The sequence below is a fragment of the Meleagris gallopavo genome, chromosome 3 (assembly GCF_905368555.1).
Source record: "Meleagris gallopavo chromosome 3, MGAL_WU_HG_1.1, whole genome shotgun sequence".
NCBI lineage: Eukaryota > Metazoa > Chordata > Aves > Galliformes > Phasianidae > Meleagris > Meleagris gallopavo.
The window spans coordinates 89,474,604-90,616,331 of record NC_139406.1 but is presented as its reverse complement, the minus strand read 5'-3'; the positions used below and the strand labels follow the sequence as shown (position 1 = coordinate 90,616,331).

At 39.9% G+C, this 1,141,728-nt stretch overlaps 8 protein-coding genes and 2 long non-coding RNA genes across 23 annotated transcripts; 6 read left to right on the top strand and 4 right to left on the bottom strand.

Annotated features, from left to right (window-relative positions):
- The first annotated feature begins 24,766 nt into the window (after positions 1–24,766).
- SLC45A4 (solute carrier family 45 member 4) lies at positions 24,767–62,098 on the top strand. The gene is made up of 7 exons (XM_010709380.2): positions 24,767–25,384; positions 46,155–46,343; positions 48,745–48,924; positions 52,573–53,648; positions 53,747–53,846; positions 54,847–55,058; positions 55,751–62,098. Exons 1-7 carry the CDS (start codon positions 25,141–25,143, stop codon positions 56,111–56,113), a joined length of 2,364 nt encoding a protein of 787 aa, XP_010707682.2. The 5' UTR covers positions 24,767–25,140; the 3' UTR covers positions 56,114–62,098.
- LOC146544807 (uncharacterized) lies at positions 31,033–48,863 on the bottom strand. Its single transcript, XR_014882740.1, has 3 exons — positions 48,731–48,863; positions 48,351–48,433; positions 31,033–44,156 (listed from the first exon to the last, which is right to left on the bottom strand). It is a non-coding gene; the product is annotated as an uncharacterized LOC146544807 (long non-coding RNA).
- Positions 62,099–65,699: 3,601 nt separating the features above from the next.
- Positions 65,700–104,232, bottom strand: DENND3 (DENN domain containing 3). The gene is made up of 23 exons (XM_085221750.1): positions 104,041–104,232; positions 98,702–98,978; positions 97,875–97,990; positions 97,259–97,398; positions 91,350–91,461; positions 89,679–89,798; positions 89,071–89,289; positions 87,573–87,694; positions 87,237–87,392; positions 83,976–84,072; positions 80,775–80,878; positions 80,268–80,449; positions 79,110–79,631; positions 77,788–78,050; positions 76,563–76,733; positions 75,447–75,576; positions 74,954–75,061; positions 73,290–73,429; positions 71,996–72,156; positions 70,501–70,634; positions 69,351–69,466; positions 69,084–69,221; positions 65,700–67,191 (listed from the first exon to the last, which is right to left on the bottom strand). Exons 1-23 carry the CDS (start codon positions 104,122–104,124, stop codon positions 66,991–66,993), a joined length of 3,813 nt encoding a protein of 1,270 aa, XP_085077876.1. The 5' UTR covers positions 104,125–104,232; the 3' UTR covers positions 65,700–66,990.
- Positions 104,233–106,275: 2,043 nt separating this feature from the next.
- LOC109366907 (uncharacterized) lies at positions 106,276–165,290 on the top strand. The gene is made up of 3 exons (XR_014882202.1): positions 106,276–106,508; positions 113,630–113,708; positions 164,651–165,290. It is a non-coding gene; the product is annotated as an uncharacterized LOC109366907 (long non-coding RNA).
- A 20,418-nt stretch (positions 165,291–185,708) lies between these two features.
- Positions 185,709–381,229, top strand: PTK2 (protein tyrosine kinase 2). 10 transcript variants are annotated; one of them, XM_085221748.1, is made up of 37 exons: positions 185,800–185,947; positions 200,410–200,468; positions 224,799–224,825; positions 254,154–254,225; positions 265,391–265,617; positions 277,928–278,094; positions 283,719–283,806; positions 297,084–297,163; positions 298,684–298,746; positions 302,941–302,995; positions 307,363–307,503; positions 308,201–308,278; positions 309,180–309,287; positions 311,727–311,844; positions 318,520–318,550; positions 320,599–320,651; positions 328,563–328,646; positions 329,838–329,855; positions 333,480–333,536; positions 334,915–334,935; positions 335,963–336,060; positions 340,610–340,694; positions 344,050–344,150; positions 345,686–345,801; positions 347,287–347,387; positions 347,865–347,954; positions 349,582–349,786; positions 357,032–357,143; positions 360,314–360,400; positions 361,651–361,788; positions 362,528–362,659; positions 370,783–370,845; positions 373,903–373,942; positions 374,749–374,852; positions 377,928–378,083; positions 378,904–378,984; positions 379,972–381,229. In XM_085221748.1, the coding sequence occupies exons 5-37, from the start codon at positions 265,423–265,425 to the stop codon at positions 380,182–380,184; spliced, it is 3,279 nt and encodes a 1,092-aa protein (XP_085077874.1). In that variant the 5' UTR covers positions 185,800–185,947; positions 200,410–200,468; positions 224,799–224,825; positions 254,154–254,225; positions 265,391–265,422; the 3' UTR covers positions 380,185–381,229. The 10 variants fall into 10 exon arrangements, with proteins under 10 accessions (XP_085077866.1, XP_085077867.1, XP_085077868.1 ...); XM_085221747.1 differs by lacking the exon at positions 254,154–254,225; XM_085221749.1 differs by lacking the exons at positions 224,799–224,825; positions 254,154–254,225.
- A 1,433-nt stretch (positions 381,230–382,662) lies between these two features.
- Positions 382,663–383,839, bottom strand: RPLP1 (ribosomal protein lateral stalk subunit P1). The gene is made up of 4 exons (XM_003205306.5): positions 383,652–383,839; positions 383,468–383,542; positions 383,248–383,365; positions 382,663–382,783 (listed from the first exon to the last, which is right to left on the bottom strand). Exons 1-4 carry the CDS (start codon positions 383,721–383,723, stop codon positions 382,704–382,706), a joined length of 345 nt encoding a protein of 114 aa, XP_003205354.1. The 5' UTR covers positions 383,724–383,839; the 3' UTR covers positions 382,663–382,703.
- A 6,338-nt stretch (positions 383,840–390,177) lies between these two features.
- On the top strand, positions 390,178–442,715 carry AGO2 (argonaute RISC catalytic component 2). 2 transcript variants are annotated; one of them, XM_085221738.1, is made up of 19 exons: positions 390,178–390,685; positions 406,655–406,850; positions 411,213–411,333; positions 413,878–414,062; positions 415,353–415,489; positions 415,633–415,767; positions 418,751–418,838; positions 419,894–420,041; positions 420,225–420,344; positions 420,532–420,654; positions 421,854–421,987; positions 422,848–423,032; positions 424,668–424,827; positions 426,512–426,602; positions 427,218–427,412; positions 427,955–428,089; positions 429,702–429,803; positions 430,108–430,307; positions 431,150–442,715. In XM_085221738.1, exons 1-19 carry the CDS (start codon positions 390,187–390,189, stop codon positions 431,256–431,258), a joined length of 3,063 nt encoding a protein of 1,020 aa, XP_085077864.1. In that variant the 5' UTR covers positions 390,178–390,186; the 3' UTR covers positions 431,259–442,715. The 2 variants fall into 2 exon arrangements, with proteins under 2 accessions (XP_085077864.1, XP_085077865.1); XM_085221739.1 differs by having other exon boundaries at positions 390,180–390,685; positions 413,881–414,062.
- Positions 442,716–445,448: 2,733 nt separating this feature from the next.
- On the bottom strand, positions 445,449–448,884 carry CHRAC1 (chromatin accessibility complex subunit 1). The gene is made up of 3 exons (XM_003205304.5): positions 448,694–448,884; positions 448,386–448,512; positions 445,449–446,509 (listed from the first exon to the last, which is right to left on the bottom strand). The coding sequence occupies exons 1-3, from the start codon at positions 448,865–448,867 to the stop codon at positions 446,364–446,366; spliced, it is 447 nt and encodes a 148-aa protein (XP_003205352.2). The 5' UTR covers positions 448,868–448,884; the 3' UTR covers positions 445,449–446,363.
- Positions 448,885–454,561: 5,677 nt separating this feature from the next.
- Positions 454,562–921,760, top strand: TRAPPC9 (trafficking protein particle complex subunit 9). Of its 4 annotated transcripts, XM_085221734.1 has the most exons (23): positions 454,562–454,654; positions 455,646–456,246; positions 463,767–463,912; positions 465,327–465,455; positions 468,466–468,492; positions 469,707–469,828; positions 471,908–472,033; positions 477,459–477,675; positions 479,500–479,643; positions 499,066–499,192; positions 502,665–502,810; positions 506,233–506,318; positions 514,455–514,581; positions 516,231–516,363; positions 520,113–520,276; positions 528,020–528,172; positions 541,179–541,303; positions 605,667–605,809; positions 615,554–615,664; positions 663,086–663,239; positions 675,593–675,683; positions 911,393–911,616; positions 918,601–921,760. In XM_085221734.1, the coding sequence occupies exons 2-23, from the start codon at positions 455,663–455,665 to the stop codon at positions 918,778–918,780; spliced, it is 3,459 nt and encodes a 1,152-aa protein (XP_085077860.1). In that variant the 5' UTR covers positions 454,562–454,654; positions 455,646–455,662; the 3' UTR covers positions 918,781–921,760. The 4 variants fall into 4 exon arrangements, with proteins under 4 accessions (XP_085077860.1, XP_085077861.1, XP_085077863.1 ...); XM_085221735.1 differs by lacking the exon at positions 468,466–468,492; XM_085221737.1 differs by lacking the exons at positions 911,393–911,616; positions 918,601–921,760 and adding an exon at positions 787,787–788,569.
- Positions 921,761–979,315: 57,555 nt separating this feature from the next.
- On the top strand, positions 979,316–1,069,757 carry KCNK9 (potassium two pore domain channel subfamily K member 9). The gene is made up of 2 exons (XM_085221733.1): positions 979,316–980,923; positions 1,058,607–1,069,757. The coding sequence occupies exons 1-2, from the start codon at positions 980,359–980,361 to the stop codon at positions 1,059,446–1,059,448; spliced, it is 1,407 nt and encodes a 468-aa protein (XP_085077859.1). The 5' UTR covers positions 979,316–980,358; the 3' UTR covers positions 1,059,449–1,069,757.
- The last annotated feature ends 71,971 nt before the right edge of the window (positions 1,069,758–1,141,728 follow it).

The following is a 1,141,728-nucleotide window of genomic DNA, read 5'->3' as shown; positions in this document are numbered from 1 at the left end:
CTCTTGCATAATGTGTGAACTCCTGCAGGAGCCTGCTGCTTCTTGGGAGTTGGTCTTAGAGAGAGGAATGAGCACTATCTGCTGCTGTGATCTTGTTTGGATGCTATGGGGACTGCTTGCACTCCAGTGCAAAACACAGAGCTGAGATGTTCTTAATCACTTGGTGCACACTTCACACTTGTCAAAGCAGTGCAGTAGTGTATGGGAGGATCTCTTTTGTACACGTCCTTCATCGGTGGTGTAAATGTGCACCAGAGTGAATGTATTGCCCCAGAAAGCTCTTCATATAGGCTACTGCCTTTATTCGTGTTCAGGCTCTGAGGAGCTTTGAGAAAGCTGAGTTTGGACCCATCTTGTGGGACTGTGACCTCAGAGGTTAATTACCTTTAAACTCACTTCAGTCTTGGCTTCACTGACAGCTAGAAAGTTAGGGCTTGGTAATTTAATACAGCTCTGCTTGTCTGCTGAGGCTGGAATGTGTAGGCTCTACCTCTGTGTGAACTTTTTTAAATGGGTCATTCCTAAAAGCTGTGACAATACAAACATTAGGTAGCATTTCACTAGGGAAACTGATTGGAGGGGGAGGGGAAAAAAAACCTTGATATTGAAGTGTGTTGCCAGTGGAGCAGCTTAGAAAACATGTTGTTGCTTTGAGAGGCATCTTGTTAAATGCTTAGGTGGGAGCTGACTGCTGAGCTGACCTGCCAGCTGACAGGCAGTACCTTCAGCAGGCACTGAGCAATAACCAGCTTTTAAGCACTAGTCCTTGATTATTTTTTTTTTGTCTAAATTAAACTTTAAATCCTGCCTATTATATACTACTGGTATTCCTAGTTGAACACATGACTTCGTGCTGCAATTCCTGGATTTTTAAGCTGCCTTTCTGCATGTATTGCTGCCCCTCCACTTCCATGCTGGGTGGAAGCGGTGAGATCCTTCACATCTCTCATCACAAGGAGCTGCAGCTGGCAGTTTTTTTGAGTTTAGCTAACAGTCTGTACCTCTTCTGCTATTTCAAGGCCACCCTGGAATCCTCACATCAAATTATCAAGCGATGTGTGTTGAGCAACATTGCACACGCAGCGGTGTTGTCATGCTTCAGACAGAAAAAAACAAGCTTCACTTGCAGTTCAGACTCACTCTGACTGGATGGTTGGTGTAAAAAGCATGTGAAAGGAGCCACAGCAACTTGGGTTGAAGTGGGACTTCCCAGCTGATCAGCCAAGAACACTGCTGTTGAGTGGTGGAAGGGGAAGCTTTAGCAGCTTGTGGAGTAACTGGTAGCATGAGAAACTGCACTGCATGTGGGTCTTGGGTCTCCTGTACAAGATCCCATGCTGTGACCTATTCCATCTATAGGCATAAGATTAATCAGATCTATTCTGGCAGTGGCATAGCCTTCTGCACTGTTCTTCCTATCAGCGAAGGCTTAAACTGATAATTATTGTGCTACAGCTCCCAGTTCTTCCACATGAAACATGCAGGCAGATTTACTAAACCATTTCCATGGAGAAATGTCGATCCAGAGTGCAATGGTTAACATTTTGCTTAATACACCAGCATTAAACAGTGTTTGAAACCCTACTCTTAAGCAGTGTTACTCCCACCTAGTAAACTGTTTTAACAAACCCAGTAAATTTCCTAGCAGAGCAGTGTATGTAACTCACCAAGCAGAGGCATAAAATAGAAATGATTCTGACAAACCCAGCTGCCAGCAAATTGAAGCAGGATGTCTGTTGCCAGGATGAGTGACACCATGTGTGGATCTTGACACATCACTGGTGCTTCCCTCTGCCTTCCATATGGATTACCCTGGACAGCCCCAAACCAAGGCTGGAAGGAGGCAGTGTTAAGCTGTGGAGGTCTGTGCTGTGAGCTGAAGACTTCATGTGCTTGCAGTAAGCTACTGCTGGTCAGATGACTGTTCTGCAGTCTGCAGCTTATCAGCTACCCACACGTCGTGCATTTGGGTCACAGCCCTGCTCAGAGTATGTTTAGTAACCACCCAAAACTTCAGGTGGTGGAGAATATTGCATCCTCCAGCTATGGCTGCATGTCTCTTGGATCTTAGTGCTGAATAGTTACTGATATCCTGAATAAAGTGGCTTTTGTTATGCTTCTATATGACTGCTCGCTCTTCTGGGTGGAACAAGGTACACAGCATTAAAAAGCTGAGTTATTGCTATTAAATGTAGACCTCTGACAGTTACAGGAGACAGAACTTGTCTCAAGTTAAAAGCTGATTTGTAGGTATCCAGCAGTGGTGCCGAGCATGACAGTCACCAGGTGGTTTGTGTGCTGTGAACTGCCATCTTAGGGAAACTGGCACACGGGAGCTTAACTAAAGCCCCTTAGTGTTGGTATTTCCAAGTGCTGTAAAGTCAATTAGACTTTTAACTGGCATACTGCATTGTAACAACTCGGGGTAAGCAGCCAGGTTTTCTCATCAAACTTTTGGCAAGGGATCCTGGCAAGCTGTGGGACACGAGGCTCTCATTTGGTAATAATTTGGTTTGGCATGGGAGCTGCTTCTGACCTTAGGTTAGCTCTCACTGGCATGTGGTTTACTCAAGCATGAATTTCAGTGTATGGTTATGGGAAGTTTGTCTCCACAACATAAGCAAGTAATGAAACTCTAAAAATGCAATTAAAGCTGGAGAGTTGCTTTCCAAGACTTCCATCCTTCAAGGATATAACTTCAGCTGGCTTGACTCGCTGTTTCCCTTGAAGTGAGGACTGACTGACTTGGGGTCTGCAGTAGAGTGAGCCCTGTGCTCATTGCAGAACTAAAATTGATGGCCATTTGTTGCTGCTCCTGTAGTGAGGCAGAGGGGAGGAGGCAGACAAAACTTCTTGGCCTGGAGAGCAGAGTGAAAATGCTCTTAAAAATATTAGTAGTTTGTAAACAACAACAGATACAGGAAAGCATTGCTGCAGGTTGTCTGAATAAGTGATGTTTGAAGTTAGTACTGTCAGTGTTGTAGGGAGGGCAAAACTGGTAATCTTAGAGAGAGAACCTAGCTTCCTCATCTTGTTTTAAATGAGAGCTCTAATGTTTTCATAGCTGAAACTGAAACCAGTGTTATGCTGACCCTGCATATTTTCTCTCCTCTGCTGGCTGGCCTGCACTACTTCTGCTTGAAGTATAGTTCATTTATTTTGGAGACTTGAAAACAAGCCATTATCACCCTTCAGTGCCAGATAAATAAATGATCTAACTGGGGGCTGAACCCAAAATGCTCTTTGACAAAAGCATGTCATGCTTATCTTCTGCTTTCTGTCCTTGAGTATATGATCGCTCTTCCTGGACTGGATCCAGAAATTGGTGGCTTAACCCAGCAAGTGTTGCCTGCAGAACATTTCCTGTCATCACTTACATGCAATAAGCAGTCTTTGAGAATAAACTTGGTCTGAATGCTGTTTAACCTGCAACTTAGCTATGATCATCTGGGACTAGTGCTGGGAGGAAAAGAACGTTAAATAAGGCTCAGTCCTGAATCTTTGCTTCCAAGTAATAGATTTGAGGTTGTGTGGTGTTTTGTTCGCTTGGTTGTTTTGTTGTTTTTTTTTTTTTTGTGAGGTGGGAGAAGGCATGCATGTAGGGTAAAAATCCTCCTCCCCTTTCACGAGGGGAATATCTGGGCAAGCACACTGGGCTGTGCAGTCTAGCTCTAGGTGCTCCCACAGGAGTGATTTGGCAGTTTGAACTATTGCTCCTTGGAGTAGCGTGGCTGGCCAGCTAATTCCCAAAGGTTCAAAAAAAAATAACCCAAAACAAATGTGCAATTAGCTTCACTGCTAACATATCCAAGCACATGTGCTGTTTGCTGTCTGAAACTTATTTGGGGGAGTCAGCTCTTGATGTAGATTTGTTCTTGCTCTCTTTCTTGGCTCTTGTTCTGCTTAGAACCTCTGTATACAGAAAGAAGGTTTAGGCTTCTTGGTGCAGGAGCTACCTGATTTTTTTTTTTCCAATGTGTAGTCAGGCTGTTGCTCATTTTGGTTGTCACAGCTGAAGTCAAAACACTTAACTCCTTCAGTGAGCTAAAAAAAGACTTGACAGTTACCTGTACCCTTCTTACTCCTACAGTTAGTGCTGGTTGAGCTGCTCTTCTTGCTGCTTTGCTTTCATATTGCCACTCCAGTTAGTGTTCATCCAGCTGTGGTCTGTTCAAAAATCTCTACATGTCACTGTATGGTGGATGCTCTTTGGGCAGCCAGTACTCAGTCCAGTACTCAGTGCTTCCTGATGGTCACAGAGAACCTCCTGTATTCCAGTTTGTGCCCACTGCCTCTTTGCCTGGCACTGGGCAAACCTGCCAAGAGTTGGGCTCTGTCCTCTTTGCAGCCACCCTTCAGGTATGTATGGCCACTGATTTCTTCCTAAGCCTCCTCTTCTCCAGGATAAGCAGTCCCAGCTCGCAGCCTTTCATCATAGGAGGAATGCTCCAGTGTCTCATCCTGCTCTGTGGGTTGTGAGGAAGGTGAGTGTCCTTTATTCCCTCTGTGTGAGGAGTTTTCCTGATCTGCAAGGCCATGCAGTTGGTCTGCAATAACCCAGGGAACGTAACAAGATTAAACAATCAATGTATTCAATTTATGATCCTCAGTATCCTATAACAGCAGGAGCAATGCGAAGCCACAAGTTGAGCAAATCTGATAAACAGTAAAAATTAAGCAAATAGCGATGAAACCAGAGGGAATCAGCATGAGAGCAATGCAAAACAAGGCAAATTGGGTAGCCGTGAGAATTTCACGTACCAACAAAGCGTGATGTATCCAATTGCTATTCACTGTCCTGAGGTAAATGAGAGAAAGATAGGAAAATGAAGAAATAGAGAAAAGTTGGGGGGGGGGGGGGGGGAGGGGAGGGGGTATGGTCACTGTTTAGGGATCCAGCAATGAAATCATTTGGTCTGTCAGTGGAGGATTGACCTAGAGCCTTTCTGAATGAGTGTCCTTAGAGCCAGCAACTCTGGGTTCTTAAGGGATGGTGACCTATAGGGTGCCTGACCTTTGTTTGACCATGTCCCTGTGCTTGCTGTCTTGCAGACTTGGGGTTATGTAAGCTGGCCTCAGCCTTTGATAAGGCCTGCTAACCACAGCCCATCCCCACTACAGAGCCTGGGTTGTGTTTTTGTGACAAGTCCCTACAAGTCCCTCATGTCCTGTTGACAGCCAGTGTGGTCATGATGTTGCTGGCACTCCATTAAACACTCCAGTATGTCCAGGTTTCTCTTGTGCTGATGAGCCCACAACTGGGCCCAGCAATCTGGGTGCAGCCTTGCCAAGCTAAATATTCTTCAGTAGGTCTCAGTTAAGCTATGCTGTATGTAAGTTTGGGCTCCCATCCAGTAAGTCTTGTGCCAGCGTCTTTCATAGATGCCCAATAACTGTTCATCCAGTGGGCTTGAGATTTAGTTGTTAGTTTTACTTTGGCTCCTTAGGAACTCTAGAATATACCTGTGGGTTGTGGGTGGGTAGCCTTTGTTGTGAGCAATACATTAAAATAGGAGGCATTACTTCCAGGGCATCCCTTGTATCTTGTTTTGGGATGTCATTAGCCTGCTCACAGCTTGATCTAATTGTTACTATATTTTGTAAAACTGTAATTTAATGACTGGGGGACGGCAGTCTTAAAGGTTGGGGAAGACCTTAATGATGCTATGATGTACAATATAAATTTACCTCTGTTCTCATCAAACAGATTATTTTTTTAGCTCCTTACCTCTATGCAAGTGACTTGATGGAGAAGATGTACTTAGTGTGGAAAAATAAGCTGTCTTAACAGCAAACTGCTGAACCAGTGGTTCATCATGCCACAGACTTTCAGCTAGTTCTAGCAGCCCAACACTGCGTAGCATTTCCCTGAGCTATGCTTTCTTCTTTTCATCAACTATGCTCCTAAATTAACACTTACTAAAGAAATCAGTTCCAGTTTTGTGTGAAGGCTGGGTTACTGAATAACTGATTGTAATTAATGCCTAAATTTAACATTGGTGCAATAATAGCCACACTGTTCCCTGAACTTCAGCCTCTTTCAGAAGCGTTTGGTCAACAGGCTCATTGTCTGGGTGGCTCTGGAAGGAGTCTGGAGGTATTTCTAAATATCTCAAAGGATCCTTAACCTAATTGTCAATAAACTGACTTGATTGTGGATTGTAACTTCATTCTGCCTACTAGAATTTTAGTAACTCATGTGTCCCTGATGATCTGCATGGATCTTTCATGTTTTAGGAGCTTTCCCTCTGTTTAAATTAGTGTGGCCAGGGTGAAAGCACTGCACAAATGAAAGCAACACTACTGTTTATCTCCAGCAGCAGAGTTCAGTTCATTAATATTGCATATCCATCTGCAGCTTGGAAAATGAATGGAAACATGCCAAGTGACAAATATCAAATAAAAACTTGCTCCTTATTTCTGTTTTCTGTAGAAGGGATGACTGTCCAGCATCCCTTCTAATTCTTTCCTGGTATGGTTATGTAAGTGCCCTTACAGTGCTTCATTTTCTTGTTCACTGTTGGTGTAGGAATGAAATAACTATCTCTGCTATAGATGTTTTCAGATAACACTAAAATGCTGGCCAGTTTTTAACTTTCAATAAACTAAAGTTTTTATAACCATTTGAATAGAGTGAAAGCCAACCAGGAATCCAAGGCTGGAAACTTCTCAGCTCCACCCTATCTGATAAAGCACGAGTCCAAAACTCTTCATGAGCTTGTTGCCCTCCTAGAACAAATTCTGTTTGTGAGCAACCAACACTATAACTAAATCTGTCTTTTTGCATATCAGAGGGTTTAATCTTATTGCAATGTTGTCACCCTTCCAGTTTCCCAGGGAAGAATGGGGAGATGTAAAGAGAAGGCTTAAGGACCAATCAATGAATCTCAAGTTGTATGTATACATAAGCATGTTGTTCTGTGGTAGATCTGTATTTCCAATGCTTCTAAGCATGTTAAGCATGTCCTCTCTATGCTGGGAGGACCTACCTGTAAGTCTGGGTAGCTTTTCTGATCTATTATGTGAACAGTTCCACTCACTGTGTGTGGGGAAGATGCATTCAGTGTGACAGACTGGTGTCGCTGTCCCCAGTCTAATGGGATTTGAAGGATGACTGTCAGTGTACTACTGCCAACACCACTGAAATCGGCTTAATCATACCGAATGGTAGTCACAGCTGCTTCTAGTGGGAGAAACCTGCTCCAGTCTGGTATTTTACACCACTGAAAGCTTCAGGAATAAAAGAGTAACCAGCAAGTGGAAAACAATCCATGGTTCCTGGATTTTAACCTCTGCATTTCTTTTCCATGTGGCTGTTGTGACTGGGTAATTAATGTGCATGTCTCCTTCATTCAGCCTTTAGCCAGCCAGAGGCTGGGTTGTGTTGCAGCTCAGTAATGGGTGTAATGGCAGAGCAGCTTCTGTCCCTTTGCATCTTTACAAGCTCAAAGGGAAGCCAAAGGTTTCTCAGGCTGGAGGATTCTCCAGAAGATGCTAGAGGACAAGTTTGCCCCAACTTAACCAGCATTTTTGTCAGCTTGTCATAAATAGTTGTCAAATTGACTTTTAATTGGTTTTAGGCTCAACCCAGTTATGATGAATTAAATGTGCTCTTCCTTCTAGATGTGAGCAGCTGACGTTAGCTTTCCAGAGCTGAGTGGAGGATGAGCTTCATCTCTGCCACCAGTAATTAAATAATATTTCAAAGCTGACACATCCTGGATCAGTGGCTTTTACAACATCTTGAGGGAGAATGAGATGGCCAAGACAAATGATAGATAAACAGAATACGGAGAGCTACGTACTTAAGAGATTTCATGTACCTTGGTGGAACTACTGCATACAAAACTGTACTAAAGATATTGTTGAACTTGTGCTAGTTGCTAGACTTGAATTAGTGACCACTTTAATGAACAGGCATTACTATATCTAGAGTTTGTTGAAATTAATTTATATGACTCAAGTGGGAGAGGAGTCTGGTGTTGTGCAAATCCTCCTCTCTGTTTGAAGTTTGGATTCTATAGTTTGTCTATAGAGTAACTCCTCATTCCTCATCTCAATCAGCAACAGTGCAGGAGCTGTTCCTGAAAATGCCCAGCATGGCAAAAAGCTTAAAGTCTATGAAGAACTGCACTGACAAGATGAAGCAAAAAATGAAGGGGTACATTTATCTTACTTTATGCTTACACATACAGTATTGCTTCTAAGGTTAAGCAGAATGAAGGATACAACAAATCTTGTAGTAAGAAAAAAATGAGATTGAAGGTTTTCAGAGATTTGTTTGGAGCAGTGTTGTGCCCATGCTTCTCAACTGCTCGGCCTGCTGGCTACAATCAAGAGCAGTGTAGTTCCTTTGTTTTGCCAACTTCTTGATCTGATCATGTTTAATAAAGCAGGCCAGAAAGCACATGTGTGTTCAGGTTATTTTTCCATACAGCAAGGAAATCTGGGATCAGTGAAGTTGAGCTCTTACTCAGCTGGTTGGTTGGGTTACCCAGTGTCTGCTCTGGAGTAAAGCGCTGTCTCTGGTTGTGATGAGGGCACTCTTCAGCAGAAATTAACATGTTGTACTGGATCTGTGAAACTTGTTTGTGCTCAATTTCAGTTCTGTTTTTTGAAAGCTGCTGACATTAGCAAAATTTTGCATTCCCTGTGAGTGAAGGTTCCAGCCTGACTGAAGCTTATTATAGGTCAAGTGTTCCTTCATCAGAAGAGTGGCATGCTTTATATTCATTCTGTTTCTCCAGACTTTGTGTATGAGTGGTAAGACAAGGATGTATTGTCTGGTTCCTCAGAGGAAGATGAGCCAAGACTTTTTTCCATAGCAAAAAGCCTTTTGGGTTATCTGCAGTAAGAGCAAATTACAGCATGTAAATTTGGAAGAGCTTTACAGATGCAACAGGAATTCTCTTGCAGAATTTACTTTAAGGTCACTAGTGGAGTGCACGTGCTGAGAGCATTACTTACTTTTTCCTAACAAATGAATAACTTACCCTTAATTCTCAATCCTAATTATGTTAACGTAGTTCGTATCGCAACTTGACTAAAAACCAGGATACAAGCTAAGGGTGGTAATGTCATAGAACCATTAAGATTGGAAAAGACCACTAAGATAATCTAATCCAACCATCAACCCATCACCACTGTGCCCACTAAACCATGTCCCTCGGTGCCACACCTGCATGTTTCTTAGAAAACCCCCAGGGTTCTACTATTTCCTTGGGCAGCCTGTTCTAATACCTTAACATTTCCTCTGTCTAATGTGGAACTGCAACTTGGAAATCTATTTTCTGGCTTAAAGTTTCTTTTAAATTTATTTTTTAAGGTAGGTTGTTATAGTCTGTGATGACTTATGTTCTTCCAGAGAACTCCACTGGTCAACAGTCTGCCCACTTACTTTTCCAGAAATATCTTTATAAAGGAAGTCCAACTTTAAAATTTGCTTCTGGAAGAGCAGAACCTTATTACAATAATGCAGGGTAATAAATGCATTTCACTTCAAGGAGATAACAGAGAAGTGATGCCCCTGTTTTCTGTATTAAATTTTGGCTGCTATACAAAGCAACATTAAGTGATATCAAATCTAGGCTCTGAAGGCCCAGGGCATTTAAATATGTATTATGTGTAACTACACATTGCTTTATAATCAAATTTTAGTCTTCCCAAAAACCTGGCAGGTGATTTCCAAGGAGTAAACACATTAATTTATTACATAAGCCAGTACTGTAATTGGAAAACTAAAATGACTAAGCAGAGTTCTTAGCAAAGCTGCCAGAATAAAACAGTCCAGGAAGACAAGCTACTTTTTGTTAAAATAAGCTTCAACCACCATGAAATCTTTCACCCCGAGGCATCCCTCATTTCAGCAAGTGGCTAATGTGGAAAATGTCAAATTCTTCTATGTGCTGACCAGTAACTTTCATCAACTTTATGATGTTTGTTAGCTGTGTACTAACTGTACTTATTCACAAGCTAGAAGAAGTGAACTATTCTTGTGTTAAGTATCAAGATGCACACCTAAACATGTGCACACACATGACTCTGTGCTTGGCAGTTGTCTTTACAACTGGATATATAAGGATTGCAAGGAGCAACTTCATCTTGTAGAGCCACAAGGATGTTATCGCTGAGCGTGGTAAGGAAGGAGTGAACCTGCTCTGTCTTTCTTGTGATGAATAATAACACTTCTGTTACAAATAGCATATGGAGAATATGCTGTAATCCTCCTGGACACAGTTTAAGCCAATCTAAGCCAATCTCTTCTTCAAAGGAGAGGTGACTTAATACTGTCTTTTCAACAGCTTTTGCATTTGTATCCTACAAAAACTCTTACTTGATTTAAATGAGTGGAATGTTTTTGTGCCCTTCAGACTTTTAGTCATATCTTCAGGCTCTTGTTCTTCCATTTCTTATTTTCTTTATTATTCCATATGTACTATGGCTTATTAATAAGGTATGTGAAATTTGTTTCACTAACTCAGTGAAACCTTCCTGTGTTTTAGAATAGGATTCTTCCTGAAAGACCTCAAGTGACCAAATTCAACCAATTCTTGTAACCTGGAATTGATTATAGAAGTAATCTAACTGTAACCCAACGGCATAGGACAGACCATCCAAAAACACCAAAGCACTTCCAATAAGCTTTTTGGAAGCTCTAGGCAAAATTCATGTCTGATCTGGGTAGGATGGGGTCTAATGGCATTAGGGCAGGTTCAGAGTAGAAAAAATTCTTCACTATAAGGGTGATGAGGCACTGGAACAGGTTATCCAGAGAAGCTGTGGATGCCCTGTCCCTAGAAGTGTTCAAGGTCAGACTATATGGGGAGTTTGGGGCAACTTGTTCTAGTAAAAGGTGTCCTTGCCTGTAATGTGGGGTTAGAACTGGATGAACTTTGACGTCCCTTCCAACCCAAGCTATACTATGGTCTCTGCTAGTTGCTCAAAGCACATTCATTCACTCACTGGGAAAATATTCCGTTTCATCTCAACTTCATGTTATAATGCATTTTGCTGGTTCTCATGCTGGAGAAAGGAATCCTTGTTAGCTATTTTCATGGGAACTGGGTTGGAAGCCAAGCCGCTATCTTGTACCACAATAAACTGATAAGAGAAAGTATTCAGTTAAATGTGGAACAGTTCTTTAAATAAATAATCTGAGGACCTAAAACTCTTTGAGAAGAAGAGAATAGGTAGTATTACACAGTATTCATCCAAGAAACTGACTTTGGCTTCAGTTCATCCCATTGTTCTTGGATTAATGACTGTTTTTCCCCACAGATGTAAGCCCGCAGTTTGTTTCATTGTGCCACAAAAATAACGCTTCCCTTTTTAAAATGCACCTTGTCAGAAATACCTCGCAGCCTCAACTAGAGGTGCACCTGTGCTCACATCATACTTTGTGACCTCTGCATGTGATTAGTGATGCTCCTTGCTCAGATTGCTGCTATTCCTTACCTGCAGGCAGTTGTCATCTCCTGTACGATCACCACCGAGTTGATTTTGAAAATGGAAAGCTATTAATTTAGGTGCCTGGTAGACTAATCTTAAAGACTTCTCTAAGTAGGGCTTGATGCACTTCTGAACAAAGGAGCTCATGTATTTCTGAGTGTATTAGATAACTAAGTAGGATAAGTTGGCAAGTCAGCTGTTGCACTTCAGTGTCTTACTATTGTGTACTGAAATTCTAGCATTTCCCTCACTATTCAGCCTACTTTTCCCATGTGCTGCTTTCAGTGCCGTCAAGCACTGAAGCAGTTCTACGCACCTACAGAAATACCTGTGATACTATCTGACCGCAAATTCAGCCTGTCTCTGAGACTGACAGAGATGCTCTAGCTGGTATGCAATTAGCCATGCACAAAGAAGCAGCCACTAGATAAGCTTTGTTTTCTGATCAGTTGTGCTTGTATAGGCTGAATTTCTCATTTCCAGGTTCTCTATGCCAACAAACGTGCACTTTTGTCACTTTCTAGATGCAATCACTTGAGTGAATCTTAAGCTAATGTTGGCTGTGACTTGCTGGCTTCAGATATTCCTTTCATGCAAAGAAGCCTGCCCGGTCCAGTAGAAACTGGTACAACAGTATTTTTATTTTTTACTCATGAACATTCAAGAAAAGATGCTATGGAGCATATTTGTAATAGGGGCTTTTCAATCAGGATTTGCTGTTTGAGTGGAGCATGTAATTCTTCACAAGGCTAACAATTTTCAAGCTAATTAAGGCTAGCATCCCTCCTGCCCATATGGCTGGCTGGTGACAGGCCCAGCTGGCTGATGATAAATGGTTATAGTGCAGCTGATGAAAACCATTATGTTGATTCCTCTTAACCACTGCCCCTGGAAAGTGCTGCTGTGTGGTTTCAAAGGGACACAATTCACCTATTTGTGCTGATGGATGCTAAATGTATGCTTTAAAGTTTGGATCATCTGAGAATGGCTCTCAGTTCCATGGATTGGAGCTGCTTCCATCTGAATGCAGCTTCATCCTCATAGGCTTCTAGAGTGTCCTATGTAAAACTTCCCTTGAAGAAGGCAGCTCCTTGTTTTGCAGCTAGAAAGCATCTGGAAAAGGCTGATGGGCTGTCAGAGCACAGTCAAACTGTCTGAAAGTGACAGGAGTAAACTTAGACTGTTGCATTTCCTTTTACCTCTTCAGGTGTCTGTGAACTGTAAGATCTGCTCTAGTGACTGCACTGATGTGACAGCAGAGCATAAAAGCTCCTCATCTACAAGTTTCAGAGTGGTCCAGATATCTGCTGCTTGAAGTGACGTGGATGCTGAGGCTGTGCATCCTGTAAAAGGAGAGTAACTGACAGTCATTTCCAAATTAAGTAAAAAGGCCAAATTCTGACAAGCTTTTGCCAAGTGTTTCATAGTTCTGCAAAGTCACAAGTGATAGAGGTCTGAATGCTCTAAATATTTCCCTTCTAGCAGGTCTTTATGTATTGCATCCAACTGCCAAGCCTCTTGTTATTGCAGTGTGCATGTCAGTAACTATCTTATCTTGCCAGTGATAATGAGTATAACTTGCAAAATGCATGACTAAAATAGCATTTGCTTTTAGTTAAAAGTCAAAATATGTAGATATCAAGCTGATCATAAATTTGTCCACCAGCTTTCTCTGTGCCTGCTTATAAAGCAGCTGCCTAAATCCTATTGCTTGAACTGAACTTTTTTAAACCAGATGGTTTGTAAAGACACTATTGGCCACAGTGTTGTTTATGAGCTATATTCCCTTCTCTTAGAAAGTGTCTATTAAACAGTATGTTTCATAGAATCATTTGAGTTGCAAGGGACCCTTAAAGATCATCTAATTCAATTCCTCTGCAATAAACAGGAAACCTACAGCTAGATCAGGTTGCTCACAGGTCCAGCCTGACCTTAATGTCTCCAAGGATAGGGCATCCTGTTCCAGGAACACCTCATAGAGGAGGTGTTCCATCCCTTGGATTATTTCTGTGGCGCTCCTCTGGACATGTTCCAACAGGTCCATGTTTCGCCTGCACTGAGGACTCTGAATCAGGACACAGTTCTCCAGGTGAGGCCTCACCAATGCAGTGTAGAGGGGCAGGATCACCTCCTTCACGCTGCAGGCCACACTTCTTTCACTGCAGCCCATGGTGTGGTTGTCTTTCTGGGCTCTGAGGGCACATGGCTGACTCATGTCCAGCTTGCCATCCACCAGTACCCCCAGGTCCTTTTTGGCAGGGCTGTCCTTACCTTTCCCAGCTGATAGTGGGGGGTTGTCATGATCCAGGTGCAAGACCTTGCAGTTTCTTGGCTTGTTGATCCTCATGAGGTTCATTTGGGCCCAGTGCTCAAGCCTGTCTAGGCCTTTCTGGATGGCATCCCATCCCTCAGGTGTGTCAGCTGTACCACACAGCTTGGTGCCATCTTGCTGGGGGTGCACTGACTCCCACTGTCAGTGTCATTGATGAAGGGCACTCATCCCAGTGCTGTCCCTGGAGGCACATCACTCTTGTCTCCATCCAGACATTGAGCCGTTGACCACCAGTCTCTGCATGTGATCTCACAATCTGTTCCTCATCCATTGAACAGTCCATCAATCAAATCCATGTCTTTCCAATTTAGTATTTGCAGCTTTTCTTATTGGTCTTTGTGCCCCTTGCCAAGTCCTGTTCCAGTTGGGACTTGATCTTCCTGACCCCATCCCTACACAGCATAGTAGCATCCTTTTACATCTCCCAGGCTACCTGACCCTGCTTCCGCTAAATCTCCCTTCTTGTAGTTTGAAACAGTTTCCCCTTGTGTTATCACAGCAGATTCTGCTTAAGAGTCTGTCCCCTTCCTTCTTATAGTCCTCCTTTTATTTCTCCTACTTTGCTTAAAATTGAATACTACTTGTTGGAACTGTTACTTTTTTCCCAAATGCTAGCAATGTGGTTTGAAATCAGTGTGGTTGTGTAACCCCAACCTTCCAGGCATTGATTTATCCATGTTATTGAAAGAACAGTGTTCTGGCATGCTTAAGATTTACTAATTTTCTTAATTATTACTGCTAAGAAAGGATTCTTTATGTTGGTTCTTTGTTATGCCTTTCTTAAAATGTATTGGCTATCCATCCCTGCTAGGTCAGTTAAGACATTTATTTTAATTATTCAGAAACTAAATCAAATAGCTGCCCTTTATGGCAGTGAACATGAACGTGTCTGTCACGCTGGTCAACTCAACATCAGCTTGTGATGGTCATCTCAAGAACAGTCAGCTTCCAACACGAATGATTCTGCGATGGTCTGGAAAATCAAATGGGATTCTGTTCAAGTGATATAGCAGCACGTTAAAGGAGTGTGCTTTCTCAGATCCAATTTGTAATTTTGTGTTTCAAAGGGGAGGCTCTGATGGTGTTTACTAAGGGTGCTGCTCCATGAAACTGATGCCCTAATCTATAGTGTTCCTCAGTTAGCACCACCCAACCCATGGCAGGCTTGAGGTTATGTGGCTGGGAAGCAGTAACCTACTGCACCTATTGCAGTGTGGTTGCATCAGAAGGAGACAGGCATCATTGGATGGAAGTAAGAAATACAAACTTCTCCTAAAACACCTTTCAGTTTGCTCTGTGATACTTGATGTGGGGCAATTAAAGTATTCTAGCATCCCGTGTTGAAGGGAGCTTATGCAAAATTGTTGGATAGAGACAGGAGGGAAGGAATTTCTCTGCACTGATAGGAGACAGACTGTTTCTAGTAGTTGTGATGCATCAGTGCTGGCTCAGACTGCAGGTTGCTAAATAACTGCTTGTTAATTAGCAAGTTATCACTGTAATAATGTACTAGTTTGATCTGTGAGTTCACTTGAAGACAAAATGAGAATATGAAGTGCAAGATGATACAAGCAGTTATATTTAGTTGTTTACCAACTCTTTGGAGAATCTGCAATGTGAGAAATCCTCACACTGGGTGGTTGTTCTGGTTTTCCTCTGCAGGAGTATTTATTTCCTCAGATTCAGTAAAAATTAGCCAAAACCCAGCTTTGTTCACCCTCCAATGAAGGCGAAAAAGTTCTCTGGGTGCTTTCAAAAGCTTGACTTTTTTTTCTGAGGTTTTCTGAGATTGAATCATGGTAATACATTTAGGGACTGATAATTTGAGATAATTCCAATGAATTAGACTTTGCAGATGGTAAGGATATGTGAGAAGAAGTCAATTGATGAGGATCTACGCTCTGTTCGTTTTTGTCTTGATCTACTGAATAGCTTCTGTAATTGTCTGATGCATATTCTGGCAGTATTTGGGTTTCTTAGGCATTTACAGCCTGAAGAAACTAGTTTGTACAACCTGCACATTCTCAGAATTAGTAAGGTACCAGTATAGGAAAATAAAGGAAGTATTGTGCTGTTCAATGTATGTGCAATAACCTCTGCAGGGAGTATCTAACATTGCACATACAGGCTAACTAACCAGCCCTAGCTTAACTTACTTCTACAGATGTATATTCATGCATAACACTAGTCTCAGCCTATTCTAGAGGGCGTTGCTCATTCTGGAGAGTAATTTGCAAAAATGGTTGCATTGATACAACTCATTTCCCACACCATGCAGTCAAGAGGACAGCCTTGATTAAAAAGAACTTGCAAAAAAAATGCTGGTGGCAAAGATGTGCTGATAGTTAGGATTACTCTTGCACCACCTGCAGTGCCAGGTTGGACATTGTCCTTTCTGCTGCAGGAAGGTAAGCTCGTTCCAGTTAATCCAGTTAGGGATATACGGAGATATTCTCTCATGATTGCCTTATGTTTGTTTTCCTCCACTGCCTGCACTGAGAGAGGCAGTGAATCAGTGCTTCTCTGATAGAAGATAACTCTCGTGTTCAACATACTGGCCTGGGATAACTCAGTCCCAATGATTCTTCATGCTTATGTGATGACTAGATTGTTATTTTTGCTTTTTGAATGCACTTGGCTATTAGTGCTCGCCATCATGCCTTTAACCTCTATCTAATTTGGGATGAGATCCTGCTACTTGGAGATCCAGCTGTTATGAGTAAGGCATGCTTGTGACATGGTCATACTGTGAAGGTGCTGCTCAGCATCATCAGTCCCAGCTGCTCTATATTCCTCTTACTCAGCAGGATTTTCTCCTGATATTTAAATCAATGCCTTCTTAGCAGTCTACTTGTTTAATGCATCGCTATTAATAAACTCTAGGCTAATAGAAGCATAAATGAAGTTGTTATTTTCTTTAAATAGCAGTAAAACCAAAGAAGTTTAATCAGATAATATTACCTCCCCAGTTAAAAAAAAAAAAAAAAATGCTGAAGTGTTTCCTAGTAAAAACAGCAGCAGCAGTGATTTAACAATGTAATCTGATCTAATATTAGTAACAAACAGCCTGTGCCTTTAGGGAGCAGTATAATATCCAATCCACTTACTAAAGTCTGTCTCACATTAAATTCTGGATCCGTTCTAAAAAGATGGCTTCCCAGAATTGTTTCCGTCCAACTTCATAAAAACCATGCTTTTGTCTTTCTCTCTGTAATATAATCAGGCTGGGGGAATGACACTGGCCCCCAAAATGTGAAGAATGAGGAAATAGGATCATAGGATGGCTTAGGTTGAAGGGAATGGAAGATCATCTAGTTCCAACCCCCCTTCTGTGGGCTGGTTGCCACCTACCAGCTCAGGCTTCTCAGGACCCCTTCCAGCCTGGCCTGGAACACCTCCAGGAATGGGGCATCCACAGCTTCTCTAGGTGATAGTGCTGCTTTGAGATGATGTTCTTGGTGTCAGGAGGACATTCACATCTTTCTGTTCTTTCCTCCCTTCAGGGGAGCTTGTCCTGCTTTGGTACTGCATCACCATGTGCATATTAGCCAAAATCTTACCCTTGGTCATTTTCTAAGTAAGATGGAAATGGATGGAAGCAAGAAGGCTACCAGTTTAGGCCATACCGTATGGAAAGAATCATAGAATCATTAAGGTTGGAAAAGACAACTAAGATCATCTGGCCCAACCATCAACTCATCACCACCACGTCTACTAAACCATAATGCCACATCTGTGCAGCTTTCCAGCTGCTCTGCCCCAAGCCTGTGGTATTGCATGGGGCTGTTGTGACCAGAAGTTGTCAGGAAAACACTCTGGGAGGGTTGTGTTTGGAAGCCTGTTTATGTCAGGGTTTGATAATTTCTGGGATTTTGCATGCATAGCAAGGAAAAGGTGCAGTATGCATTCATTAACAGTTTCAAAATCTAGTGCCTGATTTAGTGGTTGGGAGTCCTTCCTGTGGCAGTGTGGTTGGAACTGGATGACTTTTGAGGTCCTTTCTAACCCAAGCTGTTCTGTGATTATCTGAAAATGAAGTGACACCCCCTCTTGTTCTTATTTCATCTGGATTTCTTGGGGGGCCTCAAGGATGTCGGGTACATAGCCTCACTGCTAGGAGAGCTGTCAGAATCATTTGCTCATCCAAGTATTTGTTCAGTGTCTGCTGTAGAATTGCTTGGGCATGATACCCTTGTAAAGCAATCTGTCTTATGCTGTTCTGATTTAATGTCTTTGATTACCTGAACCCTGGATCCAACGTTAGGACATGTCATATGTGGTTTTGTATTGCACCCAGTTAGCTTTAACCTTCTTTCTTTGGCAAACCTCTAGTGATTAAAAAAATAAGTTAGTCTGGTTTAATACAGTTTTAAAACTAGAGGTTGATTTTTAGTGTCAGGAATGTTGTTGCTCACATATGGACCGTTATTAGGTAATATGCAGCATGACCGCATTTAAAAAAATCCCAAGTGTATCTTTCTCCTCCTGATAGGGTTCATGCAGTTCTGTCTCAAGAAAGCAGTACTGAAAATCATTATAAACACTGAAATAGGAGAGGAGACATTTAAGCAACTGTGTGACTTCAGCTGCTGCCCTTTTGCACCAAAGGAACTGCAACTCAGTTCTATGACGGTGCTTCAGGAAGGTCACAAGGTTCTTGACTCTGAACTTCTAGGAAGGACCAACATGATTCGATCATGGGAGGGTACAGTCTCCTTGCTGAACTTCAGGTAGTTGAGTGCATTTGTACAGCTGCCAGAAAGTTCAGGTATGTCCTCTAGATGCTTTCCATCCTCCTGCCATGGCTGAACGCTTGAGTCTTGACATGGGCCAAAGAAACTTCTAGCTGCTGTTGTCGCTCCCTGTCCTCAGTAGTTTGGTGCAGATCAGTGCAATCGGCTAAAACCAGCCTGACTTTACAGCACTTTTTTATCAAGTTTCTTTTGAACTTAGATCACTTTCTCTGTGTGCTTTACTTCACAGATGCTCGTGTGGTGGTGCAGGAAGGGGTGAGAATAGGGATGGGGATGAAGAAGAGGAAGAACAGAGCACTGCTTTTAGAGGAAGTGCTTGTTTGTGCTAATTTAAAGTGATTGAGAAACCTTTGGTGTAAGCAGCATAATAGGCTGCTGCTAGGGTATTTTCTGTATACCTGTGCAAGCAGCAAACTGTCAGACCAGACTTCCCTTGCTAGCAGAACAAGCAATTCTGTAACAAGCAAAGTACAGTTTGCTGTCAGATCTGGAGCAATGCTAGTGATTTCCTTGGACAAACACCATTTGGCTCTTGAAAAGGCACAAGTCCAAACAATGCATCATTTTGCCAGGCAGTCAAATGCTGAAGCAGAACCAGTCTCTTTTTTGCATTTAATCAGAGAAGGAATAATAAGAGATGTTTTGTCTCCAGCACAGAGGTGGAAATGTTCAGCCAAATATTTATTTACTCTGAGGAGAAGCCAGATATACTTGAATTGCCTTTCTCTCCAATACTAACATTAAAGCTATACTTAAATCATTCTAGATAACTTCTAAAGTAACATGGCCATCTTCTGAAAAGAACTTGGAAGAAAGAAATGAAGCTTGACAAATAAATGGAATGACTGGGCAATTATAGGCTTGCTAGCCAAAAAAAATCTGCAGTTGAAGCAGCATGGCTAGTGATGTCTGTGTCCATGCAGTATCCTCAGCGAAGAATTGAAGGGGGCAATGGAGAGGGCAGAAAGGTGCTGTTGCATTAAGCTTCTACACTCTTCTTTGAACCTTGAACCTCGTTTTTTTTGTTGTTTATGGTTTTGTTAATGCCATGCATGATATTACAGTAGGATCTACTAGTGAACTAAGGAGAACTGTGACCACAGTTGTTAAAGCCTAGGTGGATTCAGTCAGAACTGGTTCTTAGCTATCTTCCTTATGAGATTAGTGATAAACAATGGGAAGGCAGATACATCTGTATGCAAAGATGACTCAAGGTCTCTTCATCCTTTGGTTCAGAATGAAAAAGATGAAACTTCCTATAAACTGTAGAATCTTTGTGATAGAATGCATATTAAATCTGTAGAAAGGAAGTCCTGTGTAGCAGCTCTTCAGTATGATTTGTGAAATGTCACAAGAAGGCTTTGATCAGGCTGTGTGCTTACATGTTAAAGAAGGCAGTGGTAATGGAAGAGGCTGCTCTTGGAGACACCGGATGGCTGGATAAGTGACTGGAAGTTAACACAGTAAACCCTGAAAGTCAGGATGAGATGGGAGTATGCCTCAGCTCAATTCCCCTTCTTATTTCTTGAGTAACTTCATAGCTTTTGGACAGAACAGTTTCCGTTCTTTCCAATTTGCTCACTCAAATTTTCCTTAGACCAGGCTTATTTCTCCTTTCAAGACTGTAAGATTTTGTAATTAACACACACCTACTCTGCTGAAATGAATTGTTTCTTACACTAATAAATGCTGCAGTGATTTCCTAGCGTCTTCAGAGAAGGCACTGGAATTTTCTCCTGGTATCCAATTGGGCCCATTTACCTCTATGTACTGGCTAGGCTTTATTACTGCTTAATAAAGCGTGTGTCATTACCTGAATTGTGCTGCATGCTACATAGCTGAATTAAAGTCATCTGCTTTGGCAGTGGCTTGGGATATCTAGCTGCTTGTAGAACAGTACATTCCTATTCCTTGTAAGCAAGAGATATCTGGAAATATGCATTAAAAATAGTTCAGTCTTAACAGATTTGGGCAGAATGGCTGTTAACTCCATTTATGCTCTATTTTGGGATTGATGGCTGTATTGCCCATCATCTGAACTCCAGTGTCACGAATGTGAAAACGCTGCTTGTCCAAGTCCTAAACATGCTGGGAAACGTGATGGAAGTCATTTCCCCGAGGCACTGTTGTGTAATTATCTCGCTCACACGCTTTGTGCTGCCCTTATCATCCTGCTCAAAAACAGAACTGCTGAATGTTGTGGGCCATGGATACGACCTATATAACTAGTCCTCTGGTTTGGAAACCCAGGAGGAGGCAGTAATTTTCCTGTGCTGCTTGAGTGATTGACAAACTGTGAGCATGACCTGTCTGAGGCATGGGATCATTGTGGTATCGCCTTGTCAGGCTTGTAGCACATCGTTCTGTGTTTCATGTCGTTGCATTACGACCTACACCTAGATGAGAGGTAGTAAAAGTGTAACAGATAAGATTACAAGAAATCTGAGCAGCTTTTATACAACTTTCCTTATGGATTCGTCCTCAGTATATTAGTTGCCTGGCTTGTTGATGTTAACTGCTCCTCCTTAGGTTCTACTATTGTTGCAGTGTGACCAAAGTTCAAGTAAAACATGTGCAGTTAGGCTGAAGAGCTAGTGTAATCAAATTCCCTCCTCCCATATGCATTTTATGAGTGTACATACTTCTGTATTTTTACTTCTCTTTATACCCTGCCTCTGAGCAGTGCCCAACATTAATCCTTCTTTGAGGCTCAAACAATTCTGCTTTCTCTTTTCAGTATTCCTTGGGAGTCCTTGGCAGGAGAAGGGAAACGGTTTTAAGTTGAAGGAGGGAAGATTCAGGTTGGATATCAGGGGGAGTTCTTTACAGAGAGAGTGGTGAGGTGCTGGAACAGGCTGCCCACAGAGGCTGTGGACGCCACATCCCTAGAGGTATTCAAGGCCAGGTTGGATAGGGTCCTGGGCAGCCTGGTCTAGTATTAAATGGGGAGGTTGGTGGCCCTGCATGTGGCAGGGGGGTTGGAGCTTTGTGATCCTTGAGGTCCCTTCCAACCCTGGCCATTCTCTGATTCTGTGGGAGTCCTGAAAATGAATTCTAAAACATCATCAAAAGTAGGGAGAACACATGGCAAAAGGATGGAAATCATCTCCTCTTCTTATGGTGGTCCTGTGTGAATCCAGGAGGTGGACTTGATGATCCTTATGGGTCCCTTCCAACTCAGGGTATTCTATTCTATGACTTTTCCATAAATGCAGCTTAAATTTTTTATTTTGTTTGACTTATATCTATGCTGCCTGAATGACAGGTAAAATGTAAGCCTAATGCATCACTTTTCTTTTGGGAAGGATAATAATGCAAGAGTATTTCGTAGTTTGACCCTTTATGAAATGAAGCCATTAAACCTCATGGGGAAAGACTGCTATATTAGAAATTCCTGTTGATATTCAGTGCTTCAATTTAGTAAAGTATTATCAGTGAAGTTTTGGTGTTACTAAACGCCAAAGAGAGTTGTGCTGCATGCGTACACGGATGCACGTCCTCCTTAGTATTTCAATCCAGCTCCTCTGTGGATGCTATTTAGTTTGTATTTGGAGTTCTTTGTTACATAAGAGCTTGTGGAATATTTACTTCCATCAGGTAAATGAATTTGCCTCCCTGTTCTTGTTACAAAAGAATGCGACCATTCAAGCTTGCCGAATTTGGAATGAGCTTTGAGGAAGAATGAGGATCTGTCTAAAACAAATCTGAATCCAGCCTAAGGGCTGGCAAAGGAGCTGAAGACCTTTCCAGAGGCTGTTGCTCTGCAGTTGATGCATTAGACACTCATCTGGAGTCAGATGAAAGTGCTGCAGGAAGAGTAGCGTAATGCCCACCACCAAATTGGCATAATGGAATAGTAATTCCCTGTTACTGTAGATAAAACCTGTCCATTGGGCCTTTTGATATTGCACTTGAATACTGCAACTGCTTTTTCTTTTTGACATGTTTAACATATACTGTACTTTTTATGTGTCAGTTACAGCTTCAAAGTCTACCTCCATCTGTCATCCATTATTCCTGTCTTTTAAATTACTGATCAGTCCCCATTATTTTCCACTTTGGGCATGACTTCATCAGTCATCCCTTAACAGCCTTGCTCAAATGGCCCAAACCTCACCTCTGTTTCTTTCTGCTGCCTGTTTCCCCTTTGCCATGAGAAATGCATGAAAAAAAGCAAAAATCTTTAAAGCCATCTAGTGCAGAAGTGTTATCTGTGACCCTTAGTCCACAATACTGCGCGCGTGTACTGAAAGATTTCTGAGTAGGAAAACCTGATATGTAATCTTATTAAATTCTACTGAAGGTAATTTTGCCTCAGTCTGCCAGCAATTAAATATTTTATTACTGTAATTAAAATAATCACTCCTACTCTGGAACCTGTGCTCTGTTGGGTTTTTTAACCCAAAACTTCTGTTACAAGCATGTGCGTTCTGCTGTTTTTTTCCCTAATTTAATTTTGTAATTCCCATTTATGTTAAACTAAAATAGCTGTTCAAGGAGTGAGCTGAAACCTCGTATACTGAAGTAAGGTAAGAGAATCCCATCTCTTCCCGATGCAACCTCAACACACTGCTAATGCTGGAAGGTGGAAGAGGTGTAATGGCTTTAAGGCCAGGTGAGGTTCAGGTTGGCTATTGGGGAAAAAAATTCTTTTTCAGAAAAAGTGGTGAGGTATTGGAGCAGGTTGTCCAGGGATGTGGTGGAGTCACCATTCTTGGAAACTTTTCAAGAAAGGATAAATGTGGCACTGTGGGATGTGGTTAGTGGGCATAGTAGGGATGGGTTGATGGTTGGACTAGGTGATCTTTGTGTTTTCTTTCCAACCTTAATGATTCTGTTCTATGAAATGAACTCTACCATACGCAGAATTTGACAAATCCAAGCTGATGTGAAGGAAATGCTTCATAGAAACCAAGGAGCTTATGAATAACTTGACCGATTACTTTTCTGGGCCTTGATTTAGTAACCCTAGGCAGTGCATCTCAACTCCTTTTAGTACAGAATGAGTGAAGAAATGCTTTCTTGAGACCTTTCTGTTCTGAACTGTTTATTGTGAATAGGTTAAAACACTTGAGAATTAAACCTTGGCTTATAACATGTGTTCAGTAACTTATTTTAACTTCTTTCATGTGATTTGACTAGCTCAGAAGGAAATTCTAGGCTTACATTGTTATTGAGGTCATTAGATCTCAGAATTTAAGTAATTTGGGGTAACTCGGGAGGAGAAAAACCCAGACTAAAAAAAAAAAAAAAAAAAAAGAAAGATGCTGCTGGCTGGATGAACAAATTACGTACACAAAATCCTCTGGGGTACAGCTCTGAGGTAGGTATCAGCAGGAAAGAGCTCTTGAGATGCTCTTTTGCTACGCTTCCAGTAGGACAGTGTGATAGTAGGGTCACACGGTAACAAGAGCTACTGATGTCTCCATTTTCTTCAGTCTGTATTTAATATTTTGTACCATTCTACTCATAAGACTTCCCCTTCATAGAGTATGAAAGTTTGCTCAGGTCTTGTGTGCAGAAAGTAAAGATGGATGTGTATACTGTGGATATGTCTTCATTGAAATTTTGAGTATTTTAAATACTAATCTTCCAAATTATATTCCTAACATCTTATTTCTGCTCGTGTTTGCTCGAGGAATATCATTCTGGTCTGAATTTACACAGTGATGCACTTCTCTAGCAATCAGTGCAGTTGACTTTCTAGTACTATGAAGCTCAGTGAGCTACAGGATCTTAGGTGCAAGGTAGCTGGCAACTTCCAAAAGGCTGAACACAAGTCTGCGTGGCTAGGGAATAAGTGGCAATCTATGAATCATCTTCCTGGCATAGGAGTCATCTTCCTGGCTTAGTACTGGAATATCCTATGCTGATTCTGAAATGGAACCTGCCTTAATTTCCCAGAGTTTGTTAGCCCTCTGCTGGATTGTTGTGAGGGTCTTGGGCAAACATGATATGCTTGTTATATAATTACGTATATACTGATATATATATTTCTCTGTGGCTTCGTGCAGGGCCACACAGGAGTACAGTTAGGCATCATTTAAACATGAAGAACAATGGTATTTCAATGGAAAGTTCAGGGGTAGGAGGGACCATGGAATGAAAGACCCTACACGAGGCAAGGACAATGGAAAGCATGAAGCAGGAAATAGGGCATATGGTAAAGGGGGGGACACAATATCCTGAGAAAATACTATTGAAATTTTTAAATGCTTGCTTTTTGTTGCAGATTAATCAGCCACTCGATGGGGATTAACAGTGGAGCACCTCTTTGTGTCGCCTTTCCACCTCTCTGTAGCAAGAATAACAACTTCAGCACTTCTTCAATAATAATTATGAAACTGGTATTAACTGAATGGCAATTATGGATTTTTAACTCTAACTCACAGTAAACCAGCAAGCCATATGTTGAAATTCCTACCAAATAGCTTTCCGTTCTTTATGTCTCATATCTACACAAGAAGTTGCAAGATACTTGTTTGTACAAGAGGAATATAAGCATTACTTGCCTGAGGAACAGAAGGTGAAAGAGAAGACACCCTAACTTGTTTGTGGAGTTATGGTAGTATTATTTATATAGATATAACACATATATATATTTTTATGGTAATGAAAATGGCTCCCCAGAATGCTGACTCGGAATCTATGCAAGTTCAAGATCTACCTGTGGCACAGCTTCAGAAACCAGAAAACAAGGAGAATGAAAGTAGAGAGGAGACCATTAGTGAAGGATCCATAGACCGGATACCGATACGCCTGTGGGTGATGCATGGTGCAGTAATGTTTGGCAGGGAATTTTGTTATGCCATGGAGACAGCTTTGGTAACGCCTGTATTGTTACAAATTGGTAAGTAATTCTCATTTTCTGTTAATATTTTAGACACCATTTTTCATTGAAATCAGAAGGAAATGTGATCCAGTATCTGCAAATGAGAATGTTTTTTATCCTTGGCTGTGCCATAGATTCGGTATGTGACCATGTTCAAGTGGGGAAGATTTCTGTCTGCATTTGTCTTGTTTAATTGCTTCTCACTGTAAACACTTAACCTTATCTGAATTCACATCTAGAACTCTTTATTAAAAGGTAGGTATCCTCAAAATTGGCAACATTAGACTATAAAAGACTTCAGTGAAGATGTTTTTGATTTGTGGAGAAGTGCCTCAGGTTATAATGCTTCAGAATAACTACTTACATAATTTTGCTTTTCCAAGTTCTAACAAAGTGGTATATTACTTTTAAACTACTAGTGAGTCTTGTTTTATCTGGTTAGTGTCTGTAGTTTCATTAAACAAACAAATATTAATAAAACATGACATGAATAGCTTGAGGGAAAAATCGAGGGAGAAAGAGGAATTGGAATAGGAGTAGCTAGTGTTGGATTTTGTGGTGAGTGCTGTAGTTAGATTGCCAATAAACTGTTTCCAGTATCCATAATACTTTATCAAATCTACAAAATCGTGTTCTCTATCAGATGTCAGAAAATATTACATGAGTGTGAATGGAAGCACTGCACTGAGCATGCCTCTGTGTGAATAAGTTGATGTGTTTACACTGTGTGAAAGTATGTACAATATATGAATACTGTTTGTTTGCTTTGGCTTACACATGCAGTTGTTCCTTTACCACGCTCACTTGTAGGCAATGAAAAGCACCCAGCCAAGTCTCTAAAATGTTCACTGAACAGCATTTACAACACTGTTTTAAAAATTCAAGGTCAGCTTTTGAAATGAAACATTTCATATGATAAAGAAGTATATATGAGATAAAATGTGTGAGCATGCCAATGCACACATTCCTTCCTGCACTCTTCTTGCAGTTAAAAATGTGCTTTCACATGAAATTACTAGTGGATTTATTTTAGATCAGCAGGTGAGTCAATAATCAATGCAGACAGAGCTGTGAGAGATCCTGGTGGGTTACTGCTCCAAGATTTCCTGGAAACTTTCATTCCTGGAGTTCATGTGCCCCTCTTTTGATCTCTCAGTGACACTTAGAATAGATTATATGTGTTTTCTGAATAGAGGCTTTCTAATTGACCTGACTTGCTGAACAAAACATGTATTATCTTCATCTAAGAAAGCCCATAACGTCTGTAAGGTATTTTGGTTTTAGATAAGTCCAAATTCAGATATCTAAGCTACTTGAGTTTTATTAGGAGCTTTGATTCAATTACTGTCAACCATGCATGCAAAGTACTTGTGTCATGCTTAGCATGGAGAAGACCCCCAGTTCTGTAAGTGACCTATACTTTTTGCTTGCTTTCTTGTTTTTGCTGGCACTTGGATGTGTAAAATGTATAGCTGGCTAAGTTGACTTTACCTTACCAATGATTAAGGTCAGACAGTATAAACAAACCATCCTTTTGGTTACTGATCACTCCGCTAGTTTACATTTCTTTTGTGAGCTCTTCTAGCAAATCTGTTTCCTCCAGATAATTGGAAAAATATCTCTTCCCTTCCTTCCCTAACCCCAGTGATCAAAATAACGTTGGGATTTGGGGGAAGGGAAAGGAAGAATAGAACACTCGTTTCTAGAAAAGCTGGCAAAACGACAGAAGACTGCAGGGATGCAGTGATGATGTTCATATAGCTGAAATGGAGGTAGCTGGTTACAGATGTTAGCATTTTGGGTACTTTGGCTCATGGTCCCCTTTAGCAGAGGAATAAATAACATTGGCTGCACTGAAGAGTAAAGCTATTCATGGGTGACTTATATACTTGTTTTGTAATTACCTTTTACACGGTTCTGTTTACTTTTATCAACCTCCACATCTGTCTGCCTCGACAGGAGCTATATTTATTCCTCTTCTGGGGGGCTGTCTGTAGCTGTTTCACTGCTGCAGTATTCCTTCTGCTTTGTGATCTGGTAAATTATAGAATGAATCATAGAATGGCCTTGGTTGAACAGAATCTCAAAGATCATCTAGTTTCAACCCCCCCTGCTACAGGCAGGGTCACCAACCACTAAACCAGGCTGCCCAGAGCCACATCCAGCCTGGCCTTGAATGCATCCACGGATGGGGCATCTACAACCTCCTTGGGCAACATTTGCTTGTTTTCAGTGTGAGGTTATTATAGCTTGAGAAACTCTCTGAGAAGTGGCAAATGGAGAAGTGAATCAACTGGCAAACTTCACACATAGTAAACTGAAGAACCAGAAGTCTTTGGGGTGTGCAAGACAGACTCCTCCTTACAGATGTACATTAATTCTTAAGAATTAAGTTTTCTAGTTTGAGCTTGTGTTCCACACCTCACATAGAACTTCTGGTAGCTGAAATCATAGAATCATTCAAGTTGGAGAAGACCACTAAACTTATCTAGTCCAACCATCAGCCCATCACCCACTTCCCACATCCCTTAGTGCCACATCTACATGTTTGTTGAATGCTTCCAGAGACAGTGACTCCACTCCCTCCTTGAGGAGCCTGTTCCAATGCTTGTCTGCTCTGAGAAGAAACTTCTTCTAGTATCCAGCAGAACCTTCCAAGTTACTGCTCCGGCAGGTCAACGACCTGTTGTTGTGTAAGCCAGACTCCAGCAGCTGTAGGAGGTGTCCCTTGAGGTCCTCCCTTTCCAATTCAGTGGTTGGGTTGTAAACTTGTTTCAATTTCCAGAAGTTCTGAATTTGTAACAAAAGAGCTCCAGGCAGCAGTGGGAGCTGGTTGAGTCAGAGGATGCTGTAAATTAGAGAGGTCTGGAAGTCCTTGAATGCTGTACACCCACCAAAATGCCTTCAGATTTGTGACTGTAATCCTTGTCTTTATTGCCGTGTTTAGATTGATGCTACGTTGCCTTCTCAGAAGCGCAACTACAACTTGTTAACAGTTTTGCCATAAATAGGTTTTAGTAGCTTGGCAACAAGAGCAAGCCAGACACATCACAATTTATTCTAACTTGTTCTTTGACTTCCTCCTGTCTGCAGCAGAGGAATTCAAAATTAAGAAGACAACTTGCTTAGAATACTTTGGAGAATATAAATATGCCAAATATGAGACCTAGTAAGCTGAGTCCAGATGAAACAGTATTAGTTGGCACTTGTGTAAGTTTTGACCTCTAGAAATCTTCATCAACCTTTATTTGGAGGCTCATTCAATCAGCAGTTCCTCCCCCCCGTTGCGAAAACTATGCAAGAAAATAAAATGTCAGCTACTTTGGCACTCTGGGTATGTGCTCGTGTCACTTCAAGGTTTTGGAGAAGCTGGATGATTTCATGCTACTATTTAGGATGCTCTCTACATTAACACTGACTTATCCCAACTGCTGGTTGCTTCCTCTGTCTCATCTCAACCATGTTATAAATTACATACGAGCACAAGGAAACCTTTGTCTTCCGAAACATCTGGTACATAATACTGCTTATCAGCAAGAGGAGTTAAAATCCTGCTATTGTTTATGAATGGCAGTGTATTTTCTTCCACAGTTAATCTTGACTTGGAGGGATTCAATCTCTGAACCTCCTTCCAGTTCATAATAGGTCGTGGAAAATTTGGGTGCCAAACCGTTTTGGAAGTGATTTTGTATAGGAATTTCTGTGAGTGAAGGCGAGGAGAAACTAATGACTAATGTGGCTTAAACTTGGAGAAATGCAGCTTATGAAAGAAACTTGTGCAATGAAATCAGGATGCAGAAGGTGAGATCTGTGACTGTTTCATTAAGGCTGCAGGACAAAAATCGGTGGCTTGCGGTGGCTTCTGCTTTCAGAAGAAATTCCCGTGTGACAAATGGGTGGTGGTAGCTGTGAACACAAAGCTTCACATTTTGTATTTAATATGATGAAAGCTTTGCCAAACCTTTGCTATTGCTTCAAAGGCTCTTTCCAATGCTAGCATTAGCCTATAAATAGTTAATAGGCAGAGAAACGACTGTCAGCACCAGAACTGTTCCTCATTCCCCTGCGTAAATTATTAAGTACATTACATGAGCACATTTAGAAAGAAACAATGTGCATTTACTGAAGGAAAAGCACGAGCAGTTTGTGTCCTGCTTACCTTTACAGTGTCATTAAATTTACTGTAAAAAGTGTTTCATTGCTATGTTTTAACCTAAGGTATGCATCGAATGTGTGATATTGTAGAAACTGACTGAAATGTATCAGGTCTGATAAGCAAGAATAGCTTTTTTTTAATGTATTTTGTATTGGACTGCCTGTCTGTGATGGCATTATTCTGTTATGCTGGGAGATTTAATGGGCTCTTGTAATGAATGTTAGCTGATCTAGCATTAAATGTTGAGGGTTTTGGTTTTAAGTTTAACCCTGAGCATGTGTCATTTAGGGCAATAACACAAAGGAATAGTATTCCTGGAAACTGAGTATTGCAGTGCTAGTTAATAGATACTAATATAAAGAAAGGCTGAGCTCAGCAGAACAGAGTACAAAAGTGGCTCATTTCATTTGGAAAAGAAATTATTTATGTCATTATGTGCTCTCAAAGTGACAGAAGAGGTGCCATTACTGCTGTCTCAAATATGGGATAGCTGTTTTAGGGTCTGAACTGTCAGTTCTTGGCTACATTTTTTCTCAACTATCATGACTAATTGCATTATCTTACACTGAAAATTCTTACAGCCTAAAGCTTAAGACTGTGCTTCCAGGGTCTTGAAATGTAGTTCATGTGAAATTGCTAGCATGGAGAAAGTGTGTCTAAGCAGGAATAGAAACTGCTGATCCTGAGAAATCTCAACGTGGTTGCTGAGAAGTCATTATCCCAAAAAGATTTAACGTTACGGAGTGAACTTTCATTACGAAGGAGTCAGTCTCCCAGTTGAAATTCAGCATTGGTACCTGTCTGAGAGGAGTGCGTGTAGGTAAAGAAGAGATTATGGAGACAGAGTTAGAAATCAAGCGTGAAATGTTCACGATAAGCTGGCCTTTAGGTATGTTTCTTCAAAGGAATTAAAGTATCAGTTGCTGACTCAATTCTGTGTGGAAGGAGATTGTTTCTAAGGCTGAGCCTGAGATCAAAGGCAATCTCAAAACCTTAAAGATCTGGTGGGGGAGATGGAAACAAAGGGATGGATGAGCTTTTAGAGGCTGCCTATAATTCAAGTGAAAAAAGGCTGCCTGGAAAACCTTGCAGATGGACGAGCCTCTTCAACATAAAAGCTGTTAATTTCAGCTCAGCTCACTGTCACCTTTATTCCTTATCTCTGTCCCAGGATGCTGAGAATGAATTGCAGATCTGTGTTCCTCCTTGAAGCTGACCTGTGCTAAGGAGGGGGCTGTTACACAGCTGACCTATGGACAACAACTGAACTTACAGTGGCTCCAGAGAACCAGAATTAGTAAATTCTTGATTGAACACACACTTTAGCCTTGGTACCTTTGAAGATACTGTCTTTAAGGTCATGTGAACTTGGAATTCAGATTTCAAATGGTGGAATGTATATAACTGCGGATATTGTGCCTTCGAGACAAGTGCTGATTGCCCTGTAAAACCTCCCCACCCGTCGTTTTTTAGTTATTGACTAACTTTGTGTCTACTAAAGAGTTGTGTAATACTAATTTTACTGTCCTTTTTCTTAACCAAAAGCAGGTCAATGAGATTTCCTACCATACATCGTGTTTCCTCTTGCATAAAGCACCTCTTGACCTTAAGTTTACACCAGCAGCAGTTCTTGAAAGTGCAGCTTTTGTAAGAGGTTTGGCTAAGGATTTATTTAAGGCACTAAAAGAAGGTGCTGTGCAATTCTCCAAGGTTTTGAAACATAGAGGCAGGAGCATGGGCTTTGATTTCCTATCAATGCAAATGCCGAGTAGTTTGTAGGTTGTGCAGTAACTGTTCCCTATGGAGCTTTTATTTTACATTTATATATAAATAAAACTGTCCTGTTCTTGTTTTCTCTTAAAGTAACACCGAATCTGTCTTTCAGAGGCACAAGTCTACCAAAAAACAGCCATACTTTGGTACTGTTTTCTCCCATTATGAGTCTTAAATGAAAGTCCCTGGTCTTCTATGGGAACATTAAAACAGAACTGGCTTATTTTTATTCTTTGCATAGAGTGTTTGCAGTGAAAATTCTGCATAAGAACACTTTGAACCTTCTCAAGTTTTCCTTTTGAGAGCTTTTGTAATCTGAAGGCAGTATGAGTAACAATATATCAGAGGAAGCACTGACATCTGAGAGCTGTGGACAGTGAGAAAAATCGCAATGTGCCAGACAAAGCAAATTGTGTGACAATGCACACTGTCAGCACTTGTGAGGGGATGAAAATCTAAAAGCAGTTCTTAATTTTGTTGCCATTTATGTTCCTCAAATCCATTTATTTTTCTGCAGAGATTGACACTTCAGTCTGTGATATGTGGGAAGAGCTCAAGGCTTCCAGAAATAATCATCCCCCTAAGAAGGGAATGAATATCTCTTTTCTTCTGTAGCTTCTTCTATCTAATAGTAAATCCTTCCTGTTCAGCTTGCTGCCTTCTCTTTACCTTCATTAGCAAAGGTTTAGGAGAGGTCAGGCTTTTTGAAGTGATATAGGAGTATCCTTTGACATCTATCGTGTCTTTTACTAAGTGGAAACAGATCTCCTGTTTCTGTGGCGTAGTGGAGCAAGGATGGGAGATGAGAAGCTGGGGCAGATTTAGGTCTTGTGAGCACGTGCTAAAGTCCAGTGGCTTTAAACATGACCCTTTATGAACCTTTCTTCATAATCTGCCTCCAACCCACGTGTGATGGCAGCCAAATTTGCCAAATCTCTCAGCTTTTAATACTCATATCTAAACAGACTTCAGGACAGCAAGATGCCAGGTGAAGCTTCAAATACACGTACAGTGCACACAGAACTTCCCTGTACTGTCTGAAAAGAATTTGACCCTCACCTATGACTTAGAGGTAACTCTGTAGTGATAACAGATGCAACACCATAGTGCTTCCTTCCTCTTTATAACCAAGTAATTGCAGGCGAGGCAGTTTTCCAATTGCCTTTTCCTTACTGTAGAAAGAAACCTTTCAACTTTTAGGATGAGTTCTGATGATGAAGACCTGTAAATACAGAACTGAAATTTGTGCGCCTTCCTGTGCCAGGTCTCAAATTGAGGGTTTTCTATTGAATGTGGATTGTGAATCAAGTTATGAAAAGGGAGAAAAAGTACTCTTTAATGAACAAGAGTCTTTACTTTTCAAGGAAATAAAATTAAGGCCACTTCTGAAATGAAAAGAATGTCAACAGGCTGCTGCCAAATCACGTAATGCTTTAATAAAGCTTGCTTCAAGAGGATTGTCAAAGCTGCAACCCCTTAAGCTCAGTTCTCCTCTGAGTCTCCTGTGTGCTTGTTGCAATAGCATTTCTGCTGTGATGCACCCTCTGGGATTCTGTCTTAGTCATCCTCTTTTAACAAAACAACAGTTGAGAAGGTTTCAGATAGGCTTCCTGCAGGCTATTTTGCAAGAAAGTATTGGAAAGGTTTTTTGAGCTGCCGATTCAGTCTGGTGATAAAATTTAATACAAGTCTATTTAATTAAACATGGAAAAATCGGGTCATAGATCTTATTTACATGGGTTTGGATAAATCCCCAATAGCTCCTGTCACTCTCTGAACTCTTGAGTAACAGTGGGTACAGGGCAGCACAGATGCATCTTTTTCCATAAATGCATAAACCAGGCAATGTACTCTTAACATTTGGTGATCATCTGTTGGAGGTTTATGGTGGGGTTTTTGCAGTAAATTCACAAATTTAAATAAATTTGTAAATTCAGAGCATTACAACTGAATATGAGCTGCTTTTGTACAGAAATAAATTGGATTGAAAAGAGCTTATCAGACGAGTAAGCCTTACTTGCCCCCAATCAGAACAACCTGAACTTCTAAACTCTGGGGAAAAAAGAATAAGGTGAGGTCTTGTAAATGACTGTTATCACTGTAGCATGTCTCACCTGTCCTTACATACATTAAAACTTCAGGCATATCTTCCATGTTGACCTCAAGGAGCCTTAACATAAAGCATGGCTATTTCCCCATGGAAGTGCTGCTTCCAGCACTGCAGTCAGAGAACAACAGAGTCAGTCTGGCTCTGCCCTCAGCATTGTCTTTGCCAAGTGTCCCATCATGACACAGTACTATTTCTCTTAATGTGATGATAAATTTTGTGTGCCTTACGTTAAAATTACCTTAAACTTGGATTTCTGTCCCCTGGATCCTGATTTCTTAGTCTCTCCCACTCAAGCAATAAACAGAGCTGGATCATTTTCTATGTGTTTTCATGTATAGACTGTTTAAAAACATGAATTTCCTCCTTTTATCAGTTGTCCTGCTCTGTCAACAATGGTTTTTCAATAATTCAGTCTATCAGAACTAAGCACCTGCCCTCAGGATAACCTGCAAATTCCCAATGTATTCTGCTGGCTTTAAATGAGCTCTTGGTCTAGGGGTGTTTAATATCTCTTACAGATGTTTTGTCTGGATGCTTCTAGAAATTAATTTAATTTTTTTTTAGACAGCAGAGGTCGAGCTTGCACTCTTCAGTACGCTCTTTATGTAATAGGCTAAAAAACTAAGTTTAAATTGCATATTGTAAAATCAGTGCTAAACATTGACGCTCTGAGATAAACCTTCAAGAATCTAAAGGCAGCAGAGTGCCTCTGGTATTCAGATAAATGATTGTTTACAGGCATGGAGTAGTTGTAGTGGATACGGTTGCAGCATTCCCTGTGTTTTCTTTGCCTGATTTGGAAAGCTGGGAGTAAGCTCTCACCACGCCAGGCATTTTCTGGCAAGGAGGAGTCATTACAGGCATACCTGCTGTCTTACACGGGCTGCATCAGGTGACCTGAAAATGATTGTTTATCACACTGTGATGCAGATATGACAAATTATGTAGTGATGAGATGCCTCTGCAGCCTCAAAACATCTGATCTTGTCCTTTGTTCCAAGCTTTTTCTTTCTCCCTTTCTTTATTTTTCCATGGAACTCAGTGATAAAAGGTTGCTGGTTGTTGGACTTCAGTGTCTGTTCCTCTCCTCTGTAGTTCTGCCTACTTGGAATGATGCCATCTTGATGGATCCTCCTGTAACTCATGCATGGATTTCAGTGCCGCCTTTTGTAAATTCAAACAGCAACACAAAGGTTACAAGCAGTCAGATGTACAGCACAACTGCTTTTCACAGTGAGACAAATTTGCCTGACTGTTTGGGAAAGAGTTCTGTGTTATCCGTACTGGGGCCTGATTCTCATCAATTGAGTATTTGGAAAGGAAGTGTTTGCTGTCTTGTTGGGGTGCTCCATCAAGATTATATATATTTTTTTAGCTAGAATTTAGAGGACTTTGAAAGTACTGTGTCCAGGCCTGGGGCCCACAGTACAGGAAGGACATGAAGCTCTTGGAGCGGGTCCAGAGGAGGACACTAAGATGATCAGAGGGCTGGAGCATCTCTCCCATGAGGAAAACTTGGGGGAACTGGGATTGTTTAGCTTGGAGAAGAGAAGGCTCCGGGGAGACCTCATTGTGGCCTTCTAGTATTTGAAGGGAACATATAAACAGGAGGGGGAACAGCTGTTCATGAGGGTGAATAGAGATAGGACAAGGGGGAATGGTTTTAAATGAGACAGGGGAGGTATAGGTTAGATATTAGGAGGAAGTTTTTCACACAGAGGGTGGTGAAGCACTGGAACAGGTTGCTTAAGGAGGTTGTAGATGCCCCATCCTGGAGGCATTCAAGGCCAGGCTGGATGTGGCTCTGGGCAGCCTGGTCTGGTGATTGGTGACCCTGCACATAGCAGGGGGTTGAAACTAGATGATCATTGAGGTCCTTTTCAACCCAGGCCATTCTATGACTCTGAAATCAGCTATGCATTTACATCTCTCTGGAACACGTGTAGAACGTATTTCAGTTGCGTTAATGTTCAAGCCAAAACATGCAGGTTTATAGAAGGATTTATGTCAGAAAGTTGGAAGCAGGCTATATAAACACCAATGTCTTTTTGATCAGACCCCATAAATTTAATCTGTTGCTTTTGGCAGTACTTTAACTAAAAGGTAGGCAGTTGGTGTGATGAGTAACCATAGAGGGGAGACCACTTTTGGGGGGCAAAAAAAAAGCCCTGAGTTGGTTAAAAAGCTTTATATGATAGTCCTGCTATTAGCATTTGTATGTGTAGAGCTTGTTAAGACCACTGATGAAGGCTGTTTTCCTGGAGCAGGGATCTGAGCAAGTGAGGGACCAGGCCTCCAAACTGAAACCCGCAGTTCACTTGAAGCAAGTAGGCGTAGCGCTAATAGGATTTGTGTTTCACTCGATATAGCTACGTGAGGAATTAACCTCAATAAAGGCAACTGCGTAGAGGAACATCGTTCTCTTTAGGAGCTTAGTGTGATTTATTTTCAGAATAACTCCTTTTTTTTTTTCTCTTCTTAAATGCACAATGAATAACAAACGAGAAGAATCGGTGCATATACTGATGTGTCTTAATTCAGCTTTAATTTAGCTGAATTCGGCTTTAAAATAGCAAAGAACTGAATGGTGAGCAGTGTTACTGTGCTGTGCTGACCTTTTAGCTGGTAGGGCTGCCCAGTAGCACTGTTGTGACAGGAACGATCGCTGGCAGAGCGTTTATTCCCACCATAAGCAATCCAATAGTCCTAAAGACTTTAGAAAGGGCAGAGGGTTGATTTTGCAGCACAGAAACAATTAGCAGCACCCTTTTAGTAAGCCCTTTATGGGGCTGCAGGCTTTTGGGGGGAGGCTTTGAGACTTAAGAAGGGGAGAAAAGGGCTTTGGGGCTGCATGACATGAATGGCCCAAGGTAGGATCAGCCCAAGTCTCTTCCCCTCTGAGCAGCCTGGGTATTTCCACCTGGACAAACGTCTGCTAGAATATGAAGTTTGTACAAGATACCTGTCACGTATGTTAGTTATTACATTTGCTCTGCTTTAGGTCAGCTGGGGTAACTCCAAGAGGAGCTGCCTGCCCTGTTTACTGACCCTCACAAGGACTATGCAAATGTGATCCCAGCTGAAATTTAGAGATCAACTGTCCAGTCAATAATCCCTGGGTGCTCACATGGCATCTGCAGGGGCCCACATGCCAAAAAGCACTGTCTTGAGTGGCTGTTTTTGTGTGATTCCCAAGCATGGTCAAACCTAAAAACTGAAGGAGAAGAGGCTGATTTCTGTCAATGTGCAAAGACAAGTTCCTTGTCTTTTACTCACGCATACTGTGTTACTACACCATGTAACCTGAGGCTGGAAATGAGCTCTTTTCTTTGCTGCTTGCAATGCAAGGGCATGAATGATGTGCTGATCATACTCTGCCTGGTTGCCTGCTTGATAAAAATACTTTTTTTTGCCTACCCTCCGATCTGTTTGCCTTCCTTTTTCCTTGTTTCTGGATGCACTGACCAAATGCCATGCTGGGCTGAGTATGCACCAGTCACTTGTTTGGCAGCATCAACTGGAACCTTTCTGATTTCCCAGGATTTGGAATTCAGGGGGTAGAATTGGATGCGTCAGGAATAAACCAGTGCTATCACAAATGAGAATTTAATATCTGGGTGATTCTTTCTAGTCCAGTGTTTCCTTTGTGAGCATAATATTTTCAAATCCGTAACGCTGTGCTGCAAGTCTCAGAAAATTCGAGACATCCTGGCCATGCTCTTTACATTGCTCTGGCTTATTTTTGTTATTTAGGGCAGTGATCAAGGCCTCAGGCTGCTGGAGTTCAAGGAGCATTTGGACACCACTCTCAGACACAGGGTTTGGATTTGGGGTAATCCTGTGTGGAGCCAGGAGCTGGACTCAGTGATCCTTGTGGGTATCTCCCAACTCTGGATGTTGTGTGATGCTGTGATTATTCTGATCATTAACCAGACTTCTGTGGGTGGAAGAAGATCATTTCAGTCTCCATAGAAGTTTGGCTTGACGTGAAGGAAAAATAGGTGTTAGCACTGCTTTTTGGTTAGGGTTTGGCACAGCTATGTACGTAGATGGTCATATCCCAGGGTATTAATGTGTTAATCACTGCAACAAAAGCTCCACTGTTGATAACAGGCTTATGAGTGGTTCTAAAAGATTTTACATTGTGTATCTAAGTCACTTGAGTTTGGGGATTTGAACTGAAGTGCCTTTGTTTATAAATTCGCCAATATTGTTGAAGCTGTGATGAAAAACTATCGAGCTTGGGATAAACTGGGATGCAGTATATCTTCAGGCAACACATGTCATTGTAATTGATGTCTAATCTTGCAGCGAACGGAGCGGCAAAGTGCTGCAGTGTTACGTAATGCACAGAGAAGTGGGGCATCACGTACAGCTCATGCATTTTAATTACGGCCCATAAAGGAGAGGAAGGATTAGTGTGGCAAAACAATTAATTGATTGCTGCATTCATATATGAGTTTGCATACATCTTTGTTATATCTTTGGATCTGCTCTTCAATGGAGAGTTAATAGGAATTGTTTTTATTACTGCTGGTTAAGCGTGCTGGAAGTTGCTTGGGTTTTAATCTATATTCCATTTCAGCTCGTTTAGCATTGTGATGCAAATTCATTGTTGGTGTCCAAGTGATATATTTCTGAACACCGGTTATTCTGGGGAAGACATGATAAAAGTACGTTTCCTAAGAGCCAAAAAAGATGGCCCAGGTAATCCAGAAAACCCCAAAGAATTGGTTTCAGCAATGAGTTTTTAGTATAATAAGGTTGATAACAGCAGTTGATTCTTCGGTCTTTCTCTGAGCATATCATACATCTGGCCTTTCATTCCTTGTCTTCAGGAGTAGCTAACATTGTCAGTTGTGTCTTGATTATGTTGGTTAAGAAAGTAGAAAGTTGGATTGTTGCAAGGGTAGCAAGCTGGAAGTAATCTTCTACCTGAATTACTACAGGTTTACAAACTTACAAATCAATAGAGCTTTTAAAGCTTTACTTGGCAGCCCTTATAACCAGGCTGAAAGGAAAACCATATTTTCCTGACTACAGTTCAGTGCACGTGTTCTTTCTCTGATGCTTCAGAGCTCAGCTTTTCTCAGGATTTTGCTTCCCTTCTCCCCCTTTCACACATACCTTTGGCTCACTTCTCTTAACATATGCTTCTCTTTCCTGACACAGCACTGTAAAACTTTGCTGTAAAATAGAAATTGTCAGAGAAGTCATATAAACCTTTCTGCAACTTTGGCAGAATGGCTGCAGAGTCTAATGAAACACTGCTGACTCCCACAGTTGCCAAATAAGAGATGGGGAGGACAGTTGTAGGAGGCTGAGAAGCAGTAACTGAACTGAGAAAGAAAATTGGAAAACTGGATGATGAAATCCTCTAAGAAGCTTGTCACTTTTTTCCTTAATCCCATCCTTCAGGTCTGTCGTTTGACCCAACCTATTTGCTGTTTGCAGACTGTTGCATGGTAATACCAAAAGCTGTAACAAAAGGCAAAAGAGCTTGGTCAGGAGGAGATATTATTCTTCTACAGCTTAAAAACATTCCAGGACCGTACGTGAAGCCACACACTGATGCTTTGTACTGAAGCTACTGGAGAGCAAGAGCATCATTTCGTTGCCAGTTGGGCTGTTCAAATTGTTCTTTGGAAGTGGATGGCTCTTCTTCTCATCGTAGGCATGGCATGCAGCCAGTGGTATCAAGCAGAGCCTGCTGTCAGCAGTGCCACATTTTCAGAATTGGATTCTGCTGTCAAAGCGTGACTTGTTTGCATCCAACTACTAAGGAGACTTAAGATTTGAAGTCAAAGTTTTAAGAAAATGCTGTGTGCTTTTCTAGCATCTCTAAAGTAATTTGATCCTTCTAATATTCCTATTAATTATTTATTCACTTATCTCTATGTAGATCCATGGATCCTTTTGTCTATAGCCTCATCCTTTCGACACAGAGCAACTAAAGCAGCAATGCAGGTGCATTTTAAAAGCATGAAACTGCAAACTTTTGGACATCACAGTGGTGGAGGCAGTGGGAGAGGAATGCAGACGTCTCTCCAGCCCTCTCTCTTTGCTCCTCAAATTTTTCCAGATGCGTTGAGGGCGGGCTGCAGGCTGTCCCTTTTGCTGATAGCTTTGGAGATCATTTTCTGTGTTTTGCTGTTGGATATCAGTCCCTCAAACTACTGTGTTTTTTATGTCCTCACTACATCCCTTTCAATTATTTGTTCTCTTGCTTGTCACTCCCTTCAAAGCTAATAACTCCATCCAAACAGTGGCGACGTGCTTTATCCATCCGCCCTCCTGGCCCACAGCTGATTCAAGCCAAGCAGACAGTCGTATCTTCATGGCCATGCTGAGCAATGCAGTGAGCCCAGCCATCGTGCAGACATCCCTGCTGACAGGAGCTAAGCAGGAGGGGAAGGAGAGAACGGACTGCTTGCAACTGGGTGACAGTGTGCTCCAGAAAAGTATGTTCAGAATGCGGAGTGCACGTACTCCTGCCTGTAAGATGTATATAATGTGCTGACAGCTTGTGAATGTTGCCAGCTAAGCAGAAAGGCTCATATTTGACAGGCGCAAAAGGAAATTCAGAATGTAAATTTTACCAGTGGGAAGACTTAAGCCACAGTTATGCTATTGCTCTATTTTATGGTCTGTTTATGGCAATGGGTCTCTTCTGAGACCCTGAGCAAATACGAGGTGCCTGAAGACTTGGTAGGCACTCAGGGAGAAAGCAAACAGCAATTAAAAACCTCGGGTAACAGTGTTGTTCTGAGTTCTCCCACCTGCATGCTTGCAATTGCAGTGAGCTCTATGATCAAGTACACTGTAATATCAGAGATGCAAACTGGAGAGGTTCTCGCTTCCCATACTACATCAGGCTGTGATTTCCAGTAGTACTTGAAAGCATTTCCTTCTTAAGAGCTCATGCTCCCGTGTTGGGAAACTGTTCACTGTAGCAATGGGCACCAGGAGAAATGGCTGCTTTTTCATAACTCTTCCCTGTTGTTTGGTTTCTTTCAGTCCAGAAGCCAGGTTTCTCATAGGAGCTGCAACCTCAATATGAGTGCTTGCTGCACAGCAGTGGAGCATTGAGACCACCAGTCAACATGTATTGCTTTGAATACAGTTTTTTTGTCAGCACTGAGCCCCATGAAGCTGTAAGCCATTTCAAGTCTTAAACCCAAGGAAAATAGCAAGAAGCAAAAAGATTTGTGATTAGATCCAGTTGTGATAGCTCTGTGTTGTAAATATTTAGAGAGCAGACATCTGGATGCAGTTCTGAAATGGTTGCAGCCTCATTCTGAAATCCCTATTCCTCACACAGAGACCCCAATACTAAGCGTTCAGAGTTCACACTGTCTTCTGCATTTCTTGGGTTGGAACTAGATGATCTTTGAGATCCCTTCTAACCCAAGCCATCCTGTGATTCTTTTGTAACCAAATGGAGAGCAGATACTGAGGTTCTCACATTGTCACAGCTTTTTGACGATTACTTATTTTACTTGCTACATTCTTTAAAAACAAGGTCTACGTTTCAAACAGATCAATGTAAAACTATTTTTAGCAACATGTGTGTTTTATACAGGAATGAAACCGCAGAATAAGAAGTATTTGCAAGGCATGACAGCTTCTTGTGTGAGCTGAGAAATTTGTATGGTGTTTACTTTAAATGTACAAACAAGTCTGTAGGTGATGATTTCTGACGAATGAAAATAGGCACTTAGCATCCTATTCCCATATCAGATCTTATTGTTAAACTTATAAAGAACTATTTTTCCCCCAATAGAACTTATCAAAAAGAGGTTTTGAATAGAAACTGCTGCATGGGAGTTAATCTTTCTTCCATGTAACTCGTGACCTCACGCAGCCCTTAGACTGATGGTGACACAGTGAGCATTTCCTGTGAACCGTGAGCAGTGCTGGTCCCACTATTGTTGGGCACTTTTTTGTCTGGGAAAAAACAAACCCTTATTTACTAGAAGCCAGTGTCCTGTTTGTTTGTAGCTGGCTGGGAAATGCCATATTACAAGGGTCTCAGTGGCAGTCAACGCTGCTAACAGAAGCTGTTGTTGTGTTTTGCTCTTTTTCTCACTGATTTGTATGAGACTTCTGCGTCTGACTTGTGACCTGCTCCACATTCAGTTCATGGCACACAAATATTAACCTTATTTATCCAGTATGGTTTTCTTTCTCAGTGTTTCCTCAGATTTGCCATCAGCAGAACACTAAATAATAATGCCCCAGTTACTATTCCTCCCTTTTTCCCCAAGTTGATACACGGCAGTCCTCTGTTGGAGCTACTACCTGACAAGGCAAGCACATTGGTGGAAAATTAAGGCTGTTCTTTTCTTTTATCTTAAGTTGGGATGCAGCTGCTTTGTCCTTCCAGTCCGCATGTGAGTCTCAGCAGCCTCCACTAACAGTGTTTGTTACACAATACTGCTCTTGGCCATCCAAAATCAGTCCCAGCCTAGTTGCAGCCTGTTCCAGGTGAGCACAGCAGCTCTTAGAGGTTGGGGCATTTTACATTCCTCTGTAAGAGGTTGTGGCAAGGCAGACGTTTGGATGCCAAGCTTGCAGTGCAGAGCTGCCATAAAATCTAGTCCAAACTGCCATCCATGCATCTGTTCTGCACATCAGAGGCTGGATGCTACCGGGCTGCTGGCCTGGCACCTCATCTTAGCCGAGTTTATTTTAAGCAAGTGCTGCATCTAAGCCCTTGCCGCTAGATGGGGATATTGGAAGGAAGTTCTTGGTGTCAAAATGTTCCCTTTATTTATTCGTTTCTGCTCATCGTCATCTTGTCCTGGCCTGGATGCCTTCTAAGCTGTCTTCATACTGTAAAATATTGTATTAAATGGTTGTGTAGCTAAAGCATGGCAGCATACATATACAGAGAAAGGAACCATTAGGGTTAGATTGAAGCATTGGGGTTGGATTTCTCCCTCCCTGTGTAGAACTTTTTCATTTATGTCAAAATGTATAGCGCTAAAGCAACCCAACTATTGAAATGATGCAAGTCCTGTAGTCTGTCAATATGAAGCATGAGTATTTTGAAGAATATCTACAAGTTACATCTTGAAGTCTCACCTGATGGAATAGTGTGGCTCTGTGCCTTGGAAAGCTCTTTCTTGGAAGCCCCATGGCAGAACATGGCTATGAGCTTTACAGAAGCCTGGCTTCCCAGAAAACATCAGAGGAGATGACTAAGTCTGTAGGGAGAGAGGAGGCTCTTCATGGCATGGAACATAATTGAAGCTTCTGCTTGATACAGACCAGAGGTTTGATTCACTGGGTAGGCTACATCTTATTAATAGCATGTCTCAGCTTTAATAGATAGCTACCCAGAGCTCACTCCTGTGTCCCTTGAAGGTTATTCCTTTCCTCTTTATTTGGAGGAGCACTGAAAGCTCCTCCAGGGTGGAACTTTAAGAATTCTTCTTTTTCAATTTTTTTCTGTTTTTCTTGGCATGGGGCTATTCTTGTATTGATTGTTATCGTGGCTTCTTTTTCTTAAAGATGCATATTTTGGCAGCTAAATTCAATAAACAAACGCAAAGTGGTTTGTCTAAAGAAGGATCTCCAAATTTTACATACTTGGTTAAGTATCCTTTTTTCCATAAAAGCTACTATACATCCTTAGCTCTATTTTGAAATCACAGAGATTCCTATCTTTTGCAAGCCATTTTCAATGCAAATATTTGGATTTAGGCTTTGATTTATTATAGTTGATGGGAAGATCACCCTTTTCAATCAGTGGAAATAAAACCTTCTCAAGTAAGCACTTCAGTCTCTCTCCTCTGACTCATACAGGGAAAGATAAGACTAAATGTAACAGTGGTTGAGAAGAAGCCCTTTTTTCCTTTCATTTACTGATCTGTAAAATCAAACCAGAATGCAGGCCTTAACCTGCTTTTGAGTTATTACACGTAAAGTTGACTTTGAAAGTACTGAAGTCGAAGTCATGCTAGCCGTAAAAATCACTGTGTTTTTTAATAATCTCAGGGCATTTTTATGCCAGCTGGTTAATTGTGTCTATAAAGCATGCCAAAAGGACATATCTTTCCAATCTAGAAATGTGCAGTTTTTATACTTTGTAAATAGGTTTTAATTTTATGCAGAAGTAATTGTTTCAGATAGATTAAGGTAATGATTCAAGAGCTCTTTTTTGCTAAGATTTCCATCTAGCAGAGAAGTGCCACTGTGGTCTGGATACAAAGTGTGACAGCAAGGACTGAGGGACAGTCATAGGAGCAAAGAATCATTTGTGTTGGACCTTTAAAGGCCATCTAGTCTAACCCCCCTGCACTGCACAGGGACACCTACAGCTCCATCGGGTGCTCAGAGTCCCATCCAGTCTGACTCTGGATGTCTCCAGGGATGGGATTTCTCCATGTCTCTGGGCAACCTGTGCCAGTGCTTCACAACGAACTGTACAAGCCCCTGTGCCCACAGATACGCACTCCTGTTACAGCTCCCTGCTGTACTGGAGTTCCTTTTTGTGCCAGCTTGCAGTTTATATTAAAACAGGAATAGATCTTCCTTCTCAAAGCCTTTTGGCTAAGTTAGCTGTCTCAATGGCTGTTGGAATATTAAAAAAAGAAGCCTCTTGATTGCATCCATTTTACTTACATTGACATTTACTTCCAGTTGGTTAAACACAGTGTGGACTTCTTTAAAACAGACCTGCTGCAATGAGTTGTCACCACAGAATAGAAACCTCTGATGCGTAACTGCCTCTGAAAAGGATGGTCCTGCAGAAGCAAAAGGGGAAGAGTGTTTATGCATTGATGTTCCTTCCATGTCCTGCAAAAAAAGTCATCCACCTTAAGTATATCATAACCTGCTTAGCATTTAGTTTTACCTTGAGCTAAATCCCTCTTTGCTACAGTTAATTTTCTTTGGAGCAAGCCAGCTTCTGTATGCCAGTGCAGATGTGCTTAAGTGGCAGCATCCAGGAGCAAGTGAGGTACCAGTTAAGCACACAGATCCTCACCTGCTTGTGCTTTTGGGAAGGTTGTTGTGCTCAGTGAGGTTGAAGATGATAAAATCACAGGAAACTGGAGGTTTCCTCTGCATTTCTCTTTGGATTGCTGACTTGCACCTGTGATTAGGATTGCACTTGTAAAAGAAGCTCCGTGGTGGAACTGCAGTCAGGATCTGGAGGAACAGTGCAAGAACCATGTCTCATAGCTGAGGTGCTTCAGTCCCTTCATCATCTTTCTGTCCCTCCATTGCACTCTCTGTGATATGTGCATGTTCCTCTTGAACTGGGGGTGCAGAACTGGACACAGCACTCCAGGTGCAGCCTCACCAACACTGAGTAGAGGGAAAGGATTCCTTCCTTTGGCCTGCTAGTGATACTTTGCACTATACTTTGCCTGATGTGACCAAGGTGCCACCTGTACCAACACAGATTGTATTTCTTGGAGACCTAAAATCTGCTACAAAAGAAGACAAGCTGTGTGGTGACTGCCCTGTGAAGTATTGGCCTCAGGTGCAGCCTCCAGCTGCCTTCAGACAGGGTTGACAGTGAAATCATATGCTTTCTTCATTCCCCATGGGAAAGGGTGCTGAAGGGTATATTTAATCCAAAAGCACATGCCAGGCAGGCTTGGAACATGCAGGTCTCTTCCCATAACTCGGTGCCCATCAAGGTAGCATTGCTTGTTAGCTTGTGAGTAAGCCAAAGCTGAGTTAAATCATGTAGACCTTGGCTTGGATTTTGAATCCCGATGTTTTTTTTTATGGTAGCTTGTGGGAAGAAAAAAAAAAAGAGAGAGAAAAAGAAAAGGCTTATTTTCCTGTAATATAATTGCTGTATCACTACAGCCTTGGCAAAACCTGATTTATCTTATGGGAGAAGTCAGCATCACTGGTCGGGATTTGATGACACTTTAAATAACAGGTGATTAGCCTTCCAAATTTACAGCCTAGGCTATTCTAAGCAGGGATTGGTATAATCCTGCCTGCTCAAGGATGGCTCAGCACACTGAATGGAGAGCACGAGGTGCAGGTTGATCTCACCAGCAAAGGTTGCATGCTATTACACTCACAGCATCCAGCTATGAATAATGCATGGTTTTCCTCTATAGGGCAAAGACACTGAGCTTTTCAGCCCTGGCATCGCTTGGATTGCCAGCAACTGATTGGTTTGTTTGTAATGCTTTGCTAGAGTGTGTCGGAGGGGTTACGTGGCCTGTGCTGATAAACTGAGATGGGGACAGATGTCAGAGGACCACAGTGCGGCTCTTCTGGACCAGCCTGCCATCTGCAGGCCACTGCTTGCCATAGTGGAGTGGTGGAAAGCAGCGCTTCGGGGTCTTCTCTTCTTACCAGTCAGATGCTGTCCATCATCCTCAGCCCATTAAGACTTTAATAACTCGTTACAGGGGTGGTCTGGGATGTTCAGTACCGCTGTGATGTTCAGCTGCTGTTGAAGTTCAGCAAAAGTGTGATTTTTTTGGACTGTGGTAATTATTGTAGATTAGTGATTACACTGTTAGATCACTCTTTTTGTTGTGATTTGAGTAGCTTAAATATATTATTGTTGAATTAAAGATATGTAATACACGACCTGTGCTTTTCCAAACGATAAGAAACCTTAACTGAGTTGTTGTTTGTTGGGAACAAAACGTAAGTCAATGAACGATCAGTTCACAATTTTCAAAGGTATGCTGAAATTCCCTGTGTAAAGTAAAACGTTTGGTGCATGCCACATAACCTTTAAATCCTTTTTGTCTTTGTTGTAGGTCTTCCTGAACAGTACTACAGCCTCACTTGGTTCCTTAGCCCAATCCTGGGCTTGATCTTCACTCCACTTATAGGATCAGCTAGTGACCGCTGCACGCTGAGCTGGGGCCGCCGGCGGCCTTTCATCCTTGCTCTCTGCATCGGTGTCCTCTTTGGAGTTGCACTTTTCCTTAATGGCTCCGTTATAGGTAAATAATGAGGAAATGGTAGTATCATCTGCATATATCACCTGGTAGCATATCTGCATTCAGATTTTTCTGTAAGAAGTGAATATTACAACCAGCAGCCGAATCACCATATTGTCTTCTTTAACAATCTGTGCAGCGCTGCACTTGAGCTATCCATTTTAAATGCTTTTTACTTTCATTCAGAAGCTACAGTGCTGTGCTGAGTGTACTGAGTGTTGTGCAGTCGTAGCTGTGACTGTTAACACGGCTTTATTCATACAATGGTTGCCAGCATAATGTTTGCAGTCGCTGAGACGAATTTCGTTGATCCTTGACATGGGAAAATTGTAGCAACCTGTTCACAGGGAAATGTTTCCTGTTGTGATCCGTTTTCCCTTTAATGCATATCTGACAACACATCCTGTTTCCAGCATTATTTCAAAAATTATCTTTTCACTTTTTCTTGTGCTTTTCTTAGACCCGGTATTGAAAAAGTCCAGAACACAGTTAATATTTGTTTATCAAAAACTATGTGGGAAAATAATTTTTCCTGAGCCCCCATCAAAGCTGGTAAAAATAGTTTTCCGTGAGCATGGTTTACTACAGAGCTTAATCTACAATCTAAGACTCTTTGTAAATTTAGTGTAAGAGAGGTGACAGCAAGTACCTCTGGGGAAATGTTTACATCATGATGCAAATGAAAGGAACTTAGCACCTAATAATATCCTCTTGGCTCTCTGCTTTTGGGAAAGCTACAGCTCTATTGTGAAAAGGTTGTACTAATTGAGGAAATGAGGGGAACATTACCTTAGCTCAGCATGTTAGTTTTCAAAGCCAGGTTGAGATGACATACAATGGCTTTCAATTTCTTTTGCTGTGGACAAACCGATGGGATCAATTCACCCAAGCAGTAAGTATTAATTATTTGAATTGTGATCATTAGTTGTACTTTGGCACTGTGTCTCCAAAATTTGCTCCTCCTCTGGATGTACACATAATAATAGACTGCAGCCCTATTACAAGATTTAAATTACAATCATAGAATCATTTAGGTTGGAAAAGCCCTCTAAGGTCATCGAGTCCAACCATTATAATTGACAAGGAGCTCTTATTTCCACACCTCGGTTTCAAATATTCTAGTGCTATTTTTGTGCAATAAAATTTCTTCAAAGAAGGGAGCCTGGAGCAAACTCAGCTGAAGTGAGGGTCATTCCATGGTCTTCTGCAGCCTATTCCATACTGGAAGATAAAACCTTGATGCTGGCATTCAACTCATATCAGTCACATAGTCTTTTATCTAGAGCAGCTTCATAATGAAACGATGTTAGCCTAACTGAAATGGTGGCCTGTATCACTTTTCAGAGAAAAAAGGCAGTGAATATTGTACACATCCCAGGAATACAGCTACATGTAGACATAGTCAATGCTAGTTCTCTCTACTGTCCTGTTGAGATTTGCAACAAATTGAAAACACTGACACTGCTGATGTTTCCTGCTGTAACTTTCAACCCAGTGTGGAACACAAAGAGACTTCTGTAGCATTCCAAGAACTTGAGGCAATGTGGATTGGGTATGCAGGAATCATAGCAGTTGAGATTTAGGTGGGTTTTGGTAGCTTAGCCAGTTCATCTTTTTCCACAGTCATTTTCATCAGTTGCCAGACTGATAAAATCATGACTGTACGTGTAACAGCTAAATCTCTCTGATTCAAGTGATTCATGCTTTTGTCCATGATTAGTTTCACGAAAAATTCTCCAGCAGTGTACTACTGCTGCCTTTCTGAGCAGACAAAAAGTACTTCATCCCATGCTATCCACAGAAGCTGACTGATGCTTTTGGCAGTGACCTATAAATACCTTCATGTTGCTTTACCCTTAAATGTTTTGCATGTGAAAATGGTCTAGAAAATACAAATGCTTAAGAAAAGCAAAGAGAGAGGTGAGGAGATTAAATTCCATTTAATCCTGTTGTACTGCAACCATTATGTGCTAGGAGCCATGTCAGGAATGCTGTTAGCTGTGCACTTACCTGTGTTTGTAATCGATAGGTGAAGTTTGTCATTTTGCTTTTGGAGGCTCTCCTCTTCCATCGTGGCTTGTCTATAAAACAGCCTTCAGCATATGGAGGAAAACACACAAGGAATGTGAATTAATACCTGATGCAATCAGAGCTTTAAGAGAGACTTTCAAAACAGCATTTTGAAAAATAAATATCAGCCTCAAAAAATGCAAAAACATAATCTTCTGTTCCAGACTTTCCATAAAGTTGTGCCAAAGAGTTGAAATTGCCATTTTATTCTGCAATAGAATGTTTCCCATAAGTGTTCCCATAAGCTACTTTTCTCTTAAGGAGATTAGTCTTGCCGTTAGCAGTTTTTGCTTTTAGACTCATGTGCTCAGATTCCTCACCTGTTTTTCCTCAGGTCTGGCTATTGGCGATGTCCCAGACAAGCAGCCCATCGGTATCGTCCTCACAGTGCTTGGTGTTGTGGTGTTGGACTTCTGCGCTGATGCGACAGAAGGGCCAATTCGGGCGTACCTGTTGGACGTGGTGGACAGTGAAGAACAAGATATGGCCCTTAACATCCATGCCTTTTCAGCTGGTATGTAGTCAACTGATTTGTTGCTGGCTGGCAGCTGCCGTCTCTTCCTGATGACCAAGTTGTGACTGAATTGATTTCTCACTGCTTATTTTTCATAGTTTACCTCTGCCACTTTCTTAGCAGTCTTGAAGCTCACAGTGTAACTGCCTGTATGAACCACTAGGCAAAGAATAGATAAAGTACTTATACAGTATAAAAGATAAACACAAAGGGTGCGTACCTTGTGGCATAAAGCAACAATATAGTTGTTAGTATTATAAACCTTTTCAATCACTTGATTAAAATTAGGTACTTGATGCTGTGTAGCCAAAATGATGGTGGAGGAGCCAAGGAGAAGGGGTGTGCTACTTGACCTTGTTTTTACTAGAAAGGCTGGTCAGGGATGTGATGGTTGGGGGAAGCTTGGGATGCAGCAATCACAATATGGTGAGTTCAAGATCTTGTGTGGAAGAAGCAAAGCAATAAGTAAAATTGCTACCCTGGACCTCAGGAGAGCCAACATTGACTTCTTCAGAGACCTACTTGGGCTGTTCAGCCTGGAGAAGAGAAGGCTCAGAGATGACCTGATAGTGGCTTTTCTATATATGAAGGGGAGCTACAGGAAAAAAGGGGACAGACTCCTTAGCAGGATCTGTGGTGATACAACAAGGGGAAATGGCTTCATGCTCAAGGAGGGCAGACTTATGTTGCATATAAGGAAAAAATCTTTTAAAGTGAGGGTGATGAGGCACTGGAACAGATTACCTAGTAATGTGGTTGATGCTCCACCCCTGGAGCTTTCAAGGCAAGGCTGGATAAAGGCAACCTGATCTAGCTGTGGTTTCCCTGTTCACTGCAGGGGATTTGGACTAGATGGCCAGCAGAGGTCCCTTCCAACTCTAAGGATTCTATGATTCTATGTCCCATGGGCTAGAGTGTTAGAAAGTAAGGGGGCCCATGAGAGCTGATTGGTGCATAAACACCACTTCTTCCATGCTCAAGATGGGCCTCGATGGGATGCACCCACATGTGCTGAGAGAACTGGCAGAGGTGATTATCAACTTTGAAAGGTCCTGGCAAATGGGAGAGGTGCCTGAAGACTGGAAGATAGTTGCTGCCACTCCAGTTTTCAGAAAGGATAAGGAGGATCTGGGAAACTGCAGGCTGGTCAGTTTCACCTCTGTCCCTGGAAAGGTGATGGAGTAGCTTGTTCTGGAAGCCATCTCCAAGTGATTGGAAGAGAAGGATATCAGGAGTAGTCAGTGTGGATTCACCAAGGGGAAATCATGCTTGACTAACCTGATAGCCTTCTGTGATGTCATCACTGGCTGGATAGATGAGGGGAGAGCAGTGGATGTTGTATACTTCAACCTCAGCAAGGCATTTGACCGTGTCTCCCACAACATCCTCGTTGTGAAATTCACCTCACCAACCACTCATCTATCCCACATTTTCTGTGAGTTGGATTAAGAACTGGCTGACTGGCAGAGCTCAGAGGGTGGTCATCAGTGGTGCAGTGTCTGGCCAGAGCCCTGTAACTAGCAGTGTTTCTCAGGGGTCAGTGCTGGGTTGGCTCTTCCTCAACAAGCTGGATGAAGGGATAGAGTCCAACCTCAGCAAATTTGGTGGTGATACAAATCTGGGAGGAATGGCTGACACACCAGAAGGCTGTGCTACCATTCAGCAACACCTGGACAGACTGGAGAGTTGAGCAGGGAGGAACCTAATGAGGTTTAGCAAGAACAAGTGAGTTTTGCACCAGGGGAGGAGTAACCACAAGCATCAGTACAGGTTAGGGGATGACCTGCTGTAGAGGAGCTCTGCGGAGAAGGACCTGGTTGTTCTGGTGGACAGCAGGTTGGCTATGAGCCAGCAGAGTACCATTGTGGCCAAGAAGGCCAGTGGTACTCTGGGGTGCATTAAAAAAAGCATGGCCAGCAGGTCAAAGAGGGTTATCCTCCCCCTTTACTCTGCCCTGGTGTGGCCGCATTTAGACTACTGTGTCCAGTTCTGGGCACCTCAGTTCAAAAAAGACAGGGATCTCCTAGAAGGAATCCAGCAGAGCGCCACGAAGATGATAAACAATCTGGAGTATCTGCCATATGAGTAAAGTAACTTGGGTCTGTTCAGCCTGGGGAAAAGAAGATGGAGAAAGGATCTGAGAAATGTTTATAAATATCTAAAGGGAAGTGGAAGATAAATGGATGAGGGCAGGCTCTTCTCGGTGGTGTGTAGTAATAGGAAAAGGAGTAATGGCCTAAAACATGTACATAGGAAGTTCGATACTGACATGTGGAATAACTTCTTTATGGTTAGAGTCATGCAGCACTGGAACAGGCTGCCCAGAGAAGTTGTGGTGTCTCATTCTGTAGAGATATTCAAAACTTGTCTGGATGCCTACCTGTGCAAACTACTGTAGGGTACCTGCTTTAGTAGGGGAGTTGCATTCAGTGATCTCTTGAGGTCCCTTCCAACCTCTGTGATTCTGTGAAAATGGGATAGACCCTGCTCTGAAGCTTATGCTGAACAGACAAAACTGAGTAGTGGGAAACTGGAGCAAATTCAGGTGGTGTCTCTTGTTAATCCTGATTCCTTCTTGTCAGAGGAGAGAGTAACAGCAGTGTAACCTGAAAGAGAATGTATCTTAATATATCTGTAAAGTGAAAATCGGTTTAAACCCAGGTACTGTACTTGTTAATGAGCCTTATATATGTAGAAATGAGAATAAGGCAGTAACTGACAGACAACTGAGTTACTGTTGCACCTTTCATTAGCAGTATGTGTTCATTTGTTGGGATTGTTTAGTATGGGATTGTTCAGTCTGGAGGAGACTCAGGAGACCATATTGCTCTCTACAACTCTCTGGAAGAAGGTTGTGGTGAGATGGGGGTCAGCCTCTTCTAAGGCATAACTAGCAATAGGACGAGATGGAATAGTATCAAGCTGTGCCACAGGAGATTCAGGTTGGATGTTAGGAAGAATTTCTTCTCTGGAAGGGTGCTCAGGTGCTGGAATGGGCAGCCCAGGGAGGTGGTGGAGTCACTGTCCCTGGAGGTGTTCAAGGAATGTTTAGATGTACTAAGGATGTGATTCAGCGGGGAAGTATTGGTGGTAGGCGGATGGTTGGACTGGATGATCTTGGAGGCCTTTTCCAACCTTGGTGATTCTATGACTCAGAGACATCAATCTGAAGACATCTTCAGTCTTCAATCATCAAACACAGTGCTATATTTACCTCTTTTCCCCGAGCATACACACTTCAGGTACCTCACATCCTTTGAGAATATGGGAGCAACTGCCTGCCTCCCATGCGGTAGCAGCTGTACTGCCTCAAAAAACACAGCTTTGCACAAAAGCGTCTTACTTTCTCTTCTGTGTATTTATGGATGCATGAAAACCATGAGGGACAGGACATCAGAAATTAGTCCTGAAACTCCCTCCCGTGTGGTCCTGAGTTAGAGTACATCAGCGTGTCACAAAGAAGATGTACTACTGAAGAAGTGAACTAATCTGTCATTTTCTTAACTTTTGAAACCAAAATCAAAGAAGCTTTCATTTAGATTTTTTTAAGGTTGTGTGGTGTAAGCAGCTCGTTTGTCAGATTGAGTGTGCTTTTTTGGTGATCTGAGGTTATTGCTTACTGACGAAACTCCTTTCTCTCTTGCACAGGTCTTGGAGGAGCAATCGGTTATATGTTAGGAGGGCTGGACTGGACACAGACTTTCTTGGGTGGTATTTTTAAATCTCAAGAGCAAGTCCTTTTCTTCTTTGCAGCCATTATCTTCTCTGTGTCTGTTGCTCTCCACCTTTTTAGCATTGAAGAAGAGCAATATAACCCTCAGCAGGACAGGATTGATGAGGAAGGAGACACACTTTCTAGTGTCAAATTCAGTGGTAGTCTCCCCCCTCTGAATCGACTGAATGTAATTAGTGAGGAGGAGCCATACGGAGCCTCCATGTTCCACGATGAGGTTCAGTCAGAGCATGATCTCAATATGGAGTTCCTCGAGGTGAACATTGTAAGAAGTAAGAGTGACTCCGTTCTGCATATGCCTGATGCTACGCTGGAAATTGAATCGGAGCTGCTTTTTCTGCATGACATCGAACCTTCCATTTTTCAAGATGCTTCGTATCCAAACACTCCCCACAACACCAGCCAAGAGATCATGAAGTCCAAACTCAACCACCTGTCTGCTTTCCTCAGGGACAATGAGAAAGAGGAGGAAATGTTGCTTGATAATCGCTTAAATGAAGATAAAGTCCCAAATATGAATGGCTCCCTACCAAAAGAATTCCTCAATGGACACGCTAGAATAGGCATGAAGCAATCCAGTACTTCAAACTCCATGCGGAGGCGGAGGCACATGTTCTACCGTCAGCCATCATACACCTTCTCATACTATGGCAAAATAGGCTCTCACCGCTATCGCTTTCGTCGGGCCAATGCCATCGTCTTGATAAAGTCCTCACGCAGCATGAATGACATCTATGACATGCAGAAGCGGCAGCGGCAGAGGTACAGACACAGGAATCAGAGTGGCACAACAAACTCGAGTGGAGACACAGAGAGCGAAGAGGGGGAAACTGAAACAACTGTCAGACTCTTGTGGTTGTCAATGCTAAAGATGCCAAAAGAGCTGCTGAGATTGTGCGTTTGTCACCTCTTAACTTGGTTTTCGATCATTGCTGAAGCTGTGTTCTATACAGATTTCATGGGCCAGGTCATCTTTCAGGGTGATCCAAAGGTAAGAGGACAATTACTTCTAGCAAACCTGCTTACAGCTACTCATTGCTGGGGTGTGCTCATTAAAAGAAAGTGGCTTTGAATTTGTGTTTGTCACAGGCCCCTTCTAATTCAACTGAGTTACATGCCTATAATGCTGGAGTTCAGATGGGATGCTGGGGACTGGTAATCTATGCTGCTACTGCTGCCGTTTGTTCAGGTAAGAGACTCTGCACAAGGCAGTGGAACGCACCTCATAAATGTGTTACAAGGTGAAAGTTATTTTTGCTTCAGTTAGCATCTGCCTCCTTGTTTGTGTGAAGGATATTTTGGAAAATCGTTTCAGGTGGTCATAAGCAGAGAGGTTCCTTTAAGTATCAATAATTTTAAAAAATTCCTTCAAATGAAGAGGGGGAAATATGAAAAGATTGGTTAAGTGGCATATAGCACAAAATGGCATCAGAGGGCATTGAATTGAATCTAATTAGGTATAAAGAAACTGTAATTTTGCTTGAAAAGATTAAAGCATATGCAAAATCTTCTTATCACAATGAAAATTCAGTATTTCTGAAACTCTTTTTCTTGCTTTTCAATAACAGTTTACGCTTGGAGACTCTGAAATTGAAAACTTTTGACAAACCTAAGTTCTGCCTTTGGCAGGACATGTGCAGGCACATCTGCACAGATCAATATCACAGCTGTTTACAAGGGTGGATAGTGATAGGACAAGGGGAAATGGTTTTAAACTGAGGCAGGGAAGGTTTAGGTTGGATAGTAGGAGGAAGTTTTTCACTCTGAGGGTGGTGAGGCACTGGAACAGGTTGCCCAAGGAGGCTGTAGATGCCCCATCCCTGGAGGCATTCAAGGCCAGGCTGGATGTGGCTCTGGGCAGCCTGGTCTGGTGGTTGGTGACCCTGCACATAGCAGGGGGGTTGAAACCAGATGATCACTATGATCCTTTTTAACCCAGGCCATTCTGTGATTCTGTGATCATGGAGACTGCCTCTTTGTTGAGAAACATCAAATCAAAGTTCAGGTGGGCAGCTAGTGTCTGAACAGAGACTGAGGTATTTGAGGCAGAGACTGAGGACACTGAATCATAGAATATCCCAAGTTGGAGGGAACCCACAAGGATCAACGAGTCCAACTCCTGGCTCTACACAGGACCACCCAAAATTCAAACCCTGAGGTGGCATTTGTTTTGTTCTTGATCTTTGCAGCTTTGTTACAGAAATACTTGGACAACTATGACCTTAGCATAAAAGTGATCTACATCCTGGGCACGCTGGGATTTTCTCTAGGCACTGCAGTGATGGCAATATTCCCCAACGTGTACGTCACCATGATAATGATCAGCACTATGGGAATAGTTTCTATGAGCATCTCCTACTGCCCCTACGCACTTTTGGGACAATACCATGATATTAAAGAGGTACGTGAAATATTTTGATCAAAGCAGGGCATGAACACTTTTCTGAAGATCGAAGTTACAGAGGAGACTTACTAAAGCCAGTTTTTTGAGACACCTGCTTGTAGCACAGATTTGTCCTTGGCAGCTGCTAATTAAGTCAGATGGAGTTGGCATGAAGTTCTCTGTAGGGTTTTCTCCAAATTGCTTTATCCTGTGCTGAGGTGTGAGAGGATATGATAGATTCTTGGCAGTCTTAGATCTTGAGGTGAGTCTGGAAATGCAACTATGGATGTGGGGAGATGTAATGTCCTCATTTTTGCTGGAACTGAGGACATCTTTACTTTCCAGATTTTAGAAGTGTTACATTTGGATTACAAACCACATGAGGATCATATATTTTAACACATTTCTCTCCTGGTATCGGGAGGGAGATTCTTTTTAAAATCACAGAAATAATTTTCACCAAGAGTCTCATGTAAATTTCTTACAAATGCTAATCCGGGAGTCAAGTTCATGTAGGAGTGCCCCAGTAAATATCTGCTTCAGTGTAAGGAGGAGATAAGGAGGCTGTTGCTTTGGACATTCGTAGTGTGGTGCCATAACGATGGCATAAAGTTGATCGTGGCTGAGACATTCAGGGAAGATCGCAGTGTTGGAATATGCGGTTTCCTCCCTTGTTTTACCTCCTAACATATATTTCTTGTCTTTTCCAGTACATTCACCACAGCCCTGGGAACTCAAAGCGAGGATTTGGCATAGACTGTGCTATTCTGTCGTGTCAGGTTTACATCTCCCAGATCCTTGTGGCCTCTGCCCTTGGTAGTGTGGTGGACGCAGTTGGCACAGTCAGAGTCATTCCCATGGTGGCTTCAGTGGGATCTTTCCTGGGGTTTTTGACAGCTACCTTCTTGGTGATTTATCCCGAAGTCAATGAAGAGCCAAAAGAAGAACAGAAAGGACTGGGTCCTCCAGAGACAACTGAGGGCAACAGCACAAGCGCAGAGAAGCCAACTGTCCTGAAACTCACACGCAAAGGAACCACCGCATCGGAGCTGGAGGGCGAGTCAGCTGTGTGAGCCCACCGCTTGCTGCTCACCCACATTCCAGGGAGTGCAGGTGCAGGATCAAGAACTCTTCTTTTTTTCTTTCTTTTTTTTTTTCCAGGAAAATAAATTAGAATCTTCACTACTTGTAGCTAAAATTGCAGAAGAAAAGGCAGTTTCATGCAAAAATGTAAATGAAGTTCTGTAGTCCTTAATATAGGTTTGAACAGGTAGCTATGATGCTAATTGCTTTCTCTACAACCTAGAAATGTCATTTCTGAACACTTTTTTATTACCAAAACATTTAGATTTCAAATAAGTTTTATTAATCTGCATGAGACAGTGTATACAATTAGCAGTTAGAAAAATTAAGTTTTCAGCTGTTTTTAAACTAACTGAAAATGGAAGCTATCTTGACTTACAGTCTCCTGCTGTTTATTTGTCTGAACATTTCCAATTTCACTAGTGCAGTAGCTGAATGAAATGCTTAGACATCATGATCAATTCTTTTCATAAGCATATTATTGGTCTGAAAGCTACAATTCTTGAACGTTAATTTTAGAAGTCATATTTTTGTTAGTGCAATTACTACAGAATTGTTTCATTTTCAAGGAAAAAAGCAATTACTGCAGTTTCTGAGAAACTGCTGTGAATCCTTTTGGTCTTACTGCTCAACAATTACTCCCAAATCTGCTGCTTGTAGGTGACATTGGGTGCGTGATGTGAACTGTAGGTGGAAGGACAGCAGCTGGGAGAGGTGATCAGCACTCACAGGTTTTTATTGCAAGTGCTGAATTTGATGAATGTCATTGGAATATGCTGTGACAATTTTTAGCTGGGAGTTTTGCGTACTGGTGAGCTCTGGGGCTTTCTTGGCATTTAAACTTAATCATCTCTGGATGAAGCTGCCGTGGAGGAGGGTGTCCCTGAGGTCAGCTTTGTGGGATGGGTGTGCAAATTCTCATTTGGTAGAAGGAAGTTATTGCTTACTTGCACTTTTTTGCTCCTTTAACCTCCAGCTGGGAACGCAGCAGTCAGGTTAAAGGCACAGAGTCAGTACAAGGTGAACCAAAGGCCTACCTCTGTAACTTTATGGCATAGTCTGGTTGTATACAAATTTGTGTCAGAAACAGTTTTTAGGCCTTAAAATCCAATCCACTCACATGTGTTGCTGTTCCAGTTCCTATCTTGGAGGAATTGTAGGCTGGAGCTCTTCTGAGCTGCTCTACCAATTTCGTCAGTGCAACCTCCGTGCCCCTTCCTTGATTCAGGACATAGCTGCAGTGCAAAGACATTTTCTATGAAGAGTTTAAAAGAGTTGAGCTAATCTGATTTACAGTTTTATTTGGATTGCTGGCAGTGCCCCGATCCGTGGGCAGACAAAGCTCAGAGATCCGGCAGCCACTTAAAGCAACTTCAGAAACTGAACTTCCATCTGTCGTCTTCTAAGGAGCGTTTGTGATGCTGTTTCTTCATTTTGGCGTGGACCTACGGGCTGCAGTCAGTCCATGTGCTATAAACAGACAAATCACAGCTCATCGTAAGATTTCTGCTGCCTCAAACTTGTGATACTACAGTACTTTTAACTGCATGTGTAAATCATGCTGCAATATAGTCACTCGAAAGAAAAATATATATTTCAAAATGAAAAGCAGTTTTTAATAAATTACTTGAATTGTCGATGTATTTAAGAAATGTATGTTTTGGTATATTTGAAGCTGACACGCAATTTTGGCTGGCGTCGGTGACGAATTCCTGGTGGCATACGTGTGTTGTGAGCTGAAGGCTGTCAGTCAGTGTGATGTCCTCTGCTATCAAGAGTGACAGTGTTGTGCTTAGGCTGGTGGAATTCCGAGCACTGAAGTACATGGAATCGCATGGGACTTCTTTTTTTGTTTTTTTCCAAGTGTCTCAAAAAAGCCTTCTTTTTTTTTCTTAAGGTGAATATTATTTTTATCTAGAACACATACTGTGAACTGTGTTCTGACAGGGGAATAGTACTACTGAAGAATGTGAGACCTTATTGAAGAAAGCAGTTGTGAGAAATACGTTAACTGAACTTCTGCCGTGAATTTTATCATCTCAGTTACATTTAATATATTCTGGTGATATTCATATATATAGAAGAGATACGTGTTATATTTCACCCTATAACTGGCATTCTTGTAAAATACATACTGAGTTAGACATTTTAAAGTGGCTTTACTATTTTATTTTTAAAACTTCTTGAAGATTCTGCTTTTGTTTAAATGAACACTATCAAGTACTCCTTATGTGAACCTTAGTTCTTGCAAGGTTCTGCTACACTTCTTATAGCTCTTCTGGTCGCTGCCAGCCTTACCTATTTCCCCACCACTCACGAGTTCCTTTGATGTGAATGTAGCTTCCAACCACTACTGCTCTGCATTGCACCTTTGTAAGCCAAGGTTTCTTTCACAGCACAGTCGAGTCACCGAGGTCCAGCTGCAAGGAAGGAGGAGATGCTGAAGCTCCCTCTTGCAGACTGATGTTGCATGCGTTTATTTAGTTTTCTGTGTCGTGGCAAGCGGTGAGGAGGAAGAATGACATCTCAAACCTAGAGAATTTCAGTCAGAAGCAGAGAGGTCCAGTTTGTCCCAGCCTCATTTCCAGAAACTGACATTAAAATCCAGATATGGGATTGTTTATGACATTGTTTAGTGTGTTTGTAACACATAAATATGCACACTGCTTTGTAACAGGAAGCTCTATTTCACTGCCCTACAAAACCGAAGGAAATAATTATCCATTGTAAACACACCAAAGTATTTGTAGTATTGCCAGAAGAACTAACTTCGGGCAGCCCCTGCCAAAGCATCTCCTCCTGTCCCTCGGCCAGGCTGTGAAAGCACCGCGCTCGCTTCCCCTGCGCTCACAGGGATCGTTTCTGACATCTGTTGATATAATGCTTTCTCTTGAATTTGAGAACTTTCCTTTTTACCCCAGCACATCTTAGGGTGGAGCAGGCACTCATTTATTTCTAAATGCGTCCTTCACCTTTTGAGACAGAACTTTTCTTTTTGTCACAATTAAAATATAAATTAGCATGATTTTACGTCTTTATTGCAGAAGAGAGTGTTGAAGGGGCTTTACTTAATTCCTGATGACAGCAAGTATCATTGCTGCTTGCCAGTATTACTGTATAGTCCAACTTATCCCGCGTGCTCCATCTCCTTCATTGCAGTAGGTTTGTGGTTTTGTGGTTTCACTCCAAGTTGCTCTGTACTGTAAACAATTTTAATGAATTTTGCTGCAGTCTTGGGTGGCGTGCAACGCCCCTACATGAGACACTGATAGAGCTCAGATTGCTGAGTGTTTCACTAGGACTCTGCTGTCGGCAAGCTGCACGTCCTGAAGTATTTCATATGAAAGCAGAACAGCTCAAACCGCACCGCTCAGAAAGGCACAGTGAGGATTGTGCACCATTGGGTTATCACTAGAGTCTTATTGGGCTCAAACTGTTTGTGGCTGGCAATTACAGATTCCAGAAGCAATAATTTCTTCGGAATGTTTCCCTTCCTGCTGGTTAGCTGACTTTCATAGAGATTTATGACCCGAACAGGCTCTTTATAATACGAATCTGGTTGTGTTGGCTAGCGCTGGCAGTAAGCAGTTGTGGTAAGATGTGGGTTGTTCATCATCAGGAGGAAGGAAGCCAGTAAATCCAGCAGAGGTTAGTGCTCCTTGAAACACAGAGTGTCTTTTTCCCCTTTTGTTTGGAGCCCTTCCCTGCAGTTTGAAATAATTTCTTCTCAGAGGGAAGCTGGCATTTACCCTCCCAGCTTCAACTGCAGAGCCTGTGGTGAGCGGGGCTGAGCCTTCCTCATCCTTTTCCCATCTCATCCAAATCCCCTGAGCACTTGAATGACAACAGCACCAGTAATGATTATTGCCAGATACCTCAATAAAGCCTCAGTTCCATCATTAAAAATGCATCTGCCCACCCTGTGCTGAGCTTGGCCTTCATCACCTTTATCACCATCACAGAAGGCAGGCTTTTGGTGGTGCATCTCTTGCAGCAATGTGGGTTGAGATCACACCTGCCAGTGAAGGTGGAGGAAATTGTGGTTGATATCTGGGAAAGCTTCCTCCATGCTAGGCAGGCAGGCAGGCAGGCAGTCACGTCACAGGGAGCAGCAGTTTTGGTGGTCGCTCCTCTTTTCAGTAATTTTCTCTAAATGAGAAGCTGACTCGCCAGCCACTCTGCGGTTCAGTCTCTGCGATGAATTCTAGTTCAATCACTGAGAGTTTTTTAGGTGTGTGTGTGTGCGTGCATGTGTCTGTGTGTATATTGCTTCATATACACACTGTTCGGGCCAAAATACCATTGGTGGTTGTGTGCTCTTTGTCACTGTACTCGACAATGTTTTCAACTGAGTTCTTCCAGGTTTTCCCTCATCCTTGTCTGATGCGAGACGAGCTCAGCTATAAATATGTATCCTATTTAAGTGAGTAAGCAAACTCCTGCATGATATTCCAAGCACATGTAGCAGCTTCGGCATTTGAAGTATCCGTTGCGAAAGAGAAGTTGGTTTTATTTGCAGCTGTTTTGTTCTTGCTTCCTTTCGATAGGCCAAATAAATGTAATGAACACCAAATGTTGCACAGAAATGTTATGAATGACTGTGTAGAAGAGATACCAAATTTTATTTTTCTTTGCAGAAACTTTATGGTAACAGAGAGTCCTCTAACTGTTATTCTTAAATGACAAAGCTGAACATTCGTGAAGTGCGTTGAAAATGGTCATTTTAAGACGTGATGCTACCCAAAGTTTTCTGTTTCTCATGTTGCATCAAGAAAAAGCGGTTCCCAGAGTCAAGCTGCAGGAGCTCAGGTACCAACTGCTGTTTGGCTTTAGAGGCTCAGCAGCCTGGGCAGTTCAGAAATTACATTAGATAACTTTCTAAAGGCTCAGTTGTCCTTCTGTAATATGGCAGTAGCACATGGCTTCAGTCTGCTCGAGCAGCAGGGTCTGCTTGTTCACATATTCAGTTTGTTATCTGATTTCAATTGCATTTCCAGGGGGTGGTCTGCATTTGGCTTCTTCTCCCCATCCTTTAGCCTTGCTGTTCCTCACCATGGAGAGGTCTGACATGGATGAAAATTATGGCTGTTTAGTGGCAAATATTTTCCCTCAAAAAAAAAAAAAAAAAAAAAGTTTCTTCTTAAATTCAAAGGCTTTTGCTGTGTTTGTGGCCTGCTAAAGCTTTACAGAAAGGGCAGGACACAGCCTCAGTTCAACATTCTTTGACACGTTCTTAAATTTTGGAGTTGTGGGTAGAGCTCTGGAAGCAAAGCCTTCCTTGAGCAAATCATCCCTTTGCCTGCACCTGTTCACTACTCAGTGGTAGCCAAATTGTAGTAAAGAGCCCCAAAACCAGAAAGACTGAACTATTAACAAATTGGCAGTTCTCAATTATTACTCTTTATTCTGATGTAACATGAACGCTAAGCCCTTTTGGTAGCCAAATGACCTGCTTATTTTAAATGCCTCATATTAATAGAAAGCTGCATATAGGCATCTCATAGCAGAAAAAAATAAAAAAGAGAATATTTAGTTCCTGTGTGAACTGGCCATATGACAACTACTTTTTTATCAACTTATTAAGTTGGGGCACTATAATAGCTCTTGCTGAGTTTAGCAATGTTTATAAGCATGTGTTAAACACATAACGTTAAGTTTTATGAGGAAAAAGGGATAAAGAAAAGTAATGTCACAGATGAATGTTTGAGTGCGTAGACGGCATAATGTATGTATGTTTTTTATTTCTACACTGTTGAGCTTATTTTCTGTTTTAAGGTTAAAAAAAAGAGTTGTTGCATGAGAACTGTTTTATTGTGTTCTGCACTTTCTGTTCTTTTTGTATAATCTTGTTTGTGTTTTTTTTTTTTCATTTATGCATAGAAAACAAAAATCAATTTAGAGATATTCTACTCCACAAGACATTGTGTTCCAATCCGTTGTTCTGAATTTCGATCTTAATAAACATTTCAGTAAGAGTTTGTGGTTTGCATTCCTGTGTTGTTTGTAGGGAGCTTGGGTGGAAGCACTTAGTGATGGAGCTGACACTTGGAACATCTGGGTATATCAGGGGAGGGAATCCAGACAGAAGAGCAAACTGCTGCAGCCCAGGAGGGGTGCACATCCCTGAATACAGATTCTGTTTTTGCCCTAGTTGTTCTGACCCATTCCCAGGTGAAGGGAAGAGGGGGCTGTCATCTGCTCAGACAGCAAATGCTATTGCTGAGAGCAGCACTACAGGGAGTTTAGGGTTTTCCCTTCAAGCCTCACCCCTCCTTTGCCAGCCCATCAGCCTCTTGCTTTTCCATGGTGTGACACCCTGTGCAGTGGAGGGCTTCGGAGAATTAGAAGAGTTGTAACGAGTGGGTTACAAATAAACCAGTTCACAACAAAACTGGTTAACCACTCAGACTGCAGGTAAAAAGAGGGGAAAGTGAAAGGGACACCTGTATCAGATTACCCATGCCAGCTGCCTGGTTGAACTTAGAGCATGAAGAGCTCTGTTCTATTAGTTGAATTTCCAGTTACTTACTTGATGGATTTGGTCTGTGACTTCTCCTTAGGCAATCTGTCAGGCCCTGTGGCATCAGCTCAGAGAAATCAATGCCTGTGCAGCATTTGGTTCGTACATCTCTCCCCAAGCATCCCTGTACCAGCTCGGTCTACCATGCCAAAGAAAGGGGAAGATGGGAAACATCACTGCATCCTTTTCAGTAACAGGGCAGGATCGTTCCTAAGAAAGGAAAACTGCTGTCGCTTCACCAACCCCAAGTGGGGGTTAGTCCCTGCATCCCTTGAGCTCTCCACAACCCCCCCACATCCACCTTTCCCATATGGGGTGGTGGTTGGTAACACAGTCCCCATGTCCATCACCAGCCTGCAATGCTTGATGGAGAGGTAATGCCACTTGCCAAGGAAGGGACAGAGATTTTAGAAATCCTATGCAACAGGTTGGGGTGCTCAGGCAGCTGTGCCTGGCAGCATTTGTGTGCACTGTGTGGTTGACCACACACAGGCTAAGACTTAGAGAATCACAGAATCACCAAGGTTGGAAAAAGCCTCTATCTATGATCATCCAGTCCAATCATCCACCTGCTACTAGTATTTCTCCACTAAAATAGTGAAATTGTAGGGTCACCAAAAATTTCACACTGTCACATCCAGCCTTGTGACATGAAACTCTTGCAAGCACAGAGGGAAACAGGCAGAAGGGACAAGGGCACATCAAAGAGAGGAGGGAGCTCAGGACAGCAAAAACAGGTAGGGGGCATCCATCCCACAGGGAAATACTCCCTGAGGGGCTTCAGTGACGAAAGGGGCATCACAGCAGGAGAAAATCAACCAAATCCTAGGTCCAGGGGTGATGGGCAGTGGAGAAAACCAGGTGGGCAATCCTTCAGCATACATGCAGCATCATCTACTTTGTCCTCAGCCCCTAAATGGAATCTGATCCAATTACAGACAAGAACAGCACTAAAGCCATGCAGCAAGTGATAGCCAGCACCTGTGCTGCATCCTGGAGCAGTCATGGGGGGAGTGCTGGCAAGGAAAGTAGATTCTTCAGGCAACCATCGGAACACTGTGGCTGAAAATACAGAAAAGAGTGACAGAGGCAAGTCAAGTAACAGCAGCAGTGCTAAAATGGGTTTCTGCTTTTCTCCCATGCTCTAAAGAGATGAGAGTGAAAGGCAAGGGTCATCCAGTACTGACAAAAAAGACGCCTATCCCTACAACAGTCCTACAGCAGCCCATGACTACAGGCTGAAAGGCAAAAGAAGCTGTTTCCTACCTCACTGCACAGCCCACGCGGGAGATCACAGCCAGCACGCAACAGCCGGACTTTTCAAGCAGCTCCTGTCCCTGGGCTTATTTCTAGAAGCAAACACTGCCACCCCTCGGCCTGAAAAATCAACAGCAGAAAGGAATCAAAAACCTTGAACTGCAGCTGGCTTTCAAGAAGCAAGCAGTACTTCAAAGAAGCAGAAAAGGAAGGAATAGAAACATAGGAAGACTTGGGGGATTCAAGTTACAGCTGACCAGTCCCAACAGCAGCTCAGCAGTTGGTCAAGAGAACTCAGAGTGCTGCATCTGTTCCAAAAGTGGCTTCCTAAAGCTTGGAAGGTCTTAATCCCCAATCAGGAAGGCAGTTACTTGGTGTTGAGTGGAGACAGATAGAGAAGTACCAAAATCTCTCCATACAAGTGAAAACCAAAATACTGGTTGTAATACAGGTTGGCAGGATGCAGCAACTTTTTTCTGGTTTATCTATACATTATTTATAAGTATTTATACATCATTTTGAGGAGAAGGCAATCTCCAGTAGAATGTAAAACTTTCCCACTGTTTGGCAGTCCGTTTTGAGCCCTGAGAATTTGCCTTTGATTTGAAAAGTTCAGCAGAAGTTTTACAAAATCCAAGCATTCAAGCAGTAGCATTTATAATGTCAGCATCTGCAGGAGTCCTTGCTAAGTGCCAATGTCATGAAGTGTTATGTCATGAACACAACTAGAAGGTGCTCTCACCTCAAACAGCTTACTGCAAGCTCACAAGAGAGATGAACAGAGAACGTGAATGAAGAGGCAGCATCCATCAGCAGGATTAGTGTGTGCTGCTCGCTGGCAGCTTAACTTGCCAGACTCTTAGTAGGCAGCATGGCAAAGAGTATCTGGGGTCTGAGAATCCCTCCCCACCACCAAGGGGCCTTACCAAACAACAGGAAAAGAACAAGTGGACTGAAAACTGAGCTGAACCCCAAAGCCCTATTCCTGCAGGTTCACTGTCATGTCTGTAACACTGAAGCAAAGCAGAAATAGTAAGCAAACACATACCTGAGCTTTCTCATCTCATGAGGAAAGTCAGAACAACATGGCATTGTGCCCCCAAATCAGTCATATTTGTATCGCTGCTACTCCTGCTCTTAGGGATGACTGTTGAAGGATCTGTTTCACATGGATTTACCAGCTGTGGTTAAATTGCACTCCTATATGCTTGTGTTCAACAGCCATAGCAACAGATGGTACTAAAGAGCAGCGTTCTGAAAAGGAGCCATCTAATCAATAAATTATGTTGCTATTCAATCAACACATGATAAATTTTCTAGAAGAGTTCAAGCATAAAAATTGGCATTTTCTAGTTTTGTCGTCTGACATTTACACAAGCAGGGAACCAGCTGAGACAGCAAAGCAAGGTCCAAGGAGTCCAGCGGGAATCAGACAGGCACTGGTAAACAGGCTGCAGTAGCTGGGTACATCTCTGCAACAACTGACATCTCCTCAGCACCTCAGCTCCCGTGTGTCTCTGCAGACAGAACATAATTACTTCCACCTACCACCAGCAGCCAGACAGCTGCCTGGGGAGGAAATAAGGAGTCTGGAAGTTACAGATGAAGGGCTCAGAAGGAGGACACATGAGCAGCAGAGGCTGTTTTTAGAAAGGAGAATATGCAGAGAGAAACACAGACAATTATTCTTAGCACAAAGAGGTGATGCAAGTCAATGTAAAAATAAATAAATAAATAAATCACAGTTCTTGTATTATGCACTACATTACATGGGAAAAAGGAACGAAGAAAAGCCAGAGTATCAATATAGTGTTTAATATTCTTCAATTGAAAAAGTACTAGAAAGGTAAAATTACAGTTATCATCACATAAAACCTTTCATCAGTACGCTGAAAGATTTAAAGTATTAGATGGAGTATACTTTTAGTAGTTTACATTTCTATCAGACCTACAGTTTCAGCTTACATTTGTTGAAAAAGTAGCAGCCCATTTGTTCCTTCTGTTTGTAATAATTTAAATATTGTATTCCACTTTACTCAGCACTGATACAAGTAAAACTATTCCGCAAAGATTGTTTTACTTGTAGATGATTTTGTTATCAATGGAAAAAAAAGTACATAAGTACATTAAGAAGTGATTAGGAAATGCTGCTTGAAAGAACCCTTTAGAAGGCAATTTGATGATGCCCACTTCAGTAGTTAAAGCATAGTTTGATGACTTTGAAGGTTCTGTATTAAATGTCAGCAGTTCCTCTGATTACAGAAATGTTGTCTGAAGGGAGGACTGGCAGAGATTCTTTGCACAGTTACTAAAAGCAAACGTAATACATATAGCAGTTAAATAAAGTATTTCAGATGGGGGAAAAAAATGTCAGTTTCATAAATGCCAAGTGCTGTGCATTGTTTTTAGGAGAAGAACAAATTTAAGAACAGTTACTGACACTGTCCAAGTATCCTGTTTTAGCAGCAGGAAGTTTCCAGTGCTATCAAGAAGAGTCTGCCTGTATCTACCTTTTAAATAATACAGCACCATAAATATATACATACAGTGATAATGGGCAGTCTTCCCAGCTAATTCTAGCTGCTAGTTCAGAAAGATAAATACTCAGCATTTACATTAACTCAGTGAATCAAACAAATCCAGTGGGGTGTTTTGTTTTTGGTTTCGTTCTGGGATTTGTTGTTTCTTCGTTTGATTTCAGTGAACGTTTCCAGCTCTTATATGCATTGCTGAGAAAGAGCTCCTGTGGAATTACTGAGCCTATCCTCAGCAGCTTCAGCTGATTTAATGCAGCCTGCATAACAGACCTGGCCTGTAACTCTGATCCTTCACAATAAAATATGGTTAAGTTTAAAGCCAGTGATCCCTCTACTCACATTTCCATTTCTTTATCAAATGTGCAGGTGCAGTACAAGGTGCAAGGAGAGAATCATTTCAAAGCTGATTTTCAACAACAATGTAGTTACTGAAAATAGCTGAATAAATACAAAAATAACACTGACAGGTGGCTGAAATAGAAGCAAAATGCTAGAGTAACCAAGGCCTGAAGTCTTTTTTCTAGCACAGGTAGACATATTTTGAATAGCTTCACTATTCAACTTTCCAAATGGCAATTTTCCCTTCTTCCTTTCCAGCACCACTGAGGACATATCTGTCCTCTGCAGAGCAAAGAGCCTTTACTGTATCAGCGTGACCAAACAATTCTTTCTCCACAGTCTTCTTCTCAGCACTGATCACGTAGATCTTCCCTTTGATTTTGCCTTGTGATGTTCCATTGCTGCCAACCCACATCTGGAGGAAAAACAAAACAATATTTTTTTTGATTCATGAGATTTTAAGACATAGTTGAGATAGGGTTTTCCTTTGCTAAGCTGGAAAATGACAAACGAGAGTTTCCTATATATGCCATTTACTCCAACAAATGCTTCCCCTCCACACAAAGAGGTTCCATAGAGGATCTCTGGGGAAAAGAAAATAATCAGACAGAAAATAATCAGAAAAGAAAATAATGTTGTGTCTGACTTCCATTCCTGGAAAGAAAGCAAAGGTCATAATAGAGAAAAAGATCACTGAGTACATGAAGAAACACTATCGGGAACAAGTCAACAGAGCTTCTGCAAAAAGGTAAACTGTCTCAGAGACTGGCAGAGCTGCAGGAGGGGGTTAACTGCCACGTAGACATGGAGCACAAGGATTCTGATTCATAGAATCACAGAATCATTGAATGGTGTGGGTTGGAAGGGAGTCCAAGGATCATTAAGTTCCAACCCCCCTGCCATAGGCAGGGCCACCAATCTTCAGAACCTTCAGAACTGGTACTAGACCAGATTGCCCACAGCCCCATCTTAAAGCCCTCAGCATGCCTTAAGTACCACAGGTACAGTGCAGACAGAAGTTGTCAATTCACCACTGTACAAAAACCACATCCTGCTCATGTCTTGAGTGCTATGACTGGCTCCAATCACACTCTGGAAGAAGTGTGATTCTCTGAATCTGGAAAAAGATTCAGAAAAAAAGAACTGAAACTATCAAGGGCAAGGAGGAGCAGTTGTAAGTGAAGATAAAAATAAAAATTAAGAAGGCTGAGTTTGTGCATTTCCCCTACACAGTACTGCTCCTGCCACCATAAGACACAGGGCATGGTCAGAGGCACCTGGTCTGGCCTGGTAGAACAGAGCTGTGGTCTTCATGTGGATAGTTTTGTACAGGATAAGTCCAGGCTCCCAGAGGCATGTGGGTAAGAGAATATGTGATAAGGTAGTTATGTGATATTCGAGGTGTAAGGTGAGGAGAAGGCTCTGGGAAGCCTCATGATCTCTCATCTGTGACACACCCAGAGCATACATTGCACCAGGCAGCACTGTGAGTGGGAGGAGGCCAGCTGCCTTAAAATATGAATTAAACATACCCAGCTCTGCTTGGGGGAGTGCTGTATCTAAAGCTCTTTTTTCATTTCTGTTCAGAAACTTAGCCAAAGGCTGGGTACACGAAAAGCTTTCCCCATCTCATAAGACACTTCCTGAAAAAAAATGTTATTCTACAAGATGGGAATACGGAAAACCTGAAGGAAAAATGAAAATATTTTTCCTTTATATTAGCTGTTTACTTGTAAGTTAGCCCTAAACACATCCATGTGGTATCACAACTACAGTCATTTGCACAGCTACTGATAATACCCAGAAACAGCAGGTAGAGCTGGAGGCCAAAAATGACAGGCACTCAAGACAGCTAGGTAGAAAACGTTGGCCCTTTTGTCTCTGTTCAGTTAGGCATGCAGTAACTAAACAAGAAAAAGGTCATCTACGAAAACAGACAAACAATAAATGCCAATTAGCATGGCTATTAACCTTTTCCAAGGTTTAGTCTTAGGAGCCCTGAGATTAAATATCAGGGGACCTAAACTTTCAGCTTCTACCATTCCCTGAAAATGTCAATAGCTAATAAAAGTCACCAGACATTTAATTATTTGTGAGATTTTTTGGCCTGACATGCATTTTGGGCTACAGTCATAGCAGCCAGTTGTGGTGAGCTATGATTTAATAGAAAAATCAATGTTTTAAACTAATACATTGGCAAACAGTCTGTAAGGAAGCTAACTAATGAAAGCCTGTGAGAGATGTCAACAAACAAGGCTTTAGTAAAGAAGTCTACAACAAATGAAAATCAGTCTAAATGTCTCTCACCTGATTTTTGACTTGTATCATGCAGGTAATCTCAGAGCAATCCTGAAGATGAATTTTTTGAGGTGTGCTTGCAAAGTCTTTGGTGTTCCAAATATACAGGTCACTACTCCCTGAGTAAGATGCCCACACTTCATTTCTCTGAAGCACAGAAAGTTATGTTTAACCTTAGCACTGCTGACAGCAAGCATATTGCAATAAGTAACTACACAGTTGCTGCTGTGTTGCGACTGCTTTCTTCACACCATATTAGCAGTTCAAATGTAATACCTCAGGAAAGAGTTGGAAGCAGAGGAAATATGAACACACATCCTTCAGGTGATGCTCAATCTTCATTTGTAGTCGAAATTCGTAAGTTGACATTACAAATATGCAACTTCCAGTACCTTCAATATTAGATAAAGTGTTATTAGCAGAAGTGCCAACTCCTTACACATCCATAAGCCCTGAGCAAAACTGGCAAAATAAAACGGATGCATCTAACAGCTGTCTTATTTCTCAATCAACAGTGACAACTTAGAGGCTCTTCCTGTTTTTTATAGTATCTATTTCTTACTTCTGTTTTCTCCAAATGCTGGTTACTATTTTTGCAGTACAAACACCTGTTAAAGTCCAAAAATAATGAGAAAAAATTCCTTTACATTAGGAGATCCCACAATTAGGTTCCCTAGTACACAGATCTTTTAATCTACAGAACTGATTTGAAGTGTTTGTGCTACAAAGTTAACAGGGCTGAATCTTTACTCCAGCAAAGCACTGCTACTACTTGCTGCATGAATTCCCAACGACTGTGCCTGCTGTTCTGTTTCACCTGTTGTTCTGTTAAGGTGTACTTAGATACAGGCTCCTGAGCATGGCAGTCCTTGTTATCAGTGCAGTCTTGAACCCATCTCTATTTATGAAATGACTTCAAGTAATTTATTAAATTACTTCAAGGGGAAAGATGTTTAACATAAATGCTGGCTTTATTCACCTAGACTCTTGCAGAAGGGATGACAAGTTCTAAATGCGCCCAAAAGGCAGGTTTGAGGATTATCAACTCAGATCAATATCATATAATCAAAATTAAAAAGTCAAAATGCCAAAAGCAACTTGCAAATGTTTACCCCTTTAGACTTCAAAAGAACTTTCTCGAAGCTTTCCATTCCAATCTACAGGTGTTGCCAGGAGGGGTCAGGCAAACAGTGTAGCCAGAGGCCACGTCCAGTGTAGCAGAGGCAATATTCTCAGGAGAGACTCAAACTAGCTAATGAAGTAAGAGTTTTGGAGGCCTCACCTACAGAAGGCAACTTAAACACACCATGTGGGAACTGAGGGTGGAACATCATGTATGTAAAGTCAGAGTGCGAGTTTAATGTATTGGTCTGACTAATAAAACAGCCTTTTAAAAAAATATATATATATTAAGGAATTAACTTACAGCACCACAGTTGGTCATTATGAAGTTTAATAGAAGTTAGGTTTTGGCAGGGCAGCTGAAAAGCACGGTTAACCTTCAGAGTGCTGATGTTCCAAGCAATCACTGTTCCATCTAAGCTGCTTGAGTATGCTTCACTGTTGATACAGACAAAAAAAATACTAATAGTACATTGTACATTCACATTCAGAACAAAATTCATAAGGAAGGACTTGCAAAATCACAAGTTTTACAATAAGCCAAAGCCCAAGAGGCTTCAAGGCCAGACACTATAATTTTAACAGTAAGCAGTTAGCTGTACTCAGCCATTTCAAACAGTGACTGGAGTTTTGAAAGGATGGTGTTCACACACTCATTCTGTGTGAACACCAAAATGCTTGGAGAAAGGACCTACACTTTTTCCCTCCTTATGTTTTACATTGCTGGTTCTAAACAGTTATATTTTGCTCATCACAGCTGGTTTAGGTCCTGTTTTGGGGTGCCCAATTCTATTATTTTAGTGTAATTTAATTATTTTAGTGTACACTATTTTAGTGTACATTTAAGCAGCCAACAGCAACTTCTGAGTTCCAGCCAAGCATCCATCCTTCTAGCTGTTTGTCTCCTGTTGGAACTAATTTATTCTGGCACAGACACTTTTTTCTTCGTCTAAGATTGTACTCCAAAGACTTTACATCACTAGCAGCACTGCAGGCTAATTCAGACCTCTAAGTGAACTAGAGCACGGAATACATCATGGTTGAAGAGTTAAATACAACAAAAGCATCCCCTATAATTTTCCTGAACATTGTTGCCTTTTCAATTTTCTCTTTTCCTCTCAAGGCAGGACCAAAACATCTCAAAATCTTTTTTCTTTACTATTGCACCTGAGAAAATAAATCATGCAATCCCTTCTACCTTTGACATTTGTTTTCTTCAGATAAGAGTACCTTTTCCAGTAGGCCCTAATGACACCTAAGCAAATTCCCCCTCAAAACCTAGTCATGCCTGAGGCTTGTCTCTGGTCTGTCACAGAAAGTTAACTAGTTAATGCCTTCAGTTACACTCTTCCCAATACTACCAAAAGATTAAAAGCATTTTCTCTGAACAAAACAAGGAATGTACTATTTCCTTTAAAAACATGCAGGATAAACTCTGAAGCATGTTGTAAAAATCTGGTCAATGATGAAGTGCTCAAAGCAAAAATGAAGTGGTCTTTAAATTGCATCTCTACTGATTCGTACTGAGTCACCAACTTCCAGCTGCTCTATTTCTTGCCTGAAAAAAATATTCCTTTATCATCTTTGTTCCAAAGTACATAATGATTTTTCATTAGAAAGGAAATTCTTACTTTGCAATACACAATAATGGGAGCTACAATACTAGTGATGTCTGACAATAGTAGGGAGCTTTCTATTTAACCACTGGAAGATTCTCCTTAACACTCATGACTTTTCCAGTCTCTCAACATTTTCTTGTAGATGCATTTTTAAGAAGAAAACATTGTAATTAAACATACCTGGGTATTCCATTCTTCTTCTCCACAACTATGTCTGTAATATCAGAATGGTGATCATTCAGTTGCTTATTACAAGACATACTGTGAGTGTTGATTATGTAAATAATGGAGTCTTGAGAACCAATCCATACTTGACTCTGTTCTACCATTACCATACAAGTCTGGGGAGAAAAAACAGGATTAAATACTAAAAAAATAAAAATCACTTTTTAATATAACAGAAAAAGACTACATTATGAAGTCACAGCTTTCTCAGCACTTCAGTATTTATCCTTTGCTCAGCTGGAGGGAGAAGGAGGACAGATCTCTTTGCTGAGTTTAACCTTCAGTAAATAAGATCAATAATGTATCTTGGTAATTGATTCAAAGTTGTGTCTCCTGGCTTAAACAAAGTAGAAGTTACAGATGGCACTGGGAAAACCACAGAATTTGGTGTATTTCTGTCTTCTTGGAAGCTGTATTAACCATCTGATATAAACACCATTACTTTAGTTAAAATGGTGCTTAGGAAAACACCAATTTCTCCTTTATTGCGCCTGGAACATCCCTCCTCCATTCAGAAACTCTTTAATTTCTCCCTCCTGAGAAAGACCCAAGTCTTCCTCTTCTTCTCTTCCTCCCCTTTAGAATAGGTCAGCATCCAACTCTTCTCCAAGATTTCTATTTTTCCTCTACCATCAGCTTTGTCCCCCCCTTTTCAATTTTTTAACCCACATTCATCCACAGAAATGTTTCTCAACTTCCACACAAGTCACCTATAAAGCCATTTGCTACATGTTCTCTCTTCTCTATGTTTTTCACTCAGTCCAAAGCAAGTTTCAGCCCTCCCTTTCACTGAGTTATTCAATTCAAATTCCCACAAGTAACTCTCTCTCATCTGTTGTCTGAGTCTTCTTTTAGACCATCTGTATCACCCACTAGTTTCCTTACACATTTCTCCAGTTTCTAGCTCTTCAGCACAGATGACTTTTCAACTATGCTTAGGGCTACCTCTGTTTTCTTTTTATACAGATTCTTTCCACTCAGACTCAGCTATTTCAAACCAGCCTTCCTGCTCCAAGAACCTATGCCACTAGGCAAGCATGCCATCTCCTCACTCAATCCATCACTTCCTACCAGTTGCCTTGTTTCATTACAAAACCTATTTTTCCTCAATCCTCCATTTCTCCAAGTTAATTGCAGCATAACTCAAATATCCTTCAACTTCTAAGGGATGATTGTGTGGCCCAGTGTTAATTAGGCTATCAGAAAAACCAAGCTAAATCATCAGTCATGGTATGAGTGTTGGTCTTACCAGTTTACAGCGACCCATTCTGAAACAGTGCTGTTGAATAGTCCAGGTAGATGCATCAAAGACAACAACTTTTCCCTCATTTAAAGCACACCACAGTTTTGGATGAGCATTGTCAGGTCTTTCTGAAATATCAAGATGCCCTAGAAACAAAGCAGAGAAGATGAGAGAAGTAAAGACAATAAAACACTTTTGGAGACACATGGAAAAAACATTATTAGAGGTAGAGCAATGAAATGCTTCTGTGTTCTGGAACTTACATCACCAGTTAACAAATGACACAGTTCACACTGAATTTGTGCTCCTTATCTAAATGGTGATTTCACCTGATAGTTTAACCTTACATTTCAGTGTTATTCAGAACAGAGATGATCTTTATCACTGATAGATTAGATGTTTAGATAACTGGAATTGCAGGGAGGCTTATAAGACCTATGAAACAAATCCTGTGACTCCATTCATTCCATCTGCCACATGACAGTTTCATTTAGAAGAAAGCAAGCTCCACTCAAAGAAAGAAAAGCACAACCAAACCCTCCACCACCACCACACACAGATTCTCCATCCAACTTTCTGAACTGTGGAATTCACTTTCTGCTTTTGTCTCAGGTTGCCCAAATACTAAGAATTACACGTGAACTTAAGTCAGGAGATGATTAAGGTTATGAAATTAACTCAGAATTAACACCTCTCAACTCAGATTCATATCTACCATGAACAGCCCCAGATAAAAGTGCTTTTTTTTATTCCTTGTTGTTGTTTTAAGCATGATTATGTATTTGTTCTCTCACAGATCATGCATCGTGCAGATTTGCTCTTGAAATAAATCAGGATCATGTAACAAAGGATATTTATTTCTAGGATTTCTTCTTTGCCTTCTGGCTAAATGCATGTTTTGAGCAAGACATACACTAAGATCTAGTAAGCTCTTAGTGCTTCTGAATCAGAATCCCTATGCAAGTCATTTCTCATAAGTACACACTAACAGCACACTCCTCACTTCCAGGTGTGAAACCTGAGGTGAAAACCTTCATTTACATTTGGGTTGAAATCTTATTAAGTGCACATATGACTGCTCTGAAAAATCCAAGACTATCCAAATTAAGCAGCTAAAATGAGATGAAGCTTTTGCCCCTGACTTCTTTTTTCCAGTGCATTTTCAATTAGTGACAGATAAGTGTGCCAAATATCACACAAAAGATCACAGGGAAAATTATGCATTCTTCAGGCATGGACTTAAATCACATTGGATGAATTAGACATTAGATCACATACTATACAGTGAGAGTCACAGGAATATAGATCTGGCTGGGATTTCTGCACTGTGGTTCAACTAAACACTCCTATATGACTACTGAAAATGAACACTGATCAGTACTGAAACACCACTGCTCAATAAGCAAGGTAGAAGACTTAATGGCAAACTGACACATTAACATATAATTGAAGATAGTTAAAATTCATATACACATGGGATGGCAACTTAAGACTGTGAAAGCTATCTTAATATATCACTGTTCTTTTTCAATAATTTTCTGTTTTAGTATTCTATACACAACCAAGGCCTGTCAGAATGTGAACAAAATCAGGCAATCATAATACCAGGTGTTGGGAGAGAACATTTTATAGGTTAATTAAGGCTACTATAAAGAAATACATCACCTTACCTGGAGTATAAAGCAAGACATCTATTGCCTGTGGAAATGTCTCACCAGCTGATGGGTTGATCTTGTGCTTTAATGTCTCTGAGGTTGTTTTGGGGATCATCATAGGCACTAAAATAGGTTTTTAAAAGGTCATAAGTGCATACTTGAGCCTGAAACAGATCTATAACCCTCATAAAAGAATAATTATGCACCATTTATTCCCATTTTTCCTTCTAACTTTAGCTGACTGTGAAAGCCCAGGCAGTACTTAAATAGAAGAAGCATGCATTTATCAAAAAAAAAAAAACACAAGAAAAACCTACCCTACACAATATATTGATATCAATATAGGTTTCTAACTAAATAAAAATAAATATTTAATAAAGTATGGCAATAAAGCTATCATCATCTTACATCTCTACAGATAACCAGTTTGAAAAACATACTGTAAACAGAAAAGATGAAATAGATGATGAGATAGCAGCAGGCTTCATAGCACTGTTACATGACTGACCTTCATTCTTCATCCTGTCAAAATAAGACAGTTTAGAGGCTGCATATATGGCTTTGGAGGACTGCAGTGCACCAACGACAGCATCCATCAGAAGAACATTTGTCAGTGCTTGCTGAATATACTGAGGATCCTAAAGAAAAAAGTCTTACTGTAGCTTACCCACTACTCATCATTCTTGCATGTCTCCATATTCAACCATCGTAACGCAAGTCACATCTAGGCACAAGCACTAGCCAGTTGCTTTCCTGGAGCATAACCCATGCTACCTGCAAGCAAACCCCTCTATCACATCACATTTCACTCCAAAGCAAGGGCATAGAGCAGAGAACCGAGAGCTACGGTTAATTCATTGCACTGAAAGAGGTACTTCAGATCTGGCACAATTTTGATTCAGAATGCACAACTGAAACTGTATGAATTGGACTGATGGAAGACACACAGCACACACAGGACAGACACCAATTTCCATCCTGGACCTCTCTGCATAGTAGAGAAGTACATTTTTCTTGATCTCATCTAATACTCTCCCAATCCTTCCTAAAAAATCACCAATACATTTTCAATATTAAATTCATCACTCATGGAGAATTTAGTATTTTGGCTGGAAACCATGCTTGTATGATCCTTTTTCTTCCTCAAAGGTTTTGTGGCAGAAGAACACCTCTTGCTCTGTTTATTCAAAGGATCTACACCTACCAAGATTCCATCACGGCAAAGGAAAAAAAAAATAATCCCTCTAAACATTACACTTTGTAAGGGAAGTAAGGCATGGTAAGCTTCTTTTAGGATCACTGCTCTAATTTTGTAACCTTAAGCTACCAACCTATTTCACAAAACTCGTAACTAAACAAAAAAGTTCAATTTAATGGAGAAAAACAAATCCCTTATTTTTAAATGCAGTATTTAATTGTACATATTTAAATGTACTATTTTGCTAGTATTCTGGATGTACTATATGTTATTTTTTTTTTAAAGTAACATCAAAAACAACAGCTTATTACATAGCTATCACATGCTAAAACCAAGAAATTCCAAGACTGATATAAGAATTATTTAGAACAGAAACAGAAAGCACATATTTCATATTTATTCAGTTGGCTGTGCCCATTTTTATACCTTGTGATCATCTGCCATTTTCTTTCCAGCCCACATTTCTTTCACTATCAGGTACCAGAGATCACACTCAGTTTTCAGGTTAGCTTCAAATACTTGTTTTTTATATATCGTTTCAATCCTCAGAGTAGGTATTCTCAAAAGAAGGAAAGCTACAGTTGTGTTCTTAACATCCTGGAAACAAGAAAAGCAAGGAAGGTGGACTATGCAGTCACAGCTAAGATGCCATATTAATCCTGCAGGTTACTTTCCTTATTTAACTACAGTTAATATTTCAGTTGTTCATACACACACTAAGCAGAAATGATCTATTAACAGGTTTTATGAAAATGATCATTGCTAACAGTATCACCCAGGCTTCACTATAGAGTGGATACAGATTGGTGCTCTAACACTGTGGTCAAAAAAGTACATTTAACATTCATGTTATTATACTCCTCTGGTTCTGTGTACCAAGCCTTGTGTCCTATATATCTAAATTGCAGCCTTTCAGTATCTAAAGGGAGCCTACTGACAGAAGGGTAGTCAACTCTTTGAATGGGTAGATAACAGCAGGACAAAGAAAATGAAGGAGAGAAGATTTAGGTTGAATGTCAGAGGGAAGTTCCTTACTATGAGAGTGATGAGGTGCTGGAACAGGCTGCCCAGAGAGGTTGTGGATGCCCCGTCCTCGGAGGTGTTCAAGGCCAGGTTGGATGGGACCCTAGGCAGCCTGGTCTAGTACTGAATGGGGAGGTTGGTGGCCCTGCCTGTGGCAAGGGGTTGGAGGTTCATGATCGTTGAGGTCCCTTCCAACCCAGGCCATTCTGCGATTCTGTGATCTACAGGTTAAGGACTCCAGATTTTTAAACCACACCATCCTAGCATGTAGCACACATTCACTTCTCCGAGACCTCTTACCATTTGTGAGTTTCTGATTTCAGAGCCATTCATTACAGCTCTTACTGAGACAGTCTAAGGTAGGTCTTTCAGCAGAATGGAACATTGCTTGTCATCCACAGAATCACAGGGGTTGGAAGGGATCACTGGAGATAATCTACTCCAACCCTCCCCTGCTGCTAAAGCAAGCTCCCTAGAGCAAACTGCACAGGAAAGTATCCGGGTCAGTTTTGAAAATCTCCAGAGAAGGAGACATCATACCCTCTCTGAGCAGCTTATTCCAGGGCGCTGTCACCTCAAAGTAGAATTATTGAAGAAAAATTATTGAAGAAAATGACTCGATGCCCACCTCTATATCCCTGAAAGCAGCAATATGGACATAGCCAGGACGTCCTCCTTCAGTCAAAAGGAATAAGCGCTTTTGGGTCAGTGCTATTTTTCCTACACCATAGTTAGTTTTAACTGAGCAGGATAGCTTGTAGACACATTCATTTTTATCCAGATGTTCTATTACTGCTGGTGGCAGATTCACCTCTTGAGCTTCTGCTTCAGTTTCTTTCCAGTAGTTGTAGAAATCTCGGAATGTTTCAGGATCAATTTGTTTCTGCTGCCCTAAAAATTTTAAAACCTGTTTACTGTGAGAAATTATTATGCAGATTTAAATAGAAAGATAGTTTTAAAAGATATTGGCTTCCAGGTTGCATTTCTAACAGTAAAATAGATAAGCAGAACTGGGTAAGCACTACTGAACTGAATACTTCTCACCATGGCATTTCAGTTCTTGGTTCCACAGAATGCAAATATACAACATACTTACCAACCCAGGATAAAAGCTAGAGTTAATTAATTAATTTAAAGACTTCAGCAACAGTTATTCCAAGTACTTACTTAATTATTCTAAGAATTCAAGTGAGCTTGGACAGCAGAATCTCAAGTTCTTGTGAGATGTATACTACTTTTGGCATAAAAAAATTCGCTATTTTAACTGATGTTTAATCTCTGTGGCCACAAAATATAACAATGACTGAGTAAGAAGGTATAGAAATAGAACTGAATAGTATTTTATAAAAGCACTCTTAATCTATGTTTTTAGAAATCTATCACAAGAGAAGAAAGTTCTCTCAAACACAAACATAAGTTCTCCATTTGCTATGATAACGATTCAAGAGGAATTTAACTGTAGCCACTTGAATTCTGTATTTTGCTAGTTCTTTTCAACAGTCTGCCACCTTGCCACATTACTTAGTGATTTTATAAGATAATATCCATTAGCAATTAGGACAGGCTTATAGTCACTTGACTCATCTTAGCCAAAGCAGAACTGTACACCATTAAAACACAAAATGAATAAAAACTACTCCATGAATTAAATCTGAAAAATTTTAAGTTGTATGCTTAAATAGGTAAGAGGACTCTTCATCTCTTACTGTGGTACATACAGGTGCATACATGTACCTGTGCATACACACATCTATACATCCTGTATACATTCAACCTACTCTCCACACTTACTTGAATTAAACAAAAGCTCACATACCGAGTTGACTATTAATTAAGAAGAGAAACAAGTGGAGACAAATTTTCTTTTATCCTAGTTCACAAAAGCAAAAATAGCTTTAAATTGTCATTGTGTCAGTGTAGATGATCAATAAAAATGTACCCTGTACCCACCTACAGTTAAGGCATCAAACAACCGATGTATAGTGTCTGTGTCTCTGACAATCCCAGACTCCTGGATTCGCTTCACAAAGTCATCCAGTTGCATGTGTGTTTTTGGCAATTCAAAGTGCTTTACATGGTCATCTATTTTTGTCACTTCCCTTTGTTGTTCCATCACTAGGCTTATCAGCCTCTTCAGCTCAGGCTTGCGTTCAGCTTGAAAACGCTCAGAAGGAGGCAAGGTTTCCACAATTTTTCTTACAAGTTCAGTAGGGAAAATTCTTAAGTCTGTTTTATCTAGGTTCTGAAAGTCAGAAAGTGCATTTAGTAGTTTCCCTTGCATCAAACTAATAAGTCCTCGGAGGTAGAAGTACCTTGCCAGCAATGCTGAGTCATCAGGTGGTAAGGTATTTATAGCTTTGCTGAGATGGTTGAAGAATTCTGTATAGTAGGAGTGAACACAGTGGCTCATCAGAGGAAAGTGAATTTCTGGGATTTTGAATGTACTAACTGATTTGGAGGGCTTTTTCACAGCTAGAAGTGAAAAAAAGGTGGTACAGGAATTAGTAAAAGCATGAATTTTTTTGCAACCAGCAGTACTATGAACAAAAAGAATCCCATCACAACAATTTCTTCAATTAAATTGCATAAAATTCCTTAAGATTAAAGTTATGCTAAGGACACAAATGTATTCCTATATAGATCCTTATTAATGTCAGAATACTCCCCATTCTGGTAACATCCTTCCTAGAGAATACATGTTTTTAAGATGTATACATTCACATTATTCATATATCTCTTTATGTAATACATAAAAATACACAAGTAAAATTACATGTGTGAGTAAATCCATATCTGCAGTTTGAAAAGGATTTGCTTAGTTACACAAAGGTAAATCTAAGCAGATATTTAAATGCAGTGGAGAAATGGACATAAGGTCAGTAAGGACAGTAATTATGTCCCTATCCTTTGTGGTACAGCACAACTTAATGCAGAATACAGGCTGATTTAACATGCAAAGAGAAGCACAGATGGGGCCCCAGCAGAAAATGACCCAGCTCACCATTTCCTTCCAGCATTTGACACTGTTTTTGTGGAAATCATTCAATGATATCATACAAAAAAGAAAAAAAAACACCACCATATTCGTTCAGCACATTCTTCACTCACCAATGCCTGTCTCTATTCTTCGAAGTGAGGATTTTCTAGTAGGACTCTCTGGTAGTTTGATATCTTGCAGATTAGGCATACTGATTACCATACGTCTGTTAATGATGTTCTGTGAATTAAATCTTTTAGAAGCCATTTTCTCCATAGTAAGTCTTCTCGGAGTACGAAACATCAAGTTGAATCTGAAAAATAATGTAAAAATTATATAATTAGGTTTAAAATTCTGCATATATACATAAACTAAATAACTGCTTAACACTATGAAACAGCAAGAAGAAAAAAAATCAAGTTATAATCATAGTGTCAATTTACAGTTTTGACAGCCATGACTGGACACATCCGTATCACTCCTTCACAGTAAGCTTAATAAAATGGCCCATTAATTAGTCACAATCTTATTCATAGGAACCTAATCTCATACCAGTACAGTCAAAAGGTCTTTTACCACTCATACCACTTATCTCTGATAAAAGTTCAAAACCACAACAAGCAAGGTGAAAAAGTTACCTATCCTCTTCAGACTGGGTGCTCAATTCAAGTCGAGCAAAAGCATCCATCTTTCTATTCAAACGAGCTTTAAGGAAAGAGTGAAACATGTAGGTCTCTAAAACCTGTGAGAGACAGACTGGTTAGCTGTGGAACATTCATAAGTTAGCAGCACGTTTTGAATATTTTTATCATCTTTCAAGACATACAACTGAAAACATTCATTTTAGCAATCACAAAAAACAGAACTAACTCAGCATTCAGTCACCTTCTGAGTTTGCTTAGAGGCAAACAGTAACCTCAGACCACCTTCCAAAAGATGAAAGCAAACCAAAAATGGGAAATACTGAGCAAAAGAGGCAGATTTAGCTACTGTAGTTTAAACGTAGCACTAACAGAAAAACATCTGTGCCTTTAAATGTAAGTTTAAAAAAAAAAAAAAAAAAAACTTTACATTAATAGCATATTCCAAAAGCTTGCCTAAAATACCCTTGTTAGTCCTGCAGTTACTATTTTTTCACTTTATAAGTTATTGATTATGTATCTATGTTTTCCTAAGATGCTTTGAAAATACAGATGAGAAAGATTTGTAAGTAATACTGATATTCTGAAATTAATGGAAACATTACATCAACAAATAGACAGTTCATACTCAAGATGCCACTTATCTGTCCATTTTCAGCTCTTACACATTCCTTTACAATGCATCCCTAGTGCCTCCATAGATGCTATTTTACAAATTTCTGCTTTACGTATTCTCCAGTAGATGGCATATTTTATTCCCTGTTATATGCACAGGAATCACAGAATGGCCCAGGTTGGAAGGGACCTCAAGGATCATGAAGTTCCAACCCCCCTGCCACATGCAGGGCCACCAACCCCCCATTTAATTAATACTAGACCAGGCTGCCCAGGGCCCCATTCAACCTGGCCTTGAACACCTCCGAGAACGGGGCATCCACAACTTCTCTGGGCAGCCTGTTCCAGCACCTCACCGCTCTGTAAAGAACTTCCTCCTGACATCCAACCTAAATCTTCCCTCCCTCAACTTAAAACCATTTCTCCTTGTCCTGCAGTTACCTACCCTTTCAAAGAGTTGATTCCCCTCCTGTTTGTAGGCTCCCTTTAGGTACTGAAGGGCTGCAATGAGGTCACCCCGCAGCCTTCTTTTCTCCAGGCTGAACAAGCCCAGCTCCCTCAGCCTGTCTTCGCGGGGGAGGTGCTCCAGTCCCCTGATCATCTTTGTGGCTCTCCTCTGGACCCTCTCCAACAGCTCCCTGTCTTTCTTGTACTGGGGGCTCCAGACCTGGATGCAGTACTGCAGATGGAGCCTCACAAGAGCAAAGTAGAGGGGGACAATCACCTCCTTGTCCCTGCTGGCCACCCCTCTTCTGATGGAGCCCAGGGTACCATTTGCTTTCTGAGCTGCAAGAGCACACTGCTGGCTCATGCTAAGTTTTTCATCCATCAGCACCCCCAGGACCGTCTCTGAAGGGCTGCTCTCATAAGCTGACATGCTGGAAGAAAGGAGTCCTTTCTAAAGGTTTTTAAAGATAACTACTTGAGATAACACTAGCTATCACTAGATAACACTAACGCTGCCAGTAACACTAGATACCAACAGCAATTACTCCATATTTTGTTATCCTGTGAGATTTACTTGAAAGCAAGCCTATCGCTACTCACCGTTTAATTTCTGCTTCAACCCACAGCTTACTGAAGAACTAATAGTTTCACCAAAAAAAGTGACACGCACACAACTTCATTATTTTTAAGGAACTTAAACAACAGCTCAACTTAAAGTAGGCTGGGATAAGAACCCAGTTTATTAAGTATCTGTTAAGAACTATGACATTAATTGGAGAAGATTTCTTACATCACTTCATAAATCAGGTTCAGATCAGGGTAAGTCTTGAAATAATTTATTACTTAACTAATATATGCTTTTGATTAGTTAATAACTCTGCTATTTAAAAATTATGAGTTGAAAATCTTGGAATATTGGCTTGCTTTGTTGCAACAGAATTCTCCTAGAACACCGTAGATGATTAGACACAAACCTTAAAAAGATGTAAATCCTGCTTCTCAGATATGCAACAGTTCAATTAATTGAAGGTTAATATTAAACTAATTAACTGTGCAAACAGTTTAATGTAAAAATACTAGTCTCAATTGCAAGGATGAAGATCTCAACTTAGCTTTAGCACTATGAGAAACTCCAACACAAATCTGTCAGTTCTCAGCCTCTTTCTCCCCCTGACCCCTCTCTTTTTTCTGTTCTCACTTCCCTCTTCATTACTTCCCCTCCTCACCCAAAGGATCTCCAGCCTTTGAGGATCAGTGAGTCTTCCACCAAAGACGTTATATATTCAGACATATAAAGCCATTATTTTAAAAGCATACTCCTGCAACAGTGCTCCAAAGGAAAACACATCTGTATTCTTTATAGACATCTGTCTCACCACACACACTGACAAAAACTAAATCACTTGGGAATTTCAGAGGGCCTAAATCAAGCTTACACTAACAGCAGGATCAAGGCAATGATGGCAGTAATGAAAAGAACTTCTACAGACAAAATCCACACAGCTGGAGGGATTTATATTCCAATATGTACTAATATTCTGTGTTAGCAGGTGGGCTAGGAAAAACTATCTGGGGATTTTAGGCCTGAGGGGCTGTAGTCTATGAGCTTGGCACAAGGCCATGTACTATTCATGTCTTATTTCATGGGCTTCATAAAAGTAAGCCACAGTCAGAATACCTGGTAAATCACATCAGCTCTCTCAACTCATACCCCACATGCATAAGAATGCCACAGGCCCTAAGGACACAGATCATCTGACATCGTACACATCCTATAACCCAACATGAGCAAACTGGCATTCAGTATCCACAGCATGCTTTCACTGTCATGCATTATGAGAAATGGGTTCATGGCCTGGAGCCAAACAGGCACCATCAACTGCTTGCCATGGTGCTCAGGCTTCAGCTAAAGCAGGTACTCTGACTTGTGTCGCTCGTTCTTCTGCTGTGCTTCTGTAATTTGCTCTGAAACTAGATACCTTGCTCTCCAAAATGCTGTTTATAGTAAATAAGTGTGAAATCTAGTGAGTCAGTAACACTACACAGACCAAACCATGACCATTTCATTAATTTCTGACATTAATTCTCAAGGACAGATTAATAACAGAATTACAACATATTTAATACTGAACTTACTTTTCCATAAAATGGCTGGTCTCCTATTGCCCTTGTTTTCAGAAATTCTTCGCTGTTAAACACTCTGTGTTCATAATTTAGGTGGTCTTTTACCTCCCTGAGGATAAAATAAATAAAAAGATAAATATGCTTGCAGATTTGTAAGTTGTAAGTTTTGCAGCAGCAGCCCACTAGTACTACTAGAAATGTGTTGCAATATCAGAAGGCAAACTGAGTTTTAATGAGCAAGTCTGAGTTTCTCAAACAGAGGAAAAGAACACAGACTCTTACATGAAGACAGGCTACCTGCTGTGACTGCCATTTCCAATCAGCAAATTCACTTAAGGGTGACCAATTTCAACAACACATGGAGAGGAATCTTTATATTTAAGTCATAATTTGTCTCAGGTCCTGAAATAGCATTAACACACTGAATCACAGACAAACCATTTTAAGCATTATGATGGCAAGCATTCACATGGGCAATCTGGATATATGACCAGGCCTCATGTTGTCCCACTGCACTGCATCTCTAAGGTGCATGAGATAACAGATAACTTCTTGCTGCACTCGAAAACTCTGATCCTCAAGCCAGCAATAACTGATGATTGTGTGATGTCTAAAGAAACAGAATTAGTGAAATAAACCAGGAAGCATTATGAAAAAATGGATGCAATTCTTAGTATATACATGACCACAGCAGACAGAGGCCCTAGGCCATCCCTGGAAAACCAGACTGCTTTATCACACATCTTTCACAGATCAGTGATATAAGCCTATAAGCAGTTTATCAAGCCATATGGGTTCAGGTCAATGGTAGTTATTACAAGTATATATTTCTACACAATTATATAGAATTTATCATGGTTTTCTTCAAACACAAAACGTCCATGCACACAAAAATACAGTGCTTCACTGAAGACAGTACCAAATGGCAGCAGAATAGCATTAGAGATTTACTTTCCTTCACTCCTGGACGCTGGTAGACATATAGTTTTAGAAGATAGAAGAAACAATGCTGGAAAAAAAAAAGAACAAAGACGAAGTTTGAAGGAAAGGAGAAAGCAAGCAGGAAAGGAATCAATTCCTTTGCAAAAATGTTATTATATCAAGCAGCAAAGTATCTGTTCATTTTTTGTAGCCAAGCATTTAGTGTGTTACAGTTACATTGAAATCCACCAAATCCCATAGCAGTGACACATTAGGCTGTAAACACATTTTATTCTCCAGATCCAGCTGTGTTATCTGTAACCTGTTGTTTCCTTCACAATCAGCAGCTACTGTCCTTGTGGAAGGCCCAGCAGTTTGTATGAACGCTCCCTAAGCCGATCCAACAAAAGCAAGCAGGTTAACAAAGACCTGGTATTTGCACTGTATCTCCTTACTGAAAGCATTAAGAGAGCATTCATGTGAGCAATGCAGTAGCTGAGCCATCAGGAACTTCATCTCCAACATGAGGCAGTGAGAAACAGATGGAGACAGTTATCTGCAGTAAGATTTTTCAGAAATGCCAGGCAAGCAGTTTTATTCTCATGCTTGAATATGTTAGCATCTACGCAAATGAAATCAAGCTTAGGCACATCAACCAGCAATTTTCTGCACGTTTTTAGAAATGACCTACCATACCACCATAACTGCCCCAAAGACAAGAAAATAATAGCAGGATTTACAATGGGTACTGTGGTAAGATGTGTATCCATACATTAGATGAACTTAAGAACAAGGAATAGTAATATAACTAGACCTCTTTTCTAGAGGAAAAAATCCAAGCTCTACTCTACATCATTGTTAAAATTCCACCACCAAACTATTGTGCTAATACTGTATTTGAGTTTCACCAGCTCTTCTCCTTCCCTTACTCTTACTCACACCGTTGCTATCTCTGAATGCCTCAAGCCTTCTCAGCATTTTTTCCATCTAGCCAGCTCAGGAGTCCTTGAGCTCCCAAAGTTGTTTTTAGCTCTTCTACTGTCTCAGTTTGAATTCACACCCTCAGCAGGTTTGTGGATAACACCAAGCTGCACAGTGCAGCTGACACGCTCAAGGGACAGGATGTCACACAGAAAGAACTATACAGATTCAAGTAGTGGGCCCAAGAAAACATCATTAGATTCAACAGAGTGCAAGGGCTTGCATCTGGGTCACAGCAACCCTCACTATCAGTACAAGCAGGATGATGGAAGTACGGAGCACAGCCCTGCCAAAAAGGACCTGGGGATGCTGGTGGATGGGAAGTAGAACACGAGCCAGCAACAGTTCAGAAAGTCAATCATCTCCTGGGCTGCACTGGAAAAAGTGTGGCCAGCAGGGTGAGGGAGGTGATCCTGCCCCTCTACTGTGCAATGTTGAGTGTTCAGGTGTGGAGTCCTCAATACAGAAGAAACGTGGACTTGTTAAAGCACATCCAGAGGAAGGCTACTAAAAGTGATTCAAGGGATGGAACACCTGCCCTAAGAGGACAGCCTGAGAGAGCTGGGGCTGTTCAGCCTGGAGAAGGCTACAAGGAGACCTGAGAATGGCCTTTCAGTATTTAAAGTGGGGGGCTATAAGAAGGAAGAGGACAGACTCTTTTGCAGGGCCTGCTGTGATAGGACAAGGGGAAACAGTTTCAAACTAAAAGAAGGGAGATTTAGATTGAACAGAAGGAAAAAGTTCTTTATAATAAGGGTGGTGAAGCATTGGAAGAGGGTTGTCTAGAGAGGTCCCCATCTTTGGAGACATTCAAGGTCAGGCTGGATAGGGCTCTGAGCATCCTGATGTAGATGTCCCTGTTCACTGCAGGAGAGTTGGACTAGGTGACCTTCAAAGGCTACCCTCCAACTCAGAAGATTCTATGATTCATTTTTCTGTAGCATGACTGACCAATATGGTATTCATTTACAAATTAATATCCCTGGGATTTAAGTTTTTCTTAATTATAAGAGCTGCACTCCTCTTTCTGAAATCTTCGCATAAGAGACATGCAAATTCAGGAATTAGAACAGCTTTATATAAGATTTCCTAGCCATGCATATCAGAAAGGTAGAGGCTGGAATAGATTCTAGAGTTCATCTGGTTCAACTCCCTTACTCAAGCAGGGCCACCTAGAGGAGGCACTGTACGTACCAGAATACATTTATTATTCATATTCTAAGCAGGACCACCTTCTCACATTTCCTCACAAAACATCAGAGATATACAGAACACCTAGGAAGTAAGACAAATTAAGAGTATTCTCAATAAAGAGGAAGCATCTTAACTGCAACCATATGCTCTCATAATACAAATACTACATCCACTGACCTGAAGATATTAACAATTAACTGCAAAGTCATTTGCTGAACTTCTGTGTTCAGTTTCTGCTGCCAAGCCCTTCTGCGCATCTGCAGTTCACCAAGATCTGTGGTGGCACGGAGATGACACAGCTCTAAATCGTAATGCAGTTGAAGACTCTCCGCTCTACAGAGAGAAGAAAAGTATCAAGTTGCATCCAAACACCACATCTTGACATTTGTTAGGGGAAAAAGTCACTTAGACTTAATATTACATAATACAAAACAATTCATTTTTTATTATCATAAATCATGTTGGACCCTCTTTCTATGCCCTATGATAAACACAGCTTCAACATCTTTTCACCTTTTTTTGAAAGTTTCTGCTGCTTGTGCTGGAACATCTGGAATTTCAGGCTCCTCTTCAACCATTTTTGAATATGAAATATTCCCGTCATCGATATTAATTAGAATTAAATCTTCAGCTTCCTTTTAAGAAAAAAAAAGTAGAATTATGGAAAACATATTGCTATTTCTCCTTAATCTAATTCAGGCAGTGAATTATTTCAGCCAGAAGATAAATCAGAAAAGGATTACTTTTTTTCCCCAAACTAGAAGACCACATGGATATCTAAGCTTACAAGATACGTGTCATTAATTTTGTAGACACTGATCTTAGTTCACAAACATTTGGTAACTAATATGCTCTTTACGTAGCATTAAATTAATACTGAGTGTTAAAGCCACACCTTGAAAAAGTACACACACGAAGATATGTACAAAACCACACCTATGTATGGAAAGAAGTTCTACAAAAGCTGTATATGTTCAGCATTTATTCCTGTATTTACTATGTGGTGTGTCAGAAGAGTTTCAAACACTGAAACACATGCTAATGCACAAGAAGTTATATGGAGTTGTAAGGCCAGGCAGATCCATCAGTTTGCAATTTTAACAATCTTAAAGACCTGACTGTAATACAGCATCTATAAGCACACAAAAATCTTTCAAATGACATCAAAGTGTGCTCTCTAATCTGTAGATATTTCTGACAGGGAGATCATTTTATGTTAAAAAGAATTGTTATTAAAAAGGTTTAATACTTAGATTTAAATTGGACTTAATTAGACATAAGGGTTACATTTGGTTTATAACCAGATGGATTAAGACAAAACAAACTTTCACAAGTTTTTCCATGTTAGGTCTTCTGTGAGCATTCAAAACAGATGCAACACATCCAAAAAAGAATATTCTCATTAGCCCAGCACTATGATGCTGAGTCTTTCTTAAATCTTTTGGAGCAACCAAGATTATTTTTACCCACTGAAAGACATTTATTTAAATAAGAGCCTGAAAGATGACGACAAAACCAAATCTTCAGAATAAGTGAGAAATTGTATTCTTTATATTGCTATTTTTTCCTTTTTATTAATTACTCAACTCCATCATAAGGAACAGCAGCACTACTAGAGCGTTTTCAAGTTCATGCTCACCTCTTAACCTGGAAAAGGCATCTAATTCACCCTCCCTCCCTCCAAAAAAAAAAAAAAAAAAAAAAAAAACCAACCAAACAAAAAAACCTCACTGATCTGAAGGGAAACTGTTTATACACAAACAACACCACAGAATTTTTCCTGAATTGAAAACAGAACTCCCAGAAGTCACGTGTTTGTTATTCTTCAAAGAAATGAAAGGTAAGGGGTATAAGAAGAAGCTATTTCCATGGCTTCGTTACTTTCAGTTTCTTCATTTCTAATACATCTAATTAAAAAATGTTCCAAGCTGCATCTGAAAGAAGCAAGCAAATAAATGCATAGAAACTGAGCAGCAAGAATGGTATCAATGGTATCAGTCAAAAGACGTACTGTGCTAACTACTTCAAAATGATCAGCATGACATCCCATAAGAAAAGATGTTGGAGCCATTACAAAATCCAGCATATGACGAGACAGAAGAGGCACAAAGGTGTGTTGCCACTGAAGGGGATGAAGGTATAACATAAAGCACTCAGCCACAAGTGTCAGCAGGGCCCAGTCAGAAGAGAAGAACACCATTTTCCGCTCAGTCAAAATACAGGTAATAATCTGAAAACAACAAGAAGTGTTTGTGAAGAGTCATACTCAGAACATACAATACATACACAAATATTTCATCTGCTTCCAAAACAGCCTCAATAGTTACCTTTTTAAATTGAAATAATATGCACTTAGGGATCTATACTAAGAAGAGACAAAAACAGTGACAGTGGACGTCAGCAAGAGTTTTGCCACCAATGTCAGTGAAGATAAAGGCTAAGCTGAAACGTGGGTTATCTCACAAAGGTAAAACAAACCCCATGCTCAAGAATAGGCATATCTGAATTCTTGGGTTTGTAATGTTCTTTGGGTAACTAAAACATCTTGTTTCCTTTTAAAATCACAAATTTCCACTACAGCCAATCTCAAATACATTTGAAAGTGTTAACTGGGTTTACCTGCAGCACCTGCTCTGGCTTGAAGCACAGCAATGGAAGATGAAGATCCAAGTCAATAACTGGACTGTCCGGATCCTCTCGTGAAGGAATAATTATTTGAAGTGGTTTCATATTAAATACCTGTTGAAACAGATGTTTTCTACTTCTTAGTGAAAGTGTTTCCACACCACATTTATTTCAGAACTTTATTTCCAATTACAAAATATTAAAATCAAATGACTGCAAGACAACAGGTATTAGCATCCTGAGGAAAATGGAAATAGAAATAATGGGAAACATGAAAGGGCATAGCATCTAGTTTGAAAGATTAAAATTAACTTTGTCTCCTGTCATAACTGTACAATCTTCAGCCAATAAAACTTGCAAGGAACTATTTTAACAGGCTTTTAAAATCTTATTTGTTCTAATTTAAATAAAATCATGCAATTTATATTTGCAGAAAAAGTTCAGATTTCCCAATTGTAGATAAAATTCATATAGGAAATAATAGGAAAAGTATGAACAAAAGTACTGGGCATGAACTGAAATGAAGATGACAAAACAAACCGAACCAAACATCTTTCCATGTGTCAGATATTCCTGTTCAAATGTCAGGGGGGTGAATACTGTATGTGCTGCATCTCTGAGCTCTTGGCAGCTGGTTTAGCCAATCTTTCAGCTATGCTATTTGTTTCTGCTTTAACCCCTGGGTCAAGGCAATCAGCTAAGGAGAAGCATACAGCTGAAGCACTGCCTTCTTAGAATTATTTCAGCTATGTGAAAGGTAACGTGCTGAAACCATCAACTCAGCTGACATCCAGCTTGACTTGAAGGGTTATAAAGAAATACAACCCAGGCATCTTAGCTTCCACATAGAATACGAACATTTACGTGAGTTTCTCTTCTCAGCTAGGTCTTTTCCATGCAGCAGCAAATCCACCCTATCCATAACATTTAATTCAATATATACTGCTCTGCTTCCCCAGAGCCACTCAGACAAGATACAAACAAGTCCAGAACCATATGTGTTGTCCTAGCAACTTATTTCTTTACTCTCATTTTTTTCCACAGGGGCTGCATTATTTCTTAGTCATATAGCTGCACATCAATCCAACACACAATCAAGATGACAGCCATGATGACATACGCATCAGGCACAAGACAGGGACCTCCCACACTTGGGTCAAGTGACACAGCTACATAATTTACTTGTGTTCAGGCATGTGTATGTAGTGAGATGGCAGTAACATATTGTAAAAGTGAAAGGTAAACTTCCTTTCATATAGAGCAGGTGCAGACTGGAGCTTCCAGCTGCTTTTAGTAGAGATTATATGGGCTGACTCTCAGCAAACCACAAGTAGGATTATGCTGTGCCCAGATGTACTCATGGCATCATTTCATACAGTAACTAGTCAGGATGAACCTAATCTTTCCATGCAAAGTATTAAAAGTTAAACAGTATGACTAACAAGCATGCCAGTGCTCCAGCCTACACCCTGGTCACACTATTTCTTGTACTTATAATGCATAGCCTTAATTTCAGAGCATGGATATTGACATCAATCATACACCAGCAGGTGAAATCTCTGACTTGATACTAAAGAACTTTCTCCAATTTATACAAGAGCAACATCCTAGAGTTTTATAACATGTCATGTTAAAATAATGATGAAATTCAGCATCAGTAATTACCAGGTGCAGTGGTCCTGGTGGCGGGCTGGGTATTAAGAATAATTTTGCTGCAAATTCTTTTACGTGATCATCAACATCTAAATCCTTGAAAGATCGCAGTTGCACTAAAAAGCTGGAATGAAATGACAGACAATCATTTTTAAAGAATAACACATGAACAGGAAAGAAACTTTTCTGCTGGTAACTTAAAGCTAAAAAACATTATTAGCAGCAATGAAGTTATTATACCAAATTATTTGTTTCTAATTTACCACATATTTCAATAGTTCCATTTAATTTTTATGATGTTGTACAACAGAAGCAGAAGTTTTTGTGTTGTCAATGGTGGTGCTTTTTGTTTTCTTTCATAAAATAATGCTACATCATATACCAGAGCTAACACATTTTGTCTCACGATGGCAGAAAAAACCTAGAGGTGAGATGTAGCTATACTAAGTGGCCTATAGAAACTGCTTCAAGAACAGCACACCAACAGTTGCAGCAGAGTGCCTTGATGGTCATCTCATCCCAAGCATCAGACATCAACTCTGGAAAGGAACGTAGTGTCACAGGAATAGAGAAGTTGTAGACAAAAAAAAAAAAAAAAAGAGAAATAAAGACACAGGCTAAACTGCAGGGAAATCTGAGTCATATTTAGCATGAGGTCTATGTCTGCTTGGACACTGCTAACTGTTACCAGTCCTAAACACAAAATGAATAAACACAGCTGTGCAAACCTGTCAAATCCGGTTTAGAACTGTGGTACCTCAGCTGTCCCAAGGCTACAAATATCATGCCATTTGTATTATGTGCCAACGACTCATGAATGTTTAAACATGATATTAAGACCACATACCAGAATGTCCAACAGAACTAATGAAATATAATGACTAGAAACTAAAAACCTAGATTTAAGCCTGCAGAGCTTTATGTACAAAAATTAGGAACTTCATGTGGTTATATTCTCCACTGAGGTTTTATTCTGCTTGGTACCTTTACTGGCTTCTTGTAGAAGAATACTTGTTCTTGAGCAAGAAAGTCTACAAAGCAACTGAATAAATCAGGTGATATATTAGAAATCAGGACATTATATTTGTACATGGAATTAAGATTCTGGAATAAAAACACTGTCCTGTATTATTGAGCTTTTTGTTGTATTAGCATAGTATTTAATGAATTCACGTTTGGAAACAGTCCTGGTCTCATCAGCTACTGCAAGGTGTGGAGGAGGGGAAATTAAAATTTCTCAAAGAAAATCAGGGAGTAGAATCATTTTGAATGATTACACTGTAATACTTCAGCTGCTTATTATTATTATTATTCAAAACTGAAAAGTAGGCATCAACACACTCAGTAAATGCTATAACAGAATCAACCTGATCTGGTTAAGAGAAGGAGGAGATGTACAGAAGGGATAGTAGGAGCTTCCTAATCAGTACACTGTGCCCATTAATGCAGTGTAATAGCAGCTGCCAGCTCTGCTACTGCAAACATCTGCTGAAATAAATGAGGTAATCTCTGAAACATTAAAGAGAGAGCTAAGGAGTTTATGAACCTTCCATTACCTCTATTAACTGCCTTCAAACAGATATTTCATCTAACAAGAACACATAAGAATAGGCCCTTTGTACTGCCTCAGTGCTGTGAGCAATTTGTACACTGCTCTCAAGGCAGCTGAAAAGACCAATACATAGGTTGGAAGATTTACTATTTGAATGGAATCTATTCATCCATCCTAGACAGGAGCTCATCCAGAAGGAGATTACTGGTAGGGATGTTTCATTTTACACATAGAGTAACAGACTGTGGTAAAAAACAGATTGTGTAAAGTGCTCAAACCTCTCCATTTAAAAACAAAACTTTTCAAATAACACAGAATAATGCAATGACTGCAGTGTTGTGAAGCCACCTCGATGCATATCTGCATGCTTTAGGAAGAGGTGCAGAGTCCATTTTAACTGCTTTAGATTTGGAATTACTGCACACTAGTTACATGAAAACTAGCTGTAAAATTAATTAAACAATGCAAAGATCATCACTATGATGAAAGTTAGCAAGTTCATCTTGCAGTTCAAAGCACTTACATGGATCTAATGTTTGACACAGACTTTGAATCTGAGATTGATCTCTGTTCTTAGTTGTTATTTCTACAATACTTGGCCATATGAGAAAGGTCAGAAGCCCAAGTTTTATCTAGGAATGCTTACAATGAAAAAACACTTCTGAGAACTCTTCTACTTGAAAGCAAGTATCACCCACCTATGTGCAACCCTTTGCACTGCATGTCATGGAAACAACCAGTTGTACACAGGAGAATTCTGGTGAAAAATAAAATCTCCATAGAATCATAGAATGGCCTGGGTTGAAAAGGACCAGAATGATCATCTGGTTTCAACCCCCCTGCTACGTGCAGGGTTGCTAACCACCAGACCAGGCTGCCCAGAGCCACATCCAGCCTGGCCTCAAATGCCTCCAGGGATGGGGCATCCACAACCTCCTTGTGGGCAACCTGTTCCAGTGTGTCACCACCCTCTGAGTGAAAAACTTCCTCCTAATATCTAACCTAAACCTCTCCTGTCTCAGTTTAAAACCATTCCTCCTTGTCCTATCACTATCCACCCTCATAAACAGCTGTTCCCTCTCCTGCTTATATGCTCCCTTCAAGTACTGGAAGGCCACAATAAGGTCTCCCTGGAGCCTTCTCCTCTTTAAGCTAAACAAGCCCAGAATCTTTTGCTATAACAGGATCCAGAACAGAAGCAGAATCTGTTTAGATGCTACTTCAACATCAGGCCTTCATCAACAATAGCAAATAGTATTTTTCCACTAATTATTACCAGGAAAGGGTTACATACTAGAATTGATGGCTGCAGGTCCACCAGAAATTGCTTTCATATCCCCAGACTGGTAGAACAAAAGAAAACACTTGAAGCATCCAGCAAAACAACACTGAAGCATAACAAACATGCTCTGCTAATCTGCTGTTATTATTTGTATATAAGGCACCAGTACTTGAGAACATTTGCTCAATAAAAACATTAAATTAAATGTTTAACCCATAGGCCACCTGATTGCACTTAAGGCACCTGACATGAAAATAACTTCATTTCTAGGTTACAGGAAAAGAGTGACAAAGTTTTGAAACATTACAAAAACCTGAAACAACTCCAGCTGTACAGAGAACTATGCTCAAAATGTATCACTGAGGTCTTGTTTGCTATAATTGCTTATATTCAGAACAGCCACGCATCCCAGCAACTGTTTTATTCCTGATGCTGGAAAAAACAAAGATCAGTAATACAAAGTAATAATAATAATAACAACGTTATCTCTTCACTCCTTCCTCTCCACCCACTGAAGCACACAAGAGGTATTTTACAAGATCAAAAAAATAAAAGAAAAACAGCAGAATACTTTGAATTTATCTATCAAATGGAATCAAGGAAAACAAGTAGTGATTACAAGCTTAAAAAATAAAATTTTAAAAAGTTCCAAAAGAATACATCATGGAAACATAAGCAGTTGAGTTTCCAGTCCAGCAGGAAAAGTCAGCCTCACCACTTCCCCTCTCCTTGCAGCTCCACACAATAGTATCTTACAGCCAGGTGCCCCAGCAATATGGAAGGAGAGATGTGCAACTGAATGACAAATCTCTGTTACGAGACCAGGACAGCACACAGTTTTATTAACCTGTGGAGTTTCCATATAATTATTCACATATTTGTTAATCAATTAAAGCTTAAATGGTAGGTTAAGGATAAATTTGAACTCCCTCTAAAAAACAGTACAGCTTAAAAGATAAAACTATCTAAAGCTAGCCTAGAGGCTAATGCTTTAAGTAGGTGCAGAAATCTACTACGTATGATTAAGGCAGAAATGTTTAATTACAGTGCTTAAAATATCCAGCCAGAGGCAGGAGCTTGCATTTCTGAAGAGATGACTCTACCTGCAAGTTTCTTTCCGCACGTGCAGAGACTCCACCTGAAAGCTGGCTCCTGTCTGCTCTGAACAAATACAAGAGACCCAGAAGTATTCTTGCAACCTCTGGAATTTTCCATGGCTTTCCTGAATATTTTCCCACTGCTCCTTTAATGGACTATTTAGAAATCCATTCACATTGACTGCTTCTCCCAGCTCAGAATTATCTCACTTCAGAGAACAAATGACTCATTCATGAATTTACTATATAAACTACTGGAAAAGCTGAATCTATGCTATTTCCCAGGCAGCAGAAAGCTAATATGTACTATGCCCCTATAAAGGTTGAGTTCACAGAATATTATGAGAATAAAATACTATAAATATTTAAAAAGCTAGATAAATGGGAAAGCATCACACCTCAGGAACACAGCTGTAACAGTTACACAGATGACCATTTACTTGAGATCTGAAAGTAAAAAAAAAAAAGGCAGCAATGAATCAGCTCCAGCAGCACCGACTGCTGGTGCAACTTCAATGGAAGGAGTGGAAAAAGTGACCCAGGCAGGAAAATAGAAAGGGAAAGAAAGATTTCCTTTCTGTTTCAGTGATCGTCCAAATTTTGCACTACCCTCTGAACACCCAGCCAGTTTGCTCATGACACCAAGCTGAGTGGTGCGGTTGACACAATGGAAGAAAGGGATGCCATTCAGAGGGACCTGAACAGACTTGAAAGGTGGGCCTGGGTGAACCCAGGTTTTGCACTTGGTTCGGAAGAATCCCAGGCATTCATACAGACTGGAAAAAGCGGTCCTTGAGAGCAGCCCTTCAGAGAAGGACGTGGGGGTCTTGATGGATGAAAAACTTAATCAGCAGTGTGCTCTTTCTCAGAAAGCAAATGGTACCCTGGCTCCATCAGAAGAGGAGTGGCCAGCAGGGACAGGGAGATGATTGTCCCCCTCTACTCTGCTCTTGTGAGGCTCCATCTGCAGTACTGTGTCCGGGTCTGGAGCCCCCAGTACAAGAAAGACAGGGAGCAGTTGGAGAGGGTCCAGAGGAGAACCACAGAGATGATCAGGGGACTGGAGCACCTCCCCTGCGAAGACAGACTGAGGGAGCTGGGCTTGTTCAGCCAGGAGAAAAGAAGGCTGCGGGGTGACCTCATTGCAGCCTTTCAGTACCTAAAGGGAGCCTACAAACAGGAGGGGAATCAACTCTTTGAAAGGGTAGGTAACTGCAGGACAAGTGGAAATGGTTTTAAGTTGAGGGAGGGAAGATTTAGGTTGGATGTCAGGAGGAAGTTCTTTACAGAGAGAGTGGTGAGGTGCTGGAACAGGCTGCCCAGAGAAGTTGTGGATGCCCCGTTCTCGGAGGTGTTCAAGGCCAGGTTGGATGGGGCCCTGGGCAGCCTGGTCTAGTATTAATTAAATGGGGAGGTTGGTGGCCCTGCATATGGCAGGGAGGTTGAAGCTTCACGATCCTTGAGGTCCTTCCAACCCTGACCATTCTGTGATACCTAGTTTCCATCATCTCTAGGTTCTAGAATTAATACCTTTACTTATGCTTTGAAAATGGCAGGATAGATGTAGCACAAACAAAGGTAGTGGGGTTATGACCTCAAAATAAGTTACTGAAAAAAGACAAACCTGTGATTACTCATCAGCGCTGCATAATATTTTACCACTTTCAACCTGTTATGTACTCTGTATGCTGCAGTGTTGTCTCCTGGTTCTATGACAGCCAAGTAAGCACTGTATACTTCCTCACGTAACTTGGATTATTTAGTTAAAAATAAATAAATAGTGTTGTGATGTATACCAGCATGACAGAATTGCAGTCTGTCTTCTTCTTACTATCCAAGTAACATTCACTTTACATTTCTTCTCTTCCACTCCCCTACAACTCATAACTTAAAACTAACAACTGTTTTAGTATTATGCAAACTCATATATTAATACATTAAGACCTGCATAATTATTTCCAGTAAAGACAAACAGGATAGCAAGTCTTACCATGAGAGACAATCCTTGAGGGCATTAAAATACGGATATCTGGATATAACACAAATAGCAAGCGGTACAAAACAGCCAGGCTTCTTCCCAGCCCGCACAGATTCCCACTGGGTCTGTCCATTGGAGGCAATACAGCCATCCTACAAAGAAACTACAGATTAATGTGTTTATGTTAATCAGGAATTTATGGCTGGCATTTTCTTAAGAACCCAAGAGAGTTGATACCCCAATTCCCTCAAAGGGATTTGGATGTCTATCTCCCTTGAGCTGAGAAAAATGTCAGCCTACAAGACTACAACACACATATTAAATGAATCTTAGTAGAGAAGATGATTATAAAGAACACAGAGTACACACACACACACAAAAACATGCCCAAGGGAAAAGACTTCATTTAAATATTCAAAACTCCTAACTGAAATCATAACAGTTTCTTCAGAGATTTACATTAGAACAGCACTGAATTAAATGACAACAGCATTATAAAATTTGATTTGATCTGTATTCCTACTAACAAAAATTATCAGATAACTAATTCGAAAAACACACCTGCCATTACTTTCAAAGTGTTTATCTCTTAATATATTTCAATAAAAGCATGAATTAAATAACATACTTGTATTGGCTGATAGTACTGTGCAACAACACCATATGTTCTGTTACCACAGACATCTGTGAAGACCAGGAAGTGAATGTGGTCCTCTCTTGGTTCTGAAGTCATATAAAGTCCTCCTGCAATGAAAACAGAAACTTTTTTTTTTTAATAGTCTATACACATACATTTGCAACTGTTTGAAAAATGATTACTGACAACAAATACTGCTCATTTCTACCTAATTTCAAGAGAAATGTCTCGTTTGACCTGTTTAGAATGCATATACTGCATTTTATTTAAGAGTTATTAGAAAGGTTGTAAGCCACACAGTACTGAAGGAGCAAAGATATTATGTAGTTATTGTGCATTTTAAATGGCAAAATACAACAGATGAGTTTTGTTCACTTTTTTTTCCCCTCCAAGATATTTGCAAGGTCTGCAATTGCAACATGCTTGTTAAAATTGTTGCAATTAAGCCTGGAGGAAATAGTCATGACTTCATGGATATCTTAATAGCCAATGAAAAATGAAGTGAAAAGTACTCAGCCGTTTAAGACAAACTAAAATAAGTTAAAGAGAAAGCGCATGTTCATTTAAACCAGGATTTACCAATAATAGAAAGGGATTTCTGGTTTCCCCCTCTTGGAACTGTTGCAACAACCAGCACTGATGGATCTGTTCACTCTGAACAGCCCTGCACATAACAGCTGCTCTCACCACCGACTTGCTCACAAGCAGACACATTTATTTATTTATACTTTGAAATTCATCAATATAGTAAAGATGCTTTTATAATGGATCAACAAATATTAAAACAGTTCTCATTTAGAAGTGGAAGAGTGCAGTACCTGGGAAGCACAGCTGTGGCAAACCAATGAGATCAATGTCCTTTGGAACTGTAATATCTTCAGTGCCAGGTGCTTTCTGATCCCCATTGAGAGTCTTGGCATTTTCCAATTTTGGTCTCTCTTTCTTTTTTCGGAAAGACCGGCGTTTACCTCTGTTGAAGTTATTACCACTTGTGTTAGTCGAATGAGTATCATCTCTGCTGATAAATGGAGGCACAAATACAGAAAGAACTTCTGGATCCAGGGGAAGAAGACTTCTGGGTTTTCTTTGAGTGTCCTTTAAAAAAAAATAACAAAAAAATAAACTGACCCTTATCCCCCTAGGGTTTTTTTTAAAAGCATTTTTAGCTCTATTTTCTCTCCTCTTCTAAAATTGTGGTTTCATAATACACTTTCCCTTGATAATTCATCTTTCATTTAGTTTCTTGATTTAAATAAGTTAATGCAAGAGGAGTACACAAGTCATTTTTAATTGGCAATAAATCATTCTTCATCATTCAAAACATACCTTATCAATAAATCCCTTTGCATAAGAAAAGGAACAAATCCTAAGTAAGATATTTTCTTCTTCCAAGCATTCAGATTAAGCATAAGCTATATTTAAAATAAAAAATTGCTAACAACAGAAAACAGCAAGTAAATAAAAGCAAACAAAAAAGAAGTAGAGCTGAACTCCCCAGGTAAGTCTTTGTTCAATTTCAGGGAAAACCTGGGAGCACTTTTTGTATTCTTGACCATGTAACAGATACAAGTAGTTATATATTCAATTATTTCACGGTAATTTTAATTCCTTCTGCATGACCAAAACAGCAAGTGAAAGCTCTGTTCAGTGAACGGATATTTGGAAACAGGAAAGGCAAGCCTCACTGTGGTTTGAGAACCTGTTCCATGTTCAACTCATTGCCAACTGATAAACGAAGTACACATGCAACTTCTAACTTTTACCCTCAGACAAGACGCAGCAGTACCACTTATTTAAAATATTCCTTGAGTACCAATAATAATCGGTAATGACAATAACAATAATAATGACATCTTTTATTATTTTCCCTGCTTTTTAAAATACATATAAAGGCAGTTCTTTTGCTTCACTAAAGCAAATCTTCCTTCGTCAAGGTTTTGGCTTATAATTTTGAGCAGTTGAGTCCATGTCCTGGTTTCAGCTGAGGTACAGTTAATTTTCTTCCTCATGCTGTACGGTGCTGCATCATGGCTTTAGGATCAAAGTAACACTGTCAGCACACTGATGTTTTAGTTACTGCTGAGCAGTGTTTACACAGTGCCAAGGGCATCTCAGCTTCTCACACTGCTGTTCCAGCAAGGAGATGGAGTGCACAAGGAGATGGGAGGGGACAGAACCAGGACAGGTGAGCAAGACTGGCCAAAGCATGTCCCATAGCATATGGTGTCATGCTCAGCAATAAAACTGAGGAGATTTGGACAGTGAGGCAGCTGATGCTCAGGGACTGACTGGCAGGGCATCAGTCAGCAGGTGGTTAGCAACTGCACTACGCATCAATTGTTTTGTGTATTCTTCTGTCATCATCATTATTTTCCCTTCCTTTTTCGTCCTATTGAATTATCTTTATCTCAACCCACGAGTTTTACCTTCTTTTCTACCTGACTCTCCCCTGTTCCACTGGGGCAGTGAGCAAACAGCTCTGTGGTGCTTAGCTGCCTGCTGGGTTAATCTACAACAGTGCACCGACAGTCTCCTTCACATTTAAAGTATCACAGGAAAAATGATATATTAGTCATGTATCTTAAGCTCCACAGTATTGTATAATAGTATAACTGGGATACTAAAAGATATATTAATGACTTACAAGAGCATGCTACAAACTGGAATACTGAGTGCCATACCCTGCCAAGCTAAGAACTTCATTGTTCTAGTTAGCAACTGACACCCATTCCAAGTGAAGAAACTCTGAACAGAGATAAATCCAACATGATCAGCCTCAAAAAACATGCTGCAGAATTTTACAGATGGAAATTCAGAATTAAAGCTTAGCCCTAAGGCTGTTATGCCAGGGAAACACACATCTACTTCAGCAGTAGCAATCTCAACATGGCAGATTCTCCCCACAGAGTTTTTCATACAAGGTTGCTTTGACAAGGAATCCCTGACTTGCACTGAAGGCATCTCTGTGCTACAAAATGCTGGATGACAGCCAGCAATTTAATGGCCTTGCAGTGTCACAGTTTCTGACACAGTAGTCCTTGATGTCTAATGCCTGTCTTGCAGTCTCAGACACCAGGTTTCATTCACAGAACAGCTCTGTCAGTGCTGTCACTGACCCAGTGACCCAGTCACCAGCATTCAAATCACCTCTTATTAATGTCTACAACCAGTCATATTTTCTTACCCAGTTCAGAGGGAGTGAATAGGCAGCAACAGAACAATACTGACGTTTTCCTACTATTCATTTCTTATTCTCTTCTTCTACAGTCACTTCTTTGTTTTGGAACACTCTTCTGACCGGTGTTTTTCACTACCAAATGCCCCACAGCATACTTAGTTTATTATAAAGACTAATGCCTTTTTTTTCCTGTAACTCTGCAAGATTTCTCATTAAGATGACTTCTTCTACTCCTGTGAAAATAATACCATATGTGACACAGAAGAGACAGCCTTTTTTTCAGTGACCACTATTCTAAACACGAGAAGTAGAATGTTGAAATCTCAGAACAGAGTGTAATATCAGCCACATGATGCCTCCTTGATCTCATTTTCCTCTTTCCATCACTGAAGAAGTTCATTCCATCCCAAATGTCATGAAAGAACTGGCTTCTTTACAGAAAAGCTGGGCAGGGAAAGTCATGAAGCCTTAGAAGTGTTAGTTTGGAAGGGACCCCTGGTGTAGAATCTTTTACTCAAAGCAACAATAAGTGAAGATAGATCAGGCTGCCATGGATCTTATCCAGATATCACCTGGTCTAAGGAGCCTGCTTTGATAGGGAGGTTGGACAAGATGATCTCTACCCTTCCAGCACCTACAATTCTGTGAGTCTCAGAAATCCATTAAGAAGCAAATTTTTATCACTTGTCTTCAGCTCTCATAAAATTCAGACATCTACTTCTGTTTGTAAGCAGTTGCCTTTATTGAGGTCCACAAAGCTGGGACAGTATTCCAAATAGATATCTATCTCAGTGCTGAATTATAACGACAACAATAGCCAGCATTTACCTTCACCTGCCAGCTATGGCTCTGATAATGCAAGCCATTACATGCTCAGCTTTCACTGCCACAAGAGCACGTTGCTGACTAATAATCAACTTCATAATATATGGCTTCTTGCACAAGACACCTCATTTCCAGAGGGCTATTACAGAAAAAGGCACAAGAGAAGGGGGAAGGGGGTTTGAAAGTAGGGGTTGGGGGTTATGTCTGAATTAGGATGGCCAGAAAGCATAACAGCCATTGTCAGAGCAACATCTGTATCACTGGGAGTGGTAGGCAGATATAGAAATCAACAATTGAGGCAATTGGAAGATGCCAGACATCTTGCAGACTGCTCACGTGTCACATTTGTCATAACAAAACCCAGCTTTACATCTGACAGTGAGTTGGGGAAAAGAAGATGGCTGTATGATCTTCATTATTGTACATCTCAGCCCTACAAAATATACATTGCCAACAGTAAAAACGTCATCTGTATTTGAAAAGCTGTCTTTGGTCTCTTCAAACTGAAGCCTCATAGTGACAACCACATTGCCAGTAAGGAGGATCAATGGATGACAGCCCAGAAACTTCAGTTGCACAGCTTCAGTGCAGAACTGTATCTTTGTTCCCGGAATCTCCACTGTCAACAGGTCAATAATACAAAGCTTCTCTTACTTTGGGAGTGGTTTAACTATCGTGCTCCCACTGATTTTATTACTTTATAACCCCGTACTGCAATAAAATAACTGCATAAACACACTTTCAAGACCAAGATTTGAAGGTTACACCTGCAAATACTACCTGAGCCTAGCACTCTGCAATAAAGTTTTCTTTTTCTGTCGATCAGTTCTCTTCTTTCTGCATTCACTGTAACTGCACAAAACATATCCTATCATTTCCTCACATAGATAGTGTGGGAAGAAGAGGAAGTGGAATAACCCTACAAACTTTCCCCCAGACAGCGACTGAAATCCCTGCAGTTCAACAGCTTGAAGAGATATAAGATTAATACCCAGAGAGACTACTTTCCTTTCTGACACTGCACTCTGTATTTTGAGCAAACAGAGGATTCAAAATCTGTGGCGTAAGCGAAAAAATTGAATGGCTCCATTTATTATTTTTTTTTAATCCAATTTCCTATGTATTGTTCTACAGGGTTTTTTTTTTGGAAACAATGAGATCACACTGTGGACTGAAAAAAGAAATTCGCCCATTCTAAGTTTACTTCTCAAACAAATACCAAAACAACACGTACACGCCAGCTTCAAAAGTCTGGTGATAAGATTTATGGCACATCTACTTCCCCAATATTAACGTATGCATGAATGAGGTCCTGGAATTTGAACCTCACTTTAACCAATATCACTTAAGAAGCCAACATCAGCAAAGCTGTCTTCTGAGTAATTGAGCAACAAGAAAGACTTTTTTTATCTAACACTATTAGATCGCACAAAGTCAAGTTCAAGGCAGACAGCAGAGATCCATGGGAGCAGAAGTTTTGGCTTTCAGCATGTGCCAGCATCACAGCTTCTCCTACAGCAGGACAATATCAGACACTGCCATCAGCAAATTTTAACAAAGCAAAATCAGGAAGAGAATCGAATTGTTAACTCACATGTGAAGCAACAGGTGGCCAACAAGTTACAAAGCAAATACCCAAAGCAGAATACAAGCTAGCAACTTCTGCTGTGCCTGAATAGAGAAGATTGTAAGAAATGGGAGCACTTTGTGACTTCAAGCCTAATTCCACACAGGGATTTACACCCTCATGTTCTCCTAGTGCTGCCTTAGTCCCCTATAATCCAGAATACAGAAAATGGGATGTTAACGTGTGAAGGATACACACTACTGAAACATTCTGCTGCTCCAGCTTACAGAAACCCATTGTGTTCTTCACATACATCCAAAAAGTGTCATTGCTTAATATCGCTATGGAATAATGCCTATTTTGTTGATACTTTCCTACCAAAACAACTGTTTTTAAAACATTTCTGCCGCATCCAATGACAACAGCGTAGCAAATCAGCAGTTTTGCTGATCGGTGGAAAGAAGCCGAGCCAGGGCGGTGGGAGAGAGGCTGATTTCGTCCAAGCCCGAGTTAAACCTCCAGGAGAGCCACGCTGACAGGAGCAGCCCCACAGACAACCGAGCCCGGCACCCACCGACCCCCCTCACCTGCAGTTGAGTCCTCAACTGCTCCCTGGGCACGCCGACCAGCAAGCAGACCTCCAACAGGCCCGAAGGCAGCGCATCCTCCATGGCACAGCGAGGCAGAGCGGACAGGACACAGCAATCTTCCGGCGGCGCTGCTCCGCTCCGCTCCACTCCTCCTAGTCGGCCGCCTGGAAGGGGGGGGCGCTGCCTCACCCGGCTCTGAGAGTCCGCCTCTCCCCCCAGGGCAATGCGTATTTTGATTGGTTTTTTGTCCTGTCGCTCTTGACTGTGACCAATTAAAACCGTAAGCGGTGACCTGGAGGGCCGGGTGGGGGCGGTGCCTCACCGCTGATCGCCAGCAGCTCTGAGGCGCTGAGGTACTTCCCGCCCCCTCTGTGAGGGTCCTGCTCTTCGCACCTCTTCTCCACCGGGAGAGCCCCCGGGGAAGCCATTTTTCTTCCCAAAGGGAAGCTCAGGCCAGTTTCCCGGAGGGTTCTGATGGCACGAAAAGACTGAGGTGCCTCAAGCCTGCCCCAGTGCCTCTGAGAAGCGGGTGAAGTCATGGCCTGGTGCTTTGATAAGAGGTGCTGTCCTCCTGTTTGCTTCAGGTGACTCAGCAGTAGTATGTGGCTGGCATTAATAGAGTCACATTTACGTAACGCGTCATAGTTTCGACAGGCTGTAACCACAGGGCTGATGGCAGTCTGTGGGGTATTTTCACTTCAGAAGGTTCCTAGTTGGGGCTGCCCATGCAGCAGAGAAACAACTGAAGGGACTCTGCTTTCTTTTTAAGCTGCTTAATACATGAGTCACTACCTATTGCCCGCAAGCTTTTACAGTTTCACCATGATTTATATGAGGACTAAAGGAATTTCCTTTTGAAAATTAATACAGTCATCATTTGTATTCTGCAGATTTATTCATACAGTACTCAGTTCACTGTCTTCTCTTTCACTTACAGTTCAGATGATTGCACACCTATATCACTGTTGCATAGCCATATCTTTCTTTCAGTGGGGACTGAAACTCAGACCACTGCTTCCTTGCACTGACTGGACCGCAAGAACACCCATTTCTGTGCCCATGTTACTGCACGGATCTTTATTTAAGTCTTTATTCTGTCTGATAAGAATTATGTGCTCTAGGCAAAGAAAAGTACGGCATGAAGTATGCTGTTCTCAAGTGTGTCATACTAACTCTTTGCAGTCTAGAGATCCATGAAAAAAACACAGCATCTCAAGTGTTTAAACACTTTGGTTGTAAAATCTTAGTACAAATTCTTAGGTAGGTGAAAGCATTTATCAAAACAAAACTCAGAGAGGTCAGGTTGTAATATTCTTTCTGACTTCAGCGTATCTCTGTTTTGTATTCCTTCTTCCAGAATAATGAAGCAGAAGAATTCCACAGATGTGTTTCATTGGTGCATTGTGTCATTTCTTTCATTGCCAGGCAATGCAAATTCACACCTATATTAGCAACCAAGCAACCACTTGGTAACTGACTATGCAGATTGGATTATTACTTTCAACCAAGGTACTGCACAGTCTTGAGATGTCTTTCTCAAGGTTTCAGATATTTATTCCCATTCTTAATATTGCTACAAAGACCTCTTTATTGTCTTAGGTTTTGTCCAACTGAGTACAGTGACTCTGACCTCAATATTATTCTGTGGGAGCACACTGGGTTCAGCAGAAAGGCATCAAGGAGAAAGGAGAGCAGCTTAGGGATCTCAGCATATATTAACAGTTCCATTTGCATCTTCTTTCTGTTTTACATAGTTTGTCTGGTTTGCACTACATGGTACATGGTACAAAAGAAAATTCCTTACAACATTAACTATGATTTAATAGTTCATAGATAAGTTTCACTGACATTAGAGAAATATGCTAATGCAAGACCAGCTTTGACAAAGTACCTCCAGATGGGATTTGTACTCTCCACTAATTGTACCTACTCACCTAATAAAGAAGTCAGCTACCATCTGCTATTTCCTCACAGTTCTCCAGCTATGAAGAGCTACTCCTAATTTAAACTTTTGTAGGGAAACACGCCCTTAACATTCAGTGTTCTTTGATTTGTAGTGTTTCACCACCACCTCTGAATAAGCTAGTGCAAGTTCAAAAAAAAAGGAGACAGTGATGTCTATCATTTTTCCCTGGGAAGGCTCTTACAATACCTGAACAAGTACCTTGACTCTGCACTACAGTGTGAAGTATGGACAGATCCCAGAACTGTCAATAGTAATCTTTTAACCTGCAAGAATATCTAATTTAGTATGTTATATACAGAATACTTTTCAGATTGTATTATGGTTGTAATAAATTACCTTAATTTCTGTCATCTCTTTTGAAACATACAGGTAAACCAAGCTACACTGAATGAGAGTAGGATATGGGAGGGAGAGAAGAGTGCCATACCAGACACTTGTGCGGCAGTGCTGTCTGACTTAATATTTGTGCCCCACCAGGGAGTGACAGAATGATAATGAGGTCAGTAAAATCTCATCAGCCTCACTGTAATCCCCCAACTAAATAAAAGCAGAGGGCTGTGGGTAATGCGGAGTGCAAGACTGGTAGACATTGGTAAACTGAAACAAATTCAGCAGACTTGCCAAGATTGTCAGGGCTGGAGACTTTCTCTGAGAGGAGAAGCTAAGAGAACAAGGCTGGGGAAGAGATGGGTTGAAGGGAACTAATAGCAGGCCTGGGACCTCCAGGGAAGTCATCAGCAAGACAGCCAGGCTCTTAACTGAGGTTCACAACAGGAAATGGAGCAACAGAGGCTATACACTGAAATCAGGAAAGTACTGAATGTGTCTGAGGAAACTACTTTTCATTCTAAGAACAGTTAAGCACTGGAACAAGGGCCTGGAGATGTGCCATGTCCATCTCTGCAGGTTTTCAGGAAAAGACAGAATCAAGCCACAAGCAAATGGATCTGACCTGACAGCTAACCCTGCTTTGAGCTGGAGTTTGGACTAGAAACCTCCTTCCAACCTAGATGATACTGTCATTCTCAGTGATTCTCTGTATACAAATACAGCAAGAAGATTAAGAATTCTTTGTATAAAGGAAACAAAATGCTAGAATTCCAGTAAACCAGACAGGGAATATCCTCAGCCAATTGTACAGTCAGTGATCTTTCAGTTCAACACAAATTATTTGTTTTGTGACAGGGTAACTGAGCTCCAAGGAAACAGCTTTCGGTGTCAATGCAACATTTATTCCCCATCATCTCTATATTTCTCTTAAATAAACTGGCCATAATTTCAGTTTTCTACTCAAAAAAGATCTGTTGAAAATTCTTGAAGGAAAATAAAGCCAGCTATGAGATTTATCACATGTGATAACATTACCTTGTCTGTTCTGGCAAAAGAAATGGACTAACACGAGTGCCCTGAATACTAGAAATATTTTGCATTGCAGATATTTGAGATATTCCTAAGGCTACAGCAGAGCTTCTTCCTGAATATAATCACTACAGGGTCAATTTTAGCAGTGTTTTGTTTACATGGAATGTATAACATGTCCCTCAAAACTGCTTAACATGATGTTTATTGTTCCAGTTATTTACCATCTGGCACAGTCTCAGACAGCCAATGGTTTTGATAGTTTAATTTTTTTTTTAATAGAAGCATTAAGATTTTATAACATTTGTCTTTTTACCAGAATGCTATAAAAGAAGCTCAGATTCAGAATTACAGAAGTGGTGAGAAAAAAAAGGAGAGGTCAAAAGTGCAGACAGACAGAAACTCAGATGTTAAACTTTCATTAGAGTATTTTTTGTGTACTAAATTCTTTGTGTACATCAACCTAAGAAATCTTAACATACATAAGTACAGGTACCTTAATTCATAACTATGAACTGCTTTTTTTTGAAAAGGAAAATACTTTCTGTCTCTGAAATCTAAAGAGCCTCTCAGGATGCTCCACTTTGTTGAGGTCTGTCAGCAGTTCCTAGCTTGACAAAAGCACGATACAGTGAACTTCTTCATCAATAGTTAATGCTAACTTAGTGAAATACATACTAAAAGCCAAACACATTCCCTCTTGATCTATTTGTATCTGCCCTTGCATCTCTCAGTATGAAAAAGTAACAAATATAGTTAAAATGAACTTTGCTGTGTATGAACAAATTTTCTCTAACCTTGGGGACTGTTTAAGTACAACATTGTTCATTTTTAAATATTCACATTTCAGCATTTTTACAGAAGATTAATTTGGGTTAAAACAGAAACCAAACAATTATATTTTCCATATGAAATAAATAGCTTCCAGGTGAACTCATTTTATCTCTAGATAAAAAATGTTTCAAGAAAAACCACAATAAGACAGCATACAGCAAGTCTCCTTTATTGCAGTTGAATGTAGAACAAAACAAAGACTATCTGTAGGCGTTAGCCAGTATGTTTATGTATAACATGAGATCACTTTAGTATCACAGCACTTCATGCTGGTTTTCCTGGTTTGCTATCATGCAAAACATCACTGTGGAGCACGGCCTTGTGAAAGCCATTTATCAGCACAGTAGGAATGGAAGGAGCTTAGAATTGGTGAGCAAAAATTTATCGAGGGCAATCGTGCTTTACCAACCGGATTGCCTTCCCTTTCCTTTGTGTAGGAAGTGGAAGGAATGGATGCCCAAAGAGGCTGTGGCTGCCTCATCCCTGGAGGTGTTCAAGGCCAGGTTGGATGGGGCCTGGGCAGCCTGGTCTAGTATTAGATGGGGAGGTTGGTGGCCCTGCCTGTGGCAGGGGGAATTGAAGCTTGAAGATCCTTGAGGTCCCTTCCAACCCAAGCCATTCTATAGTTCTATGATGTAGCTTACTTTCTTGCAAGGCTTTGATAGTCTCCCAAAGAATCCTTGCAGCCAAGCTGTAAAGACATGGACTACATAGGTGGACCTCAAGCTGAAAATTGAATCACTGAGTTCAAAGGGTTGCACGAGTAGCATTCATCAGTATTGGATATTGCAGCTAATAATACTTAACATCTTTATCACTAACACTGTCCATGGGATGAAGGACAATGTCAGCAAGCTTGTGAAATGCTCCTATGGAGGCAGAGGTTGTAAGACAGAAGGGCTCAGCTGCCAGAAAAGAAGGCTAAGAAGAGATCTAACTGAATGTACCTGACAAAAGGTTATAGAGACAAGCAACACAGGCTTGTCGAGAGGCAAACAATGGGAGGATGGGAGGCAACAGCCAAAAGTTGCAGCAAGAGGTTCTGCTTGAATATAAGGAAAAATGTTTTCACCATGACAGAGATTAAACAATAGTCCAAGTTCCCCAGAGAGGCAATGTAACCTCCTTCCTTAGAGATTTTTGAAACTTGGCTAAATAAGGAGCAGAGCAACCTAATCTAGATTTGAAGTTATTGCTGTTTTGAGCAACGAGTTAGACCAGTAACTTCCAATGGTCCCTTCTAAGCAACATTTGTCTTTGATTCTGTAATTAAGCCCGTATTGCTTTATTTGCATCCAAGGGTCCATAGAGAATTGAAAGTGCAGCAGGGAGAGAACAAAGTTCCAATATTTGCATAGCTGAACATATCAGGTACTTTCAGGTGTACTTCTACATCACTATAAAAGCACTGTATTTAAATATTGTCCGTCACGTCCAATATAGCAATTAGATACATATTGCTACATCACATGTGACTGAAAACGGACACACAACCTCCTGTAAATAAGTAACTGCAGTTTACTGCATCAAAATCCCTGATTTGCATGGGGACATCGTGGGGCAACTTCTAGCATGAGAGCAGGCAGCCTGTACTGCCCCAGGGTCAAGGAGGATTCTATGCAAAGCTGGTGGCAGAGAGAGAAATGACTGTAGTACAAACAATGCCCAATAGTCTGCCTTTGTTTTCCATGTTACATTTTTCCTGATATTAAAATAGTGCAGCCATATTATGAGTTGTCAAACTCACCTGACAGTGTGTCCCCACTGCCTTATTTTCTACAGTTCTTGTTTATTCCTCCATAACACTTACAGTTTTCTGGAGGGTATCCTGTAAGTTAAAGTACAGAGACAATATTTACTAAGGTGAATTATTCATCAAACATATCAAGCTTTCTTTTCTGGCACAGCTGAATCTGTTGCCATCTTTCCTTACTTCAATTTATCTGTCTTTGGTGTTTGGAGAATTTTTCAAAGTTGATTTACCTCAAAACTTCTAAGAACAGAAAACCACCTAAATACAATATTTTACTCAATGAAATAATATAATCTGACACATGTGGAAATGACTAAGAATTGTAAAAGAAGGATCATACTTCACAAAGATGAACCTTGCTTAGTCTTTTGTGTTTTTACAGCATATACAACCTTAGGATTCGAGTCTGGTCACTGATGAGTATTATAATAATATACAGAAGTGCTCGTGATATACTCAGGCTAGAGTTGGAAGCCAATTTATTAATACATTCACAGAGGACAGATTTATTTTTAAATCCTAGCTGAAAGATCCAGAGTTCTTTTGAATTCTCAGATTATGTAGACCAAAGGCTTCAGCAACTTTCTTATTAGTTTTGTTCTCATCCACATGTTTTACATATTGGTAAGCTCACTTGCTGATCTTTTTTAGAATTAAGTCTTCAGCCCTCAGTTTCTCCTTTCTCCTCAAGCCCACACAACTCATTATAGTATTGCAACCTTAGACTGTAAATGCCTCAGGGTAGAAGGCATTTCTCTGAGTTTAGTACAGCTATCCAGCAGAGCAGGGCACTGATCCAGGGCACATGGATAACAGCAGTAACTAATTGCTTTCTGGCATTTCTTTGTTAAAATTCTGCTATTGTTTTAAAAGGAAGCTGGTTTACATCTTTCAGCAGATTGCACTTTGGCCCCTTCACCAAATGTCTGGAAGTTACATTAATATAAATTGTAAAATATTATTCTTCAGTGTCCTGTATTGAACCAAAAGAGAGGTTGTTTTTAAAGCATGCTAGGAATATGGCACACACATGGCACTACCATGTGAGACATTTTCTTTCATATCTTTCTTAAGGCAGTGCAAGTAGATCTGTGATCAAGAAGTGGAAGATGTGCTGGTAGAATCCATATGTCTTTCATGAACAGAGTACATGCTTGTAGGGAGAGCTGGTTCAACTACGTTGGTTGTCTTTCCTGTCTTTCCATGGCTAAAATAACAAGAAAGCAGCATTATTTAATTGGGAAAGCACAGTAGTGGAGTTCATAAGTGAATCTATGAACAGGTTTTCCTGCAGGTCTATTCTTTAATTCATATTTCCCTGAATTTTCTCCTGGATTTAACATGATTCTTGTTCACAGAAACCTTCTCACAGGGATTTGCTGCCAATATATTGCAGTGCCAGTATAGTGTTGATTGACTTGAACAAGATACAATCACCTTTTATAATGACATGCATGATTACCCCTGCAAATAGCATCATTATGATAAAGACTTCAACAGGAAAGAAGGTAATTTACTTACGTACTGTCCAGAAACATTCAGTCTCCTGAAATGAAGCAAAACCTGAAGCTCCGTATGGAAGTCTTCAGAATTACTGCAGCAAGACCAATCTGAGTTAACCAGGGATTGAATCAAAGGATATTAATAAAGCAATGACTACAAGAGTGCTGCAGGGCACTGTGCAGCAGAGTATATTTGTACATTATAAAGGCTGCATTTATTTAATATATATATATACATCTTTAAAAAGCAGTATATTTTCTTTCGGAGAAAGCAGCTCTCAAACTGAGTTGCCAAGTGATTCCAACTTATCTAAATCTTGTGAAATAACAGCCAAACCCTCTGTTCTTCAGTACAACCAAGAGCAATCCTTAAAGGCTTTCGCACTAAGCAGAGTTTGTAATTCAGCACTAAGCCAGCTGTAGGATCTCCCATGCAATATTTTTGTGCTCTACTTTATTTTTTCTAAGTACATTAGGGGGCCTTAAACACCCTTGATGCTAAGTGACCTACAGACCTATGGCATAGTCTCTTCTCCGAAGAGCCTAAAAACCGAAAAGCTAAACAGTGTGAGTTTGTTTTTTCTTTATTCTCTGAGTACAGATGGTGTTCGGTTCTTACTAAGTTAAAATAAATACCAGAACATACATATAGCAGCTACATCCTCCAGAAAAATGATTGCATAAATATGCAAAATTTGCAGCCTTCTTTACATATTAATTCTAAACACATCTCAGCCACTTTGTCAGGCAGTGTTTTCCCCTGATTATCTTTCACTACCAATCTCATTTCAGAAAGCAAAGCCTGTTCTAGACACACAAGCAACTTTCTGATCTCAAACCATCCATGGTTCCGGCTACCTCTGTAGCATATGACAGAGCTCAGAAAAGCTGTTCTTACCCCTCCAGCTGCCAGTAAGGAAGAGGTATGTGAGATGAAGACTCAGAGATGGCTACTGGCTAAGTAACAGCTACTGATTTCTTTCCCATTCTCTTCAAGCTACTAAGAGCAAACCCAGCTCTTTGCAACTTCCCTCTGAGTTTTCTAGCTCAGATCTTCATAGAATCATTTGAGTTGGAAGGAACCTTTAAAAGGTCATGTAGTCAACTCCCCTGCAATGAACAGGGACACCTACAGCTACATCAGATGCTCAGAGCCCTGTCCAGTCTGATCCTGAATGTCTCCAAGGATGGGGCATCCACCACTTTTCTGGGTAACTTGTGCCGGTGCCTCACTACCCTCATCAAAGAACACATTTTCCTTATATCCAATCTAAATGTTCCTTCATTTAGTTTGAAACCATTCTCCTTTGTCTTATCACAACACACTCTGATAAAGAATCTGTCTCCTTTGTTCTTATAGCTCCACTTTAGATATTGAAATGCTGCTCTCAGGTCACCCCAGAGCTTTCTCTTCTCCAGGCTGAACAGCCCCAACTCTCTCAGCCTGTCCTCATAGGAAATGTGTTCCATCCTTTGGATCATTTTCTTCTATAGCCCTCTTTCTTCCTCTGTGCATCCTGTTTACCACACCAGAAGGCACAAAGACTCAGCCAGGCATCTATCTATAGGATAACTCTATAGGATAACAGTATTCAGGTTTCTTACAATGACATTGAGCACTATGCTTTCAGTGCTTAGTATATTTGTTAATATTGTTTGCACCCTAAAGCACCATTCAAAAGCCAATAAATTATTTTTCCCTTTTGTCATATAATGAGACATTTTCTGATTTGTAGCAGGGAGGCATGCAAGGTTTGTATAGAAGATACAGGCCAGGAAGGAGGCTGAGGTCACTGTTTTTTCAGTTACACCTCATTTACTCTGCATAACGTGTAACCTTTACCTTTTACAAGGGGAGCTCAAAATGGTCACTATAGAAGTTATCGGTACTTGTGCTGCACTGCATCTAAAGCCATCTGAATCCAGACTGCTAAAGAGTCTCCACCTTAGGGAACATTTGCTCTGCACCTTTCCACACCCTTATTGCCCATTCCACCCCAAGGCAGACTGGATGCAGGAAAGGATAATTGTAAGGATGACTGCTGTTAATGTGAACGTTTTCCACTACAAACTGTGTGGATGCCAATTCTCTTCAAACACAGTTCTAATTTCATGGCATTCATCCACTCTCAGTAATAATACAATCCTTCACTAGTGTTTGCTTTTTTCCAGAATGAAAAGAAATATCTTCCTGGCAGCACTGTGTGGAAGGAATAAGGAAAGTAAGGGAGAAAGCTGCACACGTTTACTAGTGAGTACTCTGAAAAATAATAATGCCTAAGCTTTTATCCTATTTGTGTTGACAAAACCTGCTTTGAATGGTTCAGAACTGGGCACTTGCAGATCAAGAGAAGCAAACTCCAAACACTTAGCAGCTGCTTAAAGCTGAGTTACAGGCCCACGTGACAGCTGGAACAAGTGAAGTATGTCACATTAGATTTGCAACATCAAATCTAGCCACCCTGCTAGCAGTGTATACCAGCAGTGGCTGCACACAAAGAATAAGGAAAAAAAAAAAAAACCACAAAAAAAACAGGAGGTGAGTTTATAAACAAAAAAAGCTTTCTCTTGGGAAGGAGAAAGAAGATGCTATATTATTATTGATTGTTTTAATGTCACAGTTCTTTATGGCACATTATAGACATGCATGGTCCTACCAGAAGGAATCTGTCTTTATAAGTGTGTGCAGACACTCAGGATGCAGACCATTAAATTGTAAACAAAGGTATGGTCTATTTTTTACTTAGTGGTGTGGGCTAATTGGTATGAGAAATAATCATAGCTCTGCAACTAGAAGCTCCTTGCCTCCAGGACTACTTCAAGTACCCAGCTCTGCAGAAGCTGCTGCAGTTGAATTTCTGAGTGCTACTGCCATTTACTTCATGCGTTAGCAGACCAAAGCAAATCTTTTCCTCCAGCCTGTCATCATTTAGGATTTTAGATATTGCTTACACAGAGGAGTATGTAAAAATTACCAGTTTTAATGGAAGGTGTTCCTATTGGTCATAACAGCTGTGGAACAACTTAGACCAGGATTCAAACAGGCAGTGGGATGAGGACATTGCTGAGAATAGAGGGAGATCAGGGTGGATTTCAGTTCAGATACTTCAGTTGGTACCTGAAAGCAGTTGTGATAACCTCTATCATAATTGTTCCATAACAGTACAGAAATAAATACAGACTGGAAGTTGCAAATTTCTAAAGAAGAATTTGCATATCTGCATCTTTTCAGTTACATCTGAGGGAAAAAAAGAAATCACACAATGTCATTCAGTACTTAGGCTGTCAGAATGATAAAGAAAAAACTAAATTTTTTAACCCATTTTTTTTTCACCCATTTGTAATTGCCAACAAAAAGTTACTAAGACTAGCAAATGGCTGTCTAAAAGATTAGTCCTAAGTTTATATTCTGGTGTATAGCAAAATGGATTTCCCTTCCCTGCCAGTCCACTGATGTTGAGTAGTACCAGCTAGTTATTTTCTGTATGATTAATAATACTGCAATTATCATTAAGTTTATAAATAAAATACACGTATCTGCGTAGCTGTTTGCCCTGACTCACCTCTGTAAGATAACGTGAGGAAAAAAAATGCACTGCTTTCAGTTTTATCAGGCAAACAGTGCTGGCTGTAGATGAACTATATCATGCCTTGACATTCAGAACCTGAGCTGTTGTCTTCTATGTTTTGTCTTCTGTGAAGAAGAAAATGTGTAATAGCACCATAAATTTATTTTTAGCCAACTTATTTACTTTGTTCCATCTGTTCAAAGCAAAGACATCATGATCAGGTAAGAGGCTGGGCCAGATGTACAGGGGTGGTTACCTTTCATCTATTTCATGCAATTTTTCATCTTCAGATTTAATAAACGAGGACTTCCTGTTTTCAGACTCTGTACAAGCATTAGCTCAAATACATGCCTGTGAAAGAGCAGGTAAGAAGCATTTCACAATTTCACCATTTCACAAATAAGACAACTCAAAATTTGTCAGTTCTTAGGGAAAAAAAAAATCAGTTCTTAACTGAAATTGCCATAAGTATGGCAGCTGAGGCTTTTAGCGTGGGCTAGTGTTAAATGAAAACTTCAAAAGGAAACATGAGTATAAAATCCAGGCCCTTCTGTCTACTAAAATCCAGCTGACTTATCTTCATCTTTGCACAAAGTAGGAGTGTATTTTCTTCTATTTTTGGAACATATGCGCATCCTAAATAGAGGCAGGGAGTTTCCAAAGCAGCTGCTGATTTTGATTATGCTTTTATACGTTGAGTTTGAAGTACCTAAATGAAATTTTCCAAAATTTTCTTTCAAACTGCAGTTGTATTCAGTATAAACTGGAGTTGTATGGCAATCGCAACTTCTCAGAAACCAAAGATACCTCTGAGGAAACTCGGGGGTGAATTACCCTTTCTCTGAAAAACAGAAGTTAGATAAAATGTGGGTGAAGTGTGGACTTCCCTTTCCCCATAATATTGCTAACAGAGAGAAAAAAAAAAAGCTTAAATGTTGTATCCTGTGCTAGCACGTGTACTGACTGAATTCAAAGTCTTGTTTTCTCCTAAGAGCATACTTGGAGTGAACTGTCCTACAAATGAGGTCAGGATTTCCCCTACCACAAACTACTCCTTTTATCTTCCTTATTACGTGCAGTATCTTCTAGCTAAGAAAACCCCAGCTCCTTTTGTCCACTTCTATTTAACTCTTGCTAGGCCTACTTCCATATTTTCTGAAAGCAAAACTAAACAAGAATTTGATTTTCACTATGACTTAATCATATTCAGGTTTCACAGAGACTCAAAAAATTTTGATGATAAAATACCCCAACAAAAAGTACCCACAGCCACCGAATGAGCTCATATCTGAGCCAGCCTGAAACTGGAGCCCAGGACTTGTTAAATTAGTTCCCTATAAATATCTAACAGATCTGACTAAACATCTCTCTTCAAGAGCAAGGAAATACTTCCCAGATCAGACTTCTAATTGTCCTAAAGAAAAAGAATGCTGCTTTCTAGCTCTGAAGGTCATGAGGTGGTGGCAGGAGTTATTTCAATTGGTAATGACAGAAAATATTCATTCAAATACATTCAGCATATCAAGTTTAAAACCCCTTTAAGGGTGAGATGTACACAGCTGCAGGCAACTGCTTTTGTCTAGTCAAGAGTGGGGCATGGAGAGGTCACATTTGCTCCAGCCTGCATTATCTTACACAAATCATACTAGAAAAAAAATATTTCTAAAGGCTTCTTGAAAAGATTAGATTTGACAACCTAAAATTCAACTATAAAGATTAAGGCATAGAAGATCCTGGATGTTAGAAAATAATAATAATTAAAAATATTGGCATCAATTCCAAAGAATAAAAATTTGGAGGATCTGTGTTTCGGGAAAGTCATCGTAGCTGCTGTCGCATGTCATGAATAACTGTGGCTTCATACAAAGTCTTTTTCACAATGGTTCTCTCAGTTTTAGCTCTGCTGCAGGCAGCAGACAAAAAGTATTCAGTCAGTGGGCTCTATCAGGAATTGGCTTCTAGGAGTTTTGTGAGATTAAAAGCAGAGTTCTTTTAAAAACTATTGTGTTTCCCAAATAATAGCTTTAAAATCTAATTGTAAGTATTAATGAGACATGTTTAAGAGAAATACTGGTTTTAGGTATAACACTTCCTTCACTGTAGCTACATCAATCTTGTTGAGATAGGCTAACTTCCTTCACAGCAAAGTGCTGACTGTAGACTTGCCATTTATAGAACTTCTTTTATCCCAATATGTATTCTCTCACCCTAAGTGAAATGTGTTTCCCTGAAATAAACACACACCAGCTCTAAATTCAGAGCAACCACAACCATATTTTAGCCATTGCAAATGAAAACAGAACGCAACCTGATATAGCAGAGTCTGCAATGGCTAAAAAATCCCTTTGTCAGTTTTCATATTAATAACCTCCTCTGCTCATACCAGAAGGTTATGGCCCAGCAGCTTCCAATTTCTTTGCTTATTGCCTGCCTAAAATCACACAGCCTTTCCTTAACATGATCCTAAGACTTTTCTCTGGAATTACTAGTTTAACAATCCTCCACTCTGCAATGGTATTTAAACACACTTAGACATGCTCATGAATTACCCTTCATAACCTCTATTATGAAGTCATGGCTATCATACTACACAAATTAGTTACTGTTAGACGTTCAAACAATCAATTTCATGCTTTCTCTCATGCTCTGGGCTTACAAAAATATTTACAGAGCTCTCTCATTAGCTTTTGTCAAATCCTTCCTTTTTTTTTTTCTTTTTTTTTTTTTCCTTCTTTGCCACAATACAAAAGCCTTGGCAACAGCTTACATCCTGCGCTGCCTGCCTATCACACTGATCAGTATTGCCTCACTGCTGCCTTTAATTCCCTCAGTGACTGTATCCATCTGTTGTTTCTTGTCATACATCTCAAAAGCAATTTGGAGCAGGATTACCTTTTCGTTTCAGATTTTTATTGCTTCAGTCACAATGGGATCAGGTTTTTTGGTGATGAAATTCCAACATATAACGTCCACAGTAGTGAGGAAAAGGAGAGACAGACAGGAAAGTGTCTAAAACATGCTGTGATGGGCAGAAGTCAGAGTGCTGACCATCCCTCTCTGTTTATATCCTTTTTCTTGCAGTTCTTCCTCCTTGCTATAGAGGAAGTCCAAGCATTCTAGGAAGGATGAAAATCCAATTTAAAACAGGAAGATAATTCTAAGGGGAAAAAAAGTTACTTATCCAGTTTGGTGATTCGGTGTGAGCTTCAAAATTCTAGCACAGCACGTGCAAAACGTGTCATGGCTGCTTTTAACCACTAGGAGACGTATTCAGACCACCTCTCGTCTATAACAGACATGGCACATTTTAGCTTTTACCGAGGTAATGGTAGAGATCTTCTCTCATCCAGACCATCCATCTTCGCGTTTGGGATTGCCAAACTTCTGGGACACCCAGGAATGCTCAGTGTGTCTCGATCTGAGCTGAGACATAAGCTCCAATACAACACAAACTCATATTTCTTCACTGTCCCAGATTCCTGAGTGCAATCAGTAAGGACAGATAAATTAACAGAGCTCCAAATTAACAGGAAGTCACTTCAGTTGAAGAGTCCATTGTCATTAATGACCCATCCTATTTTCACAAAGCTCTGTGCTCTTCTGCAAAGAGGAGCAGACGTGGCTTGGCTAGGATTGTTACTTGCTATGGATTAATGTGCTTTTATTGCCTGCAGCTGCCATAAAACCTGAGGACATTAGGTGTTTGACTGTTGTAAATATTAATTCTTGCAAAACTCCAAAAATGTCTTTGGGAGTTTTTGCACACTGATGATAATCATAATTTCAAGGCTCGGATATCACAAATTTCTTTAGGAAAGTAGTTGCAGAAAGACTGGAATCTCTTTATCCAATTTCAGATTGACCAAACACACTTCAGAGGGGAAGAGAAGAGCTTCAACAATGGAGGGGTGGGGGTAGGTGGGAACCCTCGATAAAGCTTTTACTTCATCAGTTATTCCTCAGTTAAGTTCTATCCAATGTATCAAGTTTGCACAGATGTTTGCAGGACAAATTCACAAAATCATTACATAATTCCAAAGCTCAGAAAATTATACAGAATTATACAGTACACCTTTTGATAACTTTTTCATTATCCTAAGAAGAATATAACAGATAAATCTATATTTAAAATCCACATGCAATTTTTGCAATACACCTTTGAGACCAAAAGGTTGTCTCAGTATTTCCTCGCCCATTACAGATGTGAATGGGGAGATTTAACTGGTTGATGCTTTGAGAGTTATTTAATTTCTGTATGATGCAACAGGATTGTACAGTGATACATAAAGAATAAGCACTGAATAAACACATAAATAATCCACAGATGAAATTTAGTTATATGAGGTTTAGCATTCAACAGCCAAATGCCACTTGCTACAATTGCAGGAATGTGCATCACTGTTGAAAGGCAGCATTTTGACACTGTCTAGCCTGGAGAAGGAACTCTCACCCTCCAGAGCCTGAGCCACATCCTACTGTGGAAAGGAAGAACTTTAGTGATAGGATTCTTTTTTTTCTCTTAGTCTTTAAAAGTCCATGAAACTGTTGTAGTAACTATTTCATAGAAAATTAAAAGCACCAAAGTAGTCTTTAATGAAGTGCTTGGCAGCAAAGTGGTCAGTGTGTTATGCTTTGGACATAGGTTTGAATATTGCTTGGCTAAAAAGCTGAAAGTCAGCTGGTTCAGCTATCAGTTGTACCCATTTGGTCAAACAAACAGGTGAGGCAGCAATGCCACAGATGCACACTGGCCAAAAAGCCCTGTGGTCACTGCCATACTCCCAGTGTGTCTTCAGGGCTGGACCTCATTTCCCAGCTTTTTGTGTGACCCCAAGGTGAATCATTTCACCTGCCAGCCACACATTTCTCCCATGTGAAACCTTCCCTTATCCATGGAGAATTGCTTTGTAACATATGCTTTTAGAAACTCTGATTAAAGGGGTAAATTTAGATGTTTAGAAATAGTACATGAATAATTTCAGAGATCAGACTACATTTAGCTTATGATATTGACACACTGACAGCTTTTTCTAAAAGGAAGTAGTGTCATAGCCATGGATTGTGGGTTTGTGTTTGTTTGTTTGTTTGTTTGTTTTAAAGATAGCTACATGCAAAAATCTTTCCAGCAACATGCAATCATTTGTACAAATAATTGTGGAGCAATAGCAAACCATGATTTCCTAGACTTGCACTGCTTTTCACAGCTAAAGAAGAAAAAGAATAAGAAAATCATAGAATGTGATTGACATAACTGTTTGAGTTGGAAGGGACCCTTAAAGATCATCTAGTCCAACTCCCCTGCAATGAACAGGGACACCTACAGCTACATAAAGGTGCTCAGATACCTGTGCAGCCTGACCCATCCATCACCTCTCTGAGCAATGTGTGCAGTGCCTCACCACCCTTATTGTACAAAACTTTTTACTTATATCCAGTCTAAAACTCCCCTCTTTTAGTTTGAAACTATTTCTCCTTGTCCTATCAAAAAGTGAAGCTTTTCCCACAGCAGCAGCACCTATGAGATGTCCGTCACACGATGAGTCTCAAACAAGGAACAATTACATAGCCTTTACCTTGGTAAGGATGGTTGCCTTTATTTTGGTAAGGATGCTTACAGGTGTTTTCTCTTCAACCCATCTGCCTGGGTTCACAAAGGTGGCATATTTCTGTTCAAAATTTTGCCTTTCTCATTTAAAACATTTAAAAATTATTAGCAAGAAGGAAACCAGTCAGAAATCATGCAATTAATTTAGCCAGCATCAAAGAAAGGTGGGAAAACACAGCTCTCATCAGACGAGGTGGAAATGCTCTGACAGTCAAAAATAACAATTTTGTGTGAAAGTTGCTTTCCAGGCAGTGCAGAACATCCAAACCCAACCTTTTCCTCTGGCATCCAGCCTTGAATGGATTTTTTGCTCAGCTCATGTATGCTGTTGCCATTTGCAGGAAGCACCTACTGCCTTTATCTGATCTCCATTACAAAAAGCAAGAATAGATGGGTAAATTTGGTTTTCATTTCCTTGCTTAGAGAAATTCTGTAGGAAGAGCACAGAGAAGGCTGACAGCTTCCTGAAGACAAAAAAGCCTCCTCTGGCTCCTTTCCCAGTAGAAAAACATTCATTGTCACGCTGCTAATTGCGCCGCACACATCTGTACCTTTTTGTGCTTTTCAGGGAGTTGATAGCTGCTGCCACAGATCCAGCTTTTGTGCAACTGCTCTCCCTGCTCAGCAGGGTTAATGTTTGCAAACAACAATCATTTGTTTATGCTCAGCTGCATGGACAATACAGACACAGTTATGTGCAAACAACACCTTGCCTTGTAGGCAGCAAATCACATTGTATGCCTGATCTTAAGTGTAAATCACGTGCAAATACATTTCTGGCCCATGTCCAAACCTCCGCTTACCTTCCCAAGTATGAACATACAGTGTTAGATAGCACCAGATACCTAAACCAACCTCCTTCTTAGTTTTCTTGAAGGACAGCAGCTCCCTTTGGTCTCTCCCAGCTCACAGGTTGGAACAGCCATCTGCTTCCGAGCTACATTAGAAGTCAGCCCACTTAGGCTATACTATAGCATCAGAAACAACTTCTAACAGCGGTTCAGAGACTTCCTCCAGATTTGGCAGAGCCTGGCCCCCACAGCCTCATAGTCACGGGTAGCAGGTGGCCTGAATTGCTCTCATGAATTCACTATGCCATATTACTCCATCTGTCACAGGCACCATAAGGTATGCCCACCCCACATACTAAGCCTGCCACACAGGGTGGGCTGCCCAGCTGGGGCTGTGTCTGCCTGTGAGTTCCTCCAAGGCCCTCATTTCCCCACCTCCTGGATCACTGAGTAGAGCTGACAACTTGAGGAGCTCCCAGCTGAGCAGCTCAGTGCTATCCCAGCTCACTCCATCAAACTTTGACTTTTTGGTCTTCTAAAGACTCAGACGCCATGGCTTGCAGGTAGAAATTTTACAGGGTTATCAGTAGTCCCACTCAATTTGTTGTGAATCCTCTTAATTTTGCTATGTGCTTTCTGCTCTGATGAATTTTCTTGAGAGTGATCATTACCAATTAAAATTATGTGGGTAGTGGGGTCTATTAACCAGAAGTACTTAAGCACAAAACAAGAACTTAAAAATTATATACATTTAGATCTGTAGAAAAAGAGAAAGGAAAGGATAAGGAAGAGAGAAAGAAAAATAAAGGAAGAAAGAGAGAGAAATAGAAGAAAAGAGAAGAAGGAAGAAAGAAAGGAAAAAGAAAGGATGGAAAGAAGGAAGGAACAAAGGAACTAATCATGATTAAGTGTATCTTCCAAACTGTATATACCATTACCACTAGTCTGAGATTCAGAATGAGGGAGATTGCTTGTACATATTGCTCAGAGCATGAGGGTGTCTGAGCATCATCCCCTCATTTGACAGGCTTTGAAATGTTATTGCAATTTGAATATCCTGGCTAAAGGTTGAAGCACTTCAGATGCACTTTTTAACTTCAAAAACGGCAGACCTAGCAGTGCAAATTAGTCACAGCTATGGAACGCCTAAGAAAATGCATTAAAATTAGAGCAAAGCCTGAGCTTCGATACAGTTTTTTCATTAGTTGCAAACTGCAGATAACATTTTTATCTGTTACCTATTTATGTTCTGAGAGACAGACTTGCTGGATATTCTCTTCAACCAGAAGCACCTGAGTGCTTCATCCCAAGTTGTTCTCAGTGATTTCCTTGATAATCATTTCTCTCCTTGAAAATTTACTTCAAACTCCATATCCACTTCTAATCATCAAATCACAAAATCATAGAATGGCTTGGATTGGAAGGGACCTTAAAGATCATTTAGTTCTAATGTAGGGAATATTCTAGAATCTCAGCTATATTCTTTTTTTCATCTGTTGATGTTTGTGTTATCATCAATGTTTTCCTTCTGTATGAGCCTGCAGCAAAGTCCTTGCTATTAAACTCTTACCTTCTAGGGTATAAAATAGGGGAGGAAATGTGAAGGGAAATGCCCTTTTTCTGGTCATATGGAGGCCTTGAGAGCTGAGGCAGAACCAAGCTGAAATGCAGATGAACTCAAAAGGATGCACACAAATGCCAGACCTGTCTCCTTTCATTGCAGCTGGAGCAGGATATTTGGGCAGGAAGGAAGCCACCCCCTTGCCCCAGTGGGATTTCCCTATTCTGCAGAGAGTTCTACTGGGATGTCCACCACCCCCCCCACCACCAGCTGCTGCCTTGCTGCTGAAATTGCTCTTGAGTTTTATGGGGAGCTAATCACAGCAAAGGATGTTGGGCAAATATACCAGCCTGGGCAGCACCTAGCTGGGATAGGCAAGGTGTGGCTGCAATACAGAGTGCAGGACCCCTGGTTTGTTGTTCAGCCCTAGCACTATGCTAAGGGAAGATTTCTTCAGGCCTCTCTGGGCTATGGTAATTAAACCATATCCAGATGTTGCCCAGTGATGAACTCTGAAGGAGAAAAGAAAATGGTTGCTTGTTTCTTTTCATTAAAGGAAGAAGTTTCTTTTCTGACAGCTGGACTTGGTTTAAACAACTTTATATCAGTTTTAAAGACACATTTTGCTCATGAAGAGATCGTTTGAACTAATTTCCCTGAGTGCCTTCAAGAAACGTGTAGATGTGGCACTGAAGGACATGGTTAGTGGGTATGGTGGTGACAGGCTGATGATGACTTGATGATCTTGGTGGTCTTTTCCAACCTTAATGATTCTATAATTCTACGATAATTCCCATTTGGAATGCAACTACCAAGTGCAGTGCTGGTGAATTTGCTCAAATTCAGGGCTGAAAACAGAAACTCTGTCATCATACAGTTAAAGAGAACCAACAGCTCTACATGTTTTACACTTCAGGAGAGGTGGCAAGCAATGTTTGTAGCAGCTTTAAGTTGCTTAAACTTCATAGTTATGTAGACTGGAAATACGAGGTGGGGCATGACAAGAATGAACGACCATCAGTTAAAGGGTCTGAGCAGAATGACTGACAATAAGGATTTGAGCTAGAGATCCTGAAAAGAAGCTGGAACAGGACAAGACCTCAGAGATTTCCTTCCTCCTAGTCCGGCTAAGCCTGACTACTATCCCACTACAGCTGAGATATCCTAATTGAGCTATTGCTGTAAGAATGTTAGCTCACTCCTGTTTCGCAGATGTGCTTCTTCCTGCCCTTTCCATAAACAATTCCCTTCTGATGATGCCCTGCATCATGTCTCATATGGCTTCTAGCCAGGCAGTGGAAGACACAGCACTAGGTGCTTCTTGTTAGGATGCTGGGGGGCTCGAGGACATTTGGAATTTTTCTGACAGCATTATCACAGTTCCAACTTCAGCCTTCATTGTCCTCCATGGAGGCTGGGCTTTCCTTTGCGCAGGAGCAATGCTGGAGCACTGTGAGCAAAAGCTGGGAGGTTACCAGGAGAGGAAATGCTTTGAAAATGAGATCTCCTACTTCTGTGCAGTGCAGCAGGCTATTTTAGGACCAGATTGTGTCAGAGATACGGCTGGGACAGGATTACTGCAGCTGCCAAAGGAAATGCTGTTGTATCCGAAGCTTCTCAGCACATAAGACATCGTGCACAGACAGAAACCCTCCAGGCTCATTGGTTTCTCTCCTCCCCAGTTGACACAGCCCTTGGGCTCAGAAACCAGGACTTTCTGCAACCACAGGCATTGGTTTACAAGAACACAAAGGAGCAAGCCCACCACTTGCTCCTTCCTAGATGAGTAAGGATTGTACTTTCCCAGATGAATAATGATTTCCCCAAAAACTCTGAACTGTAGCAAGAAGAAAATGTTGAAGGAGCAGACAAAACTCCATCAGTCCTGGGTGAATTTAGCAACATCTCTTTGAAAACATCAGCTCCCATGGATATCACACCCACTTGTCTGCATCAGATTCAGTGATTACTCCATCTAGCTGCAGCTATCCAGCTATTTAAATGATGTCAGATAATTAAACATACTATGAAAGTTGCTACAGTACGTGTCACAGCTCTGCTGAGTTTCACCAGAGACAATTCCACTGAAATCCTCATTTCTTAATTTTTCTCCTGAGCGATCTGTTGGGACTGACAGGCTGCATGCATCACCCAGACTTTCAGTGCAGAGGTCACGTCTGCAGAGGTATCAGCCTTCAGCATGCAGTGCCCAAAAGCAATCGCAGCAGCATGACTCCTCCAAGCTATGTCTTCATGCTACGAGCTGAAAAAGCTGTAAGCCACACGGCAGGGCCCTGCAGACCTTTGTCAGTCAGTACACTGAATTGTCTCTCCAAGAATTACCTGTGAATTTATTACCCTTCAACATAATTTGAGAAGAATGTTGCCTTCTCTATTCTTATAGAGATTTACAGCTGCCTAGAAACTGGCCCTTTTTCTTTTTTAATTGAGTGATCTGTCTTTTGGGGAAATATTTTATTTTGTGCTGTATGTTTCAAGGTCTTTGACTGTGTCACTTTCACTTTATTTAGCTGTGCTGTCACAGCAGCCTTGTCTACTCCCAGCACCACTATCCCCGGCAACCTTCATGGCTCATATGCTCATCTTTCCCTTTATGCATCTCCATGATTCTTCCCAAACTGCCTCCTGAGACTACTACATGGCCCTAAACTAGGACTTATCTATGTGGGAGACTATTCCAGAGATTTTGGGATAACTTCTCTCTGTAGACAGACTTCCCGCAGAACACATCCACAGCTGGGAGTTAGAACGGTCACAGTTCATTGTGCCATTGTGCCACTGTGAATCAGTGCAAGTACAAACTCAGAGAATGTCCTTGGTTACTGGAGAAAGGTCAGCGCAGAACTGCATTGGAGCTACGATCAACAATCAAATATATATTTGGCTTAGAAGAGATGGGATGGGATAGGATATGATGCGATGGAATGCAATGGGATGCAATGGGGTAAAATTTCACAGAATCATTAAGATTGGGTAAGACCACTAAGATCATCTAGTCCAATCACCAACCCATCACTAAACTACGTCCCTCTGTGCTACATCTCCCCTTTTCTTAAAACCTTCACAGGTGGTGACTCCATCAGCTCCCTTGGCAGTTTGTTCCAATACCTCATGACTCTTTCTGGAAAGAATTTTTTCCTAATATCCAACCCAAACACCCCATCTAGGATGGGAGGTTATTTAATACTATCATAATATATGTGATTGCAGTCACTGGTAGACTGACTTCAGTGCTTATTATGCTGTTTCAAATATAAATAACAGGGCTGTGGAGTTCAGGGACAAGCAGTGGTCTTACAATGAATGAAAGAAAAACTAAAAGAATTGGAGCCATTTATCTGGGAAGGATAAGATGCAATAAATCAAATAATACGTGGACTAGGACACATGGATTAAAAGTGCCCGTTTCCTCTTTCCTATAATAAAAGAATAAAGTGTCACTCAGAGAGATGAAAAATAGCAAATTGTAACTTTACAACAGAAGCACTTGCTCAGTGTAATTGCAACACATGGAGCTGTGGTATTCTCTTAAACCAAAAAGAGAGAAATCTTGATATGGTAACAGATACAGGTATGCATACACTTGCAGTCCTAAAAGCTAAAAAAAAAAACCAAAAACCTCTTTTAGAAGAGAGATAAACACTTCAGTATTATATATAGGCAACTAATATTCCTCCATCAGGGAAAAGAGATATCAGAGCCTGTTTCCACCCTCTACAGATGTCTCCATTCCAGAAAGCAGCTACCCCACCAAATGGCTATGCATCCTCCAGTACAGTGATGTCTGTGTTCCGAAGGAATAATAACAGCACTGAAGGCAATGGAGCTGTCTCTTATTTCCAGAAATGTATAACATCCTCCTATTGTGCTCTTGGTGGTACTTAGCATGGCTGTGCACACTAGAGCTACTGTTTAGAAAGGACTTTCAATGATGCCAGTTCAGCAAGTGAAAAATATTATGTCTGAAAGAGCTCGGATTTGGTGAACTTTCATCAGAGCTGACTTCCAGCTCTGGTTGCCCTGGAAACACTGGGATGATGAAGATACTGTATCTCAGGGCAGCTTTGTCCTTAGGATTTGCTTGGCACCAGGAGCCTCAGCCAATGCAACCCTTCCTGAGACATCAATGAGGGTGTCAACTTAGCATCACAGAAAGGCTTCTACAGAATCACAGAATCATTTGAGTTGGAAGGAACCCTTAAAGATCATGTATTCTAACTCCCCTGCAATGGACAGGGACATCTACAGCTAGGTCAGGTTACTGGTCTCACTTCTGGGGGAAGTGATTCTCCTTCCTGGAATTACTATCAGTTTGTATCCAGCCCAGTCCTTTTGAGCTGTGTTTTCTTAGCTCAAATATACATCTGTGCCATCAGGCAGCTACTCGTGGCTGTGACTCACTCATTCCCCTAGGTGGGTGCAGACACAGAGTCTCTTATTTGTCCTGATAAAGCTGTAGAGGGAGCTCAGGCAGCTCAGACATATCCTAAAAGAAAGTTTGCAGTGACTTTAGTCTTCTGGATGAGGGATGACACTTTGCTACCCAGCACACAGCTGTTCTCCAGCTCATAGCAAGATGGAGCCAGACCAACTGTTCTATTACCAGCTTCCCACCAATGTTCTCTGTGTGTCCTCAATGCTACACGAAGCTGAAAAACTCTGAATTTACAGTTTTTGGTCAGAGTTATGTGTGCTCAGCTCCTCCCAGACCTGGAATCTGTTTTGTTGTGCTCTATAGGGAGATGTTTTGTGGCCAAGTTCCTCCCTCAATTTTAAGGATTTTAAAAATTCAAATACAAATGTTATTCTCAACCAGAATCTAAATCTGCAGATTACGATGCATTCTAGGAATTAATGGGAGTGTCTTTGCTGCAGAGCTCTGCATCTGCTGTGACACTGAAGTGATGAGCACACACCAGAACTATGACCAGGACCTAGCCATAACTGTTATGAGTTTGTTTTTAAAAGAAAGAAGTGTTTAATCTTTAGTATAATTAATTATGATAATTGTTCTCTGAGGAGTACTTTCCACTTAGGAATCTCTGTGAGCTTTTTCTGCACTGGTTTGATTGATGGCCTCATTCTGTGAGATATGTGGTATCTCTGACCATGGGCAGGTCACTTAGTAGCTCTTTAACTACTCTGTTAAAATAATGAGGTTATTGATAACAGCCTATTTCACCAGCATGAAGATGCTATTCTAGGTCATGGGATGTTCTACTTAGAAGAAGGTGGAGACCTTGAAAGAGAAATAGCCATTGAAAGAGACCCATGGAGAAAACAGAGGTAGAGGAAAGCACTGTAGCTAGAAAATAAATCTTGACAATCCTCCATGCTTGCTGTCAGACAACACCAGAGGCATATTGGCTTCAAGCAGTCCGATGTCAAAGTGGATTTGGAGATTTGGCTATTGGTAAGGTTTCCATGGATATATTTCTGGTAAATGCATTCAGGCTAAGTAACCACTAGGATTAAACACAAGGTTTGAGTTAGAGTTTTGTTCTCTCGAAAGCGGGCTTCCTTTTTGTTTTGTTATTAACAAGTACATATGGCAGAAACATATTCAATATCATTATGCATGAGATAAATAACTCACAATTAAAGGAAGTTATAACAGTAGCCAGAATCTATCTGATTTTGAACAACAGCCTTAGAGACATGGTTTAATTTTTATGTATAATACGATATCTTGGGTTGGAAGAGACCTTAAAGCTGATCCAGTTCCAAGTCCATACCGGAGGCAGAGTTGCCACGCACTAGTTCAGGATGCACAGGGCCCCATTCAGCCTGGCCTTCAACACCTCCAGGGGTGGGGCATCCACAACCACTCTGGGCAGCCTGTGCCAGCGCCTCACCACCTGCTGACCAAAAATTTCTTCATAACATCTAACCTAAATCTCAGTTCTTTTAGTTCTAAACCATTTTAAACAGGTAGACTTGTATGGGGCTAAGAGTTGGACTCAGTGAATCACATGGTCCCTTTCACCTTAGGATATTCTATGATTCAGGGGAAAAAGCATCAGAATTTCATCCATTTATACTGATTCTTCTACATACATTGGAGTAGCTATCTGCGGACAAGAAATCATGAACCTAGCAGCTTATTTATTGTCTAGACAGAGAAAGAAGCAATTATAGTTATGGGAACAGTGGGAAAAAACAACTGCTTCTGAATATTTCTTTCCAATTTTAGTCAATAAGAGATCTAGCAGTGGGAAATTTAGTGTTTATATTTAATGTCTAAGTCCATAACTCTACGTATTAGAAACTTAATTTAGGTGAAAGTATTGGCAGGGAGCAACTTCTTACTCAGACTGAATGGTTGAAAAAAGTTTCATTTGCAGACAGATATTCATGCCTGATCTTTCATGCCCTTGAATATGCAGGAAATAGAAGCAGCGTCACGTTACTTCTGCTAGGTGGAAATAACATAGACCTAATATCAAATCAATTTACAGAATAAACCCTGCTGCTGAACATGTCACTGTGAGAAGACAGTGAACTGAAAACTGCTCTACAAAGAAAACAAGTAAAAAAACTAAATTGAAGCAGTCCTTTTTCAATATCCCTGAAAAGTTTAGACCTAAAAGTCTATTTGTTGCCTTACTCCTGTCTAGATGAAAAAATTCATTGAGAAGGAAAGAAGGAGAAAGGAAGGAAGGAAAGAAATTCAAATTAAAGAGGAAAATAATGACTGGGGGAAGCTGGATGGGCACAGGTAAGCAGTAGCATGGATCGGTGAGGGGAGAAGGGTCGAATGAAGGAACTATTCAAAAGGAGAAAGGATAGAAATAGGAAGCGGAATACAGACGGTAGCACAGAGGAAAAGCTCAACCTTTTTCTTTCTGATCCAATGCTGGAGTACCAGCAGGGAGTCCCCTGTAAGAGAAGAACTGCTAGATGAAGAGATCAGGTGGAAAAAGCAAGATATCAGAAATGGAGCCAGGTGTGACTGTTGGATTTGATGTACTGTATAGCACAACCCCTACATTTCACTCTGCTGCCCTCTCCCTTTCTGACAAGTGGTAGATTTCCCCAAAGAGATGCAAAGGGTTGGAAAATGATCTTGGATAGCTCTGAGCCTTTCAGTGACAGAAGAAGGATTGCAGGGCTTGATGATCCTTATGGATCCTTTCCATCTTGTGATATTCTATGATTCTATGTAAACAAGTCCAAAGATGGACAGAAGGAAAATGGTTGAAAGGAGACTGTGTGAGAGGAGGGTCAGAAAAGAGAGAAATGGTATAGATAAGAAAAACAGAGTGTAAATAAAACACTATGCCAGTGAGAGGAGGAATGGAGTGAAGAAAGAGAAAAGGAGGACAAGTGTTCTGATGAGGATGTCATCAGAAAAACTGTGCATCGATGGTGACTCAGCGACAAGTTTGCTCAAGCTGGAAATAGATAATTTATATCATATATATTTATAATTTATATTGGGAGCTGCTGTGCATCAAAGGCCTTTAGCATAACTCTAGAGACCTCCAGTCTCTTTGTCCTTAATCTGTTTTAATGGAGCACTTTTCATGCTTCGTCCTGTATTATTTTTTTGTGACTCCTCACAACATTTTTTTTAAATTCCCAGCAATTTTAGCAAGTGATAAGCTGCTGCTAATCTTGTTTGCAGTTTGCAGTTCATTAGAAGTTCAGGTGGAGGCAGGGCAGCACATGTATGTTGAGTCTGAATTTTTTCTCTGCTGGACTGTTATGGATACCACCTATCTGTCTTCTCTAGAGCTTTGGGGTTAGGGAAGAAAGTGGAGATGGGTGAAGAACAAAGTTAAGAGATTTATATTCAAAAACACAGGGAAGCCCCTGGATCCTGTCACTGTCCCCAGAGAGCAGAGCTCAGCGCTGCCCTCCGCTCCCTGTGAGGAGTTGCAGCCCCCATCAGGCTTTCCGTCAGCTCCTCTGCTGCGGGCTGAACAAACCACGGGACTTCAGCCGCTCCCCCACGTCTTGCCAGCTAGATCCTTCCTAATCTTCATAGACCTTCTTTGGCCACTCTCTAACAGTTTTATGTCCTTCTTATATTGTAGTGCCCAAAACCACACACAGTACAGTGAGATGACTCACTGGTCTATCTTGTAAAAGTCCTCCATTTTATTCATCTTTTGCTACTTTCTCTTGTTACCTTATTTCAAGGTTCTCCAAGGTTCCTTCCCAGATCTCATCCAAGCTCTCTCTTGATGAAGTTTTGCAATATGGTTTCTGGTGCCAAAAACTGGTCCCTTATGATGTTTGCGTTTGTTCTCATGCTTATCTTCATACAGATCCAGAGCTTTATGCTGACATTCCGTATACATAGATCAATCCTGAGGACTTCATCATCATACACTGAAGCGATAAAGTCTGAATTAAAGCTAATAATCATAGAATCACAGAATCATTTGAGTTGGAAGGGACCCTGAAATGTCACGTGGTCCAACTCCCCTGCAATAAACAAGGACACCTACAGCTACATCACGTTTCTCAGAGTCCTGTCCAGCCTGGTCTTGAATATCTCTAAAGACAAGGCATCCACCACCTGTCTGAGCAGCCTGTTCCAGTACCTCACTACCCTTATTGTAAAAACACCTTCTATATGTTCAGTCTAACCTCTCCTCTTTCAATTTGAAACCATTTCCCCTGTTCCTATCACAGCAGTCCATGCTGAAGAGTCTGTTCCTTCTTTCCTATTGCCCCCGTTTAGATACTGAAAGGCCACTCTGAGTTCTCTCCAGAGCCTTCTCTTTTCCAGGCTTAACAGTTCCATCTCCCCCAGCCTGTCCTCAGAGCAAAAGGTTTTCCATCCCTAATAATTTGGGAAGTGACTTTTTTTTCTCCCTCTGCTGCTCAGTATGTTCATACAATAGATGCCCCAAGGAAACCTAAACATCTGCTATCCTGTCAGCTGCTGGGTGCTTTCAGAGTCTTGTATCTCCATTATCTGCTCTTCTTTTTTCTCTGATCTGCTGGGTGGAGGTAATGAAGATTTAAGTACTGTGAGAAAACCCATCTGTCCTCATAGAGTCTCAGAGAGCTGCAGAGCTAAGGATCTCTGTAATCACCTCCATAGGTGCTTCTGCCTGCAACCAAATGGATTCCATATGGGAGGTCATCTGTCATGCAGAAGGCACCATTGTTAGCTGCCTTTCTAAGAAATTTTTCTTCTCTCCTAGATGAAATACACTGCCACATAACCCAGCATGCTGACTTGCCATGAAGGTGACATTATGGAGAGAGTTCTTTGGTGATTTCCAAAAGTGCTACGGCCCCATTCATTTTGCTTCTTGATCTACAGACAGCAAATGTTGCTATTTTATTTATTTTACTCTTGATGTATATTTCTCTATGTGAAGGTGATTTCAGTGCCTGGATACCACTGAGGAACATCATCTTGAGTGAGAAGAGTAGTTTGGAAGATATGCCACACCTGAGTGCAGCATCTGATGCACGGACTCAGATGTGAACGATCCAAATCGTTTATTACAGGTTCTCACATCACTTATATACCTTCAGAAGTTTTCTTTTTCTAGCTTTCCCATCTGCCCCTACAACTTTCCCATCCACCTTTACATGCCAACAGAGCATTCTACAATCTCTCTTCAACCGTTCATGCAGGTGCTTATACAATCAGAGCCATGAGACGTCCTTTCTTCTTCTAGAGGTGTCCTTGGTTCTCATGCTGTTTATCTTGCTCCACAGCTGCTGTTCTGAACAGTTTTTCTTGTATTCCCACACCTGAGCTTTTAATTGTAGGCTCACAATCCAAGCAAGCTTCCACACTACACACCCATGCAACTGCTCTGCATGTCCCTTGGGGGGCAGTCAGGTGTAATTAATTTAAAGTGAAAAAGGAGATAGCAACTAGAGATGACAAGCAACTTTTTCTTAGAGAGGACATTAGTTTTGAGATGCCTAGGAAGACTGTAAAACCTCTAGCACTGGCAGTTTGTCCAACCTGTTTCTCATCTCCCAGAAATAGATGGAGGTTAGTTTATCTGGATTTTTTTTTTTTTACTAGGCAGCTTTTCAGCTCTAAACAGTAATTTCTACTGTTTAGTAGCAGCAGATGTTCAGATTCTGGGTATTTTCCAAAGCTACCCAATTAACAGTAGATGTAATTAGCACCACAATCATTAATCCATATGCCTGGTTTAGGTGGGATCCAGGCCTAGTATATTTCACAGAATCACAAGCATTGGAAGGAATCTCTGGAGATCATCACCTGCTGAAGTATGTTCCCTGCAGTAGGTTATAAAATATATCCTCAGTGTGAACATCAAGTCTTTGAAAAGCAAAAAAACAGTCCTAGCTCCCTGTCTTTCCCTGTGAGGTACAGACATAATTCCAGAGCACACAGAACAAGGAATACTGCTAGAACTTGTGGCTGTTTGCTGCAGTAGGAACACACCTTAATTCTTACAAATTCTCCAGAACTATTAGTCCCTGATGAATTACCTAGACATATATCTAAGCTCAAATGTTCAGGAAAGTGATTAATATTAGTCAGAACTACTAGCTGATGGATCATTGTCTGTAATCAGGTTGTGGTAGTTCAGTGAGATGCACATTTCCTGTAGCTCACAATGGATTATTCACATAGGATGTGTGGCATAACTGAGTTAAGGTTATGGAAGCAAACGCTTTCTGGAATTTACCCAGTTTGAGTCACAGTGTTTGGAAAGATGCAGATGCGTAATTCAGGCATATGTGTTTGCACTAAACAAAAATTATGAGTATGTGTGCTGATGAGCTACCACAATGTGATAGGAATGGTCTTGGTTTTTACTAGGATCTGGTTACATAAATTATAAGCACAGTTCAGTGTTTGGGAGATATCAGTTTTGAAGCTATTTCAAGAAACCCATGTGGAATTCTCTGAACCATGCAGCTGCAATGTGTGCAGGCAAACAGGATGCTGTTCTGTCACCAAAGGAATAACAAACAATTCCAAAAGAGGGGGTAATTGAGTTAAATATAACACTTGAAAAAATATACTAAGAATTCATGTTTTTTTGTGATGATTTTACCTTTTTTATGGATAGTAGCAAAATTCTTATACTAATGACTACAAATGCATTCCCACAAGAGAAGAAATGGAAAGTTGGAGATAACAACTGAAAAACAAAAGGGCAAGCACAGGCTCTAGGAAATTAGATAAAAGAAAAAGGCAACTGAATGTTTAACATCATTGCTTTGTCTAATTTCTATACCAGATCCTTGAGGCGTTAAATGAGCTGCAATCCTGAGAAAAACATACACTGCTTTCTATCATCGTGAAGGTCTTCAGGTTATGGGTTTGGTCAGTGCATAAGTTTATTCCCTTATTCCCAATCCATTCCTTGCAAGAATCCTTATCTGACAGCAAGAAAAGAGGATTCCTAAAGAAGATTGTAAGAATTGGAGAAAAGCATGTTTTCAAAGCAGCCTCCCCTTTTGCCACAAGTACATTTCAGGGACTTCCTGAAGAAGATCAGGTCTGTGTATTAATAACCCTCAATCTCTGTCTTCCTTGAAGAGGCTGCTTGAACAAATGCTTTTGAAGCCACATAAGCTTTTAGTTCCCACAGCACAAAGTGGCAGGAAGTTCCCAAGTTTAACTACAGGTGTGGAGAGTCACTTCCTTCTGTTTGCTTTGAGCTTGACCTTTCCTATCTTAATTTGCTACTTCCTCATTCTTTTATTGGAAAAAACAATGAAAAACCACTCTCTTATCACCTTCTCCATCATATTCTTGATATTATAGATTTCTCCTCTCCATTTCTCAGATGGAAGAGGTGGACCAGTTGAGTTCTTCCTTATTCTCCTATGAATCTTTTTAGCTCTTCTGTTTCCTTTTTGAATGAGAGGACCAGAGCTACACATGGGATTCAAGCTGAGAGTTCATGCAGTTGCACAACATGCTTTATCCCCTTCCTGTCAATTCACAGTACCACAGAATCTCAGAATGGGTTGGAAGGGAGCTTAAAGATCATCCGGTTCCAACCCCCCGCCACAGGCAGGGTTTCTGACTGCGAGATCAAGCACTAGGTCAGAACCATACATTTGGTTTGCTTTATTGACTTGCTTTATTGATTTGCTTCATTGACTGCTTCTAAATGTTTAGCTGACATCGTCATGGAACTGGCATCGCCTGGGGTTCTCACTCCAGGCTGGTAATGGCCAATTCAGAGACACCACTTTATATGAGTTGAAGCTGCTGTTCCCTTGGGCGTCACTTCACTGCTCGGTGGGTGAATGCTACCAAGTACTTCTGCAGTTATTCTCTGTATCCTCATTTTAACACCTAGAGTAGTTTTGCAGCATGCCTACTGTCACTGCATTGTTCATGGTGTGCTGGACAGAACACATCTCCAGGAGATACCACCACTGATCAGCCTATACAATGAGTCCTGACCATACCCCTCTGTTCTCTAGCTTTTAATGTTATTTTTTATTCATTCATGGCCCTTCCCATGTATGCCTTGACATTCCTTAAAAGCCTTTGGTGAGAGATGCTGTCTGCAGCCCTTAGGAAATAAAAGCTGCTTATATCAACAGGATATCCTTTATCCAAAGGCTTGTTGACACCTTCAGAGAACTCCAGTGGGACCATGTGACAGGACTTCCCTTTAAAAAAGCCAAGTGGACTCTTCCTTAACACATCACATTTATCCATTCATCAACTAATTCTTTTTTTTCTCTGCTCGTTGCTGTAAAGCAGCAGCACTGCACCAATCTGCATGTAACTTCTCATGCTGCTGGTAGATCTGACAGTAGTCTGAAAGACTGGCAAAGACTCTTGCTGGATCTGTATTTTCCAGGCTGCAACTTTCAGGTGCTGGAAGAGTAGGAGCTGGAATATTTTCCCCAGAATTCTCTCCTAGTGTTTGTTGTTGTTTTCAGTCAGATATACAAGTGGACTCACAACACTAAGAGCACAGCATCATTTCTCCATATCAGGATTCCTCTATATACCCCAAAACATTGCAAGCAAAATTACTGCAAGATGAGCACTTGCCTCCGCTCAGTTCCATCTCTGAGGAGCAGGAAATGCCTCTTTCTCACCCTGTTCCCTAAAATCCTAGGCTGGAATCCCTGCCAAATGAGAGAAGGAAGCACCAGACAAGTTCATTGCTGCCAGCTGCAGCTTCATCCCAGAGGGAAAGTGATTATTTAATGAGCACTGAAATGATTCTGTGCAGTGGATCAGGAGCACATTTATGTCTCCTGGGCAGTCAGAACTTCCCCTCCCTCTTAGGAGGAAAATTTGTGCAGGGGAGAATCCGACTTCATTGAATAAACCAATGCAAATTATTTTCTGATCATTTAAAAGATGATTTGAGGGTTTAAGGTGCAAAACTGATGATTTTTTCAGCAGTGATTTCATGGCAGAGCGGAGCCTAAATCATCTAGCCATCTCCAGCCAGGTTTATGCCCCCGTGCTTCTGGGTTGCAAAGCAAGTTATGACTTCTTTGAATTTCAGAAAATACAGAAAGCAAAATAAATGATGGAAAAACGAGCAGCTGCTAAACAGGTCAAGAAGAGCCTTGTGGCCATTTCTGCAAAAATAAACAACTGAAAGGTAAACAATCATGCTTCCCTCTCATGAGGAGTACATTTCATCCTTTCTAGTTTTTAATGACTTTTGAATGAAGCAAACCACCAGCAGCTCTGAGCCTTGTATTGATTGCAGATATCTTTCTGCAGCCTTGAGCCCTGAGGAATGTATTGCTGACTCTTTTCACAAAACCCATTCCCACACAATCACAGATCATAGAATCATTTGAGTTGAAAGGGACCCTTACAGACCATGTAGTCCAACTCCATATATTGCATAGGGCTAGTTGTACAAAGCTGACCTCTTGGCGGGCTTGGAGATATGACAAGGTTTCTGCAGACACTGGTAGGAACCAGCTGTTACACCTCAGTGACTCATGGTACAGAGTACATGAAGACAGCCTTTGTCAGACTGAGTAACCAGGCGAGCACTGGTGCGACACGTGAAGGCACGTACATGCTTGGTGTGATGCAACCCAGTGTAGATGGGATCATGTAGATGGGTTCAGGGCTCTGTGTTTTGAATCTGAGTCACACTGTTCCCCCTTCATGGTGTCCACTTCACTGCACCAAGGGGAAGCATGGCATGCTCCTGCCTCAGCAGCCAAGGGATGCTCTCAGATTACCAAATCTTGGCTTCAGTTCTGAGATCACCTACAGTGAATGGAATCTGTAGTCCAGCAAGTTCAGCTTGTCACATTCTCTTGGTCTCCAGTTTATCCCATTCCCTTAGGAAGGGCAGAGAGAAAGTAAATCCCTTCTGATTTACCAGGTCTTGGACACTTCATTCCCACTGACTTCATAGAATCATAGAATCCGTAGAGTTGGAAGGGACCTTTAAAGGTCATCTAGTCCAACTTCCCTGCAATGAACAGGGACATCCACAGCTAGATCAGGGTGCTCAGTAAGTTACTTCAATATTCTTAGCAGAATAACTTTTTAGCAGAGCTTTCTTCGGGAGTTCTTCCCCCGTCTGTATGTATATCTGGGATTGCACCACCCCACCTTGCACTTGGCCTTGCTGAATCTTGGTAGGTTGTGTCTAGGAAGTTTTGAACACAAAGCTTTGAGATGCTCTGATCCAGTTCCTTCCCACTACATAAAGATGTAGCCATAAAGCAAAAATAAGGGATTGAGGAAAATTTTAAATGAAAACTTAAGCCTTATAAACTTAGAAGACCAAGATCCACCTACATCTTTGACTGTAGTTGAATGATGGTGAGAATAAAATTAGTCATTTTCCTATAGTTTTTAGGGCAAATGAAAAAGCAGTTAAGATAACATGGACAGTCATCTAAACTACCAGTACAGTCACAGAGTAGCTGCCATGAAATAGCCACAATAAATGGTTGTGCACACTGAAATGTGAGTTCTCAGCAAAACATAGAAAATGTTGATATCTATCTCCAGAGAAACAAAAGTAACACACATCCTTAACCTCCTCTGGGCACTCTTCTCAGAAGTTGGCCCTAAAGTTGTTGTAAAGGTAACAATTACAAAGTGAAACCTAAAAGAAATCAGTCACTCATCCATTTGTTCCAGAAGATGCCCAGGAAAGGATGACCTAGATGAACCTCCTAATAGGTAAAAGCCTATAGGTAGACATGAGAAGGAGCTTGATTAACAAAATGCCTTGTCAGTCACGACTGTCCTACTTAGGAGAATATCAGATGAACTCAATTTCCTATTTTAGACTTTTCTACTTGTTTGTTACTCAGTGTATGTTGGACCTGTACAAAGCATACATTTTATGCACTGATTTATTCACAGTAAAAGGAAAATTTGACATATAGCTGCTATGAAGATTTCCTGTGCCCAACCTGTTCTTTTCTTCCAGACATCTATATATCATACATTCCAATATGCAGAACAGACTCTTTATTTGCTGTGCAAAGGGCTGTCCATGTTTAATCACATATGGAAATACACCTTGAAAGTAACAGTGTTCCCCTATGGGAGACCTATGTGTCTTCAGAGCCCACCTCTTCTCCAGCTGTGGAGATGGCTGCTCACCTAAGGGAGCAACCAGACTAAAATCACACTGTCTCCATTTGTTTCCAGCTCATGTTTGCTACTTTCTGCCTTTGGCTTGGTTCGCAGCACGGAATGCTCATATAAACACAAATTTGAAGGAAATACCTAGGGAGTAGCTGCCTGATATGGAAATGAGCTTAGAGGTCATTTGTGAATATCTGCAAAGGACACTTAGTTCTGGATTTACTTCTCCAGCCAGAGAAGATAAACCTGATGTGCGATTCATGTGTCCAGTCAAAATTGACAGCACGCTTCACTGTGAGCTGAAGCTCATTACCATGAGCAGCTAATGGATAAGTGATAAGCCATGGCTTACTGGATTGTGTGAGAAATAAGGAATATATGTGATAAAAGTAATAGCCCGATAGCTCCTGAGTAAGAAAAGAGGTTGCATTTGTTGAACAAATTTCAATAATCTCACACTACTGCTAGAGGGATACACAGCTCTGCAGGGTTGGGGCTAGCTGTGATTCCATTGTAAAGCAAAGCCAACCCTTTAAGCACTGCCAAGAAGGAAGTCCGGTTCCCCAGTGCCATCCCTGACCCCAGTGTGCATCCTGAAACTTCTATTTCACCGCATGCAGCAGCATCAGCCCAAGGATGCAGTAGAAACATGCAGACTGCTGAGCCTGGCCCCCCTCACCTTCAACAGCTACCCACACAAAATAGGGTAAAATCTCATTTTCAGCCTCCTAATACCACCATGGAGTTACTGTTCTTGGAGGTGTTCAGGAAAAGGGTAGAGCTGGCACTGAGGGATATGGTTAAGTGGGCATAGTAGTGAGAGGTCAACAGTTGGACTGGATAAATACAGAGGTCTTTTCCAACCTTTATGATTCTGTACCACAGTGAGAACAGTGATGGATGCCAGAGCTAAAGCAAAGGGATACAAGGGGAAGAAACTTGGAGTCATGAATGACCATGAGAATTAATTTCTGCCATAAAATACAGCTCATACTATGAAATGTCTGAGAACCATCTCAAAGCCGTGTCGTCTAGCAGTTAATTTTAAAAGCATTAGCTATGGCTTAAAATCACCTGTAAGTACATGAATGCCTCGCAGGCCAGATCGGCTGGCAGGATGCAGCCCTGTGAATCCGCCAGTTGATTAATTAGTGCTAGGCAGCACTACAGCTGCTGTCAATAAAACAAAACTGGAAGGGCACTGGGTGAAGCTTTGGTGTGGCACTTTGCCATGGGCTATGCTCTGCTGGACAGGGAGGAAGGAGAGCCCCCAGCATCTGATAGTGAAGGTGTTAAGCGAATACCTGACCAACACTGCTGTAAATTTTCCTGGAAGTTTTTTTGTACTGATTAGCCCCGTGGAGGTAAGTGGGAGGGATGGGACGAAGAGGGGCGGCACTGCTCTCCCTGCTCTCAATGCTTGACTTTGTGCTGCTGCGGGCACTGATGCGGAAAGCAAGACTCCTGATTTACTGTGTGCTAGCAGGGTGTGACAGGGATGCTTCTGCTGCCTGAAATACTGACCTGGGGGGGCAGGGAGATGTGAGCAACTGTGTTTGTGAGCATGTATTGTATTGATCAGCGAACAACTGCAACTGTTGTAGTCAGTTATGGAGACGCACTTCAATTAAGAGAGAAGCCAGTAACAGAAGAACCTTCCTTTGTTAGTAGCACTGACAGGAATGGGTTAAATCTCAATCACTGCCCTCACTGAGTTCTGTTGTTCATAAATGATCTTGGCCTGAACGAGAGCTCAGGAGCTGACAACAGCAAAGCCAGCGTTCCTCTGTGTTTAAGCAGGTCCTATCACAGATGGAAGGGTCTGAAGAAAAGCCAAGTGTGGGAGAAAGGGTGAGGACAGTGCCTTGGTGACCTGCTTCCATCAGACATGGTGCCACACCAGCAGCTTTGTGTGGTGATACAAAGAATCATGGAATCATAAAATTATTGAATTGGAAGGGATCCTTAAAGGTCATCTAGTCCAACTCCCTTGCAGTGAACAGGGACCCCTACACTCAGCACAGGCAGAGCGGCACTGCCTCTTCTTATGCATAACATACATTGTGTATTCTTTACGTGCTGTGTCTTCTCCCCAGCCTGCAGGAGTGTTAGTTCTTTTAGTTCAATCCCCGACCTATACTTGAAGAGAAACTATTCAGATTTCTCCTGGTTACTCTTAGGGATTAGGATTAGAAATAATACACTGCTTCACACTTTTATTTCTCAGTTCTTACAGCATTCCCAAGATGTATGTGTTTTTAGTTGTCTTTCAGTCCATATTTATGTCCTTTCAGGCTCTTAAATAAGCGGTTGTATGTTGACTTCCTCTAAACTGAACCCAGAAATGCTTACTAGACTGAAAAAAGCAGTACCAGATGGCTTCAACATCATCAGTCTAGAAGGATTTCTGTTCTTCAGCAGGCACTAAATGTGGCTGAAAAATCAGCAGGATGCTTAGTCAAATCACCTCTAAGAGGCTTTGTAATTGCATTCAGTTCTGTAGCAATGAAAAATGAGGATAATAAGCTCAATGTATTACACTTAAACTGGAGCTAGACTCCATAAATAGAGGCAATAAGAAACACCGGCTGATGGCTTAAAGGCAGTCCTTTGGAACTCAGCATTCTGCTCAGTGGAAAAGGGGATGACAAGCTACCTGAGCTCACCCCAGTATCTCATCCATGAACTCCTACATTTCTAAAAATGCCCAGAGGCAGAGGATCCCCTATCTAAGAAGGTGTGAAAGAGCTCCATTCTCAGAAGTCAAGTTTTGTGCACATCTTCAGTCTTCAAAAATGGGTGTTTGTTTTGCAATGGTTTTCAAAGCACTTTATGAAGATAACTAAAAAAAGACATCTTGCTCTAAAAAAGTCTGAGCTGATCTGCAACCTACTAGCATGTGTAGGGGTATCCTGAGGCTCTTGCTCCTTGGGTGTTAGTGTAGAGGGTCACCTTGGCTTCTCAGTTGCCCTCAAACAGTATGACATGGACGAGCCAATATTCCTTCTCGTAACCTTATCAATGGGCTTCAACAAAGCCTGTGGAAGACAGCCTTTGGTGCAGGACCTACCTGTGGCTTATTAGTCAAGCTTTGGCAGTGGTCTTCTCTATGATTTTTCACCTTTACACATCTCCTTACGTATTTGTTTTTAAATCTGCTCCATGCAAAGCACTAGAGGATCTCGCGAAAATTAGAAACAATATTTGCATCTCAATCGTCTGCAGATGAACACCAACCTCTTAACTGGCAGGCTCCCAACCACTCACTTTTCTGTTGTTCAGTGTTTTTTTCCCAAGTTAGCTGGATGTTTCTGTATAAAACAGTCACTGGACTGTAAGTTCCTGCCCAGAACACGTTGTGTGCTATTACACGGCTGGCATTGCTCATTTACTCGGCTCGCTCAAGATGAATCAAATAGCTGGGTATATCCTCCTGCTGTCTGCAACTTAAATTAGAAAGAAGAGACCACAAGAACAACTGCAGTGGTAGGAGAAGTGACTATAAATAAGGAAAAAAAATGTTTCTTTTAGAAACCCTCATTCCACAAAGGGAAATTGTAAAAGTAGTACAGGATATTTTTGTTACTGCTTTTTAATTTGAAATTTCATCACTGAAAACGTTTGTGGACCTAGAGTGTTGTGCAAAGTTTTTTGTTGCAGTGTGGTGATTCCTAAAATTAGCACAGTTACAAATCTCTCCAGAGTAAACTTCATATAATTAATAGGAAGCCAGAGGGAAAAGGAATAACTGTACATTTATCTAAATACAAGTTCAGTCCTGGAATGAGCACTGAGGCCACACTAAAGAGAGGCATTTCTATTCTTTCCAGCTGAGTAATGAACAATAATCATGTGCCCATATTGCAAGTTCTGATTTCCAATCTGATACAAGTTTTGCCAAAGTGCAGGGAGGTACGAGAGGCCTGATAGGATGATAGGTAACGTCCTTAAGTTGCACCAGGGAAGGTTCAGATTGGATATTAGGAAAAATTTCTTCTCAGAAAGAGCGGTAATGCATTGGAACAGGCTGCACAGGGGGATGGTCAGTCACCATTGCTGGAGGTTTTCAAGAAACGTGGAGATGTGACACTGAGGGACATGGCTAGTGGCCATAGTGGGGTGTGGGTTGGTGGTTGGGCTAGATGACCCTAGTGGTCATTTCTACCTTTAATGCGTCTGTGATTCTATGATATGGAAATGGAATTTGAATCCAGCCCTTCACTGCAACATTGAAGATTATTGTTTTGCACTTCTGGCTTGCTTCCATCCAATGCCAAAATATTTTATAGACTGTAACTTTTCCTTGTGAAGGAGCTATATGAAAGCTATGCTATGCTTAACTTAAATTTTTACCCACTCTAAGAGAAGTCACGATTTCTAAAGTGAGGTGTCAACACTGCATGGGAGGAAGGAGTAATTCTTCTCCAGGTGGACACAGAGAGATAAAGCATCAGGACAAAACCTCCTACACTCCAGGCAAGGTTTGTATGTGTTATGTATGGCGTGATGAGCTCTCATCTTCCATCTCAATGAAGCCACCAAATTTCTTATGTGCAGCAAGGGGGAAGAACAAGTCCACACTTGTGCTTTCATGCAGCGTTTCTCAGCCTTTTGCTTCCCCACACATCCAGTTTGTTAGAGCCTCACAATATTGCCAGATGCACAGCTTAACAACAGTACCAAAATAAATTATTGAAGCCAACGTTTTACTTAGCTGCTATTATTAATCATTAGCAGTAGCTATTGCTAATTAATGTCATTACACATCTTGACTATTAATCATAATTTACTGACACAAGGCATACGGTCAAGAAAGAGTAAAAAAAGTGAGCAATACCCAAACTTTAAAATGATGCTAAGCAGCATGTGCAAATTCACATAGAATCATAGAATCATTAAGGTTGGAAAAGGCCACTAAGAGCATCTACTCCAGCCATCCCCCCATCCTCATCACCACCATCAAGCCATTCATCACTACATTACAAAGTTCATTCTGAAAGTAAGCCAATGTTGGTGCCTCAGGGGGCTGCATCTCCTCACGTGTCTTTAAGCAGTGCCACTTGATACAAAACCATATACCACAAAGCTGAGCATACAGACTTAAGAGACTGCATAGTATAGGACTTACTCTAATGATAGCTTTTAACCATATGGGAAACAGATTTCAGTTAAACTTGCTGTTTAACTGAGGCACTGCCCTGCTCCCCGTCAAGAACACCCTGTACTGCTGTCTTTACATCAAAGAAGATTTAAAAAAAACATTAAGCTATTCTGTTTAAATACAAGCTGTTAGACTATTCAAAAATCACAGAGAAAATGCCCATGACCTGTGTTGGACTCAATGATCCTTATGGGTCCCTTCCAACTTGGGATATTCTATGATTGTTTGTTAGGTAGAAGGTGCTACTAGCTGACTCTAATGATTTTTCAGACCACAACAACTGCAAAATGCTACAGTGCAGAAAATTGACACTAGAATTTCTGCATTGTTAGGATTTGTTTGTCATTAGGATCCCAACTTTCGTCTTCTTTTTTCTTTTTTTTTTCCTCTAATAAGGAAGGACAGGAAGATATCCTTCGTTATATATTTTAATCTCAAGTGGAAATCTAAATGCAGGTGTCTGAAGGTGGAATCAGTTCTGTAGCTCAGAGAGTTGAGTTGCCCGGAGCTGAATCTTCAGTGCAGCCCCTCAATCAGGCAGCAGGGAGTCGTCAGCACTCTGCATTCCCTGCAGCATGTGAGTGCTCGTATACACCTAATTGCCTTCATACTGATGAACCTGGACAGTGCTAATCTCCACGCTGGGAGATATTGGTAGTGGTTTATATAGACATTCACCATGATAGAAAACTCAGGAAGGGCTTGATGTGAAGAACAGGATGTATCAGCTGGTTTGGGGCCTGCAGATGTGGAGACAACAAGGTGCCAAAGAGAGTCATACAGAGAAGGTGTCACGTCTCTGAACTAAAATAACGGCTGCTGCATGTTCAGATGGCCACGTCTCCATCTGCTGCGAGAGAAAGGTTGTTGGTCACAGTGGTGAGCTCATTAAAATGAGATCAATAGAGATTTAATCTAATTCTGAGGATTATTAGAAGTGGAATGCTCAATTAAGTGCAGAGGAAAAAAAAAAAGTAACATGGCAGATGAATCGCCAGCTGATTCCCCTTGCTTTCCTTGGAATTTAGCCTCATATTCAGGAGGGCTGATAAGCTAAGGCAGAGCTCTGAAGAACAGCCGATGCAGGGCACAGATGTCAGCAAATACAGGTTAAATGTGCCACAGCATTGCTGAAAACAGAACAGGCTGCCCTGGGAGGTAACAAAATCACCATCCCTGCAGGTATTCAAGAAAAGGGTAGATATGGCACTGAGGGACATGGTTAGAGAGCATGGTGGTGATGGGTTGATGGTTGGACTAAATGATCTTAGTGGTCTTTTCCAAATTTAGTGATTCTGTGAAAAATTTTGCAGCCAACTCTGAAGGTACATAGCATGTAGCTAGGGTTATAAACCTGCCAGTTGTTCCTCCTATGCACAACAGTGGCTGTAAGAAAAATAGAACGCTTCTAAGGCGAGGATTTGCATAAATAGAATTTACTGCAGCTCTTGGGAAAGAAACAGTGTTAAGTGAGAAAGGTGCTACAAAACTGGCCTGTTCACAGAATCATAAAATCATTAAGGTTGGAGAGGATCACCAAGACCGTCTAGTCCAACTGTCAGCCCATCCCCACCATACCCACTAAACCATATTCTTCTCTGTTCCTCTGTAATCACAGCCATTTCCTCTTTCCTCCCCTCCCACCCCCCAAATTAAACCCTCTGCCTCCTCCTTGCACCTCTCCAAGCAGCAGCCACAAGGAGGTCAAGGAGGATCCTGCTTTGAATGAAACATTCTATTCTCCAGGCACAAAAAATGCAGCACCAGGCAATAAGCCAAGAAGTAAGAAAAGGGAAACATCGTTCATTAATTAAAACAAGCATTGCTTGCTTTGAACGAACAAAATGATGTTGGAAAATATCATAGTGATGACTGCTCATTCTCTTGAAGAGAAGAACATGCTCCAGCCTGACCAAAGGCACAGCAAGGGCTGTATGGCTGCAGGAGAGGAGAGGCAGCAAAAGATGCACTCCCCAGTTTTGCTAATTGGAAGGCTTGGGGCCCCATGCCGCATGCAGAGAGAGGAATTAATCATAACATGAGCAGCTCTGTGGCCTGTTGGCACAATATCACAGCTTTTTTTTTCCAGCGAGCAGCATTTAATCCTTGCCCAGACATTTCAAGGCAGAGCTGTCTTATTTCTCCCACATGGCAGGACACCTTCCCACGCTGTTCCCTAAAGTCATCATTTGTAGGAGCCTGGCAGCATCAGGTCCAGCCAATCCCAACCTCCCCCACACATCTTCTCCTGCAGTTCATCTAAAATCCTCTCCATCCCTAAGGCTTACAAATGACTCTAACAAGTCCAGCAATTCACCATCCTGAATCCTGAACACGTCCCAAAGCAACACATTGTTAGCAGCTCATGAAGCAGCGCTGCCTTAGAGGTGGATGCCTGACCTTGTGTGTCTCCAAGGATGGGGCATCCACCACCTCTCTAGGCAACCTGTGCCAGTGCTTCACTGCTCTTACTGTAAAGAATTTTCCTTATATCCAGTCTAATTCTCTCCTCTTTCAATTTGAAACCATTTTCCTTTTGTCCTTTCATAACAGACCCTACTAAAATGTCTGTCTCCTTCTTTCTTATCAGTGGTCTGGGATATGTAGCAGTTTCCCTCCCATTGCTCAACAGCCCTAAAGAGAGGATAGGTTTTACAAAAGTGGTCCAGGATGGTTTGTGGTGGGCTGTGAAACTGTAAGCCTGGGAAATTAAAGACCATGCAGTACCTCTGATGGCAGATTTCTCAAAACAACCCATTTTGGTACATTTTGTGGCAACTACTCACTGAGTGGGAGCAGCATTTTTGCACAGTCCCCAGCAGCAATCCCTCTGCCATCCATCCTTCTGGACTCAGAGTGACAAAGCCACTGGGTTGCATTACCCCATCCATTGCCCAGAACATTCACAGTCTCTCTTGTCACTGCCTTCAGCTCACACAGCTGACGATGAACCAGTGTCCTGTGCTTATCATTCAGAAGACAGCTTTGCTACTTGCTCTGCGTCCATGCCTCTGTTAGAAACAGCACAAAAAGAACTGAGGTAAGTATGAAACAGGGAATTGCAATTTCCTCCAATCTTCTCATCTATTTATAACAAGGAAGAGCAGCATCCTGCAGGACAAGCTGTGGGATGTGGAATGGGGGAATCCTGGCTTGTCCCAGCACAGCCTATGGGACCTCCGAGCCTCAGAAGGAGCTAAGAAGGATGGGACACCCATCAGAAGATCCTCCTGGGTCCCCCTCAGTGCCAGGACATCTCCCTTCCAAGATTTCCGCTCTATGCACATTGACATTTGCTGACCTAACAGCTCCAAAGAAGAGCAGTGTTTGAAAAGAAAAAAACCTACAGTGGTGGATTTGGAGCTCCCTGTGCCTACCAAGAACACACTTCAGTTGCCTGCAAGTGTGATGATTTCTGTGGCAGAAATAGATGAGAATTTGGCAGGAGCTGCCATGGGGAGCAAAGCATAGTTCTAGGGATGCACTATTTTGGGGAGGGTGAGAGAAAGACTCAAAAGTGCTTTAACTTTGTATAAACACAGTGGTTATATAAAAAAAATTCAAAACAACAGTGCTCACTGGAAAGAAGAGGGTAAACAATCACAGAATCACAGAACCACAGAATGGCCAGGGTTGGAAGGGACCTCAAGGATCATGCATCTCCAACCCCCCTGCCACAGGCTGGGCCACCAACCTCCCCATTTAATTAATACTAGACCAGGCTGCCCAGGGCCCCCATCCAACCTGGCCTTGAACACCTCCACAGACGGGGCATCCACAACCTCTCTGGGCAGCCTGTTCCAACACCTCACTACTCTCATAGTAAAGAACTTCCCCCTGACATCCAACGATGAGAAGATAAAAAAGCACAACATAATTTATATATAGTATAGATCTGTGTGCCTGGCATTTTTACAGTCATAAATTTCACATGACTTTCTATAATGTTCTGGTGCTGTTTTCTCTTGGGTTATTTTGAGGCTACCAGAAGAGACAGAACATGCCTAGTTTCAGTGAAATGTGAAGCGGGCGATGTCGAGTTTTGTCAATACGGTTCCATCCCCATCGTGCTGTCAACCTGCGGCAGCCGATGGAAAGCAGCATCAGAGCCATTGTCACCATGTGGTCTGCCAAGTGCCAAGATCAATATCATAGAATCATAGAATCATAAAATCATTAAGGTTGGAAAAGACCTCTAATATCGTCCAGTCCAGCCATCCACCTACCACCAGTATTGCTCACTAAACCATATCCCTAAGTAAAACATCTACACATTTTATGAACACCTCCAGGGATGGTGATTCTACCACCTCCCAGAGCGGCCTGTTCCACTGCCCAACCACTCTCTCACACAGAGAACACGTTTTTCTTAATATGCAACTTGAAATATCTCCATAAAGAGACCGTGTGCTGACCAAACTCTCCCTTTGAGTGACTGAGCTGCAGCAAATGCTTCAGCTTGCTGTATCTTTGTGACAGCCGGAGTCAGGAGAAGCTTTAGCAAATGAAGATAAATGCCCAGGCTATAAAGTTTCAAGAGCAAGAAGCAGAATTAAATCCAGAACTGGTGCAGCCCCAAGCACCCCACTTTGTCACTATCCATGCAGCTCCTTAAAAATGAGCCACTTATTGCAATTTGCTGGCATTGCATGAAACACAATTCCCCCTTCCATTCTTTCTTTCTGGACTTTTTATTGAAACCAGACAGTCAAAAATATGTGGTTTTATTGAAAACAGGACATGAGGACAGTTTTTGTGTGGCAATATTCTCATTGTGATCTGCTCCTGGTGGCAGCTCATTCTTCTCCAGAGCATAAACAATGAAGTTCTCAAACAAAGATGGGTCGCACAGCAGGAGAAAGGATGTTGGAGGTCAGGGCTCCTTCCTTAACCCCCAGTAAGGTCAGGAAGAGGAGAAATGGCTGTCCTGCTTTCCTGGGGGAGCCTTCACCAAGCCCGAGGAGGTGGATGGAGAAGCAAGATGGGACTCACAAAGCCATACAACTTTGGGCTTCACCCACTGAGTTGCACAGAAGCTGTCCCAATGAGGCCCGGGTCAGCTCTGGGTTGAGGGGCTTTTCCATCTCCATGCTTCTCCAATTTAAAGAGCTATTTTCTTAGACCCATTCTTTTTTAAGCCTTAGTTATTGCCTTCCTAGCTGTTTTCTTCTTTTTTTGTTTTGTTGTTTTTCTTTTATATTCTGAGCCCACTGCATCAATCTAAGAAACCTCACACACACAGAAATACAAAAATATATACTCTGCATGCAGCTCTGTAGTGTGTTATGACACATCTTTTTACCCTTTGGACCTCATGCCCTCTATAACCCGGGTAATCCATTTGTCTGCCTTGCTGGATAGTGAGTGGATAAATACATTAAATACTTTGAAGCACATTGGCTTTCTTTCTTTCTAGCCAAATATTGGTGGTAAGAGGACTGTTGGATTAGATGATCTTAGAGGTCTCTTCCAACCTTTGTGATTCTATTATTCTGTAGACTCAGGAAGACCAGTGAGCCATGTAAACCACAGCACCATAAAGAGATAGAGCTGAGCTGAATAACCATGTGGTTATTCAAAACTCAGAGTGAAAGAGAAACTGATAATAGAGTCCAGTAAATTTGGCATGGTGCAGTGTATCAGTGAATGCAAACTTGTATTTTCCTGTCTTTGTTGACTGCTTTTATTCCATCACTGCCAAACAGTGCCAAAATAGCCTTTTTATTGTTGGAAATGTTTCTTCCTCCATTTCATAGGATGGGGGCTTTTCTGCTGCCTCCCCTGATGGCTCTGGAGTCTTTTTGCCACCTTCCCAGGTGCAGACATTTTCATAAAACAGTGGCCAGCAAAACCCCCAAACCAACCACAACAAGCTGAGAAATCTCCCTTTGCCCCTATAATTTGTATTCAGAGTCACAGAATCATTTTGTTTGGAAAAGAACTTCAAGATCATCAAGTCCAAACATCATCCCAACCTACCACATCTCACCACTAACCCATGTCCCTTAAAGCCACATCCACATGTCTCCTAAATACTTCCAGGGATGGGAACTCCATCATTTCCCAGGGCAGCATGTTCCATTGCCTAACTACACTCTCCATGATGAAATTCTTCATAATGTCCTATCTAAACCTCCCATCAAGTTGTACTTTCTAAGTTTGAATTAATTAGAGAGGATCATTTCTTTTCTTTCCACTGCAGTACAGTTGACACTGGGGAGCTCTCTGACTTGTGGATCTAATTTGCTCCAAGCATAGAATGGAAAGATATTTCATTTCCGGATGGGTGATGTAAACACAACCTGAAATCCAAAGGATCCCTTCTGCTTCTGCCATCACCACCAGCAGCAAAATCCCTGCAGCTTTTACTCCACAAACAGCAGCCTGATGCTGAGCCCAGCTCCATTCACCTGTGGGGCAGCTTTTGCTCATTAAAGCACCAAAACCTGACACAAGAGTAGAGACACCCAACAAGAAGATGGCAGTTTTAGACAGCCAGTGTTCTGTCTGCAGCAGCATTTTAAGACACTAATATAGTTGAAAATGTGTGAATTTACACCTCCAGACTATCATATTATCTTTATCAATGACATAAATGATGGCATCAAGTGCATCCTCAGCAAGTCAGCAGATGACACTAAGCTGAGCAGTGCAGTCAATACATCGGAGGGAAGGGAAGCCATCCAGAGGGACCTGGACAGGCTGGAGAAACGGGCCCATGTGAACCTAATAAGATTCAACAATGCCAAGTGCAGGGTGTTGCACTTGGGCCAGGCTGGATGTGGCTCTGGGCAGCCTGGTCTGGTGGTTGGCTACCCTGCACATAGCATGGAATTGAAACTAGATGATCACTGTGGTCCTTTACAACCCAGGCCATTCTGTGATTCTGTGATATAATTCTATTATTTCAGTCCCTTGAGTCCTGCATGATGGGAGTTTGTGCAACAGCTTTGCAAAAGTAGGCGTTTCTTTTTGTCCCAAGGGTTCCTGTGTTTTTTCTTATTCCTTTTTAGTCTTGGCTCCAGCCCTGGCAAAAACTCCCCCACACCCACACCAGGCAGCAGCTGGCCGTTACAGCTTAAACGTTATTAGAAGATCCACGGTGTGGCCTTACTTGGAGGTTTATCAAGGACATTTCCAGATCTAAGAACTGTTATTGGTAAAACTGTCATTTTGAAACCATTGTGGCAATGCAGGTGTTCCCCAAAGGCAATTTCTTAATGAGTCTGGCTGTTTGGTTTTGTTGGCTTCGTTGAGGTAAAATAATGGTGGTTTCACTTCTCTGGCACTTTACATATTCTTTTACAACCAATTTGTAATTTCAAAAGAGCAACATAGGAGAGTTTGCTTTAGAACTGAGCTATTTAGCGACTTCAGTCATGCACTGGAGAAAAATCTTGTGGATTCCTTTGGCATCAGACTTCTCTAATATCTAAATTTTAATGATCTATAGAGGAGCCTTTGGCCAAAGATGTACTCCTACTTTAGGCACTACTTCAGGTATGGGGAACAACAATCATTATTTGGATTTGGAATCCCTCAGCTGCTGAGCTCTACTTGCACTCAGACGGAGTCATTTCAGAAAATACAAGCCTAAAATAGTGGAAAAACTAAGGCAAATTGTGACCAGAACAATTTTAACACTTCAATATAGAAAGAAACCTGGTCCCTAGGTGTGATTTTATGCCACTAAAGTCTGGTTTGAAATAGCCAAGTTACATCACTAGAAGAGAGTCCCTCATGTTAACACACAGAGAAATCTCAGCACACCTCTGATTAAGAGGAGCATCTCTGCAGCTCAAGCTGAAAGGGACAGAGATGCCCAAATCTCTCTGCTGGTGAAGAGGCAGGCTGGGGTCCTCACCTGCAGCACTGTGTGATATAAATTCCATTTTGTGGCAAGAAAAGACACCTACAATTGCAAGAGTGGCTCTACCCCAGATGGAGACACCTTTCCTTCTTCCCAAACTTTTATACAGCTGAAGATCAAACTTCACATGTCCTGTTCCCAGTGAACCACTTGATACCATAAAGGAGTTAGTTGAGTATGGGGTATACATTGGGTGTGAAACTGCAAACTTGGACTGACAACAACCTCATGAAGTCCAACAAGGAGAATGCTGGAGTTCTGCATTTAGGAAGAAACAACCCCAGGCACCAGGACATGCTATGGGTACCCAGCTGGAAGATGCCCTGCAGAAAAGGACCTGGGGTCCTAGTGAACGTGAGCCACCAGTGCCCTTGTCACAAAGGAGGCTAACAGTACTATTGGTTGCACTGGGCAATACAGAATCACAGAATTATTAAGGTTGGAAAAGATCACAAAGATCATCTAGTCCAACCATCAACCACCATGCCCACTAACCAGGTCCTTCAGTGCCACATCTACTCTTTTCTTGAAAATCTGCAGTGGTGGTAACTCCACAAGTTCCCTGGAAAATCTGTTCTAATGCATTACCACTCTGGCAGAGAATAAATTCTTCCTTATATCCAACCTGCAGGTCAAAAGAGCTGATCCTGCTCCTCTACTCAGCAGTTATGAGGTGAAACTGGAGTGCTATGTCCAGTTCTGGCCCTCCAGTACAAGAGAGACCTGGACATGCTGGAGGAAATCCAACATAGAGGCACCAAGATAATGAAGGGTCTGGAGAATCTCTGTTATGAGGAAAGGCCAGGAGAGCTGAGACTATTCAGCCTGGAGAAGGAGGGGCTCAGGGAGATCTCATCAATGTACATAAATACCTGAAGGGAGGGCACAAAGGGGATGGAACTGGAGTCTTGTCAGTGCCAGGGCAAAGGAGGCAATGGGCACAAAGTGAAACTCAGGAGGTTCCCTCTGAATGCCAAGAAGCATTTCTGTGCTGTGCCAGTGATGGAGCACTGGCAGAGATTACCCAGAGAGGTTGTGGAGTCTCCTCCTCAGAGATCTTAGAATTGGAATCAATGATCCTTATGGGTCCCTTCCAACTTGGGATATTCTATGATTCTGTGATCTTCAAACTCACCTGGACATGGCCCTGGACACTCTGCCATGGGTGTCCCTGCTTGAGAAGGGGTTGGACCAGATGATCCCAGAGGGCCCCTCCAACATCTTTGACTTCATGATCCTGTGAAAAAACAAGCTTTGGTCTATGCTGGTACATACTGATGGCCAGCCTGTGTGAGAGAGGACAAGAAATATTGAACCACTGAGGAGAAAAATCATCTTTGCCTACAAGGATAGCATCCCCAATGCCTACAAGGATAGCATCCCCAGTGCCTTGATTTGATTGTGATAGGCCTCAAACAGGTGGCAGCCGAGAGGGACAAGCACAAGGCCACTTTTCTTTTTACAAAGCGGAACATAAAATGCAGTCGCTTAAGCTGGTTGGGGGCCGTCTGGTACTGTTAAATTTTTTAATAACCTTCTCGGCTGGAGCCACTGCTTCTTTTGATGTGGTGCTGGTTTCATTAGTGCTCGCTCAAGGTGAATACCTGATTAGCTATGGGGAGCAGAAGGGTTTTTTCTTTCCCTTTTTCTTTTGATTTCTCATAATACTCACTACAAACAAAAGGCACCTGTGTCCTTACCGTGTTAGAAACACAGCGAGCCATGTCAGACCGTAATGAAGTGAGTTTGTGTAAGTTTGGCAGTTCAAATGATCTAATTCACACAGCCTCAGTCGAGCTTTTTAAGCTAGCTATTTCCATGCTGCACTTTGTGTTGTTTTCAGTTGTTTGTGTCTCTCCTGAACCTCAGATAGCAGCAGGATGGCTGCTCACAAGAATTTCATCACCCTGCAAAGCAACTGCTCCTCTGCACAACAGCCACGAGAGATGTGTGAGCACATGAGGTCTGGCCATGGGTCTGATTTCTGCACCTGTATAAATACAACAGAGCTATGCAGATGGATGAGTGTCAGCAAGATCAAGGCCACCCTTTTTTTTTTCCTTTTTTTTTTTTTTTGCATTTTCTGCTGAAATACACCTATTGATTCACTTGTATTTCATTCTTCTGAAATGCTGGGTATATTCTAAATATATCTCTTCTTTCCCTGGGGAAGTACAGTCATAAGTAGCATAGGTTATTCAGGACTATATGGGAGATCAATAACAGGGCTGCAATTTGAGAGGAATAAAAAAGAAAACTTTGCCTGAGAAGGAAAGAAAGAAATTCATCTGTCTGCTTACAAAATTCTTCAGGTTTCTCTTTTTGCCTTCTTTCCTGATATTGAAGGCAGAAGACATGGTAATAACCACTCAGAAGGCTTCCCAGAGATGCTACAAGCTGCTGACTGAATTTCAGGCCAGTTTAGACATTGTTCCCACTCCTTTCCAGAACCCATCAATGTGTTGCTCTGGGATAAGTTCTATTATTAGTACAAAGGGCAAACTGAGCAAATGGAACTCCTAAATCTGTGAGACATTTTTGGTGAGCCTCAACTCACATCTTGCTTTCCCTTCCCAACAACACTAGCTCAGCCCAGTTTCCAATGTTTTCTAAGCACAAACATGCAAATGTGATGTTGCAGTTCAGCAACCAAAGTTAAAAGCTCACTACCACACTGCTCTCCATCTACACTGGCCATTTGGCTGCAGTCATGTTTAACACTGAAACTGTCTTCTCAAAGGTAGATCTTATTTGCCTCAATCAGCGTATTAAGTCATTTACCTCATGCTTTGTGACATTCCCCCTCTTTAGCAGTACGGGTTTTTAATCAAAATTGTCCTCTCGCATCACGGTGAAACCAAGGTGCTGATCAGCTCAAGAAATCCTCTCATACAAAGCCCAACTTTCATTCTTTGCTATTCTGCTTCAGCACATGGAAATTACCCCCTTTGAACAACACAATATATTCATTACCACACTGAGCCATCCTCTGCCTCCATTAAAACAGGGTCTCAGCTACATGTTCCTAAGATATTGTCATCATCTTCCAATGCACAGACCAATCTGTCAGGATGAAATCTGAAATGCTGTTATCTCATGTTGGATGTAATATCTTCTGTGCTAGAAAATGATCACATATCATTTGAGAAACTTCAAAGAGATTTATTTCTGGTTATATGAGACTCCCAGCATATATATCTTTATGATTGAAATCTCCCATTACTTGGTATTTCTTTCCATATATTACAGATAAAAGCTCCAGGAGCAACTCACCTCTTAATGTGAGCCCGTGCTCTCTAATCCCCTTTACAGCTCATACAACTTGCCCCACATTAAACCCCTAGCTTTGTTAGTTAAAGCTTTAATATCAATATATTTAAAAACAGAGCAGTTCAAAGGCTTCCTCCCGTATCGTCTCATCCATCCATTTCTCTTGGGCACACACTGCTTTTCATACACATCTTGTTGTCAGCAGTTTTAATGTTCCAGTCATAGAATCATAGAACCACAGAATCTTTAGAGTTGGAAGAGACCATTAAAGGTCATCTAGTCTAACTCACCTGCAGTGAACAGGGACATCCACACAGAAGTGAGCTTCCAGTTTTAACAACTATACCAAACTTTAACTAACAAGTATTTGCAATTCCTGTCTTTACCCACACTCCTCATAAATTTGAAGAATGAAGGAGGAAAGTTTCCACAGAGCTAATGAATGTCAAGCCCTGATAATAGAAATTGGAAAATTTGCTTGCACAATTGATCAGCCTCGATAGGTAAAAAATATCTGCTATTCATATTTTGAGAAGTGCATGTAGGCAAACATTACTACTGCCCTGCTTCTCCAGGCGGCTTGTTTGAGAAATACTGCTAAGCAATGTCAATCAGTAAACCAAAGAATGATAAAGAAAATTAAAGGAAGAAATAGGATAAAAGTGGAGAGCTGCAGGGGACTCTGGCATCCTCAGAAGATGCTCAAAACCAGCAGTGTGCTCTTACAGCCTGGAAGGCCAGTACTACCCTGGACTGCATCAAAAGAGGGGTGGCCAGTAGAGAGAGGGAGGGGATTGTCCCACTCTGTTATGGCTTTGTCAGTTTCCATGTGGAGTACTGCACCCAGGCTGGGGCCCCCAGTACAGAAAGGATGTGGAGCTGTTGGAGTGGGTCCAGTTTAGGGCCACAAAGAGGCTCAGAGATCTGGAGCACCTCTCTATGAAGACAGGCTGAAGAAGTTGGGCTTGTTTAGTTTGGAGAAAAGAAGGCTCCCGGGAGATCTCATTGCATCCTTCCAATACTTGAAAAGTGCTTACAAGTAGAAGGGGGACCGACTTTTCACATGGTCTGATAGCGACAGGACAAATGGGAACGGCTTTAAACTAAAAGAGACGTTTAGGTTAGTGGTTAGGAATTATACTCAGAGAGTGGTGAGGCACCGGCTACCCAGAGAAACTGTAGATGCCCCATCCCTGGAGGCATTCAAGGATGGGGCCTGGGCAGCCTGATCCGGTGGGTGATAACCCTGCCCATGGCAGGGGGTTGGAACTGGATGGGCTTTAAGGTCCCTTCCAACCAAAGCCACTCTATGATTTTATGAACTTCACAGCGTACTGCTGTGGGAAGGAGATTCAGCTTTGTTTGGACCTGAGCAGGAAGGGATGTTTATAGGTTGTGTCTTTTAAAGTACACCACGACTGAGTCAGAGGGTGTGTTTACATTTGGCCATTGGGTCCTTTTAATATCAGCACAAATCCAAAAGAATAAATCACTGTTGTGGGAAAATAAGGTGAAGTCACATTGTACTGATTTGACATGTTTTAGCAGTGGAAAGATAATGAGTAATGATAATGAGGTAAGTCATAAAGCTGAGCATTGGCAGACTCAAGGGATTTAGATGGAGAGACGTGTGTGACAGCACAAAATACCCTCCTGATGGCAGTCTTTTGGTCCAGGCACATGTAATCAGGGCAGAGAGGAGGTGCAGCAGTCATTACTTCAGAACTAGAAGGCAACCATTCCTGACATTATCAAAACTTCCTCAAAATCTCCAAAAACTGTAAGAAGAAAATGGGATGGATTCAAGCCAACACTGCACAATGTAATGGGAATCCTCTCCCTAATGGAATCATAGAATCATAGCATCATAGAATGGCTTGTGTTGGAAGGGACCCCAAGGATCATCAAGTTCCAACCCCCCTGCAACAGGCAGCACCACCAGTCAGTGGGTGGGATGAATGGGAAGCATTCCTTCTTGGCACTGCAAAATCTCCCAGTTGGCCCAGGAAGATTAAAATCTCCCATTAACATTTAGCCCAGACCTAAAGAAAATAATTTATTTCATATCAAGCCATAAAACTCAGCACAATCAGACTCTGGGAGGGAAACACAGCCGTCTCCAACCATCACAAAGTGGTGCAATTCTAGAGTAGATGGTTCCAGGACATTTTGGACCGTGGTAATCATTACTGACCAGTTCCCCAAAGTGAACCTCAGTGCAAACAGGAAGAATACCTCAATTTTCTCCTAACCACTTGCTAAGAACCTGAGCCCAGCTCAAAATAAATTGGTCTCTGCTCAGCAGAGAGGCTTGCAGATATGTGACATCCAAATGAATGGGAAGCAAAGGTGAGTGAGAGGATTTGAGGTGAGATCTTTAAACAAGCTGTCTCAATGTTTCCACCAGGAGGGGTTTGTGCCCTGTTTAAAATGATTTTCTTTCATTCTGTTAGCTTCATTCTGTACTTTTTTTTACACCCCTGATATGGTGGAGTCCTGCCAAAACTGGACGTTAAAATGCCAAGAAAAGGAGAGGCTCTGCTGGATCCTTTCTGAGTCAATAGGAGCCAGGAAGCAGGGGAAGCCACAGGCACTTCTGTTCAAGCACAAGTTCCAGATCTGTACTGCAGGCTCCAGAAGCTGGATTTTAGCTGATCATCTGAACTAACCCCTAACGATCTGCTATGGCTTGCAGGCAGGTGCATTTTTTTGAGGATACTAATTGCCCTGGAGAAAACTCAGAGAGCTCCACAGCCCAGAATCCCCAGAAAGCCTGAATCCTGATGTGAAGCACTAGCACTCAGTATTAATTCTGCACAGAAGACCTTTTTTTGTTTGGTTTTAACATGAATACCGTCCTTGGCATCCTATAAGACATACTACATTCCTGTGGGAATAAAAGGAGGCTTGTTGGAGCTTTGACTGGTCTCTTGTCAGGCACACAAGATCCAATTCACTCTGGTATTTCTACTCGTCCCACTCTGGTTGGACATACACACTCCCACCATCACCCTTCTCCTTTAGCTGTGCCGCTGCGAGATTTCACATCGTTGTCTCTTGCTTTGGCTCCCATAATGCAGAGAAAGGAGCAGTCTTAGAGATCAGCATGTTGCTCAGCCCCAAGATGGAGGCAGTGTATCTCAAGGGACTTGTACATTTCATATAATTAGAGAACATGGAATTGCTCAGGTTGGAAGGGATCTTAAAGCTCATCCAACCCCTCTGCCACTGACAGGGCTGCCACCCCAAATATCAGTCTGTCCAGGGCCCCATCCAATCTGGCCCTGAACACCTCCAGGGCTGCTTACAGTTTGATATAGTGGGGTTTGCCCACAAGAAGCTTTCTCTCTCTGGGTTGTCCTCCCAACGGGCAATAGCCAAATTAATTCCAACTATAGGTGTCTACATCTGGTTTCGTATTTTTTCCTTTAAGGCAGTGGAGAAGAGCAGGTACCTGAAGGATGCATTTTAATTTTGGTGAAGTGCCCCCAGGATGCCTCTTCGCCCCATAAATGAGAAGAGGAATCTAGATGGTCAGTTCCCATTGAAGGGACTCACTTTAAGGTTACATATCAGGAAAAATATAGAGACCTTATGCCCTCCAATCATGCTTGCTGAGCTGGGAAAGAAACAGTCTCAGACATTTCCCTTCCCACAGCCTTTTTCTCCCTTGCCATTGAGAAGATGACATTTATATTTGTGTAGTGTTTAGCACGAGGGACACTCACTTTCATTTTATCCTTGGGCGCCACTGTAGTAACAAAAATAAACAGCAGAACATGGTGTGGGGAGGTTGGGAATGATGCCAGCTAACATTCAAAGCACGGGCCTGGTTATTTCCTGATGAATAACAGTGTTTACAGGAGGCCTTTCACCCTGAGGTGCTTCACAAATTACAAACATGCAGCCCCACATCACAGTGCGGGCAGAACAGCCAACTTCAAAATTTTTCAAAGTTTTGGCTGAGAAAATCCCACACACAAACCATGGCAGGGAACAACCCACCTTCCAGATATCAGAAGGCAAGGCAGTTCCAGGAATGAAGCCTGCTTCTAGCCTCAAGGTACATCCACACTGCAAAGTAGGCCATATGCCTTGCTCTGCTCTGAAGAAGACTTGGATGCTCTTTTGGTGTCTTCATTTAAACAACTTCATTCCCTCAGTGCCAAAGTTGAAACCACTTATTTTTCATATTGTGTTTCAACCTGTTTACAAGGTCCATGTGATCGTTCACCTTTATTTTAACCCCATTTCACCTCAATTTCCTTCAGCGGTGTCTATCTATGCCAGCCACAACCAACGATCCTGCAACCCAAAACATGAGAAGTGCAAACATGAGAAGTGCAAACATGAGAAGGAGAAACAAAGAAGATGAAGGTGAACATTGCATGTCTGTACAAAAATGACAGCTAAGCAATCCGCCAAAATAGATGATTCGGGACTTTTGGCTGAGAGCATTCCAGGGAAGTTCAGCTGCTGCAATTTATTTCTGTAACTTCTGAAAACTCCAAATGATGGAAGAGCCTGAAACAGAGCATGGACACAAGGAGCAGGCCTTGAAGGCAGGCCTGGAGGGACTTCCAGCTGTATGACTTCTTTTACTCTAAAAGCAAATGTAGGATCAAAGCAGAACCTTGCCATACAAAATCAACATCTTGGACATATCCCATCATCACTGACTACCTAGGCATCTTTCTTTCTGTCTTCTAGAAACATAGAAGGGTACAGGTTGGAAAAGACATTCAGATTAATCAAGTCTACCCATCAGCCTGACCTACCGAGCCCCAACATTAAAGTATGTGCCTGAGAGCCACATCCACACATCTCTTAAATCTTCAGGAGTCTAGGTACAGAGAGAATCATAGAATCATAGAATATCCTGAGCTGGAAGAGACACGTAAGGATCACAAGTCCAACCCCTGGCTCCACAAAAGACCACCCAAATGCAAATAGTCCTTAATTTAATTCTGATTAAATTACTCTTCTACAGAGAAATCCCAGGATTTGGTGTATCCACAAAGCTGATGCTCCAAAGAAGAACTGAAGAAATGTAATTGGAATCCTTTAATTCTCTTTCACCAGTACATACTGGGACTTTCTGCTTTTTCTAGTGCTCATCTGTTCCCCTGAAGATGAAGGTCAGCGCTGGCGGTGAGTAGGGAGGTTTTGTAACCAAGATTTTTCCACTCACATAGGCAGTGCAATGCAGATTCATTCATTAATGTTCATTAGTAGGCTTCCCAGAGAGATGGTGGAGTCATTGTCCCTGGTGGTGTTCAAGAAACATGGAAGTGTGGCACTGAGGGACATGGCTTAGTGGGCATGGTGGGGATGGGCTGGGGTTGGACTAGATGATCTCAGTGGTCTTTTGCAGCCTTAATGATTCTATGATTCCAAGATTCTTGAATCAGCAGTTACATGGTACAGTAGAAGGAAACCATTACAGTAATCTATGAGAGCTGAATGGAGCTGGAAATAATAAATTGGAGTATTCAAATATCATTGTCCAAATGAAAATGCAGATTATGCAAAAAGATTATGCACTGTTCAACAGTGTAATTTATGAGACTACGAAATAATCACACAAGCAAAATATAGGAAACCCCAAATTAGAGACATTTGAGCATCCAGACAGCAGCCAAATACTTTCTTCCTCCTCTCGACTTCCCCAGTTGGCTCTGCAAGGCCAGCTTTGTTTTCAGAGTGATTAACGATTAGCAGCAGCAGCAACAATTATTTTTGATCCCTTCTGCAGAACAAAAAATGCAGCTGACACAGAATTTCTGCCTCACGCTTCCTGCTCACTGTAGGTCTGAACTCTCTGAGCAGCAAAGGCAGCCTACAGGTGGTCACAGCACTAAAATTACCAGGAGAATATCTGCTAATAACTGACCCACCCAGTCATCCTTTCATTACTGATGTTCCTTTTCTTTTATTTATATTAATGAACTCCACCCCAAGCAGCTTGCTCCATGATAAGGATTCAGATAATCTATTAACCGCCCCTCTTCGGGTGGCTGCCCCCATTGAAATGAGATTTGCATGTCATCAGGCACGCATTCCTGCAATTCAGAGCCTTCCCTAATTGCGTTCTCGTGCATATTAACATGAATTAAACCTTGGTTGCAGAGATCTCGCCTTCCTATTTTGTTCTTTTAATGGTTTTTGTTCTGGCTGCTGCTGCTGAATAATCCCCGCTTTGGCAATCAAACCAAACCCAAAAGCATTTTTCAAACAGTAGATAAAGTTTCCAGTGGAACATCATTGCCCTTGATGAGTTAACCTCCCTGTGCTTCACTGTTTCCTGTTTTTCATTGTCCTTTAAGCTATATATTTATTTATAAGCCTGAAATTGGATTTTATGTACACAGAGGAACATTGAAATTATAAATAACCTTATTCTAATAAGTATATAGTTATAAATAGATATGAAATACTGAAAAGGTATCATTGGAGTTTATTCTAGAAGATCTTATTATGCATTCTTATGCCAAGAAGTGAGACTGTATCACACCTAGACATTATTTCATTAACACCCTGTTCATTCCCAAAGCTAAATCCAAATTACAATTGTTTGATTTTGTCTGCACACATAATTTGTGGGTTGTCTGCCTTTTGGAAAAGTTGAGAGATCTGAAGCTATTACAAATATTTTTATTTCCATTCATCCAAAATTCTAGCATAGTCCACAGGTCCTTCTATGAGCTTGAAAAGGGTCTTTGAAAAGGCCAGCTCCTTAAGTTGTCCTCTTCACACCCAAAAGAAATGACAACAATATACTGACCACATGAAGGTAAGTAAAGCTGTGCCATGAGCTTGTTCTAATCCATTCATCATAGGACAAATCTGGTAGGAGGATATCATGCGAAGTTCTGCTGGAAAAAAATAAGAAAGGCAATCTGACTGCCTCATTCCTGAAACAGATATCACACCAGACACTCTGGGAGAAGAGGATGAACATCAAGGTTTTGTTCCACCCACTTTGCCCTCCAAGTGCCTGAGAAAGCGGAGAGATGCCATGCTTTGTTGGCTGAGGTTACCCCCAACATGACGGAAATTCATTTTAAACACCTCCAGCTTACAAAGCCTTTATGGAATTATAAACACGAGAGCCTCTGGTTCCAATGGGGTGGCAGTGGGGAAAACAGACTTTCCTCCAGTATGAGAATGTTGGATAACGGCTTTCTGAAGAAGGACTGAAGCACCAGCACTGATGGCAGCAGGGTTTTACCTTGCAGAGATCACACTCATCCTCCAAAAATGATACCTTTAGCTTATACATATTTATATTATATGATACATATTATATGAATTTATATAATCGTAGTGCTATGCCTACACTCCTACTGATACCCAAAGCAGGAAATTTAATGTTATTTTGGGTCTCTCCACGCTAGGCTGCAGTTCTTGCTGTGAATATGGGGCAGATATATCCCATAGCTATTTTTTATACCACTTTTTAACACTGATCAGGGAAAGTTTGCTTTAGATTACACACTTGGCTGATGAGGGAATGGATATTAGGCTTCTGTAAGAAATGTGCCTTATAACAGTACAGCAGATTGATGGAGTAACTAAAACAATACAAAATCACTGGGAAACATTACATGGATTAAGAGTTGGCTAACTTCAGGCCTCAAATATAATTATAAACAGAGAAACTTTCTTCGAGTGGGCGTGTACTTGGACAGATCCCACAGGGATCGATTCTTGGCTCTCCGCTAATGCAGTTTATCAGCAGCTAAAGATAAAAAAACACCTTTAAGTCATTACCAACAGATTTTTCAGATGAGCCAAAGGTTGGGAAAATGGCAAAGAGAAGGAGTAGAGGTCAGTGATACAAATGAGTAATTGGTAATCTGGAGGCAAGGAAGTACAGCCAGATCAAGTCACAAGATCAGAGAAAGGAGGCAGTATTTTCCTGGTGGGATTGCAGTAGTGGAAAGCCTTGACTAACAAATACTTGCAAGTCAGAGTGAGCAACCAACTGACCATGAACTGATCTGATCTGTAAATGCAGAAACAGAGGCAATCCAGGGAGAGGAGGAGGATTTTGCTGCCTGAATATCCCTTCTCTCCCCAAACTGCTGCCAACACATCGTGCCCTGCTTTGGCATCCACAAAACAGCAGGAGGTTGAAAAGCTGGAGGTGATTGGAGAAAGAGACACAAGAATGTACACTGGGAAAAGAAGGATGTCTTCCAGGGAGAAATTAAGAAGTTTACTGTGTTTAATGAGTCAAAAGAAAGCAAATGGGTGGCTGGATGCTGTTCCAAGCGCCTCTGGGGAGAAATCCACTCTCAGAAATCTTCTTGGTACTAGCAAATAGAAATAGAGGGCCATAAAAATGATCCAAAGGATGGAATGCCTCTCCTGCAAGGACAGGCAGGGAGAGCTGGGGCTGTTCAGCCTGAAGAGAAGACTCTGGGGAGGCCTGAGAGTGACCTTCAGTACCTAAAAGGGGTCTATAAGAAAGAAGGGGACAGACTCTTTAGCAGGGTCTATTGTGATAGGGCAAAAGGAAATGGTTTCAAATTTAAAGCGAGGAGAGTTAGGCTGGATTGAAGGAAGAAGCTTTTTACAATAAGGGTAGTGAGGCACTGGCACAGGTTGCTCAGAGAGGTGGTGGATATCCCAACCCTGGAGATATTCAAGGTCAGGCTGGAGGAGACTCTGAGCACCATGATGTAGCTGTAGGTGTCCCTCTTCACCACAGGGGAGTTGGACCAGATGGTCTTTGAGAATCCCTTCCTATTCAAATGATTCCATGACTCTATGAAATATCTTGTGCCACCAGACCTGGGACTTCTTAGTTCCCACGCTAGGTGCATGCTTTGGCCATATTCTACATCCACAGCCACAAGTCGATCTTTCTCTCACAGAGAAATTCCAGTGCCTGGTGAAAGCAAAAACTAAAGCATACACTGGCACATCCTTCCCTCTGCTTGAGCTGAGGACCAGAAATTGAACACTGCAAAACAACCTGGCTTTGAGCGCAAAAGTGGCCAAAAAATTTGGGTCCAACATCCTCCAGTTCTGTTTTCATTCTGTGGTTTTCATCTTTGTTCTGATCCCAGTACCAAAGACATTTTGCACTGTTTGATAGATCTGAATCTGGTTGCCCAAACCAGAGACAAGGGTAGCAGGCTCAGGCAAGAAAACTGCTGTGCCTCTTCCACAAAAACAACGCATTGACCGGTTTGAGCAAGAGAAAATGGAAGGGCTGAGGAGCAGCAGCACTTCAGACTGTAGCGCACAAGAAAGATGCCCCGTCTCTGGAGGTGTTCAAGGCCAGATTGGATGGGGCCCTGGGCAGCCTGGTCTAATATTAAATGGGGAGGTTGGTGGCCCTGCCTATGGCAGGGGGGTTGGAGATTCATGATCCTTGAGGTACCTTCCAACCCTGAGGTGCTTTCCAACCCTGGTCATTCTGTGATTATGTGAAAGATGTTAATAAATAATGATCTTCTGCTGAGCCCATATCTCAGCAGCACTGATTTCCACAGCCCTACCTGCTCCTTTTGGAGACCTTTTATCCTACACATCCAAGGCCAGTAAGTGAACATGACAGTTTAAAGAATAATAGAATCATTAAGGTTGGAAAAGACCTCTACGATCATCGTCCAACTGCCTAACCAATATTGCCCACTAAGCCTGTCCCTAAGTACCACATCTACACGTTTCTTGAACACAAAGGAAGGCCAGCTAGGGGTGGTTAAAATCAGACAGAATCCATCTGGCTGCAGATCCTGCTTTCAGTGCAATCCCTCATTTTTCATCTGTTTGTTTTGTGTGTGTGCTTTTTTTTTTTTTTTCCTTCAGCTCTTCTGGGAGATGGTTGGAAGTACAAAGAGGGGAAAAATAACGGTGAATACGTAACAGGAACAACTCGTTCTTGGATTCAGAGCTGTCTGTGGACAATCTGTAAGCCAGTGTTTTAAGTAAAATATGTGACCAATGATCCCTACAAGGAGCATGAAGTAATTAATACCTGGAGGTGATATACAAGGCTGTGGGAAAGTGGGATGAAGGTGTAACAACATGGGAGAATGGCAGTGTTTGAGAAAAGTCTACACCTTTGGAGGTGGCTTCTCATGGGGGAGCAAGCTGTGAAGAAAGTACATGAAGAACACGGACACATTTTAAGTGCCTTTGACACATCATAAGAATGTGTTAAGGACCATGTTCCGATATTTCATGAGCAACCACAATGCTAGCTGCTTTTTTTTTTTTAATTGCAGCAAATTATTGACTTGCTTGAGCTTTTCAAAACTGGTGAAACTCATTATACTTAAGAATAATTGCATAAACTACTTTAATATTCAAACACACTTGAATAAACATCTATTCTGTGTTAAGTTTTCAACAAACTGTTGCTTTTGCTGGTTCAACCTTGTGTTCACTGTAAAGATTACTTTCCTACGGCACTTCTGAAAGTTAATATGCAAGTGCAACATATAATTTGAGGTCCTTTCAGTTAATTGCCCACACAGCTGAATTCTGCAAAACTGCTCAATTACTAAAAGGCAAAATCCGAGCTGTTTGTTTATTTTCCCTTCAGTGGGAACTCAGCTTTCTGCTAATCAGTGACTGCAGCTGAAACGAATTCATCATCGCAATGGTAAAACAAGTAGTGCATTCATTTAGCAGCATGTTAAACTGTGCATGCATTTTAGTCCCTTTGCAATGTGGTTGCCATGGCATTTGTGGGTGGTGATGAAGATGACAGGAGATTCTCCACATAAATGCCAAACCACGCTATAATATATGTCGTGCTGACCTGTTATTCATTAGGTGGCTGCTCTTTTATCACAAAGAACACATTAGTTCAACTTTCCCTTCAGTAAGCGATGTGAAATCTGAACCAGCAGTGGCTATAGGAACGTAAATCGTATGACAAACTTTAAAGGTTGGGTTTCTGTGTTATTGAGGTTTTCCAAAACTGTACAGGCATTATGGGCAAATGGCAATAAGGTGACAGTCTGCATGGAAAAGTTGGGCTGTACACCTGACTACGGACTTCATTCTAGCAATTCTATCTTGTCATAAAATGTAATGATTGCTAGGAATGTTTATTAATGAAAATATGAAGTTGTAGTTCCCTAAGGGTTTTTAATATGGGGCAGTGAAAGCTGTAGCAGAAATGGGTATTTTTTTTAGTTCCCATACTCCTTATTTGCAAACAATCTGGAAGCTTGTCTTCCCTAACTTTTTGAAGAATTAAGCAATGAAAAATATCTTTTGGGATCCTTTTCCTTGGGACTATGTCATTTTTGTGTCAAAGGTTGGGGCTTCTTCCACTAAAGGGAAGCCATTCTCCATAGATGTATTCATACATTTTCCATATATGTGTTCTGCACATGTCTTTGCTTGGTCATGGACATTTAACTGTTTTGTGAAGCTTCTGCTATTGTTTCAATTAGCTGTGCCTTAAGAAGAACACAGAATCATAGATTATCTCAAATTGGAATAAACCCATAAGGATCACTGAGTCCAACTCCCGTCTCCACACAGGACCAAACAGAGTTTACTGTTTAGTTACAGTTGTTCTAACTCTTACACAGCTCTAAGAGAGCCTTGTGAAACGAAACATAATTTTATACAATGAAGAAGGTATGGATTTGTGTTTTCTACCTCAGCAGTGCAGGAACCATCCTGGTTGGGACCATCTCACTGGCTGGTGCCTTTTTGCTCTGTGGAAAGATGCCCACCTTCCTGCTGGGCACACATTTCTGTAACCGCTCTGGAAACATATAATCATTAAAGTTGGAAAAGATCTCTAAGATCATATAGTCCAACCATTCAGCTATTAATACTGCCCACCATGTCCCTAAAATACATCTACCCTTTCCTTCAACACTTCCAGGGATGGTGACACCATCACTTCTCTAGGCAACCTGTTCCAATGTCTCACCATTCTTTCTGAGAATAAATTCTTCCTAATATCCAACCTGAACCTCCCCTAGCGCAACTTGAGGCCATTCCCTCTCATCCTACCACCACCTGGGACAAAAGGCCAATCCCCACGTTGCCACAACCTCCTTTCAGGGAGTTGTAGAGAAGTCACTCCTGAGCCTCCCCTTCTTCAGATTAAACAATCCCAGTTCCCTCGGCCACTTCTCATAAGACTTGTCCTTCAGATCCTTCACAGCTTTATCACCCTTCATTGGACATGCTCCAGGGCCTCAATGTCTTTCTTGTACTGAGGGTCCCAAAACTGAACACAGTACTCAAGCTACAGCCTCACCAAGTGATCTGTTTCTGATACAAACAAGGATACCGTTGGCCTTCTTGGCCACCTGGGCACACTGCTGGCTCACGTTCACTTGAGCATCAACCAACATCCCCAAATCCTTTTCCTCCACATAGCTTTCCAGCCACACTGCCCCAAGCCTGCTGTGTTGCCTGGGGTTGTTGTGACCAAAGAGCAGGACCTGGCATTTGGTCTTGTTGAACATGGAAGTGATTACCAATGGGAGTTTAGAATGTGTTGGCACCAGGCTCTGAAAATTGAGCTTCTGTGATGCTTGTGACAGGCTGTTCTACAGTGAGAAATGCGATGATTAAGATGTTACCTGCTGATCACATTGGCAAGAAAAATGCTGCCAGGAATAAGTTCAGCAGAGGATACAAAGCCAGTTTTTAGGTGCCAAGTCTTGTCTTCTCATCTTCCCTGGACTGATTTTTGCCCTACAGGTCCTGACAAAGGTCACACATGGCCATTTCCGCCAGCCCCCAGCCATATAACGAGCCTGAGCAGGGAATACTGGGGCTATTCACTGGGCACACAAGGGCAGCCAGAGCTTCTCTTGTTCTCTGTAGCAATTTCAGCTCATCTGCCATTTTTCATTCAAGAGCATTAACCTACAGTCTAACATTATGCACTACATGCTCTTAAATTTTTATTTAGTTACATGCACTTGAGAGCAAATGGTCTCTTTTTCCCCCGGTAAACCCACATAACTCCTCTCAGCTCTAATGGGATTTACATGGGTTTATCAAGCAATAATCAAAGTCTATTCTTCAGCCCTTGCTAACATTTACCATGTAATTTCCTGCTCTCCTAATGCACAGGGAGTATAACTATGTGCTGCTAAGTGCAATGCAACAGGGGAAAAAAATTAAGGTCAGAGCTCAGCTTTACCCATGGAAACCTGTTTCTCACACAGCTCTTTTTAAAGTGTTGTGCTAAATCATACAGAGTTAAGTGAATCAAATTGAAAACTACTTTAAAAGTCAGTGTCCTTCCAGCTCTACCCTGCCCTTTGTGGCATCTGAGTCTAGTTGAGCCTAAATCTTTATAGAATCCCACAAGTGACACGTTTTTGTAATCCAAGGGGTGGAAGACAGGCTGAGTGAGCTGGGGCTGTTTAACCTGGAGGAGAAGACTCCAGGAGATTTGAGAGCAGCCTTTCAGTATCCAAGGTGGGTCTATAAGAAAGAAGGGGACAGACTCTTTAGCGGGGTCTGTTGTGATAGGAAAAAACGAAATGGTTTCAAACTAAAAAAGGGGAGATCTAGACTGAATATAAGGAAAAAGTGTTTCATGATAAGGGTAGTGAGGCACTGGAACAAGTTCCCTAGAGATGTGGTGGATATCCTGACCCTGGATTCCAGATCAGGCTGCACTGGGCTCTGAGCACCATGATGTAGCTGTAGGTGTCCCTCTTCACCACAGGGGAGTTGGACCAGATGGTCTTTAGGAGTCCCTTCCTATTCAAACGATTCCATGATTCGATGAGATATCTCATGCCACCAGACCTTAGTTCCCATGCTAAGGTGCATGCTTTGGCCACATCCTAAATCCACAGTAGCAAGTCGATCTTTCTCTCACAGAGAAATTCTGGTGCCTGGTGAAAGCAAAAACTGCAGCATACACTGGCACATCTTTCCCTCTGCTTGAGGTGGCGACCAGTTCATTGCAGGGGGCTTGGAATTGATGGTCTTCAAGGGTCCCTTTCAACTCAAACCATTCTGTGATTCAGTGATTCTCTTTTGGAGTGGGCAGGAGGCCAGGAGGGACCATGCTCTCCATTGGAGAGGAATATACGGAATCAGAGAATCACGTTGGAAGAGATCCACAAGGATCACTGAGTCCAACTCCTGGCTCCACACAGGACCACACAAAAATCAGACCCTATGTCTGAGAGCACTGTCCAAATGGCTCTCCGGTGAGCTCAGTGCTGTGACCCTGGGAGGCCCAACCACCCTCTGGTGACAAATCTTTTCCCAATATCCAATCTGAACCTCCCCTGTTGCTGCTTCATGCCATTCCCTCAGCTCCTATCTCCATTATCACAGAGCAGAACTCAGCGCTGTCTCTCTGTTCACTATGAGGACTTGTAGGCCACCATGAGGCCTCCCCTCAGCCTCTGCTCTGCGCTGAACAAAGCCAGGGACCTCAGCTGTTTCTCACACATCTTGGCTCACAGACCCTTACATGCCTGCAGCCTCCAACCAGGCAGGCATGAAGCAACAAGCCCTTCAAGCACCGTTGTCTCAGCAATTCAGTGCCCAGAGGAACCCACTGCGAGTGGCTGTGCACCTGCCTTTAGGGCAGAAAAGTCCACTTTATAACTGGTATCACCGAGCCACAGCCAGTTCTGCAGTTTTTCCAAAATAAATCATTTTTTACATCTCTGAATTACAGTATTTTGTAATATTCGGAGGGCCAAATTTTGCACCACGTTTTTCTTTGCATGAAACATACACAGAAACACACAGCCCGAGCACATTTTATACATATTTTCAGTCTAGAGTCTCAATATTGCCCTCCACCACAGCAGAAGAGACTTGTGAAAGAGGAAGCTGAGCAGAAGGAAGTATGGAAAGGCACACAATTTTAATAACCACTAACACAAAGTCTAGCCACATGCCGAACCACCTCCCAGGAAAAATCAGATTAGCTTCAACAATACCACACAGATTTCAGTTCACTGGAAAAATCGAAAAGGAAAACCTCATGGGGTGACTGCTTCAGGGTGAATTTGTGCCAGATGATCACCACTAGCTCACTGCAGCTCGAGGGACTGGTGCGTGTTTGCTGGGGTACTGTAACACAGACAGCTTGCTGGGGAAGCAGTGTGATCTGCTTTTATCCAGCAACTGAAAGAAAGCAGAGGAATGGGTTGGGTTTTTCACATTTGTATTGGAAAACGCTCTTGCTCTAAGGGGAATGTCACACAGGCTCAGCTGCAGGCAGATACAGCCGGCGGCATCCCACACACATACCAACACATACACAGGGAGCACACACAGTATGCAAACACCCTGCAAGCCCAAATAAATACCTCAAAAATCAGTTGTGCTGCAGGGGATAGAAAGTGCCTGCCCACACACAAAATTAAGAAGTTAATTAGCGTTTAAATATTTCCTTGCAGCTCTGGTACTCTGCTGCTTCAGAGAGTAAAAAACTAGCAAGAACTAGGGACGGAATGGGAGAAGAATGGCAGTGGTTTTGAGTAGCTAAGATAAATGATAAACACAAATCATAGAATCGTGGAATCATTAAGGTTCGAAAAAAACTCTAAGATCAGATAGTCCAACCATCAACCCATCGACACCACGCCACTAAACCACTTCCCTCAGTGCCACATCTCCACGTTTCTTGAACACCTCCAGGGATGGTGACTTCACCACTTCCCTGGGCAGCCTGTTCCAATACCTCACCGCTCCTTCTGAGAAGAATTTTTCCTAATATCCAACCTGAACCTCCCCTGGCACAACTTAAAGCTACTTCCTCTCACCTTATCTCTGTCACCTGGTAGAAAAGGCTGACCCTCAACCCCAACATAACCACCTTTCAGGCACTTACAGAGACCTATAACATCTCTCCTGAGCTCCTCCTCTCCAGACTAAAAATCCCACTCCTTCTGCTGATCCCCGTAAGACTTGTGCTCCAGATCCTTCACAGCTCTGTTGCCCTTCTCTGGACACACTCCAGGGCCTCATTATCTTTCTTGTAGTGAGAGGCCCAAAACTGAACACAGTATTTGAGGTGTGGCCTCACCAGCACTGAGTACAGAGGAGTGATCACCTTATTCTGATCCAGCAGCGACCTTTACTCAGGCCCCTGTCCATGGAAGAAGCTACTTGTGGTCTTCAGAAAGAAATGATAAAGGAAAAGATCAGAGAAAATAAAGGATCAGCCATAGGGAAACATGTTTTCACTCTCTGAAATATGTCATCGGAATTGATGACCTATTCATTTTGATACATCCACCACAAAGTGCAGTGTGTTTCCTTGGGTTTGTCAAGAACACTCAGCAATCATCTATAGTTAGAGAAAGATATGGTGTCTCTACTGGAGCTGGTACTGGCAAGATAAAATGCTGCTCACCTGTCATCATTATCTCAGACAGAAGTTGAGACAGGTGACAAAAATTAGGATGTGGAGAAATGGTCTAAACTTCCACCCCAGGGGAGGTTTAGATTGGATATCAGGAAGAATGTCTTCATGGTGAGGGTTGGTTGAATACTGAAATAGGCTGCCCTGAGAAATGGTGGAGTCCTCATTCCTAGAGGCCTTCAGGACACATGGACATGGCACTAATGCACAGGGATTAGTGCTGGAACTCGGTAGGCCATGTTGCTGGTTCGATTTGGTGATCTTGAAGGTTTTTTCGAATCTGGCTGATCCAATGGATTTATGGTGCTGTGATCCTGTTTTGTTATCTCTTTGAGTGCCACCACCTAATACGGTGCCAGGGGAATCAGCAATTCCTGAGGTACATTGCTGCTGTTTTTACTTCTCCCTTGCTGTTACTGTGCAACTCAATGTGAATAGATAGACAGTTGGAAAAGGACAGATTTATACTTATCTCCCCACAGACTGGACTTCTGGATTTGCCTTTTTCTAAAAGTTTCTGAACACAATGGTTTTTATTTTACTTGTAGCCAAAGTTTTGTTGTTGCATCCAATGGCATAGAAGTTTCACTGCAGGTAGGGAAGCCATACATGTCTCTTTCCAGGCCTCCAGGGGTTTAGGTAAGAGATGTTTCTGCATCCAGAAACGTGTCTAGCATGTCAAAATGGAAAGATCCTTGCATTATACTTTTAAAAAAGGTGGTGGGAGTGCTTCCAGACTGAAATATTCTCAGTATATGCACTCTCCAAGGTAAGAGTCTCGGAAATAGCTTTCCGTAGGACCAAAGCTCTATAGGAACATACAAGAAGGATAGAGAGGAAAAACATCCCCCCTTCAAAGCTTACTAATTGCTGCCTGCATTACAGTTGTGACAGCCTAACATTTTACAGCTCATTTCTCTTAACAGCTGATAAATGGTTTGGTTTTATGTGCTATTCCCTGTCTGGAGAAGTTCACTTGCATCAACAAAATAAGATCAATGTTCCCCAAGCACAGCTGCAGCAAGGCAGCTGGCTGCCATCAGTCCCTATTAAATTCACCTCTACTGCTTCGCTTCTAGCTTTGCCATGGGCTCATTTCCTGACCTTGAGCGTGATGTTTCACCTGTTGAGGTGCCATCTGAACTCACCAGTAGGGGAACAATTCTTACCCTTTGCGCTCTTAACACAAAGCACACAAGTAAAAGCTGTGCATAAAGAGGCCTTTCTGGAAATTATTCTCATGTTCTTAGCTGTCCTTGGCACATTCTGGACACAAAAGGAAGAACATTTCATATAGACAGAGGGAATATTCCTTTAATGAAGTTTATTGGAAATGAACGCGTATTCTTCACTCTGATTAAGAGGAAAAATAAAAACAGGTATTTTTCTCCTTTCTGATTTCTGCAATTGATATTCGTGGTTTTGTGTATTTATCTAATAATTTCTAAATGTATTTGAGAGAACTGTACAATGATTGAGAACCCTGATGTTTTTTTAAGCTGCTTGAGCCCCACAGCCCAGTTTCCATTGCATCACCTCAGGCAGCCATATACCAATACAGCTGCAGCAGCACAGAGCTGGATAGAAAAGCAAGGGACAAGAATGCTTTTGACTGCTGTCATTGAAGACTCAGCATCTTAAGACCAAAGTGCAAAGGACTCTATCTTCAGGGAACTGGAAACCTCAGAAGACTTCAGGATGCTCAGTCGATAGGTCAAAATTTATTATCTCAGGCTCCTATGCCAGGAATTGCAAAGCAGTGATGTGCGTGGTTTACAGTTATTATTTATTTAAATCATAGAATCACTGAGGTTGGAAAAGACCATTAAGATCCTCTAGTCCAACCCATCATCACCATGCCCACTAAACCATGTCTCTAAGGGTGTACAGCCTGTTAGGAAGATGTTGGAGGACTTAGTAGAAGAAAGGGAGATAAATCTACAGAATTGTTTTTACAGTCCTCTATGAGTGAGTTTTTGGAACAAACAAACCCAAACACTACAACTAGTTTTTATTTCAGAGGGAAGTATCTGAATCCCAAAGACAGCTGGGACTGAACTAATGTTTATGTGCTGTGGGTGCTCAAGGGAGAGGACCCAAAAGTGAACAGGGAACTAAGTAATTTAGGAGGGTGGAGGCACCTTAAAGGGAGAAAGAGGAACTGGCTGCCAAGAAACTACCTTGGGAAAAAAGCAAACACAAACAATTCCATGGACATGGACAAATGTAGGGTGGAGACTGAAAGGTTTCTAATTCATGGCTAGCTTACTATACACCCTAGGACTGGAAAATTAACTATTTTGTGGTTGAATTCCACCAGTTCAGGGTCAAGGCATCTGATGGTGGTGCACTGATGACTCATGAGCTTCTTTCAGGCACAGGATCCTCTGGCCATGCTCTTTGTAGGATGGTCCTAATCTATGTGCTGCAATACTTTGCTCAGGATAGGTCATCAGGTCTAAATATTTCCTTTTATAGAAATAATAGTGAATATTAAATAATAGCAAATAATACTAATAATTACTATTTCTAAGCAAATTTAATAAAAGCATGTGATAAAGGGCTTATTCCCTTGCTAGCATAAATAGGGACAGTTCTGCTTACTTTTATGGCCACTCTATAACAACGAAGGATTTGATTCAGGTCAAATTATTCACTGAAAGAGGACTTCATCTTCTTTTGGGCCAGGAGTATCATTAGCTCCTTCCTTAGTCTGTTCTTCCAAAATACTTACTGATGAAAAAGAGAGGAAAAAGGATGAATCATTGCAAAGCTGCAAATATTTGGCTGGTTTAGCAGTAGTAAAAGCCACTCTCCTGTAGTAATCTCTTCCTCTGTGGGCTCACTTCAGCTTATTTTAGCTCATGAATGAATGTATCAAGTATGACCCTTGAAATTCAAGAAACAAATACTTTCATTAGAATGAAATGCAAAATAATGAAGGAATCTTGGTCTATGTGCCTAAAAATAAACACGACCAGGCCTGTATTTCAGGGCATCAAATATTCCACAGGTGACTTTCCAGTAATTCTGGCATTTGACACTACAGCTGCAGCATAAGAAACACAACAGAAGCCTAATGAACTCCAAAACAGTCCTTATTTATTGTGGTAAATAGTCTAGTACTTGTACTATTTTGACTGAGAGAACATTGTTTGATATGGTAGCTTAAAATAACACCACTACAGCTATTGAATGTGTTCTTTTAAATTTTGTTTCCTGCGGCTGACTTCTCAGGCAGAGATTGATTGGAGGGATGCAGGGATCACATCTATCCGCACAACAACTGGGGCTGTGAGCCTTCTCTTAATTTCTGCTAGATGTAAAGAGAACACCCTCCAACTCTTCAGTAGCTCTAGAGAAAAGAAGTTCTCTCCACCAAAGAAATTGCAGATAAAATCAAAATTCTCTTGCCAAAATTTACGTTTTATGGAGCCTTGTAAGACAGCAGTTCTGTGCACAAAACACTGAAACTCAGCTTCTTTGTAATAGAAAACACTTAGGGGAAGGTATAGAATTGCTTTGAAGCTTTCCAACTCGAAAAAAGACTACTGATGGTAAGACTGAACAAATATATTTCAGATCAAAACAGCTATAATATTACAATTACTAACTGATTTTATCAAAAGATATTTTGAAGCCTTGTAAAAGAAGAATTTACACCACGATCCAATAGTGTTTAGAAATCACGAGCATGTTGTACTGCTTTATGGTTAAAAAAGCTGCAATCTGTCTCCAGCAAAAAACTCCTTTGGAATGAATTTAAAGACTCTACAAGCACGGTTCCAGCTATATAGCCCTTGCTAAGTAAAACTCTGCATGGCTTGGCAAACTGAAAATGGAACTGGAAGCTGGATACTCTAAAGGGACCTTCAGTAAGTGATTTCTTTTTTCCCTATCTATAAATATTAGATTAGAATAATTTTCTATAGCATACACAAGCATTTTGCAGAGATTCAGGCTTGGTCTGGAGGCCACCGAAGTCAACACGAGATTTTCTGCTGATCTCTGGAATTATCACAGTGGGTGTGATAACAAATGGACTGCCTTTGTGTACTTTGTGGTGCCACGTCTTCAGATGACTCTGCCTATGGATTTTGGAGCGGATCCTAAAACATGGATATTCATCTCTTACTTCAGCTTTTAAAATGTTAGCAGGTACTCTAAGCAGCCAACAGGGTCGGTAAAGATCTCATTGCTAAGCTCAGAGCGTGATCCAGGTGACTACAGATGTGTAATTCAGGACAAGATGCTGAGCACTCTCATCTTCCTCAATGTGACTTGTTTGAATGAAGAAACCTTCATTACAGATGCTCCGCTCAGATTAGCTCTGCCTCATCTTTTGGCAAGGCATTTTGGAACTGCTGCAGCCTGCAAAGCTCCCAACGAATATGGAGAGAAGGGAAATGTGGAAGGCACAAACCCATGCAAACACTAGCTGTGGTGTCCCTGTTCATTGCAAGGGAGTTAAGCTAAATGGCCCTCAGAGCTCCCTTCCAACTCTAAGGATTCTATGATTCTATGAAACACATCCCCAGCATATGCCATGAACATGTGATGTGGTGCTAATGCTGAAGCTCACAGCCTCCTAAGCTCTCCTCTGAGAAGCTCAGTACCTGGGCTATATAATTGCTTTTTCACGTCATCCAAAAGCTAATGCAGAAATGTTAGGAATCTATTGAGTGTACACTATACACCCTCAAACCTTCTAAATTCAAACCTTCTCTGAAACGTAGAATTGTTTTGATGTAGAGCTTGTAGTACTAGAATGAAATCCTGCTTTCTGCACTAGTTACACATATTCATTATGTTCAACGTATGCACAGTTCCCCTCCCAGCAGCATGCAATAACCACATGCCCATATGTAAGTACATTACCACAGTGTGCACACTATGTGTTTTCACAAATCACATTGTGTTCTGGCAATTGGTGTAATTTGGTCATTAACAAAGACAACTGCTGTTAAAAATACTAAAAGCTTCTGGAATTCTCACATTATCAAGATTAACTCTGACTGTTGCTCTTCTCTGCAAATACTTTCATTGGTACCTGGCTAGGAGCAATGACCCCCATTTCTATTCTTGACATCAACACCTCAGAGTTTCTGTTGTCAAAGTGCTCAGCTTCTCCCATTACAGCAAAGGGGAACCAATAAGTAACTATAAAGACAATTTGCTTTTTAAGCATGGAATTTCTCAAATGCCTTAACAGGCTTTGTTTTTACTACATTCTGGTCACATTCCTCTGGTTTAAATCAGAGTAAAAGAGCAATGGAGTAACCAATAACAGGAACATGAAAAATCTCTACCCCTGCTTGGTAAATAAACAGAGCAGCTCAGTTTGTAACTAGCTCAACATCAACAAATACAGGAAAAGGCTGATGCAGGAGCTGATCTAGCAACATCAGAACAGAACAGTAAGGAAATATTTGCCTCTCCCTTAAGCACAACTCCAAACTTTCCCTGCAACTGTAGAAGTTTTTCCCTAAGCTACAAATAACAGATGAAGACAAAGAAAAAGAGCCACTGAACACATTTGGTCTTCAGTGTTCAGACAGCTTCATCCTCCTACACACAACACCCAGTATCTTCCATAGCTCTGGAATTACTATGCTTATGTAACAAATTAGAACTGGGGTCATCAGAACACTAAATGACATTAAGCCCCCCAGGACGCTCACAGCAGAAAAAGGCCTAACTCCACACTGCTTCTTCTAACCTGTAAACTCGCTGAGGGTTAAATATCTTGTGTAGTCACAATGCTCATAAGTATTACAAAGCTAACAGCAAAGCACAAAATATATGTTTCTAAATAAATATTAAGGAATAATCCCCAGTTGATTTACAAAGCTCCTTTCCTTGCTGCAGCCAGCCAACTTCCTAGAGAGGCAGGCATCCACAACAAAGAAACGTTTGACTCCTTGAGACAGTCATCATTTGGTACATTCACTGTTCCTTTGTCTCTTGCTGTTGCTCAAGCAGCTCTTACTCAGTGCAGTAATTCTGTAACAAAGCCAGATAGTCATACATGTTAACTGCTCCAATAAAAATTAAAACTGTTATACTCTTATTTGGAGGCAGAGTAACATTTTCGAGAGCAAATTTGTATTTAAAGCTAATTATTAATATATATAAACATCTTAATATAATATTTATCTTAACAATATATATATATTAAGACAGGGATCTCCTAGAAGGAGTCTAGCAAAGGGCCACAAAGATGAGAGGAGAGGAGAGGAGAGGAGAGGAGAGGAAGGAGAGGAGAGGAGAGGAGAGGAGAGGAGAGGAGAGGAGAGAGAGGAGAGGAGAGGAGAGAGAGGAGGGGAGAGGAGAGGAGAGGAGAGGAGAGGAGAGGAGAGGAGAGGAGAGGAGAGGAAAACTCTGGGAAACCTGTTGCAGTGCCTCACCACCCTCACTGTAGAAGACTTTTTCCTTATATCCAACCTAAATCTCCCTCTTTAAGCTTGAAGCCATTTCCCCTTGTTCTGCCACCACAGGCCCTGCTAAGGAGTCTGTCCCCTTCTTTCCTGTAGCTCCCCATCATACATTGAAAAGCTGCTATCAGGTCATCTCTGAGCCTTCTCCTCTCCAGGCTGAACAGCCCCAGTTCTTTCAGCCTGTAAAATCCTATGAAGAAAGTATTTTCCAAAGCACCACTGTCTTCTGACCGTATCTCGTAAGGTATTTAACTCTATATTTGATACATTCAAAATCTCATTCAAAGTAAAAAAATTTGTGTAAGAGCACCTATTGTTTCTCTTCAGAATCCTAAGTGATAATAAATAATCAGTCTGTAATTAGGCAACTGAAGAGCATGGATTTGAACTCAAGAAAATTACAGTCTTCTTTTATTCTATTTTCATTCCATCTTTCAGAGAAGTAATGGATGAAAATTTTAGAGGTATGACAGAAACTTTCTATCTAGATATGCTTCTTCAGGCTGACTTAAAGTTATGAGGTCATTCATTCAGTGGTTCCCAAGTAATGACTTCATTTAGACAGCAGGGACTCCCTATGCAGCCATCATAGAATAAATTCAGGTTGTAAATATCTTCAGGTCAACAATATCTTGACAGCAACGTAAAGTAACTGTTTTTTAACAAGAGAAAAATATAATGCAGGAGGAGTGTCTCTGAAACAGAAGACAGGTTGGAAGAATTTCTCTATCCTAGAACTAAGTGCTAGAATGTGTTCCTTTCAGCACATCCCACTCTGCAACACAGCTATCAAAGTTAAAGACACCTGGTCCAACAGAACAACTTCAGCCTCTATCCACCAGCCTTTGGTGGAAGTGCAGAGAAAGAAAAATTTCCATGGTCACAGCTTATGTGAAGATGGAGAGAACCGTAAAACTCAGAGAAAAGGCATACAGAACAAGTACCAGTCCTGTATTCCACTCCTAAAATCCAAACCAATATAGCATCAAAGTCTTCATGATGTTGGGACAGATTCCATGATGACTGGTCCTATTATCTCAACTCCATCCACCTAGACTAAAAGAAGCTGATAGCAAAGTTGTAGAAACCATAACCGAATAAACAGAGGTTGGAAAATAAACAATTACAAGAATCAATATTCACATGAATTGAAAACAACTTGCTGAAAATGAGACTGGCCAGCAATGATCATCTATATCCACAGAAAAAAAACACTCTGTGGATTTGCATCTGTGTTTCGAAATAAACCTATGGAAAATCATTCTCAGATATCTGATACTTCACTTAAGCAGCAGAAAGGATTGTGGCAAGATTTTTTTACCATTTCCCAGGGTCACCAACCATGAGACCAGGCTGCCCAGAGCAACATTCAGCCTGGCCTTTAATGCCTTCAGGGATGGGTCGTCAAGTTAAAATCCCCATTCATTGCAGGGTAGTTGGACTAGAGAAATTTTAAAGGTTTCTTCCAACTCAGACGATTCTATGATTCTATGATAAAATATTCCTCAACAGCCATCTTCCCTGCTAGCTGGATGGATGTCCCATGGGCCCAGTGTCACTCTGGAGAGCGGGAGGATTATATCTATACATTCACATCTGACTGCTATATGCGTGTGGAAATTTGCATTAAGTACAAGAACCTCTTTGATCAAAACACCGCATACATTTTACACATCAAGGGGCTCTACAGGAAAAGTGTAAGCTTACCAAAGCAGCTGAAGGGATTTGGGGAGGGATTTGACAGAGAACAGAGTGATGACACTGCTGTCACAGTTTTTGTAAAATGCTGACTTGATCTGAATAACAACAAAGAACCAGAAATGCATAAGGACACAATAAGAAAAAAATAAGCTTTTTCAATACCGGTTTGACTAACTGAAAGTATAAATGTTGCAGGTTGGCTCAGAACTGGAAAGCTGTATCTTCACTGGGAAAGCCACCAAGAACACTCCTAGAAAGTATAATAGTCCAACCCTGGCTAACTAAGCCAATGTTAGTCTTGTTTTGTGGGGTCTTTCCTTTCTTTCCAGAAAGCAAAGCCACCAATGAGGACAAACATTTTGATTTTCTAGAAAGCTGAACAAACTTACTGATCTCTTACTTCTATCTTGTCACTATGCTGAAAGGCCAGGTGGGGTGGCTCATGTTGCCACCAGAAAACAAAGTGGCTTTTCTCCACAAAGAAAGTATGTGGGTGGCTTCCCTTGCTGATGTGTCTGCTTTTAGACAGCAATAACAAGAAAATTTAAAAAAAATATGTTTCTGGGGCTTTTTTTTTTGTTTGTTTGCTTCCCATTGGGAAATCTAGGAGATTATTACTGTGCTTCTAATTAAGACATTAACATTTGCTTTGGAGGTTTTAGTTAATAACAGCAAGTCATCGAATGGGTCCCCCAGCCACTAATTAGTTTTTTCCATACAAAATTTTCCTGACTCTGCACGGTTTTGCTGATTTCCTGTGGAACTTTACTTAAGAATTTCTTTGTATCCTCTCCTCTCCTCTCCTCTCCTCTCCTCTCCTCTCCTCTCCTCTCCTCTCCCCTCCTCTCCTCTCCTCTCCTCTCCTCTCCTCTCCTCTCCTCTCCTCTCCTCTCCTCTCCTCTCCTCTCTCCATAAATCATAAAGATTTCCATTTGGTGCCTTTCCATTTATCCTCTGCTCTAGAGGCTATACAAAAATGCTAATATAACCGTTAGGCTTTTTTTTTTTTTTTTTAAACTCAGAGAGAATATGAAGATGTGCATTTTAACATGCTTAATATTTTGTTCCCTTACATTGTTCAAACCATGAGGCTGCACATACTACTGTGCCCCTAATTCCTGCAATGCTCATCTTTCACCTGTGAGAAATGATTCACTCTTAAGTGTAGGACCTGACCATAGAATCAATCACAGAATCATAGAATGACTTGGGTTGGAAGGGACCTCAAGGATCATGAAGCTTCAACCCTCCCACCACATGCAGGGCCACCAACCTCCCCATTTAATACTAGACCAGGCTGCCCAGGGCCCCATTCAACCTGGCCTTGAACACCTCTAGGGATGGGGCATCCACAACCTCTCTGGGCAGCCTGTTCCAGCACCTCATTACTCTCTCTGTAAAGAACTTCCCCCTGACATCCAACTTCCCTCTCTCAACTTAAAACCATTTCCCCTTGTCCTGCAGTTATCTACCCTTTCAAAGAGTTGATTCCCTCCTGTTTGTAGGCTCCCTTTAGGTACTGAAGAGCTGCAATGAGGTCACCCCGCAGCCTTCTTTTCTCCAGGCTGAACAAGCCCAGCTCCCTCAGCCTGTCTTCATAGGGGAGGTGCTCCCTGATCATCTCTGTGGTTCTCCTCTGGACCCTCTCCAACAGCTCCCTGTCTTTCTTGTACTGGGGGCTCCAGACCTGGACACAGTACTGCAGATGGGGCCTCACAAGAGCAGAGTAGAGGGGGACAATCACCTCCCTGTCTCTGCTGGCCACCCCTCATCTGATGGAGCCATGATCCTCCGAGAACCTGATCCCTCAAGCTATTCCATGCTGTTGTCTCTATTTTTAAAAATGAAAAATCCCACATGAAGAAAAAACTGCAGCACTGGATTTGCAGCAATTGTACCTCTAGTAAGATGGGCATTCTTGTTTTACCTATAGCTACCTTATAAAATAGGTGCCTACTACCTACTTTTCATTCATCAGAGTATTGTGTAGACTCCCTGTGAACATTGTTGAAGACTTCTTAATCTACGCTTGATTCAGGTGATTTTAAAAAGCACTTTTTCCTCTTATGATGAAGAATGTTACTGTGTATTTTATGAAATATTTAACATCTTGCCATTTTCTCCTCTTTTTTTTTCTAAATCCCCCTGCATTTCACTGTCACAGCTTGAAGTAGTCCTGCAATTCAGAGCTACCTGTCTCTTGTATGCCTGATCACTTCGGTTGTTTTAATGAATATTTACCATCCTGCAGAAAAGCCTGACTGCAGCTGTGCTCCAAAACACCAGAAAGAACTGGGTCTTTTTAAAGCTATTACTCCATCATTCAATAAAAGGAAAGACAATACATGGCAAACTATAATGAAGCTTCCTCTTTTTTTTTATTTACCTTTTTGTTTATACCAATGCAGCACAGGTTTAATAACTGCTGTAAATTGAATGAGATAATGGTGTAGGCTAGACAAATAGCACTAGTATTCAACAGAATGCCTTACCTCAATATTATTTGTTCAATAATGACTTAAAAAGGGATAGCCTCATTTCCACCTACCAATAACCTCCGTGAAGACAGAGCTGGGAAGAAAACTATTTGCTTTTCTGTAAAAAAGTCAAGAATTAGAAGAAAACAAGAATCTTAGAAAACCGGGGTGCGAGTCACATCTCATAAAAGGTTACCTCTGTAAAGATTTAGACTAATTACTCAGGCTTTCCAATAGTCAATCGAGAAGAATAGATACAGAGAGCAATTCACTGTTTTTTTGGTAGATAGAACTGATGAATTCTGAAGTGCTTGTCTTTCTCAAAGGCAGTGAGTTTGAATGAGAAACTGGAGTTAAGAGGGGGAAAAACAGAGCAGAGATCTCAGACTGCTGATGCTTTATGGTCCATACAGAAACAGTGACTATCACTGTACTTGTGTTCATGAATCTTTGCTTACGTTTTTAGTCTGGATAACTACATAACCTGTCATCAGATATACATTTGAACACAGCTCCCCTCTCCCAGTTGAGAGTTTCAATCATCAGCTTTTACGGAACTTATCTACATTTGACTAACAATTGCATTCTGTAATGTGAGCAAAATTTCCCAGCAAGTGTTTTATCAAAGTAAGCATGCTGCTGAAGGCTTCTGTTCTCATAAGTTTTTTGCTGGTGAAAAAAAGCAACAAGAAACCAGCACCAAAAAAAATCTCAAGAGCACTTGAAACTAAGACTTTTCAGGAATTGGTAGAAAACATCAATTTGATGTATTATTTCAGGCTTGCCTTCATCTTATTTAAACCAATGGGAAAACTCCCAACGACTTCAGAGAGCATACTTCTTTTCCATGTGAAAAAGTGTAACTATTAAAACATTCAGCAGAAACAGAAGGATTAGGCTCTCTGTTCTGAGATTGCTCTGGCTTTACTCTGTCTCCTCTGTAAATCAGCCATATATCTCTTAGTAGCTTTGTTGTCTGTAAAACTTGGAGAACTGGTACACTGATGCTTCCCAGAGAATCTGCAGGAGAGAAAGTTATAAGTCATTATAAAGCTTTAAGTCAATATTTATTAGAGCAAATAGATTTAGAAAGGTATCTGAAACAAGAGTATTTATTAAATGTGTGTTTATCAAAAGAATAGGATATACTATGTTTCATATAAAATAGTTATTGGTACTATCTTACCCAAGGACACAGCCCTGGAGAGGAGCTAAATGCTTTCAGACCTGTTCACTCAGTAAATGAGTGAATGGGGGAACTCAAATACTGTCTCAGCTTTCCACAACGTCTTCTTCACATCTTCCTAAGTTTGTTCAGAGGCTGGAGCACTTTGACATCTTTGGACAAAGGCTGAGACAAAGGAGAAACAATGAGTGTTTGGGGTCAAATCCTTGGACAAGTCATTTAGCGTAATTCCCTATCACCATATCATAAAAATGCATAAAGCTCCATTTTCTGTTTCCAGTATTGCACCTCTCCTCCCTTCCCTTCATATTACACAGAAAACATAGTCCTCCCTTCCCTTCATATTACACAGAAAACATAGTCCTGTTTTTACTCATGTATTTCCTCCCATTTTTCTCTATCCCAGTCCTCAAGAGTATTCTATTTTTGCCTGCGTGTTACTGCGAACATCCTCCTTATTGAAAGCCTCCCAACATTCTGTCATCAGTAATTTTAATTAGCACTTTTCTACCTTTTCTGGCAGGAGCATCAATAGTGATCCTCAGACCAATAATTATAAAATAACTGAAATCCTTCTTCCTTCCTTCCTCTATTTCTGCACAGCGATCCAGCTTCAGTTGGAAGAGTGTATTTGCTGTCTGGTCTAGCCTGCAAGTCTGCTGGGGAAGGAGCTCCCAGGAGCCTGACAGAGACATGTACAAACCTTCTGGGCTAAGGAAGTCAATGAGTCTTTTTAAAGCTATTACTCCATCATTCAATAAGAAGGAAAGACAATACATGGCAAACTATAATGAAGCTTCCTACCTTTTTGTTTATTTTTATTTTTATTTTTTTTAGTAACTATTCTAATAGCCCAGTTCTTTTACATAAGGTAGACACAGCAATGTTACACCTGTGATTAAAAGATATTTTCTATTTGCTTTTATATGGCACTTGATGCATCTGTATCCTGTCCAGAACTTACCTGATTGATTGGCTTCGGATATTTTATAGAATCATAGAACAGAGGATCTGGGATCTGCTCAAGCCAGGGCTGCCGAGGACAAGGAGAAATGCAAAAATGGAACTCAAATGCCACTAAAGGTAGGAGCAGAGTAATAGGGGCTTTTAAAATGACTGCTTCAGACTTCAGATGTTAAATACACTCAGTGACTGACAAGCATGTGAACATGTAGTCATGTGTAAGTATTTTCTTGAAAGAGAACATACCCAGTCTTGAAATAAGAGAACAGTCGAGACAACAAGTGCCACCATGGAAAAGAAGTGAGGCCAGAGACCCCAGAGCAAGCTCGTCTGAAGCTACTTTCACATCTCCCTGCAACTGGTATGCTTATTTGCAATCATAAAATCATTTAGATTGGAAAATACTTCAAGATCATCATGTCCAACCATTAATTAATTAACACTACCAGGGAGGTTCAGGTTGGGTATCAGGAAAAGGTTCTTCACCAAGAGGGTGGTCGGACACTGGAACAGTAGTCACAGCACTGAGCTTGCTTGAGTTGAAGTAGCATATGGACAACACACTCAGACATGGTCTGATTTTTGGGTGGTCCTATGCAGAGTCAGGAGTTGGACTCAATGATCCATGTGGGTCCCTTTCAACTCAGATTATTCTATGATTATGTGATCCTTATGGGTCCTTTCCAAATTGGGATATTCTACGATTCTACCAAGTCCACCACTAAACCATGTCCCTCAGTCCCACATCTACATATCTCTTCTATACCCTCAGGGATGGTGACTGCACCACTTCTCTGGGCAGCCTGTCCCAGTCGTAGAATCATTACAGTTGGAAAAGACTTATAAGATGAAGTCAAAAAGTCAACTCATTACCACAATACCCACTAAACCAAGTCCCTCAGTGCCACATCTACATGATTCTTGGACACCTCCAGGGTTGGTAACTCCACCACTACCTGTTCCAATGCATTATCACTCTTTCTGAGAAGAATTTTTTCCTAATGGCTAACCTGAACCTCCCCTGGGGCAACTTAAGGCCATTACATATCGTCATTATCTTTTCTCAGGTGGCAAGTGATAGGACACACGGAAACTGTCTCACAAAGCTCCCAGGAAGAGTGGCAATGCATTGGAACAGGTGGTGCTGGACTCATCAACACTGGAGGTGTTCAAGAAACACACAGATGTGGCACTGAGTGCCACGGTTAGTGGGCATGGTGGTGATAGGTCAATGGCTGGACTAGGTATCTTCATGGTCTTTGCCAACCTTACTGACTGTATGATACCCCCCTGGCTGCAACCTCTTTTCAGTGTAGAGAGCAACGAGGTCTCCAGCGTAAACAACCCTAATTCCACCAGCTGCTCCTCATATGTATTGTTTCCAGTCCCTCCAACGCTTCTATTGCTATTCTTTTGCAGCGAGACACAGAGAAAACGAGCTCAAGCGTGGAGAGCTGCCTCTGAGACACAGAGAGGAGGACGAGGGGTTAAGCTTCACGAGCTCGCCTCTCTTTCCCTCAGCCCAAAGGGATCGCGCATCGGGGAAAGGAGCGAGAATGGATCCTGTAAGGGCGAACGGAACCGCGCCCGCTGACAGCACCGGAGGCAGCGGCCGACGGCTCCGCCACCTGAGGCGCCTGCGCAGGCGGGGCGGGAGCTCCCACCTCCTCGGTGCGAGGGGCGGCAGCCTGACCCCCTCCCTCCTCCCCCGCAGCCATGTTAGTGCGGGGAGCGAAGGAGGGAGAGGGCAGCGCGCATCCCATGGTGCAGCGCGCCGGGAGGGCGGGGGAGCGGCCTGGAGTGGCCGGGGCAGGGAAGCTGGGAGGCAGGCAGGCAGGGAGGGAAGCGAGCGAGCGAGGAGGCAAGCAAGCAGCAAGCCAGCCAGCCAGCCTCCTCACTGCGCACAGCCACCGAGAACGGGGCGAGCAGCGCTGCTGCGGGACCACCTCACGGCTTCACCCATCTCCGGGCCGCCGGGGCGGGACGGGGGCGGCTGCCCGCAGCGCGGTGAGTGCGTGAGGAGGGGGCACTGAGGACTGGAGCGAGGCGGCCCGACTTACATAACGGGGAAGGGGCGTCCCTGGGGGAGGTTGGGCTGGGGGAGGGGCGGGCAGGGCAGCGGTTTGTCTTCCGTCCCCCCCATCGCCTCGGGGGTACGGCTGTGCGAGGGGAGGCTGCGCGCACACGGAGCCGCGCTGCGAGCGGAGGGCTCCGGCTGAGGGTTGGGGGGGTTATGGGGAGAGCCGTGCTGGGAGGCCGCGGCTGAAAGGGAAAGGGGAGCTGCGGGCGTGCTGCATCCCGCCGGCCTCCCCGCCCTGCCGCCCGGCTCCGCGGCTCGGCCGGCTCGGTCCCACCGGATGTGGAGCGGAGCGGAGCGGGACGGTCCGTCAAGTAAACAAAGGGGAAAGGGAAGGGGAGGGGGGGGATCCGCGCCTGGTTCGCCCCTTCCTCCTCCCGGGAGGGCCGGTGGACGTGCGGCTGCGGTGAAGCGCTTGAGGCTTCTTTCTTATGCACAATGCCGGTTTTCGCATCCATTCCCCTTCCAAACTTTCCTCGTTTTAGGAGCGGGGCGGGCAGTCTCTTTGATATATTTTCTCTTCATTTTTTTTTTTTTTCCTAGCTGGAGGACTGTAGCTCACTGTAGCGCTTCATTGCGAGCCGGCTGGCAGTCGGGCTGATCGAAATGCTCTGAAGGCAGTTTACCCTGCAGGCCCCAGCAGCGCCGTTTGACTCGGCGGTGTCAGCCCGCAGCTCCGTGTTTGATGGCAGTAATAGCGGTGCTGTAGCGAAACGTGTCAAACAAAAAAGAAAAGTTTGCTTGAAAGGAGAAGCGCTTGGGGATTGCTGCCGAAGTAAACGGGATTTAAACGTGTTAGCTTAAAAGTGGTGCTGCCGTGCCCCCTTTAAGATTCAGGTTCTCTCAGTTTTTCACTTTTTTTTTTTTTTTTTGTATTGGAAAAGCCCTGCATTCCTCCCAGCTAATCTGCCGTTAGCATCTCTGCTTTTATTAAACCTGAGTTAGGTCAAGAGCACAGCTGGGTAGGGGCCAGAAAATTTAGTTACACAGCTATTCAGAACAGCTTGTTATCTTACTGATGTTGGCTATGTCTGAAATACCCCCGCTTCCTTTCTCCACCCATCTCCTTTCTGATTCCCTCTACAATAAGGCTGTTATCCACCACGTTTCTGTGTTGGAACACCTTTGCTCCAGTGGTGAGATTTGCAGAGTGAAGGCCACAGCCTTTGGGTTTCTTGATGTGAGGTTTATAGCAGAGGTTCTGTGAACTATGTATATTTGATAAATCTAATGGATGTGAAATCCTGAGGTATTATTAGGAAGAACAAAAAAAGAAAAGGGAGGAGGCATTTCTTTAGTTGCTGTGGAACGTTTTCTCTCTGAGAAATACACTCTTGAGTAGCTTTTTTTTTTTTTTTTTCAGTAGTCAGAAATTAATCTGTCCTCTGTACTATTATGTTTTAAATCCAGTATTTGCAGGTTGATGCTGAGCTCGGATTGATGCTTGCGTTGGTTGAACTTTTGTTTTTATAGAAAGGGTAAAATGTACACATGAAAGGAAGATGGGATGGTACTTATTTGTCAGCAGCTCTAAGCTTTATTCAGCCTTAGGTATTAATAAAAGTGCGAAGCGTGTGCGGTTGACATAGCAATCAACTGGTAGCGCTGGCACTGGAGAGCTTCATCCAGAAATGAATATTCTTAGAATAGCACTCTGCTATCTTGAGGGTGTGATTTGCTGAAAGAGCTGTAAAAAAAAAAAAAAGTTGTAATTTCTGAAGATCTGATGTGGTGATGCAACTTTGCTTCAAAGCAATTGCATGTTGTTGAAAGGACTTTCTTAAGTATAATGGTTTACCACATTATGACTAATATGTGAAAGGGGGAAACCTTGGTTTTTTTAAATTCCACCAAACTAGTGTGTATTTGGGGGGGATTAGGAGAATAGTTCTTTTTGAAGATCAGGTACTGAACCAAGTAGGTCTGACGGTTTAGCAGATTAATTTCTATTTGTAATTGACTATTCTTATTTTTTTTGTTCAGTGTTGATCAGTGTTTTCTCCCACTCATTCGCTGCGGTGCGCAGTAATCATAGACTCACCAAGGTTGGAAAGACCTCTAAGATCATTCAGTCCAACCATCTCCCTATCGCCAGTATTTCCCACTGGTAATAATAACGTCCCCATTCCAGACAGCTGTCAGTGAAAATGCAGTTGTGTGACTCTTACCTCCATCAGATGTGGTTCCCAGATGCTGTTTTTCCTCTCATGTCATGCAGGTGTAGTTCCAACATTCTAGGTACCATTGCTGAGTACTTTGGACATAGCGACTTAATTTCCTGAGAAGGTTGTAGTTATAGGACAGTATTTAAATCTGCAATGAACAATATTAATACATATATTTAGATGGGGGTTGATGGGTGATCAGGAGGACCTGCTAAGGAATGTAGTTAATGAGGATCTGAACCTCTGGTTTTGTACTGTGGATTTAATTTTTTTTCCCCTTTCCTTGTAAGTTTGTGTTCTTTCTACTATGAAAGCTTCCTAAGTTAGTTTACTCTTTGCTCAGCATTTAGTGTTCCTGACTGGGAAGTGTGTCTTGCTACCAGGCTGTCTTTTGAGTGATCTGCCTCAAAGAGAGTGGTTCTGTATTTAATAAATAAGTCAAGTAGCTTGATTTGACTTTCTTCACTTGTATGAAAGCAGGCCTGAGAGAAACAGTTTTAATTACCCTGTGGGTTATGCTGCAGTGTGTTTGAACTGCTAATGCTTGCAAGGCGTGTTCTGAAAGCTCTATCATGTGTCATGTCTCTCCATCCAACAGCACTGGGAACCTTACGTGTGGGAGAAATGCTGTCAGAGCTTTGCCAGAGGTGGGATGAGGCTGAAACCTGGTGCTCTTTGGCTCTGCCAGTACTTGGAATGTACAGGTGCACATCACTGGTTTTGAGAGCATTTTGTACATCAGGAAGAAACCAGAGAACAGTTTCTGGAATCTGGCTTGCAAAGTTTGGTAGCAATTTCCATCAAGTAAAAATTAGAATGGAAAAGGTAAATAATGAAAGGTCAAGGGCCACAGGCTTTGTTGGAGATCATTTTTTTCTTTAATCGACCTTTAATGTGAGTCCTTCCAAATTTCAGTCAGATACGCAGCAGTCTACAGCTCAACTGTTAAAAATTCTCCTGTATTGGATTCCCTTTGTTCCCTATGACTTAAAGGTTTGTTTCCCCTCTAATGCTGTTCATTGTTTTACCTGTTCTTCTATTCCTTTTTTTGTGTTTGGTACAGAAAGGACATGTGCCAGAAGCTCAAACAACGTTATGTAGATTCCTGCTTACTGAAGTATTGCTTCTTTATTTTTGCTGGGAAGGGGAACTGAGTAACTCCAACCCCATTCTGTTTTGCTTCAGGGTTCCAGCTTCATATGGTGTAATAAAGGTCAGTTTAAAGCTTAGTCCTTAAGATGAATCTTGGCTCTTTTCCCCCACTGGAACTGTAATTCAACTCATTTCAAGACCCTGGACTAATTTCCTTCCTGCTAATCACAAGCACATAAGCAAACGGTGTGCATCGGTTGTCCTGGAGACAGTGGTCGGAAATCACACTCTTCACTGCAGTCATTCCGGATGTGCTGATGAAACAGTAAACTTAAAGACAGTGTATACGTGAGCACCTTCAAAGTGAGACCCTTCTCATTGCTCTCACCAATTGCATGGTCTGAGTGATAGAGGCAAAGCTGTTGGATACAGTAAGAAAGAGGTCAGAGGGCTCTACCGACTGCTTGCTGCTTCCTGCTGCCGCTTGGGTTTCTTTTCATTGTTTGCCTTCACATGAAAATGTGCAATTCCTGCTTTTGTTTTAATTTGTTTTGGGGGAGGGGAGAGGGAGCACACCATTCCAAGCTATTAAATGTCTTTGGAAGACAGATATGGTTTTTCTTTCAGTCCTGTTAAAGTTCCTGGGAAGGATTAGAACTGGCAGATGTTTGTTATTTTTCTTTTCCTTTTCTTTTTTGACTATAGGAAGGAGAAGCTCGTGCTCTTTCCTGTTTCCTCGCTGCTAGGATAGCAAATAATTGGATTGCTAGGAAGTAACAGAAGGCTAATTTAGCAGAAGCTCAAAAATGAGCTAACTCGATATGTTTCTTACATTTGAGTGCACCTCTTTATCCAGGGGCCCAGCAATTTCCGTGACCTTTTCTTAGTGCTGCGAAATGCTTTCTGATGTAAGCAGTAAGAGTCATCTGCATTTAGTGCTTTTTTCTTAAAGATGCTTCAGTAAATAGGTTCAAGATTACTGCTAACAAAAGAAGGAAGCACTGATGGTACTAATAACAGACTTGTTACACATCCCAGTGATTGAGTTATGCCCAGCAGTGGGGGTTGTTGTCAATCAATGCCATTTTCAAGCCGTGGGTTTTATGATCAGTGTGAATGCTGAGACAAGAGTGTTCACAATGCCCTGTGGCACTGGGAGCTTGAAATTCTGTGAGCAACATTAAAAGGTAACTTCTTACTGGTTTTAAGAGTACTTTACAAATTACTCTTCTTGTGAAATGCAGAGTTCAAGAATATAATCTGCTGCCACTCATATTTTTACAAATATATGTTCTTGATGTCATTCTTTTGACTGAGTGGTTGTAATCTTTCTGTCTATTGCGGTTTTCTTCAGAATAGTGGAATTATTACTGCCTACTGTTTCTGTAGTGAAGGCTGATGCATAAAGGAGGAAAATTAAGTTAGTGTTAAGTGGAGTACGGTTCCTTTTCTCTTCCTGTCCAACTAACCAGGCTGTTTCCCACTTTCATTTCTTCTATTTCTAGATGCTTTTCTTTAGGCAGAAATTCCTTTTGCTTGTGGCTGAGTGCTCTTGTGAATTGTTCATTCCTTTATTTTCCCTTGGATTTTAGCTGTCTCCTTCATCCTGTTGCCTGTTCTTCCTTGGTGCTCTTCATAGTGGAACCTGTTTCAAGGTGAGGATATCTCCTCATAACAGATCTGACAACCTGGGCAGTAGCATACAGAAGAAACATATGCTGCAGATACCTTCATAGCTGCTTGAACTTACTATAGATAAAGAATTAACTGCACTACTTTCATTTTGTATGAGTCCTTATCTCCCTTTCTTCACACCTCCCCCAGTGATTCCAGAACTGACTGAGGTATTGTTGTACTTCTGTTGTGAGTTCCAATACTGCAGCTTTTGCTAACTGCTGGTGGAAAGAGATAGCAAACACTGATACAACCACAGGGCTGGAAGTCAGGAGGTAAGAATTATATATAAGCCACAGAAGAGACAGAAATAAATTTTTTCTATCTGATGCTGGTTAAGCTGATTTCATTGCTATGCTCAGACTTTGTCTACCAGCGTATAAATGCGTGGTAGTTCTGAAAGAGCTCGCTGTAAGAGGAGCGTGAAGTGCCACTCACAGGGAAAAGCAGAAACCGTGATGTTGGGTAAAAGCTGTTCATTTAAGGTGCTGCTTGGAAGGAGCCTTGATGTGGCTGTCTCAATTAATTCATGTTTGTCAATGTACACGTGAACGTTTCAGTGTTTGGCTTAGACCTACACTTGTATTTACTGAATAAGATGCACTCACATTTAATTTAGCTAGTAGGAACAAAAGCAGCTTGATAATACGTATATGGGGAAAAAAGCTGCAGGTTGGAGGGTTTTAATTTCTTAATTCTGTATTTGTAGGGTATGTATTACACAAGACAGTTCTAAAAAGTGATAGAATGAAACAGTAGTTTTCTGTCACCATTCTTCATTCTGGGAAACTTTTGCGCACTGCTGACACGTGAGTTTCTGTTGCTGGCAGTGAAGTTTTTGCAGATGTTACAAACCAGTTTCTTTTCTTCTGTTAACAGCAGAGTTACGGGAGTGCTGTTGATAAATGGAGAAGCGTCTTTGAATTTTATCAGTTCTCATTTTCTATTTCAGGCTGAAGCCGTTTATGCCAGAAGTTTCTAGATCCTGGATGGTTTATTAACTATCTTGTTTTAGTTTCTAAAAATCAGAAAGCTGTTTTTCTGCCTTTTTTTTGGTGCTTTTCGTCTCTGCAGCCCCTCTTCCTGCTCAGTTTTGTGCATTTTCAATGTTGTTTGCTCCAATATGCATTTCAAAGATGCTTTTCAAAGTCTTCAAAAGCTGAGTAAGCTTGGATGTGCGTGGTGTTGGTTGCTTATGGCTCAGTGTGTGGTTAACCTTGTGAAGTTGCAAAGAAATCTATCTCTTACGTGGTGTGTTGGGGGTGATTACTTGGAAACATTACAGTTGGAAAATACTGCTGAGGCCATCAAATCCAGCCATCGACCCATCACCACCTTGCTGTGCACTGCTAGGATTCGGCTAGAATGCTGCACTCATTTGTGGCACCATCCATCCAGAAAAGGTTTTTCTCTCTTTGGGATGCTTTCAAGAATGATCAGATACCTGAAGTGTACGATGCATGAGAACTGAACAAGTTAAGGTGCTGATGTTTTATCTCCTTGTAATCTTATTCCTGTGTGGTGGGCTACTTATGAGAAGGGAGAAGATAAGGGCTTGGGAGGGCTAAAACGAGATTGCTTGCTTAAATAGGAGGGCTTGAAGTATTGTGTTACTTCTAATGTGAAGAGTAATTGAGTGTTGAAATAGATTGGGAGTGGTTCTCATCACTGGCAGTCTTTAAGAACCAGTTAGTTATCTGTCAGAAGGGAGATGGCTGTTTGTCCTATTTCAGGAGTGCCAGATTCCTTGAATGGCCTCGTGAGTTGTATCTACTGAATTTGGGGATGTTAATAGGTAAAGAACATGGCTTTTCGGCTTTACACTGATAGTGTAGCTCACAGTCACCCCAGCAGCTCTCTCAGCTCCTCTGAGCAAGTCCTCCCCTGATACTTTGCAGTTCTGGTGTAAATCTGTTGCAGGCAAAGCATCTTGTGTTTGGTTTGTGGCATGTTGCTTCAGTTACACCTAAAAAGCTCAGGAAGATCCTTGCCGTAAGTGAAATTGTCATGCTCTTCTATATTTTATGTTACCCGAACATGGCTGGAAAACCTGAGCTAAAAACTGCTTACTGATACTGCAACAACTAGTTCCATTGCCATTTGGTTGTACCTTTATACATTTCATTACAGAATACGTGCCAGGCCACTAAACTGCGTGAGCAAGTCAGTAAAATAGCCTTAGACAATGATACTCCTTGGTATAATGAGTGTATTTCAGTGCATATTGATAAAATGAGAGTCTTTATTTCAGAAGAGTAGCCTGGAACTTCTGGTGAATTTGCGTCTCACTCTTAGTGCCTAGCTTGAGTTTGGATGTTGCCAGTAGGCTTCCTCTTAATTGTAACTTACATGAGTCTGTTCTAAAGCAAGTCAAAATATTTCTCAGCATTTTGTCATGGAAGGAGTAAGTCGCTGTTGAGATTAGGAAAGAGAATTAAGAATTAAGTAGTGAAAAGGTTTATGGAGACAAATCACGGCGTGGTCTGCATGCCTGTCTGTACTCAGCACAGCTTCTGCTGGAAACTGGTGTTATGGCATGTTCTGCCTTTCACATGTTCCTTCTGGAAATAAACTGATGGATTGAATAGCATTTTTAACTTGAGTTAAAAGTTTGGTGCAGAAGTTGCTTGAATTAGGTGACTCTTCATCAGCATGGTAATCTAATATTGATTTCAGATTTATGTATTGTAGAATCATGAAATGGCCTGGGTTGAAAAGGACCACAGTGATCATCGAGTTTCAACCCCTATCATGTGCAGGGTCACCAACCAGCAGACCAGGCTGCCCAGAGCCACATCCAGCCTGGCCTTGAATGCCTCCAGGTTTGGGGCATCCACAACCTCCTTGGGCAACCTGCTCCAATGTGTCACCACCCCCTGAGTGGAAAAACTTCCTCCTGAAGCCTTCTTTTCTCCAAACTAAACAAGCCCAGTTCCCTCAACCTTTCTTTATAACGTAGACTTTTGTAGTCTGCTTCTGCTTAGTGATGTGTTTGTATGTTGTATAGTTTGGAGGAAAAAAGACAATCCCTTCCAAGCAGTTCAGTAGTGTATGTTTTAGTGCATATGTACATAAATTGTGCTGGATATATGAAATGGACAGTAGTATATCACGAAAAAGTAATTTCCAGAAGCAAATAATATTCCTTCCATCTTGTATATATGTTTTTTTGGTATAGGTTAAGGATTGATGTTGGTAGGAGAAATGGAGGAGGGAGCACATGGCATTGGTTTCTATTGTGGGAATGTTCTGACTCTTAACTCAATTGAATATTCACAAAGCATTAATTACTCATATTTCTCTTGTTACAGAAGGAAACAAAAATAACGCAGTCAGTGCTGCTGTAAAACTTAGTCCAAGAGTGGTGCAGAATCAAAGCACCAAATCTACCTACCTCCATCTGCTCCCCAACGTTTGTCAGTGTTCATTTTTTATAAGAAACTGAGTGTTGGCTTTCTGCATTTCATTACCTTGTTGCCTGAAGTTCACTGCACACATGAAAGAAATCCCACTTGGTTGTTTATTAAGGAGATTAGATGGCGTCAGAAGTAAGAGGTGTACAGCATAGGAGATTAATCCTAATGGGGATTTAAGGGAAAGTTGTTAGGCTACCAAGCCTTCCTTAATTCAGCCTTAGTAAGAGGGGGAAGAGTTGGTTTGTGAATGGAGGTACTGCTTGCCTTGTGCTGTTTCAGTGCTTTCAACTTCATGCCTTGCTCTGTTTTCAGTGCAAGGGGATAGGTAATTTGTAGGACAGGAGCGTGTGTTACTGGCTTCATTTTACAACAGAATCAGCTTTTTTTTTTTTTTTTTTTCCCCTTAAAGCAAGGAAAATGCTTCAATTGCTTCATAATCTAAGGAAAAATAGAGATCACAGGAGCTTCTGTCCCTAGGAAACTATTTCTGGAGTTATGTAATGTATTCAGATATGCTTTTTTGAAGAAAAAGGGGAATTGCATTGATGTTCTTCCTTTCAAGTCTTAGTTACTTCTGTTGAAAAAGAGATTGCATCGCAGTATTTCCAAGGGGGAATGGGGACCTTGGTCATGCCACACCAAGCAAAAGGTCACAGAGTGAAAAGGTAGAGACTGCAGCAAGTTAGGAAAACAAACGTTTGCTTTAATACCTTGCTGTTGAAGCTGATAAAAGCAAAATAAGGCAAGACCTTATGGCTTGCGGAGTTGAGGTCAATTGTGGGAAGTCCTGATGAAAGCAGTGAGTTGTGACCAAGCATCTGAAGCACAGGCAGCATGAAGAGGAGGAAGGGAGGAGGAATACAGAGACCACGTGCATATAACATTAGAGCTTAGTGCACACTTGTCACCTGAAACGTGGTGCCTTCTTGGACTGAGCCTGCTTTACAGCAGTTCTAAATGTTGTTATGGTCAGTGTTGAAGTTTGAAGTTGGTAAACTTCTCTTTATAGCTGATTTTAATGAGTGGTAGTTTTTGGAAACAAGAGACAGCAGTAAATTTGGACTCCTTCACTTTGTGGTGGTTTTAATGTGATTCGGATGTGAGATAGTGGTGACGTTTGCCCTTCTTCTCCCACTTACTGGTTAGAACAGTCTGGTTTTGTGTTTTTCTGCAGAACTGGCTGAGTGGCTGTGTGGTTGTGCCTTGTTTTGATGCACTTAGGATGTGCATTTGGGTTCAATGTGTCAGTTTCAAACTCTGCTTTAATGATTAGGTTCTTCTGGTGTCCGAGTCCTTGAGCAATGTTAAGGACAAACTAGTGTTTGTATCCCAACTGTCCCAAAACTTCTCACGATAGCTGCTTCTTCAGTCTTGTATCCGTATGTAGAGTTGGTGGGTGTAGAGTTCAGTGGTGCCCTGACTGTTACAGAACATTCCTTGAAGGCTTTGTGTTGTTTTTTTCATCCAGAATCATCATGGAATGGCTTAGGGACTTCATTAGGTTCGCACAGACTCACTTTCTGAGCCTGTCGAGGTCTCTCTGGATGGCATCCCTTTCCTTTAATGTGTCAGCCACACCACTCAGCACCATCATTGGTGTCATCAGCAAACTTGCTGAGGGTGTAGTCAAGCCTGTCATTGATGAATGTGTTGAAGAGCACCAGTCCCAAGACAGACCCCTGGGGGACACCAGTCATCTCCAGCCACCACTGGGACACAGTGCTGCTCACCACAACCCTCTGTCTACGGTCTTCCAACCAATTCCTTATCCCCCTCAAATCCATCTCTCACCAGTTTAGAGTTAAGGATGTGGTGGGGAGACCAAAGGCCTTGCACGAGTCCAGGTAGATAACACTGATCGCCTTCCCTTTGTCCACCAAAGTCTTTGCTCCATCACGGAATGCCACCAGACTGTCAGGCACTACCTTTCTTGGTAAAGCTGTGCTGGCTGTCTCAGATCACCCACTCATCCCTCACGTGCTTTAACGTGTCTTATAGGAGGATCTGTTTCATGATTGTTAGTAGAGTATGTTGAGGGCTGTGCTATTTTCTCTTTTGGTGCTGCTGTTAAAATTGCTGCAGACAGATCCATTGCCCCTGTTGCTCAAAGTGGAGGAGCTGTGTCTGTACAGTTGTTTGTAGATTAGGTAGAAGAAGTGTCCTGTTGTTGTCCACCCTGTTTACAAAGGTAGATAGTGATAGGACAAAGGGGAATGATTTTAAACTGAGACAGGGGAGGTTTAGGTTGGATATTATGAGGAAGTTTTTCACTCAGAGGGTGGTGAGGCACTGGAACAGGTTGCCCAAGGAGGTTGTGGATGCCCCATCCCTGGAGGCATTCAAGGCCAGGCTGGATGTGGCTCTGGGCAGCCTGGTCTGGTAGTTGGTGACCCATTACACAGCAGGGGGTTGAAACTCAGTGGTCATTGTGGTCCTTTTCAACCCAGGCAATTCTATGAAGATCATCTAAAAATATACATATACATGTATATGTGTATATAATAGCATCACAATTCTGATAGTCGTAACTGACATTAAGTTCTGATAAAGAAAATACTGCGTCCAGAAATTGACATTCCTGTTCTTACCCTACACTGGCATTGTTCCTGGAATCTTTCCTCTCCTGTTTGTGGGGGTGTCTTATAACTTTCTGTAGTTCTAAACAGGCATTTCTATGTATGTATAAGAATAAAAATCTTGCACTGTGGCAAAAGTTGCTCTGCTTGGCAGATCAAAGATAGAAGGGAGAGGTGAATGAAAGTGGTGTTGTTGGACTGTAATGGTCCAGCTTTGGCTTTGTAGGGCTTGAGGTGATTTATCTGTTATCTGAAAATGGTGTTGGGGATCAGAAGGAGAGGGGAGTTTGTGAAGAAGATATGTATGGAGAGATGAGAAAAGAGCAGTGAGGATAAATGTCCTTCAAGAGTATGATTAATGAGCGTTTGAGCACTAAAATACAAGGAAGCTGAGAATGTTCTGTGCCTAAAATATATTTAGTGTTTGTTTTCTTGGATACTTGTCATTGGTTTGTCTTGAAAGGTCTGTGTGCTGAAGATTTCTAACTGGAGGGAGGGGCTGGCAGTCAAAAATCAGTTACAGGCAGTGTACTTGGAGGTTTAGATCTCCAGGTAAGATGCTCTTATCTTTTAATTAAAGAAGTAGGTAGAATTAGGGGTGATTTTAAAGAGAAAAATAAGACAGTCATAGATAAAAGTGAGTTTTAAAAAAAAAAAAGAAAGATAACACCAGAGGAAATGGAACAATCTTAGCTAGCTGGGAAAAGTATAAAAAGGAATAATTTCCACCAGAAAAAAAAAAGTGTATTAAACTTAACATTTAAATATTGTCAGTTTATAGAAAATTTTCCCTTTCTGGAGAAAGGTAAAGAAATTTCGAAAGCTATGGAAAGTTCTCTTCAAAAGCACAGGAAAATAAATCTGCTGTATTTTGGTCTAAAGAAACCACGTTGTAAGATATTTCACCTTTTAAGCAAATGTATAAATGCACACTACTGCGATGAACCCAGCCCACTTTGTATGTTAAATTTTCTAATGACCAGTTTAGAAATTTTCAGTGCTTATCCCAATTGTAATGAGACTAACTGATGTGTTTTTCAATAGGGTAGCAGCTGGTCAAAGCTGAATTGAACACAGAAGACTTGTTATCACCTTTTGTGTCCCAAAGTTAACCAGTAAGCAGTAGGAAGATGCACCACGAAGACAGATCTTGGGGTACATGCTTGGGAATTGCTCTCAGTGTAGCAGAGATGAAATAATCGTGTATTGGGATCATTTCTGACTGTCTCATGCTCTTTGCAGTTAGTGGTAAAGCAAAGGGCTTTTAATCTGTGTTTTAGGGATGCTCTACAACATCACATCAGTACAGTGTTTGTGTGCTGAATTTAACACGCATGGATAGTTATATAGAAAATCAGTAGGATAACTGGTGGAAAATCTATTCTGCTCCTAGGTGTTTGCATTATTGATGTCTAAACAATAAAAATAATATTTCTCTGGTATTTGTTTGGAGCATTTTTGTTATACATGAGGAGCTCCCACAGCTGTGACATGCTATTATTTTAACACATGCTTTAAGGGTACCGCTGACGTAATTTCCCTGAGTGGAGGAAGGTCATTTCTATCAGCCCTGGAAGCTAAAAGTAGCTTTTGCCATATCAAAGAAAGTGTTTCTTTAAATAAATCAATAACTGCGTGGATTTCTCAATCTGCCAAGCAGTCTCTTGAGGAATTGCCCTTTTCATAAAGGATGTAAAAGCTTGCCATGATGTCATTCCCATTGTGTTAATCATTGGTGTTCTCACACGTTGTCCCAGATAACGACTGATTCCTGTACAGCATGCTGAGGGAAGCTGTCATTTGCTGCTCGGGCTGATAGAGATGATAGGTCAGCTGGCTGCTGGGACCCTCTCAGCAATCAGGGTGGTTTTTAATGTGGTGAAGTTATGCGTTAGAAGCAGAGGAAATCTGAGATGTATTTGATGTACTTTGCTCTGCTGCGTGTGGGCATTATGCTGTCATATGCATGCACCAATCTGGCTGCACTCCTTATTCCCATTAGGAAGTTAGTTAGTTAACTTTTAACGTGGGCACAACAGCTGTGTAATGAAAGGTTAAAATTCAACCTGAGTTCTGCAAAGCAATCTCTGTGCTGCTGGTATATGAAAGGTGTAAGGAGAAGGCAGTATGTATTGTGTTCCATAGCTTCACTTAAATTCAGACATGTACATTTTTGTGTCTGTTCATCTAGAAATTGCAAGTGTTTCAATTTTCCATTTATCGTAGAATCATAGAAAGCCCTGGGTTGAAAAGGACCACAATGACCACCGAGTTTCAACCCCCTGCTGTGTAATGGGTCACCAACTACCAGACCGGGCTGCCCAGAGCCACATCCAGCCTGGCCTTGAATGCCTCCAGGTTTGGGGCATCCACAACCTCCTTGGGCAACCTGTTCCAGTGCCTCACCACCCTCTGAGTGAAAAACTTCCTCCTAATATTTTTCACCTAAACCTCCCCTGTCTCAGTTTAAAACCATTCCCTCTTGTTATAGCATAGGTCAGTACTAAAAGAGAGTTCATTCTGGTTGTTTTTATTCTTACCTGAACAAAACTAAGCTACTTGGCACAGTTCCTTTTGGTATTGCTGTTTTTTGGCATGAGTTTACCTCGTCAAATTCAGTTCTCATGGAAATCTTCCAGTGGCCTTTGTGTGTGGGAGAAGCAGCAATGTGAATAAAGGCTCAGAAACAGTTCTGTAAAATTGATTTCTTTCTGCTTAGTTCTGCCTTCATCCCCGGTCCATGTTCAAAAGACAAAAAAGCCAAAAAACAAACAGGTTTTTTTTTTTTTTTTTGCTCTTTTGCTGGTTTACTCGACTCTGTGTCCTTTCAGTTTGGTCAGTTCCTTTAAGGAAGAAACAAACAAATGCAAACCTCTTTTTGGACAGTCGTACATGTGTATTCTGAGCTATATCTGTATGCATTTGTTACACTGACTTGAATGTCCTGTGATGCACGTACCCTGAGGAAATAAATGCTTTTCACTAGTTCCTGCTATACACACTTGTTTTCTGGTGTGTTTTTTTTTTTCTTCATGCTTTTTTAATTCTAGGTCTGGCTGCTGCTAATGTTTTGGATCTCTCATCAGGATTTTCAGCATTCTTTGAACTGCTCTTGCCATTCAATGAAAGCTATATTAAAAGTTCATTTCAGAATCCTTTAAGGCTTCCCCCGCCCCTCAAAACCATAAATGAGAAATCTTTAAATTCATGCTCACAAGACCTGCAAAACTGACGGCAGCTTGCTTTGAAGTATCTTTTTCAGTTCATATGTGAGCCCCCTGGCTTCTACTGCTGCTTTTCTGGAGTCTTTTAGCTGACTGCCTTGTGAACTGGGGTATCTGTTGTCATTCATTCAATTGGAAGATTCTTATCTTCATATAATGGATATCAGTTGTTTGTGTTTTATTTACATTGAATATTTGACTACTTTAATGTTAAGAGAATAATCTGTTCTGAATGTTCATTTCAGATTTCATGTTTCGTCTTACATCAAGCGCCTACTGCTGAGAGCTGGAAGGTCTACTTAAGGTAGGTAGCACAGCAGTATTTTCCCTTCCTTCCTGGGTTCTAAGTAGAATGGCCTGTACTGATGATGTATTTATTTTGTGCACAAGAGGAATTTAAAAGGTGCCTTCTCACCTACCGAAATGACAGAGCTGGGAACTTGCTGACCAGACTGCCATCCTGGCTTTGGAGCAAAATGTTAGTGGTTTTCTGTCTTTTGAGTTCTTCTTGTACATGCAGTTTGCCTTAGGCAAGGTTTTGCTGTAGGGGGGCCTGACCTTAAGCTGCATGCACGAGTAGAGAGGTTGGGTAATCACAGCATTCTTTGTATTACAGGATTCTGATTTTGGTTGTTTTGTGATTCCTTGGGACTTTTCTCTCCCAGAGTGAATGGTTTTATTTGCTGGTGCCCACTTATATTCTGTGTATGAATGTTTAGAATGCACTTGAGTGTACCTAGAAGAACTTGTGGGATCCATTTTTATTTTATTGCTCTGACTTAGTTTGCTTTCCTCCTACATTGTCAGTGGTTGCTGGCTTTGGCTTTTACATGTAACAGAATGAATCTCTTGCCTCTTCAATAGTACCTCTGCATGTAGCTTGCTGGTATGGAGAAACCGTACTTAAAACTTGTGTATCACCTGCTTTAGGTTAATATTCTCCTTGCCTGGATTGTAATACGCTTGGTAACAGCAGATGTGGCTGCTTGTGTTGTGCAAGGACTGGATCCCCAGTGGGATTTCAGCCTGTTGTGTTGCAATTCAGCTTTGGTGCATTGAGATGAAAAGCTTGATGAGATCTGTCCATATTTTCACTTTCAGGAGTCAACAAAGGGTCACTTAATGCCTCATGACTGCCTACATTTGTAAGGCCAGGTGCCTTTTTTGTGTAATTTCTTATTCCATGCATGATCTGGATGTTGGCCTTTCTTAAATTTTCAGTTTTATAGTAATTCTTCTACTTTCTAATTCATTTCTTCCCTTTTTCTGGTTTGGGGTGCTGTTGGTATGTGCTGAACAAGTAGTATATGGAAATCCTTGGGGAAAATAAAACTTTCACCACTCCAAGGAATGAATTCAGTGCCTTAAAAAGTGGTTGTCTTCGGTTTTGTCAGCTGAACTGGAGAAATCTGAAGTACTTTTGTTAGAACAAAAAGCATCATTGCTGGTATTTTTATCATTTAAGACCAAAATTTGTTACCTTACGTGTTACATTGAATTACATTTCAGATGGAATAACAGAGGTGGTATTTTAACTTTTTTAACAAGAAATATTACTATATGCTAAATAGACAAAGCAAAGGGGAGGAGGGAGAAAACAAGGCATCCCCTCTGCAGTTCTTTATATAAAGGCCTACAAATGAAACCTGTGGTTACAGGTTTTTTACACATCCTCTTTTGGTTTGACCTTTTAAAAGGAACAGCTACTACTGGTGATGTCATAGGTAAAAAGCACACTTATATGTTTTGTGAGCTGAGTTTGTTTGGTCTTTGGAATACATAGTTTGTAAAAGGCAGAAGTGAGTCATATCCTGGTAGAAGCACGACAACGGAGTATTGATGGGTTTGTTAGGTAAATAACTCACAGTGCCTTCCCAGATAAGACATTATGGAAAAGCAGCCCTGTGAACAGCAAGGTTTTGAAATAAAAGGGGCAAGTAAAAAGAATCAGCAAAATACATTAAATGCAAATTGCAAGAACTTCCAATTTTTCAGGTTAATGTTGAAACGTGGATTATTTTTTGGCTGGGGATTTGTTAGGAGGAAAAGATTAGTGCTGCTTACTCTGATTGATATTACATATGCAAATACTAGAATGACAGTTCTATTGGAAATGGGGAAAAAAAAATAGGTGCTGGGTCTCTTGCTGTGTTAAGAGACCATTATTGTAAATTATATATTCAAATTGCCAGAATTTAAGCTCTTATGTGTACCATGATGGTCTTTTCATTACACAATCACGTGTTTTGTTCCACAAAACCAGAACCTCATTGGGTACCAAAAACATTTCTCTATTCACTGCACTCTTCGAGCCCTTCTTTGGCAGAATGGATTTTTCCTGTTAAGTTTGCAGACAGTGTCTGCTTTGGCCTCTTATCTACAAATTAATATTTGTATCTGTAGTGGATGAATCACAGAATTTAGGATCAAATGATTACATTTCAGACCTCTACTCACTCGTGCCACTTTCTTGATGTTGTAGCACTTAAAACATTTGCATTCAAAGCAAATCTCTCATTAATTTGAATAGCACCTGAAAGTACTTGGCAGTTCTGTATTTAACCCCCAGGGTATCAAGGCATGTGTCCATGAAAGAGAAACACATGGTTGATTGTGCAAAGCTTAACTAAATCACTCTGTTAACATCATCCAGCAACCCTGAATGCGTAGATGACACTGATTGCTTCAGTTCATAAAGTATTCTTTGTCTTCTCCCTGTTGTTGAATATTTACTCTATTTATTAACAGATGCAGAATAAGGTGGCACTATGAGCAACCACTGAGCTTTATGACTGTAGGTAATGGTATGGGCATATGTTGTGTGTGTAAAGAGGGACACCACGGGCAGTAGGTGGTGCTTGCACTTCCACCATCAAGCTTTACCCCAAAAAACCCTATTCTCCTAGTTGTATCCATACTGGTGATATTGAATGCTTTGCAACATCCTGGTTTTATTTTTATTTTAAATGGAATTAAAGCAGTATGTGACAAGCAGACTTGCTGTCTTAAACATGTTACTCATTCAAAAACTGAATTAGGATTCTTATTTCTTAAAGTAAGAAGTGTTTGCTTCAAGCCAGTAGCACTGGTGTGCTTATAGCTCCTCCTGGCTTCTGGAAGTGGGATTTTGCTGGATTTGTATCTGGTTTATTCTTCTGGACTTCCAAGGCATTGGACATTTATTTTTCCACCAAACTTATGGTAATTTTAAACTCTTCCAGGCAGGCTGGGCTCACGAGTGTGTGTGAGTTCATGGGCAGTTCAGTGCAGAATGTGCTCTTCTCTCTGGCTGGGTTCCTGCTGTGCTGTATCTGTATTGGCAGATGTCACCACAGCATTCATTATGCACAGTTTTAAAAGCAATGAACTTGAATTAAACAAACACAATCCGTGCCATGTGATGCTTAATGCCTTCCTGAGCTCTCTGTTCTGGCCTTTGCTCAGGATAGCTGTTATGGAGGTTGCCCCCAGAGCAATTGTTTTTTTTACACAGAAGTAAGTGGGCTGGGAGGAAATAAATTTAAGTGCTTTCTCCTTAGTTGTCTCAACCCTCAGTGGAGTTTAATGCAGCCTGTCTGGATTGTCTGGGAATACGTAAAGGAGTGAAGCAGAGGTTTGTACCTTCCATCTGGAGGTGCTAGGAGGTTTCTGTACACCAAAACAAATAATTTGTTTTACTGCTAGCCCTTCTGGTAAATGTAAGTAATGTAAGTAGGGAAGTGTAAAGCAGTAAGTAATGCTTGTGAACCTATAGGTTGTATTCTTTTGCAGTACAGTTTGGATGGATCTGTAGAATTGTATTCTAACCATGTAATGCTGCTGTTAAAATTTCCAGACTGCTTTAATTTGAGAACTGCAGATTTCTGAATTGCTGGTGTGGCTAAACACCCATTTCAGCTCAGAAATACTGAGACCTTCTCATATAGAAAACGATTCTTCATGTCTTGGGGCAACTAATTTTCTCATCATCCCAGCCCTGCAAGTACATACCTGTTGGAATCAGGGTGTTGACCTGCTCAAATCAGGAAGAGTATCTCAAGTGCAGCGTGCCTACACGTGTTTTCCAGAGTGATGACTGTGGTGCTTAGCTGTTACGGTGATAGGCTCTTATTTGTACTTGTAATAACATGGGTTGCATCCACCTTCAATGTTTTAAAAGGCAGATTACTTCTGGTTCCTTATGGTTGTTCTGCTCCACCCTCCTATTGTATTTTTCACTTCTCTAAAAACAGACGTACTGCTCTTACAGCTGCAGAGTTATGTTTGCAGTCAAGTTTGCTGTAGCTCTATTTCTGTGAGAGCACTTCACATACCTAGCTAGTAAGGTGTAATTGGCCTTGCTGATGTTTTGGATTAGAAGCTGTAGTGCCTGTTACTTGCTGCAGGAAGTGCGCAAGGCTCTGTAACACTGGTCAAGGAAAGCTGTTGAAATTCTGATTTGTTCCCTCAGCTCAATCTTATACAGAAAAAACCCCAATGATTATGGACTTTGTGTTGTTAGGTAGTGTGCTGTACCTTCCAGAATAGCTGAGTTTTGGGCACATAGTAGGTCATAGAATCACAGAATGGCCTGGGTTGGAAAGGACCACAATGATCATTGAGTTTCAACCCCCCTGTGCTACGTGCAGGGTCACCAACCAGCAGACCAGGCTGCCCAGAGCCACATCCAGCCTGGCCTTGAATGCCTCCAGGTTTGGGGCATCCACAACCTCCTTGGGCAACCTGTTCCAGTGCATCACTTCTCTGTATGTGGAAAAACTTCCTCCTAATATCTAACCTAAACCTCCCCTGTCTCAGCTTAAGATCATTCCCCCTTGTCCTATCGCTATCCGCCCTCGTAAAAAAGATCAACTCAGAATCAGCCTTTGAGTGCATGTTGATGTGTGTTGACTGGATTCTTGTAGACCAAATGCTTGAAGGGGATTTCTGCAGAGCATCAAAAAGACCAAAATTCAAACCAGACTATAATCTTTCCAAGGCTTGAAAATTCCTGTTTTTACTTGTAAACCTTCCTGTTATTGTTTCTAATGACTTCTGTTACTGGTTTTGCATCTTGAGTTGTACTTGAGCAGTAATGAGTGCCCTCATGCTACAGACTTCGCCTACTAAATATAAGAAGAAAACCAGTGGACACAAAACCATACTGACAATCCACAAAATCCTGGAATTATCTTGCCAGTAATTGCATTATGCATATATGTGTTTGGCTACTCCTACCTTGGTGTAAAACTGATGGAAAATGGTATGATAAAGTTGTACCAGCTGTTCTAATGCTTCTTTCCTTCTCATCTGCCTAGAGGACACAATAAGAGATAGAAGTGAACAGCGTGTTGAAATAGTTTCAAATCAACCTAATCTTTATGTCCAGATGCTTATAGATAACCTGTCTTGCTTATTCTCTCTGTTCTTTGGAATCTTGTTTCGTAATTCTTCCCATGTATCATCATTCTTTAGCTTCTGTTTTGAAATGAAATGCTTTGAATTTGCTTGCTAATCTTATAGCCAAGCAGCCTTTACTTATGAAAAGCTTTCTTCTGCTTGCTGTGTTTGTGCTGTCAACTACTTCCATTTAAAATGTACCGTCTAAACAGTGGAGTTTTGGGCCAGTTTGGAGCAGAAATGTTGTCCACAGTGTTATGGAAATGGTGCTGTGTTTTCACATGCTCGAATTAATTTCATGAAATCTTTTTACAGTAGCAGGAATTGCTTTTTATTATTTTGTGTGCTAGTCAGACATACTGCTGTCTCATGTATAGAATAGGTGACTGTCAGAAGTCATGTGGGTTCCTTAGTTTCCTTCTCTCTGGAAGCTGTGAAAGAGAACTTGCTTCTATGACAAGATTCAGAGTGGACAACTCAAATTCCCGAGGTAAGATTCTAGGTAAATGCAGCTTGGACGTTGTTTCTTTATTAGGAACTGTGAGAGGGCACGAGAAGGTAAATAACAGTCTATAACTATACCTTGATTGCATTAAACTAGATACCCCAGTGGGAAAGAGCACTCTAAAGGGATTCAGCTAACAAAACTTAGGCTCAGTAGGCACCACTAAAAGGCACCACTAAATTGCTGCTGTTCAGCATGTGTGAAAGCTGTACTGCAACAGCTCACAGCTGTGTTGTGAAAGGTGCGATCACTAACTGAGATTCCTATTTAAAATAAAAAGGTCATTTCTTATTTTAGTATAATAGTATTAGGCATGTGGAAAGGAAAAGGGCACTGAAAAAGTCATGGTTGTCAGCAGGGCTCCAGGTTTCGTGTTCTAGATTATATTTGTGTTTATTATGAGCAGGTGGTAGTGTCATCATTTCCCTCTTTCTGGATCAGGCCGGTCGGTTTAACTTTCAGAATAGGATGATAAAAGCCTGGCAGTGTCTCAGTAGGTGTCAAGGTCCAAAGAAATGAGAATAGCTGTGGCCGTGGGGATTTTCACTTTCAGCTTACTCTTATTCTTTGATAATTTCTGCAAGATAAATGTCTAAAAGCGATGGTGGGCTTTTTCTGGTCATACTAACACTTAATGTATTTTGACTTTCTTCAGTTTCTTGTAGTCTCCTGATGTTGTTTTGTCAATAGCGACATTACTGGGAGTCTGAATGGTTTGTATCATAGCTATTTTAAGCAGAACAATTCAAGTTGTACTCATCTGTCTTCAATGTACACTGACTCTTATAAATCGTCTTCATATAAATTAGAGTTGGACTCTTATTATGATGAAGAGTGTACCTTACAAACCTCTGCATAGTAACTTTTGTCTTTGGAAAGCAAACAGGATCTGAACTTGCACCTCCTTTTTGCATGGTGTTACAGGCTGTGTGTTAATTATTTAATACGTTAAACACAGAATTTGAAGAAAGGAAGTAAGTATGTTGATTCATTGGGGTTAACCTCATTCTGAGGAATAATTTTTCCTAGAACAAGTCTTGACCTATATGACTTAAGACCTATATGATAGGTAAGAAGCAAGTCTCTGTCAAGGACTAATCTGTTTCTAATTGCAACCTGACCCTTGCTTGATGAGAGCAGTATAGTAAATCAAGTCTTTTTATCCTATCAGCTGAATACCAATCTGTGTACGAGAATAAAATTTGACAGAGTAGCTTTTCATTTTGCAGGTTTGCATGCCTGTGGTTCTGCCAGTCAGTGCATTTGTGCCCTTTCATGGCCAGAAGCTTGTATGTGCTCTGCTTTGAACCATTCCCAGTTTTATGTTCTGCTTCTTCAGGCAGCTCGTTCCTGAGCACAGGATCTGTTTGTATCCAGCCCGAGTCCTCGTGCTTCTGGCTCTGTGCTAAATATTAAACAAATGTGACCCTAAAAGATGATGTTTCTAAACAGAGTGACCAGAGTATTTTCGGGGGAGGCTTGCTTTGCTGAGAGGCCTGCTTTCTCCCAGAGATCTTGTATGTGTATAAGTAGTCAGTGAAGACTTGGATGTCTGGGGGGCAGTGGGATGGAAATGATCTGGGCTTCAGTTCGGAGGTTTCCTGTTAATAAGGTTTGAAGAGAGGCCAAACCAAAGATACCTGGAAGAGTTGCTTTAATTACTTGTAATGTGGGGTGTGTGGAAATGTGTGTGTATATGATGGGAGAGTTTGTACCAGTTACTGTTCTACTTCTCTAAGGAAGAGGGCTTGATAGTAAATCCAGAGTCTCAGAGACAGAAAAAATGACAGAATCCTGGATTCTGGGGGATACAGGGAATTCATATTTTTGACATCACTTTTGATAACCAGTTCTTTACCTTGGAAACATAAAATAAATACTCTTCTCCTTCTGGAAAGGTGAAAGAAAGGCATCACAAAACCAGTAAGTTACATTACTCAGTGTGCTGATGGTATCTATATTCACAGTGATTACAGCAGACAAACCTGCATAGAATGCTGCTGCCATAACTGTATTCCAACAACATGAGTAATTTGTATCAGAAGATACTGGTTTTGCTTTTCTAAAACTCCCACTTGAAGGTATACTCAGGCAAAGAAAATCCGTGATAGCTACATTCAGTGGAGCACAATAGGTTTAAGAAGTAGTTGAAACAGTGCAGATACTCAACTGGAGTTATGTTTTGAGAATCTAACACTTTGCAGATTTTGTGTCCCCTGATTCTTAAGGGGCTGGAGCTTGATGATGCTTGAGTTCCCTTCCAACCCAAGCCATTATATGATTAGATAGTGGGCAAAATGAAGAACTGTTAAGGAGGGGAGGGGAAGGTTCAGTCAACTGGAATGCTCATCTGTTATAAAGTACACAACTACATCATCCCTTCTAGTTCCTCACCTGTTTTTTTTTTTTTTTTTAAAGAAATTATATTTAATAATTAAACTTGCTTCTGAACTTTTAAAATTGTTAGGAGAAAATAATTTCTATATTATTTTGGTGAGATGAGTGGGGTTAACTAATGTGTTACATCCAGGTGAACTTTTCTTCCCTTTCAAAATGGCTTTTCAAGAGGAAATTCATGGGAATTGAAGGACACTTCAAAAGGAGTTTACAGGGTGGCCCAAATCTTGGCCTCAGCTCTGGAGTTTTTGCTTTCATTAAAGTTATAGAAGGCTCTGGAATCTGAACAAAAGATTGTTGCTTTTGTGTGTAGAACTTAATTTTTTTCTCCGTCAAATGACAACAGTGGAAGATTTCAGCAAATCTTATTTTGCATCATCTTGGTTTTGACCTCTGCAGCATCCATTTTTTATTTATTGCTGGTCTGATGAGGTCATATGCAATCTGTTCTTGAAATCATGTAATTCTTACCATTACTTCTTATTAAGATTGCCTAAAACATGTTTTGAAGCGAGGACACGTTCAGATTTGTCTGAGAGCTCTCAGTGTCAAAGTTAATTTCTTACATTCTTAACTCCTACACTGACTGTAAATTAAGTATTGATTTTATATGTTGGTGTTTCTAAATAAAAAGCATTTCTGAATTACGGATAATTAATCTTAAATTCCATACTTTCATATGCAGTAGTGGTTCAGAAAGCCAGACATCTGCATTACTGCCGTGTGTTTTATATGTGTGGTTTCCGTGTTAAACCAATTCTGCTGATGTGAGGCTAGCTTGTTTGCAGTGCACATTAGTTGTTGAAAGGCTTGGTGCAAATATGAAGAGGAAAAAAAGGAGCAAGTAAGAAATAAGTTACTGTTAACCAGCTTTCTAGTGTGATGGTCCTGTTACTTGCATGAGAAAAACATGGAAGCTCCACACTTACCTTTCATACTGCCCATCTCATGGGGTTCTGCTTCTCAGAAAACTCAAAAGTCAGAGCTCAGTTCTCAGTGGTTTTCTATCACAGATTTAAATATTTAGCTCTTAACCAGTCCAGTGCAAGAATGTTCCCAATGTAGATTTGTGCTAACTTCGTTTCCTCCTCCAATACATGTGAATGAGAAAATTGTCAGTTGTCGTGTTTATTTTACTGAGATTCTATCCCTTAAAAACAATACATTTTGGCTGTTGTGTGAGACAACGTGAATGACTTTAATCTTGTATTAATTCATATTTTGATACATGTCCTTGTTTTGTACCTAATCATATGCTATGATTGCTCACCTTTCATTTGAATAACTTGCTTACCTTTGGAGAGTGTTGGGTGGAGGTCCATCAGGTCTTGATCATAACACAACATTTTGAAGTCTACCAGGAGCTCTGTGTGGTGGTGGGTAGCTGCTGAGGCCAGAAGTTGGAAGGAGCCACATGCAGCCTGGATGTTTGTCTCTGACTTCGGCTGATGAAGGTCAACATTACACAGCAAGGTTGTCTAAGCTCTTCAGCAGGTAGGATGGGGTTTTCTGGCCTTAGGGCATCAGATGCAGTGCCTCTACCAACCTGACTGGTGATGAATAAGGAGACAAGGTGTCCATTAATGATGTATGTAGAAGGAACACAAAACATAGAAACCATTTTGTGGCAGAAGCTGTTGTACCTCCAACTGCAGAAGCAACACATTTGCATTTTGAATGGATGTAGTTTTAGGCTTTGAGATGAAGGCTGGGGAGGAAAATAGGGAGTGAAGTCCTGCAGAGTATAAATCTCAGAAGCCTAAACGCAACAGAGATCAAGTTCTTAGTTTCTTAGTTTGGCTTGGTGTTTTTGTACTTTAGAAAAGAGATGGGAGAGCTGGAATCTTGTTCTCAGTATTAACTTGAAAAGCCAAACAATATTGTTCTTTAAACTCTTCGGAAATAGATGTGCTGGATGCAGGTCGGATAGATAAAAGGTATTCTTGTATTCATCTTAGTGCTTTGGAATGAGGGCTCTGAATGAGTCACAGTAACTCATTGCTGCATGCATCGCCTCAAAAAGGCACTTAACATTTTTAGAATAGTTTCTAACTATTTTGTAGATTTTGGTTTTTAGACTTATATGTAATTACTGAGGTTACTGACAATACTTACTGCCTATAAGGTAGGTATGAAGATCCATTCATTAGAAAAGCCTGTTGGAAAAAGCTGAGGGTTGTTCTTGGTGTTTTTCTTGTTGTTTTGATATTGTGTTTTCTGAATTTAAGCTTGTAGACTGTGAACATTCATTGTTGGGATAAGACTTTTTTTGTGTAAGAGGATGGACCAGATGACATCCATCTCTATGTGGAAACTCACTAGGACAAATTGAAACTATAAAAAAGAAAGTCAAGATCTGCACCACCCCTGACACTGCATTTCTCCTCTGTTCACCATCATGTTTTTTGAGAATCACAGAATCACCATCACAGAGTATCCCAAGTTGGAAGGGATCCATACAGAGGATGCAGTCCAATTCTGAGCTCCACATGGTTCATTCTGTGTATATAGAATATATATTTGCATATAAAATAAATTAAGTAGCCTAAATAATCAGGCTTGTGTGTCTACCTCCTCTGTGCTGCCCTCTTCCATGTAGGTTTTGAGCATTAACTGGTTCTTAGCAAGTTCAGCACTGTGGCAGAAGCTCCAAAACACAGCTGAGTAGAGCTGCTGATTTCAGGTTGGTACCTGGCCCTTAAGTATGCAGGTGTGGGTGATGCCATATGGGTACTTCTGGAACTTGGAACCAGCTGGAAAACTCTGATGCTTCTTATACAATCATAGGATTTGGCCTAGAAGGATCTTAAAGGCCTGGCTTTGAACGCCTCCAGGAATGGAGCATCCACAACTTCTCTGGACATCTTGTTCCAGTGCCTCACCACCCTCTGAGTGAAGATTTTTTTTTTTCCTTATAACCAATTTAAACCTCCCCTCTTCCAGCTTGAAACTGTTCTCCCTCATCCTATTACTGCATCTCCAAAAGATGGAGAGAGACTTTTTACGTGTACTGAAGACTGCAGTAAGGTCTCACTGAAGCCTTCTCCAGACTGAAGAAGCTTTATTAAACTATTCATAACAGCTTCTCTTAATTTTCATCACAATGCTGTTAATGATTTTATAATTTTTAGTAGGTAAAATTGTGTTGGAAACTGTTGTGGTATCCTACTAAGCACCATGCTGTGCCATTCACTTACATCATGCTTTTTACATTTGAAGGATTTTTTCAGATGTTCCTTTTTTTTCCACTATTAAAAAAAAGTAAAAATGATTAAAAAAAAAATGAAGTGGTCTTGATAGCTGTTGGATGCAGTGTTATTAAAAAAAAAAAAAAAAGGGAACGGGACTTACGTAGCTAAATGTTGGCATTCTCACCTGAGCCACTCCAGACACATCCATGTGATGTGCTCAGTGGGATAGGAGGAGGAAATAATTGATTTCTGGAGCTGCTGTTTTTAGAACCATTTTCAGAGAAATTCTTAGGACTGCGTGCTTCAAGCACCAGCTCGAGGCGTGAGACTGCTGAATGGAGAATTGGTCCTCTGGGGGAGATGTCATAAGGTAATTCTGGCCTTCTGATTTCTGTTGCTGCTCTGTGGCTCAGGTACTGGGAGAAAGGAGGTGGATGGACTGTCCTTAGCCTGCATTCATTTGGCAACAGAGTTAACAGCCCTGCCATTTAGACTGAGAATAATGCTTTTGTTCAGAGCTGTCTCTATTTTGTTCTATCTTTCAATGTCCTATTATTAAAAACTTCACTTTTTTTCTTATGTGCTGCAGCAGACAAAGTAGAAATTATTTCAGCTAAAGTTCAGTGACATGTTGTTAGTGTTTGCAGCTTGCAATAGCTTTGTACTGTCAAAAATGCTTAATTTGCAGAATGATGAAATATTAACTCTACCTGAGCTGACAGTAGGATAAGGATACACTGTACTTCTTCAGTTATATCTCTTCAGCACATCAGCAGCAGGTGTATGCATCTGAAGTTCCTGAAATAGCACTCTCTTCATGCAGTAACTGGGTGGCTCTATGCCAGAGCAGTTTAACATATTTTGGCAAATTCAAGTTCATGCTTGCTCAGAAACTGACTAGCTTGCAACAGTTCACACTGAAAATGGGTCTTTTTTTAATATAATTACTGGGAAATAAATTAATGTTAAATGATTTGCACCTTAAACCATTTTCTTTCTCGTTTATGTCTAAAGCTTGAACTGCAGTGACTTTCTTGAGAATGATTTTTAAGATACCATCTCCACAGATGTCCGAGGAGGAGGAGTGAGGAGCAGTGATCTTGATGTACTTGGTGTTCCTTCAGTATTTCCTGAATTTTAATTTTTAATAAATACTGCATATGTACCCTCCACTTCTTGTGGACAGGAGGTATTTTACAATGTCTTCTACATAAATTCTACTTTTCATACATGACTATTTGAAAACTAGATCATGATGCAATAAACCCCCACTTTTTCTTATGGCATTGCTGAGGATAAAAACGTGTGAAATAGCTGTCAGTTCTGTTCTTCCTAATTGTTGTGACCAAGTTTAATTCTTCATTTTTGCCACTGTGAGATTTGGTGGCAGCTGACTGACGAATCTGGGTGAGGAACAGAGAAATCTGGGTATCTTTCTTGCTATCTTTTCTATTCATTCACTGGGCATGGAAGAAAGGAAGAGCTGTTTAGGGAATACTCCTGAAATAGTTAACTCTTGTTTGGAAGGTATGCGCTTCTGTTGTGGTAGGTAGAGAAATTGGTGATGATGCTACCTTGCAGCACTCCTTTCTCAGGAGAAAGCTTTCTTCTTCTGTACGCCTCTTTGTGGTCTTAAATTGTTCTCTTTGTACAGAAAACATGGTACACTGTGACCAGCATCACACAGTTGTACCAAGTCTCCTTATCTAATTAGCATTTTAGATTGTTTTGAGTACTAGATATATTTTATTCCATAAAAACACTTCTTAATGAAATCATAGATTATGAAATTGCTTGTTTAGAAAATGATGGTAGACTTAAAATCAACTTAAAATCAACTTAAAACAGATCTGTAATATTCTTCAATACTTCAGTAGCTCTCACTAGAAGCTAAGTCAGAGTTGTTTAGGGAATACAATGATTTTTAGTTAAGGAAGCAATGCACCCTTTGTGAACAGTACTCGATCGGGATTCCTTTCCCTGCTGATGCCCTTTGGATTGGCATGTTAATGATTTGTGAGGAGAAGGGCTTTGACAGTGCTGAAGGCTGAAGTGTTCACTTTGTGCTACAGACAATACTGTCACGCTGCAGCCTCAGTGCTGGGATGATGGGAGCTCCTTTTTTGAGATCCTGCTCAAATCTCACCACCAGAGCTGCATGGCAGGCATCTCCTGCGACTTCCAGCTTTGTTATCATTTTCTGTGGATCTCCATATGTCCTTCTGTGGCAGCTACCATTTTGCCTTTCACTATCTTTGTGGATAAGCTAATTAGTTGAAATGAAACCTGTTGATGAATTTTTAGGTAGGATTGTAAGTAAACTCAGCTGAGACAAGCACTTGTCAGTCGAACTAGATGATCTTAGAGGTCTTTTCCAACCTTGGCAATTTTTATGACTTGGGTCAGGAGCTCATTCAGTCCTGATGTATGCATTTGTCAACCTGTGTAGGTTCCAGTCCTAAACAAGGACAGAGAAAAGATGTTGGAGTTGTGTTTGCTGTCCCTGCTTTGTCTTCCCAATGTCTGGAGTCTGTATTGTGTAAAGTATTTTTATGCAGCTTGACATGAAATATTGCTGTATAGGAGGCTTGTGTAGGAGGCACACCTTGAGTTAGCTGCTGGGGTGGGAATTACAGTGTTAACTAATAAACCCTCAGCTTTTGTAGACCAGATTTTGAGTCTGCAGAATACAGAGCTCATAGCATAACTGATGTTTATCTACCACCCAAGATGGAATGAGTCTTGAATCTTTCTGCAAGTATTTCTGGTGGTCTTAATCTCTTCTGTGCCAGAGGCAGAGAAATAATGCATTCAATTTTGTCAAATTAAGTTTTTAGCCATGCATTTAAATTGATTAAATAAAGCAGCAGATTAAGGGGAGAAATACTATCTTAAATTACATTTCAGAGCTGATAGCATCTTAATGATGCTAAACCAAAGGTTTTTTTTTTTTTCAGTGGGTTTGTGGATATGAGAATCCATTCATCGTGTGTGCCAGACTTGGAATGCTGCTATATTAGAAATAAACTGACTTGCTCACTTCACTGGTGCAAGTAATGGCCACGCTTGGAAGTCGCTGCAAACGGAATAGGGAAGGTGCACACATGGTGTGTTCTGTCAAGCCCACTAAGGCTCCTGTTTGATCATCCTCGTGCTGAGAACAGACGTGTTGGGGGTTTTCCTTTGACACAACAACAGCGTCTTTGGCGAGTCGCTCTCCGACGGCTACATGACAGAACCAATTAGGGGAAAAAAGCCTGTCTCATGTTGTGCACTGAAATTCTGCTGTCTGCAGCCTTGTTCTTTCACCACCCTCTTTTTTTTCTCCTTAATATAGCTTTCGTCAGCCATCCATTGGTTTCTTTGTCCTGCTGTATGTGTGTATTTTCTTTCAGCGTTTTTCCTGCATGTAGTTCCTCCCCACCTCGCTTGTCATCTTTTTTGCTGTCTTAATTTGTCCTCCATTTCTTTTCCATCCGAAGAACTCTTTAAAAAGGTGACAAGAAAACAGAGCTGAAGCCAGGGGAAAGAGCTTTCCCAAACATCTGCCTTGTGCAGGGAGAGAGGAAGGAACAGAACAAACAGATCACAAATGCAGTTACCATTAAGCATAGTAAAAAAATAATGCTTTTGTGTTTTAAATGAATGCATAGAGTATAGCTCAACCTACTTTATCCTTTTCCTGATTTGTTGTATTTCTGTTAAATAAATTCCTGTTTAAGATTCATAGATAGGATCTGTTTCTATTTTGCTTAATTATGTATGTTTGAGTACATATGTTACATAAATTTTTTTCTTGTTAATTCTCATTACCACCTTAGCTAGCTTCATCTCTGACAAATAATGTGTTTACTCATCTGAAATGGTTCTTGAGACTTGAAGAGGTTCCTTGTGACCCAGGTTTTGCAGAATAATAATTAAACATAAGTAAGCATCTATATATAAATACACGTGTGTGTATGAATCATAGGAGTCATGCTTTGTTTGGAGGCATAACATGGTGCAGTGAAGTAGTCTGAAGCTTTGCAGTCTGTGTTCATGGTAAGAAATGCTAAGAGGTACCGAAACAGCAAGATTCTGTTAAATGAGCCTTCCTTATGCCTGTGTTGCTAAGATTATTGGAAATTTGTCTAGCATGCTGAACATGCTGCCTTCTCTTCTGTTATTTCAGACATTGTTAGGATGTAGGCATTTATGTATTATTGGAAGAGTGACTTCAGGCTCTTCCAACTGCAAATGCCCAAGCCATATGCTTGTGGAAATGCCCATTCATTGTAAAGAGGTGTTCTGTTTTGCTTTGAGAATAAGCTCTAACTGCAGCCAGAACTTTCTCCGTCTGTAGTATCACTATTACACTAAATACGCACCAGCATTCTTGTTAAAATCAATTTCATCTTCTGTATTGGAGCAGGCTCCTGTACAGAACAAAACTTCTGTGGCTGCTATCAAATTAACTTTGAATATCTTGCAGTAATCCCCTTGGCATCAGCAAACTATTTTTTTGCTAGGCACGAGGTAAGTTGGTCTGTTAGTCTTCACATGCATGCAGATACTAACTACTAATAGTCCGTTTTAGGTAGGTACCGTATGTGAAGTAGCTGCTTTAATTTTTACTTCTCTTTTCCCTCCTGTTGGTTGCATTGTTTCTTCAGCCTTCTTTCATTTGCTTTGAGCGTTCTTAAAGGAAAACTTTTGTAACAATGGAATCTGTGTGTGGGCCATAACCATGGAAACAGCATGATTTTACAGGGGTGGAACATGCAGAGAAATAAATTCTTAGAAAGTCAGGAGAGTCAAGTCTTATTTTAAAACAAAACAACAACTTATAAAATGCTGTTTCAGTACGACTCTGTTTTTCTTAACAAGTTAAACTTAGGAAACCAAGAAAGCAGGTTTCTCTTGTATTGTTTTCTGGGACTTCTAGCTCTGTTGGAATTGCTTGTGAGTATCCTTCCAGTCCTGTTTGTCGTCTGTTCTTTGTGTGTCCTTGGTGCTCATTTCTGCACCTGTGAAGTGTTTGTTCTCATTTCGTATTCTGAAGCATCTTCATGCTCAATGTGCTTAGAGTTCCTGTCGTACTTACAGCACAGAACAGCTATTCTGGCACACAGTAGTAATTTGTATTTTAGCACAGGAGCTATAAAATCCTGTCAGCTTTTGAAGATGTGGGTGACGTGTTGGAACGCTGCGTGTCACTAGTCCATCATGAGAAATGACAAGGGATCTTTGATGGTAGCAAGCAATGTCAAGACAGACTTTTGTTGTTGTTGTTGTTGTTGTTGTATTTTTTTAATAAAACATTCCACTAAAGCTATTGCTTTCAAGAGGCACTCTGTAGTACAAATGAGGAGAGCTCGATGTGGACAGAGTATGTGTCTGCTGTTGTCCCTGAGGCTTGCCTGAGGGCCTGAATTGGTGGGCTCATAAAATGTCAGAGGATTTCCAGCAGGATTACATGATCACAGGTCACAGTGCTGAAGATGCTCCTGGTACACCTGAGCCACTGCTTGCATACAGTTGTCCCTCCTTAAATGTCTTGAGCAGTTTTAGTTTCCTTGGCTTGTTCAGAGCACAACACATTTCCTTTAGCTCTGAACCATTAAAATACTAAGATCATTCTTATAATGTAGCTAACTTACTGTTAAAACAGTGCTTCCTGTTGAAGAGAGATCTCTGGAGGTCATTTATAAAGCTTGTGGGTGTCCAACATCAGCATCAGCACAGAGCTGTGGTAGGGACAGGACCATGACAGACCCTGCTGGGTGAGAGCAGTGATCCCACGGCCCAGCAGCAACAGAAGGTGCTGTTTAAATACTGTATGTACATCTGGCTCTGCATCCCTCGGCGTCTACTATTGCATCAAAGATACCAGCTGGTGCCTCCCTGCTGAGCCCTTCTCATCTTTCCCTGTTGACCTGCTGGATTCTGTATCTCCTTAAACTTGCTGATGCTACCTGCCTCTGTGCCTCCAGTAGCAGGAGCTTCAGGGAGCTCACTGTGCTCTCATCCAGCTGGAGCTATCTCCAGTAGTTTCTTCAGATAATTCCTACTACTCTTACTACGAACAGTGGTGCTGCATTTATTTTAGTTTCTTTCTCGTATAGTGAAATCTTTAAGCACCATGTTTTCAGTACCCTTCCTAATGACGGGCAAGGTTTCATAGCCTTTTTTTTGTTGTTGTTGCTATTGATGGCTACTGCATTTGGTGCTGATTATTTCAGAGAAAACGGCAGTGACTTGGACTTCCTCCTGCAGTCAGAATGGCAGAAAGTGCAAGTGGTAAATGTGATTGAGGTATAGCTCAGAACATTCTTCCCTAGATGTGTTATATCACATCTATGTTGAAATGCATCTGCTGGCTCTTGGTAACGTTTTTTGTGAGGTCCTTTTGCAGTTTCTTCCCACTGGCCTGCCATTTGATTTGCCTATGCACAAGAGCTTTCTATTACTCATGGGCAAGAAAACAACTCTTGAGAAACCATGTTCCTGCCTTTTAGTCCATACCTTTCGTACAGGCAAAAGGGTATTCAGATATTGATTCTGTATTCCCTATAGAATCATTTGAGTTGGAAGGGATCTTTAAAGGCCATCTAGTCCAACTCCCCTGCAGTGAATAGGGACACCTACAGTTAGGTCAGGTTGCTTAGAGCCAAGTTCAGCCTGACCTTGAATGCCTCTGGGGATGGGACATCCACCACATCTCTAGGCAGCATGTGCCAGTGCTTCACTACCTTTATTGTAAAACACTTTTTTTCTTATATCCCGTTTAAATTTCTCCTATTTTAGTCTGAAACCATTTCCCCACGTCCTTTTCCCACGGACCCTGCTAAAGAGTTTTGTCCACTTTCTTATAGCCCCCTCCTTTAGTTACTCTCAGGTCTCCCCAGAGCCTTTTCCAGGTTGAACGGTCCCAACTCTCCCTTCCTCACAAGGGAGATGTTCCATCCCTTGGATCACTCTTATGCCCTTCTTCTGGATGCTCTCCAGCAGGTCCATGCATCTCCTGTACTGAGGACTCCACATCTGGACGCAGTATCCAGGTGAGGTCTCACCATTGCAGAACAGAGGGGCAGGATCACCTCCCTCACCCTGCTGGCCACGCTTCTTTTGATGCAGCCCAGAATACAGTTGGCCTTCTGGACTGTGAGGGCGCATTGCTGGCTCACGTCCAGCTTCCCACCCACCACTACCCTCAGGTCCTTTTTGACAGGGCTGTGCTCTATCCTTTCATTCTGCATCTTGTTTTGATAGCGAGGGCTGCTGTCAGTCAGGTGCAGGGCCTTGTGCTTGGCCTTGTTAAACCTCATGAGGTTCTCCTGGGCCCGCTTTCCAGGCCTGTCCAGGTCACTCTGGATGGCTTTGTTTCCTAGTATCAACTGATCCACTCAGCTTAGTGTCATCTGTGAACTTGCTGAGGGTGTGCTTGTTCCCACTGTGTGGATGTTGTGTAAATGAACCTAAAGTTTTCAGGTGTGTACTCTTCTAGTTGAGGTAAAGGAAAATGCAAGTGGGTTACATGGCATCTTAATGAGAACTTGGATTGTTTTCTGAAGTCAGTAACTAGTGTTTAACAGCTGTAAGCCAAGTGATTTAGGTGGAGTGTTTCCTTCAGCAGCAGAAGGGAAATTGTTACTGGAAACTCTTGAAAAGGCTTCTGTAGATGCTGTAAACTAAGGAGACCAAACATGGCTTTTGTTTTTGAATCACAGTGGGTGGGAAGCAGAAGGCAGGTATAAACAGAAGGCTGGGGGCAGCGAGATGAATGTCACAGTTAATTAGGTACTGCTTTGTCAGTTATGGAAATAAATACAAACTGATCGTGTTCCTGAGGCACGGGACGACTTCACTGACACTTGTGCTGCAATAATAGAATATTTTGCTCCTGCATATTTAAAGATCATCGCAAGATATGATGATGATCATACTGTAAACGTATTTAGGACCTGTTTTGTCACACGAACACATAATTAATTTTGTATTGTATTTGGGATTCAGAGACAACAGCTTGCGTTGACATTAACTGGTAAAACAGACCTCAAAATGTAATACAGAACATGCGCACTTCTTGAGGAGAGTCTGATAGCAACTCATTCTTGGCTGTTTCCTCATTAACCTTTTCAAAAGATGTAGATGAAAACGTTAAATCCTTACTGCTGATATTCACAGTTGGAAACAAGGATTTAAAAATAATAAATGTCTGCAGTGCAGCCTGGATCTCCTCTGAAGTTGGGTTGAAAACGAAAAATGTGTGGGTTTGTACAGTGAATTTTGTCAAGAGACAAAGAATGCTGGCAGGTTTGGTGGATGAGGGATCTGTCCTGTAGCTCTCTCTTCCCATCTCACCCGCAGCACCAGATACAAATCAATAGTTCATGGTGGATATTCACCTATTACTGTGCCTAAGGCAAATGCAGTAAGTATGTCAATAGGGGAAAAAAGTGAAGCAAGCAAGTGGTATTTTTAGTGCTGTTATGGTTAACTTACGAATACTGCAATCAGGCAATGGTGTCTGTAAAGCACAGAAGCTACTAAAATTAAAAAAAAAAAAAAAAAGTGAAATTGAGGTGTGTAAGGGCAACCAAAAGTTTAGAGAAATGACTGTCTGTATTGTAGTGATGTTCACCTAAAATTGCCTTAATGGGAAATGATATAATGAGGGGCTGTTAACATTCAGCTCTGCAGAATGCTAAATTAGAAGGTTAGGTGAGGTTAGAAATAAGGTATGCACTTCTAACAAGGAAGTGAAAATATCTATATATTTAGAGAGAGAGAGAGAGAGAGAGAAATGAACCAGTGGTTACTGTAGATCTTGCATGGAAATTTCATCATATTATAAATGCTATTTAATGGCTTTTCCTTAGAGAGGGTGCTGTCAGAATGAATTAATGAGAGCTCCAAGGTCTTTGCTGGATCGATCGTGGAGAAATTCTTGAGCTTCTCAACAAAAGTTAATTTGCAAAGAATAATTTACTAAGTTCATTTTAAGGGTGAGTTTTCAGCCTATTTGTTTGCTCTTGGAGGAAAGGAGACAGTTATATCTCAATGTCATTAAATAACAGAGGAGCATCTATCCTCTCATAGCAGGAAGGTAGCCTCTGAGGCAACTTTGTGCAGGTTTATTCCCACGAAAGCTAAAAGCTTGTATTTCTAAATGAATTGGGTACTGGTAGATAAATAGGAAAATCGCATCTTCTCATCTTCCCAGAGCTTGTGGTCTGAGGCTCCTCATGTGCTGCAAGCCTTTATTCTTTGCTGGAATGAGAGATCAGTTCCTGAACTGAATATCTGAACTGATTTCAAGGGGTTTCTGCTAGGTTGGAGTCAGTTGCTGCTGCAGTAAGGCAGGATGAAATTTCATGTGGTCAGCTCCTTACCACAGCTCTGGAAGGAGATCAGTTCTGCAGCCTGGGTAAGCATTGAGCCTCTGTCCTCAGCCACGGAGCCGTGCTCTCATCTTACTGTGAGGTAAGAACACAGAGCTCACAAAATATTCCTGCTTTCAGTGATTAGATGTTACTCTTGGAAAGAAGGATGTAAAGTTGTGGCTCCGTTTCCAGGAAAACATTTGAGGAGAGACTGCAATGCATAAATGCATAGTTTCATAAAAATAGTTTCAATTTTAATGGAAGATGAGCGTCTTGGTGTGCTGGATATCATAGAAAAGGCTGTTTGGGATTGCATCTGCAAAGCCTATGTGAGGAGTGCAGTGCCCCAAACCATTGAGCTGGACTTAGTGATCCTTGTGGGGCCATTCCAGCTGTGAATATGCTATGATCTCAGTGGGTACAGAAATAATCACAGTATTCCTTCTTTACAGTCAATTCCTTTCTGCTTTTCAGTAATTTCATGTAGGTAACTCATCTGCTTAGCAAGACTTTTGGGTAATGAACTTGTTCTGTTGCACCTCTTACATTGTTACAGCTTTTTTCCTGTTCTATTTTGGTCATCTGTGTATACTGTGAAGGAAACACTGATTGGAAATGACCTCTTGGGGCCGTCTACGTCATCATCCTGCTGTCTGACTAGGATTAAAATCAGCTTTACTTGGCCTATTTTACCTTTCCTGGCAATGTGTAAAGTTTGTTTGCTCATGTTCCCAGCAGCAGGTGTCCCAAAATGCTGACGTTCCTGTGAGCTGTACTGGAGCAGAGGGACTGTCCTGGCAGCCTTGGTGTGTGTGGCTGTGCTGTGTTTTAGGAGTGCTGCAGAGACAGCCTTGCACTTTTGGAAGTGCTAAATGTGGCTGTGTGAGCTCTGCTACACTGAGTGAGAAATGGGGGAAAGCTGGATGACCAGAGACTAGAAAAGGAGCAAACTCATTGCATTGCAAAATCTGCAAGTGTGTAAAAGCAGTGTGAAATCAGTAAATGCGTGGTCTCAGTTTACTTCTCAGTGAATGAAGTATTTAAGATGTTGCCAGAAGCCACTAATCTGCTTTCAGTGTTAGACGTTGAATGAAAAACTGTATTTGGAGAACAAGCTTAAACAGTTTCAAGCCAGAGAAGATGAGAATGCACTGGAGAGATAGAATAGACCCAAAGGTAGGAAGGGTCATGAAGCTAACCTCCAAAATTAAGGATGGGGCTCTGTAACTAGTAAAAATACGTGACATAACAAACGTTCACTTACTGTTGTGTTAAATGTACAAACAGACACAAAAATACCCAGAGTATTGGTACTTTTGTTTGCAGTTGTGATAATATCTGCTTCATTTTATGCTACTATGAGTTCGTATTTTTGTAGTAGTTGGTGTTTTCCAGAGTTAAGATGCATTAGCCTATAGTGGACTTCATGGTAATACTTAATGGAAATACTTGAAAAATATGATGCAGATACCTCATTAAGTGCATTTATGCAATTTTCAGTTGACTGATGTGGCCTTCAGTTTTTCAGGTTTTCTCCTACTTGTTTTTAACTTGCATGCTTCAACTAGTCTTGGAAAACAGTCTCTTGTACTTGGTTGTATTAGAGGAATGTGCATTTGCTGGAGGCATGCTCCTCCCAGAGGTGCATCATCTCTCCAGTTAATGGACTTACAGAGTTATTTTGCAGCATAACGTGGAAGTACTAAATCATTACAGTTGTTGACTTAAATATAGTAACAGTGCTGATCTTGTAGGTTCCTTTGGCTCGGTCCCACTGTGGTCCTTGGGATCGAAGGAAATGTTAATGCAGCTTGTAGTTTTTCATAGTATATCAAAGTCTTGTTTTTTTTTTTTTTTTTTTAAGAGGAATTTAGAGATTGTCTTCCATCACTGTAGAAGAATTAAAATCAAATAAGGTGTTTTCTACTCCACAGTTTGATCCTGTCTACAAGGGTGGATAGTGATAGGAACAAGGGAGAATGGTCTTAAAATGAGACAGGGGAGGTTTAGGTTAGATATTAGGAGGAAGTTCTTCACTCAGAGGGTGGTGACATACTGGAACAGGTTGCCCAAGGAGGTTGTGGATGCTCCATCCCTGGAGGCATTCAAGGCCAGGCTGGATGTGGCTCTGGGCAGCCTGGTCTGGTGGTTGGTGACCCTGCACATAGTAGGAGGGTTGAAACTCGATGATCACTGTGGTCCTTTTCAACCCAGGCCATTCTATGATTCTAGTTTTTCACTCTAGCACCTTAGGGTGGTTCATCTTCTGCAGGGACAAGCAGGAATTCAGTCTGACATTGAAATATATGTGGGAAGACGATCAAACCTGCGTGTAGCAGACTGCAAGGTGCAACACCTCTCTGGATTAATTTAATGTTACAATTTAATGGCTTGAACACTTCTCTTGCCAGAAGAAAGCTCTGTTCAGTGTACACCAACATGCACTCTATGCAGATGCTTTTGCACGAGGCAGCTTGGGACTTTTCCTTTCAGCACACAACAGACTCTTTCCTGTCAGGGTTTCTCCTGTCTGAAGGCATTCCTCACCACATAAGCTGGTTTCATTCATAAGCAGGCAGCACGTTGAGCATCTTTGAAATACAGCATGCTGACTTTGTTCTGCAAGATTGTAGCATGTGATGTTTTCTCTCCTCTTTTCGGTGCCCTCTTGCTGTTTTTGGTTTGCACTGTAAGTATTTTAACTTCGTGTTTTGATTCTTCATTATTTCCTCAGAGAATGAAAGTTGAAGTTAAGAGCAGGGATAAAGTTAAGCCTTGTTATTTCCCCTAGTAAGTTATTTCTGCCCTTAACATTCATCCCAGTTGCTGCACCTGTGGATGAAATTTCTGCAGGGCTTTTGTATCCAGTACAGGGATTTATTACTCAGTGCTGTTGTCCCTTTTTAAGCAAGGAACTACATGGGCCTTTTTTCTTAGGCTCAGTTCGGTTTATTATTCATTTTCTTTCTATTTCTTTCTTTGCCCCTACTTGTATTAATTTCAGATTTCATTAACTCTTGATGTTAATCCCCTGTCCTTGACCTCATTAACTTTTAACTTCTGTGGTCTCATTCTGCATGCATTTCAGTTTCCTTTTTGAAGCCTGATTGGCACCTTCCATCCCAGTTAGGTTCCCATGTACTGAGTTGACAGGTGTATGAAAATCAGGCAGAAGGAATAGAATGAGTTAGAATGGACATGATCTGTTTGTGCGTTTACACTTATGTCTATTCTTCTTGAGGGTATAATTTTTCTGATATGATCTGTTTAGACTCTGAGACAGTGGTTTTTGTAAAGCCAATTGCTACTGAAGGCATCCTTGACACTTATTACAAAAACGTTCTCTGTGACAGAGATCCACCTCTTCTAGCATTGCTTTTTGTGTTCCAAACTTGGTCTTCTCTCTCAAGGGTTAAGCATAAAGATAAAAAACAATAACATCCTATTCGTATGCTGAGGCTAACAACCCTGACACTTAACTCTGGAACTGTAGAGATGATAGTGAAATCTCTGCAACTCGACTTTGTATGTTTGCACTGTTGTAATAACTACCCTTGTTACTTAGTGCTGTAATCTTTACCCTTTAGCTAGGTGGGCAAAAACTTAATCTTGATAATAATCAGAATGAGACAAGTGAAACAGTCTTAATTTAAACGTGGCATACTTATCAGCTAGCAAATTGCCTCAGATAATGTGCTTTATTAAGCAAATGCAGCCTTGTAGAAAAGTGATTAGGCTAACTCGGTTTTAGAGCTGTTTTTCTTTTTCCTTCTAAATGCATTTCTTTATTGTTACAGAAATTTCAAGACGTTCTTTGCCAGCAGGTAAGTCTGCTTCTTTCCTTTATGTCTTGATCTGACAGCAAGCAGAACTTGCTTGCAATACAGTAATGTTTTTATATAACCAGAGCCTGGGTTCTTCCTGGCACTGTCATGATACTTCATCATGTGGGCACCTGGGGTAATGCTGGGGTCAGAACAAAGCCTGTTGATGTACAGACCTTTTTATATTTAAACGATGGATTTTGACAAGAGGAGGAGGAAACCAATACAAATTGATGCTATTGTAAAACATGAATTATATCACATGCATATTTAAAATAGCAGAGTGTGTGATAAAGCTGCCAGAAGACAGATAAGCAGAAGTACTGGTGATGAATCAGAGGGACAGCCTGCAAGGAGATGGGAGGTTTATGGCTGGGAGGATGTGGGTTCTTGATTTGTTTGTAATTTCTGCATTAACAAAGCTGCTCTAGAATCATCATCACAGCTCACTTGGAGTAAAAGCTGGGCAAGTTTTGCATTGGGTGTTATCAAACTTGCTGCCTTTTGTGCTTGCTCTGCCTTGGTGACTTTCCTTATCGATCCTTTCTTCTGTCTTCTTCCTGAAGTATGCTTCATACCTATCCACAAAGTGGCTTTGGTTGGATAAGTGAATTTCTGAAATGCAGCACATTGCAGTCATCCTGAATCTGCCCTGGAAGTAGTTGGTGGTTCCCATTTGAATCCAGTGGCTGTTTCAGTTAAAAGCTTGACACCTGCTATGTTGTGCAGTCTTTCCATGAGAGCTTTCAGTGGCTGTTCTGGGACAGAATTGTGCTTGCTTGAAGCAGTGAAGGAACAAGTCGTTTATTTTCAACAGTAAGATTATTTTGGAATGCTGAGGGTAGTTGTCAAATAGGTGATTTCTGGTGGGGTATCTTGGAAGAACAACTGTCTGGTGTTTAGTCAGGCTTGTGGGAAGAGAGCAGATCTTGTTTTTCTGAGTTTTCATTTGGGACTTGGAGACTTTTATCTGATATTGTGAGTCTGAGTCACAATGAGATAATTCTTCTCCATTTGTGAAGGGGTGGGGAAGGTGTCCTAATTGTACTTAGCATTGAATATTCATAAAGGGCAAATAATTGCCCAAGATTTTGAAATGGTGACTTCGTTTTTGCCACAAGATAAGGAGGATTCATATATGCTGGAAAGGCTGTATGCCAGAATTTGACTGTAGCAGGGATTTGACTTATTCAAAGATAAGCAAATTAAGGAGAGTTGTTTTAAAACATGCTTAAAGTATTGTCAGAAGAATAGAGTGTATGGAAGGGAATCCCACAAAGGCCTGACTTGTCCTGTGGCGTTACAATGGCTTCATTAATGGCCATGATGATGGACTTAATGTGCTTATTCAATCTACAAGTGACAGCAGTATAAAAAAGGGTTGCAAGCACACTGGATGATGGGATTAAAGCTCAACGGAAAGGGGCTGGAGGAATAAGATGAAAGATACAGTGTGTTTAAATAAAGATGAGGTTCTGCATTTAGATGGAAAGCTTTAATTGATGTTCTGTCATCAGAACTCATTCTTGCTTATTTCAAGTTTTGCAGAACTTTGTTCTGGGTGCCACTTTTAACAGTGGACAATAGATGTCACTAAAAATGCTCCCACTTCTTCCTCCTGCTTTTTTTTTTTTTTTCCTGTACTCAGATTTTGTATCATAATAAATTAGAGGGGTTTGCAGTGTCTGAATGCTTTCCAGGAGCAAGGAGAACACATGAAATACACTTCATTATAGTGTTGTGCTTGAGGTTGTGTTGCATATAAACTTGCTGTGGTCAGTGGTGTACCAAAGACATCCAGAAAACTTCCTTTTCACTTTGGTTTTATAGCTATCTTCTTGTAGAAATGATTGTGTGCAGTTGAGTGCATTAGTTGATTGGGCTGCTAATCCAATCATTAAATCATTACTAGGGAGTTACCCTGCATTAAGCTGTATCGCTACTTTGAAGTCAGTAGGTAACTTGGATGTTTTTCTGCCTGTAAATTGGGTCCTTGGGTGTGATTGTAGAGTTTCTGGCATGTAAACCAGAAGGGCCTTGGAAGGCAATGTGTTAAAATACCATCATTTCACAGCCAGACAGATCCAAGTGCTCCTGTGTGTATGTGAAGCTGTCCTTGAATGCGAGCGTGCTCACAGCGTGCCTGGTGGAATGAAAGGCCAGTTTTCTGTGGTAAATGCTTTTAATCTATTAGTGCTGTTGGGATTAAAACCAAGTCTTGCTGGATTTTGTTCCCTTCTGAATTTAAAACAGGTATAGATGTCGCTGTTTGCTGCAGGGGAGTTGGACTAGATGACCTTTAAAGGTCCCTTCCAACTCATAGGATTCTATGATTCTAGTATTAAAGTGATACAGCAGGCAGTTCTTCAGCCTAGCACTTTGTTCCTGATCCTATAGTACAAATAAGCATTCATTACTAGAATTGAGAAATAGTGAGAACCAAAAATTTGTATTAAAGAGCTACCAGATAGCTAGAGAATAGTGAGGGGAAAAAAAAAATGTGTGTGTGTGTGTGTGTGTGTATATATATATATATATATATATATATATATATGTGTGTGTGTGTGTGTGCGTGTATATATATATGTATATGTATGTATGTATATATATATATATTAGTGTTTACAGTCAGAATTATGAAATAGGATCTTAAATAGAGATGTTCTGTCCTGGAAGACCATCTCCTTCAGAGTTAACTCTTGTGAGTTAAGTGTTGTTCTCCTAGCATGAGGTAATAATTAATAGGAATGAATGTTCTTTGTTTGTGTATTTCAGATATTCAGTATGTTTGATGTCCATGTGATGTTTTTGTGTGTTTTTTTTATGTATGGCATATTATTTAGTTTGGCTGCGTGTGTATGATAGCTTTGTTACCTTGAAATAGAAAATGGTTTTGGAACTAGTTGTAGTTCCATGTGTTTGTTTAGGGCCAGAAAAGAAAGAAATGAAGTGATATATCTTCAAATCTGCTTAGATGTTGCTCAGCCTGAAATAAAAATGCTTCTGCATTTCATCTCTTGTTAGTGTGTTCCTTCCTGCAGAAAGCCTGTTAGTTACCCCTTCAGTTAAACCAGATTAATCTCCTGGCACCTTCCAGAGAAACACTACCTTGAAACAACCTGCTGCTGCCTTTCCTCTTAGCTGCCAGATATGAGGTGGGTGTTTAATGCTGTGCTATGCAGTTAGATCTTCTTTATTCTACATAAACATCGGCGGTGATAAATCTGAACATAGTAACTTGAAATGCAGTGTTGCTTTTCAGGCCGTAGGAAGGAAAAAAAAAAAAATGCAAGGCTACTTTGTATGTTAAAAGATGGAAAACTAAACATCACTTGAGGAAAAGCCAGATGAAGGTTAGTGGCAAGAACTAACTGACAATACGCAGAGCTTCTAAAATGTTCACATTTGTTACAGGGAGTAATAAATTCTGCAGTAATTATTCATACAGCTGAGAATGAACTCAGTAATGTTAGTGGAGAACTGTTGTCAGTGTCTCTGTTTAAAGGGAGAAAATGAATAACCAGCTGTGTAGTTGTGGCCTTTTGATTTGTGCTGCAACTTTATGTATAAATCTGAACTGCTATGGATAGTAAGCAGTTCCCTTCAGAACTTCAGGGGAAATGGTTTTAAGTTGAGGGAGGGAATTTTTAGGTTGGATGTCAGGGGGAAGTTCCTTACTATGAGAGTGGTGAGGTGCTGGAACAGGCTGCCCAGAGAGGCTGTGGATGCCCCATCCCTAGAGGTGTTCAAGGCCAGGTTGGATGGGGCCCTGGGCAGCCTGGTCTAGTATTAAATGGGGAGGTTGGTGGCCCTGCCTGCGATACGGGGGTTGAAGCTTCATGATCCTTGAGGTCCCTTCCAACCCTGACCATTCTGGTTCTGTAACTTCTGACAAAGTGCCTGTGTGTGCTGCCTAAGGAGACAGCAAGGAGTCCTGCTTTACCTGTTTCCTTAAAGGTAGTTTCAGTGATACCTTTAGATAAATTTTGTTTTTTTCTTAAGGGATCTTAGAAAAACGATTCTGCTGCTTATCCAGGAGTATTACGTTCACTGTATTAAATACAACAGTTAAAATTAGTTTTTCATATCTGCTGTGTCTTTGGTTGTAATTTGTGTTTAGAAGAAGCCCTCATACCAATGAAAGAACACAGAATTAGTAATTTTTAGTTGATAAAATGTTAGTGTTGTTAATTCAGAATAACAGTCTGTGTGCCTCTCAAAGTTCAGAAGGCATGAGGTGGCTTTTTCTTCTTTTGATGTGACTTTATAGCTTTGTTGTTTTTTTTTTTTCACCACCCAGTGCTGTATTGCAAAACTCTCCTATTCCTAATGGATGAGAATTACTGCTCGTAAAGTTTAATAAGGAAGCTTTCCTTGCTATTGTATGCAAAATCTTCCTGTTTTAAAACTTTATAGTGTACCTTTAACAATCATCTGTGCTTGTAAAATACCATTTCCCTCCCTAATATACCTCTGACACTTGTAAAGCAATACATCTGTCCTTGGTCTGTTGCTGTTAGGTATCTGGCATTTTGTATTAAATGTTCTATGGAGGTGGGAGAAGGCAGCTAAAATATTGAAATTTAAGTGATTGCAAGCCTTCCTAGTGAGACTTTTCTTTGCCTGTTTTGGCTGCTTTTTTGGCACTGCCTTCATCCACCCTTCCCTTGCCTCTATCCATATTTTGTAGCTGGTGTCTGCACAATTCAAAAGCACCCGCGTATTTTGGATACAGGGGTAACTTTCTTATCAGTGAGTCTGACATTCAATAGAGTTGAGATACTGAGGTATGCTAAATACGTCTAAAATTTATGTAACTTAGCATTTCTGTTTTTTTTTCTTTTTCTTTTCCCTTTAGAAAATGATCTTGTTAATCTTCTGTTTGTTCTGGCTAGTCTCTGCCTGGAGTTGCTGACCACAAGCCATTGAGTCTGACAGTCTGGACAGTTTTCAGTTCATCTTGCTCTCCATTTATTTAGTCAATACTTTCATTTCATCCATAAAGATGTCATGGGAAGACAGTGTTGAAAGCCCTTCTGAAGTAAAGATTAACCATGTCTTGTCCACCAGGTTCCTCCTTTCATGGTAGAATTCCATCAGGTTGGTCAGGAGTGATTTCTCACTTGCATGTCTGTGCTGAATGCTTTTGATTGTCTTGTTATTTTTTGTGTGTTTTGGGAATGATCTGTTGCTATTTTGTTCATCACCTCCTCAGGGAGAAAGGTAAGGCTGAGCAGCCTTTAGTTACCCAGATGCTCCTGTTTGCCCTTTTTGGAATTCCACTTGAGGTGTTCAGTCCTCAAAGAGGATCCCAGCTATAACCATGTTGGCAATGCCAGTTGTGCAGCCAGTTGTTGACCCACAAGATCCATCTATTCTTCCTCAAGCCATTGCTTTTCTCATCAGTATCAGTACGGACAAAAGGATAAATGCCTGCAGTGTCAGCAAGCTAGAGGCAGACTTAAAAGTAATTATCATAGCTAAGTTAATGAGTTTATTGTTCCATGCTGAAGACATTTCATCAACATAATGGTGAGTATTAATTTGATAGTTTAAAGGCAACTGCACCATTTAAACCGGGTTGAAATGCTACCACAGTCTGCTTTGTTTATTTTGAAATTGGTTTAGAGCATAACTGGATTTGTTATGACTCAGAAAATACAGGACTACATAAGCTTAATTATTTTGCAGCAGAGGGAAGGTATCTACAGTGACACATCTGTGAATCTGTTTTTGAAAACAAGAGGATGTGCAGTGCTGATGTGGTGTGTTCTGTAAATGTAACTTAGATGCCTCTGAGCACTGCAGGGTTTTACTAAGTGGTAATAAATTCTAGGTGTGGATACACTGAGGTTTTGGAGTGAAATATTATTTATGTAAGTGCTTACAGAAAGTATTCTTAATATTTGATATGTGTAGTACTAGCAGCATAAATATGCAGTTTAAGTAGCTGTTTCTTCTCTCTTCCACCTGTGCATGGCTACCAGACTGTGCTTGAAGGTTCTGTTTGGGACCTGTGTTGCACTGTCAGTGTTACCTATTCTCAGCCTGACGTTTGCAGCCTGGTGTGGGGAAAAATAATTATTGCAATGTAATTGTGTCCTTTAAATAGATACCTATGGCACTTGAGATAACTGTTTCAGAAATATGCTTAGGGAGTTTTAAACTAATGAGAAGACCTCTGTGATTCCAGACTAATAATGAATCGTGTGTGAACTTCACAGTAATAATAAAAAGGAACAGAGAAAAATGCTTTATCAGGTGTTTTGTGTATCTACTCTAAATACTACTGTAATTATCAAGCTGTAAGGAATCAAGCGAATTTAGACTGAAGAGCAGTCTTTCATTGGAGAGCCACAGCTATTCCTTTGCTCCAGTGATATTCTTGTGTCTTACTTCTGATCACTTCGAACCTGTCTGCAAAATAGTCTCCAGTTGAGAAATTTGCCCTTTGCTCATTGTGTGTATATATATGTAGGGAGAGACAGACGAAAAAGATGAGTTAGGTAAAAGGTTCCAGCACAGAGAAGAAATTTCAGTATAGACTATTGAACTTCTGGGATCGAAGTTTGGAGAAGTGAGAGTAGTGTGGCACTCCCAGCAATTGGTTTAGTGTGTTCTTATGTTTGAAAAGTGACGTGATGCATTTATAACTTGATTTATGGCACAATGACATGACTGCGTGAAAAAGTAGGGAATAGGAGTTGATGACGTGAAAATGAAAAGTCCTTCAACTCCTGTGCTGATGTTCCTGTAAATGTTAACAAGGTGGCTTAACCGTCTGATCACTTCAACAAACCAGCAGCAGCTCAGCACATTTCTGTATTGCTTCCTGTCTAGCTTCTAAGGTTTTGGGGACACACAGTTAGGATTGTTCTTGTGTGCTTCTATGGACTCATCTAGAAGTGGAAAAATGCCAGAAGTCAAGGTATGTGATATACAAAGGCACGTTCATGAATGAGGGCTGTTCAAGTGGCATACTTAATTTAGATCTAAAGTAGAATTTTGTCTGGGCTGCACCAAGATTACAGGAACGGGACATTTTTCACATTGCTACAGGAGAGACTAATTTTTGGCCTTGGGGAGCAGCTGTATAACAAATGCACTTCTCAGAAGGGAAGGTTCCCTCTCTCTTGTGGAAGAGAAATGGAGCTGGTGCACTGACTGCAATGGGGACCTTTGCTAAGCCTGGCCAAGTATAGCTGAACTTGCTTTAAGAAATGCCTGCCTGTGCAGCAGCTGCTCTGTTTTAGGGAGCCTTTTAATGGTATTTGTTAAGGAGATGGGAATTCAAGAGATTTTAGGATGTCTTAGAGGAGAAAAAACTAAGAGCAAAGCCAGCCTGGCAAGTGGAGGACAGTGAGCCAGTCAGGCGTTAGGATATCACCAATGAGAGACTGATGCTTCTTTGCAACTCAGAACCTTTGGTTGCAGTCACTGAAATTCTTTTCCTGGATTTGAACGCAGTAAGAAAAACAAGAAATTCTGAAAGCTAAAAAACAAACAAAAATTAATAATTTTGGTACATGAGCAGTGTCCTGCTTGTGCCTGTGCTGCATGTAGCCTTTTATAAGACTACTCCATAGTTTCTGCTGATTTCTGTAGTTCTTTCAACTTTCAATTTGCAGTTCTTTCAACTAGCAGAAATTAAACACTGAACGGACCTTTCTTAAACTGCACACCATGTTGTTCTCTTTTCTAGTTATATTCACATCCCAAATCATAGCATTCTACTGCTGAAGCAACCTAAATGACTGAGCGGTGACTTTATCAGCCTCGGTAAAACTTTCAAGGTGTTACTAAGTGGAATTGAGCACAACTATCAGTGTGTTTCAGTGGCACCTGAGGTCTGCTTGGACGAGAACACTGAGGATACTTGATATACTGTTAAGAATGTTAGTACCTAAGGTGATGGTAGCAGCAAATGCAAAGTTAAGGGAGTGTGAGGATGGCAGTATTACTGAAAACAGGATTCTGGAAATCAAGTTGGAACTTGAGTGTTTAGTTTATATAACATATTAGTTGTTAGAGTGTTTTTTGTTCTGCGAGACCTGAATTGGGAGCGGCCTGGGATTGTCTCCCAAAATACACATCAGCTTGTTTGAAGTAGAACATTGTGTGCAGGAGGAAAAACATTACATGGCTGAACTTCTCTCAAGCTTTGTTATAAGTCAGGCCTACAATGATCATAAATAAGACTGTATGATGATTCTTGGTGTAAAGCTGTATTTCTCTGCTTTATGAGGTTAACTAATAGTTCTTTGTGCGTATTTGGTTCTTTTTGGTTTTGCTCAGCACAAGACTGAAGGAAGGCAGTAGTAATAAAAATAGATGTTCTGTCTATGATTTCTTCCTTTCCTTCCCTTTTTTTTTTTTTTTTAATTTTAAAAGGATGAAGAATGTAATTAAGAAAATATCCAAACAACTTCACAATAACTGTGATAGTTTCTGCAAGACTTTTCCATGCTGGATGGGGTTATATCATGGGGAATGGGATATCAGTATGTTTAGAATGAAACAACTTAGCATCTATTTGACATGTTCCTTAGGTTTTCATATGGGAGGCCAAGCTAATAAATGTTTTCTTGTAGCAAACACATTTTTCCTCAATACTTTATTCCTAAAAAGAACCCTGACAGAAGTTTGTGTTAAATGCTCAGGCTTCCTTTGGAGGGGTAGAATTATGCTTAGGATGGATATGAGACTTCTTAAATTCTCAAGAAGTTAACTGTGGCACAGAGTTGTTTTCCAGATTGTCTTAATTCACTGTTTATACCTTTCAAAAACAAATAGAAATCTGAAGTTTCTACTTAGTGTCCATTTAAATTCATTGCTGCAGTATTGTTTGATGTATTTTGCTGCTCAACAGTGAGCAGTAACTTATTCAGGAAGACTTAATGTTAAGAAGTATTGGAACTATCTTTCCAGAATTAACAGCATTTATCTTGGGATACAGATTTACCTGCTTTCTTGAAATAAATTTCTAGAGGCTGGGTGTGCCAGGATGTAAACATGTTCTGCTTGCATTTCAGCTCATCTTGCAGAAGTGTTAAAAAACTTCATTTAAACTTCCAAGTTTTCATTAGCAGGTCAGCTGCTCTTTGAGTCCATAGAAGTCTGCATTTGAGTTACTGACATCCTTGAATGCAGAACTAATTAAGGAAGGGTTTTAAGTGCAAGTTCGGAGGATGATGATCGACGATGTTTAATGATCTGCCTCCATCAAAGCTCGAGGAGAAAAGGAGATCTGTCCTTCTATGCAAAGACAAAAATGACTAAACTGAACTCCTATTAAGAAGGCAATTTAATGGCTTTGTCTGCAATGTGAAAATTCTCGTTATGCCTTCATCTCAGGATGCTTGAACTTCTTTACCACGCTGGTTTACTACATTTTAATCCCTGTGTCAACAAAGCAACACAGGGCATAGTTGCCTTCTGTTTATGCATTCAGTTATTTTTGTCTTATTCCCTTGTTCTCATAAAAAGAAAACCTGAGTACTGTGCCTTGGTTGAAAGGCATCAAATGGGGTTGTGGAGACTAATGCCAGTTTCTTTGGAAGTGGTTCTTGACAGCTCAGTACTACAAAAGAAATGAGTTCTTGGCCTTGTCAGATGCTGTTATGTGCCAGTAGTGTTGTTCTTCTGACATTTGGCAATGTAGGTCATTCAAGTTTCTGTCAGGTTTTTTAATGTTCTGTCTACCATTGCAAGACACCGGATATTAATTTAATAGTATTTACATCCTTATTTTGGCTCCCAAAACTACACCTGATGTTCAAGGTAAGGCTGCACTGCACAAAAAGAGAAATAATCAGTGCCTTTACATGGAATTGCACTCAGTATTTCAGTGTTGCATCTGCCTAACTAAAACAACTTGGGCTTGTTGGGTGGTGAGGTCACAGAAGCCGCCTTGAAACTGAGCAACATGTCCTTGTGTTTTCTGGGCACTTTCATACCAGTGTACAGTTGATAGTTAAACCTCTTTGATAGAACAGGCTGACAAGATGCTGGTCTAATTAGGCAGACAAATGAGGCTATTTAAGGTGATGGGTTTTGCATTGTCCTTATGTCACTCAAAACCTTTTTTTTCAACCTTTGATCCCCATAGCAGAGGAGAGAATGACTACCTGAGGAAGTGGTCCTTGAAGGTTTATTGCCATTTTTACGAGGCAGAGACATAAAAGAAAGTTCCTGTAAAGGGAAGGGCACTTCTTGGTATAACATTGCAAAGAGGTTTGGTTGGAGTAAGAAAGAGTAAAATCTTTTTGTCTCTGGGGACTGTCTTAAACAAAGAGTTAAACTCAATTTGTTGGTGTATCTCATGAACCCATTTTGAACCCAAATTATGCTAATTGAAGATGGAGTGGGGTGTTTGTGTTTCTGATTTCTTGCTTTTTAAATGCAGGTTAGGCACAGAATTTGCTTGTTTGAGCAGCCTTAATATTTATATTTACAAAACGGACATTTTGTAAATATTTTTTAATTTTATGTTTCCTTAGACTTGCAGGATGTCAGTATAGGCTTGACCATTCTGTAACACCAAAACCTTAACGTTGGATAGCTATTTACCATAGCCTTTATGCCACTCTTCCTTCAATAAGAAATACAAAGCTTATTTTTCAACCAGTTTTTTTAAAATATAAATGGAATGATGTTGCGTTTTTTTTGCCAGCTTGTTGGTTTATATTCAGTTTAACTGCATTTAGTGACTTAAATATCTGAGGGAACAGCTAATGTTATATTTGTGCTTTATGTAACACCGTGAGTCTTTGAAAATTACATGCTTTCTTCTGACATGCAATGATACATAAATTAGACACAACTTGTTATAAACAGCTGTTTACAGTTTTTCTTAATAAGTTGTTGTTCTAGCTCTGTATTTAGTATATGAAGAAGAAGCTGGGAGGACAAGAGATACAAAATGTCTGGACTGCCGTTTCTGGAAAATTACTGAACCTTTTGTGACTGCGTGGCTTTCTTCCTATTGTGTAACTGGTTCTTAAGTAGATTAGAGGAAAGGCAGCTCAGATATGAACAGACACATAAGACACTTTCTAGTGTCACATTTCTGGTATGGTGTTTCTCAATTACCTTAGAACCCATATTCATAAATTCAAAGGAGCATCTGATCAGCATCTAAGGTCAGCTGATTCACTTGTAGATCCCTTCTGCTGAACAAAACAAATCCTTGCAGAGTTGGTCTCTTTTAGACAGCATCAAAGGGTTGAGAACCTCCCCTCAAGATGCTTTCTGTTGTGGTTACTCCTTAAACAGTGTCTTCTCTCCAAAAATAAAGGTAATGTTATCAGTCTGGTGGCCAATCTGGATAGCTTTCTGTCACTCTTGTGCCGCCTCCTCATCCAAGAAATGCAATACAAAAAGCGTGCAAAGGGATAAGCAGGAGGAACCTATCACAGGACAGAAATATCACACTTCATTTTGCCTTAAACAAATAAGCAAGGTATGTAGGGTTGGATCTTTGCACCTCTTAGTTTTTCAAGTCCCCACGGAGCAGACTTTTGCTGTGTGGAAGCACTGGGATTGTGAAGGAACTTCTCAAAAGGTATCTTGAGAACAGAAGCAGGTGTGTGTATTGTTTTGTAAGAAGCCTAGAATCTCAAGAGGCAGAAGATTGGAATTAATGTCCTAAGGAATGAGTAATTTAAACCATGGTACTGACTCTATATTTCTTTACGATAAGATTTTGAAAAAGTAAATTGAAGGAAGTGGGAGACTATAAGGAGATGCTTTGACATTCATGTTTGTGGATTAATGCAGTCTGTATTTATGAAATAATAAAAACAGAGCTATCACAGAATGACCAAGGTTGGAAGGGACCTCAAAGATCATGAAGCTTCAACCCTCCCACCACATGCAGGGCCACCAACCTCCCCATTTAATACTAGATCAGGCTGCCCAGGGCCCCATCCAGCCTGGCCTTGAACACCTCTAGGGGTGGGGCATCCACAACCTCTCTGGGCAGCCTGTTCCAGCACCTCACCACTCTCATAGAAAGGAACTTCCCCCTGACATCCAGTCTAAATCTTCCGTCCCTCAACTTAAAACCGTTTCCCCTTGTCCTGCTATCCTAATGGTCCTTCTATCTGTTATCTTACAGTGTGGGCCAGGGCACTGCATGTTGTCTCTTGTGTTCCTCAACATCAGAGGATTCTTTGGGAAAGGGGGAAGTGTTGGGACACTTAGCAGTACTTTTCTCCTTTCCTGTCTCAGTGACCAACTCTGTTTGCCTTCCCCACTCCACTACTGTCAGTAGGTTGAGACTGAAAGTAAAAGTGCCAGCTTCCATCAATGTCAGCTGTTCCAAGACCATGGTGAGCCAAGCCTCCAATCAAAGCCAGGTACTGCTGGTCAAGAGATATTTTAGTAATATTAAATAGAAAAATCCATGGAAACCAAGGAGGATTTGCATCTCAAAAAAAAAAAAAAAAAAGTACAAATAGTCCAAATGCTACTGTAAAATGTTCAGAGCATAGTAAATCCAGTTTACGTGGTAGTGGCTCAAAAGGTTAGAATGTGTAACTTTAAAACCATTCTTTTCATGAATCGTGGCCTTACATGTATTTTATTAGTAAAGCTTACCAAGTAATGGAAGATAACAAAACATTGAATCTTGGATTGATTTACTTTTTTGCCAGAAAAATGTCTGAGACAGATCAGAAATATTTTAGAATCTGGAATGAATTTGTTGGTTTACTGGCATCTTCCTCTGGTCAGCTAAGCATAACAATGTGAGTCCTTCAACATCTTCTCTTCCAGGCTATCAGCTGCCCCAGGCTGAAGCTGTGAAGTGTGTCCTTCTCTGTATAGTAATTGTACTTCTGCCAGAACTTCAAAATGAAGACTTCTCCAAATCCAGTTTTTCTTGGTTGGCTGAGTTGGAACCAACCAAGTGGATGGGTCTTACTGATAGTTTGTGCTTTTTTATGTTGTTGTTTCTGGATTGGATCTCTAATGGTTATTTCCCAAGTCCTTGTTACGTGTTTCCTAGAGAAGAATGAAGCCTTTACTCTAATCTGGAATGTGGAACTTGTTTTTGTCCATATTGCAAAGAGTCAAGTTCTGTCAGAGAACTCAGATTTTGATACTCTAAAATAAAATATCATTCCTTTTCAGTTTTGTCTGCCAGAATGCTCATAGTTAAATAAGAAATAGCAGCTCTGGTGTCAGCATAATGATGTCTGAGCATCTCTGTTGTCTTCAGTGTTCCTTTATTGAGCTCAGTAAATGTTCTCTTTTAAGCTTTTGGCAAAGGGGGGTTCAGGAGTGAAGTCCCTGTGCTAGAGAAGACACAAGCAGGGGAGGGGAATGAGGAGCAATGGATTGCAAGCACAACAATAGTAAACAGGTAGATTTAGAGACCAGCAAAATGAATGCAGTGGAGGGATGTTTGTTTTCTGTCTTTTAAATCAAATATACCTACACAGAGGGTATGTGAACAGAGGATGCACTGGAACAGGTTGCCCAAGGAGGTTGTGGATGCCCCAAACCTGGAGGCATTCAAGGCCAGGCTGGATGTGGCTCTGGGCAGCCCGGTCTGGTGGTTGGTGACCCTGCACATAGCAGGGGGTTGAAACCAGATGATCATTGTGGTTCTTTTCAACCCAGGCCATTCTGTGATTTTGAGACTCTCAGGGCAGTGAAATCTCACAAGTGCTGTCAGTTTAGCTCTGTCTTTCTTCCCTTCCCAACGCTGCTTAAACTTGCCAATCGATTTGATCAGTATTTGATGGATAGAGATACTAACTGATGTGGAAATAAAATTGCTCTTCAGCCTTTCATTCTATGAGGCTTTGTTATTTTTGCAGTTGGCTTCGCTATGAGACGGGATCAGCTCTTCAGGCCAAATGAAAACAAAAATAATGAGGAGGAAGAAATAAATAGAGCAAATCACAAACCAACAACCTGAAGGCTTCCAGAATTCCACAATTCAGGATACCAAATCCACACATCAGGCTTCTGTTGTACTGAAAACTGTCGGTGTTGTTTGCAATAGAGCATTTTTCTGCTAGATAACTTCTGCACCAACAAGGAGAAAAGAAGTAATTAAAAATACACATGTATCTTAGCATCAAGGAAGCAGTGAGCTTATTTTGAGCATTTGTATTCTTAGTGTGAAATACTGGTGAACTTATACAAACAGCATACGAAGATTCTCAGCTGTGCCAGATGTGTTCACCTTCACTTTGCAGTGGGATATTACAACAGGAAAGTGTGTCCTTATGAGAATGATCCCAGCACTGCTGCATCAATAGGGAGAGCTGCAAGGAGCAGACAGTGTCTTAATGTTTTTAGCCTCTTTTTTCTTGTTCTCTGTAAGACACTGTTGTTATGGTCTGGAAGAAACGCAGGCTTCTTCACGTTTTGCACCCTCATGCTCAGTCCAAACAAACGGGGGAAGCGGCCGCAGCTTTCACTTCTGAGCTGGAGCAAAACAAGGCTGATGTGTTCAAGGTCACGAAGGAAGCTGGTGGCTGAGCTGGATATGGGAAATCAGCTTTCCTGCACCGCGGGCTGGAGCTGCAACTGTCCTCAGTGAGCCTTCCGCAGACACCACTGTAATGAGTTGTGTGGCAGATATTGCTGGGACAAACATAACTCGTCCTGTATTCTTGGAAGCATTTGGCTGTCTGTGTAGCACTCCAGGGGCTTTGAAAACTTTCCTGGGGGGAGGGAGGGGGGCATCCAGGCATGTCTTCAGCCCCTTTGGCTTTCTTCAGCCCCAGAGAGAGCTTTGTGCCTGAGCGGTGATGCAGAACATCAGATGGCCTGCTTGTGGCCTGGGGTTTTTCTTTTTGTGTGCGATTGTTTTCTCTTTTAAATATAGAAGAAAGCAGTGCTTCTAAAAAGCAGCAGCTGTATTTATTGAGAGTTTTGACACACACCACTATAGCCATGCAGTGCCGGAGTATTGAATGAAGATGTGGAAGCACTATGGGTAAGAAAAAAAAAAAAAAACAGTAATGAAATGCTGTAGATTAGTTTGTGCTGCTTACAAGTAGGCAGGTAGGTTAAGTTGAAGGCTGTTAGCTTGGGATTAATTCCCTTTTGGTTATAGACCAGGATAAGCCTTGTGCCTTATTGCTGTGGGCTGGGAGGGAGGAAAGATTAACACACGCTGTATGGAGAGGCTGAGCTGTGTGAGTCATGTTCCTGTTGGGTTTAACGTGTGTTTCAGCAGAGCCAGTCTACAGAATCATAGGATAGCCCGAGTTGGAAGGACCCGTAGGGATCATTGAGTTTTGCTGAGGGTAGAAGGGGTAATTTCTTTATTTCCACATCCACCTGCAGCTGAGATGTTTATAAACATGTGCTTGCCCAGTATTTACGCTCAAACAAACCGCTGTAAGTAGCTTTGAGGTTTTGTGCTGCGGGTTGAGAGCAAACTTAGTGCAGCATGGCTGTGTACACTCGCACTGACCTTTGCCTTTCGAGCAGAGGTATATAAAGCAGCCCTGACACGGGGAGTGCTGCTGATTCATCAGTGGCATCGGGTTTGAGAGATTCGCGGGGGGGGAAGGTGTTTCACGTTTTCGGGTGGTTCTTTTCGGGTTTTAATAGCTTTTGCTGCGTTCTTTCCAACGCACCCGCCTACGGCCAAGCTTCTTTCAGCTCCGTTTTGTCGCGGTTGTGGAGCAGAGCAGGTGACGCCGTCAGGTCCGCTCCCTTCGAAGTAGCCGCGAGTCGGTGCGCTGTGAGGCGCTGCCCAGCACGGCTGCCTCAAGGTCTCCGGACCGGGAAGCGCTCGGAGATCCTCGCAGGGACGCGCCGGAGCCGCTCATTGTTCGCCTCCCATTGTTCCTCCCGGGGCAGTTCCTGCAAAGCAAACGCCGGGGGGGCTTCTGCGAGCCTCAGCGGAACAAAAAGCGGTCGGCGAGCGCAGCTCCAGACATGACCCGGGTCAGGCTTGATTTACGGCTTAGTCGATTTGCGAAGCCGCCGTCAGTTCTGTAAACAGGAGGCTGCCGGCTGCATTGAGCAGAAGGGGGAGATTAGCATATTAATGCGGCGCTCGCTAATCGCCTCCCCCTTTCCTCCCCTCCCCGCTGAAGGAAGGAAGGGACTGGCAGGGCACTGCCTGCTCGGGGCTGGCCGAGGATGGAGGCAGCGCCCGTTCTCCCGGCGGCCGCTGGCGGCTGTGGCCCCGCGCCGGAATTGGTGGCGACCGGGGACCGCCGGCAGCCCCGGCACTGAGAGCTGAGCCGCCGTAGCCGGGCTGCAGCCCTGCGCGCTCGGGTGCATGCTGCTGCTGCCGGGGGGGGCAGGCCGGCAGGCCCCGCAGCCAGCAGGTGCTGTCTGTATGGAGAAGAGCGGCTGCAGCCCATTCCCGATGTGCTGGGCTAAAGGTACTCGTGATCTGCGTTGTTTTATCTTCCTTTCTCTCTTTAATTTAACGTTCTATCATCTATGAGCATTCCCCTTTCCCTTTTCGACATTCTTTGCCTGTAAGTATCCCTCTTTCCTTCTTGAATGTTTTATCACCTATGAGTATCCCCCTTCCCTCTTCCGTTCGATGCCCACCTGTGCAGTTAGAACAGGAAGTCACCTGGATTTTCTTTCGTCTGGAAAATGTAACATTTTTCTCTATGCTTTCAAAAATCATTGCACTGAGCTCTGCAGGTTTCCCTTTTGAAGACTTCACGACTTTGGTTTTAATGCTTTAAAGCACTGAGTGTGATTCTGCTGTCATGTATCTTTTGGAAGAAATTTTTAAGTGTCTGTTTACAATGGAAGGCACACATCTCTTTGCTCGAGGTTTTAGAACTTGCAATGCACACCAACTCCCCCCCCCCCTTCACCCCCTGTAAGAGACGGTAACTAGCCACGAAGTATGCATTTATTACAATGAGAGGGCTTGGCTTGAAATTGGGGCTTAATAATAATTGGATGGAAATGTGTAAGTTATTCACATAGTGTTCTGCAATGGAATACAATCAATATTGACACTATTATAATCCAGAGAGTAGTTGTGTGTTGGTGTTGTGGCTGAAAATATCCATATGAAGTAGAAGAGCAGGGATTCAACTTAAAATTTTGTTAGTGGCCAAAGAATCAAATACTTCTTACACACAGAACAACGGTGCAAGGTTAAGTATTGTTGGTTACAGGCCTGACTTTCTTCATGTCCACTTTCATTTCAATGCACTTTCTTTTTTGGAAGAGAAGCGGGCTGTGGAGTGTTGCATCACTGTGCCCTTGGATCACAGACAGGCGCTGACTTCAGAACTTCAGGGCAGAGGTGGCTGGGCCAGGGAGGACGTGGTGCTGTATGGGAGGTGGATTTGGCTGCTCATGAGCTGTCTTGGTAAAAGAACACTGAATGTACTTAATTCTTAGCTGTCTTCTTACTTGCAGGATCCATGCAGGAGTATTTAGCCCTGTCTTTGTTTTGTGTGCTTTCTTTTAGTTACTGAAATGCTCAGGCTAAATTAACCACTCTTTGCCACATGTCAACATATTATGGTAGCACATAAAGGAGAAGTAACAGAAGGAAATCAGCATGCTTGACCACTATTCTAGTGATGTGTAACGAACTGCAGAATCAGTCAGCTCTGTGTGCATAACACAGCAAGAGTAACTGAAGTGGCTTTATAGCTGAACCAAAGCTGTTCTTTGCCTCCATAAAAACCTGCCTGCCAGTATTTACCCAGAAGGGGTAACAGCAATACCTGCTCCTGTGCATTGTAAATTGGTAATGGAAGTATCAGATGGAGTTGGGATTCACCTCCTTGGGGTACGGTGAGAGTCAGAATGAAGTTTCCTTAAAAAGAGTAACTTCCATAATGTACAAATAGTGAATAAAATACTTACTTTAAGGGGGGGGGGAAGGGTTGTTGCCATCTGTTGTTCAGGAAGGCTGTTTAGTGTTTGGGATATCAGTTTTCTTCCTCCTGCTCCAGCACTGGAGGATCAGGACAGCAGGGCTGGCTGCTGCTTGCAGAACATGGCTGCACTGGGCCACTATAAAAGGTATTGATTTTCCCCCCACCCACTGCAACAACTGAAAGGAATGAAAACCAATCCCTCCCTCTTCCCTGGTTGCTTTACGGAGGGTTCTCAGGACATAACTTCTGTGTTGATGTCTTATCCAGCCGCCTCCTCCCTGAAATGGAGAACAACCGTGTAATCTCTTCTTATTCCTCCTGGGGGGGAGAAGGGGGACACGAGCAGTTACGTAAGGACAAAGGCACTGCATCTCTCAGTCTGCCAGTTGTGGTGATTTTCTAGAAGAGACATACCATTCTCCAAAGAAATAGGACAGATGAGAAATGGCTGGTGCTGTATTTGTCACTGAATGGTGGCCATTCCTTAGTTGATGGATACCCCGTGTACTGTTCACCAGCGTAACCTTAGGGAAATGAAACGGATCTGGCCTACTTTGATAAGGGCTGTGAGATATCTGCAGTCAAAGAAAGGTAATATATTAATGAGAGAAACATTTGGTTTGGATAACGTTATTCTAACCCTTGGGCTAATCTCTTAAAGCTTCAGTTTAACTGCAGCAGAAATTGATAAAACTTTAACAACTGTTTTGTAGCATCTTAAAAATGTGATCTTGATGTATTTTTTATATATAAGATGTCACTTAAATGGTTCCTTTTCTCTTTAAATGGGACAGATGAAGCTTCTGGTGCACTGTGTGTGTGATCTCATAGCAAATATTTGTTATTTGAAAATGCTTTGAAATATTTCAGCAAGTTTGTGTTCACGCATAGTATGCTTATGCTCTTGTAGGATAAACCTAAAATCTTCCATACTGTGATACTGTGGGCTGACCTCATTGCTGTTAATTCTGTGTGCTCCGTCTGTGGGACTGCATCAAGGACTAAGATAGTGCTTTCTTTCTTTGTAAAACATTTGTGTAATCTGTGCTGCCAGGTTTTGCCTCCTCTTTATGCTAGCGTCAATGCAAAGTAATGTTTGTGAATTTGATAACTTAGCTTGGATCTGCCTATTCCAGACTTGAGAATATTTTCATTGGCAAGTGAAGAGAAAGTGTGGATTTTGTTTACCGGCACATTTCTTCTCAGGAAGTAAGTCTGTATTGCTTTCCTTCAGTAGTGATAGGATTAAGATGGTTTTGGCTGCTTCTTTCCTCCCACCACCCTTCCCTTGCTAAGTAATTTGAAACTCGAAATCTCTCGTCTTGTGAAATAAATAGGTTCAATCTTGGTCAGACCTTCAGTGAGTGCTGCATTGGTGTCTGGGTCACTACATTTCCTCCAGGCAAGTACAGAAAATCTCTTACAAGGGATGTTTTCTTTCTGACTTGAAGAGTAGATTAAAATTGCCTTCAATTTTAGCAGTTTTTTTTTTTGTGTGCACCAGTAGTAATCTCACCAAAGCTTACAGATATTAAAAGTAGTAGATGATGTGATGATGCTTTTGCTTCTAGCCTTCCTTCCCAAATTTTGCAAAGCAAACGGTTTTTAGTGTACCAAATAAATGTAAGTTGAGCAGCTAAGAGTAATTGGATAGCTCTGCTGTGTGTCTGTGAGTTACCCACTCCAAGGAGGAGGAAGTTTCTTTAATATCTTCCAAGTGAAGAGCTGTTAAATAATTTACAAACAATAAATTGGTGTGATGTGAAATGCATCACACATGAGTAGTCAGGGCAAAGTGATTGCAGTTATTGAACACTGCCTTTAGACTGGGAAAGGTGCTGCTGTCTTCAGATAACTGCAGTTCTGTTCTAAACCTTATGTTGATTTTGTTTGAGAGCCAGCAATGTTGTGAAATTTATTAAATCCAGCAGGAAGGAGTTTTACCCCATTTATTGCAATCTGTTAATGTTGCAATTTTCTAGAAGCGATGAGCAACTCCAAGTTAAATGGTTAATTTCTGGTAAACCTTGTGATTTCAGAGAATGTTCAGAAGGGACCTGCTAGTGATGTTGAATATAAGCCAGGTTTTGATGCATAGGAGACAAGTTCAGTGCTTGTTCTCCCTCGTTCCCATCCTTACTGTCTCTACAGTTCTACTAACAGGAAAATAAGAGGTGATTTCAATCTTGAAGGCCCTTGGTGTTTTAGGTGCTTGATGATGGCTGGAAAGGGACGCAGCAGTAGAAATCCTGTAAGAGTTGCTGGTGCTGGGAAAGGAGGCAGTTATTTAGGGTAATTAGTCTCTAAAACGAGTTCTCTTTTCTTTGAAAAGCACTGTCTATATAACGTAGGCAGATAGTAGCTGTAGTGCATTAAGAGAGAAAACAATTGGGAAAAGAAGAATTCAGTCTGTCATTTGACAGTCAGTTGTTAACTTGGTACGCTGACTGCATCAGCTGATGTGACACGTTAGCCATTTATTTCCAAACCATAGATGTGTCTATACTTATGTTAACTGGCTGGCCTTTTACAGTGTGAGAGGTACGTGTTTTACACACATTTAGGCACAGAAGTCTAGGTATGAGAATGCTGATGTGTTTCAATTAGTGGGATAGAAGATGGACTTTGAGATGCTTGTACAAGAAAGGAAGGAGATTGTTTTGAGCTCCTGGAGAGCATTTAGTGTTACCTGTGTAATGCAGATGTGTGATCTTATCAGTGGTAGCTCTTAGGAAGGAACTGGTGTGGAATTGAATTCTAGCCTGTCTTTGAAAAAGTGACACTTACGCAAAACAGAATGTTTTCACTGTCCTTTTGAAGTTGCTTCAGATGAAGACTGAAGAGCAAAATCTGGAAGGCGGTATTTAAGAGGATGGTACATTGAAATATTCCTCCTCTGCTGAAAGTTCAAGTAAGAGTTTGTAGCCTTAATAGCTTTTTTATTTGATTTAAATGTGAGGTTTTTATCACAAATCAAGTAGGAAAAAAAAGTACGTGTATATAAGCATTGATACACACAGACATACAGGTATGTTCACCCAGTCTCGCTTTGTTCATCTATTTAGCCTGGCAGTAGCTTGTTGCTATGCTTAGAAATTAGCTTCGTAGCTAGTAACCTAGAACTAAAAACTAAGACAGGGGAGGTTTAGGTTAGATATTAGGAGGAAGTTTTTCACACAGAGGCTGGTGACACACTGGAACAGGTTGCCCAAGGAGGTTGTGGATGCCCCATCCCTGGAGGCATTCAAGGCCAGGCTGGATGTGGCTCTGGGCAGCCTGGTTTGCTGGTTGGTGACCCTGCACATAGCAGGGGGGTTAAAATTAGATGATCTTTATGGTCCTCTTCAACCCAGGCCATTCTGTGATTCTATGGTAATCCTTCAGGTCCTCTCTTTTTTTTGTGTGTTTTTAACAGAAGGAATCCTGTGGACAATAGGACAATATAATGTGATGCACAGCTTTTCTTGGAAGGACTGTTGCAGTAAAATTAGCTTTTCAGACTTGCTTTTCATTTGTAAGAACAGCATCAGCTTATTTATTAAATCCTTCAATTTGCTGAAGAGGGCCTTAGAGAATAGGTGCAAATGAATGCTATCCAAAAAGTTCTGTGAGTTAGCAGTAAGCATGTAGTTTCTTTGGACCGATAATTTAAAAATATTGTAGCATTCACAGCAAGATCTCAGTACAGAATAAGCGAGATCAGCACTGTATCTACTGGTGAATATGTGTTAAAAGTACTGGGACCAATTCCTTCTGATGGGGAAGGATGGGGATTGCTGAGCATGGAGTTAACTGCTGATGCCCAGCATGGGATGTGACACTTTGTTCTCAGGAAGAGGTTGGATTTTCACATTGGACGTTGTTGAGCAAAGGTGTCAGGAAGAGTTTTCCTGGGCAGAATTCAGTTCTGCTGAGTCATCTTGTTGAAAATCATCTGTAGACAAATTCCCTTTTTTTTTTTTTTTTTTTTTTTTTTTTTTCATGTGATAATTAAGTTTTGTTCTGCTGCCAGGAGAGGGATTGCTTCCTCATACCCAGCACCACCTCTGCTTTCCATGACTCTGTTTTGCCTGGAAAAGATTTCTGATCTTTAAAAACTGAGCACAATCCTTCGGTTTGCTTCTTTAGTTTAAATTGCACTCATTCTGTGCATGAAGTATATAGACCTCTGCTTTATTGAGGCAACTCCTAAGGAAAATAATAGCTTCTCCATGATATATGTTTCCTCATTCTGAATTACCAGAGGATGAAAAGTTTGTGACATTTGGTTTTGCTGTTGTTTAGTTCCATGCACACAGGATGAAACCAACATGTCTGGGGAACAGCTCTCAGCAAAGAGCTGTGGAAAGATATACCAGCAAGTGAAAAACACGATAAACTGAAGTGTGGCATTTGGAGACTAAAAGCTAAGTTTTTACTTAAACTTGGTATTTTGTCAAAGGAAGTTGAGTAGTTATAGCTTCTCATATGCATCCAGCATTTGCTGTTTCACCTGTTAGCCAAACATGCCCTTGAAGATATGGCAGTCTCCTTTCAGGATCAGAAGAGATACTGGAACAGTAACTTCTCTAGAAAGTGATGGGTGATGTTGCTTCTCAAACTTTCAGAAGACACAAGTCACCTTTATCACCATGTTCCTTACAGTGTTTGATGCTGTGTTATCAGACTAATGATTATCACGTCCTTTCTGGTAACTATAAGGATTTGGCTGAAGCCATCCATATTTAAAGCTTGACTTCTCCTCACAATTATAACTTCTTAATGATGCTGCGCTGCTAATAGTTGGTCATGGGTTTTTACTGCTGTTTTGTTCTTTAATGGGACTTAACAAAGCTGTTCTTAACAAGTAGCTGCTGGGTGGATGATGGTTTGCAGTCATGGTAGATCTTTATTTCTAGGCAGGAGGATGGGAGGGAGCTAGATGTATTCCTGAAGCTTCACAGCTGGCTTCTGAAGGTAAGGAGCAGTAGGGTTTGCGTTCTGCTCAGAGGCCTTCTGCTGTATCATGATTGCAGTTCAGCTCCGGTCTGTTGTCCCTGCTGTTATTAGGAGATACCAATAGGAATCGTATTTCTGAAATCTTAGTGTATTTCATTCAAAGGAGGTTTTGTCTTGGATATGATATGATGGTTGCTTGAGATAAACTGAAGCAGAGTTGTAACAAAAGTGCTTTAGACCAGAGCAACCTTTTCCACTTGATCGCAGTGGCTGATTCGCGTACAACAACTTGTGCTGCCAGTCGACTCAGCGGCAGCTTTTTGTCCATTCAGGTGTTTGATTGCAGCAGACTGGAATAATATGGGCAGAATTAAAAGGCTGGCTTCAAAGGACTCTGATCTATGATTGAGTATAGCTCTACCTTTGAAATGGAAGCAGGCATCTTCTGTAGATATCCATCCTAGCCCTTTACCAGAAGATAAAGGTGCTGCTCAGATAGCAGCAGACTGAGTGTCCTTCAGCCAGCAGCGTTGTGAAGCTGTTCATGTATGCTGCTTTTATTCTATGGATGGCAAGGGGAGCAGTGACTGATGTACATCCTTCAAAGAAAAAAAAAAACAACCAAAAAAACTGTTAGAGTCCAGAGGAAAGCTACGAAGATGGAGAAGAGTCTGGAACACAAGGTGGATGAGGATTGGCTGGGGTCCCTTGGTTTGTTCAGAGCAGGCTGAGGGGAGGCCTGATGGTGGCTGCAGCTTCTCACAGGGAGGAGAGGGACAGCACTGAGCTCTGCTCTCTGGTGACAGGACCCCAAAGAATGGCGTGGAACTGTGTCAGGGCAGGGGCGGTTGGGAGTCAGGTAAAGGTAATGCATCAGAGGGTGGTGGGCATGAAACAGGCTGCCCAGGGCAGTGGGCACGGCCCGGAGCTGCTGGAGTTCAAGGAGTGCTTGGACAGTGCTCTCAAATTTATAGTTGGAACAGTGTTGCTCTTTTGTGGAGCCAGGAGTTGGACTGCATGATCCTTGTGGGTCCCTTCTAACCTGGGATATTCCATCAGTCTGTGATTCATCCTAGCATGTTAGTAGACCGAAGTCTGTTCTGTAAATCAGCTGTAGGTTTTAGCAAAAGGTAGGGTTTTTCATCTGTGTTCTTAAATGTTTTCTTGACACTAAGATTTTTATTTTTTTGCATTTGTGGTAATTAGAGGATTCAGTGCCTGGAGTTACCTTGCGTAAAGTGAAGAAAGTGCTGCAGCACCATTCCTGGTTTGTCCTTGAAAGGAAGGATTGGCACTTTTGTACTTCTGCTGCTAAGTTTCTTCAGTCATGTTGCTGATATGTGTATGTAAATGGATACAAGGCATGATCAGTATCTTGGTGGGAAAATGCTCATTACTTGTTTTTCCTTTTAAAGAATTATCTACTTTAATATCTACTGGGAATTCAGTAGGCTCAAGATCAGATAAAAAACAAAACAGAACAGATTGTTTCTAGTTTTGGCTGCAGTGAACTTCTTAGTAAAACCTTCATAGACTGGTAATGCTGGATGTGATATTTGAAGTGCCAAGTTAGTATTTCTTAACCAATTTTAAGGATCATTTGTTAATCTGTCAGAATTCAAGCGGAATATTGCTCTCATCTGTCATACCTTGCTTCTTTTTGAAGCTGATGTTTGTCAAGTTTTAAATTTGCTGCATGCTTTCATGGATATGAATGCATTACAGTTGGAGCAGCAGCACTTGCTGTGAGTGTGGCTGCCTGGTAAGCCATAGTTCCATAATTAAGCACTTCTACATACCATTTAGGTTACATGTGTCATATGTAGGCAGTTTGGTCAGTGCAGGTCACAGCCTGTACCTGTTCCTGTTCGAGCAATACATGGTTATTGACTTATGATACTTAGGTCACTTTTAGCTTAAATAAATAAATAAACTGAAGAACTGAATTGTTTTTGTGGATATTATGTATTTTATTAATTGAAGACAAAGCAAAAATAGTGTTTTGATCACTGTCAGCCCATTGTGATTCTTTTTTTAAAATGTGGTGGCTGCTTATGGAGCTGCTTGAAACGAATTTGAGGAGTTTCCATTAATTCAAGTGTGTGACTTTGGAGTATTTATTCAGCACAGAAAAACAACGCTTATGTTTGCGTAATTTAAGTTTATCTCCATTTGGTTATTTTATCTGAAAATCATGGTCAGGACCAAGCAGAATTAACCAAAGTGGGAGGATGTGTGCTTAAGAATCTCAGAAGGGAGTGAATTTCTTTGTATGAGGGAGAAAATGCACAGGGTGATCCTGTTCTGGAACTGCAGCTCTTCACAAATGAGTAATACACATATTTGAAGCTGGTTATAAGACAGGATTCTATTTATATACAAAGTTAGGAATACAGAATATACCATTTTGAGGTATTAAGAATGCTGACATTGAGTATCTCAAGTACTGTCCTCATTTGCTGAGTTGCAGTGGTTTGTGCATCTTGAGCAGAGGGAAAAATGAAGGCAAGCTCTCAAGCTTGTACTCACAGCTCTTGTTTTTCTTTTTGATGTTATCAACTGAGTGAAGTTCAGCACAAGCTGCTGGTGGGAGATGTAAAAAACAAACAGGCAGACTTGAGGCCCAATGCTGAGCCTCAGCTCAATAGTTTTACTTGTGCGCTTGCCTGTATTGTGTGCTTAGGGGTCTGTGAAAAGTGTTGGTATGCTGTCATTAATTTTAATGCTGTTTTAAAAAGAATTGATCTGTGATGTCTGAAGCAATGGCTGTTCTCTTGTTCAGTGGTAGAAACTTACTGGGAGGTTGTGTGCACTGCAGCTCTTTGGAAATAAATTGTGCCTGGAAGCATTCATTTTGGTTGTTGTGGATGATGCCTTGGCCTAGAACAGGTCAGTTATCAGGAACCTGAATTTCTCTATCTGTGATGTACTTGATGGTTCATCCCTGGAATGGCCGTGTAAAGGAGGAGCTGGATAGCTTTTTGTAACTTAGTGCCATAAAAAATTGTGGAGAGAATATTTTTCCTTCTTTTTATTATACTTTCCTCACTGTTCATATCCAGTCTGCACCCACGTTAATATTGCTCCAGTTCTGATGGAATTGAAAACACAGACTCATTTTTCTTCTCCAATGGGAAAAATAAATACCATGTAAGCTGTTCTCCTTCTGTTCCTCACAAGGACAGCCATCCTACAGTAAGGCAATAAATTTGCTCGTAAAACGTCTCCTTTGTGACTGACTGTGCAGTTTTTTACACATTTCTAGGGCTGGGACCAAGCTTTCTCAGGCATTGAAGGCTTCCTCCCTTCTGCCCCAGTACTTACCACCTGTCCATGAGAACCCATTAAACCTGCTGTTCTGCTGGAAGTGCACGTGCATGCTCACTGCTTGGCGAAATTAGGGCTGAGCTGGACGGGAGTGGATCTCAAACACCTCAGGTTGCTGATTTCTGTTCGTTATGGCATATGTTTGCTTTGACATCAGTGATACAGTGTCATTTGGCATTGAGTTTTTCTACATAGTGTTATTTCTGGCTTTGATTACTACTACTTTGCATTTTTTCCTTTTTGCTTTCACTCGTTTTAGGCACGGTGATGCTATTTGTACTATCTCTGTGAGCTGTTTTTTTTAGCATGTAAGAGGAGAATACATAAATGTTATAATAAGTTGATTTATAAGTTCATAGTTTTCTTTCAAAACATCATCTTATTCTTAGGAATATTTCAAAGCAATTTGTTATATCCCTCTTTAATATTAACTTCTCATAAAAGCACAGAAGCAAGGAATTTAAATCTCTCCTGCAAGATGTGTCCTATGAGAACTGACAAACCTCCAAAAATATCATATCATATGCAATGGCCTGATTTGAAAAGGACCACAATGATCATCTGGTTTCAACCCCCCTGCTATGTGCAGGGTCACCAACCTCCAGACCAGGCTGCCCAGAGCCACATCCAGCCTGGCCTTGAATGCCTCCAGGGATGGGGCATCCACAACCTCCTTGGGCAACCTGTTCCAGTGTGTCACCCACCCTCTGTGTGAAGAACTTCCTCCTAATATCCAGCCTAAATCTCCTCTGTCTTAATTTAAAACTATTCCCCCTCATCCTATACTGCCACTTCTTACACCTGATGCAGTGACAGAACACAGCAAGGTAATGTGCAAGTTAGAGGTAGCATGTTGCTACACACTGTGCTTTCTCTTAATTAAAATCTGACAGAAGAAAGCTCTAAAAGTATGTCTGTCTTCTGGCAAATGAGGAATAAAATATTTGTTTTTTGTGGTGTTTTTTTTTGTTCTGGACACTTATCCTGGTCTATAAAAGCATCAGCTCTGGTTATTCAAATGATATTTTAATATCAAGTATTTTGTGGATAATGGAGGATGGAAAATTGAAAGCAGGCATGCTAGTGAAATAGCTATTTCAAAATAATATTTGAAATTCTCTGCTTTCAGATGCTGTTAAAACAATGTAACTGATACGTGCAAGATGGATCTGAGATGGTTTTAACCCTTAACTTGCTACATAGCAAATGTGAAGTTCTCGTGTATTTAGGTGCAAGTTGTCTGCATCTCTGAAATCCGTGTCTTGAGTTTCGTTTGATTAATTTAAAATAAAAATAAAAATCTTCTCTTGTCTGTTTGAAAAAATAGCATAGGGTGGGGGAAGTGTTTGGTGAGGACAATTTTCCCGGTTTGAATTGGAACTCCTTAAGAGCAGCCCTGCGGAGAAGGGCAGAGGGGTCCTGGTAGATGGAGAAGATAACAGAGAGGTTCCTAGTAGATAAAAAGGGTAACGTGAGCTGGCCGTGTGCACTTACAGCCTGGTCAGTATCCTGGGCTGCATTAACAGAGGGATGGCAGCAGGGAGAGGAAGGGTTTGTCTGCCTTTGTTCCATCCATGTCAGTTCCCATCTGGAGTACTGTGTCCAGGCCTGGGGCCCCCAGATGTGGAGCCATTTGAGCTGGTCCAGAGGAAGGCCTCGAAGATGCTCAGAGGGCTGGAGCAGCTCTCCTGTGAAAAAGGTTGAAGGTAGTCGGGATTGTTTAGTTCAGAGAGGAGCAGGCTGCGGGGAGATCTCATTGCAGCCTTCCAGTACTTAAAGGGAGCTTGTAAACAGGAGGGAAATCAAACATTTTACGTGGTCTCATAGTGACAGGACAACAGGGGATCGTTTTAAATTAAAAGGGGCAATCTAGATTAGATGTTGGGGAAGTTTTTCACTGAGAGGGCTGTGAGGCACTGGCACAGGCTGCCCAGAGAGGCTGTGGATGCCCCATTCCTGGAGGTGTTCAAGGCCACGTTGGATGGGATACCAGGCAGCCCTATCTTGTGATTGGCAACCCTACCCATGGCTGGGTGCTGCAACTAGATCATCTTTGAGGTCCCCTCCAACCCAAGCCGTTCCATGACTTCTTTGGAATAAATCTTAATAACTCTTATTAATGTCTGAAATGTTTTTTATTTGTGTAGAAGGGACATTAGCTGTACAGCTGCCAGAGGATTTGTTAAAGCATAACACAAGCTCTGCTGCTCACTCACATTGCTTCTTTTCACCTCCTTTTGGTGTCCATTGCTCTTTGTACAGCTCTGGGACAGAAGAACGTGGCTGCATTTTAATTGAGTTTTTGCTGAGTATCTGTAGCTGGTGCCATGGTAGTTAACTCTCAGATGTTTTGTTGATTTGGGTGTAAATTACAGTTGCTTATCTTTATCTGCCTTCTATCAGATGCAAACAAACCTTATTTGTCTGTGCTGTTACCCAGGAATTCCGTCCATTTTTGCCCAAATTCCTGGCCTTAAGAATTTCTTCAGTAAGTTTTATCACCTGATACATTCTGATCCTAGTAGAAAAACTGCTGTGCAGTGTTAGTAAACACTCTTAAGTGTTTCTAGGGGAAATTGCCATTGTTCTGAGGGAAACAGGATAGTTAGCCTGTATTTTTTTTCTTTTGAGTCTGTGCCCTCAAGGCCTTCAGCTCATGCACTGATGCAAAACCAGGAGATGCTTCCATTTTTAACAGTGGAAGTTTGTAGAGCTAAGGAGTTGTGTGATGCACTTCAGGGAGCGTGTTCAGTATTCCACAAGTTGACTTTCTGTGCCTTGATGGATTTCCTTTGCACACGTTTTGTGACACCATCAAAGCTTCACGTTGTAAAAGATTGAGGTTTTAAATGACAATTGGCTCAGAAGAACATTGCAGGCTGTTGTTGTATTTACAAGCATTTCAAACCCAGAAAACCCAGGAGAAAAATTGCTTCTCTTGCTGTTCACTCAGGAAATGGGAGACTAATCTTGTATTAATGATAAGCAATTAATGTATCAAAGGTCTTATGCTTAGGCTGTTACACAGTTGTTTTACATCTGTTCCAGAAACGAAACACTTGACAATTATAACTTTGCTGAACTTAAAAACTCTATTATCTACAGTTAAAATGGAGCATGAAAGTCCTTTGTAGTTTCCATTTGCTTCCATATCAAATGAAGGGTGGGGAGCAGAGGTGTTGCTCTGATGGTGAGCTAAAGAACCATTCGTCTTTGGTAGGAAGAAGATGTCTGTGGGGACTGCGTAGGTCAGCGAGACCCCTGTGTGAGGAGGTAGCTCAGGCACCAGGAGGTGAGTGTTATTTCAGCCAGAAGGCTGAATGCTATAAAGTTTGGTCCAGACTACACTGGTTGTGTGAGTGGTGTCGATCAGCAGCTACTCCTCCTTCTTTCCACTCTGACATTTACTGAGTATCCAGTACATGACTGTTAAAGACTCTTGGTCTTATCCACATATGCTGATTTGGTTGGTCAGGTGCACCTGGGTACTGGCTGATAGGTCAAAGGAGTGAGGAAGATAAGGCTGAAGTTGAATATGATATGTGACTGCTAATTGTTGCTATTTAACCAAATTATTTTCATCCTCTTCATTCTTTATAGTGGAAGAGCTCACTTTCCCTATTGGAGCTCTGCCATTCCTCCCCTCCCCCTTGGCTTGCCCTTGTGTTATAAATCAGTAAATGCAATTTAATGGTTTACTTGTCAGAAGCTCGGAGTTGTCAGATTTGGACTACAAATGATTTGTGCAGTTGTATGGAAGAAAGCAATGTCACTGAAACCCAACTCTCGCTTCTCTGTTGCCTACTTATTTTCCCCACGCTCCACCCAGGTGTAGTCCAGAAGGAGCAATGAGTTGATACACCAGCTGATATATATGGATATATATAATATACCTATAGAATATGGGAAGTCTATCCCTTTACTATTGGCTGTGTGCTTCTGCTGCCTTTGTAGTAGCTCCAGAGCTTTTTAGAGCTCTTTTTGAGCCACTTAACCATATTTACATAGCAAAAATAAGCAAAAACAAAAACCCACTAACACAAAACTAGAAAAAAAGAAGCCTGAACAGATTTTATTCTGTCTCAGTAAGTAAAAGCAGCTCCAAAAATGTGTAGGCAGCAATAGGAAGCTACGGAAGGAAAGCCAGGGTTGCTCAAGTCAGGCAGAGAGGATGAGGAAAGGCTTGGCAGGGAGGAAAAGGGGTAGCAGGCTCTGCAGCTTTGACAGCAGCAAGGACAAATTGGGTATGTTAAATTGGTTCAGCAGCCTTTGGTGACAACTTGTTTTCCTTTGAAAAATGAGCTTAAACTTCTGTACAAATATGTATGTGTATGTTCTTTGGTTGTCTGCAGCTTCTTGTAGAGCTGAGAAACCAGACTTGAGTTCTTTTAATGATATTTGAATGTTAAAGTGTGCATGAGAATTTGAACTGTTCTTGGCTTATTTGATTTAAAAATAACAGCAACAAAACAACAAATAAACTGTCTAAAGATGAGAATACACAGTGTAGATTTTCTGGCACGTTCATAAGTGTGCTTTTTTCCCTCAGTTTTTGCATTTTCCTGAACTGTTCTGTGCAAGAAAACTCAGTTTTCTTTGTTACTTCATTTAATTTTCAGACTTAGTCTCTCCCAAGCCTCAAGATAGGCATCTTGAGCTGGCTTTCAGCTGGATTTTGACAGAACCATGCTTCAGCTTCAATGATAGAAGCAAAAGGTGAAGCTGTGGAATTGAAGAATGTGAAAAATGCATCACGTCACTGGCCCATCTAGCATACTATCTGCTGCTTCTTTCCAGGTCTTCCCTATGAAAATTAAGAAGTTATTAGTTTATTCAAATATCAATGCATTCTTTTAACAGGGGACTTAGGGTTCATTTAATCCATCATCTCGCAGATGCCACAGATGTTAATCAAGCTCTATCTCTTCCCTGTCTCCTGGTCTCACAATTTGATGGGTTCCAGCATTTTGAGTTCTCCCTAATAGAACTGCTACTCTGCCACCAAGCATTTTGGTTGCCTTTGTATGGGGTTTCTAGGTATTAATTGTGGTAGAAAAGAAGCTTCATTGTCTTGATTGCACTTTGTGGTTAAAACAGAATAAACATCCATGGTTCTCTGCTGGCAAGAAGTTGTGTGATGGTAGGCCTCCAACCCCTGCCTTTAACAAGCTCTCTCAGAACCTCTTCCACGTTATGAATGTCCCCACTTTCATTAATAATGTGTTAAGAATCCTTCATTTGGAATACCTAATGCTTTACTTCTTTGTGGCATCTTTCCTAAAGCTGACTTCTGTATCAGATTGCATTGGGATTTGAATCCTCCAGCCTGTGAAATACTGCTGCATAAAGAAGATGAGTTGCCTGCGTAGTCACAGCAAAACAACACTCACTTTGTATGGAAATGTAGTTGTTCTCTTTTCTGGAGGCTTTTCCTCCTATTTTCACTCTAGCCACTGTGGAGTACTTTTACAAGATGCTCAAACCATGCTGAGGGACATGGTTTAGTGAGTACTATTGGTGATAGGTGAATGGTTGGACTGGATGATCTTGAAGGTCTTTTCCAACCTCGGTGATTCTGTGAAACACATTATGAGCACAGATTGCAAATGCTTAAGGATTCCTTGCTTCCTGAAGTTCATGTGCAAAGTTCCTTTGATTACTGGTCTCTAATAACAGACTCTATTTTCAGAGCAAATGCTACTCAGTATCTTAAAAACTTTATTTTTAGTTTTTATTTTTATTATTAAAACATTTTTAAGTGGCCTCCAGTATTAATGTTTCTACATGCTCTGACAGGGCCTCAAGGAAGACTGGGTTGATAGCTCTGTGTAGTACAGACCAATGGAACTGTTGTAACATCAGTTTATTACCACCAGATGTTTCTACAAGAGTTCAGATTGTTGGATAAGAATTGCATTTTTTTTTTTCTCCCCCAGGGAAGAATAGTGTAACAGCCATGCACTATAAAGTAAGCTTCATCTTCTGGGTCATCTTAAGATATGCTCAGATCTGCTCTAAAATGGTGTAACATCTTCTGGTGGAGGTAGTGAAACCTGCTTGCTTGTGTTTGTTTGTTTGTTTTTTAGTTCATTTTTTAGTGTTTGCCTTCATTTCTTCATGTGCCCCATACCATGAAGACCTTACCCAGCCATTGCCATGTCCTTTGACAGCCCTGCAGGACGAGGGGCAACATACGCTGGTGGCTTTGGACGTAATTGAGTACTAACAGAGCTGTGGTTAGGGCAAACCCAAACCGTTCTTTTCATGGAAGGCTGTATTATATTTTCTTTCCTATGTGGGCGCTACAAAACCTGTTACAGTTTTGATCCAGACTGTCCCTTCTGATGGGGGTGGCTGCGAAGGAAGCGGTGGGTTGGGTTCTCAAAAGGTTCTCAAATGCTTTCTTCCACTGGGCAGTATGGAGTAATGAGAAGCATAAAGCTGAATTGCTACAGCATCAGACTTTGCTGTAGAGGATTGAGCCGTTTTTTCTTCTGCAGACCAATATTTTTTGAAGGTTTCCCTTTTTGTGAGGAATTGCCAAAGTCAGTCAACTGGTTTAGCAGCCATGGTGCCTTACTGCACTGCTTTATTCGTGTATCATCTCCAAAAGCTGTAACTGGAAGAATTTTTATGGTCGGCCTACATTAAACTGCCATTCAGTCGCCTGAATAAGAATCACTTTGTTCTTCGTTTCTCTGTATGTAACAGAGGCTGTAATTACCGGCTTTGGAAAACACTTGAGCCACAATAGGCTTAAGTCAAACTTTTTACAGGTCATTGGTTTTTGTAATGGGGCCATTGCCATGCAGTGGGACAACGTGACTATTGTCATGCACTGTTCCTCCCGAGTACTTAAGTGCCTCTTATCTGATGTGCTCTTCTGGCTTTCATAAAAATAGGGATGACATGAGGGCAACTCAAACTGTTGCAAAGTGAGTCAGAAATTAAAATCCGACGCAGCCGAGTGTTGTGTAATAAAGGGCTGGGATGCTATAATCATTCAGTACCCAAGTAGGAAGGGCAAGTTTAAAGTCAAATAGTAGAAAAAGCCAAATATTTTTATCTCTGATAATGCATAACTGAAATACCTTACTGCTTCCCTTAGCTGTTCAGACATGTCTAGCTCCTAATCTCCTTGAAGCATGCTCTCGTTATCACTAATTCTAATTTACACTTTGCGTTTGGTATTCTGGAAAGACAGCAAATACTGCTTCTATTTACTACTTGTACAGCTGTTGCCTCTCCTGGGCAATATTCAGTAAGCAGTACTTGAAGGGGTTAAGTTCAATTGCTTGCATCACTGTCCTGTTCAGAAGTAGGGTTGCTGCCAACCATTGGTGCAACTTAACAACAGTTAGAATTCTGTTGTAGCCTTTTTGTAGAAATACAGAATTGTTACTACTCAATTCTGTGCTTTTTCACAGAATCACAGAATGACCGGGGTTGGAAGGGACCTCAAGGATCACAAAGCTCCAACCCCCTGCCACATGCAGGGCCACCAACCTCCCCATTTAATATTAGACCAGGCTGCCCAGGACCCCATCCAACCTGGCCTTGAACACCTCCAGGGATGGGGCATTCACAACCTCTCTGGGCAGCCTGTTCCAGCACCTCACCACTCTCATAGTAAGGAACTTCCCCCTGACATCCAACCTAAATCTTCCCTCCTTCAACTTAAAACCATTTCCCGTTGTCCTATTGTTATCTACCCTTTCAAAGAGTTGAAGTTTTGAGTTTCTGGGAAAAGTTCTGTTATAATACTGTATACCTTGCCAAAGAGATTCGTAAGATCAGCAATTGAAGCTATAAGAAGGGATCGGTATGTATGTGGACTTCCAGTTGTTCCAATGGACCACAGTGGGCATTTGGAGTGATGTTGAAAACTGAGGCAAGTATCTGGCTGGACACCTTGTTCTAATTAAAGATGTGGATTTTCTTTTATTCCCAACTCAAATGATATTTCCTCATTATCATTTCCTTTAATATTGCAACTAGGAATTGGTGCTGACTCCAAAGGGAGTTGCTGAGTACTGCTGGTTATACAGCAGTGTTGCAAGAAAATTGGGTTAAACCCAGCCTTTGAGGTACGTCAGGACTTTCCCATGGGATTTGGGAAAGGGTGTCATTCTGAATATTGCAAGACATCTTAATGAAGCTGGATTACTGCTTGACAGTAGATGTAGCTCAGCTCCTTGTCAGTATTCTTTAAAATTTTTCTCCATCTGTCTATCGTGAGGTGCAGTGGCTCCTGAGTAATAGGCAAATACTTCTGGACCACTTTTCAAAAGTGATATAAAGGTTCCTGAGACAGCCCTCACTTACAGCAGCTGTGCATGACATCAGCCCTTGTTTCAGCTAGTCTAGGATGGGTATACTTATTGATTTTTTTTTTTGCTGAGATGTGCTTGCCTCCTGTTCAGCAGGCTGAAGGATGTCATATTGCTTCATTTCTTACAGTTCTTGTAGCTCATGTTTTTTGTGAATTATCTCTTTGTGCTTCTCCTGAACATTTAATCTCCTTAAAACATCGATACAATTGAAGTAAATTTTCTGCACCTTTGCAGCTTGCATTGCTAATCTTGTTTTGACTTTGGTCTCTATCATATTTTTCATTTTGACCTTTTGGTGTATTTCTAAAATACGTGATTGTGTGTTAGGAAAGAGACTATAAATTTTTGCCTTGTACTGAACTAAGACCTTGAGTTAGTAACTGCTAAAGGCAGCATTCCAAAGGAAAGAAAATGGTCAGCAGTTGTCAGTTTCGGACTATTCTTCCATTTCATATTGATATAGTAAAATAGTTGGTGTGTCAGTTTGGACTAAAATAGATATCAGGAACTCATTGAAATGCTTTTAATGTCTGGCCAGCCTGCTTCATACTTTTTTGACATGGGGGGCTTAAGGGCTTCTGACCACAATTAGTGAACTCATAAATACATATATTTATGAGGTGTGGTAATCAGGAAGCATCCAGAGAGGAGAAGTCAAGGGATGTGTGCTCCTGGACGTGTAGCTATAGAAAGTGTTAACCAGGAGAGTGAATTTGATTGGAAGGAGAAGAGAATTACAGCTTTTTTCCTCTTTCTTTTGAACATCAGCATTAACTGAAAGAAAGACAAGAAAAATAAGCTCAACAGGAAATAAACAGGGAGGTTCCAATATGGAAATGGCTGAAATATAGTGACTGTTTCTGAAGGCAAAAGTGACTGCTATAGGAAGAAATAGGAAGAAATACCATTTCTCTTCTCTTTCTCTGTTTATACCCAGTTTGAAATCAGAAAGCTGAAAGCTTCCTCACATTTATCGTTCTTAAATTCATAGGGATGTGGATATAGGTATCTACTTGTGCTTTTTATTCTATCCAGTCTTCTGGGAATGTGACTGTGCCATAACTCTGTGTATGCAGCTGTGTCATGGGACCCTTGGCAAGTAGATTATGTTGACTGTTTCTTTAGGAGAAATGGGGTTTTGTAAGTATCCCTGTGACAGGGAGTCATCCATCTGTCCCAAACCTTTTGATACATAAATACAAAGAAACAACAACAACAACAAAAGATATCAGGAGATGTATGAAAAGAGTCAGCAGAGTGAAAAACTTGGTGCAGACCCCTGAAAATACAAGTTTTATACTGGAGAAAGTACTTAAAATTGTACCTTATATCCTCAATTTCTGTGAGGGTGAGATAGACAAGTTAATATTTGCAAGGTGAGCTGCAACAGGATTTGATGCAAACTGTGAAAATGGATTGGGCTTTAAATTCACATGTTTACTGTCTGATGTGAGAGACGTTGCTGATGAGTTTTATTGTTCCAAAAGGCTAATAATCTACCCTGATCTTTTGCATAGTACATACAGAGTGCTTAATCTGGATATTCTGGTAAAATTACAGAGGGGTTGCAATCCCTCCCTGATCCATTATGAAGTGTTTTAAGAATTTAGTATATCCTGTGATAAGCATTTTGAGAACACAGGCTTGCCCTTCCAAAACTTTTCCCATTTTGAGCTTGAAGTTGGCTGTTGTTTCACTTTGTGGTTGGACTTGATGATCTTTAAGGTCTTTTCCGACCTGAGCAATTCTATGATTGTAGGGTGGGAGGAATTATTAATTTAGCCCTCACCAATTCGCTGGGTTTAAAAGGGACCTGGGGAGATGGTTGTAATGGAAGTGATTGTTCATCACTTTGTGTCGTCTCACTGAGCACCATGGAGAGGAGCCTCACTTCATCTTCATTATTCCCTCCCTATCAGGTATTTATACACATGGATGAGGTACCCTGGAGCTCTCTTCTAGAAATTATCGTAGATTTGGATGTCTTCAAGCTTGAGATGGGTTCACCTCAGCAACATTATAAAAACTTCATTGTACTTGTAAAGGTTATGATGAAGTCATAGTGTCAATAATTATAGCTTGGTTCCTTGTCAGACGAACTTGTTGGCATCATGTTGATGGCCATGTGCCAAATCTTGTATTGAGTAACTTATTTTCCATATATTATCCATTTACTAATAGTGCAGACATTTTTGACGTTGAAAAGGTTGACTCTATCAGACTACTTAACACTTTATTAATAGATTTAAATATGTTATGACTTTTTTTGACTGTCTCGTTAGTGGAAGGGATTTCGTTTCTCAGTACTCAGAGCTGGTGGTGAAGTATGACTTTGAACTTTGATTGTTTGTACTGCCAGAAGTCATAATATTGACTTTGTTTCCAATGCAGTCATCAAATGTGGGGAATATGCAGTGCTGGTAAGTTGTCAGCAGGAATTAAGTTGAGCAGTGAATGAATTGTGAACAAATTTTTAGAAGTCATTCAGTTAGTGAACTCATAATTTTATCTTTGTGAGAAAATAAAAACAACTTTTATTGTAATTTATTCAGGTATCAGTAGTGAAAATGGCTGCCATTCAGAATTGAATTGTTAAAAAAAAAAAAAAAAAAGCACAAACAAGGTCAGCAGTACTTCCTTGCTGTGCAGTGTGGTTTTGTTTGTTTTTCAATAATAATAATAAAGGCTCTTCTGACCTCACTTAAGTGTCTTCTATTTACATTCCTAAATCTCAGCTATTCTGCCAGATGATATCAGTTTATCAAAATGATAATGTACATTGTGATTTGGTAACAACTTACAGCATCTTCGCAGAATCACCTAATGCCAGCAGGCCAGGATGGCTTTGCTTCACTCTCCTGAAGCATGAAATAAGTTGTTGTAGTACTGAGAAACAATGTTTTTTTTTGTTTGTTTGTTTGTTTTTTTGCAAAGTGTGTGAACTGGGAGATTGATAGCTTTTCATCTTGGAAGCCCAGAGGGAAAGATAACACTCAGCTCTGCATACAAACAGGCTGACCATTGAGCTTGATGTGCCTCTGCTCCTTTATCATCACAGTACCCAATAAAACCAAGCAGAATAAAGTCAGAATAAAGTAGCTCATTTCTGCTGTATAATAGCCTCCTGCCTGTCTGGTTAATACCAAGAGGACTAAAGCTGATATTTCTGTTTTGTGAGATTACAAACCTGGCTGGAATTTAGAAAAGCTCAAGTAAGCATCCTTGTTTGGTCACCTTAGCTCTCTTTGCATCTTATAATAACCAAGCAGATCTTGGAAAATAGTTGCTGAACTATCCTTACGAGAAGTGCAGTTATGTTTTACAACGTTTTGGCCAAGGGCAAAGCTTTACAGTCACATCATAAACTCAAAACCAGGGGCTGGTTTTAATGGTTAAGTTAATAGATCCATAACCAGAGCTATGGCATGTGTTTCTGTAACTTAAGAGCTATCGAATTTATTGCCTGTTTGTTACCTTGTAAAGAAAGCACTGGGATTTTTAAAAGTTGAAAGTTGTAAAGAACCTGAAGATGATGAAATTTTTAAGGAAAAGTGCTTGTCTAACTTGTAGTAGGAGGTTGTTTTACCTTTAAATGCTTCTGTCCTGTGAAATGCTGTGGGTACTGACCATACATTGTACCTAGGATGGTCAGTTCTCAATGCTGGATTCCAGATTTTCTCCTCAAATGATGCATATGAAGAAATTCCCTCTGTCATGAGTGTTTTTCTTATCCACTGAAATTATGCTAAGAGCACTTCTGTGTATAAAATTGATGTCTTTCATCACTTCTCTGTTTGCAGCTCCCAAGGGATGTAGACTGTCCATAGTAAGTCTGTGGTTAGACACTCAAAATACTTGTTTCTGCTTTTCCTGCCAGAGAAAATCTGTTAAATTTGTCTGTTCAGTTGATGACATGCTACGCATAAACATTAAAACAGGTGTTCTTCTTGTTCCCCGTGGCCAAAAAAAGATAAATCCTCATGTTGCTCTGGTTTGCAGTGATTTTCTTCTACTGTTTGTTGTGTGTAAGCTTGACATATAACATTCAGTGTTTTTGCTCGTGACTTTGGGGTACTGTAGTAGGTTTTAAAGGAAGCAGAATTTAATAGCAAAAGGTTAAAAGTGGCCCAAGTTGAGCAGAAAACTGCTATTTAATTCTTAGTCATTACGCTATTGAGAGCAGTTAGGACTTTGGCTGAGGGAGTTGTCTTTAGACTGCTCCCCAGTCTCCTCTGTTGGAGTTTTACAGCCCAATTTTACATTACAGGAGAGGAGCTTTGCAGAAGGTCGTGATGTATTGGTCTCAGTCTGCCAAGAGGAGGATTGTTAGACCTGCTTCAGCTTTTTTTATGGGAGGTTTTTATGAAAACAGCTTGCAAACTTCTTCTGTGAGGATAAAACAAAAGGTTTTGCCCGGTGCTTTCTGATCTGTATTTGTTGGTGTAGAGTGGACAGAAGGAAGGATTTATAAATAAGTATAGGATTAGTTGAGAGCTTCTTCAGTTTCATCAGTCTGTTCCCAGAGTCAGCAATGAGCAGGTACAGGAATTCCCTCAAGTATCAGGCATGGAGAGTATTTGGGAGAAGTGTCTTCCACTTGTTGGCCTATGCTTACCTTCCCTAAGGGCTTGCTTCCAAGACCTTTGTCTGACCTAGTATTGCCAACTTGAAGTTTGTACGGCTTTGGGTGGATGCAATTCCCCCATTTATTGAAAAAGTCATGCTGTCATACTGTGCAGGTAGTCTGTTGGTTTCCACTTACCTTGTGCTGTAGCTCCTTATCCTGGAGGTGCTCAAGGCCAGCTTGGATGGGGCCCTAGATAGTCTGGTCTGGTATTAGGATATACTCAGATACTCAACAGCAGTACAGTCTAAAGCAATTTCATTGTCTTCTCCTTATGACTCTTTCCCAAGCCAGCTTTACTGCTACAGAGGCATTCACTCTGCCATGCTCAAAAGATCAAGCTTGTTGTTCTTTAGCATTGCCACATTTGATAAACTGCCTCCCTGCTGTGTTCACTCTACAAGGAAGAGGAGCTGAAATTCTCGGTGCACTTGTGCAGCCCTGACAGCTCAGCCCATTGATCTTTTTTGTTTGCAGCCAGCAGATTGGGATGATTCCTAAGGCTGTATCAAGCAAAGGAAAATTTATTGTTTTCTCTTTTTGTCTCTTGTTCGGTATTGATTTCTCAGATTTCTCCATCTGCTCATTGTTGACAAATTTGCAGCAGTAGCCAGGAGGCAATTTTTTGCTTCTTTGAGATACAGGTTCATAGTGTTGGCTGTGTCTTTTGCCACTAGATACGAAAATCACTTGGAAACAAAACAAAAAGTCAGTGGCATAGCAGTATTTAGAATAGTAGAATGACTTGGGTTGGAAGGGATCTTAAACCCTGCCATGGGCAGGGTTGCCATCCACCAGATCAGACTGCCCAGGGCCCCATCCAACCTGGCCTTGAAAGCCTCCAGGGATGGGGCATCTTCAGCTTCTGTGGGCAGCCTGTGCCAGCGCCTCACTGTTCTACCACAGTTGCTGGGAGGGCATTCAGTGGTATCTTCATGGTGCCTCATTGAAGGATGAATTTAAGTCTGGATGGTCCGAGTTCCACTGCGTCCCAGAATAGCTGAAAATGACTGATTTTCTATGGTCCTAGCATTAAACTGGAGAGGCTGGTGTTGGTGTGAATCATATAGATTCAGAGTTGTGTCTTGGTTGTCAGAGTTTCCTGGTGCCAGTCTTTGGGCTTCTGTAAGGCCAACTTTGAGTGAGCGGTCTTGGCAGTGGGAGCTCCTGGTAAAACTGGAAGTCAGCATTTGCTCTTTAAAGGAGATTGGCTGGATTAAAATACAGAAAGAGAAGGAAGAAGTCTTGTTTGAGATACCACTTCTGTTATTTGCGCTGTACACATTAGACTGATGTACTCAGAGAGTCTCATCATTTTTTTTTGATACTACTCTGGATAGATTTTGTTTTAGTAAACTGTTTTAGTAAAGAACTCCAAATAAGCAATTAAATGAGCCTTAAAAATTAGTCTTGTAGAATTTGCAATAAGTGTTTTGTCTGAATCACTCTAAGAATTTGGGCATAATGAAAATTAATTTGTTTTCTGTTTTCCTTTTCCAGAATATGACAGATACCTAGCATCTAGCAAAACCATGGCAGCAGCTTACCTTGATCCAAACTTGAATCATACACCAAGTTCAAGTGCAAAGACGCACCTCGGTACTGGGATGGAGCGTTCCCCAGGGGCCATGGAGCGAGTCCTAAAGGTTTTTCACTACTTTGAATCCAACAGTGAGCCAACGACATGGGCCAGCATTATCCGGCATGGAGATGCTACTGATGTTCGAGTAAGTCTGGTTTTAACATTCTCTTGCCATCTTTAGGTTAAATGTGAACTTCACCCTCAAAAGGTGAAATCTGGAAGCCAGGAAACACAGAAGATTCACTGTTTATTTTGAAAGAATCTTTACCTGTTGTATGTTTTGAGTAATTTTTGGAAAAGGCTTTAAATGGTACCAACTTTCCTTCGGGGAGAGAGTGGAAGAGCTGTGGAAATTGATGTATGATATTTTACTGCCTTAAAGAAATAGAAAAACTCTTCCCATTTTGTAGAACAGAAACATGAAATTTCTAGAACTGGTTGTCAGTTTAAATACTACCATTGACTTATGTCATTCAACATTTATCACTTTGTATTCCCCAAAATTCTGTGTGGTGATGGGAGGAAATGTAGGAGAGGAGAGGTATTAAATGGCTTTCTTCTTGTTATTTATTTAAAAAAAAGTAGGGAAGTCAACTCTTTGAAATAGTAGATAACGACAGGACAAGGGAAAATGATTTTAAGTTGAAGGAGGGAAGATTTAGGTTGGATATCAGGGGGAAGTTCTTTATGGAGAGAGGGTGGTGAGGTGCTGGAACAGGCTGCCCAGAGAGGTTGTGGATGCCCCATTCCTGGAGGTGCTCAAGGCCAGACTGGATGGAGCCCTGGGCAGCCTGGTCTAGCATTAAAAGTGGAGGTTGACGGCCCTGCATGCATTGGCATTGGGGGGTTGGAGCTTGATGATCCTTGAGGTCCTTTCCATCCAGGGCCATTCTGTGATTCTGTAAATGTAAAAAAAGGAAACAATTGTTGAAAATATTTAAGGATATGTTGTTTTTTTTCTTTTAATTCTTGTTTAGAAAGTATTTCCTTCCGTTGTTGGGGATCAAAAAATTTTACAGCAAAGCCCTTTCTTCCCACTGCTCTTCCCCTCCTCACCACAAATAAAACCTGGTTTTATTTGTACAGTGCAGTTCTTCAGCTAACTTAAACAACAAAAAAAGAAGACTAAGGATTGTTTTAATAATTACTTCAGGTATATGTTATCTTTGATATGTGTGTAAGTATACATATGCATGAAAATATTGTGTTTATTTTGGAGAGGGTTAAACAGCTCTGTGTAGAATGTGGAGAATAGTAATCTGACTATGAGACCTTTACTTAGCATTTGCTAAACTTATTCACATTCCGAGGTCTTGTGGTTCTTAAATGAAATGAACTGTGTTTAGCATTTCAAGTACTGTTAAAGCTTAGTTGTTTGCTTGTTTTCAGCTATTGTCCAAGAGCAGTCTTGCCTTGTGGTAGGTGGTTTACAGGGTTGGCTTTGTTCTGCAGGGTTCTTGCTGTGGAAGCGGGTTGCCACCTGCCCATTCCTTCTAGCATCTGTATTCTCTGTACAGTACTTTAAATTCCAGTAATGAATTTTGAATGCTTTCTCTTCCTTTTCTACTACTTTCTAGCATCTTTGTGTATAAAAAGACTTCAGAGCATTCTTAGGTGGAGTAGGTCTTGCTGCAGTGATCACAGACTTGTGAAATTCAGACATTTTCCTTGGTGATCATCAGAAAATCTGCCTCTTGACAATTTAATCAGCTCATATCTCTGTATAGGGATAACTTGGTGGCTAAACAAATTAGAGATACACTGGTAGGAATCACTGTCATCAATAACATACACTTATTTTACATGAAACAGGGTTTTTTGAGTGCTGCATCATATCTTAATTGCCTGACTTAAGTATATTGATTTGATGTATCCGGCGTGATTGATTCATTTCATAAAGTGTACTATGGTGTGCAAGAGAGGAAAATTGTGTCAGTTTTTAACCTTACTTGCAAGTGGATTTAAATATACAGTTGAAATCCAGGTTATCTTTCCAAAGCAATATGTAGAAATAAAAACAGATTACATCTCTGGTTTCTTCGATTAAAAAAATTCCAGTGGCTATGGGCTTTTAGAATGCAAAATTTACACTCCCTGTAAAAAAAAATCCAATGTTGAGTTGAATTTGGACAGCCACATAATCCTACTTTAAGCAAGAACACGTCATTTTTTTTTTTTTTTAATTTGAAAGAATTAAAGGATTAGTAGCAGTTACCTGAGGCTTGCCTTTATTTTTGATTTTCGTATATGTACATTTCTTCGTATGTTTGTTTCTAAAGTAATTAATATCTAAGAACAAGAACACTGGGCAAGTGATGAATCACTGTTACTTCCACTTATTTAACAAAGCAGCTGCCTTTTTATTTTGGCAGAGTGAGACAGTCACTGTGGATATGAGCAGGTACTCATAGCAGTGGCCTAGCACTGATGGATTACCGTGTCCTGACATTTGTTTCAGAAACAGTGAATGGTTGTTGGAGTATATAGGCCTCCATTCCATGTAAGTGACTGCTGTTTGACTAAGTTAAGTAATTTAAGGTGAAAACAGCCTTGAAGGTTTTTCATGCCTTTGTTTTTTTCCTTCACCTCTTGCAATGGAGGTTGACTGCAATAGAGCTTTCCATTTCTTCTGCGGGTTACAAACTTAAAGGAGGCTGATGCTGGGTTTGTCTCTTGGCTCATTTCTGTGAACTCTTGGAAATATTCAGCAGTGAATGCCTTTGAGAAAACTGCGCAACTAAAAGGGAAAGAAAAATTTTTTTTCAAGATCTCCCTGATTAGTGTGGCTTCTGGAGTGATAGCCAAGGAAGCCTTCCAGCCTTGAAAGGAAGGCAGATTTGGACTGGGATCTCCAGAGCAGCCAATTTCAAGGTATTTCTGCTGATAAAGCAGAGGACTTTGTGTTATGTGCTAACACTGAAGGAAAGTCAGGAAAGAAACTTCCTCGCTTATTTTTAGTGTTTCCCTAACATAATATCTCCTGTTTCAAGTCAAACTGTATTTGCCTTTGTCAGTGGAAAGGACGTGTTTGGTTAAAGAAACAAGGAAAAACCCTCTTTCCTTTCAAAAAACAAACAAAAAATTGAGATATTTTATGATTTGTCAAGAGCAGGGTAGAAAACATCTTTGATCATTAAAGGGGGAAACCTTTATAATGAAAAGACTCTCATTGTTAAGCTGAGATGAACATAATTTAGCTTTGTATAAGAGTCTCAAAGTGCCCAGACTAAAGGTACAATTTCCTTGCTATTTCTCTTGAAATATCTTTAAACAAGACAGCAGTGTTTATATGTGGGCTTTGCTCTAAGGAGAACTTCATGACTGTAACTGTTGTTTCTGGATGGATTTAGACCCTCAAAGGCAGCTGTTTTTTCTGAAGGATGAGCCCATATTCTCCAGTGGATTGAAGAGCGACTTTTCAATTCTTAGAAATGCTTTTTTGGATTTCAGAGAACTGACACGCTCTCTTTTATGCTCTTTTTCCCTTGGTGTTAAAGTAAAGACATGCTTCATTTCCAAAAGAAAAAAAAGGTCTTTATGGCTGTTCAAACATTGGCCACCTACAGCAAGTGCTTGGCTATATTTGCTATGCAGAAAAGGAAAGGTTGTTGAACTTGTTATTTCTGTTAATATGTGTTTTCTGTGTGCACATTCACAAAGTTGGATTTCCAGGGCATGCTCTGCCCTGTTCACAGCCTCAGCACCGGAATGCAGTGGGGTGGGCACTGCTGGGATTTCTTTGGTCTCAAGTGCACCTGGAATGTAAACAGTGCCACTGAATTTCAAGCTGCAATTACAGGTAAATTGCCTTTCTGTTTCCAGAAGCTGTGGTTGAAGCAGAGAAATAAATGTGTTGTTGACATTTAGCAGATTGAGGGATGAGAGGAGTGGATTTTTATTAAACAAGCCTTTGAAAATCTTGTGCGAACTGGTCTAGACAGAAGGCTTTTTGCTCAAGTGCAGTTCTGCTTCGTGCTCTGCATTTACACTCAGAAGCATCTGGCTCGCTTCTGATGTATCTTTTCAACTTGTAGTCCTCCAGTGCTATCCTAGAAAACATGGGTGCGTGATTGGAAGAGCTGTGTGATTCCAGCCAGGTCCCTCACCAGAGTTTTTTAGGAGGGCTAAAGCACATTCTCTCAATACTTCACTAAAGCAGTTAAGTAAGCTGCATTACTGTGTTATTCAGTGTTCCTTACTTTTTTTTCCTGTTTACCTCTCCCATTCAATCCATACCCACCATTTTTACCATCCAAAACTATTTGCAGTTTCCATGTCTAAGTCTATCCTGTATTGACTGTGTTTCATTCTTTTTGGTTAGCTGTTCACAGAATCACAGAATCACAGAATTGTAGGGGTTGGAAGGGACCTCTAGAGATCATCGAGACCAACCCCCCTGCCAAAGCAGGTTCCCTACACCAGGTCACACAGGTAGGCGTCCAGGCGAGACTTGAATATCTCCAGAGAAGGAGACTCCACAACCTCCCTGGGCAGCCTGTTCCAGTGCTCCGTCACCCTCACCGTGAAGAGGTTCTTACGCACATTCGTGCGAAACTTCCTGTGCTGCAGCTTATGTCCGTTTCCCCTCGTCCTGTCTCCACGTACCACTGAAAAGAGACTGGCCTCACCACTATGGCCGCCACACCTCAGATATTTATAAACCTGGATCAGGTCCCCTCTCAGTCTTCTTTTCTCAAGGCTAAACAGACCCAGTTCACTTAGCCTTTCTTCATAGGGGAGATGCTCCAGGCCCTTCACCATCTTTGTGGCCCTCCGCTGGACTCTTTCCAAGGGATCCCTGTCTTTTTTGTACTGGGGAGTCCAGAACTGGACACAGTACTCCAGATGAGGCCTTACCAGGGCAGAGTAGAGTGGGAGGATCACCTCCCTCGACCTGCTGGACACGCTCTTCTTAATGCACCCCAGAATGCCATTGGCCTTTTTGGCCACGAGGGCACACTGCTGGCTCATGGCCAACCTGTCATCCACCAGGACACCCAGGTCCCTCTCTGCAGTATTTCTCTTCCTATCAGGTTTGTCTGAATGAAGCCCTTGAAGTTTTGCTGGTGTTTCTGCACTGTGGCTTCTTGGTGTGTTTTACCCAGCACTACATGACACCTGAGTGTTTGACAGTTCCTGATGGTGGAATGGAGTCTCTATTGCACAGGTCTACAACTCAGGTGGTTTCTTAGAATGCTCTTCTGGCTGCTGTGCCAGCTTCCCTCTCACTGTTCTCTCAAGCTGCTATCTCAGCACAGGTATGTGAATGTTTGACAAGCTTGATTGAAGTCATTCTTTTAGTGGAATTTCTAATCCAGATCAGTTTTGCAGTGTTGTTAGCTGCGTCATCTTGCGGGTGGACGCAGCTAAGAAGACTGCAGGGTGAAAGGAAATACCTGTTTATGCTGGCACCGCTCAGGTTTGCAGATTTACTGCACCACCAGGGAAACAGCCTCATTTCTGAGGATTCCTCATCATCCACTGCAGTGTGCCTTGAGAACAATATTGCCTATCTTGAGTGATAGGGCAAGGAGAGAATTAGAGGCATATCAGCCTAGCTTCAGTTCCTGAGAAGGTTTTTTCTAGCCATGATTGTACCCATCTGTCTTCATTTCTGTCCTGTGCAAGCTGTACAACTGCTATAATTTATCTTTCTGTAAAGGAGACTGCTAAGGTGTTACGTAGTAGACCTTATCTACTAGGTTTTCTTTTAGAATAGATTTTGCTGATAACGCAGTATAGGGCTAGAGGATTAGCCACACAGAAAGTCTTTCATGCTCACTGGGCAGACCTTGTGAGCAATAAGGGAGCTCAAAACCAGGTGAGTATCTTTTAATAGTTGCACTAATTGTGACAGATATACTTTTGGTCTTCAGGCTGGCTGCTTTACTTTTACATGATACTCTAGATATGCTTGGATGAAAGAGATGCACTAAACAATGCTTTAAAAACTATATAAATAGCCCTTTGACATTTTATTGAAAAAATCTGGATCTACAGGTGGCTTTCAAGTATATAATGCTCTTGTTCTAGAATTCAGCTATACAGGGTTGGGTCCAAAGAGATAACAGGAATTTGCAAGTAATCTGAGAGTAAGGAGTATCAAGTTCTGGAAACTAAACATTTAAAACACTTCAAAAGCACTAAAGTTTATTTATGAAACTATAGTGGTGTGCAGTAGGATCAGAAGAGTGCTAATTCAGTTGAGAGGACTAGAAAGCATGGCTCTACCAGTTCTGCATTGTGTGATCTTTGTATGGCTTAAGTGTGAGAGATGCTGAGGTGCTTAGATTGCACTGTTTTTTGAACTGATTATGTCCTTGGGCTTGCAGAAAATGCTGGGAGCCTGAATAACGTGATTTTGAGCTATTGTTTCAGTGCCTACTTGTTCAGTGACAGAACATCTGACTTAGTCAGACTCAACTTTGTCATGTGGTGTACAAACATCTACTAGATCAGTACTGGAGAGGGCGAGAGGGGAAAAAAAGTTAACATGATTATGAGAAAAAAGGGCTATGGCATTTGGGATTCAAATGTCAGGCATACATTATCAGAGGACAGCAAAACCTGAGTGTTGTGAAGGCATTCTGCACTTCCATAGAACTTTTAAATCTAATTTGCCCTAAACCTTTGCAGTTTACTTCTGCTTGGATCTTGAATCTGTTTGGATCTATTTGCATATGCAGAGTTTCAATATGTATATGTATATATGATATCATATGCATATATGATTTATACATATATATATGATTTATATATATGTGTATATATATGTGTATATATATGTGTATATATATGTGTATATATATGTATATATGATTTTTATATATGTATATGTGATTTTTATATATGTATATATGATTTATATATGTATATATGATTTTTATATATATGTATATATGATTTTTATAAATGTATATATATATACATAAACATATTTAAAGTACTTCACTAACATTAATGCTGTGTCCATGTGTAGAAGGTGCTGCTTGAAGACTAGAAAAAGTCTTTTCTAGAGCAGAAGCCTTCCTTTCTTCTAAATAGGGAAATTAGGTTTGTAGTCACAGTGGGAGTATGTTATTCCAGCTTCAGTTTATTCATAGTAGCACATCAGTGTTGTTAATTTACAAGCAAGCAGTTCATTTTCACTCATTTTCAGAATCACAGAATAGTATTGATGTGCATTGAGAGAGCCTGGGGTATCATGGAGTGCTGGCGTCGGTGGACAAAGGAAATGCAACTGATGTTGTCTGCCTGGACTTGTGCAAGGCCTTTGACATAGTTCTGCACCACGTCCTTATCTCTGAATTGGGGAAATATGAATTTAAAGGTTGTACAGTTAGATGCAAATAAATAACTGGTTGGATAGTTGAAGCCAAATTGTTGTTAATGGCTCTACAGTCAGGTGGAGACTGATCACGAGTGGCGTCCCTTAGGAGTCCATCTTGGAACTTTGCAACAGCTCTATCAGCAGTGAAGACAGCGGCAACGAGTGCACCCTCAGCAAGTTTGTTGATGACACCACACTGAGCAGTCTTAACAGAAGGTTAAGAGTGCTATCCAGAGGGACTTTGACACACTTAAAAAGTGGTCACATGAGAATCTAATGAGGTTTAACAAGGCCATAATGTGAGGTGTTGCACTTGGGTCAGGGCAACCCAGTTACAAGTATAGACTGTGAGAAGGACTCAGTGAGAGCAGCCCTGCGGGGAAGGACTTGTTGGTTCTGATGAATGAGAAGCTGAACATTGAGCCAGCAGTGTGCTCTTGAAGCCCAGAAGGCCAGTAGTATCCTGGGCTGCATCAACAGAAGGATGGCCAGCAGGGAACAGGGAGGGGATTGTGAGGCCTCATCTGGAGCAGTGTGTCCAGGCCTGGGGTCCTCAGTCCAGGAAAGATGTGGAGCTGTTGGAGCGGGTCCAGAGGAGGGCCAATAAGATGCTCAGAGGACTGAAGCACCTCTCCTGTGAGGAAAGGTTGAGGGAACTGAGCTTGTTTAGCTTGGAGAAGGCTCTGGGGAGACCTCACTCTGGCCTTCTAGAGCTTACAAGGAGGGGGACTGACTTTTTACGTAGTCTTATAGTGACAGGAAAAGGGAGAATGGCTTTAAACTAAAAGAGAGGAGATTTACGTTAGATGTGAGGAAATTTTTTTTTACTTGTAGGGTGATGAGGCAGAGTTTGGCCAGAGAAGCTGTGGATGCCCTATCTCTGAAGGTATTCAGTGCCAGGTTGGGTGAGGTACTGGGCAGATCTAGTGCTTGGTAACCCTGCCAGTGGCAGGCTGTTGGAATTAGATGATATTTGAAGTTCCCTCCAACCTAAGCCATTCTGTGATTTTTGTGTCTTTCAGCCTTTCTCTGGCCTGTCTTGATTTTCAGCAGCTTCCTAACTGTATTTTACTTTAAATTCTATTCTAGGATGCTTTTACCTTCTGATTGAGGACAAATATTAATCTATTTTGCAAATTACCTGTTGAGTAACTTTGAGTTATTTGAATGAATAAGTGAAAACCAGTGCTATCCAGTTTTATGGTTCTTTATGAAGCTTTATTTTTAATTTTTTTTTTTTGCCTCCACTCTTGAGCTAAAGGGAGGGAACAGATGACCTATCACCTGTTACTGATAGAAGATTTCTCTGAGGGCTTCCCATTCTCTTTTACTCAGCTGTACTGGCCTATTTTATGTTTGGGGTGTAAATGTCGACTCTGCAAACCTAATTAAAGACAATGTGATTATAGTAAACAACATCCAGCTTACATATGGTTGTGTGACTTCACTGCAGCTGTGTGTTTAGATGTGTGACAACAGATGGGTGAAAACTGGTAGAAATTTATATTTACATGGATACCCAGTGTACACCCGAAGAAAAATGTTATTCTGGTGTAGATGTCCACTGGAGTCCAGTTCTCCTGCAAGGATTTCCAGCTGGGATGGGTTTGAAGCTCTAAGTTTGTTACCAAGGTTGACAGTGTCAGCAAGATGTTCCTTACCTGTTTGGTTTTTACTGAAGAATGCCTCTGAGGAGCTTCCTGAGCTAAGAGATGATTGCAGTGTAGGCTGAAGAGGTTTCAGTTTTCTTTGGTGATGCTGAAGGTTGTTAGGTGTAAAGGAGTTGGACTTAATAATCCTTATGGGTCCCTTTCAATTCAGAGTATTCTGTGACTTATCTCAGCATGGTGTTTTACTGTCTGTGTGCAGTGGTTAAAAAGTTACATGTTTTCTCTGGAAACTTCTTATTAAGCATTCTGCTCTGCTCCTAGCAAGGCTCCTTGCACTGTGATCGTGCAAGACAGAGGATCTGTCACTGGTCCCAAAGTGTAGCTGTGGTGTCTTTGTTTGGTACTGTGGGCATTTCCTTGTGGCTTGCAAGGCTGTCAGAAGCCCAGGAGGCTGGATGCCTTGTTTGTTACCCTATGGGAGTTAAAGACACTGGCCCAATTATGGCCGTGATGCCAAAGCAACTCTTGGAGATTATTTTTGTACAGTTTGGAAATAGCAGCCAGAGAAAACAAAGCTGTCATGCTATTCAGGATCTTACTATGCTGTTTGCATGCTGCAGTGTCACGGTGTGAGTTTCTGTTGCTGAATGAACAGCACTGTTGTAGTGCTGGGTTTTACTCGTTGCAGCTCTGACTCTAAATGTTCAAAATTCAGATTGTCTGATATCTAAGTGATCATAGAATCACAGAATGGCCTGGGTTGAAAAGGACCACAATGATCATCTAGTTTCAACCCCTCTGCTATGTGCAGGGTCACCAACCGCCAGACCAGGCTGCCCAGAGCCACATCCAGCCTGGCCTTGAATGCCTCCAGGGATGGGGCATCCACAACCTCCTTGGGCAACCTGTTCCAGTGTGTCACCACCCTCCTCTTAATATCTAACCTAAACCTCCCCTGTCTCAGTTTAAAACCATTCCCCCTTGTCCTGTCACTGTCCACTCTCATAAACAGCCCTTCCCCCTCCTGTTTATATGCTCCATTCAAGTACTGGAGGACTTACTAGCATTTGGAATGAGCTCTCTAGAAAAAGCAGAAACTCAATGTTTGTTTCATGTAAAGCATCACTGTTTCTTTTCTGGATATACATAAGAGTTTTTGGATGGTATTTTCAAACACTTCTCCACCTTTGCACTAATACTACTATCTCTTTTTCTTGAGTTGCAATATAGACTTTTGCTAATTTGTTTGCTTGCTGTGATTCTAATTGCTGGATCAGAGGGATCATTCTGCCCTCTTGAAATAGATTATCGAAATCTAAATGATTTTTGATTCTGCAGTAGGTGTGGAACCGATTAGTGATGTGAAAGGCATAGAAGCCTGAAAATCTGTCTTGCTTTTGCTGGGAATTAAAATATGTGGCTGCTGAAGTTCTTTTGAAATCTCAACCTGAAAACTAGAGAGGTTCTTAAATATCCAGCTTGATTCTTTCCTGTATAGATACTAATCATCTCAGCTGTCCTATGCATTAGTGTTCTTGGTTGTTCATGATCATATGTATTTTTAATTCCAGAGTCATTTCTTGTCACAGCAGTCATAACTGTTTTTGTACTGCCATTTTCACTATCAACTTACAGCATTAAAACATGGGAAGGTATGGATTTCCATTAGCAAATGCCTACATCTTATGTACTCTGTTCTTGCAGTGATCAGTAAGCAGTAAAAATGAATGAATCCCTGTTGTCTGTGTGTGTATAGAAAAGCTGGCAATGTGCCCTTCACCTGAAAGCACCCCTGCAAATAGTATGGTTCACGAACTGAGCAGAGCTTGTCCTTTGGGTGAATAATAAGTTAAATTTTCCTGTCACTTCTGAGAGCTCTTGGTTTTGTCATATGTTCCCCTGGATACAGGCAACTGCTCTGCCTTATTTGCTAACTAACACAAGGAGCTATAAATCGAGGCAACAAACCAACTTAGTCAGTTTTTGTACCCTGTCATCGATAACTTTAATTCAGCTCTAAAAGCACTGCCTGATCTGGTAAGAGACCTTTACAACTTGCTAGTGAAGGCTGCATGAAACTCACTTGCACAGTATCTCCTAAGTTCTCTCCCCCAGTCCTCTGCAAGCGTGTGTCCATCTTCCTGCAAGCATAAGTCCTGTAGAGGTATGGATTTGGCAGGACTTCTGGTTGTGGAAGGAGCTGAAGAGGACACTGCTAAGGATGCTTTTGCTGATGCTTTCAGGGTGCGGGTGCTGGGCTTGATGGTCCAGCTTATAACTCAGACTCCTAACTTACTAAACACAGCTTGTGTCTCCTTCTTATAGACTTTCAACATTTTTTTTTATTTTTTTTTTAATAACATTCCAGTGTGCTCTCTATTGCTGCTGGGACATTTTCAGAAGTTTCAGTTTGATATGTGCAAGCTCACTCTCACCAAAAGCATGCTTCCAGTCCTATGTGTACCACCTTCCCCATTCTCTTCAGATTGAGTGTTTCGTTAATTTTCTTTGCAGTCTTTTGCATACTTAATTTGCAGAATCTGAGTCTTAAATTATTTCTTTGGGATATAAACTCATCAATTTGGGGAAGCAGTGTCAAACCACATCTGGCAACATCTGGCACCTGTTACCTGTGTGTTGATGTTCTCTGAAACGTGCAAGAAGCAACATTTTGTGTATATTTTATGTATGTGTCTATGGGTAATGAGCATTTTCAGTAGGATGCATCCAGCTCAAAAGTGAAAGAATGATTTTCCGAAAGAAACATCTGGCAGCAGTGATAGCCTGTGCTCCTGCTGGGCAAGTGGCTCAGCCCTGGCAGGACTCTGCTGCCCTGCAGCTTACTCTCTAGCAGGCTGTGAGGCAGCAACTTTGGTCCCCTGCTGACTTTTTAATCTGGGTAAGAGCAGAACAGCCCAGCACATGGCACTAGAGAGATTGCTAATCCGTCATCTACTAACACGTTTGAATTTAATAATCCCAAATAATTGTCTCTTGTCTCATTTTATATGGGATTTATTGGAGCTCAGGAAAAAATGAGTGGGGGACATCAAGAGGCTGTGATGTGACCTGCTAAATCCTGGCAATTCAGGCACTAAACAAGATGAACATCTAAGACGTTTTTCCAGTCGTACATTGAGTGGTTTTTTTTTTTAAAGATCTAGTGCTGCTTTTTCATATTTTGCTTTCGTCCACAAATGTGTTTTTTTTTTTTTTTGCTTTTTACATTGTTACTTTACATAAAAGGAATAGTGGCTTAATTGTGGTAAGATTCAGAGAAGCCTATGTATGTGATGATTTCTGCCAGTAAAGCTTCAGAAATTGTAGATATTTGTCCAAAACAGTAGTTTAAATTGTTTAGTATTCTTAAGTAAGGTGCTGTCTGTTTATTGCTTAGTATAGTTTTGTATAGAGTTTGACATGGTCACATTTTCAAGTCTTACTGCAGAATTAATTTATTTACAAATACATAATTGCATTTTACAGCTTTTAAGGAGTGTGTTTCTCTGTTTTAGGGCATAATACAGAAGATTGTGGACTGTCACAAGGTGAAAAATGTGGCCTGCTATGGGTTGCGACTCAGTCATCTGCAGTCTGAGGAGGTTCACTGGCTGCACCTGGACATGGGAGTATCCAGTGTGAGAGAGAAATTTGAACTAGCACATCCTCCAGAAGAATGGAAGTAAGACCATAAATCTCTTCTGTGTCAAACTCATGTCATATGAGTCTGCCTTGTCATGAAAGTTTACTCTATAATTTTCCTTTATTAAGGAAGATCTTGTAGAACAGAAACAAAACAAGACTTGCTGCATCGGAGAGCTGTAAGGTGGTGAAGTATGCTTTCTGTTGTTGGAAGAGATTTCCTACAAACTGAGAAAAACACTTAAATGTAACCTGGGATTTAGAGGAGGCAGAAAGTAGGAGCAGAAATCTGGCACTTGTCCTGAAGATCTGCAAAACTTGGGCCACATTTAGTGAACCCTGTCTCAGGTTTTGTCATCCCTAAGGTTTTAGTACAAGAATCTTGGTGTTATCTCTGATGTATGTACACCTCTAAAAATTTTAAAAGATCCTATTACTTAACTGAAAACAAGAAGATATTATTACACATTTACTGTATTTATGCAGACTAAACAGGAGAGTTGAAATTTGGAAAGGGTAAAATACAGGAAATAGGTTGGTTTATCCATCTGCAGTTCTGAAATGTTTTAGTTATAAAACTAGTCGTTGGGTAAGGAATAGAGGCCTGGAACAACGAGTGACATCTGCTTTTCTTCTAACTGGGATCTTCTTCAGTTATACTAGGACCAACAAAGAATGGAAGCATAACCACAGAATCACAGAATTGTAGGGGTTGGAAGGGACCTCTAGAGATCATGAGTGACATCTGCTTTTCTTCTAACTGGGATCTTCAGTTATACTAGGATTAATAAAGAATGGAAACATAACCACATACATCTGTTTTTTGTATGTTCATAGCCTAGGTACATTTGCTGACCTATTTGCATGATACTAGTTAGGTGATACCACTTCTTTCAGCCAACTGTGTTCTGTTTAAGGTTGAGTTCTCTTCAGCTTTTTAGCTGAGCAAGCTGAAAAGAGACAAAGAGCAAAGTGAGGGTGAATACTCAGGAGAGGATGTAGACTGGAGAGGAAGACAAGAAAGATTCTCCACTTTGCTGGCAGAAAAATTAGAGGAGGTGTTTGCAGAAGGGTGTAGTAGGTTACTAGAGAAGCGAGGGAGTTCTGAAACACCGAGTGTAATGTTAAACTTGTGACAATACCAAAATGTAGATGAAGTGCTACTATGGATTCAGTGCAGGTGGGTTGTGCCTATTTTTCTCTGTAATACATTCATAACCACAATTTGTGCTAGTTTGCTCTATTACTTTGAAGGCTATAAATATTGTCTGCTGCGGAATTATTCTAAATAGTCTATACTTAATTCTTTGCAAATTGAGTTTGCATCTTATGCTAGCAGATGTCACAGTTTATAAATTCTCTTTAGTGTCCTGACTTTATAATATCAAATAAATTAGAATTGTTGAAAACATGAATGCCAGAAAGTTTAAGAAGTTCTCTTCTACACATGTTGACTTCTATTGTTTCTGGGGTGTGCATCAACTTTTATCCTTCCTTACAAAAATTTTTTCATTGATAATACTGTGAAATACAGTTTTGGAAGTAAGAGATTCCTGAATGAGTTCCATGATAATTATGCTGTGTATAAGATGTGAATTATTTATGCAGTGGAAATTTGTCACGTAGCGCACAAGTGCCAATTCCATTTCTTATTACGTGGTACAGCTCACATTGTGCACGTCGCAGAACAAAGTTAATCGGTTTTAAAAGCAAAGTTAGATGATTGTTTTGAAGTTTGCGGATAGGAATTGTATAAAATACTCATGAAAGAGCTGTGATAAGATGTAAATTATTCAGTACCTTTCCAAGGCGTCGTTTTATGTGTTATCGGATCCATGCAGCTGACATACCTTTTAAACCCGTGGAGATTTGCTGTGTATATCAAAACATTGCTGTCATATTTGTAATACCATAAAAGAGTGTTTAAGATCAAATGACAGTACTTGTAAAAATATTTAGATGAGTAAAGGGAGAGACGTCTTGGAATGATTCTTAAATTGAAAGCTTCCTATAGTATTAATAATCCAATAAATGTCTCGTGAATTTTTTTAATCATCAAAATTAAAAGGGCTTTGTATTTATGCTCAGAAATAAGATCTGAGATGTTCTTTTGGACTTATCCAGATGCTGGAAGCTACGCTGATTGTCAGTGGGATGTACGCAGGTTACCAGGGTAAAATTTGCCTCCAGTGTATGCAGCTTTTGTCTGGTGCTGTCCTATTTATAGTTCTTTGGAGGATGGCTTAATGGCATGGCACAAGGATGCAACTGCTCCGGATGACACAGCTGTAGTTAGAGCCTAGGAAGAGTAAATATTAGCGGACATCAGGGCAACAAAGTCACCCAGATTTCTGTTATTTCAAATTCTTTTTCTCTGGCAAGCAGTTCAGTTGCAGGAGCACACACAGCTTGAGCTTTGCCAAACTACCAGTGGATAAACCCAATTATGTGGCAAAAGACAAACAGGAAATCATTGCTTACTGGACGTCTTTTCCGACCTACATGTTTACTTTATATATAATGTTAACCTTTTTTTTTGCTTTAAAAAAAAAAAAAAAAGACAATTTTGCACAGGATGGGAACAGTTGGGTCCTGAAAGTAAGTGGAAGTAAGGTAGGAATCCTGAGTAATGCTGTCTTATCTCTAAGAGATGTTCAAGGTTTAGCACTACAACAGTATTGCATAATTTGAGCATAATTTCATATATATGTTTTAGAATAACTGTGGTCATCCAAATACAATTTGAGAGTTTGCTGAATTCCAGTAACACTGCTACTGTCAGGTTTATCTTAGTGCAGCATAAATTGTTATTTCTTTGTTAAGCATTACGTTTTATGAAATCCTATGGACCTGTGTGTGCAAGATGTTCCCAGATGACAATTGAAATACGAATGAAACCCCAGTGGTGTTTTATGTAAAGATAATAAAGACTGGAGTGCCTTTGATTTATTTGCTTCAGGTTTCCTCTTAATGTTTATGTCAGCAAGGCAGACCTGAGCATGCATTAGACTCATCTTTTAATGAAGGAATTCCTCTTCACTTGTAGTATTATATTAATGATTGGATGTTTTGAAGGGCATGAGAGTGAAACAGGAATGAATCTTCCTTTCTGATGTGTATTCTTTATTCCTATATGGCAGGTTGAACTAGGAATGTCACAATCTTGGAGTCTTAAATCATTACGTCGGCCCTGATTGTTTTTGATAAGACTATGCCTTTACCAGCAATCACAGCAGCTATCCTGTCTGTCCTTTAAAAATGGTATATGCCAAAGCACCATTCCATTTACTGCCCTTTTTTGGCCCCATAGAGGGAAAATTGAGAGATTCATGTAACAAATTTTATTGCTTGGAACAACTGTGTTCCGTATAGGGTAGAGATCTTCCTGTTCTGTGGTTAAGGTGCATAGGTAGAGCTGGTCCTTGTAACTGCATGTCATTCATACTTTGGCTATAACAGGTAAAAGACACTCTTAAGGAAGCCCAATTGCTTAGCTGTAGTGTGTTACAAATTCTTGTATCAGCACAAGTGCCTCTGCACTGGCACAAAGACCAGAAGATTCGTGGTGTGATTTAATGAAGCAACAAATAACCTCACAGCTCTCTTCTCCCCAGTCTTTCTTCTCCCCTTTCGTGCTTCCAGTTATCCAACCCTCTGCCTTTTCTTCTATGAGCCCTAATGCTTGTCTAATCCTTCAGCAGCCTGATGCAGTTCATTAATCTCACACAAGGCTATTTTCTCCCATCTGTGTCCGCCCTATTTGTTCCCATCTTCTCTTTTCTGGTTACTTTTCTGCTGATGCGAACTGAATCAGATCCTGCTGGAACTAAATTACGTGGTTGGGATAGGTCTAATCATTTCTTCTGCTGTCTATGAGGTATGAAGACTTGGATCATCCTTTCTTCTTCAGTTTCTGCCCAGGTAGTGCTTGTTTTTCCAAGAAAAGCTCCTGGAACTACTCAGCAGTGTATGCTGTGCTTACTTAAACCGTTCAGCTTTTTCACTCTGATGCCCATTTGTTCTGAAGGTTGGAGTGGAAGACAGTGAGTGCATGGAAACTCCTGTACCCCAACACAGATACAGAGCAACAACTAGAATTGTAGTCTTCTGAATAGTGTTCTTATCGGACTTAAGGGAGGTAGATATCAGTGACTTGCTCAGCAAGCAGATCCGTTTTGTGGGAAGGGACTTCTCTCTTGAGTTGGCCACGTTTCAGAAAGTATGTTTAGAGGATATAGAAAATCAAGCCCATCCTTGAATTGTCCTGTGGAAATTGTCTTCTTCATTCCCATAAGTGTAATCAGAGATTACTTTATAAATAGGTAATGAAGGTCACTGTAGCTGTCCCAGCCAAGCTTTTTACCTTGCCTTATTTTTCTCATGAGATCCTGTTGCAAAAAGCAGTGCTTCTCATGTCTCCATAGTGAAGCAGACCAAGTTCTGTACAGGAAATACTACTTTTCCCGTATTTTCTCATCTCTTTATCAAGATGACAGAGTCAGCATGTGTTTCTTTGAAGATCTGAGATAAGTTCTGTATGCATCTCATGGGGCCTGAACAATCTCTGGTTTTTGCTTGCAAGACAACAGAAAGATAGAAGAGATGATACAGAGTAACTTAACAGTGTTGACTCAGTTTGTTCTTTATACTTTGGATGACCAAATAAAGAGTTCTTATTCATTTGTGATAATTCAACCCTATCTGCAAACTTCATCATTAAATAAGTTGTCCAAAACATGTGTTCTATCATAATGTTCCCCTTCCAGGCAGTTGGAGGTTCCCTTGATCAAGCACTTGCGGTAGGTGATACTGGCTCCTGCCAGACACCCAACCAGTCACTCTCTAAACAGGATGGGAAGAAAAGTACCTCTGCCCACGAGCTTCATTATCTTAAAGACGGTGCCACTGAATGGGTACAGTTTGGATTAAAGTTAAAAGTTGAGGTGAATAAAGAAAATACCCCCTATCGATCGTTGTAAAAGGACCAAGGTGACAGTCATGAAATGGAAACACAGACCAGCAATAAAGGGTGATCCTGTGCGCCTTCTCAAGACAGCTCTCAAAAAATGACTCTCATTAAATGTGACTTTGAGTTGTTTTTTCATTTATGCCTGGCTTCATCCTCCATCTCTTTTATAGCAGACAGCCTGAAGATTGTTTTACAAATGTTGTTTTCTGTGCCCCTGTTTTGTAGGATGTGTAGGATGTGGCTCCCTGCTGCCACTTGCCCTTGGGGCACTGAGATCTGTACAGGGATATCATGTAAAGGAAAAGGCCAGGGGGTCACACCTATGGCTATGGCAGGTCACCTGCTGTCATCACGTCGCAGAGGGCACCCTTCCCATCGGTCTGCACCTAATCTCTTATCTGCTTTGGGTCCTGACGCTTCGGTCCTCAGTGAAGCTTTGGGAAGCATGAGAGTTTTATGTTTGTTTTTATGTATAGGTCACTTGAAAACGTGTTTATGAAATGTTAGGCACTCTCTGGTATAGTGCTCTCTGATTTAGTGTTCTGAGTGGTCAAAAGATAGAATTTTTACTTAGTTTTCAGTGTTTGTATTGATTTTATCTGTATTTTGGACAACATTTGAAGACTATCTGTAGTTGTGATGAAGTCTTCGATATTATTTGTCTTACCAGTTTAATTCTCTTTCTTGTTTTTCAGATATGAACTGAGAATTCGATACCTGCCCAAAGGATTTCTAAACCAGTTCACTGAGGACAAACCAACTTTAAATTTTTTCTATCAGCAGGTACATTCAGTTATCAATTACTTTCTGTTTTGCTGCCGTCTGTTTGGAAGATTCTTGCTATGTTTATGTGCATGATGTAGTGTTGCAGAAATAAAAAATTTAAGGTTCATAGGTAAAGTAAAAAAGGGAACCCACAGTAGTGCCTTTCTCCCTGAGCAGCGATGGGGAATCTTTTCTGGTAACTCTGCAGGTGTTGTCTCATTTCAGATGAAATTTACTGCTGTCTATCTGACTTTCTGTGTTTACTGCTTTATTAAATCATTCAGTTTATTTCTTTTGCAAGTGTAAATAAGCAGGTGATTTTACTACAACCATGGAATGTTTTTACCAGACATATTATTTAGATTATGTTGTTGATTTAAGTATCTTCTTAAGGTTTGTCTTCTTGATGAGTAAAACTTGATTGGTAAAACTTTTATAAATTAAGCACCTAAACATCCATTTTTATACTCTTGAGATATTGAATTGGCTTTAGATGGAAAGCTCAGAGTAAAACTAGGGGGTTACCTTTTAGAGCAGTTTGGACTCAAATTCTCTGCAGCTCTGAGTATTCAAAATATTTACTTATTTGCTACATTAGGTGGTTTTTTTTCAGTTTGTGTGTGGTGTGATGTGGTTTCTCATACACTGAAATGTCAGTGCTTCACAGCTTTCTGAGTAAATTTTCTCTTTGAAGTTTACTGGAAGGAGGAAAACATGATCATCCCAGAGAGATCTGGGGCTCTTCAGCCTGGAGAAGAGAAGGCTCATGGGGAACCTTATAGCCTTCCAGTACCTAAAGGGGGCCTAAAGGAAAGCTGGGGAAGGACTTTTTATAAGGTCTGGTTGTGACAGGACAAGGAGAAATGGTTTTAAACCATAAGAGGGTGGATTTAGACTGGATATTAGGAAGAAATTATTTACTGTGAGTGTGGTGAGAAGCTGGAACAGGTTGCCCAGTGAGGTTGTGGATGCCCCCTCCCTGGAAACGTGGAAGGTCAGGCTAGATGGGGCTGTGAGCAACCTGGTTTAGTGGGAGGTGTCCCTGCCTATAGCAGGAGGAGGAGTTCAGGAGAGCTTCTTGGGTTGCTCCCCTTCTATATCAAGAAGCTGTCACTGTAGTTTGACAAAGCTCACCCAGCAGTCACAGCTGAAAGCTGGGTGAGAACACATGGTTACATTCTTTTTTTTTTTTTTTTTTTTTTTTTCTGATTTGTATGGTATTCAAGATTCTAGGAGGGAAGCAGATAGGTCTTTTCAGTCCCTTGAGGTATACATTTTTTTTTCCTTATTTCCTTGTATTTTCCTTTTTTTCATATATATAAAGATTTGTTTTATTTGCAAATAGTGGCACTACAATCCTAAAGCTTCTTCTCTTGTGTGCCTCGCTGTTTCTTTTAGCGAGGAATTGAAAATGCCAGAGCAGTACTTACAGCACTTCTTGACAAAGATGCTCTTATTAAACTTGGAGGAATCAGGTACAAATCTCTGAAGGTAGCAAGAAGCCTTACAAAGATATATAGGAACTGATATGCAAAGAAGACAGCTGATTGTTTCTGATGATGCCCCAAATCCCAGTTTTATTGTGAAACAAATATCAGAGGTTCTCATCTCCTTTCTCTGCATACCTTACAAGTACTTTCTCTTCCCCTCTCTTCTTCATGTTATCATGAAGCATTTCTAAATGCAGTTCTTAAAAAGTCACTGCTCTTCTTTATGGGGTCCTGCGAGGTATTTTGGTCTCTGTTGTCATGGAAATCACATGCATAAGTTTCAGAGCTGATACTGTCCCTGGCTCTGTTTTGCTCTGTAATTCTCACTTGGCTTCTTGAGTAAATTAGGACAGTTACATCTATCTGGTAATATAACCTTGCTGGCTTATAAAAAGAAAGCAGGTAAAGATAATTATTTTGAGAAATAATGCTGCAGTGTAAAACAAACCTAAAACAGGGAGGGATATGGAAATAATCTTCCACTTTCTCAGTCTCATTGTCATTGTGCATTTTAGCCTTTTTTGCTAACCACAGCTCATCCTTTGCAGTCAGTGTGCAGTCAGGCACAGCATGTTGTGTATAGGCAAGAACAATGAAATGCATGTAAAATCATTGTTTTATTTTTGTAACTCATATGTGTGTACACAGATACCATGAGGTTTCTGCACAGAAATAACTATGTTAGAGATGATGAAGATAGGACTCAGTTACAGAATTTACAACAAGCAAACAAAAGCATTAACAACTATAGATTCAAATTGGCTTTTTTTGGATGTCAAAGTTAACTACGTTCTTGTGTTTTGTTGTACATGAGAAAAAAGGATTTTGAGGGCCAGATGACTAAATCTTTGTTTTCGAGATGTGTCTGAGGACCCGTTACTGTCCTAATGACATCTAAACACATGTTGTCTGGCTGATTAAAAATGTACATTGTCAAATTAAGGAGGTCTTGGGGAAGGACAAGGGGTGTGGTGATTTGGTCACCTGTGAAATGTCTGTGAATTTTGGAGATGGTGAAATGATTTTCCTGAGTTTTAATTGCAGAGTAGCAGTGTAGTTGATGAGCTGAAAGTTTGGGTAAGATTGAATCCCCAAGTGACCTGTCATCTTTCACAGAAGCACGGAACATCAGTAAAAATACTGAAATATTACCTTAGTCACTGTCAGCAGGGATGTTTTATTCATGCAGTTAAACCCAGCCATAGTTATCAGGCTGTTGAACTGAAAATTGGGAAAAACTGGCACGCATTTATAACTCCACATGCATGACTACTCCCGTTTACTTCAATATGTGCATTGCCCTGTATGAATCTATGCAAACATGTAAATCTTCACTTGTTTATTAATACTATTGTCATATTTGTACTTAATATGTGCTTTTTTTTTCTTGGTTTTGACTATATGAAGGATGCTGTGACCTTTCTTTGTCTTACATATTCTTTGTTGGACCAGTCAGGAACCTGAGACCAGAGCAGTCTGCAGTTTGCAATCAGTGGCAGTCATTCAGCCAGCTGCAGTGGGCGTAATCACTTCTAATTGGGAGTATAAAAGCAGGGCACTTAATGAGACCTTTAGCAGGAGTGCCTCTGGTCTGCAAGCTGTACAGCAAATGGTTCAAATCAATATGTGAGGGGGAAACCTTGTGACTTGTTTGTAACATCTGAATTACAAAACGTGTTAATCCCACGCAGTCGTACTAACAGTGACAGCACAAAGTTTATCAATGCATCTGTTTTTCAGGCAGTTCAGCTTTGAGACTGGAAATAGGGAAGAGCGATGCTGTGGTCACCGTCTTATTTCCTACTTGAGAGTCCTGTTCAAAAGAGTCATGCTAGAATTTAACCTTTTTTTGCTGGTCTGTTCAGAAGGTGGCAAAGGTAGTGGATGTCTGTGGTGGTCTCTTATCTCTTTTTCATTAAGTAGAAGAATGTTTAGTTGGTGATACTGCATTGACTGTATTGTTCTTTTGGGTACTGCTTGCAGTTTCACCTGAATTAGGCAAATGGAGTTGTACCTAGTGGTGGTCTCACAGCCTGCATACAGTTACTGTATTGCCTTCATATGCAGGTCTTCACTGCAACTTGTCTCCTGTTGTATTAGATACTCCAGTGTGAAACAACTGGAACCTCAGCTGACAGCCTTTAAACAGAGTGTGCATGAGATGATGAGGAAAACTATTGTAAATGAATTTTCATCAGTACATAATTTACTTATTTCATAGAATCACAGAATGGCCTGGGTTGAAAAGGACCACAATGATCATCGAGTTTCAACCCCCCCGCTATGTGCAGGGTCACCAACCACCAGACCAGGCTGCCCAGAGCCACATCCAGCCTGGCCTTGAATGCCTCCAGGGATGGGGCATCTACAGCCTCCTTGAGCAACCTGTTCCAGTGTGTCACCAGCCTCTGTGTGAAAAACTTCCTCCTAATATCTAACCTAAACCTCCCCTGTCTCAGTTTAAAACCATTCCCCCTTGTCCTACCACTGTCCACTCTCATAAACAGCCGTTCCCCCTCCTGTTTATATGCTCCCTTCAAGTACTGGAAGTCCACAATGAGATGTACCCAGAGCCTTCTCTTCTGCAGGCTGAACAAGCCCAGTTCCCTCAACCTTTCTTCATAGGAGAGGTGCTCCAGCCTTCTTCCCAAAAGCATAAAGATAGCTACATGATTTTTAAAAAACTGATATTCGAGAAGGCTTCAGAATAAGCAAAGTGTAAAAGGAGAATTAAAAATTGGAATTTTTGTCAAGTAAGGAAAACTGTCACGTTTTTCTTATACTTCTTGGAGCATTTTGGTTTGCTTTAAAAAAAGAAGTGTTGGTGGAATTCATTGCAGGTGTCTTCCTCTCTCTCTGTCCCAGTGTGAATGCTGTTGGGAGGTGGAAGTGAAGGGTACAGGCAGAATAGCAGAGTGAGGAATGAAGGCTGGATCTCACATCAAGACAGAGTACAGATTTTTTAAAACATTCATGTAATTAGAATCAGATGTAAGCCACTTGAATTGCCTGCATTTTAGTGTGGGACAAGAGCCTGCACACATTTATCCTTGAATAACACGTTAGCTTATAGTAATTGGAGATGGTTTATTCCTTGATGAAAAGGCAAAATAAGCATCTGCATGTGAGGTGGGGGGTAGGCAACTCTTGGGCCTCAGCTGTTCCATTGTTGCTACCCTGTGCCTTGAACAGGAGATTTCAGAAGTAACTTTTGGGGTTTTTAGGTCACAAAGAAGGAGGAAAGGTCATTTTTATCAATGTAGAATTTTTCTTTATGCTGCCTCTTTTAGCTTTTATACTTCCAGCTCCAGTCCGCTTATCTATTAAAGGAGACTTTTGGCTGTGTTTTGGTTTTGCCATTTAAATGAGGCAAGGTTTATGTAACACAGGAAGAGGAATTGCAAGCAGAGAGAGAATGAGCTTGAAGTTGGGGCAAGTAAATGATGTTTTGGAAAAATTGAGCTGAATTCTGTCTGTAGAAATCTCGTATTTCCCCAGGCCAGTTCAGTGCAGGTGTATTTTCATTACAAATAGTCTCCCTTTTTTTTTTTAAAAAAAAAAAAAAAAAAAAAAAAAAAAAGTGTTGTGTGCTACACTAAAATGAGACAAAGTTTCTGGTAGGCAGTGGGACTTTTGTTCTGTTTCTGTAAAGATAACAACAGGTAAAATGCATTTCCATAAATAAAAATTCATTCCTGTTTTGTGCTAGAGAAATACATCATGCAAATGGAATACCTTTTTTATAATACTGTCCCTGAACACGTAGAAAGTTATAAGTCAAGGCAAGTACTATAATAATGATTTAAGTTTTATAAGGCTTCGGTGCTTGAGATATAATTTGAAGTACAGGCTGGGAATTAGACTCTTTAACCTAATTAAATAACAGCGTCTCTTAATGCTGTAATAAAAATAGGAGACCTAAAGCAAATGACTTTGGTAGTTAAAGCTTTGAAGAAAATCGAGGACATAGGAGGAAAAGCATGCGTTCTTCCTGATATTTGCAGCCTGTGAGAAGTAAAATAAAATCCTTCAGGAGGAGTTAATGGTTGACACAGAACCCCTAAGCGAAATAGTGCCCTAAAGCGAAATGGTAATAAACGTAAGAATTGCAACTGCTTAACAAGTGGAAAAAATACATCAAACTGAGCATCACCTGTCTGCTTTTTACAGCTTCTGAAAGTAATTAAAAGTGAGGTACCCTTTGTAGGGGTCATTTCTTGAAAGGGCTGAAATTTACAATTCCTTGCAAAGTACTGTTTTTAACTATAAGTGTTGATTTACAGCCTCAGAACTGTGCTGATATTCTTGGAGATCTTGCAGCTTGTACAGTTGTGTCACTGCTTCTGCATCTTCCAAACATTCTGTGTCACACAGTGCTTTCTGTGAGCAGTGCTCTTTGCCAGGAATGTAAAGCATACTGGTGTTCCCAAATACTTCTTCCACAGTCAAACCTGGTCCAAAGGAGAGCAGCTGCTTTGATTTTTAAATTCCCACCTGTCAGCAGAAGTGGTGAAAATAGTGCTTGTGGCTTTCTTTCAGTCATGTGTGAGTGACTGTTAGCTCAAGACCACAAGTGTGAAATACTCAGCACAGGTTTTCAGGTATTGATGCCTGCGTTGTTCTGATGCATGTGTAACACACGTCAGAGAAGCAAAATGCAAATCACATTGATCTTTGGACTCATTTGATCTGGAAAAGCAAAACCCTGTGTCAGAAGGAGGGGTATAAAATTAGCTGCTAGCAAGGCACGCTTAGTAGGTTGAGCTCTATATGGTTCCCAAGTGTATAGTCCTACTTTGTGGAGGATGTAAGAAGCAGCAGTGTATATTGCAGTGACATCTGGAGATCAGCCCACACTGACAGAAGGGATCATTTTTAGCCATTCTGTCCCAAACAATGCCTTGCCAGAAGTTGATTTTTTTTCTCCCTATCTCTAATGCCCTTATTATTAACATACGAGCTTCCAAAATTAGAGATGTCAAAGATCATCTCCAGATAATGTAGGGAATGTGACCTTGGAAGTTAGAGAGGAGGAGCAACTGAGGGCAGATGGCAAATTAATGTTATCTCAATACTGAATCTGTGCTTTTAACTCCACAAGAAAAAGCTGAAGCCTTAATTTTCTCTTATGTAGATTTAGTTCCTATAATGTGTCTAACATTATCAGATGGGTAAATAGGGGCAGAGAGCTAGAGCTACCACATGTGTTTTCCTCCTGTGCATGTTTTAAATACTACCATTTTGATCATTAAGGTGGCTCCTAAAAATGCATTAGAAGCATACTTTGAGCTTTTGTGCATATGGTACTTCATTCAAAGCAGGAGAGTAATGGATCTTGTAGGATAAATTTTGCATAAGATTTCTGAAGCTATAGTGTTGTGAGTTGGGACCTTAATGTTGGAAGGCTACAGCTTTTTGGCAGTCTGTTCAACTCTGCAAAATAGGTTACAGCATAAAACACAGAATATTTGAGAGGATTATGTCTGGTAGGAAGAGCTGTAGCGTGGATCATGGTGGATTTGCATACAGTACCTGCAGTAAGTGGAAAGCAAAATGCAATCTGAACATGTGCACAGAGTAATTTTAAATATGAGGTTTCAGAGAAAAACAAATGTGCTTAGATCATTGTCTTGGTCACTTAACTACTTGCTTTTCAGAGTGATGCATTGGGAGACCTTGGAATTTCTTTAGGGTTGTGGTAGTGGTGGTGACAGTGTGGTGTGACACACTGGAACAGGTTGCCCAAGGAGGTTGTGGATGCCCCATCCCTGGAGGCATTCACAGCCAGGCTGGATGTGGCTCTGGGCAGCCTGGTCTGGTGGTTGGTGACCCTACACATAGCAGGGGGGTTGAAACTCGATGATCATTGTGGTCCTTTTCAACCCAGGCCATTCTATGATTCCATGACCTGGACATGAACACCTTCAGATACGAGAAACGTGTCAGGTGCCAGAACACACCTGAGCTGTTAAATAGGAGAACAAATGAGTATTGTAGACGAAGGAGGGGGAAGAGGAGAGTTGTATTTGTTAATATAAATGTGACAAACTAACCACAGACACAGCATTTTTGAATATAAAAGATAAAAAACACCATCTGAAAATCTGTGGATGTAGCAAGCTGCATAAGGAGAAAGTGCTGAAGTGTAAACCTTTGTCTTCCATGCCTTGTTGAGCTACTTGAGTGGCGATTCTTCTGCAGCTTAGTAAATGAGCTACAGAAGGCATTGTCATTTGCTTATCTAAATTGCTGTGTTGTGGCAGGGTTTCCTTTTGATTCTGTTTTTAACTCTTTGGAGAGTCCTTCACCACTGAAGTGCTGTTTAAATGCAGTTCCGAAGCAATTATCATATGGAAAAAAATAAAAATCAGACCTGTAAGTTGTGTAAGTAGGTCACAGATAGTGAAAGTAAAGCAAGAGAAATAGATTGCTTATTTTTAAACTGTCCTCCTGAAAAATTGGATATAATCCTGTGGGAAATTCCTTGGTAACATTAAATGAGATGGGAAAGCCAGCACAGGGGCTAATATTGGTATCAAGACACCATTTGATAGAATTTTTGCTAAAGAATTTCCACAGTGTTTATGTCTGAAAACAAAACTTAATAGAAAGTTTGGTAATTGTGTTTAATATATGCATTTTGGGGTATAAATTTAAACCAAAATATGTTTTTAAGGCAGAATAAGAAGGCTTTTTTAAATCCCTGAACTCATGAAAAGAATTTGGTACTCAGTTCAAAATTATTTTACTCTTCTTCTTAATAAAGAAATTTAAATCCCGCATTGTGTTTTTGTGAACTGCACTGGCAAGATGGCTCATCAGCCCAAGTGAGTGCTTTTCTGAAGTACTGCAGCTGCATTAAAAAAAAAACTTGTGTGCAGAAAAATGAAGCAGATGGCTTCTGAAAGTAGCAGCTGGTATACAAAATACGAAGCCCGTGATAGATTTCTTCTTAGATCATGTGTTCTAGCATAGGGCTATTCTCTGATTTCTTCATCTTCACAAACGTGGGCTTTCCCCTGTCTCCAGTTTTTATTTTAAATTGTACCAGCTGGAACCATTCATAGCTAGCCATTGATATAGCTGTCAGAGTGCTTGTTATTTTTTAGTGAATTTTGAGAAGTTACAAGTTAGGCAATCAGCAATTTGTCCTTTCAAGTAAAAGAAGAAATATTTTAAAAGTCTGACATCAGAAGGGAAACTGGTCCAGTGCAACTGGGCTTTTGTTTGCGTGCATGTCTTCCTTGTGGAAAAAAACTTATTAGTTCATGGTTCACCTCCTTTTCTTATGATTTAACAGTATCTCTGATCTTTTATTGTTTGAAAGATTTGAAACATTACAGATATTTTTGTTCTGGCCAAACAGTAATGAAAAACATGCGTTGGTGAGAATAAAAGTTAAATACTGGTCAAAAAAGGGTATTAATATGTCAATGTAATACATTGTGGCTTAGATTTTTTTTTTTAGACTTTGACATTCTTTCAACCCAAACCATTCTGTGATTCTTGTATCTAAACGTTAGTTTCCTTTCTAACCATGTATTTTCTGAACAAGCAGTGTGTGTTTTGTTCCACATGTTACCAATGTGTGTTTTGTTCCACATGTTATCAGGGCATATGAAAGACACTTTTCCTATCTCTGAAAAGTGCATTTCTGCTTGGCACTCATAGTTTTCATATACTGCATCCCTTAGTTGCAGTAGTCCGTATAAACAAGAGATTAATGGCAATGTGAAGCTTAGTCTGCACTTCAGTTCTTATTCATCAGATCAAGTGGGCGAATACAAGTACAGTTACTTCAGTACTTATATAGAATCATAGAATGGCTTGGGTTGGAAGGGACCTCAAGGATCATGAAGCTCCAATCTCCCTGCTGCATGCAAGACCATCAATCTCCACATTTAATACTAGACGAGGCTGCCATCCCCAGAGCCCCATCCAATCTGTTCTTGAACACCTCCAAGAATGGGGCATCCACAGCCTCTCTGGGCAGCCTGTTCCAGCACCTCACCACTCTCTCTGTAAAGAACTTCCCCCTGACATCCAAGGATCTTCCCTCTTTCACTTGAAAACCATTTCCCCTTGCCCTGCTATTATCAACCCTTTCAAAGAGTTGGCTCCCTGCCTGTTTATGGGCTTCCTTAATATGGTAGTACTCATAGGCTCCTTATTTATGTGGCAGGCTCCTTTTGTATGGTAGTACTCATCTGGAAGTGTGAGGTAGATTGATGCCAGAGCATCTTGTTTGAGGTAGGTCATGTAGTTACTATAACTCCAGATGGTGAGTGAAAAAAAAAAAAGCTGTGTTGCTTTTTCTTGTCTGGCCAGTTGGCTTTTTTTTTTGTTTGTTTGTTTTTAAATGGGTTTTTGAATGCTAGATTTGAGATACTTTTATATAAACTGATGTTACGTGACATTTTTCTGATTTAGCCTTTAGGAGATCTTGTTCTGAACACTGATCTGGGGTCATCCTCCTCTTCACATACTTTTGAGTCAGTAATAAACAACAAAAAACTTGTCAAGTTCTTCAGATGTGTTGACAGTTAAGGTTTTGTGTCTGCTTATTTATATATTCAGGATTTAGCTCTTCAGAATAAGCTCTTTTTTCTTTTAAACAGATGAAAAAATTTCTCAATTTCATTATCTGTATTAATAACAAGAATAATAAAAGTCATAATTGAGCAAACACAGAAGGAAAACCATTCAGTTGTCTTCTGACAGCACACTTAATTGCCATTGCATTATCTCTTACATCTCTTCCATTTAATATTTGCTCAGGCTTTTTCCTTGATGTTATGCAACTTGAGCTGAAACTTGCAAAATTCATATCTTGATATGACCTTGATTGGTTCATGCGTTGCTCTAACATAATAGGTAAAGGAAAGTAAGAGTTCTTATTGGTAATGTGGGAGCAGAAATTGAATCTGCTTTTTTTCTTAAACCCACTGAAATTTAGAGAAGAATGTGTGCAGGCAAGTGTTGGGGAAAAAAAGCAACATAAAATTAATTACATCCACTTATTACATTTTCTATTCATAATAGAACATCGTTCCATCTAATTAGATCACCAGATTACGACCACAGGCTTCCTGAAGCTTGTAATGTCTTTGTATACCTGCCAGAGTTGAAAAATAAAATGATCAGATGGATGTGCACTACTTTATGATAATGAAGTGCAGCAATTCATTTCTGTGAGGGGGTGTCACGACTGATTTTTTTCTTCCAAATTGTTGCAATCAGGAGGGCTTTTGAATTATTTTAGTCCAGTCATGGTGCCTGTAGTTGCAAATTTGAACTGGGAAAACGTGAGTGGAATTTTTTGAAAGCTTGTAAGCTAGAGGGCGAGGGGAAGGAAAACTTGAAATATTTGGTTGTTTATGGAATAGAAGTTTCTTGAGGCTAGCAGCATTTTCAAATTTGTTTGCATGATTCTGAGGATGTTCTTAAGCTCTTCAGTTTAACAAATGAATTATTTCAATACTGGGATCCACTAGGCAATGAACTGTGAAGATAAGTAAAAATTCAATCATGATATACCAGCAGCCTCAAATGAGTGTACTGTCTGCAAGGGGAAATTTTACATATCAGAACGGAGAAAATGCTTTGCTGCAGGCAGGTACTTCATGAATACCTCAAGGAAAGGGTAGATAACAGCACTGTGAAATTTTCTGGTGTTGCAGAATTATTAAAATGGTTCCAAAGTGGGTGTGTATTTTATTAAAAAAAAAAAAAAGTGAACTAATGAGTAGGTATTTGGTTTGGATTCGTGAAAAGTGGATTAGGTAAAAGGTTTCATGAGCAGGTATTTATAAGCTTCAGGGGAGTGATTTGGGCTATCCATAGAGATTAATGCCTAGACAGGGTAGGAGTAGAAAAATGAAAGCTTATATTGGAAGTACAATTCAGATGCATTAGAACTCTGTATGGACGATATAAAAAGTAATTTGGTTGTAGTTAATTTTAACTTCCTTTGTTTCTGGAGTGTAAGCATCCGTATAGGAACTGAATTCACTCAAAGTTCACTTTTTCAGTTTTTCTCTTGGTTTTCATATGTCCCTGTACAGACCTGCAAATAGAGAATAATCAGTCTGCTGTTTGCCACCTGAGTGGGTACTGCAAAGGTCCTTTGTAATGATACAGTAACACAGGAGCCTGAAAATCATATTCTTGATTTATCTGCCCTGAGCTCGAGTCTGTCAGTTTTAGTGCAGAGCAGAATTCATATCACTGCAGACGAAGCTCATATGTATTTTTTTGGTTTAAATTATTACATTCTGCCATTTACAAAGGCGTCTGGATGATCCTTCTGACTCGAGTAACAAAACCTTGGTAATTGAAGAGAAATACTATATCGTTGCAAACAGGTGCAATTGTGCAGTAGGATGATGAGTGAATGAACGTAAATAGATACTACTTAATGATATCCTAGAACATCCTGAATTGGAAGGGACCAACAGGGACCAACCAGTCCAGCTCCTGAACCTCACAGGAACAACACTGTTCCAACCATAAATCTGAGAGCACTGTCCAAACACTCCTTGAATTCAGCAGCTCAGGGCTTCCTACTGCCCTGTGCAGACTGTTCCATGCCCACACCCTCTGCTGCAGACCCTGTCCCTAACCCCCAGCTGCCCCTGCCCTGACACAGCTCCATGCCATTCCCTCTGGCCCTGTCACAAAGAGCAGAGCTCAGCACTGCCCTCCGCTCCCTCCAGACCCTCCACCATCTTCATAGCCCTCATGCTTTTAAATGAAACAGAATCAAAACATCATAACTTCCTGAAAGATGTATCTCTCTCTCCGAGCTTGCATTTTTTGTAATTGCAGGATACACAGAGTGTGTACTTAAATGGTAATTAAAACCAAAATCTCAAACAGGAATCAAATACATGAGAATGAGATTTTTTGTTAATTTTTTCTTGTGCTTTTTGTTTTTTCTTTCAGTGGTAAGCATTATGATGAAAAAAAGTGGTCATTAATTCTACATATCTTTTGTATCACTCCTGTGGGAGTACAAAACAACGGTTTCATTTCCATATATATGTTTGCATTGCAAACTACGTGATGCTGAAGGATGCTTAGTTAAGTCTTTGACTTCTAATTAATATTTTGGAGTTGAGTTGAGTTGGATTAAAAACTTAGTGTTTCGTCAGCATGCTGAGTTGCTGAATGAGTCCCTATGAAGGAAGCTTTTTCTGATGGTGCAACTATTGTAGTAAGTTGCATTGTTACACAGTTGCTCTTATTTCTTCTTCTGTGTCTTTCCGTAACAAAAATTTTCATGTACTTCATAACCAGGAACGACTCATGCATTTGTTGCTTTGCTTTGTAGGGTTTGATCCAGCTTTTACTTTGCCTGCTAATGCTTTACTGGCTGGATGCTGACTGGAGAGGGCCTCCAGCTGCTGAATCTGCTGCTGTGTTTCTGTCTTTTAGTGTAGGAGTCTCGTAGGTAAACGAGTTTGAAATGGCTTTTCTTGCAACTTGGAATCACTCAAAAAGCATTGCATAGTATATTTATCTCATAATTTATAATCTACTCTTTGTTCTGCAGTTTCTCTGTTTTTTTTTTATGATATTTTAGGACTTTCTGCAGTGAGGTGTTAGCATTTCAATAGCAAGCTTATGCTCTCATGATAGCGTAGTGTAAGCTATTAGAAAAGATGTACTGTGGTAGAATGTTACTGATGGAAAAAAGGCTGTTGTGTGAAAGACAGAGTTTGCAGAGTTAAGTTCTTCAGCACTAGTTTTGTCCTTTTTTTGTTAATAACTAATGCATACCTGTTTTGTTTTTTTTTGCTGTAGGTGAAAAATGACTATATGTTAGAAATAGCAGATCAAGTGGACCAGGAAATTGCTTTGAAACTAGGTTGCCTTGAAATCAGGTAAGCTGACTGTTATTTATTTATTATTCAACATATTTCTGACAGAATATATACATTAATTTTGTAACTTGTTATAGTTCATGGATTTCTAGTCAATACACCTGAATATCAGATTTTTTTGCTGCAGAGTAGTTTGAACAAAAAATGGGTGGGCTACATTTTATTCAATTTCTACTGATATTTAAAATTGCCTTTGTTGGATGTATTCTTCATTTAAATAATCCAAAGATTTGTGGGGTACAATGAAGGACATTAAAAGAGCAATTCATCTGTGGTGTTATTTAGCAGATAGTACTGGAATTGTGTGTATAGATCTTGCATCTAAAGAATGTTCAAGATAAGTACTGCTACCTTTTCTGTCTGCATTCACTCAATATGCTGGTTTCAAATAATTTAATCTTTGTGATTCTTTTGGGGATTTTTGATGTTCTTGTTAACTGTACAGACAGCTGGAAAATAAAGATAAGTTTATCAGATCAATAGATCCTTGAGAGAGTTCCCAGTTCTGCTTCTGAAGTGCGTGGGTTTTTTTTGTTTTTGTTTTTTTTTTCTTTCTTTCTTTACCAGTTTATGGAGAATTTCCTGCCAGATACATTTGCTTTTTGTATGCTGTTGTCTTGCACAGGGAGGTTAGCAATGTAGTAAATTCGATAAGAAATTCATGGGAAGTGTGAACTTGTTAGCACAGAATAAAAGTGTCCTTTAAACAGTAATTTTCCAAAATAAAACAGAACTTAGGTCTGTGCAGTTGCGTGGGCACTGTAGGAAAACCTGATGTCCTTGCTGTAAGTTTTGCTGGTAGGCACAGAGAAAACAAAAGTTCTTGTTGTGACTGCAGATGGTAATGCTGACAAAACTACCGGTGCTTTATTTCAAAACATATCATGAAGATCATAATCCACAATTGTTTTGTCAGTCAAACTTTGCTTTCCAAGGCTCTCAGGGTGGCATGTCGTGGTTCTTCAGAACATTTTTGCCTTGGTGAAGTATTGTGAGTAGGTGACTACTAAGACTTAATACTGCAAATGTTTGTGGCCCACTTTGTCAGTAAAAACAATGCTCCCAGCCCTCTACTCCTTCTTAATATATTTTTGAGCGAATGTTGTGAATGTCTGGCTTGAAACTGTTGGTTCTTACCATTCGCAACTGGGTCAGGTTCTCCCTATTATGTGCATAAACGTGAGTGCTATAACAGAGGAGAGCAGGGGAGGATACTGAAATAAGTAACTATGTGATGGCTGCTGATCAAGAGGTTAGATCACTTCTTTCACTAGCAACTCAAAATGGGTTGAAGTTCTTCTAGTACTCTTCTAATACTGGTATAGTCCCATGCATTTTCCAGTGTATCAGATTATTTTGTAAAACAGAAATCTGTTTGAGGTAGGTTAATAACGTAAGAATTTTTATACTTGAATTCATTCTGTAAATGGTTTCTGATGTTAGTCTCTGAAAGATTTGACTGTGGTTTTAGGCTGGGTCATCCACTAATTGTTCCTTTCAAATATTTTTCATGACTTCAGGAGATCCTACGGAGAGATGAGAGGCAATGCATTAGAAAAGAAATCCAACTATGAAGTGCTAGAGTAAGTATGGTGTTCAGGCATGTCATTTGAGCTGTTTCTTACTTAGGAATTTTTAATTTCAGGTCCTTAAAAGAAGCTTTCTGTTGTCATTTTTTATTTCATGGAGATTGTTGAGCTTTTCAAGTGCATTAAATAAGGATGATTAAACCAACTAAAATATATAAGTAGGAAGAACATTTCCAACTCTACTACAGGGAAGTAGAGTCGAAGTTTAAGAAGTTTAAACTTGATCATGAAGCTGACGATTTTTTCAACTTTGCTAATGTTTATGGGATCATCGAGTCTATTTCTAAGGTGTTTTTTGTTTCTAAATGTTTTTTCTGTGCACAGTTGGCATTCTTCAGTTGTGACTAATCTGTGGTAAAATTTGTATTAAACTGCTTTTGGTATCATTCTTTGTTTGCTAAGTATGTGGATTTGAGTTGTGACCTTGCAGTTAAAAGTTCATTTTTTTAATACAGCACAAATTTTTGGACAGCTGAGAGATGTCTGTATATTGAAACCATTTTTGTTAGTTAATTGTGTTCTATGGTAGATTGGATTAAGTAAAAATAAATAAATAAAATCCAAATTCCTTAAGAAATGTCAGGCTGTGTAAACCGTTGTTGGAATCTGTGGATTAATCTTTAGAATTCAGATCTTCCAGATTGAGTATGATAGAGACAGTGTTCCAGTTTAAAACCCCAACTTTCAACCTTCTGAATGAAGAGTAAAGCTAATTTATTCATTCACTAAAATAACCGAATGTTATATGCTGTTCCTCTATCTGTGTAAGATTAAGAAGTTCTGCTTTTGTTTGGATTATTATTATTTTTTAAAGGATTTCAGTTTTATGCCGTAGCTACTGGCAGAAACGCCCTGGGTGAGGAGACCTGTAACAAAATGAGAAGGGCCAAGAAATGAACAAGGTGAACAGTTAGTAAAGGCCAAAAGGTTATATAAAAAGATAGGAAAGCACTGTGACCTGAACAAGTCCTGAGCTTGTTGTCCTCCTGGGAGAAAGAGTTTGTGACTTGCTGTGGTTACAGTTTATGTGTATTTCAGTAAGAACTTGAGGGAGGTATATTTAAGTTAGTAATTTGGCAGCTCTTGAACCATAGACACTAGTAATGAGATTAAGAACTTCAGAGACGGGGAGACGAAAGAAACAAAGTTCATAACAGATGATATACAGTATTAATTAAGGGTTATAACAATTAAGAGCTCCTGTAGGGCTCAGCAGCATGGGGCCACTTTCAGGTTAACAGTGACTTGTCTCTTGCAGTGCACGTGTTTTCAAATAGTAACTCTTCTTGCAGATTTAAACTTAATTATTACAGTGAAAGACGGAAACAAAAGCATGATGTGTAAAATGTAACAGCTTGATGCCGTGCTGGAGAAAAAGTAAAGGTTGAGTTGTGCGCTTCCAGACTTCTTTGTTATTTTTTGTCTTGCAGTTTTGGAAGCAAAATGTGTTTTGTATGGGATTCGTACAAATCTCTGAGAGAGAGATGAAGGATAATGGAGCCTTAAAGTGTCTGTAGATAATAATTTTAAGCTTGTAAGAGTCTGTGAAAAGAGCCAAAAGTACTTGTTTGGACTTACCACCTTAATTATCCTATAAAGGTTTTCTTACGCTAGTAATATTAATTTCTCGAGTGAGGCTTTTTGTTTCTCTCCCTTTTTTGTTGGTTGTAGCACTGATGAGGGCACTTAACCAGCTGAGTGCAATTCTTGCATAGCACTTTTTCACATTTGATGTGATTGCTCCTTGCCTGTCTTTGTCAGATGTCTATTTGATGTATATTCATCTTTGATCAAATTTTCATGCAGAACCATGGGGATGGGATGGGAAATGGAAGATAGAATCAAATTGTTAAGTAGTCTTTAACAGTTGGGCCTTCATGTGATGAAAGAAGATTTTTTTCACAATAAACATGAAGCCTGTTAGCATAGAACAGAAATAATTACCAGTACTCAAATGGGAGCTATAGGAAGAAACAGCTGCATCCAGTTTTGTGAAGAGCATGTTGAAGTCTGTTCTAATATTTTTTTATGCAACTTGGGGTGAAAAATAGAGATTAAGATACTCCTTGCCTGGATCTGCTTATTGTTATGTAGCAAGGAGTATTATCTATCTGTAGTTAGTATTTTATTAATCTTATTGAAGTTTATACATGAAGAAAAAAATTACATCAAGTCCTCAAGTAAAATGACCAAATACAAAACTGAAAGAACTGAATGGAGCAGGATCTCATATACTAATCACCTCTGACTGGATTTTAGAAAACAGATTTGATCTGGTTTATCCCCATGCAGTGCAGCTGAGAAGGCGAGAGAAAGTTTGTAGGGTTGTATGTTTAAAAAACAGTTTGTATGTTTGAATTTGTAGTACTTGTTCTCCTGTTTGTAGATTTGGCATGGAATTTGTATGGTTTTTATGTTTAATTCTCCTACAGTAAATAAATTTTCAGCCTAACCTAAACGCTTTATTACAAGTTTTATTAAGTGTTGTGTTTCGTTATGCTCTGCATAAGAATTTCCTCCAAATTTATTACATACAAATCTGTACAAAAACTACTTTCCTATTCCGTTTACCCACAACAGCAGCGGAATGGCAGCCATGTGCTGCAGCACCATTGAGATGAGTAATACCAGAGTGATGGAGGGTGCCTCATTTTGAAAACACCATTTCTCTCTAAAATGCTTAATGTTAAACTAATATATTCCTTGTCAAAATGTCTTTGCATGTTATTTAGATGGTAATGGTGTGTTAGACTTATTTAACTGCAGGATGATAAACGGCATGTAATTTGCATTTGAGAAGAAATGCATCAAAGGAATTAACATTTATGAAAGTTTTATCGTCTTTCAGCTTACTGTCATGGCACAGATGCCAGCGTTCACTGCCGCACGTGAACATTCTCCTCCTCTTGCTTGAGGATGTTTTTAGTATATTTTTTACAATTGAATACTATTTGTTTTGAGAGAGCTTTAAAAATAACCCTGTTTCATTATTTTGAGTAAGCTTTTTAAGTTAACTTTAATTTTGGCTTTCCTCTTGCATGGCTAGGTAGCAGCAAATAGCTGCTGTATTTCTCAAGCTGGCTAACGGCTTTTCTTGCTTTGCCAAGTGTAAAAATTTCAGTTGTGCTTCTCTTTCTGCAAAGCGTCCTATCATGGAAATCATTCTTATTCATTTGAGAAGCAGCACAAGGGTCTTTGTTTAAAGAGATTGTAACCTCTTGATCAAATTTATTCCTTTCTTTTTTTGAGGGGGGGGAAGTTGCCATTTATATCTTTGAGAGGCAAAGATGTACATCTTTCCTATTGACATTTTTCTTTCAGTTTTTCCTTTTCCTCATGCAGATGTTCTGCAAATGTCTATGCAACCAGTCCTTGCTCATTGCAGCACTCAGTACACCTGGCTGCATAATGATCTCTTTTGGCAGTAATTCCCCAGGCAACTTCCCTGGCTGGTAGTGAGACATATACATGTTAGACATAAGGTAGATGCTGCACACCTAAGCCACAAAAATCCCTCTTTGTAAGTCTGAAGAATTGAGCTTGATGCAATTTAGTTTACAGAAGCCAAGCTTGCAAAAAAAACTAGGATCCTGACTTGTGAATGCAAGAAGTGAGATCGTGTGCAATGAAAAGCTGAGAAATCTAATGCCAGATGTTCGATAGAAGGAAGAAGTGACAGTAGAAATTTAAAAATGTGATTACAGTGCCACATTGGGTAAAACTACTAAGCTGATATCATGAGAGGTCCTCTCCTTTGCATTGTTTCTCCTATTCAAATAGATGTTTATTAGAATTTTCCATTTTTGTGTCATTCCCTTCTCAGCTGACCAAGCTGTTAAGAATGCAGTAAGAATATTATTTTCAATATTATTTGAATTATTCAATTGTACAGTCAGTGGTTGCTATTCTCAAAACTTCTCTGTGCCAGAGCCAGCATTCCACACCAGGATGTGACATCCTTTTGAGTCTAAAACTAGAAATTCTGCTCTTTGCTGTAGAGTGGCTATAGTTAGCAGATTAATGGTGCTCTGAGACTGGTACTCTGAGACTGTCAAAGCCTTTACAGTGAAAGTAATTTACTATATTGCATATATTAGTTAAAAACACAAGATACTCTCAAGAATAGTATTCTAATATCTGACAATTTTTTAAAATTATTATTAAAAATGTGTGCTTTTTTTTTTCCAGAAAAGATGTCGGTTTAAGACGATTTTTTCCGAAGAGTTTGCTAGATTCAGTGAAGGTAATTATAGTTCCAATCAACTACGTAAAGAGCAAACAAACAGATTCTTAAGAAATTTGAAAATTGCATAATCAGTTTCAATATAGAGCTGTAAGTGCAGTTGTAGTCTTACTCAAAAAAATGTCAAAGCTGCCTGTCAAATTGGTAGGACTTAAATCTCCATAGTTCAAGTGGAAGCATGCAACTGGAAGAACCAAGCCAGTGATTACATGTCCTTGCTGAGCTGATGTGAGTAAAGTACCTCTCTAACCTTGAAGAAAAAAAACCTTTAAAACAAGTCTTCAGATCTTCTTCTACCAAATAACTTATTTTTCTTTCTTAAAAGAGAAATGAGGCTTCTGGAGAAGGAGGATGGGGACATAGAAGAAAAAAAAAGCATATTTTTAGCGTCAGCTTGATGAACCGAATTCTGCCTTTCATGTTCAAGACTGTAGCCAGCTCATTCAAGGAAGATTTCCAGCCATTTCCATTTATGTTAATCCTAGTTGGGACTATAAGCATTAGTCAGATCTCACTCTCATTGAAGTCCATATGTTCCCAGAGTAAAAAATGCAAATTTTTCCTGGCGTACCCTGAAACAGGGAGGGTTAAGAACAATCTCCAAGTGGTGTTACAGCTGTAGTAGTCTAGATATGGATATCGCAGTAAAATAGATCTATTCATATATGCAAATATAAATCATAAATTGTTGTTTTAGAGCTCGTTTTGGTAAGCAGTGCTGGTTTTATAGAGGAATTACAAATAGAATTTAGCTTCAGATTTACGAAGATTATTCATTGTTATTTAAATGGTAGGATAAACAGCAAAGGTCTGTCATGAATGGATTTTGTTTCAAAAGAATTCTGAAAATCAGAAACTAATGAAGTCAAGTGGATTTAAGTAATCCGTCTGCATTTTAATTTAAGCAATTATCTGGAACCGCTAAAAGGAGAAATTGTGGTGAAAGGCTCCAGACATAAATGACTGAATAAATGCTTCAGAAAATAATATTAGGGAGCCAGAAAACTGACAAAGAAAATTGCTCTTCAGAAATTAAGAAATGAATGGTTAGAAGTAGCAGGAATTGCCATAAGGTGAAACTGTGTAGAAACTTGTGCAGACATGAAGAGATGTTGGGTATCTGAAGAGAAAAGCGAGGGATGGAAAAATGAGTCTTGATTTTTAATGAAAATGATATCCCTATTAAAAATAAGTTAGAATTAGTTCAGATAATTAAATGTGTCCTTTACTTTGTGAAGAGGAATAGTTTTGAACTTACAGACAAGGGAGAAGGGAGGGCTCCTGATGGCCATTAAATATAAAAACAAGTGTTTTTCACTAATAGCGAAGTAAAACTTGCAGTGTCTTGCAGCGTTAATGAAGTTGGTTCATCTACACATTTAGAAGACGGCAACTACACAGAGAGTTTTACCCTATGTAGAGGGGGGCCAAAAAGCTGTGATAATGAGATTTAAAATACTTAACAGTGCAAAGTATTAGAAGACAAATGTGAGTTTAAAAAGCAGGCATTTGATATACTGGTATATTGCCTGAGCACAGAGTGTAATGATGTTGTGAAAGAAAACAGGTGCTGACCCTGAGGTGCCAAGGGAGTTCTCTCCAAAATGAAAGAGGGAGCTCATTGCACAGAGCCCTTATTGCATATATCCTGCTAATAGCACTGGTTATTCATGTTCAAGAAAGAATAAGTCAATCTAAATCAAGCACACAGGAAAAGTTACTGAGTCAACTGGCCTCCCATTTTCATTGCTTCACTAGAGAAGAATAATAAACTTTCCTGTGTTTACTGTACTAAATAGTGCCTCTGGGAAGTTCTGACTTCTGTGCCGTACTAGATACATCTGTGTGGATATATCCTTTGTATGGAGGAAAATACCTACTTACATTAAACCATCAGTGGGCAGGGGGAATGGATATTAACCAGGTTCTTTTTAGTTTGCAAATTATTTTCCTGTTTCTCTACAACGTGCCTTGAAAAATAGCAGAGGGAAAAAAATCGTTCATATGAAATATTTTAGTACATTTTAGATGTATTTCTCTTGAAGTCATTTGCAGATATTTCTCATAAAAATCTCTAATGGAATAAGGTCTTTTCTAACTGTCTTATTAATGATCTGAAGTTAAGGTCAAGATTATATGGTAATAGTAGGCCTTCTTCATTGACTTTAAAAGTGACAAATCATGTATCCCTGTATGCATGAAGTCAAGCTGATGTTGCAGTAATCCAGCAAAGCAGATAATGAGCAGAATAAAGTATTTCTCAACAACTGTGACTGAAATACTTGGGACAACTTCAACATAGCAGATTTCTTTTACCCACTGTAGTGTCTTGCTCCTAGCATTTGCAGGTGTCCAGGTGAAGCTAAGATCTTAAGTTCCCTTAACTTCAGTTTTCTCTCTAAGAAAGGTAGATAACTTCTACTTCTGGGAATGGCTTTAAGCTCAAGGAGGGAAGGTGTAGATTAGATGTCAGGAGGAAGTTATTTACTATGAGAGTGGCTATGAGGTGCTGGAACAGGCTGCCCAGAGAGGTGGTGGATGCCCCATTCCTGGGGGTGTTCAAGAACCTGGTTGGATGGGGCTCTGGGGATGGCAGCCTGGTCTAGTATTAAATGGGGAGGTTGGTGGCCCTGCCTGTGGCAGGGGAGTTGGAACTTCATGATCCTTGAGGCCCCTTCCAACCCAAGCCATTCTATGACTCTGTGATTCCACCACATTGGAAAGGATATTGAGAAACAAAAGGGTTTATTAAGCCGGAGTGCTGACGTCTGTGGCTGCAGTGAGACATCTGACTGGTAGCTGGTAGAAGGTTCTGCTAAACTGACAGATTAATTCAAAGGTGCAACAAAAGAGCAGATTTCTTTGTTCATTTTATAACATCTTGCTTATGTGTTGAGCTGAGAGTTTTCTTAGCCCACATGTGTCATTCCAAAACTGATCATTGTTTTGTAGGGGACTGCGCAAGTTTGACTGTTGCTATTGCACTCTTTTCTTAGTGCTAGTTTTGAAAAAAAAATTGGCTATTTAGAGTTCTGAATGTTCTTTCATGGTGTTGTAAAACTGAATGCCTAATCTGACTGGAAGTGCTAACACCAAAAGGAAGTTTATATTTGTGTAGTGCCTGGAGCCATTTTAGGCAACGTGAAAGAATGAAGAGCTTTAATGCTGTTACAATAGGACAGTCAGATATGTTTTGGTAGAAGAACAATGGCAATTCCTGTCTTAACCTTGACATATTGCAAAAATAAACATGGCTTTACCTTTCATTATTCTTATAAGTTGGAAGATGAATTAGAAATATATATTGCCAGAGGTAATTTTCTTAAAACATCCCATTCAGTCACTTTTGACACGGTCCAAACTTTGGCCAGGAAAAAAAAAAACGAAAAAAAAAAACCAAAAACAATAGTTGTGTTTGTTTTTGACATATTGGCACTATGTGATGTGAGCAGTGATGAAATGGAATAACTTTGCTCTACACTACTGAAACAGCATCCTTATGCTGTTGTGATTAGAACAGATGAGAGAAGCTGTTGGACTTTTGTTGGTGGTGTCAGGGTGAATTCTGGTGCCTAGAGGATGTTTTTATTTGGGATTTTTCACTGTTTGGAGCATGTTAAAAAGATTGCATTTCAGATTCTGCATTTATTGTGAAGTCAGCGGCAGCTTTCTTCAGGCAAATATTTGGCTTTTCATAAGTCTTAGTTTTGATTTTTACATTTCATTTACAATATTTAATTTTTACATAAATTTTCAATTTGCTTTCTTGTAAATCTTAAACTTACGATCCGTCCAGGCTGGATGTGGCTCTGGGCAGCCTGCTCTGGTGGTTAGCGACCCTGCACATAGCAGGGAGATTGAAACTAGATGATCACTGTGGTCCTTTTCAACCCAACCCATTCTCTGATTCTGTGATCTTACCATACATTAAGAATCCCAGCATGTTATGTATAGTCTGAGGTGCTTGTATGTAGATTTGAAGATAAAGCTATGGCTCAGTTATGACTGGTCAGATGGGGCCCTGGACAGTCTGATTTAGTGCCTTATCTAGTGGTTGCCAACCCCAAGGGGCATTGGAACTAAATGATCCTTGAGGTCCCTTCCAACCCAAGCTATTCTGTGATTGCAAAATAGGAGAATTGGCATTGAAATTTAAGACATAGTAGGAAGATGCAGGTCCTGATGGCAGTGCTTTTGTAATGGCAGACGTTAAGATGTTGGGAGAAGTGAAGAAGGTAGAAAAAGTAGTTCCTGCAAAGGTTAGTGTCTTCTCTTATGTTATAGGTTTAGTCAAAACTGAAACTCTTTAAATGCACCACCACTGATCAAGTGTAAACTAATTGACTTTTAAACATTTTCATACACAGGCCAAAACACTACGAAAATTAATCCAACAAACATTTCGACAATTTGCCAACCTCAACAGAGAAGAAAGTATTTTGAAATTCTTTGAGATCCTCTCTCCAGTGTACAGATTTGACAAGGAATGCTTCAAGTGTGCTCTTGGTGTAAGTAAAGGAACGCTACATCACCACGATACTGTTGTAGTTTAAAGTTACATTGGTTTTCTTAGTTATACAGTTAGTTGCTTGTTTAGTTCGCCTGTTGGTTTAGAGAACAGAGTAGGTAAATATTAAAAATCTAAATATATAACATATTTATTGATTTTGTGATTTTCTCAGTTCACTTTTAAAAAGCAACATTTATTAGTCTGATAAGAATTGTTGGTTTTTCATTTGTGATAATTGAGCAGTTATTTACCTGATTTCCTGAGGAGATGAGACTTCTTAGCCTCTTTTGTTTGTAAACTTTTCTCTAATGCCTATTGATTTCTACCACTTTCAAATAAAGTTTGAGAAAGGCCTTTAAGTTTCCAACTTCTATGAAAAGAGATACTTGAATAGAAATTAAAATGTGAACATCAGTGACCATGAGGAGAGAAGAGGAAATAAAAGAAGTATATAGTTTTCATATAGACGTAAAATAGAACACATGGGAACTCGTACTGATTGAAACAGGTCCCCAGGAGGCCTGTCATCAGAAGTTTTGCTACTTGAAGAACTACTTCATTTTACTATCTTGCAATGTTTGAGGAGTGTAGAAGTTTCTGGAGATGAATTACTGAAAACTACATTGATAACACTGGGGGATAGTGTTCCTTTAAACATGCTGAAATTTGCCTTATCTTTCTCCTTAAATTTGAAGTCAAGCTGGATTATTTCAGTGGAGCTGGCAATTGGCCCAGAGGAAGGAATCAGCTACCTTACAGACAAGGGTGCAAATGTAAGTTTATTTCTATTTTCTTCTCTTTCTTACTGACTTAACAGCCATGACCTGTGGTGACTTGAACTTCACACAAAGATGAATGACAAATCTAATGTTCAAGTCAAACTCAGAAGAGCTGGGAAATTCAACACATGAAGCTGTTCTTCAGATACTAACTCATGATTTGGGGTACCAGATGTACCAAATTTGTACCCACTGAAGTGGTCACTTAGAATTTGAAGTGTTAGTGGTGACTTTTTAACAGGAAAAGTGTAGATTATTGTAAATTATTCCCTCCTTTCCTAGAGAGAAAGCGTAAATAAAAAACTTGGTTAGTCGGTATGTAGTGTTTGTGCCGACATTGTTGGTTTATTTGTTTTAATTTGTGCTCTTAACAGCTTTTTTATTGCATGATGTTGACCATTTTACAGTATTTATGGTGTAAGGTGCGTCAGGAAACTGTTTGGGACCTTTACAAATGTGATGCAAGATGAGCGTTTGTCCAACTTCTGTTAAGAGAAGCGTTCAAAGGTAGTGAAACTATTTAGAGAGCTGAATTCTGTAACCAGCTAAAAATGTGTCTTTTACAACAGTCTGATGATACATAACCATGCTCTGACTGCAGATACCACGTGGGTATCTGTTAAATTTTCGGTTTTGACCTCCAAGAAGTTATTTCTGATGTTCTTTAGCGTGTAGATAGAGTTACTCAACAGTGACCTCTGTAGACAGCTTTGGTACTTGGTTTCATGTGTGAATATGTAAATACAAAATAACAAAATTGAAAAGCCCAGTGATTGTAGAAAGAGGAACAGACTTCGAAAAGTGTAATTCAGAGATCAAAAAAAACATATGCTTCAGGAGTAAATTCAAACTATTTTGCTTTGATTTTGACATTTTTTCTGTTGTCTTCTTGCAGCCAACTCACCTGGCAGATTTTAATCAAGTACAAACTATTCAGTATTCAAACAGTGAAGACAAGGACAGAAAAGGGATGTTGCAACTGAAGATAGCTGGTGCACCAGAGGTATGATAGATGGCAACTATGATAAACTAGATTTCTTTCATATTCCTTAAGTAAAAAAAGGAATTTTTATACTCCTAATTTACAGTACTCTCTTGGTATGTTGTGCTCACTCATGTTCTGGCTTTAACGTTGTTCTGAATTTTTCTTCTGTCAGCCTAGCTGACAAATATATTGTCCTAAAAGTATGCTTCATGTTTTCATACGCAAGTTTAAGCTGAGGACAGCCAAACTACATGTGCGTACAAAGACTTCATCTACTGTTGAAGTTGAGTTCATCTACTGTTTGTAAATCTGTGCAGAGGATGAATATTTGATTTTTAGAAGGATATGTGGTGACAAAAATGGTTTTAAACTGGAAGAGGGTAGATTTGGACTAGGTAACGGGAGGAAATTCTTTACTGTGAGAGAAGTGAGACACAGGAACAGGTTGCCCAGTAAGGTTGTGAATGCTCCCTCCCTGGAACCATTCAAGGCCAAGCTGAATGGGGCTTTGAGCAACCTCGTCTAGAGGGAGGTGTCCTATAGCAGAGGGGTTGGAACTGGATGATCTTAAGGTCCGTTGCAACCCAAACCATTCTGTGATTCCAGTATCAGTGTTATAAAATTGTTAGTTTGCCTGTATGGGTCACTTCTTCCACTTCTCTTCTGTCCCTTCTTAATTTCAGTTTATTTTGAAGTTGGGGTTACTTTTTAGAGTAAAGAACAAATTATTGCAAAAGGGTAGGAAAGAAGATACCACCTTAGGTATGGGTGTCCAGCCTTTTGACTTGCCAGGCCACTTTGAGTGAAGAGGAATTGTCTTGGGCCACGTATAGGTAGATTGCGCTGAAAGTAATGCCACCTATTTATTTGCATAGAAACTACAACTGATGCAAAGAGTACAATAACACTATTTGTATATCCCTGGCTGCTCAGGAGGGTGGTGAGGTCACCAACCCTGGAGGTGTTCAAGGAAAGTTTGGACTTTGTATTGAGGGATATGGTTTAGTGAAAACTATTGGTGATAGGTGGATGGTTGGACTGGATGATCTTGTAGGTCTTTTCCAACCTTGGTGATTCTGTGATTTGATATAGCAAATTCTCAACTACAAAATTGTCTTTCACCATAGTCACTGCTGTTAGCTGTGCATCTTCATCAGCAGTGAACAGGAGCAAGCTGTACTCGTAAAAATGTGCACCAGTGGAGATGTACCGAAGTCTGTCACCACTGCTGCAACACACCACCCTGTGCCTCACTGTACTCACATACACTGTTTGGTCTCCATAAACGTTCGTGAGCATCAGTGAATGTTAGAGGGTGCCATTTTTTCTGCATGGAGGAATTCAGTGACACACCTTTGCTTCATACACAGTTCCATGTCAGATGCTATTTAGTCAGACTGCCCCTTTGCTGCCATCTGTCACATGGCAGCAAAACATAACGGAATATTGGTGGGAAGATTGCACCTCTGCTGCAGTACCCAACATCTGCATCTGACTTCACTGCCTAACGTCATAAAACAAGAGGCATTACTTTCAGAGCAACCCTCGTAAAATATGCAATATAGTTAATATATAAGTAGCAAAACTTTTTGAATTTTAATATTGTTATTTAAACGTTCAGAAAGAAAAGATCAAAAACATAAAACCAGTGGGATATTTGGCCTTGTTTTTGTGAAATTAATACATTGGGCTGATTATTCTATTCTATTCTGAGTAAGGTCTCAAGAGGTTCATCAGAGCTTTTTGATGATATTTAATCTTGCTATACTTTATCCTTGTTCACAGATGTGAATATTGCCAAAAAGTGATGATTTGAATAAGGTGTGGTTGTGAAGGAAAGGATGTTTTTCTTTAGTGAGGTAGGGCTTAGGAAAGTCTGGTAAAGGGACATGATCACTTCTGTGTTGGGTATCTGATGGCAACTGTATACGTTGCATTTAAAAATTTGCAGGTCATATATTTATATTGACTGCAAATGGAGTCACAGACATAAATTGATGATTTTTTGGGCAATCTTGAAATCTGTCCTCAAATTTCTTTGTCAAAATGGAAGGCAAGGCTGTATATTTTTCGATGTTCACAGGACTGTGTTTAGCCTACATATAAAATGCATACAGTTATGACCTAAGGTATGTTATTCTACAGAATAAGCAGCTTCTACGTAGTTGTTATGATTGGAGCCTTAAAGTCATGGTAGTGATCAGTGATCGACTGAAAGTTTGCCCAGCAAGCCACTGACTAGATCCATATCGATCTTACATTTGGATGGAGGGTTTTTCAGCTGTGCTATGTATTAAGTAAAGCAAGGATCTGATAGTTCTTTGCTTATTCACATTTTTCTGTTTACTGTTTGCGAGTGTATGTAAAGTTCTGATGCAATGACACAGCTGTTCTACTCCATGTTTGGAACTACAATAATACCTCTTTGTTTGGTGCCTTGTTTTTTTCCTTCTTCAGCCTCTGACAGTGACAGCACCATCCTTAACCATTGCAGAGAATATGGCTGACTTGATAGACGGATATTGCCGACTGGTGAATGGAGCCACGCAATCTTTTATTATCAGGCCACAGAAAGGTAAGAAGGTGTTCCATTCTGGTATTGACTGTGCTCTGTTCTACTAATAGATTATCTTGTGCTTGAACAGAAGACACAAGGTAGCTTCCAAGTCATCATTTGGAGAATGTCTTGCTAGAAGGAAACTTGAGGTATTTTTGCTAAGGAAAACGCTGACTGTCAGTGTCTCTCCACTGCAAATTAAAGGCACTCTTAACAAGGATCTGTTATCTTGAAATGATACACCAGTATCCAAGCAGAAATTCAGGAAATGTTGGTTAGAATGCATCATTCAGGTAGAATTAGTTGTAATTTTTGAAGATCAATTTTCTATTCCCAGGTACTCAAAATCTCTCTTTTATTATTTAAACTTTGAGAGAAGTTTTGTGAGCCTATCTCATGGAACAGAGCTGAAGCAAAGTATGGGTTTTATACGTTGGTGGGTAGTTATTTTTATAGCAAACTACAAGACGGAAGCATTGGGATAAGGGTTCAGCTACAGCTAGATGTAAGGAGATAATTAAATTAATTTTGGAATTTTTTTTCTAGTTTCAAGTAGTTTTAATTTTTGAAATCTATTCCATCAAAGCCACTTAAAATATAAATTTCTGTCCTTTTGTACTTATTCGAGATTACGGAAATTCATCCAGCATTTCTGGTTTCTAAAACAATAAACTATTTCCTCCTTCCCTATTTCTCTTACAAGAATATACACAAAGCCATTCCAGAAGCTCTACAATCTGAACATAAGCTTTTTATTTTAATAGCCACATTTTTGCTTTCTTGTACTACTGGTATTTTATTCTCTGTAGTTCAGATGGGGTAGTGTTATTGACATAGTTCATGTCTTTCGTAGTTCTCTGTTCAGCATCCTGCCTGTGTATGGCTCTGAACTTTTCCTGTAATCATCTGTTGTCAAAACAAAGCAAAAAGCAAAGGAAAAAAAAAAACAACAGCAAAAAACCCTGTGAAAACTTGATAGTTCAGTAATGAAGAAATGTGATTTTAGGGTGTTAGACATTTTGATAACACTTCACGATTGTTCAAGTTATTCTTAAATTCGGGTGTTTGTTTGTTTTGATTCTTAAAGTGTGCAACTGACTGGTAGCTCCAACACGCAGCTTTGTTGGAATTTGCATTAGTCATTTGACTTCGTCCCCATACAAAGGAAGATATTCCTTTCAACACAGATTCCACTCTTCTAGCCAACATTGCATGCAATTCAGTGATGGTGAACCACTGGCACCAAAACTGAACACCAAAAGGATGAGCTAGCATCAGTAATAATGGTAGTTTATATTTCTTCCAACAATAAAGTTGGCATTGCTTCTCTAGTTTATTTTATACCTCTGAGAAATCATCTTTTATGCCTGTTCTTATCTGAAAAATATTCACAATTTCTTACCTTTTCTGAAAAATTGTGATTTGTGATTTCTTACAATCTTCATTATTCACTCCCCAAAACTTTCCTTCCAGTACCGCCAATGGTCTGCTGGTTTGTCGGCTTTGACAGACAAATGTAGACAATGTCCAGTTCTTGCCATTATAGCGTTGATAATATTTCAGAAATTTGCTCCATTTAATTTCTGCTGTCAATGCAATTGTCAACTTGTTTCTTCGCAAATGGAGTGGCTTCCATTTCTTATCTACACATAAATACTCTTAATTCAAAAGCATACTGCTGCCTGCTGATTTCCACAGGTGTTTAAGGTCTTTGTGAAATCTTAGCTCTGTTTATCCAATTCACGATCTTCCATTGCTGTTCATTGTGGCACTGATTGTGCTCCAGTCATGTCTCTTGCCATTTCTCTGCCAAGCCCTACTCTGTTTTGCTCTATGCCATTCTTACACTATCAAGGTTATCCCAACCAAAATCTCTGCAAGATTTACAGTGTCCTTGTTAACATAATCTGTTCCATGGTGCATGCAGCTACCATGTAAAACAAGCAGGGCTAATGGGTCCTAGCTTACTGTTGCTTCAAGTGGCAGTGAAAACTAATGTGCTTTATTTTCACCTCTTTCTAATTCCTTAATCCCTCTGATCTGACTTGCTTATCATTCAGTTGTTATGTCTTCTAGACTCACCAAGCACTTTTCAAGGCAAGATTTCTGATATTTTTTCTGTCATACTGTGCTAGGTTCAGCTGTGCTGTGCACTGTGGTTTGCTTTTGGGCACTACTGCAAAATAAATCCATGCATGTATTGGAGCAGGTTTATTTATTTGCATGGTATCTGTATTAGTGCATATATTAACAGAAAGCAAACAAACAATAATTCACTTAGAAGAATGTTATATAGCACTTTGGAACATTCCTCCTTATGCAAATGTTAACAGAATCCTTCCAGTTAAAAAAACTATTTTTTTTTTCTGAGGTTTCTTCTTTTCAAATATCATCAGCTCACTAAATAAGTGTTGTAGGAGAGCTGTCCCCACCATGATGCGTTCCCAAATCCTTCCCACAGTAAGCATTGAAACATATCAGAAACAAATAATATAGCAACTCTGGATCCTACAGATGTGTTTTTTCCTCTCCATGAGCTTTCCCGTTCTATCTTTATTCTAAATAGGTGTGTTTATGGCAAGTTTCTTCATAAATTACCTTCCATGCTTGCTGTACGAAACCTGTGTTTTTGTGATACAATCTGTCCTGCTATCTGCAATTTCTCTTAATCTGGTGAGATCACTTAGTAATGTTTAAGCATGTACATGGCGCGAGGAGGCCTTACTTTAAATATCATATTCAGTTTGGGCCCCTCACTACCAGAAGGTCATTGAGGTGAGGAAGTGCTTGAGGGTGTGCAGAGAAGAGCAATGAAGCTGGTGAAGGGGCTGTGTAACAAGACATATGAGGAGCTGCTGAGGGAAGTGGGGCTGTTTAGTCTGGAGAAGAAGAAGGTGAAGGGAGAGCCCATCATGCTCTGTAACTACGGAATGGAGGTTATGCTGAGGAGATTCTGCTCTCTTTTCTCAAATGGCAAGCAATAAGACACAAGGAAGCAGCCTGAATTTGCACCAGTAAGGTTTAGTTTGGACATTAGTAAAAGTTTCTTCATGAGTGGTTAGGCAGTGGAACAGGCTTCCCAGGGAAGTAGTGGAATCTCAATCCTTGAGGGTATGTAAGAGACGTGTGGATGATTTTGATCTTTCTTGAAGGTCTCTTCCAACCAAAATGATTCTGTGATATGCTTATTTTTCCTATTCTCCCTGTCAGTGTGTGACTGTCTACTTGGCTCATCTCTGGCAGCCAAAGGGATGTTGTTCAGTGTTATGTCCTGCATATACCAGATACATTGCTCTATTGCTAATGAGGATAAAATCAGTCATGCTTTCTGCAGCCCAGGGACAGGAAAAATGTGGGGGTTTAGTTACATAGAAGCCATGCATGCAGCCTCTTTTTTTTTTTTTTTTTTTTTAACCAATCTGAAAGTGAGCATTTGTTCAACTTGTCCTAGAGTCTCTACTTTCCTCTCTCCATCCTCATCATTTTCTTGCACAATCTCATATCTATCTACAGTTCTTACACCTTTATTGCACTGGACAAATCTTTTTTCACTTTCATAGAATCAGATAATGCTATGGGTTGGAAGAGACCTTAAAGATCATCCAGTTCCATCCCCCTGCTATGGGCAGAGATGCCTCCCACTAGTTCCTTTTGGCCAAGTACCCATCCAACCTGATCTTGAACTGTTCTGTGGATCCACAGCTTCTCTAAGCAACCTGTTCCAGTTCCTCACCACTCTCACAGAAAATAACTTCTTCCTTATATCTCGTCTAAATCTTCCTTTTTTTACTTCAAAGCTGTTACCTCTGTTCTTATCACTACACTCTGAGAAAGAGTCCCTCTTCACCTTTCCTGTAGACTCATTTTAGATACTGGAGGACCACTATAAAGTCTTCCTGGAGCCTCCTCTTTTCCAATCTGAGCAACCCCAACTCTCTCAGCTTGTCTCTATAGGAAAGGTGCTCCATCTCTCTGATCATCCTCGTGGCCATCCGCTAGATCTGTCTGCTCCAGCAGGTCAGTGTCACATTGGGGGCTTCATAGCTGAATGCAGTGCTGCACCAGGTGGCATTTCACGCACACTGCCTTTCTCCAATTCCATCACAGTTCTTCATTTCAGCATCATCAGAATTAGATTTTTGTGTTTAGAGCAGTTAGTCTGCCATTTATGTCTTGCCCATTTTAGAGCTGTTGATTCTTCTTGTTGTCTGCTGTGCTCAGCTTTTTAATGTCCCTTCTTTCTGTGGCTGAAGTTGAAAATACAACAGCTTTCTTAAAGCAAACAATCATGAAAACATAAATGTAACTAACAGAATGCTAATCAAATCACAAACTCCGAAGTCTTACGAAATGCTTGTTTAATCTCAGATCAGTCCGTATCCCTCCATGTTATTACTTGTTACCTATGTAATTCCACCTCTCCTCTTCACATCCTCCTTATCTCATAAAATCCATAAATGAGTTTCTTGACAAGTAGAATCAGGATTTTGTTGAGAGATGTTACGATATGATCCTTGCTTTATTTTTTGTACATCAGTGAGATGCTGTTCAGTAAGTGAGGTTGGGAGTTGCAGAAGCAGAGTGGGAGATATGTTTAAGGAACTTAATATTGCCCTGGAAAGTTAGATTTCGTGTTTATTTCTCTTTAGATCTTTTCTGATATGTAGCAAGTGACTTCAGCTTACACTGCCAATTGCCACCTATATTGTGTTTCTCTCTTTTTAGAGGGATTGGAGTCTGTACACAGGAGAAAGAAACAATCTTATCTGCAATTGAAATCTTTGAACAAAGCACTCAGGTCCTGCTGTGCTACAGAATTGTTTCTCAAGCCCTGAAATATGATACTGATATGTTCCACACACACACACAAAAGAGGAAATTAAAAATTCCATCTTTAGAAGACAGTTTTGAACAGTGTGTAATTAATATGCAATTGAACTGCCTTTTCAATATCAAGGTTAGCTGGTTTGAATAGCAGTTCATTAATTGTACTCTAGTTATCTTGAGTTAAAATGGAGTTTTGTATGTTTGTGTCATTTCCTAAACCTTTATAAACGATGTAATACTGCAGGTCTATTACATCAGTAACACCTGATTCACCATTAAATTCATTGCCAAATGTAGTAGAGGTGTTGGAGTAACCAGCAGCATCATAACTACCATGTTATGGAGGCTGGAATACAGGACACTTTTACAGACTGACTGCTGATGGAAGTATCAGGAGATACAGATGGCACTTAAGTTTCTGAGTCTTATTCCCAATCCTAGCGAGGAGTGCATGGTGCTGGGCAGAAGTATTATGCCTGTTTCTCCAAGCTTGATGTCTTTTGTCTATTTCCATCCAGTGTGAATCCCTCTTGTGCCCATTGTGGTCTCTGTTTTTTGGATAACCCGTCATCTCCAATCCTTTTGATGCCAAGGCCTTCAGGCTTAGGTTCTTGTACTTGTCATTCCACAGTACCTTTCTGGATCTTTGTCTTTTCTTTCTTTGCTACTGGAAGTTATTTCCTCTAACATTTTACAGTACCTTTATGTCCTGTTCTGCCTCATGCTTCTTGGATGAACTTGCTATCCTTCTTCCACCCTCCAGATCCAAGGTGCTTGCTCATATGCTTTGCAAAGCTACTATGCCATCTCCAAAAATCACAGCTTTGTTTCCCTTCTTTCCTATATCTCCCTTTGCAGCAACCTCATCTGACCCTGAGGTGCAGCTCTCTTTTCCTTTCTGCACTTTCAATTAAAATTGAGTCTGTCTCTTTTTGCTCCAGTCTCCAAACTCGGTAGCTTTGTAGCTGGATCTGGAGGATCTGCACTTGTTTTGTAGGGAGGGAGGAGGGTGTGCAGCCCAAGTCCACACTCTTCCATTTCTTTCAGGACACTTTATCTGTGCTACAGTGATTTGGAGGAAGATGCTTGTTTCAATTGCCTCTTTCTCTCCTTCCCTGCATGCTTCGATCTACTTCAAATTGTTGGTGTTTTACTGAAGGGTTAGTAATTTCCCCATCCTCCTTCTCCACATACGTAATGAGTGTCTCATCAAAGAGATATGAGACAGAATACTTGATTTCTATCCAAGCTTTTATACATAGGGCCATTATCAAAGAAAGATTGGCAGAGAATTTGGAGATTGTTTATAAGGAGACGACATCCTCATCTCTGGCTTCTAGGCATTACTGGTGTATAATTTCAACCAAATGTGAAGTTAATATTACATGCTGTATACGTTGATTTATATCAGTAGTCTTGTTTGGAAGTCTACATTTATTTCAGTATTCTTGTGTGTGTGTTATATTAATATGTATATATTTATATACTGTATTTACATGTGTACTGTAATATATGGGTAGCACGTCTTGGAAATGAGAGAAGAATTTCTCAGAAGAGAGATGAGATTTCTGTCATACCTTTTGCAGGTGATTTATCAGAGTTATTTATTGTGAATAAAAAAGTCTCATATTCTGTATACATTATTATTCTCAGATAAGACTTTGCCAGGATGTGTGCATTGCTAGTTGAAATGAGCTGTTTTGGTGTGCTGCTGTTGATATAAGTATTGAATGGTCTTATGAGTCAACGCAATTTCCCTGGAGGTTGTGATGATTACTATTTCAGCCTTGTATATATTGGACATTGAGAGAGGTCATTTGGAAACTGAAATACGATTTTAATTCTGTTTTCTTCTTCTTTACACAGAAGGTGAAAGAGCTTTACCATCAATACCAAAGTGAGTTCAGTACTTTATTTTTACATATATGTAGTTCAAAAAATGCTTTCAAAAATAGTTTTGTTTAAGCGACACTTGGCACTTCTTATACGTGCTTAATTTTTATTGTTGCCTTTGGATTCTAGGACAAATAGCAGGCAGTCACTTGGAACCACGAGGCATAAATGACTGACAGCAGCATTAAGCTATAGATACCACAAATAAAATTTGAGGGAAGAAAACTCGTAGTGCATCAGTGATACTTGACAGTAACAAAAGTAGGATATTTTGGAAAAAGCTTGACTGGGATTCAGGCTATTTATTTTGAGTCAGTGAGTAAATTTAATTACAGGAATGATGCCTAAGAGTCTGTGTATTGTCACTTCAGCCTCTCTGTAGATAAGTCTGCAATGTTGGTTTTCCTGTTTGTCTGCTTTACTGCTTGTGCAAAATACAGAAATTTTCTTCCTATAAGAAATCTTTTATGTCTCTTTTTGTTTTTCAAATTATATTTCTATCATGGGATCAGTCTAAGTTGGAATCTCAAGGTTCAAGAGTAGCGTTCATAGAGCAAAGTTTTTGATGTTTTTTTTTTTAATGTAGTAATGTATCAAAATATATATACAATAATAATTATAAATGTGTTGAAAATCTTAATCTGTATCTGGCAAATAGATCTGATTTCTTTTTCTCTGAGTGATTTATTGGTGGCACTGTATCCAAGGTATTTGCATCTAATAATTCTTTGTTTTCCTTGAGCCTTATCAAACAGTATTCAGTAGCTAGAGATAATGATTGAAAGGCTGTAAGAAATGTAGCAGTTTATTGTGTCTTCTTTGTTTTTCCTTTGGGGATCAGGAACTGTACTACTCTGATCCAGCCACCTCATTCTGTTTCTTCCTTAACTCCTAGAGTGAGCCTACCATTTTTGTTATTACTTTTTAATCTACTGAATGCAGTGTGGAACATGATTTATTCCTGATTTAGCAAGAAAAAAGCTACTTGAATACTCTTCCTTCACAGGTCCTGCTGCAGTCCTCAGTAGCCTGGTGGTAGATTGCTCACAGTGCAGAAAGAGATAAAAAAAACAGAGAGGAAAAGCAAATGAAAGTCAATGCAGGAAGCAGAAAGATTGGTAAACAGTGTGCACTCACATAGGAGATGAAAACTTTTACTTGAATGAACTGAGAAAAATAGAATAACCTTCTAATTACAGAATTTTCACTTTAATGCTTTTGGTTTTTTTTCCTGTTTCTAGGGATTTCTAGGATAAAGTAAGGTTTGAAGTAGAAACTTATTCCCATTTTTGGGACAATTTACCAATACTGGCATTGTAATGTTGGGTCTGTTTAAACAAGAGCACCGCATATGTTCTTCAGCTGGCAGCAGGGGAATGGTCTTCTGTCAAGTGGAAAAGTACTAGCCAACACCATCTGGAAAGATTTGCCTTTGGCAGATGAAATTTCAGATTTCTCAAACCATAAATCGCTGTACTCCTCTCATAATACTATAACTATGGTTATATATGCACATGTATGTGAAATAAGCTACTGGAAGAATTCATTGAAATTTGTTAGTAATCAACTTCTATAGCTAAAACAGTTTAATTGTAATTGTTTTTCTTCATTTATTTGATAAGCAAATCAGTTTAAAATTGCTCTGTAAAATAAATCGGCTTACAGACAAGAGCTCAATTCATAATTTGTTTCCAATATTGAATACAGAAAGTTGGAAGACCATCAGGCTGTCTACTGTGGCAATATTTAGACATGCACTGCTTAACTTTAAAACTTTTTAACAGTTTTGTTTCTCTTGCTTTTCATGAAGTTAGTTCTGTTGTTGCCAAGTTGCTTTCTAATTAAAAGGTAACGCGTTCTCTCCACTCTCACTCCCCCAGCTGGGTTTGAAGTGGTAGATTCCTTTCTGACTTTTCTCCCCCTCAAAATGTGTCACTGTGGAAAATGGATTGGCCCTGCTAATTACAGTAGGTGCCCTGTTAGGATGAATTCACAGTGTATGTGACTGTGAAGAATGTACAGCATTCAGCGATTCAAACCTCTGTTTTACAGGCTGGCCAACAATGAGAAGCAAGGAGTAAGGTCTCACACAGTCTCTGTATCAGGTAAGGCTCTGAAAAAAATGCAAGTTTATTTTTACAGCTAGCAGATGTTTAGACAGATTTTTGCTCACAGTTAGCTCACTTCTTGCTCCATGGCTGTTGACTTTCCCAAGACTGTAGCTGTGCTGACTTTGCAGTAGAATTCATAAAGAGAAACTTTTTCAGCTATCCTTCTGTGCAGTGTTGCTTGTGAGAACAGCCACATCTGTGCGGGGAAGCAGGGGCAGGATACTTGAAGGCAAGGCTGACTGTCAGTGTTTCCATTTAGGCCACTCGTCACCAAAACTATCCATCTTAAATTACCTGAGGATGTGTTAATTATGAAGGAGTAGCTTTGAAAAGTGAAAATAAACCACTAAATATCAATCATCACTTCTGAAAGAAGAAACTTAATAGCTAATTTGTTGTAGCTGCTGTTTAGATCAAAGCACTTAAATTTTTGCTGTTGAAAACAACAAGATAATTGAAGGATGATGAGCATGTAATGTAGTGTGTGTTGTTTCTATAGCTTACAGGCTTTTAAAATTTCTGTTAGCTACTACGCTTTTTTTTTTTCTTTCTTTCTTTTTTTTTTTTTTTTTAAGTTTTCATCCTCCAGAGAGAACATTTTTATTTTAAAGGCTCTCAACAAATCCTTTTGAGGGATTGATTCAGTGTCTCAGTAGGAAATGCGGAAATGCGTTGTTAAGTACTTATACATACTATCTATAAAGGAGATTTGCAGTGTGGAAGTGTTATTAAGATTGTGGTACGTCTGTATAGATGTATAGTGCTTGGCCACAGACCTCAAGAAGCATTACTGTGACCCTGTGGAATGTCCATCCTTGACTTACAGGAAGGCTACAGCTCCACTGGAACGTTTTGGCCACCATTTAGTGGCACATACTCAGGAAATGGAGAAGGAGGAATGGTAGACAGATGTTTGATTCATTTCCTACTTTTCAGATTCCCATCCCCATGCCTAAGCTTTTTTTAAAGGTGTTTAAGATTCACCGCTGGCATAAGAAGTCCATATTTAGATCTTGTGCAAGTGCATAGGTGAGAGAATCTGGAATTAAAATGTCGATCAAGCTGCAGAGGTGTAAAAGATCTTCATCAGTTAACGTTACCTCTCAGAATCAAACAGCAGCTGACCAAGCAAGGTTTAGGGCACTGAGGGAGATGAGCACGAAGCGTGATAAGCGTGTTCTCTCTTTTTGTTCTTCTCTACTCTTCTGAAGTAGTGGTTTGATGTTAATGTAGGGAAGTTAGCTGTGATACCACTTACCTCTGCTGTGTAGGGCATCACATACAGATGATTGATAGCCAAATGGGAGCTTTGCTGCAGAGCCAGGGTTAGAGGGTTGGCATCTAGAAAAATACAGGAGGGGAATAATCAAAGAAGCTGTAAAATACAAAGCTGGTTCATAATGACAGAAGCAAAACAGTCAGTTAAAACCAGCATATGCCCTTGTCTTTCTTTTGATACCAAAATCAAAACCAATAATGCATTTTTCTTTTGTAGTAAGGTTTTATCTTTCCACAGAGAAATCATTGTTCTTGTGTCTTATATCACGTTTCAAACCATTGGAAACACCAACATAATACTGGAATGATTAAAACTACTGCAATTATTATTCAGTCTCAAGGGTTTGTTCTTCTTAAGAAAGGCACAGAGAATATTAAAATCCTCTTCTTATTGTTTTTGTTTTGGTTCGGTTTTGCCCCCACATTACTTTGAGGTGTGCTGTAGATGTCAGGATATTGAATTGAAGTCATAAAGTTGAGTGATAGTGATTTCTCCTTGGGAGTTTTAGTGTACCCTAAGGAATCAACTTGTTATAAATGAGGCAGTGCTTCATGTAGCTGTGAAGAAGTCCCCTCCTGTCGTCACATGTAACTGATACATCATATGGAACAACAGAGGCAACAGATGTACATTATGTTCAGCTAACCCGAGAGTTACAGGTCAGTGGAGTCTGACAGCTGACAGCATCCAGTGCAAAGCCAGCTGTGGATGATGCTATCTTGGTTTGGAGAATAAGAGCTTTTCTCTGGTGACATTTAAATGCCTCAGAGCTAAGGACTTCAAATAAGACAATCTTTTGTAACTTTCTGACAGCTGTAATATCATTCGTGCCTTTGACAGTTTAAATCATAAATTAACTCAGCTCTTTGTTGCAGTGAGATTGCTGTTCTTTATTTAGATCTCTCCCAATGCTAACAATAAATAGTAAAAAATCATAAACAAGTTATTCTGCAGAAAAATCTAGCAGTCAGACGTATTTATAGCATTTATCCCCTTACTACTAAAGGAAAATTTCACAGTGAGTTCCCTACCACAATTTGGAACCAAGCAATAGCTGAATGCTGATGTGGAACATGATTTGGTGGTCTGGAAGTGCAGGTATTTGTCTGAAGTTTTATAGGGTTGAAAATGAGCTTATTAATGAAAGATGTCTTGTCTTGCTGTTTGAATTATGTATTAATCCGCCTTGAAATATTTCTGGTCTAGTGAAATGAAAACTTGTTCTTTCCAAGTCTTTCAATATTCCAAGGCATACAGAGAATGAAGGTTTCTAAATTTTTTTTTTTTTTTAAACTCTAGTTTTAAATAAAGACCTTTTCAAACTAGTGAAGAGTGAAGTTGCCTCCAGGAATCTCAAGCAGCAAATTGCTGAACTGGGAGCCAAGAAATGTTCCCTAATGGCCGTGTGTCACTGAACCAGGTTTCACTGTGGCTTTCTCTGTTTTGGCATTCTTTGTCTTACCTCTCTGTATTTAATATTTCTTACAACAGATATTATCTTTTATTATGTGCAACTAAGAGGTTTTTTAAACATAATGGTAATTTTATACCTCAAATTTTACATTTATCTGTTTATATATAAATTAAAAGCCCAGTTAAATATGACTTGCATTTTGGATTTCTTTGGTATACATATGGTGTTTTTGTTAAAATTACTGACTCATCAGAAGTGAGTAGTGTTCTAATTCATAGTTGGATGGCTCCACTTTATATCTCCCTCTCCATTTACTTCTGTCTTTTGCATTAGGAAAGCATTCTTACTGCTTGGCCAAGAGTGCACAATCAGGAGACAGTAAGGCTGAATTATTGGCTGTGTGCAAATAGTATATCTAATCTGTAGGAAGGAATGTAGCACTTTACTTTGACTGCTCTAGTCTACAGAAACTTATTTTGGCCAGCAATTAGTTTTGAAATAGCAACCATTAGCCTTAGTAAGGTGATGTCCATATTTCCTGATGTAATTTTTTCCAAAAATAATAATTAATATATAATAATTATATATTATTAATTTTATATATATATATATATATATATATATATATATATATATATATATATATATATACACTTATTATATAATAAGAATGCTACACAGTTGTTCACTCACTCCCAGCCTTCCCAGCGGGATGGGGCACAGAATACAAAAAAAAACAAAGTAGAACTCATGGGTTGAGATAAAACTATTTACTAAGATAGAGAAAAAGATAATAATTATGACATATATATGTATGTAACAAGTGATGCACAAGCAGTTGCTCACTCCCCTCAGCCAATGTCCAGCTAGCCTTCCAAGCAGCAGAATAGAGCAAGAGATGAACCCTCAACCCCTTCAGAAGTCCTTCTACATGATGTCATATGGTATGCAATACCCCTTTGGCCAGTTTAAGTCAGCCGTCCTTACTCTGTTCCCTCCCAGCTCTTTGGATCCTTCTTTGGGAATGGCCTTGGCTCTTTGCAACACTGCTTAGCAGCAACTATAAACATTGGTGTGTTATCAACATTATTTTTCTTGTAGAAACAAAACATAGCATTGTAACAGACATTCTGAAGAAAACATTCCATCCCAGCTGAAACTATGTCAGATGTTAAGGCAAGCAAGCTGCTTTAAGCCATCTAAGCAACAGATTCTATGCCAGACCCTTTATTAGGGAAATAGGTAACTGAAAGAGAAATTTGTTGTGTCCTATTCCATAGTTGACATGGCTGTTCTTAGCACAAGGAGCCTGTTAAAACTGAAGTTGAAAGGAGAAGTTGTAGATTATACCATGGCGTAAGTCTAATAGTTGTGCTGCTTATGCCCAGTGTAGGAGAAACTGAGTCTTCTAGAGGGAGCTTTATAGTAGAAACTTTAGGACTTTAGCATCCTGAAACAGAGGTTTCTTTGCCAGCTTCCTGTTTCTACCTTAAAATCAGACTCCTAGTATAATGTCATTCCACTTAAATCACCTACTGTGGTTAATTCCTGATTATGGCAGTGTCAGTGAAATGGCATAGGGAATTTAGCTGTAAGGGGCAATTTATGAGATAGTGATTTGAAGTAGCTGTCACCTTAGTCATTTCATTTGGCTGAGATTTAAATTTGAATTAAATATACTTTTTTTGAAGGAAATAGGCATAGATTCAGGGTATGGTGCAGTTCATTCAGGAGGCAGACATCCAGTTGGTTACCTAGAGCAATATGAAACATAGCTAAAGCCAACTGTCAAAGTACAACAAACAGCAGACAAAAAAACACCAAGTATATTCACTTGATTTCAGTATTACAGCAATTATGAATGTTCTTTGTAAGACAGTGTCGGTGTACCAGGTGACCAGAAAGTCTATTAACGATGAGGTCTAGTCACAAGCAATGCTGTGGGCAAGGATGGAAGACAAATGGGATTTTGTTGAATCACTTCTACTTGCAAAGCACCGTGCGTGCTCTGTTTCATAATCCTGTGCTAAAAATGAAAGTCTGCACTGTGCTCATTTCTGAAAGAGTTTCTTGTTTAGGACTTAATATTTCCTAGTTCCTTTTCAGTAAGTTGGTAGGGTAAAAAGGTGTTTTTGCCCAAGGTTGTAGAGCAGATATTTTTGGAAGCATGCTCAATTTATCAAGTCACTACAAAAAGACAGTGTTGAAAATTGTATGCAATTTATTATGATAAAAAACCGTTATCTTGACTGCTTACGACTTCTGTCTGTTCGCCCAATTATGTCACGTTTGACAGCTCAGTTTTCTGAAGACTGGCGCTGTTAGCATAAATTGCGTAGTTTCTCATTCTGATTATCAAGTAATTAGAGGAATTTAAAGTCTGTACAGCTGTAGCTCTGCTGTGTGGTCGCAGGACTGGGAAGCATTTGAGTCTGAGGTTTGGTTTTTTTTTTGGCAGACTACCCTTACAAACCTTTAGCAAGTCATTTGTCTCCAAAAAGAAGGTACTTGCATAACTCACCCAGCTATTTTGATTATTAATAAGATAATATGCTTTAAAATACCCTTAATGATGATAAATTATAGTGTTAGGCTTCTCATCACAGTTGACTAGGCAGGTGTTATCTCTTTGTATTTTAAACTCACTAAAATGCTTCTTTTCGTGCACAGTGAGACCAGAATGAACTGTGATGATGGTGTAAGCTCTCTGCCAGTGCCTGGGAATGTACTGCCTTGATTTCATCGATCTCCATCATTGTTTAAAGCTATTCCCCTTCTTTCATTCCTCCTTTGCCATCCATTTTTTTTAGTATAAGCAGACACTTTGGTAGTATGACTTGAAGAGGTGTTCTATGCATTTTTACATTTGTTTGTTGTTATGTATAAGTATGTTTGCTTTGACAAATACATGAAAACAACTATATTTATTCCTTCCACGGATTTTTTTTCCCATGTTTTTTTTTCCAAGCTGGTTCAGGAATATATACTAAAGTAAGAAGGAGTGTTACCTTTTCCAGCCTTCCATTCTCTGCTCACACTGTCCAGATAAGGAACTCCGGAAGCAACTGCCCTCTAGTATCATAGTGTCCCTTGTAAAATAGAAAGTGGTGTGGACTCATGGTATGCAGTGCTTAGGACTGGGGAGAGGCAGTAAACAGAATAAAAGGAAGTGAGTTCTGTTTTCAGCAGCATTTTTGAGCTTTGTGGGCATTTAGGTAGAAGCCAGCATATCGCTGGCTGGAAGTCAGTGTGGAATGGTGTAAATCAAAGTAGAATTCATTTCAATCAGGTGTTTTCTAGACTCCTGACGAAGAGTTGCACATTCTTTTTTGAGGTTAGATTTGACTCTATCAAGAGGAACAATTTCTGTAGCTAATCTGAAGGTGTGATAGTTTTAAGGCAAGGTGTTCCTCATTTAATGTAGCAGAACAGTGGCACATACAATAAACAAGGAGTCACAAACAGCATTTGAAGTGCAGAGAATAAGTTGGTCTGAGTATCATCAGTCGTCAGGATGTGCTGAATTAAAAGACCATTTGATTTTGATGGTTGCTTCTTAGGAAGAAGATGGATCAGGTTTCAGCCTGCTTCTGCTTCCCATGTGTCCGGATAAGAGTAGCAGCATTGCAGTATTTCAGGCTTGAATTAGAGTGGGCAGGTCAAGAGTTGAAGCATCTCTTCCCTTTCAGATAGCTTGCATTGCTTCCAGTCACTTTATACCTGTTCTTCTGTTTCACTGCAGTGTATTGTATGCCTTTATTCTTATTTCAGTACTTTTTCAGATGTCTCTAAAAATAGCTGTAGGGCTTCTTTCTGTTTGCACTATGTTTAAAAGCTTTGTTATGAATGTTACCTCAGCCTTGTATTAGAACGTAGTGCCATGTGATATGAGGAAAATAGATCCCTGTGATTCCATTAATGTGTTAATTCACATAAATAGTATAAACTAACTTGTAAGTTTGCCCTCTTTGCATCTCCTTCAATGTTTAACATTGATTGATGTTCTGTCACTTTCAATGGCACATAAATTTTCACAGTTGATGAATTTCCCTGGCAGTTTTTAAAGTGATGTTTTGGTACAGTAATAAATCATACCCATGTGTTTTACCTTTACTGTCTTAGCAAAGTAGGGATTCTACATGGTAGGAAGTTATCCATTAGATTTGCGTGCATAAAATTCAACATGCACCCTCCAGATTTAACACACTTAATGCAGCTCTCATCATCCCTCAAGCTCTGGTCAGAAGAAAAAATGAAGAGTAGAAGACAATTTTTTATTTTGCATAAATACAGCTCCTTTAGTACTTCATAGGTTTCCAAACTCCTCTATCCTTCTGCTAAGGTGTTGGGCCAGCATGCTGCTCCTGCACGGCTTTGGCTCTCAATTCTTCCTGCAGCCTCTATTAGTCAAGGCAGCTGGACTTCACTCCTCAATTTTGAAAGGGAGTTTCCGAAGCTGAGTGGGAGTCTTTGGTTGACGCACATTTTGCATCATCTCTCTCATTTCCTGAGATAGAGGGGAGAGGGAAGAAAAAGCAGAGAGGAGTGAACAGATGATGAGAAACAAGAGGAGCAGCTATACTCAGGTTCCTCGTATCATCCTGTTTCCTTCTTTCTCACCTTGTAAAGTTGGTCTTGGCTTTCTTGTGTTCTCTCCTGCTTAGAAATCTCTCTCTTCCTGCTAAGCACTTTGCTAATCAAATGCAGTGTTGTATTTCAGTGAATAGAGAAACAGTGCTTTTTCCTTGTTCTGTGTAATTGTAATATGTGAAATAGTTGTTTCATATTAAGTTCTTTTCTCAGGGTCCAGAAAGTCAGTATTACGTGTTTGAGTCTGCCACATCACTTAGAGTTTTAGCATAGCACATTCTAGTCAAGCTTAGGTGGGGATCTTACAAAAGGTTATGCTTCTGGGATGGGCAGTACCTCTGCATTGTGAATGGATGGTGAAGGTAGTTGGCCAAAGCCAGCTTCTTAACAGAATCTAGTCTCACTTTTTAAAAGTGAAATGGGAATAATTTACTGCTGTAGAAAAGAATTTGAAGGAAAGTAATTGTGCTTTAGAGTTTCAAATACATATATCTATTTTGCATATACAGAACTGCAATGAAAACCTTTACTTTTATGTTCATTCAATGTAAATGTTCTCTCCAGCCTCTTTTATTTCTAAGTAATTTGTTTTTCTCTTTCCTTTTCTTGCCTCTTTGTAAAGGAGTCAATCACTGTCAGCATAAAGTAAAGAAAGCTAGACGCTTTCTCCCTTTCGTCTTCTGTTCCCATGAGCCGCCACCTAAGGGTACTGCACTGCTCTTTGTATAGGCTGCCTTATTAACACAAAAGCTGAAATACTAACTCAGTTACTCGTTGAGTTGTTTTTTTTTTTTAATACTTCAGGCTCAGGTAAACAGAGTTCCAAGAATAATCTCATTAAATTTCTGCAACCCCTTCACTCTATCAAATTGGATATTCGTGCAGTGTCATAAACTTGCTGGTCCGTGTTTTAATGAGGCTTTGTTTTAAGCATTATATGCTGCAATTACAAGCATTAATATTTTCATTTGTATATCTGTTCTGGCTGTGTATACTCTTGGGGTTTTCTTTGTTAACAGATTTTGACTTCATTCTTGGACCCCTGATACAGCATGCTCATGAATGAAGTAGAATAGCAACAATAAGCATCAGCTGGGATCACTTTTAATTAAATATTGAGTACAGTGATGCTTGTGGCTTCATACTGGTTCAGCACTTGGTCTGGACCAGTTTGGCTTTGTTAGACATAAGAAGAATTGGAGGAACAGGTGCATTACTTTTACAATATTAATGTGCATTTTTAAAATCAGTAATATCTAAAATGCATCAGCTTGTGCTGTAGTTATTGGCGTGGAATGGGGCCATTACAGTAATGCAGGCTGTGGTGCTCACTGAACAGCTTTCCTGTAGATTTGCTCAATATAACTAGTATGCTGTGTATGATTATTGCTTAGATTGTTCCATTTCTTACTCTTGCTTTTGTGATAGCACAGGAGTGTGTTTCCTTCCAAAATAGTCAACCCCAACTCTAGTTATCAAAAATCACATTTGTACGTGCAAAGCCAAATTGAAACGACCCATCTGCCTGTAGGAGATCCATTCAGTAGCAGAGGATTAAAGAACAGGATTTGATAATTCCTGTGCATTTTAATTGTGCATTAAAAGAACTAGTTCCACTTTCAAATTTAATTTTTTTTGTAATGTTGTGTTTACAAGACATTAACTCTGTTTCATCATACAAGCTTCTCAGAACATATCTTTGTCCCTTGGGTTTTAGGTGAGAAGTCTTAAATTCCGCTACTTTTCTGGTTTCTCTTGAGTCAGGTATATAAGATAACTGCAATCTGAATACTTTTGGATTACTCATGAATTTAATAGTATATTTTCCCCTCCCTTTCTCTGTCCCTTCTCTCTCCCCCTGTTTTTCTCTCTCCTTGCATGCCACCTGGATCTGCAGATGAAATTAGTGGGGACGGTAATATGTTTTCTAGTCTGTGTGTTACTAACGTGCAGTATGCAATTCTTACATCCATATAGCAGTTAACGCATATTTCAGTAATCAATTTTATACACATTTTAGTAATCAAAAAGCAGTCTGTCTTGGGCATTAGCCATTAAATTCTGTACTTTACAAGCTGTGCAACCAGCGCTTTCTGCTAAACTGGAATTGAAAAAGGGAAATCTGTTTCAAACGCGCAGGGATGTGGTATTGCATGTGTTTGCAATGGGAGTTCTGGCATGATGCAGAGAAAGTTCATAGGTTTTCAAGAGTGTCCATTCAGTTTGATTTAAGTGATTGTTACATGCTTGGTTTGGCCAGTGAGTGTGTTCAATGGCTGCTATACAGCATGGGAAATGAGTCTGCTGAGAAGATGCTTTAAAGTCATCAGTAGTCCACTACTGCTACTACTATTTACAGAATTCCATCTGATATTGGCAAAAAAAGTCAATCTGATACTGCTGGTTGTGTGTCTGTGTCTTGATTCTTCTAAGTAGGAGGTATTGCTTTTTGTGTTCTTTAATTTGCAAAGGAAAATGATAAAAAGAAATAATGTTTTGTGGCCTTCCTCTGAATAAACTGAGAGGTGGTTATAAATTCACACCTCCTTTCTCTCTTTCAGATAAAAATTAAGATATCGCTATCTCTATTTCATTCAATTTCTCAACAGCTTGAAGAGCATTTTTTCAATCATAAATTCAGAAATTGATTTTCAGATACCTACAGACAGATTTCGATTGATGCTCATCTTCTAAAAATTTGGGCTCTGATAAATGGAAAAAAAAAATCATGAGGAAGGACATTTCAAAGAGCGTTTTAAAATAAGGGATGAGCTATTATGGAGGGAATGCACTGGAATTTCAATGAAACATGTTCAGATTTAGTGAAGTTCAAATTGGCTTACTCATCTAGACATACAGAGGGCCTTGAAAACAGAGTAACTCCTGGAATCCCTGCTTTACTGTGAGCGTTTTGCTCTGGGGAACGCTACAGCACATCCTTCTCCATAAAGAAGCCTGCAGACCTTGCCCAAGTGGGCCTTGCTTTAGGCTCTGCATGGATTCTGGAATATCTCTGAGCAGACGTAGTCTCAGTCTCAGCTGACTTGAATATAGTCTCTTAAAACGTGGCTCTGATCATGGGTTATAGAGATTGGTTATCTCTTGTAGAGAGCATTCTGAGTCATTGTTAATGCCTTGATTGATTTTTTTTTTTTCTTTTTTTTCCCCCTCTAATTCCTAGAAATGATGCCAAACATGTATAGGAATTACTTTCTGAATTCTCGTTATATGTTCCTCTCCAGAGTGTTAAAAATGTAACAGAAAATATTTATGTAGTTAATTGCAAACATTTTATTCATTTAGATTGGCTATGAGGACCCTTTTAGTTTCAGGGCAGGTTTGAGCAATGTCTCAAAGCCATGCAGAGTGCTCTACAGCGTTATGATAATGCTTATGAATGAACTTCAGTAAATTACAGTAGGGAGATGAACAAGCCAAGTCATTTGTCACATTCATAAGCACTGTTCCACAAACTAGTGTGACAAATGATTTAGCTGTTTAAAGAATAGTGTGACACCGCTTTTCTATCTAGACTCCTTAAATTCTTCTTGAAGTTGTTTATAATATTTTTCATTCGGTCCATTTTTTAACCAGATGGAAAGAACTCTTTGGTATCATCCTCAAATAACAGCTTGTAACACTGGCTGATGTATATTTCACCTAACAAAAGTTTAAAAATATCTTTAAAAATATTATAAAGAAGGAGAGTGATTACCCTCATTACAGTGATGTAACACTAATGTTTTCTTTGAGATGCTTGCTTACTTTTCAGGTGAACCTAGAGTTTACCTTTCTGTTAAAATTTCAGTTTGTATGAGTGGGAGAAAAAACATACCAAGAGATCAGAGATTTAGAGGGTGGTGACACACTGGAACAGGTTACCCAAGGAGGCTGTGGATGCCCCATCCCTGGAGGCATTCAAGACCAGGCTGGATGTGGCTCTGGGCAGCCTGGTCTGGTGGTTGGTGACCCTGCACGTAGCAGGGGAGTTGAAACTCGATGATCATTGTGGTCCTTTTCAACCCAGGCCATTCTATGATTCTATGATGAGTGCCCCTGAGTGTGCTACCTGTTCACACTTGTGCACTGTCTTTACAATTCATTGGAATTTGATTTGGTGATTCTGTTCTGCTGTATCCTAAACAGAAATTGCCTAACACAAATTTAAATAGCGTAAAATTTGCTGTTTTTACAAGACAGGGAATTCCTACAGGAGTTTGGAAGGAAAAAACCTTTAATTTTGTGTTAGTACTATGAAGTTAGAATCATAAATCTATATTTAATTGCTAAAGTGTATTGAACTTCAAATGCTTTAGGTAACCTCAAGTTTTCTAGTTGCTGAATATTGAATTTGTTTGAAAATCTGTTCTTGTTTATTCACCTGTATAATATTTAGGAGCCTTGCTCTGCTGTCAGAGTTGGCTTTTTTTGGACTGAGGGCTGCCACCAAAAGGGATCATCCCAACCTTTGCTTTGTCCCATTCACCATTGAGAAACCACGGCTGTAGAAATAATGCAGAGGAACTGTAGGATTGTACATATGCTCCAGGGCAGAAGAAGTGAATTGTGCCTTTCAGAGGCAGCCCAATATGTAATCACCTGAAAACAGCTGTAAAAACCTCATACTGGACTTGAAATTACTCAATTTTGGGAACCTCTATGCAATTAAAGTTGGTGAATAGAATTTAACAGCCTGGCAGTGACTGATTATCTCACTGCTGTGGATGGGTTTGTAAACTCTGGGAGAATTTCTGACCATTAGGAAATGACTTACATGACCTAGAAGCTCTTCAGAGGAGCAGAAGGAGCCACTGGTAGGACAGGACATGCCACCAGTTACACTGTCATGAGAACTGATGATGCAAAAGTCATAAGTTTTAAACAGAGGAAGAAAAACACTGTTGTTTTTCTGATAACTTTGAGAGCTGGATGTTTTCTAAGGATGCTGATTTGAGACAGCAAATCTGGTAGCAAATTTCTACTAAACAAAATTGAGAGCACTACAAGAAAAAAAGATCTGTTTTCTTTAGGAAATAGTACAGAAAATTGCTTACCTTGCTGCGCTGACAGTAAGTAGATGCTGCCCTGGAACATCTTTACCATCTGTTTTGCTTGTTTGACATAAATATTAGCAAACTATTGTTCACACTTTATTGAAGATAAAACATTTAATCCATTAATAATGGTTGGTTTGTTTTTTTTTTTTCCTGTGGTCGAATTTGCTGTTAAAAGGATTTTCTTTTGAAGTCAACAGTTTAGATTGGATTCGGTTAGAGAACTTTCGCTTTTCTGAATACAGATGAAACTTGCTTTTATTCCTTGTTGAATGCATCTATGTGACGTAGCGTAATTGGCACTTGAAGTCATTATCATGCCATAAATTATGCATGAGCAAGTTTTATTCACGCTATTGTAAATGTGTCCCAGCACTGTTGAAGTGGGGGATTGTGACTTATCAGCTTTGATACATTGGAGATACTGTTTTGGAGAAGTGTTTTCATATGCTTTTCCCGAAACTCTTTAATTCCTCCCTTTGCAGAAACAGATGACTATGCAGAGATTATAGATGAAGAAGATACTTATACAATGCCATCAAGTAAGTATGTTAACTGGAACTTTTCTTCCCAGCAGCTTCTTTGGGACTGAATCTTACATTTCAGCCTTAAGAATATTTTCTTTGCACATGCATTGCTCGATGATGTTTGAAAGCTTCCTAGCTTCAGTGTCCTTTTAAGTTCAGGTTATGAAACAAAGTAATGTTCTGTCATAGCTTTTGGTGTTGTCAGTGACTTCACTGTGAGCTCCCTTTTATGTCTCAGAATGCCATAAAATGGAGGTTTATTTTGCACTGTCATGTCGAACACAGTGCATAAAGTATAAGTAAGATTTGTGTCATAAAGGCAAGGGATTTGGAATGCTTTTGGATAATGCTCTATAACTGTATCCCATCCTTGATCCTTGCTCTGTGTCACACATGCTGTTCTCTAGAGCAAAGTCATCTGTACCACATGCAGTATTTTTCAAGATAAAAGACTTCAGGAGCAAAAACAAAAACGTGAAGTTCTTCTGAGTCTTCATCTTTGAAATTAAAAAAAAAAAGATGATGCATTGGCCACGGCCAGGATTTTCTCATGGAATATTTGAATTAGAATATCATCTTGAACTGTCAGAGTCAGCTAATTTCACATAGAAGTCCATATGCTGATTTTAAGTTATATCTGCAACCTACAGAAATATTTTGGCAGCCTGGGATTTCTCTAGCATTAAACAGTTGATTCTGTCTGCTTCTGAATAACGCCTACAGAACTGCCAGGTTGGTTTGGTGTGACAGGGGAGGATGGTGCTGAGCTGATAGCATGTTCTGCTGGAAAATAATGACTGTTTGTAGGGATTTCTTCAGGTTTTCTTGAGACAGAAATGTTTCATAATCACTTCAGTGTTCATTGTATAATATGCTACTGTGGAAAATATTTGGAAAGCAAGAATATATGTTTTCTAGAAATAAACAATGTGCTTTGAAAAGTCTTGCAGTAAGTTATTACGTAATTCCATCAAAATAATTGCAGGGTCAAAAAATAACCTAAATCCTTTATTTATTTATTTATTTAACATATTAACTCTATGATTTTTTTATTATTATTTTGTAACCTTTTATTTTAAATTTCCATTGATCAAATTACTTGTGGTCCAGCACTGGATGAGTCTGAACACTTCAGTTTGTCCCTTCAGTTCGAAGCCTGTTGACGCAAGCATTAAGTGCTGTGCTGCACTGAAGTGGATTCAAGTGTTCAGCTGTCCCAGGGCACGGGTAGTTCAGATCACAAGAACAGACCTGTGACTTCTGCCAATGTAAAGTTAAAATTGCATCTGTAATAGCTCTTCATTTCTTTTAAATGTTAAAAAAATGTTTGTCCTTGACTTGATGTTAAGAAGCTCTAAGTAAGCATTTGATCTTTCTCTTAATTGCACTGCAGAAAGCTATGGAATAGATGAAGGTAACAGGAGATCCTTTACCCATCCTTGTATGCTTGCAGTTTGGAATGATGTGGAATTTTTCTTATTCACTTTCATTTAATAAACATTATTTATCTATAGTTAAACCAACTAGCTTTGGGATTTTAAAGAGGAAAATGCAGTACTTAACGCAAGAAATGAAAAGGGCATTTATCACAGTGTTATCTATCTCTAGACAGTGTTATTTCTGTAGTGTTAATGAAGTGCAAAAAATCAGTCCTAAGTCATAAGCTTATTTTTTTTCTCTGAAAAATAGAAGTAGAGGTGAAAACATATACTGTACATGTTTTTCTGCTGTTCCAGAAATATTTTTCCATGTCTGCTAGAAATTAAATTGCAAATGAAGTAATTCACTTGCAATTGCTTAAATATTTTTGCCAAAGTACTGAGGCATTTTCATTAGAAAACCTCTCAATCTTAGCAACGAAGTTATTAAAATTGCATAAGTTGCAATGCATTCTATCAATTTTACTTCAGTTACAGACTGATGGAGGTGTATTGCACTCAAAATTTTGCTTTTTCATTCTATCTTTATTTGCCATGCTCTTTGTTTCTGTATTTTTTTCTTGCAGTTACCTCTTTAAAAATTCTCCTGGCTAATTTGATGGTTCCAAGATCTAAAATACCGCATAGTGGACTTCTCTTAAACTCATGAAAGCATGTGAGCAAGGGCTGTATTTATAATCATCTCTATTGTCCTAAGCTATTTATGTTTTGTCTTTTACTAGCAAGAACAGTTTAATTATCTCTATTGCGTTGAAATAAATAATGCGTAATAGTTAATTTAAGAAATTACAGTTCACATTTTCTTTTTCATTGCTTTGATTCAAACTTTTGTTTAAGAGGTTTCCACTGTGTATGCAGCATTTGTATAGGTTGGTGTGCAGCGTATGTTAATCTTAGTTATTCATTTGTGAGACACTGGAGTGACTGAGTTTGGTATCTTGTGGATTGTTCCTCTGCCTTTCCTCGGAGATCTGATATTTTAAGTGCATTATATTCTTATAGCCAGAGATTATGAAATTCAAAGGGAGAGAATTGAACTGGGGCGCTGCATTGGTGAAGGACAGTTTGGAGATGTGCACCAAGGAATTTACATGAGTCCGGTAAGCTCAACTTCTGAAACAAAAGAATTAGCCAAAAAACAAAAGCTTTCAAGTTAAAATAAAGAAATGTGTGCCTCATATGCCTTCCAGAACAAGTAAACGTTGATTCTGTGGTTTATTTATTGGAATAACCCCCACGTAGAGCATATTTTTCATTTTTCAGATATCTAAAATAGTAGCTCTAGAGTGATCCCTCTTTTTTACAGATAAGAAAGTGAATCAGAAATGCCAGGTAAACTGTTCACACCTCTACCAAAACCACTGGCAGCACTAGAATTAGAACTCACTGCTTTTAAACTTAGCTGCACATTCTTCTTAATTTTGAGTTTGTCCAAGCATGATATGCACATACACCTCTGGCCATACTCTACTAGAGAGTATTTGGTGCTGTAGAACCTTCTCTGAAGTTTGAAGTAGTATCTGGAGATGTTAAACCTGAGTTGGATTTTGAGTCAGCATTCAGTGCGGAAGCTGCCAGTTGGGTCAGGATCAAGTAATCTCACTTCTCTGCTGAAATATAGGGGAGAAGTTTTAGTCTTTTACACTGAAAAGGCAGTAGCTACAACAGAGGGCAATAATATTTAAAAACATCTGTTTCTGTAGTAAGCATCTTTCTGTCTTCCTCTATGACTTGTATGTTAATATAAGTTATTACTATTTCTTCCAAGAAAAGATACAAAATAGATTCAGATCCAGCCAGACCTTGATGTGCAATTGTTATCTCATTGAAACCAGTGAGGTCAGTGGCACTCAGGAATTAAATTGGGGACTTGGAGGAGTGGGATAGAATAGAGAAAAAGCTGTAAAATTATTTAAGTTTAGCCAATTATAACAAGGAACTAAGTCTGCAACTGGCAGATGAAAATTTATTTCTCAACTCAAGAAATTTGGTGTCTGGAATTTCTGTAGGTGAAGTTATAATTCATACAGCTGAGTTCTGGCTTCAGAAACATTATTTCCCAGAAACAACTGATTAGTATCCCAAGCGTGTGTGGGATTAAATAAATACATATTTAATGCAGTACTTTAAAATAGGGATAAGTGTTCAAATATATCGTACAGATATTAGATATTTAATTATACCTCTGTTCAGAAAAACAGTTCTGCTATACTTTGTATTAGAATCAGTCTTTATTTTGATTTAACCCTGGGCAACTTAACAGGAGTGCTCGAGGAAGAATGTTGCAGTGAACTTGGAGCAAATTGGATAAGTGTAGTAGCTCTGTAAAACCAATGATAGACCTCTTTTCTTGGAGCTGTTCTGTAAATGTTGTCCATCTCCATTTTTCTTGAATAGGAAAACAGATTCTGTTAAGTCATCATGTACCTAGTCAGCTTTCTATAAATGTTAACCTACTAGTTACTTTCATTAATGAAATTATTACCGCATCTAAGATACTCAAATATGCAAAGTGAAAGGAGTAAGGTATCATTAAATTTTGATGTAATAATCATAGACTGTAGCTTAAATGTCTGGAAGAAATGATAGAGCAGGTAAAAAAAATCAATTACAATAACATGATTGCTTTTCCATCTTTGTGTGTGTTACTCAGCTCACATGTAAAAACATGGGGAAGATGCCTGGCATCTTATTCTGCTAGCTCAAATTCCAATTTGAAAACCTCATTTATCCTTGTTCGCTTACTTGTGAGATTCTTACTCTATTGGTTGAATAGCAACCACGTCTTCTACAAGGCTACTTGCTACTAAATATTTCTGAAATACCACAAACCCGCATGTGTATGGCATACTGTATGAAAAGTTAGGCATGCATATAGCATCTTAATGTTCACGTGCAAGCAATTCTAATAAAACTGTCTTTGAAGACTTATTTACTATGGCAATAAGCTAAAAGAGTCATTTAAAATAGTGTTTACTGTCTCCTATACAAGTGTTACCAGTCTGTTTTTGGATACTCATTGTTCTGTCCTCTTATGCAAAAAAAAAAGTTCCAACCCAGTTCCAACATCTCTGCCATGGGCAGGGTTACCAACCACCAGATCTCTGTGCCCAAGGCTCACAGAATCACAGAATGGCCAGGGTTGGAAGGGACCTCAAGGATCATGAAGCTCCAACCCCTCTGCCATATGCAGGGCCATCAACCTCTCCATTTAATTAATACTAGATCAGGCTGCCCAGGGCCCCATCCGACCTGGCCTTGAACACCTCCAGGGATGGGGCATCCACAGCCTCTCTGGGCAGCCTGTTCCAGCACCTCACCACTCTCATAGTAAAGAACTTCCCCCTGACATCCAACCTAAATCTTCCCTCCTTCAACTTAAAACCATTTCCCCTTATCCTGCAGTTATCTACCCTTTCAAAGAGTTGATTCCCTCCTGTTTGTAGGCTCCCTTTAGGTACTGAAAGGCTGCAATGAGGTCACCCCGCAGCCCTCTTTTCTCCAGGCTGAACAAGCCCAGCTCCCTCAGCCTGTCTTCGCAGGGGAGGTGCTCCAGTCCCCTGATCATCTTTGTGGCTCTCCTCTGGACCCTCTCCAACAGCTCCCTGTCTTTCTTGTACTGAGGGCTCCAGTCCTGGACACAGTACTGCAGATGGAGCCTCACAAGAGCAGAGTAGAGGGGGACAATCACCTCCCTGTCCCTGCTGGCCACCCCTCTTCTGCTGGAGCCCATTTGCCTTCCGAGCTGCAAGAGCACAGTGCTGGCTCGTGTTAAGCTTTTCATCCATCAAGACCCCCAGGTCCTTCTCCACAGGACTGCTCTCAAAGACCGCTCCTTCCAGTCTGTATGGATGCCTGGGATTCCTCTGGCCCAACTGCAAAACTCTGCACTTTGCCATGTTGAACCTCGTCAGTTCACCCAGGCCCACCTTTCCAGCGTGTCAAGGTCAATTCCCATCCAACCTGGCCTTGAACACCTCCAAAGATTGTGCATTCACAGCCTGTTCCATCACCTCACCACTCTCTGAGTAAATAGTTTCTTCCTTATATCTAACCTAAGTTTTCCCTCTTTTAGTTTAAAGCTATTCCCCCTTGTCCCTTTACTGTCTGCCCAGTACTGTCTACTCTTGCTTGTAAAGCACCTTTTAGGTACTTGAATGCCTCAGTTTGGTCTCCTGGGAGCCTTCTTTTCTCCATGTTAAACAAGCCCAACTCCTCCAACCTTTCTTCAGGCTGAGAAGCACTCCAGCCCTCTTCATAGTTGTCTTCATGGTCCTTCTCTGTACCCACTCCAACAGCTCCATGTCTTTCTGGGAAATTCCAGGCCCAGACACAGTACTCCAGATATGGCCTCAGAAGGGCAAAGTAAACGGGGGCAACCTCCTCCCTCTCCCTGCTGCCACCTCTCTTTTGGTACAGCTCAGGATACTGTTGACCTTCCAGGCTGGTTTGTATCTGGCTTTTCATTCACCAGAGCAAGTGCTTTTTCTCCGAGCTGCAATTTTTGGGAATGCATTAATCCTTTCTCAGGCCTTGGTCAGGATCAATTTTAAAACACTTCACCTGCTTTTCCAATTCATTAAGAATTGTTGAAGTGACGCTTGAGCCTGAGATGCAGCAGTGGGGATGTGCTGTGCTGGAGCAGATGGAGCTCATCGTGGATGGAGCAGCTTCTGTTACAACTTAATGCAGAGCTTTTCTTGTGAGAGCCAGCAGTACGTGGGCTTTCCAGCTCATTATGCAGGTTCTGCACTTGCCACATAGAAATTTAAACTTAAAAAAAAAAAAAAAAAAAAAAAAAAAAAATTCCAAGTAAATCGTGGTGTTTGGAATCCTTGTGAAGACAGCATGCCTGGAGCTTCTCTAGGAAAAAAAAAACTCTCTTACAACTCCTCAGTGCTGTCTGTGATTTAGAAAGGAGTGTTTGTAAGGCGCACCAAAGGAAGATAAGATGAAAGCCTCCTCCTGAGCCAGGAGGCCTCCTTTGGGCTGTCTGAGAGCTGCTCATTTTTCTGTATTTGGAGGATAAGCAATCAGATGCTCAAATCTGTTTCTGCTTTGGAATACATGTGTTCTGTTAAACTCAGTTTTAAGCTCTTAGTGTAACTGGCTGTGAAGCTAATTTATAAAATCTTTTACTTCTCTTTGTAGTTTCAATTCAGTTGAAAAGCTGACTTAATATGTGTCCTGTTAGCAATCTGCTTTGTATAAAGGATTTGAGTCAGTCAAAAATTATAGCTGGTCTTTGCACTGCAAAAAGCCACAAAAAGCCCTTTATTTGGCTTTCCAAGTTGCTTGCAGAAGCCAAGTGTGTTTTTCAGGCATGTATCTACTTGTTCCCTTTGCTTTTGCTAACTGTGCTTCTATTCAAATTTTCTGTAGTGCTGGAACATTTACAGTACTGCACACTTAATCATCTTCAGAATTCTTGTATGAATTAATGTAATTTAAAACATAATATTTTAATTAGATGTAAATGTGCACTAAATGTCTCGGTTATAATAATATTTTTAACATTGATGCTTTCAAATTTAATTTCTTAACTAAAGGCATTCTAGTTAATATTAACTTTCTCTAAATCAGTTTTGTTAGAATTTTAGACCTAATTTTATGTGGGCTGTGTTTCAGTTATTTCTAAATTTCTTTCAGGAAAATCCAGCTATGGCTGTAGCAATCAAAACATGTAAAAACTGCACCTCAGACAGCGTTAGAGAAAAGTTCCTACAAGAAGCCTGTGAGTATTACATTATCAGCTTCTGTAAATGGTCCTTGGAAAGAATCTTTGCTAGAGATTTCTGATACAAATTTGTTTTATTAATATATAGTATGGGCTTTGTTCTCTCCTGCAATATATGCCAGGAAGACTGCTTGATATCTTGGCATTGCCCTTGTATATGATTATATGTAGATTATTTGGGTTTCCAAATTTCAGCAATGATATCTGACTCCTGGAAGGCTTCAGAATTGGTTTTGGAGTGTCGAAAATCTGATCTCCTATTTCCTTCTTAATGATTTTTTTTAATATAGTAGCATTTGTATCAATGTATTACACTACCTTTTACATCAGGTTGTTGTCCTCGTTAAGTTGCTAAGATGTTGCATAAAATTTATATCTGTTTTGAAATTTCAGAACTTAATGAAATAAACCAGTTTTTTAAACATGTGCCTATAAATATTGCAGTCCTCTAACAGCATCTTTGATATATGAGGAAAACTTTTTTAAAAGAAAATACTAGCAGAAAACTTCCATAGGAGTGTTGTAGTTGTTGAGTTCTGTAACATTTGGCTTTATAAGCAAATACTGCCTGTTACCCTCCACAGTTGTGTCTCTGTGTCTTGTGAAGGTATTGTGGTATATCATTAAAGTAATTAGTTACAGCCAGTTGTTACGATGTGCTCTCTACTTGATGTTCTTTTTGCTCTTTTTTTTCCTAATTGTTTAGAAAATTTGTTCATAGCTAATGGCTTATTATTTCGGAATGTTGTATTTTTCTTAAATTGCTGTAATTCTTTCAATTACTTGTCTAGCTTTGGAAAAGTGTAAGTACTGTTGTTTTTAGGAATAACTTAGCAGTCAAAGTTAGACAGCTGTCTATTAATGTAGAAAGTAATTTACAATGTAGAAAGTAATTTAATGCCACTTTTAGACTCCTGTGCTCGACAGATCAGAAAACACCAGTATTGTAGGCAGATAAATAGTGCTTTACAAGTTTGATTTAATCATTTTTCTGTTTTTCTTCTTTTTTAATAGTAATTCCAGTCCATTATGTTTCTCCTTTGCAAACTCTGAGATGTTGCCTCATTGTTTCTAAGAGCATTCTCTAAAGGGCCCATATCCTGCATCTAGCCAGAGCTGGCTTTTTTGCTAAAAAGCTTCAGATTTTTTTTTTTTTTTTTCCTTAGTAATGCATACATAAACAAAAGCTTTGCAAATTCAGGACTTCGAAGTATGATAGGAAGATCATACTTAGTAGTAGTATAAATCATACTGATTTAGTAGTTTGGGCATTGTAGTTTCTTGTGGTGAATTTTCCAGTGCTGAAAAGATTTAAGATTGATTCTTGCAAGGAGGAACACCTGCACAAGGAGAAGGTCAGGTTGAATATTAGGAAAAATTTCTTCTCAGGAAGTGGTCAAACATTAGAACAGACTGAGAGGAGTGGTGGAGTCAGTGTCTGTGGTAGGGGTGGCACTTAGGGACATGGTTTGGTAGGCAAGATGGTAATAGGTTGACAGTTGGACTAAGTAAAATCATCTTTTCCAACGTTAGTGATTAAGTGTTTCTGCATGAAAGAAGACATTTCAGTGAGTAACATCTGTTTCTTCAGTCCTGTCTGCTCTTGCATTGTAGCGTGTTACCATTGAGGTATTTGTATATGCTACCATATAAACTGCATGGGATTTGTAGATTTCTATTAATCTTCCAATTTTTTTTTTTGTGAATTACTCCTTTCCACAAGCTATTCATTCCTTTTGGAAACTGAATCTTCCTTATATCTTTTGAAGCTGGATGGCAAAATGAATTTTTGAGTTTGTCAGGTAACATTGATAAAATCAGTCTCTGGAGGATACTTTCCAGCAATGAAATATGTTTAAAACTGATAAGGCCATATGAAGTATCAAAATACTTGTGCTAATTCCTTCTCCATTGATTTAATAGTTATAACAGTATTCCTGCTTCATTTTACATCAACGAAGAAATGTATATTTCATTGAGTTAGACCGGTGTAAGAGAACTCTAAAGATAAGTAATGGGTGTTTTGTTTTTAATATACACTTTATTTACCAAGATTTAAAGGTGCAATCATAGAATCATTAGTGTTGGAGAAGACCTCAAAGGTCATCTAGTCCAGCTGTCAAGCCATCCCCACCATAGCACTGAACCATGGCCCTCAGTGCCTCATCTGCCTGTTTCTTGAACACCTCCAGTGCCAACGGCTCCACCACTTCCCTGAGTAGGCTGTGCCAATATGTTACCACTGTTCCTGAGAAGAAATTTTTAATAGTATGACATTACTTCTCATCCAGGTTCAGGTAAACTGGTTTAGCAGTGTATACTTTTTCATAATGTATGCACTCTGAAATTCCCTTCAAAAGGGATGAGGAGAAGTCAGTGATTTAGGAATCGAGTTCCATTCTGTGTAGTTTTTTTACCAGTTTTTCTTGCCCAGTTGATGTGTCACCATTCATTCTTTATTCCTTTTCATTAATGTGTTAAGTTACATATTGATAGGATTGTGTATTTTATTGATTTCCTGTAGTTTTCATAACACATGAATATTTTAAAGAGTATGTTCTTAAGTTGGCCCATTTAAGTTTCTGTGCAATAAAATATGCTAGTGAACTATTACAAGATTAAGTCATGCAAGTAGCATTATCCAAGAATTTCTCTTGGGATACTTAACGTTGCAGGGTGTATTGGTTATACAACTGCTGTGAACTAGGGTGCAGAAGTAGAATTCAGAGCTCTTTAGAATAGAAAAGGTGCTTACTGTTGCAGTTTACAATTTATAAAAAGCCATATTATGGAGGGAAGGGGATTATTCTTCTCAAGTTATGTGTGAACTAAAGCAGACTTGCCAGTTCAGTAATTGTTTTGTAGTGTATTTCTGTTGACACTATACATTGTAAATACAAAAGAGAGAGTACTGTAAAATTAAATTAATAATGCTCATCGTGTGTGTTGGGAGATGAAAATACAGTCAGAGGACTGATATTTCTTTTAACCTAACAAACATACCTCCCTGGAATGTTAATCAGCATTTCTGTGTCTTAGTGCATGAAATCTACTGACTGCATTGCTGAGACTGAAAAGTTAATTAAGCCCATAGAAAATAAGATCAGAAGTGAGCATAGTCATTACATGAGGTGGTGTGTCTGTGTCATAAACTAACACACGTTTTTTCAGCCATTGAATTATTCAGTTTTATCCTTCCTCTTCTTCTTCCAGTAGAAAGGCACAGGTTAAGGTCATACACTGAACTGATAGGTCAACATGCTCATGTTATGCTCAGTCAGGATAGAACTTTTTTATTGTTTAAATACCCCAGATTTTCTGTAGCATACAATCTTGGTTTTTCTCCTTTTAGTAACAATGCGTCAGTTTGATCATCCTCACATTGTGAAGCTCATTGGAGTTATTACAGAAAACCCAGTGTGGATAATCATGGAGCTCTGTACGCTTGGAGAGGTACGAAAAATTCTCATGTGTCTTTGGTCTCTTGTCTGGCTTTGCAAAACACTGAAAAAATCACTGATCTGCACTAAGGCAAAGGCAGACTCGACAGACATGATATCATACTTGTCTTAGAATTATGGACTCAGACACAAGAATGGCAAAATTTGACCTAACTCCTCCACTAAGGGATCTGCATCAGCTCATACCAAAGAGATTTAGTCATAGTTTTCAGAAGAACTTTGGTTGTTTTTGCAGGGTGAGAGCATGACCTGTGTCAAGTCAGATGATGATAGTGAGATACCATTTAAACAGCATTTGCAAGCTTGTGTTCTGGAAGGGAAGTTACTATGTGATACCTCCTTCGTTCCTTTAAGGTGGCAGAAGAAGCTTGTGTTGTGAAGGCAGCAACTGAAGGAGACGATAGCAGGGAGAGTTTGTGGGAAAGGTAGAAGTGGGTAAATAAAGCCATTACTAGCCCAGTCTTGCAGAGTTGCTCCTGGGAAACTGAACTTGGCACATGAAAATGGGTGGGTTTGCTGTTCATAGACTAATATGGCTCATGACATTTTACTGACAGTAGTTACAAACTATTATTTTTTTCTTTTTGGAAGCTTCCTGAGTAATACTGTTCTTTGTCCCTTGGAACACTGAATTTATCATGTTTTTTCTCCTGTACAGAGACCCTCATTAAGGTGGCTTTCCTCATTATCATGTCATTTGGATGAATGGTTTATACCAAACTAGATCTCAGAATTTAAAATTGATTTATTTCCTTTGTGCATATCTGAAAATGTGAATTGAAGTAATATTTCATATATTTCATACTGTATAACTGTCATTTTAATTACCAACCTGCAATTCATTGTTCCAAAAAAACCAAACCAAAGCAAACAAACAAACAAAAAACCCAGTAGACAAAACAAGAAAGACAGGAAAGAACCATAGAGGAGTCATTTTCTGTCACGAGATTATAAATTTATTTTCTGTTGTCCAAATTACTTTTAAAATCTTTGTTTTAACTTATACACAGCATCTAGTTCCACTTTGTAGTAGATCCTAACTGCCTTTAAGTGGGAACACAGTTTATAAAATTTCTGCATTGATAGCAAGTGCTCTGAGAGAAGTGCATATATGTTAGCAAATATAAAGTAAGAAAATGCATTCTTCTCAAACAATACAGCTCTTATCTGTATTCTGATTTGCTGTATACTGCTGTCCCCTGAACTCAAGAAAAAAAACAAGCACACTTAGTGGAAGAGCTCACAGGACCAGGTGTCTCTAGAAAAGCAGTAGCACTCAGAAGGAGCCTGAATGCAATGGAAAAAAGTTTACTTGGTTTAGGTAACATTTTTCATGCAGAAAAAATTGCTTGGTTTTTGTGCAGAGTTCTGGTTTTTCATGGCAAATGGTTTTCTGTTCTCGTGCAGTCTGAAACAAAAGCAGACCTGTTGACACTTCTGTAAACTCAACAGTTTGAGATGCAGCTTGTTTGAATCTTTTATCTTTCATCCTGACCACTTTCATTTTTCTCTTCTTTATGCAAAAAGCTGAGATCGTTTTTGCAAGTAAGAAAATTCAGCTTGGACCTGGCCTCCCTGATCCTCTACGCTTACCAGCTTAGCACAGCACTTGCTTACTTAGAGAGCAAAAGATTTGTACATAGGTAAGACTTTATGTATATGTGTATTTGTCTGTCTTTATACGTGGCTAGTTGAAACGTCAGGGAATGAACGTGCAGGATTACCAGATTGCTGGTTGGGAGTATTCTGGGTATTGGATATGCTTGCTTGAGGGAAGATGCGTGCTTAAGATACATATAGCTTAGCTTTATATTTTAAGCTTAACTTTCCTGGTTTTTTTCTTGGCTTATGATGAATATGTAGCAGCAGTACATTCGTGTTTTATGTCCATCTTCCTGTTAGTACAGCTCTTTTTAGACTGATAGCAGGATAACCCCCTTTTCAAGAGCGACATCTGCTGGCTCACTCCTAGATTGCCTTGGAGATGGTGCCTCATTTTAATCAGAGGAATAAATTCCATTTGAGTTGTTGCATTGTGGTTACAACATTTTCTCAAACTGCTTGTCAGCTGTCATCTTCCAAACACAGAGAAGTAAAACAAGGGGCAGCTGGCTTCGTAAGCAAAGAACAGGGAGAATAAAATGTTTATAACATACAACTTCTTGCTTAACTAAAAAGTGATCCTATGTTTCTGTATTTGTGTGTTTCAAATTTTTATTACCTTTGAATTCTTCCCTAGGGAGAAAAGACAATTGTATTGTATGCAATTAACAGTTGACAAAATTATCATGAAGCATTTGGAACTTGAACATTTTGTCTGTGTTTAAATATTTAAGTGCAAATGATAGGTAGTATACATTGAACGTGCATACATATGTGTATATGCATATTAGATATTTATGTATACTTACATAAATGTATCAGCATTGTAAATAACAGACCCTTATAGTTGTCACAGATATTTGAATTTTGGCCAAGTAGCTGCTCATTTTAACTCTAGCAGTAAAACTTTGAAAGACAACTTAATTGTATTGTACTGAAATGGGAGGAAGTAGATCACTTCAGGTTGCTGCTCAAATTTAAGTCTGTCAGCCTGCCAGAATCCAGAATCAACAAACAAATAAGGCTGCTTCTCTCACCTGGGATGCTGCAGGAAAAGAATATGCATATCTTATTGGAAGCACTGTAGTACCACTAAAACTGGGCTCCTTAAGAAGCTTCTTACAGGACAGAGATGTTAAAGCATTTCCAAACCCTTCCAGTGGCAGAGGGCAGATTTTCTTATTTCTATTAATTTAAACTGCCAAAACTTTTTTGCCTTTAAATCTTTAAACAGGTGAAAAACTAAAACTTTTTCCTCTGACACTGACAGTTACACCTTAGGATGACAGTTTTTACTCGAAAGGATCAAATAGACCAGAGCATATTTCTGCAAGCTTTTCAGAATCAGTAGCAAACACGTAATAGTCCTCTTTTTTTTCTGGGTACATCCAAACTGTGACTGGAAGAGTGATTTGGTCCTTTCAAAAGCAGATTGATATTTCTGGGCTTTAATAATATTTTTCAAATGGTATTTTATCAGCATAAGTTTCTAAACAACTATAAATAGTATCTCCTCTATTTGGCAGAGATATTGCTGCTAGAAACGTGCTGGTATCTGCCACTGACTGTGTGAAATTGGGTGACTTTGGCTTATCCCGATACATGGAAGACAGTACTTACTATAAAGGTAAGTTGGCACTCTGGGTTCATCTTACAAGGCACTGCTTTTCACTGTGCTAAGTTGATTGTCAAAAGGAGTTGATCAGATTTTCTTGGTCTAGCAGTTGTTTTCTTGTTTTGGTAAAATGATAGTGTTCAAGAACTGAAAAGATGGCAGTAAATTCCTATTTTGATGTATGCATCAAAAAAAAGAATCACAGTGTCTGATTTAACTTGCAAAAAGTAGAAATATATTCGAAATGAACACTTTCTCCCAACTTGATGTCACCTGCATCTATAAATAAGAACTGACTTGAAATTAGAAGAAGCTTAATCAGTCCATGTATTTATGTCAAGTGCTGCTCTTTTCCCCTCTTTCTAGAAGATGACCTGCAGTACAAAGTTTGATAGTTATTCAGTAGAGATTAATTGATTTCCCTGAGAATAAACTCAGTGTCTGAGCACAGCAGTAGGAATAATGGCCTGCCTTCTTGTCTTCTTGTAGCTTCCAAAGGAAAGTTACCTATCAAATGGATGGCTCCAGAGTCAATCAACTTCCGACGGTTTACCTCAGCAAGTGATGTGTGGATGTTTGGTAGGTGAATACCAAAGGGTGAGGTTTTTAGTGTCCTGCAGAAATGTTTGATGCTTATTTTTATCACTGTGAGATTAATGATTTCGAGATATTCCTCTATATTTTTACTGTTCTTTCTAAAATTCCAATTTCTTCCAGCATCTTTTCTGTCTCTGTATTATTCTTTTTCTCAGTAAGCATTGAAGTTTCAAGTGCTTTTTCATCTCTAGTAAGAAACTGACAGAAATGAAGGTCATAATGGAGACCTTTTTTTTTTTTTTTTTAACTTTTGTTTTTTCCTCTTATTTCTCTTTGTAATACCATGGTTATTTTCAGTTTGTTTTATATTTTCACCTTGTATTTTCTTATTTTTTTCTGCTATTTTCATAAGGTCTAGATCAGCCTACATCTTGTCCTATTTCCAGCTCTTTAATGCTAAATTCCCACTTAAGTTTACTTTTGATAGCTCCTCGTAGCTTGCAGTCATAGAATCATGGAATCATAGAATCATGAGGTTGGAAGGGACCAACAAATCATCTAGTCCAGCTGTCCTCCCATCACTATTACTACCCCCTAAGCAACTAAACAATATGTCGTAGCACTCATACAAAATATGACCAGAAGCTGAAAAAAAATATGGGTCAGGGGAAATATCCAGAAACCTTGATCTTTCTTTCTTAAATTGGAAAGCTTTTATATGAATATGATCACCTGTGCTCAAGCTAGAGCTTACTGACTGCTTGTGTGCACAGACAAAACAAACATAGGCTGTGTGGAGGAACAAAGATGATGAGACATTAAATAAGAGCAGGACAGACAAGTAAGGGTTCACTCACTTTGCAAATTGAAATATGAGTGCTTTTAAGCAAAGGGTATGTGATTTTTATAGTAATATGGAGAAAGCTCTGGGACAGTCCCAGTTAGAAGAATTAAGCCTTTGAAACATACTGGCTGATAGTCTCTTTGTTCTTTTAACATAGTTTCAACAGAAGCTGTTTTATTACATGGCTTCAGCACAAAAAAAAATAAAATAAAATAAAAAAATTGGATCAGTGCCAGGGCTGAATCACCCTCAAAGAGAAAATACATCCTACGAGTCTGAACAAGCTGGTTGGAACTAGTCAGAGGAAAAGCAAATACAGCTCATTCTACATCATTAAAAAAAAAAAAGAGAGAGAAAATAGAGTAGATTTGAATATGAGCAACCATTCTGACTTACAATAGGTAGAACGTAACTAAATGTGAAACCAGGCTGCTGTGAGCCAGTTGCAGGTCGTGCTTCCTCACCAGCAATTCTGGTTGGTAGTGCACATGTAATCTTACTGCACATCTCTCCCTTCTGCTCTCAGCTGGTAAGTAGGGATCGATTCCATGGCTCTGTGTTTTTGAAGAAATCGCGTTGTTTGGCTGTGCAAATCCGGCCAGCTGCTGTGGGAGCTGATACATTTCTAACATGTAGTGTAGCTGAACGTAACAGCTCTGAAAGAAGGTTTTTGTCCTTTATTTAAGTCACTGTTCTTATTAAATCTCTGCACTCTTAAAATGAAGACTTTGTGTGCTGGGGGTGGGGGAAGGGGTTGCTTTCTTTTATTTTAACAGGTTATCTTTGATCACACAGGCAAAATGAATTGTTTTGTGTGTTTTGTAGGTGTGTGTATGTGGGAGATCCTGATGCATGGGGTAAAGCCCTTCCAGGGAGTGAAAAATAATGATGTTATTGGTCGGATTGAGAACGGTGAGCGGCTGCCCATGCCTCCAAACTGCCCTCCCACCCTCTACAGCCTTATGACCAAGTGCTGGGCATACGACCCTAGTAGACGACCCAGGTTTACTGAACTTAAAGCACAACTCAGGTAGGGTTATTCTTCTGAAAGGTGATTTCCTTGCTCAGAAATACTTGTTTTTGCTTTATCTTCCATTACAGTACTTTCTTTCTGTTAAAAATGAGTGTGATAAGTTTTAGCATCAGAAAGACAGGTTGTTGGTACTTTTTTTTGGAAATCTGGACCTTATCTGTTGTAGTAAATTAAATTAGGGAGTGAATTCATATGATAGGAAACATGAATCATGTTTCTCTGCCAGGAAGAACTCCATGTTTGTTTATAGTTTTAGCTACAATTCTCTAGCAGGATGGTAGAAGGAATTTAGAGTTATTACCTAGGCAAACCTGCAGTGAAAGTTCTGGGGTAAAATGCAATTGTTTCATAAGTAAACCAATTGTCCCGTTTCAGAGTAGATGTCTTGAATTAGGTGTCTGAGCATTTGCAGTAGAACAAACAAGATTTGGAGGAGGTGTTGCTGAAAGTCGCTTTGTAACACAGGTAGCACACAGGTTCCTTTAGGCATCTGTTTGCACAGTTGTGCGGTTGCAAGAAATGCACTGTAATTAGCTAGAAGTTATTTTGCAGGGGATGGACTGCCTTACAATTTATCTTGATGATAATGACATGATTTTGACACCATTCTGAATTCACACTCTTAGTTTATTCGTAATAATTTATTCCAGTGCCTGTAAATTCATTTCTCCAGACAAGGTATAGGGATGATATTTAAACTTCGAAGCATTACTGAGATATTGTATAGACATGTCTAATATTTATGACCACTTTTGTGGTATTCTAAGTGTTCAGTATTTGTTTGACTGAGGCAACATAAGCCTCAAACAATATGTGGGTATTGTACAGCTGTAAATCCACTCTTGAATTGGTTGTGATTCATTGCCAAGTTCTTAAGTTTTATCTTATGTCTTGTTTCACTTGTGTTCATAATACCTCGCATGCTCTCACTGGATGTTTGTGTTCGAAGAAAATTCACAAGTTGTTAAAATGAGAGGCAACTTTACTGTGATTACAGTGTTGTTTCAGAGTGCGTGTGTGGATAAGCTATCCTAAGCTGAAGCTGCACTTTCAGTTTTTTTCTGCTTTCTTAAGTATCTGTGTGTAACTCTGGGAGCTCATCTGTAGCCAAATAATTTACATAGCTAGAGAAGGACATAGCCCTTCTCAGAAGGAACTGACTATAGAGTTGACTGACTGTGCAGAGTTGACTACACAAGGAGTGATAGGCCCAGGTAGGGACTACAGGGAGAAGATAGGATACAATAGTATGGTTTGGGTACTAGGTCACAGTTCATTTATTCTTTTATTTATTTATTTATTTACTCTTTTTAGTTTGCAGTCAGATTGTACTGATAACTGTTGGCTGGCACAGAGGAGAAGGAAGCCCTAAAAAATGTGGATAGGAAGATAGTGTGTAAACTCAGACAGGGAAGGGAATTCCTCTTCCAGGAAGGGGAGAGGAACATTCTTGGTTGCTGCTGAAAATTTAGATTACTCATAGAGTCACAAGGGGAAGAGGAGGAAAAAAAAGTGAGAGTGGAAAGGTATCACCAGATACACAGGATGGACAAAAATGCAAGAACCTGGCTTTCCTCAGAAATACACAGCCAAAAGGCGAGAAACAACAGTCACAATTTCCAGAAAGGCAAGATGTGATCATTTATCAAGAAAGACGTTTCCCAGGGTGCATGGTTACACACTAAAGCAGGTCATCCAGAGACTGAAATTTCCATGCTGAGAGGCTTACAGACCTTGACTGAGGAAGGCTCTGAGGAACCTGACCTCGTTGTATATCAAGCCCAACTTTAGAAGAAGATGGGACTAGTTATCTCCGGGAGTCCCTTCCATCTTACTTGATTCTCCAATTCTAGATGAAAAATGCACCAAGCAGGGATTTTTTTCCCTCTTTTTGTCATGCTAGGATGTTGAGAACCATAGAGTCATTATAGTTGGAAAAGACTCATCCCCACCATGCCCACTAACCACGTCTCTCAGTGCCACATCTACCCTTTTATTGAAGATCTCCAGGGATGGTGACTCTACCACCTCCCTGGGCAGCCTGTTCCAGTGCTTGGCCACTTTTTCTGAGAAGAGTTTTTTCCTGATGTCCAAGCTGAGAAGCTGTTTGAAGTTAAGGTTAGAGAAGAAGTTTTCTCCTGGAGCAACAGCAATGCTAAAATCCAGTTTTTGCTCTCTTCTCAGCAAAGCAGAAAATTTTCTGCTACTCCAAAATGTTGACTTTTACCTCCTAGAAGTTAGGCAGGCCAATTGTCCTTACGAATTCTTTGTGCTGCTCAGAGTCAGCCTCTCATCGGAAAGGTTGCCAGTTCCCTTTCATGAGGCAGTGTCAGACAACTAGGAAAGATTGTGTTTCAAAACTCAAATTCCCATGAACTTGCAAAAACAAGCCATTTCCCTGGTGGCTTTTTCTGTGTGGTGTTGCTGCTGCTCATTCTGGATGTTTTCCAGGGTGGTTTTTTCAAGCTGAGAGCAGACTGATTGTTTGCCTGAAGCCAGCAGTGTAACACTGCAGCATTCCTCTCTTTTTAATAACAAAGGCCGTGGCTTTGGGGGGGGGGAAAAAAAAAAAAAAAAAAACCCAAAACTTCTGCATATGAAATAGCACTGGGAGCATAAATGTTTTGTGTGTTCTCAGTTTGTTTGATGTGTTTCATAGTAACATCTGCTTTGTACAAACTTCATTTGCAGTTGCTTGTGCCACGTGAGACACTGATTACTGTAGAATGTATGTGATGTTATTGGGGTAGTAACAGAGCCTGGCATTTTGTGGTTTTGGGTCTGTCCAGAGTGAGTAAGGATGAATTAGTCTTCAGAGCAAGTAGAGAAACAGATTGTGCATTTCCAGCTTTAGTTCCTCCTCACTTCCTATGTCTCCCATTTTCAATGTGGGGAAAAACAAACAAGGTGAGATAAAGTCAGGAAGCAGAGATGCTGCCTTGCTATGCTGTCCCTGAATGGGCCAGAGTGAAAGTCCAGAGTCTTTTGATCAGGAAGCATGTGTTTCCTTGATGATTATGTGTAGAAGGTATTTTTAATTTTGCACTATGTGGTAAATAATATGATAGGCCTAAAGCACTTAATGAACCTAAATAATGTTATATTACTTCTACAGCCTTGCCATTCAGAATTACTTATATATGCTTAATTCTACTATAACCATATGCTTGCTATGGCTGTATGTACCATCTCCTCCACATGTAGAATCATAGAATCATTAAGGTTGGAAAAGAGCACTAAGATCATCTAGTGCAGCCATCAGCCCATCACCACCATGCCCACTAACCCCATCCCTCAGTGCCACATCTGCCCTTTCCTTGTACGTCTCTGGGAACGGTAGCATTTATTATTAAATTCAGTTTATTCTTTGCTGTTCAATATGCTACAGGTTTGTATGGCTAAAGTAATACCAGTGTATTCATGAGCTTTCTTAGAAGTCAGCTCCCAGGCCTGTGCTTGTGAGTCATGGTGCCCTGTCTGTCTCAGGCTGGTAATTCTGTTAAAACTGCTTTTTGTATTCATTGTTTAAGCTAAATTTTGATTTTGAGCTTTTCCATTCATGTGATGCCATGACATTTTCACTGCATCATTGAATAAATTTTATATCAAGTACCTATGTCTAATTATTTCTCTCCTCCAAAAATTGCAAAATCAGTTTTATCAGGATCATCAATTAGGCCTCTGTTGATCACTGATGAAGAAGCACAGGTGTTAGCAGAGGTGATGACCCCAGTAGCATCTGTGGGCTGCAGGTTGTGTATTAAATACAGATATAACTCTTAAAAAAAAGTAGGAAAAAAAAAAATAATTATGACTTTAGTCATTCCCTTAAAGTTTGTTTCTGTGACTGCAGTGAGATGGTTAACTTGTTGGACTTGAGCCTTGTGAAGGCATTTGCTGTAGTTCCTGAAATGTTGCTTATAATGAAAAGAAACAAAACTGGTAAGACTAGGAGCAGTTTAGGTCCTGCTATTTTGTGACATCTGGCAAAAAATAATTTTAGCACATACTTGATACGTATGATGGACGTTTCAAAATTCTTCATGAGCCTTTTGGTATTCGACAGCGACCATAAGGAATAATATTCATATGAAAGTGTTTTTAAATTAGGACTGTGTGGGAAAATGTGCTCATGTACTTGCAGCCTTGTGTTTCTGAAGGCCAGAGACCACAGAGAGGAAGAAAGAAGTTGCTGGTTCCAAGGGTCAGCATTTACTGTATGTTCCCACACCACCATATGGGAAAACATTGACGTTGCTTTGCCTTTGGAAATTAAGGCTGCATTTCAGTATTTTGGATACTTCTACAGTGAACTCCTGGTAAATGTTTCCTTTTCAATCTCACTGACAAATTTCAGCAAAGAGATTCTTGGAAAATGGACGAAGTTTATCAATTACACAAACTTCTAATAGCTGAGATCTTTCATCAGATTTCTCAGCCTAGCCAGGAAGATGCCCTGGATCCAGATTTGCTCAGGAAGCCATATGAATAGAAAGGCTTCTCTTCATACTTCTCCTTGCTGCCAAGAATACAAGTAGTTTGGGAAAATATGCCTAGATGTGACTTTCCTGACCTTCTGTGAATACTAATAAACTGTTCGGAGTACTTAAGCAGCTGTACTGAGGAAGGGTCAAAAATATCTCTTGGCACACTTCAACTCCATCTATGGATTGATCTTCCCTTTGTGAAAACAAAGGCATTTCTGTGAGTCATTTATATTCCTTGTGGGTTGGTGTGGTGTTTTTTTTTTGTTTTTTTTGTTTTTTTTTTGAGTGATGCTTCTGTGGGGCATTTCTATTTTATATTCTCTTCTTGTCAGCAGTAGTCAAGGGCATCCAAGTACAAACTCTGCTGCAACTGATGTGCCTCATGTTTCTCACTGGGCTGTGAGGAGAGGAGAGGACCTGTGGTAGTACAGGCCGAGGAGTAGCATAGCATGGTGGGTGAATGAGAGCTGGAAGGCAAAAAGCTGAACCTATGCTAAAACAAGTCACTGTGGTAGAAAATTGTCATTGCCAGTGATACAGTGGAAGCAGATGGTATTCCATTAAATAATGGTATGCCATAAGTAAAATGTCTTTGACGTGAAGGCAGATTGTGGCCTTCCAGTACTTGGAAGGGAGCATATAAACTGGACAGGGAACGGCTGTTTACAAGGGTGGATAGTGACAGGACAAGGGGGAACGGTTTTAAACTGAGACAGGGGAGGTTTAGGTTAGATATTAGGAGGAGATTTTTCATTCAGAGGGTGGTGACACATTGGAACAGGTTGCCCAAGGAGGTTGTGGATGCCCCATCCTTGGAGGCATTCAAGGCCAGGCTGGATGTGGCTCTGGGCAGTCTGGTCTGGTGGTTGATGACCCAGCACATAGCAGGGGGGTTGAAACTCGATGGTCATTGTGGTCCTTTTTAACCAGGCCATTCTATGAAATAGGCACCAGTGTTTCATTCCTTTTTGTGGAAAATCAGGGCTGTGCTGCGACAAACCGTACCCGTGGCCCCAAGTTGTCAATAAGCCATCTCTAAATTTACTCAGCTGCTTTTAGCTGGCTTTTGTTCCATTCCCGTAGCTTGGAGTAGAGCAACTGCTGTATCAAGAGCTTTGTTAATACATACATATATGTATATATACACACACACACACACACATGAATAGGTGAGTTTTTGTTTTGTTGGGTTTTTTTTTGGTTGAGTTCTGAGGTATTTTTGAAAGATCTTAATCATGGTTTATGACTACAGCCACATCTTGAGTGATTTCTCACGGTACATAAAAATGCACACTGAATATTTGAAGCATGAACTACCTTAAGGCAGTGGGATTTGGCTCGTTCTTTGTGAGTTCAAGTGAGAAATATTTTTTTCCTTACTCTGAAGGAAAAAAGAGGCGGTAAAGTAGAAGGGTTTTCCTTTTAGTCGCCTCTGTTGGGCTGTAGCTGTTTTTCTGTGGCTGTTCTATCAGGATGACTTCTGCAAATAACTTGTCTGATTTTGTTTTTGTTCCACATTCTTGTGTTACTTCAGCAATGATGGATTGGAATTGCAGCAATACTTAGAGACGTGGGTTAGCTGCAGCGAGACAAGATGACTTCGCTGCTTTTAAAAAGGGGCATGGATTCTTTTGGCTGGGGAAGAAAAAGCAGAGTTCTAGTCTGCAACCAAGCAGGAATTTACTCTTGAAATAAGCAGTGAAGTTCCAAGATTAGAATAGATTGCTGCAGTTGATCTCATCCCTTGCATGAGTAATTCTGGGTGGTTATTTAGTAGACTGCACAGATTATAAACTCAGAGCTGAGCTTGTTTCTCAAAAGGCTGGAGTGATAAAGAAGTTGCAATGGCTGCTTTACGGGATTGTCCTCACTCGGGGGAGATGGATATGTAAATAATCTGCCCTCCCCAGATCTCCATGCTATCCATGTAGTGTGCAGCTCCAGTGAATTGGCAGCTCCCTCCTCCAAAGCTTCATTCTGAGTATTTTTTAAATGGCAAATATCCAACATTAATAATCCACATAGCAGAGCTGGGAGGAGGCTGCTGTGGGGGCAGCGGGATCACGTTGAACTTCAAACAGTCTTTTTAATAGTCAGAACTGTGGTAAGTAGCAAATGAGTTTTACTACTGTCTTGTGCTTTGTTAGAAATGCAGCCTTCTGACCTGAGTGTTTAAATGCTTGGTGAATGCTCTCAGATATTTCTGTTTTGCTGAATTTCTTTGCTGTATGTGTTCCTGCTTAGGCTGAAATATAAGGGGAAAGCATGGTATTTAAAATGTTTTTGACTGCTTTGTTCAACAGAGAAAAAAAATGGCAATGCGTTGAAGCTCTGTTGAGTTTCCATAAATACGTATTTTCAGTTTGTTTTGATCCTGTAGAGCAATTGAGTAGAATATTTTCTTGTGAAAAATAAGTTTTCATGCAAGTAAGTGCTTGATTTATTGTCTCTGAGGATTCCTCTGTGTAATTGCACATCAAAAGAAATGTTAACATGCAAAGAAATTTTTATACAAGATCAACCACTGCTTTCTAAAAACCTGATACTGCTTCTGATGTTAAAAGCACAGTGATAATCCTACAGATGTATTCCTTCAGGCTTTCAGAAACATACCCAGTGTACATAAGAGAGATCTGACTTTCAGTTCTCACTCTGTCGAATAGTATTGATTAGTTTGTGAGATGTGGGAGCCCTGGGGAGGGGTGTGTGAGAGATCAAACAGGAGTTTTACTGAGATACCATATGTTTTTCTTAGTACAATACTGGAGGAGGAGAAGCTGCAGCAAGAAGAACGAATGAGAATGGAATCCAGGCGACAAGTCACAGTATCCTGGGACTCAGGAGGATCAGATGAAGCTCCTCCCAAGGTAGCTATCAGAACACGAAGCATCAATGTTTCTAAAAATAATGATAATACTCCTTTTAATTCCATTTATTTTTTCCAAGCCTTGTCTGAGGGGTTGGTTAAGACAACGGCGTTCTGCCCAATTCCGTCATCATCAGCTAATGCTTGCCTGAAATGACCCAGCTCTCTTTAGACTGTTATTAGGACTGATCTCTGCTATAATTTTGCACTGACAATTTTCTGATTCTTGTTTATTTAACTTGCAGGAGACTACCATAGTTGCCACAAAAATGTTTCCAGACTTTTTCTTTCTTCTCTTTCTTCTAGCGCTCCTGTGTAATGTTAGCTGGTGAGATTTCAGTCCCCTGTAAAGCTTTTTTTATAACAGATCAGAATTGAAATTAATTAATTGTATTTTCTTTCATTTTCCTTACTCTGAACAAAAAATTACATCCAAGGAACTTAAGTGTTTTAGATTACTCTTATCTTTGTTCTATTGCACGTCTGTCCTGTTGGATGTCACTGAGGTGCTCTGCAGTCTAACTTCACCAGTTGCTGAGCACTCACTTCTCTCAATAACTTGTGTGCTTTTTGTTCTTTGAAGGAGTCCATATTTCAGAGAATTTAATTTTGTGCCCTCACCATTGTGGTGAGGAGTAGTATCTGCATCTTGATCGGTTTGTGATGAGTTCCTGTAGCCCTCTGTGCAAACTCTGGTACTCAGCGAGATTGTAGTCGGAGTGTAGAATCCTGGAATCATTAAAACTGGAAAGACCACTAAGGTCAGCTAGTCCAACCACCAGCCTATCCCCACGATGCCCACTAAACCACGTCCCTCCGTGCCACATCTACCCGTCTCTGGAATGTAATAGTGGGACAACTTTTGAGCACGTATCCCCTAGCATTCATCAAAAGGAAACATATTTTTGTTTCGTTTCCCTATCTCTGGCTTGTTGCTTGACAGATTTCCTGGTTTGGTTCTCCATTTTGATAGTTTTATGGCAGGAATTGCAGACCCTATAACTGTTTTTACTTCAAAGTTATCCATCACACTGATCAGGCTTCTGAGATAAACTGCCAGGATTTGATGCATATATAACCAGATAATGTGCTGAGCTACAGAAGGAGATGAACTAGATGTATTCCATCAGGCTTTCAGAAACATACCCAGTGTACATAAGAGAGCTCTGACTTTCAGTTCTCACTGAATGAATCAAAGCAATATCCTACTTAATAACAATTCAAATTTATTATAATATTGACATTAAGCTACTTAGTAATACTTAATTATTACAACATTGTTTAAGAATGTATTTAGTCTTGAGGCTTTAGGGCTATTTCAGATGAATACTTTTAACTGACGTAGTAGATGAGCAGCACTGAATTAGAACTGATCATCATCAGAGCATCAGGTGCGACACCCAAACCAAAACTTGAAAAAAGTTAAGTTAGGATTGAAATTAATTCTCCTACCACTGCATGCTTTTTTCAGTGTTTTAACTCTTTGAGATTCTTTCACCGTATATTCAGTGAAATTGTTGCTAGGGTTTTCATACAGTGCTTTTGTGTAACATGGGTATGTGTACTAATGACACTGCTACAAGTTGAATTTTTTTTACATAAGGTATCTCAAGCATCCCTTAAGTTACTATCTGATTTTTTTTAACAGTGACAATTGATTTTTCTTTCAGTAATTTCTTGTAACAGTTCTTCATGTGTTTAAATTCTCATTTATAGCCTTCAATTTCTCACGTTCTCAGATAGCTCACAACTCTTACAGTTTATGCTCCGAAATTACTTTTATCAGTAATTAGTTAGAAACCTCAGATAGAAAAGATCCCACTACAGAGTGATAACAGTTTTCGTGTAGGAATGATAAAATTCTGCAGTTCCAAAGTAATGTGATAGTAGCTTTTAATTGAAAGAGAATGTTGAGGTTTGGGGTTTGTATTGGGTATTGTTTGTCTCTTTGGTTGTTTTTTTTCTTCCTTCTGAAATACACAGAAGTACTCTTCCTCATCAAAAAAGGCAAATGTACCTTTAGCTCTGGAACAGGTTGCCCAAGGAGGTTGTGGATGCCTCATCCCTGGAGGCATTTGAGGCCAGACTGGATGTGGCTCTGGGCAGCCTGGTCTGGTGGTTGGTGACCCTGCACATAGCAGGGGGGTTGGAACTTGATGATCACTGTGGTCCTTTTCAACCATTCTGTGATTATGTGATAGAGGTTAACATCAAGTATAAATAACTGAACGCTTCTAGTTTGAAGATAAAAATTAGTTGTTCTGAGCATCATTTTCCATCACTGCTTCTTTCAGCAGTGTGAAGTTTCTAAACTTACTCTGGCAAAAGGATGGCAGGCCTGTTCAATGCGTGCAGACAAAAAGGCTTCTCTTTTATTGGGCTTTCCTAATTTCTTCTGATTTTTCTCATGTATTCCTGTGATTGCACATCAGCTTTGTTTACTTGCAGAGTATTCTGTTTCTGCTGAAAGTGACAAGAATGATGCTTGGGGAAATAATCTGATAGCTTTTTTTAGCTGTCCTTCCTAATAGGAACAATTTTTTTCATGACTAGGTATAGATTGCAGAACAGACCATGTTCAGAATATGGCCAGAAGCACCTTCCTTTTAAGGCAGCGAATTATATCGGGGTTAATGATCAGAACTGACTTTGGTCCTCAGAATAATGCATGTAAATATTTGTGCTGAACGAAGTTAGATTTGTGTTCAGATTGAAGCACAGTAATTTGCTTTTGGGAACAGTTACAGAGAAACAAATGGCAAAACTTTAAATAATGCAAATTATGAACTTAGAAACAATACTATTTCAACCTGAAAGCCTGATTTAAGACCTCTGGAGTGTTCTTTTTGGAGTTAAGAATAGCACAGAAAAGGCCCCATCATGCAAGCAATCAAATAAGCCCCAGAAATAGACAGAGTGAGTGCTGCTTATTGAAATATCCTGCAAACAATCCAGCTTCTGTTGTTTCCAGATGAAAATGGAGGAAAACTTAATTTTATGTTGTTTTTGTTCTAAATGGTAAATAATGTAGAATGTTTATTTCAGGGATTTATTTATTTCTTTCTTTATTTTAGCTTTTGTGTGTAATGTAAATGTTTGTTTCACCAGAGAATAGTTTTGTGGGTTTAGTTTCTGTTTGAAAAGACTCTTAAAATTTCTTTGTATTTGCAGCCTAGCAGGCCTGGTTACCCCAGCCCAAGGTCCAGTGAAGGGTTTTATCCGAGTCCTCAGCATATGGTACAGCCAAATCACTACCAGGTATTATATTTTAAACTCTGCATGTGGTTATTCAAGTGTGGTGTTTATAACTTAGTTGTAGCTTGTGGGTTTGATTCACTTCTGCTGCTGTTTAGTTTCATTGACTGCTGCTGTTCTTTTCTTCTACATCAGAACAAAATTGAGTTTGGTGAATTGAGCCTAGTAGGTTTCCTCCAGATGGTAATTATTTCCATATCTGATGTAGTGCTCAAATTCCTAAAACTGAAGTGAAGCACATTAGACTTTTTCATATTTACCGAAGGAATGTGGTGCTCCTGTTAGCATTTATCAGATCGTAGAATGTCTGGGGTAAAGACCTTATTTATAGATTATTATCAGAGAATAGAAGCGTTAAGATTGGAAAAGGCTACGAAGGTTATCCAGTCCAACCATCAACCCATCACCACCATGCCCACTAAACCACATCCCTCAGTGCCATATCTACACATTTCTTAATGAATCATAGAATCATAGCATTTGTTCTGTTGAAATGGAGTGTCTTGGGCTGGCTTGGAATTTTTGCTGTGTTACGAAATCACTTGTATTATAGAACAGGCTTGGTGGTGTACTTTCCTTGGATTTATTGATACTGTACTCCTTAATACTTCTCTGAAACAGTTTTATTTTTTTCTGTTGGCTGATAGCCTTCTTTAAGTACACTTAGGTCTATTCAAAGCAACAGCCACATACAACAGACTCAGACAAGATTTTTTTTTTTTTCCACGGAGGTGGGGAGGTTTTAATTTTTTAATCAGAATATTTCAGACTTACTAAAGCTAGTTTGGTTTTTCTGTGGATAATTTTTCAAACTGTGCAGCTAAGCACAGTAATTACATACAGTCTTGTTAAGCAGAACTTAAGCTTGTAATATAGAGTGGGGGGTACATTATTTATGCCTTGTAGGGTGATGTGAGCTGTGTGTATGTAAGTATTCCAAAAGTATCAGTAGAGTTGGTTTTGTTTGACAGAGTACTTTGATCTTCTTGACTACAGAGGTTGAAATATATTTTCTAACATTGCTGTTTGGTTAGGCATCCTCAGATAGCATATGAATTAGAGAAAGATTTTTTGTCACATCTTGGCTTGACTTCCTTCTTCTTTTGTTGCTTCCTGTCCTCCCTCACAGTGACTGCTTGAATTAAGTCACTCATATTTACTCCCTTGAAAAAAAAAAAAAAAAAAAAAAGATTATTAAGTATGGGGGAGCGTAAATCCTACTACTGTAATTTTCTTTTCCTTTATCCCTAAAGGTATCTGGCTACTCTGGTTCTCATGGGATACCAGCCATGGCAGGCAGCATTTATCCTGGGCAAGCTTCTCTCTTGGATCAAACAGATTCCTGGAACCATCGACCTCAGGAAGTATCAGTGTGGCAGCCAAACATGGAGGTATGGTGAACTGATACAGCTGTTGTTGCACTTTGTATATAGTAAATACACTTTTTCAAAATTCCTTAGGTATATATGGAGAATACTATAGGAAAAACAAGTGTGTTTCAGTAGTGTTTTTTAAATTGCCTTCCTGAAGTGGGATGGGAGTCATGACTGAATTCAGTTCTTTAACCAGATCCTGCATATAGCCACAAGGAACATGGAATTATTTCCCCCCTCTAACTTTGCAGTATTTTTTTGTTGTTGTTCTCCTCCAATATTTTCCTTTTTTTTTCATTCCATTTTATCGTTCCACAAAGATTCTGTCTAAATCCATTTGCTCTCTAAACAGAGCTCTAGTCTTTGAACCTCATATGAGAACTTACATGAGATGAGTGCTTAAATGAGAACTAAGACTTACACCATAAATACAGGAGAGCAGATAGGTGTCCACATCTTCAGTTTGCCTCAAGCTACTCTTGGTTGATTTGATCATATATTCTGCCATTACTGCTTGCAGCCATGCTGTTTTTCACGCTCTGTATAGTTTAGTTGAGTGTTGTCATTCCAGGTAGTTCAGCATTCCTGTTTATTCTAGAGGGGCAATTGAAACAACTTAGTTTACTTTATTCAAGCATGACATAATTATTGGCAGAAGCAGGTGACCACTTTGCATGTGTTCAAATTGTTCTAATGTTTACAAATCGCCAGTTGCTGTAAGATTTGTAGGATTGTAATCCTACAAATTGTTTTGTAGGATTCAGGCACTTTGGATGTACGAGGAATGGGGCAGGTTCTACCCACACATCTCATGGAGGAGAGATTAATACGACAGCAACAAGAGATGGAAGAAGATCAACGCTGGCTTGAAAAAGAGGAACGATTCCTGGTAATGCTTTGTTTTGTGGTTACTGTTTGTTTATTCATTCATTCATTCTGATTTTTCTTTAAGTGTTCAGCTAGTAAGTGTGTCCTATGCTACAGATACGGATACCACAGGAGCACAGAATAGGTGAAGTTGACAGGGACCTCTGGATCCATGTGGTCCAATCCCTGCTTGAGTAGGGACACCTACAGAGTGTCCAAGGCCACGTCCAGGTGACTGTTGAAGATCTCCAAGGAGCAGGCTCCACAACCTCGCTTTGCCAGTGCTCAGTTCACTACACAATGTGGGAGTGGTTCCTGATGTTTAGACAGAACCTTCCATTTTGTCTGCATTGTCTCTTGTCTTGACACTGGGCACCACTGAAAAGAACCAAACTCAAACAGCTGATATTTTTCCTGTACAGGTTCATGCTGAGGAGCCTATGAGTCCATGAGCCTCCATGAGCTGGATAGGTGAATGGCAGTGGTGTGGTATGGGTTGTGACATGCATCAGTCACACGTTTGATTTCAAGTATATTTCAAGGAATATTTTGATTTGAAAGCTTTTCTTGTTGTATGTTGTCAGAAGGCATGTTTCTATTAATGCAAGTGTGGTAAGTTTGTTGTGAGAGCTAAGTTTGAGTAATTGCTCAGGTGACTTATTTTTATTTTGGAGACCAATATTTGCTGGTTATGGTTGTCTCACTAAATTTAAAGCCATATTTTAGGGATGTTGAAGCCAGTACATTGAGTCCCTCGAAAGTGAGAATCTATGCTTTATTCTACAGGACGCCAGTGGGAAGGAACGGAGAGCAGATCTTAAATGTAAACAGTGTTACTGAGACCTAATTCTTTGGCAATTGAATTACCTTAGTCTCTTAGGATGTTCATTAGATATGCTCATCCAAACACTTGATGAGCAACCAAGGGTAGGATAAATCTCTATTAGCAGATGGGAGCTGCTGGTAGATGCCTCCATGCCCATTGCGCGTTCTAGCTAAGATCTGTGACAGAGGTAGTATGTCACTTTTGATTAAAAGGCAGTGAAGCTTGCTTTTGGCTTCTTTCTCTGTCAACACTCTTGGAAATTTGTTGCTTACCATTTGATGATGATAGAGAACCAACTGTACCCAGATTGCTTTGTCAAATGTGTTACAAGGGAGAGAAAAGGAAAAACTCCTTGCCTAATTAAGGCATTAGCTTTTCCAGTCCTGAATGGCACCAATTGTTTGTGACTTTCACAAATGTGGATTAAAATATACAAGATTGTCAAGAATTTTTTGAGGGATTAATGTATTGCCGCAGGAGTGCTTCCTCTTGAGAATAAGACATGGCAACTTCAGGTCGTGGCAGTGGGTTGTGTGGGAGCTTTCACCTTTTCTGCAGAATAGGTGATAATTACTTGTAGCACTCAGTGTTCTGCTTTGCTTCAGCCCCAGGACCATCAAGATGTTTAACATCTCCCGGATTGCTGCTTGTTGATTTTTCTTTTGCCCTGAAATAGTGTACTGCTGAACAGACACCATCACTACTACCACCTCCTATTTAAAGGAAATAGAAGGCGCTCATGAGCTTGTGAGCTCGGCAGCTCTGTAGCTTTTTCAGAGCTGGTTTTGGTTGTAAACCCGATGTAAAGGTTAAAGAGTTGGAAAGGGAAAAAGAACAAGTTTGAAAGGGAGTAAGCGTGAAGCTAAGTGGCCAAAATGGAGAATTAGAATTCACTGGAGACTTAAATTCTTGTTTTTTTCACACTAACATTTTCAATATAGAGGCATGGGGGTTATAATTTAATGCATTACAGACTTATACACTGTGTCAGAAGTTGATAGTCACAGGCTATATTTGAACCATAGCATGGTACATCGCCTGGGAAACTTTTAAACGTTTAAACATGGCTATTTCTTGAAAAAGGAACGTGGTTTTCTAGGTTTTGTGCTGAAGAGATCAAGACAGTAGAAGAGTCGTTGTGAGGAAGCAGTCCTGTAGGCCTTGCCCTTCTGAAGAACATCCAGAGATTATACATGAGATTCCAAACATGAGAGTCCAGTCTAGAAGTATTGTATATGTTGTACATATTCGCATTGCTTACCCCATGGTCTCTAGTAAAGAGCTGATATTTCTTCTGACTAGAGAGGGACTTCACTAAAACCTCTCAAAGTTTGAAGGAATAGAGACAACTTATTTTACCAGTGAGTGTTCTGTCCCTCATGCTTTTAGAGAGCGTTCTGTGGGAAGACTAACCTTAAGGTTTTGATGACATTGTTTGGCTGGTGTGGTTCTCCTGTCCCTGCTTTAGGTTTCAGAAGAACATTTTTCCTTTTAGGCATAGAGAGCAATAGAGAGAGAAGTGCCAGATTTAAATTTTTAATTTATGTAACTCTACAGCCTAGTGTTCTTAGTTTAAAGCTGGCTGCTTTCAAAAGCAACTCTATTTACACAGTCCTCAGACTCCTACAGTTTATCTTAAATCCTGTTTCTACTATTGAGACTTGGACTCACAGAGCAGTGACTGCAAATCATTTAATGTGAGATGCTGTGTAATGAGAAGGAAAATCCTTACTGGGATTTCTTTTGGCACAATTTTTGCTAGTGATTGCTCATGATTCAAAATTTATCGCTGTGTTTGCAAAGAATAACTACAACTCATAACATGTTAGGACAAAGATGAACAGCACTGATGCTGTGTTTGCTAGAAGAGACACCTGAGATGAAGAATGAAAAGGCAGTGGCATTGAAATGGAAATGCACAGTCTTCAGAGAGGATGATATCTTGTGGTGGTTTGTCTGAAAACAGTCCTTTGTGAACATTTAAATAGTATGTGAAAGGAGATGGAGATGTTGTTTGCAAGCTGCAGCATTAAATAGAATCCACAGTTCTAAAATTCTGCTGTATAAAGGGAAAATAAACAGATCTCTTTTCATAGGAAGCTCATGAGTGAAAATAAATCTGTTGTGTAAAAACTGAAAAGAAAGTTTTAAATTTAAAGTTGAACCAAATTTATCTGATGGGAAGTGAGAAGAGAGTAGGGGAGTTGGGGGATTTGTTTCAAGGGGGAATTATTTCGGAATTAACTCCCATCCCCTGATACAGAGGAGCCACTGACATGAGTCGGGTAGCTTCATGGCAGTGGTTAAAGCTGCAGCCTTCCATGCCATGTTGGTAAAATTGCTTTGTATATCAGTGCCTCCTGGAAACAGGGTGGAAATCTCTGAATTATTTTTGATGTAGCTGAAGTGAAGAAAAGCGTCGCTGCACTTCCCACTTCATGCAGGTGAACTTAGAAGTTGCTGTCTCTCTGAGGTATATATAGGTGGAGAGGTGAAACTACTGCAGTGCAGTCACATAAGATGATAGAATGGCCAGTGTTGGAAGGGACCTCAAGGATCATGAAGCTCCAACCCCTCTGCCACAGGCAGGGCCACCAACCTCCCCATCTAATACTAGACCAGGCTGCCCAGGGCCCCATCCAACCTGGCCTTGAACACCTCCAGGGATGGGGCATCCCACAACCTCTCTGGGCAGCCTGTTCCAGCACCTCACCACTCTCATAGTAAAGAACTTCCTCCTGACATCTAATCTCAACCTTCCTTCCCCTTCCTTGAGCTTAAAACCATTTCCCCTTGTCCTGTCGCTACCTGCCCAAGTAAACAGTTGATTCCCCTCCTGTTTGCAATCCCCTTTTAAATACTGGAAGGCTGCAATGAGATCACCCCACAGCCTTCTCTTCTCCAGGCTGAACAAGCCCAGCTCCCCCAGCCTGTCTTCATAAGGGAGGTGCTCCAGCCTTCTGATCATCTTAGTGGCCCTCCTCTGGACCCCCTCCAACAGTTTTCTCCAATAATATATCTTGTGTAAGGTATCTTGCTGCTACAATTCTCCAGGTGCTGCAATCCACAAGATTTTCATCATCTTTTATATCCTATGGTGTTTGGTTGATTACCTCATTCGTACAAGAAACACACAGAGCTCTCGTTCTGCACTTTCTCTTGAGTCATTTTGCAATCACAGTGAGTATTTCCACTCCAAAAAGTAAAACTGACAAAGTTTGATTGAAGCTTTACACTCATGTAGTGCAAAGCATGTAGAAGCCAAATGAGCAACCTCCATCCCCAAATGTAGTGCTCTACAATTGCAAATGGACTCTTCACTGCTGACCTTCACAGCTCACTGGAACTGAAATGTTTGGCCTATTACTCCACAGTCTGGCGTGCATCCTGTAGTGCTTGTGCTTAATGTAAAGCATACGCTATGTGTGCACACAGCAAATCAGGACTGAAACATTGAATTACTCTGCTGGGACATGCTGTGTACGTGGTAATTTGCCTGATTTCTCACATGTAGAAGTAATTTAAAAGCAAATCGATGCATTCATTGAGCTAAAATAATTTTTAAAAAGCCCTTTCAGAATGCTTTGATTTTTAAGTTTTGGCAGATATCTGGAACTGGCTGATTCTTCTATTGTTATTTGCCTCTAGGAAAGTATATCTTCTTTATTTTAATATGGAATTTGACCCAAGAGGAGAATCATCCCTAACCATAGCTAGGAAAGCACAGGTGGTGGTGGTGGTGCACAAGAGCCTGTGTAACTGATGGCTGTTAATTTGCTTATCAGGGGTTGTGGGACAAAAACTGTTCAGGATGACCTCTTCAGTTCAGCAGTACAGTGAAGTTGATGATTTTGTTGCTGTAGCTTCTTGCACTGTAGCTGTCTCTGAGTATTTTGCAGAGTGCTTTTCCTCTTTTAGGATGCCTTGATCAACTGCTTCTCTATTTGAATTTAGTTTTCAGCTCAAACCTTTCTGTTGTGGTTGTACTGATGGTATCTGGCATTGCTTCCCATTATATATAATAAAGATGTATGTGCTCATGCCTTTGAGTAACTCCTCAGCAAATAGAGTAGTGTTGTGCTTGGGAATTTATAGCTCTTTCCTGGGATGTTCACAAGAAATAACTTACATAGTTTCCTTATCGTGTTTGGTTTTGTTTTTTTCTGAAATTCCCACATAGCTGTGGTTTAGTATTTGTCTTGTTTTGACACTGAGAACTGCAGCTCAAATCTAATTGATGTGAACTGTTGCTAAAATAAGATTTTAATTTTTAGCCTGAGAAATTCCCACCGAGACGTTACAGTTTGGCATCTCCTCAGAATGCCAAGACATACATGTTCTTTCATTAGTGAGAGACCAGAAATACTGGAAATCTAGATTGTGTTCCAGTTTGTGAATGTATGCATCCCATCTGAAAAGTACTCTTGATGCTTCCAAAGATTTCAGATAGCAGAGTACTTAATAGGAAAAGAACAAAAAATAAAGAGTCCATTTACTTTTCCAGGGCTTTGATTTTCTGCAAGAATTTAATGAAATACAGTTCTTCCCTGAAATGTGGCATTGAACTGAGGAAGCTTGGTACTAAGAATTCACCCACACTCTGCAGTGTAGTGCTAGTGTCAGGAACGAACATTAAATTAATAACTCCTATCCTGACTGCAAAAGGTATATTATTCAATTAAAAATCAATCCACTTAGAAGAGGAAGAGTTGCTATTAAGTTGTAACCAGGTAGTGCTTAAGATCCCTTCCTACCCAGTTTAAAAATATGAGTGTTTGATCTGAGATACCTCCTTTGGTGTAAAATAGTTTAGCAAATGAATAAATTGGAAAATCGTTAACTAATTAATGTTAGAAAGACATTTGGGCCTCTTGTTAGTCATTGGTCACAGACATGTGTTGAGTATTTCTCTTCTTCCTTGTGTTGGGGTTTTGATGGACAGAGGGAGAGAAGTGTTAAGAGAAGTTGGGAGTGGTAGCACTAAAGATTCTGTCTTTACTCCTGCAATGTGGATGTGCAGATCACTGGGATGCAGGTGGGTTGTGGAGCTGTACAAACTGCTCCTGCACCCAAGGGCACTGGGTTTCTTCATTTTCAAATCACATTTTTGGAAATACCCAGACAACATCAGTGCTCTCCATGGCTTTGTTTGTATAAGGGCAGTCCAATAGAATTTTGTTGGGCTAATCTGGTTTGGGTGTATTTTTGGGGGAGTTAATTGCTCAAAGTGCAAGCATCATGAATGACCCCTAGGGCGAATTAATTTTCAGCTATTTCCAAAGACTTTGGACAATTCCTGGCTAGAAATTGAAGTGAAATAAAGACAAATTGTGAATATCAGTGTAATAGAAATTAAGTAAGAATAGCTATTTACTTCAACTAAAACCTACTATGAGTGTCACAACTCACTTGATATCTGTGGAATTGTCTGACGTACCCATATCAAATGAGACTTCAGTAAGAAAAAAAATTATCATGACAATAAAGAAAATAAACTAGAGATTTGTCCAGGTAGGCTTCACTGTGGAATTTGTCACAAATTCTCAGAGAAGCATTGAGCAAATTGCTTGCTTTTGTCTGCATCAGTTCTTCCTGCTTAAGGAGGGGTTAAATGTTTCCTTGTCTGCTTTGGTTTGTCTATTTTTAATCTCCAAGTTCTTTCAGGCAGTGAGTCTGACTGTGCCATGCTTTGTCTGCAGAAGACTGAATGAAAATGTGCAGAATAAGCCCTTCATACAGACTGCTAGAGCTATCTGACTGTTTGTAAAGGCAACAGTATTAGTGTTATTGATCTGCCTACCCTGCTGTTTCTTTAGGATCACTTAGCAGGGTATGTGAATTGGAATTATTCTGTAGTGTTTTTAGAAAGAGGGAAGGAAGGGGATCTTGAGTTGCTTTCAACGAGAAACAAATACATTTGTCCCCCAAAACTGACCCTGGAAGCACATATTTGTGGAGCGAGCTTAGTTACAGTCAATATTTATCTGCATTTCTCTAAACATCTTGTTCTCTGTGTGTGCATACGTTTTATGCATGTATACATTCAGATATATGTCAGAGGCTGTATTTACACTGATATAGAAGTGTGTGCTGCCTGTTGCCTGAATCACAGAATCATTCAGGTTGGAAAAGACTACTAGGATCATCTAGTCAGCCATCAACCCACCCCAGCCCACTAACCGTGGCCCTCAGTGCCACATCTCCACGTTTCTTCAACTCCTCGAGCAATGGTGACTCCACACCTCCCTGCCCAGCCTGTGCCAATGCATTGCCACTCTTCTGCAAAGAAATTTTTCTTAATATTCAACCTGAAGAACATGAACTCCTTGTGTAGTTCCATAGGACAGTACATTAAGTTTGCTTTTCTGTGCTAGAAAAGCACCCTCATTTTGTTCGGCTTGTGTCTTCAGGTCAGCACGAACCTTTATTTCGCATCAGCTCTTCCTTTTTCTTCCTACATAACAATTACTGTCCTTGAAGAATAAATACAATACACCTGGTATTGGTGGGAAGTGAGATAGATGGGTGGTGTCTCCAAGAAAAAGTTGGAGTGGTCTTAGTTTTCCATTTTAAAACAATCAAGCCCCAAATTTCTCTCTGTCACTTAAAGCAAATAGAACACAAACTCATTTACTTGTCACTTTTATCAGGATAGTTGTGCGTCTGGGCATCTACATTAGCTTTCTCTAGCCATGCAGTGTGTGCAGAACTCTGTCACTGGGCCCCCTATGCGGTCTTCCAGAGGGAGCCAAGTACATAGAAGCCTTCCGAGCAGGAAGCAGGAATTAACTCACAGCATTTCTCATCCTGTGGTTGAAATTTTGCTGCTGGGAGGAGAACAGTTGTTTAAAAAAACAACTTTTGTTGCCTTTGATAAAATAGAAGATGCCAAGTTTTCCAGTGTTGTGTTAGGGAAATGGTACTGGCAATATTTATAAATAGCATTTTTCACTCGTGTGCTGAGAATGGATGGCCGAGCAGTCTGGGAGTCTGCTGGGAGCTTTGAGGAGCTGTTGTTCCAAAAACACACCGAATGCAGCAACGTTTGTGCTTGGCAGTGTTCATCTTTCAATAGCCTTGTCTTTGAGATGTTTTGTGCCTAGGTTGTGTGAATCTGTAAGCAGAGAACGGGGTGAAATTGTGCCCAGAGAAGCTGTGGGTGCCCCATCCTTGGAGGTGTTGAAGGCCAGGTTGGATGGGGTGCTGGGCAACCTGACCTGGTGGGTGGCAACTAGCCTATGGCAGGGGCTTGGAGCTCAGTGATCCCTAACATCCCCTCCAACCTAAGCCATTCTAAGATCCTATGATTTGTGTTTCAGAAACCTGATGTACGGCTCTCCAGAGGCAGCATCGAACGGGAGGATGGAGGTCTCCAGGGCCCAGTGAGTATCGTTTGGATCCTTTCATCTCCTTGCCCCATTTCCAGCATCATGGTAGAGCGTGCTGTCTTTTATTACAGGAGATGATTTAAAGTTTTTGCTAAATGTTTCCACTGTCATTACATGGCTCTGCAACTTTTCAAGGAGCTCAGCTTCTGTGGGAACAGCAGAACAGTGGCAGACTTATGTCATGCAGCACTTGGATGGATTTGGGGTTTGCTTTTTTTTTTCTTTCCCCGTTGAAACAATACTGCAGTGTTTCTGCAAATATGTTGCAATTATTTTTGAATGTGCCTGTAATGTATGGTTCGGCCTTTTATTTAAAAATGCTTTTTGAAACTTCTGTCAACAGGAAGCGGGGTTAAAATAACTTCTGCAGTTGCTTAAATATCTGAAGGGTTCTCTTACAAAGAATGTAAATGTTACTGTTGTGTTACTCAGAACTCTGTTTAGGGTAAATGATCCGCAGTGAAACAAATGGAATAACCCCCACAGCCATTCCTTTGTTGTCAGACAACAGCTGCAGCACTCATTCTTACTGCCATAACTGCTGCCTGTTTGAATAAAAACATCTCTCCAATTGTTTAATTGCCATTGGAAACTCTGAATCATACCAATAGAAAAGGGGGTCAGGCTGGGGAACCGTTAAGGGCAGAAAATCAGTGCTTCATCCAGTGACGGTCTCCAGGGATGACCTTCAAAGCTTTTCTTGGAAGTTGATGTCTTAAATTCGCTTTCCTTGTTCATCTGGGCTGTAATTCTGCTTGACTTCAGTATTTTTTCACTACTGGAGAGTTTAGGGACTCTTCTTGCATTTGCAAAGTAAAGTCACGAATCACACGCTGCAATACAGTCTCTGGGAGTTGGTTACTCATGTTTGGAAGCTGCTAAGATTTTTTCCATGAATCTGGAGCAGACTGTCAGTTACCGCTAGGTCTTTACTACTATTACATCTTACTATAAGAATGAGTGAAGTGTTACTGCTTTTTGTGCTACTCAGGTGAGTGCTGCAAGAATAACTTGAGGTCATGTCAGAGGTTTGATGTAGGAGGCAGCGAGCTCCAAGTTTTCTTTGCCTGGGATTAGAGTAAAAACCTGCATCCCAGACTGCTTCTAGGGGATGTCCTGTATTCCCAGATGAGGTAGGACTCACCCCACTTGAACAAGAAGACTGTTGATAGAATGAGTTGCAGGAGAGACTCTTAATTCAGTTACAGAATTTGCGTTTGATTTTTTTAATTCTTAATGCATTTGAAATGTAACTGTTGAGTTTATTTGCAGTTGGAAATGCCATTGCTTAGAATATCCTGAGTTGGAAGGGATTTACAAGGATCAAGTCCAACTCATGACTCCACATGGGGCAGCCTAAGAAGTAAACCTGTGAGTCAATCTCAGTTCTGCATTGAGAGATGAGAAATAAAAAGCAGTGTATAACTTTGCTTGCATTCTTTCAACAGTCTTTCATTCTGGATGTAAACATTTTTTTTTTTCAGTGGAACTAAGCCTCCTTCCTCTCGCCCCATCTCTTCTCCCTAGGGTTCTCAGGTTTTGAATAGCTATGTTAGCAACACGTGCAAGGTTAATGGTGGTAGGGCAGTGTGTGAGATGGTGGCCAGAGAGACGTGAGAACAGCAGAAGAGTGTCAGGACTTGGAGCTTTGAGTATCCTGCTACCAAACTTGTAAGAATTCCTTAGTGTCTTTCTCCAGAACTCTCCCTGTGCAGTACGTTCTTCTGTGAGCCCACATGCTGGAAGTTTTGCCTCTTGCTACAGTTTTCTATATAGATAGAACTGAGCTTGACATGGAGTTAGAGTTGGGACTTGCAGTTCACGCAGTTACAAATTGACAAAGTTTTGAGCAGCTGAAAACAGCTTCATAAAGTGCTAGGTAAACCTAATCACAGCAGCCTTGTCAAATCTTCTGTAGTTTTGAAAGAGGAACATTAATTTCTAAAAAAGTCCAGCTGAGACTTTGAATAAATGCTGAACTACAATTGTGAATATCCTTTGGGTTTGTTACTGAAGAGGTGAGCCAGGGATAGAGAATGTCCTACTGATATTCCAGTTTGAGTAACTGAAAATAGAATAAGGTTCAAAAAGACGTGCTTAAAAGGTCAGAAAGTAAAGTGAATTACTTAACGCTCTCAGACAGTGATTGTGACAGTATTCTCCAGAGCTAAGTCAAGCCAAAACAGTTGCTGTGTTCTCATACCGTTAACAGTGAACTGTTAAATTTTTGGAAAATCATCTTTAATGTGTTGAAGAAGCGGCTTCTTTAGGTCCTGGTGGAAGGAAGTACTTTGACTTTGCAGAAAATTGTCTTTATTTAAAAATTGCCTTTTTGAGACGTCTTGCCATGATGCATAGGAAATTCTAACTGCCTTCAGTGCTTTGCTTTCTAATGGAAACTCCATTATACAGATACACATGCATGATGAAATGTGACTGTTGTAACTTTATTTTTGTGACATGACAAATTTTGCATAAGGTATTCGTTTGGTCGTGACTAGATTTTCATTTTTCTTGGCGTGAAGGTGGTATAAATGTAATTACCAAAGAAAGTCATTTGAATCTAGCATTAAGCATTTCCAGATGAATAAGCAAATTGACCATGACTAAGAGCTTCACAGCTCAGAAGCTTGTTACCATTATTGATGCTATTCAGCCGTGCAGAAATACCTTAGACTTCTAATTGCTGCTCTCCAGTTCCTTCATCAGCACTGTGACTTCTGCAGTTTGATCTCTGAATAAAGAAGAAAAACTGCTATGAATGTGCCAGCGTGTTTGAGTAACAGTGAAGGATAAAGTGTTACGTGCACTGTCATGAGCTGTCATGGGCAATACAAAAGAAGTGAAAATATTTTCCTTACTGTATAATTAATACTGTATAATAACTGTATATAACTGCAGTTAGGATTCATAGGTAGTGATGGTGAATAGGGAAGTATTTTTAACTGTTGAGAAATGTGCTGAGATCTGCCATTTTTCAGTGGGTAAGAATTTGTTAGCAAAATTGTGAGCACTGTAGTAACTGCTATGAATATATATTTTATCTTCCAGGCTGGTAACCAGCACATATATCAGCCTGTGGGTAAACCAGGTAAGCACGAAGTTCATATAATGTGATCTTGAATCCTTGGTTACACGTCTTTGAGCACTAATAGTGAGCAAATGCCAGGATTTCCAAACAAGGGGGGGTAGTTTCGGTTATGGATAACTGCACAAAGGTGTTATGGTACTGAAATTCCCCATGCAATCCCCAGAGATTAGTCAGCAAATCCAAGGAAGTGTTTCAACAGTCAGGAACTGTCTAGACGAGGCTGAATCACTTTGTAGGACTCCATTGTGCATGGAGTTCTGACATGCAAAACACAGATTGAGACTGAAACCTCAGGTGTCTAAGTGAGTCACAGCTGGGATTTCAGCCAGGAAGCATCATAGGATATCCCAAGTTGGAAGGGACCGATAAAGATCATCAAATCCAACTCCTGGCACCACACAGGACCACCCAAAAATCGGATCATGTGTCTGAGAGCATTGTCCAAACACTCCTTGAACTCTGGCAGCATGTGGGGCATTCACTGTGGTGCAGAGTGGTACAAAGCTCCTCTAGGTCTAGGCTGGGCGTACTGAGTTAGTAGGACTGAGCAGTAATCTCACTAAGAGATTTTCAAATTATCTTGCTAAAACTTATTGATGGATGAGTTCATAGCACCTTTTTGTCTCTGCTTTTCCTGAGTAGAAACAATTAAAGCATAGCTCGTGCTTTAGTGGTTTTTCTGTACGACACATCTCCTCTACCATTACAGTAAAGCAGGCATAGCCTTTGTAATGTTGACAGACCGCAGTGATTTGTGTACATGTGATATATTGGTGCTCTAACATGCCACTTGTTTTGTTAACCAGATCATGCAGCTCCACCAAAGAAGCCCCCTCGCCCTGGAGCCCCCCACTTGGGCAGCCTCGCGAGCCTGAACAGCCCTGTGGACAGCTACAATGAAGGTGTGAAGGTACGGTGCTCAGTGACACAAAACACATTTCAGGAAATAAAACATTACCCTGTAGAGATAGTTCAGCTCAAATAGAGACCACAGAAAGCAGAAGTGACTGAACTTCCCAAGTAAACGTTGTGGTACAGACATGCGGTGGGAATTGGGAAATTGACTGCTCTGCCCGTGTCCTCCGTGACTGATTCAGCATGTTCTCACCCAGAACTTTCTCAGGCAAGCTTATTGTAGTTTGAGGAGCATATGATGTCTCTCACATAGTTCTGCTCAGAGTAAGGAGCACAGAGAACACTCAAGATCCCCATACTCAGAAAACTGCTATTGCAGCACCTAGACTCCTAAAGCCCTAACTGGCTTGTAGGGAGCAAGAACAGAGGAAAAACACTTTCTGACCCTAACAGGCTTTCTGATTTGTTGTCTCATCTCCAGTAAATAGGCAATAAATTCAGAAATTAATCTTCAGCGAGTTCTCTATTAGAGAGGTTGCAGGGTGCTGTGAAGCTGTGTCTGCTGTTACAGCTGGTGTCAATGGAACTTGTCCTTATTGTGCCAGTCACTTTTAAAGTGATGCACCCAGGTTTTGTTCCCTGCCTTTGGGATTCTTTTACTGTTCTCATCTTCAGGAGATAGAAATATGAGTGACCTCAGGGCCTCCTGAGTGGAATCACAGAAGCTGTTTCTGTCATTAGCTGTTTTTAGCAGGTAGATATAGTAGTGGTTGGGGTTTCTCTGCCAGTAGTACTCTTAACAGAAGCGCAGCTGATACATACATATAGCAGTTCTGTTGCCTGTAACAAAGAACTGGATTCCACATCATGGTAGGAACAGATACAGTGGTAGGTGACACTTAGTTTAGGTGATTTAAGAAAATACAGACAGTGTCCAGGTCATCTGGCCATGAAGTTCACAACTTGCCATCACAGCTGTGTGTTCAGCACAGATCAGTCCTTCAGCCACTGCCTGTCTCAGTCGTGCTCTCTTTTTTCGGAGATCATCTGAGTAGTTAAGAATCAGCACTGGCAAGTTCAAGTAGGATTATTTATTGCAAACCAGTGCCAGTGCATTTCAAGCTGCCAAGCCTCAGATAATATGAAAAAGCAGCAACAGATGTGTTACTGAATGTGGCTACTCTAAAAAATTTCCATTCTAACTACTGGTATTATAACATGAAGATGTTTTCTGAGATACATCCTTTTGACAACAAACAAACCTGAGCAACCAAAGTCATCAGTGTGAGCAAGATTTATGTACTAAATAATTTCTTGGGAAGTGGAAAAGAAGTTCTGATTTTGTCCTGCTTTTCTGTCAAGAATTTTCTGAAATTGGATGGTCTTATGCCCTGTCAACAAAACAGCTCATTAATTCTTAATAGGTTGTAGTTTTGTTAGTGTCTGCAGACTAACTGAAGATGCTTCTGGGGTTCATTTCAGACTTCATTCTCTCTTTTCTGGGAGAAAAATGCCCTCAGGGCACCAAGAAGAAGGTAGTGCAGTGTTACCTTCTGAGGCCAAGGCAGCCAGCCCACACAAAGAAAACCCTGAAATGAAAGCTTGCAATAACGTTGATGTTAGGTGTAAGAACAGGTGGACATTGATTATTAAGAACTGCAGATGTCCATACTCTGAAATTTTGGGGACTGGCCATAGGAATTTATTAGGTTGAATAGAATGCATCTAGTGTGGGTTCTTAGTAGCTCTTAACCATGGGTGTGGCTGGTCATCAACTGCAAGGGCTGCACAGTTACACGACTTCATATTTCCTATTGTGACAGATCCCTAATGTTGTATAGGGAGCAGAGTTTCACAGGACACCTTCCCCACTGTTGCAGAGGCCCTTTGCTCCACTCACCCCTTTGCTCCTTGCCAGACTGGCTTGCTCCTGTCAAGCTTTGCATGATCTCTTCCCCATGTGTTCAGTAAAACGTTAGCATGGGTGCATGGCAAACACTTCCACTTCTACGCGGGTGCACAGCAGTTGTCAGCACATGGTGCTTCTGTTACAAATGGACCATGAGCTAACCCGAATGACTGTGGATGCCGTTGAGGATGCATTTTTGTTGCAGGCTTTTTAACTGGTCTCTTATTGCTACACATGTTTTGGTTTGTTGTTTTGTGGTTGTTTTTTTTCCTGCTGAGTTTTATTAATATTGTTTTTCTTTTTTCCCTTCTTTTGGTAAATTTCTTTAACCTTCCCCCACATTCTGCTCAACAATAGCCATGGAGGGTAAGCAGTGCGTGAGCGTGTGTACGCGCCCTATTCCAAAATGTCTTTGCATGCGACTTTGCGAGATACTCTCCTAACTTCCTGATTGCTGAAACCAATTAGAATCACGGCCCTTCCCTGCTGATTGCAGCAATTGCAATGTTCCTTCTCCTAAGGTATTTTCCAATCAGTGTGACAGACTGAATCTCTGTAACATTTGTCAGTAACCAATCAGTGAAATGCAAAAAATGGGAAACTAAGCACCAAATCCTGCACTCTTTCCTTAGACAGAGTCTCATCCAAGTACTTTATGGTTTCATCTTGTAGAGTCTCGACTGCTTCCAGTGAAGTGTCTCTGTAGCAGGGACCAATTGTGGGAACCAGTGGTTACTGCATCTGTGGGGCTGCGATGCTGTGAGCCCAGCCCGGATCTGTAGGGCCACTGTGTGACCAATAAGAAGGAAATGGGCAATTTCTTAATCCTCCTCTCCCCCAAGTGATTGCTTGGGCATGACATGCAGTGGTAGTGGAGAAAGCAACTTCCTGGAAAAAGGGAAATGACACCCAGTTGTCTTGCAAGGAATTTGTCCATCAGTAGTGAACCACTTCGATACGACAAGTATTCCATACTCCTTTCTCAACTTTTCTTTGTTATGGGAGTTGCACTGGGAGCTCTTCAGAGAATTTTTGGTAGACTCTTCAGAGTCATTCAGAAATCAGGCTGTCAGGAAGCCTGAAGGAAACTTCCTTCAGACCCATGAGCAAATGTGCTTAGCGGGCTTGGGGTGGCTGGTCCTGGTGATCTCTGCAGGCTGGGAGGTTGCTGAGCCCCATCTGCTGGGCACAGGAGGCTCAACAATCTGTCTCTGGTTCCAGATCAAGCCGCAGGAAATCAGCCCTCCTCCTACGGCCAACCTGGACCGCTCCAATGACAAAGTCTATGAGAATGTAACCGGGCTGGTGAAAGCTGTCATAGAGATGTCCAGTAAAATACAGCCAGCTCCGCCAGAGGAGTATGTGCCCATGGTAAAGGTAAGGATGCCATTTTGAACATGGTTTCATTTTTCTCATGAACAACAAAGTTCTTGTTAACAGGGAGTTGTGCAACTTTGCTGCATTTTGCTTATAAAAGGAACTTTTATAACCCACCCTTTGGCATTCTGTTTTGATGCTGTGAAATAAGGAATTGTGGGTGGGTTCCCTCACTACCTGAAGGACATTGAGGCCCTGGAGTGTGTCCAGAGAACGGCAGCGAAGCTGTGAGGGATCTGGAGCACAAGTCCTAGGGGGAGCGGCTGAGGGAACTGGGATTGTTTAGTCTGGAGAAGAGGAGATTTGGGGAAGACATTATTGCTCCCTACAACTGCCTGACAGGAGGCTGTGGTGAGATGAAGATCAGCCTCTTCTAGGTCACGGGGATAGGACAAGAAGTAAGAGTTAAGTTGTGCCAGGAGAGGTTCGGGTTGAGTATTAGGAAAAATGCCTTCTCAGAAAGAGTGGTAATACATTGGAACAGGCTGCCCAGGGAGGTGGTGGAGTCACCATCCCTAGAGGTGTTCAAGAAACGTGGAGATGTGGCACTGAGGGACACAGTGAACATGGTGGTGATGGGTCAATGTTTGGACTAGATGATCTTAGTAGTCTTTTCCAGCCTTCGTGATTGTGTGATTCAAAGTCACTCAGCAACGTTGCTTTAACTCCATTCATCCCAAGTTTTTATTAGTTCAGAATGCTTACATGGTCTGATGTATGTCATCAGTGTATGCGAGAGGGGCGACTGAAACAAAGCCGAGATGTCCTGTTGGGTTGTCCTGTGTCTGTAATTTCCTTACTTATTCATTTTTCTCCTTAGGAGGTTGGCTTGGCACTGAGAACCTTGCTAGCAACGGTGGATGAGTCGCTGCCAGTGCTTCCTGCAAGCACCCACAGAGAGGTAGGCAGAGCCCCACTCATCCTCTGCAGTTTGAGCTGGCCTCAGCCAGGTGGATGTGTTCAGGCTCTCTCTTCTTTGCACACATATATTTGTATTCAGTAAGCACTGTGAACTCTTGGATTATAATTCCTGATTAATTTAATGTCGTTAGAATCTAATTGCTGTGTGGATCCTGCTTTGGCAGGGGGGTTGGTCTCAATGATCTCTAGAGGTCCCTTCCAACCCCTACAATTCTGTGATTCTGTGGATGTAGGTTTTTGTTGCCTCAAGTCAAGATGCTCAGACTGGATGAGGGAGCATACAATGTGTACATATCAGAATTTTAAATAAAAACTGTCAGTAGTACTTACACGAACACAGTGTTGTAATGTAGGGAGACCATCTGGGTGTTAGTACAACTCCAGTTTTCCATGAAATACATCTTGCACACAAAGTCATTAAATGCGTGGGTAATTGAGCATGTTGTGGTGCAGCTGAATGAGAAAATAACTTGTAGTAACCTCATTTGGAATGAGAAATGACTGGGATCTTTCAGAGTAGTTCTCAAGAGTTGGGAATAAACCTGTTTTCCTCCAAAGTCTTGAATGAATGTAATAATGAGAAGGCCAGAGAATTATTAAGTGCTGTCTTAGAGAATCATACTACCTTCAGCTGTATTGCTCTATTAATAACCTGTACCTGCTTTAATTCTAATAATAGTGATGGCAGTAAAGGTGATGGTAATAGGAACCTGGAAACCCAGCACAAGATGTTAACAGTTAAACTTGAGTTAAAACTTGGTGATGTGGTATGGTTGGCGACAGGAGGCTCTGTAGCTACCAAGGCAGCTTTTGGTGTCTGAGTACGAAGTGTCAGCAGCCCCATGTGCTGACTCCAGCTTGAAGGCAAACTCTCAGGTTGTTCAGGTTTCATGGAGGTGATGTTCTTCCTTGGGGAGGGCAGACAGTGCTACCAACCTGTGTGGCTGACCCGCTCTTGTTGTTCCAGATTGAGATGGCCCAGAAACTGCTGAACTCTGACCTGGCTGAGCTCATTAACAAGATGAAGCTGGCCCAGCAGTATGTCATGACCAGCCTGCAGCAGGAGTACAAGAAGCAAATGCTGACAGCCGCTCACGCTCTGGCAGTGGATGCCAAGAACTTACTGGATGTCATCGATCAAGCCAGACTGAAAATGATCAGCCAGTCGAGGCCACACTAAGCACCAAGGGAAGAATTTCATCTGTCTGTTATAGAATTCTGCTTGCGAAAGGATTAGTTCACCTTCCACCAGCAGTGAGGATTAACCCAGTGTGGTCCTGGCTTTCCAGCGCCTCTTGCTTCAGCAGCCCTGACTGACAGCTGTTGGTTCTCTCCCATTACAAAAGGTTAACCACGTTTTTTTTCTCACAAAGCCAAGCTGGCCTGGGATTCAGAAAGCGGCATTATCACCAGATGAAGTTTGTACAGAAGTCCTTGGGAAATGACGGCTTTGGAGCAGCGCGGTTCGTTCCATCGCATCGGCCGTGCTCAGCCCAGAGCTGGGGTGGAGTTTTGGAGCCGGAACTGTTGGAGCAGCAGAGCGGAGCGAGATATTGTGAAGAATTCTGGGAAACCTCAGGGCTGAGAATTCTTGCCCACAGTATATGAACTATCTAGACTGGAATTTTTTTTATTAGAACACTTACGTCGCAATATGCTAATCACAATTTACAGAGAAAGGAAATAAAAAGCTATATTTTCAAGACGTCAGTCATTTCGAGACAAACTAAAGCCCTCTTCATCTTCCTGCCTTTTACTTTCATGTGAATGTGTGATGCCTTTGGTTGGAACTAGCTGTAGGACACAACGGAAAACTCTATTCTTTTTCACCAGAATAACGTGCCAGTTCTTTTGTAGCAATGTTGTTTTCCTTGGAAGCGAAAATGCTGCTTTGTACCAGAGCAACTCAGAGCTGCACTTAAGAGGAGTCCTGTAACCATTCATGTCCCCCGTTTTTATATAATTTATAAAGACAGATTAAAGCCATGTTGAATATTTCAAACCCCCTGTAGTTAACTAACCCATCCTTTTGTCTGTCTTGCCTGGGAGGAGTTACAGTAGAGCAGTGTAATTAGATTTTCCTTGGTTTTCCAATTATGCCATCTGTTCTGTTAAAATAAAAACCACACTCCCTTTTTGCTGTTGAGGGATATAAATTATTCTCAGGAAGAATATAATGAACTGTACAGTTACTTTGACCTATTAAAAAGGTGTTACCAGTGAAATTCTGGCTGTATTTTTGTGTACACACACTGCAGAAGACATGGTGAGTCCTGCTTTACCTGTTACTGTCAAGAATTCACTTGAGGAGCAGCAGTGAGCATCCAAGAAGAAATCCAAGATAAGTCATCTTCAGAAAGCAGTTTCCTCTTAATTATAGAGTGCAGGTACTGTTACCAGCTGCACAAGACATTGGATATCTCTGCTAGTTCTTACATGCCTGAAATAATTTTAAAGTTTTGCTTGGATGGTGGCAGCCACGTGGTTTGCAGGGGTTATCATGGAAGCTCTCAGCAGCAGTGGGGGTGCACAGACTGCTGCCACTGAGGTGCCTTCCAAAACTCCCAATGGGCTCCAGCTCTGCAGAGGCAGGGCAGTGCAGAGCATTTCTACCACTGCTTCGGACATGGACCAAAATTCCCTCTTCTACTCCTTTCAGTATTTTACTGGAATATTAAATGAAAGTTTTGCAGTTACATGCATGTGAATACAGCCCTTACATTGGCTCAGGTACTCTGTTCAGAAGTTAGTCATGTTTAAAGTATTACTACCCTATGTAACTTGCACCATTTTCCACAGCCACCCTTCAAAGCAGCATGTTTTCAGCAACGTTCCTTGATTTTTTTTTCCTGGAAAAGCAAGGACTACACACCCCATGTGTCTCAATTTAGGGTAGATTCAGGTTGGATGTCAGGGGGAAGTTCTTTACTATGAGAGTGGTGAGGTGCTGGAACAGGCTGCCCAGAGAGGCTGTGGATGCCCCATTCCTGGAGGTGCTCAAGGCCAGGTTGGATGGGGCCCTGGGCAGCCTGGGCTAGTATTAAATGGGGAGGTTGGTGGCCCTGCCACCATGTGGCAGGAGGGTTGGAGCTTTGTGATCCTTGAGGTTCCTTCCAACCCTGGCCATTCTGTGTAATGTCCGGGGTTGGGTTGGCTGCAGGTCAAAAGCCCAGAGCACTGTAAGACTTTCCCTTTGTTTTTTAAATTACAGCTACTCCCTCCCAGCTCAACAAGGGCATTCAGCAAAAGCTTTCTGCCTTTCCCCAAGCCCAGAGCTCAGCTGCTGTCCTCTCAAACATAGCCACTGCTTCTCCTACCGGGTTAAGCAACCACGTTCTGTGAATTGCCTGCCGGAAGCCATGCTGCTGCAGAGCACAGACTGAGGCTGTGGCTGTTCCAAGCTTCACCAAGATGCTGCAGCCTCATTGCAGTATAACCAAGCAGCAGCACTTTTGCTAAACCCAACCATGTCCCATTCTCACTGTGATAACATTTTCACCTTTGTCCACATTCTGAATGAAAGTAGGAGCAATGTTACTCATACCTGTCAGTGCTGAGGATGGGGACAAGCTGTAAAACCCATGTGACCACACACTGACAGCCAGTTTTGTCACTGGAGGTAATACAGCCATTCTTCAGAAGCGTTAAGAGACAAAAATACAGTTAAATGTTCTTTATTACAGGCAGTTACAAAACTATTTAGTCAAAAAGACCAAAGCCCATGTCATCATCAGATTCCTCTGATTCTTCTTTCTTTTCTTCTTCTTTCTTCTCCTCGGCTGGAAAAGAAAAAGATCATCAGAAACTTCCCATTTCCATCAGTTCATGAAGTCATGCTATCAAAGACTTCACATTCAAAGACTGTAACATCAAGGAACAGCACCTGAGCAACCCTACCAAGTCCCATTTCACAGCCCAGTGAGAGCAGTCTACCAGGGAACTGGCACTGCACCTTCACAACTCTATGAAACCTCAAAAGTTCCACAGGGCAGGCTCACTTTGTCAACATCAGTCACATCCTCACACCTGAGACAACAGCAGTGCTGTACACTGATTCAGAGTGCGACCAATGCACAGAGAAAGAGGATCTGGGGGTGTTAGCAGCCAGCTGGCTGACCACGAGCCAGCAGCGTGCCCAGGTGGCCAAGAAGGCCAACGGCAACCTTGGCTCGTCTCACAAACGGCACAGCCAGCAGGAGGCGATCGTCCCTCCGTTCTCAGCTCCGGCGCTCAGCGCACTTACCGGGCGCAGCACCACCGCCCGCCGGCGCGGCACCACCCGCAGGAGCAGCCGCAGCCGGAGCTCCGCCACCGGCTCCTACGTTGCAGATGAGGCTTCCGATGTCGATGTTGGCCAGAGCCTGGGGAGGACGAGCACCGGCGAGACCTGGTTAGCACGGGGCGCGCGCGCTCGCAGCACGGCGCCGTAGCAGCCGCAACCTTCTCCCCTCGCTGCCACGTACCTTAGCGAAGAGGCCCGGCCAGAACGGCTCCACGTTCACTCCCGCCGCCTTGATGAGGGCGTTAATCTTATCCTCCTGCCACACAGAGAACGGCGCTGAGGGCCGGTCCTGCCCCCCCGCACCGCCGGCCATGCCGCGGTCCCGCCGCCATCTTGTGGCGGAGGCCCTCGGGCCGCGCACTCACCGTTACGGTGACTTCGTCGTCGTGGAGAATGAGGGCGGAGTAGATGCACGCGAGCTCGGAGACGGAGGCCATGGTGGGGGCGCGGTGCCAGTCGCCGGGGGAGAACGGCCTTAGCTTCAGCTGAAGGACGCAGCACCTTGTCACGCCGGGGACGAAAGGGAGCACGCGCCACCCGGGGGGGCTTTATAAGGGCGCCATCAGCCAATCGCGATCTGCGAGCCGGAGCGCTGTCCAATCCGCGAGCATCAGGGGCGGGCCCGAAGGGAGAGCTCCGCCAATCGCAGCTCGGCGGGGAGTGATGGGAGATGACGGCGGCATTACCTCAGCGGCGCTCCCTGGGCGGCCGTGCGCGGCGCTGTGGGGCTCTCACGTGTCTCGTCTTTTCTGACTTTTTTTTCTTAATATCCCTTCCCAGACAGATCCCACGCTGATCATATCGACGTATGTGAAGGAAAGAATTGAGGAATGACTCCCCTGAGCAAAAGGAAGCATGGAGAGCTAGAGCTTGGTAATGCAGCAGGATCACCTTCAGCCTTTATTGGAGCTGAATACCTCACAAGGGTTTTACTCCATCTGAAGATACTACCAGCTACAGAATAGCAAAACAATGCAGATGCATTGCTCAAAATAAAATATTAAGACCTAACACTTGAACAAGCTTAGGTTCTGTTTGCTAAAGATGTTAATTAAAGGAGATGTGTCTTCAGCCTTGCTTCATGGCTGTCAGGCTGCATCTACTGAGTGACACTGAGGAGGCTTAAACCTGTAGGGGCTCAGAATTAAGATGAAAGCAAACCACTGTAGATATGTGTACACACGTATATCCACATACCTACATCTGTACGTGCATCCACTTAAAGAATTGGAGACTGCTGTGATTGCAGTATTAACACTGATAAATCACGCCAGTTTTAAAATGTAAAACACAACTTTACCACTGAAAGTCGTTAAGAAAACACCCCATGCTAATGAGTCGTTCTCACAGCTGTTATCCCTGCAGATTATTCTCACACTTTTTTGGTCATTATCACAATGTATGCAAAGCAGCCAGGACTCACCACTTGATCCCAAGCTGATGTTGTGTATACAGCCCTGCTGAGCTGATGCCGTGTGGTCAGAGCATGACTGTGGTTTGTGGGTAATCATCACGGTAGACAAACTCAAAGGTCTTCAGCAAGGAAGCCTGAACTTCACATTTTCTTTCGTTCCTTTCTCTTGCTTAACTACTTGCTTTGTGTTGTTTGTAACTTTCCTGAGCTGATTCTTCCTTTATAAAAACAGTCTTTTCCCAACATTCAAGCTGTACTTTTTCAATAATGAATAGCTGACCGTCAGATGGTTTGAGGTCCCTGTTTTCCAGGTCTTTGCCATTATCCCGCAATAAAACACACTGCAGAAGCTCGGTATAAAGTTCCAGGTCACAGAGCCAGCTCTCACAGATGTTACACAGGTCTGACAAACTAGGGTTGGTGCCTTTGGCCTGTTCATAGCAAGACAAGACAACAGCATTTTCACCGAGCATATGGTATGAATTTTCTAAGTAGTTACGTTGCAATGGCATGGTTGTGTTTGGTTCAAAGGAAGCTAGCATTAAAATCAGTGTAATGATTTTTCTGGGTTCTAGAAAACTGCATTATGTCATTGCTCAGCACTGAGGAAAATAAGTAAGACGGATGAAGTGGCAAAGTCCTCTACCTGTGACTTGAAGGCAGAGTTTCACACAAAACAACATATGGGCTAGGCACTCAGCCAGGTGCAGGACCTGCAGGTGTGGAAGTCACTTGCAAGATGGAGAAAAGATATGACGTTGACTGAAAAAAGCAAACAACAAAGCATGATTCCCTGAGCTTCCAGGTAGGTTTTGTATTGCCTGGAATCACAGTCTTTCCAACTCTTGAGAGAGGGAAGGTGCTGGCAGATCATCAGGGTGCCTTGTATTCATCTTAGTCACTGTGTAGGTGCTGTTCATCAGGACAGTTATCCCCTCCTGCATCTGTTTTCCAGTTGTGGTACTAGTTTCTTTCTTTGTATGGTATGCTTTTGCAGGGTTGTTTTGTTGCCGTTGTTGTATTTTATTTTATTTTGACAGCATGACTGTTCACCATAAAGTTGTGTTCTCCCAATTTGTTCACATTCAGTCTCAAATACAGCATTTGATTCTCTTTTCTTTTTTTGGAAACAACTTTTTCCTTAGCTTACTTTTTTTTTTTTTTTTTTTTTTTTTTTTTTTTTTTTTTTCCTGTGTTTTACACTTCCTCATAAATGTGATGGGATGCCTCGTCCCTGGAGGTGTTCAAGGCCAGATTGGATGGGCCCTGGGCAGCCTGATCTAGTATTACACAGGGAGGTTGGTGGCCCTGCATGTGGCAGGGGGTTGGAGATTCATGATCCTTGAGGTCCCTTCCAACCCTGGCCATTCTGTGATTCTGTGTTCAGACCCCCAAAAAATGTTCAAGCCTGAGCTGATGACTGCATTAGGAAGTCCCACAGAAGCCTGTGTGGACAGAAACCCCGAAACTCTACTATGACTTGAAACAGTAATACTCAACTCTCACCATATCCCCAATAGGTGGTGCTGCACCTTTGTCATAGTTTTCAATTGTCGCTGTGTTGTTCGCTCTGATCACTAGAAAAGTCAGTCCTTCTTGAGTGAAGTCAAGCCCTCAAAGACTTTGTAACCAGGTGAACACATCAGGTCAGTTGTGGTCTTTCTCACTTTTGTTCTGATAGAATCATAGAATCGTTCAGGTTGGAAAAGACCTTAAAGATCATTGAGTCCAACCACAACCTAACCATACTACCTAACTCTAACAACCCTCCGCTAAATCATGTTCCTGAGCACCACATCCAAACGGATTTTAAACTCATCCAGGGATGGTGACTCAACCACCTCCCTGGGGAGCCTATTCCAGTGTTTAACAACCCTTTCTGTAAAGAAGTGTCTCCTGATATCCAACCTAAACTTACCCTGGTGCAACTTAAGGCCATTTCCCCTCGTCCTGTCACCTGTCAGCAGTGAAAAGAGACCAGCCCCACTCTCACTTTAAGCACCTTTCAGATACTGGCAGAGAGCAATAAGGTCGCCTCTCAGCCTCCTTTTCCCCAGACTGAACAGCCCCAGTTCCTTCAGTCTCTGCTGGTAGGGCATATTCTCCAAGCCATTCACAAGCCTCGTTGCCCTTCTTTGGACCTGCTCCAGCACCTCAATATCTGTACTGAGGTGCCCAAGACTGAGCACAGTACTCAAGGTGAGGCCTCACCAATGCCAAATACAGGGCAGGATGACTTCCCTAGTCCTGCTCACCACAGCATTCCTGATACAAGCCAGGATGCCATTGGCCTTCTTGGCCACCTAGGCACACTGCTGGCTCATATTCAGCCCACTGTCCGTCAATACACCAAGGTCCCTTTCCATCAAGCAGCTTTCCAGCCACTCCTCCCCAAGCCTGTAGAGTTGCCTGGGGTTGTTGTGATCAAAATGCAGGACCTGACACTTGGCCCTATTTAAAATGACACAGAATATGTGAGAAATCTAATGCAGGCACTCCAGAATAACATCTTAAAAGCCAGGCCACTTGAAGGCTAAAGAAAAAGTAAGTTTGAGTCCCCCTCAGAGTCAAGAATCAAATTTACGTCTTTCTTCTCTAAGTAAAATTTTTGCCATTGTATCATTACTACCCATCCCTAACAGACTTGTATAAACTGGCTTTGAATGCAATTTGGGTTAAAATGAAAAGGGTTGTTACTTAGTGAAGTCAAAATATGTTCTCTAATAAAAAGAAAAGCCAGATATTCTGCCAGCAGCCTATTGCATATAAAATATTTACCCCCAAGCACCTCCGTTCATATAAATTATTTTTAAAAGCCATTCATAAATCCCATAATTATTTCCAAAATGATGAGAAAATGCACAGCTTTTCCAAAACTAATTTAATTTATCCTATGGGAGGTCTCTAGGAAATTTCAGCCTGAAATCCAGCCGTTATGACAGTGTACTGTGCAAAACAGTCACATTTCTCTTTAAAGAAATTTGATTGTGTTTCAGTAATTCTTCTTACACTACTGTGTAATTGTTAATAGAGTACATAGAGAGCACGATGAAAATAAAGCTGCTATGGAACTTACAAACCACTTTGATCCAAAACCTTTTAAGAAATGGAGGGGTTATTTGTTGTTGGTGTTTTTTTATTGGTGCGAAATTGCCGAGGAACAGATAATTAGGTTTCACTGTGCTCCAAAACAGCAATTGTCAGTGACAGAAAGCATTAGAAGTAATGGAGTGACATGGAGCAAAGCGTGTCCTGTTCCTTCAGGAGCAGAGGAAGACCAGCACTGCTCCGTGAACGCAGAAATGTTGCTGGGAGAGTGCAGGGAACAACAGGACTCCTAGACATGAAAACAGTGTTTAAATACAGGTATTTAATTGATTTACTATTTGACTGATTGAGCAAGTCTGCAGCCGTGTATACACAGCGATAAGCCCTTTTGAAGTTCTAAACCCTTCACCTATCTTCTGTTGCTAGATAGCTTGTTGTTTTCAAACTGACTGCAGAGCACCATTGTGAACTTTTCATCTTTTTTTTTTCTTTTGCAGCAGTGTGAGCTATCAGATGAAGTTCCATATTAGTGCATCTCTTCTGCATGTAAGCTCTGCTGACCATTGCTTTCAGTGTGGTGTTTCACAAGCAGAATGATGTAGAAAGGTGAGACAGGATTATCAATGTTTGTGTGTCCAACAGTCAGTTTGGTTGTTGTCTGCCTACAAAACAGTGATGATCATCTTCCTGGAAGTACATACTGAGCTCATTCCACATTTCTACCTACCAACACCAGGAGCTTTTCTTTCATGTGGAAAAATATAACACAGTAATCATTGCTTGTTTTGTTCCTCTTCAACTTGCAGGTTCCAAGCTTGTGAGTGTTCTGACAGAGGGCAATCTTATGAGTGAAATTATATATTATAATGCTTGAATTAAGTATATAAGCTTTGATAAATGTTTTGAGCACTAATAGACCTGATAATCAAATGCTTGCGATGCTCCTGGTGATGGTATGTATGTCAACTGCCACAGCACGTCAGGTGCCAGGGATCAAAAGTCACAGACTTTGAAATGCCACGATTACTCATGGTGATGACTTACTTTCATCTTGCATTCCTCGTACAGCAAACATAAGGCCCGTTGTTTCTCTTGCTGTAACAATAAACAAACTGCTCATGTGATGGTAGCCCTACTACTTTTTCTGCCCTTGTTTTTTTTCACACATTTTTGAACCTGAGAATGTAATGATAAGTGTCAAGACAGGCACATGGCATACAGCTATCCATACACTGTGTAGTCAGTGCTAGCGTGAGGCTGTAAATCTAGACATAGCTGGGTGACATCAGCTGGTGGATGCTGGTTGCTAATTTCTCCACAGTCACCACTTTCATTGGACTTTTCTAGAAACCTATCATACTACTTGTGTGTTCTCTTGTACATAAATGCAGAAGGACTAGTGGCATGGAAGTATGATAATGTTAGAGGGAGTTATCTTCTAATCAGATTGAAGAGATTGATTTAAATATAGTATCAAAAACTCAGATGCAGGCTGCATGATTTCCTACTGTCAGCATTTAGGACTGCCTAATATTTTCTTACCACAACAGTCCCTTCTAAAGAGTCTGTCCCCTTCTTTCTTACAGCCCCCTTCAGATACTGAAAGGCTGCTCTCAAGTCTCCCTGCAGTCTTCTCTTCTCCAGGCTGAACAGCTCCAGCTCTCCCAGCTGTGCTCAGAGAGGGCGGCGTTCCATCCCTGAGATCACTTTTGTGGCCCTCCTCCAGATGTACTCCAACAGATCCATGTCTCTCTTGTACTAAGGACTCCACATCAGGACACAGTACTCCAGGTAAGGCCTCAGCAGAGCAGAGTAGAGGGGCAGGATCACCTCCCTCGCCCTGCTGGCCACGCTTCCTTTGAAGAGAAGGTTCCAGAGCACGGCCTTTCAGAATGTAAAGGGTAGCTATAAGGATGGGGACAGACTCTTCAGCAGGGTCTGTGGTGACAGGACAAGGGGAAACAGTTGCAAACTAAAAGAGGTAACAGTTATATTCAAAATGAAAACAAAGTTCTTTCTGATAAGGATGATGAAGAACTGGCATAGGTTGCCCAGAGAGGTGGTGGATACTACATCCATGATCCAAGGTCAGGTTGGATGGGGCTGTGAGCACCTGATGGAGCTGTAGGTGTTCCTGCTCATTGCAGGGGAGTTGGACTAAATGGCCTTTAAGAGCCTTTTCCAACTCAAAGAATTCTATGATTCGATGTCTCTTTTGCATCACAGCAATTGTTAGTCCGTATTGTCCTGCACTGAACTCCGAATAAAGATGGCCAGAGATGACCCCGTTGTCCGAGTCACCACACTGCTGGATTTCCTAGACAGGACACTCACATCAGCGTCACGTCGAACAGGCAGCAAAGAGGGCTCGTCCCGTCCCCGCGTCTCACTGAAAGAGACAGCACAAGCAGTAGGAGCGAAACAGCGCGAGCCCGGCAATGATCCTCACATCCCGTAGTGAGGAGGAGGAGGCGGCGGCGGCGGAAGAGCGCAGCCCCGCTCGCTCCGGCCGTGCCGCGCTTCCCGCCCGATGGGGCCCGAGGAGGCGGGCGGAGGCGGCGGGCGGGGCGCCCCTTCCCGTGACTGCGCGGCTCCTCCCTTCCCCCCGCCCACCTCCCCGCTCCTCATTGCCGCTGAGTAACCTGGTTTCCCGGCGTCGGCCCGGCCCTCTTCCCTCTTTTTTTTTTTTTTTTTCTCTCTTTTTTTTTTTTTTTCCTTCTTTCTCCCCTCCTCCCCTTTTCTTTTCCTCTCCCCTCCCTTCTCTTTCCTTCTCCTCCCCCTTCTCCCAACAGCGTAACCGCCGCTCGGGCTTCTCCCCCTCCCTTCCCTCCCTTTCCCTCCCCTTCGGCCGCCGCCGCGGTAGAGACCTGGAGCGAGGCGCCGCCTCCGCCGCCGCACACGGAGCCATGTACCCGGGAGCCAGCACCGCCGGACCCGGTGAGGCTTTGGCCGCTTTCCCTCGAGCTACCCGGGGCGCTTTTTTCGCTCCGGGGTTTCGAACTCGGGTCCCGCGTGGGGGAGCTGGGGGAGGCGGCGCACGAGGCGCTGTCAGCGGCCCCTCACGGCGCTGCGCCGCGGGGCCGGAGGTGCGCGGGGGAGGGGGGGGAAACGCGGGCCTGGCCGCGGCCGCCGAGGCCACGCCGGGGGAAGGAGGGCTCGGGCCGCCCTCGGCACCGCGGGCCTGAGGCCCCCGAGAGGGGTCGCCTTCCCCCGCTCTCCTCTCCCCTCCCTCTGCCGGGGGGCCGAGGCCGGGGGCTCTGCCCGCTTGGAGCCGCCCCGGAGCGAGGCGGGGGCCGGCGGGCCGTCCGTGCCCGCGGCTGTGCGCTACGTGCCGCCCGCCTTCCCCGCGCCGGGCCCGGCTGTTCTGCCAGCTCGGCCTCCTGCCCCGCGGTGCCCCCGGGGTCTCCCGTTTCCTCGCTCCGATCCGCCGCGCCGTCCTGAGGCGCACGGGAGCGGGGGGTGAGCGGCGAACCGCGGCCCTCCTGCCTGGTTTCCTTGTTGAGACGGGGGTGAAAACGGTGTCCACGTGTCGAGTAGGGCTGGAAGGGGCTGCAGACCTCTGGCAAAGCTGTGCGTTCTGCCAGCGAAAGCCGCGATAAATGCGAACAACAGAACGGTCACCTTTTGGGGACGTTTAGCGTTATTTAGATGAACGTTGTGCGAGTTGGCACAATATGGGACAGTGCTTGTTGCTGTTTGGCTGTTTCTGTGTTGTAGTTTGGGTGACTGGTACTTCAGAAGTTGAGGTTTTTTTCCTAGAAAAGTTTCAGAGTAAGCAACTTCATGTCTTTTTAGTTACTGTTCTTAACAGGTTTTCCTAGAATCATCTCTAGAAGGGTATCTGGCAAGGAGTAGCGTAGTGGATGGTGGAACCTGTGGCAGATGCTCGGGAATGCTTCCTCTGTAAGAACATTCACAGGGTAGGGAAGTTCTTTACAGAGAGAGTGGTGAGGTGCTGGAACAGGCTGCCCAGAGAGGCTGTGGATACCCTGTCCCTGGAGGTGCTCAAGGCCAGATTGGATGGGGCCCTGGGCAGCCTGGTCTAGTATTAATTAAATGGGGAGGTTGGTGGCCCTGCATGTGGCAGGGGGGTTGGAACTTCATGATCTTTGAGGTCCCTTCCAACCCTGGCCATTCTGTGATTCTGTGGTAGCATCCACAGTTTCGTGTTGGCTTCTGTTTTTTTTCATCCTCTGATCTGATTCTCCTTGAAGGAGCAGGAATCAAGAAGGACAACTGCAGTGATTGCTTTTGTCTTAGGGGAATCTTTGTAATTCTTTGCATTTCTTCCTACAGTGCATTTACTGGACGTGCTGGGGGGAAAGGTCGCTGCAGTTGTGTGTATTCAGACTGATATTCAAGGCACTGGGTTTATGTAGGGTCACTGCAGCTGTGTGCATCCAGATATTCAAGGCTCTGTGTTTTATGTAGAACATCACTTGCACATTTTGGTAGTAACAGCAGTGTATAAGTATTGATTTAATTATCTGCCTTACTTCTAGTGCCTGGTTTTCTTCTTCATTCGTTGTCAAGGTATTTGAGGCACTCGTTTGTGTTGCAAACGAGTTGCTTACCTCCTGTTGATAAAATCTTCTTCAAAATTGTGTGTAAAGAGCCAAAGTATTATTGAAAATACTTGCAGCCTGGGAGTATTGGGAGTACCTTTACATGTCCCTTTATCCTCCTACATTCTCTCTCTCTGATCCTTCTCTTCTTTTCATGCGAAATGAACTGACTTCTATAGCACTACACCTAGTGTTTAAGGACATTACCCCTTTACCAGAACAGCCCTTTCTGAGCATCAAGATTTTGCTTTAAAATCATCCTTTCACTGAATCTGAGGTTGTTATTCCTCTCCAAACATCGCCTCTCAGGCTCCTTCTCTTCTGCTCCCTCCAACCAAGCTCATCCTCAGACTTGTTTGCTTCCTAGTTTATCTCTGCAGCTCAGCCTTCTGCAGAGCTGGGCAGGGTCTGTTCTGGGGTAGGAGCTGCGAGTTATTCTCTGTGTCGTGAGGATCTCTGATTCCTTGCTGTAAAACCATCCGCAGAGAGCCTTAGCAGCACAGTGGCTTCTGCTAGTCCAAACAACTTCCTGCTCCACATGAAGTTGTAAGCAGGGATTTTTTTGTTAGAGGATCTTATTGCAAACTCCGGGGTGGTACAGCTGTCCCCCTGTTTCTCTTATGCCTCTTGGTGATTCCTCTCCTTGCACCACATGCAAAAGGCAGAGGACCAGTGTGGCCTTGCCTCTACTTTCACATAAATTGCAAAAAGCAGCAGATCAGAGCATTAAAGCACTTCCTTATCATATCTGGCTCCTGCTTCTCGCATCAATTAGGATCAGTCAGCTCCATGCATCCTAGTGCATCTGCATCTGGACTGTGGCCCAAGGAGATTGGTACAGAATTTTGGAATCCGTCACGTTCCGGGTGTTGGCACAACTGGTGGATAGTGAAATATTCTGGTACTTTCCAAGTGAGTTGATATGGAAAAATACCTGACAAAAGGCAGCTACTCCTGTAGCAGAGATTCTAAGTGAGACCCTTTGGGCTTTCCTGGATTGCAGTGAGCTGTGACCAGCGATCTCAGCTGGGTTGGAATGCCTCCTAGGCACTACCAAATCCTCAAGACCTTTGGTAGAGGCTAGAGTGAAGTTATCCCCCTCAAGTTAGTCTTGATTATCCCCCACCAAGGAATGCAGATGTACTGTGAGCGTTTGCTCTAAACTTGAATAGAAGGGAATGGTAAGTATAGGTTGGCTTATTCTTCCATCCACCTCCCTACTCAGATATGTTTTAACTGTAGGTGTTTCATGAGGGTGGGTGTTGAGGTGTTTTACTGGATCCACGTATCTCTGTTTATCTGTGTGCGTGTGCTGCAGTGTATGTTGTGCATCTGTGCACACGTGTATACATTGATATAGGGTATTCTATCAGTGTGCATCTTGTCCTCCATGGATGTGTAATCAAGTTGCTGTCGAGTTATATATTTCACTAAATCGCTTTATTAATCTCCAAATTGGTTAACGATTAAGTGCTGTTAAAATTCAACCCTTTGATTTACCTCATAAATGTTAAATTGCTTCTAAATCTAACTGAGGGAATTATGTTTTCATTTCTGATAATTATGAAACCAGTCTGGAACTGGGATCTGTCAGCAGGAGGTTCAGCTGTATTGCACAAGGCTCTGTGCAGTCTGTGTGCTGCGGTGGAAGTCCCCTTCCATACGTTAATCTGACACCTGAAATTGCTGAAATCTGGTTCAGAGGAATGCACGAGAGTTGTCGTTTGCAGCCATTTAAGATTAGCAGCTGCTGTGAATGCCCAAGAGCTCCAGCATCGGTGTGTCAGCACATCCTTGACACCACTTGAGTGCTCCGTTCCTGTGCCTCCTAACTTAGACCTTGCTGCTGTTTGCTTCTCGATGTTGTTGATGCATGGGAAGTACTTCACTCTTCAAGTTCCCATTGCCAAACTGGATGCCCATTCTGTGGTGGTGGCCTCCTGCCAACGTAATGGCTCAATCTGCCCCAGGGCTGGCTATTTTCATCTTAATTCTTTCTCCATTTAACAATATAAAGCAAGTTATGTGGCCATAACAGCAGTTTTTCTGTGTTCACCTGACTAATTTCAAAGAACGTCCAAGCGGCGTAGTGATAGAATGGTTTGTGTTGGAGGGAACCCTTAAAGATCAGGTAGTCCAACCTTCCTTTCCATAGACAAATATTAATAAAGACACTGTTTTTATATCAGTTTGTTTTGAAAAAGTGGTGAAAACTCACGTGAACTTTTGTAACTTATACTGAGTGACTCTTTATTTCTGAATTGCAAGATTGGCGTCCTATATATTCTATTTCTTACTCTTTGAAAGCACATTTAATTTTGTCTGCTACTGGAAATGTTAATTGTTAAAGCAGCAGTTGTCTGAAATACAGCGACTTTGTAAAGGGGTTATGGCTTTCCATGTGTCAAACACATGAAAATTAAGGGTATTTTCTTACCTCCTGGTTGATTATTTGATGAAAAGATGACTGATGTTGACGTACATCCGACTGAAACTTTCTCCTTTCCTTAGTGAGCCAATGTATACAAAAGATTCACTGTATGGAAAGTACAAGAGTTTATTCAGCAGTGATTCTCTTACTGACTGTACATACAGCTTTACAAAACTTGTAAGACTCATCAAAAACGGTGTTGCATACAGCCTTCCTTTTCTCAAGTTTTGGAGGAGCATTTGGTCATGTTGTTAGTGATCAAATTTGTAATATTCATAACAGCAGACAGTACTACTACTTGTTAAAGATGTGATCTCTCACTTCCATGACTATTAAGAAAAGTCAACCGTGAATATCTTATTTTTGCTAAGTTCCAGGGTAGGAAAAAAAGAGCTGATGGAAAATATTATGTAGTTTTAAGTGTAATGGCTGTGGGTAGGGATCTGCTCCATGCATTGTCTGATGAATTGCCCTCAGTATCATGCATCTTTTCTGACGGACAAAGAGCAGCCCACCAGCACGAGAAGTGTCTCCTGGCCTGTTGGCTTGACAAGTTCTGTGCTTTCCAAGGTGCTGCAAGGGCTTTTTCTTTTTCTTTTTTTTTTCTTTTTTATTTTAATACATAAGAACATTTTCTTACTGATTCCATGCTTGCAAAGTTGGAAAAGACAGACCTGAACAACACCATTTTCTGCAGCTGTGAAGGCAAGTGGCACTGATACCAGGTAGACATCTCAGAACTATCTGGAGGGGAAGATGCATGTAATGGGAGCAATGATCTTCCCTTGGAAAGAAAGGGGTATTGTGTGTGCTTAATGAACGTTGAGCGTAGAATGCTTTGATCAAGTACTGCTTATGCTAAAGCAGAATGTCTTGGCACTTGATGTTATCTGATTAACCACAGAATGGCCAGGGTTGGAAGGGACCTCAAAGATCATGAAGTTCCAACCCCCCTGCCACATGGTGGCAGGGCCACCAACCTCCCCATTTAATTAATACTAGACCAGGCTGCCCAGGGCCCCATCCAACCTGGCCTTGAGCACCTCCAGGGACAGGGCATCCACAGCCTCTCTGGGCAGCCTGTTCCAGCACCTCACCACTCCATTGATTAATCAAGGATAGTTGTTCCCCTTAGGAAATTGGCAAGATGAAAACTGTTCAGCTTGTTCTTACGTGGCCATGTAAGGGTGAAAAGAGTAAAGGGAGCCTTTCCCAGATGACCACTGAGGCGTCAGGCTCTTCAGGGGTCCTACACCATCAAGTGCAGTTGGCAGAAAAGTAGCCAAAAGGAGTTGGAGTACCGTGATTGCTTAATGCTGCAGCTATGTGGGTAGTAGGTATTTCTTCTGTATTAGTTAGATGGAATACTTGGGGAATTTAATGTCTGAATACAGCGAAATCACAGAATCAGTAAGGTTAGAGAAGACCTGTAAGGCCATTCACTCCAACTATCAGCCCATCCCCACCAGGGCACTGAACCATGGCCCTCGGTGCCACTTCTGCCTTTTTCTTGTACACCTCCAGCAATGGCAATTCCACCGCTTCCCTGGGCAAGCTGTGCCAATGCCTGTTCTCACTGTGCTTTCCACAGCGCTGCCAAATGTTGGTTGTACTTGGGTTGTGAAACTGATGCTTTTTAACCGCAGATGTGGTGAGAGTAGTTGGTTCTCTCCTGTCGTAATTTGTTTGTCTTTTTCTATTTCTGGCAGAGCTGCTCAGCTGTGTTTTGTCTCTGCTGTATGTTTTAGTCTTCTTTTCTCTCGAGAAACAAAATGTTTCATTGCTGAAAGCAGATATAAAAGCTGTCTGTGTGCTAGCCTGTAATTTTATGTATGTCTGAAACTAGCCTAATCTAGCGGTGCTGCGGGAAGAAATGGTTGTGTTGGCATCATGTGGGATGTTGCATTGTGTGCTGCTCCGAACTGAACCAAGTCTCTCTTTTTTTTTTTTTTTTTTTCCTGCCTTTATCCCTTTGCCCTGTTGACTTTTCCTTGATAGAAGCAAAACAGGAATGCTGGTGATAAAAGTTATGGGATGTGTTGTGACTGCAGCAGCAGTCTGTGGGGCAGAAATGGAGTCGTTGCTCTTCAGCATGTCACTCAAGGGGCTCAACACTGCTTTTGAAACCTGTAGTGGTGTTTGTAGCACAGATTGATAGGCAACACCAGGTTGATGATTTTGTAAACCAGTTTAGTGACTCTTATCTGGCCTGGCTGTGAACTGACTTCGAGGCAGCAGTAGGTGCTGTGATGTGAGCTTGGGTGCCTCTTAGAGCTGCTCATGTCACAGATTACCTCTGTAGAACTCTGTCTTAGTTTAGTAGTAGGAAGTGTGTGGACGTGCCAGTTCTGATTTGTTTTAAATAAGCCTATTTTAGATGAGTTCCCAAGAGGGGAGGATTCACTGGCTTAGCTAGATCAATCTAAAACTGTTTGAAGTTAAATTTGTCATGTAGATGAATAAGCCTTTAAAACATAATTATTACTGGGGCCTCGTTAAATACCTTCTGAAACTTGTTTAGCAAGTGTTAACTAGTAAAGGACAGACGTCTATTCATGCAGAGGGTAAATTCCTATCTAAATGTTTCTGTGTTCTTGGCTTCGCTTATCCTTTGATAAAGAACTTATTACATTGTCCTTTCATACAAGTCGTGGATTGCAGTGAATGCTCCCTTTCTGCTGCTTTTAAGGAGTCCCTCTGTTGGTTGGCCTCTCTTGCCCTGTCGTAATCCTCCATCACTTCTGACATCTTCGTTTGCTCTCACTTGGAGCACAGTCTGTAGATCTGGGGGGAGCAGGAGGTGGGGATCTCTTTGTGATTTTTTCCACGTTCTTTTTTATTCTAATTGCTGCTAAAATGCAAGACTTCTCAAACAACAGAGTTTCAACTTGAGCTCTTTGGACTCTATCCCTTTTTGAACGTCAGTTTTTGAGACATAGCTTTAAAAAAAAAAAAAAAATCAACAAAAAAACCACCAACCCTCCAAACCACAGATGAAACAAGAATAGAATGGAAGACACTGAGGTTCAGGTAGGTACAACAGTGCAGAAGAACGAATGCCTCAATGAACCAAATACATTTCTTAAGGGTTTAATGAAGGAGCGTGTGGTTTCGATCTGTGCAAGTCACTGCTGTGTGAATGAGGGTGTGTTGTTTGAAGAAGTGAGAGTTTCATGCAGGAAGAGGAAACTTCAAAGTGGATTCCCACTGGGGTGAGGAAGTGGAACTTTACTGTTTGGATTGTGTGTGATAAGAATACAGTAGTATTTTTTTCCTAATTATTCCTGATTTGCAAATGTCCATTAACCTAAAACTTGGACACACTTGTATATGCTTTGTTTTTTTCCTGTCTTTTACAGAATCCTTAGACAAAATGGGCAGACCTCAAATGGAAACGTACAGGACTAGGTGCAATAGTGAATCAAATGTTGGTAGTGACACTGCAGCTGAAAATGGATGAATACGTATTTCTGTGAGATTGTGAATCTCCCTGTATTCAGGTGTCACTACTTAATAGTCTGCTCCCAAGCTTTAGCTGTCATCACTTGGGTGGCACAGTGCCACAGCTGGGTCTTCATTTGTTTTGACTAATATGAGAACTTAAGTTGGTTACAGGAAGCAGGTGGAAGAAAAAAGCTGTAATTGGGGAAAAACATCATAGAAGCATTCAACTGAAAGATTCCACTTCTCATGTCTCAATTATTCCATTATTACAAACCAGTATTTTACTGCTCCTCTCAGCGATGCTGGAAACCACAGCCTTCTCTTGAAATTGCATTATATACTGTTGGATCTCTTGCATGGTAGAGATGCTCCTGCAGCTGCTTTCACTATCTAAAATGATAAATGGACTGTAAATTTCCTCCTCTGAAACTGAGCCATGGGAGCGTTAGTATTTTTTTAGATTGATCTGCGGTGTGTCTGGGCAAAGATTTCTTTTTGAAGGAAAGCTTCTGAATTATATCTTAAGAGTTGAGTTTTGTAAATGAAGGCATGAAGACATTTTCAACTTTGTATTTTCAGAATTTAGACAAAAGCACTGTTATTCCTAGTCTGTGGAGGTTTCAATATAGCAAAGGTACAAACATAGATGTCCATCCTGGCTTATTTCTTTATTAAGCTGAGGACAAATCACAGAACCATGGAACTATAGGGGTTGGAAGGGACCTCTAGAGATTATCTAGTCTGACCCCCAATCATTTGTGTTTCATTAAATTGGGTACAGTATGAATGTCACTGGGCAAAGGGTGCTGAAGTACCTGATGTGGTTGCTTGGGACTGAGTACCCCACAGTGGGCTCTGATTCTGGCACAGCTTCAGTGGTGCTGTGGACTGAATGAAAGTTCTCATTCATCCGCTGGTCGCACCAGATAGTTTGATAGAAATTTCAGCTTGGCCTCTGAAATAAATATACAGCACTGATGAGGTTTCCTTAATAAAAAAGTTGTGCTTTACAAGTCTAATGTGACTTAGAAAAAAGGAAAGGAAAGCTGATGACAGTGGAGGCTGAGTTGTACCATTTTGTACGTAACCACGTGGTCTCAAAGTGTGGGAGTATGACTGTCAACTAAGAAAGGAAGTAAGCTGCACTTCTTTCCTATCCTAATTTAAATACAGTGCTTCAGAGAGTGCAGGTAAAGGGAGGTAAGGTGCAATGAAGGACACACAATTTCTGTTCTTCCCTCTAAAATATATGAAGTAGCATGAAGTAGGTGCTATTTGGATGTTTTCTTCTTTGGGATATTGTAATACTCACTGCTTCATTCTTCTCCATTCCTAAAGGCTTGAGGTTGTATTGAATGGAGGCACTGTTCTTTATGAATGCAAAAAATACTACTAGACTTTTTTTAATCCTTAGAAAGACGTGGAATTAGTTCAGCACTTTCCAAGGTAAGGACAACAGAACGATTCATTGTGGTCAAGTGTGATAAACAGCACTCAGGCCAGTCTCCATTTCCCCTTATCACCTAGTAGAGATTTGCTTGAAGGTGAAGTCATTTTGTAGTCTCCATTCGTGATAACTTTCAACTGGATTACTGACATGTAGGTAAGTCATAAGCACCCACTGCATTATTTGGATGAGGCTCACCATTTCAGTTCATAACTTAATTCAACATTGCTGTTTGCAATTAAAAGAATTCTCTGTATCTCATAGGAAGAATTTCAGTGGTACTTTGTGCAGCTTTTTGTGCAGGTATCAATCAAGCCACATGGCTTATTAATGGTAGGAATAGCTGTTGGATGCTCCATGTACATCTGAATGCTCTGCTGCTCACCCCCACTTGTATGTGGAGTTATTGCAGTCTTTCACGTATCCAACTAGGAAACCTGGTCATGACTTTTTAAAGCAAACAGGATTGTTGTCTTGTTTCTCCTTTTCATCTCCGACCACACTCACTGTGGGCGTCTGGGAGGAATTCTGATCTCTCTGGGTTACATTGCTTCCTGCAGTAGGGAGCGATCACATCCATGTCTTACAGCAGGGTGGGGAAGTATCCAGGATAACCAAGGCAGCTGTAGGTCTGTAACTGATTATTTGTTCTAAGCAGAATAATACAATGTTTGACTTGATAATTAACACTGCTTCAATTCTCTTGTGGTAAGTGACAATTATTACATAAAAACGATCTCTCGATTAAGTCTACTGAACATAATGAGATCACGGATTTGAAGGCAGTGCTGTTTATCCAACACTTCTGCTTCTTATCTGAATACTGAATTGCATACTGCTAAGGAATTGGAAGCAATTTGGCACAGTGAGATCCGTACAGTTCCCAGTAGTATCATACAGGGGTCTTAAAATAAGATGTCTTTATATTTCAGCTCATAGAAATAACAGAAGTGAAACATCAAGGCATAGCAAGGAGGAATGTAGGTGATTGAAGTTTCTTTAAAGCTTGGGTTCCAAGTGTGAATGGGAACACGATGGGCTGGGGCAATGTTTGGATGGAGATCCATGACAGGAGTATTTTGCAGGGGTCACTACTGAGACCAGTGATCTGTAATATCTTCATCAGTGACATTGACAGTTGGAATGAGTGCACCCTCAGCAAGTTTGCTGATGATACCAAGCTGTGTGATGTGGTCAACGTGCCTGAGGGACGAGATGTCATCTGGAGAGACCTAGACAGGCTTGAGCAGTGGGCCTTGGAGAACGTCATGAGGTTCAACAGAACTGAATGCAGGGTCTTACACCTGGGTCATGGCAACTTCAACTATAAATACAAGCTGGGAGATGTAAGGATAGAGCACAGCTGCTCTGCCAAAAAGGACCTGGGAGTACTGGTGTATGGGAAGCTGGACGTGAGCCAGTAATGCGCCCTCACAGCCCAGAAGGCCAACTGTATTCTGGGCTGCATCAAAAGAAGGGTGGCCAGCAGGGTTAGGGAGGTGATCCTGCCCCTCTGCTCTGCAGTGCTGAGACCTCTTCTGGAGTACTGCGTCCAGATGTGGAATCCTCAGTACAGGAGATGCATGGACCTGTTGGAATGTGTCCAGAGGAGGGCCGCAAAAGTGATCCAAGGGATGGAACACTTTGGCTATGAGGACAGCTGAGAGAGCTGATCTGCTCAGCCTGGAGAAGACTGTGAGGTGACCTGAGAGCGGCTTTTCAGTATCTAAAGGAGAGAGAAAGAAGGGAACAGACTCTTTAGTGGAATCTATGGCAACAGGATAAGGGGAAATTATTTCAAACTAAAGAGGGGATATTTAGATTGGATGTAAGGATGAAGTTTTTTTACAATAAGGTTAGTGAAGCACTGGAATAGGTTACCTAGAGAGGTGGTGGAAACCCCATTCCTGGAGGTACGCTCAAGGTCAGACTGGATGGGACTCCGAGCATCTTGATAGAGCTGTAGGTGTCCTGTGCATTGTAGGGGAGTTGGACTAGATGGGCTTTTAGGATCCCTTCCAACTTGAATGATTATCTGATGATGACAAGCAGGTATTTGTGAGAAGCACAGGAGCAGTCCGAATGTGATGGGGAGCAGGAATTCTCCATTCCCCAGTGATTGAACTCTGGATAGCATTGTAGGGCCATTCCAGGAAAATAATCATTTAACAACCCTTGGCTAGGAAACTCAAGTAGAGTAGAAGATAGGGATTACCAGAAGGCTCTTCTCCTCCCCACTCTCCCTTTCTGTTTTCTTTCCTTCAGAGGACAGCCTTGGTAATCTGTTTGCTCTCCATACAATTGAATAATTGTTCTCATTGATACCACTAAACAAGAAGTGGTTACAGGATTTATCCTCAGTAAATCTTAGATGGTGTTCATTTGTGTAAAAGAGCAGGAATAATTGTTTTTACTCTTTCATTCCTTTCAGATGCTTATCAGGTTACTTGCCCTTCTGGGCTCTATCAAGTATTGTTGTTCAAGAGGATGTGTTATTAGCAGGAAATCTTCTGGCAATTGCATCTTACTATGGGATCTTCAATAGTTGATAGTTAAAATAGTGCTGTAATACAGACTTAAATGAAGATCTGACTACATCATTTCTTCATAGAATCATTATCATCATCATCATGGAATGGCCTGGGTTGAACAGAACCACGATCATCTGGTTTCAACCTCCCTGCTATGTGCAGGGTCACCAGCCACCAGGCCAGGCTGCCCTGAGCCACATCCAGCCTGGCCTTGAATGCCTCCAGGGATGGGGCATCCATATTTCTTCAGTTTCTCTGCAGTGCTTCTCTTGTGGTTTGTTGAATTTGGGAGGATAACTTATAAGGTGGTTTCCTTGTGTATCACTAATGCAACAGTGCTGTAACTTGACTGATGAACTTAGTTTGTGTACTCCAAAACATGCATAATAAGCACAAAGTCAGATGTGTAGATGCCTCTGCCCTCCATAGTATCAAGTGACTATTAGCTGCAGCTTGGAGTTTCCCTTATCTCTTGCAAAACACTGCAGGCTCTCTTTCTATCTTTCTCTAGCCATTCCTAACAGAAAACCAGTTCAGAAGTCAAATTTATTTAAGAACACATACTGTAAGAAAACTTGAAGATGGCCTAAAGCTGAAGACCGCGTGCAAAGACATTCTGACATACATATATATGGCTGAGAGAATTGGGTTTGTAGAACCTTTAGGACAGCTAAGGAAATCTGCAAATTCCTAAGGACAAGATCTGGAGGAGGTAGAAGTGGACTTAGAGAAGGTGCACAAGGGACAGGGTAAGAGACAGAAGCTGCAGCACAGGAAACTAGCTAATAATACCACAAATGTGTTTTATCATGAGAATAATCAACCATTGGAACGAGTTGTAAGAGTTGCTTTGGAAACTGTGAAGAGGAGAGTAGCCGTGTCTGGTCTCTTGCAGCTTACTCTGTGTTCTTACCATACCCAGCACCTCCTGCACAGCTGCCTCTTGTAGCACACACATCCCTTCTTTTGCTGGTCTTGGTTCTTAACCTGATCTTGTTGTTTCCTGCAGGCCTGGAGGCAAAACAGCTGTTCAGTAGCTGAGCTCAGGTTCATAACTCCCCCAATTTGGTTTTTGAATCAATAGTAGTGATATCTCCTTCTTGTGGAAGGGATGGAATCAGCGAGTTAACTGGAAACAGCAAAATGTAGTTCAAAAAGCAAACTTCACAGTGGTCTTTGTACTGTCTGCAAGGCTGGGATTGGCAGGCCAGGCACATCAAGTGCTGCAGGGGGAACTCAATTTGATACTGTGTTAAAATTCTGTATGCCAGTATGAAATGTGGACATCTTTCTTTAAATGGGTATCAAGTAATTAGTGTGTCTGATATACTTTTGGAAAAGAAAAAGGTCTTATTTATTGTACCTCTTACAGCATTACTTTGTCTTCAGGTTAAGCTCTGTTGCCTGCCTGCCACTTGCTTCACTTCCTGCATCTCTTGTTTGAGGTGGATAAAAATGTGCTACTGAGGACAAAAAAGTGTTGAAGCTCTTAAACATCTCCTATTCACATGGTAGCTTCTGGCAGTGGCAGCTGTATTGTAGATCAACACAGCAATATCTGAAAACACCCACATGGATGATCCGGAGTAACCGCCCTGATGTCTGATAATGAAACCTCAACTGAAAGCGGGGCTTCCGAATAAGGCTTCCTTCCTTCACATCAGTTTCACTTACAGGACGTATAGTTTGAAAGGCTTCCTATGACAGATGTAGGCTGCATTAGCCCAGTGCTAAAACGTTCTTTGATCTGTGAAAGCATCACTAGATAATTAAATGTGTTAGGACTTGCTGTGGAAGAAAACGTATTGATATAATTACAGTAGTAGAATTATGCTTGGATGATCTCCTGTGTCGACAAGCCCTTTTGGATGCAACTAGCTTGGCCCCTTCTTATTTAGTAACTCATTAGGCCTCTGACTGTGTGTTAGTGGCATAATTCCATGCTAAAAATCTTCTGTATGTGCCTTCAGTGCTGAGCAGCACTTCAGAGAACTGAACGACCTTAAGCTTTACAACACTATGAAGAATAAAGGATGGTGCTGAAGGCCTCCATATAGGTGATAAATTAAATGGCCCTGATGATTCGGTTCCACAATTGTTTGGGTTTTGGAGGGGGGGAGGAATGCAATCAGAAGTGTGGCTCATTCATTCCTTCTACATGCTGGGAGTGCCTTGGCCCTGTGGCTCCTTGAGTCACTCTTATCTCCAGTTTGGATCTGCAGTATTTTGATGGAGTGGAAGTCTGCATGCAGCCAGCCTTGAATTTGCAGCATTGTTGTAAACTTGCAAAACTCTGCACTAAACTGATATGTCTGTGCAGTTCTGTGTTTGAGCACAGCTCCTCTGCCACCTACTTTTTCCTGCTTTTCTCTTAACATAGTGATAGTGCCTGAGGTTTATGGTTCTTCAAGAAAACTGCCATGAGGTAGTTACTTTTCTAATACCTGAATTTTCCCCAATTTCCACTTCTTTCATAGAAATCGCAGTTCTTAAGAGTGCTAACTTTGAACAGTTGCTCTATTGTAAATTGAATGAATTCTGGTAGGAAGTGTGTTAGTTCTCAGTTCCAGAGAAGCCTCAAGACTTCATACTGGCACCTCATTACTGAATATCCAGTATACCTTACTTCAAACCATGCAAATAGAGCTCTGTGTTTTCTTGATGGTCTCAGTCATTATATCAAGGCTGAAACATTTTTATTATTCACGTTGTCATGTAGCAAATGAGCAAGGAGTTTCTGATGCATATCACAAGGATGTTTCGGTGTACTTGTCTTTCATCTAATTCATTCTCCCCTTGACAGCACTTTAAATGTAAAATCCAATGCATGTAGACTTTCAAAATGCTGTCTGAAGGCACTGTGTGTGTTTTCAAAGGAGTCTCTGAAAACCAGGAATGGAGCAAAAAAAACTACAGGAGTGTGTTTGGAAGACCACCAGAGGCAGCTTCTGGTGGGTGAGTTGTGGCAGGTTTCCATGGGTAGAGTATATCTGTATCCTCTGCAACACCCCGTATAGAAGCATTCCCATATAGAATGAGTAAGGTTGGTAAGGACCACTAAGGTCATGATGTAATCCAACCACTGACCCATCACCACCATGCCCAGCAGGCCATGTTCCTCAATGCCACATCTAAGGTGCACATAGGTACAGCCATCAGTCCTGTAGCTAATGCATGTGTATCTGCTTCATGCCACAGAAATATAGGCTGACTGCTTATCAAGTCAGTGCTGCTGTTTAATAAACAGTGCTTATCTCCTCCAAGCACCACCTTGCCCTATATAAGTCTGCTCAGTGCGTTGAGCCAGAAATAACTTTAATTGGAGCGTTTAAAACAGATGAAGTTTAAAAGTGAAAGTAGCTGATGTTGTTGGTTGTTATTTCTGAAGTGCCTGGTTCCGTTCTCTGCTGTGTGTGTGAACTGTTCCATATCTTTCCCCAGGAATTTGCTTCTTTCATGTTATCTCCATAATTTGCTTATTTACCATTTGTCACTAAGCTCCAGTGGAACTTACCAAGCTCCAGTGTTCTTCCTTGATTATTTGTAAACAGAGCTTCATTATATTCCTGTGAGAAACTCCCAATTTAAGGAGTAGACTGATGTCAGTTACCAGTCTCTCTAGCACAGCAAGAGAAAGGGCAGAGAAATCAGGATGTGGTGGTGAGTACAGCAGTGTTAGAGAGCATAATGGCATGGGGAAGGGAAATGCTTAATGTGGGTGCATAGTAGTTGAACAGGTAACAGTGGTAAGTCAGATCGTAATGCCACCAAGATATAAGCGTGGATAAAAAGAAACAAATAGTCCAAGTGCCAGGAGCAGAAAATTGAAGCTGTGGGAATGATGGGACAGCATCACCACCACTGTAGAAGCACAGATGTTCTGGAACAAGAATTTAGAATGGATCTTTCAGGTTACTGTTGGAGAGTCACAGTTTTTATTGCAATGTTTATTGAACTTCAGTAACGTGGTGTTAAAGGACTGTATGCCTCTGAATGTATTTTGAGGACAAGACCTGACCCAAGCATAAACCAAATGAGGAAAAAGTCTAAGAACTGCTTTATTAATAAAAATAATAACATAGGACAATTAAAAAAAAAACCACAGTAATATTCTCAATGTCAATTCACAATTCACATCAGTATCTGTTTTGAAACTGAGATTCTTCATAAATGGTGCTCTAGTTCTTGCTTTGTTCTTGATTTTCCACCATTGCCTGTTTAGTGCCTGCTTAGCATCTCCAAATCCCGCCTATAAATCGTTGTATGGGAAAATGGAACTAATTTTAAGATTCTAATCAATGGTGAGGACTAAGAAACAGAGCAAATAATAAACCAGCTTTGGAAGAAGAGAGAAAATGAATGGACTCCTGATAGCAGGTTTTCTTTGTTAGTTTGAACATCCCCTACTTTGTTGGATGAAGTCTGTAAATTTGTTCAATTCAGGTGAATGTAGCTGGTGTGGCTAATTTGTGCTTTCTCTCTTTTCAGTGCTTGCACCTCCTCCACCATTGCCACCACCAGTACAGGGATATGCCTTCAAACCTCCTCCTCGCCCAGATTTTGGGACTTCTGGGAGAACAATCAAACTGCAGGCCAACTTCTTTGAAATGGACATTCCTAAAATAGATATCTACCATTATGAGTTGGATATAAAACCAGAAAAATGTCCAAGAAGAGTTAACAGGTAATCCAGTGCTTTGTTTTTTTCCTTACGTTCTGGTTTACATTTGAAAATTGTGGAGCCACGTGCTTGTTTTCACTGATGGCTCAGAAGATGCATCTGTTTATTCATTGTTTGTACCGATAGCTTCCAACTTTCCATATCCATCAACAAGCAGTGTTCCTCAGACATTTTAATCGTAGAATCATAGAATAGCTTAGGTTGGTAGGGGTCTCAAGCATCATTAAGCTCCAACCCCAGTGCTGTGTGTAGGGCCTCCAACATCTACATTTAATACTAGACCAGGCTGCCCAGGGCCCCATCCAACCTGGCCTTGAACACCTCCAGGGACGGGGCATCCAGAACCTTAGCAATCTTGTAGTAAAGAACTTTCCCCTGATACCCAACCTAAATCTTTCCTCCCTCAACTTAAAACCATTTTCCCTTGTCCTTCTATTATCTACCCTTTGAAAGAGTAGGCTCCCTTTGCATACTGGAAGGCTGCAATGAGGTCACCCACTCTTTCTCCAGCAAGTTGGTCCCAGCCCAAAGATTCAGTGCTGGTGGTCCCTTATTTTGACTGAACTTGTCAACTTCTGATTAAAGCCACTGTATTAACTCTAGAGAGGTTAGATCAGTGTAAACCAACTTGATAAGTTATATCCTTGGTATTGCATGTTTAAATATCGGAGTGTAATTGGCTGGCAAGCCCTTTAGCAAGGAACTGGTGTTGCCAGCTTGTTTTCCTGCTTTCACCTACTTAAAAGGGGAGGTAAAACCCATTTGTCTGTGCTGCTGGGAGAGGATTGTGGAAGAACTGAATTAGGTAAGAAATTATCCTTCATCAGTAGATTCTATAATAGGGAAAGTTATGCTCCTGAAACAGATAGGGAGATGAAAGCATGGATCAGCTGGCAAAGGAAATAAGCAATTAGGTCCTGTATTTTGCATGTGTGCCCTATTAGTCACAGTGTGGCAACCTCATTAACTTGAAAAAGAGCAGTGTTGCCAGAAGTGAAACTGAGAACAAGACTTGGCACTAACTCGAAACCACAAGTGTCATCATTGTAACTACCTACACATCTTGACTGTGGAGTATCGTAATGGTGTGTTTATATATTCAACAGCAAAAACTTTCCATATTAAAAGAGGTCACATGGGTGGATTATGCAGTAATGAACAAAAGTGTAGAGTCCAAAAAGTCACCTGAAAGCCACTGTTTTCTTGATGTCAGTTAACAAACTGGAGTGCATTATCAACTGTTACACCAACAAGGCTGCTAGTAATGGTATTTCCATAAAGCAGCATTGCTATGCTTTGCTGCTCTGTTTTTTGTTTTTTTGTTTTTAATTTCTAAGGCTATTTAAAAGCTTTAAACCAGTTGAGAATTGAGTTTAGTTTTAAAAGCAGATGTTGTATGTGCATCAAGCTAAATTCTCTTCCTGCCTGAAGCAGCCCTGTTGATTTCACCAATGCATTCTCACTGCACTGTAGTGCTAAAAAAAAAATAATAAAAAAGTAATAATAATAATAGCAGTTCACATTTTCATAGTGGAAGCCACAAGAGCTTTGCTTTCATGATCACTGATTATCCTGGCTTCCTGCTCCAGTGCTGACAGCATGCATGCTGCTGTATGATGCAGATTTCTATGCTCCTTAGCCCCTCTGGATGGTGCAGTGCTGTGCAGCTGGTACGTGTTTGTGGTGTGTGCTGCTGTTCTCAGTGATCGCCTCTTTGTAGTCCGGTGTGTGTGCTTCCTTCTCTTGTCCCTACCTTTAGCGGTGGGGAATCAGTTTCCAAGGAATTGTAGAGAACATAATTATAAAGTAATTGTAAAGCAATTTTCCTGGCTGATAAAGCAGGTTATACTCTGTAATGAGTTGTTGCCTCACTGACAGCTTCAGACCTGATCTCCTTTGTTAGGTTAGCTATTCCTTGTGTTGTGGTATCAGAGCAGATATAAATCTGCATGGTTCAGTGCCTTTTGCAGTAAGCAAGGGTGTAATGAATGCATTCAGCAGTGCACATTTCTCTGTACAGAGTGGGAAGAATACAAATTGGATTCATTTAATGAAGTTTATGTTTCATTTCTTCTTCTTTGAGCACTTGCTGGTGCTTTTGCTACCCTTTAGGTGTACATGCACTTGTCAGTGCTTGGCGTTTTGTTGACTGTGGCCTTTCAGTCCTACATGTATACCTGTGTCTGTGCACGTATTTATATATGCGTATGTAGGATTTTGTAGGATGCACATACAGTCCAGAGCTAAAATTCATCTAGATTAGAGTTTCCAGTGTTTTGGTTATATAACTCAGCTACATACCTGCAATCAGTAGCTTTTATCATTAGTTTGTGTTTTAACATCTAGAAAAGATTGAGTTTTTAATTCCATTTACGCTGTTCCCTCATCTGTGCTGGCTTCATTCTTCAGTTTTGTTTTTGGACTAGCTATGGCTTGGACTGTACAGTTGGATACACCATAAACAAGAGCTGGAGCAGGACTGGAAGACACATAGCTGAGACAGTGGGCTGCTGTGCCAAACCTATACAGTTAGGGTCAGTTTTTCTAATGTTGCAAGAAGTCCAGATCTGTTTTGGTAGATGATAAGAATGGGCAACGTGGGGTTGGTTTTGTGCTGTCAGTCTCCACCTGGAATCATCATCATAGAATCATAGAATGGCCTGGATTGAAAAGGACCACAATGATCGTCGAGTTTCAACCCCCCTACTATGTGCAGGGTCACCAGCCACCAGACCAGGCTGCCCAGAGGCACATCCAGCCTAACCTTGAATGCCTCCAGGGATGGGGCATCCGCAGCCTCCTTGGGTAACCTGTGCCGGTGTGTCATCACCCTCTAAGTGACCTGGGGTCACTTGTGTTCTTGCATACACGTGCTGTCTCTGTGCTGTAGTCCACAAGGGCTTGAGTTGGAATGCCAGTAAATCACTCTTCTTTTGACTTCAAATGGAGAAAATAATTCCACTTTTCATTGAAACGCCTCAAACCACAGCTGAGAAACACCATCACTAAACAGAGTTCCAAGTGTGGAAACGCTAATTAAATGGCAGCTTTCATTTTCACGCAGAGCAATTTGCAATCAAATCTTGCTCAGTAGGAGAATGGATTTTCCATTGCTCGAAACAAGGGTAAAAAATATCTCCCTTCTATCCTTGAAACTGGGACTTGTTCAGTCAGGCGCTGCAGACCAGAGGCAGAAGCTGCTGGGTCAAGTTTCATTCATACTTCTCAGAAACTCAGATGGGACCATTAAAAGAAACCTATCTAATCTTAAAGCTTTGGGACACAGCAAATAAATTGTCAGCTCAAACAGCTGACACTGTTCACTCACTACAATGCTTGAATGCATTGAAGTTTCTTCTCAGAGTTTTATGTTGCTATAGCATCTAATTCAGCTAATTACTTTTCTAAATCATGGTGAGTAAAATAGTCATCTGCAGCCTCACTGAGCTAGTTGGCAGTGGTACAGAAGAAACAGCATCCTGTTGCTTTCCTTCCTGTGTCAGCTCAGCTTCTTTGGGCTGTTTTGCCCCCAAGCCATATATATGTTAACTATCTTCTAGGCAGCATTCTGCAAACCACTGCTGGATTTGAGATTTCCAGCTGTATGAGACACGTAGCCTGAAGGATGTCTGTTTGGGACATTTGGACTAAAGGTCTTTGGCATCAGAGTGCTGTTACTTCAACAAGCCACTCATCTGGCTGCTGAACTGGTTTGTATGACCAGTGTGTAAGCACTGTAGTTAGACAAGTGCCTTGGGACTAGTTGCATCAGTCATACAAACAGCACGTATTTCCAGCTGTGCTTTAATGGACAGATATGCATTTCTAATACATTTGGATCTCTGTGAAGGCTAATTTTGTTGCTTTTGTGGAAAAAATTGCACTCAAGTAATCTATCTTAGCGCTACACAGAAATTTTATGTATCACTGTCATCATAGGAATGTTGTGCTGGGGGAAGGCTGAGGCTGAAAGCTTGGGTAGTCGTATTTGGAAAGCTGCTCAGTCTGCTGAGCTTTGGCTCCATACAGAAAGTACTGTAGGGCAGGGGAGCAGGAGACCCAGACAATACCATGCGCCTTCTGTTGTGACCATGAGATAGCACAATCTTTTGGTTTGCCACTTGTGTTAAATCACAGCAGACAGGAAGGCATCTGAAAAAGCTAACAACAGCCACGTTCAGAAAGTGGTTTAGTCTGTGAAAAGACTGCTCTAATTCAGATCAAACAAATGTCAGCTTTAATGCCTAGCAGGAGACAACCTTTTAATTTTCCTAATGCTTCTACTCATGAATATTAGTATTCATTTGCTATGTGACGTGAAAAGTAAAAAAGTTGAATTAATGTACTCTTTTTTGTATTTTTCAGAGAAATAGTGGAGCATATGGTTCAGCACTTTAAAACACAGATTTTTGGGGATCGCAAGCCAGTGTTTGATGGAAGAAAAAACCTTTATACAGCTATGCCACTTCCCATTGGAAGAGATAAAGTAAGTTTTAAAGAGAAAACTTCGGAAGAGCTTCTGATTGGAGATCCCAGTGTAATATTTGCAGAGCCTTTCTAATAACTAATAGAAATTGGTTTGTATGTTCTTTTTTATTTTTTTTTTTTGTGTGCGTGTGTAAATCTGCTGCTGCCTTTAGATTCCACTTTTCTTAGGGTCTTGTGATCTTATTGCCATCACAAAGGTCTGGATGGGGCCCTGGGCAGCCTGGTCTGATATTAAATATGGAGGTTGGTGGCCCTGCATGTAGCAGGGGGGTTGGAGCTTCATGATCCTTGAGGTCCCTTCCAACCTGGGCCATTTTGTGGATCTGTGTATCTGGCTCTCACTCAGGCTTGCTTCTAATAGGCTTTCAGATTCTTCCCTTTTTCCCATCCAATACAGAACTTTAATATCTGTATGCCAAAGCAACCGAAGTTATTACCCCGGAGGAAAAAACTACTACAGAAAAACCTCAACTGGTTTAAATCGAGTGTGGGGAAATTTAGCTTAATAAGGGAATTTCTTTTTACATGGAGCTTAATTGGTTTAAGCATGGTTTAAACCATTATAAAGCTTGTAGGTATTAACACTTTCCTCCAGAGTAATTAGATTAGGTTTCTTGGGGTTTTTTTGGCTGCTCTGTACATAACAAATATAGCAATTTTGCTACACTTGGGATCACATTGAAAAGATTCATGATCATACAATGATTAATAGATGGTCTTTAATCTAAGTGGGAGAAAAACTTCATTTACTTGCAATGTACGTCAGTAGTGGAAGAACTGATGCTAATCAGGATGCTGAAACCAATTTGTCAGCACCTTTTTCCTGTTGCTCTTTAACTTAATTAACATCCTCTGTCTTCATCTCTTGTCAGTGGTAGTTGTTTTTTCTTTTTTTGTCCTTGCTGATAACCTGCTTCTATTTGAACTTGTGCAAACACATTTTCATCTTTTCTGCTCACCCATCCCACTGATCATACCTGTTTTAATTCCTTCCATCTCATAGCTAATTTTCGTTCTGTCACTCCTTCATTTCTTTAGACATTTCAGATCAAATATGGACTACATAAGTATTAAAACAAAATATTTTCTCAATTTTTACTCGTACAAAAAGTGTAGAGGACGCAGTCAAGTTATGTAGATACGAGCAGTCTCCTAATGTATCTTTAGGATTTTTTTTCAGCTCTTCAGTAATATTTCACTTAGGTGAGATATAAAAGGAAGACAACCTGGAAAGCTGGATTAAAACCTATGTATTTGAGTAGTACCAGTGACTGATGTGGTTTTGAAGAGGCTTTAAAGCCAACAGTTAAAAGTGGGACAAGTTCATTACTGTAAATTTTTTGTGACAACTAAGCTAAACATAGCATAGCCCAGATATTGCTCTGGTAACTGGTAGATTTGTCTAAGATAACTGAGCCTTTCTGAGTGTTAGGGTGTTATTACCAAAAAATGAATAAAGTGCTTCACATTATGGATTATCTACTTTAAAATTTAAGGCTCAAGGTATGAATTGGATGTGGGGTTCAGGGAGTGGGTCAGACATTGACATGCAGTCCAGTAATCATCATAGAGATTCTCCAGTCCTGTGTTTATCAGGGGTGTGGATACAGCACCACAAATAGATCAATTCTTTATTTTTTTTCCATACCATCATGGTTAAGGAGCTTTATAAGTTGAGACCAAGAGGGGGGGAAAAAGCCAAATAAGCAAAAAGAGGCTTTATAGAAAGATTCCAATCAGCAACAGCTGACAGCCTACAACTTCATTTGCATGGCCTTTTTGGCAGAATAAACATGCTGGGCCATCTACAGATCCTGCTGTTCCAGACTCCACTTTCCGTTGGTCTGCCATGGCCACGTGGCTCCTTTCTCTGCACAGCTCTTGTGGTGAATAATGTTGGTTCTAAGGGAAATATAGGACTGCAGTATTAATTTGGATTGTCCACTATAAATTGTCAACTTGGTTGCTGGCTTATGGAGAGGCTGCTTGTATTTGTTTTATCTTTGCTACCTGGTTTTTGACTGAAGAAGCTAGCTGCTACGAGAGGGCAGGTGACTGCATATATTAGCCTGCTGCTACCATATATTGTTTTCAGTAGCACTCTAATTACAGTTTGCCTGCTAAGTGGATGTCTTTTGAATTGAAGCAGTACACTCCCTAGGACAGGAGAATGCAATGCTTTTGTTTACATCCAACACAAGGGATGTTCTGATGATATTTCTCATAGTCACTCCCACAGGTTTTTGTGATATCAGACTTAACCAACTTCCAGTTGGGTTAAGAATTGTTCTCAGACCTTATCTTCTAAGAAAGATGAGAAATCAGTGTTAGAATGCCAGCCTGGGAAGCATACCAGTTAGCTGAAATACACCTGTAGAAAAATGTAGCTGTTGAGAGGCTGTACGTAATGTCTGCTGTTTCTTCATCACTGCTCCATGTCTTTTCCCAGGCTTTACAGCATTATTCAGAGCAATTCGTTGTCCCCTCTCATTTTCCTCTCCAAACAGAAAGAATCATCTTGGTTTGTTGTTTGTCATTGCTGCAGGTGGAGTTGGAGGTCACGTTGCCAGGGGAAGGGAAGGACAGAATATTTAAGGTGGCCATAAAGTGGATGTCCTGTGTGAGTTTGCAGGCATTACATGATGCTCTTTCTGGCCGGCTGCCGAGTGTCCCATTTGAAACCATCCAGGCACTTGATGTCGTGATGAGGCACTTGCCTTCCATGAGGTGAGCAGAAGACACTGGTATTGCTGAGGAAATGTGCTTTATTATCTGAAATGCTTGGGCAGCTACTTTGGGTTGGATGTGCTCTACCAAATAATAGCTCTACCAAATAATAGCTACCTGAGAGGTAACATGGCACTTCTCTGTTTATCAGATGATGGTTTTAAATGAAAAGAGGGGAGATTTAGATTAAATGTCAGAAGGAAATTCTTTACTCAGAGGGTGTTGAGGCACTGGAACAGGTTGCTCAGAGAGGGTGTAGGTGTTCTATCTTGGGAGGTGTTCAGGGCCAGTTTGGATGGGGATGTGGGAACTGAGCTTTATGGTCCCTTCTAATCCAAGCCATTCTATGATGTGATATCAAGTGAGAAGCCTCAGGGCTGGATACAAGTCCCTTTTCGCACTGAAAGTTACTGAAAATCGTTCTACATTTGTGTGGTCTCGGGGCTGGGGTGCCCTGGTACCTCAGCTATACTCCATGTCCATGTAGCCTTCTGAGAAAGAAGCTCCCTGAGCTGGAAGTAATTGGAGGCTGGGAGATAGCACATGTATGGCTCAAAAGTTAATTATCCTATTCCTGTGTTCTTTCAGCACGTGTTAATTGCTGATTTTCTGTATTATCGGGCTAGAGAGACATTAGTGGCACTTAGTACAGCAGTTTTTTTAGAGGAAAAATGCTTTAAAATGGCTATGTCCCAGGCAACATACATGGCATTTGTAGTCAAAACAGTGTGTTTCTTTAAATCTGCTGCCATGAAACAGTTTGCTTAAGACCACTGTTCAAATTAAATGCAGTTGGAAAATAAAGAACAAATTTCTTTACTGAGCTTTCTCATTTTAAAGGACTGAGAAGTTTATGCAAATATATTTAAATATCCTTATATTGCATTGACTTTATCCTTATATTCAGGAAAAGAATCAATCAGCTTTTGCAGTAAATAAAACAGCTAGACAAATGATTCACACATTTTTATTCAGAGAAACATATTAGCACTGGTTTTGATGTTTGATATTAAATGTGCAGTACTGAGTTACCAGTGCAATCATTCTGATGCAGTTGAAAGATGCTTCAGCAATGCTTGCTAGGTGAGTCGTTTAGCAAAACAGTGTTTCCATGGATTTCAGGGTAAGCCACGCAGAAATAAGGGGAGAGATTATTATTTACGGTGTTGTTTATAGCTTGAAACACTGCTGTTTCTGTGCTTTTGAATAGGCATCAATAAAGTCAAAACTAATATAAACATTTTTTTCCTTCTGCTTTAATTTATGATGTGGATTTACCTTCTGTTCCAGGTATACTCCAGTGGGGCGATCTTTTTTTACAGCATCAGAAGGGTGCTCAAATCCATTAGGTGGTGGCAGAGAGGTTTGGTTTGGATTCCATCAATCAGTCAGACCTTCCTTATGGAAAATGATGTTAAACATTGATGGTGGGTTTTATACAATTCTCTCTTTTTTTTTTTTTCCTCTCTTTTTCAACGGAGAGGCAAAAATTCAATAGCTTCAATTGTATTTATTTCAAAACTTATTCCTCTGTATTTTTGTAATACAATTTTAATGTTTTTGTCTACAGTATCAGCAACTGCATTTTACAAAGCACAGCCAGTTATTGAGTTTGTATGTGAAGTTTTGGATTTCAAAAGCATTGAAGAACAACAAAAACCTCTGACAGATTCCCAAAGGGTAAAGTTTACCAAAGAAATAAAAGGTAATAAATATAACTGCTTTATTCTGTCTGCTAGTGTATTACCAACATATATTCAGAAGATTTTCTATAGCTGTTGACTATTTGGGAAGCAAATTATGATAGTGAACATACACTTTTTTGAGCAAACATAAAGGCAAGAAACATTATTTCAAGCATTTATTTCAAGATTTTGACAGTTCCTTTGTCAGTGAGCAAAGTTGGATCAGCTCATATAAATACGTGGCTTCTGACTTGATTCTCTAGTATGAAATGTTAATTGAATGGGTTTTGGACTCTGTCATCATAGAATCGTATAATTGGTCAGACTGGAAAAGACCTCTAAGATCATTGAGTCCAACCTCAACCTTACCATACTACCCTGACAATCCACTGCTAAATCATGTCCCTGAGCACCGTGATCCTTACGGATCCCTTACAACTGGTGGTATTCTATGATTTATTTTTGAAGGAGGCACATTTTGAGTTCAGATATGCACAGAAGTAAATTATCACTTGAGAATGTGATAACTATACATGTATGCATTTAGCTCGATCTCTCTATATAGGGTAATTTCAATTACCTGTGTCCTTAATGAGAGTACAGCAGTGAATCCATGAAGATGACATGTTTCGCTCTCTTCTTAAGTGTTGGGATAAACTCAAACTTCCTAGCAGATGGTTTTCCTGAGATCATTTACTGGCTTGTGATTTATATAAAGCTTCTCATCCTTGACAAGCCTTCATTTCATTGTGTGTTGTCATCACCTAATTACTTGATCAAGTGTCATGTCAAAGTTACTTGTGCATGTGGACATCTGAGAGCATCTCAGTGCAGCATCCCTTATTATGTCAGTCTCCTTAAAACAATTCATCATCTTAAATGACAGTTGTTTTTTCCATCTTGTATTTAGGAATTGAATACCACTTTACGCTTTATTCTTCAGAAAGAACTTCCATCACTAAATACAAGTTTCAATTAGAAATGAGAAAACATTTTTTTCACTTCTGTCATGTCAGTAGTGCCAATCCCAGTTTCATAAGACGGTCCTGTTTCTAATCAAATGATTTTAAATTGTTTGACAAGACTGGGATTTTACATTTGTTACTTCTGATTACCCTATCTTAATTTTCTTTGAAATCACTAATGGCAATATTTCCATATCCAAATTTTCTAATAAATCAGTAATGTAGTTTTACATACTTACATATTCTTTGTACATGTACTCTTCCAGGAAGTATATTGTCATAGAATCATGGAATCCTAGAATTGCTCAGGTTGAAAAAGACCTTAAAGATAATAGAGTACAACCACAAAACCTAACCATACTACCGTAACTCTAACAACCCTCTGCTAAATCATGTCCCTGAGCACCACAGTTTATTCAGTTACCAAATGATGCAGTGAATGAATCAAAACTCGTAGGAAGGAATTAAGCTCCTTGTGCTGTTCACTGAACTCTTACCCATAACATTTCTTCTGGAAAGTCACAGTCCTTCTGTTGTGGTTTAACTTGGCAGGCACTAAGCACACACAGCTGTTGGCTCTCTCCTCTTGGAGTGGGATGTTTGGGAGATCTGGGGGCGGGGGGGAAAGTAAGACTTGTGAGTTGAGGTAAAAGCATTTAGACACATGAAATAAGTGATGCATGATGCAATTCACAGAACCACAGAATTTTAGGGGCTTGGAAGGGACCACTAGAGAAAATTAACTATCCCGTCTAGAGCCAACACACCTTCCTTCTTGATATGTTAGCTAAGAAAGGGGGAAGTGAAAGAAGAACTCCAGCAATCTGTCTTGTATTGAGGCAGCTTCCCATCATTGTTACTTCCACAAAAAGTCTGCAGAATCATCTTGAAAACTTGTATTTGACCAACAAGAAGTCTTCAAGAAAATTCTGATTTTGTACTTGTTGGAAAAACAGAAGACACTATTGCCAGCTTTTTTCCATAAGGATTTTGAGTTTTCGAGAAGAAATAATTATAGTAGGCTTGCAGCAAAGCTAATTGCAAACTAAGGTAACATTTTATTGAAAATACTGTGCTGCAGACTTTAGAAATACTTGTGAAAACTTGATATTTATTGGTGGCTTAGTAGCAGAGGCACTTTAAGCCTTGAAAAATTAGGTGGGAAGATTAGTGTGCTCAGCAAGTTATTAGCACCTTTGACAGATACCATAAATAATGCCGTGTTACTCGGCAGCAACATGAGTTTATGCCCATGTGCAGATAGATATGGAATTTTAATATACAGCTCCCACTTTTCTATTCCCACACATTCAACATCCTAAATGTAACAGTCATCCCTTGCCTGTTTTTGTCTGAACACAAAAGCAACATAAATGAAAGTTCTGTATTCAAGCTCATGTCTGAGGTTAGTGGTAGTTCTGAAATGCTTCTGTTCATGTGGCTGTGTTGTGCTGATCTAGAGTGGAAAAATTATTCTTTAGGTGGGGAGAGTTTGACTTTTATGGTTAGCTTCTCTCTGAAAGCTGTTGGGTTTCAGGTAGGCTCCGTTTTTGTGCAGGTGAGGATTGCAGCAGATGTTTGTCTTCACTAACAGTGAGGCCCAGCTGCCTCATTCCCAGGGTTTGTTTTGCTGTCTGGAGGTCTCACAGACACTGTGTGTTTAGACATAATATTTAAACATGGTTTTTATTCTATGCCCTTCTTCTCCTTCCACCATTCCTGATTTTAGTAGAGAGAGAGAGAGAGAGAGAGAGAGAATTAATTGAATACGTCCAGCTTTTTCAGCTCTGATGGCTTTAAGATTTTGCCTTGTTTCTGAAGTTCTTTGTTTAATCTCGGCTGAATCAGTATTGGTTTTTTGTTTTTTTGTTTTTATTTTATTTTGAAATTCTAAGTTTTTTTTAATAATCTTCAGTTCCCTAAGAACATACTAAATAGTCATTAACTTTACTACACAGTCGGAGTAGTCTTGTTGAATTTTATGGGCACTGACAGCTTGATTTTGAAGAAAAGGTGATAAATGTTTTTCCACTTCTAGGTCTAAAGGTGGAGATAACACACTGTGGGCAAATGAAAAGAAAGTACAGAGTGTGCAATGTCACCAGACGACCAGCAAGTCACCAAACGTAAACTATTTTGCTACTTCTTATGTGTGTGTTTAATTTTATGCTTCAAGAGTGTCATGACTTCTTTAGGGAGCCAGGAAAAAAGCTGTCTTTCAAAATGGTACTTTGATCAGTAAATTTAAAATATAACTCCAACTATTCCCAGTTTTGTTGTTTCTTTTGTTCTATGTCTATTCTTTAATGCACTTAATGGCATTTCAGCCACTCCTTTCATTTTAGATCTACGCTTTTCTTTCATTTTGCTTTTTGGATTTCTTCAACGCTAGAAGAACAGGACGCCCTGTTGGTAGCATAGTTCCCAGAACTGTTGAGCAGTGAAGTGGTAGCAGTTGTGATAAGATTCTTAATCTTGCCTATTGCCATTCCATTTTTCCCTGGAAAAAGTCTTTATTTATAACCAATAAAAGTTTTTTATCACCAACGAGGGTTTTGTGGGTAGCCTCAAGTAGGCAGGTAGTTTACCCTGTTCTAAGAGAGCATTGTGAGAAACAGCACTGATAATAGGTTGCATGATAAAATAACTCTTCAGTATCTCAGTATGTTATTTAATTGTTTAGACTTAATTCCCTGTTCCTTCAAGTGCTGCATTTTATTAACGAAAAGACCATTTGTGCCAACTTGGTATAAACATATGCAAATACATATGCATATATGGAAATTTGTAATGTACAGAGAAATGCATTTCTGAAATGCTTGTTGGGTTTGTGTGCCTCACAATAAGCTCACAATTTTCTGTGCGTGACATATCATGAAATGAGTTCTGCAGGTATCACAGATAGGTATGACATTAGTCTTTGCCTCTGAGGCACTCACTCTTAGAAAATTTAATTGGTAGCTTTAGGTATCGAGTTAGAGAAATGCCTTCCGGGGTATTATTTAATGATATGTGGTAGTGGTAATGATGTACTCATGATTACAGAAATAAACATGCATCATTTAAACAAGATGGGTTTAACCTCCAGCAAACTTAGAACGTGCTAAGAAATGAATTGAAAAAGGGTGGCAAAACATTTTACATAAATTAATGGCTCATTTTCATGTTTGTTTTCACATAGATTCCCACTTCAGCAGGAGAATGGACAAACAGTTGAATGCACTGTAGCTCAGTATTTTAAGGACAGGCACAAATTAGTTTTACGCTATCCTCACCTTCCATGTTTACAAGTTGGGCAGGAGCAGAAACACACGTACCTTCCTCTTGAGGTCAGTAAGCTTTAAATTAATACTGTATTCTGGGGATTTGGTCAGGATGAAAAAAAAGTTAAGCTGTTGACAAACTGGTTGGTGAGTAGTCAGCTCGAGAAATTGTGTAAAGCAGTTGAGGTGGGGAGAAATCGAAGTTGTATTGTTTTTTTTCTTTTTAACTTCGTGTTGGGGATCTTTTAGGTGTGCAACATAGTGGCAGGACAAAGATGCATAAAAAAACTCACCGACAATCAAACTTCCACTATGATTCGAGCAACTGCCAGATCAGCACCTGACCGTCAGGAAGAGATTAGCAAATTGGTAAGTGTTCCCTCAAAAGTGAGGTGAGAGCAGTAGATTTTCTTTCTGTTCCCGTTAGCAGGTTCTGAGGAGTTTGTGCACTACGATGAGGTTATTGCCCAAATATGGTTATCTCAGAAAAGCTGAGATTTGAATGGAAAGAAGTTTTCTTTTTCTGCAAACAATATCTCATTTCTTTGAATTTCAGATGCGGAGTGCGAGTTTTAACACTGACCCTTATGTTCGTGAATTTGGGATAATGGTGAAGGATGAAATGACAGATGTGACTGGTAGAGTCCTACAGCCTCCCTCAATCCTCTATGGAGGCAGGGTATGTTGAGGCACAGCAAAATGTGACTGCTTTGATTACTAACTGTGGTAACTTCGGATTGTGAATGGATGATGCTGAACGTAATGAGGTTATAGTCATCATAGGTGTAGTGTTTAATATTAGTATTATTGTCAGAAGTCCTTGTGTTTCGTGGCCACGTTGTTGGTAATTCTTTATTCCTCAATTGCTTCTTTATTTCTGTAGATAAAGCTAAGGTAAAATGGATTTATATGAACTTCCCTGGGAGATGTTGCTTATTTCAACTCTGAAATCTTCTGAAACTTCTGATTTTGAGTGTTCTGGGTGGAGCAGCTCTGTTTAGGATGACTATTTTAGGGTATTATGTCTGTTAGCACGTTAGTCGCAAAACTGCCTCTTCCTGTAGAAATATTACTTTGCAGGTTTTTCTTTACAGTGACTTTTCACTTTTCACAGATGGCTTCTGCCTGACTTAGTTGTCTTACTGTGCTGCCTTGCAAACACAAAGCTTGTAGCATTTTTATCAGTTACATAGCCTGTCTTGTTGATGCAAGATCAAAGCCTCCATGTCTAGGGTGACTTAATTCGTGGAGGCTTCTCATGAACTTCTAGATCAGGCATTGCCAGCTGTAGATAGTTCTATCAGTGCATCACAATAATATCCACTTGATGGGAGTAAAAGGATCATGCGTGTCAAAGTTCAGTAACTGGTCACCTTTTGTCATCTCGTGAGTTTTTTCTGCAGTTGTGTGAGTGGCACCCAACCAGCATTTGCCTCTGCTTACTGATGTGTAAAATATTGATAGCACTTGAATTAAGTGACACTTGGAGAGTTCCCTGTGCAGTTGTAAAGTCACTGTGGAAAGTCACTGTGTATTCCTGCTAACATTACATTCTGACCATGAATCTTTGACTTAATCCATGCATAATTTCTGTTTTTTCTTAATTTATATTACCAAAGAAAATCATCAACAATAAAAATAAACATTGCCTGCTTCCTACATTTATTTTTCTTAAGAAGCTTTGTTTTTCACCAGACTAGCAGACTGCCTTGTTGCAGTGATAGGATGATCTTTCTAAGATAAGATGGATGTTTGAGCAGTAGAGAAAGAGCTCAGATAATTAAATAGCTTGCTAGTTGGAGGGAAGCATAAATGGCTTTTCTTAGTGTGAATCATTTTCTGATTTAATGTTTTTTTTTTTTTTCTTTCCACACTCAGAATAAAGCAATTGCTACACCAGTTCAAGGAGTCTGGGACATGAGGAATAAACAGTTTCACACTGGAATTGAAATAAAGGTTTGGGCAATTGCATGCTTTGCTCCCCAGCGCCAATGCACTGAGGTGCATCTTAAGTAAGTGTATTGCATAAGGTGATGATTTTAGTACTTATTATATATGGAAATAGACTTATGTCAAACAAAATATATATTCTAAATATGGCAGTATATCTTTAACGCTGCTTTTGATGCTCTTTGAATTATGCAAATCTGATTTCCACAATAGCATAATGAAATCCTCAAAATTAGACTTGCCAGAACCAACACGTACTGTAGGACAAAGCTCCTACCACAGTGAGGCCTTGGGATCGAGTTTAAGGTGGTCAAAATGATTAATGGAGAGTATTCATCACTGAGAGTTTGTCAAGACTTAAAGCTAACTTCTATGTTTTAACCTGGTTATATGGCATGGAATAATTTGTGCACTATTAATCCAAAAGGAATATTTTAACAAGTAATCCAGCTTTTGTTTCCAACTTTCTGCCCAGGCCTGCAGGCACAGCAGTGCATATGTTGGTACGCTTACGGGATCAGTAGAGCTGCTTGTTTTGTTCACTTGGAACATTTAAATGAAGCTTTCAGATTTTTTATTTTTTTTGTCACAAACAAATGGAAGGTTATTGTTAAAAGTGCTATCTGCCATCCTTGGGCCATGGGAAGTGTGCGTGCCTGTGTAGCTGGATTTCTGTAATTGTTTTGCACAGTTTCTTTCCCTTCGTGCATGGGCAAGTGCTGTGTTTAGCTGCCCTAGCTGGTGACTCAGCTGTTCTTTGTCAGGTGAATGCAGGTTCATAGTTATTCATCACAATGATATTGCCATAATGATGTTCCTTTAGATGATTTGCCAAACGGCCTGGGAATGTTTCCCTAACAACTGGTGAGAAAACAGTGGAAACACAACCTTTTACATCCTACTGTGTGTTTAAATCCTTTAGGACTTTCACAGAGCAACTGAGGAAGATTTCCAGAGATGCAGGAATGCCAATCCAAGGGCAGCCATGCTTTTGTAAATATGCCCAGGGAGCTGACAGCGTGGAGCCCATGTTCAGGCATCTCAAGAACACTTACACCGGACTGCAGCTTGTTGTAGTAATTTTACCAGGAAAAACACCAGTCTATGGTCAGTGAGTGCCAAATCATGAGCTTGTGGTTTAATCACAGTTTCTGGCATTTTTTTTCTGAATTATCTGAATGATGGAAGTCTAATTGACTGCAGATTAAATTTACTCCTTTTCTTGTGCTGCATGATGTTTTATAATAATACCTTAATTCATTTCATTATGTTTGGCTGTGCTTTTAACTTGCTCTTCCTGTTGGATTTATTTGATACATGTTTTGTGAGCAGAAAAGCTAAAATCAGAGCTTTTGAGAAATTAATTTTAACTGTTCTGTGGTTGATTAAAATATACTTACTGCAGTTCTAAATATATTCACTGTAATGCTAAAAGTACTGAGTGAGTAAAGAAGAAGTGAGCTTAAAAACTGCCTAGCTTTTAGGACATCTTTGCTTTCTCATGCCATCAGCCTTTTCAGAAGGCTGAATAAATAGAAAGCTTTTGCCCATGGAATTTTGTGGGTGAAAACTCAGCAGCTCTTGGAGATGGATTGACTGTTGGTGCATTTCACACAGCACGTACACGTAGGTTTTAATTTTTGAGACAAACCACACATCTTGTTTTTAACTAGCTCTTCCTATACTGCTCTTTTTCATGTCCTGCCTGCCTCCTCTTATAGTTTACCCTGCCTAATTGCAGCACCATAAACTACCATCTGCTGTTTTCTCCCGTAGCTTTAAGGGCTCTGATCTCAGCCTGTCTGTATCATGCAGCTGCAGAATTGTCTTCCCCCATCCCATCCCTCACACTCACCAATTTAATATAGCAGAAAATATGCTCCTCTTACTTTTCCAAAGCTTATCTGATAAAAAGTCAAAAGTAAGAGAGATGAAAAAAGAAGCTGCAACTAAAGAATGCTTTGTTCTTTTTTGTTTTCAACCTTCCAAATAAAGTTGCTTGTCTTTAATTTGGTCAGTAGAACTGCAGTGCAAAATGACATCTTGTACTGTTCCTGCTTCACATTTAGAGGGGATGCTTTCTTCTTTCTAACCACTGAGAGGATGTGGTATCGTTCCCATTTATTTTCCTTGTAATCATCTTTAATTATGGTTCTCTGTGTTCCTCTAATCATCATCCTTCTCCCTGTGTTCTTCCATATTCCTGCAATTCCTATGCACATGGCCTTGTCTCTCCTCCTCCTCACTCTCCTCAAAAAATCTTTTTTTGTGCAAGTCAGGGTTAAAGCTAATGAGCTGATAAACTAGAGGGACGTAATGTTCATGGTTGGCTGAATGCTGGCACATTTAATACCATTTTTGAGTTACTGGTCCAGAGTTTAATAATGAAAGAACTGCTCATCATCCTAATATTATTCATATTACCTGACTTCATTTGCTGAAGATTTTTCCACAATTATGTTGGCACGCTATAATTCTGACACAATTAGTGTAATTTAAGAAGAAAGTTCAAATAAGCCACCAGTGCCTTTGGTTACATGTAGGACCAGGTGCTGTGTTGTCAGCCGATGGAAGCAGGACAGGAGGAGGATGTTGAGAGGGCAGGGTTGGGTCAGGGAAGTAGGTTTGTTCTTTTTTTCCTCTTCATTTAAATGAGTACTGAAACTCTAGGTGTCAATAAACCAACATCTGGTGCACCAATTTGTAATATAGAAGTATCTCTGTGTCTTTTCTGTTTTGCAGCGGAGGTGAAGCGTGTTGGTGACACAGTGCTGGGAATGGCTACACAGTGTGTTCAGATGAAGAATGTGCAGAGAACAACACCTCAGACTCTGTCTAACCTCTGCTTAAAAATAAACGTCAAATTAGGAGGTGTAAATAATATTTTACTGCCACAGGGGAGGTAAGCCATCTTTCACAGAGGAGAAGAGTGTTGTATTGTAAAGGGAATATGCATCATAGAACTTTTTTTTCCCTACGGTCAATAGCACTGTAGTCTAAGTGATCTTTAGTCAGGCTGTCTTTTGGCTTCTAATGCAATCTTGCAAAAACTGGGTTACAAAGAATGTAGTGGAATGCTTGTTCCAGTTGAAATTGGTTCTAGGACAAGTTTGTATTGCAGTCTGCCCGTTGAAACTGTATGGCTTTCATTTGAGTGAAAAAAGTCTTTTCGCTTTCAGTTTTCAAACAAATAGAAAACATCTTTCAAAGGAGCGTCCTCTCCTTTATAATTTGTGTTCAGGATTGTTCGTCTTGGTGTACATCTCAGTTTCAGTAGACATCAAAAGAAATTGGGAGCAGAAAACTAACTGATTTCCAGGATTTACCTTACAATTTCCTAATAGTGTATGTGCATGTATATTCACTCTTACTGCAGTTACTTTAATCAAATTGAAGTGTTAGGTTTCTGCAAGAGTGAAAACACAGCATTTTTTACAATCCTTGCATTTCAAGTTCTAGAGTGCCTATGGAGTAACCTGCTGCATCATTCTTAGGATCCCATTTCAGAGAAGTAAACACTCTGTTTTGCACAGATAAGCAAGTTTTCACTTCACCATTTTTAGGTTAGTTGGATGGCAGCTGCTCAGAAATAATCCAACGAGTACTTGGCAGCAGGGAAACACATCATCAGAGGGAAGATATATTTCATGTGTCTTGATAAATTCTCTTACACTGAATGTACTCAACTTTACTCAATATACCAATAAACTGTACATTCCTGAAAATGGAGTTAAGTAAAGAGGGAGAGGAGAAACAGCACAACTGCACACAATGCCTAAATGCTTCAGAGGAGCCCTTTTTTTTTTTTTTTTTTAAAATGGAATGCTTGGATCGTTTTGTTGGTTGTTGGGTAGAAGAGCCTTTTATTTGTTGAGCTGCGTGATGGTTGCAAGCAGCTACACTTAGAATTACCTTCAAGTTCCTTTTGAGAGCAGGCCAGAAATCAGTTGAATCTGTCTAGATTACCATTCCCAATCCACCCACATACACACACAATTCTGCTGCCTTGAAGTCTCCCATTTAACATTTTTTGTTAAGGAATAAAGTTGAATCTTAACATTACCAGTGCAGTGTTTTGGTGCTCTATTTTGATGCAAGAGATCAATTATCTTAGAGGCTTAATTTTACTTGGAAGTATAGCTTAAAGGTTCTGTTTCTAGATCAATAGCTATGATAACCATGTTTTTTAGTACTTAATTATTGATGCTGACTTTCATTTGTAGAAGAAGTTGTAATCTTTTGTGTATGTGTGCAGTTCTTCACTTTTCTCATATGGTATTAGATACTTAAGGAGCAGCTTGTCATCCTTATTTGTGTTCTAATTAAGGGAAGATGTGATTCTTCAAGTTTAAAAACAAACTTTTTTTTTGCTCCTTTTTAATGAGAAGTTATTTAAAAATAAGCCTAAAATATGGGAAGTTTGATGGTGACGTGGAGTACTGTCACAGTGCAGGCAATGGTCTGATCCATTGTAAGTTGTAGACTAATGCATGGCAAGAGTAGAATGTGCTGTTTAGTTGACTTCTGATGCACTTTATGAAGTGTAAGAGTTGCTGCTTTGACAAATTAGCTTTGTCTTCATACAGACCACCAGTATTCCAACAGCCTGTCATATTCCTTGGTGCAGATGTAACCCATCCTCCAGCTGGAGATGGAAAAAAGCCCTCCATTGCTGCAGTGAGTACATTGTGTGGTTAACTCCTGCTTTCTCCACTGTTCAGTTATGAAGCATTTTATTACTCGCAGTTCTTACGTGGTCCATTTCTTCTGATTGCCCATTTATAGCGTTCTAAATTATTTTCCTGCAGAATCTAATGAAACTCTGGAGAGCTTGCTCTGCTGCTAATTATGTAAATGTGTGTATTGTGTTGTAAAATGCCTGAGATGCTAATACACTGAGGAGCTTTTCTATTAGCTGGTATTTATCAACCTGTAAGAAGCTGGCGCATGCTGAAATCTGCTTTTTCAGCAGTAAAAAATATTAAGAATTTAGCTAAACAGGAATGTGTCTGCTTCAGTTGTGGTTCTGGGGGGATTTGAGCTTCCTGATCATAGAGTCATAGAATGGCTTGGGTTGGAAGGGTCATCAAGCTCCAACCCCCCTGCCACAAGCAGGGCCACTAACCTGCAGATCTGCTACTGGGCAGAAACTGTGCACTAATTATGTTAAAAATAGGGTGCTCTGCCTTATTTAATAACAAAGGTCTTAGTGCTACTATTGAGTAAATAGACAAAGCAATTGCTTTCATGTTTGCTGCGATATTAAGATCTTCATTTTTGTTTTTCCAACAGGTTGTAGGAAGCATGGATGCTCATCCCAATCGCTACTGTGCCACTGTTCGGGTCCAGCAGCACCGCCAAGAAATCATCCAAGATTTGGCTGCCATGGTCAGGGAGCTGCTGATTCAGTTCTACAAATCAACCAGATTTAAACCGACTCGTATCATTTTCTACAGAGATGGAGTTTCTGAGGGGCAGTTTCAGCAGGTTACTCTTTGTTTTGAGATTTGGATTCTGTTGTTTTCTGGTAGTAGATGTGGATTTATGTAGAAATGAACATCTACCAATCTCTTGCATTCCAACCAAGATAAGTGGGGAAAATAAGTGGGGGTTTTCGTATAATTAGCAGAAATCCTAAAGAATTGCTTTTTGTTCACTGCACTCAGCTTTTTTTCAGTTCTCGTTGATGCCTGTAGCACTGCAAGTGACTTCAGAGAGCTGGAAAAAAGCATGCATTTGAACAGTTCTGGATATGATCCCTTTTACTAGCTTGAAAAATAATTAGTCCGTTGAATATTCAACAGCCTAATTACACGTTAATTTGTATTTGGCAGTTAAAAAGATTTTGACATATAGCTTATTAGTCTGAGCTGGTGAGCTAATTTCTTCTCATTAAGTGAAGAATCTGAGGTTTGATCGTGCGTGCTTTGACATCTCCTAACTGAGTGACAGTGCAAGAGGGAGCGTGATATAAGTTAATCTGAAAGCTGATTTTGTATTTATCATAAGTCTTTATGTTTATGATTCAGGTTCTCCATCATGAATTGCTGGCTATCAGAGAAGCATGTATTAAACTAGAGAAGGATTACCAGCCTGGAATTACATTTATAGTTGTGCAGAAAAGACATCACACCAGACTCTTCTGTACAGATAAAAATGAGCGGGTATGTTCACGTTGTGACTGGCAGATATCTAGATCACAGCCAAATTGCTTATGTGCTATATGGAAGGGGCCTCTGAGAGCCATGTAGTCCAATCCTCTGCAATGAAAGGGGACACACACAGCTCAGTCAGGTTGCCCAGGGCCTGATCCAGCCTTGTCTTGAATGTCTCCATGAATGGGGCATCCACCACCTCTCTGCAACCTGTTCCAGTGCCTCACCATCCTCACTGTAAAAGACTTACATCCAGCCTAAATCTACTCTCTTAAAACTTGAAGGCCTTTCCCTTTGTTCTGTCACCACAGGCCTTGCTAAAGAGTCTGCCCTTTCTTTCCTGTAGCTCCCCTACAGGAAAAAGCTCCCCTATATGAAACGTTTGTCATGATTAAAGAACTGTAACGTAGTGGGTAAAATATTTCTGCCTGGTAAGGAAAATGTTCTTTCTCTTTCCCATATAATAAACCAGCAAGAAGCTTTTATGAAACAGCAACAGGATATTTTGTTCAACAAGTCTGCTTGTAATTTTGTAATTGATGTTATTCAAATTCTTCATTCTTTTCAGTTTTTTTACTGTCTCGAGACACTTAAATGTAGGGATTGCTAGGGAAGCAGTATAGAGCTTATAAGGTAGGAACGTGAAATAGATCAGGCACTCTGATCTAAGCAGAGAGATCTGTTCAGTATTTCCAACAGTGCTTAAGGCATGCTTCATCCAGTTCTAAAGTAGGGAGTGTTTGTGGGTTTTGATTCCTGTTGGCTGTACAGTGACTTTTGGGTAGCTGGCTGAGATAGAGACACCTGCACAGTAGAAACTGTTAGGTGAGATGAACTTTTTCCTTAATGCTGTGTGTAAGGCAGACAGATGTGTCTTGGACACCAGTGATTTGATTTGGGAGTATTGAGTCACCATGTGATTTTTGTATCTTTGAACATCTCAAATGGTTTTATGACTGCATTGCAGTCACCATTGTATCTCTTGTGAAGTACATGTGGAAGTATTTTACCCTTTCCGGTGGGGAGGAGATTCCCCAGGGCAAGGATGGTGTCATTGCTGGAGATGAAGAGTTCCCAACTGCAAACCTCTGTTCAAATGCAACATTTTCCTTCAGTTCTTTTTCCTGCTGCTGGAATCTCTATGTGAGCATTTGAAGCCCGCTGCAATTGAAGGCATTAGTTACTGTTAATATTGACATGAAGGTGATTTTGTATACTGAGAATGCAATTAAAATTGTTTTAAGGTAAAAGGTATTTCTAAGTTCAACTTCCAACCACAGATCGTCCTCTGTAGGTATAAACAAGGCAGGTTAAGGGGGAATATTCTGTCACAAAATGGGAAGGCGAAAAGTGTTTGGCAGATCAGTTGTGGGAAGCTCTTTCTGCATCAGTCAGAAAAGCTCTTTAGTATAGATATCCTCAAGGAAGATTTTGCAGCTCATCTCTTTTCTTTCTTTTTTTCCTCTCAGTTGTAGTGACGCTTCAAATTTTAGTTTTAGTTGTCCCTTCTGGACTTCCTGTTTTTTACAGATTCTTTTAAAATGTTTCTTGCCTTTACTATACAGCTGAAAAAGAAGAAAGTTTATGTGCATTAATAAATCTGCATGTACCATTCACACAGGTTGGAAAAAGTGGAAACATTCCAGCTGGTACCACAGTGGACACAAAAATCACCCATCCATCAGAGTTTGACTTCTATCTGTGTAGTCACGCTGGTATTCAGGTACAGCATTTTGCACGGGGTGGTAACTTTCAAACATAGCATTGGCTGTTGGTGTTCCTGGTGGTGGTTGCACGGGAGACAAATCATACAACCTCTGTGTTTCTGCTTTGTCCTGTACTGCTAACATCTAAAAGAAATGAACCTGACAGACAGGAAGCACACGCTGTGCTTTCAGTTTGCTGTGTTGAATTGCTCCCACGTAACTTTGGGGAAGTAGGCAGTTCTATGGCAGTTCACCCTCAAAGGTGGAAATGTAAGGAGTTGTTTTTGACGTGCTGATGTTGTGTATGTGATCTGCCTTCAGGGAACAAGCAGACCTTCACATTATCACGTCCTCTGGGATGACAATCGTTTCTCTTCAGATGAGCTGCAGATTCTTACCTACCAGCTGTGTCATACGTACGTACGCTGCACTCGTTCAGTTTCTATCCCTGCACCAGCGTATTACGCTCACCTGGTTGCCTTCAGAGCCAGGTATCATCTGGTGGATAAAGAACATGACAGGTGAGTTGCATGGCTTTGGATTACTATCAAATTTGACAGGAAGCAAGATGGAAATGGGCTTCTGGGATCAGCAGCATCCTTGGTTAGCAATTGGAGGGCAGATTGTTTTTTTTTCTCCAGTGAAATACATGTGGAGTGGTGGGGGGGGGAGAGAGAAGAAAGAGGTGTTGTGTTCATGTATCCTTCTATGTTGTTTTTCCATTTCAGAACTTCAGTAATGTTTTAAGGGGAATTAACTTAGTACAGGAAAGACAAAGGGCTGTTGGAGAGGGTCCAGAGGAGATCCACAAAAATAATCAGGGGACTGGAGCACCTCCCCTGCGAAGACAGGCTGAGGGAGCTGGGCTTGTTCAGCCTGGAGAAAAGAAGGCTGCAGGGTGACCTCATTGCAGCCTTCCAGTACCTAAAGGGAGCCTACAAACAGGAGGGGAATCAACTCTTTGAAAGGGTTGATAACTGCAGGACAAGGAGAAATGGTTTTAAGTTGAGGGAGGGGAGATTTAGGTTGGATGTCAGGGGGAAGTTCTTTACAGAGAGAGTGGTGAGGTGCTGGAACAGGCTGCCCAGAGAAGTTGTGGATGCCCCATCCCTGGAGGAGTTCAAGGCCCAATTGGATGGGGCCCTGGGAAGCCTGGTCTAGTATTAGATGGGGAGGTTGGTGGCCCTGCATGTGGCAGGGGGGTTGGAGCTTCATGATCCTTGAGGTCCCTTCCAACCCTGGCCATTCTGTGATTCTGTGAACTTGTGACCATTCTATTCAGAAGAAAGGAATGGTATGAAAACCTTACTTGAAAGGAGAGGCAGAATAAATATGGTTTCTTTCCCCTCCCCTTCTCTTTCAGTGCTGAAGGCAGCCACACTTCGGGTCAGAGTAATGGCAGAGATCATCAAGCACTTGCAAAAGCAGTTCAGGTTCACCAGGACACGTTGCGCACGATGTACTTTGCTTGACATGTTTTAATGTTTAGCGACTCAGTACAGTACCGAGTTGGATTCACATGAGACCAGCTGCACTTAGACCAACAGTTGCCCAAACTCCAGTGACAGCCAGCAATGAGTGATGTATCTTCATTTTTTTTCCCCCCCCCTTTTTGCAAGAAAGCTTTCCGTCCAGAATTTCAGACTTGGTTATGAACTGCATTCTTCTACAAAGCCACACGATTGTTGGAAATGTAGTTTGCCAAAATCTCTTAAGCTGCCTGTTATAAAACAGACCCATGTTTTATAATTAAATCAAGAGCTGTGATCTCAGGGCTTAGGGGAAAAAAACAAAACACAAAACTCTTCGTTGTTTGCTATTCATTTAATTGCTTTTAATAATTTGGAGAGATCTAATTCGTACTAAAGTTAATGGGCTAAAATGCTGCGAATTAGCTTTTAATACAAAGGAAAGCAAAGCATTTTTTGACTATTTATGAAGCCTTGGTTTTATTCTAGATGCATTTCCAAAAGTTTTATTTGCAAAAGAAAAGAATGACAAAATTCTGCTTTCCAGCTGTCTTACAAAGATTTTTTTTCTCTGTGTGTCTAAGGGCAAATGTATTTTCTGAAGCTTGTTCTTGAATGTTTTTTATTGTGCTGCATTTAAAAATGTTTTTCATAGACTAAAGAAGAATTTTAAAGCAGAATGAACAAACTTGTATCTGAACTTTTAATAGGTGCAGTCAGATTGGCAAAAGAAAAGGTGCCATTTTTAAGAAAAGAAAAAGAATTTAAAGATTTTTTTTTTTTAAATCATACTGACAGCTAACTTTAGAATTTGTCATACAGGACTGTGACACTCTCCAAAGTCTCTAAGGAATACGGGTCTGTGGTGATAAATACAGTACAATCCTCTTTCACTGTTGTTTGAATTAATGTAAATTTTATATGTGTTTCACAGTATTAATGTGATAGACTAGATGCTATTATTTATTTTTATTTACTAAGGAGTGCTCATTATACTTCTGTTAACATATCAAGAATGCTTTGGATTTAGAAATTAAAACCTTATCGTGAGGACATTACTATTCAAAAGCAGAAATATGCAATTGACTTTGATGCGAGAGTTCAGAGCTGCGTACAGAGGACATTGTGTAGCCTGTCCTTTGGAGAAAGCTTTTCAAAGTGTACACACAACATAGCAGGTTTTACCTGTGCAGTCAAAGACGCACACGAGACCAACGTTCTGCATCCATCCAAGCACAAGCAATTGTATTTTATTTATGTGTTGATTATTGGTGAAGCTGGAGCTCTAAGAGAGGGAGGTGGTTTGATGTTTGTTGCGTGGACAGAAATCAGAGAATCTATGCAGTAAAGGTAAATCTTAGGAAACTGAAGTTTACTTAGGAAGGGAGGTGAAATCTTCATTATGCATAAGAGTAAACGTGAGAGTTTGGCTATTCTCCTAGGAGAAGCATTAATTAACTGATAGTTATTAGACAAACACTTCTGTTAGTTTGCACACTGGGTTCATTAAAAACCATAGTACATATGAAAACCATTGCACTAATGATGATGCCACAAGCAGGTGTAGAAGAAAAAGGAAAAAGCCCAGGAAATGTGTTTGTGCTGACTTGTTTTTGTTTATTTTCGTAGGAAAATTTAAAATCCACCCTCTCAACATGTATTTAAAAGACGTGGTTCTCTTCCATTTTGCTTTGTCTTTTCCCTTTTCTCTTAGCAGATGCTCAGTCACTGTTCTGAGTCCATATACCTCTAGCTGCTGAGCTGGGCCAGGAGCTTTAACCAAGGCAGAGGTGTGTGCCACGCAGCAGGGAGCCTGTAGCTGGCTGCTTGCTCAGTAAGCTAGGAAGTGCTCGGCTTTTGCTGCATTAAGAGTTCTAGATATGTAACTCAGTGCAGATTTCAAGCATCACCTTGTAGCGGCGTGTTGGTGTTGGTCAGGTGAAACAACGATGGCAATCCTATTAGCAGATGAACTGTGTTTGTGTTGTTCTCATTTGTTGGTTAGCCTGCCAGGTCAGACCTTTGTCTCATGATGTGAATCTAGCTTTTAAATGATAGACAGGATAACAGAAAGCAAACTCCACGTCACGTTGTCTGTCTTCCCATCTTCCAGCAGCCCAGGCTGTACGTACCTCCCTTACACGTACTGCTCACCTGCAGAAGCTTTTCCACACTTGACACGTTGCACTTCTGTGTGTTTGCTTAATGCGTTTTCAGATTTTAATTCGGCAGAGTTTTATATATGGATTTATTTTTATATGAATTACTCTTAAATACAACAAAGATCAAGCATTTTAAAACTCCAGTTATGTTATTTGCTGCTTGTTACGCGGAGACCTCTTGGATGTGAATTTTGTCCTCCTTTTCCCTCTCTGTGCAATTCTGGCATAACTGACTCTGTGCAGATGGACACATGGGGTGAGGAGGACAGACCAGCTGTGTTGACCCCAAATCTTATTTCTGAAGCAGGTCACAGCACTCCCTGCACCTTCTGGTGGATGCATTCTTTGGGCTGGCATAGTAGCTGTGGACTCTTGATCTGAGAGTGGCCGTCATCTGTGGGTCCTCTTGGAATGAACAGAGATTTCTGTGTAGTTTTCCTTCCCTGAGTGTGAAGAACTTGGGATCGTTACATGCATTTCAGGCTGGAGACGTTTCTGCCTTTCACTGATTTTTTTTTTTTTTTTTTCATCCTCTCTTACTGCCTATTCTACAGCTTGATTTCTCACTCCTTTCCCTTGCTGCCTCTTACCCCCCTGCTGGTGAATTAACAAATAATTTGAAGCCTTTTTCTAAAACAACATTGATGAAGTACACATGTAGAAAAGTACAGTGTGCTGTAAACCCAGAAGCTACCTTTCTGGCAGCTTTCCTAAAGTTCCAAGTATTTCCTATCCAAAAAGTAGAGGAAGAGGTTGGGGGGGCACCACCGAACACCTCAAACCTTCCTGTTGGTATTATTTGCTTACCTCCCATGTGTTTTGTCAGAACAGCACTATCTCAGGTAAACACAAAGCTTAAGGTGTGTCTGCCTCGCACGCGTTCCTGCTGTCAAAGCTGTAGCTAGGGTTGGCACTTATAACCACTGAGTCACTGTGCAGCTCAGGCCAGCAGTAACCAAATGTGTTTTACCCTTTGGCAGTTGTGTTTTGAGCCCGTGCAAAGGAGTTGTGTGACTGCAGTTGTAAAAGAGCACTGGGCAGGACCTCTTCCATTCCATTCCTTGTGCTCTCTGTTATTTTCCTGGCAGTGACCTTCTGCTTGAATGCAGCTGTTGGTGCGTGCTATCGTGTGCTTAGCAGTCTGAAAGTCGATACTGATTGCACCCTGGTGACAAAAATATCTCATTCCCATTGCAGGCAGGAGCACTGTTACGGACAAACTGATGCCAGTACTGCAGCATTTCTTTTGTTTCAGAGCAGCTCACCGTTAAAAGAATGTGCTTGATAGATGGACAGGTATTAATGAGTTGCTATGGATTAGTCTTCTGGAGTTGTACTGAAATTGTAACACTATAGGAACAAAAATACTCCAGTACTGAAGCAGGTTGTGGAATCTCTGTCCTTGGAGAGGGTCAGACTTGGCTATGTATGGAACTGGGCATCTCCAAAGAGCCTTCTCAGAGCACAAGGTTCTGTGACAATCTCTATATTAACATAGATAAAATATGAAGCTGTCTTTTCTCATGTACTGGATGTAATACAGCATTGCTTATTTTTAGAAATTTCTGCTCCAGTGGCTCAATGGAATGGAACATCCACTCTGCATCTTATACCAGATGTAGAGTTGAGTCAATGCTTAGGAGGAAATATCCTAATGTGAAACGTTGGAAGTAGGTGTATTTGTCTCTGCCTTACGTGATTTTGGCATTTCAGATAGCCCTATGCAACATGAACACTTCTCGTCCGTATGCACTGATATAAGGTCACTTCTGTATATTAGAACTCCTTCTTCTGACTTGGTTCAAGTTAGAGTGCTCCAACTATAAAATTTGGATTGCTGAGTTGCAGTCGTTGATCTTCCATGTTGCAGAAGTTTTGGTCAATTTCCTCACGTTTAGGTCTGTCACAAAGATTTGAAATAACTTCTGAAGGGTAGTTGTGGGCTTTGAGGTTCTTCACTGCCCAGGTAGCCCTATGAAAAGATGGAAGTTCCTTGTTAAGATGCTTTTGAAGCTTTATCAGAAGTCACGTGTGCTTGCACAAAGAGACTTCGTATTGAAAGCAGACTGGAACATGGAGGGCTTTGCACACTGCTGCCAACACTATTTCCTTACTGCAGCAATAAATGGTCACGTGCATCCCTCCTCTAAAAACTCCAGTCTTTTTCATACCAGTGTACTGGAGGCTTCTTGTGCTGGAAGAGTAGGTGTGGATGGGGCCATCTTGGTGTCAGCCAATAAGCATTTCTGGTGGCACAGATATATTTTACATAGAAAAAAGGAATGTAAAAAAGTTCTGTTAGTCACACTTGATACCAGTGTAATAAATTAACTTTTCCTATTTGTTTTAATACTTTTCTCCTTCAGTAACCTCTCTTTGTGTGTGTGTGTGTGTGTGTGTGTGTCCTGACCCGTGTGCTTTCTCAATTTCTAATACAGAACAATACATTTTTTTACTTTTATATTACATTTGGCAGTGGGCTTCTTGTTGCACTCTTGCAGTCTTTTCTAAGGAAAACTTTAAGTAGGAGGTAATTGCACTGATTGTTTTTAATCTCCCTTTTTACTGTAAGACTTTTTTTGGCATCTGCTGTAGCTGTTTAAAAATACTGTAAATAGTGCTCTGTATAGCAGATCTTGAAATGCTGTGGGTCTCAGTCCTTGTATTTCCATTGTAGGAATACTGTCACATTTCACAGTATTGAGATAAGAGCTTTGTTTTTTCGGTGTTGTTATACTTGGTTTGCATTCTGGTATGAATCCAAGGGCACAGTTGCTTTCTCACATGTTTCCTGGCTTCTTTCAGCATTTGATTCCTGCCTTGTCTTGAGAAAAACCAATCTCTATGGCAGAATTAGTAGAATAATAGGGAATTGGGATGGAAATTACTATGCTGGGATGCAGAACAGCAAGTTTTGTCCCCAGTAACTGGAAAGGTGCATCCCTCCAAAAATGCTCTCAGTCTGATGGAGATGAGGTTTGCAGTGTGCACGTGGTGTGGTGCACAATCAGTTTTATGCTTCAGTTGCTTTTCCTGTGTTGTTTCATTGCTTGAAGTGTTAATATGAATGTAATGGCTTGGCCAAATCACTACAAAAGGTGTTTTTACAGGACTCTCACTTAGCAAGCAGATGCAGTTCAAGGCTACCTCCTGTGTTCCTCTGCAGATAAATTAATTTGTAAACTGAACCTACTACTACAGCAGCCAAAATGCTCCCAGATCAACTGTATTCTTACTGCTTTGTTCCTTGCTGGAGAGCTGCTGGTGCCATACTGTGATCTTGGATGTCTTCCTGATGTGTCCATGCCAAAGTGGTTGTTGAAGTCTCAGAACTAGCAAGGCAGATCTCATCCAGCACGCCTGCTTCCATGTAGTCCCTTTACCTTCTGCCCATTTCCTTGCTGATTTTGTATACTGTCGTTTCCAGATGAGAAACATTTTCATACTTTAGCTGTTGGCTGAAAAATATCACCGTGTTTTCATTGCAAATGACATGAAGGTGCTTGAAAATATATTTTGAATCTGAGATAAAAAAAAAAATATATATATATATATATATGAGTATTTTTTTAACAGTTTTTGGGTAAGTTGACGTGAGACTGTAACGTTGAGAATACTTTGTTCCCTGCTCAGACCACATTTGATAAACTTTAAAATGGAGAGGAAAAAAAAAAAGATTTGGAGTATTGTTTGTGTTGTGACTGCTTGGTCTGTCAGTTCAGTGCAAAGCCTCGGCCATAAGTCAGTCCTGAAGTAAGTGCAGGCCAACTAAAGGTGCTTTAAATAACCTGAATAGTAACTGTAGAAAACTGTGTTAATACATCACTGTGTTTATAATGCATCCAAACAAAGCTTCCTCATTTTATAATTAGCCACTCTGCTGACAGAAATGCTCCCTGGTGGGGCTCAGTGTGCTGGTGTGCTTTCATAGCACTCTTCTAGCTTATGGGCTTTGTGCTCTGGAAATGAGCATTTCAGAAGGAAGTTAGCCCAGGATTGCCTGCTATCTTCAGTGTCTTCATCTTTGGCCATAGATGTGAATGATGCTTATTTCTGGCAGGGATGATTGCTGATGTTCTGGTTTGCGGAACAATTCTTGTTGAACAGTGGTGAGTGACTGAATAAATAAGTTCATGTAATAACTAAAGGGATGATGTCCTAAACACTCTATCCCATTTGCTGTTACAACTTAACAAGGCTCCCTGCAAAGCATGAACTGTTCTGCTCTAGGGGGAATGGCTCCTTTCAGAAAATACTTTGTCTTGCTGTTAGGAATCTACAGACACTATTGGCATTGCTGTGGCCTCGAAGAGGTTTCTGGGCACCGAACTTACTTCTCTGTGAGAAAAACCTTATAAAACGATGAGAGAAACATTGCATGCTTCATAGGAAGGTCTGCAAACCTGAAAGAGCATCAGGAGGAGCCCAGCACTGGATGTCTAATATTGAGAAATGCCATCTGTGCCATGCAGCTACCCCATCCTCTGTGGAAATAAGGCGAAGTGAAACACTATGCACAACCCCTACCCCAAAAGGGCAGTGTTGGTGAGTAGGCCCTGGAAGCTAGGCTCTGCTTTTAGCCTTCGGTATTGCTGTGGGTTTAGGATTTGGTTGCAGTGAGGACAGGGGCACGTGCTGAATTTGCAGATGAGAGGTTGGTGGGAGCTGGTCTTGGAGTTTTGCACTTGCTAGAAATGTGAATGGCTGTTGCTCCTTCCTTCTTTTTAAACGTCTTCAGAAGAATAACTATTTAGAATTTGTCCCTGTCTGCCTCAACAGATGCGTCTTAAACTACCTGTGGCAGCTCTCCAGCCAACCAGCCTACCCAGCGTTCTGAAGAGCCTCCAGTTGGCATCAGAAGGCTGTGTTAAAGGGTGTATTTGTTTGTAAATAGTGGCTTTGTGTGCACAGATTGCCTCCCCCAGCCTTTTGGATGTGCTGTTCTCAACTGAAATACCAGCTGGAATAGCTGCTATCTCAGCAGCAGTTACAGATATAACTTAACCTCAGAGTAAATTTATGAATTGGCCCTAAAGCATAAATTTAAACGTACAGGATCCTGAAAAATGAGTTGAGGCATTTCTGCCCATTTTGGTTTTGAGTGTGCTTGGCAAGCATGAGCAGTGAGAAGGTCAGCAACTGAGCTCGGGAGTTTCTAATCTGCTCTTTGGTTCCTTGGTTAGATTTCTCATCAGAAAAATGCTTGTGATGTGGATTCTATTTTTCTTTATCAGCTTTTCCTGTTCCCACATATACAGACAGGAAGCTTTGTTCTTATCAGGGTATGTAAAGCTGTGTGGTTGTGCTTGTCATGCACACAACTCAAAGCAGATGTGGTCCATGCTGTATGGGCATGGGCACCTGGCAGCGGATGGGATCGAGCCCATCAGGTGTGGACACAACAGGCAGAGAAGCATGTGTCTACCTTTCACTAATATTAATTCTGCATCATCTGGGGATGGTCAGAATCTACTGCTAATGTGCTATAAAAAATGAGGTAATGCTGACCCTGGTTCTTTTGTTCTTCATTTTCTCGTTAGACATGTAAGGCTGAACCTTAAATTTCTCATCTCATTTACAAGTGACAATGCTGTTATTTTACCTTAAATACCATGTCTCCAATTGCCTGCCTGACTTGAATCTTTAATTGATCTTAAATTACCTCTCAGTGTTTAATCCCCAGAATGTCTCTAAATTAAATGAAGATTGTTACATGTGCCCAGTCTTTATTACCTAGTGTTTGACAGCAGAAATAGTTTGTGTTTTCTTGATTATATGGAGGGAAGAATGAGATAATGTATGAATTTGCTCATGGAAGAAGATGGACTTGAGTAATTACTGATAGACTGTCTGGGAAAGCAGCACATCATACGGGGGGAAGCAGAAGCAAAACATGAGGAGTAAGGTTCAGAATTACGTATCCATGGAAAACTAAATCACAAATTCGGAAAGTACATCTGGCAAAGTTGTAGGCTGTTCTGGAAGGTTGCAGTTTGGTGTGATTTCTTGGTTTAGCTTGGAAAATGATGTGTGTACGCAGGGGTGTGTGTGTGTGTGTGTATCCACGTGTTGCTGAAAGCTGAGTATGGCTCTTTGTATATAAAAATAATGAAGGAGAATTCTGCTGGGAACAATAAGCACAACTTCGCTGGCTTCCAGCTGGCTTGAGTGCTTTGTGAGAGTGTGCAACCACGAAATCTCAGACTTGAGGGCTGTTTGTAAACGCAGATCCAGTCCCACATTTCTGTGCAGCAAAGTGGTTAACTGATCATGGGGGGATGAGACAGAGAACAGAATGTATTAAATCGTTTTTCCTTTAATTCGGTACACTGCAGATTTAACGAACATCTGCTAAGGTTCCAAGCTTTCTGTTAATTTTTTAAAAAATTTTTAAATTAAAAAAAAAAGGAAAAAGAACCAATAATTCAGAAATTTTGTATTGTAGCCGCTTTCTTGAAGCAAAAATGTTTTTGTAACCATTTTATCATTTTGAAAGCAAAAACGTAGATGCTAAGGCCTCATTTCAAGTGGTACTGAGTGTGTGCTTGCGGTGTATCAGTGCTGTAATGCTGGCTGGGTAAGACTGGCATTTGTCATACAAAATCCAGGTGTAGAGATACCCTCACCTGACTTTTAAATGCATCAGCGGTGTTGTAGGGCTTATTGCAGAGATGAGGTGTTGCTCTGTGTTACTCAGAACTGCTGAGGCTCTGTGTAGGTGTGGAGAGTCGAAATGCGTTGTGTTTATCTTGATGTCATAGCGTAACGTTTGCATGATGCTGTGTGGCGACGCCACCTTAAGCCTTAAAACAAAGATAAATTTGTCAGATTTTCTCAGAGTATGCAAAAAATACTGTTTAATGAGAGTGGGATGTTCCTGTAAGGCTGAACTAGAGTTTAAAAAAAAAAAAAAAAAAAAAAAAAAGTTGTCTTCTCTGAGATGGAAAGAGGAACCTGTAGATCTCTATACTGTGACCGACCTCTATAGGCAGTGGCTGTCACTGTGGCCCCACAGAAGCTGATGCGTTGCTCTGGCAGCCTGCCCCAGCTTTATTTGTGTTGGATGCGTTGTGCTCCCTCCTCCTGTAGGAGATCTCTGCCTGGAGGAGGATGACGACTTAACACTTATTTGGTGTTGGAAAAATTCTTCTCAAGGTGTGTGCTTGCTTCAGATAGTGCCGTTGTTCCCCCTTCCTGCGCCCGATGTCTAAACCATTCGAACTGGGGGCAAACCAAGCAGTGGGGGCCCAGCTTTCTTTGTCCACTTGGATCTACCTCATGTAAACAGTTGGGTGCTATTTACTCAAATTGTCTCAGATGAAATTGGCAAAGAGTGACCAAACCGCGTGTGGCGGCCGCCCTCAGCAGAGGCTGTCCTCCGCAACCCAAACCCTTTGGGTTTCTTCTTCACAGACAACAGTGTTGTATTTGAGTTGTGTCCTTCGTGCCTTTGTGTTTGTTTTTTTTTTTTTCCCAGTGCATAACAATCAAAGGTCGTGTCCTTGATGAAGAACAGCCAATGAATTTTAACCACAAAGTTTAAAAAAGCAGCAAAGCAGTTTTAGCAAATGTTATTTTTCAGAGTATCAGATCCAAGTGTACAGTATCACGGCAGAACTAGGCAAAGAGAAATAGCCAACAAAGAACTCTTTTTGAGATACACATAATCCCAACCCTAGAGATGTACCTCTGTGTATCCATCCATATGCATATATATACATACACGGCGCAGCTGCATGCGTCTATATATAAAATGGAGGGATGTGTGGGTAAGGGAATAAAATGTCATTGACTTTTCCAGTTTTCTATGGAACAGTTTACAACTCTGTATAGGTTTTTCTACTATGTGAACCTTTTTTACATTAAAAAAAAAAAAAAAATTCCTTTTTGGAAAATTTAAGTTGTGATATATACTATCTTTTTTTGAAGTTGGGAAAAAATCAATCAACTTTTTACCAATACCTAATATGGGGGGGGTGGGAGGGAAATCTCTTCTGTACAATTGTATTTAGTTTAAATAGTAAAGAAAAATGATGTATGGGATTGTAAAAGTGCTGACATTCCATGGTGGCAGGACTTCCAAGTGTTTCCTAAGGCTTTCTGCTGCAGAGAGACTCGAACAAAAGGAAAATGCCTCTGTTAAATGTTTTTATAAAACTGCTCCATCAGGTCTATACTTAAGCTATATTTTCTAAAGCCTAATCATCCTTTAATATGCTGCATATAAATTATCAGCATGGTTGCACTTTCTCAATAATAATGTATGCCCTACAATTGGCTCATGATAAGGACTTTAGTTTTTTAACAGAACAGATAGTACTTTGGGCAGAAGGTAATATTTATATAGGTACCTCAAGAAAAAGAAAAAGAGCCTGAATATGCTGCATTTTGTTCCTTTAACATTTTTCATGTAGCATTTGTTTGCTTTTGTTTTTGTAGTAGACGACCAGCTACCTGTTTGCTTTGGGGGACCCCAGTAGTGTTTTCTGTTCCGCTTGTAGGCTGTGTGTCCTGCCTTGGTTGCATGCAGTAGCTTGGGACGGGGTTTGCCCTGCATTGCGTATGCAACGGGGAGGGGGGACCACGAGGACATTGCTTTACGTAGGCTTCAGGAAAAGGATACTATATTCCTAAAGCAGGCAATAGATGTTCTGAATGGTGAATCTGTTGTACCGCTTTCTTGACTCTTCCGAATGCAGAGAGGAGGCAGCTGATTAACGAGGGAAGCCCAACAGCCTGAGCTTGCCCTGTTGGTCCATGTTCTGAGGTGGCTCGGCCGTGCTTCCCAACCTCTGGCTTTGTGTAGAGCTGCTCCCTGTGGTGTGCCCCGCTCCCTGAGGCCTCTTGCTGGTGTGGGTGCATCTTCTGCTGCTTTGTTTCCGGGTCAGTGAAAACCTAAAAACATGCAGAGGTGGGGAATTTTTGTTGAGAGCTGTTGAAGGAAGCTTCAGAGGCTGTGAAGTTGAGCATTTATTGTCATGTTCTTTAGCTTAGGTGGGTCCTTTTCCAAGTTTGTTTTACAGCTTGCAAGGTAAAATAGTTTGCACTACTTTTGCAATAAACTCATGAAAAACCTAACAGTTTCTGTTTTGGTTTCTTACTGTATATATACAACTAATACTAAAGATTTAGCATAGTGTTTCTCACCTCAAAACATTAAGACTCGTAACAAGCTCAGAATGCTGTAATTCCTGACAAAATAATGATGTGAATGATATTTTATAAAGTTATTTTGTATGGTGTCAATTTTGTTTTGCCTCATAGTATGTCAATAAAATAAAATTTCTCATCTTTACAACATAGTTTGATGTCTTTTTATTGAACTTAATCCAAAGCCATCAATGGCTTCCATCTGTAGCTCAGAAGCAGTTCCAAGTCCCAGTGACAGATTCAAGGCTGTACCAGAGCAGAGATCCTCATGCTACACCACACTGAGCCTTTTCAAATTGTAACCTCCTATTTTGTGAGATGAGAGAGTATGTGTTCAAGAAGAGCCACAGTGCCTGGTCCCAGTGATCTCCTCTGCATTAAACTCTTTGGGTGTGTTTCAGATGTTTCTGTGGGCACTCCTCTGCTTGTGTTGCTTTCCAGAATTGTTCATTATGGACTGCCGTTAACGTAATGCCTCGTAAGTTGTCCTGAAATAATATATGGAAGGTTGCTGCTTTGGATACCATGTGCCTGAATTCCTGCTTTTCGTTCTGTTCTGACTTCATACCTACAGCATCCAGGTCTTAAATGAAGTAAGCTCTCTGTGTTTACAGTGAAGTGTCAAGTCAGGAGGATAGCAGAAGTCCGTTGAGTTCCAACGGAGCCCAGCCCTGCGGACTGGACTCATTGTATTCAATAGTAGGAAATACTCATAGCTGTCCCTCCCATTTCAGGCAGAACTCTGTGTTTCCCTTAGTTTTGAAATGCTACTTTGAAGCGGATGCAAACTTGCTCTGTGTCAAGCAAGGCTCATAGGGAATGGCAACAGGCTTGAGCAGATGTGAGGCTGCAGTTGGTTGTAGCAAACTGGCAGCTATGAAGTCCCCATAGAGGTCTCTGGTTCAATTAATACAGAAGGGTGTTCAAGTTCTTGTGGCCTAGCTAATTGCCCAGAGCTTGTTCATCAGCCCACAGGAAACTTCTAAGAGGAATGAAATACAGTGATTTATACTTGGTAACCACAGTCCTTATGGTATTTTTGCAAGCTGAGGAAGATGGGAGCTTCATTGCCTTTGAGCAGCCTGGGCGTGCTGGGGAGAATCTTCCATGCTTGTGTTGCAGGAAGGAAAACAAAAATATGGATATAATAGCGCTCATTCTGGAAAGCTTCCATCCCCCAGCATGTGTTCTGCTGTCCAAAATCTCTGAACATTTCAAAGAGGCCAAGATACCCTGAGAAGTACTGTCAGCTTCCTGCCTTGCAGCTGCCTTCCCTGCAGGGCAGAAACATTCAACAACTACAGACCTTGAAAACCAATTCTTGGAAAAACAAGAAGAAAAGCAAAGCATCTCCTAATGAAAGCCCACTTAGGATGGTTCATCTTGCTGAGCCTCAGCCATTTTGTAACGACCTTTCTCATACCAGCTAGGGATAGATATGGCTCTAGAGGCCTTGGTCACAGCCTTGTAGCACCTAAAGGAATAGCATAGCACTGTCATGGAGGAGCGTGTTCCTCCTGTGGAGGCTGAAAGTGACTGCATCAACCCAAGTTGTGGTAGCAGAAGTGCTTCAGTTTTGCTGCATGTTTCTGCAGTGGAACAAACACTGGGTACGCCACAAGGCCATAGTTCATTGCCAGCTATTTCCAAGCAGCTTGGACCACCTCAGGCTTGGGCTGCAGGTGTGAGGCAGCAAGGCCACATTCCTATCAGCTATAAATGAGGATAGCTTTCAGGACAATGAAGTGCAGACCACCTGTGGCCAGGGATACCTCTGCCCATCTGCGACCATAGCCCAGGTATGTGGCTAATAGCCTTCAGCAGCAAAATACACTGGTGCTGGGCAAGCACTGGAGGAGCCTCTTAATTCTGTGGCAGAATTTCCCACTTCAAATCTTACAAAAGTGACCCTCGTGCAACTGGCCACCATCTAACACGTCCCCAGAGAACTTTGTTTTCCTCCAGTCCCAAAGTACCATTGCTCCCGCTGTGCCAGTAGGTGCGTGATCGCAGTGTTGGTTTATAACCTGGAAATGGTGACTGACCATGCTAAACCAGGCTCAGGATGGCAGCTTTGGGCAAGTGACTGATATCTTCCTTCAGAACCCCTGCACAGCACCATGACTGGTTCATGAGAGAGGCATGCTGGATAACTGGGCCGGCTCCAAAGAACTGGTGATGGAAAATGCTGCTCTAAAACTACACTGAACAGTAAATATAAGCACATTTGCCCTAAAGCTCATCAGTCCTGCTGTCTTTCCCTCAAAATACGTGTGTTCAGTACAGTGACATCTTTGCTGGGGGCTGTTTTGGATTTCTGATTCTTAGGTCGTGACCCACCAACTGTGGATCAGGTAGTACAGCAGTGACTTAACCAAGAGGTGTCTGCTCCACAATTAGGCTGTTCTGTGATTTTTCAACACAACCACTGTGGTGGTGGACAGCAGTTTTTGAGTCCACCTCTGTTTTACCTTGCTGCCCCATACCCTGTTTATGCTATAGGTTTACCATACAACTTTCTTCTAGGGTGAAAGAAGCTTCTTCTGTTCCCCCAAAGCTGGCAAGTGTTAGCTACACCAAGTGCTGAGAAAAACACTGTTCATAATTTACATATCTTACTGCAGGCAACATCTCCCAACCCAAACACACTGTGCTCAACTGTCAGTTTCCCACACCTCTCCATACACTTTTAATAATTAAAAAAAAACAAAAAAACTTCAACCCTTTCAACAACAGCACAGTTCTGCATACCCACCTGGGAATCTCTCAAGAGGTAAAACATCACATAGCACTCACTGCAGCCTTCCTGACGCAATACAGTTTTGTTCTACGGTAAACTGAAGCTGGAAAAAAAAAACTGCAGGAAGTTTCTGCACCTCTGTCACTTTTTCCTAAAAATATTTATTGTAAAAAGTCGCATATAAAGTTGTACACAGGACAGTTATTTTTATAGTAAAAAAAAAAAAAAAACAACAGAAAATTCAGCTATGCAGCTCTGTCACTCAAGTGGTAAAGGGTTGCTCACTCTCAACAATCCACATTTAACAGACTTCAATCAACTCATGTTTTGTTAGAGCACCACGGACAAACCGCAGGCGTAAAGAACTGACTACAGAGAAAAGCTCTCGTACGTATTTACGTTATTATCTATCACATCTACTTCTTATCACCACGGCTGCTGAAACACATTTGCTGTTGGAATGGCTCTCGTCTCTACTCAGTTTCTGTGCAGATGTGCCAGTTTAGGCTCCATTACAGCAAGAGCTTTATTATTTTTTCTTTTTAAAGCTAAATCAAAACCAAAACACAACACTTATTAAAATTGGGCTTGGTCCACTGCTAATGCCCTGCCACTGTTCCAGAAAGCTGTGGAAGGGTTGGATCACTCACTGGCTCCCCAAGCAGAAGAGGAGTAGCAGATCCTGTGTAAAAACCCTCCCCTCACCTGAGAAACACAAAATAGGGAAGAGCTCCCTTATAAAGAGTAAAAGAGCTTTTGGACTGAGAGCTGCCTGTAAGGAATTGTACGTTTGGAAAACGATTGTCTGAAGAAGTCATTTTCGATCATCTGAGCAAGTTCTGCTGTCACATTTACATTAGTGCTTCTCTTGCCACCATGTTTCTGAGGGAAGAATTCCATTCTTCAGGAAGTACACAGTTCAATTTTTAAACTTCTTAGAGCAAAAGCAGATGGCTCAGTGTATAAATATATCCAGCATCTGGATTCTCAGTCACAAAAATAACATCCTTTATACAACAGAAAATGGATCAACTATGAAGTAGCTCTTCACTAGCCTTAAGATCCAACAGCTTCATCCACAGCTTCATCATCCTCCTCTTCATCATCATCCTCTTCATCACATTTCCCCAATTCTCCATCTCGCTTCTCTTTTTCAAGCATTTTTAGGTATTTGCTAGCCAGGATTTTCTTTGGCAAGATATCTGGAAGGGAGAATGGCTTCTTTTAGTCAGTGTAAGTACTTACATTACCTTTTCATAACGTTGCATTCATACAGAATCACGCAGGTTTTCTGTATGGAAGGGACTGAATACCACAAAACAAAACAAAACCAACTAACACAGTTAATAACCAGTTGAGTTAGCTTGACGTACAATGTATCGTAAGTGGAAATGGATAATTCCTTTTTTCTTTTTCTAATTACAAGTAACATTATTTGTTTGATGTTAAATGGAATGCTCAACTACCCAACAGCCTTTGACAGATTCAATAGGACAGCTGCCTTACTTGTGTCCTGTAGAAAGCTGATTTCTGTATTCAGGTAAGATTCAGGGCAGTAACAATGGCCCTGAGACAAGGCAAAACAAGGAGCCCTGAGAAAAACCAGGCTACAAATATCTCATTTTCCCCCTGTATCCTATGTCCATGCCTTTTCAGGGTGAAACGTTACCAATAAGTTCCAACTACAAGAGAAAAGCGTGCATGCACACGTGCGTACAGATGTAAATACGTACATTTAAAGGGAGAGGAACCATATGATGCATCCTTTTTAGGAAACAGGACTTACAGATTTAAATGCATGATTTTTGAATCATGTAATTTGTCACATCTTTTTTAGACCTTGTTTTACAGGCTGACAGCTTTTAAATGGGATCGCTGGCATGTCAGAAGTGCTTACGGCAATATGCTGAGCACTAATTACCCTGGTATAATTTTGCAACACCAGAGAAATCCCTGTCCACAAAGAAGTGTTTTCAGTAATGTAGCTTATAAGTTAGATTTGAATCACAGAATGGCTTGGGTTGGAAGAGACCTTAAAAGCCTATCTAATTCCAACCCTCTGCCATGGGTACCCATTGGGCCCCACCCAACCTGGCCTTGAACCCCTTCAGGGATGAGGCACCCACAGTTTCTCTGGGCAGCCCGTTCCAGTGCTTCATTGCCCTCTGAGTGAAAAAAAACATTTTTTTAGTTTAAAATCATTCCCCCTTGTTCTATCACTACAGACCATGTAAAAGGTCAGTCTCCCTCCTGCTTGTAAGCTCCCTTCAAGTACTGGAAGGCTACAATGAGGTCTCTCTGGAGCTCCAAACTAAACAAGCCCAACTCCCTCAACCCTTCTTGATAAGAGAGGTGCTCCAGCCCTTTGACATCTCTGTGGCCCTCCTCCGTACCTGCCCCAACAACTTCACATCTTTTTACATGGATATATAAGGGCGCCCAGAGATGACAGCAGAAGCAGGAGTAGAAGAGTAGCTAAAGCGTGGCAGATTGACATTCACTCAATGAACAAGACCTTCTGTGCTGTCACTTAAATATATGTGTGAATCCTGACGAGTTTGTTCCTTTTTATTTACGTGGCCATGAGTTTTCCTAGGTGGTAATGAAGAAAAGCAACACAAGGATGTTAAATGAATCACAGAATGATCTGGGTTGGAGGGAACGTTTCAGATCACCTAGTTCCATCTACCCTGCTAGAGACAGGGACAGCTCCCACTAGACCAGGTTGCTCAAAGTCCCATCCAGCCTTCAATGCTTCCAAGGAGGGGGCATTCAAACCTCACTGGGTAACCTGTTCCAGTGTGTCACCACCATGAGCCTGGATTTAGAATACTGACTAAGAAGACATTAGTGTTCTGAATAAAGGGGAGCACTGCTGAACTTTTCAGGGCAACAGTTCAGCCTGATCATTCTCAACCCTGCCATTAAGCCTTTAGCTATATGGTTGAGGCTTTTTTTGTCTATACATAATAGGAGAATAATAACCAGCAGGAGAACAGTGCCCTGACAAAACAATTCAATGAAATCAAAACTCCATCTTCAAATTTACACACAGGATTACCGCTGCTCTGCAGATACCTGCAAGGAACTGAAAGGTTTCACACTCTTCTGCAGTGTGAGACAGGTCGCTGTACGTGAGGGCGTTCTTCTCCTTGCCTCTGCCGTGTTTGTAGGAGTACGACGCCAAATACTGAACGAAAAGCTCCTAAAAGGTAAAGCAAATAATACAGGTTCGGATATACAGGTGGCAGTTTAACCCCCAATTAAAGGCGCAGGTGCCACATTTAACAGCACGTATGCAAGGCGCTGGACGCGGTAGCGCCGAGCGAAGAGGCGCAACCGAGAGCCCGCCCGGCCCAGAGGGGAGGGAAGGCGGGAGACGCTACCGTGGCCTTAGCGGTGAGGAAAAGCGCGTCCTGGTTGATGCTGGACACCTCTGGCGAGCTCTTCATGATGACGCGGATGCGCGACAGCGGCAGTGACACCAGCCGGTTCTCTCCGCCGCTCAACCTGGTCGCCATTTTGCCCCCCCGCAGCGGCCCCGGCCTTTCACCCCTCATCCCGGCGAGAAATGGGCGGCCGTCGCAGCACGGCCATCTGGGAGCTGTAGTCCGCGGCCTCCAGAAAGCCCCCGCGCGCCGCCGGCGGGAGGAAGCGGCGGGACTACAACTCCCGTGAGGCCGCGCGCCGGCCGAGCGGCGGGAGGACTACGAGCCCCGTGGTGCACCGCGCTCGTCCGCTGCCCGCTCTCTGCTGCGGGGTGGCCGTTCCTCGCTCCGGGCCCCGATGCAACACAGGGCAGCCTCTCCGCGCCGGTCTCGTCCCAGGCACTGGTACTTGAGGGCTGGGAACTCGGTTTTTTTATGGCAAATAGGCTCTTCCTAAATATAATCCAAGTAGAGGCCGGCGGCTACAGAGTCATGAGTGTAATTACAGGTTGCTAAACGCCTCTTCAGCTCCTGCAGTGCAGTAGCTGTCTGGTATCCTGGCACTTGGAGGCGTGTTGGGTGTGGAAAGCATAAGTAAACTGTGAAGAAATGATGGCGGCGGTGACTTTATTAATGCGTTCCCCACATACGTAGCACCTACGCTCTGTGTTCGGCTGAAGGCAGTGCGGGGTTGGCCAGGTGGATGGGGAATGGCTGTGGGTTGGTGTGCCTGTGCCTGAGCAACGTCTCCCATAGTGCTCTGGAGAAGCCGCAGCCCATGGCATGGATGGGTGCACAACTTGCTGGGTAAAATGTGGCTGCATGGCTGGGCTCAGAGTGGTGGTGAATGGGGTTAAATCCGGCTGGCAACCGGTCACAAGTGGTGTTCCCCAGGGGTATGTGCTAGGGCCAGCCCTATTTAATAACCTTATTGATGACCTAGATGAGGGGACTGAGTGCATCCCCAGTAAGTCTGCAGATGACACCAAGTTAGGAGGAAGTGTCAATCTGCCTGAGGGTAGGAAGGTCCTTCAGAGGGATCAAAGAATCATAGAATGGCTTGGGTTGGAAGGGACCTCAAGGATCATCAATTCTCCAGCCCCTCTGTCACAGACAGGGACACCAACCTCCAGATCTGGTACTAGACCAGGCTGCCCAGGGCCCCATCCAACATGGTCTTGAACACCTCCAGGGATGGAGCATCCACAGCCTCTTTGGGCAGCCTGTTCCAGCACCTCACCACTCTCTCTGTGAAGAACTTCCCCCTGACATCTAATCTAAATCTTCCCTCCTTGAGCTTAAAACCATTCCCCCTTGTCCTATCACTATCTGCCCAAGTAAACAGTTGATTCCTTTTCTGTTTATAATCCTCTTTTAAATACTGGAAGGCTGCAATGAGTTCATCCCACAGGCTTCTTTCTCCAGGCTGAACAAGTCCAGTTCCCTCAGCCTATCTTCGTAGCGGAGGTGCTCCAGCCCTCTGAACATCTTTGTGGCTCTCCTCTGGACCCTCTCCAGCAACTCCCTGTCTTTCCCATATTGGGAGCCCCAGACCTGGACACAGTACTCCAGGTGGGACCTCACGAGGGCAGAGCAGAGAGGGACAATCACCTCCCTGTCCTTGCTGGCCACCTCTCTTCTGCTGGAGTCCAGGATACAATTGGCCTTCTAAGCTGCAAGAGCACACTGCTGAGTTATATTCAGTTTTTCATCCACCAGGACCCCCAAGTCCTTCTCTGCAAGGATGCAGATAGGCTGGATTGATAAGCTGAAGCCAGCGGTGTGAGCTGTAACAAGACTAAGTGCCTGGTCCTGCACACTGGTCACAACTACTCCATGCAGTGCTTCTCTTCTCACAGATAGCTAATGATAGGATGAATGATAATGGCTTTAAGTTGTGCTGGATAGGTTCAAGTTAGATATTAGGAGGAATTTCTTCTCTGACATCGGTCAAGCAATGGAACAGACTGCCCAGGACAGTGGTGAAGTCATTGTCCATGAGGGTGCTCAAGAAACATGGAGATGTGGCACTGAGGGCCGTGGTTAGTGATGTTAGGCATGGTTGTGAAGGGTTGACGGTTGGACTTACGAGGAAGTTTTTCACACAGAGGGTGGTGAGGCACTGGAACAGGTTGCCAAGGAGGTTGTGGATTCCCCATTCCTGGAGGCATTCAGGGCCAGGCTGGATGTGGCTCTGAGCAGCCTGGTCTGGTGGTTGGTAACCCTGCACATGATAGGGGGGTTGAAACTCAATGATCATTGTGGTCCCAGGCCATTCTATGAGTCTGTGATTCTATGACTTGATCTTAGTGATCTTTTCTGACCTTAATGATTCTATGAGTCTATGATTTGATTCCAGTACAGGAGGCGGTGTGTGCCTGTCTGTTAAGAGCTGCTGTGCTCCCACCAGGAGTCGTTTAGCACTCACTAATGGCTTTAATCAGGAACTTTGCTGTGCGCTTTACAAACAGTATGTTTTTCATTTATATTGGAGAAATCTACCAATACTGCTAATTTGATTGCTATTTAGCATTAGAAGGGAGAACGGAAGCTTTTGTAATAATGTGCAATAATAATCAGTTGGAATTCAGGGCAGAAAGGGATGTTCCTGGAACAGAAAATACAAGGAATTTGTTAACATGATATTACAAGCTGATACAGAATTTGCAAGTATATATGGATAAGGCTTTAATACAGAAGATATAGATTATTAAGGGAAGATGGCACCTTCAACTGTTGTCAGCATCTTAGTACAGGGATAGTACAGCAATATATGTTCATTGGCTTTGGGTCCAGCATTACTGTATTTGGAGACAACTTTTACAGTTAAGTAACAACAATCAAAACATCTTGAACTGCATAATTCGTTTGAGATTACAACACTGGTGAAATCACTTTGCAGATTATATCCAAACTGAAGTGTTACGTACAATGATGCTGTATATATAGCTATCAGGCTCGGTTTGTTTGATCCTTGTAGTCTTGTGACACCTTGTGGAAACAGTTGACATTACTGTGACAATGAGATACACACATGTAAGCAACTTCTCTTCAGAGTTTCTCCACCACTTGGAATTAACTCATCCGGGAGGATCTCAGGAGACTGAGTAGCTTAATGGCAATGTCAAAGCTCTACACTGTTGTGTTTACAGAGCCACAATCCAATTATCTCCTAGAGACAATAAAATATTAACTACTCCAAGTTACATTTAGCAATAACTATCTTATTTAATTGATATAAGCTGTCATCACTTTTTTTGTGTGTGTGTGTGTGTGTCTCATAAGGAAGAAGTGAAACAACAAAACACTGCTAGTGTTCTAGCTGAACTAGAACAGTAGAATATTTTGAGTTGGAAGGGACCCAAAAGGATATTGAATCCAACTATGTCAAAAAGTGTTTCCAAAACTCCCTCTGGCCAATGCTACTGGAAAGAGTCGTAACTAATGGCTGTATTAATGAGACCAAATCTTTAGTGTGCTTTTGTACCACTGATATCATAACCAGATGCAATATGGACATTTGCCACCCAATCAGTATTCATGTCAGTATTGGAGAAATGAATGTAACTATCATTTCTCTGTGAGAAATGCTTCTAGTGACATTCTTGGCAAAATCCTGTGAATGAAAAAGTGATTTTCTTTATTAAAAAATGTCCCCTTGTACATCCCTCATACCTAAATTTGGCCACTTTGAATGTACCTGTCTTGCCTTCCCAATTTGAAAATCTGTACTATCTCTAAATTCACATTGAATTTACTTATACCAGTTATAGGAAGACATCTAAGTGAAACTGCTTGTCCACAACCTTCAAATAACTGCTAATCCTACTGAAATTATTCTGTTGAGAAGTGCCAGTGTCTTTAAGTTATTTGCCTCTTTCTGTTCCAATAAGCATCTGCACTGGAAGATCACAGACAGCCGCTGAAAACCCTCCCATGCCCACGGATTTGGAAACTGAGGCTGGGGGCTTCTTTCACATGCCCTGTTTTGGCTGAGTAACAGAGGCGATAGGGGAGCCCTGCAAGAACAGTCCACAGAGTTTTCCTTTCTGAGGAATCCAGATAAAAAAAATCCAGATAAAACAAACAAACAAACAAACAAACAAACAAATAAATAAAATGTATTGTTTGATGATCTGTTTTGATAAATGGATAAATACTTGGGCCAAACTGCTCCATGGGGAATGGAGTGGCAGCAGGTTTGTCTTCTATGGGGAGAAATAGTAGCGTGTTGAACAAGCTGGTGGCAGCTACAAATGTGTGTCTGCTCTCCTTTGTGACTATGGATTAGGAACAAACTACCGAAGTGAGGAAAAGATTATAAGAGATGTTTATTCCTAATGTACAGTAAGATATATATCTATATATTTATATCTATATACACTAGGTGAAATTTACAGAAGCAGATGTAGTTGCTGAGTGTTGACTTCTGTCACTCCTTACAGCCGGTAGATCACTGGAGTGCAAATAAGCTTGTAGTATGTCCCTTGTGTTTTCATTTGCAATGCATCTGTAAAGCTAATAAATACCGTACATCATACATGAAGACATCCAGCTGACAGCTCCATTCCTCCTTCACTGACACTTGTGTCCCATCAGGGAGAAATATATCCGTATCAAGCTAATAAAATAACTGATCTCCTAAAAGGGGTTAAGAGCATTCATTTATCTACATTTGTATTTAATATTTGTGTGTTGGACGTAAGTCTGTGATTCAAGTGATCCTTCTCAGACTCTGTATCCTTCCCTAGCAATGCACTTACAACAAAGTAAGTATCCTTATAGAATCACAGAATTGCTCAGGTTGGAAAAGACCTTAAAGATCAACAAGTCCAATCACATCCTAACGATACTACCCTAACTCTAACAACCCTCCACTAAATCATGTCCCTGAGCACCACAACCAAATGGTTTTTAAATACATCCAGGGATGGTGACTCAATCACCTCCCTGGGGAGCCTATTCCAGTGCTTAACAACCCTTTCTGTAAAGAAGTTTTTCCTGATAACCAACCTAAACTTACCCTTCTTTATTTTGAGAGAAGTGAGGTGCTGGAACAGGCTGCCCAGAGAGGTTGTGGATGTCCCATCCCTAGAGGTGTCCAAGGCCAAATTGGATGGGGCCCTGGACAGCCTGGTCTAGTATGAAATGAGGAGGTTGGTGGTCCTGCATGTGGCACGGGGGTTGGTGCTTCATGATCCTTGAGGTCCCTTCCAACCCAGGCCATTCTGTGATTCTGTGGCACAACTTGAAGCCATTTCCCCTCGTCCTGTCACCAGTGAGAAGAGACCAGCCCCGCTCTCACTGTAAGCACCTTCCAGATACTGGCAGAGAGCAATAAGGTCTCCTCTCAGCCTCCTTTCCCCCAGACTAAGCAGCCCCGGTTCCTTCAGTCTCTCCTCGCAGGGCATATTCTCCAAGCCCTTCACAAGCCTTGTTGCCCTTCTTTGGACCTGCTCCAGCACCTCCATGTCCTTTCTATACCAAGGTGCCCAAAACTAATTGTGAGCTTTGAGGGATCTCACTATTAATTATCAGTTCAAAGCTCTTAATTTTTATATCCCTGGAAGAATGTTTCTGTAGAAACTAATTTTAAAATTGTATGCTTTAGGAAATTTGAAGACTTATACTTTCTAAATGAACAAGTAATGCAAGTCATTTTCTCCAGTCTTTTTCTTGCAGATTCTGTCCTACTCCCACTAACTGTCTGTCAATAAATGAGACTGCAATCTTCTGCATAATAGTCAATTCAGTAACTTAGACCCTCTCATAATTTAGTACCAGCACAAGAGGCGCAAAGCGCGGCACCGCTCCCGCCCCGCGCATGCGCCGCCCCGCGGGCGCCCATTGCCGTCAGTTCCGCCGCCGCCCGCCCCGCGCGTCCGGCAGCAGCAGGAGGGGGCGGTTCCTGTCCCGGCTGTGAGTGCGCCCCTCCACTCCCCTTAGCGCGGGACCCTGAGGCGGCCGCGCCTCTCTCCTCTGCCCCCTCTCCAACCCCTGGGACACTCTCCTTCACCTCACTGTGCCCCTCAGCTCCCTTTCCTTACGGGGTGCGGGGTGCGGGGTGGGAAGCGGCGGATAGCCCAGCAAAACGCCTTCTTTCTGATATTAGAAAGGGTTCGAGCCTCTTCCCTTGTTCGTGTGGTGCCAGCTGAAAGCTGTGCTGTTTGTTCCTGGTGGTGGGTGCAGCTCTGTAGCCGGCAGATGCCCGTGGTTGGGAGGCACGGAGCAATACAGGGCTCGGTCACAGCCACAGAAATGCAGTTTGGGATAACTCAGGGGGGGGAAGGAATCCCAGATGCTGAAATCCAAACTATTTTTATGGTCCTTCTGCTGAGCTTTGAGGAAATAACCACTTTATTCTCAGTAATGAATACTTTGGACCTGATTTTCCTGATCCTTAGGAAAGCATGGATGTGTGAGGTTTGGCTGTTCTCGTTGTTTGGTAGTCCACATCCCACCACACACAGGGCTGTATACCTCCTCGAGATGTGTCCTGGAGGCTGACTGCAGAGCCTGAGGCTCAAGGAAGTCTATGCTGAGGAGTTCAGCATTTCCTCCATGGCCCCATGAGCAGAGTGTTGTCCCATGTGCTGCATTGGCTTTTGTCTTGCATCTGTGTGAAATGATCTGGCTGAAAAAAAAAAAAGCAAAAGCACAGGTGTTTTTTGGCGGTGATTTAAAGCAGCACATAATATACAGTGCTTGTGATGGGGCTGGATAGAGCTCTGAGCACCCTGATGTAGCTGTAGATGCCCTTTTTCGTTGCAGGGGAGTTGGATGAGATGACCTTTAAGGGTCCCCTTCCAGTTTTCAAACAATTATATGATCTTTGTGATAAAGCCCTGCCATTATTCAATGGCTGTGTTTGCTTCTGTGTGTTAAATAATACACATTTATCTCTTGCTAGCCTGCAGCTGGTGCAAAATGAGTGTTCCTGACTACATGCAGTGTGCTGAGGATCATCAGACTCTCCTGGTTGTGGTCCAGCCCATTGGCATTGTACCAGAAGAGAGCTTTTTTAGGATCTACAAGCGGATTTCAGCTGTGAATCAAGTCAATGTGCGCGACTCCCAGCGTGTGCTGTACATCCGCTACAGGCACCATTATCCTCCCGAGAACAACGAATGGGGGGATTTTCAGACACACCGCAAAGTTGTGGGGCTGATAACTATCACAGACTGTTCTTCTGCCAAGGACTGGCCTCAGACGTTTGAGAAGTTCCATCTTCAGAAGGAAATGTATGGCGCTACGCTCTATGATTCCCGGCTGTTTGTCTTCGGACTTCAAGGAGAGATTGCAGAGCAGCCCCGCACAGATGTGGCGTTTTACCCCAGTTATGATGAATGTGAAACCGTGGAGAAGAGAATAGAAGATTTCATCGAATCCCTCTTCATTGTGTTGGAGTCTAAGCGGCTTGACAGAGCCACTGATAAGTCTGGAGACAAGATCCCGCTGCTCTGCGTTCCTTTTGAGAAGAAGGATTTTGTAGGGCTGGACACAGACAGTAGGTAAGCAGCTAGAACAAGCCTGCTAGAAAAGACAAAGTGCTGCAGTAAATGTTGTGCTCGTATCTTCTTGTATGAATCTGCTGCTGTTTTATGGAATTTAATTTTTGTGGTCTGACTTCATTTGATGTTTTTAGTATGTACATGCATTTAATAATTTATGAGGCTAAGTAGTAGGAAGATGTCACTGAGATGAGAGTTTCTGAGGAAGGATTCAAAGGGTTTGTAGATATACAGTGTAATTAAGAGCATTCAGCTTACATCAATTAAAGTAATTTTATATCCTTTTATCTTGGTTTCTTAAGTTCAACGTCTTTTCCTTGTCTTTCATTTTTATTTTGTTATTTGATAGTTTTGACTAATCACGTTTGGCAATCATTCTTCTCACAGTTGTAGGAAGAACTTTGGTTTTGCCCGTGTTATAGTTTTTTTTTTTTCCTCCTTCCATCACATCTTTCCTTAATCATGTGCTCACTCAACTTTCAGATCTATGTTACATAGTTCTGGTGTTAGGAATTAATATTTGTGGCCTTTTGCCTGTAGGTAGGTGCAAAGTTTGTTTGGCTCCATTACTTGAAGTCAGATCCAAAGGATGGAATCAACCATCTTTGTTCCTTTGGTCTCAGAGAAGAGAGAAGACTGCAAATCCTATCAGGATGCATAATGTGCATGAAAATAATACCTTTCACATGATGAAGGGCCAGCAGCACCCTTCTCTGCTCCAGGGCCTCTGTTGTCCCCTACATTAGCTACTCTATGGGTCTTCTGATTAGTTAGAATCATAGAATGGTTTGGGTTGGAAGGGACCTTTAGGATCATCTAGTTCCAACCCCCCTGCTATAGGCAGGGACACCTCCTTCTAGACCAGGTTGCTCAAAGCCCCATCCTGCCTGGCTTTGAATGCTTCCAGAGAGGTGGCAGTCACTACCTCTCTGGGCAGCCAGTTCCAGTGTCTCACCTTCATAGTAAAGAATTTCCTCCTAATATGCAGTACCCAACTTTCATTGGTAGTGTTAGTTGTTGTTATTGTTTTTTGTAGTCTCTGTAGGCAGCAACATTTGGTAGACTAGGTGATCCCTTTTAGAATCTTGGCTTTTATTAGGACGCTTTTTGAGTGAACATGATAACTTAATCACCAAGATTTTGTGTTCCAGTTTGCCAAAAGTCTTTGCTAGAGTCTCAGAATTTGTTGTGTCGTTTGATTATATCTTTGAAATAGTTTTTCATTAAGTCTGAATCAGTGGATATACTTTAATAAGTGCTTCACGTACTTCACTGTTAAGCAAAAGTAAATATTCTCAACTTTTTTTTTGGTTTGAAAGAGTATTTTTTAAGCTTTTATTTTACTGTGGAGTTGCTGCGTCTGTTTTAAGAGCTGAAAAAGAGTTGTCCTTCACTGAGAGAGAAGTAAATATGTGTAGTAAACGTGAGCTTCTCTGTGCAGGCACCTTTCACACAGCACAATGTATTCTGGCTTCTGTGTTCTACCTAGCGGAAATTCAGGCCTGTGAAGTGGGTTGAACTATGGTGGGTTTATTAAACCAAATTAAACCTTCCAGCCAAAGTCTTTAGATGTGAAATGCTAGGATATTTATTATTTTATTTCTTGGCTTGAAATGAAGTGTTGTATCACATTCTGTTTAGCAGCAACAGGTTCCCTAATTAAAGGGGATGTACTGCATTAAGTGGAAATACTGAGACGCAGGGTTAAAGAGGACCTTCTTCAGTCCAGGTTGTGTCTTTGCAAGATGCTACATTGTGTAAGTCTGTCCAGTGAGGAATGAAGGTTGTCTAAATGTGTGGGCTGCATGTGGAAATAATAGGCAAGCAAATGAAACATCTTCTTTTGGGAAGGCAGTTATGTATATTGAGAGAAAACATGTTAAGAAGTTACATATGTATGATCACATGAAGACTAATTAAAACTACCCAATCTCTTAAAATAGGCTTTTCTTCTGCAATTTACTGTGAACTATAAAGGTTAATATTTATGGTCCAAACTCGCTAGATAGAATCGATGTTCAGTTGGTAAGACTAACATTAATACCAAGCATTAGTATTTGCCACTCAATTTCATAATCAATGTAACATGATCAGTGTCTTTTAGATGCAGTTCATACATCAGGAACGTGTTTTTTACATCAGTTTCTGTTCTAGGATCTTTCTTTTTTAATGCTGATAAGGGATCCCTTTAATGCTGCTGAGTGGTGAGAAGGTAGGGCTGTGTTACTGGATGTCTGCTTCTCTATTCTGTGTAGATGGGATTTGTTTACTGACTTCTCAGACTTTGTGATATCTCAGGATGTGTATGTGGCTGTTTATTTTATTTCTGTTCTGTCTTTCTAATTTTTGTTTTGTTCCTTTCTTTTCCTCCTTCTCTCATACTGCCCTGTGAGTTTGTTGTTGGGTCTAAAAAGGTAGGCTGTGACTGCGTACATTTCAAAGTAGTTAGCTTTCTTCCATACACTGCCTCTCCACTCTGCCTTCATTGCATAGTTTAGTGTCGCTTTTTCTCTTTGTTTTTCAGTACACACACAAACAATTGCTGCCTGGAGCCTTACGGCTGTCGTTGACCCTTTTTGGCGCATTTGGCAATTATATTTGATAGCAGTGCTGATTTTGTTTTGTAGGGCACACATAGTGCGCTTAGGCGGCTGCTAGCCTCTGGAATTTGCTTTGTCTTTTAAACTCCAAAACCATGAAGCTGTTGCTGCCTGTGTTTGGTTTCCAAATTCAGACCTTCTGGCAGTTGATGAAATGCTGCTGTATTTGAAGTCAGATTAATGTTATGATTGGTGATGTCTGTAGTTCTGCATGCTAATTGGAATTGGCGAGGTTGGATGGAAGTTTTTGTTGAAGCATTCTGCATGAATTTTGCAAATTCATTTTGCATGTTTCTTGTTTTTAAATTTAGCCATTGTGAAATATTCAGGATTCAGAAAATCCTTCAAACTCATTGCTGGATGGTTTGTAGTGAAAATAAATTCTGTCTTGAAATGTAATACTGTTAGTCTAGTTTTTGTATAAAAATTATTCTGGCATCCTAGAATGGGGATGAAGGGGGAAAACATACATCCTATATAGCAAATGCAGTAGAATTGGAAATGAGTAGTGCTGTTCTGGCTCCCAGGTCAGGTTAATCGTCCTCTGCTTTCAGGCAGAAATTGTGGGTACTGCTGGTGATGATCACTGTTATTTTCAAGAACGAAGTGCATGTTAAGTATCAAATGAACACAAACAAACTACTTCAGAGAATAAGACTGAAAACTCCTTTTGTAGTCAGCTGTATTTACAGGTGCTGGAGGTGGGTTTGGATTGCTGCACTTGGGTTGGGGCAGTCCCAGGTATTTATACAAACTGGGGAAAGATTTCCTTGAGAGCAGCCCCACAGAGAAGGACTTGGGGGTCCTGGTAGATGAGAAGCTGGACATGAGCCATCAATGTGCGCTTACAGCCTGGAAGGCCAACTGTGTTCTGGGCTGCATTAAAAAAGGGGTGGCCAGCAGGGACAGGGAGGTGATTGTCCCCCTCTACTCAGCTTGTGAGGCCCCATCTGCAGTACTGTATCCAGGCCTCGGGGCCTCAGTACAGGAAGGACGTGGAGCTCTTGGAGTGGGTCCAGAGGAGGACACTAAGATGATCAGAGGATTGGAGCATCTCTCCTGTGAGGAAAGGTTGAGGGAACTGGGCTTGTTTAGCTTGGAAAAGAGAAGGCTTGGGGGAGACCTCATTGAGGCTTTCCAGTACTGTGTGGTCCTATATCAAAGGGCATGACTTTCTTGGAGGATAGTTCAGTAAAGGCATTTTATGGTGTCGTTGTGTGAGACACGGGAGTGGCTTTGCTAAGACTTTGTCTTAAATGATCTTCAGGACAAAAGAGAAACAGCTCTGATCAGTGGGGGTATGGTGAGGAGCTGATGGACAGAAAATAGCCATTACTGTGTGTAACTTCCTGTCATCAAACAGAGCTAAGCTGTAAAGAGCCAAAATAATTAACCGATGATTTAATCAAAATGAAAACTAGAGAGAGAAGATATCTATACGCTGCTTGCTTTCAGCTTTGTGGCCTGATCCTTCATGTAAAGCCGTGAAGCAGAGCCAGCTGAATGTTACAATTTTGGAATTTCATGCTGAGATAAATATGCCTGTATATTTTTTCCCATTAAATTTGCAACCCATATGGATTGAAGAAACTCCATTGCTTCATCATGCCTTTAATCATAGAATCATAGAATGGCTTGGGTTGAAAAGGACCACAATGACTATCTAGTTTCAACCCCCCTGCTATGTGCAGGGTCACCAACCATCAGACCAGGCTGCTCAGAGCCACATCCAGCCTTGAATGCCTCCAGGAACAGGGCATCCACAAACTCCTTGGGCAACCTGTTCCAGTGTGTCACCACCCTCTGTGTGAAAAACTTCCTCCTAGTGTCTGACCTGTATCTCCCCTATCTCAGTTTAAAACCATTCCCCCTTGTCCCATCACTATCCATCCTCATAAACAGCAGTTCCCCCTCCTGATGATATGTGCCCTTCAAATATTGGAAGGCAACAATGAGGTCACCCCGGAGCCTTCTCTCCTCCAAGCTAAACAAGCCCAGTTCCCTCAACCTTTCCTCAGAGGAGAGGTGTTCCAGCCCTCTGGTCATCTTAATCCTGGCCACCTGATGTTGTAGACATGAGATTTTTTCTGAAGCAAGCATCACAAATACCAAATGAATTGAGTTTTTCTGTCTGCGAAGAGTGGGTTTAGCTTTATTGAAATCTTCCTCTTTTATATTTTTTGGACACGCTTGCACTAACTGATAAATAGTGTCCTTGTGTGACATCATGAGAGCTAAATTAAGACAGTTTCTACATATCTACAATGCAGACTTCCTCTATAATTCACAAGAAGTTGTTTTCCAGGAGGATAATGAATGATTGAAGGGACCATAAGAAGTAAATCCTTTCTTGGCATAATATTTAAGAGCTTAAATGTACGTTGAGTGAATTTGGTCTTTGAATAACTAGAGGTAAATTTTTTCCTCATCAGGAATAAATTGATCTTTTTGTTTATAAACAAAATAATTGCTAGAATAAGCAATGTTTGTTGATGTCCAAGTTATACTGTAATGCATGGATGAAGTTTTGGCAAAATGAGGTATTGGTTAGGGAGAGCTGCTGGTGGGGCAGTGTTGTAGAAATGGTTTGGGTGTTAAATTCTGGATCAGCTGCCTGGCACTGTCCCTTTTGCTTTTGTTGTATGACTCGTATTTATAAGTTTAACATATTATCTGGAAAATCTGGAGGAAGAAGCTTTAAAACCACGGTTTTGAGAGAATAAGAAATATAGTTTGTCCATAAATCTACAGATTACTTGAAAATGTAGGGTGAAAAACATTGAGGTGTTCATATTTGAAAGGAATTAGGATGGAACTATTTTCTTCCCAGTTCTGGGAGGGAAATTGAGAAAAGCACCACCTCAGGTCCCCTTTAATTACATAATCATGACAGTTCCCCATATATTCAAGTCTTATTTCGGGGTATAAAAGTTCAGTATCTCATAAAATTCATGTTACCTGTTTTTTGAATTGCTGAACTGGATAAAAGTATAGCCAGAGCTGATACGAGTTAAAAGCACAAAACCATGACAGTCAGTCTGATGTGGTCCTTTGTGTTTTTGGAAGCCCAAGTTATCCAGGTTGTTTGGAGAGACTTCTGTCATATAAGAAAGAGCAACATCTACTGCAATTCCTTCAATGAAATCTTCGTTCTCACATGGCTTCCTTGTCTTTCAGTCTACTGTCTAAACATAAAAAGACTTCTTTTCCTTGATGTGCATTTCGGAACGTGAAATTATAAGTTGTATGTATGCGTGTATTTTTATATTCATAGACTTGGAAGACATTATTAAATCGTAAGGATACCCTATTGGAGAGATGTAGATAAACAAGTACAGTAACTGGGCTGAAGTTTAATTCTAAGCAATGTAAGGTATCATAGAATCACAGAATGGCCAGGGTTGGAAGGGACCGCAAGGATCATGAAGCTCCAACCCCCTGCCACATGCAGGGCCACCAACCTCCACATTTAATACTAGACCAGGCTGCCCAGGGCCCCATCCAGCCTGGCCTTGAACACTTCCAAGGATGGGGCATCCACAACCTCTCTAGAGCAGGTAGAGCAAGGATAGTCTTGCTAGGTAATACGCCTGCTGAAGGGGAGACCTGAAGGATTGCTGATAGATTCAAGAAAGAGTAGCATTGCTCTGAATGTACTGCTCTCCCAGTACAAGAAAGACAGGGAGCAGTTAGAGAGGGTCCAGAGGAGAGCCACGAAGGTGATCAGGGGATTGGAGCACCTCCCCTACAAAGGCAGGCTGAGGGAGCTGGGCTTCTGACCTCATTGCAGCCTTTTAATACCTAAAGGGAGTCTACAAACAGGAGGGGAATCAACTCTTTGAAAGGGTAGATAACTGCAGGATAAGGGGAAACGGTTTTAAGTTGAAGGAGGGAAGATTTAGGTTGGATGTCAGGGGGAAGTTCTTTACAGAGAGAGTGGTGAGGTGCTGGAACAGGCTGCCCAGAGAGGTTGTGGACGCCCCATCCCTGGAGGTGTTCAGGGCCAGGTTGGATGGGGCCCTGGGCAGCCTGGTCTAGTATTAATTAAATGGGGAGGTTGGTGGCCCTGCATGTGGCAGGGGGTTGGAACTTCATGATCCTTGAGGTCCCTTCCAACCCTGGCCATTCTGTGATTCTATGAATGATGAGTGATCTCTCCTGTCTTAAATCATGAGATGCTTTGGGAGCACAGTATGTCCCACATCGCATCTGTTACATTTGTTTAGCTGTAATTTATTAAATAATAATAATAAAGTAGTGATGTTTGTGCCTTTGTTGCATTGATTTATGACCCGATTGCCTCTCTAGTTCTACAAAGCCTAAAACTATTTTCAGTAAGGCTGCATTGGTGTTGTGTAGTAATTTTGTTTGGGAAAGGAAGGAAATGGTATTGCTGATGCTGGGTCAGATTTTATTTGAACAAATGAAAAAGGAGTGGCAGGTAAAACCCTGTCAGTCCTTACTTGAAGTGGGCAGTGGTTATACTGAGCCTGTTAAAAGTGGAATAGGATGGAAATGAAAAGGAACTTTCTAGGAGATCTGATCATTTTGCTAATGGTGGCTGTAACACGTTCTTTGTTCATGAAGCATAGCAGTTCTAAAAAGGTGATGTTTCTTTAATGTAGGAGAGGCTGTTCAAGCGTTCTGAAGGGCGATCATTTATATCCAACTACATGTGTATAAATGCTATACAGCCAGAATATGCAACGCATTTTTCTTTTCAGCATCTCCTCCGAATGCTGGTTCTTTTACTTTTGCATATTGTGTTGCTTAGAATTCACACTGGATGCTTGCTCAGAGAAGCAGAATACAGTAATATCAATCTATTATTAAAGAGGAAAGAAAATTGACTTTAAGTGTTCATTACCTTACATAGTTGTTGCTTGGAAATAACTTCATATTGCATCCTTTATTTTGCAGACACTATAAGAAACGCTGTCAGGGCCGGATGCGGAAGCACGTTGGTGACCTGTGTTTGCAGGCTGGGATGTTACAGGATTCCCTGGTGCACTATCACATGGCTGTGGAACTTCTGCGCTCTGTAAACGACTTCCTGTGGCTTGGAGGTGTGTTTAATTGATTAAATCACTTTTTAGGAAAATGTTTCTTTTTTTCAGCGAAGTATACAGATGGTTTCAAAATCTTTCCTGCAGGTATCTATGTTCAACTGTTAGATTTTTTTTTTGCCTTTACATCTACGAAAGCCACATATGTTTAACTTAACATCTTCCTTCTATTTTTAGCTTTACTGTTGCAGCCTTTCAGTACCTAAAGGGAGCCTACAAACAGGGGGGAGTCAGCGCTTTGAAAGAGTAGATAACAGCAGAACAAGGAGAAATGGTTTTAAGTTGAAGGAGGGAAGACTTAGGTTGGATATCAGGGGGAAGTTCTTCACAGAGAGAGTGGTGAGGTGCTGGAACAGGCTGCCCAGAGAGGCTGTGGATGCCTCATCCCTGGAGGTGTTCAAGGCCAGGTTGGATGGGGCCCTGGGCAGCCTGGTCTAGTATTAAATGGGGAGGTTGGTGGCCCTGCATGTAGCAGGGGGGTGGAGCTTCATGATCCTTGAGGTCCCTTCCAACCCTGGCCATTCTGTGAAAGTCCGTTTGGCTTCTTAAGTGCTTTTGTTAAAGAATATTGTTCCCAGTACTGATTCCAGAAGGAGGACACCATTGGTAACTGGTGACTATTTGGACTTTGCACTGCTGGTCAGTCCTTTGAACCTAGCATTTTCTACCTGCTTTATAGTCCACCTATCCAAATCAGTCTTATTGTTTTGGCTGTGAAGATTGCTTTGTCTCAAGATATTGTAAATGTTCGGGTATACAACATCTACTTCCTTTCCTGTGCCCACTGAGCCAATCGTCTCATCATAGGAGGCAGAGAGATTGCTGAGATCTTACTAATCCTTGACAAATGGTTGATCGCTGTTCCAAGTCACCATCTTGTTCTTCATGTGCTTGGAAATGGCTTCCAGAAGGATTTTTTTATAGCCTTGCTAGAAAGCTGAGTCCATTGGGCTTCCTAATTGCTTTGTAGACCCCTGCTACCTTCTTCCTGGTGCTGGGTGTGATGTTTCCCTTTGCCCAGTTAATCTAAAGCTCAGCCTTTTCAGGGTGTAAGAAAGTGGTCTCATAATGACATTGGCCAGCTGCCTGCATCCTCAGGAGCATCCTAACTGGTTTTGTGAATTTGTGTCTAATTGGATTAAGTACTTTGGATGCTTTTACTCCACTGCTGTGGATAGCACTTGTTCCTACAGGTGATGCTAATAGTCATGGGGACTTGAGGAGCCTGAGGGTAAATGTTACCAATGAGAACAGAGATAAAAAAGACATTGGCTATCTCAGCCTTTTCCACTGCCAACGTCTCCAACTGAAGCATACCTCATATTCATGTAAATAGATGCTTCTACATGATATTTCACTTCTTGAAAGTATCTTTACTAATCTGCAGGTTTTTTTTTTTTTTTTTTTTTTTTAGCTGCTCTTGAGGGGTTATGTTCAGCTTCAGTCATCTATCATTACCCTGGTGGGACTGGAGGTAAAGTTGGATCTCGTAGAGCACAAGGGGGCTCTCTTTCTGCTGAGGCAGGCAACAGGCACAGACCAGGTAAGCAAGGAATTTGACTTTTATTCCAAGCACTGGGACTCAGAGCCCCATTCCAGTTGTTTGTACTCAGACCTCCACACACAGATACACGCTCTCCTTATCTATCCATCTTTTCCATATTTGTTCCTCCCTAATCTGCCTTCATTCCTCCTTTTCCCTGCTGTTGGTTAATCTCCTGTGTATCCCATAAGAAAGTCTTGCACAATCCCAGAGTGCTCTTCCCCTGCATCCTAGAATCCATAAGATGGTAGACAGTAACATCCCTCAGTCTGTTAAGGTGATTTGGAGAGCAGCCTGTGAAACCCATCGAGAGAGTTAACACTCCTGGACTGCTCTGCCTACTCTGATTAAACTACTGGGCTCAACTCTCATTGTTTCTCAATGCTCTATTGTGATTGTCCAGATGAGCTTCTAATTGCATAACCTAACACTTGCTACATGGTATTGAGGCTTCTGAAAGCTTCTGTGGCTTCCTGGAGAAGATGGCTACGATAATAAAAGAAAAAAATGTATTAATTATTGTGAAAGCTGTGCATTCAGAATGTCTGAGCTATAAGTTCCTGAAGGCAGGTGAAACGTGATAATAAATAGCTTTGTTTTTACAGCTTGGTGGGAGAGAAGATGGTGAGACAGGCTTTGGTCTCACCCAGCAGAGCTGTTTGTATATCTTTTATATATTTGTATGTATTTACAGTCTTCCACAGTACTGAAACAAACAGACTCTGGGTTTAAGTGCTGATCTAAGTACCCGTGTGTGCTGTGCAGTCAGAATGAATTCCTTTTATACAGCATCTCCACCCATCTTCATTCATCTGTTATCTGTAGTACATACTGTATGTACTGACACCAGATGATGAGCTAGGTAATAAAAATTACTGTATTTAGAGAGAAAATGCCAACTTAAGAGATAATGTCTAGGGGTTAAAATCTGTCCACTTGGCCCCATAGTACATTTTATATTGCCCATCAGGATAAAACTTCACACAGTTCTTAATCTTTCTCCATCTTTCTTTAACAGTATGCATTGCAATCTGTTCATTTCTAACAGGTCCTCCTTGTTAACTTAAGAAGGTAACAAATCAGATGTGAAATTCTGAACTCTGTCTAGTCATACAGCATTTGTTCTTTCGTCTTTTCCCTTTACAATTCTCTATAAGTTTCTTTTCAATACTTTAAAATTTCTGAACCACACCCTTGTTTATAACCTACATTGTTAGAGGGACCAGGCTGGATGCAAAACGCATTTCCAAATTTTAGGCAGATCAAAAAATGATGTATGTGGAATAAGCATTCAACTTAGGCCTACTTGTAAGGACTATAGATGTGTTAATTATCTTTATTGCTTACTGATGTCCCTGGAATTGCACCTCTTCTTGTGCCTGTACTTCAGCCTTGCCAGCACAGGTTTTCTTGGCAGTTTCTTGTGTCCAGACTTGGTCAAGAGAAGTGTTTTTGTTGTGAATCTCATAGGACTTCAACAATTTGGCATTTTTCCATTTAAAAAAAAAAAAACAACTTTTGGCCTGGCTGCTCAAACAAACTGTTGTGTTTATCTGCTTTAAAACGTGTCAAAAACATCTCTGGAGGGAGAAGCGTTAATGTTGTCACCCCTTCTATAATACAGACTAAACCCTCAGGAGGGAGGTGTTAGTGGTTTTTTTCCCTACTAAGGAGAATTGAAATACTTTTAATACATACCTGGGAAGTGTTGTAGCCATCAGAATATTGTCTGGTTGGGGTTGATTCACCCTTCAGCTTTTTTGAAGCTCTTTTGATAGGAATAGTTTGTTCAGAAGAGAATGAATAGCATAAAGTTTGAAGTACTTGCCTGAGGAAGGGACAGAACCATGGAGTGTTGGCCATTAAGTTTCCTTGGGCATTATTTGAACCTGTGCACTGCAGTTCCCTGCTGGCCATGAAGAAGAAGCTTTGGCATTTTAAGGAAGCGTGACTTTACACATCGCATAAGATGACATCAAATTACTTAATCTTTAGCTTACTGGGGGTTTTGCTGTATTTTGTTAGCAGTACTGTGCTCTTATCACCTGACCTCCCTACTTCTCCAAGCAAAATTAGGAAACATGAGTGGAGTTTTGGAGTATCATCTGTCTCTAAGTCTCTACTTTGTTAGCTTGGAGATTAGGTAAATTAATTGAAGGGAGGTCCTGCCTTTCTCATAAAGCATTGTTTTAGGCTGCTTAACCCTCAGTCTTAACTTTATTGCTGAATCAAAGCTTAGGTTAGCAAGGAGTTACATGTCTGTTAATCCAGGTTTTGTGCACGTCTTGTCAAGTTTGAGAATAGTCTGGCTTGTTGGCTTTACTCCATTAAATTTGATGGTGTAAAATTAATGATAGTCATAGAATCACAGAATGGCCTGGGTTGAAAAGGACCACAATGATCATTGAGTTCCAACTCCCCTGCTATGTGCAGGGTCACCAATCACCAGACCAGGCTGCCCAGAGCCACATCCAGCCTGGCCTTGAATGCCTCCAGGGATGGGGCATCCACAACCTCCTTGGGCAACCTGTTCCAGTGCCTCACCACCCTCTGTGGTGGTAATCAGAGGGGGATGTACTGGATACAACTCTTCAAAAATGTTCTTCTAGAGTACAGTGTGGATTTAATGGAGGTTTAAGCACTGTAGGACCTGAAATCAGAATAGAAGTGGACTGTGACAAAAAATTGCCATCTAAAGCAAGACGTGAGAAAAGGAGGTTGGCTTTAAGGTGTGCAGTGAAAATGATTCAGTTTTTCTTGACCTGTTTTGGAGTTTATTGCAAGTTGATGGTATTTCTACATTTGTTTTTTTCTTTAAAAAAAAAAAAAAGATAATTACCATGTGGTGACTACTTGATATATAATAGGTAGTCCTTCAAAATAGCAGTGATGATTCTAATAGGCTTTATGATTTCATTCAAGCCTGCTGATCGTTATGAAACACTGTAAGAGCTTATTTTGTTGGCAATATTTAAGGCTGAAAAAGAATCATTTTTGTTCCTCCTTTTAGGGGCACAAGAAGTTCTCATTGATCCAGGTACATTATTTTCATGCATGTTTCCAAATTATTTTCTTGTTATTACTTGCATTTGTTTTGCATTTATGTAGTTACTGCCAATTGCCAAAACCAGTACAGATTCCTGATGCTTCAGGTTTTAGCTATAAATCTTAAATCATCATGAAGAAAGATTTTGCTGTTTGCTTCTGTAAAACACCTGAAAGTGTTCATCTATAGATGCCTGTGGTGTAATTCTTCTAATGTTGGCAGGCATAGGAGAAAGTGCTTTAGTGTTTGAGCATATCAAGTAACGTATATCTGAATATACAGGATGAATGGAAGGTGTCTTTGTGGTACTTTTCTCTGCAGTTATCCACCTGGAGAAATCAATTCCTTTATAAATTGAGGCATGTAATCCTGCAGATTAAGTCCCATGTAAAGAGATACAGAGTGTTTCTAAATCTTTGATGTATGTTTTCAATGTCATTAACTGCAATAAATTGGGTTATAGAAAGAAAACTTTCATACACTTCATAATACCCAGATTTCCTTGGCCTCTATTTCAGATTTTTATCCCCTGTAAATATAAAGACTCTCCGAGTCCTTTCTTTTTTCTTATATAAGAAGAGCAAATTCTTACTATTTTGCTTGAGCCCCAGGAAATTGTTTTTATTAATGTGGAAGGCTCAGATTTGGAGGCCTTTACCTATGCTGTAACACTGCATAGGTTGTCTAAGATTGGACATGGGGATGGATTTGTTTTAAATGATCGGAGGAGGTCACCTTCAGATAATTATGTTAGAAAAAAACTTGCACTTCTTTTTGGGTGTGCTTTAGAAATACAGTTAGTAATTAAAGCAAAGAAAAGCTCAGTGATTAAAATTTGCATAAACAGATGTGGCCCTAATCTAATTCTAGCAATCCAATATTTTACTTGTAGTCTGAATACTCAAGTAACTATAAAAGACTGAGGGTTTTTTCCCTTGTTTTGTTTTTGTTATGTGCTGTTTATTGATGTATGATTGATTTTTATTTAATTTTTCTTTTTTTTTTTTTTTTTTTTGCACTTTAACATGGTGTGGGAAAACAGTGAAACAGAGCCAGTATTTGCTAGGTAGGGCAGATGCTTTGTGTATGATCTGCTTAAACCTGCAGCATAGCCCAGTTTTTTGTTTTTTGTTTTCTTCTTTTTCTGAGATATTTAATACTTACACAAAGTCCTTCCGCTCATTTCTTATCCCGTTCTGTTCTAGGTGCACTGACTTCAAATGGGATAAATGCAGATACCAGTGCTGAGATAGGACGTGCCAAGAATTGCCTTAGTCCTGAAGACATCATCGATAAATATAAGGAAGCCATTTCTTACTATGGCAAGGTATTCCTGCTCAGCTCTGAAATGTCACTGAAAATCTTGTAAATAACAAAGTGCTGTGCTTATAGATTCAGAGGATCTTCTAAAACACATGCATTATAATTTTTAAAACACGATAATGGGAAACAAAAGGGAATAATTAATGCTGTTGCACTGAGTGCAGTTGGGACATCTGTGGCCTTTGGTCCTTTGTTTGGACCTGAAACAGCAACGTGATGAGGGAACTATTTACAGTGCCTACTTATACCTGGAGCTTTTCGATTCATTGTCTTAAATTTTTAAAGCACTCTTAAGAACAAGTACTACACATTTAGAAAGTTTGTTAATTACTACTTGCAACCTTTATTACATACATGAGCAGATTGATGCTTTCATGCACTGTGTGAGCTGGATGCTTGTTTGCTGTTCCTGCTGGAGAGATCTCTGGGGAATTCAGAGGTTTCTGAAGGGGTTGCTGAGGCTGGATATGGTTTTATAAGAGGGTTCAGGGAGGGTGGCTTTTAGTGCAGATGGAGAGATGGGGTCATGGAGGAAATGTGAAGAACAAACAAGAAATGAGAAGAAGAACAACTAGAAATGAGGATTTACAAGGATTAAATCATTTTCATCTCTATGGGAATTTTGTGTAGATTTTTATGCAGATGTTCAGAGTGTAAGATAGTAAGGTAGCTTTGTGTTTGCTTTGATAATATGGAGGAAAAATAATTTCTTGCTGTGACAAGAGTGGCTTAATATCCTTGTCAAAACTAAAGCTAAATTTTATTGTGTTACCATGCAGTTATTTATCCTTTAATCCCATTTTTTTCCCTTCCAATTATTCTTTGATATTTGAAAGTATCTTTAAATGAAGCCACGTGAACATGAGATGTCCATGCTTGTGCTGAAGGGAAATTATCTAAATGAAAGAATGTGATTTAATCTGTGATTTAATTTGTGCTTAGAAGCACTGGAGTGTGGCAGTTTTGGGGGTAGTTTCAGATAAATTTGAATCTGTCAATATAACAATAATTCTCAAGCATACATTAGGCTTTTCATGTTGTCATAAGGGTAAGTTGCTCATCTAAGAGACGATGTGATTTCTTCAGAAGGATAACTTGAGCAGGGTATACATATTTTGATTATAATAATATCCGTTATGCTCTTAGCAAGTAATAACTTTGCCTCTCTACAATTTCACTTGCAAATAACAAATAATTTGGTCCTGTGGCTGTTCAACACAAGTGTATTTAGCTTTTGTCTGTCTGAGAACTACACATAGAAAGTAACTTGCTGTAGTGCTGAGGGAGCAGCACTTTCTGCATATTTTTCATGTTATCACTGAGCATAAGAAGCCTTCACAGCATCTTCTGAAATGGATTCACTCTCCAATATTTTGTTTTTGCTGATATCTCAAATGCATGAGAAAGTAATATATAACTGTGCTTTGGTGATGATTCTTGCATTTCATTCTGAGCTGTATTTCTCCCACTGAGTTCCAAACATGATAAACATATAAGAAAACCCAGAATGGTTTGTGACTGATGGTACTGTTATAACTAAAGATAAAACCGGAGCAGTAAAACTACAGTTCTGTTGGTACAGTTTCCTGTGCCATGTAATGTATTTTGTGTTAAGTAGAGAAGGCAAAATAATTTCCATTTACCTCGATAGAAGAATTTTAGGTGGTGAAGAAGAACTTAAAACTGAGCTGTCAAGCAGCTTTCAGCTTACATAGATATTGTATCGTGCAGGTAAAAATCATCACTTTGTTACAAACCTGCACATTAATTCCCCACATATCCAAGGTTATCCAAAATGATACCAATATTCCCAATTTTTCTCCTCATCTGAACTCTAAGATGTGAAACTGTGCAGCGTCTCAAAATGTGAGTGAAGAGGCTGAAAATGGTTGTTTTGCACAGTAACGTTTTAGATGACACCTTAATTTTCACTTGGTCACATGTTGATAATTTAATGGTGTAGTCACTATAGGCATTAGGGAGGGAATGGCAGGCTTTGGTAAGATGTGACAGCTGATCTGTGTGTTGAGAAGTACTTATCAAATCTAGTAGGTACCATACTTTAAGCTTGTCTCTCTTCAAGTACAAGAATGCAGGTGTCATCGAACTGGAAGCCTGCGTGAAGGCAGTGAGAGTCCTTGCAATACAGAAAAGGAGCATGGAAGCCTCTGAGTTCCTTCAGAATGCAGTTTATATCAATCTTCGCCAGGTAAGTGCAGAAAGTTCAATTAATTTTCTGTTCCTGCTTGAGATTACCCTCAAATGTGAAACTCAGTCACTTTTAGAAGACTCCAGTTTCTTTTCTGTATCACAGATGTGAAAACTGTCTACTACTTGCTTCTCATTCCCTTACTTCTCACCAGGGCTTGACTTCCTATGGTTTTCACATCTGTGAGTCTGGTTTAAGTAGGTGTTCAGAACTCATTAACAAACATGAGGACTTTGAGATTAGAGACTCTACTGATTCTCTCTCATGAAGACAAAACGTTCCATTGTTATTCCATTGAGTTGTGCTAGGGAAAAACAGCTGCTTAGGACAGCTCTCCTGTGATGGGTTTTTATTGCTTGATTGTAGCTTGTTCAGTGAAACAGAAAATCAGGAATGGTCTGTTGCACAGTCAGTTCAGAGTATAATAGTATCACTATTCAACTGCATTTTTATTATGCAGTGCCAGAATGCCAAATTAGAAAGGAATTTAGAGGAAGAAAAATACTTGGAACTGTGAGACCAGGAGGCAACATGTGAAGGAGAAAAGTGCATGCAGACCTTTCTTTTTCAGGGAAGAGTTGAACATTGTCATGTGTATTCAAAAGCAGCGTTTGGGTGGTTTCTGTACTTTGTAAGTACTTGCTTTAGAGGACTAGTTCAGCTTTTTACCACTTGATAGTATTCAAATAATAGATTTTCATAATGAAGAATGAATAGTGTGTTCTTGCAACTACGAGTTTGGCTCTGTGCGCAGTTCCTGCAGAGATTGTCACCGAATCACAGAGTCACCAAGGTTGGAAGAGACTTTGAAGATCACGCAGTCCAACCATATTATCCTGAGCCTCTCTAGTTAGACCTGAGTTCTGCTGATCTCGTTCATATACAGCTAAGCAGATGTCTGTACCACCACAAAACGAGCTGGTATCAATGTCTCGTGCCAGTGTCACTGCTTACCAAAAATGGCTGTGCTTGAAACAACTTGTTATAAGCTGTTAGCTGTCTCACTGTTTTTACTTTTCTGCTTGTTCTGGCTTGGTGAAACTAGCAGTTAAAATCCTCAGCATTGAGCTAAAGCCCAGATCAGGATGGCAAATTAATGAGAGAAGCAGAATAATTGATGTAATTTGAAGATAATTCTTTTGGTGGAATTCTGACTGCAGCTTTCAGAAACTCACCAGGAGATAATCTCCTTTGATCATTAAACCTAAAAATGCTCTCATTGTTTTCTAACCCAAGGAGAGGAGAATTTCATTAGTTAATAAACTCTCATATAAATCATGGGTTTTGTTACAGAGTGCCTAAACTGCTGCAATTTTTTCAGTGCTAAGGACCTTCTTAATTATGCAGTCTCCTTCCCTGGCAGCTCTTTAGCCTGTAGCCTTTAACATAGGCTGCCAGTATTTTTGTGAAGCCACTGTGCCTATATTTTTCCCTGGTTGCTCTTGCATTGTCATTCTCTTGGCCTGCAAGCTTAGGTGTTGCTTAATGTTGTGTTTATTATGGAAGTAATTACCATCATTGGGAGGATCCCTTGTTTTCCTCCTCCATCCCATTAAGTTGTAAATTTCAGAGCAAAAAAAAAAAAAAAAAGCAGAATTTAGTAAATGACAAAGTATATAATGCATTCAAATAGCTGCTAAGTTATACAGAAGCACAAAGTTTGGCAGCCAGTCAGAATGCAGCACCTGTCCTGATCAAACCTTGCTCACAAATAGAAACAACTGTGAGTTTGAGAAGGTCCTTGGGAAAAGCAAGTAGAGAAGAAACGTGATGAGAAGGCATCCTTGTTTCTGCCACCTGCTGCATAGGAGACAACAAATAAATCTGGGCAGTCTGGAAGCCCCACTGCTTCTCTTACCAGCCAGCTGCTGCTCTGATTCCTTCTTCTTTAATTCTTCCATAAAGTTACTTTGATGTAAGGCATCAGCTATTGACCCTGCAGATGCATCTTTGTATATGTAAAGCAGAAAAACAAACAGGGAACTGTGTTTTCCTCTTGCAGGTAGGTAGAACATCAGCACAACCAATATCAGATAGCAGAAAAACACAGAATAAAGTGTGTGTGTCTGATGGAGAGGAAAACTGATTTCTTTCCACATGTATTTGATCTCCTCAGTCTTGTAAAATTATGTAATGAGTCTTCTGATTTTAAGAGGGCTCCAGGGTACTGAGACTTATCTTTGCATCCAATTACGAAGAATGAATTGTAACTGCCAATTACAAAGGAAGTGAGATTACAAAAGTTTACTTTAATGTACTTAGGAATAATCAAAAATCATGTAACAAGCTTCTCTCCTGAAAGCTTACAGAATCACACAAAGGCCCAGGTTGGAAGGGACCTCAAGGATCATGAAGCTCCAACCCCCCTGCCACATGCAGGGCCACCAACCTCCCCATTTAATTAATACTAGACCAGGCTGCCCAGGGCCCCATCCAACCTGGCCTTGAACACCTCCAGGGATGGGGCATTCACAACCTCTCTGGGCAGCCTGTTCCAGCACCTCACCACTCTCTCTGTAAAGAACTTCCCCCTGACATCCAACCTAAATCTTCCCTCCCTCAACTTAAGATCATTTCCCCTTGTTCTGCAGTCATCTACCCTTTCAAAGAGTTGAGAGCTTACCTTAAAACAAGCCTGATAAAAAGCTTTCTCATTTGTTTGGATAGTAAATTACAGCCTTTACAGTTGTGGTTGCTGACTTGATTTGCTGTAACAATCAAATGAAAATTAATTAGCTAGAAAAGATGCTTTGCTTTAGGTGTTGGCTGTTTTGCATCCGTGTCTTAAACTTGTACAGATTTACGAAGCTAGGAAAGGTATTTGTGATGCTGCACTGATAGTGTGCTGAATGCGCACAGTCCTCCCTGAAGTAATTAGTTGGTGTATCAGTGTGGGGTTGTTTTCTTGTTTCTTTTAAGCCCTTGAGTGTTGACACTGACACTGACCTATTTGTGCTGAGGGAAAACACAGTTTTGGTGTTTCTGTTGTGACAGTGAAGCATAGCTTTCTGCAACTGCAAAAAATAAATGTGAGTAGCTTTGAGCGACAAGTGGTGTCAGTGTTGAAAACTTACTCAAATAAGGTAAAAATAAAAACTTCAAGAGAATTTGTTGCCTCTCAGCTGTTTCCAATCAGTGTGCGCTCACATCTGTAAAGCTATTATGGCCTTCTATCAGGGAGTGTAAGGACATGACAAGGAATAATGGCTTTTAAGCTAGAAACCAATAGGTTTAGCTTTGATATCAGTAATTCTTCACTGTGAGGGTGGTGAAGTGCTGCCCAGCTGTGCATGCCCCAACCCTGCAAATGCTCAGGGCATTGGATAGGGCTTTTAGATACCTGATCTGGTGGAAGATGTCCATGCCCATGGCATGGGGCTGGAGCTGGGTGGTCTTTAGGGTCATTTCCAGCCTGAGCTATTCTATGATTCTGTGATTCTCTTCCCATCTTAGCAATTTAGTTTTCCAGACGTGTGTAAATACTGACAGTATTTTGTATTTGAGAATTAGTTTTGATAACTTATTTAAGCTTTTCTGACTCTAATAATTGATCAAAATGCCCTTTTCAATTCTGCTGTCATTTGTTGTTTTTAAAATTACATAAATAGGGGGGAAAAGAAATTGGAGCAGCTTCTCTGCCTGAGTGGGTGAAATAATGTAAAAGCTCATGTTCTTTCTGAATGCTAGCTTTTCAAGATTCTGATAAACTGTTCTTAAACTGATCTGTATTTTATTTTTGTGCCGCCTTTTCTTTCCAGCTGCATTTTCAGCTTGGTACAATTGCCTTTTTACTGCTCCTGTTACAGGATTGATCTGTTCTGTGGTTGTGCTGTGGGTTTGCATTGTGCAGTCTTATGTTGTAGGGAAGTAGCAACTTCAGCTTCAGAAGTTGTCTGAAGCTTGCCAGAATGATTTGCTAGTCTGTCTGTGTCTCTGGATCTTTTGAACTACCAGGATTTGAGCTGTCAGATAAGGTCATGATGCTCTCTGAAAACTCCCAAGCTTCTTTGAGCATTCTTTGTGACACAGCCCCAATTTTAGTAGTGACTTACAGAAACAGTTTTCTCACGATTTTGTAATGATGTCAGCATTTATGTGATTAAAAAATGTTTTGAAGCTTTATAATTATTTCTGTAAAAGTCATTAGTGTACCTATAATCTTCTGACATTCAAGGTCTGAAAGTGCCTGCAATTATTGGAACAGGCTGCCCAGGGAAGTGATGGAGTCACTGTTTGTGGAGGTTTTATAGAAGTGTGTAGATGTGGCAGTGATGGCATGGCTTAGTGAGCGTGGTGATGATAGATTGATGGCTGGACTGGGTGAACTTTGTGGTTTTTTCCAACCTGTATGATTCTATGTCATTAAACAAAGAATTGAGATTGTTGCATTCCGTTTTGAAGAATGATGTGCAGAAATTCTGGTTTGTGTCCATCAATGTTATTTTTTCTATGAACTTTGTCATTATAAATGCCTGTAAAGCTGTTAACATACATTGCAGAGTAACTCATAGTAATATTTGGTATTGCTTTTGTTTGTGCATGTTCGGTATCGTGCACTAGGTGTCACCATTGATCCATTTTGAGAACTCTACTTGTTACTGGATCACAGAATCGCAGAATGGCCTGGGTTGGAAAGGACCACAATGATCATCTAGTTTCAACCTCCTGCTATGTGCAGGGTCGCCAACCACCAGACCAGGCTGCCCAGAGCCACATCCAGCCTGGCTTTGAATGCCTCCAGGGATGGGGCATCCACAACCTCCTTGGGCAACCTAACTCTCATTCATCATGGGGAAGGAGAAATTGCATGGGCCCTGTGCAAATATACTGGCAAGCTACATTAGCACATATTGGTGGCTCACCAAGTTTGTTTGTACTTGAAACCTAATGGGGCTTAACCTTTCACTGAATTCTGCTCCATTTGTTGACAGCTTGCATAGGTATGGTATCATGGTAGGAATATTTTGTGATTTATGAGATCAGAGACTCATAAAAACTGAGAGTTTAGGTTTACTCTTGAAGTGGTTCAAACATTTAATTTGATAAATCAGTTGTTTTTGGAAGCGGTGTATTTTTGTGTTCTTATTGTGCACCTGCGTGTCATGCTAAGTATCACCCATAAAGTATGATACTCTTAAGCTATTTTTAGCTGTTTTGCCTAAGTTATACTTCATAGTACTGATAACTACCTAAGTTGTTCAGAAAATGCATCCTTGCTGTACTTGTTAGCTGAACTTCTGAAGCAAGCTGAAGATTTCCTGGCAGCAGGGGTTGGCATGACTGGCTGTGTGCAAACATGCTGGCCTTCTGTGGTAGAGATGCCTATTACATTTTTTCTTTCTTTTTTTTTGTGTTACTCAGTAACATCCTTGAAAACTGTCTTGAATTAAAAACAGTTCCATTTTCTCTTCCTTTTCAATTTCAGCTCTCAGAAGAAGAAAAAATCCAGCGTTACAGCATCCTTTCGGAGCTGTATGAACGAATTGGTTTTCACCGCAAGTCTGCTTTTTTCAAGCGTATCGCAGCAATGCAGTGTGCAGCACCCAGCATACCAGAGCCTGGATGGAGGGCCTGCTACAAATTGCTTTTGGAAACTCTCCCTGGCTATAGTTTATCATTGGATCCTAAAGATTTCAGCAAAGGTAAATGTCTCTGGGGGAGCATGCGTTTGCTTACGGTGTCACTCAGGTGGATTTATATTACTAACTTCCTTGAGAAATGTCAAATAAATCCCAAATCCTTTACCTATCCAAAATGAATTGTGGCAAACAGAGTAGCCCTTCAAAACAGCACCTTTGCTTTTTGCTGGTGTTGCTTTTGATAGTTTGGAATTTCTGAGAGCTGCTGCTGAACATATTGCTGCGTTCCTCTGTTTGTAGCAAATGTGTTTTATTAATGAGAGCTTCTCTTCTACTGCTTCAGAATGTCTTTGTGATTTTATGCTTGTCAGTACAAGAAAGGTCATTTTATTTCAGTGTATTTTTTAATTATGTGCTTTCAGCTTTGTGTTTGAGAAATTGTATTCATTTTGGTACGGCTTATAATCAGAGAATGAAAGATTCTTTTACACTTTTATACATAGACACACTCATACAAATATAGATGTAATTACGTGTGTGTGAGTATGTGTGGTTGCATTTGTATCTGTAAGGTCAAATATGTCATGTTTCTCCACAGATTAAATCAATTTGATATTATCTATAAGATTAGCTTTTAAATATTTAAACAATTTTAGGTGCTATTTATCTTTTGAATTGATGTTTTTTTGCACTGATTAAAAATAAAGAAAAACCACAATAACAATCCAACAAAGCAAAACCAGCTCATAATAACAGGTGGCTATTCCTATAGCTGCTAAGTACTGTCTTTGCTTTCTGCAAGCTTTTTTTATACTGTCTGCCACTATTCTTCAGGTAAGCTATATTTGAACATGTGTTGGCTGCTCCAAAAGTAGTGCCTCCTATTTATTTCCATGGACCCTGGAGGAAGTTTTTCACACAGAAGGTGGTGACACACTGGAACAGGTTGCCCAAGGAGGTTGTGGATGCCCCATCCCTGGAGGCATTCAAGGCCAGGCCGGATGTGGCTCTGGGCAGCCTAGTCTGGTGGTTGGTGACCCTGCACGTAGCAGGGGGGTTGAAACTAGATGATCATTGTGGACCTTTTCAACCCAGGCCATTCTATGATTCTGTGATTCTATGATCATTTGATAGAGTCAATTCTCATTTACAAAACACTGTTTTTCAGCTTAGTCACTACCATTTCCTCATTTGTGTGGATGAGTTGGTTCACACTCTTCATTTTATGGTGTGACAGCTTCGTCTGGTGGCTGTCAGGAACGTGCCTTGTCTTTCACGTCACTTCCTGAAGCCACTGCTGAAATGCACCACCCACCATTCAGCATTGATGAATGCAATGGGTGCCATTTTTTTTCACATGGAGGAATTCAGTTCCACACCTTTGCTTCATATGCACTTCTATGTCAGATGCCATTTTGTCAGACTTCCCCTCTACCTCCATCAGCTGCATGGCAACAGAATGTAACAAAATATTGGCATGGCTTGGGCTTTAGACAGATTTAGGAAGTGCTAAGTTTGGATGAAAATTAAGTTTTTTGCACGAAATCTCATATGAATTTCTGGTTCTAAAAGTTCAAAAATTGTGCACTATTTTTTCTTTACGGGAAGTGTTAACCTTATTTTCTGAATCCCAATGATAAATATAGACAGTAGACAAGAATATAGAACAAAAATTGCTTTACATTTGAAAACAGAAGGAAATCCAAAGATCTTGTTTTTCCTATCATTTTGAGTTCAAGCTCTGGGTTTTGTAATTATTGGTTCCTTTGGGTGATCTTTCTGTATCATTAAGTTACTGCTTAATATATACAGGAAACCAAATAAAATTGTTTATTTTATGACTTCTGCATTAAGAATAAATAAATTAAATGACTGTTTGCTTTGTAGGAACTCATAGAGGATGGGCTGCGGTGCAGATGCGTTTGCTTCATGAACTAGTATATGCTTCAAGAAGAATGGGCAATCCTGCTCTATCCGTCAGGCATCTGTCTTTCCTTCTCCAGACCATGCTGGATTTTCTTTCTGATCAAGGTATGATTTTTAAAGAAGTTATCTGTGCTTTATTATGTACTGCTTTTGAACTGTACTTCATTTGAGAAGTAGTGGAGAGGACAGAAATTAGAGGATTATGTGCATTGTGTAGCTGTTTGCTGGCAATCAATCAAGTATCCAGTGTTGTTAATTTCAAATATTGCAGTATTCTGATCTTAATATATAGCATCTAACTAAAACTTTCTTAAATGTTTTCTATCTGCAAATTGACTGCTTCAGTGCTTGATTTCCTCTGTAAATATTAGGTGTGTGATTGGAGAACGATAATTTGTGTTGTGGATTAAAAAAATAAAAAGCATCATTAGAAAATGCTAGCAGCAGTGAAGAGATTGAGAGTAATTGGGAAAGAAAAGCAGAGTCTGCTGTAGTTCTGCTGTGGGTTTTCTGATGAAACTTTGATGGAGTGGATGAGCAGCTGTAAGAGACTCTGGAACACAGGTGATCTTCTCTTTGTCAGTCAAAGGAAAATACCTTGAAAGTACCACTTGGACCTGGTGGATCAATGCATTGTTGCAGGACTGGAGTCATAGAGAAACCTGTCTGCTGGGAACTGCTTGGATCCATCTGCAAGAGGAGGGGAGGAGCACTTTCACCGGAGAAAGCTTGAAAGTTGCCACGGGAGGGGAAACTTAGTTCACCCAACTCTTAAGAAGAGCAGGAAAGAAGATCCGGAGAATTTTAAGACTGTCAGTCTGACCTTGGTACCTGGGAAGTTTATAGAGCAGATGTCACATTTGGAAGAATCAAGTGATCACATGCAGCCAGCATGGGTTTACGAAAGGCAGATTCTACCTAACTTGATCATGTTAATTATAAGATTAACCACTCAGTAGATGAGGAAAGGGCTGTGAGTATCATTTACGTCAAGTTTGGTAAAGTATTTGATGCAGTTTTCCACAGTATATCCTGGAAAAACTGTTTGCTCATGGCTTGGACAGGTCTCTCTCCTCAGGTGGCAAGTGATCTAAAGCTGAAGGTCTGAAGTTGTGTCGGGGGAGGTTCAGGCTGGACGTTAGGAATAATTTCTTCATGGAGAGTGTGGTCATGCATTTGACAGGGACTGTTCAGGGAAATAGTGCTGTCCCCATGTCTGGAGGCATTTAAGAGAGGTGTGGACGTGGTGTCTGTGGACGGGCTGTAGCCATGGGACTTGGTATCATTAGATGGATGGTTGGACTTAATCTTCAAGGAAGGTTTCTTCCAATCTAGATGATTCTGTTGGAAAGCATGTTGGAAAGATGTTTTTGATGGAAATTGAATTCAGCATGTTTTTCTCTCTTTATTGCTTTTAATAACAGGCAAATGTCACTCCTTGGTGACTTCTGCAGCAAACGTTTTGCTGGGAGCCTATTAATAAATTCCCTTGTCTGTTTAGTGGATCAAATCAGTAATGGAGGAAGGAGAACTGATAAACTGAAATAAATTATCTGTCTGTAAATGTTACTTGCTGTTAAAAGGTCCTTTGATTTTTCTGGGCTCAAAAGGGAAGTTCCACTGTTGTTTTATTTCTTAAGGATGGAAAATTCCATTGAAGGCAAGGTTTTGAGCTGTTCCGTATATGTCCATCTATAATATTGCTAATCCCAAATCTTAAAAAAGTCCTAAGAACTTTTTTTTTATATTTGCCACTGGGTTTTGAATCTCCTGAATGTTGGCTGGATGTCAGGCTTCCTCTCTTTAAAATGATGTGGGTTTTTTTGTTTTTTTTTTATTTTTAATAGAACACACTTCCTATTTCATGGCTTGTAATTGGTGATATATGTTAAACACTACACTTAAATTTCAGGTAGTTACCAGCTCATCTTTATAAATAAAACTAATGGAAGTGAAAACTCCAAATGAAAGGAAACTGCCAGCTAAACATTTATCACTGGAACATAATCCAGCCCTTTTCTGTTTTGGGATTTGCTTCGTATGGGCAGAAAAGGAATATACCCTTACTCTAACTTGTTAATCTGATTCTATTCATTTGTTAGTTCAGCTGAGAAAATGGGACTTCAAGAGACAGAAAACCTTGATTTCATCTTTACTACAAGGAGAATTTAAAGGATGAGTTTGAAATTTAGTGGTTACAGTGAAAGATCTAATAATTAGAAGCTCTTGCTTCTATTCACAGAACACAAATATATTGTCAAAACTAGTTTGTGTTAAAACACAATTTTCTTGTATTTGAATTAATTGAATGACACTGATAATTATTTTAAAAACAGAACTTTTGTATATAATCACTGGGATTAGAATTTCCAACCATGAAGTCTGGCAAATCTGAATAAAAGTATCATCAAGTAAATGGGAGATGTCAGTCATTATTTTAACAACATGGAATTTGAGAATCTGATTTAAAACTAAGCTATTTCGGTATGTAAATCTGTAAAATGCAGTCTTCTGCTTAGCAAAAAGAGGTATCAAATTCTGCATTAAAGCTCTGTGATCTCAAGCCATTATGTTTTAGCAAGCCCTTAAGAATCACTCTTTCTTTAAATAAGAATTAAAATAGGCAATTGCAAAATTGCTCAGAATTCATTCTCTCTGTTATAATACTTTTTGAAGCATAATACTCTACAGTTCACATTGAATTTAATTTGGATAAGGTCAGATACTTGAAAAACAGTGGGGTTTTTGTTTGTTTGTTTTTTATTGACAGTATCAATAGTACTTAAGGATTGTAATTCTGTTGCCAACAAATGATTCTAAGGTGACCTATCTAATGGCTTACCTAAACACATGGTTACTTTGAAACAGCTGTTATTGGTGTGTGACCTACCATGCAGAATCCACTTACAGATAAGGTGTGTCTCTCAAACAGGTTTGGATTCTTTCAGGTTTTCAGTAGTTTTTCAACTCCATTATACCTGCTTCTTTGCTAACTTTTCTAGTGGCAAGGATGTAAGTGCACAGAAGTGATCTTTTCTCACTGTTCATGGTGTGGGATGAAATGCTTCATTCCTTCCTTGGTGAATTTCACTTCTTTAAACGCCATCAAAGTTACTTATTTGGGAAATATGTACACCTTTTAGTACTTTTTGTTATACCTCTACCATTAAAATCTACTGATTCTCTAATTATTTTTGTGCTTTTTAGACTTCTAATGAGATGATAAGCTTCACATTTGAGATCTCTGCTGATCTGTCTGTTGTGTACTTCCTTTATCGAGTGCAGTAGTTTAATTATTCTGCCTTTTGAATGTGACCTGAGCCCTCTTCGTAGCCTTTCAGTATTCTTCCAGCCAACTGCATTGTCAGCACAATTACTACTGCAGTATTAGTATGGCCTTCAGTGTCTCAACATTTCCATTCTTCTGCTCTTATCCTTCTCTGGATTAGGATGAATTACTTTTTTTAGTAACAGAAGCACATTGGTTAACTACTTAAAGAATGACAGCATGGCCTCTCATGTATGTATGTTGGCTTTTCAACACCAGAAGCAGAACAGTAGGCATCATGTAGTGCAGCGTCTTTCTGTGATGACCTTTGTCTTGAGTCTTCTCAGCTGTGGGCATCAGAGTCTTTCTGTGATGACTTTGTTTTTAGTCTTCTCAGATGGAACAGTGGCCAAAAATAAAAAGGCTGAGTTCCACAACTACGACTACAGAATGTCTTTTGGTCTGGAAGATAAGGTACACTGGTTGGTTCAGTTTTGTTGATCTAGTTAGCAAAACTTTCTTTGCTCCCTGAGTGTAAGGTTTAGAACAATTTTGGCTTATTTATCTTTCTACACATAGCATGATCAAACTTGTTTTAGCCCTATCAAACTGCAGAAGATATCATTGCAGATACCATTTAGATACAGACATGTCCTCTGCAGAGCTGTTGTTCTAGCCACTGTCATGGATTCACTCAAGTGTAGGAAATCTTTAGTGAAAATCTTAAGGCGCTTCTCTTCAACCCAAGGACAGATAAGTCCTGCATGTGATGAAGTGTTGAGGGGATCTCTTTGCCTTGGCTGGATATTTTCTCTTCAGAAGCAAACCTTATTAGCAGAGTTCATCAGTAACCATTAAGAGGAGTTTGTGTGTATGGATTTTCAGTTACAGTGTATATGATTTCTGTCTTCATAGAAGCACTGCAGAAGAAATACCATGGATTGGTGTTTTATTTCTTGATCAGGGACTGTTTTTATGGCTTATGTCAGACAGTGCCCTGCATGCCATGAGTGCCCATAGTCTGTAGAGCGATAGAAACATAGTTCTATCTAAGAAAAAAAGGCCTTGTTCCTTCGAGAGGTCCTGTATTGATTTTTCAAAACTATCACTAGTTGTTTAGATTTCATAGACATGATTCTGAGTCCCATGGTGCCGGGATTCTTTTCCTCTTGCAGTACTGGCTGTTACTTGGCAATTTGGAAGCACATGATGTGTTTATCTATGACATGCAAACCTTCAGGGTTTGTAAGTTTGGCTGTTTTCTCCTGAAAATAATTTCTCACTGTCCAGAAAATGCTTGTTCTCACACTGTGCTAAGATAATCTTCTGTGATAAGAATTTCTGCCAAAACTTAAGCTGAATTCTCTTTCAGTTCCTCTCATCCTTGAGTTGTGATGGACTTATTAGTGTTGGCTGGGCACAATCCAACTTTGATGGGCACCAGCACTTGATGCTTTGACAGCTTTGGGTTGTTGTAGTTGGAAGACCATGGACTGCATGATATCATCTACCTGGACTTCTGCAAAACATTTTGTGCTGTCTTATATGATATCCTTGTTGCCAAGATGGAGAAAAATGGATTTGATGGGTGGACCACTCTCTGGATAAGGAATTGGCTGAATGGTTGCATGCAGAGAGTTGCAGTCAGTGGCTTGATGTCCATGTGGAGACTGGTGATGAGTGGTGTTCCTCAGTGATTGGTGTTGGGACTGGTGTTATTTAACATCTTTGCAGGCAACATGGACAGTGAGATTGAGTGCACCCTCATCAAGGTTGCATAAAACACCAAGCTCAGTGGTGCAGTTGACACACTAGAGTAGACACACTAGATGCCATCCAGAGGGACAGGCTTGAGAGTTGGGCCCATGCCAACCTCATGGAGTTCAACAAGGCCAAGTATAAGGTCCTGCACCTGAGTTGGGACAATTCCAAGTACAGATACAAGCTGGGCACAGAATGGCTTGAAAGCAGCCCTGAGAGGAGAAGGATTTGGGTATGCTGGTTGATGAAAGATTCAACATGAGCCAGCAATATGCAGTTGCAGCCCAGAAGGCCAACACTATCCAGAGTTGCAGTGCTGTTCCCTTTCTTACCTGCTTAGAGACTGCAGTAGCAGGAATTCTGGAGAGCTTCAGTTCACGTTTTTTTCCTTTTTTAGTTTGAACTCCTCACTTGCCTTTGCTCCCCTGCTTGCTATTTTGCTTGCCTATTCCTGTAGTTCTCTCCCTTCCTCTCCACTTTTCCTCCTGTCCTTCATGTATAGGACACAAGCAGCAAGATAAGTGTTAGAAATAAAAACTTAGATAAACAAATAAGAATGCTTGGTTTTAACATACACAACTCTTTCAAGTTTAATTCTACTGTCAGAGAAGAGCAAGTACCACAGAAGTAAAGAAGCTAAATGGAAGAAATTTTACAGTGGCATATTTGCTAGTAGCACAGAGACCACTTCAGGAAGTTGTAGAATCTCAGTAAGGGCATTCTCCTACTTCTCCATTTAAGTAATTCCAAAAATGATGAAAAATGTGTGGCTGGTTAAACAAAATAAACAGCACAATTGGGGAAAATGGGATTACTCTTTAAAAGTGGGAGTTATGTTCAAAAATATACAAAGAAGAACACCAACCCTGACAAGTTATATGGGCAGAAGGGAAGCCTTAAGTACAAGAACGATTTTGAAGGGTAACTTGCTGTTGTTCTGCTGAAACATAGTTTTTTTTTAATTTGCAATTAATGGATTTTTGAAATTATGCTTATTCTCTATTTAAAACTGCAAATGGCAAATGAATCTCTGCATTTTTTTAAAGACTTCTATGTGGGATGGAAGTTCTAACTAAATGAAGTGACTGTCTTCAGTGTAGGTAACTGCATCCTGGTCATCCAAATGATCCAAGCTACCCCAGTGGCTTTTGTGACAAGATGCATCATTCCCTTTACACACAGTTAGCTAGCTCAGCCCTGACTGCCTGTCTGCCTCTTACCCCATCACTGAGACTTCTGTTGAAGGAATGGAAACAGAGTTTCAGTCTTTGAACCCATCTGGAATTCAGTAAGTTATAAAAAACTGTAATAAATAATAGTAGGCACATGTAATAGGTGGAACATCTTTGAAGTGTGACTTCTTTCTTTTCAAGGAATGGTGGAACACTTACATGACTATGATTCAGCTAATATGGCATTCCTGGATGCCAACAAGAACCCCTTTTTGGGCATTGATTTTTTTAGTGGTTGTAAGAGAAAGGAAAGAAACAAGTGATTGAGGTTATGGTGTGAAGGAAAGAATGGAATCAAGTGGGGTAGGCTTCTGCTTTTTGACACAGTTGTAAGCTGTTAGGAAACTGGCAGTAATGGTTTATAAGTAATAGCAGTTTTCTGCTGAGCCAGTGTTATTTAGAAGTTTCTAGGGTAGTTCTGATTGGAATATTGTGTTTCTTGAGAGTGGAAAATAAGAGGTACTGTATTGGAAACCTCTGAGAAGGTCTGCTTATGCTGTAAATAGTTTCAAGAAATCAATTCTCTGAAGTGTGTGTAATGTAGGCACCAACTGTTTTGCTCTACAGCTTCTCTCCTTTTGTGCTGCAGCAGTCGTTCATATAGACGTGGCCTGTCAGTAATTCACAGTCTTTTATACTTGTAAAGAATGTTGTTCCTTAATACTATATTTAATTTAGGACAGCATTTCCCCTAGGATCCTTTACAGTACATAAATTAATTTTTAGAAGGATAAAAGTTATTGATTTCAAGGGCTGAAAAGAATGAAACTTTAATCAGACTGAACAGAAATTATGATGGAAATTAAATTGATGCATGCTTCTGAGTTGAGGTAAGGTTTACTTAACTGACATTACTGAACTAGTTTTAATGTGCTGCATTGTATTTTGGTTGACAAAGTGCCTGCAAGATGTATTTGTGTAACCAGTAAATCTTTTAAATGTTTGGTCTTAGAAAGTTAAAATTAACTGATTTCAGGATGGAAATGTGCAGTATAATTTCAGAGGGAATATTAACAGCAGCATGGTAGATTCTTAGCCATTAGACAGGAATATTTTTACAGTTTCAGCGTAATTCCATATCTTATCTTGTATATATGTGTGTATATATATAAATGTAGTTGACCAGACCTATCACCTCATGTTTGATAGCCATGACACCCGGTAATGAGTGGTGTCCGCCAGGGGTCTGTCTTGAGACCAGTGCTCTTTAACATCTTTATCAATGACATCGATGACGGAATCAGCTGAGTGGTGCGGTTGACACGGTGGAAGGAAGGGATGCCATTCAGAGGCAGACTTGAAAGGTGGGCCCAGCTGAACCTGATGAGGTTCAACATGGCAAAGTGCAGAGTTTTGCACTTGGGCCGGAGGAATCCCAGGCATCTATACAGACTGGAAGGAGCGGTCCTTGAGAGCAGCCCTCCAGAGAAGAATCTGGGGGTCTTGAAAGATGAAAAGCTTAAAATGAACCAGCAGTGTGCTCTTGCAGCTCAGAAAGCAAATGGTATTCTGGACTCCATCAGAAGAAGGGTGGCCAGCAGGGACAGGGAGGTGATTGTCCCCCTCTACTCTGCTCTTGTGAGGCCCCATCTGCAGTACTGCGTCCAGGTCTGGAGCCCCCAGTACAAGAAAGACAGGGAGCTGTTGGAGAGGGTCCAGAGGAGAGCCACAAAGATGATCAGGGGACTGGAGCACCTCCCCTACGAAGACAGGCTGAGGGAGCTGGGCTTGTTCAGCCTGGAGAAAAGAAGGCTGTGGGATGACCTCATTGCAGCCTTTCAGTACCAAAAGAGAGCTTACAAACAGGAGGGGAATCAACTCTTTGAAAGGGTAGATAACTGCAGGACAAGGGGAAGTGGTTTTAAGTTGAGGGAGGGAAGATTTAGGTTGGATGTCAGGGGAAAGTTCTTTACAGAGAGAGTGATGAGGTGCTGGAACAGGCTGCCCAGAGAAGTTGTGGATGCCCCATCCCTGGAGGTGTTCAAGGCCCAATTGGATGGGGCCCTGGGCAGTCTGGTCTAGTATTAAATGTGGAGGTTGGTGGCCCTGCATGTGGCAGGGGGTTGGAGCTTCATGATCCTTGAGGTCCCTTCCAATCCTGGCCGTTCTGTGATTCTGTGACGCAATGTTTGAATGAAAATGTATGTTTATAAAAAAAGAAAAGCTTGAATGTAAATGGTTTCTGACTTATTGCAATAGGAGTTCTCTGAAGTAGGAGAAAACTTCTTAGAAGCCACTTATCTTACACATCATGGTTCTTTGCAAAATCAGATAAATAGGACATGGATATGCACCATACATAAGCCAACTGACCACATTGTTTTTTTTTTTCCCCGTGACTCTTCCATCTCTCTTGCAGTACTGCAAAGAGTAATAATGCATGCTGCTTTTAAGTTTTCCAGTACGAGGTAAGCATAAAAGTGAATCAGGTGAATGATATTTAGAATTTGTTGTAAGATACGTTCTTTATGTTTCAATTTTGCTGGTTTTGGTCTAGTTCTGTTTTGTTCAGTTCTGTGCTGTAAATCTTCAGCACTATTACATGCTCCTGGTGCTGGGAGTTTTATCTGGAATGCTGCATATTTTAAAATCTTTTTTTTTATTCAATACAGAATAGTAACAGGAGGCTAAAACTCTTTGGGCTTATTTTACTCATTCATAAGCTCACTCTGCAGTTGATGTTTTCTAAAGCAGCTGGCTTATTAAATAACTAAACTCTAGAACAGCTTTTTCAAAAAGATGTAATTTATTTTCATGAAATTTATGTCTTTTGGGCTATTCTGAAACTTAAGATTGCTGAGAGGAAAAGTGAAATGCCAGTAGAATGTAATCAGTTCCAAATAATCTGCATTTCCTTCTGTGATTGAATACGCTGGTTTAGATGGTAATTCAGTGAATTTATCAATTACAAAGTGGAATAAATACATGAGATTGAGTAAACTAGTAACGAAGTCACCAAAAGGAATAAAATTTTTTTCTGTAGCACAAAATATGAAGACTGACACTTGAAGTCAATGTTATATGAAGGACTAGTATAAGATAAATAAGATTAACAGTGGTTCAAATTGTGTAGTATTACAAAAAACAAACAAAAATCTTTTACAGTTTACCTCACCTTAGTCTTCAGTTCAGAGTTCAGTGTGTGTTAGACTTGTTGATAAGGCACAGAAAAAATCTCTAGGCTTTACCTTATCAAAATTCTTAAGAGAAACAGGAAATCGGTCATTAAAACTTGCAAGCTCGTTTAAAGTAATTCATAAATATAATGAAGTTTTCAGACTGTACCACAGAATTCACATCTTTATGGGCAGTTTACTTGGCCTGGCCTGATGGCACGTGTGTCTCACCTGTCTCAATGCGGGAAGTGAATCCTAACCCAGGAGCTGGCAGGTCCCACTGAGAGGGCTTTAAACCAAATCTGAAGGGATGAAGGGTTAAAGCGTGGCTTGCTAGAGATGAGCCTGAGGGAACCTCCTGTGGAAGAAAGGTTGGCAACCTGTAGAGAATACAAAGAAGCTGTTAAGACATGCAGGGAGAAAATTAGAAATGCAAAAGCTCAGCTTGAACCCAACTTGGCCACTGTAGTAAAAGAGAATAAAAACCTTTTTAATAAATATTTTAACGGTAAGAAGAGAGCTAAGGAGAATCTTCATCCTTTAGTGGATGCGGTGGAGAATGTGACCACTGAGGATAAGGAAAAAGGCCGAGGTTCTGAAAGCCTTCTTTACGTTTGTCTTTAAAAGTCAGACTAGTTATCCTCAGGGTAGTCGACCTCCTGATCTGGAAGTCTGAGATGGGAAGCAGAATAAATCCCACAAGATTCAGGTGGATACAGTTTGAGAATTAATACTTCACCTGGACTGTCACAAGTCCATGTGGCTGGATGGGATCCATGTGGAGATGCTGAGGGATCTAGAAGAGGTGATTGCCAAGGTGCTTTCCACCATCTATCAGTGCTCCTGGTTAACAAGAGAGGTCTGAAAGGATTGGAAGCTTGCCAGCATGACCCCCATCTACAAGAAAGGTCATAAGGAGAATCCAGGAAACTACAGGCTTATGACTTGCCTGGTGGATGAGGGAAAGGCTGTTGATGTAATCTACCTAGATTTTAGCAAAGCATTTGATCCTGTCTCCCACAGTATTCTCATTGAAAAGCTGGCAGCCTGTGACTTGGACGGATACACTCTTTGCTGGATAAAGAACTGGCTGGATGGCTGGGCTTAGAGAGTGATGGTGAATGGAGTTAAATCCAGCTGAAGATTGGTGAGGAGTAGTGTTCCCCAGGGGTCGGTATTGAGACCTGTCCTGTTTAGTATCTTTACTGATGATCTGGAAGAGGGGATTGGGTGCACCCTCAGAAAGTTTGCAGATGACACCAAGTTGAGACAAAATGTTGATCTGCCTGTCAGGTAGGGCCTTCAGAGGGATCATGGCCAGGCTGGATCAAGGGGCTGAAGCCGTTGGGATGAAGTTCAACAAGACTGAGTGCCACATCCTGCACTTTGGCCACAACAACCCTAGGCAGCGCTACAGGCTTGGGGCGGAGTGGCTGGAAGACTGTGTAGAGGAGAAGAACCCGGGAGTGTTGGTCAGTGTTTGGTAGAATGTGAGCCAGCAGTATGCCCAGGTGACCAAGAATACCAATGGCATTCTGGATTGTATCAGAAATAGTGTTGCTAGCTGGAGCAGGAAGGTGATCATCCCACCATACTCAGAACTGGTGAGGCCACATCTCAAGCATTATGTTCAGTTTTGGGCCCCTCAGTACAAGGAAGACATTGAGGACCTGGAGCGTGTTCAGAGAAGGGTAGCAAAGCTACGAGGGGTCTGGAGCACAAGTCTTATGAGGACCAGCTGAGGGAACTGGGATTGTTCAGTCTGGAGGATTCCCAGGGAAGACCTTATTGCTTCCTACAGTTCTCTGAAAGGAGGTTGTGGCAAGGTAGGGGTTGGTCTCTTCTCCCAGGTAACTAGCAAAAAGATGAGAGAGAATGGCCTCAAGTTGCACCAGGAGAGGTTCAGCTTTGATATTAGAAAAAACTTCTCTGAAAGAGTGGTCAGGTGCTGGAATGGGCTGCCCAGGGAGGTGGTTAAGTCACCATCCCTGGAGGTGTTCAAGAAACTTGTAGATCTGGTACTAAGGAACACTGTTTAGTGGGCACCACTGGCAGCAGGTGGGTGGTTGGACTAGATGGTCTTAGAGGTCTTTACCAACCTTAATGATTCTGTGATTCTTTAAACAATTAAACTGTCCTTTTCTCAGGAAAGGGGAGTCTCTTTATATCACTAATGGAGATATTAAAACTTTGAGTTATGTTGACTCTGTCTTTGCAGGACAGTATAGTAGGGAAAAAAGGACCTACAGAAATTGGTGTGTTGTTACCTTCCGTCTCTCTATGTTTCTTCTACCTAAAATACAAATTGAGAAATAAGTGTGTATAAGAATTATGCCGTTGTATCTGTTAGTATTTACAAAACCTGCTTTGTCCTTAATTTTTATATTGTTATGCAAGTTATCTTTGTATATTTTGCTACACTTCATGTTAAGGTGGATCTTCTGGTATTTCTTAACATAGAATATAACCAATATTTCTCAGTGGATGACACATTGGTTTTGTACGTGCAAAATATATTTTGATATGTTGTTCAAACTGCAGACGTCTGAAGTTACCTCAGTGACAACAGAGAACTAAATACTAAAATTTTAATGTCATTTTTGTGAACTCTGACTTCAACTGTGTCAATTTTTCATGAGATTTTATCTAAAAGCATTTTTATGCTAGGTGTGAATTTCAAACTCACTGTGGCATAATATTATACATTTTATATAACTGTTAGGGATCCTGTAATAAAAGACCATTGTACGTTTAACTATCTCCATTCTTTTTTCCTCTGTGATGCTGTTCAAAAGCAGGCAATGTTATTCTTACGCAGACAACGCTTCTGTATTTTGTCTGTATCGAATACGTTTGCTTCTTTTCCTCCACTCCTCCAAACTTAGGAGTAAAGGCAATCATTTCTCTTTCAAAGGTGAACTCTTACACAGCACATAACTGAATCCCTTTGCACTCATTATTGTATAGATGGAGCCACTTAGCTGCTGGCTGTGATAATCTATTCATGAAAGTGGGTCTTAGTCACCAAGATCTCTGGATGGCATAGATTAATTTTATTTTCCTGTTGTATTTGCTCTTTTTCATGTCAAACTGCGAAGTTTACTAGTTTCTACTGTAATTTAGAGATTTATTTTGCTTGATTTCTCAAAGAAATAGGATTCGTATTATATGCTGTCTACCAGTGCCTTTATGTTTTTTTCCTTTAAGAGTAGCCATTCAGACAAAACATGATGTGGACAACAGATCAGAGATGTCGAGTTTGTTCCAGTTTCATAACTTGTTTATACACATAAAAGCTAAATGCTAACAGTGCCTCAAGAGACAAAGGCAAAAAGACCATTAGATCTAACTTTGGTATGTTGACATCCAGTTGGCCAGTCAACTTGCATGTGATTCCTGTATATCTCATGTCCTATTGAATAGAGGTAGGAGACTGAAATGTAGCTGTTCAGGGCAGTGTGAAACCACAGGTGTGTGCTGAAATGCATTGCAGTAGAGAATATTGGAATGAAAGCATAGGATTCATTGGGTTGCTCTGAAAGCAATTTTCACTTCACTTGGAACATTACCTTTTTGGGATAGCAGAGTGGTGTACTGAATATGCAGCTAAACCATTGCTGTCCACTTGCCTCTATCCCCAAGTAGAATTTGAGAGAGTGCTTGAAAGATCACGAAGACCTTTGCATATAACCTAGTGATTAACTTCAAGGTAAAAACAGTTTGTAGTGGTTACAGTCTGAGTATTCACTTTCTTCTCCAGCTTTTGTGAGGTTCTTGAAGTATTTTGTGCACTTTCAGAAGTCCTTTTTTCTTTGAAGGATCAGCAGTGCCTTGGCAGCAGGGTGGTGCAGGATATCTCCCCAGCAGCAAACACTGACTTTGTCTATTCTAGTTGGAAGATAGCTCATCAAGCAATTTTCAATTTTGTGAAGGGAAAAATCTGTCTTTATGGGTGCAGAAATTACCATTTCTCTTTCATTTTCTACTGTCAGACTGTCTGTCTTCTGCCTTGTTACTAGCAATTTGTCAGGGAGATGTCTGACACTTCGTTCCTAAGAGAACTGGGTAGGCCAGCTGGCTGCCACTTTGTGGGGCTGACTGCTGCATGAGGTCTCCTCTGACTTCTTCCTGAAATGCCATGTGCTGTTTTCATTGGGAAAGGAAAAGCTCAGCCAGCACAAAGAATCCTGGGTATGAGTTTTTTTGTTAAACCTTCCATTCGGAGTTTATCACCAGGGGATATTTTGGAGTCAGAAGGCTTTTAGCTATTTGTTTTCCTACTTTCTTCTGTAATATTTTAGTGAGTTGCAGAAAATCATTTGTCTTCCAGTTGGCAGATCATACATAAACTGTTCTCTTTCTTTGTTCTGCCTTGCTGTAGGTTATTTTGCAGGGGACAGATTAACTTCATCAATACAAGATCAACCAAGGATCCAATACTATATTTTTAATACTTGATTCAATTTTAGTGGGTAATGACTGTGACTAAGTACAGATGTTCTACATTTCTTCAAGTGTAACAGCATTAAGGCATACAATTAAAACAATTGTATTGTACAATTTTTCTGTTATCTGCCAAGGCATGAAATGCTGTTTGTATGATATGGTTAAATTGTGATTACCAAAGTGCTTAAAAATGTTCATATATAACTGACCTCCTTTCCTGCCCTGTTGAGATTTTTTTTGTGAAATACTGTGAAATGTTGCTTCACATTATTGTGAAACAAGCAGAAAGACTTCCTTCACATTCAGTGGCTTTCAGTCACAAACGGTATCTAACTGTGCAACTGAAGCTTCCAGTTTTTTGTGTTCTCATATTAGCAAAAGACTCAGATCTCAGATACTCCATCCACGTGGGGCCTCATGAGGTCAGGGTGGAGGGACAGTCACCTCCATTGCCCTGCTGGCCACCCCTCTTCTGATGCAGCCCAGAATACTGTTGGTTTTCCAGGCTGCAAGCACACACTGATGTCTCAGTTCTTCATCAGCCATCATCTTTGTCACTGATGAAGATCTTAAAGAGTACCAACCTTAAGGCAGACCTCTGTGGGACACCACTTGCCACCAACCCTCTGAAAAGTCCACCCTTCAAATCCAATTCTCCAATTCAGTGATAAGGATGTGGTGGGGGACCGTGTCAGAGGCCTTGCAGAAGTCCAGGTAGATGACATCAGTTTAATTCCCTTTGTTCTCAGATGCTGTCACTCCACCACAGAAGGCCACTAGATTGGTCAGGCACAAACTTCCCTTGGTGAAGCTGTGCTGTGCAACTTTATTTCAGTGCAGCTATTTTATGATACTGATCATAAGTGAATCTGGAGAGAAACTGGAGAAAAAAAATTGTGAGAAATGAGAAAAGTCCAGATGAAAAAATAAACATATTCAGAGGATAATTCACAGGTGAATGGACCAAGTGTCTTTTGCTTTCCTGCTGGCAAGGATGAAAATATTAGATGGCAAAAAACTCTGAAGAGTAACCATTTTCCATCCCTTCCTTCAAAAGAGAAAGGTAAATACCAATGATATCTGTCTCTTTACGCCACAGATAGTCATCTAAAATATGGATCAGGAGACAGTAGTTGAAAAAAAAGTCTTTCCAGAAAGTTGGTGTAGTTTCTGGTTGTGTCAAAATACAGTGACAGTGAGGCAGATGCTTGAAAAAAAAAATCAGAGCTATTTCAAAAATAGCAGTCTGTGGTGGGTTATGACAACTACAAGGCTTTGATGCAAATTGGGTTAAAAGAGAAGTTTTTATCATTCCTTCAAACCTCTGAGGTCAGGTGGCAGAAGCATCAGTCAAGGGAGAGAGACTTCAACATCTGCTTTCAGAAGTGGCTGTCGGGAAAGATTGTGTAGCTCTTGTTCTTTTACATCGTGGATGCTTCTTGGTATGTCCTGTTGATGTAGATTGTTTTTGCATCTCAGCTGAGATGCAGTGCAAAGTGAAAAGCAATAATACTGTTGGCTTGTCAACAGCTTGTTATAAACTGCACTTCATACAGTATCAGCGTAGGAAAATGTCTTGTTTTAGCCTTGCCTGTGCAGAAAGCATGCTGAGTTTCTAGTGTGAAATAAAAAATGTGACTCTGAAATCTGTAAACAAATTCCTTTTGCAAGTGTTGCTTTGAATGACAGTGTTTCACACTAGGAAATAAAAGCCAGTTCTTCAGAGTGGCAGATCTCTGGTCTCATGCAGAATTAAGTGCATGCTGAGGCAGTGTCTTTGGTTGCTGTGATGCTTTCCATCCCAGTAGACTCTACAGGTGTTACATGCTCTTCCTCTTATAAAAATCATAGAATCACAGAATGGCCTGGGTTGAAAAGGACCACAATGATCGTCGAGTTTCAACCCCCCTGCTACGTGCAGGGTCACCAACCCGCAGACCAGGCTGCCCAGAGCCACATCCAGCCTGGCCTTGAATGCCTCCAGGGATGGGGCATCCACAGCCTCCTTGGGCAACCTGTTCCAGTGTGTCACCACCCTCTGTGTGAAAAACTTCCTCCTAATATCTAACCTAAACCTCCCCTGTCTCAGTTTAAGACAAAAGACAAATAACATCCTGACTGTTAGAGCCTGAAATTTTTATGCAAGTACTCTCTCTTGAACTGCTGCATATCTTGGCTCTGTGATGCTGGTTGGAGTGTCTGGATATGCCTGAGATGTATTTTCTGGAACATTTCCTATACCTGACTAAAATGTGCTGAGTGGCTAAAGACAGTTCAGTGGAAGCAGTGCAATTTAACTGTTGTGTGCATTAGTTTCATAACAAAGGCAATTGCAATCAATGTTTATGCGCTTAGAAAGTGTGTATTCCTGGCCTTACAAGCCTATGAATGCCAGATTGATATGGGCAACACAGGCTTCAGTGAAAAACATATGTTGTGTACCAGAAAATACGTGTAGCCATCAGTGTGCTACAGTGATAGATTAGTCAGAGGAATCATGCAAGATGCATCCTGAAGAATTGAGTTTATGAGAAAGAAAACACATGTATGCGGTGTTAGCAGTAGCATTTCAAATGCAGCATTGCATTACTTGGTCTGACAGACATTAAAATAAAATTAAGTGGTATAGGAAACAGAAAAACACATGCCTTAAAAGTGTTAAAGGGGATGCTATGCTTACTTCTCACCAGGCTTTATGAGTCTGTATTAAAAATCTTTGGATGAAGTAATATCCTGAACCTTTAAATTGCTGACTGTGTGCTAGAGATCAACTTTTTCACAGTAGCACCTTTTCTACAAACAGATAAACCTACCTGGACCAGGAACAGTTTAACGTGAAAGGAGAAAATAACGTGCTTCTCCCATTCATATTTTCACAGATGGTAAAAATGGTCTGTTGTCCCATCAGCTTGTGTTGTTTCATTTTTGAAGGTGCTGTTTCTAGTTACGGCAATCTGTTGTGATTATAGGTTATGAGAAATAGCAGGCAGGCAAAATGAAGCGAGTTAAGTGTATTTCTTACCAGCTGTATACTGCTAAGGAACTGTCCCCTGGTTTATATTGTGAAAGTAATTTTATAATTTTGTAGTTTCTGACAATTCATATTGGACAGGAACAGCCATATTCTTCTCTGACTTAAATCACCACACTGTTTTTATTCCAGTGTTATAACTGGATCTGCATCCTTATGCAGGAACAAATGACTGGCTTATAATGTTGCATTATTATTAAATATTTGTAAATTTCTCAGCTCGCATTGAAATGAATAGTTAGGTCTTGCCACATTATGTAGACTCAGGATGTCAGTTGTTCTCTGAAAGTTCGTGCTCTTTAAATGCAGTCCTCTTTTATCTTTTAGAGGAAAAGAATAAGAGTGAGCGAATCCTTCCTATGATGTCAGTGGTGTATCTGGCTCCTCCTGGAAGAAGTTGCTCTGATTTTTGCTATAAACAAGGAGAGAAGTGCTAATAACTTGGGAGGAAAATGAGTTGCTGATGGCCAGGAAGCAGCAACAATTGTCTGAAATAACAGACTAGTGAAAATACTCCTTTTACAGCGCTTCTGATGGTCATGCAGACCAACTTAAGCCAAAACTTTTACTGGCTGTGCTTTTATTCAACTGTGTTTTGAAAACCTTCAGAGACAGATTCCACAGGCCTTCTGGACAGCCCCTCTGGTGGTCAGTTTCCTCCAGATCTTTCTTTTCATCAGGCAACTCTACCCGTCCACATAGACCTTGCCTCAGAGCCCTAACTGTGCTGACCTTTCTATGCTGCTCCTTCAGTTTTTCCACACTTGCCTTGAACTGGGAAATGCAAAACTAGACTCCATATTGTAGCCATGGCCTGATCTGTGCTGCAGAGAAGAATGTAATAGCTTCCTTTGGTTTCCTGACTAACCCCTTGCTCGTGTAGCCCAATGCGTTTTTATACAGCAGAAAAAAAAAAAAAATAGCAGAAGAGAAGGCAAAGTGAATCTGAGGAGATAGCTGCTCTGACCTCTGATCTGCAAGTCCAGGGATTCATGGAATTATCCATTATCCATGGATATCCCTACTGATACTCCATATTTTCTTTTGAAAAGATTGTAGAGTGGACAGGATATAGTAACCTAGTTGAAGCTTGTATGTAGTAAATATTACTGGTGATAACATTCAAACTATGCTTAATTACCTCTATATGCGCTTCTGCATCTTGGAATCTCCAGGAAGTCTTTCAGTTTGTTCATGAAGGCACAATGTGGTCCTTGTAGTGTTACAGATAAAATGATGCTCTATTTGAAAGAAGCTTGCTGATAATTTCACTTTATCCATTTTCAATTTGTATTGAGCTCATCAGTTGAAATTTTAAACTTTAAAGCAGATTCTTACTAGATCAAATGTAGTTTCTGAATGAATCTGTTTTGGGTCATTCCATGAAGACTACTACAGCTGGCAAACAGCTAATTACCTGGAAATGATTAAGAGACAATGTTTTAATGGAGCTAATTATAATAATTTGATAATAGCACAGGAGAAAACAGCAGGTAGTTCTAGAGAAATCATGTTACTTTATCACTGAAATTTAATATCTAAACAGTAATTATATGTAAGCCTTTGGCCAAACTCTTCTTATAAGTATATGTAAACTTTTTTTTTTTTTCCCACTGTTTTATATGAAATTCATTGCTGGTTTTTCACATCAGTGTAAACAAACAGTATCTTTTTTTTTTTTAATAGCCTTTCTAAGGAATTTTTTTGGAAAAGAGCATCTGCTATCACTCCTCTCTTTCGTGTTTTGATTATCTTTGTGTATTTAGATCTCGGAAGCAATTTCTTGAAGCTATTTAGTTACTGCATAGTTATTTTTATTGATGACACATGTACAGAAGAATGTTCATTGTACTTTAAACTCTTACAGGTGTAAGAGTATTCACATCCTCCCATCTAAACATAAGCTTTGAGGTTTATTTCTGTTTGGTGAGACTCCAGTCTCATCAGAGAACAACAATTTGGTATTCAAGCCATATATAACCCATTTTTTTCTGGAGACACAATTGTTTGAATTGTTGGAACTGACAATTGGTGAAAATTCAGAGCCATGAAGATGAAATTAATAATGTATGTTTGCTTGAATGTTCTTGTATTTTAAGCAAAACAAAAGAAAAAATTTCATACTGGTTGTTAACATTTAGCAGCATAGCATAATTATTTTAAGAAGTAGGTAGTTTTAATGCAAGATAGCCTCAAAATTCATTGGTTTCTTTTCTGGCATTGATACTGTTCTATGTGTTGTTTAGGACAAGGCTTGTTCACATAACATTGATGTTGTAAATAACCTTCATGTGCCTGATGCCGTTTGCTCTGGATATTTAGATTTGTAAGTTCAGTTTTAGAAATTGTTATCTTGCCAATGAAAGAAAAAACTAATCAAAATAGGTATAAGATGTCAGCTTTAAAAATTATAAAAAGGTACATAAAACTTTTGTTACTATTTTGTTGTTCAATCTTGGTTACTGAAGACCACTTATTTAGTTTTGTTTTATGCACTTAAGGATTTTGGTGCATAACGTTAAATATTCTCATACAATAGTTGGTTCCACTACAGTGACCTTGTAAAAGTCCAAAAAGGCAAGTAAAGCTTCAGATCATAATTTCATCTTAAACTTTAGTTGTATATATGTTGCAAGTGTTTCTTACTCTTATTTTCAATTAACTTGTTTCTAGAAAAGAAAGATGTAACACAGAGCTTGGAAAGCTACACAGCAAAATGCCCTGGCACAATGGAATTCATCACTCTTCCAGATGGTTTGAAGTTACCTCCTGTTCCATTCACCAAATTGCCTATTGTGAGGTAGGACTCTAAATGCAATCTTTAATTTTTCCACAGTACCTGTCAAATTTTAAAGGATACTGGAAGGATGTAGTCTTCTCAGTTTATTTAAGCTGTTCACGATAACATGAAAAAATGTCAAAATGTCAAATTGTTTTGAGAAGTTCTTGGGCAAAAATAGAGCCTTTGAGCAGAAAATACTTTTTGTGGTCTTTAGAGTCAGAAAGAGAGGATTTTTTAAAATAAAACTGTCATTCAGGAGTTTCTGATACAATCTAAGAAAAGTGTTTTATAATTGCAGTTGAGATTTAAGTTAGATCATCAGGTCACTCCAATGACTAATACATTTTTTAGATTAAAGCCTAGTGTAAAGTCTTTGAGAGAGACGCAGAGATGGAATAACTGCAGTTTGGCATGAAATTAAAAGGCTAAAAGAAAATCTGTGTCATGAATGGTGTTTGGTAATTGCCATTCAGAAAAAAAATATATTGGAAGTTATTGAAAAGAGTATTCGCAGACATTTCATTTCTCTGTGGGATGTCATCAGCCATAAATAAAACAAAATGAAATGTTCTGGTATCACAAGAAGATAATAAAATGTATAACCAAAGAGCAAAAACAATATTTACTTTCAGATTACCTTCAGTCTCTAAAATGACATAAATGCTTTATTCTATGAGCATTTTTTGATTCTATGGCTACTTTCACTATTCTAACTTCTCTAATTTTTCACTGAAGACAAAGACCTTGTTTAACTGTATGTAGTACATTAAATGCAATAGGTTTGTTCTCACTAGCAGTTTGTTGTGCAAAATGTGCTCTCTTAAGGTACAGATTAGACTAGAGCATAGGCTTGAGATTGAACATAGGTAGCAGACAAACCAGCAGTGTCCTGAACCGTGTTTTGTCCCATATTGGGACCAAGTGCACTGGTTAGCCACCTGGGTCACCCCATGTGACTCATGTGTATTCCTGGGGGAAAGATGCAGATCTTGGAGATCTTCCAGCATTGTTTTATTTACAATTGGCATTTCGTTGTCTAGTAGTTATTAATGCATTTCATGTGTCATACTAATTTTGGATACAGATGTCTTAATTAAAATACAGTTGAACACTGAACTATCTTAGTGAGGCCAGGATGCAGTAGCGTTATTACGTTTTTCTCCCCTGTACCCATGAAGCAAGTGAGGAGATTTGGCTTGGCGAAGTCTTTATAGTTAATTATTCATGGTATGTAGTATTTAATGCCTGTAGCTGCCCTTTAAGTGTTTACTCCTGATACTTCATATAATCTGTTTCTCTTTTTTTTTTTCTGCTATATTTTTTAACTTGGTCTATTATTGACAATTATTAAGTATTATTTTTATGTGTTTTCTAGCCTTTTGGCATTTCAAATATTGTAGTGTAATCTGAAAGGCTCTTTGAGCTTTTAATTGTTTGTCTGAAGCTCTAGAAATTGAAAGCACATGGGAAAGTATTTCAGTATGGCATACTATGAAAAGCCCTAGTATTTTATCAAATACAAAATGGAAGAATTAATTGTCTTTCTATTCTAATAGATGCAGCATTTACTAGAGTTAAGTAGAGTTTAAAAGTATTTTCGTTTCTCTTCTAAGCAAGTTTGTTTTTAATCAAAACAGCTTTTTTATTTCCCTAATAAAAGATTTTGTTCTTCCAAGTTAGGAATTACAGAACAGTTGCAATACCATAAGTGCCACTCTGCTTAACTCAGTAGGGCTGGGACCAGGACTAGTAAATATACTTAATCAAGCTTTTCACACAAAGGAATTTTAAAAGATAATGTTTCCTAACAAGTAGTTGAAGATCTTCCCTTCCACGGCTATGCATTAAGATTTAGGAAAAAAAAAAAAGCGTATCCAACGCTATTTATTTAATAGTGATGGATGAGCCAAAGCACTTGCTATTGAGGACATAATATCCCTTTTATTAGCACTTCCTCAATTTTTTAGTGTTAATTTCCTCAAATATGTATCACTCACATGTTTTGCTTAAATCTGCATTCTAATTTGTACTCAGATCCAATCAAAAGAGGGATTGTATTTTGTTCAGAGTATTCTGGAATCTGTCATAGCCTCTCTTTTTGCATTTGACTGTGATGCTGTCACAGTTATCAACAGATAATGAATGGATGTGATGTATTTCTTGTACAAAACACTTTTCATATTCTCTTGTAACTTCTTATCAAATGTTCTATATCACAGAGGTGACTTGTCTTTATAATACTCCTCTTACAGCATCATTATTTTTCAGTAATAGCACATTATCTTGAATGGTTTGGGTGATTTTTAAAACAAATGGCTTTCTTGTATGTATGCACTTTTTATTAGTGGGAATATTGGTTTATTTGGTTGATAAAACTGTTCTTCATTGTGCTGAGCTTCTACATTGTGCTGACGTGATTTTCATGTTCTGTGTGATAGTTTATTATTTTGAAATTTAGTATAATTCTGTAACTGTGGTGAGTGAGTGACTCGATTTCTATCAGGTAAATGTTGCAAAATTATTCTGTCATTTAAGGGAACACCTTCTTTTTGAGGTGAAAATGCTTGATTTTAAGTTAAGGAAGGCAGGTTTCTTTTTTTCTTCCTCCAGTGCTTGTCATGATATTTGATGAACTATATAAAAACATGAAAATTTAATCATGTACTTTGTACATGTAACATCTACAGCCTCTTTGTAGAATTCCTAAAGAATTTCAGTGAAATAAGTTTTATAGATCAGTAATAGGGAAAGAGGAGAAGTCTTTAGTTAATCTTTGAACAGGTTGGGGTTTTCTGGTATTCTTGCATTTGGCTCCTCAGCTACCTTTTGAAGTCTCTGAGGGTTTTGGTTGGTCTCTCATCATCATCATCATATCTAGGTGCATACATAATCAAACTTAAAGTATAGAAATATATTTTTTTAAGTTTAGTACTGGCAAGGCTTTTGAGCATTTTAATTCATGGTTGTCCATGTCACTGTGGTGGGATGCGTGTGGCAATTAGCAAAAAATAAAGGTTTTTCTATTAATTTATTTTTTTTTCCGATCAGCAATGGAAGACCAATGGTTTCCTTGCTTTGTATCACAGGAATTTTGGTCCAACAAAAGATGGTTTAATGAATCAGTCCTTTCTTGTCAGTTTGTAATTGCTTTATGATCTTTAAATGAGACCTCTCCAATTCCTGTGACATTTCCTTCCTTCCAGATGCAATTTTATGTACTTAAACTGTTTTATTCACTTTGAAGAAGTTCTTTATTTGTGTTACATTGTCCAGTGAAATTTTGTCTGGCTTTGGCTTGGCTTTGTTAAATATTTGGTTGCTTTCTGGAATTTCAATGTTCCTATAATCCAGTTCTCACTTATCTTGGAAACTAACAGCTGAGTTTCAAATCCCTTGCTAGTTTTGCATTTGATGCTTTCTCTAGAAGATGTTTTTCCTTTGGTATTTGCTTTTAACATGACCTTCTATAAAAGTTATTTTTACTTAACAGATCTGTGAAGCTCTTGAACCTTCCCACCAGTCTCCGACCTCACAAAATTAAAAGTCTACTTGGTCAGAATGTGTCAACCAAAAGCCCCTTCATATATTCTCCCATTATTGCTCATAGTCGTGGGGAAGAGCGAACTAAGAAAATAGGTAAGAATGTTTTCCAATATTTCACGTTATTTTGTTAAATTGGAAATTCTATCTTGATCAGGGATAGCAAACCTGAATTTCTTCTGAATTAATCAGTTTTTTAGCCTGACATTCCAAAAAGTAAAAGTTTTTTCTTCCCAGTGACTTTTGAACCTGTGGAAGAGTTCAGCTAGGTGAGAAGTGGGAAGAAAGTCACATAGCTGATCAGATTCATTTTCAGAGGAGCGGGTGCTCCTCAGTACACAAACTTTGTACTACCTGGAAGTTTGGATGGACGTGGTAACAAAGTGTGACTTTGCTGCAGTACTAATTTGATTTCAAAAGATGGCTAATAAAGGAATTAAAAAGATGTAGATCCGATGCTATCTCCTAGAATATTTATTTGGAAAATATTTCTTTACATCTTATTTCTTTGTTTCTCTTAATTTATGATGTTATATTTCTTTCATTTAAATAAAATCCTATTGCCAGTCTTAACATACAGTTGTTTTATGCAGTATTCCTGTTCCCTCAGGGATTCAAAGGGGAATCTCCATTTTTTGGTGGCAGTGCAAGTTGGTACCACAGGAGTTTTAAATTATACAGTTTCTCCTTTTAGTTAGCTTGTTTAATATAAGAAGAGCTGAGCTACTTGTGATGCTTTTTAAAGCTTTTGTCTTTTGAAGTACATAGCCAGCACATTTACTTTTAAAACCTCTAATGTTTGGTTGAAAAATTTTGCAAAGAAAGGAATGTACAAAACAAAACCATAGTACCATTATAACAAGGAAGAATCTTTGAAGATAACATGGTTGTTTTTTTTAACATGTATTTGATCTACTTTAATTAGAAATAACAATAATAAATGGTCTGTGTTTTTATTATGGAAACCAAAAGGGAAACAGAGCTCTTCAGAAAAGTCTTATGTTTTCAGCTTTTAAGCTTTCAACGTGATAAGCTTTTCTAATTGAAAACAATGAATTGGATTATTTTATTCTGTTTAAATTGATTTAATGTGTGCTAGTCATGAGAAATAAACCTCATCGTTTAGGACACAAAGGGATTTTTGTTATAAAGTCCTGATAGTCTAAGTAGTGCTGCTGGTAGTATAATACAGCTCTATTAGAAAGTCTTGCAAGTAATCTCTCATATCTACATGCAGATGATGTAAGTACAGATCTTAACCTTGCACCATATAACTGGATTTTACCTTTCCTTTCAAAAGCTTTTCCTCCAGGGCAGCAATTTTATAGCACTGTCCTGCTCTGTTTTATGTAGATCTTGTGGGAAGCAAACTGTAGGGAGCAAGTGAGGACTCTTGGTGCTGATGGTTTCTGAGTGAATGAGTTGACACAACGTGTAGTACTTGTTTTCCTGAAAATAAATGTCAATAGTTTTGTTGGGGAGGTAGCTTAGGGAGTATTTGACAGTGAGAAATTGGTCAAAGCTGCAAAAATATAAGAAATGAGCCCAGGATCTTATTCTCTTTGGGAGAAAATAGATTAAAGCATAAGAGTTCTAATGATTTTGTTTGTTTTGAGTAAAACTTAGAAAGTAATTACTTTTCAGTGTGTTTTTTTTTTTTTTTTTTCCTCAGTGATTTACATTTTCAGAGTTCCTTTATGTGGTTGCCTTGCATGCATTTTTCAAAAAAGGAATTCTGATCCTCTGGTAGTTCTTCTAATCTGGAAATTACTGTAATTTGCAAGGGCTAAAATGCCCACTTCAGTTCATTGTTAACCATAATGGGGGTTCAGTGCTTAAATAGCTTTGAAACTGTGTGACAGCCCTCAAGAGAAGCTACCAGTTCTTTTGGGGACTGCAGAGTGCAGAAGACTTTGGACACTAATGAATTTATTAGAAATAAAACAGCACAGACAACAACTACAAAACATCCCATGCAAATGTGCATTTGAACATATAGTTTTAATCTACTGTTTTACTTCCCTGATTTCACAGTAATATAAGCTGTTAATATCTCAGAATGTATGCTGTTAATTTCTAGTAGTGTTAATTGGACTTAAACATTTGCATTAAGCACATCTCCCTTGAGCTCTCTAACACTGCTTGCAAAATGTAATCAGATAGTGATTGTGAATGTGCTGTTAGAGTGCAGATGGTTTTAATTGTGAGTTACAGTCTTAATAATCCTGTTTTTTTACAGAACATTTTCTAATATCCTAGAAAAAAGAGCGTTAATAATGTGTTAAAATCACTGTGTAAACTAGTTAAAAGTTAATCTGCATGCATTATAGATTAGATTATGGTCATGATTTATTTAATCTATTTAATGATTATTTTAAAATCACCTTTTGTTTATTTGGACTGTAGGTCCTTACCTTGTATGGCAAATGTCACATTCAGTATAAAATCTGAATGTAGAGTGCACGTGGTTATGGTGAGAAATCCAGGAAGCAGAAAGGAGCGCCACATGGGCTGAAAAGATTATGGAGCTGTGGTGCCAAATAACCCTTTGTGCATGGAGTAGCCCACCAGAAATGGTTTATGTGCCACAGACCTCCCTTTCTTAAATTCCTTACCTCTTAAATGCAACCAAAAACTCCAAAATTTGACACTTAGTGTGGTGAATTGTCCTTAAAGCTTGAACTCTGTAACTTATGGCAGGGTAGGTCAAGAAATAAGCTGCCCTTGCCGTTTCTACTTACTGGTCACGAGTCTTTCCTAAATATATCCAGAAATTAAACTTAGTATCTTCTGTTATTGCTTAAGTCTACCTTTTGTAACCATTAATCAATCAATAAATAATCAGCAATATTATAATATTAAAATTAAAAAAATATTTCTTTCGTGTCATCTTCCCCTCCCACAGCATTTCTCAAACTTCTTATTGTGTTCTGTGGGAAATCAGTAGGAAGAAAATGGAGGTGGCATCTTGCTGGTGAGCAGATGCTTTCTTCTTAATTTAGAACGATCTTTAATTTACTCCATATTGTTAAATATGTATAGGTGAAGATTTTTTTCCATGATTTTCCATATCCTTTTTTCCTTTGGTGTTTATTCCCTATCCGGTTGCTTTTTGACTGAGCCTTGATACAAGGTAATGCCTACTTTGGGCCCACCACCCAGTATGGAAGTCCTGAAACTTTCAAATGGTTACCATTAAGGAAGTGTTTAAGTACTCTTTTGAAATGGTGCCGGAGTTAATTTTGCCAAAGTAATGTTGGCACAATGTGTTGTTGGGCTCTGGAGCACTACTAGCATTAATATAATAAGCCTTTAATGAACGCTTCCAGTCCTTTAACGCATTGCTTTGCAGCTTGTATCTATTGGTACTTGAGTAGGACTTGGGCTATGCAGATCATAGAGAAGTGTTAATGTCAAAAATAAAGATAATGTAACACTCTGACAGCTCAGCTGCTGCTCATTTTTATAACACTACGAATAGGCAATTCCTGCATTAATTCTGTACTCATTTCGTGTAGACTTCCAGTGGGTCCAGGGAGATGTGTGTGAAGTTCAGTTGATGGTGTACAACCCTATGCCTTTTGAGCTCCGAGTAGAAAACATGGTATGTATCTTCAAAAAAAATTTTCTAACTTCTTCACTAGGTTAGAATTTTAATACCGTTTTATACAAATCAAATAGTTTAAAATCTGTTTTAGTCAGTATAGCGTCAGTTTAACAGTGCAGCAGTGTAAGTTCTCTCACATTTTTGCAGTGGTGATGAGGTACTGAATTGAAATGTCTGCTATTTGGAGAGTTAAAATGCTTTACTGCTACTGACCTGTGAATCAATTCTGTATCTTTCTGAATTGATTCAAACTCATGCTAACTAATTTATTTATGCTGGTTTTCAAGTAATAATAATATTCTAAAACCTAATAATTAGTGTATTCTTCCTCCTGTTACTTGTTTTTATCCTAGCTTTACAAATTCCCACGTTGACCACATTTTTGCAAAAAATGAGGAGTGAAAATAACTCGTTCTGAGAAACTTTGATTTATAATGGATGCTTCAGTGTATGGATATGCTATTCCCAAGCATATATGTTATTTGCAACCACTGGATGCTAAATTGATGAGATGGAATTGGGGGAAAATAAGGCTAAAACACCAGAGAAGAGTCTCAGGTTAGAAGGTTCAAGCCCAAGCTCTCTACTGAAACTCAGTGGATTTTTTTTTTCCTTATTGCAATTAACAGGACTTTTTAAGGTTATTATCTCTTAAAAGGTTAAGCATCCTTTAATTGCAAAGCCACCTTAGTCTCCAGTCACTCCTAATCCAGTGTTATCCTTAGTTGAATACTTCCACCTTTTCCCCAATATTTAATATTAATATCCTTTAAATAATAATAATAATATCCTTTAAAAAAGGAGTCCCGACTCTCACAACCCACAAAGTAAGTAAAGCTATGTCAGTAAATTAGGGTGTATTTATATGCTCAGGATTTTTTTCTTTTTTTTTTAATTGATAGTTGTACTGCAGTGGCTAGTCAAACAATTAGACCTAAATTACAGGTAATATGCCACATATGATATTTTTTCCACAGGAAATGAGCACAGCCAAGAAAACAGTTTTAAACTGGAAAGAGGTAGATTGGACTAGGTATCAAGAGGAAAGGTTGTAGTTTCTTTCTTGGAAGCTAACATACTCGGTTCCTTCAGCAGCATTTTGTCTTATGCTTACAGAGGTATTCCAAAATGTTAGGAATGAATAGAAAAAGTAATGGTAAATGTGTGCATGAAAAAGGACTCCACGTAAAAATTATTTTAAGAACGTTTTGATTTATCGTCTGTCTTGTGTAAGTAATGATGAAATTATATATTCAAAATCTTTTTGGATAAATTCTTAATGAGGAAATTTCTTGTAAGTGGCTGCATACGCTACAGAATTTGGAATACAGTTATTTATACGAGTGTGCACTTCATCCATTCACTGTGAAAATTAATTGTAATATTATGAAAACTACAAGCTAGATAGTTATCTTCTGAATTAATACTGCATTTCAGTTTCATTGGTAAGCACCGGAGGAAGTAGAAATGCAGACTAGATACAAATAATTGAAGTGATTAACATAGTTCTTTAGTCAGTGTTCTAAAAATAGAGTGCTTTGAGAAAATCTGCTGTGCACTAATGTTGTCTAATTGATAGAAATGAGTTGATTTTGCTTCATTTGTGCGGGATCAGGAATGTAGGCAGCAAATGAGGACAGCAATTACTCCTCTCAATTCAGTGTTTGAGAGACAATGTCTTCAGCACCAAATGTTGAGCTCCCTGCTTAGCAGCAATACATATGGACTGGTGTCAGTGCAGCAGCATAGGACGAGAACTGCATCTGTTCAGTCTGAAGAAGAGAGGAGTAGTGGGTAATTCCTGTTGCTGTCCTTCCCAGTTGGGAAACTGCGATGAAAACAGAGCGGGACTCTTCTCAGAGGTGCACAGCATAATTTCCCATGTTGCAGCAATGGGAAATTTTCCTAATAGAAAAATTCTATTTTGCCAATGTCTCAGTGGCCATACAATAGAAGGAGGTTTCTGAGAGGGAATAACGGATCACCGTCTTCAGAAATCTTCAAAACTTGAGTGGATAGGACAGTGAAAAAACCTATACTGATATGAAATTCGTTTCTGTTTGGAGCCATGGATTGGGCAAGAGGACCTCTGACATTTCTATCCAGTCTGACTTGTTTTGATTTTTTGATGTTGTTTGTGGGTTTACTAGTGTGTGGAAATAGTTATTACTTGATCACAAGAATGAAATTCTTCTGGTTTTATTTTAATAATTCAGAACGTTTAATATTTTAAAAAGTTTTATTTTATTATTAATGTGTGCTCATGTCTGCAGTCCCCGTGCCTTCTTGTTGTCTGATTTCTTGTAATTTTCATGTTCTTTCACATTATTTAGCCTCAGAATCATATCCTTTTCATTTAGTGTCAGTTTTAGCTTGTCTGGCCCACAACCTTTTCCTTCTTTCTGACTCAGCACCTTACCTGTGCAGTATGACTACTCATTCAACCTTGTTTCCAATGACTGACAGTGCTTTGAAATCTCCATTGCGTGATGTCCTTTGTTTCCCTTTGTCATGGTTCAATTCTTCATCATTGCGCAACTGTCTTGAAATCTATAGTCACACTCTATTTTTTTTTCCTTATTTTCCCTTTCCATTAACTTTAAGTTTCATTTGTTGTTGTTTGAGCTTGCTTTTGCATGTTAAACTCTAGAAGCATTGGTCCAAACTTTTCTAAGTACTTTTGTTCTTACATATCATCCTGCTTGTTATGGCTGAAAGTTTGGAAGGTAGTCAACATAGTACTGACATAAAGCACTGATATAGAGCACAAGTTATTTAGGAGAATGGTTTCCCGCTGAAAGGCTTCTCTGTTGTTTTTTTCTTTTTATTATTTGAAATAGCACTCATAGAATCACAGAATGATTAGATTTGGAAGTAACCTTTAAGATCATCTAGTTCCAACTTCCCTGCTGTAGACTGGGACACCTGCCACTAGACCAGGTTGCTCACAGCCCCATCCAGCCTGGCCTTCAATGCTTCCAGGGAGGGAGGATCCACAACCTTTCTGGGCAGTGTGTTCCAGTGTACCACCACCCTCACAGTAAATAATTTCTTCCTAGTATCTTGACTACATCTACCCTCTTAGAGTTTAAACCCATTTTCCCTTGTCATGTTGCCAGATGCCCTTATAAAAAGTCCCTCCTGTGGGCCCCTTCAGGTGCTGAAAGGCCGCTATAAGGTCCCCCCTCAGCCTTCTGTTCTCCAAGCTGAAAAGCCCCAGCTCTCTCAGCCTGTCCTAGTAGGTGAGGTGCTCCAGCTCTCTGATCATCCTCATGGCCCTCCTCTGGACCTGCTCCAACATCTCCATGTCCTCCTTGTGTTGGGGGCCCCAGAACTGGGTGCAGTACTCCACGGGGAGTCTCACGAGAGCAGAGCAGAGGGGCAGAATCACCTCCCTCAACCTGTTGGTCATGCTTCTCTTGATGCCATCCAGGATTACTGCTAAGTATGCTTAGTTTATATAAGAGGCATGACTGATCAATATTATTCAGGTAAAGAAGCTCTGTAAAGTCAAAATGTTGACTTTTTTTTTTTAGTTTCCTCAAAATCTTTTGTTCCATAGTCCCATGTATTCCAGAGTTGGAAATCTCTTTAGATACCTGTTCTTGGTGTGTGTCTCATTTCTTTGTGACCTACCTCTTTTCTCTATCCTGATTTTCTTTCGTCCATATAGTGGGAAGACTCATCAATGACAGTGATGTAATGCTTATAAAATGGCAAATAAGAGTATTTAATCACGGAATACAGTGGGAATTAGGTCCAAAAACTAAATATTTTGTTCAGTGAGGTAAAGTAGGGGTGGTCAGAGGCGGCACTTTCATAAACTTTAGCAGATAGCTTAAATAAACATAGAGGTAAATACGATCCTAACTTACTTTATCCGCAGTGCATTAGACTGAATATTATTTTTGCTGTCCTGGTGGTGGGATCCAAGTCAAGAGTAAATTTGATGTTCAGTTGTAAATAAGTATACATACAGCTTCACATTTTTCCAGGAATGTTGATACCTGTTTAGACTTGTTCAGACGTGTGAATGAATGTTAGCCTCTGTCTTAAACCTTTTTTCTATCTGGGAAAAAATGACCTTTTTTGGATTTGAAACCATCAGAAAACAAAAAAATTCTGTGAAATCTCTGGCAGATTTATTTCATGTCTTGGAAATAATGTTGAAGCTTTAAATCCTGGCTAAATCTGGTGACATCTGCTATTAAAATAGAGTGCATATGAAGATACAGCACAAAGTCTGTTAAGTCTGGAAGATTTTAACTACTTTTTTTCTCTGTTTCTCAAGCTTCGTATTAAAGGCAAATACGTTGTCTTGAGAATTTCTATGAGAAATTTTGAGGGAATGTTATTTATTGAACTAAATTATTTATTTTGTGCACTTACTATAGAAATTGTGGCTTTCTTATAATCACCGTGATGATAGATACAAAGCAGGTTAAGTGGTATTTAATAAATTCTTATTGTGGAACTGAAAAATACTGCCACAACACACAACGTTTCTGGAGTTTGTAGTTTAAAAAGCTCATAACTCTAAAAGAAATTTTTTCTTATATGATTCTCATTGTGTTTGGAGACGTGTTTGTTTCAAGACAATTTAAGTGTAGTATTTTGATTAATGATGATGTAAAAATAGAAGTTTTTTTTTTTGTAAACTGCAAAAATGTTATAAGCCATGAGCCCTTTCTGTGTTTAAAAATAACACATAAAATATTGAAAAATCTTTATGTATAAGCACTCCCATAATTTAGCTTATGCTCATTCAAATTTATGGAGTTCACATCTTCTGTTTCTGCCCTCTAGGAGAATATTTACTTACTGACAGGGTGTGTGTTGCTGAAGCTATATTGGGCAAGAAAATACACAAAAAAACGTGGAAGGAAGAAGGTGAAAATGGTCATGTTTGATGTATTCTAGGTCTGCTTAAAATAATAGTGCTAGAAATAGAGGGAGAAACACTCTTTTAAATAAATATTTGACAACATTGTGTAAAGTATACTTAATGAGGAGACTAACTTGGGCAGTGCTACTTGGGAAAGAAAGCGTGAGTAAAAAAGAAAGTAAAGCTTAAAAAAGCAGTTAAATGCCCATGTTATTTTAACTGCATCCCCAAAAGCTACCATTTACAGACAAGTTGTTTTGTTTCTCTGCAACTAAATGGAGATTTGAAGTTATTGAGAGGTGAGCTATAGCAATAGCTTGAATATACTCACTCTCAGACAATTTAGGTTGTTATAGAATATAGAATATATCTATTTATATAAATAAAAATCTTTTTTTCTCCTGATTTATACATTTCCTGGAGGGAAACTTGCATACAGATGATCGTATTTTTCTACTTGCTCAGAAAGTAGTTACTAAATATTATTGCTGAAATATGGTATAGTATTCTAGGGGAAAGAAATCTGACACTTGAGTATTTTTGCTTTCATTTTCTGTCCCTCCTTTTTCCATTTTTCTTCTCATTCTTCGTTTCCCTTTTTCTGCACCAGATATGTTTAGTTAAAGGGAATAACAGCAGTTCAGTTTTGATTTCATTTATCTAAGCAGTTTTAGGCACCAGAGGGCAATGTTTGGCAAAAATTGCTGTATTCTGCTTTCTGGGTGATAGCAATGTTGGAAATGTCTTTCAGACACTCTAGATTACATCACTGTCTTTTCAAACTTATTTGTGTGGTTCAAGTTTGAAGAATAAGTACATCGATTTCACTTTATGTCTGTTAAACCAAGGCTTTGTTGAGGCTTACATTGTTTTGTTTCCTTGCTTGTTTTTCATTTTGATGACCTTTTATACTTTTTTGATACTTTTACATAAATATTGTAAGTTTTAATGGATGGTAAAACACTCATAATGAGAGAAATAAATGCTCCACTCTACTTCATGTGGTAAAGCACTTGGGGCTCTTTAATTTTTTAGACGAGGAATAATCTGTGCTTAGAGAAGATACTTGACATTTCCATTGCATTCTCTTAAAACATTTTTTGGAGGTTTTTTTTTGGTTGTTGTTGCTAAAGAATAGACTGAGGATGCATTTGTAATACATTTTAAGCAAAATACATCCTGGTGAGGACTTACTTTGCTTTATCAGTTATCTTGAGGTCAGCATGCTGTGTTTGTGATCCTCATGAACCAGGGGTGTCATTTTGATGCAGTTTCAGGGAGTAGGCAACAGTGTACCTGTATGTAGATCTTCTTTCTTTTGCTCCTCTATTGTTAAAACATTTTATTACTAATGATTGCTGGAGTGTAGTAACTCATCCTTCTTGTCCATAAGCACGCCGTTTCCTTAGGAATGTACTTTATGAATTGAGATTAAGGTATTTTCCAATTAAGAATTAGAAACAGAAGATTGCTAGTCTGCCTTTTACAGCAGATGTGAGCTTTAGAGGTGCACCATTCGGAATCCTATTGAATTAGAATTGAAGTAATGATAGGTGTTTTTGAAGGTGTTTTTGAAGCAATACCAGTGTGGCTAGCATTGCTGCTGCTAAACTCTTTGTTCAATCCTCAAATCCCTGTGTGGTTTTCTCTGCCTCAAACCATAAGCTTTTTTTTTCATATGTCATTACAGAAATAGTATCTTTTATATGCTCTTGAATTCCTGTGAAGCATCTCGACACACTTAAGTTTTAATCTAATTGTGCTTACTGCATTAATTGCTAGAGAGACTAATATTGGATATCATAATTCCCTATCCCCCTCTCTCTATATAAGCAGCTAGTAACTTAGACTCCTGTATTTTACAATACATTTCTTACTTTTAACAGTGTGTACTGTGTTCAAGCATCTTAAATTCATTAACTGAACTTAAAAAAAAGTGATTAATTTACTGAGGAAATAATGCCATGTTCTAGAAATAAATGTATTTTTGGTTGCATTTCTTATTTTGTGCCATGTTTTTACGTCAGGGTGCTAAGAGATTTCTCTGCCATACACTAAAGGAATAAATGCCAATTGTATCCTGGGCTCCATCAGAAGAGAGGTGGCCAGCAGGGACAGGGAGGTGATTGTCCCTCTCTACTTTGCCCTCGTGAGGCCCCATCTGGAGTACTGTGTCCAGGTCTGGGACTCCCAATACAGGAAAGATGTGGAGCTGTTGGAGAGGGTCCAGAGGAGAGCCACAAAGATGATCAGAGGACTGGAGCACCTCTCCCACAAAGACAGGCTGAGGGAGCTGGGCTTGTTCAGGCTGGAGAAGAGTAGCCTGTGAGGAGACCTCATTGCAGCCTTCCAGTATTTAAAAGGGGATTATAAACAGAAGGGGAATCAACTTTTTACTCGGGCAGATAGTGATAGGACAAGGGGGAATGGTTTTAAGCTCAAGGAGGGAAGATTTAGATTAGATGTCAGGGGTAAGTTCTTCACAGAGAGAGTGGTGAGGTGCTGGAACAGGCTGCCCAGAGAGGCTGAGCATCCACCATCCTTGGAGGTGTTCAGGACCAGGTTGGATGGGGCTGTGGGTAGCCTGGTCTAGAGGTTGGTGTCCCTGCCTGCAGCAGAGGGGCTGGAGAATTGATGATCCCAAGCCATTCTATGATTCTTTGAAATCATAAGGTCTAACTGCAAACATTTTGTCTTGATGGGTGGTCAACTTAGTGAGGTGAATGCCTTATTCAACTCCTAATTTAGACTTCTGTCTTAGTTAGAAAAACTAGGCATAGTTTATTATCTGTAAACACTCAGTTTGTTCCTTCCCTACAAATAAATCTTTTCTGGCCTGGAACTTTAATTAAAGCTAAGGAGGAACTGTTATTGATGTTTGATTTTCATTGTCCAAAATGTAAGCAAATATATGTTATGTCACGAGTCCAATTAAATGTGGTTATAAAAAAAACGCCTTGCAGATTGTATCACTTGTGCGGTTTTTTTTGCTGTGTTTTGGGTGTAAATTATTTATATTTCATATATCATTCTCAGCTCAGGCACATCCTGAAGCACGCACTTCTCTACTGAATACAAATCTTGCAGTAATTCTAGAAAGCTGCTTAAGTCACTGGAACTTTAAACCAAAGCAACTGCTATGTGCAAATTTGAATAAACCGTAAAAGTTTGGATGATATATTGCAAGGGATTAAATCTTAAGTGTATATCATAAATGGATTTATCTGTGTTGTACAACTTTTTTTCAGGGTCTGTTGACAACAGGAGTAGAATTCGAATCTCTTCCTGCAGCCCTTTCTCTACCTGCAGAATCTGGTTTGTATCCAGTAACTCTTGTTGGTGTTCCTCAAACCACTGGACAGATCACTATCAACGGTAAGGGATCTTTTTCATCATTCTGTCCTGTATTTTGTGTGTCTGTGAGTGATGGTATAGCACAATTCAAGTTGATGTGCTTTACACATTTACCACTCTGAATTCTCCTCAATATGTAAAACAAAACAAAACAAAAAATTAAGCAGAACCACAAATATCACTATTTGATTTGCTAGACTTCATTAAAACCATAGTATGATGCTAAAAAATCATTTGGTTGTAATATTAACAACATATATTTACAATATCTTCAGTATGAAAGGAAAAGGATAATGAACTCGAACTCCATCTTAGCAATGTTTTCATTTGTAAAGCTTCAGAGAAAAATGGCTTGAACTTTTTCATGAGAAGGCAGAAGATAATCTTTCAGCTCCTTTTTCTTAATTAACCATTTTCATGTAACATTACAGAAATTTTTGCCAGTTGCTTGTGTAGAAACAATTTAGCTGATGTGTGTAGTCTGATGAAGTCAAGATGTCATTGCATTCATAAAGCTAAATGGAATTGTCTTCCTAGTAAGCGAAGAGAATTAAAGAACTTTTTTTAGAAACCTGGCAGATGAGACTCCTAGTAAATGCAATAGATGTGAACATGATAGATGCAGCATGTAGTAGTACTGAGCCATATCAACAACATGAAATTTTGGGTACATACTCTCAGAATACAAAGTAACAGGAAAAGAACTATTTTAGTACAATTCAACACCAAAAGAAGATGGATTTGAACTTGAAGAATGTTTGTTCTCATTGTGTTTTTCCTAAATGCTTTTCTGCCTGCTCATAAAATGATTTTGCTTTCTTTTGTGGTGTTTTTTTTTTTTTTTTTTTTTTTTCTTTCAGAAACTATTTCAGTAAATACAGAATAGCATGAAAGCATTCAGGAACATTTGTTCTGTAGTTGTCCGCTTTTAGTTTCACATACTAAAAATGTATTGCAAGCAGAGGAGTTGATTTCTGTATTTGGTTGTTACTTGTATGTCAATGGATTATATTTTCCTTCAGATACAGGTTGGTATATATTGCTTGGCAAGGAATTTGTGTTGAGATATTTGACTGCTAAACTGGGCTTTTAGAGTATAAGCTGTGATATCTCATGGCAAGTGTATGCATATATCCATATTCAATTTTTTAAAAGAATCATTTGCCTTGGGGTTGCATTATCTTCAAGACACTCTAGAGACTGCTGTCAGGTTTTTTTTGGAAGAAGTAGGGGAGTCTCAACATTAATTGAAAGGTAACAAGTTATGTGCACTGGTGGACAATGTGATAAGGTATTGTGAAATGTTGGTCTGTGTAATAAATTTAATAAATGTTATGTTGAACTTGCAATGGTTTACAGAATTTGCCATAACGCGTGGTAAAAATTATAGACAGTATTTTATTTTTTTATTTTTTTTTACCAGTTATAGATATAGAGACAGAAATGTGTAGTTTTTGTATATTATTTATTTAAAAATATTATCTAGGGCACTCAGAAACTTTTTTTTTTTTTAAATATTTTATGTCCTGAGGAGATTCTCCTGTACAGAAGATATTGTTTTAGGTAGCAGAAACACTGGCAAGTTCTGGCAGGTAACATTAGTGTATTAGATCTTCTAGAAAACAAAAGCAATGTACAACTTTTTTTTTTTTTTTTAAACAAAAAATCAGGTTACCATACCTCAGTTTTTGGAGTATTCAGTGATTGCCTTCTGGACAACTTACCAGGAGTCAAGACCAATGGCTGTACTGTTGAAGTCATTCCAGCTTTGCCGAGGCTACAGATCAGTACCTCCCTTCCAAGGTGAGAAGCTGAATAAAATGAGGATTTTATTTGGTAATATTGAAGTGTTAACATTCATAAATGTTCATAAAAGCTGTAGTAAAGGAGTAACCCATGAAGTATTGTGGGTTAGAAGGGGATTTTCTAGACATCATCTGGTGCAGGACATTGCTCAAAGCAGGATGAGCTCTGACAAGCAATGTGTCTTTGATCTTAGATGAGGTTGCTCAGGATATTATCTTATTGTCTCTGACCACACTTGGAAAAGTCTGCCTCTAGCCTCCTCTTTTTCAAAGTGAAACAAACAACTCTTTGAATCTGTCCTTGTATGCGATGTGCTCTGTCATCCTAATTGTCCTGATGCTCCTGTTCTGGATTTCTTCAGCATGTCAATGTTTTTGTTTGATGGGTGTATGGGAACTGCTGAATCATGGCCTGAACCTGTGATTGACCACCTGAGGTGAGCAATGAGTCAGCCTTGGGAGTACAGGTGAAGACAATTCTCCTATGCTGTCAGAAGGGGTGGAGCCTGGCTCCACCTCTCCTAGACCCCCTTTAAGAGCTGACTACCAGGGGAGAAGGATCTCTTTTGGAGATCTGAGTTTTCTCAGCGAACCCAGGATAAGGGTAAGGTTTCCATCCATTCTTCTTTAGTGTGATAACATGTTTAGTCTAACTTTGCTGTTTATTTCTTTGTTATAACATCCATATATTCATTGATTATGCAATAGGGAAGCTCCAAACTAGACGGTATACTGCAGAAACAGTATGTGTAAGAGCTACAGGAAGAATTAACGAAAACAATCTCTTCATATGCTCACTAGACACGTCAATAACATCACATTGTGTGTAAGCTAAATGTGGTTTATTTCTTTTTTTTTTTTCTCTTTTTTTTTTTTTCTTTAAGCTTTATTTTAGGGTAAAGAATGTGACTAACTCCACAACTTTAGAGAGAACTGGTAAGACACGGATTCAGTTCAGTTTTTGATGAGAGCACTCACCTATCAAGTAGCATGTTGATCAATGTACAAGAGTCTTGCCATCCATCTACCATTTTGTAAATTGTGGAGGATTTTTTTTAATTTTAAGGGCTTCTTTTAGCTATAGATCAGCAAGCAACTTTTTGTTGCTTATTGATTTCTATTCTTGTTCTGTTCTTCAGTATAGTTTACTTAATAACTCAAAGTATTCAGTTTGGCTCTGATTTTTCCATAAATAACTTTACTTATGTGGAATGGGTTGCATTGGTAACATTTTATTGCAAAGACATGAAAGTAATACTCTGATGAAGACAGCAAAATAGTAAAACAGTATAGTTGCATGGCATGCTGGTGAATTGGTTATATAATATTTGCTAGGTATGCAGTCTGTATGGTTTAGCAGTTGTGGGGGAACTGGTAGCTCATGGCTTGAAATGATAATTGAGCACATGGTGAAGGGATGTGGCTGGCCTAGGGAGCACAGGCAAATTGTTTGCACCTGTGTCCCTTATGCAACCAGAAGGGGTGGCCCTGGGCTCATGTAAGGGTCAGTCACTGAAGGGAGAGCATCTTCTGGACCTTGGTTGCTTCTTGCGTAGGCAGTGAGCCCTTTCATTAAAAAATGTGGTTTGAAATACAGAGGGAATTGCAAATATTCTTAAAGGAGCATAATATCTACTCTTTTTGGATGTGTGCTCTACAGAGAATATGGAACATTAACAAGGCTTTCTTTGTATGTTGGAGTATATTTCCTTTTTCATTGGTGCTAAGATTGCTCTTCGTTTCTTCAGATGCTTTGGTTTCTGTGTTCAGTCTCAGCTCTTGTGACATCCTAGCTATTCAGATGTGCTCCTGGCTATCTTGCAGTATGCCAAAGAGGTCTCTCTCTGCCACCACTTTGTCCTTCTCTCAGACTTTGTGACAGTAAATTGCATTACGTAGCTCTTCTAAGCTCTACTTTACCCTCAGGAGAAAGGCACTATAAAGAAATAACAGAATTTACAGTCAGCTGTATAAGATCTAAGTAATTTTTCTTCTTATGTATTGCTGGTATGTTTTATGTTTACATTTGCTTTGAGACCCAACCTACCAACATCTGAGCTGTATTACTGAAAGGAAGTCTTTTTCTGACCGATCACATCAGCTTTTATTGAAGGTAACTTTTCTGAGTTTATCCCCAGTTCATTTATCTTTGAAGTGTTTGAAATAACCTAGATACTGAACTTTGTGAATGACTTCAAGGTTTGTTTGAAGGGTCAGTTAAAGACACGCAGCTCTCTTTCATCTATTCCAGTGTTGGTTGAGCTAAGAGAGATTTTGAGTTGATAATCACATTGGCAACAATAATTCCAGGCCTTTCTATGTGTACCTAACAGTTGTTTTGGAACAGTTGTGTCTTGAAAGATCAGTTTATTAAGCTCAGCTTAGCAGGAGTTTTAATAAATCTTCCTGTGGATTGAGAATGACTTAATAGCTATTTTCTTTATTATAGGTATTTAAACACACGTTCATGAATAAATTTATATGATATAAAAATACTACACTACTGAGTGAGACATTATTGATGGCAAAGGTTTTAAAAAGAGAACGGATGGGGAGGAAGACAAATTCATAAATAAAATTATCCAAGGTTTATTGTGTGGATGAACTTAAGTGACAGGCAGTTCCACAAGATCTAGAAACTTCTGAAGCTTCAGGCCAGTGTGCCAGGCATCATGCCTATTTCCTAGTGTACTGAAACACTTCTGTGGTATTCTTATGCTCAAAATGTTGTTCATGGGCAAAGAGCCAAGAACTTAACTGTTTGCTTGTTAGCAGACTATTAAAGGAATCACTGTTAGTACATATTATTAAGGAAGGAAGAAAAAAAATACCCTGTACAGAATAACGTGTTTTAAATTGTTATGTATGTTCTTCCTACCTGTTCTCCTGGTGTTATTCTCACCCTCCCACTGCTTCTATGGGTCCTAAGGATGGCATTTTCAGTCTGTAGCTGCTGTTACAGTGAGTTGTCTGCATCTGGAAACCTTCACCATGAGGAACGCATGCTGATGTTGTTTTTACTCTTTATATTTTTCCACTTGGAGATACGTGAGGCTATTTCTAGGGTCGCTAATACGCTTTTCCCACCATGCTCTTCCTTCATACGCTAATCTGGTCATTAAAGATATTGTCGATGTCCTGTGTGAAGGTAGGTATATGTTGGTGGAGTTTGGGAATGTTTAACAATGTAAATTAATTTATCCTCTTCTGTAAGTATAAAGGTTTCATCTCATCTGAGGCTTTTTCCGCTGGTTGAATTTATTCTAATTTTTGCAGTATTGATGGGCTGATCAGAAAGCGGTAAAGACTTCAGGATCCTGCAGATGGCTCTCACTGGTATCTGCTATGGCATTCAATTGCTTCCCCCAATTTCCTTTTTTTTTTTTTAGTACTCAGATCTGGTGTTCAAATACTTGGTAGATCAGAAGTCGCTTCTTTTAAGTCTGCTCATTCTGATAACCTTGTTCTCTTCTATTTCTTAATTTTTTTAGAGTTTTTTTTTTAACAGACTTTCAGTCAGGAAGACGTTTTTATGTTGTTTGTGCACAACACTAACATTTATCTTAGTATAAAAAAAAAGAAAATGAACGTGGCTAAAATTAGAATGGAAAATGATGTCAAGTGTCTTCAAGATTTCAGAGCTATAGTTTTTGAGTCTTTGAAGAATGGCTGAGAGAATGTAATAAGTTGGTCAAGCTTTTAATGCGCTTATTGTAATACTCCTTGCATGTTTGTCATGTTTTGTAGGTCCGCTCATACACTTCAGCCTTCTTCAGGAGATGAAATCTCCACTAGTGTATCTGTCCAGCTTTACAATGGAGAGACTCAACAGCTGATCATTAAGTTGGAAAACATTGGAACAGAACCATTGGAGACGTTAGAGGTCACGGCGAAAACAGTCAACACAAAGGGTGTGTATACCATTTTAAAATTAAGAGTAATAATCTTTTTCATAAATAAAAGAAGGACTAGTTATGTTTATAGGATATTTCTTTTAGGTCAGATTAATGCAAATATAATGCCTGTTAAAAACTTCAATTTTTTTTCGTATAAACTTGAAAATAAAAGAGAATGTAAGAATATGCAGAAAGAAAATCAAGGAAAATATGGAACCATCTGTATGTCAAAGAGTCATGTTTTACAACTTCATTTTATTGTTGCTTGGAAAGCAAAAGGAAAAAAAAAAACACCTACCTAAAACTTCCTGAAGGGGAAAAGAAAAAAATGGTGAAAAGTAAGATTATTGAGTCTAAATTACTTCTTATATTTGCGTACAGTGATTAGTTAATTAGTTCTAATGGTAATTCATTAATGTTCTACTTGAAGGAAAGGAGATAATTAAGCCTACTTCTAGCTTGCTCAGTAAGTAATAGGAAAATGTGGGATGAAACACTTTATAAAAAAAAAAAAAAAGAGCACAGCACAGATAAAACAAGATATAACACTTTGAGTTAAAAGATTGAATTGAAGATGCAGAAGAAATATGCAGTACATTTCCTGCTTTCACTTCTCCCATATTACATGCTTACATTTAACAAATAGTCTGAGAGGCAAATATCACCTCCTTGTGATGGTCTGTCAACTCTATTGTCCTGTGAGGCATCATTAAGAAAATGATATTAACAGAAGAACTGCAGATGACAAGCAATAGAATCTATACATACAATAGAAAGATCTCATTTGATTGTAGATTTTATTCTGTCAGTGCCAGATGATTTAAATGCGATGTGATACCTGGTCTTTTTTTTTGCTCTTTTCAGCATTCAGGCTTGTCTTTTTTTCAAGAGCATATCCTCTTCTCTGCAGCTTGAGAGACAAGGAGTTGCCAATCATCCAAGAATAGGTTATTTGTCAGGGAGTTGTTACCAAGAATAACTTCAAAAGTTTAAGTAAAATGGTTTACTGTTCTGTTTTAGTAATTTCAAGGTGTGTTCCTACTGTGCAAAGTTCTTGCTATATGTTTGTAAAGGAAAGACTAAATACAGTGTGAGTATTAAATGGTGAAATGAATGTAGTGAAGTGTATTAAATGGAAGTGTACGTGGGTCTTCAAATGTATTAATCAGACTCTTTGTATACAACATGACATAGCTAAAAGGGTTCAGTATTTTGAAAAATAGATTTTTGACAACATTAAAACCTTCGTAATATCACTGTTAGAACAGTGAAGGAATAAGGAAAAAAATTGATGTGCTCAACTGTGTGTTCAGTAGAACTTAAATTTCACTTCATCCTTCGCTTTCTTTCCATATAGTAACTTTTTATTATAAAGCCTCTGTGTATCTGACTACCTCTTGTGTGTTCTTAAGCATGGTGACAATTGTCTTTACTAGAAAAAGGAAAATTTTGGATAAGTAAGTTTTATAAGAATGCTGACTGAAGTCAACATTTTGGAAAACAAAATGAGTTTTGAGAGGAACAAAGTGATACATGTTGAGAGTGTGCTTGTTCAGAAAATAGTCATGTAACTCATGCATTGAGAAATACATATTGTGAGAATAGCAGAGTCAGAGAATTGTAGAAGTCTACTTGGGCAGAAGCATCAGTTAATCATCCAAACTTTTATTGGAAGCAGAGATTTATATTAGGTTACCCAGGGTACTGTCAAGCAATCTTTGGTTCCTTGCGTCACAAAAGTAGTTGAAACTGTCGAAGTAGGACAATGCGTACTTAGTTAACTATGACTTATACCTCCAGCACACATTCATGTAATAAAATGCTGAAAAACACTGTCCATGGTAAAAGAAGTAATGATTCACTTTAAACATGTGATGATTATTTTATTTCTGTTGTGTTAGCAGTAGGTCCTGCAAAGGATAGACCTTTGCCTTTTTTGATGGACTGTTTTTACAGTAATAAATACTTAACTGAAATAGATTCAAATGCATAACGATAGGTTCACTCTGCAGTGCAAGATGCAGGGTCCCTAATGATCAACAGGGAACGGAAGGTTTGTCAGCAGCATAGTCTTGTCAGTGATGCTGCATGAATGGAAATAAGTGAGTACTACATGAAACTGTATTTAATAGAAACACAAATTCCTAATTTATTATACATTAAGATATTATGTAGATAGTTAAGAGCACTAGGAATGATCTATAGTTAAGAGCAGTTAGGAACTATCTATAGTATGTAATAATAAGTGGTCTCTTGGATGTTCTTTACTATTTCTTACCTGAAATATGGTTGTAATGCAAGCTACTTGGGGTCTCCTCGAGAGCTGGTTGTCATCTTCATCTGCCATGATGCCTGTTTGCCTGTCATCTGGGGAGCTATAAGAAATGGTTGTTTAACTTCAGCCAAAGACACAGAATCTCTAATCTTTCTTGATTTCACTTTATTTTCTTTTTTTCTTTCACTTACGACATTTCTTAAATCTTGCACAGCTGCTGCATGTGTGCCTGTCTAGCCATTTCATAGATTCATAAGAATCATTTAGCTTGGCAAAGACCCTTAAGATCATCAACTGAAACCATCAATATAAGACTACAAAGTCTCATCAGTAAACCACATCCCTAAGTGCAAAGGCCACAAATCTCTTGAATACCTCCTGAGTTGAGGGTACCTCTGTCTCTCTGGGTAGCCTGTCCCAATGACTAGCCACCCCTTGTGTGGAAAAAATTCTTCCTCATATCCAGTCTTAACCTTCCCAGGCACAACTTCGGGCTATTTCCTTGTGTCCTGTCACTTGTCAGCAGGGAAATAAGACTGATGCCCAGCTGGTAGTTCTTGAGAGTGATGAGGTTTCCTCTCAGCCCTCTCTGGACTGCAACACCCCAGTTCCCAAAGCTGCTCCTTTTAAGTCTTGTTTTCCTGTCCCTTCAACAGTTTTGTTGCTCTTCTCTGCATGCTTGAGCAGCTCAGTATACCTGATGCATTGAGGGGCCCAAAACTGAACACAGTATTTGGAGTGCTGTCTCACCAGTGCCATCTACAAAGGGACAATCACAGCTCTGTGTTCTGAAACAGATCCTGAAGCAAATCAGAAAAAGGGAGTTGTCATGTTGGCACAATAAATGTCTTTCAATATCAATATTATGTCTTTTAATGTCTCGTTATACCAGTCTTGTCTAGCAGGCTGTGGTATCTGTAAGTCAGACATCACATGTATGCTGTGAAGGCCAGCTGTGTCACTTCATGTTGTCACTTGCCATGTCAGATGGTCTTACACTTTTTTTAGAATGATGATGTGCAAAGGATGACTTTCCATCTTCTGCCTCCAATCAGCTTTTGCCAGAGAACTGTTGTGTCGAAGTTAAAGGGTTCTCTCTAAATGCTTTTGTAACTCAGCTGTTTAGTCCATTCAGGAGAAAAGGTGACCCTGATGTGTTTTTGAAGCTTGAAGCATTGAGAGAAGCATGCCAGGCATTCTTACCAGACTTGTAGGCTGTAGTAGTGAGCACCAGCTGCACATGCTGAATGAGCTTAAATGATAGAAGCAAACAGTCCTCATTGACCTTTCCTAAAGAGATTGCTCTCCGGAACTTAAACATATGGAAATAAATTCACCTGTCTTACTCTGTTCTTTTCATGGCCTTTGAAAGCATCTGCTTGTGGTCTCAGCTGTTTAACCATGCCTGATCTGAAGAGAGAAAAATTACTCTGAGGACCAGGTAGCTATTTTTAAGAATTGCAGATATATATCTGCTTACCTTTTTTCCAACCAAAACTACAATGTTTTTTTGATCTGGAGTTGGATTATGGTCCTCAGGGAGGCCCTTGTACCAGCTAGTCTAAAGGTATTGTCAGAGAAGGACAATGAGCATTGGTAGTCCAGCCTCAGTCTGTCTGCTGTGGTTTCTGCTGTAGGATTTCTCAGGTCTTTTCCTTTCTGCCCACTCTGGCTGACACAGTTATTCAGGACATTTTAAGATATTTACTCTTTTTTTTTTTCCAACTCCTGGGATGAATGTTAAATGGTTCATAATATTAGAGCAAGTTCTTGTCATCTTATAAGGATATTTGTTAGTTGTGTGGAAGCAGCTCTTCAAGATACATTTACATTGTAGGGTATAGCAAGGTCTGCAAGTCTATTTCTGTCTGCTAGGTCTGAGTCCAAAATACTCTGTAATTATCTCCTCAGTTTGAAAGATGCTGTTTTTCTTCCACCTGGAAGAAGATATAATAGTAATATTGGTTAGCTGCCTATGAGCACACAAACTATTAGTGTTTTTAACCTCGTAATTCTAACGTGCGCAGTCTACGGTTCCAGATTTCCATAAAACCTGGTGGTTACTCTACATTGGTAAATTCACAACTTCTGTTTTTATTAGAATTACATGCGCTTGACGTTAATGTGTATGAATGTCTATGCATTCAGAACTGATTGTTACTTTGGGATCCTGTGTATTCTGCTGGGGATATACAGCTCAGCTGGTGTGGCAGCAAGAAGCAGAGATGCAGATTACTGTGAAAGTCTATAGAAATTCTGTTGCCTTGAAACATATCACATTTTTATTTTCAGTTGTTTATCCTCCTTGTATTCAGTGTGCTTTTGTTTCTTGAATTCAGAGATATGGGACCTTCTGGTGTCATCTGTTCGTGCTCTTGCATTTCTATTTCCTTTCAGAAGCTCAGCTTGAGAAGCAGCAGTTGTCTTGTCTGTGGTCTTCCCAGAATTTAACTATCAGCCGTAGTCTGCTACTTTTTTTCTTTGTACTTTGTTTCTTTTTGTCCTTACCTTTAAACATTTTCCTTCTCTGTTCCAAGTGTTTTAATTAAGTTGTCTGCAATGTTGTTAGAGACTCAGTGGTCCTCCAGGCTGAACTGTATCTTTTTATCCTGTGTGTTTTTCATAATATATCTATTTCTCAGGAATTTACAACTCCAAACACTATTCCACATAGGTACACTTTGTGATGCTTTAAGTTACATTTGCAATCTTAAGGCTCTCTGATTACAGTTACAGTTAGTATAGGGTTCTGTGCCCCTGACCCCCACCCTCCCAGTTCTGCAGCAGAAAGTAAGGCAGAGGTGTAAGATGCTCTATTAGGGCTGATGGTTCAAGAATTCATAGAACCTTAGGAGACTGTACGTTGGGAGAGCTCTCAAGTCTGGCCATGGTTGTGTTTGTAGTGTACTTATTCAGTATCCTTAGTTGATGCGTATCCCCATGTAGTCCTCTTCAAGTAGCGCATTAATTAAATTTGCTTAATCCCATTTTGAAGCTGCCTGCCTCTGTGTGTTGGCATTTTATGGTTTTTGTGAACTGTTTATAATTTTATATATATAATCATAATTTTGATAGGCATGGTAGCAATCCCAGTGTACATTGTTCTGTACCTTGTGATGGTGAGAAGGTAAAAACATTTACATTAGGACTCTAATAATGGTTTCTTGTAATCGGTATACTAAGTGCCAATGTGGAATTGTTTTTATAGATCTTAAAATCTGAAGATGTTGAACCTGAAATCAGGTTATGGGTAAGATACTGTATGATATTTGTTATGATTTTAGTGATTTAGTCTCTATAAAAAGGATATAATAAGTTTCTCATTTACACTCCTGATCAGAAGTTGCTTGAAACTTCAACTGTTGAATGCAGATTTTAGACTCTGGAAACAACTGAATGCAAAATAAGAATATTTTCCATACAACTGATAGCTTTCAATCCCAGTGTTGTGATATAATTCCGTGTAATACTGACTGCTAAAGAAGGTAAAGAAAATAATAATGAACTATAAACCAATTATAGTTAATATTTAACTTGATTTTTCTTTGCTATTTAACTTTCAACTTGAGCATTCAGACTTTGTCTTGTATTACAAGTGTTAAATTAGAGTATATTTCTTGGGTGCCTTAATACCTGCAGGGGTTGTTTTCACTCAAAAGGTGTTTTCACCCTTAATATCTTCAAATAAATTTTTTGCTTAATGAAAATATATTTTGGAAACAACTCGTTTTTTAAGCTGGAAATACAGTCAAGTACTTGGGATATGTCATTCTGCTTTGCTTGCTCTGAGGAAAAATATCCCTGTAGCATATTATGTTTTTACTTATCAGGAACAGGAAATAGAGATTGCTCTGCTTTTAAAATGTATTTTCTTGAAAATGAATGGAAATAGGAACAATGAGATTGTTAGAGCTAAATCATTGGATGAGATGGAGGTGACTTTATGGAAACAACTATTAGTGGGATTTTTTATTTTTACCATATTTTTGGTCTTATAGAGAAGTCTATAATATTGATTTGATGAGGGAGGAATGAAGACAATTATTCCAGGCAAAGCATTTATCATTTAGGTAGAAGTTAAGGGAAAAATATACACTTGTTTTTCTGGATGCAGCTGTTTCTGAGTAAATCAATGAACTTTTGACTGGAATTCTAATTATTCTTATTAGATCTTTAATTCTAAACTGTAGCTGAAATAGTCTTCCCACTGTTTTCTCAAAGATGGTGACTGGAAAGGCCCTGAAGTGCCAATACACGAACTTGCTTGTAAATGTAGGCTGGTACAGAGCAGAAATGAGCTCTGTGACTTTCTCTGCTCCTTATGCAAAACATTGCTTGAATTATTTTTAAATGAGCCTTTAGAATAATTTGTCAGCATTTTTTGCTGACATTTGTGATGTGTTGCTATGAATCAGTAAATATCTCTGAAATGCTCCCAGTCTAACTATCAGGTTTATGTTACGTACATAGACATTTCTGCCAGTGCTCACCCTTTTATGATCTTGCAAATATTAATGGATTTATGGATGTGGCTCACTCCCACCGAGTTGCACACCTACTCTTCCCTGTTGCCATGGATGTGGGAGAGAACTGCAGGGGCAAAGGTGAGAAAACTCACTGGTTGCAGTAAGAAGAAAAAAGAAAACAGGTGAACAAGTGATGCAAAGGCATCACCACCTGCTACTTCTAGAGCAGCTGTTTTAGGCTGTTCCAGTACTCAGAAACCTCTTGTCTAAAAAAAAAAAAATTATTTGTTTTTGTTCTTTTCCTCATATTACTTTCTGGTGCTTCAGGCGTAGGAGAGAGGAGCTAATAATGACTTGTTACATGTCATGAGAATCAATGATAAATCATTTATTAACCCATATCTTTCAAGCAAACTACTCCTATCTGGTGCTATTATTAATGTTTGAATGTTGCATACTTTGTGCTTCCCAATTTTGAGAAAGGACTTTATTTTCTTTATAAATAATTGAATGCTGATGGCCTTCATTGTCCTCTCTGTTGCTTATTAACTAACTTTGTAGTGATGCAACTGTGTAGTGATGCAACAAGTGTTTCAGAATTGCAACTTACTTATTTTGGTGTAATATCTTAATTGCTTTTTTTTTTTTTCCCCCCACTAATGTGCCATTTCCTAAGTGGGAGCCCAGAAGATTTAGAGCTGTGTGAATTTTCAGGCTATGTTCTTGAGTATTCAAAATTTATATTTAATGCTGCCTATGGCATAATATATATATATATATTTTTTTCCTGGTTTTATTCTTCACCTGAATTCATATTTTCAATTTTGTGATCCTTTCAGTCGCTGTAATATCTCTGATGTCTTCTAGTGTTATGACCGTTTCTGATGCCTTATGTTAAATATCTTAAAATTTAAACAGAAAATGAGAAATCAGTTAATGCTCTGCACAACAGTTATGAAATTAAATATTCTTATGACGGTGATTATACTCATGAAATATTTGCTTATTTTAATACAGAGAAGCTGTATGGAGACTTCCTGAGTTGGAAGCTGGAAGATACACTCTCCCAATTTCCTCTGAAACCTGGGAAGATCGCAACATTTGTTGTAAACATTAAAGTGAAGCTGGACTTCTCGTGCCAAGAAAATCTTCTGCAAGATCTCAATGATGGTGAGTTCTTCATTTCCTCTTCCTCAGCAGCATTTTGTGAACCACTGAGAAGTGGTTATCCAGTCCTTGGGCCATCCTTCTTTAAAATACGGTGTGTGATGTGGTTGCATGTTTTAATATTTATAACTTGTAATGTAGAAGCAACTGTTCAGTGAAGATTATGGATTGAAGACTGAATTTTTGTGACAGCTTGACCAAACTTTGTCATGAGATACCATCTTGCTCTCTTTTAAAATTTTTCTTGATAGGGATCATTTCTGATATGTATCTTCATATCCTTAAGAAGATGGAGAAAAATAGAGTTTGTAAATATCTTTTAGATGTTTAGATGTAGAAATTAATATGAAGTTGGTTATTTCATTTTACAAGATTGTAGAATTGTTAATAGCGGCTGATAGTTTTGGCAGAAGAGTCATACTTGTATGTAGGGTGTAATCCTTCAAATATTTCTGTTCTCTTATGCTTAAACTCGTAGCTTTTTTGAAGAGGTAAGAACAATGTTTGCTTGTATTAGAATGACGCTGTATTACAAGTACCAGCTACTTGTAATGAGGATTTCTTCTCTATCATGAACACGGTCTTGCTGGAGTAATTGCTATATTCTGTATTTTTTCAATTGTCTGATATATTTACAGTAATTGAATTAACTTGATAAAACATAATATCGGTATATCTTAAAGAGAGACATGTAATAATTACCTCAACTTTTCCTAGAATTCACTTCTAGGTGTACATTGTTTGTGTAATCAATAATTACAATACAAATATTTTTCAATATAGAAAAACTGCAGTGAAATGGCATGCATAGCTTATTCAAAGCCAAAAGGACTGAGTTCTGTGAATCATCTTGCATATGCTTTTAAACAAAAATTTTATGAAGAGTTAGTGTTAAAAACTCGTTATTTTTCAAACTTTTCAAGTGTAAAATAGATTTAAAAAAAAAAAACAAAAAACAAAAAACCACAAAACAAAACACAAAAAAGCCCCAACAAAATGTAATGTTGCTATACTAAGATTTACTTTGCAGGAGTCCATTTCTTAATTATTACTAAGTAAAGGTTTTAAAAAATTTTTTGATGGAAGGAAGAAGGAAGGCACCCTGAAATTCTGATGAGAACACAGGTACTTAGGAACTGAGGTTTAGAGAAATATCCTTTATAGGAAATGTAATTCCATGCAGCACAAATTTTATGAAACAAATTTACAGAACTGGAGTATAGGGGAACTATTGAATTATTTTACTGTTTTAGGAGCATAAAATAGTGCACTTCTTGCAGATCCCTGAACTGCTGGTCTTCATATTCCCTTGCAGATGATATTGCCATGGAAATTTCAGTAACTTATTGCTTGCTGTTTTTTAAGGGCTTTTATGAGCTCGTATTCAATTCCTTTTCCATTACATTGTATAGAAATTGTGTAGGCTAGTTGATTCAAAATGTAAGTTTAGCTTCAGTTTTGTTTGGAATTATCCTTCTAGTTGGCGTTAATGGAAAAGAAATCTGAGTCATGGATATGAGAAGTAACTTGATCAATGTCATCAACGTAACTTAAAGTAATTATGAAAGTCAGTATTGTAAAGGTAGACATTATGGTCTTTAGTTCCAGTTCTTTCAGTTTCATTATTTTTGTAACTTCCAAAAACAAAACAACTTCTTTCTGCTATTTATGAGACATAAATCTTCAAGCATAATTGAAAGCTACGCATGCTGGGCAGTTTTTTAGATGAAATAAGGTACAAACAAAATACACTGTAGAAGTTAATTCGCTTTATGACTGTTTACAAGGGTGGATAGTGATAGGACAAGGGGGGGATGGTTTTAAACTGAGACAGGAGGTTTAGGTTAGATATTAGGAGGAAGTTTTTCACACAGAGGGTGGTGACACACTGGAACAGGTTGCCCAAGGAGGTTGTGGATGCTCCATCTCTGGAGGCATTCAAGACCAGGCTGGATGTGGGTCTGGGCAGCCTGGTCTGGTGGTTGGCGACCCTGCACATAGCAGAGGGGTTGAAACTCGATGATCATTGTGGTCCTTTTCAACCCAGGTCATTCTGTGATTCCTTTCTCCTTGTTACTGATTTGAAATAGCTGTGGAACAGTTTTCTTTTTTTTTTTTTAAATTAATATGTATCCAACTTCTATGCTACCACCTATGGAAAAAATCTTGCATCAGTGTTTTTCCCTTGTTAATTCTGTCTGGAGCTTCTCTGAGATGTTGTCCAACTGCGGACTGGAGGTAATTAACCCTTCCTTTTTCAGTAATGATAAAGAAATAAGATCTGTTAGGGTCTAGGTGACAGGTACCACCTGTACTTCAAAAGTATTACTAGAAATGCTATTTACATTAATATTTTCACTTGCTACTGTAATTTTTATGTATTTCTCTGAAGTTTTACAACACATTTTGAAGGAGAAGGTAATGTCCTGTTATGAAGTACAACAGAGAACTAAGAAGGTCAATGGTAATTATGACATGTCTTTTAATCTTAGGGTAGCTATGTTACCTTTTGCTTTTGAAGACCAGATAAGGACCAGATTAGACCAGATTTGCAGTGATGATCAAAATACTTGTGTCTTTTAAAAGTAATGCCCTTAGCGGGGCATCTGTTACTTTGATCTGTTTTCACTTGCTGCTGAAATTGCTTCCTGTTGTTTATAATCAGAACGTAGCACAGAAAGGATAAATTGCAGATGTTTCTGATGATACACTTATCCAATTGGAAAATAAACTAAGTTATCAATCAAAATTGCTGATCTAATTCTTGTGTGCTGATGCTATACTGTCTGGTAAAGAAAAATGTTAGATATTCTTCTAGATTAAAGGAAACAAAAACACATGAGTGGCTGTACAGGATCAGATCAATGACCGTCTAGTCCAATATCCTGGCTGTGATAATTGTTAAGAGCAGATGCCTGGGGTACAAAATAGGGAAAATTATGAACATATGTGTGACTTTCCTTTATGTGTTTGAGTTCCAACTGTTGTTAGCTCAGGAACTTCCAGAATCTGGTACAAATTCTCTGTTTTTAGACATTGTTTGCATTCTCAGTGTGTTTCTCTTTCATAAAATTCTTTGCACTCTGCCAGTCCTACTCACACTGTGCAGAGAAGCTGCACAGCTAAATTATTTTTGTCAGCTTTCAGCCTACTGGTGTCCTTCCAATAGTATATATTTCCTTGTATTTTGAGAAGCAGGAAACAGTCCATCTTCTAAACATTTTATCAGTGCTCATGATGCTACACATTTTTCCAGCGTTATTTTCGCAGTGGTCTCTTTCTCAATGCAAAGATTTCTGTTTGGCTTTGCTGACCTTGTGGGAAGGGTTCCATAGATTTGTCAGCATTATTGTCTGTTTGGAATGCTTTTGGTTCTATATCCTTTCAGAGGTCTCTATATGCTATTTGAAAGGCAATCTGTGTACTTAAGTAGTGACCAAACAATGCTTCTCGTTGTTTTCTGTTTCTTGCCTTACAGTAACGCGCACAGCTTATTTACTGTTTTCTGACTGTTGCTCAACGTTCATTGGTAGGTTCATGAATCTCTGAGTCACAGCTCTTCAATCTTGCTTCTGAACAGTTATGATAGCTGAGAGTCTCTTATTTCACATGTAAGGCTATGATTTTTTTCCCATTTATTTCTGCTGAATTTCACTTGACATCTTAGTGCCCAGTCACTAAGACCATAGCTGTTATGCCAGGAACTTGCCATTCTCTATGTGGTAGGGGCTTCAACTCTGAGACTTGGGTTTATATGAATACAGTCTTATAACACACCAATAACACAGAGGTATGTGTGTCCCATTAAAACCTGCCATTGAGTGCTTCTGTCACAATCTGCGTTGCTTTTAGAGAATCACAGAATAGGCTGGGTTGATAGGGATCTCAAGGATCATGAATCTCCAACCCCCTGTCACAGGCAGGGCCACCAACCTCTACATTTACTACTAGGTCAGGCTGCCCAGGGCCCCATCCAATCTGGCCTTGAACACCTCCAGGGATGGGGTATCCAGAACCTCTCTGGGCAGCCTGTTCCAGCACCTCACCACTCTCACAGTAAAGAATTTCCTTTGACGTCCAACCTAAATCTTCCCTGTTTCAACTTAAAACCATTTCCCCTTATCCTGCTGTTATCTGCCCTTTCAAAGAGTTGACTCCACTCCTGTTTATCGGCTCCCTTTAGGTACTGGAAGGCTGCAATGAGGTCACTCCGCAGCCTTTCCTTCCTATCTTTAGAACTAATTACTTTGCAAACAGTTGAAACAGCTGTTCTTAGGACTCTTTATTACTTAAAATTAGGAAAACAAGGCTTATATTTGAAGGTAGTTGCCAAAGATATACAGAGGGTTCTCTGAATGTTTCAGATCTTCCCTGTGATGAGTTCAGAGTTCCTTCTATTTGTGTTCTTGATTCTGTGGTCAGGAAATTCTGTGTATCCAAGGCAGTTTTACTCAGTAAGACATGAGGAAGCACTGTATTGCTTGGTACAGCCTGGCTTAAGGAGCTTCAGCAGTAAGGTGACTCTCTGCTGTTAGATGAAGGATTTCTACAGAATCTTCACATTGTGAATATAATTAGTTCTTCTTCCAAGTCTTTATAGTTTAATTTCTGATATCTGACGTTAAACAGGACAAGAACAATAGCTGCTGTTTTGGATTGTTTTATAATTGGTAACTTGTTAGTGAGAAGGAATCTTTGAAAAAAGCTTCTATTAAATAAGGATAATGTTTTGCGAAGTAAATTAAACTGCAGCAAATACTTCATTATGCAGAAATGTTAGCGTTTGTTCATTCTGTGCATAGGGGACCTAAAGACAGATGTGAGACTATTTAAATACATAAACTCATCAAAGGAACTAATTACATGCTAAGAGAAGCAAAACTATGCCTTAAGTCTCTTTTCTCTGGGGGGGAAAAGGTTGCAGAGAAATAAGTGTGTTTCTAAAAGCAGTGATCTTGAATGTGATCTTCATATTGGTATATTAGACCATTTTGCATCTATTTCAGAATTCCTTTGTTGCTTCAATTTCATAGCTAGATTTTATTCACTTAATGTTCTTACGAACCTTATAGATATTTATTTGTGAGAAAGATACTTGGTTTCAAGACTTGCCTGGTCTGAAAATTCAAGTAGCCTATGTAATTCTATTAAGATAATCATTTTATTGATGATGATGTCAGAAGTCCTAAGAGATATTTCAGTACGATCACGTATGTTATTACTTTTAGTTGTTTTTATTGCATTTAATCATTCAGAATATTTTCTCGGTTAATTCTATCTTTTGGTCTCAACTTTGATGTTAATTGTCATTTTCAGTCGCACTTCTAATCAGAGTGAATGAGTCTTTAATGACGAATACTTCTGTCCTTTTTTAAATTCATCACCTTATTTTAAAAACTGTTAATTTTTTGAGAATTTCTTACAGATTTTCTTAAATTCCAGCTTTAGTGTCTACAGAAGAAGGCAAGCTGCCTTTGAATCCATCTATCGTGTCTCATAATTTGACTGTTACAGATGTTATTTTTTAACAGTATGTAAATGCTGTGGGACTTCAGCCTGTGTCAGTTGTACAAGCTGCTACACAAACATACAGTAAGAGGTATTTTAGACCCCAAATCTTTATGAAGAAAACAGATAAGACAGACGTGAGACAAACAGTAATAAATTTCTTATTAGAACATACAGGCTAATTGATCCATCATCTTGTTAAGTTTCCTGTTGAACTGTTTCTTTGCGGAGGTTATTTACTTCAGCATCTTATGTAGTGTACAAAAAATATGCTCTAGTCTTTGATTATGCATTTCTTTACGTTTCACTTATACTCTTTTGAGTTCAGCTTTCCAGTGCTAATTCAGTTAATTCAACAATCTCAAGTTTTTTAACCTTATACTGCATTTCCTATTGTTAATTATTGCTTTTATCCTTATCAACTGTAATGGAGTCTCAGTGGAATGCTTGCTCTGCTGTGTGCTGTCTGTGCTCTGGACCTTGGAGCATCACCTGGAATACTGCTACCTGTGGTGCCCGATGCTCAGTGTGTTAAAAAGAGGGAAGGAACTGCATCTTATCATCCATTTGTACTGTGCAGAGTGAAGCAGATAATACTGCACAGTTCTCTGGTCTCTGACACAATCTGTTCTTGTATCATTTTCCTATTTGTCTGTTGTGGTTTAACACCCCGTAGGCAACCAAGTACGCCGTTATCCCCACTCACAGAATCACACAGAATTGTAGGGGTTGGAAGGGACCTCTAGAGATCATCGAGACCAACCCCCCTGCCAAAGCAGGTTCCCTACACCAGGTCGCACAGGTAGGTGTCCAGGCGAGACTTGAATATCTCCAGAGAAGGAGACTCCACAACCTCCTGGGCAGCCTGTTCCAGTGCTCCGTCACCCTCACCGTGAAGAAATTCTTACGTACATTCGTGCGAAACTTCCTGTGCTGCAGCTTATGTCCGTTTCCCCTCGTCCTGTCTCCATGTACCACTGAAAAGAGACTGGCCTCACCACTATGGCCGCCACACCTCAGATATTTATAAACCTGGGTCAGGTCCCCTCTCAGTCTTCTTTTCTCAAGGCTAAACAGACCCAGTTCACTTAGCCTTTCTTCGTAGGGGAGATGCTCCAGGCCCACTCAGTTATTATTGCTGAGCATGATGCCCTGTGGTACGAGAGATCCCTTTGGACAGTTTGGATAAAGTATCCTGTTTGTATCCTCTCTCAGCTCCTTGTGCACCTCCAGCTCCTTGCAGGCATGGTAGTGTGAGAAATCTCAAATTCGTCGTCATAATGTAAGCACTGCTGTGCAACAGCTGAAACATTGGGGTAATATCAACACTTATTTTCATAATAAATCCAAAACATAACACCATTGGAGATACAGTGAAGAAAATTGACTATTCCAGCCAAAAGCAAGATGTTTTTCTCTGTCTGGGGACTGCAAGTTCCTAGAATTCTGTGGAATTTTCATTTGCAACAGAATGCAAGATCACTTGTTCTTTTTTCCTAAGAAAAAGAAAGTGTATTTGTGTTTGGCAAGTATTCTCTATCTCCTGTCATGAACTAGTTTAGTATTTTTTTCTTTGTGGTGAAAGTATTTTGAAACTTCAACAATAATCGTAAGAGCAATTGCCTATCAAGAAGCTTTTTAATCCAAATTTGTCATACTCACATATTTGTCAGAAAAATGAAAAAAATATCTTGATTGAGACGACACTTAGTTTTCATGTTCTATGTTCAAATTCCATTTGGATTAATCTCTTTGGTTATAATTTATTCTGCTAAAGTACTCACAGATAAAGATGTTACTACAGTCCTTTTCTTGGTTTAATCTCTGGCAGGATGACTTCAGATGAGGGCCAAGCATCCACCCACCTGCTTGCCCACTCTATCTCAACAGGATGGGGGCAAGAGCAAGATGAAAAAGTGTATGGATTGAGATAAAGGTTGGGAGATAACTTAACAATTGCTGTCATGGGCAAAACAGTGTTGACCACAGGAAAATCAATTTAATTTATTAATTAAAAATTAATAGGAAAGGTTGAGGGAACTGGCATTGTTTAGCTTGGAAAAGAGAAGGCTATGAGGGGACCTCATTGCGACCTTCCAATTCTTGAAAGGAGCATAGAAACAGGAGGAGGAACAGCTGTTTACAAGGGTGGGCAGTGATAGGACAAGGGGGAATGGTTTTAAACTGAGACAGGAGAGGTTTAGGCTAGATATTAGGAGGAAACTCTTCACCCAGAGTGTGATGACACACTGGAACAGGTTGCCCAAGGAGGTTGAGGATGCCCCATTCCTGGAGGCATTCGGGGCCAGACTGGACGTGGCTCTGGGCAGCCTGGTCTGGTGGTTGGCGTCCCTGCACATAGCAGGGGGGTTGAAACTCGATAATCATTGTGGTCCTTTTTAACCCAGGTCTTTGTATGATATGGTTCTATGATATGATTCTATGAAGACAGATTTGATTGCTGAGAACAAAAAATCAAAACAGGATCATTTTCTCCCATACCCAGGCCTAATCTCACCCCCTGTGCCTCCCCCCAGATGGTGCAGAGGATGGGATGGGTGTTGGGTTCAACCCTTCCCATCCCCTCTCGGTCACTCCTTTGTCCTCATGATGCCCTGCTCCAGAAGGGCCCTGTCCTGGGCTATAGCCCTTCAGGAACACCCTGCTTCTCCTGGGCTCCCGAGGGCTGCAACTCCTTCAAGAAATCACAGAATCAGAATCATTGAGGTTGGAATGGACTTCTGGAGATACCTATTCCAACTTCCTGCTAAAGGTGGTTCCCTGGAGTAGATTCCACAGGAAACTATCCACGTGAGTTTAGATATCTCCAGGGAAGGAGACTTCCATAACCTCTCTGGGCAATGTGTTTCATTCACACTCAAATGTCACGCTCAAACAATATTTTCCTCATGTTCAGATGGAACTTCCAGTTTGTCCCCCTTGTCCTATTGCTGGACACCACTGGAAAGAGCCTGGCTTCATTGAATTGTCTCTCATCTATCAGATGTTTATAAGCATTGATAAGATCCCCTCACAGTCTTTCCCGGGCTGAATATCTCTTCCCTCAACCTGCTGGCCACACTCTTTTTAACGAATGATACTGTTGGCCTTCTTGGCCACAAGAGCACACTGCTGGCTCATGGCCAACCTGTTGTCCTTCAGGATCCCCAGGATTCTTCTCCTTACAGCTCCTCTCCAGCAAGTCAGTTCCTAACGTGCACTGATGTATGTGTATTTTCCTCCTCGGATGTAGAGATTCTAAACTTGTCCTTGTTGAATCTCATCAGGTTCCTCCCTGCCCAGCCCTCTGTTCTGCCCAAGCCTCCTAGAATGGTAGCACAGTGTTCTGGTGTGGTGTGCCAGCCACTCCTCTCAGCCTTGTATCATCAGCTAAATTTCTGAGGGGGACTCTATTTGTTTAGATCATTGATGAAGATGTTGAGCAAATCTGGATCCTGTTCAGACCCCTGGGGAACATCGCTATCTACAGGCCTTCAAATTAGCTGTGCACTGCTGATCACTAATCTCTGAGCTCTGCGAGAGCTCAATCCACCTCAAAAGTCTCCCTGCTGAGGTGTGGGCTCTCCCATGTTGCAGGGTAGAGATATGCTGCAGGGTAAAGATTAGGCTCCAGGTGGATTGTGTGGGGCTACAAGGGAATCCTTCCTTTGGGCCTGGAGCCCCTTCTGCCCTCCACCTCCTCAGTTCTGGAGTCCTTCTGCTGATCCTCTCTCGGCCTGTGCCTGCTGTGCGCTTGCAATAGAGTTTGTAGTTACCATAATTAGGGTGTTTTTATTTAAAAGCTTATCTACTTTGGTCATCTGTACAAAGCCAGTGATTGTTGCACAGCAGTGCACTGCGACAGGGCTGTGGATTTGAACTGAAGAGAAGCTGCCCTGTGGCAGCTCCTTCTGTGACACTTCAGTCACTGGCTTGTAAATCTTTATGATGAACTGCCTTAGTAAACTCTACCTTGATCAGTTATGGGACTCTGCAGGATTCATCTGTGCAGAATAGTGTGAAAGTGGCTAATGTAGTTAAACTGACAATTTACTTAAAATTTGAGTGGAGATAGGAAATGCTGGGAAGAGATTTCACTGTTATGACAGCAATGACTGTGATGTTGGAAAAGCAAGCTGCTTTTTTTGCAGTTACCATGGAAAAAGTGTTGGTCATGTGCTGTTACCATGGAAATGTTCAATATGAATTCCACAAATCAGAAAGATTTCTGGACCAAGTAGCAAGACAATTGTTCTTTTTATAGTGAAAGGCTACTCAAGCTGCTTGGCATTATGGACCTGGAGGATGTAGCATCTTCAAATCTCTAAACTTAATGAAAGAAAATAAAGTGTATTTACAGATTGACAACTCAAAAAATATAAATGTGAAGTAAATGAAAACTTCTGGTAAACTTATTTAAATTTATCTGTTACCTTCTTTCACCTGCAGTCACCAAGTTCAGCAGCATATCAGTGCTTTTGATAGAATGTGTTTCCCTGTTCTCTGGTGACTGTTGAATGCATTGCAAAGGATCAGGTTGTAAAATACTAAACAAATTTTGCTGCCTGGTCACATGCCTGAGAAAGCAAAATAAATTTAAAAACATTGCTCAAATGTTGTTTGTGTTTGTTCGCTGGCAACATAGTCACCTGACGTAGTCAGGCTGGCATCAAGTTGTGAAGGGGTGAGTCATTTGAAGTATGACGCAGGGCCTGGCACTGGGCCCTGTTATATATCATGTCATACTGCCATGATTCGAAATTAAAGTTGGAATACTCCTGTGATAACCTGAGACTTTCCTCTTAGCCTGAAGCAGAATCAGTGTTCTCTTTGTTATTCTACCTACTTTTGCTCCAAGTTTAGAGATGAAAAAATTCTTCCCTTTCTATTGAAACGGTGTAAGCAAAAGTTTGTCTTGGTTGTTTTGAAGAAAAATGAAAATAAAATGGGGTTTTGAAAGACAAACTAATTAACAGGAGCGTTAGGTGTTTGTCCAATCTGTTGTTTTAAGTATTGTGTTTCCTTACCTCGAAAAAGGGAAACCTTGGGCCTGGTGTGAAAATGGAAAATGAGACAATTGTCATGTGATGTTTCATGTTTGGTTCTCTTCCTTTTGTTTTGTGCAGTTGTATACAAAAATAATTCCCAACTTTTGGTCTAATTACCAAACAAATGAAATTAATCAGTTTTAAAATAACATTTTTCTCCAGGATAAATCTTTTAATTTTTTTTTTTTTTTTTTGTAATAATGGATTTCTAAGCTGTCAAGTGTATTTACTATCAGTGCTGTTGGAAAGATGCTTGAATGTCCTAGTGTATGACTGTCTCAAACCTTGGTCTAGTAAGTGAATTTGCTCTGATCTTAGTTGACTTTTAAGAGGTGCCAAGAGTTGGTCTGGAAGTGTTTGATAGTTAACTATTTCTTATGTGCATTAAAAGTAAAATAAATGCAGAGTTCTTGCTCTTACATCCCTTCCTTTTCCCTGATATTCATGGGGTAGAATACGGCATGATTTAATGTAGCTATCAGAGCAAAGGCTTTCTTCACTGTTGCTGAGTATTTTTAATGGAATACTATTTAGCTGATTTTTGTTTTCAGTTTTCCAGGGTAGTCACATGATTGTCTTTTCCATTTGTAGCTTTGCTAATCTCACTCGCTTCTGGCTTTTTTGTCAGTTAGATGCTGATGGTTGATCTTCTGGAGTGAACTCATGTGGAACAAATATTTCTTCTAATAGGAGTGTTTATAAGGATTAACGGAAATATTCAATCTGTGAGAAGAATGAGGCTAATGGGGCATAAATTTCAGAGTAGTACAGCATGTTTTCCTTGTGCTCTTTTGGTTTGCCCACGTTGACGTATGGTGAATACAGCTTTTGCTGGAATCCATAAAGGTTGTTGACCTTTTAAAGACATCTTGAATACTGTGGTTTGATTGAGCAGATGATGTTTTTGGCAGCTGCTGGTGGAAATATCTGAGAAAAAAGTCATTGTTTTCACTTAAGGTTTTTACTTTGATCCAATTTCATTATCTGTGGAATACTTGTAAGTTCTTTGACTATTAAGTAACTCTACCAAATCAAAGTCTTCAAATCCTATGTTATTCAGAATGTTCTCTATTTAAGGCTGAATTAAGGTGTATTTTTAAACAATTCAGTTAATGAATTTTGAAGGAGAGAAATATGGAAATTGACCATTGTTTTCTTATTGAAATGCCTGTGAAATAGCATTATAATGAAGCAAAAGAAAAAAAAAAAAAGCTTGATTTGCTCTTCTGATTTGAGCCTTGGAGAAATGTATATACAACAGGTCCAGATTTGAAGTTATCCATGGATTTGGTATATGATTTAGCAAGTATACTTCGATAAGGGCAGTTTCCAAAGAAGTCTGTCTGGTTTTTGTATTTGTTTTTATAATAAAGGTGGTGAAGCATTGGTACAGGTTGCCCAGAGAGGGATGCCAGCCCCATCCCTGGAGACATTCAGGGTCAGGCTGGACAGGCATTTTATCATCCTGATGTACCTGTAGGTGTCCCTGTTCATTGCAGGGGAGTTGGACTGATTAACCTTGAAAGGTCCCTTCCAACTCTAGGATTCAGTGATTCCATAGTAATTTGGTGTTTCCCCTTTGTGTAGTTATGTGTTCTTTGAGGTGTGAGATTTTGTCTGTACTTAATTGGTATTTCTGGATTGCACTTGTTTTGCACAGTATAGAAGCAAAGTCCTACTCTTTAGCCTTTGGATGTAAATTTATATAATAACAAATTATGAGTAATAACTGTAAGTATAGTTATTAATTTACATTAAAACTCAATTTTTTAGATTTTCTTGTTCCTTTTTTTTATTAAACAGTAATTGTCTTGTATTTTAGTGGATTTGTATTTAGCATATGTCTTCAGTAGACAAAACCAAATATGATGCAGTGTCTTTTTTTTAACCTTCAAGTTATGCAGGTTTATGAGCAACAAAAAGCTATTTCTGTTAAGCTTTTTGTTGACTGTTGGAATGTAACAAATGTTCCATTCTTTGTTCTATATAAGAAATATTATATATAATGCATATTATATTTTATATATTCTTGTCAGTATTTAGTACAAAACTAATTATTATAGTGAAATATATACTTGGAATATAGGGTGTTGTTAAAAGATATTAAACATTTACTAGAACCATTATGATAGTGAAGCACAAAAATTATATTTGTCCTTTTTAATATTGCAAATACTAAAACTAAACATATATTATGAACTCTGACATTGCTATTATGTTTTTTCAAATTTGATTTCCGTATTTTCCTGTGAGTTTCACAGAGGTTTACTTGTTTTCCTGTTTACTTTTTGGTTTCTGTAGAAGGATACAATGAAATAATCTTTAAAATATTTTTTGCCATATTGTACAAAATATTGTGTTTTTTTTTATTTTCTTTTTAATAAGGGAAATATAGATTTATTGGAATATAGTGTAATGTAAAGCAGAAAAAAAAAAGTTTATTCTTTTTCTAGATGGAATCAGTGTTAGTGGACTTCCACTCTCCAGTCCTTTTCGGCAAGTTGTCAAACCAAGAGTAGAGGCTAAACCTATTAACCCTCAAGAGAGCAGCAAAGGTGGGGACTTCAGTCACGTGAAGGTAAGTGACGTAAAAATAAGTAGAATTTGCTTTTATTGTTCCACATTATGCTGGGTTCTGTGATTAAAAAATAAAAGTTTGTTTCGCAGATATTTCTTTATGCTCTGTATTTGGACTTGTAGAACAAACAAAAGTAAAGCAAGATCAAGGGAAGAGCTGAACTTGTAAAGAACTGGTTACCAGTAGAGTATGCTCAGGGAACTGCCAGTTCTTCACCTTATATTGCTTTCTTATACTGTATTCTCTATAGCAAAGTGATTCTTTGTGAATCCACTGTTGTTTTTTTTTCTATTGAAATGTACTGAAGGTTTTGTACCTTCTAAACATTTTAGGTTCAAAGTCTTACTTTCACACTTGCAGTTCTGAGCCTTTTAGATGGATTCGTGCAAGTAGTAAAAGAGAATAATAGAAAGGGCCAAATGAAAAGTAAACGCAGAAGGATGAAAGAACAGCTATGTGGGTGGAACCTGCACTATGCTTACTTTGAGAGGTGTTCCCCTGGAGTAAACTGTTTGTTTTTTCTGTTGAAGACCTTAACCATCTGAAGATGGAAACTTCTTATTTTGAGCAGGGAAATAAGAAGGGTTTTGTACTGGCTAGTTTTTTTTTTTGTTTGTTTGTTTTGAGAGAGGAGAACATCTAGGATTAAAATTATGGAGATTTTAAGAAATATACTATTGGACTTGATTGGTCTCTTTTGTGCATGTTTTGTGTGCCACGTAACATTACGTACTCCTACTTCCCAAGTTTATGTTCTGCATTAGCTCATTCCATCAGAATTTAGCTCTGTACTTCAGCAATATTTGGCTTATCATGACTTTGACCTGGAAGCAAACGTAGGCTTTGCTGTTTTTAATTACTCACTTGAAATATGAATTTTCTTTCTTCCCAGTGGGGTTACTTAGAGTTGCATTTGGTTGATAAACAGATGATTCTGTTAATTTGTAAATGTGCTTCCTTTGGGCCATTAGTACTACTAACTTACTATTTAGTTTTTCACTACAAAAAGGATATTGACAGTATATGACACGATTTAAAAAAAAAACCCTGCTAGTAAAGACTTTCCTTGTATTTTATCACATAGAAGGTACTTCCCAATTGCTCATAAAGATCAATCAGAGTGACTGAGAAAGCAATTTGGGGTTTAAGCTAATGAAATGTTCACCTTTAGTTTTCAAATTCAGAAGTTCGTGTAAGTATTTCTATTTTACAGAACACTTGCAATGAAGGCAAGCAAGGGGAGTATTATTGTGTAAAGGGAATAAAAATCCAGAAATTCACAATTTCAACATACCAGATGAATTGAAAAAGCTTTTTGTTGCACTTCATGACCGTTCGACAGCTGTCCTGGCAACCCATGTGATGTTGTTGCAAGGATGCTGGAGACCTGTAAAGCAAGAATGTGTTCTTTAAGCATTATATGGCAAAACAGTCTGTTGGGAATGCATGTGCTTGATTCAGTTGGTTAGGTTTATGAAATACATTTTGAATTAATTATTTTGCATTTTATAATCAAAGCACCTTGCAGGTAGCCAAAACTACATTCAACAGAGAACACACACTCTGATAACCTTAAAGGTTCCTTGCTGGTTAATGTTACTTATGTATTGAGCCTGATTTGTGACTGTTGTACAGCTCATGTTTTATGCTTGAATTGAATGATTTATAGTGCTACCATCCCTTCTAGAACTGCTTTACTTGCTAAGACTGCATTTTTTGTGAACTATACTTAGAAGAGAATCAACAGGCAAAATAAAACTCAGAGTGTTTAAGAAGGCCACAGAACAAAACTCTGAAGGAAGTCTGTGCCATTACATATCTAATTACTTGAATTATAGTGTTCTGGTAACTTACTTGCAGGCAGATCTTCATGAGAGGAAAGATGTGATTTATATTTTTCCAAAATTAAAAAAAAAAAGGATTATTGTGGATGAGGAGAGAGAATGCCATAATAGAATAGCACCATCTATATGTCTGTAGACTGATCTTCTGTTAGGTTTTAACAAATCTCTATTTCTGTAACTTGCATTAATGTTTATCGCGTTGTTATAAATAAAAAAGTTATCTCGGGTTGTCCCTGTCAGGTCTCCCGAGTCCTTCATCAGTCATTTGATGTACCTGGATTAAAAATGTCTGTGTAGTTCAAAATCTCTCAAAAACATTTTTAGTTTCCACAAACTATCCACATAATTACATCTCTGTGTATATGAACATAACTGGCTGGTACTGGCCAAGTGGACAGAAGAAATCCTGAGTAGATTTGTCTATTTGCATGATTGTATTACCTTTGACTACTAGTCATTGTGTGATAAGATGATGTATCCAGCTGCCTACTATTTCTGTTCATTACTGTTTTCTTCTCTTCACATCTTCTCTCTTCAGGTGAAAAACCAAACCAAAACAAAAACCAGTGGCTTAAAATTAAAGTCAGGTGAATTCCAAATTAAAATACCAGTTAGTTATTGTAGATAATGGGGTGAATTTACCATTTAGAAATGCAGTCAGGATGTGTCTAGGCTGGGTTCTGATGCTGTGTTTTTGTTTTCATCTTGCTTGACTTCAGGCTGGATACCTTTCAGAATAAATAAATATATGTTTGTTGCCAAATATAAAGGCTTTTGCTCAGTGGGTACATAGTTGTCTAAAATGTAGCAAGCTGGGATACATAAGAGAGAGATGGTCCAAGATTCACTTTGAACTTGAATCTCAAAATATTGCATATTTATGAATCTGTCTGAATACCCTGAACCTTCCTCAGAAGGTACTTCAGCTTCTCTTTGTTGCTGCAGAGCAATTCAATGTGTGACCTATTGCTTTTTGTCCTGCACAGTGCCATCTGGGACAAGGACTGGATTTTAAGGTTTGCCTTGTAACAGCCAGTTAATGTGGTTTGACAAGGTAACAAACAATTGGGGAATGTCAAAGTTAAGAAACAAGATCTTAGAGAAATTGGATATGCTGTGAATATGATCTGATATCATTAATTCATGATTTAGGAATAGGTGATAGTTGTGAATATTCAGGAATAGTAGTGGTTTTTCAGCCATGTGTGCTGTGTGTTAGCCAGTCTTCAGGTAAATTTTTGCAAATGAATGATGATATAAAATCAGTATTTCTCATGTTGCTGTTTCTGAAATGTCCTTGTTATATTTTTAAGTCTTGATGCTTAAATCTTCCTCCTTTTTGCTTCAATACAGAATGTTGCCAGTATGCACTTGAACTTCTTAGCAATCTTCGTTTTCAATTTTGCTACAGGCTGTCTTCTAATACCAGTCACAAGCTTCTGGAAATGAGTGTTATAACGATCTCATAAATTTAGTATAAAAATTGCTTTATGGTCTCATCATAAAGCTTGCTTACACCCTCAAGCTGAAAAGAATATCACAGTATAATATTATGTTCAGATGTACTCTCTTTTTACTGTTAACTGCTGAGTAATTTGGTAAGCACTGTCCTAAAATCCTTGATCATTCCAGTGTTTGTCTATACTGCAGGATGAGCGCTCACTGTGGTTACACTGCTAGGTGAAATAGTCTATTTTAAAGAACTGCTGTGTTCCTTTGCTATCAGTGAATGGTATGAAATGTTAAACTATTATATATAGAACTAATCTAATTTAATACACTGTCTGTAGCGTCTCTTATCAGGTTTAGACAGCATGTATTAAATAAGATACTGGACTTGTTTGGATTTTTCCATGCAGTTCTCAGGTGATGCTCTTGAAACTATGAAAGTATCAAAGTGTGCTATTGATTGTGATAATGTTTATGTTGCTGATGCTTTAAGCTCAAAATCATTTTACATATGTACCTTGAATCTATTTTAAGTTTAATCCGTAAATAGAACATGTAAGTCTTAGATTTTTGTAGCAGTTCTAGACTGTGAAGTTAGTGGGGATGTTGAATCTGCAGAACACTCTTGATATTTTAGATTCCTTCTTTTTAGTTACCTAAGGGTTGTTAAGCACTGGAATAGGCTCCCCAGGGAGGTGGTTGAGTCACATCACCATTTGGATGTGGTGCTCAGGGACGTGATTTAGCGGAGGGTTGTTAGAGATAGGTAGTATGGTTAGGATGTGGTTGGACTCAATCTTTAAGGTCTTTTCCAACCTGAGCGATACTATGATTCCAAATGTGAATTTACCAATGGGATCTTAGAAACAAAAGTATAATACCAGTTAGGCGTTCTACTTCAATGTTGTCCCACTTTGGAATTCAGTACTGTGCGTGTAAATTTTGTGGATTTGAGTCCTCCATTGATATTACAACATCAGGTCTTGTAAAGAAAAATATTGCAGTTGCGAGTTTCTAATAAATTTAAAACTAATGAAAGAGACAATAAAAATGTGAAACAAAGCTCTTTCACTTCCCAAGTTGATTTCTATTAGCTTTTTTTTTTTTAATTTATTATTGGTTAATTGAAATTTGTGAGCTAGGTGTGAGAAAACAAGTCACATTTCTTGAAATATACTCAATAAAGACCCATGAACCAAATCTACATTTCCCAGCTCAGCAATGTGGTCTTTGTTGCCTTTTTGGCTGAGGGTAGATTTGTTCTGCAAAAATGACAGAAATTTGATCTCTTGATCATTGGAACATGGCTTGCAGAAGCTTATTCTGATCTGAAATTGGATGAAAACCTGCAGTGTTTGAATAGACTGGTTCTAATGGCTTTTAACTTTCCTTCCCTCCCCAGTTTGGCAACATTCCTTTAAGTGCTTTTAGGATTCTATAAACAGTTGAGTATTCTGCACTATTTCTGCTTACCAGCTATATTCTTCTGTGCATTGTTGCATCTAAAGATGCACACTCTGAAGCCGTGGAGAGGACTATACTTCAGAACACCAAGTAAGTGTTCTACAAACAGTATTCTCTGGAGCCATGGGAAAAAAAAAAAAGCTAATTCCCCTAGATTTGAGTAAACTCAATTCATTCATACCACCTGGTATTTTACATTCAGTACTACTGCAGTAGCAGAAATTTCAATTCCGAATGTTTTTCAACTTTGAGTACTTCCTTTTTTTCCATCTTGTTTGACATGAAAGAAGCATCATTTAAATTTTGTGTTGTAATGATATGAAAGTTTTAGATAGATTCACTGTGTGCCTGTCAAAAGCACCGTTTTCTCCAGGCGTTGATTAATTGTCACTCAGTAGCAAGGGGTGCTAGCCTACTTAAATCCAAACAAGTATCTCATCAAGGATAGTTGCAGCAGATACAACCTACTGCGTAAATCATACTTTCTGTCATTCCCTCTTGTCTGAAGATCGACAGTGAAAAATTGAAGTTGACATCAAGACAATGAATAAAGCTTATGTGAACAGTAACAGATCCTACAGTCACGAAAACTTTCCCAAGGGGTGATATTGCCATAATTCGCCTTGGTGCTCAACCACAAAAATATTATGTTGCTATAGTTAGTGTCTGTTAGCATCTCTTGAAATTAATGATTTGTGGTGGTTTTATCTTCAATTGCTAGTCATTAATATATGGTCAGTGTCCATCAGCAGCAGACATCATTTGTGTATATCTGTTACTTTTTTTTCTGAGATGTTCTAGTGCTGTTACATTGGAAATTTTTCAGACCAAATTGTGAGGAGAAGCACTTCTCTCTTAGCTGCCATTGTATGTACATATGTATGATTTGAATTTCGCTCTTGCAAATTATTGCATGCATTGTTTTCCTCTCTTCCTGACTTACCTTACCCTGTTCTCACTAAGAATATTCAGACCAGAAAACATGTTAAATTCACTGAATCACCCAGAATCACAGAATGGCCCAGGATGGATGGGACCTCAAGGATCATGAAGCTCCAACCCCCCTGCCCATGCAGGGGCCACCAACCTCTCCATTTAATACTAGACCAGGCTGCCCAGGGCCCCATCCAACCTGGCCTTGAACACCTCCAGGAACGGGGCATCCACAACCTCTCTGGGCAGCCTGTTCCAGCACCTCACCACTCTCTCTGTAAAGAACTTCCCCCTGACATCCAACCTAAATCTCCCCTCCCTCAACTTAAAACCATTTCCGGTTTTTTTTTTTTCCAAATTCAGGTACCTTATTTACTAGCTTTTCAATCCGTATACATTAATAGTACTCTTGGTATTAAGCCTCTGCCAATCAAGAGATGTGGCAATTATCCTCAACATAAGTTCAGTCAGACAAGGTTCTAGACAGAGTGAACTTAGTATGTTTATAGAAAAAAATGGCAGGCAATATTTAAAAGATCTGTTTTCACCCAAGTACAGAAAATCTTGTTCTGTAATACAAAAGTTTTTTCAGAATGAGTCATCTGAGAATGTAGAAGAGACTTGTATTCTGTTTGAAGTGGTGATGCTTTCAAGCATTTGAAACTTAGGCTTCAATTATAAGTGTTTTTTGGAAATTCTGAATATTATATCAAATTTATGGCCAAAAGTATTTCCACACCTTATCCTCACAAAAATTTATACAATATTTTTCTGCATTAAATTTTAGGTATTGATAAAGCTGTGCTCATTTTCACAAGACTTTTTATTACAGTTTCTAGAATTTTAACTGAAGCAGAAGTGTGGAATTGGCTGGGAGGAAGACAGCTGCCATGGTGGGAAAATGTAGTGACAGAAGATGAAATGGGGGGGAAAAAAAAAAATAGAGCTGGGGAGACCAAAAGAGGGGGCAGCTCTGATCAGAACTGTGAAGGTTCTCCAGTGCCTAAATAAATTAGCCCGATACCCAGTGAAATTGTTGATATGCTTTCAAAAGTATAGTGAAGATTTTAGTTCAGCCTGTTAAAAGTGTGACATTAAATGTGCTGTGTGCCATATACTTAGTCTTATTACAGTTACTTGTAAGTTACTTCAACAATATTGCTGATCTTGACAATTATGGTAAAGTAATGCTATTCACAGGGCTTTATCAGAGGAGATTTGAGTAAATTCTTTAGATCATAGAAGAAAACATTATATAGTATGAGGATAGTGTTTCAATAGAATGTGGTTTTTTTTTTTTTGTTTTTTTTTTTGTTTTTTTTTTTTTTTTTACCTCAGACAGCTGGAGAAAAGCTGGAAATCTATGGTTCCTTATGAAATGCATCCTGGAGCCCTGAGGGAATTGGTTGATATAGTAGCCAAGCTACTCTGGATGATATTTGAAAAGTCATGCTGGTCAGGTGAAGTCCTGGGTGACTGGAAAAAAGGCAAAATAGCACCCATTTTTAAGAAAGGTTGAAAGAATGACCAAGGGAAACTACTGTCCTTCTCAGCCTCATCTCTGTGCTGGGAAAGATCATGGGGAAGATACTCCTGCAAGCTATCTTAATGAAGGTGGAAGAGGGGGAGGTCATGAAGGAGAACCAGCATGGCTTCACTAAGGGTCCTGTCTGCCCAACCTTATTGCTTTTTATGATGGCGTAATTGCATCAGTGGAAAAGGGAAGAGCTACTAATGTCATCCATCTGGACTTCAGTAAGGCCTTTCACACGGTACCCCATAAGATCCTTCTTTCCAAATTGGAAAGATATGGATAGGGTGGGTAGACTGTTTGATGGACAAGGAATGGGTGAGATTGTACCCAGAGAGTGACGGTCAGTGGCTCACTGTCTGGATGGAGATCAGGGACAAGTGTCCTTCAGGGGTCAGTACTGGAACCAGTGCTCTGTGACAGTGACAGTGGGAGCGAGCACATTCTCAATAAGTTTGCAGATGACACCAAGCTGTGTGCTGTGATCAATATGCCCAAGGGATGGGATGCCATCCAGAGATATCTAGGCAGGCTTGAATGGTGGACTGGGACCAGGAAAACCTCACGAGGTTCAACAGATCCAAGTGTAAGTACTTTCACCGGGATCCTTCCTATGAGGTCAGCTGAGAGAACTGTGGCTTTTCAGTGCAGAGAAAAAAGACTCCAGGGAGGTCTGAGGGCTGCCGTTCAGCATCTGAAGGGTGACAACATGAAAGAAGGGGACAGGCTCTTTAGCAGAGTCTATGGTGATAAGGGAAATGACTTCAAACCGAAGGAGGGGAGATTGGATATAAGGAAAAGTGTTTTTTACAGTAAAAGTGGTGGAGCATTGGACAGGTTGCCCAGAGAGGTGGCGGGTGCCCCATCCCTGGAGACACTGAAGGTCCCTCTGGATGTGACTCTGAGAACCCTGATCCTAGCTGTAGATGTTCCTGTTCATTGCAGGGGAGTTGGTCTAGATGATCTTTAAGAGTCCCTTTCAACTCAGAAGATTCTATCATTCTCTGAAGTAGAAAGTATTTTATGGAATTGGGTTATTTTTTTATGTAAAGCAAAATTTGGAATATAAGGAAAATACGGAATGATGCTTTTTATTTCATTTTGTAACTGCTTCTACTTCATCTGTTTTAAAATCCTATCGCTACTTAGTGTAACACAAACGTGCCTGCATATCTCTGTATTCTGTTTAGTAGCTTTGTGTTCAGCTGTCAGTTGCGCCATGTAAGTTCAGTAAAATTCATGACAGCTTTTTCATTTTTAGCTAGTTATTCAAATCTTAATCCTTTTAAATGTACTGTAATACAGTCAGTATTCTAAGGACTTTTTTTTTGTTTTTAGTCCATAATTGAACATATGCAGTTCTATAGGTGCCTTAATAGCACTGAGGACCTTCTCTATAATTCGCTAGCTTGCTGTTCACCTACAGTTTAATTCACTCTTTTCTTCCAACATTTCTGTTCTTAACACCTTATAGCTTTGGTTTATAATTCTGTGATCAAATCTCTTCACCCTTGTCCTCACTGCTGTTACTTTATAGCTTTAGAGCCTAGTAAATAACACAGTACTTAAATCACATACCAAATAAATACTATCCTTATCTTGTTTACTTCTTTCAATCTGTCTTCTTGTTTTGTCCTTAAAATAAGGCAAACTTCCTTGTGACAACACTTCTTCCTAAAGAAAACATTTTTTCCAAGTGATTTAGTCAGAAATGTGAGTTTATATGCAGCATCATGAACACATGTTGTGTTTTCTATCACTTAGATCCTAATAACGATGTTCTATTACTGTTATAAATCTTCCCTTGGAACAACAACAAGCAGTGTACCTAAAAGTCATTCTAATGTGTTAGGCTTAAAAAAAATGAGCTTGTTTAGCATAAACATGGTGTGTTCTTTGCAAAATTAGTTTGTGAGAGAGGTGTGTTCTCCAAATTATGGCAACTGGAACAATTGCTCTGGAAATGTATGCATTCAACAAGATTAAGTTCTGATTTTGTCGCTGACACAGAGAGCAGAGCTCAGTGCTGCCCCTTGGCTCCCTATGAGTTCCCTATGCAGCTGCCATCAGGCTTCCCCACAGCCTGCTTTGCTCTAGGCTGAGCAAATCAAGGACCCTCAGCTGTTCCTCGTGTATCTTGCTCTGTTGATCCTTTTCCATCTTCATCGGAAGCTCTCTAATAGTTTTATGTCCTCTTTATATTATGGCTCCCAAAGCTGTGCCCAGTACTTGACATGAGGCTGCACCAATGCAGAACAGAGTAGGACAGTCCTGTCCCTTGCCCACTTAGCTGTATGATGTGGTGATGCTGGCTTACAGCTGGCTGAGTGTGTGCGAACAGTGTGTGCAGGTGTTCAAGACCAATGGTATCCTGGCCTGCATCAGAAATAGCAAGAAAATAGAAAGGGATTGTCCCCTTGAACGTGGCGATTGTGAGACTACACCCAAATACTGTCTTTGGTTTTGGGCTCCTCGTTACCAGAAGGACATTGAGTTGCTTGAGTATATGTGCAGAGGATTGCAACAGTGCTGCTGGAGGGACTGGAAAACAAGACTTACGAGGAGCAACTTGAGGGAATTGGGGTTGAGGGAATCTAGAGCAGAGGAGAGGTTGAGAGGAGACCTCACGCTCCTCTCAGCTACTTGAATGAAGGGTGTAGCCAGCTGGGTGTCATTCTCTTTTGTGAAACACAAGGAAAGGCCTGAAATTGTACCAGGGAATGTTTAGTTTGCGTGTTTGTAAGAATTTCTTCATGGAAAGGGTGGTTAGACATTGGAAGAGCTGCCCAGGAAAGTGGTGGAGACTCCTTCCCTGGAGGTATTCAGACGATGTGTGGATGTGATGCTCCTGGGTGTGGTTCATGATAGGATTTGGTAGGCGAGGTTTGCTAGGTGATCTTGAAGTTCTTTTCCAACCAGATGATTCTGTGACACTCTTAGTGCTGTGCAGAATTTGCGATCTCATCATCTTGCTTCACATGGAAGAGTGTCTGTTTAGACTTCCATTAATCACTAGTGGTGTGGCAAGCAGTATCTGCATCCTAACTATTAGTTTTGTAACTGCTGCTGCTGTTGCCTTTTATTCATGCTTCTCGTCTGTAGCTTATTGCCATATACACTTAGCCTGTTTGATTTTAAGGAAGAACAAGTGGAGAATAACGGATAATTTTAGGTTCTTTTCTCTCTCACACATAGGGTGTTCTGCTATGATCACTAAAACTCATGAAATGGTCAAGCTCAAAATGTAATTATCCAGAAATTTGCTGCTTAAGTTTATTTATACCTTGTTAGATTGTTGTTCGAATATTGCTCATCTAGCAGATGATAATCCTTTTCTGTGAAATGTTTGTTTGGATCTTTTTTGAGGTTCCATAAATGTTAATCAGTTTAATATGAGCCACAGTTACACAGTACATTGACAAATAACGAATAATATCTTTTCTGAAGGCTGAGTTAAAGACTGTGCAGGTCTTTTTTAGCGACCTAACTTGTTCTTTTTTTAAAAAAATAGATCAGTTCTTTTTTTCTCTATATGTGAATAAATAAATGTGCAGCCAATTTCAGTTCTTTAAGTTTTGAAAATAGCATTCTTCCTGAAATTGACTTCACTTCTCCATCACATGTACTGATCGTATTTATCCATGGAAGTCTGTTCTGTTTCTTGAGCAGATAACCAAAGCCGTTAAAGTTGCACCTTAAGGGAAAAGTAGAAACTTTAGTTCTTTTTTTTTTTTTTTTTGTTTAGCTGATAGTGGCTGTCGCAATAGCTGTCTCACCCAGGAATATAACGAAGGGAATGAAATTTAGTAATTTATCATTGTAGGAACTTAAAAAGAGTAGGTCAAGTGCTGTAGTTTTCTGCGGAAGAAATTGGAAACACAATGTGATAGCTGTAATTGATGCTAAGTCATTTGTTAAAGGGCACATCTGAATTTCCTCTACCAATTCCGTTTCACCTAGGGAAATGACTGTATAATCATCACAGCAAGATCTACATTTACTGTTTATGGGCAAAAAAGGATTTAAATGTCATACTTTGCAATTTTTCAGTAAGGTAGTCAGGATTAATGTTCTTATTGTGGGCTTACGTAAGTGAGTTCCAATTTGTTTTATTTGTTTATTTTAGGCTTTCCTCTGCTATCAGTGAAAACAGTCATAAAACCAATAAATCCCAAGTTTTAATGCAGTTGTGTCTTAGTGTGCTATAAAAAATAGATCAGAATTATAACTCTTATTGTTAGCTGTTTTATGAAATTGATTTCTATACATTGTCATTAAACTATTGTTCTTATATATTGGGATGATTGATGGTAAGAGAGGAGAGAGTGAATGAAAAAAAATACATGAAGAGGTGAAAATGCAGGAATTTTGTGATGCTGTTGTTTTTTCTAGGATCTAGCTATGGATTTTTTTTTTCTGTTTACCATTATTGGAACTAATTTTCTATAAGTAGATGTAAACCAATGGTTTTATGAATTTCTAATTTACTCAGATTAAGTAGAATAAAAATCTGTTGGTAGAACATAGCAGGGAAGAATAGCATGACTACTGTTGTGGAAAAATTACTCCTTTGCACTGCTGAATGTTGCTTGTGCCTGAAATATTTTTATGTCAGTTGACTTAGTAGTCAAATATTAGTTTGAAGTATTTGTATGTTATGTTACTGTTAATTGACCTGGATGTGCATTGATTGTCTGTAGCCCTTAAATCATATGTGATATATCATTCTCTGCAGTTATGTTTTTAAAAGTGCAGAAATCATAATAACTAGCTCATTTCAAACTTGGGGCTCTTCATACTTGTATGTAATATAACTGTATGTTAAAACCTTCTGGTTTAGCTGACATAGGACTCAACAGCAGGAAAATGCAAATGACAAGAAGCAGTTAAAATGCACGCTTTTTGATGAAGTGATTCTCAAGAATGAAGAGGTCTCTAAATAACTTTATGATGGTAGCTATTTTATGTGTTATTGTTTACGTTCAGTAATGTGCTGCTCATCTTGCTTGTCATTTTATATAAAGATATCACATTTTGAGTACTCTATGAGCAACTTATTAGGGTTAGAGCATTATCTACAACTCCAATCAGTTAGTCATTTATGCAAATGAAAGTACTGGACAAGTTTATTACTGTTGCTGCTATTTAATATAAAGGCTGACTGTCTAGAACAAGAAGTGATTTGCCTGAGATTGCACAAGGTCTGCAGTTAGGACTGTTTCCATTGTAACCATGAAATGTTCCTCACCATGGCTTGGGTGAGAAACAGTTGATGTAAGCCTATTTCTTAAGAGCTAAAAAGAAAGTCTGAAATCCCACATTCTTCACTGGTGAAGAAATTTAACGTAGTATTTTCTCTGCTCAGCATCTTTTTTTTTTTCTCCAAAAGCTGTTTCTAGATTTTTCCCCTGCCCAATTCTTGGTTCCTATGAGTAATTTTCCATCTGTTTATTTTTGCTCCCTCCTTGTTAATTTCTGTTGCTTTTTAATGTATTCTTCTGCCTCTCGGTTGGATGCTGCATGCAGTGCTATGGTCAAATCAAACTTTCTCCCTCAGTTTATTTTGACACATGGCAGCCACCTAAGGACTGTAGTGTTACTTCCTGTCCCAATCTGGAAAAAGGATGCAGTAGCTGTAAACAAATTGAAACATAAAAAGGTGGACTGCTATCTAGGTGCTCTAATCCATCCTTATAAACTTGGCTGGAAACTTCCTACTGATGATCCATCTATCTGATCCTGGTAAGTTTGTCTCCAAGATGCCAATATAAAGCCAAGAATTTTGAGCTGGAACATGCATTTTTGGAAGTCATCCAATTTTGTTAAAATATTTCAGTGTCAGAATACTTTATGGGTACTTAGAGCAGTTTTTTTCAGTAATTATATAACCATGCCATTCATCTTACCATCAGGTTTGATTTGTCCACATTCAGTTTCCAGAACTATGCTTGGAAGCAAGTAAAGGGCTTCCTGTCCTTGGCATCTTTTCTCTACTTGCTCTCAATGAGCTCACGTGAGACCAATTATTTTTTAGAATTCTTTTCAACCTTTTCATACAACACAGATGTTGTATTCAGAAAGAGGGAGAACTTCACTATTTCAGCACTGTTACACAACTTGGTCATAATTTTCCAAAAAGGACTATTTTTGCTATTTGAACTGCATCTCTGTAAAGTGATGAAAACAGTTTTATAAAGTGTAATTCGTTTTTTACTGTTACAATTTTGAAACTAACCTTTTGAGTTCCTCTTATGTTGACACTGTTACACCATTATACGGTGTGATTTCATTCTGATTATTTTTCTACTACAGAAGGAGTAGAATGATTTGGTTATTGCAACTGTTCTTCATACTTAATATTCAGGTGTGAGCTGTTATCCCTCAGTGTAGAGGGAATTAAATTGGATCTGTTAGCTGATAGTTAGATTTTTAACTGGAATAATAATAAATACACAATTGTATTATCACGTTTTGTTCCACTTAATTCAGTAAGCGTTGCTCGGAGTGTTTGTGCAGCTAGAAAAAAAAAACAACTGTCCCCTGTCCCCATCTCTGAGCAGTCAGAGCTCCACATTTAAGTGAATAATAAATTGACTGATTTCTATGGAGGGGGAAAAAAAAAAAAAAAAAGGCAACCAATGGCCCCCAAACCAAAACCCCAACCCTCAGAAGGTTGGTGAAGTGGTAGCTCTGCATACCTTATCTCCTTTGGGAAATCAGTCGCTTTGAAAAGCCCCTGCTGTGAAAGCTAACTCTGGTGGGTATGTGAATCACAGTGAACTGAAGAAGCCATATAATCAGTGGGGGCTGTTTCTCACAGTTACCTGGGAGCATTTTTTCAGTGTATATTTTTCAAGGCATTTGAATTTAAAAGCATGAAAATGAGAATATGAACATGCTGTTTTTATATACTCTGTCTAACCCGGGGGGGGGCTTTTTTTTTCTCTGAAAACTAAAGGATGGTGGCATAACTGTGTGCAGAACAAGACATAGCATCAGCCTGCATTGTATGGTGCCAGGCTGAGTCCTCCTGGGTTTAATGTACGTCACACTTGGCTCTCCTGGCATGGCAGTGGTTGTGTGTGCTGAGTCTCCCCTGGAACAGTAAGAAATATTATTGGATATTTATATTCTGTGAATAAACTTCTAGGAGGTACTGACTGAAAGAGGAGAGCTCCAGTCATCAGCTTGTTTTTCTCACAAGGTAAAAATATCACCTTTTGTATTCTGGGCAAAATGTACACGTTCTTCTCTAACTTCTGTTATTGTGATATCCAGTTCCATCCAGTAAAAATATACAGGAATTGATATCAGAAGGACCTGATAGCAGTTACCTGAAATAGTTTGTCCATCAGAACAGGGAAGATCTCTCTTAATTGCTACTGTCCAATGATGGAAGTTGAAGCCCTTGTCAATTCCTATATGTGGTGGATGCTTCCCCTGCTTACGTGGAAGAGCCACGGCCTTGTCAGAGATATTGGAGCATCCACTTTTATATCTACACATTCCTTTTATTTCAGACATACATGCTACTGCCTTGTACTTTCTGTTGATGTTTTCCTTCTCTGCAGCACTATGGTGCATCAAGCCATTTCTGAAATTGCGTGTGCTGGATAGGTTAATATTTTTGTAATTGAACTTAGTAGCCTTTTTTGCCTTATATTTTCTGCTCATTGAAGTACTTTGCCATGAACAAAATCCTGGCTTTCTTTTTCAGGAATCTTGCCATCTGTTGAGTACCTTGTACTAGCCTAATGTGTGAAAGTTAGATTCAACTCCTGTTCTCATTTCCTTGCTTGTTCAGCTTATAGGCTTTCCATCTTATTCAGAAAGAAAATCAAACTGTATGAACATTAGAATTTTTAAGGATATAAGACAATATCAAATGAGAATACATATTGGTCAATAATTGAGATTGTAGTACATTTTCATTATATATCTTAATTGTTGGTTTCCTTTCTAGGTTCAACAAAATATCCCTGTTTTCTTCTCCCTCCTCCCCATCCCTCCCCCCCCCCCCCCAAAAAAAAAGTTTACAGTGTGTACATGCCTACACTACAACATAATGAAGTTTGGGGTTCAAAATTCAATTTTTCTCATGTATTTGAATATACTCAATGATAGCTGACAGTCACCCAATTAGTGGGTGAGCATAAAATTACTGCTAGGTGAACCAGCTTCTTTTAAGTCTTCAGATGGATGTGTTGCCTTTAATACTGAACATTTTTTTTCCTGGTTGGTGGAACACAGGTAAAAAATATCTGATCTGGTGAACATAATGCATTTCCAAGCACAAATACAGGCTGGGTGGAGAATGGCTTGAGAGCAGCCCTGAGGAGAAGGATTTGGGGGTGTCAGTAGATGAAAGACTCAGCATGAGCAGACGATGTGTGCTTGCAGCCCAGAAGGCCAACTGTATCATGGGTAGCATTGAGAGAAGCGTGACCAGCAGGTTGAAGGAGGTGATTCTGCCCCTCTACTCTGCCCTTATGAGACCTCATCTGGAGTACTGTGTCCAGTTCTGGGACCCCAACAGAAGGACATGGAGCTGTTGGAACGGATCCAGAGGAGAGCTATGAAGATGATCAGAGGGCTGGAGCATCTCCCCTACAAGAACGGACTGAGAGAGCTGGGGCTCTTCAGCCTGGAGGTGAAAAGGCTCAAGGGAGACCTTATAGCAGCCTTCCAGTACCTGAAGCAGGCCTGCAGGAAAGCTGGGGAGGGACTTTCTGGAAGGGCAGGTAGGAACAGGACAAGGAGAATTGGTTTTAAACTGGAGGATGGTAGATTTACACTAGATATTAGAAAGTAGTTCTTTACTGTGAGGGTGGTGGTACACTGGAACACATTGCCCAGAAAGGTTGTGGATCCTCACTCCCTGGAAGCATTGAAGGCCAGGCTGAATGGGGCTGTGAGGAACCTGGTCTAGAGGAAGGTGTCTCTGCTTATAGCAGGGGGTTGGAACTAGATGATCTTAAAGGTCCCTTCCAACCCAAAGTATTTGCTGATTCTGTGATTCTTACCAGGCTCAAGTCCCTGCAAAAAGGATCAAAAAGTAAAAACTTACTGGAATTCACACACAATCACAGTTACTTTTGGAAGCAGAAACCTTCATAAGGAAAATACAGTTTGTAAACTTGCTCTCTGAGTCAAACTAAGGTTGTTTTTTTTGAAGAGTTTGAAAGTGGAAACTCCTTGTTACAGACTGTGGAAATGTTAGTGGTTTGTGCTCAAGTGGTTCAGTGTAGTGAAATACCTCATTAAAATTTTGTCAGCCAGTCTGAAGTGTTAGTCTTGGGCTAACCTAAACAAATGTGATGGATTAACTTAAGAATATTGTGCAACACAATATCTCAGCACGATTTCACAGTTTCTATAACCTCTTCTTTTTTCTTTTTTTTTTTCTTGCTCTATTCCCACTTAAAAAGGAGTATTTTGAACATTTAACTTCTGCTTTTTTCATTTTTTTTTTTTTTTAACTCATAGACTCAGAATCATAGAATCCTTGATGTTGGAAGGGACCTTTAAACGTCATCTTGTCCAGCACCTGTGCAATGAACAGGGACGTATGCAGCTAGATAGGATGCCCAGGGCCTGATCCAAGCTTGCCTTGAAAGCCTCCAGGAGTGGGGCGTCAACCACATCTCCGGACAACTCTTCCAGTGCCTCACCACCTTCACTGTAAAAGACTTTTTCTTGTATCCAGTCCAAATCCACCTTCTTTAAGCTTGAAACCATTTCCCCTTGTTTTGTCATCACAGACCCTGCTAAAGAGTCTGTCCTTTCTTGTAACTCCTTTAGATATTGAAAGACTGCTATCAGGTCACCTCAGAGCATTCTCTTCTCCAGGCTGAACAGCTCCAACTCTCTCAGCTTGTCTTCAGAGGAGAAGTGTTCCATTCCATGGATGACTTTTGTGGCCTTTCTCTAGACACACTCCAACAGGTCTATACCTCTCCTGTACTGAGGACTCCACGTCTGGATGCAGTATTCCAGGTGAGGTGTCACCAGCACAGAGTAGAGGGACAGGATCACCTCCTCTGCCCTGCTGGCCAGGATCTGGTTGGCTTTCTGGGCTGTGAGAGCACAGTGCTGGCTTATGTCCAGCTTCCCATCCACCAGCATCCCCAGGTCTTTTTTGGCAGGCATGCACTCAATCCTTTCATTCCGCAGTTTGTATTGGTAGTGAGGGCTGCCTTGATGCAGGTGCAAGAATTTGCAATTGGCTTTGCTAAACCTCATGAGGTTCTCCTGGGCCCGCTGCTCAAAGCTGTGTCCCTCTGGATGGCATTCTTTCCCTCTGGTGTGTTGTGTGCACCCCGCAGCTTGGTACTTCCTTGTCTGTGTAAGTAGTTTCCTTGGTTTAGTTCTTACTGTTGATGAGTTACTAAAATCTTGAGAAGAATGGTAGCAGTTTCTGAAAGAGAGATTTACATATTATCCTCTGTGTAAGAAATTGCGTTTCCAATGTCATTTCCTTGCACTTTTTTTTTCTGTGCGTTTTGTTCAGGACTACATTTAATTGGAAGGCAATGAATTGGAAGATATTCGTTACAATTTTAAGAGTTAATCTGTGGGTTTCTCTGCTGTGTTGATGCTTCTGGAGCATATTCAGTTTTGGAGTGGTTGGCTGCGCCAACATAAAATGTGGATTTTTAATATAAGCATAAAAAGCTGTGAAGTTTTGGGAGCTGAAGTTGTCTGGGGAAATGTGAACTGTAAGCAAGAATGATTGAGTGAAGTCTACCATTAAATGATTTTTAAAGTGAAGAATGATCCATACATCTTCAACAAATGCCATCTTTCCTTAATATACCCTGCTTCTAGAACACTTCACTTTTCTTCAGTAACAGAAACAGGGTCAAAAATTGACAAGAAGAAAGGATTTTCTTGTTACTGTAGTATTATATTTTGTTCTACCTTCAGTTTTTCTCCATGTATCGTTTTAGTGCATGCACAGCTGCTCCTTCAAGTAACTTTTGTGTATCATGGGGAAAGGATGGACTTGTTTCATTGGGCTGGCGGTGTGAGAGTAAAGTTTCTCAGCTTCTCATTTTATTCTGTTCAGATAATTTTTGCGGTGTGATTTTCCTCAGTAGTTTATGCTTTACAGTGTGAAAACCTATCACTGCAAAGCAAATAAGAAAAGCACTGAAATTCGGATATTACTTGCCTTATTCTTTGTATCACATGGCAATATCTAAGTTGTTCAGTTTTAAGAATTCCTGTACTTCACTGCCACTAACAGTTATTCAGATCTTCCTTTGGTTTATGATCATAGAATCCATATCAAATTACTACCCTACGTCTTAAGGAAATATTCCAGTCAAAAAGGGAAATCTGTGATTTCCTAGAAAGAATGAAGATTATTCGGCAGGTAAAGGGTAGAGTTTTATCTGTCATTTAAGTAAAATTAACTGCAAACAAATCTATCTGAATTGTCAACGGTTCTCATCCTTCTTCCCTGTGTAACATTGTATTTTCTTTTTTTCGGGTAAGTTTTCATGTTCCCTTTACTTTTTCATTTAGGAACATAGAAGAAGAGGTTGTGGCTCTGAAACTTCCATACTTCTGAATCATTGTTGTGATAACAATGTCATGTTAGAAATACCAGCAGTGTCAATCCACACATAGATAACTATTTCTGTCAGTGGCCTTTGGAAAGCAATCTAGTTAGAATTGATGTGCATGTCAGTGTACATTCTTGAAAATGTAGTGGTGCACCTGTTCTGGAATTAATTAAAGAGGACATTTGAGTCTTATGGCAGTTCTGGCAAGTGTTAAATGCAATAATCCTTATGTCCTACCAAAACTTGCATGCTATTTGGATAAAATTCAGCTTAAATTATCACGGCATCCCAGCAACTTCTGGTGTGTTTTCTGACTAGAATCAGAGCCTCTTGTAAAGAAATCTTTTTGAAAATCAAAACCTTTAGTGTGTCCCCCAGATGAAATTTTCTGTTAGTTACCCACAAAGATAATATTTTAATTGTTGATTGGTTTGCATTAATATGTCATTTGAAATAACGTTGAATTAATCAGTGGGATAGCAAAGATGTGTAAAAGCATCTGTTTCTTGTATTAGATATTGTACTGAGGTTTACATGATTTAGTGGGAAATATTGGTGATAGGTGGATGATCTTGGATGTCTTTTCTAACCTTGGTGATTCTGTGATTGTATTCTATAAAACGTTTGATAATCATCCTGATAGCCAAGCAGTCCATAGCATTAAAAAATAAATAAATAAAAAATATTGAGGTGTACCCAAATTTCCTTTGAAAACTGGAGGAATTGTTTGCCTGTCTTATCACTAACTTGTGATAGATTTATAAAAGATGTCTTCTGAAAAATGGTTGCTAAGAATTTGAATGATTTGTTAGCTACATGGAATTACACTTTAATCAAGAAATTCAAGCATAATCTAAGCAGGAATTCTTGACATTATTTTAATATCTCAGGGTTAGCTTGAGAAGTGAATGATAATCTTGTGTCATAAATACATACAAACATATTTTGTCTGGATGACCTGCGCATATTTAATTGAACGTAGATATTTTTGATATACTACATGTAAGGGTACTTATTTAAATAAAAATGCATGAGCATATGCATACACTTAGAAGGTCTGAACCACATGAGTACTCCAGAAATAACAGACAGATCTTCAGGAAACACTTTTACTTTCATAATGAGCATAAATGATCTATCAGGTGTTAAAAAATATTGCAGTGGAAAGCACTGAAATCACCATATGTAAAACCTTCACAAGCCTGTATGTTCTACACTTACACTTTGCAGGAAGACAGCCCATGGAAAGAAAAGCTTTATAAAACTGAAGTATGCATAGATGAGTAACTAAGATGCCTAGGCGTGCAGCAGAGACATTTGGACCTGCTGATTTTTGGAAGGACTTTAATAAAGGCTACCTGGTTAGTAAGCAGAGATTGTTGCTTGATGTCGTCTTCATATTCTGTACTTTCATTGTTGTCTCATGCTTAGATTTTGGGTTCCCTGAAAAAATCACACTACTTTCACTGGATGTACTTATCTGTGCCTTAAGTGTTCTAGTCTATGGCTGAGGCTTTGAGCCACATGAGCTACAAATAATGTAGGAATTGCCAGATAAAATGAATGAATTCAGCGTCATAAAACTTACTTTAAAACCGATTTATATCAGTTAAAATTGTTTGCAAGTTGTTAGATTTAAAATCAGAAAAATATCGCTTGCTGTTGTAAATCAAACTGGAGATATTTCAGTCTTGTTTTATATTTAGAAAAAAAAACGCTGTGACTTCTACTACTTTCAGCTGTCACTTTTGTCAGTTCTTAATTTACTTCTTTCTAAGCAAGTTTACAAATTTGTTCATTTAAAACTGAAAGTTGGCTACTGCTGTTTCTGTTTAACACGTGTGAAAATGTGCTACTTTTGAAGATACTTATTTAGGTGAAAGCTTAAGTCAAGCATTTTAATACATTTATTTTCAGAAGATTGTTTCAACTCTCTGCCTAACTGGTCTGCCAGTGTTCCCATTTTCTAGTTTTAATCTAGATGAGGAATTAAAAACAAAACACCATTATTTGTTTAATATGATTTTGGAGACTTGTTTGTTTCTACACAGTATGATTGTGTGAAGTTTTCCAGCTGTGGTTCTGTATGGTTACGTACAGTTTCTACTTCACTGTACTGGGTCAAATGAGGAACTGTAAGAATTCTATATGTTGCATTTTGACACTGTGGTTTTGTGTTGAATATTTGAATTCTGGAAGTTTACCTGCTACATAGTAGTTGGGATGTGGCAATTCAAATGGTAAATTTCTCTTCTCAAGAGGGAATTTTTTGTTTAAGAGGATGCCAGTACCTTGAGAGATAGAATTGAGGAGGAGAGGGATTTTTAACAGGCCTACCCTTAGTTTAAGTGAACTTCTTTGGGGTTGACTTGGCCAGTGTCTTCTGTTAACTGTGTTTCTGTACGTAAATGTTTCTGGGTACAGTAGTGGACTTACTGGCTTAACACAGTCATCACAACAACAGGATCAAGAGTCTCACTTCGAAGACCTGACCTAGGGCAATATGCTGTTAGGAGGCCATTTTTCATTTTTAGTATCACAGAATTACCGGGTTTGGAAAAGACCTCTGAGATCACTCAGTCCAATAGTCCATTTATTACCAATATTTCCCCACTAAATTGTGTCCCTCAGTACAACATCTGTATGTTTCTTGAACACCTCCAGAGATGGTGACTCTATCACCTCCCTGGTCAGCCACTTCCAGTGCCTGGCTACTCTTCTGGAGAACCATTTCCTAACAACCAGCCTGAATTTCCCTGGTGCAACATGATGCCATTCACTTTAGTCCTATTACTTGTTGCACAGGAGAGGAGGCTGGACCCCCACTTCATCACAACTCCTCTTCAGGTAGTTGTAGACAGTGATAAGGTGTTTGTCCGCAGTTCGTATTACATCCAAAATTACCATATACGGTGCTTTCTAAATATGTCAGATACTAATTATTCCTTCTCTCTGCTACTCCTAAATACTTTTTGTCCATCTCTGTCTGTGTTTCTTTACCTGATTTCAGTGAGTTAATTCCAGCCTTTGGAGTCTCTGATACCAAACACGTCCTATCTTAAAAGATGTGCCATCAGTAGACCCTCCCTATGCTTAATCCACCTCCTGAAGCATCTGCCATCATGCAGGGATTGTATTTCTTTATAACTACAACAATGACGTTTCATAAATAACTCATCCTGTGTAGAATAATTAGTTCTTACAGCTATCTGTGATGTAACTATGACTGCACCAACACAATAGTGGTTATAAGGCATAAGCTCCTGATCAATTGCAGAAATGATTGTGGCGGCTAAACCAAGCAGAGCAAACTTGTAATCAGGTTGAGAAAAGATCTGAGCAAACTAGACATGGATGGAACAACATCAAAAAATACTAATAATATGATTTATGGAAAGAATATTTCATCATAAATTATTGACCTGCAGTTCTCTATGTGGAGGCAGAACAACTTCTTACATGGAAACTGGCTGCCTGTGGTCTGGACACATATACACTTCTTTGGATAAGGAACTGGCTAGAGGGCCGTGCCCAATGAGTAGTGGTTAATGGAGTTAAGTCCAGCTGGCGACCCGGTATGAGTGGTGTCCCCCAGGGGTCGGTACTGGGGCCCATCTTGTTTAATATATTTATTGACGACCTAAATGAGGGGATTGAGTGTACCCTCAGTAAGTTTGAAGATGACACCAAGTTGGGAAGTGATGTGGATCTGCCTGAGGGTAGGGAGGCCCTACAGAAGGATCTAGATAAGCTGGATCGCTGGGCTGAGATGAATGGGATGAGGTTCAACAAGGCCAAGTGTTGGGTCCTGCGCTTTGCTGCAATAACCTCATGCAGCGTTATAGGCTTGGGAATGAGTGGCTGGATGATTGTGAAGAAGAAAGAGACCTAGGGGTGCTGGTTGATGCTCGGCTGAACATGAGCCGACAGTGTGCCCAGGTGGCCAAGAGGGCCAATGGCATCCTGGCCTGCATTAGAAATAGTGTGGCCAGCAGGAGCAGGGAGGTGCTCATCCCCGTCTACTTAGCACTGGTGAGGCTGCACCTCGAGTATTGTGTTCAGTTTTGGGCCCCTCACTACAGGAAAGATATTGAGGCCCTGCAGCGTGTCCAGAGAAGGGTAACAAAACTGGTGAGGGGTCTGGAGCACAAGTCTTATGAGGAGCGGCTGAGGGAGCTGGGATTGTTTAGTCTGGAGAAGAGGAGGCTCAGGGGAGATCTCGCTGCACTCTACAACTTCCTGAAGGGAGGTTGGGGTGAAGAGAGGTTTGGCCTCTTCTCCCAGGCAACAAACAGGACCCAGGGAAATGGCTGTAAGTTGTACCAGAGGAGGTTTAAGTTAGACACGAGGAAAAACTTTTTGTCTCAGAGAGTGGTCAGGCACTGGAATGGCTGCCCAGAGAGGTGGTGGAGTCGCCATCCCTGGAAGTGTTCAAGAGGCGTCTGGACGAAGAGCTGCGAGATCTAGTTTAGTGCTTGTGGTAGCAGTGGTAGTGAGAAGACCGTTGGACTAGATGATCTTATAGGTCTTTTCCAACCTTGTGATTCTATGATTCTATGAAACCCTCAGAAGAAGTGGATTTGTTTCTTGGGACCATCATATCCTATTTTAACAGCAATAGCATATCTGCTGAAATGTATTGTGTAAGACAGAATGTAAGGAAGTCTTCCATCTGAAGATAGGGAGAAGATTTTTTCTTTGAGAGCTTCTCAGAGGTTTATTTTAAAAGGTAGGTGAAGCATTTGTCAATACGTAGCAACTGAAGTATTACTTAATATACATATGATTCCTCATGAATGTATTTAATAATAGAAGTGATAATGGACTATGTGTTGGAGTAGTATTAACAATTGGAAGCACCATGAAAAGCAATTGATTTTTTAAGTCATGAAGTGCGCAGTTTTTTTCATATGAACTTGAGATCTGGTAATTACTGTTGAAAAGTTTACATTATGTAGCATTATTTTATTCAAGAAGGAAGGAGAGTCAGAATTGCATTTTTTGTTCAGTAGCTATTTTCATCATCTAACAGTTTACAATTGAAAACATTTGGAGCAAAAATGTTACCAATACAACATAGTTTTTCCTTTTAGTGGTCTTCTTGCATAGACAAGTATAAATGGACAAATGCAGTATATTATAGTCTTGTCATTTATTCTGTAAAGGAAGGGGTAAATGGTGAATAACTTTGGGAATTTGTTGTGAGCTTGGGGAAGGGTGAAAACAGAGGTCAGTACTAACATGGGAAATCTTTCTCCCATGTTGCTATCTCTTTACCAAAGCGTCAGAACTTTATTCATCAGTTCTAGAAATTGTTCTAAAAGGGATTAAATATATAGGGAGCCTGGGGAGTCTATTTCAGTTTTGTGTATGTGAACACAGCAAACTGTATCATAGCATCAGAACTTGAAAAACGAAGTTTAGCAACATAATGCCCTTGCATAGCCAACTTTTAAAGGACAAATTCCAGGGAAAAGCAAACATAAAGCATACTTTTACATTTATATCATTCTTAACTTCATTATGTTCATTTTCTTCATTGTTTTATAGCAATATTCATATGACTTAATGGCTAATGTGCATTTTAACCACGTAGCGCACTGTTTTCCTATAGCATTCTTAAGTTTGCCAGAAGAACATCCATACTGGAAATTTTGTAGTGTTTGGATTCATAGAAAATTGTTTCTGTCTTCTCTTTCAGAGAAAACCTAAGACAGGAGGAGTGTAGGTGCTAATGTAGGTAATGGATGACAAGAGGTAGTTGGATGAACCTAAAACGTACCATCTATTTAAAATGTAAAAGAGTATAAATAGTCACCAGATGGCACTGTGTCTGAAATTTAAATCGGGCAACTGTAAATATAGTCAGCTAGATCTTGGAATAAATGTTAGTTGTTTCTGAAGTTGTTCTGTCACATGGTGTTATGTTTTTTTTTCCTGTGTTGAAATTTAGCTGCACTTTTTCTTAGCTTCAGCTAGTGCTTAGGAGCTGCTGGCTTATCCAAGCAGAACCATTTAATGTAAACTGAGCTATCCAATTGATACATGCTAAGAATTAATTTTAGACTAGCTGATTAAATTATAACCAATTCAGACAGCTTTTTATTTTCTTCTTTAATTCCAAAGGGTACAAGAAACAAATAATTGGAGGAAAACACGGTTATTCTGATCACTGTCAAATAGTACTCTATCAAAGATTTATACCAACATGGAGTCATACAATTATAAAGTAATACTTGATTTAAATTTTTGGTATTATTTTAACTGGAAAGTTCTTAATATCCCTCGGAATAAAAGGAGACTGAAATTACATGACACAGAAAGTGCTTTTCTTCACACACGTTTCATCTGATTTTCATTTTACGTGTTGGTCTGGTACCCAAATGTATTTTAAAAGAAGGGTAGCAGTCAAGTTATTGCTTATTCTAATGGTTTATTCTGTCATGAAAATTTGAAAAAAAATATCTGACCAGATAAGACATCACTTTCCTTTAGTCCTAAGCATCACACTTTGACTGGTTCAGTGAAAATCTTCATGGCAGTAACATCACTTGGCAGATACACAAATGTCCTAGAGAGAGATGGAGTAGTACTGTCAGCACTTGTGTAAATTGTTAGCAGTTCAGAACTGTAGTACCTGCTGCATGTGTGATGCGTGCAGAAAAAATGGTTGGAAGTCTTTCACCTTTAAAGAGAGGAGCGATGTGCAGTTAGTAATGGACTGATCCGAGTAGAAGTGTTAATGCTGTTTGGCTTGCACGCTGCCATGATCAAGTTGATCAGTATGCTTTACAAAAACAGTAATCCTGATTATTCCAAGAGCTGCATTTGTTTGCCTGAGTGTTAAAGTCTCTTATATAGTGTAGGCTACTTCTTCAGTATTTAAATTTTATGAGACAAGTACAAAAAAAAGGCTTTAGGAAGGACACAACTCCTAGAAGTAATTCTGTGTTAACTGTAATTCAGCCTTCAACCATCTTCAAGAAAGATTAAACGGTTTGAAGGCTTTGCTTTACTGGTGAGGAAGATAAATTCAGTGCCATTTAAACTTCTTTTAAATTTAATTTCTTATTTTGAATCTAGATAATATAAACTAAAACCCTATCACTGAAGCGTTATACTCACATATACACTAAAATAAAATTAAACACATGATACTACTCCAGGCAAAATGTAAGTTGGATACTGACTGATTAGAGTTGAGAACCTCCAGAGGCAAACTGCCATAGTGCATGAAGCATTGGAGTCCATGGTGTGTGTGGATAAAGGTGGCTTTCTTCAGTCTTACATGAAGATTGGAAAGAGGGAGTCTAGAGATGAGGGAACCAGAGTCCTCTCAAATGCAAGGTAAAAAAATAAGAGAGTATATCAAGAAGCTCGAACATAAGAAAGTTGAATATTAGGTAAAACTTTACTCAGAGTGAGAGCATTCAGACACAAAGTGGTTGCTCAGATGCTGCAGAATCTCCATCTTCAGAGATGAGTTCAGAATTGGGCTGGCTGAAGCCCTGAAGAACCTGCTCTAACTTAGTTCAGTTTATCTGCATCAGGTAACCTCCAGAGGTTCTTTCTCAGCTAAAGTAGACAACAATATATAGCATTATTTACTCTGCAAGCTCCCAACTTTTGTTGAGAAGATCTTTTTTTTTTTTTCTTTCCACATTTTTCAGTATATGGTATTTTGTGAAGAATTTAACAGCCTGTATTTTCATTTGTTAATTTAAGAAATTGTAAACGTTTTTCTGAATACGAAAGGAAACTGGCTTAACTTTCAGCTAATCTGTATGGCCCCTTTTATCAGTTGAGTTCACAGAGATTTTGACACAATGATACTTAAAATACTAAGAGTAGCAAGCATAATATATATGTTTTTGAGAATGTGTCTGGCTTTGTGACTACTGAGTTTAGAAATCTGTTTTCAGTTTTGATTAATATTGAATACTAGCTCATGTAGCTATTGGTATCAACTGTGCAACCACCATTTCCTTGATTCAGTTATATAGAAGTGCATTAGACTGGAGCTGTACTCCAGCAGCTCAGACACATGATTTGTGCTCTTGATTGCCATGTTTGGTTTTTTTTTCTTCTTGTAAAAGAATTTTTGATTCTGCCCTTGCTTCACATACTTCGAATTCTAGGCATTACTTCATGTTTTATAGCAGCCTTTTCAAGATTTTTGCTGTTGTGCTTTTATTTGTAGTGTTACAGGGAGGAGGGAGGTCAGGAAATGTCATCCTGTCTGCCTCCTGTGTGCCACAGATGTTCATTTTCAGCTTCATGCAGAAAAAAATTGAAATTCGCCATGTGTATGTGACAAAGTGTTTCTGAGGACAAGTGTTCAAATGCAATATTGTCAAGCTATTTTTAGCCAAGTGCTGTCCCTATAGTGCTGTTTAAAGATTCAGCTCAGGCTGCTAATAGATATATTTATAACCATTCTGTCAACTGCCACAGCATGAGTGCTGTTACAGATGATAATTCTATTCTTGGAAGCAGTACCATGGTTACCATTCCCCTAGCTGCTCAAATAGAAGCTATACATCTGTATACATTTAGTAACATTTTAATATACTAACACGTTTTTACGCTGCAAGGAATAAGAAAGCCAGACACGATATTAAAAAGAAAGACTGCATGCCAAAAAGCATGAGGAAAAATGAAAGTCAGTTTATTTACTTTTTTAGGAAAACATTAACTTCTCAGTTAATGTATATTTGGAAGCCTGTGTGCAAGAGAAACTGTATGAGGCTATGTTTTGCCTGCATTTATTTTTAATGTAGGCAGTTTGGCTTTACTGATTTGTTTGTTTGTTTCATGTCAGATTGCTAATGTATAGACCTTGATGTCAATGGTGAATGTGCAGATACACACTCTTGGTACTGTAAGAAGTCATACCGATGAGGGTGGTGCTGTGTGTTCTAAGAAATTCAGAATTTTATTAAATTTGAGGCTTTAAGGTGAAATTTGATATGGAAAGCATCATATGGCTTTGCACTTGCATGCTGTACTCCAAGCATGGGTCTGTGAGTGAAGCCTCTCACTGTGGCTTCAGCTGGTTGCCTGGCATCACAGCAAGCTCCTCGGTCTCTTCTGGGTTATTCTTCGGTTTGGTTTGGTTTTGCTTTGCTCTCCAATGGATTGCAGGAAGATGAGTAGCAAAGTGATACACTATCTGTTATTTGGGATGGTGTGACAGCATCCACCATCCTTGAAGAGAGGGGACTTGGTCTAGTTTCATTCTGTTAGTTCTGTGGATCTTGGGAAAGTGCTTCTGTAAATCATGTAAATCAGAATTCCAATCATAAAAAGATCAATGTTTTTTAGTACATCTTCACTTTTATTGAATGTATCCATTTTCTGCTAGACATTGCAGCAATTGCCATGATAGTGCCTGCCTCAAAAACTGAATATGAAGTGAACTTTGTAGGAAAATATAGGATCATAGAATGGCCTGAGTTGAAAAGGACCATAATGATCATCTAGTTTCAATCTCCCTGTGTAAAGATTAATATTTTGAAGAGGACGGCATCATCATTATTGATCTCTTTAGGTGTGGGAGTTACCAGGTGAAGTTCTAAAACAATCAAAAAGGGACTTTGTACAGAATTTAAATTGTGAAGTTAATTGCTACCAAATGTTAGGAAAGCCAGAAGAATAGACACATTCAACGTGGAACAAATGAAATGGAAAACTGGATTTGATATCTAGGTGCTGTCAGGATGATCCAAATGCCATGTCTGTGCTAAATAATTGCTGAATGCTTAGAATAAATGACTAATTATCGTTTTATTGCCTTGCTTGCCACAATCCTCCTTAAACAGTTACTGCTGTCCATTGTAGAGTACAGAGCTACTTGAACACTGGCAAAGGTGAGCCTTGTGTTAAGAAAAAGAGGAACAGGACCCAATTGTAACAAATGGATGTTCTCACCAAATAAGGAAATTTCACTTGATAACCAGTAGATAAGAGAGCTTTTTATTGATGTAACTTAATTACAGAAGCAAAGTTTGTTTGTTCACAGGAAAGTTTCATGTTTTAAGATTTTTTTTTTTACTGGTCTGAGTGTTTTTTGTCAAATCCAGTGAACTTATTGAACAGGTTACAAAAAAAATAAAAATAAAATCATATGCTATTGTTACTTGACATTATTCCTTTTTAGCACAAATTCAGTAATAACAGCTCCTCAGCAAAATTTTCAAAACGTTTGGAAGTAACACGAATGCTTTATGGTTGTAGAGAAGCTGTTTTATCAGTGCTCTTCAGAAAAACTTTTGTAGTAATCATTGCAGGCGAGTAGTCTGTGTCTTCTAATTGTGAAGCTGATGAGGAATGAACAAATAGAAATCCAGATGTTTTCATTGCTCAAATTTTACACCAGAAATTTCAATCATACTGAACTCTGTCTCTTTGTAACTGGAATTGCGATCTGCCTCATTGTGCTCACAAATGAAGCTGTTATCCAACTGATATTGCAAATGTAAATTAGTGCAGGGAAAATTATGTTTGTAAGAAGAGACTAAAATTCAGTTTGTGATGGACTGAACGTTGCTCAGAAAGTTTACTTACTAGAATTTTGTCAGAGATTCCAGAATGTGCCTTATGTACCAGTTAAGTTATGTTTTAAGTCAAGAAAGCACATGAAAACTTTAGATTCTCTTTTTGGACTTGCCTTGAGGTGGACTTGCCTTGAGGACTAATGCCATGCTAGTGCTTAATTGTGATTCTATTTCTATGAAAAGAAAAACTGATTGTCAGGAGAAGAGTTTTGCATGTTGTATGTATTCAAATGTATTACATCTGTGAGATTTACTGCTTTTAATCATATAATACTGTCAAACCTGTGTTATTACAGTGAAGGTCACTGTGATTAAAATTTCCTGTGTTCCAAAAGCGCTTGGAAATGGAAGTATAAGAGTAAATACTGCAGAGTGAGGGGTTTGTAGAGCAGTAACTTCTGAACTGTATTGCAGAAGTGCTGAGTTTTTTTTTTAAAATGAGGTGTGAAGATTATATTTAGTTAGTAGGACAGCACAAAATTATGCATGAAGGAATGGTCAAAATGAAATTCATATCCAGAGTATCTTGGGAAACTTCCACCTATTCCTTTTTCATAGCATGAGGAAATTACACTAGTTTTATTGCTTCATGATACTGTGTTGATAGTGGAAAATGTCAAGCATGAATGCTGTGTTAAGTTTTACTGACCATAAGAGATGGTTGCTAGAACTCCAAGTTAGTGTTTGTTAGAGGCCTACTTTAATTATTCTTTTTTATAATCTTTCAGAAAGCTGAGTTGTTTGAAACATTTGTTTTTTCTCTTCCAGAAGTTTTCCTATGGAATTTTTTAGATTCCTGCCAATTTTCCTTTTATGTTTGACTGTAAAGGAGATTGTGACAGATTGGTTTGCAGTTTCATCAATATGTTGCTAATACTCATTTTTACATCTCCTTTTCTTGAAACACAGATGGTCAGGTTTTTAGATGATCACTGTCTGACTGAAATTGAGTTTTGGCTAAGAGCTCGCTGGCTGGAGCTCTTCTTTAGTGAAGCAGATGAAACTAGTTGACTAGGGAGGAGATGAGAAGGTAGGAATTTATTTCTTCAAGAAGTCAGAACTGCCTTTTAGTTGTTGAGACGTACAGTGTTTGGCTTATATTATTGCTTTTTCTTCTTGGATATCAAGAAAGAGTAGCCATCCACTCCTATTTCCTGATATTCATTTAAAATGCAATTTTCTACTTTAATGTTCTGTTTGATTTGGAGTCCTAAAAACCCCTTTGTTTGTATCTGCGTATGTGTAGCTCACTTTACTGTTCACTTGTCTGAGAACAGACAGAATTCTTAAGCTATGATTTGTAGACTGAGACGTTGTCGTTCATATTCTACTTGGCATATTAGTTTCTTTCCAGGTAAGAAATGGTAATTTCCATAGCATATTTAACTATAAATGTGGCTGTCAGGCAACAGTGTTCTTATCCATTTTGTACTGAGAGCTCTCAGTAGGTGTAGTTTTTTGTTTTTTGTAACACTTAATTAAATGCCTACAGGTCTCAAATACATTGGAGAAGCCCTGGATTTGAACTAAAATTTAAAAGAGAGGTTAAGTTCTATAAAAAGATTTCTGTAAGGCTAAAATGTTGTTTCCTCTATGAAAACATTGCTAATTTCTTAAAGGGCTGTCCAGTTTTATATATTGGAGCAATGCATCGATATAATTCCACCTGTGTATGCATAGAAATCATACATTTTTATGCAATCCCCCCCTTAAATTTGTTTTATATTCAGTTAGATAAAGTAGAAATTTCATCTGCGAGAAATTCCTTGAAAGGTGGCATCCAGTTTCTGTGGTGATTTTTGGTGATGTGCTTTGAAACTGATACACAGCATAAAATAAGGAAGAGAGTTCTAGCTTAAAAATCTTTTTAGTTCATAATAATGATTTTCTGGAGTTGTTTTTTTAGAGATGTCGTATTTCAGAAGAAATACATCTTTTAGTAGTGTCTGCTGTTGTTTAACATGGAAGGGAAATCAAAGTGTTGTGGGGGTCTGGAAGAGCAGATGAGCAGATAGGTTGCAGGGAAGGGACATGGGCAGCCATCAGTTGTAAGCAGGCACAGTCTGCCTGCCTCTGCCACGGATTCAAGAGCTTCACTTTTATGTTTCCATTGACCATTAGAGAAATAGAGTAGATGTGCTTTGAATTGCGTGAGGATATATACTGCAAAGGGCTGAAGGGGTCTCATCTCTTTTTCTCTGTTCTTTTTGTTGCAGTAGTAGGGGCTTATGGTTCTTCATAGTGTTGCATAAAATTATTTTGACAGTTGGAGTTGTTATTTTAATAATTAAAATTATTAATAATTATTAATAATTAAATCAATAATTTGTATTGATATCTGTTAGCAAATATGTAGCAATACACAAATTTCAAAATTATGTGAAAGATGCAGTTCTGGTAGTCTGAATTGCTGACTTTTTTTTTCTGATAGTCTGACCTTTTAATTTCTATTTTATAGAGAACATCAGTGGTGAGAGATGATGATTCTTTTTGTCTCTCTCTTTCCGAAAGTCTCTTTAAAGAGTAAATCGAATCCATAAGTCTTCCAAGGGATGACCAGATCTTGTAATTACCAAATGCTGTGGCATGAGTTTAAAACCTTTAATACCCACCCTTTGAAAAGAATAGGGTGGGTCATGACTCACACTGTGCTCATGGGCTCTTGGGTACTGTTACAATGGCCTTTCCCTTTGTCTTGCTCCGATTCCTTTAAGGTCACCAGTTAATGGATTTTGTAAAACTTTTAACTACATATCTGACTGACACATAATTTTGACATTGATATCCTCTCTTCCAGAAACCTTAAGTTCTCCACTACAAGTTTTTTCTAGTAGAACTTGGGAATATTGCATTGCCAGAGAAATTCTACAAATGATTAGCTATCTCACTATCCCATGCCTGACAGTCTTAAGAGTTCATCATTAGAAAGTTCTTGACTGTCTGAAGATTTGTGGCTACCTCAGCATCTATCTGCTGCATCAATATTTAAGAGAAGATAATTGCTACTAGGTTCCTTGTGAGAACTCATCATGTTTTTTAGACTGTCAGTTTTAGGATCATTAGTGATAGCACTGCTGATGAAAGCTGAATGTTCCATTATGAAAAAAAAGAGTAAGCTTCTTTGGAAAGCTGTGAGTCATAAGTATAAGGAATTAATTTTTATAGCCTTAACATAAGGACAGCCATCTCTTTTCTTGATAAAAGAGCAGCCAAGAATACTCTTATCTATTCCCAAGTGCTGTGTAAGCAGATCAGTGCAAAAAGTATTTGTTTTACTATAGTTAAAGTAATTAATTTGACGTACAACAGTTTTTTTTTTTAAGCTGAACAGATTCTTACAAGCTTAGAGAAAGTAGGCTTGTCCAACACCTGTGTCAGGATCCAGACACCTCCTGGATTACCTGTGTGCTGCCATGTTTCCTTCCCAGTAGATGCTGAAAGCCTTTGGTCCTCCATTAGAAGAGAAGAAAGCAATTGGGAGAGAGCTTTGATTTGTTTAAGGAAAGCTATGTCCACTTCTTGGTCAGGCAGTCTGTTTTAAAACATCAAAATGTCACTTACATTCTCTTGCTCGTCTCCCTTTAACTGGTCATCCACTGTGTCTCATCCCGTTTTTCTCTGAGAATTAGCTCTCATTCCTCAAAGATGTCCTTTGGTCATAGAAGCCAAAGTTAGCTGTTAAAACCAGATGGTGATCTGCTGGATCCACATCTAAGTGGCAGGATCCAGTGGAACCAGAGTCCTGTAGTTGCTAGTGATCTATGCTTTGAGTCTCCCCTCACGACATTACTTGTGCCCACAGGACAGGGAACTGCAGGCAGGGATTTAGCTCTGCATGATGCTTAGCAGACTTCTTGGCATCCTCATTCAGGACCTTAAGCAAACAGAAGGTTTCTAGGAGGATGAGTGCTTATGTCCTTCACGACTAAATGTTTTGCTGCCATATATGCAGTTAAGATTCAACAAAACTGTTTTGTTATGTTCACTTACTAGGATATCTAAAGCAGAGAGATGTGGGAGTTAACATCTTATGGACTGTCAGGCATGCCCCTAAGTAATTTTTCCATACTCATGCTATGTATTTATAGATGCAGTAACAGATGACTAGACGTGCAGCAGTTATAAAATAAATTCATATGGAACAACAGGAGAAGCTGGGGAGGCTCCACGCAGCAATCAGAGATTTCCAGTTTAAAGACTGCAATCTACCTTGTAGGGAAAGTAATTTGTAGGAAACATGACACAGTAACTTTTCAACTACCTTTTCTCACTTCTTAGTTTTCTAGATTGGCAAGGAGCATACAAACGTATACACACGCTCACAGTTTGAACACTCTTGTTTTGGGACTTGGTTAATCCCATCTCTGAGGACATTAGACACATCCCATTGAAGCATTTACTACCTCATTTTGTGGGGAAAAAAAATAGCCATGCTATTGGTAAAACAAAAAATGCTAAGACAGAGGAAAGTGACAAACCATTTTCCCAGTTAATGAAGGCAATAATGGTAGAAACCGCTTGTACTTCTGCATTATTTTCAAGCCAGTTTCTTCCAGGACTTTTTATTATGCCAAGCATCCTTTAAAATTGAAGGCTGCTATCAGTATGGTTCTGAATAAAGTATAAGATCAGCTGTAACTACAAAACCTCATCTATCTAGGTATTACATTCCTAATCCTGGCCACTACCACTATCAGTCATTCAACAAAAGTGTATGAGAAAATGGTATAGAAGAGGTCTACTTCAGTTTTTCAGGGTTCAGCATTCAGTGGGTTGCTGGCTTCATTAAGTATAGGATGTAGCTTACGAGACTTGTTCAAAACCTAACATTTGGGCTGCTTTTCTGTGTGAGTTTACAGGTCCTGTAGTAACCCGCTGAAATCGTTGGATGTGTGTGGAATCTGTTGTCTTCCAAAAAATTATATCAATTAGCTTCTTTCCCTCTGCTACCTAAGTAGTAGCTTAGTCATTCTGTATTCATTTTCTGCACATTGTTGTTTGATAGATTGCTTTCATATTGTGTTTTGATATGCTCTGTCTACCTGAAGAGACTCAGTCTGTTTAATCTCTTCCTTTGGAGTTTGCTAACAACCTAGCAGGTATTTTCAGAGGGCTGCCCACAGTGATCAACCTGTAACTTATAACCAGTCATTGCGTTTAAATACTTGGTGTATACTGCTGTTTTCCACAATAAGTTGCTTTGCATTTGTCATCACAGAATTTCCTCATTTGATTTGTCACTCATGCTGTCAGTGCAATTACTCTCACATCTAAATGTCTCCTTTCAGTTTATTTGTTGGAATAATATACAACTCCAACATATTATTAGTGAAACTTATACTTTTTCAGCGTCATGTGATGACGTGGCTGTTTGCACAGCATCTGATGACACAAAACTATCCTGATCTCTATCATAGTATTTCCCCACACTATTTAAAGAGGGCTTTTTTCACCTACGTAGTAGTTACTGTCTATTGAAACCATTTTCGTTAAGGAAAGTCTTTTCTTTTACCACATATACCTTGATTCCTGAAGTGCTTATTAGGAAGCCTATGGAAAAATAGAACATTCATATCCTTATGAATTCACGTTGACAGTGACTTCTTTGTTCTTTAGAGAACAAATTTGGCTGATGTTGTTTTAGACCTCAAAAGTAATTTTGAGCATTTCCAGTCTATCACTTCAGGCCATTGGATTCTTTGAAGATCCCTTCCAACTGTTCTATTCCATTCCATTCTGTTCCATTCCATTCTCTATAGTCTGTATTCTATATTCTATATTCTTTCCACTAATTTTTTGTTATGATTCCTGACCATTTTGTCCAGTATTGAAGTTATTCACAGACCTTTAATTTCCTTCATCATTTGTTCCAAATATCCTTCACTTAAAAGGAAAGAAAAAACTGTGATGCTGAGTTTATACAGGTAGGTCACTGGTTTGATAGGGGAGTTCATGTAGCACTCTAAAGGGCACACAGTGGCAATTTGTGACTATTCTCCTTAGTTATTCCATAGTTTTCAGTTCAGTCTGGAATTCAAAAGATTCATATATATGTAAAGGAAGATATATTTACCAAATAAGCAAAGAAAAATACTGCCCATCCACTGAGTGGAATATCAGAGAATTTTTAGATATCTATGCTGACAATCTTTCTTCCTCTTTATCTCTCTGGAATAAGAATGACTAAAAGAAAGCCATTGAGTAGAGTTTAAAATGCTGTGTATTAGAAATTATAAAACCTCTTTGATTTGAAACTTGCTCAAAACCTGACCTTAGAAATTACAGACTTCATTTTGTTCTGGTGAAAAAAAGAATAGGAAAACATTTTAAAAGCTTTAAAGAAGTTCCTTACAGATTCTTTGTGCTTAGAATTATCTGTAAGGGTTATTTTCTGACCAAATTAAGAATAAGGGAAATCACTGGGAGCTAGTGAAAATTACTTTCTGCTTGACTGTTCTTACATTTGCGTGTGTATTGCTCTACCTTGTGAGGGTATTTGTTTGTGTACATCATTAGTACATTAGTTATAATAGTAGTACTTTTTTCAACGAAGGCTGGAGGGAGAAATGCCAGGCTTGTCAGTGAATGATAAATGTATTGAATAAAGGTTAATTACTCTGTGATTCAGGAAATAACTGAAAGCACAGATGCATGTACCATGGAGACAAACCTTAAAGCACTATCAGAGCTGGTCTTAAATGCTGAAAGAAATGGTGAAAATGCAGTTTTCTAGGCTAAGAACTAATAAGATAACAGTGCTGTTTCAGTGTTTATGTACATGAAGAAATATTTTTTTGTCCTGTATTTAGGAACTTTTTTTTTAAGAAAACTATCACTATATTTGTTAACAGTATAACTATACTACATTGTCTTGAAAATTATGTAATTTTTGGTAATATTAATTAAAGAATGCTCCAGTGCTAGGTAAGTAACTAACTGGTATAACTGCATCCATGGGCATGGGAAGAGCCACTGATGTCATCTATCTGGACTTCAGTAAGGCCTTTGACATGGTACCCCACAGCATCCTGCTCTCCTAATGGGATAGATATGGATTTGATAGGCGGACAGTTCGATGGATGAGGAACTGGCTGCAGGGATGAATCCAGAGAGTGATGGTCAATGGCTCCATGTCTGAATGGTGATCAGTGACAAGTGTTGTCCCCTGGGATTAACACTCTTTATCATCTTCATTAATGACATCAACAGTGAGACTGAGTGCACCCTCAATAAGTTTGCAGATGACACCAAGCTGTGTGGTGTAGTGGACATGCCTGGGGGATAGGAGATGCCATCCAGAGAGACCAAGACAGGCTTGAGCAGTAGGCCCAGGAAGAACCTCATGAGGTTCAACAATATGAAGTTCAAGGCAATCCTTACTACCAATACAAGCTGGGGAATGAAAGGATTGAACACAGCCCTGCCAAAGAAGACTTGTGGGTCCTGGTGGATGGGAAGCTGGACATGAGCCAGCAGTGTGCCCTCACAGCCCAGAAAGCCAACCAGATCCTGGGCTGCATCAAAAGAATCGTGGCCAGCAGGGCGAGGGTGGTGATCCTTCCCCTCTACTCTGAGGCCTCAGCTGGAGTACTCAGGAGAGTGGTGGATCTATTGGAGAACATCCAGAGGGAGGGCTACAGAAATGATCCAAGGGGATCTTTTCCCTACAAGGACAGCTGACAGAGCTGGAGCTCCTCAGTGCAGAGAAGGCTCCAGGGAGACCTGAGAGTGGCCTTTCATTTTCTGGAGGGGGGCTCCATGAAAGAAGAGGACAGACTCTTCAGCAGGGTCTGTGGTGATAGAACAAGGGGAAGCAGTTTCAAACTAGAAAAGGGGAGATTGGATATAAGGAAAAAGTTTTTTTTTACAGTATAAAAGTGGTGAAGCACTGGAACAGGTTGCCTAGAGAGGTGGTGGATGCCCCATCTCTGAAGACACTCAAGGTCAGGCTGCATGGCGCTCTGAGCAACCTGATCTATCTGTGCATGTTCCTGTTTGTTACAGGGGAGTTAGACTAGATGACTTTAACAAGTCCATTCCAGCTCTTAAGGATTCTATGATTCTGTGAAATACTTATACCCTGAGACTACTCATACTAATGGTGTAGTAGCTCCTTAATGATGAAAGTAATTGCAGAATTGCAAGGGTCAGAAAGGATCTCAAGAGATCATTGAGTCTGGTGCTTCTGCTACAGTAGGTCACTCAGGTAGGCAACCATATTGGTCTTGAATATCTCCATAGGAGACTCCACAACTTCTCTGGGTTATCTGTTCCAGTGCTCTTACCATGGTCACCATAAAGAAGTTCTTCCTCATATTCGAATGGAACTTCCTATTTTCAGGTTTTAGGCTGTTTCTCCTTGTCTTGTCATTACACACCACTAAGAAGAACCTGGCCTCATCCACTTGCTACTCACCTCCCTTCCCTTTATATATTTATAAACGTAGTCAGATCTATCCTCAGTCTTCTTTTCCCCTGGCCATACAGACCCAGGTTATTCAGCCTTTCCTCATAAGGAAGATGCTCCAGGCACTTTATCATCTTTGTGTCCCTCCACTGGTCTCCTTCTGGGAGATCCTTGTCTTTTTTGAACTAGGGAGCCCAGAACTGGGTATTCCAAATGTGGCCTCACCACATATACTCATTTTGTGTATTTGATGAGAAATGAGTGCATGCTGGTTAGGGTGGTTATATTAGCCATTTGCTGACTGAAAGTTACAGAGTTGGTATGTAATGTTATCAGTAACGGTAGATTTTTCTGTTTAAGTTTAGATGTGTTAGATGTTTCCTGGCAATTGATGTTACTTTGATCTTATGAATGTTCAAGAACAGTAATATGTTCAAAGGTTAGAACATGGAAAATTGCAGATTTCTTCAAAAACAGTGGATTATTGATGTGTAGACAGCATTACTACAAAATGTTTCTCATTATACTTTACTCTGGCTGTCTTCATTCTTCAAGAGGCAAGGTTATCTGCTCTGCTGCTGCTGAACACATTGATGTTCTTTTGGTGGCTGACATCTGAAAGTCAGTAAAACTTAAATTATTTTAAAATTCCTAGTTAACAAAAAGTGAATGTACTGTTCATTTATCTGTATGCCATTAAAATGAGATAGCTTCAGTTATTAATGCTGCTTTAATGATAAAGGTTTTTCATTATCAGAACCTTTAAAAAATTTCCTATGCTGCCTGAGCAGAAAGTAAATTTCTAGAATGTGAGATTTCAGTTGGCTTGTTCTCAATTTATTACTGACTTTTTAAATAAAAATTCCAATTGTAGATGATAAATTTTCCTGCCCATGTTTGTACAAGAAATGCTAAATGAACCACAGAAAGGAGAGCTAGAAGGACCCAAAGAGAACATCTAGTCTCTGCTTGTTGCCTCAAAGGTTGAGTTACAGACAAATGATGGGTAGGCCATTCTGGAAGAAGTGCTGGAGAAGTAAAATCCACAAACTATATTTAATCACCTCTAGAGTTTTGCTATTGTAGAAAGCTGTAGAAAAGTTTTCCTTATTTCTGTGCTAACTCTTCCTTTTTGTAGCTTTCTTGTTCTCTGTGTATGCTACTCCTATCCTCTCTGCATCAAACTTTTAATTACTTAAAAGCTGTTATTTGGTCTTTTCTATCACAGAATCACAGAATGGTTTGGGTTGGAAGGGACCTTTAAGATCATCTAGTTCCAAACCCCATGCTATAGGCAGGGATACCTCCCTCTAGGCCAGGTTGCTCAAAGCCCCATCCAGAAAAGAACTCTAAAAAGGGAAGAACTATAGTTTGAATTCAAAACTGAATAACTGCTAAATTTGTTACTTTTGGAAAGATGTCTAACTGTCATTTTGGGGAAAATCGGTTTCTGGATGATGGTTGTCTGCTCCGTCTGGGTTGAGCATAATGAGATTAATTTACTGGAGTGCAGAGTGCTTCAGTTGCAGCCACCAAGGCATTTTGGATGGAAAACAGAACTGAGTTTTAAGAAACAACACTATAAATAAAAATTGTGGCTCGTGTAAGGAACAGGTTTGGACTACTTCAATGGACTAAAAGGCATTAACTCAGCTTCTGGCATTCTGTAAATGGATGGTTGATTTGGCAAGTTGTTCATGTCAGAATGACTTCAATTTTAATTTGAATCGTATAATCTAATTGTATGCTTCTTTGGTATTTCTGTCAGCTGTGTTGAACTAGTTGAGGAAGCTATGACAAAGTTATTATATCTTCTTAGAATATTTGCAGTTCTCACAGTTATTGTGAGAATACTCTGACAAACTCAGATTGAGCACTAGTTAGAATTTATTAATGCTTTTATTGTAAATCATTGATTGTAAATCATTGATATTTAATGGTACTTTACTCATCAGCCAATACTGTAATCCAATGGAGTTCGTTACAATCAAAACAGGATCTCAAAAATTTGAGGATGGCAGTGTTCTCAGAAGAGTTACTGGAACTTCTGTAGCCTGGACTGACGTGTCTTGTGTCACAAGGGTCACAAATCAATAAGAGAACTAAGAAATAAATTCCTCTTGAACTAACTGAAAACTTAAAAACCAAAGCAAAACACAGAATCATAGAATCACCTATCTGTCCACCTGTCACTAAACCATGTCCCTCAACACAACATCCAAACATTCCTTGATCACCTCCAGGGTCATTGTCTCCACCACATCCCTGGGCAGCCCATTCCAGTGCCTGACCTACTCTTAAAAGTAGAGAAGCAGAGAAGTCCTAATTTTATTTCTTTATGTTTTAAAATCCATTTCACCGAACTGCTGCAAGGGACCGAAAACATGTGGAATAGAGAAAAAAAAAAAACACATGATAGATCGTGTGAATGACCTGGCAAAACAGCATGTAATGCTGACACATGCAAGACTTGACAGGGATTGCACTGTATATGTTTGAACACTTAGTAAGTATATAGTATATAGTAAGAACACTTAGAATGCTATTGATTAGGGAAACTTAATTCATCATGTAGTCCTTTAAATAGTTTGGCCTTTAATATATGAATTAATTATTCATCAGTTGCATCTCACTGCATGGATTTTCATACTTGAATGATCAGTTTTGACAGCACGGATTGCAACTTGTAAAACTTCACAGCTAAATAGGGATATGAAGTTGAACAATATTTTGTCCTGTGTACTTCTCTCCTTTTTTTCTGACAGTGCAAGAGAGTGTTTAAATGAAGTGCTGATTTTTTGATTTTTACATACAGTGGTTTTTTGGTTAAGATGCAGATATCTAACATGAGCTTATTAGTTGCCTATAGGCTTGTTTTCGATTACCAGTACTTTGAGCAAGGCCATTTTAAAAGCGTTACGTACACTGAGAATACGCGAATGTGCAAGGTCTATTTTATTTGTGCATGGTATATATGTTTATAAAATCAATTTTTGCTACATGTGAAAGATTTAATGCACACTGAGCAGTGGATCAATTAGTTTTGATAAAAATTGGTGTATTGATGGAGACATTTTAATGCAAAAATGACTGATTTTTTGGAATTTGAAATAAGCATAGCATGATGTGCATGGAGCTGGTTGTTCAGTTTGTCTGAACAGTTATCTTATTAAGCTGTCACATTTGATGGAATATATTTAAGGACTTACTGCAAATGAAAACATTCTTTCATAATCACTATTACAGGTATAAATATTTTAAAAGACATTATATGTTTGTTTTCTCTGTGGACCCATGTATTCTGGATCAAAAAGTGCCTTTGTAAGTGTCTTTTTAAGTGGTAAAAGTTTTTGTATTAGTAGAGGATTTTGGGGGGATGGAGATAGAAAATGGGATAACACATGCCTAAACTTGAAAAATTACCTGCATTTGGTAATGAATGAAGGAAGGTCTCCTGCTTTTTGTGATGGCTTTGCCTTTTGTATAATTTCTTGTGGGAAAGAAAGAATTTATGTAATGCTTTTTTAACGATATAAAACTTCTCCAAGTATAGATGAAACAAGTGTATCTGCAGAACTTTGAGGTTGTGCAGATGTATAGGTACCAATCCATTTATGTGTTGTTAAACATTATTTAGTCTGGATTATGTTATAATTCTAGGTTATAGGAGGCACTTTCTGTAAAGTTTCTGGGGTTGTTTGAAGTATCCAGTCCAAACTTGAGTTGCTTATCAGTTCCTGATATTCTTGTATATAATTACACAAGATAACCTAGAAAAACAGGGTTTCCTCCTATATAGTTATGTGTTTGTATTATGTGCACTTTAATATTAATGTAACCTTCATTTGATATTGAGATGTAAGATTATGATAGCTTGGTGGTTTCCAGGAACATATTTAGTTAGGTTTAGCAGACTCAGCTATACTATTGTAGTCATAATAGATATTGCTAATTAGATTTTTGATCTCATTGCTGAAACAATCAGGTACATAGCTATTACCATAGAGAAGCAAGAAGTTTTGAAAATTACTTTCATGTGGAGCAAATTGAAGCTCTCGTGAGATTCTGTTATACTATAAGAAAAATAAACCTTTGATGAAGCAGGCTTTGAATAAAAAAGTGTAAATGCACGTTGTCAGTGTTAGCTGCCAAGTGCCATGAAGTGCTCAAGGCTTGAGTCTTTTTTAGACTAAGCAAAATATATAGACAGTATACACTCTGTATTCTGTGCTTGCAGATGTAGTATATATGCAGTAGCGTGTTTTTTCTTGGGACTTCATACCTCTCCAATTCTGTTGACTTGGGATGGAGCATTTGGTTGATCTTAAGCAAAAAGCCTGCTTGTTTAGGCTATCTGAATATGGATTTTCACAGAATTTTTCACTGAGTTCTCATATTGTTACTATTACTTTTTGTGTTGTCCATTTGTTCTACCATGGTATCTTTAATGGGGTCTACCATGTCCTCTTTAATGTGGTGGTGGCTGTCTCCAGGCCATATCTTTTGAAGAAACTCTTTCTCTGTGGCTGTTCTTAATGCCTTTTACTTCATTTTTTCTTTCAGTTTTGATGTCCTGTTGACAGTAGAGGGTTTTTTAGAGGATTAATTGGGAGCTATGCTGTTACAAAATCGCAAAGCAGTGACTACAGTTTTTGGAAACAATGCCTGCTGGCTGTCAAACTTGCTTAACTAAAATGTGAGGAAGAATTTGCAGATCCTGGTTTTGTCTCAGTATTGTATTAGTTCTCTTAATCTTTCAAGATGCACATCGACTTTGTTGTACCTAATAATACAGTATCTCTCTAGATAATGGGAGATGGTTGTAATGCTTGAAATATTCATCAAACCTTCTTTCTTTTTGAGCCTTCTTTCTCTTTCTGAGTAGAAATAACACCTTTTATAATCTCTTGGTTATCTTTGTGATCTCTTGGTTATCATCTGCAGCATCCCAGCAGCCTCTTCCATCCCACCTAGCATTTTTTATGCCCTCTGGAGTTGTCCCAGCTCTTCCACTTCGATGCAAAAGAGTTAGAGGTTATGCATAAAATAGCTACATCTGTAACGTAGCTTGACTGCAGAAACATCTCTGGAGGCGCACAGAATATACAGAGCGTTGGATTGGATTAGTCAGATGAATTATTCTGGTGGGTTTTTTTTAGTGTTGTACATACGTGCAAGCTTTGATTGCTGCCTGATACGTTTTTAACCTCCTTCATCTAAGATTGCAATGCCATCAAAATGTTTTTTCCTTTGAGACTGCATAGTAATGTACTGCTTCCAGTGCAGGACTGCAGAGTAGTCCCAGAGTTGTTCCTGTACAATATTGTTTAGGCTATGACTTCTGCAGTATAGCATTATATGTCAAAATTAAGCAAACCTAAATAGGTTTGGAACTTGATTAACACCAAGTTTTCAGGTTTTTGTAGATTTGAAAGGTCAAGCAAACATGTAAGGTGCAGAACTGACAGTGAAAAAACTAACTGTGCCTGCTTTGAAAGTGAATAGTGAAGTCATCATTGTACATGTACGACAGCAAGGGAAAATATGAATCACAGAATCCTTAGAGTTGGAAGGGACCTTTAAGGGCCATCTAGTCTAGCTCCACTGCAATGAACGGGGACATGCAGAACTAAATCAGGTTGATCAGAGTGCCATCCAGCCTGACCTGGAATGTCTCCAAACATCCACCAGCTCTCTGGGCAACCTGTGCCAGTGCCTCACTGGAAAAGACTTCTTCCTTACATCCGACCCAAATCTCCCCTCTTTTAGTTTGAAACCATTTCCCCTTCTGTCATCACAGACCCTGCTAAAGAGTCAGTAGTGTTCTTTCTTTTAGTTCCTCTTTAGATAATGAAAGGCCACTCTCAGGAAATCAGTCAGAAAGGCCTTATGAAAGTGTATATGTGCAGGAGGGAATGGAGTTCTTGAGCTCTCTTCTGTATTTCTAAGCTCAGTGACAATCACAAAACTGTTGTACAAAGTTGTCTGAATCTGTGTCTGATTTTGAATTGTACTTCTGTTACCAAATTGAGCATCTCAAACAAAATCATCTTATGTTCTTGTGAATTTCCTGATGGAATGGAAGAATTCCTTTCAGGAATTGAGCAAACCTTTTAAAATTCATTTTTTTTCTTTGTAATGCATAGGTACTTTCTGTGAGTCTCAGATGATTGAGTTGCATTTACTGCAAATAAAACATTAGAATATTTTTTTAAATGGGATGTAATAAAGATGTAAAATGCTTGTAATATAAGATATCATCTTGCAGAGCAGTCAGTTTCACCATCATGCTGCAAATGTTTAATATAACTTGTTGGAAGTCTTAAGAAGCAGCTAAAAATATACAGTCAAATTTTCTTTATAGTCTTTCTCTGTAAGTCATTATTTTGTAAGTCAATTCCGTTTGCTGGCAATAAAATGTCTTGTTATTTATTCATTTATTATTGAAATGTTTGGCAGGATAAGGTGTTACTTATGGAAAATATAGGTAAGTTGTCCAAGGAAAAAAGGTGAATTTTGCTTTTGATGGAGAGAAAGCTTCCTAGCAAAGGTAAAGCAACGTTAGTGTAGCCCTTGCTAGGGTGGCTTTGTGTGTGTAATATCAATTGCAAGAGCAAGAATGTAAATTTGAGATGCTACACTGCTATAGAGTTGATTCAAACTTAGCAGTTTCCTGATAGGAAAAATACCTATGAAATGAGAACATCACTTCCTACTTTGTCTCAAGCTTTTATAGTTTGTCATTTCACATTTGATGTCATCATTTCAGATTTTCTGTGAAATTATAGATATTATCATTTCAGATTTTCATTTCTTATTTATAATTTTGGAATTATACAGATCTGTTGCTTTTGAATTCTTTTGCCCAATAAGTTCTGAGCACTTGTGTTGCTTTTATTCACCCATCAGCACGCATTTTTTATGTAGTTTGCGGAAACTAAAGAGAGCAACTACACTTGGAAGATAGCTTTTGTGTCATGCAGTACTGTGAGTAAATAAATCCAGTCTAAAGTAAACCTCAGGTTTTGTGGGTTAATGAATGCAGTCGGCAGCATACGACAGCTAGCAGACATCTCATGTACTTTTAATCAACATCTTAAACAATTTTGTCTTAGCTGTCCATTGCATTTTATATCTTATGCAGAAATGCTTTGCTGACATTTAAAATTGTCTGCCAATCTATTGTTGTTTATCTCAGTGACCTTTTATTTCCTTATATTCTAGTCTGAGAACAAAGGTGTAGTGTAGTTTGTTTTAGTGACTCCTCGCCAATTCAAATTACTGTAGTGGTTAGTTGGGATATAATTATCCAAATGGAATTTGGCCAAAACATGAAAGTTAACGCTTTGCTGTTTGTGAGAACTACCAGGTTTTAGGAATGAGGGCCAGAGTTCCAGTTTTATATCTCGTCAGTGCTTTCAGCAATGTATTCTAACACTGCATTAAAATATAAAATTATAGAATATAAAATCAGTGCCTCATCCAAAAGGACGTGTGCTACCGTCTGAAAGATGAAAGGTTTCATTACTTTTAACTGTGTTATACCTTTTAAACTATATTCCGATTTTTCCACATCTCAAGTGCAGTTCTAAAATCTTTATTTTTGCCTCCTTTCTACTTTTATTTTCTGCTTCCCACAAATACTTGCTGCTAACAGTGTGTAAAGCTTCCTTTCCCAGCCAAAATATAGTAAGTGAATAGTTGCTTTAAATTTTGAAACTCAAAAGGGTGAGCAGTGTGGCACATTTATTATTGTTGACCACATATATTTAACCAGGAGTTGATGTTTTTGACAAGTTGCTTGCACTTAGACTGAGTCAGCAGTTCTCCATGGTGACACATGGGCCGGGACAGGAGAAAAATCATCCAAAAAGGACAGAAAATAGAGGACCCAATGGCAAGGCATTAGGAAAGGCAGCCTAAACCAATTCAGCAGCCTTTCAATATCTAAAGGGGGCTTTAAGAAAGGAGAGGACAGACTTTTTAGCAGGGTCCATTGTGATAGGACAAGGGGAGATTTTTTCAAACTAAAACAGGGAGCAGACTGGATATAAGGAAATTTTTTACAATAGGGTGGTGAGGCACTGGAAGAGGACGTCCAGAGTGGTGGTATATGCCCCCTCATTGGAGACATTCAAGGTGCTCTGAGCAGCCTGATTAGGCTGTAGATGTCACTGTTCATTGTGGGGGAGATGGCCTTCAATGATCCCTTCCAAATCAAGCAATTCTTCAATTCTCTGAAGGCATTGAAGGCTGGGTTGGATGGTATCTTGGGCAGCCTGAGGTAGTGATTGCCAGCCCTGCCCATCGCTGAGGGTTTGGAACTAAGTGATCTTTGTGATCCTCTCCAACCCAAATCATTCTGTGATTCTCTGGATGTATTTTATTGTTGAAGAAATACTTGAGAATGGTAAGAATTGTTTGCAGTTGTGACATTGAATTAACTTAATTCATAAATACAAACAAATTAAGGGAGATGGAAGTTGACATTAGTGTGCTGTTGACTCTCTGAATACAATTTTTTCAATGACCATTGTAAGAGAAAAGCACAGTAACTGCAAGTGAATCCCTACTGCGGGCCTGGGGCCCTTTGTGCCCTCCTCCTCGTTAGGTCTGAGGCCCTTCTGCTGCCCCTTCCTCACTCAAAGCCTCTCCTCAACCTGTGTCTGCTGTGCCCATGCTGAAATCTGTTTTCTACAAGGTGCTGCCAGCTTTGTGCTAGACTCAGCTGTTCCCTGCAGTGGTGCTTTTGGAGCTGACTGTGCCTGGTGTGGGGCAGCCCTGGCCTCTGTCCATGGAGGCTCTGCAGCTGCCAGCACCTGGGTATGGACACAAAGTACATCCAGACAACAGGAAAAGAAACGTAAATAAAACCCACAAACCTTCTGTCAAGAGATAACTTTTGCATCAGTATAACATTTTCCTTTCCCCCTTATTGTTTGCTGTTTTCTCATCAGATCTGTCTGGTACCATTCCTCAGAGTGTCAGATTGAACTGCTGAAAACATGGATCCTTTGTGGGTGAAAAACATCGGAGAGCTCCACTAAATATGAATGCAGTTGAAACATGAAAATGTTACTGTGCAAAGCGCTTACAACACTACCTATCAAGATCATTCAAATGCTGCTTTAACAGAACACAATTTTATTTTGTGTGGCTGTGAACTTAATAATTTGCTATTGAAATATTAGGGATGTTTAAAGGAAGGTTCTTTGCAGATCCTGTGTTGACGATTGAGATTTTTACATGAAAGAGGCTTTTTCTTTTAATTACGAGATTTGTGAATAACACAGGAGATCCTTTCTATTGTTTCTGGTGCTCTCCTCCACGTGGTGCTGTTTGTCTGCAGCAAAAGCAAGCTGGAGTTTTCGGAGTAGCTTTTCTGTATGTTAAAACAATTTTATTCCAACTTCTGAGCTTAACTGAAGCAGAAGAAAAGATTCTACATCTATAGATAAACCAGCGACCTGGAACTTTGCATACATCAATTGTCTGTCACATCCTTTATGCTTTGACTGATATAATAGGTCATAAAAGTGCAGGTATATTAGTGGATTCCATTAGTAACAAGTTAAAATATATTGAGTTAATGCTGTATTTGTGACCCTTCACACTGTTGCAGGCTTGCAGATGAATGCAGTACAGATGTTCCACAAGTGAGGAACAATCACTGTATTGTGATATAGTGAAGTCTTTTAGCCAGGGCTGCAAACACTTGAGCTTTGAAATTTACTACCATTCTGCACCTGATCATTCTCTGTAGTATAACTGTAAGCTGCAAAACATCACTGTACATATTTTGTTGCTATAATTTCAAATTTCTGTGTATTTTCTATGCATTACAGTGTTGAACATCTTAGTGAATGTGCAGTGTTTTGTTTTGTTCTTTTTTGATGGTACTATAGCACTGTGAATTAGGGAATATTTTAAGCAAATTGGATCAATGAATCAAATTTACTGCTGAGTAGAACAGAATTTCTTTGTCAGTAGCTGCAATGAATAACATAGAATTCCAAGCTTGTATTTTCTGTCCTAGGTAGGAAGAAACAGTATTGAATGAATGCTGTGGACTGGCCAGCATGATACTGGATAGCAAGATGTTAGGGGTAAATAGAGAGGCTCAGACTCCGTAGAGTTTTGGATACAGCAGTAAGAGAAAACTCCAACTATTCTCATGTAAACTGAAGCTGTGCTACACTGGGGCATAACACAGACTAAATTTGCAGACCCTTTGGTTTTATGGAGCAGCTGATTAGAAATGCAATGAGAGAAGTCAGTATTGACGTTTTATTGGGGACTTTGTCAGACCTGGTTCCCAGTGTTAAGCTGAAGTGCTGCCTTGTAGTAGTGATCTTGGTATGCTTTCATACATCAGCAACAGCTGATGAAATAGGGCATAGCATATATAATAATAATAAATAAATGAGAAAAGCTGTTGAAAAGCAGTGAAACAGCAGCTGAAAGTTAAATATTGACACGTAACTGCTCGAGAGCATCCTCTTCGAAGCACAGAAAAAAAAATGTTTCTGTTAGAAGAGTTACTTACTGCGAAGGACTTGAGAAGGGTTCGAGAGAAAATGGGCATGTCTAACCAGTAAGGCAAAGGAGTACATCAGAAGCAAGATGATGTCTTTCTAAAGTGCCCTAGACACATTTTTGTTAGGATCTTTTTCAGATCCTTTTTTCCTTTTTTTTTTTTTTTTTTAAAGAAAATAATGTGATAGAAATAGGCAAAGTTAATATTACTGCCAACAAGAGCACCTCTGAAGTGAAGGGTTGCAATGGTTGTCAACTGTAGTTGGTCACCGCCTGTTTTAAACCTTCTTTCTTGAGGAGAGTTAAGGACTGATAAATGGCAGGTGCTGATATCTGAGAGCTACAGATCTGAGACTCTGTGTACTGCTAAGCCTGTCCATTGGCCACTTGAGTAGCATCTGTAATACAAAATTAGTGGACATATGAATATATCTGGTATGCTGGGACAAGGCTTTTTATTTTTCTTTTGACTTCAGTGCGTCACAGTCCATATGCTTCATGTATTAGAGTTCTTTGAAGAAGGGAAGAAACACTTGAATGAGAGAGGGGAAAAGTTCTTCTGGATTCAGAGAAACACTGAATAAGATCAGAGGAGAGAGCGGTTTGGTGGGGGTTACTGAATACAAAAAAATCATCTTTGTTTCAAGGAATCTCATGCTACTTGTGACTGGGAGGGTAGGTTGGGAAACTCTTTGGGTGCTTGTTCTGTTCTGTAGACATCTTGTTTTAGTTACTGTGTGTATATGGCCACTCTTACTGGTGTAAAGTCATAACAACTTTCCTCTGCAGAGTGTACAATCGATAAAATTGTATCTTGGTTATGATATAAGATTCTTTGTGTTTAGATCAATTCAGCGAATCTCTGTAAATTTAGGTGAGCAGATTTCTGCTTAGGACAAGCACTGTGTGTGTGTTGTCTAATGGTCCTGTTCAACGGAAAGAAAAGTAAATAAGCATTAAAAATGTGCTGTCTCAAATATTTTTGAAGATGCCTCCCAAGAAATACTGAGTGACAGCCATGAGCTGGCTCTTCTGATGCAGAGCACCTGAAATAGAAATATTTGTTTTTTCGTGTTGTAGTAATTAATAGTTTTTTAAAATGCTTTAAGTTCTAACCTCTGATGCAAATCAAATTTTGTTTTTGTATTTTGTTTTTATGATCATGTATTGATTCTTGCATTAAACATTTCAAAAAAGCACTTTGAAATGAGGGGAAGCGTACAACATCACTCTGTAGTTTTGAGAGAACCATTGAAAGCATATAGCCACTTCTAAACCATTTAGTTTCAATGTGATCTCCATTACGTGGAAAATGAATGAAAAGCTAACTATTCTCTCCAATTATCAAGCTTAAGCTGTGTGTTGAACTGGCTTTTTTTTTTGTCTTTTGAACTAGCATATGAGAAGGCAAAATAATTAAATCTGTATGACATGGCAAACAGGGAGAGCAAGGCCTGAAGCATCTGAGTAATATTGATAGAGTGTGAGTAGCATGTGATAACTCACTATATATTTGCTGTGTAGAACAACATTCTTCATTGACGTCATTCATAAAGCTGTCATACCAACACCACAATAGAAAGATACTTGCCTCCACAAATTTATACAGTGTCTTGCAAGCTTGTTTGACAGGGCGCATGACAAGTCTATCAAAACTGGGAGGCTCCTGTGACAAAATGCAAGACAAGTGGCAATCCTGTAAACGGAGAAGATGGAATTCTTGTATGTCAAAAGCAACTCCAGTTTTATGTACATTTCTAAGATTCTTCTTATCATTTTTCCTTCTCATTTTTTTCATCCATGGGGTCTGAAATACTAAAATGAGAAACAGTAAAGCACTGCCTAGCTGTACAGGGCTTTTATAATCTTACCTTTCTTCTCTTATCCTTCCATCTTTTCCATCATCTCATTCTTAGATAGAATATGTGTTTGATTAGAAAGAAATGGAACTAGAAGAGAGCAGGATGAAGAAATAAAGAATCCTTTCATAACTTTTACCCAAAATATTGAGGCTTAGAGTCAGTGAAGCACGTGGCTCAATCTTTACCTTCAGGCTGCTGCATACTGACAAAATCTTTTAGGTCCAACCTGAAAGGTGTTCTAATGAAATTGGCTAAAAAGGAGCAGGGAAGCAAAAGTTGGTGATGGATGTGGAGTCCATAAAAAAAAAATCAAGCTAAAATTCTGTACTTTAATGCCTGAGGACATGGCTGGTTTATTTTTATTAATTGTGGATATATTTAGAATGGTGCTGACTTTTTTCCATCGTGTTTTCTTAGTGTAAAGTGTTGAGGTAGTAGCACATGCCAATTATAATACTTAAAAATGCATAGTCATTTGCTTATATTACAAAACCCAGCACAAATATATTCAGGTAAGAGTTGCTGTAAGTTGTGTTGCTTTAGAAGAGTATGGATGGTAGAAGAGGGTCAGAAAGTCCTTGCTTGCTGTGTTGACTCGTCCTAAACCTTCTGGAGATGGAAAGGTTTGTCCATCTGGGCAAGTGGGACAGAAGGCCTCAAAGAAAGAGTTTTTTTGCAAAAGGTGAGAAATGGGAAGGAGGACTGGATGAGAAGATGAGAATTCTGCCACCAGGAAGCCAAGACTTCAGCAGCCAGAGTGATTTCTGGGAATACCAAGGATCATATCATCAGGTCTCTTTGGTGATGGAGTAGATTGTATCTACACTTGTAAGTAACAAGTCTCCAAAAATTCAGATACTTGAAGTGAGGTGTCTGTGCTGTCAGTGCTTTTGAGAAGGAATGGGAGGTTTTATTTCAGACTGTCTTGAATCTGGTACTAAGGACTTTAAATGCCTGGTAGTGGATGGAATACATCTTTCTGTTTAGTGTCATGGGGTCATTGCTGTTGGAAGGTATCTCTGGAGATCATCTAGTCCAGCCCTCCTGGTGAAAACAGCATCAGCTAGAGTAGGTTGCTCAGGGCCAAGCCCGGTCAGATTTTTGAGTCTATTCAGGAATGGAGACCTTGCAGGCTTTCTGGGTAACCAATTAGAGCACTTGACTGTGTTCACAATAGTAAATCTCTTCCTTATGTTTAAATGGAATTTTTCTGTATTGTGTTTTGTGCGTGTGGCCTTTTGTCCTTTCATTGGATTCCTCTGAGAAGTAACTTGCTCCATCCTACTGGATATTTATAGGCATGAACAAGATCCCCCAAGCCTTCTCTTTTTCGGTCTGAACAGTCCCAGCTATCTCAGCATCTGCTTCATCCTCTCTGTATGATAGATGCTTAAACCTCTGAATTATCTTTATGACCCTGAGCAGGATTTGCTCCAGTATGTCCCTGTTTCTCTTGTGCTGGGGAGTCCAGCTCTGGTCACAGAACTCTGCTTCATCAAGTCACCTTCTCATTTCTAATGCAGCCCTTCATAATTCATTAGTGAAGCAGTCAAATTTGTTGTGGTACAGGACTACTTCAGAATGCAAGCAAATGGTTGGACTGGATGATCTTGTAGCTCTTTTCCAATCTTGGAGATTCTGTGATTCTGTAATTGCCTTGGTGAGAATAAGCATATTGACACAGAAGGATCTTCCTGATCCAAACAACAGTAATATTGAAAATGCATACGTAAAGGAGTGCACTGCAAAGTTCAGACAAAGTCATCAAGAGGAACCAATAGAAAATATGTGAGAAAATAATTTTAAACCTGGTTATTTTCTTTTTAAAATTTTGTACATATTGTGGTAACTGTGGCACATTTTATAGTACTATCTTAATTATTATGTATACCTTTAACTCACATTGTAGAGTAACTAGTTTGAACTTCTCATCTGCTTAGGAAAAGTTAATTTCCTTTTTTAAAATCCATTATAGCTTCATTTTTCTCTGATGAGGATTGAATGCAGATAGGTCACCTTAGGCAAACAACTACAGACCAGCCCTTCAGCTAGGAGGCTCTACCTCAGGAATAGTTGACACTTTTCCTGTATTAAAGCTGTTAGGCTTTTTATATTTAAACAGAGTTCTTATGTGTCTTTATTTCAATAGGAAAAACTTTCCCTCATGTTACCTGGTAAAAATAAATTACTAAACAGATTGTTTACCATTTGGTGTGATAAAATTAAGATGTTAGAGATGGACAAGAAGATCTTGATTATTTATTTAAAGCAGGGTGTGACACTTGTCATCTAGATTCTAGAATATGTAGTCCACTACTTATGCTTCATTTTGATTGACTTAAAAATCCAGTCTTGACGATTAATCTTCAAAAGAGAGAATAATACAAATTTATTGATAAACAGATTTTGACTTGAAATGTTACAGATCTTAACTGTCTTTGGTAAAAAACACTGCATAATAGGCAGTGGATATATAACATTGAACGCTCAAAATTTGTAGGCAATTAAGTGAAGCATCTCTAAATTGGAAGGTAACATAGTTCATATTTGCTTAAAAAATATCATCCAATTTAATAATTTTAATAATTTAGCCTAAAAAAAGGAATGGAGGCATAAGAGCAGTTCTGACTGGCTGTGGTTGCATCCCTACTCTGTGCTAGTGAGACCTCACCTGGAGTACAGCATCCACATGTGGAGTCCTCAGTACAGGAGAATCATGGAACCCTTATTCCAAGGAACATGCTTCTGTAAGGACAGGTAGCCAGGTAGAAGATGTCAGTGCATTTTCTAACTAGGAACTAGACAGGGCCTAAATAAAACCTTTCAATAGTAACTCATGGATAGAGTTCTTTGAAGAATCAGTGAATCACAGAATGGTTTGTGTTGGAAGGGACCTTTAAGATCATCTAGTTCCAACCCCCCTGCTACAGGCAGGGTTACCTCCCACTGGACCAGGTTGCTCAAAGCCCCATCCAGCCTGGCCTGTTCTCAAATCATGTTTCATTTTTCTTTTCTCTACAAAAAGTTGGTAAAATTACTTTTCCAGACCAGTCATCCATTTTAAATACACTGAGTGTGAAATCCATATGTGCATCAGTTGTAAAGGAAACAACTATTTTTTTTAATGTATGTTTATATGAAACAATATTTCCACATAAACTATTAAGAATTAGCTGTTGTTTTCCAGCTATCTGATTTTTGTTGTTTTCCCATGATGCTTTTATTTCAGTAGAATTTAGTGGATGGTCAAGTGGAATTCACAGAAGCAGGATGGTTTTGGCTTTGGATTTCATCAAGTATGACTAACAGTTGAAAAATTAATGATTATTTGACTGTTTTAAATGGCTGAAGTTATGAGTCACTGCTGGGGAGTTTCCTGCTGCATATTTATGAAGTTCTCTGAGCGAGCTGACTCAGTGTGTTGTGATTTTTTTGTTTTTGTTTTTTGTTTTTAATTTGAATAAGCATTTGTAATCCTTTTAAATGTGTGTGAACTTCTTAGATTAGAAATCAAGTTAGCATCCCTAATAGAATTGAAATAGCGATTTAAACATCAGGCACCAGTTGCTTAAATATACGCGCATTATAATCATGTATTTGTAGTCTATAGAATGTGTGTATAGAGAGATATTTATTGTGGATGTGTTTATTCAGGAAAACTTTTAAATTTAAGAGTTTCTTTAACTTAGTTGACCGCTGGGGATCCCCAGAGAGAGAAGTGCTCAGAAGACAAAGTTTTCTGCTGAAATTTTCTATATTTGTGAGTAAATGTTGGAAGGTGGGGAAATGTGTTTCTATGAGTCTTTCATAAAGGGAAAGAATCAGAATTGAACCTTTTCCTTTTCACACAGAAAGGAGATTTTCTGTTCTTTCTGGAGTGGAGTCTTCTGATTTATTGGTGTATAACAGCTTTAGATGGTTTTACAGCATAGGTTCTAGAATTAGATTTGTCATGGTTGCTTCAGGAAAAAAGTTCTGAGTTGGCTGAATAATTGTCTTGATAACAGTGAGCTACTGAACCTCCAAATGACTTTTGATAAATATCTTGTTGAACGGGGGAAAAATGAAAATCTATCACTTATATTGAAGCCTTTTTGTTTGTTTGTTTGTTTTTTTAAATGTTGTTCCATAGGATATTCTTCAATTTTTTAAAATATCAGTAGTGGTAGAGTGATGGTTCAAGCATCAACTGAATTATAAGATCATTCTCAGAAACCAATAGTAAACAAATAACTGCAGACCAGTCTGACATACAGCATTCAAATTGTCAGTGACTCCTGTATTTTTGAGAGAGCATTTATGATGCCTTTGATCTGCTTTAAGACTTGTGCCTTTGTGGAACCCGTGTGCTTTTGTTGTTGTAACATAATTTGAAGTTTATGCTCAGCCTACAGGAGTGCAGGTGAGACTTGCAGCAGGAAATGATGCTGGAACTTTTCTGCCCAGACCAATTTTACCTGTCTGAATTACTGCAAAATGGGATCAATGAAGAGAGGAAATGAATTTTAGTGCCATCTCTACTTCTGATTCATATGTGCAATTATCTTCTAGTGTTTACCGAAGAGCTAAATCCCAATTCCCCATATTGAGAAAAAATATGCGAGGAGATCACATACACTGTGTTCGTTAAGAGGACTGTATGTTTTAATATTGTGAGTGAATGCTTGGTTGCTTTGCATATTAGTTTTACGATAAAGTGCCCAGTGAAAGAAACATTTGTATTAGAATGGAATTTGTGGCTGTTCTACAAGTCTGGGACCTGATTTCTAGCTAAACTGTGGCACATTTGATTTCTGATGCCTTAATGCCTGGCAACAAATCTCATTATCTTTTCATTTTGTTAGTTTTTACCACCATACTAGAGTAGGAATTTGCAATACTCATTCCTGATAAAACTCATTAAATCAGTGGTAAATTTAGCTCAGTAAGTTTACTGATTGTGAAAATGATTTTGCTACTAGAGCCTCTTTTTCCAACTCAAATAGCAGCTGAAAAATCTGAAGTACCAGTCTTCCATATTTTTATGATAATGAGCTATGCTGAATAAACAGATTTGTTGATTAAGTTGTTCAAGGATTCCAGTTTTAAAACCACTTTTTTTACTTGCTCCTACTTTTGAAGAATCATTTAATTCAGTTCATCCTTCCTAATAGGAACAGGAATTCCTGAAAAAGATGAGGATTGTTTAGCGCAAACATACAGAAGAATTCTTGTAAAGATGTTCCAGTGTCTCACTATCCTCAGTAAAGAATTTCTTCCTATATCAAGTTATAAAAAATTCCCCCCCAGCTTTCCTGTAGGCCTGCTACTGGTACTGGAAGGCCATTGTAAGGTCTCCTTGAGCCTTCTCTTCTTCAGACCCAGCTCTTTCAGCCTGTCCTTGTACGGGAGATGTTCCAGTCCTCTGATCATGTTCATGGCTCTCCTCTGGACCTGTTGCAACAGCTCCATGTCTTTCCTGTGTTGGGGGCCCCAGAACTGGATGCAGTTCTGGGGCAGAATCACCTCCTTTCACCTGCTGGTCACATTTGATGCAACCCAGCATACAGTAGGCCTTTTGGCTGCAAGCACACATTACTGGCTCAGGTCTTTCATCAGCCAACACCCCATATCCTTCTCCTCAGGGCTGCTCTCAAGCCATTTTCCACCCAACCTGTATCTGTGCTTGAGACTGCCCCGACCCAGGTGCAGGACTTTGCACTTGGCCTTGTTGAACTTCATGAAGTTGGCATGAGCCCACCTCTCAAGCTTGTCCAGATCCCTCTGAATGGCGTCCCTTCCCTCTAGCGTGTCAGCTGCACTGCCTAGCTTGGTGTTGTCTGCAGACTGCTGAGGGTGCGCTCAATCCCACTATCCATGTTGCCTGCAAAGATGTTAACTAACACTGGTCGCATCCAGTGAATGGTCCATCCATCAAATCAATTTTTCTTCAATTTGGCCATCAGGATGTCATGCAAAACAATGTCAAAAGCTTTGCTTAAGTCCATGAGGTCAGTTGCTCTTCCTTTATCCACTGATGCTGTAACTCCATCATAAAGGGCCAAGTGTGTGAGGCATGACTTGCCATTGTTAAAGTCATGTTGGTTGCCACCAGTCAGTTCATCTTTATTTTCCATGTGTCTTGATATGTTATCATTAGTATGGATAGTATGACAAAAATGTAGAAACAGATTCAATTATATTAAGGTATGCATTTTGGAATATTGTTAAAACAATTTTTTATGAAAGCTTATGAAAGGCAGTCTTTGTTAGCAGATCTGTCAGAATTTTGAAGCATGGGCTGAGCCCATGAACAAAGGGAAAACTGTTGATACTGGTAAGGTTGATTCCCAAAATCTAATAAAAAGGTTCTCTGAGAGAAACAAATATTCTGTGAGATAAAAGTAAAGGTGCCCTCACAAGTCAAGAGCTTGTTAAGGGTAGGATAAACAGTCTGTTTACCCACTAAAAGGTGATTTCCAGCATGTTTCTAGGGATCATTATTTTCCTTTTGTCATTCAGTGTGGTCATAAAGAATATCTGGGTGTTAGGGTGTTCAGGAGTGCATCACAGATGATGATGTCTGGGGTAGCATGTATGAAGACCAGTTTGTAAAGTTGATATAATTATTCTGTGATTGAGATGGATCGTTAAAATTTGAAGGAAATATCTGTATCATGTGGACATTATAAAGGAATTCATGTGGAGAAAATGCAAGCCTTAATTCCAAATACACAGTGATGGGCTCTGAATCAGCCATTACCATTCAGGACAGAGATCTTGGAAGTATGAGATTGTCTGTGAAATTGTGAGCTTAATTTGTAAAAGTGATGGAAAAAAGCAAATAGAAACTAAGGAGTAACCTAAAGGAATGGAGAGCAGAATAAAAGATGTATTTTGAATTTACACCACTCCTTATGCGGTCTAATTCTTTTTTCTGGTCAAGGGCGTGGTAAAAATAGAAGGATCAGAGAAGAGATGGATTAGTGTTGAGGAGGCGTGGAAGAATAGAAGTGTTCAGCTTGAAAAAATGTAAACTGAGTAACTACCTGGTGTTACCCAGAGGCCTGAGGTTGATGCAGCCTCTTCAGGCTTGCTGTTGTATTGGCTCCTTGCTGGAGCAGGAAACCCACACCCACGCTTGCAAACTCTCACAGTTCGTACAGCCTTCTACAATTCTCATTTGCTTAGCCCAAAATTCACACTAAAAGTTAGTACTTAATTTCTGGGTCTGCATTAACAAAATGTGGATGGCAATTAAAAATGCAGTGTCGCTCTCTCTTAGTAAAGTGAAAGAGAACCTGTTGTGGGTGAGTAGCAACTTTGCTCAAATGTGTCATTCTTAACTAGGGAGCCAGTTGTGCAGGCCCTGTTTTTGTTCTTTTGCTGATGCTCATTCTGGGGCTCTGCCTGTTTTTAAGCTATCTTGGATATCATTTATATTTTTATGATACATCGGGTATTTCTGTTGGATACATGTTCTTTGCTGTCTTTGTTGTACTCTTGAGTTGATTATATCCACCTTTCACGGGTGTGTTCTTTCAGTGGAGTACTGCTTACTTTTGGGGACCCTGCTGCAGGATGTAATGACCAGGCTTCAATAAAGAAATGCTTTTGGTGATGTACTGTAGATTCTTTACAGAAACTGACGTTACACAAACATTCCTGTAAGAATCAGGCTGAGTTGTTGGTCTTCACATAGAAAATATTTCCCTTTCAAAGGGTGTATGTGCGGAGAAGTTGTTCATCATCATTCATCCTCACATGTACACTCCTCTGTACCTTTCTACCTCAGAATCAGGGCAGGATTTGATGTCAGAGTGGTCACTGCAGAACGTGTGTGATGACTCACCTCTCCGTTCCATTAAGGCCTTCATGAATAGCAAGCAGGTGTTCTTGGTTTCTTAGCATATGCTTTTCTGAGAGCTTCTGTAGTTTAGCATCAGTGGACTCATAGTTCCACATGAAAGTTACTCCAATTTAAATTATTTCCAGTTTCTTATCTGTATCATAACCAAGGAGGTGCTGTGATAGCTGTGGCCACTCTTGCTTGCATATGGGTTGACGGAGGTAAAACCTTTGAGGCAATTAGAAACATACATCAGTCAATTTAGTGTTTGGCTGAAATATTACCGCCCTGGAGGATTGATGCAGTTTGCCTATAATCAGAAAGAACAGATTTATCTGATTAATATTACAAGAAAAAGTATATATTTCCTGAATGTTCCCAGAGGGGAACTAAACTCTAGAAATAATGCTAGAAACTCTTATCTTTCTTTTTCTGATCTTTTGAAGTAAAAACTGGTGTTATAGCTAAAAAATGCACACAAAATACCTTGTGAATGTATAGCAGGAACAACAGATTAGAAAGTGCACGGTGAAATGTGAGATGAATGCTCATCAATAAAAGATGATTAAATATCGTATTTGATTTGTCATTCTGCATATCTGCTTCTTAGAATGACCTTTGATTCACCCTGCTAGTTGATGCAGAATGACTGTAGTATGCCTGCCTTGAAACTTAACATTATTCTGTTCACATCTCCATTCTCATTATAAACATGGCTATTTTTAGCTAGCACAGATTCAGAATATGCCTTGTAAGCTTAATGGGGGATTTATTGAGCTCCTGTGTGTATTCACTAGAGATTCCTTGCTGAAGCTTACTGGCTTAGGATTGGGGAGGGGAAGAATGTACTATTTTAATTCCCAGCATATGCCTGCAGGAGCTATATTTAGCTTCAGCTGCTTGCCATTGTGCTATTTCTACAAAGGGATGCAGCAGTTTCATTGTTCAGGGGCTTAACTAGACATAAATGTAGATGGATGAGCTCGATGAACATCGCTGTACTGCAGAAATTGCTGCTGAAAGTCAATGTGTATGCAGTAGGTGTACTTTAGTAAAACTATGCTACAGCATGAACATAAGTTAGTTGTATAAATTTGCCTGATTAACACATGCAAAATAAAATTATACTTATTTTGCTTCAGACTTACGTAGTAGTGTAACATTAATAGCAATTTGGGCTTAGTTTGCATTTATACATGCAAAGATCTGATTTACTTCAGTGGCATAATTTATTTCATTGCTTATCAGTTATTAAGAATTTTATCTTAACTTTTCTGATTGCCCTGCATATGTGTAATGGAATGCATGGAAAAAAATGAATATGGAGAATGCTTCCTGCTGTTCTGTCCTACAGGATGATTACATATGCGGTACAAGATGATTACATATCAATTATCCTCTTTGATGCTTTAAAGAGCATCATGTGTTGGGAGAGCCACCTTTTCATTTTTGGGGAACATTAGGAATTCTAACTTGACCATTTAAATATTCCAGTAGATTCAGACTTGCCTTCATGGTTTACATTCAGAAAAATAAGAAGTAGTTCCTATCCTTTCATGACTCTGATTTCTCCAAAAAGGTGAAGAATTTTTGCTTTTAGCTAAAAAAAAAAAAAAAAAAAAAAAAAAGATTTTCTATTATCTAGAAAAAACTGAAAAACATCGAGAAAGAAAGACAGAATCTCTATTTTCTGTATAAAAAAAATCAGCCATGTTAGCTGTAAGCTTAAGACAAATATTCTCCAGTAAGAAAGCAAACAACAGACAGAATTATTTCTTCAGAGCTCCATGACATCACTGTACAATCATTGCACTGGTTATTTTAATTTGGCCATTCAATCTGTGATAGAATGTAGTTTTTATATATTATTCCACAGGTAGAAAAATTTTGTGTGTTTGCTAATATATTCCACTAATGATTTTCAGTTTGTGTCCTTGACCTTTCAGATAGCCTCAGAATTGCACATGATGCTGGCCTTGTTTCCTAATGGCATCAAGAATGACTAAATTATTTTTGGTTTTGGAATAGTACTCAGCGAGAAATAAAGGTTTTGAGGAAAAGACTTAGTGCTCTCAACACACTCCACTTCTCCTAGATTTCCTTTCAATGCAGGTATTTCAAGAAGAGGGAGATCTGAGTGGTTAAGGGAATAGTGTGTATTTCTGCATGGAAAAATCATGCAAGGTCACCTGTTATTTCTCCCAACACCACTGTTAAGCCTGACTTTTATATCTTCTTTACCCTTTGTCAGCTTACCATGTGAAACACTGGACCAAGAACACATTCTAACGAACAGATACATGGAATGACAGTTCAAATACAATATTCAACCATCTTTTATTGAAGACAAATATTTGTCTTTTCTTAGAATGTTGCAAATTAAAATTCAAAGTGCTAATTTAAATTAATTTCACTAACCAAATCAATACATAGACAGAAGTATATACTTCCTGGATGTGATCTTCCAGGACTGAATTTTTTCTCAGACCAGGTCTAACCTTGGACACAACTCTTCATGCCTGGAGTTGGGGACATGGAATGCCTCTGATCACACTGGCCAGGTCTTTGCTTGTTTATTTACCAGCTTATTTATTGCAGGTTTATCTGCTTCTATTGAAAAGATCATCATTAATTGGAGAAACCTGCTTTCTCTTTGCTACTGCCAGGAAATGTAATTACACACAAAAAATTCTTAATCAGCTGAAATTTTTGTTTTCAGGAATCAGTAGTCTGCCTAAGAAAAAATAAGCAGCAACTAGCAAAAAGAAAACAAAAGGCATCCAAAAAGCTGAGAAAAGGGGGTAGATGTGAGAAAGAGTGGCAAAGCATTCATGCATGCATACTCTCCTTCTGGAGCAGGTCCTACTAATGCATATGTTAATTTGGATGAGAAGCAGAAGATCAGGGCATGATGGGAGTTGGGATGAAAACATGTTTACCGTCGGGCATGAATTTTGATTTAAAAAAGAAGAAGGTATATTTGAAGATTACACACCTAGTTACTTTTCAAATGTCAAGCCCTAATCCCATGAGAAATTATGCTTGTTACTAAGAGTTGTTTTCTATAATCAGTTCAGGAACTAAAATGGAAAGAACATTACATTCTGAATTTAAATATTTTTAGTCTCCTCATGCTGCCTTTTAAAAGTCTTAATGGGGAACCTATGATGTTACATTCTGATATTTCTTCATGATTATTGCAGGCAGTATCTGCAGAGTCTCAGGAGCAAACTGTCTGTAGCTAAGTACTGCCATTTCATCTTCTATTAAATGCTAAGATCTGCATCGTGTCATTTTTGGTATTCCAAGGGAATTTAGGAAATGCAGTGTATGTGAGCCTTTGTTTGAAAGTATGACTTTATAATGTAATTATGTAAAACACTGAAACAGGACTTGAAAGTATACTATATAAGTTTGTGGATGACACTACACTGGGAGGAGTTGTTGACTCATTCCAGAGTAGAGAGGCCACAAAGAAAGGTCTTGACAAACTGGAGTGCTGGGCAGTCACCAACTGCGTGAAGCTTCACAAGAACAAGCATATGGACCTGTACCTGGGATGGGACAAGCCTGGCTGTATGTACAGACCAGGGGATGAGAGGCTGGAGGCTTTTTCCAGTGGAAAGGCATCTGGGGATTCTGCTTGATGGCAACTGAATCTTAGTCATTTGTGTGCCCTGCCACAGTCTGCAGTCTGTAGGTTCTGCAAGACATCTGGACTAAGCATAGAAGGATATTTAAGTCTGGGATTGTAGCATTTGGCTTGTTCTTCTCTGGAGAGGCTGTGGGAGAGAACAGTAAATTGTTTTAAATTGAATCTATGTAAGCTTATGAAGGTGTAGGATTTTTGTTCTGTCATGGTGATAGAAAATCAATCTTAGATATTGGATGTGGAGTCCTTCCCAAGGTGTGTGTGTGTGCGTAGAAAGTTTTAAAGGAGATTTGAATTTTTTTTTTCCCACGTCTTGTTCATATTATATGAATTCTAAGCAATAAAACTTTCTCTGATCACCTTAAGACACTGGAAAAAATGTTTTCCTCAATCATGCCTTTCCTCTGCACATACATATACACTCTCAATATATAGTCTGTCTGGTGCTATACCTTTGTGTCTATATATATTCATAGGAGCCCTCCTCCATTATCACAGCCAGTGAGACTGCAAGGTTCAGTGCTCTGAAGTTCTTGTATTCAAAATCTGTTGGCCACCAATTAGGTTTTTATATTTGGAGTGGGACGAAGACCGTTAAGTCTTTTGCTGTTCTCTCATATGGGATGTGAGGCATAGTTAGGGCCATCAGTCAGTGTATTTGACATTTTTTTCTCTCCAGGAGAGATCAAGATTATGTGATGCCTTTGCGTGCTCTTGCTTATCAATGGTGGTATATTGTAGCCTTTTTTTGAGTATTTTCATTTAGTGTTGGATGTTAGGAAGGATTTTGCATGGGCAGTGACAGTGCTCCATGACCTTTCAAACATTTACTGTATATTTACTTGTAGTTCTTTGGGACTGGGCTTAATTGAGCAGTCTGTGCCATGATTGTATGTAGGACGAATCATGGAACAACACCTCAGTAGCTTTACAGTGCAAGGAGCTTTGAATATTACAGCACTAGTGTGGAGCTTACATACTTGGAGATTTCACAGAAAATCCAATGAGAATTGAAGTGCATTCTTCAGCACATCCCTGTACAACAAATACCTGTACTTGCAGAGTCTAGCTCTAAGTTTTATTAAGTAATCCAGATGGTTAATTAGAATGAAGCGTGTTCTGAATGGGTTTGTGCATTTTTACTTTTGTTTTTAATATCAATTAGCTCTCCTGACATAAATTAAACTTGAGTTAATTAACTACAAATTAGAAATTGACATAAACAGAGTAGACAGCTTTGTCTAAAGTAACCAGTGGATAGTTTTGTTTGTATTCTAAGGTGACTCTTATGAATCTTAATGAAAGCAAATTAAAAAATGGACTTCCCATTGCTGAAAAGCAATCTGGAAATGTGCAATATGTTTAAGTATGCACTTGCCACTAATCTATTGGTTTAGTATCTTTGACATTCTTTAAATCACTGGATTGCAGTTATTTTAAGGAACGGATTTTTAGTGTTTTTGTTCTTTCAACAACATTTAGAGACAAAATGGTATACATTTTTTCCAAGCCATTAAATTCCTAAATTGTTCCTTAGAGCTTATGAAAAAACAATATATATATATTTGAGAATAAGGTGTTGCCTTGGAGACTGTGGATTTTCTTTCCTTTTTTCTTTTTCTTTTTTTCTTTTTTTTTTTCTACGTTTGTTTTTTGAGGGGAAGTGTTTTAATTCTTTATAGAATAAACTAAAAGCTACTGAGTGAGTAAAAAGACAGCATTTCTAAATGCTTTTTAGAAACTGTTGTAATTGTAGGCATAGACTTAAGCTTAACCTGGTAATTAGTGTCCCTGCCAGAGTAGTGTCTGTATCCTTGCTCTGAGATTGGCAATAGCAGATGCCTGGGGACTATAATAAGAACAGGGAGAGAATCCAGTGAGACTTTCCAAATTTTTGCCATGCTTCATGCAAATTATACTTCAGGAGTGTAATAGAAGAAGAGGTGGCATATTGTTACTCTGGGTGAACCAAAGGTTTGTTCTGAGCTTGAGCTTTGAAGATGACGTGGAGACTTATGCTGAGAAGCTTCACTCTGTCTTTTTACTTAATAAACAGCCTAAGTCCAAAAGTGCCAACAAAGAAATAAAGTCTCAGAACTAATGGGAGTAATGAGTCTGTAAGACTAATGATAATGATCATTATTTTTAATATTTGCTAACCAGTCACATTCTGTGAAGTGAATATCAAGATAAAACAAAGTTAATATACTGTATTTGGTCAATATTGTTGTTGTTGTCTGCTAGTTAAAGAAGTTGAGTATATGCTTACGATATAGAGACCAGATATTTCTACTTTTCTGTTGTTGTTCAGTGTCAGTCTACAGTCAAAAATTATCTTTCTCATTTAATTACAAAGGTAATGTAGTGATGAATATTTTTAAAAGAGTGGAAGAGCTTATCATTTAATAATCTATAAACTCTTCTAAGCAAAAATAAGCTCTTCATTTTCTCTATGTTAAATGTTGAATGAGGAATTATGGCCATCTGACTTTGTTCTCTACTTGTAAGTTTTTTTTAAAGGATTAAGGAAGAAAAGCAACTTAGGAATGCAGTCATTTGATTCCCTTTTTTGCTAAAGGTAACAGAATAGGTGTGTTAGGAAGGCAAATTTAAATTCTTGATGGCATAAAAACGTTGTTGCTATTACTTCTATGATTTTAATTGTACTTGTGAAATACACAGTAATGACACATGCTAATTACTACTAAGTAATTTATTTCTGTTTCTCCAGACACTGGAAGCCATCCTGAATTTTAAATACTCTGGTGGACCAGGACACATTGAAGGATATTACCGGAACCTTTCACTGGGTCTTCACGTAGAAGTAGAGCCTTCTGTTTTCTTTACACGTGTCAGCACCCTTCCAGCAACCAGGTAAACCTTATTTTGATTCCTTTACTTGTGACTCATTGTTAATATTGACTATAAACTAAAAAGCATGCTCAAAACTTTCAGAAGTCACCAGCAAAGAATTCTGTGAACTAGTTTTCAAAATACCTCCACTTTAGGAATTAAACCGTATTTAATTGCAGACTATGATTAAAGCAATCCATGTTTGCTGGAAAATTTCTGAGTTTCAAATGTTATTTTGGTAAGGTTTATTATTAGTTTATTCTACTAATCGTAGAATCATAGAATGGCCTGGGTTGAAAAGGACCACAGTGATCATCCAGTTTCAACCCCCCCGCTACGTGCAGGGTCGCCAACCACCAGGCTGCCAAGAGCCACATCCAGCCTGGCCTTGAATGCCTCCAGGGATGGGGCATCCACAACCTCCTTGGGCAACCTGTTCCAGTGCCTCACCACCCTCTGTGTGAAAAACTTCCTCCTAATATCTAACCTAAACCTCCCCTGTCTCAGTTTAAAACCATTTCCCCTTGTCCTATTACTGTCCACCCTCATAAACAGCCGTTCCCCTGAGTGTGTCCTGTTCTTTCTGTATCTCTTCACTGTTGTGATATATTCTGCATTACATTGTTTTGTGTTTACCTAGCATAGTCTTACCAAAAATGTATGCATTGATGATTGTCTTGAATATAAGGAATAAATTGTAAACATTCTCTCCTTCAGTGCTGTCATGAGAGTGACAGAATGGTTTCCCTTGTGCCAGTGAGTTTTAAAAATCAGAGCAGCACCTGATGGTTATCAAATGCCATAATTATTAAAATTTGACTTATCAACAGCTGAGTGCAATCAGTTATAATAGGTAATTGTTTTGCTGTAAATTGTCTTTATTTGCTACTAAATGTACAGTTCATATTCTGTATATTTTTACTAGCTACTGCTTTTTATACTGCTTAAGGAAAGCGGTTTTTACAAAAATGTATTCTGTAATGTAATGATTTTACTGATTCTTAATCAGTTAATTACATGTTCATTCATTAAATACTCTAACATGTTTAAATGTTTGGGATGCTTTAAATTTCTGGAAGTTCCAGAGGTGGCCATTGAACATCTCTCACCAAAAAGTGAGTAACCATGCTTGGCTTTGTTGGAAAGAGAGACTGAAGGTGACCTTGCTTTCAGTGCATAATTACTTCTGAGGTACAAATACAAAGAAGTAGGAAATGTTTTTTATACAGTTGTTACAAAGTGGATAGAAATGGAATGAAGCAATGGGCAGTGGTCATGGCACCCCATGGCAGTGGTCATGGCCCTAAGCTGCTGGAGTTCAAGGAGTGTTTGGGCAGCGCTCAGAGATGTGTCTTGGATTTGGGGTGATCCTGTGTGTAGCCAGGAGTTGGCCTACATGATCCCTGTTCAACCCTTCCAACCTAGGATATTCTGTAGTTCTACTTATTTTGGAAATCCTCTTCTTTTACTCGAAAGTAGTAGGATTATTGAGAAGTGTGCCAGCATGCATTGTGGGAGCAAGCTTTTCTTTTTAAGTTTGAAATTATTTTAGTGCATTTGTATGACACTGCTTAGAGAGTTGAAAGTGAACTTAATTGATCGAGAGATTTCATATTGGTCTTTTTTTCAGCGACAAATGTCATAAAGAAAACCCACAAGTAGAGTGGAAAGGCCTACTAGTCTGTATGATGTTGGTGCCATACTTCATTTTTCAAAGGGAAGAAATGAGTCACCACTATCGTACTATTGCAGAAATCACCAAGGATGGATGAACCCCACCACAGCTTGCAAAGCACAAAATGTTTCTTTTGATCCTGTGAACAAAAGCAATGAAACCTTAAGAAAAGTAACTGAGCTGAGTTTTCTGCAGCTTGTATTGTATGCATTTACTTCATTCTTTGCCTATTCCTCACACAGATCAGTGTTTAGGTCAATGGAAAGTGGCTTGCTGATTGGAGGGGAGGTTAAAGATATTACTGATTTTAATCTGAAATCCTAAGTGTTAAACTGCTTTGGGGACAAACCTTAAAATTTCTTTTGGAAATGTTGTGTTGCAGGACTTGTCAAATGGCTATGCAAATCTGTTATATTACATGGGTGTATATTGCTCAGTCATGAAGCATTTTAAGTGCTTATTACCTTGTACTCTTTGTTCCAAAGTTTTAGTTTAATGAGTAGTAACACTTTTCGTTTACTCTTGTGCTTCCCAGTGGTAATCCTCCATCAAAAATCATGTGTATAATTCAATGTTGTTTTAAAAAGAGTAAAACTAACGTCATCATCCAAATTACTGAGGATAAATATTTGTCATTAAATGAAAGAACGTTTGTGTTTTGATTGTTGATCATCTCTGCCAGTATCTGAGGCCCAGTGAAAACAAAATTTTGTACTTTTGCTTGCTCTTTTAAGAACTTGACTCAGATTTCCCATTGAGTTGCAGCTGAGATTTTAATGCTTAAATTCTATTCTAGGCACTGAACTTCTTTTTGTTTAGTCATTATGTGAGGCTTTGTTTTGTAACTTACCTTCTCAGCTGTCATTTCAGAATGAAAGTTAACACTGTTTTCATTTTCTGGATTTAAAAAAAAACAAAACCAAAAACATTTTACCTCAATAAAAGTAAGAAACAGTAGCTTAATAGCTGCTGGGCTTAAAATCAGAGTGAAATATAAAACTCTAAACATTGATTCTTCCCTTAGGTCTTTACTGGAAAATAAAACAAAAACAAACAAAACCTGGGAAATTGTTAATGAAATCACTGTTCCCCCCCCCAGTGTAACATAAAGATTATGGTTTATGTAAAAGCCTTCCAGACGCAGGTGGTATTTCTTCTATTTGAGCAGGCATATGTGAGAGATAACAGTGAAATTGCTGGTTGTTCTTTTTTTGTTTTGTTTTTTCTTTTTTTCTGTGAGAGTGGGGGTTGATTTTGCTTTGTTTTTGTTTGTCTAAGTATCTAGCCATAATTATGCCTTCCACTCATGCACAGTCTTGTGCTTTATAGATAGAAGTTTCATTAGCTGCATCTTCACTGTGTGTTAAGATGCATTCCATCCTGACAAGAGATCCTTGTAACCTTTTATCTGTGCTGGTCAATAGGGGCACCTTAGCTTGATGCAGCTGCACTGTGCTACAATGTGCAATCTGTTGCCTAATTTTGATTCAGATACCAGCCCTCCTGTCAGAAGAGGTGATGTTCTGTCAGTTAGCAGCCATACTCTGCTGGTTGTCATCGTACACTCAATGACCTGCCAAAAGGACTGATGGAAAAGACTCATGCTTGGAAGTTGTTTGCCTCCGGTCATGTCACTGTAATCCTTTATTTGCTTATTTGTTTTTGAAAGGAAATTATTATCCTGTGATTACTAATCAAAATTGTAGTAAGATAGGCTCTGCGTGCAATGTAGGGTACTTTTTTTCTTTTCATCCCTTGTCATTATGCCATCTACACAAAAGTAAATGAGAATCATCTCCAAATGCTAGAAAATGTGGATTTGTAGATGAAGACCATCCATAGTGAAACCAGGATACCGCATTCCTTTTTGGGTAAGGCTTGGTCTTTCCCTTCCATTCTACAAATTCAAGATGATGAGCAAAGTAAATTTTTTAATTTTCTTAAGGCAGCCAAGTTTTCTTCTGATCTTAACACCGCCTTACAGCTTCAGCTGCACGTCTTTTTTGGCAAGAGTAGAGGCTGAGACTCTGTCCTTGTAGTTGAGTCAGATTAAAAAAGAAAAAAGGCGACACTGCAGATCTGACACTGTGAAGTCCAAAAAGTGCCATTTCATGTAACTGTAAGTTCATTTCCCTTTGTAGCATTAATATATTTCATTTAATGCAATGATGTAGTGCTGTTAACAAGGGATCAGTCCGTAATAATGCCTAAAGTGTGCTCCTAGTCTAAGAATGTTCCAGTGCTCCACAATGTTCAATTCACTTTTATATTAGAAATCAAGACAATTGAAAAAGAAACCATGCTAATTCAATTTCAAGTAAAGCCCTTTTGATTGCTTAGACTGATTAACCATTTATAAAAACTGTCAAGGAGTGGGTTCGGTAAATTTTTCTTTTGTATTCTCAAGACTGGATGTCTTTCTAGACTACATTCTTTATTTAAATTCACACAATTGAGCTGATGATATATTTTAATGAGTAAGAACTCATGACACACAGATGTTTAGGTCCAGTGGTTTAAATCATCTTGCTAACCCTAAACTCTGCTAATAATATATGTTGCAGTGAGTTCATGGAAGTGCAGCAGATAGTAGCTTACAAATTGGGAGCATTGATTTTTGAGATCAAAATGTTAAATACGTAGAGTTTGGCAAATGAAGATGTGAGAACATAAATCTACAAGTATTTATAGATGTGCTGGGAATATTTAGCATAAATGAGAAGGTTTACAACTAGGAAAGGTCGGATGAGGACAATTCTTAGATTATGTGAAAAATCCCTTTTAATAGTAAGATATGTGAATATCTGAGTTAATAATCTAAGGTGGAAAGATTCATTTATAGGGAATTCAGCAAAAATTAAATGGAAGTAAGCAAACTATTCAAAACAAAATAGCAACAACAAAGATCCTTAGGATCTAGAATTTATATTCTAAATCATTGTTTTGCTGTGTTATATGAAGAGACTGTGCTTGTTGGTGGATCTGGAGAAGTTGGGTTGAATTCCAGCCTGTGTTTGCCTGTTGTCATTTCCAAGTGCTTCTCTTCTCTCTCTGACATCATTTTGAACAGGGATTTTGGGTATGACCATTTAAAAAGAAGGCATGAAAGAAACAAACAAAAATGTGGGTGTGAAAACGTTCCTTCATTTCAGTTGATGGCAAACTAAGCTGAGTCAGGATGCTGATAACTTGCCAAAACCCCTCTCAGTGTTTCTTGTTTGAACTGACTTTAGAACAAAGCTAGAAACAGAATGGCAACAAGATTATTCACAGCAGTGAGCTGTCATTAGAGTGCGATAGCTGCATCTGGTTTGTAATATTGTGTTAAACGTTACTGAAGTATATCCTCTGATGTCATTTCAGAGTAGGTCGGAATAGTAATTGCAATACCCCTGAAAGAAATTTCTAGATCATAGTGTAGTTGCCTCTTGTCTGAGTTCCCATGGCCCCACTTTTGTGACTGTTTCTGTAATCCTAACACTGTAAGGCTTTTAATACATGGTTTGATTCATCATGTCACTAACTTCTCTTTGTGTTACGTCCCGGGTTCTATAAAGGAAGATAATAGAAATTAATTTATGCAATAAATCTCTGAGACACTGTAGAATTAAAAATAAATAAATCTTATCTTTTAGAGTTTGAAGTAAGTACTGACTTAATTGTGCACATTATTCTGAGACCTTTAGATTATAATTCATCCAACTGAAAACATCTTTCTAATTCTAGCTTTCGCCTGCACTGCTTCCTGAGATTCAGCCTTTCATGGTACTTATAAAATAAAACCTTGCATGTGAAACATGCACTAGATTCTTCTAAAGGAAATACAAGAGACAAACAAGGAATATAATTGAAAGGGAAACTGTTTGCAGAATGTGATTTTTAGCATTTTTTCTCTTAGGCTTTGAAACTGCTTGATTCAAAACAGCAAGATGGGAACCAAAGTAAAATCTTTTCAAGAACTTAACCCAGAGTTTGTATACATTCATCTCTGTTTAAACTGATCTCTTAATACAATGCAATATGTGCACATCATTTTGTTCAGAAAAGATATCTATTTCCATTTTCTGATGTGTTTTGCTGGATAGTTTCCCAGGAAAATGAAGTTTATATGATCACTCTAGGTCAAAATCTGGCTAATTTCTCCCTGTGGCTTACCCTGTACAGCCCTTCCCAATCCGCTAAATATTTAGTGTAAAATATTACCTGGTGGTATATAGTTTGTTAAAAGGGGAAGAAATTGGGGTAGTTTAGTAAAATAAGAAGATATTGAGCAAATGTTGGATAGTTCTTCCCAGTTCCTAGAAACACAGGCTTATTACTGCTTTTCTTCAGCCAAAAATTTTGGTGGACTGTTATGATCTGTAGTTAAATCATCTTTGGATTTATTTATTAGTATGAATGTTCAATTTTTTTTTTTAATAACCTTACACAGTTCTCAAAAAAACTCATTTACCTCATGTGGAGGCAATGGCTGATGGTCTCAGATTTTTCTCAATCGCCATGAAATTAATCACCTTAAAACAATATGACATTTGAAATTTTTCTGGTAGAGAGCTTAGTTTAAACAGCAGATTACTGAATTAAACTGTGCGCAGTAGTTCAGCAAATTCTTGCTGGAGTTCCTTTATCACCCTTGTGTGAGTATGATTTACTTCTAAAATATCATTCACTGACACTGAAGTAGGTCATTTCATTCCTGTCTTTCAAAGAATGGTCTTCTGTAAGTTTATCTGTAGTGAAAATTGATATGAAGAGGGAATTAGGCTTTCTTACTAATTCTTTGTTTTCCTGGAACTTTCATTTTTGACCTGCTTGTAGCTCAGCTTCATTAGTTCTACACAGTCCTACTGCTTGTGACATGGCAGAAAATAAAGAGAAAAAAGAAACTTTTTCTACTTTCCAGGTCTTAAGTAAATTGCTCTTTAGCAACTTGCATACTTTTCTTTTCTTCCCCTTTTATTGTAGTATTACATATAATTTTCCAGAGTTTATATTTTGTCTTGTTTCCAGTATTCAGAGCTTGTTTCAGTTCGTATATTTTTGTAACCTGAAATTGTTTTTTATTGCTCTAATAGTTGATTTGGTGCTGATATGTAATTACCCTGAATTGTGATGTAGTATTTTCCTACTGCCTTCATGTTGCCTGCAATCATTTTATACCTGTATCTTATTATTTTTCAAGTACTGTAATGATTCTCTGACTTTTATTTTTTCCTGAAGATTTCCCTATTTAGCTGAAAAGTGACAAGGAAAAAATATTTCCCCTGTACACCTGTTTTCTTGTGGTGTTCGTAAAGGGTGAGCAAAGTGTCGTGACAAATAATTTTTACTGCATAATCCAAGAGTTTTTATTCAGGAATTGTTAGAATTAGTGATGGTATTCACTTCTGAAGGTCTGCTGGTTGTATGGGTCCCTTATATTTATAACACCAGTTTTATTTACAAAACTCTGATTCTGCCACCAAAAACTGTTGTACAAGGCTTGTATGAATGTTATTTCAAACAACTGTTTGTTTCTTTCTGTGGGATAAGTAAAAAATTGCTTCCATGTTGAATTTTATAAACAAAGAAATCTCACTTGCAAATCATGTCTTAGCATCTGCTGGAGAGACAGAAGCTTTCTGTGGCTTTGCAGGGCTCATCCACTCCCAGCAGTGAGATGGAAGCCTGGCTTGCTTTCTCACTTTCTCATTCCTTGCTGATAACAGGTTGGCTACTACCTCTTGTAATCGTTCCTTTTATGTGAGCTGTATAGGCAGGGAGTTTCTGCTAGAAGCTGTGACTCCTTATTTGTTCAAAATTCATGAGTTTTGACATGTTTGCTTCAGGCACTCAGATACCTTTGTGCATTATCTATATTCAGTATTCACTGGAATTTTACCTAAAAAGAGCAAAAACCCTTAAAAATACCAAAAAAGCACCTCTACCCTCCCACCTCTTGTTTCCTTTCTGCTTTTCCATAGAGGCATGGTGCTGTACCCAGGCAGTGCTTGCTTGTAGCTCAGTGCTTGGTTGCATGTGGTGTTGCTGACACTTGGGGCTGAATCTCATACTTTTAAGAATGCACCATCTCAGGGTTCTGCATGGCATCAGTGCAGTTCCTCCTGTATGCGCCCTGGAAATACTCTCTCTTGATACTCAGAAAAGAATTGCATTACACACCAGAGGACCTTTTTCAAAAGTGGAAGAGCAGCTCTTGTACTCTTGCATTGTCAGAGCTTAATTGTCTCTGGAATGACTGGAGTTGAATTGAAATTCTTATGCAGTAGAAGTGTACTTGGTTACCTGAGGCTCTTGACTGTATCTTACAGAGTTTGAATGCGTGTTACTTGAAAGATGGCTCTGGCAACCCTTATCTTACCACTGTGTTTCTCTTTCTTCCCTGACCTGGTGGGTGACAATCCTGCCCATGGTATGGAGTTGGAGCCAGGTGATCATTGAGGTCCCTTCCAACCCAAGCCATTCTGTGTTTCTCTGGTTTTATGATAAGTTAAAGCTGCTAATGAGTTTTATTTCTGACATCCAATACAAGTTGCTTTTCCCTACTTAGTGTCTGTGCCAGCAATTACATGGGTTGTAATGATCTGTAATCTCTGTACAATGGCTATACTACTTTATTCTGTAATTCCCAGTGACAAGTCACCTAATGTTGTTATAAATACATTTAAGCGTCGAAGTCATTTATAGTTATAGATAAATTATAGTGATGCTTATGGCTGGGATATTTTCCTTGATTAAGTAGCTTCTGAGGAAGTTTTGAATTTCAGAGTGGACTGATAAAGCATTATCATAGCTATCTGATTGCATTTGGCATTTTCTATCTGATTCTCTCAGATTTTTTGCTTCATTTGTATTACATTATAATCTTCACTCAATGTTCCTGTTTATACATTGTTTCACAAAGAAGAAAAGTTTAGAAATAAGACTAAAAATCTACAGTTAAGATTCTTTTCTGTAGCTCTATCAATACTATTTCCAAAGATAACCAAAAACACTGTCTGTATATTCCCAATGAATGCATCTAGGGAAATTTGGATTTGAAAGACAGTAGCTGGTTAATATAAGACCATCTGTTAGTCCTGTCTGTGTGTTTCTTTCTGTAAGAAGGGACAAAGTTGTCTCTTCTGGAGTGCTTGGTGTAATGGAGAAAGCCAACATTCTCCAGCCTGTGAGCATAATGGGGCTAGAGGAGGCCATGAAGGTGATCTGAGGGCTGAAGCACCTTCTCCACAAGAACAGGATGAGAAAATTGAGGCTCTTCAGCCTGAAGAAGAGAAGACTCTACGGAGAACCTATAATGGCCTTCCAGTACCTGAAGGGGGCCTATAGGAAAGCTGGGGGGGAACTTTTTATAAGGGCAGGTAAACAAGGGAAAATGGGTTTAAACTGGAGGAAGATTTATACTAGATAGTAGGAAGAAATTCTTACTGTGAGGGTGGTGAGACACTGGAACAGGTTGCCCAGAGATGTTTTAAATGTTCCCTCCCTGGAAGTATTCAAGGCCAGGCTGGATGGGGCTTTGAGCAACCTGGTCTAGAGGGAGGTGTCCCTGCCTATAGCAGTGGGTTGGAACTAGATGATCTTTAAAGGTCCCTTCCAACCCAAACCATTCTGTGATTCTATAATATGTGGAACTGCTCCCTTACAAACTGAGAAGGATTTAAAGTTTTGCTGCTTAAAAAGATAAATGTCAAGGTAGTATGAAGTAATAAAACCTGTCTTGTGTGAATGCTGCAAGAACTGAATAAAACGTGTGGCTTTTTCCCATAGAAGTGAATCTTAAAGCAGCAGAGCAAGAATATACGCAGATGATCAAATGCTATAGGACTTAATATTATTGGGGTCATAATTGTCATGGAACTCTTTGGATATATGCTTCTGTCAGGTTTTAGTTTTTTAGAAAAGATATTTCTACTAAAAGAGTAAGATATTGATATAAGGTATCTAGTATCTCTTGAATATATGTGAATATATGTGTATTTCTATGCAAGCATATATATTAGTGTATAAATGTTTTTTCAGATGTATGTATGATTGTTCTGTGGTGTTTTATTGACATTGTGATATCCTTTTTCCCCCTGCCTAAACAGCACCCGACAATGTCATCTACTTCTTGATGTCTTCAATTCAACAGAGCATGAGTTGACCATCAGTGCTCGGAACAACGAAGATTTAATTCTGCACGCTGGAGAATGCCAGCGGTAAGTCCTTTCATATTTTGAGGGCCCTGCTTTAAAGCATATTATTTTTTCTACCCTGATGTTGATATTTGGGGCCTTTTTTAAAGGTGTTTCATTGAGTACTTTCTCAATTTAATTTCTTTGGCTTTGAATCTAGTAAAGGATAATAAATAATAGGGTAGGTTGTGAATAGGCATGCGGATATAACACTGACCCAACTAGTTCAGTTGTGTTCTTAGTAAATGTTTTAATATGATTTTCATGTGCTCTGAACATAGTTCTGCTGCTGTTAAAATCAGAACCCAGTAGATCTTATCCTTTCCCAGTTTGAAATTCTCTTTTCTCCATATAGTTCCCCAGACTTTTTATGGGGAACCAGAACCAGAACCAGAATTAAGAAAAATAAAATTGCTGAATAAGCAGTGACAATTTCTGTAGTAAAAGCATTCTAGAATTAAGTAGGCTCTTGTATGTATTGTATTTACTTCTTGTATTTACTTCTTCCAACCCTGCTGGGTTAGGCTATTTTGTACCTAACTACATCATGAAACACTTATTTACCATATTGTGTCTGAATGGAATTTCTACATCTGAATGTGGTCTAGGTATTTTGTTGTTTGGTTTTTCTCCTTCAGATGATCATTTTGCGTAGATAACATCATTTTACTCTTGAAAAGATGAACCATGAGAAAAGATATGTTTCAGTTTGGTCACAGACATTATCACAGTTCTGTTCTTTGGGAGAGTTCTCTTAAGTCATACAATTGATAAACATTTAAAAGGAAATACTTCAATATATTTAAATTTCAGCCTGAATATTATTTCAAAGTAGAAATACATCAATTGCAAGACAAGCAATTGTGAAAAGCAAGTACAAAGTATGTAGAAATATCAGTAATATCATGACAGAAGGTGTTGTCTCAAGGTTAAATTTTGTCAACTTTTCTTTCTGAAGAAGTGGACAGAAATAGTGGTAACAAGCAGTGCTTCTTCCTTTTCTAATTTTATTCAGAAAGAATTCACTCTTTTCAGAAAATCAGACTACTTATCAAAATGTGCATATTCATATGTGTTCTCTGTATATTTGTGTATGAATTTGCAACTCACAGTTTTTGGGACAATATGTAATAAACAGGAATGAAGTTACAAATAGCTTTTTATAATTACTTTGCATCTCCTTGTTTGAATTGCTTTTGTTTTCCTACGGATTTAATAATTGAAGTTTACATATCCTGAAATCATTACATTTTAATGGGTAAAAACTCTTTCAATAAGACTTTCAAAACAGTCATTTAGCAAAGTGGATTTTGTAGCTCTTGGAAGAATTTAAGCCTTTTAAGGATATTGATTTTAATCTTAATGCAAAATATTTTATTGTTTTATTTGTGTTTAGGAATTGCAGAGAGTTTTCTACCACTTCTAAACATATTTGTTATTTCTTGAATGATAAACAGTATAACTTTCAACTATGTATTTATAACTATATATACATATATCTAATATATGTATGTATTTGTGACTGTAAATATAGCTCCTGCGTTACTTGGAGGTTTATTTTTTATTCTAGTGAATTCTCTGCAGGGACTTAGATGGAACATACACTGAGTCTTTAAATTAGCCAACTCTTTCTACTGTGGAGCTTTGGATAATTTAAAAAAACAAGAAATCTTCCCTTTTTTGAGGCAAGGGTCCTAGATCTTTATTTTATAATGTAGAACTGTCATTCACAGGGTGTCACTTTTGAACCAAATGTTTCTAGTCCAGATGTACAGTGTTTTTCACTAAGACCTACTGTTAGGATATCTTTTTTCATCTCCAGGCATCAATTGTTTTTTAATTTGAGTGATATTTGAGGTGAGGCTGTTCAATAAAGGTCTTTTTTCCCTCTTTCCCTGTACCTTCCTGGTTCCTTCTTCATTCTTTGTATTTTCCTCATTCCACTTTTATTTAAAGTGTAACTTTTCCTTCAGTTCTTACTTTGGTTACTAGTGATTTCTTTTGTAATTTACTCTCCCTCCATCCATCACCATCATTTTGAAATCTCCTGTCCTGATGAAGAGTAGGTTCTGGGAAATTGTTTTCTTCATCCCTGTTCTCATTGCTTGAGATTGTGTTTATATTTTCTGCCAGCAAACCTAAAAAGAAGAATAATGGTGCTTCCTGCTTACTGTTTGCCTCTTTACTTCCCCTGGATATTTAGAAACTAAAATAACTTGGAAGTCTCTGATGCGTTGTTTCTGCTTTCTATATTATGGAGCAGGAATTCTCTTAGAAAAGCTATTGGAAATTCCAGTCTTGAGATAGTTTTCTAGACTAGTGGAGCTTTCCATCTATAAAACTGTTTCTTGCATTGTCTGCTGTACATGATTGAAGGAGGTTTGCTGTAAATTAGAAATATTTTCAATATAATCAGCAGTGAAACTGAAATTGTTTATCACAGTGATGTGGGATTCAACAGATTGTTAAGAATTAGAGGAATACAGCAGCAGGCAGCTCCGGGAGGGAATTTTATTGTGTACATTAACAAAGAAGTGTTGCTAGTAGCAGTGATTTTGGTTTATTGAAAAACAGGTATGGTAATTATTGTGTTTCTTACTTGATTATCAAACCATTAAAATTAAGTTTCATGACAACCCTAATTTATCTGTAAATCACTTCATAATTTATGGTAATAGTTGTTACCACGTTATGTGCCCCAACATATCTCATTTTGTACAACATACCATACTTCACCTTTACATCTTCATTCTGTGTGCAGTGTGTCTGTCAACGAGAAGTGGCAAACATTACAATCTGTGGAAGATTAACAAGGTAGTGGTCTGAGTAGCTGAATCCTGTCCTCTGTCTTTGTGGTGTAACACAGCTGAGTTTTCTGAGTCCTTTGTGTTTACACGACTTCACAGTTAGCAGCTGCAAATGTAACATTGTTAGATGAAGGTCTATTTTGGCCTTGGTGTGAGGATCATGAGATTCAGTGCTTTCGGCTGTGAGGGAACAGAGCTGGTCGAAAACTTGAATAGTGAAAACAAACAGGACCTTGATAACAGCAGTCTGGAAAAAAGGGTCAAATATTGCCAGCCATGGAGGAGCTGCCAAGGATCTGGCAACTTCTTCACCAGGTACATGAGCGAGATCTATAATTTTTTGAGAATTGTATTTCCCTATGTATAGTAAAGACCCCTGACGTTTTTGAACAGGTGTATGACTGGTATTTTACATCATAAATGAGGAATTCCTCTTATGGTCATTCAAATGACAGAGGCTTCTGGGCAACATTTACAAGATCTGACAAGTACTTGTCATACAATAGAATCATTTGGGTTGGAAAAGACCTTCAAGATCAAGTGCAATCTCCAGCCATACCTACTGTGTCCCATCACTAAGTTACATCTCTTAGTGTTACATCCACATGTCTTCTTTATCCAGGGATGGTGACTCCACAACCTCCTGGAGCAGCCTGTTCTAATGCCTAACCATGCTCTCCACGAAGAAATGCTTCCTAAAGTCCAATCTAAATCACTGCTTTCTGAGTTGCCTGGGCACACTGCTGGCTCATGCTCAGCCAGCTGTTGGCCAGCACCACCGTGTTCTTTTCTGCAGGGAAGCTGTCCAGCCACTCTTCCCTATGTCTATAGTGCTGCATGTGGCTCTTGTGGCCCAAGTGCAAGATGACTCACGTGAATGCTGGTGGGAAACAATATGATAGATTTCCTTCCTTATATATATATTTTTTCCCTCTTCCTTATATATATTTAGTACATAAGTTTGGGAATTGAATAATTAAGTAATTAATTAATACATACCACAGCAGCAAAGTCAATGATCAGAAATTAAGACCTGCAAGCCAAGAATTCTGAGTAAGCTAGTTCATGCCCTTTAGCAGGGTTATAGGGCTAAATGAGTGAGCTTTCTTAAACAATCCACTACAGTAAGTTATTATTGTTAAATGTGGTTTTGATAAGTGAACTTATATTGACCTCAGACTTCTTGAAGTAATTTTTTTTCTTAAATTCTAGTGGCAGTCAAGAACAAGGAAATAATGAAATTATTATTTTTATTTTTATACCTCTCATAGTAGGGTTTTTTTAACCATGAAAAATAAGTTATGTTAAAAATCCTTTGTATGGATACTTAACGAAGGCCAGTGACTACTGCTTATTTAAATACGTTGCTTAATTGGGCTGTGAAGTCTGTGAATATCTGATTAGACCTAATTGGCTAAATGTTGAATTTGCAGAAGGTGACATTACTCTAGAAACTGGTTGTCAGGTTTGTGTTAAATACTTACTGTCTTTTTTTAATAACTGTGTAATAAAAAAAGAATACTAAGCTAAATGGAAGTGTTGTATACTGAAATCTTGAATATTAGTTAGCAATGCACAGGTTTATTGAAAACATTTTAAAATTTGTCCCCTTCCAGAGGGTAGGAGAACTTAAAGATTCTTTACCCTTTCAACAGTAAGTTCCCTCGGTAAATTTGTTGTCCTGTGCATAAAGCATGATAGTTATTACACATAACTGCCATGTCAGTTTTAATTTGTGCTTTTGTTTATGACAGGATATGTTGTTTGTATCAGAGATTGTTTCTTCCTTCCATTGTTGTTATGGTTTATTTTTTTAAAGACAAAGTCATGATGATGAAAGTTCTGTATGTTGTCATTGAGAGAAACTGAAATTTCACAGCAGTTTCTCTGATTCTTCATGTTAAGTACATGGCAAGCTGAAAGATTTTTAGGGAGCTGATTGAAAAAAAAATAAATCAAAGGTTGTATTAACAAAAATAGTTTTCAGGGTAATAGATTATGTTTGCTTGACAGTTGTTAAGTGCATAGTTCTGTTGTGTAAGGCTTTTTATTTTTATTTATTTTTATTAACAGCCAAATCAATGTATCAATATGCTACACAGTTTTGGACTAATAATTGGCTATCCTTAACAGAGAAATTGGAAAGGAAATATACATATGTTTAGGGACGGTTTGTGTAGTTAGCACTGGTCAGGTCCACTTTTCATGTTTATTTCAAAGGACTTAAAAGTTGGAGACGTTACGGATAAGATCAATGAAAATGGTAAATAATAAACAGAACTATGAAGAAGTAAAGAGAAATAAAGGGAATAATAAAGAGAAGCTTTATTTGGGTTGCTCTGCAGTTGAAGCACTCATGGACTCTCTTCCACTGAAGGGACCTGCTTGTTTGGTGAAGTGCAGGAGTACTGTGGTTGAGCAACCAATGATTTTTGGATGGTCTTGGATCCTCAGTGCGGGTGCTGCAAAATAAATAAATGTTATAGGAGAGTTGAACAGGCAAATAAAAATATGGAATGGTAAGTGCGAATTAAATCACTGAGTTCTGGTTGCACGTGTTTAAGAAGAACGGGATCTTGTGATGGAAGATGCAGACAAATAACTGATCAAAATGATGTAGACCTTGAGTTTGGTTTGATATGTACAGTAGAAGTTAAAATATTAGTGTGTTACACAAAGTTGGGGACAGAGAAGGGCTCTCTTTTAATTATTAAGGGAGGTGAAAACAGTAGGTAAAGCCAAAGTGGAGGCAAAGGTCCTGGCTTCTTCTGAGGTGTCCTTTGCCAAATGGCTCAAGACCACTCCATAATTGCAGGACTTTCTAGCAGGAAGAACTTTTTGGGTGCTGTGGTCCTGTATTTGATGATAAGAAAACAAATACCCCTTTCAGGTTTTAACAGCAGTAAATGTGGCTAGCTGCTTGTTCATTTCTCTGTTCCCTCCCCAGTGCCTTTTGTTCTGGATAGACTGTATTTCTGCAGGCAGTGAGCAAGAGAATTGTGAGATTGCTCAACTCCTCATAAGGTTTTTTCCTCTTCCTCAAAAGTAGGTGTAAGCAATTTAACAGCTCTTCTAAATCAGGGGTGACTAACCGGCTGGATGTAGCCTGCATGGTAATTTTTCACTGAATATTGACTTGACCTTAGGAGACCCAATTTGCAATGTTTCTAATATTTTGTGTACTGGGGGACAAATGTGAGTGCAAGCCAAGTTTGTCTCTGACAGAATTTATTAAATGTAATAGAGTGTAGCATAAACAAAGCTAGATGAGTTGGCCCCTATACAAAATATTTCATAGATGTTAGTACACATTTGCTATCCTAGTGTTGAATCTGAAAATCACTCCAAATCTGATGTGATTTAAGAGACAAAGATGGGTACATGGAGTGCTGATCATAGGCAATGCTTCAAAAGCTCTCTTGAAAAGAACTCAAAGTAATTGATTTAAGAATTCAAATTTAGACTTTTTTTAAGGGAGCATTTTCATAGGAGGAGTCAAGCTTGTTCCTTCCTTCATTTCTTTAATACTCAGGGGAAAAATTATTTGTATATTGAATTGTGGATGCTAGACACTTAGAGAAACAGATTTTGTTACTAGCAGTCTTAAGTGGAAGCATTACACAAAGTGCAGACCTATTAAAAATTGGCTGAAATTATAGTACTTTTTCATTTGTTTTTGTACAAGATAGGTGGTAAGAAAAAGGAGAAATGCAAGAAAAATTTTAAGTGCTTCTTTTGTTAGATAACAATGGATCAACAAGTGAAACAGGAAAAAGTACTGCTTCTTGAAAGAAATCATAGTGTAAATCAAATTTTGCTTGCACTTAATTATGCAAACATATTGGTACCTTTGGGTCTTTATTGTCATTTTAGAAGGATAATGTTTCAACATGGAAGAAAAAAAGTGGATGCTGAAAGTTGATTGTTATCAGCCTTTCACTGGACATTATTTCCTTCATTAAATGAAAAACAAGAAGAAACATGTAGGTGGAAAATTTGAGGATTGGTAAAATTTGCTCATTGGTAAACTCATTCATTATTCCCAAAGCTACCAGTGTTACATTGTTCTTGCTAGGCACACGGTCATATGAATGGGGCCCTCTCTCACCTTCCCTCGTCCTGTAAGACTTTGTCCTACCAACATTTTTGTTCATACTGTCAATGGAAGAGTAAACATTTGGGTGCAGGTACAGCTGGTTTCTCCAGTGTTTATAGATAAGTAGACTAACTCAGCTGACAGCATGCTCTGTGCTTAGGAGCACCGCTGTGTTTTGCTGCTGTGGTGGCTACGTTAATGAGGTGAAAGATTATCGTGAATAGTTACCAGTTAGTCTGGTTTTAATGGCTGAAGGATTTATTAAAAATACTTCAGTATTGCACTGATTTGGCTTTCTGCCTGCTCTCTGATCTTCTGTTAAAGATCATGATGGTGCAGTGTAGACTTCCTGAGGTTGGAAATGAATACATGCAATTCCTATTAATTTATTTTAGATGATCAAAAGTGTAATTAAGATAGTTGTTTTAAAGTTCCTTTAAAGAGGAAAGTCATTCAAAATTAGCACTTCAGTAGTTTGAATTAATTCGTGAGTCTTGACATCCATTTCCTTCTTCCTTCATTAGAAAAAAAAAAAAAGCTAAGACACCAGTGATCTGAGGAAGTCTGAAAGATGCTATGTAAATGCTGTGGTATATAAAGCTTCTTTTTTTTTTTTTACGATGCTTTCATTCTGTAGTGATAGTGATGTTTTCATAAGTTTGAAATAGTGTTTTTTTTTTTCTTTTTTTCCTTCTGATGCTGTTATATCAGGGTCATAGACAAAAAGCTGAAGCCTTCTTTGGAGTAGTGTAAGGATTTATCTGTTCCAAATTTCTTTTAAAAAACTACTGTATTTGGGTAAATTTATATGCCATGTGTTACCCTACCCTTACACACAGAGTTACTCTATATAGCACTCCTTTCTCACTCCACTGAAAAGTACCTACTGCTTTAAGAAAGAAGGGTAATTTGAGACAAATAGCTGTCATGGTTGTGTCATAGCACTGACTTACCCTGATATCTCCATTAGTTAATTTAAGTAACATAACAAAACTTGATTTTTTGATTACCAGGTTCAAATGCGTTAATTCTGTATATTGTCAGCTTCATTTTTAATCTCTGTGTAGGACAAAATGATCCCTGGCAATCTTTGGAGAAGCAGGGAGATGTATGGTGTGGAGTCCATAATCTTTCCTGGTTTGGACCACTTCATCTCTCTCCTGCAGCCCACTCTTTCACTGGCTGGGTCTTCCCAAGGAAGAGTTTCACCATGCTCCCTTGGTATGCTCTTGGACAACACCACATCATTCTGAACACATTTGCTCCTTTTTGGAAAATGCATGTTGCTTGTAATTCATTTCCTTACAGTGGACAAGTACAGTAAAAACAAAGAATTTTGCTTTAGCGTAGGGATTTTAAATGGTAATAGCTTTCAAATTTAATCATTGAAGCAATTTAATTTTCTGGCCCTCAAAAGGAGTTTTACTAGAGGTAGAGGATTTCTAAATCAGAATACCATGGTGCTCTGATATTTTTCTAGTGATGTAGGTGTGTTTATAGCCTTCATATCTTCAGTTTTAAAATCACTCCTTGTCTTACATAGTGCTTTCAAGCTATGAAAGATGCTAACTTGTTGGAAACATTGCAGATTAAGCATGTTGAGCTGTGAGGACATGCCCCTAGGGATGAGGGTAACATGTAGTAAAGAAGGCTAAATACAGATTTCCTTCAATTTTTTTTTTTTTTAAATACATCTGCACTGAATTAGAGTGCAGAATTGAGAACGATTAAGCATGCTTTTACACAGAGTTGTAGCTCTTAAATCTATTAATGTTCTGTAAGTTGTGGGTAAGGAAGATTTAATGTAATTATTGATATATGGCAGTGGTCTCATGATAGAGGATCTGATTCACTGTGGGATTAAAAGGGAGAGTTATTAATTGGTTAAGAGAAAGGTGACAGAAGAGTCTTCCGTGTCAGGATGGAGGCTGGTCACAAGCGGTGTCCCTCAGGGATTGGTCTTGGGACCGGTGATCTTCAACATCTTCATCAGTGACATCGAGTACACCCTTAGCAAGTTTGCAGATGACACCAAGCTGAGCAGTGCAGTTGATACATTGGAAGGAAGCGAAGCCATCCAGAGGGTCCTGGACAGGCTGGAAAAGTGGGCCCATGAAAACCTAATGAGGTTCAGTAAGGCCAAGTGCAGGGTGCTGCACTTGGATCAGGGCAATCCCAGGTAATTATACAAACTGGGGGAAGAGCAGCCCCACAGAGAAGGACTTGGGGGTCCTGGTGAACAAGAAGCTGGACATGAGCCACCAGTGTGCGCTTGCAGCCCGGAAGGTCAGCTGTGTTCTGGGCTGCATTAAAAAAGGGGTGGCCAGGAGGGAGAGGGGAGGTGATTGTCCCCCTCTACTCGGCTCTTGTGAGGCCCCGTCTGCAGAACTGCATCCAGGCCTGGGGTATCCAGTACAGGAAGGACGTGGAGCTCTTGGAGCGGGTCCAGAGGAGGGCCACTAAGATGATCAGAGGGCTGGAGCACCTCTGCTATGAGGAAAGGTTGAGGGAGCTGGCTTGTTGGGCTTGGAGAAGAGAAGGCTTGGGGGAGACCTCATTGTGGCCTTCCAGTACTTGAAGGAGCATATGAACAGGAGGGGGAACGGCTGTTTATGAGAGTGATAAGACAGGGGGAATGGTTTTAAACTGAGACAGGGGAGGTTTAGGTTAGATATTAGGAGGAAGTTTTTCCACACACAGAGAGGTGATGCACTGGAACAGGTTGCCCAAGGAAGTTGTGGATACCCCATCCCTGGAGGCATTCAAGACCAGGCTGGATGTGTCTCTGGGCAGCCTGGTCTGGTGGTTGGTGACCCTGCATGTAGCAGGGGGGTTGAAACTCAATGGTCATTGTGGTCCTTTTCAACCCAGGCCATTCTATGATTCTATGATGAGTGAATAATCACTTTTTTGCTCTAGAAATAAAGTCATCAGTGGAATCCTTCTGGAGTCCATGTCACTCAGCCCCGTTGGAAACTATTTGGAAAAAGGAGTAAGAAGTAGGCAGATGCCATGATAATAAATTGTGGGCTGTAATTTGGGAAGCCAGCTATGTGGAGTTCCAGAAGAACAGGATAGTAAAATAGGAGATGCATTATTAATAAACCCAAAGTGATGATTAAGGTGGAAAAAAGATCAAAACTCGATATAGTGTATAGCATTAAATAGCCAAGATGAGCACTGGACTTTATTTTAACTCTTAGAAACTGGATGTGGATTACAAGACATACATGAAAATATCTGTGCAGTGTTCAGTAGAAGTTGAATAAAAAACAGCCATCTTGTTAGGTAGATAGAGTGGTGAGGCAGTGGCACAGGCTGCCATGAGAAGCTGTGGATGCCTCATCCCTGGAGTTGGTTAAGGTCACGTTGGATGGGAGCCAATGGGCTTTAAGGTCCCTTCCAACCCAATCGATTCTATGGTACTTTTGAATAGACATTGTACCAATGCATGGAAGGACATTTTCAGACCTCTATTACAATTTTGCCAAATGAAAAGGTGGGACTTCAGAACTATTTAAGATGAAAGGAAACCCTATGTTAAGAAAAGTATGTATGAATAAAATTAACAGTTAAAACTATAATTCAGAATGCATACTGTCTTCATTTTTCCTAATATAGTGTGTGCATGTTATTATCTTGTATTCTCAGCACTCTCCCTGTTATGAGCACAAATGCTTCTAATTCCCTATAATATTTTGAATTTTCAAATAGCACAGTTATAGCAAGGCCTTCATAGTTGTCATTTTCTTCTTTGATTCATCTTCTGAAATTATATTTTTCAATCCAGAATGCCTTTGTGTTATACATTAATGTTTCATCACCATTTTTAATATTATGTTTTTGTGGGGGCTGACAAACGGTGAACTTTACTGTATTTTTTGGTTTCTTTCTTTAGACTTTCTAAACTTTCCAGTGCTTTTTATTAAGATACAAAAACAGTTCTTCAGCTTATTTCATATTTTGGAAAGATAAAACTTTCTTAAGTTTGTTTTTCTTCTGAGAATGGAATTTTCGTCTTGGATGGTTGTTCCTTATTTGAAATATGTCTTAAAGCATTCATAGTATCCATCGTTTGACCATGTTTCTACACGTTTTGCAATATTGTGCCTTATTCTGAGATTATATGGTAATGATTGCATTTCTGAAATTCTGTTTTCCTTTTATGAGCACACTAATCTTCTAAGATGTTTTGAGATTTACAGATATAAACCTTTAATTCACAAGAATGTTGGGTTTATAAAGCAGAATTGTGTAGAACATAAATTTATTCATGCTTTTGTTCATCATTATATGTTTTTATTCTTTCCACGATTCTCAAATTTAATACTTCTTTCTGTTCTGTGATGTGATGCTTCTGCTATCAGTGTCTTTATAGTTGCTGTGTTGTGTTTATAACAAGTGAAGGGGTGGAAATTCTGCATGGTCTAACACTTATGTCTACATGGATCAGCTTGGTGGTTCATTGGTTTGTGATGTCTATCATGGTCAGGATTACATCCCACTTATGGATGGGATCAAGGTTTTACCGTCTGCTGTAACAGTTGGTAAGGTCATCAGATGAAAATTGGTTTCCTGATTCTTGTTTTCACAAACTGAATTATTTCATGGAATCATAGAACTGCTTGAATTGGAAAGGACCCCTATAGGTCATCTGGTCCAACTCCCCTATAATGAGCAGGGACACCTACAGCTAACTCAGGTTGCTCAGAGCTCTGTCCAGCCTTCTCCGTGAGGGTCTTGCCATGTCCACACTGAAGGTTTCTGGAGGATTTCCACACTTGAATCTAGATAACTTGTAGAATTTGACCAGTGCTTTAATGTGTCTGTGCACACCTTTAATACAGTTAAAATAATTGTTCCTCTGGGTATGTCTTCAGAAACTAATTTGATTTTGGAAAGAATCTGTTGAGTCATTGCTTACAAGAGAATTTTTTTCTCTCTCGATTATTACAACTTCACAGTTTACCAGGTCACCTATATTTTTTTCCTGGAGTGTTTGTGTTTGTTTTTTTTTTAATGTTCAAATTGCAATGTATGTCAACTCCTCAGAGCACATGGCAGCATATTAATTCTAATAATAGAAGCATGTGTACCAAAATCCTGACCATGGCTGAATCTCAGCTAAAACCTTTCCCTTTGACTAATGAGGACCCAACTTCTCAGCTGTACCTACTGATCACCCAAGTTTCCTTCCAGAGTCTTTGTTCTCAGCCTTTTCTTTTATATCAAAAAGGTGTTAATGAGTTGTACAACTCCCAGTGAGTTGGCAGAGCTTAAGCAGCTTCAAGGAGATCTAACACCTACTAATACCAGTGTGAAAGCTTGGCTGCTAGGTTGCCAGGACTGCATTTAACCTATTTGAATCATAAACTGCCTTTGATCTGTTTTTTTTTTTTAATACTGGAGTGTTCTCCAGTGCTTTACTTTTAGGAGATGAGTTACCTGGAGAAAGAATTTTGTATTTAATTCAAAAGTTTAAAATTAGAGAAGCTGCCTGTTTGTGACTGATAATCAAGTATAGTGTAATCATAGAATCACAGAATGGCCTGGATTGAAAAGGACCACAATGATCATTGAGTTTCAACCCCCCTGCTATGTGCAGGGTTGCCAACCACCAGACCAGGCTGCCCACAGCCACATCCAGCCTGGCCTTGAATGCCTCCAGGGATGGGGCATCCACAACCACCTTAATAACTCTTAATAATTCTTAATAATAATTCATAATAATAATTCATTCATAGCAATTTTTGAGCTTTTACGAAAGTCCTTCTGATTGGATTCTTCTGCTTCATAAAGGTTCGATTCAGAACAGAAGCAGACTGAGAAACTTCATGTTGCACAGGGAAGAAAGTTGTAGGGAACATAGCTACATGAAGAGTGAGGGTAAGAGTAATGAATGGCAGTGAATGAAACCAGCTGCATCCCTCTGATCTTAGCGTAAATGAAATACCACATTCAGCTGGCCCAGGTTTTTTAGAATGGCACTGTTTTTGAACAAGCTTTTCCGTCCTCTGCCATAGTTAGCAGTGCAGTAGAGAGGAGCTGGGGCTCAACATACTTCAGTATTTTTTCACAGAACTGAAAAATACATCATTGAGCACCCTGATGTGAACTGTGTTATTCTGTGGGAATAGCTAGAAATTAGTGGAGGCTTGTCTTTGCCAACAAAGCATGTGGTGGCAGTGACAGCCCAGCCTTGTGATTGTTTTTCAAAGATATTAGAAGTGCAAGTGGACTTTGTGAACAAAAAAAGAGAAACATCTGTTATTCAGCCTGTTCACATTGAATACTTGTTTGTTTGTATTTGGGAACAAATACTGAAGGGAAATCTGAGATATTTTCTAACTGGTAAACTATACTTTGTAAAAATAACAGATGAGCACTGGGTTGTCAAAGAAAGCAATTCGTGAAGTTTGATAGTGTCAGCTTCTTGCACACACAGAGATAATATTTTTCTTATTGTGAGTACTGTGGTTATATCTTTTCGGGTACCTGAATGATGTGTTTCATGGCCTTACTACTTTGTACAAGTTGAGAGCTAATTTTATTTTGCAAAAAATAGGCAAAATGTGGATATGGCTGTACGTGTAATCTGTTCAATTTGAGTAAAGCTTACTCTGAGGTTTTAACAGTTTAGTGATTGAAGAAGTGCTAAGAGCCTACAAAATTAAAGACACTCATATTAAAGCTTCTTGGGCAGCATTTTATTTTCCTACTGCTCTTTGTGAAAAGGGGGCTGGGAAGCAAACAGCTTCTGTAAATAGCCTGCCAGGCTACTGCTGCATCCAGTTCGTTGTGTGACAGATACTGCATTTCTCATTAATGTTACCTTGCAAGTGCCTCTAGTTGCCATAGTAACTATCTCTGAGCCCTATACCTTAAATTTATCCTGACAAAGGTTATTGTGGCAATTCTTACTAATTGAGTTTTTTTTTTGTTGTGGTTTTTTTTTTTTTTGCTGCTGCTATTTTTAACACATCCCCTCCCCCTGTATTTAAGTTACAGATCCTAAGTGGAACAAATGGGTAGAATGACTGCTGATAAAATTCTTTCAGGGCAGGGCAAATGGGCAGCTGAACTCCACAGTTTGTTCTTCTGTGCTTGGTCAGAAAAATCTGAATCATAACTCTCACTAGTCACTCAAATGTTATCTATTTTGTCCATCAAATATTTTTATATAAAATGATTTAGGTGCTTTTAAACAAGGTTTTGGTTGGTGTGTGCAGATAATACCAAAAATTAGTCATGTTATTTATTATCAGATGTTACTACCAGCTGAGATATGAAGAAAGAAACCATATCCTGAAGAGCTGAAAAGCTAATTTAAAGCAAGACTCCTATAAATAGAAGATTTCACAGTAAGGAGGATTAGCCTTGTGTTCTCTTTGCACCTGCGACAAGGTAGTATGAATGCAGTTACCTGGTACAGAAGGTTGAATTAAGAAGATACGCATGGGCTGATGATACCATTATTTAATTTCCTGTAGGTGTTTTAGAGGACTACTGCTATAACATTTCCAGTGGCTAAGTACTCTCAAATGTAATTGCATGATTAACTTCAGCTACATTTTCCAGGCAAGGCAGTGACCTGACCAGAAGTCCTAGCATATCCATTTAATGGGGGCAGAGCAGCAGAGAAGAAAAGTTGCAGGTTAAAATCAGGGGGTCTGTCAAGCACTGCAACTTCTGATAACATGGAAGGAATAGTTCAGTTCTGCTGAACAGCAAGAAATGGGATTAGAGCTGTGATAAGATACGAAAATGTAGCCATGAAGAAGGCAACATGATAAGAGTTAACCCTAACCGTAATCAAACCATGCTCAGAGAGGGGTAGAGAATTCCAAACCCTTCAGGAAGGTGAAGGATATGAATGCACATTCAGACAATTTGTGCATGGTAGAGTTCGCCCTAAGGTGCAGCCAGCAGTCATTTTGACTCTTTTCTTTTGGGATGTAGGAAGATGGCTCTGCAACCTTAAGGATTTTTCTCTTTAAACATTGAACTTTCAGTGTTAGTATTTTCATTTCAGTGTTGATATGGGTCAGCAGTTAAGTCTAGGGCACAACAAACTTACAACAAGTTAGAAATGTTTATAGTTGATTTCTTCTGAAGCATTAAGGGTGATGAATTAAATTGCAGTGAAACCCAGAAATATGTCCACTAGAAGTTCTTAGAACAAGTCAATATATATTTTTTTCAAGCTTTATCAGAGTGAAGTCAGAAGAACTGTAAATTCATGGTTGGGGATGGGAATTTACTACAAGAGCTACTATAGTCTCTATGGAAATCTGAAAAAAAAAAAACAACCCAACCCACCAGAACGTGGGTTCAATTTCTGACACTCTTGAACTTCCTAGATTTTCTAGTGTTCTTTATTGGTATGTCTGAACAGTCTTCAGAACTGATATTTGCTCATTTTTTGAAATTTCACTCATTGAATGTATCAGGTAGTGAACTTGAATTACAAAGTCCGTCTCACATGTTTTTTGATCCATATGCTAACACATATTATAAAAGAGGGTGTTGTGATTTGGGGCCCAAGAGACAGACTGGTAAGAGATTTTCTGGCTGTCACTCAATAGGAAAGTGCCAAGAGCAGAAACACAATCTGCCTTCTGGGTTTGCCATAGCTGTTGCCTTTGAGTGCTGAAATGGCTGCCCTGGCAGCAGCTGAATGTCTAATGTGTACCTGAAGGATGATATATGCAGTCATACCGGGAGCTGGGATGCATGAAGAGCTGCTTAAGGATTCAAGGAAGTTTTTACTTTTCTGGTCTGAACTGTAATTGATGATTACACTCACTTAAAAGAATTACAGCTTTCCTTAAGACTTTCTTTTTTTTCCTGTGGTCAGTCCTGAAAATGCCAGAGCCCTGCTGGAAATCTAAAATTAAATACGGAGTGAGGAAAATAGCACTTGTGTATTGTCATAATGCCTGAAGATTTTCAACCACTTAAACCTAAATTTTATGTAGCAAATTAGACTCATTTGCTGTATAATTGAATTTCTAGCCTAACACCTACTGAAGAGTTTTTCTTCCTGTATTGACCTCTCTGTTATTTTGACCATTAACTGTAATTTTTGTTCCATTTCTTCTCAGTTCTACCAAGCAATTTAGTATCTCTGTCTTGTTTGTAAACTCATTGACAGTGGTCTTTTTCCTGTGTGTGTGTGCGCGCGCGCGCCCTGTGACACAAAGTGATTTTGATCAGTAATAAGGATTTACATTTGCTACTTCGGAAATTACAAAAGATTAAGGAATGATAAAGAATTATTCAAAAATAAGAAAAATATTCATTTAAGTTTCAGCCTTGTATACTTCTCAGATCTTTCATTTTGGCATATAGAGTGTATCTAATACGTCATAGTTTTTTTTTTTTTTTTTTTATTAGTACAGGGGGAAATATAAAAAATATTTTTGATGCTGCGATAGAAGCATTGTACTGAATTATGAAGTCCATGTTTTATTCTTCATTAAAATACTTCATCATAAAATCATTGTTTGTGGAATGCCCTAGAAAGGAGGGAATGTCAGAAAGAAGTTGTCTGTAATATTAGTCTAGAATCTTGACTGATTCCAAATGTGTGACGTAGTTTTGGAAATACTGCTCTTCTCTTGACAAAGTGCTGGAGAGCCTTAATCAATGTTGTTAGAAAACAATCTTGCAGTTGGTATGTAGGGAAAAAGAAAGTTTATAAAGAAATTCTTCTGATACAGCAGAATACTGAGTTAAAGTGAAAACCTACTGAGAAACTGCCTTTTACTAAAACAAAGACCAAACTTTGACAAGCTGAAGTGGTGAAGAAAAGGTTAAGCTAACAGTGAGTTTTGATGGAGATTGGTAGTACCCAAGTTTTAAAAGAATGTAAGTTACTGTATAGCAAGTAAGGATTTAATCTGATTTTTCAAAATCTGTTTTGCAGACTGTATTAAGTCCTAGTTCCAGATAACTACATAAACTTACAAACTGAGTGGATTACTCACACATTCAGTATGTTTCTCTGCCTTCTTGCCATATGAATCCAATTTATGAATGATTCACCGTAAGAAGTTTGTGACAGCTCATGGAGGGTAATGGTCTAATAAAATCTGCCACAAAAATTAATTTGTTTGGAGTGACATAAAATTTTGTCTTCATGCATGAAAATATAAATCAGGATCTGATGTCAACTGAGCTCTTCAAATTTCTCTCTTTGTATTATTGATGACAATAGATGTGGTTTAAATTCTTTTGCTCCAATCCCTGCATCATCTCAGTAGCTCCATGCTGAACTCACTCCTGTAAGTCCATGTCTTGTACTAGGAAGCACAGCAGTGGACCCAGTACTCCAGATGCTTCTCAGCAGTTTTGAGTAGAGGGAAGGATCACCTAGTGTATTGTCTTCTCCCTTCAATTTTGTGTTATTTGCAAACTTGCTAAGGACACACTCTGCCCATTCATCCATGTCATTAAAGTTGTTAAACAGAGTCAGATCTAGTATTGTTCCTTGGGGTACATCACTAGTGGTTGACCTTCAAATGAGTTTTGTGCCACCAATCGCCACCCTGTTGATCTGGTCATTATTAATTTTTATTAATTATTAATTTTTATTCTTTCTCACTGTAGGTGTATTTGACCTGTAGTTTCTCATCTCATTTGCGATGAAGTTACGGGAGATGTGTCAAAGGCTTTACTAAATTTGAGGTGTATACAACATTCTCTGCTCTTCCCTCATCCCCCAGTGAGGTTGCTCAAGTGTGATTTCCCCTTCTCAAATCAGTGCTGACTACTCACAATGGCCTTGTCCTTCCTGTGTTTGGAAATGCTTTCCACAAGAACTTTCCCCATCGCCTTCAGATTTAGGCAAGCTGACTCACTTAACCTGTAGTTCCCTGGCATCCTCCTCGTTGCCCTTCTCGAAGACAAGATTGACATTTGCTTCCTTTCAGTTCTTGGGAACCCCTCTGCATCAACATGACCATTCAGAAGTAACCAAGAATGACTTTGCAGTGATATCAACCAGCTCCCCACCACTTTGGAGGGCAACCCATCAGGTTCCATGGTGTTGTGTAGATCCAGCTAGCTGAAGTGCTGTGTGAGCTGGTCCTTTGGTATTGGTATAATTATCTGGGACAAAATAAAACAAAATGAAAATGTGAATAGAAATTGTATTTCTCATTGAAAAGAAAAGAAAATGAGAATGGAAGTAGAGGAGAATAATTGTAGAAAGAGGATTATAGGATTCCTTTCAATTTTAAAGTCTTTGTTACCGAGTTGATGAATTTTCTTTAAATGCAGAACTCTTGAAAAGAGGCTGCAGTATAATACAGCAGCAATGACATATCACTGTGCTGAAAGTTACAGTTTTAACCTATAATGAAACAGAAATGTTTTGAATTGGAACTTATTGTGGGGAATTAGAACTTCCCAGAGTACTTCTAGTTATGCCTTTATTTATATACGTTCATGTGAACTGAAGATAGTTTCTGCTTGAAAAACGTTTTTAGGGGAAAAAATCCAATCTAAAAATCTTTTGATAGATTTACCTCTCACTTAAAGATTGGTTTCATCTTTCATGTTTATTACTTTAAATAACTGATTTGGAAATTCAGATGCAGAATATCTAAGGAAGTTTGAAGTAAATAGTGTAATTAATGGAGAAATGTGGTGGATTTTTGATGGCAGCAGTTGATTGTTACAGCTTACATTTTGGATTTAGGAGTTGAAAATGCTGTTAGTATGTATGATGCTTTTTTCAAGCTAGTGTTTTAATCAGAATTTGAGTCATATTTAACATATAATGTCTTATGGTATGTTGTGAAGTTACTTTATAGTGAAAGATAAAAAGCTGTGGATGAAGATAGAACATCCACTTGATGGATTGTAGTTTCTTCTTTCTCACTGAGTTTGCAATTATTTTCTAGGGAAAACACAGTTTGTGTGCTGTTAGTCATAAAATTTCTATATTTAGCAAGGAATAAACTGCCTGGAATTCCTCATGCCCATATATCCCGATCATATTTGCCTTACCAGTCATTTTTGAAGGGCTCCATTTTTATTTTTATTTTTTTCTAAATCTGTAATTTATTGTCAGTGTTTCCATTTCAACCCAGGAATGCTCCAAATTTTGGATTCTTGTTATTCAGGCCTTGGTTAATTGTCAGCTATTACAGTGATAAGTAGAAAGGCAGAATATTTGCTTTGCACATAGTTGGCACATAGCTAGTGTTCAGATTGGCTTTGTTTTGTGCAGGTTTTTGTTTGTTTGTTTGTTTGTTTTTTGTTGTTTTTGTTTTTTGTCTTGTTTTGTTTTGGAATTGAGTGCATCTGATTGTGTTTTCCCTTATGTTAGTCTGTCACCAGGTTGTGGGTCACTGCTCGGGTGTTGTGAAACACTGATAAACGCACATCTGTTCATATCATTGAGTGATTTGGATTCAGGCTGTGAAGGACTATGAAAGACTTACCGAGGTCACTTTGTCCATACCCTTGGGGCAATGCAGGCATGCCTCATTTACTGTTTCTTTGTTCAGTTTGTGGCTTTAATGGTGTTCTTTTTTTTCTATTTTTCTTTCTTCTGAAACCAGAAATACAGTAAAGACACATTGTGCATATCCACCTAAAACATGAAGCACTGACTAACAAAATACAGCTAAAGCATTAGAACATGTTATTTGATACTGGTGAATTGTGTTGTAGGAAGCTGAACGTTGAGTCCAATCTTGCTTTTTTCCTTCCAAGTTTCTGTTCAGTATTTTCTACATCTGTTACAAATCCCATAATATTGAACATCACTTATTCTTCATTTGAACTCAGTCGTATGATTCCACATTCAGTAAAGCAGCCTTTCTTTGGTACTGAATAAATAGTGAAAAGCTGAAATTTGCTTCCTAAACAAATCAATCCTGGCTTGCATGGGAACTACAGAAGTTCTCAAAAATGTAACTAGGGCTTTACAATCTACTCCTCCTCTTTTGAAAACATTTTTGTCTTTGTACGTACATTATTGCTATGTGATATCAAGATATCTGATACCAAGATATCTCAGTATTCAGAAGTGTGTCACTGATTTGTAAAAATTGGTTCAGGAACTCCTACAGCTGGGTGATGGACCTGGTAAAAGTGGCAGGCCAGAGGGGAAGCTCTCCTGGCAGTCCATGCCTTGTGGCCTCATCAAAAAACCTAAGAATTGGGAAGACAAGTTAGGAACCTGGAAACCTCCAAAATGCATTAAAAAAAAAAAAAAAAAATCCACAGAAGCTGAATTATTAAATTATTATTTAGTTGATTATTTATTAAGACTTAAATCTGATTATTTTTATAAGAATAGCTTGAGTTCTTCAAATGACAACACGTGATTTATCATAAATGATAAAGTGTCCAAGCACTTTATCTGCTTCTGATGAGACTCAGTCCTGAATGATGAAAGGAGGAGGAAGGTTCCTGAAAACACCCAACATGGCAGCTGACGGGTGAGATGTGTAAGATGAGTGCGCTCCAAGTCCTCCCTTATCTGGCAATGATCTAGGAAATACAGTGCCAAAGGACTTTTTTCTCTTATTATTCAAATCTCTTTCTTTTACAACTATTTTGATAAAGATCATTTTTTCTTGATGGGTTTTTGCCTTTTAGGGAGAAAAAAACTGTTTCCAACAGTATATTCAGTTTCTGTAACTTGTTCTCCTTTATCACTTGTAAAGATAAGTTTATTGACTTGGTTGGTTGGAATTGGAACTGGACAGTCTTCCAGCCTAAAACCAGAAAACCAGGAGACTCTTTCTTTTGCTTTCATTGTGTCATTCTCCCTATCTTTTTCACTGATCTTCTTCACAATAGCAAAGACTGTTTTTGATTATCTATTTCATCAAGATCAGATTTCCTTGTACTTTATATTGGCATCTCCATTTTTATCAATATAAATTTTATCTATATTTATTTGTCTGTTCATGTCGAACCTGAGTCAGATATTTGTGCTTCGTTGTTTTGTATGTGTATGTATATATATATATGTATGTATGCACATTATTTATATTGCATAGATATAGACAGCAGTATTTTTCACATTTTCCTAGCCTTTGTTTGAGAAGCATTGGAGATATGCTAGAAAACCAAGTTACCTATTCAGTTCAGAGGATTTTTTTCAAATGGTATGTGGTATTTAGAAACTAATTAGAGATTGATAGCTAGAAGCTTAATTTATTAAGTGTGAATTCATTTGTAGTTTTTAGATAATGGCTGTTTTTGCAATTGATGTGTGATCTCTGAGACCAAGTGATATTAGGGTTTAAACTCTTTAAATACTAAGACATATCTTCTCTTTGTCAGTATTGTTAAGATAAAATTTGTTTTTGATTCAAATTGTTTTACTTTTTTCTTAGGAAAAATACTTTGCTTTGTCTTATTGATGAAAAATTGCAAATAGGTTATGTCCATCTGTTTGTGCTTAAAAAGTGCTGATCTACAGTAGAATACCTGGATCTAAAAGTTGTTGACTGGTTTTCTAAATTACCTTATTTATTAGAAGATTTTCATGTTGCTTCCAAATTACAGCTGAGCTTTTATGGTCAGGATACTAGAGGAAATGCAAGCACTAGAGGTATGTTTCCCTTTGATGATGGTAATATACCACAGGGAATATCAGTGATTAGTTCTGCATACTCATTTCTGAGGTAAAGGCATCTGTGCAGCTAATTTGCTCTATATCATCCTAGAGTGTAAAGATGACTGTATTTATGGTCTTTGGCAACTGCAACAGGTTATTTCATAGTTCTGTGCAGCTGATGGATGTGATCAATATGTAATGGTTGACTGGCTGCTTTTCTGACACGAGGGATCCCTGCTTTTCTTCTATATCTGCTGAGACATAGAATCCTGATAAGAAGTGTTTTCAAGTTTGATTTCCTGACTACCTCAGCACATTGCAGCCATGTGTGATGTATGCCCTTGTTTGAGGGTCTTTTCTGAGTAGATTATATCTTCGATTTTCTTGGAAGACTGAATTATATGCAGCACATAAATGCATGTGTGTAATGGTTTTGTAGCTGCTTGTTATTATTGCCTGAGTAGTTAGGGCAGTGTTACTAGTATGTTATTAAACCTGCTTAATTAAATTCCTTGAATTTGCTTAAACCTGTTCAGTTTGTTCCACATAACAGTGATGACACTCTGATGCTTTGCCCAGTTTCTATGACAGAATACAGATTTTGCTTACATGACATGCACTAAATATGTAAAATACGTATCTGGGGGAGCAAGAAGGAAGTTTTAGTATTTCAAAATTATATATGTATATATATTTAGATATAAAAAGACATAAAGAAAAAATAGATTTTTAGTTCAGATATAAGGAAAAAATCATCTTTTACAGTGAGGGTGGTGAGGCACAGGAACAGGTTTCCCAGAGATGTGGTTGATTCTCCCTCTGTGGAGACTTTCAAGGCGAGGCTGGATCAGGCCCTGGGCAACCTAATCTAGCTATTGTGTCCATGTTCTTTGCAAGGGGATTGGACTAAATGGCCTTTAAAGGTCCCTTCCAACTCTAAGGATTCTGTGATTCTTTGATAACCTCTTGATTATTTTAAAACCATTCACATAGATACATAAAAACTGCATGACAGATACAGAATCATTTAAATTATTTTCAGATATTAAATAATTATAGTTGAAATAAATATTTAGGTCACACTTCTTCCTTATTTGGACGTGGTGTACTGTAGAATATTTCAAAACTAAAATGGTAAAAATTTTAGGAATTATTCCAGGGACGTGGGATTCTCTTTCCAGCATTAGAAAACTGTGCCCAACCAGGCATTCTTGCTGTACTCAAGTTAAAATGATTGCATATGTAATAAAAAGTAAAATGGGAGAAGGTAGAAAACAATGTTCTGTCATCTCTTAGCAGAGTAAGTTCTCCCAGTTGCCAGTTACCCCAGTAAGTTCCCCCAGTTATCTTAAGCACTTAGAATTCTTAGGAATTCAGCATTTGCTCGATTCTGATCCCTGTCTGATTATGATCACCTATCTTCTGGTGAAAGATCCAGCTTTGGAATCCCTACTGCATGTCTCACAGAAATGATTCTGTCAGGTCCAATTAAATACTGGTTTAGCCAATATCTTTGGCAAAGGGGTTGGACTTGATGGTCTCTGGAGGTTCCGTCCAACCCCTACAATTCTGTGATTTAGGAGTAAAATACTTCAATAGAACTTATAGGAACAGGGTGAGAAAAACTTGGAATTTTCTGCTACCACATGTTTCTTTGTTATACTGAATCAAATTTGTTTTTCTGAATCTACTGAAAAACATGCTGAGAGCTAATCACTTCTAAATTCATCTTTTTTCACATCAGATCATACAAAAGAAACCTATTCACATTAAAGTTTAGTGTCTAATATATTTACACAGATGGCACAATGTTGCACAAAATTAATGTTAGAGGGTTTTAAAATCATTGGAAGTAAATACTATATATTATAACGGTACTGTGTTGCTGCTTTCAGAATTTTTTAAAGCATCATTTTGCACATACTTTATTGCCTTTTCTATTTTCTTTTGCTTGCTTCAAATCAGAAGTGTCTAGCAAGTTTCTGAACCCAGTCCTGTTCTGTTAGTGTTTATAGCAAAACTAATTATCGCTAAAGTTTTGAATAATGTGCAGAACATGATGAAGAAACTGATTATATAAACTAGGAGAAACAATACTTCTCAGCAACACTCGTAGAGAAGAAGGGCAACATGCATAAGATATGAAAGCCATAATGTGCTCAGCCGAAGTTCCCTGACAAGCAACACTGAAACCTCAGCTGTCAGGGAACTGCTTTGTATCACCCAGGTAGACAGAGATGGCACAGAACTGCCTTTGGCTAACAAGTGAGTAATGTCCTATTTTAAGGAATTCTAAGCAGGCAATATGATCTCTGGGGTATTGCATTTGGGTAATGGATTGAAGCTGGATTAAAACCAATTTTTCAGTCAGGTAAAAACCTGAGCTGAATCAAGTGCCTTATCCAGGAGTGTGTTCAGGACTGCTGGGCCTGACATGAAGAATCAGAGAATCTAAATGGTCTGCAAGGTTTGGAATGAGGTGTGAGCATGGAGCTGAAGGTGAGAGTCCAGTTCTTGTTAGAAGCTGTGACATGAGCATGGGCAGAGTTCAGCCAGACTAGATGATCGTCAGATCAGAAGTGGAAATTGAAACTGGTGCCAAAGAAGTCAGGCAAAAGCATCACAAAAAGCCAAAGTTGCTGCAAATTAGGTATTTGCTAACAGGAATTATGCCTCATTCTCTTCATTGCAATGTAAATAAAAAGCAGTGAAGGTCACTTGAAATACAGCACAGGTCTGACAGACAATAATGATGTGGACATTCTGAATTTATCTTGATGAGATTTTTGTAATCCTTGTTAAAACTGTGAAATGGAAGAGGTGGGGATTAAGTTGGAGAGCATTGAAAATTGATTGTGGGAATGAATTTGAAATAGCAAATTTGGATAACATTCAGTGATTTCAGACCTAGGCATGAAAATTGTGTTTAGGAACAAAGAAGATCAAGAGTAGGAATTTCTTAGACTGGAAAGAAACTGTTATGTTATAAGTCAAGAATTGAATAAACTCAAAGTGGGGAAAGAATGCAAAGAAAGAGTTGAGAAGGTTCGTAAAGGAGGCAATGAAATGGGAAGGGTAGTGCTGCTGGAACAGATGGAAGAAGGGGGGAGTAGGGATAGAGTTAATCTTAGTGAGTTCATTAGAAAACAGAACTCCTCTCCTATTGTGTGTGACGAAGTGAACCAAGGGGAAAGTTACTCTCATAGCCTCTCCAGTTCTCTATAGGAAAAATATTCTCTCTGGGCTGCAGATTCCCCTCTACGTAAACTAGAAGACCAAATTTGCTTTGTGTGGTTTTGTTTGTCTGCTTTCTTACACTGTATGTACCTCAGGATAATTCTGAGTCATCTTGAAGACCTTGGTCTGCTAAAGCAATAAAACAGCTTTCTTGTTTATAAAATAAAGGTTCAATTTTGCGTGGTGGGCCAGAAGAGAGATTATATTTGACAGTTTCAATATTTTGATTTCACACCGTGCCTCATTCTGAATTGCATCTGTCAAGGTAAAGGAAAGGTTTGCTCCTACAGAGAGTATTATCTATAAGGCTTGATAGTCTTATTATGCTGCTCAGTAAATTTGTGTGTCTTCTGCTTTGTCTTCAGAGGGCAAACAGTCAGTTTTATTTTGGGTATGATTAAAAAAAGGAAGAATCAATAAAAAGTAAAATGGTTGTAAGCCACATAAATCCTGATTTTGATGGAGAGTTGTATTACACATTCTGCCTTTTATTGGTTACCTAGTGGAATGAAAGTGAAAGAGCTGGAAGTTACTATGTGTGAATAAAAAGAAAAACCCAGATTAGGTGTATTATAGTGATTTGATAGATTTAATGTTAGGGGTACAAGGCCTTTCTACGTTTTCTACTTGCAGTTAATTAGTTTAAAAATAACTTGTTTTGAGAATATTGGCATAACCTTAGAAGATGTTTGAGTTGTCTTGCTGATTTGCTCCATATTTCTATTGCTTTGTACTTTTACATTTGAGAACAATTTATTAATACTTAATGTAGTGCTTTGCAATAAAGTAACAATGAGACAGGTCAGGGACATGACAAGTGCTGTAAAGGCAGGATACAAATTAATTACCATGACATTATTTATATTCCTCAATCCTCTTCAAACCAATACAGATTCTTTCAAGCTTGTTATTGTGGAGTCTTGTAAAGGTCCTTGGAACTGGATGATCTTTAAGGTCCACTCCAAACCAAGCCACTTTAAGATTCTATGAAATTCACATCATTTATGTAATAAAAGAATGTTAGATGGTTACTCATATGTTGGAGCATTATCAGGAATAGGGCTTGAGACTTTGGATTTTGATGATAATCTTCTGTAAAACAATGATTGAGGGCAAATGCAGTGATACCGAAGTGATTGTTATTATTTATGTGATGCTAGAGTAAGATATGTGCTTAGGTCTCAGAGAGAAGATGAGAATGAGAAGCTTTACAGTTCTGGTGGTAGAGAGCTGTCTGCAGTGGATATCATGCTGACTGGATTGTTTCCAGTTCACATAAGTGTCATGTAAGCACTTGCATGGTGATCTGTTGCATGATAATCAGAAGTTTGAGGGAATAAGCAGAGAATTTTTTTTGTCTGGATCAAATAGAAGGTCATCCATGACCCCCATTTAGGAAGGCCTATATTGAGTGCCAAGTCTTAGTGATTTGAGATGCTACCTGAAGATAAACAACACTGCACTAACTTCTATGACCTCCTCAGATAAAAAGAGAATAGAAATTTGGCCGTTACAGCAAATTCTTCATCTACCTGAAGTTTAATGATGCGTGTTTCATCTGAGCTATTTGCTGTATTATGGTTATTTTTACTCATGTCTCCAAATGACCCCTTATTCCTTGTGTGATAGCACTTCAGGAGAGTCTCACTAGAGCACAATTTCCTATTCTACGTGCTCTGTAAAGAATGTTTGTTGTTGCTACAGAATGTTGATGAGTAAATTGCCAACCTCAAACAAACCTTGCCTTCGCGTTACCTGTTTGTCCCTGGTTGCTCAAGTGCTAAATTCTGCAGCTTATGTCTGTCAAATGTACTCAGGACACTGTTCTCAGGTGCTCACATGGTAAATGTTATATCCTCCTCTGTCACTTAGGGGTGCATTAGGTAGCCATGTACAAAAGTCATTATAAAATCCCTTAGTGCTTCCCTTCTCTGTCTTATTTCCCTTCTCTCTCTCACTTCTTCCTCAGCTTAACATGTTTCCCTTCTCCCCCTCCTTCTTTAACAATTCCCCATCTCAAATGAACAGATTTCTGAAGCAAAACAAGATTTTGCTTTTACCCCTCCTTCCCTTCAGGTGATATTTTCCATGGAAGTTGAGGATAACCAAAGGTTGGAGATTTCCTTACAGTGAATTCATTTTTGTGGAATTAATTGAAACAACAGCATGAAATGCCTGAACAAGAAAACTTTCAGTTTTTCTGAGGGCAGAGATAATGAGCAGATGATCCCCTGGTTCTTGTGTACAGCTCTCTTCCAATGTGCTAAGATTTGCTGAGCTAACTAGGCCTTGTGCAAGCAATCTCTCAAGTATTTGAATGTAGAAAAAAAAACCACAACAAAACCAATCAACTCTGTATAACTTCACCTGAATAATAGAAATGCTCTTCTTTCACAGGAGTCATTATATTTATTTCTGTAAAGCAGTGTCTTGGTCTATGTTATTCAGACCTATTAATCTTCAGAAATATTTATTATCGACTTTTTTTTCCCCTTTACTTTATAATTATTTCTCAGTAAGCCTAACCTGGAACCAGGAGCTAAGAGGACTGGCATTCTAGGATAGGATTTTGTCCTTTGGTCTTCCTAAATACTTTGAAGACTGCAGAGGTACTTTTTTTTAATAAGGCTGCAGAATCATGCACATAATCGCACACCGCACCGAGACTACACAGTGGCTCTGAGCAACCACCTGTTTCTAACCACAATAAAAAAGGCTTCTACTGTGGTTAGAGGGATTTTTCTTTATCTGGGTTTGTGCCTCCTACTTTTCATCCTGGCACTGGATGCCACTGAGAAGAGCCTGACTCTGTCTACTCTGTCTTCTTCAATCCCTACACAGTTCAGGTATTTATTCCCAGGGATGAATTTCCCTAAGCCTTCTTTTCTCCAGGCTGCAGAGTTCCAGCCCTCTCATCCTGTCCTGGTTTGAAACCACCCCTTAATTATCCTCACCACCTTGATCTGGGCCCTTTCCCAAATTCCCAGATATCTCAGATATCTCAACGTGCTGCTTTGGTTCTGAGCTGAGGGAAAGGCTCACCCTTCTCCCCATTGACACCCACTGTCATTACTTCACCAAATGCAACCCAGGATGCTCTTGCCCTTCTCTACAGGGACACACTACTGTGTCATCTGCTGCTTGTCCTCCAGGACCCTTGTGGCCTTTTCTGCAAGGAGCCTTTCAGTCAGTGACAGCCAGGCTGTGCTGCTGTCTGGGACTATTCCTCATCCAGGAAGGACCTTGCATTGCCTGATGCTGCTTTTTGCAGCTGGAACGCTGGACTCCAGGACACTGGAGAATTTTTCCAGTTATAGGTTTTGTTTTAGACTAAAAAAATAATTATCCTATACCCTCTTAATTTTTTTTTTCTTCTAGGGTTTCAAACTGAACCCGTGGCTCAAGGATTTTCTCTGTTAATATAGAACGATGCAATGGAGCTGTACCATCTCCAACATTTCCAAAAAATAGTGATGCAGTAGGTCTTTACTTCAAAATACAACCAATTTAGTTTAAAAAAGGAATACAAAATGCTGCACTTCTTTTGCAATGTAGGTTCTTCTTGCTGGGTGCTTAAGCTTTATTGTCAAAGTGAAAACAGTTGTTGATTTGGATACCAACTGCAAACATTTTTGTTGGCCTGTTCATCCTTTTCAGTGGTAGTCCTTAGTATTTGTGTTAAAATTGATGTAGACCTTATTTTTTTTTATAGATATATGTTACAGGTACAAGTATCATGTCTTTAAGAGCTTTTCATTAGAATATGAACAAGCGTCTCCTTACCGTTAATGTAAAGATAGGCAACTTCAAGACTACTATCAGTGGTTATCTATATTTCACTTAAAGTTTTCAGTTTAGAAGAATATCTTTTCTTGCAGCAAGCACTATGGAATTCTGACCAGGTTTTCATTACAGTTAATTCAGTTGTAGCTCGATAGTACTTTAAAGCTTGCCTATGGGTTGCTTCAACTTACATATTCAGAAACAATATTTGAATTTTTTTTCCCCCTCATTTCTGGCAGCATTGCTTTAATCTCATCTGGTGTTTGATGGGTGTTCTACCAATGAATTAAAAAAAAAAAGAAAATTTGAAGTCTTGTGGAAGGTGTTTTCTGAGTTTCAGTTAGCATAAATCAATTCAGCTTTCCTGCTGCTGTCCGTAATTAGGTAAGTATTCCACAAAGCAGGAGTTATTTATCTCTATTGCATCAGGAAGACAGATTTATTTGAAAATATATTTGCTTTTTTCAATATTTTGTTACAATTTCCTGCATAAATGTATGAAATTTATTTTTTTTTTAAATAAACATTTTTTTACTTGAAATAATATCCTAATCAGTTAATCAGTAAGGAAGAAGTACACATTTTGATCAGGTCTTATTAAGGAGATGCTGTAGATGCCTTCTGTCCTGAAATACTCTGGAAGAATTTTGCTGTTATGCAGTAAACAATCTGATTTGTTTGACATGCAACGATGTTTGACTGTATTGCCTTTCTTCATGGATGGTATGGCCAAATTGCCCTCATTTAACTTAATACATAATCATTAAAGTCATTTTGTAATTTCTACAAGGAAGCTCTTCATTCTCAAAACAGAGAAAAAATAGCTGTTATAGTGTTCATAAATTGTTTCAGGTTATATTACCCAAACTTAACAAATCTTATCAGTAACAATGAAACTGAAAATCAAATATAATTATTGGGGAAAGAAATCTGTCTCTACGTAGTTTTAGCTAAAAATGGGAAAGAACCTCAGGACATCACAGTGGTGAATCTATTTTTAAAAGAGCATTGCTGTTTAATGAAATGCTGACTCCAGGGAACACAGTAAAGAATAATCAGAGGCACTTATCACCTTTGACAGGCTGCAGTTGCAGCCCATGCCTTCGTATTTCAGTAATCAAATACTTTCTGTACCCATGTCTAGGGTTTATGAAAGGCACACTAAGAAAAAGTATAACTGGATAGATTGGAAGAATGCCTGACACATCAGATTAGAAATATTTAGACTTCTGAAACCAGAGGTTGAAATCCCAAGAAGGCTGACGTAGTTCTTCATCTTTTGTGTGTCAACTCAATGCATTGACGTCCCTAAATTGTCATATCAGCTTACTTGTATTCAGAGCCCACTTACTGATTTTCTCAGACTGTTCTTCCAGGGCTACAATTAGGAGCTTTCAGTCTTGTGATACACTTCCACCAAGTGTTTACCTGCAGCAGACAAGAAAAGAAAATTCTGAAGGAAATCTGAGCCTCAGTTTTACTATTTTCTTTGTACTTCTCAACTCCATGAAATAACACGAAGTATATAAGAGTACGGGTTGTGCAGTGATAAGGCAAATTTGCTTTTCACCAAGATCTTTGCATTTAATAGTTCTATATTAAATAATTAAAACTTAATGAAGGGAAAGTGTGATGTGTAAGGTACCGGAACAGTAACAGCTTCACCCTGCAGTTACTTGCATTTTGTCTTCTATTTTTTTGCCTCGAATGGGATGAGAGAATCTTGTCTTGGAATCTCATAAAATAGCTTGCTTCTTCTGCACACTTCATTTGATCAGTCTAAGATCCTTTAGTATTTTTTAGCTAATAAAATGTGGCTGTGGAAACAACGCTTTGTAGCAACTGTGTCTTCTCCTTGTATGCCATTTGCTTTTGATGTACTTTTTTTTTTGTCAAAATAGCTTTTTTTTTTTTTTTCTTTGAGTGGTTGCCCCTTGCACACTTTCCAAGAAGGATCAGTGCACTTCCAATAGTTTGTCACGAAATACCTTCACTTCTGTGTTTCAGAAATGAACTAATGCACTTGTAACTTGTGAGCACCTCCTGAAAGTCTTCATCCTTCATCACTTTAACATTTCAGTTGCATTTCTAAAGTTTCCTTTTAGACTTCTGCTTTATTTGCTTTGAGTTCAAAATACTAATAGCCAGCCTTCAATTTTGGATGAGGACTTTGAAGCTATTGGTCTTTTGAGAATCTCCCTTCTTTTGGTCTGTTTTTACTACTTGAGTAAATCTCTTTTTTATGTCTGATCCTGTAGCACCTAGATTTTCTTTTTCTCTTTTCTAATGAAAAAGAGGAGAGAACTTCAAAATCATTGTCTTGGAGAAGTTCTGTCACCTTATAGCCCTGAAGTTATACATAGCATGGTTTGGTGCTGAGCTCAGTGGAGCAGCCTTTATAAGCCACAATCTGCTCTGGTGGTGCTTGGGGTAGTGAGTAGAGCCGTGAGCATTTTGGCCTTGATGCTTTACTCCAGTCCAGTGTCAAACCACAGTGGTGCTCACTTGCACGGTTCCAGGGAAATCTGTCTTTCCGTGGAGTCTCTGCAGCATTAAAACTTCCAGGACTTCCCAGCAATATCTTGACAGCTTTTTGTTGGTAATGCAGTTCCCTTAATAAAAAGGCCCCTTGAGATATCTGGCATCATTCCCATCCCTAACAAGTTCCATATCACATACCTACTGGTAAAGTCAACATGCTGAATTAAGGCAAACACTGGTCATTACTTGGCACAGTTTGAGGCAGGGGCTGTATCTTGCAGCTTAGATACTATTTTTTTTCTAGAGGCTTGAGTGACAAAGTACTCTGATGACAAGAAACCCTGCAGTGGAAGAGCTGGAGAACAGGGAGATGCAGTTCCCCAGTTCCCTGCTCTCAGTGAGGCTTGAACAAGCTTTGCAAAAGCTGTCATTTGTTCTGCAACTCCTTAATCAAGCTCCAGCAAGGAGCTTTCTCATGACAAGGTAGGGACTTAACTTTCCTTAGCTTTTTTGGTTGCAGTTGCTGATACACTCTGTAAACTGTCATCCACTCTTAGATCTTTAGACTGCTTTGCCTATGCACTTTTCTCCGTATTTTCCAGACATTATTCCTCATGAAAGCCTGCTTAGAAAGCCTTCTGAATGTGTTCTTAACTAGATTTCCTCTCATTTTAGAAAAACGGAGTTTTACTACCACTGTTTTCTGAAAATAAAGGAAATACAGAAATGTATTATGATTTAGAAAATTGGAGAGCAGTTTTTATGGTTCAAGTTCAATGTAGTAACTAAGTTGAAATATAATTCTGCCACTTTGTGAGGAAAACTGATTTGCTTCTATGCGTCTTCTGGGGATGAGCTTTTTGTATTTTGTGTATTTTTATGTAAATATTCGTTTGTTATAGGTCAAGATCACTGCCAGTAAAAGGACAAGTTTGGATGTGCAGTAACTTTAAGGCCTTTCACAGGGGCATGTGTACTAGCAGGTAGAAACATTTATTTTGAGTAAAGTAGAGTGATTTTTTACCATTACCTAAAACAAGTACAAAGATTCCTAGAAATGACTGTGCTGCTATTTCACATACTTGAGTTAATTCGAGCCATGCTTTTTATTTTTATGAGACAGCCAGCATCTACAGAGAGGAGCCTTTCATTTTCAGCTCCTACATCGTTAGGCTTTATCCTCACTGGGGCATTTTCGTGTGTGCCCAGGTCAGATAGTGTATGTTCCTAATTTACTGATTGTAATGAACAATGGATGCTTTTCCCCAGTTATAACTATTACTGAAAACATCTCAAGAAGAAGGCATTGAGACTGCTATAATAATTGTATTCGTATTATCATGACTACGTTTCCAGGAACTGCTTGGGCTTTTGAGTTATGAAATTGTCCCAAAGCTCAGATCAAAAGTCCATGGTCTGGAGAACATCACTGTGCTTAACTGAGTGGCTGACCAAGGTATGATAAATTTACTGCAACCCGACTAAACAGATTTCCATTGACAGCAGGAAAAGATACCGTTTGTCTGTTCTTGAGGGTGGTGGAGAGGCCATATCTTGGTGAGATGATTGCAAACTCTTTGGGACCTGAAGGTTAGAAGGTTCTACCCTCCATTGGGGATCATCTTCAAGCAGTGTGTAGGTGGGTTAGGGCAGCAGTGAGGTGTTAAGTGATCTGGTAGTGCTCAGGCTAAAAGCTCTCTTATATTATGAACACAACCAATACATAAATACTGAAGTGGATCAAGGCATCTTAGAAGAACTTGACATTTTTGGTGAATAACCATCCTTTTCCGTATCTACTGATATTTAACACTATTTGGCCACTGGAGTGGAAGAGTATGATAAACGGTTTCATTATCATCTGGATCATGTATTATCTACAGAAATGTTAACTGAATTCTAAGTACTTGGCCAAATGCTGACTTACCTTTGCACTTCCTTCTCTTCTGGGCATAGCAGAGTCTTTGAAAATGCTTATTATTGGTAGTGATGAATGGGATAAAGATTATAAACATTAATAATCTGTGTGTTTGGAGATTAGAAGACCGAAAGGAAGAAAATGATGAACTAAAGAAATCTGATTTGGAGTTACTGACCTCTAAAAAAAGAATATAAGTGCACATTAAACAAAGGATCATTATCCCTCAAATTAACTTAGTTTCGATAATGAGGATTTATAGATATGGCTAAAGTTTTGTCTGAAGATTTGTCTCTATATTTGAGAAATCTTATATGTTACAAAAAATCAGTTATTAATAGAAGCAAGATGGAGAGTGGATTGTTTCTTCACTGAAGTGAAAAGGATTAAAACTCAACGTTTTTGCATCTTGAGATCACTAAGCCTACATCTCCTAAAGCTGTGACACAACAGAATAATTTCTTTTTTAGAAAGAAGTAAAAACACTGTAAAAAAATTTAGCCATTGAAAAGAACCTGCATTATTCAATACACTGAACTTCGGAAGATGTGGGAGTGAAAGAATGCAGCAACATATGTAGATTTAGTAAATATTTTATAAATATTACTCCCTCCTGCAGCAAAGAGCATATAATTAAAAACTCCCATGCACATACAGATCTGTAGGATTTTTTCCTTATATATTTCATAAGAGTTAATGTTGAAAGTGTTGTCCTGTTTTCTTCATTTAAAGATAGGTTTCCGTATGCAGTAATCTTGAAGTCAGGAGCTGAAGTCCTATTGTTTTTCATAGGATTTTATACTTGTAGAGTACTTAATAGAGACTTAATTTTGAACTCTTTGAGATGTTTTTGAGAATATCTGTAGGCTTAAATAATGAGCTGTCCTATGTTCTACAAATAATACTCCACTATAATCATATGTGTTGGAAGGGACTTTTAAAGGCCATTTAGTCCAACCCCCCTGCAGTGAGCAGGGATACAGTTAGATCTGGGTGCTCAGTCTCATCCAGATTGACCTTCAGTGTCTCCAAGAAGCATCCACTGCTTCTCTGAGCAACCAGTTCCAGTGCTTCACTACCCTTGTTGTCAAAGCCTTTTTCCTTTTATCTGATCTAAATCTCCTTTCTTTAATTTTGAAGCCATTTATTAATTAGTCATGAGTAGCCTTTACCCCATCTCACTCTACAGCAACTCTGCCATGACCAAGCGACAGCATCAGGCACAATAGGTACCTTGTAATTTAGCTGTATTTCCTTTTTTCCCCCTTAGTCTATTGCTGGAAAGCAAATCTTAAGATGGTCATCACTAGCTGATTATTTCAGCTGTTGCCTGTATTCCTACAAATGCACAGAAGGAGGATTGAATATAGTAAAGAATATATATTTGTGCCCACGTCATATGAAATGGAGGACTGCATGAAAGAACTTTACTGAGTGACTTGCAAGCCCTGATGAAATCACTACAGATGGATGTCTAATAGATAATGATTGTATGTACGCAGGCTTAATTGTGGAATTTATATCTGGACGAGGAGCATGCTTACGTCAGTGCTCCTTAGTGTTGTTTCCCAGGCTATTCTACGTGTTTTCAAGTCAGTTTCTTTCTTGTATTCACTCCTGTGTTTTTGTGGGAGGCCTTTTCTGTAAAGTGTTGGTCATCTGTAATTTTGAAGATGAGTTTCTTGTCTTTTATCTAGTGTTATCTGAGAGTCTGTGCAGGCTGGACTCCTGTACAATGATATTTTCAGGCACACGGTGACATTAGGCAGTTGGTTAAGTCTGTACTGCTTGTCCTGAATACACGAATCCAGACTCACCAAATCAGGCCCTGGTTTTTGTCTTTTACGTTGCATCTTGCTGTTCTCAAGGCTGCCATCAACTGCACAAACTCATTTTATTTTGATCCCTTGCATGTAAGAACTGATTTATACAAACAATAAATGTTTAAAAATATTAACGTTTTTAAGAAGCTATGTTTTTTGTTGCTGTGATACCAAGTGACTTCTTTTTCTAGAGCAATTTAAATCATGTGCCTCTGTCATTTTCTGCACATCCGTACTATTCAACTGAGAAAGCAAATCACAGTATTTCCTTTCAAAGTTGTTCATTTTAGTTTGTGTACATTTAAGAACTAAACAATGTGACATGTCCAGTAATGAAATGATGATAATGATTTCAACAGGTTTTCTAAGCCTACTTGGCAAATTAATTTCAATGGGACAGAAACTTTCTCAGACAGAAGGTCAAAGATTTACTATTAAAATGGTATTGACTAAAGAGGTATAATACACAAAGAAATACAAAGTTTGTTATTAGGAACTACTTGAAGGTAAATGTTGGTTTGGCTTAGCTTAAAGAGGCTGTCACAAGTTTCTGAAGGCATTTGCCCATTCATTTGCAGAAGGATTACAGAATTAATTCTGTTCCAAAAAAAGCAATTGTGCTTAAAGTTGTTAATCCGTAGCTGATATTCAGATTATCAGTTTTATAAACAATTATTGGTTTAAATTAACTAAATCCTATTGGATTGTTTAAATGAACTGAATCCTATTGCACTGTTCTCAAACTGGAGTGATGATGCTTTTGTTTTTGGCTGGTTTAGACACTTTTCAGAATTTGAGAAAGCATTGCAGGGAGAAGTGAGCGTTGCTCCTCTGGCTTCTGTAGCATCACTTCTGTGTCCCTTTTGGAGTACATTTTGACCCTAATTTTGCCTTCCAACTCTTGACATAGCTGCCAAGGGCTGAGGCAAAGCACCTGTGCAGTATCACAAGTCAGGGCAGTGGGCACTGATGAGCCAGAGCCTTCAATGAGCAATAGTTTGCTCAGTGCTGAGAATGGTTTGAGAGGAAGAACCCGAAGCCTTGTAGAGGAGCATTGATTGCACTGTTGTTTTTTTCCCCCGTTATGTTACTCTTTTTGATGATGCCCATGATTACAAACCAAAGCTATGATCCCTATTTATCGTCAGTCATACTGCAGTCTGCAATTAAGGTGCTGACTTGATTTAGCGATTTCCTACATTCTGTGCTGAACTGGGAACTTCTGTTAGAGAACAGTCCAGTTGGAAAAAAATGTGAGGATACATATTTAAAGGATATTACAGCTAGAGAAAAAAAGTCCACAAGAATAACAAAAAAACCCATCCAACCTACACTTATATGACTTTGTACTCAATTATGCATTATTAGATTCTGCTACATAGGAATGAAGGCTACTATTTACCTATTTCTTAACTTCTGGAAATAATTTCATTTACAATTCAGAATTTTTTAGTGGTTTTTTTTTTTTTAATATCAAAACTCTTCATGTGCTATTTTAGTGACATATCATACAATGTGTCATGTGCTGATTAAAGTGAAATTTTGCCCTTTTTGGGAAATTATTCTAATGTAGTCTAGTCAAAGAATTTCATTTAATTACACGTGTAATACAACTTTCTGCCTTTTACCTAATTGGTCTCGCCTACATTGTTTCTGCCTATTAGATGATAATTTAGCAATTTCTGATTTGTATATCCCTGAGGGAGGCTCAATGGGAATCAATGGGAATAAAAAATCTCTGTGGCTTTCTTCCTCAATTTACTGCTTGACGGCATCTCCTTTCTAGTAGAATGGGAGAAGTGAAATGGAGAATAAGCAATAAAAAAGGAAATCTGTTCTTTAAAAAGCTTACTTTCAGAACAAAGCAGATCATATAACATTTTCCACACTTCTCATTTATCCATGTTATTCACATTTACTGTTTTCCAAGAGGGTGGATGAAGCATTTTTTACACGATGTATCTAAAATGGCAGGCTTGGACAGAATTTTATTTGGTTTGTATATAATGGGGCAGATCTCACACATAGTTACTCAGTGATAAGCAAACGCTAAATCTAAAAGCCGCTAATTGTGGCTACCTTTACAGCTGGAATTGTTTTGTCCTTGCATACTGCATTATATGCTTATTATATATAAACCCAATTTTAATTATATATTGATTGTGTAATTATATAACAGTGTGAATTAGTACATCAGGAGCATGGGGGCTTCTTAGTTATAGATGAAAAGGTTTGAAAAACTGCTACAAAATTCTCGGGTGCAGTTTATCTTCTATTACTAGCCTCTCCATTTGGGATAGTCGATTTGCTGTATTCAGTTCTTGTGTGTGATGGGAAAATACCTATTTGTTCCTTTTAAACTATCAGAGTGGCCTAATGTCATGTGTATGCCCTTCTGCGTATTTTTTTTTTTTCTTGGCTTCTTTGCAGGAGGTGGAAACATGACAGATTAGAAACTAAAAATGATTAGAAACTAAAAATGATTAGAATTATAGAATCACAGAATCATAAAATCACAAGGCTGGAAAGGACCAACAAGATCATCTAGTCCAACTGCTCTACTATCACCATTACTACTCACTAAGCTGCTAAACCACATCTCGTAGCTCCTCATTCAGGTGCTTCTTGAACACTGCCAGGGATGGCTTCCCTGAGCCTCCTCTTCTCCAGACTAAACAATCCCAGCTCCCTCAGCCGCTCCTCATAAGACTTGTGCTCCAGTCCCCTCACCAGATCCATTGCCCTTCTCTGGACATGTTCCAGGGCCTCAATGTCTTTCTTGTAGTGGGGGCCCAAAACTGAACACAGTAAAATCAGTTTGTAGATTGTATATATACAAGTGAATTTCAGCCCTCCAGCAAGTTAGAATTGAAAATTATTCTTATTTTTCCTTGAATGTGGAAAGTAAGACACTGATTCCTAAAATTGGGATTCAGTTGTCTAAATTTAGATATGCCTACATATGTTTTCATTATAGTCAGCAAAATCTAATTAATTAGGTGAAAGTATATGCACTCATCATAAAAGAGATCTTGAGTAGTTTTCTGTTTCAGAAACTTTGGATCTTACCTTGCAGTTTGCCTTTATATTTTTTAAAGGAAAATTCTCTTCCGGAAATTTAGATAGCACCTGCTTTAGTTATCTGTGAGAGAATACTACAAAGAAATGGAGATTCACGTAATTTTGATTTAATTGTTTTTTTTAGCTCATAAAATAGGGATTTAGAGGAGTGAAAAGGCTTTGTAAATTTCTAGGTGAAAAAGTAATGCTGAAAAAAAATATTATTTCAGTATTTACATATCTTAACACATTACCAACACATCTAAATATTACTAACATTATTTTATTTGAAATAATTGTTCTTCAGTTAATTAAAATACATATTTCAAGCTGGACATTTTTGAACCCAACCCAAAGCATTCTATGATTCTGTGAAGCATTATTTCAAGCAGGCATGAGCAAAGTAGATGAAAAATAGCACCACTTCTTAATCATGATATAGTATTCCTCATTTTAGGAAAAACGCTTTCTCTTAAAAAATTCTGAAAATTGTGAAAAAGCTTAATAACATACTTAAAAAGATGCCTTTCAATGAACACTTAGTTGAAATGGAGAAGAACAAGAGATGTTGGTTTGAAATGTTGGTTTCACTGCCCTTTCCAACGGAGCTCCAGCTCACAAGTTTGGTAAGAAACTGCCGTTTCCCATTGTGAGTTCATAGCAGTTGAGTTCTGGCCAGAATAGGGGAGTATTTTAGAGTTGTGCTTGTTTTCTAACGTACAAGTAAGGCAAATGAGACAACTTGTGCAACATGTGTAGGGTAAAATGTTCAGAGGTAGGCAGATGTAAGTGGGGTGAGATTCAAGTGTAGGCAATTCCAGTGCTGTGTGTTGCTGAAGCAGGATCCAGGGCTACTTAAAGGCTGAGGGATATTAGCAATAGAAGCAGTGCCTTGTTTATAAAACATTATCCTCTGGGCAGAGGTGAAATGCTTTCAGGCTAGGATATAAACATTCATTAAGGGTCTAACTGTTGATGAGAATTGATAAGAGCAGTATAGTCTTGCAGTCTGCTGCTTAGCTCAGTGGTTGATTTGTTTTCTAAAAATAGCTTTCTTTCTAAGTTTGCTTCTAAATGAACACATAGGTGTTACTAGTGAAGGAAATATATGTATGCATTCAGTTTTTCTGGGAAAAAAATGTTGTTAATATAATAAGTTTGTGTGTTTGTGAGAGTAAGATGGGCTTAATTGTTACTGATAGTGCTGAGCAGTTGGCCACTGTGGCCTGCAGACCTCCACAACTGGAGCCTACTCATGGAAAAGTAAGATTTAGGGATTTAATGAGCACAGCTCTGTGGGTCAGAACTCAGACCGGTGAACTGTGGTGTCACCTTTGCTATTGTACTGATGCTTTGTTTTCCTGAAGTATGATGTCTTGATTTGTTTCCAAACTTAGATTTTGTCAGGCTGGTATAAGCATGGTGAGAGTCAAAAAACTTGGTTTTGAAACTTCAGCATCTCTGATAAGATATGTGTTTACATACCAAAGAAATCACTGGGGCTGTGGCAAAGTAAAGATTTTGAAATCTGTCATCTGGACTAACTTCCATACAAGAACCTTCGAAGGACTTTCAGAAGAGCATTTTGAACAGCTGTTGTTAATTTTTTAGGAAATCCTGAGAATTTGAAGGTCAGACTTGTGATCAACATACATAGGTTGCACATCTAGAAAGGGAAATTGTTTGGTAAAGCAGTGACTTGGAAAAGAATTTGATTATCATAGCAGTTCATCCCAAGATGAGCTTTTACTGCAGAGCTTTGGGGAAAAGGGCAAATGTTAGGTTTGCGTATTAAAAAAAGGAAATAGAATGTAAATGAATAATTCACTATATATGTAAAGTCTACTTGTATCTTGAAGTGATAGTCCATGTTGGAAGGTGTACTCTGGCACACTGAGCATTCACACATCATATTGTTTTGCTCCGCAAGTGTCGGAATTCCTATATGAAAATCTTGTCTGCAAAGACATTTTGTATTATTTCACAGAATCACAGAATTGTAGGGGTTGGAAGGGACCTCTAGAGATCATCGAGACCAACCCCCCTGCCAAAGCAGGTTCCCTACACCAGGTCGCACAGGTAGGCGTCCAGGCGAGACTTGAATATCTCCAGAGAAGGAGACTCCACAACCTCCCTGGGCAGCCTGTTCCAGTGCTCCGTCACCCTCACCGTCAAGAAGTTCTTACGCACATTCATGCGAAACTTCCTATGCTGCAGCTTATGTCCGTTTCCCCTCGTCCTGTCTCCACGTACCACTGAAAAGAGACTGGCCTCACCACTATGGCCGCCACACCTCAGATATTTATAAACCTGGATCAGGTCCCCTCTCAGTCTTCTTTTCTCAAGGCTAAACAGACCCAGTTCACTCAGCCTTTCTTCATAGGGGAGATGCTCCAGGCCCTTCACCATCTTTGTGGCCCTCCGCTGGACTCTTTCCAAGAGATCCCTGTCTTTTTTGTACTGGGGAGCCCAGAACTGGACACAGTACTCCAGATGAGGCCTTACCAGGGCAGAGTAGATTTATTATTGTATATACATTATACATAATACATTATGTATAATATATTATTTCAGGTTCTCTTGTGTATCACTAAGATGAACTACTTTGTATGTGTGTGTGATCAGGGAACATCCAAAGAAGGGCAAAATGGATGAGGAATGGCTAAGATCCATTGGTTTGTCAGAGTTAGGGAGCATTTGGACAGTGCTCTCAGACATAGGGTTTGGATTTGGACTGGTCCTGCATGGAGCCAGGAGTTAGACTTAGTGATCCTAGTAGATCCAGTTAGGATATTCCGTGATGCCTTGATTTCTTGGATGTGTAGGCTGTCGTGATATTTGTCTCTGAATTTGGTTTGATTGGGATCTCAGTATGAGATGACCTTTAAGATGTGTGCAACATGGTCCCATAGAAGAGGGACGATGCCATGTATATGTTGATACTTCGGAAATTTTTAATCAAAGAGAAAGTGAGTTTTTAGGTATATCAAACTCAGGAAGCCAATATTCTAGATCCCCTGAGGAGGCAGAGCTGAAATGGCAAGTTTTCAGGACTTAGGATTACTGTTTTTGTTTTGTTTATCTTTCACACAATTCCATCTTTCTTAATTCATATGCATTTTCTTTTGAGCCTTCTGCTATGTAACTGCAGTACTGAATTATGCAAACGAGTAACTGAATAATAATTTATTTTTCTGATTCTGTGATTATTAATATTCCACTGTAAGGTAGGAGGTACAGTATGGAATTATTTTGAATAATGTTAGGATGAAAATTCATGCGTAGTTCAGATTCGGTAAATAAAGGAGAATATTCAACCCAGTCTTTAAATAGTATCGTAGTTAACATTTCTGCGCTTCCTAACTGATCCAATGACAGTTGATCATCAAACTTTTGAAGCTGATGTATTTATGAAGTATGCTGTTGCCATCTTTATTGTTCCAAATTTCTTATTTCATTACGTAACCAGCGATTCTGCTCCGTGGTGACTGCCATAGGATCCTAATCATTTGAATGGGAAAGCGAACGAGAGATTCCAGTTGAAGCTAATTGTTATTCCTCTTCATTATCAGGTTATGTTTTTCAAATTCAGAGTTAGGAATTAAAAAGGGAGATTCGCAGCATGCACAGTATAATCTCATTTAAATAGGAGGCTTATGGAGCTAACCCTCTCTTTACACGGCTCCATTTTCAAACATTACGTTATACACAGGGGAACCGTTCTTTCCTCGTTCAACTTTTTATCATCTGAAATGGCATGGATAAGTGTAAGCTGTTGAATTTTACAGACTTCAGCACTATAGTTTCAGCTTTTATCTTCTCTTCAATTATTTTAAATAAATAATTAAGTTCTAAATGCAAATTTTTTAATTTAATTGACCTTCAAAGATTAATGGAAAAATTTATCTTTTGCTCTGCTAAGTTCAGATATTAAAGCAATCCTTTTTCTTTATGAAGTCAGCATTTGGCCAGAAGGAGATATCATTACTTAAGGGTCACTTGAACCATTTATTTCTACAGTTGTTTTTTGTTGTAACATACAACATCTAGATTGCATTTCTCAAGTATTGAAGTATTTAGAAGCACAAGTATATGTTCATTTTGATGACTTCATCATGTTTTTCTGTCGACACATACGTATTAATCTCACAAGGGATTTGATAATTGAAGTCCTTCCTAGGCTCTAAATTATTATATACTGAAGCATCACTACTCTGCTTTTTTTTTTTTTTAATCACCTGCAGTATTTGTATTTATATGCAACTATATATACCTGAAACATGGTACTATAAGTATCAAGTGAGGATGTTTTTGTTTGTTTTTCTTGGCTCGTATTTATGTTTATTTTTTATAATTTTTATTATTTCCTCCCTAAAGTGAGAAAAAATGATATCATCGTCACTTGTAACACTTTCTGAAATTTAAGCTCACTGACAATACAAGGACGTATTTGACAGATAGATTTATGTATATACATAAATATATATAACATATATACATTCAAATATGTCAGTTACGTGCATTGTCAGTGACCTTATATTTTATATATATATATATATGTATGTATGTGTGTGTGTGTATATATATATATATACATACACATATATATATGTGAATATATAAGTGGTTTTCCTAAGTAGTACTAATCTAGTCTGGCTCTGTGTCCGTGTCCCTGCTGTCTCCCATATGTCAGGAGAATGGGCAGGAAGCGTAAAGCATAATATTGAATAACATTTCCAACTGCCTCATTTCAGCTTCATTATGGAAACAGCTTGCACACTCATCTGTGGGTGATAGTATTTAAATAGGTAGTTAGCCATGAGGAAGAGTTTTTGGGTTCTTGTTACATCCTTTCTTCCTAAAAATAATTGAATAAGCGCTAACTCGAGATTTTTATTCTTTCAACCAAAGCATCAATATTTTTCTTACTTAATGAAAGCTGAAATCTAGTTACGTTAACCAGATTGCTGCTTTTCTTTTAATTCCATGTCTGCTTTTAACCCTGTTTATTTGGTGAACATGATGTGTAACTTCATTACATGTACTCATCCTTTCATGAGAACTGAGGACAGGAGGTGTGGGCAGCACTGTGGGGCAGGGGGCGGGCAGGGTCTGCCCATGCTGGTGAGACATTGGTACGGGCTGCCCGGGAGGTAGTGTTGCCACTGTCTCTGGGGGTGTAGATGTGATACTGAGGGACATGATTTAGTGGGCATGGTGGTGAGGGGTTGATGCTTGGGCTTGATGATCTTAGTGCTCTTGTCCAACTTTAATGAACCTATGATTCATTCCTTGGCCAGCAGCACGGGCCCAGGGCAGAGGCCGCAGCCTGAGCATGGCAGACAACACTCCCTTACTGACTTCTCCACCTATTAATTCTATCTGCTGCTTGCCACTTCCACAAAAAGGTTGGGATTGCTTAGTTTGAACCAGTCCTGCTGTTGTGAAGAGGGATGTGTGCAGCGCTGGCTCAGGATTAGTCATGATGGCATTTGCAGGAAGTTTTCTTCTGTGCATAAAGTCCTTTTTGTTGCGCAGTTTGTCACCAGGTCAGGGCAGTATTTCCAGTAAAGCTGTAACTCATGTTATGAGAAGTGATGAAATGAACTGTCCGATATCTTTAATAGTTCTGTGCTGTTACTTTAACAAGACTTGAGATAACTGTCATTGAAATGGCTGCTGCACCGGTGGAAGGTTTGTCATATTTTTCCCTGTAAGTCATCCTGACAGGTGATGTGGGATGAGACTATGCAAACGTATCAGCATTGCCAACAAGCTGACCTTTTCTTCTTCATTCCCTTAATTTGTATTTGAATAATTTGCATCCCTGTTCCAATGCTTCCCTGTCTGAGGAGCTGTCACAACGGCTGGGGCTGATTTCATGACAAAACCCAGGAGTTTCAAACCACAATTGTTTCATTATTCATGAAAACTTGTGTTACTTTATTCCTCCTCCCACACAAGCAAGGTTAGCCGGAGAGAAACAAAACCTGTTTTGCATTTGCGGGATTGGCTATTAAATATTTTTACATAATGCAGTGTTTTTATACAAATAACTCATGATTTATTTAAAACACTCCTTGTAGAAGATTTGGACAGCTCCCCAAGAGGCATATTGGGTTAAAATGGAACTCTGGTCCCTTTTCCTGAAGCAAGTATGTGTTTAAGCTTTGGGGTTTTAACATCTTGTAAGTTTTTCCTCATACCTAATTACTGTGAAGGGCAAAGAACTGGGTATGCAATTACCCTTGCACAGTGTGAGCCGTCGTTGTCAGAGCTGCTCACGGTAAATCGAATGCCTATTTCAATCTCAATTGCCTTTCATTTTACTTTTCTCTATATAGAATTTCCAGATTCCTTTTGCAACAAGCAAGGACAAATAAGGGGAGAAAAGAGGTGCAGACAGCTCTTCACAAGAACCATCTACAGTTACTCAATGACCTATGAAAGTGCAGAAAGACTATAATGGCTCTAATATGTTTCATTTTTATCATTTTGATGCAGAGCACAGTGACAAAGTTGGGCGATGTTCAAGATGTTGTTGTTCACTGCCTTCTGCTTTCTGCTGCTTTTGGGATAAAACCAAAGCCATTAAGTAAATCTGTGCAGATCACTTAGATTATTATTATTTTTTTAATTCTTCTTTATTTGGTTATTGCAACCCAATGCTCAGCATGTCTGCTTGCTCCTTCAGTTAACTCGCTTTGGCTGTTGGTCATTTATTCGTTCAAATCTTGCTGGTGAAATGCGTTGTTTGAAGTAAGAACAATAATAGAATCATGGAATGGCCTGGGTTGAAAAGGACCGTAATGATCATCTAGTTTCAATCCCCCTGCTACGTGCAGGGTCACCAACCACCAGACCAGGCTGCCCAGAGCCACATCCAGCCTGGCCTTGAATGCCTCCAGGGATGGGGCGTCCACAACCTCCATATTAGAAGTGAAGAAGCTGTGTTTTTGTGTGGGGAAAGCTTTAGGAATGAGTGACTGATTTAGGTTAAGGTATTTATATTTTGATTTGATTTTTGGGTAAATCACTCCAATTTACTACACATTACATAGGCTGGAGAATAAATACTGAAGTAATGCCATCGACATAGAATGCAGAGAAAAAAATTGTACATTAATATTTTTAGATCAAAAGGAAGCAGAATACTGATGGTGAAAAATGTTTATGTTTAAGTAGGAGTTAGGATTTATTTTTGTCATGCTACAGTTTGTGTGCAACTAACGTCTTGAAAAATACTATTTATTTCTGTTTATTGTTTTCATATATTCTGCCTACAGCTCTATTCATGATATTGCTTCCTCTGATAGTTTCTCTGTAGTTCTCTGTTTTTCTCAGACCTCTCACTTTCTAGCAGGTGAGTGCTCTGGAGGTGTTTTCATTTCTGTTCAAGAGACTTGAGGTGTCACTATACTAAATACGCCTATGCACAGTATAAATGAAAGCATCAGTAAAAATAAAAAAATTAGTTGTGGTCTGAGTACCAGAAGCCCTATATAGTTATGTTGCCATGCCTTTGAGTTTACAGGTTACTTCAGAGCTGTACAATTAAGTGTTGTTTAGCAGAATCTCGTCTGTATTCCTGAAGCTGATGTGGATTTGTTGTGGAGTGTCTGGGGAAAAAAATGCATACATGCATATTTAATTTCCAGAGAAAAAATTACCATATTGCCAGTAATGATCCAAAAAAAGAATGCAATCTTAATGCTGTCAATTAAATATTAAATACTGTTGGGCAAGAATATTTTTCTAATATATCACTCACTTAGAAAAGTGTGGCATGGTAAATAATGAGTTGTTCTCCAGATCCAATGGGAGATGGATTCTGAATATGGTTCACTGTTCAGAAACTAAGATAATTTGTTGTTGAAATATGAATATAGGTATTCATAAATATAAATATTTATATAAGAATTTAAGTGATGCTCTATATACAATAGAAATTAATTACCAGCTTTGCATCTGACCACGTGGCACTGAGCACAAAGCATCTTGGAAACAAAGCTCCCATTGCACCTCTTCTTCCACATGTGCAAAACCCATGGAACTGCACCGCCATTTGCAGATCAGTGGTTAAAAATCAATAAGAGTTCAAATTGTTATTTTCAGACCTGAGTTTTGTTTTGTGTTTTTTGTTTTAAATCCACACTACAAAATGTGTCTAGGTGTTTTTCATTACATTCTTTGTTCTTGGCTTGATTCTTGCACTTTCTGTGATCTACTTTCAGCAGCTCATTTTAATTTTCTTATATGCCCAGCACTTGATGGTCTTTGCATGCAAATGAAGAAATCATAATGATCTCTTGCTGAACAAAAAATAGCCAAGACAAAAACATCCCTTAGAGAGGAATAGATTGATTTCTTGGGCTTCTTTGATTCTTAAACATGAAGTTGAGAAAAGACACGATCAGCAGAGGAGGTGGCTTCTAGAAGCAGTATTTGTGCCACCTTTGTCTCAGTGCCCTATTTGTATATATTAATGAGGAAGGAAGTCATGGAACATGAATGGCTTCTCCTAAGATTTTTCTGGGGGTAATGCATGATGGGCCTATAATTCACCTTTCTATACTAAACTTGTTAAGCTTCGGATGATTCTTGTTTTTGTGAATCTTAACTCACTTTTTTTCGAGGTCAACATTTTCTGTAATTGGGCATTTTCTATAAGCTGGGCAACCTGGGCTAGTATTAGATATGGAGTCTGGCGGCCCTGCCTGTGGCAGGGGGTTGGAGCTTGATGATCCTTGAAGTCTCTTCCAATCCAATCCATTCTACGTTTCTATGATAATTAATGCTAATTATAGAAAATATCTTCTGGTGGTCTGGTGGGATTTCAAAGCCCTTTCTTGTTGATTACTGTTATTTTTCTTCCGGCAACATTTGGAATATGTTTCTGTCATTGATAGATGCAGAAATAGAGAAAGAGTAATAGTAATCCTATGTATTTTGTGAAATGCCCTTCTCACATCTCTATTCCAGTGTAGGTGTATTTCATCATCATTGGTTTTAAAAAGCCGTAGCTTGGTCCTGTGTTTTCCTTAAGTGCAAAGTCATCTCAAGAGCAATATATTTTAATTCTTCCCTAATTATTTTTCTATTTCAGACGATTCAGGAAATGAAAGCTGTTTTGGCAGCACTGTATATTAGATCTGCTATAACCACATTTCATGTGATGTGAGCTGCTCTAAATTGCTTCTAAATTAGATTAGTGATTTTAGTTTAACATATAAGTATTTAGTATGCATTACAACATAATATATTTAATTTAATTTGCTTTTATGTCTCACCATACATTTAATAAAACAATTATTTAACCATTTGCTACTGATGAATTATACTATGGTATTGAAATTAATATTGCCTGTAGTTCATTAACATATATTAAGCAGAAGCAGATATGTTCTCGAAGTCGAAGAGAAAGGTCATATTTGACACTTAGTACTGACATCATTTTGTCATTCTTTCCTGAGTTTTGTAAGGAAAAATTCCATGGAAAAGGTAGGAAATGGGCTTGTAAAAGCAGAGAAGTGCACATGGCTTTCAAAGCGTGTGAATGTTTGGGTCAGGACACAGTTTTGTACATAATATTTTGTAAAGTTGTTTTAATGAAAATCCTTTTTATTTTTCTCTTTTTTCCCCCTTTGCTACAGTATGGCTATTCAAGTTGACAAGTTCAATTTTGAGAGCTTCCCAGAACCTCCTGCAGATGGGACACAGTATGCGAATGCAAAGCAGCTGGAGGAAGAAAGACAGCAGGCAAAAGGTCTGGAAATTAACAGCAAGCTGGATATTTGCTGGAAAATTATATCCTTTCATAAGTACTTGCTTTAAAAATACATAAATAGGTGCCCTATGACATTTTATTTAATAATTGAACTCACTTTGTAAGTGTTACTGAAAAGAAAAATAATTATAACTATGAGCCTTATAATAATTATAGACTGTTTAAGGTTAATTGTACTATATGTTGTTTAGATGATGTCTGGATCTTACTATAATAGTTTTTTTTCTGAATCATTGAGCCATATTGAAACCCTGTTTGCTTTAACCAACATTTAGGGAACTGAGGAAGCATAGAATTGATGAGAAGTAGTTTTATGGGGCCAAAATTTTCAGTTCTCTCCTAACACTGTGTAAGTGACTTATAAAGAGATATATGAAGCTGGGTTTAGAAAGTTTTCATATATTTAATTAAATTTCAGCAAATCAGAACATATTAGAATAATTTCTTTCTAGGTCTTTTAAACAAGTGTAATAATATATCTAATCTTGGATAGCTGTCTTAAGGCTTAGAAAGGACTTCAGTGATGACTTAGTCATCCTAAACATAAAATCCTCGTAATAATTTGGAATGCAGTAATATATTCTTTTATTAATAATAAGAGTTTACATTAAGCAGCTTTCACGTACATTCAGTTTAGAGTTAGAATAAGCCAATGGTGTTTTTGTAAATTCCGTGATTTCCATTCAACTGTTACACTCTGCTTTCAGAAATACACTTTTTCCCTGCCATCAGGGAAACATTCCCTGCAGCCAGTAGTCCCCCAAACCATGTGTTGATACTCAGCATCCTTCAGGAGACTAATTTTTATTCAGATTATTCTCACATCTGCTTGATACTCGGAATTGAGAGAAGACTGGCAATCAAATCATGGTTTGTCCTTAGAGATGTGTTTTTGTGTTTATAATTGTATTTTATCTAGTGATCTGAAATGATAGATATTTTTTAAAATTTCTAATTATTAAAGCTGCACAAATCTGCAGAGGACTAGTCAAAGGGAAGCCGTGTGATATAATGAGATTCCTACTGCCTATTTCCATCCGGACTCCCTAGACAACATTTCAGAAAGAATTCCATTTGTGCAAAAATGTCAATATTTAACTGGAACTTGCTCAGAAAATTTTTCTGTTATGGAGAGATATAAATATTCTTTGATGGCATAGCTGAATTCTCATGTCAGAATTGAATGTGTAGTTGTATTAATTTTGTCAGGGTGTAAAACTACATCCTCATTCATTTCTGTTGCTGAGCAACACTGTTTACATATCTTTGCTGTTCTGTATTTAAACCCAGTTTTAATCAGGCTATCATGGCAGACTCATAAGTCAACGCCTTAGAAAATTAAGAAAATAATACAGAAATTCTGTTTGTCAAATGAAGTGCAAGAATTAGTTTCAGTGCTTTTAAGATTTGTTGTGAATATTTTCTTTATTCCTAGAATGAAAGGTGTTCTAACATATAAGGCACTGAATTACATCTCTGTGCTTAAAAATTCTTGAAGAAACACGTGTTGTTCGGTATGTTTCATGTCTCAATTAGAGTAAATCTTTCATAGAATCATAGAATCCTTAGAGTTAGAAAGGACCTTTAAAGGTCATCTTGTCCAACTCCCCTGCAATGAACAGGGACGTGCACGGCTAGATCAGGTTGTTCAGGGCCTGATACAGGCTCACTTTGAAAGTCTCCAGGGATGGAGCATCAACCACATCTCTGGGCAACCTGTGCCTCACCACTCTCAGTGTAAAAGACTTTCTTTATATCTAAATCTACCTTCTTTAAGCTTGAAGCCATTTCCCTTGTTCTGTCACCACAGATCCTGCTAAGGAGTCTGTCCTCTTCTGTAGCTCCTCTTTAAATCGTGAAAGGTCACTATCATGCCACCTCTGAGCCTTCTCTTCTTCAGGCTGAACAGCCCCAGCTCTCTCAGCCGGCCCTCCTGGGAGAGGTGTCCCATCCCTTGGATCACTTTTGTGGCCCTCCTCTGGATGCGCTCCAACAGGTTCATCGTTCATCTCTCTCCTGTACTGAGGACTCCACATCTGAATGCAGTCCTCCAGGAGAGGCCTCACCAGCACAGAGTAGAGGGGCAGGATCACCTCCCTCACCCTGCTGGCCACGCTTTTTTTGATGCAGCCCAGGATATGGTTGGCATTCTGGGCTACAAGGGCACATTGCTGGTTCATGTTCAGCTTGCCATCCACCAGCACCCCCTGGTACCCTCCAGAGAGGCAAGGCTGCACTCAATCCTTTCATCCCCCAGTTTGTATTGGTAATGAGGGTTGCTGAGACCCAGGTGCAAGGTCTTGCATTTGGATTTGTTGAACCTCATGAGGTTCACCTGGGCCCACTGCTGAAGCCTGTCTAGGTCCCTCTGAATGGCATCCCATCCTTCTGGTGTGTTGACCACACCTCGCTGCTTGATGTCATCAGCAGACTTGCTGAGGGTGCACTCAATTTACTGTCATTGTCACTGATGAAGATATTAAAAAGTATGGGTCTCAGCGTTGCCCACTGTGGGACACCACTCGTCACTGATCTCTGTCCAGATATGGAGCCACCACTCTCTGGACTCGATCCTGCAGCCACTTCTTCATCCATTGAAGAGTCCACCCAACAGGTCCATCTCTGATCTTTTTATTTCTCAGAGCAACATTTAGGTGTCAACAAAAAACAGTAAAAACAGAAAAAAAAACAAAACAGTACAGTTCTCCTCTCACTTTGACTAAGTCTGAGAAAATTAATTTCTGAGAAAGCTGTCCTTCCACCAGAATAATTTGATATGGACCAGCAGTAGACATAAAGATAGATAGCTTACCTCTGTAAGCTTTGTTTCCCTTCAATAGCCAGCAGTTTAGAATTTAAGAGATTCAGTGTTCTTAAGTAAGCAAAGAGAAGCTGATGAGTATCTCCTGCACCAGCTGTTTTTAAACTTAAAATACAATTGGATGTATGGTAGAAACAGTAAGAAAAACATCAGCTCAGTGTTTTTCACCTTTTATGCAAATCAACTTGGTGAACTTGGTAAGAAGCTTACAATTCCTTAAATCATTACAGTATTTGCTTGATAGTATATGAAATCATCACCTGAACAAATGCTTCCAATTATAAATATGTGGATGATACTGAGTAGAAAAGAATATTTCAGTTGGAAGGGACCAGCAAAGATCATCTAGTCCAACTGGCTGCATACTTGAGAGCTAACCAAAAGTTAAAGCATATTATTGAGGGCCTTGACCAAATGCCTTTTGGAGCACTAATAGGCAAACCGCATGAGTTTCAATAGGGCCAGGTGTCAGGTCCTGCATTTTGGTCACAACAACCCCAGGCAAACGTACAGGCTTGGGGAGGAGTGGCTGGAAAGCTGCTTGATGGAAGGAGACCTTGGTGTACTGATGGACAGTGGGCTGAATATGAGTCAGCAGTGTGCCCAGGTGGCCAAGAAGGCCATTGGCATCCTGGTTTGTATCAGGAATGGTGTGGTGAGCAGGACTAGAGAGGTAATCCTGCTCCTGCACTCGGCATTGGTGAGGCCTCACCTCGAGTACTGTCAGTTTTGGGCACCTCAGTACAGAAAGGACATTGAGGTGCTGGAACAGGTCCAAAGAAGGGCAACAAGGCTTATGAAGGGTTTGGAGAATGTGGCCTATGAGGAGAGACTGAAGGAACTGGGGCTGTTTAGTCTGGGGAAAAGGGGAAACCTTATTGCTCTCTTCCAATACCTGAGAGGTGCTTTCAGCAAGAGCAGAGTTGGTCTCCTCTCACTGGTGACAGGTGACAGGACGAGGGGAAGTGGCCTTAAGTTGCACCAGGGTAAGTTTAGGTTGGATATCAGGAAACACTTCTTTACAGAAAGGGTTTTAAAGCACTAGAATAGGCTCCCCAGGGAGGTGGTTGTGTCACTATCCTTGGATGTGATTAAAATCCATTTTAATTTGAATTTGGTGGTGCTCAGGGACATGATTTAGTGGAGGGTTGTTAGGTTGGACTCAGTGATCTTTAAGATCTTTTCCAACCTGAGTTATTCTATGATTCTAGGCATGGAGCATCAACTGCCTTGCTAGAATCCTGGTCCGGTCTTTCATTACCATCATTGTTAAGGAAATTTTTCCTAATGTTCAGTGTGAACTTACCCTGGTACAGCCACTTACCCTGGTCATGTCACTCCTGCATGTCCTGTCATCTTTTACCAGGGTGCATAGACATCACCTCCCTCTGTTCTTCCCCTCTCCAAGAAGTTGCAGAGAGCAATGAGGTTATATCTCAGCCTCCTTTTCTCCAAACTGGACAACCCAAGTGTTCTCAGCCTCTCCTCATAGGATATGCTTTTCAGCCCTTTTACCATCTTCATTGCCCTCCTCTGGATACTTTCAAGTGTCTTAACATCCTTTTAACATTCTCTGCAGTGAAAAGTTTATGTAGAATCCCTGTGAGGGCCAAAACCAGTTTGCAAATAATGAGGATTTCAAGTTGTATCTGTATGTATTTAAGAGCATCAAAAATATCTTCCAATATGAAAAATACATTTCCATTGCTTTATTCATTCAGATATTCAAGGCTTCAAGTGATGAGATTTCTGAGTGCTTCATTTATGAGAGAAATGTAATGCTTGATCAATTTTCATATACTTTTGGAGGGCTGAAGGCAGGAGGTAAAGACAACACAGCATATTATTCATTCTAACCTCTGTACATTTTTGATAGAGCAAAAATTAGTAGGAAAATAGACCTTCAGTGGGAGCTTACTGCCATGCCGTTTCAATTAAGAAAAATTCTGAAGTAATTTAACTTAGAGTGTCATTGAGATTATAGGTGTATTGAGATAATTTAAATTAAGAACATGCTGTCTTGTTTTTTAGCATCTGGTAAATGGCATCTGGTTTCAGCTTAACAACCAAGATTTATTGTTTTAACACAGGATTTGAACAGATGGAGCACATGTAGTATTAAGGTGGCTAATATTTTCAACTTGTGCTTCTCTTCATATTTTATAAATATTTTTAAACAAAATTTATATTTTTTGCAAGGAGCTTCTGTATATGCAATCTCTTGGATCAGGGCATCTGTAATAAGTGTTCTTAAAAGTCTGCAGAGTGCTGTCTGTGATTCTGAGTGCTCTGTCTCTTCATGTTATACTGATGCTCTTTCTCCTGATTTCTTCAAAATCTGGAGTTAAAAAACCCCGCGTTCTCCATGTGGTATTTGAAGGGCAGGTTATGCCTTTCTTTATGTTCTTTACACACTATGCTCTTTGTTAGACTCACTATAGCTTCTTATTCTTCAGAATATTCCATTGATCTCTGCATTCTACATTTCAACTGGAGAAACTCAGATATATTCACACTCATTTCAGAGAGCTTGGTCACACACAAGTGATCCCCAGCTGAACACTGATAAATCCTTGCATATTTTTTCAAAAAGAAATGCAAAATATGCAAGGATTTATCAGTGTTCAGCTGGCTGGCAGGATTTTTTTGTGGGAAGCAAAGAAAGGTTAGAGATAACATCGCAAAGTTATTCATGCTCTACTTTTGTATCTATTTTTGCTTGATTTACTCTTGGGGACCAGTCCATCCCTATCCTGTAACTCTGGGTGCCTCTTCTCAACCCTCCTGATGAAGTGAGAGAAGAACATCTTTGCTGGCAGACTGGCAAGTCTAGTGTGTCTGGCTTTGAACTTAACACCTCGAAGGATGGACAGCAAAGCCTCTAGAGTAGTGGGAGAACAACTGAAAAGAGATAAATGTGTGGGACCATATGGATGCCTGAATTGCAGAGACTTGGAAACTTGGAGGGAATAGATGCCATTCAGAGCAAGTTGGAGAATTGGAATAACCTTATTAATTTCAACAACAAAAGAGGAAACTCTTGCACCTGTAGTGGAGCTATTCTGTGCATCAATACAGACTAGGAACTAGATGGCTAGAAAAAAAGGATATTGGTTCCTGAACGATATTGTCATCTGTGAGTTGGTGATGTATCCTTGTATGGATGAAGGCTCGCTGTGTCTTGCCCTGCACAAATGAGAGTATAGCAACAAGCCAATAGAAATGACTATAGAGAATCATGGAATAGCTCTGGTTGGAAAGTACCTCAAAGATCATCTAGTTGAAACCCCCACCATGGACAAGGTTGCTACCCACTAACTCAGGCACTTGATCAGGTAGCCAAGGACCCTGTCCAGGCCTTGAATACCTCCAGGGATGGAGCATCCACAACTTGTGTGGGTGACCTGTTGCAGTGCCTCACCACTGTCCCGTTGACACTTCTGAGTGTGCATGTGGAATATTATGTTTTTGATCTCTCAGTGTGACAGAGATATTGAAAATATGATGTAGGAGGTTACCAACATGATTAGGAGGCCCCTGTGACCTCCATTCTTGGGGATCAGGTTTTTTTCTTTGAGTTCCTAAGGGGTGGTTGTGTTGAAGACTGAAATAGACTGTGAGAGATGCTCAGTGAAAGGATGAGTATAGCATGTTGCTGCCAGAAAAATTCCAGTAAGGCACTGGGAAAAAAAACCTTTTCACAGTGACAATCCAGTAGTAGAACAGGTTGTCTATAGATGCTATTATATTGCTTTTTTTGAAGTATTGAAAAAGTCTGAACAAGGCCTTGATGATGTACTGTTCTCACTGCTTTGAGCATAAGGTTGTGCAGTGACATCTGCAGTTGGCTTCCACTGCAGGTTGTTCTGTGATTTGTACACCCATGCAGTGAAATGGATAAGAAAATGGCTGCTGAGAAATAAACTCCTCTTCCTCTCCCTGTCTCTTACTCTCCCCAGGTTTGGTTTTCAGAATGAGAAATTTTCAAATTTTGGGAATGTACTTCAGTGAAGTGAGACGATAAAGTTTTGGAATCCTACTCATGAAAATATTCTGAATCTAGCCCTAAAAAGACTTAAAAATGAGATTTCCTATGTACCTTAAATATCATGGTCAATCTTTAACTTTTTTTTAACCTCAACATTAATCTCTGTGATTTCTGTGAAGTCTATCCTATTTGAAATATTTTATTACAGTTTTAAAAACTGTGTTCCATGTACCTTCCATTTTTTTTTCTTTTCTATATTTAAACTTAATTGCTATCTTTTTCTTTCTCCTTTTTTTTTTCTTTTTTTTTTTATCGCATTTTAATTCAGTCATGTTGCTGGCATTGTTCTGCAGCGTAGCTATTATTTTCTTGATATGTGGAATCCAAAGTTGGAAGCAATACTTAAGGTGAGGCTTCTTGTGGAATAAAGGCTGCATAACTCATGTTTCAGATATGATGCTTGCTCTGAGGCCAGTATTTTTCTTCCAAGTGTCCTGTGTTTGACTGATTTTGAGCATAGAATCACAGAATCATAGAATGGCTTAGGTTGGAAGGGACTTTAAAGATCATCTAGTTCCAATCCCCACTCTGTCATGGTCAGGGCTGCCAACCACACATAACCAACTAATTACTTCAACTTTCATTTGATTTCACCTGATTTCTGTAAGTTCCCCTCATTTATTAAGTTTCTGAACACCGACATCTTCTCCAAATATGTAAATTTTTTTGATGTTTTTGTATTTCACTGTCTAAGTAGCCAATCAAGATTTTTAAGCATTGGACAGAAACTTGAGTCATCTCCTTTGATATTCTCTTTGGGTTTGACAGCAAACCACTGGTAATTGTTACTGAAATACACTTCTCTATCTGTCTGTTCAGCTTTTAATGACTTCATATTGATCATAATTATGAATCTCCCGTTAGGAAAACGTTACGTGTTTTGACTCTTAAAAATCTGTAAAGGTTTCCTAAGAGGTACTTTCATTAGATGAAGCTTTATATTCCCATACATCTTCTTAACATCAGCAATTGTTTGCAGTAGTAACTGTTAAATTTAGGAAACTCACTAACTGCATGTAATTAGTTTTAATAATGAAGTACCACAATAATAATAAAGTAGAAAGCTTAAAATACGACTAAGACTACTGCTATAAGTAAACTCTGATCATTAATCATTTAGATTTGTTTTTCATTAGTTTAATCTTATTTATGAACATTTGCTAATTTGTTTATGGTTATGTGCATGCTTCCACCTGTATTTTTTTTGCAATACAACTCAGAAATAGATTACAAATTGTTTTGGAAAGATGCTAGATGTGGAATTCTGCCTAGCAGAGAGAAAAAAAATCAGTAATCACAGAATCATGGAATCATTGAAATTGGAAGAGCCCACTAAGATCATCCAGTCCAACCATCAACCCATCACCATGATGCCCACTCAGCCATGGCCGTCTGTGCCACATCTACACATTTATTGAATGCAGCCAGGGATGGTGACTCCACCGCCTCCCTGGGCAGCCTGTGCCAATGCCTCACTATTCTTTCTGAGATTTTTTTTTCATAATATGCAACTGGAAAATTGTTACATAGAAATCTTTTGAAAAACTGTCCTGTCTTTTTAGGCTGAAGTCTTTGGGTAACGTGCTATGTTACAGTCGTGGGCACCCAGCTGCACATTAGACAAGCAGGATAGTATAAGGGACTAAATTTTTTGTAGGGGAAGTAACTAGTTTATTTGACTGTCATTCAGGCTTTCAGTATGAGACAGTTTGCATTGGGTACAGTCTGTTGCTAAAAAACTTGAAATAAAGGTGTCTACATGATGAAATTGGATTACTTTTTTCTAATAGTATCTGGTGTGTTCATTGGCTCTGAGGCTCTAATTGAAACTAGTCTTATTGTTCAAATGAAAATATCTTGAATTTTCAAACCTGAAGAGTTGTACTTGAAACTGGAAGTCATCCATTTCGTTCCAGACAGATGCATGTGCTGTTAATAACAGAGAGTTGGCTATTGGAAGTGAGACCCAGGAGATGTGAGGCATTTAAAAATGGGTCTACTATGGAATAGCAGGTTTGTGATGGCACTGAAAATGCAGCAAAATGTGTGCAGATTTATAAGTAGATAGATCTACAATGTCAGACTTCAACAGCCTGTAATTCATTGTATCTGTGCAGGGTTTTGATATATATATATATATATTTGGATGAATTTTAAATTCTGGGTCTTAGTCTTCTGTTATTTATCAGATTGCACTGTAAGCAAACAATGGAAGGCTATAATAGCACTCCCTGCTCCACCTGTTTTGCTTTCATTGATATCTAAAGGCTTAGCTTAGAAATAAGCAAACTTGAATTAAGTTGTCCTCTCTTTTTGCTGTCATTTTATCTCTGAATGTTTTGGTTAATTTTCATCTACAAGGTGATGTGTTTGCTGCACTGTTCAGTTTGCTCAGTATTGACGCAGTCAAGAGACAAAGGATGCTTTGTGGGAAAGATTTTAGGTATTACTGTTGAGGATTTGCTGGCAAAAGAAAGCATGTCTTTTGAATTAGTTTGTGCAACTCAGTCACCTATTATATATTTGAGCCTGTTTTGCCATGACCATGGTGGAACCTGAATGCCACCAGCACTGACAGGTCATTCTGTGGAATAATCTGAAGACAGTGAGGTTGCTTTGATTATTACATAATGCAGATTGAAGGAACCTCTTCCCTCTAGGTCTGGTATAACATCCTGCCCTGCAACTTTTGTCTTCTGCCCCCATTCGTTTTATTTTTATCCAAAAATAATGTAGTTCCATCATCTCTATACTCTCCCACTATGTTTATCAGTGAAATTTCTTCCCATCCTTTCTTCCTACAACTAAACAAACCTTGGACAGTGTTCCAGGGAGTATTTTGTTGTCTTGTACCAGGGAGCAAAACATGGACAAAGGGCTTAAAAAGCATGAGCAGATCACTGTTTTTATTAATTGAGGTATAGCTGTGTATTATCTTTTAAAATCCCTGTAGACACTTGCAATACATTGGGAATAATGGCCAAAAAATAGACTTTCTTCTGATTATTCCACTTGCCTGAAGGAACATTTTGTATTTTTATTACTGTTATGGAAATATCACATGCATAGAAGAACATTTTGCATCAAGTTTAAGAGGTTGTTGGCTGTAGAAATAACCTGCAGATGTGTTGAATTTGAAACTGCAAAAATAGATTTTCCTTATGAATACGCGGACCTGGTTTGATAGCATTTACCAATAATAAACTTTGGAGAATCACCTGTTTAATAGTCGTGTTGTGTTGATATCTGAGACATTAGGCTTTCCATGGAGGTTTAAGCAGTAAAAATTTGTAATATTCCAGGCACCACTGTGAGCCAGTTTAAGTAAATTACAGTTAAGTTAGTTTAACATTAGAGTTACTGGTAGCTGCTCTGCTTTAAAACTTCTCTAAAATACTAGTTTTTATTAGTGTTTTCTTTCATTTCATTCCTAGAGATGAAATAACAGAATTATTTATCTGCCATATCTTTAAAGTACTTCCTGTTACTTATTTGTTATCCTATAATTTGCTTTATGGAAATTATTCTGCTGTTCTGGTGTCCTGGGTCTTGTTTTGCAGCAGCAATGTTTTTATGAGGTGGCAGGCAATTGCATTGAATCTTCTAAATACTTGGTTTTGTGTAGTGTTATTTATGGCTTTCAGACTCTTTTCTTAGGGTTTGTGAATTCTTCATTTGTAAACCTTATAGGGAATTAAAGCTATTTAATACATTTTTCTCAGGTCATAATAAGGGCTGTTACAAAAAAATGTTGCAAGAATGGTATGAACTGTATTGATTCCCTTTTTCTGTCATCTCATTGAGCTCTTGAGTCTCAGCCACTAACTGTTAGATCTTATTTTAATGTGAGATTTCAAGACATTTTTAAAGCCTCCTGGAGAGCCTGTAAAATTACGTCCTGTGTTAAAAAATTGTTTGTCTTCAGTACTTGTTCTTTTTTTTTTTTTTCAGTGATGCAGATGAGAACATACTTCATGGTTCAGATGATGTACCTCTCCTTGTAGAGTTTTGAGTTCATAGATTCCTCCACCTTTGCTTGCTTATTTTTGAGAAAGATATTTCCAGTTTTTTGGAGTAGTAGGATGAAGACTTGAGGCATCTTCCTAGGAGTTCACCGTCGTTATGTTTGGACATCACCTGTTGTTGTTTCAGTATAAGACACCTAAGTTACAAAAGGAGTGTTTTCATGAAGCTTATCTGTTGTATGTGTGGCCACAGAGGAGTTGTGATCGCTCCACTTTCACTTTATCCTGAAGTTAAATATTTGAAGGGAGGGCACAGATTGGTCAGAGCCAGGCTCATGGGTGCCTCTTGATAGGACAAGAAGCCATGAGCACAAACTGGAGCCCAGGAGGTTCTCTCTGAGGATCAGGGTGCATTTCAGTGCTGTGCTGGTGACAGAGCACTGACACAGGTTGCCCAGAGATGTTGTGGAGTCTCCTCCTTGGAAATATTCCAAAGCTGCCTGGACCCAGAGATCCTTCCAACCCCAACTATTACTCTGTCTACCTGAGACAGGGGCTTCTTGTAGTACAAAACCATGCCAAAGTCAGTGAATGGAAAACTTCAGCTAAATATGAAATCATTCTAATTTCTGTACAAAGCCCTTTGTATCCCATGTCCTTCTGAAGTCAGGGAATTTGAAAAAAAGAAGTCCAGTGCTCTTCCTGTTACAAATGCATGTTGGCTTATACATCCCACATAATTATCTTTATGTTACTATTATAATTTCTATGTGTTATTTATAGTTACTGTTCTTAATTTGTTTAATTGGAAAACATAATCTTTGTGCTCCTTGGATGTCACCTAACCTTTTATATCAGAACTTGTGTAACTTATTTTGAAGACAGATACAAATAGAGATTCTGTTACTCCCAACAGTTGATTTCAGTTCTTCACTGTCTCTAGAGTAAGATCTCCTAATTTTTTCTTACTTCAGTCTCAGCTTGTTGCTGAGTTCATACAGGACTGTGTAGGAGGGAAGCTTGCAGGTTACATACCTGTGCAATTCTGTTGCGAAGTTCGCCCTGGATGGACGCTCTCTCTGCCTTGCATAACACTCCTTTTATATCCATAGATCTCACACCAAGCCATCATTCAAAACTATCCTACCCCATATTTGTTCTGTTCTGTATTTCATCATTCAAGTTTTCAGATTGTTCTTAATTGGTCATTTTGAATTGGAATCCTTCACTGCATACTTCCAGATTCTGCATTTTCAGACCTTCCGGACATTTTTCCCTTGCTCTTTAGTATAGTTCAGAGACTTTTTACCTTTGCATCTTTGTATTTATTGCTCCTCAGTGGAATAATTTTTTTATATTCTGAAGATACGAACAGCTCTAATTACTATTGTTAGTCAATTCATTGGCTAATAAGCCCAAATATATATCTGTAACTATTAATGAATCTTGATGTTGCAATTTAATTTGCAGTCATAAAATTTGTGCATATTGCATGCTCTTCTTCTCTCCAAATCAAAGTTTTCCTTAATTCTAATTTACCCTTCCTTGAAGCGTGAAGGGGAAGCAAGCGTGGAAGGCGTTCTTAATCAACTGGTCCTGGAGCATCTACAGTTGGCTCCTCTCCAGTGGGGTGAGTAATGTCAAAATCAGTTGATGATTTCTTCCAAGGATGTACTGGTTTGTAATTTCTGGCAGCATGAGAAAGATAATATTTTCATTCACTGATGATCTGCGACACAGAAGAATTTGCTAAGATTTTTTCTCCATTAGATGTTTTGCTTTATGATTTAGCTGAAGAGAAATGTAAGGTGTGTATCTTTTGAGTATCACTGCGCAAGTGATAGTAAATATGAAAATTGAGTATGCACTTTTGCCTGTAATTGTGGTCTCAGTATTTTGTAGGAGAGGTGGCTGATGCTAAAATTTTCCCTTTGCTTGACAGTGCATGTTCTTAAATTTCACTAATATATTTTCATGGAATTGCAGTATAACTTGTGGTGTATTTCCCATCGTGATTGATATCTGGATTACTAGTTATTTTTAGTAGTCCTTGTAAATCTTTATTTTGCATTTAGAATGATGTTCCAGCAATTAACTATTGAATTACTTCTGAAGGGTCTTGATAATGTGACTTCTATCTGAGTTTCTTAACATGGCTAGAATAGTTGTTTTGGAACACGTGATGCTTTATCCCCAGACATTATATTGCCATGAAAGGGTGCAGGAAAAAGTTGCTGCATTTGTATGAAAATTGTATTCAAAGTCTTTGTTTTCAAATTCGCTGCTCCTTGTTTTAATTAATTTGATGACCTAGAGAGGATCGGTTTTGAGGAACAGCAGTCCATCACCATTGTCTGAGTTAACTATTAAAACAGATAAGATCCCCCAAAATCCCTTTCTTGTAAATGCTGTTCTTTTTTCCAACTATGTGGACCATCTACAACACATACGTATAGACTTGTACACTCACCTGATTTATGGATGGGAAGGTTAAAACTGGTAATGTTTTAAATTTGTTATGTTGTAAACATGTCAAACTTTCACCATAAGCATCTTTGTCTGAAATCATGCTTATTTGTCATCTGCTCCTCACAGAATTCAAAGATTTGGTACTATGTTTTTATGATGTCTTTGGTGATGATTGCCCTGGTCATCATCAGTGAAACAAACAGCATGTATTTCATGTGTCTTGACAGCTCAGGTCCCTTGGGAGTCATCTTTGTTCTGCTGAGTCCCACTGACCTTGTTTGTAGCTTGGGCTCTGTGCTTGGAAATCTTCCCTTGGTACTCTTGCACTGTTGAAAAATTTTCTTAGTTGTTTTAGTTTAATTTTCTTTTTGCTGCCAAACACCACTTTCAGGCCTCCTATAAAATAGGCTTTTACAGTCATGGGATTGTATTTGCAAATCCAACCTAAGTGATGATTTTCACTGGTATTTTGATGTATGTAAGTACTCATTTTGCAGGTCTCATTTGTTTTCACACCTAATACTTACTCAAATTGAAATTGCTATTGAATATATTATCCTATTTGTATAACACAAGAAATGTCTTAATTTAGAAGCTGTAGCTCACTGGAAAAAGTATTGAGAAAGAAGTATTGATTAAGTGTCTGATTTAACTTAAATAAACTTAAATAAAAAGCAATAGAGGATTTTCTTTCAGTGAGCTACAATTTCAAATGTTCAGTGGCATAATATTTGCTCCCCAATCTCACCACTCTGCAGCCAGGTAAACCTATATGCAGTCATCATGTAGTAAGGTAATGAGCTCCCTCAGGAAGTATGTATTGTATGGCAATACAGGCTAACGTTGATTTATTAGTGAATGAGGTAGATGAGGATTTAAACAATTGTCTTTTCAACTCAGTAGTTCCCACCCTGAAGGTGGCAATGATGAAGATGTCTGGTTAATGAAGAGTTTTTGTGTGTACACATTTAGACAGGGAGATGCATTGTCTTTCAGAACGTAAATTTTAGCCAGAATATGTTTCCCATTCAACAGTTACAGGCATTGTAAAATGCTGTGTGTTTCCAGTCTTCCAGGACGTAGTGCACACTCTATTTCTCTCTTCTTTTTCCTCTCATTTTCAAGTAGTTGAAGTAATCTTTGTGTTTTCCTATGATGTATTATAGACCTTAACTGTCTTGTACAAATCAGCTTTTTTAGTGATAGCAGTCTGTGGCGAGAACCAATAATGAGATAATCTTATGCAAAGTATCTTAAATGTTCTTTGACCATTAACAATTAAAACTGTCATCTTAATGTATATAATGAATAGGGCAATATTTTACGAGTGTTCTTTTCTCATCCTGCCTTTCTGAATTTTTTGAAGTTATTGCTAAGTTACTGGAATGTAATGTGGTAGAATCGGCTACTTGAGTCTTTTTTATCTTCACACTATTTGTTGTCACAGCCTTGCTTTGCTTTGCGTTTTTCTTTTCTGTAGGAAGAATAACTGGCGTTTTAGTGTGAATGTTCCTTATGTGAGCTATCACTGTAATGCAGCCTTTGAGTGTATTAGCTAAGAAATGTTGCCCCAGCATTGCGCAACAAAATTGATTTTATGATTATTCAAAGCTTTTCCTAATATTGATGGCTACGTTGAAGGGTTTACTTTATTAAAAGTGCTCACACTGAAACATGAATGAATATTTAAAATGGTTTTGATTAAAAAATGACTGGCTCTTGTTCAGAATTAGAAAATCTTCACTTCAGGATTACTTTTAAATTTGACATGCTTAATTCATACTACATTCCTAAAATTATAAAAGTATATTGAAATAGTTTTTCATCTGAATGTGACAATCCTGTCTTTGCCTCATCAAATTCAAGGCAAAGAATATTATTAAAAGTTGATGGCACTGAAATTTTGTCGTAAAGGTTAGAAGTCCAGGCCTGGGGCCCCCAGCACAAGAAAGATGTGGAACTCTTGGAGCAAGTCCAGAGGAAGGCCACTAATTGATCAGGGGGCTGGAGCACCTCTCCTGTGAGAAAAGGTTGAGGGAACTGGGCTTGTTGAGCTTGGAGAAGAGAAGGCTCTGGGGAAACCTTATTGTGGCCTTCCAGAACTTGACGGGAGCATATAAACAGGAGGGGGAACAGCTGTTTATGAGGGAGGATAGTGATAGGACAAGGGGGAATAGTTTTAAAGGGGGAGGTTTAGCTTAGATATTAGAAGGAAGTTCTTCACGCAGAGGGTGGTGACACACTGGAACAGGTTGCCCAAGGAGGTTGTGGATGCCCCATCCCTGGAGGCATTCAAGGCCAGGCTGGATGTGGCTCTGGGCAGCCTGGTCTGGTGGTTGGCAACCCTGCACATAGCAGGGGGTTGAAACTGGATGATCATTGTGGTCCTTTTCAACCCAGGCCATTCTATGATTCAGTGAAGTCAGCCCAGAAGGTTGTCAGGTGGAGGAAAAAAGTGGCTCTTAGTGGACAGTGAAGGTTGTGATTTCATCTGATAAAGTGACTGGAGAAGGAAAAAAGTATTTAAAACATGAAGAATCATAAAAAAGGAAATATGTCGGAGGGGGGAGAGAGAGTTCTTAATATGTTGTTAAAATTGATTTTAAGATTTAAGACATCTCTGGAAAATGAAGTTGTCTATTAGCGAGGTTAGTAAATCACACGTAATTGGAAAACATAATCTTGCTCAACACCAGCAAGTTCAGTGTTCTCTAAAATTTATGACATATTTTCTTTTTACTGCCGGGCAACAAACCAAATGTAGAAATAGATGTGGTTTTAAGGTGCATATATTAATATCATCATGTCAAGGAAACACAGCCTGCAAAGTTTAATGAGGAGAACCAGGACTCTTCCAAGGAATATGTCTTACAAATCCTGTGGTTAGATTGAAAATGATCAGATGGAAGCAAATGTAATTACTTACAGTGCAGTATTTTTTTCAATCTTTATTTGATTTGTGTTACAATGTTTTGCAAGCAAGCAGAATTTGGAGACCAACCAGTTAGCAGTTTGATGGTACTCTCCTGCATTTTATAGCAAAATTATCAAAGGTAGAAATGCCATGCAGAAAATGTTGTTACTGAACTTGAAATAGAATGAATTTGAAATAGACTTTTGATTAAACCTGGAATAGGCTGGGCCTGGGATATTCCTGCATTAAAATTTGAGAAGTACCTTGTAAAGCAGCGATTGCCAGCATTTTGCTTGCTGTACACAAATCTTACAGCAGCATTTTTGAAATTCATCTCCTACGTGAAACAAAAACAGCTTATCTCACTGGCTGCAAAAACAAGGTAAAGACCTTGTGTTTTCCTAATGGTCTCTATATGTGAAAGATGTATTAGAGAAGTGTGATTTACAATTCTAGACAAATCTTGAAGTGCTACATGTCCTAACGTACAGGGCAAACATTTAGCTTTTCTTTCCCTGTAGAAACTGGCTGAATAACAAAACCAATGATTATGCATAAACTCTGAGGACAGTACTGACAGTCATTTTGTAGGAACCATGCAAACGTCAAGCATCACCACAGGCAAAGTCCAGAAATAGCTTTAAGTTTTCATTCATCCTTTTATTTCATTCAGTCATTTCATTCATTCTTCACTCTTCCATTCTAATATTACTTTTATTGGAAGTGATAGCATTAAAATTAATCGCAGTGTTAAATGCAGTTCATAATGCAGGATGTTTCATTTTCCAGCATGTAATTGAGGGAAAAACTAGTAATACTTTGAATGCTCTCTAGATCAGAATTAGCAAAAATGGTGGTTAGTATCCAAAATCTTAGTTTTTTACATATAAACAGAAGATACTTCACATTTTGTTGTTGGTTCCTAAGAAATTGTTGGTCTGCTTGCATAGTGCAGGCACATTGTAGTTAGAGAAAGCTCAGAAAGTCTGAACTGAAGAACAGTTTTAAATTCTTCCAGGTAGTTGGCAAAGAGACAGTAGAGAGGTAGATTTATAACTATTTTGGTGTGCTTAATGAAGATGGAGCCCATGATAGCTTGTTTGGAAGTTCTGTCCGGTTAAGTTTAACAGAACACCTTATGGAGCTATTATTTTAAAGAAATTATCTTAATAATATATTGTTTCTTTTAAATAGCATCAAATCACAATATTTTTTCACAGCTTATATATTTCATGGAACTTAGTTACTGAAACTACTCACCCATTTTATTTTGCATTTTCCAGTCTGATCCTAGACCATGATTAAATCTTTCTTTCCACAGTTTGTTATTAACTGTTAAGGATTGCAGCAGTGTCAAATCAACCTGTCCTGAATATAGAAGAAAATGTTTTAAAGTGTCTATCATTGAGAAGATGATGGAGCCATACTTCCCTAAGCTCGTACTTTGGATGCTATCTTGACACCCTGACAGCTTGTTGTCCCCAAGGGCCCATTTAAAAGAGCTGGATCTCTGCCGACATGATTATTGATAGCAGTTATTTTAGTCAGAGCAGTCCTGTAATGTTGCTCATTCTCCACGTTTGAAATGCCAGTGCTGTCCTGGTGTTGTTAAAAGAAAAGGTTTAAGGGGAAACAGCATGGAAGCAGTTTCACTTTTTCTTTCAATAAACAAATCACTTGTAGGCCCTCCATAGGGTCACATGGATGAACTATATAAAGATAAGATTGGGAATATGAAGCGATCAGGAGCGTATGTGAATGTTGGTTCTTCAAAAATACTACAAATATTAATTTATCAAACTAAAATATTCTTAAATTATACTTCAGATTTACAGTAGAATGGCTGTTTCCATCAACAACAGAAAGTTGAAACCAGAAAAATGGAAGAGGATGCTGTCTGCAAGGTAGAGAATTACGGTCTGATTCATAGCACGATGGAAATTTAGAAACAATCTGAAAACAAATGGGTTTTACTAGGTAATCAACCTTTCTCATCCATTTAGAAAAAACTTCAGGTTTCTCATTTTTATTTTTAAGATGTAAGAGAGGTGGGAACGCTTTCGTATCTTAACAGCTTGTGTGCAGGCTGTTTTGGAGGATATTTTGGCAATGTCAAACAAGCAACATGCTTTAGTTACTGGGAAGTGTTAAGGGACTGGGGTAGTACACTGAAAAAAGGACTAACTTGATAAAAACTAGGGCATCTGGCACAAAATTAATGTTCTCACATGTCAAAACATGCTATTGTGTGATATGCTTTGAATCAGCTGTTGTTGCTAATTCTTACCAAAGCCTTGCTTACCCAAAACTGAGAGGAACTTGAAGAGAAAGGGTTTCAAACCTAAACGGATCAGGAGTGATTTCAAATAAAAGGTACTGAGGAAAAGTACAACACCATGAAGTGAAAATTAATGAACAAAACCTCAAGTGAAGGGACACGTAGCCTGAGATGGCTGGGTAAAGTGCCAGTGGTTACCTCCATCTCAGATTTCTGAGATTCTGGGCACCTCCAGGGATGGGGGCATCCACAGCTTCTCTGGGCAGCCTGCTCCAGTGCCTCATCGCTCTAGATGAAATTAACAATTTAAATCTTAAAGCTTAAAACTGCAAATTACCTCAATTTCCGCATGTGGTGTCTTGACCATGGCTGAGTGCAAAATGTCCATCCAGCTGCTCTCTCCTTTCACCTCTTCAAAAGGAGGATGATGAAAAAGTTGGTAAGAATGAGGTGAACACATACCAATTATGGTCACAGGCACAACAGGCCTAACGTAGGGAAAATTAATTTACATTCTTGACCACTAATACAGATTTGAATAATAGGAAACAAAATGTAACAAATGCTAATGGAGTGGAAGTATTGGTCTAGAACCATTCTTTTGCAATTTTTCCAGTGTGAACTGCTAGCAATTTTTTTGCTTAAAAAAAGGAGGACAGTAACCTGATAAAATACGCTGATGGCTCACAGATGAGTACCACCATCTCTTCAAAAAAGGGTCGGGCTACCACACAGGAATCGATAGATAATCTCAAAAATCCAAGTACCATAACTAAAATGGATGACATGTAGTCCAGAAAGGAAGGTTATCTGTTCTGAGACTAATAACACAGAGATCTGCTAGAAGTTCAGCTGTCTAAAGTGACTGGAGACGAATTGATTAAGTGTTGCTCTGAGCAACCAATGTGATTCAACTGTGAAGAAAGGTGTTTGATGTTTGTGCTGGTCTCTAATGGAACTTCCCATGGGAAGCTTCTTGCAGAAGAGCTCAAATCAAACCGGAGTAGGAAAAAATATGTTTTGTAGATGATCAGGGAGTGAAGACTTATTGTTGGATTTGTGTTTATGTTTGTGGGGTTATCTTACTATGCTGAATAAAATCAGCTCAGATATCAAAAACTGAGTAATTCTGGGAGGTGGGTTCTGTGTTCACTGCTTAGGCATCCAATGCAGTCTTTCTTGCTTTGAAATATACTTTATCTGGTATAAATTTCTTTAATTTAGTAAAATCAAGGTATAGGAAAGAGAGCTGTCTTAGTTCCAGGCATCTGTCAGAGGACCAGGTTGCAAGGAGGGGAACAAGTTGCTGAAATAGGGTGATTTCTGTCATAAGAAGTATACTGAATAGTAACTCTGTTAATAAATACAATTTATTTTGAAGGATGCTTAAGAATATGAATGCAGTCTTAGAGCAGGAAAACCAGTGGAGAGGAAATTACCACATGATGGTATTGAATTTAATATGAAAGGGAAATAAAAACCCAGGATCTTGTGGTAGCAGAACAATTAACTCAAGTTTGAGTCATGCACGTATACCTAATATATTTTGTTGCAATGAGTGAGTGACTCTGCTTTCAGTATTGTGTTTTCGAAAACATTATTGCCTTTTTAAAACAAAACTACTACCAAAGATGTGTGCATGGGTTGCTTTGTAGGAATATTGCTTACAACGTTGCTGTTAAGCCATAACAGGTGATTAAGGAACAGTGTAAGGATGATAAATCGTTGCATAGTTTTGGAGCAAGATGCTTACTTTTATAGACGTTATTATAAGCAAATTGAATAATAAATTACTTGAATATCCCAATTAAAAATGAAAAGCTATCGAAATAATCAAGAAAATGGGTTACATTTTCAAAAAGACGTGTAAAGACAATTGTAAGGAAGAAGATGGAGAAGACTAAGAAGCTCTCTTGTAAAGCAGTAAGTGAAAAGTATCACTGCAGTGAAATAGATTTCTATTACTTTGATGGACAGAGAAGATGGTATTTGAATAAAATATAGAGAAATATAATTCAGCTTGTGGACAATTATAAAAGAATAAAGCAAAAAAGATCAGAAGATGTGTGCGTTAACAAGATAGGCAAGAAAGATGCTTTGATCAGGCAGGATTTTAATTACCCGGCAATTAAATGAATTGTACAGTAAAGTGTGTAGAGAATGAGAAATGGAAAATATGCTAATTGTAGTGTAAGAACATTCTGAATAGCCTATGTAGGACAGGTTCAGTGTGTAATTGGTTTCGGGCAGTAAGCAAGAAGGAGGCCTTATTCCAGAGGGCATACACTGAGCCTCGTTATCTTGCTTTCTACAGTTCTTAGATTTTATTTTGCTTTCAGAAAATCAGGCATATGCTTGGAACTGAATGACATGAGTGTTGGAAATGAAAGCAGTTTTACTCTGTGTACAGTGGACTTTGAATGAGGCTCTCTTACTAATAAAGTGTGCCATCAAATTGGATTATAGCATTTTCTGTGGAAAAACACAAGTGCGCTCAGCTGAAGTGTAGAAATTCGTAGTTCGACAACTTCACTGGAAACTTTTATTTTTGTATTTTGCTAAAAACAATGAAACCAACAAAAACGTGTTTGTGTGTAGGCGCACACACCCACACCCTTAATGGGTTTTGACCCTGCAGTTTGGAGGGGGCCTGGTCTGTGATCAGCAGAAGTTCTCTGGTGAACAGACATTCTGAAGGGGGGTTAATTTGCAGTGTTCATTCTGAAGTAGTCTCTTATTTCATCAAGGAAGCAGAAGTGAATTAACGAGTAGAAGGAACATAAATCCACCTCAATAAGCCTTGTAATGCTGAAATTAATAGCTTCCAACTGTCAAAACCTCAACAGTGCGAGCATAGACTACAACATACAGATTTGTATGAGGAAATACAAGCTTTGACTGAAGTCCTCTTATTTTTTTTCTCATTTTTACTGTTGGTGGTGGTGGTTGTTGTTTTCTCTCTTTTTCTCTCCAAATGTAAGCTGTTAGTTATCTGTTTTTCAGCTTAAGATATTTATTTTCCCATCTCCTTTTTACTCCATGTTGTGATTTTTCTTATCCCATTCATTCTCACCATTGTCTGTTTGGTAAAATGTTGTTTGAACTTTCTGATGTTACTTTTGTTTTAATTTTGCATACCAGGCTTTTTTATTAAGAGATCATAATATATAAAAATATATTTAGAAGAGAGATTTTACAGTTTTAGTAGAGGAAGAGGTTAATTTGATTTGTCTGATTTGAGTCTTTAATTGATTTGATTTTTTGCAAAAAAAGGCAGTCAAAAAGAAAATCCATCCCAACCTATGATTGTGTGTTCACTGATGCTTCAAACTCAGTTATGAACTTATTTTACCATGCATTTTCTTATCAAGGAGAAATTCAGACTCACTTCAGTAATGTTTCTGATTACCTCTGTATATATTAGAAATTACTGAAAGAGAAGGGCTTATTTATTTATGTGTTTATTTATTTATTATCTCAGGATATAAAAGAATGAGTCAGTGTATTCTGCTGTTTGACTTTGTATGGAAAGGCTTTCATCAGTAGATACCATAGCTGTTTTCTGTTACTGCATTTTGAGTAGTGACTGGACGGTATTAGACATGTACTGAACTATTACAGAACTTACATCAAGGCCAGGGACTAGCAATGAAATAAGAATCTTAATTAAAAATGTTAGTAGCATATAGAAAAGGTAAAATGTCTCGACAATGTCTGGAATTACACAGAGAGAAATAATTGGCTTCCTCACGTGAAAACATCAGGGAAAAAAAGGCAGCAAAATTCTAAATAATTAAAAGAAGTGTCAAGGGATAATTACATTTCTGTGCTTTGATAAACAGTCAGGTGTCAGTTATCTGAAGGAAAGGGTCTGGGTTGTTCAACCTAAAGGAAAAAGCCAGGTACTGAAAATACTGGGAACCATAAAGGGGAAACTTTAGAGCAGAAACAGAGGCCACCAGCCTGGAGTGTTTCTGGTTATAAGTCTTAGAGTAGTGCTTCCAGCTGGGGGAGTAAATTTGTTGTAGTGTGACGTGAAGGCATAGAGCTGTCTTCGTGCTGCAACCAAGGTCCAAACTTCAGGCAAGCACCGTTGAGTTGGGAACATTGGTAGCTCAGGGCTTCTCAGCTATGTCCTTGCCTTCCTCACAGCTCAGATGTTACACCTATATAGCAAACCATTAAAGTCTGAGCCCTTATTTTAGATGTAGTATATTACTGCAGAAGTTTATAATGCATAACTCTCACAAAACAGGAGCTGACCCCACTGGGGTGGTGTGCTAGTGGGCTCCTTTGTGACATGGAATTCCCAATTAGCACTTTGCTTCTTGCTTTACTTATCCCTTTTTTACTTCAGCTTTACAACAGTTCCAGAAAGAAAACATGTTGTTTTCCCTCATCTACTGAATTGAAAAATAATGGTTGTGAAACAAAATAAAAAGATGAGTGATAAGCGTAGTCAAAGCTTTGAGATTGGATAAAAATAAGACCAGTAAATAGCTGTCAATTGGAGTTCATCCTGAACTTCTACTGCTAAAGAGGCAAAATGACCTCTTCTGGTTTCCCTAGCGACTGTGATTCTATCTACCTTGTTGGAGCCACCTGTGAGTTTGTGAACATCTGCTCCTAGCAAAGGTTTTAAAGAACAGTGTTCTCACTATTCTCTGTTTGTGAACTATTTTTGCTAGCAGAAAATATTTGATGGAAATTATTTCTGTTTAGGGCTGCTTAATAGATAGGATTTGTATTGTCTACGTATTCTTTAGAATCAGTATCATAACATTATATATATATATCTTTATGTTATTTAACTTCAAAGTAGATTGCAGAAGGTGTCTCAATATGATTTTGTTTGGAGAACCTTTTATAAACTTACTGAGCTGCGTCTCAGAAGCTTACTGTGAGTAGTAATTTCAAGATTAAATTTATTTGTGACTCATTTCCAGCCCTTTGGTTCTCATGTCAATATTGTTCTTTTGTTTAAATAGCTTTTCTCAGTCTCTGAAGTTTGCTCTTTTTCACTCCAGCTCTTTATTTGGTGTATTTCAAAACAAGTTAAGACTAGCTCTCCTCCTCTACTTGATAGCATGATTTTGTTATTAGTTGTCCTTCTGTCATCTCAATAGCCTTTTATGTCTCTTGAAAATTATTTTTATTGAGATCTGCATGATGAAACTAGGAGATCCTTCAGCAGGATCATTCCTGACATAGATCCTTAAGGATTTCAACCTTAATGAAGTAATTCTGTGCTTTCATTTTAAGGCAAATTGGTGATTATCTGTTGCTATCTCCTGTTAATCACTGAAATCATAGTAATATTTAGTATTTCACAGGGTGTGATGCCTTGTGGCTATCGTAATTAACATTGCTTCCCTCACAAACATTAGGCTGAAACTGGGGATGATGTAGTATATCCAGCCTGTTAAACCTTCTGGCTCTTTTTCAAAGTTGATGTACTAAAACCAGTGTGAATTTTGCTGGATCTAGCTACAACAAAGTGCTCAGCAGGTGGCTGCAGACTCCTCTAGCATAACAGGATCTTGCAGTTTTAAGATGGATAATAATGTAATCACCACGAGTAAATGCAAAATAATTAAACCATTAAAACTTTCGGACAAAAGAAATTAATTACATTTGGCTACTGAACTTCCTAATACTGTAGTAAAGCAACTGTATTTCTGTCAGAGATCAATATAATGCTAGGAAAACATGTCTGTGTTTCAGATAGAGTAAGACTTGTCAGGTGATCTGATGCTCCAATTTCTGCAGGATTTTCCATTGCTTAATCTTAGCTGAAGAAGAAGATCTGAGCAAGGTCAGGCTGGACTCCAAGTAAGTTGATCTCACTGTAGGTGTCTGTGTTCATTGCAGAGGAGTTACACTGGGCAATCTTTAAAGCTCCTTCTACCTCCAATGATTCTGTGATTCTGCGCACCATGGGACTTGGAGAGTCATTTCTCTGAACCGCTGGAAGGATGCAGTGTCTGCCCAGTCTGTGGTATTGCCCTGGCTGGGCCAGTAATATTACTGTAGGAGATATTTTTTAAGAAAAGGCCCCTTTTTGCTGTTATTTGACCTAATGCTGAGAAAACCATCTATGTAAGGCCTGCATCTCAGTAGCTCTCTAGTGAGAGCTGGATTGATACCTGCTGCTCCTGTGCTAAATGGTCAGATCTGTAATGACATTTTTCCTATTATCTTGGTTTGTATTCTGGGTGACGAGGGGATATTTGTCTATCCGAGTGATTTGTGTTCTTCTTCCAAGCACAGAATCAAATATGTTTTGTGTAGTATTGCTTCCCAGGTCCCTCGGTACTGCTAACTGGAAATTCAACAGTTGTTAGGAAACCCACAAATGCAAATGAGTTTCATTAGGATAGTTTTCATTATACAGTAATTAAGCTTTTCACCACATCCAACACTGTAGAAATCAAAATGTGTGAAATGCATGTGTCCAGGTGCTGCCTGGGAGCTGCAGGCTGAGGCTGGGGCTGCCCTGTGCTATACACAGCCAAGTCCAGTGGTCTCATTGCAGGGCACATGGCAAGTAAAAAACAGTTTTCAATACAGGCACAGCAGGCACAGGGCAAGGAGGTGGCCCCAGTTGAGAGAGAAATAAGAGAAGGGCCTCAGGCTTGAGGAGGAGGAAGGCAGGAGGGTCTGCAGGCTGCAGCAGGAGCTGTGGTGCCCCTACATTTATCTCAGCCCAGAGGTTTTTTCTCCTATTTCCTCCGCCTATCCTGGTGAGGAGAGGCAGTGAGACTGACTCAGTAGCTGGCCAGAATGCAAACCCACCTCAGCATGTTATTACAGTTGCTGGGTATTCTCCTTCAATTTTTGCCCTTTAGAGAGAACGTACCACAGCTATGTCTGCAGAAGCATCAGACACCAGACAGAGGTGGAAAGTATGCCAGTGTGATGCATGATAAGGAATGAAAATGAGACAGTTTAGGACTGTTTACTTGTGAGAAATTGTTTTGGCTTCCTAGCTGTCACAGCACATATTTTTGGTGCAGGAAGTCCATTCAGAAAGCTGTGCATAATTCAGTCCAGTAAAAAAATGCAAAGAGGCAGACCAGGCCTGTGGCATGTAGTGATACGTGTCTGACAGGGGAGGCAGCTTGTAAAAGAGATTAGAGATGGTAATCTGGAAGCTGTTCTTCAAAAGGCACAGAGTGAAGTTCTATTATTTTCAGGGAGAGAAAAAGTCAACAATGTGACTTCATCATTCAAGACAAAACTTTGCAGGTTTATTTCCATTATTGTCATAAGTTGTTCCTAAAGCCATGTTTTGTGTGCGATTGCAAACAGCTCTGAAGTACGATGTGGCATCATTCTTAATCTTTCACATCTAAAGTATCTTTTGCACTGCACTGGTGCAGGCAATTTGGTAATAATCCACATGACGTAATTTATGCAAAGACCACTGATGGCATTTACTCCTGTCTTTTATCTGGAGTTTCAGTCTGTGGAGTTCTTCATTTACCATATACCGTGCCATAATAATCAATGAGCCTTTAAGCAAATTAAGTTGGATAGGCCTACGATATTAACTCGCTAAATAGTCGCTGCATGTCTAAATTTAAAGGCAAAGGGATCAAAGCAGTACAGAAATTCAGATATTTCATGTAACTGAAGAGCTGAGATAATATTAAGAAAATAGGAGATGTAAGTGCATGTACAAATATTTTCAGTGCTGAAGTGGAATCGCTCTGAGCATTTCTCTAGAAATTAAATCTGAGTACATAGTATCTGGCAATTAATAGCAAATCAAACCTGTTTGTGTATGTGGTGATTAGACAGTCTTTAATTGTCATTACTTCATATTCTGATGGCAAACTGAGTTTATTAAAGTTTGTAAGCTCTGAAATAAATACGAGTAAATATTTTGTTTAGTAAAATTTTACTTGTATGTAATAATGTCTAGGTGAAAAGTCATCTGTGATTCTTTGTATTTTGAAATAGAGATTAAAATGAATCTGAGTCATCTTGCTATTCATTAAGCAGTTCTCTCCTGCTCTGTTATTAATAATATATAGTATGATGGGAAGACTCATCATTTGTTAGTGAAATTTGACTATCAGCAAGAAGTTAATAGGTACAAATAAAAAGTAAGCTATCATGCAGTATCTCTAAAACTTTCTGAAGGTGTATCGCAAATACTAGGATTGGATACCATCTTCAGCCTAGGAAAGTTAGAATGATCGAGATCTATCTCTAGAGTGGTTTCCTGATTTTACTATTTTCCATGCAAATTAACTGTAATTGACAAGAATATAGAATATTTCATTATTCCAATATTTCATTATGGTCTTACACATAAAACTGGGTGGTCTTCACATGTTCAGAGATGCTCATTCTCTATCATCCCTGTGATGTCAGAAGTAGCTGCATAGTTCTTTCTTTTAGTGCCTGTTACTTGGGAATCTTCCCTTCAACTCCTGATGGCAGAGTTGGAAGGTTGAAGCTTTATAAATAGGTAGACCTTGTTACCACCACCATCCCCCAACATCCCCAGCCCCACCCCCCCCACTAAAACACCTCCTGCAATATCTACCACATTTTTGCAGTTGAATATCTTAGAACTTTTATGGGAGATAATGGGATTTGTAAAAGATAGTGGTCAACATAAAGATGCATCTGTTGTTCTCCTTTCTCCCCATCCTTTCTTTTTCAGTGTTCTGCTTGCAGAGGTCTCTTACTGAACACAAATCATGTTTGTTGCTTTATGTATTTCCAGTACATGTAGATTAAAATATTGTAGGTTCTGTTGGATGCCTGAAAACACCTACTACACTTGAAATTTATATTTTACCCACTAATTGTTGGAAAATATGAGCCCTTGATTGGTATGCAATTAGAAGTGTAACATTCTGTTAAACATATCACACAGCATATGGCATGTTAGTAGCAAATCCTCTAATTTAAAATGAAAAAAGTGTGTAGCTCTGCGTATTACAAATTTTTGCTGAGGATAAAAATTTGCCATTTGTCTAAATACCATGAGGAAAATACATCCTTGGTTATTTTTGTGATCTGAATTCAGTTTGTTGTATAAAATTTATGTTTTCTAACAATAAACAAATAGAGGAAGTTAGTTACAAGTAACCCATACTATGCCTTTTATTAAAAAAAATATATAAAATATATATTACTTTACTATGTGTGCTTTAATGCAAACAGGGTAAAAATGCTGAAGCAAAAATACATTTATGGAATTACAGAAATAAAAAGCAAAGGGTAAGGAGTAAAACTTATTGGAATTGATGGGGAATTCAGTGGTGTTCTGTTGTGTCAATCAAAGTCATAGAATAGGTCCACAGACATCATCACAAAATCACAGGTAAATCTCACTGGACTGAAGGCCTGATAAGTACACTGATTTTTCAGGTGTTTTTGTGTTGTATTTTGAGGCTTTCTGAAGTAACACTTTCACGGATACAAGAAAGTGCTGCAGTAATTAACCTTCTGGTGTTGACTGAAGTATTTCTTGCATGGTTCCAGAATATATGAATACTTACAAGATGTGCTAACCCATTTATAAGGCTGATAGTAAACAATGCTAAACTTAGGCACGGTTCACTGAAAGATTGCTTGGTAGCCCAGTTTAATACAGAATCAAGCATCCACTTTTGCTTCCTCAGTGATTGTGCAGGATTACTGTGATTTCAGGTACAGTTAATCTTGTAGAGGATTATATTTCTTTGATTAACTGCTTATACACCCTGATTTTTAGAACAAATCTTTGAAGTTGAAAAGATCTATGGATCCTTCAAAAATCATAGAATGGGTTAAGTTGTAAGGGACCTTAAAGATCATCTAATTCCAGCTCCCTTCTGTGAGCCATCCACTAGATCAGGTTGCCATCAGGACCTCATCCAACCTGACTTTGGACACCTCCAGAGATGGGACATCCAATAACTGTCTGGGCAACCTGTTCCAGCACCTCACCACTGTCTGACCAAAAAATTTCTACCAAACGTCTAACCTAAATCTCCCCTTTTAGATTAAAAGAATTCGCTCTTTGTGACAGAGAGCTGGACTAGATGGCCTTTAATGGTCCCTTACAACTCAAAAGATTATGATCCTATTATTCTGTCACTGTCTGCCCGTGTAAAAAGTTGGTTTCCCTCCTGTTTATAAGCCTTCTTTAAGGGCTGAAAGGCTGCAAAGAGGCCTTCCTGGAGCCTTCCCTTCTCCAAGCTGAAGAAGCCCATCTCCTTCAGTGTTTCTTCATAGGAGAGACTCTCCGTTCGTCTGATAATCTTTGTGGCCTTCCTCTGGATGTGCTCCAACAGCTCCTCATCTGTGGCCACAGACTTGGACACAGTACCCCAGGTGGGGCCTCATAAGGGTAGAATAGAGGGGACAGCTGCCACCTCTCTGCTAACGCAGCCCAGAATTCTGTTGGCCTTTCAGGCTGTAAGTGCACGCTGCTGGCTCATGTCTTGCTTTACATCCACTAGAATCCCCAAGTCCTTCTTCATAGGGCTGCTCTCAATTAATTCTTTTCCCAATCTGTACATATGTATGGGATTACCCCAATCCAAGTGCAGCAGTTTGCACTTGGCCTTGTTGGACCTCATTAGGTTCACATAGACCCTCTTTTAAAGCTTGTCTGTGTTCCTCTGGATGTTATTCCTTCCTTTTGTTGTATCAATTCAGCGTGGTGTTGTCTGCAATCTTCCTTACAATATACTCAATCCCACTGTATGTCATCAATAGAGATGTTAAAAAGCACCTGATCTGACGTCTTGGCTGTAACAGATGACCTCTTTGTCTCACATATGCCTTAACGTCTCTTCCAGGAGGATCTGCTTCATGATCTTCCCAGGCAGATACATGAGGCTTGTTGGCCTGTATTTCCCTGTCTTCCTACCTTTAAATATGAGAGTGATGTTTCCCTTTTTCCAGTCATCAGCGACTTCACTTGCCAGCCATAACTTTTCAAATGTGATGGACCACATCAGCCAGTTCCTTCAGGACCCTGGGATGCATGTCATCTGTCCCCATAGACTTGTACACATTCAGTCTCATGAGGTGATCTCAAACTTGCACGTTGCATACAGTGGGAGGGATTTGGCTCCTCCAACCCTTGGCGTAGCAGTGCAGGGACATGAGAGACGTGGGATTGCTAGTGAGGAATGAAGCATAGAACGCCTTGAGAACCTCAGCCTTCTCCATGCCTGTTGTAGCCAGTTCTCCTTTTTAATTTATCAGAGGCAGTGCAATCTCATTGCCCTTTTTCTTCTCGCCAATGTAGAACCCTGTCTAGTTATTTTTCACATCTCTCTCCACGTTCAGTTCTATCCATGCCTTGACTTTCCTGATCCCATCTATGCATGTTTGAGCAGCATCCCTGGTTCTTCCTAGGCCACATATCTGTGCTTCCATTCCCTGTACTTTTCCTTCTTTTCCCTCAGTTTGACCAACAGCTTCTTGCTCAGCCATGTTGGTTTCCTACATTGCTGTTATAATCAACAGGATATTTGACAAGCATGTTATGTCCAAGAAATCAAGTAGTAAATTGTTGAATGTAGCAAGCAATGTTTACCTTCTACCTCAAAACTTCTGGCTTCCTAGTCAGTCTTTCACTGTTACAGTGGGATAACTCATCATTTAACAAATGGGCCGTATTTCTCCTTTAATTTGCATTCTTTCCTAAAGTATTTTTGAGACATCAGTCTGATGGCAGACATGCCACTATGCCTCAGAGTAACTTCCACACTCTGTCTTTATGAAGTGTTTATCCCGACGTGGTAAATAGGATTCACATGCTGTTTGACTTGTTCCTTCACCGCTCTCCTACTTCAGCCCCTGGGAGTGACTTACTGCAGTGTAGCTGAATGCTGCCGAGCCACAGCCTTGTGAGAATGTGTGTCCCCATCTTAAACTGGGCAGGAAAGAAAATCTTTCTGCTCCAATTGATCATTTGTTATGCTCAAATACTGACGTTGGTTTTGTTATGACTTTGTACTTCATTTTGACATTGCGTTATACAGTCAATTTGGCATTGAACTGTAGAAAATGAGAATACTAGGAAGCAGATTCCTCAAAATATCAGTTTTATATCACAGACAGCTCTCCAAGAAGAGAAAGCTCTTTTTCTTTCAGCTTTGCTGAACAAATTACACAATTCCTATGGAAATCTTAAATCTAGTACATTTAAAATCAGTTTGTGCTACAAAGCCTGAGGTTTGGTATCAGTTGTTCCTGTTGTGTGTTGTAGTCACTAATCCTTTTAATGAAGAGCTTTTAGCATTGGAGAGATTCTATTTATAGTAAAACCATTAGAGCATAAAGCTCCTCATTGCTATTCTGCAGCATGTAGCTGTAATGTTTGTCAGTGGAGGGAAGATATTTTTAGCTGCAGCATTCAAAACCGGGGCTGAAAGGTCAAGAATCCTCGCGGGGATATGTTCTGCTACATCAGTGCTATCACACAGCTGCTGTTTACTCTCTTATCGTTCTTCGGTAATAAGAAGATTTCTTCATTGTGACACTAAAGGTATAAAGCATCAAAAACATTTTGTGCATGGAGAGAATACTCAGAAAAGGATGATGTATCCAATCACATTAAATGTTCTACTTCTCCTTAAGTGAATGATTTTATTTTTCCATAGACTATCTCAATACCTATTCATCAAGAGATGCATTCTATGAATTTTTTTTATGAAAGGGGATAAGACCAAGCAAAAGGCAATCTGCTGAAATAGAGAAGAGTTTTGAGTATATGGTATTCGGCCTGACATCTACACCATTAATTTTCATAGCAACATGCTGCATGAGCAGAAGACGTAGTATCAGTTGTAATCCAGAAAAGGAGTCTGGAGGTTCCTATTGATAATATAAGGAACAGAATTGTGAGTGGGGGTGATTATATCTGCTACAGGACAGCTCATAGCTCAGTGGGTAGGTACCCAGTAAGTACAAAAAGATGGTGCAGTCCTATTGAAAGAAGGTGTGACAGATGATCCATGAAAGGAAGAAGGGAGAAAAAAGGAAGGGAGAGAAGGGATAATTACAGGAATACAAGGCTGCATATATTAGCGGAGTGTACAATGTGGAAGCTTCAGAGGGTTTTCTAATGTCTTCATATAAAAATCAGGGGGGAAAGATTAATTGCCACATTGAGAAAATTAGGACTGGATGATCAAAGGAAAGGCAGAGCAGAAATGGCCTGTTGGCAGATGGTTTATAGAAATTGAGAGGTTTTTCAGAGGATACGAGTGGAGTTCTTTGCTGCTTGAGATGCAGGCAGTGTCATATTTTAATAATAATAAGCTGCTAAGTAACCCGTTTTATTCAGAAAACATTATGTATGAATAAAATAATACATCGACAGGTACACTTCCTTCTCAGGGTATAATAAAATTAATTGTGCTTTTCCTCTAGGAATTGCTTCTAGGTCTTGCTGCTGGAGGTTATCTTTTGACACATAGAGTCCATAATATCACACCTTTTAAAACAGGCTCTTTCATATCAGGAAATTTGTTTAATTCCACTCTTTCTGTGTGCCCCAAGGAGTTTTTAATACCATTTTTCTGGGCTTTCTGTATGGGTAGAGTTGAGTTAGTCCATGCGGTTATAGCTGTTCCAGCACAGACTGAGCACATGTTAATAGGCAGCTCCAGTTCCCAGGATCTTGTAACACAAACAAACCAAAAATTGAAGGATTGCCAGAAGAACAAGAGAAATGGAAAACGTCTCAATTCTATGGTTTTGTTTTTTTTTTCCTCTTGTAATGGAATGAGATTAAGGTAAATGGGTATTGGCTGAAGGGAGTAACAGATGAAGGAAGCTTTATAAAAAGACTTGTGCAGCATTGATGACTCACTCCTATCCAAACACAGGGGTGTTCCTTGGGCCTGTTATCTCCTTCTCTCTCACTCTTAGGTGAAAGAAACTCATATGTTTCTGCCTCAGTCACCCACTTCACATCCAAGTGGCTCCATGCAACTCAATAAAAGGGTCAGAAAACAAAGCCGGGGTGGGGGGGGGAATAAAAAAAGAATTTGCTTTGGGTAGTTTATTTTTTATGATGAGATTAGCTGATTGAGTCAGTGTACCTTCTAACAAGGCTGGTGAGGAGCCAGAGGGCCAAAAAGTAAAAAAGAGGGTATTACCTGGTGCTTTACGCTGGCCTGGGAGCTGGTTGGGTATGGGGGTAGGGGACAGGCAGGGATGGGTACGGCTGCTCTGGGTATGGGAGGTGCACCAGAAAGGGCCATCTGTGCACTGAGCACCTGGACTCCCTGTACTGGAGTATTTAGTGGGCCTATTTCTGAGGCATGATTATCTGAGCACAGAATTGAAGCTCTATCTTGCAGCTCTCAGAGGAAAAATAACACCACGAAGAAGAATATTTAGAATGGAATGTACTTGGGAAGGAAGAATTTATCCTTAGTTCCTGACTTTGCTAGGTATGTGTGTGTATATATATATATATATATAAAATACACTTTTTTAATAGAAGAGGAATGTTATACACATCAATGACAGATTAAAGATTCCCAGAGAACAGGAAATTTATGGTATTTTGATGGTAGCGCAGAGGAGAGAATTCAGGATGTTCTCTCTAACTGCAGAAGGAATCAGCAGAAAAATTACGTAAAATCATAATCTGCGATCGTAAGTGCAAATCAAGAAGTTGTTTGATAGCTTTCATAACCTACAAAGGTGTACACAGAAAAAAAATGGACAAGATCACAGTCTGATAAGAGTAATCTTTAAATTGATTCTTCATATTTGGAGTGAAAATGCATTTGATTTTAATCATAAAGTTGTTGTGGAAATCCTGATGTATATGGTAGTTTTCCTCAACTTCCCCACTAAACTTCGTACTTGTATGAAATTCTGCGTAGGTTTGCTGTTTGTGCCATATTCTGCCTTGCATTTTCAGGCTGCTTAATTCTTCTTTGGGCTCAGACCAGCTGCGGTTACTTTAATGGTAATGTCTTTGTTACAATTTTGTCTCTCCTTTGCAGTTGCTTTTTTTAGTTAGCTGTTCACTTACCACCTAAGGTGCCTTATTAGGTAAGCGTTCATGGTGGGGAAGTGTGCATTTGCTTTTATCTGATGGAGAGTTTTGTTAGGAAAAGCAAAGTCAGCTCTTTGGGAACCTAATGGGTTACATCTGTCCCTGAGATTTATAAAGTTTCTCTTTTATGTAGAAGGTATATATGACAGTTGATGGTTGAATTAGATGATTCTTAGTAGTCTTTTCCAGCCTTGATTATTCTATGATACATATATACACATAATGAAGTCAAGAGCTAAGCTGAAGGTCAGTTGTGCATTGGCATGAAGTTGCAGACCACTACATTTTGCTGTCTTGACATTCAACTTGGCTGTAAATTGGTAAAATTCAGAACTAATCAGTTCCTAAAATGCTCTATTTCTGTTAAATTCTCCCCTAAATCACTTCAGTGGGCAGAGATAGTTTAAAAATAATTGCAAAGTGGACATGCAGACCTTTACTGTCATCCCTTCAGTGAACACAAAGTAATTGACAGTTGCCTTTTACTAGTTTCACATTTTCACTTTAAATATATCGTTTCTGTGAGAGAGTGCAAATGTCAAAGCTGCGTCTGTAGAAAAGACAAAAATACCTGCCTGCAATTACTGTTTGGTGGAGATATACATTGTGAGAGAGGTTTTGCTTGCTCTCCTTCCTGCAGTTTCTGAGTTATATACGTTTTCCTTCATTTGTTTCCTAAGCAAAGGAAGTTTAGCTTGGAGAAGAGAAGGCTCCAGGGACACCTCATTGTGACCTTTCAGTATTTGAAGGGAGCGTAACAACAGGAAGGGGAACAGCTGTTTATGAGAGTGGATAGTGATAGGACAAGGAGGAATGGTTTTAAACTGAGACAGAGGAGGTTTAGGTTAGCTATTAGGAGGAAGTTTTTCACACAGAGGGTGGTGAAGCACTGGAACAGGTTGCTCAAGGAGGTTGTGGATGCCCCATCCCTGGAGGCATTCGAGGCCAGGCTGGATGTGGCTCTGGGCAGCCTGGTCTGGCGGTTGGTGACCCTGCACATAGCAGGAGGGTTGAAACTAGATGATCATTGTGGTCCTTTTCAACCCAGGCCATTCTATGAGTCAATGATTCATACTCTCCCATGTTTTGAGATTTATTCTGTGTTTGCCTCTAATTTGAAACATGGCAAATTTTGTAAAGTATGGAAATGTGACAGGTATATGAGTTCTGCCCTCATACGCCTGTGCTGCATTTTGTAGAGATGCACATTTGGCAGCCCTGCAAATCCTTTCACTCATCTGCCTTAAAATCTATTTGTCTCTTGGTTACTGTATAAAAGGATTCTTGAAGTTTCAGTTTAGGAATCTCAGTTTAAATCTCTTTGCAACAACTTAAATTTCAAGGGTTGTTATTAGAGAAAGACTGAGTTGCTTTGAGAGACGTGTGGAGACTTGTGCAGAGCTATGTGGACGTCAGAGCATCTTGTCGTTTTAACTGCAGCTTTTCCAGCTGCTGCAGAGCAGTATCTGGAGATTTCAGTTTATCTACTGGACCTAATCCGTGCCTTCAGTTTATTGCACGCACAGTGCCTATGCTGTGGATCCCATTCAGCTTAAATGAAGTACTGGGCCTTAGTGTTTCCCCTGAGCCAATATCTGTTGCACTGTAGGTACCACTTGTGCAAATAAAGCTTCAGGCAGTGGCTAACATTGTAATTGCCCCGTCCTTTGAATTTGCTTAACCTGAGAGCATTATTGTCAGTGCTAAGGCCGTCTCTGTAATACAAAGTATTACAGTAGAGGTTGAACCTTCCTGCCAATGTTCGGTTACATTTATTGCTATGCGACAGATGGCAGCAGAGGGGCAGCATGATAAAATGATGTCTGACATGGAAGCGCATCTGAAGCAAAGAGGTGGAATTGAATTCCTCCATGTGAAAAAAATTGCAGCCATTGACATTCATCAACTCTTGCTGAATGTTACTGGAGACCAAGCAGTGGATGTGAGTGCAGTGAGGCGATGGGTGGTGTGTCTCAGCAGTGGCAATGATGACAGTGGATCACCTCCACTGATTTTTTAGTGTGTGGCATACAGGCTCTTTTGTAGCTGAGAATTTGCTCTATCAAATAGTGCTATTTTGTCCTTGGTGTCTTAGTACAACTTAGTACAACTTGGTGTTGTAGTTTCCATGGGTGTAAGTAGGAGACATTACTTTCAAAGTGATTGATGTATGACTTGTTTCCTACATGTACATATATACGCTTACGGGCTTTTTCCATATGGATATAAGTAACCATATAGAAATATATACTTTTCTATGATACATTCAACACAAACATAGATAAGTCGAGGCTTCATCAAGAAAAAACTCATTTCTGCCAAATTGCATTACATTAGGCCAAAAAATTCTTCCCTAAACATTAATCAACTCTTCTGAAAGGAATATCTGAACCAGTGCATGTGATTTCTAAAATCATCAGTCTGTTCCTAGGGAACAAAAGCTGAAGATGAAAGGATAATTTTGCCTTTTTACCTAATAACCTCTGGTCTAGGAATTGTGAAACACTTAATTGGAACTGGATTTTATAGCATGGAAAGTGAATAACACAGGAGAACCAAAGCCTATGAAGATGTCTAATTTGGACATCATGCATTGCTTCTAAGAACAGAATGAATTAAGAGCTGGAAACGTGACTACGTAAGCAGATAGCTGCTTTGATAACTCAAGTTTCTAACTAGTTCCCAGAAGAAAATGTTACAAAATTCTCATGCAGAGCAGTGAGAGCTCTTCTTTCAAACAGTGTACATCTGAAGAAACGTATCATTATCAGTCTCGGAAACTGCCGACCAAAGCTCCAGCAGAACATTAATAAAATAAAAGAGCAGGTCTGTTGAACTGAAGAGGCAGATCCTACCTTCACCACTTTATCTAATTCTTTCCATGACCTCCTCCTCCCACGTCAGCCTTCCAGCTCAGCTTGTCTCGACGCAGCCCCCAGCATCTCCTTCATTTTTCTTGGCTCGCGTTGTCCTCCTGAGCTGATGGAGCTTGAGTCTTGCTGATCCCCTTCTGTCTGAGGGTTCATGGGATGACGTAGAAGATCTCATTCCTTCTGACAGTAGATCAGAAATAACTGAAAAAAATCAAATGACTCCTTTCTCTGAGGGCAGAGCGAACTTCTGACTTTTCTTTTCTGGCCAACGTTATGTTTATAAGGCTGGAGGCTGAATTGGGAAGCTGATTTTTTCTATATATTTTTTTTAAAGAGGGCTTAATACCCGAGGATAGTATATCTCTAGATAAAAAGTTTGTTGTAACTAGTAAGTTGTCCAGCAGTGCTGGCACGAGAAGACAGTGGATTTCACTGTGTTGCTTACCTCTTGTGAATTTCTGATGGTGTTTTTCTGAGAAAACTGAAATGTTTCTTATCATCAGTGAATGAATCGTATCCCTGTGAGAAGTACAATGTGCATATTACATATAGACAGGCTGAGAAAAGATCATTGTTTTGCCTCAGGCTCCAGAATAAGACAGTAACATAATGGGAAGTTCAGTGTTGCAGCCTCTTGGTTTAACCAGTGAATGACTCATTTATGATACTGAGTTAAACACACTGATAATGGATGAGGGTGAATACAGCTTAGAAAATGAATGGTCAGAATGATCTCCCCTATTCAGGGCTTAATAACTTGTGGCTTTCACACCAGTTTGGAAATTAAGCTAAAAATAAAAGACCACGTTTTGCTTCTGGTAATAGCACTGATTAACGAACAAAGCAAATGTTTTTCTGTACTAAATTATTTCCAGTATCTTTATTTACACATCAGTGAGTCAGAATAATTTGTAATTTGGCTGTTTCAAAAAACTTGTTATTCCTTTTAGCTGCCACTAGCTTGGCAATGAGGTGGCATGAGGCTTATGTTCTTCTGAACGTGAAGACCTCTATACATCCTCCCCAGTTTCTGTCCAAAGACCATCCTTGCTCTAGAACACCTGTAGGTCAAGGTTTTGTTTGTAATCGCAGGTATGACATCCACAAATCTGCACTCAGTTTGTTCCAAGCTCATTTTGAAGGTTCATAGGTACTCCAGGTGGGATTTCAAGTCAGGACCTCGTGGTCCTGTAGCTCAGGGCTTTCCTTCTCCTTGAAGTGCAGTTTGAAGAAGACTGTTAACTGACCTCCATTACCCTTACCCACCCCTTGGTTTTGTGATCCTCATTATAAAATTGTATCTTCCCACCAGTGCCCTTCTCTCTGAGCTCAAGTTATGACCTTGCTCTTCCGGGGTAATTTGTAATCCAAGGCTGCTTCTGTGCATATGAAACCCCAAACCCCACTGCAGCATATCCTTTGATCCATGTACCTATTCAGTTTGATATTTTAAAATGCTCTCTTTAAGTACTGACTGCTCATTTCTAGCCAGAATTTGCCAGTGATCTGATGAACTTTCAGTTTTCTCCAGAGTTGAATAACTGAACACGAGAAAGCAGATTAGTAACCAATAAATAAATCACTTAATAATCACTAATCTAAAAGAAAAGATGATATTAATTACTTGTCAAGAGTGATTTTCTCATAAAATCCACTGTTTGAATCGCAGCTGAAATAAAAGCAGATGTTCTGCTTTGTCCCAGACCTCTAGAAAACACAGAATCACAGAATCATAATGGAGAACTGGAGTCAAATTGGATATCCACATCATGGTCTGTGGGTGTAGGGGTCAGCATAGCTGTTATTTGTGAATGAAGTTTGTTTTGAATGACAGGTGGAAAGACTAGTAGTTCTACTGTTTCTCATTTCTTCTATACACAGTGTAGAGATGACATTCAGATATTTATTTAACATTCTTGCTGCATTTTTGGGGGTAAATATTTACAGGAACAAAAAATGGAAAATGCCATACATTAGATTTTAATAGACATTCAAAAATTATGAAATCACTTCTTGTAGCTGCATTTCATTTTTGAAGTATTTTGCAAACATGCATGAGGACCAGAAACACATAGTTTCAAAATGCAGCATTTGGATTGAAGGTAAAGCCAATAACCTAGAGTTCAGAGGAAATACATTTATGACAAAAGCTTGAAGTTCCAGATCTCAGAAGAGTCGATTCTGTCTTCCAGTTCTACTGTAAATTTATTGTGATACCTTGGCTAAGTTGATTTTATTTACTTGAGGTGAAAGGGGCATTGTGATGGATTTATGTTTGGACTATGTGTGGAAAGATGGTTGGACTAGATGATCTTATTGGTCTTTTCCAACCTTAATAATTCTGTGATTCTGTTCTATGATTCTGTGTGAGCTAAGAAAGGTTCAAAGCAGCTGAAAAGCATGAAACACAACAGTATGGAATCGATTAAATTCAGCTGGACCAGACCTGTGCCATTGCCTTGTTCAGTCCCCACCCAGAGCAGGACCAATCTTAATATTAAATGATGTGTGGATTCAGACCAGGTGAGGGCTATCAGCATTCTTTTGCAACTTCCCAACTTGCAGACTATGAATTAGTGGCAGATTTGCTCTGCGTTTCCACCCCAACTCTCCTGCCTACCTTGCTTATATATAGCTACAAAGACTTCTTATTTGCACTGTAGTTTTTCTTCAGTAATTATCTTAATTTTATTTAGAATATAAGGTGAAATGAAGGACACAGGGATATGATGAGGAAATGAAAAACAAGTTCTGAAAGCTAAAAAGCTTTGCTAGAAAGGGAGTCCCAAATCTGTTGTCCCAGTTGAGATGTTAACAATGTGAGAGATTATTGATACATAACTATTTTCTCTTCATGTCATCTTTTCTTTTAAAAGAAAATGCATTTAAAAACACGACCACGGGTTTAGTTTCTCAGCATTTCTGTTCATTTAGTTAAATTATGCAAAAATTGTCTTTGAAATGTTTTAACAATGTCTTTTTTTTCTACAAAAACAAAAAAGCTAGCCACCAAGTCAGCACGTATAACCATTTGGTGCTTATCCCACTGATTAGTATGATAGTGAAAATAATTCAGATCTTCTTGAGTGTGTTGGGAAGAGTTGCAGTATCTACTAGTTACCTGGTTATATTTTTCTCCCCGTCCCTGAACTTTCCTATGAGCACTGTTACAAGCAGAATTTATTGCTATGTAAAAATAAATCCCCAGTGCAACTGACGAAGGCAGCCAGCAGTGGCCTCCCAGCTCTGCTCTCTGAAGTTCTCTTGAATTGCTGCATTCAGTGTAGAGAGCTACAGCACGCTCAGCTTTGCAGAGGACTGATGCTGTTTGCCTCTGTCCACACGTATGGCTTTTGCATACTTAGATTTGAAGTATGTTTTGGATTCTTTAGTGTGTTCTTTTGGTCTCATTGCACACTGGCACAGCCATGCCATAGCTGTTTCTTGTATGGAAATACTTAAAAACACAGTAATCAGCATTAGAAAACAGAAAGCTGCACCTATTCAGCTCTTGTGTTCTGCCAAGAATCTGATCCTGCTGGGGTTAAATCATCTGGAATTGTAGAATCACAGAATCGTGGAATATCCTGAGTTGGAAAGAATCCATAAGGATTGTCAAGTCCAACTCAATTATTTGTGTCACTGTTAAATAAAGTTCCCCTGCTATTAAGCTGTGCTCAGGTTTGGTAGTACTAACTCTTAGCATTCCTCAATTTTATCTGAACTGGCAAAACATGACAGTTTTTCCTGCATTTTAATTCATAATTTTCCTGGACACCCTGAGAATGTTTCCCATGTCCATCTTGGAGATTTTAATGTCTTTTCTCAAACATCTCTCTTGAGAGAGAAAGCTCTTTTCTGGAAGTTCGTTGCCAACCTAACTTCATTATGCTATTGGTATTTAGTGCTTTTTTTCCACTAAAGAACACCAGAACTTCAAATAACTTAATTTCTCGATACCTTTAGTGGTATAGAAAACCCCCACATTTTCTTTGGGAAGATGGCTGCATTATATAGATGATTATATTATATTTTTAGTCTGGAAAGAAACTGCCTGAAGAGAACTTACTTCAGCTATATTTCTGTACTGATGCCTAAAATAAAATTGGTAATAATTTCACGGCTCAGTAATAGAACATATGATATAACATCCTACCAACTGAAGATTTTAGATATCATTTTGAGAGATAACAGACATGGATTTCAACAGCCTCGAGCCTTGTCAAAACAGGTGACTTAAAAAATCTTCATTTTCTGTCAAAGACATAGCTCATTTGCTTCAGAATTAGCAATATTTGGATCATTGACCTAAACTGCTGACTACTCAAGTCATATTCAGTCAATAGTTCTTATTCTGAAACAGCATACACTCAACCATTTAGCTATTTTCTGGAGTTGAGTTCACCTGAAGAGGGCTTATGGCTCCCAAAGACATACATTTCTGCATACTTTTCTGCACAAAACAATTTTGGAATCATTTGTACCCATCTTGTCCAGGAATATTTTTCTTTTCTGTCTGTAAAGTGAAAATATAGCATGAGACTGATGGCTATTTGATCTCCTTACAAATCTGTGCAGAATTTTCCTACATAATGTATTCTGGGTGAGCAATTTACTGCTGCTAGGATTGTCTGTAGTTGTCACATGGTAGTGCAGGTTTCTATTTCTGCTCACTAAGTCAAAATGACCAAGGGAAAAGGAGTTAAATTGGGTATTTGCAAGATTTAGTGGTCTTTGCTCCTTTATACAAACCATCTTGATATTTATTAGAAGAGGTTCGTATTTTAAGTCTCAGCTTTCACATTTTCCTGTTAGTTGTTTGTTGCTGTTCCTATTTCTAGATGCACTTTTATGTCTTTATAAATACTGTATTTCTAGTGCACGTTTGTTCATGGGCAAAAAAATGTACCGAGGCTGTGTGCAGTTACTTTGGTTTACGTGTGTGAGCAAAAATACAAAATTTAGAACAGAAAAAATAGTTTGTGAACAAGATCATGGAATTCAGCATACAGAAACTTGCTAATTTGATCTTTGAAGGCACGAGTGATATTTTCACTCTGGATCCATTTGCTACATTTTCCACAAATAGATTTTATTCATATCACTCTAGGAAACACGTGGCTGCAATTTATGGAAACCTCATCATGTTCATGGAAAAGCGCAGTGCCACAGCTCTAACCAAAGCACACCGGTTCATTAATCTTGCAGTGCTATGAACAATATGAAAGTATACTATTTTTTTTTTCTTTCTGGCAGATGATAACATTTTATTGCTTGAAATTGATTCCTACAGAGTTCAAAGAGGAAATAAATGATCTCACTAAGTTGGTGAAAGAATTTCATGCTGGCTAGCAAACAAGGTTCGCAAAGTAACCCGACAGCCTCACTGGCAATGTGTGGTTTCCATGGACTGTGTGCTTCTGGTGTTTCTGCTCTGAATTGTGTGCAGTGTCAAGTTGTCCTCTATTCTTGCTTTGCTTAACAAGGACTCGAGAAACCCATGCTGGAGCCCAGCTCTGGATAGCTGCAAACCCTAGAGCTTTCTGACGTTAGTGGTGGTATAAAAATGATCAATAGAGAAGAGCCTTGCTGTGCGGTGATGCTATTTTTCCTGAAGATGAAAGCTGTTAGTCACAACAAATGATATTCTTTCGTTTTACCAACAAGTGCATGCATGCTGAGTAGAAATACTACCACGGTGAAACTGGTGCTTTTATTGTCCCTGCAGTGTCCTTGGCAAAGTGCTTGATGGATTAGCAAGAGAGTGCTTCTATTATACAGATTAGGGGCCTCATTCTTCATAATAAGAACTGATTATAGTGCACTGTTATTTACCATTCCCTGTGTTCAGAATTGAAGTTTTAATGTAACCATATTAAAGTAATATATTAAAAAGAAAAAAAAAAAAAGGAAAAAAAAAGAAGAGATGGATTCATGGTCGTTTAAATTTGCTGATTTTGAGCTCTCTGGATGGGACTGCAGTTGTACGAGCTTGGGAGACCTGAGGGGATGCCGAGTTTTCTGTGTCTTCTTCAATGGAGCAGCAAATCTCTTAGCTCAGATCTTGTGCATTTAGGTGTAAATGCCCCTATGTGAAGTGGGTTTGTAAGTTGAGGTAGAAAAGAGAATGGAGTCTAAAAATGGCTATACCCTAAATGGGGTACAGCCTGCAACTGTTTCCCTTGTTCTTATGACCCAACCCACTCTTCTGTTCCTTTCCAAGCTGAAAGTAGCATATGTACTTACTGCAAAGAAAGCATAATTGTGCTGCAGGTTGGCTTTTCTCTAAACAGAACAATCAAGAGTATCAGGGAGATGGTAGAAAGCCCTAAAGAAATATTGAAATGAACAAAATCTTCAAAGGAAGGAACGTTTTTAATAATTACAAATCGTGAATATTTTGGTTACTCTGCAATAAGCAAATCCTTTAGGGATGAAAATGTGCTCTGACTGCTTTGCAAATGCATAAAATTCACAGTGTGTTTGATTAGAACTTCTGTATTGCTTACTTAAGCTTTAGAATTGAATTGTACAAGCATTTCATAAGGAGTGGTTCGTAAATCCTGTAAGGCACACTTACAATCTGTCAAAGTCTGATGTAAGCACAGTTAAGAATTAAAAAAAAATGTGTTCAGAGCTCAACAGGAAGTTTGAAATACAGTGGGAAAAGATTACTTTATCACTCTAGACTTCAGGCAATTTCAAGACTTGATATTTTTGCTTAGAATTTCCTTGTAAATTTGGTATTCCCATTATTCTTAAGATAGAGATATGGGACAAAGGATGAATGGGAAAGCAGTGCAGAAAATTGGGCAGAATTATGGAGCTTCAGTCCTCAACTAGCAAGCGACTGTTGAAGAGATTTTTCCTTGTTTTATTTTACTATTTTTAAAAGGACAGATTTAAGATAATTTTTTTTTCCTGAAAACCTGTAATGGGTTCACCTTAAAATGTTTTTTTTTTCCCCAGCTGCAAGTCTGTTGGTGAAAAACTAATATTATCCTCTCATTACAAGCACAAAGTCAGTAAATTAGCTTATAAATTCTTATGCTGAAAGCATGAATTGCATAATAACTGGAGTTTTTAATCAAAGCTTAAATAAAATGAGTTTATCTAAATAGTGCAGGTGCTGCAAATGCTTTTTCTATAATGTTTTTCAATAAGCTTCTGTTTCTAGAATGATCATGTGTGTCACCTGCAGTACCGTTCTTGCCTCCTTCCTAGTTGAGTCCTATTGAACTCCCCAGTGAGTTTCCAACTCAGAGATATAGAGGGGCCATAATGACATTATTGCTGTGGGTTTTGTCACTGAAATTTTCTTACAGCTCTTTAGCAAAGTGAAACTGAACTCAGATTGCTGGTATTCATCAGCAGACAGTGAACAAACAGGATCGCTCTTCATGTTAGAATGAATTTTAATGTTTCATTACAGTTCACAATTAAGCATCCACTTTACTGTTTTCTCTCTTCCCAGCCTGTTTACTTGGACATCTGTAATACTGACATTTATGCTGACCTGTGTTCTTTGAAATTATTTTCCAAGTCTTTAATTCCATTTTCCAGAGTACCCTGAGGTGAGAGTTTTTGTGGTTGCCTTCAATGTGTTAGAAACCCCTTTGTATGGTCTTCATCTCAAAATTCAGTTCAGAGAGCTTCTAGAAGAAATACTGAACAGAAGAAAAAGAAGTCTAATGAAAAACGATCTATAATGTTTGAGTGCAAGGGAAAGAAAAATCAATCAGATGTTTTTATACTGAGCAGAAAAAAAGGAGAGTCGTGCAAAACAATCTATAATGTTTCAGTGCCAGAAGAGGAAAATTTGATTGAAAATGTTTGTGTGTTGTGATATCTGGAACCTGAAGTGATGCACAAAAAAATCACGAATTCTGCTTTAAGAGGATTGCTGCACTTGTAAATCTCAGGGAGAGGGAAGGATGATTTATACAGTCGTAAGATCCCTGATAAAGTTGCAAATAAAGTAAAAATTGATCTCTTTGCTTTTCAGATTAAATTAAAAAGAATGAGAGAGATGGACTTGAACCAAATCAAACTTCTACAAGTTTTCGAAAATCTTTGCGGTTCATTTTGAACACTGAGCTTACTAAATCTATACTTTGAATATAATACAGTCATCATATTTGATGAAATAATGTATGAGAGAAACGAAGCCCTGAGTTTTTCAGTTCCCAAATGATGGTGTGCTCATGGCCTGCAAACTACTGCGAAGTGGCCCGGAATAAAAAGAAAAGAAATTCTTTTCCTTCACTGTTCAAAATGAATCACACTTCTTCCATGCTGCTGAGTGCAGCACTTAGGGCAGCTGCTCCTGATTTTCACTTTGGTGAATCAGAGCAAATTACATTTGGAAACACCAAACCTTAACTTAATGTAATTTAATGCATGGTTCTCCCCTTGAGCCAAAGTGTGACAGACAACAGAGCTGTGCAGGCTTGCAAATTCAGGAACGTTATGATGCATATTAGTAAGGTACTTCTTTCACCCCAAGAGGACCACTTTGTGAAACTTGCAGACCTGCATTAGCTGATAATCTTTGCCCAGCCATTTGAGCACAAGTACAGTTAGGCAAAGAAATATGCAAGATATTCTAGACTTACAAGGAGATATTTAAATTATGCCCATCAATCTAAATAAAACCCTCCCACGAGAACAATTGCCGATTTCAAATTACAGGGTTTATATTTTGTTTTAAGGTAAGCAGAGTGAAGCCCTAAGTCCAACTTTATTTTCAGTTTTACAGTGATGCACAGAAACTTAAGAAATTTTGACCAGTAAAGACATATATGCTTTCTTGATTGTAACCTTGCAAGTGGATATCCAAGTGAAGAAAGGCTGAGGGAACTGGGCTTTTTTAGCTTGGAGAAGGCTCCAGGGAGACATCATTGTGAAGGGAGTGTATAAACTGGAAGGGAGCAGCTGTTTATGAGAGTGGATAGTGATAGGACAAGGGGGGATGGTTTTAAACTGAGACAGGGGAAGTTTACGTTAGATATTAGGAGGAAGTTTTTCACTCAGAGAGGTGACACACTGGAACAGGTTGCCCAAGGAGGTGTGGATGCCCCATCCCTGGAGACATTCAAGGCCAGGCTGGATGTGGCTCTGGGCAGCCTGGTCTGGTAGTTGGTGACCCTGCACATAGCAGAGGGGTTGAAACTCGGTGGTCATTGTGGTCCTTTTCAACCCAGGCTATTCTATGACTCTCTGATATGATTGTATGATATAGTGTATAGTGTAAAGCCTGCAGAATACCCTGTATAGCACATCTCCTCTGGTCAGGAAATTATTGATCACTTTGGGATGTGGGATCAGCCCATAGAGGGTGAGAAGTCAGGACATCTACAAAACAAACACTGATCTCATTTTAGCTCAAAAATGACAGGTATTCCTCATTTTAGTAACTGTGGTATTTGCCTGCCAATATGATGGAAAAATTGTTTTCATGTGTGGATACTTTTCCTCCTATGGGCATGTTTCATCTGTGCATTACAGTTTCACGGGGTATAAATGTTAGAAATAGAGGAATGTGGAAAGTTATTAAGATGGTGTGCACATTTTGAAATATTATAAATGGCAATATGTATTGGATCATTCATTTTCTTTGTGTTAATTGCAAGAATCCATTGGAAAGTAAGTGACTTTTTTCCAGTTTCGCAATGCAGCTGTACACTGTATGGCTGACATAAATGTTTTTGAAAATACAAATCACATTGATTATCATCATTTAATCCAAGGGAGATAATTTTCTAAACGCTTTTCTTCTGGTAATAGCTGTCAGTGTTTTAAAAACTATTGTCTTTAAGTGAAATATGCATGGTTTTGTTCTTAGGAAACATCCAAAAAAAAATTTGATAGTGCCTTTTTTACAGAATCAAAATATATGGGGTTGCATGTAAGAACAGAAACTAAAAGTATCTCTTAGTGTATATGTGGAAGAGGGGAGTATGAATAGATCACCAACCATTACAATAAAATATTTAAAATAAAAATATGTACTTTTTTCTTAATGAATTAACATTTTTTATAAGGCAAAGCTTCTCTAAAGACTTGTCTTGAAGGAAGGCTTACTGCAGTGTATAGTAGTTAGGACAGTGTTTTGGTTACTCCGGGTTACTAACCCATTTTATTTTAACAACTTTTGGTAATATATTCCAATTTAGTATCATTGAGCCTTGTTTTAACAGAGGAGGTGAACTGCAATTTTCCCTGCTCGCTATGTACTTAAATTTAAACTTTCAACTAATTCTGGTTGAGTGAGTGGGCACTGCAGTTTGTTACAGTAGGTTGTGTGGGTTCAAGAAAGCAAGAAATGTGAACTAAATGCAGCAAAGTAGCTGTCAAGGAATACAATTTTTAAAAAATTACTAAAAACAAAGTGTAAAGTGATATGTATACTGAGTCAAAGTTTCCTGCTTTTTTAGTTGCACCCCTCCTCCTCCAATGTTTTGTTCCTTTCTACAATTACTGTCCTACCATGAAGGCCAGAAAAAGCCAATTCACCTCTGCTTTCCCAAGATAGACGTGCTCTTGGGCACCTTGCTCTGGGTGTCTCTTCTTGAGCTGGGGTAGGACCGGACGGACACAGAAGTCACTGCCAACCTCAGCCATTCTGTAATCCCGTGAATAAGTTGCTAAATTCTTATTTTTGTTTTTCTACCTCTTTAAAATTCCACTTTGTCAAATATCTTTGCATGTGCCTTCCTCCTAGTTATTCTGGCTTTTTCCCTCAACTTTGCTTTGCTCTGTTGACTTCTGATTGCCTATTAAATAGTAAAACTGGCTTTTGTCTCTGGAGAAATGCAGCGAAGGTTTCTTCAACAAAGGTGAATGCTCTTTGACAGGGAGTCTCAGTAATGCAGCAATTATCATGGTAAGAATTATTCAATGATTATATAGCATCGGTCCAGTATCATCACAATTTTCAGTTGCACAGTTTATTGATAGTCAATTTAGATGAAGCAGGATTATGCAGACTCACAGTCCTTCTGGGGTTCTGCTGATATCTATGGAAAGTTCCAATGTTGTGTGTCAGAAACTTCCCAAGAAATAAGGAGCACAGCAACATAGTCTTATTTGCCAACTTCTATGCTACAAGACAAGGGTTTGATTAGAAAAAAATGCTTCTACCTTTATATTTCTTGCAGGACAGCTGACCTTTATGAAGTCTCTCACTGGCTGTCCAATTTATATATCACTGTTTGACAGTGATTCTTTCTGCTGTGCACATGAATGGAAAAGAAATGGAAAGGGATCCTGAAGGGAACCTGTGGTAAAGTCAGAACTAAAGCCAAAAGAGTTCTCACACTTAAACTGATTCTTCTGTCTTAGAGATGTTTGTTTGGGCATCTTGTCCTGGTGCTTGCTGAGCCATACTATGATTTGTGTCATCCTTAGCATTATTGTAGGCTGGATGCAGTTGGTAACTCTGCAGCAACCCTACCATAAAATGTATTGCTATAGCCAGTTTCATAAAATCATAGACTACCCTGAGTTGGATAAGAATCACTGAATCCAACTCTTGCCTCCAGACAAGACCACCCAAAAAACAGACCACAGTTTATTTTGCCACAGTTATCTTACTCTGCTGTACCGTATTTTTCCCTGACATACTAGACCTTATTTTGTACATACTGTTGCTCTATGTGTCAATAGTGAAAATAAGAAAATAAATGTCTATATTTTTGCCTTCTTTTCCTCATGTAGAACTTCAACATAAGCACCTGCCTAACTTGGGAAATAGAGGACAACGAAACCATATTGGTTCCTTAAATAATTCACTGGCAGTAGGGTACTGTTTTGTTACTTTAACATTCTTTTTTTCCTCCAAATTTCAAGTGAAAGCAGCAAGTTCCCGGATCTTGCTACAGAATAAAATAGTTGGGAAACCTCCTTCAGATCCTGGAAGGAAGACCTCTGCTTTCTCCCAAGGTCGCCTGCCTTGTAGCCAAGTGTGATGCTCTGGTACCCAAACCCCTTCAATTGCCACATGTTCATGATGCTCATGGGGGTATAATGGGTATAGATTTTAACATAAACCAACTCGAATGATTTATAATTCTATGATAAGTGAAGGGAAAGTCATTACAGGGGAATTTTTTGTTCACTCAGTGTTCGTAAGTTATTTCTAAATGAAAAAAGTATATTACAATAAAATGAACCATTTTGCAAACTGCTGTCTATATTCAAATTGCAAACTGATATCTGTAGTTCTCAGAGAGAAACTGCAGACTTCAGATTTTATAATGTAGTTGGCAGTTTCAAAAATAGGAGGGCTGCAAGCAAAGATGGCAGTTCCACCGGGAATTAACCAGTAAGTGATTGAGGAGAGATTCAGTGTTTCTTAAAGTGATGCTAGTCTGCAGTTCTAATATTAATGTATTTCTTCAACAGTACTGTTTGTAGTGCCATTTGTAGAAGGGATTTGGATGGACAATAGTGGCTTATTCAGAGAGAGGTCATCTTTCTCCTCCACACTGTTGTCCAGCCAAATCCCTTCTACAAATGGCCAGATGCATTTGCAGTTATGTTCATCCTTATTTTTCCTGCCAGCTCTTACAGCAAATTACACTTTTATGACTACAACATATTCTTGCAAGTTTACAATTTTCTGTAGTAATATTTCATCCATGACAAGGAATTTAAACTGAAGAGGCTTTTAGATAAAGAAACAGATTGTTCTTTCTCCTGTACCCTCATGGGTCAGTGTTCAGTCTATTCCTGTGTACAGAGAAAGCCTTAGTGAAGAATTCAAGTGATATCTCTTAGTTTAGCTTAGCCTAATTGTCATGGCACATTTTTCTACAAAAGCATCCATCCGTCGTTCTTTAATTACAATTTACCCTCAAACATGTCTTCGGTAGTAGCTAAATTTGTTGGTTTTTTGTCAAAATATTTGGTGCATAATGCTGAACTTTGCAGGGAGTCATTATGTCCTGCTTCTTACAGCACATTGCAGTGCAACATGTGGAGAACTGCAGAGGTGGTTTTATTTTGATGTCATTCCATTCTGGTTTATTAGTGGTGATTCTGTAACTAGAAAAATGTGCTAAGACACTGGAAGCCACTTGAAAAGACAGTATTTCAATGTATGTGTATTTGGGGAGCTGCATAAAAGCATTGACAAATAGCAAGGTTATTTCAGCAGCTTTTCTCTACAAAATTGACACAAGGGCATGGATATGTGCTTTGAAATTCAGCTGTGCCAGGGGTGTGTTTAATGGGTTATAGTGAGTGTTTCCCATCAAAGTGTCTCTCAGCTATGAGACGGAGTTCTGATCATTCCCATATATTTGCATTTTGCTTGTGGTCTTTATTCACAATTATTGGCTTTTCTTGGGCAGACAGTGTAAAGAAAACACAGGGATTTTTCTAAACAACAACAACAGTGTATTTAATTTAAAAAGCCTGACTACCAATGTATGAAACACCTCAATATTCTTTGTCAATGTCTTCAAAAGTAGTTTGATGATTTTTTTTTTTTTTTAATTTAGAAATTTCCCAAATATTGGTTAGGTCAGTACTATGACTAGCTTTCTCATTCCTAGGTTTATATAAAAGATTTTTGACATTGGTGATAGGTTCTCTGCTCTTAATTATATCCTGACACCATTGTTTTCATACAGATTTACCGTCATTGCTATCAGATACTTGGGATACTTAGAGAATTGGATCCATGCTAAGCTATGCAACTGTAGGACTGCCAATAATGAGGAAAAGTAAAAAAAAAAAAAAAAAAAGACAGGGAAATAAAAACATCTGTTTTTTCACGTGTTTTATTGGACTGAAGCCATAGTTGTGTGTTCTTTGGAATGCAAATTCCAAAAATTGCTATTAATTGTTGGGACCTTTGAGTAAAACTTCCCTTCGGGATTGTGAACAGAAGCTGAGACACCTGTCCATCTGAATTCCAAGAATTTTTCAGGATTAAAGGAAATCTGAAGTAGATTTGAAAGTTAACAATGTGTATATGGTACTGAAAGAAGCTGTCCAGTGAGGTTGTGGAGTCTCCTTCTCTGGAGATACTTAAAACCAGTGTGGACGCTTTCCTGTGCAACCCGCTGTAACCTGCGTTAGCAGGGTGATGGACTAGATGGTCTTCAGAGGGTCCTTCCAACACCCTACAATTCTGTGATTCTGTGATATTTTATTCTAGAAAAGGCAATCTTTACCTGGAGTGTCAGTAGCAGTAAAAACAAAGGTCCTACAAAGTCAAGGAATGGGTTTGGTTCATTCTGTTTGATGCATGCATTATGCTGGTTTTAAGAGGCATCAAGCAAAGGTTTCCTAAAGCAAATACCAAAGTATACCTGTTCATAAAATATAAATAGATAGTAAATATGTTTTTGTACTCATCCCCATGAATATTCCATTCCATTATAAAAGTTCATCCATTTTTTATTATTTATACCTTAAGTTTGACAGTGTATTCGTTCCTAGGAAATATATAATCATGAAAGATGAAAAAGAAGAAAAAAACTTTTATTCCAAAGTTCAATTGTTGATGGCAAATAGAAATGGATGTTGTATGCATTAATAATGGAGCTGTTTTTTGTTCACCTGTTTTAGACCATGCTTCTCACTATCAATATATGTCCTCAGGATTTTGGAAGCAAAACAGAATGAGTAGTTTAGAAGCTGATGTAAGCTGGGAGATCTATGTACCAGTGTAGGTGGTTCTAGTGTACATTAATTCAGTCTTTCATGACCTACATGTCAGCTCCTCCAGCTCAATGCTTTTTAACCATCCAGGACTACCTTTGACTCTTATAGATGGACAGCTGTGACTATGAGTGCCTCTGGCTTTGAGGTAAATAAATAACCAATTCAATTGTACAAACTGACCTGATAGAAACCCGCTACTATTGTAAAAATAGTAATTGCAGGGAAAAAAAAAATCACATCAGCTTATCAGAATTGAATGTCAAAGAGAAAACGGAATCTGCATCTGCTTTCTCATTTAAAAATGAGTTTTTAGAAGACCTGGAACAAGAGACAATAATTTCAACTCATTTTCCTTAGTTTGAATTTGTATCAGTATTTTTAGTTTGGGGGAATGTTAAGTGCCAGTTTGTAACAGTCTAACACTGCTGGTGAATGCTTCCTGTGGTTATAAATTCTTCTGGGAGAGAGAAATTCTGCAAATTTTTCAGATCATTTGGTAATCTCAACTCTCGGAAATCATTAGTTAGGCTGGGTCAGCTTATGTAGGCAAAGGAAAGGCTAAATATAACATCTAGGATGTGTATTGTTTGATGTCTAATAGCTTGTAACATACCCTCATAGCCTCAGTTGGAATAATCCCTCAGCAACTTGGGGGATGCTGAACCAGTGACTTGAAGCTGTCATTTATTGGTAGGAGCACTTCATCTGCCATTTTTACTTTGAAAGTTACCATTAGCACCATAAATTCCCCTTGGGGGAAAAAAAAAAAAAAAAGGAAAATGGAAAATGTTGCACTGAGAATTTTATAAGTTGGAAAAAGAGTTTGGAACTTTGCAATTTGAAATAGAACAGGATACTGGAGATGGATACTTTGTGTTTAGTGCACATGAAAATATTACTGTTAACCTATTATTAGACATGGAAGGGAGAGATCTCTGGTCTGCAGATGGTATTTGATACAGAAAGGTCAGCATCAATCACAATGGAGGGGAAACGATGAACAGAAAGTGCTGTAAGTTTTCTTTCCAGATTCAAACAGAGTAGTGGCAAATGTGATTTTACTCTGAAGTTCTGCTTCCAGAAAAATATTCCCGCTTCTTATAGGCTGCCAGAATAATGAGCAGTTGTAACATTTTCCTTAAGGCTGCTTTAAAAATGTCCTGCTCACATTCACTTAGCAAAATAGCTCAGGAAAGTGAATTTATTTTGAACTCTTTATCACAGTTCATAGCAATATAGCTCTAAATAAAGGATTTTTATCATGATGAAGTGACAAATGAAATGCAAATTGAATCTTTTCAAAAATCAAGGTGGAAAAGAGATAATTACAGTAAAATACATTGATAATAAATACTTTAAAGAAAAGAACCCCCAAATGAGTATAGAAGATGTTCCATTGATAACTAACAGAAGGTGTCTAGTTAGTGCTAATTTCTGTGCAGGAGGAGATGGCTGGCAGAAAGCCAGCAGAGGAAAAGTTTTAAGTCTAGGTTTTCTGTTGGTTATAAAGAGGGGGAGTTTCCACAGAGATGTGCACAACTGGTTACTGTGATGTCAAAGAATCACAGAACAGTTGAGTTTGGAAGGGGCCACTTGGAATCATCTAGTTCAACTAGTCCAAGCAGGGTCACATTGCCCAGAATCATATCCAGGTTTGATTATCTTCAGAAATGGGACTCCACAACCTCTCTGGGCATCTGTTAGTTTTTTTCAAATTACATAAGGAAACATTTTTTTTTTTCCTTTTACTTTTTCAAAATATTCCTTTTCTGTTTCAATTGAATACCAAGTAAAAGAGTAAAACTAAAATGCGGAACTTACTGGCACCCATAAGCAGGGCTTTCAGACAGTATTTCAGATCTGAACCAGCTCTGATATCTCCCACATCTGTGTCATGCACATTAGAAAACAAAGCCAAAATTCCCAGCAGCTTTTATTAACAGTTGTGTGAAGTTACATTTGTTTTACCCTAGAGTATGAGGCCTGATTGCTTGGCACAAATAATACTCAGATGTATTCTCTGGCCCATCTCTTACCATCACATGGGAGCAAAATGCTGATTTGCATGATTTAGGGAAGAATTGCAGATGTTTAGCTTCAGTAAACCTGCTGGTCCATGCAGGAAGAGATCCAGCACTCTTGGATATTTTGATGAGCAAACCTCTGGTAATATTGTGAACCAAGCTAAAAGTTATGTTTAAAGTATGGTTCTGAAAATGTTTTTTGTTTGTTTGTTTGTTTTTTAATTGAAAACTTCTTAATTTGCCAAGAATACAGCATATATTTTATTGAACTTTTGCAGATGTGTATAAACAAAATTTGCTGGCCAGTTTTCCCCTCTCAGGTTCATCACTTGCTATTACTCACATATATTGACTATTCTAGTATTGATCTGAAAGATACTTTCTCCTTGCTTAGGCATGAAGGCAAGGGGAGAAGAATAGAAAAGGTAAGGGGATGTGTTTTCCCTCATTTTTCCTCGTTATTACTATCAGCATAAAGAGTGTTGGGTTTAGTAGTGTCATGGAGTTAACGAGATCAATTTACACCTGTGACAGGGGGCAGTAAGCCCCTGCCCTCCCCTCCCCACCCCGCAAAATGGGAAGGAAGGGAGGAAAGCAAAAAAACAGCGGCAACAATCTATGGAGGAAAACTTATTTTACTAACTATGATATCGGAATGCAAGATAACACAATATAATACAATCTGATTGAAATTGAGACTAATAAATCAAATAAAATAGGAGAGAGAGAGTTCCCGAGACCGATTCAAACCTGAAAAGCTTGGAACGGCCGGGAAAGCACCCTCCAGCACCCACTGCCAGGCAGTAAGAGACCGCCCCACCCAGAAGGGCCAGATCCCATGACTTCTGTAATGTATAGGGATAGGTGCCTGGAATTGGAGCATTAACACTTTAACTCCCAGTACACTACATGATGTTTTGATGTGGAATACTGAGAACCAAAAAAAAACACAAAACATAAAACCATGGCAAGTAGCCAGACTTTTTTTTCTTCTTGCCTTTAGCTTAGTGGGAGAATTGCTGCAGTCCTTCTGCTGTTTACTATTCATTTTTAAAGAATCCTTTCATAGAATCATAGAATGACGTAGGTTGGAGTGGGCCTTAAAGCCCATGTAGTTCCAATACCACCTCCCATAGGCAGGGCTGCAACTCATCCAGTCAGGCTCTTCAGGGTCCCATCCAACCTGGCCATGAATGCCTCCAGAGATGGAGCATCCACAACCTCTCTGGGCTGTTCCAGCATCTCGCCACTCTCTGAGTAAAACATTTCTTCCTAACATCTAATCTAAATCTCCTCTCTTTTACTTCAAAGCCATTCCTCCTTCTCCTATCACTTTCAGACTGTGTAAAAAGCTGGTCCCCCTCCTGCTTATGTTTCCTTCAATACTGGAAGGCCACATTGAGGTCTTCCTGGAGCTTTCTCTTGGCCATCCAGCCAATTCCTTATCCAGCCCATCCATCAAGTCGATTTTTCTCCAGTCATAGAAGGCCACCCTGTTAGTAAGGCATGATGTGCCTTTGTGAAACCATGGTGGCTGTTTTGAATTGCCTACTCAGCTGAAGCAAGAAGGCCTTGTCGACAGGGTTCCCATTATCAGGTGGCCTAGCGTAGATCCCAACCACCAGATGTCCTTTACTGATGCGGTCCCACACATAGGTCTCAACCTATTCATGGCTATTTCTCAGAAGTAGAGAACATTTCACTTTCACATTACACTGTACATTACAGGTCTTAAGACCTGTACTCACTTTGTGAAATTTGGTTGGAACAATAACAAGTATAAAACAAACTAGAAAGGGACAAATGAATATGAAAAATGTGTTGAATCAGCCTTCTTTTATTAATAAGCCTGGTACACGTGAGCAGGTCTGAGCATGATACATAGGGATTTTTGCCCTTTTTCTTTACAAGCATTGCCATGAAACTCAAAGTTAGGTGGATCGCCTCCATGTTTTCCCTCATCCAATCAATTAACATGAACATTATTTTTTTTATAAATGTCACGCTGCTTATAAAACTAACTTGGTGTCAGTTGTTTTTCCCCTGGAACTAATTTTTATAGCGCAGGGAGAAGTACTAAAGTGTATAATTTTTTGGATCTGAACAAGATTTGTTCTGGTAGGGTAATAACCGTATGCTTATAAACAGATGGGATATCATTTATTTTCCTTGGACCTGCTTTCTTTCATCACAGACATTTTATGTGAAATACAACTGCTTATGAATAAAGTTTTTCTGGTCACTCACCTCAGTGAGATCTAACAGTCATGTATGAGAATCACATCACTGTCACATGTTGTCCTGAGCAAATATTGAGTGATATAGTTCTTTGCATTCTTGTAAATCCAAGTGAAGACTATTGTTAGGGTTCTGATGGTCTTGCAGTGTGTAAAACTAATGTTCTTTTACTTTGCTGCAATTTTAGGTTTGAGTAAAGGGAATTATTGGGAGTAAAAAGATATCTAGAGATGTGTCATTACAGTTGACCTCAGAAGATCTTTGGATGATGGAGCTTTAACCTATGAGATTCCAGCAAATATGCATGGTGTTTTCTCATGACTACATTGAAATGTTCTGATCTTCTGTCATTGTACCTGAATTGTTGTGGAATTTGACAGTTGCAGGAAGAAGGTGTTAAGAAAATTACTACTTTGCTCTCAAGCACTCTGGCGTAAATATGGGAAAACAACAACAACAACAACAAAACTGGGGATGAATATGCCTGTGCAGGGGAAGCATGGTGCATTTCAAGAATGCCTAGCTGCTATCCCGGTGCATATTTCTATTCAGTTAAGGTCGCTGTATTTTCTTGTTATTGTTTGTTTAGAAAGCAAATCTTTATCCTTTTATATTGTATCTTGTTCAGATACAGTCTATTGTGTTCTTTCTTTATGACAGTTGTGTCAACTTTGGCTTTTGTGAGGGTACATAATTCAAAAAGTAGGCTGTTAATTGTACACTCAGCAGGTTTGATCTACAGGCATCGGCAGACTGGAAACATTGAGTCACAAGAATGCCTATGTTCCTACAGAGTCCTTTATTACCATCTTTTAAAAAGAGACTCATCTTACAGAACCATAATGTACTGCACAAAGACAGATGGAAACCTAAAGTCCAACTGCCCAAACTTTAAAGTGAGGTTCCAACCCCACTGCCACAGGCAATGACACCAACCTCTGGTTCTAGACCAGGTTGCCAGAGCCCCATCCAGTCTGGTCTTGAACACCTCCTGCGACATCCACAGCCTCTCTGGACAGCGTATCAGCCTATTCCAGCATCTCACCACTCTCTCTGTGGAGAACTTTCCCCTGAAATCTAATCTAAATCTTCCCTCCTTGAGCTTAAAACCATTCTCCCTTGTCCTATTGCTGTCTACCCTTGCAAAAAGTTGATTCTCCTATGATGAGTACCATTTGTCTGCTCTTTAGAACAGCCGATTTTCTGAGTGGAATAGCTGTTTGGCACTTCTAGTGATTGCATGCTGCACATCAGACTGATAGTAATGCAAGTGCTGATATATTGGTGTATCCTCCTCATCTCTTTGAACTGTTATATGGTGATCCTATAGAATTAAAGAACAAAAAAAAAAAAAAAAAAAAAGAAAAAAGATATTGATGAACAGGAAACAGGCAAAAAGAAAAGGTATCAAACCAATCTGATTTTTCATGAGAAAGTGACAAGCCTTACAGGGAGAGAATAATTAGTAGGTGACATATTTTGGAGTGTTTCATAAGATACTGGACTTTCCTTCTAATGATATTTTAGACTGAATAAATGTGGTTTAAATTGTTCTGCTGTATGGGGAATGTGTAAGTCAATGTTTTCAGAGAATACTTAGAAGTGGTTTGTTGTCAGACCAGGAGAATGGCGCTCAGGAAAGACTTGTCCTCATTAGTCTTTATTACCAACCCAGATGGTGGACTAGAATGCATTCTTATTAAATTTGCAGATGCAAAGAAGCTGGGAGAGATGGCAACTGTATCAGAATGCAGAATTAAAATTCAGAATTACTTAACTGAACTAAAAAAGTAAGAACATGCAGTACTTTGCTAATTCTCTGGTATGCCTTTCCAGTAGGATATAGACTCATTATAGAGAATTCGAAGTGCAGTCGTGGTTATGAAATCTACATAGCATGATGTGAGGGAATAATGAGAGAATTGGGGTTACCCTGGGAGAAGACCAGTAAGCACATAATGAGAGATCTCTTATGTCTGCTGTAAAAAGAGATGGAAAGGAATAAGATTATTTGTGTTTCTGGTTAAAACAAATGTTGAAGTAAAGTTTCAGTAAAAGGGATTTCTACAGAGTATTTGAAATAGTAGTAAGATTTTTAGAAAACTGGGGAAGAGACTATCTAGGGAGGCTGTAGTGGTTCTGCCATGGAAGCCTTGGAGACCCAGCTAGACAGAAATGTCTCAGGAATGATTAGGTGGAACAAGAGCCCCTTGAGGGAAGAGGAGATGGAGCAGATGTCTTCTTCAGGATCAAGATCTTGTAATTTTCGTGACAGTCTTGCAAGGTTGCCATATGCAGTACACCAGAAATTTATGTGATCATCCATCCTCACCATTTTAATTGGTGGGTGTGTGTTCAGGCATATAAACTTGTCAAGCTGTGTCCTCCATTTTTGATGAGTGAATAAATTAGATCTTTTATTTTTACATTTATTAGACTATAAAGGCTTTCCTTGCCTATCAAAACAGAGAGTTAAGCATTTGCTAATGGTTTGTAAGAAGCCAATGAAGCTTGAATTCAGTTCTTTTCATTTTGACAACTGTTATTGATATGAAGTGTAATGAAAACAGCCTGTCTGTTGTTAGGCTTTTAGTTACTTGGTATACTGTTTCCAGCCTTTAATTTACAAGGATGAAATAATTGACCTTGTATCCTTACAGGACTGACTGGGAATTAAGGACTGAAGTTATGTTTTATTTAACAAGTAGCATTGAGAATATATAGACTTGTGTCTTTAGTAAACAGAGGACGGCCTGATTCAATTTTCTCCTGGAAAATATTCATTCTTGACAGATTTCTGATTCCACAGATACAGACTGAAAAAGCCTTGTGGATGATTAGCAGGGATAAATTGAAAGGAAATGAAAATATACGTTAATATCACTATTTCTGTTTAAGTTTTCATGGCAAACGTAGAATATTTGGCTTTGCTCACCTTCAGCTGAGCCCCCAAAGTACCTGTGAAATGGCATGCTATCTAGTGTAACAATTAGAATTACTTTATTAGTTTAATGTAATTATTATTGTTTCCTGAATTTGTGTCTGATTACTATAAAAGTTCTTGGTTACCTCACAGATGTAATAATCCTTTTAAAAGAGTCTGAGGATAACTGCTGAAAACATGCAAGCATTGCAAAGCTCCTTGAAAGGTACACATCCATGCCATCACAGCCAGTTACTGTTTTTCTGTTGTTGCAGTTAACGATGGATTTCTGTCAGTGTAAGTAAATATGGTTGCATATCAGTTGAAACACAGCTAAGTTTTGCTGGGAAGATTTGCAGTAGTGAAGGATGTGACATGGAGAATTTGAGAAATCAAAAGCTACTTCTTGCTAGCAAAAATCTGACACCTCCCCTTCCTCTGTACTTTTTGAGCTGTGCCCCATCCTATTGCTCAGATGCACGTAGTGTATTTTGGTATGTCTAATCATAATTTATATGTAATTATTTTAAATTATTAGTATAGAGAGTTATGCGAAGGGCGTGTTTTCTTGGATGAGAAAAGTTTTTGATAACTATCAGCAAAGAGCATTGCTAAATTTGCTACCAAGAAAGCCTAGCTTAGTCATTTGGCAAGAGATAATCTTACATAGCTTAAAAGCCTAAAGATTTAGACTTGAAGGGCTTTTTGCTGTTCCATTACACAAGCATTGTCATACAGCTCTCTTTTGTTTTGACTTGACACAGACTATGCCAAATTATTTTCTATAGAAGAGTTTGAAAAGGCAAAGTTGTACTGACAGACATGCTGGTAGTCATCTACTGAAGTTTCTTTTCCCATCTACTTCCCATGCATCCATTCTTCTTGCTTCAAGTCTGCCTGGTCCCTTAAATCCTTGCATAGTTTTGCACACAGATTTATCGTTGAAAGTATATTATTAGTACAGTGCCTAACACAGAGCCTCTGGGTGGCACCACGACATGAATAATGATAATTATAATGAGTCGAGTCAGCCATTAAATCACTTCACCTTCAAATCTTGGCTATGTGTGGAAGCCTTTTTCATTTCTAGAGCTGACTTCTTCCAAATCTAAAATTCATTACTCTGTGCATTTTTCATCTCCACAGACACACTGCTGCTCAGTGAAAATTGGGCCACAAAAAGAAACTGAAAAAGCTTTAATTAAAAAGCAAATAGCATTTTTCAGCAGGGAAAAGAAGTGGTGAGATCTCCCCCAGGGTTTTCGTACTAAAAAAAGATTCTTCTATTTTTGTTTCACTTCCCTTTTAAAATCCACCACCTACCTTATTTATTCATCCCTTCTTGGAGTTTACTGATCCAGTTGTAAGAGGGGTATTCAAAATTAGCAGCTGTGCTGTGGCAGCCTTGAGGGGTATATGGCTTTCTTCTGTAAAAAAGAAATTGCAGGCACTGCAGATTACTTGTACAGCAGCTCAGCCAAGAGAATAAAGCTCTGGTAGTGTCAGTATCTTTTGTTTTCAATATTTAATTGCCCCGTGTTTAAATACAGAATATGTCTGGCAGTACAGGTGTGACATGGTGTTTTGTTTTATGTTTCAGAACAACCAGGTTGGTTGGAGAAGACAAAGTGAAATGCAGTGGTTATTGTCTAATTTCTCATTTCCACAATAGCATCATACATGTTAATGACTGCACTATTGAGGTTTTGGGAGACAATTAATAAATTCGGTATACACGTCTTTTACCATGTTACTTGCTTCTTTGAATAAATAATACTCTTACCACATTTCCAAATTTTGCTGTTTAGCTGAGTGGTGGTAGAACTGCCCTGAAAGCTTCTCCCTGCAGTTTACTCTTTAGTATTCCAAATCAAAATGATGAAATCTCTTTACAGTATATTAGCAGTCTGATGACCACTTTGAAACCAACCGTGATCTTACTTTGTACTTCATAAGAGCCCATCTTGTTCTGTTAGATTTTGCTGTAATGGGCAAATTTATTGGCAGAGTTAAGAAAGTGAGTTGGTTAGGTGGGCCCTAGGAGCCGATTACTTCTTAACTACTGAATAATTGAACTCGTGGAAAATTCCAGCAGCAACTGTGGTTAAAAGGAACTTTACTCACTTTTCTTCATATCAGTAAAATACGAGATTTATTTTATTAAAATGAAACCATTCTGATTTCTTTTCTAAAGCTGGATAGTGTATTTCTAAGTGCTTCGTGTGCCTCTGAATGATTCCATGCACGGAAATATGTCTGTCATCCCACAGCATGATTGATCTTCACAGAGATGAAATCTTAGGCTTTTTTTAGTAGGTAAGATGTGAATTTATGGTTGAATGTTAACAAGGATTTCACCTTCGATGTCATGTTGAGGAGGTAATGACATCAACTCATGCCTCTTGGATTTAGGGAATGTCTTGACTATATTTTGTTAATGGACATCTAAAATTATTGAGAATTACTATACAGAAAATGTCTGAAAGTTGCTTATTGTTAAAATGTTGAATGCGATCTATACTGAGAATATCACATACTTCTCTGAAATTGCAGTTTGTGAAATTGAGAAGTGACACGTAAACATTGACTCTAAAATGGCTACAAGCTACGGCTTGATTGTTCTGGAAACTAAAGTACTTTTCAAATCACGTTTGCAATTTTGGAGATTTTTATCATTAATAGATGTAACCAGGAGGCTGTGGCCTGTAGGTGACCTCTGCTGTCTGAATGAATGTTTAAAGTTGCTCTGTGTAAGTCTCTTGAGATAGGATTCACCTGGTGAAATGTGCCTCTTCGTGGCATATCAAAATGAACAATTTACATTTCTATATTTTCAAACTCACGTGGACACTCACAAAAACTTTTTTTTGTATTACAAAAGCTCCAATCAGTCAATCACTCAATATTTTCTCCTACCTCAGGGCTCTTGTTCATCCTCCTAACTAAGAACTGATTCAACCCTAACTTAGCAGATGCAGTATGATAAAAATGCAGCTGGAGGTGATTTGGCAGCCTATTTATTTTACTTATAATATTTTTAAACTTGATTAGTTATGACAGTCATATGAAAGAGACCTCCTCCTTTTTGTCAGGGTGTGGGTATTAGATAGTAATCCTTCAGAGCAATCTTAACATAGTGGGCTAGCTTTGCATTTGAGAGCATGTAAAACCATTCCAGCTTGTAATTGTTTTTAACCTTCTGCTATTGGAAGTATGCATAAAACTTTAAGATTTGTGATTTAAAGTCTTTCGCTAGTATAAAGCCTTTTGAAGTCATTGATCTTATTATAGACTACTAGGTACCTCTTAACTCTTCTGAATGCCTCTTGGAGCTCCCAAGTGCCTCCTTGCTTAGCACTTCAATACATAGTTATTAGTGATTGCAATCAAATTTGCATTGTGATTGATCTTATTAAACACTGCTGATAAAATAAAAAAGTCTGATGCTGTGGAGTGGACAGTACTGACTTGAGTAATAGTTCAGGTTGGAAGCTATATGCAAAATTACTGTAGTGGAAAAATATAAACTTAAAAAAACATTTTTCTTAACCATGCTGTAAGTTGATTGATGTTATTATACCATATAAGTATGCTGGTACATCCTCAGCCTCCCTGGACAACCTATTCCGTTGTCTTACCACCATCACAGTAAAGAATTTCTTCCTAATATCTTGACTACATCTATCCTCTTACAGTTTAAAGCCACTTCCCCTCATCCTATTGCTACCTGCCCTTATAAAAAGTCCGTCCTATAGGCTTCCTCAGGTACTGGAAGGCCGCTATAAGATTCCCCCGAGCCTTCTCTTCTCCAGGCTGAAGAGCCCCAGCTCTCTCAGCCAGTCCTAGTAGGTGAGGTGCTCCAGCCCTCTGATCATCTTCATGGCTCTCCTCTGGACTTGCTCCAACATCTCCATGTCCTTCTTGTGTTGGGGGCCCCAGAACTGGTTGCAGTACTCCAGGTGGGGTCTCACGAATACAGAGTAGAGGGCAGAATCACCTCCCTCAACCTTCTGGTCACACTTCTCTTGGTGGAATCCAGGATATGGTTGGCCTTCTGGGCTGCAAGCACACATTTGTCTGCTCATGTTAAGTCTTTTATCTACCAGCATCCCCAAATCCTTCTCCTCAGAGCAGCTCGCAGGCCATTCTCCACCCTGCCTTTATGTGTGCCTGGGATTGCCCTGACCCAGGTGCAGGACCTTGCACTTGGCCTTATCGAGGCTTCATGAGGTTGGCATAGGCCTACCTCTCAAACCTATTCAGGTCACTCTGGATGGCATCCATTCCCTCTAGCATGTCAACTGTATCACTCAGCTTGGTGTCAGCTGCAAACTTGCTGATCACCTCCCTCAACCTGCTGGCCATGGTCTTTTCAGTGCACCCCAGGGTACCTTTGTCCTTTTTGGCCACAAGGGCACACTACTGGCTTATGGCCAACCTGTTTTACACAGGATGCCCAGGTCCTGTTCTGCAGAGCTTCTTTCCAGCAGGTTAGCCCCTAAGCTGTACTCATGTGTGAGGCTATTCCTTCCTTGGTGTAGAAGTCTACACTTACCCTTATTGAACCTCATAAGGTTCCTATCTGCCCGACTGAGGAAAGTGTATTCAGGTTCACATGTGCTTCTGATTTTCCTGCTTTTCCTTATTTCTACTGTATAATTTATATTCTCTGGCTTTATTTTTTTTAGGAACAGATTGTTGTATGTAGACTGATTTTTTGAGAATCCCTGTGTTTATGTCCTTTTAGGCAATATCTTTCACCTTTATTATACCAGACTTCTCATCCTTTTCTTTTTGAATCCCCTCAGAAGATACATTTCCATTAAGATGCCAAAAAAAAAACTTATAGATAAATGATAATTGTGTGTTTTAAAGGCTTTTAACACAAAGGGAGTATAACCACATACCTTCTCATTTTTGCATCATTCCATTTTCCCTACTTTTTTTTTTTTTAACTTCTAAATTGGCACATTGATGACACACACAAAAAAAGAAAAAACTGAATTTCAAACAGTATCCTGGTAACTGTCATTTAATTGTCATTTTTCTGAAATTATTACCTACAAATTGTTTCAGCATCTGTGCTCAACTTCCACATTGAAAACAAATCCTAAAATCATCTTTAAGAGATTGTTTGAAGACCAACTGGGCATTAGCAGTGCTCTAATATGTGAAAAATGATACTTTCAAATAAGTCTCTCTAATTAAAATACTGTTAAGGGAAGAGAGGGGGAAAATGGCTTCAATAGAAGTTAATGATGTATGAATGTGTCTGTGTTATCGAATGCATCTCACCGTTTTTACATTTCGTAAATGTGGTTTCTGAAGTGGTCACAATGGAAGTGCAAAGCACCAGAATTTTATAGCAGTATTTTATAAAGTATTTCTGACTCACTGGGAACAGTGATGGTCTCTCCTAAGCTTCAGCTGTTAGGGCTACTAACAGCATTTCTTCTCCATGATGGATGACCGCTTAGATTTTCCTTTCAGTTAAAATTACTTTGGTGTAAAATGCTGTAGATTTTAAAATGGGAGAGCAGACCATTTATCCAGTCCTTGCTATTTGTAATATTTCTCCTTTAATATTGCATGGAAAAATGTTCCCTCTACGCAGAAACAGATTATAGGCATTAGACAATTTGGTATCATAAACTATATTTCTGCTCTTAAATATACTGTTGGGAAAGAAGAAGTGACCATCCAAAGTTCTCCAGGAGTGGGAAGATCTATCTGTGATATCTGAAGTTCAGTAAATTGAATAGGAAAGTAAAATGATTGTGCTACTCTGGAGTATTAAACTAGAAGGAGCTCTGCGATAACTGCAGAATAAATCAAAAGTCAGGTTTTCCCTTGCAGAAAAGCAGAGCAGGAGGGAGGGTGGCGATTTGTGTAATGCATCTTTTCCATTTTCCAGTGAAATGTGTTCCTCTTGGGATGCTCTTATCTGCCTTCAGTGTGGCTGGGACCTACCGCAGGTGTTTGCTCACCTGTCTGGGTAAGCAGTAGGAGCAGCCATGCAGGGCACAGACTTCTCCAACCCACAAGTTGTCTTCTAACCACAGCTGGCGATTGAGAAAGGAGTGTAGGGAGCAGAACATTGCAAAGTCATCTTTCCCGGATACAAGCATCCTAGATTTACATCCTCAGCTTCTGGGAACCAGCAGGACTTTTCTCAGCTGCTACAGTGAGCTATTAATAGCTGTTAATGGTGTAATCCTACACAAATCAGCCTAACCTCCTTGTTAGCCTCTGTGCTCACAGTCCCTGTAGTATCCTGTGGTGGTGATTCCTGCAGTTGTGCTGTAGGAAATGCTTTTTCTGTTATTTGCTTTACATTCCTTGCTAAGTCACTTAATTTGTATAACAGTTGTGTTATGTGGAACTGTGAAAGAATTGCTTTCTCTTCATCATTATCTTATAATTCATGATTCTACATGTCTGTATCAGACGCTTTTGTTGTCTGTTTTACCAGCTGCAGTATCAAAAATACTGATGTTTTTTCTCCTATTAGATGTGCCATTTTTCATCTTTTTACAGCATCCAGTTTTTACTGTTCAGCTCTATTTGAGATGGTGTTGTCTGCAGAGCCTGAGTTATGGGTACGCCACGAATTTCAGTGTAGTGGCACACCAGTGTTTTCTCTCCTGCTCTCAATCTTGCTCATTATTAATGTTGCACATGCTGTTTTCTTGTGGTATTTCTTTCAGTTTTTGTGGATCTACGAGTTCTCTTCCATGGGTGGTACAGACCAACTAAGAACCTGCAATTTTAACATGATGTTTAATACCTATTTGCTTTCCTTTGAATTTCAGCTGCCATTTTAACACCTCATCACCAGAGCACACAACGCTATAATTTTTCACAGAAAGCTTTTGTTTTTGATTATACTGAAAATATTTCTGTTGTCAGCCAAATTCACCCCTATGTGAGTCAGTCCTTTTCTAGATCTTATGTTTACTCTTTTAGGCTGCACAGCTCCCTTGTGTGTTCCACTGCTGGTGAAACCTGGTGAGCTAAGCTTTGAGCAATCTTACAAGGCTTTTTTTTTTTTTCCTACGGTATCCAAAAATAATTTTCTTTTAGAAGCTTTTCAGTGATGTGTAAGTAAAGGATTTGTTCATCTTCTGTCATCACCCATGAAAAAGCACTGAAAAAGCATCTTGAAGATGAAGAACCCCCCCTTCTCCTGATCCTTTGTCTCTGTTAGGATGGAGGTTCACTATGACCACGTTGTGAAAATGTTTGAATGGCTATTGCTTGTACTGTCCCTCTTTTGTGGATTATGAGGACTTAGTGATGGATGGTCATTAATCTTGAGATATTGCTCCTAAATGCAAATAGCCATTTTTAAAGGAAAGTTTACAAAACTGTGCAATGATTTTTTTGCTGCAACTATTACAGTGTTATGAATCTTTAGACAGAAAAATAGCAAACAAGTAACTATTGATCATATGATATTCCAGATATTTAGATGAACATAAGTGCTGTTTCTCTTTGCTGGCTTGCTCTGTGGCTCTGGTCTGGCCATCAGAATGTAGTAATGCTGACATGTTTCAGTTTTATGACCCTTTTCTTATGTGCTAAAACTTTCCCTGATCAGTGCTGCTATATTTAATGTCCTTTGCTATATTTCCATAAGTTCTTAGTCCTTGTTGCTGTTGCAGAATAATACTCTAGAAAGCATAATGTACCAGAAATTAATATTGAAATATTTTTTAGTATTATTACAGTAATGAGTTCTAATGGCTGTGGTGCAAAGTGTTTACCAGATCTCTCAAGGTATTTAAATTTCTGATTTTTTTTCAAGAGAAGGCCAAATTCTATCAGTGTGAGGAAGATGTGTCTAGCAGTGCTGGTAGGCAGGATGTCCTCTCTTGAAATACTGCTGCTTTGCAAGTGTGCCGAGGTTCTCGTACTAAAAAAGTCATAAAGCTATTCAACCCTTCCCGCAGCAGGGGCATTGGAACTACATAACCTTCAAGGTCCCCTCTCACTTAACCATCCTATGATTGTGTTACAGAGCAACCAGAGAAATGCTGTGAAGATGGGGAAAGGTCTGGAGGGCAAGGTGTGTGAGGAGCAGCTGAGGTCCCTTGGTTTGCTCAGCCTGGAGCGGAGGAACTGAGGGGAGGCCTGATGGCAGCTGCAGCTCCTCACAGGGAGCGGAGGGCAGCATTGAGCTCTGCTCTCTGTGACAGCAACAGGGCCCGAGAGAACGGCATGGAGCTGTGTCAGGGGAGCGGCAGCTGGGGTTAGGGAAAGGGTCTGCACCAGAGGGCGGTGAGCATGGAATGGGCTGCTGGAGTTCAAGGAGTGTTTGGACAGTGCTCTCAGACATAGGGTTTGGATTTGGGGTGGTTCTGTGTGGAGCCAGGAGTTGGACTCGCATGTTCTTTCCAACCTAAGGTACACTTCTGAAAAATCACCACAGTTTGTAATGAGGATGTATTGCTCTTAGCTTCTAGTAAGCGCTTGTTACTTTTACTAGAACTTAGTTAGGGTTTGCTGATGTATCCGGATAGTCTTACCAGCACTGAAGGTTAGAACTATAAGCTTTAAAGCTCCTGAAAGAAGGCTCCAAGCTGTATTTGAAGGGGAAAACTTCAGTAATAAAACTCACCACTGAACTGATGCTCCATTAAGAACAACATAAACCTGTACAAAAAGTCATGAAGACTCCTTTTAAAGATTAAACAGAGAGTGCAACCGTTTTTTAGACATAAATTAAAATCAAAATATAAATGTCTTATTAAGAGATGCAGAGACAATTCAGAGGTGACACCTTTCTGGCTCGGCAGTGGTTGACACTTTGTAATGAACAATTGAAAGATTTATTGCTTTTAGAGCTTTCATTACTGTACAGACCAGATTGTGAACTATTCGTTGGGCTGCAGGTCAGGCAGACGTGTTGCTGTGGCTGTGATTCCTGTTACAGATGCAGTTGGCACTTTTCTTCCCGGTCCTATTAGCAGTTATTTTCCAGCACTTTCACTCTTCTGTTTACTCAGTTACCGGTAGCAGAGTTGGCAGCTCTCATTTCCCAGGACCCAGTGCAGCATTACGTGACTGCAGGATTTATTTCAGACTGACTTTCAGACACTTTTTTCTTTCCTCACCACTCTTATTGCAGAGCCATAGTTAACAAACCTCACTGCAGATATGCCTGGCAAGTAGTCTTATACTGAGAACAGCAGCAGTGAAGTTGACTCTTTCTAGTTATACCTGTTAATTACTTCTTTTTCCTCAAATGTAAGATGGTTTGGAGTGCTTTCCACACTTCTGAGAGAGGTTGCCCATTTCTTGATACTGCAGTATCATTCCTGCAGTGAACGGGATTGCAGGAAAGCGTGCACTTTTCTAGCAGACAGCTTTCTAAAAATTGTTTGGCATGTTCCAGACTACACACAACATGGAAGAGGAAGAGGATCAGAGGAGATCCTACTGTAGTTTCTACTGTAGTAGATCCTACTGTAGGGCTCAGCTGCTTCTCTCAGGTGGCAGTGATAGGATGAGAGGTAATGGCCTTAAGTTGTGCCAGAAGAGGTTCAGGTTGGATATTAAGAAAAATTTCTTATCAGAAAGTCTAGTGAGATATTGGAAGAGGCTGCCCAAGGAGGTGGTAGAGTCACTGTTCCTGGAGGGGTTCAAGAAGACGGTGGCACTGAGGGACATGGTTAGTGGACATGGTGGTGATGGGTTGATGGTTGGACTAGATGATCTTAGTTCTCTTTTCCAACCTTACTGATTCCATGATTCCGTTATTCTTCACCATTCTTCAAATCAGAAAAACTGAAAACTGACTTTTGCAGTAATATGTTGCAAATATTTCCAATAGACTGTGCCTTGTATGTATTTGTTTGCAGAGCAGGTCCATTACTCCATAGCACTTCCATTGTGCAAGATGTTGGGCTTCTGAGGTATGTGATGCTGACTAATTGAAGGGGATGTGATGCAAGATTCCCTTATCTGAAATCCTAGTAAAAACATCACTGTTGTGACATAGAGCCACTGCACAGCTGTAATGAACAACTTGATGTATAGAAGATAATCAAGACCAATATTTTGTTTTCTTAGTGCTTGGATAAAGCAAAGAGTTGTCAGTGATGCTAAATACCAGTGGTTTCCATTGACACAGTTGTAGTTTTTGCTGAATTAAGCTTCATGTAGGGAGCTCCATGTCATTGCAAGTGACTTGGAGTCCTTAATTCATTAAATACCAAACTTCAGAGATCATTTGGCTCTTAATAATATATTTGCAGGGCTGGATGAAATTAGTTTGCACTTGTATATTACCTTTTTTTTTCTTAATAATTCAGAAATTATTAAGTATGACTTATCCAAAGACCCTCTGGAGAAAGTATCCTAAGGAATAGAGCTTTAAAGCGCATCATGTACTTATTTAATTTCTGGTTTATTGTGTATTCAGTGGTGGTTCTCTCAGATCTCTCTCGGACTTCACAGCCAGAATTCAGGTACCAGAGAGGACCTTTTTTTTTTCTGGATTAAGAGAAGATGGCAAAGAGTGGAAGGAATTTTTGTGAATGCTTTTGGGATGAATATGCATTTAGATGTAGATATTAGAGTTAGTGCTTACAGAAAGAAACCTGCTAAATTTGCCAAGAAGCATTACCAATTAACATAGTTAATTTACAAGAAGCCATGTTAAAATTAGTTTGGGTTTGGAAGGGGGGATAGTAAGTGAATTGTAATTAGAAAAAAAATCACAGCTGCTATTTAGAGAACTGGTGGGGAAGTTTTCAGGTCTGTCTGTCGGAAGAAGCACTGCATTGCAGCTATGCCTTGTTCATTCATTCATTCCACTCTCAGTTTCATAGGAAAGAGTTACTTTGATGTTATGTATCATGATTTCCAAGCAATATTGATTATCCTAATCAAATTCAACTTTCTGCAGGTTAACATAATAATAAAAAAGGTCTCATTTTTCACAGTTTCTCAGAAAGGTGAGACTCCGGATGTTTCTTGAGCATCTAATATTTGAGAAATTATGCTGATTTTCTCCAGTTAAGGGTTTGGCTCCTGCTGAGTAGAACTTGCACAAAGAAAAATGTCATCTTTCCCAGTTTGTATTATACCCTGCATGTTGTTACTAAGCAAAGAGAAAGAATCAAGGCATTTATCTTCACATATTGAAAAAACTTTCACACTAGGAATATATGAATGTTATCCATGAAGCAGTGAACGTCTCCCATATGTCTCTTTATTTTCTCAATGAAAAGTAAACTGCAGCTTATTTAGTAGATTCTTGAATAGGCCTGATGTTAACTCAGTGAATTTGCAGGTCCTTTTTGAATACATTTCTTGTTTTTATATATTATATTGAGCATATGGATTAGGAGAATATGTGTACCAGTACTGAATGTTTGCTTAACTGTGGTACAGTGAGGCCCATCGCCAAGGACTGCTTTACACTACAAAGCTTTCAACAAGACAACTGCTCCCAGTATAGAGGAAATTTATGCTATCAAAATTTTTCCTTTCTTGAATAGCATAGTTAAACACTTCATAAGAGGTACCAAGCTTATACTGAAAAGAACTCTTTTACCGATGTATTTTGCACATAGGGGAAAGGATTTGCTGTGGTGCCATATGAATGGAGTTATGATTCTTTTAGCTTCATGAGTGAGCAAATTCCATCCTTGCTATTAAGGGAAAACTTAATTCAAGTAGATGAGATCTGGACAGAAAGCATTCTGATTTATCCAGTCATTGGCATTTTGACCATCTCAAGGTGAGATGGTGAGGCAATCAGGTCTCTCAGGGTTCCTTTCTCAGGTGCCAGTCATTATTACAGTCCTTTTTGTGGATGTGCACTCTGATCTTAGCCTGGAGAAAAGAACGCCCTGTACCTAGAGGGAGCCTACAAACAGGAGGGGAGTCAACTCTTTGAAAGGGTAGATAACTGCAGGACAAGGGGAAATGGTTTTAAGTTGAGGGAGGGAAGATTTAGGTTGGATGTCAGGGGAGAGTTCTTTACTGTGAGAGTGGTGAGGTACTGCAACAGGCTGCCCAGAGAGGTTGTGGATGCCCTGGAGGTGTTCAAGGCCAGGTTGGATGGGGCCCTGTGCAGCTTGGTCTAGTATTAAATAGGCAGGTTGGTGGCTCTGCCTGTGGCAGGGGGGTTGGAGCTTGATGATCCTTGATGTGCCTTCCAACCCTGGCCATTCTGTGATTCTGTGATCTCTATTGCCTCATATTTTATAAAGATATACTGGCAAAAGTTCTGTAGAGTCATTTAGGTCATACATTTTGACTTTATTTAAATAAATGTAACCTCATTACCAAAGGACTGGGACCTTAATGCCAGACAATTTACAAATAACAACTGTGAAGAACTCTGTTGTAGATCTCTACAAGTGTAGTATTTGCAAAGAGCTCTGATTACATTTGTTATATTTTAAGCACCTCTGAAGAGCTGTCTGATGCCTTTGTGGCTTTTGTGAAGTGCATACAGGGGTAACAGAACTAGCTTGGTGTCTTCTGAACACATTAAATACTTACTTCTCTGGTTGTGTTCATGAACAGTCAGAAGAAAAAAAACATTTTCATTCTTTTTTTTAGAAGATTTGCTTTTAATTTTGGCATAACATTTCATTGACTTTTTAATGCATTTGCCACATACTGAGAGGGTCTGGATGCAAAGCAGTTCTATTTAAGGATTACTAGGAAAGGCAGGAATAGCAAACCTAGTAGCCTTTGCTTCCCATTCTCTATTAGAAAACGTGATCCATTGTTTTTGCTGACAAAATTATCTCCGTATGAGCACGTTCTAACAAGGCAAAAATTAAGAGCTTGCATTATAAATGAGCAGCAGGACCAGATGGACTGAGAAAATAGGTTGTATGCAAATATCAATGAAGGTGATTAGCAAAGCAGTATTTGGTGTGTATGTACTTTCATACTAATAAAGAGGACCTAACTGGAAAGGTTTTGAGGTCAGTTGGAGGTCTGGAGATTTAGGTGCTGTGCTTCAGTACGTTACAAAGTCGAGTCTTGGTTAGTGAGAGCATGATTCTGCCATGAGTGATGTTGTACTACCAGGTCCAAAATTCAATTCCATCATTTTCACAGATTTGTATAGCTTAAGGGATGAACACATTATATTTCATTGAGGTAAACAGATACTGAAGGTAGGAGAGAACTTCCTACTGGAAGGTAGGAGAGAACTGGAATATGTATCAGATAGATGTATAGCATATGCCTATATATTCCTACCCAAGATTTTTCAGAGATAATTGTGTCTTTACATTATGTAGCGTTTGCTTGTTGACTCAGATGTGCTGTGCATTCATCAGAGCATCAACAAAGACATTTGGGATTTGCTGCCCACGTAGTTGATACGCACGTGCACAGTGAGTTGAGTTCTAGACAGCCAAATGGAGTCAGTAGCTCAGCCTTGCCTGTCAGCTCATCTGGAACAGATGTCAGAAGCCCTCAGAACTCATCTCTGAACATTGCTTCCTAACAGAACTATCTGGGGAAACGTAGGCAGCCCTTACCTGCATCAGAGATAAAAATCATTACCTCCCTCTTTTCTTCACATGCTCTGACCTGCTTAGGGTCATGTCAGCATAGGCATCTATCTTATGTCAGGCACAGCCTGTATATGAGTAAAAGCTTTACTCTGAGAACATAAGTATTTTTCCTCCATCAGGTAAGGCGCACTCTATGGAAATACATTTGGTACTCGAAGATACAACAGCTGTTTTGTTCTTGTTTAGAAATGAATGAACACTTAGAAGAAAATAATTCTTCACTTAAAGTCCAGTTAGGTCATGTCATCCAGTTGTAAATGCAGGAAATGCTCATTGCTCCCAGCAGGTCTTTAGGGAGGTTCGTACAGTCAGAACTTTGAATGACTGTAGGCTTTTCAGTTGTATTTATTGAAGTTCACCTTCCTGGAAGTAAATCTCTCAGGACTGTCTTGAACCTTGTATAGATATTTCTGTCTCTTAATTTGTCTTTGTCCCTTTGAAAAAGAATACTACAGAGTATGTACATGTGGTACATCTCTTGTTATCTCTGAACTGTTTTGAAATATTGTACATTTAATTATTTTTTCTTAGACTTAGTATGACTTTTTCATCCTTGATATTAATTGATACAAAACCTTGGTGGTAACCTTGGTTTTCTTAGTTTTGCTGTAACCCTTAAGACTTCTAGCCTGAGTCCACTCTCATTTTTCTGAAGTCTGCTCTGGGAGACTGAGCTCTCTGGACAAGAGAGCTTTCTCAGCTAAAACCAAAACTTCATGCATTTCACTTAGCTTGTGATCGATTTTGTTGCTATTCACTGTAGGTACTGTACTGAAATTGTATTTTTATTGTTGTAAGCTCCTATGTGCAGTGGTGGTTGGCAATCTAGAAGCGTGTTAAATAATATTGATCTCTTTTTTTCCCCACTTGCCAAGCATTTTATTTTACTCTGTCTCTAATACTATTTTAAGTATCATTGACTGGTTTTATTTTCTTAGTTATTTATGACTTGGCATCTCATAGACTATGGGGCCATAGCAGTGCTTGCAGAGAAGTCCTGAAACAGAGAATGCTCATGGGAATATACTTTCCAATTTTGATGCTGTCTGTCCTTAAATAACAAGAAGAGTTTGCATATTACATTCTGATGGCGTGGCTGAGCCCATGTCAGAATTTGCTAGCAATAATTCTAGACTTCACAAATAGCCAGTGGCACCATGAACCACTTAAATATATAGGTGGATTCCATCTGCTCCATAACTATACCTACTTCTGGGCAGCCTGGTCTACTGGTTGGAGCCCCTGCCCACAATATAGGGGTTGAAAATAGGTGATCATTATGGCCCTTTTCAACCCAGGCCATTCTATGGTTCTATAAAATTCTATAAAAATATCTTAACTCCTTTTCTTAAAGTCTGCTTTATTTCATGACAAAGAAATATTCTGGGTTTTTTTTGTATTTTTTTTTTTTTAATAGATTATCATTAGTTGATGTGTTACATACTCATCTCAATCATCTGAATAATAAAACAGTCATTTCCTGACAAGTATCTCTTACAGATGGACACTATACTATATATTATAGAGCCCCTACATTATTTTGACTGACTATGATGCCAAGTCACCACTAGGACAAGTATTCTGTGTAACTTATCCTACAGTTACGTTGATGCCACAATGTACATCTCTCTTTTCCAGTGTCATAAATGAAGCTTTCTTCTCAGATCCATTAAATAGGTCATTTATGATGTTAATAAAGGTGTGTTGTGGAAGCTAAACCTTGGAGTTAATTGTAAAATGTATTGCTTCTGAACACTACAATTGTATGCATGACAACTTGCAGATGGTAGAAGTGAATCCTGATTCCTTTATAATCCAGGCTGCATACAAGACGAGGTGCAACACTTGAGTGATAAGCAAAGGCTGATGGCAAAGTAGATAATGAGAGTAGATTATGAATTTACAATAGCAAAATACTGAGATAAAGGCATGTTTTCTATGCCTTTTTCAGTTTTACTGACCTGTGTTTCTAAACCAGGTCAGGCCCTGGAAAATGTCAGTAAGTCCCAGAGTCTGGAAACGTTTTTATTTTAGAATCTATTTGACAACGTGCTCCTCACTCAATTGATTTCTGACTTGACTTTCATTCTTGATTCAAATGATTTTCTTCAAAGCTTTGCTAACAACAGTTACCAGTAACTGATCCATATTAACCATTTATTAACCATTTTTTTTAATGTATCTTGGCATTTTTGCCACCCATCTGCTTTTAAACTGCCCATTTGTATGGATTCTTTGCATAAATATTTTGTGGCTCATTTGATTCTCTGCATAATTAATTAATTGCTTCTCATTTAGTTTTCTGCATAACTAATCTGTTGCCACGTAATTAACAAACTCTTTAATTCCTTATTAATTATTTACTGTTCTTTTGAATATATGAATTAATTGACTGTTTAAATTTGCTGCTGTGCTGATTTGACATCTACTTAATTGTTTTGATTAATCAATTAATTAGCTGCTTAATCTCCACTTAAAAATATAACCCCATGACTGCTTTGCACATGTTTTAGCACCCTTCCCTGTTCTTTTTTTTTGCTCACTCTCAACCACATCTGGATGCCCAGCTAATTGTCCAGGCAGACATGGACCTCTTGAGCTTACATACATTCCCCTTGTGAAGCCATCTCTACAGCTCCTTATATCTGATTATATATGATTCTATGATGTATGGTCTTCCTTCAAATGAGTTTTTTTTTTCTACATGACATGCTGCTCATGCACTTTAACCTCAAAACAATTTCATCTTTGTTTTCTTCTGTCAAAGTGAAAAGGGCAAAATTTCATGCAGAAGAAAGGCATGAAAATACTTCTGAAAGGAAGTCCAGCAGGTGAGTGGTCTATGAGACCAGATCCAGAGAATTATGCATTTTGATGGCATGCAGGGAGAGGATGTTTGGGATGCAGCAACTGATGATTCTTGTGGTAAATTGGTGTAATTGATAAAATTCCTGTAATTTTTCTGGAAGCTTTGTATTTATGTGCAGCTCTTCCACTAGACTTCTTAAGGCTGTTTTTCTCTGGCTCTACACTACAGGATTGCAGTAGAAACAACCTTGTTCTTCACACTTTGCTTTATTTATGTCTCATACATAAGTTTTCACAACTGGTTGCTGCAGGTAACTGCTCTTTTCTTTGGGGAGGAGGCCTGTGACAGAGGTGTTGCCTTAAAATCTAATTTGGTGTTATGGATCACAAAGAAACCAACAGAAAACATGCCCACTGTTGTGAAAACGCCTTCAAAATGGCATGTTTTTTTTAAGTTTTCCTCCAGGTGTCAGCTACTCTTCCAAGGTATTAAACTTCGACTTCTTACACAAGTGGAAATTCAAGAAGAGAAATGGATTTATCGAGCAAGCAGCATGAAACACATGAGAACACATTTACGTCTTTAAAGGAAGGCACTAAGTTGAATATCACATTCAATAGTAAGAGAAGAGCCAAGTCAGGATCAAAATTGGTTGGATTGTATTTTTGTGGTGCTGATCAATCCATAGACTTGATAGAGTAAAAGCCATGGACTAATAGGTCATACATATTAAAGAAGTTGCAATATGGATAATATGCATGTTATGATTTGTCTAGGAAGGATCACTTAGCATGATCTGTAAACACTGTGTGCCCATGGACATACATACATACATACAGCTGTCTCAATTTAGATGTTTTGAGCTGAATCTCTGGAGATATTCAAGACCCGCCTGGACACCTACTTGTGCAATCTGGTGTAGGGAACCTGCTTTGGCAGGGGGGGTTGGACTCGATGATCTCTGGATTCTGTGAATCCTACTCCCAAGTGCTGTGCATGAAATGCTTTGGTAGGAGGGCACCAGCTGGTCCACTTGCAGCAGTGGACTGATGCCCAAATTTGGGGATTAGTTTCTCTTGAGGATATCCAAAAATTTTTAATATTTCAGGAGAGTGGATGCAAGACACTACTAATCTTTTTTGCATCTCCGATTTCTGTGAAATTGATTATCATGAAAAATTGCTGTGGAAAAGTGTGAGGCAGCAAACACAGCCTATCTGCTTGCCTTTTGCCGAGTGAAATGATGAAGAATTCAAAGTAGTTTGCTTTTCTTTGTTTACCTTAGGCAAATTAACTAGAGGCTTTTTCAGGGCTCTTTTACAGTATTGAATCTAAATACAGAATCTGAAAGAATTGGAGTCCCTAAGCATGCAGTGAGTAATAATGAGACAAAACATGATAGCTGTTGTTGATTTTCCTCTGATGCTACTTGAATTTGTGATATAGTAAAGATGCTGCAAGATACGGATCATCTCTTAGTCTATGTGCATCTCTATACAATGAAATTTAAGGTTTCTAGGCACTGCTTGATACAAAAGCTATTAATAAGTATGACTGGCATTAAGCAGATAAGTATTACGTTTCAGGGACACTACATAAGGTTAAAATTAAGCATTAAAGTTAGCTAACTCAGTGAACCAAAGCCCTAATAATATTCACATTGGAGATGTGTCATCTCCATGTGCAGCATTTATTTTTTTTTTAAAAGGTACAATCTGAATGAAAAATGAGCAGTTCCAAAATGAAAAAGATGTGTTGGAGATGTACTGTAAGGTGATATGGGAGAAATATGTAAGGAGGTGAAAGAGGTGGGAGAAATTCAAACTTTTATCACCATATTTATTGTCAGTATTTCTTAATAATGAGAAAAATATATGTCAACAAGCCAATGGCCTATAGGAATTATTACTAGTGGTGAAATAGCTGAACCTGCAGGAATATAGTTCCCATTCAGCTCTGTCTTGTTGCATTTTTATGTCAGTGTAAATCCACTGACTCAGTGAAATTCAGCCCACACCTTGTGATTTCAGTGTCTAACTGAATCTGTGCAAGCAGCAATCCGTATATTTCAGAGTTCCTGTTTTATTTCCTGCTGGCACAGCAGTATTCTGGTGTGGTACACAAGAAAACATAGTTAAACATCTTTTTAGCATTTGATTTTTCTACTTTTTTTTTTTTTTTTTTTTAACCAAAGTGGCTTCTCTGCCTTTCTGCATGTTTGACAGCTCTCTCAAATATTAAGTAAACTTAAAAAATAAATTTATTCAAAACAGATCTAGCACTCCATTTCTTCAGTGTTGTTTCTTAGATGTAGAGGAATCGCATGCAGAAGCAAGATTGCTCACCTGTTTAAAAACCTGTCATACCCATGCACGACATTGCTGATGGTTTAATCAGTAGACTTGGGAGACAAGGTTTCAAATACAGCACTAACTTCACCTGTACGCAGAAGTGTTGAATACTGAATGATCTTTCTTTTGGAGGTGTTCACCATCTTTTTATTGGAAGCAAAAGGATATGAAATTAGGCAGAAGAATCTAGAATCACAGAATGGTAGAATCATAGAATGGTCTGTGTTGAAAAGAACCACAGTGATCATCTAGTTTCAAACCCTCTGCTATGTGCAGGGTCGTCAGCCACCAGACAAGGCTACCCAGAGCCACGTCCATCCTGGCCTTGAATGCTGGATTAGGCACATTACTTTGTGTTTAAATATTTGTGGTTGTGAAAAAGGATGAAGGCAGAATGCCAGGAACCATTAATTTGTCATGGGTTTGTACTGAATCTCAACATCATTATTTCTGTTTTTTAATGATCATCTGTACTTGCTAACCTTTGAAGCCTGTAGGAGAGAATGCAGTGCTTAGACTGAAAAGATATCATCCTAAGAATTACGTGAACATTGTTCTAGTGAAACATAAAAATAACGGTAAGTGCTAAGTAAAGCTGGCTTCTTTTGCTGCTTTCTTTTCAATTCAGAAAAGCTGTGTGCATTGTTTGAAAATAAGGTTTTGGGAGAAGTTTAATGTTCAAGAATTTAATGCTTTAATTACCTAGTATTAACTTTTGCTTAATTAGAAAACAGCATATAGAACTTTTCGACATATCAGCAAAACATTACTAGCAGCTTTCTTTGGAAATCTAAAAATACGTAGGAAAATTAGGTGCTGAGCCATACAAAAAGCCTGTGAAAGACAATGGAGTGTTTTAATGGATTAATTAGAAATCATTTGAACATACATTTACTTGAACTATTATTTGACTTATCTAAGAAGCTGCAGAGCAGATTATTTTGATGTCTGTGTACTGTCAATAAAATAAACCTGTTTTTTTTTTGCATTTGCCCTGAGGTAGCACAGTAGTTTCTTATAGTTTTTCAGAATTAATATCACCTGTACCACCAACCCAACAACATCCTCTTTGTTCTGTAGTATTTGAATTCATTTGAATTAGCTAAATCAACCAAATATCCTATACTTAGACATTAAGCCTGCTGTCTAGAGGGTTTCTTTTGCCCAGCTTTTGTGTAGTAGATTAATTCCTAACACAAATACCTGTCTTTTGATAGAATCATAGAAAGGTAGGGTTGGAAAGGACCTTCATATCATCTAGTTCCAGCCCACTGCCATGGGCAGAGAAACGTCCAAGCAGACCAGGTTGCTCAAAGCCCCATCCAACCTGGTCTTGATCACATCCAGGGATGGGGCATCCGTGGCTTCTCTTGGCAGCCTGTTCCAGTGCCTCACCACCCTCTAAGTAAATAATTTCTTTTTTATACCTAATCTAAACCCACTCTCTTTCCATTTAAAACTACTACCCTTTGTCCTGTAAAGATGAAGGACGTGAGCATTTTAGAGTTGTTTTCAGTACTTGAACGCATTATGTATTGTCCTTCAGAAATGGAGTTTCTTCTTAAACCATTCTGCTATCCAAAGCTTGCTACAAACATTTAAATTTCTTTTGATGCCCATCTTGAGCTCTGATCATTGTCCTGTTTCTAACAAATTGAAAGCTGAGAAGTAAGCACATAAAGGCAGCCAAGGTTTGGTAGCAATAGCTTGTTCCTTGTCAGAGGCAGCCTTCTCTAGCAGAGTCCCGGGCTGCCAGATGTTGACTTTCATTTAAAACCTTAGCAAAACTTTGAGTGTCGCACCATCTCCTCAGGTTCCAGTTTGTTGACAAGGCATGCATTGTGGGACTTCAATGAATTTAGAAGGATCAGAAACATAATCTTGTCCTTCTTCTGTGTTAAAAAGAGATTAGATCCACTTGATTTTGGTCAAGATATTCATCTAGGCTGTGGATGCCCCATCTGTAGAGGTGTTCAAGGCCAGGTTGGATGGGGCCTTGGGCAATCTGGTTTAGTATTAGATATGGAGGTTGATAAAGTTTCTTGTAGGTCCTTTCCAACCTTGTGATTCTATGAGACTGTAATTCTGTGATTTTGTAAAATCTGCTGATATTAAAATAAGACCACTATGCCTCTGTATCTAAATGCATTCAGTTCAATTAAATGTAGTGTTAAGTATCTACAGAGGAATTTTTATTCAAATAAGTCTTGTTTGGAACAGTATTCCATGCCATAAATTTCTTCTGCTAGAACAGTGCATCTGCGAGTGGAGGAAGAAGGCAGCTCATGGGAGACCCTAAATACCTGCATGCTCATCACCTCTCTTGAAGGACAGCTTCGTCATAAAGGAGAGGGCGAAAGCAGAGATTTATTAGAAAAGCCCTGAAAAGCAAAGATGCAGAAAGGTCTGAAAGCAGCACATGAGGCAGTAATTTCTTTCAATATTTCTGGAAAATGAAAATTCAAGCTATAAAAACATAGGGAGAATGGAGAACGTGTTCTTGGAGAAAATATCATGCAGTCAAACACATCGAATTTGTAACTCCACAGAGAGGAATTCCTTCCTTGCTTATAAAACAAGTGGTTGTCTTTATTTTCAACACAAATAACCTTTCCAAAATTAGGAGTTACCATAACCTTGTCAATTGTGCATTATAGAGCCACCAAATCATACAGCATAATAGTGCTAGAAATACTGTCCTAATTTTTCACATTTGCATCTTGGTGAGCTGCAGCTCAAGAAAGCTCAGCTGCTGTTTGGTTTTAATTCTCCTCATGATCAGGATGTCAGTTCCCGGTCTCTTGGGATTTCAAACAATTTCTCCTAAATACACTCCACAACGATGAATTTGTTTAATGGCTTTCTGGATGATGATAGAATCAAAGTGGGATCTGTTTAACTTCCTATGCCTATATTCCTCATTGATATTTTATATGATGTAAAATATGTCAAAGTACGTATTGTTGAATCAGTGAAGTGTGAAGTTATAAATCAAAGTGCATCAGATACCTTCTGTTCAACAAACAAGAAGTATTACTTCTCATTTTTGTTGCCTAATTATGAAAATTCTCATTACGGTCTTACCAAGAGAATACCATGTTATTAGGAGATAGCTGAGGTTTTTAGTCTCTTCAAATAATGTAATAATTCAGGCAGATATTTTCAGCATGTCTACTGCATAAAGAAAGAGATGAGATTTGTGCTTTTGTTCAGATAAATAATGCTTGGCAGAGATATCATCCAGAAAAATGTTGGTTTTGACGTTGCCTATTAGAATGATCAAATGGAGTTTTTTTTCCAAGATTCTGTGTTTTCTCAAAATTCATCTTCCATCCATGAGTCAATTCTTGAACCACAGTGATCTTAAATGGAAGGGGCACAGCAAAGCTGCAGCTGATCCGGATCACTGATACTCAAAATCTGCCTCTTTTAGCTTCTGTTCATGATTAGAATAAACTGAAGCAGAGGAGTTTAATGCTTTTCCTTTGCTTTGACCCATTTTACTACCAATTTCTAATTATTTTTTGTTCTTCTTCCAATAGATGCCCTCACACTGACACTTTGCCAAAGTATCTCATAGTGTTCTGCTGCCCAGTGGTTATTTTCTTCATAGACAAGTTAACCTGAGTCATGGGAGCGGCTGGTAGCTTTCCAGTGTGCTTATGTTGGTATTGACAGTGTGTAATGGCAACTAGTAGCTCATCACCTTTGGTTTTCCTACTTCATCGTGTGCCTGCAGAGCTGCAGAACATGGATGTCTTTGAACTGTTAATTAACTGTAGGAGCAGGATGTGTACTAAACTGTACTGATTTAACATCCCATTTTAAGGTGATGAAGTTCTGTTTCAGTTTCTGAAAGTTTGGAGAAGAAGCAATAGAGTTTTTATTTTTACCCTTTCTCCAGAAACCAGACGCTGAGGTTACAGGAAAGTATGTAAGGATCAATGAGAGAGAACAGGAAAACAAATGCTAAGCCTTATGTTGTTGGAATTTGGCAATCCAAGGGCTTCACAGAATTTCAGATTTTAGAAATTCTTCTCAATAACGATTTTCAAGACTTGCTGGGAGCAAAACCCTACATCTCTGGAAGCATGCATTTGAGTAACAGATTCAGAAGGTTGCTAAGCATTTAATAATCTTAGTTGCATTCCCATGTTAACGCTTGTTTATATTTTTGGTTAAAGTAAGTTAACCTGTAATACTGAGAGAAGAGAATTCCAGGGACATTGGGGAATCGAGAAGATGTTTGTGGTGCCAATGTGGATGAACAGTCTGTGGTTCCCTGGAGAGCTCAGAGTCTTCTGGATCGGTGCTCTACATGAGAGCTTGGGACCTAGGTGCCCATTGCTCAGAAGACAGCTTTCCTTTTCAGACAAGGAGGTTAGTCTCCATCTGCTTTAAATATTTCTTTCATAGCTGACAGTCTTGACTTGGAGCTCTAATTGGATTCAAGCACCTTCTAAATGCAACATCAGTTTAATTCGTTGTGTGCATGCACCAGCAAACTGGCTTTTTAAATCAGATAGTAGAACTTATTACAGATTCCCTGAAAACATTAGGGCTAGGAGCTGAAGCGTGGTTTCTTTTTTCACTTTTAAAGTACTTGTAAGGTTAATGCTTCAGGTATTCTAAGAGTTTGTTCTATTCTTCTGAGCTAAAGAAGGGCAAGTTATTTTATACCAACGTCAACCTGTTTCACTGCATTAATGTGTGTGTGGGTGGCTGTATTTGTACAGCAAATAAAACACAGCTTCATTCGGTGTCGCTTTCCCTTTCTTTCTTGTCAATCCGAAGCTTTGCAATCCTTGCTATTTCAGAATCTCACTTTTCTTTAAAAAATAAAGGAAGAAAAAAACAAAGAGAGGAGCTTGTAAGCTTGCAAAGAGCTCTGGCTATGTCATTTGTAAAATCCTACTCCATATTTGAAAACTGAATTTTACAAAAAGCCAGAGAGCTGTTGGAGCAGTGAGTTGGAAGGATGGGTTCCAGCCATGATACCGAACCCCTCCTATCCCTTAATTGTCTTTTTCAGGTTATGCAATATTTTAAGATGACTGTTCCGCTATTATTACTATTATTATTTCTTAATTACCATTATTGCTATTTTTTAACTTATATTTTTGCATTTGTGGGAAGAAATATTCTCCTACTGTCATGCATTTGTGTTTTCCTTCTTTCCTACATGTGCTTTTGCACCATGTATTCCAGAAACATGCCCATCTTGCATCCTTTTAATGTCGTTAGATAGGGTAAAACAGGCCAGGTATCAGAAACAGAGTCAGTGTCCCCTCTCTGTTCTTTATCCAGAGATAAAAATCCCTCCATGTGCTGGGGTGTATTTACAAGAGGCTAGGTTCTGGGCTTGAGATGCTCAAGGTACAAAGTTAACAGTGAAGGATCCCAGAGATACCAGACTTCAGAGCCGTTCTTTCATTGTGGGATGCAGTATTATTTTATCCTTCTTTACTTTTTGTTGCTGGTGGCCATTTGCTGTTCTGAAAAGTTCTCAGAGCTGCCTTACACCTGCTGTAAATTGAAATGGTTTTGCTTACACCAAGAAGACTTTGGGCAGTGTGTGGATGTCAAGAATCTGTTGATTGAGAAGCCAAAAAGCCCTTTGCTCACAATGAATTGTTATAATATCAAACCATGTCTTCTCGCTGCTGGAAAATATCTCTCTGGTTGGTCGCTATGTTTTTTAATAGCACAAAAGGCCACACTCCAGCAGCACTTGTGCTTTGGACATAGAAGAGGAGCTCTTGGCTATCTGCTCTTGCAGAAGCTGTGCTTTGTTCCCACTGTGAGGGATGCGAGTGAGTCAGCCCATGGTGCAGCCCTTCTGGTTACAAGCTTAAAGCTGGTTCTGGTGTGTGTATCTATACATTGCATTTCAGGGGAAAGTTCTTTACCAAGAGAGTGGTGAGGTGCTGGAACAGGCTGCCCAGAGAGGCTGTGGGTAACTCATCCCTGGAGGTGTTCAAGGCCAGGTTGAGTGGAACCTTGGTCAGTCTGGTCTACTATTAAAAGTGGAGGTTGGCAGCCCTGCATGCGGCAGGGGGGTTGGAACTTGATGATCCTTGGGGTCCTTTCCAACTCAAGCCATTCTATGGTTCTGGGTTGTGGGGCTGACCTTAAGGTACAAGATAAGGTAGTGACAGCTGGATGGTAAATGTGGTTTCACAGGAATTCAGGTATATGTCGGCTTGAGTAGCAGGTGTTTTTCCATGGGAGTTGAGTGCTCTGCCTCTGCAGGAACTATCGTAGTCTGTACAGCTATAAATATATTCTGAACAGACAGTTTAATGACCTGAATGTGCATTTCTTATCCTACCTAGGAAAAATGAGATTGGAAGATTTGAAATCCTGTATTTTTGATGTTTCACTCTTGAATAGCATTTTTGTTTCCAAAATAACACTGAGGCTTTGTAGAGCTGATGTTCTCAATATCTGGGATGCAGCTGCTCCATAGAGCACTGCTGGGAAAACAGGCACATTAGCCCAAAACTGAAGAATGTATGGAGTTGGCACCAAGTTTAGGATTCAAGAACTGTCCATTTCTTTATCTATTCTCCATAAGGAAAAGAGAGAGAAAAGTATCTACTTTCATGTGATAGGCTGGATATTTTTGGTCTGAATGAAATGTAGTTACTTCCAGAGCGATGTGATTACCAGAGCGATAAAGAAAGATGGAAGTTTTGTTAAACTCACAGTAGGTGGATGTACAGTGCCCCAAAAAAGTAAATCACCTTGAAATCACAGTTAGGCAAGCACAGTCAGCACATTACTGTCACGGACTGTACTCTCAGAAATGGGAAGCGAGATGATAGCTCTCCTTGGTTCAAAGCTGAGGCTCAAACTCCAAATGTTTCAAGGACTCCATGTGAATTTGTGAATCTTTTATGTGCAAGTTAGTTAAAGATGCTTGACACTTCATAACGGCGCACTGCAGTGCCTTAAATATTCAGCCCCTAAGCTAGAAGAAAGTTATAATAGAAATGCCACAAAACTCAGCTTCTTGTCCAAAAAATTGAAGTGGACAACATGAGGAAAGAAGGTAGAACATGAGGAAAGAAGGTGGAGCAGATTAGTGCATTGCTAACGTTTGCTTGATCCTAATGCAGGCTGCTGATTTGAATATTAGAGGCTTGCTACAACATTTTAGATGCCTGTTTCTTCCATTCTGGGGGAACAAGAACACCTGGTGCTGCTGTCAGGCTTGGTGTGGACATGAATTAAGTGATAAGGTTTCTTCTTCAGATTTTGGAATCACATAAGAGTTCCTCCATTGGTACTTTACATCTCAGTAATTCACCATCTAAACTTGCGTAGCAATGGGAGACCAAATAAGACACTGCTGAGGAGGCCAGCAAATATTTTATTCTACAGTGAATTCTATTATCAATAATATACTTCAGAATCTGGAAAATTTTTGTTCTATCTGTGAGTGTATCAAGGGTTCTTCTCCTTGTAGCTATTGCATGGCATACACGTCAACTTCCTGCAGTGAAGAAAAGAGCCTTGTTTGTGCACTGCTCCCTGATAATGATCCAAAATAAATAAATAAATAAATAGAAATCAAAGAAAGATCAAAGAATCCAACAAGAAAAAAAAGGATTAAGTGATTAAGTTCTGTGTCTGTTCCCTAAGAACCATTCCATATAGAAAGGCTGGTACAATGAGCTTTGATATCTCTGCTGTGTATTAAATATTGAACATAGGTATCAGTCATATCTGAGGGGTGTTGGGGGTGTTGGTTGATGCTCGGCTGAAAATGAGCTGACAGTGTGCCCAGGTGGCCAAGAAATAGTGTGGCCAGCAGGAGCAGGGAGGTGATCATCCCCCTCTACTCAGCATAGGGGAGGTTGCACCTCGAGTACTGTGTTTGGTTTTGGGCTCCTCACTACAAGAAAGACATTGAGGCCCTGCAGCGTGTCCAGAGAAGGGCAACAAAACTGGTGAGGGGTCTGGAGCACAAGCCTTATGAGGAGCGGCTGAGGGAGCTGGGATTGTTTAGTCTGGAGAAGAGGAGGCTCAGAGGAGACCTCACTGCACTCTACAACATCCTGAAGGGAGGTTGTGATGAGGAGGGGTTTGGCCTTTTCTCCCAGGCAACAAACAGGACCCGAGGAAATGGCTGCAACTTGCACCAGAAGAGGTTTAGATTAGATATAAGGAAGAACTTTTTCTCTCAGAGAGTGGTCAGGCACTGGAATGGCTGCCCAGGGAGGTGGTAGAGTCACTGTCCCTGGCAGTGCTCAAGAGGTGTGTGGATGAGGAGCTATGAGATATGGTTTAGTGCTTGTGGTAGCAATGGTAATGGGAGGACGGTTGGACTAGATGATCTTGTAGGTCCTTTTCAAACTTGTGATTCTATGATTCTATGAGAATATTATATCTCATTATAAATTATATTTCTAATCTGTTGCATCCATTTATACCAAATCATACTATATGTATCACAGTGAGATGAAGAGGCCACAATTATTGTTCTTTTGGTGGAGACAGCATGATTACATCTCCATGGGCTCAGAGCTCACTGCCATGTACATGTATAAAATATTCTTGCTGATTTTGTGATAGCTCCAAATTAGTTCTGCATCGTACCTGAAATGAATAATTTTAATCGCTGTTGCTTTCTTTGTTAACTCTCTCAAGTCTGTCTTTGCTTTTCAAATGTTATCTATTCTCAGGAAGGTCCTTGAGTCTTCCCATTGGAGATGATGGAAGAAAAATTCCTCCTCCTTGTGTTTCAGGCCTTGTCCACCATTAACACTCTGGAGAGCCTGATCCTCTCCTTTGGCATGCTGGGACACTCATACAGATCCTCCTCTGCGTCATCTACCCCTGAGGTGTTCAGGCAATATGTAGATGTGGCACTCAGGGACACGGTTTAGTGGACATGGTAATGATGAGTTGATGGTCGGACTAGATGATCTGAGCAGTCTTTTCCAACCTCAGAACTTTCACATATAATGTTTTTACTTGTTAATATCTTTCTATATTGATATTTAACTGAAATGGATTTCATTCAGTCATTAAAACCTAAAAGAGCAATAGGTCTCAAAAGCCAAACAGCCAGCCAGCTGAGGTATTAAGTGCTTGTTTTTCAGAAAGAGGCAAGTTCCTGGGGGTTGTAAGTGGCCTGCCTAAGGTCAAAGTGAATTGACAGGAGATCCCAAACCAGGACCCAGAAACATAGTTTCAAGGCTGTAATTGCAAGCTGGAAAGGGAATAGTTGTCTTAAGCTATTTTATTGCATTGCATCTTTGACCTGAACATAGTCAAGAAAAATCAATATTTTCCATAGACTTCTGGAGATGGCTTTGTGAGTGGATGAGGATAGTCTGATTTATTTAATGAAGCTGGAGGCAGGAAGTAAATATTGTCACCAAGTTGTCACCACAGATCAGAGGGAGAGCAATGATTTCTAAAGAAGCTGCTATTTGCACATTTATTGATCTTTTGGTGGATCCGTAGTTACTGATACTTCCGTGCTGCTGGGTTATTTTATCAGTGACACATTACGTGTTCTCCCCTTAATTCATTTCTATTCCCTTCAGCCACTGGCACAGCATGGCAAAGCAATCTCAGTTTTCTGGCAGAAAGTGTAATTTTCCTTCTGTGTTGGAGCAGTCACCGTCCATGACTGCTGTGCTAAAAATGACTAATAATTAAGAACTAGTGTAATTCTGGTTATAAAGAACCAGTGTGCTCTGACTGCAGGATTAAGGTTGTTGCTTTATGTGCTGTGTCTCTGAAAAATGAGTGAGCCTCAGTCTTCTGTTCAAGGAAGCAAACTCTCCCTCTCAAACACTCTGAGGGTCCCAATAAGTCACAAAAGGGTAATGAAGAGAATCTATATTGTTGGTCTTGACAGCAATAAAAGAGAACTTATGATGTGTTTTGGCTCATGAATTTAAACACCAGTGGAGTTATGAAAACCTCTTACTGTGTTACCAGGATGATGATTGCTGACTGCAAATTACAGAGATTTTTAGATCTGCCTACTGTGTGCCTTGAAGTCTCTTACAGAAGACTTCGTGCTGTATTTTAATATTTTTAAGCTGCTGCAAATACTAAGGAATGTGTCCCAAACTTTGTTAGAAGTTTGATAGAAGTGAATCAAGCAAACTTGTTAATAGTCCTTAAATTCCCATAACTTGCTGCATTTAAAAATGATTTTGAAAACAGAGTCTAATTGAGGCACACATTGCTGTTTCTATTGCTTCATGCTCCACAAAGCCAATTAATTCTCTCTGCAGACCTGAAAATGCGACAAGGAGAAAAGGAGCACAGCCCAGGGTAATCCTACCTTTGAAGATTTATTTCTGGATGGGAAGAAACTTTTGAGTCCATGAGATGGCAGAAGCATGTAGGTTGTCATGAGGGCACCAGATACCACACATTTCTGAAATTGGGGAAAAGTGTGAGATGGGAACATGGGGATTTGAGAGGTTGGGCTTACCTGGAGCTGCTGGGTGTAATTGGGTGACCACGATTACAGATATTAGTGTTTGTCAGATCATATATTCTAGCAAAATCAGCTTTTAATTTTGAGTAAGCAAGTGCAGTGTTTTTTGTATTACATCTCTTTTTAGGCGGTTGGGGAGACACAACCCAAATTGTTGTTTTCTTAGGGAGTTTCTCAGAGGGATGTCAGATCAGCAAGAATTTGCTGCCATTAGAGATTCATTTTAGTTTGTTTTTAATATTGTAATATTCGTAACATCCAGATAGCTTAGATCAGACCTCCTAACTCAGAGAAGTCAAATGAAATTTTTCCACAGTCTTCCATTGATGACTTATGGCTTCTACTTCCATCTTTTCCTCCTCTGTGTTTTCATTTTTAAAATACAGAAGTCCCATAAACCATCTGGCTTGCACTCCATTAATTAGCTGAAGTTAACAATGGTGTTTTAATAACTATTTGCTTTCAATTCCTCTGTGTCTGTTCCTTGTAGATGTTTGCATCTAAAATAGGAAACTTGGCTTTTTACAGCTCACAGGATTGCTTTCCTGCCTTGCAAAAAATAAGAGCTTTTGTAAGTAGAAAACAAGGAAGAAAAAAAAAAAAAAAGTTACTTTTCTACCCTCTGGTGCCCTTTAATCAGTTTACTGTCCTGTTTTCCAGCCACGATTTTCTTTGTCTGGTGCTCCCAAGATGGATTTTTTTTTTTTGCTAGCATGTCAGTAAAGAGCCTTGAGCACAAAGTCATTATCCGAAAGCTACAAACTAGAATTGATCTGTTTTGGACTTAGCATAATTTCCATGTCTGGGCTGACCCGGCTGTTATTGTCCAGCATGTTTCTGTAAATGTCAAGAGCCAGAGGGGAGGTCCCAATGAAATTGAAGTTCTTCCTTCCCTAGGTGTAACTGAATTGTCAAGTCCCCGAGCCCTGTAAATAAAAGGGGAAAATTGGTAATGAGAAGGTGAATTAATAGGATAGTCTTTCACATGATTTATATAGCTTTCAAAAACTGTTGCATTATTTTGTTTAGAAGTGCTGGTCTGCAGCACTTTCACACTAGGAAGATAAGATTAAAAACTGGAGGGGGCAGCTCTGGGAATTTGAAGCTAAAAGACCTGATGGATTTGAAATGAAATAAAAGATGCTGTTGGGAAAAATTCATTTTGAAGCTAAAATAGCGTGGCTGCCAATGAAGTATTCAGAGGACTCTCATGTTTACCTTGATACAGATGTCACTTCAATTTACTAGACAAGTACTTTTTCAGCTACTGTTGTCATTATGAAAATCAGTTGAATGAGTCTCTGCCATGTAATGCGTTATACAGTAAATTGGAATCTTAGGTGAAATTACCGCTGTGCAGATAGGATGCTCAGTTCAGACACATGTGCTAAGTTGTGTCATTGCAACCCGCTGCAATGTGCTGCACTGGGCAGGAACATTTTCAGCCAGAAGTTAGGATGGTCTTTTAATTAGAAGGGAGAAAAATGAACAGGCGCTGATGCATGTGCAGAGTTTCTCTATGAAAAATTTCTTGTTTGGCGGAGCTCTTTGTTTTAAACTGGTATTGTTGATAATGAAATACAACTCCATGATCCTTATGGGTCCTTCTAACTTGGGATATGCTATGATCTTATGATTTTAACTTCTAGTGAAACAAGGATTTAGGGTATATTACCAGAAAGTGATGTGAGTACTTAATGCTTTCAATTACAGTATATTTCAGTACTTTTATAAACTCTGCTATCCCTATTTCTCTTAAATATGTATATGTAATCATGTATTCTTGCTGTGAAAATGGCTAAAATTTGTAGGTATACACATAGAAGTATTGCTTTATTCATAGTGGTTCTGTGTAGCTAGTCAGGAAGAGATTAAATTGGTTGCTCCTGAAATAAGCAACGATCCATGTTCCTACCACTTTTCATTATTTTTTTTACCAGAAGTCTCTCTTAATACACTTCTTGCAAAACAAACACAAAAACTTCGGTATTTTTAGAGATTAGCTGTATCTCTGTTCTAAACCTTTAGGTTTTTCTCTACTGAACTGAAAAGAGTTTGTACGCCAAAATCTGATTTCTTGGCATAAAATACTCTGTAGGTATTCGTTTAAGAGATGTTTAAATGGTGTTCTTTCGATACTTTCATAGAATCATAGAATGGCCTATGGTTGAAATGGTTGAAAAGGACCACAGTGATCATCAAGTTTCAACCCCCCTGCAATGTGCAGGGTCACCAACCACCAGACCAGGCTGCCCAGAGCCACATCCAGCCTGGCCTTGAATGCCTCCAGGGATGGGGCATCCACAACCTCCTTGGGCAACCTGTTCCAGTGTGTCACCAGCCTCTGTGTGAAAAACTTCCTCCTAATATCCAGCCTAAACCTCCCCTGTCTCAGTTTAAAACCATTTCCCCTTGAATTTTCAATAATTTGGTAATTTCCTGACAGAAAATTTATGCACAAGGGGTCAATGTTGCTAGGGATGGGGAAACTAATAACCTTTTTAAATTGAATATGTGGTCTTTTCATTGATTTTTATTTTTTTTTTCCTTTCCCTTCTGTTTGCTTTAGGGAGTTTTTGATACGAATTTCCAGCCCTTGATATTGTTGAGTTGTATATTTTACTTTTTTTCTTCCCCTAAAAGAGCTTTAGAAGTTTCCTAGGCAAACAAATTGATTGTTACACTTCGATGTAGGAGGATTTAGTGTTGCATTTGTTTGAAAATGTTACTGCTCCTGGAGCTTCGTTTTTAGACTAACGAATTCTGTAGTCCTTGCTCTGTTTTCTGTTCAGTTATTTTTTTCACTTTCTAACTGCATGGAAATAATCTACGGTAGTGTTAAAAGGAAGTTAATGAACAGAAAATAAGAGTGCTGCAGGAATTAACAGCTGAATAGGAATTGCACGTTCTTGGAAGAATTTTTGTGTCAGCAGCAGCCAGGATCACAGGACAAATTACTGCTTTTTCTTTGCTCTCTCTGCCCACTATCTACAGTACTTAGTACAAAAAGAAACAGAATAAAGTTTCTATGAGTATTTCCAGGAAAAAAAAAGTTTTGGTTTTGCCCATTTATAAACAAAGTGAAGCAAAAGCAGATAGCGACTAAATATTTTTAAAGACTAACCTATTTTTTCTTTACAACACATTAGTATGTAATTGCTATACTATTTACAAGTAATAAGCCTATTAAGTCAGTACAACGTACTTAAATGTTAGAGAGAAGTGTCTGTAGCTATGCTAGACATCTAACAATTCCATACATTATGTGGATGACATAAAATAAATGCTTTGCAAAACCCCTCATCCCCAAATATGGGGTCCCCTAAGGAACTCAGCTGCATTTTTAAGGACTCCCTCAATGCATGCAGAAATACAGTATGTTGCATCTGGTGATTGCATACGACCGTATGCTGGAATGTATATTGAAAGCACTGAATAATTGCAGAATGTGCTGGAAGGGAGAATTTCACTGTCTCCTCACCACTGATAGATGTATTACCACATAGGTCTTGGTGTATGTGCTAAAAATGAAAGTCACGGTGGAACTTGCTGATTCTTCTCAGCAGTGGTCATCAGTCCTATCCACAGAATGACGAAAATCATCTTTTACGTGTGTATCTCTTTACTGTTCATTTCCTAGTGATGAGCTGATAGTGTCTCCTATCTATTTATAAAAAGCACAAGTTGTTCCTTTAGCCAAGCAACTAATAAGACTTAGGATGGAGTTTCTCTGACTAAACCAGCATGGTGCATGGGCATGTGAGCAGATCCCCCAGCTCTCAACCTGTGCTGAAGATATCTGGAGATTAGGAATATCAATTTTATTGCCATTTTATTACAGATTTTAGTCTCCACTCACCCTCACATAACAAAAAACCCTCTGATTTTCTTCTCCCATTTGCCTTTAGTGTGAGATTTCAGTGATTCACCTAGTTATTCAAGTGGCACTTTTAACTTAACCTCAAAATATATCCACGTTGCTGTATCTTCTTTCAAGTGACGCATCTGTTTTTGCTGGTCAAGTGGACAGATGAGTAATGCACCTCCTTAAGGCTGTAGAAAGCATAACCTAAAGGGATATTTTTTCCTTTGAAGATTTTTGCTGGCATTTTTTTTGCTTGCTTTATTTTCTCATGGTAAGAGGAACCAAGCTCTAGTGACCCAGTGTGCCAGGAAAGAAGAGGTTTTACATTTTTCCAAAACTTCTGCCCATAAGGAATCAGTGTCCTCCTTCTCACTGTCTGGGTCTGTTATCTTTGCTAATATGAAAACAGCATAGAGCTGGTGTCAGAGTTGCAGTTCTGTCCTTGTCGATTTGGCAGCATTCCATAAGCTGTGGTGCTGTCCTCGTCCAGTAACCTTGGCAGTAAAGGAGGAGCGCCATAGTTCATAGAATCATAGAGTCCTTAGAGTTGGAAGGGACATTTAAAGCTTATCTAGTCTAGTTCCCCTGCAATGAACAGGGACATGCACAACTAGATGACGTTGCCCAGGGCCTGATCCAGGCTCACCTTGAAAATCTCCGGGGATGGGGCATCAACCACATTTCAGGGCAACCTGTTCCAGTGCCTCACCACCCTCACTGTAAAAGACTTTTTCCTTATATCCAACCTAAATCTACCTTCTTAAAGCTTGAAGCCATTTCCCCTTGTTCTGTCACCACAGACCCTGCTAAAGACTCTGTCCTCTTCTTTCCTGTAGCTCTCTCTTAAATATTGAAAGGCTGCTATCAAATCCTGCTAGCTTCCCGGTACCAGTTCTGTACTGCTCATCTACACAAGCTGGTATTTTTGAAAAGGCAATGTTTCCTTGAATAGTTAAATCCATTTGAAATACACTTATTTGCTAATGTGTATTGCCTAATTTTAAATAAAGAAATTTGTACATGGCAATATCTCCTAAAGCTTGCATTTGCACGCTGACAGCTTAATGTTTTTTGACAGCTGATAACATTTTATTGCTGAGATTATTATTATTTTTTTTAAAGTTTGAATATTGATCTTATTGTGTTACTTTTTTTTTTGCCTGAATGATTTTCAAATTTGGAATGCAGCCCCAATCCAACTTTACATTTCAGAAAGGTGACAAATTGTATGCTGATCACAGGGAAACAGGTTTTGTTAAATCGCAAAATAAAACAGAAACCCTAACCCTCCTGAAGTTCTTTGTGAATTCATGTTGAAATGATGACTGATACAGTGCCAAACTGTACTTTTGGACTTGCTCAATTCCTCAGACTATCAGGCCATTTATCTGAATGCTTAAATGTATTTTTTTCTTTTGAATTTTATTTTAAAAGCTTGAAATTTTCCTGCACAGGAAGCCAAAGTGAGAGTTAAATGTTTCTCAAATATATTGGACTTTCTAAGCACTGGAACAGACTGCCTGGAGAGGTCATGGAGTTGTCATCTACGGAGATGTTCAAGATCCATCTGGATATGTTCTTATACAATGTATTGTAGGGAACCTGTTTTAGCAGGAAATTGGACCTGATGATCCCCAGAGGTTCCTTCCAACCTCTGTGATTCTGTGCTTTGCTTCCAAATCCACCCAGAAACCTCCTCCTTTCTTCCAAAATCACCACTTAATACTAGCCATTGAAACAAGGAAGCAGGCTGCTTTAACTCACTTTTGGACACATGAAAACTCCCAAGTATGACTGTGTCAGGTAGGATATTAGGAAAAATTTATTCTCAGAAAAAGTGGTGAGGCCCTGGAGCAGGTTGCCCAGGAAGTGATGGAATCAGTGTCCCTGGAGGCATTCTAGAAACTTGGAGATATGGCACTGAGGGAAATGGTTTAGAACGGTCACAGGCATTGATTGGTGGTTGGATTAGATGATCTTAGTGCTTTTCCAGCCTTAATGATTCCATGATTTCTGCACAGAAATGTAGGCGTTCTCTACATGTTGAACCCAAGCTGTGAAATTCAGTGCATCATAAGCATGGCTTATGCAGCAGAATAGCCTTGGCTTTTCTTATAAGGGTGGTTGTAAGAATGAAGGGAAAGGCAGTTTGCCTTATAGCCTTTGCAGTGTTTAAAGAGTGTCAGAACCTGTTTCAGTAAAAGTCCCCATAAACTGTAGGGATGCTGGCATTGTTTTGTCAATAGCCTGAGAAACTCACAAAGAAAGGAAAGAAGAGTACTTATCTGCTGGCATTTGTACCTGAAGTGTGTAGAGACCTTTTTTTCTTTTGGGGGAAAAAAAAAAAAGAAAAAGAAACATTTTGAAATGCTTGTTTGAAGCCTCTCTTGCAGAACCTAAGATGTACAAGACCTGGAAGTCAACAAAAACTGATTTGAGAATTAATAGGTGTAATAGGACTGAAGAGGCTGGAAGTATTGCATGTATAGACTCAATATTATGTTCCTGCCAAGCCTGGCTGAGCATCAGGGTGAGGCTGATTTATTTGTAACACCGAGATGTAAACCTCAGAATCCTAGCTTGTATGGGAAATAGTGGCATCTTATAGCAGTCAGCAAGACCAGGGAAGTGACTGTCCCTTTGTACTCAGTTCTGGTGAGTCCACACCTTGAGTGCTGTGTTCAGTTTTGGGCCCCTCACTACAGACACTGAGGCCCTAGAGCATGTCCTGAGAAGGGCAGTGAAGCTGTGAAGGGTCTGGAGTACAGGTCTTCTGGGGAGTGGTTGAGGGATCTGGGATTGTTTAGTCTGGAGAAGAGGAGGCTTAGGATGACTTTATTGCTCTCTACAATTCCCTGAATGGCGATTGTGGCGAGGTGGGGATCAGCCTCTTTGGGCTGGTAACAGTGATAGGCATAGAGGTAATGGCCTCTAAGTTGCACCAGGGGAGGTTCAGGTTGGATGTTAGGAAAAACTTGGGTTAACTGAATTCTTTGAAAGAGTGGTCAGGTTCTGGACTGGCAAGCCTGGGGAGGTGATTGAGTCACCATCCCTGGAGGTGGTCAAGAAATTTAATGATATTGCACTAAGGGATGTGGTTTAGTGGGGAAATATTAGAGTCACAGAATCTCAGAATCCTGTGAATTGGAAGGGATCCCTGAAGGCCATCTAGTCCAACTGCATTGAACAGGGACACCACAGCTAGATCAGGTTGCTCAGGGCCTGATCCAGGCTCACCTTGATGTCTTCAGGGATGGGGCATCAACCACAACACTAGGTAACCTGTTCCAGTGCCTCACCACTTTCACTGTGAAAGATTTTTTCCTTATATTGGTGGTAGGTGGATGATTGGACTAAGTAACCTTAGTGGTCTTTTCCAACTTTAATGATTCTGTGATTCTAAAGACTACCTTAATTATATATTCTAGTGGCATCAAGGTGGTTGTGCAAGAGAAGAACCAAAAGCACTAAATGTATTCTCACGGTTAAAAACAGGGATTAATGATCTGATATGTTTCATCCTGCATGTGGTTCTGAACTACTGCCATGAGATAAGGGGAGTATTTATTGTCTAAATACAGATGAAGTGTTCACCTGAGCACGTATGTATTGCTGTCATTTGTTTGCAGAATGTTACGTGCATTTCAGCACTTCTCCCAACAGCAATTAGTGCCTTCAAAACGATGTCGTTGATGACATGGAGGCTTCTTTAGTGCAGGAATGACTAAAAAGCTGATAGCAGTTGCCCGGGAAAAAACTGATCTCGTGGAAAATCTTGGTTTGTAGGAGCTGAGACAGAAGAGCTGACCACATCTTACATATTTAACACTTTCCAAAATGAGGTAGACATCCAAGTCATCTTGATGCTGTGACACACGTAGGCAGTGCGTGCACACAAGACAAGTGGTGCATGCAGTACTTGTGCTCTTACCTTGCAGTGTTTTATTCTTAGTACTCAGTTTTATAGTGGAAGACCAGAAAACATTTGCATTCAGGCTCAGTCAACTCACTTTCTAAAACAATGTTTTTCTATGCAGCAACATTCTGAGTAGCAAAAAAAAAAAGAAATCTATATAGCAAATCTGTGCATTCTGAATTGTAAATATAAACATTTGCGCTACAGAAAAAAAAAGTTGTGCCAAAGGCTTTCAAGCACATTCTGCCCTTCAGCCCTTCCTGCCATGAACATACTCTGTGTTTGAAGCCACAGGCATCAGTCTGACTCCCCAGAATGTGTTCTCATGTCCTTAAATTCTGTCCCTGCTGCCTAAAGGAGCTGGCATTCAAGAACAGCAAATGACTACCGTGCCTACATTGTTTAGCTTTCAATCTTACATATTTTCTGTTGTTCAGAAGCAGAAATAATCAGTTTGTATCACAAGTCCTGCTATGACTGCTTGTTTTTGCAGCAGTATACCCTTAGCAGAGGATTTCTTTGCTCTATATACCATTTTCCTTCTATTAAAGATTTGCTGCTCCTTACCATGTTTGCACTGTTGATTTCTTCCAAGTGAAATTCAGATATTTCACCCCTGAAGCCTTCACTTCTTTCTTTACTACACTGCACAGAGATTGCCAACACAATGAGAAGGGGCAGACTGAGATGGGAAACTTTCATTGAGCATTGGTCCCACAAACACTGTCAGTTTGGAAAGCCAACAGGGTGATATTTCACTTCAGAAATGTCATTGTCTCGTACCATTGTCCTGGAGATATTCAAGGTCAGGCTGGACGGGGCTCTGAGCAATTTGATCTAGCTGTACATGTTCATGTACGTTACAGGGAAATTGGAGTAGGTGACCTTTATGGGTCCCTTCCAACTCAAACAATGCTATGATTCTGTGAGTTACTAAATTCCTTGAAGCTGTGATGTGCTTAGTCTGATGAGGCAAACCTGCCAACTAACACCTGAAATGACCTCCCTGGTTTACACAGTATAATTTCTGCTACATAGCCTTGTAATAATAGCAAAATATAAGTAAATTTTGGAAATCCATCCTACAGAAGCAGTTCTGGACCAGCACCTTTGCAGTGATAAGAACAGCTTTGCCTATGCCTTCGGTAGAAACCAGGTCCAGAAATGAGCTTGTGTATACTTAAGTGTCTTGTAATGGAAAAAGCTTGATCTGGATGTGGCAGGTTTTAAAGAAAGGAATGTATGACAATTGCTATTGGGTTTTTTTTTGTTGTTTTTTTTTCCTTCTTCCTTTTTTTTTTTTCTTTTTCTTTTTTGGTAAATTAAAACTAAAGCTAATTAGCTTTAGAGGAAAACAAAGACTGTAGCATATGCATTCTGAAAATGCACGAGGGAAATAAAATGCCTGTCATGAAGAGAAACAAGAGAACTATTTTCCCTTAGTTCATACAATAAAAATTCACAAATGTCTATGTATAGTCAATTTTTTTTTATCTACCCTTACTAATTCCAGTTTTGAACAACTGGATGAGTTGCGTGTCATGCTAATGGTGGTGTTAATGTCCTAAATCAATATAGAAAATACTGTAGAAGTGTCTCCATTAGGACATTTCGGAAAGACAATGAAATTAACCATTTCCTTTTGAGCATATTTTGGAAAGTACGTTTTCCTGACTAAGGTGATTTATGGAAGAAGTGATTCCACATAATGTCAAGCCTTCAGGCATTTATCTCAGCTGAGAGCAAAATCCAGTTTTTGCAAGTCAGTTCTATGAATTCAGTTGCTATTCACTGCATTTATTTGTATTTTTAGACTGTTTTCTGTGGAATGAAGCTTTCTGTTCCTGTGCTCATCTCTTGTCACCCCTACCAATTTTTTAACTTTTTGGACAACCTAGACAAAATTTAGAAGAGTAGGAGGGTGCCCAAATAAAATCTTAAGTTCTACCTGTTATGTAAGAAACTGGAGAGACCCCACATGTTAGTGAAGTCATGAAGAGGCTATAGAATTTTCTTGGTAGGTTCTTTACAGAGAGAGCGGTGAGGTGCTGGAACAGGCTGCCCAGAGAGGCTGTGGATGCCCCATACCTGGAGGTGTTCAAGGCCAGGTTGGATGGGGCACTGGGCAGCCTGGTCTAGTATTAAATGTGGAGGCGTTGCTGGCCCTGCATTCTGCAGATGGGTTGGAGATCCTTGGTGTCCCTTCCAACCTAAGCCATTCTATGATTCTCTGATCCTATGAATTTGCCTATTTTGTGTTGCTTTTGGCAGCAGTTAGTTTAACAGTAGAAATTAACACCAGGACTTGTTCATTTTTCTTCTGTGAAGGTGACCCTGTGATGGAGAGGAGTACAGCAGCAGGGGCACATGGTGGCCTCAGGGAGCCAGGCTTCAGCACTTCTGTTTGCTCCAATGGCTTTTGGCATTGCTTTTGGAAATGGCTTTGTAGATTCAAACATCGGTCAAACCAGCATGGGAAATGGAGCTGGTCTGGGGTATGCACTGAAAACACTGTACCTCTGTAGCCTGCCCAGTGCAAAGTGGTGGCCAAGCTCCACTTCCTTTTCAAACTCTCATTTTTAAAACCACTTCACCATGCTGTTGTTTTCCTTAATGATCTTTTTGCTTATGTTGTTCAACATAAAGACGAGTTATAGTTGTGGATTATTGTGGATAATCCCTGATTCTTGACTATTAGTATCAAATGGTTACATGTCTCTCTGGAGTGTGTCCTTAAGTACCTTCTGTACCCTACCTAAACATTGGGTAAAACGCCCTTCAGTGTAGTTTCAATGCTATGTGAGCACAAGCCAAGAAACAGCTTTTTCAGTACTACCCCTCAGTGCAGACTCAGTCAGTAGTTTTCTCGTGTTCCTTTGTGCTAGGAGAAGGATGATGCTTGCTCCCTGCACTCCCTCTCATGGGGTAAATTTCCCTTTCCAAGCCAGTGCAGCATGATTGACCATGTGTCAAAGGGCTCAGCATCACAAAGATAATTTTAGCAGGAAGGTGAGATGAACAAATGGGTTCTTGTGGTGGACATCAAGTACACAGTAATAAAAGGTATCTGCAGTTCCTAGCCAAAACTGTTAAATCTTATTGTTTGCTAAGTACTGCCCTTTACAAAACAAACTCCCAAGCCTTTATCAGTCATTTTGAATTTCGGTAATGGAATTCAAGCTTCTACCGAGACTGCAGTAAGCTGTGCTGTGCTGGTGATTTACATTAATTTCTTGGCTGATGTAATGAGGCATATAGTTCTCATGTGGGGTCACTCTGGGTATAGGAAATTGTGCCAGTCGGAAGTGATAACGTGCATTCTGTTGTGCCCAGGTGGAATTGCAAAGATTTGGCTGCACCAACCCAGGCTGTAGCCAAGAGCTCATCATGCATGCAGAAACTTGAAAGATCAGATGGTTCCTGATGCGAATGGCAGGGGAACAGAGATTAGTAGGGAACAGATATAGTTCTTATGTCAGTGTATTTTATGTTTCCATTTATTCTTGACTTCGTAATTTAAATCCACTGATATCTATTGTGCCATCTTCTGCTTATTTCTTTAGCTTATTTGGCTGCTTTTTAAACTTCATTGGTATTGCAGTCCTTTCTCTGCTGTGCTCTTGACACAAGCTGAGGACGCATCATTTAGCATGATCCTGTGTTTTGCTTTGTTTGATGAAATGACGACAGTGGGATGATGTATGCTCTGCTAAATATATCCTCAGGGCTTAAAAATGGCATTTGGGTGGACATATGGGGCAATGCTGAACAACATCTAAAGTCATACTTTAAAAGTCTGTGTTTTTTTTATTAAAAAAGTGCATTTTTGACAGTTCTCAAGGTGTGTGGTAGATCCAATTACTCTTGTTATTGATGTGTTCTTCACAACATATTTCTTTGGGGTCTGACCTGCACTGTCACGTGTGATAAAAAGATGTTCCTGCCCATATGTCTAATATTGTAAGGATGTGCCTAAAATCAACAAGAGCTCTTTATGAACTAAAAATTGCTTCAATAACAATTTCAGCAATGGTTTCAAAAGGAGATTTTTTAATTTTTTTTTTTTTTTTTCAAATACATTTTTAAAAACTTGGTTGATAAGTAACTGAAGAACCAGAAATCCCAACTCTGATTTTTTGGGATACTGTATTTTTCTTGCCTTCACTTCGAGCTGTCATTGAAGGCCTTCTTTGCTGGAATCAGTGATGTAGTTAGATATAGTGCCATATATGTAACTAAGTATAATAATGTAAAGAAATATTCACTTTTCATGGTGGAATTAAAGGCATTTTTGTATCAAAGACATCTTGCATTATTGATGGCCGATGAGAAGTAGCTGTTTGGAATTAAAAAAAGAAAGAAAAAGATAAGAATAAAACTGTGAAGCCAACTTCCTTAGAATCCAGACTTAAGCTTTTGAGAAGATCAGATCAGGGCAACCTGATCTAATCAGTAATAGGGCAAGAGGGGACGGTTGTAAACTAAAATAGGAGGGATTTAGATTAGATATAAGGAAGAAATTCCTTACTGAGCGTGTGGTGAGGCACTGACATATGCTGTTCAGGGAAGTTGTGGATGCCCCATCCCTGGAGGTGTTCAAGGCTGGATGAGGCCCTGGGCAGCCTGATCTGGTGGCTTGAAACTAGCTCATGGCAGGGAGTTGTAACTATATGTTCTTTAAGTTCCCTTCCAACTTAAGCCCTCCTGTGAATCTATGATTCTGTGACCGCCAAGAGAGTGAGATGTAGCATACAATGTGGTGGTTTATTTTCCCCCACAGGCTTGTCCTTGAAAAAGATCCCTGTACCCAGCCTATTGCCCCAAATAACAGGCTGAAGTTTCTCACTCATTCCCCTTCCTCTGCAGTAGCACTCTGCAGTATTTGACATACTTCTATAAGGATTTTTCCATTTTAAATTTATGCCTTTTGAAGCAAGATGAATGTTTTTACTATCTTATATGATAGACTTTTAAATCATTTGCAAACAGAAGGTCAGCATTTTATTTGAGTTACTTTATTTTTTATTCACATGGAACAGGGAAAGTGCAAATGCAAACAAGTTTATCCATTTCTAACAATAGAGAGAGTCTGTGGTTTTGTGATGAACTGAGAAATTATCAGTCAAACTTTCATCTGATGGATTTTCCCATGATTTGTTATGCTTAAGGCCTTTAGCACATGAACTAAACTGAATTTGTATGTTCTTAAAAAGTTCTCTGTCAGCCTTTTTGTGGAAAGTTAGAGAAGCTCTGGCATGTTAAGCAAGCTGTTGAGATTATGTAGAAATGAATAATACATGTGTACCAGTGGAAAGATCTCAGTGCTGATTATTTAAGTGGATTTCTTTTGTGGCCAAACTACTTGAAAAATACGCAGACAATTTCTTATTTTTAGCAGAATAGATAAAATGAAGATTGACAAAGCTGTCAAATGACTTCAAGAGGTGTGATTTGTTACAGGAAGTGTTAACCAAGTTAGTTTTGTATTTGAAAGATGAACCATATGCAAAATTGTGATCATGACCCACAGTGTAGATCAGTCCACCTACCTGGCTCTGAAGAACTCATCTGGAAGGTCACGCTAAGTTCTCCTGAGCCTAAGATGTGGCTTATAGTTGCGTTCCCTGTTAGCCCATGCTTAGTAGTTTTTGTTAGTCAGTGAAATGCAGTTCCAGGCAACTCATGCAGCACAGGCTGCAAAGATCCGTGCTTCTTTTTGTCTGAGCCTGAAGTCCCAAGCTTGCTTGGGTCTGCAAATCTGTCTGACAGCAACTCATCTTCTCAGTGTCCTTCACACTGCTGAAATCAGGTCCATGGCTTCAGCTAAGCTGAAATCAAGTGATGAGTTCAAGGGGAGTAACATTAAGTTGTTTCACACGTGTGTTTTGCTTTTGGCCTTTGTGATTTTGTGAAGTTACTGTTGTGTGTTATTTCACCTAGAGGCTGTTAAAGATCTTTCATTCCTCATTCAGAATGTGCTGTGGCTCTACTACAACAAGGTCTTGCCTGATCTCAATATATTTACTCAGATATAAAAATGTATCTCAGATATTTTTATTCAGTGTTGGCTAATTGGAATGAGCTGAATTCAGTGTATTGCCCAGGCACCGTGGACAAGACAGAATGGAAGATGACAAACATATTACCAAATTAATTTACATTATTGCACAGATTCACGGTAGGATCCCTCAGCTGCTCACAAATACTATTCAACAACCCCCTTGAGGACTTTGGGCCCTCTCTGAAATCATACGAATATTAATCCAAGTGCAAGATCTTGCACCTGGGTCTAAGCAACCCCCACTATCAGTACAAACGTAAGGATGAAGCACAGCCCTTCTGAAAAGGACCTGGGGATGCTGGTGGATGGGAAGCTGGACACGAGACACAAATGTGCCCTCACAGCCCAGAAGGCCAAAAGTATCCTAGGCTGCATCAAAAAATGTGTGGTCAGCAGAGTAAAGGAAGTGATCCTGCCCCTCTACTCTGGTGAGGCCTCACCTGGAGTACAGCATCCAGATGTGGAGTCCTCAGTACAAGAGAGACATGGATCTGATAGAGTGTGTTCAGAGGAGGGGCACAAAAATGATCCAAGGGATGGAACACCTCTTCTCCGAGGACAGACTGGGAGAGTTGGGGCTGTTCAGCCTGGATAAAAGAAAGCACCGAGGAGACCTGAAAGTCTCCAGAGGCTGTGCTGGTAGGACAAGGGGAAATGGTTTCAAACTACAAGAGGAGAGATTTAGACTGATTATAAGGAAAAAGTGTTTTACAGTAAGGGCAGTGAAGCACTGAAACAGGTTGTGCAGAGATGTGGCGGACACCCCATGCTTGCTCCAGCAGCTGAAGACTTATTCTGGTCAACAGTGATCCTGTTGCTAAGAATTCAGTCTCAAATACATCACGTGAGTTTTCAGACACTCCTTACAGTAATTCTCTCTTCTACAAGTACGTTGTGAAACTATGACAGGAGTGAAAGTGCATTTCTTGGCAGAGATACACTATTTTGGTGCTTGCTGCTTCTATTTACCATCGTATGTTACTCATAGAAGGATAGGTGCCACCTTGGTTTGCCATAGTTCCTACTGCTTCTGTGGGTTTTTTGTTTGCTTAGTTTTTATTTTATTATTTATTTATTTATTTATTGTTGTTCTTTGATACATCAGAGGCAATGCACAGTTAAAAGCTGTTTGTAAGTAGAATGTAGTTGAGATAATTAGTGAGACTGGGGGAAGAGTTTTCAGTATTCCTGTGACTTAGTTTGTCAATGACTACCAGATTTTAGCACAAGAAAAATAATTGAAACAAGAATCTTTGCAATCTCTGCCCATTGCTGCTTGCCTCAGGATATACATTTGTACTTCAGAGCTTCCATGTGCTCATCTGTGTGTTACTTTTGGGGGACTTAATGGAATTTATTCTGTAATTTCATTGAGGAGATACATTGCTTTTCTGTCTTATTTATGTTACATGAAAGAAATGAGGAAGAAAAAAAGCTGTGCAACGTTCTTGGGAACAGCAATTGTTTAAAGCACAAATGTTCCTAGAGTTATAACAGTAGTTTATTTAAAATGATGTGTCAATTATAATGGAATGAGAATATTATATATCAATTTTAGCTTTATGTACTTACACAGTATTTAGAGTAGCAAGTCTGTGGGTTGCTTTTCTTTTCCTTTTGGAGTATGCTAACTTTTTCAAAATATTCTATGCAGTGATGGAGTCATCACAATTAGCTCATCCTGTAACAGGTTCTAAATGTGGCTGGCACAAAGGATGAATTGAAATTAAGCCTTCAGATGAGATTGAGGCATGAAAAAAGAAAAGAAGTGGTTTTGTGAACAGCAGTGATAGAGCCAGAAGACCTGTCTGATTGATCTCTGAGTTTTTTCCACTTGTGTTGTTGTCCTGACTTTCCAAGTTACATCTATTCATTTTCAGTAGCCTTTTGTGGAATGCCAGAGGAATGATTTTCTGTGGATATTGTTTTTTTATGTTGGTTGCAGATATTCGTGAAAATTTAAACATCCATAGAGTTGTAGACATTGTGGTTGATCTTTGGTGGTCATCTGGTCCCATCTCCTCTTCAGAGGGGAGCTGTTGCAAGCAGATCGGGTCAGATATGTTGGTCCATCAGGGTGATAAATGTCTATGAGAATGGAGATGTTGCAGATTCTGTGGGTGACCTGTTCCAGACAAATGTTATCTGAATACTCATTCTAAAACCTTGATCTCCAAGCCATGCAAATGACCAATTTCCAATCCTTTGAAAGACTGCCAGATTATCTGCTCTCTAATTGCTAATCACTGATTGATGAGTTTAATTGCAGCCTGGATAAGGCCAGCTCTGACATCTGAATTTTGAGCATTTCAGTTTTTGGGAAGCCAGACAGTACATAGCAGGCAAATGTACTAAGCATCACTGCTGCTGAGATTGGAGCACTAGCAAGAAATTGACACAGCTGAGAAAGAACCAGATCATTCAAAGAGACAAATTAAATCCCATACTACAAAAAACGGGAGAAAAGGAATCCGAACACTAAAGCTCTTCCATGCTAAAAGTTCTTTGGTTTTCACTGGTTAGAAAGTCTGATGCGTGATGCTGTGTATGTTGTAATCAATGGGTTGTATGCTTCCATGCAACAAATTCAATTTTTTTTCTGCCACAAACTCTACTTTCTGTTGATTTGATTGTACCCTGCATTATCCCAGTCTTTCTCTCTGTGTGTAATCATGGGACTGCAACTGTCAAGCATCTTCAAAGAGAAAGGCGTTCATCCCTGCCTTAAGACCAGGACGGTGGCAGGCAGTTGCCAGTTTTAGAATTTGCCAGATTGAATGAGATATGTGGGTCCATATACAGTACTAGAGCCATCAGCTGTCATGAGAAGGACAGGGTCAACTTGACCTGTGGAGGCAGAGCACTATGGCTTGTAGAGTAGACACAACAAAGCTGTGCGTGGACTGCAGTGAAAGTGTTATTGAAGCTGTTACTCAAGGAGCAGTAATTTCAACAACTCTATGGCTGTCTGACAGCTGGGCTGTATTGATGAGAAAGCAACTGTTTTTTGTCAAAGAAATGTTCTCCAGTATTACTGGAAAACATATTTTGTCTGAGGTGGACTTTCCTTGGCTGCTGGTGGAACGTACTTACACATACCCTAAAAGGAATGCCTGTCATTTCTAGCTATAGCACATTGTCAGCATTGTGATGACTCGAAGGAGGTAGACTTTGAAAGTCAAATCCAGTTCTCCAGTGTTTCTTGCTCCCCTTCACCACAGTAAAGCCAGGGCTGGCCATGCCACATACTGAGATGCTTGTAGGTCATGGCTGTGGTCTTGTTAAAGACAGCCATAGGTCATGGTTAAAGCAATCAGTTTTCCTCTAACAGTAGACAACAGAGTGAAACAGACCTTGCAAAAGCCCTATGGGATTCTGCTCGTATGTGCTGCTAGTTTTCCTGTGTTATATGTGGAGTCAGTATTTGAGATTTTAGTTTTGTTCTATCGAGAGAGTGCAGTCTGAACTGATTTGACCAATGCAAAAAAACTATGATGAATTAAATTTTCTGGTAGTATTAAAACTACCAGAATGACAATGAAAAGAAGCAACTGTTAACATTTACAGATAATTTTAAGTTTCGAATCTGAAGAAACTAATTCCAGGATGAAGAATTACAGCAAGCCTTTCAGATGGAATGGTGCAAAAGCCGTTTTTGAAGTGATAAAGTAACCTTATTTCTGATAAAGTTGCATGAGGAACCCCTGAATCCAAATGGTATTGCAAATGAAAACTCTGTTTATAAGGAAAGAGAAAAGAGTAATGTAAGAAACACTTCTTATGTCATGAATCTTAGAGAGCAAAACATTTTCACAGCCATTCACAGCATTTAAAACACTACATGTGGTGTCTGTAAATCAATTTGGAGCTGGAAAAGATTAATCTGTGCCCGACTCATTGGACAGACGTCACAGTTTTCCACTGACTTCATTTCTCCCTGCCTGTACTTTTGATATGTTCATTTCCTTTAAGGCACTCTGCAAGACTGTATTTCCTGACTTTCTATATTTGGAGTTTATTTAGTTTATCATTACAGTTAACTACTGAAGTTAACAAAGTGTGCCTTCAGGCTTCCCTTCCTCTTAGGTTTTATTTGCAAGCATATAGCATGTTGCATTGCATCCTCATAGCACTATGAAGTTCAACTTTTAGCAAACACTGTAAGCTTTTATTTGTAAACATCTCGCTGAAATGACAAACAAAGAGTGAAAATTTTGAGTACCACTTGAACTTTCACTGTAATTTAGTGAAAAAAATGGATGAGACTAGGGAAAATAATAGGTATAAAGAAATACCACTTCTCCAGAAAATCTCCTTGCTTTGCATGCTTTTCAAGGGAAGAATAAGAATTTCTTTTCTTGTCCTCAGTCCGTATCATTTAATCATTGCTTGTTGTGTACTGGCTCTTACAGTATCAGTTATAGTTCAGTAGCTTTTGTCTACAGCTCATTATCTATAATTGAATGTATGCACCAAGCTGAATATGTTTATTTGTAACTTGATAATTAAGCTGCTGCAGACACTTCTTCTGGGAGAGTGGAGGAAAGCAGACAGACATCTTTTTATCCAGCAGACACTGTGCTTGCCTAGATGGAAGAAACCGTGATGTGCTTGAAGGTGACCAAAGTTCACATCTCTGTGCTCACAAAACAATGTTTAAATTTCACGGGGGTTACTTTGGTTTGTTGGTCCATTTTGCTAGCACCAAATTAAGAGTAGCTAAATAGTTTTTTCTTCTTAAATCATATGTGTTGCCCCAGTTGTTGCTTCAGAATACTGTCTTGACGTTGTTTGAGATTGGTGCTGCCCCTCCTTCCTACCACAACTCCTGATTTTAATGTCCTGAGAGGGTTAAGAAGTGGTAACCATACTTCCTGAATCTCTTGGGTGGGTAAGAGCAACCTTTCTGTTGCTATAGCTGATGTCAAAGTGCATGAATGTTGTCTTTTTGAAATACTAAGTTTGATGGAAGCATATTACTTTTTGGTATTTCTTGGTGATGAAAATAAGTCTGCTGATGTCAGCCGTGGTTGCTGACGTTTCAGAAAGCTGAGAAGCAGGGGTGAACATAAAAGACTGTCTTTTTAAGATCCTAGTTCCATTCCTATGAGGTTTTGAGCACATCAGATGTATACCACCACCCTATTTTTTTCTAAATATATCTTAGTTTGCTAATGCTGCCTTAGAGCAGACCTGAGATGACATTGCAGAACATAACTGCCTTGTTTTTGCTCTAGTTATACTTATGCATTTTTTAATGTAGAGCGTTTGGTTGAATTTTTATTCTCCGTCAAGTGTAAGAGCCAGTTCTCCATTATGTCCATTAATCATGTTTTAAAAATAAGCCCAGATCCTGAGAAGAAAATCACTCTGTTCACTCATTGATTAGGTAAAAAAATAGGACAAAAATAAGTTCTAACATGGTTAGGGTTAGGACTAGGGTTAGGATTAGTGTTCTGCATGGTATTCATCTTGCTGCATTCTTGCAAGGTACTGAGGGCATATTTAATGTCTGTGCCTAAGTTGTCCTTCTAAGGCCACTGGGATTGGAGTTTTTATGAACCTGAAAGAAAAAAGAGATGAGCAGTTCTTTGGAGGAGTGTGGTGCATGAGCTGGGACCTGATGCTGCTGAATTTGATGCCATCATCTTCCTCAGATGTGCAGCCCGCAAGAGAGATTAAACAATGGAATAAATTTCTGTCTCTGTGTTAAAAGACATTAAAATCACACAATCATTAAGGTTGGAAAAGGCCACTAAGATCATCCAGTCCAATTGCCAACCCATCACCACCATGCCCACTAACCACATCCCTCAGTACCACATTGACAGGTGTCTTGAACACCTCCAGGGACAGTGACTCCACCATTTATCTTGATAAACTTTTCCTTGAGGTTTGTTCATTGTATTGGGTTTCCTCTGCTAAGCACTCAACTTCAGTATCCTCATATATTGGTGAAACATACCAGTGATTACAGTTTAAAATGGAGGCCTGGTGACTGAATACTCACTGCCTGGTTGCCAATATTTCTAATTTCTCAGGCAAAAATTGTTTTAGCATCAGTGTTGTCATTTTTATTTTTATTTTTTTCATAAGAGTAGAAAAAGGCAACAAGCAGTGAAGAATTGGAAGTTGTGAAAATTTTAAAGTGATTTCAGCAGCTTGATCTAGTGGATGGTTACCCTGCACATAGCAGGGTAATTGGATGATCAGTATGGTCCTTTTCAACCCAGGCCATTCTATGATTCTGTGATTTTGAAGGATTTTTTTTTTGCCTATAATTAATGACGTATATATATACATATACACAGACACCCAATTTTTTTTACCCCAAGGGAGGATTTATTGCGTTGGATTTATGTCCTGTTTTGATTGAGGTGTTGGGTACAGCCTCAGCTGTGTGAGCTTTACACCCACCTCTGTCATCTCTTAGGTCCTGCAGCTATCTATAGTGATGGCTTTAGTCCACTGAGTTGTAGTGACATGATTGCTTTCTGCCTATTTCTTTCAGTAACTGATGTTTGGGGATTTTATCTCTGTGGCCTGATGGAGGATCACAGTTTAGGGAGGATTATTTTGTATCTTGCCAATTTGTCCTGGTATTTATTTCAGATTTTGAGGGAAAATGTAGCCAAAAGTCACTGAATTAACATATCCTTACAGACATAAATGCAAGGAGTAATTGTATGAGGCTTGGTTTTGTAGTTTAATTCTTTCATCTTCTTCTGACACTATTATTAGGTAGAAGAAATAGATGTTAGCATTAATTTTTTGTACTTATAGTCCTTTTGAATTAATGTTATATTCTGGAATAAAATGGAGCATAAGGAGAAAATTGCTGCCTGTAAATTCATTTTCTTTGCTTGAAGCTATGTAAGTTGAGTCTCTTCCTGGAGCTGTGTTTGAAAGACCATTAGAATTGCCCATTTGAAATGATCTTGTGAAAGGCCTTTTAAAAATGAAAGGTTGCCTTAGTACATAAAAAGAAGATCTTAAGGTATAAAATATGGAAAATTCTGAATGCATAGAATCTTTGAACATGACAGAGATTCTCTTAGAGTGACTTGCATCATGCTGCTATAAATTTTTCAAGGAAGATATTTTCTCAATAGGGATTTAGCACCTTCACTTCAACCTTTAATTTACTAATTTCTTTTCCATATAATAATTTCATCTGGAAAGGAGAGGATCTCTGGAGGTCATCTTGTACACCCTCTGTCAATAGAAGATGACCAATCTTCCTATCTATTAATATATAATAAAAATATCACATCATTTAAAACAACAACAACAGCAACAAAACTAAAAATGGGTGAAAAATCTATTTTCTTGCATCTAGATTTCCTGTATTGTGTTTTTGCTACTCTGGAGAACTCCTCAGTAAAATACCTTAGTGGCTTTCTTCTGTGCTTCTAACATTCTCTTTGTGTAAAATTCAAGGTAATCTGAATAGCTGTGGTTTTGCTTTTTAGTATTCTCTTGTGTTGGACATGGACAACAGTTAGGATTTATTTAGGAATGGGAGGATCTTAGTAGTTAGCTGTGGCGGATTTATTTTGTTTCTTTGAATGCAATGAACAATAATTCTCTGAGGAATTGCTGGATGTTCAGAGAAAAAAAAAAAGTTAAACCCTTGGTATATTTTATTTCTTTTCACAGAGATCCTGTTTTAGAGGCAAAGGGATAAAATAATGCAAACATTCTCTAAAAGCACCCACCAAGCATTGCAGCATCTAAAACTGAAAACCAACTGTGCTGTATGGTTTATATGTTCTCTCTATGTATGTATATACATATATGGGCGCTTGCATTTGAAATTGCAAAATTTGCATGTCCAGTTTTCTAGACTGAGTTCAAGTTGGACATTAGGAAAAAAATAGGAAAATTTTCTTCCCTGAGAGTAGTCAGGCACTGGAATGGGCTGCCTAGGAAAGAGGTTGAGTCACCATCCCTGGAGATGTTTGAGAAACGTTTAGGTGTTGTACTGAGGAACGTGGTTTATTGGGGAAATATTGGTGATAGGTGGATGGTTGGACTCCATGATCTTAGAGATCTTTTCCAACCTTGGTGATTGTATGATTCCATTCTGTGATTCTGTGATTATTTTATGCCTTATATTTATTATTTATAGCACACACATTATTTATTTCAAGTGCCAACATATGTCATGGTTTATATGGTTATCTTACGTGGTGGCAAGTCAGTGGAGGAACCATGGTTAGAATCATTTATGATCTTAAGATTGTAAAAATCCAGGAGTGTGCCTGTGTGGTTTTGTTCACTGTGTTTTCTTTTGTTGCTAGCTTGATAAGGCCTTGGAGGTAGCTTTTATGATGTAGGAGACTAACTCTGTGGTGCTTTCCATTTGGGAAGGAGGCAGAGCACCCTGCAGCTATGGCCTTCAGACTTGGATATTCTTCGGCAAATGGCCATGTTCCACCAGGAGAAATCAGTTGAGACAGTTTCTAAATAAGATAAATTTTGAGACCATGAGAGAGCAAACTTAACCAGGCAGAATGCTTGAGCATGACTTCATAGGCAACTCACAGTCAAAGGCCCGTACAAAAACTCTGGTTTGGGTATTTTTTTCCTTCTGTCCCATATATGTACATACTCCTTTTTGATTAAGTCTCAGACAGGTATTAATTATTTGCAAGCTTAAACACCAATCATATTTGAACTAGTTTTTAGTTCACATAATTACACTGAATAATAATGAAAAGTTGGACCTTTTTAATAATGCCTGAAGGGGATGGGCATTCTTGGCTTGAATACTTTTGCCTGCAATTTCCACAGTGACTGCTGGTGATTGAAAAAAAAGAAAGAAAGGAAAAGAAGCAGTGTTTCCAAATCAAAGAGAAGAGTAATTCCAAACTCTCTTAAGCAAAATTAAGGTTCCTCCTGATCTTCTGACAAACTACTAATACGTCCCCTGTCTGGCTAAGTTTGGGCATCTTTGATAGGTTTGTACGTATCATACAGTTTATAACACATTTTCCAGTCCTTTTGGAGCAACTGTCTGAATTTGTCTTCTTGCTTGAAATGCAAATGTTAAGATGTATTTGTTGCCAACTGACAGAAAGCAAGAAAAATTATTTTAGGAGAAAGAAAATAAGCAAGCAAGCACAGCCATTCATTATTTAAATGATGGTGTTTCATGGCAGTTTTGTCTTGAAATAACCTTCTGGTCTTGTAAATTGTGCAGCACTGTTTATCAGTAGCCAAAAATCTTTGTCACTTTCTCAAAACCTTTGTGATACATGCATTACTATCTCAGTAATGGAAAGGTGGGAGCAGACAATTGGCAAATTGTAATAGCCAGCAGCTTGTTCCAGTGAAGAGCAATGAATCAGTATTTTGATTTGGTAAATGCATATTGGTATCCAAGCAATTTGGCAATTCTTTTGATTTAACTTGAGCAAGTAACTAAAAGAGGTGGGTTTTTTTTTTCAGTCCAACTTCAGTATGCCAGAGCTGTTGTTCCCATCCCACTCTTCCATCTAGAAATGTGGAATCGAGAGGTTGCACTTCCCCACTGCAAAGGAGTTTTTGTTGTCTCTGTCTCTTTCATTAGGGTGACCATATATAATGTGGGCATTCTTGGGGAGTATTGGTCCCTGAAGTCATAGAGTGTGCCAGTTTTTGAGGCTGCCAAGGTATTTCAGGAGAGAAGTTAGAAAGTGGCCATGTTGTACTTATTACTTATTTTTTCTTTGCCATCTGCCTGAAAAAAGTATCTTTAAGTAGATTCAATTCAGGGAAGAAACTGCTGTCATTGTTTCCAAATGCCCCACTTTGTGCAAATTGTTTGCCATAATGATTTGATCTCTTACAACTCATCTATTAGAAATCCTTGGCTTTATCTTTTCTTCTTTTTAGTAGCCCACCAATATTTCATGAGTATCCTTAACATAAAAACAGCAGAGTACTTACAAGTTGGTCTAGTCATGACTAGATTTGGACAGTTGATCTCTCTCTCCTTTAATTTGTTAAATGATGACCAGAAATCACTGCCATGGGAACCTGTGTGTGTCAGTTCTCTCTAACCTGCATGTATTAAGAAAGTGTTAGTATCTGAAAACAGTATCAACATACCTACATGCTGCCATCTAAACACTGTGTTTACTCAAGGATTGAGCCTGTGTAATTACCTTCTGACTCTAGTTCTGTTCTCAGATGATGTTCTTCTTATACTCCAGGGGAAGTATAAGAAGAAACTTTTATTCGGGGGATCCAGGAGAAACTTTTATTTTGTCCATAACTCAATTCTTTTGTGGTCTGAGTGAGTTTTCTCTGTGGTCTTTTGGGTTGCAGCAAGTTGCCATGCATGTTGTTAATAAATTCTTTCCAACAGTTATCTCTGTACCTGTTCATGATATGGATGAGCCCTACATCTCATAATAAAATCTCTCATAAACACCATTTGAACATACAAGGCTCTGGGCTAGGGCTCGGTTTGAAGATACCACAACCATGTTTGCATTTCTCTTGTGCTAGTTTTCAGACTCTGATTTCAGGAATTAAGTGTATTGTATAGCGTAGTGAACAAAAATTGGTCACTGGCTATTGATTGATTTCTTTAAGTAGGCTTTTATTTGCATACTTTTAGTTTGAAGGGAATGAAGAAACCAATAGAGCTGTATTGAGAGCCCCTGGTTATCTATGATAACTTTAATGCTGGTGTCTGTTGACAGTGTCATTACTCATCAATGTTCCTTATAAAATCAACCTCATTTCAATGAATTATAACAGACATTGAGTAGAAGATCATGCCTTGATCCAGCTGTTGATGAGGTTCAGCGTATGAGGTTCAGTGGTGGGACCTGCAACCACTTGGTGCGCAGCACTGAAGCATTTACCCACATGGAATGGTAATAAATAAGGTTGTACTAAACATTCATTGCTTAAGCAAAACAACTCTTCATATTGGCTTCAAGCAATAATAGAATTTAGCTACTGTGATTGAGCAAAGCAAGAGCATATATGAAACAGCACATTGAAGAAAGGGAAAGAGATGACCTTCAGGCAGAGGCCGTTAATTCTGTTGGGAACCAGCACCTCAAATCACAATGATGTCACTGATAGGGCCTGTAGGTATGGTCACTATTCAAAAAATTGAATAATTTTCACTGATTGGTATCTCAGTCTATTGAACCATAGAATCATTAAGGTTGGAAAAGACCACGAAGATCGTCTAGTCCAACCATCAACCCAACACCACCAAACCTTGGCCCTCAGTGCCACAACTCACAAATCAATGTTTCATGCAACAAAACCTACTGATAGTAAGCAAAGGAAATTAAATTCATGGATTAGTGATGATATCCAGTTTCATGTTGTCTTTTCTTTTTTTTCTTTTTTTTTGCCTGATGCCGAGATGTCGTTATCAGCGTTGTGCACAGATGCACAGACACCCGGTGCTGCAGTTTAACAGAGTGCATTTTTAGTGTTCCACAGCAACATGTGACTAAGGCAGGCAGTGAAAAAAGATCAGTCCATTATTGGCAAAGATTATACAGTAAAAATGCATTTCCTTCATGCAATGGGAAGGAAAAATGCCAAGAAGGATGATGAAGACTTTCTTAATAAGATTTCTGTTTTCAAATATTCCGCTTCAGACCTCTTAATAAAATGAATGCGTTAGATGCACAGGGCTAAGATCACTGCAGAATGAGATTATGCTCTTGTCCATTTAATAATGATGCAGTTGTAGGTTTTCCTTCTATTTCTCTTGTAAGTTTAATTGTTTAGTGTTGAGCACATTTTTGCTCAGATTTAAGTGGGATTATTTCTGTATTTTTTTCTACATAACCTTTTGTTTATTTAATCTGGGTAGTACCTGATCTCATAAAAGGCTGAGCATATTTTTTTCCTAATCATCTTGTGACTTCAGTGTGTCTGTCTGTTGCAGAAGCCACATGGACAGGAGCCTTTTTAGAACAGCATTTGAAAATTGAATTTAAAGAGAGCATTTTGCTTTAATTTGCCGGGTCAATTTGTTTAAACAGGCAATAATCTTGCATTTGTCCCCGTGAGACCTTGGACAGAGAGTACATTTGGGCTTCAGCTTTGATGCTCTGTAATACAGCACTTTTGCTAATAATTGATGGTAAACTGATACATTTATGTAGTTTTGCTTGGAAAGACTGATTTTTGGCTTTTGTATTACTTGTGATTGATCACAGTTCGCCTATTCATTTTCTTTCTGACTGTGCTATGGAAAGAGGAATTACTCTTTCTCTCTCCTTCCTTACTCCCCTCTGTTCTCAGCCACCTCCCCAGGAGATCAGCTCCAATCTCAGTTCTGTGTGACAGTTAGCAGTTGTGACAGGCTAGCCTATTTTTGGAAGTCTGTCCCCACTCTTTCCCCGCTGGAAAAGAAAAGCAAGTTATCTTTAAAGATTAATCCATCTGGAAGAGGAGGAGAAAGCTTTGCGAGGTGTTCGCCACTCAGCACTCGGACTGCGGGTTTGCTAATTATTTGTTCAGCTTGTGTCACGGGACCGGCGAGGTTTGCACTTTGCCTGGCATCGATCACCTGCCCCCGAGCTCTGCGAGAGGCCTTCTGTTCTGTATGGGAAAAGAGACAGACAAAAATACAGCATGGAGCTGCATGGATGTTGTCCAGTCATGTCTAGTATTTCACACGTTTCTGAGCTGCTTCTGCAAAACCAGAAATATTACTGCTTGTCTCCAAGGAACAGAAACAGAAGTTCAGAATTTAGCAGTTGAGCGTGGAAAAGATTTTGTGGGTTTTTTCCCCCCCTCATTTATTTTGTCCCTTCTTTAGACTCTGCAGGCTCTCCTAGTAGTAAAATAAATGCATAAAATCCAACTGACAACAGGGGTAACATCCAGAATGCTGATCTGTGAGAAGAAATAACTGATGTGTGCAATCGCATCTCTTATTTCGATGTGTCTCCTTGTAGCCCAACTGCTGCATCTTCATGCATTGCAAACCCAGCCCAAATGAGACATAGGCAGTCCTGGGCCTTTCTTAGGATAATGAATTCTAAAACATAAAGCAAATGGAGAAAGCACCAGTCAGTACTTTCAGAATTACAGCAGAATTATGTGTCAATGGATAGTTTATTAAGAAAGCTATAATTTCCAGTATATATAACAGTGATCAAAATATTTTTTAAATTCTCATTCTATTCTGTCAGTGTCCCTTAAGCTCAGGAGCACACTGGACAGCTGGTTGGAGTTTTCATCTCCTGAAGCACTATTATTTTGTTTTCTCATAGGTGGTTATTATTGGAACTTTAAAAATAGAATCTGCTGTCTGTCTAATCTGGTCATTTAATCTTGTTCTAGATGCTTCACTTTATTTCTTTATATATGATGTGAATACCTCCGTGTCTACACTTTATATACCTGTCATCACTGGAATATCAGAACATCTTTCCCTAGCAAGTCAGTGCTGAGTCATCTTCAGAAAGTGCTTGTCCTTGCTGCATCAGCTTAGTATGCAAGAAATTAAGTATTCCGCATCTCACTGATGTAAGGAGCACAAAAGCTGTGTGGTGATCACTTGGCCATGAATGGCTGTGTCTTTTCAGGATCTGTGGGAGCCATGCCATAGAGTGGCTTGGGTTAGAAGGGGCCTCAAAGATCATCTGGTTTCAGTCCCAAATGTCCTTTCAGGCTTCTGAGCTGTAAGGCACAGATTTACATTGTTAGTAAGCTGATGGGGCAGATGCCATAAAATCTCCTGAATAAAGTACCTTTGAAGGCATAACAGTGATAGAGTTGGGGTTGGACTCAGTGATCTCTGGAGGTCCCTTCCAACCTCTAGGATTCTGTGATTCTGTGATACCTAATCACTTTGCTCTGTTTACACCATAACATTTTCTGAATATGGCTTTTCCTTTTTCACCTTTCAGAAGATCTTAATATTCTGTGTCTATTTCTGTCACCTCTACCAAAAAAAGCTCAAAATGAATGTAGGCCCATCTGGTTAGAAATGGGTTGAACTGAAAGCGAGGCAATAAATTAATCTGCAGCTCCAAAAAAGCTTGTATTGATTTGTTAAACAATACATACCACTCTTCTCCTTTTTGCATCCCAAAGAAATAACTGCCTGCTACATATTTTAATCTTTCTAGGGGAATATAACTCAGCTGATTATATTCTCATTTAGATATTTTATTATTATTATTGTGTTGCATTGAATTCGTGGGGCCTCCAGAACAGGAGAGATGCGGAGCTTTTGGAGCAGGTCCGGAGGAGGACCATGAAGATGATCAGAGAGCTGAGCACCTCCCCTATGAAAACAGTCTGAAGGAGTTGGGCTTGTTCAGTCTCAAGAAGAGAAGGCTGCAGGGAGCCTCCTTGCAGCCTTCCAGTACTTAAAGGGAATTATAAGCAGTAGGGAAATCAACTTTTTACCCAGGTAGATAGTGACAGAACAAGGGGAATGGTTTCAGACTAAAAGAGAGGGGATTTAGATTAGATGTCAGTGGGAATTTTCTCACTCAGTGCTTGGTGAGGTCCTGGCATAAGCTGCCTGGAGAGGATGTGGATACCCCATCCCTGGAGGTGTTCAAGATCAGGTTGCATGGGGCCCTGGGCATCTTGGTCTGGTGGGTGGCAGGGAAATTGAAACTGGATGAGCTTTGAGGTCCCTACCAACCCAAGCCATTCTGTGATGCTATGATTCTATCTGAAGTATTATATACATACGTGTAATTCTGTGAATTTTTGGGACATGTTATCATACTAGTTTGATGTTATTACAGAACTGTATAATTTAATAGAGAAAGACAAAGGCAGAAGATAAAAGCATTTTAGGATTATTTTTGGTAAGTATGTGTATGCGTGTATGTACATGTGCTGTCTCTCAGGGTAGATGAGCAAGGGGAAATTTGCCTTGGTTCTTCCTTTCCTTCTGGACCATTTTCTAAAAGAAGGGAAAATGTTTCCTTGATTTTACCCTTCATCTCATCTCATTTTAGATATGAGCATATATGCTGGGTGAGCGTAATGAGGCCCATAAACTGATGATTACTCTTTCATTTCTATCACTATTAGGATGCAGGAATTATTTTAATTATTTGTTTAAAGTACATGTGAACTGGCAAAGTAATGAAAGGGCTGCGCTTCTGGACTTTGTCTTTTCATATGCTAAGCAGTAATAGTTAATCAGCACCGGTATGTGGGACAACATCAGATAATCAGAACAAAAATATCCATCTGCTTCTCTTGAAGTGAGTCACCACGAGATTCCTTACTCGATATCTTCTGCAGAAGAAAAAGGAGACAAACTTTTTTTTAGCATAAAAAGTGTTTAGATATTCCAAATAGATGTCTAAGTGGAGGGGAGAAAGAACTGGAGTGGCACATGCATGCATTTTTATAAGGCTGGCTGATCTGTAACATTTTCTCTGCATCCTTTCTATCAGTACACAAGAAACAAATGTGCTTGTCTGCATGGTGCTTTGCCTGGGTATGGGAGCGTCTGTCCCTTGAAGTTTTACACCACTCTTCATTTGTATCATGAGTAATAGACTCCAGCTATCCAGCCTCGTTTGTATACTTCATTGTTATTGTTTATTTTTTTCCTGAAATGTGAATTATTTTAATGTGGTTCTGTATTTTCCTATGGACTGTGAGCAGCAAATCACTTCTTGCTTTTTTGTAGTATGTGCAGGTTTTACTCTTTAGCAGCTTTCCTCCAATGTATAGCACTGGTCTGAGTTTCTGAAATCAATTCTGTGGCCATAAAATATCATGACAAGCTACACGTACGTCTGTATTTTGACAGAGAGAGCAATTTCCATGAGATGGCTCTGAACTACTCACATACTCAGACCATCATCCTCTACTTAAATAAGTCGTTCTTCCAGAAAGAGGTGATGGGTTTTACCTTCACAGCGTTGTGGATGCTTTGACTATAAATGCTACTTGTAGTGCGTGTTTTCTGTGATCAGTGTTCCTTTCTATTTTTTAGATAATTATTCAACACAGACGATTGAAATAGTTCTGCTTCTGTATTACTACATGCCCAAATAAACCTATCCAGGCATTTGTTAACAGTCAACAGGAACTTTCCTTCAGTTATGAAGAACAGGTTTTTGTACTAGGTTGAGATATTTAGGAGATATTTTGTATCTAGTCAAGGTATATCAACAGTGATAAGATTTATGCATGCGCTGGGGAATCCCGTAAGTCCACGAAAAACTGGATTAAATTGCTGAGCAAAATAGTGATTGGAAGACTCTCTTGACTAGCTTGCATAACCTCCTGGGGTAAATTTGGGAAATAATGGAGAAAAGAAGAGTCAACATGTTTAAGTAAGGATGTAGGTTTGCCTTTGGTCATTGAAATCAGTGTAAAGGGATCTTTAATGTTCCTCTGTAGTCAACTGAGAATGTGCAGCTACCATTTGGAGCTAGGAAAATCTATCCAAAAGCATCTGCAGGTTTCCTTTTTTCCCTCCCAATTCCATTGGTCTTCTGCAGTGTCTTCTGTCTGGACTCCTTACCACAAGTAATGCAACTCCTCCCACTGTCAGTCCTGCCACTGAATCAGCAATTTCACACCACATTAGAAGCTGGTGGGAAATCTCACTTTTCCCAGTCTAGTGTTAATTCTCTCTGGCCAGAACATTTTGTTTTTGTCCATTAACGTGGTTTATTAATACTTTGAGTATTAATAATAATTCTTTGTTTTGTTGTAGTGTTATTTAGATGGATGACAATATCTGCTTTTTCTTGCCCCTGAATTCATTTACTGAGGTGGCTTTTCAAGGACTAGTTCTACATATGATCGCAATTCTGAAAATCATGTGTGTCACTGAAATTCCAAAGCATGTAAATTGAAGTGCTTCCATTTAGTCACCTTGGCTTGGTTAATCAGTGGAGGAAAGGGTTTAGCTGGATTTTGTGTGTGTGTGTATGAATATCCATCTATTTTATGATAGCCTTCATCTCCATGTCTTTGGCATTCTCAGTCTTCTCTCTGGCAGTTATCTGATTGTGAAAAACACTTCCTTATATATTTGGTTGTTAAAGCTGTTTCTCTTTGATTACCAGTTTACAAGCTGGTCAGTGTCAAAAAGCTTTCATAATATTCGTTACATGGGGTAAATCAATATCCATTTAATGGAATAAGAATACATCCATTAAGCATGTGAATTGTGATGGTGTCTCAGAAGTGGCTTAGTATCTCTCAGCTCAGGCCTTTCACATGTCTTCAAGATTATATGAACTGGCAAAAAATATGAGATGTAGAAAATCTTGTTCATGTAATGCTGACAAACTCTTCTTTACCTGGATACCTAAGTGAAGATACCAGTTTTCTGCTCATGTTGCTTTTAACAGTGTAAATCAGGGTACTTCATACTCATATCTAAAGAACCCTGTGTAAATAGTTAATTTTTATTTATCTTAGACCTTGGGGGGAAGACTTTTCTCCTCTTGTATTGATTAAAAAGCGTCCACGTTTTCATGTCTATCAAACTCATCAAGACAAACTCACTGATTTCTAACAGCCAAATGTCAAAATGCAAATGGGCTTTGCTCTCCTGCCCAACAGGCAATTAGAAATGAAAGCTAAAATTACCTTGCTACGCTTGTAGAAGTGTGGAAAGAGCTGACTACTATTTCAAGTAGCTGGTGTTAGGATAATGGAGTTAGGAACTTTATTCTGCTCTTAAAATCTTATTCATGGTTCTGCTTTTCTCATACCTGTTATTGAAATATGTGTTCTTTTCACAGAATCATAGAATTATTAAGGTTGGAGAAGACCAGTAAGATCATCTAGTTCAACCATGAGCCATCCCCACCATGCTCACTAGCCATGTCCCCCAGTGCCACATCTCTGAGTGTCTTGAACGCTTCCAGGGATGATGACTCCACCACCTCCTTGTGCAGCCTGTGCCATTGCCACACCACTTTTTCTCAGAAGAAACTTTCCCTAATATCCAACCTGAACCTCCCCTGGCACAGCATAGGACTGTAGCCTCTCATAATGGCCTTTTGTCCTCCTCAATGAAGTGTATGGTGCTGTATCCACTGCAACATTTCTGCGTTTAAATACTAGCATTGATCTTGCTATGTTCTCAAGAGAAAACTGGGACAAGGATATAGAGGAATTATTTAACTGAATAATATATTAACATCAAACACTGCTGTTAACAAAGGCAAAGTTGTAGAAATTCACCTGTATTTGGAATGGCAGAACATGGCTTGTGGCATCTAATATTATTTTCAGCCTTGGACTAATGGTCTGATAGGACAATTTTCTCCTGGCTTTGCTCTATCTGAGAAGTGACTTTTCTACCCCAAACTGATTGTCTTGAATGATATCCTGAGTGTCTTGACTGTCTCTTAGAGGCATTCAGAACTGTAGGGCTGTGTGATGTAGCTGGTATTGAGTTGAGTTTTCTGAGATCTTTGTTACTGGTGGTGGCATATGAGAAGGTTGTAACAGAGGTTGACTTAGACCCTGGGTAGTTTGCAAGTACAAGCTTCTAGCAGAAAATGGAATTAATGCTTGAAAAGCAAATGCATTAAGTATGACTTAGCATGGAAAGCTACCATCCTGCTTTTCTAGGATCATTTTTTCAGAGCAGTCTTTTTCTCATTTCCAGCACTGTTCATATCATACAGTTTTACTATACTCAAATAAGAAGGGGAAGGAGATCCCTACCCTACTAATTTGTCTCTGATCTTACAAACGTTTCCTTACATTCTTATGGTTATTCATGTGAGTTGCTCATTTGCTTAGTCTGGTTGCAGGACATGAGATGCATAAATAGTGCATTTTGGGTTTATTACAGAAAGTTCAGGAAGATAGCAGAACGTGTATATATGTCATTGCAAGCTCATTTATTTCAGTGTACTGTACAGAACACACCATGTTCAAGATGAAATTTATCCTTGTGCTGCTGGTGGTACAGAGGAGTGAATAAAATACATTTGTTATAACATAATAAATCATATTAATACCAAATAAAATAGCATAGGGATCTTGTTATAGATGCTGTGGCTGCAGTGTAAGTCAGGGCAACATGTAGATAAGTAACATTTATTATTAAGTGTAATTTTTATGCTTCTTTGAAAGTGACAAACATTTGACATGTTCAGTTAATAGGTTTAATTAAAATCCAAGATTAATTATGAAGATGAGTAACTCTCCTTCGTTACCTTGTAGGAACAAAAGATACTTACATTTCAAGAAAGAAAAGATGATTAACCCAGTAACACTTGTCAGAAGAATTGCAAATACTTCCTTGCAGGAAGAGGGATCATAAATATTAAATTATACCTCCCCCAGCAAAGAGAAAATGAGATTCAAAGTGAACAGGGTTTGGAGAACTGTTGGGTTTCCAAACAGTGATTTTAAAATGTGCACTTGTCAAAGAGGTAAACCGTTCCTTCGTACAGATCAGAGATGATGAGAACAGGGGAAGTGGTTGAAATCCTTCTCTGAATTTCAGAGTGCTGTAGAAGCACCACTCAGATGTAAAAATCTGGATGTGGGATTGCTTTCCTGGGTTTAAGTTCTGAATCCCATGGTCATGTAAAACACTTGCTAGTGGGTATTAGACAACTATCCTAATTTCTTCCTTGGATTCCAAGAAAGTGGCAGCACCAGCTGATGCATTGTAATGGGTTATATTTATAGGTCAATTTAACAGCTTTTTCTATTAAATCTTGTCAGGCTCTGCGATTTATATGATATTTGTTCAGCATGCTTGTAGCAGAGACGACTGGTAATATGAAATATGAAATATGTTAACCTCTGAGTTAAGCTAATGATAAAATTGAATTATGCTAATCACAGTTTTAAGAAGCCATATGTTTCCTTTCAACTTTATGGACTTTTGGTCTTAGATATGTTTTTGCTCTTATGAAAATACAAACTGTTACTTTGTAAGTACACCACGTTGTCCTGAAGGGTCACCTCCAGGTTTTCAAAGTAAGAAAAAAAGGATTTTGTTTTTAATATGTTCTGAAAGTCAGGTTTTTTGGAAGATGCCTGTTTCTACTTATTTACTGTGACGATCCATTCATACTTCAGCTCCAGCTTCCAACCAATTGTGAAATCTCACCACTGGTTTAAAACCAGTACAGTTCTTTCATCTCCGCAACCTTTTTTGCTGGTTTCTTTATTGTTAGCGCAAAACAAACTATGAGCATTGCAACCCTTCTGCCATTTTGTGGATTTGATGTAAAAATGGAGCATTGGTGTATCTGTAATACAAACAAGTTGTTGGACCTTGGCAGATAAGAGAGGATTCAGCTTTCCAAAGCTTTCTTCCTTTCAGTGACATCCTGGGTAGTTGATGTGTCCACCCTGCTAGTATGTGCTTTAGCTGAACTGTGTTGAATGTAAGGTATTGCTGAGTGCCTTTTCCAAAAGGTGCTGTTGTTTGTGGCTTTTTTGCTCAGAAGTTACAGAATTCGATTTCTAGGAGTAATATTTGTGTCAGTGTTGGGCCTTGAAGGTCACAGTTTGCTTAATGAAGTCTCATCGTTCTTTTATCCTAGTTTTCCCACCTGTTTCTCCCACCTGCTCCAGTTTATGTCCCTAGGGAATTGTGGATTAAGGGTTTACTTAATCCTTTCTTCATCTTCGGACAGAGAAAGTTGATATCTGGCAATGCGGAGGTAATAGGCATGGAGAGGGCAAGGTGCAGATCTGAAAAAAGGTCTTTTTTTTTCTTACAGCTTGATAAATTCTCATTTGAATTAGAGTTGTCCCTAGGGGCAACTCCTCGAGCTGCTGCAGAAGTATCCAGATGCTAGAAATCAAGCAGTATTGATTAGAAGACATGGAAAACATAGAAAATCCACTCCTATTTTCTTTCCAATCATGAATATATTTGCAAAATTAGCCTCCTTTTTATCATCTAATTTAACAGCCAAATCACATCTTTATGCCCAGGAGCTTTGCAAGCAAGTTTTTTGTATGTAGATCTGAATGCACTCACTGTGTTCAGTGCTGCTACCACTACTGTGAATCTAAAGCAAATGAACCTAAAGACTGGCTGTGATGTCTGGTATGGAGGCCACAAAACGTAATTCAGTTCCTGCAGAAAAAAAATCACCTCTGTTAACTGACTCATCTGGTGCCCAGAGCCCTTAAAATGACACCTATTTTTGCTCTTTTTTGCCATAGGCACCACAATAAACTTTCAGATCCCAGCTGTCACAGCAGAGGTACCCATCTAGGGTGAAAGAGGTGACTTCTCAACACGTGGCTGTGAAATCAGATTGGAAGAGCCCAGGAAAATCTTTACAGTGAGGCATCACTCCATGCATCCAAATGTACCTGCATCCCACATGAAAATTCCTTGTAATGTTAAGCAGTGGCTACTGTAGTACTTGTATAAAGCTGTTGTCTGATGGCATATGGTAAATTTGAGAGTAAGAGTTATCTGCAGCACAAATAAAAATAAAAACAAAATGGAAATCCAGTGATTGGACACAGCTGTACTGTAGGTTGTTTAGATGCCTTGTGTGTTGTCGTGCCCACTTCTTTCTGATGCATGCCACAGAATGGTCCCTTGGTGGCTGTGGCTGTTTAGCCCATCACGAATATATAGGCAATGATATGGTAATTTGCTTTGTGATTGCCACTCTGCATTAGGATCCTTTGGCTAAAATGAAAAATCTGATGGGTGTAGCTTCATTTTTTATGATTTATTTTTTGCCAAAAAAATGCCATTGTTTTCTTGAAAAACATAAATCCTAGTCTCACATCATGGCAAGGCACTGGTTTAAGAACATGTAGATTTGCCAACCTATAATGGGTCATCTTGTTAGCCTCGTGAAGACCTTCCCAATGAGAACCTTCCCAGAAGAAATTCTGCACTCTGGAAACTCAGTACAAGCTGCATCCTTGGTGTCTTTCAATGAGGTCAGACTTGTTGCTCATGGAATCTGAGGAGCAGCTGTAGATGGTCTAACAAAAGTGGTTACCTCTTCTAGAAAATGTGCCCAAATCAAGAAGATATTTTCTGGATTAAAAGACACTCAGCTGTTGTGGGAAGCTGTTAATTCTAAGCTGGAAGTTAAATAGGAGAAAAAAAAAGAAAAAAATAAGTTAAAATCTGGAGTTCTTCATTTCCAGATATGTTTATTGTAATTTACTGTTTTCAGGGGAAGAAACAGGAAACTCATGTCTTTCCAGTGTAGACAATTCTGAGCTGATTAGGAGAGATTGCAAGGTCATGACAAATGTTTGTGGAGGATGACAAATAGCTGTGCTTATACACCATTCTTCTGTAGATGTCTTTTTGGTGGTAGGTAACAAAAGCATTTAAACCCCACGCACGTTTGGATCTTTTTCGGAGTCCCTTAAAAAACAGTGCTAGGCTGCATTTCAGTCTTAGCAGTGCGTAGTCCAGAAAGCTGGCTACTATGACAGATGGTGCTGAGATATGCTTTTAGAGCTGAGGGTTTCTTAGAATGTATCACAGAAAAGGTTTTCAGAGATGGAAGGAGCTGATCACTTTTGCATTTCAGAAGTTCACAGTCTACCAGCAAACTAAAAAAAAAAAAAAACCCACAAAAGAAGAAAACTCTTTATCTGAATATTTCAGTCCCTCAGAAGGGGTTCTGTGGAGAATTGTTCCATGTTTATTTTGCTGTTTCCCTTGTAAGACAGCGCAGAATGGTTTGATGGTTGGACTAGATTATCTTAGTGCTCTTTCCAATCTTAATGATGCTACGAGTCTACAAAAAGAAAAAAATTATCCTATTTAGATTATTGTAGATTTCTTACTAAGATTTTTTATACTTTCTTGGGAAGATTTGGCCTAGGAGAGTTGAGTCATACCTCCTTTACACCTGTTGGTTCCTAGGGAGGTATGAGAAGATCACAATTGCTTATAGTTGAACAAAGATTTGAAGGCACCTTGAAAAGTAAGTGGGTTTAAATTTATTTTCTCATCAGAGTGATCTGAATTTTTCAGAACAGAAATGCCCTTCTACTTATACAAGCAATTTTCTCTGCTTTCCCGCTACAGTTCTCTTTTCCACTGTGTTTGAGCTGGTGGGATGTCACATCTCAGTCTCACCTTCACCCTCCCGTGTTCCTATCCAGGAGTTCTCAGCCCTTTACACAAATCAGAAATAGATGCCTAAAAGTTACAGCGAGCACGAAATTTTCTTATAGACTGCTTTGGTATCTTCCTTCTCTTCAGTTACTGGTTTTTGGTGGAGGGGGGTCAAGAAAAGAGAAAAAGGCAAACTATAACAAGAGCTGTTGTTGGGAAGACCAGAGGTCCTTTTCTAACCTAGCATTCTCTTTCTTACAGAGGCCAGTAGGAGGAATCAGTTTAAGGGAACAAAACATCAAGTATAAAAACCACTTTCCTGAGTATGTCTGTCTGGTTTTGGAAAACAGCATCCCAGGCACTTCTGAGTCACAGTTTGTATCCACAACTTTGTGTCCATCAGGTCACACTGAACTGTCTTTAATGGATTTATCTAATTAGACTTTGAAACCATTTGTACTTTTCAGTGCCTATATCACAGCAAGTAGTTTTTTATGCATGTTTTATGGTATCTTAGAGAACCTCCTGTGATTACCTACAGCTTGTTTATCCACCATAAATCCTTTTCGGGGGGCATAAATACAATTAGTATACCTTTTATCTTTTAACATTCAGTTAAACGTCTTTGCATAACATTTTTATCAGCAGGTTTATGTCATAGGCCATTACTCCAGTCTCTAAGTATTACAACTGTGCTTTATTAGTTGTAGGAGAAATGAATATTTTAACTTTGCCAAATGTTATCCAGTTGTTATCAATGAAGGAAGATATTAAACTCATTTAAGACATGTGAAATTCACCTGTGAACTCATATAGAAGGGGATTATCCAGCCTTATCCTCTCTCTTTTTACTGAAGCTCATTGCAGTTCACATGATGGTTGATCGTCTGTTGTGTTAAGGAAGTGTGTCTGGTCCACATAATCCCTTACAAAGTACATCCAAAAACTTTTACTGTTTATTCTGAACTAGTTATCAGATTTTTTGTAATAAATGATCTGGCTGCAGTGTTTTAAGCTTAGCATCCTACATTGTCTCTTGCTGTTCCAGAGGTGTGGTTTTTCTCTTGCTTCAGGGTTTCCTTGGAAAAGTCTTAGATCTACTTGTGCTTTAATTCCAAGGCTAATGAGATTTTCTCTGTTTTCAATCTGTGGTTTTTAAGATGGAAAGCTTTATCAATTAAAGGTGCTTTTCATCACAGTCACACTCGTATCCAATTGTGTTCTGTATGTGTTTATTCTTTATCTTTTTCTCTTAGTTCTGAAAAAAACTTTTCTTATTTTCTAAGGGGCACCAAATAAAGGTGTTTTGAACCTCAAAGAATATTAGTTGCTTTTATTTGCAACCTCTTCACCTCAAAGTGGTGGGTGATCTCATATCTCCAGTGGTCAGAGTATTTCTTTCCAGCTAGGGAGGAATAAAGGGTTTGTTTTAATGTTCGACAAGATCTCTCCTCTGGAAGCTGTATTACTGAATTATTCTTTTGTGCTTTCCTTATCATCTGTGTTCTCTGCAGGGCACCTTTATTTTTTTTCTTTCACAATGATCTTTATTTTACTGTCTTGTTTTAGTTGTAAGTTTTAAAAATGTATTTATCACTAGCTCAGAGATTGTACCTCCAGTTCCTCCCGTTGGCTGTATCAGTTTTGGCAATGTGATTTCTGACGTCAGCCCATTGGGGACCTCTCCTTTCAGGGACTGTTTTATATCTCCTCTTTTCTATCTTAGGTATTTGGTATCCCACTTGAGCAGCCACATTATATTCACCAAATTCCATAGCTCCAAAGGCATCTGGAGCTGTGATACTCTGCAGGAATTTCTTTTGGGAAACAGCTCCCTTCCACAGAGTATTTGCTTTGTAGCCGGGGGAGCAAGGAGTAGTGGGAAGTTAAGAGGCCAGGGTGGAGTGGTATTTTTGGAACGTTCTGATCTGCTCCCCATTAAACTCCAGCATTATGTGGTGACACAGTAGGTTCCTCATCTCTTCGTGTTTCTTTTCCTTTTCATAATCTTTGCAAGTTTGCCATAAAGATGAATTCACAGATTTTAAAACTATTTGGATGCTGCCAACAGTTATTGTTATTATGAAGATGTAAGAGACAAATAGTGGAGAGGAGTGTGCACTGCAGAACTACCTGAATGTGCTTTCAAATTACCAGGCCATGTTGCTAGTGTTCCTTAATACCAATCCCAAACCAAGTCATAAAAACAAAGAAAACCCCAATCCAAACAAATAGAGGAAACACTAAATGTGGAACAGTTCATGAATTCAGCTAACGAGAAAAGTTGGAAGATTTTTTAGAAGCCAAAATTTTTTCTTGTTGTAAAGCTCTGGTTTTAAGTTTATAACATGATAATGTGTTCCCATTTTTTTAATATAAAGTACTTTGCCTGCAAATTCTTGTGCTTTGATGTAATGAAAATTCATACAATCATAGAATTATTAAGGTTTTATAAGGAATTATAAGGAGAAGACCACTAAGAATATCTAGCCATCCCCACCATGTCCATTAACCATGTCCCTAAGTGCCACATCTCCTCATTTCTTGAACACCTGCAGAGATGGTGACTCCACCACTCCATGTGCAGCCTGTTCCAGTGCCTCATATTCTTACTGAAAAGAAATTTTTCATAATATCCAACCTGAACCTCCTGTGGCACAACTTGTGGCCATTCTCTCTTGTCCTGTAAAGCCTTTTAATGAAAACCGTGGGGCAAGGGATACCAGAGGAGTGATGGGAACAAAACCGAGGTGCAAATAAAGGCTCGGTGACTTAAAAAGGAGCAAAGGGCCACAACAAGAAATAAAATCCAAGATGTAAGAGAAGGATTTCTGAAGAGCTCAGAATGTGCACATGCTGTTGTTAGACATGATGTGTTGGGTAGGAGGGGAGGACTCGGTACAGTAAAAGCTTATGTCTATCCTGGGAGGAAGGAAAGGATGCTTCCAGGCCATCAGACTAGGAAGATAATTTTAGCAGCTGTGATTTGAACAGGCTGGTAAGGAAAGAAGCATGTGGGAATTGGCCAGCAGGTAGGAAGGAGCTGCCATAATTGAGGCACGAGATGATCAGGGTAAGGATGAATGATTTAGCTGGGCTGAGAGAAGTCTTTGATATCCAGTAAATCACAGAGCAGGAAGCAATGAGTCCCGCTGAGCATCCAGCTGCCACGGAGGGCAGAGCAGGCAGGCGAGTGGATGGGGGTATTGCAGTGCTGCTTGAGCACCAGGCGGAGATATTGGAGGGAAATAATGCCCTGCTGGTGTGCAGTGTGCCCTCCTGGGTCTGGGGCCTGCTCTGGGAGGCAACACGCGATGTTTGCATTGAATTTGCAAGTGAGCTGCATAGCAGTTGCTGCTAGCCCATCAATGAGCAAGCCTGTAGGCAAGGGAAGATGCGTGGAGGTGAGGGTATTGCACTGTGGCATTTTGTGAGTGGGAGAGAGCAATGAGAAGGACACTGAACCAGTGCTTGAAGCTGAGGTTATTGTTTACCAAAACTTACAATTACACCGTTACCCCATGCTGCAGCCAGGAGAGGAGCTTTTTAGTGACATCTAGTAATTTTTTTCTCCATCAGGTTTTGATTTTGTAACAAACTATCCGTGTGCTGTGTTTTTAGCTGGAGGGAAGTGACATATGGTGTTGTTTAATAATTGAATTTATTTTAGAGCATCATGTAACATAATCACCCTGGAAGTACTGTACATACTGCTTAGCTGCCTCTGAGAATGAAAAGCAGTGCTCACTTTGTGCCTGTAACTGTGCCATTGCACTGGTACATGGCTGTGAACATCAACAAGTCAAGTAAGTGGTGTTATGCTATGGAGCTGATTGCAGGACCACTTGTTTTTGGGAAGTGAGAGATTGTTCCTGGCCTTATCTCTGTTTTCTTCTCAACTGGTTGTGAACATTTGACAGTAGCCATGACACCAAGTTGAAGCACCCAGTTACATATGCAGTAGGTATATGCTTCAGCACTTTCTATTCTTAACTCCTTTTGGTCCGTCACTATTTCTGAAAGTAAGTGGGGAAAAAAATGCCATTTGCTCCATTTTTCTTTCCTGTACCTACAAATTTTTGGAGAGATTTTTTGCTTTGGCTTTTTTTTTGGTCCTTTTATTAAAGTTGGGTTGGTAAATGGGGGGAGCATAGAGTCATAGAATCATAGAATGGCCTGGGTTGAAAAGGATCACAAAGATCATCTAGTTTCAACCTCCTGCTATGTGCAGGGTCGCCAGCCATCAGACCAGGCTGCCCAGAGCCACATCCAGCCTGGCCTTGAATGCCTCCAGGGATGGGGCATCCCCAACAATGCATGTGGGAAGGCAAGAGTTGTCAAGGGCAGCATTTGTGGTGGCAGAAATGCTTTCACAGCAAGGCCCACCTTATTGATCTGACATTAAAAGATCTTATGCAGTGGGGATAATCTTCCACTTTATTCCCAGAGGGAATAAATTGTCTGAGAACACTGGGACTCTCCTCATGTGAGATGATATTTTTGCTCCTGGGAGAAAAAACAAGCTTTTGTTCAAACTGGACTGTGATACTGTGTTATTTATGCACAGGTATTTAAAATCTTCATTCTACCTCTTCTTGATATTGAATGTGAGCCAGAAACAGCAGGCTTGCTATTCTGTGTTAGTTAGATGTGTTTTTATCATATTAGTGAGTTTGTTGTCATACTGCTTTTCACTTTCGTTAGAACAAGGTGTTCTGATTTTTATTTTTCTTTGAGTTACCTGAAATAAATTTTAAGAAATGAAAATAGCTGTGTAAAAACAGCGTTAGAACTGAAGGGGAAGAAAAATAAAGCATAATTACTATAGAGGTGAAGATTGTGGTTCCTTTCCTTGCTCTAACACAGTTCAAAAATAGACATTCCCATTGCAAACTGTGCTTCATTTTTCTGCCATGCAAGAAATCTCCCTGTAGAAATGACTGCCACACAGTCCTTCTTTGCACTGCTCTGAACTGAATAGGGACATTATACCATTGGTTATATAAGCTTGCCATCTTCTTGTACTGGTGCTAGATTAGATATTATTAATGCTATTAACTGTGTGAAATGACTTCATTCTTAGCATTCTACAGTGAATGCTAAGTGTATGTAAAGACAGTGAATGTCTTTACATGTGCACAGGTCTGTAGAAATGTAATTCACATTTTTGGAGGACTGTGGTGGAAGAGGCCATGTTGCTTCTGCAGTTCAAATTTGGGTCTTTACAGCCTCCATTAGTTCTCACAGTTCTCCTGGCTGCTAATTTTGGAGGGAAGATCCTAACTATATTTGAAACTGCTAAATAATTATTTCTCATAGACCATTTGGCTGCATGCAGTGTTTCTCCAGTTCTGAATTGCATCTGCAATTTGACTTATTTTGAGGGAAGGCAGTGTTTTTTGCTGAGCTCTCTCAGAAAAGTGTTTTTATCAGCAGATGCTTTAGGAAGGAAAGCCAGAAAATCAAAGGCATCATTCTCTGTCCATTAGGAGTCCATCACCCCCGTGTTACAGTGGGTTACAATTTTAGCTTTTTGGCTGATAAAAGCAGCAAAAAAGAGAATTGGAGCAGCTGGTTCCTACTAAGGAATCTCTCCTTCCGTCCTTCCCTTCAATTTTCTTCAACCGAAAATGAGAAGGGCAATATGAAAGTTGGTATCTGTATCTGTAGAGATGTCAGCTGCAGTTCCTGTAGATGTGCCTGTCTATAACACACTTTACATACTGTCAGTCCTGGAGAGTGATAAGACTAGAAACTGCTTGCAACTAGCACTATGGATGAGGCTTTGCTCTTTAGGTGAGGAAGAGAGTTTAATCATTGTGTATGAGAGACTTGTGGCTCTCACATGTTTGGTCAGTTTATTAAAGGCAAAAGATTTAGTCTTTGCGGCCTACAGAGCTTTACCAAAAGAACCTTCAGCACCTTCCAGGAGAGACTCATACATGGCCTCTCAGTAAGGAAAGACAGTAAACCTCGTCTCTAGACTCCATTTCAGGGAGATTCAGAACAAATACAAATGACTGTAGTGTCAGTAGGAAGAATGGATGTTACTGTACATTGTGGGAATTACAGGAGGTCAGAGAAGAAGATAAAATTTAACCTCTTGGTTGTGATGTCTATGAATCAGGGACAAACTCTCAAAGGACACATTAATAAATCTGAACTAATTCCCTGATCAGTTTATTTTAAGCCAAACTGACGAGTTTGTGGTGCTTCTTTACAGTATAAACAGCAGCAAAGTCCCTTCTCTCCACTTGATGCTTAAAATATCAGTTATCTTTGCAAAAAATGATAAATGTTTCTGCCTGGTATTTTCCAACCAATATGCAAGACTACCTAAAAGCCATAGAAAGAGAGAGACCTCACTAGAACTTTCAAGGCAGATTGACATGACATTGTATTACTTGATTCTACATCGTAATACACCGCTCTTTTCCTGTCTCCTCTTATACCCAAGAATGAGAAAACCCCCAAAACCCCTTTGAATTGATCCACTATTTGTCATCAGAGTCCTGCAAGAGAGTTATTGGATGAAAGGCACATCATTACTACAGGCTTGAAGCAGAAAGCAAAGATAAAAGTTTTATTCAATTGAAAGTGAAGTCTGTGATTTGAGTAGATAAGAAGAAAGTAAATTATATCACGGTCATCTGAGAAATCTCATTTGTGTTTATAAGCATCCAAGGAAAATGATTTGGTTTTTAAAATTATCTCAGGTAATATTCCATGGAAGAAAGATGTATTCAAACAGAAGCAAAGGCCTGGATTTGTGTTACTTGATGTTAATGTTTCTGCCTGGTCCTGCTGTACTATGTAAGCTTCCTTTATACTGACAGGACAGTAACAGGCACTTCAAAGTTTGGTGTTGTTTGGTCTGGATAGTTGTCTGGTCAGGTTCAAAGAAAGTCTGTTTCTCCCTGTTGAACACAGAGGAAGCATGGGGAGGTGAAGAAAACGGCTCCATTTGCTCAGCTGAATTCTGCATTAATTATTTTCTGTATTAAGGAAGTAAGTTTTTTTTCTGTCTGTATGAGTTATAGAATACAATCTCCAACCATACAGCATGCTTTAGTTTGATGTAATGATAAAATCTTTATAGATACTAAGAAGTTAGATAAAGTTACCAATCCAAACATCACTTTATATGCTGCTAATACTCCTTGGCATGTAAGCAGTGCCTGAGCAGTACCGGTGTATAAATATTTAAATGTTTTTTAAATGTTAAATTTCCTTTAGAAAATATGGAGGAACTGTGCATCCCATATCTATAAATGGGATAAGATTGATAGTAGCAAAAGTCAGTATTATTTGATGGAATCTATTTAAATAGTTGCTTTTTAAATTAAACTTGTTGGGGATTGTTTATTGTCACAGATAAATTTCACAAGGGAACCTGGAACACAGTGTAATATCCCGTAGTACTTCGGAAAGCAGGATGTAAGTGACAGGCAGACTGCTAAACACTGTGAAATGTGAACATGATCTTGAATCATAATTTTGTGCAAAACACAACCTTATAAGGTTCAGCAAGGACAAGTGTAGAGTCTTACACCTGGGGAGGAATAAGTGCATGCATCAGTACAGGTTGGGCTTGAGCTGCTGGAGAGGAGCTCTGTAGAGAAGGACCCGGGTGTTCTGGTGGACAGCAGGTTGGCCTTGAATCAGAGAATCATAGAATCACCAAGGAAAAGACTTACAAGATCATCCATTCCAACCATCCACCAATCACCAATAGTTCTTACTAAACCATGTCCCTCAACACAACATCTATGTCAGCACTGAGCCCTTGTGGCCAAGAAGACTGATGGTATCCTGGGGTGCATTGAGAGCATGGCCAGCACATCAAGGGAGGTGATCCTTCCCCTCTGCTCCGCTCTGATGAGGCTGGAATACTATGTCCATTAATGGGTTCCCCATTTCAAAAAAGACAGATGTCCTAGAAGGAGTCCAGCAGAGGAGAACAAAAATGATAAAAGGCCTGGGGCATCTCCTGTTTGAGGAAAGGCTGAGAGACCTGGGTCTGTTCAGTCTGGAGAAGAAAAGACTGAGAAGGGAAACTTAATCACCATTTATGATTATCTAAAGGTCAAGAGTAAAATGAATGTGATAGAACAAGAGAGAATGATCACAAAATGGAACACAGAGAGTTTCGTCTAAACATGAGGAAAAACTTCTTTACTTTGAGTGTAACAGAGCACTGGAACAGGCTGCCCGGAGAGGTTGTGTAGTGTCGCTTCTCTGGAGGTATTCAGAACCCTCCTGGATGATCTCTGTGCAACTCAATCTAGGCAAAAATGCTTCTGCATGTGGTTAGACTGAATGATCTCCAGAGGTTCCTTCAAACCCACATGATTTTGTGATTCTGTGAAGCTGCATTTAAAAGGATATTTGAAGGATGCAGGTTAATTTAATTGGATCGGGCCCAAACCAGAGGGGTTGCTTATTATACAAGATTAAGAGAATAGTAAGATTCCTTGTGTGTCTTGAAATCTGACAGCAAAACTGCTGTAGTTTATCAAGGGAATATTAAAACACTAATTTATTTGATTAAAATGTAGATTGAATGAGAATGGCAGGTAAGCTGTTTAAATTTGTTTGCATTATATGGTCCCCTTGAGGTTTGATTTTTCAGCATGTTGGTGATATTTCAGGATTTAAGTTGAGTAATTTTCTTTTATTTTACACTGTAGCTCAAAAATTAGACACTACTGAAAGACAGAAAGATAACTTTTCAAATCAGTACAGTCTCCTTCATTGAACCCTCCTTGTTACAGCTCTGTAGGGCTCGTTCCAGAGCACTGACTAAAGTAATGGTAACGTATGATATTGAGTTTCTATAAATACTGTAAGTAAGTAAGTAAGTAAAAATTTCTGCTTTTAGTTTGTCTGTAATACCTACTTTTCATTGTTGCTGCTTTGCTTTTCTGCATTGTGGACCATACATTTTTATGTGATACCAAGGTAAGTAAGTAAGAGCAAAAGACAAAGAAAACGCCTCCTATGGGGAATCATCTGTGGATGTGGCATCTTTTCTCCCAGCAGGAGTGGTGGTTGTCCCATCACTGCAGGGCCTTTGTGGCTAATTAAGGAAAAGACAGAGGAAAATATGGACCCGCTCTTTTTTGCTTTGTATGCTTGAACTTCTCAGCCTACTTCCTGAAATGAAATATTCAGCTAAAACTGTCCCATTTTGACACAAAATCCTATTTTTCTTTCAGTTGCTCACTGTGGTATTCTTTCATATCTCGCTAGACAGATGATGTGATTTAAGAATGTTTTTCTCCTTAGTTCCTAAGATTCTTCTTCTTCTTCATGAGTTAGAACGTGTCTGTGTTTTACTGAGCTTAAAATTACTCTTTTAAAGGTTCATTTGCTCAACAGCCCTTGCAACATATACCAATTGTAAAGAAAGTGTTCATTCTGAATAAAGGCCTATCTCCAGTGTATAGCAACAATTTCAGTTATAATACTAATAATTTCGTATTTTTACTTTAAAAAAAAATAGAAAAATGAGGAGAAACCCAAAATAGAGTATGTAATTTCTGAAAGAGTAGAGTTAATAAGTGCTAGTGGGAGAAAGTAAATTAGAAGACGTGATCCGTGAAAACTGGCAGAATGGATTACTTATTTTTCCAAAGACCCAATAATTTAATTACTATTGATTATTTATGGTAGCACAGAACCTATCAGTCTTGCTAATGCTGCTGACTAACTGGTGCACTGCAAGCAATGAGACAAAAAGAAACCTTACCCTGAAAAAAAAAATCTACATAGGCGAAACAAAATGACTGAATGAGCTGAGGAGGGTTTGAGGAAAAGATGTTGTGGTTCAGGGCAATAGGCAGTGATTGGTAACGTGTCAACAACAGCATTACCCTTGTGAAGCTTTTGTAGGAGTCACACCAAGGAAATGTTTTAAAGAATGAAAAAAGTCACGTAACTCTTCCAAGAGCCAGTGGGCAGCCTAAGCAATGGCTCAAAAAAAAAAGCCTTATTTAAAATGAAACAGATGGACAATGGCTGTCCCCACACGCTTGTTAGAGGTGAGCTCAGCCATCCAGTGCAGAGAGAGGAAAATACAGCAGAGCATAGGTTGTAAGCAACAAAATGAAGCTGGCGTTGGATTTCTATACTATGATTACACTTCTTATGTGATGATATGAAGTCAGAATTCATTAAAGCCTTTTTATAGGCACAGTAGCAACACCATATGGAATACTGCTGTCATGGCCATGGCCACATGATAGTCTCTTAAGAATACCATGTGCATTCGGTATATAGTTTGTGACACAGTAGATGTGTGTGGAAAAGATGTGTGCACAGAATTAAATTTATCTACTACTCAACTAATGCCAAGCAAATTTTGTTCTTACCATTCAGAGAAATACAGAGAAATGACGTAAAATACAGGATTATCTACCTCTAAATTTCCACTCACTTGTGAGAGCATGGAGAACTGCACAGCAGGATATCACCATTGTGATCTCATGTGTATTTTTACCTATGGAGGTATAAATATAAGACTGTCTAATGGCTTTAATTTCAGAAGAGGCTACTGAATAGCATACTGTTAAGCTACAGAATGGGTTTTCTTTCTAGTTGTCCTAAATATTTATTTTTGGTAAATGATACCAGTCTCCTTCAGTAAAGTTCAATAAGAGAAGAAACAGACCACATTGGCATTGTATTATTAACAGTACAACCTCCAACTAAATATATTTTGCTTGTAATTTTCCCTTCCAAAAAGCAACAAAGAAGCTTTTCTATATTGTGGTTAACGTTTGAGTCACAAAATCACAGAATGGCCAGGTTTGGAAGGGACCTCAAGGATCATGAATCTCCACCCCCCTGCCTCATGCAGGGCCACCAACCTCCCCATTTAATACTAGACCAGGCTGCCCAGAGCCCCATCTAACCTGGCCTTGAACACCTCCAGGGACAGGGCATCCACAGCCTCTCTGGGCAGCCTGTTCCAGCACCTCACCGCTCTCATAGTAAAGAACTTCCCCCTGATATCCAACCTAAATCTTCCCTCCCTCAAATTAAACCATTTCCCCTTCTCAAGTCAAGTCAGGTACATTAAATCCCATTGGTGGCTTAACCTCTTCAATCTAAACCTGATACAGCAGGGTGGAAGAGCAAACCCAGTGCTAAATCTCCTGTTCTGAATTTCATCTCTCTAAATAGACAAAAGAATCATCTGCCTAAACATCGATAAACATAGGAATGCAAATAAGTCAACTCATCAGTGGTGGTTTTATTACCCCTTGTTAATAAATGTTGAAATACTTAAATTCTACCACACTAAGGAGTGTTTGCAGTTCTTCATCATGTGAGGCCCATTTAGGAGTGTAAGATAAAATAAGCATGCTGATGCTAATCTCAGTGCAGATTGCAGATCTGGGGCTGAAACCATTTCCATTTTCAGTTTAGCTAATTGGTTTCCAATTGCCTCTTTCATTTCACTGCACCCAAATGCTCATTTTCAAATCTGGAAGCAACTGCACTACTAACTCTATAAAACAAAAATATTTTTGCTCAGCTTGTTGATTATCTTAAGTATTTTTTCTGATATCAAGAAATTTCATGCTACTAATGATCCTGATAACTAGAGTTACTTGACTTACATTACTTCCACAAAACAAACTGAGGAAGGTTGGAACTGATTTCTACTCTCCTGTTGTATCCATGGATGAATGGCTCATCACTTGTCACTACCATTAAGACAAGACAAATGTTTTTATGTCAGAAACTTTTCAGATTTAAAAGAAAATTGCATCAAGGAAGGAGGTAATAGCTCCCAAATGGTTTGGCGTATGCACAAAACTGTGTTCTTTTGGAGTGTACCTGTTAATCAACTATCCCTTCCCAGCCCCAAATAAGAACAATCTATAGATTGATTATTGTAGACTGAAGACATTTTTCTTTCTTTCTTAAATGTTTACATGCTGAGGAAGACTTTGTAATTCGGACCAGAGGTTCACTCCGCTGTGTCTGTGCTCAGCTTGACAGGCAGGTATGTCTGTGGCAATACCTCATGATGTGCACGTGAACGTGAGCCTCAGGTGTTCATACTTATTGAACCCATGAGTTGCCGACTCCATTTTCGGTAACATCGGGAGAGATAAAATGCATCAGTTAAGCTTGATATATTTCATGTAGAAGCAAACTGTAGCACTAGTAATATCCAAGGTGGCATTAATCACAAAATTGAGAACAGCACTAATACTGTTTCTGTGAGTTGAAGATTGCTAATGTTTCCCTGAAGAAGTTTTTAGTTTTTAGTTTGCCTGCTTTGTGATGCTTTCCTCTTTCATTTTAATATTGCAGTTTTCTTTCTTCCTTGTCCACTTGGAGAATGTCTGAGAAAAATTTTATGTTTATTTGAGTACTTAGAATTAATATTTATTAATTCTTCCTCTCTGGTTTATTCCTCTCAAAGATAATTACAGTTTACAATTAACCAGATTTTATTTTAGTTCATCTGTCTAATTGTTTAGATGGCAGCAGAAATAGTCACAGTTTTTCACGTGTCCTCTGAGTTTGCCCACATTCATTACAAAGAAGCTTTTGTGAATGTGTTAACTACCAATATTCACTGTCTGAAGGTAGAGCATCTGAAAGTAGAGCACGTCATCTACAGTGCATTAAATTCCATCATCTTCCAGTTTTTATATAATAGTAGTATGGAAATCTTGATAAAATCTGAGTACAGTCATGTAAATACTTGCATATACTCCCTATATTCATTTGTAAGTTATGTTCATTTTCCTTTTTTGTAAGGTAATATTTTTATTATGAAGATTTTAAAGTAGCGTGTAAACAGGTTCCAAACAGATGAGTAAACTTTGGTGTACTTATGTCTTTAAGCCATCACGGTTACATTATCTCTGTTGTTATAAAGGAATATAGTTACGAAAAATTGGATGACAAGGTAAATGTATTGAAAGGATTGGGAGTTCAGCATATTTAATGCTAAGACAGGGTTATGACATGCTGATCACAATCTATGCATTTTTTAGGAATATAAAACTTATAATGGAAAGCAAAAGGTATAAAGAAAGACCTAGAAGCAGGAGTCTGAAGCTGCATACAGTCAGACTTGAAGCTTTTCTGTACAGGGAGAATAATTCACTCAGCACGGGAGCACTGATGAGAAGGGTGTTGGATTCACCATCGCTCACTGCCTGATGTTTTTCTACAAGCGGTTCTGAGGTGAAAACACCTGAATTGAGGCCGTCGGGGGGGGGGGTGTGTGTTGTGTGGGTCTCACTGTCAGGTCTGTTTTTCTGAGTTACAGCTAAGGTGGGTGGACATGTTAGAGATGGGGCAACTCATAGAAGCTGCAGTGTGATCTGAGGGAGGCTTTGATTGATCTGATGTCAGGGCTGCCATCGCTATCCATGAACTTAAATGTTTTGCAAATACTCCTCATGCCTGTAATTTCTTAATGGAGAGACTGCCTATGGGAAGATAATGAAGTTCAGTTAGAAGGATAAAGTGTGTGTTCTCGTTCTTATTATTAAGTAATATTCTTGATATGGCATGATTGCAGCCAACATACATGGGTAGTCATTTTCTTAAGTGAGAAGCTTTTATGCTTCACTCTTGGGCACATAATTCATCCCTTTGCATGATGTAGTCTGAAAATAAGCATTTTGCATTTTTCTCAATGCAAGCTAAATGCCATATGCTATTTTCCAGAAGAGATTAAGAAAGCCCAGGCTTACTGATTGTAAGTTTTCTTTATTACTAGTGGGCAACCACTCAGAAGGATAAATGTTCCTTTTCGATACCAAAACCTTGGAGATTCTTCTAGGTAGACATCTGTGTACAAGATAGTTTTTAATGTGAATAAAAATTACTGTTCACATACAGGGATCTCTGCTTTGCCAATAGAAGCCTGTAGCAGTGACACACACATATAATAAATCCAAATTTGTGTATGTGAATGTAGTTTAAACATTCTGCTGTATGCATTTAATACTGTTATTTAAAATTATATTAAATGTGAAAAAAATACTGACCAAGTGAATCTTAGTAAAATATGAATTTACTTGTATTTACTGGTCATTGGTGAGATACTGCTTCTTCCATACATTGTGTTTTGTCTTCTAAGAATTTCTCAGATTCTGCTGTGTTACAGAGTTCAATATTGACCTTAATAAAATGTGCACTTAAAAAAAATTATAGCATTATTTCTACCTTCACATCCCACACCTGGGATAACTGTGATCATCTTGCTATCATGGAACATTAAATAAGAGATCCCAACTGCACTCCAGGGACCAACAGTTGGCAATTGATAACTGGCTCCCAGGCTCACTGGAGAAGGGAAAATCATCTCTTTTTAGAGTTCAGGGAAGAAAAGTTCGTGTATTTTAACAGCTCTTTCTCTTTTTTCAAGTCCTTGCTAATGTTAGCGCTGATTATCCTTTCATATCTGTTATATATTTATATATTTGCCTTACAGTCCAGGTGGCATGGTGAACAAACAGTGGTAGCTGATATTTGTGTGCATTAGAAAATGCTGAAGTTGAAACTGATTTTTTTTTTGAGGAAGAATACTCCGTATTCTTATGGTTTTACTTCTATGCGCTAAGATCAGAACATAGAAAGGTTTGTTGGATTATTTTAATGGTGGAGTTAGTTAAATGAATGATTACTAAAAGAGGACATTTATTTCACATTCAATTATTTTATGATGTAAACTGTCAATGTGTTTTATTCCAAGATTCTGAAAGCTGAATTTAGAAGCCAGTCCAGCGAAGCCTTTGGAACTGAATTTTTCATTAGTTTTAGTGACTTTTTTTCAGTGGTTATTGTATGGCTTGGGTTGGAAGGGACCTCAAGGATCATGTATCTCCAACGCCCTGCCACATGCTGGTCCAGCAACCTCCACATTTAATACTAGACCAGGATGCCCCATCCAACCTGGCCTTGAATACCCCCAGGGATGGGGCATCCACAACCTTTCTGGGCAGCCTGTTCCAGCACCTCACCACTCTCCCTGCAAAGAACTTAAAACCATTTCCCCTTGTCCTGCTATTATCTACTCTTTCAAAGAGTTGACTCCCCTCCTGTTTGTAGGCTTCCGTTAAGTACTGAAAGGCTGCAATGAGGTCATCTCATTGAGAGCTTTCATCTTCCTTTATTCTTCAGTCTTACCTTTAAAGGGTGTAAATTTCATGATACAAAGTTCCTTACCTCAAGGAAATTCATATCCTTGGTTTTACAGTCTTCAGTGGCTAAGGTTAATTGATAACACACAGCATAGCTTTTCATTTTGTCCCAATTTATTGTATTTGCTGTCCTTAGTTTTTGGGGCAGTCCATTGGATTAGGTGCATGACTAAGTGTCAGGAGGCCTTGTTCTCCAGATTTGTCTCTGATCTATTCAATGAAATCTATTTTCTGTGTCTGTAAAAGAAATGAATATCTTCCCTTTAAAAAGATGCTTTGAGACCAGCAATGGAAAAGAAAAAGGACGCTTTTAATAATATTTTGATTTGGTCTTTTCTGAGAAACAATTTGCCTACCACCCTATTATCTACACCCTTAATTTGATTTTGATGTCTGCATTCACTTTGAGTTAGAACTGTCACTTGATTGTATGTCTGTTGGTTTATGTCTGTAGATCAGGGGAGGTGATCCTGAATTGCTGTGTGCCATGCATTTCTTGACTTAAATTATTAAGGATTTTAAGTAGCGATGGCTGTAATTAGTGCATATTAAATGCCTTTCAAATACTGCTGTTAAATGCCTTTCAAGGTAGTATCAAGCTGCACATCAGATGATTAAATTGAGGACAAGTTGTCTGGACTAGAATAACTCTTAATGTTTTGGGGCAAAATGTGCATTTCAGCATTGAGTACAGTGACAGAAAAAAAGAGGAAAATTTGATTTTATGGGCTTCTTGCCTGCAGTTTTGCAAGGGAGACCTGTCAGGGAATTATCAGTTAGGGTACTAAGGTAACCAGACTGTCATATATAAACATACTCTGAGACCTGTGGATATGTCTGATGTTTCCTTTCAAGGGTTAACCACAAAATGCAAAGGCATATAACATTCTCTGTGAATAGAATAGGAAAGGCTAAATGCAGCTGTCATCTTTTCCTGTTTGTTCTTTCTAACATCTTGAAAAACAGATGAGATGTGTGTTGTTCGTTTCATTAGTGTGCACAGGTTATAAAAGTCTTAGCTTTGGGGCAGTTCCTCAGGAAATACAGTTTTTACTGTTATTGTTTTGTTGTTTTGTTTTTTTTTTCCTGGATTTTGAATCATCTATTAAAGTCACAGGTCCTTGTTTACAAGTGAAGATCCCATATGTGAAACAGAATTGTAATTTCCTGGGTTTTGCTCTTATTGTTGTTCGCATTTTAATGAAGCACTCAGGGCTCAGTGAAGAGGATTATTAATATTGTAGAGTTTGTTGCTGGGTTCTTTTTGTACTGTGAGGCTTCCAGAATAAGTGCAAACTTTTTTTCTAAGAAGCATGTTTTGAGTTTATAGGAAAGAAGGATTTAAAGCATTGCAGATGTTCCTGTTTTGGAAGCAAACTTGGACAGCCAACTTGGTTTTATATACCTTATAAGGGTAAAGAGTTGGAGAGTTTTACAAAGGATACTTTATTCATTGATCATACATGATTGAGCTTCACTTCAAAGAAAGTGGCCAGTTAAAAAAAACTCCCTCCATACTTATCTATATGCTTTGCTTCTAAAAGGCCTAAGTTACAGGCTCTAGGTGTGTTCCTATGAAGTTAAGGGGATCTGCCCTTCATCAGCAAGTGACACTGTGGCTGGGAGTGTTCCATTCTGCCTGTGTGTCACCAAGCTCCCAGGAGCTCAGCACCGACAGTCTGATTCAAAGCCTACCTCAGGCAAAAGAGGCAGTTTTGCTAGAGGAATGACTGATTCATATGGGAATCCCTAGGATATGAAGTGATTGGTAGTAAATGAAAGGCATTTGAGTCCTCATGAACTGCTGACATGCAATTCCTGTTGGCTCACCCAGGGAGAAATTATTCCTTCTTGTCTGATCTTGTAAATGTAATGTTTGCAAACCCCTGAAAATCCAGTTCTGTGCCACTGGAGAGCTGTGGAGTGACTGGGAAGGAATGGAACATTCATTAAAACATTTGATGGAAAGCTGAGCGGTATTCTTCAGAAAAATGAGAAATTTTAAGAAAATGGGTAGAAAGATGAAAAGTGGCTATTTACCTCATATTTCATAGATGTTTTGTGAAGGCTCTTTCAGAAATCACGCTATCATTTCCAAGCCTTCTACTACAAAATTCAAGTTTTGTTAAACGTAACGTTTCCTGGGACCAAGGCAGAATTAAAAGATTCGTTGCTTACTTTTTTTCTTCACCTGTCTTTTCACAGTACCAGAAGCTGAAGTTCTTTCCTTCTTTCTTACAGTATCTGGTGTATTGGCATCATTGAACTAAGCAAGGTTGTGCACTGTGTCCTTCAGCACAGTGATTTCAACAAAGATAGACCTCTGTAAAATTGCATCACTGATGTATATGAACAGGCTCTGCCACAGCATCCCATCTTTGATGTTGAAAAAGAGTGTACTGCCCTTAACATGTGTTGTTTGAACTTTCCTGCTCTGTACACAGCAAAGAGGAGGAAGAAACAATCACAATTTCTTCTGCTTTATGACACTGAAATGTAGTGGGTCTGAGTCTGAGCTGTTAGCAACTGACGTCTGCATGCCTTGATAAAAAATCCAAGAAAGGATGAAAATATGGATGAGTATCACAACATCAACACTGCTTATCAAACCTGCCTGGTATTTTGAGCCTTCTAGCTTCCCCCAGTGATTAATGCACATGCCACAGAGAGGTTGTAGAGAGTTTTGACAACAGCTGCCTTCATTCATGTGTTGAAATAATAGATTTCTTCAGACAGAGGATGTAGAGATGAGTGGGATTTTGGGTTTCCGAGTCATACCAGGAGGAAACTGTTAGATTTTCCTGTCTGGACCTGGCAGAGCAAATTCTGAAGAACTAACTGAGTTCTTCAGTTGAAATGTTTCTGCCTGGATAGTGGCAGTTTCAAATCTACCTTGCAGCTTACAGCCCCTTTTAATTTTTTTTTAATTGAGTTACTTTCAGGAGGAAAGAGAGCCAAAGTAGCCTTGTGTCTGGTGTCCCCAGTGCTGACTGCCTTGAGCAATCAGCTTTCATCTAAGCTGTGAGCTTAATCAGCCTCTGAGAGAGAACCAAGCAGTTCCCAAGGCACAGCTCAAGCAAAAAAGGGTTAGAAATGTGTTTTAGGGTGCTTGCCCCACTCCTCTCCGTGGAATCACTGGCATATGTGCTCAAAAGGATGAATAGCAGAGTTTTGTGAAAATCTGCTGGAGGCTATTTTTGGAGGAAAAAAAAAACCTCTCCCCGAATCTCTTCTGTTCCTGTGCCCATAGTTGAAAGAAGGGTTACTTGGCTGCCAAAGTCTCAGATCCAGAAGTTTGAGGTCTAATTGGAACCTCAGGTCTTTGGGATGTTTTTCTCCTGTTTAAGTACAAACTGACAAAAGTCAGAGTTTGAAGTCTTCGACATCAGAAAACTGCTTTCACTTTGTATTTGGAACTGGCTTTGAGCATAGGGAACGTTTGCGTTCCCTTTTAAAGGTGTAGATTTAGATATGCAGTTGCTTAATTTACAAGGTAAATTTGTTCTGCAGTTATGATCGCTTTAAATCTATCTTCTAAATTATTTTACTTGCTTTCAGACTGTTCTTAGAGATATTATTTTGGGTTGGTTTTTTTTTTTGAGAGAAAGAATGATGATTGAATTTATGAGTGTGTTCTCTATGGCAACATCAATTATTTCAATAAAGGCCAAATAAAAAGAGCTATTTACTTGTTTTCTCAGACAAAGACTTGCTGAGACTTTCAAGTAGCTCAGATGTCTGTATCACAGCATGCCTCTGTAACACAGTGAATTCTCATGCTGCCTTTACATGTGTTCCTGCACTATTCAGCAGAGAGGCCCATAAAAAGGCACTTGTCGATACCCTAGAGACTTGCTTGTTATCATGATTTTTTTAGACCACTTCCCCAAATATTGCAGATCAATGCAATGGAACTCGAAATAGGAGTCAACAACATTAAAAGTGGTTTTGGTGTTGCACTGAGTGAATGTCACTTTAGCAGGAGGTTGCTTTTGGTATGCTGGACAAAAATAAATTTGTTCTGTTAAATGTGTAAAAACTAGGAAGCTCCCTGCTGTTTATTTTACAACAACAACAACAGCAACAAAAAAGATCACTGTCTTGCTGTTGGAGTTGGTTGTATTCCTTTACAGAATAGAGATACATGAACTGAAGTGTTTTTAAAGGATGGAGAAATCTCTGTTTCTGTTGCTATGAGGCAAGCTATTCCATTCAGAAAAAGAGAGGAGAGGGCTTATCCTGTGCATGTGCCAAGTGGTTGTCCAAGGCGTAAACACAAGACAAGAAGACAACTCATTTTCTTTGGTTCTGCTAAGTTATCAGTTTTTATTTGTTTATTGCGTAGTTGATTGCTTGGTAAATGGAATTTCTCATACATTCTTCTTCAAAAATATGAGAACGAAAATTACGATGGGATTTGTTTAGATTTGTTGTTGTTTCCAAGAAACTTCACTTTCATTAAGTTTTTCTCCCTTGCACTCTGACCATGATTTCCTTCAGCCTAAAGCAAGGGAAATGATCTCCCCACTTTAATATTTTCCTTTGATTAAAACTGTATAACTCATACTGAGAGAAGTAACATGTTGTTTTTATAGTTCCTTCTTTGTCTGCACCACTCCAAGGGCTCCATAAAGAGACAGGTGGTATTTACACCATTTTGTAGTTGAGAAATTGAAACAGAGAGTAAGAAATGTCTTTGCTAAGATTTCATTCCACTGACCAGCAACGACGCCCTCTGTGACAATATAATGGCAGTATCTTTAAGTAAGTCAGCTCTTAAATCATATTATTTTCATGCTTGAGCTCTGTCACTGGTGATTTAGCCTTGTGCTATAGAATAGTCTTGCTTTGCAGACAAGCTGATGTAACATTGAGTCTGGTAAGGGAAATACATAGATATTCAACTTTGAGCTCTTCCTTCACTTCTCAGTGTAACAGAAAACCACGTCTTTCTAGAAAAATCACACTACACTGACCTGCGTAGCAGATCAAGATGAGCTGCTAAAGTGTCTTGAAGTTCAGCTTTGGTGCTTATGCATTGAAGGTGAACACAAAAGGCAACCAAATATTGAGAGGAAAGGCTGTCATTCTGAGAAACTCCCAAAGAAATGGCACCAGGGAACACGGATGTCCAGCAGGATCCCTGGACCGCTGCAGGCTTCTGTATCACTGGTTTCCTCAGAACATTGGAAATTGAGATATTATTGTTGTGCCAATGGCTTTAGTTCTGGTCTGAAGCCTGCTGTTGAGTGATGCTAATGACGCTGCAACTTGGTTTCCAGTCATACATTGCTTAACACTGGGGAAATGCATTCTTCCACAGTATCTTTCAAAACACTAAGACAAAACTTTGGAAAGCAAATGGTATCCTGGGCTCCATCAGAAGAGGGGTGGCCAGCAGGACAGGGAGGTGATTGTCCCCCCTGCTTTTGTGGGGCCCCATCTGGAGTACTCTGTCCAGGTTTGGAGCCCCCAGTACAAGAAGGACAGGGAGCTGTTAGAGAGGGTCCAGAAGAGAGCCACAAAGATGATCAGGGGACTGGAGAACATTTCCTACGAAGACAGGCTGAGGGAGCTGGGCTTGTTCAGCCTCATTGCAGCCTTTCAGTTGCCTAAAGGAGCCTACAGAGGAGAGGGGAATCAACTCTTGAAAAGGGTAGATAACAGCAGGACAAGGGGAAATGGTTTTAAGCTGAAGGAGGGAAGATTTAGGTTGAATGTCAGGGGGAAGTTCTTTTCAGAGAGAGTGGTGAGGTGCTGGAACAGGCTGCCCAGAGAGGTTGTGGATGCCCCGTCTCTGGAGGTGTTCAAGGCCAGGTTGGATGGGGCTCTGGGCAACCTGGTTTAGTATTAAATGTGGAGATTGGTGGTGCTGCCTTTGGCAAAGGGGTTGGAGCTTCATGATCCTTGAGGTCCCTTCCAACCCTGTCCATTCTGTGATTCTCTGAAAACTTAAGTTTTTCTAGCTTCATTATTTTCTGGAAATAGAGAGTGAAAGCATGGAGCACGCAGTACAACAACAGTATGTAATGAGTGGCTTAGCTCCTTTCAACTTTAGTTGAGTTTCTATTCATAGACAGCTGAAGAGTATTCAGTTGTACAAGATTGTTTGCAAAAGAGGACCTCAGTAACATTGTACAGGTTTTTAAAGGCAACCCCTGTTGTTGACTCATAAATTCCATAGCCACTTTTGATTTTAAAAAAATAATGATCTCCTATTTGTCTGCAGGTACTCACATGAAAAAAAGTTCATTGTAACTTGGTTGTGCCCTGATAAAATAAGGATTTAAATGACCTAAAGTTTGTAAGGAGAGGTCATCAGGTCATCTTTTCTATTGCTCTTCTCCAGAAACCCTTCATTCTCACTAATATGTATTCCTGTTCCTTCTACTATAGAAAACATAATCATGCACGAAAATGATTGTTCCTTTTGAGCTTTGTCACCCCGGGCTTTACAGCCTTATTTCGTTTCAGTTCTCATTTAAGAAATTACTCAAGTACTGTTTCTAAAAGAGGTTTGGAATGTTAATTAGGTCTAGTAGGTCTATACCAAGGCCATCAAATTAATTTTGCTTCTGTCCTACGTAGATATGAATCTCAACTTCCTCAATTGAAAAGGCTATTACATTATATACAACCCGCTGTGTCCTGAAACTTCTCTGAAATGCATTTATAGTACTTATCTGCCCCAAAGAAATACTTCTGCTCATTCAGGATAAGTTTAAAACAGCAACTTTGCAGAAGAATGTGGTCTCCTCTACCTCTTTTTACTTCTCATTTGTGGCAAAGTTCTAACTGAAGTTAAACTGGAATAATAAGTGCTCCCTTATTTAAGCAATAGAAATCTTCAGAATTTCTCAAGATTTAACATAAAATGAATAGGCAATTCTGCAACTTTAATTCTACTAGCAGTACTTATTCTCTGTAGAATCCTGCATACAAACTGCATCTAAAATATTTCATGAAGTTGAATAGTAACAGCTGGAAAGTATATTTGTGTTCTTTGTTTGAAGGAGGCAGGACTTTGTACCATCAGTTTCATAGGTCTGTTCTGATCCTATCAGAAAGATGAGTATGATGACAATCATGATGGACTGCGTAAGAAAAGCATTACTCATACTGGCCAGAAAACACACATTAAAAATGTAACTCCTTGCGTAAATGATTGCAATTACAAGTTGCACTGTTGCAGCTTTCCTTGTAAAAGAAATCTGGAACACTGGGCTGTTGTGCATTTTATGCTATCGAGAGGATTAGACTCTGACTCAGGATTCCTTTGGTTCACTTCTGCAGAGAGCCTTTGACCCCATGTACCGTGATTTATGAGAGTGCATCATTCATGTGAGCCAACTCATGCTTCATATCTCCATCTGCTTCACATGCAACTCTCGAGTACCTCAAATGCCTGCTCTGGAAACCTAATTTATTTATAAAAATAACATCAGTTGGGAAGGACGGACTCAAAATCTTCCTTTTAAACATAAAATTTGCCTGTCTGTGGCCTCAACTTGGGATAAGCAGTAATTGCTTGATGACACTGGGGATTTGTACAGATTAATTAATGAATGACTGTAGATGCACTGAGAACATCTGATAAAAGATCCTCAAGATGTGGTTAGCATACGTGTTTTAATGTCTGTCTCATTGCAAGGACCTTTTCTACAAACAAATATCCCAGAGATTATACAATTGGCTTAATAGTCAATTAACAGTCCATGTGGTTCCTTTCTAATTCTTTTTTCTCTTTTAATTGTTACCTTTATGAAGAAATTATTCCAGTTCAACTCGGAGGGAGCTAATAAGGGAATGCAGTAAGAGGATGCATGATGTCAGGAAATATAAATAGTATTAGAATTTTTGTCTCAGAGAGAGGAAAAATAAAAATTCTGGCCCGATGCACAAAAAAGGGAAAAAATCAATTTCTGACACTTCAAACAAGAAAAGAAGTTTTGAAAAATAGAAGCCTTTACCTGAGCTCTATACTAGGGACCTGTGCTGTCCACTGATAGGAGATGCAAATCAGAGCTCGTTACTGATGTTATGGCCATTAGCGAGCCATTGAACTGTGCTTTCTTTCTTTTCTTAATCAGCAAAGTGGAACTAGGGATTGACATCATAATTCAGAATATTGTGATGAATGTAGGTGAATAAACTTGAATAGTTTTCCAAACGCACGTGTTAGTAAGCTGAATTTAACCATCCAGATAATTGCAGCTGATACAAATAGTGCATTTTATCATTTTTATTTTCCTTTGAGCAGTCAAAACTAAAACAATTTACAATTTGATTTAATGCCCTTGAGATTTTTTCTGGGGATACAGTATTTTGAGCCCCTTATGTGTCTTCATATTCTGCAGAAGAAATCAAAGCATTTTCTCCCAGAAAGTTTACAAGGTAAACACTGTGGTAAAGTCAGTGACACGTACATATTTCTTTTCATATCTGTCTTTTTCCCACAGCCTTTGATGATAATTCCGAAAACAATTCTTTAGAGTTTCTTTGGGGGATTCGGGGCTGCGAGGCTTGATTTTCCCAACAGCAGATGGATTTTTATTTCTTTGTTCCATTTAATTCGTCGTCCTTATTAACCTGATCCCTGAAGGTATGCAGCAGTTAAGAATGCACCATGCCTTATTACTTTTCTTTCCCAATGGTGAAGTAGCCAAATACACCTTCACTGCAGGTTGTTCTTAAAGAATAGGAGTCAAAGAAAAGTTAACCATTACTGAAGAAAAACTGACTGGACACAGCTAGGAGTGCGTAGTAGATGAGTGACTGAAGATGGATAGGTTTCTTTAACTTTGTAAACCTAAGACATTAGAAGTCTCAATGAAATACCACTGTGTCATAAGCTCAGTCAGCATTCAGCAGATGAATGCATCTGTCACTGGCATTGTGATTAAAAAGCATAAAGTGGCATACGTCCAATAAATAATTCCAGAAGTTTGTGAGAATTTTCGCATCTTTTAAATATGAAAACTTATGGTGACAGGAGTTAAGAAATATCTCAGCGAACTACAGAGTAAGAGATTCTCTACTTAAAAATTATGATCCATATCATAATGAATATATGGATTAAAACAACCACAGCAGCAAAGGAAGATGGCCAAGTCTATGGCAAAAAAAAAACCCTGAAAACATGCCCATTAATATATCCAAAGCAGTATGTGAGTTATCGGAACTAGAGCATAAAGACTGAACTGGCACTAATGAAGGTAAATTGGGTGTTTGAGGTAGGAGCAAGAAATTAGATAAATGAATGCTTCAAGATAAAGCTATGCTTCTCTGGCACATCCATCTGTGTTGATACTGCCACCAGTGAGGTGTACTTTGACTTTTTGCTGATGATACAAAGACTACGGTCTACCTAGCAGAAAGAAGTATTGCATATTCTTCAAAAGTGAAAACTTGGAATATTCAGGAAATATTTGGATTTCTGTGGTCTGCCTCTGGTATTACTCCAAACATCTAATTCAATAAGAAGGGCTTCGCTGTAGTTACTCCAACAAACATTTCCTACATGTTTTGATTTGAAGTAAAAATAAAATGAATTAAAGGACAATCTGATAAACTAACAGCCTTTGGACTTTGGCAGTAGATCTTAACATAATAGGAGCGCACAAAGACCTTTGGAATTGGGACTGGAATGAAGCATTGAGATGAAGATAGGATGTCCCAACTCTTTAGAAGGGGTGTCCAGGGTGGAAATGAGAACAAGAGCAGTGTGAAATTAGTTACTTCAATGGTTTGGACTCCAGGCAAATTGCTATTTGGCAAACAGCAAATTTTGAATGTACACTTGACAGTCAAAATTAAGGCATTTGAGCCTTTTAAAATAATGTTATTGCTATAACAGAGGTTCAAGAGAGCCCTACTAAGAATCACACAGTCTGAGCAGTGATATTGGAGGACTCTGTATGTCTTACAAGGTTTTGTGACTGAAAATTGTGGGGAGATTATGTGGAACATCTCTGTCTAGTCAGTGTGTGAGTTTTTAAGAAGTACAGTATGGCACTTGCAGGGATTTATATATCCAAGGCATTGCTAAGCCATTAAGGGATCCTCACGACATGTTTGTGAATGAAGATTAATTGCTGAGAAACACCCACTATGACACTCTTAGAAGTGCATGCTTTGATCTTTGAGAAACTGCCTGCCTCTCTGTCCTTAAAATCAGTGGCAGACCACGATTTCAACTTGTGTTCATGTGCAGGATGTACTTACTTGAGCTGTGTATTTTGAAGAGTCATAAGAACCTAACTGACATCAAGAAAGAAGGAAAAATGATTAGTAAGTAAATAAGTGAGGAAATAAGGAAATAAATAAGCCCCAGGGCAACAATTCAGCATGTTCAATGCCACAAAAGTGTGTTTAGCAATAATCCTCTCTTTTTTTCCTCTCATCTTGGATGCTCTAAGATCTTTCTGTGTTGAATTAATGGCTTCAAGGATTGAATCTGCTGCAGTCTCTTGTTAAAGATGTGAGAAGGAATTACACTGAAAGCAAACATTGTCCAGTGCAATTCCAATGTCTTTCATTCTGAAATCTGGAAAAATATCCCAGAAAGATCAGACCGTAGCAGAATGACCTGACTTTTTTTGTTTTTTGCTTTTCCTTTGGCAAATAAAGGTAGTTATTGGTACCTCCAGTGATTTTTCTACAGCACTTTCCTGTGTTAGTCACAAAGAGATGTATATTGAAATGGGTTTGTTGTCTTGAAAACTCTGCACGATTTTATTATTTAAGTTTGTTGTCATTGCTCCGAAGTCAATGCCACTTCTGCTCCACTTAGCTTTCAGGTCTTGAACCTCATTATGTCTAAGCTGTTGATCACAGGCAACGTCTCTATAAATGTACTTATATGATTTTTTTTCAACTGACCCTATCACTTTGGGCTTACTCTGTTAGTCAAGAGGATTGTTTGTTTTATTTGCTTAATATTTTCTTGAATGATTCCTCTTGAATTCTCCCAGAAACACTTTTCAAATGGGGAAAGGCAGTGAGTCCCAAAGAAAGCATGTGGCTTCTTATGGATTCAGATACAAATACTGTTGCTAGGAAGCCTGTAAAGAAATATGTAATATCAATAACATCAATACATGCAGTTGTCCTCAGATAGCACTTGCATCCATCTGTCACATATCAGCATTTCTTTATGAAAGAATCCTTTCCCAAATCTCAGTCTGCTCCATTCAGAACTTGGTGAGTTTGTGCTAAGATCACCATCTTCAGCTATCCAGAGAAGTCCAAATATCTCTACAGCAAATAATAAGCTTTGACCTCAAGCAAAGAAGTTCTATTTTTGAGTTGCTACATTTCTCCTTCAGCTTTCACTTCCTTCCCTCAGATACATGTGTAATTTATTCTTTATTTAAGCTTGATCATGTTACAGATTTCATAATTGTGATTTAAGAATTATACTGAGATGGGGCAAAGATTAATTTGATTTTAATTCAATTTTTAATTACAGTTTTCTCCAAAGCTTGAGTTATATTTCTTAGTACACCTACAGTGGCTTCGTTTGTCTGACATTAATATTAACCCACTTAAAACTGCATATTACTTTTAATCTTAGAAAAATCCTCTCATTAGCTTGGTAAGGCATTTCAGCTCTGTTCAGCATGAAATTGCCACAAATGAGTAAGAATAAAGCTCTGCTATTAATTCTGTATGCATGGCATTGGGTCATTATTCTTTAAGGCATTTATGAATTATCTTTTGAACAAAGAATCTAGTTTTGAAATAAATTTATGGATTTACAGTTACCTCTGAGATATGTCTCAATTTTCTATGTTCTTTATCTGGACTAATGTTTATCTGGGCAAGGGCTGCATGCTGCCACTAGGTCACAGGAAAACATTTAACATTTGTGTTAGAAAGAAAAATAGACCCCAGCAGCAGGAATCCCACTCATCATCAACTTGTCCCACTGCCCAGGTGCACTTTGCAACTGAGAATTGTGGAATGCATATTTATAACAGATCTACATTTTAGTCACCATCTACCTCATGTAAAAGGAAAAGCTCTTGTGCTCTCTGAATTAATCTTGTTACTGACACACTGATAGGCTGATCAAATATGTCTGTGTTGTTGCTGACTCTTCAAAAGCTTCTAGTTTTACATTTCCCCCATAACCTCACTGTACATTGCTTTCTTTCCTGGAAAGCTATTTCAGGCTGTGTGGATAACAGTGCCAGTAGCCCCCCTAAAAGAAGTCCTAATAGATCACTTACTTCTGAATTAATCTGTCTGACAGATTAAGTCTTACAATAAGAAGAATGTTTTGAAGTTATACCATGTCAGAGTTTTGTGGCTGCAGGCATCTCTGTTTTGGGAAATGGTGCTGTTTACCTTGTGCACAAATCAGAGGACCACTAGGAATACGCCCCTTTTCATTCTCATATCAACAATTGTACTGCTCTTAAGAATAGAAATTTCAGTAAATATGCTTTGTTCCATGCCCAGGCAGTGTTTAACGTTACCTCCTGAGCTTTACAGTCTCTTTCAAATAAGATCGCTTTGAAGGAAAGGACCACACATCCATCAGCTCTTTATCAGGTAAGACGGTACTAGCTGCTGTGTCACAACACAAGCCTGATGTGTTGCTTAGGCTAGTTTTGTTTCCAGTAGCATTTTTTTAACTAGAATTATGAGCATGACAAGAACTTAACTGGGAACTTAACTGGACTTGTTTAGTCTAGAGAAGAGGAGGCTCAGGGCACGCCTTATCACTCCATACAACTCTCTGAAAGGTGGTTGTAGTGAGGTGGGGGTCAGCCTCTTTTCCCAGGTTACAGTGATAGGATGAGAGGTGATAGCATTAAGCTGTGCCAGGAGAGATTCCGGTTGGATAGCCAGAAGAATTTATTCTCAGAAAGAGTGGTGAGGTATTGGAAAGGGCTGCTCAGAGCAGTGGTGGAGTCACTGTGCCTGGGGGGGTTCAGGAACGTGCAGCCTCACCTCAAGTACTGGGTGCAGTCCCTGGTGCCATGATATAGTAAGGAAATAAAACTATTAAAGAGCAACCAGAGGAGGGCTGTGAAGATGGTGAAGGGTCTGGATGGCAAAGTGTATGAGGAGCAGATGGGGTCCCTTAGTTTGCTCAGCCCAGAGCAGAGGACCTGAGGGGAGACCTGATGGCAGCTGGAGCTCCTCACAGGGAGCGGAAGGCAGCGTTGAGCTCTGCTCACTGTGACAGCAACAGGGCCCGAGGAAACAGCATGGAGCTGTGTCAGGGGAGGGGCGGGTGGGGGTCAGAGACAGGGTCACACCAGAGGGTGGTAAGCATGGAATGGGCTGCCCAGGGCAGTGGGCAAGGCCCCGAGCTGCTGCCATTCAAAGAGTGTTTGGACAGTGCTCACAGACATAGAGTTTGGATGGTCCTGTGCAAGCTAGGAGTTGGAGTCAGTGATCCTTGTGGGTCCCTTCCAACTTGGGATAGTCTGTGATTCAGAGGCAGGATTGAGTCCAGAGACACCATTCTGTGCCCCAGGATCCCCTAGCCATGAGGACAGGCCCAGGGCAAAGCCAGTAAACCCAGCAGTGGGTCTGGGTCTTGGATGGAGGTAGCAGGAGAGAGGAAGCAGAGATAACTGCTGTGCAGCTGCAGCTTTAAATCAGTTCTGATTTTTTTTAATCGATTTCCTCCATTTTGCCACCTTTTTTTTTCTGCAAAGAGCATTTCAGCATCCTGGCAATGCCATTCCTCTGTCTGTATTTGCCAAGCGTGTTGTCTACAGTGTAGCATTGAAGATCATAGCAATAAACAACTCCAAAACTGGGCTTATTTCATACACATCATTTTAGTGGATTCATCACATTATTTAGCAGTTGTGAAGAATCTTACAAATGCATCTCTTCCCCAGTAAGTTAAGAGCTATTTATGAAGATGTCACTCTAATGGATTATTCTTGCTTGTTAAATGTCACCTAAGTACTGGCCCTGCATATGAAGTTTCCTAATTGGCTATGATGATGAAGCTTTTGGGAATGTTTTTGGGAGTTAGAGTGACTATTAATGCCTTTATATAAGTATCACTGTAATTTTTTCTCTGAATTTTATGCATCATTTTGGGTACTGGCAGCTCAAGTGATGTTATGGCTAGGTTGTGCTTTCACTATGATGTTGAAGCATTTGGAAAGATTTTTGGTGAATCTCTGCCCAGTACTAAATTCTCCTTTTACAGAAAAGGTTTTCTTGATCTAGGTGAAGAATTAATGTACAATCTCTGTATTTATTTGAAATACAAATATATTTGTTTATTGAGGAGGTAGGTACTCAGAAGAGATACAAAGAGATTGTATAAACAAACTTTCACTTTTGAGAAAAGGTGGCCTTCTATCACATGATAACACACAGCATTGCAGAGCTGCTCCTTCAGTAATTTTTCTTCAATGCTGCCAGTGTTCAGATGAGGTAACTAGCAGCTACTGGGTTTTTACAGTGCATTTGGTACTGTTTACATGTATGTTTCAAATGAGAAGTGAAGTAGGTAAGGACCTACGCTGGCACAGTTTGTCCACAGGTCATGGAGCCTCCTCCTTGGAGATCTTCAGAAGCCACCTGGACGTGCTCCTGGTAACCCTGCTCTGGGTGTCTCTGCTTGAGCAGAGGTTGGACCAGATGGACCCAGATGTTCCTGTTCACTTCTACCAGCCTGTGATTCTGTGATCTGTTAGCCAGAAACTGGTACAGGAAGTGCTGGTAGTGTGGCCAGCTATTGGTTTTACAGATACCTGCCTGCCTACGCCATTTTGAATTTGCTCGTGTTCATATTGTTTAGTACTGAGCTAGTGTTTCTTCTTCCACATTAACAATAAACTGGAGCTTTGTCTAGAGTTGCTGTGAATGACCTCAGTAGTTTGTACTTTTGGTAGCCAAACAAACAGATCCAAACCAGAGAGATGAATGAAAAGGATTTGGGGAGCGTGGTTTCAGTCTGCTCATTTTACTTCTTGTGCTTGCGCATTGTGGGCTGATGTGATTTTTTTACATTTCTTTCCAATGCTTTGATTCCGTGCTGCTGGTCATATATTTTCTTTCAGCTAGGTGTTGAGGGCTTGATATATGAAAGGATGCCTTCACTGAAATCCTTACAATCCATATTATTTGCTGTACTCTTTGAACCTCCTGTATGCTCATGCGTACTTGTTCAGGAAAGATGACAAAGATTTCTAGTAAGAATTCGATGATAAATCAGAACTGTAACTAGTGTAATTGCAGTCCTGAATTTGCTCAAATATTTAACTTTTCATTCTAAACTTAGAGGTGATTTGAATGTTGGTTTTTCAGTGGAAATTCTTATGTAGGTGGCTGGCTATGGGGTATTATCACGTCTCTGAAATAGAAACAATATTCCTTTTCATTTGTTTGGAGACTTTTGCCTGAGGATGTTAATGCAGTTTTATAACATTCTCAGGAAGGAAAAGAACATTATTAAATCTAGTCTGCCAGTAGAGTAAATTTAGTCACACAGCAGCAGACAGAATACCCCAGTGAGGAGCAAAACCATATTTTCCCCATCTCATGAGTTTAGGGCATATATTGGCCAAAGTCACGTGTTCTTGGGGGCAGATACATATTTATTTGTAGATAAGGAAGTCCTTCACAGCATTTCTTCTTTCTTATCAGTGTGGTCCCTCAAATTATAGCAAATGACTTGCAGATGGTTGGGATCAAACTGAGGTTGATTTGTATGGGTTTATGCCATCCAAACACAGTAACCCAAAACATTTTATGCAGCAGAGATACCTGACTCATGCCAAGGGATGTCTTTTGAAATGTATCAATTAAAATAAAACAGCAGAGCACTTCCACAGCTTCCATTTGAAACTCTGAGGAACCAGTAGTAATCTCAGTTGTGAACAAAAGCTCATGGCAGTCCATTCATTACCAAAGAGGAAGTTGAGGAGAAAGCTCAGGGGAGCCCTTATTGCTCTACAACTCCCGGAAAGGAGGTTGTGGTGAGGTGAGAGTTGGCCTCTTCCCAGTTTACAGTGTTAGGAGGAGAGGTAATGGCTTTAAGTTGCACTAGGCAAGGTTCAGATTTGATATTGGGAAAAACTTCTTCTCAGAAAGAGTGGTGAGGTATTGGAATAGGCTGCCCAGGGAGGTGGTGAACTCACCATCTCTGGAGGTTTTCAGGAAACCTGTAGATGTGTTACTAAGGGCCATGGTTAGTGGATGTGGTGAGGATGAGTTGATGTTTGGGCTGGATGATCTTCATGATCTTTTCTAACCTTAACGATTCTATGATTCTAAAGGAAAATACAGGCTCTGTTATGAAGTTTTAAGAGCCACAATACTGTTTAGTAATCATGAAATTGAAATTTCAGTTCATTACTGATGTCAGTTGACTGATGCTCTGGCTAATTCCCTTAAAAATAGATTTATTTTGCTTTCTTTGGAATATTTTTTTTTCCTCTTTGTTCCTCTGCTTATATCTCCTATTTGAAACATAAGGAGTGTTGGAATTTGTTGATCAGGTACTGAGATGCTGCTTCTGCTTTGGTAAATTAGCTGTGGTAGCTCTGCGAAACACTCCTTTCCCCAGAGCCCTCATCCTTTTCATTCCTTTGGAGATATATCGGTCAGTTTTGATTGAAGAAAAGGTCTTGTCTTTGCCTCATCAGTCTTCTCTGTGGTCTAGTAACTGTGATAGCAAGTATGATCTGGTAAAACATATAATGAAGCCAGAGGATCACAAGCTATTTACAGCATTTACCAAAGATATTAAGGAAAGAACATGTCGAAACTTATTCTCCTGCAGTGTTGCCTGAGCTTTTTCAGGAGTAATACCTGGAAAATAAAATGACTGTATGGAGGGCTGTGAAAGGAAATGAAGGAGAGCATGGTGGCAGGGTGGCAGGTTCATGGCACTGGGAGTAAGCGCTGTGCTTCACGTGCTTGGCTGCGTGTTCGCTCCACAAGGACAGCCAGTATTGCCTCCTTCATCTTCTTCACTGTCTCTGCTTTCTGGAAACTTCACACTGAGTACCTGCCTTAGAAATGCCTTGTTGTTTGCAGGCAGTATTTATAAATAGATGTGGTTTTGTGCAGTTGATTAAAAAAAAAAAAAATCCAAATAACAGACTTACTGTGTGATGAATTCTACATGCTTGCCTAAGGAATCAATATCTCTTTGATTCTCACAGTATGGATTCAATTTTTATGTGCTGAGGAAAGCCGGAATGCACTTTTCTAAAGGAAACAAAATGAATCTCTAAGTTGTTTATATAGAGTATTTTATTGCAGATGAAGAATATAACGTGCAAGTGCAATAGATCTGTCATTTGCAAATGATTTCTGTGTATATAAAAAGAGATCAAAGATACAACCTTCCTAGAATAAACCCCTTTATGTAATTGTTATGAAGTACTACCACGAGCAAGATAAATAGAGGCTCATCATGGTCATAATGTATTTAGAAAGTTGAGTTTAAGCCTAATAAGGAAATTATTTTGCTATTATTGCTTTTCATATATTTCAGTTATTTATAAGCTATATATTATATGTTCATATTATATGTAGAATGAGGGAGATTTTATAGAAAAAATAATGTTAGAAAGTCTATGTCTTTCTCCTTTTTACTTAAAGATACTGACCAATACAATTTGGTGCAAAAAATGTTCTTTTCTGGACTCTCTGTGTCAGATGGAAACAAGAATAATATAACAGAGGTTTAAGTATTTGTCTCAAGTGAAAGGAACCAAACAAATTATTTTAAGGCGTAAAATATCATTTCAACTGTTTTTTTGCTAGGGAAATAAGCTACGTGCTCTCCAATTGTGTTTTATGAGCAGCTTTTTATTTTCAGCAGAGATGGAGAGATCAGAGTCAGGATCCTGCCAGCATTTTTACAGAAACCTTTACTGGGATGTGTCTAAGCAGATTGGTGCTGTTTATGAACATTTCCAGGGCTAGGAGCTGAAACGAGCAAAGAACCAGTGGAGATTTTAGTTCTCCCTGTTGCCAATACAGAAATGTGCAGCAGAAGAGGGGAACCAGCACCTAGCAGTGCATCTGCCAGAGCCCCCCAGACAAAGCAGTTGTTCTGTGCTGTCTTTTTGCCTTGTCTTCACTTTCCAGTAGTCATTTAATAATTATTTGGCCAAGCTGCGCTTACTGCAGTATCTTTCATACTAATTTAGGCACTCTGGCTTTTGAATGATTAATGTTGACTGCACTCAGAAATCTCATCGAACCTTTGCAGTGCTGAGCAGGGTTGAAGGATATGGACTGTTTTTGATGTGAACTGTACTATGCCATGCAGGAATAACCAGCTTGTTTTTGCACTAGGCTAATGACACATATATATGAGACTCTCATTCTAAGTAAAGCCAGGTCCAGTATTTTTCTGACAGCCCTCTGTTTTATTAAACAACCCACTGCCACCCACCATCACCACTTCTTATCCGCCCTTTGATAGTTTTTGTTTACAGATAAAAAATGGAATAAGTGTTTCATTCCAAGTAACCTGCAATGGGGAGAGCTTTCCTGGAGTTCGGTCAATCAGTTGGATACAGGGTATGTGAAGTGTGTTAGTGAATGTATCCCATCTACTAATTTGTGTAGGTTGATCAAAAATTGCTTTCTGCCTGAAATTAAATATCCTGGGGGAGAAGATGTTTTGAAAGCTGTGTGGCAAGAAATGCTTATGTGGAAATTAATATTCAGCGCAGAAGAGACGTTGGCTGTTAATTTTCACAAGTGTTTTATGATGGCAGTAGTACTTTAATACGGAAAGCACTTCATAGCTAGAGAAAATAGATAACTCTATTATCTGTAAACAACAATAGAAACTATATATCAAGTTGTTTATGTAGCCATCCCATTTTTAAGATTTAGTGAGGCTTACTTTTAATTTTAGTTTCTACCAAGCCTTTCTTATTTATCACTTCAATGTCTCTCAGTTTATTGTAGAGCTGAACTGAGTGCTGTCTCCCCTCCATAAATAAACACGCCCCGTTATTGTATTGTCTGTTAGTACAAAACTCAAAAGTAATATTGAGGCAATAAACCTGCATAAAATTTGGTTGTTGTCTCCTCTAGTTTGTTCTGTCTTCTCATTTGCAGATCTGCTTGACAGTAGATGGCTAATAAAACAAGAACATAAAATCTGTCTTACTGGCTCAGACTCACAGTCCTTGCCACCCACTGTCCCAGGTATTTTGTGCAGAGATGGGTATACCCGAGAGCAGGCATTTCAGGAAACACTTGCCAAGAAACAAGGTACATTCCCCACAACGATGACCCTCCCACCTGTCCTTCAAAATATGAAAATATACATCTCTGCCATGTCTTATTTATCCGCTTCAATAAAAGTCATTGCGCTGGTGGGGAAGGAAATATTTTATAAAATCATGCTGAGCCACTGGCCTTACTCATGTCCCGGAGAAATGAATTTAACATATTTATACAAAGTTGTTTTTTGATTTCACTCCATCTAAAATGCTAGCTAGCTGTCAATATCAACTGCTTTCGTGTTTTCAAATTTGCATATGGGATTTTCAGTAAAAGCTGGGGGATGAAAGGATAGAGCACAACCGTGCCAAAAAGGACTTGGGAGTACTGGTGGATTGCAAGCTGGACATGAGCCAACAACGTGCCCTTTCAGTTAAGAAAGCCAACCATATCCTGGGCAGCATTAAAAGAAGTGTGGCCAGCAGGGTGAGGGAGGTGAGGTAAGGCCTCACCTGGAGTATTGCGTCCAGATGTAGAGTCCTGAGTACAGAAAAGACATGGATCTGTTCGAGCACGTCCAGACGAGGGCCACAAAACTGATCCAAAGGATCCCATTATGGTTATGGTTTCTTTTAATCTCTGGAGAACTGGTGGGGTCAAACCCAGAGGAATTGTCCTATGCATGGTGGGAACACATAGGTGGCATGGGAGAGATGAACTGTGGATGATGGGTTGTATGTCTCACACAGCTGGTATTAGAATAATGGAAAGAGTCTGGCAGTGCAAATGAAAGTAGATTTATTGTATGAAGCACTGAATTTGTGGTTAGAATTGTTTCTAATAATAATTGTCTTAAAAATAGAGAAAGTGTTGATTCGGTTTGTATGTTCCTCAAAAGAACTATTAAAAAAAAAAAAAAGATACGACTTCTAAAATGCTATGGAGGTAAAACAACTCAGTGGCACGTGGGATTAAATGCAGATTTGTTCACCCTGAGTGAGTGCCCTAGCTCTTAATGCTGGTCCTATTCCTGCATATACAGAGTGTTGTGTATGTTGTGTGGCTGCTGTAAGCAAAGCCTCTTGTCAGGTCACATAGTAGCCAAATGACAGACAGTCTCATGGAGCTTGGAACACTAATGGGAAACCCATGTTTGTGTGGGTGGAGTTGATATTAATGTAGATAATTATTGGAGGTATATTAATTGTTCACAACTGAACTTTTGAGACTCCTGAACAAAAATTGGCCTTTTACATCTCCCCCCCAGAGAGCTGACTTCTTTCTTAATGTTTATTTTTAAAGTGTTTCTGAGGTCCAGTAATTGGTTTTCTACCACTTCCTCAGCTGGTAGATTGGAGGATGCTCTCTTATTTTCAAAATATTTTTGCTAGCATCTGAAACAGTATCCATTGCTTTCCTATTTTTCCACGTCTTTAATTTAAATTATAGCTAAAAGTTTCAGTGAAATACCTCTGAAAGGAAAGAGTTAGGAAATTATCAGCATCAGTATTTCATTTGAAATAATGGAGAATGTCCGAATTTACACCTAGTTAATAACTATTCATTTTAGAATTCATAAAACATGAAAATATTTAGATTTCTCTTGTAATTTTTGTGAACTTTGGACTGAATAGCATTTGACAATGGCCCTTCAGTTACTGTAAATGCTTTTTTGGTCCTCCCTTGAGAGAAATAAAAGCACATTAGGAAAAGCAGCAGGCACTCAGGGTTCTTCCTAACCAAGCGCTGAAGCATTCGGCCTCGTACCTACAGAGATGGACTGAGCTATAAAGTGTGGTTACAAAGCTGTGCTATGAAGCTCTTTATGTCCTACTGGCACAACATACTATTTTGCAAAGCAGTTTATGGCACTATTCAAGCCTGGCCAGAAAAAGCGCGTTAGCGCCTTGCAGGTGAGAACCATCTTTTAAAACATCTCAGACGGGACAGTTTTGAATCCTGCTATAATGAGAACCTTCTATATATATCCGAAAAATGCTCTACATTTCTCGATGAGTTGAGTCTTGTTTAGGGAGGTGATATTTGGTGAAATTGCATCTGTACTTCTTCATGTTTATATACATTTATATCCAGAGATATTGCCTTCTGTGCATAATACAGTCTCTATTATCTCTAGTACATACAGTCTCCCTCAGGCTTCTTTTGAAAATGAGGCATTTTTTATTTCCCTGGAAAATTAAGTTTTACCTAAATACATCCACACTGATTACAAAAACTGTTACCAAACCTTCACATTTAACCTTGCATGAATGTTTCCTGTCATAATTCTTTGTCTGCTGTACTAAACCTTTCTGAATTTCTCCTCCAAGGATTATTTTTTTTTCCATCCTGATTTCTGCCTGAAGGCTAATATATGTTTTTTGGAAACTTTGGATAAAGTTATTCATTTACTGAACAGAATGGTAGACAAAAATGTTTTTCTTATTAGTTATCAAAACCAAATTAATCTTGCAGCTCAGGCTATATCCTTGGTTATACAGTACACCAACACCTACAGTTTGAATACCTTCAAAGTCTTTGAGGGATAATTCTACTCCGTACAATTTACCTGTAGTATTATGGTTCCTGCTTCTTTCAGCTTTTGCAGTTCCCCTAAAGAAAGAATCAATCATAGAATCTTAGAATCATTAATGTTGAAAATGATCGTTATGATCATCTGATCTAACCATCAGCCCATGCCTGTGACAGCTTTAGACTCCATGTCCTGCAGTACCACATCTACCCTTTTCTTGAAAACCTTCAGGGATGGTTAGTCCACCATCTCCCAGGGCAGCTTGTTCCAATACCTCACCACTCCTTCAGAGAAGAAATTTTTCCCAATATCCAATCTGAACCTCGCCTGGTGCATCTTGAGGCCATTACCTCTTGTCCTGTCGCTGTTACCTGAGAGAAGATGCTGACCCCCAGCTCATTACAAGCTCCTTTCAGGTAGATGTAGAGAGCAATAAGGTCTCCCCTGAGCCTGCACCTAACTAAACAATCCCAGTTTCCTCAGCTGCTCCTCGTAAGACTTGTGCTCCAGACCCTTCACAGCTTTGTTGCACTTCTTGGACACTCTCTAGGACCTCAGAACAGTTTGCAGATGGCAAAAGAGAAAGCATATTTAACTGTATATTGTCTAAAAGGTTTTTTAGGTAAACTATCAGCTATTTGGTGGTGACAATATAAAATAATGTCACTGTTAGTCCTGTAGGCCACAGCATGAGAAATTGTAGGAAGCAACTCGACCTGTTCTTCCTGCTACAGCAAGGCTACATCCATCTCTCCTGACCTGTCCCTGTGCTCTCTCAGTGCAAGGGCAAGGGCTCTAAAAGAAAATAATTTGTGGTATAAAATTTCTTCTGTGAAAACACTTGCCTTTTGGAACTTACTCATCTGTATAATGTTCCTATATGGTGGGTATCATATCAGTGCATCAGAGACCACCAAGAAAAAGGAATGCTTCCCCGTGGTTAATACTAGCAATTTTTTCTGCCTTGTTGTTCAAACTCAAGCTTTCTTTGTCATGAGAGCTTTCTGTTTGTATTGAATTCTTTGCAAAATCAGGCAAGGAAAGCCTTCTGGTATGAACTACTGAGCTGAGACTAGTCAGTCTGTTTTACCTATATTAAAGTGCTACCATAGGGAAACACAAACAGAAGCTTGTTTTAGGATTTTGCTTTGTTAAATGTCATAAAAATAAACATAGAGTGACAGTGGAGAAAAGAACTGAGGTAGGTACTTAGGAAACCATTTGGTTTTGATCACTGGCAAGGTGCTCAAAATTGACAAAATGCTTGGAAGTAAAAGGATTCATCTGGATTTGTAGTGCTTTGCTCTGTAGAAAAGGAGCCAGCAAAGAGATATCTCTCTATCTCCCCATAGGGAAGAAAAAGCATGTTTGGCCAGCTGAGATGACTGGCGATTGCTGCTGAAAGGAAGCACCCATGCCAATGTCCCATTCCTCATGTTTCTTAAAATGCAAGTGAACAAATTATTACTTCACTTCTTCTAAATCAGCAGTAGCACATGAAGTCATAAAGGAGATGTATTTTGATTTTTGGCAGATGCACATGGAGAAGGAGATTGTCTGCCAAATTTATATTATCTGCCATGGTTCAGCCTTTTGGATTTTTCTTCTTTAGCTCTTGTGAAGAAAAGCAGCCTTTAAGAATTAAGTGTAGTAATGATAAATACAAGGATGGAAGGGAAAGGAGAAATCAGTGTAAAGGAAGACTGGGCAATCACAGAGGAACATCCTTGAGCAAAACTATAGAAATATGTAAAACAGATCAGTGAGTTTAAAAATCCTTGAAACAGAGTATACAGCCTTAGCAACTGAAAGTTAATTTTTAGTGATTATCTTTCTGAAATTTGCTGAGCAGACTTGTGGAAAGCCTTTCGTTCTCAAAAGCTATCTATCTATCTACTTCATCCTTTGGATGTGCTCAAATCCTTCTCAATGCCTGCTAAGAGAGAGCTGCAGCAGGGCTCCTTGTTGCTGAGATACATCTACTGTTCTCATTACATGAGAATGTATTTGAGGCTCTTGAGTAATTTCTAACAATTAAAGCAAATCAGCACCTTCTGACTTCAAATCAGTAGAGGAAGAAAGAAGTACTGGAGATGTGTGTTTGTAAAGCAGAGGTATCGTACATCAGTTTTTTGCAAAATTCAGTGGATTTGCATGTCCCGAATGGTTGTAAAGAAATAAGTCTAGAAATCATAGAATTGTTTGAATTGTAAAGAACTTTTAAAGGCCACCTAATCCATCTCCCCTGCAATGAATGGGGCATCGACAGCTTGATCAAGTTGCTCATAGTGTGGTTCAGCCTGAACTTGAATGTCTCCAGGGATGGTGCATCCACCACATCTCTGGGCAACATATTCCTGTGCCTCACTAAATTTCTAGCTAAGTTATGAAAAGTAAGTAGCACCCTACATATTTATAGTAGCAAGGATACTACTATAGCATTGGATGGGAGAAGGGAGCAGTGCACAGTGGGTTTTAAGGGCGGAATTCAGTTGTGGTTATGACATTGAGGAGATCACGGAAAACACTCACTAACACTCAGCACTTTATTGTGCTCAGAAAATGAGAAGTTGTCTTTAGAAATGCATCAGTAACTCTCAATGAGAGCAAACCTATCACAGGAGGAGTATCTAAAGCATGCAACTGAGTGGAAGAAATAGGCCTTTAATCAGTGCTTGCTTTTCTACATTGTATAGTCTGCAGCAAGCATGGAAAGACAAATCCAACTGCAGATTTCTGAACAAGTCTTTAGGAAAAATAACATGCTGAAGCTGTCATGGTTGCATTACAGAGCAGGGTTTCAAGTATGTGCTTTGTTTGCAATAGGTGAGCTCCTTTTCACCCAGCAGAAGTTGGCTTTTTGTATTCTTTCCACTTAGGATTATAGAATCATTAATTTTGGAAAAGACCACTAAGATCATCAAGTTCAGCCATCAACTCATTACCACCGTGCCCCCTAGCCATGTCTCTCAGTGCCATGTCTGTCCTTTTCTTGAAAGCCTTCAGGGATGATGACTCCACCACTTCCCTGGGCAGTCTGTACCAGTGCCTACTTCCTTCATGCTAACAGATATTAAATATTGAGAACCTTTCAACCCTCCCCATATTATGGAAAAATTCATTCTATCAATGTCAGTTTAATGAGAATCTCATATGTAGGGTGTCTTTTAAGTCCCAGGTGGCATTTTTAATCCTATCACTTAAAAACTGTATCAATACACTTCTACTCTTAGATCATACATTGGAGAGTTCTTCTACAGACTTGAAGTTTAAAACAACGCGTTTTATGACACTGTAGTTTGGGTTTGCTATTGTATGTTTTTGGTAAGTGATACAGAGAGGAGCTTGCAACATCCTCAGGTGGTCCAAGATGCCTCTGTGCTATCTTTTCCATTGGCAGGAGGAACCCCTATGCTTGTAGATACCTACCTGCTCCTTCATGAGGCATTCTTGAGGTGCAAAAATATTTCCCTAATGAGAATCAAACTAAAACTTATCATGGACAATGTCTTGTTTCATACTACTGAAATAACTAACTAAATTGGAGTGTGCTGATAGTTGGCATACCTCTTTTATCAAATGAAATTTGCTTTTTCACATTGATTTTTTTCTCCTAAGTGGCTTTGTCTACTGAAATGAGCACAGCACAGAGGTAATCAACCAGCAGTGTCAGAAAGAAAAGAACTGAGACTGCAGTATGGTGTATTTTTTTCCTTCAGCACTTGTCATCAGTGTGCCTGGGCAGAGATTTATAGTTGTAGGCACTTGTCACTTTGGAAGCAGGCAAAGGCCACTGTATTTCACTGAGAAGCAGGCCAGAAGGCTGTGGATTTTACTCTTTAGATTAGTGGACTTACTGCAGAGCAAAGAAAAAAATGCCCGAAGCGTTAATTGAAGCCCTTGCACTTCTGAAGTACACCAGCTTGTATTACTTTTGAAACTTGTCCCATTATTGTTAATGGAACCTGTTCATAAAATCTGTTTCCCCAAATGCTCACCAGAATGAAAGCATCACAACAAAATTCGGTCTTATGGAGAGATGTCTCTTTTCTCTTTGTACTTCTTATTTTATATGTACTTTATTATATAGAAACATATGGAGGAGAATAAATAGAAAAAACATGTGATAGGAGGAAGGTAGAGAAATTGGGAGGCATAGCCAAAGGAGAACAAATGTGTTGCCATGTATGACATTTCCATCACTACAATATATCAAGTTAGTTTATAATCTGCCTCCGTGTTTATCACAGCCTTGGCCAGAAGATGACAGCCTGAAGCAGGGACATTCGAACTGGTAGCATGAGCATGTGCCTCACACCAGTGAGCTCCCTGCCAGGGCTGAGATACTCCAGCTGGCTTCTTGGGTCATGTCCCAAATGGAGCAGTCCATAGTTTTAACAACAAGGTTGTTGTTTTAACAATATACAGGAGGTCTTATATTTTTTCCAGTGAGATATTCCAGAATCTTTGAGGCTTCCAATCTGACCATCAGCCCAAGTTTGCTTTCTGAAGACTTTGCAAATTGAGAATGAGGGCTGAAAGAAATGTGAGAAGAAAGACGAGGTATTTTTGGAGCAAAGAATGAAAGCACCTTCCCAGTACTGAGTTTTCCTGGCAAACCAGGCCTGGTCAGTCCAAGACTCTGGGAAATTAAAATACCTCCTCCTGACTGACATGGATTTATAGCTCTCCTTCAGTTCTGTTTTAGCTTATAAATATCCTGTAAAAGAACCTTGCTAAGATACCTACTTTGCAAAAAAATGGAAATAATAAAATATGGCAAATACGTAAATAACTTATACCTTTTTCATTTAATTGCTGTATGTTATTGGACAGTGACAACTGAGACGATACAAATAGGTTGAACAGTAATGCAGAATCAAATGAAAGGTTTTTAAATCTCCCTTGTCAAATACAGAAACTCTTATAATATTGATCCCTTGCTATGTATTAGTTTAAGTGGTAGAAATGCCCCTTATGAAAATTTATGAAAGCCCTTTGGAAATACCTTATTGGTTTTCAGGACTTAGCTGCAGGGTTATTGTTATCATTGATTATAATTTAAAATGAGTCATCTGCAGTCGTGTATGTTAAGGCATGAGCTCTCTTCATGTTGTACGTAGATCAACTTCTCAGCTTGCAGTTGATGAAAAATGTACCCTTTGCCTTACGAATAAGAAGACCACACAAAATACAGAGGATTAGCTGCCAAAAAAAAAAAAAAAAAAAAGCAAAAAAGCTTCTGTGCTGTTATGCTTAGGATTGGCTTCAGAGAAAATTGTTTCTTTTTCCCGGAGTTTTGCTGTGTTACAAAGAGAAAAGATCGTGGCCCATCGAGCCGTAGCAGGGCAGTTTCTTAAAAAAAAATTCTGCCTTTGATCAGCGTAAATGCATATCTGATTGCTCCTTCTCTCTGCCCAATTGACAGAGACACTTCAGGTTCCAATGGTATGTGTCCTTTTGAGTCATGGTATGACCTGATAGAAATCTTTTCAGTTCTAACGAGTGAGTGAATCTTACCAATTAGCGACCTGTAAAATGGCAGTGATAATTGTTACCTAGCCAGGAGGAGTCTTATGAAGTCTAATTAGTGAATGTTTTAGTGGTCATGGGGAAAAAAAATGATGTACAAATTCCGCTTTGATTTTTCTCTTTTAAGACAGTATCTATTAAATCTGCTACTGTAGAATTGTTCTCAGTAGTTTCAAGTAAGGAACTGGTAACCCAATACTGCTTTACCATTCTGAAACATCGTGATTCTTGACCAGCCTTAGGTACAAAGGGTATAGTTTTTTTCACAAATGTAAGAAAAGCAATGGTTCCTCTCCGGAAGATGTTTTAAATAGAAATGCAAAGTAAATCACAGTACTTCAGTAACAGTTTAATCTTGCTGCTGTTTAAGGCTATGAGCAGCTGAGTGTGAGTTTCCTTCTATGTCTGAAAGGATTCTTGAGTAGAAGTGTTTCCAAGAGAGAAAATGTTTTCTCTGTTTCTGACAAGCTGAGATGATTCTGCCTGATCTGTCTTCAGCATGTTTTGGTTTCTTTCTTTGTTTTTCTAAATTATTTATTTATTTATTTATTCGAGTTTATCTCTTTGACAGCATTTCAGCAGTCCCTGAGTAAATTAGACTTACCACAGCAAGTGTCCCAGTATACCTCCTGGATCTAACTGATTTCTTCTTCTTAATGGATTTATCCTTATATATATGCTCATTAAAGTACTGAAGTATGGAGATTTTTCCTAAAAAAAAAACCAAAAACAAAAACCAACAATCCAAGCCCAAATACTACAGTTTTTCTTCCTTATAGGTAAGCATCTCTCTGTCTGGTTTTCCTGGGGAAGCTAGATGGGAGTTCTGCGGATCCAGCTATTCTGTGCTATATACTGAGCTCTGTTGTAAGCTTCCTTCCTAAGGATTCTTCCTCTCTGCCTCCTCCTCTCTGCCCTTCCTCCTTCTCTGCTGCAGTTCAAAAAAGCCACATGGAGCTTAGTTTGACTGCAGAAGCCTGATAGCCTACATGTGGCAATGAGGCATGACTCTGAGGTGCTGTCTGAGAAAATCCCAGTTAAACTACGGGTGTCCTTGTTTTTGAGTTAATGAAGTGCGTGTTTTAGCAAGCAGAGGGTAAGTGCTCTATCCTCATGCCCTACCCCATTCCACCTTGTGTTTAAAATAATAGACGGGCTATTTTTTATTTGCTGCATTAGCAATGGCAGAAGACCTTCCTACTGTACCTTGACTTTGGGATTTTATTCACAAGAAACATATGCCCACGCATTTCTGGTTCTTCTGTACCTTCTCTTAACTGAAATGAAAAACTTGCAAGGACATCGTGAAGTTCAGTGAGGTGATTATGTTTCTAATTTAATTGCTAGACAGGCCATAATATTGTTAGTATTTAATTATATAATTAACTTTCATTAATTTTCAAAACTATTAAGGAAAGAGAAGTGTGGTTAAATATTTGACCATTATTTTGACAGACTAATCCTTGCCTGGAGCAAGGGCTTCTCTGAGCTGCTCTGACATTCTAAGATTATGCAAGCTCCTCCTTATTTTTAATTTTACACTTGATTAATTCTACTTTGTTTATGAATTTGTTATTTGCGGCTGACTCCCCAGGATGCTAATTGCTACTGTAAACTACAGATACTGCTGAGCTAATGTATTCTGAAAATATCAGGAAAGGAAAGAATGTCATGAAGGCACAGTTCAAAAATGAGCCACTGAAGTGTAGTTTTGAGTTATTTTCAAAGTTAAAAAATCTCTTATTCTTTGCTGCTTTTTGGAGAAAATGAATGGAGAAATGGAGAAATTAAATGCATCCCCCACTGCATTTATGGCTGTGATGGTGAGGATGGATCTGGTTAAAAAGAGAAGTTTTTCTGTGCTTTGTTTTGTATTTGATGTTCCATTCCAGTTGTAAAGAAGACCAAATGTGGCTTTAAATATTCCAGTGGAAGATTGTTTAGAGTATAATGTTTGGAAATTGCATCCCGAATAAAGTGTTAATCTAAGTGGATGTGATGAAAAACAACAGTGGCTTCAGGAGTTAGAGTAGTATAGTTAGGCTGAAGTTGGACTTGATGATCTTGAAGGTTTTTTCCAAACCAGAGCAATTCTATGATTCAGTGATCAGAATTTTAAGCTCCTTGCATTGTCCTTTTGTTGCTGCCTTTTTCCTAAAGGAAAAAAAGCAAGATGATCTGTGGGATGAAAAGTAGCTATAAAAACCATAAATACCACATACATAGACATCAGTCCTTTCAAGTGGAGAGTTGTCCTGTTGGGTACTTGGTAGTCTGGATGAAGAGCAGAAAATCTCCCTGTTCCTACAGTAATCTTCCAGATGGGAGCCAAGCCTGAGACCCAGCAGAACAGTCTCCCATGCAGAGGTCTCTGAATGGACTTCCAAATGTTGTAAGACTTCTGACAGGCCTGAGGCAAATTAATTTAATGAGCTGGATTTGCATTTCTCATTGTAACAAATGTAGGTATTTGGGTTTATTTGATTTCCCAGGGAAATCTACCCTTCCCAGTTAAAGGTTGGAAAGTTTTTCAAAATAACACCAGTTTTCGCTGTTTCTCTTTGGTTTTAAATTGACTCCTTTTTTTCAGTTCAGGATGGGTTTTGTCTGCCTTCCCCACCTTTCCACAAAATACAGCTCATCCTTTATCCCACCCTCAGCCAGCCCTAGCTTCTTCCACTGGTCAACACTGGGATTTTATCTCCACTTTCTTGTGGCTGGGCAGTGTTCTACGAGCTGGCAGTGAGAGACTGAGTAGAGCATTTTCCCTTCTTCAGTCTTCATTAAGTACTTTAATTAGCATGTCTCCGGCCTCAGGCTGCCTTCTTTTATTTGAAGCCTACTGTAGAAACACTGGTAATACTTTGTATGTCAGATTACCTGAAATGGTTAGACACTCTCATCTTCAGTGTTCGACTGTTTTCTCTACATGAACATTGATTATAGGGAAAAAAAAGAACAGGTGCTTAGACCAAATGCAGAATCTTCTTCCCCAACAACTCCTCTAATACTGTATGAGCTGTACTCTGACTCTCCAGAATTACTTTTAAACCCACCTTTTGAGAGCATTTTGGGATCAACAAGCAAATAGTTGCAACTCAAAGCACAGTGATTCTGCTGACACCTAAACAGAATCCTATTTATGCTGTTTTTTGAGCAGCTGGGGCTGTGCTCTGTATTTTCATGCTGTTTGGGCTGAGACTTCACATTTTCGTTGGAAAACATTAACATATTGTAGCATCCTGAGAATGAAGCAATTACCTTAATAGATGCTTCTGTCTTATTGTGATGTCTGGAGTGCTTGCCTTGCCATCCTTTTCTAACTGTTGCCTTCTATAAAATGAAATATTTACTACCAGACTCCCGCAGAGTCTTCAAAATAGTGTAAAATACTGCATTGCATATTAACATAGCATAATAGCCGTAGTCAGAGAGCAGAATACAATCAGAGAAACTGACTTTGCTTGTACAGGAAAGAAGTTATTTCGTTACCTTTTTATTTAAGCTTGCATATGGTAAATGGTCTCTGCATCTTGGTTTTATTTTTAACTTGGGTCCAAATGAGCTCATTTCTATGCCCTTGCTATCAGATCCTTCATTTTCATGATACTGGGCTCTTCTGGCCTCTGTCCTCCCTCTTTGGACACCGCATTGTACTTTGAACTTCAGCTCTAATAACCCAGTGTAGGGCTTGTAGGTATTGGAGTCAAAGCAAATATTAAATCAGGATGTGCACAGTAACTGCTAAACTCAATTAGCATTTTGACTGCATAGGGAACCTGAAAAGTTCTTGATAGATGTAATATAAGGCTGTGCAGTGGAAGCAAAAGATATTACTTGTTTAATGTCAGCACTAAATAATGTTATGTTGATACTGTTGTCAAATGTCAGTTTTCATTGCTATTTTCACTACAGCTTGATTGCTGAAAAATTAATATAACAGTGTTTTAGAATTTTTAACAGTTTTTCCATAAAAAAGCAATCTTTAGAGCCAATATTCCAAAGAAAAAAGATGACTGCACTCCGGACACCAAATTTTAAAATTAATACTCAGGTTTTATTCATTAAGGTCAACAGGGAAAGAAGAAACCTCAGACTTTCCAATTTCAAGCTATAATTTTTAAAATCTTATGTTCTGAGACTGCTTCGTAGGAAAGAAAAGCAGCTTTCTGCTTTGCATGATAAATGAAGTATCAGACTTCTCACATGAATAATATCCTGGCTTAATACTTAATTGAAAAGTATATTTCCAAATATTTAAATCAAATCAAATGTAGGAAAAATAACATACTAATTTAATTAGAAACACTCAAGAAAGATTTAAATCTGAGAAGTGAAGCAAGTATTTGCAGGTATGGGCTTCTATCTTAGAACTGTCAGAATATTCTGAGTGTCTGTGACCAAATACAAATGTCTGTTTTGCTTTGTGGTCAGCAGACAGCTTCTGTTCTCACCACCACCAGAAGCTTTTGCACATCAAGCTCAAATTCTAGATGTTGTTTTAAAAGTAACACAAATTCTATTCCTCTGGTTGAAGTCTTGTTTTAACGTGTTGTGTATGTGTGTGTACATTATAAATACTTCAACATATCTTATTCTGACATCTTGTAATTCTGACATAATTCAGTTGCTTTCTTTCAAGTTACAAGTGAGTGTTAGTCTGCTAAAATTCATTGCTACTCAGGTGCTCTCTTTGGTAGTTTTTCTTGGTCACTGAATATATTAAATATATACTAGAGCTGTCATTCTCAGTCATTAAATATACCTGAGCAGTATTTCACTTATGCACAGCTAGGAAGTCCTTATTCTGTGCAGTGGACACAGGGTCTCCTCTGCTAAATGTGATAACATCCCCTCCTGCAGACAAAAGGAAGGTTTCAGTTTCTTATATTCCAGCCTCTTTTGAGGTGAGGCCAGACTTCTGTATCTATAAATTTCAACAGCAAGTTTCTTGGTCAGCTTTTCTCTCATACATCGTTAAAGCATATTGGTGGTGGGACAGCCAAAGAAGGAAAGATTCAGTGTGTGGCTCTCTCATTTCTGAAAATGACACAGAGAGAATCTTAAGTCAGAAAAATTAAAATTGAATGCAGAGTCAAATTCTCAAGGAAATGGGAAATGTAAAAATTAAGGCTGCGTCAGTGAGTTTGAATCGTCAGTGAGTTTGAATCTAGATGGACATTCAAGCTTTTCAAGACCCCAGTTACTCAATGATTGGACTCAGAGTAGAGGTGGGACACGACATGGCTTTGTGCTAATTCTTAGTTTTTCTCTACATCAAACTCCTTTGCAAGCAGAAGGTTTGGAGATCATTTGTAGGAAGGCTCAGCAAAACCACTGCTTTGCATGCTGCTGTTTTTCTCAACTTTCTAATAAGCTCTACATATCACAACAGGTTATGTATGGGATTTCCTTAGTTCAGTTTTTCAGATGTAAACTTTATATTGAAAGCCACTTGTTGTCAAGCTGACAAGGGCTCCTGGGCTTCCTTACTTGTGACTAATTGTGTGTATTTCTGTGGGGAAGCACAGAAAGGAGGACTTCATGTGCTTGACAGTCACCCTGCTTTCTTTCCACTTCCGTGACATTGCTGAAACCTTGTTTCCAAGCATTCTTTTCCCTTCTGGAATAGACACACTGCAGCTTTGGTGCTTAAGAGAGGCTTGGACGTTAAAATCTTTTTACTTCCCTGTGCAATGCACAAGATAGTTTTATTTGATAGAATCATAGAATCACCAAGGTTGGAAAAGACCTACAAGATCAACCAGTCCAACCACCCACCTATCATCAATATTTCCCACTAAACCAAGACCAAAACGTTTCGTGAACGCCTCCTGGGACAATGACTTTATTTGTGTTGGTGTTGGGGTCAACATTGTAGCTATTTAATCATTTTTTTTTTTTCCAAATGTTATTCTGAAAAAAAAAAAAAAAAAAAAAAGAGCCAAAAAAAAAAAAAAAACAACCAGCAAAAAAGCAGCATATTTCTCTTCTGCATGTTCTTGTGAAAAAGAGAGGAGAGCAAAATCAAGGTTCTTGCTCACTCACATGGTAACAGCAATGACCTAGCAGTTGGAATTAATCAGTTGTGTAGCTAAGCAGATCAATTTATCTGCAGCAAGTGGCTGACTTATTATTAAGGAAGTGAAAATGAGTGCTAAGTAATCACTTTGAGCAGATGACTGGAAGGGTTAACTGCAGGCTTGGTTGTCATAGAAATAAAATTGTGAGAGAGCAAAGTCTTTCTGACATGACGGAGTTCTGCATGGAATGCACTAATCAGACAACTGGCCATGCTACAGAGCGAGTCATAGTCAGTTCTATGATATTTTCCTTCAGCTTTGAAGAATGGTGTGACTCTGAGGGAATTCCAAGAGAATATGTTGATTTACATCACTGACTATTTTAGCGTTATATAGTTTGCATTTGAAGCAAAACATGCAAATCCAAGAATTGTTGGGGCCAAAAAGGGAAACAAAGGTTGTAAATGAGCATTACAAGTCATTGTTTCTCTGCATGACCTTTTGAGATATTGTTCAATGAAGCAAAACCGTTCATTGCTGTTTGTGAGGAACACCTGTTCTTATGCAGACAGTGTGATTTGGTGGTGTTTGCCTTGACTCTGAGATACCATGGTGAGAAGTGCCTTAGCAGTGCTCTAGAAAAAGCCATATGTATTCATGTCTTATGAATGAGTGGGTCATGACATTCTGTTCTTTTTTCATTTTGGTTTTGCTCAGTGCATGTACAAACATAGCACTTTTCCCTCTAAGTTTTATTCCATTTTTTGGTTGATTTAGGAGGAAAATAACTTCTCACCTGGTACCTGGAGTAGTTACAATCTCCATCTGTGTCTGAAAGTAAGATGAATGTAACAAAGAAAAGCGATGTGGGAACTACAAAGATACGAATGAGAACTGAAGGAAGGCTAGCAAGTCTGTACATTCACATGGAAAGATGTTTTATAGATGCCATTACTAGGACGTTTTCATTCTTGATTCATGGGTATAATTCTTTTTAGAATTATATTAGAATTCCCCACTTATCCCAAGATAGTACATTAAAACTTGTTTCATAATTGTCGTTATTATCTCTCAGATAAACTCTTAGAAAAGCAGCATTTGTAATTTAGGAATAGAAACTGGATGGATCGTCACAAATCCTCTTGCGGGATTGCTGACTCTTCAAGACTATTCCATTGGATGATTCAGACCTTTTGTTAATAATGAGACAATCTGTTGTCTTCAGTGATGAGAGTGACACGGTAGAGGAAAATAAGCCTTGTAGAACATATAGAAAGCAATCAACATGATTTTATGCAATGTATGTACAGTACATCCAACAGCTTATCGTGCCTCCTTTAAAATATAATAATAATTGTAACCAAGTGTCTGTGACATTAATGGTACAGAGAAATTTTTCATGCATGTCAGTAATTCACCAGAGCTGGCAGGAAACCTATTAAGTTGTATCAATCACAGTAAGTTAATATTGTCAAAGACTGGGTAATGAAAACCAAGAGGAGCTTGAAGAGAAATTGAAGACAACAAAAAGTCATTACTACTTCTCAGCTAAGAACATTTTATTGAGAAAGGGCAGTATTACAGAAAGCTTGGCCTTTTTTTTTCTTCTGTTCTTATGCAGCTAACCAAGGATGGGTTTTATTGAAATAACAAAAAACACAGCGTTGTGCTGTATTCTGACAATAAAGGAGCTTGTTGAACAGGTGTCATCCATGTAGCATCCCACGTGGAGAGGTGAGACTCTTCTCTGATTTCAGCAGTGCTTTCAACAGAAAACCTCACTGAGGTTGGTAAAGAATGTGACATCCTATACTTGAACTGTTGTATTAAAAACAGTGTTAATGTTATGTGGCTCTGCTGGTAGATGCTGAGTATAGGATATTGGGCAATGCTTATTGTAGTGATAGTAAGTAAAAATCTGTGAGCCCTTCTCACAGCCTCAAGCAGCCTAACAGTGTGTTTAAGGTTTCTTTGCTTGCTTATCATTGGTGAAAGTGTATGCATTTCTCCCCATTTTGTGTGTGTGCGATGCTGCAGAGAGCCTTAGGAAATAGCACTGCTAGCCAAAAGCAAAGTGTAGCATTGAAAAGGATGAAATAACTGTTAGGATACCAAGGCTATCAGACAAATACCTTGGCAGTGGACGTTTGCTGATATATAGGAATCAACCAAAAGGGAGAAAAAAAAGTCCCAAAATGTTGATGATAAAATCAATGTTTGTTTTTGACTACAAGAGGTTAAAAGTCCAACAGGCAAGTGATTAAAAAGTGATGGACACAAAGCTCTCTAATGCCTTCACGGCTGGCATGTAGTGTATGAGATTAAATTTCAGCAGTGAAGAGCAGGTATAAAAAAATGTTACTGTCCCTGTTTTGATCTCTGGTTGCTGAGGCTATCCTTCAGCAACTGAAAAAAAACCAGATTGGTTATGATATATTGATAGTTTGGAAAATGTAATTTGTCTGTGATCTTTTTTTTTCTGCTTCATCCAAGTGAGTCACAGTAGAGCTTACACTCAGTTTGCTTTAGTTATGAAATGCTGAGGTACTTTGTGATACTCTGATATGGTAAATTGGCTTACAGTTTAGAGAACAATATGAATATTGGTACCAAAATTCCGTGAAGTCATCATGGCTGTTTTTACCCTCTCTGAAGTTCCTGTTTCTTTTGCACTCAGACTAGTTTGGGAGTTCAACTCATAATTCCTGGACATTTTTCCTTTGGTAATTGCATATCATAATTGCAGAATTAATGAACATTCTTTGGCTGTATTCAAGAAGTTTATCTGTGTGTTGGACAGTTAATGAGAATGTGCAGAAATCAAATTACTCCTATATTTTTATTAGCTCCTAGTGATTTAAATCAAGTCTCTAAGTTTAGCATATGTTTAAGCACTGTTTTAAATACATGTGCATTGTTCAATTTATTAATTTCAAATTTGACTTTTTAGAGTATGGCCATATCTGAACACCCCTGAATTTTTGGCTGACAGCGCTCTCCTAAATTAAGGAGGAACTTTTATCTCTGCTGTGCAGCTGAAAAGCAAGGGAGGAGGATTCATGGTGTGCCTCAAGGTGTGCAGGAGTACTGTGGCAGAGCAGGGAATGAAGCCTTGCTCTCCCACGTCCTTGACTACAGCTAAGTCATTAAATCTTGAAACTGAGAGCTGCCTTCGTGATACATTTCTTTTCATGCAGCTGCTCAGTCCCCCTTGGACCTAGGAGTGAACACTTATTTTAGGTGTGAGCATTTACACCTCTGCTCCGAGTGATTAAGGGCAAACTGGAAGTCTATGGCAAGTGAACAATTGCAGCCAGCACTTGAAACCACCTCTTGTGTCTGTGCTGGAAGGAACTGAGTTATGGCTGGCTGGCACTGCTTTTTCCTAAGCTTTATAATGCCCATTGAACTCGATGTCTGAGTTCCCTGGGCTAACATCTGTTAGCCCAACACAAGGCTGAACTGTCCTTTTTCTCCAATTATAGGACTTGGCTTTGGTGGCTTTTGTATTATAAATCATCATCTTCAACAAATTATTTTCCCCATGGATGAGGTTGAGATACTGAATGACTACCTTTCTGTAATGTAATCTAATAACGCAATGATTTTCAGACTCTTAGGTACAAAATGAGAGAAAAGCCTCTTTAGACTTTCTGCTTAGTAGGATTTACAGTGTTTTCTATTAACCACAGACATAGTTTCATTCCTTGCTCAGAATACACACACTTCGCAGCCAAGCTTCCTATATGAACAACTGATTCTTTTTGCAGTTCATCTCTTTTAATTGGCACCAGTTTGTTTTGTTTAGATGAAAATACCTTAAAAATGGCATGCAAACTCTCTCAGTCTCTTGTTTCAGATGAACATTTGACCTTTTTTGCACCTTTTAGGATAGAATATTGAAACTACAGCCTTGATTAGGCAACCTAATATTTAATATTCAACTTCTGTGATCTGCAGATTTTCCTACAAGAAAAAATGGAAGGTGTATTAATTTTCAGTGATACAATAAAAATGGCATGAATTTCTGATATGCATTTTAACATTGTTTTATTTAACAAAATAGGTATATGTATATATATATGTTATATGTATATTTAACAAAATTTAACAATTTGGACATATAAAAAGCATTTATTTTAGACCTGATTCTAATCGTTAATAATACTAATCAGCACACACGTACTCTACTTTTCGTCCTCTAGGTGATAATGCTCTTCAGCATAAAGCCTGTGATTTGTTTACTTTCATTTTATGTGTTACCTGCATTTTAAATGAGGGCTTTATATTTTGCTTCAGTTTATCTTACATTCCACTGCCTTAACTGCATTGACTTCAACAGAGTTAACCATAATCTTCATTTACGTAGGAGGTAAATTGTGCACATTTAGATAATTCTCTAGGTGTTTGGGCTGGAAATGAAGTGTAATAGATCTTAGTCACTGTTAATGTTTTCATGCAAACTGTTAAAACAACACTTTATTTGCAGATTTTCCCAAACTGGTGGAAAATAAAGAAGCTCTAAAACATACTTTTAGTTTGAGAGATGCAAAATGTGCTGATTTCACAGTGGGAGAAAAGAAGGAATTGAGTAAAGTAGGATTGAGGAGAACCCTGAAATATCAATGGCCAGCAAACATTTTCAGCTGTGTCACCTTACTAGATATTTTCTTAATGCAGCCTTTTCTACTTTTATTTTCCATTTGAAGCTTATGTCAGGTAAGCATGGTGCCTGCAAGGGTAGTGAGGAAGCAGCAGAGTAAACAGACAAGATAAGCCAGAACACTTTGTCATTCTCCTATTTTGATAGCAAACATAAACCAACACATAAGTAGTGCAGAAGGTTTAGACAGAAGAATGTAAACACAAACTGATGGTGGACCAGCTGGGAGCTGATGCTTAGAGCACAGACCAGCACAGGGCAAATTATGCTGAGTTTCCTTCTCTGAGCTCCCTGTTAAGAAGGAAGCAAACAAGACCACCTTCAGAAAAACAGAAGAATCCTTATATGTACTGTTGAGAACCCTCATGGGGGACTGTAACCATCCCAATAACTGCTGGAGGGACAACAGAGCAAGGCATAAGAAATTCAGGAGGCTTCCGGGGGGCTTTTAATATCAGCTTCCAGACACAGGTGATCAAGAAGCTGATGGGATGGCATAATCTCCTTGGTTCTTACCCTTTAAACAAGGAAGTACTAGTCAAAGGTGTTAAAGTTGGGGGTGAGCTTGGCTGCAGAGACCATGAGATGATGGCGTTCAGGATCCTAAGGGGGTGGGAGGAATAATAGGAATGCTACACGGAACTTTTTGACAATTACAAATAATACTTTCATAGACAAACTGATAAAGTACAGGTTGGAAAAATGGGAAATGGGGTAGAATGGAAACTGGCAAAAATGCTGGGCATAGATTGTGATTGATGGCACAAAGTCTACGTGAAGGTCAGTCATCTGGAGCGCACTCCAGTGCTTGAACTTACAGCCAGTACTGGTTTACCTCCTCAGTAATGACCTGGACAATGAAATTATAGGGTTGAACTCCCAAGATCTCTATCAACCTCAGTGATCCTCTAAATCCAGAATCTAGCAGCGTCTAATTGACACAACAAAGTTTCAGCAAGTGTAATGGTCTGGGGGAACGACTTGTAGGCTATGCAGTTCGCTCCTGCTCACTGCTGAGTTGTTGATAGGAGTTCTTCACAGTTGCATGGGAAACTGTAACTCCACACAGTATGATTACATTGAAAAAAAGGAAATGAAGGAAATAGCTTTCAGGGAAATCTCTTGGTTTGCAGACCAGCCTGCTGGGTGATCCACTGGATGTTGTTATTTAAAGTGATAAAAAACAATATCAGAAGCACAGCATAGTCATGGTGTGAGAGGATGTAATTTAGGTTTCACTCAGCTGTGGCAGCAGCAGTGCTTTCAGGCCCATGTTCTGCTCACGAGAGACACAAACTGTTTTCCTCTTTTGCCTCCTGCGTGAACTAGGGATGAACATGCAGCTTTTTCCTTCTGAAAGAAGGCATCTCTATTCTGTGGTGCAAGTTCAGAGTGGATCCATCTCTGCTTCCATGTCAGCTCTGTCTTCAGACTGCCCTCCTTGGCTTTCTTAACTCCCATTTGCTTTTCGATGCTGCCTTCCTCCTTGTAGGTAATGAATATTTTTATATTCTTCTATTTGTTCTGAAGAAACCTGCATGAGGTGTTTGCCATTCCTTTCTCATACTGTCTTATATTAGCACACATCCATCGTTCCCTGTTTACCAGCTTTTGTCTCTGCTGTACAGGCATTGTTGAATTGAAATAGCCTTTTGGGGAAACTAGTCTGCCAAATGAGTAAATATGTGAGATAGTGAGCAGTGAATCAGTTTTATGAAAACCTCTAAGTCTGAGAAAATGGAAAAACTCTTAGTTCTTATAGACATCTGGTTGTATATCTCCCATCTTTTATATTAAATACAAGCAAATATGTATATATTTAATGTCTCCTTATAAAGCCATATGTTTAAGCAAAATCTTTGGGAAATAATCTCCTTTTCTGTAGACAACTCTTTGTTAACGGCTATTTTGACCCAATAAAATTAGATCCCTGACAGGGACTTCTTGCTTTTCCAAAACAACTCACTTGTCATCTATTTTATGTCTATGATATCTAGAAAAGCCATAATTTCTGTTCTTGTTTTATGCTTAATGTTTTGTCTTTGTCTTCTCTGTCTCTCATGGACATCTTTATGAGTACATGTTACCCAAACTCCTGTCCTCCTCTGCTGTTTATCTTTGGAAGGTGGCTGAGGAGAAGGGAAGTACTGAAGGCTGTGAGGGATTTAATCCACTCCTGTCATTGAATCCACTCTTGTCATGGACAGCTTGCGTCACTTGGCTGTTATTGGAGTTATGTATGCATTCAGCTTTTCCAGCCTTCATTTCTCATCCTCCCAGGCTTTCCAGCTTCGCCCTTCACATCTGCTGGGTGCTCCTTTTTGTCACACTCCCTCATTGTGACAATAGACTTTTCTTTTATCCCTTGCTAAGCCCCAGCTCACCACTGTCTTTCGCTTTTCTCCCAGTAATCACTGCAAGTAGTATCTTTGAGTCCATAGGATTTATAAACATCTTCAGTGAAAAAATGCCATTCAGTCTGATTTCCCAAGTGCTCTGGAAACTTATCTGTCAATCCTTGCTAATATATTGTGCCCAACAACTTGTTTTCAATTACAGCAAGGCACCAGTTATATGGAGAGGTCAAACAGAAGCAGTCCTCTTTCCTGCCCCCTCTATGGCAGTGCTTTATCCACCCTCCTAATTTGAACTTCTCCTGCTCCAACTTTAAGTCATTACTTTTAGTAATGTGTTTCTTCACTGTATGGGGCTGCTGAATCATGGCCTGAACCTCTGATTGATCACCTGAGGCAAGCAATGAGTAAGCCATGGGAGCACAGGTGAAGGCAAATCACCTGTGCTACAGGAAGGGGTGGAGCCTGGCTGCACCTCTCCCAGACTCATTTAAGAGCTGACTGCCAGTGGGGAAGGATCCCTCTGAAGATCTGCTTCATTGGAGTTCATCTTGTGAGCCCAGGATGGGGTGGGTGACTTTCTCTTATTACTCCAGTATAAATTATATCAGCCGAGCTCCTGGACGGACGGACGCACGCGCACACACGCACACACCATCTGTAAATCCATTAATTATACACTCCGCTAAATTAAAGAGTCCTTTATTACTCTTCATTTTCTTTCCATAGAGATGCTTACACGCTACTCAAGTTCATTTTCCAAACTTTTGATAAGCTAAACAGATTGAGCTTTTTAAGTCTGTCACTGAAAAATATTTTCTACAGCCATTTATTTAGTTTTTTTTCTTGACAACCATGCCATTCTGTGTTACCTCTTAAAAATGGACTCCATTGCTGCATACAGGTTGTAGGGTTAATCTTTCCGATGACGCATACAAAAGTAAATTTCTTGTTTCTTCTCTTTGCTTGCAGATGTGGCAGCAATTTTTTAAATACAATGTGGCATTAAATTTAAAAATTACTCATTTCTTGTGGCTGTTATCATGTTTGAACACGTAAAGGCCCTGTCAGGGTTGAGCTAAAGTTTCATGAGATGCAGGGTCTCTCAAAGACTATTTGGATCTTAAAGAATGCTCTGAGGTAGATCCTGGAGAAAGGAGAGCGCAGTGCTACACAGTAACTTTTAGAGCAGCTTATGGCTCAGCCAAGAAGTTGCAATGCTGTTTCATTAGATCTCTCTGAATCTCTTTTCCAGTCCTTTTGTCCAGTCACTTTTTTGAACACGAGGAAACCTTTTACTTTGATAAGTTATCTTGGCTTAACTGTGGATGTGTATATGTGGCAAGGCATACCCTTTGCTTTCACTGTGCCATCTGCTATTTTTGTTTGACTTCTTCTGCAGCATCTGATAGAGGATCACCTCACCTCCCCCATGTCATTCCTGAAATCATAGATCTCTTTCTTAGCCCTCCCATGTGAGCTTCTAAAATACTGATTTTTGTGGCAGCTCTTCCACGTTCTAAGAGTAGCCTTTGGTACTTAAAAAATACAAATACATTCATTTGTGTTTGTATCAAAGCAAGTGCTTTTTGAAAGAACCCAGCTCTGTGAGTGATCTGTATTGTCCTTAAGAGTTCACTGACTCTCTTTATTTAGAGCTATGTCAGTGTTTGCTAAGAAGAAAAAGGACTGTAGTGTTATTTCTTTAATATTCTATTTCTGTAATACTCTCTTTGTGAATCTCTTTTTAAATTGCTGACGCTTGATCTTTTTTATATTGTTTCTGCCAGATAGGTTAACGGTAACTACAGCTTAGTAGAAGTAATGTCAGCTAATGAATCCCAGCTTGCAGTCCTAGGTACTTGCACAGAGCTAGCCAAACAACAGTGATTAATTTATGATCTTTTTGCAATTAGTTTGCTTACAGATCTCTTGCTGAAAAGGTTTGTTATACTTAATACTTGTTTTAAAACTATTAATTCTCTTTTGTAGTGGCTGATTAGGAAGATTTTAGTGCTACTCTGGATTTGGGTGAATTAAATCCGCTGATATGCTGTGTGTTTTTCTTTTGCATTCTTAACATACAGCCTTATCTATGTGGAGTATCAAGGATTTGCTTTTACATAGTGAGAGCAGCTAGTTGGTGACATGAATTGTTGCAAATACTGACTTGTACTGAGGGTCAGGTACCAATTTATTGTTGGAAAGAGAAGGGAAGAGCCAGTCTTGTCTCTTCTTGCCTGCATCATGTACTGGCACAAAGACAACCTCCTGAATGAGTAGCCTGTTCCATATGCTTACTTTTCTAAGCCAACAGCATTGCATAAATGGTTGGGTGTTTGGTGGTGGTTTTTTTTTCCCCAACATTATGCTAATGATAATTTGAAAGAAAGCAATCCTAAAAAGAGTCTTACAATGAAAATCAGGTTACTTCACTTCTATATTCTGCTACAACAACAGCAGATAAAGATACGTATAGGAACATAAGGAAATAATGGGTAACTGCTTCATGCTGGTCTCTTAGAAAACATTCAGACCGTAATGTAAAATGCAAGTTCCCAAGAAATTAAAAATATTAGAGAGACGATTTGAAGAGAAGCAGGTTTTTGCAGTCTTGAAGAGGCAATTTCCTTACCTGGTAACAACAGCAATTTCTGTTAAAAATAATAATAAAAATTATTAAAAATAGTTGAGATACCTTTTCACATGCTCACAGAAGCTGGCCACACCTAAGGTTGGTCATCTTTTCCTAGCTGTTTCATTCTCAAAATTACACTCTTACTTGTGATTCTGGGGATTTAAAATTTTAAAATAGTCCAATTAAAAACCATATAATATGTATATCTCATCTCAATCAGTTAGCCTATTCAGAAGACATCTAGTTAACTTGATGCTCTTGGATCAGCTTCAGGATTTAGGTTATCCAGAAGCAGTGAGAATGTGCTTGAACAGACTGTTGACTTCAATACGTGTGAGTAGTAGAAGAAGGATATTACCAGTGCACAATGAAGGGTTAGTGCTGTGTTCATCTCTTGTTATGATCTTGATATAAATAGTATTACTTGCCTCTAATGGAAACCTGTATGAAAATCTGAAAGAAACATGTAGAAACTTAAAACAATCCCTGAAGTGTGCTCAGAATACATCTGGAACCTGACCATAGCTCACTGTCAGAGAAATGAGATATCAGATATTTGTGGCTGATATTTAGGAGAGAAAAAGGTCTGGCAGTACTAGTGAGGATGGCAAAATGTAAGCTTGACCTGTAGAGCTTGTTGAAGTGTAGAGCCACAAAATTTGGCGTTTTGGCAATCATGCTCAGATCTGTATTACTTAAAAACCTCACAGAACCATGTATCTAAAGACTGCCTACTTTATAAAACATCATTTAACCATGAGTTACATCAGCATAATCTTATGTGTCTGCCCTGCCTGCTGTCTTTTTCAATAGTGTGACTTACTATAAGAAAGGTTCAGATGGATCATGAGACTCAGTACCATCACTCTGTCAAGTTCTGACTTTTGCTATGATTTTGACATTGTAATTTCATTTCTTTGCACTACAGAATAACACCTTTTAAAAACGATTTGAATTGTTGGAAAAAACAATCGGTCTGTTGATCCAAAATCTTACACCAGATTGAGAATGAGAATTGACTTGTGTGAGTGATACTCCACAGCAAAAATAGAAGATGTGAGAATTAAATTCATAGTTAACTATTCACTGTATAAAATATTTTCTGCATAGAGCCACAGAAAGAGTATTTGAAGATCCTTGGCGCAACTAGATGCGTGTTGGTGTAGTAACAGAGGCTCAGATGTGTTCTCCCACCTTTCTCTTAGGTCCCAAACTTCTGTTTCTCTGGGGAAAGAGAAAAAGTAGAATGCTTGGTGTCTCAGCTGTGTCGAAATTTCTATAATTTAAGACTGAAAATACATGATGAATTATTCTTTCTCCATCCTTTCCTCTCCTTTCACATACGTATACATTCATACTTTCAGAAATAGCTTACTCTTTATGCGAAGACTCCCTGCTTTTGAAGTAAAAGCAGTATATATTTTAAAATATTCCATATGCATTTCATAAGCCACAGAGAATTTGATTACCTCATGCTCCTAAATCCAGCTTTTAGTTATTTATTTGGACATATTGGGTGGGCTACCACAATTAGTTTTGACATACTAAATAAATTGTTTTTTATGGTAATTGGTAGTTCATGCCTTGCTGCTTGGAATAGGTTTCAATATTTTGTTGCTGTCTTGGTGCTAGCTGTAATTTTGAATTTTGTAATGCACTTTAGGACGCTGTAAGAAAAAATAATCACATTACAAGTGAGAAGTGTTGAGTAAATTTCTTTTCAGAAAAAAAATGCATCCGTTATAAATTTAGCCCTTAATTGGTAGCATTATGAAGTGCTGAGATGGAAAACAAACCAGAGGAAACCTAATAATCTGTCACGTCAGGAGCCTGCACCTGCAGCTCGGTCGTGATCTGCTTGCCAGTTTGGGTACAGGCTGTTGAAGAAGTGGAGGCTTTCAGTAGTGAGACAAAATAATCTTCAGATACCGCGTGCCTGTGGTGGAAAGGTGTCCAGCTGAGGAAACAACAGGTAGGCAATGACTTTTCCATTCTTATTTGCTTTTATAGTCTCAGCCAACGGGTTTCCCTATGCTGTCGCTTCCAAGGCAGCAGGGCAAGTCATTGGTTCTCCAGGATTGATCAGTGCCAGGCTGCCCAGTCTGCTTGGGCAAATGGCCTCTGCATGTTAGCCAGCCTGTTATTTGCTTTCAGCTGTAGGCGAGCAATTCGGGCTTCTCACATTAACTGGGTGTGAGAAGAAGCCCAGGTCTGTGTGAGGATAGGATTGGGCTGTGCAGGTATATAGACCTGGCTCTGTAATCTTTTCTGAGTGACTGGAAAATGTCCAGGCTAAAAGACTCCTCATTACAAGCTTTCTGAAAGAAGAATGGAGTAGCAGGATTTGGTTTAGCGTAACAAGTCTGCCCATCCAGGATCTCATTTGGCATTTCTTCTTCTGCCTCTTTTCTCTTGTTTTTTATCTAGATAGCTTCTACCTTGAAAAATTTACAAGTAGCATAAAAAGGCACTTGGAGATCTTTGCTTGACTGCAGGCTTTCATACCTTCAAAGGGGTAAGATACTGTTGGTGTGTCATAGTTGACAAGTTTCTCAGGGAGCTTCAGCATTCTGATTCTTTCTGTTCTCCCAGGGATGCATTATCTTCAGAGATTGCTTTCTGTTTAGGCATGAGGTCACAGCTCATATCTTGTTGTCTGCTCTGTTGAACCCTTCCAGTAGCAAGTTCCTTCTTATCCTTTCATTCCACATTTAGGTCCAAGTTTCAGATATACAATCCTGGCTTAAGTCATCGGTTTGTAGAACAGTTTTGTCTTCTGAAGTTCTCCAGGGGGCTACTGGTTGCCCTCTTGTGGACTTGGCTTGGGCAACTGGCTGCAATAATGGAAAGTGCTGAACAATCATAAATCAGAGAACTGATCATATTTCTCCTAATGCAACAGCTCTTCTTTTCCCTACCCATCAGAATTTCATTTCATTTTGCAAATGTGTAATAATTTCTTTGTGAAGCTAAAGCCATTGCCCTCGCTCCATTTAAATCTTTAGTATTTTGAGAGGCTGAGATTGGAAGCAGACTTTCCTTCCCTAATATCACTATATTTACTCTGTGATGCCTTCTGTTAAATTTCTGTCTTCGTCAGAACCTTCAAGAAGCAATAGTCACAAGTGTATCTTCTAATGAGCAGACAGATTTTGAGGTGGTGGTGTGTGGATGAGTGACTATACAATTGAGAAATGCAATGGAGGAACTATATAAATTTTCCTAAGATGAGAAGTGAACCTTTTGACTCAGCAGTATGCCTACAGTTTTCTTCTTTCATTGTCCTGTGAGAGGTGAGAAGTTTTGGAGAAAGAGATATGGTAACGTGAGTGATGTGATGAGCCAAGACAGACTTTGCTCTTCCGTAGTGATAAAGTGTGACCTGGAAAGATGCCTCTTACTGTAATTCCCTTCTGTGCTAATGACTTGTGATGGTATTTCTGTAAACCATTCCTCATTCAGTAGAAGGGAAAAAGAAGAATCTTGCCTTCTTTTCCCTTCAGATGTTCCCAGTCAATTATTTTGGCCTCTTACATTGACTTATTTCTTTTCCTCTCTTGCCTTCACATGCTGAACTGCCCTTTTCAAAGGAATGAACCTTTTGTGAGATAAACTTGTGAACTGACTCTGACAGACCGTTGTTGTCTAATACTGGAGAAGATAAGCCTTTTTAGCCTTTATCTTTAGTCCCTGTGGGCATCCGTATGAATTCAGACAGTTGTGCTCAATGTCATGAATGGTTGAATTTTAATAGAAGTTGAATTGAATCTTAATAAAACTTGAATAGCTGCAAATAAAGGCAATTATATACACAGGTCAGGAAGCTGAAGACAGCTTTTCATTCATACAGGGGTGAGCTAGCTTCTGCCCAGCCCTCAGTGAGTATGTTTCTTTCCTAAATCACAGATTCATAAAATGGTTTGAGTTGGAAGGGACTTTTAAGATCATATGGTTCCAACCCCCCTCCTATAGGCAGGGACACCTCCCTCTAGACCAGGGCCTCTAGACAGCCCCATCTAGCCTGGCCTAGAATGGAATCGGTTGCATAAATACTTATTTCTCCTTCTGAATATTCTCTTACCCATGTGATTCAACATTGTTAAAATACATACTGGTAGAGGATCTAACTGACAAACACCTACCTGGCATAAGAGGACTTTGATAACCCAGTGCCAGTTGTTTTTGTTTACTCAGACTCCTGTGCTAGCACTAGTTTGAGCAAATTTATCTGGTGTTATTATTATTGTAGAGCACCCAATGTGACTGCAGTAGGCGCAGCTCACATGTGTAGCAGAAAGCTTATCATCTGAATACCAGAAAGAGACTGTGGTTGTTAAAATAAAGAGGGTAGGGGAGGTGACAAAGATGAGCATCATGTGCTCATCTTTCTGTAATGTGTTCATGGCCTGGCATGGGCATTTGGGTGAGAAATCTCTGAGACTACTGCTGTGAATGGGGACAGCTGTCACTGTAAAGGTTTGTGAGACTGTTTAATTTTAATTCAAAGAGTAACTAAAATATGAATGAATTGCTTAAAAAGCTGATATTATCTGTCTCCAGTGTCTCATATCTATTATCTTTCCTCTTTTCAGTAATCACTGGGGAATGGATTTCCCAGTGGGCTAATTAAAATTCTCCTGTGTCATCCCTGTCTCTCTGCAAACTGCTTGTTCTCTGTGTGATGATCTGATGCTGTTACTGGGAGGATAAGTTTGGATTCTGTGAACTATATGGGATAAACACTAGCTTCTTTAATGTTGGTCTGGTTTTGCCAGAATGTGACTTAGCATGATGTATATTGGTTGGCTTCAAGAATGTGTCCAAGAGGAAAACAACAGAAAACTGATAGCAGCAAAATATAATTAAGTCAGAAAAAAAAAAAACATATATATATGTCATGCTTATGACTACCCAAAGAGAGAGACTCTAACTAAACCCCAGCATATTATTATTCCAGTTTTCTGCACATAATTCATTTAATTGAGTGTTGAAGCATATCCAAGTAGAAAAAATGGTATATTCTTTTTCTTTATTAAATTATCAGGTTTATGTTTATTTTCTTTTAATAGTTGGTACTGCTTGGGGATAGAAAAAGCAGAAGTTTCTACAGTAAATCACAGAATCTTATTTTACACATTATTTCCTCTGGTGTGTTGCATTTCCCTTAACACTTAAAGTTAACTTGGAGGTCACAAATAATAAAAGCAATAAAGAATTTTTCTTCCTTAAGGTACCCTGCAATTTTGAACTGTCCTGTTTCTAGTAGAGTATTGGTTGTTTTGGGAGAGGAGAGGTCATTAGTATGCCAGTAAGAGGTTTTTAAAAATCCTGCCTTCACTTTTCAGGCCTCATCACCTGGTGAGATGTGTTTGGGTGGCAGTCATGTCTTTATGGTGGCAAGAAATGCCAGAGCAAAAGTGATATTGTGAAAAATAGTGCAGACTCTGTTTGCATTTTTGACATTTTTGTGATGAACAGGTATTACATACAACTGACCATAAAAGAATCATGTGGGGTTGCTCAAGAGCATAACCAATTTTGTTCCTGAATGTCATTACACATTAAAATATATTGTATGGAAAGAAAGTCTGGTTTTCTGTAGGAATGCATTGTTGTTGTTTTATTTGGTTGGGGTTTTTTTTTTTTTCAGACTTAATCTCATGGATCACTTTTATGGTCTTTTGTTTCTGTCTTTTCTATTTAGTCTAAACAATAAGTCTTATTATCCACTGGCGGTTCATGTTGCTTCCTTGGGGTCCTCATGCTGGGGATTGCTTTTTACTGTCTTTTATCCTGCACTAAAAATGAAGATAAAATAAACTGCTCAGATGGGGATTTAAAGATATGAACTGTGAAGATGTATGACCTAAACAGGCAGTGAATAGTTTCTGATAGTCCTGCGGCACTGCAGGGGAAGTACATGTTCTTTGTACTTAAATTCTACCTCAGAAGCAAAGTATGGCTTTTTTAACATCATCATTGTTGCTTTCATTTTAAGCAAATCCAGGACTGGGGAAGAGGGCAGGTAAAGGAAATTTGTCAGTACAGGATTAAACCATAGACAGGACATGATCTAGGAATGTCTGGTCCCTGGAGGCATTCAAGGCCAGGCTGGATGTGGCTCTGGGCAGCTCAGTCTAGTAGTTGGCAACCCTGCTAACAACTAAAGGTAGCTGGTAGTAGAAAAGGACCTATTTTGAGGTCCTTTTCAACCCAGGCCATTCTATGATCTAAATAACAAAGGAATTGCTACAGTCCATATCCTGCGTTGTTTAACCTTCACATCTGCTGAGGTAATACTGAAGGGATGCGTGTGAGGAGTTTCTATGGCTGTTCACATAGAAATGCATGAAATTACCTCAATATTTTCACACCAGGTCCTGAATTACCTGACAGCGATATTAAGTTGGATATTTGAAGACTGAAGTCTGCATATGGCTGATATGAATCTTCCAAGTTCCCAATTCCTCTCTGGCAATCTCTTGTGTGTATGTTTATGCCTTAAACGCAGGCTTAAAATTTCACCTTTTAAAAATATTAATGGAAAGTCAGACCGTAATCAAGATGCACATCTGAAAATTAGGACTGTTGGCCATTCAAACTGATGCTGTGGGTGCTGGGTGATATTCCCATCAGAATGTAATACAGAAGGAAAATCTGGTGGAACAGCACTTTGGTACAGAGAGCAAACCTGAACCACATGTTTTGCTATAAACCTAAACTGTGTAACTCTTCAAAAACTGATTTATAGTAGATAACTTCTTAACTCAAGTAAATATCTCTTTGTACTAGTAGTACATTCTCCTAAGTGCTAAAATCCTGCTTTTGCTTAACAGTGGTTTAAGCTCAGTATATGTTTGAAACAAAGTAGCACAAAAAAGGAAAATTTTATTAGATTTTATCAGTTTATTGTCAGATTGTAGATTGAAGATCCTGAAATGTTTAGTCTAATTTTGGACTCTTGACAGTTGTTTACAAAAATATATAAATGCAGAGAGCTATAACTTGAAGACTGTAAATGATTTTATTTTTAAAGGGATTTAGTTTGTGGATAGTGTTAACATAAAGATAGAATAGAAACAATACATAGGCAGTCAGCTGTGTTTTTTTGGGGGGCTGAATCTTGATTTTATTGAATCTGATGGGTTATTCAAGAAAGACCCTCACATCAGCAGTGTCATTTTTGTCATCGGCAAGATTGCACTGTTCAGTAGAGGCAGTGTTGTAATCCATATTATTGGAGACTTTTCATTAAGTTCTTAGGGAAAAAGTAAATACTTACACACCACTTAGCATCACAATTCAAGCAATTACGCTTCTGTTTTCATTTTCTTCCATTATCATAATCTTATAATAAGAGGAGCGATATGCTCAAATCTTCTGTCCAACATTTAAAAGGATACAAAATTTCCAAGTTGGGCTTGCTTTTTTTTACATAATGTAATTAAATCCTCTACATGGGACCTAGCATGTGACCCTATGAACAGAAAGATCATTTTTATCTATCTGAAACATGACTTTATTTTGTGGGCCTAAGAGCATTTTTCCCTACTAGCATTTAGTTTTATTTCATGTGGATTTAGGTTCTTCTTTATTTCAAGCCCATGTTTATGCATTCATGTCAAAATCGCATCATGGTTTATGTTGTAGAATTTTGATAAGAATAACAGTGTATTGCCTTATTTTGCTGTAATGTGCTTAACCAATCAATTCAGCAGACCTCACAACAGAGAGATATAACTCATCCATTCATTCTCAGTGGTGCAAACCCTAGTGTAACTCTTGTATAGGTAGGGTATGCTTTTCATTGCAATCATTTGTCACTGATTTTAATGTCTTTCAATAAACAGCTCTCAGCTACATTCACAAAGAGTTGAATAGTAGATAACAAATATCTGGATGAGGGAAAGGAGAGCATGATATTGTCTTTCTGGGCTCCAATAAGGCCTTTGACACTGTCCCCATAAGAGTGTGGGCTAGATGATCAGACAGTGAGGTTAGTCAAAAAGTGGCTGAATGATCGGACCCAGAGAGTGGTGGTCGGTGGTGCAAAGTCCAGCTGGAGGCCAGGAATGAATGGAGCACTTTCTGGGTTCAGAACTGGGCCCAGCTCTATTTAATATCTATATGAATAATCTAGATGGTGGTGTAGAGTGCACTTTCAGTAAATGTGCAGATGACATGGGACTGGGAGAAGCAGCTGACTCACCGGAGTGCCATGCAGCAATCCAGAGGAATCTAGAAAGGAAGACTGACAGAAACCTCCTGAAGTTCAATAATAAGAAGAGCAGAGTGCTGCATGTGGGCAGGGCAACCACCGAACACCAGGACATGCTGGTGGTAAATGTTGGGATGTGATTCAACTAGATGCCTTAGCCACAAAGAATGCTAACAGCATTCTTGGCTGCATTAGGCCAAGTAATGTCAGCAAGTCAAGAGAGGTAGGTGATCCTTCCCCTCTACTCAGCATTGGTGAGACCACACCTGGAGTGCTGCCTCAGCACAATAGAGACCTGTACTCACTCCTGCGTGAGCAGGAGTTGGACCTGATATGGTCCCTTCTAACCTCAACCATTCTGCGATTCTGTGAGAATAATGTGAATTGAGGAAGTTAGTAAGTGATTTTCTTCTGAGATCGCCACTGTATCTACGGTCAATTACACGGAGAGCTGTCATGGGCACTTACACTGCATGTGTGATCACATCAGGAGAGGAAGACAACCATTTTTTATGCCTCACCTCAGCCATCTCTGTGGCAATTTGATGAGAGAGATGAGTTTGTAGAGACTATCAGCAGACACAAGCCGAACAGTGCTGGTTGCACTGCATGCTTTACACTGCCACGTGTCTCTTGCATTGCTAGTGAAGCTATTTTGCAGGGAACTGCAAGGCCTCAGGGTTCTTAACTGTTGTTTTCGTCCTGAGTCCACTGCTCGTGCACTACAGTGCAACATGAGCAAAGAAATTGGAGAAATTTACTATCCTGCTGTTTCTACGAATCCATTTTATGAGAATGCGGGGTGGTAAATTCTCCCTGTTCCTTTTCTGGCTTCTCATCCCTGGCTGTCTCAGTGATTTGTGGGAATTAATTATTTTTAAGTTATCATAAAAAAAAAATTAATAAAATCATTTTTAACTTGCTGGTCTAACTGTGTAGCACTCTAGAGCAGAAGGGACCACACAATACACTTGCTACACTACCCAACAGATCACAAAAGTGAAAGGAGGAAGTTAGAAATCTTGTGTGTTAAAGACCTTGGGGTTTCGCATTGTTGTGTTTCCAGATGATTTATTTTTCATATAAATTTTCTGGCTAAAGCAGTGTTCCAGTGACAAAGCCTGATTTTTATTTTTTATTTTTTTCCCCTTAAAATGCTTTAAAAATAGTAAGCTGTGTTCTGCTTGCCTGTTCATCTTTACCAGGGTCTTCAAAAGCAAAAATAATTGAGAAATGCCGCCTAATTGAATACAGTTAATTTGGTATCTTTTGCAACAAATACAGCACAAAATCTGTAGATGAATGAGACTTTCAAATTTGGTGTGTTCTGCAGAAGAGGAGGAACAGTAGAAATCATTTTTAAGTGAGAAGAAGCATATCCAAATTCATGCTTTGGGAAAAGTGGGGATAAGAAAGAAAATAGTACAATCACTGCTATTTTTTAATTTTTTTTTTTTGTAAAAGTTATGTTTCTTTTCATTAGGGATAGATGGAATCTGCATATTCTTTCATAGAGATACTGAAAGATATTCCCAAACGATCACTGAATTAAGTCCTCAGTTGAGGGGCTTCTCCCACTGCATTCTGAAGTTCATAATTGAACGCCAAGTTATATGAATAATGATTTTTCTCCTTGACAAAATGTAAGGTAGTCAAGAAATATACGCTCATTTAGTTTTCTTTTACCATGTAAGAACCAGTTTCCTGAAGCATGCATAGAAAGAACTCTATAAATATCTTTGGCCTTTGGAGATAAGAGACCCTTTTCTACAGATTATGTGTCCTCCAAGTATGTAGTGAAGCAGAAGTGCCTATATTTTGGAGTGTTTTGCTCGTTGCACATTTTCCATTTAGCAAGATATTAAAAATATATCCTTGAGGGCAGGCAGTGAAATGTAACAGCTGAAAGGTCACCCAAAGAGCAAGAACACAGCCATTGTACAGAGCAAGTTCTACTGAAAATATAAGAGAAAAAAATCACTTTCCAGAATCATGAAATCACAGAATAGGCTGGGTGGGAAGGGACCTCAAGAATCATGAAGCTCCAATCCCCTTGCCACAGGTACAGCCACCAACCTCCCCATCTAATACTAGACCAGGCTTCCCAGGGCCCCATCCAATCTGGCCTAGAACACCTCTAGGGACAGGGCATCCACAACCTCTCTGGGCAGCCTGTTCCAGTACCTCACCACTCTCTCTGCTCTCTGTAAAGAACTCTCCCCTGACATCCAACCTAAATCTTCCCTCCCTCAACTTAAAACCATTTCCCCTTGTCCTGCAGTTATCAACCCTTTCAAAGAGCTGATTCCCCTCCTGTTTGTAGGCTCCCTTTAGGTATTGAAAGGCTGCAATGAGGTCACCCCGCAGCCTTCTTTTCTCCTGGCTGAACAAACTCAGCTCCCTCAGCCTGTCTTCGTAGAAGAGGTGCTCCAGCCTTCTGATCATCTCTGTGGCTCTCCTCTGGACCCTCTCCAACAACTCCCTGTCTTTCTTGTATTAGGGACCCCAAAATTTTTCAGGATTAAGAGATTTTCGTCTTTTTTACTGGTTACTTTTCAGATGCACTGTGGGTTACAGTTGTGCCTACTGCTTTTAATTTGAAGCTGTGCTTCGAAGATCTGTTTTAGCTCGTGGAAAAATTGATAGACCTCTGTTTTCTTAAAATGTCATTACTTTTTATAGCTTTGAAATAAACTGTCCTGTCTGATTGTGTTAGCAAGAGGATGAGCCCTTCTAACTCAGAAATAAAGGAGTGACAGGGACTGTGTATTTAACTGGCACTGGCTGGATTTTTAAGGTTCGTGGTGGCTGCTTTGACTTCACAAACTCTTTCTTGTTAGTAACGAATGCTTGTTCCTTGGTGATGTTAATCCTTCAGCTTAAAGAAAATCCACGACACTTCTTTGTGTGTTACTAGTGCTATGTCATCAGTGGTTCACAACTACATGTCTAATGCTAGTCTGAAAGCTTTAGAGGAGGTCATTGAAAATGTTGATGTTACCTTTCTTTCTAAATTTCCAGCTTCTTTTGCTATTTCTGTGTCCTATTAGGGAGATGGAAATGTCTTTCCACAGATGGGAAATTAAAGAATTACTCTGATCTGAATGAAAGCTCTTCATTCCTGCATTTCTTAAATAAGAGGAGAAGAGTATGGGGAGAAATGCAATACACAGTCATACAAGTCATCATTTACCTAAAAGAAAAGGAAATGAATGATCCAAGAAAATTAGTCAATTGAACAGTAACACTTAAAATCAGTAAAAGACAGTTACAATTACTAAAGAGTTGTCATATATTCTTTATACACAATAAAAAAACAAGAATTTGTCATTTAATTTTTATATTTTTTTTTCTTTCAACTTTCTGTTATCTACATAGAATTAGCATTCCTTGGAGTAATATTCAGGGGTTATCTTATTCTGAAGAAGTTATATTTGTGTCATTACTGTTTTCAGACTGCCTCTTCAGGAGTTTTTTACTAGAGATTCCTATGTGGAAGACCTGTGTATGTGATGTTTTATACCTGAAATTCATTTAAGTTTCCAAGTGCTAAATATGGATCCAGAAATAAACATATTCACGACTACATATTTGCTAAGGGCCTATCTCTCATAAAAATGATGCATGTTCTATGATCCCATTGTGAAGGAAATGGCCAACTCTTAATTCAGCTGCTTCTTTCTTCACCTCCAGTGTAGAGGATGGATGCTGGAAGGTACTAAAACTGGTGGATTTTTTGGAATTTTACTTTCCTTTTCTGAATTGGTGTTTCATAGATCTTGTTAATGCCTCAGGAACTTCTTAAAAGCCCAGCATAAGATGAGACATGCTGTTCCAACCATATGTCAATGACTGTATGATCAGAAGAAAGGAAAGGTCATTTTATTTTTGCCGCTGAAAATTGCTGTTCCAATTAGTAGTGTTAGGAGAAGGGACACAAATACTAACATAGCTGTGTTTCCTTTATTACTGTGTTTTCCTGATGATCACAGTGCACTAGGCTTCACCACTCAGTGGCTTTCTCCACAACAGTTCTGCTGTTCTCGTGGGTTGTTTTGCTGTTTATTTGTTTCAAGGGAAATAATCTAACTCCAGGTAGTTTAAATTTAGGAAAAGTTTATCATTTTTTTGTTGTGAAGCTCCTCTGTTAAGAATTTGTTAAGGTCATGAAGTGAATATTACTGAGACAAAATATTGGCAATATCACAAAACCATTTTTCCTTTTCATACTCTATTAGAATAAATCTTTCTCTTTGTCTACAGATTATTGACTCAGTACCACTTGTACACATACAGGTGCTTAATTAATTAAGTATAAAAGTACAGTGTAGGAAATCTTGTCTCACCTGTAGTGTAGTGAAGCCATTTTTCCCCAGCCTAGTCTGTAGTAAAATTATTAGACTAAAACAGCTAAACCAACCTACCATACTGCTCCATGTGTGTGATCCAGTTTGTGTCTGTGTTCTTCATAAAGCCTTCTGTCGTTAGCTGTGAGTCCTGGAATCTGTCACCATTACCTAGAAGAATGTTCTCTGATCTCTGTTTTTTCAGCTTGAGAAGTGGGAGTGATTTTCCAGAATTGTTTGGCTACTGATGTGATACTGCTACACAATGAGCTTACAGTGTGCTGCAGGATGCGTGGCAGGGGTGCTGGTTTTCAAATGGTCCAAGCGTGACACAGTAAAATGGAGGCACGGTTGCTGTTAGGAAGAACAGTAGGTCTATAGTTCTCAGCATGCCTACTCAAGAATATTGCCCTCTGTATTTCCTTTCTCAGCTCCCCTGAAGGGAAGGCTGGGAACAGAGCCACAAAGCAGCTAATTTGGTCATACTGAGGTCCCCTGTGTGGAAGCTGAAGGCACACTTTCTTTTAAATCCAGGAGAAACAGGGAGACTGCCTCGTCTCCCTCTAATGATGAGTAGGTTTGGAGTTGCCTCTCAGCTTTCTGGTTTTGGAATTCTAAAAGGTGTAGATAATTAGTGCCTACTGTTAGATATACCCCTATTTCCCCCTTCAGCATTGGTTATGGAAACCTGAGTTCTTTACCTGCCTCTTCCTGTAACAGCCATCACACACACACACACACACACAAAGACCTAGATGGAATCACAGAAAATGTCTGGTTGGAAAGGACTTCTACAGGATAGTTTTATGTCACTTTTATATTCTGGTGCCACAAACTGCACCCAAGTGCAGCCCTTTAAGTCAGGTAACTCAGAGCTGCCTCCAGCAAGTTTTGAAAGGATGGATAGGATGTGAAGTCCACAGTATTGCCTTCTGTGAGTATTTTTCCCCTTGTCTCTGAACAGTATCTCCCTCACAACAACTTGTAGCCATTGCTTCTTGTCCTTTTGCTGTGCATCTCAAAAAAAGATCTGCCCATGTCTCCTCTGTAAGCTCTGTTTCTGTGGGGGAGGGGGGGAGGGGGATATTGTTAATGATGAGGTCCCTGAGCCTATTCTCAATTTCTTTGGTCTTTCCAGTTGCATTATGTGCTCCAGCCCACATCCATGTAAGAATTCAGTTTATCATCTTCTCTCTTGTACTGGGCAGGCAGGAAATGTTACCCTATGTGTAGAGAGGGATGGTCAGATTGCATATGGTCCTGGGCAACCTGATTTAGTGTCTGATCTAGTGGTTGGCAACCATGCCCATGTTGGCACAGAGGTTGGGACTAGGTTATCTTTGAGGTCCCTTCCAACCCAAGCCATTCTATAACTCTGTGAAAGCAATACAGTCAACATTTTATCCGTCCTTACTGCCAGGGATCTCAGTGGTTGTTGCTTCTTACCAAGGTCTGGACTTTGCCTGTGTTTTCTAGCAGCCCATTCCTCCAGCTTCTGGATGTCCCTATGAACAGCAAAACCACATCTTGACATGCAAAAAAGCATCTTTACAACTCTTTCCCTAATCTGAGGCCATCTGCAAGTCTACTGAGAGCACATTGCATCCCATCAAGCTGGTCAAGATGGGACGTAATATCAGCTCTAGTATTGATCCCTGAGAAACATCCCCTTGTAAACATTTGCAAAGCATTCAAGCTCACTACTGGTACTCTTTGGCTATGGTAAAATCATTTTCTTTACCCATGGAAAAGCAAATTATGTATAAAATCAGTAGCTGTTTTTCCCTTGAAATGAAGTTCATTTCTTAATGTCCTTTTTTTTCTTTTTTTTGAATGGAAACATTTTCCACTGGTTTCTACAGAGTAGAATTAGTACGTGAAAAGAACTAGAAAATATTTTTTATATTATTTTTATATGCAGTGTAACATTTGATTTTTGTCCTAATAGGCTTACTATTGCCCCTCATCGGTTTCAGTTCAGCTGCAAAAAGTCAGGAGTACTACTGCAGATGCTGTAGCCAAAATGCCCTTTTGAAAGCCAGCTTAAAAGTCCACATAACCAGTGGTACGGAACTGCCAGTACTGGCCCTGCTCTGCATAATATTGATGTGTCAGAGGAGCATGCTGAATCTCAGACAAGTTTGACTGCCGAAAGGTTATGTGCACTGAGTTGAAGATTTTGGGGCAAAATAAGGGGGATGCCTTCAGCATACGATTAAGGTCTGGAGAACTGCCCTCTCACCATCACAGCCTCAGTGTGATTCTTCTCACTTACATCAGTGTAATAAACTGTCAGATACAACTTTTCATTGCTGTCAGCACAGCATAGCCAATATCAGAGTGAAAGATGAAGCCGTATGCCTGAGCTGCTTCCCATATCAGCCAAGCAGCTGCCAGCTCTGTCGTGTTCCTGGACTCCTCAGTGCTACTACATGAAATATCTTGTCTTGATTTGTAAACTGAGCAAGCCAAACAGCAGACACATTGGGGGAGTAGCTATGAAACCATGTAAGGCCATGGCCATGTGTGGTTTTAATATGCAAAGTCAGTGCTTCTCTCTTGCCTTTATAAATATCTTGAAAAGATATTTATATTTTTCCCTGAACAGCTGACTTTTGCTGGGAGCATTACTGTCTGGTGAGGATTACAGCTAGAGGAAATCCTCCTCCCCTTGCCCACCCTCACAGTTGATACCATTTTCTGTGGGGTAAGCATGAGGTTCTGTCCAGCTCCCCACCTGAAGCCACATCAAGGATGTCTTGGCTGCCTGTATCTCATAGATGCTTCTGGACAGTTGTGCTAGAGCATTTAGCCCAACGTTTGGCTTTTTTTTTTAAATGCAAATGAAGGTACTAAATAACAGTGCTGTGCCTCTGAGGAGTGCGGGAAGATTATGTTAGTTTTAGCCTTGGATGGTTAATCATTGATGGAGAAGCAATAGCTCCTGGCCTGTCTCCTGCTTTCTTCCCTTGCTTTCATTCTCTCTTTTCCCAACATGAAAGTCAATTAATATGCTACATTATTTCGGGATAGTACCTGATCTTAAATATGCAAAATAAAGTTTTCAATTTTATGTCTTCAGTCACCTTGGCAGGGGGGTATTTTTAGCCTGATTTCCACATGAATATTATATCATAAAAGGGCTGATTAAAATGAGGTAACACGACACATTGGCTCATAGTGAATGGAGATGTTATTGTCCTGTTGAAAGGACATCACTGTAACCTTGCCTGCAACCCTGCAGAGTGGTTCCCAGTAAGTTATGTGTCATCTAATCTTCCCTGAAATTTATTCCTAACAATTGACATGTAGATAATCAATGCAGCAGATGTCTTTTATATTCTCTTTAGAACTGGGGGTGGCAAATAACCAACCTTTCACACAAAAAGCCAAAGCTCCCATTGATAAAACTGGGGATACATAATTTAGACTTTTTTTTTAAATTCCGGATTTCATCAGAGGAGTAAAAAGCATTGAAAGAATTTGGCAGTCAGAAAAGTGAGCTTTTTGTTCTGATTTCAAAGGGTTTTGCCTTCACTTGAGTAAGATATTTCATTTTTAAAACAGATACCTGCAATAGTGTGAGCCTATAATTTTAGAAAAATGATGGTGTTATCTTTTGTATTGAATTAGCTAATGAAAAAGTTTCCTGAGTTAATAATAACATCACTTCAGCAGAGCAGTTTTCAGCAGTAGACTTTAAAGTACTGAACCTAAGATGTCAGGGTCATCCTTTGCACTTTATGGATGGGGAAATGAAGGCACAGAGAGAGCCATCAGTTTTCCCAGCATACCAGTGGCACATCTTTAAATCAATTGCAGGTTTTCTGCATCATGCTAAATAGCATCACTACTTTGGCATGCTGAGAGACAAGGAAGTCTGCAATTGGTCATCTACTATTTTGAACAAGCCTCAAGGAAACAATAAAGATACAAAGTGCATGTGAAATCTCTTTGCACAAACTGGTGCCAGTCTTTCAGCAGAATAAGGCATCCTTTTTCATTTCCCTCCTTTCTTTTCACAGTCCTTATAGTTGAAAGACCTGAAGAAGAATTGCTGTGGACATTCCATCCGTAAATATTGCTCATGTTAGGACTTCACTTTGTTATTTGTGCACTGATCCCAGTAAATTCCAGTTGAATAATTGGAGGATTTTCAGAAAGATACAAGACACTGCTGGATTTTTTCACACGCTTTAAAAATCTACTAGCTCTGTGATTCATTTTTTTATTTCCCATTCTAATTTCTTTAGGTTTAACCTTTGCCACTGGATGTCATTCTGCCTTCGCTTGACTAAGGCACCACCCAATATCAAATAAATTAGAGTAGCCTCCAATATTGGTTCTCTGAGCTGATCTGGTGACCCAGGTGGTGCTGCTTTTTTTTTTCCCAGTCTGCTTTTCAGTTCACGTTCAACATTCAGGTCCAGCTGAGAAAAGGACACAAACTTCTTATGTTTTCAGTGGTAAAAGGCTTTGAAAAAGTCACTTCCTTGCATCAGTGTAGTAGGACTTTGTGTAGGAACTTTGCCTAAAAACTGTGTCTATTTTTCCCAAGTTGATTGTGAATTAAAAAAAGTGCAAAAGGTATTTACAGTCCTAATGGCAAGTAGATAAGTGGGTGTTACGCACTTCTGCTGTCAGCCCCTGTTACGATTAAGAGGGATGTAATGGAGCCTTTGACTTGTTTCTTTAGTTTGACCATAAATTAGGGTTGTTGTCGATTGAACTGGAGAGCTGAGGTGAAATATTAGTGCTCATGAGAGGTATGGAGTTAGGCAGGGGGACTTCTCTGTGGCGATGTGGGCAGGAAGCTGTTTTTTAGATTTAAGAAAACTGGGATTCTGCTGTGTTCTGCCCATCTGCCTGGCCCTAGTACAGGATGGTGGGCAATGGCAACACTGTTTGAAATAAGATAGAACTCAGAAAAATAAGTACAGTCACTCATAGAATCATAGAATGGCTTGGGTTGGAAGAGACCTCAAGTATCATCAAGCTCCAACCCTCTGCCACATGCATCATCACCAACTTCCACGTTTAATACTAGACCAGGCTGCCCAGAGCCCCATCCAACCTGGCCTTGAACACCTCCAGGGACAGGGCATCCACAACTTCTCTGGGCAGCCTGTTCCAGCACCTCACTACTCTCATAGTAAAAGAACTTCCCCCTGACATCCAACCTAAATCTTCCCTCCTTCAACTTAAAACCATTTCCCCTTGTCCTGCAGTTATCAACCCGTTCTAAGAGTTGATTCCCCTCCTGTTTGTAGGCTCCCTTTAGGCAACTGAAAGGCTGCAATAAGGCTGAACAAGCCCAGCTCCCTCAGCCTGTCTTCATAGGGGAGGTGCTCCAGTCCCCTGATCATCTCTGTGGTTCTCCTCTGGACCCTCTCCAACAGCTCCCTGTCTTTCTTGTACTGGGGGCTCCACACTTGGATGCATCTTCAGATGGAGCCTCAGTAGAGCAGAGTAAAGGGGGACAATCACCTCCCTGTCCCTGCTGGGCACGCCTCTTCTGATGAAGAAGACAGTCCTACAAGTCAGCTGAGGCAAACATTTCAGTAGGCTGAAGATGGCTTCTTCAAGACCAGGTTGGATTGGCTTTGGGCAACCTGCTGTAGCCAGTGGTTTAGTGGTTGGCAGCCCTGTCCACAGTATGAACTAGGTTTGAGATCCCTTCCAACCCAAACTATTCTATGATTCTTCCCCTTCAGGTGGTCAGAAGAGACAGAACAGTATCTGGTTGATTCGTGGGAGTGATGGTGTGGGACACAGGGCAGTGAATACGGCCTTTGCAGGAGACTGGCTGCTTTTTCTCCTGTTGCTACACAAAAAAAGTCTACTTTCCAACATATGCATGGGAGAGCACTGTGCATGGGAAAGATTTCTGCTGTATATCGTGTCCAGGTCACTTCAGGGTGGCAAGAGGGATGAATTCTCTGCCCATGTGCTGTGGTTTTGAAGAGGTAGTGACTATTGTGTTGGCAGTGGGGTGCAGATTTGAGCCCTTCAGCCTGTGTAGCTGTAGGAGACCATTGAAAATTTTGTTCCACTTTTATTTTGCTGTTTTTATCCTTTCATTCAGTCTCTGGTAAATGTGTTTGTAAGGTTTGTAGCTGATAGATCCAGATCATCCTTGGGCTCATTAAGGCTGAGGCCACTGATTGGGCACTAATGGGAGGTTTCTTTTGGAACAATTATTTTTGCTTATTTAGTTCCACATGCAGGGAATGGAAGTAAGTACCAAAGAGACGGTTAGGGCAAGCTGTTTGTATCTGCCCTTAAATAGGAAACAGTTTCTCCATCCTTGATTTCTTTCTTACTTTATTTGAGCTATATTAAGTGAATGTTACGCACAAGCTATTTTCAGAAAGTGGTAATTATTTTAAATTATCTTCTTCCAATATTCTTTCATTTTTTAATGTATTCAAATGCTAGTAAGATATTGTCCAGACAAGATGATGATAAAATCTGATCATCTGCTGCTGTTTAGTAATGAAAGCAAAATTGGAAGATTGTGTAGCAACTTTAAAAACGTACTTTGACAGTTTTTATTTTGTTGGAGTTGTTCTAGTCTATTATTTAACAAACCATCTCTTTATTACTTAAAGAAGTGATTGCAGTATTTCACACAGAACTCATTTTTCTTCAATTTCTATTCACTTGTGCAGCATTCTTCAGATAGCTTTGTGCTCTGCTTCTCATGCTAATTCTTTTTATGGGAGCTGCTAGAGCATCTTAATGAAATTTGGCATTTCAGCCACCTTCACTGCCTGCCATGTACAGTGCAGTAGCACAACCTGGTTGAGCATATGTGTAACCTCTTCAGGACAAGCTGGTGGTAAATCTGGCTGCTCAGCTCCTGAGCCTGCAAAACTTTGCTCGAATGTCCTTTATTTATATGCATAACCCTTTTTAAGTCTTAGCATATAGTGCAGATATTATAACATCTTTTCAAGACCAAATTGGTGTTGGTCTAGAAATGGCTAAAGCTCCTTCTTCTTGGAAGAGCAAAAGCACGTATCATGCAACTAGAGTTTAATGGTGGTAGAACATTGTTCCAGCCATTTGACCAAAGAGAAAAGTCAGTTTACTCTTTGATGCTATGGGCTGCTCTGTTGTTTTAAATCTAGTGAGTGATGTGGTGAAGACTATATTAATTCTCAGGAAGCTCTGTCCTGTTTTGAAACTCTCAGGCTAACTGAATAGAGTCTGTGTGTGCAGCTTTATCCTATCATTTAATATATTTTAGTTTTATCAATAGATCTTTTACTTGCATAGTCACAAGTATGGGAACATGAGAGTCCATCTTTCTCATTCTTTTCAATTGTCAGTGGCTTTTTATTTCTCCCCTATATAAAGAATCTGACATTTTTTATGTTCCTAAAAAAACAAGCAGGCAAATTACATTTAGGCTGCAAAGGGTTGTTAGGTTTAACTTCAAACATGTATCTGTATATCTGAGTTAAAATAAAATAGATTTCATTACGTATATGGATATATTTTCATATATGTGCATATAAACATATGTTTATATATATGAATCTCTGAAATTTTACACTTACTAATTTAAGGTGTATAGTGGCTTATGTTTGTTCTCACAGACAGAAACAGTGATATTGCTTTTCACCATAGCTCTATATTAGATTTCCTGTTGTTATTAATATTATTATTTTTAATGTTGGTGCTGATGCTGAACTTGCCAGGTGATCTTAGTTCCTTATCACCACACAATTGGATCCAAATGTTACTCTTGCACATACAAGGATAGTTTTCATAGGCTGTTACAGAGTGAAGTGCAAGTCTGGTGCTTTATTTCAGGCAAACAGGGATGTGTTTAAGGTGAAGTGTGTTCAAAACTGTGACAAATGCTGTGTTTTGATGTTGCTGTGATGCTCAGTAGCATTTTCTGTGGGTGTTAAAGGGACTTCTAATAATATATATATATATATATATATATATATATACACACACATGCATCTCTTTTGAGGAGCTGAATCGCTACTGGGGTAATCACTGAAATGGAACTGGAAAGGGATCATGCTGCAGTTATTTTCATATTTATGTGCTGCCCTCTTGGCTATTATTTTACTTTTCTTGGTCCACTATTGTATTTCCCAATTGAAGCTAAACACTCTGGAGCCCTGGGGATTTTTGCAATTATTGCCACTGATAGAGCAAACAGGAGCGAGGAATCTAAGCTGTTGCTATAGAGGCTGTATATGACACAGTACCCCTGGAGCATGGGCATAATAACCATAACATGAAAAATGAGCTATTGATTCTTTGCCCACTCCAAGGAAATGAAAAATTTCCTTCTGATCTGTAAGCCAGTGTGCTGACAGCATCCTACTCTAAGTGCCTGTCCACTGAGGTCTGACTTTGTCCTCTGGCCGCTATTTAGTTTAGGCTAATGACAGTGCATGTGTATTTGAGACAAAAACCTGTCACATGCTTATTTTGCAGTTGTGTAGCATGCATAAGTTTCACGGCTCTTAGCAAGCTGCATGGTGCTGCCTCAGACTGGTGGGTTCCAGTCCTGCTTTTACATCCTGGGGAAGAATAAGGGCCAAATCACGTAAAGAGTCAAGAGGCAATTCTAGCATCCTTAATAATTTGGAGTGTTGCTTCAACTTCTGCATAGTCCCACTGTGCATAAATGTAGTGCTTGATGTGAACAAAGATGTCTTGGTTTTAGTGATTTTTGCCCCTAATCACACAGGAAACGCATAGGAAAGGCTAGATCCTATGTCATAAAGGAGAGACAATAGCAGAAGTGATTTCTCCCATCCTCATAAGCTAAAATTCAGCTATTTCCTTTGAAGTGATAAACAATTTACTCAGGCTTGAAATTTTGTTTTTATTTCTCATACTAAAAGAGGGGAGATTTAGATGAGGTGTCATAGGGAAATTTTTCTGACAGGATCATGAGGCACGGGATGCCCAGAGAAGCTATGGAGGTGTACAAGGCCAGGTTGGATGGGGCGCTGGGCAGCCCAGTCTTGTGGGTGGCAGCCCTGCCCAAGGTAGGGGTGTTGGAACTCAATCATCTTTGAGGTTCTAAGTTCTAAGGTTCTGATCTTTGCGTCTAAGCCATTCTGTGATTCTGTGATTCTGTCATTATGGGGATTCTCAGCAGTGCCCTGTGCGGTGGCCTGGAGGTGGTGGCCCACAGACACACCAGCACTGACATCCATTTTCCTTTCCTTCTCAGCCCCTCTCACTGGTTTGGTAGGCATTAGAAGGCAAAGAGCCTGTACAAGGCAATATTAGCTCTTTGTGGGCAGCTGAAAAAGAAGTGCTGTGTGACTATCAGTAAACCTTGGCTGCTTGCTCTGCTGGCTTCGATGCCAGCATTTTCTTTGGTTTGCTCCATGCAGATTTGAGACCTTGTGTTTCATTTGGAATTTTGCTTGGGACTGAACCCAAACTTGGGAAATGACACTGCCAAGTTTTGTGTCAAGAGCAAATTTGGATTAAAGCTGGAACTGAACTAGGCGCGTGATCTAACTCTCATGCTGTCTCATACATTGAGAAAAGCTTGCTTTGTCTCGCCAAAATGGAGTCAGACAGAGGGTGTTATATTCCTGGTGTAAAATCAGAGTAACTGCTGTGGCTGTTTTTACCCATCCTTTCCTGTTGATCAGCAAGCATCTCAGAAAAGAAAATCTGTAGAACAAACCTTCAACGTGAAAGTTATGGATTTTTTTTTTATCTTTCTTTTGCTCCATTTCTGATATTACAACATGGAAAGATGACTCTCCCCTTTTTGAGTGTGTGGTTGAAGAAAATAGATCTGAGATCAGTGAATGAAGCTCAGAGGTTGAATGGCAGGCATCTGGAGTTGCCACAGCCCTGAAGTCTTGGGGACCAGTCCACAAAAGCAGCTTCTGATCCCCTCTTTGGAAAATTTGAAGTGTTCTGCTGGGTGCTGTGCTGAAGACTGTCACTTGAGGATAGTATATGGGAAGTCAATGAAATTGTTTGATATGTCAGCATTTCTGTTAGTACAAATAATTAACAAGAAGATTGATTTTTGGACTGAATTCCTTTTTCCCTCTCAGGAAAAAGAGATGATCTCGCTGAAGGTATCTTGCTCTTTATTTAGATATTTCAGTGCTATTTGTCACATACCAAAAGAGCCAATGCTAAACAGGATTGGTATGGCATCTTAAAACCTGTTGTCAACAAAATGTGTAGCATGGGACTGACTCATGAAATGTGAGCAACATGTTTATGTAACCCCAAAAAGACACAGGAAGTAGAAGTACATGACCACTTTGTATTTACAAATATTATATGCCCCACTTTTACTCAGAGGGCAGTGAGACACTGGCATACACTGCCCAGAAAAGCTGTGTATGTCCCATCCATGATGCATTCAAGGCTAGGGTGTAGAGGATTAGGGTTAGGGGCAGCCTGATATGGTGCATGGCAACCCTGCCCATGACAAGAGGCTTGGAATTGGGTGGGCTTTAATATTCCTTCCAACCCAAGCCATTCTGTGATTCCATAGTTCTCTTATCTCCCCAAATCATTTAGCGAGCATCAACTCATGCCAAGGCATCCATATACCTCTGCACTGGGTGTTTCTGCCTGGAAACTGCCTCCCAAACCTGGAGAGCCCCTTCCACAACTTTCTACTGAACACTGCACAGAATGCACCTTGTGCATTGCCCATTAGGTTTTACAATCCCAGCTCTTGTGCCTCTTGTACTCACTCATGTAAAATATCTGTGCTGTTGGCAGGAATTAATTTGCTGAAATTGGGAAGACAAAGCAGATGTATATGTGTATTTTTGTTTTGGATGTAGATCTGCCTCCCTCATATTTATAACCAGCAAGTTTTCTTTTTAGTAGAGTGATAAACAGGTAAGAAAAAAACAACAAAAGCGACTTCCATCTTCAAATATATAGAGCTATCACAGTTTCTCATGGAATTTCTACTATCTCTTATATCTGTGCATGCTTCTGAGCTCTGTACTGGATCAATACATTTGCTTTCCCTCTTGGGCTGTCTTTCAAACCACACCTGAGTGATGCTAATCTACTGGGAGAGATGTGTTATGTGATCTGCTCACTTGGCTTAGAGAAACCCAGACTTGGTACTGTCCTCAGGCTGTGTTGAGAAGTCTGATTTCTGTGATAGGATCCTGGAATTTTGTGCTTGCTTCATCTAGTGTACAACAAAAATCTTTTGATTAATTTCAGAGGCAAAGCTCTTTGGAATAAAATTTGGATTAATAATGGAAATACATTAAAAATTTATATGAGGAAAGGGAATTTATGTCTCTCTGGGAACTTAAATTTAAATACAGTCTACCTGAAGCAGGCAGGCAGGATGTAGAAAACACAAGATTCACATTGCATGTTTGGGCCCTGTTGAGGTCTCCAATCTCATCCTACTTAAAAAAGTAGGAGCTGATTGCCATGCTTCTCACTCACAGCCGTTTTCTATTTTCTAGCCTAAATAAATCCATTCACTGCAAGTCTTTAATTGGCAAGGTGGAAACCCTTTACTGTTCTTGTTACCATCTTCTGACCATTTTTTCCTTTTGACCCGGATCTTGAAGTTTGGACTGAAACTACAAGTACTTAGCCAGTCTACTAGCAGAGAGCCTGCCCTCAGCTTCTCTTCCCTAATCCAGATTTTTGGGTGTTTCAGCTGTCATAGAGTCATAGAATCATTTGAGTTGGAAGGGACCCTTAAAGATCTTCTAGTCTGACTCCCCAGCAATGAACAAGGACATATACAACTAGATCAGATTGTTAAGAGCCCCCTCCAGCCTGATCTTGAATCTTTCCAGGGATGGGGCATCCACCACCTCTCTGGACAGTCTGTTTCAGTGCCTCACCACCCTTATTGTAAAAAATGCTCCCTTCATATCCAATCTGAATCTCCCCTCTTTTACTTTGAAACCATTTCCCATAGTCTTGTCCCAACACAACCTTCTAGAGAGTCTTTCCCCTTCTTTCTTATAGACCCCCTTTAGATGCTGAAATTCTACGGTTCTCTTCTCGTGGTGAAGATTAGCACTTTGTCTTCACGCTAAGTGAATTATATTTTGCTGTTTTGGGACTGACTTATCAAAATCCCATGAAATTTTAGAATCACAGAATCATAGAATGGTTGGGTTGGAAGGGATCTTTAAGATAATCTAGTTTCAACCCCCTGCTATAGACAGAGCTACCTCCCACTTGACCAGGTTGCTCCCCATCCAGCCTGGCCTTGTATGCTTCCAAGGAGAGGACATCCACAACCTCACTGGACAATCTGTTCCAGTGTCTCACCAACCTCACAGTAAAGAATTTCTTTCTAATATCTAGTCTAAATCCACCCTCTTCCAGTTTAAAACCATTTCCCTTTGTCTTGTCACTGCATACCCTCATAAAAGTCCCTCCCCAGCTTTCCTGTAGGCCCCTTGCAGGTACTGGAAGGCTGCTACAAGGTTGCTCTGATGCCATCTGCGAAAATGTAAGAGAATATAGCCCAGAAAATTCCATATCTATGACAGTATGAAACAGGGCACCCTTTTGAAAGCTGAGCATAAGAAAATGAAAAAAAGTGATGATGTGAGTAAATTCTGGGGTCTAAAAACAGCTGAATCAAGAGCCTAAAAGCATTACAGCCAGCTCAGTGACTGCATTGCAAAGAAGAAATTGTGTTCTGGATCACGTTGTCTTTTTTTTTTTTTTTTTAAGAAGGAGCATGTATCAGGCAAATGGACTGATTTACTAGTATTAACACATAACATTTTTCAAATTTACTTGAGCCAGTGCAAGTTGAACTGGAAACTGTTACTATAAAGTTGAACATTACCTTTTTTGCTGCACTGCAAGATGCAGATCATATATGCTTGTCCTAAAAGTGCTAGACTTATACTAGATTTGAATCTTACATATCAGTCTTGTTTATTCTTCAAACAGTCTTTCATTCCAGTTTGCTTCTTGCCTTTGACATGTCTCCTAAAATCTATTTAGTTTTTGCGCTCTGCATAATATACTTTCCCAGTGTTTAATTTGCTGGAGGTTAACAGCATTCTGATTGAAACTTCCATCAGCTCAGAAATGGTATCAAAGGAGAAAATGATAGGTAAGGGAAATCTAGGGTATTTTTAAATCTAAAAGGCTAATTTAGATTAAATACTAAATGGAAGTGAGCAACTGCCCTAGTATTTTCACAACAGCCAATCAGACAGCATCTGAAGAAAAAAGCACTAATACCTTCATTTATTTTTATCTTAGAAAGTTGGCAGGTACTGATATAGGTGGCAAACTACCTCATTTGAACTAAATTGGGTAGTTCAAACAGAACAAAAGGCACTCAGCTGCAGTTGCATAGTATTTGGTACATAAATCCTGGAATCCTGAACAGCAGCGTGGAAATTGCCTCAGAATTGCATGTGACATACCAGCCACTTGTGAGTTTGTTTTCACTGAGATTTTCTGTCTGAGCTTCCTCTTACTTCCAGCGTGCAGACTGTAGTAATTACATCCAAAATTTGGCAGCGTGGGACTGGGAATAAGGGGCATGCTGTGCACTGACCAGCTACTGGAAACAGCTCATTTCACAGGCAGAATAAAAATCTCAGCAAAAGGCTTTGAATATGTGCCCAGTGATAAATTCATGGGTTTGCCATTGCCATAGCGTTAAGAAATTTGATCTCAGCTGATCATTGCCTTGAAAACTCTGCAGATTAAATTCCTCTCTAGATGTGATTGTCATCAAACTCCACGGAAAGCTTTTCTATAAAAATGAATGAGAAACCTGTGAGTGTTGAGTAACTTTTTTTCTGAGATATTTTTAGCATTGATCAATATCTCTTAAGAGCAAAAGTGAAACTTTGGTAGGATCTATCAACATGTTTTGTTGTTTTTCTTTAAACAAGGTATTAACTTCTACGCTTCAATTTCTTGGGTAAATTCTGCATGGAGCAGAAAGCTCACTGTGGTTTCTATACCTCACATATTGTGTAGCTAAAGGTTTTTTAAATTCCTTTCCAAGGACCAGCCCTTCTTATACCATTGACTACACTGCAGTCATGTGTCACTTTTTTCCCCCATAATATATCCACCAACAGCTCCATATCCTGTTGGAAACACTCATCCCCTTGCTAAGAGCACAGCCACTAATCAAATTTGGTCTTTTGATAGCCAGGCATTGAGAGTGACTGGCTTGATTCTGAAGTTTACCTGGAGTTATTAGGGCCTTTGACACTGTATCCCACAACATTCTCCTGGAATGTGGCTTGGACAGATCTACTCTTTGCTGTGTAAAATCTGGCTGCGTGGCCAGGTGAAGAGTGAGTGATAGTGAATGGAGTTAAATCCCTTCATGACCAGTCATGAGTTGTGTCCCCAAGGGGTCACTTTTGGGGCTGGGCCTATGTAAGATCTTTACTGATTATCTGGATGAGGGGATTGAATGCACCCTCAGTAAGCTTGCAGACGACACCAAGTTGGGAGGAAGTGTTGATCTGCCTGAGGGTAGGAAGACCCTATAGAGGGACCTGAACAGGTTGGATCACTGGCCTGAGACCAATGGGATAAAGTTCAACAAGTCCTCCACTTTGGTCACATTAACCCCTGGAAGACTGGGTGGAGGAAAAGGGTCTGGGACCACCAGCTAAACATGAGCCAGCAGTGTGCCCACTTGGCACAGAAGACCAATGGCATCCTGGTTTCTATCAGGAATAGTGTACTCAGCAGGACCAGGTAAGTAATACTCCCTTTATTACTTAGCTCTGGTGAGGCTGCACCTCAAGTACAGCGTTCAGTTTTGGACCCCTTACTACCTGGAGTGTGTCCAGAGAAGGGCAGTGAAGCTGGTGACATATCTGGACCACATGTCTTATGAGGAGCAGCTGAGGAAACTGGGTTTACTTAGTCTGGAGAAAAGGATGCTCAAGGGGTACCTCATCACTGTCTACAGATACCTGAAAGGAGGCTGTGGCAAAGTGGGAGTTGGCCTCTTCTCCTTAGGATGAGAGGGGATGGCCTCAAGTTGTGCCAGGGGAGGTTCAGGTTGGATGTTAGGAAAAAATTTCTTCTCAGAAGGAGTGATGAAGCTTTAAAACAGGCTGCCCAGAGAGGTGCTGGTGTCTCCATTTCTAGAGGTGTTCGAGAAGGGTGTAGATGTGACACTGAGGGACAAGGTTTAGTGGGCATGGCAGTGATGGATTGACAGTTGGACTAGATAATCTTAGTGGTCTTTTCCAACCTTAATGATTCTAATTTGAAGATTCCATCAACAGATATCTGAGGTCTGAGACTTAGCCTCAGGAAAATTCACTACATGTGAACTTCATGAAATTCATTAACTTTCTAATCTCGGGGTTTGATCCAAGCCCGTTTCTTAAAGTTATTTTAATTTAATTGATTAGGACAAGTCACACTAAGGATGTGGGAAATTAATTGTCTTTTGTCTATGAGCTTTTTTGATCTTGCAAATGCCTTCGCAAGAAGCATCACAGAAACGTACAAAAAAAAAAAAAAAAAAAGACACAGAAATCAAAAGATCAAGGAAAAAAGGATCCCACTACGTGGTCTTTGATATTGTCTTCTGTGACGTGATTTATTGCTCCCTCAGTTTTGTTTCATGCCTCAGCTCAGAGGACAGTAGCTTGCAGAACAACCAAGAGGCTGGTTTGACAGAGATGCATGTTGGACTCATAATGCAGAGGAAAAGCTGAAAGAAGAGGTGGCTGAGAGTTCAGAAAAATAAGGCAGCTATTTTTCCTTTCTCTCTTCTCCTCTTCAATTTTTTTTTTTTTTTTTTAGTTTCTGCATAACGTCATATATTTGCTAAATCATTCATTTTCCTTAGGCTTTTTAGCAGTCCTCATTATTTTTCTTGCTTTACTTACTCAAATGGAAGTTTAACTTTGTCGTTGATTTATTTTAATGACCAATAGACCATAAATCAGCAGCACGATAAACAACGTCCAGTAGGATCACTGTGCATTGATATTTATCTTTACAGTGAATATGAAACAAGATGAATTACAGAAACCCTACCTACACTTGTAACATCTACATGTTTCTCAACTGATTTTATGCCCATGCTACTTGAAAGTGAATTTGGCATTACAAATGTACCTCCAAAGTATTGTTAACAATAGAAAGGCATCCCACTGAATTACTATGAAGTTGTGACTGTAGGAGTTTGTGCATAATTCTCTCTCATATTCAGTAGGTGGTATTTATCTCTCTTAATTCAAGTTGCCAGAAAGTCCCAGCTCTGTCCACTATCAGTGAAAGAAGATGAGCAGTCCTAGAGCAATGCTTCCCATCCTATATGAATTGCCTATGACAGGAGTGATCTCTGTAAGCTGAGAGAGGATCTTGCTTTCACTTGACTGCAGTCTGAGGAGACCGTGGAATCTTAGAATCATTTGAGTTGGAAGGGACCCTTTAAAGATCATCTGATCCAACTCCCCTGCAATGAACAAGGACATATAGAACTAGATCAGGTTGTTCAGATCCCCCTCCAGCCTGATCTTGAATGTCTCCAGGAATGGGGCATCCACCACCTCTCTGGGCAGCCTGTTTCAGTGCCTCACCACCCTTACTGTAAAAAATGTTCCCTCTATATCCAATCTAAATCTCTCCTCTCTTACTTTGAAACCATTTCCCATTGGCTTGTCACGACAGACCCTTCTAGAGAGTCTTTCCCCTTCTTTCTTATTGCCCCTGTTTTAGATACTGGAAGTCTGCTCTCAGGTCTCCCTACAGCCTTCTCTTCTCCAGGCTGAGCAGCCAAAGCTGTTCAGAGATGAATGTTATGGATGAGAATTACTGTGTTACTGATGTACAGTGCCTTATGTGTAGGTGATACTGTAATGAAATTTGATTTATGGGGCAGGTATGAGGAGGAAGTATATTGTTTCTGATTAAAGCACTCTTCTATGTAGAAATCTGTGTACAGATTCACTAGAAATTAAGAACAGAACAGTTATTCTTTTTGTCACAGGTCATTAAGAGTCAGAAATTCCAGACAGAAAAAGCAGCAAAAAAAATCCTACTGCCCATGTTAAATTCCCATATACATGTACCTCCCTCGGGTGTACCATGTCTTCATAGAATACAGAATCGTAGAATAGCTTGGGTTTGCCGCAGGTAGGGCCACCAACCTCCACATTTAATCCTAGTGTATTATACTAAATACTAATACTACTACAAAGTTTTCTTCCAAAGAGGGCTGAAAAGTCCCAGTGGATAGATGCAGTGGATGGGTAGTTCATTCACTACTCAAGCATTATTATGTTTTTGAAACAACAGTAGCAGTCCAATATGATGCCCTCTTGCCCCTCTTCTGCCCCTCTTCTACTTTTTGTTAAAATGTGGTATTTGTTGCTCAGGGTGATGTCCCTTCCAGGAGAACCTGTGGTTGTTCTGGGAGGTCCCATCCTCTTCCATGGTATTCCCGGCAGGGCTTTGTATGGAATGAATACACTGGGGAGGCAATTCAAACAGGAGTTGTTTGAAGCTATGAATGATTATGATTTTTCACAGCAAATCTAAGTCTTGGCATTGTCAGACAATAACTCATCCCGAGTTCTTCTGATAAATTGGCTTGATCATGGCTGATAAGCACTCTATGGCCACAGTGACTGTGGCAGCGAATCCTTCAAATCATAGCAAATGGGTTCATTTCTGAATAAAGCCAGAGAGGCATTTTTTCAGTGAAACCTTTGTGACTGATGCCACAGACTGGTTTGGCATGACTGAAAATTCGCTCTGTCCATTTTCATTCAATATCTTCTATTCAGCTTCACAATGTCCCTTTAATGAAACCATTTAGGAAAATGATTCTATTTTGTGGTAATACTGGCAGGCTGGAGAAGTTCATGCTTGTTAAGCAAACTGGCTCATGCACTGACCAAATCACTTCTGCAGTATTCGTTTTGGGAAGGCAGTTACCACTAAGTATTTGTTAGCACGGAGGGAATCCAAGCTGTTTCTGAACCTTTGCAAATCTAATACAGAGGAGACCTAGCCTGGAATATTTTTTTAGCAGGTGAACTCAGGAGCTATTAGAAGGCCAGGGCATTGTTAGCGGAGAGAAGAAAATAAAATACATGCTGAAAAGAGAACATAAGATTAAACATAATAGTTCTGCTGTAGGGGCCCCTTTAGGCAATCAGGAGAAATAGAATAAGATTTGTAATATTCTTCTCTTTCCCTCATAGCCTAGAGAAGTCTTCATGTGCAAAATATTTTTAATCTTGTTTTCTATTCCAAGATGCTGTTTCACAAAGTCATTTTTATACATTTCAGCATAAACACTGCAGCAGATTTAAGAGGGATTTTGTGTCTGTCAAAATTAAGTGCATCAGTCTATGTGGAAGGCTGGGAAATGTTAGGAGGTAATCACACTGAAAAACAAACTTACAAAAAAATGCAAACATCAAGTATGGAATAGTTTTATGTTTCAGATAAGTGACTTTATTCCCAGAGCTGACTAATGATGGAGGAAGAAGAGGTTATTCAGTGGTTATCACAGACGATGGATGATTGGGGCTCTTGGGTTCTTTTTCTTTGCTGACTCATTTTCTGGCCTTTAATGAGTCAAACTCTGTGTCATATTCTAGCTTGTAAAAAAGGGTATACTAAGGATGTGTATCCCAGAAGCATTCTGAGTCTTAATTGACGTTGGTAAAATATTCTGATGTTTTTGTTTGAAGATGCTAAAATGAAAATAGTATTGCCAGCAGCGGCAACAACTCTTTCCGTGAGAACATTGCTGCATGGAACCATACTCATGTGGACCTAAATCTTTCTTTCCTGTAGTTCTCATGCTTTCTGAATCACAGAAAGCTTAATGTTTCCACCGGTGCATTCAGTAGTTCCACATTAATCTGACATTAGGGTCTTTCAATCTTTCTCTTCCTTTCTCCAACATGAATGCTTTTGTATTGAACTATAAGCTTTATCCATGTTGACCTTTTTCTTGACGATTGCTGTAGTTTGGCTTTTGAACATGCTGCCAGGTCTTTGCAATTGTAAATGTCCCTCTACCACGAAAGTCTGGAACAAAATTCCATTGATTTTCAGTAGGGCAGAATCAGATTCAATACTAAGAACTCCATTTCCTGCTAATAATCTATTTTGGTCTGCAGACAATTTGCAGAGTTGCCTTTAAAACAGATGTCTAAATCTGATGGTCTGCTTGTTTTGTTCTCTCTAAATAACCTGAAAAAGAATCACATTTATTAAATTCAGCCCTGCAGATGCTTATCAGCACTGTTGCCGCTCATTCAAAGGTGACCTTTTTTATGAATAAGGATTACTTCTAAGAATAGAGGTTGGCAGGATCAAGCCCTAAAATTCTCACAGCCATTTGTATTTCAGACCAAATTCCATGGGAGTCAGCTGACTACATTTTGCTTTGACTGCCATGCAATCTAGTAAACTGAAAGCAGACAAATGAATTAATAGTGAACTCAACTAAAACAGGTAAGGTTGAAGAGATGCTAAGTAGAAACATGATCTGAATGAGAGAATGTAGATGTCTTGTTGGAGGGCACTTGGATTGCATGGTCAGTAATACAGCAACATCAACTCTGTTCTAAGCAGTACTCTGTGGATTGTATTAACATAAACAAGATCTACATATGATTTCCTAATAGGGATTACATAATGCATATTAAGAGAAGCACTAATAAGGAGAGAAAGGCATTGTGTAGCAGATGTGATGGTGGTACGGATTCCAGGAACAGAGTCTTTGTAAACTCTTTCCTTGCAGCATCCTTAGGTAAGATTTTGAGAGATTTGGAGCTGGGCAAACACTAAAAAAATGGCAGAGATGCAGGGCCACATTCAGACTGTTTTTCTACAGAAACCTATCTTTAGCATTTGAGAAAGTGATCAGTGATTCAGGCCACCTACAAGCAAGTGCTGCCAGACCCGGCTGTCTGTACCATCAGTGGAGAAAAGCAGTCGTGATACCTAAATTAGCTACTGGGAGCAGATTATTCTGAATACAGCCCTGAATTTAGGCATGGAAATGAGTTTTTGTACTGTTTAGCTAAGGACAGCTGCTGAAGCAACTGGGGACCCAATTGGATGAAAGTGGTATATCACTTGGGTTTGATTTCCTAATTTTATCATGATGGAAGAATGCAGAAATTTTGGTTTACTTTAAGGCAAAATAGAAAAATAAAAAATAATGGTGTTTCCCCAGTGCCCTTCCAGCAAAAGAGGCCGTGTAATTGCAAGTGGGGCTGTGCATAGGTGACAGTGGTTCCAGCAAACACATTTATCAGGAGTCACATATTCCCTGTTGCTGTTTATCTTTTTAAGATGGTTGCTCATTATCAAGGTGCTTTTGCACGGCTTTGCTTTTTGTTGCTGTGTTTTGGTTTTAATTCATTGCCATGCTGTGAAACAGTAACACTAATAATAATTAGAGACAAATTTTAGGTGTCCCATGTGTGTCTGTTACACTTATTTTTCCTTGTCTTTCTGTTTCCTGCTTTATCTCGTATGTTGTGTTTGGAGTTGTGTACAATGATGCCTGATGAATTTCACTGCTTAAAAAAACTTATGAAAATGAGAGGAGGAAATAGATGATAGAAAAAGGGGGAAAATGAGGATAACTTCAGCTCAGGAGTCTAGGAAAATATAAGAAAATTGTAGAAGAAAGCTTGTATTACACAATCCTCATACATATCTCTGACAAAGATAGTATTAGCCTCCTCATTTAAAAAAAATTAAAAAATTGGAAGTCAGTGGGCGGCTTTTCTAATGGCTCAGTGGGTTTTGGCTGACTAATGCTCTGAGTCTTCAGGTTTGTGAGCACAGTGCTGGGGTTATCTGTCAGGGATCTGTGCCCAGGAATTAGGCAAGTTTTGGGTGCAGTGTGGATATTGTAACATACAGATGTTGGATGTTTACATCTCAGCTGGGCCCTGGATTTGTTTGACTTTCAGTGATGTCACATAATCCTGATTCTCTCTGCTGTAAGTGGAAGGTGAATCAGAAGGGCTGTGAGTGAGGATTTGTGATGGAACAAGCCTGCAGGGAGAAGATGTGTATCCCAGCCCTGGCCATCATCATAAAATCATAGAATCATTAAGTTAAAAGGGATCCTTAAAGGCCATCTAGTCCAACCCCCCTGCAATGAATAGAGACATCCTCAACTAGACAGGTTGATCAGAGCCCAACCAGCCTGATATTGAATGTCTGCAGGGATGGGGCATCCTCCTCTCTGGGCAACCTGTTCCAGTGTTCACTACCCTTATTTTAAAAACCTTGTTCCTTATATCTGGTCTGAATGTCCCCTTCTTTAGTTTGAAACCATTTCTCTTTGTCTATTGCAATAGACCCTCCTGAAAAATCTTTTCACTTCATTCTTATTTCCCCTTTCTAGATACTGGAAGACTGCTACAAGTCTCCCTGGAGCCTTCTCTTCTCCAGGCTGAACAGCCTTAGTTCTCTCAGCATATCCTCATTAGAGAGGTGTTCCATTCCTTGGGTCATTTCTGTAGCTCTTTTCAGGATGCGCTCCAACAGGTCCATGTCTCTCCTGTACTGAGGACTCCACATCTGGAGACAGTACTCCAGGTGAGGCCTCACAAGTGCAGAGTAGAAGGGCAGGATCACCTCCCTCAACCTGCTGGCCACGCTTCTTTTGATGCAGCCCAGGATATGGTTGGCAAGAAGAAATAGTGCTGATTTTCTTGTGAAAACAGGAATGTATGAAAAGCATTCACAGTGCTCTGCTCTCTTTCCAGGCAGAAAAGAGAACCAACAGTCTTGTCAAATAGCAAAGCCAGGAAAGATCAAAACAGTAAATGGAGAAAAGCTCAGATTTCAAGTTCTTTCTCATTTTGAGTTGTTACTAACAATGAGTTTGCTGTCATGAAACCCTTGGGATTTTGTGTATTGATTTTTCAGGAAAGGTTTGGGGCGATTTTTGTGAAGAATGGTGGTAAATTAAATGCATTTTATGATAGATAGCAAGAGCTCAAAACTCGCCAGAGTCCTGCTTGCCTTCCTTTCCTTGCCCGTGAAGCCAGCATATCTGGCTGGGAGAGTAAAATGGACAGCTGATCTCTTGCAGGCAAGCCAAAATGGTCCTTCATTAGCCACTGGATGTAATGGTGCACATTTTGTTTGTTGGAAAGTGTGGAAAAGATCAATTAAGTATGTGAAGTATTAAGTATTAACTTTCATATTTTCTCCTCATTAGCTTCCCAGCATGGGCAGTTAACGTCTCCCACTGAACTCACTGCCTGGAACTGCTGCTATTTGTGATGCACGGTAACATCTTTCCCTCGGCAGTTTTATTTGCTAACTTTGATTTCTGCTTTGACGTCTTGGAGAGTCCGACATCGTAACTCAGCTTTCTCCACTCAGTCAATGCATTAGGAGAAATATCACTCAGAGGTCGTAACACACTGTTCCATCCGCTCTGTCCTGGCCTATATCCCCATCTGGATTTACAAATCAGGTCATGGACATAAACGTAACTTGGGAGCCAGAGCGCAGGAATTACAATACCAGGTCAGAGCAGTTGTCTGCTCTGTCTGGGATGTGTCTGCCAGGGCTGGCCCCGTGTGCCTCAGGAAAAGGAGTGTGCTGGAAAATCACACTGTCAGTGTGTGGTTTTGTTCCTTTGTATCTCTACCTTAAAGGGCGTGCTGGAAAGGACAATAATTCCCACTTGGCTGTGATGATCTTCCCTTGGGCATAACTTTGTGGGAGCAAAACCAAAAATGGTTTTTATTCTTTTTTTCTCTGTTTTCCCATTTTGAAAAAAAGTGCCTGAACACGTCTCTGTGGAACAAGAAGTCTTTCTGTTTGTCTTTTCTCCCTGTATTTCTCCCCAGATCTTCTGAATATGCTCATCATTTTTTTAATATAATTTGATGACGAGGTAGAGAGCTTTGTGACAAAGAAATTCCTGCAAATCTGCTGAAACATAGCAGAGTGGAGAGACATTAAATGGGGGTAAAGCACTAAGAAGTAAGCTGCAGTCTGGGCATAGACCTGGGCATAGGTACTACCAAAGCTATATAATCAAGTAACTTTTTACATGGGCAGGTGTGGACAGGACAAGAATGAATGGTTTTAAACTAAAAGAGGGAAGATTTTAGATTAGATATGAGGAAGAAATTCTTCAGTTAGACAGTGATGGGGCACTGGCACAGACTGTCCAGAGAATCTGTGGATGCCTTGTCCCTGGGGCCAGGGAGGATGGTGCCCTGGGCAGAGTCTGATCAAATGGTTGGCAATCCTGCCCACAGCAGGAGGTTGGAACTCAATGATCTCCAAGGTCCTTTCCAGCCCAGCCCATTCTGTGATTCTGTGATAAGATGGATGCCTTTACCTCCTGCCGAAAAGACCAAAATAGATCAGGTCAGCTTTTCCTGGGCTGAGTCTCAAATATCTGTAAGGATGGAGATCCAACAATCACCCTGGATGACCATATCCAGTGCTGTACTACTTTCCAAGTGAAGAGTTTTTCAAGTGTCCAGTCCGAACCTCCAGCTTGGGTCCATCCACTCTTTTTTTAAGAGTGAGATGCATTTGGTTCCATCATCTTGACAACACCCCTTCAGGTAGTGGTAAGCTGAGATTGGATTCCCCCTTATCCTCTTCTTTGCAAAACCAAACAAGCTGACGCTGAATCAATTAACCACAAGAAAAAGAAGTTGTAGGCAACTGGTAGCCTTCAGTTACTTTTCCTTTTATAAATGAGAAGACAGGGGATTAAAATCAGATGCTTCCACATTTCTGACAGAAATGTATAAATGCAGCCCTGAATGTATTGATCTCCATTTTTCCTATAATCTCTGAAGAATATCTTCTCTTGCTACAAGAACATCTACAAGTACTTTTTCTCTAAACAAATGATAAAGTATGTTACCTACACCAGCATTAAAGAACAGAAATCAATTGTCTATCTGCCAGCACTATGTATTTCTTATTAAGTTCAGATACTCTTCTCTATAGCACAGTTTTAGTAGTTTAGTTACAGAGTTTATGTAATGCCTTGTTGATCTACGATAGTTTTTCTAGTTTGCATTTCATAGCTGGTTTTTAAATAATTTCAAATTGGCAAATATTGTTTTGCTATTTCTCCCATTGCCCTTCAAAAAAATCAATAACATATTTCCATTTTATTTTTCCATATAGAATTGTAATGGTTGCTGATTAAACAGGAAAATCAAGGCATCAAGAAAACTGGAAAATGTATAAGAAATTCAGAAATTTGCAGCTTTTTCCTTTACATGTCAATGCACATCATTTGCGCTAGTGAGAGTCCAGGATTTAGCATCTCACTGTACTGAGGATTTAGTGTCTCTTGACAACCTAAGAAATTCCACTTGATAGCCTGTGTATGTTGTATCTCTAAAGCTGTGCTTTTCTCTGTACTTGCACAAAAAAGAAGATGGTCTGAACATGAGCTGCCATGGTTTGCAGCATTCACTAGGACTGCAGTAAGTTGGTTAAGTGGAGCACCTAACAGATACAGTCACCAGACTAGCAGCTCCTGTGCTTTGAAGTCTTGGAACTACTGGGGCTGTTGGAGGGTTCTTAGGAAGGAAACAAGGCCTTCTTCACGGGAGAAAGAAGAAATTCTAGACTGAGAAGAGCTGCCTCAGGGGCATTTATCCATATTTATCAATATCTCATGTAAAATTAGAGCCAGACATTTTCTGTAAAATCCAGCAAAAGAGCAAGAGACAATAGGTACAAATTGAAATACAGAAAATGCCATTTAAACATAAGAAATCCTTTGTATTGTAAGGATGTCTGAATGCTAGAACAGGTTGCCCAGAGACTGCAGCATCTCCATCTTCATAGATGTTCAAGACAAGCTGGACACAGTCTTGAACAGCTTTGCATTATTCACCCTCCCCAGAGGTCCTGGCAAACCTCAGCAATTCTGCAGCTCTGTAAGAAATCACATTCATCCTTTCCCTTTATGTCAGTGTTGTCAAGTATGTCAAAAAGTATTTAATGATAAGGGTAGTGAGGCACTGGCACAGGTTGCTCAGAGAGGTGGCGTATGTCCCATCCCTGGAGACATTCAGAGTCAGACTGGACAGGGCTCTGAACACCCTGATGTAGCTGTAGGTATCCCTGTTCATTGCAGGGGAGTTGGACTAGATGGCCTTTAAGGGTCCCTTCCAACTCAAATGATTCTATGATTCTAAATAGCACAAGTGATGAATGTGAGGTACCTGATTTCTGGTGATATGCTTGGAGTTTGCTTAAAGCGACAAGAGGGAATGCTTTGCAGCACAGCTTTCCCAGAGCATATTTGCTTAGAGCAATGTAAATTTTTGTGAGTGAGATAATTCACCTTGAATTGCTTAATTATTGGCAATAAAAGAAACCACAAGGCTGACCTGCAAATTACAGGGATAAAAAAACTAAGTGCAGGTTTAGACTTCACTGAAGCTTTGTTGGAACTCTGTAGGTATTCCAAGTATATGTTTAAGAGTGTCAAATGAATAAATAACAGCTACTTGAGCCATCTACTCTCTTTAACTGCAATTAGTGGTACACTGCAATCTGCTTTCTGAAAGCATTGGAAATTTTCCAAAGAGAAAATAGACCACAGGAGTTTGTTACAGTTGGTAGAAATGAAGTGATGTGATGTACTTGCAGTGTGGAGGAAGAAAAGCCAGGCAGATGCTGAATGGTAAATGTCTGGATTTCAGCTCAGGCTGACAAAAGAAAAGATTTCCTACTCAGAGTTTGGTGTCTTATATTCATATCTTTCAGTAGCAAATGATATTCAGTATGTCACATGCTAAGTATTCAAGTCCAGTAATTGATTCATTATGTGCAATTAGGTATTGCTTACAAGTAGGTTTCGCACAAAAGAAAGCAGGAAAAGAAGCTGTTTAGCTAAATGGTAGCAAAGGGAAAGTCAACATTTAATGTGGTAAACTTGGTTAACTTGGTCTTGACCTGAAGACAGCCCTGGAAGCAGAGTCTCTTTAGGCACAGAGATTCATCCAATCTACCTGCAGTCAGCCTGAAGTGTGATGGGTGGTAGATCAGAAGACCGTAGACTTGGCCAGAGCAGCTGTAATAGAAAAAGAGGCTGCCAAGAACTTGAGAGCTGCCTCACAGATGGAGAGGGTCAGTTCTCTGCTGCAGTGCCAAAGGAGAAGGTCCATCCCTGGAGCTGCCTTGGGAGCTCGGGATCACTTGCAGTGAAGAAGGGCTATGAAATGGTGTGCTGCAGTTTGGGGAGGTCTGTTAGCATTCTGCAGCAAAGCTGTAGCTATTCACCGACCAGCATGCCTGGCTGTGCCCTCTTCCTCCAGTGCACGCAGAGCAAGTGTCTTTTGTGCAAATAGTCACCCATCCCTACAGCCTTTTCCCTACTTCTTGTTTCTCCAGCGTTCAAGATTTAGGTAGCATTGAAGCAAACAGACAGAGTCTCCTTTCTTGTTTGCTTATTTTTAATTCTTCCCCTAACTGTGTCACTGACAGTCTCACCGCTTTCTTTTTTTGCTCCAGTCTTCGCTCATGCCTCTTTGGCTTACATCTGCAAGGTAAACTCAAGGTCTTCTCTCTTACACCTTCTTTGTTCCTTCTCTTCATGTCAATGTCAAGATTTCATCTCTGTTTCTTTTTGTCAGCTTCATTTCATGAAGTCTCCTTTGTGCAAAGATGTATTTCCTTCCCTTTCTTTGTTGGTTCCTAGAAAATCCATTCTTATTCATTATTGTGTTGCTTTGAAAGTTAGTCATAAAAATAGATAGGTGGTGATACTGCAGCTGTTTGCAGGCACATAGCAAATAATATCCTTAACCTATGCCAAACAGCCCTGCTACAATTCACCCTTCCCTACTGAAGGGGAAAGGAGAATTTTCTGTGTACCTAATGCCGGTGTGGAAGAAAGCAAAGAAACTTCAAACGAGCAATGAGTTTGTTGGCTGCTTTGCTGAAAGAGAATAAGCTGTGAACAAAATGAAAGCAAGCCTGGAAAGGTGACGTTTACCCACAGAAAACCAAATAAAACTTGTTTTTCTCTGCTTCAAGTAAAATGATTCTTTTGCTTTTGTGAAGTCTGGAAACAGTAGTTTTGTGTGGATCCTGGAAATGAGTTTGTTTCTACAGACTGCATCACAGTGAATAGGGATGAGGAGTTCAAGTCCTATTCCCACCTATATCTCCAGCATAGAGTATAATTGTAAGCAGAACGTTTCACCTCTCTGTGTCTGCTTCTCACTATTAAATAGGGCTAATGATACTCACTTTTGTTGTAAAGCTTTTATCAGTCTGACTGTGAAGAACTAAGCTATGAAGGGTATGCATCCTCACTGTTACTACATGGGAAAATACCTTGAAGGCTTCTTTTAAATTTTACGGGAGGACACGTCTGTAAATCCAAAGTCAGCATGCAGCATTATGCCTGTTATATTAAGATGAGGAATCTGAATAAACTAGGGTTTGATGCTCTGTGTGTATTTTTGTGCTTTATGTTGCTGGTTGTTCATGTGCATAAGAGGATATTTCTTCTATTACCTAGCATCCTTCTTTCTCTGGTTTGAGCTTTTTAAATTGCCAGGGATAAAAATGAGTACATAAATGGATGTATTTCTAAACCACCTTTCTCTTTATCCAGAATTCCAAATGAGGAGGATATTTCTACGCTGTAAAACACATGGAGTTGCACTGGCTTTGAGAGGATTCAGCTACATGAGCTTTTTCAGTCAGTTTTAAGGAATGTGGTTCTGTTATTGGGATGCCATAGTATCAAACCAAACCAATAAAAATATTCCTTTTATTTCTCCTAGGTATTGTATTTGTATGACAATACAGAGTGATGTGATCTGATTACTTCGTAGGCAATCTATCTGCAAGCTCCCTGTGTCTATCACGCCTCGGTCTCTCTGAAGGTCTTGTAATGATGTTGCCATCAGAGCTTTTCTCCAAAGGTTAAGTGTTTTAGGGAATTCATTCTGAGCAGCTCTGCTGCAGAGACTGTGCTATTTTACTTCTGTTTCCTTTCTGAGATAACTGTATTTGGAGAGGAATTCTGTCATGTTTCTAAACAGAAAGCTCGGCACAATAAATGTATGAAGGAAGAATAAGGTCTGCAAACAAACAAGACTTTCCAATATGACCTCTTTATTTTGAAGAGATCTGTGGGGAGATTAACTGTGGGTAGATGAAAAATGCTAGGTAAGTTGGCGTTCCAGAAGGGCTGTAAGTCTGCCTGTCTAAACCTGAGATCTGTTAAAAAAGATTACCTAAGGAAGAATGTTTCAATATTTCAGATGTTTTTGCTGAGAGAACCTGTATGCCTCTCAACTCTGAAATCATTTGTTAGTTGGGTCTTAAGCTATCCATTCATATTCAGTGCAGACGTGCTAGGTGTTGTCTTCTGAATGCTGGTGTAAGAGTTTGGTCTTGGTTATCCACCTGATGTCTACACCTTTGTCATTTAAAAAGAGATAACATGACTTCAGTGTACTCAAATAGACCATTCTGAAAGTTAATATTAGCTTCAAATTCACTTCGTGCGAGGAGGGCTAGTAGTGATCACATTCCTCCTCAAGATGCAGAGAATAATTGTTAAAGGATGCACAACAGAGCTTCACTGATGCCTTAGAATGTGTTTCCATCTTCAAATTAGGTCCGTCGAAACAGAGAAGTCCTATACAGTATCATCCATGAGTTGTAGGTCCAGGACAGAAGACTGCTATCCAACTTTGTGATGATTCTTTGCTAGGACATACAGTCATGTTGGTCTATTTTTTTAAATTTTTATTAATCTTTTAAGTTTGCATATTAAGCAATGAAATACATATGAAAAATAAATCATTTCAAAACTCAATTGCAAAGAAGTGAGGCTTGATGCTTCCAACGTAGCCCTCCCTGATCAAAACATAAATTTAAAATTTGTAACTTAAACTATGTGATAGACCATTATTATCACTCAAATGGGAGACAGTTTGGGAAAGACAGAGGGTTAGGAGATTTGTAGTCTAGTCATGCTAATTGCCATCAGTTGTACTACAAATTTGTCTGAAAGCAAAGAAGTTGCAGAACTGCTTCTTACATTGATTTCCATCTGTCAGAGATGAGATAAAGTAGCTGGAAAGTGTACAGATGTCCTTCATCAAGCATGGAAGTGCTGTTGTCTGTTGTTCTTCTTGTGGATTGGACAGCCCTTGTGAGTTTGTTTCTGGAGTTCTTCTGACAAATGTAATTTTCCCACTTTAAGCAGACAGAATCAACAAAAATCTTGAACACTGAGGCTTCCAAATTATGAGAAGCTGGATTGAAAAATGTATATTTTACCTTGTTCTTGGAAGTGACAGCCTTGAATGTAGTGGGTATGGTGCTGATGGGTTGACAACTTGACTAGATTAGTGAACTTTTCCAACCTTAGTGATTCTGTATTTCTGTGATTTTGGGTGTTACTGAAACGGTGATGTGTTAGGGCAGAAGAGTTTTAACATACATGCAGTCGTCAGGCAGGAGGTCTGAGACAAGAAAATGCACTGTTACTCAAGATCTCTCGTGGCTCTGATCTATCCCTACCCTCCTCAAATTGATATTAAGAGATCTCCACGCTGTCCATAACTGTACCATTCTGCAGAGTTGAACTGTTTTACTTTGAGGTTTCTCATATAGCTTTGTGATAGTGGAGTCCCGAAGAAACCAGATTCTCTTGACCATCAGCTATAGGCTGCATAGAGTATTTAGGGGAAAAATCCTCCATAGCTTGTAATGCTGAAAATGAGATAACTCAGCAAAGGGAACATAGAGGGAATGTGCTTAAAAAGTCTTAGCTACAAATATGCAGCTAATAATTTGTGTGAATGTTCATAGAATGGCTTGGATTGGAAGAGACCTCAAGGATCATCAAGCTCCAACCCCCCTGCCATAGGCACGTCCACCAACCTCCATATTTCATACTAGACCAAGCTGCCCAGGGCCCCATCCAACCTGGCCTTGAACACCTTCAGGGTGTTCATCCACATCCTCTCTGGGCAGCCTGTTCCAGCACCTCACCACTCTCACAGTAAAGAACTTTCCCCTGACATCCAACCTAAATCTTCCCTCCTTCAACTTAAAACCATTTCCCCTTGTCCTACTATTATCTACTCTTTCAAAGAGCTGGCTCCACTCCTGTTTATAGGCTCCCTTTAGGAGGGCCTATATTTTGGTTGAGCAGCAAAAGTAGCGTGTTTTACTTGTAGACAAATGAACCTGAATTTCAGACCCTAGAGCTGCTCAGGAAAAAGCTGTGCAAATTCTAAGCTGATATTAGAAAGTTTTGAGTCATACTAGAAGCCATGCTAAAAAAAACACTGCTGTAATTGTGTGTGAACTAATTCATCTCAATGGTGAAAGACAGAACTGGCATCTTTGGTCAATATTTATCCAGGAATATTGAAAAGAGAAATCTCTGCTGTCACTCAGACCATTGCATTATCAGAAGGAATCAGCGGCAGCATTCAGAAAGCAAAAATTAACCAAAATATCATTCTCCTTTCGGAGGAAAGCAATTTAACATTTAATAAAAAAAGTAACTTGACTCAAGGGGGGTGAACACACAGCCCATCAAGTCTGCCATATCATTTTTAAATTTATCACTCTCATGATTATAAAATGTCAAGATAATCAAAATACAGGGGAAATTACAGCTGCGATGGTAAATGGATGCTCCGAAATCACTCAGGTCGTGTGGTGCTGTAATATCCCCCATAACAATCCTAACTTTTAAAAGACTTCTATCACGCAGTTTTTTGCTTCTACATCTCTTGGAGATAGCAAAAGTTTGGGGTATAATTTCATCGTTGATCTTAAGAGTGACTTATTAAATCCCTTACATTTGATACACCGCGCAGATAATGAACATGTGCTGCAGAGAAAGTGTCAAAAAGTTTAATTCCTTTTGTGCTCCAACTCTCCGTCTAAATCTGCGTGGGTAATAAAATTATAATCACACATTCACACCTCTTTGCAAAATAAATGTAATGATACTCTGTATTCCCCCGACACAGGCTCTCTGAAGTTCTCCAGGCACTTTATAAATATTAATTAAGCCTTGCACCTCTGCGCTGTGTAAGTGCCGTGCTGATCTCCTTCGTTGTTTGGTGAAGCTGCCGTGTTCTGATTGCTTGGGAGCCCAACATCGTACGCATCAGCAAACTGAGGCAGGGAGGGGAAGTGGTGTGATTAATGCTGGCGGCAAATCCGTGATTAAAGCTGGGGCTGCAATTAAGTGAGTTTGGCTCTCCAGTTCCCTGGTATCACCACCAGGCTCACTCCTTTGGGGACTTCAAAGTATTTTCAGTGCTTTAAATTGGTTTCTGTGTTGAAAGAAATTTAATCCATGGCATTAATAGGTGTAAGATTGTTAATGTGTTGTCACTTGGTATCTCTCGAGGGCAAATGTGTGACAGGAGGGCAGCCACCAACTGTCCTGGGGCACCCATTAAAGGCTCTTTTTTTACAATAAACCATAATAGGCAGCTGTTTGCAAGCATAATGGTGCTTTATTATGGTGGGCTATAACAGGATAACTAAACCCATTCTTTCTCTGTTGGCCCTTTTCTCGCAATGTGCTACTTTTTCCTCATTTTCCAGGCAGGAGAACTGTACCTTCTCCTGGAAGCAACACTTCTCTCCTCTCTTGCCAAAGGGTGTTTTATTAACTCCCAGCTGACTTCTGTTTCCTGTCATTTTCTTCTGAGTTTCCATCTGAAGGAAGACAGTGGTCACGTCATAATTATTTTCTGTAGTAATTGCCACAAAGATGCTGAGTGGTTCCTAATTAGATCAGGCAGCATTCACGGTAAAACCTCAGCGATGCTGTCCAAGGATGTGAGTTTCCTTCATATCTCAGTAATTGAGTTGTACAGCTCGGGCTGGTGCAACCCTAGTTCTCCCCACAGCTTTTGAAGCATACCAGAGGGTTGGAAACAGTGATATTTAAAGAGAAAAAAAAAAAAAAATTCAAAATGTTTTGCCTTAGGTTGTTGTTAATGGGCTGTAAAGCTGTAGATCATTGCACAGTAGATGAGATGTTAATTTGGAGGAATTTATACACAGTACAGAAACACTGGATATGTTCATTGTGCTACTTTCTTTTATACTTATTAGTCAAAGTGACCAACAAGGTGGTTATTGTTTGGGGAACTGACAGTAAGGATATCTTATTCATGTTCAATGCCAGAAAGAAAGGGAGCAATGGGAAAACGCCATTTATTCAACATAGTAGTGGATGGGCTCATTGCCTTTGCCCTCCTATTTATGTTGAGGCTTTTTTACGTAATGCAGAGGAACAGGACATTGATCCAGAGATGGGAACAGAATATTTATACATAGGGTTCTGGGTCTGGAGTTTGGTCTCCTTTTGATCACTGCAACTTGGGAAGGGACTTTTTATGAGGCTGTGTAGTGATGGGACGAGGGGAAATGGTTTTAAATTGGACGAGGTTAGATTTAGACTAGATATTAGGAAGAAATTCCTTACTATGAGAGTGGTGAGACACTGAAACAGGTTGCCCAGAGAGGTTGTAGATTCCCACTTCCTGGAGACATTCAAGGCCAGGCTGGATGGGGCTTTGAGAAATCTTAAAGTCTCCAAGTTTCCATTGAAAAGTAGTAAATAAACCCCTCATTTGCTCATCTACTTACTCGAAATGCCTGTGTGTTACATCAAGAAATCATAGAATCATAGAATCATTTGTATTGAAAGAGACTCTTAAAGGCCATCTAGCCCAACCCCCCCTGCAGTGAGCAGGAACACCTACAGCTACATCCAGCCTGACCTTGGATGTCTCCAGGTTTGGGGCATCCACCACCCCTCTGGGCAGTCTGTTCCAATGCTTCACTAGCTTTATCATAAAAAGCTTTTTCCTTATATCCAATCTAAGTTACTGCCAGCCATCCAGACAGAGCAGGGCTGGTTATTCTAATGAGAAGGAAGAAGAGGCAACTATCTCCTGAAAACAGGCAAAAAGATGGGAGAAAAGTATGAACTATCTCCTTCTATCAGTACCTGTGGTATAATGTTTAATGATAGAAAATGCTACAGAGGAGGACAGAAGCAAAGCAACCTTTTCTTTGTCCTGCAGGTAATGGAAAGTTTTGCTGTTATTTCCAGGGCTTAGTGGTTTAATTACGTTCTCAAAAATTTCATCCTGATTCAGTGTATACAGTATAATAACAGGGGAAAAATGTTGCGTGCTGTACAAAGAGCTGTGTGTCAGCAGCACAGCTCTACTTTGATCTGTTGGCAATGGGGCTCAGTCATCTTTCTCTCTTAAAAAAGATTAGGAATGAATTCAAGAAACACTCTACTTCTCACAGACAGAAGCCAGTGTGAGATATAGGGTGGCAGAGATTCTGTGTATCAGGAGGGCTTTTTTCTCTTTCTCCAAATAGAATTCACATAAATAATTCAACAATACAAAACCTGGTTCAACCTAGCTGTCCAGAGAAAAAGAAGATAAATATTTACAAGATTCTAAGATATATTGTTATAAAACAAACTTGTGGCTGAATTCTTCCCAACATTTTTTGGTCTCTTTGCCATTCCCAGTTGCTTTTGCCAATTAGATTCTCCCCAGTGTCTGTAATATCATTCATATATTTGAAGCTTTTAAGATCACAAATTGATATGAAGGCAGCAATCACCTAATGCATAGTGACAAAAAATAATAATATTTAGGATATATTCCTGCAGTGTGTGGCAACAGCGAATGCTGCTTCTTAAAACACAGCCTGTGACTCATGATGCTGTTTGCAAAATCAGAATCAAACGAGTCGAAATTGCTACCAAAATTATTCCAGTCAGACCTTGTTTGATGTTTTATTGCAAAAATAATTGTCCTGCATTAAAATTCAGAAAGAGAGCTGATCTCTTTGTGTTTCCAAGGATTGGTGATCATCTGAACCCATGTTTGGAGCCTGTGCTTCCAGCTATGGTCTGTGAAATGTATCTTGAAATAAAGAGTATTTGAAAAAATAGATATTTTGGACACAGAAGTCTTTTATCATCATGAATGAAAGGATTTTTCTTTATTCAGAATCTATCAGATCTCTTTCACTGCAGTCTCCAAGCGGAGGCTGTCATAATTGTTGCAGGAGACACTAGTTTTTCATTAAGAGCAGAATACTATTATTCAAGGGATTGTTGCTGAGAGCATCCTAAAACCAAGATGCCAAAGAAATGATCATCTTGGGACATATGCTGGAGAAACACAAAGCATAATGGCTAGGTAGTCTTGTCCAGTGCAATCTTTCGTCTGTTTTTTTTTAGGGTAAAATTAGGGGTCTTCCAACCTGAGCTTTTCTGCAATTTTGTATTTTCTCTGTATTGTAAGGCTTGTATTGAGGCTCAGATGTGGGATGTTCTCTAATCTTTAAGAACAGGTTAAGCCACTACATTATACATTTTGAGAGTCCAGAAAATGAAACAGGAGTTTCTTTCTTTGTGTTGCTTATCCAAAAGGGATGATGTAAGTTCCAACTCAGAACTGGAAGTCAGTGGAACCAAGTAGGATCCTCACCTCAGCTCTGCTTCTTTCTTTTAAGCAAAATGAAAGCGTCCTTACTGAAATCATTTACAACAAATGTCTCATGTAGCAGGCCTGAATAGGTTAGTAATAAAATAAAGCAAAGTAATTTAGCAAAGAGACAAGGCATATTGGTTTTCCCCTAGTGCAGACTGCACTTTTTCCTGCTTTGCTTAAGTTCCTTATATACTCTTGGGTCTATTTTTGATTGACCTAACAAGGAAGAGTTTTGTTGTAAGAAAATGCCTTCTTGAATTCGGCTGTGTAAATCAAGGTGGTTCAGCAAAATAGAATTAATTCTAGATGGAGATACCCAATATTTTCAGAGCAGCTCTTCAGTCAGTAAGCCAGATCTTTAGAAGTAAATGCTAACTGTAACAGACTGAAGCCTGTTGGATAGTTTGGAGGTTAACTGGAGGTTATTGTTTAAAAAGTTTGGGAACAATTCCTTCCCAGAGAGTCCTCTGTTCACATAGTGAAACGTCTTGAAATAATTCAGGTCTAACCACAAAGAAAATGAAAAGAAAACCTAACTGGAGTAGGGCCACCAGTGATCACCTATTCTGATTTTCTGACTTTTGCAATGTATTTTTAACTGTGTATTGCCTTTAAAATAACTTTCCCAAGACTACAGTTTTGAGATATTGATATATTGCTGTTTCATTTAGACCATCTATCTTCTGATATCCTGAAATGGTGGTTCTTGTAATGCAGTTCCTATCAGGAGTCGCATTATTAAAAATCAAATTTCTTTTTTTCTTTTCTTTTCTTTTCTTTTCTTTTCTTTTCTTTTCTTTTCTTTTCTTTTCTTTTCTTTTCTTTTCTTTTCTTTTCTTTTCTTTTCTTTTCTTTTTCTTCTTTCTTTTCTCTTTCTCTTCTCTTCTCTTCTCTTCTCTTCTCTTCTCTTCTCTTCTCTTCTTCTCTTTCTTTTCTTTTCTTTTCTTTTCTTTTTTTGCCAGCCAAAGCTGCTTGGCGTCAACACTGTTGGTAAACAAACACAATCAAATATTCTTCCAGTACTGCATTCCTGTGTGTGTTTGTTGGAACTGCAGCTCATATGAGGTTGGATCCAGCAGTTGTACCCGCCTGCAGACTGGCACAGCAGTATTCCCCTTTGTGCTGAGTTTGAAGAAGGCATGGACTTGACAGACAACTTGAGTTCAGATATGACCAAAATCCCCACACTGGGGATAGGTATAGAAAAGATCATCATTTTCTTCATCAAAATAAATGAATTTGATTTTTGAAAAAGAAAACAAGAATGACTTGAGGTTCTACTATATTTGCATTTTGAGTTATATTGTATAAAGGCCAAGAAATTCTAAATTAAAGAAGATATGCAAGATTCTTCATGACCTTTTGGCTTAGATCATATTTAATATCAGATTAATTTCAGACATCCTGTATTCAGGGACTCATTCAGTAATCTAATAGGCCTTCTCCACTTCTAACTGCTCTAATTGAATTTATTTTTAAATTATCTGACATTTGTTGTGTTTTTTTCTGACAATTTTAATTTATTCTAGTATATATATTTTTTAATGTGTTTGTATGCCAGGGGGTAATGGAAGTTAGAAATACTAGCAGGATACCAACCACATGTGAGAGTGGAATTATTTCAAGGCTAGAATAAAGGCTATAACTAAGAATAATGAGATAAAATCAAGATGGGAACATTTAGACTGCGACTTAAGGAGCCTTGACAGTAAGTTCTGCTGAACTGTGGAGTTATTTCCTAAAGGATATGGTTAAAGCCTCATCATTTTGAAAAGTTGCAACTGGACTGAATAAATTAGAAGATTTACTATACATGGAGCAATCTGAGACTTGTTGGGTAGTAACCGTCTTTTCAGGCTAAATTTTGGGCTATTTCTCCTTCTTTGCTTTATCCTGCTTCTTTAGTAGGTCTGGTAAGAATTTAAGTATAAGCAGGTATGCTGTATTTGAATATAAGATTATCTGAGAAATGTGTGCAGTACAAGACAGCTGTAGAGGAAACAGTCTTTCCCAGTAGGGCCAAGAAGCCACCAGAGCTTATCCAAAAGGGAAGATTTACCTCTTCTGGTCACATCACAAGCAATTGTCTCCTCTTAGTGTCCCCGAAAGAATTGTGTTGGAAGTGCCATAGGAAATAAGGTTGTGTTGTCAGTGGTCTTGTTCGGAGAGGCAAAATTGGAATTTTAGGAAAAGCCTGGAAATGAAAGAACCATTTGGTGGCTGGAAGAGCAAGGCAGTGGTCATGGATGGAGAAGGGGGCATAGCTCTAAGGACCATCAGAGGACATTTTGTGATTATTTTTGTAGTAGAGAGTATGCAAGCTGGGAGAAAGGTTAGAATGATTGCCCAAGAAGCAAAGCCAGATGAATTTGCTGCTGTTAAGTACTTTGGAATCTTTTTCTTTGATTGTCTAACATGTTTAGTGATTCCTGACTTATGGTATGTTGGATAAGCTTAAAGTAGAGAAACTATTTCTGAGGCATTAGAGTGCTGCCGATTTAAAAGGACTGTGGCAGGGATGTGCTGAAGATAAAGGAGAGAAATACAAGAGAAACCAGCAGACAAGTAAACGCATTTTCAGTATTTGGGAGTTTTGGAAAGGAGTTTTTGTCTCCTCCTGACTCAGGTGATCTTTGTGAATAATAACCGTTTCATAAGTAATAGGACACATTTAATATAATCATCATTATCTTCTCTACTACAAGTCTCTTTCTGCAAGGTGGTTGTGATAACTTGAAAAGCAGCAATCAAAATACCGGCTCTGCACGTTAGTATAAACAACTTGCAGATAAATTTGAGCTATTTTATTAATTAACAGCTGTATTGTTCTCCCTTGAAAATCTGAACAGAGAGACTGTAACTGCCCTGCAGAAATTGCTCAGCTGCCGGAGCCAAAGATGGCAGGTGGTTTACTGGGGCTCTCAATAAAGTACCATATTTTTATTCTATCCAGGGCGAATGTGTAGTCAGGGAAATGTCATTTGTTGGCTTTGATGGCAATTCATGCTATGGCCAAGCAATAAAGAGCCTTGCTTGCAAATTATCCAAGAGAAGATTCCAGTCCCTAGTCTCAGACAATACATATTCTCATACAGTATTCATGTATTTAGAACTGTGTTGATGGGATGATAAGTCTAGTTAAGGTGCATTGTTTCTCAGTGTTACCATTAGCAGGCAACACAGCTCACAACAAAGATTTGTGTAAATACTCTAGTGGATTGCAAGGAGGCGAACCTCGTACTGATCACAGATGGATTCTCAAAGTGGTTTTTCCATGATATCTTTCAAATACTTAGATTTATTGTTGAGCTTATCATGGCTCTGTGGATTCACAATGCACAAGAAAATCTGTGCATGAAATCCTCATGCATTTGCTGGGAAAAGGCTGACTGAGCAAACATAATCTTTTTTCCATCTCTCTGTCAAATAGAACTATTCCAGATATTTCTAGCCCTTGTACTTCTAGGCATAGAAAAGCTGTTACTGACGGAGTGTCTTTTTGGACAGACGTAATTTAGGAGAAAATTCTGTACTAGCTGACAATGATGGACAAGAGATATCTGAAGGTGAGCAAGATTTGAGATGCTGCAGTGACTCTTAAATGAGCAAAGAAAGCTGACATAAGAAGTTTACGATGTGGCTGTATGTATAGAGAGCTACTAGCAAATAATAGTTTTCTCAGCCCTTCCTGTGGTGCTCAGGGTGAGTAAATTTCTATAAACCCAGAGGATGTAAGCATGGGTAAGGATACATATCATTAGTTTAGCAAAGTCCTAAATCCAAACTTAAATAAATGCAGGAGATCTGAATGCCAATGCAATACAGAAAGAGTGCATAAGTCATATATATTAATTGCAGTACGTTATGTCTCATAAAGCTGGAAGATTCTTAATTTCTAGACCATCAGACTGAAGGCAGGACAGAAACTCATTAGAAATTATCCCCATGGATCCCCATCAGAAAGAATCCCCATGAATTTTTGACCAAGTTAATTACTGTTTGCTCACAGAAGACATAACTACAGCTTATATTTTATTAACCAAACTACAGCTTGCATTTTATGAACCATTGGCGTGTTCCTAGGTTGGAAACAAGTTGGCTGCTCTGTTAAAATGTTTCCTCATTCTTACTTCTCTGAACTTTTTAATCATGTTTTCTCATTAGCTGCATATACTTGATTAACTCACTGGTTTAATGAGGTGCTTTGGGATGGTGAAGAAAGCAGTCCATTCTGCAAAATGACTTTAAGAAGTTAGAAAATAAATAAAACTGCGCCGATAGATCTCCATTTAGCCTGATCGTTCTTCTTTGATGGAAGAGAGTATCCAACTCCAGCAAGGACCCCTTGTCAATACATTGACTTTCTGATTGGCTTTTGTAACAAGTATTGGCACACCGTGGCTGATATTGGCTTCTTTAGTTACACAAATAAATTATTTAAATTAAGACTAGGTCAATCTTTCCTGATTTTCAAGTGATTAACAATTTAATTAGTTCTTATTGTACTTAGAGAACTCACTTTAGCTTGATATTAATTTATACCATATCTCAGAAAAATGGACATTTCATCTTACAGAGCAGTTTTCCATGAGGTTGCCATGCACCAAAATGAAAAGAAAAGAGCCTAGGTATAAATAAAATTGGGGAAATGAGGGAATGGATACCACTGTTGTGTTTTGTATGATTCAGGTTATTAAGGACAGCTGGAATTGATCTTGACTGTCAAAGACAGTACCATTTTTTCTAGGATTTTTCTTGTGCTCTCTGTGTTTGCAGCTTCTGTACTTGTATAAGTAACCTAAGAATACTGTGAATTCTACCAGAGTTTATGATGACATGCATCAGCGTTTTAGGACAGATTGCTCTGAATTTCCTTTTTCTTGCGTGGAGTTTGGTACACTCCACATCCACATCTCACTTCAGCAGTTGGCAAACTCCTGGAACATCTGTTTTGTATTACAGCTTCTTTAATTGAGGCAAATTGAGTCTGGCAGCTGAAAGGACTCTTTGGAAACAGGGAGATTTCACTGGTCATTACATGACAAAGTGATTACTTAAGGACAGAGGTGTTGCCTGTTCTGGTGTTCATTCAGTGCCTGGTACATTGCTGTCAGGAGTAAACGTGAACGTGAGATTAAAAAACAAACAGAAGCTCTGTGGGGACAGAGAACAGCAGTGGAAGAAGTTCTGCTGTATTCATAGATATTAGTGACTGATTTTCTAAAAGTGATCAACCTTAGCTGTGTAGATTTTGTTTTTTTACAGTTTTGAATGAGGTGTTTCATTTTAACTAATCCTACCTTGATAGATGTTTAAGATTGAGGCTATTTTTAGAGACCTTTCAATGGCAAACCTCTCAGAATAATGAGCAGTGTTTTGCCTCTGACTTTTGTTTTCTTGTTTGTTTTCATCAGGGATACTTTGACCAATTTAGCATCCAACTCTCATGACATCTCATGCTTTTACAACACTTACTGTGTGCTCTTATTGCTCAGGTGATTATATACATAAGGAAAAGAAGCTGAAGACACCTGCAATGATATTGAGTTATATTGCTAACATCTGACAGTATGGATCAGGACATGTTGTAGATTCGTACTAATATCTGGAAGTTCTTCTCTATCTTAGAATCCATCTCTTCTCATAATTGCTGGTGCCAGCTAATGCGGGATGTCCTCTAATTCTACCCACAAATGTAGTTACAGTGGCTGTCTCTTCGTGTCCCATTCTCATTTAGGTAGGATGTATTTTGTTCTCAAATCATTCTGGAGTAAGATCTTCACTTGAGGAATGAAATAAGAGTCCCCTTTCACATGGGCTCATGTCACAAAAGTTCAACAGTGAACACTGCAGGAACTAAAACCATAGAATCCTAAGAGTTGTTTGAGTTGAAATGGACCTTTAAAGGCCATCAGTGACACCTACATCTGCATCAGGTTGCTCAGAGCCCCCTCCAGCCTGACCCTGAATGCCTCCAGAAACACAAGGCATCCACAACCCCTGTGGACAGCCTGCTGCAGCGCATCCCTGCCCTTATTGTAAAACATTTTCTCTTCTATCCAATCAAAATGTCCCTTGTTTTAGTTTGAAACCATTTCCCCTTGTTCTGTCACAACAGATTCTGCTGAAGAGTCTGTCCCTTCTTTTGATACTGAAAGGCCCCTATCAGGTCACCTCGGAGCCTTCTCAAGGCTGAACAGTCCCAGCTCTCCCATGGGAGAGGTGTTTCATCCCTTGGATCATTTTTGTGGCCCTCTTCTGGATGTGCTCTAACAAGTCCATGTCTCCTGGTACTGAGGACTCCACATATGGACATAGTACTCCAGGTGAGTTCTCACCAGAGCAGAGGGGCAGGATCATCTCCCTTATTTTGATTATTTTGATGCAGCCCTTGATCTGGTTGGCTTTCTGGGCTATGAGGGCACATTGCTGGCTCACGTCCAGCTTCCCATCCACCAGCACCCCCAGGTCCTTTTTGGCAGGATGGTATTCTTCAGGATGTGCGGTTGAAGTTCCTTAAATCTCAGTATGAACCTGACGATCTTCTAGAAAATAACTGCAATTTGTTTTCTTCTGACTTCCATCCTGACATTTGGTGTCCATTCTGAAAATTCAAGCTGGAATGACAGTCTGTATTTTCTGGATGAGCTGAATTGTACGTTCCAGTTTATGATGGGGGCTGTAGAACATGTTCAATTCCATTCCATTGTCACTTCTTACTGCTTCCTTAGAGCTGTTCATCCAGTTGTCATGTTCTTCTGTGATCTTACCATTAATACCACTAATGGAAATGGATGAAAGAGAATTTTGTTTGTTTTAGGGAGTTTTCCAGGAGAGGGCAGCCATAGTTAATTCTGGGTCAGTCTGTGTAATACAGTGTGAATACAGATTACCAGCAGCATTTGGCTGTGATGGTCCATTGCCCAACCTAGTTTGTGTGCTTAGTTCTTCTAATTTGTTTTTTTGTTTGGATTGAAAGTGCATAAAAGGTAGACATTTTCAGAAATTAATGATAGAAAAGACAAAGTGCTTAATAGGGTGGTTAAATCTCAATGCCCCGTATTTGCTGAAATTGCAAATGCTCTTGGGAGCAGTTTCCATTATATGCCACTATTTGCCTTATATACTTTCCACCACCTTCATTCTCTTTCCTCAAAAACATTTATGGACAAGCATGCCCAAACTCTTGCTAAAGGTCTGATTTTTATTTTTATTTTTTTTTTAAATAGTCCACTGCACTGAAAGCTCCTTTTATTTCTTTAGGAACTTAGAAAGGATCCTCTCTTCTCTCCTGTTTTACATGATGAGGTGGTGCATAAAACCTGTCTGTGTCCAGATGTAAGGATGGTAAATCAGCACTAAGGGACATACTCTGTATCTATAGCTTAGAGGATGCACTCAAGACAGCAAAAGCTGTTTTTTTTTTCTTTGAGTTGTTTTGTGGGTGTATTTTTTTTTTTTTTGTTTGTTTTTTAAGACAAACAACTGACTTATGTTTCCTGGACCACCACATGAAAAATAAAGGAAGGCTATAAGAACCGTGGAGACAGATTCTTCAGGTGGGTCTGTTATGATAGGACAGGGTGAAACGATTTCAAACTGAAAGAGGGGGCATTTAAACTGGATATAGGGAAAACATTTCTCACCATAAGGGTGGTGAGGCACTGGAACAGGTTGCCCAGAGAGGTGGTATATGTCCCATCCTTGGAGACATTCAAGATCATGTTGGGAGGGGCTCAGATTAACCTGATATAACTATCTAGATCATCTCTGATTATGTGATTCTATGAAAAATCTTAGTAACATCCCTGTTGTCAAATCTTCAGATAATGTAAAACGAGGGATTTTTATGAAGTTAAAAATCTGGTTTGAGAGGTGGTGGGATTTGGGGAGGGATTTTTGTCTGTATATTGTAGGAGTAAACAGGATGCTGTCAGCATCACTCGGCACGTAAATCCACAAAATAATAGATGACTTCAGAAGTACTACTATGGAAGCCATGCAGATGTTCCATACACTGGGTTTTTATAGAATCATACTACCATTAAGGTTGGAAAGGAGCATTAAGATCATGTAGTCCTACCATCAACCAATGACCACCCTAGATCAAATCCCTCAGTTCCACATGTACCTTCTTCTTGAACACATCCATAGACTGTGAGTCCACCACCTCCCACAGGGCAGCTGTTCCAGTGTCTCACCACTCTTTCTGAAAAGAATTATTCCTAATATCCAACATGAATCTTTGGAGTTTTGAAAGCTTTTAACTTCTATTTTATTTCAGCTTTCATAGCTTATCAGACCGCTCCGTGTTGCTTTGCCTGCTGTGGAGGATGAGGAGTTAATAATATCTACTCTCTGCTTATGCATCTGTGAGTCTCTAGAAGGAAGACCAGACAGAATACTGCTTCTGTAGATGAGCTGATAGCCCTGGTCCGTCTGCTCGCAGAGCCTTGTGCAAATAATTCTTAGAAAAGAGATCTAATCAGCCACCACACTATGCTGATTTGCACATAATTGTATCTGTCTTTTAAAAGCAGTAGATAAAAGGACTGAATTTGATACCTGCTCATTGCTCATTTTTCCAGTGGTTCTGCAAGCTGGAGCAGGTTGCAAGTTTGGAGGAAGGGATGGTTTTGCCACCCAAATGGCCAATTAAAAGGAGGGGGATTTGCAGGAATGCTTCGCAGCACTTGACAGGTGAATCATAAGGCACAGCTCTCAATCTCAGGTGTGGAGAGGATTTAATTTAAAAAACTAGCTGAGTGCAGTGTTCCTTTTCTTCTCTCTCTCTCTCTCTCTCTTTCTTTTTTTTTTTTTTTTTTTTTTCCCCAACCCAAAGACTTCATTTATGGTTTTATTTAAACCTGAAGTTTTCATCCTATCTGCATTTCACTCTGGTGATATGTGATGACTGTACTCCTGCCAAATGCAGTGATGGTGAAGAAAGGGTTTTTAGGCTTTTACTTTAACTCTGATTTAAGAGTTCTCCTTTAAGTAGCATTACTTTTATTTCATTTTCTTTTTCCATAAGACCAGGTTACCTTTAGCCACTTCCTTTGTGTCCTAGAAATCCTCAGGCTTTAGCTTCAGTTTATTGTTAAGATTCATTCCTGTAAGATGTTAGCGGATTGAAACACACCCTGATGAGCCAGCATAGGGATTTTGTAACTTTACAAATCAGAATTTTTCTTTCGAAGTCATTGTTTCCTCTTGCTCTTGTTGGGTAGCTCGTGTATTTGTCTCTGCTCAGCAGAAACTCCTTGCTGTTTGTTGCTCACAGGTTAACTCATCCCTAAAATGTCCCAGTGTCCCATTTGGAAAACTGGTGCAGCGCTCACGTCCTTGCCTCACTATAGAGCCTTAAGATTGGTTATGTATGCTTTGATTTTGTTTAAGATGTTTGCCTTTGTTTCCAGTTCTCTTACTAGTACTGGCTGGACATCTCAGGAAAACAGGTCTGCATAATTCTAGATGCCACACAACTTGTACCTGTGAGCAGTTAATAACATAAAATACAGCTGTCCATAAGAGCTTACAGTCTCTCTCTATATATATATGCTTTAGTATATATGATGTTTTTTCAAGGTGCCATGCCGACATGACCAGTTCAATCTTTGAGGTTTTCAGTAGATAAGAAGGCACTAGTTGAGAAGTGTCAAAATCAGTGGAGATGAGATTTTAATTGTTCACACTCACAATTTAATTAGATCTTAGGCAGAGGTTTGGCAATGTAGACAGAACGAAAAGGTCAGATTTGGAGAAGTTTTGTAAGAAGTGGCATCAGGATTTAATCACACTGGAGGAGTGAGTCATGAGAGGGAGTCTAGTCAATTAGGAAGGTGAGATTGGCAGGACAAGTTTTGCTTTGAAGTTGGGTAGGTAGAGAAAGGAAAAGACTTCAGGAAAACATCAGGAGCTCAGTTCTGAACATGATATGCATTAGCAAATAGTAGATTACTAACAGAGAGATGTCAGAGAGAGGCCAAAAGTTTGGGTGGTTGATGACTCTAGGCTTAAAGATACCTTGTTTTCTGTATGATTGTTAGTATACTCCGTCTAACTAGGAAGAATATGGATTTGTGTCACAGAGGATGACTCAAAACTTCCTCATACATATATGTTAGCGTGATTCTTACTAAGTGGGTTTAAACTAGATTTTGAGAGGTCGTGATGCAGAAGAAGGATGTGACCAAAATTAAAATGTAGTAGCACCGTAGTAGGACTTGATAGTTTCCAAGTCACATCTACTTGGATTACTGTGCCATGCCTTAATACACATATGGCAGACTAAACTAACCATACCTAAAGGAATTAGTGAGAGTTTAACTCAATCCACTAGCAATTAAAGCAATGTAGAGCCATTAGAATGAAATACACTGCGACTGGAATCTTCATTAAGAATATGTCCATTTTAATGTGCACCTCTGCTTTTGAGCAACTATGGTCTGTAGACATGAGCCCTGTGTAGCCCCATGTACATCACACCTCTGTACATAAAGTGCCGTACCAATACAGCATTGGTACCTGGAGTTGTTTAAGATCTCTTCTTCAGCTCAGCTCATTGCATTTCAGCTGTGGTTGGGCTGAAGGCAGCCCATGAGGCACAATGTCCTAGTGCTCATACTTGAACAGTTGCTGAAATGTGGTAAATCATCTACCTGCCTGTTAATAGGAGGTTATATATTATCTCGTACAAGGCTTTGGCTACTCTACAGGGATACGCAACTCGTATGGCCTGGCCATCGCCTGTAATATTTCATGGTTCCTTTTTAAGACAAGCATGGAAAAGGGGTCATGTACCCATCATTTTTCTTTAAGTAATGAGTATGACTTTTTTTTTCCACTTTCGTTAAGCATTCTGCTCTAAGTCTATACATCTGGGCATGGAGGTACATGCTGTCTTGCCTCTCTTCTCATCTGTGTTTGAATTCTTTCTTGCTTCAGACAGCACATAGCATATTTCATCCTACAGGAGCCCCAAACGCTCCTCAAATATGACAGTTATGCTTCACATAGGAGTGATTTAAATAGAAATTGGGAAAATAATAGCAAGGTCTATGGAAAAAAACAGTTATGGATGATCCCTTATTTATGAGATATATGTATAAGTATGATCTCCCTACAGAAGAGCCCAGAGCACCATTATATGCTTATTGACTAGAAAATAATGCTTCCTCTTCATATTGCCATGTCCAGGGCACGTTAGAGCAAGAAGATTTTGTGGTGAAATCTATGTATTGGACTTTGCATGCAGAGTTTAGTACCGGAGCCAGTTTTATGCTTCCACCATTGCACAGCACTTCGTATGCAACCATGCATTACCTCCCTATTGTCTCCATAGGGAATGGGCTATGGTCAGCATGCTTATCACTTGCTGGAGCTCTCCAGCCAAAGTAGTATCTACACCACACTCACTGTGAGATCAGACAGGCTCCACATAAGCACATAAGGGCTGCAGACTCTTTTCTTTTTTTCACCATTAACTTTTCAGCCACAAGTCAGAAACTATCACAAAGATTGCTGGAGACCTTTAAAAATCCTCTCTGCAGAGAGAGAGGTTTGTCTGACATCCATCATTGCAGGGTGGCAGAAAGGAGAGGAAATTTTAAGTCTCATTATGCAACCAGTGAGGAATAAGGTGATTTTCTTTCAGTAAGCTGTAGGTTAAAGCACATGTTATTCATCACCTGCAGCATTTTTGCACAAAGCCACCAGTGTACAAAAAAATAGCATTTTACAGACTCATAAGTGTTGGTTTAGTGGGCATACAGGTGATGGGTCGACAGTTGGACTAGACGATCTTAGTGCTCTTTTCCAACCTTAATGATTCTGTGGTTCTATGAGAAATACCATGCAAATCCTGGGATAGTGAATTTTCCAACTACAGGCACACACTGTATGCAGTCTGACCTTCTGGCGGTATAGTGAATAATCAAAGGAGTCTTCTGCAAACCTGCTTGTGATTAATAGATAAAAAGAGGTTGGCCCACATTCAAAAACTGAGACTATTTAAGCAAACTGGGGCTACGTCATGGAATATTTTCAAACAAGTTAAAAGGAGCTCAGGCACATGGGGAAGAACAAAGCTCCGAGAATTTTAAAATTTCAAAGGTTCTGCTCTGAAGCGTTTAGCTTAGGAGTGGACACAAGCAATGCAAACACTGAAGTGGTTATCACTTTGATAGCAAACTGGGCAAATCACCAGATGATGATTTATCTTGGCTGCCAGAGGAGGGATGAGACAAGCAGGTGCAATCCATGTGCCAGCAATTCCACAGCGCAGGGTAGAGTCTGTTGTAAAAGGCAAAATAAAATAACTCCCAGCAAAACCAGAGAGGTTAAAGTGAATAACTCGCTTCTTCACTGCTCTGTGGTTCACGTGCGTTCAGATTTAATGTTTGAAGATCCCACGTATAAGTTGGAGGCAGTCAAACCACAGAGCACCAGGAGTGTTAGTGCTTCTCTTCTCAGTGAGCGTGACCCTGGTAGTTCGAGTTAATTGAGGAAGACTGTGCTACTTCTGAATGTTTACAGCCTAGATCAACTAGCGCTGAAACTGAATGCTGATCACCTACCTGCCGAGGAGAGATTTGGGGATTAAAACTGGACTAAACACTGGACTGATTTGGAGGAAGAAAGCTTACTCATTCCAAATGAATGAGATTGAAAAGTCCTTTTGTAAGGTGGAGAAATCCTTTTGCAAGGTGGAAATATCCTTCCTGCAGCATCCTCTGTCAGCACAGAGTTAAGAACAGACACAAACTCAAAGCAATTTGGCAAGAACGATAATCGGAGCAGTTGGGACCTGTCATCAGCATACTGGCCACTGCAAAAGAGTGATTACATAGGAAGACACAGGCAATTATCAAAGACTAATTGCTTATTGTTGCTAGAACTATATTTTAAATGTGTTTTCTTTTTTAATTGCTTTTAGAACAAATAAAGTGTCCTTAATTCAATCGTAAAATGTTTGGAAATGGGAAGCCTGCCAGGAATCGAGCAGCTCAGAGGTCTTGTGAAAGAAACTGCCTCTTTCAGTAGCCCACATTCGTGCTCAACCATCCCATCCTCTGCTAACCTTCCTGTTTTCAGGGCTGTTTTCCTGAGTTGGGTGTCTCTGTCTTGATGGTGCTTGCAGGTGGTTGCAGTAGTTCATGCATATGTTTTCATGTGTTTTAATTTGTTCCTATCCAAGGATTTGACCCAAAGAGGAGCTGAACTTCTCAGATCCAATGGGGGATTTGAACGAGCAGGCTCTGAACTCACTGGGCACTTTCCAGAATGGGGCTAGGGATATCTGACAAGGTGAAATACTCATGTAATTTGAACCTGTTAGAATACCAACATCTGTATACCTCTGTGCTCTATTGCTGCTGAATGCTATAAAATTACAGAGGAGTCAGATTTGGCTCCACATTGTATGAAAATAACAATGAATGAAGAAATGAACAGGAAGATGCTATTCCAAGTAAAGATGCTGAGGGCTACTGTGAGGAGCAGATCCAAACTGCATTCAGAAGATTTTATGCAAATAGCTAAAATACTCTCATGTTATTAAATAACCATTCAGCTTTTTCATGATGAGAGTCACAGGGAACACTGTTTTTTTATTCATAGAAATATCTTTTGTATGGATGTATTCAACTCTGAAAATACTGCAGGACTTCGTAACGGACAAGCAAATGTAACCAATGCTATATCTCTATGTGCAAATAATTTGCATGATTGGCTTGGAAAATGAAAGGGAACTGGTCCATGTGAGGGACTGCAAGTATGAGCAGGGAAAACAGAATCAGTGTTTAGGTTCACTTACCAGACGAATCATAGATTAGAGCCATAGAATCGTTAAGGTTGGAAAATACCACTAAGGTTACCTGGTCCAACCATCACCATGCCCACTAACTATGTCCCTCAGTGCCACATACCCTTTTCCAGTGCTCTTTTAGGACAGCTAGAAGCAAAGCTGGCCTGGGCAGACATTTTAGTCAGCACATTCAGTTTGGTGAATACAGAATAACTGAATCACTCTGAGAGACTTTCACTGCAGCAGCTCCGCCTTGGGCTTGTGGTCTTTGGCTCTCCTCTATTGAAGTGCCTGATGGACTTTATCTGGAGACATCGGTGCTGATGCTGCTGCTTTCCCTCCTCCTCAGATCACATCTTCCTGACAAGAATGAATAAAAATAGTATTTTGGAACAGTTTGAACAGCATAAAAAAATCTTGATTGAAATTCCTCAAACCATCACAGCACAGCTAAGCAATGCTTACTTTGCTGGTCTTGAAGATCTCTTCTACCACTTGTGTGAGATTCACTGGGCATCCCTTGCCTGGAGTTTTGTTCATGGACTTGTTCATGGACTGCTCATGACTTATGCAAAGCCATGCTGCTGTGAGGAGTTTGCTGCAAGCCCTGAGCCAGGTTTCCCACTGTAGAGAATGGCAGAGGTTAGCATATCTGCCTCAGCTGGGATTCAGCATCCAATGTAAAAGCAAATATCTAATGGGAATTTCTTTGTGTAAAGATGAATACAGCGCTGCCTTCCTCTGCAGCCTGTTTTTATTTTTAAATTAACCCAAACCTGAGGAAGGAATATAAGCAGTGCTGAAATATGCATTTCCATTGAGACTGTGTGTTTGTGTGCAGCTTTCCAAAATTAAGCTTGCACAGTGGCAAGTGGGGAGTTGGGTGTGGAAATGCAATTAGCTGTGACTTGGAGTTCTTATCATCCAAATGGGCCAACAAGTGCAAGTGCTCACTTGGAAACTTGACCAAGTAGCAAGAACTCCTTAATGTGCATTAAAATGAGCAGAGTAAATAAAGCAAAATGTTAATAATATTTCGTATTCATTTCCAAGCTGCTCCTTTGGGTGATGTAAACTGAAGTGCGCTTGGCAGGTGATGTTAAATGATGTTTTTCCTGTGGAATGGAAGCTGTCTTCCCACTAGGAGCATTTGTGCCTTTTTCTGGAGAGTTTTGAGATCCTGAAGGGAAGACATAATATGTAATCTGATGTGTTATTTTTGCATCGTTGCCTCCCAGCCTTCTTGTGATGTAAGTAACAGGCAGACTGACCTAGCGCCTGGTAGTCCTGCCTACAGCAGGGGGATTGCAGCTGCGTGATCTTTAAGGTCCCTTTCAACCTAAGCCATTCTGTGACTCTATCAAGTCAGTATTGCCTATCAGGTGGGCCATGGAATAGTTTCTCCAATGGGTAAGTGAGTTCGTAGAAATCCTCAAAGGCTTGGTGAAGGCTCTCAGTGAAAGAAAACAAGGCTTTCTGTTCTTCACTACTTTTCAAGCATTACAGGGTAATGCTGGCACCCAAGGATGCTTCCCGTGGAGAATGTATGTAGGTAAACAAGCAGGAGAGAAAAAAGAGAAAAGGGGGAAAAATAGATAAAAAAAGGAGAAAGAAGAAAAGAGAAGCAGAATTCTGTTGGCTTGTTAAAATATCTAAAAGGATTTTGCTTTTAATTAGGAGATTGCTTGGTCTTTTTCTGCCTACCCACAGCAAGAGGTTCGAACTAGACAATGTTTAAGATCCAACCCAAGCCATTCTATGATTCTGTGATTCTATAATTCTATTTATGATTATTTACTTTTTGTGTGATGGCCTAAGTTTTAACCCCCACCTTTCTTATATAGTTTATTTATGTTGTTTACACTCAACTCTTTCCTTTAATTTTCTGAAGTAGTATTTGTCTTGTGCCTGAATCTTGGGAAGCTGGATATATGGCCACCACTGTCTTCTGTGTGAGCGACTGTTTCTTCTGATTCAGAGCTCCTGTATGCTGAAACCAGTAATGATTCACTCTCACAGCAGTGGTGTGAGCAGTCTCAGCTTTTACATGCCATCTGTGTTACTGAGCTGAATCTGCAGAAACGGGACCCTGTGCACATGGCTTTTCCTCTGTTCACGGATGAAAATATTAAAGCAAATCCGTATGGTCCATGAGATGTTTTCTGTGTCAGGAAGGGAGTGAAGCTGCCTGTCAAACCAAGCTGTTCCCTCCGATGAAAGGAGACTGTTTTTAAACACTCCTTTCCATAGTATTTTGCACGCCAGCCATGTGTGTTTTCTCATCTGACATCTCATTGAGCTCCTTGGCTGCGGTACTGCGAGAAGGAAGGGTGTGCTGGGAGGGAAGGAAATAATCTCCCAATATGTACACAAGCTCATGTGCGCACATACTCTTAAATCAATCTTAAATGAATTGATTTATTTTTTTTTAATGAATATGAAAGAAAATTAATCTGGTTGAGTCAGGCTTAATTGCTTCCCTTTTGTTTAGATTTTCTATTTTCGCACAAGCAGTGCTCTGAGCTATTATTAGCTACAAAGGTGGAGATAGAGGGCAAAGGGCTCATTTATAATTCCTACAGCAGAGCACTGAATTTTAAAGCTAAAAGGCAAGTTGATGAGCAGCTTGAAAACACAGATTCATCCACTTAGCTTGCTGAGTGTTTCTGAAGGCTCATGCTGGTCCAGGGAGCTCTCACAGCTGTGGGACCTGCTGGCTGGAGGAATGAGTCAAAAAGAGATGTATTTGCAAATGAAAGCACTCACCTTGCAGAGAGAAGCTTGAAAACAAGCTGATTTAGGCTCATGAACTGGTATTAATGCGTCATTTTTGAAAGAAGCAACTGGACTTTGCTTCTCAGGCCAAAAGCTGAGAAGCACTAAGATTATATGCAAACATACAAACTCAATTTTGTGATTAAAAAAAATCAGTCAGTTAAGTCTGGAATGTATCCCAGGTAATGGGATACCATTACAACCACCATCTGCCTCCAGGATCTCAGGGCAATCCCGCAATAAGCAGTTTAATCATGTTGGGCAGGAGGTCCTGCAGCATTAGGGTGTGCTATTGCAACTGGGGACCAGGTTTAGTGGGCACTGTTGGTGATGGATGGACGATCGCACTAGATGATCTTAGTGGTCTTTGATTCTATAATTCTGTGAAGACAAGCCCAACCTCAATCAGTTTTTCTCACCCTTTCCTAAAATGCAGTGGCTATTACAAACTCCTTTTCCTTCTCATCATCATGAGCTGGGCATCTCCTTTGGAAAGGGGAGGGTTTTGGCAAAGGGACCATTCCAACTGGGACACCAGCGTGGAATTTGGATGGCTACAGCTTGAGCACTGCAGGATTTCCTCTTCTGAGCCACTTGGATCTGGGATGTGCTGCTGCATGGGGAAGCTTTGTTCAATGAGGAGTTTTCCCACCTCTGGAATTAATGTCCCTTTCTGACTACTTTCTTTGGCACTAGTTCTTTTTCTTTAGTTGCTGTACTGAAGCTTGTTCAGTTTGCCATGCTAAAGGGCATCACGAGAACATGCATCATTTTGTAGTTTTTCTTCTAAGGCAACAAAACAAAAATAAATTTAAAAATAAAAATAAAAATGAATCACCCCAGTATAAAATGTTTTTCTCTCTGAAAATTCCTGAAGCTTAAAAGGAGTTTCTTTTCTTGAAGAGGAGATATTACTAATGTAAATGTGGTGCTGTTGGCAGAGGAATAATATGCTGTCTATCATAAGGCAGGCGACTGAGGAGGAGCTGGAGTGATGGAAATGCCTCTTGGGCATGTGAGATTGTGGGGATAGGTATTCACAGAGAGGACGCTTTCTTACATGTGCCCAGGGCTTTCTCTTATCTATGAACATGAACCCACGGTGAAATAGAAATGTTCCCATATTAATAGTGCATCGGAGATAGCCCTCATCTGAAAAACACAGTAATACTGCACAACTGGGAGCCCTTTCAGAGCAGGGAATTGGACTAGCAATTTCATGGTGTGTTAGTAACAAAACATTTTGGTTCTGTATAAGCAAATGGCAAGGTTAGTGGACACATCACTCCGGCTGTCATTGTCCCAGCAGTAACCAATTTAGAGGCTTCATATTTTTCTGCTATCCCAGTAAGGGAAATAAAAGTAGAAAGTTAAAAATAGAAATCCCAATATGAATTAAAGCACAAAGAGTGAACAAGCTTGTAGTATCATTGTATAATTTTAAAATCTTTTTTTTTTTTTCCTTATTATCTGGATGATAATATATGTGTTATACTGCAAATTCTGGCAGTGTCTGTCCTGCTCCAAAAGGTCACCTCGGTACAGGAAGATGTATTTCTGGCTATAACATGTGAGCATGGACACACAGCCCAGGATCTATCCAGCTTCAACTTGCATTGATGACTCCTGTTTAGATTTCCCTTCACCTGATGCTGCTTATGGGCAAGAGAAGCATGAGAAGTGTCCATGGCTTTGGCTTTTAGGAGGAGGTTAAATGGAGCTGGTTAAAAGATTTCTTCTGCTGCCTTTGTATGGAGCATAGTCATTTCTTTTTCATTACTCTCTCAGCATTGATGGACATCAAACCTTCATGAGCTGGTTGTTGCAAGTCATTTCCTGCAGTACCACTGTATACAACACTGCAGCACTAACTTTTCCTAAGGTTAACTGTCATAGGATCTCATAATCATGGAATATCAAGAGTCGAAAGGGACCCAAAAGGATCATCAAGTCCAACTCTACATTGGACCACCCAACTGTTACACACTCTTGGTTTCAGTTAGGTTATTTTTTGTTGCCAAGTTTCCTAATGATTAAAAAATAATAGTGTTTCCAAAGCAGGAGCCAAACTGAATGTGGAATTATCTTCTTGGTTTACAGATATCCTCGTCGATGGCAAGCTTTGTGACTGTGACGTGGTGGTGGACTGCAAAGTGGGTGACCCCGTCCCACTGCAGGTGAAGCTGACCAACTGGAGCAAGCACAGCGTGGGACCCTTCGCGCTCACCATGACGCCCTACCAGGATTACCAGAATGGGGTGCATAACTATGAGCTGCAGGATGCCATCACTTTTGTGGGATCCAACACCTTCTACATAGATTCTGTAAGTTTTTCTGTCGAAGGTATCACTGTTCTGGATGATGTGTATTTGCATAAAAAAGTTTCATTGCTTAATTGTGGTTTATAAGGGAGATTCATTTTGGAAAAATGCCATGATTATGGTGGCTATTGCTAAAAGTGCTGTGGGCTTAGGGAGATAGAACTATCATTCTGAGGTGGTTTAAGACTGTAATTGCCTGTATTGTAAGCCACCAGCAAACTATTGGAGTCAGTAACTTTGGTCACTCCAGATTTGGCAAGATGTGAATGAGTAACTTAGAAAAAACATGTAATATCATATTGCCTGTCCCGTGAGCCATCCAGTGCAGCCTACAGTAATAGGTTTTAAGTAGCTTTTTCTCTTCAGTGCATGAGAGTTAGTCCCCTAGGCTAAGCCAAGGAAATCATCAGATCAGCTTTAGTTAGATCCCAAGGAAGGAAAAAATAAAAATGCTAAACATTAATGACCAGAAAGATGAGCTGGTTCATTTCCTGGTCTCTTAGCTTTATTTTTACTATGAAAATAAAGAGAAATAGAAATGCAAAACTTCATTTAAAATGGGACAAAAATTTCTATTTAAAATAATTGAATTTTTTAATTTTCTCTCAAATTGTTATTTTGGAATTTCATGTACAGGAGTTTTTTGCTTGTGAAGCAAAACACTGGAAATAGCTCTTGAATATAGCTACTCTCTCTTGCATCCTTTTCCAAAAACCAGCAATGACAAAAAATCAAAGGGATGAAAAACATGAACTATATGACAGAGTGGAGTAAGCAGTATCTCTGGTAACTTATAAACAAGAGGGGAAGGATGACTGTTTAGGATTATGCTTAGGACCTTTGCTTAGGTCAGCTCTTCACATTGCTAATAAAATGTACCTGTCAAAACTGAATATCTAGGTGAACCTCAGTAAGAAAGGAATTAAAGGTTAACTACAGGGACAGTCACTGTGCGTATTTTTCAATTACATACCATGGGAAGAAAATATTTCTAGAAGATAATGAGCGTGGAATAAACCATCAGCTTGAATTTTAATGGATTAGCATCCATATATTCATAGCTGAATAATTGAGATACGTCAACAGAAATAATCAAGAGGCAGCTACCTTTGACTCCCTTTCTGACAATGTGGGTTTTTTAATGCAAGTGGCACTGTGTGGATATCCAGCTGCATAAGGGCTGACCCTCAGGGCTAATGAGGGAAAAGGGAGACGTCAGCATATATTCCTGCCTTCTGATTGAGTCTCCTATGGGCAAGAAGTCACAGGGTCACATCTCTTGTGCTGCCCAGGCAGCCTCCTCATACTTTACACTCCCTGTATTCAGTATTTAGACATTTTCACTGTAAACACAGTACCCAGAAAGTAAAAAATGGAGTTGTTTTCTGATGTTTGTCCTCCTTTTCATCCAAAAGGGTGAAATGAAGAGAATGTTTACTCTCAGACAAGAAGTGCTATACTTCACATTGTGCAGTGTTGATACATGTCCTGCACAGGCTGCTAATGAAAATGCTTAGTCACATTTCTTTGAGGCATAGAGCCCTGATCATGGAAGAAACTTCTTCAAACAGTGGATCTAATGCTGTCAGAGGCCCTTTCATCCCCCGTAATAACTAATTCAGTAACGGAAAAAATATTTCAGAAAGCAGCACCTGTTTTGGGGACAAGAATAAAGTCCTGGTTTGTGCATTTGATGCTTCAGGGAAGAACGAACATATTCACAATTGTGTTCATGCTCCGTGTTTGACAGAAGTTCAGACACTGGTAAAGAAGCTGAAGAAGCTCATAGTTGGATAACATGAAAGAGATTCTCTTTATCTTTTTTATAAACTAAGCTGAGACTTTGGATGAGATTCCCAGCTGGTGTAGCTCCATGTTACCCTCTCAAAGCTATTAAACACATGCTCGTTATTTTTATATACTGAGGTTACTGGCACATGATTATTTTGCTCATTTAATGCCTTCAAATGCTGCCATTTTCCAGTTTTGCCCCTCTGCAGAAAGATGCTCCCCTCTTCTGCAGGAGTGATGCTGCGACTGTGTTGCTGTGCAAAGTTGGCCAGTTTATCTCAAACTGCATTTGTCAGCAGTTTGAGCTAATTGGGCTGACATTACATTGACACTAGCAAGGAGGTGGTGACGTGATTTATTGCATTGCCAAGCCGGGTGGGAGGGAGGATGAAGAACTAGTGTGTGCTTTGGCGTAACAGTAGCGTGTGGTCAAGAACAAATGGGAACATCAGGTATTACAGCAAGATACTTCTAATACCCTAGAAATTTGGTCTGTTGTCATGATGATGGAGAAATAGCAACAATAATGCCTGAACACTGAACAAATCACTTTTTTTGTTTTGTTTTGTTTTGTTTTGTTATTTTTAGACTGGAAAGTTTCAAACCATTTTCTGCATCTATTTGGAAGGCAAAGAATGCATACAGGAATTTTTAGCATACATACACTGCTCCACATGTATGAAAGAACAGAATTTTTTTTTTAAGGGTAAAAGTCACACAATTTTGTTTTTCTGTTTCTTATCACTTAAAGGTAGATGACTCCTCTTGGAGGTAGTGCTTACGCATCTCTTTGTGCTCCCACTTCCATTCAGAGCAGCAGTCTGCACTTGTGCTCCAAAGGCTCTGCTAGGATACACTACCTCAAAAAGCAAAGTCTTCTGCTCAAAATTTTAGAGAATATTTAGATACCTACATTCATTTTAAATCACATAAAGCCTTTATTTTTAAAATTAACTTTTAATTTTATTAACCTTACCTTTCTATGTCTTTATCTTTAGCAGAAAAGGTGACTTCATTGGTTATCATTTAGATAGTATATATTTTTTTAGAGTGAGGTTTTGAAACATGAGGTAACATTGATGGATGCCCACCCATTCAAATACTTCTGCGTTTATTTATTTTTTTATCTCACTTTGCAATCTGAAGTTTAACTTTAGCCTTATTATTAAAAATTCTTTTTTCTTACCAGTATTTTGACTAGTTGATCAAACAGAGCTACTTCTTGCCAAATTAAAAAAATGATACGCTACAGAGATTCCTGTAACTACCAATAATTCGTCTTCCCTTGTTGTTCCTGCTTTTGCTGTTACTGTTCTCAAGCTGTTTTTTTTGGGTGTGTTATCTCTCAGTAGCTCAGATGAGTGGTAGTAGAAGATGAGGAAGAACTCATTAGGAGATGGTCATTTTGAATCAGCTCAGAAGCTATGACGAACATTTGCTCACTTCTGACAGGTCCTCTGTGGCCCATCTGGCCAAATTAGTTTTCTTGGCAATTCTGCTTGCACTGTATACTCTCTGGGGGCATTTACAGTAGCTGGCATGAGCCCTAATCTCCAACTGAGTTGCTTCAGTACTACAGCAGTATAAATAATTAGTAGTTAGTTCTCAGGGATCAGTCCCACATGGTAGCCTGAATCGGGGAAGGATTAGGATGGAGCTAGAAACTTAATTTTTCTTCTGTCTCAGAGGAACATTTCTTTCTTGAATCTTTAGTCATGTTTTCCAGGAGTGTAAGCAAGGTCTATGTGCAGAGGATTTGGTGGAATTACAGTAAAATCTCTTTGGACTCCGTGGCTTGATTGAGCAAGCATGTGTGTGTAACATTAACATCATTCCAGACCGGGGCAACATACAAAATAGTGTCTAGGTGGTGAGGCTGCCAGGCCTGCATGCTGCTAGATCAACAATACAAATTCAGCTTGGATCAGGCATGAGTATGCAGTCCTTATGTTTCTCTCAAATTAGCTGAGTCACTTGGATGGTGAATATCAGCTCCAGTGGGTTGTATCCAACTTGTGTACACATCTGTGCAAGGCCTACGGCATCCCTTCATGGCCACTGAGTCACCAGTGAAAGATCAACAAAACCATAAAACCAGTGGGATGTTTGACCTTGTTTTTGTGAAACTAAAGCATCAATCTTGTTCAATGGCAGTGATTGCAATTCTTAGTGAGTTGTCAAGGTGTTCATCAGAAATTTTTGATGAAATTTTGTTCTTCCTGTATTTCTCCTTGAAAACAGTTTTTCTCAAATGTGTGTACTGCCAAAAAGCGATGACGTTCTTGAAGGCCGATTCAAAGCAAACTGAGCTACCATTGCGTTATATATTAGAAGAATAAATACTTTGTTTCCTTAACCAGGGACTTACCAGAGCCAGTAGGCGTTGAAGGGAAAATTAATCTGGATGCTTTGGAGATATTGCCAGCTTGGCAATAAAACCAAAGGTCTGTGAACCCTTACAATTGTATGAAAATTACTAACCAATCACCATGAGGAAAATGGACTGAAAAATTACTAATTCCTAACTTCTGTGGATAAATGTTGTGCAGATACATAGTTCAGAGTATGCACTTGATCTGCAGGAAACCACTGAGCACCTACGTTTGTGCAAATAAATAAGCAATGTCTCTCCCGATTGTGTGATGATTGACTTATTGCATATGTGGCAACATATCTGCTTTTCAGACAGTTGTGACTTTGAAGCAAGGGATATCTTTCTGTGGTAAGAGAGGTCTTAGAAAATCCTAGTAAAGAGACATGATCAAATTTTTGAGTTGAGTATCTCATTGCACTTAATACATTCCATTTGAAAACTTGCAGGTAGTGTATGTTGGCTGAAAACAGAGTTGCAAATATACTGAAGAATTTATGATTATTTCAGCAGCCATGTCACCTATTCTCAAGTTCCTTTGTCAGAATGGAAAGCAAGGCTGCATCTTTTTCACTGTTCACAGTGCCTTAGCTCATCCCAAAATGTCATGAGGTATCTATGTTTTGACAACTGTAGGCTGGCCAAGTAGATCGTTCTGTTAGCTCTGCTGGCTGTGCTGAATGTCTGCTTACTGTAGTAGGATCTTGGATACCTAGAGTGCTTGGAGACACCAAAATGTGTGTTGTTTACTCTCAAAATGAGTCCTGTGTGCTGTATAGCAATCAGTTTAGATCTGGCCCTCAGCAGGCACATACCACTACCTGATTCTTCCCACTTACAGTGAAGAAAAGGATGAGTGCTGCAAGGACTGCTACCTCATAGGCAGAACTTGAAAGAGATGAAGAGGCTGTGTTGATGTTGATGTGCCTGAAGACACAACCTTTCAGCCTGTCAAGAGCTATAAATGCTTTAACAGATATTTCTCCATGGGGCAGCTAGGTTAGGAAAAAAAAAAATGGTCTGGGGGCTTCATTTGCTGCTTACCTCCACCCATTACTTGCATTAGTGCTTGCCTCTGTCCTTCTCTGCATGCATCAGTTCCAGTTACACAAAAATAAGTCAGGCAGCCCTAGCAGGAGGAAAAGGGAGCAGAAGGGGAGACTGATGTTCTGCGTGTCCATACGCAATGCCAGAGGGCACACACTTATATCCAGTGAGGAGGTGAGATGCCAAGGACGTGGGTCAGTACAGCAGCTGTGACTGCTCTCATTACTCACTAGGACTATACGATGCTGACACAAGTTTGCTGTAGGTCAGCAAAAGTGATCAGCACCAAAGCCAAAGGGAGTCTGGGCTCTGCCAGCTCTGATGATGCCAGTGCTTGTGAAAAGCCAGGTTCTGGTGTAGGAGCAGGATTTTAGGCAGCAAAGAAGCCTAGTATCCCAGGTAGCTGTAAGAGGTATACGTCTGCTGGCTAAAAGACCCAGCAACGAAGGTCCAAAAAAGCCTGCAACAGAAAAAAACAGAAGCAAACAGCACATTTCCCAGTGATGTCCCTTGCTAACATTTTTTTCCCCTGATTCCAATCAAGTCATGCACACCTGGGCAGCACAGTGCTTCTGGATGTAATGCCAGAGTTTCCTTGGTGGTTGGGTTTGGGTCTCAGCTTGGCTGACCAGGTGTTGTGTTACTGACAATTGGAATCAGCTCCGGACTCTGTATCGTGATGGATGCTGAAGTGTTTGGGGAGGACCAAAGAAAGCCCATTACCAATAAATATTAATTAAAGTAAAAAGAAAATGCATGCACACAAGCTTGCCTGGAAGAGTAGGGACGGCCCCAAATGATATCTTGAGAAATTATCAGGTTCCAGAGAGCAGAATGGAACTGGTCGGATAGTCTTGATAGAGTGAAGAGCACTACTGAAGAGCACCAGTTGCCATTTATTGAGTCTGTTCTGCTGAACTGACACTGTCTCTTCACAATCTCTCAAACTAATTCCATCCAATGGTATGACTTTGTGCCAATTCAGCGTTTCGTATCTGCAGTTACTTTAATCTGGAAATGGATTTAACATCTTGTAGAAGCAGATGTTTATTCAAACAGTAGCACATGCTGAATAGTGATAAGTTTGATAAAGTTAAAAATTACCTGAGTGCCTTGCTGAAATGGTGGAGCAAGATATTCGCAATAAAGATATGGATCATAAATGGTTTGGTGATGAAGGAGGATGTATAAATGTAAACACAGTGCAGTGTTTAATTTGGACAGGTAAATCCCACTGTTTTAGGGATATGTTTTGCTACATTTATTTTGGTGAGGTGAATATTAAAGATTCCTGATTAGTTTGCAGATTGTGTCTGAATAATAAGCAGGGGTGAATTTAGTTATTGCTAAGTTGTTAAATGGTGTTTAACCATGCGTTTAGCAAGAGTTCACAGCTATGATTTAGACCTTTAATGTTGATTCTGATGAATGCAGTCTAAGGGAAGATGCTCCTGATTATTCAGGACATTATGAGTGGCTTTTGCCTTAAACCAAATGGACTTTGAAATCAGTGACTATTGGAGGTCTTCTGGTTTGAGCTGTGCCACAGCACTGCTGCATGACTGAATAACACAGCATTTTAATTTCTCATTTTACCATTGCTAGAATAGGGACAAGAAATCTACTTCTTTTTGTGGGAAGATAATACTGAGATGTTTAATTTATGAATGTTTCTAGAGTGCTTTGAGATAATTCTAAGGAGCTACTGGCTTGCAAAGGGCAATTATTTTGTTTTGTTGCTTGTTTAATTTTACTGATTTTCACATTTGCTGTTGCAGGTAAAGCCAACCAAAAACTCTGTGTACTTTGGAGCACTTCTTTTCCTCTACACGGGCGATTTCTATCTGAATATCAAATTCCATGAAGACAACTGCAGCAAGGAGCTGCCTCTCTCCTGGTTCTGCCTTCCTAGTGTCCACATCCGTGCTATGGAGCCCGTAGCCAAAGCTAAGCTGTAAATGTGCTGTGTGCTATTTGATTAACAGCAGTATGCAGAAATGCTTGGCACATCCTCTGCTTGACCCCAGCTTGTTTCTGTCCAACCCCAGGCCACAGTCCCTATTTTGGAGGAACAGCTGAATGCTGTCTGAATTCTCTGATAGTCATTTGGGCAGCTGCTATTGCTAATTTCAGAGAGAGACAGATTATAACCATGCTAGAGTTTTCCTCTAATTCCAAAAAATCTTTGAAACTGCTAGTATATGCATCATACTTTCATACAGCCTATTGAGATCAGAGGATTTGGGAGAGCCTTAAGTGCTAAATTTAAGAGGGTTGAACTTAACCATGTGTTTGAAGGTCTCTGCTCCAACTTAAATAATCCCTCTTAAGCATTTCAACAAGAGTTGAAATTTCTGTATGAATTTCCTCCTGGCTTACACTGGATTTACATTACCCTAGGAGTGTAGGTTCTCTGTCAGAATAGTTCTCAGACTTGTTGTAGTTTACTTTTCTGCTGAGTATTGGGTGTCTTTCGTGGTAAATAGGAGTAAAGATGCCTTTTCCTGTGCTACTGAAAGTAAAAATAGTAAATATGCCTCCAGTTATTCTGTTCACCCCCTGAGCTGAGTGGCACTTGCTCCTGGTAGAGTCACTGCCTTTGCTTTGGTAGATCTATTAAGAGATGAGAAAAGGCAATGGGAAGCTAAAGAGTTTGTCCTTGAGAAAGGAAATAAGTCAACTTCTGGGTTGCCTGGGGCTTGCCTGTGAATTTGGGCTTTCATTGTTCTGTTTTATACAATGACAACAGATTGAAATGTTTTCAGATGCTTAAAGAACCACCAAAATTAATCAGCTGGCCACTCTTATCACTCTGAATCAGTTTTTGCAAAATCATTGGATCTGTTTTTTCATACTAGTAGACTGGCTTTGATTATGTGGTTGAGTAGTTGTTATTTTTTTTCCCCTTCTTTTGTTTATTTTGTTGTAGTTAGTAAGACTAATTAGTAGGCAATTAAGGGCATGGAATTCCTGACCATAAACTCCATGATGAGTCTACTGAAGATTCAACCTGTTGTCTTTCAGAAAAACATTTTTTTAGAAAGAAACTCAAACTTTCTCTGTAAAGCAGGGAGGTGTCTGATCTGCATGAATGTGTTTCTAACCTGTCTGAATCTTTCCTTAAATTTACAGTCTGCAGCTCTTCATGGTAGATTAATTTCAGGGATGAATACACCAAGATGCAGCGGCAGTGCTCAAATTAGCTCTATATGTGCTAAACCTACATGCACAACCCCTTTGCAATTTTTTTTTTAGTAGATTTCATCCTAAAGTGGAACCACGTAGCTTGGCCCATGCTGGTCATGCTTGGATAGTTGCTCATTCTGGCTCTGCACTGTGCTCAGTTGTACTCTTAGATGTGACTGGTGTTTTCCTTAGGAACATAACAGTGCTCAAAACAAAATTCATTGCATGTTTGCAAATAACTGTAATGTATCCATCCTCACTGTTTTATTATAAATTGAGGAAAATATATAGCTTTAGCATGATAGCTGTGTCTCCAGTGTATACAGGGTATTATCTCCACGACTGTATTGTGATAATGTTATCAGTGTTTGCTCCTGAGCTGTGGCTCTGTACACAGAGTGGAAGTCTTCAGACTTAACATGTTGGAAATCAGAGACCAACTGAAGATTTACTAGCAGTGATGTACTGCTCTGTCAGCTGCCAGCACACAATGTCCACTAACAGAACTCTTCCTTTGATTGTACAGTGGCTTTGGGCCAGAGACACCCTTGGAAAGAGGGTCAAAGGCAGCCAAGCTGGACATGTGTTTCTGTTGGTGGAGGTTGGTTGACTAGTTCTGTGCCATAAGGCTGAATTCTCTGTCACTGCATAGGCGTATACACAGAAAAATAGCATCCCAGGAGATCAGGAATTAAACCAGTTAATCTTTTCCGTAAAAGCTTGCTTTTGACATGTGTCTCTCTGCTATGTTACACAACATTGTTGCAGCAAAATCCAAATTGGGTTTCATTCAGTATTCCCAGCAGGTAATCTGCAGATGCTAGGAATACAGCTACGACTGTGTAGGGACCACATTGCATTTGAAACAAAAATATTGCGAAGCAGATGCTGTGCAGTCAGGGTGCTTCAGCTTACCCAGCAAGGGATCATTTCCCAGTATGTTTTTGAGAGTGTTCTCTAAGAACAGCGGGTATTGCTCCTGTGAAGCCTGTACTGAGCTGCAATACTCCTCTGCCTTTTATACAAAGGGGGTGATCCCCAGCCCACTGAAGCTGCTGGAGTGGGAACAGGTTTTATTATAGCAAAAGATAGCTGCGTATTTCCTGGGTTTCCAACATGCCATTATAAATCTGCCATTTGCACTCATAAATATGTGTTTTATGAGTGAGCTGATCCTTAATGATCTATCTGTTCATTATATAGTACACCAGTCTGTCCCTTGTCAACTTTGAGGCTCAGCTACTTTTGGCATTTATGATACCTTTCCCAATTTCCTTACACTTTTACTTGTCTTGGTGAGAGAGATGAAACACAAGAAATTCTTTCTTCTGGGGATCATTTGTGACTTGACCAGAAGTTACAGTACGTATAATTTGGAGAAGTGGTAAGAGAAGGTACTTGAAATGAGAATACTGCTTTTGGTTTTCTTTTTAATGGAAGCTTTCATTGGAATTGCTGTCAAGATCAGTCTTTGCAGTGGCTTGAGTAAAGGATGATATTTTCCTGATCTGCTCTCCTTTTCTACAATGGAAAATTTGTTTTTCTTTCTCCAAACCACCCAGATATTACTTTGAACACGATGAGCCAAACTGCATTGATACACAATCTTGTATGATTCCACTTGGTTGAATTAAATCATTCCTAATATAATCACCATTGCTGAGAGCAGGAGTTGGTTCAGTATATGTATGCATTGGGGAAACTTAAGTTATGTAAATCTAATTATCTGAATAAATACTTGTGTTATTTACATCTCTGCCTGTCTCTTCTTGATAGTGTTATGTTTCTTTTACTTGTAATAATAATGTATCCCTCAATGCTGCCTTCTGTCTCTGAAAAGAGAATGTATTTGATTCCATTAATTGTCAGCTGAGGGGAAAGAGGTGCATCACGTGAAGAGTGTCTTAGGCCTCAGTATTTTTTCCGTCCTCCACAGAAACAGCTCAAAGGTAGGAAGGAGGACCAGCTCTGGAGGTATGTTTGGGAGGACTGGTTGAAAAATCCTTCCAAGGCAGTGTGATCTCAGTGTACACCTACACCAGACACAACAAGGAACCTTTAAAGCATAGATCATGGAAACATAGAATATTAAGGTTGGAAATGACCACTGAGATCATGTAATCCAACCATCAACCCATTCCCAACATTTCCACTAACCATGTCCCTCAGTGCTACATCTGCATGTTTCTTGAATACCTCCAGGGATGATGACTTCATCACGCACACATCCTGGGCCGCCTGTTCCAATGTATCACCACTCTTTCTGATAGGAAACTTTTCCAAATATCCAACCTGAACCTCCCCTGGTGCAACTTGAATCCATTACCTCTCACCCTATTGCTAGATACCTGCAAAAAGAGAACTGTAGGGGCCAATAAGGTCCCCTGAGCCTCCTCCAGACTAAGTGATCCCAGTTCCCTGGACATGGACAGATGCCTTGGGAAATCTCTTTATACCCAAAGACTGTGCCCAGTAGCTGTGTATTAGAGGAGTGACAGTGCTCCTCCTCCTGTGTGCAATTGTGCTCCCAGGTGTTCCTTTTCCTAGGCTATTGCCAACATGGGCTGCGTCCATGTCCTCCTCTGCCTTCCATCTTTGCAACTGCAACAAACCTTCCTAACGAACTGCTCAGCAATTATTTGGTATAGGGGCAGGCATGCAATAACAAGGAGGAAACACAGCTAAAAGGGAACCCTGGATCCTCTGAAGAGAATTCATTGTACAGCCCCATGTCCTCTGATAGCATGACTGGCTGATCTGAGCCCCTTTTCAGTATGCAGCCAGTTTGAACAAAACAACATAGACACTGCCAGAAAGAAACCAGGCCAGCTATTGAAATAGTTCAACAACAAGCATCTTGTTAATGGATATGAGGATGTCATCACTGATCTGTGTCAGAAGCAAGGCTCTTCTGCTATCCAGTCTGCCCATGTCCTTACAGAGTGGTCCAGGCCTATGACTGAAGCTCTGCCATGCTAACAGTGGTTTGTGTATGCATCTGCCTTCCCCAACAGCTTTCATCCAAAGTACAAGTGCCATGATACCACCCTTCAGAAGAAACATCTCCTGTAAGGATTTAGGCTGGGGCTGTTGGATCTTGAGGCTGTGAAGAGTTAAGCTGAGTTCTGTGTCACCCTCCACAGAAGGCTGTTTCAAACACATTTCTAATCCAGGATGCCATTCATGCTACTTTTTTATCAGGTGCATAGTCATAGACCCTAGTCAAAGTTTTCCACTCCTCCCCATGCCATTGCCACATTCATCTCTGCCTGGCTGTGCCATACTGAAACCACAAAATCATTTGGGTTGAAAAGTGGTATTGCAGTACATGTGTACACATGTGGGGGTTATCGATGTGTACCTTCAACACAACAGATATTGAAGTCTACAAGGGCACAGCATCCCTCAAAGACACAGCAAATGCTCTTTGGGGCAGCAAAGAGGTGAAGGAGTGGGAGGATGGAAATTTCGGGGAGAACTGGTGGAGGGCTGCAGGCACAGGCAGCTCTGTGAGGTGCCCAGAGTTTGCTGAGACAAATCAAGGCCAAATGGATTATATAACTGACACAACGTTAAAAATAGGTTAGGCTGTATATTAAGATTTCATTTATAAATTGTTTATAAAGCGTTCATGAATGTTAGATGTGGTAAGCACATTATGCACACAAATACTTCATGTTCTGGCATTATCGATGGCTGTACATAGGGCAGCGTAGGTATTGTAGATGGTTAAGTCACTGCTCTAGAGACCAGCAGTTCAATAGCAATATACAATAAGTGATTCATCAATCACTTAAACATGTATTAAGCATTTATGTGTTCTTTATAAATTGAACCTTAATACGAAGTGTGACCTTAAGAAGTGTCAAACAGGGAACTTTTCCCCTTTCATCATCTTTTTTTCATCCTAAAAAAAATTAAAATTTCCCAGATCACCCTTTTAATAATGGTCATGCTTTCTCCAACCTCTGCCTTAAAATAGGTCAGCAGCTCCTGAGAATTACAGAAGGGTTCAGTGGAAGGAGTGTAGTGTTTGGATGTGCTCCCCTCTGCCTGCAGTCATGCTTGGTGTAGTCTTGGGGGGTCAGGCCACAAGGATGTCACTGGTACCACCTCTGGTCTTGCTCAGTTGGGTGTCTGCAGATCCCTGGAGTAAGCATAAGAGCAAAGGTAATGTGAGTCTAAGAGCAGAGCAGAGCAGAAGAGCTGTGAAATGAGAACTGGGCAAGATAATTAAGTTCATGAAAATAAACCCTGCAGGCAGCTCTGTGAATATTTGCTTGCATGGAAGATGCCACCATTGCAGACCCCATGGACAAAGAAAGCAGTTTTAGCAAGAGGTTTCTCTTTCCCTCGCATGGCATCTGTAATGTAAATAGCATCCTGGAGGAAGCTGTAAAGGTATAAAGTCCTATCACAGCTCCTGCTCACTTGGACTGCTGAGCACCAGAAGACTTTTCCTATTATTGGAGGAGAGGGCAGCTGCTCCTGCCTTTCCACACCTGGCTGCAGTCCTGGCCAGGGCTGTATTATTAAAAGTCTCCTCAGGTGGGCATTGCAGGGACCTGACCTGGAGCTGTAGTATTTGCACTGCACGTAGATACTGGCATCTTCCATGTACTGTCAGAATGAATTCCTGGGATTTAACACAAAAAATCTGACAAAATATGAACAAATCACAGAATCATTGAATCACTAAGGTTGGAAAAGACCACTAAGATCATCTAGTCCAACCATCAATCCATCACCACCAAGCCCACTAAATCATGTCCCAGTGTGACGCCTACACATTTCTTCAGTGCCTCCAGGAACGTTGAGTGACTTCACCACTCCCCTGGGCAGTCTGTTCCAATACCTCACCACTCTTTCTGAGAATAAATTTTAATATTTATTTGTTATTATTTTATATTTATTGAATATTAATATTTAATATTAATCCAACCTCAACCTCTCCTGAGCTTTGGGGTATTTTTTTTCTGTACAAATATTGAGTAAATCTACCAGATTTTCCCTTTCATATAGCTCTGTAAATGCTCCTGCTGTTGGTTACAATATAAAATTGTGTTTTCTAGAGCTTGTAGCCTATTCATAGTGAGGGCATGGATTCACACAAGCTCTGTTGGAAGAAACAGTAAGCATGGTCAGTGATGTTACGAATTTGTATTAAATTACTTAATTTCTAGTGTTATTAATTTCTATTTAGTCTCATTTAAAATCACTGGATATAAACAGGAGGCACACAATGGGCACTCACCTGTGCTTCACAGGACGTCCACCAAGACAAGCTCCGCAAGGAAGAAATCCAGTTACAAAGAGAGGTCAGGATAACCAGCTGGGATGGAGACATCACTACCTGTAAGTAAGATGTGAGAGATACCCCTGCCTTTCAGCACCGCTCTGCTACAGATAAGTACTTAAGCCCAGTATTTTTCCTTCTGGCTCTGTCCATCATCAGCCTGGTGTGCAGTGACCTTCCAGGCATCATGTGGTGTGTCAGTGAGAAGCCACATGATGAGGAAATACAGCTCTCCTGGGACTAAATGGTGTGAAATGTCCAGAGGAAGGGGACATTTCACGTGCTGCAGCTTTATGTGGGCTTTGTACATATCTGCTCCAATGAGCCACCTCAGGTGAGAGGTGTTGAGCTGTGACCAATTGGCCGTGGTCATATTTTCCCTCTCTCTTTCCTCACATGCCGTAGATAAGGTGTCCGTGTTTTGGCAGCTGGGAGGCAATGCTCTATCTGTTTGAACATATAGGACACAAATGGAAATGTGCCACCCATGAGCCTGGCTGGGTTTGACTTGCGTCTGCTCCCTGTGCAACATCAGCTGGTTCCTGAGATAGCAGTGCACAGAGCAACTGTTTGCAACAACCCCAGCTACAGACTGAGGATGGGACAGATGTCTGTGCTCAGAACTCCAAAAGCCCTGGTGTTAGCTCTGCTGAACACTGTTGCTGCTCATTGCTCTATTGTAAAGATTTTAAATTTTAGTTTCAGTGACTTTTTTTTTCAGTTTTTTTCTGATGTTAGACTTGTTTATTTTATTACCCGTGACTCTTTGCGTGGCTTTTCTGCAGCTAAACCACACCATACCATTTTGACCTAGCCATCAGTTTCTGGGTTTGGAGCAGGCAGAAAGAATCCCAGACTCTAAGCTGTGGATGAATTCTTCATCCTTATTTCAGCTCACCCATCCATGCTCTGCCACCACAAGGCTCAGGCACTGGCACAGGCTGTCCAGGGCGTTGGTGGTGTCACTGTCCCTGGAGGTGTTCATGAAATGTGGAGATCCAGCACTGGGAGATGTGGTTTAGAGGCCATGTGCTGATGGATTGATGGTTGATGACCTTAGTTGTCTTTTCCAACCTTAATGATTCCATGAATGGCAAAAGGAGCCCTGTCTGGCTTTGGGCTCTCCCTTCAGACCTGGTACATCTGGTTTGAATTAGCCCATAATACTGCTGTCTTCTCTTCCCTAATTTTGCCAGCTCCTGGCCAACATTCAGGCAAGGCTTTATCTTCTAAATCTCCTTTTCTTCTGCTGCCTTTCCAAGGTTTGTGCACTCCAAGGTGTATTGGGGAACAGAATGGAAGGAAGGAGATTCAGTATCACCTTACTGTCTCCTGCAAAATCCATGTTCTGTGTTGCTTAATGACAACATCTCTGTAAGCTGTCCCAGCACTGCATGTGAAATTCTGAATGTGAAGCACAGCCATGCAGTAAGAAGTGTCATGAATGCCAAATCTCCTTCCTCCTCTCCGAGATGCAGGACTGTGCAGTAGGTACCTGCACCCCAAGATGACTGGGGCTCTGCTGCTGTTCCTTGCACTTTGCTGAAACAGTGGCTGTGGTCACAGTTTCTCTGCTGTATTTGGGACATCCCAAATGCCCCCATATTGCTGGTGTAAAGTGGAAGGGCTCTTGAGGCAGATTCAGACAGCTCAGGAAGACAGTGCCTCCCATTAGAGCCTGGCCACAAAGAGGGCATGATGACATTTGCCCAGATGCAGACAGACACAGTTAACTCAACCCAAAGTTTATTCATACTCCACAATATTGCACAGAATCACAGAATCACAGAATTGTAGGGGCTGGAAGGGACCTCTAGAGATCATCGAGACCAACCTCCCTGCCAAAGCAGGTTCCCTACACCAGGTCACACAGGTAGGCGTCCAGGCGAGACTTGAATATCTCCAGAGAAGGAGACTCCACAACCTCCCTGGGCAGCCTGTTGCAGTGCTCCGTCACCCTCACCGTGAAGAAGTTCTTACGCACATTCGTGCGAAACTTCCTGTGCTGCAGCTTATGTCCGTTTCCCCTCGTCCTGTCTCCACGTACCACTGAAAAGAGACTGGCCTCACCACTATGGACGCCACACCTCAGATATTTATAAACCTGGATCAGGTCCCCTCTCAGTCTTCTTTTCTCAAGGCTAAACAGACCCAGTTCACTTAGCCTTTCTTCATAGGGGAGATGCTCCAGGCCCTTCACCATCTTCGTGGCCCTCCGCTGGACTCTTTCCAAGGGATCCCTGTCTTTTTTGTACTGGGGAGCCCAGAACTGGACACAGTACTCCAGATGAGGCCTTACCAGGGCAGAGTAGAGTGGGAGGATCACCTTCCTTGACCTGCTGGACACGCTCTTCTTAATGCACCCCAGAATGCCATTGGCCTTTTTGGCCACGAGGGCACACTGCTGGCTCGTGGCCAACCTGTCGTCCACCAGGACACCCAGGTCCCTCTCTGCAGAGCTCCTCTCCAGCAGCTCATCCCCCAGCCTGTATTGGTGCATGCAATTATTCCTTCCTAGGTGTAAGATCCTACACTTGCTTTTGTTGAACCTCATCCGGTTTCTTACTGCCCAGCTCTCCAGCCTGTCCAGGTCTCGCTGAATGGCAGCACAGCCTTCAGGCGTGTCAGCCAATCCTCCCAACTTCGTATCATCAGCAAACTTGCTGAGGGTGACCACTATCCCCTCATCAAGGTCATTGATGAAGATGTTGAACAAGACCGGACCCAGCACAGACCCCTGGGGGACACCACTGGTTACAGGTCTCCAGCCAGACTCTGCACCACCAACGACGACCCTCTGCGCTCTGCCAGTCAGCCAGTTCTCAAACCACCTCACTGTCCACTCGTCTATCCCAGGAGGAAACAATTCAGCAACTCTTTCTCACTTGCACCTGAAGATACAAATGTTTTGAAACCTCCATCTTGGTGATAATAAACATCAAGAGAGGAAGCTCTGTAGTCTGGAATGTCTCAACCTTATGATGGCAGGTACAGTCTACCAATCCCAACAGCTTGAGCAAGGCAGTACATCACCCAGCTCTGCATCCTTCCCTTACCTTGTGTACTTCGTGCCTATGCTCAGGAGTGGGTCCAACAGAAACAAATCACTACCCCAAACCAGTCCGTGCAAATTGACAATAACAGATGAATTGAGATCAGACTGACTCTTTGCAAGCAGTGAGTGGAGAGAGGTTTCCCGACTTTTCCAACATCTTACCTCTGAGAGGAGCAATTAGTGACTCATTTGCCAGTAAAACAAAGCAAAGCTGGATGACATGGATCCGTCCTCTGTCTTGTGACCCACCTTGATGCCAGTGGCTGGTAAACATACCTAAACCAAAACAGTGGCAAAACCCTTTGCTGCATCAGAGTGAACTGCTCAAGAATGAATGCCTGATTCAATCAAAGTGAAGTGGCTGCTGTAATGAAAATACATATTTCGTGGGCTGTTTTTGACTGAAAATCCACCAAATACATTTTGGATTGTCTGCTTTGCTAGTAGCCTGCTGAATCGACTCTGAAGACTGAAGTGGTTGCAGCAACCCTGCTACACCAACACAATATTCCATTTTTGTCATGTTTGATAGAGTTTCGTACAAGGCAGCACACTCTCAGCCAAAAGCTGCATTGCTATTCTTGGAACAAAATAAAGACCTCCTCTTGCTTTAGGTGCAGTCTCCATTTGCATTAAGAATGCCCAAGGGACATGGAGACACGACCATGCTTTATCCAAGGGATATGTTGAGCAGGGCTTCTTGTAAGCCCCAGCTCATCTGTCTTAGAAAAAATATCCATGCCAGAGCTGTAGCAACCCAGTCTTTTTTTTTTTTTTTTTTTCTGCCACATTGGGCAGCAAACCCGCACTTGTGATGGTGCACAGGAGGGCTGTAACAGCAAGAACATGCCTTCAGAATGGGCTTAGAGATAATAAGAAATCATCTTAATGCGACTGTTGAATGTACAAGGGATCCAGTAATAGTTATCACAGGTATGCTTTCATTAACTCCCTTTAATTTAAAAGCTCAGTGTTTGCAACAATCTTTTGCAGGGAGAAAGAAGTCAAATCAAATCATAAAAATATAAACCTTGCTGAAGCATGGTGTGCAGCCCAGCCTGAGGCCTTGTGATAACCATCCCTATGGCACTGCTCCCTTCAGTAGCCCAGACAGGGAGAGGGACCTGGGGAAAGGGAATGGAGAGGGACACAGCAGGGACTGGCACATACTGGCCAAGCAGAGCCAGGTAGCCCATTAGATGAGCCACCAGCTATCACCCTGGCCATCGGAGCCTACTTCTGGCACTTCTTCCTATGCAAAATGGATGCTGTGAGCAGCCCTTTGTACACTCAGAATGGCCCCATTTGGTTAATGGTTGAGATGTCCTAAAATATCCCATGTCATCCATTACCCCTTTATCTCTTTACAGCAGAGATCCACACTCGCTGCCTGCAGCAAAGCCCCTACCATGTCATCAGGGCTGTGGCCTGGTCTCACGTTTGCTGTAATAACATCCTCTACTCAGGAATAACCCATATTTCTATCTTGTCAGGAAAAAAATAAAGAAAATGGAGGGCTTAGTACCAATCCTGATATGGTCCCTTGACAAAAAAATAAATTATATTATTAGGATGTAATGTGACTCTCCTGAAAGGCTGCAAACCAGTTGACCTACCCCATACATTGCCTGCACAAATCACAGAATCCTACAATCATAGAATGATCTAGGCTGGAAAAGGCCACTAATATCATCTAGTCCAGCTGTCCATTTACCTCCAATATTGCCCACTAAACCATGTCCCAAAGTACTACATCTACCCTTTCCTTAAACACCTCCAGGAACAGTGACTCCATCACCTCCCTGGGCAGCCTGTTCCAAAGTCTCACTACTCTTTCTGAGAATAAATTCTTACTAATATCCAACCTATTGAATGCAATAAACATATAACAAAAATCAGGGATTTCAAACAGAAGTCAATAGCTTATGAAACTTGTTACTGCTGAGCTGAGGGAGACAAACCAGGGCTTCAAAATGACCCTTTTTCCTCCACTTCCCAGCCTGGGCTGTGCTAAGGTTGTCTCAAATGCTTGCAACAAGAAGAGCAGCATACCCAAATACATGCTGGTTGGCTTTACAACAGCTTGCTAAACTGTGCTAGTTTTCCAATGAGTTGTTCGGCTTTAAGAAAGCCTGTGAATGATTGCAGGCAATTTCAGAGGACAAATGCCAGGAAGGCTGTAGGAAATTTCAGTGTGGTGATGGAGAGTTCCTGTAGCTGCAGTAGGAAATGCCCTTATTTGCGGAAGCGGGATGAGGGGTGGGGACACAAAAGGAAAAATAGTTCAGTTCAGGAAAGGTTTATTAAGGGAAAATCACTGGGCCATTAGATGCTATCAGTGTTGTGAATCACAGCTCAGCTTCAGAGGAGCATCCATAGTGCTGGTCTCTGTAGCACACTGCTCTGCAGGGACAGTTGGGATTTTTAGGGCTAGAAGTACCATAGCTGCATTGCTTAACATATCCCCTCAGCTGGTGGCTGAAACTGTACATGTGAGTGCATACATGAGAGTCTTCTGGATGGTTCCTTTGTGGGGGAATTCTGAGCATCTTCTTGCCATTAGTCGGCCTTCACATCATCCCAACTCAAGAAAAAGCTCATACAACCTGTGGCATGGGAAATATGGGATAAGAAACTTCTCTGAACAAGGGAGAGCTGAGATCTCTTCTTGCTGAAGATGAAAATTTAAAATGAAATGAAGAAGTGTATTCTTTTGCAGGCAGATAAGGGTAAGGGCTCAACATCAGTGAAGCTGATTGATAGATGAAGAAAATATTTAATGCTAAAAACAATCTCTGGAGAGAAGACTTGGCAAGGAAAACTGGGTCACAAGCTCAATCCCTTCATGCTGCATAAAGTAAAGATTCACATAGCCATTTCGGGCTTTACTTCAGCCCCAAAGGAAAAGCTGAAGGCCACATGCTGGAGCCTTCCCAGGGCTACTGCAGGCATGTCAGGACACTGCTATCTCCTCTCCAACTCTTGCAGTATTTATTCACCTCTGGCTTGTTCACAGTGTTTTTTAACTCCACCCACCATCTGAAGTGACAACATCTCCTTTCCTGTTGGGCACCAGGACCTCTAGGACTGCTGGGGCAATGGTGCAATGAATCTTTGTGGCCCTTCACTGCACTCCTAGGAGATCTGTGCCTTTTTTGAACTGCGGTTCCCAGAACTGGACACAGTATTCCAGATGTGGCCTCATTAGGGCAGAGTAGAGAAGGAGGATGCTCTTTTTAACGATGGACAATGAAAGGAACTTGCAGGACTGCAACTCCCTGAATAATGATTGTTGTAGCACCAGAGCTAGCAGAAACTCTTCTTAATTAATCTAAGTGAAGGTTCAGAAGCTTGCAAACACCAGTAGGTCCCTGCATGAGAACCAGGAGATGCCTGTTCCCTTTGCTGGCAAAGGGATTTTTGCCTCAGGAAGCCGTATATGATCACTTTGCCACGCACTGCAGAGCTGAGGCATGCACCTCTCAGCTGGGTGAGTCACACCTGTATGCTGCTTTCCAACACAAGCCACTACATACATACAAATGTTCTTGGGCGTTTTTGGCAAGCAGTTTCATCTCGGTACCCCCCCTGCACCTCCCCTTAGCTACAGCACTTTGTGTAACTGAGAAATATGGCATATTTATCCCATACCTCAGGCCGTCTCTATGCTCTTTCACTGTACCTTGGAAACCAAACTTCTATTCTTGCCAACAAATCACTTTCAGAGTAACGGAGGAGTGTGTGGTAGCTTGGATTTCTTCTTCTTCTTTTTTCTTTTTTTTTTTAATTTTTAAAAGATTTTTTTTGCAATCTAAGAAAAGAATTGAAGATCTATTTTTAAAGATTATCCCCCCCCCCTCCACCCACTGTGCTTCAACGACTGAACATTTTGGCTTGCATGAGGATATTAGTAAAGCAGTCACAATCTGTAGGGTGCATTTAAAACTATGTTGCATAATGGGACAAGTGCTGAGCATAACACAACAGAATGCAATGGAGGCTAGAATCTTCTGCAGTATGTGAAATAAGAATCTCTGGCCATTCACCCAAGGATGCTGAGGGAGCTGGAGTACATGATTTTCAAGCCACTTTTCACCATCTATCAGCAGTCCTGGTCAAGTGGAGAGGTGAGAGGTCCCATATGACTGGAAACTTGCTATGGAGACTTGTGATACCCATTGATAAGGAGAGTTATATGGAGGATTCAGGGAACTAAAGTCCTCAATGCCAGGGAATATTATGGAACAGATCATTTTTGAGTGAGATCACAAGTCATGTGTGAGACAACCAGGGGACCAGGCCCAGCCAGCACGGGTTCCATGAAAGACAGGTCCTGCCTGACCAATCTCATCTCCTTCTATGGCCAAGTGACTCACTTGGTGAATGAGGGAAAGACTGTCGATGTAGACTACCTGGACTTCAGCAAAGCTTTTGACACTATCTCCCACAATATTCTCCTGGAGAAGCTGGCTTGGACATGTGCACTCTTTGCTGGGTAAAGAACTGGCTGAAGGGCCAAGCCCAGAGAGTGGTGGTGAATGGAGTTAAATCCAGCTGGCTACTGGTCACTAGTGGTGTTTCCCAGAGGTTAGTATTGGGGCTGGCCCTGTTTAATACCTTTATTGATGATTTGGATGAGGGAATTGAGTGTACACTTGGTGAGTCTGCAGATTACAGCAAGTTGGGAGGAAATGTTGATCTACTTGAGAGTAGAAAGACCCATCAGAAGGACCTAGACAGTTGGGATCAATTGGCTGAGGCCATTGCAATGAAGTTCAACAAGACCAAATGTCGAGTCCTGCACGTTGGTCCTAACACTCCCAGGAAATGCTACAGGCTTGGGGGAGAGTGGCTGAAAGCTATACGGAAGAAAGGGACCTCAGGGTGTTGGTCAACACTTGGCTAAACATAAGCCAGCAGTGTGCCCAGGTGGCCAAGAAGGCCCGTGGCATTCTGGCTTGTATCAGAAATAGTGCTGCCAGCAGGAGCAGGAAGGTGATCATCGCCCATACTCAGCTCTAGTGAGGCTGCACCTTCAGTACTCTGTTCTGTTTTTGCCCTCACTACAAGAATGACATTGAGACCCTGGAGAGTGTCCAGGGAAGGGCAATGAAGCTAGTGAAGTGTCTGGAGCAAAAGTCTTCTGAGGAGCATCAGCGGGAACTGAGACTGCTTAATGTGGAGAAGACGAGGCTCAGGGCAGACCTTATCACTCTTTACAACTACCTGAAAGGAGTCGAGCTGGGGGTCAGCCTCTTCTGATGGAACAGGAGAGAATGGCCTCAAGTAGCACTGAGGAGATTCAGGTTGGATATTAGGAAGAATTTCTTCTCAGAAAGGGTAATGAGGCATTGGAAGAGGTTGCCCAGTGAGGTGGTGGTGTCTCTATCCCTGGAGATGTTTAAAGAAAGGGTAGATTTGGCACAGAGTTACATGGCTTAGTGGGCATGTTGGTGATGGATTGATGGTTGGACTTGATGATCTTAGCAGTTTTTTCCAACCTTGATGATTCTATGATTCTATGATTAATGATTAGTAAATAGTCTGAAATAACCCAATCCCTTACTTTCCCCTTTTTATCTTCCCAAATTTAAATCCATCAATCTCATGGGTCTGTTAGAGCATAGTTAATTCAATATTTCACTGGAAATGTAACCGCTTAAACAGTCTCTCTCTTTCTCCTCCTTGATACATTTTGATATTCAAAGAAACCAATAAATGCAGTAATGACAATGACATGCCTGTAAGATAATTTGAAAAGTGCATTTTTATCATTAAAGCTGGAGGGATTGCATTTGCACTAGTAAAATCCAACTGGACTTTGGTGAGGATAACAACTTGAAAATGTTGTTATTAGTAGCCTTGTAAACTCTATTCTGAAATCTGCAGTGTTATCAAATCAGATGTAAGAAATAAAATCCATTTGATGCTGTTGAAGGCTACTTCATTGAAGTGAAAATATAACATTTTCTTGATTCTACCAAAAGTCCTTGGAAATCAGCCACCCACCCAAGGTGTACTGAGTGATTAATGCTGGTCGTGTGCTATTTATCCCTTAAAATGTAATCACAAGCTGATTATTTTGTTGAACATGTTTTTGGTAATTTGATTAAGGAGCTGCATGGACTTTAACAGATTCAAAGAAAAACACTGAAAAGGAGTTGGAAACAAAGGTTGCCACTAGGTAAGGATGTTCTTGGAGCATTCATATAACCAAATATCTCTATTAAGATCCAGCTTTTGCAGTGCTTTAGGCTCCTGTGTGTTTACATCCATCTTACAAAATATGGGCTAAGGTGATGAAGGTAGATGAGGGGATACAGCCTTCTTCTGCAGAATATTCTGTTGAGTGGCTTGAAGAAATAGCATTGCACTTCAAGTCTACAGAATATAGGGGAGAAAAAAATTGAAGATTGTTTAAAATTTGAAAAATAAAGTTGTTTATATTCAACTCAGCTCCCCTCTTCGAACAACTACTCGTTACCTCTGGCTCTCATCACACATACCAAACAGGAACTCTTGGGTAATAATAACAGTAATAAAATAAAGATTACATAGCTCTTTGCATTAGTATATGATGAAATGCATTATAAGATAAGTACGTGAGACTCTCTGCTACTGAAGTGGGAGAGGAAGGCACAGAAAAAGCTTTTTCTTTTTGATGTGCATGCAGCATTTTTGGTGGGTTTTTTTATTTGTTCATTTTTTGTTTTTTGAAAGAGATGAGATGTGCCAAAGATAAATGAGAGGACCTCTCTGGCAAGTGTTAAATATCAAAGTCTAGAAAGATACCCTATGAATCAGGAGGTGGATCACAGTCAGCCACAGAAAAGTCATGAGGCTTCTGTCTGAAAATCTGCTGGCCTTTTGCTGGCAATTGCAGGAAGCAGAGGAGGAGATTGTGCCTGCTTGTGAATTCAAAACAGTTGATGTGAGAATGGAAGCTTATCCTAATTAACTCAATGAAAGCAAATTCAATTTGTCTGGCAACATGTGTATGTTGGATTCGGTTTGGCTAATAATGGTTTGAGTTTAACCCTGTTAAGAAAAAGAACTGGAATCCAGAATTTAATGCCTGGAAGCTGATGGGATACTTCATCCTTGAGGTGTTTGTCCCTGTCTGAGGAAAAAGCTCAGAAGGAAAAAGAGAATAAAAGAGGAGGCAAAGAGTTTATGACTTATCTCTACGAAGCAGCAACTAGTTTTAAAATGAATGTGTCAGTCTTTAAAGATGTTTAATGTTCAGAGGTCCTTAGACAGTAAATGGTCTTAAGCACTTTTTGTCTCTGTGTGGGCTAAGATGACATTCAAATGCATTATATTCAGCCTTCTAGCTGGGGAACAGGTGAGAGGGTTTGACAGGCCAAGGAAGTACATGGTGTTCCAGCCAGACAGCTTAAAACAGAGAACTTATTCATACAAGACTCAACCTTTTGTTGATTCCTGTCATTCACAGTCTTTTGGAAAGCTTTTGATTTGGAGTTGTTTCCTGGACCATGCGTTCTCCTGGAGGCATTTCCTCTTTGTGCAAGCATTGGTTGAAATTTTCTCAGTGAACAAATGTCTTGCATGTGCTTTCTGTGCTGAATCACATCCCCATCACTGTTCCCTTGCCTTCTTCCAGAGTCGTTTCCACCTTCCACTCTTGCCATCACCTGAATGCTTCTCCCCACTATGGAAGTCACAGTATCATGAAATCATAGAATGGCTTAGGTTGGAAGAGACCTTAAAGATCATCCAGTTCCAACCATGGTATGAACAGTGTTGCCACCCACCAGATCAGGCTGCCCACAGCCCCATCCAGCCTGGCCCTGAACACCTCCAAGAATGGCGCAAGTATCAAGAAAGGACCTTTGCAATGCAGTATCTCTCTCCAAGCAGCTTTTTAAATGTATTTCATACTCCTTGTTCACAGATCTTCTCCAAGGCACCGTTCTCCCCTTCCTTTCCTGCCTTTCCTGGCCATCCCACCAGAATATGTTGCCTGACTGTTCTTTTCCACTTTCCATTTTTCACTGGACCCATACAGAAGTTCATTCTAGTCTCACATTAAGCTCAGTCAGTGACTCTACTGGATTCTATGTTAGTACTGAAACAATTTTTAGTATAATTCCAGCAACGAGTCATAGAATAGAATCATAGAATGGCCTGGGTTGAAAAAGACCACAATGATCATCTAGTTTCAACTCCCCTGCTATGTGCAGGGTTGCCAACCACAAGACCAGCCTGCCTAGAGCTACATCCAGTCTGGCCTTGAATGCCTCCAGGGATGGGGCATCCACAACCTCCTTGGTTGAGTCCTAATGGCCATGGCTCAAGCTGCTTGTCAGACGCACGGACATTTTTATATTGCTGATTTTTTTATTTTTTATTTTTTTAAGAGAAGGCCAAATTCTGTCGATCTAAGGAAGATTTGTATAACAGTGCTGGCAGGCAGGGTGTCCTCTCTTGAAATATTACTGCTTTGCAAATGTACCTGCTGTATGATTCTCAAGCTTTAAAATGTTAGAAAACTATTTAACCTTACCCACAAGCAGGGTGTTTGGATCTAGATGATCTTTAAGATTTCTTCTGACCTAAACCATTCTATGATTCTGTTAGCAGCATCCAAAGGAGGGCTATGAAGATGGTGATGGGTCCAGATGGCAAGATGGATGAGAAGTGGCTGAGGTCTCTTGGTTTACTCAGCTGAGAGCAAACCTCTCAGGGAGTAGAGGGGCAGTGCTGAGCTCTGCTATCTGTGACAGCAACAGGGCCTGAGAGCGGTGTGGAGCTGTGTAAGGGGAAGGGCAGCTGGGTGTTAGGGAAAGGGTCTGCACCTAAGGGCAGTGGGCATGGAACAGGCTGCACAGGGCAGTGGGCATGGCCTCGAGCTGCTCGAGTTCAAGGAGTATTTGGACAAGACTCTCAGACACAGGGTTTGGGTTTTGGGTGGTCCTGTGTGGAGCCAGGAGTGGGCCACAAAGACAATCAAAAGGCTGGAGCACCTTTCCTATGAAGAAAGGCAGAGAGAGTTGTGCTTGTTTAGCTTGAAAGTAGTACTTTTTAGTCTGGAGAAGTGGAGACTCAAGGGAGACCTTATGTCTCTCTACAACTACTTGAAAAGAGGCTGTGGTGAGGTGGGTGTTGGCCTCTTCTCCCACGTAACTAGCAATTAGATGAGAGGGAATGGCCTCAAATTGTGCCAGGGGAGATTCAGGTTGGACATTAGGAAAAATTTATTCTCTGAAAGAGTGGTCAGGTGCTGGAATGGGCTACCCAGGGATGTAGTTGAGTTGCCATTCCTGGAGGTGTTCATGAACCATTCAGGTGTTGTACTGAGGGACATGGTTTAGTGTGGAAATATTAGTGATAGGTGGACAGTTGGACTAGAGAATCTTGGAGGTCTTTTCCAACCTTGGTGATGGATGATTCTGTGGAGAAGGCTCCAGAGTGACCTCACTCACTGCAGTCTTCTAGTACTTGAAGAGAGCTGATAAGCAGAAGAGAGACTGATTTTTTTACATGGTCTAAGAGTGATAGAACAAGAGAGTATGACTTTAAACTAAAAGAGGGGAAATTTAGGTTAGATGTTATGAAGAAATTCTTTACTCAAAGGGTGGTGAGGCACTGGAACAAGCTGCCCAGAGAAGCTGTGGATGCCCCACCCATGGAGATGTTCAAGGCCAGGATGGATGTGGCCCTGGGCAGCCTGAACTGGTGGTTGGCAGCCCTGCCTACAGCAAGGGGTTGAAGCTCTATGATTTTTAAGTTTCCTTCCAACCTAAGCCATTCTGTGATTCTATGAGTGTTGTGGGTCCTTTGCAGTGGGGACAAAAGCAACAGTATTATTTATACACCTTAACTTCAGAATGCAGATGCCAGGTTTGAGTTTGCCCATTCCTCACCCTCAGATCCTTGCCTTGCCCAAATAACCAGGCCACCACACTGATGCACTCTTGCAGACAGCTGTACCTGTCTGCAAGATTTCTTTTCTGCCTGTCCAGAGCTTTTCAGTGTGTGAGAATCTGGCTCTTTTCATTTGCAGTGGGAGATACTCAGAACAGTTTGAATGCCATCAAAATAATAGAGAACAGAGGTTATTTCTCCCTGTAGAACAAAATAAGGGACATTCTGCAAGAAAAGATTCCTCTCAGGAGATAGCAAGCCCATCTAGAGGAGGAAAATGTTAAATACCAAGAGCTGAGCCATACTTGGTGCAATATGGCATGGGTCAGTTTAAGTCAAAGAGTGCAAATCCATACCAGCTGAGTCTCTGGCAACCAAGAGACTTTGGATGAGCTTCAGCTTAGACTGGTTTTACACTGAACAAACCAGCAGTTCATAATCAGAGTCTCACTGTTTTTGTTGTTTTTTCTTCTTCTTTTTCTTTTTTTTTTTCCTTTTTTTTTTTTTAAGAGCAGCATAAAATTGGAAAAAAGCTGCTACCAGTGACACAGAAAACTCTTCAGTAATGCTGACTTGCAGCAGGGAGGGGTCCCAGCACAGGCTCAGCTGCAGCAGGGGATTTCAAGCAATTATTGCATCTTGTGTGAGATCAAGAGGCTTCAGGAGCACTGCCTGGCCCTGTGCAGGACCTACGGAAGGTTCTACAGGGAACAACAGGATGTGCTGCTCCGCGCAGACTTCAACTCGGTGGAAACTTGATAGCAGCAGGATTTCAGCTGCTCATTTCTTTGAGATTACCCTGTATCACAGGGTGCTGATGAGACATGTAAGGTAGCTGCTGTCAGGGATCCAGAACTGTGCTGGGATCAGTAGAATAAATCCAAAGCTTTAACTGAGAACCAGAGACCATCTTGCTAGTACTGACACCTAAATATTAATGTGGGAGAGTGAGAGATAAAAAACCAGAGAGTCTCATTTGTTGCTTCTTGGGAAAGAAAGGCATGTTCAACACTGACAAGTTTGCTTTTTTTCATTATTCTCTTTTTTCCTAGAGCCAAAGAAGCTGTTTCAAAACTACTTCCCGTAGATTGTGAGAGGCCAAGAAATGGAGGTGAACAGGGATGGCTGTAATTTCCAGCAAACCTAAGTAAAGATTTGTTATCGACAAGACTTCTGCCAGACTGCAAAAAAAGCCAGCAGCCATTTTTTCATGCCTGATGCTGTCTGAGATAAGAGAGTCAGCGGCAGTTTGGACAGCTCCTGCCTCATTACTGTGACGCAGTGCTCAGTGGGTTCAAACAAAATGGGACCGGAGTGTGCAGGGACTGATGGTTGCCCAGAGATGCTGTGGATGTCCCTCCCCTGGAGCCATTAAAGGCCAGGTTGGATGGGGCCGTAGGCAACCTGATCTGTAGTGGCAACGTTGCTCATAGCAGGGAGTTGGATGGGCTTTAAGACCCTCTCCAATCTAAACCAGTCTATAATTCTATGATTGATACTCAGGGGTCACCTGGAGCCTTCTGCCTGCAGATCTGTGGGGCAGTCATGGAGGTGGGAGGATTCAGCCATGAGATGAAAGTGCATCTGCCTCTCTCACTACTGGCATGATGGTGCTGTTTCCTTCCTACTTTGAGAAAAGATTTTTCCAAACCATGAAATAGCCCTATTTTCTGTAATTGATGGTTTAAACTCTTTGCAGCTCTTCTAGTTAGTGAACTGCATTTTGTGAATTTTCATAGGACACCTCAAATTCTCTTTAAAACACAATTTGTTTAAGAAAACCAGGGTCTTTTTGTTAATTTCTTAGAAGTAAATTTTAATAGGATTCTTTGATGGGATTGGAACTGGATGATTTTTAAGGTCCCCTCCAACCTAAGCCATTCTAAGATTCTATGATACGTCTGCATAAGGACAAGGTTTCAGAGCAATGACAGGAGGAGAAATGCATCAACTGTCATCTGTGACCCCATCCCACCTCTGACCATGCAGATTTGTTAATGCAGCAATTGAACTCATGGAAAATTCCCATCCCTTTCCGTTGAGTTAAATTAAAATCCCAAGCAGAGTGGTTTGGGAGGAGAAGTGTGGCTCACATGGTCCATTCTCTTTGATCTCTCATTAGGATTCCTTCACACACGAGCATCTCATTTTTAAACCATGATCTTGGAGACAGTTCAGATCAATAGTGACTGGATCACTGGCCCCCTCCTGTCTGATCAGAGGGATTTAAGACATGGACAGATCATCTCGAAGCCTCTCACTGCTTAGATGTCCACATCCTCCTAATCACAGCCTTTGTTCTAAACTCAAGGGTGCAATAAAGATGTGGCTGGACCTGCATGCTAAATTATCCTCTCATCCTGTAGGTGATCCAATTAAGCCAAATTTGAAGACAACCAGAGAAGTTCAAGGTCTACCTTGCTGTGCATGAAGTCAGCAAGTTAATAATGGACATTGATCTTGAGGGCTGTCAGTCTGTATAGAGCTGGGTGGGAGAGATTTGAGCTCTTTTTTCAATACCTCATTAGATTTCATACTGCAAACATTACACTCTGTAGCCTCCAGCTGTGAAAACACTAATTTGAAAGCTATTATTTTTTATATTTTTGAGAACTTGCTGCCACATTTATTTACATGTATATGTGTGTGTGTGTTTTTTGTTTTTTTTTTTGTTTGTTTGTTTTTAACTCCAGCAGTTCTTCAGTTTTCATTTCCTCCCCATCTCTCTCTCTTTTTTCCCCTTAAGTTTCTAAAGCAACTAAAACCTTCAGAGCAGAGGGCATTTACCCAATACCACAGACTCTAAATATGCAAGCACAACAAAGTTTTGCCTGTTATGAATATAACACAAGATCTTTCCATGAATACACTCTATCTGGATGTCTTAATTTAATACCTTCTTCTCCTTTTCCAGGACTACAGTTTCACTGCTCTGGTGGCCTCTTCATAGAATCATAGAATGGCTTGGGTTGGAAGGGACCCCAAGGATCATCAAGTTCCAACTGTCCTGCCACACACAGGCTAACCTCCAGAAAGTCCCAGCCTCCAGAAAACCACCAGCCACTACCTTCAACCACATAAGATTAAAAGAACAGTCCTTGCCTAAGACTGAGTGACACTATCTACAAAAGGAATTGCTGTCTTTCAGTGCCATTTTCAAGCGTTTATGTCTCCTGTTTCATTTGTGCCTTCAAACTTGTTTGCTCCCTGGATATCTCTCTGCTTTATCTTTTCTCCCAGATCCAGAGTCCTGTGGTAGACAGTAAAGACAACTTTTAAGGATAGTTCAGAGGGATATCAGTGCAAAAGCTGGCCCGGGGAGTACATGTTAAAAAGACGCACACAAAGAAGTTAGACCTTGGGAAAACTAAGTAAGTGTTGTGTCTCTTGCACTGATGAAAGGAGATGTACTATCTGCCCTTCTGCTTTTGTAGGATGGCTGTTTGAATATGCTGGTTTGTACCACAATGTGATAAAAAGCCACCTTTCTGTCTGACTTAAATACAGGCTTGGAAAATAATAACGAGAGTTAAAGTGTGACTAAGCACTTCCAGGGGCTCTCATGCTTGACACAGAAGGCAGCTGGTCATGCCCTTAAAGTCCTTCTTAACAAGATTAATGTGTTAGTCATTATTCAGAGGTCTAGAAAATGTATTAAATTGTTATGTTATTATGAAGGTAACTAACTGCTTGGGGATGTCCTTATTCCTCCTACATCAGGACTCCTGAAGAACCCTCACTATGATGGCCATGATGTTTAGCATACAGTGCAAACTCCCTTTTCAAAATTGCTTATTTTGTCATGAGCCTTTAGTTCACCTGTAGGTAAGTCCTTAGGCTTGTGCCTAAATACTTCTAGATAAAAGGTGTGACAAAAAACACCCCATTGCTGCTGGAACCACAAACTCCAATCCTGAACCATGCTGTGCAGATTGCCATCCATAGGCATACGTAGAAAGGGAAAGACTGTTTTGTTCTGTTTTGTTGGCCCTGGTTCTTATTGAAGGAAACAAAACATCTCCCCCAGCTGAGTCTATGCTGGGCTGGAGATGAGCCATATAGGAAACTTGAATTTAATTTCCTTTTCAATCCCCATGTTTGGTTTTTTTAATCTCCATGACTGTGATTCACTACTGAGAAATGACTCTCTTCTACCTTCGTATGTTGTAACCAGATTAATATAGCCCTGTTTCACGTATATCGGCGATGATGGCCAGCAGTTAACGCACCTGAGATTGAATTAAAAGACTCTTGAGCTAAGATCATGAGTCATCCATCCAGCCTGAGCTCAGGAGTAAACCTATGAGGCTGAGGCTAAGACACATCCATGCATGAAGGAGATGTGAGGCCACTGTGCAGAGCTGGGTGGTCATCCTGGCCTCACCCCTTTCCTGCCTCTGGATTCTTTCCATCCTCTATCGGGATCACTAGAAAAGATGAGCACATTTGAAATAAGGTGTATAAAAAGTTTTGAAGGTGTATCTTCAGATGCAAATGCTCATTCACAAGGGTTCTACAATGCCCTGCTGAGGCCACACTTTGAGTATGTGTTTAGTTTTGAGCATCTCTCTAACAAGAAAGATGCTGAGGCCCTGCAGAGTGTCCAGAGAAGGGCAATGAAACTGTGAAGGGAGTGGAGCACAAGTCTTCTGGAAAGCATCAGTGGGAACTGAGACTGCATAGTGTGGAGAAGTGGAGGCTCAGGGCAGACCTTATCACTCTCTACAACTACCTGAAAGGAGATTGTGTCGAGGTGGGAGTCGGCCTTTTCTCCCAGGTAACAGCGACAGGACAAGAGTGAATGGCCTGAAGCACCAGGGAGGTTCAGGTTGGATATTAGGAAAACACTCTTCTCAGAAAGGGTAGTGAGGTATTGGAAGAGGCTGCCTAGGGAAGTGGTGGATTCACGGCCCTGAAGGTGTTCAAGAAATGGGTACACATGGCATTGAGGGACATGGTTTAGTGGATAAATTTTGGTGGTAGGTGGATGGTTGGACTAGATGACCTTGGAGGACTTTTCCAACCTTGGTGATTCTGTGATTCCAAAGGTTAACTTCCACCTGAGTACTTTGATTCACTTTACAAGGCAAATGCTGCTGGTACTACCAAGGATGCTGACAGAACTGTATCTGGATGAAAATGCTGCAATTAAGAGAGCTTTACTGTGTTCGTCCTGGACAAAGACGTCCTATGGAGATTCTGTACTAGACAATATTTGCTGTTGGAAAACTTTGCCAAATCATCTACTGTTGTTACCTCTATAAATCATTTGGATCCAGGGCATATCCTCTGTGATGGCATTAGGAAGAAATGTATATACTGGGGAAGGCTGGTTGATGCCAGCATTTGGCAGAGTGCTCTTACTGATTGACTAGGAGCAGCTGCACCCTGGTCCATGTAGAAAGGCTTTACTGCATAGAAATCTGGTCACTGGTCCCCATCTGGCCCAGGTCAGTGATGCTGGAAACCCTTTGCACCAGCAGCAAATATTCAACTCATTTCAGTCTTTGAGGTAAGATGTGCATACTACTGAAACTAGAACTGAAAACACAGCAGATGGTACCCTGACAACTGTTGGTGTGGACTGGTTGGACAACAGAGGCTTAACACCCTGCTTTGGACCCAGAGTACCCTCCCAGACTGAGACTGACGGGAATTTAACTGCTGTTTGTGTTTGTGTTTTCTCAGTTCCATGGCACTCATCCAAGGTTATTCACATTATTCACAAATCACAAGCACCAGAAATAATTCTAATTTTTTGAATGAATTCTCTCTCTCTCTCCCCTGTCTCTTCATTTACTTATTTATTTACCTCCTAATGGATTAGGCTGCTTTTGGCTACAGTGAATTCAGGTTCATTTTCAGATTGAGGAATGTGAGCTTAAGGTATTTTTGACATTGAATCTGTTGAAGTAAGAATAAAATGTGACCCTTCATTTCCTGAATGGCTCAAACTAAATTGAAAGAGATGATTACTTAAGGTACAGAACAGGTTAGATATCTTCTCCATTGTAGTACTGAGTACTGACAACTCACAAGACTCTTCGCATCTCTTTTTTAGTTTTCCTTCACTTGTGCTCTGAGTAAGTCTAGAAAAAAAAGGAAATACCAAAACAAAACCAAAAGCTTGGATTATATCCATTCTTATCCAAAAGAATGCAGGAGCACTGAAATCTAATAAGAAAATATGTTCTCAGAGACCAAGTGATCTGGATAAGCTAACAAAACTTAGGAATTATTTGATGTCTCTTTGATATTTACTCTCCTAATTTGTCTTGTTTATCTAGTTTGTTTGTTTTAAGGGTGTAAAGTTTGGGACAGCATGGAATGAACTTATTTTTGTCTTTTTTTTGTTTGTTTGTTTGTTTTGTTTTGTTTTTAATAATTGCTCTGGTATGGCTCTATCTATCTATGATGATCTACAGATCTGAATCCACAACTGATTTTAGGGTTCCAACTGAATTGATCGGCTTTCTAGCCATTTTTGTTGTCAGTGGGAGCCCTGGGTAGTTGAGAAGAATCTGTAAAAATTTCTAAAATCTGTTCTTTGCATACCACTTGCTTCTGCTGGTTCTTCCTTCAGTGCAAAACTGGCATTGGAAGGGTTTCAGCACAGGTCTCATCCATCACAGAGCAAGACACAGCCCCTTTTGAAATAAAAGACTAGAGCACTTTCTACTGTTACATTTAACTAGAAGTCACTCTCCCTGTATTTTTGTGTCAGAAAATCAATGCCATAATAGCTATTCCTTTTTGGCAAGAGACTGAGAGCGTTGGCCAGGACCCAAAATAATGCAAGCTGGAGATATAGAGTTCTGCCAATGTACCTTACACCTCCTGACCTTCAGCATCTCAGGATTTCCAGCCCTGAGAAGAGAGCTTTTGGGAGAAGAGATTGATAGCTCTGTCTGGCTACAAGACAGTGTCCAGGAAAGAGCCCCAGTGGGAAACAGAAAACCTCCTCTGCCTTGTTTCTGCTTTCACAGTAAGATAAATAATGGCTGATGTTGCTGAAGCCAAGGAAGCAGACTAACAAAAGTAGAGTTAAAGGTAGCAAAATCATTCCTCCTAGGCTCATTCTGACTGCTGATTTTGCTCACGAATGTTGGATTAAAATAAGGCATGAGCTTGGTGTGATGGCTTTGTCCTGCAGATCAGCCCATATTTTGGGTTGCTGTGTGACTACAGTTACAGTTAAGCATCTCTTGGCCTTTTGGAGTGCAACTGGAACTGATTTTACTCTGATGAATTTCTTAGATGTCTGATGTACCGAGGTAAACTGTTCTCATTCTTGAGACACGAACATTCCCTTCTTGCTGAATGGGAGGCCTTGGTTCATCAGGCTAAGCAGAGCTCTGGGATCTGAAAGCACTGACATCTCACACTGCCTTGGGCAATGACTTACTACATGACCTTACTCAGCCTTTATTTTCCTATCTGTAAAAATGGGTTTGTGAATCCTCAGCAATCCACCTTTCCAAGACTGTTTACCAACATGCAGAGCAGTACTTTTTCCAGTTTACTGCTTACTTGTCTTGCTTTGTGAACTGCAGCGGGCTGTGATGCTAAGGAAACAATGCCCTGAGCTGAATCCCATAATATAATTCCACCATGAAATATGACTTCTGAAAAGATAATGAACAGAGGGATACTTATGCACTGCTGCATCTTCTCACTCCTTTTGGCTTGAAGCTTGCAGCCCTCTTGTCTGTGGCACAGCTGCTGGTCTAATCCTTCACGTAGTACATTCACTTAATCTGAGAAAATTCTTTCCAGGGGATATTGTGTTATGCATCTGTATCTGTTTTTCTTTACAGTGAGTGGAAACAACTTGCCCACATACAAACAGACTTCTGAGTAGCAAGAGGACACTTTTTTTTTTTTTCAGAGATCTCGGATCAAATGCATCCATCACCATTGTTGAACCTGATCTTCTGCATAGCCAGACTATTGAATTTTACCAAGAGAATTCTGTATCACTGTATAGTTTCATTTTGTTTTCCTTTGTTTTCTGAAAATCAGCAGCAACAGAAAGCATCACTTCTGATACAAATGTTAGGATAAAAAGGAGAAGCAAGAGTTAAGCTAAGCTGGGAAGTGACAATGTGCCAGATGCGTTGACACTAATGTGCCTCTTTAGAGTTCAGGCCTAAAGGCTTTGTGTGCAATGATAAATATATTTGTTTTGGTTGCTGGAGGTGCCCTTAAATTATTAAAATACAAAACAGAAAAATAGCTTTTCCACGAAGTAGTTTCTCTGGCCATGAGAGATTCCAAAAAACAGATTTAGAATTGAAAAATCAAGATTCAGACAGCCCCAAATGTTACAATTTTCAACATTTGTTGTGCTTCACATTCCTATTTGTTAGGTCCAGTTTGTAAAGTCACCTGTGCATAGAATCCACAACCTCTTGTTGCCTTGAAAGTCTTTTTATAACAGAAGAGGGAAAATGGAGCTTTTTCAGTATTTCATTCTATTGATTTTGTGCATGTGCCTGTAAGAGAGAGAGCAGGAGAGAGAGGGAAAAGGAAAAAATGCAATTGTGAAAGAAATAATAACACAGTAGCAGTATAATTTTAGCTAAAAGAAAAATGTTAAAGGTAAAAAATACTTCTGGCTCTGTGAGACCCTGAAAATGTCTTTGACACTGTCAAAGACAAACACAAAGACAGACTTCAGGCTAAACTTTTTAATGTGGAGATGATACACCTCCATCATCTCTTACCTTTAATCTATTCAGGCTGTATTTTCCTTGCTGTTGCCCATTCATTCAGCCTTCTGTTATGGAATAAATAATTTCATGTCATCTGCAATTTTTTTGTTCCCTCTATAGCTTTCCAGATCACAGAGCTCTTTGAAAAGGCAAGGACCTCATCCAGATCTTGTGCGCTCCGTAATTACTTCTTTTTTTATTCCACATTGAAAATGAACAGTTTGGTTGCCTACTGCAGATTCTCTTGGCATTTCTTCAGAGTACACCATATTCGAGCTTCAGTTCAGCCTTGTGGTGCTCATCTTCATGCTGTGTTGTATCTGTATGTTCTTACACACCTCTATCTGCTTGCTTTCAGGTATAGGCTGAATGTAGGTAGGTAGATATCAAGCTTTGAGTCTCTCTCTTCTGAAAATATTTGTTTCCTCAAAAAAAAAAAAAAAAAAGTTGTATTTACTGATTACTGTGGAATGCTTTTCTAGGTACAACTTTATAAGACGAATGGTGTCTTCCCAAGCAATACTGTTGCAGGAGTCCTGGGCCATTTTTGATAGCAACTTCCTGAATGATCTCACCAAAAGAATACTCCAGTAAAAGAATGACATTAAAAAATGCAATTTTAGAGGAAAGCAAGTGAATCAGGCATATCAGTCTTCATGTGTAATGAAGAGGGTTGAATCTGTGCAATAAATGCCATGCAGAGCATCAGGGAAGGATCAGAATCCCTGAAGTCTAATGAATTTTGATACCAGCAATGCCTTTAGCAAATTGATCTATACAAGACACCAGCTAGGATTGCTTGTCTTGTGGCACAGGAATGCTTACCAGCATTTTCAGAATGAAGGTCACTGAGGCTATGAATGGAAGCTGAAATGGAAGATGAAATTCATGGTCAATGAAGCATTGATTCAAAGACAAGGAAGGAGCTGACCCCTTCTTTTCCTCTGACAGGGAAGGTTTACCATCATCTTCATCCACATAATTGGATATATTTCCTATCCCCCCCTCCCCTTTCCCCCCCCCCCCACTGCTTCCATATATATATATACATCAAAGGGCTGTATGCAGGATTGGTCCTATAGATACCAGCCGATGTGTACGTAATGTGTATGGACACATTTTCTGATCAGAGTAGAAGTGAGAAGTCCAGAAGTCCTGAGCAAAGACATTTCAGGAATAGCTGATCCTGGAAAAAAGTTTAGGCAGGGGCTAAAAAAGCAAATTCCACAGAGGTGGTCAGATACCTGGATGTGGGAAACAGCCCTTACCTACCTATCCTGAAATGAAAAGCTGAAAAGCAGGGCCAAATGACACTAAAGACAGTTGTTCCTTAAGTGGGTTCAATTTTAAATAAAGTCTCCCACATATTTCTAAAAGATGGTTTTACTATTTTTTTTATTTAAATTATGTTCTTTCAGGTTAAGAAAACTCTTAAACTCTTCAACCCTGATAACTTATGATGAGCTTCATCCCATTAAACATAAAACAGTATTACATCCCCCTTGTTAGCAGCATGCTCAGTAAATTGCATTTTAAAATATCAAATCCCATTCTTTTCATAGCTACCTTCACCACAGGTAGTGGAACAACATTTTGAAGGTGCTTCAAAAGCAGACCTGGGCACTAGAATATAGGTGTACTTGAAGGCAATTACAGGAGCAAGTGATTATGTACCAGTGAATCTTGGTTTAATCTAAACTATGCAATCACCTTCTGTACGCTTTTCAGTATCTTATTACTAACTTCTTGTCTACGGAAAGGCCACTCTTAAAATGAAGCAGTAAATGAAAGTAGTTTTAATGGTAGGCTTTAAGTCTTTGCTGGGTCTTTATTTTCAAATAAGCACTGTCAGAGCTGACTGTGCATACTCTGTAGTTGCATAACACTTCTATCTGACCCTCTTTTCAACAGATCTACTGGACTAAAGGAGTAACTAACTTCACTAAAATATTCTGACTGCCTACTTTGGAGCTACTTTGTTCTGATTTTTTGTTTGGTTTGGTTTGCTTGCATTATATATATATATATACGCATATATATATATTCCTTCCCCCCCTCTTCCCCCCTCCCCCTCATGTCCCCCCAGATATATGCCTTAATTTCAGAAAAAATAATTTGGCTGAAAGATGTAACAAGGAAATGGGAAAATGGCTTATTTTGCTTGGGTCCCAAGATTTGTTGGGAGATGAAGCATCCACACATTCCACAGCAGACATGACATGTTCCTTATGCCAGGGATTTGTCTTCTGCTGCTTCTATTAAAATTCATGTCCATTAACCTTAATTATGAGCTGCTGAAATATCTGTTCACTTCTACTGGGTAGGATATGTCAGTCTGTACGCTGCCATTTGCTAAGATTCCACCCACTCCGAGTGTTCTCTACTCTTTCACAATAGTTTCTTGTTGGCTAGACTAAGATCTATCTAAAATACATATGGCTAAATGCATTCATCTACAATGCACCTCTTTCCATGTCCAACTGAGAAAACCAGTGATCAGTGGAGCTCAAGACTTCATTTCACTCTACCTTTGGTCAGATCTACCCTGAACCTTGAGCTTCCTGTGGGAGCACCACTAACTCTGCATGGGAAGTTAAAAGCTCAGGTCCAGTCTTCTACACTGCAGATAGGTAAAGTCAGATGAGTTGAATTTTGCCTGGAGCAACTGATTGAGCAGTGGGGGTTGGACTTGATGATCTCTAGAGGTATCTTCCAACCCCTGCAATTCTGCAATTCTGTGACATGTCCTGGGGATTCTGCCATAATGAGATACTTAGAAGGAGAAATTGCTGTTGCCTTCAACACTAGTTCAGCATAATTTCTGGGTTGAAATTTTGATACTATTGCTTCCCAAATTAACTCAGGCTACTAGGGATTTCAGACCAATACCAACTTCTCTAATAGAATAAGAAGAAGGAAAAAAAAATACAAACCTGAGAAACTATCAAGTTAACCAACAGCAGTGAGATGATAGTAGAAATTTTTATTGTGCAAGGACTGAGAGCAAAATGAACAGTGCTACATAAACTGGTATTTTTCATAAAGACTAATGTGCAGAAAAATCTCTTTCACACAAATGAATGTAGGTGGGACCACCTACTGTTAAAACACATCTAACAGATGGCAGAATACTCATGCAACAACCTAATTCAAGAATTAGTTTTGATTGTGACTTTGGATTCCTAGGCTCTGCTGATTCTCTTCTCTGCTTCTTCATTCTGCTGATGCTCTTGTCTAACAGACTGGCTAAAATAGCTTGGATATATCTGATCAACAGCAGGAAAGCCTGTGTGTTCTCACTCTTTGCGGATATACTATGCATCCCTGCATCCCTCCCCAGTTTGCTTTCATGATGGACATTTCCTAAAACTCAAGTAGCTGCAATGGCACACCAGAAGAAACTGGTGAAACACAGTGCCTTGAGGCCTTACATTCTCTCTTTTCCCAAACCTGCAAAATTAATTTAGCATCTGCCCCTGTAAGAGTTCCAGAAGGAGTCAAGCATGGGGTTAATCTTTAGCTGGCAAGAAAAGAAAAATTGAAGAGACTGCAGAATAATTTGCTTTTAATGCAGAAGCATGACTGAGACATTTTTGCAGCAGCCCCATTAGAGGTGACCACAATAAATAGCTGTTGTTGGACATTTGTCTCCATGACCACATAAAAAGAACAGGGCAGTCCCTCCACAGAGGGACCCTCCATCCTAAAGACCAGAAAAGATATTGGTCTGGATGACCCACTACAAGAATGGGAGCCCATCATTACAGGATGGACATTGAGGCCCTGGAGCATGTACAGCGAAGCTGTGAAGGTTCTAGAGCACAAATCTTATTGGAAGCTGCTTCCCTTCCCTTCCCTTCCCTTCCTTCCCTTCCCTTCCCTTCCCTTCCCTTCCCTTCCCTTCCCTTCCCTTCCCTTCCCTTCCCTTCCCTTCCCTTCCCTTCCCTTCCCTTCCCTTCCCTTCCCTTCCCTTCCCTTCCCTTCCCTTCCCTTCCCTTCCCTTCCCTTCCCTTCCCTTCCCTTCCCTTCCCTTCCCTTCCCTCCCCACACCTCTCCTCTCCTCTCCTCTCCTCTCCTCTCCTCTCCTCTCCTCTCCTCTCCTCTCCTCTCCTCTCCTCTCCTCTCCTCTCCTCTCCTCTCCTCTCCTCTCCTCTCCTCTCCTCTCCTCTCCTCTCCTCTCCCCTCTCCTTTTCTTTCCCTCTTCTTTCCTCTCCTTTCCCTCTCCTTTCCTTCTCCTTTCCTTCTTTCCTTTTCTTTCCTTTTCTTTGAAACTGAGGTTGCAGATACATGACCAGCAAATTTGCTGGTCTCCTGATATATGCCTTGTGCTCTTCTGGTCTCTTGGTGGTCACCTCTCTGCATTTTTGGTGCTGTAGGAAATGGATTATCAACAAGCAGCATTGACAAGGTAGCAAGAGCCTCGGAGGAGCAATCCTTGGTGACAAAGAGTAGGAAGCCTGACCATGCAGGTAGACTCTGTTGCAGTCTCTGTGAACTGCTCATCCAGAAACTCCTCAGCTGTTTGTTAGCTACTGCACTTGAGATCATGACAGTTCCTGGTGTTGCTGAAGAGCCTGTTTACCACTACAGCCTTTAATGGGATACAGCATGTTTCTGCTGTGTGTTCTTTCAGCCCCAACTGCGAAGGGGAGGAGGCAGAGAAAGGGGAAGGGCTTTACTCCTGCTAATTTGTTCCATTAGGAGCACTGAAAGGCAAACTGTGAATGTGATGCTGTGCAGGGATGCGGGGTTCTGCCAGTCTCTTCAGTATCCCCATACCTCAACTTAGAAATATGTATGGAAGAAGAAGTTATAAAATGTCTTTAACAGGTTTGGTGACTAAGTTCTGTCCATTTCTAGGCATTACATCTCCAGCAATCTAAACAGGTTCATCAGAAACTTAAAATAATGTTCTTCATTCTAATATCGCTACTAATAATGATGTTACTATCATGGCTTTGGTGAGTTTTTTCAGTGTGTCAAGGAAGGAATGGAAAGTATCTGCTGAAGCATTTTGCTTGGAGGTGCCCTTCACCAGCAGCGCCATATGCTTGGAAACTTGAGGTCAGAATCAATACTTAAATGGATTGCTGTGCACGGTGGAAGATCTCACTTATTGCAAATGACAGACATGCCTCCAACATCTACAGCTCTCTGCTGCAGTTTTTGCTTGCTCTTGGGCTTTACAGGTACAGATGAAGATTATTTACCTTTTTTTTTTTAATGTATAAACTTGCAAAAATGTGCTGAAGTATTCTGGGAAAGAAGATTACTGTGATATAACTTCTACCAAGGAAAGCCTTACAACCTGCTTTAAATATGATAGTGTGAGCAGAGAAAAGGAGAACTAAGGCTGACGGCCACAGTGGGTCACAATCTGTGGTGAGTTACTCTGTTATGTGCGTGTGTGTGTGTTGCTTTTTCTTTCCTATCTATGTAAAAGACGTTCAAAATTAATGAATTTGGCCAAGTAAGACATTCTATATGCTTCTTGTCTTTTGCAACATGAGGGTGTACTGTCCTCTCCCTAAAAAATGCAGTGCATTTGAAAATACATTAACTCTTTTTATCTGTTCACAAGGAACTTCATTTGCCTTGAAATGTACCCTCTTCTCTGACTGCTGAGAGTACTTCACTTCTGCTCCCTTACCTGCCACAGAATCATAGAATCACAAAGGCTAGAAAAGGTCTAGTCCAACCACCTATCCATCACCACCATGTCCATTAAACCATGTCCCTAAGGTTTTTTCTGTAGCTCTTGCTACTGTTTTCCTCACTCTCAGGCTCCTTTGTGAGCCCAAACTTCTCTTCATTCCTCCAGTGTCACTCTGATCCCTCTGATGTCCCTACAATTCCTTTATCCCTTTAATCTTATTATCTTTTTTTATTCCTACTAGTAACCTGCTTCCCTAATTCTTCTTCTATGTCTTTCACATGGTCCTCAGGACTTTCCACTGACCTTGCACCAATGCATCCTCTCTGGTCTTTTCTAACAGGGATTTTACTTCTCAGTATGAAAACCTGCTGCAGGTGGCAAGCACCTTACAGATATAAGAAGATAAGAAATCAGCTCCAGATTGCTAGCATTGCAATAAAATAATGAGCACACGACCTGAGGACCTGACATCTACACACTGAAAGTGTGGAGCGTAGCCCATCTTATGGCTCAAGTGCTCATTAGTGGTTCTAAGGTGCATTCCAGAGAATATCTTTCAGTTCTGTTTAATACAAAATTAAATCAATTTCATGTGCAATTCCATGTTATGAAAGGAAGTGCAGCATGTATAACTGAGAAATTCAATACCAAAACAAGCTCTGATCTAAACTAAGACCATAATGTGGACCACTGTACTATGTCCATCTCAACTACTCTAATAGGAAGATAATAGTTCTCACTTCTGGGAAATGCTAAAAATTCTACTATACAAGGAATTGGAAAAATATAAAATATATTACAGATCAGTCCTGATGTTGTAGTAAGCTGGAATTGGCTGCAGTATGTTTCAAGACTGTAAATTGGGTTCTCTTGAAAAGACACCCACAAGGTATATCTCATGTATAGAACAAAGTGCCTTATGGCCCAGTGGAGTTTCTTACCATCCAGAAAATAATGTTTCCCACTTAGATGAGTTTCCAGTCATTATTCAGGCCTTTGTGAAACCAGATACCAGTCTTCAGGTCAAGGAGAAGCTCCAGCATTCTCATCAACTATAACCTGGAGAAAGAAGCAACCAGAGCTACAAAGGAAATGAATCAAGATCTCAACATTCCCATTGCTACTTTTGTTTACTCTGATGGGAAGGAAGAAAGTAAAGTAAGAGAAGACATGATCTACTGGTCTTCCTCTGTCATCTACCTTGGTAAGCACTGCCTTTGAACTTTTATTTATGACACGTGAACAACCTAGAGACCAGGATCCATAAGGAACAGGGAGCTCGGTTATTCTGATGTAAGTGTTCAGATTGTCCCATCTACCTACTGAAACACATGTTAAAAGATTTTTTTGGAGTGTGAAATTAAGAATGAACTCATTAAGGATTTTTCCTTATTGAATAGGGCAGGGGAATATGGGAAAGCTAAGAAGTAAAGATGCTTTAAAGGCAGGTGTTTCTATTTGATTGGCTTTTCTGGTATTTATTGCCATTTGTCCATCTCTGTGTTAGTTTCTTCATATTCTTAAATACCAGGGCAGAGATTCTGCACTGAACTGGTGATGGTGAGTGGCTAAATACAGTCCACTTAAAGTAGTACAAATCAGTGATACTGATTAGGTTTTTGTAAAAGTTTAAATATCTTTCTGGCTCTTGGTGCGGTAAAAAACATCTCTCAGAAGCTTTACACAGAGATGTTACTCTGAGAACAAGCTAAATGTCACATTGAATGACATGATTTTTAGGGCATGGTGATGATGAGTTGATGGTTGGACTAGATGATGTTAGTGGTCTTTCCAATCTTAATGATTCTACGATTCTATGAAGAACTTGACCTGACCAGCATATCTTTATCCCAGAATATTCTATATGAATGAGGAGAAGGAGGTCCTCTCCAGCTATGTAGGAAATTTCAGTTCTGAAGAAAGTCACCACATGCTCTGTTCTCTGCCAGTAGTGTAGGCAGAAGGTATCTGCATAATTGCAAATCTCACAGCCATCAATGTACTTATCAGATTATTTTGTAATCTAAGGAGGCCTGTCAGGTGAAAAATATTCCTTTCATTACTGGCTTTGAGGTAGTCATCTCGTAAATTAATGTTTATGTCGGCAGCATCCATATGTGCTTTTTGCATCCGAGGGCTGCAGGTAGCAGGGAGTGACAGGAAGGCCTCAGAGTGAGATGTGTAAGACACACAAAACGGGTGTTTATTTTCCATGTCTCAACTGAGAAGACATTTCACTGTGAGTGTTATACCATGGTTCTTTAAATGCTTCATTATTTATAGGCATGACTTGGATAGTATTGAAAGCAAGATTTCTAGGTGACAGCAAATGGTGAGGAAAAGTAAATAATGAAGAACAATGCAGTTAGACATGAAAGGTCTTAGATCATTTAAGTAATTGGGCAAAAAGATGACAATTCAGTTTGGTGCAGATAACTGTAGAATAATGAGTCTTGGAACAAAGAATATAAAGAGGTAATGTACCAAAAAGGAAGGTGCTGCAGCATACTGACTAGCAAAGACATCTGGGGACCTTATGGAGAATAATCTCCTTAACGCTCAGGATATAATGGCACCCGAATGGGTGGAGTTGCAGAGGAATAAGTAAAGGAATTGAAAGAATTGAATCTTTCACAGACATAAAGCCCTCTTAGGTTATCTTGTCCATCCCCTCACATCAGTCGAGAGACAATTCTTTCTGCAAAGAACCCTATTATGTTGAATTATGAGAAGTGTCAAGGTGATTTATAAGAGAGATTTAGTTAGAGTGTGAACATTTTTGCTATTCAACACAAAAAGCTGAATTTTTTTGGATGAAATTCTGACCTCATTGACACAGATGTAAATAAAATCACTTGTTCGGTTTTGAGCAGAATCTCTTGTGCTATACAGAAGTATATATGCACTTTATTTATTCTCAGAAATATAATAGAATAAGATAGGCTTTGCAGTACTGGGATTTTAGCTACAGCAATAGCTGAGGCAATGCAGCTGAAGAAGCTGGATTTTCTACCAGTGAAATTCATAGGACCTGTGAAGCCCACACTGATTTAACATGGATGGCTGTGCTCATGTCATCTGGAAGATGGATCTATGTTGTTTCTTTGGGGAAGGTGGAATGGCTCCAAGACTTTCAGCTCTGAGAAGATGGAAGAACCTTCATGCTACCCTGTTCAGGCTAAAGGAAGGATGAGAACAGGATGCAGCAGCACAAAATCTCCCTAAGCATTGAGTGGTGTGTCCTGGAGCCCAGGTGCCTGACATCCCTCATACAAGGCAGGCATTATAGTGCCTACATGTTCCCATGGAAAAAGCTTAGGACCACAACTGAGCTCAGTGCAAAACTAATAGTGTAATCTAATCAGAGCACTGTCAATTTTGTTAATTCAACCTCGGAGAAACTTATCTCTGGGTAAATAATGGGTGCAATATCCTTTTCCATGTCGAGGTGTATATTCTACTACCTCATTCCTCTTTGTCAGCTCTGATTTCCAAACCTTGCTGGGGGGCCAGAAAATTCTTCTGTTAAACATAGGCAATTTAGGAAACTAACAATTGGAATTTGAAATGTTAATTAAAAGGTTGCTATCATGATCTCCTGGCTCCTCTTCCTTTATTTCTTGTTTTATTTTTATTTGATTTCTTTGCATCAGTATGGGCAGTAATTTCTGAGGATGGGTGAGGTAGAAATAAGTAATACAGGGGTGGGGTGGAAACAGGACTGCTGTGTTGCTGAAGTAAGCTAAGCATATTGCACACTGGTGTGTATTCAATGGCTGTCTCTGTATAAACAGTCAGTGCTTCGTGGGCAGATGTTTGTGGGGAGCCATTAGTCTCAGCTGAAAATGACTTGCAGCTTCTATGTTTTTTAAAAAATTATTTTTCTTTGTGATGAGTTAGTGAGCTTCTGAAGCAGTACTGAAATAATGCTACTTTATTTATTATTCTTATTTTCTTTCAAAGCTGTGGTTACTGTGTGTATCTAATACCGCTGCTAACTAACTAACTAACTAACTAACAAGTATCTGTGGCAATTTGTTTCTGTTCTGATGCAGTGTTCACAAAGCCCTTGAAGAGTGTGACATCACATTGGCTTTTCAAGATACTATGGAAATATTTTTGCTGCTCTTTGATCTGCTATGGGTTCCAAATACCTTTACTTAGGTATCAAATGGATGCCAGTATTCAGTTACATGGTTATTAGGTATTCATGTAAACTTTTTGACACACGAAAGTGTCAAATGTTTCCAAAATGCCACCCTATTTTCAGTACAAAGCTACAAAGCCTTTGTTTAAATTTTGGTCTGTCTTTACAACTCCAGGATGCTGTTGTCTTAAATGTTATATATAGCTGTGAAATAAAACAGCATGCTATGTAGTACTAATGATATTAAGCAGGTCCTAAAGCCCACCAACTACATAAACTAACATAACCTTGATACTCTCTGATCAATAACAGTTAGAATTCTGTGACTTTAGTCAAGCACGGGGAGAACAAACTGCTGAAGAAGCTCTCTGGTAAGCAGCTAGCATCCCAGCTTGAAAATTTACCCTCTTATGAATCTTAAGGAGCAGCTCCTGGCCTGGATGTGAACAGATTATGGACCTTGAGTTTCCATGGACATGGGAGATTACTTGACCTGATTAAAAAATGTAGCAATTCTGCATCAAATTACTGTTAACTATCTACTATTTTCTGTGTTAATGAACCTCCTCTGCTGCACGTGGCATTCTTCTTTTTCGTAAGAGAGGTCCTGGCACATACATAGTCTCAAGTGCATGACAATATCCATTTATCCCACCAGCCCAGATTTTGAATTATCTTAAGAAAAAAAAATCCACATATGAAAGGTACAGTAAGATTAATCCTAAAATATTCTAAGCCTTAGTGGGATGATTTACATTTCTGAGAAAGCAGAGGCAGAAGAGAGACTTAAACACACAGGGATGTACAAGATAGTAATTTCTGTGGGATCAGTATTCATATCTGGTACATCTTAGTGGAAATAAAAAGCATATCTATTAACTTAGAGATATACCTTGTTAGTATATATAACTTGTTCATTTTTTCAAGCTGCTAGGTTTTGGGCCCTGCTTAATACCATTAGTACTAAGCAGACTTTGTATTAGCAGACATTGATTAGTATAACATAGCTATATAACATTTAAAACAATTCTGTAGAGGGAAAAAAAATATTATTTTACTTTAATAACATAAATCAAGAGCTGATATCTTTCCAAAAGACATGGCTTATTTCAAAGAGAAAAGAGTAACTGAACACAGCAGTTGCTGAGTGGAAATCATGATGGCTCGTAACAGTGGTTAGTCTTAACTCAAAACCCATGAGTGAAGTTCTGCCTTCATTAGAAAAGGCCAGGATGGGATTTTATCACATTAAGTGATTTCTTCTACATTCAAAAGACAAATGTGCATCTCTGTATTTTATACTAAATCAAAATTTTAGATATCATTTATGTGGTTTGTATCAGTATAGGATGAGAATTTCCCAGGGAAGTGATGGAATCACCGTCTCTGGAGGTCTTCAAGAAAAGGGTGAATGTATCACTGAGGGATATGGTTTAGTGGGCATGGTGGTACTGGGTTGGTGGTTAGACTAGATGATCTTCAAGGTCTTTTCCAACCTTAATGATTCCATGATTCTAAAAGGCAAGTACAACTAGTGTTTTGAAGACTGGAGAAGTATGAGACTTAGTACTATCAGAGGAGAGGCAATGTAGGTTGATGTTTTAAAGACTGAGCTGAGATCACCTACATGGCTGTTTGCACTGCTGAAAGAAGACTTCTGAGTGAGGGACCGTAGTAGTGCAGATTACCAAGCACTGGCATATTTATTGTGATGGAACTATAGATGATCTTAGTGGTTTTTCTGACCTTAATGTTTCTGTGGGTCAATGAAATGACTAACTAGGCTAGAAAAGAAGTGTATAAAATACGCTGTCAATATAGCATGTGTGTGTATGTATATATATAATTGTTTTCACATTATATAGTGTTTAAAACATGAGATATGTACAGGGAACATTTGGGCTACTGACAGTTGTTTTGTATGAAAGTATATAGTGCTGTGATCCAGTGAAAAGGGAACAGCATTTAGATGCTAGACAGCATCTAAATTCAAGGACATACTATACTCTCAAAGAGAATTAGATCCTTCTTGTGGCCTTTATGGTTTCAGCAGGACATTGCTATTGGTACAGCCTCTGATTAAGAAGCAGTACTTGAGAGATAACAAATTTTGATTACCATGGGAACCACAAATGATCTCATAAGGGTGGAGAAATTATAAAAAGTTCTAATTGAGAGAGGATGAGGCTTAACACAGTTTCTATGGAAACGAGAGGTAGCATCCAAAAAAGTGTGTGTACTAATCTGATAGTCTGACTGGCAGGTAATTGATTCAGCATTAGAGGGGTGAAAGCCTTAGGATGTGAGATGAAGCTTCCATCACACGAATATATAAAATAGTCTTCTGGAGAGGAGCTGGGGCCTCAAACTCTTTCCCTCCTAGCACAGTACATGCATCACTCAGTTGGTGATTCATTTTCAATCTTGTCTCTTTGCTGAATGAAACTTGTTTCTTTTTTTTTTTTTTTTTTGCTTGGATACTTGCTTGGATTTCAATTTCTTCTGACTGGATAATACTCAGCTAATCTCAGTTCACAGAATCCAGAATTTCTTTTACTAGTACTTTTACTTGTAAGATCACCATGAAATCCCAAGGACACATTGTTCTGTATGATCTGTGAATGAGTTTAAAGGTATAAAATAACCACCCCAGTATATATCTATCATAATTATTTGATTTTAAAGCAGGTGGAAGACTTCTGTCAATAGTTTTGGAGAAGAAATGAGATGAGCAAATAAAACCTTTGCTTTCTTTCATGGGGCCACAACCCAAGTACATTACAATATCCTTCAGCCTGTTGCCTGAAAAAGGAAAATAACATAACAGTGTTGTCACCACAGTAGATAAATAACAAGCTTTTAGCCAAATGCAAGCAGATGAAGTCCTCAGCAAAATCTTCGTCAGCTCAGTGGTTCGGCAGACACCTGCTTTCCTCCAGTATCCTCTGAACTCACCGAGTTCATTTCTTCCTTCAGCAGATGTAGATAGAATTGCCTTGCATTTTGAAAAAATGCATGGATCTGAGATGTTTTGACAGAAGATAAGCCTTTCTGGTGGAAGGGCTAGTTTGTAGCCTCTGTGACACTGCTTCACGTTCCTCCCACTGATATGGATAAACATGATCTAAAGAAAGCATTGCAAAAATATCAGGAGTAAAAGCATTCCTTAACCTAGCAAATGTGCATTTGGAGAATTTGTTCACCTGTTTTAGATTACAGAACTATCAGTGCCAGCACATATCAGCTTGTATGGAGCCATTAGCAGAATAGCCATACTTGACATGACATAGCCATGGTCAGTATCCAACATTTTATGCAAATTTGTATATATAGTGGCTGCTATATCATGACCCCTGTATCCTCCACCATAAATTGGCTTTGAAGAACAGATCATCAAGGTAATCACAGAGTTGTAGAATGGCTTGGATTGGAAGGGACCCCAAGGATCATCAAGTTCCAACTGCTCTGCCACAGGCAGGGCCACCAACTTCCAGATCTGGTTAGACCAGAGGAGATTCAAGGAGATTGGAAAGATTTCTCACTTCCCTTTTGATCTGACCATTATAGATTAATTTCGGGCCAAACTTTGCTCTATTTTATGTATGAGACTGAGATCAGATTAATCTCATATACAGCACACTTCTGCAAACCATTGAGATATCTGCTTGGATAATAAGGCAGACTGAAACCTTTCAAAGATTCTGTCCTTACAATATAAGAAAAACATTCTTTTCTGTATACATTGCAGTCAGAGAGGCTGTGAGAAAGGTGGTGGCATTTGTTTAAAGAATGCTGTTAGATTAGTGCCACATTAACAAGCATCATGCAATTGAAGAGGCTCTCAGGTGGTCACCATCCTTTGTGGTTCAGTGAATCTGCCACTGCTTATACCACACATTCTTTTAACACCATTTCACAAAAACGGGACAGTGAGCTGAACAGCGGAGCGGAAGAAAAAGGCATGAGATGTAGCTCAGTGCAAGAATACTCCATTCTGCTTACTCAGTCTGGGTGATCTTATGTTTGAGTCAAGAACACATTCTTCTCTCAAAAACTACATTTTAGAATTTTCGTGTATGTTCTTATTCCCACTGCCACAAAGTGTGTGACACCATCGGAGAAGCAAAGCTCACACAGCCATGCTTCTGGTTTGGTGCTTAACTTGCTCATCTGTTGTTTTTTCTCATAAATTCACTGATGGTGTTGACCTCTGCTCTGTCTATTACAAACCACGCAAAATCTTCCCAGAGGCTGAATCATTAATCCACATTTCATTTCAAATCTTGCAACTGCACTTCTCAGAAGTGCATGTCTGTGTGTGGGAAGGTGTGTAATAAACTTATTTATATACACATTCAATAGAAAGCAATTGTGAAGGTTTCTGGTTTGCACAGGTGAACACTTCTGAGTGGGTTTTGCAGATGGTGCTTCATCCTTTCCAGTGTAGTCACACCAGCAGGATTAAGTCCCTCCAGAAACTTTCAGATTTTCTCTATGCAAATAAAATTTTCCGTTAGCTACAAAAATGTCAAAGTGCAAAAAAAGGCAGCAATATTCTACCATAGTGGACAGAAGACAGTATTTACTAGCTTTCATAGGATCATCATGCAAGAACAACGACTGAATTAAGATTAGTTGATCTAAATTAAAGACCTTTCCATTCCTTAACCTTTCTGGGGCTTAGGCAGGAGTTCATTAGCTTGTGAAGACTGAGATGTTTGAGTGTGTGCACAACAGCTATTATCACACAGAAGCAAGGTTTTGAGGCTAGAAAAATGCTTCAGATTGAAGCATCACTACAGTGCTCAGTAGGAGTCAAAAATACAAATCAGATTTTGGAAAAAGACTCTCTAGTACTTGCATAATTCCACACTGTGCTCACTTCTTGGTGACTCAATGACTTGCATCCTGTCTCTGTCAAAAAGGCATACTGGAAAAAGACTCAAAAATGGTGATACAACAGGGGAAAAGCATGCGAAGGATAATTAAGAGACTGAGATTCTCCTCAAAAAGGATAGCAGAAGAGGAATTTTAAAGAGGTTAGAAAGTAACAGATGCCAAGTTACGGGACCAGAGTAAATAAGAACTGCAGTCCCTTCTGTAATGTATAACTAAGCTGTGAAATTTCTTCCCATGGGATGCTGTAGATGCTGAAAGTTTACAAGAGTTCAGACATATCTATAGAAGAAAATATCTACTAAGTACTATTAAATAAAAAGACACAACATCTGGGTCAGAAATTCCTTGATGACAATTTGCAGACCTTGGGGAAATACTAGCACATATTGACCTATTTCTCTTTTCTAGGAATCCATTCATCAGGGATGGCACAGTGAGTGATAGGAAATTTGGGTTCCATCTGGAAAAGCTGTTCCCATACGAAAAGAAGTGGACATATGCAGGAATCTAGCTGTGAGAAAGAGAAGTTCAATGTGGAACAGAAATAACTAACAGATGACAGTGATGATCCATTGATGAGAAATGCACTTCAGGAAGACAAGGTATGATCTCAGAGTATTATTTACTTCTGTTTGAAATTCTGTTCCAAATCATAACCTCAACTGCTCTCAAAGCCTTGGTGAATTCTTTCTAAAACTGTGAGTACACAGTTCAATAGATTAATACTTTACCACCATTTTTGGAGCTCAAGACATCTTCGAGTACACAGATGTTAGATGGTGGATAGTCCCATCACTATTTAGTAATGTCTTCACGTTCATAAATTATCAGGATCCTGCAGGTAAATTCACCTGTAAGGAATTCACGAATACATGTCTAGCTGAGCCTTTTATTCAGTGACAAAATTTTCTTCAGTTTCATTTTTTGTTTTCACCTCCAAGATCGCAATGAATCCTGTGATTCCCAGACTACAACTTCATGCTTTTTGGCAATATAAAACAAGTTTTGGAGAGGACCAAGTATGAGTATTCATGGGACTTAGAGTCCTCGTGTAATCATGTTTACATACAGCTGACACATCTGAAATATAAATATAGTTTTGATCTGAACTTATTTATTCTATAGTCCTTAGTGGTCAAACAATGCCATCAACAGTACTTGTTCAGATTTAAGTTAAATTAAACTCATTTTGCTTATTTAAAAAAATGAGGAATATGTGCCCACACTAACCAAAGTGACATAAAATCAAACTTTAAATTAAGTAATACCTGCACTATTTGTAGACACGCCAAGAGTTACATGAGAGTAAAGCTAATGTGCATGTTCCTGAGGACTGCTTACAATGATTAGCATGCAGAGTTTGCAAATACAGTAATTTGCTCATTTGTTGAATGACATTTAATGTAGTCGCCCAGCTAATATATTAGCCTTCCTTCCAAGTGCTGAAATAAGGTAACATTAATGGAGTGTAGGGAATAGGCAGTCAGAACGGGGAGAGTAACTTGCCATCAATAATTTCTGTGATAAATATTTTTCTTTTTTCCTTCTATTCATAAACTGTCCATGTATAGTCTATGATTGGAATTACATGGTGAACAATTTCTGCCACTTCGTCTGCAACCATCATGAACTTTTTTCTCTGAATGTATGATTGACAAAGGTCAAACAGCCTTGACTACATATGTTATGTGGACTTTCTTTTCCATCACTGGATGGCAACATATTTCAGACTAAAGCCTTCTGGGAAAACAGCTGTAAAAATATATATTGAGTCCACTTGCTGATTGAGTCTGCTGTATTTTGCCACTGTTTTAAGCTTTTTGAAGTGCATTACATGCCCTCTTCCAAAGACTGTCAAAGCATCTGACAGCTCAATGTAAAAGCTGAAGAAACTTGTGAGCTCAACTATAGAAGTCTGCAGGTTCCATGGAGAGTATTGCTCTTTGCCTCAACATCCTGGACGGTAAAATTTTCCTACAAATCATTTGAGAATCAAATGTTACTATAGATAGGAAAGGCACTCTGGAGGTCTCTAGTTTCACCCTCCGCTCAAAGGACTAATTTCTAAGTTACATCAGATTGCTTAAGGTCTTGTCCAGATGAGTTGAAGATCTCTAAGGATCTAGATTCTACAGCCTCACTGGGTATAACCTGTTCCAGTGCTTAGTCATTCTCATTGTGAAAAATGTTTCCCTGCAAAAAGCTAAAATTTGCTTCTCTACACCACAACTCCATCACTTCCAGTCTTTTCACTGTGCACCTTCAAAAAGAATGTGTCTCCGTCATTTCTGTAAGCACTCATTAGGTAGTTAATGCAGTCTTCAACTTCAATAAAGGCAACTATGAAACACTGGATGCAGTACTTGTCTGCAGAAAGCTCTATCCACAGTAAGCTGCTTATACAATAAATAATTGCAGTATTACTCTCACTTCTAATGGCAAAATTCATCAGCACAGATGTCACTGAGATAGAACACATGAAAACATAAAAGTGAATAAATTAAACAGAGACATTTTTGATAAACAGGGTAGATTTCTGTAATATTTCTCACTTCAGCAAGGCTTTTCTTCTTCCCTCAAAAATGTGACCCAGGTGTCACCCTGATCACTTCTTTTGTGTGTATTCGGTGCTCACACAACCTGTCACAAACACGTGACTTTCTGCAGTTGTCTGGTACTTTCGTGGCATTAAAAGATTCCTATATAGAATGTGGCAGGAGTGGAAGAAAACCTACCGTGTTCCACTGAAACTGAAGTGCATTTGGAATAAATCTGCTCTACAGGTCATGCCATAGGCAATATGATAGTGTACAAATTCAGAGTCATTTACATTATTCTCTGTAATGGTTATGATTGTCAAGGGGGATTCTTCAGATCAGATTAACATAGACATTGGGATGTACAGTTACAGTGTTGTGGCCTTTAATGGCACCAGTGGTGCAGAGCACCTGACTATTGCACTTTGCCTACTGGCTGATGCTGGAGCCCTGTGGGACAAGGTTTGCTAATGTGACTGAAAGATGGGCATAAGGCACATGAATAGTGGTTTTCCATCCCCCTGAAAGTAGAATGAAGACAGTATTTGGCTGTCAGGGGAGTTTCTGAGCTCTCTCTCCCAACAGCCCTTCCAAAAAGTGAGAATAATGAGATCCCAGTATGGTCATCAATATTCAAATTTGTCTGTATACAATTAACTTTATAATATGGGGTACACTTAGGTATAAAAGGATATCAAATCCCTCAGAAAGCAAGCTTGGTTCAGTTATTCATATCTGTACTGAGTGGTTCATTTCTGAAAAGGCAAAGAACTTATCAGTATCAAGTGGTTCATTTTTGAAAAGGCAAAGAATAAAACAACGATTAAATACCAAAACCTTTATTCTCCTGTGTGTGCCAACCTAGCCATTTAAGGAAACTTTCAGCATGTGTCTCACTAGCCAGACCTATTCTCATTACAATACAGCTGTTTTTAGCGCCTGTTTGTAGCCCTCATGTATCTCTCTGAGTCAATACAGTGATTTTGTAGGAACTGCTCTCTCCAGCTGTCATACTAGGGGGCCAGTGACATGTTTCATGGAGAAGAGGAAGGTCGTGGGCAGAGTAGTGCTGCTTTCTAGCTCTTTACTCCCAGTGGGATGTCTATTGACAATCCTGAGTCTGGGCCAACACTAACTAGGACCAAGACCATAAGGAGGTAAGTTAAAGCAGTCTCGATTCATACCAGATTAATGTTGTGCTGAATGCAGACATCTGGAAGAGAAAATATGACAAGTTATATGATATTGTTATATGTTGAGAAGAGGCACTGAAATACTTGGTTTCAAATTGGTTGGAAATTACAGTATATGGTGTAAAACATCTTTTCACAACTCAGTAGTATCAAATGATTTCAGTTAGGTTCAGAGCTGACTGGTATCTTTTCCAAATGATCCTGGCATATGTTACGTGCTGGACATTTTATTGCATTGTATGCTGATGTTAAATTGTACTAAAAGGTGGGTTCTGTTAGTAGTTTGCCCATTGATTTTAATGAAATAGCTAAATTGATCATTTTAATTATGAATTGAGGCAAAGAAAGAGCATAAATGTTAAAATATCATTTCATGCCAGTAGAGAGAATATTTGACATTTACCTAAACCAAGGACTGGATTGCTGAGAGTGAAGGAGAGAGATAATGAGCAAGCGAATAACAAAATAGGAATGAAAAGGTGAGACAATTTGAAAGCTGACAAGACACTAGAAAGATATGACCTGCAGCCAGAGATGGCTGGAGAAGCCTTCAGGCAGGGACAAGATGAGAAGTTCTGTGAAAAGCTTTCATTGGTTCTTTAGTTGGGGAGGTAGAGTCCCGGTGCTGGAAAATGGAACTTCTGTTTCCTCCAGTTCTGAACCAAAGATTTGGATATTGCACATACACCCAATAATATCTCTGGATTCTCTTCTAGTGGAATTATTTCTGCATTTGTAAAGCTAAATTTGATCAAATTTCCACAGGAAGAAAAACAGGCACACAGACTCTTTCCCCCTCTCTCTTAAAAAATAAATAAAGCCTTACTTCTATTGTGAGATATGAACAACTACAACAGGCTAACAACAAGGTTAACAGAAAACAGGCTGCTGAGAGAGAAAGAAAAACGGGGTTACACAATTACTTCACTTCCAGAAACAGAACAGACTTACCAAAGCATTGCAATTTGCAAACCATTCCAGCACCAAAGCACTTCCTGCTACACAGGTTGACTTCTGCTTTTGCTTTAGCTATTGACTAGGTGTATGGATCTACTTCAGTATGCATCATCTCAATTCTTGAAGTGAACTCATCGCTTTGCTGGAATTGATAAGTGTTTTATTATTGGTGTCACTGGGGGCCAAAATCATAGAATCATAGAATCCTTAGAGTTGGAAGGGACCTTTAAAGGTCATTTGTCTAACCCTCCCTGCAATGAACAGGTTGCTCAGAGTCCTGTCCAGCCTGATCTTGAATGCCTCCAGGGATGAGACATCCACCACATCTCTGGGCAACCTATTCCGGTGCCTCAAAAGCTTACTGTAAAAAACTTCTTCCTTATATCCAATCTAAATCTCCCCTTTTTTAGTTTGAAAACATTTCTCTTTGTCCTGTCACAACAGACCCTGCTAAAGAGTCTGTCCCCTTCTTTCTTATAGCCCCCCTTTAGATAGTCAAAGGCCACTCTCAGGTCTCACAGCCTTCTCTTCTCCGGGCTGAAAATGCTGGTGTATGGTTTTGAAAAGGGAGTGTAAAAATATTTACTGACTTTGCAGGGATGTTGGTCACTTACCAATTGGTGTTCGTTTCACACTTGAATGGACGTGGTGTTATAGGAAGGCTGGCTATGTTTAAAGGTTGACCAACTCCTGCTTTATGGACCTTATGCTAGAGCCAAGATCTCCAGGCTTTTTTTGGAAATTCTTTTTGTCTTTATTAAGAAGAGAATCTATGATCTGAATAATTGCAGTGTGCTGTGTCAACATCTTTGCTCAAAAGCTGGGAGGTCAAAATCACCTTTGGAGCGGGGATCCAAAGGTGAGTCACCCCCTAGCCAGACTTCACATGGGCCTGGAGAGTTGCTCTTAGGTAATATCTTCAACAGGGAAGTTGGAATGATATCACGTAGGAATATAGAGCCATTGAGAAGTGTCTTCTTATGTAACTTGTTATGAGAACACATTTCTTCACAAAGGAAATCCCTCTTTTCTGGTAAATTTACTAGAAATGTTGTAAAAACAGAATATTTGCCTCCTATATTTTTCTTACCAATTCAGTAGAAAGAAATTCTTTAATATCTCATTGTCTAAAAGACTGCTTTGATCTTATATTAAATACATATATTATCTGACAATTTCAGTGATTTATTGTCTCTGTAATTGAATACAGTGAATGGAGTAGGCCAAATTCTCAGCAGGTGTAAATTGGCATAATTGGCAGCTTTGCAACTGTGCATTTCCTCCAGTTTCTGTCAGCTAAAGATTTCAGCCAGCATGGCTTTGAAATTATCATGAGTTGGTTTGAAATCTCATTCATGTGGGCCTAATGTGGGAGAAGTCTCAGGGAAATCTGGTCCCCATAGGTAGATGGGAAGGGAGATTTGACTCCTGTTTGTAGCCTTTCTGTCTGTATTACTTTGGATTGAGGTTTTTCATCTGCAGATTTCCTCTATGTTCCCGGACAATGCTGTAATTTCTCTAAGATGCAGTTCTCTGTAAGATGAGGATAGTAATACAACATTGAATTTCTCCTCACTCGAATCATGCAAGGGGAAATCCATTAATGCAAGTCATTTAGGTAATGGAGTAATGGTGGCTATGAGCACCTGGTCTAGTACTGCAGATGCACTTATACTTATATGGAGATAAGAGCCATGTTTTTCTATCTATCTACTAACAAACAATTTGATGTTCTGTGTTGAAAAAACACAAGACAGTGAAATGAATATCCCGGTTACTATTTCGAAGAAATATTGTGTGAAAATGAAGAATAGAAAATTGGAAATGTGCTTTTTTAATTTCTGTTGTCATTTGACTGCTGTTCTGTGGCCGCCACTCTCCCTCTGTAATCATCCTCTCTCCTTTGCTTTAAAGCATCATGACAGTGTGGCAGTCAATAGTGACCTTGCAGAAGACTGAGTTGTCCCTCAGATTCAAGCCTCTCAGAAACATATCCCGTTCCTCAATGACACAAGCTGTTCTAGGACTGATTTAATGATATCTTCATAATAAATGCACTGCACTGAATTTTAAACGTTTTTTCATTCACTACCAGTTTTCACTCATACAAATTTGCAGTGAAACCAGACATTTCTACCAAACCAATTATTTTATCGTAGAATCATAGAGTCGTTTGAGTTGGAATGGACCTTCAAAGGCCATCTAGTCCAACCCCCCCGTAATGAACAGGGAAACCTACATCTACATCAAGTTCCTCAGAGCCTCAACCAGCCTGACCCTGAATGTCTCCGGGAACATGGAGCATTCACCATTTCTCTGGGCAGCCTGCTCCAAAACTGATAGTGGGAGTTGCTGAGACCCAGGTACAAGATCTTGCAATTAGGTTTACTGAACCTCATGATGTCTACCTGGGCTAACTGCTCAATCCTGTCTAGATCTCAAAACATACAGAAAATCAAGCCTGCCACATTTAAGTTTTGAGTATGGCATCAGCTTATAGGTTCTTCTTTGCCACCTTGTGCATAGCTAGGACCACAGATCTATGGTGGCATCCCATAAAGAATGTCAGAAGCTTTGGGTTTGTGTCATGACAGAAGTGATCTTTAAGGAAGCTGTTGGCATGGAGGGAGGGTCAACTGGCAAAATGAACTGAGGAAAGAGAGGTGGGGAAGTAGGTACAGAGTCAGGAGAGGAAGAACAAGATAAACAGAGCATGAGGGCGAGAGTAACTGCGAGGTGGGAGTAGAAGTTGGATGGTGGTGGAGGATGTGATAACAGATGAGGCTGCTATATGAAGCTTCAACTATTAGCAGTAGATCAGTCTTCTGTTTTACTTAGCAGAGTGCTGGGAAGTGCAATAATTCAATCTTGTGTAGCTTGTGGAAATGCAGCTCTACGTACATTTGAAATGCAGGAGATGCCACAATCTGGAGTGGATCTCAGTCTCTTTTATCTCATACACCTGACATTTACAGTTGAAGGAAGCCTGCAGCAGGAAATGGAGTGCAGTTTATTTCACATTTATATGAAAAACATTCAATCATATTCCCTGCTGTTCGTACAGTTACTAAGAGGATGAGATTGATAGGAAGTGGTCTTATGAAGCTATCAGCCAGCTTCATATTCAGAGCTTAGTTTTTTACTTTTTCAGTCTGCCCCAGATAGACCTTTCCAGAACTTTCCAGTTTCCTCAGTGGGACTTTGCAGTCTGTCGGCAATGATCATCCTTGTCCAGACAAAATCTTCAGGGAAAACCGAAGAAGACCCAGTCACCTTTTCCATCTCTGTTGCTGATTCAGGCCAAAAATACAATTTGCTATTGTCTCATAGGTTTTTTTTCCTGTAACCTGTACTTCATATTTAATGTGGCTTTAGTGCAGGTTCAGCAAGCAACAGCTCAGCAGCCCTCTGAGCAGCTCCAGCCTCACCACCCAGTCAACTAAGCACAAACTTAGGCCTAGAGACATTGCTTGGGGACACAAGGAGGTGTGAACCCTGACTGTCTAGCTATGCTGGCACAAAGTCCTAAAGCAGCACGGTTGTATGACTAGAGCTGAGTGCTTTAATCAGACATCTTGCTTTGCTAATAGGGAAAAACTAAGGTGGTGCAAAGCACTGCTTTATAGGCAACAGACTGCATATCCTCCATTCAAAGATGAACTAGCCACTATTTTAAGAATAGGGAAATGCATCTACTGTAGATATAAGTTTAATCATGGAGAAAGTCTGATTAATCTTCAAATTTCCCTCCAGGACAATGTGTCCTGAGCTGTGCATTCAGAAGAATGGGGGGAAAGGGTTGCCTGGGAGGTACATAAGGGCTAGTAGCCTTCAGCTATCTCAGCACACACCAGGATCCTCCAGCTGTGCTCATGGAGACTGGGATTAGAAAGCTGAGGGCTTGCTGGAGCCCTGGCTCTTTTTTAACTCTAACCATCAGCTTGACATGCAAGCACAAGCAAAGTCTTTGCAGTGTGATATTCATGCAAGAAAAAAGCCTTAGCAATAGATGTGCTCAGAAATCTTCAAGTCATGATGCCTACTGGAAAGATAATTCACATCTGAGAGCCCACTTTATCCTTTCAGTACAGTGCTAACTTCAGTGAACATAATGTGCCTTTCAGTAGAATCCCCTAGATTTCAAACACTACTTGACTATCTGACCCTCTGGGAAAACTAAAATTTGGGTGCTTGCTGTTTTTTCCTCTTCTTTGTTGCCTTCAAGAAAAAAAAATAAAATGCCAAGAGGAATCAGCCAGAGTCTCCAGACAGCTGGAAAAGCTGCAGACACAGCTGAAGTAGACATTAAGAATTTTTTTCTGTGGTTCTGAGTGCAATTTTTTTTTTTTGTCGGCCAGTGCCAAATGGCTGATGGCACCATCTCCCTTCCTGTCCCTTTCCTTCATCTTCAGTATGCTGGTGTTGCATTTCTCTATCCTCTTCCTTCCTTCTCTCCCACAGCTTCCTTCCCTTCTGTTTTGTTGTTGTTGTTGTTGTTTTTCCATTTAAGTTAGATACCTTCTTAGATATGCCCTACATGGCCAACACTATCATACTCTGTGCAGTCTGTCCCTACTACTAGTTTTGTCTGTCTTGCACACATAGATTGTGAGCCATCAGCCTTGGTTGGTCCTTCAAAAGGTCCTTACTGAATCTGACATTACTCAAGCACTTCCAAGCCTCCTATATATATGTTTTTTTAAGTTCCAGCTCAAGAAGTAGATTGTTAAGCAGACCCATTGGTCTCAGAGTGACAGACCATTCAGGTATGACAGCAGGAGAACCATGAGAATGCTGAGTTATTATTTTTGGTAGTCAAAAGAGGTGAAACTGCAGAAATGATTACTGTCTTTAGTTATTATTGCAGCTTTATTCAGCCAGTCAGACTGGCTTGTATTAAGAGATGCTGTCACAAGGCACAGCTGTATGTTAGTTAGGGTACAGTAACATGAACTTGGTTCATATTCTACCACTAATTCATTTGTTGGACTTGTAACCATATAAACATGCCGTGCTTCAAAACAACTATCTGCACACTGACTGTAGCACTTACTGAATCACAGGATGTTGTGAGGCTTCATCAATCAACTGTGGTTTTAAAAGAATTCTCAACTTCTGGCCCCATAGTGTAAATCCTCATAATTTATGTTCTTGATAGATTTCTTTTTACACAAGCATTCAGTCCATTTTTTTTTCTCATAACAAATGTACATCAGGTCAATTCTCAGTGGGTTACTCCTGATTTAAATATGAGTTGAGAATCCAATCTTTTGTCTTCAGTCAGAGGAAGGCTCTTAATACTGTTGCAACTTTACAAATTCTTGAAAATTGAAGGTATTTAAAAGCCTTATTTGACTTCAACAGCAGGGGAAAAGTGCCTCTCACTTTCCTCAGCATCAGTCCTATTTGAAAACGTATTGTGTGTTTACAAGCTGTCTTGAGCACTGAAATTGATTTTAGAGTTGAGCAGTTATTAAAGGTTCATTTTCCTTCCCTCCTCCATTTTCAAAATAAGTGATAATATAAGGTGGTGGGAAATTCTCTCCATGAGGTAGTGCTGCCTTTGCCCTGGCTGAATTTCTCTGGAAAGGTTTTCACTAGGCTATATATCCCACCTGATTTCTGCAAGCAAAACTATAATCTTCCTTTCAAAGAAACTGTTTAGTTTTTTGTGTATATACAGGTTGGAATTTATTTTGGAAAATAGTTGTAAAGAGACTCTGGCACAGCTACATGTAATTGAATTAGTGGAGGTTTAGGCTATTGCTATGCTCTTACTTCCATTTCAGCATAGTCAATAACAGTGTTTAGCATCAAATTCTTAATTACTAGTTAGTCTGGACTGCGTCTGAATTTGGTGAGATAAAGCTGACACTTCCAACATGTGAATTGAGAAGAGGAAAAATGATGTTCTTCCACTTGTACACTTGTAGATTTTCTTGTTTGTTCCTGGTCTGTCCTTGGTGGATTCAAAAGGTGAACCCGCAGTTGGCGTATTTGGAGATAACATTAAGTATTCAACCCTCAGACAGGTTTGTGAGAGATGCAGCAGTGGAGGCAGTGGGGACACCCCACAGGATGTCCATCTTCTTTTGTGAAAGATCTAGGCTAAGGCTAAAGCTGCAGCTGGATACCTCACCTTGCACAAGCTTTCTCTTTTAGTAAATCTCTCCGTTCCCTACCTAAAAAAAAAAAAAAAAAAAGAAAAAGGATATGCAGAAGGAAAATGTTGGCTGGAAAAAGCTTTTCATGTACTGGGATGTGGTCAGGTCATAAATGATAGAGTTGAGAAAAAATATTAGAACAAAATGCACTCTGAAAACTATGGAGTATCAGAAGGGTGAATGTATTCATGTATTCTCAAAATAAGAAAAAAAAAAAAGAAGGAAGTGAGGAAGAGCCCACTCAATCTCTTCTAAATAAAAAAGATGTGTTTACATTCACTATTTATTCAAAGTTAGATCCTGCAGCTCAAGCAGTTAACACAGAGAAGTCAGTAAGGTAAATCAGCATTTTATTCAGACTTAATTAAATATCCTACGCAATCTTGGGTATTTTATTGTGGATAAGTCTCTTCTACACCAAATACTTCTGATAATGAATTTCTATTTTCACTTTACAGTGGTATAGTAATAGTTGTAGCTTGTTTCACTCATAAGGAAGCCAATCAGCCCCCACCCCAAGCAATTTATTTGCTCCATCAGCTGTGATGTTAATACAGCACACACTTCTTCAACTTCATTCAGAGGTTGCTGCATCAAGTTGTAGTACTCACTACAGGAAGACTACTGTCTTTCCAAGCACTCCAGCTCTTAGCAGCTCAGGTGTTGATGGTGGTGATGGACAAGCCCATACCAGTATAGCAATCTTTTTTTCTAGTTTTTCAGTGCTGTCCTCGAAGATTTGTTCTTAGTCAGTGGCAGTGTCAGTATGCAAGGCAGTCATCTAAAGTATGCATCAAAGGCTATATTGAGGCATCAGCTGCGGTAAATGCAAAAGTGCCAGTCACACTGTGAGCATTTGGGAAGCTACAAATAGTTCTGGAAGTCACATTGGCTCAGGAAACAGTCAATTCTGTAACAAATGATCAATAATCAACACCTTGCTGTATTAATTTCTCCAAGGCAGCCTGCCTACAAGACTGGCATACATTATCATCATTGAATGATGCTGTCCCTCGAGCTGTTCATGTTTAATGAAAGCTTTGTGCCTATATATAAGTTCTGTGTTTGAGTGAAACATCTTCCAAATCCCTCACAGTAGTTCTGGAAGAGACCTTTGGCTTGTATACTGAGAAGTGAAATCACCCTTTCCGCCATGCACAAGCTCTGCAGAATAAAAAATGATACATGAATATAAAAATAGAACAGAAGAAACTATTTAGGTTGGAGCAGATGCTCACAGTCCTGCCACCTAGTTGATTTAATATTAGTGAATTCACTGTAAAAAGTAGTAAACGTGAAAAAAATACGGTGTAGGTCTGATCCTGTTCTTTTTTCTCCCACATGTGAACATGCCTCACGCTAGCACCCCCTCCCTAAGTTAATGAATCTTTTTGCTCATGTTTTCTGACACTACAGATTATTTTACAGAAGACTCTCATGTCCAGGCACAGGGGGGGTGGAAGCAAGAATTAAAGCATCAGACCCCTGTCCTACCTTCTGCTGCGTAAACACTGCTGAAGAAGAAAACACTACTGAATGATCTGAGTCCTGCCTTAGTGTATCCAATAGAAGTTGCACTACTTTGAACATCAATGGGAAATGGTACAAAGAATAAAATGAGAGCTGCGTAGGGAAGGTTCCCTCCTCCATCATTTTCCCCAGCTACTGCTCTAAGGACACCTAGTAACCCGAGCTCGGCTTCCTCTCACAGTCAGCTAAATAAATCCATGGTCTGTGAACACTTAGTGACTGTGCAAATGCACGCAGCTGATGGAAGCAAGAAGGGAGCTTGTGAAGCTAAAGGGAAATGTGGCTTGTACAGTCCAGTCTCTAATACATGCCGTGATAAATCTTTACATTATCGATAACCACCTGCTCCAAAGGCCAGCAGATAGAAAGATTCTGACTATGGTAGGCTTTGAGTTAATCACTGCATTTTTAAATTGAGCCACTTCCCAGTTCTTAAAATTGCAATGTTTACCTCAGTGCTGCAGCTGCACTGTGAAGGACAGTCCTTACTCGCAGTTGGATCATTTCTTGAACTAGTTTTTCAAATTTACAGGGAGAAATATTTATGGAGGACCTCGGGTGATCTATTCTTGATCACTGAAATTGCAGTGTTTTTCTTATGCATCGCTGTCCTCACTAGGTGTTGGAATCCCTATAGATCTGAAGCCCTCTGCTCATGTAAACGATGTGACAACAACTAACCCCTCCTTGTGTGTGACCATTTTCCACGAATAATTGCTTACTGCTATTCAAAAGAACATTCACAGCAAATTTCAACACCCATCAGGTTGCTGATAAGCATCTTAAACATCTCCTATCTGATTATCTAAGCTCCCTTAGGGCATGCAGAGCTGTAGAGGACAATGCCTCCTATAGTACTTGCATTGCAGAAATTCAGAGGAATCCCCAAAAGAGCCAGAGATACTTTATAGGGTGAAACAGGACTAGACTTCTGCCTGACTTGCCTTTTTGTAGATAATTAGGCACAGAGCCTCTTACTCCTGTGACAGACAGGTGGAGAAGCCACAGAGGGAGGTTGTAGCGAAGCAGGGATCAGCCTCTTCTCCCAGGTGACTAGTGATAGGAACAGAAGCAATGGCTTGAAGTTGCACCAGGGGAGGTTCAGTTCAGATATTAGGAAAAAATTATTCTAAGAAAAAGTGGTGAGTTACAGGAGCAGGCTGGCCAGGGAAGTGGTGGAGTTACCATCCATGGAAGTTTTCAAGAAATCTGTAAATATAGAGATGTGGTTTAGTGGGCATGGTGGTGATGGGTTGATGTTTAGACTAGATCTTAGTGTTTTTTCCAACCTTAATGATTCTATGATTTTATGATTACAGCCTTGCATGGACATAGTGGCTGAAATTGGGATTACCTTGCTTGAATTGCAAAATTCATAATTGGCATGGAGAAAATGTTCACTTTCTTACAGAACAAGGTCGGGGGACCACTGAAGGAAGTCCAGTTTGAACAGACAAATGCAAATGCTACTCCTGCTCAGAAAAGCAGATCTGTCAAACTCCTTCACAAGGGATGCTGAGGATGAAGAAATTTTAGTTGGATTCAGGTAAAGAAGGGGCAAGTGCTTGGATCCATTGTGGGTCACTAAATAGATCAAATAACTGAGGATCAAAAGATCTTCTGAATCAAAATAGTCTGAGGTTGGGAGTATTTGAGGTGAAAAAGAATCCCATATACTTGTTCTCTTGCATTTCTTCCTACTCTGCCTTTGCTGCAGAGAAAACTCAAGGTAAAACAGTTGAGCGGCTGTAACACACTTATCTGGAATGTGGGAGACTTCTAACTCTCACTAGTTTCTTCTCTAAGGAGTAGATGAACCTACTTACCTTTTGATAAGGCACTGGAACAGACTGCTCAGGGAGGTGGTAGAGTCACTGTCCCTGGAGATGTTCAAGAAAAGGGTAGATGTGGCACTGAGAGATGTGGTCTAGTGGGCGTGCTGGGGATGGATTGACAGTTGGACTAGATGATCTTAGTGGCCTTTTCAAACTTTAATGAATCTATGATACTATGAAACATAGAGTTAGCACAGCTCTCAGCAGCCAGCACAGACAATGTGCAACTCAGGGCTATCTTCCAACCTGCTCACTCTTCCTCAAGTTGGACTAATGTGAGAGGAGAGAAGATGCATGTTGACACTTGGAGTTAGCCTTCCTTTTGGAGAATAACCAGGCTTACTACTTCAGTCTACAAATTCCCAGGTCTCCAGTTCTTCACAAAGATCATTTTTCCTTACTGAGAAAAAAAATGACTAGGATCTTTTTAGCCATTTCCATCTACATTAAGGAGAGAAATCTCTAATCTCTAATCTCTCCAATACTTTCCACACCAACTTTGAAAACAGACAATTTCTACATCCTTCATATCTATGATTTCCTTCTCTTTCATTCACACTGTACAACCCTGCGTCCGAGTCCTGCACTCAGGCTGACACTAGACTTTCAATTCCAGGATGTATGTGTCTCTGCCTCTCACTTGGGTGATGCCTGGCACCACACAGAGCCTGTGGGCTAAGCCATTGATCATCCTGTCCAACGTCACTCCTTCTCCCTGAAGTTTGCCTGACTGCTCCGCTGTAGATGGAATGCTTGAGGAACATTTCCAATGCTACTTGCACTGTGGTTCAAACAGAGAGTTATGCCGATGAGTCTGAATGAGCAAAGACTGAGTGCTAGTCCTCAGGTAGGTGCATATTTTCTCTGCAAAAAGGTCAGAAAACAAGAAGAAAATCATAAATTTCTGTAGATGTAAATGGATGTAAATATAACTCCTCTCTAAGCAACATTGAAACGTGCAAGTATACAGAACTACAGATATTTCCTACTTTGCAGTGCCAACAAAATGCTAATACTTGGATATTTCTCTACTAAGCACTACACCAATCTGCAGCTCGACCCCAATTGGAGGAAGGTTGCAGACCCATGGCTGTGCTTGTACTCTCCATGACTGTCATGCTATTCTGTGACCCAAAGCCCCATAGAGACCTCAGCTGCCCTCAGGCTCTTCTTCGACCTCACGCTTGCCATCATTTTCCAGCTAAAGGTTAATTACTCCAGGGGACGTTTCCATCCAAGCTGTTGCCCGCAGGTTGCAGTCCTTGCCTGAGTACTATTTTTAGACCAGCTCCTTCGTTGCTATTGATCCTAGTCACCCTCTGTTAATTAGATACACACAACACACACAGCATTTGCAACTCATTTATCAATTCTGTTCAGCACTTCCCTCCCCTGAGATGTAATTTGGAGCCCTCCTTGAATCATGCTATTGATCTTTCCCAGTGACTTTGCTATAGGATTCTCTGTGTTGCACACTATTTATAGATCCTTCTCCTTTTCTTGCTCTCCCTTGGGGAATCAGAAACGGGCAACGATAATCAGACTTCTATTTTTAAGAAGGAGTTGATCAAAACCACATATTTCCTCTTTCTCCTTCTTTTCCTTCCTTCTTTCTGCTGCTGCTGTGCACAAGCTTTCTATCAGTAGGCGAAACCTTCCTGCTCCGCATGGCATTCATAATGATTTCAGTAATGCTCAGGTGACATGATCCAGACTTTGCCCTGGGTGAAATTCTGTTTGCTGAATTAATGAAACAAATCCCTACTCCTCGCTGTGTCCAAGAGGTTCATGGAGGGCTCTCTGACCTGTTTTGGCTGCTCAGCCCGAGGTGCTCCTTTCAGAGGGCTTCAGTCTCTCAGAGTAGACTTGATCCATTTTGAAGAGACCACGTTCCCACTGCATGCTGAAGGAAGGGTGTCCAAAGACCTTAAGCAACATGTATTCAGAAGTGAGATATGCTTTAATGATGGAGGACAACAATTACAAGCCCTGGTGTGCTCAGATTTGAGGAAAATCTAAAATGAGGCTCAAGAGAAGCCAGGAACAAGTCAGCCTTCATTGCATAAGACTGCAGAGCACAGCTCTGATACAGGAGAGGGCCTACAGTTACCGTTTTAAGGCGATACAAGGAGGGACAGCCTTGCCTTGAAGCATAAACATGGACCTAGGCTTCCTGTGGTGGCACCAAGTGCTGATAGTGAAGTGGGGGACTCAGAGGAAATAAGCAGGCTGTCAGGAGGAGCCTTGGCTGTAGGCTGTATGGTTGTATGGCTGTGGTGTTTGTTTGGGGCTGTGGTGATTGGGGTTGAGTGTGTAGAGCTGTGGTGTTTGGGGCTACACTGTTTGGGGTTGTGCATGCAGAGCTGTGGTATTTTGGGCTGTGGTGGTCAGGGCTCTTTAGAGTTTTGGTGCTTGGGGCTGTGTGAGTATAGACCTGTGGTGTTTGGGGCTGTATGTGTTTGGATGCGGAGTTCGGGGCTTAGTGTGTATAGCAGTGTGTTTGGGGGTTTGTGTTGAGTTGTGGTGCTTGGGGCTGCCTATCTTGATCTGTGGTGTTTGAGGCTGTGTGTGCATTATAGCTGTGATGTTTGGGGTGGTGTGTGTAGAACCAAGGTGTTTGGGGCGGTGGTGTTTGGGCCCGTAGTGTTTGGGGCTATGGTGTTTACAGCTGTGTGTAGAGCTGCAGAGCTGTGATGTTTGGGGCAGTAGTGGCTAAGGCTGTGGTGTTGAACTGTGTGTGTAGAGTTGTATTGTTAGGGGGTTTGCAAATATAGCTCTAGTGTTTGGGGTTGTGGTGTTTGGGGATTTGTGTACAGTTGATGTTTGGGGCTGTGGTGATTGGGACTGTGTGTGCAGAGCTGTGATATTGGGAACTGTTATATTGGGCTGAGGTGTTCGAAGCTGTGTGTGTAGAGCTGCGTTCTTGGGGTATTTCCCTGTACAGCTCTGAGGGTGCGGTGCTGAAGAAACTGCAGCATTTGAGGCTGTGGGGCTTCGCGTGCAGATCGCTACGTTTGAAGCTGTGTCGACTGGAGCCGAGTCTTACAACTGTGCCGCTCGGGGCTGCAGTGCGCGGCCGACGGCCGTGCCGAGGGGCGGCCCCACCTGTCCCACTCGTAACCCTCAGCCCTCCCCGTGGGCGGCAACGGGCGGTGCGCGCTGCTCCGCTCCCGTCGCGATCCGGCCCCGCAGGAGCTCCGCACGCCCGGCCCGCCCCGCCGCCGCCACCACAGCCGCCGCCCGGCCCCGCTCGGCGGCCGAGGCGTGGCCAAGCCCGGGGGAGGCGGGAAGGAACCGCGGCGGGGGAGCCCCGCGGCCGCTCCCTGACAGGACGGCGCCGAGGGGGTTAAGCCGTTCCCCGCGGCGGGCCGAGCTGAGCTCCCGCCTCCCATGCCGGCGGCGGAGCGCGCACACCCGCACACACTCACACACGCGCAGGCGATGGCTGAGGGGCGCGGGCTTCATTTTCCCCGAGATGATGTCAAGAGCTTGGGAGAAGGAGGAGGAAAAGGAGGAGGACGGTTGCTCTTTTTCTTAAAGGCTTTGTTCTAAAACCATCCGAAATAAAGCAACCCCAGCCCCGAGAGCAGCCGTGAAAGTAGCCCTTTTTTTTTTTTTTTTTTTCCTCCTTCCCTCCCTCTATCTCTCTCCAGCCCCCCCCCTCCTTTTTTTTTTTCTCCGGCTTTGTGAGCTTTGAGTCCCCCTCCCCACGCTGCTCTCTCCCCGGGGGAAGGCTCCGGCTTTTTCCGCTCCGCCCGCCCCGCCGCTTCCCGCCCGGGGCAGGTGCTCCGCGGCTGCCGGCCGCCTCCTCGCCGCGCTCCCGCCTCTCTTCGCCCGCCCGGCGGCCGGGGCGGCTCCGCGCCGCTCCTCCCGGCTCCTGCGGGGCGCTGGCTGCCCGCCGCCAGGGCCACGCCGCCGGCCCGCCGCCCCCTCCTCCCGCCGGAGCGGCGGCTCGGCCCGGTTCGCCCGGGGATGCTGCCCTCAACTCCCCGCCCGCCGCCTGACACCGCCGCCGCCGCCGCCGCCCTGTCCGCACCGGACGCCGCTCCGCTGCTCTTTCCGCGGCCACCTGCAGCAAGCCCGCTTCCCGCTCTCCGCCTATCACCGCGGCGGAAGGAATAAAGAGCTCAGCCCGTCCCGACCTGCCCGGCCGGCGCTCCCTCAGGCCGGGGCGGGCCGGGCCCCCGACGGCGGCCGCTTCTCTTCGTCCCCTGCGCGGTTCCACGCGGATGGACGCGCTGCCGCCGCTCGTTTCCCCCCGGCCGTGCCGCATCGCCGCCTGAAGAAAACTTGGGACGGGGACGGCCCCGCCCGGGCTGCGGGGGACCCTTCCCCGCTCCAAGTTCGCGGGGGGACCCACCCGCCTGCCACAGGACTCCGGGCCGGGACCGCCGCCCAGCGCTCCCTTCCCTCGGCGAGAGCTCGGCGGGGACCCCCTGCCCCTGGCCTCGGTGCTGGGGAGGAGCGGGGGTGCCCTGGATGGCCCTGCGCACTGGGACAGCTTGGTTTGGGCAGGTCTTGCGCAGAGTTTCCCGGCTTCAAGGCACCTGGTCCCGGCGCTCCAGCAGCCTCCTGTGCCTCTCCTCTTCCCAGGAGCCCGAGCAGGCGGGCGGGGAGCGGCCGCCGCCGCAGCACAAGCTGTCCCGGAGCAGCCGCCAGCCCCCCCGGCAGCTGCCCCCCTGCTGCGGCTGCTGCGGCCTGTCGGATCCCCGGGCGGCCAGGGGGGGACATGGTCCCCTCACTCGCCCCTTGCTGGCGGCCATGAAGAGGCAGAACGTGCGGACCCTGTCCCTCATCATCTGCACGTTCACTTACCTGCTGGTCGGGGCTGCCGTCTTTGATGCCCTGGAGTCCGACAACGAGATGCGGGAGGAGGAGAAACTCAAAGCCGAGGAGATCCGGCTCAAAGGAAAGTACAACATCACCAGCGAGGACTACCGGCAGCTGGAGTTGGTGATCATGCAGTCCGAGCCACACCGGGCTGGTGTACAGTGGAAATTCGCCGGTTCCTTCTACTTTGCCATCACGGTCATCACGACCATTGGTGAGTGTCTCATTTTGGGGAGGGGGCGAAAGCTCTTCCGGATTGGAAGAGGGGCAGGGGGGCTGTGGCATGCAACGGGTTAAGTGGTGGATGAGTTTTTGGCTTCCCTCCCGTGTTATGCAATTCGTGCCTCTCCATGGACAACTTGTTGGACTTGGATTTGTCCCACATCCCTTCCTGTGATGATGGAGCCTGGGTGTCACCTGGGTGGGATGGTGGCTACTCGGGGGCTATTGCCAGGCTATGGTATGGATAACAAAGAAGGAAGAGGAAAGAGGTGCGATGACACTCTCAAGAGGGGGGGTCACATTCTCTGGATGAGGTTCTCTGGGGGTTCCCTGCAGGAAGAATGAGGCCCTGTCATCATGCTCCTCCTGGGATGTGCATGCACCTTCACGTAAGAGATGCAGAGAAATCTTAAGCATAAGGCAGGTGGTTGAGTATGAAAACGATGAAGACATGGGAACAATCTAAGCTGGGAAACCTCTTGATGTAGCTGTGGCTAAGGGCAGCCCTACTTTGCCAAACTTTGTCTTGGCATTCTTGGCACGGGTTCCCACAGCTGTGTTCCCATTGCTGGGCCTGTCCTGGGCATTCCCAAATGTGTTCCTGAAGTTTTCTTTGCAGTTGGAGTGTCAACAGGTCACAGAGTGCATCTCTTCTTTGCGGGCATACAGCCCAGAGGACTGATGTCCTCTGTCACATCTACATTGCCAGGTTTCCCTGCTGTGCCATTTCCCAGGACAATAGAGTGGTCACAGCCACAGGCTGTCATTTTGTACTTCTCTGCTTTGTTCAGCTAAAACGGGGCATTTTGCATAAAGTTTGCTTCCCTGTTATAAAAATAACTACCATGATAACTGGAGGCTGCAGCATGCACTCAGAACTGTGCTACAACTCTGACTTTGGCTTTATTAGCAGGTGTATTCTTCCTTATTTTGCATTCAGGGTGGATTTATTAAGACAGTTGACCTGTCCTTCTCCCAGCACTTGTGGATGCTCCCCTCTAGCATCTGGGGAGCTCTGAAAGACGCTTCATGCTCAGTGGCTGTTTGGTAGCATAGAGAGCAGGGCACAAAAGACTCGCTTCCTTTCTAAGATAGAAGGATTCAATCTTTCTTTTACCACTTAGGGCTTGTTACAGCCAATTTCCATGTTGCCACCTGAGGCTACTGGCGATTTTTGGCAGAATATGCCATCCACCATACTTTGAGCTGCATTTACTTAAATTTGTACCTAATTTTTTATATGTGTTGCATTAAAATTTTCCTTTGAAAAACTCTGGCAACATGAAGCCTATTTGTCCTAACAAAGATTAGGTTTTAAACAGTAATCTCCTTTTTCTGATATTATATACATATAATAAACATGTATTGATTATCAGACGGCTTGGTTGTCTCCTATTCATTACAATATCAGAACTCTCTTTCCTCCTTTACTTATGGATACTCTTTTCCTTGATTTGTGTCTTGTCATTTATTTGTGCTAGGTGAATACAGGACTGTCGTGTCCTGGTTTACAGCAAGGCTTCCACACATGCCTGTATACTCATAGTGCTCTGTACTCTTGCCTAAGTGGTGGCTGCAGTACTTTGTGTTCTTAAGCTTGGTTAGTAAGAAGAAGAAAAGGCTTTTTTTAACAGTGGTTGCTGTTTTGACCATATTTTACCTGGAAACAAGTGCAACTTGCTTGGAAGCCCATGACATTCTCTCGTGCAAAGAGATGAGATTCATTTAGAAAGCTCAGAGCACGTCATTGTGCAATGGATAGTGTACATTTCTGCAGGCAGAGGCACTTTGGGATGTCAGAATTGTTTAAGTTTTACATGTGTATAGCAACGGGGAGCCACTGGGAGGGAGGGTGAAAATAAAGAATGGTGGAGAAAGACAGACATTGTTTGATGATTGTTCATTTGGGAAGCTCTGCTCCAGGAGGATATGTGTTCTGTCTTTGGAAAGTTTATTAATAGTTACTATCTTCATTTTGCCAAGTGTCTTTCTATTTTGTGTATCTCATCATACTGAAGTAGTTTTGGAATGTTGTGAGATCTGTCGGTTGTCTGTGTAAATTAGCATGTAAGATTTTTCTTTATTTTTTAATTTTATCCTAAAAGAATTTGTTTCACAGGGGGAGAGTACAACTTTATATATTACAGTTCTCAGGAAAATAAGAAAATACTTCTTCTCTGTGTTTCCTGCATTAGACAGTTATCTTAGATGTTCATCTTAATCTTTTGTGATGGTTCCTATTTTTAGTCTGTGTGTATGCTCTCATATACATTTCCTTCTCCCTCTGAAACCTTCAAGAAGCACATGCAGCGTATGCATTAGAGAATGTGCTGTAGTCAGTAAGTACTCATGTAAAGTGCCCCTAAATAACCATCTCAGACTGACTGTTGAAGCAGAGTGAGTAAAAACAATTGTTGCGTATTCCAGAGTAATAAATCTGTCCCTACAAACTTCTCTTCTGAGAAGTGCAAGAGGAATCAATGGAACCACATAGTCTACCAATATGCATATAATAGCAGACTAATTTATGTCTAGCTTAATTATGTTCCTTATATCGCCGTGCTAGCAACGTAGCGATTACCTCTTTACCATGTTGATTTAAACTGCGTAGCTTTAATGAAATCAAAGGCGATCCTCGCTATTCGCTGACACCAAGCCGCGATCTGCGTTCGTCGCGGGACGTGGTGCTGAAGGGACAGCTCCGGCAGTCTCCGCGCCGCCGGGTCCGGCCGCCCTGCTGGGCAGCCTCCGCCTCGAGTAGGGCTGCGGGGCTTGGTGAGGCTCCGAGTCTTGCCTCCCCGGAGAGCACTGCATTAAGGACCTGTTTGGGTTGAAGTACAGAAAACTCAAAGCCTCCCGTGTGAGGCAGAGAGGTTTGATCAACTCTTACATTTCCTCAAATCTTTGGCGTTTTCATTCACTGTATCCAGCCTCTTGATTAACTCACTGTCAAAATCTACAGGGCATCTCACAAAAGTTAAACAGCTGGATGGAGAACTGGCTTAAATCACTTTCTGTTGTCATTTTGGCTTTTATTTTTTTGCTTTTTATTAAGGGATGGTGGGGAGTTGTTGCTCACTTGTCATGAATACTAAACAAGAGGGAGTTGATCAAGTAAACAGAAGCAGGGTTTTCTTCCACCTGTGACAATGGTTTTTCCTACTCCCCAGGTGCAACATTGTTGTTTTTTTTTCCTATTTTTTTGAACACAGGTGCGTGTGCTACAATATTTGATGACTCTGCTCTTAAAATCCAGTATCAGAAGAGAAATATCATGCAAAGTTTTGATCATGTTTGAATTCTATTCTGAGAAAGTTTTTAGGTGATCAAATGAACTAATAAGCTGTTCTTGACTTTCACCAGTTGCTGAGTTTCAGGATTGTAACCACTTTGGAGTTATATATTTCCTATCTATTTACAATTACACAGCCAAAATGATGACAGAAAGTGATTTAAGCCAGTTCTCCATCCAGCTGTTTAACTTTTGTGAGATGCCCTGTAGATTTTGACAGCGAGTTAATTAAGAGGCTGGATACAGTGAATGAAAACGCCAACTTTTGAAACTAGAAAGTAGTTCCTAGGATTTCTACTAAGTTTTAATGCCCTTTTCTACAGGTTTATGTGTGGCTAAACTGATACCATGTAAGAAGGTGTTGACACTGTCAAAATGTGTTGTTGGTATGAGTATCGCTCTGCGATTTAGGCCTTAAAGGGTGATAGTCATACTTGATTTAACACCACCGAGCTCTAGTAAACGTAGTAAACAGTGAATATTTCTGGAGGCTTGTGTAGAATATAAAGAACTGAAAGCTGTTTATGTCACCCTAAGATGAACTGAAACAACAAACAGATTGAGGATTTTTATTTATTTTTTTTCCTGAGAAGTTATTGTAAGTAGAGCAAAATTGAAACAGTGTGTGCAGTGAATTACTTAGTCTCTTTTTCTAGCTTTTAGGCCTTTGTTTTGAGTCTTAAACTTGCTAAAAACAGTGGCTGAATGTTCCTGGTGAGCAGAGACAAAATAGTTTTGTAGAATATGATGCAAAATCTGCAATGATGAGTGGAATAACCACCTACTGACAGCAGTTTGGCTACTGATATCTAAAGGTTCAAGAAGGGGATGGCTTACTTCAGGCAGATGGTGGCCTGACAGCCAGCTTGAACCTACATTAATGGACTAAGCAAGCACATGCTTAAATCCATGTCAGGATAGTTGCTTTCGTTGCTCATCCTTTCTCTGCATAACTTTACCTTTCTGTAAAACGGGTATAAAATACTCACCAATATGATAATGTTGCAATTTTTTCTAATTTGGGTTAGAAAAGATTGTGTTTTTACATGTGAATTATTTTGTCAGTATTTCTCTTTCTGTAAGGCCAGCCTCCAGTGAATGGAGTCAATTTCTGATTTTTCCATAGCCAGTAATATGTAAGTGCATTCCAGTGAAAAGCTTTGAGTAGAGAGTAGTGTCAGATGGATAATTTGATATGGAAATTAAGAAAAGAAAGGAAGAAAACAAGGTAGCAGAGGAAAGACAGAGAGCAAATACATTAATCTTTTTTTCAGTTACCTGCTGCATTTGTGAGTTACCAGGAACCTGAAGATCATAGCTCATTTAAAAAATCAAATCAAAACAAATGAACAAACAAAAAACACCCCAAACAACCAAGAAAGAGTGGGCTGAAGTCACTCTGTTATTAATAAATTCAGGTGAAAGTAGAGAGTAAGATTTTCTGGTGACATGAATGCTTGTAGATCCGCTAAGTAAGAAATCTATTCTGATTTATCCCATCTGAAGCATCAGTGGAGAATATTGGATGATTGAAATTTGTAAGATTTGCTTGTGGCAAAGGGGTGTCAGCTTCCATGAACCATTTTCTAGAGTTTGCTCTCCTGCAAAACGAAGATATTCTGCAATATCTCTTTGTACTTTATTCTTTGTCTCATAGAGAATTAACAAAGAAAAGATTATCCAAATAGTATTTTACTAAGACAAAAGGGACTTTGTATATCTCCTTTGCTCACATGCTTACAGAAACAGCTTTTGAGTTCTTGAAAACTGGTTTTGCAATGTTGCAATGATACGTGACATTCCTGACAAAGGGACATTAGCAAAAGCTTTTTAAAAATGGCTGATAAGCAAGCTCAGACTGATGCTGAACTGCACCTACCAGCTGTATGGTTTACTGACAGGGTGAATATCCAGTAGAAGTTTGGAAACATTTCTGGGAAAGCATCGAGAAACCTCTAGTCACTCTACTTGTGATGATGTCAGGAGATCTCCTTAGCATCCCCAGTCTTGAGAAGCTGGCATTTTGTATTCTTTTAGAACTTGGTGCCCTCTCTTTTCTTTCTAACTATTCTTCACTTCTTTAACTGAAACGAGCGAGATTTCAATTAGGCACTGGCACACTCTTTCTGGTAGTCAGGGTAGTTGTATGCAGGAGGAGATTGCCTAAGGAGGAATCTCCATCATCGGATGGTTTTAAACAGAGTTTAGACAAACATCTGTCAGGAATGGTTAAGTTATAGCTGCTTTTGATGGAGTGGCTGACCTCTTGGAGTCTTTATCAGCCGTAGTTCAGCAATTTTCTTTTGCCATGTCTCAATCTCTTAGTAGTTCTCACACTGCTTGTTTTTTCTTGAGAAAGAAAACCAAAAATAGTTTCATTCTGTTTTCATCATTCTGTGGTCTTCTCTTATTCAGTATTTTTCTGTGCATTGAAATCATTTGTGTGCCTTTGCAGGTGTCACCATAGAAATGTCTGTTTGCCCACTGATAAGGGGTAAGTTAGAGGTGTCAGTGAGTCTTTTGGGGTACTAATTAGCTGAAAAAAAGTGATTCCCCCTGATACAGATAGCAGACATGTATAGGGCATTAACTGGGAGGGAGAGGAGGTGTTCTAGACTAAAGATATTGGATTAAGTTTGTCTGCTAGCTATTGGCTTGTTTCCCCTAGAAAGTAGAACTCCTTTGCTTTCTGTGGCAACAGCAGCAAAACTGTAAGACTTGAATTAAAGGAAAATTGATTAATGGAGAGCTTTCAGTTTGGGCAACGTGTTTTGGGACCAACCCTATTGGTCTGGCTAAAGCGAGAGCCAGAGCACTGTCATCTTCTCTTGCAGGCAGTCTGAGCTGAGGTGCTTAGTTCCTTCAGTGCCAGAGCATATTCCTTCATGAATGCTGAAAACGATGCTCGTGGCTTCAAACTGGAGTTACACAGCACTTTATATTCAGAATGCTGTTCTGACATTAGGTGATTCATCTTCAAAACACCTCTGTAAGAATTATCCTCAATTTAGAGACAAGAAGATAAAATGTCTTTCTGAAGATTCAGGTTGGGAACTATTTCTAATTGCCTAGCAGCTCACTTCTCTGTCTTTCAGACCATGTGGTAGTTTATAACCAGATTAAACAACTGAGAGGGACCAAAGGCGCAGATCCATAATGAATTCCAGGTGATATTAGCAAAGTCCTGCAGCTTAGATCTTCTGAATGCAACAGCAGCAGAACCTAGAGTTTTCATATATTAAGGAGCTTTACAATTCTGGCTGTTTTTTAAAGACCTTTTAGGGTTTTTAGTTACCTGGTTCCAGTGGATTTTTCCTGAGAATCCTTGACTGGATTTGGATAATGGCTACACGAAATATCCTTTGTAACAGATGCTAGCAAGGACAGTTGCTGATGATGCAGAACTAATCTGTAAGAGACCTTGCTGCTTCTAAGATGAGCTACAGCTTACTGTGAACTTAGAGCAGATGTTTGCTGTATGTAGCAGACATGTTCATCTCTTTCATTTGTGGAAGTTTTTGAATGAAGCCATGGACTAATTCAGAAATTCCACACATGTACATTAGTTTAATGCTAATTAATTTTAAATCACTCATAGAATCATAGAATCTTTAGAGTTGGAAGGGACCTTTTAAGGCTATCTAGTCCAACTCCCCTGCAGTGAACATGCACAGGTAAATCAGATTGCCCAGGGCTTGATCCAGCCTTACCTTCAAAGTCTCCAGGGACATCAACCACATCTCTAGGCAAGCTGTTCCAGTGCTTCACTGCCTTCTTTGCTTTCTCTGGATAGAGTCAATGGGATGTACTGACTCTAAGCTAGAAAGCGTGGAGCCTTCCCACAGGTTACCTGTATTCTCCAAGGTCTCTACGACTTGACTACCTACAGCTAATGTTGATGTTGTTGACCATGTAGCTATGGCAGTTTCTTTTATTAAAGCCAGATTAGGGAGTCTGTGGGTTAGGGAATTCTGGCAAAAAAAAAAAAAACAAAAAAAACACAAATACAAAACCAACCAAAGAAACAGAAATTAATATATGATCCAAAGTCTGCTGTAAATAATGAAGAGGCTGTTTCAACTCAGTTGATTTGGATCAGGCTGTTATTTGATATGACTTCTACAATGCAAAGAGCTATATTCTGTAGCAAACCAATTTCCCCAAACTATTTTTAATGAAAATATTCAGTTTTATCTTTTAATAATGAAGCAAGCAGAATTAGTGGAATTTTTGTAAAATCTGAATTTCAAATTGTTGAATTCAACATTTATACTGGTTTTTATTTTTCTTAATTGAAAGTGGAAGGCTCATGTATATACTTACTAAATACCTTAACTTACAGCAACAAAAATCTTGACAAACACTGATGTGTTTTTATTCTTTTCATCTGTTTTGGTGATGATTTTTTTTTTTAAATTTGCTTTCTTTCATTGCAGCCTGACAATCTCTTCTGATCCACTGAGACTTTTTTTGTTTCTTTTTGGTAGTGCAACACATGCTTTCTTTTCAGGGGAAAAATCTTCCAATTTCTTTTCATTATTATTCATTTTTTTTTGTTTAGGAGTTAACTGGCCATTTTTTATTGTATTGCCAGTTGCTGCAAGGGGTATATGCAGTAGCCAGTTGGTTAGAGAGTTCAGTATCCTTTTTAACTGTTTTCAATAGTGAGATATTTGGGCATATCAGTGAAAGACATATCTCTATTAAGGACTAATGTATTTCTTACTTTTAGGATGTTTAGCCTGGAATAGTCTGTATTGTCTTTCCAACTAGCTGCACCAGCAAGAAGAGCTTCAGAGAAAGGCAGGGTTAAAAGGTATCTTGATGGGAAGTTGATTGTCTACTTGTTCTCCTGTCGCAGAAGAGGATTGCTCCATTTGCTAACTGTGAGATGTCTCCGACAGGAAAATTTCACAGGGAGCTTTAGGACACAGACTGATGAATGAAACCTACAGCAGCTCTCTGTAGTTGTATAGTGCAGGAGATTAGCTGCAAGGAAATGTTTGTAGACTCTTAATTTAGGGATATTCTTAACATACTGAAGGAAGGTAGAAATAAAAGAAAGCTATGCCCCAGGCGATTGACACTGACATCAGTATCCGATATATATTACCATTAACTCCTAATGGAGATGTTTGGGTGCAGGTGGGGTATTTTATTTCTTCCACCACCTTTTCTTTTGTTTTCCCATTGTGAGGATGTACTCCTACAATGTTTAAATCATCAATCATTGCTGTAGATACTGTATTAGAAATTAATCACTGTAACAAACCAACGACCACCGAGAATTTTGAGTTTTCACTTTGCTGCATCTGGGACTTTTGAGCACCAGACCGATAGGAAAAAGCATCAAATACCCTTGTTTCAGAGGTCTAGACCTCTACTGAATTAATAAACAGTTCGTGTTTGCTGCTAATTGTTTGGACTATATGGTGAAACAGGCTTGGCTCCACTGAGTGAAAATAGTGTTATTGACAGCAATAATTTAAAAAATCTGAAGTGTGGTACATACGTTGACTCTGCTCTGGAAACTTAGGGGACCTGCAATAAAATGAACTCCAGGAACAGGAGCCACGTGGAACCTTAACTATAAGCTTCTGTGTGATAGCTATATTGTACTATACTGCACCTGAAATGCTTTAAAACTCTTGAGGTAGTAGAAGTGATTGATTATAATCTTGCATCAGAGAAGGACATCATACTTGCAGAAGTGATTCAAAATCTCAGTGCTCCTCCACAGTTATTCTGGTCTTTGGGAACTTTTTGGGTTTTCAGAGGTAGACCAGAAGTTGTAGAAAAGCACTTTTCACGCTAACAATGCCAGTATTTTCTTCTGAGGACCAGAAATAATAGAAAGATGTCATTTCATTATTTTCCAGATTTGTTACAGGCTGTCAAAAAATCTGAATTGCTGTAGAATCCTAAGCATGAAGGTTTGGTAAGCAACGTTTGAGAAGTGAGAAGCTGTCCCAGCATTTGAAGACATTTATTCACCATCAGTCCAACATGTCCTCTGATCTACTATTTGTTTGCTGCTGGACACCAAACAGGAGCTATACTTATAGCCTTTTCTGCAGTATTATTTATTTGTTTTAGAAATATGATAAATGCTAGACAACTGACAGTTAAAACAGTGATGGTGGTCTGTGCCATTGGAAGAACCTGGAAATCTCAGAGATTTTACCTGAATTCTCTAGTTGACCTTTCAGTGGATATATTAAGAATTCAGTGATGTTCTCAAGCTCTCTTCTTCAGAGTTTCTCCCTTCCTTCTCTGTTAAATGTGTCAATGAATCTCAAGAAGAGGATGGACATAATAGTTATTTGGTCTGTGCTGATGCTCTGTCAGATTTTACATTATTTTTTGGTATTTTTGCCTGACAAACAAATGAGCATTCAGTCTTTTGGCAGCAAAGGCTTAAGCTCATGATTTGCTCTTAAAACACATCCTGCCTAGTAGTAAAAAGCCTGTTATTTAAAGGGCACTTTTCGAAACAATTAGGGCTTTAGGAGCAATGTGTTTGCCTTAATGAGTGCACTCTGCCAGTCAGAGCAAGCAACACAAGCTGATACCTACTCGTGTAGGCCAACAGAAACAAATTAGCAATGTTACAAGTCAGTTTGTGAATGTACTGCACATCCAAGGGGTTTGTTTTCATGCGTGAGAAGCACTTGATAGGTTTCAGAATGGCTTTGTTTTTGTTTTCTTCCCAAATATCCACCACCAATTATATTTTCATTTAGAAGCCTTTGTACCACTCCTGTCCTTGTGATGGCTTAATCTCTATGGGTTGTATTCAGCTCTGGTTTAACTTGTTGGACTGGCACCAGAGATAATTTTCCATAAAGCCTCAGTCTTCCTACACAGCTTTTGCTGTATGTAGTTTGTTATCAGTGCCCTTACAATGTGGATAGGCCGGCTGCTGGCACTTTGGTATTTATTTGGTGATGATTATTTAATCTTGGGTGGTTCGCTTCTGTATCACAGCTTCCAAAGCAGGGGAATATTAATATTTTATGGTATGGATTTTTTCTTTTATTCCAACTGTTTTTTTCTTTTCTCAAGATGATCTGTAGCAAAGGCTGGTTGGCGATACTGAAGAGGTAGAAGGATTGGATGCAAGCTTAATTTTGTGTATTTAGCAGTAAGTGTCACAAATGAAGTTGCTGGCATTTGAATATTTGAGGTCCTGATTTGGATGACTTGTAGCAACCTAACTTGCAGGTTGGGTGCTGAACAGTTAAAAATATTTGTGTGATCTCTTTGGAAAAAAATCTGGCCTGGGGAGCTTTTGATTATCCAACTAAAGCCACAGTTTGTTCCTGAAGAGCTTAACTTTGATACAGTGAATAAGAAAAACGGTTAAACAGCAGCAAAGAAGAGTTAGAGTAGCCACAGAAGAAAAGATTTTTTTAGTCATGATATCAGTGAAACACAACTATATTGCCTGGGGAAGGTGTGCTCTTCTTTGCTAAGCCTTGAAGAACAGGATAGACAAGCATCTGTCAAGAATGACCTATGCATACCGTCCTACCTCGCGGCAAGTTTTGGACTCATCTCCTCCTGCCTTATTTTTTATGGTTCTGTACACACACAGACTGTTTGAAGTTTGTCTTGGATCTTGCTTGGTATCTATGTAAGTTTATCATGTCCTTTTTTGCTGAAGGTTTCTGCTTCCCTGAGGGATTATTAGTGCATCCTACCATTTTGTCTCCAGCTGAACGTCTAGATAAGAATCAAACTTTTCTCTTAACAGCAACTGCTCACTGTCAGCAGCGTCGCCAGTTTTTTTTATGGCTACTGTTTGAACGGCTCTACCAGTGGCTGTTGTAGGGAAAAGCAAACACACTGCCGATCTCTAAAAAAGCAGTAGGAGAAAACATGGGGAGTTAATGCTCAATCAGCCTAAATTTAATACTCAGAAATATATTTGACCAGGCGGTTAAACAATCAGTGTGAAAGTACCTGCGGGATAGCAAGGGACAAGCTGAAACCAACACAGATTTTTCTTGAGTAGCTCATGTCAGACTTCTCTGTTCGGTTTGTTGTTGTTTGTTTGTTTTTCTTGGTTGTTGTTTTTTTTTTTTTCTTTTTTTTTAGTGGAATAGCTGGTTTAGTTGATATTGGGGGAGCGGTATTTAGTGACTTTTATTGGATATGCTGTTATAAATGTTGCAGAAAAACACAGGCAGGATTGAGTTAGTAGAGGAGGGTGCAAAGTCTGGAAGCAGACATGCTGTAAACTAGAGGTTGCAATGGATCTGCATTTGTCTCATCTGTGACAAAAGAATACTCTATGCAGGTGTATGTAAATTGGACAGAAAATACGAACTGGGTTTGCCTGTGCTAAATCTACAACTGGATAATTTCACAACAGGAGTTAATAAGTGCTAAAGTCTTTATTCTAGTTTTCTGTTAGGTTGGACAGCTATAACATGTACAGGGGTCTTACAAGGGTTTGTCTTGTGGCTGATACTATTCAATTTTCTCATTAATGGCTTGACTGGTAGAACAGAGAGAACACATATTATTAATTGTAAGGGGGGGTCGCTAGCACTTTGGTGGGCAGAAGCAGAATACAAAATGATTTTGATAAATGGGAAAATGGTCTGAAATCAATTTGATGAAATTCAATAAAGACAAGTGCAAAGTACTACACTGCAGAAGGAAAAATCAAATACATCCAAAGAAAAATGATGTAAACTGACTAGATGCAAGTACTGCAACCAAAACATGGTAGGGAATTGGACTGCAGTCTAAATATGGCTCTGTGGTGAAAGATGTTCAAAATAGGCAAGTATTGGATGTAAGTCACAGGAAGCAGTTATTCTGTTTTGTTGGTATTTGTAAGGCTTCAGCTTGAAAATTGGGGCCAGTTTTGGACAATTTTTTGAGAAAGGAACAGAAAAATCAAAGTGTTAGAGAAGGAAGCAAAATGCTAAGATAAAATGACCTAGCTTTCGTATGAAGTTGTTGTGGTTTAACCCAGCAGGCAGCTAAGCACCACACAGCCATTTGCTCATTCCCACCACCCTTCCCCAGTGGGATGAGAGAGAGGGCTGGAAACAAAACAGATCTCGTGGGTAGAGATAAAAACTATTTACTAAGACAGAAAAGGGAAACAGAAACAAAAATGTGATGTAAGCTACATATAATATATCTGTATATCTCTCTACATCTCTATATCCACATTTCAATTACTCACCACCTGCTGGCCGATGCCCAGCTATCAGTACAACTGCTCTCTGATGGAAGCCCCGCTAACAGCACTATATCTCACCACCTGCCAACTGATGCCCTGCCAATCCCCGAGCAATGGCCCACCTGTTGCTACCTTTGCACAGCATTATAGCCTTCTATAATCTTCTGCAGTTCTTCAGCAAAGTACTTGGACTGGTATCGAACGTCTTCCGCATCACGTCACATGATATGGGGGAACACCTTGTCTAATTCAGGCTAGCTGTTCTGGCTTTGCCCCACCTCTGCTGCCATTCTGTAATGGTGAGCTGCTCAGCTTGGCACTGGGCATACACCAACAACCAAACATCACTGCGCTATAAACACTGTCTCAGCTGAAACCAGGACAAAATCTACCCATTATTTCCGTATCTTTTACATCATATTCAGGTCCCACACTTTCCCATACATCCTGATTAATTGCAGATTCATTCCATAGTCTGTGGGCCACCTCTCTAATCTTACATATCCAGTCCACTAGTTTTAAGTTTCTGTGGCCAGTCAGAATGGGGTGCTTTTGCCACTAATTCCCAATTAAGCTCACTTTGGTCTCCATGACCATGTTTTATTTCCAGTTCTCTTATCCTGCTTGGGGAGCAGTGAGCAAAAAGCTCTATGGTGCTGAGCTCCCTGCCAGGTTAAACCGAAACAGCCACGTTTGGCACCTAACATAGTAGAGATGATATATTATATTGACTTGGATGGTCTGCAGTTATCCCAGTGTCTAGATGACCACAGGTATCCACGACCCACGTGGTGGAAATTTGTATGAAACGCACCATTATTGTATGGTAATACACTGGCAGCAGTAGCCTGGAAAGTTCAAGAAAAGGCAGCGGTGCATGAGCTGTCTAGCCTACCTCAACAATATGAAGAAAATCTCTCCTGCTTCCTACAAGCCTGTATCTCAGCTGTTGAGAGATTATCCCTGGAGTTCCAGTAGCTCATATTCATAATTCATATGATACGCTCAACTTTTCACCTGTATGGACCAGTATCTCATCTGTTAAAAGTAAGTGTTCCTCTGCTAAGAAGATGGAACATGATAAAGTACACACCATGTGCCAAACAATAACTTTACATGCATGACCACGGAGAGGATATGAGGAAGTGGGATGGAAAATCTACCTCGACCCTACAGGCACTGTATGCAAGTTACAGGGGGTGTTCATCCAGGAAAACGGCAGCTGTAGTTTCCAGTGGGCAACCTACTCCCAGCCAACTCCCCACAGCTTTATAGCTTTCTGCATGTCACATGCTATGGAATAACCCTTGGCCTAATTCAGGCCAGCTGTCCTGGCTTTGCCTCACCGCCTGCTGCCACACCATAAAAATGATAGCTCTTCCCCTTTTGAATGGCCCAACCTGATCCTGAGAGCGTACCCGTCACTCAGCAACAGCCAAAACACTGGTGTACTATTAACACTATCTCAGCTGAAACCAGTACTGAAATGAAAAGAGGTATTGTTGTGTCTGGAATAGCAGTATATGAAAGGGGGAATAGTAACAATCTTCAGATGTGTAAAAGGTTGTTGTGAAGAGGACAGTGATAAGTTTCTCCCATGTATTTACCCAGAGTGTTTACAGTGCAGCATGTCAGATGCAGGCTCTATCAGCAATGAAAACAGCTGTAATATGATTTGCAGGGAGCCTCCAAAGTGCCAATGGTAGGAGATTTATCTGAATAGGTTAGTTGTCCAGCAGACATAGGCTTGGTATACTTGAGCCTGCATCACTGCTGAGTGAACTAAGTTACCTGCTGAAGTTCTGAACAACCTCTCAGTGATAGACTGAGATCTAAGAATCCTGCAAGAGCTCAAATAGTGTGATGAGGTTCCTCCTAGCCCTCAGCTTCTGGTCTTTTATACTCTATGGATGTTGCAGAGCACCATGCTAAATGCACAGTTACGTTTGCTATGTAGCAGTGAACTTCAGTATGGTATGGTTAAGGCTGAACTTGTCTTTAACAGAACTGTTCTGCTAGAACATGCATCAATATGCATCTTGTAGCTCCTGTTCATTTTGCATTTTGGGTTACGAATTCTGTCATGTTGAAACAAAGAGGTTTCTCCTCTTTCCCTAAATCTCATGCATACAAACCAGCAATTTCCAGAACACAGACAATCGTCCAATCTGTTATCTTGGCAGACCCTGATGCCTTTCTACATTGGAGGAAAGATCTCTATCCCATAATACACCCGTGCAATATATGGTGATGGTGATTTCGTTGCTAACCCCTGCAGCAATCAGTTTATGCCCTCAAGCATGGGATTTGATTATCCTTGTCATTATCTTAGCCACAAATGTTATTAGCAGCCATAAAATTGTCCATTAAAGTGAGAGGAATTACTTGCCTGTACCAAGGGGAGAACAGATAATTTACTACACAGATTTTAAGCCTAAATTTACCTTTTCTTTTTTTCCAAAACAGTCCTCCTAAGCCTATGTACAAGCCTACAAGTCTCCCTTTTTTTTTTTTTCTTTTGGATCTCACAACTCACTTTCTCCTTAATGAGCTTCATGTATTGTCTTTTCTTTATACCGTAACAGTAAGATAGATAGATACATGCTATTCTTGAAATAATCCAGAGTCATGACCATATAGTTCTTCACGTTCCATGGTTTAGGTGAATTCTTCCCTAAGTCTGGAAGTGCAGATGCCCAAACTTCATCTGAGTTCCATAATTTTTGGATTTCAGTATTAGCCCAGGCTTCATTACCACACGAACAATTCTAGAGGACTGAGGCTGACTTGCCATGCATGAATGGACTGTAACATCACTGGCTGAGTGCAGAATCAGTTGATCTGTTACTGGTAGTGTCATTTTTCTAGGTTTTCCTGGTACTACAATAGTATGTATTTATGAGAGGAAGAGATGATATATCACAAGAACCAAGAGAAGGTGCCGTGGCTGAGTGGGTGAGATGCAGTGTCTGAAAATTTTCTTTGTCTTCACTGGGACTGGCTGATTCATTCCCTTCCCACCACCCCTCTAATTCCTGTTCATATATCACTTCACCACAAAGCTGCTTTTTTATTCCCATGTGGTATTGTGTTTCCACCCCCTCCCATCAACAGGGAGTGGGAGAGATCACCCACGTCTTTCCCAACAGACAAAAATGGTGGAACCTGACAGACAGGGACAGATTCTGATCATAGTTGCTCTTTGTAATCCTGTGGTACCTGGTTTCTTCAATGGAATTGTTGGCTTTAAACTGAGATGAATGCGTGTAGAATCTGATCTTAGAGCCTGTATTTTAAAGGAAGCATCCCCTCCTACTCACACAACAGATCCACACACACACACACACACACACACAATACAATATTTGCATCAATATAGTATCAATATTAGCTCATGTAGCAAATGGAAAATGTTGCAGTAGCCTGAAAGGAACAGAAAATGTTCTCAAACAGGGCTTAAGAAAGTAAATATAACCAACGCAATCAATACAGCTCCATATTAGCCTTTACAGATATGTCTTTGTCTTGATCACACTATGCACATTTCAGTGCTGTTCAAAATTATAACCCAACGGACCTCATTTCAGAACTTAGAGCTGATGTATTCAGTACAGGGTCTTGGACAGAAGGTCTGACAGAGATGGATGTTTAATAACAGAAGAGGTTTTCCCCTTTCTTTCTTGAAAGAGCATTAACTGAAAAAAAAAAAAAAAACAAGTGTAAATATATATACAGAACGAATATATATTCATGGGTTTTCCAATATTATTAGAAACAACTCCTCAAGAACTCTTGTTTCCTGAGTCATCACCACTGATTTAAAAAATGACTTTGCAAGAACAAGTGTTTGTTTCAGGACATTCAAGAATGGAGAGCCTTTTACTTTTCTTCATTCTAAAAACTTTACATTCTTCAGCTACACTTCTGCTTGTAGGAAATTCTAGACAGAGGAACATACTTATGCTTTCTGGTCTATGTCTCATGGTCTTCCTTTACTCTTGATATCTTTCAACTCTGTCAGTAGTATTCAAGCTATTCTTGCAGGGTTCCCTATTGAATTTGTTCAAGCCAACCTGCTCTTGGCTGCTTTTTTCTTCCTTTGAGAATTTGGTTTTCCTTTTGATCCTAGAAGAAAGAGAAATGGAATAAATGGTTGATGATCTTCCTAACCAGAAGACCATGCCATCAACTGTCTCAGTAGAAGTGATGTTAGATTTGAGAGGAAGAAATCATGCTCTGACGAGTGGGGACCGTTCTTTCATTGTTTGCCTAGTATATGAAATATAGTGGGAACATCCTTTGTTCTTTGGTGACTTTTGCTTCCATTCACAGTGCAGGGCTCTTTGCCATGAAGTGACCACGAAGTCACATCTTGCACAGCACATTGGTAAAGACTTTTAAAAAGAAGGGGAAGTTGAAAACGTATGCTAAGACAAAGTGGACCATTGCTTGGAATCATTCATTCAGTTGATTTTGTGAAACAGAAATATATGGTTTTGTTGATCATCATGCAGGCTTGTTTCCAGGAGACATGCACTTCACTTTCTCAGCTTGAGAAAGCTGCAGCCTTGTTTTCTGCGATGAACTCAAGGAAAGTTGGGTCAATTGGCTGTTTACTAAATTGGTGGGAAAACAGGTGGCCACAGAATCCATGATGTTGGCCTCCTTCATAATGTATCCCCACGCAAAGGTCTTTGGCTGGGATAGGAGAGACATGGACCTGTTGGAGCGGGTCCAGAGGAGGGCCCAAAAATGAACCAAGGGATGGAACACCTCTCCTGCAAGGACAGGTTGAGAGAACTGGGGCTGTTGAGCATGGGGAAGATTCCAGAGAGATCTGAAAGTGGTCTTTCAGTACCTAAAGGGGGTTTATGGGAAAGAAAGGGACAGACTTTTTAGGAGGGTATGTTGTGATAGGATGAGTGGAAATGATTTCAAACTAAAAGATTGGAGATTTAGATCAGATATAAGGAAAAAGGACTTTTACGGTGAGGCTGGTGAAGCACTGGAATGGGTTCCCAGAGATGAGGTAGATATCCCCTCCCTGGAGACATTCAAGGTCAGGCTGAACAGGGCTCTGAGCAACCTGATCTAGTTGTAGGTGTCCCTGTTCATTGAAGGGGAGTTGGACTAGATGGCCTTTAAAGATCCCTTCCAACACAAATGATTCTATAATTCCATGATTCTATCAGTCGAAGTGTTTTAGTTCTGCATATCAGAAATTATGTGTATAGAATCATGGAATGGTTTGTGTTTGAAGGGACCTTAAAGGTCATCTCGTTCCAATCCATTAGCAAGGATACATTCTACATTCCACTAGAGCAGGTTGTCCAAAGCCCCATCCAACTTGGCCTTGACCACTTCCAGAGGTGGGGCATCCACAGCTTCTCTGGACAGCCTGTTTCAGTGCATCATCATCCTCATAGTCAACAATTTGTTCCTTATATCTAATCTAAACCTATCCTCTTTTATTTAAAACAGTTAGCCCTTTCTCCTTACTATACTCCTTGATAAAGAGTCTCTTTCAAGCTTTCTTGTATGCCCCCTTTAGAAAGGCCAAAATAAGGTCTCTCCAGAGCCTTCTCCAGGCTGAATAAGCTCAGTTCATTCATCCTTTCTTCATAGGAAGGATGCTCCAACTCTCCAGTCATTCTCATGTCCCCCCTCTAAACTCACTCCAACAACTTCACATCTTTCTTGTGCTGGAGTCGCCAGACCTGGATGCAGGTAAGATTCTCACAAGGACAGAGCAGAGGAGAATACTGTCCCTAAATCTGTTAGCTGCATTTCTTTTGAAGATGTCAGCAATATGATTGGCTGTCTGGATTGCAAGCATAAATGAATGGGTCATGGCAAGTTTTTCATCAATGAATACCACAAAGTCCTTCTCTGCACGGCTGCACTTTCTCCACGTGTTGCCCAGCCTTTATTCATGTTTGGTTTTACCCTGACCCAGGTGCAGGACCTTACACTTGCCCTTGTTGAACCACGTATTGTTTGCCCACCTCTGAAGCCTGTCAAGGTTCATCTGTATGGCACCCCTTCTTTCTGTTTTATCAGCTGCACTACTCAGCTTGGTGATATCTGCAAACTTGCTGAGGGTGTACTCAGTCAGATCACTGAAGAACACCGGTCCTCACTGAACTCCACCTATACATCAAGTCTTGTGAGCATGCTCACCGAGACTGCTGACAGGCCCACAGAAGCTGTGTTTCACTGTGTTTGCTTTTCCATTAAGTTCTATTAGTTACCTGAAATTTGAACATTATATATAGGTAGGTAGATAGATTTCTTCTATATGTAACTTTAATGCAAGATGCTCCAACCCTTTTACAACTGTCCATAGGCACTGGGACATCCACAGCCTTTCATCTTGAAGGGGAGACTGAAGGCTTTTGTCTCTCCTCTGGCTTCCCCTTTCCCTCCCAGTTGCAGTACTTGATGTCAGTCTTGCTGCTCAGAGTGCCTGCAGTGTGAGTGGGACGTGGGGCCTGGGTTTCCTGTCTTTTTAATGGCGTTCTCTGAGTCTGTGCTCAGAGAGAGACAGAAAGATCAAAGGCTGTGTAAGTGCGCTGTGCTTGATTTTGCTTACACCAATATGAATCGATTGACTTCACTGAGTTATGAGGGATTTACAGCTGGGGAGAACAGATTCTGACCTAATGGCTCCAATAGAGGCTTTTCTTGGATGAGCAATGTAATTAGAGCACTGGAACAGACAGATTTCATGACTCATCTGTGGGTCTGCAGTCTTTTCTTTGCTTCTAGTAGGGTGTTCACTAATGTCACCACATTTTCATCTTACTCGTGGGCTGATCTAATGAAGGACCAACCTTTGCTTGAACAGAGATCCTTGTTCAGCTGCAAAGCATCACCCAATCTTGTCACTGTACAAACTTTATTTACCTCAGAGTACCCTAAGAAGAGACCCCTCAAGCTCGGAGCTAGACACTGAGATCATCAGGAAAATTTCTACTTCTTTCTTTTGTTGGAGTAAAGCAGACCATTAAATAAAGGAAGTGAGACAAGGAGCAGAGAGAATAGGTTAATGACTTTGTCCATTCACTAATCCCAAATATCTATTTTTGCAAGGGGTAAAATGGTAGAGCACATAATGCCACCATGGATCTGCTCTACATAACCAGCTGAAAGGCAGTAGATGGATTTTGAGATCAGAAGAATCTCTTTCAGAGCAGGTTGGAGGTCAGAGGATGAAATACTTTTGTAAAAGATAACAGAGCATGTGTCTAGAATAAGCGGAGATGAGCATAGTCACAAGGCTATGATCATCTTTTCCAAGTGTCTGGAAGCCATGCTGGGCACAAGGGCTTCATGGCCAGGTAGCAGAACTGAAAAGGTGAACATGGGGCTGCTTTGGCTGCCAGTTCTTTGTCAGTATCAGTGTGAAATTAGAGTCATGGACCTGCTGTTGTAGCTTGGCTGGTGGCCATGACCATGACAACAACATTAGTAGGGTTGTGTAAAGGATGACAGGCAGCAGCTCATAACACACATAGTCTCACCACTTCCTAACTCATCCCTTGTTTGATCTGAGCTGGAGCTGTGACAACTCTTTCACATCTGAGCTGTTGCCATGGCAAGAAGCGGTGGCCTTGCTTTGGTCCACCAAAGTGACAAGAACCACTAACTAGTTCCAGGAAACAGCAGGGATATAGTGATGCAATGGATTTGGGTCATTGAAGGTTCGTCCAAAAAGACCAGAGGCCATTGGTATAGGGAACCTGGGTGGAGGTGTCTCTTTTTTGTGCTTGTGTGTTATCTTTTGAAACTTTCAAGATGCCAAGATGCATCTGCTACAAAATCACAACCTTACTGCAGCTATACCCCTGCTAACTTTACCTGGGATGCTGCTGGTACAGTGCTCAGCATGCTTGTAAGATCCACCCAGCAAGAAGGTGAATTGCTGTGTGCTGAATTGTGTGCCTCACCGCTTGGCAGTGACAATAGCATAGCTATATCTGCAGTTGGATTTGATGTTGGTTTTCTTCTAATTTGCCACTCTCTGAAACTAGTCATGATGATTGGTCTTGTCCTTGGATACATGCCCTGCTGCACCGGGCTCTGTACCAGCATGAAATTCAGGATAATTTTGAAAAAGTGTCTAAAAGATCATAGAACTAAGGCTCCATTTTCAAAAGTAGCTTTTGCACTTAGGAGGCTAGTTTTCAAGCCAAGTAAGCTCCTACCTGCCAAATATGAGTTTGGAAAACAGGTTGGTTGAGGTGCGAAGTCATTGAGGAAGATGTGAAAAATATGCCTTTCAGGACAGTTTAAAGAAAGGATACTTTCTTCAAAGTTTTTCAAAATGCTTGGTGACTGAGTTCTCTGGTAATCTCCCTCTCCAGGTACCTGCCACAAAAACTTCCCATGGAGGAATTTGCTGTCCACTTGTTATGTGCATGAGGATCAAACTTCTATTGATATTCACAGAAGCTTGGTGAATACCTGTAAAACTTGGGAATAAGTTACTGTCTCGGAGAAATATCTATCACTTTGAAACAAGACATCAATAGTTGCAACAAGCGATAGGATGAAAGGGGAAGAAATCATGAAAATATTAAGTTGCATGGTTTTTTTGTTCAGGAGGTCAGCGTATAAAACTACATTCTCCTAATTGCTGTCAGTTGTCACCATCACTACTAGCTGAATAGTCTATCTCAAGAAAAACACCAACCTCTTTGGTTAGTTCAGGGACATTTTTTCTGTCAAAGTGGCTGTGAAGAACAATGCCTGGAGAGATCTTTTTGGAGAAGCCAAAAAATGCTAGTCACAACTGGCACAAATGGCACTGCAGATGGGGAAGTGGGTGATGAGATGAGAAATGGGAGCTAGGAAGGATGGAGCATGGCTCTGAGGTAATGAAAAGCTTGAAGATGTTGTAGGTAAGGGAAAAAAAACCATAGAGAATGAAGGGTGAAATTCTTGGGGTATTGTGCTGCTCAGGGAAGAATTGTTGACATTGATTTGCTTTGATATTTTTTTCAAGATAGGTGAGGTTATCCCACCTGAATTTGGTAGCCTGCAGGTACAGAGCATCACAGCTTGTGTGTCGTTTAGAACAATTACAACTTGATTCACCTGCCCTAGGATACCAGTTGGAATTGTATTTGGTTGAGGGCTTTCTTTGTGCTTTGCTTGGTTGTGGGGATCTGGTTGCAGGACACATTTTCCATTCTGAGTGTCTGAAGGTACAGATACGATTTTTTAAGCCTCCAGATATAAACACTACCATAACCATTCCCAGGATATTTGCACTACACAGCTAACAGTGTAATATAGCCCAACACAAAATAAGAGGTTCACACAGCACACAAAGCTGCAATATAAGCAGGGTTGAATCATGTAAGTACAATGTTGCCTGAAACTATAGTTTTGTGTGTTCTGTGCTATAGGGTTAGCATCAGCTTCATTAGTAGCCCTGCTCTTTTGAATGGTTATTGACACTTTTCAGCAAACTTTGGAGTTAAAGCACTGGTGATACAGCTGTTAATCTGTTCCCACTATTCTGATCTGTGGAAGTACTTGGCTGTGGAAACCCCTGTTTCAGCAGGGTTAGGCAATGTGGGGGTAGAAATGCTAAACCTAAGACTCATGGCACTGATGCCAGATCATCAATCAATAATCTACAATCCTAATTTTCCAAGCCCAAATATTGCTTTATGAGTTCGTCTGGATTTATGGATTCAACCTTTCAGGTTTGGGTGTCTTGAAAATGGACCTCCAAGGGGGGAAGCTGCTGAGGCACATACTCTGATCCTTCTTTCTTCAATCTGAAAAGTGAGGACATGGCTATTTAAACTTTCTTGGAGCTTTTCTCTCAGCTCAGCCATACTTGGAGAGGACTAGCTATTGCTTGTGTGACTGAAGAAAGCAAAATTTCCTTGAGAAAAAAGGAACCACTGAATCCAATTTCTTGATCACTTTGCCCCAAATAAGAATTTTGACTGTGAACAGCACAACTCCAAGCTGTCACAGTGTTCTCTGCTGTCATTGTAAAGCTGAGGTAGGGTTGTATATTTTGAGCATGTTTCAGTAGTGCTCTAACATTTTTTTTCTTTCTCTACAGCGCCAGTCATTGCCTTTTCTTCATATTAATGATTAATTGCTCTAAATACTCGTGCTCCTGGACTGTGAGAGTACAATTTTTGGGCTGTATTTCATTTGAACTTGCTATGCAAGTACAAGTGAACTTGGGGGAGTACACACACCCACGTATTGCTAGGTAGAGATGGTTGCCAAAAGGACACCAAGTAAAAGAACAGTTAGTTCTTAAACAAGAGTATAATCTAATAAGCCAAAAAAGAGAAAATTACATATTGGAATCTTCAGTGCCTTTCCACTCCCCCTAGTTTCAAAATTACAGCTAGTACAACCCCTGACTAGAGCAGTGATTTAAATATATATAGACATCTGTGCTTCTAAGAAAAGGAAGAGTGTCTGTTTGGGGAGCCGTGTGGAATGAGTTGGTGGATCTCAGTCCAACTGCTGGCAGCCAGGTTTTCACATCACTCAAAGCCACCCCCTCACCCAGCCCCCTCCAGGGCTCGTGCCAAACTCTTCACCTCTTCCCCATATGATGCCACCTGCCTTAGTACCTTCTATCCAGATGGAGCGTTTCTCATTTTCCATTGGGTTCCTTCTGGGCTAGTGCTGGGACATGTTGATGGCCTGTCAACCCTATGCGTGCAGCCAGAGGCTCTTCTTGCTCTCTCCGCCGCACTGCTGATCTTACACTGATGGGAAGCCAACTGCCATGGGATTTTTTCTTGCACACAGTTTCCATGTGTTAGACATGGCATTTAGCCATACCATGACCAGTTTTGTCTGGCATGTGGTGCCATCTTTTCAACATGCCAACTAGAAGGCATGGTGTCTTGTCTTAGGATCAGAGTGCATCCCCCATATAGGGTGGACGTGTGGACACGCACCTCTTCTGGGTCTGGTGTTTCAGGCATATCAGGAACATGGGTGTTGTCTGGGATGTGTTAGGACAGCACTTAACCTTTTCTTTACTGTGGCTCATGTTTTGCTGCAGGCAAAAAGCTTCAGGACTTGCAGCAAATTTAGCAGCTAAGAAACAGAAGGTTTTTTTCATGCTGCCCGGAGGTTACAATTTCCTCCTCAGTTCCTAGGTGAAGAATCCATGGCTTGCTGCTGCCCTCCTTCATCTGTTCTTAGGATGTCCATTGCCAGGACCCTCAATCTGGTCTTGTTTATGTGCTGCCTTCCAAACCTCACTGTGTGATTTATTTCTTACAAATCTGTTTCTATGCCTGGATGTATTTAGATGTTTAACGATCCTTCTGTGCCTCTTGAAAAGCACAACAGCCCTTTCTGATGAAAGTGGCACTCTGCAGGCTGAGTGCTTTTACCTTGACTCAAAAACTTTAAAAGGAAATGTTAATTGCTTTTGTGGGGTTATTGTTGAAAAACGCATGCTAGGCAGGCTAGCTTGAAAAGATGAGCCCTGGTGTTGATAAGGGAGAGAGCAATCTATGCAAGTCTGTGAAAAGTCAGTAGCGCCCAGGGCAAATTCAGAAGTCGAATGGAGATACCTCAGTGATTTTTTTCCTGTTGCTTTTGTCTGGAGATGGCAGATCTGACTGGCATCTCAGCACTGTGTTAACTTCTCCACTGCTTTGTCACAGGCTCTGGGCTCCATGTGCTGCTTGTGCTGCTTTTCACTTCTATGGCAAATGGCCAGCTGGAATGAAAATACAAAGAGGAGAGGGAAGAAGAGACTTGAGAGATTTGATAAGTTACAAGAATCATGAAAAACATGAGAAGAGTGTATGTCAGCTCTTCTACACTCAGAGATGTTTGGGTGGATCAGAACCATAAAATCCAATGTGCGTTCAAGCCTTGGGGATTGGTAAGGAAAAGGTGAAGTAACTCTCAAGGAGCCCAAGCTCAGCACCAGAGCATATACCAGAAATGTGAGGATGTCCCAGCTAGTTCCCTTTTCCCAGCTGCCATTTGCCATAAAACTAAATCAGCATGGTCTTGTAGATGCTGGTGGTTTGAGATGTAGACAGTGGATCTTCATTGCTCCAGCTTGCTCTTCGGTGCTCATGAGCTCTGTTCCAAGTAGTGAATTCTCTGCACTTCTAATGACTCTGCTGTTTTGTTTTGTTCATATTGTTTTTTTCTTCCAAGCCCCTAAGACAAAGTTTAGAAGTTTACTCTGTGAACTAGACACATAGAGCATCGGCATTGCTTTACCTCTGTTATGAGTGCCCAAGTACCTTAATGCTTCTAGCCTTTAATCTCACCATGTCTCGGTTACCTACAAACGAGATAGGTATAACCTGTGCCTCCCTTTTTCCTCCTTGTACAGTCTGCATTGAGAAGGAATCCTTCGTCTTTAATGTTTGTGATTGGTTGGGGTTTCAAAGCCCATGTGAACCCCAGTAAACTAATGCATTATTTTAATTTCTGTACTCACCTGTTACCATTCTCCAAATTCCTGGAGTTTTTATTTTTATTTTTTATGAATCCATTCTAATTCTCCCCGAAGAGGTCTTAATGGGCAGGGAGAATTAAAGTAGACAGACTGTAAAAATCCAGACACTTAAGGAAAGCAGCAACCTAAATTATTACCTCAAGTTATCGCTGTACTGTGTAACTGCTTATCCTACAAAGTGCTCTGAACTGTGATGAAGCAGGTGGTTTATAATAGTGGAGCTGTCTGGTATCAGGCAGAATCAGAAATACCCCATTGCATTCTGAGTGGTAATGGTGGTCTTCTGTATGAGAGCGTGGTGTATCAGGAAAATGCTTCCTGTCATAACATAGCTACAATCTAGCTATAAATGGCTTTTAATTAACAGTAACTCCAGCTCATCCTACAACATACTCACAAATATAGCTCATAATCAGTTAACCTTAGTGCTCACTGGTGGTAATAAAACAGCACAAAAGTCATCCTGGAGGACAGATGGGAAGGGAAAGAATCTGTAGTTTGTAGAATGGGAGATATATTGGTGTGAGTTAAATGTTCTTCTTACTAACATAGCCATTTTTATGGGCTCCTTAAAGCAGCCTCAAATTCAGCACGAGGGCTTATTACCCCTGTGCAGGGTGCAGAGGGCAGAGAACCTCCTGGTGCATTTTTGCTGGGAGGACTGTACAGGAGGCATGGACATTTGGTTCCAGAGCATCACAGGGCCAGGCTCTTGTAAAAAAGGTAATCTCATACTCTATGGAATTCTAGGCAGCCAGATCATCCCCTACTCTTTTTTTTTTTCCTTGCCAAACTCACTCCTGCTGTGTTACTTGACTTTTTTTTGACTGTACCTGAAACCATACCTCTCATATGCTCTCTTTTTGATCCTTAGTCCATGTAATGTCTAGTCCATGTTTCTATGCAGGATCAGATTCCAAAGGATTATACAGAAAACAGCTGTTATGTATCTGAACTGTGACTTGCAGGTGAACTATGATAGCTAAAATAAAAAAAAATGCCAATTAATGCTTGTTTGAACTACTTGGTTCAAACCTGCAGAACTGGATGCTAGACATTCATAATATTCCCAGGGAAGACCAGGGCTTCATGTTTCACTGGGAACTAACTTTTTTGGGGGGCATGTGACTTCATTTGCAAGTAAACGAAGACCACAACAATGTGATAAAAATGCTATGGCAGAGCAGTGTGGCTGCTTGGGTTCAGTGCCACAGTTGTCATGGTGACATTGGTTTGCCAGGGTTTCCCTGGGCTTACAAATGATTCTCTTTTGTCTGAATGGTCATTTTTCTCTTGCTTATCACTGCTCTAAAGCGAATGTTCAAGAGATGGGTGAACTAGTCCAGTAGCAGGTAGTCTTTGGGTGGTTTGTGACTTACTGCTCTACTAATGTCTCAGTTGACTGCATAAAGAAGAACATGTCAAAGGGAAAGGGAAGGAAGTAGTATTATTGGAAACCTGATACTGTGAGGCCAGGATTGAAATCCTTCGTGAATGGAGCTGCATCAGTGATTCTAACAATAATGCTTTCCTGAAATTTCATCCTGCTCCTAAGACATACTGAATGCCAAAAGTGGTGTATTCCCAAGCAAGGAATCAAGGGCTGAATGGACACCTCTAGTGAGAAACAACAGAAAAATACTGTATATTCATTATCAGTCTTAATTGCTGCAAGGGAATTGAGCTGGCCTGTGGGCGCTTGGTCTTCCCTATATCACTCAGGGAAAGCAGCAACCTTTCTAGTGCTAAAGTTGAATGCAATCCCAGTGCAATCAGTTCTGTCATAGGGTGAAAGAGAATCCTTAGTATGTTCTCACAAATTCATCCTGAGGTCAAATCTAAGCAGGCAGAGGGAAAGAAAGAAGAGTGAATGTCTTGTTCAGCTCAAGTGACAGGGACAGGTCCGTCCTTGCATTCGCTTCAGTTGGTTGTTGTAATTAAAAGAGTGACTGCTCTCCATACTCTGGAAGAGTTATTATTGTTACTACCAGGCAGCCACAGAGAACAATCTAAATGTCTGTCACAACATTGCAGCTGCTTGAGGAAGTTTGCTTTTTGAACCATCAGTGAGCCATGTAACTGCAAGAGGAGCCAAAGGGAACCGTGCAGGGGTTTAAAAGCTTTGGATGTGGCCACAGTGATCCTGGACACTGGGGAAGGCAGCTGGAGAGTGTTTCCCAAAACATGCTCTAATCTGTCGAGCTAGGAACTTTGTTACGACAAACTTCAGGGAGACAAGCATTGTGCTTCAGCCATTTCAAAGTCATCTAATGCATTTTCCAATATCTCGTGAGCAGGAATATTGTAACTGTAGTGCTTTTTCTTTTATTCCTGACATTCATCACAAAGACGAAAGCAATGATGTTGTGACTCAGCCAACCTGAACGAGCCTGACAGTTCTTCTCTCTGATGGGCTGTGACTGGGTTATGATACAGAGTCATTTACTCCTAGCTGACTTTCAGGCAATAAGGACTTCAGAAATGTCCCTTGTGGGGTAAGGATGAGGGCACTTAGCAAAAGCTGATTCTTATCTAACTGACAAATAAAAGCTGTAAGAAGCTCCTTATTCCTGGTAAAAACCTAAGGTTGACACGAACAAAAAAATGGAGTTGAAAAAATGCCTCATACCAAAGTGTGTTTATCCATGGTAAAGTGCTCCTACAAAAGGTGTCTTGGGACTCCATGTTTATTCCCCCTCAGTGACTTCTAGAATGGATTTGCTTGATTTTCAAGTCATTTTTTTTTTCCAGCTACCAAACATAGATTTCCAGTGAGGTTCTTTATATCAAACAATACTGTTTTCCTCACAGCTACCATCTACCAACTCCAGCAGTATTCTGCAATCAGCATGTAGGAAACACCTTTATTGGCAGTAGGTGAGCCAGTTTAGGAACCAATTCATTCCCAACTGCAGTGACCTTATAGTGTTAAGGTTCCTCTAAACAAATCAGGAAGACCTATTTTAGGGACATGTCACCTTGAGAAAGATGAGGCTGCTCTTTACACTGACATGGTGTTAACTACAGAATTCTTTTATTTTCACTTCTCACATTCATATCTAAAGTTCACTGTGGTAAAAAGGTGATGCATCTGTACCTGTTGTGTAGTGGGGAAGAAAAAAAGCCCACGCATTTAAGTTTCTTCCCTCTGTCTAGAGGAAAGGATTCCCCACTTGTACACTAGAGAATGTGTAGGTTGGGGTGTGCTGTATCCTGATGGCTGCTGTTCAGACAATGCCCCAAAGAGGAGCACGTAAAGGTGGTATTAGACTTTCATTTCTATCCTTGGGGTTTGAAGGGGATGTTGTGGCCAGTTTAGATCTTGAATGGTATTTCGGGGACGGGGAAGAAGGAGAATTGACTTCAGTGAGCTTTTTCTGACACAACTCTGAATCCACTTGGTGTTTCCTGTGGGCTCTTGATCCCAATCTTGATTCCAAGTTTGGATTCAATTGAACTCTTTCTGTAAAAAAAGAGTGGCTTGGATTGAAAGGCACCTCAGATGGCCATCAGTCCAAGCCTTCCTTCAAATCCAGTCCTGGATCAGAGGTTTGTCTGGCTGCCTTTTGATCATCAGTCAGCTGGAGATCTCATCTCTTCTGGGCTTCTATTCTGGCATTTGTTGTATTTTTTTACTACAATTTCTCTTTCCACAATTTGTGACCATTGCTTCAGTGTGCCCCTTCGGGTGTACAGCTCTCTCTGCGCTAAATAGAGGGGAATAATCTCTTCTCTTGACCTTCTAGTTATGCTCTTACTAATGCAACCTGGTGTGTCTTGTTCTTGTTGCTGCAAGGGCACACCACTGACTCCTGCTCAATTTATTGTCTACTGGGACCCAGATCTTTTTCTGTGAAGCTGCCTGCTGATCAGTCATCGTGATTTTTGGGCCCCTCATGACTGTTTTCAGCATTTCTACTTCCAGAGAATTATAGAAAGGGCTGGAAATCTGTCTGGATGAAGAAGAAAGAAATGGAAGATCATCAATGCAAGATCTGACACCAAGATGCAGAGCAATGTTGCTTCTTTATATGGCTGAAGTGATGCTTTTTTCCTCTCCTACTATAGAACTGCTAAAAAATTGCACATTATCAGTTGTAACAGTAGTGTTACAATTTGTGAACATGCTATGTTAAGCAGTTAGTGTGAGGCTGCACATCAGAGCCTGCAGTTCCTCAACTGATTTCCGCTGAATCCTTGAGATTGAAAGATGTTGCTGAGACTACATCCATATTAAATAAAACCTTTTGGTTTTTTCCATGATGACTTTCCTCGAGAGACTTTCACTGATGTATAGGGCCAGTGTTTGGCATGAGCTCCTAATTTTTAGCCTTCTTTGTTTTGTTTTCATAATATCCTTCAATTCTTTCTAGTTTTACTGCCTCAAATGAAGTGTTTACATCCTGCCAGTATTTACTGACTGCTATAAAGTCCACACCATATTTTACATTTGGTCAAACTGTATGTTTATTTGATTGTGTTAATCTCCCTTTGTTTGCCAGTTCTTTCCAGCACTGAAATAATTTTTCATACCTGTCTTTGGATTTCCATATCTTCTACAATTAGTCATCTTCTTCTGGGACTAGGGGTACAGTGAAGAAGCAATCACAGATGTGCTTTTCTCCTCTTGTTTTTTTTTCATCAGAATATTGACTTCAGTTATATGTCATCAATGTTTTTTGTTTTTGATTATGCCTTCCCTAATGAAGGTGTGAATGCAAGCTATGCCAGCAAAAATCTCATTGAACCTGAGTCTTCTAAAAGCCACATCTATGACTCAGGTTGACATGGAGGAGCAATATGCAGGCATATTTCCCTCTGTTGGAAAAGCTCATTGGAAAAATGGCTTTTCCCAGGCTTAGCTTAGCTAACATCAAGGACTGTCACAGCCCAAAGACAGGTCTGCAACAGGGATGAGGAAAGCACAGCCACAGATTTCTTGTTCCATGGAGAAATAGGATGCACAACATGCATTCCTTGGTAGGCTCTGTTGGGGATGATAGTGCCACGTCCTTCACAAAATCACGGCAACTCCTTTCTTCTCCCACCTTTAAATGGCAGAGCAGGAGAGTCCGTGATTCAAGTGCAGCATCTGAAATGTGTGCAGTGCATCTTCAAGGAACCTTTTCTGGGAGAGTTGCTTGAAATGACTGCTGTCAAGCTGGCACTTTTATATATACCTTGGTGTGCAGACCTTGTAGGGTCCTTCTGAGCAGGAGGTTGTCAAGTAGCTGTGATTCACCATGGGTACACCAGTGAACTAGTCTGCTCATCAGTGATGGTGATAGTTGGGATGGGTGCTGAATGACCAGGGTGGCATACTTTGAGATTAGCTCATTCCAAAGCTATTGGAAATGCCCAAGGCTCTGAGGAACCATGCAGGAACTGGTGGGAAATGTGCCAAGTGGGAGCAGATGAAGCAGCATTGGCATCCCTGGTGGTACCTGTGGTTGTACTTGAGTGGCTTCACCAGGGATATCGCCCTCTTGGTCTTAATCCAAAGAGCAGCCCAAAGAGATCCTCACTGAGAGGAACATATCAGGGCTTGATAGTCTTGTGCTCAGCCCTTGTCTTTCTATTTACTCTTGAGCTTGCTGACAAGAGGCTGTAACTGATATCTGACTTTCCAAACTGAATTTCAAGGGAAAGAGGATGCTTCTTTTTTAAACGAGAGGTAAAGGGAAGACAAAGCTGCTCTCCCTCTTCTCGTAATTTAACAGCACAGAAAACGAGATGGTAACAGCCCCGTGGGGGGAGAACTGTGGTTCCCGAGCTCCCCCCAGAGGCGTGCCTGCTCCCCTCCATCCTCGGCAGGGCTTCCAAGCCATTTTTCCTTATTTATTCCCCTCTTCCTTTCGTTTCTTTCCGCCCTAAGCTGTAGATAAGTGAAGCATTTCTGATCTTCGGCAGAAATGAGCACTGCCTGCACATAATTCATTTCCTTACAGATGGATGCTTTTTTTTCCATAGAATAAGGCATCCTTCACTATCTGCAATGCAAAAAATCCCCAGCCCCAAGTACCAACCCATAGAAGAGAGAGAATAAAAGAAAAGAAAGGAAAATGAAGGAAAAGAAAGGAAAAGAAAAAACTCCCCAAATTCTATTTTAAATAATTTCAACTGCTTAATTTTTGACTTTAGCTTTTTAGGAGAAACTTCAGGTTAAAAGATTTATAAATGGATGAAACTCATTTAGACAGACTGTTCCAGTACAATAGAGGGTATAGAGCCAGAAGGGGTGTTTGTGCATAGTCCTTTGAGGGATACAGTTGTACTTGAGTTTTGCCTCTTATGGCTTTTGAACAGCCTCCTATTAGAGATTCCTACTGACTCTGGGTTCCTAGCCAATGTGAACTCCCACATCCCTCGTTCCTGCCTGAGTCCTTAGGACTTTCACAGGTTTGTGGTATGTGCTTGATTAAGCTTGTGTTTTTCTTTCCAATTTGCTGTGGGATTTTGTATCAATGCCTCCCCCTATCCCACTCCTTTTGCTTGCCTCCCCAAAATGGTAGTTGATGGTAAAAAAGAAAAATAAGCCAGAAAGAATAGCAATGTCAGTTAGACTAGTGTGGGGATGTTTTGGCCAAGTGAATGAGTGGAGAGGGCTGATATAGTCATAAAAATAATATTTTCTAGGGTGTCTTCAAGTTCTGTGGGTTTCATGTAAGGGATTGTACAATAAGAGATGTTAATGCTTTGCCAGTACTAAGCTCCCAAACCTATGTTACAGTGTTTGGTACATTAAGATGACATTTGGTTGACCTCATTAGCCCTTCTGAGATGAAGGAGGAGAAGACAGAAATCTTTGCATTGCCACCAAGACCTTGACCAGGCCTCAGAGAGTAAGTGAGATGAAAGTGAGTTGCATTATGGGGATGCCAGTTTATTTGCAGTGAGTTCCCATGTCAGTCTGGTGGCTTTATTGACTATCATTTCTCAGCTTGTATTTGTTTTGTTTGATGCTCTGTATACTCATTCTTCCCACTGTTAAATTTATTACATATTCAGCTGGGATATGCACAGACTGATGGATTCTCTATTGGATTGCTTTTTGGCACTTGGGATAGACTTTTTACAATGGACTATACACTTACTAAGGATTGTGTTCTGGTATTCTTCATTTTATGCAGTTTGACTGTTGCCTGTCCTGCTTGAGCAAAGGTTTCAAGTCAGCCATTTTTATTCAAGTCACTTAACCTGTTGTACTGTTTGGGGAGTAGAGCTTGAGGTGGTTTCTCCTGTAGTGAGGAGTTTATTCACTTCTTATCAAACTTGTTTACTCTAGACTTGAGGCCAATGGGAAATCTGAGCTCCAAGCCCTCAGTAGCCCTGTCAGTTAAAATCTTCTCAGGGTTCCCATTTTCATGTATCATGGGACAAGATGTTTTGTGGTAGAAACTACTGTGTGCTGTATGGATCAACCAACGTAAATCTATGACTTGCTGACAGGAGGTTCTCCATCAGGCATTACGTTTTTCAAGTCAGTGGAATTTATTTAGAATTTTCTTGAATGCTAAAGACTGAAGCATGTTCTGCAATGACTGTTTGATGTCAGTCCAGTTCCCTAAACGAGCTGTGCCATGGCATCACTGCAGCCACTGGTTAACAGAATCTTAAGAGTAGACATCAGAGAGGCTTTGGCACTTGCTACAGTGAAATATCTGCCAGAGCAGAGCAGACCTAACATTCACTTGTCTGGCATTTCTTTCCAACCAACCTGCCTTCTTCTTTCTAACCATGCCCAGTGGGGATGAAATTGGAATGCCTTTCTTTTTCTTCTCTAAAATATAATTTCAGAAGTTTTGGTAAATTATAATAAATTAACAGGTTTTTGAAGTGGAGACATATAAGCAAGAAATAAATAGTTGGTGTCTAAGAGTAATATTCTGAATGCCTCTAAGATCTGAATGCCATGAGTGATAGTGGTGAACTAGATGAAAAGAACATTAGTAATGTGTAAAACTGTTTCAGTGTGTGCAGATCTCATATTGCATTCAAGAATGTGGTGTTTGTTAGCTAAAACCTAGTTATATTCGACCTGCTTACTGACTATGAAACACCTATAAAGTAAAAAAAAAAAAAGATCACCTCATTGAATGTGTTCATAAGTAAATACAGATCAGATTATGTGCTGGTTAATAGACGTTTAATAAAACTCAGAACCTCAGTAAGTGCAGCTTTATACTTTTCATTTAAAAGATTATAAGAGAGCATAAAACATTGTGGAAAATAGACTTTTTTTTTAACAGATGCACTGCTTTAACTCAAGGAGGTTTTAGTATCTTAAACCACTTTAAACCACTGCAGTACTTATTTTAAGTATATCACAGACTCACAGAATTGCAGAGGTTGGAAGAGACCTACAATAAATTGCACAGGTACGCATCCAGATGGATCTTGAATCATCTCCGTAAAGGGAGACTCCACAAATAATGGAGTCAATATATAGTCAAATACATGTTCACAATGACCTAGGCATTTCACAGGAATGATGCAGAATTAGGTCTCTGCTGATATTTTGTTACAGTATTGATTTTTTTTCTCACTTTCTAAACCACAAGGTTTCGATAAAAGAAAATAAAATTGAAGAACAACAATGGCATTCACATTCTGAAGGAGTTGACTCAAATAATCAATTCTCTTGTCTGAATCATTCAACTTTTCATCAACAGATTCATTTCTCTTCTTTTTTCCCTTTGATTTGACTATTCAGAACTGCTGCTACTTTATCATAATCATAAATGACCATTTTTAGTATCAGCAAAATGATTTTTGGTGGGAAGAAGAAAGGAAATAGTGAATCCTAGTGAAGACAAACAAAAGATTTTTTTTTTTCCTAGCCAAGATGCTACTGAAATATTAGGTGTAAATAATGAGGTGTTTATAATTAAAGCAACACTTGCTGCTTGTTCTTTCAATTAGGAATAGCAGTCAGTCACAGTCTGACTTCTACCTCACACTCTGTGATTCTCATCTCTGATGCATCGTCATTCTCCTCTAAAACTAACTCCAAGCTCACACAATCTTGCAAGAGGTTAACCCCTCCAACCCTTCCAATCCTCATTTAGTCCTCATTTGTTCTTCTTTCAGACTTCTATCTGCTGTACTATCTGTTGAATGCAGTCTATTGACAGTTATCCAGCAAGGAGGAGGGTGAACTTGTATTTATGGTGTTGTTAGTAGGGATGGCCACACTGGTTTTATTTTTCTCTCTACAGACATTGAGTGGGACAGACAGAGCTTCCTGGGAGTCCTTTTCTGCCCCATGGGTGGAGATGGCCTTTTGAAAAGAGGGAAAAAAGTGCAGATCATTTTTTTAAAACCAGACTAGAAGGTTGATTTTGTGAGTAAACTGGGGTTGGTATTCTATTTTCTTCTCTCTTTTGTTTTATTGAGTCATTCTGACTAAGTGGTTTATATTTGTTGCCTCAGTTTCTTCTCTGGCTATAACAGTACCCACTGCTTTTCTTTGTCTATGCTTGATGAGGATTATTTAGCTAACATTTATACAGATCTGTGGGAGGGAAGAAATATCTCTGAAAGTGCTAATTGTTAACCCAAGTATTGAAACACTGTTGTGCACAGTAATTCATTTTCTGCTGAATGAAATTGGCTAGTGGCAAATTAGCTAATATTCAAAACAATTCACTCGCTTAGCTGGGTTTATCAACCCATTGAATTATTAGCCCAGCATATTGTTACCTATTACACAATGAAGCTATCACATATGTATCAGTGAAGTCTCTATTAGTAAGATGGGATGCTGTAACACTGTAAACTGCAGCCAAGCCCAATTACCACACAGGAACACCTCTTGTGTTTGGTGGCTGCCAACCATTTCATTGCATATTCATTCATTTATTCATTAATTTCATTTCAGTGGCTTTGCTGTCCTGTTCCCATCTCCCTTTTCTCTGGCAGAGGTGTTGCATGTCTGAAAGCCTCCATCATTTGGGTGGGTAGAAATAGCAAGCCCTCTGTACCAGTCTCTTCACAACTTTCCTTCCAACCAGCTCACATCTTTTCCCAACTTTTCATTCTGTGTTTACTTCTGTTGGATTCTGTGCAGAGAAACCCACACCATTGGGCAAAAGGTCAGACTTTTCAAGCCAATGCGAGTGCATCCATATGATGTGTCTTTCTCTATGTTAACCCTCTCACTGTTGGTACAAAAGAGAGATTAGGTCCGCTTTTGATCCTCTCAGGTGTTCTGAGACCAGACATGGTCTTTTCTTTCAAGAATAGGTGGTGAAAAGATTTTAAGGATTTTATCACAGCTATACTCACAGGCGAATGGAGTGTTTTGGCTGTCCCAGGCTGTGAATTGAGCTCTGAGAGAAGGCTTGAGGCTAACTTCTTCTTTTTTTTTTTTTTTTTCTGATGATGAGCAAGATCTGCTCTAAAGAAAATCTCTCAAAGCTTGCTTTCCCTACATGCTTGCTTTGCAAACCAAGGACCAGCTCTGACCCAATGCAGAATGAAGTTTGTGCAACGAAAGAGTCTGTTTGATCTGAGCTACTTTCCATAAGCAAATAAACTATTTTAGTCTCTTTTCAGCTTGTGAAAAAGCACTCAGAGTAAATGAATTGCCTTCTTTTAACTGCTGTTATTCTATAGCTAGGGATAGTGTTCTTTAGTAATATAAATATGATATATTAATTTCAGTGCAGGCTATGGAAATTTTTTGTAGGATCTATTTGATGAGTTCTAATTCTGAAGTTTAATCCTGAATAACTAAATAATCAAACTGTAGTGTGTGTGGTCTCTCAGGCCAGTTTCTCATCCTCTTTATGACCAAAGGTATCTGCTGGATAAATCCCTGTGAGGATTGCGTTTGCAGAGCCTAAGGGACAAATCTATGCTGGTTACTTGGAATCAGTTGCTCTGGATATCAGCACAGTAAAAACCTCTGAAAATGACTTTGCAAAATGCCTTTACCCTTTGTTGTTGTTGTTAGACTTGCCAAAAATATCCTCGGCATCTACTCTAGAAGGTGAGTTTTGGGGATCTTCTGGAGATGGACAAAGGTTTTATCCCCAAGCCACAGAGATCCTGTAATATTCTTAGGGAAGTGTCCAAAAATGGACAGGATATCGGTGTGAATGAAATTTTTGGGAACTCATAAGGCACTGCATTTCTTTTTTTTTTTTGCTTGCTACAGACAGATGGTTGCTCAGAAGATATTTTTGCACTCATACAATGCCTTTGCATGAGTTTAACAAGAATTCAGATAGGTCTCTTGGTATCAGATCAGTTCATTAGCATACCCCCACACTGCTAGTCCTTCAGAAAGCTTTCTTTCTTTCTTTTTCCTTCTTTTTACGAGATCCTCACTTGTAACATGTCACTTGTAACATTTTCATTCAGATATAACTGACCTGAGACAAACGCTAAGGTGTCAGAAGTATTTAAACTAGAAAAGAATTATTGCAGAATTCAACCTTGAACTACCAGAGGTTACAGGAAAGTACAGAACCAGATATGAATTATGGGGAAATAGATGTGAGCTGAGTGATAGGTAATATTCTTGGTGGCTTTGTGATTCCAGGAAAGTGAAATGAAAGTTAGCCAAAATTAGAGACCCTTTAGTGACCCTAATAAATCTGAGGGGTGCTGATCAGTGCAAGGTTTTGAGAGCAGCTTCCCATCTTCTGTGCAATCGAGGGAAAATTCTTTCTAAATCAGTGCACGCTAACCTGGTTCTCACTTCATACCATCATTTTCCACAGGAGTGGACATAAGTCACAGGGAGAATCTGTTTCAGAAGCATTTTATCAGTCCTGTGGACAGATGAAAGGGAAATCAAAAGTCATGGCAGTTATACAGAATTTTGTCCTGTGACTGTAGGATTTCATTGCACAGACCTGGGTCCTTTGGCATGAAATGACTCTAAAACATGTATAGCCTCATTCATATAAAAACTTGAACTAAATCTAGTGCAAAAATGAATTTTGTGGCCTGTGACTGACATGTGGAGATGCCTCAACCCTTCTTATGTTAAAATAGTTAGAACAGTAGCAGATCAAGGGTCCTGCTGGGATGTAATTTAGATTTAGATTTAGATACTGCACATAATAACACCGTGTGCAGCCTTTTGCTGGAGCTAAAGCTCTCTGTGACCTTGATGAGATCAATCCTCATGTGTGCAAGTGTGAAAACAGAATCCAGTCCATATGTTCAGCCTTCCATGTGGCTCCAGAAGTGGCATGGGTTGGTTCAGTATTAGAGTCATATCTCTGTCTCCTTGGGTAGATGGAAGATTGCCAGAACCAGAGGGAAAAATGTTAGCTGATATTAATAAAAGCAAGGACATTCATGATTTTTTCTTCTCCCACCTAAGTTAGATGCCAGGAGAACCTGAAGAATTTTCTCTCCTGTTAATGAGAAAAGAGATGGAAAGATGGATTATGATTTAAATGTCAGATGACAGAATTATTGCCTTGCCAATGCGTTGGGTGCTCTTTTATTTAAAAGAAGCATCTGTGCAAGAGTCAGTACTGACAACTAAGCCAAGGTCTCAGACAATGAAGTGAAAGTGATTCTGACCAACTTGTGAACATAAAACACAATTATGCCTTAATCTGACTCAGAAACTTCAGCTGCTCTTCAACTGAAAGATAGGAGTGAGACATTTTCCTAATCCTTGGACTCCATACCAAATTGTTGCAAAAACTTATTTGCCATGGGATGAATCTCTTTACACGGGAGATGAGGGGCTGGGAAGATTCAAGAATAGTTTACAGTGGGAATAATAATGGTTTCTCAATGGCTGGTTACTCATTTGGTTTAGATCCGATGGGGTTAGTAGGTCACTGTCGATTTCTAGGCTCTCCAATACAGGAGAGACATGGACATGCTTTAGACAGTCTAGGAAAATCCACTAAAATGGTGGAGAATCTCTCACTAAAATGACTGGAGAATCTAATCTGGGTGTTTGTGTTTGAACAGGAATTGGATCGGATGGATCTCTATTTTATGTGTCTGTGATTCTTTGTAAAGCTAATGGTTCAATTTACTGAAAGCTGTTCCTCGCTTGGGCTTGTTTCTGAATTTCAGCCTGGCGTCTCATTTTTTTGGATTACAGGTGGGCTTCACCAAAATAAAGATCCTGGCTATTGCAGGATGGGAAACAGAGCACATTTCACATCTGGCAGCCTGTGCAAGGATAGATGTTGCCAGCCATAGACAAGGAAATGCATCCTGATAACCGCAGCTATGTGACCACACCAGTATCTTTGTTACACAGATCTCTAGTAGAGGATATCTCAGTTTCTAGAGTCCAATTGGAAGTGTGAACCTAGCCCGAACTGTGAGACAAAGATGGACTGGTGTTGAGATGGTGCTTCTGTGAGTCATCATTTCACTCTGCTTGGTTCCTTCCATAAATTGGCTTTGACACAGGGATTTCCCTGCAATGGGAAGACCTGGCAGCACTAGGGGTTTGGGTAGCAGCATGTCCTTAAGCAAAGGGGGAAGATGCAAACTCTCAGCCTCCATCCCAAGTGGGCAGGATGGGAACTTTGCAGCATACCAAAAATAGCAGCACAACATGCCTGACTCACCTTCTGTATCACTGAAATGCAGGTGAAATGTTGCAGGTGACCCAGCAGGGATTAAATAATACCTGCAAGCCCACTGATGTCATGTGGAGAGGTCTAAAGTATTGGTACTATGTAGCATGTTGGAGTCATAGGAAATGAGTCTTGATGCAAGGGAGGGTAACAGTAAAGACAAAAATCCCTTCCAGATCAAGAGTTAATACAGACCAGACCAGTGAAGCGTGACTGATAGAGGTGCAGATAGGCCATGAAAAATTCGCAGAATAATGACTCGAGCCTCTGTCAGTTTGCAAATTGTTGACCTCAGTCCCCCAAGCCCACGATGTCATCGCCAGGCAGTAGGTGCTCTGGAGAAGAGCGAGATGGGGAGCTGATGGCCATTCAGCTCTCCCTGCAGTGTTGTTTCAAGATCTGCTGCTGTCGGTGTCTCACTCAGTGTCATTCTGAATATGGTAGGATGTCTGATCTGTTCACTCTGAAAACATATGGCCAAGGCCTCACCAGAGGGTAGTCAGGATGGAGTGGACTAACTGGATTCTCTGCTGCACCACAGAATCATAGAATCTTTGAACTGTTTGAGTTGGAAGGGACCTCCCTGTAATGAACAGGGATGTCCACAGCTAGATCAGGTTGCTCAGATCCTGGTCCAGCTGCCCTAATTGTAAAACATTTTTTATTTATATCCAATCTAAATCTCTCCTCTTTAAGTTAGAAACCATTTCCCCTTGGCCTGTCACAACAGACCCTGTTAAAGCGTCTGTCTCCTTCTTTCTTCTAGCTCTTGAAACCATGGGCTGTTTGACCACCATCGCCTTCACTGGAAACAGCAAGATTACATGTAATCCTAAAATATCTTAAATATATAAATTCATAAATATCCCAAGTCCCAAATATCTCACTTTCATTCTATGGCACACATGGTTCTATTTGGCACAGCTCTGGCATTATAACTACTTAACATTTCTTTTTCTTTATTGATTCATTTTCTTCTCTACAAAATTGCTAGTCCTGTTTCTCTTTATCTGAAGGAAGCACTAATGGAAGTTCCCTGTCTCACATCTCTGCTCACCTCTTCATGTGCCCTTGGAAACATAGGTTGTTTTTATCTCTTTGAGATGTAACTCTATGTGCCATACCTCGCTTTTTTACCTGTGCACCATTGAACCATGACCAGAAAAGCCAAATCTAGCTGATCTTTTAAGATCCATCAGCTGACCACTTACTCTCACCGGCACTGAATATATGATACGGGTATAAAACCAAAACACTGAGGGATGTTTGTGTTCTTTCTGCCAGACAGAACTCTTCCTCTGTCTAAGCCTGATGGTGACAGATGGCCTTGGCTGCTGTGAAGTACTAGATTTTCACCCTTTGTGCTCAGACCACCTCTGCCTGCTAAGTGTTAGTCTCTAGCTGGTGTGCAAGGCATTATCACAGGAGACTTTGGCTATGATTCTTGGCAGAGAGGTAAATAGATGCAAAGCATACAGCCCAAGCAAGCTGGAGTCTTCTTAGCAGTTTCCAGCCCTGGTAGTGATCAGGGATCTATGTGTGTTGTGAAAGCTGAAGTGTCTACTTGCATAGTAAGTCAATCAGAACAATGTAAAAGATCCAATTAAAAAAATCTCCTAATACATACTGATTGAAAACTGGCTATTTAAACACAAATTGCAAAGCTTCCATTGAACTGTGTCACTGCAGACCTCAAAGATTTTACTGTTGGAAGTCAGGGAAAAACTTGTATATGTGAAATGGTAATAAATCAGAGCCTGAGAAAGTTTTGGTTTTAGTGGGTCAGTGAACAGCATGGAAACAAGCCCAAGCATTTCACCATCTTCCATATCACTTTCCTCCCCATCTACCTTCAGCTTTTGTGCTTTGCTATAAGGAAGTACTAAGGAAGGCGCATAACATCACTTTTCCTAAGATTAGTCCCCAGGTGATTTTTTTTTTTTCATTTTGCATGTATAAAATTTACTATGACAATAAATTGATAGTGGTAATATGCTCTCCAATTTATTGGTGAATTCATGTGTTAAAATGAATGTGAAATACAACGCTTGTACTGTTGACTTGTATCTTAGTAGCAAGGTTGCTAGAAACTGTAGATCCCCTTTCCACAGAGGTGGGGACCCCTCCTACTGGCTTAATTCATGCAGAGGTTACTGGACTTCTCATAAAGCTTTGTGGGCTTCCAAGTGATGCATCATTTCAGATTCATTTCCTGCTCAGGTTAATAAACAGTTGATTCATGTCATCATTCCTAGCTACAAGCTAGTTGCAGTGACTCTAAATACTGGACTGTCAAGGTAAAAGGGAGGCGATCTTGGACAATAAAATGGCTGCAGAGGAGTTCAGTTACTTGTTTGCATCAATCTTCACTCTAAAACTGTGCTCATATTATAACTAGAAAAGGCTTGGGTGACAGGGCGAGAAGAGATGTGTGGGAGGGAATCCCTTTCCTTACCTGGGTTTTGATTTCTGAGTACCACTGATCTACTCCTACAAGCAAAGCTCAGTGCCTGTAAGCCAGAGTATTTCTGACATAATGTCTCCCCTGTAAATGCATCGTATCAAAGCAACTAACAGACTGTCCTGACACTCGGTGTTTAGATAATCTGGAATCCCATTTTCTGCCTTTTTTCTTTCTTTGCTCATGCTTTGCCTACGGAAGAATTAGTGAGGAGAGGACAACACAGAAACTGAAAGGAAGCCAAAGTCAATATGGCAGCGGAACAAATGGAGATTGTAAGGCTCCAGTTCTCTTAGAAGCACATTTTGGGCACGTTGCCATAACCATCTGGTGAAAAGAAAGAATGATGCAGTTAAAATGCAGTTTTTGTATTTTGTGGCTGGGATCATTTAACTTTCTTCAGTTCACTTTGTTCTCCTTGCAAGTACGTTGAGAGTCCCAAGAAATTTGTGAAAGCACCTTCCAATCTTCAAAGTACAGTGACATTCAGTGTTTCATCAATGATAAATAAACTTCCCAATGATCAAGGATTTTCCAGGATAGTGTGTGACTTATGAGAGCAGTTATAAAAGATCATGGACTTGGGGTACCAACCCGGAGCTAATCATTAAAAGTGAAGAGTCAAAGAAGTTTGATTGCAAATAACTTAAGGTCTATTGCCAAGTCCTTATAAATAATCAATACATTTAAAGAAAATCAGATGGTTCCCAAACATTCTGCTAACCAAAAAGGGTTTTATTCGTAATAAATACTATTTATGATGAATAATTTGACCAGGGAGGACTGGAGAGAGGCCAATGTATCCATCTATTTAATAGGAACTAAGGGTGATCCAAAGAATCATAAACTTCTCAGTTTTATTTCAGTTGCTGAAAGGAAAACTGAGAAATTAGTTTTATAATGGGCAATAAAGCACCAGTATAAGTTAAAAGTAACAAATTTCCATGGTTTTTAAGGGTAAAATTCTGCATGCTTTCATTTACATTTTCTAAAGTAGAGTAAAAAATTGTTCCTTTCACTGCCTTTTCTGTTTTGACTAAGGTTGTGAACAAATGGCTGAGTCCTTTGCCTTGGTGTAGACAGAGTTTGCATGTTGCCATCTAATCTTTGCTAATGTCTTTTGAATGCTGCTGTACTTGAATACAAATAATAAGTTATGTCTCTATTGTTAATAACCCCTCAATTTCTTTAGAAAGATTAACAGCACAGCAGATAAAGGAGGACTGGTAAAAATGATTAATTTAGATTTTCAAGATGTTTTAGAAAAAGCTTCTTATGAGAAGCTATTAAAGAAATTTGGTGACTGTAGAGGGAGAAGGAAGGTACAGACATGGCTTCAGTATGGTAAAGAGGAGGGCTAAGAGTTCAATTCTCAGCATGGGAAGAGGTTAATAACAAGGTTCACCCTATATCAGGTTAGTGAAGACTACTGAGGAACGAAAGCTACTCCATAAAGGCTAAATAAACCTGAAAAAATGCCAGTATGAATTTCAATACAGCCAAGCACAAGGCAATGCCTCTCAAAAGGGCTGATTTAAATGCCTTGTACTCAGTTATGATTTCTGCATTCATTTTAACCTAGACCTCAGGGCATCGTTGTCAACATCTGAAAGAAGGGATTTGCTCAGTACACAGTGGAGGCTTTCAGCAGTGGAAGGACCATTCAGCTGAGTTGAAAAAAGGATGGAGGAAGCTGTGGCTAATAGTAATGATGTGGCTAATAATAATCAGACGAACTACTGTTTCATCTTTGCCACCTGCTGTATTCAGTCCTCTGTTGAGAAGGGGAATGACAGTGCAAATAGGAAAAAAATGAGAGTGAGGAGCAGCATGTGGTTCGTCTGTATAGCAAGAAAGGAAAGCGATGGGGCTTAATCCATGTGGAAAGATGAATAAGTTAGGTCTGACGTATTTAACAGGGTTAATACTCACATGGAAGAGCTTGTTTGCCACTCCTTTCTTTTGCTTTTGGCCTTTTAATCCTTTTCATGAAGCGGTAAGTACAGAGAAATGTGCAGAAAATTAAGGACAGCTGGTTTCAGAGGGGAGAAGTTCTCAGAGGCTGTGTGACAGCAACTTTCAGTTTGTGGACTATGGTGAGTACAGTATTTCTTGGAGGCAGATGCATATTTTTGTAATTTATGCTTATGTATTTAAGTATAAATATACAAGTATATAAATATTTTAGGTAAGTATTGTTGAATACTCAAGATGCGGACTGATGTAGATCAAGGAATGGGAAGGTATATCAATGTGCAAATGTTCCCTTGTTCACAAAAGCTGCTACATGTAAAAGCCCTTGTGCAGAGCTAGTATCACAGCATGGGTTTCCTCCTTCCAAACTGCAGATCGCTGAGATTTGATGGTAGTTTTGGACTGTAGTACAGGCTTCCTAGATGTGGACCCAGTGCATAGTGTACGAAGATATGAAGATGATCATGGGACTGGAACACCTCCCCTATGAAGACAGGCTGAGGGAGCTGGGCTTGTTCAGCCTGGAGAAAAGAAGGCTGCAGGGTGACCTCATTGCAGCCTTTCAATACCTAAAGGGAGCCTACAAACAGGAGGGGAATCAACTCTTAGAAAGGGTTGATAACTGCAGGACAAGGGGAAGTGGTTTTAAGTTGAGGGAGGGGAGATTTAAGTTGGATGTCAGGAGGAAGTTCTTTACAGAAAGAGTGATGAGGTGCTGGAACAGGCTGCCCAGAGAGGTTGTGGATGCCCCATCCCTGGAAGTATTCAAGGCCAGATTGGATGGGGCCCTGGGCAGCCTGGTCTAGTATTGAATGTGGAGGTTGGTGGCCCTGCATGTAGCAGGGGGTTGGAGATTCATGATCCTTGAGGTCCCTTCCATCCCTGGCTGTTCTGTGATTCTGTGAAATCATAGAATCATAGAATCCTTAGAGTTGGAAGGGACCTACAAAGGTCATCCAGTTCAACTCCCCGGAATGAACAGGGACAACCACAGCTAGATCAGGTTGCTCAGAGCTTGGCCCAGCCTGATCTTGAGCATCTCTAGGGATAGGGCTTCCACCACATCTCTGGGTAATCTGTTCCGGTGCCTCACCACCCTCACTGTAAAACATTTTTTCCTTATATCTAACCTAATAACATTCATTGATAATGTCTGTCAGTCTTAAAAAAAAAAACAAAAAAACTCTAACCAAGATTCTCTTTAGTGCTTAATAAATCGTAGAATCATAGAATCCTTTGAATTGGATAGTCAGCTCATCAAATCTATATCTTTCCAGTTTGAAGAGAAGGATGTTGTGGGGTGCCATTTCAAAAGTGTCACTGAAGCCCAGACAGATGACATCAGTGGCTCTCGTTCAGTGATGCAGTTACAACATCACAGAAGGCCACTGGGCTGGTCAAGCAGGACTTGCCCTTGATGAAGCCATGCTGGTTCTCCTCTGTCACCTTCCTGTCTTCCATGTGTGTTAGCAGAAGATCTACTCCATGATCTATCCCAGCACAGAAGTGAGACTGACAGGTCAGTAGTTCCCCTGTGTCATCCTTTTTACCCTTCTTAAAAATGGGTGTGGTTTTGCCTTTTTTCCCGTTACCAGAGACTTCATCAGAAAATCACTTGGACAGTGGCGGTTTTTCTTTTGCCCATTTATGGCTGCAGCTGGGAGAAATCCAGCAGTCCTGATTCAGGCTCACGCTCAGTTTCTGAGCTCATTTGGATCTCAGTAATAAAACTTGTGCTGTTTGATTCAACCCAGCTCTCAGACAACTAAGTGGCAGATCTGTTTTCCTGAAGAGGTGCAAAGGGAAATCTACCCAAAGGTGAAGAGTGCTTAACTTTGACAGAGTTAAGAACTTTGTAATATCTCTACAATATGTTTATCAAAGGTTTTATTCTCTCCTTATTATAAATCACCCATGCAGATGTTCTGTTTGATTTGAAAAGCTTGATCTTTCTGTACTGTCCTTTTATTTTTTCCTCCTGCCAATGTCGATGAAAGCACAAATGGTTTCCTTGGAGCTGCAATAAGCAAAGACGAAGAGAGGAGAGTTTAATGGATATCATCAGGGCTGAAAATGCAGAAGGGCTGTCAAGGAAAAACACAGATGTTTGTGGCTCTGGAGGTGACGTGGTAACTGCATATTCAAAGTGCCTCCTCATACTGATGTGCTTTGCTGCATGCAGAGCCATCATTTTGTGATAATCCCCACTGCTGTGCCCATGGGACAAGGTTATGAACGCTCAGTCCCAGATCAGAAAGAAAGCAGAATTATATTTAGCAGTTTCTGGCACTTTTATTCATATTTTTCCTGTAAAATCTCCTAGCCACATGGTGCAGAAGTTGTTTTATCAACTTATTTTTGGAAAATCAGAAATAAGAAAGCATGGAATTCAGAACAGAAATTCTTTATCTCACTCAGGAATATACTTCACCAGGAACTGAGAGCTTATTGGCTGTGTTCAGTGTCCAACTGCCAGAAGTCCATTGCTGAAGATTCAGTTTCCTGCTCCTGTAGCATGGTTGCACTGAATATGTAGCACAAGCAGCTGATCTTGATTTTAACATGTTTTCAAGGCTGTTTCACAGACAGCATTGAGAACTCTATATACTAATACTTAGTGTCACTGTAGAGTTCATTCTGTCATGAAGATCATTCAGGGAGGGCATTGCTTCAGTACAGACCCAGGAGTATGAGTTTGAGTTTCCCTTTATGTCCTTACTTGCAGTTAAGCATGTTTCAGGGTGGTGTGAGGAAAAAGTCCCTAATCTGAAGAGCTAATTACACAGATGGACAGCATTCAAAGGCGAAGTGAGCAAGGATATCTGTAAACTTCAGCCAAATAGGGAAACTTCCTGCCCTTCCTGGGCTGTCCAGCGTTGGTCAGATTTTGGTTGCAGTGCTTGGATCTCACGGCCTTTGATTAATATGGGAAAGTGGTAGCTGGGTAAAAATATAGTTTCATTGTGCTTAAAGGGACTCTTGTGGATTCTATACCTGTGTCTGCTGTCTTCCTTCTGGGGAAGGTCTTGAGGAAGAGGAACTATGCAAATTTAATGGAATAATTTGATTGGTAGTAATCGTCTGAGTGTCATGCAAGATCTAAAGTGGCTCCGTAGAATGGAAAAGACAATAACCCTATTTGCAGGAGTCATGCATTAAGTAAAGTATGGCGGCCTAGGAATGCAGAAGACAAACAGATAAGGACAAATTCTTCTTGTTTCATCCTCTAACATTCTTTCTGTATGTGCTCTTTTAACAAAGAAACTGTTCTGCAAACATTTTAGACAGCTGTAATATATTAAAATTAGATTTAGATTAGTATCCTCCCACTTGGAAATCGAGGTGCTTTACTTAGCGTGAGTTGAGCTCTCTGAAGCTTGGAAACAACCATAAAGTTTCTGTGAAAAACCTTAAGTAGCTGTTCTGCACATATAAATGCTTTTCCTTTGAAATCAACGACCTAATTTGAGAACGAGTGATATGTGCTGCTGTGCACAGCTCTTCTTCCCTGGGCATGAATTGCCCTATTCTTCTGCTGCAAAGTCTGAACCACGGCACAGAGTGACAATTTTGTATTACATACTTCTGTCTGGTTGAATTTCCCTTCTCATTTTTATGGAAGGTGCAGCTGGGCAGGGGAGAATCTTGAAGGGCTAATCTTGAGGAAGAAAGAATGAAAAGGTATACAGAAGAACTTTTAAACAAAAATCAGTGTTAGTCATTTGGAGGAGATAAGATGGTTGAGGGATAACATCACAATGTTCTTGTGATCATCAGTGTTATCGTAATGACTCAAGCTCATCACAGGGGTATTATTTTCCCAAGCTTAGTTATTTCTAAAGGCACTCTGAAGTCATCTAAGCCATATCATCAGCTGGCATGGAGTGACATAGCTGAATGAATGCAGTGCTTCATGTACTTATCCCACCTGAAGTTCAAGTTGATTGTCTGATTGCAATAGAACGCCCCACACAAGGTGGCAAGTGCAGAATGCTGTATTCACGGGAAATATTAGGGGAAGAAGAAATAACACAAACCAGGCTCACCACAGCTGGAATCCTGCCAGAGTACTGTAACTAAGCTTGTGAATGCTTAGAAACTGTACAGCTTATGTGGTCATGGCTCTAAGTTTCCCTTAATCCACATGGCAGCACATCGGACTGTGCATCTCCTCCTCAGCAGTGTCTTGAATCCCTGGTCAATACTGCTTCTGAGGAAGAAGGACTGCAGTGAAGGGGCTATTGCTTAGTGTCCATTTTCTTTTGGCTTAGTATTGGGAGGCTAGCTGTAGAAAGCTCCCAGCTTGGAGAAAAAAAGCGAAAAAGACAAATGGAAAAGGATGATTGGATTTTTCTGTCAGCCTGAGGAATTGAATAGTTGGAATGTGGAGTTCAGTCTGACAAGGAGGCCTAACCCAGTGGTCTTTGAAATCAGTGGGAAGCCTCTATCTGGCTTCAGTGTCTCTTAGACCTGAGCAAGATTTTGGAAAAGGGAAACAAAACAATAACAAGTCTTAGACCTGCAGAGTGCTCATGTGGCCTGGGCTATACACAGGTGGAATTATCTATGTTTTTTTTTTTTAACAAATAATATGTCTGGGGGAATTGGATAGAGATGTCTGCAATCATTAAGGATAAAAGGCTTAGTTCTTCCTGTTGCATTCCTCACCAAACCTGAGTTTAGAAGCACTGTAAAGTAGTTCAAGGAGTGAAGGTACCAGCTGGAGTTCTACAAGGAGATGGTGTGTATAGTTCGCTAAATAAAAGCCAATTAATAACTTCCTAATTAAGCAAATGAAAAGATCTGTTGGAGAGTGTACAGGAGGGAGTAAACCCAAGATGACAATAAATTGAGGTTAGACAAGTTGTCTTGGAATCTTAAACCTTTCAGGTTGTCTGTGAACATAGCAGCCATTTCCTCCAATAATTGGAGCAATACAGCCATCCTTTAGCTAAGGTAGGAAACCAAAGCAAAACATGATGTAACAAGGGTGCTTTGCATACATACATCTGAGCAATGCCCAGTTACTTTGATGATGAGCACCAAGTAAGGTTCTCTTATGCGTTCCTTACCAATCTGTAATGCAGAAAGTAGTCTGAGAGATAGAAGTGAGCTCTGCACACAAGGGACCCAAACTCTCCAGCTAGAGCCTTTCGTGAGGCATGGCTAGACATTAGCTTATAAGCTTACAGGCACAAGAGTAAATACCCTGAATTTTAAATTTAACAAGGTGCATCAGCTATTTAAATATGTGTCTGGTTTTAGGCAGCCAAATCCACTATGTAGGTGCTTTTAATATCCTAGAACAGCCAGTGAACTGAGGGAAGACCCACAGTCATCAAGTTGCAGAAGGCATCTTTGGAAGTTGTCACATCCAATCGCCTGCTCAGACAAGGGTAAGCTGGGGCAGAAAATGAGCAGGGGAGGGAGTAATTGTACTCAGGTGTCCCAACTTGATGCTTTGATGACAAGACCATGTTTTCTAGCCGGGCTCAGATATGGTTCCCTTCTTTGGCTTTTCTTACTTGCTTAATGAAAACCTGATTGGACTGATTATCAGAGGTGGGGAGTTTGATGAGTCACTGTCTTGCAGAGCAGTGCAGTTTTGTGTGAAGCGCTGCCCCAATCTGCCTACCTATCTCTGGTGAAGATTTATTTATGGCGCTCTGTGAAGTGATACTGTAATATCCTTTTCTAGCCCACATTCCCTCTGGTGTCTGTTCACTACAATATTTCTTTTTTTTTTTTTTTTTTCATTGTGTTAAATAAGATTATAACGCATTGAAGTTGAAGGGAGCAGGATATTGTTAGGATTTTTATCATCAAATTACTACTTTAAGCAAGCTGTAAGTCTCTGATCAATCATTTAGAGCACAATGTACTGGTCCTGGCCTTGACGTCCTCTCTCCTCCCAAAACCCCAGCAAGATTTAGTGAGAATCTAGGGGTTACCCGAGGTAAAGATGGAAAACATATTGGTATGAATAGCTGCTACTTGTACTGGCTCCTTTACTCAGAAGGAAAGTTCAGAGGCGATAGATTTGTTTCTCCTGCTTGCTAAGTTGTACTTTACTGAAGTACTCCTCTACCGGGTGGCTATTTGCAGTTTATGTCCATTCTGACAATAAGAGGAGCTCCTCTCCCGAGTTCTCTTCAGACCTGAGAGGCATCAGATGTTTGCAGGCAAACATGAGCACTTGCAGCACATGCTGAAGTTCTTCACCTCAAGCCCATGCAGCCTTGTTTCCACCAGTGAGTGTAAGCATGCACCTGAAGGACAAGAGCACCCAAGGTTTTGCCTCAGTGTGGTCCAGGTCAGAGCTGTCTTCTCCATTTTTAATGCAGCATGAGAAAAGTGATCCACTGAAGGTGTCTGTGGCAGGCAGAGCTTGCTACCAGCTTGATCTGTTGCAGGCACAAAGGTGCTCAAGTCACATTTAATTCTAATATAAAAATAGGATGCATTTAGAGGCAAATCCATTGTGTTTCCTGGCAGGGGACTTGTTTTGCCCTCCGTTCTGTAAAGTGTGGACTGCTATGTGCGAGTGATAACATGGTAGTTTCCATGTCTCAAAAGAATGTAATAGTTTTCCTTTCTACAGCAGACTGGTGGATGAGTGATGGTGATGTTCCTCTCAACATCTGAAACCCAAATTTGGACTTACTTTGACTAATATTGTCCCTCAGTACATTCAATATCTTCAGTAACCCAGAGGGTAGCAGTGAAATAGTTAACAAGAAGGGACCACAGAGAGATAAATGAGATGAAACAGGATTATCCAGGATAAGTTGTTTCAGTTTGCTGCAGAGGGATGAGTCACTGGTGATGGTGGCTAATGTAGACCGTGAGAGATGCATGTCTTCTTTTCTGAGTGAGCTTTTCGATGGACAAAATGGCTTATATGTGAACTCATATGAAACGATGCAATGAGGACAGTAAAGTGCATATGCTAAACTGAACAGCTTTGTAGCGGACCACGTAGTGGAAGGGCTGATAGGTTATTTATTTTTGATTACATGACACAGGAAGAAATCAGGCTCATCAGGGGCTAGGGAAATTAAATGTTATTCTCCTGTCTCTGTAGGTGTTGAAATGATTCTCTTGAAGCATGATTTAGCTCTTACCTCTTTTGATCTTCATGCAAAGCAGCCTATTGCTCAGTGGATGAGGCCAAGTTTTGGGAGTTCTAGCTGACTAATTTTGAGGGCAGAGATAATATATTTGGTTTTGAATTTCAGAGTAAAAAAATGTTTTCTGCATAGATAAAGAAAAAAGACATCTCTGACAGGTAATATATCGATTACCCACTATGGAAGAGTTTTTACATGAAGAGAGCTTCTCTTTGAACCGTCGTATAATGGTGCTGCTAGAAGCATAATGCTGAAGATCTACCATTTTCTTTGTGTGTGATTGGTACAAAATTGAGATTGTTTTAAGTTTCAGGCTAGATTGCCCTATTTCCTATAAGGCTTAACCTTATTTCTGTGTAATGTAATTCCACACCAGTCGAATACTGTCTTTACTTCACAGCAAACATGTCATAACATTGGTCAGAGTCCTAAAATTCCATTCTGAGAATATGTCAGCTAATGGAGTTGTAGTCCTATGCTTAGTATCCAGCCATTGATGCTGCCTTCCAAATCCTTCTTAGATATTTAAGGCTCGTTATGGTGAAGGATCTGCACAGAGAGCTAGTGCCCTTGTTGACCGATTTGGTCGGTCCACTAGACATGTCTCACCTTGGAAACAGTCGTCATCAGCAGGCTCATCTACCAACACTGTTGAAAACCCATTATTTCTGAGACCTGTATTTCTTAAGTGGGTGTTCATTCTAAGCATCTTATGCTTTATCACCTACCAAAATCCAGGTGTAAAAGAACTCAGTACAAGCCTATGAGCTCTGTGGGCCTTTGCTTTACAAATGATTAATAGTGATAGCATGTATGCCAGGGCTTCTGTGGATGTTAATACCAATATCTGGCAGGTTTTGGCAAATCGCCTGATGGCCATCCTGTATGTATTATGTGGTGCAGATAAGGGCTGGCAAGTAGCTAAGAAGGTAGAGCTGGAAAGAGTGACTGTTGCTTTTTCACTGGCAGAACAGGCAACAAATCCGAATCTATCCTATGGTAACAGCTAAAATTTTTCTTGAATCTGTGTGCAAGATTGATCGCTTTTTACTAGAGGGACATTTCTTGTACTAAGAAACAATTCTGTAGCTGACCAATGAGGTTCATTGCATTTTGCTTATAAAAATATTTACTATATCTATACAAGTATTAAGGACTCAGGTCTGTTCCTACCAATGACTGTGAGTTTACCAACCAAAGAGCATTCAGCAGTGATTCAGGAATTCCAAACAAGATCAGCAGTCCTTGCTGGTAGCAGTCTTAGCATCACAAACAAGGCATTCTAAATGCAAGCTGAATAGATGGGACATATTGCTTTATGCAAGAGACAATCTTATGGAGTCAGAACATGAGCAAAAAACAAGCTAACCAGCTTAGGAGACAATTAGGCTGTGGCTGATCAGAAGGATAGTCTTGTACTTTAATTACCAGCAGAGCTGTTGGACTGGGGTTTTGCTCCTAACTCGACTGCAGGTTCACAGCCTCCTTCATTTGCTATTGATGCTGCCCTCAGCACATCCTCATTTCTGTTTCAGAGCTGCTGAAATACAGAGGTGGTCATATATGGAGTGAAATGATTTGCTAAAGACTTTGAGCTTGTGGCAGAAATGGTTGGGTCTTGGTTGAGAGAGAAATGCTGGCAGCAAGGTTGGTTAGTACTGTATAGCTATATATATGTGTGTGTGTATACATAAGTGTTTATATAGCTGTGTGTATATGTGTAGCTGTAAAGGCATCGTTCTTGCCTCTGCGTTGGGCATGCTTTCTAGGAGATGGGAGGGAGGTAAGAGTATAGCTGTACCCATGCCTTCCCTACTCTGACGTCTTTGGTTGGCCATGGAGAACAGTAAGACTTCCAGCAAGGTAAAACAAGAGCTGATCATGACCACCCATCAAAATACGCCCAGTGTCCCTTGCCAGACATTTCTGCATGACACAATCAAGAAAATAGGAAGCTAACCAACTTCACGTCATGCCAGGTGCCTCCAGCACAGCAGCATCAGCCACAGTATGCCATAGGCATGCTGTACCCCAAGTTAGATATTTTTCTACCCTGTCTTACTGTACCCTAAATCACACTTTGTCCTCTCTTGGTTTGGAACTCCTTGCTCAGATGGGATGAGAGGATCAGACTGCCAGGAGACAGAGTGCAAAAGGCTCCACTAACCAAGACAGCCTTGTTTCATGTATTCAGGAGCAAAGCTAAATATGACATCACCAGAACTGAAACACAAGAAAATGCGAGGACTATCCCTAATCTGTCAGTCATCCAGAGCTCTAGTGTTGAAGAGGAATGGCAAATGATGTACAGCCACCAATAGAGAGCAATAGAGAGAAGGACTGAGCATGCATGTCCTGCTCTATGTTAGCAGTGCAGTTATTTCCTGCTAGTTCCTGCTCCCTCAAACACACCAGAGAAGATCTGCTGAATAGGCTGAGGAAGCTGTTTCAATGCAAAAGTCAGTGAAATATTCAGCAGTTGTGGCAAAGAACAAGTTTTCCGGAAACGATTTACCTAAAATTTGACCACTGTCTGGGTAAATAATCCCGCAGATTCAAGTATAATGTTTGCATCACCTGATGGATTTCTCTTGCTGGGCATTGCTTTCTCCTTGTTTTAACAAATGCAGCAGAGAATGCCCTGTGAAACCAAATTTGGCATCTCTTCCCTATGAACCTTTTCGATATGGCCAGTGAGGCCACTGATCTTGCCACTTGATTACATCCAGAGATCAGAAAATGAGGGTCATGTTTAAGTGGATTATGTAGTTTTGCTCAATGGCTTCATGTGGAGAATAGAACCTGGGAGCCAAGATTTCTAGTTTCCTGCACTTCCTGTTGGCAGTGGCTGGGTTCTTGCAGCATGTGAAGTTGTTACCTGCTTTATCATTTGGTTGGACTTGATGATCTTTAAGGTCTTTTCCAACCTGAGCAATTCTATGATTCTATGATAAAATGTGCAACAGTTCCTGCAAGCACAAGCATGGCAAGGAGAAGCAATCACCAGTACAGACACTGGGAAGGAAACAAGGAGGGTGGTGTTGCATCCTGTTGAGAAAAGGGATTCCCCCTTCTCATGCCTTCAGTAAAAGCACATATTCAGACTTCATTGCACTGAAATAAAAAATATATATATTACCAGGAAATGCAGAAAAATCACTGGGAAGGTAGTGTGAAATATTAGTGGAGGGTTAAATCTGGAGAGCTTATCCAAGGGATGAGTAAAAGGGGTTTTGCTATCAAGCTGCAAAAATACAATGGATGTAAAAAGCAGGGAAAAAGGGGAATGATTTGGCTTAGTGAAAGGGCATAGCACTTAGCAATAATAAGGAGAAATTATGCAATGTTAAAATCCAGGTTGAGTACACCATGAATTTGTGGTCAGATGTCTGAGTTTAGAAAATAACCACCCATGGAGATGTGTGGTAGTTGGCTGGTATTTTGTAAGTAGGTAAGTGCACAAAAGGAGTAAAGGGCATCTGGAGAAAGGAACAGTGTACGAGCAGGTCTATTGACATAGGAATGCATGTGAAACTGTGTTGTGAGATTTTTTGCCTATAAAGAACATGAACAGAAGAGCCTGGGAGAATCCAGTGGGATGGTTGCCCAAACAGCTGTCTCAAGGAGGACTCTAACAAGAAGAATCACAAATCATCAGACTTTTTTGGGAACGTTTTTGTGTCTAGTGCTTGCTGTTCAGAGATCCCACAACCCTTTTCACATTTTGATGGACAGATACCAATTTACAGAGGCAGTAAAGAGCAGGTGTGGAAGACCAGGACTCTTTGTAGTCACTTAGCTGGTTAGCAGCTGGCCAGAAAAATGATCTTATGTCTTATAATGCAGTTTTTTCTCTGAAGCATATCACACATATTCCTTTTTCCATTTCCAATCAGTACTGGAACCTGCTGTACCAAACTGCTGGGAAGCTATCTTTTGGAGGGAGTTAATCTCCAACTGAATCATACAAAAGATTGCACCTGTCAGACTTCAGTATAATTTTGGAGACATTTTAAAATGCCTTTTAAAAATATTTGAAGTTGTAGATGACCCTCTGGACCCAGAAGAATGGATGTCTGAGGTTCTTTGAGCAATCACATTGGCAACATCATCAAGGAGACAGCAATTTTCTTAGACTTCTTATTGACAACATCATCCAGGAAACAGGCAGCTTTCTTTGACTTCTTATTTTTACCTTTTTACTATACCCAGAGTGAAGGAGCTGCTGTGTTCTAAATTTTGGGAAGCCAGAAAGTTCATGTATTCATTCATTTATTTTTCATCGATACAGTGAGCAGGAAGCAGCCAACAGCTGTTGTTGCATCACGATCCAGAGAAGGTGATGATTGGAAATAGGGGATTAAAAGTAAATCCCTTGTCCAGTGGGAAGTTTGAACCATTTGAAATGGTCAGAAACAGAGACATCTGTAATTGGAAGGGGCTGATCAGTAGCTAAGAAGTTAGTCTAGTGAAGAGTCAGCCTAAGCTGCAAACAAATGTCCAGAAAATAGGACCAAAGGTCCCTTTTGATTAGCAAGCTCACAAGTTATAGTAAAAAATTACTAAGTACCACATCTCTAAACCTTTACAGACCAACAAAGCCATGCCCTTCCACTCCATCTGCCTTTGATATTGATTGATGACAAGGAAGGAGAAGTCATCTCTCTTACTTAAAGTCTATGTTTGAATACAGTAATCTCCAAACTCTTACCTGGAGACAGAGTGCCACCAAGATCACAAGTGTACAAGGGAACTAGTGTGATGGTGGTGTGAAGGCAGGATTTGCTATAAATACAGTCGGCAGCCTAGGAACCTGCTGCAGTATGATAGTTGCTGCGGGGTTTTATCAGCTACACAAGGACAGGATGAAGAAAGGCTATGTAATGGCTTCCAGGAATGTCTATGAAATAGGATGCACTGGTACGTGCCTTGATCTGAATGTGACCGTATCTGACACTCTTTGCTTACAGACTTTCCAGGAGCAAATATCCTAGGCATGTAAACAGCAAGATCTTCTTCCTGCCTGAGATGGGATTTTTTTTCTTAATTGGTTAATGCCAATTGCCTGTGCTTCCTGATAAGCTAAATAATTGCAGTTCAGATCATCTTCGTGGAAATTTCCATATGCCCCTTGTGGAGAAGCCAATAACCAGCTGTCAAGCAATGAACTTCAACCCAAACTCCCAAGGAGGATGGCTGGTAAATGGGTGTGAAGGGAGCAATGACTCCACAACCACATCTAGTTCCTACCCCCGTGTGACAGGAGAGTTGTGGGGTTGCACGACTGCACTGTGGGATCGTACTGCTGTCAGGTAGATGTCCCAGTGGTGTGAAAAGTTCCCAGATAGAAATGTAGGAACTGCTGCTGGACTGCTCGTAGGTTCAGCTCAGATAAGGAGAGAGAGGATGCCTTTGTCATTTGGTTCCCATCTTTTTTTCAATAGAAAAGTAGAATGAAGTGCTGTGATTAGCAGTGGTAGGTTAGTAGTCTTTCTTGGTGGCCAGCAGTCTGCAAAAGTGGTCTTGCCTCCTCTAGCACCTGCAGAATTGTCAAAAGTGATAGCTGGATGAGCCTGGCTTTCCTCACTTACCAGTTGTGGACCAACACAACATTTATTGCAGCTTTGCTCTTTCTCTCCTTGAAGTGTAAGCTAGTATCTTCTATGTCCCTTACGCTGCTCTAGGAGTGCAGAGATGGTGTATTTGGAGTATTTAGAGTAGAAGTGTACAGTTACCTAATCTGCACTATTATCTGTCAGGATATATTCAGGAATATAGAGACTTGTTATTATTTTATTAAAAGTGCATTTTTTGGTAACGGGGATTCTTAGCCAATAATCAAATAAGAGAAGCCGCAGATCATTAGGAAAACAATAAAGGATCAGACTAATGACTCTTAGGGCCTCATTTGCTCTCCAGTTAATTAAACAGACAACACAGATGCTGCTGCTGTTAATAATATCATTCAATTACTGTGCTGCTAAGTATTATGGTCCCTAGGAAACCATTACCCAGTGCTGATTGAGAAGGGGAACTGTGAAGGGCTGCTTAGGGGACAGTAAACCATGTCTCTGTTGAAAAGGGGTCTGAAAGCAGTGTTTACTGAAGACACTAGGTGCTCCAGCACAAGGAAGGGCAAGGTTGTTTGAAGTGATGGAGGAGCTGGAGAGCTAATCCGAAAAGCTGTGCTCCTCCAAGGTATGCAAGCGAAGGTCAGAAAAGCTGGGCAGGGGTCAGTGTGAGATAATTTTGTGAAGATGGATGTGGGGAGGAAGGCTCTTTGTTTGTGGAAAGATTAAAAGGGAATTGGAATTGGAAATGAGTGTATCTCAATACCCCAGTGTATACTAAGCATCTCTCTTTGGGGGACAGGGGATTTCAAAAAAGCCTCACTGAGCAGTGCAGGTAATACATTTCCTTGCCTAATATTTCTATTACTCTGGTTTGCGGGTGAGTGTAAAATCCAGAACTAACAGTGCAGGATTGCATTTCATCCCTTGGGACTTCATCAGATTTGGCTTTCTTGTTCAAGAACTGCAGCAACAGGGACTATTGAGCTGGAGGAGCACAGCAAGTAGCAGTCCCAGGAGGCTCCTGCTGCTTCTCTGCAGACTCATGGCCAAAACTCTCTTCCATTGGCAACTCAGAAATGCAATGTGCAAATATGTGAGAGGGGTGGGGATATGACAGCTTTTGAAAGGAAACATTCTTCCAGAGTCCTCATGCCTTCTTCACGGCCTTTTTCAGGAGTTGGACTCTATGATCCCTATGGGTCCCTTCCTACTTGGGATGTTCTATGATTCTATGATTTTCCTTTATACCTGTCTGTTCAGTATCCCTCTTTTCCCCCACAGTAGCTAAAGGATACTCCTTTTATTTCTTTTTTTTCCCCTCATTTTCTCTCATTCACATGTGCAAAAGGAACTTTTATAGTATTTATCTGAATTGTGATAACCACTGGAGACCCTGACAGGATCAAGTGGACTTCTATTCTGTGATACTCAGGCTGGCAGGTAACTACAGTCTGGGGTTAATCATCTGTGTGCCCAGTACTTTTGGTTGTTCTTTGGTCCCCAGGAAATGCCTTGGGTAATGACCATAATAGCATAAGTAATATGAAGAAATGTGTTGGAAAATGCCTGCCAATAACTCTATGAAAGAGAACTATTCCTGAGTGGATGCACTGACATTTTGAGCACAAATGCAATGAGTTTGCTTCTCTATCAGGCTATGTATTTGTGGATGCTGAGGATAAGTGAGCAAATATGGAGGGTTTGGGGTAGTAGTATTCCATGCATAAGGAGGTATGATAGTGTGAAGGGAACATTACAACTGGTTTTGTTAGCTGCTGGAGAATCTGCCACTGGCAACATAATAGAAAAAAATTAGAGTCTCAATTTGTCCACGAAAAGTGAAAAAGATGTATGTTTTTGCATGAGTTTGTATATTTTACATAATGCTTCAATCCCAAACTAGTAAAAAGGGAATAATACTTCTGAGAGATGCTCTGGAAAAGTAGTCAGTTTTCTTTAAATTTGAATTAAAAAAAAAAAGAAAAAGGTTTATTTTTTTACCCTGACTTGCAAGTATTTACTCATTTTTATTATTATTATTTAATATAAAAAGAGAGTATTTACTCCCCTTCTGTCACTATTTTAATATACTATACTGAAATAATTTCCAAAGGCTTTAATCTCACATACATACTGTGCCCACACTGACTCGGTGCCTGAGCACCTCAGATATAGACCACAAATATTGTTCTGTGCTCTGAGTCTTGCAGTTTGATCTGGCAGTTGGCATCTCTAAGATTTCCAGCTAAGTCCTGGGTATAGACTTGGGAATACCCTGAGATCTGAGATCTAGGCACGCACCACCATTTTACCAAGTCTGCAGCTGGAAGGGAGCCATAAAGGACTGAGGCCAACCCAGATCTCATGGTGCTGTCATAGGGTGGACCTGTGGCTGTATCTAGGAAGAACCTTGTACTGGGACCATCCAGGTCCCATGTCTTCAGCATCTCCAACTCTATGTGCCACCTCTTTCTTGAGAGTAGGAGAGGATCTCATCAGCTAGACAATGCCAATGGCCAAGAAAACTCCAAGACTGAATCTATCAGAATATTTCTTTGCACTGTGGCAAACACAGGCAGTGAAAAATTTAAAGAGGAGAACCATGAAGTAGTAACAAAGGAAATTTGGACCCAATTCTGTACTTAAGCTCCTTAAACTGGGAATAAATGCAATCAGTAGAATTAAATGCATGGAGGAAGAACAGCCCAGCTTCTTGTTATGGCTGTTATGAAAAGAGATTTATTGTGAATGAAATCACTCTCCGGGATGCCTTGGAGTAAGCAAAAAATCTCCTCATTTTCATACAGTTTGTCTCTGCTGGCTCTGACCTGTTGAAGGACAGCTCTGGATCTCCTTTGAGATGGGACATGCTGTTATGCCTGCCTGTTCACTTGGAGCGCACTCCAAATGCACTCGGAATGCACTCAGAGATAAAAATGTTTATAGCGTATCATTTACAGACTAGGGGATGAAAAGCTGGAGAGAAACCCTGGATAAAGGGGTCTATGGGTTCCAGGCAAGACTTGTAAGGAGTGGCTGTGGTCACTTTGTTTGCTCAGCCTGGAGCGGAGGAACTGAGGGGAGGCCTGATGGCGGCTGCAGCTCCTCACAGGAAGCGGAGGGCAGCGTTGAGCTCTGTTCTCTGTGTCAGTGGCAGGGCCCGAGGGAACGGCATGGAGCTGTGTCAGGGGAGGGGCAGCTGGTGGTTAGGGAAGGGGTCTGCACCAGAGGGCGGTGGGCATGGAATGGCTGCCCAGGGCAGTGGTCAGATACTGAGCTGCTGGAATTCAAGGAGTGCTTGGACAATGGTTTGAATTTTGAGTGGTCCAGTGTGAAGCCTTGACAGTCCTTGTGGGTCCCTTCCAACTCAGGATGGTCTACAATTCTATGATTTTCCTTTCATTTCAGCTCTTTGTTAGTTTTCAGGCTGTGTCTTGTAGCAGGAAGGTCTTGCCTCCTATATTGTCAGGGGTGTCTGGAGACAATGCAAACCTTCCCAGTGCTCACTGTAGCTTTGGTGGTATGAACCACAGACTCCTCTTTGGCTGTAGGTGTGTTTGTGATTCGCTAGCTGTCATCTCTCATCGCTGGCATCCCACTTCTATCCAAGAAATGAACATATTAGCTAAGAGGAGCCCCACCTTAAAGGAGCTCCATGGGTTCCTGCAAGGATGGGATGTCTCTCCATCTCAGCTTTAGCTTCAGAATCAACCAGAATCCAGCCCTGTGCCTGCAGCCTGCTGTGATCCATGGATAGCTGCCCCTGCGTCATCTGCTCCTTCCTCTGACGTTTGTTTGCTTATCCATTGTCATACTGAAGTCTTGTCTTGCTCATAAGCTTCCATACAGACGCATCTCTTTAACCACAAAACACATCCATTAGCACTTTCTGGGCCAATTATCTTCCTTTCCACACAAAATGTTGGCATTTCTTATTTAATCCGTTAGCATTGCTCATTTTCATTAGGGATTCTGCATGTGGAGCATGCTAATTATCTCGCTGGAAAGCAATAAGAAAATGCCTGCAATTTCTTTCTTTTTTTTTAAAATGAGAATTCTGATATGAGCTTATTCAGTTCCTACATCTGAGGAACTGGGGAGCTGTTCAGGAGTTGTTGCCAGTTCTCTACCCCAGTTACCAATCTCTGTTTTGTCTGGGTATCAAGTAATCTTTTTGCTGAAAACCAAAGCTCTTTCCTTTTGCTCTAGGTGCCTTACTTCCTTACACATCCCAAACCCCTTCTCTATTTCCTTCAGTGTTAAACAGTTCTCATTCCTTCATGTAACAATTTAGCAGATATGTATTTGTTGATTTGTCATTTTCCCATTCTGTTTAAATGCCTCTGTCAATTATTCTCTTGCAACAAGTACTGCAATCTTGTGATACCTGGCAAGATCTATTGCAGTAAGTAATTATTGTAATCTAGCCCTGGTATTCTTTGTGCACTTGTCATGGAGAAATTTCATGTCTTCTTTTCATCATCCTTGCTTTGTATGTACCAATTGACTCACTCCCTAATCCCTTTATATTTTCATTAAGGACTTGGGTACCTGCTCTTACTTATCCTTCACTGTAATTTAAATAGAACTGGTCAATACTTGATCAAGCATTTTTCCATAGTGTCCTCAATGTTCATCTCGACCAAGTCTAAAATAGAACTGCATCTTGCAAACTGATACTATTTCAGGGGGAAAAATCTGTTTCCTTTTCTTTCAGGTAGGACAGACCCTAAGCATTGCTGTCTACAATAATTCTCCACTTGCAGTCTAGAAAATTGCAGAATGACACATTTCCCAGCATTATGTATCTTTCTAATAATTTTCCGGAGATTTCTTATCTTGTTCGGATCCAACAGCATAGATCTGTGACAGCTTCTCAGAAAATAAGTTGTATTCAGATGGATCCTATTATAACCATGAGGTTTTTTTTAAACCCTTACAAGTGATCGTGTTATTCAACTGCAGCTCTACCACAGTAGCTTTTATTTCTCCTCCGATGATGTCCCCCAGTAATGTGCTCTTTTCAGAATGTCAATCATATCATGTTGCTGTTAACAGAGAAATGACTTACTTCAAATCCAGCACCAGCAGTTCTAGTCCTTCCAAACTGTGTGTATCCATCATTTTCCACAAACTTTTCCTCGTCTTTTCCTTCTCACTTTCTTTTTCTACCTCTGTTTCTTCATGTCTTCTATTTACACCTCTTCTCTCTGTCCATTCCAACATTTTTTCCCTATCTTTTCCCATCTCACTCTGCTCTTTTTCTTTTGCTCTTTCCTCTCTCGCTGTGAAATAATTCCCATGAACTTATAAATCCATTTGCACTTGTCTCTGTGCTTTAAGTTTGCCTCCGAAAGACTTTCAGGGAACCAACTTTAAGGGCATTTAATATGTTCTTAGTCCATAAATTGTGGAGCACACTCAAATACAGTGAATCTGTCTTTGCTAATGTCCTGGCACGTCAATGAGAGTTAAACAATCGAGGTCACTGCTGTTCGGGGCTTGTGTGCACGCTGGATTACTCCAAGCCCCTGCACTTGTTACTTCTGTCAGCCCTGTTAGACTGTTTTGCTCCTGTTACTTAATCTTGCTGATTTTTGCACCAAATTGCCATTGCTACAAATGGAGGAGTGAGTGGATGTGTCCAGTCTGAGAAATGGAGGAAAATATATAGAAGAGGAGAAATTATGATGAGGAAATGAGAAGAGGGTGGAAGATATTGTGAGTGGGAAGGGGAAAATTAGCAGGGTTTGCAGCAGCAAGTATGGCCAGAGATAGGGTGAAAATGCTCATTTGGGCATCTGTCAGCTGCTGCCATATTTCTGAGTGCTGTACTACATTTCTGGGTGTCAGGGAAGGGGAGAAAAGAGGGCACAAAATGAAGAGGATCATGAATATGAAGGGGAAGGTCCTGGAAAGGGAACTGAGAGCTGTAAAATGTAGAGTAGAAGGGAGAGTGGAAGTGGAGCACCTCTAAACTCTCCACGCTTCTTTATAGCAAGAAGATGCCATTCCCCTCCTTAGTCCCATTCAGTCTGTGGGGGATGCCAGTACTGTCCAGGCAAGCCCTTAGTGCTCTCTCTCTGCAATGGAAATGCCGGCAACAGCAAAACAACAGGATCAGAGCCAGTGACCTGCTATAGCTAAAAACTGAAACAAAAAGAAAAAAATTATATGCATAAAGAAAAGAAAATGAAGCAATGATGGGTTGGGCAATTAAGCTAAAAGCATTTGAGAGTGTAATCCAGCTCTCTCTATCAATAATTCAGGAGTCCGAGATCAGTCTAATTGATTGAACACCTTCCACAGTAGTCAGCCACTAATAAGACAAATGAAATGTCTTTTTTATTGTCAAATCTCCATTCCACATTCAAGCAGGCAAAGTCCTGCAGAGCTTTTCATTTGAGGAGGTTGGGTATTTTTTCTCTTGACGGAGATAAATAGAGGGCCAGCATCTGTTTTTAAACAGCCGTAAATTAAACTGATCTGCCCCTGAGTTTTGTTCCTTTGGCTGTGGGTGGGTGGAGAGCTTTGCAGAACAGGAATCTCATGTAAAACTTGTGTAGGACATCACTGCTTGAACCAAGTTCCCAAAGGACATGCTATCCCTCTATAATTATTTGAATGCCAGGATGTTTGGCCTTGACAAACTTCAAGAGTCTACAGATCTTACTCTAAAAACAGCATCTTGTCTCTCCTTTTCTCTAAAGGACAACTGCAGTAGGATCCTTGGTTTCCTAGTAGTGGTACTAGTGCTTGTCTTTTTGCATTGGAATAGATATGGGGACCAGACAAATGTTAAATTTTTCCAATTCACATGAACAAAACATGTTGCAGGTTATATAAAAACTGTTGGGGTGAATTGTTTTATGGTTTCAAAATCATGTCAAACACAGTTATCTAGGGGACCTATGTGATGAGAAAATAGGGCATGCTTAGCAAATGTGCTCATTTTTTTTCCACTGAATCATATGCAGGGTAGAGGGGTGAAATCACTCTAGCAAGATGGAGCTTGTGGATGCCAGCTCCAGAGCGCTATCCACTGAGAATCAAAAGCTGATTTGGAAAAGAGGTGAAGCTTGGGTTGTGATCCATATATATACAGATGCCTGTTCAAATGATGAAAATCTAAGTGAGCAAGGCTTCATTAAATCCAAATTCTTACCAGCTATGCTACCATTTTGATGTGTGCACAGAGGATTGGGAATTGGATTTTTAGCTGACATAAATCAAAGTAGCTCCTCTGGGGCAGTCTGCTGACTTATCTGAGCTGGAGGTCCAGCCCTGAGGTGAGAGAGCGGCTCTTATTATGATGCGTGTGTATGTGTTTAATTAGGAAAGGCCACAAACTGTGTGCATGCTGTAGAGTCCCCATGGAGCTAACCTTTTTGCTGGCGTGGTAGATGTTGCCTTCTAAGCAAACCCAAAGTCTGGGGATCTGAAAGTGACTTCCTCTGCATTTCATTTGTATTGCTACATGAGCTTCCCCACAGTTTGTTAGGGAGGCAAGAAAGGAGGAATATGCCTAAGAGAGGCTTCATTTTGCCTGTATTACCTCTGAAATGCTATATAATGTGTTCAAACACTTGAACTAACTGAGACGTGGTTGTTTTACTTCCTAATCTAATAACTTCATGATATCTGTCTCCTCTTAGCTTTGCTCTAGCTTGACTGTGCAAACGGCATTTAATTGGGTTCTTATGAAAACTAAAGGCCAGAAGCTTTGCCAAGGATGGCTAATTTTATAATGCATCATGCCAGAATTAATCCTGTCTGCAAAGATAAGGCGGATGGTTTATAATTGGCAATTATGGTCATAGAACAATTGTTGTATAGATTGGTTATAGGCTGTGAAGTTCTCTTAACTATTGTGAATTGCCTAAGGAGGCAGGTGTAGTCAAGAAAAGAGGATAAAGAAGATGAGAATGAAAGAGAGGAACATGGGCAACAGAGGGGAGGGAAACAGGAGAAGAGGACAAAAACAAATGAAGACCAGTAGAGGAAAAGCAAAGAGAATGACATGAGACAGATTCAGGTGGAGAAGGAGAAGAGGAGGAATGGATATCATCAACAAGAAGGGAGAGGTTATGGAACAGCAGGAGAAAGAAAATAGTGGAAGAAAAAGGGCAGCAAATATGGGAGTATCTGAGATGCTGTGCAGCCATAGATGACTTTGTTTTAATTTGAATAAAGGCCACTTAATTGTCTTCAGGCTGCTTTCCACCTAGTTGTCTAGTAAGAGAATCAACTGTTAGCTATTAGATATGCTGATGCTTACTGAAGTCTTCCCCCAGAGACAGGTTTTTTTCAGGCTGAGAGTTGAGGGCCCTCAGCAAAGACAAATAAAACATTGCTAAGTTTGAAATTCTGCCTCTGCAACACAGTCAGGAAGTCAGAAGGTCTTCAGTACTCAGGAGCAATGTCAGCCTCAGTGGGATCAGCTCATCAACCTGCTTCGGGTTTTGCAAAGCAAGTTAGACCCAGCAACAAGTGAGGTAGCAAGTCTAGAAATGCATCTGATATAACAGCAACCAACCAAGCAAATAAAGAATAGCTATTGATTATGTATATTGATTTCAGGAAATGTGCAGATGGAGAACGAACCTTGACTTCCACAAAACTGTGCTCAGATCCTTACTGAGAGTCTGATCTGTATTCTTCATGATCAGATCCTCTTGCTCTCTTGTATCCTCATTTGAGAAGTGCGGGTGGTTGCTCCCAATGTGGGAGAAGAATTTTGAAGTGTCAGGAATCATCTTGTGTTATTCTGTGTTGTTGATAGTCACTACCACTCTGGTTCTCAGGTATAAGAGTTGTTCAAATGTTGGTTATGTCTGCTCAGAAAAATCAAATGGAGTATTTTGTCAGTTCAATTTATTGGGATACATTATGTGGAGGAGTTCAGGGATTAAATGAAAAAAGGAACTCAAACAGTTATGGTGCTAGAATAATGCAGTAACAAACTGTTTGCAACCCAGTAAAAGAGAAGTAGTGAAGGGTTGGATATGAAGAAGTTTATGGAAGTGGCTTTGCATTTCTTCCCACTCATTTTGACTGTTCCTCTTGGCTGGGAGTAGAAAACTGAATTGATGGATTGCTCTGATTATGCTTAGTCAGGTGCATTAAATGGTGTCTCAGTCTGCTGCCTCCTGCAATCTTGCTGCTCAGTGTGCTTATCTGGGCTGACATGGAAAAGGTAGATGTCTGTAAACAATAAAGAAATAAAAGGGGAGGTGAAAGATCTTAGGCTGGTCTCAGCGAAAGAATTTCCTGGGAACTGGAAATGTGTGGAAGAGGTTTAACTAAGCCACTTTTAGAATAACTAATTGGGACATGCCTGTCAGCTTCAAGGCCATCCTTCTTTTCATAGGTTGTTCACTAGAGACTGACTTGCAATTAATGCAGTGTTTCTTCTTAGCATCCATTTAATGCTAACATATTAGCTCAAACACTTGCCTTTAGTTAAACCATAGTCTTGTGTGCATTTGAGTTATGGTGATGTGAGCTCATGGTCACCAAGAATTACTCAATTTTCATCAGTGTGAGACAAATTAAGTTCTCATGGATTTTTAGTATTGAGATCCAAAGGCTGATAGGCTCAAGATACAGCACTTTATTTCAAATTTAATGCAAGTCCTATCTCTAAGATCTGTCTAAAATGGTATGAAATACTATTCTAAAATTGTATGAATTACTATTCAAAGTCTGCACAAACAGAGCATTGGATTTCTGTTCTTCAGTATCTAAATTTGGGTTGTTGATGTACAAAAAATTGTATTAATGCTGAAAAGACACAAAATGCTATGAAAATGAAACTGTCTAATGCAAAGATTAGCAGGGGCTGGTTTATTCATCCTAGAGGGAAAAAAAGGCTGTTAGGGTATACCGGCTATTAGTCTATGGAAATAGAGAAGACAAACTGGGGGCTTTATTTTTTATGTGAACAATCCACAAACAAATTTGGTTTTAGAATTGAGAAATTTTTAGCTGTAACAGCAATGAATTTAGGGGCAGCCCTACAGCTTGGTTTGTAGAGTCAAACATCTTTGCTGAGTTGGAGCTCCACCTGTTGAGGAAGGAGGTTTTCATTGTATATGAAGACAAGTTCTGGATTTACTATCTCTCAGTCTCCAGTTTCTAGTACACTTGACTGCTCTTAGACATTTTCAGCTGGCTGGGACAAAATGTCATGGGAAAAGGTTCTGGATTCATCTTGATGCAGAAAGGTATTGGCAGTGTACTCTCCTGGGGTGTGCTAGCTTAGTTGAGACAAATGGTGCTATTAGTAAAAAAAAAAAAAAAAAAAAAAAAAAAAAAAAAAAAAAGAGCGTGATGAGGTGACTTCTTACGAAAGTGCCAACCTAGAGAGTTAGACAGGTATAACTGCAGCAGTGTTACTGCAATTCCAGAAAATCTTCTTGTAGACAAACCCAAAAATATTGCAAAACTTTGACCTTCACGTTTTAGCTCAGCTATTCTGTCTTCGAAGTGCAAAGATAAATTTCACTCTGAGGCTCAGTGGAGAACTGAATAGGACAGTAGAGTTGGGAAATATATTTTCATAAACTTTTTTTATGATATGAAAAAGAGCTTTGTCAAAAATAATTTAATTTCTTTTTTCACAGAAGTATTGTGGTTGAATTGTTTCAATTTTTCAAAGTCCACTGTGAGAATACACTTAAAATTTGTAAAGGAAAATTTAGACATCTTTTTTTACTTGCATTCCCAAATATAAATCTGTTTTGGGAATACGAACAAAAAATCTGAAATCTTACATTGGTAAGAGTGAGCTTAATCCAAAGGTTTGAACAAAATGTTTTTCTTTTTTTCATTAAAAAAACCCCAAACGTGTATCTCTTGGATGAAATCTGTCTATAAATTCAATTGAATCACAGCTCGATCTGTATGTGATGTGATGTAATGGGGGAATTTATGATCAACTTCACTTGCTTTGGCTGTCAGTTCACTGAAGTCAAGTTTCAGCTAATAAAGCTGCTAGAAAATTAGAGTGTCTGTGGGGAAAATAGCCTTGGCCAAAAATGCAGCCAGCCAGATTCAGAATACGTGTTTGAGAGCTCCTTGTTTGGAGAAGGGTACAACAAATGCCATAACTGATACGAAATCTGTAATGGCAAAGACCTAGAAGCAGGGAAGCTTGTGCCCATTTGACTAATTCCTTACAGTGGTCAGGAACAAAGGGTCAGAGAATGAAGAGCAAAGAAGGAGGAGGAATTGGTGGTTCTGCAAGCTAAATTGCCAGGATGCACACTACAGTGCTTTTGCATTTGTATAATTATGTCCAGATTAGAGTTCTTCATATAATATTATCCATGTTACTAAAAATAGTTCTCTTAAATGATTTATTGACGTGTTTATCTAGTGGGGACCAAAGTTGAGCACAGTAGGAATCTTTAGTTGCCCCTTTACATGGTGGAAGCCCTGCTTTCTCTAGCAGCGGACAGACTGCTCAAAATATCATGTGCCTATTAGTATTTTTGTAAAGATTTTTTCCTCTGGCATGGGAACAATCTGCAATAAACACGTCACAGGATAAAAACAGATAAGCAAGCAAATTCATGGCACGTTGTCTGTGCTCTTCTAAATCTCTTCAATCCCTCTTGCGCAGAGGGAGTCGTAGAGGCAAAATGCAGTTGCTTGAGTGAAATCACAGCTGAACAGCTTCACTGAAAGCCACTCTGCATCTCTCAGCAGCTCTGACAGCTATGGATATCACTAACTTGCAAACATATCTGCGTGGACTGCTATGGATAATGACATCACAGGTACTGGGAAGGTGATTACTACAGCAGGAATGATTTGTGCCTGATGTTTTGAGCCACTCTGCTGTGTGCTGGCCTTTGGTAACATTTATTTAGCAGGGTTTTATGCTGAGATCCCGCTTCCAAAGCCCTGGCAATGTCAAGTTGAAAGAGGTCTCAGGCAAGCCTGAAAGGCTTAATGCCATGAAGGCTTAAAGTTGGTGTGCTTTTAGTTTGAAAAGAACTAGCCCTCTAAACAAAGTGAAATCAGAAATTTCCTATATCCTGTTTTCTGTATCAGAACAAAATGAAGGAAGAAGAAACGTAGTCATTTTTGGTCTCTTGTTAAGGCACAAGCCTCTGTGATTCTTTCTTATGTATTTTTTCCTAATCCCCTGGAGTGCTGGTTGCATCATCTTGCCAGCCTTGCAAGTGGTGAGTCCTTTGTCTGTCTCCCCTTATGGAGAGTTCCAGATCATTGCCAATAAACTGGGAGCAACCAAAACCACAGCTGAGGAAAAGAGAATTGCTGAAGAAAGCCATTTATAGCAGAGATTGAGGAAAAATAATACTTACAGCAATAATGTGCAGTATGGAATGTGAAGAGATCATTATGTCATAGTGATGACCAGTCTTTCAAGAGGGTATTTAGGAATTCGGGGAACTGATAATCATGCTACCTTGTCCATTTGCGTATGAGGACTGCACATAACTCTAGCATAAAGCTCTTGAAAGTTTGTAGAGAACAGAAGGGATCTCAAAAGTTATAGAGTAAAAATAACCACATAAGGAGTTGCTTCTAAAGCAACATTGAAAATCTGAATCTAATCTGTTTTCTTCCCTATTGCAAGGCCAAATCAACTGTTTATAGCTAATACTGACTAAGAGATGAAGCTGTTACTGTTTCCAAGAAGCATAAAGGAGTGAATAATGATGCGAAGAAATGGAGTACGTTGGAATGAGGGCAATAGAAGAACACTGTGATAAAAGACAGCGTAGAAATATACAGGCTATGTATAAAAAAAGTCAAAATAGCTATTTCTTAGATGAGGGAATAATTTCCTAAGGGAGAGAGCAGAAACCCTGTTATTTCAATCATTTAAACAAAACTGGACAAAGCCCTGGAGAACATATTGTAGGGAACAATCATATGCTGGCCCTTGGGAATGCATAACATGACCTGGTAAGTCTTTTCCTAGTTGTTGCTACGATTCTCTTCAGATTGAGATCTTGTTCTGTGCATGATTTGTCTTGGGACTATATGTGATGTGAGCCTCAGGTCAATCCTCAGACTGTTTCAGCGAACAAAATGGAGATGAGGATGTGGAGAAAAGGCATGCAGGGGCAGTCAGAAACAGAGAGCACGAGTTGAGCAGGAAAACGTTGACTCAGAAATGCTGCAGGGCTCTGTGCACTCACGTATCTCAGTGCCAAAGAGATATAGAACACATTGGTCCAGATACAAAAGTTTTATCCCCAACTGGTGACACGCAAGCTCCAGAGAACCTGATCATTTGGTACTTACCGCAAAGCTCCTGACATATAAACCTGAAGAGTCACTGTCAACCATCCTGTCATTGGAAATTGGACGTTTGTTTGGTTTGTCATCATGAGAATCCAGCTTGCTGGCTGATCTCTTTCTAGGTCTTTGTGATGCACACTTGTTCTCCTCCTGTTCTGTCTAGCTGCAGATTGTGTACTGCTGTTGATTTCTTCAGAAAACTGCCCAGGCTCAGCCGCAGTCCAAAGAACTGTTGACCAGCCAGAAATCCAGAACAGAGTGTCTGTTGGTTTCAAAAAGTGCTGCAGAAAGGTATACCAAAAACATGGCCCAAATCACTGCCAGATCAGTGCCGATGTACTCATGGAGCTGGAGAAGAACATAATTTCTCTTCCCAGTCTCTTTTTTGAGGCAGAAGAAATTGCAGTAGAAATAATGTTGTCATGTCTGGACAAAATGAACTGGTAAGTGTTGGCATCCCCTATTTCCTGTGTGGTTCACCAGGTGGCAGTTACCTTACATGTTCTGACTTGTTACCCAAAGGAATTGACAGTGATTGCAGTTATTTTTTGTCTAGGCAGTTAAAGTAGACACTGTTCAAGTTTAACAAGAGGAGGCTTCAGATAGTGAGATCTTCTGCTTCTAAGCATATTGATAAGCAGGAAGATTGATTGTGACTGATTGAAAATATCCAATTTCCTTCATTTACTGGTCTTTTTTAGTGAATCCATTTATAATATAAATTTTAAACACACACAAAAAAGGAAAAGTTTCACATGCAAAAGAAAAATAAGCGCACAAAGCCCAAACAAACACAGAATCTATTTTTATTTATTTTTTTTAAGCAACATTTTTCAAGTTTTAGCTTTTCCTGAGCACCGAAACTAGCAAAGCCTGTTTTCATGTGAACTCTACTATAATTCCCCAGTTTTCGTGAACTCTTATCTACATTCTCATCTTTAGGGGCATCACATCACAAGGTATCTTACACAATGGTGGAGATATCCTATTCCTCCAGTTTTCTCCCATGCCCCTACTTCTCATCACATTGTGTAGGACCTCCAGCTCCTGATTCTTTCATGTACATGAACAGAAAAGGAGTTTATCACATTGCAGCTGAGTCTGTGTTATGTGTATGTTGGTTTTTTGGCCCATTTAGTGTATTCACAGATCGGCCAGATGGCATGCCCAAGAGAACAGATTACTATCAAGTTCACATTACAGTTTCTTTTAAGTGGTGGAAATGGATAAGTAGCTTCAAAACTATTGGGAAGAAAAATAGAAAGAAAAAAAAAAAAAAAGAGAATAAAACCAGAATGATTTAGAAAAATAAAAGTTTCTTGTGTCTTGGTTTAAACTTGTTAGACTGTCCATTCCGGGAGCCTGATTGGGGGCAAAAATGTCCAAATCTTCCTATTTTGAAGGAACTCTGAAAAGGGTGGAGCTGTATTCTGTTGTGGTTTAAGGTTAAGGAAGAATATCTTTCCCAGAGTCAACAAAGAAGGACGCTTAGCTGTGGGGAAGGTGGCAAGGCTGGGTCACATAGCTCTGATAGGCACCCAAGTGAATGATCAGCACTTCCAACTACTCTACCCCAATGAATTGAACAGATCTTTATCCCTACTATCCCAGGCAGGCATCCAGTTGGGCAGAGGAGAGACTATCCTGTGAAGAAGTTGGTGGTGGACTCCAGGCAGGGGAGGAAAATCCAGTCTAAGCAGTCTGAGGACTTCAGAAACACTATTCTCCAACATGTCCCATGGAAGTAACCTTACTGAGAGCCTTTGTGGGATTGGGACACATTATTTGCCTTGATGCTCTAAGAATCCAAGATAAATCGGTAGGGTACCTTTTTACAGGTAATGCCTGTAACAAAGTTCTAAGCCCTACTCTTCATCCAAAATGAGTGTAACAGCACATGACTGTTTTTCACTCAAATAAACTGCTATCTTTGAACCACTATAATTTAAGGTAGTCTAAGAAATATATTGTCTTCCAAGCTGTGCCACAGAAGCATTACCTAGAAGTTTGGCCATTTCATGGTTTTGGTTCTTGCTCCATCATGGCTACAAGAGTTCAGGATTGTGTTCTTAGGCAGTTTCCCATGTATGGTTTACATATTAGTTTTCCTATGGTTGTGACTTCTAATAGTACGTAGTCAGTTAGTACCTGTAAGTTATACCAGCAATTTGGGCAATGAACAATATTTACCATGCTGATTTTTACTGCAAGTAGGTGTGGAAGAAAAACTGTGGAAAACAATTGCTGTCAGTAATGATTCAGAGCAGGAGGCTCAAGTTCTGTAAGAGTTCTGTAAGGCGGGAGATGATGTGTGGGACTGCAGGCCAGACAAATGGAGGCAGTGAGGATGGGTGGCATGGAAGCTGCCTTTTGGATGACTTGGTAATTATTGGTCTTATCAGTCTTTTTCTGTAAGCCCTTCAGCTCTCCTGATGGCTATCATTTGCTGAGCTTGCTGACCAGCAGAAGTTATTGTTCTGGGGCAATTTTTTGAGGCTGAGGCCTCTATCTGTCCTGACTCATGGGTCAGAACATGGGTCAGGGTTGGCCGCTCACCCATTATAAGAATGCCTTCAGCTTTCCCCTGATGTGCCAGTCATTAGATCACACAGCAAAACTATTTCTTCTCATTTCCTTGGTGGGCACTATCTATGCTTATTTATTAAAATCTGCCTTGGAATCTGGTTTTTATGAATGCTCTGATTGTTTGATTCTAACATTGAAAAGAAAAGACTTCAGTGCTCATGGGGAAAAGAAAATAAGAGAAGTCAACTGTGTCCTTGGGCATCCAGAATAGATCTTCTGTAGGGCTTGATGCAATGTAAAGCAGTGCATGTAATTTCCAGCACGGCATGGCCTTACCTGTGCAGTTAGGATGTGGTAGCAGTCATAATAGAAGAGAGGTGAAAGGGATTTCAGATCTTATGTTTCACATTGGGTTAGCACATCCTGTTTCCTCCTACACAATGTCCATTTCTTTTCAACACACAGTGATATCCTCCCAAACTGCTTCCTGTGCCTGGAGAGAGTTGTGTACAATGCTTTGATCTGACACAGCTGTCTTTTGGTCAGGATGGAAGGGGAAACCCCAACAAAACTAGGAGAAATTATGGAGGTGATATTCTGCAGTGATATTGATTGAAAAGGGAATGAAAGAGAAAGGGGATCCTGGAGATGCTTAAGGGGAAATGTAGCAGGATTAGAAATAGCCCAGACATGGAAAGAAAGAAGAGGGAGCAGTTGCTTACGTGCTAGGAAGTTGGCATTTTCAACACAACAACTTTTATCCACATCCAGCAGAACCAGTCATTTGTTCTTGATTTACTTGCAAGAGAATGCTTTTGTCCTATTAAATGAGTAACTGGTGAGTACCAGTTATCCAGATGATTTATCTCCCCAATCCATCCTGTACTGTGGTGACAGTGTTGTTTCTTTTCCACGTTGAAAGCACAAGCAGCAAATCCAGCAAGAGCCAGACTGTTTTCTGTGGCAGTTTCCCTGGCACAGCTGAACTTCCAAAGTGAATGTATGACATCAGGAAGATGTTTTAATCTGAATTATGCTTGCCCATTGGATCAACATTGCCACTATCTTCTTCTCGCTATCTCATGTCCAGAGTTGCTGCCAGCATGAGTAAGAAAGGTTTGACTCATGGGGATGGAGTAGTTCATTTCTTTCTGGAGGCTGTTGTCAAAGGCAACCATGCCCAAATGTCTGTCACGGGGGTGAATGATGTGTAGATAAATGAATGGAGAAACCTACTCCTGAGTGAAAAAAACATCCCTCATGAATAACACAGTGTTGCTTCAAGATTCATTACATCTAAAGCCTGTTGTACGCTGAATGTGAAGTTGAGACTTAGCCACGTTGAAGCTACACACTGTCCTGAACATAAACTATAAGTAGCTTATCACTGCCACATTTCATTTTTATTCTTTAACAATGACTGAGATTTTGGTCTGGTACCAGCGCTCATCTAGAGACACATCTGAACAATACTGATTGTCCCAAGTTAAAAACATGGTGGAATGATGGGATCTATGCTGATTTAACAATGTGGATAGCCGCAGGTTGGTGCTGGAATCCACACATTGTCCCAGTTTAGTTTGCTAGTACTGGAATCACCATGCAGTCTTAGAGTCAACATACTAAAACTATTCAGGATTTTTCCCAATAATTCTTTATTTTTGTTGTGTATTCATTTGTTCTTTGTAGTCTGCATCACTGCAAAAGCATTGTTTATTCAGACAATGTTTGCTCTAGAAGTAAAGTATTATTCAAGAAAAGTTATGTTGGAAGACATGACAGATTTTCTGGGCCTGTCTGTACCCTGCAGCTGAGCATGGTGCAAAGATTACTGATGTAGATCTAAGCAAGCTGCCCTATCCACATGAGACTGTCAGTGCCAGAGATATTTGCTTAGGGCCCCAGTGCAAGATACCAAGACATGACATTTGTCTTGAGAATGTAAATAAATTCACGAATGGCACAAAGAAGGTTAAGAATGACTGTCACTTCCATAGTGGTAGTGGGGATTTAAGTAACAGTGGGAGAGAATTTTAGAATGAAGAGGTGATGGTAATTTTTTTGTTGATGTACAGACCTTCTTGCCGCAAGTGCTGAAAGTTTATACAGGTTCCAGGAGGAATGCCCAAACCCATGGGTGAGAAATCCATTATTCATTACTAAAATCAGTGAAACCTTATCTGGCTTTGGAAGTCTGTGAGCACCTGAAGATAAAACTGGGTACTTGAATACTCAGAGGCATAATGTTGCATATAGTCACACTGTTCTTATACTCTGCCCTATCCATCTTCTTTTGTTCACTGTTGGATTCAGGGTGGGTGAATCAGCACTGAGTTCTTCTGCACACTGTATTGCACAGTGTCCCTAAGGAAGTGAAAGGAAGCAGTTGTGGTTGTTCACCTCACACATGAATTGTAATGAAGTGTTTCATTCTGTGTCTCATTTGAAAGCTACCATGGAAAATATAGTTGAAGGAGGCTGAGTGGCTTTCGTAACTATGCTCTTGAAAGCAAGGAAACAGTATTTATATAGTTATATATCGATGCACTTGGTCTTTAAGAGGTATGGTCAAAGAATAGAGAAAGGCTGGAAAAAATTAATGGCAGAAAAGCCATCAACAGAGTACTAATCTGGTGTCAGCCTCTGTGCTCTGACTCTTTGTCTGTCCTGCCTACACCTTTCTGCAGTTCTGCTTGATGCTTGTAGCACAGCTCTTCCATAAGTGGGAGAAGATCGTTTTTGTGATGGATTGGTGCTCCATCCTCCAGAACTGGAATGACACTTTGAGACACTGTATTTCTTCATGCTTAAGTGTTCTTCTTCAAACCAAATGAGTTCTGTCTTGAAAGCCAAACCATCTGAGAGGGATTATAAAAGAGAGACTACTAATGGCTGTTGTTGATCATTAAAATGATATCTCATTGAATAGATGAATCTGCCTGCTGAGGTCATATTTCTGTATTGTGGGACCTCAGCAAACTTGGTAGTGTTCTAGAAGAGTATAGCTAGTATTAACCTAGGAGTGATCAGTGACCTCTCTATATATTTGTCACGGCTATTCTAGTTTCTTGGCTTATTATGTGATGCATTTGCTATATCTCTTATTCAAGGACTTCTGTTTGGTCTTCCTACTTAATCACAGAAGAGTAAGAAATACCAATATTGTGTTTGACCTTTATATTTCTCTTGAAGCCTTGCTTTCTTGCATTCGTTGTAGTTCACATGGAGCCATCTCTTTACACTCTGGCAGAGGGCAGTAGCGTTTTTGTGGAGGAAGTTATGCTGAACTTAAAGGCTGAAATCTGCTACCAAAGCAGTTTCTTCTGCTTCTATCTTTCCCTGACACAAGTAAGCTCCAATGCACTGAGGGGGGATATTTGATGATTTTCTGTGCCCCTCTCGCTCTTGCAATTACTGACCTTCTCAGTTTTCCTAGGGGCACTCTCTGATGTTAGGACAATGGTGTTTTGTTTTAGATTTGAGATCTATTGAATTTCAGATAGCATGCACTGATGGAACTCGCTTTTCAAATATAATTATGTGTATTGGACTGATTCTTAAATAGAGAGTTTAGTCTTTCTTCCATGTGTTTGGATTTCTCTCTTTCTAGATTGCTGAAGGCAATGACTAAGGTGACTATTCCATAAAGTGGCATTGCACTAGAGAAATGCATTTTTCTCTGATCCCCTATATATGAAACTATTTGCAAAATCTAATTCCAGCTTCATGACTAAAGTCCTTCCTTTTCTCCAATGTTGTAGTCAAAATATGTTAAAAGGCATGTATCTGATACTGTAGTATTGAGTATGAAATGGGATGAAATAGAAATACAAATTTCTGGATTTTTGTCTACTTATGTGAATTGGACAGAAATTACAGCCTGCCTGTGTCTGTGCTTTGCTATCTGTAGAACACGGATATAGTATATTCCTTTCTTAAGAGTACTAAATTTGAGTTAATTACAAAGTCTGTGATAAATCTTAGAAGTTCAACAATGGCACAGTGTGTAAGTATATAATATTAATGTTTTATAATATCTCTAACCTGTCTCTGTGGATATCTTTAGTAAGAGGAATATAGTGATATCAAAAGAAGTCTTTTTTCACCCCAACCCTTTTCTTTAGAACCCAAAGTGAAAGCTGTTTCCATCAACTGCCATCTCTGTAACCATATGGAAAATAACATTTTCTGAAGCTTTCCTTCTCTTTATCAGCTGTAACTAAAACTATAAAATGAGAAGATATCCCTGCTTTAATTAACACCCCTGTAGTTCAAAAGCTTAGTAATGAGAGGCAATTATAGCCTTTATTGAGGGACAGTCAGGTGGAACAAATTCAGCATCCATCTATTGAAGACACTTCCCCTTGCAGGTAATTTGGAAACTGCTTTTTACAAAGAACAGGCTACCTATCCCATTGTAACTGGTGAAACAATTTGTTTTGTCACCTGAAAAGAGTTTCCTGTTTTTAATTTATATATTTTATTTGCAAATTATTTCTTACCTCCCATGCATTTCCCAGTAACTAGCAACTGAGCTAAGGAAGTAAGTGTAACTTTTTGTAGGACGTTCTTGCTGGTTCTTTCATTTTATTTTCTTTGTTCTGTTGTTGCTTTTCATTTTGATTGTCGGCTGTATACCAAGTGTTTCTTTAATCATCCCTGTATGGATATCATGGTAACTGAGGAGTTTCAAATTATGCTACATGCCTCTGTGTGAATTTAAATCTTCAGTATCTACAATGCAGGTACCTACGTTGGTGATAGTCACTGAAGGTGGAGCTCTGCTTTTAATGAAGATGCCAATGTTTGAGTGTTATGTGGTTGTGAACCTGTGCAGTAGATACCTAGAATCTTCTGAAGTCATTAGGTATCTAGCCAGTCTGATGGGGACCTAGAGAATACAGTCAATGGAACAGTCAGTAGTGTCTCTACAGCATAACTTGAGTAGACAGGTGTTGGAATGGCAGTTAAGTAACTCATCACTGCCTATTTTCATTAAATCTTTGTTGACTATAAAAGTAGTCTGGACTCTTAGCACACATGTAGATACCTAGATTTATGTATTTTAATATTCAGCTGAAGTCTATCGTGTGATTTCAGTTATAATCACTGTAGAGAAATAGGTGTATCCTGAGAATAAGTTAGTGACTTGTTTTAGGCATCTAGATTTAGATGAGAGGTACTGCACTTGAGAAGTATGGATTTCTATTCATTGTCTTTAAGGGAAATCTATGTAGTAGTACCCACATGGTCATTGCGTTCCATGCCTGCATGACTCCCAGCCATCCTATTTTGGAAGCTCTGGTACTATCACTTGCAATCTTAAGAAATGTAAAGCAGTGTGATGTGAAAAAATTGGCATCATTTTGAAACAGAAACCCCTACGCTTGTTGGATTTAGAATGAGGATCTAACTGTGATTTTACTTTCTGGAAAGTATGCTATGAAACATGATACATTCCCTGTCCTGAATTAGTTTAGCACTGTGGCAAAATAATATTTCCCAGATTGTTTGAAAAAGCTGTAAAATTCTTAAGAGATGCTGGTAAGTTCTTTATTCTTCAGTAACTGAAGGTAGAGCAGATATTAAACCCCTAAAATCCTATGGCATTCCAGTTTTCAGAAGTGAATGGCTTTCAGAATGGTGCCTGTGAGAAAGGTTTATTCTGTATGGAAGACAGTTTTAAAAAGACTTCCACTGATCTGTGTCTGCTGGCAACAATGGTGTTGACTCACCGTTGCCAGCAGACACAGAATTCAGATGCTATTGGTGTACACTGGTTTTGGGGCAGGGCAAAACCAAAAACCAACTCCTTTCACAAATATTGTCGAGGTCATTTTCAATATTTCCAGTGTTGCGTGTGATGCAGGATGAACATGAAATTTCTTTAGCGAATAAATGCAGTATTTAGAAGACTACAGAATTAAGGTGGATTGCGGATTCTTTCATCTTTCCTGGTCCTGTGTGTACAATTCTATTTTAATGTGTAATGTTTGCTTTGGCTACGGGATATGTGTGAAGGAAATGTGAAAATCCTGTGACTGTGGTGCCCTCATAGCTGCTGTTGCTTCGGACCTGCCTGCAGCATTGGAGTCACTGTGATTCGTGCAACCTGTCTGAAAAGGGAGCTGTGGTAATTAACTAATTGCTGACCGTCCTGTGTTTTCATTCCCCCTCCCAGGTTACGGACATGCTGCCCCAGGAACAGATGCGGGAAAGGCCTTTTGCATGTTCTATGCGGTCCTGGGGATCCCACTGACACTCGTCATGTTCCAGAGCTTGGGCGAGCGCATGAACACCTTCGTCAAGTACCTCTTGAAACGCATCAAAAAGTGCTGTGGGATGAGGAGCACCGAGGTCTCCATGGAAAACATGGTCACTGTGGGTTTCTTCTCCTGCATGGGAACACTCTGCATTGGAGCAGCAGCCTTTTCCCAGTATGAGGAATGGAGCTTTTTCCATGCTTACTATTACTGCTTTATAACATTGACTACGATAGGTTTTGGAGACTATGTGGCCCTGCAGACCAAAGGGGCCCTTCAAAAGAAGCCTCTCTACGTGGCTTTTAGCTTTATGTACATTCTAGTGGGGTTGACAGTCATTGGGGCATTTCTAAATCTGGTTGTTCTCAGGTTCTTAACCATGAACAGTGAGGACGAGAGGCGGGATGCTGAGGAACGGGCGTCCCTGGCAGGGAACCGCAACAGCATGATTATCCACATCCAAGAGGACTCCCAGCATGGTCGGCCACGGTACAAGGCCGAAGTAACAGACCTTCAGTCAGTTTGTTCCTGCATGTGTTACAGGTCCCATGAGTACACCAGCCGGGTGGTCTCCCACCAAAATTCGTTCAGCTCGAAGCTGAACCCCCAGTACTTTCACTCCATCTCTTACAAGATAGAGGAGATCTCGCCAAGCACATTAAAAAACAGCCTTTTCCCATCTCCTGTCAGCTCCATCTCACCTGGGTTGCACAGCTTTACAGAAAACCACAGGCTGATGAGAAGGCGAAAGTCCATTTAAAGTGATTTGTCTTCTTTTGCTTTCCTTGTTTTCTCCAGTCCTTCTCTGTTGTTTTGTTTTTTTTTGTTCCTTGAGTGAGACGGAGTGAGGCCAAAGGGAGTAGAGAAAGCCAGTCCTCCTCTGAGACTCAGCTCTTGAGCATGAAGCATGGATTATTACTGTTCCAGCAAAGTATGCCTTACATTACCCCCTCGGTGGATGTCAGAGGATTCAAGGTGACGTGAAGTGGGTACCAAATCCAAAGTTGCACACACAGCTGGGAGCCTTCATGTGCCACTGGCACTCCTGACCTAATAAACTATTTTCCTCATGGGCAGGTTGCAGCGTGCGTGCGTGCTTGTGTGTGTGTTGGGTGTGTGTGGGTGTGTGAGCGTGCAATTCCACAACTAGTGCCATGCGACAAAAATTAAAGCATCAGGTATTATTTTTTTCCCTTGAGGCAATTGTGTTCCAGCCTGCTTTTATCTTTTCGATTGCTTCCAAACAGAATGGGGAGGTGGAGAGGGGAGCCAATTTGTTTTTTTCATTTGCCAAGACAAGCATGCGCCATAAGCAGTCAATATACCAGGTGTATCATGATAAATTTTTTAATGCTAGATTTTAGATTGTATTATCATTACAAAAAGGCAGGAAATGATGGATCATTTTAACTTGCCAGTTCAAAATTTAAAAAGTAAAATAAAGCATGCACTTTGTAAAACTGGTATGCATAATAAAAACACAAGAAAAACTAGCAATGGAATTAATAATCAAAAGCAAGTAATCCTATTGATTTAACTATATTTTCTTTCATCATTTGAAACTGTTCCAACAATTTGCAGATGGAATTATTTAAGGTAAATTGGAAAAACTGTTGGAACTAAGGAGTGTGTTTTGTTGTTTTTATTTTATTTATAAAAATTATTATTAATAATATTATTTTTATTTTATTATCATTATTTTATTGTGCAGCAATTACCTGCATGAATAGGAATTCTATTTTTTTGAATGCTTGGATTAGGATGGGTATAAATAGGTGGATGTATATTTTTTCTTATATAATAGTGACAGAGCATTCCTTGTTTAAATAAAAAATAAAGATGATTGTCTCTAAATGCTTTTGATTTGTAAATAATGGAAAGCCTTTGTTGGTCTCAGGAAGAATTCAAGGGACAGTATCTTGTGTTTGGCTCACTGGGAACTTGTGAGATTAGATGTGATATTGCTTCTTTGCTATGCGGAAAGGCAAAATGCATTTAGCACTCATGGGCAAAATCAGCTTTACTCCAGTGTTTAGAGGTTGCCACTGGGAGTGATTGCATTGGCAAGCTGTAGTAGACGATGTTGAGACCATGTGATAGAGTTGTTCCTTGGAGATCATCCACTGCTTGGTTACTCATCTGGACCAAACAGACTTTACAAAACCAAATTAGAGGCCTAATCCAGCTCCCTTTTAAGACAATAGGAATTTGCAGTGATTACATAAGATTTAGTGCTTTGGGAGATTTATCTTTGATTTGACGGGGGTAGGACTGGGAATTTTATAAACCTGCAACATTGTCTTTGATTTAATCCTATCTTTCAAATCGCCTTCTGTGTTAATTTGTCATACAAAGCACATCTTTTTTTGGCACTATGCACCTCCTGCTGATTCTACCATTTTGTGCTTTCAGCGTAAAAGCAATAATCCTCTATATTTTACTTTTTTTTTTTTTGTTAGCTAGTGTATTTTCACAAAAAACCCAGCTCTGAGCTCTGTGTGCTAACGGACGTTGATATCCTTTCAAAAGGGCATCTATAAAGAGCATTAAAAGGGAGAAATAAGGAATGCCCTTCTTTTTCTGTTCTCCTTGACTTTAAGTTATTAACAATATAAAACACGTTTGTGTTCTCCTAATTTTGATATCTGTGTTTCAACAAGTAAATGAAAAGCAAGCATCCATACCTTTAAGTTCAACATGTAACTTCCTTTGGGATTTTAAAATGCTGTGGCATGAAAATCTCCATTAAGATTAGTGAAAAAATAACTTGGAATTCGTAATGAGGATGGATGAGAATGGACTTTTCCAGCCTAGCATATGGGAATAACTTTTGTCAGTGTAGTAGAAGAGCATGCTGGATGCATTAATGATGTGCTGCTTGCACCATGTCCTGAGGCAAATGCTGATGGCAAAAGTGTTGAAGCAAGAGTACCTAGAAAAGCAGCTTCAGGATGTATTAAAGCACTCCGGTCAAAACCACCTAGAAGCTAGTTTCTGAAGAGTGGGCCATAGGGTTCACAGTACTGTCAAATTCTCTTTCATAGATTTCCTGACAGTATCCCAGAACTGCAAATAATTGTAGGTTTCTTTTCCTGCTAAGGAGATAAGAAAGAGTATGTACATGTCCACATCATGTAGAAGTGCTGATGTATACATGACACTTGGGAAAAGCAGGAAATCTGTGGGATGTTACAGATTTCAGGAGGGTGAAATGCCATCTGCCTATTAAAGAAAAACGTTTGTAACAGGCCTTGTAACCAAAACTTTGGACAGTTTTGTCAAAAAGCAATTACGTTTTTGAAAGCATCACTTTGCCTTTCATTTCTTCCTTTTAGAAAAAGAAAATTCTATTTCTGCTGCATACAAAAATAATTTTAAATGTCCTGTAAATCGTATTGAACTCCAGAATTTCAGAGCTGTTACATATTCCAGCTGAGTTATTACTCATTCTCATCTCTGAAACCATAAATGAAGTTAAAGGAAGGGTATATTTTAGTACAGGTGGTATTTAACTAGGGGAGCAACTTATCTAGTGGGTCATGGGCTATCTGCCAATTAGAGTCTTTGTGTTAAAACACAGTGGCTTTCTAAATGCTCTTGTGTAGCGTAGTCGTAGTTTATGGATGTGGATAACGAAATGTATATGTGCTGATATGAAGAGGCCATATCCACAGTGATACTCTTCAGATGGTGAGTTTGTGGGAGGGCATTTGGGAAAAGTGTCTGCATTCCTTAGGATTTAAAACTATTTTCATATAGTTCTACTTTCGGCCTGAAGAACTCATGATTCTGTCCATTCTATATTTCTGGTGCGCCTGAGACTTTGAAGTGGTAGGACATTTCCTCTGCAAGCCTCCTTGCATTCAGATATTCACATGAACTCCCACAGAACTTTTCTTTGTGAACAGCCACAGATACAAGAATGCTTGTGTGAAGCCTCAGTAAACCAGGCAAAATATGCTGAAAATGCTTCTCTCTCTCTTTTTTTTGTGGTACTTGACTGATGTGTGAATAATGGCTTGGGCTGTCTGGAGCTAGAACAGGCAGCATTACAAAAAAGTTGCTTTTGTCAGGGGTTAATACCAGCTTTCCAGCAAAACATGCAAAATCAGTCAGTGAACGGTGATTTTTGTCTGTTCCATTTCTGACTACTTACTGACCTATGTGAATATCAGCTTTCTTCCCCCAGTGCTGCTTTTCACAGCATATTTTCTCTGGTATGCTATTGGTTTAATTCCTCTTAAGGTATTATTTCTTTCAGGAGAGCTTTTCTTGCTGTCTAGTCACTCTTCAGAAGCAAGTCTACTGATGAGAAGACATTCTAACATCCAAAGTACCTAACCTATGTTTCCATAGCACGCAAACTTTTGATATCACTTTGTGATGCACTGTCATTCCCCAGAGTCTCATTTCCCCTATTATTAAGCATTAGAAATAATAATAATAAATCAGATTAATCTATTTATGTCACACTAATGTGCTGTTCATCAAAACAACACAAATTTAGCTCCCTGCTGTCAACTTTGATTACATAACAACCCTATTATCCTATCATATTTCATATTATTATCAAAGGAAAAAAAATCGGTTTGATCTGTGCAGCACCAAAATAGCTTTGTCTGAGCATGCTGTGATGTGGAAACAAAAGGGGAAACAATAGAACTGTACAGGCACAACTCTGCTTGGTCTGCATCACTACACAAGGAAGGTCCTAACTGTCTTAACTAGGGCTTCTTTGCCAGAACTTTGTATATATATATATGCTTTACAAGGATAATTGTAATGGGACTTACGTAGATGGAGTGTCTGGATGGTAGTTAAAGGATACAGAATAGGTCTTGGTTGTTATTATATGGAGAAGATGTACATTGATATTCGGCAGTAGACTTCTTTTTGGATTCTTCTGTAGTAGCTCATTAGAACAGAATCATCAGCTTAAAGGAAAAAAAAGAAAGAAAAAAGGAGAAGTGACTAAATTAATCTACTGTAATATAGGTTGTCTCCTTAGTTTCTTAGTGCTTCGATCGAAGAAATGCTAGAGCAGTAATCATGATTTCTGTGCATTCATCTTGAGCAAGGTAATTTCTTGTTTTCTGTGATAGGTTTGAAGCTTTTGTTATGGGGAAAAAAAAAAAAAAAGGAATCATTCATTGTAGAAAGCTTAAAAAAGAGCAGCCAATGTAATCGGGATGGAGAAAGGAAATGTTCCTTTCCTTTGCTCCTCTGCGGACCAAAGAGCAAGGGCTTGGGTGGAAGTAGCTTTCAGTTGAAGTTTATGTCCTCATTTAGCTTTATGTAATACTCCTGTTAATATTAGGATCCAATTAAGACAGTCATTTAAAATCTTTATGAGGAAGCCAGACCAGAGAGATGTGTTGGAGTGCGTCCATTACACTAATGTTATGGACTTTTTAATGCATATTTCAACAAGACACAGTTATTGACTGGAATCTGCACAAATTACAATGAGAATTGTGCCACCGCTACTGTCAACAACTAGAACTGCAGAATACTCACAGAGCTGAAAAAGAAATAGTCTTACAAAGCAGCCTGCCTGTCATCTGTCTTTAATATCAAACTTTATTTTGGGAACTTCAGTAAGACAAACCATGTGAAAAGGATTAACCACCATAATGATGCACCAAAATAAAAATAAATAGAATAATGATATTGGACACAGAGAAATTGATTACAGATGGAAGGCACTTTGGGACGTTTACGCTAGTTAATCTGAGCTCTGAGACTGAAGTAGAGCCATAAAAACTGTTGGCAGCCTTCTCCAAAATGCAGTTTGCAATTATTTAAGATATAGATAACATCTTGTGGCAGAAAAACTTTCACCAGGAAAAGAAAGACATTGTTCTCAAGAGGAGGGGTAGTTTCCAATCAAAAACACCAGTGAGGTGGTTCTGAAGACTGTCATGCTTTGATCTAGAATAAGGGTAGAATCAGACTGGGAGATGTTCTCTGCTCAGACATAGTCTATGCTTTGCCTTACTAGCTTGAACAGAAATTGTCTTGTGGATGATTTTTGATCACCAATCCTGTTTCCTAACTCTGAGTTCACATTCATGACTCTCCTGATCCGTGGGTCAGGTTTTTACTGCTTTCTTCAGTGAAAGCAAGACGCTATTCAGCCTGAGTAACGCTGATATGTTTTGCATACCTGAGGTGGATGTTACAGCTGTTGAGCTGGCCCTAGCTGGACTGTCCTCTGGAGTTGGTGTCTTTATGTTGCTGTGAACTGGTAAGCTAAAGAGAAATACAAGTCTCAAGGGCAATTTTTTGTCATGTAGTCTTTCAGTATGGTAACCTAGGCGATTTGGTTGCAACACCCAAAACTAGGATGAGTCTCTATTTATACATCTCTTATTGAAACTGCAATCAGAGACTCTTTCTACATACTCTGATATATCTGTATCTCCAACTAGTGCTTGCCGTGAACAAATTTTCCTAAACCTAATGATGGGAGTAGAAAGACTTGAAGATAGCAGTCAACATGTACAACTTATGCAATTGTAGTTTGCTTTATGGAATCCAGGCAACCAAAGCTGGCTGCTAATTTTAGGCTTGAAATATTTTCGCCAGAGCTTCAGCATTCTGTTGTCTCTCCTTTTGTGAACACTGTAATTAGCAAATATCCCAAAGCCCTCCTTCACCTTACTTTCTGACCGTGTAAGAAGTGCTGTCATACATTAATACTCCAAAGAGATTGGAAAGACAAAAAAAAAAAAAAAGAAAAATTAATGCTGCAATTTTATTAGTAATTAATATTCAAAGTTCGAAACTCTTTTGTCTTTTAGTTCACTTTGAGAAATGCAGAGCAAACAGCAGCATGATAACATTTATTATAGCTGGCTAATTCACAAGTGGAACAAGCAAATATAATAATTGAAACTATGCACCATAATGCATCTTCCTTGTGCATGAGTTCTGATACTGCTAGCCTGGCTTTGATTCATCGTTTATCTAGTCTGTGGAACAGCTTGCAGTAATTGCTCTATCCAGAGCAGTATACTTGAGGCTAGAAGAAAGATCCATTGCACAGGCAGTGGCCCCTCTGGCTTTTTCTATATTTCCCCCCCTTCCCTACTCAGACATTAACTCATTAGCTTGCCATTTTGTAGATGTATGTTCAAACCCAGGATCACCACATTCTGTACTTTCCCCCGTCATGCATTAATGAAAAGCATTATGTTAGAGAACTGCACCCTGGGGAAGGAAATGTTCCACTCTAATTACTACTGACAAAAGAAATCTACAGATTGATTAAAAACAAGATGTGGGGAGTCAAATACAAAATGTGAAGTGCACAAACCTGCATGGGTGAAATCCACTTTTGCCCTGATTGGGATGCCACACATTAGCCTGCGTGGAGAATTTGGTAGTGTGTTCGTCTGAGGGAAGGCTTGGGCATCAGCAGAAAGTGCAAACAGTGTAAGCCTATAAAGAGACACAGTGCTTTACTCACTATATGTAGATAAGGTCTGTGATATGGTTCCAAATTAAGGAAAAACCGTGTGTCTTCTGTGTTTAGCCTTTTTGTAGCCATCTGCCACTGTCCTCCCAGGCAGGAGTGGCAGGAGATGTGGGAAGGATGGAGCGTAACAGTTCCCTGGTGGAGTGGATTGTCACTGGTGAGACCACATTACGATGCTGATGTTAAACTGGGAGCAGGAAAAATTGTGTCTCCCAAAGCCTCTTCCCTCCACTGTCCTTGGAAGAGATCAGCAACATCATCCATCCTGTCGCCCGATTAAAATCTGTGCAGTGGCTCAGAAAGACTTGGATTGTGGTGTCCTTGCTCATCTTTGATACCACATCCCCATAATTATTCATCATTATTATTCATAATTATTGTTAAAAGGCTAATTAATTTGATAACATTATTTAATTAGATTAGCTGAATTAGAGCATGTAAATGATTTGGCCTCCCAGAGTCTGAAATCTAAGTCTGAAGTCTACTTTCCAAAAGGCCTGCTTGGTAGTGTCACTGCTGACATGGAGGTCATGCCACAGGTGTCCAGTTGACAATGTTATCTTGGCACATTGACTGGAGCTGCTCATGGGAGCAAGGAAAGGATTTTAGCTCAGATCTGATATATGGAGTGATGTGTTTAACTTTCACTGAACTAAATAGCAGTTTGAATGTATTTGGGGAGGTCTGCTTTCAGCCTGATGTTGTCTTACTTGCAGAGAAAAGAACCAGTGGTGTGTCTTAGAGAGAGATAGCATGATCTAGAGGGGTGAGTATTTCAGGATGGAGCATGGTACTGGTACCCTTTTAGAGTATCCCTGAAGGTTCTCAGCTGTGTGAGATAGCTTATGCTTCTAAGAGAGAGCCCAAATCTGTCAGCCTGGTAGGGCTGAGCATAGGGATGGTTTGCAAACTGGTGAATGAAGATGGTACAACTGAGTTCTCCAATCCACAAGCTGGATTGATGAGGGAGCTGATTTTATAGTGTATCTTCCCAAGGCCTCTCTGAGTAAGGTTACAGAGCAACAGAGTGGATTTCTCCCTGGCTTCTGAGTGAGGGTGCTGAAGGTTGGGGCTTATTTCTAACACATATTTGTAGTGCACCGGGCAAGAGCTCAGAGAAGCAAATGTCTGGGAATCCAAGAATAGGGCCATCTGCATTTCTTTTGTAAGATATGAATAACACTGCTAGTCCTCTTCATAGGTGAGTTGCAAAGATTTACAAGCAAGTGTCTGTCTTGGACTGCGAAATTACTGCGTGGTGGGTCTCATTGCTCAGCATTTGGCTTAGAAAAGAATTGTGATGTTATGTAGGAGAGGGGGAAAAGCAACACTCAAACAATTTGTACTTTGAAAAAGGAGGCAGATTAACATTTATCTTTTTTTTTTTCTTTTTTTTTCTCATTTGTGACTTCTCTTGAGACACCATACCTGTTAGAGGAAACAAATCTTCCCTACATCACAAAGAAACCAGACTTTCTATTGTGTTTGTGGCAGAGCCTTTGGACAGATCCATAATCATTTTTTTCTAGTGTTTCTTTTAAGGAGCTTTGTATGCTTCTCTGATCTTTCTGATTTGAAGCAGTTTTCAACTTCTTGGCTCCAGTTGCTTTTCAATAACAGCTTTTTCAATGTGACTACTCTTTGTAGAATTCCTGTCACATACGTTTTCCAGCAAAGATGGATATCATACTGCTCCTCCTTAGCATATATTTTCAATTCCCAGTGTGGAATGATACTGCAGTCAGAGACAACAGTAGGAAACTTCTCTTTATTGTTAATACTGAGCTGTTTCTATTCTCTTCTGAAGATCAGTGCAACAGAATCTGGTGCATTCACCACTGAGAACTCAACACAAGTTAGTGATCCTGATCTCATGCTGATTTACCTCCTTTTTGACTGCTCAGCTGCATGTGCATTGTGCCCAAGTCGCTAGTTGTGCAGGAACATTATGCAGATACTGCAGAGTATGTACACTAAGTGTGTAACAGGATTGAGATCCAAGCATCCAGGTTACATGAGGGTTGAGACACCATTGCACTAGCAGTGGATTTTATTAAGATATTTCCTGGGTATCACTCTGGGTGCCTCTCAGTCTTTAACAAGTTTGGTCGGTCCACTCAAAGTTAGTTTGGGTGCAAGCACTGTTGGGTTGAACCCTGTATGATAAAAACAAACTCATGAATGTTTCAGAAGGAGTTCTGTCTACTACAAACCTTTTTAACAAATAGCTAATGAAGAGAAGTAATGAGAGACTGGCTCATTCTTTAGAATGCAACCCTAATCTGAATTTCTTTTACAGAAGGTAAAAGCAGGAAGGTTCTTAAAATGTGCTATACAACCAATAATCCAGCTGCTGCTTTTTTGCCTGGTCAGGAGTGATCTGTGGAAGAAAAAACTGTTTTCTTTTTCCTCTTCCCTTGACTTGTTAAGATTTGTGTGGCTGTTTGTTGCCATTGAGGAGTATGGACAAAAACTTTTGATCTTAGTGTCATAACGGCAAACAAAATTATTTGGAGCTGGATAGGTCAAAGGAGAACGGGAGGGGGGCTTATAAGTTGTTTCCAGTAGGCCAAAAGAATGTGGATACTGTCTCTTCAAGGTGCAATTTCTTACTTCAACAAACTGTTCATCTAAGAGAAACAGGGATAAAAGTGTTCAATTTGGGACCTAAGGAGTTTGTATGGAAATTCTTGGATTTCTTCCAAACACACATACATGTTGAAACTAAATTGTGATTCCTACTTTGGAGACTGAGCCTTCCTGCTCAGACAGAAGCGCGTGTGTATGTGTGTGTTTGTGAGTGTGTGTTGATGCTATGTCTCTTTTGGATCTCTTGACACTTTTTGGTGCATTTTTGTACTTCTTTGAATGTGCATATGCGTACTTACCGATGGCATATTGACGGCATTCTAAAGGCCCTCGACAGCCTGAGACAGAGCAAAAGTCTCTTACATTTCTGCCCTGGTTGATACATTTTCTGTGCAGCACACAGAGCATTAGAAGCATAGTCCTTTGGAAAGAGGAATGCTATAGATGCTTGGCTGTGGACTGCACTGAGAATTTACCTCCTGTAAGCAGTTTTCTCTGCTTATTTCAGACCTCTAACTTCAACATAGTTGTTGAGATGGTCCTAGCAAAGGAGAAAGAGAAGGTCATAAGCATCAAGATGTGATTTGTGAAATCAGTGATAACTTGATTACAGAGAACCAAATTAAAAATCTTTTGTGTTTTCATTTCTTTTTCTGGCCTTCTCCATAATGGGAGAGAATGCCTTCACATATGGCCTTAGAATGCCGTACTGGAGTTAGAATGCAACAACAGTGAAATGAAAATAAGATGTATTGCAGCTTACATAAAGAATGAAAACTGTATCACACAAATGTTTACAAGTCCAAGTAGACAGCGAACCCCTGTACAATATGTAATTTATGCAAGGGATTGCATCTTTCTTTTGTAATGAATGCACTAAGCAACCCTGTATATATTTTACAATGTCTTTACAGAGAAAAAAAAAAAAAGAATCATTTACTGTAGTGTTGTAAAATAATGCACTTTTCTAATTTTTTCATTAAAAATCCTATGGCACGTTTTCAAATGTATATTGTTTCTTTTATATAGAATGTGGAAATGTTAACTTCTTGTAAAATTGCACTACAGAAGTAAAATCCACGGATGGAACCTATTTTGTTAAAGAAAAGTTCCTTGACAACCAACAGATGTTTATGATAATACAGTATGTATGTGTGTGCATATATGTACATACAGTGTATATATAATGTATATATATGTATATGCACACACACACATATCTAGTGCTGTGTATATATATATAAAATGATATAGGTCCAGATTTATATATGATTGTATTAATATAATATCTATAGATTGATAGATATATAGATATGTATATATATTCATACATACACTCAAGAAACACAATGTAAAAACCCAGAAAGGATTACTCATTAAATTTAAGGGAGTTGGGGGGAAGAAAGATGTCATATACAGAGGATATTTTGCATTGCAATAAAAGCTTTTTTGACAAAAGTATGTGCAGAGTGAAGTATGAACCTTCATCGAATATCCAACCATGCTGTGCCCAAAAGATTACAGCACAGAATAAGGAAAAGGAACGTGTTTAGGGTAGCACTTCTAAGGACAGTCAGTGTATGGTGAGCTGTTGGGACTGCCCCCACCTCACCTTTGTGGAGTAAGATCTTAGGACACTGAATTCAACAGCGTAACTTCTCCTGTGAGTTTCACTCATAAAATTATCTAATGCTTCCTAGCAGAAGATGGGAAATGGGTCTCCATACTAGTTTTAGCTCCCTGCTACTGCAAGGCATAGGCATGATTTCTCATTTGGAACAGAGCTTTGGGCAACCTTTACTGTTGTTCCCTTCCAGGTAAAACTCAACTGATGTCAGATACAGGACATCACATTGTCCTTATCTTGTGATTTCTGCCCACTGGAACTCACTGGTTGTCATAGCCTTAATCTGTAGATTAGATGGTAATCATTGCCTTCATCTGTTCATGATGTTTATGAGGCTCACTTACAAATGAATGAACAGGGCAAACATATCCTATATGGTGGGACACAGTTTTATGTACAACCTGGCCTACATTAAAGCAACAATGAAAAATGCTCATAAAGACTTCATTATGTAACGGGGAATACAGAAATTCTTAAGGCACAGAAAGAACAAGCACTTTAAGCACAGAGATAAATATAACTGAGCAGTCTCATACACATTTTCTGTGCTACATCAGATAGCATCTCTGCAAGCAATTAGGATCAAAAATTTCTTTGGTTTGGAAGTGGTATTTACAAGCATATTTTATAATCTCAATTTATCCAGCATAGAAAGACAAGCCAAAGAGTCATTGAACCCCATCCACTCCTTTAGCAAGCAAAAAAAGCCTTTTAGAGTAATTAATTGAACAATCAATAATAAAGACTTGAAAACCACATTTTAAAAGGGACCCAGGTAGCAGAGGCATACACAGAAGAATCTGAAAAAGAGCATGTACTCTGAAATTTTTCTTAACAGCTGCAGGAAAGTTAGACATCTGGAAAACAGAAAAATAAAAATAAAACTTAGAGAAAAGAAATCCAACATTTTGTCTATAGGCATATAAAAATCTTGGTGAGGAACAGGCTGCCCAGCAGGGTGGTGGAATCACAGTCCCTGGAGGTGTTCAAGAAAAGGGTAGATGTGTCACTGAAGGACATGGTTAATGGACATGGTGGTGATGGGTTGATGGTTGGACTTAATGGTCCTTCCCACCTTAATGATTCTATGACTCTATGAGCTTTATAAATCTGAATCAAAGTCACATATGCTTGACTACTTGAAGTTTGTCTACCACAGCGTGCCTGGGTCCTGTCTAAGAAGTGGAAAGAAATTAAGCATCCTACAGCAAAATGTGAGAGCCTGCTCAGTATGCTTCAACTGGCTGACAGCAAACAAAATATTTCACTTGCTGAAAATGGGTTTCTGTCTGTAGTCACGCTGTGGCCAAATAGCTGCATCCTTCTCACCTAAGGTAATGTCTTCAGTTCAGTTGGCCTATTGTAAAAGCAGTGACGTTTGACAGGGAAAAAATGAAGGAACTGTGTTGGAAGCATACAAAAAAATGAGCAGTACAGAACACGTAAATGAGCTCTTTTTTGTTGTGCTTTCTCACTCCACCAGAACAAAGCAATACCCAATTAAACAGAAACCAAAACATTTAGAACCAAGAAAAGGAAACATTTAGTTCAGTTACATATATTATAAGTTTTTTAGGAAAAAGAAAGTTACACTTCTAGGATCTTCAGAGTCAGGAAAAAAAAAAAAAAGGATTATAAGGCAGAAAACCTAAATTCTGGAAAACCTTTAGTTGAGGTTTCAGTTAAAGTTTGGCCACTGAAGGAGGTACAAAGGACTTGTTGCCTCTTATATTCTGCCTAACTTTGGCTCTAGCAGTTCACTGCTGGGAAATTCTGACTTGAAGGAAGGGAAGAAAATGTTCCCATAGATGAAGTCAATGTACTATGCCACTTACATAGTGACTATTAATGGAAACTCTTGGCTTTAACACTTGATACAGATTCAGACAAGCTGCCATTTCCTAGCATTATGGTTATGTGTTACAGCTCTGGCTGAGCTGGGAGTGAATAAAAGGAGGGCATCCAATACATTTTGATCACAAGGAATTTCAGAGCTAGCCCATGCTCTGTACCCACTTTGCACAATTCTGCTGTACAGGACCTGTGAAAAGGGAGCTACATCAGGGTGCTCAGAGCCCCATCCAGCTTTACCTTGAATGTCTCCATGGACAGGTCATCCACCACATATCTGGACAATCTGTTCCTGTGCTTCACCACACTTATTGTAAAAAACTTTTTTGATGCTCACATTTATCCTATTGCTATGCTTTCCTTTCATAATTTCTACATTATAAAAAATTGCTTGTATAAATAAAAGGATGCTAAAACATGCAATCACCCTACTCCTCAAACATTTCTTTGGGAATTTACTCTTCTCTGTCTTTGAAAATAAGAATTGAAAGAATTTTCTCAAGATAGTGCAAAAACACAATCTCCTTCCATTCTATACTGGCTTTGCCATTGTAAAACACTGTCTGTCCAGTATGAGTGTTGGGATGGCATGAACCAAACCAAAGTGTTCCTGTTGACTGTGTTCCAGTTTATGCCTGTTGTCCCTTCCCCTGTCACTGGGCACCACCAGAAAGACTTGACTCCAAATCTTTTAGATATTTAAAAGTATTTATAAGATCCCCCTCTCAGTCTCCTTCATGCTAAGCAGTCCCACGTCTCTCTCTGTCCTTCCTCATATGGGAGATGCTCCAGGCCCTTTATCATTTCTGTTGCCCTCTGCTGAACTCTCTCCAGCAGTTCCCTGTCTTTCTTGAACTGGAGAGCCCAGAACTGGACACACTATTCTAAATGTGGCCTCACCAGGGCAGACTAGAGGAGGAGAATCACCACCTTTGATGTGCTGGCCACTCTCTTTTTAATGCACCCCTTGTCCTTGGCTACAATTGCACACTGCTGGTTCATGGCCAACCTGTTGTTCATCCGGAGACCTGGGAGCTCTGTGGAGCTTCTTTCAGCAGGTCATTTTCTAGCATTATGTAAAGCAGTTTAATCTTCGTACATCCTAGTCTGATGCTGAAATTTGCTCATTTGAATCAATCTAGTAAACGTGCAAATTACATGACTGTGCTAGTTCTATTTGTCCGGTGTTCCTGCCTGAGCTATTCACACTCTTCCCTGTTGTTTTTTTTCTCACTCTTCCAGGACAAAGCAGTACCCAATTAAACAGAAACCATAACAGTTAGAACTGGGCAAACCCCAGCACTGTTTGCATCACCAAAGGCCTGAGCTGTCCTTGGTTCTGATTTCATATTCATATTACCCTTCCCATCCTAACACTAACAAAATTCACCTTTGTTTTTTTTCCTTTCCAAAATGCCTCCAGAAAAGACTTTTCCATTCATACTGTAGATTTGCCTGCTTCTAAGATGTTGTCATAAAGGAAGAGCCCTCCTGTAGCTGTAAAACATGTAGATGGTGGTTATGGATGCTAATAACTTCTGGCTCATTAACATGAGTGCAAGTATCTGTGGGAGGTAATTGCTGAAAGGGTAATAATGTAAAAAACATCCAAACCATCGATCTCTGTGTGAAGGTGAATCCCCAGGTGCTAAATCACTTATATTAATCACCCAGAGCTGTCAGAGGCAATGATTAGTGTCTGCTCTCCTGAATAGAGAAATCTAGAACGGAAATCACACTATGTTTGTTGTCCTGTGGATATTCTCCAGTTGAGTCTCTTCCTGCAGTGGCTTGTAGACCAATGTGGCTTTGTGAGACACCTTTGTGAGGCTTCCAAAAAGCAGACAGGTCAATTGAGTTTGACAGACCCACTAAGAAGAAATACAACTAGACAACCAGAGACTGAATGAAAGGCAGAGCACTGGAAGCCTGCCCTACAGGTACATGAAAGTCCAAATGAATTGAAGACCTATTCTATAGAAGCATAGATTCATAAAATGGCTTGGGTTGGAAAGGAACTTAAAGTTCAACTATTTACAAGCCCTCTGCCATGGGCAGGGTTGCCAATCATCAGATTAGGTTGTCCAGGGCACCATCCAACCTGGCCTTGAATGTCTCCAGAGGCATCCACAACCTCTGGGCAATCTGTCTCACCACCCTCCGAATAAAAAAAATATTCCTAACTTCTAACCTAAATATCTCCTTTATTAGTTTAAAGTCATTTCTCTTTGTCCTGTCTCTGTCAGACCATGTAATAAGTTGGTCCTCCTTTTGCTTGTGAGTTCCCTTCAAATACTGGGTGGCCACAATAAGGTCTTCCTAGAACTCTGTCTTCTCCAAGCTAAACAAGCCCATCTTCCTCAACCTTTCTCCATAGGTGTTCCAGCCCTTGGATCATCTTCCTGGTCCTCCTCTTGTCTTATTTCTACAGCCCTGTATCCTTCCTGTGCTGAGGGCCCAAGGCCTGGACACAGTACTCCAGCTAGGGTCTCACAAGGGCAGAGTCTGCCTCACATCTGGGATTGCATTGACCCGTGTGCAACACCTTGCACTTGGCCTCTTTAAACCTCATTAGGTTCTCATATGCCCACGTCTTGAGCCTGTCCAGGTCCCTCTGGATGGCATCCCTACCTTCTATTGTGTCAACTGCAACACTCAGCTTGGTGTCATTTCACTCAAATCTCTGCAGAAAACTGGTCTTCTCTTATATCCAGTCAAAAATTGCAATGTGGAAAAGCCAGCTCACATCCATTGCTTTTTCAAAGAGCGGGAACAGAAGCACTCTTCCCATTTCAACTGCTACTACATTCTAACAAAACACATTTGAGTTGAGGCAGCTAATGGACCCACCTGGGAATCAGCAGAATTGAGGTTGTTCCAAATACACCAGTAAAACCGAGGTTGTTTCAAGGCAGAGAAAAAAGCAAGTGCAGAAAGTGCCCCCTGCTCTTACTTCAGACTTCTATTTACAATTCTATGCTATTTTGACTGCAGTTGTGTTTAATGCCATGCAAAAATGAGGCCATTCAGCTTGGCGGACAGCACTGAGGCAAATTGCTCCCTTGAAGTGTTTGTAATCTAATATGTTAATATGTACCATTCTCCTGAGAGTCTTCCTATGAATTCATGGAAAAATCCTAGCAAACCTACAACAAAACCACCCATGTAGTCATAAGCAAATTACTTTTCTCTTGCCCACCCCACTGCAGTGGGACATTTCCTGAAGGAGCTGTGGCTGAGGGGAACACCATAGGAGCAGGGTGCTCCTGAAGGACTGTTGGCTGTGGCACTTCCCACTCAAGCAGGGAAGTGTGTGACGAGGAAGGAATGGCCTGGAGGGGTGGGGATGAGCTGAGTGCAACCCCCTTTCCATTCCCTGCACTGCTTAGGGTTCAGGGGATATGGAGCAAAATTGTGCCTGGGAAGGGGGGAGAAGTGTTGCTTAATTTTTTGTTGTTGTTGTTCTCACAGTGTAAATCTGGCTGGAAATGTTCAGCCTGGAAAAGAGAAGACTGAGAGGGGATCTCATCACTGTTTATTTCAACTAACAATAAATTAAATTAATTTTCCTGAGCTAAAATCTGTTTTGCCTATGACAGCAGTTTGCAACTGATCTCCCTGTCCTTATCTTAACCCACAACTTTCTCATCCTATGTCCTGTTGAGGAGGGGCACAGAGAGATCAGCTGGGTAGGAGTTTGACCCTTGACCAGGCTAAACCACCTCAGCACAAAACAGAAAAGAGTTGCCTGCAATTAAGACTAGTTTGATAGATATAATCATAGAATCATTGAATGGCTTGGGTAAGCAAGGACCTCAAAGATCATCATTTATTCTCCAGGCTGAACAGCCCTAGCTCTTTCATTCTGTTCTTTCAGGAGAGGTATTTCATCCCTTGGTTCATTTTTGTGGCCCTCCTCTGGACACAGGTCCATGTCTCTCCTGTACTGAGGACTCTACATCTGGACACAGTACTTTGTGTGAATCCTCACCAGTGCAGAGTAGAGGTACAAGATCATCATCCTTGCCCTGATGGCCACACGTCTTTTGATGCAGCTCAGCATACAGTCGGCTTTCTGGGCTGTGGGGGCACTGGTAATTATCACCATATTCATGCCTATTTTCTTCTGGACACAAGATCTTGTACATGTGGCTTCGTGGCCTCTCTGGGAGAGCTGTGTGAAGGCTGTGTAGGCAGACATTAATCATTCAGAGTGATGAAGTGACGGATGGCTGAATGAACAGGGTGCTCTTATTCTCAAAGAAGACTGTGATAAACAGGAGCCAAGGTTGTTAAGGACATGATTATTAGTGTAACTGTCTGATTACCAGAGAAACAGAAACAAAACACAATCTGTTTGTAAGTGCTACCTGAATGCCTCTCGCTGGGGAAAGGCGAAGTCATGCAGGAGATAAATGGCCCTGCAATGGTTGCTGCCTGCAAAGCAGAGCTGCATGCTGAGCGGGGAGCAAAAAAAAAGGAGTGGGCTGTGCCCTCTCCTTCTAGGGGAAGAAGTGACTCTGTACATAAGGACAGCTGAAAGTCAGCCTTTCCATGCCACCCCCACTCCTAACTGCTTGGAAACTGGGAGAGCCGTATGCTCTTCGATCAATAACTTGGGAAAGGGCTTGGGAAATTTGAGGCAGAAAAGCAACTGCAATCATCATTGTTGCCACATCTTGCTGGTCCTCTGGGAAGCTGCTGGAGGCCCAGTGTTGAGTATGAACTGTCTCACCTCAGGAATGTCTTTGTGCTCCATAACAATGGTTTTTGAGCAGAGAGCAATACTTCCACCCAGGAGAGACAGGCAAGTGTCTGGGTCATAAAGACAGTGTTCAAAGTGATGCCAAAGGTTTCATTTAGTGGAATTCTCAATAGAGTGAGAGAGATTAGGGATCTGAAAAGTAACAGGATTCTTTCTGAGACAGGCTTAGGTCTATGGCATATGACCAAAATCCCCTTCTAGACTTCAGTGGGAGTTGGCAGAAATGATGTTGTACATGGAACATTGGCGTCCTCCAATTAACTGACTTATCCCCATTGACTTAATCGAAAACCACACTCTGGTGTCTCTTATTAGAAAGAAATCTGAATAAATCATCCACATCAGCTGGAAGACTCATACTGCTCTCTCTGGAAGCAGAGGACTCAACTTTCTGGTTCGGAAGAGCTTGACTCAACTTATTCACAGAGACAGTGACTTCAGAAGAGAAAAATGATGCCTGTATGTTTGTGAAGGCTCTTCTACACACTTCATCCATCTGAAAAAATGCCCCTTCCTGAAACATAATCAGGAGGCCGTATGACTTACACATTCTAGATTCTATGCCAGCAGCTGATTTCTTGACTCTGCTTATCTCCACTACATGCCTCCTTCCATTTTGGTTCAGTCTGTTCTATGCCATCCACTGCTGAAGGATGAAACTATTTTTCATATATTAAACTTCTGGACAGAAAGCTGTATGAACTCACATACCACCTCTAAGGATGCTCCTGAGGGTATATGCCATGGCTGTGATTTACAGCTCCAGAAGTCAGAAAAGAAACGTTTGCATTCAATTTTCAATAAGCAGATGGTACTCAGCTTGTTTAATATCACTGTAAATTTTGAAGTCCCTACTGAAAAATAAGAAAAGTGAGCACATTCGCCTTTATTTCAAACTTTCCATGTTTCCATGGCAATATACCAGTGAGGTATCAAGAGTAGATGCTGGGATATGCGGTATTTTTTCTCTGCCTCTTGTAAGGCACTGCTGATGTACACATGTAAAGAAAAGCAAGTCAGGAAATGATGCAGGGATGTTGAAGACTTATTACACTGAGGATTATTGCTCAGAAAATACAACATCATGTGAATGCACAGAAGGATGTGATAAATTCATCCCTTCCTTTTAGACCAGTGCAGATCAATTGATTTTCAGTAGAGCTGTCTCAGAATTGGAAGGATGGAATGATTCCCACATGATCAGTTCCCCTTTCAACCTGAATTATTTTGTTATTCTGTGATTCCCTGTCACAAGCAGATCAAGAAGCTCCTTTTCTCCACTGCATATAAAAGCACAGAATCATAGAATCCTTAGAGTTAGAAGGGACCTCCAAACGTCATCTAGTCCAAATTCTCTGCAGTGAACAGGGATATCCACAGCTAGATCTGGTTGCCCAGAGCCTGGCACAGCTTTGCCTTGAATGTCTCCACAGGTGGGGCGTCCACATCTCTGGACACCCTGCTTCAGTGCCTCACCCCCCTTCACTGTAAAAGACTTTTTCTTTATATCCAACCTAAATCTACCATCTTTAAGTTTGAAATCATTTCCTCTTGTCTATCACCACAGACCCTCCTAAAGAGTCTGACCTCTTCTTTCTTGTGACCACCTTTAGATACTGAAAGGTCACCTCAGAGTTAAGTACACTTAACTGAGCTCTGTATTTCCTATTTACTTCAGTGACTGGAGACCTTTGATATCATGACAGCCAGACAAGGAGATAACTTTTGAGATAAGATGTCCAACTCGAGCATCATTAACCAATTGCATTAGTGTACCACAGTCAGAGGATAATACAGTTTCGAAAGGATCCACAGGAAATCATCTAGTTGAAGAAGAATACAAGGGAAACTGATTTGCACAGAGATTCATGGAACAGAGTGGAAGTATCTCAAAAGAGTCAGAGTACCTGAAATTTAACAGTGGTAGGACAAGGATGAATGGCTTTAACCTAAAAGAAGGGAAATTAAGATTAGATGTTAGGAAAACACCTAGATGACACAGAGGGCAGTGTCGCACTGACACAGACTCTTGAGAGAAGTGTGGATGCCCCATCCCCAGAGGTATACAAGGTCAGGTTGGATGGGGCCCTGGGCAGCCTGAACTGATGGCTGGCAACCCTGTCTCATGGCAGGGAGTTGGAAATAGGTGATCTTCAAAGTTCCTTCCAACCCAAGCCATTCTACGGTTCTATGAAAGTTAGCAGGCATTTATTTGTCTTCTCTAATAACAATGAAAGCATTCTTAGTAATTTATTATTTTTGCAGTTGTTATTTTTATTACTATTATTATGAACTGAAGTCTCAGCTCTTTAAACAAAAGGGAATAAAGTCTAGGTGGGGAAGAAAGATAAAATGTTGAAGAAAATCAGCATATTAGATTCATAATTTTACAAACTGACAAATTAAATGACATTTCTGAACACTGTACTTGACACTGGTGAGGCCGCACTTTGAGTACTGTGTTCAATTTTGGGCCCTTCACTACAATAATTCCATTGAGACCCTGGAGAGGGTCTGGAGCACTTATGGGGAGTGGCTGAGGGAACTGGGATTGTTTAGTCTGGAGAAAATGAGGCTGACAAGAGACTTCATCACTCTCTACAACTACCTGAAAGAAGGTTGTGGTGAGGAGGTGGTTGACCTCTTTTCCCAGGTAACAGTGATAGGATGAGAGGTGATGGCCTTTAAGTTGTGCCAGGGGAGGTTTGGGTTGGATATGAGGAAAAATTTATTCTCTGAGAAAGTGATGAGACGTTGGAATAGGCTGCCCAGCGAAGTGGTGGAGTTGCCATACCTGGAGGTGTTCAAGAAACGTGGAGATGCGTCACTGTGACAAAATCTTAGAATTCTTCACCAAGGGAGAGGATAAGAAGAGGATTTTATCTGGAACTTAGGAAAGAAATTGAGGTCTCCTTTACCACGTAGTAAACCTGAAGCTTATTCTTTCAATGGGACATACCCATGAACATGTTTTTTTTCCATTCCTATCAATAGTCAATGTTTTAGTAACATTGTCTCAATTATTAATGTGGAGGCAATAGAATGAATTAAAATGAATTAATGTATTTATTACTGATCGAGTATGGGCTAAATGGGCCTCTCTAACAAATTCAAATGAATGTACAATAGGCCACATCTCCAAATGCAGCAGATATTAGTTGGTGCTCAGTTGGTTCATAATCTGCAGTTCTCCTGGTCTCTCTCAAGGTCATACTGTGCTTCTCTTACTCTTCCCCTTTGTTCCCTATCATTGAATTGTATAATCATTAAGACTGGAAAAGACCTTTAAGATCATCTAGTCCAACCATACACCTACCACCAATATTGCACACATGTCCTTAAGAACCACATTTCCACATTTCTTTAACATCTCCAGGAATGTTGATTCTACCACTTCCCTGGGCAGCCTTTTCTAATGTGTGATTACTTTTCCAGAGAATTTTTTCCCAATATTCAACCTGCTCCTCCCCTAACGCAACTTGAGGCCATTCTTTCCATCTGCCCTGCTGTGACTGCTTCTCTTAACAGAAATCCTATTATGGAGTACCTATCAGGTGCATCATGAAACATACACTGATTTGTGTCTTAAAAAGTGATTCTGATCACCAAGCTTGTCTGCTTCTTTAGTTAATCCCAGAAGGAAGCTGTTTGTGATGCGTACCACCTTCCTGCCTGTTCTAAGGTTGACAAAAAGGGCAGTGTATGCTTTCCCTATGGATGGGACCCTGAAGCAAGCAACAGCCCAATTTTAGTACAAATCTGAGTCTGCCTTCCCAGAGAGAGAGGCATTGCTTGAACTCAGGTCCTGGTGGCCTCTTATCCTATCACAAGAAGGACTAAAGGGGACATCCTAGTGCTCATGGAGCTCAGACAGATTTTTGGTCTGCAGAAAAAAACAACAACACAACAGTCAGAAAAGTGAAACAGCAATCTTGGTAGAGCCCAATCTCTTATAATAGGAACAACATTGTCTTCTGCAGTGTAAGAGAACCCACAGCTTCAGAGGTGAGCAATGACTCATGACATTGGGATTGTCTTAGTTCTGCAAATTGTTCAGTTGAGATCATTGCATAGAATCATAGGCTTACCAAGGTTGGAAAAGGCCATCTAAGATCATCTTGTCCAACCACACACCTACCACCAATATTGCCTACTGATCATGTCCCTCACTGCCACACCTCCAAGTTTCTTGAACATCTCCAGGCATGAAGACTCCAACATCTCCCTGGGCAGCCTGTTCCAGTGCCCAACTACAATTTTGAAGAAGCTTTTCCTAATATTCAACCTGAGACTATTTGAATTGTTGAAAACTCACTGAGAAAAAGCAGGAATGTTGTTCAAACTGCAGGAAATGCATTTAGTAGGTTGAGCTGACATCCACTGGCATCTTCAGGCTGGGTATGTTTTAGCAAAAAGCATGATAATAATTGTTTGGCCAAGCAGGTCTCGTCTGAACACTGACCACCCTCCAGGAGTACCCCGAACACCAGACAGCACCAACTGTTCAGTAACTATTTAGGAAAAAAAATGTTTTCAATGAGCACTTTCTTTTGTATCAACAGATGGCTTGAAGCTGCCGCAAGTCAGAATTCTTAACGAAGTCCTTCTAGTGGACTCCTGCAAGAGGCAGAGGAGGTAGAGAAACGTGCCCTATATTCAGAAAAGTGTTCATCCGCACTGGAGCTGTTCTGTGTCTCAGATACAAGGGAACGGGCAGTCTCACTGCTTCCCTGCAGAGAGCTCAGCCAAAAAAGTCAAGCCAATGCAAAGTGAATAATTTTTTTAAAAAAAGATTTGAGCTATAACATGGCTTGTTTTCAAGGTTCATTGCTAGTAAATTTCTGTGGCGTGTGGAGAATTGAGATGGAGCTTTTGTATCTGCGAAAGCAATGACGTGTGAGTGGAGTGCTGTGGAGACAGCATGAGACAGAGAGAGACCCCTTTGTCATTTCTGCTGCAGAAACTCAGAAAATCAATACTAATAATATTAACATGCAGAGAGGTTAAAACAAAGTGCGTGCACCAGGGGTGTGGTATTTTAATACGATCTTTTCAGTGAGCAGTGAAGGATAGCAAAATATGAGAGGGAAAGCTATTCTCCGATCCAGAACAAATAAGGAAATTTGACCCTTGAAAATTACTTTCTGTGTTATCTAATTTCTACTCTTCTATCTGAAAGTATGGAAATGAGATGTCCTGAAGGAGAATTTAAAATGTCCAACACAATACAAAACTGGGAAGTCAGTTTCAGAGACCAGAGGGCTTTACTGCCATTCAGAGGGTTTTCAACAGGCAGCAAATCATGTGCCAAAGAAGGACTAATAGGCACAGAGATAGTAATGGCCTACTCTGTGCTCATTGTTGAATCATAGAATCATAGAATCATAGAATCACTCAGGTTGGAAAAGACCTTAAAGATCATCGAGTCCAACCATGACCTAACCATACTACCCTAACTAACAACCCTCCACTAAATCATGTCCCTGAGAATATCTCTGTCTAGTTAGATTCCAGGGGTAAGACTCTCATTAGATCCAAATTTTCTTCTGGCATTCTTATATTTCTCATAAAGAAGCTCGCCAACTGGGATGCCGTCTGGCTAGTGGTAGGTAGGATAAGTCTAGCATTGTTCCGTTGCTGTTTCCATCAACACCAGAATTTGTGGGTCATTTCACCTCAAACTGCTTGACAGGTCATTATGGACTTGATCAAAATGCAACAATAGGCCACACACCTCAGAACCATTTATTTAACTGGATAAAAAGGTATTGTCAATTTATATGACACTGAAGATGAATAACAAGGCTTCACTTTGGCACATGACTAGAGATGGTGCAGGGAAGAATATTTTCTTTTACAGTGACTTAATAATTTATCATCTGACCACAAGAATATTCATTAATCTTAATGATATTCTTAATAACACTTTTACTGATAGCCCTTGACCACAGGGATATTTATTAAAAATCGTTATTGACCATCTGGACAAACAGAAATTGCACCAGGCTCTGTCCAAAAGTCATTACTCTTTTGAATGCTATCAGGGTCATGCCATGGTGTGAGGATAGGATGCTGCAACAAACTTCTTGATTGGGAGGGAAATATTTAGATCTGAAGAAAACTGCAAGAAAGAACTTTAATTATAAAAGAGCACAGAGCTGTATGCACAGGTTGCCTTTTGTGAGGCAGCCAGATGGTGAATGAGTTGTATGAGTCCTTGAATAGGAAGGCTGAGGAGCATCTCTCAGCTTATTAGCTGAACCACAGAGTGTGAAAGAAACTTCAGAATCTGCTAGACTAGAAAGTCGTATATTTATAGAAATGTCTCACTAAACTGTATTATCTTTTCCTACAGTGTGTGCTCTATCTCACATTAGAAGTGTTTGCTCTTACCTTAGACCAGCTTGAAATAAAGTGATATGGTTGGCTAGTAACAGTGCTTTCCAATCCTGAAAATGAACTTACTGAGATGATCCAACAGTACTGAGTTCCCAGGAAATCCTGTGGGAATCATAGAATATCCTGAGTTGGAGGAGACTCACAAATATCATCAAGAATGGTAATATCAGAGATCTTGAAGATCATCTAGTTCCACCCTCATGCCAGGGCATTTGGAACTAGATGATCTTTGAGGCCCCTTCCAACTCTAGTCATTCTGTGATTCTATGATATACATCTCCACAGAGCCTACTGGACGCCAGGCAGAGTTGTACTTGGGACCAAGGGGAAGTTTCTCATGGCCACTGTTAAGATAAAGCTCTTTGGTGTGCAGCACCCTGGGAGCCTTGTACTGAGATCACTGATTTTGCAAGGACTATACGGTAGCTTTGCAGAGACGTAGGCAACAGACGATATGGGATGGGGACCCCGAGTCCTGAGAAGGTGGTCCTCTCCTTGGAAGAACTAACCCAGAGCTGACCTGTATGGGTTACTGGCATAAGAATACACTGAGGTATTTCAATTTGCCTGAGAACCAACATCAGCATGTGCAGCTGTAGAGAGGGTCCTGTTCTTTTAATTAAGCAGCTTGGTAGCAGATACTGTCACCAATAAAATAAAAGTAGTGAAGAGTATTAGGCCTGATTGTAAATGCATGTGCTGACAAGTTTTTGGATCTTTCCTTGTGTGTGTTGGTCCTTCTCTTGATGTGGAGAGTTAGTGGCGGTATCAGGGACAGTTACATCCTTAATCAATCAAATCCTATTCAATAACAAAAGATGAGTGTAGAGCAGAAGTTTCATCCTAACAAAGGGCCACACTACTGCAGGATTCTAAAACCATCTCTTGTAGTCCTCAGTGGATGTTCAGCTAACTGTCCCTGTAGAGATCTAGATCTCTTGGCAGAGAGATTAATCCACTTGAGCAACATCCCCTGGTGAAACAAAGCACCTGAAATGTTGAGGTCTGGATGGGATAACATCTCCATCTCTCATTATACAAAGAGTGGATTTGACTCAATGTGTAGAGGGATAAGCAGGGATAAAAAAGAAGAAGGAGGGGGGGTTAAGCAGGGATTTTCTTCCAAAGGAGAGCCTAATTACAGGAAGATGCATAGAAAAGTGTGCGGCATAGGACGGTGGGAGTAGGAAAGCCAGAAGGAACAATGGAAAGAAGCTTGGTGGGAACAGAAAACTGGACAACCAAGAGAGACTGTGATCAGACAGGGAGCTGGGGATGCCTTGTGAGGGAATAGGAAACATTTATTACTGTGCAGTTTTTATCTCAAGCCTTTTTTAACACTTGGTATCAATTAACACTTATCTGTGCCCTGCAGCAAGATGGTGCCTACTCTTTTGCCCACTCCCATTAGCCACTTTCAAAGTCACTGCTTTCCTCAGGTTGCTGGTGTGTGAAGGAGAGAAATCCATATCTCACATATAAGCATTGTAGATGCCTTAAATAAAAATGGTGGTCTCATCTCAGTATAGGGGGGCTTTTGGGGGCAAAAAATTATGATGAGTCAGCCCAGCAGTGAGTTACAGTGCCATACTGCAAGTGTACAGTCACTTCTTGGGGTGGTGGGTGAGTGCACTGATGCTTTCTCCTGATGGATAGTCATTACTCAGGGCCTCAGTGTGAGGTTTATAAACAGGAATTGAGAACTGCTACGAAACTATGAGTGATCTGATTACTGCAGAGAATTATCACTTTTTGGATTTTGGAGCTTCGTTCTCTTAAAACAAGCCATGATATTTCAAAGTAAGATGCAAAATATTGCTTAAGTGGAAAAAGACTAGAAAAAAATGTCTCAAAAACTTAGAATTGATTGCAGGCATCCCATATAACCACCTAGGAACCTAGGCTTTTGGTTTTAAATTTCTGTACTCTGCAAAGGCAAAAGATAAAATCAGATCTCCTGGGCCATGAGCAGTCTTGTGTTCCTTCATACCTAATCTAACTAAATAAAGGGCCTCTAACCATACCAGCCTGTCTCCCGTATATACAACTGCCAGCACAGGAGGAATGTGAGATGGGCTCCTGCCTCCTCTTATCTCCATAGGCTCCGTATGGGGTATACAGTATAGAGAGTGGCATTGCCATGGTTGAGCTGACTGCCTCTGTGGAGACAGTGCAGCGGTGAGTGGTTGAGAAATGAAGCTTGATATGGATGAGGCCTGTGTTAGGCCAGAGCTCCAGCTCTGCCCTTTGGAATGGTAGTGTAGGAACAAGCAGTATAATTCCTAGCTTATTTTATTCCTGGCATAACATCTGAAGACAGCTAAGGCTAAACACTAGCCACAAATGCAGCAGAAGGCACCATACCTCAATGTCAAGAAGCTTGTAAGTTCATAAATTCTAGGTCTGACATGATTTTTTTATAGGTTGTAGGATCATAGAATCATAAAGTGATCTGGGTTCAAAGGGAATCTAAAGATCACCCAGTTCCAATCGCTTCACTGTGAATAAGGTTACCACCCACCAGACAAGGTTGCTTGAATTCCCATCCAAATAGCCTTGGAGACCTCTGGGTATGGGGCATCCACATTTTCTTAAGTTCTGTTGAAGTTATTTTATCAATCACACTCCGTCTGTTGTTCAAACTGAGGCATAAGCTGTTTGCAAAGTGCCTAACACAAATAGCAGTACCTGACTCTGCTCAACAGAAGTAATTGAAGTAACAATGCAAGTCAGTGGTGGACATCCTCCAGCATGTTGTTCACTGATATCCTCTGTTCTGTACAAGCTCATGTATCACCAGCAGATCCATGGTCTAGTAGGGAGAAGGAAAACAGCAACCCACATAGACAAATACAGATCTTACCTTACTTTAAGTCTTCCTGAAGTTTATAGTGAAATTTGAATGAAAAACATTATTTCTGAAAATAACTTCAGTAGTTAGAAAGAAATATAGGAAGGCAATGCAATCTCCCTGCAGGTGCAGATAACCTTCTGGGACTCACACCTGGGACAAAGAAGGCAAAGTATAACTCACAGACAGTGGAGAAAGGAGGAAAAAAAAATCTCTGAAAAGCTTTCATCAAAGAAATTGAGTTTAGGGGATGAATTTCCCCCATAAATCTAGGAGTAAAAATAGCCAAGGCTGGCTGATAGTGGTCTGAAAAATGAGTTCAGTTAGAACGGTCAAAGCTGTGATGGATAGAGAAGCTGCTTCTTATCAGGTCAGGCCAGTAATGGAAAGGCAATGGGATAATCATCAAATAATTCTTTTTACTACCTATCAGTTACACATAAATGGTTGCCTTACAGAACCAGTTAACTACTGACAGTAAATCTGAACAGAGCCTGTGTGCTACAAATGAGGATCTCCTTGTGCTTCTTCCTTACTCATTTGGTTGTATTTTGTTTTTCTATCTCTACTGTTGATTGAGTTGGCTCTCACTAAGTGCCATTGTCATCTAATAGTGTCTTGATACCTTGGGGAAATGTGCTAGAGATGCCATGCTAGTTTCAAGTGAGACATGCATCAGCAGCAAATCCCCCTCCTGAATCTGATCTGGTTTCCCCAGTGTGACTAAGCTGAGGTGCTTTGGGAGATTTATTTTTCAGATAAGAGTAAAGGTGAACTTTTGACTACAGTGCCTAAGAATAATGCCCTTGTTAATATCATTATTGCTAGGCTACTATTACTATTACTAATAAACGATACAGCATACCTAGCAGCGCTAATGATAAAACAAGAAGGAAAAATAATGAAGATAATTCCATCTCACTCCTCCTGAACACTAAAAGTTCCCTGGCAAGAATAAAAAAGTTAGTCCTGACTCCTAAGCAGCAACTGACTTTGGATAACTGTAGTTTATCCAGTGAGAGGTCAATGGTGTGAGAGAAGAGCAGTATTTTAGACTATTTTTACTTGTTCACACCCACATGCTTAGAGTTGAGGGGAAGAGGGTTTGAATGAAGATAAATTCGTCAGTGGGAGAGGATGACCTGGAATTATAAGTAATAACAAGCATGTTATTAGGGTCCATAATGATAAAATTCTGACTAAAGCCTCATTCACATCATTGTGCTCTGAACCTCAGTGATAATTTTCAAAGCAGAAAAGATGTCCATATAGCCAGATGTCTGGCTGCTCTCTGTGTTTACTAGTTGAAATACACTCATTTTGTAAAACATTGACCTTTATAGCGTTCTGAGTCTACCATTGTGCTGAGGCATGTTGAATACACAGAATAGCCCAGTGAAGAGCTTGTATGGCCCCTGACGCCTATTGTTTCCAGTCTAAAGGAGATAAGTCCAGAACTGGGCAGCAAGGGGTACCAGACCGACACAGTCCTTGTTGTTTCCATTTTTTAGGATGCTCTTTTTGTTGAATGGCAGACTTGCATCCACCAGTGAAGTTACCAAGCACTTGTGGAGCAAATAGAAACCTGCCACCATGCCCGGCGTTCCCCACTCCCTTCAGCTGCAGAGTAGAAGACATCAAGCAGGGGCTGTCCCTTTACTATTTTGTTCAGTAGAGTCCTATCTTTTTAGGCTTTGCTGCTATTCTGTTGATGTGATAACTGTTTGTAAAATAGAGATACTCCTTTCTTTATGCATCTCCCTCTCCTTTTATACACACACACACACACAAAATGCTAAAAAAATATGCACCGATTATTAGATGTTCTTTGCAGTTGTCATTAAGCCTTGTTACAGAGCTTCAGCTATTCAAAGCACCACACTATTTGGTGAGGCTCGAGACAACTCATGAGTTTAATTAGCTATATGACTTAGGAAAAAACACAGCTGCAGTTTTCTTGATGCCATGTCACACCACATATCTGTCAAAGAGGCTGTGGGAGTCTTCTAAGAAGTGCTTGCCCTACCATTCAGAAAACCAAGGTCTTTCATTCCCTTTGCTGGCAGCTTGGCTTAATAATTAATACTCAGCATTAAGTAAACATGAGTTAATGAATCCTCACACTGCCCTAAGGCTAAGGCCTTGTGCTTCCCTTATGTGAGACAGCTCTGAGCAGCAGCAATACCTGTTGAGTCTTCTGTAGTTACACTGGCCTAGGAGACTACAGGACTATGATGCCCTCATAAAGGAAAGCTTGAGATAACCAACTGAAACAGGAGAATTTGTTGTTCAGAGATAGTAGGAAGAAGAATCACTAAGTAAAATAGATCTATCCTTCTGGGCCCTGATCTTCTTCACGGAACAGGAGGACATGACCCCTGTACTTCCCAAATATAGGCAGAAATTCATGCTGCCATAAGTGGGGTTGGCTACTATAAATCCAGCTTCAGCATCAGTTATTCTTAAAAGACTGTGACTCTCATGGCAGATTCTCCTTGATCTTTCTGAAAATTTGATGTTGAGGTCTGACATACAGAGTGATTAGTGAGGCTTGTCACTCTCTCACCTCATAAATCAAGAGAAGTAATGCATCCTTGAAAAGTTCAGTAGTAAAGTGCAGGCGCCAGAGTAAAATAGAAGATAGAAATGAAGTCAAGGAGAGCAAATCCAGGTTCATATAAAGGAAAAAATCTCTGTCAAATGATAATCTGTTGAATCTCTTAAGAATATAAGAGGCCCACCTGGAGTCTCTTGCTGTATTAAATAACCATGTGGAATTTGGAAATGTTGATGATGATCTCACGCATCACAAGTCCCTAAATGTTCACAAGTGTTCCTGTACTATGAGATGTTCAATGTGCAAGTGCTGTATCCGAAATTCAAACCTACTGATAAGATGGGCAGACAAACCTGTCTGCTCTGGCCTGATCTGAGACATCTGCTCTGTAGACCTGCTCTGAATGGCTCATTAGCTGGAGGTTTTGAACAACTACAGCAATGGTGGTATTCTGTGAGCACGTCTGATAGAAACTTATATTCCCAAGGCATCATAGAATCACTGAATCATGAAACCATCAAGGTTGGAAAGGATCTCTAAGAGCATCTAATCCAGCTATCCATCTATTGCTAATATTGGCCACTAAACTATGTCCCTAAGAACCACATCTACTTTTACTTGAACACTTCCAGGGAAGGTGACTCCACCATGTCCCTGGGCAGTCTGTTGCAGTGCCTGACAACCTGAACCTCTCCTGGTGCAACTTGAGGCTATTCCCTCTTGTCCTATCACCGTTACATTGGAGAAGAGGGCGACTCCCACCTCACTACAACCTCCTTTCAGGTTGTAGGAAGCAATAAAGTTTTTCCTGAGCCTTCTTTTCTCCAGACTAAACAATCCCAGAAATGTAGGCTAAGTGTTCCAGTATGTAGATTAAGTGAAGCCCAATCAGATTTTTAGTATGTTGATGCTCAAGCAATGGCTTGAAGTGCCTTTGAGGTCAAGACAAAAACTGAGTGTCAGTGGCTAACCCAGTTCACCCAAGCTTGTAGGAGAGCCAAGAACAGGATCCAGATCTTCCCATAACCTCTCATATCTGCACACTGAGCTCAACATAAAACTGAACCACAATTGTGTCTGTGTACTTCCAGTTCTTGTTTTAATGTCATCAAGAGCTGGAATTAAACGGCCAAAACTTTTTTCTTATCTAGCTATGGATGGCATTAATGTCTTGCAGGTTGATGCAAAGTTTGGCAGTGAAGAGACTTGAGGGGAAGATGAGGCCTCTTCATCAAAACAGCTTAATCTTCTGAGTGAGTTGAAGCGGAGCCCACTGCTGAGTGTCATCCTTCCCTGCCCACCTCAGCACTCTGCTGAGGACTAACAAGATGGCTTAAGCTTCCCCTTGTGACTCGGGCTTTTCCCTGATGACTGAAGTGATGATGCAGCAACAGCAGCTCAGCACTGACTCACTCCATCGACGTCGTTGAGAGAAACAGGGGCAGGAGGGAGACCTGTGTTTCCTTCATTTATATTCCAGATTTTCTGCAAAGCTGGCAAAGACTGCCTGAGACCATCTGCATCTCGTGCTAGAGAAACCTTTGCTCTTACTTCCTCTGGGAAGATGCTGTTTGCACCCAGCATCCCTCTGAGTCAGAACTGATTGTTTCACTGGACATAGACAAATGCATCACAGGGGAAATGGGGAAATGAAAATACATTCAAAGGATGGTCACTGGCAGAGTGGTGAATGCCATAGCTTTTCCCACAACACAAGGGAAGACAAGACTTAACAACAGAGGTATTAGTAACATATTTGTGTACCAAAGCACTATGAACAGCTGCTTGTTGCACATCCTCCCCAGCTTCCTGTGACAATTTTCTTGGGATATTTGATAAATCACATTTGTCTCCAGGTGAATTAAAAAATGCTTTTTTTTTTTTTTTTTTTTTTTCTTCAGTGCATGTGTTACTAAAATGTTTCCCACACTCGGATTCGTCATCTTCAAAGTGAACATGTGGAGGAGCCTCCTGGAATCCTTATCTCAGTGCCTGACACTGCTTTGCCCTGAACATGTTGTGCCTTTGCAAATTATAATCCGATTTGGAAGTGATACTTATCTAAAGTGGGCTAACTGATTTACTATTTGTAATCCTGGGCTTCGATAAACGTCTAGGCATCAGATACATAATATCACTCCATCCAGAGTGCAGTGTGTAGGGCTCTTATTTGGGAGAAGGGATTGAATTTCTTGTGTGCAGTACAGACATCATAGCTTGCATGATCTCCTAGCCTTCTGCAGCTTCATCTTCTATGCTTGATCACAGTACTTTTATTTCCCAAGTTTGCAAAGTATCACAGCTATAGCTTTCATCATCAAACCACTGGTGACATTGATGTTGCAGAGTTCAAAGCTTTATCCAGTTTGAGTATCTCTGCAAAAAAACATCAGCCAAAGAGTAGAAAGGATATTGTCACATTCATTGAAACAGGAGGCTTCTCTATTGCATTTTTGTGGTTTTTTTTAACAGTTATTTATTTATTTATTTATTATTATTTTGTAAAACAATATTGTCATCCATGAGTGGGAGCGATGCAGATCTCCAAACATGCACTGTTGTTAGTATAGGGAAAAGCCATTTGGAGGAAGATCCCACTGTGCTGGTGGTAGGGTTGTCAGCCCTGAAGGTGTTTGGAAGACAGGAGATGTGTAATGTGGGGATGTGGTTTCATGAGTGTGGTGGTGGTCAGTTGATGGTTGGACTTGATGACCTTGGAGGCCTTTTCCAACCTTAATGATTCTATGATTCTATGATTCTATCCTTATGCTCCGCACCAGTTCTACATAGCAGAGCCCTAATACTGCACAGATTGCAGATTTGGTCCAGGGTAAGGAGATGCAAAACTCTATTGGGGAAGCAATGTTTAGCATGGAAAAGCAGAACCAAATTTGTTAGGCAACAAAGATCTTGTAAGTATAAAGCAGAGGAAGAATAATATGAGAGAGGAGAAGACAGATGAAGAATGACTGAGGTGGATCTGAGGTAAAATTGTGACCTGTTGTGTCCAGGGAGCCTTGCACTGAGCAAGAACCCCATTCTTTGGGACAACGTGGGTCCTATAGAATCAGAGAATCATAGAAAATCCAGAGTTGGAAGGGACTTATAAGGCTCATAGAGTCCAACTCCAGGACATCACTGTGCATAGGCACCTGAGATACTCCCTGAGTTTAGCTCAGTGAGTGCCTTGGCTAAGGCCAGACACTGGCTTAGATTTGAGTACACTGTAATATTTTCCTACATCCTTTTCCAAATCTGGCCAACCTTGAATAACCTTTCCCAAGCAGCTCTTTCAAGTCTTTTCTTTAGCAATCTGAAAAGAAGACAAGTGTTTCTAGTTCTAGGCTGATGCTGCCCAGACACAAAATGAAAACAACGTGTTTTGTTTCTGATCCTCTGGTTGTGGCACATGAAATGTATTGAAACAGGTCTCCAAAAAGCTGCACTGAGGAGGAGAGGAACAAAATGAGTTTTTTAACCTCAAATGGCTTCTGAAATGAATTTATCTTCCTTTACTTTGGACACTACTCCAGTGGTATTAACAGAGTATACACTCCACTGCCTTAAGACACAGGAGTGATCTATTCTGCTTGTGAGACCCATTTTGTCCAGATTTTCCACCACCATATGAATCCCTGGAGAGATAGTTCCTTACTTCTTGCAAGTCTCACTTCTATTTCCTAGTGCTGCAGCAACACAAAACATCAGCTTTCACACTAGCTGTTGGGTAAGGTTTATCCAATGACTAGCTAAGAGCAGGATTAAATCCCAAATTAAAGGGTTTCATTTTTGAGGCAAGCAGATTTTATTTTTTCAAGGAATCATAGAATCATTAGAGTTGGAAAAGACTTCTAAGATCATCTAGTTAAATTCTCTTTTTTTCTTGTTTATTTATTTGTTTATTTATTTAAACAACCATACTGGAAATTAAGTAGCGGTTTGAGGACAAAAAGCAGTGCCATTTCCAAAAATATGCTATAGGCAGTCTCTGGAGATGGGTGATGCCAAGTCTGTATCTAAAGAGGGATTTAGAGGATCTATTTAACCCATTGCAGGTTTCATAATGAAGATTGGGATAGCTGTATTATTCATGACTAGCTCTTATATTTCTGTTTTGTTTATGCCACAGGTTTTTACAGAAATATGAGTTAGAGAGTTATAACACACTGTATGGTCTGTGCATCCCTCTATAAACCCAGGTTGCCTTAGTTACCATCTGGCTAACTGCACAGGTGAAGAGAGGGAGAGAATTAGAGGAAAAGGGAGATAGTAGTACTAATGCATTTTAAAAGCTGAAAAATCCTTTGAATTGCAACGTTGTGATACTACAGAAATCTTTCAAGACCCAAATAAGGCAAGAGGAGTATGAAAGCAAAGGTTCAGAATGACAGCTCTTTGACAGGATAGTAAACAACTTAAATCCATATGGTTAAATCATCTTTCCATACATTTAATGAGACCAGGAAAAGGCATGTTAATATGAACCAAGACCACGCCATAGGCTTTGCTGGCAATTAAATATTTATGACAAGTTTATCTGACTTAATGTAAATGAAGGCATAGGCAAAAAAGAGAGAGCCTTCTGAACACCTTAAAAATGGTATAGATACTTGAACAAAGCAGTCTGGAAGGGTGGTACTGGTATTGTAAAGTTTTGTGACAGAGCTGTGAGTCACATAATGGCTGATGTTTTTCTTAGAACAAGTCCCCGCTGCCAGAATCAACTATAAAGACTTGATATTCTCAGCCTTCATTTGAAAAGACAAAGAAAAAGAAGACAAAATCAAATAATTTAAGTGTACACTGTCGCAAAGGAAAGTTTGCATGAATGGAAGTCCCCTGTGGGCAGATAGGCCAGCATTTCGTAAAAGCTGTTATTTTAGGCTAAGATCGTAATCTTCTCAGAAGATTTCTCATTTCTTTGTGGGAAGAGCAGTACCACTAGCAAATTAGATTCCTTTGGCTCCTTTTGTATTCTATATCTGCTGCCCTGCATCCATAGTAAACTGAATTGTCTTTTTTTTCTTTTTTTTTTTTTTTTTTTTTTTTGGTAAGGCAAAATGCACCTAAACTTGAAAAATTTGGAAGCAAAAATAGAGATGCTATTCCATGTCTGTTCACACAATCTGGCACAGTAGTTGTGGCTCATTATGCTCCTGCCTTTTGGTTAACTGCTTCTTAATAATAAGGCCGTGTAAGTTGTGAGATGTATATTGAATTCCATGGGAGTCTTAGCCTTCAGGGAAACAGAATACAGATGTTTGCAGTCACTTTTCTTGAAGTGATTCCCTTGTGATAATTTATATTCATAATGATAGCTCTTAGTTGTGTCCTTACAGAAATAGTTTCTCTAAATTGGAATGCGGAAAATGAGTAAAAATCATGGTACATTTCCTTAATTCTAGCCTGACTTCCTACTGAAAAAAAGGTTGTCTGGACATGCGGACATTCTGTCTCTTTGTCTTTTAGTATCTCCTAATCCCTTTTAAATTTGAGATCTCAGAAATAGGATATTTAGGATAAAAGATATTAGTAATGCTTTTTCTAAAAGAAAGATCATGGGTATGGTAGTGCCTACTAAATGTAAAAGAATTCTTGCAGGAATACAAATTTAGGACATGGGACCGAGGCCAATTTGCTTCCTATTCAATTATTCATAAACCTAAAGACTCAAGGAGCTTCTGAATAAAGTACCAATAGGTAGGATCCCAGATACAAATACATACATTAGGAATTAGTGGAAAAAAATGCTGATTTTTTTTGGGACGGGGGAAGGAGTGAGCTGGGATATTTCAAAGGAATTGGACTCAATGATCCTCATGGGTCTCTTCCAACTTGGGATGTTCTGTGAGTCTATGATTCCATGAATCTATGAAAAGAACTGTATCTTGTTAATGTTCAAGGAAGTAGACAGTACTATTTCATGTCAAAGGTATGAAACATTCAGCCACTTAGTTGAGGTTCTAGCTGGTGTTTTGCATATCACTGAGGTTTGGATAATTTTTGGACTCTTCACCCTACCAATATTCTGCAAAATTTCTTGATTCGCCCTTGAGGTTTAACCCCAGCAGGCAGCTTCCCTGTGCTTGGGGAAAAGAATCAGAAGGGCTAAAATGAGAAAGCTCACAAGTTGAGATAAAGACAGCTTCATAGGTAAGACAAAAGCTGTGTGTGCAAGCAAAACAAAATATGGAATTTATTTACTGCTTCCTACCTGTAGGTTCAGCTACCTCCAGGAAAGCAGGGCTTCATCACACATAACTTGAGAAGACAAATGCCATAGCTCCAAATGCCCCCCTGTCCTTCTTTCTCTCAGATTTATCGATGAGCAAGACATAACACAATATGGAATGCCCTTTCAGTCACTTGGGGACAGCTGTCCTCACTGTGTCACCTTCCACCTTCTTGCGCACCTAGCTATTGTTGAGGCAGTGAAATGTGAAACACTTTCACAGTGTGTAAGCACTGCTCAGCAATAGCTAAAATATCAGTGTATTATCAGCACATTTGGTCACAAATCCAAAATGTAGCACCTTAGAGCTAATGAGAAAATCAACACAATCCCAGCCAAAAACAGTACACTCAAAAATCACATATTATGGTCAGAAAAAAAAGCCCCACATCTCCAAGGAGATGTGCTAAGTTGATGTGTTTCTTGGAAGGGAGCAGGATCCTCCATTTAGGTGAAGGTGAGAGGTGAACCCAGGTAGGCACTTGCTCTTTCAGCAGTAACTCAGTATGGCTGGTGGTAGTTACTTAAGAAAGCCAGAAATAGCTTTCCCATAATATGATGATCTTCTGTCATGAAATCTGCTTCTTGGAATTATAAGACCAAAACAGCTCTCTTGGCAACAGTGTGGGGTGAAGGCAGAATTTTCAAGGTTCATTCACCAACAGAGGACTTGGACTTCAAATCTTATTCTTTTTACCCTTCTCCATCATGAACGTGATCACATCTTTCTAATTATTGAGACATTGAAGAGATTATAACATAAAAGTTGCTTTCAAAGTTTAACTATTAGAATTATTTATTTTCACTGATCACTGAACTAGGTGAAATCAAATATTAGATTGCAATACAGAGCTGAGCATCAAAAAGTCTCCAGCACTTATTTCACAGCCTTCAGTTTCCTTCGGTGGCTTAATGCCTGAAATATACTGGACAGATGTATTTTTTTTCTAGCAGTGTTAAATATAGAGACGTAATTCTTATGGTCTTTAAAAACAGCTCGGGCAAAGCACTACTCATCTGCACAACTAAAGCACCTATAACCACCATGTCTTGAAACTGCCTTGCTTCCTTTAAGGGCTCACTGTTTCAGCAACTGAAGCTTACTGAAACAATAAATGTGGCAACACCGACATTTCTAATGGGGTGAGGAGCTCAGAACTGGTTAGTGTTAGTTTACTCATTGAGGTGGTTTGAATCTTGACAAAAATACAGTGTTTTGCTGTTGCTGTTTCATTTTGCTGGCTGAGCATTTCTTTAAATGCTTACTGCCTAAGCTCAGCAATATAAAAGCAAGATTGCTTTTTATTGCCATTCTTTTCCAACACAAGACTGTGTCTGGGTCTCTTATAGACTTAGCTAAACTTGGCAATCTGAGAACTTATTCTGTAACTTGCCCTCAGGCTGTATTTATTGCAGGAGGCCTCTGTTGCACAGAATCACAGAGTCACAGAATCACAGAAGAGCAGGGGTTGGAAGGGACCTCTGCAGATCATCAGGTCCAGCCCCCGTGGCTCCCTACAGGTTGCACAGGTAAGCAGCCAGACAGGTGTTGAATATCGCTAGAAAAGGGTGCAGTAGGAGACCGAATCCGTTTTAGGAACATGGGATGGCAGAGGACTGGAACAAAAGACCCTCTGTGCAGCTTCTGAGGATAATGCTGTGGTAGGTGGGCTGTGCGCTTTCCCTTGTCACTCATTTGATGGGATGAAGCCAACAAGCTGCAGAAACCTGGAACAGCGGTACAAATCATGGAATTATCTTTGCTGTTTCTGCAGACTATGATTCTGCCTCAACTTTGTTCATCCCAGCCCAGATTCTTTCCCTGTGGCTCTACATTTCTCAGGCTCCTCATTGCATTTCCAGTCACAGCCAGGCTGTTCTTCTGCTCCTCTCAGCTGCTTGTGGATCAGCCTTCTTACTTTCACTCCCATAACTCTCCCTGTCATTCAAAAGAAGCAACCAGAGGAAAAAGTTATCTTTCCAAACTCTGGGATGGAGCATACTTACTAGATGAGAAGGTCCAAGAGGCTCTATGTAAGTAATCCAAATGACATTGCAGTTCCTCAGGCATGGGGAAAGAACAGAAGACACTGCTGATAAGTGAGGCATGGAGGTGAGCATGAAGGTGTCAGAGAATGACAGAGTTAAGGTTGGAAAATACCACTAAAATCACCCAGTCCAACCCCAGCTCGTTATCACCATGCCCACTAAACCATGTCCTTCCATGCCAATCCTTATAAAAACTGAAAGAATTTTTTCCCTAGACTGGCTATAAATTAGTATAAATCTGTTTCTATCCTTTGCCTCTTATTTCTTCAAAAGCAAGAAGATATTTTTTGAAATTTTCTAAGGTTCCTGCTTTTTGCACAATCAAAGCACACTTTTAAGGGAAAATATTTAAGCCTTCCAAACCCAAGTTTGCTGTTTGTAAATAACATCCAGGACATGATAAGTGACTTTCTGTAGATTTCAATGGAAGTCGAGGACAAAGAAGGAAAGCAGAGACAGGAACACAAGAGACAAAGAGGAGAGATCAGTCAAAATGTGTCAGATCAGTGAACACATGCAGCCCTGTCTTGATGGCTCAGTTGTGCTTGTTTTCCTCCAGAAAAAAAAAAAAAAAAAAGTAAAAAAAAAAAAGTGTCTTTTTGTGCTCTGTGAGTACAGCCTGTGTCTCTCAGAAGATGCTGAGAGGGAGAAGGGGGGTCTTAGAGGGTAGCTGAAAATTGGAAGAAAAATTCCACTCATGATTCATTTCTTCACTTGGAACCTGAAGTCAAGGTTCAATCTTCATTTAAAGGGCGATGATTAAAGCCTTGGGGAGCTTCCTAAGGGATTTCTGCATACAGAGATGGATAAGGGTGCCTTGAAGCACTTGCAACAGGAGACAAGCAGGGTGGGTGCATAATCCTCTATGATTTTTTTTCTTTGGTTCTTTTGTAGATCACACTGAGTTCCTATCTCACATCTTAATATGCCTTTGTAAGCCTTATATAATCCTGTATTCACCAAATTCATTTGCTTGGTTGTAAAGCAGGCAGTTATTTGCAGCAATACCCTAAGAGAACAGTTGATGCTTTCACGCAGCATTTGTCCAGAATAATTTCCTTTCTATAAACTGCTTTGTCCTCCCAGTGATAACAGCATCCCTTTAAGAAAAGCAGAGAAGCAGGGCACTGCATATACTGAGCATTCCCCATATTTGTACTGTACTGGAGCCAGCACAGTATAAGTTTGCTCTCACTTATCCAACATTCGTTGGATAAGTTTGAAATAGCTACTTTTCCTGAAAGTTTATGTGTATATATATATATATATATATAAAGTATACATATATGTATATACTCCCCATTTCGATGTCTATTTTTAGATGCTACTGCTGAATACTGTGAAATACCTCATGTAAATAGACTAAACAGGGTGAAGTCAGCTTTAGAAGGGTATTGTGTTTGAGTTTCTCTATTCAATATAGAGATTTCTCTGAATCTCTATATTGTACTGCCTGAGTTTCAGAAATTTCAACAAAAACAATTCATTAATTACAGGAATAGGTGCTGTTCACTCTCATGCTCTATGAAATGTGTAGAGGCCTCTAGCAGTAGGCCTCTTTGATGGAACTGCACATCATTTTTTTTATTTCTTTTACTCAACTTTTTTCCTATTTAGCTTCCTCAAAGCATCTGGTGAGACATTTGAACAGGCTGGCCAGGGAGGTGGTGGAGTCACTGTCCTGGAAGGTGTTCAAGAAAAGGGTAGATGTGCCACTGAGGGACGTGATTTAGTGGGCATTGTGGTAATAAGTTGATGGTTTCAATAGTGGTATTTTTCAATTGTACTGACTCTATGATTCTATGATTCTTCCCCATCAATGAAACGTCTGTGATATTTTTTTGAGGCAATAGGCTGAAAACCTCTTAATCCATGCTTTATTTCCACATGCTTTTATCTGCATGTGGTCATGAGTAAGCCTAACTTGCAGAAGTGGTGCAATGACAAAAGGGTTGTGAAGTGATGAGAGGAAGGGCATGTGTTGAGGTAGTGGAGGGTCAAGGGAATCTCTGCTGAATGTTGGCCTGCAACTCAAATGCAGATGTAATGGGCAGGACTAGAAGCTACTTTGCAAGAAGTTGGGATGAAAGTCTTTTTAGGGGAGGAAAAAGATAATTGCACATTTCCAGAGAAGATAGAAGGTTGAATGACATAAAGTCTGGAGATATGAGAGTGCAAGTTATTTGTGCAGAAGAAAGAGTGACTGGATGGTTCCAAGTTAGCATGAAAAAAAATGTGGGAGATTTTGATCTGAAGAAAGGTTGAAAGGAAGGATGATGAGTGATGCAATCTGCATAGAAGCCTCTCCTGACTCACAGTTACACTAGAGAGCCTCTTGCAGCGCTCTTTCCAAACTTAATAAGGGTTTTCTTATGTGCCTCTTGACTTCTCCACCCACTATACCTGTTCATCATGATCTGTTGGCCTGAACAAGAAAAAACATAAAATATCTGAATTCTCCTACTGCCCAACACCTATGTGCGTTAGCTAAGGCTCTGTTATGATCAGAGATTTAAGACTTCATTCAGTTGTCTAAACATCTGTGCTGAGTGTCATTTGAGAGATGTTAGTTTAACCTATCAGGTCTTCTCATGCCAATCTAGGAGGACATAAATTCTTTCCAAACTCTATGTTGTATCTGCCAGCCTTGTGTGAGTGTACTGTGTGTCCTAGGATATTTCAAGGGGCTCTACGCATCTACTTTAAGGAAAATGAATTGCTTGCTTAGTTGAAAAGAGAGATTTAGATTCTAAAAAACTGACTGGTTAGCTAAATTGCACTTTAGAGTACATTCTCTGTACAAACTAGTGTGAACTGGATCATAATGAGATTTTGGGCCACAGACACAATTTTCTCAACTGGGGTTTGATCCTACCTGAACTGTCAGATGAAAAGTTGTGCAAAATAAGGATCCTACTGCTGGTACTTCCCAGTGTTGTGCCATTACTTTGGATTTGGATTTCCTGGAGTGCCTTTCCCAAAGTTGCATTAAAACAACAACCACCATCCTCTGTTCCTGTATTGAAGTCACTCTTCCCACTCTTTCTCTACAGGAAATCCTTCATTTGAATGTTCATTAAAGAAAACTATGGAGGCCACAGCTTTAAATGGTAGTCTTTATGAATTTGGGGATCTGTACACCCTAAGTCATGTTAAGTGTACCCAAAGAGAATAATTTCTGTCTCTTCACCTGCTCATCAAAGTAGCATCTTTTAGGAAACCATGCCAGACCCCAAGCAAATATTTTAGCTCTCAACTAAGAATCTTCCTTTTTCTCAACTTCTTTTTTTCTCTCTCTTTTTTTTTTTTTTAATTTTAAAGCACAGATATGAAAACAGCATACAGCACTGCAGTAGTGGCTTTTCCAATATCCTACGTATGATGTGATAATTCTTCTACTGCTATTTGTGTTCTTCTACTTGTACATCTTGTCTGAGTGAAAAAAGGAGACACCAATCACACCAATGCAGTCTCTCAACAAAGTTGTTAGAGAATGTTCCTTGCAAAGAAAGAAAGAAATAGAAACATTTTGTTTTCTTCTTTTGGCTTCTCCTGCAGTATATCCAGAAATATTGCTCTAAACTTTATCAGCAATATAAATCTAATCCTGCTTAGAAACACTTGTTTAAGAGATAAGAACAACAGAAAAAAAATATACAAAGCCTTGATGCTGGATCTGCAACAATTGCTTCACAACAAATGATAGGTAGGATTTCTTTTTTCTTGTTTCCCCTCTTGGGAATTCATAGCTTTTGCAATATGACAAATAAAAATATTTTTAATAACTACAGAAAGAATTTGGTGTGTGATTCTTAAAACAAAGCCATTTCAAGACCAAGTAGAGTACCTGCACTCCTTTCATATGAGTGCACTCTTTTCGTATGAGTGTAAAGGACCAGCAATGCTAACTTAATACATTCATATCCAGTCCCTTTTTTTACACTTCATTTACTTTTCTTATTATGAAGCACTGTCAGACAAATAGATCTTTGTGCTTTATGGTTCATTAACACCCTTTCCAAAACACCCACAGGATTACCAAGTGCTGAGACAGAGTCACTATTTGCACAAACACACAAACACACACATGCTACTTAGATTGAATTATTATTCATAAATTAGTCTTAATTAGACTGTTCATCAGTCTGAGAGATTATGCTCCCCAGCTACGAGTAGCATTAAATTACATCTTAAAATTCATTACCATAGCTTGTTTTTCATGTATGGTTTTCCACATAGTTTCAAAATAATATCCCCTTAGTGCTAAGGCTGTTGTTAAGATTTTGATTTTGACATTGCCCAGCTTGTTGTTAACTCCATACTCCTGGCTTTTCCTTTGGGAGCAGTTATGGGAGATCATCTTACCCAGGAAAACTGTCTGATGGGGAAGTGCAGAGAATCATGGAATGGCTTGAGTTGGAAGGGACCTCAAAGATCATCTAATTCCAACTCTCTGCCTCAGGAGCAGTTGCCAACCACTAAATCAGGCACTAGATCATGTTGTGGATGGCTCCATCTAACCTGGTTTTGAATGCCTCCAGGAATGGGGCTTTAACAACTTCTCTGACCTGGCTTGTAGTCCCAAAGGTTTTGTACACTTTTCTCTCTCTAGATCTTCTCCATTCTAGGCAGAGCACTGCAATTCCAGCAGCCTTTGTGATAGCAAACTTTCTTTGACGGAGAAAGCTTTACTGAATGCTGTGCTAAAACACTTAGATCCCGAAGAATAGGGGGATTAATCTGTGCTTAGTGTTTCCTTTTTCCTAGCATGGGTGCTCTCAGCTTTCATGTGTGGCTTTGATAGATCCTTTCCAGAGAAATCTAAATCCCCTTCTTCCCTGCAGGAGCCCTGAGCACTTACCCCAGGTGCAAGGCTTCTGCTGTAAAGCCACACACCCAAATTAGGATTTGCTATCCTGAGCCTCTCAGCAGCTGATTGAAGCCTTGGGAGAGGGGGTCAGTGAGGATGACAGGGGGAATCATTTCCTCTTCCTTTGCTCTGTCTCATGTAATTTATTGCCAGTTCTTCACAGTGTAGCTGTTAGTAGGAGAGCAATCCAGACTCCTGTGCTTAGAAATGGAGTTTTGGCACTGGCACGTGCAGATGCAGCTGGATCTCTCCCACCTTTTCCACTAGAAAGTATTTGCTTGTGATACATTCAGCTGGGCAATCAGCTTGCCCAGCTCTCCATGTTCCCTAACAACCTGCACCATCAAAAGCTTTTTTTATCAGCTTGTGACAGGGTGAAGATACAGGCAAGAAAGCTCAGAAAAAAAATAAATCACAAGCAGCCAAGAAGAAAAGACAAAATAAATCCTCCCACTGAGGAAGAGAGCTCAGAGCTCATTTATTTCAACTTCCAACTTACGCTGAGATTTTCCAATTTGCTGACAATGAAAAGTACATCGAATCTTGGCTGAGGTACAAGATCTCAAACTTTTTTTTTTTTTTTTAATAAGCAGAATTTACATTTACGTCTGCACAGGAGACATATAAAGGAGGCCAGATGAAACCTGCCCTTTCCAGGATAGGGAATTTGCACAATGCATTGCTCTAACTGTAATGAATTTCCGAGAAAGAGAGCTGTTTCTTTTGAGTTTCAGCTGTGTTGTGGTATTGAAAACCATGAAAAATAATTTCCTTGTTGGGAGAATTGTGAGTGAGGAAAGAGACATTAGTGGGTTATTTAGCTCATTGCTATCTTTCTTTCTCTCATGACTTCAGCATGAGTGATCTCTTGGTGATTTCCACTGGGGAGTGGGGCTTGATCTCCAGACATCCCTTCCAACCCTTATGATACCATGACTCTATGACCTTATCTAACTGTGACTTTTAAAGCGGCCTGCCAACCTACTACCTCGCTTCAAATTAGGTTTCCAGATAAAAGGAGGATCAAAAACCTGTTAATCTTGCTTTTTCTCCATTTGAGAACTACTTCGGTAACTTGATATGCATGTGATTCAACTGAACCCCATCAGCAGAGCAGGAACCAGTTGGTAATCCAAATTCACAGCAGCTCTGGGAAGCAAGTTAAGCTGTTGTAGTTTATTCTCACTGCTTAGCTCAATCAGTCCTGGTTCACATGCACAGAGGAAGGATTTGCTATGCAGCTGCTACCCTCCTCATTTCATTGTCACATCCACGAGGCTGGTGTCAGGAGTGTAGAGGAAAGCAGAAGACTCATTTATAAGCTAGGAAGCCAACTTGTAGCTATGCATGCTTGCTCTAGGCTCTTGAGGCTGTACTTCTACTTACTAAGAATGTGAAAGATCTGAGACTCTGATCTACCTACCAGATAAGCAACTTCCAGAATTTATCTGTATACCCGCAGTTTGAAGAAATGAAACTAAACCTTTCTAACGCTCCACAGTCATGCCATGAAATATCCCAAGTTATGATTCTCCTGTAAGATCCACGCAATGCAAAACAACTGTAATCATAAAATTTTCCTCAAATTTGTTTGGATGACGATATATAATTATAATTGAATATTAAGCTAAAATGGATTTATAGTAAGTTACTATTAGTTTAAGACTTTTCCTTTCATGTATAATCGATGTCCATACTCAGGTGCTCCCAGGCACACAGCAAGAACAACGCTGGTAGTTAAGCACAGAGATGTCACAATGGATGCACTACCATACACCACATTGAGAGGGAGAAAAGAACATGTTTTTCAACTTCAACTCCATCCTTTTAATAAAGATGTAAAAACCCTGTGATAGCAATGCACAGACAATAATTGGCTGTCTTTGGTGATCCAGCTTCCAGAGTCCTGAGTTAACAAACAGCATCAGCCAAAATGACTATGAAAAATGCAGAGACAGATTGTAAAATCTTAAGATTTTAAGAGCAGAATGAAGTTCCTTCCTTGGTAACTGGATGACTATGACATCTGCACAGCTCATGGGAAAGGGGTCAGGAGCGTAGAGGTGACCTTGGAAGTTTGCTGGTAAAGCAACTTGTGAAGACAGATGTTCAGACTTCACGCAAAACATTTAGGATCACAAATATTTTTCAAAAATGTGACTGACACATCACTGAGGACTTCTAAAGGCAGTATTGCTGAATACCACATCTTAGTTCCTCAAATAGGGCCTGAGTTTACTGACTCTGGGAAAGGTTATGCAGTCTATACGGTAGCTTCAAAGTGCACTTTCATGGCAATAGTCCCAGTGAGAAAGTGTATTTAGTGTTATTGTGACCCTCCAAGTACAGGAATAGGTTCTGCTAGCACAATTTCTTTGCCTCACTGCTCACACTTTCAAGATCAGTGGACCACATCCTTATACTGCCAGTGCATCTAGATAGATTTTCTCTCTAGTCCCCCAGAAAAGTATTTGTGATGGCCAACGTTTCTCCAGGAAACAAAATGCAGAAATCCTGGAAAACATGCAGAATATATTCTTTTTCTTGCTCAGCTCTCTACTTGAGCTGGTTACATAGAGTAGGAGAAGTCTTTGAGAGACTGAATTGTTACTTTCTTGAGCAACAGAAGCTGTAGGCAAGTGGGTAACTTAGAATCAGAAGTTTTTGTCATGTCAGTTTGTTCCTTGCTAGCTATCAGGAGATAACTGCTTGTGATCATGCACTCCTATACTCCTCTTTTGGTCCTAGCAGAAAAACAGGCATCACCTAGCTTCTTGAATAAAGGCATTTAGGATCACTTCAAAGAGTCTAAAGATCTTGCCTGAAGATGCCTTTCCTGTGTCTTACCCAGGCAGCTGCCTCAAATACCACAGGCATTTCAAATGTTACCTCCTACCTATTTTTGGGAAACTGAATTGAGCCCAAGGACTCAAAATGGCAAAGAAGAGTGTATTTCCTATTCAGTCTTTCCTTAAAACTCATGCTTTGACCTTGATATTTTAGTATGAAATGCACAAAAGAGAAATAATAGCTTAACTTTTTAAAAAATTCAAATTAACAGAGGAGTTTTACTAAATACATAGTAGTCTCAGTAGAATCAAAGAATTGTTCTGATTTGGAAGAGAACTTTAAAGGTCACCTAGTCCAACTCCCCTGCAATGAACTTACATCTAGATCAGGTTGCTCAGAGCCACATCCAACCTGACTTTGAATGTCTCCAGGGATGGGACACTCACCACCTCACTGGGCAACCTGCTCCAATGCCTCACCAATCTTACTATAAATTTTTTTTTCCTTATACTCAGTCAAATAATCAGTGGAATTACCTGCATGACGCTGACTTGTGTCTGATCCAAGAGGATCTGATCAGGGTTACAAACTCTGCGGAAAGGAGGCTGTGTCTTTGGAATAGGAGTGCCCGTAAATGACAATGATTATCTATTGAGCAAGATGTTGAAGTCCCCTAAAGGAATGAGCAGACAATCTACTTTAAACCAAGATAAATGGAATATTGGAACAAGTGCAGTGGAAAGTCCCATGCACTGACAGTGGAATGGCTCTGTCATGCTGTTTGTCTGGAATTCTTCTGATTTCATGATGGTCAATCTTCCCTTGGTAACTTTCTAGACCATTATAGTGCAGAGCAGCTTGAGAAATGGAAATGATAAAGAAAACCCACCGCAGGGAATCTGTTTTAGCAGGGGAGGTTGGTCCCTTCCAACTCCCAAGATTCTGTGAAAAGGGAAGAATTTCTGTACTCAAGAAGCACATAGATTTATCATTCTGGGACATAGTTAAGTGGTGGTAGGTGGATGGTTGAACTAGATGATCTCAGAGGCCTTTTCCAACTTTAGTGTTTCTATGATTCTGTGAAATGAAAACCACAAGTGGGATTCTCACTAGAGGCCACTAACAAGAAATAAACATTAGTGAAGGAGAAAACAAGATAAAAGAACAAGGAATCCAGGAAATTTCTCTGAGAGTAAGAAAAAAGTATAAATAACAGTAGATTAGTGTATATTAGAATAGGATAGTAATGAACATGAGGCAGGTATGGGCAGAGTGAAAGCCACTGAAGAAGAATTAGTGAACATGGAGCTAAGTTTTTTGAGTCAAGAAACCTAAGGTTTCCCTGGCTCAGTCATGATTTACCTTTAGGTGAATAGTTTGTTTGCTTTCTCTGCCCATCTAATTCCTCTTCTATGCTTTATTTATCAGCCTTTAGGTGTAAGACTGGTAGATGATCTTAATGATCTTTCCAACCTTAATGATCCTATGACTCGTCCATTATTGCTATCCCAGCAACAGTAGTGAAGGCGTTGTAAAGTGACAAGACAAGGAGCAGCACCTCTGACAGAAGAAGTGGTGGGACCTAAGTGTGGAGGAGTTCAAAAATGACTGAATGTGATGACAGACTTCTCTCCCATCTCTATTTTCACACCTTCCCAAGTCCTTCATGATGACCCCTTGTATTCTAAGAGTGCTCTGGTTGCCTGGATCATATGGTTTTAGAAAACTCCTGATGCAAATTAATAATAAACAAATGAAAGAGGTTATTGAAAATATTACAGGGCATAATTTTAATAAATGTTGGCTCCTGTCACTGTGTTCTCCAGTATTTATAGTCTTATATACTGCCAACAGATCCAAGTGTTTTGTCTTTTTGACAAACATTTCATGCTATCGTAAATTAACTCATTTTTCAACAAAATCTGACATCAGCAGTTAAGCTGTCAGTACATAGAAGTACTAGGTTTGGCAAATCTTCATCTCATAATGAAAACAAAGAGCTTTAAATGAGTCCCAGACAGTGAGCTAAGAGCACGCAGGCTGAGCTTGCTGTTGCAGGTCACACTGGCCACAGATCTGAAAAGCAGGATTTCTGCAGCTCACACATCAGCCAGAGTAGCTCTCACAAATGCTTTCCTCATTAATAAACCCACACAGATGTGGAAGAACAACTCCTGAGCTTTCAGCAAAACCGTGGGAGTTAAAGGCTCTTTGTGAGAGTAAAGAGCTGGCTTGTGTTGAGCTCCATGTGTTGCTAATTTAGATTGTTAAGAGGAGTTCTGCAGCAGGTATGTGGTTATTTATTTATTTATTTACTTTTTATGCAGTGCTAGGAAAACAGACTATAGCATTTTAGAGGATTAATTTATCCACTTGATTCTGGGATTTACTCGCTTCCTGGCTGAGCAGGGTACTTTGGGTAGCTAGATCTGATACCTCCCTTTTAAGGGAAGGAGACAGAGCTGCCATGAACTGTAGAAAAGCTCTGGAAGAGATTTTTTTTTATAGCTATAATCCACATAAAGCTCTAATTCTGAGCAAAGGCTTAAAAAAAAACAACAACACATTGGATTATTTTCATCGCTTTTTCCATTTCTCAGTGCTCTTACAGAGAATTCACCCACTGCCTCAGAGGGAACATTTTGCATGCAGAATCCTGCCTGAGCAGAGCACGACTAAGGTAACACTTAAAAAGGGGAAGCATTGCATCATCCCAGCATCCTAGAACATAAGGTGGAAAAATGCAGAAGGCAAGAGTGGCGAAGAGTAACCTGGCTGCTGCCAGCAGAACTGTACTTGAGTTGGAGCTAAAGAGATTTGGGCATCTACAGACCCTACAGGAGTCCTTCCAGAAGTCTTGATGTTAACAGGTGTTACCCAAGCTCGGACTTCAAGGTATGATATATTAAAAGTGAGAAGCAGTTTAATCCCCAGTCCAGATGTACATCTCCCGAAAGAAATGGCTGATGTTAGCCTTTCAGGTTGGATATTAGGAACATTTTCTTCTTGGAAAGAGTGGTAGTGCACTGAAACGTGCTGCCCAGAGAGGTGAAGGAGTCACTATCCTTAGAGGTTTTCAAGAAGAGGATAGATTTTACACAGAGGGACATGGTTTAGCATGCATGATGGTGATGGACTGATGGTTGAACTAGATGACCTTAGATGTCTTTTCCAAACTTAATGATTTTATGATTAATATCAGAGACTAATGTACAAGCTCCCACTACCAGTCCATGAGGCTGGTCACATGCCAGATGTAGGATCTGTGATCCTGCTGCTAGGATTCTTGAGAGACCAGGTTTGCTAGGCTGGATGTGGCATGGCACCTGCACAGCTACACAGCCTCTCATGGAAACAGAATCATTCCAAGCTAACTGAGAGGACAGAAGAAATTCTGTTTAGTGGTGCATGCTTAAAGTGATTGACTATTTCACTGGCAAACCCAGTCAAATCACAGGAGATAAGGGGATTGTAGAATCATAGAATGGTTTGGGTTGGAAGGGCCCTTTAAGATCATCTAGTTTCAACCCCCGTGCTATAAGCAGGAACACCTTCTGCTAGACCACATTGCTTAGAGCCCCATCCAGACTGGTCTTGAATGCTTCCAGGGAGAGGGCATCCACAACCTTACTGGGTGACCTGTTCCAGTGTCTCACCACCTTGTAGTAAAGAATTTCTTCCTAATATCTAGTCTAAATCTATCCTCGTCTAGTTTAAAGCCATTTCCCTTTGTCCTGGCTCTACATGCCATAATAAAAAGTCCTCCCTAGCTTTCCTGTAGGCCCCCTTCAGATACTAAAAGCCACTGTATGTTCCCTCCAGAGCCTTCTCTTCTCCAGACTGAAGAGCTCAGATCTCTTAGTCTGTCCCTGTAGGAGAGGTGCTCCAGTCCTCTGATCATCTTCAAGCTCTTCTCCAGATCCACTCCAACAGCTCCATGCTCTTCTTGTGTGGGGGCCTCCAGATCTGGATGCAGTATTCAAGTGGGGTCTCATGAGAGCAGAATACAGGGGCAGAATCACCTCCTTCAAACTGCTGGTCACGCTTCTCTTGATGCTACCCAGGATACAGTTGGCCTCCTGGGCTGCAAGCACACATTGCTGGCTCACGCTGAGTCTTTCATCATCCTACATTCCCACATCATTCTCCTCAGGGCTGCTCTCAAATCATTCTCTACCCAACCTGTATCTGTGCTTAGGATTGTCCTGATCCAGTTGCAGGTCCTTGCACTCAGCCTTCTTGAACTTAATGAGGTTGACATGGGCAAACCTCTCAAGCCTGTTCAGGTCACTCTGGATGGCAACCTTTCCCTCTAATGTATGAGCTGTACCACTCAGAATGGTGACAAGAATTTGTGTATCATTCACTTAGTACTCACCACGTAAACATAAGTATTGTCTTAGAAGTTTTGGCATCTCTCACTTGGTATCCCTTAAATCATGAATCTTCAATAGATCTATGTCATATCTCTGAATGTCCAGGACACCATAGGGCATTTCACAGTAGAGTCAACCAAATATATCTGCGGATGTTTCTTGTATTTTCTAGCTTATTCATTTTGTCACAGGTCATGGCAGCAGAGGACATTTAATTAAAAATCTGCCATTCAGTTTATGTGGAGTTAACTATTAAAGTGGAAAAAAAAAAAAGTGATTTTATTTTAATAAGTGGCAGACTTCAGATTTGCCAGTGACAATAAAAGCATTACCATGCTCCTGCCTTGCTTTTTTGTTCAGTGCTTCTGCTTCAGTGAATGTCTACTCTCGTTCATCACATCTTTTCAACATTTTGGCTTTCCTCCCAGGCAGGGTACGTTTGATTATCTTTTTTTCCTAAAAGAAATAGAATGTAATAGAAAATATTTTTTTTTAGTTGGGGGGGAAATATACAAGGAGATAAATAGTACCTGAATCAATAGAGGGTGAATGTACAGGTGTGACTTTTCTAAGATTTAAATACCACTTGTTTCTCCTTTCCTCTGAAGTGAAAAAATTGAGATCCTTTGATCATTTGAGTTTGGATATAGACACGTGTTTGGATGAGATGTTTGTTTGTTTATCTGTCTCTCGTGTGTTGTTCCTCTTGTATTCACTTGTTTAATTCAAGCCTTTTACAGATTTTTTCCCTCAACATGTCTGTGGAAGAGTGTGTGGAGTTCTTAATACAGTATAATGCTTAGCATGTCACTGACATCTCACTTACACAGCTGTTGATGGAAAACCTTTTCTTTTTCCCTTTCTCTTTCCCATTTTTTTTTCCCCCTGAGGAAACAAAAGAAAGCAAGATGGAAAGCAGCATGGGAGTATAGGTGGTAATTCCCTCCAGCAGCACTAGGCTAGGAGTAGATTTGGTTTGGTTCCAAAACTTTGGAAAGTTTTGGATCTTCCCTGACTCCAAATCCTAAGAAATCTTCATACCATCTCACTTGCACTCTGGTCTTCTGCTGTTGACCCCCTAAGAGGAAGAAGTACCAAAGAACAATGTCTTGGTATTTCATGAACATGAGAAAAGTCATAGAATAATTGAATCATTAAGGTTGAAAAGACCACTAAGATCATCCAGTCCAACCGTCAACCCGTCACCAACATACCAACTAAACCATGTTCCTCATAATGTTTTATAACATGTCAGTATGTCATGCTAGCTCATATAAGCCTTCACCCTGTCTTTTACAGTAATGTGGTTGTTTTCTGCTCCTTAATAATTTCTGCTTTCTAGTAAAGTTTAATAATACTGAGGAGTCAGACCTCACAATGAAGAGCCCAGACATTGCCCAGCTGTTAACCCAATATCCCAACATAAAGGATCCAAACAAATTTAAAAGTCCCTAAACATGAAGAAGTTCTGGCATATTTATTACCTTTGTCCTCCAAAGTCTAGAAAGAGTAGGAGTATTTAGAAACAGAAGTACCTTTTACTCCTACAATCTGGTTTGTGTTTATCATATGTTGGTGGTGGTGGGTAGAGTTCTGGGCTATTTTGTAGTGGAAAAAATTAGTAAGAACTGACTTGTCTTGGTATCATGTATGGGGGAAAAATAAGGCAATTCTTCAAAATGATGGAACTTTAGCATTAGGGAACCTACAGAAATTTAGAGATTTCATTTCGGAATCAGCCTGAAACATCAAAGCAGCTGGATGTGGTGATTAGGCCAGGTCAGATTCAGTGTGCTGCAAGATCAGTCAGCAGATGAACAGCTGGAACTGCACCACAGGTAGAAGTAAGAATACTTTCTAAGGCAGCAGTTTCCCATTCCCAGCTGGTAAATCTGAGTCCAATTATATAATAACCCTTTCCTACATTTTGATGTGTCTGAGGACAGTGCCAGACACATGATTCCCTGATTCTCTGTTAATGGTAAACATGGGGAAGCCCTTACTGCACTAGCCAGTGTTCTGTGAGACTTGTGAATCCTTGCAAATCCAACCTCATAACCCTGTCAGCGCAAGCAGTTGCTTTGGAAGACATATTCAAATGCATCCCATATGCAACTTTTCTTCTATTGGGCTTATGTGACTTGTCTAAATCTGGATTGTCCTGCAAATTCATCACTTCAACAAGCGGTTAAAACTTGGAGTAATCTAGGTTGTTGTAGTCTTTATGCATAAAAGAGTGTGCCATTAATTAGAAATTGATTGCATAAAGGATTTGAAAAATCAATAGAAAGACTTTGGCTGATTAAATTACTGGTCACACCACAGTGAACATGCAAACATTGGACTGCACTGCGCTACTTGGTTCAACAAGTTCAATTTCTTCCAATTATAAACAAGTGTGTAATGACTGTGCAGTATAGGAAGATCCACAGAACATCTATTCCACCTGCCTTCACAAGTCAATAAACCAGCCTGTGATCAGGCTCACAGGCAAAATGCCACTACTATAAAATGGCATGCAGAGAATCTGCTAAGAAATTCTCCAGTGTTCATAGGAGGCAGAGAGTGCACCATGCTACAGATGAAAGCAAAAAATCCAGACCCAACTGCTTCCATCACTCTGATCAGATGAGCAAATGCCCTCAAAGGATGTGAGTGTCAGAAAGACTCATCAGTGAAGAGACAACTTATTACTTATGCCTCTCTGTAGCAATCTCCAGTGATTCAGAGGAAGGCAAAATTTTCCTCTAAAGCACTACAGGAGACATATTATACCTAAGAAGGAAATACTTCACCATCGTCCCTCTAGACAACTAGCAGAAAACTTGAAGACGGGCAGCGATATTATATTCATTGATTTAGGCTTCCTCATCAAACCAATGGCATCATTTAAAATCATTGTCTGCTTCAAAAGAAGTTAAAAAAAGAATGAAGGCACCTAAAAAGAAATGAGAGAATGGAGGTGGGGGAGGCTACATTTGAGATATAAGTTCAGATCATTTTCAGAGTTCCGATACTATAACTATAATATGAACAGATGCTCTGTTGAAAAATGGCTTCCCCCAGAATACATAATGCCTGGAAATGCAACTTATATTTCTGATTTATGCCAAGCAGCAGTAGAAATGCAGATTCAATAGCTGACTGTCAAGGAATGGTCATTTTGAGTGAACAGCACACCAGGTGTTGGGCTGTTACCTTCAGTACGTTCAGATGTCATTCACACAGCAGCACAGTTAGTGAGTCTTCCACACAGACTATCTTTTAGATAGAGAAGGAAACATACTTCCACAAAATAGTTCCAATCTGATATTCAGAGGTGAAGCAGCAATTAGAAGTGGAGGGTCATAATCAACCTCCTTAGCCAAGCGGTCTTTAAAGCAAAAGATTCACTATGTGCAAAATTCCATATCTTTATTAAGAAATAGCCATAGCATTCTATGATGTCGTCACTGGCTGGGTAGTTGAGGGAAGAGCAGTGAATGTTGTGTTCCTTGACTTCAGCAAGGTGTTTGATCCCATCTCCCACAACATCCTTCTTATGAAACTTAGAAAATGTGGGATATATGAGTGGATGGCGAGATAGATTGAGAACTGGCTGACTGACAGGGCTCACATCAATGGCACAGAGTCTAGTTGGAGGCCTGTAACTAGCAGTGTTCCCAACAGTCAGTGCTAGGTCCAGTCTTGTTCAACATCTTCATCAGTAACTTTCATCAGCAAGTTTGCTGATGATACAAAGCTGGGAGGAGTGGCTGACACACCTGAAGGCTGTGCTACCATTCAACATGACCTGGAAAGAGTGGAGAATTGGCTCTAGACTGGAGAGTTCCTCCAGCTGGAGCAAGTGTGGAGTCTTGCACCTGGGAAGGACTAACCACATGCATCAGTACAGGTTAGGGGATGACCTGCTGGAGATGAGCTCTGCAGAGAAACACCTGGGGGTTCTGGTGAACAACAGGTTGGCCATGAGCTGGCAGCATGCCCTTGTGTCCAAGAAAGCCAATGGTATCCTGGGTTGCATTAAAAAGAGAATGACCAACAGGTTGAGAGAGGTTCTCCTCTCCTCCCCCTTCACTCTGCCCTAGTGAGGCCACATCTGGAATATTGTCCAGTTCTGGGCTTCTCAGAACACAGGTATCTCCTAGAAGGAGTCCAGTGGAGAACCAGAAAGTGATGGAGGGCCTGGAGAATCTCCCATATGAAAAAGGGCTGAGTGATCTGAGTCTGTTCAGCCTGGGGAAAAGGAGAGTGAGGGGGGATCTGATTAATGTTTGTAAATATTTGAAGGGAGATGCGAGGCAAATGGGTGAGGTCAGGCTGTTCTCAGTGATCCATAGTGATAGAACAAGGAGTAATGGCCTATAAATTGAATTTCTGTACTAACATGGAATAAGATCTTTACTGTAAGGGTGATGGAGCACTGGAACAGATTGCCCAGAGAGAAAGTGGAGTCTGTTTCTATGGAGATATTTGAGACCCATCCAGATGCATATCTCTGTGACCTATTGTAGGGTACCTCCTTTAGAGAGGAAATGGACTCTATCTCTTGAGGTCCCTTCCAACCTCTGAATTCTGTGATTCTGTGAATTTGTACAAGTCTATGGAGTTGGATGAAACACATGCCAGGGTTCTGAAGGAACTGGCTGATGTGGTTGCCAAAATGTTGTCCATCATATCTGAAAAAATTATAACTGTCAGGTTAAGTTTCTTGGAAAAAGAGAAACATCACTCCCACATTCTAAAAAGGTAGAAAGAAAGACCTGAGAAACTACAGGACGGTGAACCTGATGTCTATGCCTGGGAAGATCATGGAGCAGATCTTCCTGGAAGAGATGTTAAGGCAGAAGAAATATTGAGAAAACAACCTGAGACAACCAGTGACAGCATCGGTGGACAAAGAGACTGCAACTGATGTCATTTATCTGGGCTTATGCAAGGTCTTTGACAAGTTGCTGCATCATATTCTTATCTGTAAATAGGAGAGAGATCAGATTTGAAGGCTGGACTACTAGGTGGATAAAGAATTGGTTGGATGGTCATAGCCAGAGAGTTGTTGTCAATGGCTTGTGCCCAGGTGGAAGCTGGTCCCCCAGAGTTCTGTCTTGGGACTGCTGCTCTTAAACATCTTTACAAATGATATAGGTAGTGGGATTGAGTGTACTCTCAGCGAGTTTGCTGATGACACCAAGCTGAGTGTTGCAGTTGACACAATATAAGGGAGGGACACCACCCAGAGGGGCCTGGACATGCTTGAGAAGTGGGCACATGAGAATCTAATGAGGTTCATCAAGGCAATGTGCAACACCAGATGTGAGTACAGACTGGGGGAAGAACTCATTGAGAGTAGCCCTGCAGAGAATAACTTGGGGGTCCTGATGGAAGAAAAGTTGAAATGAGCCAGCAGTGTGCTGTTGCAGCTGGGAAGGCCAACAGTACCTTGGGCTGCATCAACAAGGGGGTGGCTGCAGGGGCAGGGAGGGGATTGTCCTCCTCTACTCCTCCCTTCTGAGGCCTCATCTGGAGTTCTGTGTCCAGGCCTGGGGACACAGGACACAGAAAGGATGTGGAGCTGTTGGAGTGGGTCCAGAGTAGGGCTATGAAGATAGTCGAAGAGCTGGAGCACCTCTCCTGTGAAGAAATGTTGATGAAGTTGGGCTTATTTAGCTTAGAGAAGGCTCCAGGGAGACCTCATTGTGGCTTTCCAGTACTTGAAGGGTGCTTACAAACGGGACTGGGGCCAACTTTTTACTTGGTTTGATAATGATAGGACAATGGGGAATGGCTTTAAACTAGAAGAGGGTTGGTTTAAGTTAGCAGTTAGGAAGAAATTTTTTACTCAGAGGGTGGCACTGGAACAAGTTGCCCAGTGAAGCTGCAGATGCTCCATCCCTGGAGGTGTTCAAGGCCAGGTTGGATGGGCTCTGGCAGTCTGATTCGGTGGATGGTAACCCTGTCCCATGGCAGGGTTCTAGAATCAGGTGATCTTCAAGATCCTGTCCAACCTAAGTCCTTCTATGATTCTATGATTCAAATATGCACCAAAGAAATTTATTTAGGGGAGAGGCAGACTCAGAATTTTCCCATCAATTAAGAATCTTCTGATTGCAGATGCTTCTAATGAAGTTAATGAGTATAACACTTTAATCATAGATAGCTGCTCTTCTGGAAATTATAGTAGGAACATTATTTGGTCTGAATTTTTGCTCTGACAAACACAGATTTAAATCATAATGGTCAAATGTTTGGTTCCCAATTCTCAGCTGAGTCAATTAAAAGTAGAGAGTAGGAGAGCTTTTACTGAGAGATGAATGGACCCAATCTCTTTTCAAAGACAAATTCTTTTGTTCACATCTCTACATATTGATTTAGGAAGTTAACGTTGGCTACTGAATTTAAATTAAGAGCCAAAAGACACTGCTCCTCTTTTTATGAACACTGTTAATGAATTAAGCTTTTCAGCATGCCCTCAAGGTAAATAACAATCATTATTTGAATTTTAGAAGTACAGAAAGCTATAGCCAAGTAATCTCTGAAGTATCCATTAATACGTCTAGTTCAGGAAACTTAACTTTTGATTTTCCAGAGGCTTGCTCTGGACTTTGCTGATAATAGGTGAATAATTAAACCAAATTACAAGATCTGGAATTACAGCGTAGGCGTTTCCAAGTCAAGTATGAGCAGGTGAAAATCTAGATACATGTGCACCTCCTCCCAACCTGCATGAAGAAGAAAAGTCTTCAGGGAGACCTAAGAGCAGCTTTTCAGTATCTGCATGGGGATCATATGGGAAAGAAAGGGATATAATCTTTTTGCAGAGTCTGTTGTGATAGGATGAAGGGAAATGATTTTAAACTCAGAGAGGAGATTTAGGTTGGATATAAGGAAAAGGTTCCTTACAGTAAGGGTGGGGGAACACTGGGAACAAGTTGCCCAGAGACGTGGCAGATACCCCATCCCTGGAGACATTCAAGGTCAGGCTGGACTGGGCTCTGAGCAACCTGGTTGAGCTGCAGTTGACCCTTTCACTGCAGAGGAGTTGGAGTAGGTGGCCTTTAAGAGTCCCTTCCAACTCTAGCAATTCTATGCTTCTATTTTCTGGGTGTTAAGTATGTTGTGCAGATATCTAGTTGTGTGGCAGCAAGAAAAACTGTAGCTGTAGCAGAAAAAAATCTGAGGGGAAATTGAAAAAAGTTGGAAGCATGGATGCTCACCAGCTTCCTCTCGAAAAAGTCAGCAGCTGCTGTTGATACAGCCCAATAGTTGTTTGAATGATATCCACAGATCATAGTTTCAAAGAACTGTTTAGATTTCTAACAAAAGAAAATACTGGGAAGAAACATTTCCTGGCTATTCAGAAGATGGATGGAAGATATGGATATGCTTATTCCAGAGCTAATTTCAATAACACCAGCTGGTGCTTTTCCCTTGCTTCAGTGCTCTTCTGCACAGGAAAGTGTTTTTTCAAACCCAATAAGTCCCTGCACAGGCTCTGTGCAGTCCTTCGGTAGCACAGGCCATCTTGAAGACAGCAGTTTTCATCCCTGACAGATTCCATTACTTAAGTTTTTAAAACAATATTTTATAAGTTCACGTTACAGCTACATACCTTCTCCATACAACAGTTCAAAAGAAAAGTAAAAAACACTGAAAAAAAAAAATCAACATCTTCCAGAAATATGCCACTTCTTGGATGATAGAAGTAAATGGTATGAAGAACTCACTGGTCCTCCACAGCTGTTTGGTTTGGCTTTCACTGTTGAGTTGACATCTACACTTCAAGTCTTTAATCTCGAAGTTCAAGGTGAAGGAAAACCTGATGCTAATTATTTCATCAGTAGGTGCCTTCAAAGTGAAATTCAAGTTTAAGTAACTTAGTTTAACACAGATTTCTTTTTTCTGTATTTCGAAGAAAAGTCAAGGAAGAAATGCAATTTCCTAAGATGATGTAGTCTGTGTGTTTTGAAAATGTTAGAGAGGATTTTGAAATGTAACTTTCCATACTCAGCTGCAACATACTCATCTGTTTGCTCGTGTCTTAGTTGCTAGAATTATAAGCAGAATTTAAAATCAGATGGAAAGTATCTTGAAAGTAAATGTAACTGACCTGGAATGGAAATGATAACCTCGCAAACAGATGTGCAATTAAGTGCACAGTCATGTTAACCATATTTTTAGCCATTAGTGGAAAAAAATCAGCTTTCTATTTCTAAGTGAAGTTCTCTTTTGATTAAGTGCATGTCTCAGGTCAACATGTCTAAGTAAAGCTGAAATGTCCATGTTGAAAATACTGGAGTCCAAGTTCACGTCAGTCCTGTCTGATGACCTACTTAATGACTGCAGACAAGTAGCAGTGACACATTAAATATCCTGAAAGTTGGCTGAGAATATGCAGTATTGGAATTCTCATTATTGCTTCTCTAAGAGCATTTTTTATGTCAGTGATGGCAATAATATATGTTTAAGTCTGTGACTGCACTTCTTTTTTAAATATAGTTATTATGAGAAATTTAAAATAATGTAAAAATGAGTTAATTATAAGCTATATATTATTTTAACCTCCCATTTTTGTGCAAAGTGCAGGCCTTACTAAAAATTCTCAGCCTGGCATTGGACTTGAAGGCGAGCATTTGGGAGGTACACCACAGCCTCATAAAGCAAACCACAGAATAAATTTAGAGATAACCATGGTTATCGTGTTGAGATATATTTATTGTTGCTGGATCTGAACTGGCATTGTTATAAAGCTGTACTGGGTTTTATAAAATTATTGGCTTGTTTGAGGATCTAAACTACCTGAAAGGAGGGAGTAGTGAGGTGGGGCTGACTTCTTCTCCCTGGTAACTAGTGATAGGATGAGAGGGAATGGCCTCTAATTGTGCCAGAGGAGGTTCAGGTTGGTTATTAGGAGAAATTTCTTCTCAGAAAGAGTAGTGAGGCACTGCTCAGGGAAATGGTGAAATCACCATCCTGGTGGTGTTCAGAAAAAGGATAGATGTGACACTGAGAGGCATGGTTTAGTGGGCATGGTGATGATGGTTTGACCGTTGGACTAGATAATCTCAGTGGTCTTTTCCAACCTTAATGATTCTATGACTCTGATCCTACTTTAGCACTTCATTGTGCACTGCAGTTCCACACAGTTCTGGTATATGTTGGAAGCATTTGGTCGAGGAATGTTTGTACTTCTGGTCTAATTCAGTGGTTGTATACAGTCAATGGAAAAAGATGAGGAAAATAGTGGTGTGCAGAGTGGATAATGCATTCGTCAGATGGGCAATGCTGGATCACAGTAACAAGCTGTGTGAACTATGGTGCATTTTGTGCACGTACTGAAAAAGGTGTCTAGAAGAGAGTCTGGTGACAGACATGGTGACTGCACAGTTAAGAATGTTTTTTCACTAGCAAAACATAGTGTAGGTGTAGAAGCAGATGTGACATTATTGGCAGATAAATGTGCACAGTGCATTCCCTTCTCTTCTCCTAAACAGTAACTCTTAGCTAAACTAGCTTGCTTTTCATAAGTGAGATGGGGTGCACTGACACCATCTACTCTTCTAATGGGTCTGAGAAACCAGTGACATCTACGGGGAAGCTTGTGTGTGCAGGAGCAATAATCTCTACTTTCACTTCATGACATCCTGGTTGCCAAATTGGAGAAAAATGGATTTGCTGGATGGACCACTGGCTGGATAAAGAATTGGCTGGAAGGTCACATTCAGAGAGTTGCAGTCAATGGCTCACGGTCCACGTGGAGACTAGTGACAAGTGGCATTCCTCATAATGGCTTTCCAGCACCTGAAAGGGGCCTACAGGAAAGCTGGGGAGGGACTTTTATAAGGGGATGTAGTGGCAAGACAAAGGGGAATGGCTTTAAACTGGAAGAGGGTAGATTTAGATTAGAAATTAGGAAGAAATTCTTTACTGTGAGGGTGGCAAGACACTGGAACAGGTCATCCAGTGAGGTTCTGGATGCCCCTTCCCTGGAAGCACTGAAGGCTATGCTGGATGGAGCTCTGAGCAACCTGATTTAGTGGGAGATGTCCCTGGCTATACCACAGGGGTTGGAACTAGATGATCTTAAAGGTCCCTTCCAATCCAAACCATTCTGTTTTTATGATTCTATGATTCTGTAACTGAAAAACAATGTTACTCAAGGCTTTAGGAAAACAGAAATACCTGAACTCCTTCTGATCTTCTGTTTTCAATATCTCTAAAATCTCAGCTTTTCCAGACATTTGAACAGACATTTATATCTGCATATCTGTGAACAAAAGGAAAGCAGCTGGAAGTTAAGCACATTTTCTCTCCTGAATGCAAAAGATCCACATTGCACTGTTAACAGCTTGTCCAATTCAGCAGCATCTATTTTCTCACTTAAGTATTCCATTATCTCAAATTTCTACCAAATTGGGCTGATCACTCTTTGCTCCTCCTGTATGGGCTGTCCCAACTTGAAAAATGCCTAATAATAGGCACCTGAGCTCAATGCTGTGATAATGTATTACATCTATGCATTAGAAACTATTGGAGATGTATCTTACAGAACAAGGCAGCTTAGTAATACATTATAAAATAGCCCCATCATAAAACATGGAAATGGTAATTCTTCAGTTGAATATGACATCAATATTTTGTCATTTGTTTATTATGCTTCATAGTGCAAATCATGGCCAGAAATATTACTCAGATGACTATCACAGGGCAGGACATACAGCAATAGTGCTCTTTAGTTCTGTGCAGATATAGAACAATCACAGCTTTAAATATTGTAGTAGGAGCTGTGGAGGACTCTGGCTGGCCCCTGATACAAAGAACAGTAGCAAAGCATGTAAAACTAAAGAGATTGTTGTATTGCAAGAACCTCCACAGTTCTTGGATTTAGAAGGGAAATCTTACTTCTATTATTACCCTGAATTTTCACAGGTTACTTTTAGAGCCTGGCTTTCTTTTTCTAGATCCTGATTTTTCTTTTCTTTTCTTTTCTTTTCTTTTCTTTTCTTTTCTTTTCTTTTCTTTTTCTTTTCTTTTCTTTTCTTTTCTTTTCTTTTCTTTTCTTTTCTTTTCTTTTCTTTTCTTTTCTTTTCTTTTCTTTTCTTTTCTTTTCTTTCTTTTCTTTTCTTTTCTTTTCTTTTTTTTCTTTTTTCTTTTCTTTTCTTTTTTTTTTTTTCTTTCTTTCATTGAATATTGTATAAGTACTCTTGGCCATGAGGATCTCACCAGAGGAGCCAAAATATTAATTCTAGCCCTGGTAAAACATATCTGGTGATACAGATACAGGACATACAGCAATAGTGCTCTTTAGTTCTGTGCAGATATAGAACAATCACAGCTTTAAATATTGTAGTAGGAGCTGTGGAGGACTCTGGCTGGCCCCTGATACAAAGAACAGTAGCAAAGCATGTAAAACTAAAGAGATTGTTGTATTGCAAGAACCTCCACAGTTCTTGGATTTAGAAGGGAAATCTTACTTCTATTATTACCCTGAATTTTCACAGGTTACTTTTAGAGCCTGGCTTTCTTTTTCTAGATCCTGATTTTTCTTTTCTTTTCTTTTCTTTTCTTTTCTTTTCTTTTCTTTTCTTTTCTTTTCTTTTCTTTTCTTTTCTTTTCTTTTCTTTTCTTTTCTTTTCTTTTCTTTTCTTTTTCTTTTCTTTTCTTTTCTTTTCTTTTCTTTTCTTTCTCTTTCTCTCTTCTCTTCTCTTTTCTTTTCTTTTCTTTTCTTTTCTTTTCTTTTCTTTTCTTTTCTTTTCTTTTCTTTTCTTTTTCTTTTCTTTTCTTTTCTTTTCTTTTCTTTTCTTTTCTTTTTTCTTTTTTTCTTTTCTTTTTCTTTTTTTTTTTTTCTTTCTTTCATTGAATATTGTATAAGTACTCTTGGCCATGAGGATCTCACCAGAGGAGCCAAAATATTAATTCTAGCCCTGGTAAAACATATCTGGTGATGTTTCTCAAGGAAGGAGTGTAGGAGCACTGACCATAATCCTAAGCTTCCAGCAGAGTGAAGTCAGGTGTCCACTTTTGGTCAGGATGAGCCTAGTGCATTTTCTTTACATTATAGTTGAAAGGCACATCTTACAGGGTGTATATATACTGGTGGATATTTTATTAGTGTACAGTGTCTGGAAAGGTTGAGCACTGGGCACATTACCTGGGAGATTACTTTTAGAGATTACTTTTTTGTATGAATACAAGGAAGACTGAGCAGAAATTGTTGTAATCTAGTACTGTATAGTACTTGGAAATGTATTAGCTAATTCAGAAAGAACACACTACAATATAGCCTCTGCCCCAAAAGAATTGCAGTGAAAATAGTCTACACACAGAATTATTTATGTTGTTATTACCAGTAACTGATGGGGCCATTTCATAGTGGGGACCAGCTTCAGTTGGGAAGGAGTGCAGGTAGGTCTGCCTGGCCTTGTCCTGGAAGCTGTTGAGGTATTGGACACACACTCATTTATTCTAGAAGCAAACAATTGCTGCTAAGGTAAATCACAGAATCACAGAGTCACAGAATCACAGAACCACAGAATCACAGAACGGCCAGGGTTGGAAGGGACCTCAAGGATCATGAAGCTCCAACCCCCTGCCACAGGCAGCACCACCAACCTCGCCATTTAATACTAGACCAGGCTGCCCAGGGCCCCATCCAATCTAGCCTTGGACACCCCCAGGGACAGGGCATCCAAAGCCTCTCTGGGCAGCCTGTTCCAGCACCTCACCACTCTCTCTGTAAAGAACTCTCCCCTGACATCCAACCTAAATCTTCCCTCCCTCAACTTAAAACCATTTCCCCTTGTCCTGCAGTTATCAACCCTTTCAAAGAGTTGATTCCCCTCCTGTTTGTAGGCTCCCTTTAGGTACTGAAAGGCTGCAATGAGGTCACTCTGCAGACTTCTTTTCTCCAGGCTGAACAAGCCCAGCTCCCTCAGCCTGTCTTCGTAGGGGAGGTGCTCCAGTCCCCTGATCACCTCTGTGGCTCTCCTCTGGACCCTCTCCAACAGCTCCCTCTCTTTCTTCTACTGAGGGCTCCAGACCTGGACACAGTACTCCAGATGGGGCCTCACGAGAGCAGAGGAGAGAGGGACAATCACCTCCCTGTCCCTGCTGGCCACCCCTCTTCTGATGGAGCCCAGGATATCATTTGTTTTCTGAGCTACAAGAGCACACTGCTGGCTCATGTTAAGCTTTTCATCCATCAAGACCCCCAGGTCCTTCTCTGGGGGGCTGCTCTCAAGGACTGCTCCTTCCAGTCTGTATGGATGACTAGGATTCTGCAGGCCCAAGTGCAAAACTCTGCACTTTGCTGTGTTGAACCTCATCAGGTTCACCTGGGCCCACCTTTCAAGTCTGTTGAGGTCCCTTTGAATGGCAACCCTTCCTTTTACCGTGTCAACCACAACACCCAGCTTGGTGTCATAAATAAATGCCTTTTATTGATTCATCCTAATCCCATACCCCTTTCCAAGTAGCAGAAGTGGAGCTTGAAAAGAGTCTTGGGATTTTCATAGCATCATCCTGGCTTTGTACTTTCTGTGACACAAAAGGCCAGTCATGCTTATCGCGGTCCTAAGCACTCTTGTGTGATTGGTATAACGTAGTTCTTTTCCTGCATATAGATTAGAATCTATTATTCAGAAGTACTTGAACTTGCAGAACAATGGTTGGAGTAGGCTGCTCTCTTAAGTGAAAAAGAATTCATGTAGATGCATGCTGAATGAGAAAGTGCTGTGGGACAAAGACCCTTGAAAGATGTCATATGAATGCTCTTTTCCTTGGTCAGATCTAACATACTGCTGCAATTATATGGTGAAGGTAACTGAATATCACTGGACAACTGCAGCCCTGCTGTAGGCAACTGGTAAAACTAAGGTCAAGACAGCAAAAAATGCTTATGTGTTTTTCAGGAATAGTGGTGCTAGTTATTCTTTGCTGATGAAATTCCAGTGTCTTGCTACAGGTAAACAAACAAGAGGAAAGGAAAGTGGTTTCTCCTACTTCCTAGCATTAGAGAATGCCTGTCCCCATCATGCTTCTCTCTAGGTGCTGGCATGTTTTCCTTCTGGTGCAGTGTGCTCTGCATTAATAAAAGGCTTCTTGTTTGACCTCATCATTATGTTTTTATTTTACTTTTGATTATAGTGACTAAATATAACAATACATGATTTAAAGAGGAGACAGAAATAAATGTTAGAGAAAACAAACAGCCTCCCCCCTGCCAAAATGCTGAATGGCATAGCAGTGAATGGCTAAAAGAACGAGATTTAATTAGGGTTCATTTCAGCACTGAAAATTCCATTTATGCACACTATTAAAATAATCTTCTGCATTAATACTAATTTGCATCATCAAAATAGCACTTCATCTATTATTCATATGGTATTGTAATTTCTCCCAACTGAGAGGGTGAAGCATGGTAAAACTCTTCCGCTAAATACTGCACAGATATTAAGATATCAGTAATGCCCTAGGCTTTTTTTTTTTTTCTACCACATTAGATATCCCACACAGTTTCCTCTCTTCCTAGTTCTGCATAATGAGCACTGAAGAGAGTTTAATAATCCCTATACACTTCCCATGCCCTTGTGGCCGAAGGGTTCCTCTTCCTCAGGCAGTCTTGTAAAATCAGTCATTTTTTGCTGGCTGCCAAAGTGCAGCCTCATTCAGAGAAGGATGTAGGAGCTGTTTAGGCAAGAGAGCAAATAGAAATCTCCTTTCTTCTATACTGTGTAGGGTGAGAGTGGGGTTGATGTGCAGAGCGCAGTGCAGCTGGAAACTCATGCAGCCTTGTCTTAGAAATGGCAAATTGTTGTTTCCTATGCAAAAACAAGTGACTCGTGATAGTTTGTAGTTGTCACTCACTCTGGATGGTTTCCTCAGTGTGTAGGATGTTTAGACAACACAGGGCCTGTGTCTCTTCAAGTAGAGAGAGTGAATGGACATAATTTTTTTAAATTTTATTTCTGAGCCTGACTCTCATTATATCAAAGGGACAGATTAAAGTCTTCTTTAGATAACTCTGGTGGTGTAAAAAAGTCTTTCAACAATGAAGTTTTAATCTACTGGCTTTCAGTTCCCTGAAATGCCTGTTGGGCAGATTCTTTCTTCATTTACGTACTTCTGGAGTAAAATTAATTCAGACTAATCAGATCATTAGTTAAAGAGAAGCTTCCTTATATCAGTTAGGCTGAAAAATGACTAGGCAGAGACATTTGAGCACTGAATGGGCCAGGCATCAACTTATATGCCATGTAGGGAAGGACAGATGACCTATCAGAACTTTAATGTACTGGAGTGAGTCACTGTGCTCCTACGGATTAATACAAAGGAAGAAATAATTGTTAACAAAGACTGCAGCTAATCACTGATTAACAACCTGGAAGGAGGAAGGTGGGGCATAACATATATTGAAAACTGAGTTGATATTTAACTCACGAAAAAATAGTGAGTTAAACCAGATTTTAGGAGGAGGACGGTAGGTAAATCAGAGGTAATTTTTCTTTGGCCAAAGGAAGAGGTCTAAGCAGAAGTTTGATGTCAGAAATGAAAAGAACACCTCAATTAGCATTTCTTGGCTTTGGGACTCGAGTGGCCTTTCTTTCTGCTTAGAATCATAGAATCCTTGGTGTTGGAAGGGACCCCTGAAGGTCATCTAGTCCAACTCCCCTGCAATGAGCAGGAACATCCACAGCTAAACCAGTTTGTCCAGGGCCTGGTCCAGCATGGCCTTAAAAATCTCCAGGGATGGGGTATCCACCACATCTCTGAGCAATCTCTGCTTGACGGTTTAGAGTCTGCAGCAAAGCACAATATGACGCCGCAATGTTCAAAGAGCAGTAATCCTGTAGAATTGGAAATCAATAACCCTAAATATCAGAAAACTTATAAAAGGGATTATGAAAGGTCTTGCTTTATTACCCTTGTAGTTCTATTAATCTGTATATAGCTATTTTTGTACCTGGGCTGGTGTTCAGTAATTCTTGTTTGTTATATTCCTGGCTTTTGAGAATATTGTAAACACTGTAGGGAAAGTGTACATTAAAGTATGACTAAGCCTGACTTATCATCAGCAGATTGCCTGGGGGAAGGACAATGCTATAAAGACCTAAGTGTGGAGGGATCATAAACTTGTGGAAGGAGTTTGAGTTTTCAATGCATTTATGAACAGATTTCCATCACTGATTCCATGCTGCTCCATATGACCAAAAATATAATCTAACTGTATGCATAGAAAAAGGTTATGAACTGCAGCCCCCATTCCTCATTCCCCTGTGCTGCATAATTAATTCAATTAATTAATTGAATTATTCAATTAATTCAGTTATTCAGTTAATTAATTGAATTATATTAATATCCCTGCACTTAATTTATTTTGCTTGTGACCACAAGAAAGACATGCAAATCACCTGCTTAATTTTAAGCAAGGAGATGTTTTGGGCTAGCCCTCAAATACCAGTTATGACTCTCAAATGCATCGCCTGTTCTCCCTTATGTAGTGACTTTTAAAGCCAGAAGGAACTACAGTAACTACCCAGTTTGAAATACTAGACCATGCCATAGGACATGCTTTAACTGATGCCTGTTTCAAGAATCTTATATATCCTATTTGATTTGATCTAACTTTCTTAAAAACATCCAATATTGCTTTAAAATTTTCCAGTGATAGAAAATCCACTGTAGGTAAGTTGTTCTGATTGTTTATTACCTTGCCTGTTACAAGCTCATGATTTCTTTATTGTCTAATCTTGTCTAGACTAGGCTAGCTCTTTCTGTGTGATTGCCTAAGACTGAGGTTTAATCCACTTTTCAGTTCTGTGATAACTGGTGGGTAGTTTGAGTCAACCACATGACCTTCCTTGTGTTTTTATACTTATCCTGAAACATCAAGTCTAGAAATACAAGCAGCCATCATAAAATGATGACACCTTGCCAAAATAAGAAGCTGCATAATATCACTTCATGCACTCAGAAATCTTCAAATGTGTTTATCCAGGAATCGTATTGTTCCTTCTGACTACATTACTGCTCTTGGAATTCATGATCTTTTTCTTAAGTCACCAATTTCCAAGATGGAATGTGCTCAGTCTTTTTTTCTTCATCCCTTCATGTACACCTTAATATCTGATAAAAGCATGCTTCGTGTGTGCCTACTTTATTAGGCAACTCAGTATCCTCTCTTTTCAGTATTCACTGTTTAGAAACCCAGTTAAATACTCTGTTTACAATTACATGTCAAAGAGTATCAGTCAAGCAATTGTAAAAAGTTCAACATCTATGTATTTTTTCTATTCACCTAGTTCTTGTACAGTTTGTTTCTGGTGCGAAGTCAAATAACATTGTGATATCTACAGTTTTGACATTACTGACTTTTTCATCCAAATTTGCATTCTCAGTAAAAAATGCATATTAACATTAAGAAGACCTATTCTTCCACTTGAATTCTTTTTTACTTTTTGTCATCTATAGTTCCTTATTAACTGATTTTCCTTTTAGGTAGACTGTTATTTTGCCCAATATAGATTTCAGATAAAAATTTAGACCTATAATTGTCTGTAGTTTTATCTTAAAATATTAGGCCACATGAATTTTCTTCCAGTTTCTTGGAATTTTCCTACTACTCTAATTTATTTTGAAAATAAATGGAAGGCCAGTTGCCTAGATGCCTTCTCTTTTATGAAGCTGGGATGCAAAACAATGTGGACCAATGGATTAAAAATGCTCTGAGTAGTTACCGTTCCAAAATCCACCAAATCCAACATTTTTTCTTATTGCTTATATAAGAACTCAACCATGCATAGCTTTTTTAGCATGATTACTTTAGATAGTTGAATTAAAATGTGCCTTATTCTTTAATGCCAAGAATGATGGTTCATGATGGCATTAATATTTCTTAATGATCATGGTTTAACGATCAAGTTCTCTGTTATATTTCTCTTGTGTTTCTAAAGTTTTGTTCATCAGGAGAAAGCTGCATTTCAATCTGCCATACAGTGATGGTAGTAAAAAAGAATTGAGTTTAATAGGAATTTAATAGATAATACCTGGTTGTTCTTTTTTTTTTTTTTCCATTGTGAATGTACTTCTTTTATTATATGAATATGAATCAGAATAAAGTAATAAGGTTTTAAATGGTAGATAATTAGTGTCCAGCTTGCATATTCTAAGTTTTTACTGCCGAGAGAACAAGGGAAAGAGAAGTCAGCTTACCTAGGTCCTAGTGCACTTTTTTGCCAGTTTATATGCAGTTCTCGATATAAGGTTTGAAACAGATGTTCCAAACTGTAATATTTAGGTTTTGTCTTAGCAGGCACATTCAATCATTTGTTATCTTTCCAATTGCTTAGAGCCTTGAGGACAGCCATCACCCAGTATAAGCAAAGGCATCTTTGATCAGAATGCAAAACTCTGTGGGAGCTTCCACACGACATGAGAGGAATGTGTTTGCTGAAGAGACAATAAATAGGCACTGTTAGACATGTTCCTCTGGCTGATTTAAACCAACTGAACATTTGTCCTTGATTACATCTTTACAAACTCCTCCCTCTCTTCCTCCCTCCCTCCCTCCCCTGGCTTTGGATTGGTCCCAAAAGCATCATGGAAAGGCTAGGTGAAGATCAACCATGAAGAAAAGCCCAAAGAGCATCATAGAATCATAGAATGGCTTATGTTGGAAAGGATCTCAAAGATCATCTAGTTTCAACCCCTGCTATGGGCAGGGTTGCCACCCACCAGATCAGGTTGCCTAGGGCCCCATCCAATCTGACTTTGAAGCCAGGGATGGAAGGAGCTTCTCCGGGCAGTCTGCTCCAGCACTTCAGCCAAATTGGTACCCAGCCTATGCAGTCTGATGGGGGGCGTAACCCTAGACTTTTGGATTTTCTCCAGTCTTGTAGGCATTGAATGATTTGCCCCTCTTTCTACTTTTGGATCTCTTCTGGGAATGCTCTGGCTGTCTTAGTTCTTGCAAGCAATCAAAATCAGACAGTAATTACAATAGAAGAAGAAATGTATGAACTAATGTAAAGAAACAAAGATGCCCTTCTATGACTTGTATATACTTACTCACCTTGAGGAGATTTGCTCTCTTTGAGCCCACTTGCTCAGCTCTCTCAACTGTGATGCTATCCTCCAGCATAGCTCTCATATTTGGAATTGCTGTCATTGATTGGATCTCAGTCTTGAGACAAACATTTCCCTAGAGACTCATTTTATGCTTGGGATTTTGCTCAAGTTCAGATCTTGTTCCTTGAGCATTTTCTGTTGCTGATAAAATTGATACATAACCAAGATACAACACATCCACTTTTCTCCCAAAGGATTTTTTTTTTGCCATGCCTGTCTTCAGAGGTGCTGTAGCCTTTTGAGCACTGATGGCCAAGTGCTCGGAAACTTGTCAGGCAATAAATAAAATTTCCTAATTGAAGTTAAAAATAATGTAGTCAGCTAAGGAAAGCTTTCCTGAATGGATAGGGTGTTTTGAACACCACACTAGTTCTGTATAATATTGAAAAGCGTTATATATGGAAGCATCAGCTGAGAATTAAACTTACAAAAGGACATAGGAGGACAATGCCTGCGAATGTCTGTACTTGTGATACTGAAGATACTGAAGGAGCTAAGTGTCATTTAATTCATGGTAGGCTTGAGACAACTAGCACAACAGTTAGTTAGTCTTTGACAATGGACGTGGTGCATAGGCTCAGTGGATAAGTTAGGATAAAAGCTGACGCTTGATCTATGATTTCTAAGAACAACCAGAACACTGAAATATCACCAGTTTTATTTTTGATGGCCTGATGCACTCTGGAATTTTCAGCCATGACAAATCACTGAGAGATAAAGACACAAGAAAATCACAACATCAAAATGTATATTGATACCTGTTGCATTACATGCAGAGACTGAATGGAATAGGCAGTGAGTAGGAAACATGTAAACAGTTTGGGAAATTTGGGAAGAACACAGCTGTTGTGTGTCATTTGCAAGCCTGGGAACCAGAAATCAAACATGAGTGAAAGAACTGCTGATGTGGGAAACCAAGCAGGTAGAACTAAGATACAATTTGGGTAAATTATGCATGTTTTTTCTAGCACAGCAGAGCAATTGCTCTCTGTTCTCTCCAAGGTCCTTCTCTGAATACTGCTATTTTTGTATTTGCAAGTAATCTTTATTTGATTTTTTTTTTTTTCTCTTCATATCCGTTACTGGAAAATGCTTAACCTTTAAGCTAACCACATTAGTAGAAATGATCAATCATCTACGGGAAATCAGAAGGCCTTAGGTAAAAGAAGCAGAACTTTTCAAACACTAGCAGTAATGTGAAGCTGTGGGTTTTGGCAGCTCTTCCAAACTAAATGAGGTCGAGTACTGAGAGATTACCAAAGAAAACACAGCTCCATAAGAAGCACTTCATCCTTTCAAGCAATTTAGTACAGCTCTTCCAAAACAATGTCATTAATTGTCATACATTTTTGAGTGAACAGCTATAGGAAAGTAATCATGCTCAATTCCTAGTTGTCTTTCTTGAGCTCACTTTTTGTTTCAGGAAAGTTAAGAACTGCTTCACTACCCGCAATTTGATATGTGCTAGATGTTACCATCCCTATGATGCTGAAGTGGAGTTTTATGTATAAAGCTGCCGTTATGCATCATCCCATATTTACTGCTTATGAATGCATCCCTCCTAAGATAAATGGAATTTATAAGCCGAAAGTAGACTTCAGCTTGAACTGAATCCAAAATACGGTTTAAGGGACTATTTTTTTGTGAGTTAAATATGAACTTAGTTCATCAGTATAGGTCATGTCCCACCCATAAAGGGAGGGAAGGGGTGACCAGGGGTGAAATATGTTCTGAAACTGAATTTCTTGTTACTTTTTTTTCCCTTAAGATGGAACTAAAACCAAACTGTTCCTTTGAAAAAATGTTGGGTTTAAATATGTTCAAAACTGTAACAGCTCAAGGCACACTCGAAACAAGATAAGAGTTGAGTAAAAATTTTTCCTCATGTGACAACTTCTTTTATAAGCAGAAAGGCCTCTAAAATTCTAAGTTCTGAAAAATAAAGGTATATGCCAGCTCTGCAGAATCAGTCAGAACTGAGATGAGATGTTCTCTGCTCATGCACCATCATTAGAAGCATGAGTTCTTTGTAAAGAGAGTCTCACTTTACCAGGTGTCCCTGTGTCAGCAACTTACCACCTCTCTGCAAATTAAATAATGAGGCAACTCAGGCATGAAAAGCCTTGTTGAAAGTTTGCTCAAGTGACACTTCTCATTTACATCTATGATGTTTGGATCAGTCTCTGAGACCACAAGAGCATCCAAACCCTTCTGAAGGGTTTCAGCTGACCTGCTGGATTCCGAGGCTCAAGGACAGTACAGTTTGTCTTCCCACTGATACTATTTGAAAAAATTATAACCTTGTCCTCCAACAAAATGTGTGGATATTTAAGCATCACAGCTCTGGAAAGTACCACATCCCTCACTTATTGTAGATACTCCTGGGGAAAATTTGCTAATAGGATTTAACAGTCTGTTACACATGGAAGCCAGTGGCATTTAAAAAAAACCCAACCTTTCGTTCTTCTCCTGTCACTCTTTTGTTCAGTGCTGCCAGATTGAAGTTTACTCGGTAAATATGCACAGACTTAAGAGTAGCTCTCTGTTAGCATGGACTGAAATGGGAAAAATTCCCTTCTGCCTAATCTAATTTACTGTTAGTATCAAGAGTGTCAACAGAAAAGAGTCATCAATATGATGTGCATATGGAAAATAATTCATTTCTCTGTGTTCCCAGGTGGTCGTGATGCAGATGCAGCGGTTGCTTGCATCCCATAATTAAGCCCCAACAGCTTTGCAATTGTATTATCTGTTACATACATTATCCTCAAATTGTCTCCCTTCCAATGATGTATCTGACTGATACACTGCACTGCTGAACAGCTGACATGAGATTGATGGTGATGATGGTGCAGTGCTAGCAAAATGAACTCTTTGGTGCATGCAGTGGGATGATATACAACCCTGTAATGGTTCCATTTAAGCTGGGGTGAAGTGGCAAAGTGGGATAGGTGGAGGATTTCAGGGGCTGGGGACAAACTCCCCTCGAGGCTTTCTTTCCAGCAAGTTTTCTGCTGGTTTTATAACAGTAGACTCCTAAACATTTCTAACTTCCCTCCCTCTCTCTGTGTTTAGATAACAATACTTAATTTTTTATAGCACTGCAATAGCAGGGATAAAGTATGACAACCATTGCTGAAAATGGAGAGAAAGTACAGTATGATCCCGTTCAATAGAAGATGGCAGTTGGCTCCCCATTCAACAGTGCATCAAATTAAAACTTCTTATTACTGTCCTCAGTGCTCTGCATAACTCTTACCTTCCTTGCTTCTTCCTTTTTTCACTCAGAGTCCTCCTCTCTCCCCAGACTGTTTTTGTTGACAAAGCTGCCAGCTTTGTGAGGTGGTTAATCACAGACTCCTACTGTTGCCCATAAGCCCCATCACATGTGACTCTCTGAATAGATGGCCCAGCATCTACCTAGATCTTCAAATTCCTTTGTACTGTATTACTTGCAGTGAACTGCATTGGATACACTCTGCCAAGGTGGAGGCTTCAAGGACTGAAGAAAGAGATGATTTTTTAGCTGACATATTAGATACAGTAAGGATTTGTTATTTGGTAGTATATATTCCTCATTAAAATTTGTGAGAGTGAGAAGTTCAATCCAGTATATATTTGATAAGGGAGTAGCCCAAAATCTTGTCAGAAAATACTCCTGTCAGGTCTCAGAAGTAAGCTAAAACTGACTGTATGCCTGATTTTTTTTCTCTTCTTTAAGTTCCATACATCTTCAGATCATCAGCTGTTGTGCATAATATTCCCCATCCTGAACAGAGCAGAGACTGTTCATGAGTTAAAGAAACAATTTTTATATAGATTATAGTTTTTTATATAGATTATACCCCATAATATTTTGATGGTATAAGGGAAAGCAACTGCTACTAAAAAGAAGAAAAGATAATGTTATTTGGCATATAGGTGAAGACTGTTTTGAAGTTCAGTTTTGAAAGGAGAGCTCACATGGGATACATGGAAGAGGTCTATATGGAATGGGAACTCAGGTTGCAGTAATAAAAAGAGCTATTTTATTCCAGAAGTCGTGAAATGCAGTGAGGAGAAAATACTCTGAGTGAAAGAGTTGCTAGGAAAAGTGGATGAATAATTGTAAGATCCATAAAGAATTGATTGAGGTGGAAATTCCCAATTACTGGAAGAGCTAATGTGAGGCAGTTAGAAATGTACTAAAGAAACTTTCTACTAGAGAGACAGTCAGTGATGGCCTTATAGTAAAATACGGAGAGGTACTGTGAAATTAAAACCAAGAAAGAAAGTTCAAAAAAGTCTGTATATACTGAGAAAAATGCATAGGAGTTGATGATAGACTTCTAGACCTGAAAAATGGAACAGAAACAGGATTAAACATTATATCATCAGTGTATAAAGGAAGAAAACTGATGTCATCTACCTGGACTTGTGCAAGATGTTTGATGCTGTTCAGCATGACATCTTGGTTGCCAAGTTGGAGAAAAATGGATTTGATGGATGGACCACTCACTGGATAAAGAACTGCCTGGATGGTTGCACTGAGAGGGTTCCAATCAACAGCTTAGTGTCCAAATGGAGACCAGTGATGAGTGGCATTCCTCAAGTTCACTGCTATTTAACATCTTTGCAGGTGATATGAACTGTGAGATCAAGTGAACTTTCAAAAAATGTGCAGACAACACCAAGTTGAATAGTGCTGTTGACACTCAAGAAGGAAGGGATACTATCCATTAGGAACTGGACAAGTTTGAGAGGTGGGCCCATGCCAGCCTCGTGGAATTCAACAAGGCCAAGTGCAAAGTCCTGCACCAGGGTCAGGGCAATCCCAAACACAAACACAGTCTGGCTGGAGAGTGGTTTGAGAGCAGCCCCAAGGAAAAGGATGTGGGAATGTAGGATGATGAAAGACTCAGCGTGAGCCAGCAATGTGTGCTTGAAGCCCAGAAGGCCAACTGTATACTGGGTAGCATCAAGAGAAGTGTGACCAGTAGGTCAAGGGAGGTGATTCTGCCCCTCTACTCTCCTCCTGTGATACACCACCTGGAGTACTGTGTCCAGTACTCAGGACCAGAGCCCTCAACACAAGAAGGACATGGAGCTGTTGGAGCGGGTGCAGAGGAGAGCCACAGAGATGATCAGAGAGCTGGAGCACCTTCTCCTGAGAGAGTTGGGGCTTTTCAGCCTGGAGAAAGGAGACCTTATAGTGGCCTTCCAGTACCTGAAGAAGACCTATGGGAAAGCTGTAGAGGGACTTTTATAAGGGCATGTTATAGCCAGGATGAGGGGAAAAGGCTTTAAACTGGAGGAGGGTAGATTTAGATTAGATATTAGGAAAATGGAGGCATTCAAGGACAAGCTGGATGTGGCTTTGAGCAACCTGGTCTGGTGGGAGGTGTCCAAGCCTATGTAGGGGGTTTAGAACTAGATGATCTTAGAGTCCCTTCCAACCCAAGCCATTCTATGATTCTACGATTCTGTGATTACAGGATGTGAGTGGACCCTACAAACACCAGAGTAAATCAGAGTGTTATAAAATTAGTCTTTCTGCAGACTATTTGTTCACTTTATTCAAACCAAGTTAGCAAAACTGACCATTGCCAAAATATCACCTAGGTGGCAGTTACAAGGAGTTACAAGGAAAGTCATACTGGAACTGCTTTCCACCCTTATGGTTGATGCCTCATTCTTAGAGATGTTCAAGCCTAGGTTGGATGCTCCCATGGACAACATGAACTAGTGCCTGATTTAGTAGCTGACATCCCTGACTACAGCAGAGATGTTGGAACTAGATGATCTCTGATGTTTCTTCCAACCCATGCCATATTAATACTCAGATCTTTGAGCTTTTTTTTCATGGTTGATCTTCATCTAGCCTTTCCATGCCACCTTTGAGATCAGTCCAAAACCATGAAAAATCAGATTGAGCCTTTTTACCAGTTCAAGTGATTTTTGAAGTGATTCATCCAGTAAAGGTAAGAAGGGAATTAATTAGATCCCAAAATGAGTAAATGAGGTTGGTGCACGGCAGTATGTAGAAGCTGCCAAGCATAGCAAGCATCTTTGAGAAGATGGAAAGCCCCATTTATTAATATAGAGTAATTGTGGAGGGGGAAATACAAAGGGTGTCAAATGTTTGTTGCTAGTTCTGTACAGGGAAAATGTAAGGGAAGGTAGTGACATGTCATCAATAAGATCTGCAGCTCAGGGTGTCTGCCATGATCCCTGGAGCAGAAAGTCGTAGTGAAAGTCTGTGTCCAGTGTACTATGGGATCCTGCTCCGGGGATAGTCATTTATTATCTTTCTCTTTGGCAACTAGGCAAAAAAGAAATGAGGATTTTTAAGGTATGACATGTGGAACATTCAGAAAACCAGAATTTCTCACACATATCAATTCAAAGCATTTAATGATCTGTGATTAAGTATTTCAAATTTCAGTAAGAATGTAAGCTAAAGTCAGTTCAGGTCCACACAAAATCTAACAGTGTGTTTAATTCTGGTTCATACCTTAACTATTATGCCGGAAAACTCCCCAGTGGAGTCTAGCCTGAAGGTTTACTACCTCTGTTCTGTGTATCTGTGTTAAAAGAGGCTAAAGGAAGATGGTTCTGCATTACGTTTTAGGAATTCCCTCTTGGTGTGAAGACAAGAACTCCCAAGGTTTACCCATATGAGGTTCCTCCAGATCCCTGAAATAGGCTGTACACAAAGACAGTGGAAACAGCAGGTTAATGTGCTAATAACACGTGGAGTGATCAGAAGCAGGACCTCTGAACATGATCCCTCAAAAATCATTCCTACAGGAGGAGAAAAGCTCTGTAAACATAAATACATGTATGGCCTCCTTAAGCCTTCCTATTATGTGAGCAAATAGCTGCCCGCTTCATCTTAGTTACCTCTACATTTCCAGAAAGGGCAACCTCAAGCTCCTTGGCCTTAGATACTTTGCTTTGTTCCTCCTCCTGCCACACTGCTGAGATGCATTCAATGACTGCTTTATTTCCATTACAGAGCTGATAAGCCTCCTGTACCTTACACAGTAGCCACCGGTTAAAATGAAATATTTTCACATATCATGCTTTTTAAAATTAATTTTAAAAATTTAAAAATTTAAAAAATTAAATTTAAAGTCCTTCTCAGTTTGCAGTCTATTCTTTTATAAAAAGCTGTACTTTCAAAAATTACATATTTGAAAGTAGAATAGATAAAGTGATTGTAAAAGAAAAGTAATTTAAAGGTTTCAGTATAATTTAATGTAATTCCAGCCTATATTCTGTATCATTTCACCTATAATAGCCTCTCTTTGATGATGCAAAATTTTCTGTAGCTCAATCCTACTGTCTGACAATTGTAATAGAGTCGTGGAATCATAAAATCATAGAATGGCTTAGGTTGGAAGAGACCTTGAAGATCACCAGGTTCCAACCCCATACTGTGGACAGGGATGCCCTCACCAGATCAGTCTACTCAGGGCCCCATCCAACTTGGCCTTGAACATTTTCAGGGATGAGGCTTCCACAGCTTCTCTGGGCAGCCTGTGCCAGTGCCTCACCACTTTGAGTAAAAAAATTCTTCCTAACACATAACCTAATTTTCCCCTCTTTTAGTATAAAGACATTCTCCCTTGTCCTATCACTATTAGTCCATGTAAAATGTCAGTTCCCCTCCTGTTTATTATCTTCCTTCAGGTAATGGGAGGCTGCAATGCTATCTCCTTGGAACCTTCTCTTCTCTAAACTAAACAGCCTGAGCACAGCCCTGACGATTGAACACAGCCCTGCCAAAAAGGGCCACTTCATAGGAGAGGTTTCTCCAGCCCTCTGATCATCTTAGTGGCCCTTCTCTGGACCCACTCCAACAGCTCCACATCTTTGCTGTAGTGAGGTCCCAGGCCTGGACACAGAACTCCAGATGAGGCCTCAGAAGGGAGGAGTAGAGGAGGACAATCCCCTCCCTGCCCCTGCCGCCACCCCTCTGTTGATGCAGCCCAGGATACTGTTGGCTTTCCCAGCTGCAACAGCACACTGCTGGCTTATGTCAACTTTTCCTCCATCAGGACCCCCAAGTTATTCTCTGGAGGGCCACTCTCAGTGAGTTCTTCCCCCAGTCTATATTCACATCTGGGATTGCCCCAGCCCAAGTGCAAGATGTTGCACATTGACTTGTTGAACCTCATTAGATTCTCATGTGCCCACTTTTTAAGCCTGTCCAGGCCCCTCTGAGTGATGTCCCCCCCTTATATTGTTTCAGCTGCATCACTCAATTATTCATATCCCTGTTGAAAGGCTTTACATTGCTATAATGTAATCTTTTATATTAACGATTTGCACATCAGCTACCCAGTAAAATTTTATAGAGACCTCTTATTATACAAAATTCCTTCCTGTTTTCTAACTATTCAGACAACAATGAATATAAAATGTGTCATTTGGAGAAGGGTTTTTGATATCCCTTACTCACTGGAGACTGTCATCTGGAAATTCTCCGAAACTGACAACAGTCTTCATTTCATAATATCACAGTAGCTTCAACAATAACAACACTGAAATCAGGATAAAGATAACTTTGGAGTCAAGGACTGCAGAGATAGGCTCTTGAGAAGTAGCTTGTTTAGAAATATTTTGAAAGTAGTTGGAAGTTGTTTGAAGTACCTACATTTATAGGAAGGACAAAAGTCAAAGGTCACTTGCCCTGCTTTGTTTGGTTATCCTGTCAAAAATTTGTCAGAAAATTCTTCCTCTGTCAAAAGCACTTCACATGGAATGAAAATCAGAGCTTAAGAGAACCAGTAAGCAGAGCTTTTAATGATACATTGGCTCTGCAGCACCTCAAAAGCTGTCAGGCAGAGTGTACAGTGTGTCTAGATGTTATTTGGTGATCAGCCTATCATCAGTGTCAGGGAGAACATGAATATACACTGTTTTGAGAAATGTCATCTGTGACAATTTTGAACTGATTTTTAGAGTAGCGATTTATTTCTCCTAACTGAAGGCATTTTTTATATAATTGTGGAGGCAACTTTGACAATTATTTAATGAAATTATTTTTATTTGGAGGGACTGAGTACCTGGGATGCAGATGAGATTTCATACAACTTGAAGTAATGTTTCCTTTATGGAACCATACTACCAAACAATATCAAGAAATGCTTTGTGAAAAGCAAAACTCAAAAAAAAGTTCCTCTAAACATGACACATCAACATTGTTGCTTCTGTGAGTCTGTGCCCTAGAATCTTCTCTTCCAGAAGATTAAGAATACTGGATGAAAAAAAAGAAATTCTAACACTTCAGAGGGTAACCACTGAACTAATAACATTGTAATGTAACCAATTATAATTGCTTGTATTTAAGATCCAGGAACATCTTTCCTGTAAATGGCAGCTCACTTTTTTCCCCTCATAATCAGTGGAATACAAATTCACATCACTGTTGTAGCAGTTTTCTAAAACAATAATTCAGGTTGGCTTTATCTTCCAGGACAAAAAGGGACATCAAATTGCAACTGCAAATTGGAATCAGATCATTTCATGAAGGAAAAAGAACATGACAACATGCTTCTTCTAGAGGAGTCCTAACTTAATTTTTTCCCATTCACATTTGTATTCTTGGAAAAAGTGATTCAAGTTGCAAAATAATTGACAAAGGAGATTCAGAGTAAATTCCATTTATTGTTATTCCTGGTAGATGAGAACATCTAATCTTTCTCGTACAATGCTCCTAATCTCAGGCTGAGGTTTCTCTTACAATACCACAACTGCACACATTATAACTGGAATTTCTGATTTAATTGTGCACTGGAGTTGTGCAAAGAGCTGAATGTACTTGGAGATAAAGCATCAATTATAGGAACATGAAATCCAGGACTAAAACATCCTAAGGGACCAGTAGTATCTGATCTGTTCAATAGCACAGCCTTTGGGACTTCTCTAGTTTTGTGATAGAATAGGAGGACAGAGTCATAGAATCATAGAATGGGTTGGGTTGGAAGACAACTCAAACATCATCTAGTTGCAATCCTCCTACCACTTCCATTTCACTGTCATTTGGCTGCAGAATTCTCTAAAATTACTATTCCAGTCTTTCTGTGCTAAAGTTGTGAATCCAAGTCTAGCATGTTTGCCTAACTGTGGACATTTGTCTATAATTTTTGTCTATGCAATTGAAAAGCACATTATCCAAGAATTCGTTCATTTTCTGCCTGTCTCTACAGTTGTGAAAGTTTAGCATTGAGGTGCAGAAAAGAAATATTTGAAATATTAGGTATCCAATATTTATTTATATATTCCAATATTGCATGTAGAATACTTGATTCCCCAAAGCAGCCACAAAGATGAACTTTACTGAGTAGCATCAAACTTCTTCATTCATAGTTTTTAATTCTAGAAAGAACAGTTATTGCCTGCTTTAACTGTTTCCATAATTACTATGAATGTCAATTATCAATAAGTGATCCATCCATCCATCCATGTATGTAACAGCAGCCCTGCTGAAGACTTCCTTCGCTGGATGATGAAAGACTGTGGAACCTGGAAAAAGGAGAACTCACATGTCCTCTAACAGAAACATGAAGAAGTTATGTGAGAATAGGAAAAAAAAAAAAATTCTGTAGAATTCTCCAAATGTAACACCTTCAGGACTGAGATTGTCAGTAAGGTAAGCCATGTTATTCCTTCTATAAGCTCTACTTAATTTTTACATCAATTTATATCTTAATGAAATTTATATCTTAATGAAATTTATATCTTAATGAAAATTAATGTTTTAATCCTGTCTTTGTTTCTCTTTAAAGTTTTGGGATCTTGGCTCTGAGTAGTTTTCTTCAGTCAGTGGAACACCCCAGTGTTTCCAGAGGAGAACAGGTAAAAGGCAATGAAAGCAAGAATTAGACAGGCATAATTGTACTTTTGTGTACAACAAAAGGAAGATGAGTAGCACATGTACCCCTCCTGTTAATATCACAGAGATAGAGGAGCATTACAGAAATTTATTTCTACCCACAGACCCGTAAGTGGTTCCGTGTGGTCTTTGCATGTTGGGAGTACCATTAGGACACCATGTGCACACAGTCTTCCCCTGGAAAACTTCTCTCATTTCTGGAATAATTCAGATTTATTTATTTAATAAACTTAGATTCCAGAAAATCAAATCTGTATGGAAATAAACCAAAAAACAACAGCAGCAAAAGAAAAAAAAAAAAAAGCAAAAACAAAACCAACAAAAAATTAAAACAAAAACAAAATACAACCAACAAACTTCATAACACAGCTGAGAAGCAACTGTGATAGCAGGGAATGTATTGATATAGGATGCATGCATTGAAGCCGAGCTGATTTTTGAACATTTTTTCTGAGAAATACAGAGTCTTATTGCTTCTCAAGGATTTTTTCTGTACTACTGTTGAATCTTTTTATGGTGAGACAGGTTCTGTTTATTCAGTTGCCCTCAGGCAACATGCAAGCCATTCCATTGGTGGCTATGGTGTTACACCAGTTACCTCTTGTGCAGACAAATGAGAATCTACCTCCCCTCGATGATTTAAAGGTGATGAATCAGGAAAACACAAATTAGAAACACACAAGGATTGAAAAAACATTTGCAGAGGGATTTTGTTTTCCTTATCCAACTATTCATGGCCAAGCTCTGCAGAATTCTCATTGTTAACTGCCTTTCAATTAACTTACATTCATATGGAATTGTTGCAGGGGTCAATAAATCTTGAGGAGTCTCAAACTATTAGAGCACACACACCATTGTCACGGTGTTAAGCAAGGATAAGCAAGGAGCATCTGAGATCAGTGAAAGGATCTTTCAATCTATCAAGTTAGGCAACAACTTTTAATGAAGAAAGAAACATGGGTATATTACCATGAGGAGCTGTTGAGGAGTACAAGCTGATCATGAAAGGTAAGATTTCTGGAGACCCTGAGAAACTGCTAGGGCTTCTCTGGAATATTCAGTGCCACTGCTACCAGATAACAACTTCAGATAGCTAAGCAGGGAGAGACAGGCATAAGAAGTGGCACAGCATCACTCATAAGTGATAAGGTTGTTGTGGTTGGTTGTTGGATTTGTGAAATAGTGTAGCACTAAGATGCTTGGCTTCTGACATGAAAAGGCACTTTCCAAGAGACCAATGGCAAACCTCTTGTTCCTTTCTTGACACGGATTTGTAGATAATTTGCCTCAAAGACTTCTTTGAAACTAGTGTATTGTGATGAGGGGAGGGGAAGTGGAAAATGAGTCTGACAGTAAAATAAAGATCACACTTTATATGTCAAGGATCTCCTGCCTTTATTTCCACCACTCTTTTGTAAATTAGTCTGTTATAAATTTTTCTCAAAGGTGCAAAGGAGAGACAAATGCATCTTCTAATACCAGCTTGGTTAGAATAGTCAATTCCAATTCCATACACATTTACAGTGAATTTCCTACACACCCAGCAAGCAGTTATCTGTCAGTGTTCCCCTTTTGTCTCACTTGTACTTTGATATGATGTGTTTGTGTTTACTCACTGACTCACAGCTGAGACTTGAAAACTCTATTGAATATTAACAGAGCAAAGCTATCATTAAGAAAACCTTGATCAAATCTTATACATCCATTTATATCTCAATTTGTTTTATCCTCCTTTCCTGTACCCAGTTGTGTAGAAGATATTCAAAGATGCCCTTTCTTGTAGAGCAGGGAGTTTATTTGATTCTCTTTGATTTAATAGAAAAGAAGCAATTGTGATAGAGATTTTTGTGTTGTAACAGCAATACAAGCACAAATTTATATAGGAGAAACAGAATTTACGTGTATTTATTTTTCATTCTAAGACTTTGTGGCTGAGGAAGTTTGGTTATGTCTTTGTGTGATACACATAATATATTGGATTTCATTCTTCATTGTTCTTCTATCTGTGGTACAATCTTCCTCACGCAGAGTCCATGTGAAAAGCTAAAAGCAAACATGGTATTCCACGTGGTTCAAACTGGCATGAATGAATTCATGGTACAGAATGCAAAGATTAGCACAAAAAACTTTGGTTTGAACTCATCTTGCAACATGAGATGGGACTGTTTTTATTACAAATGCCATATTCTCCTTGCCCTTGGATAAAAGATTGAGTAAAATAAGACAAGAGGCCTTACCATATTGCAGCAATATGCACTTTAACATTCCTCTTGGAGAAGTTAGTTGGTTACGTGGAATACAATACCTTTGACTTTAAAACTTATGTTGAATCCAAGTTTACAGTTTAGGATTGTAAACAGTAAATTTTAAGATAAAACATAAAGTGAGAAGTGTGATTAATAATACCAGAATTTATAGTAGGAGCTACAAAATTAGAAAATCAGACTCAGAGATAGAGAACACAGCAAGGGGTTAAGAAAAGGAAAAAATGGATAATTTTGATGAAGAAAAATGTCTTTGTTTTTGTTGACATTGAATTCTCATTCCCCCTTGGGTGTTTCCTCTTCCATTCCATTATCATCAATCCATTGCATCATCAT

Excerpts from the sequence above, each read along its gene's own strand:
- KCNK9 (XM_085221733.1), top strand. The coding sequence starts at position 980,359 with ATGGCCCTGCGCACTGGGACAGCTTGGTTTGGGCAGGTCTTGCGCAGA. Across the intron at positions 980,924-1,058,606 it reads CACGGTCATCACGACCATTG|GTTACGGACATGCTGCCCCA; the intron begins GTGAGTGTCTCA and ends TCCCCCTCCCAG.
- TRAPPC9 (XM_085221734.1), top strand. The coding sequence starts at position 455,663 with ATGAGTGTTCCTGACTACATGCAGTGTGCTGAGGATCATCAGACTCTC. Across the intron at positions 605,810-615,553 it reads AGCACCCTTCCAGCAACCAG|CACCCGACAATGTCATCTAC; the intron begins GTAAACCTTATT and ends CTGCCTAAACAG. Across the intron at positions 615,665-663,085 it reads CACGCTGGAGAATGCCAGCG|TATGGCTATTCAAGTTGACA; the intron begins GTAAGTCCTTTC and ends CCTTTGCTACAG.
- RPLP1 (XM_003205306.5), bottom strand. The coding sequence starts at position 383,723 with ATGGCCTCCGTCTCCGAGCTCGCGTGCATCTACTCCGCCCTCATTCTC. Across the intron at positions 383,366-383,467 it reads GGCCGGGCCTCTTCGCTAAG|GCTCTGGCCAACATCGACAT; the intron begins GTACGTGGCAGC and ends CGTCCTCCCCAG. Across the intron at positions 382,784-383,247 it reads GGGCGGTGGTGCTGCGCCCG|CCGAGGAGAAGAAAGAAGAA; the intron begins GTAAGTGCGCTG and ends TTTCTTTTCCAG.
- PTK2 (XM_085221743.1), top strand. The coding sequence starts at position 241,084 with ATGCTGCTGCTGCCGGGGGGGGCAGGCCGGCAGGCCCCGCAGCCAGCA. Across the intron at positions 241,190-254,153 it reads CCCGATGTGCTGGGCTAAAG|GAAGAAGATGTCTGTGGGGA; the intron begins GTACTCGTGATC and ends CGTCTTTGGTAG. Across the intron at positions 278,095-283,718 it reads CATCCTCCAGAAGAATGGAA|ATATGAACTGAGAATTCGAT; the intron begins GTAAGACCATAA and ends CTTGTTTTTCAG.
- AGO2 (XM_085221738.1), top strand. The coding sequence starts at position 390,187 with ATGATCCTCACATCCCGTAGTGAGGAGGAGGAGGCGGCGGCGGCGGAA. Across the intron at positions 414,063-415,352 it reads AGGCACTTGCCTTCCATGAG|GTATACTCCAGTGGGGCGAT; the intron begins GTGAGCAGAAGA and ends CTTCTGTTCCAG. Across the intron at positions 420,655-421,853 it reads CAATCCTCTATGGAGGCAGG|AATAAAGCAATTGCTACACC; the intron begins GTATGTTGAGGC and ends TTCCACACTCAG.
- DENND3 (XM_085221750.1), bottom strand. The coding sequence starts at position 104,124 with ATGGAGGATGCGCTGCCTTCGGGCCTGTTGGAGGTCTGCTTGCTGGTC. Across the intron at positions 80,450-80,774 it reads ACCCAGTCTGAAGAGGATAG|ATTCAACTTGATGTTTCGTA; the intron begins GTAACTTTTTCA and ends ATTATTTTTCAG. Across the intron at positions 69,467-70,500 it reads TAATGACCAACTGTGGTGCT|GTACTGGAAGTTGCATATTT; the intron begins GTAAGTTAATTC and ends CTAATATTGAAG.
- SLC45A4 (XM_010709380.2), top strand. The coding sequence starts at position 25,141 with ATGGTAATGAAAATGGCTCCCCAGAATGCTGACTCGGAATCTATGCAA. Across the intron at positions 25,385-46,154 it reads GCCTGTATTGTTACAAATTG|GTCTTCCTGAACAGTACTAC; the intron begins GTAAGTAATTCT and ends TCTTTGTTGTAG. Across the intron at positions 55,059-55,750 it reads AATACCATGATATTAAAGAG|TACATTCACCACAGCCCTGG; the intron begins GTACGTGAAATA and ends TGTCTTTTCCAG.
- CHRAC1 (XM_003205304.5), bottom strand. The coding sequence starts at position 448,867 with ATGAGGGGTGAAAGGCCGGGGCCGCTGCGGGGGGGCAAAATGGCGACC. Across the intron at positions 448,513-448,693 it reads TCCTCACCGCTAAGGCCACG|GAGCTTTTCGTTCAGTATTT; the intron begins GTAGCGTCTCCC and ends TTTACCTTTTAG. Across the intron at positions 446,510-448,385 it reads AACCTTTCAGTTCCTTGCAG|ATATCTTGCCAAAGAAAATC; the intron begins GTATCTGCAGAG and ends TCTCCCTTCCAG.